This window comes from Apodemus sylvaticus, chromosome 6 (assembly GCF_947179515.1).
Source record: "Apodemus sylvaticus chromosome 6, mApoSyl1.1, whole genome shotgun sequence".
NCBI classification, from domain to species: domain Eukaryota; kingdom Metazoa; phylum Chordata; class Mammalia; order Rodentia; family Muridae; genus Apodemus; species Apodemus sylvaticus.
Genome location: NC_067477.1, coordinates 82,312,390 through 83,299,889, shown reverse-complemented (window position 1 = coordinate 83,299,889; position 987,500 = coordinate 82,312,390). Strand labels below are relative to the sequence as shown.

The 987,500-nt window shown below is 40.9% G+C and overlaps 5 protein-coding genes, 2 non-coding genes and 4 pseudogenes across 13 annotated transcripts in view; 6 read left to right on the top strand and 5 right to left on the bottom strand.

The window, feature by feature from the left end:
- Positions 1–33,583: 33,583 nt before the first annotated feature.
- Lsmem1 (leucine rich single-pass membrane protein 1) lies at positions 33,584–37,760 on the bottom strand. The gene is made up of 3 exons (XM_052184730.1): positions 37,460–37,760; positions 35,679–35,807; positions 33,584–34,571 (listed from the first exon to the last, which is right to left on the bottom strand). Exons 1-3 carry the CDS (start codon positions 37,584–37,586, stop codon positions 34,441–34,443), a joined length of 387 nt encoding a protein of 128 aa, XP_052040690.1. The 5' UTR covers positions 37,587–37,760; the 3' UTR covers positions 33,584–34,440.
- An 8,056-nt stretch (positions 37,761–45,816) lies between these two features.
- On the bottom strand, positions 45,817–89,501 carry Ifrd1 (interferon related developmental regulator 1). 4 transcript variants are annotated; one of them, XM_052185919.1, is made up of 14 exons: positions 89,396–89,501; positions 89,209–89,272; positions 82,112–82,215; positions 58,795–58,899; positions 58,588–58,672; positions 57,647–57,771; positions 56,946–57,103; positions 56,181–56,231; positions 55,915–56,093; positions 55,297–55,405; positions 50,286–50,420; positions 47,041–47,169; positions 46,597–46,692; positions 45,817–46,143 (listed from the first exon to the last, which is right to left on the bottom strand). In XM_052185919.1, exons 4-14 carry the CDS (start codon positions 58,841–58,843, stop codon positions 46,054–46,056), a joined length of 1,206 nt encoding a protein of 401 aa, XP_052041879.1. In that variant the 5' UTR covers positions 58,844–58,899; positions 82,112–82,215; positions 89,209–89,272; positions 89,396–89,501; the 3' UTR covers positions 45,817–46,053. The 4 variants fall into 4 exon arrangements, with proteins under 4 accessions (XP_052041879.1, XP_052041878.1, XP_052041877.1 ...); XM_052185918.1 differs by lacking the exon at positions 82,112–82,215; XM_052185917.1 differs by lacking the exons at positions 82,112–82,215; positions 89,209–89,272; positions 89,396–89,501 and adding an exon at positions 75,161–75,224.
- A 65,239-nt stretch (positions 89,502–154,740) lies between these two features.
- Znf277 (zinc finger protein 277) lies at positions 154,741–270,651 on the bottom strand. Its single transcript, XM_052185915.1, has 12 exons — positions 270,511–270,651; positions 210,565–210,766; positions 202,425–202,513; positions 201,831–201,913; positions 176,361–176,452; positions 170,804–170,914; positions 169,984–170,116; positions 163,328–163,395; positions 161,462–161,558; positions 159,475–159,517; positions 156,273–156,447; positions 154,741–155,099 (listed from the first exon to the last, which is right to left on the bottom strand). Exons 1-12 carry the CDS (start codon positions 270,602–270,604, stop codon positions 154,913–154,915), a joined length of 1,374 nt encoding a protein of 457 aa, XP_052041875.1. The 5' UTR covers positions 270,605–270,651; the 3' UTR covers positions 154,741–154,912.
- Positions 270,652–270,873: 222 nt separating this feature from the next.
- Dock4 (dedicator of cytokinesis 4) lies at positions 270,874–668,325 on the top strand. 2 transcript variants are annotated; one of them, XM_052185914.1, is made up of 52 exons: positions 270,874–271,228; positions 452,074–452,157; positions 454,994–455,034; positions 457,551–457,606; positions 462,640–462,736; positions 467,313–467,461; positions 472,415–472,499; positions 481,460–481,611; positions 498,898–498,979; positions 499,513–499,573; positions 503,461–503,593; positions 507,256–507,344; positions 526,883–527,008; positions 539,091–539,215; positions 540,533–540,695; positions 547,598–547,704; positions 551,457–551,613; positions 555,849–555,946; positions 556,044–556,127; positions 556,288–556,388; positions 557,832–557,913; positions 559,516–559,686; positions 563,242–563,434; positions 571,992–572,119; positions 574,261–574,395; positions 579,672–579,770; positions 589,761–589,855; positions 598,567–598,642; positions 600,659–600,759; positions 601,129–601,187; positions 610,080–610,228; positions 611,925–612,010; positions 616,550–616,645; positions 617,432–617,492; positions 621,329–621,422; positions 628,603–628,751; positions 631,838–631,924; positions 633,621–633,725; positions 637,491–637,632; positions 638,907–639,073; positions 641,668–641,754; positions 650,043–650,219; positions 650,861–650,944; positions 653,590–653,709; positions 654,033–654,154; positions 654,490–654,556; positions 655,718–655,799; positions 655,924–656,033; positions 657,932–658,004; positions 659,708–659,821; positions 662,528–662,589; positions 665,878–668,325. In XM_052185914.1, the coding sequence occupies exons 1-52, from the start codon at positions 271,192–271,194 to the stop codon at positions 666,331–666,333; spliced, it is 5,856 nt and encodes a 1,951-aa protein (XP_052041874.1). In that variant the 5' UTR covers positions 270,874–271,191; the 3' UTR covers positions 666,334–668,325. The 2 variants fall into 2 exon arrangements, with proteins under 2 accessions (XP_052041874.1, XP_052041873.1); XM_052185913.1 differs by having other exon boundaries at positions 270,875–271,228; positions 654,490–654,610.
- Positions 473,478–475,314, top strand: LOC127687737 (cytochrome c oxidase subunit 5A, mitochondrial-like; annotated as a pseudogene).
- A 41,339-nt stretch (positions 668,326–709,664) lies between the features above and the next one.
- Positions 709,665–710,004, top strand: LOC127686682 (elongin-C-like; annotated as a pseudogene).
- Positions 710,005–722,459: 12,455 nt separating this feature from the next.
- On the bottom strand, positions 722,460–722,601 carry LOC127688219 (small nucleolar RNA SNORA48). The gene has a single exon (XR_007978628.1). It is a non-coding gene; the product is annotated as a small nucleolar RNA SNORA48 (small nucleolar RNA).
- Positions 722,602–727,592: 4,991 nt separating this feature from the next.
- Positions 727,593–750,520, top strand: LOC127687949 (N-alpha-acetyltransferase 10-like; annotated as a pseudogene).
- Positions 750,521–750,658: 138 nt separating this feature from the next.
- Positions 750,659–751,675, top strand: LOC127687948 (zinc finger protein 511-like; annotated as a pseudogene).
- A 113,618-nt stretch (positions 751,676–865,293) lies between these two features.
- Immp2l (inner mitochondrial membrane peptidase subunit 2) overlaps positions 865,294–987,500 on the top strand; it is a 947,147-nt gene continuing 824,940 nt past the window's right edge. The window contains exons 1-4 of one of the 3 annotated variants that reach the window (XM_052185911.1): positions 865,294–865,355; positions 865,773–865,845; positions 906,728–906,898; positions 944,850–944,953. In XM_052185911.1, the coding sequence (XP_052041871.1) occupies positions 906,764–906,898; positions 944,850–944,953 (239 nt within the window). In that variant the 5' untranslated portion in view covers positions 865,294–865,355; positions 865,773–865,845; positions 906,728–906,763. Of the gene's footprint in view, positions 865,356–865,491; positions 865,517–865,772; positions 865,850–906,727; positions 906,899–944,849; positions 944,954–987,500 lie in introns of those variants that run through there. The other 2 variants (XM_052185912.1, XM_052185910.1) reach the window with 2 other exon arrangements.
- On the bottom strand, positions 934,311–934,417 carry LOC127688290 (U6 spliceosomal RNA). Its single transcript, XR_007978674.1, has one exon. It is a non-coding gene; the product is annotated as a U6 spliceosomal RNA (small nuclear RNA).

Sequence of the window (987,500 nt, the reverse complement as noted above, 5' to 3'; positions counted from 1 at the left end):
TTTTTCAAGACAGGGTTTCTCTGTATAGCCCTGGCTATCCTGGAACTCACTCTGTAGACCAGTCTGGCCTCGAACTCAGAAATCCCCCTGCCTCTGCCTCCCAGAGTGCTGGGATTTCAGGCGTGTGCCACCACCGCCCGGCTTTTCAGTAAAGGTTTTGAGCGCCACTACTTATCTACAGGAAGCTTATGGCTCCTGGCTCAGTACTAAGGTGAAAGTTTTATTGTGCGGAAGGTCCACAGTCCTTCAGTGACATTCCTCTTTGACTCATTAGCAGCACCACGCGTATTTATTTCTGTTCGGCTCAGCCGTTTTGCATCGGTGATGTTTTCAAAAGTAGCGCAGCGCAGCACAGAAGATTACAATTGTTTGGCAGTTGCATCTATATTTTGTCTAGTGTTTCATTACTACCATTCAGCCAACTCCTGGCCGCTGAGAGGTGACATCGTGGTGACTTTCGCGGTTTACATATCAGAATAAGCTGGTAGTGATAGTAAAGTTTGAGAACGAGTTTCATCTTCACGAAGATTTACGATTTAAAATATTCATCTTTCTTCTCTGGGTATAAGTTTTGTAACTGGAGATAAGATGATTGGAAAGTATCAGAAAGCTGGGCTGAAGCTGCCCGACACCGTGGCGGCGCCTGACAGACACTGTGGCAGCGCCTTTGTTCTCTCTGTGTGTTTTTCCAGCCGCATCCCCTTACCAATGATCACAGTTAACATGCAGCATCTGGTTGTAGTCCTGATTTAACCAGCTCATGAAAAACCGCTTCCACTTTTCAACGACTCTGTCGTCAACATTTAACTCCCAGGTGTGGTGACTGCAGAAAAGGATGGAGATCAAACACAACCAGACAATCGTTTTCTTATGAAAGCACTTACAAAAGACAAAATTTGATTCACCTAAATGAAAGCAAAGGTTGTTTTCCAAAGTTGTTTGAGGTTTACTTCTGCTAGCCAGAGGTCACTTCCTTTAGAAAGGTTCCTCTTTTCTGCTTTGTGGACTTCTGCATCCCTTCGGATGAGTCTACATTGAGCAATACAACTGGTAATCCAGTCACTCTTCCTCATATCTTGGTATTTTTGAGACTTCCTTGAAGTCACAGGCTTCTATGAATCAGTCGGGTTTGTAAAATATCAGTGAGGTTTGTAGTACATATTTCAAGACACACATTCAACAACCCTTCCTAGGCACTCTACACTCATGACAGAGGACAGTATACTTTGCCAAAGGAGCTCTGGGTCACTGGAATACTGAGACAGTTTTCTATAGATGAGTAAGAATTTTTTTCTTCGACTTCCTTGCAATTCTCCTTGTGCATTTTTAACTACTACAGTAGTTAAACATTGTGGCGGTTAATATTGTCAAATTGATAGGAGACAGAATAATGTTGGAGAGGAAATCCTGGACATGTCTATGAAGGTCTAGACTTCACTAATTAAGGTGGAAAGACTCTAAACAGGGGTGGCATGATTTCACGGACTGACATCCTAGACTTAATAAAACCGCAGAAAGCAGGCTGAGCGCCGGTCTTCATCCTTCTGTGCTTCCTGATTGCAAATGTAGTGTGAGCAGTTGCCTCAAGCCCCTGCCACCGTGCCTTCCGCCATGATTGGCCCCTGGAACTGAGACCAAAATAATGCTTTCATTTCTTCTTCTCTTTTTAAATGATTTATTTTCATTTTATATACATCGGTGTTTTGCCTGCATGTTTGTCTATGTGAAAGTGTCGGATCCCCTAGAACTGGAGTTGTAGACAGATGTGAGCTGCCACGCTGAGAGCCCCCGGAAGAGCGGCCAGTGCTCTTAACTGCTGAGCTGTCTCTCAACCCAACGTTTTCCTTTCCTAAGGGCCTCTGTCAGGTACTTTCTCACAAGAAAGTAACACACACATACGTGTTCACTGAAGTCAAATTCAAACTTACCAAGTACAGGTAAAATTAAGATAACACTTGGTCACAAAACCCAGGATAAACATTGATTACATTTTTTTTAATTGAGGCCTTGAGATGACTCTATATGTGTTGGTTGGCAATTACTTTTGTGGCTTGCAACACCTGGACCTTTTGGGGTATGAGATGGGGCTGAAAACAATGTAAGTTTTTAAAAAAAAAAAAAAACAAAAAAACAAAACAAAACAAAAAAAAACCTCATCTTTCCTTTTTGGGAAGCCCAACAGTGTGCAGAAGTGATTCTGTGTAGTTTCAGAGTCAAAGAGGACTGACTGTACTGTATTTTTTTTGTTTTGTTTTTTGTTTTGTTTTTTTGTTTGTTTGTTTGTTTAGTTGGTTGGTTTTTTGAGACAGGGTTTCTCTGTGTAGCTCCGGCTGCCTTGGAACTCACTCTGTAGACCAGGCTGACCTCGAACTCAGAAATCTGCCTGCCTCTGCCTCCCAAGGGCTGGGATTAAAGACATGCTCCACCACTGCCCGGCTGTACATGTATTTTCAACCAAAATTTATTTTGACAAAGCTTTATGAACTTATTTAGACAATGTTCACACTCACATCTTGCCTGCTCTCTTTTACTTCAGAAGATATGTAAGAAGGAAGTGCTCATCTTTGGACAACTGAATTCTATGTCTAAGAGACGACATCACTAAAAATTAGATGTATTTTTTTCAATAAATTGATACATGTTTTTGAAACCCTTTGAGATAATTCAGACTCGCCCATGTCCTGCTACCTGTCTGTCCACCTGTCTGTCTGCTCACACATCCATCTGTCACTGTTGTGGTTGGAACCCAGGCTCTGGTAGCAGCTCTCCCAGACCCCTGATTTGCCAACCCCAGGCATGTATCTGCCAGACAGTGGCTCTGAAACTCGATATTCTGAGATCTAAACTGTACCATGCAATGAGATTGTTACTGGAACTAATAAGAGTCCTTAAAATTGTTCTTGCCAACCAATATAGCTCTCAATATGTTTGTTTCATACGCATTAACGTGAATATCCACATCTACCCACAGGAGTTTGAATCAAAATAAAGTACATGTTTGTAATCAGTCCTGGAGAGGCTGAGGCAGGGGACTTCCATTATACACAAAAGACATGAATGTTACTTAATTATGAAGATTATTCAGGTATGCATGTAAACATCTACTTCACTGAAAATGACTTGTATTTCATAATGTTAGTATATGATTTCCTTACTTGTGTACTTCTAGTTGCTTTAAATGTATCTCCTTTAATAATATCTCAAGAAACGGATGTCCATACATGCTGATTTTGGCATTGAGCAACAGTGTTTCTATATAGACTCCTAAAAATAGAATTATTTGGCTAAATGACTTTAGTTGCTTGGTTTTCTTTTTAGAGTCAGGGTTCTGTTCTGTTGCTGACCCTAAACTCCTAATCCTCCTGCCTCAGCCTCATGTGTAGTAATTTAACACATGCTACTTTTATATTTAAAAAAAAAAGTTTGGGGACTCCTTCAGATTTTTTGAGACAAGATCTCTTGCAGTCTTCAGACTCACTATGTTGACTTCAAACTCACTATGAGACCAAACAGAGTCCTCCTGCCTCAATCTCCTGAGTGGTAGAATAAATACTAGGCATGGGCTTGGCTGAAGTTTTAAGATATTCTCTAATGACACTCATCACTATGACAATGCCCATTTGCCCATACTTGATAACTAAATTTTAAGAAACTTTCATTTGAAAAAAAAATCTTTTCTAGTCTGATGCATAAAACACATACCTCAACTTTTAGAAGTTACTAGTTCCAAATATCTGGTTACTAGTGAAATGGAGCATCATTCTATAGATTTGTTACATAAGTTTATTTGGCCTAAAAGCTTAATAGTGTGCTATTTACATGTGTGTCTTCTAAACTAAGTGTTCTCCTTGTAGTTATGTGTGATAAAAATTAAGTTTTCTATTTATGAGCCTTGTAGATAAGTCATTTATTTTCCTCTTATGCTTCCCCTAGAAAGCATTCCTGAGCACATATTTAATAGTGTTTCCACCTACTCTGTTATAAAAATGGTGTCTCTTTTTTTTCTTTGGACTTTTGCCCCATTTGGAATATATTTGTGTTATCATGTAATATAGCAATTTAATCTTTATCCAAAATGATAATCACATTCCTAGACGGTATGACTTGTTTAATTATCTACATATAGATATTAAGTTGAAGCACAGTATTTTCCATACATGAAATTCTTCCTTTGTATCTTTCTATATTAACTGTTGACCATGTTTCCCTTTTGTCTGATGCTTTATCACTGGTTTATTTGCTTGTTTGTTTTAGGTTTTTTTTTTCTTTATTTCACAAAACTTATCAATGCTCCCATATTTTCCCACAGAAAAATAAGAATGAATTGAACATCAAGTTTTATGGCTGCTATCTCCCTCTGAGATGTGGTATTATCTCAGTATTTGTTCACATATTAATATATAGCTGGAAATCATATTTCAGATATTTTTTAAAAACTCTTAAGCACTTTATAATAGAACATCATACACAAACAATTATACATGACTTTAATCTCAGCACTCAGGAGGTAGAAGCAGGTGGATCTTTGTGAGTTTGAGGTAAGCCTGGACTACCTAGAGTTCCAGGTTAGCCACAGTTACATAATGAGACCCTGTTTCAAAACAAAAACAAGTCGTCGTCGTTAGTGAAAGAAAAGGTGTGAGAAGCCGTATCCATGGGCATGATATTAACAGGATCATTCTAAATCCTTTCAAACACAGCTCTGATCCTTTCCACAGCTCTGACCTATTCGTTTGTCTACACTACTGACTACAAAACAGGAACTGAGTCCTACGAACACAAGATGTAGACTTAGAACCTGAATCTAAGCAGGTTTTTTAAGCCCAGACCCCAACAGTACAACTGCTGTGACTGCCTTGCATCTGTGACTGAGAGGCCAAATCTTTTAAATTCAGACTCCATTTTAGAGAACCCCACCTAAGTTTGAACTCAGGTAAATTAGTACCTAGCATTAGTTTCCAAGTTACACGCCCCTCCCCCCAACAAAACCCGAGCCTAGCTCCAATCTCTAGGCTAAGCCCCAACAGACCAGCGTCTCCAGGTTATTCCCCCAACAAACCTACACCCCCATGTTACAAGCCTGCCCCCTGTCCAAGGACCACCAATGCAGAGGGAAGCAGAAATTACGTTTATGATTGGATTCCCAACACCAGCCAATTATGTCAAAGGCCATAGTAACTTCCCAATTAGATGCTTGCATACTCACCACCACCCCACCACCACCCAGCTTGCGCTTTCTATAAAGCCTTGCCCTGATAGATGTTCAGGGCTACTCATCACCAAAACCATCCTGGGTGATGGCAGGGCACTGAGCCTCCCGATCTAGCTCCAATAAAAAGGCCTTACGGGTGATTGTATCAGATCCGCTTCTGTCTGTTTTCTTTTTTGGGGGGGCGGGGGGAGGTTCAACACTTCCCTGGCACTACATGACACTATTCTTTTTTATAGCTATCAGCTTGTTTACAATTAGAAAGATTCCAGTTCTAGAACATCAGAGTCCAATCAGAAGGTGGGAAAAGGAGGGACTTAGATCTGGCATGATGGAGCCATTTGGGAAGCAGTCTGGTGATACTTAGCAAAAATTGCAGGCATATTCTAATACTTTAATTAATACAGGCTCTCAGGTTCTGTTTGTGTAGGAGTGTTTCCCAGATGCTCCTTGTAGATATATCAGGAGACATGGACAATGACATTTGCTAAATATTATTTGTGGTAGAAAAAAATTAAACGCAGTGCCCGGGTGTAGCTCTGATGACAGAATGTTTGCCTAGCATGCATAAAACCCTGGGAATGAAAATAAAGGGACAAACCAAGGAGCCAGGCAATAAACCATGAGAGCAGGAAGAAGCCAGGTCAGTAGTAAACGTGACTCATGCTAAGCTGGAAGGCTGCTGACTCGGACCTGTGGACCCAGGGGCTTATGACACAGAGGAAGGAAGATCAAAGGTTCAAGGCCAGTCTAGGCTACAAAGTGAGTTCAAGGACGGCCTGAGGGAGCCTGCCTCAAAATAAAAAGGAAAAAGATGTCATGGGAGAGCACTGGACTAGCATGCATGAGGGCTCAGGTTAGACGTCAGGTTAGACATCATGGGAGAGCTCTGGACTAGCATACATGAGGGCTCAGGTTAGACGTCATGGGAGAGCTCTGGACTAGCATACATGAGGGCTCAGGTTAGACGTCAGGTTAGACATCATGGGAGAGCACTGGACTAGCATGCATGAAGGCTCAGGTTAAATCCTCAGGATGAAAAACAAAGAGTAATTTTTAAAAAAGCCACAAGCCAAAGAATCACACCAGTTCAGTTCTGCACACCTGATATCCAAAAACCAAAACACAACACAAAATAAAATAGGAGGAAAGGTTTTAAAACATGACAGGAGGGATGGCACACACCTATGATCCCTGCACTGACAAGGCCGTGGCAGAAGGATAGAAAGTTCCAGACTAACTGAGGTTACATAGTAAGACCCTATTTCAAAAACAAAAACAAAAACAAAAACAAACAGAAGCTTTTACATTTTATTTCTATATCTGAATGCCAGGCTTCAAAATGTTTGTATACCTGTGTGCAAATTTTAAAGTTTCCACAATAAAAAGAAAAAAAGAAAAAAGACAAAAAGAAAACTACTTCGGGATTTAGAGAAAGCTTGAGGACTTGTGAGCATTATTTATTGAAGTTAAAATAGTGGTTTGTTTCACCTCACACCAGTCAGAATGGCTAAGATTAAAAACTCAGGAGACAGCAGGTGTTGGCAAGGATGTGCAGAAAGAGGAACACTCCTCCACTGCTGGTGGGTTTGCAAACTGGTACAGCCACTCTGGAAATCAGTCTGACGGTTCTTCACAAAACTGGGCATGACACTTCCGGAGGACCCTGCTATACCACTCCTGGGCATATACCCAGAGGATTCCCTGGCATGCAATAAAGACACATGCTCCATTATGTTCATATCAGCCTTATTTATAATAGCCAGAAGCTGGAAAGAACCCAGATGCCCCTCAGTGGAGGAATGGATACAGAACATGTGGTATATTTACACAATGGAATACTACTCAGCAATTAAAAACAATGAATTCATGAAATTTTTAGGCAAATGGTTGCAACTGGAAAATATCATCCTAAGTGAGGTAACCTAATCACAAAAGAATACACATGGAATGCAATGACTGATAAGTGGATATTAATTAGCCCAGAAACTCTGAATACTCAAGACACAATTAGCATATCAAATGATTCCCATGACGAAGGAAGGAGAGAGCCCTGGGCCTGGAAAGGCTCGATCTAGCATTGTACGGGATTACCTGGACAGAGAAATGGGAGGGGGGTGATTGGGAAATGGGTGGAGAGAAGAGGGCTTATGGGACATATGGGGAGGGGGGAACCGGGAAAGGGGAAAGCATTTGGAATGTAAACAAAGAATATAGAAAATTTATAAAAAAGAAAAGAAAAAAGAAAAATAATAAATGAATCTTTGGGGTGGGGGAAGAGGAATAGTGGTTTGGGTCCTATTATTTCTTCTGTATACTTTTAGCTTCAGTGACGAAAGAAAAAAATGATCTTTAGCTCAGGAAATGTTTCACATGGACTGTGAAACCCAGGTTACTCATTGACTATTTTATTACCATCTGGCTTAAGAATGCGTAGAGAAATACTTGTATTTATGGCCTAGGTTTTTTACAGCCCAACAAACTATCATCATGAAAGCATCCAAATGGGTGTCAAGAATAGAGTGCTTCGTATAGCATGGATTTGGGAGCGTTCTATCTGTCCCTGGATACTCTAACAAGCCATGGAGTGTATTTACTTAGTGAGATAAGTGCACAAAACTAAGAATATGGCTTGCCGAGTGTTTCGAGTAAAAACAAGCAAACAGAGCAAACTTCCCTCTCAGATGCAGCCAGTGGTCTCAGCTGCTATCCTGTGCCACTGGTGTCTCTCTGGCTTTTTCTTTTCACATTTTTCTAACCTTTTGAGATTATAATTACATCACTTCCCTCTTCTTTTTCTTCTCTCCAACTCCTTCTGCATACATCCCTATCTCAAATTCATGGTCTCTTTTCTTTTCTTTGTTGTTCTCTATAGTGTAATATGAATATAACCTGTCTGTATAATGCTACTTGTATGTATGTTTTAAGACAACTGATAGGGCCGGGCAGTGGTGGTGCACGCCTGTAATCCCAGCACTCTGGGAGGCAGAGGCAGGCAGATTTCTGAGTTCGAGGCCAGCCTGGTCTACAGAGTGAGTTCCAGGACAGCCAAAGCTATACAGAGAAACCCTGTCTTGAAAAAACCAAATCCAAAAAACCAAAAAAGACTAATAGGTATTGAATGGCCAATTGATGTGCCCATCCCTGAGGAAGACTGTTTTTCCTTCTCTCAGTTCCTCAGTTTGCCTGTAGTTCTTTGTATAAGGTTGAGGCCTAATAAGCCCCCCACCCCTTGCCTACACTGACGTTTTTATTGTGACTTCAATACTGGATTAAATAATAGCAATGAAATAGTGGTATATGCATATTCATCAAAATTTAGAGATAGAGTGAAAATAGTTGTGAATAAAATGATTTATTTTCACATATTTCAAGAATAAATTTTGAAAGAGCAGGTGAAATAGGATTGTCCAAGTGATGACAATTATTATGCTGAGTGATTGGCAGATAGGGCTCTTGATCCTATGTGTTCTATAATGTTTGAAGATCTTAACTATATATTAAGTGGATAAACTTGAACATTATGTAGTTTCAGAAATCATTAAACTGTAATTTCCATGGGATGTGCTTGGGACCACGTAACTAGATGTATTGGTAGGAGTCTATGGTCCTGATTCTGAACCAACATTTTTGTGAGCAAGAATTCCCTGAAAGAAGCTATGTCTCCAAAGACTAAATTGAACTGCAGTGATGTGGAGAGGTTGGGATGTTGCAGGTCCACAGGCTAATTATCTTATCTTGGGCCAGCATTAGTGCTCCCTGTGGATCTATTCAGAAATCAGTTGGCTTTCTCTCAAAAAATTTATGCCTCTATTCTACCAACTGGCATATCTTGCCTCACACATTTTAATGTAACACGGAAGTTCCCCAGCTTAGGAAGACGGTTGCTGATTTTTCTCCTCCAGCTGCCTACACAGAAACTTCCAGCACTATGAAAGCTATCTAGCAGAGAGAAAGCTGGTAGTCCAGCTCTATTATGGTTTATTTGTGTTCTATAATCAAAATGTGTGTTTTCGTCACAATGGAGTCTTACCATCTAATTCTGAAGTCTGAATAATTTAATTCTGTGTGCAAATGCATTCAACCATGAAGTACAATACTCTGTAGACCTTAAGAAACAGCAATTAACTTTCAATTGTTTTCAAAGAAAAAGAATTCTTCAACTTACTAGCAATATACCTTCCTTTCTTTACATCACAACCTGTAGACAAATGGACATGTATTTCCAGTACCTACTTAGGGAGGTAGATGTCAGCAAAGTTCGTTTTCAGTGATAAAACTAGGGATGGAAAGACCCTCTGAAGCCTGTTTCTTACCTTTGCCTGCTCTGAATTCCCTGTGTAGAGCGAGTGGTTCAGAAACTGGACATTGCAATAAAAATGAGTTGTACCCAGATTTCATTTCCAACCAGTCTGCTTATACAGCTCTGGGGCCACTGAAAATTAATAACTTCCCTCATAAACCCTTCTATAAGATGATGGATATATGTATATATACATATGATGCTAATATATATATGTAAGCTCATCATATATATGTGTGTGTGTAAAATGTTTATATATGTATATCTTGTAAATTATATTATACATAATAAACAAATATTTACATTGTTTATAGAAGGCATTCACTAAGAATTACATATTCTTATTGTGGGATAATGTTCATATTTAATTGTAACAAATAGCAATTAATATGTATGCTTGGCACAATAATTATTTTGAATTTTCCATATTTTTTGTGCAGACAGAGTCAAAAATGCAGGCCACGGCTGTGCATTTGAAGGATGCTGAAAATTGTCCCAAAGTCACTAAGAGTTGTAATTGTCTGGTTGGCAACTATTTCTTTTGAGTTGTAACATGTATCTGACTGATACCAGCCTAGTAAATCCTAAGTTTCTTTTCTCTAAAAGAAATGCTTGTTAATTCCCACATAACCTTAACAATGACATGCGTCACTATTGAGGTAGTCCTGTCAAAAAAAAAAGTGCTCAAAGTTTTTAACTTTCTCTCAGAACTGTCACAAAGGGCACTATAAGCTGCAGATCAGAACGTTTGTGGAAAACTCAGTTCATCAGTGTATCCTTAGGACATGTGAACTTGGGTTATTTTCGTCATTGCTTCAATTTCTTCATTATGAATAGCTTTAGCAAGTCCAGGTTAGATCACTATCATTGTGTACCTTTTTTTAAAGGCACTTCTGACAATAGTTTCCCCAAAAGCTGCATTTCTTGTCTAGTAGGATCTTGATGTTCTCTCCTTTCCATCTTACCCTACATGGGCATTCATTTAGAGACCAAAGAAGTCGATTCAAGAGATATGCAATTCGACTGCCTGCTCTTGGGAAAAGAAAAAGAACTCAAGCTGTAAGCAAGTGGAGGAAGAAGGAGGAAGAGGAGGAGTAAGAGGAGGAGGAGGAGGAGCCTCACAATGCCAGGTGCTCACAAACTTGAGAAGCCAGCTAACGTCACTCATCACAGATAATTTTGCTCTCTATGTGGTGATCAGCTTTTCAAGTGGCATCAGCACATTTTTGACTCTCGTTTACTGTTTTATTTGGCACTGAGGACTCCATAGAGAACATATGAAAAAACTCCCTAAATCCTTTTCTGTTAGAAAGAAGACACGTTGGTCAAAGGAAGTAAACACAGCACAGAGAAAGACCCAGGCCCGAAGGATCAAGGGCTACTGAGAGACAGTTTATGCTGTAGATGCTGAAGGGTTTTAAGGAACAGAATATCATGATGTGAACCGCATTTCAAACAAATCAAATGGTCACTGTTGTTCTGAAACTAGACAGAGCTGGGCCTGGGACTCCAGGGGACCTCCAGATGGGAGGCCACTTCAAATATTCAGGCAAAAGACCCTGGGATTTAGACCAGTATGTTTTCTAGAGGCTTTGGAAAGTGCTTAAGCCTGTGAGGCAACAGCTTATAGGGTGGGAAATAAAAGAGCCAAGGTTGGCTCCACATTATTTGGGGGTTTGCCTGAGCTCATGGAGGAAGGCAATTACTATATGCTGAGATACAGAGCCCGTGAGAGGATGGAGAGGGAGATGGGAGATGAATTTTGACTTTAGGGAGCTAAGGGTTATTGGGTTTTGTAGAGAGGTGCCAAATAGGTAGCCATAGGCAGCCCGTAATCCAAGCGTCTGGGTTTAGAAGAAATACCGGGGTGAAGTATTTACATAGGGAATCATAAGAAGCTAGCCCTAACAGCAGTTAGGGTGGGTAGGGCTGCCTGGGCTGCATGGATGTAGAGGAGAAAGAATGAGGCTAATTAAGGGCATTCCAGCCTCTCCACTAACGGTTCCAGAGTAAGTTCACCATAGGAATGTACCGAAACCACTATTTGCTATATTTGTTTTTCTAAAGAACATAGTCCTGTCCACTGATCGTCTGTTAAAACTCCAAGGAACCTGAATGGTGCAGAGAATCCTTTGTTAAATGATAGAATTCGCTGCCTCACCTTTCCAGAGAATGCTGCTTATGTACACAGAGATACTGAGACCAGTTTGACCATATTTTGTCTAATTTTCATAGTGAATGAACCCAGAAGATAAGATGACCCAGATTGGCCCTTCCTTTTCTATTCCGTGAAATGATTATCAAACCTCAATCAGAAACAAACAGCACTGGCCAGTGATTGGCTTTCTTTTCCCTAGTGTTTCTAAACAGCCTTTTAGAAAATGGTTCCCATGTTAAAGAAGAACTTTCCAGGACCTTGAAACTGTGGGCAGTCCAAGCCTGATCATCTTTAAGGTAGACATTTAATGTCCTATTCTTGGATGTCTTCTACTTTTTAATGTATTTGACAGGTTCAGACTAATGTATTAGGAAAACATAAAAACAAAAGATTCCACTGTTGATTTCACCTACCGTAAATACAAGAAAAGTTTGTTCCAGCCCCTATACAACTTTGTGTGTCTCCCTTGGCTTTGTCTCCTTAGAAATAAACACTATTATAAACTACCTGTCATTACCTTCCAATTCTCAAACTAACGTGTTTCTAGGAACAATTATTTGCCCGTGCCATGAACAAACCTTCCTACCTCTTCTCATTGGATATTACCCACTAGGAAAATACTCATTTGATTCTGAGCAGCTTCAGCTCTGGTTGCCACACTGTCTTCTACTTTTTAAATAAAACCCTCTTTATGTATACTCAATAATTATGCCTCTATACACAGTAGTGTAGTCATCCTCTAAGAGACTATGTAATACACAGACCTCCTTTTCTCTGAAAGACTTGGACATTTAATTGCAGTATCTGCCATAGAGAGGCTCAGGGGTCAAAATTAATAAGCTTTTTATAAACTTGTCTGTCTCTTCTTGGGTAATCTCAGCCTGGAGCATCTCCAGAACTCTGAGGAGGAACAGAAAGTAAAACTTCTGCCACGTCTTGTTCATAATTGCAAGATCCAAACTTCAAAAATGAAATTAAAACCCTGAGACAGTAATCATATCCACATTGCAACAAAGGAGTTTCAAGTTTCACAACTCTGCCTGAAAACATGTGTTGTTTTAGGAGTTTCTTGTGTTTCTAGGAGAGGGCAGATTTCTCTGGCATCCAGTCTGGTGCCACAATTCGTCAGCATCCCCGTTAGAAGACACTCTGCTCGTCTGGGGGGATTTCAGGACATCTCATGTTGTTATTCTCCACAGCTTTCTGAAAAAGCAGCAAAGAAAGATGAGAACAGACTGCAGAGCCAGCTTCGGCAAAGGCTGAGGCTTTGCTCCCAGGTCTCTCGTGCTGGACTGCAAGTCTGGCCGCTAAATGTTAGCCACTCCATCCTGCCCCACCCCACCCCCCAGGCCACCACAGCTGTGATAAGGGGTGCTAACCTCACTGAGCTAGTCGAGTTTGAGGTTTATTGTTAATGTAAAAACACAGATCTCACCTTGTTCTATTTCAAATATGATCATGGCCTTAGAAATATGGATTCAGGTTGACACGAAAGTGGAAGCAGTTACATGAGCTTTTATAGTCACAGGACCAAAAAAAAAAAAAAAAAAAAAAAAAAAAACCCACTATATAGATCAAGGCCTTGCCCAAAGACACTTCAGGTGGTCATGTTACGTCAAAGCAGGAAAACCCTCAGCTGCAGGTTCCAGCTGTTTTCTGATGGCATCGTTAGCTTTGGGGCTGTGGAAGCCCAGTGGTCTACTAAGTTCATGAAGTTCAGAAGTTTTATTTGATAGTAAGAGAGTTGTCAAGTCAGACACAGAGATGGGCAATAAATAGCCATTAAGAGGTTAAAGATGGCCCAGCATAATTTTGGCTGTGATTCTTCAATACCCCACCTTACCACAATCACAAAGTTCTAATCAGTCTATCAGCCTTATAGAATATTTATCACAGATGTAACTTTTGGCTGGGTTCCTGGTACATGTAACTCAGTACTACGATACAGCACGAGTGTTCTGGGGTGTCGTGCTAAGTAAACATTTTTAACACTCAGTTCCTAATGGAGGCTTTGGTTTCCTAGTCTATAAATTATAATAAAAATGCTATAATATTTTTATTATAGCAGTTATAATGCCTAACTCATCATGTGGTTTAAGGAGATTAAGGGAAATCATATGAACATGACTGTGAGGTGGTCAATGTGCAAAATACTAGCATCAAAGAGTCCTGGTTTACACACTTAGACACTCCCTTCTCTATCCACACCAGGATGATACAGTGGTTGAATGGACACAGTGGTGTTACCAAGAGGTTTCTTAGAGGCAAGAAGTTTTTTTTATTTTTTTAAGCCCTCTTAGCTGAGATACATAAGTGTTAAGATGTAGACATGGGATATTTTCTGATTCTTCAAAAGAGTTTTTAACCCTGTGTTAGTCAGGGGTTCTATTGGTTGTGCTAATCATCATGACCAAACGTGTTTTTAGCTTACAGTTGTTGTCTGTCATGAAGGCAAATCAAGGCAGGAATTCGAATAGGTCTATGGAGACAGAAAAGAAGCAGAGGCTCTGGAAGAATGTTCCTTACTGGCTTGCTTCTCCTGGCTGGCTCATTTTGTTTTCTTATATTATATACCCCATGACTGCCTGCCATGGGTGGCACCACCCACCATAGACTGGGCCCTCCCACATGAATCATTAATCAAGAAAATGCCCCACAGGCTTGTTCACAGGCCAAGCTGAGGGAGACATTTCTTCAACTGTGGGTTGGTTGCCTTTTCTCAGATGAGTCTAGCCTGTGTTGATTTGACACAAAACCAACAAAGACAAGCCCCAAGGTAAAAAACTAAGAGATAAGCATTTATGATTCATAGAGAAGCTACCAGAAGGCACAAACCAATAGGGCTTTCTCATAGATGGATTTGGCCAGAGTGTCTATTCAAGTCTTCTGTTCCATCTAAACTAACTATTGAAATTCTGAAAATGTTTGGGTTTCTGTTTCCATAGGTACTATTAACCCTAGAGTAAAATAATTGTGAAGATTGTGGCAGTCTGTAGCTAGAGCAGGCAGCAGCCACATTCTGGTACACGCTGGTTGCACTACAGGAAATGCAGAGCCCGTTCTGTGCTCCCGCAGCGTGGTGTGGAACTTCCTGTGGAGAGGTGGTCTTGCCAGTGTTCTCAGGAGGTCTTTGGGGTCTCGTTTGCTCAACAGAGAGGATGCTGACTGCTTATTTAGAGAGATTAAAAGACAAGTGGTTCACTGTCAAAAAAGGAAAAGCAAGGGGTGGGATCATTTGTGCTTTTTCATCGGTGGCCTGGGTGGAGCATCCTATAGCTATAGGAAACTGGTGAGCAGCTGGGCTCCAGTAGTCCCATGTGATGTAAAGAAACGACAGAAAGAGAAGAGAAGGACAACTGCCCTGTGATCTGCCCCTGAGCTGCAGGACAGGCTCTTGCTTAGGAGAGTGTAGAATTTTGAACTGAACGTGAGCTCCAAAGAGCTTTAAAATGCATGAGACCCTATTGGTAAGGGTTTTTAAGGTAAATCGGATTCAAAGATTTATCGAGGTCTTACATATATACAGAATGGTATCCAGATAAATATTTGGTTCATTTGGTTTCGGTTTTGACTGGTCCCGTTATGCAAGCCCCGCTGGCCTCCAATACTTTGCAAGTTCAGACTGGCCTGAAATGTATGGTCCCACTGGCTCTGCTTCCCGAGTGCTGGGATTACACCTGTGTGCCACCACACCCAGCTTGAATTACAGTGCCACAAAGTAACTATATCCCCAGTGAGAAATAAGACATTTCCAAGACTCAGGGGGGTCTCATTGTGTTCATCCCTTCAAATGAAAGGAGACAGCCTCCTGATTTCCTACATATGGATAAATGATTCCCTGCATGCAAAATTTTATGTATATGAAATAATGGATCTGATTGTTTTGTTTTGTTTGAGATGCGATTTCATTATGTACCTGTGGCTGGCCTGGAGTTTACTATGTAGACCTGGCTGGCCTCAAACTCTCAGAGATCTGCCTGCTTCTGCCTCTGGAGTGCTGGAATTAAAGGCATGCCACTCACCCATTAGTAAAAAAAAAAAAAAAAAAAAAAAAAATCTCATCACTGTGAAACTCAAAAAAAAAGGGGAGGGGGCATGCCAGACTGATTTTTTTTTTCAGTTTCATTAGTGTGTTTGTGATCACCATCTATGTTGAACTTATAGCAACAATTGTTTATTTTCTACATTACATTATCATCCCTTGCATAACTAATACCACTTTATCCATTCTGTGACCTGTTTACCTGTCTCTGCCTTAAAGGTTAACAGAACAATTTTATTATGGATATTCCTACATATATATTTCAGTGTATATATGTATGTATATGTATATGTATATATATAATATCATCTTTGTATATGTCAGGTAAACATAACTCCAATGAAATACTGCATCATAAATTATGGATATACATTTAACATTAGAGAATTTTGTCAAACACTTTTCTAAATTGTATACTTCTGCCCTTCCAGTGGTGCGCAGGCTTCTAGTTCATGCCACACAGCACCTGGTCCACCACAGCACTTATCATTTCCATCTCAGCCTGGGGGACGGAGTGTATTGCAGCCACTGCGTTCCTGATTGAATTGTCCTGATAAAAGTGAGCATATTTTTGATATCTGTGTTGTTTCTTAAAACTCTCTGGACTCCTTTATTCTGTTAAATTGTGCACCTATTTCCTTTACTGCTCTCTCTCTCTATTCCTATCACTACCAAGTACAAGTGAATTCTGGCAGACAACCCCTCTCTCTAGGTTCATCTGACCCTCTAGGAACCAGCTGTCCATGATGCAATTCTATGCTCACCTCACACCATGGACTCCTAGATTAACATTTCTGAAAGAGTCTTAAATTAGCACAAACTATCACCCTCTCTTCACCCAGAAAGCTTTTAGTTTGAACAGTCCTAGACATAATATATATATATTTTTACTTTACAAATTTAAAACACTTCATTTTAAGAGTTCATTCATAAAATATGTGTAAAGCAATTACTAAGTGTCTCATGCCCTCCTCCAAATGTTTTATGAACAGACCTTTCAGGGAAATAAAATTGAATTATTTCATAATAATCCTACAAACATCCTACAGATGAGAAAACTATGCCAGGCAGTGAGAAAGTTGTCAATAGTCACACAAAACCTTATCACTGTACAGTTGTGTACCATATGACATCTTGTTATGATAGTGGTTCCAAGGTGCTAAGAACTCTTCTCTAGTGTTACCTTAGCCCTCAGTGTTCTTCTACATGTGTTATTCATGTGTGTAGAGTGACTCAGATGTGAACAAACCTATTGTGCTGTTGGTCCTATGAAGAGTAGCAAACATAATAGTATACACTTACCACTGATGATAACAATGATGATTGCATATTACTGATCTAGTATTTGTATGCTTTTTTAGAGGCAGTCTCACTGTGTAGGCCAGGCAAGCCTAACTCACTATCTTCAGCCTCCCAAGGTAATGGAATCGTGGGCATATGCCACCACGATCAGCTTTCTACTGTACTTTCTTTTGTTGTTTCAGATGCATTCCTTGCACTCAAGGCTTTTATTCATTTGTTTGTTTTGGTTTATATTGCTGTTGTTCTTCTGGGTCTACTATTAAACAGTTGAGGGAGGCTGTAGGCACGCTCTGGATACATGATTGCCGCAGTGCAGAAAATGGGAAGACCACTCTGATCAGGTATATGGGCTCAGTTAGACATGAATGACATGTTCCAATGCAGAAGCAGTTCCATGAACTTCTACAGTCACAGAACAAAAAAACAAACAAACAAACAAACATATACTGGGTCCTAGGAGGAGTTGTTGGTCTTTTTTTAAATTGCTTTCCTTTGTTTTGAGTCAAAGACCATGCCAAATCCCAAGTCCCAAGTCTCTCTCTCTCTCTCTCTCTCTCTCTCTGTCTCCCTCCCTCTTTCCTCCCTCCCTCCTCCCACCCTCTGCGGCAGATAGAGACGTCTCAGCTACTTACCAGACCATGTTTACCTGCATGCTCCCTGTCATGGTAACAATGGATTGAACCTCTGAAACATGAAATGTTTTCCTTTATAAGAGTTTTGGTACTATTTGGCATGGTCTATGGGCTGCAGCTCTAGTGAACAAGAATTCATGGAATGATTAACAAAACCAGACACATCATTTGAAAATAAAGTCCAGGTAGCCATCTGGAATAATGGGGTTGTCACAATTTGGGCTCTCTAGGAGGGAATTTGGGCAATAAATGTCTGTGAAGTTCTTGAAAGTAGTGTACTTGATTAGGTTATTATTTAGTAGAAGAATTTTACTTTTGAAGTCATTCAAATATACCATCGACACATAAAGAGAGGTGAGGGGTGTGAGTGTGTGAGCGTGGCAAAAAAATAAAAGTTTCCGTGCTCTCTTCACAGCAGTAGAATGCGGACAAAGACAAGCATCCTTCCTCAAGTTCCAGTTGCCTTTTATGAAAACAGACTGACTGGGCATTAAAGTCAGAAGATGGCGCATGATAATTACCACCGTCATATATTTATAATCACATCCACATATTTACATATACAGTCTTGGTCTTGGATTATTTTTGTGGCTAGTGCATTCTAAGGAAATGAAGTTTGATATTATATCATCTTTGTGAATATTGAGAAAGTGTTGGGGTTTTTTAATTGCTTTTCTTTGTTTTGCATCAACAGCACTGGTTACTTTAAGCAAATAAACAAATATAAACATTTTTTAATACTCATTTGTCAGGGGGAAAAAATCTCAAGCCCATAAACAGTTTGGCTCCAAATAATCATACTTAACTTGTTGTTTTGGATGCCCTTGCTTGAAATACCGCTAGGAAAAATAGCTCTGTCTGTCTAGGTCACTGCATCAACTGTGTGGCTGTTCCTGACTTTCTACCAGCATGAAATGTAATTGAATCCCTGTATGGAGGTCTCTCCCTTCCCTTGTCCTCACACTTTCCCAGGTCTTTTTATCCAGCCTTAGTCCTAGAAGCAATAAGCATGTATCATAGAGTCCAGGTATGTAGCAGGCATGGATACTACCCATGTAAAAACAACAAAAACAACAATCAAAATCATACAGTTCACTTCTCAGTAGATACCTAGAGTTAAGTAGCATGAATGATTTAACTATCATCGATAATCATAAACAATAATCGATTCAAAGTGATATCAGTGGCTGTGTCTATATATGTCATATTTTATAATGATCTAAAACCCAGTAAAATAGATCCAAATTTCTGAGTAAAAAAAAAAAAATCAATACCACACAGTTCCAGGTCAGCCCGTGCCCTGTATGAATTCTCCATAAGACCCTCGTCATAGGCTGTATCATGCACTGCAAGTAAAGAGTCACATGAGAACTGAGAAGGCACAAGGTGACTCAGGTTCCAGGCTGGAAGACACGACCACCATTTCATAGTAAAGGCCTGAGAGTCTGTGTGTGTAACATGCCTAGGAGGAACACATTCCAAGTGAGATTCCTGTCCAGGCTTCCTGCCTTCCACGTCACTGCTCTGCTTTCTGTCGTCTAATTTCCGTTTCCCGGAAGCAGACACTGAATCCAAGTCCTGCTCAAAGTAGAGGTGGCTCTCAAAACAAAGCTGAGAGTGTGGGCAAGTGAGTCAGGAAAGCCAGCGGAGTACAACTTGAACCTTGACCCCGTGGGGAAGTCTAGGGAGCAATAGCAAACAACAGTTTTGGCAAATGTTGGATGGACTTCACTGGGAACCTCTGGCTCTTCTGACCTGCTGTGGGCAGCCCCAGCTCCCAGACAAAGACTTGGGCAAGGATACACAAACACTTTCCTGTGGAAGCCTGACAAAAAAATGTTACCCAGTCATAAACATTGGGAGGAGAACCATGAGTGGCTCCTAATACGTCTGAGAAATCTACAATGGTGACAGTCTACTGGTAAGTTTCCAAAATTCATTAAAACCTGGGGAAACAATAATTATCGGATCTTTCAATCTCCACTTAAAATGCTGTGAGCACCAAGTAAACACTTCACCTGATATTCCTATGGCATTATAGTTTTTCTAGGCTAGAATGTATTTCAGTTGAGAGAGTAACTGAATAGTAATTCTAAAGAATTGATATAGGCACACATCCTGAATGCTTGGCTCACCTACTGAGGTGTGTCTTCATAAACTTTTTCTACTCAATCCATAAACTGTACACATTCCTTGCTGCCTGCTGTGTGCTTAATGGAAGTTGCTACAGACAAGCCAGCAAAAGCAAATATGCATTAGCTGTAATGGGTATTTCTTTTTCTTTTCTAAATTGTTGGCTACGAATCTGTGCTTTAGAGCAAGCACAGCCATACACGCCCTCTAATCCTATACTCGGGAAGCTGAGATGAGGGATGGCTATTCCAGGTTGTATAATCCTTCCCAGGCCAGCCTGGCTGCATAGGGAGATCCTAGCTCAAATGACGGCCAAGGTGTGCTTCGAATGCTCAGCTGTATACCAAGCGAACATTTTGTTCACCTAGATCTTGAAATTACACAACTGTCTTGTTTGATTAGGGTAGACTTTAAACCATCATAAAAGTATGTTTTCTCAAGTGGTGAGGGAGGAGAGACAAAGATAGAGGGAGGGAATGGAAGAGGGAGGAGGGGGATGAACAGGAGGAGGAAGAGGAGGAGGAAGACTTCTTGTTAGAACTTTCTCTTTGAATGTATTATTTAAATTCACTAAACTTAGTGTCCACGGGCTCCCAGTAGGAGAGAAGGAGATTTGGGAAATATTCCTCACAACATTCATCCTTCAACCTACTGTATCAATAATATTCAAAATAAAGGGGGAAAGAAAGAAAGAAAGAAGAAGAGGAGGAGGAGGAGAGAAGAGAAGACAAAAGAAAAGAAAAGAGAAGAGAAGAGAAAAGAAAGAAAATCTAGATAATGACTGTTCACATTTCAAGAAAAAGTAGGGGTCTCTATGTGATATCTTCATAAAGATAATTCTCACAATTAGTTAAAAACTCCTGTTACAATGTTCTGTGAGCAACAACACTGGATACATTCCCAAACCTGCACAGAAGAAGCCAAAATCACTATGCATTTATAAGCTGTGAAGCTGGAAAGATAGCTCAGTAGTTCAGAGTACATGCTGTTCTTGCAGATGATGTAGGCTCAACCCACACAGGCAGCTCACAACTGTAGATACCTCCAGTTCCAGTAAACACAGTTTTGTCTTCTGGCCTCTGGGATTCTATACATGCTCACACACATGCAAGCAAGCACTAATAAACATTTTTTTAAACCCAGATATGGTAGCACACACTTTTACTTCCAGTACTGAGAAGCAGAGGCAGTTTGATTTCTGTGAGTTCAAGGCCAGCCCCTGAACTCAAGTTCAGGACAGTCAGAGCTACAAAGAGAGTCTCTCTCCCTCTCCTTCCTCTCCCTCTCCCTCCCCCTCTCTCAAAACAGAACAAAAAAGCTTATAATTTGGTAAAACTAATTTAGAATCCTACATGTATTCACAAGCCTGAAGATGACAAGTCTTTGTACAACACATGTACTAGACATACAAAAATCAAACAAGATAATCACCACAACACCTGTCTTTGCTAATGATGCCTCTGGCTAGGCTTTGGTGATTAGGACCCAGGAAAGGCAAATCACCAGATTTACTTATCCCTTCTCCTAGGTCTGTGGAAATTAGTCTTGCCCTTCAAAGCCTGCTCCATGCCTACTTTTTATTGTCCTAGAAGTCTCTCTCTAAAGCATCTCCTTCCCCAGGGATCATGTAATGTGATTGGCACATTTTCCATCCTAGTTTTTATTTTACTTACAAGGTCTTTGAGGTCAGGGCTCCATTAAAAGCATCCTTGGCATTTCATAATGAGAGAGACAGCAAGCACATGCAAGGAAGTCAATCTGTTCTTCTCAGTTACACATCTACACAAAAGTAATCCATACTAAAATGTGTGTGCATCATGCTACCACAATTTTACAATTAATTTGCTTCTTTGTTTGAAAAGAAGATATAACTTCTATCCTACCATGCAAGGACAGCCACTATTGACATCTTTTGAGGTTTTAGCAAGTCCTCCTTGAATCCATGTCCTGAAAGCTTGGGACATGGTGTGATGCTAACATAGTAGATCCTAAGAGATGGAACCTGGTAAAGGGTAGGTAGGGCGATGAGATGCACACTCAGGAGAATTCACATAGTTTCCGTGGGATCTCAACCCACTTCACAGAGTGGATTGTGGTATAAGGGCAAGACTTCCCTAGAAACGCTGGCTTCCTGTCTTCTCATGTGATCTCTTCTGTGTGGATGCCCACCATGATGCCATCTACCATGTATCAATGGGGTCTCCACCTGATGTCACACTGATGAAGCCACATACTCTTGGGCTTCATCGTTCCAAAAGGTGGGCTACATAAACCTCTTTTCTTTCTAAATATCCACCCTTAAGTATTCTTTTATAGCAATGTAACTTCTTACTGTTTATTTTAGATTATACTCACAGTAACTAAATATAATGTGCATACAATATCCACCCTTATCTAAATAAGGAGTGTTGTACAATGCAAACTAACCCTAAATGGTACTGTATTAATAATGGCACTGGGCATGGAGACATATGATTATAATCTCAGTCGGGATGGGGGTGCTGATACAAGATTCTAAATTCAAGACAGCCGGAAGTACATAACGAGATCCTGTCTCAAATACAAATGAACAGTGCTAGAGAAATGAGTCAGCCTGTGAAACATTTGATAGGAAAGCACAAGCGCCTGAGTTTAATTCCTAGAGCATCACATGGAAACGCTGGATGTGGCATCACACACTTATATAATCCCAGCCCTGAGAAAGCAGAAACAGGTCGGTGCCTGAGTGTCACTGACCAACCAACCTAACCTACAGAGTGAGTGCCAAGGACAGTCAGAGAGCATATCTCAAAAGTAAAATGGTTTGTTCCCGAGGAAGGTCACCTGAAGCTAACCCCTGGCCTTCGCACATATACATACATGTATCTATCCATACATACATGATGAACATGCATATTATTCCATAGTCATGGATAATAAGTAAAATATATTTAAAGAACTTTAAAGTTATCCTTTGGTACATAGAGAATTTAGTAACTGTCTAGAACACTGGAAAGCCTGTCTTAAAGAGACAGCGCAGCAGAGACAGAGAGAGACACAGAGAGAGAAATCAGACTAGTAATACAGCTCAGAGTTTCCCAAGCAAACCTGGTGGCCTGAGTTCAAGCCCAGAATCCACTGTGGAAGGAGAGCACATCTCCCCTAAATTATCACCTGAGCTTCCTGATATGCATGTGCAAAAATACACTTTATATGCATACATATATCTTATGCATTCACACACACAAATGTAATTTTTTAAATCTAACATAAATGTTGTACTTACCATTTGGGCCAGGTGTCATTTGCTCAAGTCTTCAATCTAAACACTTGGGAACTAGAGGTAGGTGGATATATGCAAGTTTGAAGCCATCCTGGTCTATATAGCAACTTCTAGACAACAAGGACTACATTATGAGACATTAAACCAAATATGATGATGCATGCTTGTGATTCCAATATTTGCAATATTTTGGTAGGGAGAATCAAGAGTTCAAAACTAACCTCTGTTATATATCAAGTTTGAGACCAGAATGAGTCACATGAGACCCTGTCTCAAAGACAAATTGAAGATACTATCTTTTTAGCCATATGCCTTTATAAAAACTACTGTCAAAATGTGATGCAGATAGTTTTTTTTGTAATACTCATAACTTTATGACAACTCACCTGTACTCGGAAGTCATGACTTAAATTTAGTCCAAAAGATTACTTCTCAAAAATTGTCTTTTTGCCTATGAACTACAACAACAACCAGCATGGCATGATAACTCTATGGATGCAGTAGTGGCACGCATGCCTTGGTGGTAACCAACAGCTCTCAAATCGGATGTACAACCTACTCCACAAGAGGAAGTCATGCCTGGTACTAGGACTAGCCAACTAGTCAAGACTAGGGAAGTTTTGAATCTTGGATCAGAGTCTACAACCACCACTTTACTTAATCAGCATAATCCCTGACTACACTGTAAACATTCGTCCTTATACCTACAGATAAGAGTAGTCCTCATCCCTTGTCTAGGAAATTTCTCTTTGCAACAGATGGAGACCATTACAGAAAACCATAACCAATAAAAGTGCAGAGTTGAGGAGCCCAGTCCTAATGCAGAAGGTAGAAAGAATGTAAGAACCAGAGGATCCTACTACAGTACAGAAAGAACACCAACCACTGTAAAGGTAACTCTGTAGAGTCAGAATGTAAGGCCACATCGAAAATTAACCTGTAACAATACTGACATCTGGTGGTTACACAGTTGTAACACTGTTTCCAATGCACCCATTTACAGAAATTAATTCCATTAAATAAAAATATACTTCATTCCTTGAACTTTACTTCTTAAAATTTCAACTAGTATTGGTGAAATATTTAGGTAAGCCCCAGAAGCTATGCCAAATGGATAACCACTCACAAATGAAAAAGCATGTTTTGTTGACGTCCCATCTCTAACAGCAGCGTATTTCATTTATGGGTGGAGGCAATTTGATGCCCTGAACAAGACAGTTATAGCTTGTAGTTTCTAATCATTTACACTAACAGGTATAACAAGTATCATAAGGTTGACATTCACTGAATATTTACATAGGCCATGCCCAGTTTAAGTACTTCACCTCCATCAATATTTAGAATTCATACTGTTATCTTATTTATAAATAAGGAGAGGCTTGGTAGTTTATGCATAGCAATTAGAGAATGTGAAAACAGAAATAATCTGATTCTCAGAACCATGCTTTTACCAGTATACTACATATGTTATATATAAATTGTGTGTGTGTGTGTGTGTGTAGAAGAAATTCATTCTTTTTCCCTCATTTGTGCTTTATCTGCCCTTTTGTTATTCTCTTTGCATAGGAAGAGTTATATTCTGAAGTTATAAATACTCAGGTAGAATATATTCATATTGTGATAGAATTATATTTGATCTCATTTTTTGCTTCTGCATTTTCTGATAATCTTTTCAATTATAAACCCAACTCCTGCCTACACATTAAATTGTTAATCATCAGAAAGAAATATATTAAAATAAGGAGAGATTCTACTTAGACAATCTTTATTCATCCACCCCTTTTCCATGAATTTGCTTTACTACTATTATATTACACATTCGTAATAAATGATGTCTTATTCTCTGATCATGTCTAAAATATTTTGTTTCAGACTTAAGAAAGCTTCTCTCAGACCTAGCTCATTTACAACAGGGATAAACCCATCAGAAACAGCAGAGATTCTGCCCTTGCTTCTGTCATTTGCTGCTAAGTCTGAACTACATATGTCGTTCAGTGAAGTATTATATACATGGATGTGCAACATAGTAACCATCCTAACTAAGCAATAAGTGAAAGTGTGTACGTGCTCCCTTTGTCTGTTGAGAATCAAATACTCTTTCATAACTGCCCACATTGCGGTTCTAGGCCATAATACTCACTGCTCAGATATTTTTCCCAACATCCACAAACATTAGCATCACCGTGTGAATTCGGATGTGGAAATAGAGTTGCAGAATTAGGACACGGCTTTCTGGAATGGTTGCTGAGGCTGAGCAGGTCAAGCTTGATTTTTGGAAAGTCTCCATCCTCTACTGTACCACTCTTTGATGGTTTTCTAAACAGCTGAAGGGTCAGGGTTACTTCCCTTGGTGAGCTTTCATTTAGGTTGTCAGATTTCACTGTTGAGTTGAGAGCATGTGAGGACCACTGCAAAGAGTTACTCATCATGCAGTAAGTAGAGGGATCATCACATGGAAGAATCTGCCGCAGCCACAGAGACAGGTGAAGTCTGTCTCTATAGAAGTAGTGAACTCACCATCTGCTCTCCAGGTTAGAATAATCTCTGAGTGGTTTACCAAGTGGAGCAGAACTTCAGAAATGGCAGAGGACATGTGCTCAAAGGAAGAGAAGAATTATTGCTGCAAGTATTTACTGAGGTCCTTTGTCATAGCAAGTACTGTGTGCTAGGGAATGGGAATTCAGAGAGAACTGACTGAGCTTCCATGACCTTAAGGAACTCAAAGTTCACATGAGAATTAGACACAAAAACAAAAACCAACATCTCTATGATAGATGTTACAACAGTACTGGGGAAGAAAAGAGAAAAATTTCATTTGAAAAGACTGTGAAGGATAAATGTAAACATTCCAGGTGGTAAGGGAAGGACCTGACATTTTACACACACACACACACACACACACACACACACACACACACGGAGAGTTTGTCATAAGCATTCCACCATGTCTATGGCTGGCTGAACTATCACAACTACCACACGGCTCCTGTGACTAGATCCTGTGAATAAGAGGCTGGAAAGATGACTCAGCCGTTAAGAGTTAAGTCTTTTCGAAGACCCATGTCAGAAGGCTCACAACTGCCTGTGAATGCAACAGTGTGGGATCCAATGACCTCCTCTGGTCTCGAGAGGCATCGTCACTCACATTCACACACCACACACACACAAACACACACACACACACACACATACACACATACATACATATATATGCATAATTAAAAATAATTCTAAGATGCAGAATATTTGGGGGGTTTGGTAATTATGTGTATATATGTCTTCCAAAGAACTTAAATTTTCTGAAGAACGGGAATCACTCTTAACTGCTGAACCATCTCTCCAGACTCAAGATATGAGACATAAAAGATGATGATGATGATGTTAATGGTGATGATGATATAGTAGTAATAGTAGTAGTAGTTAGCAGCAGGTGTGCAGAGTAGTTAACTAGTGGCCAGAGAATGGCTAGGGTATTTCTAGGATTTAATAACTATCGATAGCTTACTGTAAAATGCCAATGAATTTGAAATCTTTTTGGAAAGAATGAAAATTACCAACTAGAACAGATATAGGAAGTAAACCATGACGGTTGGCAATAAGGATCTTAAGTAGGGTTAATTTCTTTGTCCTGTGCTGGAACTTTATGCTGTTTCATAATAACATCAAAATAGAGGATCCGAGAGGCAGAGGCAAGGAGAGTTCTGTGGGTTCCCGGACAGTTGGATTTACCAGGTGAGTTTACAATGTTCTTTCTGTATCATTCTGGATTGTATCAAAGATATCTTAAAGTTTTATACATATACAGAAGAGTACCCAGATATGTTGTTTGTTTGTTTGCTTGCTTGCTTTTGGTTTTTCCTTGTCTCATTATGTAGCCCAGGCTGACCTGTTATACCTTGCTTAGCTCAGGTTGGCCTTGAATCTGTGATCCTCCTATCTCTACCTCCCAAGTGCTGGGATTACATCTCTACACCACCACACTCAGCTTAAAATAAACATAATGCCACAAAGTAACTATATCCCTGGTCAGAAATACATAAATAATACATTTCCAAGACTCAGGAGGTCCTAACTGTGTTTATTTCCTTCAAATGAAAGGAGACCAACTTCCAGATTTCCTAATATGGACAAATGATTTCCTGCATATTAATAAAATAATCATTCTTAAGTACATGGGGGGGAAAATCCAACAAGCCTTCAAGTTAAGATTCCTGAATAGAGTAGAAATGAAAGAAATCCATCTCAACACAAGACTCTACGTGATAAACCTATAGTCAACAGACAAGCTCTTGAAATTGTGTTCATGAACAAGCCAGATGACTCAGTGGGCAAAGGCACTTGCTACACAGCCAGATGGTCTGACTTTGATCCCAGGAACCTACCGTGGAAGGAGAGAACTGACTATCAAAAGTTGTCCTCTGACCTCCACACACGTCACACATACTGGAACACCCATGTCCCTCCACACATCATACCTACGACCCATATACACTCACATGTACATACACCCACCACAGTTATAGTAAATAACATTATCTTTAATTTTAAAATGTATAAAAAAAGAAACAAAAACCTATATATGTTCTTTAAGTCCGTATCAGAAGTTATTATAGAAAAGAGACACTTCTATGCCTGGGCTCACTGTAATGTTATTTGCATTAGTTAAGTTATATGATCATACTAGGTGGCTATCAACAGATTAAAAGATATGAGGAATAAATATATATATATATATGTATGTATTATAATGTATACATATGTATGCACATATGTAATATACACATGTGTATATTTAATAAATATGAGTACAAACATACATATGTATATATAACTTAAAGTGTTCTTCATCAGTAAAGAAGAACGAAACTATTCCCAAATAGATGGGGCCTTCTTTCTGATTGACTTCTTCCTGAAATAATCAACTGCCACCAGGAGTCCCCCTCTACTCTCAGTGAGCACAATTTTGCAGAGGCAGTGGAGGCCGCCTAAAGGAAACACTTCCTAACTACATCTATTTAAGCAAATGCATAGTGTCAACCCATGTGCTGTACTGTGGAGATGCCCAGAAGAGAAAGTCTAACAAAGGAAAAACACAGTTTCCCAGTTTCAAAGCAAAATTGTGAGAATCAGATAAAGTTGTGGGCTCAAATTAATGAGGGAAACAATGATTAAAAAAAAAAAACAGTGATAAGTATGCTGGAGCGTAGCTCTCCATGATTGATGGCTTCTGTCAGGGATGTGGATGAGGAAGGACTCAGTGTTCTCTAGGAGGCTGGTCACCAGGAGTTTGGCCATGCTCCAGTGAGAATATGGGCAACACAAACTAGACTTGTTTTGTTTGTTTTCCTTCCTTCCTTCCTTCCTTCCCCCTTCTCTCTTCTTCCTTTTCCTCTTCCTCCTCCCCCTTTCTTTTTTGCAGAGGGTAGGTCACAAGGATGGGAAGACAGACTTGGGAGGATTAGAAAGTGAGTGTGCTCAGAGTTCATGATGTAAAATTCCCAAAAATCAATAAAAATATTATTTAAAAACAAAAACAAAAAAAAACCCTCTCTTTTGTGAGATTGGGGAAATAGCATTACAAGCTTGAAAACTTGTAAGGGTTTTTGATCCCCAGAATCCATGTAAAAAATGCAAGAGAATGACAGCATGTACTTGTAGTGTCAGGGCTAGGGGGACAAGATAGAAGGATCCCTAGGAGTCCCTGGCCGGTCTGACAAGTCTGCTTGACAGGCTCCAGACCAGTGAGAGGCCCTGTCTCAACGGAGTTGTCTGGTACTCCTCAGGATAGCACCTGACTTTATCCTTTGACTTCTACACACATGCGTGTGCATGTATACCTGCATACACATCCATATCTACCTGCACATATGTAAACATGCACATTCACAGAAAAATAAAACTCCTTTGTAACTTCTGCAATTACTATGACAATATCTGAGGTTATCTGGACTCCACAAATATTTACAGAGAGTCCTAGGGGCTAGAGAAATGGCTCAGTGGGCAAAGCACTTGCTGCAAAGGTGTGCAGACATGAGTTCATATAGACAGCACCCATGAAAAGAGTCAGGCATGATGGCATGCATCTATAGTTTCAGCACTGAGAGGTGGAGCGTGTGCATGTGCACACACATACACACACACACACCACACACACACACACACACACACACACACACACACACCACATACATACACACACACACACATGTCTGTTTAGGGGCTCAAAAATAGTTTTTCTATATAGTCAGAAAAAGGGTAATGAAAAGCACGTGAACAACCTCTGATGTACACTCAAGGACCTGCGTGTGCTTGTGTGTGTGTGTGTGTGTGTGTGTGGTGTGTGTGTGTGTGTGTGTGGTGTGTGTGTGTGTGTGTGTGGTGTGTGTGTGGTGTGTGTGGTGTGTGTGTGTGTGTGTGTGTGTGGCATGTGTGTGGCGTGTGTGTGTGTGTGTGTGTGTGTGTGTAGTGTGTGTGTGTGGTGTGTGTGGTGTGTGTGTGTGTTGGTGTGTGTGTGTGTGTGTGTGTGGTGTGTGTGTGTGTGTGTGTGTGTGTGTGTGTGTGTGTGTAAAATACTCAGCAACTGCTCCAGTACCGTGCAAGTCTGGTTAGCAACATGGTGACCATGGACTCTCTGAGACTATGAACAAGCCCTCAGTTAAATGCTTCCTTCTATATGTTGCTTTGGCCATGGTGTGTCCTCCTGGTACCAGAACAGTAACCAAGATACAGCGGCATGCATTCCTTACACCAGGAACTCTTTTATGTCTTCCTCCATCTAGGAAGATGACAAATACTTCCAGAGACTACTTCTAGGAAGCCTCTGTATCCTCTGATGCAGCTTTCTCTACCCTGATTTGCCTTCATCCTCCTATTCTTATGTCTTGGAAAAGGCAAATGTCTACAGGAAAAAAAAATCCCTAGGTACCTTTTTAAAGAATTGTTTTTAACAAGGAGCAGAAGTCCTGGTCTCAGTCAGAAAAGCACTTGTCAGCAAACATCAGGACCTGAGTTCAAAACCAAGAACCTATGCAAATACCCTGGACATGTAACATACCTATAATCCCAACATTGTGGAAGTGGAGTCAGGAAGATCCCTGGAATTCACTGGCCTGTCAGCCAAGCCTAGTGGGCAAGCTACAGACCTGTGAGAGACCCTGCCTCAAAGAACAAGGTGGGCAGGAAGGACACCCAAGGTTGACTTCTGGTCTACCCATACATACACACATGGATGAATGCAGTCATATGAATACTTACACATATGTATTAGAGAGCAAAGAGAAATCTGAGCTGAATGTAAGACAGTCTCTACTCTTAAAGTTGCTTCCCCTTTATAAAGGCCTAGTTCTTGCTGTCTTCGACACACTGATTTTCACTGTGAATGCTTCTTTGTCTCAGTTCATGAGGAAGGGCTATTACTGTTTCAGTTAACCAATTACTACTTTTATATTGTAATAAGACTTCTTTAAGAAAGATTCACTTGTAGGGAGGTATGTTTTTCCTTCATGTGCCTTTGCACCACATGTGTGAAGTGCCTGTAGAAGCCAGAAGGGCATCAGACCTCGTAGACTGGAGGTACAGATGGCCGTGAGCTTCTCTGTGGGTGCTGGGAATCAAGCCTGGGTCCTCTGGAAGAGCAGCCAGTGCTCATAACCGCTGAACAATCTCTCTAGCTCAAGATTTGTCTTCTCTTTAAACCTGCTTCTTTGCTTTGTTTACAAAAAATGCTTTTGGACGTTCATTGTCTACAACAGTTCTGGCTACACCACCCTCCTAGTTACCAATAGTCCACACCCCAGTGGCCTCCAGGTGTCACACAGAGTATGTTGAGCAGGGCTGGGCCAGGCTTATTGCAGAGTTGCCGTGACCCGGTTTGAAAGAGGGTCCCGCTGGGGTCTTCATAGCCAAAGAGAAAGCGCATTTCTGAGGAGCTGGTATCAGGACATCTGTGCTGTCCTCCTATCAGAGCTGAAAAAGGACATTACAAGGAGAACACAGAGAAAGTTCGTTACCAGAAAGAAATCTCAACATCTTATAGACACAAAATGCATTGAAAGCACATTAAAAATCTTTCTTTTCTCATCAAGACATGTATCACCAGTCCCTCCTATTTCTTTTCCGCAATTGTCTTTCAATATCCTGGCTCCCTCCTCCCACCACACCTGGCTTCCTTCTCCCATCACACCTGGCTCCATCCTCCCACCACACCTGGCTCCCTCCTCCCACCACACCTGGCTCCCTCCTCCCACCACACCTGACTTCCTTCTCCCATCATACCTGGCTTCCTCCTCCCACCACACCTGACTTCCTTCTCCCATCACACCTGGCTCCCTCCTCCCACCACACCTAGTTTCCTTCTCCCATCACACCTGGCTTCCTCCTCCCATCACACCTGTCTCCCTCCTCCCACCACACCTGGCTTCCTTCTCCCATCACACCTGGCTCCCTCCTCCCACCACACCTGGCCCCCTCCTCCCACCACACCTGGCTTCCTTCTCCCACCACACCTGGCTCCCTCCTCCCACCACACCTAGTTTCCTTCTCCCATCACACCTGGCTCCCTCCTCCCACCACACCTGACTTCCTTCTCCCATCATACCTGGCTTCCTCCTCCCACCACACCTGGCTTCCTCCTCCCATCACACCTGGCTCCCTCCTCCCACCACACCTGGCTTCCTTCTCCCATCATACCTGGCTTCCTTCTCCCATCACACCTGGCTTCCTCCTCCCACCACACCTGACTTCCTTCTCCCATCACACCTGGCTTCCTCTTCCCATCACACCTGGCTCCCTCCTCCCACCACACCTGGCTTCCTTCTCCCATCACACCTGGCTCCCTCCTCCCACCACACCTGGCCCCTCCTCCCACCACACCTAGTTTCCTTCTCCTATCACACCTGGCTCCCTCCTCCCACCACACCTAGCTTCCTTCTCCCATCACACCTGGCTCCCTCCTCCTACCAAACTTGTGGTCAAGTCATTTTTGAGTCCAGTGGAGACAGGTCTTAATTCCATCTCAGGACAACAACAATAGATTCTAATGTCCAGACAAAACAGGAAAACAACACTCTCTCCCTCTTATACCAATTACCTCTTGAAATGATTGCTTGCATCCTCTGTCTGATGATATAATGTTATGATCTCAAATAGCATTAAAAAATAATTGGATCTCTACCAATAGACTTATGTTTAAATATATTTTTATTCCCATAGTGCCATGTCTAACAATATTTGAACAATAATGCTTTAGCAATACTGACTAGTATTTTGAGTACATTCAGCAAATCGTTCTTGCTTCAAACACTCCTCATTCCTTCACATTTGTCACTTCTCTTAAGCCTCAGAATAATACTATAAAATAAATTTTATAAGCATCCCATTTTACTAATTATTTTCCCAAAGTCACAATCAGCAGTGACAACCAGAACTTGAATCAGGAAATTAGTTAGCCCATGTCTTGCCTACTGTGTCTTGCTGCTGCAATACATTTTTAGAAATTATACCATGCACATGTCTGTGTGTCTGTTTATGTATACACAGATAAGTCCATGACCAGTCTCTCTCTCTCTCTCTCTCTCTCTCTCTCTCTCTCTCTCTCTCTCTCTCCCTCCCTCCCTCTCTCTTTCTCTCTCTCTCCCTCCCTCCCTCCTTCATCCCTTCCTCCCTTCCTCCCACTCCCATCCCCCTTCCCAGCCATCTGGGTTTTGGGCTTGGATGTAGGTCATTAGGTCTGGCAAGTGTCTTTTCCTGCTGAGCCTCCTCTCTGCCTCCACCAAAACTTTTCCTATCTCAATAGATGTCTTTGGTTTGTGAACACAATACTACACGCTGTGGTATTTTTCAGACTGTAAATGTCAGAGTGATCACCATGCCTCCATCTGTATGCACAATACAAGCAGGATAAAAAAGAAGAATAAAATGATTTTCAGAGTCTGCAGAGAGGATTCAGTCAGCAAAACTCATCTTGCAAGCATGAAGACCTGAGTTTGATCCCTAGAACCCACTTTAAAAAAACATTATTTTCAAATGTTTCACATTATAAAATTCACAATGATTTTTTAATAAAGATTGTTTATTACCGAGCATAAAAAACGTGCACTATGTAAGTAGAAAGACAGAAACATAATAGAGCAAGCAGAAAGAAATGAGTGTTTTCTTGGTGCTTTGCAATCAGACCTCCTAGTTTTTTAAACAATTTACCAATAAATCCTTATGAAAGGGATTTGCCATAACAGATCAATATGATCCAGTGAACACAAATTTTATATTTGTAATGTTCTGCATACTAATCAATTTGAAGAAAAAGTATGCAGTATAAATAAATATCTTAGTGCAAAAAGTAATAATTAAGAATAGAAGTAAAATTTTTCGTGTTTATTTCATTATCTACTATTATTCAAAATGTGGTTTTGCATCTGCTTCATTTTCAAGTAAATTAAAATGTTTTGAGTAAGCCAAAATGACAAGAAATTTCAATAATTCTTCAACTGACTCAGAGCAGTGTATTTTAATTAAATAAAAACACATGCTTTTAAAGTCATTTATTTTGCCTCAGTCTTGTCATATACAACATCTTATTCTTACTAAAACAAATGAGCTTCTAAATACACAATTTTCTACTCTAATTTAGCAAAGACCACACAAACCTAACTAGTTTCTTCCAAAGCCATGAGCAGGATTCCAAGGAGTTGTTTTGTTTGTTTTGTTTTGCATGACGAAGCTAGAAGGGCTTATAGATTATATATAAATAGACATAACTCCCTCTTTCCACATGTGTATGGTGGGATCTCTAGAGTCAGATGATTTTCACAAGTCGGGAGCTCAGGAAACAGTAGTAGAATATAGCAGGCGTTCTCTCTTGTCCCCCAGCTTCACCACACGTACACTGCGCTGCCCATGTTTCTCCAGCGATCACTGAACAGCGCTCGGAAGCTGTTGTCAAAGTGTGTCACCCGGAAATGAAGAATGCACACTACTGAAAAGAGTGAACACCTGGTTCACCTCAACAAAGACAGTTCAGTGTTCAGTTTCTTTAGGCTTGTGCAGGAATCTGTACAGGTATGTGAGGTATCAGGGACCTCACTAGAACATTGGAAGTCTTCTAAACCAAGCTTATTTTCAAAAAGCGGTAGCATGGGAAGAGTTAAGTTCTCTTGCGGCTGACCCTCCACCCACCGCTCTAACCCCACCAAAGCAGAAGCAGGCAGCTAGCAGTCAGTAAAGCTGAATCAAGTTCACCCCTGTTCAGTTGCCAACTTTAAACCCCTTGCCTTGGCCTTATTTCTATCCTTGAACCAGGAGGAATGATGGATAGTATCCGCACTTTCTCAGTCCGTAGCCTAGTGTACCTCCACCAAGCAAGAAGCTCCGGTGTCCATAACCACGGTCAGGCGGAAACCCTTTCAGTTCTGTTCAGAGTCCAGTTGGTTGAGCCGCTTTACGATCATGTTGTTGATTTTCTTAAGATCATCTATGTCCTTTCTCTCAGCCGCCAGTCTTCTTGACACGTCCTCCATTTCGTTTCCTGTTTGAACTTAAAAGTGGAAAACAGACTGTTACGGTAGAGCCAGCAGAGGGCGCCCTGTGTGGATACTCAACTGAGTACCGAGAGAAGCAATCCCTGCTCCTATAGGAACTTAAATAAGAAACAGTGCAAAGAAACTATGTTACATTTCTTATTTAAAACTGCTGAAGACAAGACAGGCGTGGTGACACATGCGTATACTACTCAGGAGGCTAAGAGAATCTCAAAGTCAAGGCTAGCCTGGCCTATATTGTGAGATTTTGCCTCAAAAAGAGAAAACTTGTCGGGTGCCAAAGGCATGAAAGGGCAGAAGAAATGACAAGATGGAAGACCCAAGAGTCTAGCCAAAATGCTGTCAAAGATAACACCCTCCCTATCCCCAGCTCCGTGTAGCTCTCTGTAGTATGAACTACTAACTCCCAATAGTAGTAAAAAAAAAAAAAAAGGTCATCTGAGAGAGAACTGTGGTAGCTCCGATGGAAGAGACTGCACACACACCTCACTTCAGGTAACTAGCTCCGCTACTCCTATCTAGGCAGAATGGTGACATGGTGAGCTTAGGGGTCTCTAGTCTGAGGTGCAGGTATGAGAAAACCTCTGTGTCACCACTTAAGCGTGACATGTATTGCCCAGATCAAGAGCAGACAGGGCAGAAGCTAGCTAGCATCAAACAGGGCAGAGTAACCCATCCTCACAATCCCAGAGCTAGCTGTAGCCATTAGTACTCGGAACAGACTTCTGGGAGATGTGCAAATGAGGAAACCTGGGGTGGCATTAAAACCTCAGGAAAATGCATTTTATATCTAAATGTGATGAAGATATTTATGTGTTGAATAAAGAAAATTAAAATTAAGTAGGACACATGGCATATAATTTGGCAGCAGAGACTCCAGGTGACAAATTAAAAGCTTACATAAATATGTAACATAAATGTAACCTGGTGCTGCAGGAGCATGCCCAGGACTTGTACCCAAGGACCCTGTCCAGGAGCAACAAAGTGTCCTTAAGACACTGAGTCTCCCCCTGGCTTCTCCTGGAAATTCCAATGGCTAGGACATGATAACAGGTATTAAGGGCGTACACCCAAGTAGAGACAGACCTGCCTGAAGTACTTACTTATTAGGAAGATGGCGAAGAAGACCAGAGCCAGGCTGACCGTCAACACCAGGAGCAGCCCCACAAAAAACAGCCCCCGCCTTCCATTTCCTGGGGTTGTGCCAGCATTGGGGATTTTGTCCTCTAAAGCTGATAGGAAACAAAGTGACAGAATCTCGGCATCTCACAGAGACATGATGGACACACTCATTTTCCCTGGACAGCCCTGGAAAGTGGCTTCTACACTAGAGATGCCTTTGCACAAGCAATGTTGGAACTGTTTACCTTCTCTGTTGAAATTCAAGAGAGAGAGAGAGAGAGAGAGAGAGAGAGAATAGACTTGAGCTATGTCCTTGAACCTGATCGGAAGGTTTTCTGAAAACTGTTTACTGTGGAGTAGAGCACATGAATTATTCTTTGAAGAAGGCATAGAAAATTGACGAGGCTCTACTGGCCATCTCCTAGGTAACCTAAACAGAGCTAGGTATGTGATGCCTTCCCTGAGTGGAAGACCAAAAGCTGTGTGGTGTATCCCAGGAAACTGCTTTTATTATCAGAATAATCTCTCAGGTCTATATCCATTTAGACAAAAGAGCCCCTGGGGTATTTTGGTTTCTTAAAGCTATTTCCAAGATAGACCTGCTTGGAAGCCAGTTCTCAATGCTCTGTGCTGGGAATTGCCTCTCATTAGCTACTTTGTAACTCTTAGGTGCCTATAAGCATACAGAGAAACTCGAATAAGAGCGGTGAACCCCTGGGGTAGGGAGAGTGCTAGATTACATTTTAGATTCTCCTCCTCTCTGAATTGGCCCCACACAGTACACTGCTTGATTATCTAAGCGAGTACAGCCCATGTTCCGGTCTGCCAGCAGCTGCTGCTTCCTAAGCCACGCCACACCACAGCTGACACCAACACCTCCCTTCCCACTACACTAAAACCAGGCGAGGATCTGAACAAAAAGAGGAGCCCGGAAAAGACGGCAATGGAAATAGCAGTTATAGAACTGGGCAGTAAGCAGAGAGAATGCGTGAAGCAAATAGCAAATGGGCTGTTCATGCCCGTGTTAGAATAGTCACCAGTTAACCTAGAGAAGACGGGGGGCGGGGCCGGAAAGGCCTGGTTTCTGACACTCAGAGAGCAAGTACACTGGGTATTCAGGAGGGTTCTCTTTTTGTTTGCTCTCATGTCCCTTCCAACACTTTAACTGGACACATTGTAAGTTGTAAGTAGAGACGGAAGTGGACATTTTGCACAACAGAATTTTAAAGATTTTTAAGATAAATGGATGAATGTGTTGAGCATTTTTCTCTGTGATCTCTGATAAAAAACAAGAGCCCTGGGAAGGAGAGATTATAATGAACCTAACCACGCTCACCAAGAGGCACAAGAGTCAAGAGGGACTGAGCGGTCCCTGTACCCAGTAGATTCTTTCACGAGAGTTTTAAAGGGAAAAACAATGGGGCAAAGCAGGCAGGCTACCAGGAGCTGCCTTTAATAGTCCAGGCTGACCTGACATTTATGATCCTCCTGCCTCGCCCTTCCAAGTGCTGGAAATACAAGCACAGGCTACTATGCCTAGCTTCTCTTGGGAATTTTGATGAGTTCAGCCCTTGCCAAGAAAGTCAATAATGCCTTGATAGATTGGAGGCCCAAGACAAAAACTGCTAACTGATAAATAAGATTTCCGGTGCCCAGTGATGGCCGATGCGCACCCGGCCCCCACAGCACGAAGCACAGCCACCACACCCTTGATATTTTTAGGAAGTCCCAAGACCGTGTGTGCTCCCAGGATCATACATACAGAACAGACGTGACGATTCCGTCGGACAGAGATTGAGTTTGTTTAAGTCGTTTATGGAATCCACAACATAGAGTTTTCCTTCTTCGTGGATGCCGTGAGACCCAGCGTCCTGAGAGGAATGAGTCATTGCGCCTGAAAGAAAGCGCCGGCATTAGGAAGAGGGGCTGGGGAGCTAGGCGCGCGGCAGAGCGTTGGGAAGCTGGAGGGACACACGAGTTACCACCCCTGAATGCCGTGCTAGGGGCTGGAGAAGCTGGGTCGACAGGAAAGAGTTCCTTGGTTGGACAATGTAGTGGGTGTTCTTTTGCCTCTGCTTGCCAGTCAAGTGTGTGGTTAGCATACAGCCGTTCATACCCCGCTTATCTGTAAAGCCCTCTAACCTCTTTGGCTTACCCACTTCTATGTTGTTTCCTCTGGGTCTGTTTTTTGTTTCATAATTGCCTCTGAGAATGTTTTTTTTTTCCTACTACATGGCTCCTAGTTTAATATGCTTCAAGTCCTCTGTGCAAAAACACAACTTATAAAGACAAAACAAGCTAGTCAACAAAATGACCTTAAAACAGACAGGCCAATATTTATTTATTGGTTTTTTTCGAGACAGGGTTTCTCTGTGTAGTACTGGCTGTCCTGGAACTCACTTTGTAGACCAGGCTGGCCTCGAACTCAGAAATCTGCCTGCCTCTGCCTCCCAAGTGCTCAGATTAAAGGCGTGCGCTACCACCACCCGGTCAGGCCAATATTTAACTATGAGACCTTCTAATTTCCTAACTTAGCACACACACTCATACACAAAAACAATGTAACCTTGGGTCCTGGTAAGACAGCTCGCCTTCACTCAGTACTTGCCACCAAGCCTGACAACCTGAGTTTGCTCTCAGAAATCTATCTGGTGGAAGAAGAGAATCTCCCAAGCTGCCCTCCGACTGCCACGGGGCACTTAAGCTCGGCTCCCACATGCAGTGAGTGTTAGGATTCTGTCTAAGCTCCACCCCACAGCTATGCCCCGCCCCACCGTTACCTGGCAACAGCCAGGTAGGTCTGGCCCACTATAAAATGGGCTACTTGCCCCCTCTCCTTCTATTTTTCTCATTCTCTTAGCTTCTCTCTCTCTCTCTCTCTCTCTCTCTCTCTCTCTCTCTCTCTCTCTCTCTCTCTCTCCCTCTTGAGCTCTTTCCCCTCCCCCACCCCTTTCCTCCTCTCCCTCCTCTCCCCAAGTGGTTTAGGCCAGTGCTACTTCTCTACTCTCCCCTTCTCTCTGCCTTTCTCTGCCTCTACGGCCCCCTTAACTCCGCATGCCCTGAATAACTCTATTCTATACTATACCGTAGCGTGTCTGCTCCTTCAGGGGGAAGGGATGCCTTGGCATGGGCCTGCTGAGACACGCCCTTCCTTTTTATGCTCACAACACACAGCGTAAATAATGTAAAAAGTATTCATTGAAACTTTTGTTATTTTCTTCGGTTTGGCTTGAGTTTTTGTCCTCAAATATATCATTTAGCCATTTAGATACAGGCTGTGGCTTTCCAGGCTCAACCCTTAGCAGACACAGGTACTAATAACTTGCCATTGTTATTTCTATTTTCTGCGTGAGCGTTTGCTTACATGTATGCATGTGAGCCACATGCATGTCTTGTGTCCAAGGAAGCTAGAAAAGACAGTTGGGTTTCTTAGAACTAAAGTTAAGGTAGCTTACAAGCTACCATGTGAGTGACTGGGTCTGAACCCGGCAGCTCTGCAAGGAGAGCAAGTGCTCTTAACTGCTGAGCCGGAGTTCAGTTCTCAGCACCTGCGGCTACTGGCTTACAACTGTAACTCCAGCTCAGGGGATCCAACTCTCTCTTCGGGCCTTTTTAGACACCTGCACTCACATGCACATACTTAGACACATGTATTCATAATTAAAATAATTCCCAGGAAGAGTAGGAGGATGCAGTAAATATGCCTGCCTATAGGTGGCAACAGATGTCTTTCTGATACCATTCTCTTGCCGAGATTTAAGACCCAACCATAGAGTTAGAAGAAACTAAATGGGGTAGAGTACTAATATCCACAGAAAATCTGGAAAAAAGTATCACATACTTACTGAGTTCCTTAAACTACACTACTAAGAATCAAAAGCGTCAGGGCTGAAGACATGGCTCAGCCATTAGAAAAGCCTGCCGCTCTACTAGAGGACCTCGCACTCAGGTCAGGCAGCTCACAACCACCTTTAACGCCTGCTCCAGGGGATCCAACCTCCTCCTCTGGCCTCTGTGAGCACCTACACACAGGGAGCACATATGCGCATGCGCAAGAGAGAGAGAGAGAGAGAGAGAGAGAGAGAGAGAGGGAGAGAAGAGAGATGGAGGATTTCCAAACAGCAGCTACAAATTTAGTGGTACTTGTGTTAAACATATTCATAGATTCCCTAGCCAAGAAACGCTGCAAGATCAGAAAGTCATGTACTGATTTTTTTTTTCATAAACTCAAACTCTATGTTTTCACTATCCTGAAATTTTAATTGAAAAGAGTGCATGTATGGAGTCATTATTCTAAAGCACTTTAAATATTGAAATTACTGAACTTCAAATATACTGCATGGAGCAATCCTAAGAGAATGACTTGACATGGTACAGCTAAAAACAAAACCAGCAGCAGCTGTGAGGGAAAGTGCCTCAGAGAGCAAACCTCACCCCTCAGATAAGCCACGCCCTCAAAGTGCTGTTGGCCCTTTGGGCTTGAAACCACATTTCTAGAAGTGCTTTCTGTTTCATCACCTCCGTATACTTTATTACCCCAAACATTATTTTTGTTTGTTTGTTTTTATTTGTCTGGTTGGTTGGTTTTTGGTTTTTTGAGACAGGGTTTCTCTATATAGCCCTGGCTGTCCTGGAATCACTCTGTAGATCAGGCTGGCCTCGAACTCAGAAAATCCACATGCCTCTGCCTCCCAAGTGCTGGGATTAAAGGCATGCGCCACCACTGCCCAGCTCCAAACACTATTTATTGCTGGAGGTGGGGGGGGGGGCGGAAACCAGGAAAAAAAAATAGCTGCTTGTGTCACATGGTAGGATCACTGTTACAAACAGCTTCTATTCTGGGCATGGTGACTGAGACACAGTTCATTTCTGAATCTTACTTAATATCTGTTTCACACTCAGGAATGTCACTACTGTTGCAGAGAGAGGGGGGGAGGGAGGGAGGAAGGGAGAGAGAGAGAGAGAGAGAGAGAAACTATTTACAAAGTAGACTAGCTACAAAAGTCATTGCTAAAAAGTCCTACTTTCAAAGTATTAGTCCAGTTCATAAACTTCATTTGCCACAGACTAAGAAGGTGGTGCCAAGACAGCTAAGACACAGAGACATGGCACTAAGCCGGGCAGCCTGCACCCAATCTCCTTCACCTTTGTTCAATGAGAACCGACTCCTGCAACTCGTCCTCTGGGCTCCACGTAAGTGCTGTGGCATGAACGTGCCCCGCCCACACACATAATTTAGAATAAAATCTGTCATAAGATTTGTTCAAGATTTTTCCCTAAATCTAAGATAAACCAAGTAAATAACAGAATGTTCTGAAAGAAAACAGCTTGGCAGTGAGCTCACAATGTCGGTAGATAACTTTTAAGTAAACCTTTTCAGTATTGTGACATGTTAAAATCAAAGGCAAACTAGCAGAGAAAAAAAAAGACATCGTGATTCATGGCCTCCGAGAGCCTGCAGGTGGCTTGTGAGGGACTCTGCCAGTAAATGGATAGATACAAGGACACGTCGTGAAAACCAGAACCCACAGCTGTTGACACCAGCGGTTGCTATCTTTGGAAGCTGAAAGGAGGGCATTCAACCACCAAGGCTGACGCAGTGTCACTACCTATTTCATGTCGCACTAACTTGGCCTTCCTGCCCAACTACACTATGCAGATCTACCTATTCACAAATGGACAAGGCAGCATCCTTTTGACGGAACCCTTTCTAATCCTGGAACTGAGACACACGTAAGTAGTTTCATTTTCTGTGTTCTTGATCACTGCTAACAGGGAAGCCTTTCATCATTAAATAATTGCTTGATTTTCGACCAGTAGACACTTCACCAAATAAAAATTGTCTCTGAAAAAAACCCATTGTACGTTCCCTCTGCAGGTAGTGGTATCAAAGCAGAAAAATAACTCGCACCATATTGTATGCTACGAACTCAAAATTGTTTACAATTAAGGCTGAGCTCAAAGCTTAATGAGATGCTTCCTTCAGTGAGTCACAGCCATTTACGAACGGCATTCCTGAGTTCATGCTTCAGAGTCAGGAGGTAATTTTTAAAATCAAGTCTACATCTTTTCTATGAGCAGTCAAAAAGCATGTAACATGCAATGAAAACCCCAAAGACTCAAGAATCATTATTCAGTCTCAGTAAGGAATAGCATGCAAATTACTTACAAAAAACGTGAGCCTCGACTGCTCAGTTACCTGGAAAAGACAACTACTCAGGAACAACTACAGCAAACTTTCTATCAATTCTGTAGTTTGCTCTTGATCTTCCTGCTGCTCACAACTGCTCCCCTGAGGCCCATAAACCCAGCACATAATTAGTGGTCTATATTTAGTGTAAACGTAGCCAAGCGATGCAAGATTCCCTGCACGGGCTTCCCATGTCTAAGAGTTTAAGATATGCATTGCTGAAACTTTGCTTTAAAACAACAAACCAGCAAGCCTTGATTCAGTTGGTAACCGATGTGGTTCTTATTAAGCTGAAGTTGAAAGTCCTTATTCAGTGGAAGTGGCTGTATCAGCTGACAGCACATTCCTAGCACTTCTGCTGTGGCGTGCTCCTGTGTATAAATACCCTGCAGCAGGCAGGAGCCGCCTCTGTGACAGCTGTGTGTAGGGACTCCAGACCAAACGGAGACCTCCGTAAACAGGGAGAATAGCTGTGATCATACAACTAGCATAATGGCTGGTGTGTTCAATTTCCATTCCTGAATCAAAGTATCCAAAATAAGTCAGCTTTTATAGAGAGTAAAGGTTCAGACCTCTGATCTAGGCTTGCAGCAAAAGAAAACGTGGCAGCAGGTAGAGCTGAAAGAAGAGGCTTAGTTTCATGAAGCCAAAAAGCCAAGGAGAGGAAAGGGCTGATGACTTATCTTCATCCAAGCCTCACACTAAAGCCCACTGTCTTCCAGTGGTTCCAGGCTGGTGACCAAGCAAGCCTTCTACATTTTTTTAAGGAGACTCCAGATATCTAACTCTAGCAGCAGGTCCAGGGACTCCTGGGCTTTCAATTAGCTTTATGAAAAGTGTTTGTGGGTGCAAAGACTGCACACTTCAGCATTCCTTCCAAAATGATCCCTTCTAAGCTTCAGAAGCGCATCTGCCTCTTGGGTCCCTTCCACACGTGGCAAGCAGTTTCTGCCCTCTAGTGTACACAAAAGGTACTACAGTGAGAACTGGGGTCTGCAGGCTCTGGGTGCCAGTTGGGATGGAAACAGACTTGCAGTTGTTTGTCTTTTGTGCCTTCCCTCACCACAACTGCCTGCTCATCATACAGCTCTGTGTGTTCCAGTTTCCCTTACACGCTTCTTTAGGAACATTATTATACTTTTAGGGAACAGGAATCTCACTTTTTTTCTTTTTTGGTCTTCCCATAGCTTGAGAACCAAGAAGACCATGCACTTGGTAACTTTATCATTAAGTGCTGTCGTATGTCTTAAAACTAAGCTCAGAAAAGATGAAGATGCTCATCATCTTGTCATACAAGTCAAAAAACAAAACTCTTCAACCTACCCAATCTGTCCCAAATCCCCTATCATCTCAGAAGTACTTGCTTCAGTTTTGAGCACTGTTTTCCTCTTCTTCTAATTGTGTAACTTTCAAGTACTAGTCCTCCAGAGACGGGAAATGAGGCCCAACTCCATTGCCAGAGGGTAAAGTGGCAGAGATGAAACAACTCCACGAATCCATCCCATCACACTGTCTGAAGCCTGGCTTTAGACTCCTAGACAATGATTTGACCAGAATATGACAGCTCTCTTAATATTAAAACGCTGCTTTAAGCCATCGTAGAAAACATCGTCACATAAGTTGTCTATTTTTTTCTCTCTCTAATTTTGATTGCTTCAAAATTCTTCTGCCACAGCAATTTAGCTGAGTATCAGTGGTTGGCTGGCTGGCCAACCACAGAGCACTTCACAACTTTCTTTTTTCTTGAGGGGTGGGAGGGTTGGTGGGGGATTCAGGACAGGGTTTCTCTGTGCAGCGCTGGCTGTCTTAGAACTCACTCTGTGGACCAGGCTGGCCTCAAACTCAGAAATCCTCCTGCCTCTGCCTCCCAAGTGTTGGGATTAAAGGCGTGGGTCACCACTGCCCGGCCACTTCACTTTCAACTCAATTCTTAAACATCAGGTTCTCAGCTTGTTACCAGCAGAAGTTACTCAATGATTTCTTAAGGTTTCCATCTTTAAATCTTAAGTGTGGGATAAGCCACAAGATGTAAATAGGAATAAATAACCAGAGTTCAGAAAATGTGAATGTGGCTCTTGCCTCCCTTCCACTGTCCCTTGCCCCCTCTCTCCACGTGATCATGGCTGGCATCTGCTTCTCTACTCTCTCCCTCTACTACCCTCTTAGTTCTCCTCCCCATGCCCTGAATAAACTCTATTCTATCCTTTAAAAAAAAAAAAGTGAATGTGGTGGGAAAGTGAGGTGCCTGGATTTGCAGGTGTATGAACCAACTAATGCGGCAGAATTAAGGCTCAGGGCTGGGATGTAAGAGTTACACATTTACCAAGCCAAGGTAAGTCACTGTATGTGAGCCACACACAAGCAAACCTCCCAAAACTGAATTTGAATTGTCCAATGTTTAATTCTGAACTTGATGTTCTACACAGAAATTCACAAATCAAGCTTCCAGTTAAGACCTTAAAATTACTGACCCTTTTTGTATTCATTCCTAAGGAACTGCAGGCATGCCACCTAAGACAAGAGGTTAGGGTGAACTCTGATTTGAAAATCAATCCGAAGGATAGATAACATTGACATATCAAGAAAACAGCTATACAGTTGGGTGAGAGAAACTAATCTATATTGACTGATACACAAAGAACCAAGTTTTGTAAATTTCTTTAGTCAGGAAAGAATTGGTGGCAAGCATTTAGTGTAAAAGTCCAAGACAAGTAAATAACCACTCTAAGGCAAATGTTTAGTTACCCCAAGAAAACTGATGTTGAGAACCCTTCATGTATTAATGCTTAAAACCAGTAAACCAAGAAATTACTCAGTTTATAAACAAACATGAAAGGTAGGGGGGAAACACCTGAAAGAGAAGGGACTGATAGATAAGAGAGAAGAGGGCTTTAGAAACCTTGAAGTAAACTATGATAAAAAGTCATTAAAACACTACACAGGGCTGTGGGTAAAATGCTTGTCTGGAAAGTCCAAGTATTGATTTTGATACTCAGAAACTACATTTCAAACTGGCCACTCAGTACTGGAGAGGTAGAAACAGGATCTATTTTCAGAAAAAGATGGATGGATCCTGATGAGTGGACACATCAACAAATTCTCAAAACTGTAACTACAGGGGCAGTGTTTCTCATGTTAGGCTACATGAAACAAAGGTAACAAAGAAAGCCACTCTACATTCCAGGGTGTTCCCCAGTGTGCTGAGGGCTAGAACTGACAGTCACAAGCCAGACATCCTCCTAGCAGTATAGACCTTCCAGATTGTTGGGAACACAGAACAGTAACTTGAGGGAAAAAAATCCTCAAGTGTCATGCTTCTAGCCCCACCCTCTGCATCAAGGAGACTGAGTCCACAAACCCAGGACTGCACGCATTGAAGCTATGTGGAGATTAATGGTTATGTTTTATGCACTGCCAAAATGGATACAAGGGCAATAGAAAACACTTTTGAAGTTGGCTAACCTAAGTCCGTTATGTATAATGCTGTATTACTTAATTTTATTGTTTGATTACTCAAAGCGTTGCATTGTTTTGTTTTCAAACATTCAAAAATTTGTCTCCCTGCCTGCCTTGACTCATTCTGAACTCTATTTCAGTAATAAACAGCATTTCTTCTCTTAACAAAGAAGCACTTCCAGTGGGGAAAGACCTTTAATTCCAAAATGAAAAGCACAGGTTTCATAGAGTACGTCTTGTGCTTGGCTCTTAGGGCCTGGCAGCCCTTCTGGAACAGGCTAACATCAACTCCCAAGGTCTGGCCTCAGGGCTTGAGTGCAGCACGGAATAATGCCTTCTACATATCAAATTATCAACCTTCCACCCAAACCCATTCCCCAAAATCCAAGTGCCATGTGTGGATCCTAATCTGTCATAAATACTCCCGATGACAAGTTAACCTCCTTATTGTGAAAAACCATCTGCTCACTACACAGAATACGACCAAGCATCACAAACACTTTATTCGTGGTTACCAGTTATTTTTACAGAGAATAAAGAACTCATTAATCTGTAAAACTATACATTAAATTAAAATATAACCCACCCTACATCAAAAATTATCTAAGTTGACCAAGATAAAAAACCATCTCTAAAAGCTTATATACATTAGAAGTAGCAAAAATAATAATAAAGGAAGAAATTAGAAAACAGCCATTAAATTCAGACATCTAGAAGAATTCTCCGACGTCTGCTCTTTTATCTCGGCACTTGCTTCGAGCTTTTGTTCGTGCTTTAAAAGCTGCAGAGTTATATAAATGCTGAAATAGAAAAGAAAATATACATGGGTCAGTAAGACAAGATATTCTTATAAACAGAGAAACAAATAGGGGAAATTATAAAAATCACAAAGTAACTAGAGAGGTAACAGACACACATCATCCCATAATAAAGTACATGAAAATTCTGTTACACACATTTTACCTCAATAAAAACCAAAAACACTTATATTTTGTTGGTATCTTAAAAAAGAAATGGTGCCAATCACTATTTCCTGTTACAGACTCTGTTTGGAAAATGAGCCTGGCACACCACTAAGTTATTGCCCAGTACAACAGAAGCACACAATCATTCCCATCACCATGCAGAATCAGAGCTTTGGTTTCATTTTTCTTTAATGTATTTAGTCCTAGAAAGCAAAAGGACTCTAAGACCTGAAGAGAAACCAGAGAAGCTGTGCATTTTGTTTTTTAAAAAAAAAAAACAAAACCCACCCTTTCAAAACGAGAAATCTTCATGGTTTTAAGTGTTGCAGCATCAAGCATCACAGGGGGTCCAAGCTCAAATACATTGCGAAGGAATTCATTTGTCTGAAATGAAAAGGAAAAGCCCGCATCACAGATCTATTTCACTACAAACAGTGAGTGAGTCTGACTACAGAAGTGATATGGCTATCTGCAATAAGAAACTGGGCTTTCTGTTTTCTCAGTATGAAAAGGTATTCTCTAATGCCTTAAATTCTAGGGCTATGTAACGTAAAACATGTAAAACTATGTACTTTTTTTTTTAAAACTGTGCACTTTCACAGCACACCAGTAGTATTCCTGCAGACGTTTACTGCTTAATGCTTGGATGCATCCTGGATTTCGAGCCAACATCAAAAGCTAGTCTAGTCCTATAATTTCACCCCTCTCAATTAAAGCAAGGATGTCACTCACCTGCAAGTGGTACTGCATCCCTGATCCAAGCACCTCTTTAAACGTGTCATAGGTATGTTTTTTGACCCAGCTATCAATATACATGCGCTCAGGACCAAATTTAACAGTTTCTGTTGGAAAATCCCGTTCCTATACAACAGAGGAGCCAAAATTATCACACGCCCTAAAATGGCCCAAACACAATTCCTAGTCTAAAAAACTACTGATATAAAGGGAACAGTATTTGGAACTGATAATTTTTTTTCAAAGATGTGGTCAGGCTAGAAACTACTGTCTCAGAGTAAAAGGGAAGGCAGCCCATGGAACCGTATAAATTTGATGACACAACTAATAACTGGTAACAATGCCACAGTTTTAAGTATCCTAAAACTTCCGAAGGACTTAAGAAATGTGAAAAGGTCACGTATTTCTATTGACTAGGGAGGCTGCCAAACAGAAAGAAATGCACAAAGCAAGGAGCAAACGAGTGACCGGTTGCGACCCCTGGGGCCTCCAGGAGGAAGTAAAGATAAACAGGTTAACAAGTGCAAAAAGGGGAGAACAAGCAACCGGGAATTCCAAGAAACCTCAGCCAGGTTGGTTGAGCACACGAAGCCAGGTTCAGCAAGGCAGACCTATAATGCCAGGAAGGCTGAGGCAAGCAGACGGAAGTTCAACTGCAACCTGAGTAAGACGCAAGAATGTGGGACGAGAATAAGGCAGTGTACAGCCTGGCTGAGCAAGGCTTACTCTGGAGACCCAGTAGAACATTCTACAAGGGACGGAACCCCTGAGCCATGCTCCCAGACTGCTGACTCCTCAACTCCATAATCCTGTGGCCATCAGTCACATATGGCCACGCCCCAGGCATGTTCTGGCTGGACTCCACCCCTACAGTCACCTGGCTACAGCCAGGCTTTCCCCGCCGCCCCCCCCCCCCCCCCCGCCGCCGCCGCCCCCCACCCCTGTTCCCTGGCTATGCCAGGTTACCCAGCCCACTATAAAAGGCTTCTTGCCCCTCCTCACTCTTCATCCCCTTTTCTCTTCCTACTTTTCTATAATAAAGCATTGAAACTATGAACTGTCTCTCCTTATCAAAACCCACTGTGTAAGAACATGGAGCAGGCCTCAGCGTTTCCAGCACCAGGAAAGGACCCAGGCTCCTCTCAGCCAAGCTTCCTCAACAGGTACCTGGGAGGCCCATGGCAGAATGGCACCGCCTTCTGAGCAAGGATCTCCCTCCCCACTAGCCAGGCAGTCCCTACCCTAGCAGAGCCAGCCATCCTACCGCGGTGCAAGGCTTGGGCCTAGGCCCGCCACCGGCCGCGCCGGGCGCACCTGGCCCCCCCCCCTTCATTTTACACACACAAGAGAAGGGAGAAAAGGAGATGTGTTTCCGAGGCAGCATGGTTCTGCCACAGCACCATTATAGCATTTCTCAAGTAAGGCAAGGGAGCTGTAGCTCAAGAAAAATGGGCATCACCAGTGGACATACAGCTCACTGCAACTGGGAGCCAAGAAACCTGAGGGGACGTGTGCATTCCACAACTACCAAATTCCTTGTCTCTGAACACACTGAGTAGAATGAAGTGAAAAGAATATGAATTCTAGCTAGGCTTACATAGCCTATCACTTAGCAAGTAAGTAACCTCTTTGATTCTATTCTGTGGCCTACAAAATGAAGCCACCTATCAGTCAGTTATTACAGGTTTAAGAGAGAACATGTTTATGAAGTAACAACCTGGTAGTCAAAAAATGTATTCTATATTCTTCCAACCTTCGTAGTTTCAAGGAACACTTAGACCTCAGAGCTTACTTCCCTCCCAATCATGCTCTGAAAGCTTCTTCTTCTAAACCCTTATCCTTTCCTCCTTCCTAAGGATAACTACGGCCCTCTGCTTCCTAACTCAAGGATTCACATCTTTCAAGTTTTCTCTTCTCTCTCTTCCCCACTTCCTCTGTTTGTATGTGTACACACACATGCTGTGTGCACATGGAGGCCAGAGGGCAACCAATGTCAGTCCTCTCCCCATCTTCCACCTTGTTTGAGATAAGGATTTCTCATTTGTTATACGCCACAGTGTATAACAGGCCGGCTGATAGACCAGCACAAGAGCTTAGAAAAGTCTATTATCTCTGTGTCCCATCTCATTGTAGAAGCACTGAGACTATAGGTGTTTGCCAACCGTAGGTTTTGGTTATTCAAATGGAAGAAGACCCTCAAACTTGCATAGCAGATGCTATTAGTCACACTAATCCATCTTCCCAACCTCGTTTATATTTTCAAACTATCTTTTTTTATGATTCCCTTTCACTAGCAGCTAACACAAAACAGGACAAAACTACTATCTGTTTATACCACCCCCCAGCTGCCAATTCTGCCCGCTTTAGTGCTGTAGCCATGCCTGTTAACAGATATTGGGGACACATCGCTTACTTCAGCCCCCACCTTCCAACCACCGACCTGGCTTATCTCCCAACACTTCATGGTCTAGCTTAAATCCTCATATAAGCATCTGTTGACTGACTCTTGAATACCCATCTGTTCTATAAACAACAGCCCCACAGTTTTACCCCAATTTTTACCAACCAACCAAAAGCAGTTAGGTCTTGAACTTCCTCAAGAGACTGCCCTCATCCATCCTAAAGCTCATCTCAAGCAAGCAGACTAACCTGAGAGGCTCTGAAAGCAAAGACTGCCATGTGGCCTTTGTAAGATCCCAGGTTTGGTTAGTTTGAATTTTTAGCACTCTTTCTTTCCACAGATCACAGAAGCTCAAGGGTACACACAGAAGCTTAAGAAGCAACAGTATCTAATCTCATTCACAGATCTGATGTGAGACATAGGTAAAATGCCACCAACCACAGATCTCTCTATTTCTGGTCTCCAGTGTGCTATAAAATTCAGAGCTTCACATCTGTTAAGGACACACTCTGTGACCGAGCAGTGCCTTCAGTCCTGTTGCCCTACAGTAACTGCTTCTGCTTTCCAGGGATTCTCCCCCTATACTGTTGTGGGTGGTAAAGGCTTAACATCAAGGAAGTCTCCATGCAAGCTTTCACCAGGCTCAGCCTCACTTAGCTTCTCAGATGCAGCTCACAAAGGAGCCAGCTCTTCCCCAATACTGTTAAGGCCCTGCTCTGGGATTTAAACAAGGAAATAGCTTTGGGCTAGAGTGTAAATCAAGCAACACAATGACGCAGGTGTTTGCTGGAGACTGTCATTTCAGTGAGCTGCCGGCTGTGCTGGCACTGAAGAGGCCTACCTCCACAGCCCTCAGGACATCTCTGAAGACAGACCGCTGCTTTCTCTTGTCCACTTTGGCACGGTGTTTATTTCCATCTGTAGCCAGAGCCCGGAGCATCTGGGTCAAAGAATCCATATCTTCATAAAAAAAGTCCTGACCAAGGAAACAGATTTTTATTTCACTTATTTTTCATATTTTACATATTCTAGAATTGACAAAAAACAAACCAGTTGTATAAAGCAACACAATTTTGCTGCTTATGGAGATTTGTACACATATAAACAGGCAGATATTATGCAAAAATTCAACTACAAAAACGAACAGAACAGCACTCTCCTCCTGAGTATAACCAGCTGCCCCCGGAGAAGCACAGAACATGCTGCGCTGTGCACAGGACCCGGGCTTCTAAGTCCCCGAGGTGGCCGGGCCAGCAGCATCTATTCTGGACACCTGACCACTCGCACGCAGACAGAGTGGGCTCCCTAACGCACAACCGCTTTATTTCAGGTCAAGTTGATCAGCAGTGCTTTTTCAGAGGATGTGATTTTTATTTATGGCCACTGTCTCTAATAAGCAGTAAGATGCAACAAAAAACATGGGTCAGTAATTAAATTTAAGATACTCTTCTGGGGAGGGGGTGACACAAACTTGAAATCAATGTGATAGTCTTGCTTTTAATCTTTTAATGTATCAACTTGATTTGAATTCTGATATTTCTGATTATCTTTAAATCTTCTAATAAATATTTTCCAACATGCTCCAATTCAACTTAAGGTCTTATGCACACCCACCAGTAAGATATCTTATACATAATATATAATCAGTAACTCTAAGTTAGACCAAAAATTATAATATCTTTATATTTAAATACCAATAAATCTGATTGTATCCTAAGATGATACTTCTAAGAAGCAAATAGTTCAAGGGCTGCTAATTTTCCACCCAAATTTTACCAATTTGTTCTTACTTTTTTCTTCTCTTACTTTTAAAAGAATATATGAAGAAATTTTCAAATCTGTAAAGACAAGCCAAATTTGAGGGATCCAATATATTATCTTAATTGGATCCAAGTACTGCAAACCACTGCCAATCATTCTCAGACTGTGGAAGAGGGTCACGGGCTTTGTCTGGAGATATTTTTGGTTGTCACACTAGGAAAAGTGGTATTGTCATCTAGTGGGTAGATTCTAGCAAGAGATACAGCTAAATACTACAGCATACTAGAAGCCTTACCAGGCTCCTAACAGCGGCAGTGCCAAGGCAATGACAAAAACTCAAATCTACAGACAGTTGCTGAGTCACTAAGCTCAACACACTGTTAAACCTTGGAAATATAAATGCCTAGCACAAGTTTCCATAAAGTAAACAAGCATTAAAGAAAAAAAGAAAAAAACAATACACTCAACGAAAGCATCCAATAATATCAAAAGCCTACTTCTTATAGCTTAGGATATAATAAACTATATACTCATGGAAAAACAAAAAAATGGGTTCTGGAGATATAAACAAGTCAGTCATCAGTCTAACATAATTTAAAAAGGATAGAATTAGGGCAAAATGAAATTATAAGAAACTCCCGGGTGAGTACAGGCTTGCGCAAAAGGTTTAACATCCCCAAAGGTGCCTACTCAAAGCAGTACTTCTGTATGAAAACACCAGTGCTGTAAAAATGAAGCAAGCTGGGCTGGAGAGAGGGTTTAGGGGTTAAGAGCACTGACTGCTCTTCCAAAAGTCATGAGTTCAATTCCCAAGCAACCACATGGTGGCTCACAACCATCAGAACAAATGTCCTCTTCTGGTGTGTCTGAAGACAGCTACAGTACATTCATATAAATAAAATATTTAAGAAAAAAAAAGAAGCAGCAAGCTGGGTTCTAGCCAGCTGCCTAAACTTTAATAGATAAAAATTGTAGTATAATGTCAAACACCTGTCTAAAAAATAATCTAGAAAGCTTACATTGAAATAGAATGTGATCCCTCCCCAACTCACAAGAGCTAAACATGATCTCTAAAACGGTTTTATCCCGCTCTACTTCAGCACAAAGACTTTCCTACTTCACTTTTGTCAAAGAATGAACATTTCACACTGGGTCAGTTTCCTATCTACAAAGGCAAGAAAGAATGCCCACCTGCTCTTTTGAGCCTGTGTAAGTATCAGACTTAGCCCAAAGGAGCTTTAGTTGCCGGCTTAACCTGTCTCACTATATATTGTAACTCCTCCTCTGTGGAGACGAAAAGGGAGCACTGGTAAATACTACAAGCTGACCTGCTTCCCTGCTATTATGTTGTGAACCAGAATGTCACATGGTCTCTGCTATTTTATAGTGTTGCTGGAAAGAAGCCAATCTCAATCCAAACAACAGCTAATATAAATGCTACTCCCTACTTACCCGACATAGTCACCCTTATTTTTTCCACTTTAAAGATGAGGACACCGAGAAATAGAAGCTATCCAAGATCAACTAGCAAGGGTGGCTGGAAAGTGCCCAGGCAGCATGGCTCCAGAGTCCATTGCTTCCCATACAGATATACAGCAAGCACACAGTGAGCTAGTATAGCAACCAGGAGTAATAATGTCTACACTTTTAAATAATCACTAACATCTAACCAACTGATTCACCAGCTAACAGGTTTAATCTTGCATTCCTCTACTGGCTAAAAATGGCAGTTTCCTTTAACTCTTTTTGAAATGCATATTAAAAAATGAAGTAATAATGTGAATATAAATTACATTTTGTTTTATTCCTGTCTCCAAGGTTCAAGACAAATCTTCCACACTGTGAAATAACCAGGTTATAAGTACAGAACAATTATGTTAGCAAAAACTTCCGAGTAATTAAATCCTTAATTGCTATAAGAATTATTTTAAATCTGCCTATGTAATTAGTCAACCTGTTTTAACTAATTTTTTGCAGTACTAGGACTTTGGTCACACTTAGCAAGTGCTCTACCACAAAGTTGTACCAACCAACAACTTTGATTTAATTAGCCTTTAAACACTGTAACTACCCACATGTAAAAGCTTATTAAAATAAAATTCCAAAACAAAATGTTTATTTGTAACCCAATTTATTGCTGTCCATTGGCAACTACTTACATATCCAGATGTGTTACCCTATCTATCTAACCTACACATTTTATTAAGTCAGAGAACAAAAAGTATTTAGATAGTAAAACTTAAAATGTAATTTGAACTAAAACTACATTACTTCACTTTTAAGATATATTCCAAAGAGTTAAAGAAATTGCCATTTCTAGCCTGTAGAGAAATGCAAGATTAAACCTGGGACATCTAGTTTCTGTGTCTATTTAACAGTCATCAATTAAATCAGTAAAATGAATTGACTGTTAAACAGCTTCAGTTTACCTTGATTCTTAGCTGCTACCTTCCTAATGAGAGGGCTACTACCCCTTCACAGAGGTTAAGTATTAAAAGTCTATAAACATTGAGATTCAACCTAAATAAAAATGTAAAGGCCTAAAAATGGTACAGTCTACAACACCATAATGCATTAGACACTTGCTGCTCTAAACTTGTGACTAACTACAGTTTCATCCTGCAAATGCAGCCTTTCTCTTTAGGTTAACAGTCAAAGTGGATGAACGCCCAGGCGGCCTCACAAAGAACTAGAGGCAACTGAGGAAAGCCAAAGCAGGAGAAACGGCCCTCCCCAAGGAATAGCACATCAATTGTCCAACGCCCAACACTCTGTTCTGAAAACATATGTACCAGAAACATCTTATAGACTGGATTGAGTATACATGAAATATAAATATACATGTATGCAGTCAGTAACAGTTAGTGAAAAAAGGAGGCCATAATATATACTTTTTTTTTTTGAGACAGAGTTTAGCCCTGAATGTCCAGGAACTTATTCACTCATCTATAGATCTGCCTGCCTCTACCTCCCTAGTGCTGGGATTAAAGTTATATGCCATTAGGATTGGCTCGAGGACATGAATTTCAATAACAAGAAGGGGTGTAGTGTATTTGAAGACTGGGTGGAAAAACAGTTTTAATTATATTATGATCTCAAAAATAAACATTTTAAAAGCACCTATTAAGTAACCCAAGGTTGGAAATAACATCTCCTATTTAGTTAATAATTTCCCACATATTTGTGTTTCCTTATGATTTTTTCCCATTTGTTACTATGACAATAAGGAGTGACAGATACTAAAAGCTGTTCTTCAATTTTGTTTTATTTAAAACCTTTTTCCTTTACTTTTATTTTATGTGTTAGTGTTTGCCTCCATGTGTGTCTCTGTATCATATGTGTGCCTGGTGTCCACAGATGCCAAAAGACATGGATCCCCCAAGACTGGAGTAACAGATGGTAGTATATAGGTACTGGGAATGAAACTCAGACCCTCTGAAAGACCGAGTGCTCTTGACCTCAGCCATCCACCCCCTCAACCTGTTTCTCAATTTGAAATGCCAGCACATGACATGAATTAGTATCTAAGAACAAATTCACCTTTCTAGTGGCAATAAAAATTATGATCAAGGTAACCAAATATCCAGTCTACCAAGATAAAAGGGTTCCTAGAACATAAGACTTCCAGTTCAAACCTAACACAGTACCAGTATCAGGGCCATTTAGGACAGCTGGTCAGATACTTCTCATTTAAATACCCTAACAGGCCCAACCACAGTAATTAACACTTGCATATAGACAGTGGGTAAGCAAACAGAATCCAGAACACCATCAAAAACAATGCTAAATAACAATGACAAAACCTTATCTCAACCCAAATCTATGCTGACTGGTATTTCATCCATTTGTCTTTTATTATAAAACACCACATGCCTGAAGTCAAGTATTTGTGAATAGAGAGCAACATTCCCTTCAGTTCTACAGACAGCAAATGTTTCTACCAACTCTACATCAGACTATACTCTCAAAACCAATCACAAGTTCTCAGGTGACCAGCCTATAAATGTATTTATCTGATTCCTAATTTTGACAGTGACAATACAAAAGAAGAACAGTCCTCAAGTGTCTCCTCCTGCCAATTAGATACTCACACTCTCCATTCCTCTGGCCAATTCAAACAGAAGTGCCAAAGATTCGCCAGCAGCAATTCTCATGTTTACATCATCACAAGAAAGGAGGCTTGGAAGTTTATGGAAATGCCTAGAAAATAGTCATTACTTTATGAGTACAACCAGTTACGTTAACTAAATTTTTTTTAATTAAAAAAAAAAGTGAAACTAAAGGGTTGTTAGAAAATTGGCTCAGTGGCTTAATAGCACTTGCTTCTGTTCTTGCAGAAGATCAAATTTAAGTACCAACACATACATCAGGCAACTCACAACTGCTAGTTCCAAGGGATCTGATAGCCTCTGCTGGCCTCTGTGGGCACCAGCACTCAGGTGGTACACATACACACATGCAAGCACACACACATAAATAAAAAAGAAACCAGGGCTGAAGAAAGGTAACAGCACTGGCTGTTCTTCCAGAGGACCCAGGCACAATGCCATGCACCTTCATGGTGATATTCAACCATCTCCAGTACTAGGGAATCCAAAGCCCTCTTCTGGCCTCCAGGGAGAATGCACTCATATGGTGCACAGACCTACATGCAGACAACCATATACATAAAATAATTAAAGATATATATGGAAACTAAAGATACATACAGCTCCAGCTTTTTCTTTACTTCACTGATTGGGCATATGGTCAGCAACAATGTCCACGCGAGAAGCGAGCTGATGTGAAGCACTGTATTAGGAGTGCTACAAGTGACATTCGAGTCTGTCTCTTTAAGGTAGGACTTGATGAAGATAGTTTCCAAGCACTCCAGAGTTGAATACAGCTCCTAAAAGAGAAAAGAATGAGGTAAAACCAGGACTATCTTCAGTTAAAAATAAAAGCACTAATTGGAATTAAAAATTATTCTACTTACAGTGATGTCATCTGTGGCAATAAAACAGCAAACACCAAAGCAAGTTGCACACTACAAAAGGAAGACATTAATGACTGTTATTTTCTTCTTATACATTTGCTTTTAAAATTCAATGTGAAATCTTTCTCAACTACTTCCCTCCACTAATTCCCACACATAGTATAAGGAGATTGGGAAAGAAAGAATAAGTAATGTCCAGACAAGGAGTCTAAGCTCCGCTATCAGATATCAAGGCCACTTTAACACAGTGACTGAAGTGACTGCTCCTTTTGGGTCTTCCTCCTTTACTAACCCATGAATCTAGAAGGGATATTGCACACAGATCAGCTTCCATGAAGCACAAAGCAGAAATCTAGTAAAGTTCAAATGATTCTCAAACTCCCTTACGTACCACAATTAGAGATCTGAAAGCATGCTCAAACCCTAAGACAAATTAAGAACACTTCACAAGCTAGACTTCGAAAAGTCCTACATTTATCCCAATGTAACTAGCTTTGCATGAGGACTTAACCCAACAAACACCAGTGTCGTTTAAGCTCCAGTCATACATATTCCAAAAGTGTAATAGCCCATTAATATCTGTGTATGGTCTTTAATTCCAAAAGAAAACAAAGCATTCAAATGGAAGACTGTAGAGCATAAAAGAGAATTTGTCTTAAACTGTTTACTGTTTAAGACAGAAGAGTAAGGTGTAAATAAGACATTACTACTTATAGCTTGGGTGTTGTGTCTGGATAAATCTGTAAATTTTAATCTCATACTTACAGTCTGCCTAGCCTGGATACTAGCTGTTCCATCACAAATTATTTTCTTTAGGATTGGTCCAAGAGTCTTTAAAATCTCTTCACTTTCCAATCCAGGGCCCAACTGAATACAAAGAACAGACGCCAAGGCTGCAGCCGCACGCTGCTCCTCACTCTTTCCTGAAGAAGCAAAGAAGCAAGCATGGCAGATTTTATTTTCAGCAAAGGGAAATAGAGGGGGAGGGTGGGTGGGAGTGGGTCGGGAGGAGGGGCATATACTTGGAGGCAGGGGGTTTTCGGGGAAGGGGGAAAGGCTTTAGCATATGAAATGTAAATGAAGAATATATTCAATAAAAAAAAGAAAGAAATGTCATCTTTTACAACACGAATTGCAGAGTTTCTATTACACAGCTATAGAACTCAAATATGCCAGAGATATCCTAGACATGGTGTTATTTTAGTATATAACTTGTTTTACAAGCAAGGCAAAATGGGCTGGATTCTTACACTGCTCTCCCAGTTTAGGAAAACAGAGACACCTTTAAGTTACAGTGTGCTGCTTCCATCCCTTCCTTATGTCACCTGAGAACGGCATAACCTCTTCTGAGAGAACCAAGAATGGCAAGCCACCCTACTTAAGATGTTTATTAGCAAAAGGTACTGTGAGGAGAGAGCCAGTTCCCGTTGGCTCTGCACAGTCTGTCAAGAACTAATGGCATTTACCTTTCTTCAGACAGCGCTCAATGCTATCAGTTAAAGTCATTCTTCTCTCAAGAACAAACTCATACAGCACTTTTGAAGACAGTGCATTTTTAACACCTTCAAGAGCTGCCTGTCTTGTCTTCGCACTATTGAAAAATAAAAAATAAAAAGGAAGAACTAGTTAGGAGACTGCTATAAGCTAATGATTTCTAAAGACCATCTCCATGTCGAAGTATCTATCGTTCAATGATACACCTACAACAAATCATCTCAAAAGGGGAGGATTTTACAGTGCTTTCTATCAGAGCATTTCTCTTTATTGGTAGCTACAACTCTTAATGACTGTAGTATTTTGTACATTCAATGTATACAACATTATGTGTAAGACATGCTACACATAATCTTAAGTAAATTCAGTTTCAGTCCACCCTACCCCTTTAAACCATCACTTATTATTCCAAAGTCCAGCCAGTCTCCAATTCCTGAGCTCAAGTGATCCTCTCACCTGTGAGCCTCCTCTCAAGCATCTGGGACCACAACCATAAACACAAGCCTAATATTCATGCTACATCTTCTGGACATCTTACTTTCATCTGTTCAAGTCTAGAGATGCCATGAATAAAACTTACCTTTGACAGTTTTCATACCCATAACAAATTTAGTAGACAAACTTAAAGCAGTTTGTCCTTATAAGCTGAAGATCAACTTTTAATTCTATAAATCAATCTCAACTACAAAAGTTAATATATGCTACTATGCTGTAACAATGAGTAATACAAACCAATTTAAATCTTAATAACATGTTACTATGCACATTAATTGGCCAAAGCAACATTACACCATCCACAGTAAACAAATCAAGCTTCAGAAAAACACACTGCTTTATCAGAGAAATGCACAAACTACATAATAAAGTAACTGATTAGAATCACCCAGAATGGAAAGCTTTTAACACCTCTTACCTCTTATCAAGGGTTAGGTCAATTAATCCCTTCAACTTGTACTCTAAGTCTTCTTGAGTTCCTTCCTCATCAAGAACTTCTGGTCCTACAGAATAGAAACCAACACTGTAGCAGAGCAGGGAAAACATAGATTGGGAAGAGGAACACTATAGCTAACAAGAATTCCCACTTTATCTTTATGGCAAGCCGCAAGTATACATTTCCTACCGTCCTCTGCAAAACTCGAAGGATCGCTATAGCCACTGCAGTGGCTCATTGTTTCAATGGATGCGTCTTCATCACTGAAAGGTTGAACAGTCCGATGCGAGCCACCTATTAGGAAAAGGAAAGGGATGAATTCTCGCTCTCTCTTTGCTATATATATGTGTAAATTCTTAACTTGGAAATTATAATTCCTACTTAAAAGTGATCTTGTAATAAAGTCAATTTTTTTGTAAAGAGACAATTATACTGCAAAAGAATGTATGTAACATTCCTAAATTACGTTGACTCATCTAGTCTGTACTTCAGAAGGTCAGCTATTTACATTGTGAAGCAACTTCAGACATTACCAATCATCTAACAATGAGAAAAAGTAGCTTCAGTAAGCATTAACTGGTAAGTAGATGGCCTCTTGTTCAGGTGCCCTATTCTAAAGGCAAGTACTAAGTTCAAAAAGGGTAGTTTTTAGATGACAAAGGAAAAGCCTGTTCAAACTAAATTGCTTCCCCCACTCCTTTTAAGTCAGGGTCTAACTGCATCACCTGAGCTGGCAGGGAACTCATGAAGACAAGGTTAGCCTTAAATTCACTGCAATCCCCACATGTCAAGCTCCCAGGATGAGCAACAGACATGTTCTGTGTGAGAGTTGGGGGTCCATCCTTGACTTCCACCATGTCTGAGATAGTGTCTCGGTTTTGATATATAAAACTGCATGTATAGTTAAACTGCAAGTTTCTGAGAGTACCCCTATCTCCAACCCTATAGGAACATAAGGATTAGAGATGTATATACCATCCCGACTATACAACGGCTCCAGGAACTCAGATCTTCTATCTGCAAAAGCTGTTTACCCACTAAGCCATCTGCCAGTTAAAATAAAACTACCTTAAAAAAAAAAAAAGGAACTCAGGCTGTGGTTGCGTGTAAAACCTTTAATCCCAGTACTTGGAAGACAAGAAGAGGCAATGGTCTCTTGAGTATGAGGCTAGGTACAAAGGGGTGGTTCCAGGCCAGCCAGGTTTACACAGTGAGACCCTGTCTCAAAGATCAAATAAAATAAGATTCCAACCATATCCTAGAGTTTAAAAAAATACCAATGCTATTACTGAAAATAACTTTATTAGCATATTTTCAACTTCAATAAAGAATAAATTCATAATTGAGGGATCATACATTAACTTAAAAAATTATGAAGTAATGAATTACTTTGAGTCCTGAGCTAAAATTAACCTCAAATTCTGACCATAAAGTGACCTGAGTGGACTGATTTACCCGCACTCAATTTCCTTGTATTAGTAAAATCAAAGACTACATCCTTATAATAACTAGTACATTTTAATATTATAGAGTTCACTCTGCAGGAGAGATGTTAGGGTTACCACCTGATCAGAGTACAGAAAAATGAATATGAACTATACAACAGGTCAATTTCATTTGCTCACCAATGTACCTAACCTCTTCTTTTGGCACCTATTACGCAAAGGTTTCACCTACTAACTTTTATGCACAATCCATGTGCAATTATATAGAAATATATTTCAATAGTAAGCATATCAAAACACAATCATATCACACAGGAGTATGGAAAATAATGTGTCCTATGCTACAAATTTAGGAGTGTTCTCCCAGTACATAAAGATGTCATTGAGTAGCATGATTATACAATCATCTTATGTATAATATACTGATGTAACAGTGTACATGTACAATTGTTGCCAACCAATTCCCACTGAAGACTGGAAGAAAAGGGAAAGTGTCAAAAGCCCGTAAGTATATTAATTTCATGAAAAATTAGAAGCAAATATAGATTAAAGAGCATTACATTTGAACGCATTTTATTTTTTGGAACTTAAATTTCTTCAGAAATAGTTTAATGTATAATTATTAACACCTCTATGCACACATCATCATGATTAATACTTAACCTTAGGTATGAATAAAAATCAAGTTCCTCAAAAAAATTAAGTTCCTGTATTTCTCTTGGGTGACAGCCAGGTTCTGCAGGCCAGTCTCACTATATAACCCAGATTAACCTTCAGCTCCTGCCAATCTTCCTGCCACCCCGGCCTCTCAAATCCTAGGATTAATGGATGTTAATTTTATTTTTTTAAATCCTCTAAAATTAAGCCTGTTAGAGTTAGGCTAATTTTCTTTTAAATAAGTTGCTTTAAAAAACAAAACAAAACACAACAATGCAGAGAAGTTAGCAAATTTTTAATTTAACAAGTGACCTTGAAATCTGCTTGCCTGAAGTCAAAGTAACTGGGATCAAAGTAGAAAAGCAGAGGATAAGTAAGGCAGTAATGCCAACATTTCTTAATCACAGCGCTAGGAAAAATAAACACCAGCCTATTTCTGGTTCTTTCCTCATGACAAATTATGCTAACAGCTGAGTATATTCTGAAGAATCTTACCATATTTACATACAAGCCAATGTAATTTTAAAACTGTTCATATGTGGCCTGTTTTTAAGATTATTTGTATACAACTTTAAGCTTCTGTCTCTTAACTAACTGACTTGGTTTCTTCATGATTCCAGGAAGGGGTTTGAAAAGGAAAGGAGTGACTGGCAGGATGCCTCAGAGGAAGGGGCACCTGCTGCCAAGCCTGTGCGCCTGAGTTCATCAATCTCTGAGGCCCACACAGAGGATGTGTCCTGAGTTCACACTCACACACAAATAAGTAAATGCATTTTTAAAGCAAGGAAATTCATCCTGTAAGAATGTCTGACATCTAGGTCAAGCTTACCTTGTAATCCTGTTAATGAGCAGGCACTCTACATATGTGAAGTTCTTATTTCTCAGAGGCTTACTATACAAACTTTTTTTCTTAAAAACCTTGTCTTTCATGCTAAATCTGTGGCTTTAGGTCTGCTATTTCAGCAATCAGAAGACTAAGACCACACGATGCCTTTGTTTGAGACCAGCTGAGGCTACAGTGAATTCCAGAGCAGGCTACAGACTGTGGCTGCCATTAATAAACAAAATGAGAAAAACAAAAAGGAAAACACAATCCAAGACCCAAAGCAACAAACTGAAGGTTGTAGAGATTCACGTAAATCAAATTTATTCTCCCTGTCATCCAAACTTAAATAGAAAAAGTGGTTTCTAAGTAAAATTTTTGCTAATTTTTCTCTGACTCAACTATTTAGGAGGTAAAACATACATGTGACTAAAGTAAAAAATTACAGAAAAGCATTCTCATCCAGTTCCACTTGCAAGAGGTTAAGAGGGACAGCTTAAAGAGTAGTAGTAGTAGTCTTGATTCAACCACAACTGGTTACATGAACAGTATTTCATAACTTCACAATGAATTTCATCACCCTTTCAGGAGAAAGGAAAAACTAAAGAACAATTTGTATTTGTAATAGTCTATACCCAACCAGTTATCATCTAATGCATGATCAAGAGCTCTCCAGACCCTGAAGGAAAACTTGTGCACTGCCAGTCTCCAATATTTAACATGAAAACTGGTCATTTACTTTTCTAATATCATTCGAATGATCAAAGAGTAGCAGCTATGTCAACAAATACCTAATGGCTATTATGTTGGTGTGGAACGTCTGGGGGCATTCCAGTATTCAATTCCATAATTTTTACAAAACAACTACTTAATGAGATGACTACTACCCATTTTAATAATACTAGTCTATTCATGTGTCTTGTGTGCAGTCTTGTAGAAGAGACCTTCGGCTGCAATCATTTTTTCTTAACCGTATGTTAAGAAGAGAATCGTACATTCAGTTCAGCACTGTGCCATCCAGAAAAGCTTAGACTTAGCATAGAATTAAAAAAAAAACAAACTTATCCCTAACTTTTCAGCCAATTGCAACCTTGGCTTCTCACCACCTCTATCGCTGCATGGAACCTATAGAATGCAGCACAAAGGAGAACGCGGTCGCCTAGGCTGGCAGCACAAGGGCTGTGGGGGCTCCCGGTTTCCGGAGGTACCGGGTAAGTAGTGGGAGCCACTCTTAAGGGTGGGGCGGTGGCTTTGGCTTCCGACGCCGCCACCCAGTCTTAGAGGACCCGCGGGACGCGCGCAGGAAAGCAGCGGGATGGAAGCTACTAGCGCCTCTGCGTCACCCTGGCCCCATCACGCAAAGCTCAGGCCTCGTGACGCAAAAGCCGGTCCAAGCCCGCTGGACGTTTGACACTCCCGAGAACTCCATGTTGGAGCGAGAGCCGCAGGCAGCGCGCAATAGCGGCATGCCACCGGCGCTCCGCCCCATCTCTAGTTCGATAAAAACCGGACAGCAAGCAGCAGCGTCTAGGAAGAACGCCAAGTCCTGGTCACCCTTATTCTGACTCTCCGGCACAAGGTCCCACTTCTCCCCGCCCCCAGGGCCGGTGCTCCAGTACTGCTCCCGCGTGCCAGCCAAGAGGCGCGAGTCCCGGGGCATGATGGGAACTGCAGTTCAGCAGCACCACGTGCTATGCAGACTTGGGCGTCCGAAGCAAAGACGGAACTACAAGTCCCGCCGCGCCCCAGGCCGGAGTCTCCCGTTCCGCCGGCCAGCCGGCTCCCGGGCGTGGGGACACCCCTCACCTGCCGTGGCCGCCGACGTCGCTGCCCCGGAGCCGCCGCCACCCCCGCCACTGCGGTGGGGAGCGTTCCGCTTCTTGTTCTTCGGCATCGTGGGCCGCCCGGTGCCGCCTACACTTGGAGCTCAGCGAGGATCAGCCGATGGAGCTGCACTGTCTACTCGTGCGTCTGTGCGGCGGGCGGCTGAGAGGCGAGTCTCCGGCTAACAAAAGAGGCGAGGAGCGGCGCGGGTGAGAGGCGGCGGCAGCGGCAGCAGAAATCCCCGTGAAGAGCTGCGAGCGGAAACGATACATGTTTCTCTCTAGCGCGGGAGCGAAGGCGGGGTGGCCAGACCACGACGCCTTAAGTAGCCAGACGGAGGCTTGTCGTCACCATGCGTGGGCGGGCTTCCATCACTCGCTGGCCAATCGCTGCAGATCTCCCCACCAGCGTCCACTGGGGCGGTGCCTGCATTCGGACTCCCGTTCCCAGAGCCTCAGTCTGCGCTCGGTGCCCGGGCTGCTATGCTTTAGGGCCGCGTGGAGCTTTGGGAGATGTAGTTAGCGAGAGGGCGCGGCCTCCTCCAGGCTCCTCCCAGTCCGATTGCGTGGTGACCTCGTCCCTACGAGGCTTCCGCCCTGGAATTTACCCGGGTAGTCACCGCGATGAGCCATGCGGCAGTTATGCAGCGTGATGAACGTCAGCTTGTAAGATCACGTGTAATAACCTTTCCCCTGCTGGCTTAAGGCCTCCGTCCAAGCACAATCATACCCTCCTGTGGGTTCAGGGAAGTGGCTCCCCTACCCGCCAAAAAGAGGTGTGTTTTCAGCTACTTCAGTTGTATTGTTCGCGGATCGCATATTCTAGACTAAAATCTCAACGAGACTGGTGATTCAGTCTCAGATTTTCTTACAAAAATGTAGCCTTGATTCCACCTGCCAGTTAGGAGGTCAGTTTGGGATAAGAGTTTATGAGAAGTTAGCAGCTGGTCAAACATACATGAGTTATAAATATCAGTAATCACAACAAGGTTTATTTTCTTAAGGTGCTCCTGTTGATCTATTTTCGCTGTCGCAACACCTGCTGCTGGTAGGTTCCTATACTGTCCATGCAAAACAAACTCACTGACTCGTGCAAGTGACTCATTCTATACTCCACATCTCACCTCAGCTTGATTCTATTTCAAGTGACTATAGTACTTCTTTCTCCATCTTAATGTCCCTCTTGTACCTTAATCCAACTTAAATTTTATCTTCGTTTTTTACTGCCATACTGTGAATATTGTCTTATCTTCCCCCTTATTCCATAATTTATTTACTGTAATTTATTCAGTTTGTTTTAGTGCCTCCCCTCCCCCCCCAGCAATTGGTTTTAAAATGAAACTCAGAGCTGTATCTTGACCTCTAGCCACACACAGCCTCAGTTCATGCCAGGTCCCCCACGTCAATGTTTCATGCCCAGGAAGGCTGATTATTTACTCAAATGAATGCTCTAACCCCCAATCTTCATCTTGAGAATTATATCCAGCTATCAAGAGCAGCTCAAACGCTCTAACCTTCATGAAGCTTCCTCCTCACAAGTCTTTGTAATGCTCTACTGCCACTCACTGTCCCTACAGATGGATCACATTTGGATTATTCAAAGATTCCATTTGAAGAGCAACATTCAGGCTGGTGAGATGGCTCAGCAGATAAGGGCACTGACTGCTCTCCTGAAGGGCTTAAGTTCAAATCTCAGCAACCACATGATGGCTCACAACCATCCGTAATGAGGTCTGACACCCTCTTCAGGTGTGTCTAAAGACAGCTACAGTGTACTTACAATACAACAATAATAAATCTTTGGGCCGGAGCAAGCAGGGTTAACCAGAGCAAGCAGAGGTCCTAAGTTCAATCCCCAGCAACCACATGATGGCTCACAATCATCTGTACAGCTACAGCATACTCATATACATTAAATAAATAAATAAATCTTTAAAAAAAAAGAAGAAAGAAAGAAAGAGCAACATTCAAGGTTTGCTTTACTCTGTGTTCTCCTGAAGACAAATAAACTGCACAGAGCGTGGCTACCAAACATGGTACATGCACACATGCAGACATGGACACAGGCCCCTGTTGAGTCCCATGTGTCTGGACAGGCACACCTGAAATCCAAAGGCCCTGGCTCACATGAAGTGAGGGTTCTCAGGGTCAGTAAGGCAGAGCATACATTCTGATGCACCTTATAACCACAAGCTCTTGGTTATCAAGATAAGTTGATATAAAGAACAATAACTTGCTACTCTGTGAACACCATCGCCCAGGTGTAATAGCTTCTAGAGTTTGAAAATAGTGCCTTCCCAGAGTTTGAGATGGGTGTGTTATTTCTGTATGTTCATGCGTACATGATATGAACAGTTCACATGGGCAGGCCTGTTCAGAGCCTACCATGTCATACACTGCTTGCTTTACATTCATTTGGGACTACTATCCTGCCAGGAAATTGTTCACTTCTTCAAGTCAAAATCCCAGTTTCTATCATCTATTTCTTATGGCACACAAAGTACTGTACCTATTAACCATAAAACCAAATATTTACAAAATAACTTTGCTGAGTGAGGGAAGAAAGAAAAATTATATATCATGTCTTTACACACAAGGGATTTAAGTATCAGTATAAGTGAATTTTGAGATAAAGTTTGGACAAAAATCACCTCATTGTAACATTATTTTGTCTACAGGTTAGCTGTAGATCAATACCAAATGTCAGAAAGATAATCTATAACTCAGCATATTATTCGTATCATGTTTAAAGAAGTTCACCAGTCCACAAGTACTAATGCCCAGAAAAGAGGGGAGAAAAAAAAAAAAAGGAGCATGCCCTGAGTCAGGCTCTATGGGCTTGCTTCCCTCCTTATCCAGGTCTGGGGCTGTACCCAGAGGTTTTTTGTATGTTAATCAGATGCTGTGCCCATGAGCTGCCAATCTCTAATACATTTCCAACTTTTACTTTTGATTTTTCTTAAAAAAAAAAAAAAAAAAAAAAAAAAAAAAAAAAAAAAACCTGCTTACAATTTATGTTCACAACTTAAACTCTAGAAATTACAAATCAACTCCCTTGTGCATGAGCTTTTTAGAGATAGCAGAAGTGTCAACCTTGTGTGCCAAGTTGTCCAGTGAACTTTGACTTAATGAACCTTAATGAGCTGGCCGTCATCAGTTTCCCAGAATCCTCTGGTCCAGGTTTTCACTTAGGACCACCAACTGCTCAAGGACTGATACCCAGCCAGCAGGGGGCAGCTTCTGCTGATTTCCCCTGCTGCTTTTTTTGAGTTGTTTTGACAGAATTTCTCCTCTAAAATTGCATTCTTCCCACTGAACTCTTTCTACAATTCACACTGTAGATATATATAGATATATAGAGAGATATGAAATACTTCAGTAAAGGAGCTAGAACAAAAATGATTTTTCAGACCACTTCCAACTTTAATTGCCTTGGACATCACGATATGAAAACTTCACAGATAGGCCATGGGGGTCAGAGTTCATCTCTACCAGAGTAGTGCCTATGAGATGACCAACATAATACTTGTCCAACACTGACACCACAGTCTAGGCACCTCAAGCTGAACATAGATTTGTACTGATATACCATGAGGTTGAGGAAGAGGCCCAGTTCTCAGAGCTCCAGGCTTGCTTGGCCTTTTTATCTAGGAAAGAACATCCATCCCAGAGACTTATATATACATTTTATTGGCAAAATTGTGTCATTCTATCACTTTTAATTGTGGGAGTTTACAAGACAAATGCCTGTGCTATGTTCAGACAAATCTGAGGGTATAAATAAAAGATAGGAGGAAGGCAACCAAGGAACGTCCATCTATAAACCATAAGGCAAAGTTCTCCCCATTCTACTGTTTAAGGTCTTTTGCCATCTGGACATTATTCATTGCCTCTTATCTCTTAGTCATGGTGATATATGCTTTCAAAATCATATAACGTTTCATAAGACATCTGATAGACAATGCCATGGTGGTAAAACTACTCAAATGTTGCAAAAAATAAGGGTTATATTAGTCAAAATTGTGCATACTTGAAAAGAATTTTCACCTTTCATGGGGTCTCTGTTGGACACTTTACGAAATATAGCACATATATATTCCTGGAAGACATAAATTAGAGTTTCTCTATAAATGTCTTTAATTACAGCTCCTTGGGATTCTTTGCATACTATCAAGTAGAAGTGTTTCCTTGACCCTCCGTCATATAGTGTCTGGTGGGATCTAGCTCTTTAAAAAAGTTTTTATATTATTTATTTATGTGTATGTATGTGAGTGTATGTTACATGTATGTGGGTGCCTGAAGAGGCCAGAAGCGGTTGTCAGATTCACTGGAACTGAAGTTATGAGCTGCCAGACACAGGGGCTGGGGACTAAACTCTGGTCCTCTGCAAGAACAAGTAAGTGCTCTTGAACACAGAGCCATCTCTCCTGCCTCGGGATCCAGTTCTTGCTTATAACTCCCCCTTTCCTTCAGAGGTATGGAACCCCCCCCCCACCCCACCCTCCCCACCCCGTGAGAGGTCTCCAGGCTCACAGGGCATACGACTTGGGCCTCGCACAGGATTGGCATACAACTCCCCATCACTCCAGCACACTGTAATTCAGCCCTATTGGTCATCTTTTCCAGCTAAAGCCACAGACTTGATTCTTCTCCTAAGCTGTTTGCAACAGCTCCTGTCTGCCTGCTCTGATCATCCTGCGCTTCCCACAGTTGCCATTCAGATCTCAGCTGAAGTGACACCTCCCAGAAGAGAGCTTCCCACTCTCCCTCCTAAAGTAGCAGTCGTGCTCCCCACCCCCACCCCGCACCAAAGCACTTCTCAGTTTTCTCCCTCCACTTTCTAGAGTGTTGAAATTAGAGAAAAGATACAATCTTGTTTTTTAACACAGGGTCTTGCTTTGCAGTCCAGGAAGGCCTAGAATTTGCAAAGAAACCCAGACTTACTCTGCTTGTAACTCTGCTCCAGTTCCCCACCCCCACCCCGCCCCACCCGGCCCTGGGCATATGACCTTCAGCTTAAGAGAGCCCATTTTGTTCAGTACTGAGACAGTCTATAGAACATATTCAGTTAATCTGACTGCATAGATAGAAAAGTAATTGAACATCACTTCTTTGTCTAGAACATCACCCACAATCTTTCCTTCATCTGTTAAGCCATAGACTTTGCCCCATCCCAGCTTATCTGATTAAATATCTTCAGTTTTCTCATATGTGTGCTGTAGAATATTATTAATTATATACCTTGTAATTTTTATTGTTTATTTTCCCATCAAAGATAAAGCCCATATGTTTAAAACCAATTTAATAACTTCTGTAGCACACACCAGGTTTTTACAGATACATACAGCACCTTTGTGTGAGTTAGAAAAAAAAATGGCAGACTTGAATATTGGTAATTGGTAGGAATTTATCCCCTGCTGAACCCTTCATCAAGGAAAGGGGAGATGGTCATAGTGTGTGTGCATGCTTATTATGATGAATACCTAAGTGTATCTGAATGTTTTCTTCAACAGCAAAGGAACAGGTGGACGTGGAACTTAATATATGGCCAAGATCCACACTGTTGACCTGAAGAGATGGTTCAGACAGAAGAGTGTTTGCCATACTAATACATGGCCCTGAATTTCTTTCTCAAAACCCATGTTTTAAGGGGGAGGGGAGTCAAATGTGGTAGTGTTCTTATCATCTCAAGGCTAGAGATGCAGACAGAGGTGGATCCCTGGGTCTCAGTGGCCAACCAATGCTAACTTACGTCACATGTTTGAGTCTAGTAAAAGACTGTTTCAAAAATAAAACAGACTTGTGGCTCCTGAGGAGGGTGCCTCCCATAGTTGTCCTCTGGCTTTCAATGTGTGTGCACATATATGTACACACACAGAGAAGTTTTTCACACATCTTGTGTAATCTTTATAACAACCAAATTGAAGAATGTTTAGTTTTATCTATCTTATACGAGTAAAAGAAATGGACTCAAAGGGGTTTTCCAGCTTCACCAAGGTCATTTCATCAAGATAACACTGGGAAATAATGAGGCTACACCTAAGTCCCTGGCCCATCTACTTCCAAGGTTGAGCCCAGCCAAGCTTTGCCATATGGGAACCAGATTACCTGTCTCTCAGAGGCAGGCCTTATGTATGCAATCATCCTGCAAAGGTTCATTTAGGCAAAATCTCCCTTGTAGGACCTTTTGTTCAGTGGTCTTTGACTTCCAGTGCCATTCTACAGTTCCTGTTGGTGACTAATGATTTCATTGCAAATCTGCTAAGATTATAGTAGAACTTTATTATCAAAGAATATTATTCAAACAATTTTTAAGTGAATTACCACCTATAATGATCCAGGTTGTATGGTTTTCTTAATGTGTTTGCAATTTCTGTCTCATCGTCAAGAATGGTGATAATGTGGGTGCTGGAGAGATGGCTCAGTGGTTAAGAGCACTGACTGCTCTTCCGAAGGTCCTGAGTTCAAATCCCAGCAACCACATGGTGGCTCACAACCATCTGTAAAGGGATCTGATGCCCTCTTCTGGTGTGTCTAAGAACAGCTCCAGTGTACTTACATATAATAAATAAATAAATCTTTAAAAAAAAAAAAGAATGGTGATAATGCAGTGTGCTAATAAATACAAGATTCCTGTTTAGCTTAAGAATAGACATGATATCAAATTTAATTAAAACTCTCCTTCCTTAATATAGCATAGGAGACCTTGGGTATGGTTTTAGTTTTGAAGTTGCATACTTTAATAAAATTTCCAACAAAAGACTTAAATAAGAGTAATGTTCAAGTCTCCTCTAATACAAGAATGTTTCTCTCACACAGTTACAGTATTGTCAATAAACAGGGAGACTGTGTTTGAAGAGTACTGTGTCCCATTAGTACTATACAGCAAATCAATACCCATGACCTTGTATTGGAATAGCCTTTCCATGGTAACAGCACACACAGAAATTTTTCTTTAACAATTAAAGAATGCCACTGGGTTGTTTTACGTGACTAACTTTTGATGCTTCATACTAAACACAGTGGAAACCAGCTTCTTTATGGAGTTCCCCATCCTACTTCCTTCTGCCATCTCTCTTCCCCAGCATGCTCTGTGTGGTACCACTCATCACTGGCTAAGCCAGGAGAAAACTGAAGTTGAAAAAGACTTGAGAGTTGACCTACTTCAGACTCCTCATCCAGGAAATGCTCTCATAACACGGTTAAGATCTAGTACCATAGCTATAGCCAGGTAGTGGTGGCCCATGCCTTTAATCTCAGCACTCAGTGGGTAGAAGCAAGTAGAGTTTAGGGCCAAGCCTGGTCTACAGAGTGAGTTCCAGGAGGTCAGCCAGAGAAACTCTGTCTTGAAAACGAAACAAAACCAAAGATTTAGTACTGTGTTAGAACTTAAGAACTAAAGAGATGAAGGAATCTAAGTATTAGGCTCCATGTAGCCCCTAGCAAAAGCTATACAGCATGTGGCGCCCATGCTGGCCTTGCCTCTTAACCCACTTAGAAGTTATACTCTTGCTTCTCTCCTGACAAGCTTCTACCACCAATTCTCAGGACAAAATCAAAGAGGATCGACATCTACACCAGAGATCCAGTGTGTTCTGAGCAGGTCACCCTACCCCTGAGTGCCTCCACTTCCTTGTGTGAAAAAACAAGAGTCAATAATCCCTGTTCACTATATTGTCATAAAACAATGAGATCAGTAAAGTCTTTGTTACTTGCCAAGGACTCTATGCTGATGGGCTAATCTGTGTTTTAAACTAAAGAAAAAAGATACTCCTAACAGGAGAATTTTAGACTTTAGCAAACAAAGGAAGATCTTTTGGCTAGGTGGCGATAAGGGAGTTTACCAAGGCCCCAAGTTTACTTACTAGACTAAACTGAGTTAGTGAGGAGGCCACCCAGCATCATTCCTACAAACCTCATTGGTGGCTGCAGATTTGAAATCTAGGTGGCTCTAGACACAAACACTTTATCAGTTATCAGTTTGGCAACTCTTATGGTAAGTCTTTAATGGAAGCTGCTTTTCTCTTGTTTGTAAATGAGATTCAGAATTAGAAGCTCTCTCATTTGAGAAGAGGAGCTGCCTTCTGCCTACTACAAACATGGAAAAACACAAATGCAAAAATACAAGTTTGCAGGGGGAGAGGAATGAGACAAGGCTGTAGAAAGACAGACCTAAAGGAAAGCCCAAGCTACCTGTGTTTTCCTCTTCCAGGTAGCAAAGCTGTCAGAGTACACATAACTGCTGTAAGAGGCTAAGCTACCTTTGAGCTAATGCACTTTCTTCATCCTTAAGTCAGGTCATGTCAGTCTTTATTGTAAAGCCAGAATGGAAGCCAGTGTTTTTTTTAAGCATTCCTGTTTTTCTTGACCTTGTCTCCCAGGAAACTGCCTGGTGACCCTCAGGTACAACTTACAAAGCCTGTCTTTTACTCTTAGCTGAAAGGCAGTAGGAAGTAGGAACAGATTGGCAGCAACTAGGAGGCAGTTTGGCAATGAAAATGAGTGAGCTGCCAAACTTGAACTTTAACAATATTTATTGTGAAGGAATCCAGTTAAAAGAATTCTAAAGATACTGAAAACTTATATCAAACAGAACTATCAGATTTGTCACCCTGAAGCATTTAGTTTTAGTTGCTTTTTTGTTTTGTTTTGTTTTGTTTTATGTTGCTGTGATAAAGCATTGACCAGAAGCTACTTAGGGAAGGAAATTTTATTTCAGCTTACAGATTATAGCCCCTCTTTGGAATAAGTCAAACCAGGAACTCAAATAGGAACTTGAAACAGAAACCAATTCAGGGCCATGTATTAGTTTGGCAAACACTTTTCTGTCTGAACCGTCTTTTCAGGCCAACAGTGTGGATCTTTGGCATATATTAAGTTCCCCGTCCACCTGTTCCTTTGCTGTTGAAGAAACCATTCAGATACATAGTATATTCACTTAGGTATTCATCATAATAAGCATGCACACACACTATGACCATCCCCCTTTCCTTGTTTGTAAATCAGATTCAGATTTAGAAGCTCTCTCATTTGAGAAGAGGAGCTGCCTTCTGCCTACTACAAACATGGAAAAACACAAATGCAAGTTTGCAGGGGGAGAGGAATGAGACAAGACTGTAGAAAGACAGACCTAAAGGAAAGCCCAAGCTACCTGTGTTTTCCTCTTCCAGGTAGCAAAGCTTTCCTTGATGAAGAGTTCAGCAGGGGATAAATTCCTACCAATTACCAATACACTGATGATTGCCCACCCCAGATCCACATTATCTCCATGCTCATTTTCAGAATTCTAATGTTTAGATAACCAACTTCCCTTAGGAGTCAAGAGATTCCCAGGAGTTGAGGTATGTTGATCCCACGACTAATCCCTCATACTAATTCCTGGTTGGTTAATCTTGGATATACAACACAATTCTAGCCAATGGTTTATTAGAGTTAAGAGGCATAGGTAAAGTAATTGTCCTCAAGAAAAAGATAGTCTTGTCTTTCTCTGAGTATTATCACTTGCAACCATATGACAAGCACATCTAACACTTAATGTCAAAAGAGAACAGCAAAAGAACCTGGATGAGGTTCTATAGTCACTTAACTGGCACCACCCACCACCTCTAGACACATGAGTAGTAAATACTTCAAATATTTAACCAAATATTTTTCAGTGTTACTTAATGTCTATGTCTTGGGGCTGAAATCATCATCCTAACCAATTCTGTTATATCTAACCATCTCTTTTAAATGATGATAACATTTGGCAGTGTCTAGCATTCTCAGTGTCTACAGCAATGAGTGGTGTAAAAATAATCACCCAGCTCTTCCTTTACCTCCCTTAAAAGCCCCATATGTTTCAAGAAAGAAAATGTCTTTGAATCCCTCACTCCTGTCATCTGCTGTTTTGTACGTAGAATGTACCAACATAGGGCTACTGCCCACTTTCTGCCGCCTCCACAGACTTCTGTCCAAGGACACCCTGTTAAGACGCTCTCTTTAGAGCAGTTCCTTCCCTCCACACCCTCTGTTATCATGTATGACTGTTTTTAAGGGATTTTTTTCCTACCCTCTTCTTTTTTTCTCTATCCTTAACATTCTTCATTAACAGTTTTCCTTTCTTTTCCTGACCTTAAGAGGATTCCTCCTTTTTTGTTGTTGTTTTTGTTAATTGACAATATTTTTTTCCTTAACTGGAACATCTTCCAATAGGAGAAATCTAGTTTTCTGTCAGTGGTAGCCCAGATGGCTAACTTTGCTCATGATTCCTTCTAGATCAAACTGTCCTGGTAGGTAAGTAATGGAACCTTCTCAGTAGTCCAGACACTGAGAAAATGAAATGGATGCCATTCTCCTGACCAGTTATCTAATAAGGGTACTACTATTATCTCTTTTAAGGCTGTTTTGTTATTCTTTTTATTTTCACAGCTTATTCTGTGTTATGGGGATGCAGGAAGTATTTTCTAGCCACAGTTATTTCCACTCACGTATCTATCCAAACCAACTTTCCTTTGTCTCCTGGTTCTGCTTCTCACAATGTGGTTAAGAAGCCTTAGGCTGATCAAGTAACTAGTGAATCAGCAACTTCTATACTTCGATGGTTTACTTAAATGCTCACAGCAATATCTTCTTACCCTTGTTCTCCCATGTCCTACATCTTTGCCTTAATCCACTCTCTTCCACCTCCAAAAGTGTAAACAGTTCTACAATACTATTTCACAACATATAAATTAAAATACCTGCCTACATGTTTGCTTTTATAAATAAAGTAGTATTTATACTTCACCAGCTTCACTCTTTTCTTTCTTGTGATATTATTCACCTTTTTTTTTTTTTACATTTGGCCTCATTTAAGATAGAATCAATAATTGCATTTTGACACATTGTTGAAATACAAAAAACTAACAGTTTGAAATTCTTCAGATATGACATAATACAATTTTTAGTTTTGATACTAATCCCAAATTCCAAAACCCATATTCCAATATGTACTTATATCGTATCAATTCCATAAATCCAACCACTGGAAAATATTACTAATTTATTTTTGTTTACTTGGTTTTGGGTTCTTTGTACTGAACTTATTTTATAATATTTCAGCACTGGGCTAAAAAGTAATAGACACTCCATATACATTTTTTTATCGAATGTTTGGGTTAGTACTTGGTTGCTAATTCTCCACTGGCTTCTTACCCATGCTGTAGTGGTTTGAACAGGAATGGCCTCCTTTGGCTCATGTATTTGAATGTTTGGTCATCAGGGAGTCATACTATTAGGAGGTGAGGCCTTGTTGAAGTAGGCGTGGCCTTGTTGAAGGAAGTATGTCACTGGGGGTGGGCTTTGAGGGTTGAAATGTTTAAGTCAGGCACTAACTATCTCTCTGTCTGTGTCTGGCAGATCTCCAGCACCATGTCTGCCAGAGTGCTGTCATGCTTCCTTCCACGATGATACTGGACTAAACTTCTAAAACTGTAAGCAAGCCCCAATTAAATATTTTCTTTATAAGTCTTGACTGGTCATGGTCTCTCTTCACAGCAATAGAACACTGATTAAGGCATTTATAGAGTAATAAAACACCTATAGGGTAAATCACTCTTTAGCATGATTGACAAAGCCACTGAATTCTAGCTTTTATGCACCTACTCATCTCCCTGCTTTCCTACACTCTGGCTAAGCAAGATCACTTGAAGTTCCCAAGCAGACACTGCCTTGAGCAAGGAAGTCTTTCCGGGGCTCGTCTCCAAACCTAGTGAGCATGTGTTCTAGTTTGTTTCTCTGTTGCTGTGAGAAACACTGACCAAAAGTTATTGGAGGAAAAGACTTACTTGGCTTGCAGGTTGCAGTTGATTATCAGAGGAAATCAAGCCTGGAGCTCAAGTCCAACAGGAACCTGGAGTCAGGAACTAAAGCAGAGACCATAGAGGAACACTGGCCACATGATCTGCATTTTTGCTCAATTTGCTTTTATATACAGCCAAGATCACCTGTCTAGAGTCACCACTGCTTTCATTGGGCTGGATCCTTTAAACTCAACCATTAATCAAAACAAAACAAAGAAAAAAAAAACAGAGACAAAAAAAACAAAAAAACCCTTCACAGACATGCCCACAGGCAACTCTGAGCAGTTCCTCAATTAAAGTCCCCTCTTCCCAGTGACTCTAATTTGTGTCAAGTTGACAAAAACCAACCATCAAAGTTATCATTTTATAAAACAGATCCCAATCAAATTTCTTTTCCTTTAAAGTCTTTCTTGACCATTTTATCTGTAGCTATTGTGGTGGCTGAATAAGATGGCCTCCATAGACTGATATATTTGAATGCTTGGTCCTCTCATCATTGGGAGTTGCACTAATTGACAGGGACTAGGAGCTGTGGTCTTGTTGGGGTAGGTGTCGCCTTACTGGAGGAAGCGTGTCACTGGGGATGGCCTTTGAGGTTTGCAAGGGCCCAAGACAAGCCCAGCATCCCCCAGCTGCCTTTGGACCTGGATATAGAACTCCCAGCTACTTCTGCAGCACCACGCTTCCTGCCGTGATTAAGAAAGGACTAAATCTCTGAAACTAATTAAATGCCCCCCAATTAAATGCTTTCCTTTATAAGAGTTACCATGGCCCTGGTGTCTCTTCACAGCTATAAAACACCAACTAAGACAGTCATCAAGTCTAGAAATATATAATATAAAAGGAACACTGAAGTGGAAGTTTCTGGTTATGTCCTGTGATGCAGACTCAAGTGATACTTTACTTACACAAGAGGGCACATGATGTTTGGAGAAAGTATAAATAGGACTCAATGAACAGTGATAGGTTGCTTACATATCTAGCCTTGCAACACTTCGTTGGTCTTGAGTCTTTGCTGATCTTCACTTTGTTGAGAGAAGCATGGCAGAGAACTTCTCCTGGTGTCCCAGTTGCTTCCTCTGACTTGTGCAGATTCAGCGGAGGCCTGGCTGTTTCTGCTGGTTTGTGCCACTACTGCTGATTTGCATTTGGTATCCGGACACTACTGAACTAGACTGCTGTCTCCTGACAATGGAGATCGGAATCACCTCCCAAAGGACTACTTCTAAGGGCTGTAGAGATGGCTCAGTGGTTAAGAACACCAACTGCAAAACAACAACAACAACAACAACAACAAAAACAAAAACAACAACAAAAAAAAAAACAAAAAAGCCGGGTATGGTGGCGCACACCTGTAATCCCAGGACTCTGGGAGGCAGAGGCAGGCAGATTTCTGAGTTCGAGGCCAGCCTGGTCTACAGAGTGAGTTCCAGGACAGTCAGGGCTATACAGAGAAACCCTGTCTCAAAAACAAAACAAAACAAAACAAAACAAACAAACAAAAAACAAAAACAAAGAACACCAACTGCTCTTCCAGAGGTCCCGAGTTCAATTCCCAGCACCCACATCAGAACCATCTGTAATAGGATCTGATGCCCTCTTCTGGTGCGTCTGAAGACAGTGACAGTATATTCACATATATAAAATAAATAAATCATAAAAGAAAAAAAAGAATTTACTACTAAATAGGTTCACATCCTACTTACCATCTTTTCTTTCCTACCTTTGAACATTGGGCTAGAATGGGGATGGAAGGATTTGAATACCCTTATTAAACATACGTTTTGAAAAATCTAAGCCTACAAAATACTTTGCTGTTATTATACTACAATGTGGGAGACAATAGTATGTCCATGGCTACTTTGTATCTAGAACATACTGCTTCCTCCTCCCTACATTTTGCATTGTCTATGAAGCACTGGTTACTGATAACTAAACATAGCACACCAGTCTTCTGCTTTACACAGCTATATCTCAACCGCCCACTCCAGTGATGACCACACATAAGGCATTCAAAATCTATTTGGTCAATGAATAAACTGTTAATAACCATTTTTCAATTATCACTGCATAAAGTAAAAATTCTGCCATCCATTTAATATCCATAGTGAATATTCTCAACATACAAATCTTCCCTGTTGCTTTGAAATACTTGGTCATGTATGTGCCTTGGTGATCACATACTGTATGTGCTGCATTAAGCTTTTAGTCACCATTAAAACATCTTCTTTGATCAGACATTCCCTTTTTAAATACATACACACATACATACATACACACACACACACACACACACACACATACACACACACACACACACACACACACACACACACGTGCACACACGTGCACACACTTCTTCTGCCTCAGTTTTGGATTGGTAAATTCCAGCTCAGTTTGAGTGCAGTGAACTTTCCAATAAAGCATTGTTCCTTAAAGATGATATTCAGCCAGAAGGAAATAGGTGCTTAACATGACAGTCTCATGACATAACTGTGAAACTGCCGACAGCCTCTGGCTAACAATGATAACCACGTTGTCAGACCCATGTTGTACAGAGGAACACTGGCTGGTTTAATGAGGGAATCATATCCAGGTGCTCTCTGCTTGTAATAACTTACTGTTCTGGGAAACTTCACTTTCTGTAAGGATAAGTGCTGGAGTGTCTGATAATGATGGTCTCTATGAAAACTCGAAGCTTTTGGGGATGCTGTGGTCAGCTGGAGGTTACATGTGGAATCTGATTTTGAGTAAGCTTTGTGGAAGGTAAGCTCCTGCTACCACTCACTAAAATCCCAAGTGAATTATTGCCAATAAGGTATTTGTGTGTCCACCATTAACCCAGACTAGCAAGAGCATCTTGTGATGAACACAACAGCATCTCAAAGGAGCCGGTTCAAGGTGGTATGTTTAACTCCTCCGAAGTTGTTCAATAAATCATAACTGCCACAGAGTGTACTGCGGGCTCTCCATCCACCATCCAGAATGCTTGGGACAAAAATATTTCAGATATCAGGTTTTTCAGATTTGGAATTATTTGTGCAGATACTGCTTGGACAATCTGAGAGGTATAAATCCAAGGATTTGGGATTTGAGATTTGGGGCTTGGGGCTTGGTAATTCTCAACCCACATACATTATGCCAGTAATAAAGACTCATGTCTGGGTCAAATTATGAGTAACCGTTTCCATCTCTAGCTATAAGGACAGTGTTAGGTTTTGATTCTTCGTAAGTTATTTTGGTTATTTTTCAACTATTGTGTAACATAGTAGGTGCATGTAAGCTAGGTCCAAACTATCCCTGTGGTGGTTTGGATGAGAACGGCCCACATGGGCTTGTGAGTTTGAATGCTTGGTCATCAGGGAGTTGGCCCTACGTGAGAGACATTAGGAGGTATAGACTTTTGGAAGAAGTATGTCACTGAGGGGGTGTGGTTTTGAGGTTTCAAAACCACAAGTCCATCCCAGTGTCTCTCTCTTCCTCCCACCTGTGAGTCTGGATGTAGATCTCTTAGCTAATTCTAAGTCTATTCATGTCTGCCTGCCTGCCTACGCCCATTGTCCCACATGAAATTGTAAGCAATTTAAATACTTTTAAACCCAATTAAATACTTTCTTTTATAAGAGTTGCTGTGGTTATAGTATCTCTTCACAGCAGTAGAACACTGATCAAGACAACAAATGAAATTTAGATGGTATATGAAGCCACTGAATTTATAGATAAAAATATGGTGTAGTTAAGTATTTAAGTTATTTTATTCCAGACCATACTTTAAATAAGTTTTAACTTAAATAATTTACAATGGTTTTATATATATATATATATATTGGTTTTTCAAGACAGGGTTTCTCTGTGTAGCCCTGGATATCTGGAACTCACTCTGTAGACCAGGCTGGCCTCGAATCAGAAATCTACCTGCCTCTGCCTCCCAAGTGATGGGATTAAAGGTATGTGCCACCACTGCCCGGCTTAGTTTCTGTAACTATAGTCAATGAACATAAGACCATATATAACACTAATATTTTCATTAATTAAAATACTTTGAGCAGAGCATAACACTCTTGTACAGATCTGTATGCTTAAGCAATTTAACATCTTTGAAATTAAAATATATCACAGTGTGATTCCCATTCTCTTACTCAATAAATTTTATATAATGAAGGTATTTGTTGAACAAAACAATAGCAACAATAAGATTAAGAAGTAAGATAACCTTAATTTCCATCTATTGTGTTTTCACTGGAAAAACCAGTCATTTTCTACTTGCAAGCAATACTCTGTAGATCTGTTCAATAAAGCCCTTTCCCTTGGCTTCAGTTTTCAAGGACTTCTCAAGTTAAATCTCCTCTTGACCTCCAGGCAGATTGTTTATTCTCTCTGGGCAGCCTCGGACTATTCTATTCAGTACTTTATTAGGTTTTACTTGCTTGCTGGCTGTAAGTTCCTATGGCAAAAGGCCGGTGGATAGTTTGTCCTAGCTACCAATCCCAGGAAGCAGCAGTCAAGAGGGAGCACTGGAGCTGCAGCTAAGCTGACCTGCATACAGAGCTTAACTTTGCCAGCTACAAGTTCTGTGGTCTTGGCAGAGTTATTTAACCCCTCGTGGTCTGATTTATTCATAAACTGGTGATAATAGTGCTTAATGTATAGGACTTGTATAAGTGTTTAAAATGAGCCGTGACAGCCGGGCAGTGGTGGCGCATGCCTTTAATCCCAGCACTTGGGAAGCAGAGGCAGGTGGATTTCTGAGTTCCAGGCCAGCCTGATCAAGAGAGTGAGTTCCAGGACAGCCAGGACTACACAGAGAAATCCTGTCTTGAGAAAAAATAAATAAATGAGCCATGACAGAAGAGCTTGGCAAGATGCAGCTTCCTCAGAACAACTGTTACTGTTTTACAGAAGGAAGATACAGTTTGGAATCCTAACTTCAGATATTTTCTCTAAGGCTCAGCTTCTAAGAGCCATGAAGATGTCGTCTTGTCTGTCTGGTTCACTATTGTGATGTTAGCATCTAGCATAGCCTGCCACATAATTGTTGAATGAATCAAAACACAAACCCTTACAGCACTATTAAAAGAATTAAAAGAGAGAGAGAAAAAAAGACAAAGACCCACTTAGAGTTATAATGCTGAGTACACAACAAGTGTGTGTGTGTGTGTGTGTGTGTGTGAGTGTGTGTGTAGTTCAGAAGTCAGCCTCTGATATCATCAGGAACCATTCATCTTGCATTATTGAGACTGGGATTCTCACGGAAACCTAGAGGTTGACAATTAGTCTAGACTGGCTAGCTAGCAAGCCCCAGGGATCTGCCTGTCTCTGCCTCCCCCCATGCTGGGATTACAAGCACTCACCACCACAATATCCAATAAGCACTGAACTCAGGGCCTCACGTTTACATGGTAAACACAACTGACTATCTCCCTAGTCCCACAACACTGATTAAAAAACATTTTTTAAACTATAGTATGCATGTGTCTTTGTGTAGGTCTCTATGCACACATGTGTGAGTGCCCAGAAGACCACTGCCATAACATTCCATGGAGTTACACGCATTTGTTAGCTACCTGATGTGGGTGCTAGGATCCGAATGTGGTGCCTCTGCACTACCCTCTCCAACAATCCAATTTTGTAACAAATGGATGTAAAGAAGTAGAATGTTAAAAGCCTCATGGTATTTGCTCTTCTATAATTACAGAAGGTGACAGAGGACACGGCGAGTGGCTGTCCTGATGACTAACATCTTCTGGTATTAAACTATGCTTGTACTCCCAGCACTACTATTATAGGCAGCAAGAGTCACTTGTTGATTTAGTAAGTATGTATGGAGTACTTTGCATGGAGGAGGTTCCAGAATAGATACAGTACTTGTGAGCACAAGCATCTGTGCCACAGAGCACAGGGATGCAGTTTCACAAGGTTCACAGCCTCAGATGACTGGAGTTTTCCCATAAACAAGATTCCCCCCCCCCCAAAAAAAAATCACAATGAGGAGGCAGCATATACAGCGCCCCTTTCTGTTCTCTGTTGCAGAGTTTACTTTCAGAGCTGTGATTTTTCTGGTTCTCCTTCTGAGGCAGAGTGGACAATCCCCTTTGGTTATAAATGCAGATGGTACAGAAACACATTACATGAAGAAATTGGTCAGTGCCCTCTGATTCGAATATTTCACAAAATATGTAGATATGGAAAGATCACAGCACACCTCAAAGGTGTGTATGCTTTGGGTTTCTCTGTATCAGTTCTAAAATAAAATATAATAAATAAAAACAAACAGGTTATGGAGGTCAGGGCAAGGGAGTTGCCAAGTGCCCTGGAGACTTTCCTCCCATCGTTACAACACAAGGAAAGAGGGAGGACACAAAGCAACCAAGGTGGGGAGGCCAAACCACAGCCTAACAAGAAATGATCACACCTCTCCCCTAGCCTGGATCCTAGGTGATCTCATGTAGAACATGCTCAGTGGACATGTATCCTTCCTATTCTCCACCCCAGATGGGACAATAGCCCTGTAACCCCAGTCTGTCAAAGCCTTGGAGCTGCTTTGCCGAGTTAACAACTTGAATCTCATCACCATACACTCACATGCTGAGATCAAATTAAAAATAGATAATAGGACTGTAGCTTCCAGGACGCTGTGCATCTTCCTTTCATGACATCCAGTCAGCAACATCTACTCAGCCACCTCTTAGCCTAGCCTTGTGTTTGTTCGGCTCCCTTCACATCCTCCAAGCCACCAGTGATGGAAACAGCTCGCTGGCTACAACAGGGAACAGAGGGCACTGGCAGTTAAAATAGCAACACAGCTCCGAAGAATAATGAGCAGGAAATGTCTTAGGATCAAGGACGCCAGAAAGGAAGAAGCAGGTGGGCAGGAAAAGGAAGATGGGACAAGACGGTGGGAGAAAGGAAAGATGAAGTTAACGAAATTCCACCCACCTTAAAGATTTGTGACGTCAGACACTAAGCTGACTGGGTTCTGAGCAATGGTCCTTCCTCCCTCACTGGTCTCTGAGGAACAGCTGTATCAGTGAGCTGAAGAGCTGAGTGATGACGTATAAAAGCCAGATGCTGGAAAAATCTTTAATTTTGGAGAATCTCATACATGAGTATATTATATTTATGTCATTTTCACCCCTTCCAACTCCTCCCCATGTTCCCACCAGTGCCCTGAGTTAAATTTCTAACTTCTTCTATGATTATTATTGTTTTACACACACACACACACACACACACACACACACACACATGCATGCACGCACACACAGGTGCATGGTGGCAGGTCATCAGGAGAATGAGTAGCTGTTGGGAAGGAAGCGCTGTGAGCTAGAAGGGGCTTAGGGTGGGGGAGGAGGTGAGAAGGACAGGATGCTAGCGTGGACTTCTAAAGGTGCGTCAGGTTCTTATGATACCGAGGGAGCAGGGAGGCCATCGTGAGCTCTGGTATGCCAATAGGAACCACACGTAGCCATGTGTCCTTCTGCCAGAGATAGGGAAATGATTCCTTTGGGTAGATGAAAACCCAGTTTCACAAGTTCCAGTGGCTTTTCTCAGAACCAAGCAGAAATCCTCCTGTAGTCCAGGATGAGCTCATTGGGGTGCCCTTTGGAGTTTGAGGAACTGGAGTTTCCTTTGAACTTCCTATCATCCCCACGCACTCACGCACATGCCTGTGAAACCTCAGTGAAACCTACTGAGTCTGGTTACCGGTATGTACATGTGTTTACGGCTGACTGCTTAGGGTTGGGAAACCTATCAATGGGTAATCACCGGGGGAAATGGATTTCCCCTCAGTAGCCATTAACAGCCTGTAGCTCTTTGCCTGGATCAGAAACTGCGGAAACTTAATTCAGACACTGTGCTGTGGAAGCAGCTTGGGCTGCTGGGGGAGGGGAGGTAAGAGGTAAAATCCACAGCAAGAAGGTCTGTGGGTCTTTGAAATCTTTCTAGTTCCCTTTATGTAAAGTACCTTCTTTGTCCCCTTCTACCTAGCTAAGCACCGAGAGAACAGAGACCCTACACCTCAGAGACCCTACACCCCAGAGACCCTACACCCCAGAGACCCCTACACCCCAGAGACCCTACACCCCAGAGACCCTACACCCCAGAGACCCTACACCCCAGAGACCCTACACCCCAAATAAAAGCATGAAAGGAGCCAAGCAAAAATGGCCTTGTTTGTGCCCAGGGCTCATTAGTGCAGATTCTGAACTGACCAGAATATAATTTAGGTTTATAATTAATAATATTAACAGTATATCATTTTGCTATTCCCTGTAGTTCTCTTAGGGGAGCAAGGGTCAGACTGCATGCTATGTGTGACTGAAAGGAAGCTTGGTGTCCCATTAAGTTGTCCTTGCTGCATGCTTCTGGATAAGCAGTCCACACCTCACCCCTAGCACGGAGTCCACCACAGCTCAGGCCTTAGCAGGCACCCACACTGCCGCCTTGGAAGTGTGAAGAAGAGCCTTAAGGAAAGCCTGGTAGGAGCCTTCACCACAGCACTCAGGAGTGTCCTCTGAGGGAAACACATCCTAACTTTATTTTACTTCTCTAGAACTTTCTCTGTGATAGGACCCACTCAATATAAAACTAAAGGACTGTCAGCAAACAGCTACAGAGGACTCCAGCTTTTGTAACACAAGGCTGAACAGCACGTTCTTCCCCACAACGATGCCGGGCCTACTTCAGCCCTAAGTAAGAGGGCAGTGAGAGTGTCTTGTTTACTGAGATTACTGAGATAAAATGATATGATGAATCCCGTCTTAGTGGGTCTGAATGAGAATCTATCAAAGCAGATAGGGTCTTATGAGGAGAAAAAGCTTAGAAAGTGAAATTAGATTTTTCATACATGGCAGAGCAGCTGCTCAGATAAGAGAAGAGCCCTCAGAAGTAATTTATCAGGTAACAATGTTGCGAATGGGTCAGACCAGCCCTGTAACTGCAGGTGATAACAGGCTGTAGTCTAGATATTGGGACCACTGAGTAATGAATTTCCAAAGGCTTATATTCTAAAATGTAAGATGCCTCTAATTCAACATCAATAAACAGAATTGTGAAATATAGTCACATGCCACGGTGAAGGGAGATGTTTGTCAGTGTTAGATGGAGTCTGTCGGAAGGAGACTAGCAAGAGCTGATTGATGGCTGATTGATGGCTGTAGGCTCCATGGAAAACCACCAGCAAGCAAGAGAGTTCACAAAACAGTCGCGCAAAAGCGCTCTACTGTAGATAGGTCTCAAAGGGCTTTAACCAACAGGTCAAGGTTATTTTTCTGAAACAACAAGCACCTGCTGGGAAATTAATTTTAGATAAAGGAGGCAAAGGGAAGCTCCAAGGTCTGACTGTCAAGTTGATAAAAGCCACTGGCACAGTGACAAAGGTGTTGAGCTGACAGAACTGCAGCTATCTAGGGAAGATGACCAGGTGCTAATAATGGACGAGCTAGGGCGTGGATTTGCAGTCCTGGATTCAGGTTTTGTGTCCGCAGCTAATACCAGCTGAAACAGGGTTGGGACCTCTTTCAGAGAAAGAATAGAGATTTTTAGAAGACAAAGTTTTCAGGGCCACCTCTCCTCCAGAGCCTTAGAAAAGGTCCATGCAGGAGGCTCAGCATTAAGTCTCAACCTTCTCAGGGAACCATCTCATGGGTCAGTCACTATGACTTTCCTCATCACTGTTAACCACATGCTGGACAAAAGCCATCTAAGGAAAGGGGATTTCTCTCTGAGTTAAGAAGGAAGCCAGAATCGGGTGGAGGTGGGAAGGGATTAGTGAGAAAACAAGACATTATGTCAGGAGTCAGGACTTAAAGGGGCAGGCTGGGCGCTCAGTTCACTGTTCAGTGCATTGTTCTTGTTTATTAATTGTCAGGCGCGCACCGAGCTTACCAATATTCAGGATGAGCCTTCCCTCCCACAGCAGGTTAATCAGTTGATCTAGGTGAGAGTTGACTCACCTGGAGGTGTGTCCCGATTTCAAAGCCAGTGGATCAGACAGCAAAGATTAGACTCAGAGCAGTAACAACAAAACCTTGCAAGGCTCTTGCCCTCACAGGCTGGCCCCAGGCCACAGCCCCCCCCCCCCCCCCCGGAGTGATCCAGTTTTTGGAATACAAGGCTGAACAGCACATTCTTCCTTAGAAAGATGCTAGGTCTTGATCGGTCTCATTTTCTCTTTAGCCACCTGGTCTTTTGATTTCCTAAGCATCTCTCAGACTCATTTCCTTTCTTACCGTTGGGACCTGAGACCTGGTTATCGGTCCACTTCTAAAACCCTGCAAATTGGTGCCTTTCCGACTCTCACAGACTTATTTTAGAACTCTGTTCTTCATCCCAAGACTCAGAAGACTCCCTCTGAAAGTATGACTCTATGACAGACACTTCCTAGAGCCCTCTATGACCTCACCCCTTTGTACCTTAAACCTGTAGTTCTTAGGACCTGGCTTTAGCCTTTGCACACTGCCCAGACACCTTTGTTAATTCTTTGAAAGTTCTCACATCTAAGTTTCTGCTTCCTGACTTGGATCCTTTCACCAAAGCCTTCCTCTTCCACAGCTCCCTTCATAATACTATCGTTTCAGGTATGATGGATAATGTTATGCTGATGGGTAACTTTATGCTTAAAAGTTTAAAATCTCTATGCTTAAGAAAGCTATTAAGCAAAATTAGACTTCTAAATGTTAAGGTTTTTTTTTTTTTAACTGCTGTTTCTGTTTTACCATGTAACTGTATTCTCTGCCTTTATAAACCCCTGATTGAGGTGGATGGGCCCAGCATTGGGGAATCCCAAGTCCAGGTATAGACCTGACACCAATATCTGAACAAAAGTCTCTTTATTTACTAATGCTGGGGACTCTCTGAATGACCCCAGACCCATAACACGGAGGCCTTCTCTAACACCCACCTCTCTCCACTCAAGTCTATAACCACACACACAATACTCCATTGAGGCACTCGGTACACCACATGAAAAATCCCTGTCTAAGGCTGCCTTCCCCTCTCCCATTTCACCCATGCACCTGGGAGTCACATCTTGTTCATCTTTGTATCCCCAGAACTTAACAGAATGTAGGTCCTCACCAGATCATTTTGAAGAAATAAACAAATGAATGACTGAGCCAGTCACACATAAGCCATCCTCAGTGACAAAACACAAGAAGGACAAAGAGCAGGGAACTTAGGCCTGGGGTGTACCCAAGTATATAGGTAGATGGGGGAAAGAAGGTAAATAAATAAATAAACAAACAAATGCAAGCTGCTAAGAATGATTGCCAGATCCACAAGAACTGTGATGCTGTCTTTGTTTCTATTTGCAAGTTATGTTGCTGGAATGTATGCAGATTGCTTTCAGAAGGGAGGCCCTTAGGATGCTTGCTGAGCTGGTGTGAAGGAGGCGTCCCACCATTTTACGGGACAGGCATGAAGAGTGACCCTGGTACCCTCCACATGCCAGCTCTGCCGCCTTGCCAACTGTGCCCAGCACTGGTTTCAAACAGCAGTGAAAACAACAGGAAGAAGGGAGAAGCAGCTAGCCTTAAGGAAGCCAGAGCTGCCTCCACTCCCAGACACACTGGCCTCTAGAGTATGATGATGCCTCTACATGTGTCTACACAGCCAAGTGAAGCTTGGAAGTGTTTTAGCCATGAAAGGAAGAAAGTACACATGAAGGGACCCTGGCCAGCATGGCGAGCCTGGCTCTGGAGGGCCTTCCCTTCTCCCCCATTCCCTCTGCCTGGCTAAAAACCATTAGATCACATTCTTAGAGCTAGCCACCAAAGCCTTATTTGGCCACTTTCTTCCTCCTGAAGCTGACTACCAAGATCCAGCCATCAAAGTCAAAAGTCCCCTTGGCTCACCTAATTAACAGGCCCATTTACCTCATCCTAAACACAGGGTTTCCCCTTGTACTTTTATAAACCTCCATTTGCCTATGGGGCACACTTGTCCCCTTTTTATCCAGAGACAGTCCTTTGTCCCCAGGGGACAAATACCCCTCCTCCCTTTCCCTAGTTCCCTTTCTCCCTCCTCCTCTATCTCATCTCGTTGTCCCTCTGGGGCAAATGAATCTCCTTTGTGCTGAGAACTTGGGTCTTGGGGGTCCTGAGCCAATACTTTTCCTCTCAACAACCAGAAAGCTAATGAAAAAGGAGGAGGGACAGTAGTGAAGTAGAATTACAATCAGAAGACAGGGGCTGGAGAGATGGCTCAGAGGTTAAGAGCACTGACTGCTCTTCTGAAGATCCTGAGTTCAAATCCCAGCAACCACATGGTGGCTCATAACCCTCCGTAATGAGATCTGAGTCCCTCTTCTAGAGTGTCTGAAGACAGCTACAATGTACTCACATATAGTAAATAAATCTTTAAAAAAACAAATAAATAAAAGAATCAGAAAACAGGTTTTGGGCTGGAAAGATAGCTCAGTGGTTAAGAGCACTGACTGCTCTTCCAGAGGTCCTGAGTTCAATTCCCACCAACCACATGGCGGCTCACAACCATCTGTAACAGGATCCGATGTGTGTCTGAAGACAGCTACAGTGTTCTCACATACATACATAAATAAATAAATCTTAAAAAAAGAAAGAAAACAGGTTTCATGAAAGTTACTGGGGAACAAACCAATAAAGATTAAAGCAGAGTGTCCATCAAGTTTAACAGTAATTTAGGGCTCATGGTAAGGATCTCATTTAAAAAAATAAAAATAAGTAAATAAAAGCCATGAGATTAGAGTGGCAAGTATGAAGAAGTTTAGAACTGCAGAATGTTTTGCTTCACTTTGTTTTTCCCGAAGGAAGAACATCTAGTTTGTCTGACAACACCAGCAACAGGGAAAAAGATTCTTTTTACATTTCCAGCCTTAAACCTCCAAATGTTAGTCTTAAATCCAAGATACATCTGCTTACACAGCTGGAAGAAGGGGGGGGGAGGCAATTTAGAGACGTTGAAGAGAAAGAAAGCAGGTTGGGAAACATAAAGTACCCACGAGCTTGGCAAGCCCTGCCGGTGTCCACCTTGACCTGACCACACCCACAGCCCATGACCTGACCACACCCACAGCCCATGACCTGACCACACCCACAGCCCACGAGTCATCGTCTCTGAGCCATTCCCTCCTAGTCTCCAATGGGCAAAGTAAAAGACACAAACCGTATAAGAGAGCGAGCGTATCAGTCTTCAAGGGAGACTGCCTCAGCCACCCTGGCCTCTGTATTTCCACATTCTCCACGCAGTACTTAAAGGTCACTTTCTACCCACTACAGCTAAGGGTAAGGAGAGGAGCAACACCAACCCTTTGCCGTCAATGAGTTTGATTCTGACGACAATGCGCACAGCGGCTAACTTTTGGAAAGCAATCCCCTGCCTCTGCTGCTGTACCCGGTTACTGCAAAAGTCTAATTTCAGAGAGTGAGAGGCGGGGCACACGACGTGCTGTAAGCTTCTCCACTCACAGTGACTACCCTCCTGTCTTAAGCGACTGGAAGAATCTAGACCTGTAATAAATCTACAGAATCCATACTTGGAAAATGGAGGCAACAAAACATGTTCGTTGAGGAGCTATTATGGTGGTCAGTTCTCTTAGTCCTTGAGCAATGTATCTGTAGTGGGCGCTGAACTATCGATACGCCTTCTCATGGAAGTAGTCCTAAAGATGGCTTAAGTGCTAAAACCATCTTGAGTAAAACTGGTCTCTGGACCAGCCGCAAATTTCTACACAAGGTGCCCCTGAGCTAAAGGTTAACTGCCTGATCATACAACTGCTATTGCTGGCTTCTGTAAACAATGCTGGTTTATTGCAGGTGTATTGGGCACAATTGCACGGTTTTTGTTTGTTTGTTTGTTTGCCCTTAAAAATAACCAACTGGTGGAGGTCAGGGCTGCTTCCTGCAAATCCGCTTAGGACAGTCCCATCAGCAGTTACTAAAGATCCCACTTGACTTATTCCCACCCTTTGTGAGGGGTTTCTCTTCAAATATCACATAATATAACATTACTAAGCCTCCAGTTTCTCATTTGCAAATTGACATGGTAATTCTTACCTTACCGTCAGCTTCTGAGAGGTACACAAAATGTCCTTGTAAATCGTTCACGTTACCCTGGCACCTAGGGATCACCAATAAATGGTAGTTATTATGGGTCAATACTGACAAAAGAAGTTAGCATTAGCCCAAAGCCCAGCCAATCCCAGATGTTGGTTCAAGTTTTTAAAAAAAAGTCATAAAGTACCATCAACCGCTGGGATGAGCTGCACACACCCCTTCTGGAACAACCTTTTACGATACAGACAGAGAATGTACCAGAAGCCAGAAGAACAGTGTGGTTTTGCAGCTGTCAGCCTTGATAGGGCCTCCTGGGTTTGGCCTTTGTAATAATAGGAAGTGCTGAGTCACCCTGCCTCTGGAGAAGGTGGGGCAGTGGCAGGCCTCCCAGAGAGTTGCCCAGGCCCACTCCGTCCACTCTGCTCTCCTGACCCACTTAAGGCTGACCTTCTGTCTCTCACCCAACTGGTTTTATTTTCCTGCTCTGAACACGAACCTCCTAGCTCAGTTTCTGAGGCTCTACTCAACAGGTGGGTGCCCTCAGAGACACCTGGGAATTTCCATCTTCACAGGAGAGGAAACCCTCAGTGCCAACGCCTTTGCTAAGAGCCCTGCTTGTGTTCTCAGAAGTGTTAACTGAGAAGGAGGAACAGGAGGCAGTGGAAATGGATGAAAACCTGTCTAAGGGAGAACAAGAAACCTGCTCTAGAGGACGGAACACCACCTTTATTAATTCCACCACCCATCCGTGGCCTCTGGGCGGAGCCAGAGTTTAAAGATGCCGCCTCTCATCTGCTCTAGGTTATCTCTATAATAAGAACTAATTGTGCTTGTTAATTGGCCCTTGGTCCATACACTTGCAACCATGAAATGACTTGTTCTGGTTTGCAGGCTGCACAGCTCTCTAGCAGACTCAGATGTCATCAGAAGATCTGATCGATGCTCTCAGAAATGACAGTGAAATGACTTTTTAGCATCTACAGTAGCGGGAGAACATGCATTTGTAAAGAATCCTGTCTTCTCGGGTCTTAAATTAACCACTCCCAGCCCCCTGTTTCCTTTTCACTCCACTTCCTGTTTCCTCCTTTGTGAAACACGGGGTGGTTAGACGTCTCAGGTGTGAAGACCCAGCAGTCAGAAAGGCCTCCTCTGTCACCACTTTTCTTGCAACCTTGGCCGCAAGCCTGTGAAATGACAACACAGTAGGGTTTAGCGGTTGTGAAAAGAGCAACCACCACCTCAGCTGCTTCCTTTCCTCTTATGTACCAATCTCTGGGATTGTACGCTTGAACCAAAGGGAGCTTCCAGCCCTCCAGTGATGGACGCAGATGATAGGAAAGCTCCTCCCCACACCTCACCCTTTAGGCTTTCTCCAGCTGGTCTCCAGAGGGTGCTACCATGACTGCTGAGTGTTTCCCTACTGCAAGCCTCTCAGTCCAGCCCCTTCGAAGGGGGCTCTTCCCCAGCACAGAATGGGAAACTATGGTTCCCAGAGAACCCCATTCCCTGACAGTCAGAGTCCATTCATTGACCCTGACAGTCAGAGTCCGTTCATTGACCCATACTTTCAAAGGCTTGCCTACCAGGTCTTAAACGTTCTAACTTTGACCTTTGTGCTAAGATCCCCTTCTCAGTTAAAGCTCTTGTCTGTAGGCCACCACGCCTTAGACCTGCTCGTCATTGAAATGAGTAGATACTATTTCCTTGATCTGGTTTAATTTTTTATTGTTGAGAATTTTATTAATTGTTAAATTTTATTAATTGTTAAATTTTATTATTGAGAATCCAAATAGAATCGTGCAAGAAGACTGGGGGATTTTTAATTGTAAAAGTGTATAAACCATTTTTATTAGCAGTTCTGATTACAGAACTACTATAAAGTTATAAAGTCATCTTACTAGATATAAAAATCCAAAAAAGTTTAATCATCAACCATAAAAAGCACAGAGATTATCCACACGTTCCCACTGATCTTATTTCTTTTCCTAGAGAAATAGCCTTTTTTTAAAAAAAATTAAAAAGCTTCATTTAGTACTATGTGTTAGAGCGATAGAACACACATTTGCTAGTATTTCCAAAATAGAAAGATAGGTGTTCTGGACCAGTGAAATGGCTCAGGAGATGAAGTTGAATCTCACGCCTGATGACCTGAGTTTGGTCCCCAGGACCCACCCACATGGTGAAAGGAGAGAACAGACTCGTAAACATTGTTCATTGAACTCCATACATCTACACATGCACATACAACCACAAAAACAGCACACGCACGCGGGCGCACACGTGCACACACGAGTGTGTCCACAAAAAATAAATGTATTTATATATATATGTATATATATATATATACATATATATATATATATATATATATATAATGAATGCATGTTCCCAATATATAAACTGAGTCCCTGGAAGGTGAGTTCAGCACTCATCCAAGCGAGGCCCAAACCCCACCCTGCCTCATTCCCCAAGTACAGCATTCCTAGAAGCTTCATGCTGAGACATGAAAAGCAGAGAGAGTGGTGTGGAAGGCGGATGCTGGTTTTAGTGACTCAGAGCTCCCCAGGTTGCCTTTAAGGCTGCAGAAAGAAAGTTCCCTGTCTGTGTACAGATAGGTTTTTGAAAAGAGATGTACTTCTCCAGGCATTCAAAATACAGAATCTGACCAGAAAGCAAGGAGGGAAACTCCACAAAGCAGCCTGGTTGGACGTCTACCAAAGAGAGAGGAGAGTCAATCCTTGGCCCTTTCAGCCACTTTCAACACAGCATGAGGCTGGGTAATGTCTAGGCTATTGGGGACTGCCAGCTGCAGCAAAAGTCACAGCAACAGGGACCGGGCTGTTGTCCAGACATGAATAAATGTCAGCAAGGACAGGGATGCAGTTGTAGCTCTACTAAAAACATCTGGGCTCAGATAAGAATGTATCAGGCTATATCTGTATTCATCTGACGCCAGCTTAGTCACTGAGATAAACACATAAAAGGGTAGCTTATTGCTTGCTGGAGTTTGGTTCACTCAGCCCCTAGTTTTTGAGCATCTATGTTCCAGACATTGTATAGGTCGTATGGATCACTCCATGAACAAAACAAGAATCACCCTGTGTGGAGCTGACCAGTTAGTGAGAGAAGGTGCACCAGAGACAAGGAATGTGATTGAATATTCTTGCTTTATTTATATCCAGGTAGTGGTGGCCCACGCCTTTATGGGAGGCAGAGGCAGGCGGGACTTCTGAGTTCAAGGCCAGACTGGTCTGCAGAGAGAGTTCCAGGACAGCCAGGGCTATATAGAAAAACTCTGTCTTGAAAAGCAAACAAAAACAAAAACACAAAAACAACAACAAAAAAAAACCCAAAAAACAAAAAAAGAAAGAAAGAAAGAAAGAAAGAAAAAGAAAAAGAAAAGAAAGAAAAAAAGAGAAATGTAATTGAACCAAGTTATGCAGGTTCCATATCCTCCTGTGGCTGAGGTGTGAGGAGGGGCTCACAGTGGAAAGTCAGGGAAGAGGGTCAACAACAGGAGGATGACTAACGCTAATACAGCCCTTCAGTGTTATTTTTAAATTTGTATGTCTCCACGTCAGGGTTGGCCTTTGCCCTACTCTACTTTGCTTCATTATTTGTCTCCAAAATTATAGTAACATCGATCGATCGATCGATCGATCGATCGATATAGTTAAAGAAATGTCACTCGCAGGTCTGTCTCTTCATTTTATTTTTTTTCTGTCCCTTCTGGAAAAATCACTTTTAATAATTGTTTTTACACTATTTTAAAAATATTTTATTTTTTAATTTAAATTTAAAAAATTAAATTTAAAAGTAAATACTTCAAATGTATTCTTCCTGGGATTTTGATAACCATTCTTATTTCTTCTCCTTTTCTTACAGAAAAAAAAGTAGTCTTCTATACATACTTGTGTATCATACTTCTATACATTCCTCTCTATCTATACATACCTCTCTATCTATACATAACTATAACTATATATATAGATATAGATATATCTCCAAATATCCATCTAAACTCTTACTCTGAATCTTGGTGTTCTGAGAATATTTTTCTTCTCTTTCACAGCTGCTCCAGCCTCTCCTTTGTGAGTGCCACACAGCTTATGTCACACGCCCTCTTCAGACGGACAACTGACTAGCTTATACTCTTTGCTCTCCGCCAGGCATGGTGTTAGAGGTTTGAAAGAGAAACAGTCTCCAGCTCCTGAACATCTGGCCCCTGGCTGGCGGGGCCTTTGGAGAGGCTTTGGAGATTCGGCCTTTGGGAAGAATTATGTTGCTGGAGGTAGGCTTTGCTAGTTTAAAGGTTCACGTTGTTGTGATCTTTGCGCGGCTCTAGAAAGACCACACCAGGCCAAACAGTGGGAGTTCAGGACATGGCACTCTGGGACTAGTCATAGGTGTTGGTACTGGAGTTGCAGGGATAATGACTTCCATGATCCAATATAATACATTCACCTTCCAGTTTGAAAGCAGTCTTCAAGAAATGACTACAACCGTGCTTACGATCCAGAAAGAGTCTGATTCTTTGGCAGCAGTGGTGCTTCAGAACCGATGGGGCCTAGATGTCCTGACAGCTAAAGAAGGTGGTCTTTGCCTGTTCCTCTGAGAATGCTGTTTCTATATCAACCAATCTGGGATAGTGAGAAATAAAATCCAGGAGCTACAATCAGACATAAAGAATCTCAGTGATCCTGAGGCCTCCAGTTCTGGGATTTTTGAAAACCCTACATGGATGTGGATACTCCCTTTTGTAACGCCTTTTCTAGTCATCCTCCTGGTGTTATTGTTAGCTCCCTGCCTAATTAATCTTGTTTCTACAATCCTTCAACACAAATGCAAAAAAAAAAAAATTCTAAACAAACTATTGATCAGTTCCTGTTACAGGATTGCCAACTCCTGCTCACAGAAGAGCCGCTGCTGTCCACAAAGGAACCTGATGCAAACATTCACCATGTGGACCCGATGGTGAAAGTCAGTTACACCCCAAAATTGGCGACACCCCTAGACAGCAGGAAGCAGCTTAAGAGACACAACGCTCTCCTTCCCTGTCACCATCAGCTTCCCCCTCCCTCTTTTTCTTCTCTTTATAATAATAAGAAGGGAGAGATCAGAACCTCCGAAACCTGTGACATCACATTGGCAACAGCGCTACTTGCACACCCGTTGTCAAGGCAACAGCCACGATATTCCCAAAATCCACTTGGCTCACCTCCGACCTTTACCTGTGGCTACATCTCCATCCATATATAAAGGCCCCTCCGATGTCTCTCTCTCTCTCTCTCTCCCTCTCCCTCTCTCTCTCTCTCTCTCTCTCCCTCTCCCTCTCTCCCTCTCTCCCTCTCTCCCTCCCTCCCTCCCTCCCTCCCTCCCTCCCTCTCTTCCTCTCTCCCTCTCTCCCTCCCTCCCTCCTTCCTTCCCTCTCTCCCTCTCTCCCTCTCTCCCTCTCTCCCTCTCTCCCTCCCCCCTTCTCTTTCTGTCACCACCTTGCCCTGAACTGTCTGGCCTGGTGTGGGTCTTTCTGGAGCCACACAACGATCACACGTCACCTCCAGTTCCCTCTGTCTGCTTCGTGCTCACAGTTCAAGACATAAGCTCTCGGCTTTCCACCCCAGCCACCATGCCTGCTGCTTCCTTGCCATACTGGAACCTTTTCTTTCTGGATCCTCAAGTCAAAAGAAACGCTTTCTTTTATAAATCGCCTGGGACATGGTGTTTTCTCACTTCTTAGCCTTGAACTCATTCATATGCCTGTTCCTGCCTCCAGAGTGCTGGGATTAAAGACGAACAACAACGTGCCTGACTAGGACCACCTTTTAAATTATGATCTTCTTCTCTGAAAGACTAGTTCACATCTTTGGCCCACTTACCCTGCTTTTTTAGGGAAGTTCCTGAATTCTCTTATGTGATAAATAGATCTATATGTACAGCAGCCCCTTGTCGGATCACACAGGCTACTTTGTGTGTCCCCAGTGGAATCAGACGCCTCTCTGTATGGGTTTTGCATGCTTTTCTGTACTAACTTACAGAAGCACAGGGGAAGCAGCTGACGCCCCTGGAGGGAGGCTCACCATCACAGTGGCTCATCTTACTTTAATCTTAGACCAACAAACCTCAAGTATTACCTCAGTGCCACCGAACGGCAGGGACACTGCCTCATCCATTGTCTCGAGCTCCCCCAGTGTCCTCGATCTTTTCCTGTCCTCACCGACTGACAGAACAAAGAGACTGGAAAACCAACAGATCATCTGCTGAACATGCGATAGCAAGTACAGCCACCTAACCTGGACATGAAGGGCCGACTGTACAGAGTTCACTTGAGCTTTAAATGGAGAAATCAAAACCCAAGAGAAGCAGTTGCCGCAGAGCTTCCTCCAGACACTAGACTTCCGGTATCGCTCAAGCAGAGAGCGTGGCTGTGAGTGAAACTTCCAAACCACACAGATCATGGGTTCCACACCAGCAGCGTAGGGATGAGTCTGGGCCTGGTGTGAAGTTCAGTCCCGACTTGCCCCACGGGGAAGGGGTAGCCTTCCTGACCTTACCTAAGTGTGTGTGCTCTGCCTTGACCCCTGGGAATGGGCCCAAGTTCAGGGGATCTCCTCACACAAGGAAGACCAGGGAGTGTGAGGCCCTAGTTCCCCTGGCTGTGGTCTCGTTTGTATTCAGCGGATGAATATGAATAAGACTGAAGAGATGACAAGGCCAGTCAGTTACTAACCAGTGCACAACGACACTCCTGGTGCACTGGGCAACAACTTTCTTAATGAAACAGAGCTCCTGGCTTATTGATGTCTAGATAAGAAGCAGGGCTCTTCCGAGAGATTTCCATTCCTGATATACACATTGTCAAGGAGGCCTTTGCTAAACAGAACTCCAAACAAGGAGGATAAAGAGTATATATCTGAGATCCACATGGATGTCTAGTTGGCATGTTCTCAGAGAGGTTTCAAGTTTGCCAGCAGAGGGCAAGAGAATATTTACCTGTCCAAGAACTGTGGCCTTGACCATGTTTGCAACAGGGCTGTGTAGGTGTCATTGCAAAAACAAGTTATATAACCAATATGAACATGTGCCTCTGGGAAAAAAAAAACGTGTTTAGAAACTATATGTCAAAATCAGAAATGGATCCCCATTGGCATTACAACAGATAATTTTTACTTAAAAAAAGAACTTTTCTAAATGGCACACATATTTCATTATAGAAACAATGCCCCTAAAACCTTAATAAATGTCTAAATTAAGTTTTCTTAAAGCATGTGAAGCATGCACTAACATTCCCGGAGGAGACTAACATTGAAAATAAACTCACACCAAAGGTAGGCGGGAAGGAGAAAGGAAGGGTCCTCCGGTAGGCAGAGGGCAAGTGTAGGATTAGACCTTAGGGAGCCCCTGGTGGCAGTGCCCAGGTATCTGCTCGCTCTAGTGCTCATCAGCAGTACATTTGCTGCTTGATGGGACTACAAGCTCACAGACGGTAATTACGCACAGCTGGTGTGTGTGTGAGGGGACGTTGTGGCACAGGCCCTCCGTGTGTTAACAAAGAGCTGTTTGGGTGGTAGGGCCCTTGTGCAGTGTAGCGTGCATAGGGACCTGGGTGTGATACCTGGAACCACTGGAAAGAGGTTAATATGTAGCACACTTGAGGTAGCAGCAGAATAAGAGATCAGCTGAGCAAGAGGCCTGGGATTCCGGATGTACCACAGCAATGCTCTGGATGAAGTCTTCTTCCTCCCTTTGTTTTTATTTGGTTTTTGTTTTGTGTGTTATGCTAGGCATGTACCTAGATAGAGCCTGTGTATGCTGGGTGTGTACGGAGCTACACCTCCAGTCCACATTTTCAAGTGTTAATGACAGTTTGCCACTAGGGGATCCCCAAGGTTCCTTCCTACTCACAGAGGCAATAATTACATTTCTGTCGACCCCACCTTAACGGTCCCCAGCTCAGTTAACACATGAGCTCATAAAAATAAGAATAGGATGCTAGTTTTTCTCCAGAAGCAAGACAAAACAACAGCAAAGCAGGTAATTTAGGAAAGGACTCCTATATGACTCTAATAGGTCTTTCTCGTTATCCTTTCTGATTTGAAAACATGAGGAAAATGATTTTCTTTTATTCATTCCATGTGGATGGGTTTGTTCATGCTTCAAGCTGGAACACATATTGCTTGTGTGTAGCCTTATAACTTGGGGCTTCTTGAGAAAAGACAGGATGGCCAGATTTTAATACTTCTCCGGGTAATAGTGTGGAAAAGCCATTACCTGCTACCAAATGTTAGACTGCCTGCAACAGCCGAAATGAAATAAATGTTCAGCCACAGAGACTTCCACTTGAAGGAGCAAGATATTTAGAACTAGGCCTTTCTAGAACCGGCCTTCACACAGAAGCCACACCTGGCCAGATTAAGAACACTTAACTTTAAGTATCTGCTTCTGTCTCAATCGGCTGCTGGTACAGCCTCTCAGAGGACAGCCATGCCAGACTCTCGTCTGTGAGCACACCATAGCATAGTAGTGTCAGGCCTTGCCCCCCACCTCTGCCCCTTCATGAGATGGGTCCCAAGTTGGCCTGGTGAGTGGACCTCATTTCCTTCCCGGGACCTCTATGGTTGAATTAGGGGAAGGACTGAAGAAGCTGAGAGGGAGAGCGACCCCATAGGAAGACCAGCAGTTTCAAAGAACCTGCTGGAGCTCCCAGAGACTGAGCCACCAACCAGGAGCATACAGGGGCTCGTCCAAAGCCCCTGGCGCATAGAGAGCAGAGGTCTACCTGGTCTGGCCTCAGTGGGAGAAGATACACTTAATCCACGAGAGACTTGAAGCCCCAGGGAAGGCGGAGGCCTGGTGGGGTGGGGGAGCACCTTCTCAGAGGTAAGGGGGAGGAGGAATGGGATGGAGGGATGGGGGTGGGGTGGCCGACTGGAATGTAAATAAAGTCAGTTAAAAAAAAAAAGTACTTTACTGAGGAGTGACTGCCTCGAGAGAGCAGAAAGGGAAGAGCAGGCAGCCCCGCAAAAGCGGAATGAGTGGGTGGGTGGACGCACGGAACTTGCTTCTCCTGAAGCTCTTAGGCACAAGTGGGAGAAAAGTCTTGGTCCAACAAACTCGAACATACTTGCGCTTAAATCTTACAGACCTTCACCAAGACTCTCTTCTCACTTTGCTCAGTCGTGTTCCACACCAGGGGCCCGCACAGGTGTCCTCACACTGCGGTCAAGGAAATGAAGGCAAGGCTTTATTTTCAGCCCATCTTGTCTTCCAAACGAGCTCTCATAAAAAGAGCAAGTTTTGCGCAGACATAGTTACTTGGTCTACGGCATCCACCTAATGAGTCTTCCCAAATTTAATCTCTACATGTTCGCCTCATTGCTTAGCTTGCTGTGCATCGCTGGTTTTTTTGTGAAAAGAACTCTGTTTTTAACAGACTACCAGATTATTCCGAGCAATGTCACTGGAGCCGTCCCCAGGCCAGCTCTGCACGCATGCGTTTCTGTAGTCGCCCAACAGAGGGCAGCACAGCACTGCTCGCTCCTCCTGTGTGGGCTGCCGCGGTTGTCAAAGGAATTTAGTTTTGAAAAGCCTAACCCGGTTCTGCTCAAGAATTTAGGGTAGGACTTTAGACAAAGGATCTTTAATTGCATGCCGATAAAACGTCAACACTATTGTGCATGAAGTAACTGGTCTTTTAAAAAAATTACTTTTTAAACAATGCGTTCAGGATTAAGAGACAGGCTTGCCGCTGTGAGCGAAATTCATTTTGTAACTCATTAGAAAAGCTTCAGCCTGTAAGGATATTCTTAAAATCTCCTTTGTAAGTCACTAGGCTGTGCCTTCCTACCTTTGGATTACATAATAATACCATATGCCAAAAAGGATGGTCTGCAGATTTCGTTAACCCATTTTTAAACTATAAAGGGAGGGGTTTTGGTTTTTTTGTTGTTGTTTTTCACCTCCCTGTGAAAATCTTCATGATGAGTAAGGGCGGTTGTTTGGAAAAAATGCTTATTTCACGGAACACAGCTGTTATGCCTCATGTTAGGTGTGAAGAGAGGCATCTGAAGGTGACCGTTTCTCAGTCTTCTCAGTCGTAGAAATATACGCCCAGAAAACGCAATAGAGGATACTCCTTGACCAGAAAACACAATAGAGGATACTCCTTGATTTACATGGCTAGCAGTAAGACAAAAAAAAAAAAAAGTTTCCCCAGGTTAGGCAGAGTTTTTTCAACCAAGGCATAGGTAACTTATCAGTGCCTAGACTTATGCGGGCAGGAGCTTCAGGGTTTCTAAATCAGTTTCTAAGGTACCAGTAGGAAACTTAGAAATAATTTTATTTTAAGTGAGAAGCTTCTGTTTCTATTGAGCTTCTCACATTCCGAGAGGGAGCATTTGGTGAACAGAAAGACCCAAAAAGTCTAAGGCACGTTTTACCACCCTAAATAGTATTTAAGGATAGTATCTGGGAAACACGAGAGCTCTCCACTGGCCATCAGAGTGTGGTACTCCACCATCTAGTGTTCTCTTGATTTCCAATAGATTTCATATCTGCCTCTAAGTCTCAAAACATGTTAAACAAATCTAAATTTAAAAAACAGAAATAATGAGGCACACTGTCAAATCTCAGGGCGCATAGCCAACAAATGTCCTTTCCATGCAGCTGGGAGCCCTTGAGGAGGGTCTGTTCCAACTCTGCTCTCTAGCACATACAGAGCCAGGCACCTTCTGTTCTCCATGTTCCGTCCTGGGTGGATAAAGAAGCTCGAGTGAGTGTGTGTGTGTGTTCCTCACCCTAGGAGCCGTAGTAAAGCAACCTGTAGCTGGTACTTTTAAGTTTAACTTTAAGTGGTCTTGTCCATGCACGATCAATTTGAAGAGGTTCAAGTCAGCTTCTTTATTGGAGTTTAGCACACATACAGAGAGGTATAAGAATGTTAGAGGCCGAGGGTGTGGCTCAGTTGGGAAAGATCTCCCATTGGAGTCCCAAACACCCAGGTAAAAAGCTGGAGATGGCGCCTGTAATCCCAGTGCTGGGGAAAAGAGCCGGGAAGAACCCTGGATTTCCTGGCTAGCCAAGGCTAGCCAAAATAGTTAGTTCCAGATTGACCAAGAGACCCTGCATCAACCGGTATGCTATCGAGCAACCCAGGAAGACCCCTGAGGTTAACCTATGGTCTAGACGCACACAAGTGGACACATGTATGCACACACACTAAGACAGTACACTGTGACTAGACCTCAGTGAAGAAACACTATCAAACAGAATCATCAAGGAGGACTTTACCAAGAGACAACGCAATGCTCTCGGTGGCAAGATACCGCAAAGGCAATGCTAAGTGACCAAGGAAGACAGCCTGGCGCACGTCCCCAGAGTGCCTGTGACTAGGCTTGCCTGGTCTATAAATTATACCGTTCCAAAGAGCAGAACAGAGAAGGTTATGTGGGAAAGGGGATTGAAGAAAGAAAGAATAAAAAAGAGCACAAAACAGGTTGATTGTTTTTAAATTCCTCTTCTGGTAGAGATTGGAGCAGAGAGGGTCATTTTGCCAAGCTCCACTGGCTTTCTGAAGATTCATCTGCCCTTTACCCATTTCTGGCAAAGTGAGGTAAGAAACTGAGTCCTTGTCATGTCAGATCTCCAAAACCTGCATTTTGTTGTTGTTGTTGTTGTTTTTTTGAGACAGGGTTTCTCTGTGCAGCCCTGGCTATTCTGGAACTCACTCTGTAGACCAGGCTGGCCTCGAACCCAGAAATTTGCATGCCTCTGCCTCCCAAGTGCTGGGATTAAAGACACACACCACCACTACCCGGCCTTCACGCTCTGTATTTCTATTGGCTTTTTTTTTTTTAACCCTCCGGGTTCCCATGGGAATAGTCTATGCAAGGGTTATTCTAGCCCCAAATTCTAAGCTCTTCTGTAGTCCCTCCACAGGCAAGATCCAAAGCCCTGATAACCACATGGTCAGGTTGATCAGAGCAATGGTTCTACTTCTTGTTAACCGGTTTTTCTGGATGTTCCTTTCCCTTATGGCCGAGACAAAATATCTGACCAGAAACTTAACGGGGAAAGGACTTATTTTAGCTCACAGTTTATGATACATACAATCTTTCATTGCACAGATAACCTAGAGACAGAAGCTGGAAGCAGATAATTGAATTGCACCCAAAATTGGGAAGCAGAAAGAGGAGATCCCTGGAACTCAGCTAAGTTTCTCCCTTTCATACAGTCTGGGACCCCACATTATAGAATGGTGCCATCCACATTTAGAGCAGGTTTTTCTGCTTGAATTATCTAGGTCCAGATGTTTGTTTCCCAGGTGATTCTAGAACATAGCAAGCTGGCAAGCCATCTAAATCATCATGACTTCCCTTTCTACTGCTGGAAATAGGAGCTCAGGCTTGAGTTGGGTGCAAAGGCAGAAGCAGCATTAGCTGTAATAGCAGAAAGAGACTAGAAACAGATGTTATGTGCTGAGTATGGCCATGGGGCAAGCAAAGGAAACCCAATATGATGTGGTTGAAGCAGCTCATTTTGTAAGCAGCTGCATAACTTTGAATATACATAGCCTATGTAAATAAATCTATTGGCTATCACAAAGTTAATCTCTAGCCTGGGAACATTTTGATTCTTGAGTAGGAGTTTGGGTGAGACAGACAAGCTTTTAAATTAAAATCACAGGGTTATAGCAGGGTGCTATCAAGTTCTCCCTGAAACTTCAAAGCAAGAAAGATTAAAATGACACCTTGGACATCCTAATCATCCTAAGATGGTCCAGCATTGTGTATAATCTAGGTTCTCTCTAGAAGCGTCTTGGGTAGGATGGTCCGCCTCATTAATCATTGCTTCTTCCCCAGCTGTGTCATGTTGTATTCCAGTTTCATTCTAGGGGTAGCACCCTTAGAAGCACATGGCCCCAAAATAACACAACGTTTGAAAAAGGGAAAAGATTTGGAGTCCTGAGAAAGAAACACTGAGTCTGAAAGAGCCTTCCAGGTCATGGTTTTCTGTGGGGTTTTTGTTGTTGTTGTTGTTGTTATTGTTTGTTTGTTTGTTTTTAAATTGGATATTATCTTTATTTACATTTCAAATGTTCTTCCCTTTCCAGGTCTACCCTTCCTAAGTCCCCACCCTCTCCCCCTCCCCCAGGAGTGTGCTCCCCCACCCGCCCACTCCAGCCTTCCCTCCCTGATATTTTCCTACATTGGGGCATTGAACACCCTCTGGCCCAAGGGCTCTCCTCCCACTGATGCTCAACAAGGCCATCCTCTGCCAGAGTCAGGGGTCCCTCCATGTGTTCTCTTTGGCTGGTGGTCCAGTCCCTGGGAGCTCCAGGGGGGTCTGGCCTGTTGACACTGTTGCTCCCCATATGGTGCTGCAACCCCCCTCCGCTTCTCCACTCTTCCATCGGGGAACCCATGCTCAGTCCAATGGTTGGCTGCAAGCATCCACCTCTGTATTTGTTAGGCTTTGGCAGAGCCTCTCAGGAGACAGCTATATCAGGCTCCAGTCAGCAAACATTCAAAGCATCCACAATAGCGTGGTTTTTTGGTGGAGTTTGGTGACCGTATAAGAAATGGATCCCCAGGTGGGGCAGTCTCTGAATGGTCTTTTCTTCAATCTCTGCTCCACATTTTGTCTCCATATTTCCTCCTGTGAGTAATTTGTTCCCCCTTCTAAGAAGCACTGAAGCATCCATACTTTGATCTTCCTTCTTCTTGGGCTTTCATGTGATCTGTGAATTGTTTCTTGGGTATTCTGAACTTTTGGGCTAATATCCGCTTATCAGTGAGTACATACTATGTGTTCTTTTGTGACTGAGTTACCTCACTCAGGATGATATTTTCTAGTTCCACCCATTTGCCTGTGAATTTCATGAATTCATTGTTTTTAATAGCTGAGAAGTACTCCATTGTGTAAATGCACCACATTTTCTGTATCCATTCCGCTGTTGAGGGACATTTGGGTTCTTTCTAGCTTTTGGCTATTATAAATAAGGCAGCTATGAACTTAGTGGAGCATGTGTTCTTATTACATGGTGGAGCATCTTCTGGGTATATGCCCAGGAGTCGTATAACAGGGTCCTCAAGTAGTACTATGTCCAATTTTCTGAAGAACTGCCAGACTGGTTTCCAGAGTGGTTGTGACCTGTTGGTAGCAATCGAGTTGCACACAACCAGGGGCATACCTGCCACCCTATGAGCATTAGAGTGCTTGCATTGGGTTCCTTTGTTTCCAAAGGATTTCTAACTATCTTTTAAAGGGAATGATTACTAGATGACTTAGTGGGGAAAATCCCTTTCACCTAGAGGAGCAACCCCTCTCTAGAAATGTCCAGTGCCAGGAAATGAATGGTTTCTCATTTGAATGAAACTAGAACTCAAAGATGAAACACCCTTACCCTGATATACTGTCACATCATAGACTCAATATATCTAAAATCCAGAGCCAACCCCTCCTGGATCTTGGGGGTTGAACCCAGGGCTTCTAGCAAGTACTCTATCACTAACCATGCCCAGCCCAGGTTTTAATCCCTTTTTTTCCCAGATATTTGTTATAGTATTCAAAAGCTAACCCTGATTATAAAATCAGCTTGCAACTACAAAGGGATATGGAGGGTTCTGGTCTCATGTCTTCTTGACCTCTGTAGGCAAATAATATCAAGAATAACAAAGCAGGGGACTTGGATCACTGAACAAGAATCATTTTTCTTTTTTTATCAGTGGATGGAAATGATCGTTAAAACATTAGCACGAAGACCCATGGAAGGAGATTTTAAAATGTAGGAGCACAAGCACAAGACTTAGTGATGTCTCTGGGAAGTTGTATCATAAATCTCACATTCATCTAAGAACATTTCCTCCCACCTTTTTGTTCTTATTTTTTCTGAGCATCTGTAGCATATTTCAAGAGTAGGCATGAAGAATTGACTCCATTCATACCCTTTAGAAGAATCATTTCAAAACCCTGTCTGGGAGATGTATAACAGAAACATGTCATGCCCTACTCTAGTTATATACACACATAATTGCATCTTATTACCAGGAAAGTTTACTGAGATAAGAACTTGCATCTCTCCATCTCTTGCCAAAAATAGGGAACCCTTCACCTAGAGATATTAGGCATCTATTCCAAAGCAAGGCAGATCTTAAGTACTGGCATCTGAATACTGCAGAGAAAGACCAGGGGCCACAGAGAACCTGATGTTCTTCAGGTCAGAAGAAAACGAAAACTCTTCTTTATTTATTCTTCTTTCTTCTTTTCAGTGCTGGGGATTGTTTATAGATTATAATCTATTAAAATTAAAAGGAAAAAAGCTATGATTATAAAAATGTATTATGGTAAAAGCATAACATATGACTTACTATCTCAAACCTTTGGAAGAATATGGTGAAGTGGTGTTAACTGCATGTGCCTTGCTATGTAATAAGTTCCTGGGAACTTGTTCAGGTTACAAAGTTGGAACTCTGGGCTCATAGCCATCTTAGGATGGATCAGCAGATAAGGTCAAGGACCTAAGTTCACTCTCTGGAACCATGAAAGAAGTAAGGAGAATACCCACTGCCAAAAGTTGTCCTCTGACCTCCACACAGGTGTCATGGCAATGCGCATGCATGCATACACACTTAAAATTAATATAATAGTATAGTATTTGTTTGACTTTTTGTGACTGACTTATTTCACTTAGAATGATATTCTCAAAGGTCATCCATGTTATAGCATGATTATCAAAATTTTCAATATCATCAACATCCCACATTAGAAAGAAAGCTGATTTTTGCTTGCTATTTAAAACTTACTAACATTTAAATCTCACTAAATGTTTTTTATAAAACAGAAAGTCATGCTTATTACTAACCATCCCTCAGAATTCCTTCTAGTGGGAAAAAACACCCAAGAAGCGTGCTGTTTCCTGCAGCCTCCTACATTCAAAATGCATCAGACTGAGTTATTCAGCCATCATCACCAATGCGTGGTCCAATCCAGAGGACAGAGTCTACCAAGAACCGAATGAACCCTTCTATAATCCAACTCTTGTAACTATTTTATGGTCATAGAGAACTCTCGGTTATGTGAGTTTCCAGAGTGGTCTCTTTAATTCCCTGGGTTAGGTTCGAGTTAAGCAATTTTCTTCTACCCACACAAATGGGTAGACTCACACGGTGACTCACCCATTCTCCCACTCAGCAGAGCTGCGCACCACTCTTAGGCCATCTGGCTAAGCTAGCACCTCTGCAACTAATAACCTAGGGCTCTCTGGGACCTAATAATTATAGCAGCAGAATACATATAACTCCTGCTGGCTAAATAATTACATCTGTGCCAGGGCTATGAGACAGAGGAGATACTGATTTAAATAACATGTGTAGAACACTTTAAAACATAGTACATTGTCTGTCATTCATTAGTCACATTTGTTTCTTACCAAGCATTTTATGTTCTAGATGCTATTTTTATTATAACCCTTTCACCATGTTCCCTTCTTTTGCCATGTATCCAGAAAAGGATTTTGATGACTCCAGAATTTAAGAGCAATTGCCCAGAAATAGTAGCAGTTGACCCTCTAAATGGTGGCATTCTACATAAAAAGGAACTATCTCCAATGAGGAAAATCCTATTATTCTCCTTTCCCAACCTACCCTTGGCTGGACTTCAAAATTGTTTCTATTTCGTATTCCGGAGACTTTTTCTTTTGGTTGTTTGAGTCTTGCTTAATGAGCCAGATTCTCTGGGAGAAAGGTTACCTTTCCTACTGGCCAGGAAACAAAATTGGCGGTATTTGTTGTGATGACAAAGCAGTTTGACGATGTGGTATCGAGGGCCTGTTGTGGAAAGCTCATCTCCCACAGAAATGTATGGCCCCCTTCACCATAGCACAGACAAGCTCCCAGAGAGGGAAGCAGTCTGTAGCTTATTTCTATCTGGAAATTGATATGTAGCCAGTTGGCGTGCTTGTTCACATCTGCCTGAAGCAAGACATAAAGCGTGCTTATGAATCAAACATACTCTGGTAGTTTGAAATCACTAAAGTCAGGAGCAGCTGTAAGAGGCCTATTTCTGGCTTTGCTCAGCTATACAGCCCCACCTGTCATTGCTTCCTTTCCTAGGTCAGATGTTTTTCCAGGTGAGATTTGTGGTCTACCTGGGTTGGTTTGGGGGAATCTCTCAAACTGTGTTAATCTGAGGTTGGATTATTGGAACTGTTTAATATCTTTTACTGGTGCTTTGGACTAAAAGACCCAAAGATTATTATTAGAGGGAACCTATGACCTTCAAGGAGTCATCAAAACTCTTTTCCTTTAAAAAGGAAATACTTGACAGGGCTGGAGAGATGTCACAGCAGCCAAGAGCACTTGCTGTAAAATCGTGAGGATCAGAGTTCCCGTCTCAGCACCATTCCACAGACATCTGACAAACATGCCAGGAATCCCACCAATGCCTGTGACTCTGGCTCCAAGGGATCTAGCGGGTTCTTCTGCCCTCTACATATGTGTGCTTGTGTACACAGACACAGACACACAGACACACATACACACATACACACAGAGCACAGACACACAGAAACACACACACAAAGACACATACACACACAAGACACACAGACACACACACACACACACACACACGCACACGCACGCATGCACAGACACACACACATACACACATAGACATACACATATACACACAGACACACACAGACACACACAGACACACACAGACACACACACAGACACACTTATACACACAGACACACACACATATTCCTAAAGGCATGCTTTGGCAGAGGTGACAAGATTTCTATCATCCTTAATTTTCTTCATATTTCAACTTTTGATATTTAAAAATTATCAGACACAAAGGTATTTTTCTGGTCTAAGTTCTGGATAAAGAGATGTGTTATATTTAGTCTCTGGGAGGAGTCCTGTTGAACTGGATGCAGATAAGATGCAGCACAAGTAACCACCCCAAATCCAGCCTAAGTGTCCAGTCCGGCTACTTGTACTCTAACTACCTGCTTCCCAATCGTTTCCATAAGCCGCAGAATGGAGCTGAAATAGTCCCAAGCTTCATTCACATAACAAACAAGCAGACTGCTCTCCTATGTAGACATGATTTTGAAGTTTTAATACAAACAAAAAATCTGTTTATCCTATGTTAACAAAATTATACAGCTATGTATGCAATGAGACAGGGCACTGGCCTGTGCTCACTCACAGGTTTTCATGTAAGGAGTTGCCTCGCTCACTGAGGATCTAATGTCCTTGGATGGGCAGTTCAAGTACTACATTCTCTTTCTGGTGGAATAATAGAGCTTTCTGGAGATCTCTCTCTCTCTCTCTCTCTCTGAATTTTTTGAGACAGATTTTCTCTGTTGGTCCTGGCTGTGTTGGAACTCACTTTGTAGATCAGGTTGGTCTTGAACTGTCTGCCTCTGCCTCCCAAACCCTGTGATTAAAGGCATGTGCCACCAGCCTGGTTTCTTGGAGTTCTCTTTCACTGAATCCTTTTATGCCCATCTCTGTTCCAATGGAAAGCAAGTGAGTTTCCTAGCAGTTTCAATGCCCTCTTCTTGTGGGATTCTAATGAAGAAACTCTTTTTAGCATTTGTTACACCTGTAAGCACATAGCCCAGGGAGCACAGGTCCCGAGTTTTAGCGTCTGTACTCTGAATGCAGAATTTTTCAGGATTCTGGTAGAAATGAATGATATAGTCAGATTCTAATAGGAGAGGTGTTGGAGCATAGGGAAATTATTTGGGTTTGGGTAGAATTCTAGAACAAGCCTAGTCAGAACTTGAGAAGGGGGAGAGAGGGAAGGAAGGGAAACAGAGAGAAATCGAATGCACTGATCTGGCTGAGGGATTCGGCAGCCTTTAGAAGCCCGGTGGGGGTGGGGGAGGAAGGAGAGGTATGGACAGCCACCGTACTTCCTCCACTGGCTCACAAGGTCCAGGTCAGTGGGGACGGAGAGTCTGTAGGCTGGAGTAGAGAGTGTCCTTAGGACCTGGGTACCCAGAGGCCTAGCAAACACAATTTGAAGCATTGTGACATTTCAAACTCAGCCTACCTCATAGCAAAGCATTCCTATAACCACTCCTCAGACTTAGCCAGACTGGTCCTTTCTGCTGTTCTCAATCTTAGGAAGTGACCCTTTCACCAACTGGCTTATACTAAAAGGGAGAAGCACGGAGGGATTGCTGGACGGTCTGATTCACTCTGTCTGCATCAGCTGCAACACAGTCCGAGAACACTGTGCAGACAAGTTCAAGAACACGAAGAATATAACCACTGTCTCCCAGGGTTTGAATTCGTGAGCCGAGAGAGCCATCGAGGGCAGTAGTTCCGGGTGCCCTCCTCACGGTGCCCCCGGCTCTCCTATAGCCTCAGTCCATGAGCATTGCCTCCTAGCTCCTGGCTATAAAGCCCCCTTTTGCCTCCATTAGTGAAAGTTAGTTTTTTGCTGCTTGTCAGAGACCCTTAATGAGAAATATAAAATGTCAACTAGATACCTGGTTTAATAAGTACCTCTGCTCCTTAAACATGCCACCCCCCTTCATAACCTATGGAAACTTCCCTATCTTAAAGATATAGCTTCCAAAATGGATCAATGAGAGGCAATGTTATTAATTTAAACATGCAAGGCTGCAACATGTGATTGAATGGAACCCCACGCCAATGATGTCAGTAGGTCTCTGGGGGAAGGGTTAAAGGTCACTTTCTTCCATCTTTGAGTCTTTGGTCCCAAGTTTTCAAATTGTGTGAGTGAGTACACTTCACTCTTGTAACTAGATTTTGCAAAGTAAGTAGATACTATCTTAAAAATAAGTTTAATAGATCATGTATTAATGTGAAAATAACAGTAAGGAAGGTCTCTCATCATGTACCAAGACAGCAAATAAAGAGAAACTGTAGAACTGTGTCAAAGAACAGCACTAAGGTGCCTTTTCCAGGAATGCTTGCATTGCTTGTCATACCCCCTCACATTCACACACAAAGTCACATAGTAGCCAATGTCATTATTCAGTGAACATGTGTGAAGTATCCACTACGCATGTCTCAGGCATTCAAATGAGTGAAAGGTACTTTTCATCCTTGAATCATCTTACTGTGTGTGTGGGTACTCCAAGCAGTCTGTGGCCAGACTACATTCAAGTCACCTGAGGCATCTGTGAAAAGAAGATATCTGGATCAACCCCCATCCCCACCTCATCCCCGAACTCAGGAAGACAACTGAGGAAGATTAAAACTTGACCTTGAATAGTCTAATGCATTAACTGTGCAAAGTGACAGATATTCCAGCCTGTATAAAACTAAAGCACTCAAGGCATGATCCCGGGACTCTAGCCTTACCACTTTTAAACAATGTACCATAATATCAATATTATAGATTTACATGTTTGCCACTTAAGAGTAGATATAGAGGAGTTAAAAGCTGAATGTGGAGGAGTCAGTGGCCTGGAAATATAATTGGTAGATTATTACCCTCTTGTTCCTCCTTCAGACAGACTGTTTGGCTAACAAATTATGTCTCCATTATATGCCATCTATGACCAATAATAAACACAGCTGGATTTTCACAGCTGTTGTGAATTGAGAATGTCTTATGTGCACAACTGGAGTGCAGTTCAGCTGATTCTGGAGTACTATTACCTTTGAGACACGAAACAGGAAGGAAATTTACATTAAGTGTTTTTTTTTAATTGCGACATAAATATTAACAGGACCCTTTAAAAACCACAAATCCTTATGCTGCCTCAATCATAGACAACTCATTTGGTTGATTTGTTTACTCAGTCAGTCAGTTACAGAGGCATGTCATGTCACAGTTTGAAGGTAAGCTGTGTAGGGTCCCATTTACTGAAATACCTTCCCTTTAAAAAGAAGTTGGGGCTGGAGAGACTGCTCACTGGTTAAGAGAGCATGGGCTGCTCTTGCAGAGGATCAGGGTTTGGTTCCCAGCATGCACACAGCAGCTCACAACCATCTGAGACTGTAGTTCTAGGGAGTCACACACCCTCTTCCGGCTGGATATAGATAATGCTGTCCTTGGTTCATTTATACATATGTAGGCAAAATACATAAAATAAAAATAAATAAATCTTTAAAAAAAAAAGCAGAGGTTTACAAATCAGGTAGGAAAAAAGCAAACAGGAGAGACGGTAAGCAAGATTGCCCCAAACATGAACATTGAAGACACTAAGAGTGCTTCAAGGTGGTATAAGGACTGCCACTTGGTTTCAACAGAGCAACCTTGCCTCTGACAGCTCAGCTCATTAGGGAATGAAACAAACTCTGCAACAACTGGAGGTGGGAGTCCAAGGATTAGCAGTGCAGAGCCTGTGCAGCAGCAGGAAGAGGAAGCTAAGAGGAAGAACAGCTCTTGAGAGTTCCAGGGGACTGAGCCTGCTGTGTTGCCAGGAAATCTTCCAAGCAAGTGTGGAAAAGCTGGTCTCAGGCTCAGCAGAGAGCGCTGGGCCAAAGGTCCCTGTTGGCCTGCAAGCCAGTGTAGACGTGCCACTCTCAACTGGAAAGATGATCTTCAGTCTTTCCTGTTCTCAGCTTCCTAATCTGCAAAGTGAAGACACCAGGCCAAGTTCATGGGATCCAACTAGTCTATGATAGGATTTTCGGTGGAAAAAATTTAGATTTTTGCTGGATTCTGTTAATTTAAATATTGTTATGTGTGTTCATTAGTGTGCAGGTACACATTCACATGTGTGCAGGTACACACTAACGGGTATATATGTACATATGTACACATGTGTGAATGTGCTTGTAGAGCCTAGGGTTCAACATGGGGTTTCTTCTAATGCTATCTTGTTTTTTTGAGACAAGGTCTCTCATCGAGCAGAGCTTTTTGATTCAGGTACATTACATGGTTGGCAAATCCCAGGAACCCTCTTGTCTCTACTGGGCACTGGGATTACAAGTGTGTGCTGCCAGATTGGCTTTTTACATGAATACTGGAGATCCCAAGTCAGGTCCTTGAGCTTCATGGCAAGCACGATACAAAGGGCGCCATCTCTCCAGTCCCTGATTTTAATTTAATGTTTTTATTTGTTTATTTCTTTTTTAGGGGTGGTCCAGAGGACAACTTCTCAGGAGTCAGTTCTCCCCTTCCACTGTGGATTCAGGGGATCAAACTCAGGCTGTCCTGCTTGTGTGGCAAGCAAGTCTCCTTTCTGAACTATCTCACCATGTCACAAACCCCTAATTTTTAATGTATTTTAGATAAAAAATACTGCACAGCAACCTCTTGGTTACATGGATAGTATTTTTTTGTTAAGTTTTGTTAATAGGAAAAGCAAACTTATTTAAATTCTATACATGTTTGTGTGTGTGTGTGTGTGTTAAATAAGTAACACAGGCAGTGGTGTGGTGATATATGGGAAGAAAGTTTGTCAATGTTGATGCTAACAGTGCTTCAGTCACTAGGCAGTGGTGGCACAAACCTTTAATTCCAGCACTTGGGAGGCAAAGGCAGGCAGAACTCTGTGAGTTCAAAGCCAGTCTAGCCTACAGCTAGTTCTGGGAAAGCTAGTTCCAGGATAGCTAGGCCTACACAAAGAAATCCTGTCTTAATTTAAAAAAAAAAAAAAAAAGAAGAAGAAAAGAAAAAAAGAAAAAAGAAAAGAAAAGAAAAAAGAAGAAAAAACCCCCAAATGGTGTGTGTGCGTGTGTGTGTGTGTGTGTGTGTGTGTGTGTGTGTGTGTGTGTGGTGTGTGTGTGGTGTGTGGTTTGTGTGTGTGTGTGTGTGTGTGTGTGTGTAGTGTGCATGTGTGGTGTGTGTGTGTGTGGTATGTGTGTGTGGTGTGGTGCGTGGTGTGGTGTGTGTGTGTGTGTGTGTGTGGTGTGTTCATTCCCAATAGTCTATGATTTCTTTAAAACTATAACTTTGTTGAATTTTCAAAGTAGAATGGAGATAAAAAGTGAGACCTTCAGAGGAAGGGCATGGCAGAAGTGTAAGAGGCTTAGAAAAATGAAGAGTGGACCCTCCTTGGGCTGAGGGAGCTACAGAAGAGGAGGCCAAGAGGAAGGGCCAGGGAACTACTGAGGGCGGTTCCCTTGCTGGGGCGGCTGCTGGAATCTGAGCCTGGAGGGGGCAAGAGGTGGAGGAAGTGGGCGGCAGCTTGCTCCTCACCAGGACATCCCCCTCCTCCGGTTTGGGGAGCCGAGCAGCTGAGGATGTTAACCACACACAACAGAACGGATGAAATCAGTCACCCCAGCATCCCACCCTCTGCAGGTCGGTCTAATGGACATTTCAATGCTTTCTAAGAATGTCTAGATGCTGTTCATGAGTGAGGTTTAGAAAGAGATGAGATATAGTCTCTTCCCTAAGAAACCGGTCAGCCCCAAGAAGCCGGTTGCTCTTAGGGTTACTATTGCTGTGATGAAACATTATGACCAAAAGCAAGTTGAGAGTGAAAGGGTTTATTTAACTTACACTTCCACATTGCTGTTCCACACTGACCACTAGAAGAAGTCAGGATAGAAATGCAAACAGAGCAGGAACCTGGAGACAGAAGCTGATACAGCCGCCATGGAGGAGTGCTGCTTACTGCCTGCTTTCTTATATAATGTAGGACCACCAGCCCAAAGATGGCACCACCTAAAATGGGTTGTTCCCCTCCTCTGAGTCACTAATTAAGAAAGTGTCCAACAGTCCTGTCCACAGCCTGATCATCCGGAGGCATCATCTCAATTAGTCTCCCTGCACTCCAGTGAGTTGCTTGTGTCAAGTTGACGAAGTCTACAATGGAGGAAGGGAAGCGGATGTGTAGAGAATGCATTAGATTTCACTGTGGTGAAAGCAATGATAGTGACCAAAGAAGGAGAGGAGGGAGGGAGTGCTCGGGGAGTCTAATTGCACGAGTTGAAGGAAGAAAGACCAGCTAGATATTGACCAAGAATTACCCAGGAATCCTACTGATACTCTGTGATCTGTATGTTCAAACCATATTTACAGGCTATCTGGCATGTGTTAAGGAATACACAGTCAATAAAAGTTGGTTTTTTTTTTTTTAATCCTGCCTTTTCAAAGCTAGTGGGGAAGAGATGGACAAGCCTCACATAAAAGTATGGGAAGAGGTCAAACGTGCTGTGGAGGACAGTTTAGGACAGGGGGACTTGCCGCTTTTTTGAAAGGCCCTCAGGAGAAGCTGACTGAAAATGGATGATTTGAGCAAGCTTCTGAGGAAGATGAAGAAGCCCGCCTTGTGGAGACAGAATAGTGTTTCTGGAAAAGGAAAAGGAACTAGCGAAGGTTCTGAGGGAGCTAATGTGTTTAAGGAACAGCGCGGAACTGAGTGATGAAGAGAAAGAGACAACAGAAAATAAAAAGCCAAGTTCAGACACTGAATACATGAATTCAAATCTAGATCGAATAAGTCAGCTATGTTATAGACAGTTCAAGTGTGAGCTAAGGAACGACGCGCTGCCTTGAAAACATTACGGGAGTGGTTATGTTACGTGGGCAGTGAGCTCCTCCAGACCACACTTTCGGCGAGAGGTCGGAGCTGGGCGCCGTGTACGCGGGTGGCATCTACAGCTGCGAGAATGGATCAGACATCCAAGGGATGTGCTACTGAGAAAATAGGAGAGGAAGAGCGGCTGCCGCGAGCCTGGGGTCTCAGGGATGAGCGGAGAACAGCTCTGCGGTGTTTGGTGACTGTGGCAACGGGGAGGAATCAAGAAGCAGATGGCACTAGCCAGAATGGGACACAGGGACCTAGGTGAAGGACTTTGAGCACCATTGGAGGACTTAAAGCGGCAGGATGATGAAGGGGCTTAAGAAGGGGGAAGTATAGGGGGTTAGGTGAGTGTGGCTAGGCGGCGTGGGGGAAGGTGTCCAGGCGGGCCTTTGCCTGGCACCTCTGCCCCTGAGGGACCACACACACACAGACATGGTATAGAATAGAGTTTATTCAGAATAGGGGATGGGAGTTAGTGGTAGAGAGAGAGAGGTAGAGAGAGAGAGAGAGAGAGAGAGAGAGAGAGAGAGAGAGAGAGAGTGGAGGCCGGCCATGACCACGTGGGGGGGGGGGGAAGAGCCCCAGGGGCAGAGAGGTGAGAGAGTATGGGAGAGCGGAGAGCAAAGAGGGAGAGGAGGAGCAAGTAGCCCCTCTTATAGTGGGCCAGATCTCTGGGGCGGGGCATACCTGGCTATTGCCAGGTAGGTGTGGGGTGGAGCTTAGACAAAACCCCAACACTAGGAGCACGGGACATCCTCTGAGCCCAGTGAAACGCTGGGAAAGAATAGTTAACCCTTCAGTGAAGAGGAGGAATGCACTGTCTAATGCCGCTTCTCAGCCTAATAAATGAAAACCAAGAACCTGTCACTGGAGAAGGCTGCAGACAAACTGTGTACCCTCACAAGAGTCTTCACGCAGAGACAGACAGACAGACACACACACACACACACACACACAGAGAGAGAGAGAGAGAGAGAGAGAGAGAGAGAGAGAGAGAGAGAGAGGCAGAGAGCAAAGCCTTTCGAAAGCATTCAGGAATGGAGGAAACAAGGACTTTAGCTGGGGACATGGTCAGTAGTTATTTTGAGGGCTTCATGAAGGATGATGTTTTGAGGTATTATGAAGAAAGAAATGGGATAGTTGCCAGAAGAATCCTGCAGGGTTCTAAGAGTTCTTTTAAATATGCAGTTTATATTTTACTTAAAAAAAAAAGGATATTTCAGCTTACTTATATATCAGTAGTTACGATGCAAAGAAAATGAAATTTCAGGGCGGTAGGTACAAAGAGAGGAAACCCTCAAAGCAACATCTTTTCATAGAAAAAGCAGAATAAAAATGATACAACCGTTCGTGGAAATGTTTGTTCACTGAAAGACTGGAACTAACCCAAAATCCCCAACTAACCACTCAGGATTCCCACCGTGGCCACAAGTGTTTGTGTGCACGTTTATGTTGTAATAGAAAAGATTTGCTTATCTGTTTATCATATTCATGTGTACTTGTGTGTACCTGTGAGTTTACATGCACCATGCTCACAGCCGGTGCCCTTAGAGGTCAAAGGGCTTCGGATGACTTGAACTGGACTTCCAGGCCATTAATTGTAAGTCACCTATTATTCATGCTAGGAGCTGAACATGGGTCCTTCGAAAGAACAGTAAGCACTCTTAAACCAGCAAGTCACCTCTCCAGATTGTGACATTTTTGAGTGAAGGCAAAACATACGGTCTAATGGTGTGTTCCTTTGGGGTATCATGGCATTAAATGTAACTGAATTTGTGTTGTCCTAAATTATGTGACTTTTAGGGACTCAGTCAATTGTACATTTAACAGATATTATAGCACACACACTGTATACTGGGCCTTGAGGTGAGTGCTAAGGACACAAGGGTATGCAAGAGACACTAGCTTGTGTCTTCAAGAATCTCAAAAATCAAAGAAGCAGACAAGCATTGGCTAGACGTATGGGGCTGCAGTGGTAAAGCTAGTCAGCCTGTGGAGGAGGATGGACAGGCTGCCTGATGAAAATATTAAGACAGGTAGCCGGGCGGTGGTGGCGCACACCTGTAATCCCAGCACTTGGGAGGCAGAGGCAGGCGGATTTCTGAGTTCAAGGCCAGCCTGGTCTACAGAGTGAGTTCCAGGACAGCCAGGGCTATACAGAGAAACCCTGTCTCAAAAAAACCAAATCCAAAAAAACCCCAAAAACCAAAATATTAAGACAGGGAATCAAGGAGTTTTCCCAGGGAAGTGAATAGAAGGAGGAGGACAAAGCAGGAAATAGTCTCTTCTATGACAGGAAGTATCAGAGCCATCATGCCTCTAAACAACTCAAAAGAGCTTGAGATAAGAGGACAGAGACTCACGTAGGGGACTGCTGTCCTAGACTCACTTGTCACACCTTGTAAGACCCTGTTAAGCCCTGGAGTCCAGCAGTGCAGTTGCTATTGTCATCTTACAGATAATCGCATTGGGGGCAGAGAGATAAAGTGACTTCCAAGGGCACGAGAAGAATGCCCCCCCCTTACATTGGAGGGTAGGGGGTGGAGAAATTTGAGATGAGACAGGAAGAGACTCTACTAAGCATAGGTTCTTTAAAAATGCCGTCATAGTGTCGCTCTTAGTCACTGTTCTATTGCTGTGAAAAGAGATCATGATTAGACAATTTATATTAGAAAGCATTTAATTGGAGCCTTGTTTACAGTTTTGGAGGATTAAACCATTATCATTAAGGAAGAGAGCATGGCAGTAGGCAGGCATGGTGCTGAAAGCTATACATCCTGATCCACAGGGAGCAGACAGAGGGAAGGGAAGGAAGGAGAGAGAGAGAGAGAGAGAGAGAGAGAGAGAGAGAGAGAGAGAGAGACTGAGCCTGGTAAGGGCTTTTGAAACCTCAAAGCCTACACGAAGTGACACACTTCTGACAAGGTGACACCTTCTAATCTTTTCCAAACAGTTCAACTGGGGACCACTTAGCATGCAAATATATCAGCTTATAGGAGCCATTTACTTTCAAACTACCACAGTATCTCATGCCTTGTATGCTAATTAAAAATAATAAAAATAATAATAAAATAAAAAGGACCTGTTGGGATCACAATGTTTGTGGTAGATACATACAAAGGGCTTATTATGAGCCTGGTCATAGCTCTGACACACAGGCACATTTGTGCAGTTATCTCAGGTCACATCCTATATCATCCACATTTTACAGAAGAGGAAACTGATGTGCAGAGAGGGGTAACCTCTCTCAAGTTTGTACAGCAGGTAAGTCAAGTTACCAGCAGACCATTGTTCTCTTCATGTCCTATGACTGCTATGGTTATATGAACTTCAGAGATACAAAGAGGATGTGTGTGTGTGCGTGCGTGTGTGTGTGTGTGTGTGTGTGTGTGTGTGTGTGTGTGTGTGTGTGTGTAGTGGTCAGTAGGAACTGTTTTACCCTGGCACTGCAGAAGCATATTCTTTATATTAGGATACTCAGTTGAAGTCTGTTGTACAATCATGTCTAATTTGGAGAAACTTTCTTATGAAATGGAGGGCATAGTCATTTCTGTGACTCAGAAATTGTATCATTCCTTTGTTTGTGTTGCTCTTTGACACTCACAGGCTTTCAAGAGCTTCTGTGGTACATACATAAAAGAATCATATACCAGACATTAGGAAACAGGGATCTGACTGGATCATAAGCCTATCAGTACTGAGAAAGCCTAACAAGGCTGTTTTCTTCAAATCAGTTCATTCACAAGAACACTGAGGTTATGCACACCACTCAATTTTGTAACTCTTAGAGCTTTTGACATGTGGAAAATGCTCATCCTTTCAGAAAGGATTTCTGAGAATGTCTGTTTGTTTATTTTTTTGGAATTTTTTATTTTTATTTTTATTTTTTTTTGAGACAGGGTTTCTCTGTATAGCCCTGGCTGTCCTGGAGCTCACTTTGTAGACCAGGCTGGTCTTGAACTCAGAAATCCACCTGCCTCTGCCTCCCAGAGTGCTGGGATTACAGGCATGCGCCACCACCGCCCGGCTCGCTGAGAATGTCTAAGCACCCATGTATAGCCAGGAGTGCTGGTAAATGTTTTATCATTAAAAGTTTTGTAGAGGTCTGGTTTATGGACCATGAAGCTCACCCATTTAAATGTACACTCAATACTTTCTGATGAAGTTTTGGGTTGTACGCTGTGACGGCTATTCCTTGTTGTCAACTTGACTATAGCTGGAAGGAATTATAATCCAAAAATGGAGGGTACACTTGAGAGCCAGATCTTGAAGTTGGAAGACACAGGCTTTTGATCCAGATCTTGACATGGGATGACACACGATTTTGATCTGGATTTTGAGGCATAGTACCCAAGAAAAGCTTAGGCCCTGGCAAGATAGTACAGCCTTTAATCCCAGGAGATTAGAGGCAAGCCGATCTCTGAGTTCCAGGGCAGCCCAGGACAGAGCAAGTTTCAAGTAAAGAACAGTTTAGGTACAAACGTGAAGTGGAAACTTCTAGTTTCTTTGGAAAGTTAGTTATGCCAAATGATGTCTTGCTAAAACAGACACAGGCAAGAGGATGTTTTGATATAGCAAACAAGTGAAAATACCTGTGATGAAGGAGTATAAATATGAGTCCACAGATAGAGGGAGTCAAACACTGAGCATTGTTTTGGTTTGCTCTGCCTTGCCATTCTTCATTAATGACATATATACTGGTTTGCCTTACATAGTGTCATTGAGTTCAACTTGTGGTAGCACAGACATTGAGAGAAACTCACCCAAGAACTGCTTTGTGAGGTTCCTGAGTAGCTTGGTGCTTCCATGTCCTCACCTCAGGCCAATTGGCAAGCTTTAATGTTTCTTCAAAATTGAACTATGGCTGTTGGTTCATGCCTGGTGTCTGCCTGCCGATAGGACTGGACTGTAGCTGCTGAGTCACCTTTGGTGACTATGAGATTGAGCTACTGTCAAAGAAGATCAAGCTTGCCACCAAAGAGCTATTGTTGAACATGTCCACTTCCCCCATATCTTAATAACTTTCCTCTTCCACTACCTCTGGTATGTGGTGGGCTAGAGGAGAGGTGGAACCTTTATTAAAAGTAGGCTGCAAAAAATTTATACCTACATAGGCATGGTGGTACACAACTTTAATCTGGACCATACCTTCTGCTTGAAGCCTACATAAGGACAATGGAAGAAGGAAGGTTTCTTCTTCTTCACCTGTTTGCATTTCCTTGCCAGCACATCTGTTGAAACCTACTTCTTCAGTATTTCAGCTTATGCAGAAGAGCACCCAAAACACCCAGCCTCGTGGGACTGAGCAACTCCTAGATTCTTAGACTTCCCATTCACAGCTGCCTACCATTGGGTTAGTTGGACTTCAGCCTGTAAGTCATTCCAACAATTTCCTTTAACATATAGAGACAGTCCACAAGTTCTGTGACTCTAGAGAACTCTGACTAAGACATATGCCAAAACCCAGTTGGAGATGCTTTTCTCACGCACAATGCTCGCTGATGCCCATTTACAGTTTCCTGCCCCCATCCTCTGCTCTAGGAAACTTCTGATATATTTCCAGCCCTAAAAAGTTGTCATTTCTGGACATTTTGTGTGAATGGACTCATGCAGTATATGGCTTCTTTTCCTCGCTTTTGTACTTTTGAGTTCATTCATGTTGTAATATATATGTGTGTACTTCTTTTTATTGCTGAACAGAATTTCACAGTGTATACAAGCTGTTAATCCCCTCATTCCTAGATGGACATTTTGTAACTGCCTGGAGGCTACTATGAACAGTGCTGCTATAAACAGGCACATGCATGCCTGTGCATGGCCCTGTTTCATTTTTGTCAATAGAGATTTTTAAGTATATAATTACTTCAGTAGCTCTCAGTATGGTCATAAAATCCTGCAACGAACGCCACCATCTAAATCCAGAGCATTTCTGTCATTCCAAAGAGAAATCCCGTTCCTACTAGCAACCACTCCCTAGTTTCCCTTCCTCCCTCCCCTGGCAACCACTAAGCCAGTTTCTGTTTCTAATGAGCTGCCTATTTGGGACATTTCTGGTCCTAGTAATTTTCTTGTTGTCCTACTTGTCCTTGTCCTTAGTGGGAATGAAAGAAACCACCCACAAGTCACCTTTGTGACAGACTTTTTTCATCTATCTTTTTTTTTTTATTTCAAGATTCATTACATACTATATGATTCTACTCTTCCTAGTGTCAAAGGCATTCTGTTGGTTTCCATTTGGCCTTTGGGGTGGTTTTGTTTGTTTGCTTGGCAGTGTCTTAACATAACAAGGCTAGAATTGCTATGTAGATCAGGAAGGCCTCAAACTTACAGCAATCCTCCTGTCTCTGCCTCTTGAGTCCTAGAGTACAGGCATGTACCAATATATTTGTCAGTAGCTGTTATGAACAATTCTATTACCAGTGCAGCATAAAACTTTCCCTTGGACTTGTGCTTTAAATTCTTAGTTCCCTTGGGTGTAGTTCTAGGAACAGACTTGCTGAATCACGTGCAAACTATAAATTTAAGTTTGGAAGGTGCTAGTCAAATATTTCTCAGAATGGCAGCACCATCTTACATTCTCATTGTTAATTCTTGTCATTGGGCTTTCGGTTTTGTTTTTGTTTTTTAAGTTAGTTAGGGTTTTGTTGCTGTGACAAAATACCACGATCATGGCAACTCTTATAAAGGAAAATATCTTATTGGGACTAGCTTACAGTTTCAGAGATTTAGTCCATTATTGTCTTAGTCCATTATCATTATGGCCTGAATCATCGTGTGTAGGCCACCATGGTACTAGAGAAGAAGCTGTAAGTTCTACATCTGGATTGGCAGGCAGCAGGAAGTGACAGTGACACACCTACTCCAACAAGGTCATACCTCCGAATAGTGCCACTCTCTATGAGTCTATGGGACCACTTTCATTCAAGCTGCACATTTCACTCCTCAGTTCCATAGGCTTATAGTTATATTATAATGCAAAAAATGCATTTTGTCCAACTTCAAAAGTTCCCATAATCTATAATAGTCTCAAACTTGTTTAAAAGCCCAAAGTTCAAAGTCTGAGATTCATACAATCTGTATGAACTCTGAATTAACTGTACTAATCTGAATTAACTGTAATTCTGTGTAAATATCAAAATTGTAAAGCAAGTCACATATGTCTAACGTATAATGGCCCAGAATATACATTACAATTCCAAAAGAGAACACAGTGAAAGAAAAATACTGGACCAAAGCAAGACTAAAAACCTGCTGGGCAAACTCCCATCTCTGCACCTACATTCCTGATGTGAAAGCACTCTTTCAGCCTTGTCAATTGCAACACAGTTCTTTCTCTTGGGTTGATTCCACTCCTTGTTGGCAGCTCTTCTCGGCAGGTATCCCATGGTTTTGGCATCTCCAACACTTTGGGGTCTCCAAGGCAATCCAGGCTTCATCTTCATAGTTTCACACAATGGTTTCTCTAGGCCTCCATGAAGACATACCCCTGACACATGCCTGACCCCAGTGACATTTCTTAGTCATGAAGGGAGACTCCATGACTTGTATCCTTGACCCTAAAGCCAAAACCACATGGCTGAAGCTGCCAAGTTCTGCTGCTTGTTGGAGCTGGAACATGGACCCTTCGTTCAATTACATCTTCACCAGCTTTCTGTTTTGACAGTTTCACTGCCTAAGTTTGGCTTTCCTGAAACTTGCTCTGTAGACCAGGTTAGCCTTGAACTCAGTCTTTGACTCCCCAGTGCTGGAATTAAAGGGGTGCCCACTACACGTGGCTCTTAGGTTTTTGTTAATTCCTTTTCACAGCCTGGAATCTCAGCTGAGTAGGGTCTTGCCCTGAGGTCACCACTCCTTTACTAAAGCCAGCACCTTCTTTAATCCGTTTGTCTCCTTGAACAAAGAATTTACCTCTATTCCACTTCCTGATAGCCCTTTTCTCCTCAAATTGAGTATTTTGCATTTATTTCTTTCTTAGCATGCTTCTTTTAATTAGGAATCTCATAAGACTAGCCACTAACAACCATACAACAGAGTCAATACTAGACTGTTCTGAGATTTCCTCTTCCAATGCTACTGATCCATAACTCTTCAATTTAGGCTCAGGCAGATTTTTTTTTTTTTTTTTTTTGACAAGGACAGACATTGGCCACATTTCTTAGCCAAAGTATTACTAGAACAGTCTCTAGGCCACATATTAAAATTCTCCTCTGCAACCTCTTGAGCTGGGCTCCTTCAATTCAAACCACTAGCACTACTTCCATGTACCTATCAGGATGGCTCATTGAGCCCCACTTAAAGTATTCAGCTGCTTTTCTAATCCAAAGTCCCAAAGTCCACATTCCCCCCAAACAAAATCGTGGTCAGCATTCTCACAGCAATACTCTACTCTTGGTACCAAATTCTTAGTTGGGGGTTTTATTATGTGAAGAGACATAATGGTCACAGCATCTCTTATAAAGAAAAACATTTAATTGGGGCTAGCTTACAGTTTTAGAGGTTTAGTCCATTAGCATCATGACAGGAAGCATGGAATGTTCAGGCAGACATAGTACTGGAGAAGGTGTTGAAAGTTCTACATCTGAGTTGGTTGGCAGCAGGAAGTAACAACAATGCCACACCTCCTAATAGTGCCATTTTCTATTAGCCTGTGTGGCTATTTTCATTCAAACTATCACATCATCTGAGGACACACTAAAGAAAATTAAATAAAATGAAGCGCAAATAAAAACAACATAAAAGGAACCCTAAGGGTTGGTAGCAAAGAAGGAAATCCTGGTGTCATATGTTACTAAAGTACAAAATCTTCCTGAGATTCCCAAGAAATAGTGTCATTGTCACCTGAACATGCTTGTCAATGCAATGATGTGGAAGTGCACCACTAGTATCCCTGCATTTTTCTGGTGACATGGGAACTCTGGGTTTCATATAAGACACATATAATTCACAAGCACACTCATCACCGTATTATTTTTTAATAATTTATTTTTATTTTATGTACATTGTTGTTCTACCTGCATGCACATCTGTAAGAAGGTGTCAGATTCCCCTGGAACTGGAATAACAGAGAGTTGTGAGCTGTCGTGTGGGTGTTCAGAATCGAACCCAGGTCTTTGGAAGAGCAGCCAGTGCTTTTAACTGTTGATTTATCTCGCCAGTCCCCACAGTATTATTTTCAAGTGTATGCTTACATTATTATTACTTTTGAAAATAATTATTAATTTATTTTATGTGTATGAGAACATTGTAACTGTCTTCATACATACCAGAAGAGGGCATTGGATCCCATTACAGATGGCTGTAAGTCAACATGTGGTTGCTGGGAATTGAACTCAGGACCTTTGGAAGAGCAGTCAGTGCTCTTAACCTTTGAGCTGCTTCTCCAGCCCATACTTAATATTATTAATGACTAAATCCTTGAGCTCTTGGCTCCTTTTACACTTTCCAAATAGCCTCTGGTGGTTCATTTATGTACTAAAACAATTCAAAATAAATATTATTCCTTTTGTAAAAAGATTAATTTTAAATTCTGTGGATTTGTGCATGTGAGTACAGTTCCTATAGAGGACAGAAGAGGAAACCGTATCCCCTGAAGCTGAAGTTACAGTGGTTGTGATCCTCCTCATGTGGGTGCTGGGAACTAAACTTGAGTCCTCTACAAGAACACTATGAGCTCTTAATCACTGAATTATCTCTCCAAACCCACATTATTTATTCATTTTTTAAGGTTTTACACATTTTAGTCTAATTACATGGGTCAAACCATTTATCTCCTGTGTAACAGATAAAAGCAAATCAGAACTCCAATTTAAACAAGTTCAAATCTCCGGAAGTGAAAATCACTCAGCTCCATCTCTTAGGGCTGATGCATGACCATTGATGGAGTGCCTCGGTTGACCTTGCTCAACCATTACTGGTCAGCCACAATCCAGACAGGATGTTTACTGAGGTGGTCTTAGCAAGATAATCTGTGTTGGTTGAGTAAACCAGCTCAGGTCTCAAAGAGGAGACCTTTGCAATTTGCATATATTCTCCACTGTAGTTCCTACTTTCTCATTAGCAAACCTCCCACCCTGTTCTATAAAACATTACACCTAACCTTACCTATATCATTTCCACAGGAGAAATGCTGCCCCTTATTGTGTGTGTGCTAGTAAATGCAGTCATGTGTGCAGGTCAGACTGTTTTTTTACTTTCCAGACTTTCATCTTTTTACTACTCTGTGCTACAAAATCAAACAAACACGATTTAGCATAAAAGCTCGGTCACATCATTATGTCTAAATTCTTAAAGACCCATTCATTCTCCTCCAGCATCTTCTGTTGGAATTGCACCTGATTTTGTTACTAATTTTCACCTGAACCCACTGGAGAATAGGATAATTTTGTTTCTTTTTGTGACCAGGAATCACTTGATTCTGAAAGTTGTGAGAGAAGACAAGGCAAGAAGCTTAGTCAGGTGACTGTCACATGATGGCCGAAGACAGAAGACCTTGTTATTGTTAATGTATATGTAGTGTGTGTGTTCTGTATGCATATGTGTGCATATATGTGTGCAGCTACACATATTTTTGCTTGCTTGTTTGTTTGTTTTGGTTAGCAGGTAGCAAAGGTTGACACTGGATGCCTTCCTCCATTTTACTTTTGAGAAAGGATCCCACTGAACTTGGAGTTGACCAGTAAGCCTCCAGGATCCCTCTGATACCCTGACATACTTCCCACCCTCCCCTGCCCCCAGTGGTGGAGTACAGAAGCAATTTGCAGTGTTCTAATTTATATTAGCAATAAGTATCTGAACTCAGGTCTTCCTGTTTGCTGAGCAGCAGGTATTTTCTTAACCATTTCCCTGCCTGGACATATTAATTTTAAAAACAAAAACAAGAGCCAAAAAATGAACCTCTATGCAGTCTGGAGGGTGCAGCTTCATCTCTTTCATTGATGCCTGCTGTAATCATCCCACCCAGTCTGCTTTGCACTGCAGGTGCATCTGTGGCTGGGTCAGGGGCAAAAGAGAGCTTGAAAAGGATTACAGACTTGTAATGACAAAAGCAACTTTTAAACTCAGGTTCGAGGCATTCAAGAAATTCATTATACTTCTACACAGACAGGAGTTGTTTTTGAGTTAAGTAGGAAAAAAAAAAAAGAATACTTTCTTCTCCCCAGTTAGGTGGGAAATTCATCCTGGACTAATGGAAATAGTTGTGATTCACACCTGGGGTGTTTCCTGAGAGCCCATGAGGGCTCACTCCACAGTATCTGCTACTCTACTTCTTCCCGGAAGGCAGGGAAACAGTCACGCACAGACAGCCATCCATAGCAAAATCTTGGAAGATTTTTCTGTAGCGGACTAATCAAATAATCACAACCTTGTAGTAACAGTTGCACTACAACACTCCAGCAAGATCCCAGAACCTGCTTATTAAACCTCAGGGCATCCCATGTACTTCATGATTTCTCTACTCAAACGAGCAGTTTCACTTACAACTTTTAATTGATAAGGTAGAACATTCGCTTCACATAGGGAGGGAGTCAATCAATAGGACTTAAATATGTGTGCCTATATACATACACTTCCATTGTACTGCCCGGCTTGGCAGCATTTTATCATCCATTCCAAAATGCCTACACAAAAAACCAAAAGCCTCAGAATATGCTTTATTTTCAACTAAATCATAACAAACGATTTAAAGTGTTAATTTCTGTTTAATTATAGTTAATAATATCTATACATGAGATTTTATGCTATATATTATTTCAAGAAATAATCACTCCACTGCTCAGATGGGGTCTGCTGAAACTGGAGCTATAGACAACTAGGAGCAGCCATGTGGGTTCTGGGACTTGAACATGGGTCCCCTGAAAGAACAATTAGTTCTCTTAACAACTGAGCCATCTTTCTAGCCCCAATCTACTGCTCTAATTATAATCTGGGTTATATTTTCTACAACAATGTGTCACTGAATTGAGTCAATTGTGTGTGCAGTAATGTTAAGTAATGTTAAGTCATAGAGCTCTACTCAGAAAATAAATGTATATCACCGTGTAAGAATGCTCTAGAAAGTATTATGGTAATATGTGTTTGAATGAATTTATACTAGTAGATAATAGTCAAATACTAGAAAGTAAACCAGTTTCATTGATAAAGTTAGCAATGTACTGTTGATTGACAAAACTAACACTTATGTGCACACACACACATACACACACACACAAAATATTTATGAAAGAGAAATACTCAGAAAGTCAAGGAGCTAGAGAGTAATACCAAGGAGAGAAAACTGGAAAGACAAAACTCTAGGAGTCTATCTAGTTCAGGAACTCAAGTTCTCATTGTCTTTCTTCCCAGATACAGCCTACTGCTCACACTGACATTAACATCTAGTAACCACTGTTGTTACCTTTCTCTTCATGTTCTTTTGTAGACCCTTCCCTCTTCTTATATACATAAAATGATCAGGGTTGGCAAAATGTTAGCAAGCCTTCCCTTAGAATGTTATCTGAGGGCATTGTCTTTTTTGTTTGTTTGTTTGTTTTTTTGATTTTTGGTTTTTTTTGAGACAGGGTTTCTCTGTATAGCCCTGGCTGTCCTGGAATTCACTCTGTAGACCAGGCTGGCCTCGAACTCAGAAATCTGCCTGCCTCTGCCTCCCAGAGTGCTGGGATTACAGACATGCGCCACCACCGCCCGGCTGGGCATTGTCTTTTAAGTGACAAAGATATACCTATAAAGGCCTGAAAAATGTGTTCCCAAAATATTGTTCCCTCAGCGGTAGTACCAGGGCCCTTGGGTAAGGGTGGACCTTATGCTAAGTATCCCTATGAATGCTTGTACACACCATGAATGGCAGTTTTTGGAGGTCAAAAATTATGAAAAGAAAAAGTTGCAAACCTGGTTGAGTCCCTTACAGCTGTCTAGGCATAAGACATCATTGATGACAGAGAATGATCTTTTTCTGAAGTCAAGAAATGCCTCAAAATGGCAATAGCGGGCAACCCCTGTGGTATTAACACATTGTAATGGTTGGTTTTGACTATTGATATGACACAATGTAGACTCCTGAGAAGGGAGTCTCAATGAGAATTTTTCTAGATTAGGTTGCTCTGTTCTGTGGGACTGCCAGAGAGCAACTTTTCTTGCATTTGTTTGTTTGTTTAGTGTGCACGCACATGTGCGCGTGCACACCCCCCCCCCCCACACACACACACTTGCAAGAAGGATTTCTCTCTGTGTAGGTCCCACAGATTGAACTCAGGCCATGAGGCTTGGTAGCAAGCATGCTGATTGTGACTGGTAGCATTTCATGGTTGGTACCTGGACTGAATGGAAAGAAAATGCTTTGAGCAAGAGCAGTCTTATATCAATTTGTCTCTCTCTCTTAGAGGCAGGCTGCATTGGATTGTCTAAAGGTGGAGTCATAGACTGTTGTGAGACACCTGATATGGGTCCTGGGAACTTGGGATCTCTTCTTTCTTTGTTTCTTTCTTTGTTTCTTTCTTTGTTTCTTTCTTTGTTTTTTTCTTTGTTTCTTTCTTTGTTTCTTTCTTTGTTTCTTTGTTTCTTTGTTTCTTTCTTTCTTTCTTTCTTTCTTTCTTTCTTTCTTTCTTTCTTTCTTTCTTTCTTTCTTTCTTTCTTTCTTTCTTTCTTTCTTTCTTTCTTTCTTTGCTATTTCAAGACAGGGTTTCTCTGTCAGGACAGTTCTGGCTGTCCTGGCACTCACTCTGTAGACCAGGCTGGCCTTGAAATCAGAGACCCACCTATCTCTGCCTCTCTAGTGCTGGGTGGGATTGAAGGAGGCACCTCCATTGCCAGACTGATAAATTTTCTTAATAATGAAATAGAAAACTATAAACTGTGGTAATTGGCAGGCCATCACTCCTGATAGAACTGTGTGTGGGGTGGTTTGTTGTTGTACAATGAAGAGAATAGCACAAAGACTTGTCATTTATAAAGTTTTACATCTATCCCATACAGTTCCTTTTCTTACCTTCACATCACATCACTGTTTTATATTAAATTTTTCCACATAATTGAGTTCTACCAATAGTAATTATATATTAGATAACATTTCTTGAGTAATTAAAATTTTAGTATTCTTTTCTTAGTTTCAATCACAAGAAATTGCTCTGCTGAGATGAAAACAACTAGAACTGCCACTGATTTCTCAGAACAACAGTTAGATTGGAAACAAGCCTTAAAATTATACACCATGGTCACACACTATAATTTGGGGGTTGTGGAAAGAGTTACTGTAGTAATAGACTTGATCAGAGCAGCTCAAGGAAGAAAGGGTTAATTTTGGTTTGCAATATGAGTGGATGCAATCCCCTATGTTGGGGAAGTTATTCAGGAATAGAAGGGCTGCTGCTCAGGACAAAGTGGATTTTCCCACCTGAACTCAGCCAATCCAGAAAACACCTCTCAGACATTCCAAGGATGTGTCTCCTTGGTGACTATAAATCCTGCCAAACTTACAATCAGTATGATGTGTCACAAATCTACCCTCTGTCATCTTGACATGCAAACATATCACTTTAATGCTATAACATTTCATCATCCCCCAAAGCTCATGACTGTCTCATAACTCACAAAGCACTTAGTCATCTCGAAAATTCCCTTTAGACTTTAACATTCCCAATACTGTTTAAAAGTTCAAAGCTCAAAGCCCAATTGCTTACTTAACTGGTAGCTTTATTACAATCAAAGAACAAGTTATGTACCTGCAGCATAGGCATATAGGCTAAACATCCTTCTTCTTGAAGAGAAGGATGGAGTACCAGCAAGGAATGATCGGACCAAAGCAAAGCTGAAAGCACAGAAAACAGTAAATCCTACAGGCCCTTGTGGTATCTGGGGCTCACAATGCCATTGTCTGGACTCCAAAAGCCTTAGTGAGCACTGACTTTCCAGCTCTGCCACCTGCATCACTCATCACCCCCCGTTCAGGGTCTTCCTACTTCCTGTCTGCCTGCACCTTGTCTTGGTGGATAGCATCTCTGACATCTTGGGGTCACTGTTGCAACTTGGGCTTCACCCTCACAGCTTAATTATACAACCTCACAGGCCTTCCACGCAAAGACTCTGACCCTGCGGCACCTCAAGGTCTCTCTAGAAACCACAGAGCGAGAGACTCCATGGCCTTCTTAATCTTGCATCTTTCACACCTGCAAAACAAGATGGCAGGAGGATGATGCTGTTAAGTCCTGGTGTCTGCTCAAGATGGAGTCTGTCAGCCTTGGACCACCATTACTGCAGCCTCCTCTAGTACTGGCCTTAGGGAAACACATCCCTAGAGGAGAGAAGTTTAGATTCTCTCTTTCAAGATAATTTGCCTTTTCATGAGTTGGAGCTTGGCCGACTAGGTCTTATCCTGAGGTACCTGTTCCATGTCTTGTAGGTACAGTCTCTTTTCTAACATTTTGGTTGAAATGTAAAGATATTTGTTCTTGTTCCTTTCAATGCATCTACCACACCCTCTCTAGATAGAAATACGAGTGCTGCCTAGACAGTAGCCAGGCCATAACCTGACTGCTATGCTGTCTTGAAACTTTCTCTGACAAACGAATTAACCTAATACTTTCCAGTTGAGCCTCACAGGTCCCCAGGCCATGAATAGACTGCAGCCAGATCCTTTGCAATAATGTCCTTTAGCCCCATTTCTAAAAGAGTTCTTGTTCCCTGAAACTACACGAGATGGACCTGCACTGTCTCTCTAGCATTCTATTCCGGTCTTCCAAATGCCCACCAGAATGCCCCATTAAGACCTAGTTACACACACGTGGTACACACTCACTGGGAAGTAGATATTAGCCCAAAAGTTCAGAATACACAAGATACAATTCACAGACCATATGAAGCTCAAGAAGAAGGAAGACCAAAGTGTGGATGCTTCGGTGCTACTTAGAAGGGGGAACAAATTACTCACAGGAGGAAATATAGAGACAAAGTATGGAGCAGAGACTGAAGGAAAGGCCATACAGGGACTGTCCCACCTGGGAACCCATCCCATATACAGTCACCAAACCCTGACACCATATCTATTGTGGATGCTGGGAAGTTCATGCTGACGGGAGCCTGATAGAGCTGTCTCCTGAGAGGCTCTTCCAGAGCCTGACAAATACAGAGGTGGATGCCCGCAGCCAACCATTAGACTGGAGTGGGGTGGGGTCCCTGATGGAGGAGCTGGAGAAGGGACTGAAGGAGCTGAGGGGGTTTGTAGCCCTGTAGGGGGAACAACAGTGTCAACCAGCCAGATCCCCCCCCCCCCCCGAGCTCTCAGGGACCAGACCACCAACCAGAGTACACATGGAGGGGCCCATGGCTCTGGCTGCATATGGAGCAGAGGGTGACCTTGTTGGCATCAGTGGGAGGAGAGGCCTTTGGGCTTGAGGGTGTTCGATGCCCCAGTGTTGGGGAATGCCAGGGAGGGAAGTCGGGAATGAGTGGGTAGGGGAGCACCCTCATAGAGGCAGGGGAAGGAGGATGAGATAGGGGGTTTCCGGAGGGGAGACCTGGAAAGCAGAAAACATTTGAAATGTAAGTAAAGAAAATATCCAATTTAAAAAGCAAACCTAGTTACAGCATTCTTGGGGGTTCTAGCCCAGAGTTCCAAACTCTTCTCTAGTGAGCCAGTTCCAAAGCCTTACGGCAGCCTTTACCTGCTTCCAGTTTCTGTACTTTTCTTGTTGCTGTGACAAAATGCAAAACCAGAACAGCTGGAGAAAGGAGGAGTTTACTTTGTCTCGCTATTTGAGAGGAATTCCATCATGGCGGGGGACATCACGGCATCAGAAACCTAAGTCTGCCGGTCAGGTCACCTTTCATCTGCAGTCAGGAAGCAGCACGCAACCAGTGCTCTTCCCGCCCAGCTCATTTCTGCTTTCCATGTAGTCTAGAAGTTGAGGTGGGTCTCCGTGTTTTGCTCTGCATTGCTTTCTGTTGTCATGATAAACAACTATGATCAAAAATAAATTGGGGGCGAAAAGGGATTATTTACCTTCCTATGGGCTCTAGGTTACAGCCCATCATAGAGAGGAGACAAGGCAGCAGCCCAAGACAGGAACTATAAACAGAAAGCAGCACAGGAAGTTTTCAGCCTGGCTTACTCAGCTACCTTTCTTAACAATCCAGATCCATCTGCCTAGGGATGGCACTGTTCATAGCAGGCTGAGCTCTCCCATATCAATTAGCAATTAAGAAAATTCCTCACAGACATGCCCATGGGCTTGTCTCCTTGGTTATTTTAGATATTGCAAGTTGACAGTATTAACTATCACAAATGGGAAAGGGCTTGCTTCTTAAGCTTGAGAACCTGAGTCACTGGGGCCCTAAAAGGGGGGAGGGGGTAGACATTGCTCATGTCTCCCCCTGGGAAGGGATTTTAGCCACACCTGCATTTTTCCACAATGAGAAAAACAACTAGCAAAGAGTATTCATGCATCATGCATAAGTGTGGCTGTGTTCCAAGAAAGCTTTGTTTAAGAAGCAGATAGGGAGGTGACAGAGTCCTCAGGCTTGAGGGTGCCAGTCCTTGTTAGAGTCTACCACATACTACCACACAGTTGACCCCGTTATACCGAGCAGGAATGGTCCATAGTCACATCACAAAACAACACTATTCATGACTGTTTTTGCCCTCAGAGCTGTGTGCCATTTTGCTTTCTGCCATGATGTACTGGAAAAAGATCTGGACCAGGCTGTATTCCATCGGACATACCTGCCTGGAAGAGGTACGGTGAGGATGGAACCAGGTGATAAAGAGGAACTGGCTCTATGCCGCCCGAGGGATGACCTTGCCATAAAGGGTAAGGACATCAGGCAAGAGCCAGAACTTCCTTCTTCCAAGTCCTTTATAAAGGCGGCCACCAGAAGGTGTGGCCCAGATTTAAGGTGAATTTTTCCTACCTCAAAGGATCTGGATTACAGATAGGCCTTCCCACTTTGAATGATTTAATTAAGAAAAATCCCTCACAATGTACCTAGCTACTTGAGGTTTAGTTGATTCCAGAAGTAGTCAAGTTGACAACTGGTAATAGCCATCATTGGCATACAAATTTATCTTTGAAAGATGGCAAAATTACATATATAACCAGTGTTTTAAAGCCACTTCTTTATGACTTACTAGTAGTTTGTTTCTTGTGATGGTTTGTATTTGCTTGGCCCAGGGAGTGGCACTTTTTGGAGGAATAGCCCTGTTGGAGTACGTGTGTCACTGTGGGCAATTAGCCTAAGACCCTCACCCTAGATGCCTGAAAGTCAGTCTTCTACTAGCAGCCTTCAGATGAAGATGTAGAGTTCTCAGCTCCTCCTGCACCATGCCTGCCTGGATGTTGCTATGCTTCTGCCTTGATGATAATGGACTCAACCTCTGAACTTCTAAGCCAGCCCCAATTAAATATTGTCCTTAGAAGAGATGCCTTGGTCATGGTGTCTGTTCACAGCAGTAAAACCCTAACTAAGACAGTTCATTTACCTATTTTATACACCTAGATACCATGGGCCAGAAAAAATTGCTCAAGTGAAAAAGCTTATAGAAGTATCTACATTTTAAAAAAGCAGCTAATCTAATAAATGTGTCTATTCATCTCTCCAAGGCCCAGTGAACACTGTAGAAGAGCGGAGTGTGGAGAGATGGAAAGATCTAGAGGACAGGGAGGAATTCAGTAAAACATTGTCTCCTGGGATGGCCATTCATGAGCACTTGGCAACTGTGGCTACCTGCAGCTAGTTACCTGCACACCATTTGCTTTAGGTACCACAGAAAGAAGTAGGGGAGGAAGGGGTGGAGTCATCAGGAATGGGAAGGGGAGGGGTCAGCAGGAGTGGGAAGGGGAGGAGTCAGCAGGAGTGGGAAGGGGTCAGCAGGAGTGGGAAGGGGAGGGGTCAGCAGGAGTGGGAAGGGGAGGGGTCAGCAGGAGTGGGAAGGGGAGGAGTCAGCAGGAGTGGGAAGGGGAGGAGTCAGCAGGAGTGGGAAGGGGAGGAGTCAGCAGGAGTGGGAAGGGGAGGAGTCAGCAGGAGTGGGAAGGGGAGGGGTCAGCAGGAGTGGGAAGGGGAGGGGGTAATGAGTGAGTAGGAGCATAAGACACTGTTCACAGATATGAAACTGTCAAATTTTCAAAAATTAAAAGAGGAATTTATCTTAAAATCATGCTGCTCTAACAGAACTTCACTTGGGCAGATAATAAAACTGACTGAACCTTCCGATTCCATTCCAAGCTTATACTAGCCCCTCACCTCACCACTTTACCCAGATGCTTCCCGCCCCCTTGAGTTACTCGTATACTCAAGTGCAAAAACCAACAAAAATAGCAAATGACAGAGTCTCAGCCAATGCCAATCATGGGGTGGGCCTTCTACATGGCCTGGAACCCCATGGCAACTTTGTTTTAGATAAATAGCTGAGGCTTGGAGCTGAAGTGGCTCTGTGCAGGGTGTGCACTTTGGAAATGACAGAGGGAGAAAAATCCACTCAGCTATTTTGATTCCAAGTGTCCAGCCCACAGGAAGAGAAGACAAGCTTCCAGCAGCTGGCACATAACTCCACTGCCACCAGCTCACCAGCATGCCACAGATATCAACGTGAGCTCAAAGGCCTCGTTCATTTGGGACCAGAAAGAATAAATACACCAATGTTGAGGGAACTGTTTGGGTGAGATGGTTTGGATCAAAAGGGAAAATTTTAAATTTTACATTCATTTTCTTACCCAAGTTTTAAAATAATAATGGAACCATCAATGTGTTGTGAGTGTTGTGAATTAGGAAAAAGGTACTCAACAGTGGACAGGCGCATGTGGTGGTAGAGAGTGGCTGTTAACTGGGTCTCAGTGACAGGCAGTTGTTTAAGATGTGTGCTTGGAATTGGTGGAAATAGCTCAGGTGGTAAAATGCCTACCAGGCAAGCTTGGGGACCTGAGTTTGATCTCCAGAAGGATGCCAGTTATGAGAGCCTGTGCTTGCGATCTCAGAGTTTGCTAGGCACAGATCAGAGACTCCTTGAGGCCTGCTGGCCAGCCAGCCTAGCCTACTTATAAAGTCATGCTCTAGGCCAGAGAGACACTGGATCAAAAAGCAAATTGGACATTTCCAGAGAAACATTCTTGAGGTAGTCTTCTGGCCTTCCATGCTGTCCTGACTGGTTTTGGGTGTCAACTTGACAAAAACTGGAGTTAGCACAGAGAAAGGAGCCTCCCTTTCAGAAATGCTTCCATGAGATCCAGCTGTAAGGCATTTTCTCAATTAGTGATCAAGCGGGATCCTTGTGGGTGGTGCCATCCCTGGACTGGGCTGATAGTCCTGGGTTTTATAAGAAAGCAAGCTGAGCAAGGCAGAGGGAGCAAGCCAGTAAGTAACATCCCTCCATGGCCTCTGCATCAGCTCCTGCTTCCTGACCTGACCTGCTTGAGTTCCAGTCCTGACTTCCTTTGGTGATGAACAGCAGTGTGAAAATGTAAGCTGAATAAATCCTTTTCTCCCCAACCTGCTTCTTGGTCATGATGTTTTTGTGCAGGGATAGAAACCCTGACTAAGACACATGCAAACACATGTGTAGCAGGATATGTACTCGGAGAGATTGTGCAGGGTGTGTGCACCCTCGCTGCTCTAAGTTCATCACAAGGCTGGACCCTATGAAGAGTCAGAGAATGATGGATCAGGTGCTTATAAGCTGCCTTCCCTCTTTGCAGCATGATGACACCCTCAGTTTGTAGAGAACCCTAAAAATAAACAATAGGAAAAGATTGGACTCATCTGCAGTAGTTTGAATATGCTTAGCTCAAGGAATGGCATTATTCTATCAGGCATGGCCTTTAGGAGTAGGTGTGGCCTTGTTGGAGGAAGTGTGTCACTGTGGGGGTAGGTTTTGAGACTCTCCTCCTAGCCACGTGGGAGCCAGTCTTTTCCTGTTTGCCTTCAGAACAAGATGCAGTGCTCTCAGCTCCTTCTCCTGCACCCTGTCTGCCTGGATGCTGCCATGTTCCTACCTTGAAAATAATGGACTGAACCTCTGATTCTGTAAGCCAGACCCAATGAAAAGTTTGCTCTTATAAGAGTTGCCTTGGTCATGGTGTCTCTTCACAGTAGTAAAACCCTAAGACAATCAGACCTTTGCAAAATAATATTTTAAAGGAAATACAAGTGTAGGCATAAAAGTTTACAAAACACTGCAAATGCAGTAATATACATGAATATCTGTAATGCATTCATCACAGTCCGGTGGTGTGCAGTGAATTTTGAAGAGGCAATGACTGCAATGACTGCAATGATATTTTGAGAGGCCTGAAACAGCTGACTGTGGTATGAATATATCTGCCATGGTCCTTGTCATCAAGGGCACTGCTAATTCTATCGTCAAATCACTATATTCATGGTGGATGAAGGAAATGCTAAATTTTAGTCTGCAAAAATAAAGATACAATCTTTCTCCCTGTTTGCACCCACAGACTCTTGGGCCCCGTGTTGTTAGGGTCCATTGTCAACTTGACAGTATCTGGAATGAACAAGGAGACAAGCAAGCCTCCAAGCATACCTGTGAAGGATTACCTAGATTAGTTTAGCCTCTGAGCATGCCTGAGAGAGATTGATTGACTTAGTTTTGATAGGAAGACCCACCCAGTGTGGTGGCCCCAGCACTCATCTCTCTCTGTTTCCTGATTGTGAATACAACATGATCTGTTGCCTCACCTCCCTGTAGCTATCATGAACTGAAATCCTTAAACAGCAAAACAAACAAACAAAAACCTCCTTTCTCCTTTATATTGTTTTTCTAGCATATTTATCACAGTCACTAATGTAGGACCCTTGAGATGGGAGACCAGAGAGCCAAATATAAAAACCCTACTTGATACTGGAGCATAGACCCTGGCCATGCTTGCTTGTCAAGCAGTTTCTAAGGCATTCAGGGCTGGTGTTCACTGAAGTTGAATTGTATCTAGCAAAAACTGATGCCTATTTATCGACAAAAAATTTACAACATCCCAGGACTCCCCTGGATGTAGTAAGGGGGCCCATATAAGTGTTTAGGTGACCACAGTGGCCTAAGTCATGACCAAATTCCTGGTCAGAACATTATCCTCAAAGTGACAGTTCTTTCTTACAATATGTAGCTCTGGAAGCAGTCACCAACCCCTCGGACATGGTAGAAGCAGACAAGAAGTGTGACTCTAAGAACATCTGTTGGCTCTGGCATCCCTACTGGACTGTTACTATACGATCACACATCATTGTAGGTTGATTGACTTATAATTATCTCTTGGTAGAAAGTAGGATTTCAGAGGCTTTAGAGATGGCTTAGCAGTTAAGAGCTTGCAGAAGAGCTGAGTTCAGTTTCTAGCATCCATGTGAGGCAGCCCACAGCCACTTGCAACTTCAGCTTCAAGGATGTAATGTTCTCTTTTGGCTTCTATAGACACCTACACTCAAGTGCACATACCTACACATATACATGTAATTAAAATAAATTCTAAAAACAGACAAATGGGACTAAAAACACTATTTTCCATATATAGGCCTTTAAACAAAACCATGCAACAGAGATATGGTGTCACAAGGGAAACAAACTGGGCCCAACACGTTCACAATATAAAATTAAACTCCATTCTGGCCATTACCACTTTCTGTATATAAATGGTAGCTATTATTTCACAGAAGAAAGAGGTAAACAGCTTCCACCTGGAACATCAAGTAAGGTTGTTTTCAGAGAATGTCTGCACAGCATTCTGGTAGAGTTTCCAGTAAACACCCAGACATTTTTCATGACTTTTGCTGAGCATCTCAGAAACTCTAGAAGCTGTTGTAGCTGAGGGGCAGAAAGAATGTGTGCTTTGATATCTTAGCTTGTGTCTTTAGCTCAGCATTCTGCCCCTAACCTCAGGCCTGCTCTGAAGGCCCCTGCACAATAAGACCACCCTGGCTAAGCATTCAGACATAGACAATGTGGTTAGCGTCCACAAGGACAAATCCCAACAGGGCCACCACCCCTGAAGCTGCTGCATGACGTTACTCCGAGTAGGCAGAGGCACACGCAGTTGGGCTCAGCAGGCTTTGTCCATGGACTTGCTGACCATTATTTTCTGTTGCAAACTCCCAAAGATGGGTTAATGTACATCTCTTCATTTCCTGTCTCCTGTTCTTCCCCCTCCCTCCTTCCCTCTCTCTTTTTGGCCTCTCTCTTTCCCTTCTTTCACTTCTCCCTTCCACTCCTCTCTCGCTTCCCTGCTTTCTTTCTTTGACAAAGTCTTGTTATGTGCCCTAGACTGCTCTCATTTCTATTTAAATCCCTGCAAGGTAGAACAGGTTCTAAGGTCCTTATGCCAAATCAATCTGGAGCCTGTTTTTTCTCACTTAAAACCTCCTTAAATTACATTTCTCTGAATGTAACCCAGTCAACACTCTTGGCAAACTCGAGCTTTACAAAGCAAAGAAATGATCCTGGACTAAATCTGGTCAATATACAATACAATGTATATAGAATTGGGTACAAAGACAACTTGGTTGATTATAATTAGAGCTAAAGATAAAAAAGACAGTGGTGGTAAGAACGGCACTCTGGAAGTGCTCTCTGCAGGCTGTGAGCTGTTATTTCTGGCTCTGTTCTGTTCCATCAGTGCCAGCATTACACGGCTCTGGTGGCTGTAGCTATGTGATGCGCTTTGAAATCAGTTAATTGTGAGTTGTCTACTAACGTTTTCTTTAAAAGGATTGTTCTTTTGCTCGTTGAGTAATTGGTCAGATGAACATGTCACGGGATGCCAAACAGAACCTTACACATGAAGGATGATACGGGGCAGATCCTGTGTGAACAGACTTTCTAGAATCTTTGCATTAAGGAAATCTTTAAACCTATCCATATTAGAGAGATTCATATGATGAGTACTCATTTGTAGGGTTAAAAAGTCCTGACTCGCTGGGCGGTGGTGGCGCAAGCCTGTAATCCCAGCACTCTGGGAGGCAGAGGCAGGTGAGTTTCTGAGTTCAAGGCCAGCCTGGTCTACAGAGTGAGTTCCAGGACAGCCAGGGCTATACAGAGAAACCCTGTCTCGAAAAACCCAAATCCAAAAAAACCAAATAAATAAATAAATAAATAAATAAATAAATAAATAAATAAATAAAATTTAAAAAAGTCCTGACTCTCTTCCAGGTTTTGAAAATTCACCAACCCCTGGTCTCAAAAACCCACCAATCCCTGAGTGTGCCCCAAGCTCAGAACTTGATATCCATGCATCCCTACTCTGGAACCTCCAACACTCATAAACTCTATATAAAGTCTGCCTCCTGCTCAGTTCTTTGTTTCTTCTTGTCCAGGCAGAGGCAGCCACCCTTCTGTGACTTTTCCAGTGGATCTCTTGTGTGAGGTTTGTTGTGTGGTGTGAGTCTGTGGTAGTCCTTGGCCCCCAGCTGCCAGTATACCTTTCCCTTCAGAGCTCTAACTGCTGCACTGGGGAAACCTTTCCCTGCTACATTTCCATGGGGGAAAACTTTCCCCTTAGAGCTGTAACACTTATATTCAGAAATACATTTAAATAAATGAAATCAAGTTGCAGAGAACCAGGAAAGCTTTGAAAAGGTAAATAATTCTAAAATAAATAAATAAATAAGGGTATGAAAAGGGAAGGAAGAACTCAGATAAAGGATTTTTTGGTGATGGGTAACAAGAATGACAGCTTACCTTTTTCTGGGAATACTGATATCGCCTGCAAGACTTAAGAATAAAATCATCACATTAAAATAGTTCCTATTTATTGGATGTAATGTTTTACAAACATACAAGGTAGCCATTATTGCCATTCCATTATGTAGATTAGAAAACTGAGGATTGTGCGGGGCAGTGATGGCTCACGCCTTTAATCCCAGCACTTGGGAGGCAAAGGCAGGCAGATTTCTGAGTTCGAGGTCAGCGTGGTCTACAGAGTGAGTTCCAGTACAGCCAGGGCTACACAGAGAAATCCTGTCTCAAACAAACAAACAAACAAACAAACAAACAAACAAACAAATAAATAAAATAAAAAATAAAAAAAGCCGAGGATTTTAAAAGTTTAATGTTTTCAGTTTCCTGGCTGCTGACAGGTACCTGTCAGAACTCAAGTGTTGAATCCAAGACCACTGGACTCTAAAGTTTGTTATCAACAGTGAGTCTGGAGTTGTCAACTCTAGTCCATGAGCTTCTTCTTTTTTTCTTTTTCTTTTCTCTCTTTTTTTTTTTTTTAAAGATACAGGCACTCCTTTTTAATTAGATTATATTAATTTTATATAATTTGTATTTTATGTTGACATTTTCACACACATATAATGCATTTCTAAATAAGGGATTTTCATATATATATTATATATAAATGTATTTTTTTCCTTCTGTTTTTTTTATTGTTATTTTTTTTATTCGATATAATTTATTTACATTTCAAATGATTTCCCCTTTTCTAGGCCCCCCCCACTCCCCGAAAGTCCCGTAAGCCCCCTTCTCTTCCCCTGTCCTCCCTCCCACCCCTTCCCAGTTCCCCGTTCTGGTTTTGCCAAATACTGTTTCACTGAGTCTTTCCAGAACCAGGGACCACTCCTGCTTTCTTCTTGTATCTCGTTTGATGTGTGGATTATGTTTTGGGTATTCCAGTTTTCTAGGTTAATAACCACTTATTAGTGAGTGCATACCATGATTCACCTTTTGAGTCTGGGTTACCTCACTTAGTATGATGTTCTCTAGCTCCATCCATTTGCCTAAGAATTTCATGAATTCATTGTTTCTAATGGCTGAATAGTACTCCATTGTGTAGATATACCACATTTTTTGCATCCACTCTTCTGTTGAGGGATACCTGGGTTCTTTCCAGCATCTGGCAATTATAAATAGGGCTGCTATGAACATAGTAGAGCATGTATCCTTATTACATGGTGGGGAATCCTCTGGGTATATGCCCAGGAGTGGTATAGCAGGATCTTCTGGAAGTGAGGTGCCCAGTTTTTGGAGGAACCGCCAGACTGCTTTCCAGAGTGGTTGTACCAATTTGCAACCCCACCAGCAGTGGAGGAGTGTTCCTCTTTCTCTGCACCCTCTCCAACACCTGCTGTCTCCTGAATTTTTAATCTTAGCCATTCTGACTGGTGTAAGATGAAATCTTAGGGTTGTTTTGATTTGCATTTCCCTAATGACTAATGAAGTTGAGCATTTTTTAAGATGCTTCTCCGCCATCCGAAGTTCTTCAGGTGAGAATTCTTTGTTTAACTCTGTACCCCATTTTTTAATAGGGTTGTTCGGTTTTCTGGAGTCTAACTTCTTGAGTTCTTTATATATATTGGATATTAGCCCTCTATCTGATGTAGGATTGGTGAAGATCTTTTCCCAATTTGTTGGTTGCCGCGTATGCTCTAAGAGCAAGAATTGACAAATGGGACCTCATAAGGTTACAGAGTTTCTGTAAGGCAAAGGACACCATCTTTTCTCTTTTTTTAGTTCAATGCTGTTAGCACGCTAGGCAAAAGGACAGATTCTTTTTTTGACCCTCATTCTGGATTGTGTATATCAGGACACCAAGATGTTAAACGTGAAGTCTAGGGATATTTGAAACAATATTTTAAAGTCCCTTCAAGTTTGAGAAGCCCTTCACTGTGCTATTTGCTGCAGATATGCAGTCTCTGCTGGACATTTTCTAAACTCATTTTTACCCTAATCCTAATCTTTTATTTGCGAAATATTTTTAAATGTGTTTTCTTATTTTATCTCCAATTTACAGTTAGACTTGAGACCTGTGTGGGATCTCCATGGATGGAAAATATTTGTTAAAGAAAAAAAAGCATCTCACTCTCCTTAGTCTTCAGACAGCACCATATTGACACCTGTTTACAGTGCATTAGGGACCACAAGCAGTGTAGAGGTGACACAATGTACAAAAGCATGTGCAGGCCATGACCACGTGCTGCTCCACTTTACAGAGGCACTGAGGATCTGTGGATTTGGACAAACTTGAGGTGTCTGCCCTAGTTTTATTTTGTTGCCATTGTAAACAATAGGACCAGAAACAACTTAGGAGAGGAAAGGGTTTTCTTGGCTTTACATCAAGGTTATATAGTCTTACCATCAAAGGAAGTCAGGGCAGAAATTCAAGCAGGAATATTAAACAGAAACCATGAGGACCTCTGCCTCCTGACTGGCTCAATCCCTGGCTTTTTTGTATGTTTGTTTTTGGCTTTCAGCTGAATTTCATATAAAGTCAGGACCACCTGTGTAGAGAATGTTGCCACCCACAGTGGGCATGGCACTCCTGCATCATTTAATAATCAAGACAATCCCCTATAGACATATTCACAGGACCATCTGATCTGGAAAACTCCTCAGTTTAGATTCTCTTCTCAGGTGATTTAGGATAGGTCAAGTGTGCTGACTAGTCTTGTGTCAACTTGACACACAAACTAGAGTTATTTGAAAGGAGGGAAAATGCCTCCCTATAGGACATTTTCTTACCTAGTTATTGATGGGGAAGGGCCAGAGCATTGTGGGTGGGGCTATTCCCGGGCTAATAACCCTTTCTATAAGAAAGCAGGCTGAGTAGGCACAGAAAGCAAGCCAGTAGGCATGCCTCTGCATCAGCTCCTGCCTCTAGGGTCTTGCCTTGTTTGAGTTCCTGAACTGATTTATTCAGTGATTAACAGTCGTGTAGAAATGTAAGCCAAATAAATTCTTTCCTCCCCAGTTTTCTTTAGTCATGGTGTTTCATTGAAGCAATGGAAACCTTATCTTAGACATCAAGTTTACAGTTAAAGAGGGTTTATAATTAAAGCTAACTAGAACAGGGTTGTGGAAAAATATCCCTTACAGATAGAGGTAAGTCTGTGCATATATTCTTTATAAGAATACTCTTGGCATCTGTTCTTAACTCTTTTTATTCTCTTTGTATTTTGATATATAAATGCCACTATTCTAACGTACTATGTATATTATAATACAAATAAACATTTTAAGATGCCTCTGGAGTGTAAGCTTCACTTTAATTTTTAGAATAGTGGTTTTCAGTATAACTTCTTGAACTTCATTCAAGTATTCAGTATTGCTGGGGCAGTCGAATCCAGGCCCTTGTGTGTATTAAGTAAGTACTCTCTCTTCCTCTGGGACACATCTCCTGAAAACTATTTGAATTTTTAAATTCTACTTTATAATGTCACAAATATCAGGAGTCAAACCTAAGTAAGTTCTCGGATAGGGATGAAAAGTCAGGAAATCTCACATAAAAATGCAGGTTTCTGGTTTCTCTTAAAAAACAAACAAATAAACAAACATCCAATTTATCTAGTATCCAACTTTCTGGTGTATTGGAATGGGTCTGTATTGTCTGGGGAAATGGTTAGGACTTAGCAGTGAGGCCCTGGTATAGGGTCCCAGGCTCACCTACCTCTCCCTGAATTTCTAGCTGATGTCACTTCAGGCTGTTACGTTGGAGCCACTACTTCAAGTTTAGGATTTCTAATTTTAAACTTGTACAGAGATCACCTTCATCATGGCTATTGTATATTACTACATAATTTTTATCCTCGTTTAAAGTTAATCATCTTAGTTTGACACATACAAATTTGCCACTTTTAAGGCTCCAAATGCTCTAAATAAAGAAATTTTACAGAAGTCATTGCCATTATAAGCCATGATTATTGCATTCATCAGCCTGAGAGCTCATTTTAATAAGTTAGCCCAGGTTATTTTAGTGCCTGACGATCAGAATATGCTTAGGAAAAAAGAAGGAATTTCCCTAACCAAGGCCTTTTTCAATCATGGCTGACATCGCCACTGGTTTCCAGGGAGATCAGAAAGAAGTATGTTGTCACTTTCTGAGGCGAAGAAGAACTTGTGGAGATGAAAGCTAAAGAATGAATTAGCAAGCTGGGTTCTCTCAGGAGCTCAAATAGCTCTGTGATTGTAGGGTAGTAGTGTAGAGAGACAGAAAGTGATTTCATTAGTGCCTCAGAACTTCACAAGGATAAGACTCACCTTGAAGTGTGTGTTTACCCATTTGTAAGTTGGCTGCCACAAAGTGTGCCACTTCATGGCATACCTAGAAATGAAAGACAAGAGAGACTCAATTGCAGAGCCTCCTGTTGATGGGTATTCTTGGAGGACTTTCTCCTAGTCACAATAAATCTTATTAGAAAGTGTAGAAGTGGGGAAAGAAGAATCTGAAATGGTATTACTGATGATTAAAAATCTCACCCTGAATGCTTTGTTAGTGATAAATCAAGATTAAATTGTCTTGATACAATTAAATTCTGCAAATATAGATTTAGGCTATAGGATTTTTATTTTTTGTTTTTGTTGTTGTTGTTTTGTTTTTTCAAAACAGGGTTTCTCTGTGTAGCCCTGGCTGTCCTGGAACTCACTCTGTAGACCAGGCTGGCCTTGAACTCAGAAATCTGCCTGCCTCTGCCTCCCAAGTGTTGGGATAAAAGGCGTGTGCCACCACCGCCCAGCTAGGCTATAGGATTTCATAGAAATGCTGAGCACAAAAGGAAATTCAGATGGCCAGAAGTCAACAGATAATTTAGCAGATGTATGTGATCCTTCCTGCATGATGCTTACAAACAGAATTAAAAACTGCAAAATAATTGTAGCAAAATCAAGGACAAAAGCAAGAACTAGCACAAGAACCATCTCTAGCTCCTTGCTAATATTCTTCTCTTTTGAAACCTCTTGAGCCAAGCTGTCCTAATCTACATTGCTCTACTAGAAGAAAAGAAACTCATCATGGTTTTAAAACTGTTTCATGGGGCTGGAGAGATGGCTCAGCGGTCAAGAGCACTGACTGCTCTTCTGAAGGTCCTGAGTTCAAGTCCCAGCAACCACATGGTGGCTCTCATCCACCCATAACAAGATCTGACACCCTCTTCTGGAGTGTCTGAAGACAGCTACAGTGTACTTACATATAATAAATAAATAAATCTTAAAAAAAAAACTGTTTCATGAACTCACTTCAGTAAATGGATTGTACTCATAAGCATGGAATCCAATGGGATGACTCTAATCCTGTGTGAATGGCACAGTCTATACTCTGGGGACAGAGAGCCCACTTCCCACTAGAGGATAATATTCTAATCTCACTGGCATATGAGGAAGCATATATATATATATATATATATATATATATATATATATATATATACACACACACACACACACACACACACACACATATATAGTCTGGTCCAGTGTACTCAAATGTACCATTTAAGATAGCCATGTGTGGACAACACCCACTTTTCTAGGAACCTTATGGCTTCATTCAAACTAGAGGGCTTTGCCATCCTGATCCTATCTTTAAGTTAGTTTCCCTGCCTAGCCAACGTTCCCGTGCCATAATTCCTAGTCTTACTTTAGGACTCAGTTCTTGCGCGTTCTCCCTGCCTCCTTTTTGTTTGTTTGTTCTCTAGAAACCTAGTCCTCAACCTTCCTCATACTCTCCTGCCAAAGTCACCAGTGATCTTTGTCTAAATTGTTAAATACAAACAAAACTCTGGTTGCCTCCTCTACCATCACTTCCAACCCATATGAATCATTTCTCCCATGGATCCATGATCCTTTGCAGCTTATTTCAGTGAAGGATAATTTCAAGAAAGAGAGTTATCTGTGGCCTGTTGACCGCCTGCACTCAGGCCAGCTAGGGGAACGAGGGTGTGGTAGTTTGAAAGAGAATGGTCTCCATAAGCAAGTCCCAATGAAATGCTTTCTTTTCTAAGAGTTGCCATGGTCCTGGTAGATGTCTCTTTACAGAAATAGAACACTGACTAAGACAGAAATTGATACCAGGGAGTGGGGTATTGCTGTGATAGGCCTGACCATGCTGCTTGTTGGTAGAACGGGGGTGGGGGATGGGGGGTGGGGGGGTAGGGTGGGGAGGTGGAACTTTGGGACTTTGGATTAGGAAAGCAGCTGAAAACTTAAAGCAGGGCTTAAAGGGCTATACTAACAGGAACATGGAAGACAGTGGTAGTGAAGGCAATGTAGATTATGACAGCCCAGCTTGAGAGGTTTCAGAGGATAGGAATGTTATCAAGGAGCCTAGAGACCATTGTGATGTTTAGACACAGAATGGGGCGGCTTTCTGCCCTTGTCTAAAAACATTTGCTTGAGGCTAACTTGAAGAGCTTACATTAATAATCCTGACAGAGATTTCAAGGCAGTCTAATATTCCCGTGCTTTTTAGTGGCCACTGTTATGCAGATCTATCATAAAAAAGACCAAGCTGAGCAAGGAAAATTTCAAAATGCACAGTTTGAGGAGAAAAGGAGCATCAGGAAGTGTAATGGACGTAAATCCAGTGCTCAAGGAGAAAAAAAGTTTAAAGAAAAGTCTGAAGTTAAGTAGAATAAAGAAAGTGGTGACCTCAGGGTAAGACTCCACCCAACTAAACTTCCAATTTAGGAGTAAAAGAAAGGCTTAAGGAGTGTAGGAAAGCAACAAAGAGAGAAAACTGATGCAGAAGTAATAGAACAAGGGGGCTGTGTTCCAGCCTATGAAAGCAGAGGAACCTGGTAGCTTTAGCCACCTGGTTCTGGCCTTAGTGTCAATGGTACAAAGAGTGGTTGTGGAATCTTCCTCTGCAGCTAAGGGAAGCAGCCGAGGCCAGGCGTGTGTCCTTAAATGGAGGCATAGAGAAGTCGCTGTGTGAAGCTGTGAAGGTGATGTCTGGATTTCATTGTAGACCCCAAGATGTTGTCGATGTTAGTACTAGGATATCTGTCAAGGAAAGTGAACAGGGCGAGGAACCAGCCCACGAGAGAGGAGTGCGTTGTGAAGCTGCATTGGAGATCTGAAGAGTGCTTTGACATCAGACATGGAGATGAAGAATGTGGGTTTTGCCCAGCAGGTTTTAGGTCTTGCTTTGGTCCAGTCTTTCCTCACTAGGCTCCCTTTCCTCCCCTTTGTAATGGTAATGTATATTCTGCGCCATGGTATGTTCAAAGTATGTGATCTGCTTTTAAATTTTGACTTTACAGGGGTTACAGTTAAAAGAGTGCCTTGAGTCTCAGAAGAAACTTTGAACTCCGGACTTTTAAACTGTGTTGAAACTATGATAGACTATGGGGACTTTTGAAATTAGACTGGATGCATTTTGCATTAAGATACAGCTACAAGCCTATGGGGGCCAGGAAGAGGCATGTAGTAGGTTCAATTAGAATGGTGTTCAGAGATTCATAGATTTGAATACTTGATTATCAGGGAGTGGCACTGTTAAGAGGTGTGGCCTCTCTGGAGGAAGAGTGTAACTGGTGATAGGCTTTGAAGTTTCCAAAAGTCCTTTCCAAATCCTGAGTCTCTTCCTGCTGTTTGCTGATCCTGATGGAATGTAGAGCTCTCAGCTACTCCTGGGAGTCTGTTTGTGTGCCGTCCAACGTCTGTAAATGTAAGCAAGACCCCAGTTAAATGTTTTCTCTTGTAAGAGTTGTCATGGTCATGTGTCTGTTCATAGCAATAGACCACTGACTGAGGCCGACGGTTTTAGTCTATGAAGAAGAAGCTGGACAGTAACTTCCACAGGACTCAAAGTGCCGCAGCTTTGAAAACTAATTCATTTGGTCCTAGTAACTGTGCATGCAGATGCATGCATGTGTGTGGAGGTCAGAGGTCATCCCTGCCACCACTTTCTGAGGAACTTTTATGGAGGAAATGTAATCATCACATAACTCTTAGTGCTGACCTGCCTACAGTTTCTCCAGCTCCTGAAATCTTTCTCCAGTATCTTTCCTGACTTTCTGGTTGCCTTCACATCCCTTCCACTATGCTCTTTTCTCTATGCCTGACAGAGAAGTGCAATCTGTCTTTTCATCATGGCTTTTGTCTCATGGGGATAGCCAACTGGGGTTCTTATAAATTAAAATTTTCATCTAACACATCCTCTCATTTACTATATTATTTTCTCTCAGAAGGGAGAATGGAGAAAGACCACATGCAATATCTGTCTGTGGTACCTAAGTATGCTCTAGCAGACATCCTGACCTTCCTCTTTTTAATTCTCATTAGTCTGTGAATTTAAAGCTGCCCCAGATGGAAACAAATTAGTATAGCGATACACAGTGCCCTGGGCTACTTGGTGCATGGAAGAGAAGCAGATGTTAATGTACAGAGATAGAAGCTATTCAAGTAGGGGAAGTGAGGTTTTATATTTAATAAACGGAAAGGGCTTGGTTGCTCAGTAAGAGTGGGCACTCAGAAAAGTGGGACAAGATTGGAGACACTGAAGAGCATCAGAGGTTTGCACTTCCTCCCGTGTACACTGCGAGACATTTACTTCAGCCAAGACTCATCTGCTGCATGGCATAGAGACCTACTTAAAGACTCTAAACAATAAAGTGGCTTTATTGGCCCAAGCAACCAAAAGTCCATAGTAGATCTGTCTTTAGATAATGGTTCTTCTGCATCATAAATCCTCTCTGGGTGTTCCTTGAGACAGTTTTCTCTATGTTGGAAGATGGTCTTTCTAGCAATCAGGTTATATATTTTTTTCTTCTTTTTAAAATGTTTTTTATTGTTTTGAAATTAATATAACTGCATCATTTTCTCCCTTCTCTTTCCTTCCTCCTATCTTTCCCATGGACTTGTTATTTATGGCCTCTTTTCTCTTTAACTAGTATTCATCATAAATCCTCTCTGGATGTTCCTCAAGACAACTTTTCTCTATGTTTCATGAGTCCCATTTATTAATTATTGATCTCAGTACTTGAGCTGCTGGTATTCTGTTCAGGAAGTTGTCTCCTGTACCAGTATGTTCAAGGCTTTCCCCCACTTTCTCTTCTATCAGGTTTAGTGTATCTGATTTTATGTTGATGTTTTTGATCCACTTCTACTCGAGTTTTGAGTAGAGTGATATGGATCTATTTTCATTCTTGTACATGCAGCCATTCAGTTAGACCAGCACCATTTGCTGAAGATACTTTCTTTTTTTCCATTGTGTAATTTTGGTTTCTTTGTCAAAAATCTAGTGTTCATAGGTGTATAGATTTACTTCTGGGTCTTTGATTCAATCCACTGATCAACTTGTCTGCTTTTAATGCCAGTACCATACAGTTTTTATTACTACTGCTCTGTAGAACTTGAAATCAGGAATGGCGAGACCTTCAGATGTTCTTTTATTGTTCAGGATTGTTTTTAGCTCTCCTGTTTTTTATTTGCTTGTTTGTTTTTCAATATGAAGTTGAATATTGTTCATTCAAGGTCTATAAAGAATTGTATTGATATGTTGATAGGATTTGTGTTGAGTTTATAGATTGCTTTTGGTAGGATGGTCATTTTTACTATGTTAATCCTACCAGTCCATCATATCTTCTGATATCTTAAATCTTTTGATATCTTATTCAATTTCTTTCTTCAAAGATTTGAAGTTCTTGTCATATAGGCCTTTCACTTGCTTGGTAGGAGTCACACCAAGTTATTTTATGTTACTTGTTGCTATTTTGAAGGGTGTTGTTTCCCTAATTTCTTTTTCTGCCCATTTATAGTTTGTGTATAGATGAGCTACTGAATGCTTTTAGATAATTTCAAATCCAGCCACTTTGCTGAAGGTGTTGATCAGCTGAAGAAACTCCCAGGTAGAATTTTTGTGGTCACTTAGGTATACTATCATACCATCTGCAAATAGCAATACTTTAACTTCTTTCTTTCCAATTTGTATCTTCTTAAACTCCTTCAGCTGTCTAATTGCTCTAGCTAAAACATCAAGTACTATAAAATACTGAGAGAGTGAACAGCTTTGCTTTGTCTCTGATTTAAGTGGAATTGCTTTAAGATTTTCTCTATTTAATTTGATGTTGACTATTGGCTTGGGGTATATTATCTTTATTATGTTTAATATGTTCCTTGTATACCTGATAGATCTAAGACTTTTATCATGAAGAGGTATAGGATTTTGTCAAAGGCTTCTTGAGCACCTAATGAGCTGATCATGTGGTTTTTTTCATCTCACTTTGTTTATATGGTTGGTTACATGGATTTTTGTATGTTGAACTAGCCAGGCATCCTACTTAGTTGTGGTGGATGCTGTTTTGATGTGTTCTTGGATTCAGTTTTTGAGTATTTTATCATTTTTGCATTTATTGAGTATTTTGTATAATAGCCATAAGGGAAATGGTTTGAAATTTTTTATTTGTTGAGTCTTTATATGATTTAGGTATCAGGATGACTATGGCCTCAAAATGAATTTGACAGGGTTCCTACTGCTTCTATTTTGTGGAGTAATTTGAGGAGTATTGGTATTACTACTTCTTTGAAGGTCTGGTAGAATTCTGCATTAAAACTCTCTCTCTCTCTCTCTCTCTCTCTCTCTCTCTCTCTCTCTCTGACTTTTTCAATGACTGCTACTCTTTCCTTAGAGATTATATATTTATGTTATTTACCTGATCTTGAATTAGGTCTGGTAAATGGTATCTATAAAGAAAATCTACTTTATATTGTGGAGTACAGGTTTTTGAAGTAAGATTTAATGATTCTTTGGATTTTTCTTGGTGTCTGTTGTTAGGTCTCCCTTTTCATTTCTGACTTTGTTAATTTGTATATTCTCTCTCTGCCTTTTAGTTTGCTTGGGTAAGAGTACTGGGAGAGATAGCTGGATTGGTAGGACTTGTGGAGCAGCATTTGGAGATGAGCTAGAAATCTAGGACAATGGAAACTCCTAGAAATCTATGAGGGTGACCTTAGCTAAGAGTCCTAGCAATGGGGGATATGGAGCCTGAATGGCCATCTCCAGTAACCAGGCAAGATCTCCAATTGAGGGACTGGGACACCAGCTCAACCACAAAACCTTAGACTCACAATTTGTCCTGCTTACAAGACGTACAAGATGGAGCAAAATTTGAGGGACGGTCCAGTCAGTTACTGGCCAAGCTTGAGACCCTTGTCATGAGAGTGAGCCCACTCCTGACACTATTAATGGTATTCTACTGTAGTCCCAGATAGGAGCCTACCGTGACTGTCATCAGAGGGATTTCATTCAGCAACTGATGGAAACAGATGCAGATACCCACAGCCAAACATTAAATGGAGCTTGGAGAATTCTTTGGAAGAGGGAAAGGAAAGATTGAAGGAGCAAGAGGGGTCAAAGATACCACAAGAAAAGCCACAGAATCAACTAACCTGGGCCCATGGTGGCTCATAGATACTGTACTGCTGACCAGAGAGCATGCATGGAATGGATCCAGGCCCTTTTCACATGTTTAACAGCAGAGTTTTCATGTGGGACTCCTAAAGAGGCTATTTCTTACTACATTGCTTGTCTTTGGATCCCTTTTCCCTAACTGGGCTGCTTTGTCTAGCCTCAATAGAAGATGACCCTACTCTTCCTGCAACTTGATATGCCAAGGCTGGATAATATCCATACAAGGCTTCCCTCTTCTTTTGTGAGAAGGGCAGGATGGGTGAATAAGGGAAGAGAAGAGAAGTGAGAGGGAGAAACTGGGAGGAGAAGATTGAGGATGTTAAGTAAACAAATAAGCTAATCAGTAAAAAAAAAAAAAAGACAATATTTATAATACTCTGCCAAGAAAAAAGAAAGAAAAAAGAAAAGAAAAGAAAATGAATCCATCTCCCTTGTAGGAGAAAATGCTAGATAAAGCAACTATGTTAAGTAATGGATTTCTCTTTTTCATGCAAAGGTGTCTCTTGTGTTCTTTCCTACACTCTTCATCTTTGAAATCTGTACCTTAGGCTTAACTATTAATTTCAATTACTGAACATGGGTGAGACCATCTTTCCAAGCAAGAGTCAACAACCTACTAGGAAAGTGCATTTTCATTAATAGTGCATCCTTTCCACATTTCTACATAAATGGGATCTCTTCTCTGTATCTTTCAATCCAGGAACATATCTCATTTATCACTATCTTGCCTTGAGGTAGAAATTTCTGCTTTCACTGGAGACTCAATTGTGTCATGATATTTTTCTGGAAACTGTCTTATGAAAAGATGTTTTGCTGAAGCAGATATGTGAGAGGATGTTTTGCTGAGAACATACATGTGGTGTTTTTCTGGAAGCTGCCTAGTGAAAGTATATGTGATATTTTGCTGGAGTGGACACTTGAGGAGACACATGAAAGAGTATAAATATAACCCAACAAACAGTGGATGATGCTCTTGCTTTGGTTCACCTTGCAACCCTTTGCTGGCCATTGGTGGACTTCACTGGTACTGGTCTTTGCTGATGATGCTTTTGTATTGGTTCATTTTGCTTTCTTTGCTGATCATCACTTGTGGTGATTTCATAGAGAGAAACACATCAAAGCACTTTGGTGGGACTCCTGTTGATTGGCAGAGCCTTGTAATTTGTTTCTGGATGGAGATGCCACTGCTGATTCATGTTTGGTGTTTGCCCAGTGGACTGGATTGCTGACAACAAAGATTGAAATCTCCCCATAGAACTATTTCTAAACAGGTCCACAAACCCTGTCTCCTATTAATCTTTCTTTTCCTCTACTTCTGGTGGGTGGTAGGCTAGAAGGGAGGTTGACGCATTAAAAAGCCATAATTAAAGTAGGCATTAAAAAAAAAAATCTAAGCCTACACTGACTGGATCCTTTCGTTATTTCCCTTTCTTGTCTTCATTTTGAGTCTTAATTCCAAAGCTTTCTCAGTTATGTTTCCCCTGTGCACAGTAGCACTCATGTCTTTATCTTTAATTGGACCGACACCTACAAACTCATTAAAGCCTCAAGAAGCTTCTTTTCATTTATTGTTCCCACTCTCTGCTTATTGCTGCTCCTGCCCCCTGCCCCACCTCGCCCTGCCCTGCCCCACCCCGCTCCCTCAGTGGTCTGTGTTCTTTTAATCTGCTGGATGTAGGTATGGAACCATCTTTCCTGTTTCTGGTTTCTGACAGTCTTATTCTATATCCAGGCAGTTCTTGAATTTGTGATCCTCCTACACCAGCCTCCAAGTGTTGGGATTATAAGCGTACTTCCACATTCAGATGTTTGTCCATTTTTACAATGAGCTCTCTAATGCTACTTGGCAAGGAGTCTTTGCAGTTTGGAGAGGTCTTGGCCAGTAGTTGCTTGCATTTTTGGCCCCTCAGAGAGTCACTGTGATTTTCTGGAATTTTGCTTCTATTATTAGATTTGATTGGGTTTAAGTTACTCCTTTGATCATTAAAATAGACCCATCTACCCCCAGAATAGCATCTTATGAGTTAAACCCCAGGTGCTTTTCTCGTTCAGTGGCTGCCTTTCCTTAGGTCTGACTTTTCCTGCTATATCTGAGTTGTTTTCCAAGACATTTTTCTCCGCCCCAAAGCTTTCTCTTTTGGAAACTTGCTATTCTTGATTTTAACTTACATCCTTTTGCTCCTGTTCTAAGCTGAAGAACAATCTAGAGAAAACTACAGACAGTGATTTCCCCCAACAGATCTGTTTCCTAGAGACAGTGTTCTAGAAACAGGAGAACACTTGTCTTTTTAACCTTTGTTTTTAGGACTATTTAACTTAAGTTGTCTTTTATTCAGGCGGTTCACAATAAGGAAATCTACTTCTGTGTTTGCTAGGTTCTAATGAAAGCATACATAGGTATCTATCTTCAGAGCTTGACGTGTGGGCATGTAAAGAGATGGTCAGAGCAGATGTGATTTACAAATCTAGGCAACATATTATTACACAGGCTTCCATTAGCTATGGAAGCCTAGAATATCAGAAGTCAGTGTTGTGTAGCATACATGGTATGTATGGGTCTCAATTGTAAAGAAAGAGCAGAAATAGAAAACTACCTCTCTATATTACCTGAAAAAAACATAGTTAACCCCAAGTTACTTAGGACATGACAAGGGGTAGATGAAAAATAGAAGGGGAGGTGTGCAATGTATCCGGCTAGTGAGAGCTGATGGCATAGACTACTTTTCTGTGGAACAAGCAGCAGGAGGAAGACCCGCCTGCACTAGGCCTACCTTGAGCATATGAGACCTCAAAGTCAGCCTCCACAGTGACGCACTTCCCACTTCCTCCAACAAGGCCACACCTCCTAGCAGGCCAAGCATTTAAATAAATGAATTTATGGGGGCCATTGCTAGCCGAAGTACCACAGCAGGACAAATGAGTAAGGGAACATGCTAAATCACATGGCTTAAAGAATCTCAATTCAGAAAGTGAGACAAAGGATCCAGTTTAATAAATGGTGTCATTTAAAAAGAGTTAGTGTGGGCCTGGGGAGATGGCTCAGTTGGTGAAGTACTTGCCACACACACACCAGGGTCTGAGTTTTACCCCTGTGACCCACATAAAGAACCAGGCAGGGTGGCCTGTTTGTAATTCCATCCATGCAGAGGTTGATGTAGGAGATCCCTGAAGCTTAGTAGCCTTCAGCTTAGACAAACTGGTGAGGCCCTGGTCCCACCGAGCTCTCCTTCCTCAAAAAATCAGGTAGATGGCTCCTGAGCAATGTCCTCTTCAAGCTTTAGCTGTGCAGTCTACACGTGTACTCACATGCACACATTCCTGCTGCCCACCTTCCCAAAAAGAGGAAGAGTGAATTGCTGTAAATATCCTTTAGGGGACCAGAAAAATCACACCAACCAAATGTAATTTATTGGCTTCACTTGGGTCCTGATAAAGTAAACCTAATGTAAAATGATATTTTAAAAACCTTTTAATTTCAGACTTAGAGAAGTTGATATGGTACCAAGAATTTCCATATGTTCTTCACACTCTAATATCTTACACACATGTATTTTATCACTCTTTTTCTATATTCATGTCAATTTTCTGAGGGTAAGATGCAAGAAAATTGATTCTTCATCCTTAAGTACTTTGGGGGACGATTTCCTAAACACAAGAACAGTCTGACATTACAGTACCGTCATCAAAATCCGTAAATGAATGGCAGTGTTTTGATGGTCAATACTGTCAACTTGATAGGATCAAGATTCCCCTAGGAGACAAACTTCTGAGATAGATGTGAGGGAGTTTCTATATTTTATTGAAGTTAGAAGAACCCACGCTAAATGTGTGTGACACCACTGCATGGGCTAGAGTCCCAGATTAAAGGGAAAATTGTTCCTCACCAGCTTCAGGACCAACCGCCTTGCGCCATAGCTGCTGTGATGTCTTTGCCTCATGGGCTGCTCCCCAAACTGGTGAGCCAAAATAAGCCCCCCTTTTCCTTATGTTGCTTTCTGTCAGGCTTTTGGTCATAGCAAGAGTATCTAATGCAAACACCATGCTGTTTACAGACCCTGTCAAACATTTGCAACAATTCCACTGCCTTTCATGCAAAGTCAGATGCTTATTTCCTGTTCCCTCATCCAACCTATCCATCACACTATCTTTAGCCCTCCTTAACGTGGAATACACTTTTAGCTGGGTTTTTTTTTTTTTTTTTTATATAAAGATGACCTTGACATTTTTATAAGCGTAAAAGCCAATTATTTTGCAGACTGCCACTTAACTTAGGATTGCATGATGTTTATTTTATCCAAGCTATTAATTTCTGGTAGAAATCCACAAAAAATGATTTTTGTTTTCCTGAGTGCATCTTATAAGAGGTCATATATTATGTGTATCACAGCTGGTACTTGCTATAAGAAGACATTTTTGAGACTACCTGGGAAAAGTAAAAATGATACTGAAAAGTTCCTTCTAATTTTATTAGGTGTTATAATACCACCTCAGTTATGTTTATAGACAGTGGTACTTATCATTGTTACTACTGCTATTATAATATATAGTAGGAAAACATATACATAGGTACACATATACTTTGGGGAAGAATGAGGTTAATTACATTATGCCTGTTTCTATGGGGTTTGTAGCAGGAAAGCAATTAACATTGTAATACAATCAGGTTTGGATTATTTTTAAATAGTCTAGTTTGTACATTCTCTAGACCTTCGTCCATCTTTCTTTGCTTTGGTGGGTCTTGCTTTAATCATTCATAAGTTCCCAACTGAGTACAGAAATCACACTGAACTCTGTGACTTGATAAACGACAGGCCCATGGGAAGGAGAGTAAACAATAGGTTAAAATCATTTGGATGTTTGTGACTTTTACATTCTCCATGTTATAGATAATCACAAGTTTATGAAATAAAATCATTTAGGATTATCATATAATAAAATTTCCCAGTCCAAATATATAAACAGCACGTTTTATTTTTCTTCTTTATTTCTTGAAAAAAAATTTTCATTAACAACAACCATGATTTCAGCAATGAATAATGTTGTGTCGATGATTAAATCGGAACTCTTCCTTTGTCTGTGTCTTACAGGAGAGAACCATGTGACACTGCGTCGGCAGCAGCCTCTCCTAGTTTTCCAGGCATCCCTGGAGTAGCAGTTGGTTGAGAACACTGCTCTGTTTTAAAGCACACAGTCTGGACGTATCTTCGCTGATGATGGGAACGTTTTCAGTTTGCTCCTGAGCTGTTAGGTCACTTTCACTGTCAGACAGTGTACACAGGAGAGTGTCATTCTCATAGGTGGGGAAATAATACCTGAAAGCAACCACAGACACACCGAATAACCAAATGAGTAAACTTCATGAGGACCGTCTGAGTGGCAGCTGCATACAGCACTGGTTTGCCATGACCCCTGATGACACTTCAATAAGCTGCAAGGGCTGTGCTGGGAGACACCTCTGTTCATTTCCCATGGACCCTGCCTGTCTGATGTGAGCCTGACTCACTCACCTCAGTTTCTGTCATGACAGGCATTAGCTGGACAGGAGGCCTGCTCCAGTGCTGGGCAGTTCTGTCATCAGCTGACAATCAGCAATCCCTTGATTTACTCAAAAAGTAGGGTCCTTCCAAAATGTTAACTCAGCCAAAAGTAGGTATTTTTTTTTTCAAAGTAAAGATTTCAAATACCCAACAAAACCACAACCATGTTCCTTCATCTCTGGTTTCTATGAGGACTAAGACCAGAATACCAGTTCAACAGAGGGCTGACTTTGTGCCTTGTAAGTGGGAAGTCTTCCAAACAAGGGAAACCAGAGTTTTTTTGGTTAGAGTTGTGTGGAGGCCTAATTTAATATTCTGAAATTTCAGGTAGCTAGCATCCCACTCCCTCCACGGAAGTCAACAAAAATGATGTGAGACCCATCATCGACGGACTAGACTGGTAAAATGACACTTGGGAAATCTGATACCACTTATTTCAAAAAGTTCATGTCAGAGAATGAATACTTCATGTTTTTAAAGTGCCAATATGGAAAATGTACACCAGAAGCTCTGTGATGTGCATATCATCGACATACTAATTTTTATCTGGATGATATAATTAGGACACATATGCAGGAATATAGCTATCATTTTATTATTACTTGAAATAGTAAAAAGTAAGAAATAACCTAACAAGTTAGGGTATAGTAAGTAGTCAATGGCACATCTGGCCACCATTAAAAAAGATGGAACGGATGAGCATCAGATGTGAAAAGGCACTTGAAATATTTTGCTAATAAAATATAATTTAAAAGTTTGTATCTACTTCTGTACCGAACTGTACATGACTAGCCAACTCAAATTCCAAAATAATGGTTTCATGTGTTACAAGTTATACAAATATCATACATTTATAAGTATATCTTATACTTGATTTCATATGTGTGTACACGTATAAAGAAGTTAAATAGAGAGACACACTATGGAGGACAGAGCAGTAAGACTTACTCCAGTTGATCCCATATTTTTCTGTCAGGAAGTAGTGAGGTGTGCTTAGCTTCTTCCATGTGAGCCCGTAACTCCGTTTTGGATTTGAACTTTACATAGCAACTGTAGCACCTGCACTGGTGAACTTGCCTTCGGATGAAATTGACCAGCTTCACTTGCTGGTAGAAGTTTAACCCTGCAAATCATTAGAAAACCTTTAGCATTATTTCAGCATTGCCCTTAATTAATTAATTAATTAATTAATTAATTAATTATTTTTGGGTTTTTTGTTTTGTTTTGTTTTTTGAGACAGGGTTTCTCTGTGTAGCCCTGGCTGTCCTGGAACTCACTCTGTAGAACAGGCTGGCCTTGAACTCTGAAATTTGCCTGCCTCTGCCTCCCAAGGGCTGGGATTAAAGGTGTACACTACCACTGCCCAGTTAATTTATTTTCTTTTAAAAATTTAAATTTAAAAAAAGTTAAATTCATTTTAAATTGATATATAAAAACTTAAATACTATATGGAGGAACGTCTTCTGGGTATATGCCCAGGAGTGGTATAGCTGGGTCCTCAGGTAGTACTATGTCTAATTTTCTGAGGAATCGCCAAACTGATTTCCAGAGTTGTTTTACCAGCCTGCAATCCCACCAGCAAAGGAGAAGTGCTCCTTTTCCCCCACATCCTCTCCAGCATCTGCTGTCCCCCTGAGTTTTTCATCTTAGCCATTCTGATTGGTGTAAGGTGGGATCTCAGTGTTGTTTTTGATTTGCATTTCCCTGATAATTAAGGATGCTGAACATTTCTTTAGGTGCTTTAGAGCCATTCGAGTTTCCTCAGTTGAGAATTTCCTGTTTAGCTCTGTACCCCATTTTAAAAATAGGGTCATTTGACTCTCTGGAGACTAACTTCTTGAGTTCTTTGTATACACTGGATATTAGCCCTCTATCAGATGAAGGGTTAGTAAAGATCTTTTCCCAATTTGTTGGTTGCTGTTTTGTCCTATTGACCATGTCCTTTGCCTTACAGAAGCTTTGTAGTTTTAACTATGTTCATTATTGCCTTATTTATAATAGCCAGAAGCTGGAAAGTACCCAGATGTCCCTCAGCAGAGGAATGGATACAGAAACTGTGCTATATATACACAATGAGTACTATTCAGCTATTAAAAACAATGAATTCATGAAATTCTTAGGCAAATGGATGGAACTAGAAAGTGTCATCCTGAGTGAGGCAACCCAATCACAAAAGAACACACATGGTATACACTCACTAATAAGCAGATGTTAGCCTAAAAGCTCAAAATAAACAAGTTACAATTCACCCAGTACAGGAAGCTCAAGAAGAAGGAGGACTTAAGTATGGGTGCTTTGGTTCCTCTAAGAAAGGGAACAAAATACTCACAGGAGCAATGAGGGAGACAATGTGTGGAGCAGAGACGGAAGTAAAGTCCACCCAGAGACTGCCCTACCTGGGGATTCATTCTATAAACAGTCAACAATCCCCGACACTACTATGGACAACAAGAAGTGTATACCTAAAGGAGCATGACATGGTTGTCTCCGGAGGGGCCCTGCCAGAGCCTTACAAATACAGAGGTAGATGCTAGCAGCCAACCATTGGTCTAGGTGTGGGGTCCCCAATGGAGGAGCTGGAGGGTGGTCCGGAGGAGCTGAAGGGATTTACAGCCCCATGGGAAGAACAATGATTTCGGCCACCCAGACACCCCAAGACTCCCAGGGACTGAACCATCAACCAAGGGGTACACATGGTTCCAGCCAAAAATGTGGTAGAGGAAGGCCTTGCTGGGCATCAGTGGGAGGAGTGGTCCTTGGTCAGGCAAAGGCTCAACGGAGGCCCCAACAAAGGGAAACCAAGGGGGGCGGAGACGGGAGTGTGTCGGGTGGAGGGGCATATACGTGGAGGCAGGGAGAGGGATGAGGGGTTTGGGGGTCTTTGGGGAGGGGGAAAATTGGGAAAGATTTTACCATTGGCAATGTAAATGAAGATGATATTCAGTAAAAAAAAGAAGAAAAAAAAAATAACAAAAAAACCCCCAACCTTAAATATCTGTATGATATCATGTGATGTCTTAAGATCTATAATTCTAAAATATTTAATAATTTTATGTTAAAACCATGAAAACATGTTATAATTTCTTACAGGAAGCACATATTCTAATTAAGCAACTTGAAAACATGGAACAATTAAAATACATTAATGGACACTAATATAGGGCTATGGTCTAAGTTTACCATTTTTTATGTCTTAATACATTTCATTTTCCAAACCAATATCACCTAGGTGGAATCATTACATCAACATTACTTATTAGGAAACTGTTCAAGATCTCACAGCTGGGATATGGTGGAGCCACAGTTTTAGACCAGGCTGGTGGTTCCGCAGCCTATGGTCTTGACTAGTAAACAAAGTGAGTGTGTAATACGTATGCATGTCTGTAATAGCAACAAAGCAAAGTCACATATCCAGGAACCCCGTATATTAGACCCACGAGGAAATTAGTAATTTATGTTTCAACATTGCTAATCCTTCCATGGCAGCCACCCTGAGAGCTATGTATACAATTGGCCAAATCTGTAATAAGGCATAGTAGCTATTCTGCAATGCACTGCAGTATGTATTATTGAATACACAGTTCACAGTGTTCTGCTGAGGCCTAATGTTATATACACAGTATGTGCTGGAGTCAGACACTACTGTCTGAGTGTAATCCGACTTAGGGAACCTGAGCTCTTATCCGGTGTGGTAGTACACGCCTTTGATCTCGGTACTCAGAAGGCCAAGGCAGGCAGACCTCTCTGTGTTTGAAGCCTTCCTGATCGACATGGCAAATTCTAGGTCGACCAGAGCTGCATGGTAAATGAAGCTCTGTCTCAAAAACAAAACAAATTAATTATAATAAAAAATCCCATGCCTCAAGCTACCTGTGCTCTTTCTGCTAGTTTCTTTTATTCATTTTATTAAAGTGCTTACATACGTAGAAGAGCAGAAGAAAAGCATGTGAAATTAAAAATAAAAAAAGAAGTAAACCTTTGAAGATCAGAATTCACAATGGCCAAGAATCATCACTTTAGTGAATTTAGGAACACAGAGATGGATTGTGTGATTGCAGCCCTCAGTCATGGGTAAAGGATCCAGGCGTCACTTACAGGACGGCTCATAAAAGTGCAGTGTCATAGAAAACAACTTCCCAATCAAACTTACCGAGCTCTGACTTTATTCTGAGGAGATCAAACTCATGCATGTCCTAAAAAAAGGGAAGGAGTGTATTTGTAAGCATATGAATTATTTAATCTTTCAGGCTAAAGCTATAAACAGACATCTGACTCACAGGGGCTCGAGTATATTAGAAGCAGTCTGAGTTCATCATCTTCTGCTTTGAAATCTTCAAATTCTATCTACCTTTCTCCCTGGTCAGCAGTTCTTTAAAGCACAACCCAAAGCATCGATCATTTGAAATGTTTTAATTGGTCACAGCTTACTGCAGTTTTGACAATTTACATGTCTGAGATATCTAGCCTGATGAAAGTGTATGGTAAGTTGTGATTCTTGCAGGCAGGGCATCTGGACCACAATTACAGAGCTAGGTTTTAAAGAGTCAGAAGCAAGTGATGCTTCACATAGTCAGGTTTGTGTGTGTGCGTTTGTTTGGTTCCACTTTCTCATCAAGAATGCTTTCTTTGGACTGCCATGGTACAGAAGACTTATGGTCTGCTGCCTGTCCCCTTTCTCCAGCTGTCTGTGTAAATGCTGAAACCTCACAGGAAAAACATCTGGTTCACTGTGGCAGCATTCTGTGCAATCCCACCAGATGCAGCACGCTCAGGGAGTTCATGACAGTGCTACCAACGAGAGTGCCTGAGCGGGACCCATGAGCCTTGTGGGGATACCCAAACTGTTTCCCATACATGGTGATATATCTATAAATGGCCATATATGCATTCTACTGGTAACCCATTGTAGACAAACGGAGTCGTGAGAATATATGCCCATAGTCTTTCTAGCTCTGCCCAGGTCCTTATTTTGCTGAACTAAGAACAGCATTTCTGAATGAGGAGGACTGAAGGTAAGTGAAAAACACATGCCAACTCTAGGCATAGCTCAGAAGGCAGGCAGAGAATGTCAGAACTCCTCAGAAAGAGCCTATCATTATTATTATTCCCATGTTGTTGTGATACTGTCATAAAATAGCCTATCATAATAGTAATTATTATATTAATGTTATGTATAATATATTAATAACATTAATTATTATTATTATTATTATTAGTATTATTATTATTCTCAAGTTGTTGTGATACTGTCATATAGCATTAGATATTCTTTTCTTTATCCCAGCATCCAGCCTAGGTGAGAGCGATACACAGGGAGTTAGTTCCCTTTGGGTACACTGAAGTGAATACAGGATCAGAATTACCAGCTTCATTTTTAATATAAATATGATACCCAGAGGGCAAAGCAGACCTGGAACGCTCCCTCGTGTCTTTTCTTCTTTCTCCGCCTTGAGGTGGCTCACTATGTCCAGTTGTGTTCTTGACCTTTGTGACTAGCAAGCCCTCTGTCCTTTCTATCCTAGTCAACAATACAGGAATGTCCAGAAAGAAGGCCCCAGAACCCACTGTGCCTGCGGATCTCTCAGGGAGGCACCTCGAAGGCGGGACCTATGGCATCTAAGCTGCAGTCCGCTCAGGTCAGTCAATCATCCTGTACACCGCACCACTCTCTTCTCCTGGGTGGACCTGGCCTGTCTCCTCTGTTTCTCCAATGCACTTCCAGGAATGGAATAATGATTGGAGGATGTGTGCTTCCTGCCTGTTTCCACACTGAGATTAGTGTACCTTGACAAACAACAAAACAATGACAACTACAACACAATGATACAACAACAAACCTTCATGGAGAAAGAACAAAGCAGGGAGCAGCAGACAGTTTCTGCTGCTTGGTTTCCTTCTCCTCACTCAGCTCCAGGCCTGGTCCATGGAGCGGTGCAGTCCACTTTTAGTGTCATCACCTCCCTAAATGAACCCAGTCAAGAAAAGCCCTCAAGCATGCCCAGAGGCTCCTTTCCGAGGAGATCCTAGGTCCTGTCAGCTTAACATAAACCATCCCAGTGAGGAAATGAGGATCCAATGATACCCAGCCCCACACTGTCAGAATAAAACAAGATTAAAGGAAGATGAAAGCATCCCACCTTCATGTGCACACACAATTTGTCTATTGTCTCCTCTTGCTTTTCACAGAACAGGCAGACAGCAGAGACAGGGTACTCCTGCCAATCAGACCAGTCACTAGGGTACAAAGAAGACAGAAAGCACGGTTATCTCTTCGCTGGAGGTGCACTTCATGGTGAGTTGTATTAGTGTCTGTTTCTTAACAATGCCACCAATCCTTGAGTTTTTGGGACATTTTGGGAAAGGCTGCCACATCCCATTATGACTTCGAGATACAGTGTCTGGAATTCCAAGCATGAGATGACTAGAAGCAGGTAGTAGGGCTGCCCCAGTTTCCCCGTTTTTCACTCTTTTGAACAATGACTTGAGGATCTAGAGACAGAGAAATTTAATTCCAAAAGGACACCTACCAAGAGCTAGGACGTTCTCCTATTAGCCACAGACACTAAATACACCGGACGTGAGCTGAGGTGCTTCACTCTGCTTCAGCGTGGTGGACTGTGTTTTTTTGTTTTTGTTGTTTTAAACAAATCCTACACATATATTTCAAGAGGGAAACACTGATTATATTAAATGGGGCAAATGTTACATCTCGTGGTAGAATGATAACTGAAAAAGCGTGCAGGGCTGGAGAGGAGGTGGCTCAGAGGTTAAGAGCATGTACTATTTTTACAGAAGACTTGACTTTGTTTCCCTGCACCCAAGTCGGGCAGCTCACAACCCCAGCCCTGGAGCTGTTTTGGGAACTGTGGGATCTAGCTGGCCAACTGAGGGCCAGGGAGCCAGGTAGAGGTTGTAACTGCTCAGGTTCTGACCCAAGGCCTCTGCTTTCTCATCTGAAATGGGAAAGTTACATTGTAAGCTCCATCAGCAGTGATGGAATCTGGCGTCCACAGCTGCCCTGTCATGAAACCATTAGCCCCGAGGAAACCCTTCTCTTCTTCTGCTGCCTCGTCAGGTACTTAGATTGCAGTGACATGAAAGCCTGTAAGGAACAGAGCTGCGCATGCCATAGCGCTGAAACATTGCCTCTATAACTTGTAACGCACTTTCATTTGCTGAAATCTCTGCGGTCAAAGTGCAGTTATATGGCCACTTGAAGCTGCAAGGAAGGCTGCAGAAGTCTCTTACCTACATGCCAGAAAGCATCCTGATAGTTACCAGGGTTTTAATACTAAGGAAGAAGCGGAGAATGGGCACAGAGAGAGGCAACTGGAACTGCCCATTACAGGATGTGTGGCGAGCGAGGTCTCTTTCAGTGCTATTCCTTGTAACTGCAATCTGAGACAAGTTGTCTAATCGATCTGCACCACAGCGTCACTACCAGACTCAAACAGTAACCGCTTCAAAGGGATGGATGTAAGAATCACATAACAAACTAACATGTATTAGCATTATGATCTCTCAGAGTATGAGTTTATTTTCTTTATCTAAATTCCCTTTGATACTTTTATGTATGGTAGAAAAGAATATGAAGCAATCAGAAAGCTTTAATTGGATTTCTGTCTTCACTGTTGTATCTTCAGCAGGATTTTGTCTAAGACACTGACAATACATATCTGTGTTCTTAACATAATTTCTGTATTTGAATGTCCTGCTGTCTGTATGAAAAAGTAGAAAGTAAAATAAAGCAAAAGAAAAAAGCAAGAGATATCAAAACAAAAAATAATCCAAAACCCCAACTAATTTCACCCAAAAGTATCTTTAGTGATTTTTATGTAAAATTTATTTTAATTTAAAAACCTTGCTGTTTTCATGAAAGGGTGCATGGCTTAGAGACTTTCTTTTTATTCTCCCTCTTTGAAATTGTAGTTACAGCCCAAATTAAAGAATCATCTGCCTATTCTTCGACGCTGTAATTAGCCAGCAGCAGTGCTGGGCCTTACTCTTCCTGTAGGTCCAGCAGTTCTCGATCGTCTTCCGACTGCACCTCTTCCCATGACTTCCCGAGTTCCTTTGTAGGAAGAACGCAGAGTTCAGACAGAGTAAGAAGAGGTGCAAAGAGTGAGAAAACAGACACCGAACTCAAATACCACCACCACTAAAACAAACCCACTCACAGGGCTGCGAAGCAGTACGAGCAAGATATATTTAAAAATTCATTGCCGTGATTGAGGTGATAAATCCTAAAATGTTAAAAACTAAAATAGTAAAAGCAGTAGCCTTTTAATCACATTTTTCTTCCCATGCCCCACCCCTACTTTCTTAATTTTAAGTCACTGTTTTTCCACCCTGGATATATATTAGCATCACTTAAGGATCTGTACCATTTTTTCCTCTTAAAGAAAACTACCAAGAGCTCCTGGAAAAGACTCTGAAATATTGCCCAGCAGTATGTACAACCTTTTGGCATTGCAAAATGATGCTATCATCTGATGAGTTCACACTTGAGAACCTGGCAATCAAGTTACAATCCTCCTCCCTCCAAACATTAACACCCACCACCGCTGCCACCACTTGATGTAGAGGAAATGCCTCAGTGGATAAAGCACTTACTGCATAAGTGTGAAAACCAGACTTTGAATCCCCAGAACCTGTATAAATGCCAGGGGGCATGGTAGTCACCTGTAATCCCAGCACTTGGGAAGCCCACATAGGGGATTCCTGGGGCCAGCTGGCCAGCTAGACTGGCTGTGATTGGTGAATCCTGGGTTCAGGGAGAAACAGTTTCAATAAAGCGGAAAGTGATGGAGAAGGGGGTTCAACATTCAGGTGTTTGCATGTTTGTGAGTACATACACCAAAACTACACACACACACACACACACATCCCTCATAACGTTTTAAGGAAGATTACATTTTAAGCAAGTTTGTGGTTTTGTATTGGGCTGTATTCTTAGCTGCCCTTGGCGGCATGTTTCGATATGTAGCCTGCAGGCTGGACACACTCTCGCGTGGACTGCTTCCACTCTTGTTCTCTGCTGGTCTATTCCCCAGACAGCAGCCACAGTGATCCTTCTGAAGGGCACTTCTTCACAGCTGGAACACAGTACGGATTTCCGACCATGGTTTACCTATCTCATGCCTCCCTGGGCTTCTTCTGTATCCTTCTGTCCTGCTGCCTGCCCCTTTCTTCCTCAGGATGTCCCAGCCAGCTGGTCTTCCTGCTGCCTCTCTGCATGGTCACTCTGGTCTCTGCTTGAACATACAACCCACTCCTCCTGTAACTGGTCTGTTTAAAGAAAACTCTTCCAATAAAGATGTCCCTGGGCATGGCATAGCCACTGTATCTGTGGCCTTACTGTGCTGTGATTTTTCTGCTAGGTTTGCCACAATATGAGGCCCCAGCCTTACTGAGGCAATTAAGTGTTGTTGGAGGAGAGGCTGTGATTGTAGCCGCTAATAAGTTGTTCTTGCTCTAATAAATGATCTCCTAACTATTCTCACTCAAGAAACTCTGAAGTCATTGACTATACACAAAAAGAAGACATAAAAATATGGCATAGAGAGACTCGACAAGAAGAAAAGTTCCAGGAAGAGCAGGACAGGAATGGAGTATGTGTGAAAACGACTAACGTTCAGTATCTGAATGGACAGAGCTTAAACAATGAGAAATGAAAGACAACAACACTCCCACTCCAAGCCACTTCGTGCTCCTGCAGGAGGTGCAGGCACGTGTGTGCTTGTGTCTGCGCCTGTCCCTTCTTTGCTGTTCATCTCCTCTCCTTGAATGTCCAGGGAGATTGGCCTTTGTTCCTGGTTACATTTGCTGATTCTGTCCATAGCAGATACTATGAAGGTTTTCTTTTAAAATGTAACTTTAGAAATACAAAAATTGAGGTTAATTTAGATCTTACTTCAGAAAGATTTCTGCGAGGTGATTAAACAATGTCTATAAAGCACATGCTGGATATGAATAGGTATTCATTATCTATTCAAACCTTTTATCAGTTAGTGACTAAGTTCCACTTTTAGGGACTTTGGTTTGGTCAGTCACAGTGTCAGTAAGATACCACCCAAAGTATGATTAGGGTGGTTTATTCTGGTCCAGCCATTTTTATTTTCTCCTTTGAACTTTTTTTCTCCTTATGACCTGTTTTCTCACTCAAATCTGCCACGGCAGACAGTATACCAGAGCCAATGGAGGCCTATCACTCAACATCTTTTCAAGGAGCTGACGCAGTTGGGTCAAGCCCAGCCTGGCCGGCTCTCAGCACAGCTATCCTTCTCACTCAATGTCTTTCTTCTGGAAGCCTTCGACCAAGATTTTCTCAGTTATGGACGTGCCTCTCCCTAAAATAAAGGCATTCATTTGGGTAACACAAAGAACTGTGTGCACCATTGTGCTTTAGAGGGAGCAATAATATCTATAGTTCATCAGCTTAATGAGAGGCTTTGAAACTGTCATTATTTATCAATCAAACGAAGCATAAGCTCACACATGCTGAGCCCCACCATCCTGCCGTTAGAGAGAGTTAATCTGAACTCTATAATGTACTTTCTACAGTCATCATTAAAGTGTTGAACCTCATTACAGGACTTCAAGAACGGCTCTGCTCCGTAAACAAGATCGCTACAATAATTTTTGGAAGTACCTTAAAATTTTCATGCCATGCTTGGTCTCACTGGACTAAGATTTATAGTCACATTTTTACTACTACAAGACATTTAAAGCGAGGCCATCTGTGATGTTACCATTCTAAGTGAAATGAATAAATGGTGCTATCAACAAATGTTCTGAGTCAAAGGAAAAACTGATTTTTGTCCATTGTCAATTTTTTAACTCAAGAATAATTTTGCAACTTTCTGAGTGTTCACTATAACCTGTGTCGATTTGTTTTCATAATACAACCTTTAAAATTTACCGACTAAGAGAAAAGGAAAAATCTATTTTCATTAGTATATTAGGAAATTAGTAATTTGCACTTGACAGTGACCTAGACTTTCCTAAAGTATTCGGCTTGGTGACAAGAGTTAAGGGGGGAAACATGGGAAAAAAAACGAGGCACATGACTCCCAATTGAGACACTGTGCTAATGAATCACATCAGGAAGGCTAAGAACACAAGAAAAACAAAGTTTGGACGGCATATTTGTAAAGATGCTCAAAACATCCCCTCAAGCGTCTGTGTCAGACGGCCTGTGAACAGTGAGAGCATGGAGAAAAAAAGGGGAAAATATCTGAAGGCAGGACCCCCTCAACACACACACACACACACACACACACACACACACACACACACACACACACACACACATTGCACTCACACACGCATGCACGCGCACACATACGACAGACAGAGGAAGAGCCACTTCTTTAAAGGTGGAGGATTTACAGGCACACGAGTGCCTTAGGAACATGTGGCTGAAGCCCAGTGAGGTTAAGCAGTTTGTTATACCTGAGGCTAGAGTATCCGACTGTGAACCTAAGAGAGACCTTGTCTCTTAACAATTACGACTAGACACTGAGCTCTTGTTTTTTGTTAGTGAGAAAATAAAGCAAGATTTTGGGTAGATGATCCAGACTGTGCAAAGGGATTCAATGTGTTTGTAAGTCTGTTACATTCCAATGTGTTTGCAAGTGTGTTACATTCAAAAAACTAATATAAGTTATTAGACATGGACATTATCTCCCCGAAGAAGAAGCAAAGCACTTGCCGACTTGCTTAGTTCAGAGGGCAGCTGATAGCAGCCTCTTGCCCCTGTCCTTCCACCTTGGGTGACTGCTGGAGTGATCCTGCCAGAGTGCCTAGGAGGCTCTGGAGATGCTGGAGGGTTTGAAATGCAGCAGGAAGCTCCACGGTGCATGGTGGAGTTACTGCTCGCAGAGCCCACAGAGGAGGTGGAATGCTGATTTTGGACAGGATTCTCATTGGATGTGCTCACAGCAGCCTCCTCCTCCAGCCTCTAAACTCTGAGTAGAGATCTGACAGCCGCCCTGCTTGCCTTCTGTTTAGTCTTCTGTCTGGAAGGCGTGGCAACGCACGTGGACGGCATGAAAGGGACAGAAGGGACACACAGCACAGACAACTACCACGACTTTGTCATTTGCCTGTGTCCCTGTGAGGAGTGAGCCATGGATGTCTCTCACTCTCTCGCCTTTATTTTTAAAATTAAGTCTTTATTATTAGTTATCACTTAGGCAAAACTTTAGAAAATTTATTCTTCACTTTAATGACTTGTTCTTCATATTAAATTCTGTTCATTAACATGTCTAAAATAAGATTATAATGATGCTGAGACGCTGCTGACTCTAATTTTTTCTTCAATGATGTATTAATACTTTTGGAACAGTCTCTTATATGCATAGCCTAAGCATTATGCTTTCTAGTTATTACCAGACTTTAAGCACCCTGTTGTTAATGTCGGGGTGTCTTCACAGTTCTTTAGTTCAGGGTCATCATGTATCTCAGGGACTTTATTGCTTTCTTCTGTCCCTTTCAAAGCTCTTTGCATCATTTTTAAAAATGCGAATACATCAGAATACATTTTATTTTTTCTAATAATTTTCGTATTTATTAACTGTTTATTTTACAGTTTATACAGTTATTACTGTTTATAATACTTGGGCTAAAAGCGCTGTGATTGTAGGTGAGAATCATGACATTCTCTCAGATTAAGCCAGTTGTCCTTTCTGCCTTGTTACAAGAGAACAGGTCATCATAAAACCAACTGTTGTTAAAAACCTCAGCTAAAGAATACAATGGAGGTACCACCATTATCTCAACCATTCGAATGGAGAAAACAGATGCTATAGATAACTAGTTTACCTTGGCTATGGGGACTTCTGGAAATCACTAAGCCCCACTGTGCCCCAGTTTCCTTATCTATAAAGAACACTGTCATATTAATGCCTGTGTCCTGGGGATGTGGTTAAGTGATTCAGTATATAAATACCCGTGACAGTGTTTGGTCTGCAGAAATATCTGTTAGTTGCTGTTATTTTAAAAATGGGCTTTATGTCAATAGTATCCTCAAGTTGTGATTTTATTTTCATTTCATATTTACTAAGACCATCATATTCTCTTGAGCCATTAAGTGCTACAGCAAATCTGTGGTTAGTACAACCTATCATGTTCCCCCTAGGGACAGGTGGCACTCATAAATAATTTCAGCTTGACAGCTAGGCACACTACTTGATGCTTAGGGATTGAAGTATCACACTTTCCTAACATGCTAGCAGACATGACTGTGTGGATCCTTTGAAGTCTCCCTCCAAGGTAGGGACTCCAGCTATACAGTGTCCTGCTAATCTGCAGCTCTTGCATAGTAGTTTAGAGGGCCCTGGAAGGAGAACTAGTGAACTGCTGCCATGGCTTGGTACAGCAGCTGCATACCAGTTCTGACGTCCACTCCCTGTGGGAAAGGGCTGGGCCCTGAAGCAGCATTGGCTCTAGGAAGTCATGACTGAACGATCTGAAGAGAAGATGGAAGGACTCAAGGCGCCTTTGCTTTTAGCTGGTTGTAAAACATTTGTAGTAAACCTTGGCAAGTTCCCAGAGTCAATCTTTAAGCCAATGCTAAACTTAACTTCTTGAAGAGAATTTCAGTTTACCACTATATGACTAAGTTAAAACACATAGAAAGTGCACATGAGAGCAGAGGCTTCCAGCACAGATCCTGTGTACTGCTTTCTACCCGACACGGAATTGGCTGATAATATTCCCTCAGGCTTTCCAAATCAACAGGCTTAGATTTTAATGTACTTATACTGAGAGGGAAAACCAACTCTTGCTTCAGGAAATTTTAGCATTGGAACTTTCATCCTTCACTGTTCTGTCGGATTTGTAATCCTTTTCAAAGGGCAGGACACCTCATCACATACAATGAAAATGCTGGAGCACTGAACGCAGGCCTGGGGGCATTCTCCAGTCATTACATCAGTCGAAAGCCCCCCCCCCCCCAGAATCTTAAATAACTCTAGTAACGTTGTCTCTAACAGAATACCACTGCTTGTCCCAAAAGGATGAATTTACAGTGGGCAGCAGACAGGACAGAGACTTTATACCTTAAGACTTTTAAAATCTGTGGTATGAGTCACCAAATAAAAATACTTGCTTAATAATAAAATGGAACAGTTTGTCTGAAACTTTTCTTAAAAAGAAGCTCGCAGACAATGAGACAGATGTACATTTTATTATGAGGATAAGGGGAGGATCATTTAGTGGGGAGATGGGAAAAGAGTAAAGAAAATGCTTTTAAAAAATCATCTTGTGTGGCATCTCACACACCCAATGCTCAAAAAAAGGCTTTTAAAAGCAGAATACATAAACCCCTGGCTTCCATCTGCCAGATAACACCAAATGGGGAATGGTTTGTAGATAATGAAATACTGTTTGCTTTGTCTAGTTGCTATCACACTGAATTCTAGAGATGCATCTGTCATCTTTACTGCAGAAACATCTGTCAAACTAAAATACAACGAATCAAATTTGCTTGGTAAACCACTGCTAACTACTTGATAAGGCCTCTCATTGACTTTTAACCTTTGTGCCAATTCATTCATTCATTCATTCATTCATTCTTCAGGCATTAGTTGGCTTGTAGGTAGATTTCGATTATGGTATTGTAGCCAAATTTTAAACTACAAGCGGCAAGACTTACCAAGTAATTGATGACATAGAATCGGTCATATTCTCTGTTTTTTGGATTGATCCTACGATGCTGCTTTTTTCTCATGTGATCTTTAAGTGTGTTTTTATCTCTGAAGGTCTTCTCACAGTACAAACACTGTAAACTAAAGAACACACACACACATTGCTAAATATATCCCCTGGACAATTATTGCAGAACCCTATTTTAATTTTACATTTATTTATTTATTTGGGCTAAACAAAATAAATGAGGGTAATGTGGTCTCTCTGTGAATCTCCTGGTCCCTTTACTCACTTGACTTTGTAGAAAGCGGGGTATGGTACGGTTTGCTTTGTAGAAGTCTAAATTGGCCAACTTGATGTTTAGTTCAAACTGTGGCAAAGATTGTTCTGTTTCTAGACTATGCCAGCAATGTGAACAGTCTCCTGCTCTTAAAGCCCTCCCTTCCCTGCCGCAATGGTTGACATCCCTTGGGACGATATGCCAAAATAAACCCTGCCTTCCTGAAGTTGTGACCTACCAGGTATTGGGTCACAGCAATGAGAAAAGCATGAAATGTTGACAATGAGTATATTTTTTAATGATATAACACAGTCAATGTTGGTCATAAAGCATGCATTTTAATGCAGTAATTTCAAAACTCACTAGAAGGCAATATAATCTAGATAAAATCTACATAATACCAAAAAATGTAAAATCCCATAGCATATGAAATGAGTAACTTTCATTTAATTCTAAATTAAGTTAATTTGCTAGAATAATTTTTAAATATTCAGAAGTGTCTAATATTAAATTAGGTTTAGACTGTGTTTTGCCAGAGAATACCTACTTGTCCAGTTTCTTCTGTAATGTGCATAGGAATTCAGTGCAGTTTACAATGTTGTCTGGCAAACCAATGTTGAAAGCATGCTCTCTGGCCATGTGGTTCAACAGAACCGATCTGTGAAGAAATATGAACAATTTCTATTATTTATAAATAATATAGGAGCAAATCAGACTAGGAATAGCATTTATATAAAAACAACCAATCAGAGGATAAACAAGTACTAGATGCAGACATAAAACACTTGAGTCTCGCTGAAATGGATATGCTTAACAACATGCAAACCCGAATGCCTGTTCTCTAACATTGGAAGGGTCAGACTCTGTAAAAGCATCAGGTCCTAGTCTTCTCTTTCGTTTTTTGTTTTTTGAGACAGGGTTTCTTTGTGTAGCTCTGGCTGTCCTGGAACTTATTCTGCAGACCAGGCTGACCTTCAACCGCACCACCACTGCCTGGCGGGGTCCTACTCTTTCATCTAGTAAATAAATGATGTTGCCTCTGCTTTTCCAACTCACTATGACAATGATGCTTAACTTTAGGCATTAACTTTACTGGGATAAGGAATAGTAGAGAACAAGGAAAACATTTGGCATGTGTAGTGGTGAGGGTGTTTTCACAGAAGAGTGGTGGGCATCTGAAAGTAGAAGCAGGAAGCCTGCCCTCAGCGGGCAGATGCTGCTTCCTTGGCGCCTCTGTCTTCTGGGGTAAAATACCCCTATCCCTCAGATACTGGAACTCCAGGCCCTCTGGCCTTGGCACTCCGGCTTACACAAGTGGTCCGAGGACTCTCAGGCCATAGGACTGGAGGACTGGAAATGAACTCTCTTGATTCTGAGCCCTGGGACTCTCCATGGAGTATGCCTGTCTCTAATGTTTACAGTTCACTGTGGAAGGGCTCGGCCTCCATACTAGATAGCTCTCCTACTAAACCTCCTTATGTATTCCCTTTATCACACTTGGTGGTTCTGCTCTCTGGAAAGTCTTGACTAGGGCATTGGTGGGCCATGCCTTTAATCCCAGCACTTGGGAGGCAGAGGCAGGTAGATTTCTGAGTTCCAGGATAGCTAGGGCTACACAGAAAAACCCTGTCTTGAAAAACCAAAAACCAAAAACCAAAAACCAAAAAAAAAAAAAAAAAAAAAAAAAATTCTTGACTGACACAATGGAGAAGAGGTGAATGGTTAACATCATGATGGACTTTCCTGTGACATGAGATTATGGACATTCACCTAGGACAGCATCAGAAGGAGATTATGGACCTACTGTTAATAGATGTTACATACAAGGTCTTTACAGCCTGGAAGCCCAATTGTCAGCTTGTAGATTAGCTTATGCTCAAAATGAAACTTTATTTCTACATTTTAATTTACTTTTAATTTATGGGTAAAATATAATGATAATTTATTTTAATATATAGATATCATAGAGTGCTTACATTATATCTGCTCTAACATGGATCACTCAAACTTCTTTCTCTAGCTTGTTATGGTATACAGTCCATTAGAATTAGCTAATGTCACCCTATTGGGCAACACCAGCATACCAAACCTCTTATTGCTGTTTAACTATGATGCTCCCACACCAATTGACTCTGCCTTTTCCACTTACCTTTCTAGACACTAGAAGTCAACACTCTTATTCTCAACTCCTATGATCTGAATTTTTTTCAAATTCCACATATGAGTGAGATCATGAAATACCTGTGTTCCTGTGCAAGGCACATTTCACTTGGTATCATGCCTCCCAGGTTTGATTGATCCTGTTGATGTGATTCAACTATTTTATAGAGTTGAGTAGCATTTTACGGAATATATTACATGAAAATCTTAATTTCTACAACTTAAATAGCAAAGAAGCACATATATGTAATGTCTCCTAATAAGACTTTCTCATAAGTAATGGTGAGAGTTTTAGGGGATGCAGGAGTATGTGTATTACCGTTAGACTGTGCATAATTGCTGGATAAGAGGTTTATTTTAGATACCTTCGAAGTGTTTTTGAATTTGTTTTTCATAAAAATAAAGGAATCTTCTCTCCGTGAATGTATGCCACCTTTTTAGGTTCATGATATAGTGGGCACCTGTATTAATCTGTGGTTAATAAGCCATCTTCTCTAACTGCTTAATGATAACTTATAACTTCAACTATAATACTTGTTGGGGACTTTACATTGCTGGCCAGACCTTTTGAGTTTTCCCAGGACATCCTACACATAGGTTGCCGGGCAGAATCTATGCTGTGGAGGATTCCAGGTAGAAAGAGACTTGGAACTTTTTACAGCAACCAAGGTGGGTGGGTGGGTGGATGGATGGATGGATGGATGGAGGGAAGGTACTGGTATGATGCAGTAGGCCAGGAAACATCCTATACCCCAAGTCCACTCTGGAGCAGGACAGAGACCTCAGGATCCAAGGAAAATGCCAAAGCACAGCTGACTAGCCCTGGGCTTTAGGAGGAGATGCAGTTACCAACTCTTCCTAGCTTGAGTCAGAAGTAGCAGCCGGCTCAAGCATAGATGAGTTGACAGCTTTTCTGCTACCCCAAGCTATGGATCCAAGATATCTGTTGTTATGAATTATAGTGAATATACTCATGGGAGCTGCCTCCTTCAACTTCTGCAGATCAAAGGCCTGTAGACTAAGGTTTGAAAACCAGGAGATGGGATCTAAACCAGTGGCTGGTTCCAGGAATGTGTGAGATAAGAGATATGCCAATCTTTGAACAGTGGCTTCTGGAGTCTAAGAGACTCAGGGGGAGTTGGGATAGCACTGCTCTTAGGACCTGTGTATAGATAGCTTCCACTGGGCCAAGGCCCCTGATATCTTGACTCTTAAGTTTTTTTTTCTAAGAGTAGCAGTCCTGAGTCAAATCTACCCAGGGTGTTTACATGTTTACATGAGCTTAGAAATAGACACAGATCCAACAGTTGGCGGACGAGCTGCAAGGGTACCAGGATACGCCCCCCATGGGTCTAGCCTTTGCTAGACTCTGAATGTGTTCTTGAAGCTTAGTCTTCCTCTAACTTTCTGGGGGCCTGCAAGACAGGTATCTAGGTTTTGAAAGTGAGGGCCTGAAGGCTACCACTCAGTATGAGCTCTACTTTGTGGACTCAGAAAGCTCAAAGATTTTCCTGCCTTGCAACAGCCTGAAGTGAGCCTATTATGGCCCCAGTCTCTATATGATCCCAGGGTCTGCTCTGGTGAGCAGATTAATGCCCTTCTAGTTTTGATTAGTTTGCCTAGAAGTGGCCCAACCTGACCAGTACTTCCTGGGGCTTTCATACTTGACATCCAGGCACCGAATGTAAAACTACAGATAGGCAGAGCTATCAAGAAGGGGCTTCGCTTTCCATTACTGTGATGGTTAATTTATGAGTCACTTTGCTTGGTTAAGGAAAGAGTATGTAACTAGTAAGGCATTATATGTGAGTATATTTGTGAGGATGCTTCTGGAAGAGACTGGTCCATAAGTAAGAACGATTTGTAAAGACAAGTATCCTCATCAAAATAAGCAGGGATAGCCTACTCCATTAAGGATTTGGAGAGTGAGATATGCTGTTTTGAAATAAAGACTTGGAAGCCAGATGGCACCGTGAAAGGTTAGAGAGGCAGAGAAAGCACCCAGCTGACCTTTCTCCTTAGTTGAGTTCCCTAAAGGAAAAGCAAGCTCTCCTCTCCATGCTGTCTCAATACCCACTCAAACTGTGTGGCCCTCCCTGTACTTCCTGGGCATCTCTCTATCTGTCCTCCTGACTTCCTTTCTATGGTTTTTGTCCTCTGTTCATTCCCTCCCAACTGGTTGCTTGCTCCAACCTATGGCTGACTTTATTTAATCCTTGGATTAAAGGTGTGTGTCAGGGCCAAACCACACCACAACTAGAAATGGGTTTTTCCAGTAAATAGCACAATCTTAAGGTTAGTGTGATCAAATATCCTGCAAAAGAGATGAACATCTATCTATCCTCTCCTGTCCTGAGGACCCTGAGACATCACCACCACTGATCCTTGGGGTTTCCATATCTTCAGATTGGGACTAAATTTGCCATCAGTTTTCTTGGATCCTCAGATTGCAAAAAGGTATATTTGTGAACTTTCATCCTCCTAATTATATGAACCACACCTCCTATTTACATTCTTTTATAAATTCTATTGGTACCTAAATGGTTTACTAGCTAATTCAAAATTGTGTGATTCAACCTATGACTCTGAGAAGGCCAGCGTGGGCAGGGACCGTCTGCACTTATGCTTCTAGTCACAGCTAGCTAGCAAGGGCAGGGAAGTCTCTGTAGTCTGGCAGAAGATGATACCGTCTGCTTTATCTCCCGGATTCTCAAGTTTTTAAAGACCAACCAAGAAGATTCACCAAAATTGTTAATTTAAATTAGTCTCACATCAATTTAGCCTTAATTTCCAGGAAATTAAATGCACAGCAATTTTAACTAGTATTTCAACTTCTTACCTTCTTTATAATGTTAATTTTATCATTAATCATAGAGTTTTGCTTCAAATTAGAAGCTATGGAGAAACTTCTGGTTTTCATAATTATTATATTTTTCCATATTCACAATGGTCCTTAAAGGCATGTAATAATTATGAATATATAATTAAAACATTCTAGTTAGGAATGAAGTTTTACTTAAAATATTATTTCAAACATTTTTTCTTCTAGGTTTTTTGCTTGGTATAATTTAGAAACAAGTTTTTTAATGCCTCCTTCTCGTGGGTCTCACCATCTCTCCTGGTTTCACATTGGACATTGTCAGAATTTTCTTTGCAGCTCTGTAGTTTGGACAAATAACATTAAGTTAAAAGTATGGCTATGTGAGAGGCCCCACAGAATCACGATGCGGTGAGCTCTGTGCTACTGCTCCTCCCTGACACTGGCTCAGACAAAATAATTTAGTTCTATCGGCCTAGAAATTCACAGTAATTCCAAATTCTTGTTTGAGAAAAAGGACTCAGCGTCGGCAGGAGTTGTGGGCTTCATGGCGTCTTAATCGGCCTTCTCCATTTCTCTCACTGCTGATCCTCTCTGGTTTTCACACCAGCAGCCTCACTGCCACTAAAGGGGGTGGCATGGGAATGGGCACCCCTAGAGTCTGTCACTATTGACCCTGCCTAGCAGGTGCTGCCTAAGCTCTCCTCACAAAGTTGGCTTTTATTTGATCTGACTCAGCTGACCTACAGAACCTCACTCCCTGAGCTTTTGTCCCAAATAATCAAAGCCTTTTTTTTTTTTAATTTAAAGATACTGCAGATGCTTGAGGAAAGCATCATTTGTGGCAAATAATATATACCAGATAGTCATCTAAGATAATCTTGCAGTAATTATCTTATGAAGCCTTTGAGAAGTTACAACATACAGGGGTGTAGAAGACCATACTCAAGAGTAAGGCTATGTGAATACCCATAAAAGACCCTAGAAGACCACAAAATGGAGGCTAAGGTGAGTTATGATTCAATATAACATTGAGGTTTGCGGCATCCCAAATAGAAAACCCTTTAGTACAGACTTGATAAACTGGCCCATAGCGCTGAGGATATAATGTTATAGAATGGCAAACCTGTTTCCATGAAATTCCTCACTGCAAAACATGCACACACCATGAAAGCTTGTATCGTTTCGCTCTTGCTGTTGCTGATCCAGAATTTCTTTCTGTAAATTATAAAAGGACCCATGAGTGTATCTTTAATATCTATAGTTAGTCACTGAGCAAGTCTAGATGAGAGTATAAGAGTACAAAATGTATGAACGTTGTTCATACTTCTGATTTCTTTGTTCTCGTCTTGGCATTGAGAGCCTTACTGGTCTATGAACCTCGTTAAGGGCAGGTCCACACCCAGCAGTATGTGGCCAACAGAAAACAAATTCAATGGTATTTTTGGAAGGTTTTCTTTCTCTCTTTTCTTTTCTTTCTTTTTTTTTTTTGTCTCACATTGCTTTATCTAGACTTTTTTTTTGACTGTACAGATCTTTTGCTTGTACATTATGGTTTCTGATTTTGTTTTTCTAGGTTTTCTCTGTGTGTGACTCTGTGTGTCCAAGCATCTGCATGTGTTTTACGTGCTTTTTTTTGACTCCTTTTCACCTTGTTTATTTTGTTTTATTCTGATTTGTTTTTATTTTATCATATTATATTGTTTATATTCTAATGAAAGAGAAAGGGTGTGAAATTGGGTGAATGGGGAACTGGGGAGGATCTTGGAGTTGGGGAGGGGAACCGTAATCAGAATAAATTGTATGAAAAGCATCTATTGTCAGTAAAAAAAAAAAAAAGGAACACTAAGTCTGCACATAACAGTAGATCATGGACGTCACATGGCAATGGATGCAACTCCGAGCCAATGAGGGAAGATCTTCCTGAACCTTCTGTTGGCTGTGCCAGTCATTTCCTGTCCTCACTTTCCCATCAGATCAGAATCTGCTAGGCTCTTTGATTGCTCTTATCCTTAAGTCTGTATTCAGTTTGTAAACAAGTTCTGATAATTTTGCCATTATTTCCAATAACAATAGCCTGAGTCCAGATTTTGTTGAATTATTATGGAATTACTATAAATAAATATCAGTTACCATGATTGCAATTCTCAAATAGAATATACTTCCATCAAAGGGAGAAAACCATTTACTAAGCGTGCTTTTATGTGCAGTTATCATGTCAGGCTGCAACCGAAATGGTTTTATAATGTTCTGCTAGGTTCTGCTCTAATCAGGGGGCTCTACGCATTCTTTCCTGGAGGTCAGTGTGCTCCTTGGCTTCTCACTTTTACAAATCATTACATGTTCATCAAGATCCAGTGCAATTCCTGCAGACTCTCACGAAAAATCAATATTTTAATGTACATTTCTCAAGCCTATGATGATATTAATCCTGATTGTTTTAAGAGAAAAATCTTACATAGCATAACATTTTGATTCGAATGTGAGGGATTTTATGAGTCAGTACCCTAGTGATACTAGGCCATAACAGGTTTTCACTGTCCAGAATTAAGTTGTTAGTGGAATCTTTTTTTTTCTTTTTTTTCTTCGATATATTTTTTATTTACATTTCAAATGATTTCCCCTTTTCTAACCCCCCACTCCCCGAAAGTCCCGCAAGCCCCCTTCTCTCCCCCTGTCCTCCCACCCACCCCTTCCCACTTCCCCGTTTTGGTTTTGCCGAATACTGCTTCACTGAGTCTTTCCAGAACAGGGGGCCTGTTAGTGGAATCTTAATTGCACAACCAAAAAGTAACTAAAGTAATATGCAAACTGGTTAACCTGATTTACAGGATAGTAAATTAGAGGCAGCACTGGGTAGACAGGGTGATAGAGGAAGAATATGCCTGGTTAGTAAAATGTCCAAACCAGGCTGTTCTCTAATACTTTGGTTCTAGAACAATCTCATGCAGTCTATATAACAGTCTATGTAACTCCCAATTCTTTTCAAGTTTAGTGCTCTCCTTTTGTCCCAAATCTCCTGTTCCTCTTTATATTTCTGATCCCTTTTCAAAGTTTTACAATGTATATTCATTGTACAAAATAATGAGCATCAACATGATATTTGCATACATGTATATAACATTCTTTGATCATATTTATCCTTCTAGGTATACTCTTGCCTCTTCCCTAACAAACTTGCTTTTTCCTTCACCCTCTCCATTTCCCGGACAGGGCCTACCCATTTGTGTCTTAAGTTTTTACAGTTGGCCTTCAACTGTTCAGCTCAACTGATCCTTCTACATTAGAACACTGAGATCTATAGATGTCTACTGCCATGCTTGGCTCTGCCCAGATTGTTTATGACATCCTTCTTAAAGAGGTGGAGAGACAGGTCAGGGATTAAGAGCGTAAATTGCTCTGATCTGAGATTTATTTCATGAACTCACACAGGGAGACTCAAAAGCTTCTGAAACTCTAGTTCTACAGGCTCCAATGCCCTGTACTTATTTGCATGTAGGTATGTGCATGCACATGTATACAACCAAACCAAAACCAAAACAATCTTCCAAAAGACTTCCCATGTTCATGGATTGGCAGAATTATTATCAGTGTGGAAATGGCTAGAATATCAAAAGCATTCTAAAAGTTCAATATAACCCCTATCAAAATTCCAATGATAATGTTCATTGATCTAGAAAAAACAATCCTGCAATTCATATGGAAGCAACAAAATAATTAAATAGTTAAAGTAATCTTTAGCAGAAAGAGAAAGAACTATCTCGATATCTGATCTCAAATGACAATGTAGGGCTATGGTAACAAAATCTCTGTCATACTGGCACAGAAGCAGGCATGTAGTCCATAGAATAGAACAGAGGACCCAGAAATAAAACTTATACTTACATCTAATTTTGACCAAGCTATCAAAAAACAGATATTGGAAAACACATTTAAAAAATGGTGCTGGGAAAACCAAATTTCATGCAGAAAAATGAACTAGATTTATACAAATCAGAATCGGCTCAACGTGGATCAAATTCTTAATGTAACATCCAAAACTGTGGAGTTGCTGGAGGAAAACAGAACAGACGAGCACTTCTGAAAAGACACCAACCACACACAGAATAATGGCAAGAATTAGCAGTCAGGATTGCTGGAAATATAAAAAAGCTTCTGGTCAGCAAGAGAAAGGATCACCAAAGAGAAAAAACTTTACCAATTATACAACAGGCAGGGGGTTAATATCACCAACTTGTATAGGGGAGCACAAATTACACAAAACCTCCAAATCATCCAACTAATAATGAACTGAACAGATCAAGCAAGTAAAATAAGATAATCAGTTAACAATTTCTGAAATTTGTCTACTATATTTAGTCATTGGGGAAATGCAGATTCTGACATTCTATCTCCTCCTGGTCAGAAAAGGTATCCACAGAGAACAAATGTCAACAAATAATGGTGAGCAGGCACTGCTGGTGGAATGTAACCTTGTGTAGTCTACATGGAAGCAATTATGGAAGATTAAAAAAAACTTAAAAATGGAATTACCATGTGACTCAGTTGTGTCATGCCAGGTTATATAGCCAAAGTCAACAGACCCTGAGATCCCTGGACATCTATGCTCATTGATACCTGCTTACAATAGCCAGGAAATGAAGCCAGTCTGGTTGTCTAACAGAAAAGGAAGGGAATATAGAAAAAAAGGTAGACACACAAGAAATCTTACTCTGCTATAAACAAAAAGGAAATCATGACATTTTCTAGAAAATGGCTGAAACAGAAAGATCAATGTTAAGTAAATAAACAGGATTTTGAAAAAAAAGTACTGAATTTTTTCTCATATGTAGAAACCCCAATTTAAACTTGTGTGTGTGAATGTGTGTTATGAAATCACAAAAGGCATCATAAGAGGGTAGGAAGTTTTGTTGTTGTTGTTGTTGCTGTTGTTGTTGTTGTTGTTTTTGAGACAAGGTTTCTCTGTGTAGCCACTGATGTCCTAGAATTTGCTAGAGATCCACCTGCCTCTGCTTCCTGAGTACTGGGATTAAAGTCAAGGGAGAAATTCTTAAAAGAAAGAGGGCAGAGAAAGAGAGATAGAAGGTAATAGAATCCTGTGACATGAAAGCAGAATCGGGCACCTTTTAAGAAGAAAGGTAGGGACGGGCAGATGGGGAGATGGGGTTGGGAGTAAGGGAGAAAGGAACAGGGATTTGGAACAAAGTTTAACAGTACAACAATGATTATGTATGAAAGTTTCACAATGAAGTATTTGTTTACATACTAACTTAAATATTTAAAAAAAGGTCCTTCCCAGACATTAAGACATTTTCTATTCTACCCTTGAAATTCATTAGTTTCTCACTTTGATATCAATGCAAGGAAGGCCCCAGAATTGGGAGCAACAGACAAGGGGCATGCAGTTCTTCATAAACGGATTCTCTGTCCTGCTTAATACCTCAAGCTTGTATTCTTCTCATACCATGCTCTTGTGATTCCAATAGTGTCAACACCCTTGACTACACTTTTGTGACTATTTTCTCAATGTTTCTCTATTAATACAATTAGTCATCATAGTTGTCTTCTCCTTCCTTCCTTCCTTCCTTCCTTCCTTCCTTCCTTCCTTCCTTCCTTCCTTCCTTCCTTCCTTCCTTCCTTCCTTCTCTATTGTATGGGTTTAATTCATTCTTTGATAGTTTTATGTATGAGTGATGCTCTCTTGACCTTCATCCTCACCCTCTCTCATTCCTTCCCATTTTTTTGTCAAATTCCCTAGGGTCCCTTTCCCATATTTTATGTCATTTTCTTTTGTGATTCACTGATTTTAATCAGGATGATCTGGGTTATCTCTGGTTAGGAACTATTCATTGGAGCCCGGTGACCTCACTGTTGGGTATACAACTGCGAACAATGACTGTGCCTCGCCTAGCATCCATCATTAGCTGGTAATTCAAGGGGGAGGGGCAGGGTCCCATTAGCCTCTCTTTTGCTGGGCCAGTGTAAGGAACCAGCTGTGAGATCATGTTTGCAATGGCAGTATTATGCCCTTAAGGTAGCATTTCGTGATTCACCTCTCTGTTTTCTAGCTCCTATTTTTTTTTCCTGCTCCTTCTGTAACTTTTCCCTGAGCTGGAGGCAGGGTATGGTGTGGTAACTGATGTGTTTAGGACTGACCACTCAACTGTGAGTAGCTGAGAGTCTTGCATTCACTACCCTCCTTTGAAAGGAGAGATTTCTCTGATTAAGGACAAGAGAACAGCACTTGTCTACTGCTACTGTAGATAAACAACAGCAAGCAAGTTCTCCTTTGGAGCCTAAGACTTCTCCAACCATAGATTTTTTTTGGCCAGGTTTATAGTACCAGGCATTTATTGCCTCCTTGAAGTGGGCCTCATATCCAATCTGAGAGATGGTGGTTATCTTCAAAATAGTCGTGCCATTACTATATCAGCAGGCATATTTTACTTCACAGGTGGGCACTGTTTATAGTTTGTATGGTTCAGAATCTGGTAAGACAGCTGATGTGTCTTTTTTCTCTAAGCAGCTGACTCTACACCCCTGGCATTAGGAAAGCAGCCAGCAGGGAGGAAGCTTCCACTCAGTTCTAGATTGATTTTAATATATTTTACAAGCAAGGCATGTGGGATCTTCATCAAGTTATCTTGCTAGAGAGTTATCTTATCTAGTTCTGTCAGGCCACCAAGAACAGAGAGCCTGTATTGTTTTGCAGGTCTTGGGGCCTCTCTCACTAACATTTTACAAGGGTGTATTTCATATCGGTCACTGGGATTTTTTGTTTGGTAACATCCAGCTATACATTTTAATTTTTTATTGATTTTTTTTTTTGTGAGTGTCCTATCATGCACCCAATTTCACTCCTCTCCCTGACCCTTTATCTACTGCCCTCTACCCTTGAAACTTCCCCAGCCCCCCAGACCAAACCAAACCAAAGCATCCATAAAAGCTTCTATGAAATGAGTCAGATGGAAGACTTTCTCAACAGTTGGAGCTAGGCCATGCTAATACAATAGGAATACTAAAAGATAAAACGATTATGCCTCCTCTTGATGTAACTAGAAAAGGACTAGTAACTATTCTATATAAGTTCATTTCCTAGACATTGGAATTTAAGTCTGGTATGTAAGGGTTTAATTATGCAAAGGACGGTTTTATAGATGACCTTCCATTTTTTCCTTTGCATTCTGAATTCAAGATGTGATGTGACTTGCTTACAATGAGGGGTCCTGGCTAGAAACAATTACCTTTGTACTGTATTGTAAAGCAAATTTATTTGACTTTCAGGACCTCTTTCCTCTACAAAAGAGGAACTGTTGTGCTCACCTTATCTGCATTTACTCTCTTCTACAACCTTCTGTGCTCACTTCCTAGGCACAGAGCTCTTCATTGTACCCAATATCCAGTTATAACCGATTTTAACTTACTCTACTCTGTTAGACCCTCAGCTTGTCTTCTGAGCCCGCAACTTAACTACTGGCCTTTCCAAGCTGAGCTGAACAAACAGAGACCATCACATTCTAAGAATGTAACTAAGTCAAATATATTCGGCATCCAAGAATGGGTAGCACCTGATTGGTGTCTGCCTTTGCTGGGTGGGTGTGTTAGTTACAGCCCCTTGGTGAGAATACCTCTTCTTTTACTAGTGGGGTGGTTCATTTCCATCTACTGAGATTATCTGATATCAGATGGATGTTTTATAGAGTTTCTCTGTTACTTAAAATATGATTATGGTAGAGTAGGAGGGAGGGAGTTAAAGAGAGATGGAAGGAGGGAAGGAGAAGCTAAAAATTTACTAGAAATGGTATTTAAAAGTAGGTTGTAAATATAGAATATGAGAACTTGAATGTAATAAACCCTAATTGGCTCCTAGTTTTATACTAAACAAAATTCCTAATTTTTAATATTGCTACATAACTCATGATCCTAATTTAAGATCTTCAAAGCTTTCTAGCACATTGTTTCTTCATGTAACTCTATTACAGATAAACCTGATGGGCTCTAGCAAGGCGCACATGTGGCAGGGACAGGATTTGCCTTTTACCTTTTTCCTCCATTTCCTGCTACCTTGTTAAACTCTTAGATTTCATTCCTAAAGCTAGATACCAAGGTTCATTTCCTCTTCCTGAGGCTAACCACCAAGGCCCAGAAACCAAAGTACTAAAGTCTAACAATCAAAAGCCCTCTTTTGGCTACTCTAATTAAAATGCCCAATCAAAATTAACCAACTCATCCTAATGTGGGGTTTCCCCTTTCCCTTTATAAACTGCCATTTGCCTATGGGCCACATCTGTCTCATCTCTACGCAGAGGAAGTCCTTTGTCCCTTCAGGGCAAATTCCCCTGCCCCCTCTCCCTCGTTCCCTTCCTCTTCTCCCTTGTCCTCTATCTTCTGTCTTTGACCCTGGTTCCTTTTTGCTGAGAAGTTGGTTTTGGTGTGTTCTCGGCTGTCCTTCCTTTCAAAAGCAAAAACAAACAAGCAAACAACCAAACAACAATCTGTCTAGCAAAGCAACTAGCACGTCTCAAGGTCTCATTTTGACTTCCTTAACCAGCAAAGGGCCTGGAGAAACAGCTTCATCTGTGTCTAGAGGGAGTTCTCTGCCCCTTGCCTCAACATGGTTCCTCTATGGTGAGTGGAATGGAAAGCCAAAGGCCACTTAATTCTGTATTCTTTCACTTCTCTGATTAACTAATGTACAATGCTGATTGGATACAACTCTTTTTTATGGATCAGTTTCTGCTGACCTGGTAAAATTCCCATGAAAACACTCTATTATTAATTAAAGGGACTATCCTAAACTTTTGCATGATACTTCCTTTTTTGCAAGTTAAATTGAACAGGCTTCTCCAGGAACTGCTTCTCCAGGAAACTCCAGGAAACTGTACTGACAGTTATTACGGATGGAAAATGAGCTTTTATGCACTGCGTACACAATTTCTTATAGTAAATTTCCAAAAAATACGTGAAAAATGAAATTGCACCTTGGTTGCAACTATATATACACTACAAGTTTGCATGCTCTCCTGAAAATCAAAATGGGATTCTCAAAGAATTTATGATCTTGAGTTTCTGTTACTGAAATAGGGATCCTACATACTGTGTATAATTTATGATGTCAAGTTGTCAGAACAATTCCATGTCTGTGTTATAGAGCCTACAATGCTACTTAATCAGAGCTTTGTGATTGTGGAGAGCTAAAATGCATCAGTGGTAATGTATTTGCCTAACACACACAAAGTCCCATTTCTCTCTCCTTGATGTGCAAGTCACAGGAAAACCCAGCATCTATGTTTAAAGATCCCAAAAAGCTGATTGATTAGAACTCCTGTGATTATTGTTGGCTGGGCATTGCAGGCCTTGAGCCAAATGATCTTGTGTTATTTTTAGGCCCCATAAGAACCACTAATTGCCTACTTCTGTGTCTGATCTAACACCATTTTAACTACCAGGTAAAACCTTTTGCGATATATTAACAGACTCCTGGCTCCCATCAACCCACTAAGAATGCTGCCAGACAGCACCTGTAACCTATGATAGAGACTTCTTGGCTTGGCTGTAACCCATCTACCAGTTTCCACTAATGTATTTTAAAAAATGCCTTGATTTATGACTTCCTTTTGTTCCATAACTATAAAACATTCCACGAATTTATTTGCATGTGGAATGTGTTTTTTTGGGGCAACCTGAATCTGGGTTCCTGAGCCATAGTCCCTCAGATCTGGCTCTCAATAAACGATTCTTATTTCCTTTGAGGTCAGAGTTGTGTTTGGTGCAGAGAATGTAAATTAGAGAGCTCACAGCAAGTTGGTAATTGTTTCAAGATAAGAATTTACATGTAGGAAACTATTCTAAGAAAAGGAATTGATTGTTGTTCATGATTTTTTTAAAGCCCTAAACTTTCTTTTTTGTTCCCTTCAAACATCTACATAACATTACTCGTTTTTAATTTTTACTTTAACATACATTTTAATATATGAATTTTAAATGCATAAAAATACATCCCTGAGACAGCTTTTTGAGCAAACAGGAGGTATAAGTCAAGATGAGGAAATGAAATGGAGTGGTAACTACCAATTCTATTCCTTAAGGAAGTTGAATTAATTGATACAAAAACAATTGTTTATAATTGATCTTTATTAGTTGAATTCGTTTTATCTTTTTAAACTGTTAAAATTGAGTTGGGGCTGTAGCTTACTGGTAGAATGCTTTCCTAATATCTAGAGGCACTGGATTTGATCACAGTGCATGGGAAAAAAAAACAAAACAAAACAAAACCTCAATAATGGTATCAAGGTTTGTCTGCATCTGTTCTACAAGGCTTTACTCTTGGGAGTGCTAAAGTGAAAAAGAAATTCTCCATATTTCTTAAGATAGAAACACCAAATAAGATACATTCTTTGGGTCAGATAGTACTTACATGTAAAATAAAACATGTAACTATTTAAATCACAATGCTATTTTGTCTATAATAGTTTAGACGGTCTACTGCCATCAAGTTAGGAAGAAAGTTGTTCTTAAATTGGTTTTGCTCACATGGATGGCCATGCTGCATGAATGACTAAGTGAGGATCTATTTAATATAAGCAGCTTTCCCTTAACTTTGTGACTACTTCGTCTTTGTTACTATCTTGTCCCTAACTGTTTATCATGCAATAATTCTTTTCAATAGAGAAGTTGAAACAATAGCACAATGAAATTCCTGTACTGAAAGTCTGTTAGATAAGGACATTTCCCATCCGTCCTTCCACTACTCTGCACAACTAGCATTCTTTGTATTTTTTTATTAAAGTAATAAAATTGATTTTAAAATATACAACTTGGTATTGGCATTTTTTAAGACATCAAAATAATTTATAATAGTTAAATGCCTCTTAAATATATATATCTTATAAAGCTAAGAGCACTCAACCAGTTTTTAAAATCTATTTGGAATATTAAGCATGAGAGACAGAAAAAATCTCTTATGAAGTCCTCTATAAAAGGAAGTTGTGACAAGTTCCTGACTAGACAGAAACCGTTCCATCTCCAAGGGAGAATACTCAGCGCAACTGTGGCTTCATAGAACGAGTTGGGTAGTGTTCTTTCTGTTTCTATTTTGTGGAATAGTTTGCAGAGTATTGGTTTTAGGTCTTCTTTGAAGGTATGATAGAATTCTGCACTTTCTGGGCTTTTTTTGGTTGGGAGACCTTTAATAACTGCTTCTATTTCTTTAGGGGTTATGGGACTGTTTAGATGAATATTTTTCAGTTTAGATGAATTCAACAGTTTTGTTGAACATAGGCTTTTGTAGTAGGATGATTGTTTTGAATTTCCTCAGTTTCTGTTGTCACATCTCCCTTTTCATTTCTGATTTTGTTAATTTGGATACTGTTTCTGTGCCCTCTGGTTAGTCTGGCCAAGGGATTATCTATCTTTTTGATTTTCTCAAAGAACCAGCTCCTGGTTTTGTTGATTCTTTGTATAGTTCTTTGTTTCTACTTGATTGATCTCAGTCCTGAATTTGATGATTTCCAGCCGTCTACTCCTCTTGGGTGTACTTGCTTCTTTTTGTTCTAGAGCTTTTAGGTGTGTTGTTAAGCTGCTAGTGTATGCTCTCTCGAGTTTCTTTTTGGAGGCACTCAGAGCTATTGAGTTTTCCTCTTAGCACTGCTTTCATTGTGTCCCATAAATTTGGGTATGTTGTGCCTTCATTTTCATTAAATTCAAAAGAGTCTTTGATTTGTTTCCTTATTTCTTCATTGACCAAGGTATCAATGAGTAGAGCATTGTTCAGCTTCTATGTGTATATGGGCTTTCTGTTGTTTTTGTAGCTATCGAAGACCAGCCTTAATCAGTAGTGATCTGACAGGAGGCATGGGATTATTTCAATCTTCTTATATCTGTTGAGGTCTGTTTTGTGACCAATTATATGGTCAGTATTGGAGAAGGTACCATGAGGTGCTAAGAAGGTATATTCTTTTGATTTAGGATGAAATGTTAAGGTATATTCTTTTGATTTAGGATGATATCTGTTAAATCCATCTGGCCCATAACTTCTGTTAGTTTCATAGTGTCTTTGTTTAGTTTGTATTTCCATGATCTGCCCATTGCAGAGAGTAGGGTATTGAAGTCTCCCACTATTACTGTGTGAGATGCAATGTGTACTTTAAACTTTAGTAAAGTTTCTTTTATGAATGTTGGTGCCCTTGCATTTAGAGTATAGATGTTCATAATTGAGAATTCTTCTTTGTAGATTTTTCCTTTGATTAGTATGAAGTGTCTTTCTTTATCCTTTTTGTTAATGTTTGGTTGAAAGTTGATTATATTCGATATTAGAATGGTTATTCCAGCTTATATCTTGGGACCAGTTGATTGGAAAATTGTTTTTCAGATCTTTCTTCTGAGGTAGTGTCTGTCTTTGACACGGAAGTGCATTTCCTGTATGCAGCAAAATGCTGGGTCCTGTTTACATATCCAGTCTGTTATTCTATGTCTTTCTATTGGGGAATTGAGACCATTGATGTTAAGAGATATTAAGGAATAGTGATTGTTGCTTCCTGCTATTTTTGATGTTATTGTTATGACTGTGTGGCTATCTTCTTTTGGGTTTGTTGAAAGAAGACTACTTTCTTGTTTTTTATAGGGTGTAGTTTCCCTCCTTGTGTTGGAATTTTCCATCTATTATCCTTTGTAGGGCTGGATTTGTAGAAAGGTATTGTGTAAATTTGTTTTTGTCATGGAATATCTTGGTTTCTCCATCTATGGTAATTGAGAATTTTGCTGGGTATAGCAGTCTGGGCTGTCATTTGTGTTCTCTTAGGGTCTGTATGGGATCTGCACAGGATCTTCTGGCTTTCATAATCTCTGGTGAGAAGTCTGGTGTAATTTTGATAGGCCTGGCTTTATAAGTTACTTGACCTTTTTCCCTTACTGCTTTTAATATTCTTTCTTTGTTTTGTGCTTTTATGTTTTGACTATTATGTGACATGAGGAATTTCTTTTCTGGTCCAATCTATTTGGAGTTCTGCAGGCTTCGTGTATGTTCATGGGTGTCTCTTTCTTTAGGTTAGGGAAGTTTTCTTCTATAATTTTGTTGAAGATATTTACTGGCCCTTTACATTGGGAACCTTCTATACCTATTATCCTTAGGTTTGGTCTTCTCATTGTGTCCTGCATTTTTGGATGTTTTGGGTTAGGAGCTTTTTGCATTTTCTTTGACTGTTGTGCCAATGTTTTCTATAGTATCTTCTGCACCTGAGATTCTCTCTTCTACCTCTTGTATTCTGTTGGCGAAGTTTGTGTCTATGACTCCTCATCCCTTTCTTATGTTTCCTATCTCCAGGGTTGTCTCCCTTTTTGATTTCTTTATTGTTTCTATTTCCATTTTTAGATCCTGGATGGTTTTGTTCACTTTCTTCACCTGTTTGGTTGTGTTTTCTTATAATTTTTTAAGGAATTTTTGTGTTATCTATTTAAGTGCTTCTATCTGTTTACCTGTGTTTTACTGTAAGGGAGTTATTTATGTCCTTCTTAAAGTCCTCTATCATCATCATAAGATGTGATTGTAAATCAGAGTCTTACTTTTCTGGTGTGCTGGGGTATCCAGGGCTCACTGTGGTGGGAGTACTGGGTTCTGATGATGCCAAGTAGCCTTAATTTCTGTTGCTTATATTCTTCCCCTTGCCTCTTCCACCTGGTTATCTTTGGTGTTAGCTGGTCTTGCTGTCTTTGACTTTGGCTTGTCTCTCCTGTAAGGCTGTGTGTCAGTACCAGGAAACTATTTCTCTCCTGGAAGAATTTGGGTCTGGAGAGCTATGGCACAGGGTCAGCTCCTGGGTCCAGATGGAAACTGGAAGGATCCTGTCCCTGGCTGTTCCTTGGTTCCTCTGTCCTGATAGCTCAGGGCAGGTCCTTCTTGGGCCAGTCATTTGTACAGAAGTGGTGGTCTTACCTGTGCTCCACAACTAGCATTCTCATGAATTATACTTTCTGGCTGAATTATTTAAAAACAACTTTCAAGCATCATGGTACTTCTTTTGTATATGATTAAAAGTGTCTTATGTTAAAAGTAAGGACAATCTCCTAAACAGAATCACAAAACTATCATTTTTACTCCTCAGAAAATAAAGAAACCTAAAGTAGCACTTATGTAATAGGTAGATTCTTCAATCATCCTATCATATTCATTTGAATATTCCTCACTAAGTCTAAACCATCCTAGGTCCATGCATTTCATTTGGTTGTTAGATTCATTGACTCTAATTTTAAAACCACAAAGCAATTCAATCACCAGGATGCTGTTCTGCTACCCAGAGAAGGGATAATTTTCTGAGGCCAATGATACTATTCCCAAGGAAATGGATGACTGCTAAGAAAGCCTCGTTATTTTAAACATCTCAAAATGTTCTTGACCAGACAAGCTCATGCAGGGGTGAACTGTTTTTATTCATCCATGAAGACCCAGTGTGCATCTAGATTAGAGGGACACAATATCTGCTGAGTGCAGATAGCCTCCGCTTTCCCACATCCTCTAGTGAGAAAGAGCCAAGGTGGACACCCTGTCCACTCTCATGGCTGTTTACTATGAATGCAAAACATCAGTATGAACAACAAATCACACCAAACCCCACTAGGACCAAAAAAAAAAAAAAAAAAAAAAACCCACAAAACAACCAAGACCCAAACTAAGCTTCAGTTTCTTCATGTCCGTCTTCCATAACAAATATGCCACCACCTGCTGACCAGGTACCATGGTGGACAAAGAGCCTGGGCTATTTGGGCTATCAGGAAATGTATATTTTCTTCCCCCTTCTCTTTCTTCGTCCTTCTCTTTATACATCTTAGCAGCTGATATAATTAGTTGTAGCATATGTTTAGAGTCATTTATGAACAAAGAGATAACATCAGGAGTCAATCCACATTGAGTATCAAACAGAAGAGCAAATCAAAGCTCATTAGCTTTGCGGTTTTATTTTTCTAAGACATTTCATGCTGGGCTATATATTAGGCTTTATTTGTGGGCTGGCAGAGTGGAGAGATAAAGTGAATGTCACAGATGTTATATATTTGAATTTCTCAAAGCAGTTGGTATAATGAGATGAAATTTTCATTATAAAATTGGCTTGGATAAGAACCACAGTGGTTAGAATACAAGATCAGCTCATACACTGGGCCATGAGTCATAGCAACAAGCTGCATGTTTGCCTCAGAAGTGCAGAGTGGCAGAGGGGCCGGTGCATGGCCCTTCATCTTTATTCATAAGCTGGAAACATAGGGAACTTTAATAAAGCTGCAGGTGCAGAGTCATAGGAGATTGACACAGAGGTAGAAAAGGAAAATGGGAATTGGGGTAGAAATTGTAAGAAGAAAAATCAGTCAATGTAGGGAAGAAGCATTTAGAAACCATTTTAGCAGGCGGAAACAAAACAGAACCCTGATGTTTTATATAAAGAATCCACAGAAAATGGCTGTATCAGTGAAACAAAATCAAAACAAGGCCGACAGCACAGAAGAATGTGCTAGCGTGTCTTGGTCAGGGAACTCTAGGCTGACTCTCTAGCACAGACCACCTTCTTAGCACAGTTATGGCAATGGCCCAAGGGGCACACAGTGAGGCAACAGGACCTTCTATTCCTTTTGCTTTCCATTCTGAGAACCAGGGATCACATATAAGGTGTTTGGTTCTTTAATGCCTTCACCTATTTTAATAGTGTTTTGGGCTGGCATAAGACACGAAAGAATAGGGTTGAGATAAGAGAACATAAAAAGTAGGTGAGTGGGCACATACATCGAAAATAAAAGTAAAAATAACATACACCCTCTCTAATAGGTGACCCCATATTTGGTTCTCAGCTTGAATTAGAAAAGAGAAACAGAATTAGATTGGTTGTTGCCCTCTGTCCTTGGAGGTAATTTATAAATATGTTGAATGGCCCCTGGCTGAGTTACTCTTTTGCTCAGTGGACCCTCTGATTACAGTTGATTACTTATGCTAAACAGATGACTCAGGATGATGGTTGGCTGGCTAAGCCAGAAAAACCAAAGGTGTGATTATTGGGTTGGGCATCTGAGCCACATGACTCTTGGGTGTTGCCAGTGATTTAATCACTCATTGCACTCAGACCAATCGTCTGGTCAGACATACACATTATTCACACACACACTGATAGATATACTGGGAGGATAACACCTCTTAAGGAACAGAGAGAGCTTTGAAGTAGAGTAGGCAGTGCTTCATCATTTGTCTGATTTCTGCTAGGATGAGGGAAGCCGGGAGAGAATCTCTTCAAATCAGGAAAAAAAAAAAAAAAAACAAAAACATAAGACAAAACAAAACAACCCATCACAAACACTACCCAACCCAACCCAGTGAAACCAAAAAGATCTAACTTGTTTTGATTTCAAGAAGCAGACTCCCCAACCGAGCAGACACACTGAGCCACCCAGGTGATAGATGAACCTGTCCCTAGGAGACAAGAACCAAGGACCACTTCTTTGGCCACACATGGGAGTAAAAGGATATGGCTGAATCAGTAATGAATCCTTATTTTTTTTCTTTTTAAATGGTGTAATTGCTATTTATTTTCATAAATGTAAGGTATTTCAAAGTGCTGTAAGGTGCCACACTAAATATATACATCTTGATGAAATTCGGAACTTTGTCATTTTACTCAGGTCTTTACACCAAACATGAACAAATACAGTTACAAGGGAGAAACAGGTTAGGAAAAGAGGAATATATATTTCTTTATAAAAGTTTCTTAGTTCAAAAAGTGCTCCAAAAAAGGGGAAATCATTTGAAATGTAAATAAATATATCAATAAATTAAAAAAAAAGTTCAAAAAGTGCTTAAAGTAATGTTTACAATTTTCATATGAAAATATAAGTATCAAATTTAGTTATAGTATATGGGCCGTGTAGGAATTAAGACAGTCCATAACAGATTAACAATATATTTGTATACAATATATGCTCCTCAAACACTGAGATATTCTTACAGTACTTAGGTGTTAATGTCTAGTCTAATACTGACTGCAAGAGCCACCCAAGACTTACACAGAAGGTGGTGTTTACACAAGTGCTCCCAGGGCATCAGATGACAAAACCCTCTTCTGTGGCATTTGTTAGAACTTACGCACCATTGTAAAAAGAAGGAATGGCTCTTCGTGGAAACTTGGACCAGAACCGGGTGAGTTCCCAGTCTCCTGAGGCTCCTGACTGTCCTGAATGTCTATGGCCGTTACCAGGTGGGACTCCTGGATCGAGTAATGGCACTCTTCCACACGTTTGCCTAAGTTTTCAACATTTCTCTCTAAGTGCTGGGGGTGTGGAAAGGAGATGTGAAGAAAAGCCTTCTGTAAGTGAAAAGGCCCCGATCTAGCTGACTTCCCGACACCATCCTCTGGCATCTAAAGCAGAAACTAAGCTACTGGGAGAAAGACAAAACCAATACAGAACAACAGGAACAAAATAATAACAAGAACAAAAAAAGGAATGCTAAGCTTTCAGCCATTAATAAAAGTTCAGAACAGAGGACTGGTGAGATGGCTCAGCAAGTCAAGGTGCTTGCCACCAAGCCCGAAGACCCTAGTTCAATCCCTGGGACCCACATGGTATAAGGAGGAGCCATCTTCCAAAAATTACCCTCTTCCTTCCACATGTGAGCACAATTCATGTCTCATCCCAGTAAAGACCTGAATGTAAAACACAAGTCCAGGACAGAAAACTCTGTAGTTTGGATGTGAAGGGCCCTGAAAAGCCCATACAGAAGGCTGACTCCCCAAATGGTGATGCTATTCTGGCAAGTGCTAGAAACTTCAGGTGTTGGGGCTTTCTGGAGAAGTAGGCTCCCAGGGGATAGGCCCTTGATGGTATGTTGAACCTGGTCCCTTCCTGTATCTTGAGGCGAACAGCTTCCTCCTCTGTTCTAATCCACTGCCACGATGGTCAATCTTGTCTCCGGTCCAGGTGTAGCCAAAAGGCCATGAACTGAGTGACACCTCTGACTCTGTGAGGCAGAATTAAATTTTCCCAGTTTGAATTTTTCTCACAGGTATTGGGTCATAGAAACGAACATGTTAAATAAGAAGCCAAACAATTCATCTATTAGACATCTGACTAACTGAAAACCTGTCTCAAGGAATGGAGAGAGCTAACCCTGCTGATACTGCTGAGAGGTAGAGACGCTTGCTCGAACCCATTCCACATTCCCTGTCTCTCACTGCACAATGAATAAATGGACTTGAAACAACACACAGAGCAGAAGGTGAGCTGCTAGAATTTTGATGAAAACAGTTGATTTGTATGGTTGAATACAATAAGATGGATGTCACTTATTGAGGAAAGCAATTCCTGAGGTTAACCAGAAGTTTCTTGTCAGAGCACTGCAGCCTATGACTTCTATTTGGTCATAATGTTGACTCCACAATAACTTTCCTTACCCAGCAAGAACTTCTAATAAATTAATCAATCAGTATGATTATAAGTGTCCACTTTCCACAACATTATGCTCATACTAAAAGTTAATTCTTTGTTGAAGGCCTCTTCTTCCTGATCATTTCAAGTGAACTGCCTGAACTGTCTACACCTTTGCCTTCTGAAGCCTGTGTGCATGTCTGCCTGCAGTGCTGTTTTAGACTCTTGCCTCAGATACCATTTTCCCCCAAACCTCCCTCTTCAGAGAAGCTATGCGATTCTGGACAGCGGTGCAGCAAGTGGGACAAACAGTAGGCGCAGAGTTCGGAAGAGCCTGGAGAGTGTGGGCAGCAGAGCCACCCAGGATGGCTGGAGGGCACCAGGCGAACAGACTGGGTGCAACATAGTGAGAGAGCTTGAGGCAAGTACCAGATGCACAGGGAGTCGATCTGAGTAGGTGCACATTATACAGACCATTGAAACTGGCTTCCAACCGACTCAGGCCACAGTAGGCTAATAACATCAGCTCCTCCTGTTCTTTCTGCCATTTCTGAGCATCTCATTAGCCAAAAGTTATCTTTTCTCATCACAGTCCTTATGTGCAACATCAGTGTGCAGGGATCAGAAATGCACAGTAAGTTTTACTAATTTAGGTTTAAAGGTGGACGGACCATGGATCAGTTGTGTGCTGGCACAAGGCGGCAGCTGCTCTTGGAGGGCTCTTACCTGTAATTTACATTAGCATTCTGGAAGCCTTCTGAAAAGACTGGAAAACTACAACCCATTCTCACAAAAGAATTCCTTTCAAGCGTCAGAAGTGCTAAATGGTACTAGGAAAGGATGATCTACAAGAATTAGATGATTTGAACAATACTTCTCATGAAGGTATTTAATATACCTAAAGCACAGCAGAGATGGAAATGACTATCAAACAAAGATTACCAATGGTGTCATATGCTTTCCTAAAAAAATAATAAAACTTGTCTTTCTCAGCATTTTATGACAGAAGTGGAAAATCACCTTTGTTACAAAATCAAAGCATCTTGATAAACAAGACCATTCATGTCAGCGAGGAAGGAAAGGTAAACAAAGAATGTAGAGAAATTACCTCCTTCCTTCCCCTTGTCCCCAAGTCAGGGCTGGGGAATAAGTCTTTATACTTTCACACATGCAAGGCAAGCACCGAACCACTGAGATATGCCCACACTCTTTGAAGGAAAACTTAACTAGACGACGTTTTACTCCCCCAAATCCACGGGATTCGATCTGACTAATATTTCACTTTCTTAAACGGCACCAGTCCCTCCCACCCTTTCCGAAGATGCAGCGATGGAGTCATGACCATCTGCTTACTACAAAGGATGGCGAGGCTCAGCAGGCTGCGTTTGAAGAGTGAGGAAGGGACGACGGGCAGAATATCTTAAAAAACAGACTAGATCCAGGTGCGATGCACGCCTATAATCCCAGTACAAGACAGGTGAGTGAAGGGACTTGTGAGCTCACTGTAGTCTATAGCAAGGTGTCTTATCCCTGCTGGCCAAGCAAAGAAGTTAAATAGAAAAAAAATTAGCTACTCACAAGAAACAGGTTATCATCCTAAAAAGGCAGATGTATATAGGATAATATAAAAATAGAAGAGTTAAAGATATGAGAAAGTTAAAAAGCCACTATTCTGTCTTTAATAAACATAAAAAGTCTAGCATAGGTCCGAAGGGAGGGAATTTAAAAACTGAATAGGTAGCTTTAACAGACTGTAAAATACCTATTTTTTGGCCACAGATGCAAGGGAGCTAGCTATCAGCAGGACCTGTCTCATGATCGTGTTATCTGCTTGAGATGGGAATCTCAGGGCAACTGCTGGCTCAGCCACAGCCTCACATTTCTCTATTGGATAGAGAGGTTCTGAAAACAGTCAAATGTTAAAAGAAAATATAAGACGCTTACGTCCAAGGGAATAAAATACCTACTATTGCTGACCCAAGAAAATAATAAATCAGATTTTCTTTTAAAAATTTCCGAAAACACATTTTATTTCTTTATACATGTATTTATGTTATTTTCTAACAAATGGCAATTTAAGAATGAGAGCAAATTTTAGGAGTGGAGACCAGACATGACAGACAGAGGGTCCTGGAGCAGTTGCAAAGTGTTGGGTTTAGAAACTGTCCCAAGTTGTTTCCCTTCCTATCAGTTCACTAAGAGCCATGACTGCACACATCCCCTAACACCTCTGACCTTGTCTGTCCATCAAATTAGCAACAATAATATTGCCTTTCTGAGTCCATCCATATAAAAATGACTTTTAAATTTTAGGCATTAGAAGAACAAGTTCAAAATGGTGAACTTTAGGGTGCAGATGAGTAGTTTTCAGGCTGTGGTTACGTTCACCAATGCACTCATAAATAAATCAAAGGTTAAAATCATCCAATGGCTATTCGCAATAGTTAACTCAGTCTCTGTTGAACTATTAAACACCATTTCTATTCACCAAACAATGCTACTTTATGCTTTTTTTAGGGAGCTTTTATTCCAAATGCAGTATTGAAACTTACAATGTACTACAAAGTCAGGCATCATGTAAGAAAGCTACAGAAATGTGTCTATATTTTAGTTTAAGGTGACTGATATACAATAATGTTATCTTCTAGTAAACATATCCAAAATCCATAAAGGTGGCATGGGAAGAAAAAAATCTTGGTGGGAGACATGTAATTTCATTTTGCTGCTTTATTCTGGAGTGAAGTGAGATATGTGAAATAAAATTAAAATCAAAACACATTTTCTCTCTAGAGGACCAAATTGCTATGCAGGTTAAAAATTTCATAAATTATTTATAGTTGTCATAAACATTGCCACAAGCTGTCATTTATAACAGCGATTAGAAAAACCCTTCCCTGAGCTGGAGAGATGGCTCAGCTGTTAGAGTCAAGGTTCACAACCAAAGGTCTAAGGAAACTTCTTCTCTGCAGTTAGGGGACACTCCCCTCTTCCTGAGGTAGGGAAGCTATGTCCTTGCACTGGGAGCTTATGAATGGATGCCCCATATTTTCTCCTGTAGGCTAATAGATAGGAGGTGTGTTATTTACCTTTAAGTGAAAAAATATGATCCAATGATCAGGCAAGTCTGCTTTGGCCCTGTTCTATGCCTTTTTCAAATTCAGGCATATTTGATTGTATGGCTTTATAGAACTAGTAAGTCAACACCTTCAGGCTTACAGAAGTGACTGACAGTCCTAAGCCCTCAGAAGCCCCTGAGCCAACAAGGAAGGCAGACGTTTGTTTCTGTTTTGTTTTCGTTTTTTAAGGCAGGCTTTCTCTATGTAGTCCTGGCCATCCTCAAAATCACTCTGTAGGCCAGGCGGGCCTAGAACTCGGAGACCTATCTGCTTCTGCCTCCCAAATGCTGAGACTAAAGGCATGTGCCACCATGTCTGGCCACAAGAAAGCAGACTTTCAAGAAACTAACTGTAACTGGAAAGGTAAATAAAATAGTATACTATTGAAACTTAGAAGAGGTTGTCAATTCCGACAGATGGCATCAGGTAAAATTTTCAGAAAGTATCTATCTGTCTTAGTTAGGGTTTCCACTGTTGTGAAGAGATGCCAGGACCAAGGCAACTCTCATAAAGGTTAACATTTAACTGGGCCTGGCTTACGGCTTCAGAGGTGTAGTCTGTTATCATCATGGCTGGATCCAGGCAGACATAGCACTGGAGGAGCTGAGAGTTCTACATCTTGTTCCAAGGTCAAACAGAAGACTGGCTTGCAGGCAGCTAGGAGGAGGGCTGAAAAGCCCACCCCTACAGTGAGTGGCATACTTCTTCCAACAAGGCCATACCTCCTAATAGTGACACTTCCTGGGCCATGCACATTCAAACCACAGTATGCATTCAAATAATGTCATCCGGGATACATATTTAAGGAAGCAAGGCGGGGCTGGTGTTACTGGCCAATGAACTAGAGTTCTGAGAGGACCTAACAGAGCAAAGTAAAAGTGAGATCACCTCAGCAACAGGGGCAGGACTGCTGCTGTTGGCATCCTCTGTGATGCCTGGCACAGAATAAGCAGCAGATAAAACTTCTAGAGACAGCAATTGGAAGGAAGAGTTGAAAACGGGCACTGGAAATCAGCCTGAGCCCCAAAGCTCCAGAATAAGTATTTGCTACTAGAGATCAAAGAAGAAAGTAAAGTGTTAATTCGTGTTAACACTGGAAGTAATGTTAACTGGTGTAGGATTGGGGACAGACAAAGCAAGGAAGGACAAGGGCCAGAAGGAAGGATATGGGATTTACCTGAAACTCACAGGAACTGACAGATAAGTATGGAAGCAAAGAAAACAGATGAGTTAAAATGAGCCTAGAAATTTCAAAACTGAGGACCAGAAGAATGTTGGTTTTACTGTGTCAGAAAAGAAGAGCAGGTGAATGAATAGTACACTCTGGTTCAGGGAAAGGAAACTCCATTCTTAGGCTATCAAACAAGACTCTGATTGTAAATCAACACAGCAACATTGGGTACAGAGAAATGCAGGCCCAGGCGCGGAAGGGAGCCAGGATGTGGTGATGGGTATTGGCCCTGCCTGCTCTCCATCAGCACCACCAGAGGTGGGACCCCAGCACGGTGTTGGCCATCATGAAGGTGCACACACTGAATGGGGTGACCTTGGGAAATTGTTAACTATTTGAAACAAAAGAGGTGAAATAACTGCTGTAGGACACCAACCCAGAGAGAGGAGAGAGAGAGAGAAAGAGAGAGAGAGAGAGAGAGAGAGAGAGAGGGGGAGGAACAAAGACGGGGGTGGGGGAAGCCTTTCATAGGAAGCTAAGGGATGTGCACAAGCTATCCAGATCCTCCAGATCCTTTCCAACTCCGCCGTTCCTTCAGAATACAGAAAAAAATAATATCAAAGACCATCGAATGGGACTCAGACTCTTGTGCAAAGTCAACTGGGAACTTGCACAACCCTACAAATGATAAGAAACCAAGGTGGGAAGAGGTTCACAGAAAGTTCAGAAAGATACATTGTTCTAATCTTATTCTACTGCTCTGACTGTAACTCTATAGTCTGTGAGCCCACAGCTACTCATATTTTCATACTCAAACAGGGAAAAACACCAAGAAGAGTTCAGCAGCCCAGCAAGGGCCATGGAAGGGCATTTAAAGACAGGATCAGTTCTTTTCTTGAAAGAAACAAGTAAGTGACACTGAACAGTGGCAAATGTAAGAGGGTTCAAGTTTGCCACTAGGCTGTGTACACAGCAAGACCCCATCTTTAAAAACAAAAGTAGCAACACATTAAAAAACCAAATATATAATAAACACACACAAGCAGAGTCATTTTGAACTGGGAACAAACTGGAACAGGGCATGTGAACTCAACGCCTTCCTTGGGGTTTCCAGCTAAGAGCATAGAGCATGCAAGCAGTCAGCAGCACAAACTCCACATGGTGAATGACTCTGGATCTTCTCAAAGAGCTGAGCTGACTCTAAGCCAAATTCATTTGCATACATCAGCCTCCATGTCCCATATTGCAACACCAATTGACTGGCTTATACTACATTTTCCAGAAACTACATTGAAACTTTGATTAATAAAGGGGAATTATTTGATAAAATTGAATGATTGCAATATAAGGGAAACCACAAGCAAACTGTGGTAGAGTAGAGGACTCTGAGGGTCAGCATCTCAGAGCTGGCCCATGGAGTTCTTGGTTCTTATTTACCAAGGGCATAAATACTACTGAGAGTTCCAGTATCTGATGAAAACATGCCTTTATTTTATTGTTTTGGCAATTATTTAGTATTTTCTAAATCTATTAAATTTCTCGAGAAAAATAGTATATTATTATTTTGCTGAATGCTGTCTCATTTGACTATTTTAGACATTTTTCTGGAAATACATGCTATTTATCGAAATAGCTCTTTATATATAAGAGCTATCTTGTAATTGTGGCCAACTCGTCAAGGAGGACCAGTCACACTAACCTGGAGCTTCTATACGATAGAGCAGGAAATGGGGTGATTGCAAATTCAACCTATCTTCCTGCTGCTTGGCCCATCTCTCTTTGCATTAATGCTCTGGACATGAATCCCTTTGGCTGGATATTTTGTGACCTTCTGAATTTCCAATCTCCAATCCCAGACTGACTCTGTCCCTTATGCAGCACTATCAAACACCATGAACATTCAGGACAATGGTTCCCCAAGCCCGGATAACAGCACAAAGTGTGTGAGATGCTGAACAAATGACTGTGTTGGGAAGGCATGGCTGAAAGCAACAGCTCCAGTTTTCACCTATTTTGTGAAGCTGAGTGACTTCATCATTCCTCATGACCAGAATGACCTCACAGTGCTGTTAGACTTATTGAAAGGCTTGGCATATGGCTGGCGCTCAGGAACTCTAAGTGTCTTTCTGTAGCTCCAAGTACGTTTGCTCTTTTCCAGAATCTGACAGTGCTAAAATGTTAAAAGGCCTTTTACACAGCCACTTTACTATTTACTTTTTATGACACCCTGATAGGTAAGGACACATAAACGGGTCTTTATCATCATGTAGCCAGTGTTCCCTAGCTCCATCTACATTTATCAGTTTGCCTCGTGATGCTCCCAGTTGAGACAAATTCAGTCATTCTGCTTCCCAGACACCCCTTTAACCTTAGATCCAAATATATCTTGATGTTTTTACAGCTTGCCATCTTTCTACAGCCTACTGATCAATTGTTATTGTTGCTGGTGAATACTTCCCAAGTGCTTCCACAAGCCAAGTATTATTGCATTCGTTGCTTCACTTAATCTTCAGCGCCCTGAAAGCCATTCTACACTGCTCTAAGAATACGTGTGTGGATTCTTTTCTGTACACTCTGATGATGTGAGTGCTACCCTGTGGTTCTTTGCATAATTATTGTTTAAAGCATGGATTCTACACATGACAGTTTACATTTTCATTTGTATTTCGTCTTTATAAGCTGCCATAATGCTTACTTTCATCAAACCTATCACTCTTGCAGACTGTACAGTTATGTCAAAAGTCTATAGCTGTAGCTATTTCCCAGGGCTTGAGTCGAAGGTCTACATTGAGTAGATAGTAAAGACTCTGCACTCTGAAGGAGAGCTATGGCTTACGTGGCAGGGTTGGATGGCTGGACTTTGGTATAAAAATGTGATAGCTTAGTCATTCTTGACTGATCAAGGCCATAGGAAGCAAAAAGAAGGAAAAGGAATTTTATTTATTATAAACAATGATGAAATTCATACAAGACAGTAAGTTAGCCTTGTGTGGCAAAGTGCACAACCCTGTTATAGGAGGTAAAGGAAACTTGGGAAGGCCTGTTTCTTTACTAGGCTTGTACAGAAAGAGTCTTTTTCTTACGTGACACTCAAATCCAACAATGCCATCTCTCTTTTACTACAAAAATAATTACTAGGAATGTTTAAAAAACAAAATATGCTTCAAGGGATTTTTCTCAAATGCTGTAACTAGATATGATAGGATTTATTTTCATTTTAGGTTTCTTGAGAATGTAGCAGAGATAATTAAATTCACAATCTCCTCGTGATGTATTTAATCAGATCTAAAGATAAAAGGAAGACTTCTAAAGGAAAAGCAACTCAATTGCACACAATAGTCAAGATAAATAGGAAACAATATTTTTTATGTTAACTAACATGTTAAATGCATGACTAACAAAGATGAAAGTTTTTTGCTTTCTATGTGCTGTTATCATTTTAAAGAATAAAGATGCTAAAGTTTTCATGTTTGCTTGCTTATGGATAAAACAAAATAAGAAAGGCTACTGTGCTGATTGAGCCATGCACTTAATTCATAGTGGATAAAGGAGAGGCAAGCACACAGCACATGCCAGTGATAAGAAGGAAAAAAGAGTTGATCAATTTAATTTGGATTAGCTAAGGGCACTTCTTTCTGCAGTGTGTGTCAAGTGTCCAGAATCCAGGATTATAGGGAAGCATACAGACTCTGCTTTTATGTTGGGAATAACTCAGGAAACAGTCAAGAGTCCTCTCTGAATTTCCACTACTTTGGCCTTTAATTACGTGAATACTATTTTCTGTTTTAAGACATATATGTGTAGTCTTTAATTTTGTATATGTTTGAAAATTCCCTTAAATAGAAGTGAAAAAAAAATAACAAGAATGATTTTTGTGTGTGCTTCTAATGCACTGTTCATACTTTAAAATTCTTACCAGTTTCTGTTTTTGAAGCTCTTCTCTGAGGATTCTATCTTCTGGTAACACATCACACAACAAATAATAGTTGTCTTGTTCTTCTGTTGAGAGAGCAGAAGAATACATGAGAAAAGAGATTTTTTTTTCAGGAGTATTTACTTCTTTTAAAATGCAGAGATCTGAAACAGTGGCTATGACTCAGTAAAGTGTTTGTTGTGGAGGCAAGGGCATGGGAGTCGGGGTGTCTGAATTTGGATCCTCAAGACTCATTTAAAAGCCCAGAGATGGTGGATCCCTGGAGTTTGATGGCCAGCGAATTGTGCCAATTGGTGGTTACAGGCTCAGTGAAAGAGTCTGTCTCAAAAAGTAAGGTAAAGAGTAATAGCGACCAATGCTGGCTTGCAGCTTACACTTACACACACACACACACACACACACACACACACACAGTGTGCATGTCCATTAGTATCTGGTATAGTTCTGATAAAGCAATATGAAAACATCAGTTTAATTCCAGCAATCAAGTGAGAGCAAGTGCAAAGTGCAATTTAAGAGAGTGAGATTATTTTCCTGAATTTTTGATTTATGTGGACAGTCAAGACATGCACTTACCAAATGGAGCTGTGGAATTGATTCTTATCACGCTGCAAAAATCTGTGATGGGCTGTTCAGTGAACCTCTTCCTCCAATATAAAATGTACCTAAGAAATTACATTCAAAAGGATGAGGAGAATCAATATACACCTATTAAAATGATAGGATCATACAAGAATGTCTAATTACCTCCACTCCAAAAAGCAGATGTTAAATGATACTGCTAAAGAATCTGTGAAGAAAAAGGCAGCAAGGGAGTGCAGACATATGAGATAAATATTTAATAAAATCAAACTATCCTATAAAGGCTTGAAAATGATTAAATCTCACTATTTTGAAATTCAATAAATAGATACGTAAGAAAGCAAAAATGAAGCTGGGCAGTGGTGGGGCACGCCTTTAATCCCAGCACTTAGGAGGCAGAGGCAGGCAGATTTCTGAGTTTGAGGCCAGCCTGGTCTACAGAGTGAGTTCCAGGACAGCCAGGGCTATACAGAGAAACCCTGTCTCCGGGGGGGGGGAAGAAAGAAAGACAGACAGACAGACAGAAAGAAAGAAAGAAAGAAAGAAAGAAAGAAAGAAAGGAAAGCAAAAACGAGTTTTTGTTGGTTGGTTTGTTTGAGGCAGGCTCTTCTATAGCCTTGAGCATGCTTTTTTGTTAATGCTAGCCTTCAACTACTGATTTTTTGCCCTCTACCTTCTGAGTTCTGGAATTGTAGGTAAGGGCTATTACACGTGGTTAAAGTGAATTATTTTAATGTGATAGTAAAGTTTTCTAGAATGGCATTATAGTTTACATGCATTTAAAATGTAAGAATCAGGGGCTTAGAGCAGTCAGAGAAGGGCATGTTCTGTCAGAGGAGTCTGGCTTGTGGCGTCCCAGGACCCACAGGGTGACTCAGGCATCTACAACTCGTGTTATGGGACCTGATGCTCTCTTCTGTCCTTGTAGGTACGCAGGCACACATGAAGGTAAAACAACCATACATACAAAATAAAATTAATTTTAAAACAATTTCAGGAATCGAATAGGCTTATGATATCCAATGAAGGGCAGACTGAGCAGTCATCTTTTGCAAAGGTCAGTGTAGTAAGATAATAGGATACATCCAACATCTGCATAATTAGACAGAACGTCTGAATGCCCACACCGTGTCTAAAATAAATCAGATGTAGCCTTTGGAAAACAGCTGAGCTACACACTTTATATTTAATGAGCAGAGTTAGAAGTAGCATATGGGCTCAACTTAAAAGCAAATCATAACCCAGCCCTGTGCATGTGCTGGAAGACAAAGAAAAATGCAACCAAGCAGCTTCTCCTTCAGTTTATTTATAATAACAATATTATGAATTATCATGCTACCTCACAGACCAGAGGGCATCAACAGGGGAATGTGTGTGGCCTTCTTCATGAGGAGAGAGGACACGGGACGACTGACCTGACAAGTGATTGTCTATTGGACTACACGAATTAGATAAGAAAAGCAAGTTACACCAAAGAGCCAAAGCTTCATGAAGAGACGAGATTTCCTGAGACACTGGAGGAACATAGAAAGCGTAGGGACTGGACATTTCAATTGGTTTGATACAGCACCTCGCAGTGGGTTGCCAGAACAGGCTCAGAGCCAATGCTGCAGGGCTGTGGGAGAGTGCTTGGAGGGTTGAGGGGTCGGTCTCCAGGCAGGCCGCACCTCCCCACATCTGTTTTCCTTTCATTCTTCCATTAGGGTATTCGTCACCATCAGGGTGCTCTGAGACAGGGTGTTAATGGGTTAGGAGAGAGTCTGTGTTGAGAGATCTGAGTAAACCAGAGGACCAAGAGATGAACTAGGAAGTAAATAAAAACAGACAACAACAAGCAGAATAGGAGGATAAGGAAGAGAAGAGATGGCTGCGAAGAGGATAGGACCACACAATTCAGTCCTGCCCCTCTACCTACCCTGACAATCTGAACGTGGAGGAGGAGGAATGCTCCTCACACAGCAATTCATCCACAGATCAGTGACAGTGTTAACTCTGGCTCAGCTTTAATTACAAAACCAGCACAGATCCATCATTATTCCATGGCTAACTCACTGGCTTTCATCTGCCTTAGAAGCAAGAAGGGACAGCATATCCATCACTGTAGAAATGTATCTACAAAGAGATAAAGCGCCATTTCCTGGGTCAACTTCAGCACTTTCCACTCTGTTACACTGCGTAGCTATTTCTGTTCTCTATTAGTTGACTATCCTGTCCTGGAAAAGGGGATGGGACAGAGGGAAAAAGAAAGGCAGGAAACTCAGAGCTGGGCAGCCGGGCTCAATCAGTAAAATATTTGCCACCCAGACCTGAGTTCAAATACCTATCATCCATATATAAGCTGTGCATCCACATCTGTACACCCCAGTGCTGGGGCTGGTGGGAGGTGCACGGATATAAGCCAATCTCTTGAGTTTACTGAGCAGCCAGCCTAGCCGAAACAAGGAACTCCACGTTCACTGAGCAACTCCACGTCCACTGAGGTGGAGAGCAGTGGTGAAAGACACCTTGTGTTGACCTGTGACCTCCATATGTGTATGCATACAAGCAAGTACACAGCATACAGACACACACTCATACACACACACTGGGAAGAGGTTTGGGAATGGTCTGCTCAGCACATTGTTTACTGCAATGTGGTGACATGGATAAAATATATACATATACATACACACACACACACACACACACACACACACACACACACATATATGATAGAACCTGTGTTAGAGATGTCAAGAAAGAATAGGACCTGACTTGTTTCTTCAAACTGAAATATACAGATACTTGTGTTCATGCAATCAAATCTATATATGGCAGGGCCAGGTGCCTGAGATAACTGACTTATCAAGATAGAAGAGCGTCAAGTTTTCATGGCTACCAATACAAAAGACCAAGAAGAGTTCCCTTAGCTCCCCACACATACAATCTAAGTAAAGCTGACGACAGTACCCAGTCTCATACAATACTAATTCAATTTTTGACCCTCAGCCTGTTAAAGCAGTGAGAACTCTGCCTACACGGGCTGCTCGGTTTTGGAAGATGTTCACAGACCTGTGAAATCATCTATGGGAAACAGTCTAAGCAGATGTTTGGAGAGTGTGGACCCTAGTGACTGAACCACGCAGTGAACTATTGTGACTCATTTTCTAATGAAAAGTCAAAACATTTTTCTCCTTATGCTAGAGTGTAAGTACTGTCTTAAACTGATCTTAAACTGGAAGCCATTGTGCTTTATAAGGAGGAGTGTTTGGCACTCAGGGGCATGACTCTGAACTAGTTTACTCATTTGCATATGAATTGTTATTGATGATTAAGTATGTTGGTGCAGGTAGAGTTCCACATCCCAAGTCCTGGTTGTTCATAAACAGTAGTGTGAAGAAAGGAACTCATTTACACATGGTTACAGGAACAAAGATATTTTGTCAGAATAACTGTCTACAACAACCAAAATGGCAGTGACATTTTGTAAAAGAAATAATAAAGTAAAAAGAAAGAAAAGAGGAAATGATACTGCAGTCCTAGCTCTCTGGGAATGAAGTGGGGGAATGATTTTTGATATGAGCAGATATAGAACTATATATAAGTCTGAATGAGAGGTAGCATCCTATTTCTAATGAGCACATTATATAACTGTAGTCAGCAGTGGGAATGGCTCCTAATTGCCTACATACAGATTGAAAGTTGTTACCAGCTGCTGTGGCTACCGATTTGGAACACCATGATGGGGCAAAAGGTGCAAAGTATCCCCCTATCCTGCTGAGGAAACAATGACCCGATTCCAATGGTCTGTAGTCCAGTCTTGAAGGTCTTCAAGGTTTGAGTACTACACCTTTCATGAGACGGATAATATCAAATGCTTCTGCTGTGTGAGCGATTGCTTCAAGGCTATAAGCACAGGGAAACAGATCCTAGCTTGAAATGAATGAAGATCTCAGGGAGATCCTGCCAGGCAGAAGCTCAGATTCTTAAGGCCTGCCTCAGACCTGATGGGGCCGGAGATGCCATAGAGCTCACAGCTAGGTTGAACGTCACTTTACTAGTCTGCAGACAAGTCCTCCGGAATCTTAGAGATGATGCTTTTCAGATCCATCTCTAGCACTATCTGAGATGTTGGTAAGCACCTCTGGGAGTGTGCTGGGGAGATAAGTAAGGACCAACATTGTTATCTGGGTCTTCTTTTCCTCATTAAAGAAAGGGTGACAACATCAAATAAAAGCAAAACAGAATCACAAATCATCACACAACTTAAAGGCACAAACACGCTCCATACACTATGTTAAAAACAACTTCAATTGCTACATATATTTGAACCTAAGCTTACATTTGAGTTTGGAAATAGCCAAAACACATAGTAGTATCTTTGCAGTTTTTAACCCAAACTAAGGGGTATTCCTTTTTATATTCTGTTGTGGTTATTACAGATACTCAGAGAAATTCTATTCAAATGAGAAACAGCTTAATGACAGGTCCTCAACAAACCTCTTGTCCCAGCCCAAAATTAGAATGTATTTTTTAGAGTTATGATTATGTAGTACTGGTTAACTTCATTTCCTACTTCTCTAGTTAATTCAGAGTTACAGTCATCGCTACTTAATACATAAAGGCTGCTATGAAATACATGGTATGAATTCTTTATTGAGACGGCAGTCAAAATAGCATTTCACACTTTATTAACAAGTCATTAAAGTAATTGGTAAGTCATGAGCAAATGCTTTTGTTGAAAAGAACTTCAAATCGTAGCTCCTGGAGCTCTTTTCACATACAAGAAAACCTTTGTAGTAGCATCTTGCATATTAGACCGCCACTACAGTTTGCATGTATACTGATAAAGGTATGAACGTTTAAGATATGGGTGCTAGCCAAGTAGCACTGAATAAATGGAACCTAAAAAATTGCGGAGTTAACATTTATCTTCTGGCACAATTCTATCTACTAAAGAAGGCTGGAAGAAAATAGCTCATTCTAAATAACTGTAAAGTGGCCTCAAAGGGGAGATTTTCAGGTTTGTGTTGTTTTTATTTTCTCTACCCTAGGAAGTTTTGTACTTACGTTTGTTTCAATAAAAAAATGTCAAATATGTTTCATATGAAAATTTATAGCTTATTTCTTATAAAACACAGAGCAATGGTGAAGTGGTGGTTTATCTCTGTAACTCTAGCATTTAAAAGTCTGAAGCAATTGGAATAAGAGCTTGAGGCCATCCTGGGCTACACAGTGAGACCTTGTTGAAATAAAATAAAATAAAGTATGAACTAATCCCATTTCATTTCTATTATCTAAAAGCCTTTATAGTTTGTACTTAGAAGGATCAGATTTTCTGTGAGAAGAATTCATGCATGTCAGCTGAAGCTCTTCTCTGTTGTGACCTTCCAATCCCTTCATAGCTTCTTCTCTGAAAGCTGGAGTAAGTCACATAGTTTTGAGCCAATTGTACTTGGAACTTAACTGATCAAATCATCAATGTCTGTTCTAGAGAAGGACTTTTAGTTACATTAAATTATAGGAGGTTATTCAAAGAAGACTGGATATATTAAAAATGTTCTTGCTGGGAGGTTTTAATTCCAGCCCTCAGGAGGCAGAGGCAGGTGGATCTCTGAATTCAAGGGAAGCTTAGTCTACTGAATGAGTTCCAGGACAGCCAGGACTACACAGAGAAACGGTGTCTCAGAAAAACAAAACAACAACAAAACAACAAAATGTTCTTTTAAGAAATGAAGAGTTTACTTAGACACACTGTTGGTCCATTCAAAATAATCTTATTTATTACTTCCTGAGAATGAAATTTTCATTTAATTACATTTAAAATACATGTTACCTACACATTCTTCTAGAAAGCACCTACACTTGACATATATTTTTCTTTCATTGGAAAGAACCCAGATGTCCCTCAACAGAGAAATGGATACAGAAAATGTGGTATATTTACACTATGGAATATGACTCAGCTATTAAAAACAGTGACTTCATAAAATTCTTAGGCAAGTGGGTGGAACTGGAGAATGTCATCCTGAGTGAGGTGATCCAATCACAAAAGAACACACATGGTATGTACTCACTGATAAGCGGATATTAGTCCAGAAGCTTGGAATACCCAAGAAACAATTCACATATCAAATGATGCCCAAGAAGAAGGAAGGAGTGGCCCCTGGTCCTAGAAAGGCTCAGTGCAACAGTGTAGGGGAATACCAGGATAGGGAAGTGGGAAGGGGTGGATTGGGGAACAGAGGGAGGGAAGAGGGCTTATGGGACTTTCGGAGAGGGGGATCCAGGAAAGGGGAAATCATTTGAAATGTAAATAAAGAATATATCGAATAAAAAAAATAAAAAAAACCCCAACTAACCCCCCCCAAAAAACCAAAAACAAAAAAAAATCCCTAAAGCATCCATTTTACTATTGAACTGCACATAGTGACTGTTCTCTTTTTTCTTTTTTTTTGAGGGTTTTTGTTGTTGCTGTTGTTGTTGTTGTTGTTTTTTCGAGACTGGGTTTCTCTGTATAGCCTTGGCTGTCCTGGAACTCACTCTGTAGACCAGGCTGGCCTCGAACTCAGAAATCCGCCAACCTCTGCCTCCCAAGTGCTGGGATTAAAGGTGTGCGCCACCACCGCCTGGCGACTGTTCTCAACATGTACAGATTGATTCCTAAGCCCTGAGACCTAGCTAAGTAACTTGATTGTTCTGCCCATATATGAACAATAAGATTAATGTCAATAGGAGATTAATAATTACAAATACAGTCACTTTATCCTACATAAACACAAAAGAGAAAAAACAAATTTTGATCTAAACATTCCTCAGATTTTAAGGGCAGAAGAGAAAGTTTTAACACTTCTCAGTTACCACTGATAGCTGTACTTTCCTGCAGTTCACAAGGAGTAATGTTTGTTTATATGGCGCAAGAGTAAACAAATCATTTTATAGCAAAGAGAAGCTGTGTAAAAATAAGACATGCCCATTTAATATTCCTGTCATCATTACTTGGGAAGAAAAGAACTGGAAAATGTCTAGCTTAAGAAGCATCTTAAATGAACAGATTTAAATAAATACATCTTGAAAAAAGTCTATGTTGCAAAGCTCTCATAATACGCCGCCAGCCATCCTGACCATTTCTCTCTAATTTAAAAATAGAGAATAACAAATGAGGAGAAACACAATGAAAACATGCAAGAAATTAGTTTAGCAGTTGGTGACATACATTATTCAGATTTCCTTGCTCTGTCCTATGAGCAGGCAACATCAAAGTCTGGTAAAAAAAAATAACCACACTTAGTGGCTATAGGTCCCATATATACACAGAAGGCATGTTACATACATTCTGTGTTAGTGTCAGGCAGCTGGGAAGGACATCAGAAACTGAGAACAGCTGGATTACCCCCCACTACCCACCACTACCACCACCACCACCAGGAAAGCTGGTGATTCCAGCCTCAAACAAACTGTCTTTCTAAAGACCTAGATAATATGGAACCTTGGATGAAATTTTCTTAAAAGTTAAATCTTATAAATAAGTGATAACTAGGTTCTTAAACTAGTATAAAGCTGCACTGATAACTAAAGCTATGGCTGCAACTGCAATTTCATCAGTAATCGAAATACAGATACATTTTGGCTCTCCTATATCAGACAGGAAGCACATCACAGGCGGTGCTACTTGCATCTGACAGGCCACGGACCAGTGCTTACATTAACCTGCTTATTATTAACCCGTCACAAGGCTAAGAGGTTCCCTGGCTGGCGTTCCAGTCCCGCCTTGTTCCCATGGCCTCTCTACTGCTAATAGTAAGCCTGCTGCTTTGGAAGACCAGTGGCAAGAACAGGGCTGCTCGCTGGCAATGACGTGGGTGGACTGAGAGTTAGCATTGACGGTATAGTGCTGAGGTGACGCTCTACAGTAACTACCCAAGTCAGCAACTCTCTGAGGGCTCCTTAGTAGCAAAGGTACTTCATGTTTTAGTTGATCATAATTTACAAGCTCATTGACAAAAGATTATAATTAAAAAAAAAAAAACCTAAGAAAAAAAATCCCCAACATGACAACATGACCTTCCATAGCTGTATAGAGATTACCGTCTACCTAGGCTATACCATCCTCCAGTCAAGAAGGACTTATTTCATAGGCAAAACCAAAACTTACCTTTGGAAATCTGCAACGAGCTTCACGTCAGCTATGACAGTCTTATGCTCGATAATCATGTGCTTCAAAAGTTTGTCTTGTTGAGCCATGGGAAAATGTTCTTCACAGAAAATACAAGGCACAGATGGAGGCCCTTCTAAAGCGGCGGAGCCACCTGGACTCTCTGGCAGGGAAAGCGGCTCCAGGATACAGTCTTTACTGTCTGTGAGAGGCACAAAGGAGGAAGAAAGAAAAGCTGAAACCAACTCTTAATCTTTACACGGATGATTTCTTACCTTTTGCAATGAAAGGAGCCTGGAGACATTTTATATACTTTTTTTTTTTTTTTTGGCTTTTTGGATTTGGTTTTTTTCGAGACAGGGTTTCTCTGTGTAGCCCTGGCTGTCCTGGAACTCACTCTGCAGACCAGGCTGGCCTTGAACTCAGAAATCCGTCTGCCTCTGCCTCCCAGAGTGCTGGGATTACAGGTGTGCACCACCACTGCCCGGCTGGCATTTTATATACTTCAAAAAAAAAAAAAAAAACCAAAGTACATAGTACACAGTACATAGTACCAGAGAGAACCTTGCTGTTATTCATATCACAGCCACAGCCACACTGCAACAGAACTTGGAGCCCTGCCCTTTGCTCGAATGGGGGAAAGCCACGTGTGGAAGTAGCTGTTGAAGTGTCCGTCTTGGGTCCTGGCCAGTGGCTGCAGTTCTGAGTACTAGCAAGCGGAATCAGCAGCAGCTGGGTTAGGGTCCTGAGTGAGCACGTGACTTAGTAAGCCTCCACACAGCTCGTGCCAGCCTCGTGCTAACACATCTGAAAACCCCCTCATTTCTAATCCCAAGCCATGTAAAGAACACACTTCCTATACTGGCTTGAAACAGCGTGTGCTAGTGACCGAGGTAGCAATCTCCGTGTTCTGTCATTTGCTCATTACACAATTGTGTGTTACGTGAATCACCTTTTGTGAGCCGGGTGATGGAGAGTATACACACAGTAACACTTTCCTCAGCTGTTCTAGTCCTGTTCCTTATACCGCTACAGTATCTGCAAGTGCTTTAGGGTCTCCACGTATGATTTCAGGGCTTCAGACCAAGGCAGTTGTGTCAGGCCAAGGCTGAGCCCTAGACCTGCCGTCTTATTCCAGTTCTTGAGTGGTAGTAACCGCTGATGGAAACTAGGGTCGGCTTTTGTGTTTGCAGAAGGAAAGGGACCTTTCCTCAGAAAGAGGAAACTGCCGGCTTGACGGTGCAGGCCTGTCAGAGCTAGCTGAGAGGCTGAGGCAGGACGAGCTCAAGTTCAAATGTGGCTGGGGCTACAGAGCAAGCTCAAGGTTAGCCTGGGCAACTTACTGAGATCCCGCCTCAGAATCAAAAGTAAACAGAGGGCTGGAGATACAGGTTAGTGATGGGGAGCTTGCTTAGCGTATATGAGGCATCGCTGCCAATCCCCAGAATTAGAAAAAGTTATTCTACAGTTGAATTTTGGAACTAGGTTAATGCCAATATTTTATTAGACTTTGTAATTTTTACTCTTACCTATCACTCAAGCCACTCTTAATTGAGTAATATTAAAGCACTTACTGGCACACTGCTGAACATGGGCCAAGAATCACACAAGTCCCGTAGACTTAACAAACATCAATCAGAGTATATATATTTACAAGTGCAGGCCTTCTGTTCAGGACTGCACAGTATGAGCCTTCTCAGCAAGGTTCAAGTGCTCACAGTTTGTTAAAAGGTACCAATAAGTTAACAGGATAAAGAGATAAAGGATCAAGAGAATGTGACAACAGACATTCAGGAAAAGCTAGAAGCAGGATGGCTCACAGAATGGCTGGAGACGGAAGTGTCCCACAGGAGAAGATTTTTAGCATCCCACCCTCACACACTCTAGTCATATTAAAGTCTGTTAAATCAGACTGATCATATATGTTCATAGATTCTGTATTAGTGCAGAATTCTGTATTAGGAAGGTATTGAGCAAACCGGCACTAGTAGAGTACTTAAAACATATAAGTGCTTTGAAAGTACTATTAATGTAATTGCTGTTAGCAGTCCTCTGCCTGCAAAGGACCATGGTGGCATATCCAGTGGGTAGTGGTTAATCCAGATACTAGCCATGTCAACTCCATCTCAAGGCTCAGGGAACATCATGGGAGAGGGTCCAAAAAGGACTTCCAAGCTGGAGGATGAGGCAGAGTGCTGAGACACACTGCCTTCTGGGTATGACATGGCCGGGACCAGGGCAGCTGTGCTTATCCACCAAAGATCAAGCCAGTTATCGCCCTAGCATGAAGGAGAGAGAGGCTCAAGAGGCCCCTCTCCTAGCTAAGGAGCTGTTGGTAGCTGTTGAGGGGAAGATAAGTCAGTTTTCCTTTGGAGTGTGGCCCCTGCTAGGTTGCCCTTGCTCTGGCGGATGGTCTCACACTTACTAGGGCAACACCAATGGGACTTAGAGAGTTATTAAAAAAGAGGAGCAGGAGGAGGAGAAGGAGGAGGAGGATATGAAGCTGAGAGCCGTGCTGGGAGTGGTTCTGAAGGGAGAGGAAGAAAGGAGTTAGGGGTGAATAGGATCGAAATCTATTGTATACATGTATGGAATTGTCAACTGGTGAAAGAGTCTTAATTAAGAAAACAGCTGTTGGGAGGGGGGATGGGATAGGGAGTTTCCAGAGGGGAGACCTGGAAGGGGAGAACAGTTGAAATGTATATAAAGAAAATATTCAAGAAAAAAAAGAAAGAAAACAGCTGTCTTAAAGACAATGCTAGCAAACATAACCTGACAGAGACATAACCAGCCCCATTTACGTTCCCCCACAATGTGACTGGGGTATTAGTAAGTTCCTTTTGTCTGAAAACAAGCATATGGTAATAGCAACCATCACCACCATCAGGAAGGAACTTTGGCATTTACCCCTGGTAAATACCCAGTGGTGCTCTGGGGCATTTCCTCAATCCTAGCATGCCAGCCATTCTGTAAAGTTATTCTAATCTCATCTTCCAGATGACAGAATTGAGAAAGGAAAAGTGAAAAGTAATAGTTTATGAATACGGTTCAATCTGAACTCAAATATGTTATTCTGTTCCTGGTACCCAGAGACATTTTCCGACTTGAATTCTCCTTCAACACCTACTTGCACTGCTGTTTTGAAAGCGTGTGTATTTATAAGCCACTTTGAATTTACGTGCGTTCCCCAGTGTCCTGATACCACCTCTACTGGCAGCTTTTGTTCCATGTTCAGTATCCTACATTTTCTTCCATGATTGTTTTTATTTTTATTTTTTTTCCCAAAGGATTTCCTGTAAACTCTGGTCTTCTGTGTTTTGCTTTCTTCCCTTTCTATGGTTAATGCCCAGCTTTTTTCCCTCAAGTTACTCCTGAGTGGACAGACAGAAAAGTCACATGTACCAAAACAGAATTACCAGCCATGGCAAAGGAATGGGAGTGAAATCATGAATGTGGAGGAACCTGACATTTGTAAATTACTGGAAAGGGGGACTGGAGTTACTCTATATAAGGAAGCAGCAGGCTGAGCAAGCCAATGTGGAGGAAGCGAGTGAACTGCCCTCCTCCATGACCTCTGCATCAGCTCTGGCCTCCAGGTACTCCAGCTTGAGTTCTTGTCCTGGATTCCTTCACAATGATGGACTAGATGTGGACGTATAAGCCAAATAACCCTTCCCTCCCCAGCTTGCCTCTGGTCATAGTGCTTTGCTGCAGCAGTAGAAACTCTAACTAAGACAGGGGCTCTCTATGAATGGGAGTGTCAGGAAGAGAGCAAACGCTTAGGTTGTAAGAGAAGGATGGGCAATCAGTACCATCTCAGAAGTTACATGTTCCTCTCTGAGTTGGTAGGCACAAAGAAGAACTGGGCACTCCATGTGATGAGCTTGGACTGCCGTGTTTGCCAGCTTCTGTTCTCCAAGGTTCCCCACCACCGGGACTGACCTGCTCCATCTCTCCATGCATCACTGTTACCATTTACACATGTATCTCAACTACTATGTTTGTCCGTGAACTCCAGGTCAAGGGCTTATTTTTATATGTCTTGTGTAGACTACTGAGGCTGGAACAAAGTTGGTATTTGACAAATGTTTGTTAAATGAAGACATGAAAGAAGGAATACCAGCCAGAGGTCCTTTGAACTAGAGTTCTAATGTTAAGTTTCTAGGAAAGTCCCATTTTAGGAAACACCTGTGCCTGTCTTTAGTGGAACTTTTTCTGCTTGGAATTAAGGATAGTCCAGCTGTATTTACAGCTTGATCTTGGGCCTTGGCATAACAGGCACAATGATGATTAGTAATGATTAAAAATGGAAATGAATTCTAAGCTGGAAATGAGCATTAGTCAGTGTACCAGTTACAATTGATCCGTCTTTGTTTTTCTGTTGATCTGTCTTATTCTTTCTGTTGAGATGAGGTCTCCCTCTGTAGCTCAGACTGACCTCAAGCCCTTGCTTAGCCTTGGTATGTTACATTTTATTGGAATTTAACTTTTAAAAACATTTTTCATGAAAGAAAGGATGCCTTACAGCAAAGAACAAGCAGCATTTGGAATGCATAGTAGATTACAATATTCCACAAGGAAGTTTATATGGAAGAGACCTTGGCCCTGACTACAGGCTTCAGAGCAGAGCAAATGATTCTAAGTGAGTTCCATTTCCTGTAGCTATCTCTTTCTTCCTGGTGTTGTGAGTCAAACCCAGGGCCTTGCATGTTGGAGAATTTTTTTAAAAACACTGATTTCAAGTCCTCAAGGTTACACGGAAAAAGTACAGTTATACCAAGTAGAAATCCCTACACTGCTCCATGGAAACCAATGACTCCCAACATTAGCAATGTGAATATCTTGAACTCAGTAGCAAGTGTGGGAATCTTAACTACCAGAACAGGCTATACATTAGGTAGCAAGGCAAAAGATAGTCTATTTTTTCCCCAAAGAGTGCCGTCAAATACTAAGTGCTGGGTCAGTAAATTTAACTCCCTTATCATGTCTAACAGTTGTAATGAATATCAGATCTACATTTTAATGCATGGCAAAAAAAGCAAATAGATATAGTAATATACAACCCATTGCTACCATGGCTTCAAATCCTCAAAACCAGAAGGAAGATCTGCACATCCAGCTCCTTTGAGCAAAGAGGCAAAAGCACCTTAGAAATTCTGCTTTGGCTCCAAACTCACTTCACATGTATATTACAAACTACAGCAAGCTATCTGGTCTAGTTCTTGCTTCCAATATTAACCATCCAGATGAACTATTTAAAAAACAAACAAACAAACAAATAACCTCCATCTCCAGGAAGATTTGAAGAGATCCTATGCTGAGTATTGATGGATTTATTGACTCAAGGATAAGAGCTCAAAATGTCAAATGATTACTCTCCTGATAGTGTTTCTTCAAGCTGAACGCCCATGTGAGTCATCCTGTGATTTTGTTAGAGTATGATTCAGTAGCTATGGCAGCCATGGAAATATGCCATTCAAATCTGCTGCTGCCACAAGAGAAATTCAAGTGTACTCTGCAATGCCACTTGTAAGGGCAACAGTTTACAACAAGCGGTTGATACCTGACACATGTAAGAAGTCCCTTAACCCAGTAACAGAACAGAACAAACCCAGATTAAAAAGCTGGTCAAGGGACTTCAACAGACACTTCTCCAAGGAAGATAAATAAATAGTCAGCAGGTATAAGAAAAGGGACTCAACATTGTTATTAGGGAAATTCAAAACACAATGAGATTAGATTTTAAACTTGTTATATGATGGCCACTAGAAAAACAAAAAGTAAAACAAGAAAACAGTTTAAAGCTTCCAGAAAACATCAGAAACTGATTGGTCACAGATCCCTGTCTTCCTGCTTCTGCTTATTTATCCCAAAGAAGGAAAGACAAGATTTGGAAGATGTGTCTGGGCTGTTCCCATGCTCACTGAAGTATAAGATAGAATAATGAGGAGATAACTGAGGGATAGATAATCTCAGAGAACACTATTCAGTCTTTAAAAAGTGAATTTGAGGCCTATAGGGGGCTAACCCAGGTAAGGGCACTTGTGCCCAAGCCTGATAACCTAAGTTTATCCCCTGAGGCCCACATTGTGGAAGGAGAAAACCAACTCCCATAAATTGTATTCTGAACTCCATATGTAGGCTGTGGCACACACCACACAGGGCCACACATGGATGAACACACACACACACACACACACACACACACACACACACACGTAATGACAAGGGGGAGAATCCATGATATGCTACAACATGGAGGAAAAAACCTTTTGGGCATCATTAACCAGGAACAGGTAAGCACTGTGTGATTCTACGTACCTATGGTGTCTAATGGTAGACAAACTCACAGGAATACATGCAATGGTGGTGATAAGGGGGCGAGGAGTGGGAACTCGGGTGCCTAGGTTCTATGCATCTAGGATGAAGATGCAAATGCTGAGGATATGTGCTGCACAGCAACATGAAGATAGTGGTAATAGGAGGTTACGTTTTGTTATGTGGGGAGATTTCATGCAATAGATTTTAAAATCAAGTTGAAAAAAGAGAGAAGTCACTGAAGTAAACGCTGGAAGACATAAACTATTAACTCTATTTACAGTGACATGGTTATATCATCTCAGCCTTTTTCTATTACTTATAATCCCTCTGGAAAAAGAGTCCTAAGAGTTAAATGAGGGACTTAATGGACAGCCACAGACATGGATGCCATACATATAAACTCAAAAAAAGCCCAACCTTCTGTTTGAAAGGCAAGCGAGCAGCGTGTTATTAGGAGTCAGAGTGTTCTATTGCTTTCTGTTGCTGTGATAAAGAGCTCGACCCAAATCAACCCGTGGAGGGAAGGATTTATCTGGCTTCCATGTCCTGATCATGACCCATCATGAAGTGAACTGAAGGCAGGAATGAGATGACAGGAACAGAGTAGGGGCCAGTGAGGAGTGCCGCTTACCAGCTTGCTCTTCACGCTTGGTCTGCCTCCTTCTTGTACAACCGAGGGCCATCTGCCCAGGGCTGGCATCACCCACACTGGGCTGAAGCCTCCTCCCACATCAATCACTAATACCCCATGGACCTGCCAATAGGTCAGTTTAATAAGCATTTTCTTAGTTGAGGTTCTGTCTTCTCAGATGACTCTGCTGAGTCATGTTGACAAAAAAGTGAACTAGTGCATAGAATTATTGCTCTTTACAATGGGGAGGTATCTCAAGATGAAGTGCTCAAAAGCTAAACTGTTCTTATTTCTACTGACAGTGGCTGTATATCTGAGATGGAGTGAGATGGGTAACATTTGCACCGATACACACACACACAGACACACACAGACACACACACACACATACATACATAAATACATACTATATATGTATATGTACATATATATATGTACACACATACATAAATACATACATATATATGTACATATATGTATGTACACACACACACAGACACAGACACACATACACACACACACACATATATATACTAGCTCAACAATTGTCAAACAGTCCTGAGGGCCTAACTGGAATGTCTGCCTCAGTTATAGCCACAGTTTCAAAGGGCTCTTGATCTGCTCATCTATAACTGGAGGCTATCATCCTTGTGGGCACTAAGCTATTAGCATGCAGACAGAGGGCTATGCATTAAGATTCTAGTGTGTTTCACTAACTTAAACCACCAAGCATAGCTGCTGAGTCATATTAGATTTCACATACTAATTCAGAAGTTGGGATTAATAGGCACACAAATGATTTAGACTGTCTAGTTTTCTGAGTTCAATATAAAACTGTATTTAAGGTTATATACATGTGTAATTTTCTTGAAAGAAGGCCTTTTGATTCTTTTTTTTTTTTATAGTAAATACAGTTTTATTTGCTAATCAGTTATAGCATGTTTTAGAACTATACAAAACAGCCTGGTACAGTGGTCCATGTCTTAATCACAAACACTTCTAGTACTCTGGAGGCAGAGGCAAAATGATTTCTCTCAGTTCTAGCACTACCAGGGGTACACAGAATTCATCTAAAAACAAATAAAAAGAACCAAAATAATAAAATAGAAACAAATAAAACAAAAGTGGATAAAATGACGTATATTATTATTGTAGGTGATTTTGACATATTTTTCCTACTTATTGAAGATCAAGTAACAAAAAAATAGAGACTACAAATTACTTTAGAGCTGGGCATGATAGTGTTCATCCTTAAAAACCAAAAAGTAACAAAACTCTTAAAAAAAACCCATTTATTTGATGCAATGTACATACATGAGTTGAGTGTTCTACTTAATGTTGGAAAAACAAATCCAAAGAAAATAGATTTACTAAGGCTGTAAGAGTCAAATTAATGAACTAGGAATGATTGCATCGGAGAGAATTAATTAATTCTGTATCCATTCCTCAATGGAGGATATATGGATACAGAAAATGTGGTATATATACACAATGGAGTACTATTCAGCAATTAAAAACAATGAATTCATGAATTTTTTTTAGGTAAATGGATGGAACTGGAAAATATCCTAAGCGAGGTAACACAACCACAAAAGAATACACATGGAATGCAATCATTGATAAGTGGATACTAATTAGCCCTGAAGCTCTGAATACTGAAGATACAATTAGCATATCAAATGATTCCCATGAAGAAGGAAGAAGAGGACCCTAATCCTGGAAAGGCTTGATCCAGCATAGTAGGGGAGTACCAGGACAGAGAAAAGGGAGGGGGAAAGATAGGAGAATGGATGGAGAGAAGAGGACTTATGGGACATATGGGGGGGGGGGGGGACTGGGAAAGGGGAAGGCTTTTAGAATGTAAACAAAGAATACAGAAAATAAATAAAAAAATAAAAAACAAAACAAAACAAAAAAAGAACAAAAAAAAAGTAAAAATGATTTGTTTAAAATAAATGAACCTGCCCCCTCCCTGCAAAGAAGAAGCTTAGGTATAAATAATCACAATTTAAATGAAACCTTTTTGCAAATATGAAAAGGTAGGAGTATTGCTAACTCTTTTGTTTTTTATAAGTGTATTTTTTTATTCGATATATTTTTATTTACATTTCAAATGATTTCCCCTTTTCTAGCCCCCCACTCCCCGGCCTTTTGATTCTTAAATGGTTTAGGGGAACTACAAAATGTTCAATAATCAGGAATCCTGTTTTTAATGATATTTTCTTTTAGGTGGTCTTCTAAACAGTTTATTTACAATGTAATATGAACCGTGTCTGCTAGCTTTTTGTTGTTATAATACATGAGAGAAACATAATGAACATATTTATTGTAGAGGTTAATGGACACTTGGTCCTTTGATTCTGTTTCTTAGGGTTGTGATGAAAATGCCCAGATGAAAGCAACGTAAAGGAAAAGGGTTGCTTTGCCTTGTAATTCCAGGTTACAGCCCACCACTGCAGGCGAGCCCAGGTGTCGAGAACTTATGGCAGCCGGTTTCACCCAGCTGATGTGCATGTATCATAGAGAGCTAAGGGGAGCCACGGAGAAGCTGTGTGGCCGATAGCACACAGTGACAGTCTTGCCTTAGCATCAGAGCTATCACCATGGCCAATCCCTCCAGAAATGCCCCATATTTCATTCTTATATGATCCTAAAGCCCTGTCTATCTACAGCATCCTGCTAGGATGGACTGGGAAGTCGGCTTTTTTTTTTTTTTTTTGAAGATCTCTTCTTTTTTGTTTGAAAAACTATCATCATGTTCAGGTGCTACTAAAATGTTCTTGGGTGTAAACTAGTAGAGTGGGGAGCCCCTCTTTTCCTTTCAGATTATGATTAGACTGGAGGGTTCCTTAGATGACACTGATCAAGGTCCTCTCCATCATTATACTAACAAAGTAACACAGAATCCCAGCCCCAAAATCTGGCTTCACTTTCCATTTTGTGGCACATGGTCTTTTGTTTTTATTTTTGTAAGTTTCAAAACTACCTAAGGGTGAAAATTTAGTGATTGAGATTTTGTCCCTCAGGCAACGTGGGTTAGAACTAAGTAGGAAACTAAATTGGATGCTAGTTTCATTTCTTGGTTATTGTAATGGCTAATTGTGCTTGTCAACTTTATTGGATAAAGAAATGCCCGAGGGCTGCAGAGACACAGAACAGCAAGTGCTCAGCAGCTAAGCGTGCTCTCAGAGTCCCAGAGTTGGTTCTCATCATCCATGCCAGGCATCGCACGGCTGCCAGGAACTTCAGTCTGCGGTTTCTGAGACTTTCTTTTGGCTTTTGTAGGCGCGTGGATGTATGTGTGCACAATGCATAAGCACACAGACACATAGACATATACAGACATAAAAAAATAAAGTAGGATGTAAAAAAAAAAACAACAACAACATGTCTGTGAGGTGTTTCCAGAGAGAATTAACTGCAGGGGGAGGCTCAGACTGAGTGTGGGTGGCCCCATTCCATGGGCTGAAGTCCAGAACTAACAAAAACAGGAATTGGCGAAAGCAAGCTGAGCACTGTTCGTCCCCCTTCCCTGTGCTTCCTGATCTATATAGATGGGAGGGAGGGGCTTCATGTCCCTGCTGCCGCAGACCCAGCCAGTCCTGCCACCATGGATTCCTTTCTATGACAGACTCTATCCTCAGACGGTGAGACTAGATAAACTCCCTCCCTTAAGTTTCTTCTTGTCAGCTATTTATTCACAGAAACAAGTAATGAACCTAGCTATAGAGTAACTATATTTCTGGGTAATACATGATACCTTCTTTTTTTAATTCACTAAAGAGGGAACTAGTCCTACCTCCCTGATCAGTGCACGAACAACATGAAAGCAGCAGCTGTTGGAAACCATACAAACCCATGACATTTTAAAGGAAATAAACTGCAGGAAGAGAAATGGCCCCAAACAAACCCTCCCTTATAATATGGTAAGCATCTCAGTCGTATACCATTTCCACTATGAAAACAGGCTTCAAAACATACCAGTGAATAAGTCTATCCATTTCCCTAGAAGCCACTTCTTCCTATTGGAATACTCACTGTCAACAGGAGATTTCAATTCTAAAAGTAGATGAAGGATCATACTATACATTATATAATTGCATTAAATATTCCTTCACATCTCAGATATTTCCTCTGCTGCTCCTACTCTACACTTTTAAAAATACCTCCAAGCACTTAAATTAAGGTTATCATTCTTCCTTTAATAGGGCCACCACCAGGGATGGTGAGGCACTAGGCGGAAGTCAAGGTGGGATGTGTGTGTGGTGCATTTTAGCATAACGGGTGCGAGATTCTTAGCGAGTACCTTACTTCACCTCTGCTTAGGTCTTATTTAGTCCAGGCCAGCTTTGAACTCCTAATCCTCTTGTCTTTACTTCCAAAGCACAGGCCTCAGCCACACCACCTGTTTTTGTTTTGCTGCGCTGTATTCGTTGTAAGTTCCCCTTTATTAGTAGAAGGCAGAATGACTTTTTGGTGGTAAAATTGTATAAACAACAATGCCAGACATTAAAATATTTTTTTTTGGTTGTTGTTTTTTTTTTTTTTTCCGAGACAGGGTTTCTCTGTGTAGCCCTGGCTATCCTGGAACTCACTCTGTAGACCAGGCTGGCCTTGAACTCAGAAATCCACCTGCCTCTGCCTCCCAGAGTGCTGGGATTATAGGCGTGTGCCACCACCGCCGGCCAGACATTAAAATCTTAACCTTAGCTAGTGGTAAATGTCATTAGTCATGAAAACTTAGAGCCAACAATGCCAGAGATCAGTGAAACAGAAGACACTGAAAAGCAAAGCCTTTGAAGGAAGAATGGGGAAAAAAGGTGATGACTGCTCTTATTCATTTAACTCTAATAAGAAAAACAATGGAAAGGCAAAAAGGCCAACTCTGACTCAGAAAAATCTGGTTGGTTAAATGGCCTTCCTTATTTATATATAGTATGTACACAAATGTCGTCCTACCAGAAACTTCATACACATTCACAGAAGGTATGTTTAGCATAATTTAATTTATTTAATTTGACAGGAAATTAGTTTAGAATCAGTAGTCTAGTCAATATTTTAATGGAATGGGCTGGCAGCTAGAAAATTATAAATTACCTATCTGATGTTCTCTTTTAAGTATAATTAGTGGTTTTGATAGAGTCATAAATTTTTTGTGGGACTAATATATCTCTATTTGCAAAATTAGATGACTAAGTCATATTTTTATTTCAGTGCTAGTGTCTTGATTAATACGAATAACTCTTTGTATGATCAGTTGTTTTTATAAGAACAAAAAAGGAACAATTTCCAGGCTCTAAAAGAATCCTGACATTAATAATGAATAGGCCTTCACACCAAAAGTCCTGCATATTACTTATTTACATTGTTTGAAAGGATGCGGAAAGGCCAAGCTCTGTTAAACATCTCTCTATAAAAACACCACATTAACTCCTAGAAAGAGTTAGTTTTTGTCTTTCTACTAAAGAGAAGATTCTTTGTTTTGTTGCTGACTTGTACATTTCTAATTTAGAATTAAGTCAAGTCCCGCTTTCAAATCAATATCTAATGTTGAGTATATTTTTCATTTGGATAAAAATCGTAGGTTATATTCTCTACTCTTTAGGCAAGCAATTTTTTACCATCTTATTCAGCAAATACCATGCCAATTCTAAGCTTAAGAAAATCTGCCCCAATTCCTTTTGACCTGTTATTGAGACGTTACAGTTAGCACGGGCTAATTCAGCCTCATTTCTTTAGAGGACAGCCTGTGACTACCATAGCAGAGATAGACAATCAGCATATTTGATGGACTATTCAGCACTGGCTACATCTACTGATGGTTAGCCCTAAGGGTTTTTTAATTGTTGAAATAGAAACAGGTCACATAGTAATAGCCTTCTTCACAATAAAGCATTGTTTAGGGCGGAAGGCTCTAAAAGCATCCATGTTGAAAAGTAATAAATTATCTCTTAGTCTTGGTATTTTAAAATAAAAACTTAAAGTTATAATTAATATTCAGTGTATCACCATAATATAGTACATTTTTCTCTAAAAACCAACACTTTTAGGCAAAGGCTATACAAGACTCAAGAAGCAAAGGAAAAAAAATCTGAGCTGCATTGCTCTCCAGGAACCCATGTTTCCCAGCAGGCTAGCTGCTCATGGCCACATCAACACAACTGAAACTGTCAAAAGCACTAAAGGAAGAACAAGGTAGGCAGAGCCCAGCCAACACAATGCTGATTGGCAAGTGGTTTGGTCTTACTTTATAACATTTTAAACAAATCCCGTTTCTTCAAGTTACCTGTTAGGATTTGGACTGCTTTAACACAGATATAGTTCTGAACAGCCTTTTAAGGCTTTTGTAAATCATGTAGCGTCAGTCAGTCAGAACTCTAAAGCATATTTTTCAATTCATTCATCTATTGAGTTATCACGTCTCCAGTGAAGTTCAGAATCACAAATCTTATCTCTTTGACATGTGATCTTCTTCTATTCCCCCATAACAGTATAATTACATATCTCACTATACCAGAAGGCCATCCTGAGGGGGTAGGGATGTGGCTTCCTTGGTAAAGTTCTTGTATAGGATGCACCAGGCCCTGTGTTTGAGCTTCAGCACTCCATAAGCTAGGCATTGAGGATGTATGCCAATGATCTAAGCACTGTGGCGATGGAGGTAGAAAGATATGACATTCAAGGTGATCACAGGTCACATAGGGATTCGGGATCACCTAGGATACATGAGACCCTGACTAAAAATATGAAAGATAACAAATGCTGAGGGAGTAAAATAATGTTGGATAATAGAAACAGTAAGAAGCAGGTTTTAGACTTGCCATTTCAGTGGGCTACCTTTCCTATATTTTATAGACAACATTACAAAAATGAATCCCCTAAAATGAAGCAAGTCTTATTTTTCTGAAAGAATGGGTATTTCAGTCAGCCCACACAGAACATTCTGTAATGACTAATATGACAATAACACTGAATTTCGCCAGCAGTTAATCCAACTAACACGGACTTAGGTAACGATGGCTAAATACAATCTTACTAAAAATGACACTAATGAATACCTTCAGTCATTTTGATTTTCAGTCAGTGACTATCAACCATGATGGTCCTTAGGAATCAACTCAGGAGCTTTCAAATCATGCTGATTTTTTTCATACAGAGATGCTAATGCAATTTCTTTAGGGTAGCGGAGACATGAAACAAACCACTGTTGTACCAAAAACCCATTATGATCAATTATGAGACTTTGTAAGTTAGCATAAGAAGATAAAAGTAGTTTTCTTTTGGGAGAAAAAGCATTTTATTTCAGAAGTGATATTTTGTAATAAATAAAACTGTATCTTACAGATAGTAAACTGACTAAAGAACATTTTATAAAATGTAAATAAACCATCACTTACTGACTTTTCTTCTTTAATGTCAGTTAGCTTTGTAGATGCTGGATACATAAAAGATCTTTGAGAACATCTGGTAAATTCTTGGGAGTCCCTCCTTGAGGCAAGGTGGAGCCTCAGGAACTGCTATCTTTTCTACCATCAAGCTTCCTACGGAAGCTGAACTTGTAGCTGTACACGGGAAGGGCATTGCTTTCCTGTGTAAAAAGCGTTCCTGACTGAGAGAGAGCTATTTTCTTTGGGCCAGATACTTAAAGTTAATAATAAAACTGATCTTCATTAAAAGTAATGCTCCCAAAGACCTATGTTTTGAGGATGAGAATATGCACCTAAATATTCAAGGATGTAAAAGTTCACCTGGCTGTATATGCAACAAGGTTTAACTGTCTACTGTTTATTAGGACTACTCTGCCATGAAGCTCCTCTGATTTTTGGTGATCTGTCATTTATTCTGTTCCCTTTGTAAGATCTGTTATTTTAATGTGTGGTTTTTCACAATGCAAAGTTTTTCAAGAATGCATATTCATTCGTATTAGAGTATGAACACATGGCAGAACACTTTTAGGGCAGGGTGCAATGGCACAGTCAAGGTATCTACTGGCCACTTCTGACAGCACAATTCAGCTTCTAGTCCACAGCGATTCAGAGAGGGTGGGTTAAAGAACTGGGGTATCCAATATATTAGACATGTGATTCAGAAACACTGCAGCACAACTGTTAGTGAGCAAGAAGGAAAAAATAATCAAGTCCCACCTGATGGATAAGAAAATTATTTTCCGGAAGCTTTGTTCCTTCTTAGAGAAGTGTCAGGACTGTTCCTGCTGCATGCACAAATGTTCATTATACCAAAGGACTGGACAGTTCACGGTTGCTACAGCAGCTGCAACTCAAGCCATTAAGGTTCTATCCCTCCCCATGCAACTTCGCTTCTTTTTAGCAATATCATGACAAATAGTATTTGGCTACCAAAGCACACTGTCCAACTAATTTTACTACTCCCCAAATCCAACTCAATAACTGCCATGCAGAGAGAATAAAAATGCTAACTACAGGAAGATAATGTGGCTTCCCTCAAGACCAATATGTCCAAGTCTTCAAGGTGCTGCCTCACAGAGTACAGATACCAAAGAGAATCAACCCTAAAAGTGAGGCAGTCCCCTGAAAACCCAGATTAGACAGGATCGTGCCATCCCAGCAGGCAAACATAGGCTCATTTTCTCTGCCAATTAAAGAATTAAAGGGCAGGAAAAAGGTGTCAGGAGAAATCTTGGACCATCCCAGTAGAGCCATCATATGATTCCTAGGAAATTGGCGTTCCCTCTCCGGGTTCTTTGTCTCACTGATAAAAGTATTTAAGACTGATCTCAAATGAAAGTTTGATGGCTATGGACTGAAAGGGAAGCCTGGGGACAGTTTATTAGAGTTTAAATGAAAAACCCCAAGGTAGGCAAAATTGTAATTATCCCAGTTGCCTGGAGGAGGAGCAGGAAGGTGACCCTGAGGTCACAACATGTCAGCAGCAGCTACGTGGAGGGATGTGGGAATGGGCCTTAGAAAATAGACATGTGACATGTATACCTTCCTCCTAAATCCTTGAAAGTAAGCTTTCTTCTTTGAAATTTAGCTTTCTTTCCTTTCTCTTTCTGTTTTCACACACAGTCTGTTTATCCGGCCAGCAGGGGAAGGGCTGTGATAATATATCTTCAATGAGAGGTATATTCCTTGGTGTATATCATTTATAGGAAAATTAAATGTAACAACATAGCAAATTATCACCAAATAGATTTGAATCTCTAGAAAGAGCATTTGGAATTCTCTGTGCTCATTTACATGGGTCTTAGGCTAGACCAGTTTAGTGCTTAGCTGGCCTTAGAAGAGGAAGAGCTGAGCTCCTGCTGCTGAGAACTTTAGTCACCCGAGGAAGTCTTAGGGAAGGTCTTCCTGGGTGAGCTACTCTGAGGGAATGGTGGTCTCAGAGCCACTTTCGGGATGGAGAAGTGTCACTAATAAAGAAAATGTTGTTTCTTTAAAATTTCAGATGTGTGCAACAATAACTGTAAGAATATAAAGAATTGTAATTGTATGTAGCCCTGGTTGTCCTGGAACTCTCTCAATAGAACAGGCCTCTGCTCACAGAGCTCTGCCTGCCTCTGCCTCTGCCCCCCCCCCCCGCCCCCCAGGGGCAGTGCTATGAGCTAGCATTAAAGGTGTGAGCTAGCATGTCCAGAAAAAAAACCCACAGTGCTGTCAATACTGCTAGCTTTTGGTGAAATGGTTGTTTTAACCATACAATAAAACTTAGAGCTTTCAACAATGGTGTCAATGGTCTTCATAGCTACATTTTATAATTACTTTCAAAAGTGAGTTCATGGAGTCTGCATGGGTCTTAGCTAGGTCCTCTGCATGTATGCTATGGTTATGTACTTGTGTCTTTGTGGGACTCCTAAGAGTGGGAATGGGAGCTGCTTCTGATTCTTTTGCCTGTTTGGGGGCCTTTCCTCTCACCTTGGGTTGCCTCATCCTGCCTTGATATGAGGGTTTGTGCCTGGTCTTCGTATATATTGTTATGTCACATTTCTTCTTTTCTGAAGGAAAAGAGAGGAGGAGTGGATCTGGGGGAGAAGAAGGAAGAGTTTTGGGGAGGGGAGGGGGTGGGAAACTGTACTCAGGATGAATACATGTGAGAGGAGGAAAAAACAACTTCACTATACTGGTAAAGTCTTTAATACTTGGAAGCTGTCACAGCTCTTACAAAAAACCAGCAAACAAGTGGATAATCAGCTCCCAAGCCCTTCATTTAAAACATTTATTATATTTTTAAATTATGTACGCAAATGTCTTTCCATGTAGGTATAGGCATGTACAGGGAGTCCTGGTGCTAGAACTTCAAACTGAATGTGGGTCCTCTGCAGGAGCAGCAACCTCTCTTATCCACTGAGCTCTCTCATCTCCCCCCTGAGTGTGTCTGGTTTAAGATTTTACACCTTGTGATAGCCTTGCAGTACTCCCAGTCATCCAGTTTCGCTAGACAGAAACTATATGCAGATGCTAACCACAAGAGCAGAGTTGCTTTTCTACACCAAGGTGCTAAGCATGTTCATGACTCTTACTACCTAAAAGGGTAAAACTGGAAAATCTTTGACATATGTGAGGGAGAGTACAGCTTCCATGATTCGACGAGCCACCCCCCTCTCTACAAATGCCCTTTGTGCTCATGTATGCAGAACCCCCCTTAAGCCTGGCCTGGGTTGTTAATGGAGAGTTTCTTACTCAGGCACAACGGAAGTGTGGATAACTCTCACAATGTGACCAGATAAAAAGGGGTGATGTAACAATGTGGGATCCAGCAAGGGCTGTGCTCTGGTTGGTCCTGAAGTACTCCTCCCTCCAGGTTATGGGATAAGACTCCTGTGGTACGCAGAGCCTTTTATGGGCTACTATCAGATGAGGGTAGGACACAGAGTTTAATGGGCAATCCAAGAGAAAGCAGTGCTAGAAAATTAGAGTTTCAATGATGTACTTTAGGGAAGAGAAATTCTAGTTTCTGTGGTCTGCCTGGGGGAGAGAATTCTGAGCCAGGAACCACGTCACTACACCACAAAATATATACCATATACTCTATTCTCTCAATGCTGATTTTACTTTTTTCCTACAGAGGTACAAGACAGTATGTTTCTCTTCTTCAGAACTTCTTGGTTGATCAATTTAACCTCATAGCTCTCTGTCCTGTTCCATTCAAGATAGGGCCTTACAAATACTAGGCAAGCGCTTTACCCATGAGCTACATTTTCAGGCTTGCCTTACTTTTTACAAAATTATCTGAATAGAGGCAAAAATTCTGAGCAAAACAAAAGGAAAACACATGTATAGCCCTGTCATTCAGAGACAGCCAGTACCAGTATCGTTATTTTTCTTCATACACACATTTCAACATTTATTTATTCATAGTAAGAAGGGCTTTTTATTGTTTTCTCCACTTAGTATGACACAAAAATTCTCACATCATTACCTTTCCATGAAATTACTTGTAGCATCTATATTACCTTAATGATGAAACACAACATGATTTATTTAACACCTCTCCATGTCAGTTATTTAGGTTTATATAGTCTGGTTATTATAAGCAGTGAATCTTTTTCCTTTTTAAAGCTTACTTCCTTTGGAATTAATCATTGAGGTAGAATTTCTAAGTCCAAGGATATGGGCATTTTAATGTGGATTTCCTTTATCTTTAATTATGGAGTGCATTTTTGAAAGTTTTGGTATTAGCAGTTAGGAGATAAGGTTACAATAGAAAGCCAGGTATGGTAACAGTGAATGTGATTCATATTTCCTTTCCTTTTTCCTTTTTCCTGGTTATGTCCATCCTGAACTCAATTTGATTTGTAGATCATGCTGGCCTCGAACTCACAGAGATCCACTTGCCTCTGCCTCTTGACTGCTGGGATCAAAAGTGTGTGCCACCATGCCCAGCCCGATTGTCTTATTTCATTCCTACTTGAAGGGGGCCAGAAAACAAAAAACAAAAAAAAACAAAAAAAACAAGGGTCAACAATCTCTGTGCTTCAATGGCTTCTAGGGATGAGCACGGAGGTGGGGCCTTACTCCAGGGAAGGGAAGCAGCCTCTGCTCAAAGGGTTTCTGGGAGAGCACAGGCTGGCCAGAAAACAATGTGGTATTTCACTCAGGGAAGCCATGTTTCCAACATTTATTGAGTAAATTGTGTAAAACATACGCAAAAACTGTGTGGTGTCACGTACTTGTTACTCCAGCACTGGAGGCAGAGTGGAGGAGAGACAGCAGGGTTGCTGGTGCTCAGTGGCTACTAACACACCACAAACGCCTGTGAGCTACAGCTCACAGCTTCAGCGAGGCACCCTGACTTAAGGGCATACAATAGAAAGTGACAGGTACTAGCCATCACTCTCCACTGGCCTGTGTATGTGCTTGTGTGGGCATGCGCACATACATGTCCGTACAGAAGAACAAGTATCTATAGTCTGTTAAATTACCTTGAGTGATATGATGAACTCACTAGCTTTTAAATATACAGACACAGAAAATAAATCATGTGTAACTGTGTGTGTGTGTGTGTGTGTGTAGGTTGGAGTCAATACTAAGTAACTTCGCAGTCACTCTCTAATCCAGAGCGCATAGATTAGGAAGACCAGCAATCCCTGGGTATCCTTCCATTTCCCCCTTTGCAACACCTGGATAACAGCTGCATGTCTCATTCAGCCTTTATGTGGGGGCTTAGGATCTGAACTCAGAACCTTGTTCTTGTGGAGATTTTTTTCCCTTACCAGTCCATCTCCCCAGAACTACGGTACTTCTTCTCTTGAAAAGGAAAAGGGGGGGGGGGCAGGGAGGAAGCAAAAGAAAAAGAGACAAATTAAGGCATTAGACAATTATTCAACTGAACCTAAAGAAAACACATATTTTCCATGAGAACTGGAGGTCTGACATCCTCTTTAAAATGATGAAAAATCCCTACAATGCCCCCTCTTTGGCTTTTGTTCTGAGTTTTAATATAAAGCTGAATGTTTCTGGTCAGTAGTCTAGTAATTTTGTGTCATAAATCTGGGCAAGCAAGCTAAAACACATGGCTCAACAATCCTTTCTTAAATTACACATGAAAGGGTCTCAGCAATTTGGTGGACAGAACATGAAGAAATGAACTCAACTGAAGCTGCAAGAAAAGAAAGAGGGCAGATTGCGGGAGGGAGGGAGCAGCGCCCTTCAAGGCAGCAGGCTGAGCACAGTGTAGACCTGCTGGAGAGATGTACAGTAATGAGTTACAGAGCACCAGTTTCTAAAGCGAATTCTAAAAGCAAATAAGCCAGCCCATCCTTGGTAGTCCTCCGCCAGACACGCTGAATACCAGAGGAAAGTTCAGGAAAGGAGGATACTCTAAGTGTTTTAAAAGTTTACAGAGCCACCAGCTGTTGCTGCTTTCCTATCCGCCAAAGGATGCCACTGATAAAGTAAATAACGACTTTATTTGGAATAAACGGTCATTCAGGCCACCTTGCTTTCAAAAGTTTTCTATTATTAAAGACCAACATGGAAGCAAACAGCTTGAAGAGCAGGTGTTGGTGTTGGTGTTCAAGAGGATGAAACAAATGAGCTTGCATGTCTTACAATGGAGGCAAAATCATGTATAAACCCACAAAACACCCACAGTTTTGAAGGGTCCCACGGAGGTTAAAGAATTATAGGATTTGGGGTGAAATGTTCCACATGGCATTTGTCATACAAGGCGAATGACAATCATCAGATTAAAGATTAACACTCAAAAACGATCTTCCCATCATCAACGACATCAACGTCATCAACAGCAGCCGTCACTATGGAGAACAAAGCAGATGTTGCTGTAATGGCTGTACAGAAAAGCTGCACGGGGTGTATGAGGCCCGAGTGCCAACGTCCCGAGCACATGAAAAGCCTGAGGTGGCTCTTAACCACTCTCTGCTCCAAAACAGAGCGACATCGTTGGGTATATGAAATGCCATTTGTAAGCTTTTTACGGACTGCAGCAAAATTATTTTTTATTTTCGTGGGTTTTTTTTTTTTTTTTTTTTTTTTTTTTGCATCCAAAACCCCCAAACTTCTTGTTAGGTCAAACAAGTTTGCAAAAAGTGAAAGGAAGCATAGTTGGTCCCTGAATATGTTATTACTAATTTCCAAAAAAGGCACCAACATCGAAACTTCATGGAAGTTTCACCCAAGCACCTTGTGGTGAAACAAAAGCTGTGCATTAGCCAAACCTCACAAAGGAGACCAAGGAGGAGTTCAGAGACCAGTGAAGCATCTGAGTGATGCCTAGCATCCCTAAGGAGTTAGTGATGGCTGCACTTCCATGGTTATGCAGATCTGCCCATGCAGGAGGCACTGGGTGACATCTAAACACTAATTAAGGTCAAGGTGACCTGTTTCCACAAATTCCAACCTCTCTTCCACATGCACACCTCTGTAACTGGTTTTGAATTATATTAACAATTCTATAAATCCAGAAATAAATGTTAAGATAAAAAAAAAAACCCAAAAAACAAACATTTCAAACTTGTTAAACCTGAACCCAGGTTGAGAAATGCCATCAAAGTCTCTGCATTCCTTCACTTCAGGCCAGGGGAGGTGCCTGCTGCCTGTCCCCAGTGATGTGGACCCACCTTCCCCCACGCTCTGACTGCGTCCTCCTCCCCTTAGGAAACAGCAAGGTCCTTATACTTGGAAGTGTAATTTGACAGGTAAAGTTCAACTAAGATTGACACTTGACCAGAAGTTACTTTTTTAAGACAGCAAGAGTGAGGGAATAGCCATTGATGGTAGGAAAAAAAAAATCAGAAATAATCCAATATTAGAATAGCAGACAGAATGAATGAAATACAGAAAGCAACTATATCAGATCAGACTAGAAAATGAAACAATTATTTGTTAGAGATTTTTTCAGCGAATGAACTCTATTGTTACATAAATAGTTTCAGAACCCATTCAGAAAAAGGATGCAGCTCCTTTTTCAGGGACTTGACTTTCAGATACTGCTTTACTTGTGTTTCTGTGTTTCTGACATTGGTGCTTTCGATACTGCAGAGCCCTTCGATTTCTTCTCAGGAGTGGGCACACTGGAGGCTGCTTGTTCAGAAGGAAGAAGGCTCAGTTTGTATGCAGATACTGTTGTGTGTGCATCAGCATGCTTTCTTTCTCTCCCAGTGTCTCTAACAAAGCCTGGGACATTAAAATTCTCTTCTAAAAGTTTGCCTTTCCCGTTTCTCTTTCTCTCTCTCAGTAAATAAAAGACCCTTTGGTTACTGTGAGCAAAACCATGAAAGCAAGCAATTATAAAAGCAAAGTCATTAGGTAGTTTCTTTGGAATTAACAGTTCTTGGAGTAACTTTGTTAGTGGTTAATAAGTTTAGAAAGTGGACTCCTTACAAAAGCATTGGAAAAACCATTAGGATGTATTTGTGGTTTTCTGTGATCTGCGGGTCAGGCTATTCTCTGCTTAGATCCTCTATTCTAAGATTTTACTCTCACATCAATTAGTCAGGGAGTATTTCAAAGAAGAAACTTTTTTTTTAAAAGATTTACTTATTTCATGTATATGAGCACACCATTGCTCTTTTCAGACACACAAGTGGCTTACACGGTTGTGAGCCACCATGTGGCTGCCGGGAATTGAACTCACGACCTCTAGAAGAGCACTCAGTGCTCTTAACCGCTGAGCCATCTCTCCAGCCCAAGAAGAAACGTCTTATATAGGGAATATAATAAAAGCAAGGGCTATAATATATAATGGATTAAAAATCTTAGATTTATTTTTTGCTAAAATATAAAAATTGATTGTATTTTATTATATCTGGGAACAGATATAAAACAAAACCAGAACATCTGCTTATCTTTCTAATTAAAACTATCAATCAAATGATCAATCAATCAATCAGTCAAGTCATTAGCAAAAATTCTGTTTTGTTATCTCATTAATAGAATAGTTACTATTCGGAAGGGAAGAATAAGAGAAACACAAACAATACAAAGCAACAACAGCAAACAAACAAATGTCAAAATGACCTGGGGCTGGGAAGAGCCACATTCAAGACAAACCATTTAGTTTTAGCTTTTCGAAGAAGAAAAGGACCTTTCCCTGAGGGGTTACTGACTTTTGCTGCTGGGTGGGGTGTGACTGTTTTTTCAAAGGTGAGGTCACTCGGGGACTAGCAGGGAAAAAGCTGTCCAGAGGGAGGGGAGGTAACCGAGGCAGTGAACATACTTGTATTTTGTATGTATGTAGGAAACACTCAAAAGTTAGGTGCCTCTCATATAAGGCACATTTTCAGTGCTTCAGGACGAATAAGCTCTAGAGATCATGGATGTTGACATTCTAAGTATCAAAGTTTTCAGAGTTAATTAACTATTTAGAGAAAGTAAATCAGTGATTTTAGACATTCTGTCAATACCATCTGTGCAAATTATCCTATGCCCATACTATGTGCATTTCTTACTTTGGCTTTAGTTATACTCTGTAAAGCCTGCTTAAAACAACAGAACCAAAGAAGTCATATCAAGTGTGTTTTCAAGACTGGGACAATAAAGGCACTTACGTGGAGCCCGAGGCCTCGAATTTCTTGACTTCTGCATGTCGTGTCCTCTGACCTCCATATTCATGTGACCCACCCCCCACCCCCCATAGTAAATAAGTAAATAAATGTAAAGCTGGATTTTTAACAGCCACACAGGCAAGTTGGTGATACAGGGATAAAACATAAATTAAAATGTCTACCTGGGGCCACTGAGGTGGCTCAATGGATGAAGACATTTACCATCAAGCCTGATAACCCAGGCTGGACCCCTAGGGTCTAAGAGATAACCAGCTCCACAAGTTGTCTTCTGACCTAACATACCACACCACACACACACACACACACACACACACACACACACACACACACACGAGAGAGAGAGAGAGAGAGAGAGAGAGAGAGAGAGAGAGAGAGAGAGAGAGAGAGAGAGTTTATAAATATTCATTGAATCACAGGGGCAGAAAAACTTCTGTGCCAAAATTATAAAATATAAAAACATAGTAGATTACATGTAAAGGCAAAACAAGGAAGATTTCCCTATGGAGAGTCAGATTTATTTTCTTTGTTTATGTTTGTGTGCATATGTGTATTAGAATATCCTTGTGTCTGCACGTGTCTTCCTCAACCCCTCTCCACTTTATTAAAGCAGGGTCTGTTGTCACTTTTGGCTGGTCTGCCTAGCTAGCATGCCCTGGAGATCCCCTATCTCTGCTTCCTTAGTACTGAGATAACAGGCTTTTGTGTGGGTTCTGAAGATCTACTCTTTGTAGCATTGTGTGCTTTATTCATAGAGACATCATCATAGCCCTAGATTTTATTTTTTTTTTAAAAGCTTCCTATTTGAGCTGGGCTTTTGTATTGCTGTCATAAGACACCATGACCAGAGAACTTACTGAAGTCCTAAGTAATTGGGATCACAGTTTCAGAAGTTAGAGTCCAAGAACTTCATGGTGGGAAGCGTGGCAGTGGCTGGCCTACCCCTGAGCAGTAGTTGAATTGAGACTTTACATCTTGATCCATAAGCAGGAGGCAGATGCACTGGCGATGGCTTGAGTTTTTAAAATCCCAACCTTTAAAGCCCACTCTCAGTGACACCCCTCCTCCAGCAAGGCCACACCTCTGAATCCTTCCTAAATAGTTCCATCAACTGGGGACCATGTATGAAAACACATGCTCCTATAGGAGTGATTCTCATTCAAACTACCACAATGGAGCATGCCCAGAATCCCAGGGCTTAATGTCCTGAGAGATTAAGGCAGAAGAATTGCCACAAATTTGAGGCCAGCCTGGGTTACACAGTATATTCTAGGACAACCAAGGATATAACACAGTTGAGCCCCTGTCTTACTGAAAATAAAGCAAATAAACAAAACCACTTCTTATTTGAAGTTTTTCACACCTGGAATATAGCAATCACTCAACCAAATGTAATGAATAACAAGTAATTGCACAGGACTGGGGTTAACTATGGGGATCATATTAAGTATAATGTGCCCAATTAAATTTGAGTTTTAAATAAATAAAGCATACTTTAAAAAGTAAAACTATATTTCAAATACTGCCTGGTGCTGCATAGTATAAATACCCTGTGCATGGAAAAAAAGTACTCGCTATTCATCTGAAATTCAAATAAAAGTGGGACTCACTTTTAATTTTCATTACACGAGGCTGGTCATCTAATCTGGAAGTAAATGCACAGAGTCTTTTAGGTATTGGAATCAGTTGCTGTAGGCTCACATACTTTATACATTAAGGGGCCAGGTTCTTCCATGGCCTACGAAATGACAACAATTAGCCAGATCTACCTGGCTAAGTTCAGTACTTATGGTGTACAGCCTTTGAGTCTTCAGTAAGGTTCCGTCCCAGGGTCTTGTTCACATGAGGCGAGCACTCCAATACTGAAGGACCTAGTACCTACCTCCTTTCAAAAGGATTATACATGTGAGTGATGGTGGTAGTCACTTAGCGCTTGCTGAGGCTCCAGTCCAGATTTAGATGGCTGCTTCTGTTTAGCACTGCCCTCAGCACTCTCTGTTATCCGAACCTCAAGCTGAAAATAGCATTCATTCAAAGAGTCCATTGTCATATGACCTCTCATTTTACATCCATCGCTTTTGCCTGGGGAATCCTTACTGGCCCTGGATTGCCCTGGTTCTATCACACTGACTTCTTGTCTTTTTCTCTGCCACCAATGAGAAAAGAGAGAGACACTGAATGCTGAAGTCCATTTCTCCCTGTATCTTTATGTTCCATGTGGACAGTAGATCTGGCTCTTTTGGTTTGATTCTTCTGGTTCTAGCACCGGCACACAGGAAAGGCATGGGAAATATTTACTTGATTAATGAATGGGCCACGAGGCAAGAAGTGAAAATAACCATGACTACAAAAACAAAAAAGAGGAACAATTTAGAAATATCTGGTATGGAGTCAGTAAATGAAAATGAGTTATCACCACAGCCATCAAAGCATCTTGTTTCCAGTGGGCAAAGCATGTAATCTCTTGAAAAGTAAGTATTCAACATCAAAATCTTCAGAGAGCTGGTAAGTCCCTGGCACAGGACATGGTATTGTTTTCTGATATACTTCGAGACAAATTAAAGAACACTATAATCCATTAGTTCTCTGAACAAACTCAAAATTGTTTTGTATCCTCAATTCTTACTCTACTCCCAACCCTCCAATTTTAAGTTTTAGATAGGTGTAGAAATGTAAAAAGGAAGGAAAGAGAAAACTAACATTTTTTATCTGGGTGAATAATTCAGTCCAATAATTATAGAACAAAATCATTCAAACAAGCACAGAAACACTCTAATCTGTTCCCCTGCTCTAATCCTCACAAACTTCCTTTGAAATGTTCTCACATGGCCAGCATGGTCTTCCTGAGAAGGGGAGGCTTCTTTCCATGTCTAGTAGCAAGAATGCTTGTTATTTTTGTACATAAGACATTTAACAGAAAACTGTGAGTCCAACAGCAGCTGCTCCTGTCTCCCTGGACTATTTGACCTCATGCTGTCTGAGCTCATTATGTAGTTCAAACTGGCCTTGACATCATGATGACCCTTCCACTTTAGCTCAAGTTGCTGGGATTACAGGTGTTGCGTCCCTGTAACCTGCTGAAGTTTATCAAGGCTTTGTCAAACTGACAGCCTTGTGTTCAGATCAAGACAGGCCACCAACCACACAAATTCCTTAGGCTCTGTACTAATAATGTTTTGGCATACAGATGGTTTGCTAGTGGGGAGAACCAGTCCTCTTAAATACTTTACATGCTATGATGCACTGAAAGGCATCTAGGAGACTTTGAAGCACACTTTCAGATGTGTCTGTGCGGAGGATCCCACAGGCTATTGCACTATAGAGGCCTGTTTAATCCAGTGGCAGATTCAAAATTGATGTTTGGAAAGCCGTGGAACTAGAGAAGTTGGGGTGGTGGAAGGGGACAGCCTTTGAGGGGCTTGGCTTGCCTTGGCTCTGGTGCCTCTGACCCTGCTTGAGGTTTGGATAGCATGCTCTTTCTCCATTGTGCTTCTGCCTTGCCTTGCCTTGAGCACAGAAACCAGAAAGCCATGAAAGGAAGGCCCTGAATCCTGAGCCAAAACAAATCTTTCCGTAAACTGTCTGTCTCAGATACCATACCTGAGACAGTAAGGAGAGCCCGATTAACATGCAGACTGCCTCCAGTTAAAATTTCTGCCTGCATCTGTTCTGACGTCTATCTGCCTGTTCAAATGCTAGAGACAAAGTTAGCTTATCCTGTTTATAATTTTCTATTATATCTGCTTCTTATTTTTGTTCTATTAAGTCATAGGTGCCAAAACAAACAAACAAACAAACAAACAAGCAAACAACCCACCCTGTGTTCACTGTATGCTTCTGATGTGTTCAAGGATAAAAAAGCTGAGCTATTAATCACAATCAGACAAAACACTATTTGGAAGACTAGCTTTGCCCCTTAAAAAATGCTGGGGGAAAAAAGTCCAAATATCTGTAGACTTTTATACTCCTGAGTCATTACTATTAACAAAGACTAAATGTAGTGGCAATAATTTGGCTTTTTTTTATGTTTGCTAATGACAATCAGGGCTGGGAAACACTTCAGGAGCTAAAATCAATTATGCACTTTACAACACTACATTTTAACTTACACAGAATGGTATCCAGCCGGTCTTCATAATTTAAAAACATTTAAATAATGTATTTATTTTAGTAAAATAATTCCTAATCATGTTAGCATGAGCTAGGAGGACACACTAACAGCCTCCAATAGCACACCTTTCCTGGATAGCAGCTCCTCAACTGCTGCTTCTGCTAATTCTGGGTGTGGCGTGTGAGCTCACACTTCTAACCAGCCTCCAGGTAATGCTGAGCTGCTGGGGAGCTGTATTTTGAGCCCTACTGCTGTACACCAACCTGGAGTGTGAATGTGGAGGAAGAGAGAGTCCTAGCTGTGGAGCACCATCTTCTCAAAAGCAGCTCTAAATTAGAGATTCCAATTCTAATCAGGTAATTTAGGGAGTTAAGTCTTGATCACAGCAAAGATTCCAAATGCCAACCTCTTTTAAAGAAAGGAAAGAAAAGAAGTGCAACTGTGTTTCATGGCAATTTTCACAGAGATTCTCCGTGGGTGAGCTTAAGATGCTGCAGTTTCATTAGCATTATTCAGTGTTGCTATGGGGACCAACTGGAAAGAACCTTCAGTGCGCAGCAAAAGAAGGAAGGCAACAACACCAATAGGAGAACTTTGATGGTATAAGAAACTAAAGCAAAGCCATACTACACATTTTCTTGATGTTCATTTAAATCTTCTTTTAATAATAAGGTATAGTGACAAAGAGATTTCCTCTTTAAAATTAATGGTGGAAAACAGAATCAAAATCTTTTGAAAAGGATCAGAAAATAAAGGCTGTAAGCACGTTGATTTGTGTAGTTAGGTATGATGACCCTTCAAGGCCGAGTCCACTAGAAGCTATCCGGCAGCTAGACTCAGCTTGGATTGTGTTGGAGATAAAGGATTCAGGTAAGTCTGAAGAACAGCTCTGAGTATTGGCAGGGACAGTAATAGGGCTGCTCTTGGTTTGTTAAGAACAAAGATGAACTAAAGTCATAGATAAAGAAAACATTACCAATAGAAAAGAAGGGATAAATCAGTAGCAGAGATTCATCTGAAATACAGTTTACATTCTTCTCAAAACAGACAGTGAGTTTTTTAGCTTCTCATCAGGGTCAGAGGAAGAGATAGATTGAGAGGTAAATTGTAAAGCAGTGGAGTCAGTACTATTAGCAACTTCCTTTAGGCAGCAAATGACTGTATGTGTCATAGTTTGTTCAAGGTTTATTTTTATCTTTTAAGATAGTCTTGCTCTGTAGTCCTGGCTATCCCAGACTATGTAGACCAGGTTATCCTTGAAGTGGATAATTCCTTGCCTTAGCTACCCAAATACTCAGCGAACAAGTGTTACCCATCATTCCCAGTGCTTCCTAATGGTTTAAAAGTAGGTTTATAATGCAGTTTTAGAAAATAAAAACACTATAACCTCAAAGGAAATTTCTTTTTACAGAAAATAAAATTCTGCTTTTTATAGTCTCACAACTATAACAGCAAAATTCTTAAATTATATTTATCAACACAACAAAGAACCAAAACTTTTTATAACTGGAATTTGAGGTCAAGAGTCTTGAAACAGCCATAACAATCACTCTTTGAAGTTTCCTTTGGTACAGTCCATCTTCACCCTCTCCATGAGCCCTCCTTGTCAGACTTGCTTATCTGCTTTACTTGCAGGACATTTATTAAACCGCACTGTGACTTTTGGTTTATGTATTTATTTATAACTTCTGCAAGGATTAAAACTACATTTTATTCATAGCTCTCCTTCTAGTGGGTAGCCTGTCCTGAGATACCTGCTCCAATAGTGTCTTTTACTGAGTCTCATGGTCAGTATTTTGGTCGTATTTTGTCAATGTTCTTCAACACTGAGGTCTAGCAACTCTTATTTGTGGGGTGTGCTTCAGAATTCTTATTCAGTCGAGGAAAGAGAAGCAGGTGCTACCAGATGCTTTAGTTGGGGTCAACACTGCGGGTCTTTAGATTCCGTTTGCTGACTCATCCTGATGGATTTCAGAAACTGGATAAAATGTATAACATACCTTTCTTCCAGGAAATAAAATATATTTATTTCTTTTTCAGTGGCTCAAGAAAATCACAGCCTCTATCCTTGCACAGGACACAGGAACATCACTGTGCTATCTTAATGTGTCTACCTACTCCTCTAAGGAGATGCCTAAAGACATGGGGGCTTTATGGGAACAAAGGCACTTTGTTCTTTGTTCAGTTTTCTAGACTTTGGCCATCTATTAGCATTTCCTAATTGCATCTCACATGTGCTGTAAGAATCAGGCACGACAATGAGACTATAGCTACATACTTAAGAATACGACAAGGCAAACACTTGAGTTTTTGCTTTGCATGTAGTTCATGTGTCACTGTACAAAATGTACAAATTCATGTACTACTGTAGTAAAACTACATAAATCCAACAAGCATGGAGGTCTTGAGAAGTTATTTCCATGTCTCAAACTCGAACCAATTTCACACACTATTAACAGAGCCTTTTTAAACACAGTAGAGTCACTTCTGTTAGGGGAGTATAAGAGGAATCAATTTTGAGTATTAAAACCAATAATTTATTGAATAGTTCGTGTATTTATTGGAGAAAACCCAAAATGAGAGGTATCAGAAATTAGAAATTTTCCCTACTTCATCTCATCCTCTCAATGTAGAGTAAGCTATGGACACGCCAAGGCTCCAGATGGAAGGACCCAACAGCTCTGATCAGTTGGACTTTGTTCTATAAATGTTGCTAGGACAATGTTCCTTTTCTGTTTTTGCACCACAGATAACATTATCTATGAGTGAGAAAAACATTGTGAAGCCAAGTCTAGACGTGTGACATTCAGTAGACAGTCTAGGTCAGAGGACGGATAAGAAAACCAACGGAATGGGAGTAAGTAGTACGTCTAGGAGCATCAAACAACACTGTAAGGAAGGACGATTTGATATTGGAAAGCAAAAATAATACAGTGCTCCACAGGAGAGACAGATAAGAAGAGGTAAAAATCCAGGGACTACCAGTCACCAAAATGACTATAGGTCTTGAATGTATATAAATATAAATGTGTAAGACAAGTTTATGGCAACAAAACAGAACTTATGAGCCCATATTATATATATATATATATATATATATATATATATATATATATATATATATATATATATATATATATACACACACACACACACACGTATATATATGTGTATGTATATATATATACATACATAAATATACATAGTGGTATAAACATACATATATGTATATAAATACACATATAAATTTATATACATGCACAGAAAAGTCTGGAAGAACAGATATGAAATCATTATAGATAAGCCTGCATGAACTCCTTGAGGCGATATGGACATTGAGAGCTTCCAGGGAAAAGAGAGTAGTTTTCTTTAGGAGTGTGGCTCCTGATGGGAGGCCCCACAGCCAGAAGTGCATGGGCAGCACAAATTGGACTCAATGGGTTATTGGGACTACAAAAAGAGAACACAGAGTTAGGGGAAATAAGGCAGATCTGGGAGGAGATTGGAGAAGTAGAAGTAATATGATCAAAATACATTCTATGAAATGCTCAAAGAATTAAAAACATTGTATTTTTAAAAGGACATTGTTAATGGTTATCTCCAAATTCAGACTTAGAATAATCTTCTTCCCCTTTTCCTTATGCTTTTTGATATTATATACTTTTATTCATTGTGCTATTCATAGAAATTCATTAATGTAACTAGAAAAACATAAGGATATTTTATCAGTATCCTCATTCTGCTCCCATCATTAACATGTTTCTTCTTATGACTTTCAACTATATAAGATCCCCAGCCTCTGGTACTTCAGTATTGATCAAAATGAAAAAAAAAAAAAGTAGAACCAATCTTTCATAAAATTCCACCTTCTTCTTCAGAGCCACATACATTCTTTTGGCTTTAAGCGGAGCTGATAGGCCAATCTCAGGGCACAGTCATGACTGAGAGGCGAAGACTGAGACGCCTGCGTGTACTGCAGTCATCTTGAACACAGCCACTGCTTCGTTCCCCTCCTAAGCCGGACCATGGCCACTCAGGCTCATACTCACAGAGAGTAAACCACCACCATCTATTAGCAGGCAATACGTTTTATATAGCCTTCACCTTCATCATTTGTCCACAAACACCAAATGAGTATTCAGAACATAAAAATACAATCTGATGCTCTTATCCTAGGTCTTCAAGTCTTAATATATTATAATCTCAAAGAATCATAACTCTTTTTTAAAAAGCATTTTACTTAATATCCATACCAAGGAGAGTGCTAGTCAGTTCATATGGAATTCACATACCTTTAATTCCAGCATTTGGAACAGAGGTAGGTGGATCTCGGTGAGTCCGAGGCCATTCTAGTCTTTAGAGGAGGTTCTAGGATAACTAAAGCTACACAGAGAAACACTGCCTTTAAAAACCAAAACGACTGACTGACTGACTGACTGACTGACTGGCTGACTGAATGGATAAACACATATCCGTCCATATATATGTGCGTGTGTGTGCGTGTGTGTGTGTGTGTGTGTGTGTGTGTGTGTGTGTGTTTATCAAGTTCATCCTTCATTTAACTCCCATCCCCATGTGTATTTGCTCACGCTTTCTCTTTCTCAATCTCTCCCTCTTCCGCCCTCTCACCTTACAATATCCACAGCTTGTGGATTTTGATAGAGCCACTTGCTGTTTATGCATGGGTGTTGGACCATCAGCTGGAGAACACAGCCTCTCTGAGCTGACATTCCTGAAGAAGACCGACTCTCCCTCCTATGGCAGCCATCAGTGGCTCACATTTCCTTAGATAAGGGTTGAACTTGTGCCTTTCCCCTATCTATGCTGGGATTCTGGCTGCCTTGATCATGTTTAAGTTCTGTGTATGAACAAATCATTCTAATTTAAATCATAATAACTTTAAAAATCCTTGGTAAAGCCACATAGCATGGCAAATGATTGGGATCAGTGGGTGTCTTCAAGGTCTGTTTATTGTCCACTTCCAATTTCGGGCCTGCATTGTCTCACGCCAACATAATTTCTAAGATGGCCTAGTGTATTGCCTAGATTTCTGGCTGTCAGCTTAAATTTACTCTGTGTTCTGCCTTAAGACTAATTAATATTGGGAGTGTAATTTGTTCATGTCCATCTCCTGAATATTCCATCAAGTCGAAACGTTCCTTACCTGTTTAAACTCATTCCACCACAGTTAACCAACATACATTGTTATGATTTTCAAAGCCACTCATTAAACCAACAGTACTTGTTCTGTGATTACTGTATGTCAAGTCTGTGATGACAAGAAGGTACCATTGGAAGAGAGACAGCTAGTCCCTGCATCCATATAAAACTGCTCAGTATCCTTCCTCACTGTCTGTGTCCTCCACGCGGGCTGATGCTCTGCAGACACCAGACTGCTCCCCTCTCCTCCATATGAACTGACTAGCACTCTCCTTTACACTGCAACGCTCTCCTCCAGAGGAAACTAATGCTTCCTACTACTTTACTGCTGCATTAATGCTCCCTACAGATGCTGTACTCTGCCCCTGTCTGTTCTAGACAGTTGCCAAGCTGCTTTTACCATACACCTTCCTCAATTTTAAAGTGTTTTCATCTCTATGCATCAGCTAATTCCATTGAGGCCACACCCTTGCCTCCTTCAGAGCTAGCTGATCCTCAGAGGTTTTTCTTCTCACCCTCTTTGACTTGCTCCCTTTTATATTCAATTTTAGTATCAAATCCCCTAGTTAAGCCCTTCAGGGCAGGCATTGTTATCTATCTTAAGATATCAATAAAGTCCATGGATTAGTGCATATTTAAAAGCCATCTTGGAGTTATTTTGTGGGAACATGCTTGTCAAAGACAGTGAGTATCTTAGTTTTATATGCTCTAACACTAATAAAATGTTTAATGCTATGGGCTAAAGTCTGTTCCTTTAGAAAGGTAGTGAAACCATCACACCTCAAAATGTGATCTCATCAGGAAAAATGGTCTTCACAGATGTAATTAAGTTCAAATGGCCATCAGAGGTTATAATCCAGTATGACCAATATCCATACAAAAAGGAACTCTCTCTCTCTCTCTCTCTCTCTCTCTCTCTCTCTCTCTCTCTCTCACACACACACACACACACACACACACACACACAAACACACCCCCTACATCTTGGTGATGTCAGCTGCAATAGAGATGCACCCAGAAGCCAAGGAATTAGGTAATGGGGCCAGAAGACCACAGAACCCAGAAACAGATAGATTCCTCTTTTATAGCCCTGAAAGAACGAACCTTGCTAAAACCTTGACCATAGATTCTTGGCCTTCAGAGCTGTGAGACAATGAATCTGATGCTTAGGGTGCCAGCTCTGGTCCTATGCTGCAGCAGGCCTTAGGGTGCCAGCTCTGGCCCTATGCTGCAGCAGGCCCAGCAAGCTAAACACTTTCAACAGCTGTGGCTCGGGGCTCAGAAAGACATCAGAAGAGACTCTGAGAGACCATCACAGAGCTGTGGCTAGTTCTTCCTCCGCCCTTTCCCCAGCTTGCTTTTCCTTCTCTCCTCTCCCTTCCCCCAGCCCTGCTGCCCTCTGACCCTGTACCAGAGCACCAGCGAGAGATAGGGAAATATAGTTACAACTAGTTGTCAGGGCATCAGAGCCTACGGGCAGTGAAGCAGCCAGTTAGTTGACTGCTGTCGCTGTCTTGAGGGAGGGGCAGGGAATACCTGAGGGGAGGAAACGAGGGCTTGAAGGAGCGTGAACCAGAAAGAAGAGTAGATGGGCAGTACTGGGAAATCAGAAGCTGGGAAGAAGGAAGAAGATATGAGTAGCAGAGAAGGTCTTGGATTATATAAACAAACTTCTTTTTTTCAAAAGATGCATAATTTGAGTTCCATGACCACAACTAGGTATCTAAAGTGATCATGAACTAACAAAATTTATGCTACTATTTACACAAAGTAAAATACTTATATTTTGTTTTTGAAAATTGTACACAATTGTCTAATCATATAATAATCACATATTAGAAAAACAGCTAGCAAATTATAAAATAAAAATTTAAGGTTAAATACATCTATTTGCATAATAAGCGGAAACTATAGGTTTAGTGGTTAAGAAACATTTCTGGAATAGCGTAGCTCAGTGGTGGATATATGCTTACATACATGTGGCTTCAGGTTGATCATCAGAACAAAACTAAAGATAAAAAGAAAAAAGATGAGAAGGATACAGACAACCATGTGATCATCTGGGTATTTTAATAACAGTACATAACTAAGTCACTTCATAGAGAACTATGGCAGCTAATTGGGGAAAAAATAAAAAGAAAGGAAACTAACTGCTAATCATGTTTGAAAGAAAACCTGGTTAGGAAAAATATATTGCCTATTTTCATATTCTGTGTATTTAAATTCTGCTTTAATTGTAGAGAAGTAAAGATGACTGGTAATATAGACTGTTGATGGGTCCATATTGTTGCACAGGAGTCTACTATGAGTTAAAATGGCAGCAGGGGAAAGAACTTGTGTCAGTGTAATTTAGAAGCTGAGCTTCCAGATGAGGAAACTGCTTCTAGCAAGGAATGGGGGTAGAGAGTTCAGAAATATAAGAAATCAGGTGTTGTAGGAGATACATCCTATTTGCACAGAGACCTCTTTGCATTATAAATGTTTCTAACACTGTTCTCACGTCCTTACCTCCTAACATAGGCCATGGAAGCTGCCAGTAGGCAGGACTTACAGGGGCCATAGCACTCACAGCTGTGCTTTCCCTGCTAAAGCTTACTCCAAGTGCTTCACCAATTCTTAACTTACCAAGAAATCTGTTTCTTCCTTATATTTTACTTACATATTCAGCCACAATGGGAAGAAATAAAAGATTATTGAGGTCAATTTTTAGAAGCCATGTTAAAGTTATCAAAGAGCCAGTTTCTAGAGACACCGACCCAATAGAAGCCTGGGAAGACTCAGACAGCAGCTGTTCCAGCTGTTAACTTAGTGTGGTGAGTCAAGGCAGAGTACCCAAAAACAGGCAATAAAGTATTCAGGAAAAATATGGCAGAAAAGAGTGGCCTGCACAGAACAGAGAAGTGGAAATAGAGACACCAGGGCCAGCACAGCCAGTCCTCTGGCCACCGCCAGGCCCACCTCGCTCCATTGCTGTCTGCTAGGCAGAATGCATTGTATGAAATTCTCAAATAATTATAAAAACTGTTATGTTGAGGGAGGGGAAGAGAAGACACTGTTAGACAAAAATAGGCCACGAGGATGGATGGTAGTGGAACATGCCTTTAAACCTAGCACTCCCAGTATTTGGGAAGCAGGCAGGTGGAGTTCTGTGAGTTTGAGGCCAGCCTAGTCTACAAAGCCAGTTCCAAGACAGTCAGAGCTGTTACACAGAGAAACCCTGTCTTTCAAAACAAAAAGAAAGAAAGAAAGAAAGGAAGGAAGAAAGAAAGAAAGAAAGAAAGAAAGAAAGAAAGAAAGAAAGAAAGAAAGGAAGAAAGAAAGAAAGAAAGAAAGAAAGAAAGAAAGAAAGAAAGAAAGAAAGAAAGGGCCATGAAAAAGGCCACAAATGATATGATTCTATTCATGCCAGGTGTTCAGAACTGAAACATCTATAGTGATAGAAATATTAGTGGTTTCTCAAGACTGGCAGTTTTGGTGGCGTAGAGAAAGCTACGGTTGAATATTAACTGTTCTTCAGCCTCATGTGTGGAATGCCTGGTCCCTCTCACTCTGCTGGGGAAGTGCCGCATGATGGACCTGGCTCCTTCCTTCTCTGCTTCATCTCAGTCATGGGGCAATCAAGATCCTTTATCACACACTTTTATTGCTGGCTATTCTGCCCCTAGGCTTGGGAGCAAACAACCACAAAGCAAGGCATTGGGATGCAGAACTTCAAACAAACCTTTCTTCTTTCTCTCAGCCATTCTGTCACAGCAGCAGCAAAGCTGACCACACAGGGAATAACTAAAGGGTAAGAGGTTACTGTGTGAGGGGTGAAAATGTTTACTGATTACCGTGATGGCTGTACAACTTCGTGAGCATGTTCATATCCATCCCACATGCATTATCTCAACAAATTTCCCTCTCTGACATTCTAAGTAAAAAAAAAAGAGCGATACAATGTTATCACTCATATTTAAACCAAACATTCTCTACCCTAGCAACACTTTATAATGAACTCTAACATTCTCTACAGCCTCAAAACTGCCAGTCTTGAGAATTTCTGTCCCTATATAAGTTTCAATTCTGAACATCTGGTACGAACAGAATCATGTAATTTGTGGCTTTTTTTTTTTTTTTTTGCATGCTTTATTCTGTGTTTGGTGGTGTGAACTCAGAAAAGCAGGCCTAAAAATGAAATGGGCTTAAGTTTCATCAATAGGAAACTTTATTCAGAGCATCAGACAATTTCTGTTCTGAGGGTATTCTGAGGGTTAGGCAAGATTGTATGAGTTCAGGCTATATTCAGTCACAAGGGCAACCTAGGCTTGGAAACATGTTTTGAATAACAGAAGTAAGCAGCAATGGACAGTCTGAAGCAAACCCATTCTGAAATGGGACATGAAAGCACATTTCTAGAACAAATCCATGCTATGGAGAAGTAGAAGTTTACTTAGAGTTTCTCATAAGTTCTCAGAAATCTCTGCACACAGTTTCCTATATTTGTGGAAGACATTTCAACAATACAGGAGAGAAAACTTATGGTATACTGAAAGTTTTTATGTGATGAAAAGATAAAAGTAGTCTCTTGTTAGCAAGAAAAGGAATATTAATTAGTAGTTAATGACAAGAAAAATGTGTGAGATGTGTAAAAATTGAAACAGACTCTTACTGATATTAGCATAAACCCCAAAATAAACTTCAGGCACAATAAAGAAAGATCCAAGTAAATATCAATAAAACAGTACTGCAGGAAAACACACTGGAATAAAGGAATATTGCCCTACAATTATTTTTCTTACTGTGTCATAAAATATAACAGCAAAAATACAATCGATGAAGCACACACACACACACACACACACACACACAAGGAGAAAAAAACAGTGCAAAAGAAAAGGCGTAGGAGGACTAGGGATAGAGTTTTCTGTCTTGGTTTCAATTCTGAGTATAATACAGAAAAAATCTCACATAGTAAAAAAAATCACATAGCCATTAATAACAAAAGTGCTTGAAACTGTGATAGGTGTGTCTTATAATACTTGAGATGTCCTTAAGAAATTTTTTATATATGATATGAAGTACTTTGTTTCCTTCTAATGGCAGTGTCTTCAGAAAACATGCCAGCCTTAAGTTTAAATTTATAAAGTTTCTGACCAAACTATATATTTTTCATTTTGTTCCGCTTTTGCTCACAATTTTCACTGGATACATGAATAAAAGAAGCTAGCAAAAACCATGCTACAGCCAGGATGCTAGCTGCCTTCGATTTCTGTCCACCTGTTACCTCTAACTTTATCCTCCCAAAAAGTGTCATAATAGGGACAAAATGCAGGCAAGTGCTGTGCTGCTAATGTTTTAAGTTTAAATTACTGTGTTTAAGAGATTTATAAACAAGAGTGCATCTAATCTATAAGCTCTACTTGCTCAAGGACAGATAATTTCCTGGATTGCTGGGTGCTGTTGCTCATGTAAGATAACAAGCCACACATTTTAGCTGTAAAGAAGCTTGGTTGCCTCAAGTGCACAGGATGTGCTTGATTACAAGAGGCAGGAGGTATGTAGGCAGAAAGTATGGCAGGATGTGCGCTTTCCCCAGATTGGATGAGGGTGGGAAGTATATAGCGTTCCTTATAGGTTTTGCCTTTCTGAGCTCCTGAGTAATGTAATTAGGCACCACACTCTGGGAATCTCAGGTATGCATCTGGCCAGTATCCATGATCCTGGCCAGTATTTAACAAAGCACGTTTCAAATTTGGCTCAAAAAATTGTGGTAGTGGGTCTCGTTCCTGCCTGGTGGGATTAACAGTGCTTTGCCAGAATATAACCCTCGTGGCTTCTGCTCCCGATAAAGCCCTCCTGAACATCTGAAATCACAAGAGAACATTTCTATTGGTACTCTAGCCTTGTTGGTTCCTAATGGTATCATCTAATAATATCTGTTTATAGCATCCAGGGTGTCTTAGGCTGCTTCTGAATCACATGGTGAAGTCTCACAGCAAGGAGCCAACTTCTCTGATGCCAGGTTTCTGTTTTAGTTTTTCACTGCTGTACCTGATGAGAACATCAATCAACAAAAGCACAAATGATCGTCAAAGGCACTTCTCAGAAGCAGTACAAATGTCCAATAAACACAGAAAAAGATGAGTGTTATCCTTAACTACCAGGGAACTCCAAATGAGATTACTGAAATTCTGCTTTATTCCAGTCATAATGGCAATTAGAAAACATTATACCCCCTTCCCAATCTGAACAAATATTAGCAAAGATGTGAGGAGAGAGAAAACCCCACACACTGTCGGTGGGGATGCCCAAGGTGTGTACTACTCCTTGGCAGATACCAGGAAGAAAGGGTATTAGTATACCAGAGAAGACTTCATCCGCACACAGAGAGGCATAGCATGTGCAAGCATCAGGACGTGGAGTCAGCCCAGGCGCATACCAAGAGGGACTAGGTAAAGAAAATGTAGAATCTTGTCATTTTCAGAAAAACATGTAGACATAGATTATCACATTATGCAAAACAAGCTACATACAGAGAGATGGAGCATCATATACTTTCTTATATCCATGGAAACAACAAACAAATGCTTCACAAATATCAGAGTGACTACTGGGAAGATAAAGGGAACCAAGTACTGAGGGAAAGGAGAAGGACAAGAGACAGAAGTGTAGAAACTATCAAAATATAACACAGACGTGTTGTTAGCGTGTGTTAGCAAGCTGTATTGTGAAGACTCTTGAGTGTGCTTCTCTCTAGAAGCCTGAAACCCAGCTTGGTAGGCACAGAGCACTTTTCTATTAACTCCCATACTTAAATCTAACTCGTCCTCACCACAGTGGAGGGGACAGAACAGATCACGGGGCGCTGTGCGCAGTGACACTGAACTGTCTCTAGCTCACAGCCTATGGTCACTGAAGAGGCCAATCTGTGCTTTAGAAGACAACTCTGCTCCAAACCAAACTAAACCAAACCGAGTTTGACAACGTACTGTATTTTCAGAGAAGACTATTGTCAGTATAGCTAGCTCATTTATGAACACAGCGATCTGGCCACGACTGTAGTCTGAATTCTCCTGTTGTTCTGGAATGCTCACTTTGAAGCTTCATCACAGCATGACACGTTCAGAAGGTTGAGTGCCTTTGGGATGCATTTAGGTTATGAGAAACCTGTGTGAGAGGGGTGGCGACTTAGCTGCCTCATTCCTTGTACTGAATGAGGAACAGCAGGGGCCACCCACCTGTGAACCTGAGAGATTTAAGTAGTTTAAACCAGCAGCGGGTGATTCTGAACAACAAAAAACCCTTGTGCTCCGGAAGTTAAAATGACCTAAATAATAAAGAGCAATTAGTCTAATCGGAAAGACAGAAAGACACAGTCACATAAGCAGTAGGAATTATAGTCATCATTTTATATGAGAACTCTGACAGATTTACAAAGGGAATACAACTGTAAAAAGGTAACATTGGGCTTTCAAATATGACAAGTGGAAACTGTGGTTTCATATTTAGAGATAACGCCTCAGAATACTACATGCATGACAATGTCACAATATAGTCATCAGCTGTCAACTTCAGAAGCAACAGCGTCTGCTGCTACCCTGATGCCCTTGCTGACTCAGCTCTGCCACCGAGGAAGGAGATGCTAAGAGGCTGGTACTTGCCCTGACGACACCACCGAACAAACTCCTGTGACTTCCACAGCTGCTGCTAAACGGCTCATGTCCTAATGGCATTCAAGCCCACAGAGCTCAGGCTAGTGCTTCTTAACCTCTCCCTTTGCAAGGGCGTGACACAGAGAGCTGGAGGAAGGACTTTAAGGATAGTATCTTTGGGACTTGGGAGATGCCCAGTCAGCAAACTGCCCGCCACACAAGCACCCGAGTTACATTCCCGGGCACACACATACAACGGGGCATGGTGGTACGATGCCAGCCAGCACTGCCAGCCTATAGAGGATTTGGCTGGAGACGGAGCACCCTGAATCTCATTGGCTGGCCAACCTACACAAATGGATGAACTTCAGGCATCACCTACAGGGCATCTGAGCACAACATAAAAGAGCGAAGAATATTACAGTCAGAACTCTAACAGGGAAGTGAACTCAAAAACTGATGGAGAAAGGAAGAGAAGGGATCGATGGTTACTTTGAGGATGAGACAAGAAGTGAGGCAGAACACTTTCTAGAAGAGGTGAAGGTGAAATCTAAACCAAGCTATACAGAATGTCGGAGTTTAAGAGAGAATCAGGTGAGCGAAAGATACAAGGAAGAGACAATATGGATGATGGCAGGTGGACTGGCGATAGGTCACATTTTATGAAAATGTGCTGGCATACTAGGAATGGACACTCAGGTGACCTTGGGCTCAGAATCAGCAGGCGTCACTGAAGAAGAGGAGGCAGGACACTAACAGACATCAGGGTAGGTGCCTGCCAAAGCCGTGCAGGAGAGCTGTAGGAGTACATTCTTGACTGGGACATTGTGGCCAACATTTGTCACCCCACTGCTCTAACAACAAATCTTCCATTAAAGACAATCCGGATTTAAGGCTCCGAGTGATCCTGGGAGCAGTTTCAGCCCTTGCCCACCATGTCAGTGCCTGCGTTCTTGCTAGCTACCCAGCAGCGTGTCCTCGGTCCTCAGGACTGACTGAGGGGGAGATGCTGGAGAAGTCGGTCTTCCTGCCTGAAGAATTACCCTTAGCATGATTTCGGGCATGATTACCTCTCCAGATACATCATATTTCATTTAGCTACCTTTTGTTTCTGATGGATACATCAATTCCTTTGTTTCCCCCTGAAACTTTGTTCCATATGATACTTACTACTAGCTATTTAATTCCCTAGGTCTCATGTAGGTCTCAAGTCATCTGCTTAGTCTTTTAAAATATCACACAAAGGCTTTAGAATAACTCCCAGCAAAAGGGGTGGTAGTGGTTATTAATAAAGTAGTTAATTAATATTTGGTGACAGATCGCAAATACTCCTGATATTTTCACTAAGGGAACTAACTAGAGAAAGCAGTCAACTTTAAATGTACAACAATTCCTTCCTTCCTTCCTTCCTTCCTTCCTTCCTTCCTTCCTTCCTTCCTTCCTTCCTTCCTTCCTTCCTTCCTTCCTCCCTCCCTCCCTTCCCTCCCTCCCTCCCTCCCTTCCCTCCCTTCCTCCCTCCCTCCCTCCTTCCTATCTTTCTGCCGCCCTGCCTCCTTCTCCTCCTCTTCCTTCTCATCTTTCTCCTCCTTCTCTGGGTTAACACAGGGTTTTTCTATGTAGTCCTGGATGTCCAGAACTCCCACTGTAGATCAGGGTGGCCTTAAACTTAGAGATGTGCTTGCTTTCTGAGTTCTAGGATTAAAGGTGTGCTGCCACCTTTGCCTGGCACCAATTTTTTGCAAAATAAACAGGAAGCTATACAGTTTTTGTTTTTGTTTTCTTTTTTTTAACCCCTCAAAATGAGCCATTTGAAGTAAATACACTAGGAAGTATAGTGAAATTGCACAAAAGTTGATTGAAAAGTTCTTTGAATTAGGAATGTCTCATGTCTTGATTGAAGCATTTAATGTGCGATGGCAGTGGGGGATTAGGGGATAGACTTGCTTCGGAAACTAAAGAAGACACCATGCTGAGGAAAATATCTGTAGGCCATGAGGTGACCTGTTCAAATGTATTACCAAAATGGGGGGAGGAAAGTCTGAACAGGAATACAGAAAAAAAAAAAATAGGAAAAAAAAATTTGTAAAGTTGCAATCTAGCATCAGGACCATATGGTATATATCTGAGCTGTCAGAGATAACTCACACAGCACAGGCAGCCTGGCCCTAAGGAGAAACACTCAGTAGGAGACTGAGTAGCTCTGGAATTTGGGTGAGGGTGGCTTGGTCTTGCCAATCCTGGCAAGAAAGGAGGGCTGCAGCTTTGTATGGACATTTTAATAATGGAGAGAGTAATGACAAACACTGCCCCTCACATATCATCCTGAACTTTACTACCGCTATCGGCGTTTCCAAAGGTTTTTAAATAATTTATATATATATGCATGTATCAAGACACATGTTTCCTAATTGCAAACTCCAAAGGGTGTGAGGTCTTGTGTGAAAATTCTTATAGCTGGGACACTTTGAAAAAACGTAATGTGGGTCAAAACAAAGCAGAGAACAGTGGGAGACCTGCGGGGATTTTGATCACAGGGACAATGTCAGCTATAAGCTCCCCACAAATAAGAAAAGCATGGCTCTAAAGGTGACTTTATCTGGGAAATAAAGAAAATTCGAAGTACAGATTTCAACATTCGTAAGTATGAACATTTACACTGAGACTTAACTGTGATCTTATTAGCCCTCAAATGTGGAACTCACATCTGCATAAAGGTCACGGGTAAGGAAGAAACAGAAAAGACTCAGCTATATCTCTGTGGCAGGGAAGTAGCCAGAGGTTCTACCAGCAGGGGTGGGTCACAGGGCACGGGGCAAGGGGCACGGGCTGGTTCAGGGTTAGAAAGCTCACACATTTTAGGAGAACTCTTTACCTGGACATCAGATTAAACTTCAGAAACAACAGATTTGATAAACAGAGTCCCCATGCCCTGTGTTGCCACTGCACCTCCTCAGCACACAGGGGAAACCCACTTTGCTCTGTGTGGCCCTCATGGCTCTTTAATGAAGTCGTTATTGCCTTCTTAGCTCTGTTATTTATTCAGCCTTTGAGAAAATGCTGGCAGAGGGGTCCCTAAGCCCTGACAGAGACTCCTCTATAGGAAAGGCCTATTTGCTCTTGGTCATCTGTCAGAGTCTGATCCAAAGACCACCGTTTCTGAACCTCACATGGAAGCTGGAGATCTCTTACTTCCTGTGTCCTTCTGCTTGGTTCTCACTTCCTTTGACTCTGTGACCTTCCGCATGGCTCCCCTATTCTAGAAACTAAATGGTTTCTTCGAGACAGAGTTCCTTCAAGAGATGTGCTTGGTCCTTGTTCTTTCTGGCGCATGCAAAATTAGTGCTTAGTAAACACTTGCTAAGATATTCAAAACCCAGAATATCAAGAATGTGAGTCTTGCAGCATTTTCAACAAATGGTGCTGGGTCAACTGGCAGTCAACATGTAGAAGAATGCAAATTGATCCATTCCTCTCTCCCTGTACAAAGCTCAAGTCTAAGTGGATCAAGAACCTCCACATAAAACCAGATACACTGAATCTATTAGAAGAGAAAGTGGGGAAGAGCCTGGAGCACTTCGGCACAGAGGAAAATTTCCTGAACAGAATAATAGCTTATGCTGTAAGACCAAGAATTGACAAATGGGACCTCATAAAATTGCAAAGCTTCTGTAAGGCAAAGGACACTGTCAATAGGACCAAACATCAACCAACAGATTGGGAAAAGATCTTTACCAATGCTACATCCCATAGAGGGTTAATATCCAATATATACAAAGAACTCAAGAAGTTAGACTCCAGAGAACCAAATAACCATATTAAAAATGGGGTACAGAGCCAAACAAAGAATTCTCGACTGAGGAATACCGGATGGCTAAGAAACACCTAAAGAAATGTTCAACATCCTTAATCATCGGGTAATGCAAATCTGAGAGTTGTATCTTGGGTATTCCAAGCTCTTGGGCTAATATCTACAGGTAAAATAATCCTGAGATTCCACCTCACAGCAGTCAGAATGGCCAAGATCAAAAACTCAGGGGACAGCAGATGCTGGAGAGGTTGTGGAGAAAGAGGAACACTCCTCCACTGTTGTTGGGATTGCAAGCTGGTAAAACTACTCTGGAAATCAGTTTGGTGGATGGTTCCTCAGAAAATTGGACATAGCACCTACCTGAGGTCCTATATCACTCCTGAGCTATACCACTCCTGAGCATATACCCAGAAGATGCTCCAACATATAATAAGGATACATGCTATGTTCCAATAGCTTATGCTCTAAGATCAAGCTATTAATCTTATGTTCATTACAGCCTTATTTATAATAGCCAGAAGCTGGAAAGAACCCAGATGTCCCTCAACAGAGGAATGGATACAGAAAATGTGGTACATTTACACAATGGAGTACTACTCAGCTATTAAAAACAATGGATTCGCCACGGTTAGTGGTGGCACATGCCTTTAATCCCAGCACTTGGGAGGCAGAGGCAGGCGGATTTCTGAGTTTGAGGCCAGCTTGGTCTACAGAGTGAGTTCCAGGACAGCCAGGACTATACAGAGAAACCCTGACTGGAAAAACCAAAATAAACAAAAACAAACCAAAACAACAACCACAACAACAACAACAACAACAACAAAATCAGCAATGGAGTCATGAAATTCTTAGGCAAATGGATGGAGCTAGAAAATATCATCCTGAGTGAGGTAACCCAATCACAAAAGAACACATATGATATGCACTCACTGATAAGTGGGTATTAGTCCAAGTTACAACTCTCAGAGCTCATGAAGCTCAAGAAGAAGGAAGACCAAAGTGTGGATACTTTGATCCTTATTGGAAGGTGGATCAAAATACCCATGGCTTACAGCCAACCAATAGACTGAGCATAGGGTCCCCAGTGGAACAGCTAGAGAAAGGACCCAAGGATCTGAGCAGGTTTGCAGCCTTGCAGGAGGAACAATAATATGTACCAGCCAGTACCCCAGAGTTCCCAGGGAGTAAACCACCAACCAAAGAGTACACATGGAGGGACCCATGGTTCCAGCTACATATGTAGCAGAAGATGGCCTAAATGAGAGGAACGGCTATTGGTCCTGGGAAGTCTGGATGCCCCAGGGTAGCAGAATATGTCAGGAAAGAGGGGGGGGGGGTTGGTGAACACGGGGAGGGGGTGATGGGATAGGGGGCTTCGGAGGGGTAACAGGAAAGGAGGTACCATTTGACATGTAAATAAGGCAAATATCTAATAATAATAAAAATAATAAAATGGCTTGAAAAGGGTAACAAAACAAAATAAAAACAAACAAACAAAAAACAAAAAACAACAAAAAAAGAAGAGCGTAAGTCTCCTATTTCTAGGGAGAATTGCCAGAGTTCTTTTAACTGGGACGAGTACTATCCAGCTTGGTGACTGCTCAGCCAGTGGAGAACAATGACCAACATTGTCTGTGAAACATCTAGTCAGAACTTAGAAGTTAGTTATCAGACATCGTGATCTGATGCTTCTCTCCAGGGTCTGCAACTTTTAGGAAGACACTGACTTGTTTTAGAAAACAAAATCCCAACCAACGAAGACTCAGGAGCCAGATGCTGGGGTGAAAACCTGCTAGCTCCAAGAGGCAGAAAAAAGTATCCAGCTGCCCTTCCTACTCCACTGATAGAGCCCCAGAAGGAATAAGTTCCTTCCCCTCCAGACTGTCCTAAATACCCTTCAAACCCAATGTCACTCCTTTCTGTTTATGCTCATTTCCCATCAGCTGGTTCCTTGGTCTGCCTTGTGACTGAGGGTGGACTTTATTTAGCTCTTGGATTAAAGGTGTGTGTAGGGGTGGGGAGGGGCTGATCCCCACAAGGCTGTTCTCAGTAAATAAATCAATCTCAGGGTTCACAGTATGACCAAATATCCTGTAACATGTGACATGTCCCTGCACAGCATCTTGCTCTTCTGTTTTGCTTTAGGGAAGGTGTCACTCTAGCTCAGCGCTGTGCTCACTTAGGGTGCGGGATCTTTCCTATCTGTCTCTCGTCTCCCAGGAAGCCACCCTGATCAGCCTTTCCAAGCAAAGGCCCTTTACTCAGCACTCAGCCTATTTCCTGGTCAGCATATCTCTTTCCCTGTTAAATTATAAGCTCAAAGAAGACACAGACTATATGTCTTGTCCTGAGCACATTTCTCAAGGTGATTTCTTTCTGTGTCAACAACGAAGCGAACTTATTCTATAAACATGCACGGTAAATGGCAAGTCGCGGTTTGAAGGAGGAAGAGGCTGCTTACACTGTCCAAGTGAGACAAACCCATGGGCAGGTCTACAGGGCATCCTTTCAGTTTGCACACTAGTGCTACATACAACTTGGTGTTTACACATGTTCCGTGACTCATGGAACTTTCATTCATATAACTTTACATCTTTAAAAATTATCAGCCAAGTATTCCCACTCACTTCAGCACTTTGCAGTAATATTGTTACTTTTGCTTATTAAAAAGCAGATGCGTAGAAACTGATGTTTATTCAAGATCTCCTTGTTTCCCGATTCTTCTGCCAAAAACTCAGGGTTCTTTGCACATTCTGCTTACAATCTCGCCCTGAGACTAGACTTCAGGGGCTGTACACATGAAGGACAAATTGATAACTATTTCTCCATAAGCAAAGGACTTGGGGTATGCTGTAGATACTTAAATACCTTGGGAAAACAAACAAGAAGAGTAAAAATGGCAATGATGGCAAATTTACATGTAACAACAATTGTATATATTTGGTAATAAGGGCTTGATATTAATGGATGCAGTGGATTTGAAATTAAGTCATAAGCCAAACACTAGGCACCAACTTCTATGGAGTTAAAAAAAAGGGTGCTACCTGTGTGCATATATTCAGTAAATGCTGCAGCCTGAAAGATGACCTACAAAGCACATACCATCTAGCACCCGAGGATGTGATCTGATCTTACTTTAAAATAGTGTCTTTGTATTTATAATTGTGGTAAAAAGTCTTGAGATTCAATCATAGTGGATTCTGACAAACTCTCAATGTAATGACAGATGTCCTCATTAGAGTCAGGAAGGGAGAAGTGCTAACAGCAGAAGGGAGCACAGAGACTAAGACAGGTGACTCGAGTTGTGTTGCCACACCAATAACACGCAGAGCCACCCACAGCTTCCACAGGCAGGGACAGCTTTCCTTTGGAGTCTTTGGAAACAGAGTAGCCATTCTGGGGAGATCATTCTGGACTTCTGACCTTCAGAACTGTGAGTGAGCACATTTCAATATCATAAGACACAGAGTTTGTGGGAATTTAAAGAAACTAGGAAATACAGTAACAAGCTGAGTGAAGAACATTAAAATCCATTTCTCTATAAGTAGTTATAGATTCTTCTAGAAAACTATTCGTTTATGAGGAATCCTACAAAAAAGTACGTGGTGACTTCAGCTGTGACTTCTGGAAACACTTCACATTAAAAGTGACACTTGGGCGAGGCCTTGGTGGCACAGGCCTTGGTGGCACACCCCTTCAATCCCAGCTCTCCTAAGGCAGATGCAGGCAGATCTCTTGAGTTTAGATCAGCAGGGTCTACTGAGAGAGTTCAAGGACAGCCATGGCTACACAGAGAATACCAGTCTTAAAAAAACAAAACAAACACCACCACCACCAATAACAAAAAAGTAACACTTGGGGCTGGCTGGATGGCTTCTCTTCCTGAGAGCCCTGAATTGACTGCTGGTACCCATGTGGAGACTCATAAATGTCTGTGACTAATCCCAGGGCACCAGGCATGAATGTGGTCTACACACACAAGCAGATGAAACATCTACACACTTAAAGTAAAGAAATAAACGAGGAAACAGTGAGTGAAGTATGTGACTGTGGAATACAACTTAGGCTGGCACAAAGCTACAAATCAGCTCACCAACAAATGGGGATGCATTTGAACTCCTGCAGATAACTAACACTGATAAAGTTATAACCGTTCTCGATAACCATAAGAATGGTCTGTCTATAGTCTGATCCTCTAATACCTTACTACAAACTCTACAGCAAACTTAAATTCGGGAAGAGCAACAAGACCAAAGGGAACCCTGCAGCTCTGCCTTGGAAACTGCCTAAGTCAGTCAGCTAGGAGACCACATTTAATGAAAGTGAGAGTGCGTCCCGAAGAAATGGAGAGTTGCCAGTTGGATCTCATGGCTGCCAACGAGAAGGGAATAACAACGGGTACTATGAATCACATTAAAGCTGTTTTAAACAACCTCTCACTAAACAATTCCTCCCCAAGCATCAAAGAGAGCCTGAGTTTATCATCTGATTCATAAATGGCAATGTTCTGCAGACACATCTGACACCGATGCCACACACAAATAGGTTAAAAATGCACTCACATTCTTGAAGTCACTGAAAGCCGATAGAAGAATGTGGGTTAAATTTTTTATTAACTTAAATAATGCATTAAATAACCTTGGTAACCTGACAATATAATAAAGCACAGGGTTGAGTACTCCAAGCTGTGGGTCAGAAAGTCGGTGACATGGGTTACTGAAAAAACTTTTCTGTTCTATATGCAATAGTTAAGTCTTAATGCAAAGGTAGTAAGAGGTGATATTAAAATTAAGTACATTGTAATGCATTTATAGGTTAGGGTAGGGCACACTCTAAGCGGTGTGGATGTTAAAGGAAAGGAGAAAGGAAAGAGAAAGAAAAGGCACCAGCTTGAAGAGTAAGTATTCTCATGGAGCTAAAATGGTAGGTTTTATTTCTATAATTTTTAATTATTATATCTTAGAGATTTTACACACACACACACACACACACACACACACACACACACCTTCCTGGATATAATGGGAGACATACTCCTAAAAGAAGCTATATCATTCATAGTCACAGGGGATACCTCTTCTAGAACTTTTAGGAATGTCTAAATTCTTAATAAATAATGGGGAGATGACCCTGACTAGTTTCCTATATTGAATTCCATGGAAGACTAGCATACGTAAAATTTGAGTAGGCATAATTCATAAATGGAAAGTGATAGTTAAATGTTTGGGAAACTAAATAGAATATCTACCTCCTGAACAGTCATAAAATTAGAATAAATTCTGGAGAAAAGCTACATAACTTATATTTGTAAATTGTTCACTCATGAAATTCTGTATATATAAAAAGACAATACTTTTTTGTCTTATAATTCTATGGAATCAGAGTAGTGTCCCTATAAGCATAAGCAACATATTAATTTAATATGTTGGTTCTAGCTAATTCACTTACACAATGAATAAAAAATAAATTTCTATAAAAACATCTTAAGAGCATGACAGCATAGAAATGAATTTCTTTGCAGTCTACTATTTAAGAGGTTCAGTTCATCTCTAGTTCATCTAGGTTCTCAGAAAATGTGAGTTTTGCTGGGCATGGTGGAAGATCTATTTGAGCTTAATACCATCTAGGTCTATGTTGTGAGTTCCAGGCCAGGTAGAGCTACATAGAGAAACTCTGTTCCCAAAACAAAGAAAGAAACAATGAGGTGAACTGGCCTGGCTGGCATACTCTGCCTTTTGAGTACTGAAAGGAAAATAGGTCTGGATATTTGCTTAGAGACAAGAGTGCCTGCCTAGTATGCAGAGACATTGGGTTTGGAAAACCAAAATTCAACAGAAAATAAGACTGTTCTCTCTTTAAGGGAAAAATGATAATTGCTGGTACCAAAAAATAGCTCATGAACCTGGTAGTTATGAACATAATCCAATCTATTCTGCCAATAAACAAACATTTCACAAGGGAAATAACAGCAATAGGAATGTTTGGCCACAGCATCCAATTCTTTACATTGTAGGGATCATAGAAAAGAAGGGTGCTATCGCTTTGCGCTGTAGAGTTATCTTGCACTTTGCTGACACTCAGAATTAAAGAGCTCTCAGCGTTAGGGGTTCAGTGGCTGGCCACATGACCATTTGTGGTGTCCTGTCTGGTGTTAAGTCTTCTGCAAGTATCACTAATGAGCACATCCCACCATCACTGTGGCTATCTTCTCTAACACAGTGGCTCTGTGTTAGTCTACTTGGCCAACTCAGTCTACTTGGCCTCCTATTTATGGAGATCTGGAATGCTAGCTACTGGCATATAGCCAGTTTCTTGATATCAAATCTCAATTTGTATTCTTTTTCTAGTAACTGGATCCTTCATCTATTGACCTGATCTATAGAACTTAATTGACTTGATACTTCACCCAGAATCCAAGGTCCCTTAAATTTGTTTCCTATCCCTAAATCCCTAACCTTAACCCTGCTGATATGCCCTTGCTACCAACAAAGACCCCTCACTCCCACTGCAACTGTTCCTTAAGCCTGGTCCTTCCCAGCCTGCATCTTTCAGTTTAGGCTGGAATCCAGTTAGGTCAATTTGCATAAATTCTCAGTATCTTATCATCCTGATATCTGATCAAGGTCTCCATTCTTCCACCAGCCCTAAGATATACCTGATCACCCTGGTCAGCTTTACAAAAGAATTTCCCTTTACTTCTGCTGCATTCTCTCAGAAATTTCTACCTCCCAACCTTGAACACCCTCAATCTTCTCAGCTATAAATCACCATTTCCCCTTGTATCTGGAGTTGACTACAGCTCTAAACAGAGAACCGTCCTATTCTAACAGGCAAGCATTCCTGAATGTGGAATTGATGATTTGTTCATATCCATGACGGGCTCTGCCTAAATCTGATCAGAAGCTGTCTAATGAACTATTTACATTGTCTTGGAGTGAGGGACTCAGAAGTCAACTTCATGGCAATGGTTCTCAGCTAATTTTCTAACTTGACACAACTGATTAATGAACGCCAACTGTGGAATTTATTCTTGAGGAAATACTCTGATGTGTGCTTTTTACACAACCCAGGAAATGTAAACTCAATGCCTTTTTTAAAAAGTGGTGTCTGGCAGATTTACTCTACACAAGCTTAGCTCTCGCTTACAACCAGGAAATCTTAACCAGGGGTACAAATGATTATGAAATCATGCGGAAGCAGGCATGGAATCAAGACTCCCAGCCCTTGTCTTCACTAATCCCTATTTTGTATGTATTTTTCTATTGCTGCTGGAAAAATAACTCAGTGAGTGTCACAGTCAGTTATTAGCAATACTTCCTCTCATCAGTGGCTGCATACTTGAAAAGCTCTCAGAAGCCATTCATAAATTGGTCTGTGAGAAATTCCAAGGAGCTCCAGGCTCTCACCTTCCTTTCGTTCTCATTCTTTCCTCTTTGAGGAAATTAGTTACATGCGATTTAGAAAAGATAGCCAATTGATGCTACAGCCCAACAACAGCTCCTGCTATTAATTGCTTTCTAATGGTAATTACGATCAGATATTTTCTTTTCTAATTGGCTATTACTGGTGAAGAGCAGTCTGTTATACAACAGAATACTGTGCTAAATAAACGACCACAATTACAACTCTGAGGTCCTTACTGGGGGAAGAAAATCAAGTATCTCGATGTATCCAGATAAAAGCATTAATTAGAGGTGAGCTGGGAAAGGCCATCTTTCCATTAAGAATTAAGAAAGCATTACAAACTTCAGTAAGTTCCTAAGACAATACACATCATAGATTTAAATGTGCCCACATTTTTCAGGAGCAACAAGAAACAGAAAGGACCATTTGCTCTGCTAAGACAGGGATGCTTAGCAGAACACAGAGACTCCATGGACAAAGTCTAAGATCCTCTTTAAATTTTGTCCATACAGAAGGAAGCCATATAGCTGGTCCTCAGGGACCACTCAGACAAACCCAAGTGCCATCACAACATGTTAGTGTCTCTGAGACTACGGGCAAAAGGAATATGTGACAGTTCCTAGATTTATGGGCTTTTCTATACACCCAGGGAAGGGCTTGTTCTTGCAGACCTGTGCTGAACTCCCCTGTTTTCTAGATATAGTTTGGATGCTAAATCTATGAGCAGGCTGTGTAAGTGATAGAGCGTTTGCCTAGCATGCAGGATTCTCTGGGTTCAGTTATCAGTAATACAAAACAAACAGACTGGTACCTCCCGTGCTGGGGAGGCAGAGTGTCCAAATCCAGGCTGGCAAGCCTGTACACTGAGTTCCATAGGGAACTGTCTTGAAACAAAAAACACCTAATTAATAAGTAAAGGTATAGTCTGCATTCTGTAGTAGCAGCAGTGTGAGACCAGATATGAGGTCCTTTGATCTCAGTGTCTACAGAAATAAAACAAGGAGAGCAAACTTTGCAGACAAAAGCTTTTATAGAGGGAAAGGGGAAGACCCACATTAGAGTAAGGGACGTGAGTCCTTTTCTGCTGTTTCTGGAGTGACCCAGTCTAGTCATTTCCTACCAGTCAAGAGGACAGCATTTTCAAAGAAATCTTGTCTTTTGTTTTAAGACACCCCTCCTTCCCTCCCCCTGCCATCCTCCAAGAAACAGCTCAATGGCTCCTTTGACTTTGGGACTTGCACCTGGTGGGCTTTTTGTCTAGTGTAAGAACAGAACAGGATGGGAACTTTTTGTTGTACAGTGTCTGAATTACAAATGTGACACCCTATTCCTCTCCTGTCCCCACTTCACTTGTAATAATGGAAACGAAGTCCTTGGATTGGCTCAGAGTCCCACGGTTTTAACAATCCAGATTGTTCAATTCCAAGGCGCGTGCCCACTATGCCTCTTTGGATAACACCTCCTAGCCCGTATTTCTGTTTTTGAAAGGGTCTCTGAGGGCTTTCACGCATACTACTTCATTAAGGGCTCAACAAGATTAGCAGCACCATGTTTTTTTTTGTTTTGTTTTTTTTTTGTTTGTTTGTTTTTTTCTGATGAAATTCAGGCTCAGAGAGGTTAAAAAGTTTTTCTTATTTTATTCTTTTACAAAGTAGAATGTTCAACATTCAAACCCAGACTTGACTATTATTCTATTTCCTTCCATATGTTTATTAAAGATATGCTAAATATGGAGAAAGCCTAACTATGTGACAAATGGTATTAAAGTGTTCTAGTATGTGACAGTTGCTGAGTCTCACAATAAAGAAAGAAAAGATTAAGTCCCGTTTAGCTTCAAAACCATTTTTTGGGTTCCTATGGTTAAAGACAATACCTAGCCTCAGTTGGACACTTTGCAAACAAATAGCACTAGTCACACAGTGATGGGATCGGGTGTAAAGAAGAGCGAAAGATGGATCAATGAGATCACTACGGCTTCTGAAAAAAATGCTATCCTGCTCACATTTGAGTCAAGGTCAGTAGAACCTACTCGCTTCAGTACGAGGTGATGAGCCTATTGGGTCCTGTGAGTTACATACTGATTCTGTAGATGTATTTATTAGATAAACCATAGCAGTACCAGCTAGTTTTATGTCCACGTGATAGAAGCTAGAGACACTTGGAAAGAGGGAACCTCAACTGAGAAGATGCCACCATAAAATGAGCCTGTAGGCCAATCTGCAGTGCACTTTCTTACTTAGTGATTGATGCAGTAGGACCCCGCCCTGCCCCGCCCTGTGTGGTGGTCTAGGGTACCATAAGGAGACAAGCTGAGCAAGCTGCACTCCTCCACGGCCTCTGCATCAGTTCTTGCCGTCCCTGGATGATGGACTACAGATGAAATAAACCTCCTCCTCCCCAAATTGATTTTGGTCCTGGTGTTTACTATCGCAGCAGCGGATATGCTGTGACAACATCAAACTCTAACTCTGGGTCAACATTGGCCAGGAACAGCTAGTAAAAGCCCATACGTACCCTGCTGTCCTAGGTACCCTGATCTGCATTTAGAGGCATGATTTCCATTATGTGACTCTGATAGACATTTTTTTCAGTTTTCTAGATGGAATCTGAGTGTGTGTTGGGAAGGACGTTACTGTTTTATATGAATGCAGAACTATGTTAACATGAAGAGAGTTGCATACAAATTCACTATGATACAAATAAGAACTTGGCCTGGAGATAGGGAAGACAATCAGACCATGACAACAGACACCATTTCCTGAAGACCAGGCTACTACTATATGTGTCATTCTACAAGGTCATGTTTGCATTGCAGCAGGACAGTTATATTGCTATTGCTACAGAAGGAGAATCATAGCTATGTTGGTCAGAACCTGGTAAATAACTAGGATTCCATCTTAGGTTGGTCTGACCTCAATCTTTTCACTGTCCCACACCACCCTGCTATAGCAACACTCACTTTAGAACATATTAGTATTTAGGAAAGTTGGCTTCAGACTTCATCTAATAGAATTCAGTTACCATGCCAAACTATTAGACTTGTGCACTGGATAAAAGCCCTCTTTCAGGTACTGTGTGACCTTGCACGCACCATGTTCTGTATCATTTTCCTCACTTATAAATAAAAAGGATTAGACAAGACAAATACTGTAAGTGGTCTGAAACAGTAAGTACAGGACGGAGTTAGCACTTCATGAATGTTAGCTACCATTACCACTTCCATTAATTATAACAGCCCTTTTTATAACGGCTCCTCTAAGAAGTGACATGTTGGGCTTCATGTATTACAGAAAAACAAAAAAGATGCTTAGAGAAGGTCCTGGTAGCAAGCAAGATATACAACAACCGTGTTTCTGTCATTCTTCTTTCCCATGACACCCTCAGGCCTCTATCTCATAAGGCCATCCCAGCAGACAGGAGAGTCCTGGAGGATGTGTGGCGTGGGCATCTGGATGCAAAGAGACAGAGTTGTGTAGGGTGGAAACGGTATAGAAGGTTATGTCAAGGGCTTTCAGAGCACATGAGTTACAATGTGAGCATAGAGCTCTGACAGATTCTGCAACAGCCCCCACATTCCAGGAGGGCACTGCAGGCATAAGCAGTTAGGAGAGCATTCCTAAGCTCCCCCAGGGCTTACTACAACTTATTGCCTCTTACTTATATCCAGAATCAGAGGCCAGATAGCTTTATTGTTCAGTTAGGTATATCTTCATAATGAGAACAACTGATATTATCCAAGATCTATCTTTATAGAATATATATTGGTCTTTCATGGACATGTAACTCAATGAAATAAGCAGGAATTCTGCAAGGCTGGTGTTTGTGCATCTTTTCACTGATGTGCAGCATACCGCTCTGTTAAATAGCTATTCAAGCCAGAATTAAAACTGAAATACAGCTTTTCTCAAATAGAGTCTACTCCCCTTTCCATAGCCATGCCAAACAAGAGAGACCAGAAACCAGCCTGTAGGAAACTGGCTACCAGCCATACAGATGATGGAAGGTGGAGTTCAAGGGTCACGTGGCAGGTCTGAAAACTTAATCCTTATCTAAACAATATTAGAAGATCATTTTTAAAAAGGGTAGAAAAACGACTTGAAATGCAAACATCGTGATTAGTTCTGACAAAATGCCTTCTGATGATACTTGCATTTCTAGTTGGTATGCATACCTTTCACCAACAAATCATTTCCTCATTTTTTTTTATTCCATTTCAGTTCTTCTGCTTAAAGTGTCAGCCATGCTAAACACTTGGAGTAAGCTTTAAAAATATTCTCAGCGTTTAAAATGTTACTCCTTATTGCGTGGTGCTCTGACGGTTGACAGATACAAAGAAAATAAGGCTTAGCTTTAGTGAGTGGAGATGGTAACAAGCAACTAGAGTGTGACAAGAGAAGCAGACAATGAAGATATGAACATGGAAGAGGGCTGAAGAAAGATGTGGCTGAAACGCAGAATAAATATTACCTAGCGACGTTGGATCTCCTTAGGCATGCAGTATGTTACAGTGAAGGTTTCTAGGGCAGACCCCCAAAATAGATTTGTTTTCAAAAGATTAAAAGGGGTGAAGTTAAGTGTCGGGGAGGTCAAGAGGAAGGTTTTTCCAATTGGGAAGGCTAGAATACTGTTTAGGTCAAACATTTATTAAATATTAATGCTGTGCCAGGATCTGGCAGACAAAACAAGTCCAACAAGGTCTTGGTTTTCTTTCTGGATCACAGAGTAGGAGGTGCAAGACAGAGAGAGGTAATCAGGAGTGATGCCCAGGGTTGGAAACGGAATGAGGATAGTGCACAGAGGGGAACAGAGGGAGGATTCCATTGTTAGGGAACAGAGGAGGAGGATTTGGTAACCGATCAAATTCAGGGCCTGCAGGCAAGAAGAGACGCAGCACACTCCCTAGGTTTCTAGCTTAGACTTGATGCTATTTATCGGGATATGGAATACAAGTGCAAGGAGTTTTCACTTGCTACTCTCCACAACTCCTTCCACAGACATAACAATGAAATTAATAAGATCTCTGCGGGACAAGCACCATAAGTTTAAACACAACCATCATCATATACTATGTATTCCTTTGGAGAAGACAACCAAGTTGACTGCCAGAATCTTACAATACAGGTAAACATCATCATAAGAAATCTCCCTAGTCACAAAATTCTCCTATAAGTGTCAATTACTGAACTATAGATTATGATCTAATTAATTTCTTACTAAAACCCACATTAGAATAAATAGCAACATATAGTGGTCTGGTGTGTGTGTGTGTGTGTGTGTTGCACACCTGTATACCTGAATGGAAAGGCCATAGGAGGGCATCAGGTTTTTCCTCTTTCATGTTCCATCTTATTCGCCGCAGACTCTCACTGAACCTGTAACTCACTGTTCACTATATAGGCTGGGCAAAGGGCAGCTGGGATCCATCTGTTTCCAGCTCCCAAAACTTGGCTTTTATGTGGGTACTGGGGATTTGAACCCAGGCACTCAAGCTCGCATAGCAAGTGCTTTTAGTCACTAAGTCATCTACCTGAACCCTATTTTCTGTTAGGAAATAGTAGAAAACACTAGTGTCTGTTCCAATGAACAACAAACAGGGTAAGTCTAGGCCTGACTCGTTTAATTTCCTCTCCACGTGAGCCTCAGCAGACATCATTAGCTCAGTCTCAGACCGTTCTCAGAGCACGTGAGAGTTCTGGTACCTGGAGAACGTGCAAGGAAGACAGCCGCGTGCTTGGTGCCATCTTTCTTTATCTGTACTGCCAACAAAACAGACTTTTTGATTTTTCTCAAAAGACAGTTTTGCTGTGAACCAACCAATGTAGGGACTTTTGGAGGAACAGACTAAAGAAACCTCAGGGAGCACCGCGGTCTCAAAGAGGGAGCTGTATATGCCTGTCCTCCACCTAGTGACTCCTTCTAGCAGAGATTTTATAGAACTGCTAGGATTTCTATTAAATGGCTCCTCAGGCCCCTTTGTCTCAGGATATTAAACACACAGACTGACATTTTAATTAGAAATAGAGGAACCTCTGAAAAGCAGCGGTTTCCTAGAAATTAAAGAGGTATGTGATTTTATAGAGAAAGACATTCTGAATAACTTAAGTGCCTGCCTAAGAAGAAATATACTAATGCAATTATTCCCATCTAAAATGTGTACCCAGTTTTGCAGGATTTGAAAAGAATTCTGATAAAGTCATAGAATGATCCATTATTAAAGGAGACTTTTAAATGATAATTTACTTGCTTACTTACTTACTAAAAATGACATAAGAATCAATCATGAAGCTCTCCCAGTGACTGGCCTAAATCAATGGCAATACCGGGTAGTTTTGAAGTAAGGAAAGGGAAGTTTTTGTGGCAACCACTGAAAATTCACTTCTGCTCAATGGTTTTGTTGAAGATAATTTGGAGTCTAAAATTAAGTTTTCACTAGTTATTCAATTCAGTCTTACAATATTTCAACCCTGATCCTGGATTAAAAATTTCCTCATACTTTTTGAAAATATTGGATAAAGGACATTTGGTTATTATTGGGGAATATTCATGATGAGTTCTTTTAAGAGGGAAAACTGGCATATACATAAAATTTACACAAATTTAATACTGTACTGGGCAAAGATCTATCTATCCATCTATATCATAAATATAATATATAACATATATTATATACATATAATATATATATTATACACATACACAAACCCACTCTCTGTATCACTATTGAAAATCAGAACGACTTTATACATTAATTAACAGGGCAAGAGTATGGAATCTCTATGGAACATGAGTGTAGTCACTAAATAACATAACAAAAATATCAATATAGAAGTATCTTTGATAAGCAATAGGAAGAAGAAAATTGTAGAACTTTGAGTTTACTAGAATTATCCCTTTTACTTAAAAAATGAGGTATACAATGTATATTATAAAGGAATATGTCATAAAAAATGCATCACTTTTGTCTTTTTAAGTAGAACTGTGTACTGGAGAGACTTTACTATTATTATTATTATTTTTAATATAAATACCAGCCGGGCATGGTGGTGCACGCCTGTTATCCCAGCACTTGGGAGGCAGAGGCAGGTGGATTTCTGAGTTCGAGGCCAGCCTGGTCTACACAGTGAGTTCCAGGACAGCCAGGGCTACACAGAGAAACCCTGTCTCTAACCCCTTCCCCCCCAAAAAAGTCTAAATACCTCTGAATGGACTGCTTGAAATATTTATAATGAATTGTCATTGTATTTAGTTATGCTTTGGAGGTATTTGCAAGTTTTCAAATAAATTAATCCCTGAGAAAAAATTACCAAAGCTTCTGACTTTATATCTTAAAATGGTAACTGTGGAACTTTGGTAATCTAGAAAAAACATAAGTATGTTTTTGGCATCTATGGATATATGGCAAACCCATGGATAGGTTGCTTAGATGACAGGAATTTCATTCGTGGGAAGTGGAAAGAAATTGCACTTCTATTTTTCTGTTACTGAGATAAAAACTTCATACTAAAAGCTGTGAAGGTTAAAGGAAAAACATCAACAAGGACTGAGAAGCTGAATTACCCCTCAAATCATACCCACTTACATAAGAGAACTTGGGGTGCTAAATTATACACTTAAACAAATGGGTGGGGAATGGAGCACGACCGAAAGAAAAGGTAGTCTATGAAAGATTGATTTTTTTTGATCTCTACAGTGGAATTAAAGAAAACACCACAGTCAGGTAGGTACAAAGTAGCTGTGATGAATTTCAAAACTCTCTTTTAAATATTCTGTGAAGGCTGGAGTGCATTTAATTCCCTTTTCTCTTAGAAAGTAAGATATCCTAGGCTACAGTGTCAAATGATACCCGAGATACACACATCCTTTCCCTTTGGAGAGGACTCCAATGAGCAACCCACAAGTAAGTATTGGAGAGCTGTGACGTGACTAGTCTCCAACTTGGAAACCAGTCCCAAACTACATAAAACACCTTCCCAAAGCCAAATTCAGCAAACCGATGAAAGCGAAGGATACTAATAAGGAAACAGAGACTCTTCACAGTATTACAGTCACACGCGTGCGAACCAGACCTGACCCACACCCACTTGGCGGCAAGTGCAAAGCACAGAATTCCAAACCGGAAGATAGCAAAGGAGCTTTCTTAGAGGCGGGGAGGCAGTTCTTCACATTTTCTCCACCCACCCAAAACTGCCTAAGCCGGGCAACCTCCGTCTGCCCAACCCTATCTCTTTGGGTCCCGACCACGGCTTTTTGCCGGGCATCAAGGTGGTCTCCTTGCTGACTGACCAGCTTCTAAGGTCTGAGTGGCTGTCAGTTGCACCCCAGACACAGAAAAAGGAAGACAGATCACCCGCGGTCAAAGGACAGCGCACTCACCTTCATGATCCGTGTGCCCGATTCCGCCACAGACCCCGCGGACCCTATCCTCTCGGGGGTCCACACCAAGCCCCTGGGCCTCTGTAGCAGCCATTACCTGGCCCAGTAGAAAGAGGCGAGCCGTAGAAGGGGCGGAGTAGAGATACACCAATAAAAACGCTCCTGGGGTCGCAAGCCGACCCACTGAGGGAGTTCCTACACGCCTATAAGTTTTGGACCAATCGAATGTGGCGAGTCTAACTAGTTGCCCCACCCCTAACTGCTGTAGCCGCGCCTTCTTCCGGAGCCGGGAGAGTAAGAACTACAACTCCCAGCATGCCGTGAGGCAGCGGGGAGGCAGTGCTGGATGGGCGCTGACGGGCGGGGGTGCGCCCGCGAGTGCCCCGGCGTGTTCGCTTAGTTCAGTGAATCAGAACAATGACTGCGCCGCCGGGTTCCCGGGAGCGCGTCGCAGGGCTGTGAGCAGCCGCGGCCGGCAGAGCGGCGGGCGGCTCCGCCTCGGCCGTGTAGTGTCAGTGCCCGCTCAAGAGCCCTGGGAGCAGCCCCTGCCCAGCGCCGCATCCCGCGCGATCCGCTGTGCTCCAGCGCCGCAGCTGCTCTTCGGGAGCCGTGCATTGTTGTGAGCCACTGGAGGGGCGCGGGGATTGCACTGCCCGGAGCCCCTCAGCGTCTTTTATAGCCATGTGGATACCTACGGAGCACGAGAAATACGGCGTGGGTGAGTGCTCGCGGGCGAACTTTTACCACGCTCTGGTCCTTTCCCTCTCGCAGCTCGCTCTGCGCCAGGCTGCAAATGCCAGGTCTTGGCATCGCACAGCGGGTCCCGGGCTTGGCCGCACCGGCCTCCGACTGAGGGGCGAGTGCTGGGGTTTCGCTCCTCACCGCCCGCTCGGCGCTCCTCAAACCCGATCACGGAACGTTCGGACAGCCGCTCCGGGTTCTGCTGGCAGAGTTTGGAGCGGCCGCGGGGCGTGTTGCGTGTCAAGTTGGAAGGGGAAGCCAACAGGGTTTCTCTCCCTTCTACCCCTGCTGGCCCACAGTGGCAGAGAGCTGGCAGTGGGCTGCTAAGATTTCCCGGGGTGATGAGGGAGACCAGGAACCGGCTGCTAGAATACTCCTAAACAGTAGGGAGGCGCGAAGTCCCTGTGGCTGGGGTCGGCATTCCCAGAGCGCAGAATGTAGCACCCGTAGTCCCTTTGACAGACGGAGTCGGGACCTAGTCTCCTTCCTCCTTCGCCTCCCGGGTGTTTGGGGTGTGTGTTGCGAGCAGGGGGGAGGTCAATTTCAACATCTGTGCTGCTGCGCTCTTTGGTCCTTGGAGGGGAACCGAGATTTTGGCAGCGTTTTTACTTCTGGCCACCTTTTCTACCAGGGGATGAGCGCAGTGGGGGTCATAGAGGCCGGCTGGAAAGTGACGGAGGGTCAGAAAGCCTGGCTCTTAGAGGCTGGGAGGCAGCTTTAGGAGAGGACTACCCTGGCACTGATTTGAGAGAAAAAAGGAACAGGATAGCATTCACTGTTCTGTGCAAAGGTGAACAACAAAGGACATTAATGTTGACTGATGAATACAGGAGGCTCCCTTCCCGTCCCTCCTCCCTTTTCGGTAGGATTACAGTTCCCGTTTTTTTGTTGTTTGATTTCAGCTGGTTCCCCCCTCCCCCTTTGATAGTCACTCCTTTTAGGGTTGAGACTATTAAGAAGCCAGGCTCACTGACAAGCCCGAATTGGCCAAATGCAATTATAACCTCCCAGAAGGTCTAACAGAAAGAAAGCATTATAGATTTTACTGACAGTCTTCATTTCCTATAATGCCTCGTCCTGCCGATTGGCGTTCTTGTTTTTATTGTGGACGGACCTAGTAATTTATATGATACAGAGACATATTTATGTTCTGACTTCCTTCTCCTGTAATTTAAAAAATCTGGAAAACCTTTCAAGGGAATCTGAATCACAGGAGATTTTTACCTCCCCTACTTTACCTAGGGATCGGACTTTATCTACTGAAGGAACTCTCTGATTAAACAGAGTCATCTTTTACATGGTCTTCCTTTCTGGGCTGTGACTGGTTAGCAAGACAATAGTTTGTCCTGTGCCCACCTCTGAGAAAGGTTTCCAGCTTCTAAGGCTAAGGCAAGGGCTCTCCCAGAGTGATGTAGGTAGACGTTGCTTTCCTCTCCGTTCCCTCCTCCTTTCGGGGTATCAGATAACCCTTGCAAGCAAAAAGGCATTTCCTTGTCTGAGGGATGAGGAACCAGGGGGCATAGTCTCCTAGCCAGTCTTGACACCTGGTGCTGGAATCTCAGATGCACCCAGGCAACACTGTCCGGCTTAGAGTCGATCCCAGAGGTTGTTTTCTTGCAAGTGTTAAATGATACAGATTATGGATGACATTTATTTTCTAGATTTCCTTATGTGCCGGGTCACAGCTGGGTGCTGATATCGATTAGTTTTTCTCTCGCCTTTCTTTACAAGCTGTGGGCAGAGGCTTAAAAACCACTCTGGGATTTCCTGGAATGGCAACCGGATATGATCAGTCAAGTGTTTTGAGCTTACTGCAGACACCAAGGCTTGGGATGCAGAGTCCGTAGGGGTAGGGAGGTGAGAGGGTGTGCCTGTTTGGGAAAGGGAGGTGGGAGGGGAGATGAGAGGTGAGATCACAAAGAGAGCTTCAACCCCACATTGTTGCTGGGGTTCTCATTTATGCAGTATCACATACTCAAGAATGTTAATCATTGTTTATTACTAAGTTTTGAGCATTTGGCTTGGGGAATGCTTGGTTGTTTTTGAGAACCCATCTGTTAGGCGGGTGTGTGATGAAAATTTTGCTAGGATACTTATGCGTGGACTTTCATTTCTCACCATGGAGAGCAGTATTCAGAGCTGCTTAGATTGCAAACTCTTTAAAAACATTTTCAGATCTGAGCTATGGTTTTCTATTATTACAGAGAGTATATGTTATGTTTGGCTCATAGCAGGTATAGAAGTCAATTTCCTTGTTCTTTGCAGTAAGTATGTAACTTACAATATCCAAAGTTTCAGTATATATTTTTGTGTATGTGTATTTTTGTAATGATGCCTCTTAAGGATGGCCTTTCATACAAATGGCTGTATAACTTATGATTATATATAAAGTAATATGGTGGATAAAATTACTTAAATTTTATACTTGTAAGATATATTCAAGTCTGGCACATAGGAATTATTTTTACTAATGAATTGATGAGTGAGAATAAAAGAATCTACACTTTGTCTCTGATTCTCAGGAAGTATACTAGTAAAGTTTTAATGCTGAGGGATGAAAAAAACCTTTCCTTTAAAAATATATATATATATATTAGTAGCTGAACTTGGTGGCATAGACCTGCTTATAACCTCAGCTAACTTAGGAGACTCCGGAAGCAAAGGTACAAGTTTAAGGCTTGCTTGGGCTGCAGCATCAGCTATAGGCTAGCGTGATCAAGTTAGCAAGACCTAGTATAAATACATACATGCTTGCATGCGTACATACATAAATGATTGGAAATAAGCCTAGTGGAAGCACTTCCTTATCAAGTAAGAGGCCACAGACTCAATACCTAGTATTGCCAAGGAGGATGGGGGGTTGGGACGGTCAAGGATGAGGATGTGGTTCAGTGGTCCAGCATGAGGCTAAGGCATGATGATAGGTACATTTGTCTTAGGTAAAACGAATTAGTTCCTGTTCTCATCTACACGCTGCTGTCCGCTGTGTTACTTGCTGGAAGTAAGTCATCTAACTCTTCTGAGCCCCAATCTCTGGGGTAAGTGCTACCCAAGGTCTTTACCAGTACTAATTCTGCAGAGTTCCTGCAACCAAATGTGTCCTTTGTTACAAAACTTCATCAAGAAGTATCAAGTGCTTATGGGAGGTGGATGCTTTTGTTGTGAAGTGCCCCACATGGTTTTAAAGTAAAATCAGAAGTTAGCGAATGCTCCGTGGAAGGCTGCCAGAATCCAGGTGTTTGCTGCTCTTTCTCAGTCTGTTTGCTTCTGTTTCTCTGGGATGAGCGCCATTCACAGTAACTCTCACTTATTAATTGATCACCCACTTATTAATGCCCTTCATACCTCTCGGTGCCTTTTGCATAGTCTCCTGTGCTCTTGTGCTTCAGATAGTGGTAGGCATTAGTAAGTAAGAAAGAACATTAAAGCCACTGCGTGAGCTTTTTGTCTTCACCATTGATGCATAGCAACCTCAGGAGAGGCAGCGGATCTGCTGAGCCTCAGGCTCTTCCTTCTTAAACTGAGGTAGATGTTTTATCTGTGTGAGCCTGCTTAAGCTTAGCCAGAGAATATGGGCTACAAAACAAAACAAAATAACAACAAAAAGAAAGAAAGAAAAGAAAGAAAGAAGGAAAAAGAAAAAGGAAATAAAAGCCCCAGTGAGCCTTACAAAAATACAAACCCCCTTGCAAGCTGCTCCGAAGGTCATGAATACCTAAAAATAAGATATTACATTCCTGATGTTACTGATCCTTACAAATATTCTTTCCTGTATCTCTCTGGAAGTGCTTCTAGAACAGATTGGGACAGGAATCAAATGCCTGTTGAAGTGTCTTCAAATTCAAAGGGGTACCTTCTCTTTCTTGTTTAGGATCTCTAGACCCCCCCCCCCTTCCCTTTGGAAGGGCTCTTTGATGGGCTTCTGTGGGAGAATTAGGTGTCTGCCTCTACTCTTGGCTTTGTCAGTTTCATTGCTGTTTCTTAAAATGTTTCCTGTTTGTGCTACTGTGTTGTAGATAGACAGTATATAGAGCTAAAGAGTTTGGGATTGCTGGTAAGGCTTTGAGCCTGGTGCAGCTGGGAAGGAAAGTGTAAAAAGCAGGGCCAGGCTGATCATAGAGCTGATGTTCTTGATCCCGCCTCCTGAGGACACAGCCAGTATAAACTAGTGTCTTTCTTTTGGCCATTGTCCTAAACGATGATTCTTTCTGGAAGTCCCATAGTAACAGGGATGCTCTCCTTCCTTTCTAGTCCCTATTCACTTAAGAGGCTGTTAGAGTAACACCATAAAGATTACAAAGTTTCAAGAAACTCAGGCTTTCCCTGTTTCGAGCTGTGTTCATTACTGTAACACTTGTGAGAATTGTCTTTGGTGATGTATGTCTAAGTTTTTCTCATGCTGACTTTCTACTGTTGAGAACATGTATCAGAAAAACATCTAAGGTAATAAGAAAAATGTTAGTTTAATAGCTTATAAATGACAATATTTCATATTGAAAAAACGTGAAATTAGTTTATGTGAGCCTGCTCTTTGAAGCAGAGCAATAATTTACACTCAAGAGATGAGGAAATAGTAGCACTTATCCCAGCTTAAATGCTTTTCATCTATCTTTTCACTATCATCCTAAGAGAAATGATAAATTTCCCGCTCTAGTGTATATTAAGTACCCTCTAGAACCACTTCACACACATAAGGGTAACCACATTTGCCCATATTTCACGTTAGCTAGTCTGTTTCATTAAAGCTCATCATTAAATTGACTCAATGACTTATTAATGGCTCCCAACCCATAGTTTGAAAAATACTACCGCAATGCCACATGTACGAGACAGATTGTATTAGAACCCAGACTTTGTTAGGTTTCTGTCAAGTTCTTTACATAGTGTTGGCATGGAGGTTTTCTTTTTCTGCTTTTTTTTTTCTTGTGTGTGTGTGTGGGGGGGGTACATGTATGTGTTTGCACACTTAACATGCTCAAACAGAAGCCTAGGACTGATGTCAGGATTATTTCCCTTCTCCCATTTCCAATTCCTTTCAAGTCCTCCTAACCAATTCCTCTTGAATTAATGACCTGTTCTTCTCCTCTCTCTCTCTCTCTCTCTCTCTCTCTCTCTCTCTCTCTCTCTGTGTGTGTGTGTGTGTGTGTGTGTGTGTTAGTGTTGCTTTTATTGCATGTGTATAGGATTAACCCCTTAGGAATGGGTTTTCATCCCCAAAACAAACAATTCTGCAACTGGTTCTTATTCTCTCAGCAGGCATTGACTGCCTGTAGCTCTTCATCTGCAGCTGTGGCCTTGTGAGATTTCTCCCACATACTGACACATAGACTGGTAAGGTGTTTGTAGATTTTGTGCAGGTAGCCTTATTGTTAAGAGCTCATGGGAGTATCTCATGAGAGTCCAGAAGACATTATCATTTGGCGGTTGTCCCAATCCTCTGGCTCCTGCAAACTTTTTGATCCCTTTCCTTGCGAGTCCTTAAGCTTTAGGTATAGGGGTGGTTATAGATATTTCATTCATTCTCTGCATTTGGACAGGTCGTAAATCTCCATAATAGATTCCATTGGCTTTGAGACATGTGTCTGGTGGGTTGTGAGAGCTGTGCTTATCTTTGGATATAAGGATGCATGTTGCCAGGTGGGAACTCTATTACTTTAGTAAAGTGGTAGTGATATATTTTCCTATACCAATGATCAAACTAGCCACAGGTTTATAGTATCAGGCTAAGACCCCTCCAATCGATCAGCATTAGGTCCAATTAGATAACTCGTGGTTGCTCTGGAGATACAGATGCTGCCATTGTACTACTGAAACCTGTCTTTTTGTTGTTGTTGTTGTTGCCAATGACAGGTAGAATTCTTTCATTTGAAATAAATAAAAACATGGAACCAAATCATTACATCTCTACCAGATTTTTGGCAGATATTTTTAGGTCAATGTCCAATTGACAATCAAATAAAAATGACCGATAAATAAATCTGCTTGATTTACAAAAATGTTACACAGGGGAATATGACAATGAGTTCACACAGGTAAGTGTTCAAATGTCAAATGCTGAAGTGGTTTGTGCCAACCGCCCTCCCTGACACCTTTTCTCTCTGCATATTCAGAGGAGGCTGGACTACTCCTCAGGAATGAAAAGAATACACATGCATTGGTTGTCTTCAGAAGCCCGTGTCAGTGTCATGCTCCCCTTTCTTCGTCGCCAACTAGGAAAAGGCCATGTTCTAATTCACCCCTTTGTATCAGATGCCTGTCTTCAGATTTAGTGGCTTTCCCTCTTCAAGCTTAAGGATGCTAATGTGATCACTAGCTAATGTAACCCGAGTCTTCAACCTCTTCACAAGCCCTAACTAAGGGCCCTGCTAAAATTAACAGCGTGGAGGGCAGGCATATCCTGTTTTCAGGTGTGTGTTCAAAGGCTGGATGATACACAGGAGCTCCAATCCAAAGTTCCCACTTATAAGTCATCATATAGCGGTGCCTCTGTTGGGGCAGGTCATCTCCTACCCCACTGCTTCCTTCTCCATCACCAACAGACACACACACACACACACACACACACACACACACACACACACACACACACAAAGGGCATAAGCTCGGTTACTATAGCATTTTAAGGCCACCCATATGATCAGTCACTTTTCTCATGAAGACCAGAGTTCACGTCTCAAAGACAAAGTAGCATCCTCCCCCTTCAGACTGCTTTCCTCTTCCCACCCACCCACCTTCCTATCCCAGTTCTTTCTGGAAGGGGTCATATCTCAGAAATTAAAAATTGGGGTAGAAAGAGAATTACCATGGATACCACAGAGAGAAAAGGATACCCTTCCTGTTGAATATGTCTATTCTACCTCAAAGCTGCTGGGTGAGGAGCCCTGACTGGTCCTCCTGTAAAGCTCGCAGTCACTTGAGTCCTTGCAAGCAGCCTGCTTAGTAAGAGAAAGCAAACACAGCACCACCGCTTGCTTTTCATCCCGGGTTTGTCCCAGTTTTACTCTGGTATGGTTTGTAAAAGCAAATTTTACATATTTTTTAAAATTATTTTTCTTTATTTTTGCTTGCATGTCTGTCTGTCTGTGTACCATGTGTTTGTCTGGTGCCCCGTGAGGCCAGAAGACAGGTGTGGAGGGTTGGAGCGGGGTTGTGTGGGACTTTACAGATATCTCAACCTCACTGTGGCCAAACAAAACCCCTTCAGAGACACTATAAGCTTGCTTCACCTAGGCAAAAACAAAGTCTCATTTACTAAACAGGAGACACTTATTCACCAGGATACCTAAGCAGACACCAGGACATCTGATGTGCGCTGTGTGCTTGCAATACTCAAGACCGCATACAGAGATGCTAATCCTGAAGGCCCTGGTATTTGAATATGAAGCCTTTCAGTGATGATTTACCATTGGGTTGACCCTTCACAGTTGCATTGGTTAACTTAAAAAAAAAAAAAAAAAAAAAAAAGGAGAAACCTTGCTTGGGCCAACTCTATGAGGACACAGCACAAGTGACTACTTGCAAACAAAAAGTGAGTTAGCTAGCATCTTGATCTTGGACTTCCAGTCTCCAGCACAATGGGAAATGCATTTCTATTGTTAACTTTCCTGTCTGTGGTGTTTTTGCCATATTGCCCCGCAGTTCCTTAGGACCACATCCTAAGCTTTTCTCCAGTGCCTAATGTTCAGTTATGAAGCCCTGCTGCTTTTATTCCTAACTCCCTCTCAGTCCCATCCACATTTTTGTTCGTTTGCTGGTCAACTGCTTTCTTTTTTTTTTTTTTTAATTTATTGATATATTTATTTACATTTCAAATGATTTCCCCTTTCTGGACCCCCACTCCCCGAAAGTCCCATCAGTCCCCTTCCCTCCCACTGTTTTCCCACCTAACCCTTCCTACTTCCCTGTTCTGATTTTGTTCAATACTGCTTCACTGAGTCTTTCCAGAACAAGGGGCCACTCCTCCGTTCTTCTTGTACCTCATTTGATGTGTGGATTATGTTTTGGGTATTCCAGTTTTCTAGGTTAATATCCACTTATTAGTGAGTGCATACCATGATTCATCTTTTGAGTCTGGGTTACCTCACTTAGTATGATGTTCTCCAGCTCCATCCATTTGCCTAAGAATTTCATGAATTAATTGTTTCTAATGGCTGAAGTCAACTGCTTTCTTGATCTAGTTGGTTTTAGTTTTTTATGTGTCTCTGGCCTCAACCTTTTGATCTTCCTGCCTCAGCCTCCTGAATGCATGTCCTGGGCTTATAGAATTATGCTACCACATGGCTCCATCTACACCTTCCCAACATGAAAGTTGCTAACTGGTCCAGGTAATTATAACTCACCAGTTATGTGGTAACTATTTAGTTATATGTATGCCATTCTTCATAAACAGCATGCGTGTCTGTATATGTCCATATATATATCTATATAGATATATAGATACATATACATATATATACTCATATATTCATATTTAATATTGAAACAGGAATGAGAATTTACCACTGAGTCTTGTTTGTGCATTAAATGGATCTTCTTTATACATCTTATATAGTTTCAACCTTACTCTTTGCTTTCTCTAACTCATAATACTTTGAATATCTACTTTTAAAATATATTTTTTTAAAATATCCCATTGTACATTCCAATGTGCTCATAGCCCAAACTGACTCAATTATTCTGTGGTCATTTATGTTGTTTCAAAGGCAATATGGTTAAGGGCCGCTGTACATAAAGTATTTTGTGTCTACCTGGCTTTTGGTTTCTTGTTTCCCCCCATGTAAACTTTGGGGAGTGGCGTTGCCAGAAGTCCTCTTAGTACATACCACCCCAGATAATTTAGCATAATGCCTGAGAGATTTGTTTATGTAAGCCTTCTTCCAATCCGTTCTGTGTGACCTCTGACAAGCCACTTAACCCTTCCATCATTCAGTTTTCTGTTAAATATGAATGGTGACTCAAGCTTCCTTCATACAATGCCATGAAGACTGAACAGCAATACAAGACAAGCTCTTAGAACTGTACTGGGAATCAGCAAATGCTCCCTAAATTTATTTTTATATAATACAATGCTTTGAGAGAGCCTTGGGGCTGGAAAGATGGGTCAATAGGTGGTTAAGCACACTGACTTGCTCTTTCAGAGGTCCTGAGTTCAAATCCCAGCAACCACATGGTAGCTTACAACCATCTGTAATGAGATCTGATGCCCTCTTCTGGTATGCCTGAAGACATCTACAGTGTACTTATAAATAAATAAATAAATAAATAAATAAATAAATAAATAAATAAATCTTTGAAAGAAAGAAAGAAAGAGAAAGAAAGAAAGAGGAAGAAAGAAAGAAAGAAAGAAAGAAAGAAAGAAAGAAAGAAAGAAAGAAAGAAAGAAAGGCCTCTATAGGTTCAGTCCCCAGTTGGTGGAACTGTTTGGTAAGGACTGGAAGGTGTGTCTTCATTGAAGGAAGTACATCAATGGGGCCTAGATTTGAGGTTTTAAATTCCCTTATCTCCCTGCCTCTTACTTAGGACCAAGAAGTAAGCACTCAGTTGTTTCTGCTGCCATGCCTCTCTTTACTCTACCATCATAAACTCTAAACCTCTAAAACCATAAGCCAATTAAATACTCTTTTTTAGAAAGTCCTTTAGTCATGGTGTTTTTTATCACAGCAATAGAAAAGTAACTAAGACACATATTATACATGCATACATATAAGGTTACAAAACAATAGTGACAAACTATAATCAGCAGGGTACAGCCTAGCAGTTTTACCACAAGTAAAATTTTCAAAATACATTAACACTTTTTAGTGATTTGGGTTTTGTTAGTGTCCACATCTCACCACACATCTCTTGCTAATTCCCAGGAGTGCAACAGTTGTTCCTTAAGTAAAGTTAAATTATTTAAATGGAAATAAGCTTGGGAAACTGGAGTTCTTTATTCCTTTTATAATACACAAATAAGTAAACCTAAGTAGTTTAGTTTTTCAGGAAACTAAGTATCTCTTATATGGCCACTGGTTGCTCTAAAAATGATCAAGAGCATAAAAAAGAATAAGAAATGACTTATTCAGCTGGGCGCTGGTGGCGCACGCCTTTAATCCCAGCTCTTGGGAGGCAGAGGCAGGGTTATTTCTGAGTTCGAGGCCAGCCTGGTCTACAGAGTGAGTTCCAGGACAGCCAGGGCTATATAGATAAACCCCGTCTCCAAAAAACAAAAAACCAAACCAAACCAAAAAACAAAACAACAACAACAACAAAAAGAAATGACTTATTCTACTGTCCTGTTTTGTTTAACTTTGCCGGGATAAATAGCATGACACAAAGCAAATCGGAAGAAGGGAGGACTTCCATATCACAGTCCATCATTGAGGGAAGTTGGGACAGGGACTGAAGCAGAAACCTGGAGGGCGGAACTGAAGCAGAGGCCATTAAGGATGATGCCAACTGGCCTGCTCTCAGCTACTTCCTGTACAGTGCTGCCTACCCGCCTAGGAACGTAGTGCCCGCCCACAGTGGGCTGGACCTGCTGCGTCAATCAGCGGTGCGGAAATGTTCCACATAGGCGCTCACTGGTCAAGGGAATAGAGGCATTTTCTCTATTGAGATTCCCTCTTCCTAGGTGACCCTAGTTTGTGTCAACTTGGCAAACTAAGCAGCACACCTCTCACCTGCAGTCTACCTCAGGAGTATCTCTATGCAGGGAGTGGAGGACAAAGGCGAAGGAATGCTGTGAAGGGTCCCACACTCATCTCATTGAGGGACACAAAGGACCCTCAAAATAATACAGGCGATTGTCATGGATCTGGGCTGCCTATCACAGCATGAAAGCAAGAACCTATTGCTAAAGACACCACATACTTGGGAAAAGAAATCAAGCTGGTCTGACCTAGAAGCCTCCTCCCTGAAAGCCAGTTCTCATGGTGTTAGAAGGTGCGAGGCAAGCTGCAAAGAAAGCTGTGAAGCCTGGGAAACACCAGGACAGTCGGTCATATCCCCCTAATTGTGCAGTGTTTTTGTAAATCAAGCAGTTTATTGTTCATTTTTATTTGATTATCAATTGGACATTGACCTAAAATATCTGCCAGAAATCTGGCAGGGATGTAGTGATTTGGATGCATGTTTTTATTTATTTCAAATGAAAGAATTCTACCTGTCATTGGGGAAAAAAAACCAGACAGGTTTGGGAGCATGGACACGCATGTCCGGCCTGGCAACTAAAAATAGCCTGGCCAGAACAGTATCCTCCACCTGGGGAGGAGGTGTCTGTTTCCCATTTTCCTGAGACAGCTAGAATTAGTGGAGAGGTCTGTGAGCCTCCTTGCCTCAGAGTTCAGACAGGCTCTTGAAGAAATAGAGACTTAAAACCTGAAAAAACAGTTTGGTCAAGATAGAGAAGAGATTGCAGAAGTTTTCAGTAGAGCTCTGTATGAAAAACATTAGGAATAATGTGGGAAAACTTCTGCAAAATTGTACATTTAGTACTTCTAATAGTGGTGTACAGAATGTAGTTCCCAATACTAAATATGGATGTTTTTGCCCTGAAGTCAACAGGAAAATGTGGTGTGTGTGTATGTGTGTGTATGTGTATTTTCTTATATATATATTGCTTATTGTAAGTTTAAAAAGAGGAAAATACTTAGAAAACAATTGGAATGCTAGTATTATTATAACAGATAGCTATAAATGACAGAGCTATAAAGGAACTAGTTAAGACTGTAGGAGGCCGAGTCAGGACGCTTGTTCTTCATGTCCAGGAAGTACCCTGTTCTAAACTTTGACAGTGGCTTTCCTTGCTGTATCCAGTTACTGCTTGTCATGTTGCTGCTCTGTTCATGTCCCAGTAGCTACTGTGACACTTTGCTGCCAGAGGTCCTTGGGGCATAAATCTCTGGGAAATAAAAAGCCAGAGTCTGTTTTTGCAAAATGGCTTCAAATGAATTCTCCTGCGATAAAAATGCTCCCCTCTGCATGAAGTGTTTGCTCGGAAGTCTGATGGTGGTGGCCCTACTCCAGTTTGCATTGCTCTGTGACTGTCCTGTGAGACTGTGGGCCCAGGGTTAATTTATGCAAGTGAAACCTTTCAGCATAGAGTCAACAACTTAAAGGTTTCACTTAGCATTTCTAGAGCATAATTCCTTATGCATGAGTATTATGGACCCACTGTGTTCCCTCTAGATTCAATGTGTTGAAGTCCTGACTCCTAGTATGGCTGTATTTGGAGAATGGGAGTGATCAGGATGAAGTGAAGTCATAGGGTGAGGCTCTAAGGCCATGGAGTTAATATCTTAATGAGGAGCTGAAACTACTCTGGGTCTCTGCATGCTCAGGAAAACCGTTAGAGCACACGAACCAGCCAGGAAGAGTGGTCTCACCAGTAGCCAGGTTTGCAGGGTCTTTACTGAGACCTCACCCTCTAGAACTGAGGGCATACCTACCACCAAGCCTGTGTTTTTCTGTTATGGTGGTTCAGGCTAAGGCAGAAAGTTAGATAATCCTAGGAGAGAGACAAAGAAAAGAGAAGCAGTATTCTGGACCTCAGTTCAACCCATGTAGACCTTTTCAGGGCCTGAAACCTGACTCCCCTGACTCTACCCCAGGAGTCATGGACTTAACTGGAGTCAGACTCTTTGAAGATGTTCATCTCTTAGTAACCCTGGTCTTATATTATTGGAATAATGCTTAGTTTATATTTATTTGTGCTTTTGCCCAGTTACAGTCTTGAGTTCTGTCACTTCGAGTCCCCCTCAAAGCTACCAATAGAAGACAGTCTTCAAATGTTTCATTTTTCATGCTACAATTATTAATAAAAAAATGGGGACAGCAAGTTTTTAACCATCTAGGCTGCCCTTTAAGACAGATAAATGAAGTTTCGTGCTAAAGAATTTGGATTGGAAACATCATTTCATGTGCACACTGGGTTGGAAAATCTGGCTGTACACTGCATCACCCTGAAGAGAGAAGCAATATTTGGAAGTTTTTTTTTTCCCCCCCTCGTCTCAATTTTGCCATCCTTAAGAGTGTGGAATGGAGTTAGCATGGCCTTATAGAGGTTGGCCTATTGCAGTTTTGCAGTTTTTACCCTTAGTGACAAGTATGAAGGTGAGTTTTGATGACTCATTTGTAAAGAAAAAAATGGGTGCTTATTGATAGATGTCATATACCTACTGCTAATAAAGCAGGCATTACTCTATGGGTATCCTCAGAGGTGTAGCACTGGATCCCTGGGCATGCAATGGACCTAGCTGTATTTCATTTATGTAACATCTCTTCAAAGTGGATATTGTCTGCATTTATATTCCGATATTCACTTACTGTGGCAGTGTTACAGGAACACAGAGAAGACAGCACAAAGATTAAGGCAGATCTATCAAACTTTAAAGTGAAAATCAGGACTTGGGATGATGATGCTATTCATGTTTGTTCCTGAGGAAACAGCCCTGTGGAGGGAGTGTCTCATATCCTGAAGGACTCGGAACTTGTGCAAGAGAATGGAAGTTCTCCTTTGAAGATACTGCTGTAGGCATGAGTCACCAGCTGCTCTGATTGTCCAGTGTAAACACCTGAGTGGGACCTGTACTTTAAATAGCTGGACATCTTTTTCCTCTTCCTTCTGGGTGACTTCCGCCCCTTCCCCCAGTCCTGTCACCTGACCTATCTTGGACAATGGTTTGTCTTTTTTGCCATTTCTTTCTAACTCAGGCAGAGGAAGAAAACAGGATTTAGTATTGGTTCTCCTTCAAGAGATTTTCGAGCTGCAAATAAAACCTCTAGTTTATGTTTAAATTACAGAAAGCTAGGTTTGGACTGACCAAGGAAAAGAAAACAAAAACACCAAAATGAATTAAAGGTGAAACTTGAACGCAGCTAGGTCTGTTGGTTGGTTCCCTGTGTGCTTTCCAGCCCTGCAGCAAGCCTTTTGCTCAAGGGGATGCATCTGGGAAAGACTGATATTTAGAAAAGCAGATGAGTCAAAACTCAGAGGCCTCCCATGCTCGCAAGACCTGGGGCTAGAATCTGGAGGCACAGCCCTAAGGCCTTGGTGTTCTGTGCAGTGTGAAGAAGTTGTTAACCATACTTCACTTTTTTACACAAGACACTGGCAGTGGTAACAGCATTATGTGAAATCAGTCTCCACCTTGTCCTTTTGCCATCTGATTAGATGTCCCTAGTCAGGTCATCCTGTTCGGTGTGGTGCTGAGGAACAGTGCTGGAGGGGCCTCTGTCGGATCGCTGGATGGAGCTAACTTGAAGAAATCAAAGCATGTTCACACAGGTGTGGATGGACCCTGTAGTAAGAACCGAGTTTTCAGTGACTCAGGGTACCGCTAAGGGGCCGAGGGAGAAGGAAAGGAAAACTCGCATGACTGGACGAGGCTGAGCATCACTGAGCTCTGAAGATCCTGCAACCCTTGCTCTTTTCAGACTTGGGACTTCTCACTCCGCCCATGCCCACCCAAGGAGCAGCCTCATCCTGTGTGGCCAAGGAGCTGGTATGCTGGAGAGGCATCTCTTTTAGCTAAATTACTGCTGTAGCCTCCTAGTTTGTCTCCTTCCTACATTTATATCTGTCTAGTATGTGCTTTGCACGTGAGCCACCTGACCTTTTTAAAAAGCAGATATTGTAAAGTGGGTCATTGTGGTGGGGACTTTAGCATTTCTTTCCTGGTCAGGTTCTAGAGTCCAAAGTCCTTTCATGTGTATGGGGTTCTTCCTAAATTGGAACGTGACTGAAGTTCTGTCCTGTCTGCTATTGAGCACTTTTTCCTTTTGTCCCCTTATCTCCTTCTTTTCTTTTCTTTTCTTTTCTTTTCTTTTCTTTTCTTTTCTTTTCTTTTCTTTTCTTTTCTTTTCTTTTCTTTTCTTTTCTTTTCTTTTCTTTTCTTTCTTTCTTTCTTTCTTTCTTTCTTTCTTTCTTTCTTTCTTTCTTTCTTTCTTTTTTTTTTTGAGACAGGGTTTCTCTGTATAGCCCTGGCTATCCTCCAGTTTCTTCACCTCAAAGGTGCAGTTCTGCACCAGGACTCAACACCTCTGGATTTGCTAGAATCCTTCCTGAGCCAATCATCTCTCTCCCAAGTCTTTACCTGGCAAATAGAACTGCACAATCTGTTTAAGGCATTTCCTGTACTTCTGCCCTCTGCCCCACATCTGTGTGCTGCAACTGCTTCGGCCAGGGCCTTGAACCATGTTTCTCCTGATGAACTGACCTAAGGAGGTGGCAGAGAAATCTTTTGGTTTGGGGGCGGGGGCGTGCATTTTTATGGAATATTTGTATTTTTCAGAATGCATAGTATGTGCCAAAATTGGCACCATGATGTACTAAAACCGTTTGTGTCTAGAAAACATACATTGATCTTTTTGTTCTGAGTATGACCCACTTGCAGAAGTTAATGGGAGTTTGTCCTGTGAAAGGAAAAGCCTGGGGTTCTAATTTTGGTTCTCTCATAATAATGGTGGAACTCAGGCAAAGCATTTATCTTCGTAGGCCTCAGCTAGAAAATGAGAGAGTTGCATGAGGTGATTTCTATGTGTTCTCCTCAGATTCTAGAGGCAGGCCAACAACATGCCGGTGGAATGTCTGGAATAGGCTATATACAGAGTGCTTTTGTTTTCAGGGAGAGAGGTATGCCGGATGAACCATTTACTGCTTGGGCCAGTTTCTTCTACCTGACAGTTGCTACAACTGCGCAGACCATGCTGGCTTGACTTCTGGGGCAATCCTGAAGAGTTTGGGTCAGTGAATTTTAGGAATTGATAACATACTATATAGACTCCATTTCTCCCTACCAAGTCATCTAGTCCCCTTATAAGGCATCGCCAGTATAGTCAATTTACTCAAGTGATAAGCTTTAGATTCTGTTTTTGAGACACGTTTGAAGAAAATATTGGTTAATGGGGTCAGTTTGGAAATAATTTAGTTTCTCTTCCTGAAAGATTTTCTTATTATTGGAGAAGAGCCCAGGAATGAAATATATTAGTTAACTGTCAAGAAACAAAGAATCTCTGTAGATCTCATTCCACATCCAAATTATAGCACTCAACCAGCCCCACTGTGCAAGGTCGGTCAGATTTCACTGACTGGCTGCATTCACTCCTTTAATTGGAAAACATTAGGACTATTAATCATGGTGACACAAAGCGAAATGTCATCATGGTATGACATTCTTACTTTCCACCTGAGAAATGGTAGCTTCCGAGAGGAAAATAAGTCTCTGCTGTCTCCTCTCCCTTGCCGTTTCCTTCCTGGCTCTGGTTCTCCGGAGTAGATCAGACAAAGGCTTGCAAAGCTTGGGAGTTGGGAGGAGACAGGCGCACAGGAGGAGAACATTCCTTCATTTTTATTCCACAGCCATAGCTGTGAAAATGAAAACGTGGGGCGGGAGGCTGAGTAGCTAAGGAAATGTGGCTACTGCACAGACTTTGGAATGATTTGTATGTGGGTAATTGATGGAGATAAAGTCTTTTGGGGGTATGCGGACCTCTGAATAAGCGAACCCTGAAGTTTTAACCCTCCACAGATTAAGTCAGAAGAAAAAAATGTTTAAAGCAATTTGCTAGGATTTTCTTATGAGGATTATAATTTTTTTGTCTTTTTGTTTGTTTGTTTGTTTTTTCGAGACAGGGTTTCTCTGTATAACTCTGGCTGTCCTGGAACTCACTCTGTAGACCAGGCTAGCCTCGAACTCAGAAATCAGCTTGCCTCTGCCTCCCAAGTGCTGGGATTAAAGGTGTGTGCCACCACCGCCTGGCTAGGATTATAATTTTTTCCGGTTTTGTTTTTTTGTTTTTTTGTTTTTGTTTTTCTCCAAGACAGGGTTTCTCTGTGTAGCCCTGGCTGTCCTGGAGCTCACTCTGTAGACCAGGCTGGCCTTGAACTCAGAAATCCGCCCGGCCTCTGCCTCCCAGAGTGCTAGGATTACAGGCATGTGCCACCACCGCCCGGCTATAATTTTTTAATGATAGAAATAATCATGGTGGTAACAGAAATTATTTTGGTATTGAGGTTTTTTTGCTTTGTAGTATTTTGGCATATTTAGAATTGATCTGAACAATTTCACATTTTAAGCAGAATTAAAAGAAAAATATAATTGACAAATGAGAGTCTACAATCATGCTTGACTTTTGAAAATAGTTTTCCCCCCTGGTGCCATTATTAAGCACCTTTCTAAAATCAAGAAGCAAAATTAGGTATGTGTACAGCATTATTTAGGGGTCCCCTCTTCTTTTTCTTAATATCTATTTCTGAATGTCATGGATTATTTGATACATAGTTTTAGTTTAGTAAATAAGCAACCTCTTCTAATAAGTCACTGAAATGTTGCCACCCCTCCCCTCAACATAGAGTTCTTTTAGTATTCTAAACAGAAACTGGTGTGTGTGTGTGTGTGTGTGTGTGTGTGTGTGTGTGTACCATTTCTAAGAAGGAAATCTACTGTGGCACGTCTAGTGAATGTTGGTTAGAACACTACACTTTTTCAGTAGGTGTCTCATTAAGCACAATGGGAAGACTTCAGACTGTTCAGATCACTATAGTTTGTAATGATATAGACTACAATAGGCAATGTCTTGCTTTATAATAGTAGTAAGCACTTCCTGAACTTGTACTGTGTGTCTACCAAGCCTATGAGTGAGCACCTTTTCATCAACACCCGTGCAAACTGCATGGAGTGTGTGCAGTTCCTGTTCTCGTGTACCAAGGAGAAACGGAGGCACACAAGTGCTGCCTACTCTCTCCAGGATCACCAGTTGAATGGGTTGTGACATTGTGATTGTGGTTGCATCATAAGCCCAGGGCCGCCAGTACTGTTATGGTGTCTTCTGGTCACATTTTTGTTGCTCCTTTGTTTTGTTTTATTGTGCTGGCAGTTGTGCAGGAGTTGCGAGTGTCCACTTAGGTAAAACAGAATGCTTGCCAGAATGCATATTGCAGTGCCTCTTCTGACACGTCCAAGTGCATTGGCTGCAGCAGTGTCAGGTTGCACTCAGGCTGGCTGGGAAGCCTTGTGGTTTTCAGATCCTTGGGCGGAGTTAAACCCTGATCCCTGGCTCGCTATCGAGAGCCTAATGGTGTCCCAGCCTGGCACCACAGCAGGGCTCATTAGAAGGGAGTATGGGCTGAGACTCAGAGCAGAATGTGCTACTGGGAGACTGGGCCATGGGCCACCTGCCCTCAATGTGTAGCTGAGAAGACTCTGTGCTACAGCCAGGGATGGCAGGTGCCTTTCCATCTTAAAATAGTCCATTATTTGTCAGGTGATCTGTAAAAGACTGGATTCCTATTAGGAAAGGTCGTTTCGGACTGCATTTTAATGTGGGTTGGAGCTGACTGAAAACAGAGCTCCAGGAAGTGGAAAAAAAACAAACAAACCTGCCTTATTATTTGGGGACGGACCTGCCACAACATAAAAGGACCACTAGCAGCTGTAGCGCATGGTCAGACAAAGTCTTTTGTTTCAAGTGACCTTTGTCCTAGATGGCTTACTATTGGGGACACGGGTTCTCTGACTTCCCTTGTGAAGTTGTCAGGCCTGCTAGACAAAATATGACAAAATACGACTTGGATGCTTACATCATCACTTTCCCGTGTGTGCTGGGAGATGGAACTGCTCCCTATGTGGGGTGTTTGACAGTTTGGAAGGCCTCCCCACTTGTCCTGTGTGGTCCGTTTAGCCTCCATGAGGACAACGGAATAATATTCCTTGTTCAGTGATGACAGCTTAGGTATAGAAAATGAATGATTGCCTGAGTGCCGATAAAAAAGGGGCAGCAGAGGCAGCCCAGCCCTGTCGGAAGGACTGCCTCACTTCCTAGAGGACTTGACTCTTCTTTTTTACCTCCTGTGCCTTCCTCTCTCCCTTGTCTTTCTTTCTCTCTCTCTCTTTCTTTCTCTCTCTTTCTTTGTCTTTGCTTTTTTTTTTATTGAAAGACATTTTTTTCATACAATGTTTTGATTATACTTTTTGCCTCTCTTAACTCCCTTACCTCCTTACCCACCAAACTTCATGCCCCTTCTTTCTCTTTTAAAAAAAAAAATAAGCAAAAACTCCAAGAAACATCCCTCACCACCACAATCCCCCAAACCATACAATAAATAGGAAACCATAATAACCAGGCAAAAACCTGCAAGACAAAAAAATAAGCCAAACAAAGCAGTATGAGACAAAAGGTCTACACAAGTACCCTTGAGCTTATTTTGTGTTGGCCGGCTGCTGCTGGTCATAGGGCCTGCCCTGAAGTGTGGTTAATATTCCCAGTGAGACCCCGTTAGAGAAGACTCATTTTTCCTTTGTAAGTAGGTACCAATTATAGATAGCATCCTACTTGGGGATGGGAGTTCAAGTCTACTTCCCCCTCTTAGTGCCTCTGTGTGCTTGAGTCCCGGCAGGACTTGCCTGTGTTCCTAGAGTCTCCTTGGTTCATATGTGTGTCACTCTTGTATCTGGACTACTCGGGTTCCATGGTTCATCTATGACTTCTGGTTCTTACAGTCTTTATGCCTCCTCTTCTGTGACGGTCCCTGAGCTTGGAGGGGAGGGAGGGACGGCTTGATAATGACATCTCATTTAGGACTGTCTACTCACATTCCATACTGGAAGCTATCGGCTAGGCAACACAGCAGTGTACCCGTGCCTAGCCACATCAAGTGGTAGCCATTCTGCTTGGCAGTTTCTACCTTCTGGTGAGAACAGTTGTGAATAATAGCCCAAACCTCAAATGTTGCAGTCTGCCGGCCTCCACATTGCCAGGACAATGTGTACTGGGCTCTTTCTGAGTATTTCTGGCTTCCAGTGGCCTCTACCTCCATTCTTCTTTTTACTTTCTTTCTTCTTTTGCTAAATAGAGAGAAGAGTGCTAAGCTTTCCTTTTCTGTTCAATAAAGAGGAATAATAGTTTCTTGCTGATTATATCAACAACATACTTGTCATGATCAAGTGAGATCATCCTTATAAAGCCATGAAAACGATGAAGTGTTTTTACGAGCCCAAGGAATTATTACAGAGGTTCTCGAGTTCAAGATGGAAGTCGACAGCAGTTAGAGGGATTGGTTACAAGATCATCTGTGAGCTTTTCTAGAATCCCTCTGCAAGCGTGGGGGGTGGGGGTGGGGGGTGGAGGGGGTGTCAACTGGGCACAAGGCATGCCCTTGCTGGAGATTAAAAGGGCTGGAAGCTTCATTAGGCCCCTGGAAGACCTGCTTATGTTTCTGGGAGTCTGTGTTCAGGGCATGTGGCCATAGAAACAGAAACTCAGGCAGGCAGGAGTTGTCCAGAGGTTTGCAGTGACAGTCAATGCATGTTGCTTGAAACTAGCCAGAAGAATAATAAATAGTAGCTTAGGGTTTCTGTTTTAAAAGGCAGAATAAAGAGTGCAAGTTGTGCTCCACCAAACCTCATTAGTTTGAATTGGTCTGAGGATGAGGTGGGGACGCTCACTATCCTAGGAATCAGTTACTTAAAGCTGTACCTATAGGCCGTACCCAATGAGCATGCAGAGAGGTGTTTAGGAAGCCTGGCACCCCGGCAGTGTACAATGTGAGGGTGCCAGACTCTATCCTAGCTATTAGGTCTCCACTAGTAAGGTCTGTCCAGTTATCAGACCTTCTAAAGCACAATAACTCATTCATCTAAGTATGTGTTGCTCTGTGCATATAATATTCACATATGCTGTGGACCCAGAGATGAATAGTAGACTCCAGTCAGAGCTAACCTGCCTATGAAAGATTGCTAGGAAGTTGTTGGTTATGGCCCAGGAAGTCAAGGCTGGTTGTGGTAAAAGTGTGCACAGAGGAAAGGGCCCTCGGATCGGGGCAGGCTCACATGTCCTGGAAAAAAGTCAGTCAAGTTAAGAAGTTGACTGACCCACTGACTGGGAGTCCGTAAGGTGAAGGAGATGAGAGAGATGATTTCTGGATAAAGGGGCAGCCTAAATCTACACTCATATGGCTGGGGAAGTCTGTGTGACTTACTGCCATACGCCCTGTGTGGCTGCTGTAGTATCTTCCTTCAGTTTAAAATAGTGATTTGCAATGTGGTTGAACACTTCCCCTGACCAACACACAAGGTGTTTGGAAAAGTATTGTCTGACAATCACTCAGAAAAACTTCTGACACTTATTGCACCTGACTAGGGATGCTGTTTGGCCTTCACTGGTCAGAACTGCCTCCCTCACCCGCCACCAGTCCTATAAGTCTATGACAGTTTCCATCATTGTGACTAGGTAGCAAGTGTAGCCAACAAGGTTTGAAATCCAAGGTTGTATGATTCTTAGGATGTCAGGAGATGCTCAAGTGCTTTCCCATGTACATCTGAATTTCTTTTGCACTTTCTGGTTTCCATGTTTTATTGATATCCTGCTTTATACAGTTCTAGGTAATAATTTATGTTGCTAGCATCTTTCTTAAGAGCTAGTACTTCTTCACAAGTAGAAGATACTCCATTAAAGGAACACTCAGGTACTGTGTCCTGCCCTTATTCCCCTCTCTTTCTCCCGTTATTGGCAATCAGCTGGTGGGTTTGAAAGATTGGCCTGGCCTGGCCTGGCTCCTTCCTTTCTTAGGAGATCTTCCCTCTGCAGAGAGGCTGCATTCTGATTGGTAAGATTGTGGTAGTGTGAGAAGCCTGTGTATTTGTGACTGAGATATAGTGTAGGGGTTTGTTAGCTGGGCCTTGTGGACAGTGATGTGGTTTGTGTACTGCATGAACGAAGCAAGTGGCAGCTGGAAGCCAGCCAGAGCGCCACTGGGCCCAGCCAGCTGTGCTAGAGCCCACACAGCTCCTTTTGCTCATTTGAACAGGGACATTATATAGTCCTGTGACCACACTGTTACACAACTCCAGAGTGCACCATTGTGCTCCCAATGTATTGCTTAAAGTATTGCTTAAAGGTTCAAGGTCTTTCGTGCTGAGTCTTGATACTGAACAAGTAGTCACACACCTATCATTTTCTGTAAATGTAGAGTTTTTTTTCCTGTAGATTTATTTTACTGGTATGTGTGTGTGTGTGTGTGTGTGTGTGTGTGTGTGGCCAGCGGCATTTGATCCCTTCTAAATGGAGTTACAGGTGGCTGGATGGTAGAGATAAAACCTGGACTCTTTGCAAAGATAGTATGTACTCTTAACTTCCGAGCTATCTCTTCACTTTTCTCCTCTTTTGAAACAAGGTTATGTGGCCCAGGATGGCCTTTAACTCGCTATGTATCCAGGGTTTACCTTATACTTGTGATCTTCCTGGCTCTGCCTCTCAAGTGCTGGGATTATAGGTGAATGCCACCCTCCTGGCTTATGCAGTGCTGAGGACAGAGCCCATGTATTAGGCAAGTGCTCTACCAACTGAGCTATGTCCCCTGGTCGGAGCTGATGGTGTGTAAAGCCAACGTTTTAGTTAATGTTTCCAGTGTGGGAAAGGGGATTTCTTTAGTACTTTACTAGTTTCCATAGTGAAATGATTCACAGGTGCTCTGAATTTCGTCTGTCTTATGCAGAGTTCGTTCATGTTTGATGTTAACTTAGATGGTATAGGAGAAGGTAGCTGGAGTCTTCCCACACCTCCGCTATTCTCAGTGAATGGTCATTGCTGAGACTTTTGGGTAGAGCCTGTATCCGTCTCTAGTCCACCATTCAGTCTTACTGTGTGGCCACCTTTTCACATTCCGTGACTTGTTTATTTAAAACATCGTTTCAGGGGGGAAATTGTTCTGTATAGGTCCAGTATAAATACATTTTTTTCTTAAAAAGTAAAAATTGATTTACTTGAAAAACTATCTAAAAGGGTAATAAGTAAAGTGCTTAAACTTGAGGATTACTGTGTGCTGGGCACTGTTCCAAATCTTTCACATGTATCGTAACAGCACTCTATAATAGCAGTATTGATAGCATTTTTCAGCTCAAGAAGCTGAGATGTTGGAACATCTCTGGCAAGTGCAGAAGATGGGTGTTTGAAGACAGTTGGCGTGGCTCCAGAGTGAACACCACTGAGTGCTGTATTTGACAGCACACGGCTCAAAAGCAGTCAGTGGGTCCTTGGTCAGTGTCTCACATTCTTGTTCACGTGCTTCTGAAGACAGCACACTCAGGAAACTGCACATATACAAGGAAAGGTATTTTTTTGTATTCTGTATTCTGATCTTTCTGTATCCTGTGTTGTTACTAGGACATCTACTTTTCTATGTCAACTCCATGATTATGTTTCCTGTTATTCTATCTTTTTAACAGTTACATACTACTCCACAGTAGGTATATGTCATCATTTAAACCCTTCCTCACCCGATTACCAGTATCATGTTGTTCTAAGCAATGCCTCTTCAAAGACATTTGCATTAATATCATAATTACACCGCAGTGAATATCTGTGAAGACAATAGTCTTTAATGAGGGAATTTGGGGTCAAATGAAATGCTTAACAATTTTGTAGATGATTGCACATCTATCAAAAATTATAACATTTTATACTCCCACCAATGTACTTTGTTCCTAACTCATGTCAATTTTTTTCCAATATTTTATTAGTTTGTAAAGTGATGTCCGTTTGTTAAATGGGTAAAATCAGTGTTTGAAATTAGTAATCTTTTAGTTTATCAAATCTCTGTATTTACTCCAAAGCAAAAGTCAGGTGGAGACCATTTGCCAATTTTTTTTAAAGTAAGAAAACATGATTTTCTCTTGGAAATGTGGGCTATTTTGAGCCATTTTCGTTAACTTAAGGAAGAAGATGACTACTGTGTTATCAACTTGAGGCTATGTCCTAGGAAGCAAAGGATTGTGAATCAAGCTGGCAATTCGGGTACTTTAACACGGGAACCAGTCCACTTAACCACCCTTCTCTGCTAATTTGAGAGAGCAGTGCTTGGGCCCAAAGTGCTGGGTGGATCCGTGAGCACCCCAGCCACTTAAAAGAAAGAAGCTGGCATTGGGACTGGAGTTTGCAGTGTTCCGTGCATGTAGACATGAACCTCGTGCTGTCATCATGGGATTGACACCCATGGCAGTCAGATTAGTTTTCTGTTTCACTCTGAGTTGAGTTCCTTGGAAAGACCATGGATTCCCTCATGGGTTGACTCTATGAGATCAGCTCACATATACCTTCCGGCTGACAAGAGCTGCATTTTGGTGGTGTAAACCTTTCGACTTGCCAGTGAAAGTAAGGTGTTTTGTGTCTACTGGTTGTTTACCCTCTGCTTGCCTGGGTTCTGTTGTCTCTGGGTTGTTGCATGCTTTGAGAATGCAGAGCTCTGAAGGGTTCTGAAGCCTGCAGCAGACCCAGCTTGGGATGGACTTCCTTCAGCCTTGACTGGGCTCTGCAGCTATGTAACCTTGTGCAGGGCAGGTGCTATTTTTCCTTTTGGGTGAGCTTTCTGAGGAAGAAGCTATTATCAGTCCATACTCTGACACCTGCTCAGTGGCTGACTTTGGAGCTCCCATTCTTTAGTTTCTCCTTTGGGATTTTATTTTCCAGGCATGTTCTCATTCAGACTTTTGGAATTACTGTAAGTCAGGAAACCCAATGGATGTTGCTAGCACTACCTTCCAGGGCCACCTCCTTCAGAAACTGGATTGGCAGCCTGTCAGTTTACTAACAACGTGTCAGCAGTCACATAATATATCAAGGCTCTACTTGGAAAAGTGTTCACAGTAAAATTATAGGAGCGCGTGTTTAACATTCATCCCATCTTTTGAGATGCTTGTTTCATGGGTAAATTCCTGATTTCGAGGGGTTTTAAATAAAGCTCTCATTTCTTAAATCTTGACAGAACTCCCTGCCTTTATTTCCATATTTCCAATTAGACTGGGTTTCTGCCAGGGTGGGAGAAAATATTTTTGTGATGACCTTGTGTGTCAAAAATGGTGTACTGATTCTAGAACAACTTCCCTTTGAAGCAGCCTTGTCCTCCTTGAAGGGATTCTTTGAATGCCAGGCATTTTTTAAATTTGCTTCTGGTGTGTTTGCTTTCATACGTCTAGGTCTTTTAAAAAAACCTGTTTGTGCTGGATGCCTCACTGACACTCCCTAACAAATAATATATCTCCACTCTAACCTGGTGGCAATACTTATGGGGTTTTAGTAAACACATAGCACTTTAAATAGGCATCATCATCGTAAAAAGCTGTTTAGAATAACCTTTGAGGAGTTTGCTAAAGACAGACAGACATGTTTGAAAAGTTGCATTACATTTTGTCAGTGCTGCATGTCTTGTCCCTGCATGCGGCCTCTCTGGGATCACCTTTGTAGTTGATGTGTTCCGATCTCTTGTGGCTTGGCTAGCCCTTCAGGATCTGTGCAAGTATGTGATATGGCAAACTCCATCAAGTATCTGTGTTTTTCTGTGTGGGATTTTCTATGCTTAAGCTCTTCTGTGATTCTGAGTAGAGTGGAAAAAGAGTGGGATGAAGGCAATTGGGATGACCGAGAGAGACAAAGGGAAAATGTTTCTATTTTTTATTTTCTTGGTGGCATGCAGACTAACAGGATGGTGGAGAATGAGCTGAGAGTTCTGCCTTTGGATCGGCAGGTAGCAGAGAGTGAGTGAAGCCCATTTCCTCCAACAAGTCCACACTTCCTAATAATGCACTCCCAATGAGCTTCTAAGGGCAATTTTCCTTCAGACCATTTCAGTAGCCATAAAGGTCCTAGGGTATGGACATAGACAGACAGACAGACAAACACACAGGCACACACAGACACAGATATTCACAGATACACACACACACACACACACACACACACACACACACACACAGCAGATGTGGATTGCTCCTGTGCTACCAATATACCATGAAAAAAGAACAGCATTTCTTCTGAGCAGATGCCCTTTCTTTCCAGTGGACAATACCACTGAGCCAATAAAGACCTGGAGAGCCTCTAAATGAGTCTTTGAAAAATCCTTTTATGTAAAAGGGTGTATTTAAATTAAATCCATCTTTCTTATTGAGTTTGGCATTTATGAATTGATTTAACAAAGACATCGGTGGTCAAATATGTAAAGATATTGTGAGAACAACTCCTGTGGAGGAGTGGATTTCTTGGCCAGGCCAGGCTAACTGCTTCAAATGCATTATCAACTAACCTCATGTGGAAAGTTCTATTCTTCCCATCCCTGGATTACAGAAGAACTCCTGTGCTACAGGAAGGCTCTTTGGTCTGTGGCCATACCCCCCAGACCATGCCTGATCTCTTCAGCGAGCTCGTGGGGTTAGTGTGGGGTGAAATGACTGAGTTCAGGGTGCCTGACTGCTGAGTGCACACTCTTCCTCCTCGTTTCTGACAGCTGGACAGATTGAACGTGTCCCGCCTGCTTTCCCTCGCTACTTATTGTGGCTCGGATTGATTGCCCCAAGAGCTTGGATGTGGAACAGTAATGACCAGAACTAGAACTTGGTTAGCAGGAGAATTGTGTCCCTCCTGTCACCTTACCCCCACTGCCCCTATAACCTAAAGCAATTTAGGTCAGAAGAAGACCACAGCCAAGCTCTTGAGGCTGCTCACAATTTGATGACCAACATCTGTGCTGCAATTTCATTCCAAAACAAACACAACCACCAGCAACAAACTTGTTTTTGTCTGTGTGCAACTTTATCACCAACTACAAGAGCAGACACACTTGGTAGAGAGAGGAGCTAAGTCCTCAGGAGACAGCTTACTGTAATGAGTCAGTTCCCATATTGTTACTGAGCAGGATTTGGTGGTTAGTAGACTCTAGGGGGTAAAAATCACTGTAATTAAAATGAAGTAATTGGCAGGTTTGTGCAAAATACAGGACTTTCTGTTTTGATTCCAAAGAAGCCAAGTAAAGGCATTGTATGTATAAGATTTTTTTTTCCAATATGCGTTTCTATGCCAAAAAATCGAACTATTAAAAATGTTTGTATTGTTCTCAATACTGGGGTAGCTGTAATGAGAGAGAAGGCTGGCAGAGGGCATTTCTGCAAGAGAGAGGACAGCAGCTCCCAGGCCTTTCTTTGCGCCAGAGTTTGACCACAGGGAACATTACAGGATCAAGTTAAAATCTTCGGATTTCCTGGACTCAGACAGGGCCTGATGGGATTGTGCTGGGGGCAGTGGGGAGGCCTACGAGTGGGTTTTGGCCTTCTGTTTCAGATCAATGGCCAAATTTTCCCAGGAGGCCTTTTCTTCTCCATGAGAGAAAGGTCAGGCTCCCCTCATCTCTAATCTTGCTGAGATGCTTTTTAGACTCGGGGTAGAAAAACACCTGGGCTCCAAACAGAAGAAAGATTGAGATCATGGTGCTTTTGTTGATGAAAATTAATGACTGTCATGACAGCATAACAAATACTTTTACAATTCAGGTGACATCCAATCCTTTATTTTCCAAAGTTGAAAGAGGACTAATTGAGTTGTCAGTTGATCATTAAAAATAATTTTGGTGATAGATCACTCTGAGATTTTTTTGGCGTATGCCCCAGAAGTAATTCAAATTATTGAAGAAAATTATTATAGCCCACTTCAATTTCCATGTAGTTGTGTGAACACATTTTCTCAGCCTTTAGATTACAGAAGCGGAGGGGTCAAATAGGAATCAATGAAAGCTCAGATTGGAGATATTTCTCTACTAGTGTGCATTTTAATTGGAGAAAGCACTTCATTTGTCTCATTAAGAGATGCATTTTTAGTCCTTAAAAATTATTTTACGTATTTATTTTTTGAAACAGACTCTTGCTATGCAGTTCAGGCTTTCCTAATGCCATGACCCTCCTGCTCCAGTTTCTTAAGTATTAGGGTGATGGGCGTGTACTACCACAGCTGGCATTGTTTTGGTTCATAATCATTGGTAAGATACGTTATATGATTGTTCATTATCTGTAATGAAGAAGAGATTTAAGCCAGTCCAAAGGAAAGAACTAATTAAGAAGCCTTCTCGTTATGAGAAGATGTTAAAGTCACATTTGGGTATATATATATATATATATATATATATATATATATATATATATATATATATATGAGTAAGTGTATGCATATGTGTATATTCAGATGCACTTGTACACAGGTGTGCCTGCCAGAAGAAAATCTAGGGGTTCTTCTTCAGAGAACTCTCTTTTTAAAAGATGTATTTATTTTATTTATGTGTATGGCTATTTTGCTCACTTGTCTGCCTGTGTACTGTGTGTGGTGTCTAGTGCCAGAGGAAGTCAGAAGAGGGCATTTGGTCCTTGGACCTGGAGAACTAGAGTTATGAGGTGGTCTGGAGGGATCGTGTGGCCATGCGGGTGCTAGGAACCAAACCTGGCATCTCTGCTAGAACAACAAGTGCTCTTAAACCCTGAGCTTCTTCCGTCTTTCCTTCCTTCCTTCCTTCCTTCCTTCCTTCCTTCCTTCCTTCCTTCCTTCCTTCCTTCCTTCCTTCCTTCCTTCCTCCCTCCCTCCCTCCCTTCCTCCCTCCCTCCCTCCCTTCTCTTTCTTTTCTTTTCCTTTCTTTTCCTTTCTTTTCCTTTCTTTTCTTTTCTTTTCTTTTCTTTTCTTTTCTTTTCTTTTCTTTTCTTTTCTTTTCTTTCTTCTTTCTTATACTTGCATACTTTCTTGACCTAGAAGTCACCAAGCAGGCAAGGCCAGAGTGGGCTAGCCAATGAGCCCCTCCCCAGTTCTGGGATTACTATTATATGGGTTTTTTTTTTCTTTCTTTCTTTGTTTTTTGTTGCTTTTCATGTGGGTTCTGAGGATTGAAGTCGTTCCTCAGAAAGTCCTCATGTTTGTAAGGCGAGCACTTTACTGAGCTATTTCCTCAACTCCCAAATACATAAGGTATGTACATATTTTTGTTTTATGTGATCATATGCTATTTAAATACAGGTAACAGTTTTCAATAAGTTATACATGTGTTGGGTATATTTTACACAGTTCTGTGATACTAGAATAATGCTAGAACCTTCAACCAATATTTCTATGAAGGCAAAATTCTGTGGAAATAGGGGAATGGAAAGAATACGAGGATTAGAAGCCAATCAGAAGCTATTTGTGTTATATGTAACCTTTTCAGAACTTGATTTACTTTTTTCATGTATGATGGTAAATAGCACTATCATGGTGTACTGCTTTAATCCAGTAATCTTAGTATGTTGCTGTTTGATTTTTCAAAAGTTATTATTTGATATTCTGAAAATGATGTTTTTCACTATTTAACTCTGAGATGTGAAATAACATTAAGATATTAATTTAAAAGTACCAGGGAAACATCGTTGCCATGTTTCTTTTGGTAAGCATATAAGTAGAGACATTTTAAAAGGCATTGGCTAAAGTATCTATCATCTCATGACGAGGAGGGGCTACAATGTGTAAAAGAGGAGTCCTAAAATTGGGTGCCATTATAATTCTCGGGCTCTGTTTGTGGTGCCAGTAAATGGGGGCTGTTGAAGAAAGTACCATGCTTTCATGGTCAAAATTTTTAATTAAAATAATTATTATTGATGATAGGCAGATAGCTCAGGTGCTAAAGTGTTTGCTATGTAAACAATAGGACCTGAGTTCCCATTATCTACATTGTTCAGTGGGATAGGCTTGTAATTCCAACACTGAGGAGACAGAGACACGTATGCCGGATCATTGACCAGCCTGTCTAGCTAAAGTGGTAAGCATCAGGTTCAGTGGGAGGAGATCCTATTTGTGGAGAGTAATCGAAGAAGACACCTAGCATTGGCTTCTACATGTATGTGCATTCCTTATATATGCATGCATGTACACACATGCTCATACCCAGAATGCACTCTCTCTCTGTCTCTGTCTCTGTCTCTGTCTCTGTCTCTCTCTCTCTCTCTCTCTCTCTCTCACACACACACACAAACTAAAAATAGTTATTTAAAATCTCATTTTTATCCCCTAGATTTGGCAGGTATATGTATGTTTCTACATACATGTTTGTACATATATATATGTGTGTGAACGTGTGTTTTATGATTGCTCTAGTGTGATGATAAAGGGTCTTAGTCCTTTTGCTAGATAAAGGTAAAATTAAATGAGCTTGCGATTTCTTTTCAAGATGGTACCCACACAGCTTCCTGTAATAGAATGACCTGACCCTTCAATTGAATGTTGAATTAGATGAAAATCTGAACCACAGAAGTTCCTGGGAACACAGAGTATACACCAGAAAAAGCAAGAGTGTTTTGAAGCAGGGTAGTCCTTCCCACATCGGTTGGTTGGATAGTTTTATTTTTTATCAGTTACTATCATCTCAGGTTGGGTACTATTGTCTGATGGGCTAGTCAACAGAAAAGTGGAAGGCTTTCAGCCAGTCAAAGGTAAGACTCCTAGATAGTCTTGGCCAGAGTTCATACCCTCGCTGGAAGGGCGGGGGATGTTCTCATGAGTATCTGAAGGTACTGATGCAGAGGAAGGATGTGAGAGGAATAAGAAGGAAGGGGTGCTTGCAGCGAAGGCTTCTTGCGGGGCCCACCTGCCAGGTGATGGTTTTCCTCGCTCCCCACACCCAACCCTATCAATACCTCTCTGTTTTCAGGCTGTACAAGATATCTTGTTTATCCCCTTTACTTAATTTGGCGTGGTCACTGCATTTCTGGACCAAACAATGCGTAGGTAGCCTTTTGCAGAGCCTATTTCCCACTTGGAGTGACGAATGAAGTCGTCTGGCTGTGAGGTTTGTTGGATCAGCCCCTGCCCTTGGGCACTTGCCAACTTTTCCTCAGCTGGCACAGAGATGACCAGAGTCTCTGGCAGTCCTGGATGGTGTGTTTAGAATATGTGTTAGTCTTTGGAGGCAGCTGATTTCCTAAATATTGTCCAACTAGCAAGTGTTTGTGAAACCAGACCAGCTCCCGTTGGGACCCTTTAGAATTTGCTACTGACTGCCTTTAAAAGAGCTGCACAGACTTCAGAGCCACTTCTGGGTGGCTCTGTTATTAATCTCTTTAGGAAATGGTTCCTTAGGGACACAGGCTTTGAGAGCCTGCTGCCTCCAAAACAGCTGCCTGTCCACTAAGTCTTCAGGCAGAGACAATGGAGAATGATCTAGTACAACAGAGCTTATTTGTCCAGAAGTGACATTTCTCTTTGTCCCTTGAGTTTAGACAGTTGTGTGGAAACACGGAAAGGTAATTATAAATTGGGGAAGGAAGGGGGGTTTATCTAATTTGTTATTTCTTTGTCACACCATGTATGAGCGAGATCATGTTTTTTGGTACTTGACTTCCTGGATTTCCAAGAGAATGTCTGTAAAATCTGATACAAATCAGGCAAATGTATAGAATGTCAGAGGGATTACCCTGGCTTGTGTGTGACCATTGGTTGTCTTTTGATCTGTTAACCTGCTGGATTTCTGTTGTGTCAGTGACATTATAAATGTACTTGGGATTGTCTTCAAGTTTCACACAATGAATTTGCTCCGATCTGAGGCTGTGTCATCCTGGCTCTGGTCACCCTCTAAGGTTTTACTTTACAACTGACTTTCATATTTATCTGGGAATCTATGTAGCAGAAAATGAGATTTTTATAATTTATGCTTGAAAAATTGGGAATATAAAAAATAAGAGAGAGTAACACAATCTATCAGTAACTCTATGAACATAGATAACTATGTTCTCTAAGGTCCTTACTGTATTTAGATTTTATTGATGTGTTTAATACAGTCTTTGATTTACATATTACCTACTATTTAGCATTATAGTTTTTTTAGTTTTGTTTTGTTTTTTGGATTTGGTTTTTTTGAGACAGGGTTTCTCTGTATAGCCCTGGCTGTCCTGGAACTCACTTTGTAGACTAGGCGGGCCTCGAACTCAGAAATCCGCCTGCCTCTGCCTCCCAGAGTGCTGGGATTACAGGCATGCACCACCACCACCCAGCTAGTTTTTACATTTAAATGATAAACTGTGAATAATTTTTTTTTGACTTGAGGAAGGTAATTACTATTGTAACTGACTCCATTTGAAGTAGCAGTGCCGTCTTGGGAATTGCCCTGCTTTTCTCTCCTTCCAACACCAGCAATGAGTAACTGATGTTCACTGGTTTTCTTTGGACAAAGGAAGCTAGGGTTACCTGACCCTTCAGTACTTCAGGTGCTTCATTTTCCAGCACTGGAAGAGGATAAATCGGGTTGACCTCCCTCTTACAGGGAGATCTTAAGAAACCCAAACAAGAGGCTGATGCATTGTTGCTTCTGGCCTTTTCTCTTCTGGAAGCATTTTCTGTTCTTGCAGATATTTCTTTTGTTTGGTCACATGAGGTATTATATTAGCCTTCAAGATGGGGCTATTCTCTTAGAATTCCAAAAGTACGTACAGGGAACTCACTATTTGGTTTAAATTTCTTTTGAACAGTGTTATTGTCTAAACTGCGCCCCACCCCTCCCCACCTCAGTTGACTGTCCAAATGTTGAAGATTTAACCCAGAATGTGGCTGTATTTGGAGATAGGACCCCTAAACAAGTGAGGAGGTACAATAGATGTTTAAGGTTGGTGCCCTCCAATAGTTGTGTTCTTAAATGAAGAGGAAAGCAGACACAGAGATAGAGAACCTTGGATAGAAACTCCTTGTGTACAGGGAGATATGGAGTGTGTGTACAGAAATGAAGTGTATATACTGGGATGTAGCTTGTGTACAGTGTTGGAGGTGTGTAAAGGAGAGCCAGGATGGCTAAGAGGGTGCTGTCATCTGTATGTAAATCAAGGGAGAGGACCCAGAGGAAACCACTCTTGCCAAATACCTTGACCTTGGACTTGTATGTTTAGATACTTGGACTGAATATAGTACATTTAGGTACTTTGCCTGAATATAAAGAGCCTCTATTACCACAACTCTGCAATGTATATGCGAATAAAACACTGCAGAGGGTCAAAGGATAGGAGGAGTGAAGAAGAGACTGGATGGACTAGGTTTTGGCCAAGTACCCACTCCAGGTTGCTTCAGTGGGCTCTGTAATGCTGTGTTTTATAACTTAAACTGTATCTGTGTGGCATTATGCAGTTTTTCTGTGGGTGAAATGTTATGTTAATGATAAAGAAAGAAAACAGATTTCATGAAACAAAACAAAATACCAAAATTATTATTTCAATTCACATCCATGTTTTATTTTCAGTTGCCAGTCTATTCTGTGAGTCAGATTGTAATTGTATTCATTAGTTATTTCTTTATGGAGAAACAGGCTAATCATTTTTCAATTTAAGGGGAAAATTAATATCACAAGTGAGCCACTCTGCCTTCCTAATGTGGTGTGAAAATACACTTTAAGCCCTTGAAGTGTGATTCTGTAATATCTGTGCTTTTAAGCAGGAGTAGGGGGTGGCTCAGACCCTCTGTAAAGTTTTTCTTTTTCTTTTCTTTTCTTTTCTTTTCTTTTCTTTTCTTTTCTTTTTGTTTTTGTTTTTTTGTTGTTATTGTTATTGTTGTTTTTTGTTTTTTTGGAGATAGGGTTTCTCTGTATAGCCCTGGCTGTCCTGGAACTTACTCTGTAGACCAGGCTGGCCTTGAAGTCAGAAATCCACCTGCCTCTGCCTCCCAGAGTGCTGGGATTACAGGCGTGCGCTACCACCACCCGGCTGTAAAGTTTTTCTAACCCTTAGAATTGTCAATAATTACTACACCTTTGAAAGTTCATTGTAATGTTTGGTAGAAGCGGGTCTGACCGCTATACATGCAAGTTTACCTTTCATTTGGGGAAGGAGATAACCACTAGCCCACCAACACACTTTGTTTCTCTTCTGCTAATCTCATGATTTTTTTTTCATACTTCTTATTTATATTCCGAATGTACAACAATGGTTTTAAGGAGGATCGTCCAATTGTATCGTCATGCCCAGACAGCACATCATTTTTGAAGCACATAGGGTACTATTTCTGAGTACTTACACAGGGGTCACCTAAGACCATTGGAAAGCTCAGGTACTTATATTACAATTTATAACAGTGGCAGAATTACAGTTGTGAAGTAGCAATAAAATAATTTTGTAGCTAGGGGGTTACCACAACATGAGGAACTGTATTAAAGGTTCAAAGTGTTGGGGAACCATGGACATAGCTTAGAATGACAACATTTTGCTAAATGTCTGTGAGGAACATTTTGACTTTGTAATTTCTTAGATCACTTGTGTACTCTCTCAGGTTGTCTGGGGATTTCAGTTTCATTTTAGAATCCTAATTAAAATTCTTCTCAGAATGTTTTTGTAAAGTGTGTTAGCTATCTTTGGATATTTATTTATGTTGGTGTATGTGGGGGGAATATGCGTGTGGGCACAAGTGTCATCTTGTCATGGAGGTCAGAGAGTACCTTCGCAGACGTGATTCTCTCCCTCCACCACCTGGATTCCAGGACTGAATTCAGGTCAGGAGGTTCTGTGGCAAGTGTCTTTATCCTCTGTGCCATGTCACTAGCCTGAGTGAGTTTTTTTCTTAGTATGTTGTGATTATGGCTTGATCTTTTATGTGACTAAACTAAACAGGATCTCCATTTTCAAGGTACTGCTAGTTTTCAGTGCAATAATGTCTGTGGAGGTTTTTTTAACATTTCTTTTCTTTGTCTTCCTGTTTTAATTTTCAAATCATCAGTCCCCCCCACCCCGCATCGACTACTTTTTGTTCTTTTCCCCCTGAGTTTTGCTTCTGAGAATAGAGGATAGTGTAGTGATTGGCAAATAGAGTCACAGGTAGAATTCAGCCTTTGCCATCTATGCTCACGGATCTCCTTGGCTCGTCTGCGGACTCTGCAACCCTATTCTATGGGAACTTTACGCATGAGAGCAGGTCACTCAAATAGTAAGTGACTTGGAGACTTACAATTCCATAGCACCACATACTATGTCCATTGAAAGCATAAATAGCAGAGTGGACAATTGAGGGCTTAAGATTTCAAACATTTAGTTCACGTTCAGTATAATTCAAATGAAAGCCTCTTTGACTGATTGAACATAAAAAGTATTTCAGACCTCACTTTTAGATTGTTTGCAACAAGTTGTATGATTTAAAGGCAGTTTAAACTTTAGTTCATATTTAATTTTTAATAGTTAAATTGCAAACAAGTTTTTGTCAATATAGAATATGTTTGTGTGTTCTGTGTATACATATATTGTGTGTGTATATATATATATATATATATATATATATATATATATATATATATATATTTCTTTTTTTTTTTTTTTTTTTTTTTTTTTTGGTTTTTCGAGACAGGGTTTCTCTGTGTAGCCCTGGCTGTCCTGGAACTCATTCTGTACACTCTGTAGACCAGGCTGGCCTCGAACTCAGAAATCTGCCTGCCTCTGCCTCCCAAGTGCTGAGATTCCCGGTGTGCGCCACCACGCCCGGCTCTGTTGTTTGTTTTTCAAGAAAGGTTTTCTGTGTAGCTCTGGCTGTCTTAGAGCTTGTTCTGTAGACCAGGCTGGCCTCAGACTCACAGAGATCTACCTGCCTCTGCCTTCCAAGTGCTAGGAATAAAGGTATGTACTATCACTAACTGGCCAGAGAGGATATTTTAAATACTCTCAGTTATAGTGTTCTGTGATGTAAAATGTACTGATTCAGTGACTCCAAAAGAGTATTTTTTTTTTCAAATTTGGATGTAGATATTGTGATCATTACTGTATCCAATATATCTAAGTCAATATGTTTTTGCTTTGTAGAGCAATTGTTATGTAGAGCATGAAGAACGAGAAGGGGCTGGCGGGATGTCTGCTGGCATAGGAAAAATTCCAGGAGCAAGTTTATAACTATAGTGAGCCACCCTTTGTTCTTCTCTGTTACAAGATGGCGCTGGCCACATGCTGCTCCCCGGTAGTAAATCACTGGAACACATGCGCCGAGTGCTGCATTCCTTATCTCACTTACATGCTAATGAAGAACTCACTGAGTTCACCTATGAGAATACGGCTGGTTATCTCCCTGGGCAAATGAGGCTAGCTAGGGTACTTAAGGTGAGGCTGGGAGAGAGCCCGGGGGCCGCCAATAGAAAGTATTAAGTTCAAGTCAAGGTTTCCCCGAATAAAACCATTATAAGGAAGAAACTCCTTGTGTCGCGTAATCTTTGCTGGCGAAGGTGGACGAGACATATAACAATAAAATAAAAATGATTACAAGAATCTTAAGAGAATCTTTAGTATGGTACTTCTTTTCCCTCTTCCATACAATTGAAAGCAAAGAGTGATGGATTAAATACCCAATTTTACTCAAGTTGGACTCAAACTAGCAAATTAAAGAAATGGTACAGAACATTGAAGGCAAACCAGAAGAGATGTAGCATGCAGAGACTGCCCGCCTGAATCTCTGAGTACCAGGCATACCCCTTCTTGCCTTGGGACTGTCTTCTCTACATCTGTGCATTGGAAGTCACTGGTGACTTCAGCCAAGACTGAATTCAGCCAGTCCTGCTACTGGCCAGAAGCTTTGCCAGCTGAGCCATTGGGCCACCTGCTTCTGATTTTCTGTCCCATTTTAAATAAATGGAGGATGTTAATTCTTCTCTTGGTGTCAACATCAGTTGAAAAATTCATTTTGAGAACTTGGAAAGGGGAGATACGATTTGGCTAATTGGTGTGTTATATTTTGTTCCCTAACGAACAGCATCTTTTAATTATTATCCTAACACCTTGGTCCAGCTACAAGGTGTAGAATTTTGTGATGAATGTTTTAGTAGTGGAGGACTATTGCATTTTTTTGATAGGATACTTGAAGGTCCCCTGAGACTGTCCTGCCTGGGGATTCATCCTATAAACAGTCACCAAACCCCAAATCTAGTGCATACCGAAAGGAGCCTGTTATGGGTGTCTCTTTTAGTGGCCCTGCCAGAGCCTTACAGATACAGAGGTGAATACTAGCAGCCAGCCATTGGACTGAGCACAAGGTTCAAAATGGAGGAGTTGGAAGGCAGACTGGAGGAGCTTGGGGGGTTTGCAGCCCCATGGGTAAAATGATGGTGTTGTCCAACCAGACAACCGAAGGCTCCCAGGGACTAAGCCATCAACCAAGGGGTTCCAGCCAAAAGAGTGGCAGAGGAATGCCTTGTTGGGCATCAGTGGTAGGAGAGGTCCTTAGTCCTGTGAAGGCTCAATAGAGGCCCCAGTGTGGGGAAGTCGAGTGGGGGTTGTGGGAGTGGGTTGGGTGGAGGAGCATATTCTTGGACATAGGGGGTGGGAGGACAGGTTGGGGGTTTTCGGGGAAGGGGGAAACCAGGAAGGGGTATAACATTTGAAATGTAAATGAAGAATATATTCAATAAAAAAAGGATACTTGAGGATATAAACCATTTCACCTAGTTTCCTTTGTCCTCCTCCAGTGTCTACCGATGTTACTACTTTGAAGGATAGATAACTTTAACAAATTGTTTTCTGTATCCCAAGAGGCTAAAAGATACACATCTTTCATTTAATGATATTTTCATAGTGGAACTTGGACAGACCACAGTTTACATTCTAAGCGTTACTAAGAGCCTTTGGTTCTTTTCAGTCCCCATATCAGGATGGCCTTGAAGCAAACATGCATTGCACTGAACGCCATGTCCAGGATATTTAATGTATCAAAAGTTTTTTTTTTTTTAAAACATAACTATTGAGCACTAGATATGCTTTTTTGCAAGTTCAAAGATTGATAGGAGAGATGAATAATTGTTAATTTGTGTGTGTGTGTTTAAGTGGGTAAATGATACAGTGCTCATTTAACATAGCTCCTACAGTAGAATAAATGACAGAATTGCAAATAACAACTATGATAAGCTTTATTCAGCTTTCAGAACTCTACAAATACGACCATATTAATATGACATGCATAGACTTTAGAACAGTGGCATTATTTATTCTAAGGGTGTGAAGTGTATATGTAGGTAATATGATTTGAATGGAGTAATTAATTTAGTCTATTGATTTGTCATACCTATTACATTAATGAGCATTTGTAAAGCACTCAGGAAAACACCTGCCTTTCTTATGCTGAATTCTGTAAATGTTTAAGTTTCATGTGTTTGCTAAGTAAATAATAAATACATAAATAAGGCCCTTTTCAGGATCTCACTTACTGTGCTAGGAGTGGGCCCACAACGCAGAGGTATCCATCCATCTGCTGATAGTGGTGGGATTTTTATTTAGGTCAGAAAGTAGAGCCAAGTTATATTCTTCAGGAATGTCTAGCTGGGAAGTGAGAAGCTAAGTCAGGTAGCCCCAGAGCAGGAGTCACAGCCCCTGAAGAAGATGGCACTTGATGGAAGGCAAGGGACCCACTCACTGCCCAGGGTGGTGGTGAGAACTGAGCCTGTGAAGGAGACAGAGAGTGAGAGAGGCAAGCCTGTGTGTGCCCAGTGAAACTCTGTTCCCTGTGAGACAGAGAACAAGCTGTGATTAGTCATTCACAACAACTAGTTTGGCATGTCTTAATTTGTACCTCCTTGATAAATGTTTATTTTTGTTTAGGAACAAACCCCCCTGTTGCAGAATATGGCCATAGAGGAGGCAGCCGTTACAAAGGAGGGCAAATTGAAGTCTGGCTGGCTGTGCCCAGGCCGCCTTGGTCTGTGGCTGACAATAGAGCAAACACTTGTTACAAAGTCTTGGCCAATCCAGTCCTGCTGGAGGCAGACCTGTGCTGTACTCTATAGGAAAAGGTTGAAGCCTTTGTACTGTGTGGCTTTCTCTTTTCATAAATTAAGGTATATGCAGGCAGTTTATTTTGGGAGGTTTTCTTTAACATTGGCCAAATGAAGCAAGTGTACTTGGGACAATGTATCAATCAGTATCGGTTTTTAGTTGCTAGTGTTAGAAATTTACCTTGAAAATAATGGGCTTGTGAAACCAGATGTTCAAGGGCAGCCTGCTCAGAACCCAGGAGGTTAAATGGATTTGTGTTAAGCCTACGTGTTTGAGGCTTCTGGATTAAAATTTATAAAATAAGTAAAGAAACTGTCCACTTCCTAAAGCTTATATCCTGAAGAAGTGAAAGAAATCATCCTGGGGTTGGTTCCCATGACTACCTCTATAAGCTGAGAGTTGTTGCTGCGATTGGTCCAGTCTGCTAGGATATTTTCTCTTAAGTTAGAGTTGGGGTGCCTGACCTCTCTGGCTTCCTGAACCCTGTAGAATCCAGAAAGCCTTGGTGGGGGAGGGGTGCTGGCAGGCAGAGCCCACACTTAGACTCCAGGCAAAAGAAAGGCTGAGTGCTTGCTATTCAGGAAACCACTCCTCCAGAGCTCTACTCTGTCTGTGCCAGAGAAATGAGCTTTCACACTCCCTGGAATAATTTACGCTTCCTGAAAGCATGCAAAATAAAATTGTTACATGTTTCAAAAATTAGAAAAACATCCTACACTAGTTTTTAATGACAACTTTTGTCTGTAACCTGTAAAGGAAAAAAAAAGCTCACCTACCTTCAATCCCTCCCTCCACCCTTTCCCTCTCCCTCCCTCCTCTCTTCCCCTCCCTCCCCTCCTCCATTAGTCCCTAGTCTTTCCCTCCCTTCTTTCTTTTCCTTTAGCATTTCAGTAACCAGGAGAGTAATAGCATACCACCTTTTACCCTCAGATTTTAAGATCTTGGAGAGTTGAAGGCAGGCTGGATAGGGAACTCAGCTGTGGTTCAGAATAGTTTTTCTTAAAGCCTTGGTGACTGTTTTTAAGCAGAAAGATCCTCTTCTGATTCTTGCCACATATAAATGTTGTAAGTGGACTATTGATACTGTGGAAGTGGTCCAGAGAGACTGTTATTCAGAGAAGGGCCTAACCTGCTTTCCTCTTCTAAATAAAGTGTTTTGTGAATGAGCCTGCCTAGCTTTAGATATTAGTATAAAGTGCATTAAAATTATTTCTTAACCCTAAAATAATTTTCTGCCTGAGGGTTAGGGTTAGGGTTAAATTAAGATAGAAAAAAAAAAGAGAGAAAAAGGAATTAAGTAAGAAAAGATAAGGCTGAATATCTACCTAAAAAATTAATGTAAAAGACTTGCTTGAAACTTCAATGCCAAGCAGTAAGTGGTTTTTGTGTTTCCCAGGATGATGCTATATAGACAGGTCTCAGGATCAAAGAAATGTCCTCAGACTGTCCTTTCAAGCCTAACTAGAACTTATAGGAAACACAAACTTCTATTAGGTTTTCCATGCTAGACATAAAAGATACATTTAGTCTTCCTTCCTTCCTGTTTCCCAGCCTAGCTGTCTAGTTTCTTACAGTTCCATGACAGAGCACATGAAATTTCTGGCCTTGGGTTAGTTAGGCAGTAGGAATCTGCCCCATTTACAACAAGCCTAGCAAGTTTGTAAACAGTCCCTAGGACTATTTTTTTTCCCCTCAAGTTCTTCACCTATGTGGCTCTCTGTAGTAACACCATGGTTTTAGGCCTTTTAGAAATATTTGTACAATGGCATATCTGAAGGCTACCCATCAGGCGTGGAGAAGAGACCACTGGATGTTTGCTGCTAGGATCCTTGTCCATGCCTGTCTGGTTTCTGGCTAGTTCAGTGTTTAAAAATTGAGACTCATTAGAGTTATTAATTCTTTCAACGCCAGAACACAAGTTAAATGTCTCCCAGAGTCCAGGAGCCGCCCAGTATCCATCAAGGGCGGCTCCTGATCCTGTTTAGCAAAAAATATTTGCTAAGCGTGTGACTTGGGGGTGAGGGAGGGAGGATTGGTGAGATCTACAGTGAGGAAAGGAGCATAGAATCTCTGGCAGGGGCTGCAACTAAATGCATATAAATCATACAGAAGATGAGGGGAGGAAGGCTAAAAGTTGAGCAAATTAACTGTTGTCCTCTGCTGATGGAATGGTCTGTTTTCTTTCTTGCTGCGGTCATTGTCGTGTGGCTGAGGAAATGGTGGTGTCTGATGAAGACCACCCAGTCTTAGTCTCGGGATGGGATTTCTGTGTGACCTCTGACCTCCAGGAGAAGACTTCTTTACTTCCTAAAGAGATTAAGGTGCTCCTGGGAGAGACCAGACAGGCATAGAGGGTTTTCTAGGTGGCAGATGCTCTCTGCTCCCATGTTTGCCTGAATTCCGCCTTTCCAGGGCTAATTTAAATCATAATCCCATGGGATCTGCTGTGGCCTCCCTTGCCTTTCCACGCCCCCTAGAGCTTGCTCTGAGACCCTCCTGTTTGTTGCTCCAAAAGTCTGTCAGTGTATTTTCTCTTTCCCAATCATATTATCCTACCAATTGAATTGTGGAGTGTTTTGCAGAGAAAAATTGCATTATCTCCCTCGATATTCACAAAAGCCCTTTGGGAGAGGCCTAATGGGAGCTTCCGTTTGCAGATGAGCTGAGTCACTATGTGGAATATTTATTTATGGAACATGTGTTCTGACTGCAGCATACTGAGGTGGGCACATGGGTGCTAATAAGTTCAGTACACAGCCCTTGTCACACAATCAGGCCAAAGATGGAAGTGGTGCACCGGCGCTACAAGTTGGGGAAGTTTTATTTTGTATAGAGTGGGAAAGGGGGCTTGCTATTGGGGTAGTGGAGCCTCGGGGGTTGGAGGGCCAAGATATAGATAACCATCTTTTGTTTTCTAAAGAGGGTAGCAGCTAGCACAATTGAAAATGTAGGCAGAGGGCAGTAGGCAACTTTCTTTGCCTTTAGTAAAAGAATCCATGATAAATTAAAATAATGGCATCTACTGTGTGTATCAGAACCATTAGAGATAGTAAAGAACTTAGACATTTGGGAGAGTTTTGGGTTTCCATGTTTAGGGTCTATGTCAGTACTCTGGTATCTGAAAAACTGAAATCTCTAACATTTTGTCTTCAATGTGTTTCTAAAGGCATACTCAGCTTACATATGGATGTGTAAGTGTTTATTAAACTTCCAGTGCTGTGCAGATGTCCTGGTGTCATGTCATTGACCCTCCTTTTTCTGTAAGTTTTAAATGTGAAGAACAACACAGCATTGTGTTAAAGCCAATTGCCCCAAGTGTGCTCCCTGCGACTCCACGACTCTGTCCTTGCATGTCGCAGTGAAGGGAGACATTAGCATTATGGAATGTACTTTGAGTAGAAGGAGCGCAGTGTCTATGTGGCTTTCTGGCTGTGTGAGCTAGCTGCCCTTTCTAATCTTGCTCACCCTGAGCCAGTGTTTCTGGCATATTCTTTGTCTTTCGGAGGCATACATCTCAATGTTTAATATGTTAGGTGGAAGAATACGTTGTCTGGATATGGTATGGATGGTACTTCGTGCATCGACCACCATCTGTGTTTCAAGCTAAGGGAACTATCTGATACTTTTGAATGAAGCCTCGCTAGAGTGTTTGGCCAGATACAGACCATTGTAGAATTCCGTACTAATGAGTATTTCAGAAACCTATTCTTTCAAACAGCACCTAAGAAGTGTTAGGTGTGCTACTCCTAACTGAAGGCTGTGATCTCCTGACTGCTGTTATTGCTGTCTTCAAATCTGCACTTCTGTTAGGTATGTCCACTTAACAGGTCTTCTTCTCACCTAAAATGCTGACCATTTCCTAGAGTGCTAAGTAACTCCTCGGGAAGTGAGCAGTCTCTGCCCAGTGCTGTACGTTAGTAATTTTAGCTTGAAGTTGAGAGAGGCAGAGTTTCTGCAGCATGGCTGCTTCTCCTACAATACCTGGTAGGATGCCTGTGGCACTGTTTGTTTCTGTAAAAGAGAGAGAAGGTTTGATAGGAATTGGAGGGGGACCCTTTTGTTTGGCTAGGACAGCGTGTCCTTCACACACACCCCATGATCTGTGATGGGACCAGCAATTGCTTTCCTATTTAGAGTAATATTATAGATAATAACTTGGTTCCCAGCAAGGTCTACAGATTAACCCCTAATATGGCTTAGTAGATGGAGAAGCCTACATGCTAGAATCTGAAGATGTTCTCACAGATGGACTTAGTGACATTTTTTTTACAGACAAATACATGAGTTGATAAGTCAGTAGAGAGTGGTTGATTTTTTGTTATAGTGTAAACCCCAGATAACTATCAAATTTGTTAAATTTTAAGACATTTTGATTTCTCAGATTTCCCCTTTGTAGCAACTTTGACATTAAGCCGATGGACATTGGGCAACTGATAGAAGCTGAGCTAAATTTAGTTTTGTCCTTGTTTGCAAGAGTAGTGCTGACTTTTAAAAATCCGCACTGTACCTTCTTAGGTTTTTATTTTTCTTTCAATTAAGTATGATTTTTTTAAATGGTCTTCTATGATTAATTTATTCTATTTTACTTTGTTGTGAAGAGAATTAATTAAAGTTAGTTCACGGGAGTAACAAAAGCATAAGCCTAAACATTTATTGTGATACAGCCTAGAAAGGCAAATATAGTTCATTTTCCAGTAATATTGAAATATAAAGGTTGTAATTTACTATTTCCCATCTGCCACTCAAAGCTTTGTAGTCTTTAAATTATCGTGGAAAATGACATTGGACGCTATGCGATCGCTTATTCCATTTGTTACATGTTTCTGAAATGAATGAATATAAAAACACATTACCATTCTTAGCATATAGTAGGCTATGCTTAGCCTTACAGCACTGTAAAGAAAGGTTGACACTTCTTTATTTTTACTATTCAAGATGACAATGTGTCTGTGCTTTAGCTTGGTGTCTATAAATGATAAATATACTCTTAATCACCAGACTGGTTATGTTTTGAATGGTAAATGGATTTAATTTTGTGACTGGAAATATGAATCAGGGACATTTGGCTTGCACGTGCCCTCTTCATTTTCAGTTGATTTGGAGAAATCGAACATCAGTACTGCCAGGTAATAATTCTGAGAATATTGTCAGGCTGCTGGACTCTGAGGTGTCCCCATCAGAAGAGGAGAGGTGTGACAGCCACGTGGACCCGGTTAGTATCTCCATGGCCATGCCATTGGATTGGAACTCTATAGTAAGTTAAGAAAAACTAAGTTCATGAGTTAATATGAGGTCCTTGGTAGGCTGTTGTGAAGAAACATTTGTAAAAGAGTTGAATGTTGACACTCCGTCACAGAATGGTCTTATTGTCTGCTTTCTGAGCTTGTTACATAGAAGATGCAAGAGCCATTTTTCTCCGTTTTTCTAAAATTAAAATTGAGTGTGGCTTTATGTAAAAGTTCTTTTATAAACAGAAAACTTGAGGACCCAGCATTCGTCAGTCATTTGTATCTATGATGGATTTTATTCCTTAGCTTTTCTGTGACTTAAAAACTGCCAAATATCATTATTGCAGTTCTGTTTTGCTTTTGAAATCACTCACAATTTGGTGCCCTACTTAAAGTCGCAGGGGCCTGCGGCCTGGTCTGCATTTGTGAGTGACTGATATTCCTCTCCATCATACTGAGCCTATGTCAAACATAGGCTTCTTAAAAAATAATGTTAGTTCTGATAAACATGTTCCTGTAAGGGATAGACTCCTCATGTTAAAACATTTCCCTGTACATATCTATTTCTTGTTAGACTTTACATGCTGCTGCAAGACTTGTTTTAATAAAGGAAAAAAGAGAGCTGTGTGTCAGAAAAACATTTAGAGACACAGGAATGTGAAAGCCAGATTTGATCTCTGTATCAGCATGGGTATGTACAGGATGCTTTGCTATAAAGTAGGCCTTAGATGCATGCTAGAGATTAGCTCTGGATCCAGTGGTATCTTTGCAACGTACCAGTTTTCACATTGGCTTGAACATTCAATGGTCCTCCTGTTGCTCTCTGTCTTACCCTACATGTGGTAGTAGTGGTACAGAGTGCATGTATATCTTCAAGTCACTTTCCCTTTTGCTATTATATAATTGCTACCATTCATGCGCTCTTCCTTTTCAGAGTCATGGGAAGTATTTAATGTATTGTTTTCTTCATTTCTAAAAGTCCTGTGATTTGGTGATAATGCTACCATGTTACTTTTCATGTAAACAGTTGGGCCACAAACTTAGACTCTGAGCCCCTGTCTTTTAACAACTGAAGTACCTAACTGTAGATACACATCTTCCCTGTTGTAAATTCCTACAGACTGTGTATTTCATCACACTGCCTTGGAACTGGCTCCAGGGTATAATAAAAGCCTGTAGCAAGTATATTCCTCTACTGTCCTTTGAGTCCCTTGTTAGTGTTGGTGTGTCTCTTGAAGACAAGGACGTGCTTCTCCCATGCCCTATGCATGACTGGTAGGATCCAATCTGCAAACCTTTCTGAGAATTTCAGATCTCTAGTCTTGCTTGAGCCCACTTAGTGCCTTGTAATTAAATCGTGGGGACCTGGGCTCACTAATATTTCTAAGGGAGTGGGCAAGAAATGCCTGGAAGTCCTAAAAACAGTGGTCACACATTGGGACCCACAAGTCCTGGGAAGATTAAGGATGGTGCTTGTTAAGTCACTGGATGTTTGGTGCAGGTCAGGGTTCCTGAGCAGAGGCTGTGGGATTATTTTATCAATGAGGAGGAGGAGGTAGACAGGAGGGGAGACAAATGGATGGTGGAAAGTTACGTGATAGAGATCTCTGGGTGAGAACTAGAATACTGATGAACTTCAGCACGTGGATGGGATTTTGTGGATGTGCTGCTAGGCTCTGCTTAATAACTTGTGCAGGACTATGTGGTGGTCGTATGGCAAGATGAGACAAGGCCATCGCTCACGAGGAAGAGCAGAGGTTAAGAGCAACTTCATGCTTGAGATGGGAAACACAGTGAAGGTCTGAGCACTCAGATCACCCTAAGTATCGGCACTTTTTGACACTGCTTTTTCTGCCATGGTTAGTAAAACGGTGTTTGTCTACTACTACATTTACGTTGGCATTTTGAGGAGGAGATTTGGTTACAGGATAGTTAGAGTCTCAAGAGGCGACATTCCTCAGGCATAAAAACATTTTAAAGCATGAGCTATGGAATCAGGTCTAGTTTCAAATTCTGGCACAGCTTATGTGTAATTTTGTTATTTTAAGTAGGGCCTTTAAGTTTGCATTTCCAGTTGTATGGAGTCTAGGAAGTAGCCATGAAAGAAATAACATCTGAGTTTTCTTCTCATAACTCTTGTGAACTTTTGTTCCCAATGATAGAATGTTGACTTCTCTTTGGCTATTATTCTTTTATTTTCTACAAAGGAGGGAATATTGAGTGCTTTAATAATGTCTGCTCTTCATTTTCCTCTAAATCTTTTTCTAAGTTGTCTCCTTCTTTCCTGTAGAGACTTTAAGAAGGTCCTATATTCTTATACACAGAGGAGTTATCAGACCCATGCTGATCATGGTCTGATAACTCCTCTGTGTATCAGAAAACTTGCCACGTGCATTCTGAAAGGCTCAGTTGCTGAAGTCCTGATTGTTTCAAATCCCACCCCCGAGTGCTGACTTATTTCAACGGACACACTCTTTGCTTGAGCAAAGACATAATGCTATAGTCAAGTGAGGAGCCGAGAAACATTTACCACAAAGAGCAGCAGTGACACCCTCTTCCAGAGCCTGGCATGTTCCCGCAGCTGCACCATCTTTTAATCTAGACACTAATGAATCATAAGGCCCTATTTATTGACATTGAAAAATTTCCATGGAGAGTTTCTATAAATCCACATGCCAAAAAGAGATGTGTAACAGAGAAAGACAAAGCAAAAGAGCAGAGTTGAAAATCTGGATCCTCTCAGTCAACTTGTCTGGATTTGATCCAAACTCTGCAAATTAGATACTCTGTGACCTTGACTAAGTTAGTCAACTTCCGTATGCCTCAGTTTCCTTATATCTGCAAAATGCAGACATTGGCTACTACTTCATAGGCTGGACTTGAAGAACTGGCTTAATATTTGCAATGTTTTTAGATGTTCAACATTGCATAAGCATTTATTAAACATATACTGAATATGGATAATGGGCAGTTTGCTGAGCTAACTGGTTGTTGTGCTTCTGTGTAAAGTTAAAGTGGTTAAAGTACATTGGCAAAAGAAACAACCTGAAGGATTCTATGTATGCATAAAATATATAGTTATTTTGTACCTTTGGATGACATTTGACATTTTCATCAGACATTTTTGCCTTTCACACAATACTTATGTATAGATAATAATGTGAAACTACTTATTATTATTTTTTAAATCAGTTCCAAAGAATCAGATTTTGGGGCTGCAATGGAGGAAATGGGTGATTGTCACTAAATTGAATCCAATTCTAGCTTTGTAATGATGGTGAATGTAGAAATGATGCTTTAGGGAAGCCAAATCATTTTAGACTCTGGGAAGAAGTTTGTGGTTGGGCGATTACCACTCAGCTGAGGAGCCCACAGAGAGTGTGCCAGGCTCTCCAAAATCTTCTTTCTTTCTTTCTTTCTTTCTTTCTTTCTTTCTTTCTTTCTTTCTTTCTTTCTTTCTTTCTTTCTTTCTTTCTTTCTTTCTTTCTTTCTTTCTTTCTTTCTTTCGTTTTTTTGTTTTTTGGATTTGGTTTTTTTGAGACAGGGTTTCTCTATAGCCCTGGCTGTTCTGGAACTCACACTGTAGACCAGGCTGGCCTCGAACTCAGAAATCTGCCTGCCTCTGCCTCCCAAAGTGCTGGGATTATAGGCGTGCGCCACCACCGCCCAGCTTCCAAATTCTGATAGTGGAAAAAACAGAAAACTTTTCACTGTCGTTAACCTCTCACTGAAATGTAACTTTCATTAGTTAATGCATGATAACAGCAAATCATGCTAGTATTTAGTGTGTGAAATCATAGTACTTTTGAAATATGCTACTAGTCCCAGTAAGTTCTGCAAGTCAGCAGAGAAGCTCAAATATAACTGTTTCGTATTTTTCTTAATATTTTGATAGCTGTGTTTTATTTTGATCCTTTTCTTTCATGATTCTAGAGAGCTGTTATGCTTTAAAAACCACGAAGACCTTAGCAGATTGCTGAAGGGGTCATGAGGGCAAAATAAACTATTAAGGACCCTATCTGTTAATCTGCTCAATATCGGTCCTACTCTTAGCTGTTTATCTGGTGCCCTCTCTATCTGCCCTCCCTGGCGAGCCGAGGTATGTTTCTGTGTGGCCGTGAGTCAGTTTGAGATGGAATCTGGTCTAGACTGCAGAAATGAAGCTGCTTTGGTTATTTTTGTCTGTCGTTTTCACATCTCTAAGCTCTTTAGCTTTTCTATGGCTCTAGCACAACACTGTCTCAGACAGACTTCCAGTGAAAAATGTTGATTCAGCCACAGTTTACTCGAAAGCTCGATGTTGTGAAAGTAAGGTGCAGGAAGTAGCGAACCCTGTATCTGGAAGGGTGTTAGAGAGGGTGAGCTGAGCATGCGCGCAGGGATAATGAGAGGTTCTAGGGGGGAGGAGCCAGGGCTGCTAAATGAAGGGAAGGAGTGAGTTGGGTTGGATAAGCAGGAGATGGAGAAGTAATTACACTGAGGCTTCTAAGCCTTTCTAGATGGAGGCTTCTGTTTATCAAAAGGTGCTTTTGCTCCTGGGAACTATCCCTGTATAAGGGAAGGTGCCCTCACCCTTGTCTTCAACCTCTTCAATTCAGCACAGAGTTTTTGGCAATCTGGGCTTGTCTCCTGGATCGCATCTTTGTCTTGGTTAGAGTTGTAGAGTTGGCAGAATTTTCAATGTGGGATGACTAGACTTTATAGTATTATGGTCGCTCACAGACATGCCTGTGAGGGTATATTTGAGGATATTTTGAGGTATCGAGCAAAAGGGAAAAATATTTGATGAGAAAGTATGCTTAGGTGAATGTCTCCTTACAACAGAGTGTTGATTACTAAACTAAGGGGAAACGTAGAAAACGTATCTGGGCAAAATGGAAGTGGGCAGCTCAGGCTACCGTGGCTGAGGAATGTGTCCTTCCCATGCAGTTCTAAAGGGCCGTTTGTGAAAGGGCGCTTTAGTGAAAAATAGAATAATGAGTAAAAGAGCACGTGAACTGCAGTCTTCTTTCTTCTTGAAATTACGTTTGCTTACCTGGTGGAGTTGGTTCTCTTTTCTCACTGTGTGTGTTCTGGGGATGGAACACAGGTCCTCTGGCTTGGCAGTAAGCACCTGAATTAGAGCCTTGGTGTCCAGTAATGTGGTGCATGTTTGTAATACCAATACTTAGGAGGTCGTGGCACCTTAGAGGCTAGCTTGGGATACAGATACATGATGCTATGTCCTCCCGAACCAAAACTCAGACCTGACTAAAAGGTCTGCTTATCCATGTGTGTTTCTAAACATTACCTTCAACTTGAATCCCATGTTATCTAAATTAGGGATACAACCATATATATAAACATTATTAAACAAGAAGGAACTGTCTTTATACTTTAATAACTGAGTGTGTTGTTTACTATATGTTATTAAGAGTTCTGCTTTGTTAAATACACGTTTGCATTATTTATCATTTGTGAGTTGGTGTATTTGGAACTTTAAAGAGATAATTCTTCTCCTGTTATTGATTTAATAACTCAGGCCTATGTAAGAGCATTTAAGCATGCAGTCTTCTTTCCAGTCCTGAGTCAGTTTATTTATTTTGTCTTCTAAGTAGCTAAGTTCTGTGACTTGAGTGCTATAGCCTGGCCTTGAGAAGTTGGACCAAAATATCATTTCCATGCAAAAATCCTCCTCTTGAGTATATATCTGTCTAGGGGTACACAGAACAGGGCTTACTATGGTGATGACAAAATTAGGTGAGCCTGAAGGAAATATCAACCCCCTGCTTAATGATCCAGCTAGGTTTTTATACAGATTAACCATCATTAAGAGAGGAATGGTCTGCCCGTCTGGCTTTCTCATTCTCTGAATAGATAGCTCTGGCACTATAAACCGGGAACATCTCTGAATGTACAACACTGTCGTGTCGCAAGCCCGGAGGCCCCATCTCAGAATGACAGATGCTTGCATGACATTCAGTTTTATGTGTGCTGAACCAATCTAAGTGCAGTACGGGAGTGTGCTAGTGTGTGTATGTTCACATGTTAAGAGGTTTTAGCATCCTGAGTAATGAGACATGGACAGTTAAAACCCCAGGCACTGCTCAGGGATGTGTTGAGTGGTAACAGCCTCTGTCTGAACTCTCCTGATTGCAGTCCCTGCTGCAGCTGTATTCACCTTTTCTTTCTGCAAAGCTTGCCTCTGATCTCTTCTCTGTGGTACCCGGATCCTTGACAGGTCCCCAAGTCTCTGCCTTGGAGCAACCTTGGCCTAAGTCCTTTTCACAGTGGAGAGTTTGCTTCCTTACCCAGGGAACTGCTCCCAGAGAAAGAAGCCAAGTTTTAACCACTAAGATGTATTTTATAACCTAGTAAGAAAAAAAAAAAAGACTAATGAAGAAATCCATGTGACTTCTTAGGATGAGACCCTATCCATCCCTTTCTGCAGGCTTTGAACTAGCAGTCTTGGTAGATTTCCTTGGGAATTCCACAAGTCTTATGCAGCGAGGAGAGGCTACGTGGGCTTTAGGGGCTTGGCATTTTGGTGTCAAGATGCCTCCAATGGAAAGACAGTTGTTTGTAAATCCACTGTGTATTTTCTCAGCTGTGCTAGAAATCCTCAGGAGCCAGTACCAGATTATTAGCTTTGGCATCAAAGTTTCAAACCACACAGCCTTGATGCCACAGCCCTGACTCCTTGCTGACCTAGCATCCTGGAGAAACGCCGGTCCTCTTGGACCTATCCCAGGCTGCAGCTGGGAACTGGGTGCCTAGTGCCATCTGCCTGGGCAAGTACGGGAAATGCCAAATGGCCTGGCAGTTTTCAGTGTGGCCTTTGGATCCTCGCTGAGCCATATGGTGCTAAAATGTCAAACTGTTCCTGAGCGCGGGCCACCGTTGAAGAGGCTGGATAGAGAAGGCACACTCCATTTACAAGGTCTGCTGAAACCGTTCGTTGTCTGGCTGCCGGCTTTTCACTGTTACTTTAACCATCCTTTGTTGAGTAGGGTTTAGCCGATAGTAGTCTACCTACCTCTATTGTGAGAACCACAAGCATGCTTGCGCATACACAGTATGTATCAGTAACAGGGCCTCTCCAAAACCTCTGAAAGGGGTGTGTAACACCCTTAGTCTGTGGTCATGGAAAGGACTAGGAGCCAAACTCATGTTCCTTTCTCTTTCAGCTCCTTTGAGTTACATTCTGGGCAGTTGTTCTTGCTGATGGATTGACATAGCACACTGATAAGTTTACAGTCTCTGTGTGAAGAGAAAACATAACAGGGACTTCCAGATGATCCCAATCAAAACATCCACAAGTGCTAAGTGATTGAGTCCGGCGGGAATGCTTAAGTCTGAAGAGGGAGGAGGTGGTGAGTGACGTGGTTCAGATGAGGTTAGGCTTGGCAGGCTTCCTAGAGGACAAGGCTGGGTGTGGGTTTGGCCCATGTCACTCTTCTTAAGTCTTTTGGAGACTTCATATAAACACACATTTCTCTTGGCCTGGGCCTCTAGCTGGTTAAAAGGATGAGAAGGGCAAAGGGAAAAATGTGTGAGTTCAAAGAGGTTTCTTTATAGTGGGAGGTGGGGAGGGGGTAGCAGGAGAGTACCTCAGACTTTAGTGAGATGCCCTTCAAAATGCTTCTGTTTGACTCTTTCAAGAATCACTCATATGAATGGCAAAGTGCTATAACTTGAGAGACTAGGACTCTAATGAATCATTGATTTTTTTTCCTCTAGTTTAAATAACTTCATCCCATTGTGGTTGATAACCATTCAAAGAATTGCTTCGGTTTTACTGACCCCATATTTGAGCAATATATGCAGGCTTGGCTAGAGGTATTCTAACCAGCATCGTCTCATGTCAGTGTGGTGACATTTGGGGCCTGGTGACCCTAGAGCCAAGCCAGGCTTTTGCTATTTGCAGTATTGCGGAAGTTGCATTTGGGTGTTAACCCAAAGCTTTGCAGTTCTGTGGAGAATTATGTTGAGTATTCCAAAGGGAGATTTTTATCCACTTCTGTCCCCCTTTTAAACCTTATTTTAACCAATTTTGAAGTTGCTAACAAGTTGAAAAAAATCAGTCTTTTCATCGTAAATTTAGGTCATTTCTCCCAATGTTAGCACATTGTTTCTTCACAGCAGCTTCGTTCTAGTCATTCCCTTTTTCTATACACATATTAAAAAGCATTACATATATCCACAGGAAGATACATGTATGTATGCTCTTTGCTGACCTCTGGGTAATGCAGCCTACAGTAGTAGTACAGCATACTGTTCTGATCTAGTGAAGTACTATGCAATAGTGAAAATAGATATCACATGCATTAATGTTGAGGGATCAAAGTGTGCTGCAGAAATGCATGCAGAGCAACGTTAGGTGCTGAATGTTCATGTGATATAGAGGTGTGAACTTGTCTATATGAATGTTAAAGTTCACACTTAATTCAGGATTCTGGTTCCTCTCGTGGTCATAAAGGATGTTGGTGAGTTTTCTATAATACAACATTCCAGCTTTAAAACACAATGACAAGCTCGATGGGGTATGGGTTATTATTTTAAATACATTTTCAATGAATAAAATGTTTAATTTTAAAATAGTAAATACTATGAATGGATAGTTTCTGTAAAGCCATTCATTAGAAATGCATTAGTGATTAGCTTTTCCCAGAAAGGTGCACACTTTCTTTGATTGAAAGGCAGAAGGGAAAGGTTTTTATAAACGGCTTTTACTAAAAGCATTGGCTCTGAACTTGGGTCGACAATGTGACTAAAAGGCAGGTGACATCCTATCGCCACTGCTTGACCTTTGTCTCCTTTTCTTTGGCTCACACGTTTATCTTCGACATAGACATACTAATCAAGTAAGAGGTACCTGTTTAGAATCTTGGTGTTTTGATTTAAATGAGAATCATGCCCCCTAGACTTGTGTACTTCTACCCTTGGTTCCCAGCCCTTGGCACTGTTCAGGGTGGTTAAGAGACCTTCAGGAGGTAAAGCTTTCGTGGAGGAAGTAGGTCACTGTGGGCAGGCATCAGAGTTTGTAGCCTTACCCGTTCCTGTTCTCTCTCTGCTTCCTGTTGATACGTGCCCTTTCAGAGTTCTGCTTCTGTCCTCATCTCTCCTCCAACCACTATGGACTCTCCCTCTAGACCCATAAGCCAAAATAAACTTTTTCTTCCTTAGATTACTTTGACCATAGCAGCAAAAATTGTTAATGAACACACGTGGGATACTTAATCCATTTCATTCCCCTTCAAAACTGAAGACCCAAAGATGTAAGTAGTGTGTCTCACTGTCAGTTTTCTACAGTGTTTTATTATAGACCTTCTGAAAACACCCAATGTTCTCTAGTCATTGTCCTAAACATCTCGTTTAGTAATTCTCAACCTATGGGTCTCAATCCTTTTGGGGGCTGCATATCAGATATCCTACATATCAGCTATTTACATTGCAATTCTCAAGAGTAGCAAAATTACAGTAGCAACGAAAATAATCTTATGGTTGAGTCACCATAAAATGAGGAAGTGTGTTAAAGGGTCACACTTTGAGAACCACTGCTCTTGTGGGTCACTTTGGAGCCAAAAATCAAAGCATCAAAGGATAGAGCCCAGCATCAAGGAAAGTCAGTATCTGTGATGGCGAGGCAGAATGTGGAGCAGGCGTCAGTGCCTGGGAATTACCAGGCTGTCCTTTCAGATAGCAAGGGCTTCTATAGACCATCTTGTAGACTGAAAAAGGAGATCACCAGACCCACACCTCAGCACCTTAGTTACGAGTGCCTCTTGCTCTCCTGTCTTAGTTCTTTTTTCTGTTTAATTCTAAAGCTTATGTCAGTACCTTAAAGATGGACTTGGATCACTGGGTCACTGTGTCTACTCATTCCTATCCATGCGTTTACTAAGTCAAAATTTGTACTTCAAGCCAGTTGCAACCAGGAATTTTGCCCTATAGTTGGAGTTAGTTTCAATTACTGTATCTGTTACATGGCTACTGCTTTCACCATGCCATTAATTTTCTGTGTAATATCCTTTTGTTCCCTATAAGTTTCCCATGACCACTTTTAAGTTAAAGTTTATTTAAATATATCAAATGAATATCAACATTAAGATGTTCAATTTCGTCAATAAAAGGACATTAGACAAAGGTGTGAATCTTCCTCTACTCAACAAAGTTTGGTGTCTGGGTATCCCTACTTTCTAGATTTGTGACCTTGCCAGAGTTGTTCATTATTTCCTTGTCACATCCTTCACCAGCCTACGGTACAGAGTAACAGTGCCCCTGTGAGTTAGAGCCTGCATGAGCCACAGGCCTAACTTCTTCCATCCTCTCCTATCTGGCTACCACACTGGTTTCTTTGGCTCTCTACAGCATTGCTTCAGTAGATGCCTTAGTTCTCCATAATGGAAATGGGAGTTTGGGTGGTTTGGAAGAGAAATGTCTTTTGTAGGTGCATGTATTTGAATACTTGGTCCCTGGCTGGTGGTCCTATTTGTGTAAGTTAGGAAACAATTAATGAGTGGGATCTTACCTTAGTGACCCTTGTCATTGAGGGTGAGCTTTGGTACAGTTTGAGTGCTTTTGTCTAAAGTCACGAATTGTCTGTGCCAACTCCTTTTAGAAAATGCTTTCGGATCAGCACGGGATTTGAGTGGTTTGATGCCATATCCTAGCTGGGTTGACAAATGAAGCTAGCCATCACAAATGGCAACCTTTTCAACAGTCTTTTAATGTCTAGTGTCACCTGTGAGCGCCCACATTTTGGTTACTTATGGTAGAGTATTGTAGTAAGACTGAAGATGTTTTTCAATGGAGTTTGATTTACAAAGATCTGAGAATTGAGCCTTGTGCATCCAGCTGCTGGGACTGGGTCTGCTTAAGCTCTAGGTCAGGGTGCTGGTGGTTGATGGTACAAGATGCTTCTGCTGAGGGGAGGGTAGAAAAGATACTGGCCGTGTGGTTATCTGTGCTATTCAGAGTTGAAGTAGTTACATATAGACTTAGAAAGACAGAACATTTAGGAAGAAATTAAATTTCTTCACTTTGTTGTCCAGCCTGTGGTAATCGGGTATACAGGTGTATGCTATGCTTGTTCAAAGTCAGGCTTTAATGCTGCTTGTGTAAACACATCTCCACCGTTAGCCTCCTGTGGCTCTGAGCTTTGGAAGGTTGCCAACAAGGCTTAAAAGGAATTCTTCCAAAGCTGCCTTTGTTTCTCGGAGATTTGTGAGGTGCTGCCATAGACTCAAACAAGCAAAGCAAAAGAAAAAAATAGGAAAAGAAATTCTCAGGAGTGTTTGTCTCTCTACTTTTTAAACGCATCAGGTAATATAACTTTTTTTTCTTAGTGTTTATTTCTTCGTAGGAAATTGGGTGGGATAGAGGTCTGAATAAAACGTCACGACTTCATTTCCACGTGTCTTTTGAGAATTCTATGCAATCTGAAGTACCAAATATGTTTTATCTCTATGAAACAATGGAGTGGCCAGAAAAATCCAAGAATATTAATCTTCAGAATGACATCAGCAACGCAACAGCTTTGCTTTGAATCTCCAAAAGTCACTCCATGTGGGGAAGCAGGTCTGCAGGACCCAGGGGCAGCACAGAGGAGTTTTCTGTTCTAAGATCCTCAAAGCACAGAACTCAAAAGTAAAAAGAAGCAAATGGGATTTTATCAAATCGCAAAGCTTTTTGCATAGCAAAGGAAGCGACGGAGCAGTATGACATCCTGCAGAGAAAAGATTTGCAAACCCTATGCCTGATACTTAAGTGGCCAAGGATGACAACTTAGAAGGAACTGAAGGATTTCAGTAGCAAAGCAAGTTCAAGGAGAATAGGCAATAGGTTCAGATAGGTTTTCCCCAAAAAGACAATACATGAGCATGAGATGGCTCAGCGGTTAAGAGCAGTGACTGCTCTTCCAGAGGTCCTGAGTTCAATGCCCAGCAACCCCATGGTGGCTCACAACCACCTGTAATGGGATCTGATGCCCTCTTCGGGTATGTGTCTGAAGATAGTGACAATGTACTTACCTAAAACAAACAAACAAACAAACAAACAAATCTTTTTTAAAAAAGTTTCTGAATGTCAGTAATTATCAAGAAAATGCAGTATGAACCACATTGCGTGATACCGCCTCATAAAGAGCAGTGTTAGGACAAACAGACTAAGAAGCACCAGTGAGGCTGTGGAGAAAAGAGGATTCTTGCTTATTGTTGGTAGGAGCATGGGTTAGAACAGCCATTGTGGAAGCAGTATAGAACTACCTCAGCACATTAAAATAGACGTATTACAGGTCTCAGTAGTCCTATGTTGGATCCTGGTATGGTATGGTCCTTGTAGCAATGGGGTGAAGGTTATGTGCTGCAGATAGGGTGTGGTCTCTCAGCATTGCTAGTCTTCAATTTCCTGTTCTAGGGGAAAGCATAAAGCGTGAGTATTTTACTTCTGTCTTTTGCTAGGACCATGCAGATCAAGGCTTAGTTTTTCTAGGAAGAATTCCAGCTGTGATAGTGTTGATTCTTGGCATAGGTCACAGACTTCGGAGGGAGGAGCAGAGGTTATGGGTTTGGAAGGATTTCCCATTTTGACTTGGCTGGTGCTCTGGCTTTGCAACCTCAGGAAGCCTCTGTTTTCCTTATCCCACAGCAATAGAATTGAGCTGGTTTGGCAACTAGTTTTCAACAGATACTGCACTTTATCTCCTTTGTAAACCGAAGCCTAGCCAGGACGTGTAGGTTCTCACAGTCCCTTGGGTCCTCCTGTTCTCTTATCAGCAACAGCATCAGCATCGGCATCACTTGCTTCAGAGGAGGCATGCACATCTGGGTCATTTCCTCAGGACTCTCATGATTTTGGTCTTTTCATTCATATTTATATTTATATAAATATATAGACAGACATGTAAAGATATAATACATACATATGTATACATATGTATATGTACACACATACATATTATATAGATGTATACACACATCAATATACACATAAACCCATACATAAGTGTTTCCAGAAAATATCTCATTATCTCTGATAATCTGTCCAGTATTTTGTGACAGCTGGCTACAAAAGTATCAGGCTGCCACTAAATTTGTCCATTTGCTGTACTTCCAATTCTCTTTCTCATTTTAGTTTAGATAAAATGCCATTCTTTTCTCACCTTTTCCTTTAGTACTTTGGGCTGAAATCAGGGGCTTTATATATGCTGGGCAACAGTTGTATCATTAGGCTACATCCCTGCTTCTATCAACACAGTTTCAAAGGATGAACTTAGATATTATACTTTTAGCAAAATGCTCTATGATATATCATTGGTCTTGCTGTTGTGATTGGTAGTTACTGCTCTAGAACCTTGTTTTTCTTGTGGCTGCCTTGCTTTAGGGATTGGTGTTTATAATCAAATAAATTGACTACAAGGGAGGAGTATTTTTATATTTTCTACTTAATAGGCATAGGGTAGTTTTTTGCCAGGTTTTGGTGGCCAGTGACTATACCACAGTGTTTTCTTGGTGTCCATAGACTGTTTCTCAGTGTGCATAAGTTGGTTGTAGGAGCTTCCTGCTTTTTGACTTTTGATACTCATAACTATCTCAGTTGCTTAAAGTTGTGATAACAAGACTGGTGTTTAAATAACAAACATTTGTTTTCCACTAAGAAGCTATAAATTAAAGTTTAAGAAACCTGCAGATTTGGTTTCTGGGTGGGCTTGCTGACAGCCTTGTAGATAGCTACTTATTCATTGATGGTTCTTAAGGGTTTTATTAGAGTTTGTATGTGGGGAGAGATCACTCTAAGGTACTAATCCGATCATCATCTCTCCTGTCCCAATCCAGCCTACTTATCTACCATCATGGCTTCATCTCAAATACCATTGCTCTTGGGGAAAGGACTTTAACATGTAAGTTTTGAGAGTTCCAAACACTTAGTGTATAGCACAGAATTTGGCATCTATAGAGTTGAGCTTGCATACAGCATGTGTGAGTGCTTTCTTCTAGAACCTGGCCATGTGAGAGACTTTTCTCATCTATTTGGCATCACAGAACACTCTTATCTTCTTCATGGGTAATATTTTACAATCCTAGGATTCATACTTTGTTTCTGCATATGATATATGAGTATATAATTTGCCTTTTAAAAAAATACTGTCTTTCCAGCATCTGGCAATTATAAATAGGGCTGCTATGAACATAGTAGAACATGTATCCTTATTACATGGTGGGGAGTCTTCTGGGTATATGCCCAGGAGTGGTATAGCAGGATCTTCTGGAAGTGAGGTGCCCAGTTTTCGGAGGAACCGCCAGACTGCTTTCCAGAGTGGTTGTACCAATTTGCAACCCCACCAGCAGTGTATCCCTCAACAGAAGAGTGGATGCAAAAAATGTGGTATATCTACACAATGGAGTACTATTCAGCCATTAGAAACAATGAATTCATGAAATTCTTAGGCAAATGGATGGAGCTAGAGAATATCATACTAAGTGAGGTAACCCAGACTCAAAAGGTGAATCATGGTATGCACTCACTAATAAGTGGATATTAACCTAGAAAACTGGAATACCCAAAACATAATCCACACATCAAATGAGGTACAAGAAGAAAGGAGGAGTGGCCCCTGGTTCTGGAAAGACTCAGTGAAACAGTATTCGGCAAAACTAGAACGGGGAAGTGGGAAGGGGTGGGTGGGAGGACAGGGGAAGAGAAGGGGGCTTACGGGACTTTCGGGGAGTGGGGGGGCTAGAAAAGGGAAATCATTTGAAATGTAAATAAATTATATCGAATAAAAAAAAGAAAGAAGCAAGAGCAGTGAAAAAAAATACTGTCTTAAAATTTGTGTGTGTGTATGTATGTATATATGTATGTATGTGTGTATGTATGTGTGTGTGTGTATGTATGTGTGTGTGTATGTATGTATGTATGTATGTATGTACCATGCTTGTGAGTGTAGAAGCCAGAAGAAGGCACTGTATTGTATCCTTTGGAGTTGAAGTTATAGCTATTTGTGGTCTGCCTGGCTTGTTATATGGGTGCTATGATCCAAACTCTAGTCTTTATGATTATACAGTAATTCTCCTAACCATTGATCCATCTCCTTATCCTCTTGAATACTGGTTTTTGTTAGTTTATTTTTGGTTTTGTTATCCTACTTTATTTCTACCTATGAGACTATGATTCATGTTCAACAATCACTATTCAAAAGTAAGGGAAATAACTTCACTTCTATACTAGATATTTTCATCTGAAAACATGTAGTTAACAGTGTATTATTTCTGGACATAGTGTCTTTTAGGGATATGTTGACAAATCAAAGTGATCCAGAAGTGGCCAAAGGTTCAGATATGATAAAAGATGTAAAAGATGATTGTGAAGAGTGAATTATTTAATCTGTGGGTTGCCACTGCTACCAATATCCCAGGGATATTGATTGCATGTCAAATATTGTACAAAGAACTGCGTGCATATGTCTCATATGATAGACAGGGGACAGGGACTGTTAGCCTCATTTTCAGATGATGGATCTGAAATGCAAAGAAATTTTAACTGGTTCAGAATACACAACAATTAGGGAAAGGGAGATTGCTGCTGGGCTGGTGGGGTCTGCCTCCAGGATCTGTTCTCAGTACCCCTCCCTTTGAAAACATTTGTCAAACTAACCAACAGATTAGTATTGCAGAGGGATTTGGCCAAGCTTGTGTGAAGTATTGTATTTCTCTGTTTTATTGCATCAAAGACACCACTGAGTAGTTGTAAAATGTATCCTTATTGTATTTGCCTCTATGAAAAATGGTAGCCAATATATCATATAATCAATTATGAGCCCCCCCCCCATTTTATAGAAGGTAAAACCCAAAGGAAATGTATTAGAATAGGTCCAAAATGTTTGGTGTTCATCCAGATTTGGAAACCAAAGTCCAAGCTGTAAGAGCGATTTAACTCAGAGGTGCTTCTCAGCTTTTCAAGCTGCTGAGAAAGGTTCACTGCCCTGCACAGCGCTTGACACAGAACTGCCTGCTTTATGCCTCCTGTTGTGGATGTGGTTTGACAGAAGGATTCATAGAACTGAGTACAAGGTGAAATAAATAATATTTAGGATTCTTGCAGATCTTTATATTTGTTATTGAATATAGCACCCCATACCACTTTAATTGATGACAAAGTTTTAAAATTCTTGGCGGTTATGTATATTAATTTTTCTTAGCAGCATGTCTGATGACCAGTGATTCTGGCTGTCTTCTCTCTCCCCTTCCTTCCCACTTTTCCACTGCTGTCTTTTTTTTTTTTTTTCCTTTTCAAAAATATGATTGGTAATATTTCCTTTTGTCTCAGGTGAAATCCAGTTTAGTAGGCTTGGCCCTAGGGACACCCTACTTTTTCACCCAGCCTGCCTTTTTGATGCTTTTCTTTCCTCCCCCATACTGTGATTGCGTCCTGTAATGGCAGCATAAATACAAGTCCCTAGCGGTGCTGACATGCACACTCACCTTCTGAGCAGTGTCAGCTCCTGTGCTCATGTCCTTATTCAAGTTGTTTGTCCTCCTCTACTTTTTAAAATGCTGCTCAACCTGATCAGCCTAATTCAAATATGACCACCTTTAAAACAAACAAACAAACAAACAAACAAACAAACAAACCTAAACCTTGCCTGGTCATGTAAAGTAGGCATAATTTCAGACTGCTGTTTTACTTAGACCATTTTGGTACTTACAACACTTGACCTTGAACTCTGGTCAGGTCTTTCATACACTCTAGGACTCTTCCTACTTCCTACTTAGCTATAGGGATGTTGCTACCAAAGGCTTACTGCAGGGGAGTTGCAGAGTCAGTGAGTGGATTGTGGCAGTTTGTAACCTGTCTGTCCTTTTTCTGAGTGTGTGGATTGAGCCAATTACAATTGCTTTGTGCTCCCTAACTGCCTTGCTCTGGTCTGTGTTATTGGGAATTGCAGCATGGTTTTAGATGAACTGGTTGACAAGCCAGCTTCAGATCACAGCTGTAGTCTCTGGGACCCAGAGGGAAAACAGGACCAGCTGGTAATAGAGTTTTTTGCCTCACTAGCCCTTCAGATTTTCTGTTTCTTTTTGTATATATATATTAGGAATAAAGTAAAACAAGTTTCATTCTATTTTGTCTGAATTCCTTCAGAGCTCTGAAGTTTTGCAAGCTATTGACTGGAGCTCCCAAACACAGGGAGGGTAAAACAGCTCTGTAGATGTTGGATTTATACCAGCATCTTTGGAAATCAGCCCATAGATGTCGCGTTCGGTTGTGTGCTGTGATCTGTGCCCCAAGAGAAAACTCTGATCATTTGTAGTGTGGCTGAACATTCAGCCTTCTTTAGGCGAGGAACTTTGAGTCTTAAGTTGAGGTGGGCGACCCGGAACAAGGAAGAATGTGGGAGGGAATTAGCAAGGATGCCTGATCATTGTTATTTTCTACACTGTTGGCTTTTAGATATGACTGAGAAAGAAAGAGAAAAGAACCCCATATTTTCTTCATTACATTTTGCTTAATTTGGAGAAGTTTAACTTTTTTTTTCATAAGATAATTGTTAGAATACTATTATGACCTTTGAACACTGATAATAATAGTTATCAGACATGGCTCCCAATCCCCCTTCCACTCCTCCCCCACCCCGGTAAATTTAGATTATTGAGTCTCCTCTGCTCCTGGTACTCTTTTGTTGCTTCCAAAATTTGCAGGCTTCTGAAGTACTGCAGCATGGTGACAGTTGAGTAGCTGGGATACTGAAATATTGAACTGATGGCTTTCTGTTGATTAAAGGAGAACGGTTACATAGCAGTAAGAATTTTCTTTAGGGAATGATATTTAATAGATTAGACTATAATTGGACATTTGAATAGATTGAGTGTGCACCTACCATATGCATGACACTATGCTCATATCTTTATAGAAGGGCAGATATACTAGTGCTGATAACAGGTTAAGAAAGAGGCAAGCTTAAATTTCTTATAAAAAGCTTTTTCCTCCCATTTTTTTTTTTTTACTACTTTTAACTAAGTTAAAATTCAGTCACATTTTTGTCAATAAACTTCAAATCATATAATTTTGAAAAGTTCAGCCCACTTTTAATTTAGTGCTGTAACACAATTAATTTAAAGAGCCCCAATTGGAATAGTTGTATCTTAATTAGAACAAATTATTTCTTAATTAAGGCAAAATTGAACTGATCAGAGATTTAAAAAGAATAAATTACACACAGAAGACTTCATCGATTAATCAAAGAATGTTTTTATTTATTTGTTTTGTACATGTGTTTTAAGATTGAGGTTATTTTTGTAGCAATCAGGCATGAATACCAATTTAATCACGATGTTACTTCTGCTCTGGGAAATGAAGTGAGCTTTATTAAGGCTGAGCATTTTCTTGTTGAGTAGGATAACACACATGAGGATATTGAAACTTTTTGATTATTTAGTGTCATTTAGAAATTACTTCTTTCTGATTTTTTTTTTTTTTAGATATTTTATCTCTCACAGTTACTAAAATTCTTAAAAATGTTAGTAAAATGCAGCTTATATACCTTGTTCACAGGGCTAAATTATCTTGTGGTATTCTAATGTTTATGGAGCAGATTATTTTAAAAGATGTAGGGATGCCAGGCATGGTGGCTCATTATTGTAATCTCAACACATGGGAGGAAGAAGCAGGGAACATGTCACAGGTTTGAGGATAGTCTGTTGAGTTCCAGAGCCAGCAGGACTACAGAGAGACCCTGTTCCCCAGCACAAACAGACATAAAACTCCAAACCAGCAAGCACATACCCAAACCACCGAAATCCACCAAGATGTGTATATCCATATTCTATGCATTTCGTCCTTCCCGGTGTCCTTCACTTAACTGTCAACTCAAAGTCCCCGTAACTTCGTCTGCTTACAACTGAAATAATTCTGAAGCAGCAGCATGTGTTGAAGAATTCGCCATAATAAAGGCACATTAGTCTCTTAAAAATGTCATTTGGATACCATTCTGGCCACTCACCATGCCAAAAATGACAACATGAAGTCCTGACAACATGAAGTCACTGTGGTATTCCCTTTCTGTTTCTCTCCGGTCCACTCTACTCCATTCAATTCCGCTCCCATTCCATTCTATCGTAAGTCATTACTTTTTTTTTTTTTTCACAAGCCATTTTAAGAAGCGTTAATAATAGGTGGCTCACAGGTTGAAAAACACTGTTTAACTTAACAGCTTTCTAGAATACATACTGTCCTTTTCCACATAAGCCATCCTATCTTTTGTAGCTGTATGACCAGGCAGCCCTTTTATTTCTTTTTCTTTTTTTATGTATGCGTGCATGTGCACTGGGTGAGTGTTTACATGTGTGAGTGCATGTGTGTAAGTGTACGTGTGAGCATGTATGTGGAGGTTAGTGTTGCCAGTTTCTCTTGATCACTTTCTGCTTTACTCATTGAGGTGGGGGTCTCTCAATTGAGCCTAGTATTCACCAAGAAGTTTCATCTTGTCAGCTTGCTTGTTTTGAGGACCACCTGTTGCTAGAATTACCAACCAGCCACCAAGGCCAGTCTGCATCTGTGTGGGTTTTGGGGATCTGATCTGTGGTTCTCATGTTTGGGTGGCAACTGTTTTGATTGCCCGTGTGTGTGTGTGTGTGTGTGTGTGTGTGTGTGTGTGTGTGTATATATATATATATATATATGTGTGTGTGTGTGTCTTGTTTATTTATTTATTTATTTATTTATTTATTTACAACAAGCCCTCTCTCCCTGGCCCCAAGCAACCCTCTTATCCTCTGTTCAAACAAGGAGCTCTAACTTATGAGAGTGTCTGTTAGGTTGAGCAGGACGGTGTGACTATTTGTTTGTGGAACTGTTTTGGAGGCTCATTATGAATGCATTTATGGAATTAAAAACAGAGAGAGACAGCTTCCTCAGTCCAGTACTCTACTTTGGTTCTCATTTTCCTGAAAAGAACAATTCCAGAAAAGGTCTCAGCTTATGAGAGGCCATGTGCCTCCCAGACACATACAGCACCACCACCAAGGTAGTCTGTCAGTTCCCTGGAACTTATCCCAAAATTCTTGGATTCAGGCTGCCTGAAGGCTGAATATCTCTGGAGGACTGAAATAAAGAATTCAGTGGTCTTCATGATCCTGGAATTTGCATTCTAAGTTATCTGAGTACTGAATTGCTAATTTCTTGCTTCCATTTATGGTCAAGTACAATTCAGAAGTCAAGTTAGTAACTCCCTACAGAGGAAAGGGCAGGTATTTGGACCTCACTTAGAGTATCCTGCAGGGAGGATTAGCCTGTCCTCCTGTGGGCCAGGTATTCAAGGGGAATACTAGTGGCCCTAAGGCTAGTGAAGTTTCTGTTGGTTCTTTAGTGATCTTTCTGCCTGGGTTCTGTTCTAGTTTATCAGCATGGTTATCGAATGGAGGGAAACTTGCTAGAATGAAGGCCTTTTCTCACTAGTTCGTGCATAGTGTACCTGCCTTGCTATTTGCAGTCTACTTGTCTGCTCTTGTCAGTTTCTTCCTCTCAGGTGTTTTCAGGGTAGGGATGTCATCAGGCTTTGTGCTGTGTCCAGATGCCATCTCTGCACGAATGTTTGCTGGTTCTATTTTTAACATCACATCCTTTGCGAGAGCTGCTACAAGGCCCGGATGGCCAAATGTCCTGTTTATCTCCCAGGCTTTTCCCAGTTAAGTTCCATTCTTTTGTTCATGATACCTAGAAAGCCTTTGGGGATGGCAGTCTGGGCTTCTGTAATTGTATTGGGCCTGAGTTCAAGCTGATCTGTGCCTTTGAGACTCTGCAGCAGAAGCCTCTTCGGGATTCTCTGTAGTTACTAAGCGACCGTAGAGAAAATGACCCACAGCTCCCAAATAGGGAGGCAGTTTACATGGATTTAAGAGATCCCATCAAAGTCACATGCTGCTGTGGCTGGCTGCCTACCACTTTGCTGATGGTCTGAGAGCTGCCACCCTCCCCACCTCCCACCCCCTTTTATCTTAGCCCTCAACAGAGATATTAATAAATCTTTTCAAAGTGAGATGCTGAGAGTGTCTCAGGCCTGTGCTGATAATGATCATATGAAGGGTCTTTTGTCTGCCTTGGCCTTTTACCTCCAGATCCTGGATGCTCTCCCCATAGGGACACTGGTCTCTTTCCAGGGATGGGATTTATATCCGTTCACCCCTATGCCACTAGATTAGCTGAAACCCTGAAGGTTGTTACAGCGTTTCTTTGTTCTTTTCCCCTCCTCTTTCTCTTGTGTCTTGTAGATTTACAGCTACCCCGTTACATGTTTAAGAGCAGGGATTATGGCATGTTGCCTTTCTTTATTTTTATTTTTTTTTTAATTTTTGGCTTTCCGTCAGTTGGCACCATACTTGGCTCATTTCAGGCACCTAATGAATGTTGCAATAAATGTAAGTGCATGAATGTCACTAATAGTCTATTAGCAGTTTCTTGTGTTGTGTCTTGCTGTATACATTCATTCTGCCAATTAGTCATCTTGTCAAAAAAAAAAAAAACCCATTCATTAAGAATTACTGTAGTAGGGGTTGAAGATGCTAAGGAGGAATAAAACATAGTTGCTATGTTCAGAATGCACACAACTTACAATAGATTATTTCTCCTTTGTCTGAGAAAGCCATGGGTAACTAAGCCACTCATCTGGACAATGACCTGCAGCTGTCAAATTGACACTCCCGACTCCTCTCATGTACTGGTTTCTTTTGCTCTTCCATGGTATTTAGGGGGTCACTCGGTTGCATATACTTGGGTGTTCTGTTTGTGCAATCAAGCTGATCAGTCATGGGCTTGAGCACCTTTTAAAATAACCTTGAACGCTGAGAGGGAATTGATCTTGTCCAGCATTCATCTCACGCTGAGAGCTTTAGATTATCTCAAAGAACACAAGGCATCTCAATCGCGAGAAGGGACAGGATCGCATTTGTTAGTTTTAAGACATATTTATGGCAGATGGCTTGCCATTTCCCTGATACTGTGTGGGTTTTCACTATTATAAGCCCATGTATTTCAAAGTTAACTTGACACTGGGAGAAATGGCTCAATTTATTGTATAAAATACTGGAAGTCAAATAGATTTATTTTTTGGTAACTTTTACTGATGTAATGACTCAACATAAAATAAAGACTGTATTTCAGATACTGTGAATTACTGCCTGAGTAAATTCAGCTTTGCAGTGCCATTAATATTTTATTGCCACTGTGAATAGGCTGTTAAATTTAAATCAAGAATTATTGGTTCCTTTTGGTAGGACACGTATTTTTATACACACCCTGAACATTTAACTGTTTTCCATACTCGCCCAGTTAAAAACATGGTTGAAATTTATTTCATGATTACAGATTAGTTTTGAGAAAGGGAAATTGAATCAGAACCAGATATGCTTGGGAAATATGTTTCATGAGATTGTTCTAGCATTTCTGTATTACTTAGGGTAGTGATGTAATTCATCACTTCATTAGTTCTACTTTTCCAAAGAATCTATCAGCTTTGCTTAGGCAGAAAAATAAAATATTCCACTATGTTATTCTTGCATGTTAGAACCATTATGTTTCTGTTAACAACCAAAATACTTTGCTGTGAGGAAGAGAAATAATGAAGGTATGTTAAAACACAGAGATGCTAAGACTTTCTGTCATTCGTGGAGGGAGCATGGGCGTGCTTGGCTTCAGCTTTAAGCCTTGTCTCCTACAGTGAGCTCTAGAGACCTTCAAGACTGTTCTTCCTTCCCACCCTTAGATATGTTGTATTGTCTTTACATTCCCCGTTCAGCCTGTAGAGCAGTCTGAGCCAGGGTGCTATCCATTCCTCTGGTTTCCTGGCTGGCTCACACTTCCTAGTCATGCCAGGTGACCTCTTACTCAGCCTTCAAACTCCACTCAAATTTCCCTTGGTGGATAAAGCCTCTCCTGACCTTTCCGGGAGAATTAAGAGCTTTGAAGTGTGGATATGTTCATCGTCCGGTTACGCTGGAGAAAGAGTCCAAGGACTTGACTCTGGAGAACGGCTTTCCTGAGAGCCTGAGCCTATGGGTACGTGAAGGCCTTTGGTTTTGTTCATTTTTGAGGTCTGTAACGTGGGTTATCCCCTGGTTGTAGCATGAATAAACTAGTGGAAATCCCAGTCTCATTAAAGACTGAACCTGATCTTGTAGTCTGTAGTTTTCTACTTATAGAGCTAAAACGTGGCATTGGAACTCCCTCCCCCTTTACCCTCTGTCTTCCCCTCCCACTCTTCCTTTCTTTTGGCATAATTATACACAAATAGGAGATTCCTTAGCCATCAAGAGGCTCATGTGTCCTTTGGCTAGCTCTCATGGTGGGGATATCTTGTAATCGTAGTAGAATATCAAACCAGGACATCAGCATTGGTACACTACTGTTAAAGCAGACTGCTTGTTCAGTTTTTGTCTGTTTCTATGAATACTGTACCCCGTGCATAGATTCTTATAAACATCACAGTAATGAGAGTATAGAATTGTTACAAATACCACACAAGACCTCCCCTGTACTACCACTTTGAGGCTACCCTACCTCTCTGTTGGTTCATGATTCCTAATGAATATTGGCCCATTCTCCATTCCTGTAATTTTGTCATCTTATGACTATTATGAAAATGGGCTATACTACATATAACCTTTGGAGATAAGCCCCAACCCCTAGTATGTATAATGCCTTGAATTCAAGGCATTGATGATAATTCAGTCCTTTGTATGCTGGGTCTCTATACTGTAAGTATAGCAAAGTTTGGTTAACCTTTTCCTTACTGAAGAACGTTTGGGTTGTTTGTACTTTGGAGTTGTTACAAGTGAAAGTGTTACAAACTTTTGTATGCAGATTTTTGTTGCATATACTTTTTAATTCGCTGACAGAAATGGCTACAACTATATTTCTAGGTCAGAAGTGCACATTCAGTGTTATAGGAAGCTGCCAAACTATTTTCTACAATGGTTTTGCATTTCACTCTTTTATTAGTAATGTATGAGAGAGATAAGTGGTTAAGGTACTAGTATTTGGTACTACTGAGAGGCTCCATCTGGGTGCGGTGTTCAGACTCTTCTAGGATTAAGGAAGGGCAGTGCTGGACTACTCCATTGCCAAGACGTAGCAAGGGAGTTGTTTTAAATTATATGTATGCTGTGGTGTTTGTCTAACAATGATGCTTTAAATAGATGAGCTATAAGTCAGGGCTTTCAATACAAACACAAACTTGCATACATACTCATTGGTGAGGTACAGCTGAGCTTATTTTGTTGTTATTGTACAGAATTTCTTAGAGATTTAATTTTAATTGTGTGTGTGTGTGTGTGTGTGTGTGGTCACATGAGTGTGAGTGACCATTGAGGTTAGAGGCGTTGGATCCCCCTGGAGCTGGAGTTACAGGCAGCAAGAGTGAGTGAACTGCTAGGACTAAATGTGCGTCCTCTTTGGAAGCACAAGGAACCCTTAAGTACCAAGGCTTCTCGTGTAGTGTCTCTATTATCAGGTATTTAGTGAGAGAATGCTAAGATCAGAGACTAAGAAGGCATCATGAGGGAAGGTAGGAAATTGGAGGTAAGTAGAAGCTAGCCATCTTAGCTGCGGGTATTTCTTTGGGCTTTGTTTAGTCTCTAATGTAGAGAAGATAATGCTTAATGCTCTGGGCTTCTGTGAGACTAAGTAATATAAATAATATATCCTGGGTTATGGATAGAACTTAGGAATCGCCGGTCTTGAAAATTGCAATTATAATTTTAAATAAGTTTTGTTGTCGATTGGACATAGCTCATACATCCATTCGTTTTTCAGAGGAGAGAAAATGGATAATTGTATAAGAGCCTTGATGAGGCTGACACCAATTGAAAACATCCTGAGTCAGAGTCATGCTCAATAGCTGTGAACTTTCAACTTTGTCCACCACAGGAGCTTCACAGGGATCTGCTTAACTTCTCTTATAGCGCCCCTTGCTTTAGAGACTGGAAACCTGGAAACGGAAGCTCAGAGAGGTGATTAACTTCCTGGAGGCCACACATATCCTGAGGAGGAACTAGAATTTTAACCTAGACAGTCCTTCTGTTCAGTCATACCTTAGTCTATAGATTGTCTTGGAATGCAGTTGCCCGCTGTGGAACAGATTTGATGCCAATGGCTCTACAGTAGGTACCTCAGATATCTCTGCTGCATGCCTGGGGGCCACCCTGCAAGGAAGCACAACAAAGCTCTACTAGAAGCCATTGGAAATAACCACTCAAACAAAACGACCTTGTGTTTCAGAAAGCAGGACTGACTACACTGGTATTTTTTAAATAGCTGGTTGGATTTTTGAGAGGCAGGATAATTACCGTAAATGACAGGATGGAGATGGTTTTGGATCATCCTGGTGGGGAGAGAACTGTCTCTAAAACATATGATTTTCTCTATCGACTATAATTTAAAACTTATGAAGATATCATAGGAAGTAGTCGATATCTCAGTTACCTGAAGTGAACTAACATGTCCCTTCCCTGGAGACACTACTGTTAAATGATTTAATTCTGTATTGTTTGTAATTTCAAATTTGGTGAAGCTGTGGACTTTCATGCTGGTTGTTTTCATAGTGTTAACTCAGTGATTTGGAGCCATTTTCAAGACCACTCCCATACAGATCTTCCTTCTGAAAAGAAAAGGTCTTCGCTGTTTAGAAATGCATACTCATTTTTGATATGAATGTTTCATTTGAGGCTATTATATGTTTTGTCTCACATCTGAGCACACTAATTTATGGACAGCCTATGTATAAAACATGAAGGAAATTACAGTTAAGAAGGTTGTTAAGAAAACAGAGACCAAATTATATATAAAATGTATTGGTAAATATGTTCCTTTATTGGGTGTACTTTTTTCAATTAAAAAAGACATTTTACCAATTTTTCCCTTTTAAAATCATTTGTGTGGTGAGGGAGTAATAAAAGATCACATAGTGATCTTCTCAAAATTAAGATTAAAAATAAGATTTATGTTAAATCCATGTTCAATATTTTTTATATATTTATTACTAGATATAATAATACATTATAGGGATTGGGAAGTAGCTCAGTTTGTAAGCCTGAGGACCTGACTAAAATCTTCAGCCCCCCAGGGAAAGTCGGCCATGGGGGTGTTTACTGGTAACCCCCTGCTCCACAGTTAGCAACAGAAGGCTCCCTGTGAAGCCATCCCAGTCTACTTGGGGAAGTTCAGGTCCCAGTGTGAGACTTTGTCCCAAGAAGCACAGTGGACAGTTTCTGAGGAATAACCTCTGAGCTCCTATCCTCCCCCAAAGTGTTACAAAGTGTTGGTTTATGATGTCACTTAACATAATCTTGCCATAATTAGGAAAACAGTACTTTGCTGTCACAATAACCTTCAGATTATAGTTAGTAGCAGGGCAGAGTAGAAGAGGAGCCATGTAAGATAGATAGCTCTTATCTTACCTCTAGACTTTTTAATCTAGCATCCCTCTGTCAAGATTTAGTTCATACTTAGGTTTAAAAGCTTTTTTTATTTATTTTTTTATTTTGTTTTATTTTATTTTATTTTATTTTATTTTATTTTATTTTATTTTATTTTATTTTATTTTATTTTTAGCTTTCCCTACTGTAGTAGGGTTCTCTAGAGTTGCAGAATTTATGGATGGTCTCTATATAGTAAGGGAGTTTGTTATGATGACTTAGTCTATAGTCCAACTCCCCAACAATGGTCAGCTGTGAATGGGAAGTCCAAGAATCTAGTAGTTTCTCAGTCCCACAAGACTAGCTGTTTAAGCTGATCTTCTGTAGAAGTAGATTCCAACATATGTGCTGGCAAGTAAACACAACAAGGTGAAGAAGAACAAATCTTTGTTCTTCTGATGTCCTTAGGTAGCTCTCCAGAAGAAGGTGTGGCCCAGGTTAAAGGTGTGTCAGAGGCTGACCTTGTACTCAGAGATCTCCTTGCCCTAGTCTTCTGGGATTAAAGGCATGCACTACCTTGCCTGGGCCAAAACTTTTCATGGCCACTATGCCTCAAGATGTCCATGCCAAGATTCAGGTCAGAAACTTGTGTCTCTGGATCACAGTTGAGCCCTCCAATTCTGGATTGTAGTTTATTACAGATAGACAACCATGTATAGCCTTATATTATTATATATTATAATATATTATTATATTTTACTTACTTATATTTATTTTCTTTCTTGATTTCTAACTGAATGATGTAGTAGAGAAGATGGAAAACATATAGGGACCAGAATATAATATTCACCAAATAAGAGTCATTATAGGTATTCCATAGATGGGTAGTGAAAAACTTATTGAACAACTAGTTGACACAATAAATAGAATCATTTAGAAAATTATTTTCTTTTCATGTGGTAGGATGAGGTCTCCTGAATGGACCCCCAAACCCTAGACACTGTGCTTTGAATTACAGAGATGGCTGATGGGAATGGGGATTAGCTAAAGTTACTCTTGTTTTGATTTTGAGCCCAAATACTGACAGTCCTTCTTCCCATTTACTCTTTGTGACAGGTGCTGTAAACCTTATCTCTACATATGGGAGCATTAAGTTACCTTGTTCTTTACTTCATAATCAGAGAAATAGAGCTTTATAATTCAAAAGTGGCCACCAATAAAAGCATTTCAAATTTTATAACACTAAAATAGATAAAAATAAACAGAAGTTTAGTCTTTAATGAAGTAGATCTCTTTCTCTTTCTCTCTCAGACACACACACACACACACACACACACCTTGTAAAGAAGAGAAAAGGACAAGAATAAAATAGAATATGGTGGCATACTCCTATAATCCCAGGATTTGGAAGTAGAGGCAAAGGGATTGGGAGTTCAAGGTTACTCTTTGCTACACAGGGAGCTTCAGGCCAGCCTAGGTTATATGAGACCTTATTTAATAAAGCAAATCCAAGTAAATTTTGGTCTTAAGAGGCAGTCTTGAAATCACCACATCTGAGTAGCTGGACTGACAGGAACAGGGAGGGATTTGGTTTAGCAGAGGCTCAGAAGGGGCAAGGACTCCTCTGAGGGTCTGACTTCTGAACTTGTGAGCTGACAACATTCTGGAGGTCTCTTTCATATCGTCAATGGGTCCCATGCTGCTAAGCTATTCATTTGTAAAAGGCCAAGATTATACTTTTTTTTAAACTACAATTAAACAACATAGTGGTCCTTTAAAAATTAAGATTAGAAATACAAATTGGCAGGTTAGAATTTAATATGATATTAATTTCAGATACAGAAAAAATCAAAGGAAAAATTAAATATGGGAAATATAAGTTCATATTATTTCCACCATTTTTTTATTCACAGAAGTAAATGTAGGTCAAATATAACCAGGAGCAGATACAGAAGTTGATCCCAAGTAGAGTTGTGGTGAACTTTCTAGAACCTTTTTTTATATTCAAAAAGAAGGGACTATCATTGTATGGTAAATGAGATCAACTAGAATCTTGCAGAACAAAGGTCAACAGAGTCTCTTGGTATAAGCAGCTTTATTACACGAGTGGGCTCCTGTCTTAGTTAAGGTTTCTCTTGCTGTGACAAGACATTATGACTCTGGCAACCCTTATAAGGAAACATTTAATTAGGATTGGTTTACAGTTCAGAAGTTTAGTTCATTATTGTCATGGTGGGAATCATGGGTGCATGAAGGCCAACATGCTGCCAAAGAGGTAACTGAGAGTTCTACGTCTAAGATTGGTAGGAAACAGGAAGAGAGTTAGACACTGGGCCTGGCTTGGACATCTGAAACCTCAAAGCCCACTCCCAGGGACACTTTTCCTCCAACAAGGCCACACCTACTCTTACAAGGCCACACGTCCTAATAGTGACACTCTCTGTGAACCTAGGGGCTATTTTCATTCAGACCACAGCAACTCCAAAGATGACTGACCTCAAGAAATGAAAGGAAACCAAAGAGAAGAGGGTCTCAAAGCCCTTGGAGCACCCGTGTTTGCCTGTGTATCTGGGTGAACCTCTCAGAGTCGTTGTCTCTGCTGGGTGTGCACCTGAACTCTTAATTTTAAACGGCAAAGGTCTTAGAGTGGATGGGAAGTCTCTGGATGAGGGGGTGAATAGTAGAGGTGGGAAGTCAGGAAGGAAGAGTTCTACAAGTTCAAGGATACTAAGAGGTCACTAACTTCACTGGCCTAAGAAGATGGAAAACAGAAGTCACTTTGCTCTTGTGGGTTTGTTGGAAGCTGTGCTGGGTGTTTGTTCAGAGAGAACAAATGAAGATCTCCTTGAGAAGCAAGGGGGACGTGAAGTCAACCAAACATCTCAGTGAAATTATGATATCTGCTGACAGGGAGGAATTCTCTGCTGTTCTTAGGAGGAGAAAGAGAACTTGGACCTGAGAACCTATGCATGTAGAAATTAACACATACAATGAGTAAATGCTTTTTAAAATGAAAGGGACATGAGATGGCCTCAGACTGATTATGTTCACATCTGTTTTCTTCAATTGTGCTGAAGGGTGTTTGTTTAATTTCACAGTTTTGTTGTGAGAATTATATAAAAATACATTGTAATATGTTTGACATATAATACATGCCCAATATGTAAGAGCTATTGGCTAATACTGCTAGTTATTGAATAACTTCATGCCTAATTGAATTTCCTTGATACCTGTTATTAGCTGAATTCTATGTTATTGTATAATAAATCAGAATAGAATAGAATAAAACAAAATCGTACTTGTTAACCTGTGAGAAGCCAAATGGCTGGTGAAATCTAATTTTGTTAACTGTATATTTCAGATTTTTAATTTCTAAAAATATCTCCAAATATTGAACTGTTCTAAAATTAGCAAAGAAATTTTAAGGAAATCTTTAAGGTCATGAAATCTGGCTTTCAAGAATTCATTCAGTAGATTGCCTGTATTAGATCATCTATAGCAATTATCTAACCTAATTATTATACTTTATACTGTTTCTAATAACTGCCACACATAGGAGCATATTCATATATTTATTCATGTCCTTTTGAACTGTCTGTGTTAGGAGTCTTAATATTTAGTTATTTAATTTATATGGACCACAGAATATGTTCTTTCTAGATGTGAACCTTGTTCTAATGTGACTAGTAAATGTCAGGACACTGGTGTATTCTCTTGAGCATATAAACAGTAAAAACGCCCCTTTTCTTTTATCTATATTACTAATACAGGCAGAGTTTAAGCTTCACTACTATTTTATGAAATTTGGGGTTTAGATCCTCTATTGTGATATTACAACCTAAATTTAAAATATACTACTTATTAGTTTTTCCTTATACTCCAACAGATGACATGTGATCTCTTATACAAGCTATATAGTCAAATTTTATTTATTATAACTTCTGCTCTCACGGTGTAGTTTTTGTGATATTTGTACATAAGGCTTTACAGCAATGTCTAGATAGGCTACTAAAAGTGCTTAACCTAATAATTTTTTTATGCCAGCACTAAGCTGACCTTCGATATCCCTGTAGGAGCTCAATGAAATCGTGGTGGTCCTTTTATACATAAGGAAATGAGGGCTCAGGAATGTCAGGGACTTTCTCAAGGTCACAGAGGGATCTGTTTGGATTGAGAATTCATGATAGCCGATTGAGACTTGCTTATGACCCTTTTCTACTTCACTATGAAGAGATATTTCCAAAGTGTATCCAGGATACAGTGGCTTGGATTACATGCCTGGGTTGCTGTACCACATGGTCTGATACATGCCCGGTTCTTGGACAGTCTTTACTGTGTCTGAGGACTTTGGGTACTGCTAGTGCTATAGAGCCTAAGAGCATCCTCGGATCTTGAGACAGTGACAGTAGGGTCTTGGGTCAGGTGAACGCAAGTGTCTAGCCAGTCTCAAAAATCTATAGTTAATCTAATTTCCCTTTTCTCTTCTATCACTTCCTTCTATCCATGTATTTCTTCTCTACTTTTGGCAGCTTGAAGACCTTTGTCTTCCACACCCCAACCCCCTACTGTCATATCTCTTCTGCTTCATTTAGTTCCTTTGTTGATTTACATAATTGCTTGAGTATTGTCGAAGGGGGATTTCACCACCAATCATAGTTGGAAATGAAACCAAAGTGAGTAACTCTGGTCCCCTCTCAGCCTTTTCACATTGCTACAGCTTCATTAGGGAAACAGGAAGATGCTAACACCTATTTGTAGGCAACCAAGCGTTCAGATTTGTAGGGAGAGTGGTGAAAATTGTTGAAGTGTTCTGTGTATTTGTAGAACCTGGGCTGGTGCTCTGTGTAGAAGAGATGGAGAGTCTGGGACATGGTCGCAGAGTGGCTGGAGGGCTGAGATAACAGTTGCTTCTCTTCTTGTCATGGTTAATATGGCTGCTTTATTCAAGGGTGGCTGTCATGCCCTGGGTGGATCTCAAAGTGAGTTGAGAAGGTCTTAGAATAATGCATGACATTGGGGGAACAATATGAAGAGGGGGTCTGCAGTAAATAGAGTTAGGGGTAATTTTACCTTTGGATATTTGTCAGTGGGTTGCTTAGGAAGTATAAGTTTTATTCTGGTGGTATGTTGAACACAGTGTGTATCATCTTCCTAAATGAATCTGAAACCTTTTCTCCTTACATTAATCATCTTACCCTCTTGGGCTATCATTTGAAGTGGTCCAATTAAACGTGACAAAAAAATTACTTAGTGCTTCCTATAAATTCTCTAAAATGTAAGGAAGACGAAACTGAATATGACCTAAGTAAGTAAGCACTAGGGGTTTTTAGTGATTCCTTCTGTCTGGTTTCAGTGGTTCTGTTGTGATATAAATTGGCAGATCTTTGAGCAGAGATTTGGTGGACAGTGGGAAGGCCTTGGTAAGCATTTTGAGTTTTCTCATGCAATAGCAACCAAGATAAGTTTTAACGAAATTGATGGGTAAGAGACTTAAAAAGGACAGTGTTGTCTTCGGATGCCTAAGACTGACCCGACATAAAGCAGATCTGTAGCTTAAAGTGTGCACTTCAGCTTAAGCTTCTATTTTAAAACAAGTGCCAAGTTACTTTTGCTGAACATGGCTTCTGTATTTCTTAAACTCACCATGCTGTACAAGAATGCAGTGCCTCGGAAGAAAGTGGAGTTAGAGACTTGCATTGAAGAACTTAGCAATACATTACAAACAAAAACATAGGAACCTAGTAAAAATAATGAAACAATTTTACACACATTAAGTGGCCAAGAAGTACATATAGATACTACAGTAAATATGCAGTTACTCTGAGGAGAGCTTTTAAAGCCATGTATTAGTGTGGCTTGCAGTACGGGCAGTGACCAGAGATGTCAGGCAGTGCTTTAAAGTGTGTGCAGGTGTGTTTTGTGCATTTCTTCAAGGCTTGATTTAACTGAGTATGCATTTTTAGTGTTCACCCACCCTGAGGAAGCTGGGCTAATTAAACATGAAATTTGTATTATGCACAAATCATTTCCTTTTGTGTCAATTCCATTGGAACAAATGTGAGTTTTTAAAGCCAGCATTATAGAAAACTGACTGTACAATAAACTGTTTTGATTTTGCTTGTCCTCTTTGGTGTCTTAAAAATATAAATGGAAATCATTTAATTGGTCTAAGGAGTAAGCTTATCATTGCCTTAGCAGTTATAGACTGAATTGAAGTCTGGGTTCATTTGCAATGGCGGGTACAGTGTGATGTTTGATCATTTGTACGGCTAAGCCTTCTTATCTCGTTTGTGTCATGTGGCACGTTTTCTTTGTGAAGTGGGTGGGGCAAATAGGTGCTTCTCTTTACAGACTGGTTATAGTTATAAGATGGACATTTTGAACAAACAAAATTATATAGTTTATTTTAAAAATGATGAACAGATGAGTTAAATGTTTCTACTCAGTAGAGTATTGAGGCTTTGATTGTAGGTGGCAATAGAATTAAACTTTCCGTTTGTGTATATGTAACTTAAGCTTTTGGCTAGCAGATGCACGGGGCTACACAGGGCTTGGCTCCACTCCTAGATCCATATATGTATGCAAAATTGGAATGATGTAATGATATATATTCCAACTTGGATGAGCCCTGAAAACAGTGACCACAATCCAGGCATAGAAGGTCATGTTATATCATCCTACATATGTGAAGTACTCAGGACAGTTAAATGCACAAACCTAGACATGGGGTTGGTTGTCTAACTGGTATGTGAGTTCCATTAGGGTTAAAAAACCCCTTTCACTAGATAGTATTGATGCTTCTACCACAGCACAGACGTGAGATCACTGAGTTGTATATTTTAAAATGTTAACATTTGTGCCAGAGAGATAGATGGCTCAGTAGTTTAGAGTACTTGTTGGTCCTGAAGAGAACAGTCTATAACTACCTGTAAGTTCAGTTTCAGGGCATCTGATACCTTCTTTTGGCCTCTGAGTACTAGGCACCTAGGTGGTATGAATACATACATGTAGGCACTCACATACATATCAAATTGCTACTAAATCTTAAAATGTTAACCTTAATGAGATATTCTGCCACAACTGAAAAATGAAAGGCTTGTGTTGAATCTGTATCTTAGGTACTTAGTCCTAAGTACCACTGTAAATATTAAATGTAGGGTGGAGGGCAAGTCAAGGTGATGTTCAAGGTCTTTGCAGCTACTTGGGGGCAAAGAGCAACAGCATACAGCAGAAATAAGGCAAGGTACAGAAGAAGTGGGAGCCGTGGAGAGCAGGTTTCAAACTATGGAGCATTCCCGTGCTTCTGGAGTCTTCCAGAAGGCTTTTCTGAAGGCAGATGCCCATTAGGTAAACTCTTGTCTAAACTCTTGTCTTGGCTGAGTGTCACCTGGGGAGTTCTGGAAGAGTCTGTTGGTGGATATCCATTCATATGTAATAAACTGTCAGGGAGGAAGAGCTTGGAAATAGGTTGTTCTTATGGGAGCCTCTGCTTCTCTGCTGTAAGCAGAGTCAGTATGTTTATGTGCATCCTGGCAGAGGGACTTGCAGTCACAATGGCACATTGGAAGAACCAAGTTCTCTGCAGTAGACAGTGGGGTCTGAGTGACAGGGAAGCCAAGCATGAAAGGCAGGCAGACAGTGTTGGGGCAATGCTTACAGAAGATGTAGCTGATCTTTGCTGTCAAGGAGGAAGACTAAAAAGATCTTTTCTGGGGGTGTGAGGGTTAAAGGTCTGACCCTTAGCTTTTGTAGGTGAATCTGGTAGCATTTTCTCATAGAAACTGTAGAGTAAATGGATTGGAGACAAGAGAAGGCCTAGAAGTAAATTTTAGTGGCCATGACTATATTGAGATTCTCAAAATCGAGTCCAGTAGTCACTGAGAACCCTTTGTGGTAGTCTGTGGGCAAGTCTACAGAAAAAAACATCTTCGTGATAGTCTTAGGTATCATGTACATTGTAAAAACCTGATCTGTATTGGTAGTATTGGTATAACTTCTGGTGTTTTTAATCCTTTGGAACTATGATACCAAACATAGTCATTATTTTTGTCTGCTTGCTTGTGCCTTTTTTTGCTTGATTTGTTGTTCATTAATTAATCTATTCACTTTACGTCCCCATCACAGACCCTCTCTCACCTTCCTTTTCCCATTTCCTTCTTCCCTTTTTCTTAGAGAAGGGGAGTCCTTGCCCAGTACCAATCCTCTCTGGCATACCAAGTCTCATCAGGACTAAGTGCATCCTGTCCCACTGGGGCCAGACAAGATAGCCCAGATAGGAAAAAAGGATCAAAAGGCTGGCAATGTAGTCCGAGTCAGAGATAGCATCCACTCTAATTGTCGGAGGACCAACATGAAAACCAAGCAGCACATCTGCTTCATATGCCCATGCATGGTCTTTGGTTGGTAGCTCAATCTCTGTGAACCCCTGTGGCTTAGGTTATTTGGCTCTATAAGTCTTCTCGTGGTGTCCTTGTCCCCTCTAGCTCCCTCAATCCTTCTCTCAGTTCTCCCACAAGACTCCCTGAGCTCCACCTGATGCCTCTCAGATGACAGTTGTGCTAGGCTCTGCAAGCATAGTAAAGTATCATTAATATTGTTGGGTTAGATCTCTCCCGTGGGATTGGTTCCGAATTTGCCAGTCATTGGTTGGCCAATCCCTTGATTTCTGCTCCATCCTTATGCCTGCACATCTTGTAGGCAGGACACATTTTGGGTCAGAGGTTTTGTGGGTGGGTTGGTGTCTCCCTCCCTGCCTGGCTAAAGAAGGTGGGTATCTCAGGCTCCACATCCCCTGCTGTTAGGAGTCTCAGCTAGGGTTACTCTACATCTTCCCACGCTCTGGGCTGTCCCAGAGATGGATGCCTACCAATTTTCCTTATCTCCCCCAGCCCTCTATTCCTCCCCCACCCCTGTTCTCCCTGTACCTGATCCCCACTTCATTCCCTTCTCCACCTCCTCTCCCACACGGTTCCCTCTCTCTATCTACTTCTAATTTCTATTTTATTTCTTCTTCTGAGTGAGATTCAAGAATCTTCCTTTTGGCCTTCCTTGTTGCTTAGCTTCTTTGGGTCTGTGGATTGTAGCATAGTTTTTTTTTTTTTTTTGGTAAGTTATGTATGGCTAATATGTACTGGTATGTGAGTACATACCATATGTGTCTTTCTGGGTATGGGTTACCTAAATCAGTATGATATTTTCTAGTTCCATGCATTTGCCTGCAAATTTCATGATGTCCTTGTTTTTAATAGCTGAGTAGTATTCCATTGTGTAAATGAATCACATTTTCTTTTTCCATTCTTCAGTTGAGAAATATCTGGATTGTTTCTAGTTACTGGCTGTTACAAATAAAGCTGTTATGGCTACAGTAGAGCAAGTGTCCTTGTGGTACAGTAGAGCATCTTTTTTGGGTATATGCCCAGGAGTGGTATGACTGGGTCTTGGGGTAGAATTATTTCCAGTTTTCTGAGAAACTACCAGTTTGATCTCCAAAGTGATTGTACAAGTTTGCTTTCCCACCAGTAATGGAGATGTATTTGCCTCACTTCCTGACCTTGCGAGCATGTGCTGTCACTTGCGTTTTTGGCTTTAGCTATTCTGGTGGGTATAAGATGGAATCTTGGGTCATTTTAATTCAAATTTTCCTGATGACTAACAACATTGAAGATTTCTTTACGTGATTCTTGGCCATTAGGGGTTCCTCTGCTGAGACTTCTCTGTTTAGCTCTGTACCCAATTTTTTAATTATGCTATTTAGGTGGTTTGTATTTAATTTCTTGAGTTCTTTGTCTATTTTGGATATTAGCCCCCTGTGGGATGCAGGGTTAGTGAAGATCTTTTCCCATTTCCTGGGCTCCATTTTGTCTTATCTACAGTGTTCTTTGCCTTACAGAGCTTTTCAGTTTCATGGAGTCCCTTTTATTAATGTTGTTTTTAGTTCCTGAGCTGCTACAGCTGATAAATACCTTCAGCAATGTAGCTAGATACAAAAATCAACTCAAAAAAATCAGCAGCCCTCTTTTATACAAACAATAAATGGGCTGAGAAAGAAATTAGGGCAACAACATGCTTCACAATAGCCAGAAGTAATATAAAATATCTCTGTGTGACTCTAACCAAGCAAGTGAAAGGGAGACAGTAATTTCCAGTTTCTGAAGAATGAAACCGAAGGAAATATAAGATCTCCCATGCTCATGGATAAGTAGGATTAACATAGTGAAAATTACCAAATGCAACTTACAGAGTCAATGCAATTCCTATCAAAATCCCAACACTATTCTTTATAGACAAGGAAAGAACAATTTTCAATTTCATGTGAAAAATGAAAAAAAAAAACCCAGGATAACTATAATAATCCTGTATAATAAAAGAAACTCTTGAGGTATCACCAACCCTGATTTCAAGCTTTACTACAGAGCAGTAATGATATGGTATTGACATAAAAACAGACAGGCTGATCAATGGAATCGAATTGAAAACCCAGAAATAAATCCATACACCTACTGATACTTGATTTTTGGCAAAGAAGGCAAAGAATTGGCTAAAACAGAATCCTTAGGACAGTGTTGGTGGGCATGAAGAGCCTTTGATCTGAAAGGACTGCAGATAGCAAGTCACCCTAAGCAAAGGTATCTTCTCTGAAAACATGGCCTCCATTGCCTTGACACAGAATTTGCCTAATGTGTCCCATCCTAGCCTCATTGGAGGTACTTGCCACCTTTAAATTAAGCAGCTAATGAGGCTGGCCTATAGCATGTGGCATCTCCCTGGGCTGTGTACTGGTACATCTGCAAGGATAATAACTTATATGGGATCTTTCTTATTTAGCTTTATTTCTTAGAATATCTAGGCATGTCTTTGAGGACAAAGGCTCCAAAATGGATGAGCACGTAGTACATCTATAAATATGTCATGTAAAACTCAGTCTACTGCGTAGTGAAGGTCATTGGATATACACAAGCTTGTGTGCATGTCTATATGAAATATTTATTTCCTTGAATTTTTACTTTAATCATAATTGAATTCTGCAAGTGTTAAGGTTTGAAGAGAAGATTGTCCAGAGTGTGAAAAATGTCACCTTTATTGGAAAGTTATCTGTCACAGTATTAACTTTTAGTGAGTGAAAATAGGCTCCTATTCATGCTGAGCATCCCGTGGCTTCCCAGGGGCGGTCCCCACTGATGCCCCTGCTTCTGAACATAGTGCTTTTGTTTCTGGATCATTTTCCTGTAGCTTAATAGCAAAAATAAGCACTGTGCTTAGAAATGCAGCCATGTCACAAATATGTGACTTTGGTCGAGTGATTCCTCTTTCTGCAACCTGTTCTAAAAGCTAATGGCCCTTGCTCTTCAATATTCTTAGATAATCAGTACATTCTTTTTTTTTTAATTCATTATTTTTTTTATTCGTTTTGGGTATTCCAGTTTTCTAGGTTAATATCCTAATTAGTGAGTGCATACCATGGTTGATCTTTTGAGACTGGGTTACCTTACTTAGTATGATGTTCTCCAGCTCCATCCATTTGCCTAAGAATTTCATGAATTCATTGTTTCTAATGGCTGAATAGTACTCCATTGTGTATATATACCACATTTTTTTTTTGCATCCATTCTTCTGTTGAGGGATACCTGGGTTCTTTCCAGCTTCTGGCTATTATAACTAGGGCTGCTATGAACATAGTGGAGCAGGTATATTCTCAACAACAAAAGAAATTCTGGGGGAATCAGTATCTCTGACCTCAAGCAATACTACAGAGCAATAGTGTTAAAAACTGCATGGTATTGGTATAGTGACAGGCAGGCAGATCAATCTGGAACAGGACTGAAGATCCAGAAATGAACCCACACACCTATGGCCACTTGATCTTCGACAAAGGGGCTGAAAAGATCCAATGGAAAAAAGATAACCTTTTCAACAAATGGTGCTGGTTCAATTGGAGGTCAGCATGCAGAAGAATGCGAATTGATCCATCCTTGTCTCCTTGTACTAAGCTCAAATCCAAATGGATCAAGGACCTACACATATAGCCAGACACTCTGAAGCTAATAGAAAAGAAACTGGGGGAGACCCTTGAGGACATCGGTATAGGGGGAAAGTTTCTGAACAGATCACCAATAGCGTACGCTCTAAGATCAAGAATTGACAAACGGGACCTCATAAAATTACAAAGTTTCTGTAAGGCAAAGGACACCATCAAAAGGACAAATCGGCAACCAACAAATTGGGAAAAGATCTTCACCAACCCTACATCAGATAGAGGGCTAATATCCAATATATACAAAGAACTCAAGAAGTTAGACCCCAGAGAACCAAATAACCCTATTAAAAATGGGGTACAGAGTTAATCAAAGGATTTTCACCTGAAGAACTTCGGATGGCGGAGAAGCATCTTAAAAAATGCTCAACTTCATTAGTCATTAGGGAAATGCAAATCAAAACAACCCTGAGATTTCACCTTACACCAGTCAGAATGGCTAAGATTAAAAATTCAGGAGACAGCAGGTGTTGGCGAGGATGTGGAGAAAGAGGAACACTCCTCCACTGCTGGTGGGGTTGCAAATTGGTACAACCACTCTGGAAATCAGTCTGGTGGTTCCTCAGAAAACTGGGCACGTCACTTACGAAAGATCCTGCTATACCACTCTCCTGGGCATATACCCAGAGGATTCCCCAGCATGTAATCAGTACATTCTTATTTTTAGTTCAATGGTTTATTTTGAGAGAGCGGGTAGCCCAAGACTCACTATCATGAAAACTAGTTGCATTCATGTGAGAGGTGTATTCCCTGATTTTACACAGAACCGCCTTCAAAGGAACAGTTTTGCTTCTTAGGTATTCTCTTCCTCTCTGTGTCTCATTTGGAGGCTACAGAGGAATTGAGTTGGCCTGTGTTCATCCTGCCTCTTTAATCTTTACTGATGGGAAGAAGCACAGTCAGCAAAACTTTCATCCTGCTGGAGATAGTTCTTGTTACAGAGGCTGTTTACATTGGGAAGAGGCTGGGGGTGGGCATAGCCGTAGCACCCATGTTTAGCCTGCATAAAACTTCTACTTTGAGAAAACGTGGCCTCCAGGCCTGCCCCTGAGATATCACTGTGTGCACAGGAAGTCAGTATCCCACTCCTGCAGGAAGGAAATTTCTGCCACAGAGTCCTGTAGAAGAGGTAAGGCCATCTCCTCTTCCATCCATCCTTTGAAAATGGTTTGGGCAAAGGACAGTTGTCTCCCTTTTCTTTTCTGTATAGATGTTGCTCTCCTATCTCAACAAATAGGAATGAGCTAAATACCGCAAGAATTTGGGCATTTTATATTCCTGCTTTCTAGCAATACTCAGAAAAAACAGGATCTGGATGAATTTACTGCAAATTAAAATTCTCTACATTATATCAGATTATATCCCTGAGGTGGCAGATTACAGCTTCCATTTTCATGGTAGTTAGCAGTTGTTCCCCTTCCTGTGAACCAGAGATACAATCATCTGGGGGTCCTGACATTTGTCTTTGATAAATAGAAAGGATGTAATTAAAGGTCAAATCCTGGATAAAAAAAAAAGTTCTTTTGTTTATTTTGACATCTGTGGAAACTTATTGTGTTAGGATAATGTTCTTTTAATAAACCAAGTTTTAAATACCCTTTTAATTATCTAAGTTTCTCTGAAGTCTTCAAGTTAAAGTAGTATAAATGAATGTCTAGTTGCCAGGAGGGTTTTCTACCAGTATTCTCAATGATCTAATATTAAATGATATAATTAATAGTATGAAATGTTATATTATCTTGTTTGTTAATTGAGGTGGAGATTTCAATTCTGAGGCAGAGCAAATGTTTCCTTGGCTTGTAGTGTGGAGTGTAACAGGCTAAAAATGAGTATTTTTAGAGCAGTCCAATTTCAGATTTATTTTATTTTATTTTATTTTATTTTATTTAGATTTATTTAGAACAGTCAAGTTTCCTTTGGTGCCTAGAAGGCTCATGCCATTGGTATTGCTAATGATAACTAATGTTATGTACTGAATGTGAATTTAGAGTTAGAGTTGGTATCAATTTTGAAATTGTTGTTTGGTTTTTTTCTAAGTTCTTTAGAGTTGAGACTAGGGAGCAGTGGAATATCTTTCAATGTATATTGAGTATGTACCCTCAGAAAGGTGTACATTATATTATAATATTAATAGATTATAAATCCACTGTGTATTTTAAGAAAATCAGAGTTTAGTGATTTCATTTCCCCTATACAGACTGCTGATATATTTTCAGGATTAGTCATTCTTATGTCTAAAATGTAGACAGATGATATTCTCTTTTCTATACATCCACTGAATTCTGCACTAATTTTTCACATTGACATTTGAAGCTCTTGACAAGCTGGCTTTAACAGGTCCTATCTTCTTGCTCTAGTAGCTCTCTAAATGCCTTAGCCATCATTACACAAAATCTTGGTTCATGCTTGAATGCTTTTACACCCCTCTGGTGTTCCTTCCTCATCTTTATTGGTAAGAATTTTACTCATTCTCTAGGGCCTAGTGTGTCATCTCTCGATTATTATAGTTAAATAAACCACTATTTTTCTGTTTTCAGTGTGCATTGTCATTTGGATTGAAGTTTGCTGAGAAACCACAACAAAGTTGACACTTCTGAGTTCAGAAAGTTTCAGAGCTTTATGGTTATAGAGAATTTGAACATTGCAGATTAAGAGTCAGATTATCTTGGGCCATCTTGTTGTCATTCTTATCCTCCTCCTCCTTTCCTTCCTCCTCCTTCTCCTCCTCCTTGTCCTCCTCCTCCTCTTCCTCCTCCTCCATCTCTTCCTCCTCCATTTGTGTGCGAGTCTAGACACATGTGTGTGGTTTCAATGACAACTTTCTGGAGTTGATCTCTCTCTCTCTCTCTCTCTCTCTCTCTCTCTCTCTCATATTGAGGCACGACTGGTCTTGTTCTTTCTGCCATCTCTGTTGTCTCTGCCCTGTTATCTCTGAGTACTCTGGGTTAGCTCTCCCCTGAGCTTTTGAACAACTGTCCATTCTTTCCTCTTCTCATGATAGCAGGGCTGGGTTTAGAGATGCACCCTCTCCGGCTTTATAATGTGTGTTCCAGAATTTAAACTCAGGTATTTAGGCTTGAGCAGTAAGTTCTTTCACCTGCTGAGCTATCTCACTGGCTCATCTTACTATCCTTAGTCTCCATCGTAACCATGTAGTGGGGCTAGAGAGATAGATGGGAGGACTGGGAAGTTTAGATCCCTAGCACCCACATGTGACCATGTGCCTATAATGCCAGCTCCTTGGAGGCAGAGATAGGATCCCTGGGACAAGTTGGCTAGTTAAACAAGCCAAAATGCTTAGCTTCAGTTCCAGTGAGAGATCCCACCTTGGTAAAAGTAGGGGAGCATTATTGAGGGAGACACCGGACATTTATATCTGGCTTCCCCAAACATACATACACACACACACACACACACACACACACACAGACACACACACACAGCCATTTATTGCTCACTGAAAGCCTCTGAAACCTATAGCAGAATTGTCTCCTCTTTGCTGTTAAGTCACCTACCTGCCACCCTGCCCACAGTTTATTTGGTAAATATATCGATTTATCGTTGCCTTTTCTGTGACTATAGAAGTTCACATAATTACTTCCACCCTGGAACATATCCCTTGGTGCTCTTTACAGAGTGGTAGTGGCAGTATAGTAATGTGCCTGTGACAAATTAGCATGGCTTGGGAGACTTCAACAACAGAAAGGTATTTTCTGGCTGTTTTGGAGACTGGGAGTTCAATATAATCAGGCTTGCTCTTTCCTGGCTTTGGTTTGAAGACAGCAGCTCCCCACCTTGTTTTCTTATAGGGCTTTCCCTGTGCACATGCATCTTGGTGTCTGTTCCTTAGAAGGAAAATTGGCTGGACCAGTACCAATCCATGTAGCCTCATTTAACCCTAGTATCATTTGAGAGGCTATGACTCAAGATATTGGCTCACACTAGGACGATTGGCACAGCCAGGTCCCAAACGGTGGCCATTTTATACTTCTCAAGGCCCCCTCTTTGCCCCTGCTTTATTAGACTAGGTATTTGAAGGCAGTGTGAGGCTCACATGGGCCTCTTAGGTACCAGCGTAGTGCTCCATAGTAAATAATAGCTAAATATCTGTTGAATCTAGTTTTAATTAAATCAGTTCCTTAAAAATTTAGTGTAGTTATTAGACTTTTATTGGGATGATCTATGGGCAAAATGATACTTAAAATTACTTTATGGATTAGACCAAACTCTGCCAAGTAATTTATTAAAGAAAGTCTTGCCAGAATAGTAAGTTACTCTCTTTTCCTTCAGGCTTAAGTGATGCTCATCTTACCCATGTGTGTGCATACGTGTGCATACGTGTGTATGTATGAATGTGTATGTGTGTGTGTATGTGTGTATATCTACATCTTCTCTCATAGTTAGCATTCAACATAAAAGAAAATCAGAGCAGAACTTAATGTGCCTGCCTTCTAAATTTACAGTTTTTATTTTATTTTATTTTATTTTATTTTATTTTTATTTTTTTGCATTCAGTTGGCAAATGCTAAACAAAGCCTGGTGTCACTACCCAATTCCTTTTGCTCTCTGGTGAGGTGACATCAGAGACCTCATTATGAAGATACACTGCTCGGAATTGAATGTTCCTTGGAGATACGAAACTGACATTGACTAGGTTACGAAGTTTTGTGACTCCCATTCTGAATCCTATGACCCAACTATTGCGTAGATTGCCAGTTGCTCTGTCACTCACAGTCCCCTGGGAGTCATGAATCTCTGCTGTGTGTTATAACAAATCCTTGGTATTACCTCTCTCTCTCTCTCTCTCTCTCTCTCTCTCTCTCTCTCTCTCTCTCTCTCTCTCTGGCACATGTTTCATCCCCAAAAGTCTGGCAAAAGGTCTCACTCAGTCTTGGTGAGGTTTCTAAGTGGAGGTTATATTGAAAGTTTTCCTTATAGCAGTCCAGAGCTCCAGTTGTTGAAAGCAGATTCCAGGGTCTTAAGTTTTTGACAAACAGCTTTTTATTAGAAACCTTCCAAAAAGAAAGAGGCATTTAATGCAGTTGCCAGGAGGACCTGTGTTAATTTAAACCTGGATATATGTTATTTTGACTGCACTGTACCTCTGATTGCCCGGGTTGAACATTACACTCCTTCAGCTGCAATCTACACAAGAACCTGCTAGAACCTCATGCCTGTTTTCAGGTGAACAGAGATCTTCTTGTAAGAGGTTTCCTTCAGAGTTTGGTGGCTCCTGGCCTCACCTTCAAGGAAGCATAGAGTCCAATTTGTAACCCAGTTAATAGCTATAGTGCTTGCAGTTTGATTTTGGCTCTCGTGATTATTAAATTTGCCTTAACTTAGAAATGATTGCAGATGATTGAAATATTGTGACAATCACAAATAGAGGTACCATTCCTCAGCTTTTGGTCATGGGGTCTATTTTTTGTTTTGAAAGAATGTTGAGCTTTCATTGCCTTTTTATATTTATTTTCTGTATGTATTCCTCTGGGATCCTTATTGTTACTTTTCTTAATTGTATTTAGGGTAAGACTGAAATGAAACAGAAGCTAATTACCGAGGACATGTACTTAGTATTTTGTAACAAATTAATTAATTTGAACACATCTCAAATCACCTCCCAAGGGGATAGTGACTTAGGACTTGTGCTAGCTGATATAATCTCTCACTATAGTCTCTGGCATGTTTCTGATAATAGATAATATTTCCTCATATTTTTTAATGAATTACAACATCATCTTTTGGGGGTAAAGTGATGCATTTAGATTTCTTTCTTGTCAGAGTAGTTATCACTGCACACAGCATCACCCAGTGTTACTGATCTCATTGGGTTGAGTCCATTTACTGCTTACAAGGATGTTACCACTGAGCACTGGGCGAATTCTACACTATTCTGTATAATCTTGTTTTCCTCCCATTTCAAAAACTCTGCCTCATTTATTTTTCATATTCTTTCTGTATTGCTCACCACAAATGTAAAACACAGTAGGTCATCTGAGTTTTTTCCCTTCTCATAAGAAATGCTGTATACTTGTGTAAGTCACGTCATGCCACAGAGGGAATGGTGAGTGGGGAGCAGAGATTCCCTGTTCCGATTCTCAGAACCTGGGGGCAGCCAATTAAGTTTCAATTTCATAGCGCTAGCACGAGCCAAGGCTTATAGTTACAGTCAGAGAAGCTGTAAAAGTTTGAAGTTGGTTGCTTGGTTGGTTTTTGGTTTTGTTTTTTTCTTCATTTTATTTATTTATTTATTTATTTATTTATTTATTTATTTATTTATTTATTTATTTAATTTTTTGCCATCTCACTGTAGAGGTGCCTACTCTTTGTTAATGTAGAGATCACGGACCCTTAAAGAGGCATTCTCTTTCAACAGTGCACTTAAAAGTAATGCAGTGGCAGTGCCATCATGGGCCACCATTCAAAGTCCAGAGCACACAGTAGCAGTAGAGCCTCTGCTGCTCTGCTGTGCAAGTCCTGCGGTGAGACTGAGGAAGCGTTCACTTACCTAACCCTGTTCACCGATTCCCACTATTGCAAGCAAAATGAGAATGAATGTCTTTGCCGAGCCTGTGGCCCACTGTTGTGAGTAGGGAGACGATCGGGGAGTGAGGAGTCCCGGGTGGGGGGGGGTGTCATTTCTAGATGAATTTCTGCTGAGGGTGAGGTAGGTGGTCTTCTTTCTACAGATCAATCCTCTGTTTTATGCTGATGGACAGGTAAGGCCTCAGGCCTCGTGAAAAGAAAGAAAAAGGTTCAAGAATGTTCTTCCCGATACTTGCATTTTTGTGATTATAGGGACCGAAGGAAGCTCTGAGTGGGTGACATCCTGAATAAGTGTGTGCTGTTGCCTTGGGGACAGCCATGTTAAGAAACCCAAAGTCTCAGATGCATTTAGGCATGGCAAAGCCCCTGTCTCCCACCCCTCCCCTACCCCAACCCTGTGAGGCTCCGAGGGAGAGTGACCTTGCCCAGGGGACTGAGCGTGAGTGTTGACAGCTTTTGCAGAAAATGTCTATCTTAGCTCCCCACTATTTACAAAGACTGATCCCCTAAAGAGACTGCTCCTATGGAGATACACTAAACCTGTCTCCTTGCTCTACCATAAACTGCCTTCTCCTTTCTCTGACTGCAACAACCCTTCCCCCCTGTTCAGCTGTATACAATAACCCCGCCTTCCTGTTCAGCTCTCTATAAAACTACACTGAGCTTACAGGGTGCTACAGTTTCTCTGGATAGGAGCGCAGACCCCCCCCCCCCATTCCCAGTTTTCTGTCCATGTGTATCCATGTGACTGTCTTTTCTGCCTTCCTTTGATACTCCAAGTGTGATATGTAAATTCTGACACTTTCTATGCGTATCATCTCTCCTCAGCCCACACTACCTCAAGTCTGAACCTTTTTATGGACAGATAAAATACACTGTAGTTCTGCTTCCTCTGAGTGAATAGGGCTTCTGCCCAGCCCAGGAAACCAGACTGTGGTTTTCCGCTGGCTTTTAGGAGACTGGGGCCCAGCCAGAAGAGGGGAGGAGACTCTGCATGTGTGGTTAGGTTGTCTCCTCTGAGTTAAAGTTCCTCTTCACTTTCTACTCCTTCTGAACCTTGATTTTCTCCCCCCATTCTTGTTCTGAATTTCCATTTTATCTCAAAGTTTAAGGATTATGACTTTGGAATTCAGAATAAAACTAAACACAGCATGTTCTTCTTCTATTACTTATAGTAGAAAATAGAGTTCTTAAAACGAAAAATGAGACTTTCATGTATTTTGAGTTAACTTGTAGATTTAAAAACATTTAATGTAACTTATTTATTTTGTGTGTGTGTGTGTGTGTGTGTGTGTGTGTGTACATCAGATGATAGCTCGTAAGAGTCAGTCCTGGGGACTGAACTCAGGTCGTCAGGCTTCGTAGTGACTGTCCTTCCCATGGAGCCACATAGCTAGTATGAATTTGTAGGTCTTCTAAGTGGATTATATGCAATACTACATAAACTCAAACATGTACTTAAATCTATGTAACTGGACATAGGCAGGGGTGTCTGTGTGGGTTTATGAGAAATCCTAAAATATTTTTAAGCTTCATATTTTATTAATAACATAATTTTCATTAGTGTGAGTTGAGAGTTTTAAAGGGCTAATCTGTTCATAAATAGTAATCTCTGACACTGAGAATGTTTGGCATGTTTAGAGGCAATCTTTCTAAGTGTTTGGGCATGTGTTAGCTCTGTTATTCCTTATGACATGTTATAGTTCATTCGTATCGCTCTAACAAACATGCTATATAGTCTTGGAAGCTTAAGCAGCAAGTATTTCTGGAACCCAGACAAGGTACTGCAAATGTAGAGTCTGCTGAGGACCAGCATCTTGGTTTGTAGGCAGTTCCTTCTCTAGGCCTTCTATGGTATGGGTTCCTATTTATGAAGACCCTATTCTCCTACAAATGTACTACATATCTATCTTAGTCGATTTTCTATTGCGATAAAGACCATGAGCAAAAGCAACTTTGAGAGGAAACACTATATGTTAGTTCATATGTAGACTGTCTCGAACTTTGAAGTAGGAACTGAAGGAGAGGCCTTGGAGGAATGCTGCTTACTGGCTTGCTCCTTGTGGTTTGCTCTGCCTTCTTTCTTATAACCCAGGACTACTGGCCAGTAAGTGGCACAACCCCAGTAGCCTGGATTTTCCCTCCTTAACTATTAATCAAGAAAATGCCTGTCAGATTTGCCTTAAGGCATTAGGATGGAGGCATTTTCTCAATGGAGTTTCTCTTTGCAGGTAACTGCAATTTGTGTCTAGTTGACAAAATATCTCACCAGGAACCACAATGCCATTACTGAGGCATGCAACTAACCATGTGCATTTCAAGGAGACACAAGCCTTCATTCTGTCAGAGCACCTTCCCCATGGCCACTGGGCTAGACAGTGTGTGTGTGGGGGGCGGGACTAGCACTTGAATGCCTGCCTTTTTCTCTGGACTCTTACTTGTTAATGATTTTGTGCTGTCTGTCTTAAGACTTTTAGCATTACAGTGTCTTCTTGTCCCATGGTCAACTGCTTGTCGGTTTCTCAGTCACCTGCTCACCAGATACACACGCAGTTTACAGACTGACTAGAAAGCTGCAGAGAAACCAGTAGCAGAACAGAGATCTGTAGTAAGAAAGTACTGAATCTCGGGGAAGCCTCAGGGTGCTGTCCTTGAGGTATGGCTGGAAGAGGACCAAGGCCAAGAACAGTTGGTCATCAAGTATAGAAAGCCAGAGTTCCGGAGTAAGGGGCAGCTTGTATTGGAGGACAAGAGAAAGATGAATGCTCTTGCTGGCTTCAAAAAGGTAAAGCAGTTATGGATGGAAAAGGGAATGTTCTGGAGTTGAAAAATACCAAAAGGTTTCATTTAGAGGGAATGCATCCTGTGAAAAGCCATAAAACAATAAATATAAAATTAAGCGGAGAGAATTGGTTTGGGAAGTTGGCACTGGGTCATGCATTTTTTTTAGGTCCGTCGGCCCTTTTATTGGTCCCATTTATCTTTTGACATAAGAAGTGCTTGATGCTAAGCCATGACGTGTAAAATCAAGCTTTGCTTTTATGGCGTATGTCTCGCTCTCTGGGACTGGAGCTGTGCTGTAGTCTGGGTCACTGTTGCCTTGATTCAAAAGACATTTTGACTGATATATATTATGGATGAATTTCGGTAACTAGCCTATGAAATATATAGTAAATCACCATGACTTTACCCTGGTATAATGCAGCAGAATTTATGTTGGTGGTGTGTCTGGCTATGATAAAAATTGCTTGTTAATTCTGAATAGATGACTGGTGTCTGTGCGTGTGTGTGTGTGTGTGTGTGTGTGTGTGTGTGTGTATTGTTCACCATAATAATTCCCATCTTTGGAAGTGGTGCTCATATATCCTAGCCCTGAAGAAGAGGGGGAGGAAGAGTAGGAGTTCATGGTCATTCTGCTCTACATGGGGTTCTGTTTCAACTAAAAAAATTAGAAAAAAAACCCAACATGATGCTCAAAGTGGACTTCTTTCCATTCTGTGTCTTCTTCCATCCTTCTGTATATCACTCTGAAATTCAGTTCCTAGAAACTTCTAAAAATAGATGGCTGCCCCATCTTTTGAAATTTCTCGAAGTTGTCTGTGCACTTAGTAATTGAAATCTGAATTCAAAGGTCAGTGTGTAACATATGATCCATTCCTTATGGAGGAATTCGTTCTGAGTGCTTCTTTTAGTTCACATGTTTGTATGTGTGTATGTGTGTGTGTTCTATATATCTGCTAGTATGTGTGCATATGCGAATGTGTCTGTTGTATGTGTGGAGACTGGAGGTAGATGTTGGTAGGCTTTCTTTTTTGGCTTTTTGGATTTTGGTTTTTTTTCAAGACAGGGTTTCTCTGTATAGCCCTGGCTGTCCTGGAACTCACCCTGTAGACCAGGCTGGCCTCGAATTCAGAAATCCGCCTGCTTCTCCTCCCAGAGTGCTGGGATTACAGATGTGTGCTACCACTGCCCAGCTTGGTGGGCCTTCTTGATTGCTCTTCAACTTATTTTGTGAGACAATCTCTCACAGAACCTGGACCTCACTGATTCGGCTAGACTGGCTGGTCAGTGATCTCTAGGGATTCACCTGTCCCCTCTCTCCAGCCTTGGATTACATTCACAGGCTACCATATGTGGGTTTTTGAGTTCTGGGGAATTCATGTCCTTACGCTTTCACAGTGAATGCTCTACCTGCTGACCCATCTTTTCTGCCTCATCCATTTGTTTATAAAGATGCGTTGCAACAGAGAGAAATGCAGCTTTTATTTGTGAGTTGCATTCGCTAGGGTTTTACTGCTGAGAACAGACACCATGTCCAAGCCAGCTCTTAATTAGACAAGATTTAATTGGGGCTGGCTTATGCGTTCAGAGGTTCAGTCCATTATCATCAAGGAGAGAACTTCCAGGCAGCCACAGTCCTGGAGGAGTTGAAAGTTCTACATCTTCATCTGAAGGCTGTTAGCAGAAAACTGGCTTCCAGGCCACTAGGATAAGGGTCTTAAAGCTCACACCCACAGACACACCTACTCCAACAGGGCCACACCTACCCCACCAAGGACTTACCTCCAAATAGTGCTACTCCCTGGGTCAAGCATATTCAAACCACCACATACGTTTTATTTATTTAGGAGCTAGAGACATGGCTCAGTTGTTAAGAGCCCTAGCTTTTCTTTTAGAAGACCTGGGTCTGATTCCCAGAGTCTACATGGCAACTTACAACTATGTAACTCCAGGATCCACCACCCTCTGTGGCTTCTGTGGGCACCAAGCATGCATGTGGTTCATAGACATAATACAGGAAAAATACCCATACAATTAAAAACAAAAATTAAAAAAAAAAATCGGGTGGTGGTAGCACATGCCTGTAATCCCAGCACTTGGGAGGGAGAGGCAGACGGATTTCTGAGTTCTAGGGCAGCCTGGTCTACAGAGTGAGTTCCAGGACAGCCAGAGCTACACAGAGAAACCCTGTCTTGAAAAACAAAAAAACAAAAAACAAACAAAAAAACAAACAAAATACAAAAAAATTTTTAAAAAACCTTAAAACTCACTTATTTATATTTTAAAATGTTATGTTTTCATGTGGGGGTGTACTCATACCATAGTACATATGAGGAGGTCAGTGAACACCTTGTGGGAGTCAGTTCATGTCTTCTACTGTGTGGAGTCTAGGAATAAACTCAGGTTGTCAGGCTTGGTGGTAAGCTCTCTACTGTCTGGCTGCCTCCATGGTTTTATTGTTCATACTGTTTTCTGACTTAGTCTTTGCCTTTGGTGGCCACTGGAATGTGTAGCATGTGTTTGACCTGAAATGTGGAAGTGATATCTAAGGTTCTTCAAGTCTCTGAGCTTTGATTCTAGTGGAGGAGGTAGAGGTAGACAGACATTTTGATTTCACAATGCTGGGTGTTGGGTGGCAGCCAAGTTAAGTGCATAATGACGAGTGGTTTGTGGGAAATTGGAAAAAGCTTTCCCCTGGGTGTGGGGATGGGCCACAGGGCCCTTCACTGAATGTTGTTCGTCTCCAGGCTGGCTTGGTAAGGAGGAAGAAACTGGAAGGAAGAAACTTGATGCTTCCATAGTAACTTTCCTCTGCTGGCAAATGAATGGCTTTTCCAGAGCTGCCCCATCTTCTTCCAGAAGGGAATGTACATGCTGCTGACTGGATTAGTTCCCTGTCAAACGCTTATCTGTTCTCCATTGAATCTCAAGGGAGAGCTAGGTATCATGAAAGAGCAGTCTTCAGGTTAACTTGCCTTAAGACTATCTAATTTCTACTGTTGTTTCTCATAGTTTCTCGTAGCTATAGCAAGGATACAAAATGTTCAGGCTAAATGTGCCTTGTATGTAATTTGGAAGAGTTCTGAGAGTTGGCATATGCAAGTTTGAAATATAGCTCATTCTTGCTGCAAGCATTTATTTTTATTTTATTTTAGTCTAAAAATAAAGATCTGATTATGAAATTATAATAACTTTGAGAATTAAGTTGAATAAAATACTATTTATAAATCCTTGTTTTGAAAATGTATATCAGTATTTAACTTAAACAATCATCCCAGAGGAAAAAAGCCTCATCATTTTCCCATACATTTAAATTCATAAATTTAAAACTATTAAGAAATCATAGTTTACCTACAGTTATGAGATTAGTAGTATGCTTATGGGTTCAGATTTCAAGAAATGCATTTATAAATGTGAGAGTGGTAGTTGTTTCTCCTGTCATGTCCATTTAGCTAGTTATCTTATTGTATCTGATTTTCCTTATATATGCACAGTACAGAGAGTTTCTGGATTAACTTTATGTTTTTTATATTGCTTATTTTGTTTTGATAGGGAGTGTTGTGATTTTTCCTCCTTTTTAGTTTTTTTCTCTGTATATTTGGTTAGCTGAAAGGAAATTTCCTTTTGAATGATGTATGTATGCAATAATCTGGGAACCTAAAAGAAAACTCAATTTATTCATTATCTCAGTCAGTCGATTTACCAACTTAGTGAATGCCTACTGTATGCAACGAGAGCTTCTAAGTGGGAGACACAACATTACCTTCCCTGACCTTGTGGGATTTTACAATGAAGTGTTAGGGACAGACATCCATTGATTAAACAAATAAATGCATAATTATCAACTGTGTTAAGGCTCACAATACACCATTTTCTCCTTGTAGAGAGAACAAGGGGTCATTATTGAAGAAGAGCCAGTAAGTGGCCGTCCTACTTAGACGTGGGTGCCCTGAGCTTATCAGGGCTTGCCTCTGCTGGTGTTTCTGTGCACTCATTGATTTGCTTTTCTAGGCTGTACACAAAGGTACTATGCTTGAATGTGAATTTCTCTTATATTTTCTCCTTTTTAGTGTTATGAAAGTGCTTCTTAGATTATTTAGAATTCAGTATATGATAACTTTTCTCAACTTGTTTCTCTCTCTCTCATTACATATAACATGTATGCATATGCATATATGTAATATATGAAACAAAAACACACTAGAGGATATTTCATGCAATAATATATATATATATATATATATATATATAATTGCAAAAGTACTTAACTTCTTATAGCAGCAAATAGTTTCGTTTTGTTGGCTTGGTGCAGAGAGTCGAGACCATCTTTGCTCTCCTTGTTATGATTCTCCCTTTGGTGCTTGCTTCTCAAGCTCTGCAGTAATTGTGAAGTATGGAACCTGAGATGTCAGGCATAAGATAAGCAGCATGTTTCCTGCATGGCTACCTTCTATGTTATATATCAGAGTCCTGGTTGTACAACAGCATTTCAAACCTCTGCCCTTCTACTCTACGGCACCCACTCCTACATCTCTATCTGGTGGTGCGAGAGGTTGTAACGAGCTGTTCTCATAGGCCTAGAAATGATTTTGGGGGTCTCTCTCTTTCTCTGTTTCGCTATTGCTATCTCTGTTTCTATATACATACACACTTATGTGGTCATTGTCACCATTGCTAATCAGAACAACAAAAGGACTCACTAGTAAGTATGTTGCTAGGATATATCACTGAAAACCTGTTGGCAATACACAGGGAGTATCAGCAGCCTGTGGAACAGCATAGAGTCTTCTCATCCTTTTACAGGGAAGCCTTTAAAGGGTTGTTTTTTAACCTGTGGGCTTTGAGTCCCTTGAGAGTCCCCTATCAGATATTCCCATTATGATTCATAACAGTAGCAAAATTTCAATTATGAAGGAGCAACAAAATAATTTTATGGTTGGGGTTCACCCCAACACAAGGAACTGTGTTGACGGGTAACAGTTAGGAAGGTTGAGAACCATTGCTTTAAAGGGTTTCTGTGTTCAGACGTTCTCTGAGGATACAATCCTTTTCCTAGCCAAGGAAGTTCAAGACTCCTTATTTGATGTCAATGGGCTGTTTAGGTTCTGCTTTCTCAGCTTCTCTTTCCTCTGGGACGACCTGGTGCTTTGGTGGTAGCCAGCGCTTGTGTCCCATCCCTGTGTGCTCTGAACATTGTGTCTGTTCTGCACTGGAGCCCCGCTTCCTGTAGAAGGTCCTGTTCATCCTCCCAGCTGCTCCTTCCACGCTTTGCAGACTGAAGCCTTGGAGTCCTGCCTCTCAGACTCTGATGCAGCCTTTATGCTTCTCCCTGAGCACGTGACGCAGTGAGGGACCTGTGTCTCCTACGGCACATTGCCACAGTGCTCAGTCACCTCTCCGTGCTCTCTTGGACTGTAACTTATCTTATAGCCTCACTTGAATCTTTTTGCTAATCTGTAATATTTTTGGCTTTGGGTCTGGCTGACACCAAATGTCATTTATTTTGCAGTATCTCATTGACATTTAATACTGTCTTGGCTAGTAGGTAGAATGTAAATGTGTTAGGTAGTTATCCAGGACCAGCAGTGCATAAAGTAATACTTTGTATCCTGATACAAAGGTAACTCGATTTGATTTCAGGGCCACACAACACAGTAAAATTACTACAGGATGCAAGATGGGATAGTGTCTTAGTTAGGTTTCCATTTCTGTGAAAAGACACCATGACCAAGGCACCTTGTATAAGGGACAACATTTAATTCGGGATGGCTTACAGGTTCAGAGGTTCAGTCCTTCCTCTTCACAGCACAGCAGCAGCCAGGTAGGTATGGCTCTGGAGCAGGAGCTGAGATCTTCATCCATGGGAAGCCAGGAGCAGACTGGCTAGGAGGAGGGTCTCAAAAGGACATCCCTCCCCAGAGCAATATACTTTCTCCAACGAGGCCACGCCTACTCCAACAAGGTCACACCTCCTAATAATGCCACTCCCTGGGCCAAGCATATTCAAACCATCAGATAGCAATGACATAAAATATTCTATACACAGTTTTATATATTTGAGAAATTTACTTCAGAGAGATCTTAAGACCTCCTTAATTATCAGGCACACCTAAATTCAGTTTTCTTAAGGGGATTTGGGGAAATGTTATTTTTCGTGGTTTGCTTTTCCAATAGTTCTTGCTGTTATTTTGCCTCCTCCCCTCACCTTGTAGAACTCTGTGGCAGTATTTGAAGTTCGTAGCATGGGCCAGAGAAAAACAATCAATTTGCTTGTCATCATTCTTACCAAGGACAAGGAAGACTTCTGCCACTGTTTGCTGTATCCTCTGTCCCCAGCACTTAGAGTCAGAGGGTGTCAGGAAATATTAAGGGCCAGGTAGCTGCATAGTCTGCCTTTTGATTGAAAGTATCAGGTTCAAAGAGCTACTGCATCCTGTTTAGTATTTCTTCCTTTATTTCAATGTAAATCTAAATATTTCTTGTTAGAAGCCAGAACCTTCCCCTGTCTCCTATTTCTCTTTTAGGTAACAGTGGCTGTTTATCCTCAGTGATTTCAAGGTCTTAGCTCAGTTAGATTGCCTGCTGTGAACTTTACTATGTTCCTACACCATATAAAATAAAGAAGCTCACTTATTGAAGAGAATGTCTAATCACACACAACAGCTTTTCTTTCTTCCTTTCTTTCTTTTTTTCTTTCTTTCTTTCTTTCTTTCTTTCTTTCTTTCTTTCTTTCTTTCTTTCTTTCTTTCTTTCTTTCTTTCTTTCTTTCTTTCTTTCTTTCTTTCTTTCTTTCTTTCTTTCTATCCGATATATTCTTTATTTACATTCCAAGTGATTTTCCCTTTCCTGGATCCCCCCCCCCCCCCCATCCCTGAAAGTCCCATAAGCCCTCTTCCCTCCCCCTGCTTCCCAATCCACCCCTTCCCACTTCCCTGTCCTGGTATTCCCCTACACTGCTGCACTGAGCCTTTCCAGGACCAGGGGTCATTCCTTCCTTTTTCTTGGGCATCATTTGATATGTGCATTGTGTCTTGGGTATTCCAAGCTTCTAGGCTAATATCTGTGTAGGGCTAGAGAGGTGGCTCAGCAGGTAAGAGCACTGACTACTCTTCCAGAGGTCCAGAGTTCAAATCCCAGCAACCACATGGTGGCTTACAACCATCCGTAAGAGACACACAACTCTTCCTGTGTGTCTGAAAACAGCTACAGTGTACTAACATATATAAGCAGAACACGTTTCAAGGCTGCTCACAGCTCTGTTGGCTCAGCAAAGGTTCCTGGCGTGTGCTGAAAGGAACCCTTACACCTTGATAGTTTTCAGTTCTCAACATGTTTCGGTGCCGAGCTCATCATTTTTTATCGCAGAGGATGAAGTTTTCCCTTGGGTATATATCCTATTCTATTAGACAGTTATTATAATTCTGCCTTTTCAGTTAGCAATAGCTAAGCTAGTATAATTTGAAAAACATCCTTTCCCTGACTTTTAGTATTGATACCTCCTAGAGATTCCCGAGATATTAGTTGTTGTTGGAAAATGTTTTAGACTAAGAAGATCTCCATTTGGTAAAAGTATTGATTGAGAAGGAGGAGGCTTGGCAAAATTCAATTCTGTTTCTCATATTCTGGAACTTTTGGTCTATCCTGGAAGGCTTGCCACTGTATCAGAAATGAAACTCCTTGGAGCTGGCCGGTGATATGATTATCACTACGACATTTTCCTTTAGATGACTGATGCTTCAGTATTGAGGTAGGGCTTGTTTTCCTTAGGGGGAGATTAACTGAGTGATCCATCATTTCTGAGGTAAAGACCTTAGGTGGAGGGATGAAAGAAGCTCTTGGCGCATATGTCAACACTACCGTGTGTCAGTGTATCTCAACTGCTTTGCCGTGTTTACTTACTTCAGCACTGCTTACTGTGGTGAGACAATGTTAGCGTTAGACCAGCTTTGCATGCTGTCCCAAGTTCCGAACTGCACTTACTTTTTTTTTTAATTTAATACATAATCAATCATTTTACTATCTTTTCTCTTATATGTCATAAAGTCACATTTAAGAGAAAGGATCTGATGACCTGATGGATCAATTTATTATGTTTTAATAGAAGTTTTAAAGTAATATTTTACATAGAGTTCTGTTTATTTTAGATCAGTATAACACATTTTCTTCCTTAAGGACTGAGATGGAAATAGCTTGATTTTTTTTGGGGGGGGCGGGGATTGGGGTTGGGGTGACATATTATTCTAGCAATATCCTCACTGAAGGGTAGTTTTGCTGTAGCCCTTTTCTCTTTTAAAAGACACAGTATCTTTTTTTTTTCTATATTCTTTGTTTACATTCTGAATGCTTTCACCTTTCCGGGTTCCCTCCTCCCCATCGGTCTAAGACACAGTATCTTTGCTGGCTACCAGCCCTACTTGCTGGAGTGTTTGAAAACATTCCGGTTGAAATTTTCTTTCTCTCTGATTTGTGTGTGAAGCAATCATTGTATACCAGTGTGCTGACAGCAAGAGAAGACTCTCTCCACTTTAAACATTGGATGATGGTCAATTTAATCGATGTCATTAGAGACTAGATCATTTTCATGAGGAGTTTATTAATGATGATTTGTAGGCCAGCTTAAATGACACTTAAAAGAAGTTAATTGTCCAGAGAGAATTAATTGCAGTATTAACAGGGCTAGTGATTTGTGGGGAATGAGAGGTAGAGGGGGAGTGGGAGAAGGCACACTTAATAGATGCCACTTAATGTTTATTTGTGACCAGGAGACCAGGACACACTTTCTGAGTATCCCTGTGCCTACTTCAGTCCTTGCAGACAGCAGTGCGACTGTCTGCCTTTTTAAGAATGCAGAGACGCATCTCTGCCTTGCTCGCCTTCCTTTCTGCTCTATCTCCTGATGTAATTATCTCCACAAGCTCTCAAATCTTCCACCACGATGCCCGGATGTGAGACAAAAGAAGGCAAATCCTGTGTTGATAAAGGGCACTTGGAGTTCCCCAAACACCCAGTTTCCAGGCGTGTGGGGGTTTCAGTATTCTGCTGCTGCTCTTCCTAGATGCCCGCTGAGAGCCAGAGGAAGCCTCGCTGACACCCCGAGGTGTGTGGAGGTGTAATTTACTGGTGCCCAGGGCCTGCTGCCTGCGCTTTTCATTCCACCTTCCTGGGGAAGGAGGGCAGTGTAATTTCAAAACTGGAATTGTGATTATGGCTTTCTGAGCTACTGCTGCTTGTTGGGCATGTTAAAGAGAAAAGGAAGAGGTGTTTAATGCAAATCACTGCCCCTTTGAGGCAGGGTCAACTTTAGCTGGTTCACACCGTAATAGCCTTTGGTGAAACTGGTTTTCACTTGAGTTCTTTTAGACTCCCTGCTCCTGAAGAGACCTGATGTTTCAGGCCCCAAGTCCAAGGACAGGAAGGTCCAAGGACAGTCCCAGAAACCTGTTCTCCCCAGTTAGGCAAAGCCTATCCCTTTGTTGTCTAGAGTTCTTCAGTGTTTGACATCAAATGTGATACCCATGCTCACTCCGCAGGAAGCTGTTTTATGGGCATAGAATTAACATTAACACTTTTATATGCTATAAAATATTGGTTAAAAGTATCCTACGGGGTTGTTGAGGGCATTAAAAAATTTAATGTAAACACCTTTAAATTAGGGGTTACTCTCTGGTAGGAACTGATTTATTTTCTGGCAGATGACAAGCCAGTGCAACTGTACTTTATGGGAGATGAATAGTTGGTAGGACATGAATATTTGTGGTGTGGGAACAGGCCAAAAATGGTTCCTGATAGTCCTTGCATCTTCATTTATTAAACGAAGTTAGGACAATCACCTTTGGCATAAGGGTAAAGGATTTTGGGCATAGGCCGAATGTGGTCCTGTACCCACGACCACTGCTACTTAAAGCTCTTTTTAGTATTTTAAAGAGATCACTGCTTTGTATATTTGGGTATTTTGTGAGACAGTGAGAGTATCCCATGCAGAAAGGAGAGTGATATGCTACCATGGCCAGGCAAAGAGGAATGTGAGGTTGAGTGCATTGGCTTCAGCTGTTCAGGCACAGATAGGAAGACTATGGAATATGCTTCACGTGTTGGTTGTTGTCAGTTCTCGATGCTTTCTCACTATATAGAGTACTATGGGCCAGCTTTCATTTCAAATCTCAGGAGCATAGTATTCTTAGCTTGTCGCTCTGATGGATTAGGAGGCCTAGGCAGTGTAATGAGACTAGCCTTTGCTCTCTCGGGGGTAGAGTTGCTGGGTGTCTTGAGGTTTTATTCTGATCGATTCTTGCATGCTGCTTCAGTGTGGAGATGCCATTCTGAATGTGTGGGAAGCTGAAACCAGCCATTCATCAGTGATTCAGTCTCTTTTGGCAATGCCCATGTAGCAAGAACCTTTCTTCTAGGAGGGAGCCTTTCAATTCAGGAATATAGGTGCACTGTAACTGTTTCTGGAATTCAGGGGTCCCAGAGTACAGAAGACCTTCATGACCTACTTCCCCAATCTACGAAAATCTTCAGTGCCTGATAATAAAATCGTATGTGTGTGTGTGTGTGTATGAACACTGGTTTTAAGGCCTAATGGTCCAGAGCTACCTTATCTAGTAGAAGTAAAAAGAAAAATAAAAGTTATATTCGGATCTTTATAATTGTTTATCCTAATTTTGTCCACAAATTAGTTGGCTGGAATTTAGGGCTCAATATTAAATCTGTAAAGCCATATGAAAAACTAATTGGGGTGCCAGTGAAAATTCCCTGGTGGGTTTTGTCTTTGTCTTTCTTATTTTTTCCTATCCCCTACATATATGTATATGTCGTATGAAGATTTATTGTGTACCTCAGACCGACACTTTGAGCCTTCTGCCTCAGCCACTTGAGAGCTGGCTGGTAGCTGTGTGCCCCCATACCTAGCCCTCTTTTTTTTCTTTTTTAAATCTCAAACCAACATCCCTTCCTTTATCATTGAGAGCTTTACCTAAGTAAGGTTTCCTGGGCCTGCAGATTGCAGAACATTGGGTTCTTGGATGAGGGTATTTGCAGACCATGTGTGCCTGGTGGTCTGGGGAGTCCTAGGTGGGAGTCGAGACAATTCTGACTCCCTGTCATTCCAAGTTCTTTAAGCCTTGGAAGCTGTTGCTTTATCTATATAACAAGGACCTGAATGACCAGGTAATAGAGTGCTGAAATCCCTCCCGGTGGTCACAATGCAGCTGTCACTCAGAACATGTCGATGAATGCTCTGTTCTAGTCATGGTGTTGATGGCTGATTCAGAATATAGTTTCTGAAATAGAAATATGTTTTTCACCTTTTCCCCCTGGAAAATAATCTGTTTAATCTTTCCAAATGAGTGTGTATATTTAACTTTCATTTCAAAGCCTAATCAATTTGCCTTTGATGGAGTTTACAGAACTCTTTTCAACTTGAAAAAGACCAGAAAGGCTCTTCTCTGCTATATTTTCAAAGATGACTAATCCATCAGATGGATTATTTAGGGACTAGATGAGAGGAAATATTTTGGGGGTGTTAGAGTTGAAAATTTTATTTAAGTTCTCCCTTATAAAAACATGTTTATATAAGAGAAATAGCATAATATATAAATAACCTTTATTTTCTTATCTGCAGGATGTCTAAGCTATGCATCACAGTTTGTATTTCCCTGTCTACATTGCTTAAGTCACAACCTGTGACATTACACATGCTAGGCAAAGTCTCTACTATCAAGTTATATGCCTATACTTAAATTTTATGGTTTTCCCTCTCAACATCTTAAAATATAATTAAGATCAACTAAATTGGCAGAGTTCAAATTTTTATATCATAATTTATATTTTATTTTTATCTTGTAGAACCTATAATACCATCCTGTCATTTCTTTTCCAACATTTATCATGATAATTATGCATTTACTTACATGATAGATTCATTGTCTCCACTTTGACACTGAAATTAAGACATTCTAGAAAGACTAAGTCAGAATATCTAGTTGGCTCTTAATATCTTCCGCCTTTGGGATAAGTTCATGTGCCTTGCTCTGGGATCTCTGACACTACTTTTCAAAGATTAGGATTAGGGCAAGGCATTCAACAACAACCCATGTTTTAGTACATGGATAAATACCCTGGAATAGATCTATGAATATAACAACATCATCGATATTAAACTTAATATTCTTGAAAATATTGTAACTTAAATGTTTGTAAAAAATTGAAAAGCTGAGTGTGTGTTGGTGTATGTATGTGTGTGTATGTGTGTGTGTGTGTGTGTGTGTGAGAGAGAGAGAGAGAGAGAGAGTGAGTATTGGCCAGTGGGAACTTACTGTCTGCAGATCAAGGCAGAATACATGATCCAGAAAAGCAAAGTTGTTCTTACTTCACAAACACCAGTTTACAGCTTTGAGAGGAGGCAAGCAGGAGGTGCCCTGGCTGCCAGGACTAACCTTCTAGAGTCACCTAAGAACTAGAACCAAATTTTCACATAATCCTTTTTATTTTTTTAAGCTAAGTAAACATGAACAGATAAAACTAATTCTGATCTTTAATTTGTCATTCCAACATATAACATTGTTAGGTATAATTTGTATATTTTTCTCTTTTCTTGGAATCAAGCCTTTGGAATCTAGAATGTCTTCCATACTACCATCATGGAACACTTAGTACATGCTAGCTGTGTGCACTTTGAAGAAGCACCCCTGACTTTCTCCTTTCAGTGCTCTGTGTGGTGGGGTGTTAATGATATTCTCATTTTAGACTCAAGGAAACTGGCCCACACAGAGGTTGAAGTATCTTCCTGATGGACAGATGACTTAGTGGATGAACATGCTTGTGACACAACTTGATGATACAGTTCAGATCCCATCCATGCACTAGCTCACACGCATCTGTAATTTCGTGACATCCAGAAGCTTTTGACCCACTTGGTCTGACTTACCCAGTGACAAAACTCTGGACCCTGACTTAAAACAAGATGGCAAGGTGAGGACCAGCATATGAAGACTGCTCTCTGACCTTTATGTACTTGCCTTGGTATGTGCATGACTGCCCCACATCATGCTTAGGGTCCCAGGGCAACACTGGTAGAGTGAAGAAGTAGTGCCAGTCTGTCCCATCCCTGAATATTTGGTGTTAACCAGCAGGCTCTCCCAGTGCAGTCAGACAGTTCTGTGGATAGGAGAAAATTGACAGAGAACTCAAAAATCTATGTAAATTCATATCTAAATTTTATTCTCTTTTATATTTAATATGCATAGAAAAATGAGAGACGCTAGTAACTCCTTCAATCCTGACACTGTAGTTCTTTCTTGGGACATATATCCTATGGTTCAGCTTGTTCACTTATTCTGTCTTGCTTTGTAGCCCAGGCCAGCCTAGGACTGTTTTAGTCCAGACTGGCTTTGATCTTACTGCAATCCTCCTACCTCTCTCTCCAGAGTATTGAAATTACAGATAAGTGCCATCACACCTAGGTTTAAATGTAATGAGCACTTACCCCAAAAGTAAATATGTTGGAAGACTGGTCCTTAGTATGGTGAGGTTAGGTGATAGTGGGATGTGTAAGATACTGTTAGTTCTGGAGACATGGGCCTCTGCATAAGATTGAGTGAGTTGTGGTGGGATTTCAGTCCCTAGCCCTGTGATCTTTTCTTCTTATTCCCTTTCATTGGTGTGCTGTCATCTGGCATAAATTTGCTACCAGATGCCAGTGCTTAGCCCTTAAACCTGCAGAAGTATGAGGTAAACGAAATAACTTTATTTAGCATCTAGCCTAGAATATTCCATTATAGTAGCCAGAAACCAGACTCATATGGCATATGTTTGCTGAGTTTTCACTAAGAACATGGTAATTATCATTTGTGTATGTATTGTGTATGCAAATAACCATCCTGTGTGTTTTTCAGAAGAAAGACCTTGAGAGACTGCATTAAATATTCAATAGATACATATTTTAGTCTATAAGCGTCTAACCTTTTAAAAGATCATAAGTGGCTATTTCAGAACCAAAAATTACATTTTAAAATGTTTAGTCATTTTGTATCTATCATACAGTAATTTGTATTACCTAGACTTTTCTGCTTCTACTAATCTTTCCTAAATGTCTGTAGTTAAAGAATACTATGTATTAGAAGCTTTATTCCAATATTAACTTCTTGCCCATCACTTTATAGATTGTTGTGAGCCACCATGTGGTAGCTGAGAATTGAACTCAGGACCTCTGGAAGAGCAGATCAACCTCTGAGTTATCTCTCCAGCCCCATTGCCCATCACTTTAAGCACCATCTAAACTGACATCTTAAAGCATCTTAAAGCTCACCAGTTCCAGTGTAGTGAGCCTCATGTCTGCACAGAGAAGACAGAGCCAGAATCGGGAGGGCTTTCTTTGTGTTTCTCACATAACCCTCTTTACCTGGAGTTCAGAATACAGTGCTGTTAACTAATGTCTTCATCCACATTCTGTCCTATCCCTACCTGCCTCCTCTTTCTTCTTTCCTCCCTTGGTGGTGTTTGTCACAGTTGGATATTTCAGTCCTTCCAGTGTTCTTTGGCTTCCCACTCCCTGCTACTAATGATGAACTATACTGTGGCAAAGCCCAGTCTCTTACTGGTGTAATCTTGCTGCATGTGTTTCAAGTTCATGTTTGGTGTTCTTGGGCAAGATGACCTTGGCTCAGCCCAGACCCTGTCAGGATCAATTAAGTGTGACTTTGAAACTTGATTTTATTTACATTTTGTGTGCCAGAGATTTGGAGAGCAGTCTGTTACTACATCCTTTTCTCTGCCATGAGAAGCTAGCATTTGTCAGGTTTTTAGCATGTTACAGTCAAAAGGACTTGTGTCATATGTGCAGCCTTAGGTTTTCTGAGTAAGCAAAAGGTAGGGATTCTAAGTATTCATTAAATACATTAATTTTGGCGCTGTCAGTTCTAATAGCTTCAAACTGTGGATCTTATTGATTCTTGTGATAGATAACAATCTCTCCCAAGTCTGTACACAACACTAATTTAACAAGAATGGGATCAAGGAGAGAAAGGCAGGCATGGAAGCAATGCTAGACGACCTTAGATATATATGCTGGTTAGTTTTTGTCAAGTTGATGGAAACTATTGTCACCTGGGAAGAGGGAGCCTAAACTGAGGAATTACTTCCATTACACTGGCCTGTGTGACAATCTGTAGGGCATCTTCTTGATTACTGACTGAAGTGGGAGAGCCCAGCTTCCTATTTCCCCTGCCACTTCAGGGTAGATGGTTCAGAGAAAACCGGCTGAGCAGCCATGGAGGGCAAGCTGGTAAGCAGTCTTCTTCCATAGGCTCTGCCTCAGTTCCTGCCTCCAGGTTTCCACCTTTAGTTCCTGCTCCTGCTCCAGCTTCCCTTAGTGAGTGCTTTTTACCTTTGAGTTGTAAGATAAAATCAAGCTTCTCCTTCCTAAGTTGTTTTCGGTCATGCTTTTTTTTTTTTTTTTAAGATTTATTTATTTATTATATGTAAGTACAGTGTGGCTGTCTTCAGACCCCCCAGAAGAGGGTATCCGATCTCATTACAGATGTTATTAGCCACCTTATGGTTGCTGGGATTTGAACTCAGGACCTCCGGAAGAGCAGTAAGTGCTCTTAACCACTGAGCCATCCCTCCAGCCCACTGCTCATGCTTTTTTATCCCTCTAATGTGAAAAGCAAAACTCTAGTAGACGTGCAGGAACTCTGACTGCTGCAGGGTACATTTTTCTGGATTTCTGTTCTCACTTTGATGTGAAATTTGTTCATAAATGTACACAGATATAGTGTAAAGTTTATGGTATTCAGGAACTAATCCCCATTGTTTGCAGTTTTTGTTACTCAACTCCGTGCATGGCTATTTTTCTTCTAGTGGAGCCCTTGTTAGGCAAATTCTAGATGTCGTGTCATTAGCTCACAAGCAGATCGAGAGTTATCTTTTAAATGTAATTCCCACACTGTCATGACCCCAAGGACTGTGAATGGTTTCTAGAATTAATATCACTAGCTATCAGTCCATTTAAATGTTCTTGGTTTTTTTTCTGGGATGTGTTTTAGCAACTGTTCCCTCCCTATTAAAGATCCAGCCTAAGTGTACACTTTCTACTGGTAATTCGGATCTCTTAACTCTTTCCTGATGTTATGGCCAATCTTTGCAGTGTTCCGGGCTCCCTCCCCCATACCCTTGACTTGCTGTTTAAATGGACTCTGGTGTAGGAATGACAAGGCAGATCGCCTTCTTGGTATTTATTATTACACTTTCATTTATTTTTTTCTATATCTTGTGTTTCTTACGAGTTGGGTATTAGATCTAATGACTGTGGCCTTTTCCTCTTTTGAAGTATTTGTTCCTGTGTCCTTTGGCCTCCCTTTGTTGATGACCGATTTCTTGTTTTTCCTCATTCAATGACTGACAGAAGGAATAACACCAAGTGTTCTCAGATTGATCTGTTAGAAAAGTCTCCATATGTTTTTCCCTACTTGATTTTACATCCATTGATGGTCCTAGAATGGTGTGCTATTTCTCTCAGGAATTAGAAAGCTATGTTGTTGTTTTTTTTTTTCTACAGTTATTTGTAAGAATTCTATAACAAAGAAGCTCTGTCTGTCTGCTGCCTGACTATAGTAAAGTATCCTTTGTGCAGGCAGGACAAGAAGCTGCTTGCTTCTTTCTTCAGATTTATAACTTTGAGAGTAATATCAGTGTCCTAGCACTGTCCAGGAAGGGGTCATTGAAGGTCCCCCACAAGGATCATCAGAAACCCACACATTTTTGTATACTGGTTATATCATATACTGGATGTATTCAATCCATTGCTATTATTCGTGTTTTGCTCCAATTACTATATGCCTGGCCACTTTGACCTCTAGTCAGTCTTTTTAATGCAGTTCTAGCAAGATTTGATCAGCTAAGTACATTGCATTTCCTGATTTCCTGATGCTATTTGATATTTTTTCTGTAACCCCTGAAGATCTACTTCAAGGAAGTGTTTCGAGGGAGGAAGAACCTGTGCTTTTCTCTAAATATCAGCATGTTAAATTTCCCCCTCATTTTGAGGAGGAAAGATGGGAATGTGATTTCATGGTGGAGACCTCCATTAGTGTTCATGATGTTTGGTTGGCACTGTGTAGTATGGTCCGTAGCTTCCAAGATGTGCATCCGGCTCCCTCCCTCATATTCTTCACAGGATACTGTCTTCGTTCTCTGAAGTGCACATGGTGGAAACTCCTGTCAGGGTGGCTGACTGCATGACTGTGCACAGCACCCAGTGCTAGGTGCACTACCTAGGACAGCGAGTACAGTCCTGTGGTGTGGCGCTGACTTTTAATGCCTGTGACTCCACTCTGTGAAGTCCCATGGAAACAAGATTTTTTTCTTTCATTTTCTTTATGCAGTATTTGGCATTTCCTGAAAGAACTCTCTTCTTTGTGGGAAGGGAAGTAAACATTTTCTCAGCCCACAGCCGCACGTGACAGTTTCTTCTTGTCAGTCAGCAGTGTGAAACCTGCTTGTTAATTCCCAGTCTGGTGCAATTGTCTTGCAGGGCTAAGCCAGCTTTAGCTAAGGAGAGTGCTTGCCTCTTTGTCTTGGGACAGAGCTCCTCAGAGCCCTGCACCACACTCCTTAAGCAGTGGCTTGGGAATGCTTTTCTTATAAATGAATCTTCTGTTCATCTGAAACTTGTGTCCTTCAAATGTTATACTTTAATAAAATTTACAGTTTTAATAGCATCTGATAGCAATTTTGCTAAAATTGTAACTCTTTTGTAGAGGTAATATTAATACCTCTTGTCTTCTTTGTATATATTTGTTAGCTCTTGCTGTGTAACAAACAAACCCATAATTAAGTAGCTTAAAGTATTTTGGCTTCACCATCACTCTGCCACTGGAGATTCCCTGGGGTTTGCTAAGTTGGATTTGTTTGTGTGACAGTTACACATTAATCTGGTTTTCTGTCTTCATACTGGATTGGGTTTTAGTTCCTTTGTCAGATAATTACTCTGCAACCCAATAGGAAAGGACAGCCAAATGGTCCTGGTATTGACAGAGGTACAAGCACATTCTAATTCTCAGTTTGAGTCCTGTCTAATTCTATTCCATTGGTCTAAGTAAGTCAGTACTAAGCCTTATGTCAGTGGAGCAGGGAAGTATGCTTCCAATAAGGTGGGTCAGAAAAAAAAAGGTGAATATTTACCAAACCGTACTATAATTTGCAGGATCAATGGAGTGATCACCTAGCAAGGTTTTTGTGTTATTCTAATTTCTCCACAATCAATCTTTCTTTCTTTTTGATTGCTTCTTGCCCTAAGTGGGTAGGGTGAAGATTCTTATCCAGACGAGGATACATATATGCGACTTAGGATTTTTACCTGTAGAGTTAAGTTTTTCTCTTCCTATCTATTTTAGATTCTTGTTAGCCCTTTTTCTGTACTTTCTCTGTTTTTTTTCCCCCCAGAAAGTGAGTTATGTTGCCAGGGATTTGACTGAGCGAAGTAAGGAGTTAATGTGTAAAGGTAAACTCTGGAGGTTTATTCATTTCGTTATAATAACCAACTTACGTAATTTACTATAAATTCTAGATTTCAGATTCTTAACTTCCATTCACACACAACTTGGAGAATCGTCAGCAGAAAATTGTTCCATCTCCAGGTGCTTGAAAATAAAATAAATGGGATGGTAGATGTGAGAGCCCAGGGGACAGCTGGCTTCACATATAAAAGGAAATGGCTTTCATATGGACTGCCATATGAATATAAATGCTGTAATTCCTAATATGGAATCCCTCCACTTAAGTGGCACTGAAATTTACTTTACCTCAGTGCAGTTGATGGAGGAAGGGCCTGTTAATAAGATTGGTGTTACGAACCCACTGAAAAAAAAGTACATTATAAAATGAGAACATTTATTTTGGAGATGACTAGTGGGAAGTATAATTAGTGCTAATTTCATGTATGCTTAATCTGTCTTAACACAGGCCCAGTGTTCTTTAACTTGACCATCTCTATAATAAATCAAAAATAATAAAGTGTTTTTAAATATACTTCACAATCAGTAATATTAATTCAACATGTGTTTCTAACAAAGTTACTTATATCAGGTTTTAGAAAAACGACATATTTTTTGGTTGCACTAAAACACTACTGTATTCATGTAGTTGCTTTGGCTGTGAAGTGTCTTGTCAAGTGCTGTGGTAGTTAGTATTTTTCTCTCTCTTCTCCTTTTCAGTTAGTAATCTATAAGCCAAGATGCATTAAATGTAATGTAATGTGAGAGGAGAAAGTGAGGTCATCGCTGCCCATAAGTGCCTCCTCATCTCCATTAGTCAAGGGTTTAATTTAATAATGCCTTCCCTGAGTTACATACAGGAAGGAAAAATAATTTTGAGATAGGCAACAATTATGTTGTTTGATTTGATGGGAAATCCCGTCCTGTCTAGGGTTTTACAATCTTATTTTCTCCCTCAAGCCTTAGGGGATGAAAAGTCTTAATTGAACCACAGAAACCCCACCTCTCCTTCTTTCTTTCTAAATTCTTTGGTCACCTACCCCATCCCCTACCCACTCCAGTCAGGTGCTCGGACCCACCAATGGACCAGAGCAGTGGCTGGTATGTTACCCACTGGCATTACTATTCTTTGTGTGTATTCCCAGGTCTTCTGTTAGGTGTTGAGACCTCTGTTAGGTGTTGAGATCTTATTGAGCATGGTCTCATAAGCAGAGATGTAGTTCATCACAGACATGGTGCATGTGAGTGATGGTTGTTAGAGTGCATTGTCCAATTGCTCTGTCATCCCCAACTTTTAGTCTTGACATTGTGGACTATGATCTTTGAATAGATATTTTTTTCATTATTGTGCCCTATATTTAATTGTAAATTTTCTTTTCAGTTCCCTAAAAAAGTCAGCTCCTCAATATTTATTAAATATCAGCTTCGTGTGGAATATTGTGTTGGGGGACTTGAACTGTTAATAATAGTTTATTCTTGCTGCTATCCATATAACATTTGAAGTGCATCAGGCAGTGAGGCTTGCAACTTTAATCCCAGCACTTGGGAGGCAGAGGCAGGTAGGCCTCTCAACTCGAAGCCTAGAATATAGAGCGTTCCAGGCCTGGAGTATATAGTAGCAAGACCTGGAATCAGGAAAAAAGAAAAAAGAAGGAGAGGGAGGGAGAGGGGGGGGAGGGGGAAGAGAAGAGGAAGGAGAAGGAGAGAGAGACAGAGAAAAAAGACAGGACAAATGAAACAAAAATCAGACGTTTCAGAGGATTCTGTACTGTTCAGAATATATACATGAGTTGCTGGTTTTCAGGTTGTGCACTATAACTCTGAGCAGTAGTTGTCTCTGGAGACTGAGTTTCTGTAATGCAGCTTGACTCCATCCTGTCTGGTTCTTCAGCCTCCCTACTTCCTTCAGTTGTCCACATGACTTGTCTTCCCCTGGTGTCCTGTTTCTCCTTCCTGTTTCAGCTCTTCCCAGTTGCTTCTGTCCCAGGGTCTTTGTTGCCTCTTTCTTCCTCAATCTTCGATGGCCCGTTGCCTGTGGGCTTCTTGACGGCCATAGTAAGAATGCACACCTGCAGTCATCCATGTCTGAAGGCTTTCTTAAAGATGTTGAGCAGCTGGAGCTGTTACTTACATTGACTCTTACTCTTGCACGCTACAGATTTTCAGTAGCATGAATATATCTTTGTAACAGTGAAGTACCTTACGGTCGCCATTCAAGTGCCAGCTCACTGTATTCTGGTGATGGTGGCGACTGTGATGGTAGAGGCTGAGAAAAAATGACGACTTGATTCCTTTCCAGATTGGTATATAGCCGTTGTGCAATTGTTCCCCGAAACAGAGGAACTGTCATCCGTTCCTACCAGACGTGAAGACAAAGGACTGCCACAAGGTCCGTGTCTGTGGCCAAGTGGGAAGTGCCGTTCTTGCGTGTCACCACAAGTACATAACTGCATGTGATCTCCTCTTGAGCAACTTAATCAGGCACAGGAAATTGAGACACGACTAAATTATGTGTCAGGGAAGAAGAATTTCTGAAATGTTGTCTAAAGGAAAATTGGCATAGATAAGACATTTCCCTGTCAACACAAGAAAACAATCTAAATGAAATCCGAGCTCAAAAGTTTATTTATAGAATGTCCGGTTTTCCCTGTTAGGTAGAATTGCTAGATTTAGCAAAGAAAAGTGTGTGATACCAGTTACAAGTTAATTTCAGGCAGGGAACAGCTTCTTAGTATAAGTATGTCCCATGTAACATTGGAAACATTCTTATATTAAAAAACTTACTGGTGGTTTCATTTGACCTCTGCATTTAGTTGGATATCACGTGGTTTTGTTTTTGTTTGTTTGGTTTTCTTTTTTCTGGTAATTTTACTTACTTTTCAGGAAGTGTTTTAATTCAAGTTTCCCTAATGGCAAATTAGAGTATGGATATTTTTTAAACAAATAATGTTTTAAAAATTTGTCCAAACATCTGTCCCCCTGATAGACACTTATTTAAATAAGGAATGATATGAATTTAACAGTTAGTTTAACAGGAGTCTCTACAGGTATGTTAAATTAAAAGTGAAGACAAGGCATCCTGGAAATGAGAAAGAGGATTTGCAGTTTCTGTTGATCAGAAAGCTCTTTCTCTCTCTGCTACTCTTGGGTCCTAAGTGTGCCCTCTGGAGACCGAGAAGTAAGAGTTAGTGCTTGTTGGGGTCAGTTATACGAGTGGGTCCCCTGTTTCTTCTTAGTTCTTCTTTCTCACAGTTGCCATAAGAGATATGATAGGTGTGTATATGATTTGCATTTATCAGATCTGTCTGGCTTTAGACTCCGAGTGTCCTTCTTTAGCCTCCTGACTGGCTGGCTTATACAGGAGCATTCTACCTTGTTAAGTTTACTGCAGGATTTTTAATGACCATTTTATTGGATGTTAGTTCATGTGGGTTTTGTTTTGTTTTCTATGTGAATAACATACTTTACACACCTAATTTATAATGAGTTTTTATTTTATTATATTTTGAGACAATATCCGTAGCCTAGGCTGGCCTCAAATGCCTGGCAATAATTCTGCTTCTGACTCCTCAGTGTTCTGTATGTAGGCATGAGCCACCATGCGTATACCTGGTATTTCATTTGTGTAATGTTATATCCATCTTGCTGCCAATGATAAAACTTCATTTTTTTAATTTACTTTTTACTTATTCACGTTATGTCCCACTCACCGCCCCTTCCTACTCACCTTCCTCCCACAATCCTTCCCCCTTCCTCCTCCCCTTCTTCTCTGAGTGTGTGGGGAGCCCCTCTGGTTATTCCTCCCCACTCAAGTCTTTGTAAGGCTAGCTGCTTCCTTTCCCACTGAGGCCAGACAAGGCAGCCCAGCTAGTAGAATATATCCCATGTACAAGCAACAGCTTTTGGGATAGCCCCCATTCCAGTTGTTCAGGACCCACATGAAGGTCAAGCCGCACATCTGCTACATATGAGTGGGGAAGCCTAGGTCCAGCCCGTGTATGTTCCTTGCTTGGTGGTTCAGACTCTGTGAGCCCCAAGGGTCCAGGTTGGTTGACTCTATTGGTCTTCCTGTAGAGTTCTTATCCCCTTCAGGGCCTGTAATCCTTCCTCCTATTCTTGCATAAGTGTCCCCAAGCTCTATCCACTGTTTGGCTGTGGGTGTCTGCATCAGTCTGAGTCAGCTGCTGGGTAGAACCTCTCAGAGGATAACAAGCTCCTGTCTGCAAGCAGAACACAGTATCATGAATAGTGTTAGGGATTGGTGCTTGCCATGGGATGGGCTCATGTTGGATAGGTTATTGGTTGCCCATTCCCTCCCTCTCTACTCCCTCCCCCAATGCCTGCCTTGTTTGTAGATAGGACAAACCTTGGGCTGAAAGCTTTGTGGGTGGATAAGACTTTATTTTTATGTACTAGTCTAGTGCATATGCGCGCGCGTGTGTGTGTGTGTGTGTGTGTGTGTGTGTGTGTGTGTGAGAGAGAGAGAGAGAGAGAGAGAAATGGCGCACTTTTTAAAAAATCATTCATTCATTGGTATACATCTAGGTGCCTAGCTTAGTTACTGTGAGTAGTGTAGTAAGTAGTAAACATGTAGATGAGATATCTCCTTGACAGACTGATTCTCCTTCTTTGCATAGATACCCAGAGGTTATACTAAATAGTGTAAGAGAGTTCCCTTTACTTAGCATCCTTCACAACATTAACTGGTTTCATTATATTTGTTAAAGTTCGTTTTAAGAGGTATAAACCTGCAGTGCTCTCCTCCCTCAGGCTCCCCAGACCACCAGCATGCACCACCATGCATAGTGATTTTTGTCTCATATATCAGAGCCATTCTACCTGTGGTGAGATAGCATCTCAGGGTGGGGTAGATGCTCATTTCCTGGATGATCAGTGATTGGTTGAATGCTTTTTGCATAGACTTTGGCCATTTGTGTATCCTCTGTTGAGAAATGTCTGTTCTGGTTATTTGCCCCTTTTTAATTAGATTAGGTTTTTAATTGTTATTTTGTTCAGTGATTGGTTTTTATTTGTTTGTTTTTAATTGTACTTTTAGTCAGGTTAAAACTTACTGTTGTCTACATAATATTGTTAAGAGTCTTTAAAGTTTATTCATATTCAACAACTAAAAATGATACCTGGGAATTCTTCAAGTATTAGAGCTTATTTTGTTTTGCCTCACTGTGCCTACCTACCATATTTTAGAAGTTTTTGCAATTTGTTGGTGGTGATAATCTATGTTGGTAGTGCCCCCCCCCCCCCCAGGCTCCATGGGCAGGAGCTTGGTTTGAGTGAGTAAACAAACTCTGCAGGGATACTTGACATTCCCCTGACTCTGCTTCCCTCTATCTAGCTGATGGTGGGCATCCCGTAGGGAGTTAACACACTGCTTCCCTATCCAGTCTTTGGGAAAGAAGCTTGCAGCTTTGTTAGAGCATTTTCATCCCAATCACCTGTTCCGTCCCTTTCTTTTGCTAATTCCCAACAATTCTACTGAGTCTCATTTGCTTCTCATTCATTTGTGTGTGTGTGTGTGTGTGTGTGTGTCAGGGGCAGTGGGGGGGACTTCTTATAGCTGGTTCTTCTGCTGTGCTTCATTCAAATAAACTTGATCATACTTTAAATTTGCTCATTAACTCTCTTTTACCCCAAAGGTATTCAAATGAATAGCTTTTTATGAAATAATTGAGAGTATTAAGCAAAAATTGTAAGTATCATTCAAAGCTTTTTGGGGCCAACATTCAGCATAGACTGTTGCTCAGACACTCCAGATCAATCGCTGGCTTGTTAACACACACGTATGTGCGTAAACGTTAAGTCTCTGAAGGTACACTAAAGTGCCAGCATTTAAAACTCCAGTCATTTAGGACTCTAAAGTGCGTGGCGCTGTGACTCATTATGGAGTGCTTGTGAATGAATGCCTTATGACTGAGAGACTCATTCTGAATACCTGTTCCCTCATGCTTCAGAACACTGGAGAAGCAATTCATAATTCTGTCTTATAAGCAGTATATATTTTAAGCATATTCTAGTTTCCATAAATATTTTAAAATGTTATAATATAAAAGGTATAAAAGAAAAGAATATCTTGCACTTTCCTTCCTTTCTTTCCTTCCTACCAAAAACATGTTATTTCTATTAGGTTTTTTTTCTTCCTAATGAGAATGAATGCAAGTAGGTTATTCCTTTTAGTATGATATTGGCTAACTTTTGTAGCATGTTATTTTTTTTTTTTTTCTGTTTTGGTAGTTTACTGTGGGCTCGTTCAGATAAGGGAGGGGAAGGTTTTATCCTAAAATTTATTTTCCTCAGAAAAGTTTACTGCTTCCGGGATTTGAACTCATGGATCCTGTCAAACTTCAACTTTATTTATAAGCATTTAGCCCCAGTTTCTCTGTTTCTTTTGATTCTTACCTCCCTATTTTTTTTTTCAATTTTAGCTTCTTAGTGAATAAATTCACACAGCCTAACCCTATTTACCTTATAAATTGCCATTCGTTCTTAGCACCTCTCTTGATGTGAAGAATCTCCAGGGCGTTCCATGCCTGTTTCCTACTGTGAGAAATACCAACAGTCAGCATCCTCGTAGTGCTAGATATCTCTTAATTGAATGTAATTCTACTTCCTGAACAGTCTTACCTATACAATGTGTAGTTCTCAGCTGCATTATTTATGTAGCAGAACCTGAGACAGCACAAGTAGAGATGTTCTAAGATCAATTTTGAGTTACCATAAAAATTTTTTCCTTAATTTCATTTTGTTGGGTAAAAAACCCTGAGCATACTTTACAGAGAATTTAGTATTCATGTGAAAATCACAAAAGAGAAATAACCAGACTTGCAAAGCAGATGAGTGTTTGGGGAAATGTGAATTAAGTAAGCCACTGGAGGACAACATCCAAATATTGCAAAACATGTTTTGAAAATACCAAGTGGAATTCCATAAACAATCGAAAAAGAAAAAGAAAAAGAAAAGAAGAAGAAAGAAAAGCCAGATGTCTTTGATCACCAACTAATCTGTGGAAGTGTGCCACGGTGCCCTGAACTCTTCTCAGCTGTTCAAAAATTGACCATTTAATATGAAAATAGAATAAAAAACATTTAACCCTTTTGCCAAATCAAATTTGTTTTAAACAACTCTGAGTTTCCAGATCCAGAGATACTAAATATTATTCTAAAATGTTTTGAAGACCCTCAATTTTCTAAAATAAGCAAATATTTATTACGATATCAACTGTAAACAAAACACTGTACCTGTTTCCATTGATTTAAGAATAAAACTTTACAGTTCACCAATAAATTACCAAGAACTGTTCTTACTAAGTGCTGTCTGACTAAGTGTGTGGAATCAATTACAGTGTTTCTTTTTTTTTTTTTAATTTTTTTTATTCGATATAATTTATTTACATTTCAAATGATTTCCCCTTTTCTAGCCCCCCCACTCCCCGAAAGTCCCGTAAGCCCCCTTCTCTTCCCCTGTCCTCCCACCCACCCCTTCCCACTTCCCCGTTCTGGTTTTGCCGAATACTGTTTCACTGAGTCTTTCCAGAACCAGGGGCCACTCCTCCTTTCTTCTTGTACCTCATTTGATGTGTGGATTATGTTTTGGGTATTCCAGTTTTCTAGGTTAATATCCACTTATTAGTGAGTGCATACCATGATTCACCTTTTGAGTCTGGGTTACCTCACTGAGTATGATATTCTCTAGCTCCATCCATTTGCCTAAGAATTTCATGAATTCGTTGTTTCTAATGGCTGAATAGTACTCCATTGTGTAGATATACCACATTTTTTGCATCCACTCTTCTGTTGAGGGATACCTGGGTTCTTTCCAGCATCTGGCAATTATAAATAGGGCTGCTATGAACATAGTAGAACATGTATCCTTATTACATGGTGGGGAGTCTTCTGGGTATATGCCCAGGAGTGGTATAGCAGGATCTTCTGGAAGTGAGGTGCCCAGTTTTCGGAGGAACCGCCAGACTGATTTCCAGAGTGGTTGTACCAATTTGCAACCCCACCAGCAGTGGAGGAGTGTTCCTCTTTCTCCACACCCTCTCCAACACCTGCTGTCTCCTGAATTTTTAATCTTAGCCATTCTGACTGGTGTAAGATGAAATCTTAGGGTTGTTTTGATTTGCATTTCCCTAATGACTAATGAAGTTGAGCATTTTTTAAGATGCTTCTCCGCCATCCGAAGTTCTTCAGGTGAGAATTCTTTGTTTAACTCTGTACCCCATTTTTTAATAGGGTTGTTTGGTTTTCTGGAGTCTAACTTCTTGAGTTCTTTATATATATTGGATATTAGCCCTCTATCTGATGTAGGATTGGTGAAGATCTTTTCCCAATTTGTTGGTTGCCGATTTGTCCTCTTGATGGTGTCCTTTGCCTTACAGAAACTTTGTAATTTTATGAGGTCCCATTTGTCAATTCTTGCTCTTAGAGCATACGCTATTGGTGTTCTGTTCAGAAACTTTCTCCCTGTACCGATGTCCTCAAGGGTCTTCCCCAGTTTCTTTTCTATTAGCTTCAGAGTGTCTGGCTTTATGTGGAGGTCCTTGATCCATTTGGATTTGAGCTTAGTACAAGGAGACAAGGATGGATCAATTCTCATTCTTCTGCATGCTGACCTCCAGTTGAACCAGCACCATTTGTTGAAAAGGCTATCTTTTTTCCATTGGATGTTTTCAGCCTCTTTGTCGAGGATCAAGTGGCCATAGGTGTGTGGGTTCATTTCTGGATCTTCAATCCTGTTCCATTGATCCTCCTGTCTGTCACTGTACCAATACCATGCAGTTTTTAACACTATTGCTCTGTAGTATTGCTTGAGGTCAGGGATACTGATTCCCCCAGATTTTCTTTTGTTGCTGAGAATAGTTTTAGCTATCCTGGGTTTTTTGTTGTTCCAGATGAATTTGATAATTGCTCTTTCTAACTCTGTGAAGAATTGAGTTGGGATTTTGATGGGTATTGCATTGAATCTGTATAGTGCTTTAGGCAAAATGGCCATTTTAACTATATTGATTCTACCGATCCATGAGCATGGGAGGTTTTCCCATTTTTTGAGGTCTTCTTCCATTTCCTTCTTCAGAGTCTTGAAGTTCATGTCATACAGATCTTTCACATGTTTGGTAAGAGTCACCCCAAGATACTTTATACTGTTTGAGGCTATTGTGAAGGGGGTCATTTCCCTAATTTCTTTCTCAGCCTGCTTATCCTTTGAGTATAGGAAGGCCACTGATTTGCTTGAGTTGATTTTATAACCTGCCACTTTGCTGAAGTTGTTTATCAGCTGTAGGAGCTCTCTAGTGGAGTTCTTTGGGTCACTTAGGTAGACGATAATGTCGTCTGCAAATAATGATAGTTTGACTTCTTCCTTTCCAATTTGTATCCCTTTGACCTCCTTATGTTGTCGAATTGCCCAAGCTAGTACCTCAAGTACAATATTGAAAAGATAAGGAGAAAGGGGGCAGCCTTGTCTGGTCCCTGATTTCAGTGGGATTGCTTCAAGTTTCTCTCCATTTAGTTTGATGCTGGCTACCGGTTTGCTGTATATTGCTTTTACTATGTTTAGGTATGGGCCTTGAATTCCTGTTCTCTCCAAGACTTTAAGCATGAAGGGATGCTGAATTTTGTCAAATGCTTTTTCAGCATCCAATGAAATGACCATGTGGTTTTGTTCTTTGAGTTTGTTTATGTAGTGGATTGTATTGATGGATTTCCGTATATTGAACCAACCCTGCATTCCCGGGATAAAGCCTACTTGATCATGGTGGATGATCGTTTTGATGTGTTCTTGGATTCGGTTGGCAAGAATTTTATTGAGTATTTTTGCATCGATGTTCATAAGGGAAATTGGTCTGAAGTTCTCTTTCTTTGTTGGATCTTTGTGTGGCTTTGGTATCAGCGTAATTGTGGCTTCATAGAAGGAATTGGGTAGTGTTCCTTCTGTTTCTATTTTGTGGAATAGTTTGAAGAGTATTGGTGTTAACTCTTCTTTGAAGGTCTGGTAGAATTCTGCACTGAAGCCATCTGGTCCTGTGCTTTTTTTGGTTGGAAGACTTTCTATGACTCCTTCTATTTCTTTAGGCATTATGGGACTGTTTAGATGGTCTAGTTGGTCCTGATTTAATTTTGGTATCTGGTATCTGTCAAGGAAATTGTCCATTTCCTCCAGATTCTCCAGTTGTGTTGAGTACAGGCTCTTGTAGTAGGATCTGATGATTTTTTGGATTTCCTCAGTTTCCGTTGTTATATCTCCCTTTTCATTTCTAAGTTTGTTAATTTGGATACTTTCTCTGTGCCCTTTGGTCATTCTGGCTAAGGGTTTATCTATCTTGTTGATTTTCTCAAAGAACCAGCTCCTGGTTTTGTTGATTTTTTGTATGGTTCTCTTTGTTTCTACTTGATTGATTTCGGCCCTGAGTTTGATGATTTCCTGCCTTCTACTCCTCCTGGGCGAAGTAGCTTCTTTTTGTTCTAGGGCTTTCAGGTGTGTCATTAAGCTGGTAATGTATGCTCTCTCCATTTTCTTTTTGGAGGCACTCAGGGCTATGAGTTTTCCTCTTAGCACTGCTTTCATTGTGTCCCATAGATTTGGGTATGTTGTGTTTTCATTTTCATTGTGTTCTAAAAAGTCTTTAATTTCTTTCTTTATTTCTTCCTTGACCAAGGTATCATTGAGTAGAGTATTGTTAAGTCTCCACGTGTATGTGGGTTTTCTGTTCTTTCTGTTGCTATTGAAGACCACTTTTACTCCATAGTGATCAGATAGGAGGCATGGGATTAGTTCTATCTTCTTATATTTGTTGAGGTCTGTCTTGTGACCAATTATATGGTCGATTTTGGAGAAGGTACCATGAGGTGCTGAGAAAAAGGTATATTCTTTTGTTTTAGGATAGAATGTTCTATATATATCTGTTAAATCTAATTGGTCCAAAGCTTCAATTAGTTTCATTGTGTCCCTGTTTAGTTTCTGATTTCCTGATCGGTCCATTGAGGAAAGTGCAGTGTTGAAGTCACCTACAATTATTGTGTTAGGTGCAATGTGTGCTTTTAGTTTTAATAAAGTTTCTTTTACGAAAGAGGGTGCCCTTGCATTTGGGGCATAGATGTTTAGGATTGACAGTTCTTCTTTTTGTATTTTTCCTTTGACCAGCAAGAAGTGTCCCTCAGGGTCTCTTTTGATGACTTTGGGTTGAAAGTCAATTTTATCTGATATTAAAATGGCTACTCCAGCTTGTTTCCTGAGACCATTTGCTTGTAAAATTGTCTTCCAGCCTTTTCCTCTAAGGTAGTGTTTGTCTTTGACCCTGAGGTGTGTTTCCTGTAAGCAGCAAAATGTAGGGTCCTGTTTACGTATCCATTCAGTTAGTCTGTGTCTTTTTATTGGGGCATTAAGTCCATTGATGTTAAGAGATATTAAGGAATAGTGATTGTTACTTCCTATCATTTTTGACGTTAATTACAGTGTTTCTTATGTGGATAACTAAAACTCTTTAAAAGGACTTTTTACTCATTGCAAGAGATCCTGGGAGGACATAGATACAGCAGACTTTCCCCTCTGTCAGAGTCCTATTTTATGGTCTAGTTTGGGAGAGTAGAGGAAATCACAGTGCAAGGGCACAGTGTCACCGAGAAGCCCCCGGTGACCGCAGGCTTCTGGCAGGGCTTTTTGAATGGAAGTTCTACTCATTTTCCCGGGGAACTGTGCTGTGTGCTTAAATAAAGACAGACTTTAGTCTCTGGGCTGTTTGCACCTTGGTTAGTTTTGTGAGTGTCTGGTGTGTTTGGCGTAGGCGACTATATCTGGGTAGAAGTCTTTTATTAGGATAAACCTTGATTCAGATGTTGACGGTGTCATGTCACTTTGTGACATGAACTATAAAGTACCATCGATTTGTCCACAAGTGTGACCCAAAGACTGGGAACTAATTTGTACTTAATTATGTGATATTTAGTAAATTGTATCTTACCTGCACTCCAGATTGTCCCGTTTATCAGAGAGAAAACGTATTTGTCTTAAGCTTCAGACCTGACACCCACTCTGGGTCCTCTCTGTTTTTCACCTACAGTCTTCTATACGCCTCCCAGTACTCCGCCACCACAAGCCTCAGCAGCTTGCTAGAATCTTCTAGCACTGGTGATTGTCCCTGTTCTAGTCCTGCTTCCTCTGCCCAGCAAAAATCCCTTTTCTGGCCAGGCCAGGCTCTCTTGATTAGTCCTGATTAATCAATCAACAATGTTTCTGTTTTGTAACAGCCTGTACTTCTCTTATTTTCTTCCAGGTCAGTCCCTTCTTACCACTTCAGCAGATGCTTCAGCCTCTGGCTCCTCCATACTTTTTCTGGTTCTGTCAGTATGATCTTACTTCTCAGTCTGTGTGCTCTTATTTAGCATGCCATATTGCATTTAGTGTTAGGTGGAGCCAAGGCTTTCCCACTTGCTTGCGCAGTGTGCCTTAAGATAGATAGTGGTTACCTGGATAGAGAAGTGAGACTTAAGAGCACGCAAGGATAGATGAATTCTCTAAAGCAGAGAGGCTTTCGAAATGGGAAATAGGGTGTGCTATGAGAACATAAACAGATTTGGAACTGGAGAAACCGGAGCAGGCTTCTGGACACCAGGAGCTACTTCTGTGATGCTGCTGTGTAGCTGAATGCAGAAGGTCACTGGGCAGGCGGCCAGTTGACAAGGGACGGGCTTGTACCCTAGTGGCAAGATTTTAGAATGGCAGCCCAGGCTACACATAGGTGGTGTTATGAGACTGGGAACCTAGCCAGTTAGACTCCAGTACAGTTTGCGGGAGTGCTGCTTGCTGCTCAGTGACAAGCATTACCTGAGTGGTTGGGGATAATGAAGTCACAGAGGACAGGGCACTAGATAGGCTTCCCTCTCCCCCACTGTCTCACACTCCCTAAGGCCATATTGAGAACAGCACTTGGCCAAGCTGAAGTAGGGTTTGTAGGTTGTTAGACGTGCATCACAGGAGATGGTGGATTTGAAGCTGATAGAAAACAGGTTAGAGATGAATGCAGAGGATATACAAGAATCTGGTTAGCTGCTTTGTGTAAGAATTGTACCTGATTTGTTATCATCAAATCTGTATATAACATATATATGGGTATATGTATGTATGCACACACACACACACACACACATTGCTTCAAACGCAAAAATCATGGCTAGATACTGACTCAGGTAGACCTGAGAAGGTTAGAAGCATATGACATTTAACTTAAACTACCTTTCAAAGTCTAGAAAGTTTCTAATTTAAACAACACATATGACCCTTTATTCAGTGAGAAGGGATCATGGATTCCAAAGGCCTGGCATAATGTCCCATATGTAGTAAAGGGTCCATGAGATAAAATAGATATTGACTCACTTGCCACGTTGCTATATGTTTTTATTAGGTAGGTTTCCCCCCAACCCCAAAAGAGTATTTCAAAAGATGTCAGCTCTTTGTAGTCCCATGAAACTACTTAAAAAAACCAAAACTCTAGAAAAGAAAGTTGAAGCTATTTTACTGGAATTCTGGGAAAGGAACCAGAAGGAGTCTTTATGGTTTTGGAGCCAGTAATGATTCAAGCATTAATTTTCATTTTGGTTTATAGTAAAGCTAGCTCACCATATTGAGTGTGTGTGTGTATATATGAATATATATATGTATGTATGAATATATATATATATATATTCAACCTATGACAGTCAAGAAATTCCTGTAACATCTGATCAGAGGATCAGATGTTTAAGATCATTCTCAGCTATATAGTGTGTTTAGAGCCAGCCCTAAGTCACAAAAGACCTTATCTCAGAGAGAGCGAGAGAAAGAGACAGAGAGACAGAGACAGGCAGAGAAACAGAGACAGAGGAGACACAAGAGACAGAGACAGACAGAGAGGCATAAGAGACATAAGAGACATGTAGAAAAAGGTGCTATCTGAGATTTAATTGCTCTAACCCTTTTACCTAATCTTAGAGATGAGATTCTATGCATTTTTGACAGGAAACAAATGTAGCTAGCTGCCCATCTACCACACCATTCCAAAGCTGCCGTCCTTCTAGCTTTTTCTCCTAAGGCCAACGACATGCAAGCAAGAATCTAGAATTTGTAGGAAAAAATAAATTGACTAGTTAGAAGACATCTAAGAGGACTGTTCAGCAAGACTGAGGACCATGTGAGGTGTCATACTTAGGTAATGTATGTGCCATTCCTATTGAAGTAGCATCATTCCAGCTAGAGAGAATGAGAGTCATAAGGCAGGGGTAAAGATCTGCAGTTTAAATCAGTAGTTAAATGTCAGATTTTCATATTGTTGACCTTATCAGTACTAGATAAATCCTCTTTTCTCTTCTTTTTCATCCTTTTTTACTTGTATCTCTCCCCTTCTTTTCTTCCCCCCCTCTCTCTCACCCATTTTTGCTTCTCTTCAGTCAACATTTACCAGGTTTTTGAATATTTAGTGTAAGCACACAAGGAAGAAATTCCTGACATAGAATTTCTAATGACTGCTAGCCAGGAGAAAGACAGAGGGAGAACAAAGTAATTGCTGGGAAAAGTAGAAAAACGCTAATAGCTGTCCCAATCCTTATCAGGACTCAGGATGGACAGAGGTGCCAGACGCATTTGGAGTAAAGTTCTGCCATGGACTATGGTTAAGTCAAAAGTGCTCTTATTCTCAAAATGATAAAAGAACACATTGCTTTTCCCTCCTGCAACATGGTTATGAGGAATGCTGTACAGTGAACCATTGGCTGCCAGCAGCCATAAGCCTGTGCCTGCAGATTTTTCTGGCTTTCAGAGAAGATGATGTAGTTGGAAGGATGCAGGGCTTTGGACACTTGAATGGTTACTGCTTACCTCATGCACCTTTAGCCCAGTCTTTTATGAGACACTGGTTATTTGTTAAATTGTCAATGAATGAACTCATAAATCGCCAGGGTCTTGTAGCTAGAAGGGTTGCCGGGTGGACTAACAGAGCCCAAATCATTGACTTTTTGTTCTGACACTGTTCCGGGGTTTTTTCTTTTTGCTCACTTCCTGGTGTGAACTAGGGCTTAAGATCCTTGATGTGTTTGTATTTTCAGTTGTTTATTTTAGTAAATCTCTGTTCCGACACCCCGTGGCTTCAGATAGTCTTCCAATCTTTGTCTGAGGAATTCAGCTCCTTGGGTTCTGCCAACTTCACTCAATTCTAAAAGTCAGTGTGACTGAAACTCACCCTTAGTCTTTTCTCTCAGAAGGGCATCACTTCCAGAAATGACTGTCAGTCACTGATGTCATCACTTCTGAGATACTGATGTCATCGCCCCTCTTCGTTTTTTCCCATGTACTAGGATCAAATGGCACACACCTTTGATCCCAGCACTTAGGAGGCCTGGCAGGCAGGTCTCTGCTCCTTTTCTATATAGCAAGTTCCTGGATACTTGTCTACATAGTGAGACTTTGTTTCAAACAGAAAACGAAGAAAATAACCAACTTACTAACCAGTCAGATAGAAACTCTTTCCAGAGAAAGCCACCTTTGTTCCCTCCCTTATTTACGGTCCTTTGTTTCCACTCTTTGATGTTTCTTTCTATTCCATTAAACATTTCTAGTTGGGTATCCTTCTCTGCTACACACCACTGAACTGGCTTCTCTTACTCTATGCACATCTGCTTCTGTTTGCATGGCCACAGTTGACAACAGCAGCAGCAAGGGGTGCCACCTACAAAAAAGTCTATACTGCGAGCGCATCGCTCCATTCAGTTCTCACAGCAACCCTGTGAGATAGCTAGCTGGCATTTTCGCCATTTCGCACGCAAGGAAAGATGAAAACCAGTTTTTCCTAAATCTTCCAACGAGAGTTAGAATTGACAATCAGTGAGACCATTCTTACTGTAAGGTCCTGCCTTTGAATTACAGCACTGTATGACTCCTCTTGTTAGGCTGAGTATCCCTTGAAGCAAAACTCGCATGTTTAATTATAGTTGCCTGAGCTTAAAGGAGAAATGGACCACAGGTGGAGATTTTATAATGTATTCAGCTAACTCTTTCTCAGAATAAACATATTGAGAATGGTAAAACTTTTCATCATTCATTGTCGGGTAGTGCTAATGTCAAATGACTCTGTGCTCAGCACAGCTAGTCACTGTTCCTGAAGGTACTGCAGTCTGTCTTAAATGTCAGGCAGTTCGCTGCTCTGTAGGAGGCACATTTGCGGAGAAGTTAGAGAATAGAAGTTGCTTAATCATCCTAGTGATATTAGTCATTAATAGTTCTCTTTCCGGTTGTGTTACATTGTTTCAGCTGCTTACTTTTGTGCTAACTCATCAAAGCAACAATTCCCTAGTGAATCACTTGTTGGTAAAGGAAGCAAGCGTAGCTGTTTCTTACCGGGTGACACAGGAAAGATTTTGGGACTGTGATGCTGACAGGATCCAGAGCACTGCCAAAGTCCCAGGGATGCAGAGGTCAATAGACCCCACCTTGGTGTACTTGCACTCTCCTTTAAGTTGTTGAGTAGCGCACACCATGAATTGCTAATGATAAGATTGCTAACGATAACAAACAGACCTGCTTCATACTCACAGATGTTTGCTGTCCTTTTCCATATCCTTTTCCATAGCAGTGATGTGGTAAGTGGTACAGAGTTCCCTGGGGATTTAAGTGGTAGCCTTTCATGATGTGACATGCTTTGTACATCTGCCCTACCCTGAGGAGTAAGTGGATGCAAGTCAAAGCTATCAGTTCTGGAAGAGCTGGCAGCAGGCTCCTTTGTGCCCGTTTCCTACAAGTCATGCTGTTTGGAAATAGGCGGTAGCCCTCATCTTCAGCCCTTTCATTTACACAGTGCATGTTCCCCTTCCTTTCAGTATCCAGTGAGAATATAGACTTTCCTTTCTCTCTCAGCATATTTTGCAATCTATCAAGACTTAGCCTGTGTTGCGCCTCTGGAATACCTCTATGGCAGACTCATTCCCACAGTCCTGTCACCCTCCCCGGGTGCCTTCTCTTGCTCTATCAACAGCATAGAAAAAATTGACTTGAGGGCTCCTGACTACTCCTTCCACATTAGGATGTGAGGGGTGGGTATCATAATAGTTTCTAGCTTGAATATTGGATTTTTTTCACCAAGGAAATGTGACTGATCTTTAATTATCACTGTAATAATGTTCATTGGGTGATATTATTGTAATAGAGGTACAAGAAGGGTTATGGTGTCAGGTATGAATCCACTGCATGGAGATAGCTAGCTGTTAAGTAGGAAGAGATGAGTCAGGGTATTCTCCGCAGGGACAGAACCATAAGCATACATGTGTGTTTCTGCTGTTGTACTTACACACGTGTTTCTGTGAGTGTGGAGGCCAGAGAGATTGATGCCAAGTGTCTTTCTTCACCTTCCTTTTGAGATAGGGTCTAACATTGAACCTGGAGCTCACTAATTGGGACAGATGAACTAGTGTTGAACTTTGCAAGTCATCTAGTAATCTCTACTGAGATTAATCCAGCTATGTGCTTAAGTGCTATCATACCAGGCCAATTAAATTACTGAAGCCTTTGGCTGAAGCTCCATAGGGCATCTCTCTGATTAGTGGAGAACCATTTAGTAGCATAGTCTTTCAGGGCCAGCTTTCTTAATGAGTTATTTCTTAGGTGCTCAGTAATCCCTATACTTTGACAATACAGTGAGGACCCGTTGTCCTGACTCATAAAGTTCATGTTTTAACTAGACAAGAAGTATCAAGAGTGACTATGGATACTGGGGTATAACAGTCAATAGTAGTTTACTTTCTTGACATGCCCAGAGCTCTGGGTTTGAGTCTTAGCCCTTCAAACAAACAAACAAACAAACAAACAAACCTAACCAACCAACCAACCAAGCTTATCACCATCAACAACAAAAGAACAGACTGACAAAACCCAACAGCAAAGAACCAGCCTTTGTGTATTAAGAAATAATAATGAAAAATTTTCATCGTCAGTTTGAATAGCACTTAGGGAAAATAAGTCTAGTCTCTTGTAGAGAGATAGTTTCACAGTTTCTAGGGTGAGAAAGCCAAGCGCATGAAGTATGTACCGGTCAGTTTATTTCATATTGGTTTGATAAAATGCCTTACTAAAACAACTCCTGGAAGAAGGCATTTGCTTTGTCTTCTGGAAGACATGGCAGTGTGAGCCTGAGGCAGCTGTTCATATCACATTGATAGCCAGGAAGCAGAGAGAGATAAGCAATCCTCAGCTCATTTTTACTTTTTTATGTAGGTGAAGTCCCCAGCACTTTGAATGGTGTGTCAATATGGTGGGATCTCTTACTCAAATAAACCTTTCTATAAACAACCTCTCACACACACCAAGGGGTGTTTTTTCTTGTTGATTCTAAATTCTGCCAATTTGACAATCAAGATCAACTATCACAGCACAGGAAAGAGATCTCATGGCATGAATCATGATGTGAAGTGTCAGTCTCTGCAGTATGGCCGAGAAAGTAAGATGAGGAAGACCAGGAAGGGCATACAGATGAATTCAAAGTTCACTTACCAGTTATCCAAGTACTCCTGCTGGTGATGGCAGAATGATATCTGGGAGATTCAAAGAATGCCCTCTATGCTGCTATGCCAGGATGCACAGAGGAGAAGATAAGAGAAATGCACTATGTAACTCTGGCTGACCTCAAACTCACAGTGATCTGCCTGCCTCTGCCTCCTTAGTGCTGAACTAAGGGGTTGAAGGTATGCTACCACCTTTCCAATACATTTACAAATGACAGTATTTTCTCTGTGTTCCCTGTCAGTCTGCCATATTTGTATATAAACCACGTGTGTCCCTTTGTGTCTCCAAATTTACTCACTGTGTAAGGACACCAGTGGAATTTAATATGGGCCCACCAGTGGAATTTAATGTGGATCTACATTAATGGCCTGATTTTGTGGCTCTTTTGTGTCTCCAAATTTATCCTTTGTATAAAGGTATCAGATGGATTTAATGTGGGTCCTCCTAAGGTAATTATGTGTGTATAGGCTCTACAATCAAATGTCATACTCTGAGTCTCTGCTTTAGACTTCATTATATGTATTTTACTGGTATAAGTATTTTATATTATACACTTTAGATCTGGTGATGTTCTTCTTCTAGTTTCTAGTCTAACCACACAAAGCCTGTTATTTCTACTTGTTACTGTGGCCAAGTCAAAAACCTGTGGTACATTTTTTTCCCTTTTCTGTTATTTGAGCAGCCCTAACCAGAGAGTGGTGTGCTCTTGTCTTATTCCGGTGTTGATAGAAGGGAGGAGCTAGGATAGAGAATGTTTGCTTCACTGGATCCTTAGCAGCCTTTTCTAGAGTCCTACGTCTGCCAGGGCTCTCTGGTGCTGAGGATAGATTCCACCCTGGCTGGCTTAAGTAGGATTTATTGAGAGATGTTAGCTGGTTTATAGACGCTTTGATAGGTTGCAGAAATATGCTGCAGGCTAGATTTCCATGAACATTTTCCTAGAACCACCCCCACAGGAATAGTCTGAGAAGAGAGCTGCCGCTGCTGCCAGCCTTAGAACCACACAGCCTCTCCTGCCAGCTGTGCAGTTCCCACCATGCCTGTCTCCCAAATCCACATCCCCGCCATCACCTCTGTTGGCCAAATAGATGTCCAGGTTCCACAAGGTCAAATGAGAATGTGCCAGGCTGCGCAACAGCTGCAGGGGAAGCCTGGGAAGATCAACAGGATAAGGAGAAGCCACAGCCTGGTTCTGCTTCTGATTAAAAGAAAAACAAAGATTTGCAGTACACACCCATGTCATATGCCTGATGCCTAGGATACTCTTGGTCTTTCTATCTTCCAAGGCCTGCCTTGGCAAATAATAAACAAACAAACAAACAAGCAAACAAACCAGTATCTCTTTTTATTGCCTTATTTAAGAAGGCATGGCAAAGAACAAGATACAAAGAATAAGATTAGGAACAGAGAAATCTCTGTATCCCATCAGTAAAGGCCCTCATTTTATTGTGATACTCTATGTGACAAAAGGCTGCAAGACTATAAAGGAGGTTGCATATTGAAGTACAGCTGTGACTTCTAGATTCCTGCAGCTCTTGTCTTGAGGGTCTCCTTGAACCAGTCTTTTCCTGTTTGGTTGTTCAGACTGGAAGACTCTATAGCTGTCTACTGGGTTGGAACATTCTATATGCTTTACCTCTGTCTAAGGTTGACTCCTCAATCTTCTGGGAGTGGGGCACTATGTGTAGGCAAGTTTTGTGTAGGTAGGTGTGTACTCATTGCTGAAGTACAGGAAATGAAAAACTTTTGTTCCATCAAGAGAGACAGAGGAAGCAGACTATACTTCTGTTATGCATACATTTACAGATAGATTTGTTTAGTAATCTCTCATCTAAGCTCTCTGTCATACTACCATTTTGATGCTGGAGATGTATCAGGACCAGTATGAGCATGTCTAATTGGCCACTGATTGTTGTATATTCCCTAAGAGATACTGGGTAAAACACCAGCTGAATGTGTTAACATTGACAAGCGTCTTCTTTCGGAGTTCTAAAAATTTTAAAAATCAGCATAATTTTATAACTTAAGATGAAACTGTCCCTTTCAAATGGATGAAAATTTAGAGTGCTTTTTCCTCCATGATTTGGATTTTAGCCCTTTCCTTTAAAATATACTTTGGTTTATACAACGTGAAGTTAAGAGGGAAGGAGAGAGATTTGTTATGCTCTTTTTTCTACTCATGTAAAACTGATACTTTATTTTCCCACGCCTGGTAAAAGAAAACATGGATTGTTTGTAAGTGTTATTACAAGGACATAGTAGTGATAATTAATAATGTACTGGAGAAGTGTCCACTAATTCACTGTATTGCTGGGAGGACGGATGGGTGGGTGGGTCGATGGATGGACGGATAGATGGATAGATGGGTGAGTAGGCGAATAGTGGGTACCTAAATAGGACAGTGGGTGGGAAGGATGGGTGAAAATATACTTGGTGTTTCTGCTCCATCACATAATCTTCCTCATGTATGGTGTATCATTGTCCCTTCCCCTTGGGTCTGTCAATTATCGAATAAGGTAACATCTGTTTTAAAGAATGTCATAATGCTGACCTGGCTGGAGTGTATTACTCATAAGCCTCTCCAGGAGCACAGCCATTATCACTGCTCCCCTCTGGGAGAGTCCCAGTGTGGATTAACATAACAAACACTCTGGGAACTTCTCCAGAGAAGAAACCTGTTGACATTTAAAATAATCATGTACACCTTTTTGCTTGTGTGGAACATTAACAAGTTCCCAGAATGTGATTCCATGAAATAGAGTTCGGGAAAGGCTGGTATGAATCAGTTACAGTTATAATTCTTTTCAAAGAAAACAATTGATTTTTTTTTTTTAAAGACAGCAGAGAGAGCCTGTAAAGCAATTGCTGTGTGTGCTAACCTTTATTCTGTATTAGATGAAAGGCTTATATAGTAGACGGCAGGAAGGCTTTTCTGAGGAATTATTCCTGGGCCTGTCTTTGGCGACTTGTGAATGGAAGTTGGTATCCTGTATACATTTCCAGTGTGTCTCTTCTCATGCCAGCTGTGTATGTCAGTGCATTGAATGCATGAGGACTGGCTGTTGATGTGCCCACCTGTGACTTCCTTCAGACCCAGGGAAGCCTCTGGGGCAGGAGATAGCAGTTTTCCAGAACATTTCCATTCTAGTCTTCCATTGAGCCTTGGGCCCAACAAAGTGTCCATTGCTGCAAGTGCAGATTTACGTGTTTGGTCATTGTCTTTTTGTAGAAAATGCACTTTTAGGTGGGAGAATGGTGTTTTAACTCCACAATTTCCACTTCATATTAAGAAATACACATTATGTGAAATAATATAAAAAGATGAAAAGCAGACTTGTCACACACACACACACACACACACACACACACACACACACACACACCCTGCAAATCCACAAGTATGAAAAGGGATAAATTAGGGTACTACAGATTAGCAGTATCCCTCCCCCATACATTTTCTTTGTGTTTGTTTGGTGTTTTTCATGGTAACATGCAATGTGACATCAACCATTTTGAAGTGTACAACTCAGTGGTGTTAAATTCAGATATTCCCACCATCCAGAGTTTCTTTTCTTGCAAAACTGACAATCTCTCCCAGTTAAATAACTTCTTACTTCTCTGACGTCAGCCCAGACAGACACCCTTTGACCTTCTGCCTTTAAAGTTTTGACTACTCCATCCCCTTGTGTAAGTTATACAGTGTTTGTTGTATAGAGATTGTTTCTGTAAACTTCAAGGTTCATACATAGTGTGCATGTCAGAACTTTTTTTTTTTAAAGATTTATTTATTTATTATATGTAAGTACACTGTGGCTGCCTTCAGACACTTCAGAAGAGGGAGTCAGATATTACGGATGGTTTGTGAGCCACCATGTGGTTGCTGGGATTTGAACTCAGGACCTTCGGAAGAGCAGTCAGTGCTCTTAACTGCTGAGCCATCTCTCCAGCCCAGAACTTTTCCTTCCATGGTGTGTATGGATGACATTTTGCTTTTCCATTCATCCGCCGATAGACAACCCCCATTGCTTCCACAGAGCAGTCCTTTTGCATTATGCTGTGTACATGAGTGTACATTGGTACCTTTGAGACCCTGCTTTCAGTTCCTAGGTGGTACTGCTGGACTACATGGTGGTGTTGGTTTTCAAAATGTCAAGGTGCTACCATGCTGTTTTCTATGGTGCGTTGTAGGATCCCAGCAGTAGCCCACTTCCCCCAACCTAACTTGAATTTTTTGCCCTTGGGTAACAACCATCCTAATAGTGGTGAGGTGGTGTCTCCTTGTCACACTGATGTCTAAAATTCTGACATCAGAATTTTTGTCTAAAATTCTGAGCTCTCTGCCATCCTTTCCTTGGGAGATTTTTCTGCCTTTGCCTTTAAAAAGGCTTACAAATCTGGACTGATTGTTCCTCTATTCTTTTCTCATTATGATGGGCCATTGTATAACTTACACACGCTTGGTGGGGATAGTTGCTCTCTGAAGGAGCCAGCAGCCCTTTGTGGACTGGCCTTTCCCTTGCTGTAAGGTCCCTCGTGTTACCTGCTAAGCTTGTGGTATTCCTGCACTGAACATGATCGCTCTTGTAGGTACCATCTTGGGTATGATTTTAATTCTTCCCAAGATACTAAAGTGTTCTCAGTTTTTCTCTTGAATTAACTTTAAAATGTTTTTTTACTGTCCTTTTACATATAGCATCTTCAGAATCGCTATCACTATTTGAATCTGAAATGTCCTTTGCAGGTTCATAATTTTGAATACTTGTTTCCTGGAGGGTGGTGCTGTTTGGGGAGGTTGTAGAGCCTTTGGGAGGTGGTGCCTAGTTGGCAGAGGTAGGAAGAGTGGGTTGAAATTGTAGCCCTAGGCTCACTGATGCTGGGTGGGTCTGCTGTCCCTCTTCCCTAGTCCATTTTGTTATGAATACCTTCCTTCTATGACCCTTCCACTTAGGATGGAGCCCCTCTGTCATGCCTCTGTGCTGTGATGAGCTTACTGCCTCTAAAACAGGCAAGCAGAAGATGCCTTTCTTTTCTTAAGGCATTTGTCCTGGTAGTCACAGTGAAGCAAAAATTAATTGACACAGCTGGTATGCATTTTGAGAAAAGTAGTTATGTTTATATGTGTATAATGAGAACGGTTCATGCATGCTGCTTGGAAAGGAAGATTTCTCAAAATAATACACAAAACTATGGGAAAGCCTTTCCGTAAATATTTATCAATACTCCATGGTGTTCATTCTATTTTTTCTTTTGATATGTTTATCTAAAGTCATAAATCAATTCTTATTTTACTGACAAGATTATTGAATTAGAGTTCAAGTATACAACTATTGTTTAAGTATACAAGTTTGGATAATAAGAGCTCTTTGTCTGAGATCTTCATTAATTATTATACTATAAATTGCTGAGATAGTTGTATGTAACTTGCTATTTAAGTGAAAAATGAAGAATTATAAAGAAATCATCATACCTTCAATAGATGCAAAAGATAGACTTCTAAATTCTGTGATAGCATTTTGTAAATATGTACATATTACATGTGCTCTGAAAGGGTTGTGCTGTGGTTTCATTGGCCTTTAGATATCTTGGGTGGTTAAACCCGATGGTCCTCTTGAAGAATTCTGAATTTAGTGCAGGTCAGAGTAGAAGGCCTCATTTGCCCTTTGAGTGGAACTGAATAGATCTCTTACCAGTTCCTTCTCTACTATTGACCTAAGACCTGGCAAGAGTGCCTTCTTCCCTCCAAGTTCTGTGAACCGTGTCTTTCTGCCCTCAGTTTTCAGTTTGCTAAAGACCAGATGTCAGGGCAGTGTCATGGTGAAGATAGGGGAAGCAGAAGTAGGCTTTCGTTTGCTGTATTTTATTTTCAGTAAACATTAAACCCACCACCAGATTTCTTTCCTTTTTTTCTTTCTGTCTCTTCCATCTGCCTCTGGCTTACTCCATTGTCTTCTGGCCCTGACCTGTGCAACACAATGGACAAACCCACATTTAAGTCCTTGGTTTCAATGAGGCAATGAGAATTGGTTACATGTGACCTTTGCTTCAGGGACTCAATAGTTAATGTATTCATGGCAGAGTTAATAAAATGGGGAGCAGGTGACAAATTTAGTCTTCGGAGGCTGCGTACAGGAGAGTGAGCATTACGAAGAACAGAAAAGACAGCAGGGATTTTCATCAAACAAGGTGATTTAGATGAAAGGTCAGAAATTAGATTGAATGTGAATTATGCAGAAGTCATTCGCACTAAAAGATAATTTAGGTATATTGCCTTCTGCCATTGCTTTGTAGTGCTTTTAAGTCCTTCTTGGAGTAAAGAGAGCAATAGTTGTTGTTCCTTAATTTCAGTTGTTACAATGGCTTATGAGACTGTACTTACTTCGACCTCTGCATCATCAACCATGTTTACCAAGACAGAGGAAAGGTATAGGAGTCGTCTGTATGAGAATGTGCTCTGTGGGAGTCTGTATTTTCTGAACACCTCCTTTATACAATCCCTAAAACCTCCAACAGCAGTGAAATTCTATCAGCAGAAAATGGGAGTATGCTTTCCCACTGTGTGCAGTTTTTTTTTTTTTAAAGATTTATTTATTTATTTATTTCCTTATTCATTTATTTATTTAATGTAGATGAGTACACAGTAGCTGTACAGATGGTTGTGAGCCATCATGTGGTTTCTGGGAATTTGAAACCAGGACCTCTGCTCTGCTCTCTCCCCCTTAAAGATTTATGTATTGTTATATCTAAGTACACTGTAGCTGTCTTCAGACACACACCAGAAGAAGGTGTCAGATTTCATTACAGATGGTTGTGAGTCACCATGTGATTGCTGGGATTTGAACTCAGGACCTTCGAAGAACAGTCAGTGCTCTTAACTGATGAGCCATCTCTCCAGCCCTACTGTGCGCATTTTATTCACTATCTGTATCATCGAATGAGGTGGACTGTAATAAAGTTACCCGGAGGCAGAGGCAGGCGAATCCCTTTGAGTTTAAGGTCAGCCTGGTCTTCATAGTGAGTTCCAGGACTGCCAGGGCTACAGAGAGAAACCCTGTTTCGAAAAACCAAAAGAAAAACAAAGCAACAAAAAAATCTCAAATCAAAGCCCTGCAACAACAGCAGCAGCAGCAGCAGCAACAACAACAACAAGGCTCATTTTATTAGTGACATAAACTTTTTTTTTTTAATAGATTCACAGTGCTATGGTCATTTATTGTGCTTGTCAGGAGTCCACAGTCTGCTTCTTGCTAGGATTTCTGTGCATTTTCTTTTCTTTTCTTTTTTCTTTTTTTTTTTAACATTTTTATTTTCTATGTTCTTTGTTTACATTCCAAATGATTTCCCCTTTCCCAGATCCCCCCTCCCCATATGTCCCATAAACCTTCTTCTCTCCATCCATTCTCCAATCACCTCCCTCCTTTTTCTCTGTCCTTATATTCCCCTCCAATGCTAGATCGATCCTTTTTAGGATCAGGACCCTCTCCATACTTCTTCATGGGAGTCATTTGTTATTCGATTTGTGCCTTGGGTATTCAGGGCTTCTGGGCTAATTAATATCCACTTATCAGAGATTGCATTCCAGTGACATAAACTTTTTACTAGTGATATAAAACTCCTTTTTGTACTATAACAAGCAATACTGACTAAATATGTTTATAACTTTAAACTTAACCTAAGTGTTTGAGAAAGATTTAAAGGTACTTCTCCAAAGACCTTATCTTAGGTTCATCTTTATTATTGTTTATATACAACACATTAGAAACATTTAAAAGTATAAAGTTCAATGAGTTTTAACGTAAATAATTTTGATTTTTTAAACAGCTGATATCTCTTACACATTATATGGTTAGGATTAGATTATGCATCAGTGATGTTTATTTGAAACAGCCTTCTTGATCATTTTGAACTTTTCTCTATTATTTATTATGTTGTCTCTCTTTATATCTGATTAAGTGTTCCACTTTTACCAATAACCTATGGGTGATTACAGTACAAAGGTCCGAGCGTCAGATTTATGGATCTTTGTTTGCATATGCTTACATTTCTGGTGTTAGCTTTAATTCACCTTTCCTGCTGGGGATCTTTTAAACCCTTTCTGTGTTTTATAAATGAGTTATTTAACTGTGGTAACCTTAGTTGGAAATCCACTCAGCCAAGCCCAGGTGCGCTATGGGTTTTCACAATATATTAAAAGTAAGAGTGACTGTTCTGGGGTTGATTCTGCCTTTCCCTACGTTCTTCACATTGGTAGAAACTGTTTTGTACATTGTTTATGTGTTTGTGTATATCATGAATTTGCCTTGGGCGTGCAGAGGTCAGAGCACGATCTACAAAAGTTGGTTCTCCGCTTTCTCAGTGTGGATCTTGGGGGTGGAACTTGGTTCGTTAGACTTGGTGACAAATGACTTTAACTCTGAGCCATCTTTCCAGCCTGGTGAAGAGATTTCGTATACCTGAATTATATTTGTTTATATACTTTAGATATTTAAAATACTTAAGCCTATTGTTCTTTATATACAGAAATCCTAGTATGTTTTCATAGACTTCAATGAGTCATTCTATGGATATAGATCTATCATCAATTGTCAAATTGTTCCTTAATATATACACCTGTAGAGGACTGAAGGTATATCTCAGTGGTTACAATGAGCTGTGAGTTGGATCACTTCAAAAACTGATAAATAGATAGGATCCCCACCCTTCCCTGCCTGCCCAGTAACATTTTGGGGCGTGGTTGGTTGTGTAAACCCTGGAGTGGCTGCTTCTCTGGAAGGGAAGAGAGGAGCAGCCCTCACTTGCTCTCGCCTGCCCCGCCCCTTTCCACCTGTACATTCTGTTTCCCAAGCATGGCTTGGGGGCAGTTTGATTCTAGGGAGGAGGCAAAGCTATGCTCTGACCTGGGCACTAAGAGTCACTCTTCGTGTCCCCTCTCTGCCCTTGGCTTCTGTCTGTGGGCCGCACAATGCTTGTCAGTTCTTGCTTTTCTCTTAGTTCCTTGCTTTAGCAAACACTTAGCTCTGCCCCACCGTTTGCACTGTGTAGGAGTGTGTGGATGTGTTTGGTGCACCGCGCCCACTTGGATGTCGCCCGTGTTTGTGCTTGTGTTCTTTTCTTCATGTTCCTTTGTTATTTGTTTTTAAAAATTAAAAGTGTTAAAATTTAGTTTTCTATATTAAATGTATCTTAAGTGAATTATTTCTGGAACGAGGACAAGGTCTTTAAAAATAAAACCTGATATATGTTATTGTCGTTCACGAATTAATGTGGGTTCCTGGAAGAAAGCTTTTCAATGAAGGAAAAATAAGTTAATGAAAGTTAGCGAATGGTTTTTCAATAATTAAAAGGGTTTGAGACCAGGGGTTAATAAATTTAGTGTTAATGAAAAACTGATATTTTTCCCTATCAAACTGAAAAAAAAAAAACCCATGATTATATTGCATTATGTTGTAGGACTATGGGGGTTAGCAGTTTCCACTCTAGACCTCTGGTTAGAAAATCTGGTTAACACAATCACAAATTTAGATTGATTTTGGCTTAGTAGTCAGGATTTTAATATTGGGATATTGGGGGAAGGAGATTATTTTCTCTAGAAAGTGGAATCAGTCGTGGTAATGATCCGTGAAAACTCACAAAAGTATAGGATGATAGATGTCTTCATTTTGACACTGGAAAACAGTATTACAGAACTTGTATCCGAGAAAGCATGGCTCCGCAGTTCCAAGCCCAGTGCTGAACAGATTGTTGATTGTTGAGCCAGTTCTGCAGCGGAATGCCTGTTTTCCCTGCCTCACTGTTTCAGATAAACATAAAACATAGATGTGGTTTAGTCTCTGCTTTCCTCTGACAGTGCTGGCTAGGTCGGCATACTCTGCGCCATCACACAGGGGCACTGACGAAGCTGGGACCGCCTGTCCATTTCTGAGTCTCTGCCTAGTAACTGTTTTCACGGAGGCGATTTTCCTCCTCCTCTGACAACCCATGCTCCTCTGCTGTTTCCTGTGGACTTGAGGTAGGCCTCCACCCAATCGCCTGGCTCACTGCCTGAGGACTGCGACATTGATGAGGACTCTTGTGCAGGAGCTGAAGTTGGGTTGGCTTTGTGATCTACCATCCGTTGGAAAAACAAGCCCTTCTGCAAGTAACTTTAAAAAGAAAATCTCATTTTTATTTACTGTTGAACATCGACAGATATTTGGAAAGAATCCTTTATTGTTTAATTAATTACTACATCATCACTGGACTTTGTAACCTTTTATGCTTAAACTGGATGATGCCTTCATGGGGTTATGAAAAGTTGCTGTCAAGAGGCAGAGTCATGTCTAATCCTCTGTAGAAACAAGGGGGTGAGTGCCATGATTTTTTTAATAAAAGTCTTGGTAAAGCTGTGCGGACCCAGTGAACCATGAAATGTGGTGGTCAAGGACGTCCTTTGCTTGCCCGTGTCTTAGGGTTGTGGCGTGGTCTGCTGCACCGAAGGCTGTGGAACATTTCTTGTCCTCCTCTTGAACTTCAAACCTTTGAACCTGATCTGAAGAGTTGGATGTAAACAGCACCCTGGGGTCTTACATGTGGCCAAATATTGTACTATAATTAGTAAGCTTTATGGCCTGCCATAACCTTTCGGAGTGATGCCTAGGCAGAAAGAGTAAGTGCTTTTATTAGCTTCAGGCCTTAAGAGAATTGAGCCACAGTATATGTGAGCACCTTGAAGTAATAATAATTAAAATGAATAAATACTGAGTAGAGTAAAGTACAGCATTTAGCTGGCTTCTTAAAAAAAATTGTGGGTTTGATAAATTAGCAGCAGAACTAAAAATTGAAATCATATGAGTGTTCTGTCAGTTAATTTCAAAACAAATTAACTCCATTTGATGTGAATTATACAAATTTTCTTGAGCCTCAGTTTATAGAAGGAATATGAGGATGATGAGAGGAAGAACTGAGAGTGTGACATTCTATTAGGAGGGGATGGGGATAAATGCAGGGACACATGGAGGAGGGGGGTGGGCAGGGCCAGGCGGCACAGGCTCCTCTGCAGCTAGCTTTAGTGCAGGCTAGGAGCAAGCAGCAGGGAGCTCAGTATCAGCCTTCAGGGCCTTGTCTAAGGCATCACAGAAGAATGTAGAGATCCAGGTGGTGGCAAATGGGTGTTCAGGAACCAGTCTGACTCAGCAGAGGTCTCCCCACTTCTTCCTGAGTCTGTGAGTCGCCATGAAACCCAGCACCAGACATCTGTAATGTATTATTTGCCCAAAAGAAGAGAAAATAGAAAGGAATGTTGAATGAAAGCCCGGAATTTTACCAAATATAATGCTACTTGTGTTTATATGGCTTGAATAAAGGCATTTAGGATTTGACTAGGTAGCATATGTGTGCCTGTGTGTGTGTGTGGTTGTGTCTGTGTGTGTGGTTGTATGTATATATTTGTATATGCTTGTGTGGAAGCATATGTTTACATGTATACATGTGTATATCTAGCTATGTATATCTCAATACATAAATACCTAGAAACACAGATCTATAAAAACAGGTACTTGTCAAGATGTTTAATTTCAGTCTTAATAATTATCAAAGTTTTAATTAAATTAGGAAATAAGTTAGAATAGTCTTGGGAGGATTTAAAATTATTTTCTCTAGTGTTTTTAGAAAATGCTAGAATATTTTCTCATGGTCATATAAAATCATCATATATTATAAAATTGTTTCATATCTGTAGCTACAAAGATTCTTTTTTCATGTTCCTGGGATTTTATTGAAAAAAATATTTGCAGCCAAGAGCAAATTAAATTTTTTATTATTAGGAAATGTCATTCTTTTCTCTGATCTCTTTTTGACCTATTAATGGCTTCTCTGAAATGATAGCAATCATTTTTAGAGATCTCATTGCAGAAATTAGCACCAAAGGTGTCACCTAAATCTTTCACTTGGTTTTCTTCTTATCAGTGAAAGAAGTCACTTGAAAAGAATCTGTAATTTAGTGTCATCGGTCATTCTTTGTCTATAAAGAACGGCTGATGTGTGTGTAGAACTGTGAAGGCCTTTTACACCATCTTGCCACTAGCCCACCGTCCATGGTTGTAGTAGATGCTGACACAGGACTGAGTTTCTTCAGTGTCCTACCTACTCTGTGTGAGTGAATCCCTGTATTGTACAACAGTAGGTTATGGGCTGATGTGATAGGCAGGAGAGCCTTACCTGTTTTTTTTTGTTGTTGTTGTTTTTGTTTTTGTTTTTTAATTTATTTTATGGTTGTACTCACTTTTAGGACTGTGTGCCTGATAGGCTATATTGTTAGATCACACAACATTTTTATAATTCATTGATTTGTCCTTATAATGTGATAATTAAAAGATTCTCACCTTAAAATCTGCAACTAAACAAGACACTATATAGATGGGCAGTTTGGCAGCATTGCCAGACATTTTCACAGTATAAAACATAATGTACACTTTTAGGTAAATAAAAATAACAAAACCCAAATCAGCAATTTTCTTAATGCGGAAGGGTGAGGATATTGTTCCGAGCTCTTCCTTTCCACTGACTTGCCCCTGAGTTCTAATATATATGTGACTGGAGGGAGGTAGCTCAGTGGTTAAGAAACCGGACTGCTCTTCCGAAGGACCCAGGTTGAATTCCCAGCATCCACATGGTTGCTCACAAATTCCTTTAGCTCCCATTCCTGGGTAATCTCATGCTCTTATGTGGCCTTCACAGGGCCCATGCATGCACTTAATACACAGACATAGATGCAGGCAAACAACCTTTACACAAATAACAAATTAATGATGTGTTATTAGGACTACAGTTGAGATTTGTATCAATGACTACCTTTACTCTTTCTACTTAAATCATTGAATGACACGAGATAGAACTAATTGAAATCAAATCATTAAAATACTTTGTGATTAGTCTAATGTTCATTTCATGTAAGTGAATTAGACAGGGAACTACAAAGATTGGTAGGCAAACAAATATCATACTTTGGATTGTTTAGTTTGTATACAGTTCATTTAAAATCGAGAGAGTGGGTGCAGTGACCTTAGATTGAGTAAAATTGTAACTTTCATACAACCAACAGGAAGACACAAGCCAAAATTGAAGGTAAACTAAGAGTGATCCAAAGGAACCAATGTTTTCAAGTCCTGGGGAAATTGGCCCATGCTATTTGTAATGCTGAATTCCTTGTTTCAGAGAGCCCCTGTCAACAGACATAAGGAAGAAGAGAGAAATGAGAGGTCTAGTGTCTGCTTTGTACCAATCCACAGGCTAGGTGTTGAAGAAGATAGCTTCTCTTCCATCCTTACGCTTGGTACCTAGTTTGGTTGTACCTATAGTGTGAGCTACAGAAATGAAGCCTTGGGGGATTTTATCATGTAACCTGGTTGTAAAATTAGTAATGAGCTTGTGGTCATTTGAATGAGAAATATCACCTGCAGCCTCAGGCTTTGGAACACTTGTTTCCCAGTTAGTGATGCTGTTCTGGGGTGTTCTGGTCTGTCCAGCCTGTCTGGGAGAAGTAGCCTCAGAGAACTGGCTTTAACAGGAAAAGCCTTGCACTGCCTTGAGGTAGCCTTCTCTTGCCTTGTGCTTCCTTTTGAGATAGGAACTCTCCGCTTCCTGCTCTTGCCAACATGCCAGCTGATCTCTGCCATGCCCTGCACCGTGATAGACTGTTATTTCCTTGAATAAATAAACTCCCTCTTCCCTTCGTTTTCTTTGCTCATGTGGTTTTATCACAGCAAGAGAAAAGTAACTAAGGCAGAGTCTTTTCTTCGGTGTGCATGCTTGGACTTGAATGTTGCCTTACTCCTGATAAAAAGCACGTCCTACCACTGATCGACTCTCAAGGCCCATTACAGTTTAGATTTAAGTCTCTGGACTTTTAGCATCACTCTTCAGCAGCACACAGATTCAATATAGCTATAATTGGATATTTTTCAGTGCAGTTATTTGATAAAAAATGCTTAAGATCTTCTTGATTAATTGACTGTTTATCACTGGGTAATGATCGTTGCCTATATTGATGGTTAGTTGTCTAAAAATTAATAAAGCAATTCCAGCTTTCTTTTGGTTGGTGTTACCATGTTAAATTCACTTGTTATTTTATTTGTCATATGCATTTCTTATTGAAAACATATATTTCAGCTCTTCATTTTTCTTTTTTTTTTTTTTTTAGTGTGCCAATTCCTAGCTTTTAGTTGTGGTGTATGATCTCATCTGCATATAATGTGATCATCAATATGATTATGTTTAATTTTTTAACATTTGTTTGTGTGTGTGTGTGTGTTCATATGTTTGCAGATGTGTGTTGAGGTTGTACATGAACCATGTGTGCAGAAGTCAATGCACACGTACATGCAGAGGCTAGAGAAGAACTTCAGCTGTTGATTCCTGGCCAAGTTTCCCTATGAATCAGCATGTCTACCAGGTTCCCAAGGGCTGCAGTTATGTTAGTCTGTATTAGTTCTGAATCACTTTACATTAGTTGATTTCCCCCACATTGTTCTCTGTGCATTTGCATTTCTGAACTTTGTATTGCATGCCAGAGGATGTCTTAACAGATGAATATTTGAATTCCTTTAAATGTCTATAACTTCCTACTAAGAGGAAGTTAAGCAATTTAATCCTTTTGGGTTTTCTATTAAGATTTATTCCTCAAGACAGAGTAACATTTGCCTCAAAAAAAATCTCATCTCTCTAGTGCCCCATGGATGTGGAGGTCCCCTTTTGGCCAGTGGGGACCCTGAGATTTACTTAAGAGAATAAGCCATCATATGTCTGTAGATGTACTGTTTTCCATAGAGGCAAGTCTGAAAGGAAAAAAGTGAATGCAGTAAGTCAGGGGGTGTGGATGGGTGCGTTTCCCCCTCTCTGCCTAATAGGCTCTGCACACCTTGAGATGAGTCAAGAGAGCTAGACAGTCTCATCCAGTGCTGATAGTTCATGCAGAGCCTGGTCCTTTAGACAACAGGAGTTCTGTCCATACTGTGTGCCCCATCGATTCTATTCCCCTGAAGGCATTTAATAGCTCTTCATCACGTGGATTTACAGAATTTCTCTTCAACACATGCTAGTTTCTAGTTTTTCCCCATAGTAAAGGGTTTTGTTGTTGTTTTTATTGTTTGTTTGTTTGCTTGCTTGCTTGTTTTGCTTGTATTGTGTTTGCCATGACTTTCAGTCATTATTTAATGGCTTCTTGACTCTTTCTCTGACTACGATGAAATAGTCTTGTTCATACTTTGGATATGATCTTCCCATCCAAAGCAGCAAGGCATGTGCTGGTAGCATATGACCTCCATTTCTGAGTTATGGGTCCTGTGGAGCACATACACCACCGCCTGATCCCGGAAGTGGGACAAAGGTCACTGAAGTGATGTCTAAATGTGCCCAGAAACTATCACATCTTGGCTCTGTACCTGTTGTTAGTTTCACTCTGTCACAGAATTGGAGCCCTTACCTCGCCTTGGAGAACCCGTGGACTGCTATTCTCAGACCAATGAGTAAAGAAAGCCTGGGTCAGCTAAAGGCAGGCTGTGTGCAGCCAAAGAGAGCAGGTAGTCTGGAGTCTCAGTCAGGATCCTGTCTTTGTTTTTAAGTCATCATTTGCAGCTGGGAAGATGGTGGGACTTTGTAGACCTGGTCATTTCATAGATGAGGAAAGGAAACTCAGAAATGGGAAGTGTCTGATAAACTGGAAGTTAAAAGTCTAACAGAAACTAAAAGGTCTAACTAAAATGTCTTTTTGTTCCTGCTTCAACCCATGGTTAAGTAGCAAAAAAAGGGGGGGGGGTCAAGAGGTGAGAAATAGAATTAGTTTTGCCATCAGAAGATTTAAGTGTTATATTTTGGCTTCATGGTTTCATGTATCATGATAGCTATGTGATTTGGGATAATTACCTATTATCATTTTTGGAATTGTTCTTTACCTATGGAATGGACAACTTATCAAAGAATCTGCCTTTGTCTTAAATTGACCAATTGAATTACAACCTGTTTTGATACCTAAAATGTGCTTAACATTAATGAATGTGCCAGTTTACATATGAATCTACGATGTCCTCCTCTTTTTTTTCATAGTATCCTTGAGGTCAGAAGAAAACTAGGTTTTAACTTTTGTAATTCTTTATTCTTATCTACTTTGACTGCTACTCCTCAGGGTCTCACCTCTCCTGAAAAGTATCATAGTTGGGCATTCTGTGGCTTCCCTGTCACAGTAGATGGGCATGTGAAATTCTGGACAGAATGCTTTCAGCGGAACCCATCAATGTTTCTCTGTGTAACCCAGGCACAACAGTTTGTAGGATGTTTCACTGGGTGGTTTCAAGTAGAGTCTGCATCACAGTCCAAGCAGATTACTTATTATTAAAATTCTACTTACTCTCGTTGAGAATGTGAGAAGTTAAGCCATGACACATCATTATGGGACAAGGAACCTCCAAAGATACCTTTGAGCTTGTTTTCTGTTGGCATCTACTACTGGGCACACAGCCTGCCCGTGAAAGTAGTTTGTTTCCCCAGAGAGACTCCATTAGAGAAAACTATTTTTATTTGTCAATGGTTATTAATTGAAGATTGCTTCTGAATTAGTGATGGGGCATGATTTTTATTTCCTGTCTTTTCTCCAACACACCCTGACTTCGTACACAGATCCCTATATGTTTCCTTTGTTTTTGTTTCTGTCATATTCTGATATGTTAGTTTTTATTTTGTTTCATTATATTATATTTTATTATTATACCTTAGAAGACTATTTGTTTTCAAATGAGAGACAGAAAGGAGTGGATCTAGAAGATTCAGAGAAATTGGTGTGTGGGGGGTGCGGGGATAGAGAGGGGGGAAATGCTAATCAGGGTATATTATGTGAGAAAAATCTATTTTCAATAAAAAGGAAAAAAATGTGAAAAGAAGAGAAAAATACTAGCTGTTTCTGAGTCCATGGTCTAGAGAAAACAAGGATAGACTCTACATGTATTTAGTCTCTTTACAGGCATATGTATGTATTCTAGTGTGCTTGTGTATGTATAGCAGTAAATTAACATTTTAAATAATTAATATTTAAAAGTAGATATATCAAGTATTTTAGAGTATTATTTATACTCTTTTAGGATCTCCTTTTACTTAATGATACATCTTGACCATAGAGTAAAATATTCTATAACCTTTTAAAAAATTCCCTCCATATGGAATATAGTGATCTTTTTTGAATTAATTCTTTTCTGTTTGTTTGTTTTGCTTTGCTTTGCTTTTTGTTTGGTTGTTGTTGTTGTTTTGAGACAGGGCTTCTTTGTATAGACCTGGCTCTTATGGAACTTGCTTTGTAGACCAGGCTGGCCTAGAACTCACAGAGATTCTCTGCCTTTGCCACCCTAGTGCTGGGATTAAAGGTGTGTGCTGCCACATTTGGAGAGGTAATTATTATTATTGGACCTTCTCAAACAGACATGCAGATACTGTGTTGTATGTAATTTACTGTATTTTGATCACTCAATTTTGAAGGTCTTTCCAAGTAGAATCATAGTACAAAAAACTTGGTGCATATGAAACTGAAAATTTAATGTTTGAAAATTTTACTTGAAACTCAATTTGGAGAATTTTGCTAATCATCTTTTTGTTACTATTGTTGCCATTATAGTATTTTGTTCAAATTATTTGACCTTACATAAAACTGGGGCACCCTGTATTGAAACTACATCTTTATTTTTCTAAATAATGGACTATATGCAAGGTTAAATCATTAGTCTATATCTCAAATTCCTCATGTTTTATTAATGACAATTGCAGTATACCTTAATTGGAAAGGAATTTACATTACACTTGTTAGGGACCACCCATGAAGGACTCATTTAAGTATTTGGGATACCTAAAAACTTGTGTGTGTTTGTGTGTGTGTATGTGTGTGTGTGTGTGTGTGTGTGTGTGAGTGTGTGTGTGTGTGTGTGTGTGTGTGTGTGTGTGTGTGAGTGTGTGTGTGTGTGTGTGTGTGTGTGTGTGTGTGTGTGTGTGTGTGTTTGGTGCTCATGAATCTCATTTAGGTTTCACACATACCTGGCAAGTAGTCTACCTCTGAGCTCTGTCTGCAGAGCTGGAGACTATTCTATATCAAATGCATTGGTTACTAATTTAACTTGACTAAGTTTTTAGCGTGTGAAATAATTCCTATAATAACTTTTTTAATGTAAAAGGTGAAATTAAGTTTATTTATGGAAAACGTATTAATATTAGCAATAACTATAACTTTTAAAAGGAATACTGTGCTGCCAAACAAATGTATATGGATCTAGGATAAGCTTAGGTAAAGAAGTTCCAGGACAAAGGGGATACTGGTTTCAGAGCTATGAAATCCTGTAGAAAAGGAAGGCTTTCCTGGCATTCATTTCTATAGTGTCATTTTAAAAAATAGTTATAATGTAAAAAACCCAGAAGTGCTAAAGTAAGCAATTGTTTAATGAGAAGAAAAGGAGGAATCACCATCTATCACTACATTTGTGACTTTCTAAGATGCCTAAGTTAAATTCTCTTTTAAAAATTTCAGTATTCTACAGAGCACCGAAAGTAAGTAATTCAACCTTATCTATAGGATTTATGGCTGAATTTCCTTCACTGTCAGCAATCAGCATCATCCCACTAAGATAATGGGAGTTGGATATGGTTTCTGGACATCGCCTATACTCAGACTTGGGATGCATTTGGGGTACATATTCTATATATGTGATAACTAGGGGAGTTTTGCCTTGTTGTGTTGCTTTCTAGTGTGTAAGCCTAGAGCAGTGGCTCTCAACCTTCCCAATGCTGTGACTCTTTAATACAGTTCCTCAAGTTATAGTGACCCCAACCATAAAATTATTTTTGTTGCTACTTTATAACTGCAATTTTGCTTCAGTTATGAATTTAACATCCATATTTGTGTTTCCCAGTGGTCTTAGGTGACCCCTGTGAAAGGGTCATTTAACTTCTCTCAAAAGGGTCGCACCCCACAGATTGAGAACCACTGGCCTACAGGATAGCCTGTCTTGATGACAGTTGTAACTCCACAGATACAGGTGGCGTTGGAATGATATCGTGACAACCTCAAGCTTGCCCCCCTCTTAAATCTACTTGATAAATCACTTTTTGGTTCTGATACAATTATGTTACAAGAGAACAATAGTATTTGTCATCACCCAACCTTTTCCACTGATCCTTCCTACAGAATATTTGAGAAGTGAAATGTTCCCTAAATATAAATGGCTTATCAATATGCCTGCTAATTAATTTTGCAAATGCCCTTTAAATTACCATCAACATTTTTTATGAATTCATAAGTTATCATTTCTCATGCCCACCAAACAATGTATGAATTCATAAATTTTCTAAAATGTAAATTATGTTTATTTTATAAAGTTACAGGAAGACTGGAAGATACAAAGAAGATACAAATCATCTCCAAATCTTACCTAGCTTAAATAAAATGCTATTATTTGGAGAATGTCCGACCCTTCCTATTCAGAGATAGGAGGAATGTATGTGAATAGGTAAATGGGCACAAATAGTGGTGAAGCCCTGAGAACAGCTTGGACTTAATAAATGGGAAGTGGAGAGACTTTGGAACAAGGTTCATTTTTTAAAGCATTTCTCCATGCTTCTTTCTCTTTCCTTATTTTCCTTTTTCTTTCTGAAGATTGAACCAAGAGCCTAATGCATACAAAGCAAGCAAATAACTAGGATGCATTATCCCTGGTCCATGAGGTCATTAGTTTCCAAAGTGGTGTCTTGAAGAAGAAGAGAACTAGTTAAAGGAATTCTGAGAAGGTTGAAGCCACTGTGATATTACCATGATGCGCATTTTAATGTCTGAAATGAAACAAAACTTACTAAAAATCTATGCCTCCCGTGAGAATGTGGGACATCCGGTACTTTGTGTGCTCATTTCTTGTCTGATGAGCCAGTGGTTTGTTCACTTTTACTGAAAATAGAGGTCATCTGTACCCACGAGACCTGTGCAAGATGTTTAAATGCAGAGCAGGTAGGGTGTCGTAGCCTGTCAGATACTGAGACAGAAGGATTGTGTGTTTAAGGCCAGCCTGGTCTACATAGCAAGACCTGTCTCCAAAAGCCAAATTACTGTAGAAAAATGTTTAGTTAAGACTTAACGTAAATCTCAGAGCTGGAGAGCTGTCCCTGGTGGCACCACCACAGGGGAGTTGGCAGGCTGACCACCAACTTCCACCCAGGCCCAGATCCATTGCCCTGAGTTGGCCCACCCCCACATCTACTCCATCTCAGAACTGCTAGATTGTGTAAAGGGGCTACTGGTCCTGCAGACTTAAAGCTGGAAGGTCTCTGTGACTCAGGGCAACAAGAGAATATCCGAGAGGAGTCCCAGTGAGGATCTGGTATTGATGATGGAGAAGCCAGAGGCCTCAAGCAAATCAATGTTTGATCACAATGAACATTTGCAAGTCAAGGTGTGTGGACATAGGGTGTAGTGTACTGTGTGATACACTGTGACAACCTACGAATTCCATGAGAGCATGTTTTTTGCTCATTTGTTCTGTTCCTTTTGTTGTTTTTATTTGTTTTCTTTTGTGGAGAGAGGTTGCCAAGGTGGAGAGCAGATCTGAAGTGACAGGGAGATGAGTGGGATTGGGGAGCATGATGGGAAATTCACAATCAATAAAAAGTTTTTTTTTAATCTTTACTTCAGACTTACACCCAACCATAAATACTTAGGAGAAATTTATATAAATATACAAACTAGAATTATATCTAACAATAGAAAAGAGACTATATGACTACACTGACAGATTTCATGTCATTCTAGTGACTAAAAGGGGACAAATAGACTTTTGTATCTTTATCTTCCATACCTGTGAATTCAAGGAAACACAGAAACTACCAGCAGAGATTTCATATAGAGAGAATATGTAGAGGCTTTGCTTTCTTGCCATTATAGTATAGGCAACATATCATCACTGACACTTATATGGTACTAGGCCTTATAAACAGTTCAGCGATACTTAAAAGTGTATGAGATTGTGCAAAGGTTAAGTATAAATATTGTGCCCCTTTTATGGGAAACCTGAGCATCCTCTGATTTGACATCTTATTTTCCCAGGACGATTTTATTACAGATAGTAAAAGATGGCTCTGCATACTGTAGAGTCCACTCACATGGTGCTCAAGAACAGGCAAGTTTATCTGTGGTGATAGCCATGTACCTGCCTCAGGTGGATGGGCGGAATATTGATCAAAAAGGGCAACAGGCATCCTTCTGAAATTATGGCAGCTACATTTTAGCTCCTGATTGGGCAAGAATTATGTGATAATGCATAAAATTTTCAACAATATTCTATTGTACCTTTATGGTTATGTACACACACACACACACACACACACACACACACACACATGTATATATACGTTCTGGTAATGAAACAAAAAGGCTCAATCCTTGTGCTCTCTCCATGGAGCATGTATCATCTTTTCCCCCCCAGATTCCACACATTCATTCTTTGCATGCCGCTGTAGCCATCTGGTTGTTCAGTCTTGGTTTTATATTTAATTACTTCCTGTGCTCACCGTGGATTTTTTCTGCCTTGGTCTTTCAATGATGGGGTTATTTATTCTGACTTGTCTCCTGTTTATCCAGGTTTTATGCCAAGTGGCTTTTTTAGGTTTGTCGCTCCCCCCCACCCCCACCCCAGGAAGGACTCATAAATTTTCCCTTTCCTGCATTGTTAAATGTTTACAAATGCTTGCCTATTGCTTTAGTACTCAAAGAGTTATGCAGCTAGATTTAGTATTCTTAGGTCATTTGCTTATTTACAGAGATGGATGACCCCACTGTTTTGTGATATTGAATATCATTGTCTAGATTTCTCTAGTCAGCCTAAATTCACTTTTAAATCATTCTCCATCTAGCAGATGCCTTTGCCTTTTATGGGGGAAACCTGAAGACATTTCCATTCTTCATGACTTAATCAAACCACAGCTTTATTTCTTTTTAATTGTATCTGTTTTCTCTACTGCCTCCAATACGTTGTTTTGGTCTTTAACCTCAATTCTTCCTTCATTTATAAAATGAGCATTAGAAATGTGACCTGTTTTCTTCATCCCCTGCCTGGTGCCTGTGTACACGCACTCTTACCCACGTGCATGCACATAAGTGTGTTAGTTCAAGAATATCCAGTGTCTTGGCATTTGGTAATGTCTGGGATGTGCCCCCTTTGAAGCACTCAGTAAAGCTGTTTGTCATCTTGGCTAAGTTTTTGTGTCCTCTCACGAGCTCTTTCCAGCCAGTGACCCACCTGCAGCATGGATGTCCCTTTTGGTGCTTTCTGATTTTGACAGTGTCCTCTCTCTTCAGTTGTTTCCCTCATTTCAGCATTTGCTCGTAAACTACAGATGTTGTGTGCGGCTTAAGGGAGTCTGCTGGGGTCTGGAAGCCATCTTCTGTTTCTGGGATGATATTTCTTTCACTCATGGCTCCACACTTGTCTTTCTAATGTGGTCCCGCCCACTCCAGTAATATTTGAGTGTATTTTCACAGTTATCCTTTGTTCATCATTTCTGTGCGATGTGGACCAGTTTCTGTAGTTGCTTCTTTGATCTGATCAAGTTGACTTAACTTCTCCTATTTCTAATTTCTTTGGGGATAGTTTGTGTCCAAATCCCCACCCTCAGTTTACAGGCTACCTGTCAACTTCAGCATACATCTCTTGGTCTAAGAAAACAGAGACAGACAGACAGACAGAACTCAGCTGATTCTGAGTGCACTTATTAATGGGAGTCCTGGACATTTAAGCAGACTGGTATGTCTGAGATTTTGCAAATTTCTGCGTCATAGAAATCCTCCCTCTCCTCTTTAGTCTATGGCACACATAAGTTACAGTTATCCTGCCTTGATCTGCCTTTTCTTCTCAAAAATGTAAACCCTTCTCTGTCCAATGCTTGGTGCCACAAATGACTTGACAGCCCAGCTCAGTTTGCTGTCCTGTATGTCATGAAAAGCACCGTGGTAAGTTCTGCCATCGAGTCTCAGAAGTTCTCCCTGTCCTCTGGAAGTTCCCGGTTGGCTTCTCTATATTCCCCAGGTTACAGGAGACCATTTCAGGTTTAATCATTCGCCACTCTGTGCTGTACAGGGTCACCATGTGCTGGATCCTGAGCCATGTTGGGGACTTTAATCCTTTCCTCAACCTGTTCATTTTTAAGACAATATACAGGTTTTTTTCCCTAATCAGATTATTTAAAATATCAAATTATTTAAAATATAGTGTAGGTGTGTGTGTGTGTGTGTGTGGTGGTGGTGGTGGTGGTGGTAATGTGTCTTGTGTCTGTGGGTTCTTATGTGCACATGACTGTGAAGGCCAGAGGACAATCTCGAATGTCTGTCATCATGTGTTATCTAGTCTTCTCTTTGGGATGAGCCTCCTGGACCTGGAACTCACCAGCAGGCTAGGGTGTCTAGCTCGCTAGCTCCATGGATCCTCCTGTCTGTCTCTGCAGCACTGGTCACATAAGAGTGATGCTCTCTCTGCTTTCATTACATGGGTTTGATGGCTCAGAGTTGGGTCTTTGGGCCTTTTTACCAAGTGAGCAATTTCCTCACCAGATTTCAGCTCCCAGTTGAGATTATTTTTATTAGTCATTTTAGAAAATAGATATTTAGTAAATGTTTGATTCCACTGTTATGATGCTGATACTTACAAAACTTTATTTCAGTTGGTCAAATGATTTTTTATATTCTCTCTTTATTCACCCACTGTTCTTCCCAAGATCATAAATATGTGCATCCAAGTAAAAATATTAAACCCTTTAAATTTAGATGGAGACTTTAGAAGAAGCCTAGAAATGCAACAGCAGAGTGTGGGAGCAGACAGCTCCTGCCTTGTAGCATTTATGAGTAAATGCCTTTTTCTTTAAGACTTTGTCATCTAGATTTTTCTCCAAGACTGTTCATGGTGTTTCACACTAAAGCCTTCAGTGTCGAAGGCCTGAAGGGGTTACTTCCATCAGCTTTCTAGAGCTGTTAGGTTGGTCTGTCTGTCTGTCTTTCAGGATGAAGAATAGTATTATTCCTCAGCAGGGAAGTGATGGCTCAGACTTTCAAGAATTGTATTGCTTAGGCCTTTTCTTGGAAATGGTTGGAAACCTAATAGGCTCTCCTCAACCTTTTATTTAGTGGAGCCGTTTTCATAACTTCATGCCAAAAGCAAAACAAGAGGCCATACACAGACTGTCAGAAAAGATCAGCCCTGCCTCACAGATAGGGTGGGAGAGCAGTGAGACGGGTAAGCTTTGAGGTTTAAGCAGAGGCGGCAACCATCCTACAGGAACTTCAGAGTGAGCCAGGGATGGGGTAAGAATAAGGTGTCAGTTGAAGGGCATTGCTGAATTCATTAACAAAATGCAGTGTGCATCACCAGATTTATGGGCATTTACTGCTACCCTCTCAAAAATAATATTTTGTTTTCTTTTTCTTTCCCTTTCTTTGTTTTCTTTCTTTCTTTCTTTCTTTCTTTCTTTCTTTCTTTCTTTCTTTCTTTCTTTCTTTCTTTCTTTCTTTCTTTCTTTCTTTCTTTCTTTCTTCCTTCCTTCCTTCCTTCCTTCCTTTCTTTCTTTTCCTTCCTTCCTTCCTTCCTTCCTTCCTTCCTTCCTTCCTTCCTTCCTTCCTTCCTTCCTTTTTCCTTCCTTCCTTCCTTCCTTCCTTCCTTCCTTCCTTCCTTCCTTCCTTCCTTCCTTTCTTTCCTGCCTTCTTTTCGTTTCAGTGATGGGGTTAAAATACTCAAAAAGTCTTTGTATCAGTTTGAAATTTTATGATTTACCTCCAGTTTTCTCTTCCTTCAGTCTCAAGCAGCAGCTAATATCAGAAAGGATCATTTTAATATTTGTTTAGAATAAAGAAGTTTGGCTTAACTTCGAATTACGTTGTATCTGTCTGCCAATATGTTGTTATTGTTTCCTTTGTGGTTATTTGCTTCATGATGATTTTTCTGCTGATACATATAATATATACATACATTATAAAACAGAAGAAACTAAAAAAATGTGTCTCATGGAATTGTTTTCTCAGAGCTACTTCTAAAATAGACAAATTTAGTGATTGATGCCAGAGTGATTTCAGTGATATCCATAAGCCATGTAAAGGAGAACCTCTGCCCTTACTTCTAGAGCACCAGGGCTTTTGGCTGTTGTCCCCACAACTGCCCCTTCCCTCTCTTCACTATTAGAACATTGCTCTTCATTGAAAGTAAATGCATTTGGAAAAAAAAAAAACATTCAATTGGCATTCTAAAGGCTTATTTGAAACTGGGCATAAAAAGTAGCATATTTGCCTTCACCTCCCCCCCTTTTTTTACCTGGGGAGGCATTGGGGAAAATAGAACAGCAGCACAGGAGTGGGGTCGTCTCAGTAGTTTAGCTGCGAATAAATAACACTTAGCCCCCCTCTCTCAGCAGTTATTTATTCGGTGTTCACATAACACAAGAGTCTGACTGCAGCCCAGAGTAGTGAGGAGAGGAATTCTGAGACATAGTGATCTTCCAGGGAACAGCAAAGCAGCAAAAGCACCCCTCCTGCCCTTGCAAACTGAGCAGGCAGCCCCAGAGGGGGAAGCCAAGGGTGAGATTAGGAGAGACTGGCTGTTTTCAATTTAATCAGCATATTTACATAAATAATTCCTTATTCTATTTGGGGCGTCTAGCCATTCTCTCCCTTTCCAACTTCATGGCGGTCTCCCCTCCACACAGAGGAAGGCATTCCACTTCTTTTAGGCTCTATGTCTGAAGGGATATTTTTGTACACCTTCTTCGTAAGCATTTCATAATTACAGTGCAGCAAGTATTTGGTCACAATAAGAAACAACTGACTTTGTCCTCCAGAGCTCACGTGCACACTGTCACACATCACACTCTCTTGCTGTCAGATCTTTCTGAGCTTTGCTGTGACCTACTTAGGAATCTCCTGTGAAGGTTAAAAATTCTGGGGAATTTTGTGTCGCAGATTTCAGTGGCTCGAGCATTTGTGCTTCTGTTTTCCAGGCTTGTTCCTATGGAGATAATGGCCAGTCTCCTCGGGTAAAACCTACTGGCTTCTTTTTTTGGTAGACATGCTTTTTAATTTAACTCTCAGGAAGCAATATCTTTGATTTGGGTAATTTGACTTTGTAATGCACCATGCATCTCTTTGAGTATTTTTTGAGGAGGTATTTTTAATGGCACGTTCACCTGACTTTAATTCTGGTTTGTCAGCATTTCTCATAAATCTATATTTCTTGGGTGTTAATCTAACAGTTTTAAGAACGTTCTTGAGTAGAGCCAGAAATCATCCAATAGCAATGAGATTAATTTGAAGAGGCTGGAATGATGAAATACAGACAGTGAATTCTCTCTGAGAGGACGTTAGTTCATAAATGGCATGCAATGTGTATGAGCTGGAGAGAAGAGGCTTTTGCTACGTGAAGGCCAGGGAGCCTGTCACAGCCTGTGAGGTTAGGCAGGCTGGGGTTGGTATCATTTGTTGCACAGTTATAGGATGACATGACTTGTCTGTGTCGATGTCAAGAAAGTTTTCATTAGGCAGAGCAGGAAGATAAGTAAAGGGATTGAGAAGAAGGGGGAAAGGGATGAAGGAAAAGAAGGTAAAGAAAGCATTGTAAGCAGTAAGACAGACAGCAGAACTAAATTTTCTCAGTCTTCATGTTAGATAAGGGAACAAGTGTTGCCCTGCCCCAAGGCTTAGCATGGTAGACCAGAAATCTGATGACCAAGCAAAGAGCGGCTCAGCTGAATCAGTATCGGACTGGGATGAGGGCCACTGTCACTGCTGAGGTCTGGATCATAACCCACATCAGATCCCTCAGATCTAGTGCCCTTCCTGTTTGCTTTTCTGTGGTTGCTGATGTCTCAAGCCTTTGGCCTCGTTACTGATTGATGAGGGCCACGGTTTCATACTGCTCCTACTGATAGCAAAATGTTCCTGCTATTTCTCTTTTTCTTAGAAATGGTAAGAGAAAATGCAGAAGGTAGGTGGGCATGCACTCACCAAATAAAATACAAACTGCGGGAGAATATAGATGGGAGACTTCTGACTTCGAAGGCATTAGAAGGGCTGGGACTGAAACTCAGTAGTATAGCCCTGGACTAGCTTGCATTGGCCCCGAATTTCAAAGCCAGCACCAAAAAAGGAAAAGGGGTTAGGGTTCATCCTCTACTTACATTGCATCTCTGAGTAGTTGCCATGAAGTATGTTCAATACTTCTCAAAGGGCAAACAGCAAAATTCGAACTTGTTTTTAAAAAGCTGATTAGGTAGAAATTTACAAAGCCGAGTCTTTGCTGCTGCAGTTGTTGAATCTGGGGTCCCCTGTCCCTCAGAGCTTTTCTCATCCCCAGCCAGTGCTGTCTGTCTAGGTTTTCCTGTATCTGAGAGCTCAAAGCTTTAGAGAGTGGAATATCTTTTCTCCTCAGTCTGGCCAAAGTTTCAAGGCACAATCTATTTAGACTTTGCTTATTTGCCCAGCTAGAAAGGGTATAAAATGCAGAGGGTGCTTCTCCCAAACTCCAGCCCTTGAATAACAAGTTGTATCCACAACATGTGCTTAGTACAGCCAATGCCAGCGTTTGCATCAGAGATAGGCATGACCAGAGGCACAGCTTTCTTTATTATGCTCTTTGTTATGCTGTTGGTTTAGGTGCAGGGGAAGGAACTCAAGGCATGCTATGCAACCTCTAGGTCACTCACTTTCATCCTTAGCCCTAAAAAATCATTAGTTGTTCCCTACATTATGCCCTGGGTTGGCCTGGAGCTCACTCTTAGCCCAGAGAGGCTTTGAATTTGCAATCCTCCTGCCTTCTTGTAGCTAGGATTGTAGGTATGTGCCCTGAGGCTTAGAGCCAGTCCTGAACACAGGTAAGGAGTTTTTTGCAGATGAAATGCTTCTCAGCTACTTTGTATATGAGAACTCAAGTTCTTTTGAACCAGAAAGTTACATTTGCAGTGACTTAGATATCCTGATCTTTTCTGAAATATTATAGCTGTTTAATTGTCCCAAACATTTTGAAAACAATACATCATGATACCATTTCATCTCAACTATGTTTTCACAAGTAATTTCTCTCTGAGAGGCATCAGTAGTTTACTCTTATGTTTCTAAGGATTAAGTGAGATCAGTCTGGTTCACATTAAAATCGCCTCTGTCAACACTAGCAAACCACCCAGTGAGTGCAATCATCGTCTCCATTAACACAGCTGTCTGTTGGAACTAATGCATTTTCACATCAGTGCAAGAGGACTGTTGGCTGACATTTCGGATTATCTAACCAAAGTGACAAGGTCTGTCATTCAAATTAGCACAGAAATTCAATGGTTAACAACAGTTCTTATCCAGTGTCAGTGCAACTTAGCAAAAGATGTTGCAGACACCAGTTGTTTGTGGGTCCCCCAGGCTCAAAATGGATAGTGACATGTTATGAGTTGCTTTTCTCCACTTACTTTTATCTCTCAAAACTGTTCACAGTTTTCATGTTTACAAAGCTGCTCCTATCCAGGACCTGTATGTAAAAAAAAGTGGTTCTATGTTATGTAGTTTGAAAAGTTAAAAATGTTTTCTAGCTCTAGTAGCTTCTGTCTGTACCCAGCTCTTGGGGGGCCAATGCTCCTTCCTCTTGTGGTCAAGCGGATCAGATGGATTAAAGTGGCGTTGAAGCTGTGGGGATGCACATTGAAGATGTTTGAACTCATCAGGCATGTTGGGTACATTAGTGACTTTTCTCATCGCTGTGATAAAATTCCTGACGATTACCTTAAGTACCATTTATTTTTGGCTCACTGTTTAAAGAGATGCTGTCCATATCTTTAACACACTGGTTAAACCTTGAGGTAGCTGAGAGATGAATGCTTGTACTCAGTTTCCTTTCTATTTCTCCCCCTCGGATTCAGTGCAGGACCCTAACCAATGGGATCATGTTTTCTTCCCATAGTAAGGGTGAGTCTTTCTGCCCCAGTTAAACCACTCTGGAAGCACCCTCACAGACACACCTAGAGATGTGTTCCTATGGGACACATTCCAAATCCAGGTAATTTGAGAGTAAAAATCAACCATTATACTTTGGATTCAGGAGACATCAGTGACAAGACACAAAACCAAGGAAAGACAGAGCAGTCACTTTTCAGAATGTGTGATGCTAATTCAGTGAATGATTCCCAAGGTCAGTTGGAAGGAGCCTAGTGCTAAGAGATAAGAAACTTGCTTCCAACCAAGTATTAGAGGACCAGGCCTGCTTAAGGTCTGAAGTACATTGCAGGGAGTCTGTAGGCGAATACTACCCTCCAGCAATGTTAGGTCAAAATGAATACGGACAAATATATCTTAAAATAAATTATAGCCATGTGAACATAATTGAGCTGTCATAGGATCCATTGTCAACGGTGCATCTTTCAGTGTTGAGAGAGAAATAGATTGCCCAATGAGGCAATTAGACTTTGTGCCAGCCATCACTTCTGATATTCTGCTGTGAGAGTTTATTTTTTGACTGTCCTGACACACACAAAAGAGTGGTGGTCTCTCCTCTCCTCTCCCCTCCTCTCCCCTCCCCTCCTCTCCTCTCCTCTCCTCTCCTCTCCTCTCCTCTCCTCTCCTCTCCTCTCCTCTCCTCTCCTCTCCTCTCCTCTCCTCTCCCCTCCCCTCCCCTCCCCTCCCCTCCCCCCCTCCCCTCCCCTCCCCTCCCCTCTCTCATCTCCTTTGCTTTTCTCTTCTCTCTTTTTTCTGTGGCTCATGTTTTAAGAGGCTTTCAGTTTATCATAGTGACAGAGACAGACCAGATCAGCCCACGTTGGCAGAATCATGTGGCAGAACATCTTTAGACTGTTTACAGTATATTTGATGAGGAAGTAAAGAATTCTACAGGAGCCGGGGGCCCAGGTATAACCTTCCAAGGTCCAACCCCTGTGCTGAGCTTTCCACCACTTAGCCTCATCTGGTAAAAGTTCATGGGCTCCCACAATAGTTACACCATCAGGGAACATGCACCCACAAGAGCCCCTGCAGGACACTGCAGATTTAAACATTAACAACAAAGTGGTCATTGTTCTTCAGGGTTCTAGGGACCAACCAACAATCCGTAAAAAAAAACAGTGCTCCATTTTCCCCAGACAGAGCCACATAATCTGAGCATGAGCTCAGCGCTGAAGGTTATCGCCACAGTAATTGGCTGGATTGTAATTGCCTGATAACACCTTAGGAAATGTCTATTTTGATGCCAACTCTGGCCTCTACCCTGTGAGTGAAGTATTTTATCTCTTGAAATTGGAATGTTCTCATAAAGGTTTAGGAAGGTATTGGGACTCTCTACTGTTTGCAGTTACCTGTTTGGCCCCCAGTCCTCAAAAGACTTGAACTTTGACCTCATTCCTTTATGGAAGCTTTCTTCAAGTTAATGGTTTTAAAAGTCAATTCACTAGCTACATTGCCTTCTCTTCCCACTGGGGTTTTTGCACTTCCTAGCCTAGTGTACTTAGCTCCTTGTATCTTTCTAAATGGCTCACTGTTTATTTCCTTTCTCTCCTGTAGCCCTGTTGTCTCAGATTCAAGGCCAATGTTGTCTTAATCAGCGCTGCTCTCTCACCCCCTCCCTCTGTGCCTTTACCCCTCTCCCAGGCTGCTCTGCAGTCACCTCCAGCCCTGCCTTTCAGTCTGCACTGTAACTGTTGGGTCTCCTCTTTCTCTTTTTTGTTCTGCTGAAACAGAACAAAATTCTGTGAATTCTGAGAAAGGACCAATGTAGTCTGCTCCTGGCATCTGTGCTAGGGACTCAGGCGCTTAAGAAATGGGTGCTTGAAGGGAATTGAGAGGAAAATTTTCTCTTCCTCCTCCTCTTCCTCTTCCTCCTCTTCTTCCTCCCCTTCCTCCTTCTCTTCCTCTTCTTCCTCCTCTTCTTCCCCCTCTTCCCCCTTCCTCCTCCTCCTCTTCATCCTCTTCCATCTCCTCTTCCTCCTCCTTTCCCTTTTTCTCTTGAAATTGGAATTTTGCCATTCAAGAGCCTGATGTGTTTATAGTACTCTAGATTTGAAACTCTTTGGTTCAGCTGAAGTTCTTAATTTTGTTATCCTCTTTGACCATACAACCACTCAAGTGAGCCAACATCATTTTCATTACCTGCCTATCAGTTCAGTATACATTATATATTGATTTCTTTAATTGGAATTATGATATATAAAAGCAAGGGCTAATAAGCCTTTACATAAATTCCCTGTTTCTGTGTAGATCTGTGAGTTGTTAAAATCCTTTAGCAGTGACATGACATGTTTCCATTTTTGATGTTGAATTATAGTGTTATTTTTACTTTTTATACTTGCCCCCAAATTATAAAGTGCCAGGAAATAGCAACTGAGTTCATCCAAGCTGATTGTGTCTGCAGCTGGCCTAGCGGCAGGTTTATCATAGCAGCATTCACATTTCCAGCAAAGACTCAGCACTGCTGACTTTCCTTAATGTGACTTCCTGTGGCATCTCATATATGAGTTCTAAATGAGTCGTATTGTAATAGTCAGGTGAACTAAGTTGCAGAGCAGGCTAGGAAACTCTTTCTATAAATGGATCCATAGCAAATGTTTGGGAAACCCACAGAGTAGCTGCTTAGCTAGTCTAGTACCCTGGGAGGCACTGCTAGCATATAAATGAATAAAAATTCCCCTCAGGGCTCAGAGAACCCAAGGAAGAGGAGTCATATAGGTGTAAGAGTCAGAGGAATGCAGGACACAAACACACAAAAGCATATGGACGTCTGAATCAGCAAGATTGATGCACATATGAACTCATAGAGACTGGGGCAGCATGCAGAGGGCCTTCACGGGTCTGCACTAGATGGGTTCCTAGAGCTGAAAGGAGACATGGATGCATGTGTCTGGTCCTAACCCAGAAGCAAGCTCCAATTGGTAACAATTTGCAAAAAGAAAATTTAGTTTTCTACAAGGGGGAGTCTCAAGTGTTACAGGCAGACTGCATGTTCTTTGTCAGATCCAAAGGAAACTCCAATTCTCCAAACTCCAAAAGACATTCCAAATATCTAGATATATGGGTTCAACTTGGACTATAGGAAGATTTCTGGCGATTAGAATAAAGCCAGCATTTCTTAGGAAATTTGTGAAGCCACTTCCTCTTTACCCAAAGGAAGCATTAAATCCCTTATCACTGGCAGAAGGGACAAATTGCTATCTGTGGTGGCTGTTAGCATGTCAGAGTCTATGCTGCCCTTCTCACCTGCTCCCCTACCCTAAACATTTTCAGCTCATGCTGCTCACTCTCCTCATAACCCTGCTGTGCCCCTCTTTCCAGGCTCACAGTGACTCCATATGTACAGGCGTTAAAAGTAAGTTCCATGAAAGTGTGGTGAAACTTGATGATGCTGAGGTTGAAATGGCAGCTTGTCAAAACATCCATCACTAGACCCCAGCACCCAGCATAGTGCCAGCATATGGTAGGTGCTGAGTGTGTAGAGGATTTGGCTCTGTCAGCATTTGGAAGACATCTGTACCATCATGATCATCATCATCACTAAAGACTTTAGGTTTCTCTTCAACATCTCTGTTGATTAGTGCTTTCGAAGTGACCAGCTGTGTTCCGAGAGCCAAGTTTCTCCACTTGGAAATTTGGCTATTTATACGTGAACTCAGTTGCATAGCAATGAGAACAGATTGGTCCTTTCCTGAGAAGTTTTGTAGCTTCTAACAAAAAGGTAAGGCAATCTATCCAGAGAGGTTTGTATCACATTATATATTATATATTGTGTCAATTATATATTATATATTAATTCAAACTAAGTCAATTATATATTAGGTCAAACTAAGACCTACATCAGTATTTATTCATGAGAACTCCAAAGATGAACATACCAAGTGTTTCTCAGTATGTAGTGGGGGGTTGGAGGGGAGAATTATATGATTTGGACCAGATATATAATTTATCTACCTTGAGTTTAACACAATCATTCTGGATGCTATTTGGGAAATCAGAAGTATGGTTTCCAGGGTAGGAAAAGCATAGTTCAAATAATCTTAGCTTATAGGGCTGGTAGATTGACTGGTGGGTGTCTGTGGTGAGTGTCTGTGTAGGGAAAAGTATCCAAAATCTAGATATCACTGACAGGCAGAGAATAGGAATCGGCAGGTTGGTTGGATGATAGGGGAGATAGAAGGCAAGAATAACTGCTTGTGGCTAAGTAGGCAGAAGGATGCATCACCCATTTGCTGAGATGGAAGGCTGACAGTGACTTCAGATTGGTTAAGAGAGAAGAGAGACTTCGGGCATTCAGTTTAATAATGGTATAAAATGAAAAGCTAAGTGTACTAAATACACTAACCTGGAGAACGGGAAAATCTTATCCAGAAGTATCAATTTGGGACATCCCTATTCAGATGATATTTAAAGCCAGGACTGAAAAACAAAGTCCCCTCCTAGATCATATAAATTATTGAATTATTAACTTTTAAAAGCACATAGATTCTTTTATGAAGTCATATTATTGGAAAGTTGGAAGCATTGCATTGGAGATCATGTTTACTGCAGAGCAAACCTAAGGAGCCTCAAAGAACAGAACTCACAGGCATGTTAAACCATGTCCTCCTCCGAAAGCCGGAGCAAAGCAGCTCCTTCACTCCTGCGTGTGACTCATCAGGGGAAGGAGACACTTTTCTATACTATCACTTAGTCTCTGGGTAGTGCCTTACAGGGTGAAATAGTAAAGATCTTATGGGCATGAAAGGGACGGTGCAGGTTAAAGAGTAAAGCTGATTTTGAGCTTTTAACTCTGAGATGTACCATGATGCAGTCAGTTGTTGTACCATGACTTGGTCAGCTGAGGATTATTTTCTTTTGCATTTTCAAGTTGTAGAAATGCAACATATGTTACATAATGCCAACACTGAAGCCTTCTGTCATTAGCATTGCCGTGATTGGTCCCAAGGACAAAGTGCAAGTAAACAGTCGTTCATTATTGAAGCATAGGGGACAGGATAATAACCTTAGACCTTTGGTCTCTACCCAGATGCATGACGTCATCTAAGCTGGAGTTGGCTTCCAGAGTTAGGTGGTGTGCTTTTGTAAGGCAGAGTGCAGCCTGGCCCTGCCACCAGCCTGGTGTCCTTGGCCACACTTTGCAACTGGAGAGGATGTAAACACTGAACCTTCAAGGGGAAGACAAGCCTGCACTGAAACTCCCCATTTACTGATCACTTGGTATAGTCTCCCTTTGTCTTTGGTGCTGCAGCTCGCACAGGCCTCCTTCAGCTTGCCTGAGCAACTGTCCCAAGTCTTGCCATGAAGCTAGCCTGGGAAAGAAGTTGTACTCAAATTTCTTGCAGACCTGGGGTGCAAGTGCTGACCAGCAAATTGCACCAATAAATGACAGGATGGAAATGGATAGAATAAATATATCATCAGGGAAATACTTCTTGTTTTTCTTTTTTATTGATGCATAATAGCTACATACTTATGGGGTTCTGTGTGGTGATTTAATACATGTATGCAATGTATGATTGTCTATCAGAGTAATTAATATTTGGGTTGGGTGTTGGAGACCTCTCTTCTGGTGACTAGGATGATGACAGATCATGTGTGTTACCTTCGGTGTAATAGTCACTTTACTGAACCTTTTCTATAACCTCCATGGTACTCCATCTGTCTCCACATTCGTCACTAAGATACTTGACTACTCTGGCATCAGTCTCAGAGTTGAGTAAACCATGGCACAGCGAGGTAAATAGCTGATTGGAATCACATGGTTTATAACATACAGGGGTGGGATTTGAACCCACTTATATAGAAGTCTGTTCTGTGTTCTTCCTCTCCTCCCTGGTGCTTATTCACCTGTCAAGAATTAGTTATCAAAGCTGGGAGATCTACTAGCTAAGCCCAGTTTGAACGTTCCAGTAGGCTACTTTCTAGTTTGTTACCTAGGTAAAATACTTTGTCTAGGTCCAGACTTCCTCATCTGTCAAATATAATTTGCAGTGCAGCACCACTGTGAACTCTATTGCAGTACACGTGTGGATGCTTCTGGCTGAGTATATACGTATACAACAGTGTTTAGTACTATATCAGTAGCACTGAGTATAATAGTTACTAGGTCTGTGGCAGATGTTTAATACATATGTATTCAGCAAGTAATTTTAATGTGCTAAGTATATTCTTCCATCATCTCTCCTGGGAGATCAGAAAAGAGAGGAGATGCATGGAGAAAGGGGAAGTTAAACTCATTTGTGAGCGCTTGCAACACCATTGTGACTCAAATAGTACCAAGTAAAGTGTATCCCAGGTGAAGCCTTGTGGTATTCTTTGGATTATCATTGAACATTCGGTAGGAGCAAATATGGGATTTCTTTTAAAAATAGCATTTAGTACGCCTGAAGTATGGCCTCGCCTTTCACGGGCTGGCACCAGGTGCCGGTGGTGGGGACCGGGAATATACTCGAGTGGGGGAAGTGAGCAGAAAGGCCCTGAAGAGACCTCTCTATAGTCCTGTTTGACAGATGGGAATGGCTGGGAATTTTCTGAGGAAACAAACCAGGAAGTTCATGAAAAAGTTGGAAATACTAGGTGCTTCCCTGTGGATGACATCTAATACCTAGGTTTGTACTTAAAATAATAGGATAGGTAAACCCACAATGTCCAAGGAATGTTTATTTTGCTCAGTGAGAGGTCCGTGGAAGACATGTACTCACTACATTCTTTTTCAGATTAGTCAAACAATAAACAAGTATTGATTTACTTATTTTTATTTTATACCTATCCTGTTTCTTCACATAGGAATGGGCCATTTGAGAAGAGGTACCTAGTCTACACACACACACACACACACACACACACACACACACACACACGCCCATGAATACATGCACTATTTTACGTCTCTGCTTCTCCTTTCGAGTGTGTTAAATAGAACTGACTAACAAGCAGAAGCCCGGAGTTCAGCTGAAGTTTGTAAATTAGAACTCATGATATACACTGGTAGCAGTTTACTCCTTTTTTAATGTTTAAATCTGGAGGGTTGATTTATGGACCAAAAGAATTTGTAAGAGAAAAACGCATTGGCTTTGAGCATCAGCCTTTGCCACTGTTCATTCTCTGATATGGATATGGTTAAGGCTAAGGCCATCTCTCTTTCTCATTTGTCCTTCCACTGAGCTATAGTCGGGGTTCTCAACACTGTAGAATCCAGCTGCATTCTCCGTCCTGCCCAGGGCTGGTGTGGAACGTGGTTGTGTGTTTAGAGCTCCCCGCGATCCGTTCTGGAGAAGAGAATGTCTGTGGGGCAGAGACTCAGCATACAGTGTATGTCAGCCTGCTCTTTCCACTCCGCCTTGAGACAGAGATCACTTCAGCACCTCGGAGTACAGAACACACACTTCATTGGTTTTTAATTTCTAGACCTGAGACCTTCGCCTCTGCTCCTCTACTGCTCAGACCTGACCAGCGGGATATGAAGCAGGCATTTTCATGCAACTCTATGGCATGCCTCTTTCTTTGTCACCTGCCTCCTTACCTCATTACCTTCTTTTCTTTCTCTCCCCCACCCTTTCTCTTCTTTCTTCCTCTCTATACTGCAGGATCTTGTCACCTACTCAAGCATGGGGAAAGCGTTCTGTGTCATTCAGTCTTCATTGCCTATAGTAAAACTCTTCAGCTCCTAATTCTTATATTAGTAGACAGTCTAAGGATTTTACAGAATAAGGTCTTCATAATGAAAGTCTTCACTTTTCTGGCTATCTGCTGGGCAGTGAGCACGCCTGTTTGGGAAGTAGAGACAAGGGTTGTCTCCCTGGCTTTGCAGTCTTCTAAAACAATGCTGATATGTAAGTGGAGGCCTAGGAAGTCACTGGGAGTGAAAATAGAAATGATAGCATGTGAGTACGCTGGCCAGCTGCAGAAGCGGATGTGATTAGCAACCTACCTTCTTATTTCGATGTTGAACTTTATTCTGGGCATGTGGAATGGGAGGGTAGTGAGACAGTCATCCTTTTCGATTAGATAAGAGTTCTGACTTTTTTAAAGTATGCTTTGCAGAGATCCTAAAGCCTCAGGAAGCTAATCTCTGGAGATAACATTTTTACACCTTTCCCACTTGAGTAAAGCGCAAATGCTTGGGGAAGGAGAGAGAAAGTCTAAGGTGTTATCTTGAGAAATTACAAATGATACTTAGGATCAGATCATGTCTTATGCCAGGGTTCCAGACGGAAAGCCATACCTTTGTGTTTTGGAGCAACTACATTTTTAAATGCCTTTTGCCTGTGGGGTATCAATTATCCTTCAACACAGAGAGCAAAATCAACTCTGGCCTGGTGACCTTCTTACACTTTTTTGGATTGAAGGATACAAGGGATGCTCATTTAAGCTGGATTCATCTTCAAGAAATGGATACTTTGCCCATCATCTTTCATAGACAAATGCAAGCTTGAGAATTTGTTTTAGAGCGTCTTCTGTGAAGCTGCAGAGTAGATGGAAGCACCGGGGGCTCCTGCTGAGACTGTCCCGTTGCCTTAGTATGAGGGACAAACGACCTGCAGCAGCTGCGGGCTAGAACGGAGCTGATCTTGTTCATCTTGGGAATTCCATGCTGAGATACTCTGAGGAGCCGAACATGTTACAGGACAGACAGTCTTTGGAAACTGACAACAATCTATTCCTGGCCTGGCTTCAGGAAACAGAGAAAGTTCAGTCTCATGGCAGAGACAGAAACATATTAGCATTTAATGCTTGTTTTGTGATGAGCTCTTAGTCTGTCCTATTTGCATTCTGTATTTGTCAGAACTGGAGTTGGCCTGTGCAGGAGACCACCGAGAAAGCTTACTACTTCTAGAAACAGGTTTAAGAGCTTCAGATACTGAATTACTGAATGAAAAAAGAAAAAGAAAAAGAAATCACAAAGGAGGGCATGCGTGCTCCTGGGTGTGGCGGAGGAGAAGGTTTATTGTAGATATGAGACAGAGCATAGCCAGAAGCAGAGACCTCGGGAGAGCCCAGAGTGGGCAGGAACCTGAACCAGGCCTTGTAAGGTGACAAGGGAGGGAAGGCCAGAAACCCAGAAGACCAGGAGACAAAAAGGCCTGGAGGATAAAAGGTTAAAAGGATAAAGAAGGGACCAGCATAGCCCAAATGGCTGGATTATATTGGGAAGGGCAGCTGGGGGAAGGGCAGCCTTGCCCTCGCTGGAGAAGCTTGGGTCAGAGGGCGGGGTATAGCAGCCATACCTTCTAACTGGTAGGGACTGAGGAATGCTGGGAGAACCTAGAAGCCAGGACTGCTGTGCTGTGTTAGATAGGCATCTCAGTCATTCCTCCCAGATTTGTGACTTAATAGATACAGCCTAGGAAAGTCTTTCCCTCCACCTCTTGGTCTTTTTATCTCTGCATCTCACATTTGCAATAGGATTTCCCTGCATCAGGTGACATAATTCTGGTTTATCACTTAGGTGAATAAGCTGAATGGTCTTTCTGCTGTCCACGGTTTAAGGAGAATGCAGAACACATACTATATTTTTAAATGATTTATTTCTTTTCATTCTATTTGAGTTTGTGTTTTTCCTACATGCGTGTCTGTGTGAGAGTGTTGGGTCTTCTGGAGCTGCCGTGTGGGTCTAGGAAATTGAACCAGGATCCTCCAGAAAAACAGCCAGTGCTCGTGACTGCTGAGCCATCTCTCTAGTCCAACACATACTAAGCTACATTCTTCAGTACGCAGACTTGCTGTTCTAGATTCATGAAAAAGATTTTTAAATGAATAGTTATTCACTGTGTTAGAAAGAAATTGAAACTTGGTTAATTTTAAAATGTGGAAGAAGGATCTCTGGGCCTCGGAGATAGCTCAGGAGGTCAAAGTTCTTATTTCAAAATCTTGATGTGAATTCAGTTCCTAGATCTGGTGTAGAAGGGAAGGAACTACTTCTAAAAGTTGCCTCTGCACCTCACTTCCAGAAGATCCTGCTATACCACTCCTGGGCATATACCCAGAGGATTCCCCACCATGTAATAAGGATACATGCTCTACTATGTTCATAGCAGCCCTATTTATAATTGCCAGATGCTGGAAAGAGCCCAGGTATCCCTCAACAGAAGAGTGGATGCAAAAAATGTGGTATATCTACACAATGGAGTACTATTCAGCCATTAGAAACAATGAATTCATGAAATTCTTAGGCAAATGGATGGAGCTAGAGAACATCATACTAAGTGAGTGAATCATGGCATGCACTCACTAATAAGTGGATATTAACCTAGAAAACTGGAATACCCAAAACATAATCCACACATCAAATGAGGTACAAGAAGAAAGGAGGAGTGGCCCCTTGTTCTGGAAAGACTCAGTGAAGCAGTATTCGGCAAAACCAGAACAGGGAAGTGGGAAGGGGTGTGTGGGAGGACAGGGGGAGAGAAGGGGGCTTACGGGACTTTTGGGGAGTGGGGGGCTAGAAAAGGGGAAATCATTTGAAATGTAAATAAAAAATTATATCGAATAATAAAAAAAAATAAAAAAAGTTGCCTCTGACTTCCATATGCATGCCATTTTTATGTGCACACATATACATGAATAACAATAAATGAGTTATATTTAAAAATGCACCTTTAGTGTTTATTAATATTTCATTTTATTGTAGATTAAGGGCAAGGATATTTATTTGTATTTTACAAGGAAATGCTAATCTTAGAATTTTAAAGTACTTTCTTTTGAAAGTTCCTACCCAGTGCTTAAATTCTTTCATTTATATTTAAAAATACCTTATATATTCATTATATATAGAAAGAAATTAAGTTTTATTTTTTAAGATTTGCTATATTAACCTGTATTATCAATAGTGAAACTATGACTTTTGCTATCAAGCTGTTGGTGCTACCTAAGGCTTAACTAACGTTGGCTGATGCTGGAGACCCTCACATACCCTTAGCTGTAGTCATTAACTGAAGAAGTACCTTCCAGACAAGCCATATTTTATGTTCATCCTATGTTACGTCCCTGCACCTCCAGCCATGGTTAGAAGGTTAAGCTTGCTATTCTAATACGGGAAATGCCTGTAAATTCCCACACACTGGAGAAGTATACATCCCACCTTCATTTTAAATTTTGTACATTGGATTTATTTTTGGAAATTTACATTCTAAAAGTTGAAATGCGATTAATATTTGGGTGCTTATCCTCACTAATTAGAATACAGAAAGTTCTCATTTTGTGCATAAAACCCCAAGGGTTTTCACACTGTCAAATGCAGTTCAGAGACAGAGGAAGTTACCTCAATTGATAGTCAGAAAAATAACAACAAATGCAAATTCTCTTCCAAACCAAAGGACCACAGTAGATGGATTGTTCCTAATTAACATATTGTGAAATAAGCCACTGTTTTTAGCCCTAACACCAGCCCTATTGTCTGTTTTTAAAATATTTTCAAACTTATCTAATTTGCTTCATAAAAGAGGACAAAGGATAAATATTTATAGGTGTTAATTTTGATGCCATGGGAGGGGGCTTATTTGGGCATAGGGGTAGTTTTAACAAGTCTCTCTGAAGCGGTCCAGCTCTGTAGAAAACTGACACTCCAGATTGTGATAGTTAGCTGAGATGCACAATTGAGAAAAGGGAGTGAAACCATTGCTTCACTCTTTAATACTGTTAGGGAGGAAGGGGTGCGGGGAGGGGGGAGCAGAGAGCAGGGCTCCAGGGAAACTTGGTGTCCTCTAAAGACTCTGAAGAGGAATCTAAACGCTGGTTTATAATTGATAAATGCTGAGTTGGTAATATTCATGTTTATTCTGGCTCTCTGATTTAGCTCTTAGATTTTTGTGAGTTTTGCCTCAACTAGTCATTATGGTTTTCACGACAAACTAGCAGCATTTCCCTATTTAATTACATTTTGGTTTAAAAAAAGAATAATCGAGAGGAGGATAATAGGCTTCATAGAGAACTTATTACACAGAAATAGCAGGACTCCATTAATCTCCTGGGTGACGTAGGTCAGGTAAATCCCAGGTTTCAGGTATCACATGTGCAGTGTGGCCTTTCTAGTCTTGAAACTGTGCAAATTTATAGCGGGGCTCCGGCTTGCCCTAGCCACCTTTGTCAGGTGGCTGCTATGTAGATCCAGTCCATTGGGGTTGGTGTCCAGTGGGAAGACATCAGTGTTCCCAGGACAACAGTGTTCCTCTGGGAGAAATGGAAATGAAAGAAAAGCGTAAGGCACATTTATAAACTATCTGCCTTGGGTGTCTCTGAGCAGTAAAGATGGCAAAACTGAAGTGTGTCAGCCCTTGCCTGACATGGATGAGAAACAAAGTACTGAGAGTTAGCACAAGCCTGTTCCGTTCCCTCTCCTCGTGCAGGACACGTGTAACTCTCCTGCTGCAGACACCCCCACTCTTCTCCTTTTCGATACACTTCAACTACTTATAGTTTGTATGTTCTAATGAGCTGGCTAAAAGCCACTGATTTAAATAAGAAACTACATACATTCTCTAATGCATCCATCATTTCTAAGGTGGGATACACTGTAGCTCTAGCCAATATCTTAAAGGTTTTTAAGAGTTCTATTATTGTATGCAGCAGTTTAAAGCTTTTGCTGTAAACATCATGAAGGCTTAAGGTCTTTGTTGAAGGCAAGCATTATTACAACAAAGTGATTAGGACTATTAGGTCCTAATTATTGCCAGGAAATTTATCCTTAATAAGATTACATCATAAATCACCAATTGTAGCAAAGATAGGAAGCTTTGGCTTGAGCTGAGGATGGTTGTGGTTGACAACAAGACCCATTTCTTTTTTGTTTTTTAAATATTGACTGTCTTTTGCTAAACACACATTCGCAGATTATGTGTTTAAGAAAGTAGTGTCTAATAAATTCACATTGCATCATGATAGCCAGACTCAAACTCTTGTTTGTGTTTTGTGAATCACAGTTGCATGTTTGTGTATGTATGTTTGTGGGCCTATGTTTGGGCATATGGAGTCCGGAGGTCGACCTCTGCCATTGTTCCTTAGGAACACTCCATGTTGTTTTGGGGAGATAGTGTTTCTTCTTGTCCTGAAGCTCACCAATTAGGCTAGGAAGTCCCAAGGGTCTGCTCATCTTTGCATCCTTAGCACTGGGATCGTAGGTGCACACCACGGTACCTAGTTATGTTATGTGACTCTTAAGGATTGCACACAGTTCCTTAGACTTTTGGACAAGTAGTTTACCAAATGCCCCATCTCCTCAGCCTTGGGAAGAATGTTTTAAGTTATCATTTCTTTAATTTTCTGAAACAAACTTGATATTTTTTATTTTTTAATACAAATGAAATTGTATACATATCGAATAGGCCTTCTGAAGAATACCTATGGTAGTATTGTTAATTTATGCTTTTCATTTAAAACAGAAAACTTAAGACCAAACTCACTATATTCTTTTTACTTTAAAAAGGATCCATTGCAGTTTTTGCTTCCAAGTAAAACAGTCCAGCTATGTCTGAATAACCCTGTTCAGGGAAAAATCAGAATTAAAAGTGGCTATGGTTGTAAGTAAGAGCTATCACTACAGCCTATGAAATTTGATGAGAAGGGGTATATTTGCATATTCTCTTAGTACTTCTCCATAGGATTCCTGGTCTTTGCAAGGGGAAACTATACAGTAGTAATTAGTTTGTTAATACCAGTGATCACATCTAACAGATCTCAGCACTGGTGGAAACCACGGCTTAGGAAGGCCTTTTTAATAGGAAGAGAGAAACCGCACGTGAAGATGCTATTTGATGGGTTGGATCCTGCTTTCTATTTACCTGGAAGGGTTTACTGAACAATTATTGGTCCTCTTTTCTATGTGCAGTCCTTGATAGAATATTAGTTTCAGTCCTGAAAATACATTGAGTTTGGAGGTTACAAGACTCATACAGATGTGAGAAATGACAAATCCCAATTCTTTTTTATTATTTTTATTGGATATTTTCTTTATTTACATTTCAAATGTTATTCCCTTTCCAAGTTTCAGCCCCCTGGAAATCCCCTATCCCATCCCCCATCCTCCTGCTTCTGTGAGGGTACTCCCCTACCCACCCACCCACTCACTTACTCCTGCCTCCCTGCCCTGGCATTCCCCTACACTGGGGCATCCAACCTTCACAGGACCTTCACAGGACCAAGGGCCTCTCCTTCCATTGATTCCAGACAAGACCATCTTCTGCTACATATGTGGCTGGAGCCATGGGTCCCTCCATGTGTACTTTTTGGTTGGTGGTTTAGTCCCTGGAAGCTCAGGAGGTGGGACGGGGGTTTGGTTGATATTGTTCTTCTTCTTATGGGGTTACAAACCCACTCAGCTCCTTCAGTCCTTTCTCTTCAGTCTTAGTCCAATGTTTGGCTGCGAGCATCTGCCTCTGTATTTATAAGGCTCTGGCAGAGCCTCTCAGGAGACAGCTATACCAGGCTCCTTTCAGCAAGCCTTTCTTGGCATCCACAATAGTGTCTGAGTTTGGTGACTGTATATGGGATGAGTCTCTCTCCCCCCTCCCCAGGGGGGCAGTCTCTTGATGGCCTTTTCTTCAGTCTCTACTCCATACTTTGTCTCTGTATTTCTTCCTGTGAGTATTTTGTTTCCCCTTATAAGAAGGACTGAAGCATCCACACTTTGGTCTTCCTTCTTGAGTTTCATGTGTGGTCTGTGAATTGTATCTTGGGTATTCTGAGCTTTTGGACTTATCAGTGAGTATATACCATATGTGTTCTTTTGTGACTGTAACCCTGATTTCTTAACATTAGTGTAAATAGACAAAGGAAGGGCTAAATTAAATGCTTAAATGGCAAAAATTCAAGCAGCAAGAGTGGCGTGCTCCTGAACTATCGTTTGTAGAGTGCAAGTGATGTAGGAAACTTCTTTCTCATGACTACAGACTTGACATTCAGGTGCAGAGTGTTATCGTCCCATTGTTTCTAAAGCCTAACACCACTCACAGGGACTTGGGAACATGAGCAAACTATAAGACTTGGCAATTTTGTTCTTTATTCAGCTGACATTTATTGAAGACCTACTGGGTGTCGCGCATTGTGTTAGGTGTTAGGAGCATGAAAGAACTGAAAACTTAGATTATAGTATGTGGTAAGTGCTGGAGGCATCCAAGGGACAGTGGTATGATGCGTGTGGGAGGGTCAGGAGGATACCTAGTTGATTTGGAAGCCTGAATCTCAAGTGAAGAAAGCAAGAACACTTGTGTAGAGCTAGGAGGTAGCTCTATGTGACTGCTGAGAGGGCTTGTGCAGAGGAATGGGTTGAGAGGGTGTCGGACACTGCTCTTTCTTTAGTATGCTGTCTGGCTGCTCCTCAGCACAGGACGTGGAGTAACACTGGGAACTCAGGGTTCTGTGTCTCCAGATGGAATGTTAATGTGGCTTATGTGCTATGTAATGTCGTATGCATGCCGTCCTCTGGCGAAGTAAGCACTGGGGATGGGAGTCACAATTCCAACCGTGGGCAGAAAACTGCCTACGGGGCAAAGCAGAGCAGTGCGTGACTAGTTGCGTGAGGATGATGGATGCTCTAGATGAGATAGGTCTGTGTATTAGGCTAGGGGACAGGAGGGCCAAGGACAGTGCACTGTGCTTCTGCTGCGCCAAGTCCGCATGCAGGAAAGGGATGGCGTTGCATGGTTTGTTCAGGTAGACCCTTCAGTGCTCCCAATGCAGGGTCAAAAGATGGGGAATGTGTATGAACTTGAGAGGAAAAGAATCCCAAATATAATTAAAGACTCTCACCATGCTTGAAGCAAGAATTCTATCACAATGGATGTATTTGCTATAACACTGCTAATGTAGAATTAATATTCCTCTCATACACAAACACTTTAAAATAGCAATGTATTCCTTTTCCAAAGACATTTCCTGAAAATCTTAAGTAAAGCTTTGTATGATAAAGAAAGCTACCCCCCTATGTCCCTGTGGACCACACTGTTACTTTATCAGTTGTAACCCTGTCTAATTTCCCCCTGGAGCCACCAAGTGCTAAGGTAGCTACTACAAATGTCCTCAAAATTCTGTATATGTTTATTGTAAATAAAAAATAAAAATAAACAATGAGCTGCACCCTTCCCTTAAGGATACGTACTTGTGTGTGCGTACTTTCCTCTGGGCCTTTCTTTTTCTCCTAGAGCTCATGTTTAATCCTCTATTAAAATATCTTAAATAAATCACCGACTCTGCTTTATAAAATGTCCAGTCCTGGCATTCGTTTCAACATCAAAGCTGAGAATCTGCTTTGACCTGAAGTGAGGCCCCTAAAAATTCCACGAGAGCTTCTTGGGGTTGCTGAGGACAGTGGAAGCTGTGCCTCCTTCACCTGGGCCCTATAGGTATTGTCACTAAGCATGTAAGACGTGAGGACCGAAACTAGATAAAGAGTGCAGAGAACAGGTCCTGTTATTCTTCTTGATTGCAACAAAAACAAATGAAAACTTTACAATGAAGTCAAGGAATCTGATCAACTGTATTTCAAAGGCTTCTTCTACATAATATTATTTAAATGTTCACCATCTAACCTCTGGAAAAGACAGCTGTTTTCTGTTTGTTTGTTTGTTTGTTTGTTTGTTTCATGTATATTTGCCAAGCACTTGGGAATTGGCTTTAATAAACACAATGGGGAAATAGTATCTTATTTGCTTAATAAAAATTCACATAAACAGTATGAAAAGCAATTATTGTTTTCTGTAATGTCCATCTGCTTTTTGTCCTGAAGGCTTTATTGTCCTCCGGATAAATAATACACTATTGCCATAAAATGAGTATGGAGAGCCCAGCACTTGGACACCTGTCTCCGCCTTTGAGTCAGGAAAATATCTTTTAATTGATTATTTTCTAAAGCAGATTCATTAATCAGAAAAATTATTCATAACTCTGTTTCACCTTTCAAGTTGCTTAAATCAGCCTCTGAATATAACTTGCTAAGAATGATTTCTAAGAAGCAAAAATAATAAAAGAGAGTTTTTTTTCACTTGCCTCTGTTAAGTAGAAGCCTTATTTTGGTTTTTGGATTCAGATCTAGCTTCCAGATTTTTAGTTAACAATTCTAGTGGGAAAAAAAAATCACAACATTTGCTTCCAGGCTCCCAAGTTGAGTTCTCACACCCTGGTTTGACTCCCAGAACATCTTTCTGTGGGGCAGTGGTGCGCTAAGATCCCCAGGCTCAGTGGAGTTAAGTCTCAGTTCCCCTCCTCTCTGTTTAAAATCTTGCTCCTTTCCAGTGTGCTAGAATGCTTTTGAGATAATTGTTTAAAGCAGCGGTCCTTCTCTCTCTCTCTCTCTCTCTCTCTCTCTCTCTCTGTCATTTTGAGTTGTTTCTGAAAGTACCAACTGGTAGCTTTAATTAAAGTTTCTGTTGTGACCTTCAGTGATTCCTGAGCCACTTAGGAACGTGCCCTTGCATTTGTAGCATGAACACCATGGTACATTTGCTGCAGCCCCGTGGGGAATACAGCTTGAGTTCATTTCCTACCACGGTGCCAGTGTCATTGAATATGTTTTTCGCTGTTCCTTCAGGGTAATATTTCTTCAGTACTTTCCTTACCTGCTTCTGGTTCTTTTTCCAAGAGCAGGATGAAACCTTACGATGAAGGTTCTGGGTAGCTATCAGGAGGGATTCTTGGGGGCACCCTGTGAAAGAGGAAAGGATGCTAGCAGCCTCTGTGGAGAGGGATGAACCTTGTTGCAAACCCAGTGACAGTCTACCACCAGAGCTGGAATGGCCCGGCAGAATTTTAACAAGTTGTAGGATGTCACTGGATGGCACTGGAAGGCAGCTGCTGTGACCAGGGGGCCTAAGCTGACAGAAGCAGCTGCCTTCACCTGAGGCTGTCCTTGCAGGGGCTGGCAGCCAGTTAAGTTGTGCCTCTGTACCCACAGACAAGAGAATGGCATGCATGGCTAGAAGGGCCTTTCTCCTGCTCACCACACTGCCCACAGCCATTCCATTGCCTTGTGTTTTGAGGCCAGTGACACAAACAGGAAGCACTGAAATCCTAGGTAGAACTAGCTTTGAACTACAAGGATAGTTTTAGGATTTGATACGAAGACCAAGATATGATACTTATGAAATGTCAGAAATGAGTGTCATTTGGTCCATTTCTATGGTTTCAGTGTCACTGCACTTAGGATAAAGTGGTCTAAAACATCCCAGATGATGATCTTGAATACCTGGGCATAAGAAGGGGATCCTGTTTGGTTGTATACGTGTGTCTTTATCTCTCAGGCCTTGCTACAAGGTGTGTAGGTCCCTGTGAATTCCACTGGCAGAAAGAGGGCAGCTGCAAACTTGGGGCGTGCCTGAGGGTGGAAGTTAGAACGCAGTGTTTATCCATTGTTCTTGTATATTAACATTAAGCATCAAAAGTGTCCAAAACCTAACATTCCATCTCTATCTGCATTTCCTGTGATTCCCCCCCCCCCCCACACACACACACCGCCAACACCTTTGTGACCCTTCTCCTCCTGTGGTCATGCTGTCACACTGATAGCCAGCTACAAGTTCCTTCAAGTCAATAATGACATCTGTCTAGTTTCATTCTGTTGTTATGATGAAACACTAAGCAAAAACAACCAAGGGGAGACATGGTTTTAGTTTATCTTATACTCCCAGGACACAATCCATCCCTGAGGGAAGTCTGGGCACTAACTTAAAACAGGATCTTGGAAGCAAGAAATGATGTTTCCTGACTTGTTCCTGGCTAATTAATAGTTGGCTGGTGTTCCCACATAGCCCAGAACCACTTGTCTAGGATTGTGCCAACCACCATGGGTACAATCAATTAATAATCAAGATAACTCCTCACAGATATACCAACAGGCCAGTCTGCTGTGGGCAATTCCTCTCAGATGACTCTGGACTATGTCAAGTTGACAGTTCAGGCTAACCAGGACACCTGTGCTTCTAATTTCATCCTTAGTAGAACATAGGGGAATAGAATAAAGGAGGAGGACAGTTCTACCCTGCCACAGGAGAGGTCCCAAGAGCAAATACACAACTCCATTCTACACACTCCCATTCTGCCCTCTAGCAAGTCCTGCCCCAGAAACTTAGGGAAACAGGAACACGTCTGATGAGAGTGCTATCACAGGTCTACAACAGGTTTTCTCTAGGGAATTCACAAATGTGTGGAAGAGGTGACACCTCTCTCTTCACAGTTCACCATTACATAAAGTGCCCATGAAGAATTCAAGTCCTCTTCAACCTCCTCGCGCTTCATTCTGCCCACTCCCCCAGGTCATTTCTAAGTTCCTCAGGAATTCTACCTCCTCCTCCCCTTTCTGCTGTCACCTCATGATCCCCATGTAAGATAAGAAACTCACATATAGATATATTCAAGACAAAGTAAGACAGACAGGCTTTCCGTGAGAGAAAAGGTCAGTGTGAAGTGTGGTGTAAGGAGCACAAGAGTGTCTACAGATGGTCCACAGCCAGCACCCGCCTCACCCCGTCTCTGACTAGCACTGAAGATTTTACAGATATCTCACTTAAAGGCGGGTATTTAATTTTGAGGGCAGTTGTCTGTTTTGTTGAGAGACAAAAACCAAAAGGATCTAGAGTTACATTTTGGTAGTAAATTGAATTTGGTGAATTCTGCGAAGTGTCAGAACCTAAGACTAGTATCATCATAGTCTGTGTTCAGACCATAACTTGGTGATGAATTGCAGATCTTCATCAGGAAGATGAAGGCAAAATTCTCTCTTAGAGTCATGAAACCCCTTCTTTGTGTCACCAGGAACAAAACAATTCCTTTCTTTTTAGTCCTGCTCCATATTCTTGTCTTCTCAGATTGTCAGCTTGCAACAGGCAAAGACCAGCCAGTGTTTGTGTGGCTCAAGTGGAGTCGTTGTAAACACCACTTTGTGCTGGTGATATCATCTGCAGTTTGCGGCCACATGCCTCACTTACAAAACTTTTGAGTAATCTGGTTTGAGTTTCAGTTTTTAAAAGTCCTAGAATGCTAGGATTGAATTTCTGTACACCCATCTTAAAAGCCTGAAATATTTTTTTTTGTTCTTTACATAAAGAAGTGGTATTCTTGAGCCTAAGAAATGAATCCCTATCACATAGCACAATTTAACTTCTGTTTGCCTCTGACTTAGAAAATATTTAGTAGTTGTATCTGAGAATATTTATTGCAGATATTTAGATCTTAGAAAATGCCAGTGTATACTGAACTAATATCACTGTGTAAAGGAAAGACGGTGTTTGTGACAATATGGTCGTGGTTGGGACATTTGTATCACCACAGCAATGTTATAATATTTAGTGTTTTGGCACTTTCATATATATATTTTAAGGACATGAATATAAATGAAATTTATGCATATTTCTTATTCCAAATAATCACTTTATTTGTTATCTTAGTGTAAAGGAAAGCTTAGGGTTTTTACTGTTTGGACATTATAAATGGAGATATGAGCACGTTCCATACATTGACTTTCAGCTGTATTCTCAGTGCTCAGTAGAACTGAGCCTATGAACCTGCAGCTCTGCAAGGTCTTTGTGAAATGTTTTGTAGCTGTTTAAGTTCATAGGAAGATAAACAAAGGAAGTCAAGGGGCATCACACGTGTCACCATATTTACTAGACTGGGGGAAAAGCTGCCCCTAAGAAGTATATGAGCATAGTTTTGTATAAAGACATTGCTACTATATATAATAATATATAATATATATAATATAATAACTGGTGACCAAGTTAATTTTCAACTATGAATTTGTTTCTTGGAAGAACAATGGTAGAATGTTCACACAGAGTAGTTAAAAGTTTGTTTCCAAAACAAAAATTTTACATGTCTGCTTTAAGAGTATCTCATGGAAATGCAAACAGAATCTTATTAATGGATGCCAATGTTTCCTTTGAAACTTTGCTTCAGTGAGCTAATTGTCTTTAGTTTGTAATGGAGTCCATTCCGCTGATAACCAAGGTGAACCAGTCATGTTTTTAAATCACCTCTTGCTTTGCCTGTATTCGTTCTTCTGCATTCTCTTTCATAGTTGGGAGCCCAGTTGAAAACACCGAGATCGGGGCTAAGCAATGCTTATTCAGAAACAGAAAGTGGCTTGCCATTTCAGAGTGCAGAGGTGAACGCCATGTCCTGAGCTACCTTCTGAGGGTGTTTTTCTTTATAAGGTCCATTCTTGATTACTTCTTGGTTAGCTGCTGTGGCAAGTGTCCCTCAAGTTGTGTGAGTCCAGTAGAAATTTCTCCCGGTGGTTTCATTCATCCTCCCGTCCACGGGGTTCACGTGTTTGTTCCTATCCCATTCATGCCCATTCATGACACTCATGTCATGGAGTCAGTAGGAGCTTGGGTGAAGGAATTGGCTCCATGTGGTTCCAACAAAGAGGAAACCAACCAAGCTCAGATTTAAATTCATACTACCAGGTAGTTTCTAAGGAACTGTGATGGGGTGGGGGGAGAGTTATTCCTGCAGATTAGATAAAAAGTAGTTATAAACCCAGAAAACCAGTTTAAATAGCTTCCTTGAGAGAATGCACGTTCACGGGTAACAGAGAGAGGCTTGTTCTAGAAAATCGAGCACTGCTAAAACAGTTTTCTAAGCAATGACACAAACATGACTGTTTCCGCTCCAAAACATTTTACAGTATGGTCATGATTTCATTCATCTCCTCAGTGGTCACATGGTAAAGCTCAACCTGTTTGTACCAAGAGCACAGTCTCCATATTCATGGCACTTTTCAGATGTGTGTTGCCCAAAGCCTTGGGAAGGTAAACAATGAGCCTGGTAGACTGGTTCCTTCATGCATGCAGGGTGGGAGGAGAGGCTACACATGAGTCAGGGAGAGCTGTCATGAGGAATATGGTAGCCAGCAAGGAGAGGAAGTCTGATCCGAGGACAGGTTTGTCTGGAGTGTTCTAAATAAGAATGAATGAATCTACAGACTGTTCAGTGGTCATTCTCTTAAAAGTATCTGAAAGTTATATCATCTTTCAAGGTACATCAGTTTGGGATTTTCAAGCAAATATTTTCTTGAATGTTACTTTGTGGCCTTATGGTATTTACTGTTAGGGTTAGAAAAATGACATAATAAGCTAGTGTTTGTCTGTAGTCATAAAGTATTCTAAATTTGTCCCATGTTGTTATTTTCATCTATCTTGTGGTACTTTAGGTTGTGTGTTTCTGTCCTGCATTTTGATTGCTACTGTTAATTTTGTTTTGAGATCATAAAAGGGCTTGGGACATCTCTAAAAGCCCATTAACTTATTGGTACATTTTTTTTTTTGACAGAGTCATGTGTTTGCTCAAGTTTTTCAAATATACTTCCCAAATAGCAGAAACTTGCTTGGTGATTAGGGCTATATCTGGACATTATTTCCTGAAACAAAATTATAAATAAAATTCAAATTTTTACCTTTTAAAAAAATCCCTTCAACCTGACATAAATTACAAATTGGCTTTAGTTTACATGGTCTTTTTTTTTTTTTTTTTGGTAGGTTATAACCTTTTCTATGGGTGTTTTGATTCATTTTCTTTATTTCTACATCTCTGAGCTTCATTCTCTCTCATTCCTGGGGTAGCCTGGGATGACTAATCTGGGTGCATGTCTTCCCCTAGGTGGTACAATCTAGTCTGCCTTACTCTGCACAATGTTTCTGAAAGCAGTTTATCTACAGCATTAATCTATAATTACTGGTGCTCTCGATTGCTAGTATTGGAGTGCTAAGGAATGTGGGAATTATGGCTGGGTGTTTACATCTAAGGATGGCTCAGTCATTGGGAAGTAACATGTGACCACTGATTTTACTGCAAGGACTGCTGGTATGCCATGACATTGGCGTGGCTCTCAGGATGCGAGTGAGCTAATCGACAGAATCGCTTTTCTTTTGAAGTTCACAGTCTCAGGGAAAGAACCCAACAGTATGGACTCTGGGCAGCCCCGGCTGAGTACTGAGTCTGAGCTGTCCTCTTCACTCACGAGGAGCATCTGTTCATTAATTACCACAGCCAGGCACCTGCAGGGAGGAAGCTACTGCAGTAGGCTTAAAGCACACAGTCCCTCGAGGACCTCTATAAGCAATGTCTCTACCTTTATATGTTGCTGGCAATAGACTTGGTGTTTTATATACCACCTGAGGTCTACGCCATATATTTTCTATGTATCGTCATGGTGTTTATTTGACCAAGAGGTTGGTAAAGTAAATGAGCTTAATGTTTTTCACTTTTAAAACATATAAAAGTAAAATGACACCAGGCTCACATTCATTTCCCTATGCAATAATGTTTAATTGTAAGCAGTATAGCTGCTCTAACTGGCACGATTGCCTTCTTACATTCTCTGTCGTTTCTTACAGTTATTGCCAGTTTTCGAGGCACCGTCCCACATGGCCTGTCATTGGAAATCGGAGATGCCGTTCAGATCCTGGAGAAGTGCGATGGTCAGTGACCTCCCAGTGATGTCTTGAAGGAAGAGATTCTTATCCCGCGGACTCTTCATGACCCTTCAAAATTCTATCTGTTCATTTCAGAAACTTTTCCAGTACTCACAGCAAACTGTTTTTGACAGAATTTGTTCCTTACATATTTGATGTGTGATTATGGGGAAACTAGTATTATTTTTAAGTTGATTATATTTTTTTCTTAATATATCATCTTTTAGTCCTTACATGGAGATGCAGAAGGCACTGCTTGTAGGAAGGAATTTATTACTAACTCCAGCTTTGAAGGTTTTCCTGCAACCCTGGAATGCAAGCTTATAACTACTGTACTTGAGGTTGAAGCTTTTAAGATGGTGCACCTGAGGGTGTGCAGCAAGAAACCGAGGTGGGCTGGCCAGCTCCACTCTCGCCTTGATGTACTCTGTCTTCTCCAAATGTGGAGTAAAATTATCCAATGAATTAGAAATGTTAGCAGATTTCATTGTACGATCCTGTGTGATTATTATTAATTTATTTAACAAGTAAATCATTAAAAATACCTCATCTATTCTTAGATGCTTCCATTCTTGTCCTAGGGTCTCCCTCGAGATTTTAGTGCTCAAAAGGGTCTCAGATGAACTGTCTGCATTTCTTTTTAACAAAATGACTAGAATGTCATGAGTATGTTAAAAACCTACCCATTTCCTTTTAGAAGGCTTCTTTACTCTGGGGATTTATTATATGATAATGTTCTATCTTACAAAGTTTCATCAGGCATTAAATTGTGTCTGAACAAATGGAACTACTACATTTAGCTGAAATCTGGTTTTAAATGCTGATGGTATGTGGATATTTATTCTGTCTACTGCAATTGAAAAAATCCCAAAATATAATAAGGATTCTCGTGTCATTACTGAATGCAATCAATCTGTTTCTCCTTGGTATAGAAATATAAAATTGTCCTTAAATTGGTGCATAGAAATAGGGTGTATATTTAAAGGAATATAGTACACTAAACTTTCTTCTGCATAATATAATTATCCAGAAATCTGTCTGGCATTTCTGAAATTATCAGGACATATTCGAATTCAATTAGAATAATTATTACAAATCAGTATGTGTCTTAGATATGTTTTTAAGAAAACCTAGTAAACCCTGAAGTATAGAGATTCTCACTTCCAGCCCATTCTTCCTTACTGGAGCTGCTGTTTCATTCATACACACACACACACACACACACACACACAAACATTCTGAGTAACTAAAACAGATGTAATATGCAACTCAAACATTTGCTTTAAAAAATTCAATTAATCAAAAGGAATTCAATTAGATAGAATATTTCTATACACCAAAATAATTTCGTATCAATAAGACAAATGGTCTCTGTACTTACAAAAAAGTACATACATTTGTTTAAATTTGGAAAAAAGAAGTCTTCCCTCAAGAATGGTGCTATAATACTACTTCTGGGTCATTCAGAGTTGAAGCACCATAGACACTGGCAAACTATGTTGATCAAATAGTATACTGATGAAGAGTATACAAGGCCATTTGAGTAGCAGCTCTTAGGACATGACACTGATCTAGTGACGGGTGGAGGGCTTGTATATATACACATCTGCCTCACCACTGCTGGCCAGGCACTGATGCAGGTGGTCGGCTTGTGTATACATACATCTGTATACATCACTGCTGGCCAAGCACTGATACAGATGGTGGGCCTCTGTAAAACATCTGTTACACCACTGCTGGCCAGGCACTGATGCAGGTGGTGGGCTTGTGTATACACACATCTGTATACATCACTGCTGGCCAGGCACTGATACAGATGGTGGGCCTCTGTATGTACACATCTGTATACATCACTGCTAGCCAGGCACTGATACAGATGGTGGACCTCTGTATACACACATCTATATACATTACTGCTGGCCAGGCAATGATACAGATGGTGGGCCTCTGTAAACAAATATCTGTTACACCACTGCTGGCCATGCACTGATACAGGTGGTGGGCTTATATATATACACATCTGTATACATCACTGCTGGCCAGGCAGTGATACAGATGGTGGACCTCTGTATACACACATCTGTTACACCACTGCTGGCCATGCACTGATACAGGTGGTGGGCTTGTATATACACACATCTGTATACATCACTGCTGGCCAGGCACTGATACAGATGGTGGACCTCTGTATACACACATGTGCTACACCACTGCTTGCCAGGCACTGATGCAGGTGGTGGGCCTCTGCAAACCCACATCTGTCACATCTCTGCTGGCCAGCACTGTTGCTTGGCAGTCAAACCTGTGCTTTTCATGAGGCAGAATTTCGAATGGCATTAAATCTGCATAGACTTCCCATAGACATAGTGTAGGCTTAAATAAAATGTGGAGAAGTGGAGCACAGGGAGGTAAAATAGTGTCCCCAGATTACAGAACAAGCTGGGCTTGGTGGCACATAACTTGGGAGGCCAAGGAAGGAAAACTCTGAGTTTAAGCCCATCTTAGGCTGCACAGACCCTCTTGTAAAATAAAACAAAATGAAAAATAGCTACTAAATTCCAATGGGGTTCTTTATTTAAGCCAAGTACTTTTGATCCAAGCCCTTATTTCTATTTATACAAATTTCTGGCTCAATTCTAATAACACAGAATATAAATAAAATGCTTAAACTTGGGTCAATAGATCCATTACCTAGCCTAATTCTAGAATCACTGTATTTATGCATAGAATAGTCACATGAAGATTAAAATTCCAACATCAAAGAACATAGCATTTGTTATTTGCTATTTTTAATATCATCATGATTTATTATTAAAATGTAATCATGATTATTTCTCCACAGGCTGGTACAGAGGATTTGCCTTAAAAAACCCCAATATCAAGGTAAAAACTATTATTTCTAACTGTAATTAGAGGATTCTTTAAAAATTTTTGTTGTACAATTGAAATTATATTTAAGCTCTTAATTAGGCTCCAAAAATGGTAATACATATTTTCATAATTTGGGGAATCCTTTGAACTGGGATTAAAGTTAAGATAAGATACTAAAATCATAATTCCTTATTGCCCCTGAAAATTTAACTGGGAAGTCCTTAAGCTTATTAGGTATAAACAAAATCTTTTTGGAGTGTTAGTTTCCCAGAGAGGTAAATTAAAATTCAGGCAGGAGAAATATATTCCAAAAGGAATATGGAATAGTGATATTTAATCTTTCAATTTCCTGTATTATTGTTTGTAAGATGCTGGCGTGGAGGAACAAGTTTGTTTTAGTGGCGTGTTAAGGGTTCCCTGGGTGATGGGGGCTGAACCAGGAACACCGTACTTGTAAGTGTTCATATTTCTTGCCATTCTAGGGAGGTCCTAAGAGTCATTCCTATACTTAGAGAAACCCTTAGGAAGCAATGTGACTTTCATTTTATCTTTCCTCTGGATAGCTCAGGACTTTTTATCGTAATTTTTACTGTGTGCTTTATTCTAATCAACTGTAGCTTTTGAATATGTTTCCATATTCTAGTGTGTCATTCTTTTTAAAAAATCTTATTGAGGTGTGTGTATACATGTGTGTGCGCACATGCGTGCGAGCAAGAGACCCACGTAGCACGGTACATAGGTGGTTCTCTCTGACTAACACACTTTCTCAAGGATCACACACAGGTTACCAGGCTTGAGGACAAACGCCCATCTTGCGGGCTCCTCTAATACATTCTAGTATGTCATTCTTTTTTTTTTTCCATTTCTCATTTGCAAAATACAATCCAAATTCCTTTGCCTGTCTCATTGCTTAAATGTGGCTTCTGCTAGAATAACCAACTGTGTTTAATTACTTCGTTTTATTATTTTAGCTCTGTCTCAAGAAAAGCCTAAGGGACAAATGAGCATATAAATTTAATTTCTTAATACTTTAGTCTTCATTTAAAGGTTTTTTTTGGGGGGGGGGGACATCTGCTGGGCACATGCAAATATAGCGTTGATATTTAATTATTCATCTAGCACACATTTCTGAAAAATTTATTATGATTTCTCTTTCAATTTCATCTCATATCATAAGTTTTGATTTTAACTTTTCTACACTAATGTTGCTTTATTCGTTAATTTTGTTATATTGAAATAAATATAAATTTTATGAAAAAGGTTAAAAAGCATTCTCTTCCTATTTATTATTGTAGAATATATAGAACAGAGTCAAGTCTTGGCTGTAAGCACCTTTAAACACCAAGCCATCGTTCCAACCCCCCCCTTTTTTTTTTTACCAGGAATTGAACTCACATGTTTTTTCACAGAGCTCTATTATAAGATAAAATTATTCATTGAAACATAATGTTCAGGCTGGTCTGATGTTACATGTTTGTAATCCCTGTACTTGGGAGGCTGAGGGAAAAGGATTGCAGAGTTCAAAGCCAACCTGGGCAGCATAGTGAGTTCCTTGCTGGTTGGCTTGTGGTGTAAGACCGTGTCTTCAAGACAATACCCAAATAACAACATCACAGGTGCTTATCTTAGTCAGGGTTTGTATTCTTGCACAAATCATCGTGACCAAGAAGCAAGTTTTCTCAAGGTCAGCCTGAGAAAAAGGTTTATTCAGCTTACACTTCCGAGTTGCTGTTCATCACCAGAGGAAGTTAGGACTGGAACTCAAGCAAGTCAGGATGCAGGAGCTGATGCAGAGGCCATGGAGGGATGTTTTTTACTGGATTGCTTCCCCTGGCTTGCTCAGCTTGCTTTCTTATAAAACCCAGGACTACCAGCCCAGGGATGACACCACTCACAATGGACCCTCTCCACCTTGATCACTAATTGAGAAAATGCCTTACAGATGGATCTCATGGAGGCATTTCCTCAAGGGGGGCTCTCCTTTCTCTGTGATAACTCCAGCTTCTGTCAAGTTGACACACAAAACAAGCCAGTACAGTGCTGTTTTTCCCTCCTTTTTAAAGCACCGTTTTTATGTAGCATTATTGAATTTTTTCATTTTCTGATTTATTAAAAACATAGTATTTAAATGGCCAAAGTAGTGGCCCATAGCCATAAGTCAGCTTTGAGAAAGCATAGCTGTAAGACAGCCACACATTTAAGGTCAGCCTGCTCTAGCTAATAAATTTCAGGTTAGACAAGGTTATACTGCAAGATTCTGTTGCAGAGATAAACAAAAGGAACGTATTTACTGAGTGAGATTTGATTTCTTTTCAATTATATTTAGAAAATCTCTAAAAGTGTAGCAGTTGTAACTAGTATTAGAAAATAATGATTTATGCCACATTGCATTTTATTTTGCCCATAGATTGTGCTGGTGGTTTGCTATTCCTGATAGTGTCATGGTTGTAACTGTTTGATGCATCCTGCTTACAAGCAACTGGCCTTAAGAGATAACTAGACCATAACCTTCCTGTTTTATCTTCCAGGGTATATTTCCTTCCAGCTATGTTCACTTGAAAAATGCCTGTGTAAAGAACAAAGGGTAAGAATCAGTTGTATTCATGTCGGAACATTTTGCCACAGCTGCTATCTTGGAATTGAAAGGCTTAATAATTGTATTGCAGAATCAACTACAGAAGAGCAAACCTTGGTCCTCATTGTTTGCTAAGGAGCTACTAAGGCAGCCAATAGAGATAATTAAGGAACTCATTTCTGAGTGCTGAGCCACAGGAGTATGCCAGAGTACTATGGTGCCTTATTGTCCACCAGTTGTGAAACTTGTTTAATCTTAAGCAAAGAAATTGGTTGTTGGTTTCCTACTGTTTAGAGAATCATGCCAGGCAGAGCCTCTAACATGGTGAGTTGTGTAGTCTCGATGTCCAAAACTTCCTTAATTTACTACTGTGTGTAGAGAAGGGAAACCTGTGGCCAGCAGGGTGCTGGGTAGGTAGAGTCCTTCCTGGGCAAGCCCAACAACTTGAGCTTGAGCTTAGGAAGCCACACGAAGGTAGAATACAACTGGCTGCCCAGAGGTGTCCTCTGAGCCCTGTATGTGTACCACAGCACATGTCTGACCTACACACATCATGTACACACAGTAATAACATGAAAAGGTGGTCATGGTCATTCATATTTAACCCTAGCACTTAGGAGACATAGTCAGGCAGGTCTCTGTGAGTTCAAGGCTCACCAGGTCTACACAGTGAGTTCCAAGGCAGCCAGGGCCATAAGACTCTGTCTTAAAAGCATAAAGACAGGAAAAGCCCACCTATTTCCTGAAGTGAGTGTAACAACTTCATACATTATATTACTATTTGACCTATAGATCACATCCTGTCACAGATTGCCACAAGCCTGGTCTAACACAAAAGTCATAAACTTAATTAAAATCTGTACATTAAAAACAATTGTGTGCTCTTTTCATCATATTTAGATAACTAGTTTCATAAAACAAAACATCTGACGTGCCTGACTGATATGTTTTATTGGAGGGATCTCATTAATTACTGAGGACTTCTTACATATTTTAAAATATGTTACAGTCTGCTTCTAAACTGACTGGAATTAGGTGTTAGAATTATGTCAATCAAATGAGTTCCTAGGAAATATCACAATAGAACATGTCTGGTGTTATATACTTAGCATAAGTAAATGATTTGTTATAAGGTAGATTTTGACACATATATTTGGTGGCAACGTCACAAGGAGTCATTTGTGAATTATTGTGTAATTTTGTTTTATGGCCAAAATATACAGGCTTTGTGATAGAAATTACATATTTATGCAAATAGCAGTAAATAGCAACTTTTTATTTGAACGTCAAAAGCGTAGTAAATGATATATTTAAATTTTAATTTCACCAAAAAGTTTGCAGAGATGTTAGGCAAATGGATGATTTTACATTCATCTTCTCTAAAACATTCAGTGAATGAACGTCAGCAAGTCATTGAGAATCTATGTTACAAATACCTTGGGTTTCCCTATTTGGACAAATGTTAGTGTACTATACTAGTGTGCTGTATGTCACATATGCCAATTCTCTGAAAAACTTCAGCAGTTCTCCATGATAGTGGACTCAAGGTACAGCTTTAACAAAGTGGTGAGACGTTTCTGTGAGGGTTTTGCTTAACATCCTGAGTTGTTCATTTCCAGTTTTATTTCAGCTTTGGTTGTCTTTAATGATTGTGGGTTTTTGTTTGTTTTTGTTTTTGTTTTGTTAAATTCTACTTTCATGTCTTGAATTGTTTTCTGTCAATGGTTTATGTAGTCACAGTTTGCATTAAGGTAAGTTTAATCTTATCCTGATTAAGGTCCTTGAACATAGTCGTAATAGTTATTTGCAGTCCTTGTCTCATGTTTTGGTATATTGCTTTCCTCAGGACCTCGTATAGTAGGCTGCTGTCCTCCAGAGGAGGCGCATTGTCTTGGTGTAAGCCACCCTTCAGGTGTCATCTGAACAAGTGCCTGCTGCCTTTCCCTGAAGCCAGTCTGGCTCTCCTGTCTCTTGCAATGGCCACCCATCCTCCATCCTCCATTATGATCAATAAAGAAAGAGCTCAAAGACGCCAGTCATTTCTTAGTTTCATTTCTTTTTGCCGTGATAAAATTCCTTGACAAAAGCAGTGTAAGGGGAAAGAGTTTCTTTTAGTTCAGAATTCCAAGTGAATTCCATCCACATGGATAAGTTGGATCCTTGTATCAGGAGCTTTAAGGCAGCTCGTCACATTATACGTGCAGAGGAAAGCAGGGAACAGCTTAGTCAAACATGCTGTAAGCTTAGCTTTCTCATTGTTTAATGCTGTCTAGGACCCAAACTGAGGGAAAGGTGCTCCACTCTTAACTTGCATTTTCACACATCAATTAACATAGTAAAGACTATGTTCCCCCCTTCTTCCCAACACCCAGACATATTTACTGGCTGACCTGACCTTGACAGTCCTTCCTTGAGACTTATCTCAGATGATTCTGGGTTGGGTCCTGCTGACCTTGAACTGTGGCAATGCCAGAGGGCATAGGACATAGTTTTAAAATAAGTAGTTTTTTTCTTTTCCTTTTTTAGTTTTTAATGTTTATCTTATGTGTTTGAGTGTTTGTCTGTATGTATGTCTGTGCACCATATGTCTTCTGGGTGTCTCAGGTACCTGAATTGGGCGTCTGATGCTCTGAACTTGAAACTATGGAATGGCTGCAAGCTACCATGTGGTTGCTGGTTATAGAACCTGTGTCCTATGTAATTGCAACCAGAGCTATTACCTGTTGAGCCAAATCTTTATCCTTATGTATGTTTTTTCTGTTGTTTTTCCCGGTGTACTGGTTTTATATCTGCCCTAGTTCATGAGCCCCAAGAAACTGTAAATAAAGGTATACTTGAATTTGGTTAAGTATTAGACTTACAGGTTCTCCGGCATCACCATGAATCGTTTTGCAGTGGTGGGACGTTAGTGCGGATGCATTCTTTTCTAAAAAGGAATTTCTGCAATTGTCTATGAACTATATAGTAGGTTGACAGTTCCAGGACTATAAGACTAAATATGTTTAAGGACACAGAATGCCCTCTGATTGTTCTTCCTGAAAGAAAGCCCTTCAGGATGTTAATATCACCTAACTTATTTTACCATGATGGATCGGTTGCTAGGATGAAACTGATGTAAAGTTCATCCTAGAATAACTGAACAAAATATAATTTCAGGCTACTTACCTAAGATAGATTATTTCTACACTAATTTAGGTGTTTATGTAATTAATACAAAAGAGCTGCCCTGTCTAAATGGTGTTTTCTGTTTAAAATTTAATATTTTGTTTGGACAACACCAAGTGAACTTTCAACATATTGAATGAAATTCAATGAACCCTATTGTCTGTGGTTCTTTCCTGGGTCTTGGGAACAAAGTAGAGTCTATGACGAGGGTATTTAAATTAAATGGGAGTTTGTGAATTAGGGAAGCTGCTTCTGTATTGTGTAAGTCCTGCTGATGCCCCACACACTTTATTTTCTTTACTTTTGTTTTTTTTGAGACAGTGTTTCTCTGTGTAACCCTGGCTATTCTGGAGCCAGCTCTGTAGAGCAGGCTGACCTCGAACTCAGAGATTCCCCGTCTCTACCCTCCTAGTGCTGGGATTAAAGGTGTGTGTTACCACCACCCAACCAATTCCTCACCTTTGAAATGTTGAGAGAAGTAGCTAGGATTTCCCCAGATTTCTTTTTCCCCTCTTTGGCCTTCTATAATATTATTTTATAATCTCCAAGTCCAAATATTCATCATTTAAATTGCAACAGCTGCTTCAAAAGCAGTGTAAATATTCTGCCTTTGGGGAGTGTCATGTGCAGGTTCTCTGAACAGTACTGTATCCTCTGCAGGCTTATAGTACTGTTTATTTTCTTTCTAGTTATAAATCCTGGTTTTACATTTTCAGCTTCACTATGCCTTAGAAGGAAAGGAAATAGTCACAGGACACGTTTTTAGCAACCTGAAAAGTAAGGAGATGGAGCTCACTTAGGGGAGGAATGGAGGTTTTAATTTCTGCATTTATATTACGAGGAGTTTCCCTAAAACAGCAGTATGCATTTGGACATGGCATCCTAAATGACCTGCAGAGCAGTTAGCCTCATGCTAAGAAATCTCTCCCTTGGAGTTTAATAAACTGTTTCCTTTTACATATGAGATGCTGGCCTTCGGAAACATAAACTCAAAATAAAGGAAATAGTCTCCTTTGATATTACTGATTGCATTCTTCTGAGAGGCAGTAATGATAATGGCCTTGTAACCTCTTGAACCTGCACAATTCAAACAAAGCCAACTAAAGATGAAAAAAGGAGATCTTTCTATGCTAACAGCATGACTAGAGGGCAAACTCAAGCCCCTCCCATTTTTCTTCTGATGGTTCTTCTTTTCCGGACAGCCATATATATAATCCTTGTTTATGAACCTACAAGAAGACATGTGAAGAGTCTATTAGCTTAAGTACAGAGAGGAACATTCTGGAATGTTTATTCTAATATCTATGACATCTTAAACCTTAGCTGTGCTGCATGATAACAGTATTTAAAATTCACATTATTTTTCATTGACCTGTTATGAATAAGATAATTGTGAGGTTAATGAGCTCAAATGGATGCTTCAAGAATGTTCTAGTTATTAGTTCCAAATTCACATTCCCTGCATCCAGTTGGTTGAATGACATCTTTTACACCTACTGAGTCCTCTGGTCATAACACTCGGATGGTACAATTCACCTCATACTTGATGTAATCTAGTGATCATATGTGACAGATGAAAGCTGTTGAGTTTGGAGAAATTAAGAGATATCCAACTGGTCACGTTGTCACAGGAGTAGAATGTTGATGCTTTTTCTTCTCCCTGCCGCATTCAGTCTTGACCTAGATGAAGACTGGTCCCTTGGGCACTGTACTCCCCTCACCTATAGGATTCCTCCCACAAGCTCCGTATCCCAGGGTGACACACTGAATCACATACCGCTAGTGGCTTTCTTTCCTAGTTTATCCTCTTGAGTATGTAAAAGATAGTGTTGTCTCTGATATTTACATAGATGTTTTTGTCTTCTTAACTTTCACAGACAATTTGAAATGGTTATTCCCACTGAAGATTCTGTTATCACAGAGATGACATCAACTTTAAGAGACTGGGGAACCATGTGGAAACAGCTCTATGTCGTACGTAACTTTTCAAGAACATGATTTTTATTTAGATAATTATCTTTAAGAAATATGTGACCATGTGTAACCATCAACTAATGTATGAGAGCTTGCCTTAACTCACTGGGCTTCTTGGAAAGTCAGGAATGTAGATCTAACATAGTCATGACTGTTTTACATTATAATCTCTTTGTTCCCACAGAGTTTTATGCTTTGCATTTCAATACCACAAGCCTATAACACAAGTTTTCTGACATATAACAAAAATATGACTGTGTATGTGGAGCTAGTTTTAGATTTCCTAAATATTTTTAATTTCAAAGATGAAACTACTGGGTGGTGGTGGTGATGCATACCTTTAATTCCATCACTCCAGAGGCAGAGGCAGGTGGATCTCTGTGAGTTTGAGGCCAATGTGGTCTATAGAGTTACTTCCAGAACAGCCAGGGAAACACAAAGAAAACTTGTCTTGAAAAGACAAAAAAAAAAAAAAAAAAAAAAAAAAAAAAATGAAACCAAAACAAAAAAATCCTTCTCAGTATAGTTTTAGTAGTGGTGTATTTCAGCTCATCTTAGTTCTTTAAGTAAATTGATAGCTAGTGTCAGAGAACAGATTATAAATATACCAGCAAAAGAAAGGCAATTTTTTGAAAAAAATTGGGTTAGAGATATGTTATTAATTTACTTATTATAGCTAACTACATTGTTAGTTCTGGAGTTGTCTGACCCCATCCTGTTGGAGCTGACTGCTTTTGAGATTGCTGGAAAAATCTACAGGATGCTTTTTGGTCTTAGATGTGTGGTTGAGGTGTGGTCTTGGTTAACAGTCAGATTGTGCACCTCCAGAGGTCTGTGATGAGATACACATTGAAAAGCAGATGTAGCCGTTAGATTTGTGTGCATGTGCATGTGTGTTTGTCTTTTTGTTTTAACTAGAGTGATCATAAAATCCAAGTTATTGCATCAAATGTAATGTTGTAAAATATGCAAACTATTGCATCTTTAAAATACTAGTATTTCTCTCTCTCTCTCTTTTTCTGTGTGTGTATATGTATGTGTGCACACATACACATCCATGTCCTTTTGAAACTGAGCAAGGGCATCCGCATTTTCTTCTTTGATATAACTGGTAGTGTACTCCAAAGTTGAGGTTATCTTGTTTAGTTATTTCTACTTGCTATTGAGGTTATGAGTATTCATTCTGGGGACATCCTTGGTTGGTTTGAAGATCTGTGCATAGAAAAATCTAAAAATATCTTTCACTCCTGTCCTGAGTGATGGGGAAGGGTTTGATTAGCTAACGTTGCCTCTTATACTGGAATAATTGTCCGTTATTTGAAGAGCAAATACGAAACTCAGGCCAGAGATAGACTGACTTTTGGCACAAAGGTGACCGATCATGTAGGGCTTTCTGGTTTCTCTTTTCCTGGTTACAAAATGCTTTGCTTCATCATATATTTGTCTATCTAGGGCACTATCCAGACTCTAAGAATTTCAAAGCAAAACACCAATCTTTTCACTGAAAGCTGTTTGATGAGAACAGTAAGCCCTATAGATTGCAAATTGTATATGAGGTAATGTATGTAGATATTTAGCGTGTAAGAGGATGCTTGAGAAATACTAGTTTTCTCTTTTAAATAGTGTTGATAAGGACTTAAATATCAACCTTTAAAATCCCCCTTAATAAGTTCAGCAATGTAAACAGGAAAAAAGTTGAGACATGCAAGAGTCTTGATGTTGACCATGAGCTGTGATCATCATCTCTTCCCTGGGGGCTCTCCCAGGTGCTTCTATTCTTGAATCTTACCAAAGATTGTTTATGACACATCCCATATGACGTCGTAAAGCCAGACTCCAAATCTAGATCTGCTGCCACCAAAACCTGCTTGATCTGTTTTGGTTTAAACCAAATCAAATCTCCACCACATTCACTTTGTCCGCATGTATAATATACTGTGGGAATTTCTAGGTAGTGTTTTAATCCACTTGTTTAGTATTGTTTTATTTAGTGCTAAACTGAGTAGAGTTTTAAAAATATTTTTAGTATGCTTCATAGCTACTCAATCTTTTTCAAATTCAGGTTTTTTTAATAAAATATGCTTATATGTCCAGATCATATATTTGTGTTCTCCATTGTTTTTGCTTTGTTTGTTTGCTTCCCTGTGTGTTTGGTAAGTGTTCACTGTGAAGTGCAGGCTGGCATGGACTCGCACCACTCCTCCTGCTTCGCCCTCCTGGGGCTCTTATTAAAGTCAGGGCCACAATGCCCAGCTCCTTCTCTTAAAGTAGAAGAGCACACTTGCCTATTGTGTGCTGGAGTATCCCTTCCAGAAACTTTTAGAGTTTCTTCCTCGAGGAGGGACTGACTAGATAGTTTTCATTCTTATAAAGGATTTTGCTTCCTTCTTGTGTCAGCATGCCCTTGTCAGTAGAGGTGATATATAAAATCAGTCCACCCTACTAAACAGCCTGAGCAGGCACATGCCTTCATCCCCGTGATGGCGAGGGTACTGTCTCTCTTCTTTTTGGCATGAGATCTGACTTTTTATAACCCTCTTATAGAATTTACTTTCACTCCATGAAATTTCCCTTTGTACCACAGACATCTTCAGATGTTTCTTGGTCCTCTGTGTATTCATTTGTATGAACTAAACAGAACTCACTTCTGGAAGTGTGTAAGAAATAACACCTATAAATCGACATGTTCATTCTTTTCCACCTCTGGGAGCTCAGGCACAGCTGCTGTGGATGGGGACAGACACTGAGCAGTTAATTGCAAGAATATTGTGTTGCAGAGCCCTTGTAATGGCTTGTAAGAGAGTGTATAACACGAGAAAAGAGCAGGCAGCAATAGAAGACAGTAATAGAAAGCGGCCTCAATAGAGTGGATAAGGAGTTGAGAGGAGAAGGAGATTATTTATGCCTCAGAGGATCCAGAAGTGGCTTCCTGGAGAAAGCTTCCGAAGATTCTACTGTATTTATCAGGCCTGTGCAGTACCCAGTAGTACCTTAAAACATCTAGTATCAACAGTCACTACATTTTAAATTATATATATATATATATATATATATATATATATATATATATATATACATATATATACATACACATATATACATATATGTGTATGTAAATGTGTGCATATACATATATATTTGCCTATCATACAGAACTTGATAACTTTTTCTATCATTTATCTCTAGAGAACTTTTGGTGGATAATAATATCAGTAAACTGATATCATTATTTATGTAGAACACTGGTTGTCACCCTGTGGGTCTCAATCCTTTGGGGGCCATACATCAGTTATCCTGGATATCAAATATTTAGATTATGATTCATAACAGTAACAGTTATGAAATGGCAACGAAATAATTTTTTGGGGGGTCACCACAACATAAGGAATATATATTAAATGGCCACTCCATTTGAAAGTTTAAGAACCACTGATATAGACTATTAATAATTTCTGTAAAAAAATAGAAGTATATTTTGTGACTAAGAAAGATTTGGGATAGATAACCCAGTATCTCTGTGGGAAGATGTATATTTTTCAGTGTTGGTAAAGAAACGATATATTTTCAGAGCTTATTGTGAACTGTGCAGAATCATAACAGTACTAGGAACATGACCATTTTTCTTCACTGTCTGCATACTAATTCCTGTGTCTTCATATCAACTCTCCGTGGTGGGTACTATGGTGCGCTTTACAGATAAGGAAACACAGAGAAGTGAATGAATTGCTAGAGTGTTTTACACTAGAAATGACATAGGTGGAAGTCAGGTGACAGTCATCTGTGCCGTTGTTATACCTGTGGTCACAAACCCATAAAATATCTTTGCAGAAAAACAGTACTGCCCTGTTTCCCTGATGACTGAACTCATCCTCAGGAGCAAGATCCAGATTTGAGCCCAGGGTTTTACCTCTCTTCCTTTTCTGAAACCATGGGGATTGATTAATAGCTTTAAAAGACTTATTGAAGATATATGATCTCTTTGATTAAATTAAAAAGCACCTGTTTTTTTTTTTTTAATGAGTCTGAGTACTAATCAGATAATTGCAGTAAACAGTGATCAGTGTTTGAGTCTGGAAGCTCCCCTTGTGTTCAAATTCAACTTGATGAAGAATTAGGACTAACCTTTGAGAAATAAGTGGGTGTGGATGTTTCTATGGCATTCATTTTATTTGCATGCTGCCATGGCTCAGACGAAAAACCTGAGCACTAATAGTCAGGGAAATCTGCTTGACAAGTAGGCCATACCTTAAAGTATAGTAAAGCTAAAGAAAAGGCTCTGGGAGAGGAAAGCCTCGCTGTGTACCGAGCCTAGGTGTAGCACAGTAAGGAACACAAGCATCTGTCTGTGTTGGGCGGCTGAGACATCATACTGTTTGGAAAGGAGAGCAGTATTGTGGGACTTGGGTGAAAAAAACATTCACGTGCAAGTCCCTCTGAGGACAAGGAAACAGGAAAGCTTTATTGAGGAGAAGCCCTCTCCTCTGTGGCAAGCACTTGGTTTCCCACTGTCTTTTAGTTACCTTGCATTCAAGCCAGAGGACTGACTGCCAAATCTCTGTGTTTCTGTATGCTTTAGAGAAATGAAGGGGATCTCTTCCATCGCCTGTGGCACATCATGAACGAAATCCTTGACCTGCGGCGGCAGGTGCTGGTCGGCCATCTCACCCATGACAGGATGAAGGATGTGAAGCGCCACATTACTGCCCGACTGGACTGGGGGAATGAGTGAGTACTGACAGGGACAGGGTGCTGGGAAGACACCAGTTAAGCCAGGATGTGCTGAGTGCACTGGGAAGACTCCAACGACAATGGAGCCAAAAAGTCACATCCGTGGCTGTGGTGCGAGCACCGCTCTCTTTCTTTTTCTTTTTTCTTTTTTCTTTTTTTTTCCTTTCTAATACCCTGTAGTATAGCAGTGTATAGGTAGTCACAATAAATATAATAAGCATAGAGATTATTGATTAGATATGTTTTTCGACTAAAATGTTTTTTTCTTCTTCTGTAGTCAAAGGTTTGATACATGTATAACTGCTCTATACCATGGTGTAGCTCCGCACTGTGATCCAGAGGGAAACACTGATCTTACCAGTCTCTTACAAGTGCGTGGCTGGAGACATCCTGTGCAGGCATAATGGCCAGTTGGAAAAGCTGCTGAGGAGGGCTCAAGTGAAGGCTGCCAGTGACCGAGATCTACTCTTTAAATAAAAATGTGGGGCACTTATTTAAAATATCAGCCAAGCCCTTAAGTAGTAAGTCTAGTTGCTGGAAACTCCAATCCATACTCTACTAAGTATGAATAGTAATACAGGAGTGGCAAACTAGAATAGGCCGGCTTAGGCCATGCTCGCCACACCCTTCCCTTTCATTTTGCAAGCTCCCGTTTGCTAGTTGGCCTTTAGTAGATCTCAGTAGGGGATGTCAGGAGGGTGTGGGGAATGAGACAGGATATGGGACATAAAAAGAGAAAATGCCAGGAAGGAAACCATGAGTAACCTACCTCTTTCTGGATCTGGAAAAACCAATCTGGAAGTAGGAAGTTACTTCCCCATGAATATAGGAAGTGGCTTTCTCAGAAGCCACACTTAATTTTTGCCAAATATGTTAAGTGCCTACATAGACCCATTCCCAGATTTTAACCCTCTCTCACTCACAGTATTTGTGATATCATATTAAATATGGTATGCCACTCAGCTTTTTACAGACAATAAAATGCTCAACTTAAAATATTCCTAGAAGAGTCATTCCTGTGAGATATAAAAGCAAGAAAACAGGCAGGTAATGACAGGAGGAACATTGAACTAGGGATTCTTTAAGTTTTTTCTTTTCTTTGTGTGTGTATGTGTTTGTGTGTGTGTTTGTATATGTGTATCTGTGTGTGTGTCTGTGTGTGCCTGTATGTATGTGTGTGTATATATGTGTGTTTATTTGTATATGTGTTTGTATGTATCTGTGTGTGTATGTGTGTGTGTATATCTGTGTGTGTATGTCTGTGTGTGTCTGTGTGTGAGTGTGTGTGTATGTATCTGTGTGTGTGTTTGTGTGTGTCTGTGCATGTGTGTGTGAGTGTGTGTGTGTATGTGTGTGTATCTGTGTGTGTGTGTGTCTGTGTGCTGTGTGTGTGTGTGTGTGTGTGTGTGTGCATGCTGATTAGAGGCCGACTTGCCGGAGTTGGTTCTCTCCTTCTGCCATGTATGTCCTGGGGATTGCATTCAAAGCTTCAGGATTGGAACAAGCATCAACTCCCTGGGCTATCACACCCATGCAGATTCTCTGTCGTGAGTGAGCTGACCTAGAAGGACAAGGACTGTTAGATGGAGAACACGCTGGGCCTACTGGTGGGTTGAATTTGCAGCATTTGGTTGGGTTTCTCCTTTGTGCACACAGTAGTCCTGAAAGACACAGCTCTCCAGGCTGTCAGAGCCTGACTGCATGTGCTCCTGATTCTTTTGTGTGGTTAGTTAATATTTAGTTAGTTAGTTAGTTTTTGTTTTTCTCCTTGAGAGTTCCTCTGTGTAGCCTGGTTTATCCTTGACACACTCTGTAGATCAGGCTAGCCTTAAACTCAGAGATTCTCTTGCCTCTGCCTCCCAAGTGCCGGGATTAAAGGTGTGTGAGACCATGCCCAGGTCAGTTGCTATTTACTCTTATTTTTAAAAGCCTTTGACTTTTTAACTAATTATGGTTGGTCAGTATGCCAGTCCTCACTTAAATGAGGACTAGTTTGATAATAGGGATGTTGGATCCAATTAGAATATCAAAAATCACAAGGGAACATGGAATAGACTAAAACACAAAGAAACACAACAACAAAACAACTCTTTTCAGTTTGAAAAAGGAAAACAGAAGAATGGGGAAGTGGAAGAAAATTGTGCATCAGGGCTGAATTGAGGCTGTTTTTGACTTACACAAGTTCTAGCTTATGTTCTGTGCAATTCTATGGGTACATTAAGGTAAGGTGGGAAAAAAAATCAATGTATGAAAATGAACAGCGCAATTGAAACCATCCTTGAGCTCATGAATTTTCCTAAACTCTTATTCCATTTTCTTTAAATGTTATTGACAATTTACTTAAGAATATTTTACAGCATAGAAATTATAGATTTACCATATTTCTTTAAGGATAAATTCATTCCCTCATTAAAGATTTCAAAGTGGAAAGCAAATCAAGATAATTCCTTTGCCTATTAAAAAAGGTCAAATTGTCCTGGAAAATGACCTGTCAGCACATAAATCTCTTAGAGAACATAAATTGAGAATGTGTTCAGTGTCAACTTGCATATCAGGCTACTGAAGAGCAGTGGAGAGGGTCCTCTGGATTCAGGAGCTTAGATGAAGTAGGAAGTGATCCATCTTATTCTCTAACAGAATCAGTAAAAAATATTTCTCAATTAAACCCCAGGCAGAATTAACGTGACAATACAGACTTCTATCACCCATTGAGTCCATGATGGCCTCTGAATTCCTGTTGAGAGTCCATGGACCGGCTAAGAGCTTCATCCTTTTTCTGGTGTCACAGAGTATTTTAGTGGCTGGGCTAATATAAAATTTGTTCCTTTCTGCCTGGCTCCTTTCTTCCCATGTATTCTTGCTCCATCTGTTTTCTCTAAGCCTTGCCTATTTTTTTTTTATATATTCTTATTATATTTTTTTCTGAATCTAGTCAAAAAGTGGCTTGTTCATTCCTAGACTGTACCTATTAACCAACAGCAATAAATAGCAACAAGATGCTTTTTACACACTTAAGACTTGAAGAAGCTAGCAGCAACTGGTAACTCAGGCCATTCCGAGAACAGAAGCTTTGAATACTATTTCTTTCAGTAGAAGTTCAGGAAGGGCCTGAAGCTCACAGCTGGTGTGAAGCTCACAGCTGATGTGAAGCTTACAGCTGGTGTGAAGCTCACAGCTGGTGTGAATCTCACAGCTGGTGTTCATCTTGACTCACATTTGTAGTGCTAGAGGTAATTGGCCCTTCACAGCTCTTTTCTTTCTAATGTTATCAGAGTGGATCTAAATTCTCAGGTTTAGCATCACAAAGAAGGAATATCAATGACAACTAGTAGGTAAGCAGGTAAATTCTGTTTGAGTTGAACATTTTCTACTAGCCTTTTCCAACTGCTGGCCAGCTGGGGATTGCTTCCACAGATCTCAGGTGCCCACATGAGACCTAGCCAGATATCCATCATCAAGAGAAGATGGTCACATGAGTAGCCCTTACCCTTACCTCTCCCAGCAGAGAATGAGGCTTAGGCACCTTCTTTTAGAAGCAACATCGGTCAGGTTGGGTGCTAAGATTTGTATGTGATTGTATGTTCCATATCCTGTGGTAGATAATATTTGATTAGCAAGGTAAACCTGGTGTCAAATGATATCTCACTACCTAGTTCAGTATCTGCAGGGAGGGAATGGAGACTAGGAACTGACCCTGGAGGTTTTGATCATAGACAGTTGTACTTATTGTTATCTGAATATCCAACTAAAAGATTAGATTGCAATTTCTTTGAATATCTGAACACTGTTTAAGAAAGTAAGGAAGGAATTTGGTGTTTAGTGACAGTCTTCCATTCTTTAAGAGGTAGTATTTTTCAAGGGCAACTGGGTAGTGCTTGGCTTAAAGTAGGTGCTGAATTAGCAATTTTAATGATGAAGCCTTAATGAGATTTTTGAGGCAAGCATAGAATTTCAGGATTCTCTGTTATTTTAAATACAAAAGTTAAGAAAGCTGGAAATGCAATGCTGGAAGACTTCCTAGAAAGTGATGCTATAAGGGAAGTGATTCTATAAAGAAAGTGATGCTACAGGAGGGTCTCAGAGTAACCTGTCCTCTGTGAGCTAAGCATGAAAACTGGGGATATTACAAAGGCAGTGGGAACCCTTTTCGGGTGACCACCAATGCTTAAAGGAAGGTAAAGGGACTCATGTGGCATTGGTATCAGTGTTACGCAGTGGTTGTGCCAGAGAGATGCTACTGGGGGGAAACTGTTGGGTAAAAGGGGGTTACGCTCACATTTCGCTGTCCATGGTAAGACATCCTAAATTGAGCACCATATCAGTAACCTATGCAGTTGATAGAACTTCAACCTCAAAACAGTAAAATCACATATTTGCCACAGCAGCACTTGACACAAAACCATGCTACCCCTATGGACAAGCCTAAGTTGTCCTGCCTGAACTCTGTTTTTTCTGTTTCTAATAATGTCTTACCCCAGACACTGCCATGAACAGAAACATGCATTAGTTCTCAGGGCTTTACATAGGACATTTTAGCTAAGGTTAGCCTAGATCAAACCTTAAAGCCAGACTTCACTCTTGTTGTTTCCTTTTTCTAGAACCAGATGATGACTAGTTTTGGGGGGCACTCCCACTTAGAACAGCTCCTCTGTCGCTGTTTTTTGGGTTGTTGAAGACTCTCCTCTGTGTAGTAACAAATGGGAGGTTTGTTCCATTGATAGCAAAATGCCCTGTCATGATTTTCCTCGGTCATCTTCTGGTTCCTAGTTTTGCCCAACCTTGTTCTATGTCTTCTCCAACTATAGAAACAAGTTGTGGTAAATACAAATGAGGAAAAAAATAAAGTATGACTGGTCAGATTTGATCACAGTTTCAGACACTAGTGGAGACATTTGTAGAACTGTCCATAAATGTGACTTTTCTCCCAAATGTTTGACATTTGTTTTCTAGACAACTGGGACTAGACCTGGTGCCTAGGAAGGAGTACGCAATGGTGGACCCAGAGGACATCAGCGTCACTGAGCTGTACCGACTGGTAGGTGCACAGAACATTTGCTCACTGCTAATTTTGTGGTTTCCATGGCATTCCGCATGAGATGTTTTAAGAACTGGATGTTCCTGGTTTAATTTGAAGAGAGTAAAGAGACTTGCAAGCTGAGGTGACCATGCCCCAAAAGTACCAAGGCTCCTTTTCTGTCTCAGAACACTGTAGTTCTCCTCCTAGCCCTCAACTTAATAGGCTCTAGGAAGTACAATCAAGCTTGTAAGTTCTTTCACAAATCCTTGTTCTTTTGGCTTTATCCCCTGAAAGGCTTACAAGTCTTCCTTCTTCTTGAGCTTCATGTGGTCTGTGAATTGTATCTTGGGTATTCTGAGCTTATTAAAAGTAGTCAGAAGGGTATAACTCAGTGGGTAGAGCCCTTGCCTAACATGCACAAAAAACCTGGGTTCTATCCCCTGCACTGTATAAATCAGGTGTGGTGGCGCACAACTCTATAATCCTAGCATTAACCAAGTACACTCTATGCACTTTATTTGTTAGCCTTGTCTTCTTACCTTTGAATCAGTCACATCCTCTAATGCCGCATCTTTACTGATAACTTTACGGATTGTTGACTTTATTCTCTCTTTTTAACAGAGAGTTACAACTTGTGTTACAAGTGTTACAACTTGACATTGCACTGCCTTCTCTTCGCTCTGTTATGCTCAGCAGGAGCTAGTGCAGTACTTTGTAAAATCACCAAGTCAGTGATTTTGAGGTCATTTTATGTTATGAATACACCCTAGAGTGTAACTCCAAACAGCTGCACATCTTGCCTTTATCAGCTCAGGACTTGGGGACTTAGGATTTAATCTCCTTGAGATCCAGTTTCTCCTTCCACTGAGGGGCAAAGCACTTCTTTCCATGTTGATGATGATTACCTTTCCTTGAAAGATACTTGAAAAACACCTAAGCATGCAGTCAGAGTTCCATCCCTTTTCACCTTTAGTTCATCTTCATTAGAGAGCCAACATGGCAAAAATAATTGATATCATGCGTGCTAAATCTGGGCGTTAGGTTTAGGTGCTTTTAGTGAAATGAATAATAGCAGCCTAGACATGATACAAAAACACAACTTAATTTTCTGATGATCTAGGAGCAGGAAGTTCTAAATTGATTTGTGGCTAAATTATATGCACAAAATACAGAGCCTTGTATTTTTTCTACATAGTACTTTACACTGAACAGCAAGGACACCTCAAAGTACAATATAGCTGCAGAAGTTGTAGCCTTGACGTCTGTCCTCTATGGAGCTGCAAGGACATAGGTTCATTGCAGTTGACCGAGCTACTTTAACAAGCCTCCTTGGAAGTTCCACACAGCCCTTATCTTGATATCTTGATTTGTCTTTGGCAGAGTAGATGCACCAGCAGATTTAGCTAAAGATATGAAATATTTGACGACCAACTAATAATGTCCTTCATCAATACAGTTTCTTTTCCCTAGTTTGGTTTTCTATATGTAACTCTGCTTCTGTCTTTCCATTTAACATTGTATATAGGGTGTCAAATTAATTGAACCTCTTTTAACTTACACTTTATTGATGGTGGTGGCCTGAACTCAATGGCTTTGAGAGGCTGGCGTCCCATGTAGGCTCTGACTGACTGGCAACATCTGCCATTTCTGGGAAAGACGGGAAGAGTGTGGCTTGGCATCTTACACTTCAGATTTTGGTCCAAAGTCATCCTTTTTTATAGATGAGGGACATAAAACATTGTAATTTTGTCTACAAAAAATGTAATACCTCCTCAGTAACAATCACATGCTCCTGTTTTTAGGCAAAGAGAAAGAAGCAATGTTTATGAATGTCAGAAGGACACATTTCTTTTGGGAGGCAGCTATTTCCCTTCTTACATTTCTTAGTGTGCCCTGTCTTCACCAGGCAGCCTGCCATGCTGCTTATTTCCCTCTAAGCAACTTGTCAGCATCTGCCTGCCCTGATTTCACCATGGGGAGAAGTTGGAATCCTCCTTCACCAATTCCATGCCTTTGTTTGACAGTATATTATCATTTTAGATCAAGGACCATGGAGGTTGACAGCATATTATCATTTTAGATCAAGGACTGTAGGGTGAAGATAAATATTCCCAGAAAGGATGATTTATGTCTTTAGAAGTTCCCAAATTGATGTTGTACCCCGAGGAAGAAAGGCCTGGTTTTGTGTTTTGGCCAGCCCTGTTCACAGATCATTCTCAATCAGTTATGCCAATCTGAGCTAGAGCATGCTAAACCTTAACCTTGCTAACTCATGTTTACCTAAAAGACTAGACTGCCAAAGGCAATCTTAGTTCTGCTATAAAGGAAAGCTAACAGGACTGGCTTCTCTTCAGCCTCAGCCAGTGCGCTGTGGTCACTATCATGCTCACAGCTGCCCTTCCCCCCCCCCCATCACTGTACTGCAGCCGCGGCTGCCCAAGGCCTCCTGCATCCAGTCTTGTCTCCTAGCCCCACTGCTGCTATCTGTCCCATTAGCCGCTATCCTCATGGATCACACGAGACAAATGAGGAGTTTGATACTTGCCGGGTGATGTACTTCAACAAGCCAGACATTGATGCCTGGGAATTGCGTAAAGGGTTAAATACACTTGTTGGCTATGATCTGGTTCCTGAGCCCAAAATCATTGATGCTGCTTTGTGGGCATGTAGACGGTGAAATGATTTTGCTAGTGCTGTTCGAGTCTTGGAGGTTGTTACGGACAAAGCAGGACCTCATAAGGAAGTCTATCCCTCTGTCATCCAGGAACTTAGACCAACTTTAAATGAATTGGGAATCTCCACTCCAGGGAAACAGCGCGTTTACAAAGTGTGAACTCCCTTGGATGGACTTCCTAAGGACTTAACTGCTATTGCTACTTGATTGAAGCAGTTGCCTAGAAATGTTTTATTTGAACAAATTTTCCTTTTAGTATCAAACCATGTATGTAATAGTAACTTGGACTTTAATAAAGGGAAATGAGTTTGAATGAAAAAAGAAAGAAAGAAAGAAACAAAGAAAGAAACAAAGAAAGAAAGAAAGAAAAGCTAATTGGCCAGAATCTCTGCTGGCAGATTATCTTTTTAGGGACATTTTATGTGTGTAGGATCCTACTTTCTTGTTTGCACTTCTTAGTGATCTATAGCAGTGGTTGCCAAAATAGGAAACAGTGGTGGTTCTTTCTTCTTCCTCCTTTTCCTCCTCCTCCTTCCTTTTACTCATTCACTTTACTCACTGCCCCTCCTAGTCACTGACTCCCACAATCCTTCCCCCAACCTTTCCTCCCCTTCTCTTCTGAATGGATGGAGGCTCCCTTGAGTATCTCCTCACCCTGGCACTTCAAGTCTCTGCAAGGCTAGATGCTTCCTCTCCCACTGAGGCCAAACAAGGCAGCCCAGCTGGAAGAACATATCCCATGGACAGGCAACAGCCTTTGGGATAGCCTCTGCTCCAGTTGTTTAGGACCCACATGAAGAACAAGCAGCATACCTGCTACTTAGGTGTGGGGAGGCCTAGGTCCAGCCTGTGTGTATGGTCTTTGGTTGGTGCTTCAGTCGCTGAGAGCCCCAAGGATCCAGGTTAGTTGATGCATGTTTGTCTTCCTGTGACATTCCTGTCCTCTTAGGAGCTGCAATCCTTCTTTCTATTCTTTCATTAAAGTCCCCAAGCTCCATCCACTGTTTGGCTGTGGGTGTTTGCATCTGAGTCAGCTGCTGAGTGGAGCCTCTCAGAGGACAACTGTGCTAGACTCCTTTCTGCAAGCATAACAGAATATCATTAATAGTATCAGGATTGAGATCCATGGAATGGACCTCAAGTTGGGCTGGTTATTGCTTGGCCACTCCCTCAGTCTTTGTTCCTTCTCCTGTGCCTTCATTTCTTGTAGGCAAGATAACTTTTTTTTTTTTCGATATAATTTATTTACATTTCAAATGATTTCCCCTTTTCTAGCCCCCCCTCCCCAAAAGTCCCATAAGCCCCCTTCTCTTCCCCTGTCCTCCCTCCCACCCCTTCCTAGTTCCCTGTTCTGGTTTTGCCGGATACTGTTTCACTGAGACTTTCTAGAACCAGGGACCACTTCTCCTTTCTTCTTGTATCTCATTTGATGTGTGGATTATGTTTTGGGTATTCCAGTTTTCTGGGTTAATAACCACTTATTAGTGAGTGCATACCATGATTCACCTTCTGAGTCTGGGTTACCTCACTTAGTATGATGTTCTCTAGCTCCATCCATTTGCCTAAGAATTTCATGAATTCATTGTTTCTAATGGCTGAATAGTACTCCATTGTGTAGATATACCACATTTTTTGCATCCACTCTTCTGTTGAGGGATACCTGGGTTCTTTCCAGCATCTGGCAATTATAAATAGGGCTGCTATGAACATAGTAGAGTATGTATCCTTATTACATGGTGGGGAATCCTCTGGGTATATGCCCAGCAGTGGTATAGCAGGATCTTCTGGAAGTGAGGTGCCCAGTTTTCGGAGGAACCGCCAGACTGATTTCCAGAGTGGTTGTACCAATTTGCAACCCCACCAGCAGTGGAGGAGTGTTCCTCTTTCTCCACACCCTCTCCAGCACCTGCTGTCTCCTGAATTTTTATTCTTAGCCATTCTGACTGGTGTAAGATGAAATCTTAGGGTTGTTTTGATTTGCATTTCCCTAATGACTAATGAAGTTGAGCATTTTTTAAGATGCTTCTCCACCTTCCGAAGTTCTTCAGGTGAGAATTCTTTGTTTAACTCTGTACCCCATTTTTTAATAGGGTTGTTCGGTTTTCTGGAGTCTAACTTCTTGAGTTCTTTATATATATTGGATATTAGCCCTCTATCTGATGTAGGATTGGTGAAGATCTTTTCCCAATTTGTTGGTTGCCGATCTGTCCTCTTGATGGTGTCCTTTGCCTTACAGAAACTCTGTAACCTTATGAGGTCCCATTTGTCAATTCTTGCTCTTAGAGCATACGCTATTGGTGTTCTGTTCAGAAACTTTCTCCCTGTACCGATGTCCTCAAGGGTCTTCCCCACTTTCTTTTCTATTAGCTTCAGAGTGTCTGGCTTTATGTGGAGGTCCTTGATCCATTTGGATTTGAGCTTAGTACAAGGAGACAAGGATGAATCAATTCACATTCTTCTGCATGCTGACCTCCAGTTGAACCAGCACCATTTGTTGAAAAGGCTATCTTTTTTCCATTGGATGTTTTTAGCCTCTTTGTCGAAGATCAAGTGGCCATAGGTGTGTGGGGCAAGATAACTTTTGAGTCAAAATTTTTGTTAGTGTCCCTATTGCTCCCCTGGGATTCCTGCCTGGCCCTAGGGGGCAGCCTCTCCAAGCTCCATATCCCCACTGCTGTGAGTCACAGCTAAGGACACCCACCATTGATTCTTAAACATCTCCCCATCCAAGGTCTCTGTCTCTTCCTGGAGATGCCTCCCCCACCCCCATTAATTACAGATCTCCATTTATTCTCATGGCCATTTCTGGACAGCAATGAGAGAATAGTGGTTCTTAAAGAACCTTCATCCCAAGGGTATATTTGGCATTGGCTAAAGACAGAATGTGGTTGCCACAACAAGGGGTGGCAGTAGAGAAAATTCACTTAGGGAGTATTATACACCCTCAAAGCCCTCCACAGCTCTCTTCACCAAGATTGAGAAGCCTGGGTGTAGTCCAGTCATCTAGTAGTTAATGTAGCACATGAGGAAAACCAGTTTGAGTTGAAGAACTCTTTGAAGTGAATCTGTTTTTTTCTCCTAATAAATGGTATAGTTAAATCATAAGCTGTAAGGACATGGAGCACAGCTGTCAGGTGCATCTGTAGCCAACATTATGTCAAGAAGGATTGTTGTCTGTGTTGTGACTCTAAGTTATAACTCTTGGGGTATTAGCCTGATATTACTGATATGCTCTTTTCATAGAGATATGTTTAGCAGTCCTCAAAAGTTGTGAACTATCAAGACATAAGAACATAATCATAACCTATTTAAATCCAAATCTGTTCCATATCTGGAAGAATAGTGGGTGAGTGGTAGACTTAAGTGCTAGAGAGTGTTATGCTGAAGGGTCTGTGTCATAGGCACAGAGCCCCAGAACCAGGCACGCAAGGTAGATTCCAGGAAATAATTAGTGACTTGTCAGATGCAACAATACATTTTTTTTCAGTCTGCCGTGATTTGTATCTCTCTGCATATGATCTCCATCAGTGACTCTCAACCCTCATTGCCCATTAGAGCCACCCAGGGAGCCTTTAAAACTACAGCTCATAAGACCCCTTCCTACCCCCCTAGAAATTCCCATTTAATTGTTCTGGGACAGACCTGGTGTAAGTATTTTTTAAAAGCTCTCTTGGTGACTCTAAAGTGCAGTCAAGGTTGAGAGCCGCCGCTCTAGATATATTACATTATTTGCATGAATAAGGAAGCTGAATTTTTCTCCCCATGTCAGTTCCTATTGCATGCCACCATTGGTGCTGGAAACTTTGTACTCTGCAAGGTCAAGAGCAGACACCTCCTTGAGGTCAGTTCTTTACAGGAGGCCTTTGAGTCTGTGGCCCCTGCTCTGGCCTTTGGTACCAATCATTTCTTTGGAGTAACTTGTGCTGTGCTACGCTTTTGACTATACCTTTGTAGAGACTTTTAAGTAACTCAGCAAGTAAGTTAGCAATTCTAAGGGGGGAAATTCTTCCTTTTGAATTAAAGAGATTAGTTTTATGAGCATATGAAAGATTTTGAAAGCACAAAATAGAGCAAGCCTCACAGAAGCTTTTCTTTAAAAAAAAACTATCTATCTATCTATATATATATATATATATATATATATACATACATATAGTTCACTTTCACAGAGAGGCGTCCCATGTGCTTGACGAGTAGGGGCCATGGGTTACTTGTTTGTAATCTTCTTGCTTTAGATAGTGCAGAATAAAAGTTACATGCATATAAACTTTCTGATGATGTCATGTAATTGCATCTACAACTGTAAATTGTAAAAATCCCATTTGCCTTGAAAGTTGGCTAATCATCGGCAATTGTTGAATTCTATTTACAAGCCTTAAAAGGTAGCTTAATATAGAGATGTGGTTATGTGCCTTCACCCTAACAACCATTCACAGCCGTAGACTGAACCCTGGAGTTCAAATCCCTCATGCTAAAAGTATTCTGTGTTCCGTTATCCATCAGGAAGCTCATACAGGGTAACAGTAGGCAGTCTGGGGTAGGAATGTGACTATGCCATCCCTTCCCGCACCATCTCTCCTCTATACTGCCCAGGCTCTCTAGTCCATTCCCTGCCCCATTATTCTCCCGAGAGAGATCCAAGAGCTGAGTAGACTGGCAGCAGCTGGCAGCTGGGCCAATATGTGCAGGCCGAATAGAGATTTAGAAGCCTGTATACATTCGATTTTACATTGCCATGGTAGTCTCGCTGTCTTTTTGTTTTTCTGAAAGTATTTACCTACCAACCTCCAAAGGATAAGAAGGGGAAACAACCTGCATCCTCACTACAATCAGGTCCAGAAGTTCTGTCCTAAAGAGGCCACAATTCTTGCTCTTTCTATAGTGCTTTACTACAGGGACAGTTATCCAGGTATTCTGACTTCCCAGGTTCAAATCAAAACATCCTTTTGGGCGCTTTTACAATATAGATTTCTCCCTTTCATCTTGTGTGTGTGTGTGTGTGTGTGTGTGTGTGTGTCTATGTGTGTGTCTGTATGTGTGTGTGTCTGTGTATGTGTGTGTGTGTGTGTGTGTAGGTCTGTCTGTGAGCATCTGTGTGTATGAATGGATGGGTGTGTCTTTGTGTATGCACACACTATTTTTCCTGGCATTTTATCCCACTAGTTGGTACTGTTTGCATGAAGTGTGGCATGCTTCTGTGTTTGTTCACTGTTGCGTTCCCCGTGCTCAGCATGTAGTAGACACCTGACGGGGATTTATTAACTGGGCACTTGTTCTCATGGTCTCCTGCCTGTAGTGCCATAGGTGATTTCTTTCCTTCCTGGAATGTCTGCTTTTCAATTCTAGTTCTCCATCCCAAATCTGACAGTAGCTGAGTGCAGTGAGGACAAGACGAGAAGGGATACACTGGAGTTTCTTCCTAACTTACCTTCCTCATGGGCTCCTTGACCATTTCTCCATAGTGAGTTAGGAACATGTCCTTGCTTTAGTGGTCCAATAAGGCTTGTCATTGCCTCATTCCGAAAGTACCGAAGCTTTGGAGGTTAGTATAATTTTCAAAGTAAATTTTAAAAGTATGATCGATGAGAAGTTAGAGAAATGATCTTCAGCTTTCATTTATCAATGATCTGAAACTGTAATCTGAAGGGTTTTTTTTTGTTTTTGGGGGGTTATTTTATTGTTTTTTTATTGCTCTGAGTATTAAATATAAAGTCTTGTATACACTATGTTAAGCAAGTACTCTACCACTGGGCAACATTTCTAACATACATATATACATCTCTAACATACATATGTCTCTAACATACACATACACATACACATACACACACACATACACACAAGGGTAGGAGAGGGAAGAAGGAATGAGAAGGTCTTATCAAGTTTAGCGGGCTGGCCTTGAACTCTATAGGCAGATTGGTCTTAAACTTGAAATCTTCTTGCCTTCCCCTCCCAAGCCTCTGGAATTATAAGCAGCCCTACCAGGCCAGCTCTCTTGTCTGTTCTCTAGGGTGACTGGTTTGGTCTCATCCTGCAAGTTGATTAAGATCACAGAAATCCTTTGAACTTCCTCCTTCCTGAATCTATGCCCTGAGATTATATCTCCTTAGCATTAAAAATTTAAAGGAACTCTTATAGCAATAGCCTTGATGAAACTAGAAGAAAATTTGAAATTTAGATTAGATACTGAATCTAGCATTAAAAAAAATGTACTATAGGCAGTCCCCTGCACTCAAGGCATCATGCCATTGTCTTCTTCAGTCCATGCTGATGTGTTTTTCCTGGTGGGGTGGGTGTCACTCAGATGGAACATCGACATCGGAAGAAGGACACGCCCGTGCAGGCCAGCAGTCACCACCTCTTTGTCCAGATGAAGAGCCTCATGTGTTCCAACCTGGGAGAGGAGCTGGAGGTCATCTTCTCGCTCTTTGACAGTAAAGAGAATCGCCCAATCAGGTAATGGCATGTGGACACAGGACTTGAGTTTCTTGTTGTAACTATGGTTGGTTTGCATATTAAATGCTTTCATATACATTTTTTAACATACTAGCCTCAGTTCATAATATAAAACTCTGAGTTCCTCATTTACCTACCCTCCAGATGTTTTCATTAAGGTTGGATAGATTTGAGGATTCCTGAGAAATCAAAAGATCTATAGAATCCTATGTGGCCTTGGTAACAAGCTTGTTTTTGTTTGTTGCTTTGTGGTGTTAGTGCCAAGAAGATAACATTTCTTTAGAGTATAATCTTTACTTATGGAAATCAGCATGTTTTGTCTTTCAGTTTTCAGTAAATAGTAGCATTGGTTTTCCTGTGTCTGGATCCGTGGTACTAAGAAAGAACTTTGCAGACCCTCCTGTTGAAGCGGCAGAGCTGTGAAATAGCACAAGCTTTGTGCTTCTGTCAGGCGCTCTGACTCTTACCCATCATGGTTTTCTGTGGCAAGCTTTTCAGGATAAGTTTTTGAGTTTTCTGGGATCTTAGGAATCAAGTCCCAGGCCTTGTGCCTTCTAAGTGACTCCCTATCGCTGAATGTTATCCCTAGACCAGACTTGTAATGGTTACAAAAAGACTTAGAGTGGATGCTTTGTGTACCCAGCCAAGTGTTTGAACTCTTCCTGAGACTTTAAGAGAACTATATTTACTTTGAATGGAAGCATAAAGTACTTTATGTTTTAAATGAACGTTTCACATTTAAATTATGAATTAGGATAGGATTACTTGCGTCACACATAATGATCCATTTGTACAGTGCTTTTAAAGTACTTAATAAAATAAATAGCAAGACTCTTAAGCAACTCTCAGCCGCGCACACACACTGATTCATAAACGTAACAATCTACGAGTATTTCCCTCTTTTTCTGGGAAATATGTGTGAAGTTTTTATTTTAATGCACTTGTAACAATAACACATGATGGATAACTTTAATGAAATAGGTTTTTTTGTTTGTTTGTTTGTTTGTTTTGGTTTTGGTTTTGGTTTTGGTTTTTTTTTTTTGTTTTGTTTTGTTTGGCTTTTTGGATTTGGTTTTTTCAAGACAGGGTTTCTCTGTATAGCCTTGGCTGTCCTGGAACTCACACTGTAGACCAGACTAGCCTCGAACTCAGAAATCTGCCTGCCTCTGCCTCCCAGAGTACTGTGATTACAGGCATGCGCCACCACCGCCTGGCTATGAATTCATTTTTATGTACTAAGAAGTGTAACTTTTATTTCTTGGTAGTGGACCATGCCTATGAAATGCAGAAGGTGGTGTTTTAGTGAAGTAAGGCTATATGAAGTGTGGGAGTAACAATGATAATATGCTTCCAGAATCAACTAGAAACACGATTGGCGGAAATGAATTAGTGTCCTTAAAGGACATTTCTAATTCACAAATCAGTTCCCAAAGAGAAGAAAAAGGCTTAAAATACTGGCCTGGTACAGCTCTACACTTAATGCCTCTGAATGATTCTAAGCGATAACGCCTGATTTTCTTTGTTCTTTATTTTTTTCTTTTAGAGACAAGGTCTCACTGTGTCGCCTCAGCTATCCCAGAACTCTTAATGTAGACCAGGCTGCCACTGAGCTCTCAGAGATCTGCCTGCTTCTTCCTCCTCCTCAGTGCTATGAATAAAGATCTGTGCCACCACACCTGGTTTGGCATTGTCATTTTCTATTGAAATGTTTTTGATTCACCCGTAGTTTTATGTAATCTTGAAAGCTTTGGATGAATGATGTATTCTCATATATGTTTTTAATAAGCAGTACCAGATGTGAAAGAGCTCTTCTGCTTGTTTCTATTAATCTGAAATTCTGAAAAATAAATTCTCATATTTTTCAAAAATGCTGCAACTGAGTTCACAGAACAGTTCAGTGATTTTTATATTAGGATTAATAGAATGGTAACTGATGCAAAATTATCAATATGATTAACAGTTAACATAGTCAATATAACACCATTATATTTTTTATCATAGTTACCATGCTATAAAGATGTACTTAGAAAGATGATGTTAATTTATAACATTAACATCATTAAATTAACACTGATTTAATATTAGCTTCTTTTGAAGTTTCTCTTGCTGAAAACAGTTTCAAATTTTCTAAAACATTCCATTTAGGAGTCCATATTTAACATTCCTTGTGATTGGTTCCTATTCTCTTTGTGAAAATAGGAAAATAGCCTGTGCTTAAGATTCCCAGTAACGGTGCATTGCTGGTATCCAGTGTAGGCCCTAAAGCGCCTTCTCCAGGCCTGCAGTGTCTCTGGGGTAAGGGTTCGTTTGCACCCTTGCAGCCCTCATCCTCAGCCCCCTCATTTTCTGTAATGACAGGAGGAGTCGAGCAGGAATCCCTCCCTACTCTGCTTCCTGATTGGGCCACATGTCTCCCATCTCTCAAACTCAAATACTAGGTATTTGAACAGAGTTGGGTTTGATTGTTTTACTTTCCTGAGGCTGACAACACAGACAGCCTAGTGATCAAACTGCCAGTAATGCAGAGCTGTTTGTCCCCTCCTGAAGAGGCACAAGATGCAGACATCTTAATGCTGGCCTAATGGTGACACGGCAACTGTGACCTCTTGCCTTGTTTTTTTTTTTTCCCCTTTGGTCTTGGAACTCAGACCAGTTCTTGCTTCCTTTGTTTCGCGGTTGTGTCTTCTCAGAACTGCAGATGTACGTTTAGGGCCTTGTGAGAATCCTGGGTTTGTTTCTGTTGCTGTGATAAACAGCATGACCAAAAGCAGCGTAGGCTAGAAAGGACTTCTCTAGCTTTCGGGTGACAGTCCATCCCCAAAGGAAGCCAAAGCAAGGGTGGAAAAGGAAGCTGGAAATGGAGCAGAGAGCAGTAGCCACTGGCCCGCTCTTCTCTGGTTTGTTCAGTTCCTTTTCCAAAGCACCCAGGCCCTCCTGTCTTGAGATGGAGCAGTCCATAGCAAGCTGGGCTCTTCTATATCATTAGCATTTAAGAAAATGCCCTCTAGACTTGCCCACAGGCCAGTCTGACAGAGACAGTTCCTCAATGGAGCTTTCCTCTTCCCAGGTGACTCTAGTTTTGTCAACTTGACAAAAACAATCAGCACAATGAGTTTCTATCACCGGGCATTTTAATGTCCTCATTTATTATCATCGATAATACTAATACTGAAACCAGCATGAGACTCCAGAAGTAATGCAGTCTACAGAAATTGGTTTCTAAAATGGAATCCTTTGAGAGGATTCTTTTAAAACATTTTTCGTTTGTTTATTCATGGGGCATGCCATGGCCCATGTGGAGGTCAGAAAACAGCTGTGGAGTTTATGCACTCCTTTATCTTGTACCATGTGGGACCCTGGAAGATAGTCAGGATTTTGAGCTTAGCAGTGAGTTTCCTATTGAGCCCTAAGTCACCCCAAAGAATGTGATATGATTGTATATGTTTCTGCATGATATATGGGGTTGTTCACATGTCATGGCACATGTGCAAAGTCGGAGGACAGCTTTTTGAAATTAGCTGTCTCCTTCCTTGTTAACATATCTTCCAGGGGGTCACACTTGGGTCATTAGGTTTGTACAGCAAGTGTCCTTACTGCTGACCAATCTCAGCAACTCCTCTCAGAGGTCCTGAAGGTATGTGAGGCAGTGTCAGCTGCTCATCTCTTCCGAAGATGAAAAGCTTAGATTCTGACCTCACAGGTATCCAGTGTGAAGGGAGCCAGCATGTCGTATTAGCCTCCTAGTTCATCTACCAAAAATGTGAAGTGCAGAACATCCCCTAAGTAACAACCAAGGCAGATGGTTTTGAGTTTTTAAGTCCCTAAATCACTATTTGACTGAAGCTTTGTTTAAAAAACTTGGATTTGGGTTTTTAAGCAATTATTGAATCTGCCTGAAGATGGCCTAGGAGATTGGGACTCTGATCATGATATGGACCCTCCTTCATGTAAAGCTCTGAAAGGAGGGAGGCGTGTTCTGATCGCATCTGGTTAGCATATGCCTACCTTATGTCATCTTTCAAGTTGTCTGTCCTCGGCCACTTGGACAGTGCACCAGCCCATAGAGCCTAGAGATCATTGAAAATTACAGACCATTCATTGAAGTCCGATACAATTTTCACATAACTTCCTTCTATGAAATATTATTTGTTCAAAAAAGGGAGTTTGCCGCATTGTTTCACATAAGCAAAACATTTTTAGAGAGCATTTATCTGGCTGGAAGTTTGATTTCCTCATTCCACAAGGAATAGCTGGGTAAGGCAGGGAAGGAGAGTGCCCTCTGCATCTTTTATAATATTCGTGGGAGCAAACACCTATACAATGCTTTTTATATATCAAACACTATTCTAAGTTCTTTTAAAAATATTTCCTGACTTCTCTTTTGCAGCTACCCTATGAGTTACATATTGCTGACATTCCTTTGTTTGTAGATGATGCAACCTAGAGACCTTGCCCAAAGTCAAGTGAAGCTGGTACTTTAACAGGGTAGGCTATATAGGAATCAATATTTCCTCTCCCTACTCCATATTCCTTATCTGTAATGTTCATAATGTGCTATATTCTTCCCCAGTCATTTTATGCTTACCATTAAATATTAAAGGGGTCTACATAAGGCTCATCCTCTTAAGATCTAGAATCGTAGAAACTTGAGCTTTGAAGATTGGACCGTAAGGATAGAGTAATGAGGAAGAGGGCACACTGAAGGAGGGGGGAAATCATTGATGGCCCCAGGCCCCTTAGGAGAGGAGCATCAGGAAATAGCTTTCCAGTGTGCAAAGGGGAGATTAGCCATGAGAAAGGAAGAGGCGAGGGTGTGGTTGTGAGCTGTGTGAGCCTTAGGATGGGCCTATGAATTGTAATTTTCCAGAGAAAGGGAACTGGCAGTCTATCCTACTGGGTCCCCTGTAGCTGGCACTTAAGAAATGACTCTTGCACCGTGTGGGATCCCAAGAGTCATAGTGTGGTGTCTACATCAATGTTCATCTTCCCATCATACACCGTGCTTCAACTGCACCAGAGTGTACATAGTTCTGTTCAGTGAACTTCACTCCCTGGCCAGCCAATCTACCTGAAATAGTCAACTTCAGTGAGAGACTCTGTTATATGTTTGATCGTGAGCCTTGACTTAGTGGTTGTTGTGTAACTTTCGTTCTTTTGTTTACTGGCATACTCTAAGTCCTTATTAATTAACATTGTAATTTTGTCTTGGGACTAATTCATTCCTTTACTTTTGACTCAGCTGAGAATTTGGCCTGAGTACCACCCGTTGGTCCCTGGCTGTGGCAAGGCTGCTCATAGCCACCAGCTGCTGGCATGGGCTTTGAAGTGAGAAATTAGCAGCAGCGTGTGCTTAATCCGAGTAATTGCATAGATGAAGTTTGCTTTCTGATGATTCCTTTTTCACGTACTTTTCTGAAGTTAGATTTTTTTTTCTACTATCATGTAGTTAAACTCATTTTTTTTGAAAGGTTTCATTTCCACAGAAACTTTCTTTTGCCTGCAATTACGCTTTATTCAGCCCCATTCTGTCATTTAAGGGAGAGAGAATACTGAACACAGTAGGTAGAATGCAGGCGGTTTAAAAATCCAGGTCCTTACTTAACTGTTAAATGGCTATGACTTTCTGTCTGTCGGGGAGAGACACACATCACCTGTGTCTTGTGCACCTTTTCAGTGTGGCTAACTGGCCACACTATGTAGTCAGAAAATCTGGGTAGAAATCCTGACTTTGCTGCATCAGCCTGGGCGTGTAACTGCACATCTCTCACAGCTGTTAACTGGTGGGACTTAATGAAGATAACAGTGCCTTCCTGGAGGGAAACACTGTTAACATTCCTTGAATGCCGCACAACTGCTTCCCACCTCCTTGAATGTTAAATGAATAGGATGTTGCTCAGTACCCGGGAGTTTATCAGTGGGACCTGGCTATGAGGAGGAGGATTTTTGAACCTAAAGAGGAAGTGTACATTACCCTAGCCAGATGTACGTGGTGGTTACCCTTGCATTCTTACAGAAATCACACATTCCAAGAAATCAGTGATGTTTTAGTTTTAATGTTGCAGTTACTTAAAGTTTAGCAAAAGGATAATAGGAAGGGCACATTACATTAACTAGGAGTACTCAAGAAACAGGATCAGAAGCCTGAAGGGGGGTTACATCCTGAATCACCACAGTGGGAACAGGAATAAGGAAGTTGGGAATCCTGTGTCCAGATGAGGAGAGTCTCACAAAATTGTTTTCATAGCTTCTGTTCAGAGGCAGACATAATAAGAGAGTTATTTGGCTCATCTTAGGAAAAAGTGATACTTCTTTTGTCTGTACACAGTGCTATGTCATAAGGTAAATAGAGCCTTTAAAGGTTTTAATTCCCAGTGTTTGTGCTAGTAGATGTCTTGTTTGATACATTACTTGAAGTTTACCGTGGCCTGATCATACAAGTTCACCATCTTCATTTTTACATAATTTAGGAATACTTAGCGTTTTGACTGTGACAGATTGTAGGCCTAGGTCTGTTTCTGTAATTTCATATTACAACACTCACTAAAATGTGTAAGCTTTCCAAACCAAAGAAAAGCAGTGTAAGGAAAACGGCCTAGCCAGACTAGCAAGGGGGCACAGAGCACAGAGTTAAAATAGGTAGAGGAGGCATTCAGAGCCCCTCCTTGAATTGTGGCAGTGACAGACAGCCGCTCTATCAGGCCCGGAGCATTTCCTGCTGTGTCTAGACATGTTGGCACAGATTCACTGTGGGTGTCTGTCCAGCAGTGACCTGCAGAGACCTTCCCTGGGGCCTCTTGTGGACAAGCCCAACTGCTTCCCACCTCCTTTTTCTCTGTCGTTTGATTGTTCCAGCAGGTGCGTGGGGATTGGTTGTTGGTTGTGTTCTCACCTCTGAATTAATCACACCTGTGGTTTGTCCCTCATTTGTTCACTCTTGTGTTACACGTGAAGAAAAATGGCCCACAAATACCGGTTGCCTTTAATAGTAGCGATTTTAAGGAAGCTGCTGCAGCAGAGGTGGGGCAGGAGGAGGTACAAATAGGAAGGACTGAGCCAGGAAAGGCTTTATTCAAATGTAGAACACACTGTGTATCAAAGAACTGTTCCTCTTTTTTATAGCATTTTATGATGAGAATGTAATGCCAATTATTTAACTTTAGTAAATGACTGGGAAAACTAGAGCTTTCGAAAACCGGAAGCTCACACAGAGCCTGAACTTGAATAGGATTCTCTTTTGCTTTGCCCTTATGCAGACAGCTTGTCTCTCTTAATTAGTGGAGTGTTTATTTTACAAGGTGAGTAGAAAGCCCTCTTCTCCTTGATCCTGCCCTCTAAGTCAGGAGCTGGTTGGTTAGTGAGCCTCCCCTTGCTAGTATCATGGTCTTCTCTATCTTTCTTCGTGAACACCCAGGTTGCTTCCTATAGGGCGTTCAGAATAATTTAGTTTTCCTGGAGCCTGTATGTGATAAGCCTCTATCACACATAGCAAGCACTTCACAAGGACTTCTTTGGTGTTCAGTGCCATTTATGTCGCATAAGGATTTAGCATTGACAAAGGAATTGTCAACGGAGTGCCTCTACTCTCTCTTCGCCTTCAGGTTCTCAGTACCTTGCAGAGTACTTGATACTCTGTGTGTGTGTGTGTGTGTGTGTGTGTGTGTAGTGATGCAGTAAGGGAAGCTTTTAAGTTTTGCTTTCCCGTTGAGGCAAAGCATTAAAAGATCATGCCATCAGTCCCTTAATCTTTGCTCTCATCCTTCCCCTCCAGGAGTGTGCTGGGATATGCTGCTTGCTAAGAGGGAGCCAGGGTGTGGCGTGCATCTGTAAGAGGTGCTTCATGTTACCTTGCAAACACGGTCATGCTGAAAATAAAAGTACATAAAAATCATCAGATAAAGGCCTGGCGTTGCCCCTGAGCAGTTGGAAGTCCTGGATTATAAACCGAGCAGGGAGGGCCTACGACATGGCAGTCAGGCATGCTCACTTCACACCATTGCTGTGCAGTTATTGACGCCTGAGCATCAGTGCATGTAGCCAGCAAATATGCTCCACCTAAGGCCAACCGCTCATCTAGAGAAGGCGTTCAAGAAACCACGTCCTCCCAGACCTCACATTCTACTTCCATTCAAAATGTTGAGAAATAAAAGGGTAGTTTCTACTGTTACGCCTTTATATAGTATGGTAGTCAAAAGGGTATTTATATAGAAGGGTATGGTAGTCAGTATGCATTTTGTTGGTGTGTTTGTTTTTTTGAGTTGTCTCACTATGGAGTCCTAGGTAGACTGGAGCTTGCTATATAGACTAGGCTGGCCTTGAACTCCTAATGATCTTCCTGCCTCTGTCTCTGCCTCCAGAGTACTGGGATTACAGCCAAGTGCCACCACAAAAAAATAAAAAGCTAACCCACAAAGAAAAAAATCCTCAGAACATCCTTTTGAGATTAAAAAAAGAAGTGAAAGATGTATTTATTGATACTGAGGGCTTGAATTACATAGGTTTTTTAATTTAATCATTCTGTTTTCATCTACACCTGCTTAACCTTAATTTTTCGTTTGTTTTTAAATGCTTACTTCACCCCAAAGTATATAGAGAGCTTTGGTTTACTTGTGTTTAACATTCCTTATTAAAAATGGTCTCCTAACAAAGAAATAGTATTTCACAAAGTCAAGATAACTCCCATGTATAGATCAGACTGATTTCGCCCTCGCAGAATGTCTAGGATACAGTGTTTGCAGTGATCAGATTCTGTGAACTCCCAGAATTAGCTTAAGACACTTCCCTCATGCAGCTGACGTGCTCCTCCCCATGTCTACTTCTGTGTCTTCTACTAAGAAGACACTCATTTTCCTATTCATCTTCTAACACATTCTCTGGAGAAAGACGCAAGCATGTGCTCTCCTCCCTAGCCCCATTAATTCTTAGTCAGAATTCAAAATACGTTTGGTGACACCATTTCTATACAGGTGTGATTATATATTTTAAAATTCATCTTACCCCACAATACCTTCATTATCTCCCCATCTCCTGTTTCTTTCTTGCTGGCTCCATGTTTCTCCTCAAGTAGTACCCTCAGTTGCTTTCGTTTCACACAGATTCCATATTCTCCTTCCCTCTTCTCTTAGTTTCTAGATTTTTGTTTCCTGACTAACACAGAGAGAGACATGCACACACTTGGACACATTTCTGTCCCCACTTACATTTCAGTTCTGCAAATGAGATAAACACTTGGTATTAATGTCTGAATCTGTCACTTTATTAACATAGCAATCTACCAATTCATCGAGACTGGTTCTGTGTCTTTACTGTTGTGAGTAGTGCAGAAATGAACATGGATGTGCAATTTTCTCTAAGTTAAAGTCTGGTAGCAGTATGTCTATATCATGGTAGTTAACACTTTTAATGTTTTGAAGACCTTTATGCTGATTCCCATGGTGGCTTTACCAATTTACATTGCCCCCACCAGTGTATCTGGTGTCCTTCTTTCCGTGCATTCTTGCTAACATTGCTTGTCATTTCTTTCTTGGTGAGCTTTTCTGACTGATATGAGATAGCAACATAAAGCAATTTTAGTATATATTTTGCCAATGGCTAAAGGTGTTGAAGGAAATGTCATTTGAAAAGCTCTCTGTTCAGTTTGCCAGCCTACCTATTATTGTGTAATTTGGGGGTTTGTGATATATAGCTCTTTATGTACTCTAGATATCAGTCCCCTGATAAATGTATAGTTGACAAAGACTTTTTTCTCTTATTCTATAGGTCATATCTTTAGTCTGGTAATTGCTTCTTTGGCACTACTTAAATCTCACAAAATACCACTTGACAATTATGGTGTTGTTATGATGTTGAAATCCTTTTCAGAATATCTTTGATACATATTTCCTAGGTCATTTAATTATATAGCATTTATCCTTCTAAGAATTTTTAAGGATTTTGAAATTAGAGTCATTGTGATATGTCAGGCAGCCAGAACCACCACCACCACCACCACTACCACCACCACCATCATCATCATTTGTAACTGTTTCTTTAGTGTGGTGATTCTGCAGGTGGTATGAAACAGTAGACATGTGATTATCCCTTTAAGATAGTTGTATCCCTCTTATCATTAAAATTTGTTGTCTTAGAGAGTTTTGTTTCATTTTTATTATACAAAGAAAATAGCATAAGGTAGTTTTAGATTGTGCAAAGATGTAAAATTTTGACTGATTTTGATAGTCAAAATTTGTAATGATCTTAGCTATACTTTAAAATATGTATCTTCTCATGGGATATTCAGTTGAATCCTTTACCTGACAAAGCTGTCAGATGGTTTGGTCAGTCTCTGCATAGCAGGTATTTATACAGAATCTGGCCTTGGATATTAACAAAAAGAGTTGCTTTCTTAGGTAAGTGAATTGCTTTGCACAGTCTTTCTCCACGGGCTTCCTGTTTCCATTTCTTTTTCCTCAAAGGATCACATGATTGTAATGCTACTTCAGTTTTAAAATTAGTACACTAATGATCTTATCTAATAAGACTTTCAAAGAAATGGCATGTCATTAGTGTTGGCCTTGTGTTTAAGGAAGAAAAGGAGAACATCTTTGTCCATGAGATAGCTTTGAAGCCAGTTTGAGGATACTTAAGACAGCTATACAAAATACAAATTAGAATTAAGACATTGGCTTAGGGCTCCTTAATACACCTAGATCTTAATCACGGAGAAATGTTTTTAGCCACCTACCCTAATAAGTCAGGATCTCCTTGTTAGGAATTGGACATTGCACGAGAAAGTGGTAACCAGGAAGATGAGGGACTTCCAGATATTGTTAATGGGGTCTCTTCTCTTTCCAATGGACAGTCATTCTCTTGGGATACAATGTCTCCCCAGCCTTCATCTACTTATGAAAACCAGATCCCAGTGTCCAGAAGGCAACTCGGGGCTGCTTCCACACCTCCTGCCCACTTTTCTCAGTGACCTGAGGTGGCACTAGAATTACCTCAGCCTGTTATGAGGCTGTTTAAGCTTTTCCGTTTCAACTGTTTCCCAATGAAGAAAGGGATAGAGTTAAAGCACACTGCATGGTATTGGGCTGGAGAGAGGGACTTTTTTCTCAGCCATTTGTTACATACCCCTGTAACAGAAGACAAACTGAGGGGAGATGAAGATGATGGATGGATTGGCATACACCTTTAATTCACTTGGAGGCAGAAAGACATCAGGAACGTGAGGCCAATTGTGTTGTGCAGTTCTAGGACAGCAGGGCAATACAGTGTCTCAAAAATAATGTTGATGGAGGAGGAGAGGGAAAGGAAGGAGTTGGAAGAAGAGAAAGGGGAGAAAATTTAATCTATACATGGGAGATAGCCAGGGAATGAATAATTTTCTGAGGTGGTTTTGAATTTCAGTTTATACAACATCTTCACCAACAGTACATTTTAATAGAAGAGACTCAACAAAGGAAGGTATTGAGTTTCTAAGGGTCAACAATTTGTGGGAAGGCAAATAAATGGCCAAAGGCTAGTCGTTGATGTGGTACAACTGCCACTGACTCTAGGCCCATAAAGGCCTACTGTGGTCTTCACTGGTGAATACTGTCCTCTCAGGTAGAAGAGCAGGTGGGCTTCCTTTTGTCAGGGTCCTTTTAGGCAGCATGAGGAAGGACAGAACTTTCTATATTTCCTCCTTCATAACTCTTTATTGCAGCAAACTTTATGCCAGGTTGGAGTATTTTAGTATAGCATAGTCTCTTAGAAAACATTCTTAGAAGCATTTTGTACTGTTAGTGAAAAGCATTTGAGATACAGAGGAGAACCCGTTGAGACTTCCTAACCCTGGCATTTCATTGCATTCTAGATAGAGACTCTAATGCCCATTCTGCTGAGCACTGCTGTTGATGCCCGCATTGTTGACCATTGGCAGTAATGCCTGCACTGGTGGGCTCTGCCGTTGCCCATCTCAGAGCACCTACCACTTCATCCTCAGCTTCTGGGGCCTCACACCTCTGTCCTAGAGGATAAGTATTAACTATTATCCGAAACAGCATAGCTAGACTTAAGACATTAGGAATTTTCAAAGATGCTATGTTGAAGTTTGGTTTTGCTAGGGTTGGTTTGAATGACTATAAAAGATGAGTCCTTTGTTTTCCCTTATTTTCCCAATTAGCTCACGAAAATATGGCCCTTTAAATGTTTACTCCACTTTATTATTGCTAACTTTCAGGCTGTAAATAAGTTCCCAGTGGCAGAATTTTTAAAAAGTGTTCCTTGTAATTTTTTATAGATTAATTAACTCATGATCTTTTTCACCATTTGGTTCAGACCAGGATATTTATCACTCCCTGTATTTTGGATAAAATTCAAGTTGTGTGACTTTGACATGCATTAAATCCTCCGATCAATTTGCTTATTATGTGAGAGGTGACTTAGATTGATAATATGAATTCATGTTAGGAAATAGTAAATTGCCTTATAAAGTATAAATCTCTTTGAAATATAAGAATATATGTCATATAAAAATATCAAAATCCCTGGCATTCATCATTAGAATGTTTAATTTTCTTGTCTTTTGAATGGAACATTTTATGTAGGAATAGTATCCTGGGAGGGCCACTTAATACTATTTCTCAAGGGCCTTCTCAGAGCTGGGGTGGTGGCCTGTTGTACCTACAGCCTTTGTAACCAAAAGGATCATGATTCCGAGTAGTTGAAGAAAGTGGTGGAAGACAGGAACACAACTTTATTTATTTTCAAGTATTTTTAAGTTTTATTGATAGTCTTGAAGAGATTTATTCCTTGTAACACAGTCTTGCTCTTCTCTGTGGATTCTGGAATTAACCTGTTTTTAAAGACAGGGCACCACTGTGGATATGAGCCAAGACTCTTCAGTCAGATGCTGGATGTTAAGATTGCTTCATCCTTAACTGTCCATGAACCATTAGACAGCTTGTCCCATATCTCAGGCCCCAGCTCTCTCGTGCATCAGCCAGGGATGGTACTGCTTCCTACCCTGTAGAGCAGTTGTGGGAATTAAATGAGATCTTTGTAAGCTTAAATTATAGACTCTGGCACAAAGTACATAGTTTCCTTCATTACTTTTCTTCTGGCACCCTGCCATGGATGCTTATCTATATTCCTCTTTCATTCTCTCTTTTTTCCATATCATTTTTGAAGGTAGGTTATAAATAATAAATAAACATGATTTGTTCTTTATTTCCAAGGAAAGAATTAGTCAGTAGAATTTATAGTCATAATTTATAATGGCTCACATATAGAATTCAGGTGATTCTAAATTTCCCCAGTAGTGACGTTCTTCCTCGAGGAGAACACAGCGGCACATAATAAAGTCAAATAATGATTTTTTTTCTAAATTTATATCAATCCTTATTTCCCAGTGTTCCTGACATATTCTTTTGTTCACTCGTTTAAGATGAAAGCATTAGGAAACATCATATCACTGTAGGTGTTCTTATTATTGTCTCTATTTGAACTATGTTTACCTTTTAAATATGGTTGTCACACTACATTTTATTTGTCCCATTTGGTATAATAAAGATGTAAAATGTACATGGGGACAGGAGTAAGTGAAGTGATGTAGAATATCTAGAATTCAGAGCTACCATGCACTAATGAGGTGACTCTTGACAACTGGTCCTGAAGTACCATCAATTGAACTGTTGCTAGGAAATTCTGTATGCATTCCTTCTGTAAATGTACTTTTCAAGACATTTAGGAAAAGAGGAAATGTTGGAAAGGGATTAAAACTTCCAGCTATGTGAAAATTTTAGTTTGTTTTGTCTTAAGAAGGCTGCTTAGCTTGCCAGGCCTTGTGGTGGATGCTATTAATCCCAGCACTGGGAGGCAGAGGCAGGCACTGGAAGGCAGAGGCAGGTAGATCTCTGTGAATTTGTGGCCAGTCTGATTTACAAAGCAAGTTTTAGAACAGCCAGGGCAGTTACACAGAGAAACCATGTCTTGAAAAAACAATAAAAGCAAATAATCCAAGGGTTGTTTAGTCTAATCAAGGACTGCCACATCATTGGCAGAAGTGGAAGGCATACATGTTGCTAATTATTCTAGTTGCTCGTTTTTGTAACAAGTCAGACACACAAACTTTCTGAAGCAGAAAGGAATGGGAATTCCTTAACGAGGCATGCTCATTCCTAATAAGACGCTTACAAGTTTTCAAACTACTATCATTCTCCCACACATCCTAGAGAATTGTATTAGAAGCTTGCCTGAGATAGCATGGCAGAAATCCATTTGTGTGTGGCCAATAACCTTTATATGAGACTGTCTCGAGACTGTCAGATATGCTAGAGGGAACTGGCTTTGGCTTGTTTGGTTTCTATCCTGGCTCAGAAAACATATGTTATGATAATCTCTAAATGTGAGAGTAGGGAATTATAGTTCAAAGACTCTGAATTGCATTACTGAAGGCCATTTTTTTTTCTAAAACTATTTGCCAAGTAAGTAGTTGCTGTATCACTAAAGCTGAAAGGAAGCTCATTTTGTAAAACAGCACCATGTCATAAATGAATAGACTGTCTTTTATTGGACATGGAGATTTTCTGTCTGGTTTTTAATAAATTGCAAATGACTTATTGCTTCATAGTATCCATTTTGAACCTATTTTTATCTTCCCTCTAAGGCATGCTTAAGCTGAAGGATATGTTGCTGGCTTAGTATGTATTGATGTTCTTTCTGGAACAGGATATGATATAGTATAATACTTGCATAATCAGGATTCTGTCTAGACCGGTGTAATTAAATAGTGACAGAGCAAAAAGGATCTCTTTCTGAAACAGAATTCTTTAGAAGATCTTTATTTTATCCAAATACAGATATTGAGTGTTTTTTTAATAACAGTATTAAAGTTGAGGTTTTAATATATAAAAATGTCTGATTTTTGTGTATTAGTTTTATTGATTTTACAATAGATAAATCGTAAGGTAGTGTGGTATTTTCTCATGTGTTTCAGTGAAGACAAAGAGGAGATTCACAGAGAAGGCCATTTACCTTATGACATGAGACAGACTATCTGTGACACAGACCTGGGGAGGGCACTTGTACGGCTTGTGCTGTGTGCTCAGGTATTATAGTTAGTAACTGCACAGTAGTGATGGATCAGTGAGAAACTAAGCAACATCATCATTTAAACCTTAAGACTGCTTACGCCTTAGCAGTTTTGACTAAATAAAATCACATTCTTAAATCTTTGGTGAATTTTGTCTCTGTTTGATAGTTTTTCTATTTTAGTAGAATCCGTGTTCCTAGTCATATTTTCATTGAGAAAAAACAAACTAACTTGTCAGGGAACAAATTTCAACTAAGAACTCCTTTGCAGCCTGCTTAACCAAGATTAGTGCTTCCTTTGTTCTTGGTGGCGTGATAAAAGTTAGTTTGAAGCCTCCAGGTCCTGTCTGACATTAGTGCAGCGAGAATATAGTGGATACACAGACGGCTGTGCTTTGTTCTTTGTGGAGTTTTCAAGACAGGACTCATTATGTAGCCCAGGCTGTCCTCAAACTCATGGCAACCCTGTGACCTCAGCCTCACGAGTGCTCAACACCAAGGCTATCTCTTTCTCCTCATACTAAGGAACTCTTTGCACAATGTTTGTGTAGAACAGAACAATAATTTTACCGTAGTATTCAAATGCGGAGTGAAGATTTTCAACAAACAGTTCTTAGTTACTTGATTTTTAATCTTGGATAAACTTTTACTTTAGTTTGCCCATCAGCTACATAGGTAGCATAATAGTTATACTTCCTGAGGGCACGATGAGTGTCAAGTAATGCAGGCCAAATGACGATCAGTGCCTGTCCCATGATGATTTCTCAAGAGGACTGGCCAGTAATGTGACTATGTGAGCTGTCATTCCCTTGTGAGATAAACCTGCATATACTTCCTTTGATCATATCTTAAGTTAAAGATAATAGTGAATCTTCTTTCATCGTGGAGAGAGCTTATAGTCTTTTTGAAAGGAAACTATCCCAACTGAGGGTTGGAGAAGACTGAGTTCACATTGCTGTCTTCTTTCTTCCCAGCCTGAATTTGAGACTCCCATGGGGATTGTGGCTTCGGTTGAGACCTTGCAGCAATTCCTCTTCTTCCCATTCACGCTGTATCAGCCCCCTGCTCTGTCAAAGAAGCAGGGCTAAGAGGGATGGAAATGGCCTGGTAGAAATGTGTGTTGGTTGCCCTCTCATATGAGAGGTCAAGAATAGCCGTAGTCTGAGGGAATGATGAGGTTAGCCAGGCAGCTGAGTCTGTTAAGTGCCTCCATCTAGATTTATATCACACACGAGAACAGACGTGATGTAAGACCTTTATAACTTGAAACCCAGATCCTCCCATAGCGATCTGTACATGGTTCTCATTCTTTGCCTGGTAGTATTTGAATATTAGAACCGTTATTTAAGGCAAGGATATGGTGATGAATGTAATGTGCAGATGTAGTAGGTTCTGAGCCTTGTGCTAATGCCAAGCGCCACATTTCCCTGCTTCCCTCCTAGGCTAACCTTAACCTGTAGTAGCCAAGACCATATCATGTGATCATTTCATATTCAGTGGATATTGGTTTTGTGTTCTCTGCCTGGGGCAGCCAGTTATTTGATTCTTCCACCAGATATTGAAATTCAGTGGGGGGATTTAAGCCTGGAGATAGTGGATACCTTTATGTTTCTTGGGTAGACAATCATTGTGATGTTTGAATGTAAATAAGTGTTTCATGAATTACCTTGACTCTAGATGGCATCCACAAACATTTATGCCCTTAAATTACTGGCTGATTGACAGTGTGAGTCATTTGTATTTGCTGTAAATGTGAGTGACACTGTATTATCAAATACAGGCTCAGTGAAGAGTTTGAGGTCTTCATTTTATCTGTAGACCCATGTAAATTCAAGTTTCATCAATTGAAAACTTTAGCTGTATTTTGAAGAATAAACACAGAAGACCAAGAACTATAGAGCCATTTTATCGTCGCGTTAAACAATGTGGTATAAATCATTAAACTATCTTAGATCTAAACACAGGAGGGACTGGGCTCTGCTGTCTCATGTCATGTGTTGGTTTCTACTTTATGGAACAATAGCAGTGACACGGCTGACATGGAACCAGCCTATTGCTGAAGGTTGGTTTCTTGCATATGCATTTATGCAGCTACTTCTTTGCCAGGTCTATCAGAAATGAAGCACATGCTTGTTGTATTCAGTGCTCTCCAATGCGAGCTTTCACACGCTGAACAATTAGTGAAGACTGTCTATGAAATTATTTTCTGAGTGTACAATTGTCTTTCTCTTATAGTGAGAGATTTTTCTTGAGACTGAATAGAAATGGGCTTCCCAAAGCCCCGGATAAGCCAGAAAGACACTGTTCTCTCTTTGTGGTAAGTGGGGTCCTGTGTTTATTCCTTAGGAGAATTAAGTTATTGACGGAGACACTCATGCCTCTTCATTAATGACTCAAATAACTCAACATTGCAGTAGTGGTTGGGATTCTGATTAACAGCAAACACAAATGTAAAATGATGTGCCTTGCTTCCTTTACTGTGGTTTTTATTCTGGTTAACACACCTGTAAGAGTACTGGTGACTCTGGTTGACTCTTTCACAAGTACAGTGGTACCTGGGCCTAGCGAGCCACTGGCTATCTAACTTATGTTTCTTAAGTGTTTAAAAATGGATGAGTAAGAGATTTGATCAAAAATGGTTTTTATTCTTAAGTGTTTCTTTTATACCGACTAATCAGCAGCAGTGACTTATTTAGACCTGGGTTTGAACACAGTCCTTCTGACCCATTGCTATGTGGATTCCATATCTATGTGTATCTTTGTTCTTATTTGTGAGAGAATGGAGAGAGCTCTGGAGCTTTGCTGTACAGCATAGGAACTCTAAAATAACCAGGTTTTGTTTCTCCGTAGGACTTGGGCAGCAGTGAACTCAGGAAGGACATCTACATTACTGTGCACATTATCCGAATTGGTAAGTTCAGACTTGTGACTTTTGAGAATGATAGATACCCAAGGGGTCTCTATGTAGTTCAGTATAGTTTTCTGTCTGGAATCAAATTTGAATCCAAGAATCTAAGAGGTTTAGAATTATTCTCTGCCCACCTTGATCTCACCCTCAAATAGAATTTTATCATTTCCAATACAAATTGTGAAATACTGTGTTGTGCTTTATTGATTCAAACATGTTGTATTCTTCAAATCCCAGTCTCTTATTCCATAAAATGAACTTTTAGGAGCTAAGCTCACCCCACCCCCAAGCTTATAAAATATGTGTAGCAACTAGCATTGCCTTTAACCCGAAGTGCTACAGAGCATTGTTATATTGGAATATTGCATGAGGAAGGGGTTTTGAGACAGTAGATACTGTATGTTTTCTAGTTCGTGTAATACCAATATCTTATTGAAGGATCTGAGAAACCCTACCGCAAAAAATGAATATACCCTCTTTAACTGTCAACTCCCACTCTCTCCAATTTGATTTGATTTTTAAGACATTTAGATAATGCAGCATTTACTTATTCACATCTTGCTAGCCTCATTTTGATAGAGAAGGAATACTCTCCTTCATTTTTATACATGGAATTCTTTTAAAAGTGGGCCTTCTCCAGCACAGTGGCTTCTGAAAGTGAGTGGTGTAGATATCACAGCTTTTCTATCTGTACCATAGGGCTGATACTAAGACAATGTCCCCAAGTCACTAAAGTTGCTACGTCACTTGCATGACAGTGCATTTGCAACAGAGCAGCAGCTTGCCATATAGGCCTGCAAGGTCATCATTGTCTTTGTAGGCTTGTATGTAATATAACCAAATGTTACAATACAATGGTATTTGGAGGCAAACTATAAGTAAGGCATGTTATTGTACATATATTTCCTGTGTTTTTTTTCTCACTAAAAATGTGTTCTGAAACTATTTTATGCTGTTTTTTATATTCAAAGGACAGGGGAGTTGATTTGCTTGAAGTAAACTTTTTTTTTATTTACTTTGTTTCCTTTGGGGATGTTTTGTTTTGAAACAAGATCTCATTTTTACATCACATACATCTAAAACTCACTATGTAGCCCAAACTGGCATCCAACTCCTCATCTTCCTGCTTCAACTCTTAGGCATTGTGATTGCTGATGTGCACCAGCCTTTCTGTTTGTATGGGTCTTTAGCTTTTCATTAAATAGATGAGTATGTGAGAAAGAATTGGAAAGGTGATATGCAGCTATCTACTTTTGAGACTTGTTTCTAATATGATAAAAAGAAAGTTTGTTTTATATTTTCTATGTTTTTTTTAGTTTCTTGAATTTTAATTTACAGCCAGTTGTTAATATAAAATATATTTTAGATAATGTATTTGTGTGAATATTGGTCAAGTTCATGTATAATCTTTTGACTCATTGAAGGAAGAAGCAATTGGTATTGAGAACATTCTAGACTGTACCTGTCAGTTTAGAATGGTAAGATAGCAATCATCAAAGCATGTGCCCTTAAGGTAAATGGTCTTCACCACAAAATCATTGCCAGTGATGCCACCCACAATGGTACTGTACCTGGGGCATCCTTTCACATGCAGAGTATTTTGTTATTAATTGTCCATTTCTTTTTAATCTCCTGAAATTTTCATGACTATAACTCATTAAAATAAATGGTGAAGTAGTAATTACCTACCCATCCCTATTCCCTATTGGTCAAAGAAATCCTTGCCAAACAATAGTTAATGGTTCCATAGTTAGAAATTGATCAGAATTGAATCTAAAGTAAAAACACTTGAGAAAGGTTAAGACTTGTCTGGCAGTGTTCTTGATGCAGGGAAATTAAAGAGATTATTATCTGTCAAGGACAGATGCTTCTTGCTTTTTATAGAATGTCCCTTGTACCTGCTTTACTGGGAAAAGGGCATAGTGACCCTCACCGGCTGCCAAAAGCAAAAGCAGTGCCTTGGTTCTGGGAATTTATAGGCAGGTCTTTTGATTTGGAAAGAAGAAGAAAGAAGCAAAGGGAGAAGTTCCTTTCTGAACTTCTTCCCACTACTAGGTTCCACCGCAGTCCATTCTTCCTTTTTGGGCTTTAGCTGGTTGGTCTGTATTTTATCTTCTTTCCTATATAGAGGATTTTCCTGGAAACCAACCAGAACTGAATTCTTATCATCAGCCTTACAGCTGGGAACAGCAAGACTAGCATCCAGTCTTTCTGGTATTGTGATTGTATCAAAGCCTTCATTTCCAAAGCTGTGTTTGCCCACAGAGCCCGGAAAGAGAATCTCAAACTGTGGGTTCAAGGACTAGAGAAGGGAGGACACCTGGAGCAAATCTGAGAATCACAGAGCTCAGTGCGGGGTTTCTCTAGTGAGAGCAGGGCTTCTCAGTCCGCTCCACCATGGACAGCGTTCAGTCCGCTCCACCATGGACAGCCTTTAGGTTCATTTTATATCGTGCATATACTAGAGGAAGATGGCTAGTAAGGAAAGACCTGATAAACACCAAACTGGGTTTTTGCCATCTTTTTTTGTTTCCTATTTAACATTAGACTAGGGGAGCATCAGGTGTATGTTCATATACTGTTGATTGCTGATTACATGGAAAATAAAATATGGATCTCTTGGGAATCTACTGACAAATTTACCAATTTCCTTCTATCTTCCTTCATAGTATTTCAGCTCCAGCATGCTCTCTGCTTGTCTACAAAAATAATAGATAGTTAAATACTGAGAAGTTAAATACCAATGTGCCAGCCAGCCACTGGTGGCACATAACTTTATTCCTACCACTCCATAGGCAGAGATAAATGAATTCCTAAGTTCGAGACCAGCCTGCTATACACTGTGAGTTCCACAGAAAACCAGGTTTACATGAACACAGATACCCTGCCTCAAAAAGGGGAGAGGGGTAGGGAGATGGAGAGGAAGAGGGGGGAGGGAAGAGCGAAAAAGAAAGAAAAGAAAAACACAAAGCATTGTTCCAATAGTATGTATTAAAATACTCAAGTCCAGCATACTGGAGAGAGTCAGTGGTTAAGAGCGCTTCACTTCCAGAGGACCTGGGTAGTTGACAACTGTTTATAACTCCAGTTCCAAGACATACAGTGCCCTAGTCTGGTTTCTTGGAGTACTGCAGCCATGTAGTACACAAGTAGACATGCCAGCAAAACACCCATGTCCATAAATAACATCTTTTATGGGGGAAAAAGAGAAGAAAAGAAAAACTCATCCTTGAAATTTTTAAATGAACTAAAAACTTTGTAGCTGTCAGAACTACCCCAGAGCTATCAGAGGAGGACAGAGTTGTGAGCCCCTGGGTCCCAAGGCAGGAGTGTATGCCTCTGATCACTTGTACTTCTTATATTTAAAATCCCCCAACTGATTCCTTCCAGATATGAACCTTGTGTTTAGATTTTGAGATAGGATCTTGCTAAGTAGCCCAAGATGGTATAACCTTGGAAGCTTGTCTAAGCACGTCAAGAACTGAGGTTATAGTCATGTCCCAAGACATCTAACCAAAGTTGAATTTCTTTTTGAATAGGCAATTATCATGGTAGAAAATGAAATGGGTACTGTGACTGTTCTTAATGATTTGTACCTTCTGCGATGCTGTCATGAGGCACCAGAATAAGAAGATGCTTCCCATAAACGAGAGCTGCTCCAGTCTTCATGTCTGTACATTCTTCTTCTTAAGTTCTGTTCATACTCAGAATTTAAGCCACTCGCTCAGGGTTGGTCACTTAGGTGATTAAACAAGAAGTGTTTTGTTGTCCTAGCGGCCTTTCCTTCCTAGCCCTTGTTTTATTGCCTGTGGTCTGTCTGGTACCTGTGTCTGTATCTGAGATGCATCTGCTCACATCTGCATGGTCCATGTTTGTTTATTCCTGGACAGGTCGAATGGGAGCCGGAGAGAAAAAGAATGCCTGCAGTGTCCAATACCGGCGGCCGTTTGGCTGTGCAGTTCTGAGCATCGCAGACCTTCTCACAGGAGAGACGAAGGATGACCTTGTCCTGAAAGTGTACATGTAAGAAACATGCCTGAGGTGGGGTTGGCATGGATGGAGGAGGGTGCCTGAGAGTCCTCCCTGGGTGGATGGACTTTAGAGGGATAACTGAGCAACAGGAGAAAAGGCGGGCTCCAGTCATTTCATCAAAACCCTTACAAGCTCTCAGTCGGAGAACTTGGAATCAGGATTCTGGTGAATGCAGTTTATTGATTTAGGAAGATCATCTGCATAAATAGACATCTCCTCCACTTCATAAACAACATGAAGTTCATAAGCATGTCCTTCCTTTTACACAGTTAATTGTACATAAACAATTAGTTTGTTCTTAGAAGGCAAAACTCTTATTATTTTTAAAACTAAGAGAGGGAAGCATAATAATTAGTGAGTTAATTGACCAGACCTGCTTTAATGACATTTAGAAATAACTTGGCTTATACAGCAGAGTTTATTATATTCCAGTTAGTTCTGGAGGACTGAAGTCTGAGGTCACAGTATGGTGAGTTTACCTCACTCAGGGGCAAAGACTGGAGAGATCCATTCTATGCCGGTCTCCTGGCATCCATACCCATTGATAAATTCGTTACTTTGACCTTTGTCCTCATCTTCACGTGACCCTGTCCCTGGGTACACATTGGTCTTTGGGTCTATTTTCTCTCTTATTAGGACACATTAATATGGGATTGAAACTTACCCCAGTGACCTCGTTAACTTGATTACTTCTATGAAGACCCTCTTTTGAAATAAGGTCACATTCCAAGATCCCAGGGGCTAAGATTTTAATGTTGTATTGGGGTTGGGCACAGTTAAGCTGAGAATACTCTTAAGAAGATCATATAGTCTAGTTCAAGTTTTAAGTTAAATGGTTTCTAAGCCAATGATGCTAACACGTGTCTACATCAACCACCCTGATACCTCCCACAGGCTTGGTAGAGAAGATCTGCTAGACGGTGCCATTATTCACTAGAGCATCCACTTTTAGGTTCATATACTACATTGTGGGCCAGTGCCATGAGCAAAACTGAGTTGCTACTTAAGCATAGAGTGTCTCTTGTTTTTGTGGGATTTTTTTTAAGGTGGGGATAGTACAACTGGCCCTTTGCCAAAGTTTAGTCATAACATTGCTTTGTGACCATAGCTGCAGGGGTTCATGGATTGTTCTACTTTCTACCCAAACAAATTAGGTTGTCTGTAGCCTCTGGTTGAGGACCAGAGATGTTTTTATCCTTTCTAAGAAGGTTAAACATATGACCTTCTTTTTAAGCTTGAAAACATCTTAAAACTAGTGGGTAATAGAACTTGATAGTCTTTTTTTCCTCAGGGCAGCTCTCATTATTAATGGTTTTGATGAAATCCACCGTGATATTTTTTCTAAATACTATAAAATATGACTTAGTTAAGATCACGGTGACTATTAGCCCTCTTTCCTTGGATTGTATACTGTGTGCAAAGGATTCAGAACGTCACATGTTTTGTGTTACGTCATCCTTACAGCAGACCCATGAAGCAGATGTTTTTGCGGACAGTTCACACAGGAGACTGTGAGTTAAGTAACTTACCTGTGTCACCCAGGTTCTAAGGAAGGAGATCAAAATATGTCTGAGTCTGAAACCTAAGCTCTCAGCTCATCTTCTTCTATTTTATGTCTGGTAATGTGAGCATGATAGAACATGGTATTACTAAAGAAAGCCAAAATTCTTCACAAGCATAGTCTTATAATTTCTTAGCATAGTCTCTCCAGGTATGGTGACTGAAGGGCTGACAGTGACAGGAGCCACCCCTGGTTATGCAACTAGCTTTTAAAAAACAAAACATTTTAAACAAAAATGGTAGGTTTTTTATTGTCTGCTGTATCTTAAAAAAGGAAATTATGTTATTGGTTATTCTTTTTACTGTTGACTCAGCAAATTGTGAAACAGTTCCAAGAGAAAATACTAATCAGTGAAAGGTATCTCTGACAGTAGTAGGTACATAGGAAGGCTTTTTAACTGATAGTTGGAATTCATTTGGAAGAAATTCTACTTCTTCTAGTGACCAAATCCTTACCTCCATTTAGGACTCAAATAGACAGAGAGAGAGAGAGAGAGAGAGAGAGAGAGAGAGAGAGAGAGAGAGAGAGAGAGAAGAAAGAAGAAAGAAGAGAGAAGAGAGAAGAGAGAAGAGAGAAGAGAAAAGAGAAAAGAAAAGAAGTAACAAATACCTTGTCTAATGCTGGATATTTCAGTTACCTGCTTCAGGAGCATTGATTTTACTTGGAGATTGTTTAAGGTCAAAACACGAATTCTAGAGTCTATCAGCAAGCAAATCAGTTATCTTCCTTTCTTTCCCACTGGGCAGAAAGAAGGAAATTGGAATGTACTAAATGGAATTTGACCTCTTGTAGCTAGATGGGAGGAATGGTTTTCCATGTAGATTTTACAGCTTTCTGAGAGCCAAGGCTCAGTTTGGTATCCCACTGTTAGCTGTCCTGACAACAACCCCCTACCCCATCATATTTATCCTGGAAGACCCATGGTGATAGGTAAATGTGTAAGCTAATAATGGTGAGTTATATGCCTCAGTCTTGCTCCTAAGAGGAGGACTGGTGCTGTGGGACATTTGGCTTGGGTAGATAATACATGGAGTGTCCTTATCCAAGACCCTCAAGAAGGAACATTTGTACCACAAAAAAGACAACAGCAGATTTACAAATGCATCTAGTTAGGGAAGTTCTCTGCTGTCTCATTAGAGCAGTTGTAGCAGTAAAACAGACATAAATCTCTGTGAGTCATTAGGAGTTGCTCCTGATGTTACTAGTTACTAGTAATCTTAATAGTTTCTAGTCAATGAGACACCCATCCATCCATCCACCCATTCTTCCATCCATCTATGCACCTGATAGTTTTTAAGCTTTACTATGTTCAAAGTATTCAGTGGTACTCAGATAACAAACATCCTATATTCAGTCCTTAAGAACCCTGATAGTCCAACTGGAGACCACACTATGCAAAGATACCATGAGCTAGTAAGTAACAAGAACTAAAAGCAAAGGCTGGAGTTATATAGCATGGTGATAAAACACTTGTCTAGGATGTATAAGGCCCTAGGTTCAATACCTAGCACTACCAAAAAAAAAAAAAAAAACAATCAAACAAAAAGCAAAGAGGTAGAGGCAGGTCAGAGGAGAAGACAGATGAAATAATACCATTTCTCTGAGACTTGGAAAATTGCCTCCTGATAAATCTTGGCAGGCTTTCACATTGAAGCTGTGTTAGTATCAATTTAAGTTTGTTTATTTGGTTACATTTTTACTTTAGCCAGAGCTAGTCATGGTACAGGGGGCAACAATTTTCTATTAAGAACCTTTATTTATTGAGCATTTATGCCAGATGTTACATAAGCCCATGTTGATTCGATATTTAATATGTTAATTATGCAAGGGTAACAGATGAGGAAAGCAAGGTGCAGAGAAAAATGACCATCTTGCCCCTCCCCACCCCAAACGTAACTCATTTAACAGTTTGAATCTTAGGTATCTCGTTCTTAGTCTTCAACACCTTCCACTTGCCAAGTCGAGCGCTCCTGCCCACCCTAAATAAGGCTCCTGGCCAGGCACCGGGAGCTCCATCCGAGAGAGGTGTGCTATCCCCCGTGGGGCTTGACCTTGTGTGTGAGAGCCTCACCGAATGGTTGTGTCTTCTTAGGTGTAATACAGAGAGCGAGTGGTACCAGATCCACGAGAACATCATCAAAAAGCTGAATGCGCGCTACAACTTGACCGGCTCCAACGCAGGTGGGTGTGCGGGCGAGCAGGCCAGAGGCCGGGCGGGAAGCTCGCTCTACGCTTCTCACTCACCCTCCCACCTCCCACATCCCAGCCTCCACTCACCGTGCTAGATAGAGCTGGTCACCCCACTGGGTTTTTTGTTGTTGTTGTTCTTGTTCTTGTTTGCCATGTAAAAAACAGCAAGTATTTTTCAGCACTTCCCTATATGGTGATAGGCTTGCAAATATAATTCTCTCTCTCTAAAAAAAAAAAAATTCTTTCCACTCTCATTTGAAACAGCAGAGGACCTGGGTTTGTTCTGTGCTTCCATATCTGGAGGCCTTCAGGTTTTTTACTGTAAGTCAAAAACTAAATTATAAACACTGTCGGGTTTTCCAATGGTAAGCGGAAACCCGACATTGAAGTGCAGCAGAAAACATGCATCGTTGTATGGCTGTGGACAATACTGTAATTATACACTGGGTGACAAACATACAGTTCACATAAGGCAGCGGACTGCAGAGGAGAGTGATGCCAACCGTAGTGGTGTATTCATAGAGAAGATGGATGTGCGACTTTTTCGGAGACTGTAATAATCATATGGCACCATAAATTACGTGAGTAGCAATGTGCCATAGAATATATCATAGCTTATAGTGCCTTTGAAGGCACTGTCCACTGTACCTCACATTTTCCTCACAAGTTGCCTGGGTCCATTTTTTTTTTTCATAAATCATAGCTCCTTATTTAATTCCTTGAAAAGGTTAGGGTTTTTGTTTATTTATTCTTTATAATAATACTATTGTCTTACTGATACTTTGGGTCTTTGAGAAACAACCTAACCTCTTCTACGCTTTGTTTCTTCCAACTTTTCTCTGCAGATTTGTTAGCTAGCATCTCTTTCTGATTACTCTTAATATTGTTGTTGTCCTTGTGACTACATCTGTTAATTCCATAAGGGCAGTGCTCTGCATATTTTATGTCCTTTATTAGCATCACTGACTAACACGATCACTTCCTGGATCCTTAAGTGGAACTCTACCAGAAAATGAGACATAAACCACCTTCCCTTTTCTATTGATAACCATTGTACTGTAAACAGACAGACACATAAACAAAACGACAGTAAGAACAATCCCCAAACCGTAGTTGCTGCTGCCTGTGTGAAGAAGGAAAGGCTCCACTGTAACATGGTAACTCATGTAGAGGCCTTATCCCAGTGGCGAGGGGCAGCTCAGTGAACTGACAGGATGTTCTAAGTGAAGAAGAACAAGAGAACAAGGAGGAGGAGGAAGAAAAGGAGGTAATGTCAGAATGATTTCTTGCAGTAATTAATGTCTCTTGCTGTTGTTTTGTTGTCTACTGGGATATTTGCGTTCCTTGGCTGCTCGACACATGCTGGTTACACCTGGGTTCTGCTACAGTGCTCTGCTGGCTCTCCTGTCCTTAGGACACCCACCCTTCCATGCAGCTCCTGCACGTCTGAGTCCCGTTCAGCTCTCACCCAGCTAACCTCTGTTGGACGAGGACTCCTCTGATCACAACCTGATCCCCTCTAGCTCTTTCAGAAGGAGACATGCCCGCTCCAGTCGCAGCACTGCACACTGCTTTCCCGGGGTAAAAGCTCAGAATATTCCTTTTAAAACAACCTTCACACTTTCCAGCAAAGTACTTTCCTTCCATCTTGGTGAGTCTTGTTACCGTGATCTATGTTGCCTCCTTGAGAAGAAGTTACAAACCCAGCTAGGCATTTTCGGTCCATTCAACTTCATTACTGAATAGGAGGCACTCTAGTGACTTACATGAGGCCACAACAGAATAACCAGGAGGAGTCCTGATAAGAAACCGATATTGATGATGTCACAGGAGCCAGAGATCTCAAGCCAGATCAATGACTCATTGCATTGACATTGGCAAGTAAAGATGTATGGACAGAAGGGTATACAGTATGACATGCTGCGACACACTATAGCTTCCACAAGGAGATATTTTCTGTGCTTTTTTATTCTTGTTGTTGTTGTTGGTGGTGGTGGTGGTGGTGGTGGTGCTGTGTGTGTGTATGTCTGTGTGTGTTTTATTTTGTGGGGCATGTTGCAAGGGTGAAGAACAGATATGAGGGGCTAGAGAGATAAGCTGGACTGGTATATATGATTTTAAAAAAGGAAAGTGTTGAGTCAGGAAGAGAAACAGAGCCTGTTCTATAAGAGGGCTGCTTTCCCGTTATCATGCTGTTTTATTCCTTGGCCATTGGTACTGGGGGGAAAGGAGGGGAAGGAAAAAGAAACTTTAAACTTGCTCTTGAGACAATTCTACCAGCCAGTTGAAGGCTTTGCTGCTCCACTGATGTGCTTCTCAGTCTTGATGTTGTCCTCTTGTCTGTGTGATAGGTAAACGGGTTCATCTAGGTAAATGGCGTTCCCTCTAACCTAAGACTTTGTTGAAAGGAAGATTAGCCACCTTATCCGTTGCATTTAGAAACTGGGAGAAAATATGAGCGATCCATTTAAATGTTAAATGGTTAAAAAAGGAATTAATATAAACTATAATTAGAGTAAGTAATTTGAAATTTTAATATTTGTATTAGGTGAGAATTTTTATGTGTATTAATATAAGGACCAAATATTTAAAAAATATTTGAAATTATAAAAATATTCATTAAAAATAATCTAGATTTGAGTTTGCTGAACAAAAATGATTATTATAAATGTCATTTCTGGTACATGGCAGTTGAAGTCGAGGAATATGGAATTAGGCTACGCCCATGTTCTGTACTTAGGCAAATTTGTAGGTAAGACTGAAGTCTATAAAAGTCACAGGCGGGGCTGGTGAGATGGCTCAGTGAGTAAAGGACTTGCTGCCAAGCCTGATGATCTGAGTTCGAGTCTCCAAGCTCACATGGTAGTGGAAAAGAAGCAACTCTTTCAAGTTGTCCTGTGACCTCTACATTCGTACACATTTCTGTGTGTGTGCAAATGTGTATATGCCCACTCTCTCTCTCTCTCTCTCTCTCTCTCTCTCTCTCACACACACACACACACACACACACACACACATACACACACACACACACACAAATGTAAAAATTCACTGAGTATATTTCAGCATATAGTAACAGAAAATTTAGTATTTTCCTATCATTTGTGTATTTATGTGTAGTTTGCACACATGGCTTATAAAAAAGAAATCATATTTGTTAATCAGATAAATGTCTTGAATCTGTTTTTTGCTTTTGTGAGATGAACTTGCACAATTCTGCCTCCAACTACATTGTTTCCCGGAGAGATTTCACAGGAGTTGTAACACACGGAGCCTACCCTTTCAGGGATGGCTCTATGCCAGTTGTAATAGTATTCCTTAGGTGCTGTTGCAGAGACTTCTGTAGTGTTAGACTGCATTTTTCTGTGACAGTCCTATCTCTGCCTACCAGTGTAGTCATTTGATTCACCATCCTGCAAGTGATTTAGTACCCAAGGACTTTTATTGGTGCCCCCTGGCTGTTGAGCGCTGAGTTTATAAATTGCTTCCTCAGAACACTGAGATTAAAGTAGTACTTCACGGCACCACCTATTGGCTAAAAAGATAGTGTGTTACTTTTTTGTTTATTTGTGGAACTTCCCAATTATTAAACCATCCTGTCTATTTAATCCTTTTGAACTTTATCCCATACTCAGTTAATTCTGTTCAATTACAAAATAGTGAGTCATGCAAAGGCTTACTCATTTTCCATAGGATGATATTTCATTATATTCACTTCATCTATATTCCCCAAACGCAAGTATATGGGCATGTGCACACAATCACATGATTCGACAGTACTGGGTGGCTGAAATTCTTAATATTGGCCTTTTTGCTCCTGATTTGTGTGAATATTTGTACATATGTATGTCTATGCACACACATATAGATATATACAGTATATCATGCATGCATACTGTATTACTTTTTTGTTAACTATTTGAGAACAAACTGCCTACTCTATTTTAACACCCCTAACTACCATATCCAGTGTATAATATCAAAATCAGGAGCTCAATGTTAGTGTAATAATATTTCTGATATATAGAACCTATTAAATGCTGGACAGCGTTCTCAGTGTCCTCTATAATACAAGAAAACCCAGGCTTTGTCACATGTGGTGGCCATATCCCTTCAGGTTCCCTTTCTTTTCAGTTTTCCTTTATATAGTTCAAAATATAAGACTAAAGAGGCTGGGGCGATGGTTCACTGGTTAAGAGCACTCACTGCTGTCCTGGGTTTACTTCCTGGTACACTCAGGGTAGCTTACCACCCCTGTGCATCCAATTCCAAAGGATCTAGTGCCCTCTTCTGGCCTCAATGGGCACCAGGTATACATGTGGTACATATACAGGCAAAAGATCACTCATACACATGAACATTTTTTAAATATAACATTAAATTGTTCTCTAAGATATTTTAAAGAGTATGTGTAGTATCAATAAAAAATCTCTGAGCTCAAATTTTAATCTAATGGAAGTAGTGACTAGAGTTTAGAATTATTATGTACAGTAGTCATATTTCTCTAACTTTCCTATGGTCACTAGGATCTGCTATTTGTGAGGCACACAAAATGTTGAAGAGCTAAACAGTCATGTGTGGTACTGTAGTATAGGAAATTTAGCTGTTCTTCACCCATCCTAACTTTTTGACTGAAGAAAGATTAGGAAAAGAAAGTCTTTCCAACTTGTTTCATGTGCTCGAATGGGGAAACTTGCATGGGAAGTGCTGAGTAAGTAGGCAAATACAGTGTTTTTACAGTAGGTTGATAAAGAATGAACAGTCATAGAAAAACAGGGCAGAGTTCCCAATCTCATGGCAACAAACCATTTCATACAAGGAAGCTGGGAAGGTTAGAATGGTCTTCTTGTACCTTATGTCTTTCAAAAGAGTCCGCTAAAATTCTTTCTTTTGGGGTAGCATATTCTGAGACTATTACTATGCAATATATATGTATATACATAGACACACATGAAATAGCTCTGAGCTGGTAGATTCTTATGTGCTTGACATTATGAAAAAAGATAAAAATAGGTGATGATATTTATAAGAATAAATAAATACATAAAAACCACTAAACTAAAAGACATAAACTAAAACTTTGACATAAACCTGTGTATGTGTGTGTGTGTGTGTGTGTGTGTGTGTGTGTGTGATGAAAATGTTGCTATCCTGAATAAGAATCAGGAATGGAATTTTAAAATAGAAAACAGTCAAAAGAAAGCATTATTCTGATGGCGTCATCCTCTGGTTAGCATGGATTTATCTCCAGCTCTCGTCTTTAGCCAGTAAATTTACTTTGGGTAAGACTGTGAAAGTAAATAATTTTGGATGCCTCTATTGTTTCTTCATTTGACATGCCTTGATTTATGTGTTGGTCGTGTCCTGTTTTTTCTATAATTTTTAACCATTGGCTAACCACTTACTTGGAATAAAAACATGAAAGCATTTCCCCAACTGGAAACTAGATTTTTGAGCTAGCAGTTTCATTCAGCAGACCCAGCTTGTGCTTCTCAGTCCTTCTGCATGGTAGGAGAGCATAGCAGGTAGGGCTAGCCCCTTTCCAGATCCCAGCAAACATGATGATGATTAACTCAAATAGTCAACTTTACTGGATTTAGAACCAACCAAAAGGCAAGCTGCTTGGGCACTCCTGTGAGGAATTTTCTTAATCTGATTATTTGACTCAGCAAGACCTGCCCTAAATGTGGATGGTGCCTCCCCTTTAGCAGCACAGATAAAAGAAGGTAGAAGGGAACGTTGTTTTTGCCTACTTGTGTTCACTCTTACTGGGACATTCATCTACCATGTTGTTCCTTTGACATATCAGAACTGCTATGTCTCAGTTTTACCCATATTTGAGTAGTGTCAATATTAATGACATACATTATTGGCTGTCCAAAATGACAATGTTAAAGGACACCCAACATCTTATAACCTGGGTTGTTGGTAATATTTCAGTGGATTGGTCTCCTGTGACTTCCCAGAGCAAACATGTCACAGGATCTAATGTAGATTTTATGACTTGTTAGCTATCTATACTCCTGAAAATTCTCTCTTTCTCTGAGCAAGTTCCAAGAGATTCATCCTCTTTTTCAGGCCTCTGAGAGTACTGTATCCAGGATAATGACAATGGGATGTGGAGCCCAGGGGATATTGACAGGAAAGTACTCTCATTGACTGGCATTAGTATTTCTATGAAAGAGGCCTCCAAAGAGCTCTCTTACTCCCTACCATGTGCCAATAGAGTTGGCCTGGAATTAAGATCTTCATTTGAACTCAATCACAATAGTATAAAACTTACACACACTTCAAAATATTCCTAGCAGAACAAGGGTCTCATAGAGACAGAGATCACGAGCCAGCAGGATCCTTTCCTTTGCAGGCTTTGCACACTGTAGTAGTCTCGACTTTGCAGAAAATTGCTTCTCCATTTTCACATTTCTACCTTCTCTTTTAAAGGTCGGATGCTACCTTTGTATAACTAGCTTCTATAGCCATATTCTTTTTAATCACCGTCTTTGTGATTTATCTGGCTTATTTTCTAACAGTTACAATTAAAAGGAAGGAAAATCCAGTGAAACACACAAGAAAGGCTATGCAGGAAATTGGGTAGATGAGCCTGTTTTCCTAGAGTGGGAATCTTCAGTAGGTTTGAACAACCTAATACATTTATATTCTACTAAAGCTTTAATGTGACATTTTAAGATGTTCTATGCTTAATGGCTAGTGACCATTTGATAAGCATTCATTTTATGAATGTTAAAATAAAAATCAGAAGACCTATATTGTCAGTTATAAGATACACAGCTAAAGTTTGTTTCATGGTCTCCTAATGCCAGATCAAACAGCAGGAGGTTGGAAGTGTCTGTCAAACCCTAAGGGAGTTTTATAGTTTACCCTGGCTTTGAGGGCAAGACTCTTAAGGTGCTTTCCAAATCCTTACTAAACAGGACTCTTAAGTGCCTTCTTCTTTTTCTCTAACAATGTGAGAACCTTCTCTGTGCTTTAGAATAAGATGATGCCTTAGAAATCCAATAGATCAGGGAGTTCTTTGAATTTTTTTTTGCACAAGTTACCAAAATTCAAAAGGGGTTGGGTATTCAATTTGAAAGAAAAGTAAATATAACCTAGAGAAAATCAGAAGTGCTTAAGAGATTTGGGCATTGTTATGCTAATTTTTTCCTCCAAAGGGAACTTATAATCAAATTCTTTTTTTTATTCGATGTATTCTTTATTTACATTTCAAATGATTTCCCTTTTTCTGGGTCCCCACTCCCCATAAGTCCTATAAGCCCTCTTCCCTCCCCCATTCCTCCATCTACTCCTTCCCACTTCCCTGTTCTGGTATTCCCCTATACTGTTGCACAGAGTCTTTCCAGAACCAGGGGCCACTCCTCTGTTCTTTTTGGACATCATTTAATATGTGGATTATTTCGTGGGTATTCCAAGTTTCTAGGTTAATATCCACTTATCAGTGAGTGCATACCATGATTGATCTTTTGAGACTGGGTTTCCTCACTTAGTAGAATGTGATCCAGCTCCATCTATTTGTCTAAGAATTTCATGAATTCATTGTTTCTAATGGCTGAATAGTACTCCATTGTGTAAATATACCACATTTTTTGTATCCATTCCTCTGTTGAGGGACACCTGGGTTCTTTCCAGCTTCTGGCTACTACAAATAGGGTTGCTATGAACACAGTGGAGCATGTGTCCTTATTGCATGCTGGGGAATCCTCTGGGTATATGCCCAGGAGTGGTATAGCAGGGTCCTCCGGAAGTGTCATGCCCAGTTTTCTGAGGAACTCCAGACTGATTTCCAAAGTGGTTGCGCCATCTTACAATCCCACCAGCAGTGGAGGAGTGTTCCTCTTTCTCCACATCCTCACCAGCATCTGCTGTCTCCTGAGTTTTTGACCTTAGCCATTCTGACTGGTGTGAGGTGAAATCTTAGGGTTGTTTTGATTTGCATTTCCCTAATGATTAATGATGTTGAAGATTTCTTAAGGTATTTCTCAGCCCTCTGAAGTTCTTCATGTGAAAATTCTTTGTTTAGCTCGGTACCCCACTTTTTAATGGGGTTATTTGGTTCTCTGGGTTCTACCTTCTTGAGTTCTTTGTATATATTAGATATTAGCCATCTGTCAGATTTAGGGTTGGTGAATATCCTTTCCCAATCCGTTGGTTGACGTTTTGTGCTTTTGACAGTGTCCTTTGCCTTACAGAAACTTTGTAGTTTTATGAGGTCCCATTTGTCAATTCTTGATCTTAGAGCATAAGCTATTGGTGTTCTATTCAGGAACTTTTCCCCTATGCCCATGTCCTCAAGGGTCTTCCCCAGTTTCTTTTCTATTAGTTTCAGTGTATCAGGTTTTACGTGGAGGTCCTTGATCCATTTGGAGTTGAGCTTAGTACAAGGAGATAAGAATGGATCGATTTGCATTCTTCTGCATTCTGACCTCCATTTGAAGCAGCACCATTTGTTGAAAAGGCTATCTTTTTTCCACTGGATGCTTTCAGCTCCTTTGTCGAAGATCAAGTGACCATAGGTGTGTTGGTTCATTTCTGGGTCTTTAATCCTATTCCATTGATCTGCTTGCCTGACATTGTACCAATACCATGCAGTTTTTAATCACTATTGCTCTGTAGTAAAGTCTGAGGTCTGGGATACTGAATCCCCTTGAAGTTCTTTTACTGTTGAGAATAGTTTTAGCTAACCTGGGTTTTTTGTTATTCCAGATGAATTTAAGCCAACTCCTTTTACGAAGCCACAATTACGCTGATACCAAAATCACACAAAGATCCAACTAAGAAAGAGAATTTCAGGCCAATTTCCCTTATGAATATTGATGCAAAATTACTCAATAAAATTCTTGCCCACCGAATCCAAGAACACATCAAAACGATCATCCACCAGGATCCAGTGGGCTTCATCCCAGGGATGCAGGGATTGTTCAATATAAGGAAATCCATCAATGCAATCCACTACATAAACAAACTCAAAGAAAAAAACCACATGATCATTTCATTAGATGCTGAAAAAGCATTTGACAAAATTCAGCATCCTTTCATGCTAAAAGTCTTGGAAAGGACAGGAATTCAAGGCCCATATCTAAACATAGTAAAAGCAATATATAGCAAACCAGTAGCCAGCATCAAACTAAATGGAGAGAAACTTGAAGCAATCCGACTAAAATCAGGGACCAGACAAGGCTGCCCCCTCTATCCATATCTTTTCAATATAGTTCTTGAAGTCCTAGCTAGAGCAATTAGACAACATAAGGGGGTCAAAGGGATACAAATTGGAAAGGAAGAAGTCAAACTATCACTATTTGCAGATGATATGATATTATACTTAAGTGACCCAAAAACCTCTACTAGAGAACTCCTACAGCTGATAAACAACTTCAGTAAAGTGGCTGGCTACAAAATCAACTCAAGCAAATCAGTAGCCTTTATATACCCAAAGGATAAGCAGACTGAGAAGGAAATTAGGGAAATGACACCCTTCACAATAGCCACAAACAGTATAAAGTATCTTGGGATGACTCTAACCAAACAAGTGAAAGACCTATATGACAAGAACTTCAGATCTCTGAAGAAGGAAATCGAAGAAGATCTCAGAAAATGGAAAATATTCCATGCTCATGCATTGGCAGGATTAATATAGTTAAAATGGCCATCTTGCCAAAGGCAATCTACAGATTCAGTATTATGCTAATTAATAAAAAGAGAAGGGCAAGTTGCCTGGGACTGCTTTCTGTGTTTGCTTCCGGCTCTGTGCTCAGGGCAACCTGCTAAGATTGGGTCTCGTCTTCTAAAACAATCTGTGATATGAAATTTAATCCCTCATTAATTTTTACCTACATTATTAAAATTACACCTGATGATTATGCTGCTTGTCCTTTTCTGTGCTACTACCAGACTTTTGTTTACCAGGAATATTTTAAAATAGGTAGGAATATTTTAATATCGAAGCTGAGTTCAGAGAGAAAGCCTAATTCAAGCCTACTCCTGGACTTATTTATTTTGAAACAAAAAGCCAAATGAAACAGTTTGGAGCTTTTTCTTAGCATATTCATATCTTTAAATGCTGACTTTTATGAAAAAGAAGAGCCATTAGAGTTTAGTGATCCAAATTTATGAAACTTCTCTTTCAGAATATAAAGTAAATGAGGATTTCTGTAGATAGGTCAACTCTATTCTTCCTCCCCTATCCCAGTAGTTCAGTTTGTGGATTCATTTGTAACTATTTCTGGGTTGTAATATGCCCTTTAACTTGTGTGTGAGAATCTTGTTGCATGATTAGCACATCTATTTTTAGTTCAGGTATTTGTGGCATCTTTATTTATAGAATGTACATTTTAACGTCTTGTAATCTTTCTTCCAAACTTTTGTAGAAACTCAGAATAGAAAATAAAAACCAATAGTACAACTGGATGTGCTGGCACCCTCCTTCAATTCCAGCAGTCAGGAGGCAGAGGCAGATGGATCTGTGTGAATCTGAGGCCAGCCTGGTCTTCATAGAAAATTCCAGGCTAGCCAGAACTACACGATGAGACTTTGTTTGAAAAGAAAACAGGGGGTTGGGGCAGGGGAGGACAATATTATGCTTTAAGTGGCTTGTATATTTTAGGTCAACATTTTCATCAATATCATGACTTTGTTTACATTTTAATTGGGATTATTAATGAAATTTTGGATGAAGAGGTAGGTTTTTATTGAACAAAGCATGGTTAAGGTTAATGTTCTTTGAGAACTACATCATTAGAATATTTTTGGATTGGTTAATTGCTTTGTTGATTTACAATTCCAATTCAGTAGCCCATTGAAGATATTCTGTTACATTTTCTTTCTTTTTTTTTTTTCAATTTTTATTTTTTTTGTTCATAGCTGCCTTATTTATTTTTTTTTATATATTTTTTATTTACATTTCAAATGATTTCCCCTTTTCTAGCCCCCCACTCCCCGAAAGTCCCATAAGCCCCCTTCTCTCCCCCTGTCCTCCCACCCACCCCTTCCCACTTCCCCGTTCTGGTTTTGCCGAATACTGCTTCACTGAGTCTTTCCAGAACAAGGGGCCACTCCTCCTTTCTTGTACCTCATTTGATGTGTGGATTATGTTTTGGGTATTCCAGTTTTCTAGGTTAATATCCACTTATTAGTGAGTGCATACCATGATTCACCTTTTGAGTCTGGGTTACCTCACTTAGTATGATGTTCTCTAGCTCCATCCATTTGCCTAAGAATTTCATGAATTCATTGTTTCTAATGGCTGAATAGTACTCCATTGTGTAAATATACCACATTTTTTGCATCCACTCTTCTGTTGAGGGATACCTGGGTTCTTTCCAGCATCTGGCAATTATAAATAGGGCTGCTATGAACATAGTGGAGCATGTGTGCTTATTACATGCTGGGGAATCCTCTGGGTATATGCCCAGGAGTGGTATAGCAGGATCTTCTGGAAGTGAGGTGCCCAGTTTTCTGAGGAACCGCCAGACTGATTTCCAGAGTGGTTGTACCAATTTGCAACCCCACCAGCAGTGAAGGAGTGTTCCTCTTTCTCCAAACCCTCTCCAACACCTGCTGTCTCCTGAATTTTTAATCTTAGCCATTCTGACTGGTGTAAGGTGAAATCTCAGGGTTGTTTTGATTTGCATTTCCCTAATGACTAATGAAGTTGAGCATTTTTTAAGATGCTTCTCCGCCATCCGAAGTTCTTCAGGTGAGAATTCTTTGTTTAACTCTGTACCCCATTTTTTAATAGGGTTGTTTGGTTTTCTGGAGTCTAACTTCTTGAGTTCTTTATATATATTGGATATTAGCCCTCTATCTGATGTAGGATTGGTGAAGATCTTTTCCCAATTTGTTGGTTGCTGATTTGTCCTTTTGACGGTGTCCTTTTGGATTACTGTGTTACTAGGAAAAAAAGTAGATTTCAAGAATCTTTAAATAAATTGACGTTTTTCCACATCTTGGTATAGTCAACTGTATAACCCATTCTTCTGCTACAAACATGAACAAGGACTGCAGTGGTGGTCAGTGGCCACATTAGCATGGTGTATTCAAGGTCCTGGTTTTAATCCAGTATGGTTTTAGGGCAGAAGGTGAAACTGTGGTAAGAAATGGAGAAACAAAGTTTGAAGAAATATCTTGTTACTGTGTGTAAATATGAGGCTCAAATCTAAAAAAATAAAATAAAATTGAAATAATTGATCTGAGAAGATGGGGTCCCTCACAGGAGGCAGAGGGTACTTAAGTTGAACTGACACAAAGAAATGTGTGATCAGGCTTAGGACCAAATAAATAGTACCTAGGCCTTAGAAAGTTGTTCTCTGGCTTTAAGAGGTAATGGTAGAATGGTTCCTCTTTAGTACATTGACCTTTATGTCCTTAGTCTGGCTTTACACTAATGTAATAGTTGAGAAAAATCCATACTTACAAAATTTAAATTTTGTCTGTAAAGATAAAACTAATACTATGTGAGTTGTCTAAAAACATAAATATGCAGCCAGTGTGCATTTAAATGAGTGGATTCCTGTGCAGCAAACAACACTGACCCGAGATGAGTTATGATAGTAGTGGAAATACTGAGTTGCCAATCAGAGGAAGCAGATAGAACCCATGAAGGTCACATCCTAGGAGTCTAGACAAGAAATAGACTAGAAAAGGCCAAGCTAGAATTCAGGATAGTCATAATATAAAATAACAAGATTTTAACACTAATGCATAAAAAATACTGATTGAGTTTATATTCTACGGACGTTACACACTGGCATAACACATTAAAAAAAACAAATAAAAATGTATCATCTTGATGCTTAGATTCTGTGATGATCCTGGATAGAATAAAAATTCTTCTTTAATGCTTAGCAAGGGAAGGAGGACAGTTGAAAAAAAAAAAGAGTCAATTCACTGAAAATAAAATTTAATTCCATCAGAAATCTTCACAAAGGGAAAATGAAATGGAAAGATCTGGATAAACACTTAAAAGATGAAGAGAAATGAATGGAAAGGCCAGTGTGGGTCTAATAGAGGTTATAGAGGTGCTACCAGTTAAAAAAAAAAAAAAAGAACTGTCAAGATTTGAATGTTAGGGACTGAGAAAATGGACGTGCTCAGATGAAAGAAGAGAAATCATAGAGAAGATGCAGTTCAAGTTGTATCTCGATAAGTTACAAAACCACAGACCACTAAAGCCCAGTAGGAAAATGCTGCTTTCCTCTCTGCCCTCCAGTCTAGCTTCAGCAATTGTAAAGGTCTGAACATCATAAGATGCCGCAGAATTGCCTTAGGCAAAAGACCAACTTTGTAGTCTACCCTTGCCACATTATACCTTCCAAGTGAGAATGATTCCAGATTCAAGTAAATAATTCTAATGTCAAACAGAGTCATAGAAAACCTAACATCCACACTCACGAAAAGAAATAGGAGTGACCATAAGGAACGAAGAATGAATCTAGGAGCAAAGACACTTGAGTGTGTAGGGAGGATGGAAACATGGCCACACACACCTAAGCATCAACAAACAGCACGAGTCAAAAGATGTCCTCTTTAGAGAAAGGACATCTCGTTCCCCTCCCCCACTGCAGGAAGAGACATGCACAGTTCATTAAATACAGACTTTAAGTCGATCATTTTTGTGAATTTTGTTTAAAAGTAGAAATAGAATATATCATTTCCAAAATAGTGGGACAATAGGTAAAATAAGAAAACCCAACTCAGAGTCCTTAAAGTCATGGTTTTGCAGTTTTACATTGTTACATTCACAGCTGTGTGCTATTTGGTTCATTAGAAATGAAGAAGGAAAAAAAAAAAAAGAAACAAAACAAACAAAAAAAGATCCATGCCATTGCAAACCACAGTAAGGCAGGAGGATGCCCTGATCGGCCTGCAGGCTGAGCATCTCGGGATCTGAAGTTTGTCCCTGGTTCCCTGCTTTGGTTTATATCTGGATGATTGCATCCAAAGCTCTGTGTGAGGAGGGACTTTCTCCCTTCATATCTCTCAGTTTGTCCCACTTACATCTTTTTCTCACCTTCCAGGTTAAAGCTGTGATGTTGATAGACAGCTTTGCCTTTGAACCCTCCTCACAGGACTGACCAGATACCCAGAAAACCCTGAGTCCTGCACACTGATAAAAAGCCAGGCCTAGTAAATGTTTCCCTACTTCCTAAAGTTTTATTTTACTTTATTTGATTTCTGTTTGTTACATTCTTCCTCCTGAGACAGACTAGCTTTGAACTTGCTTCTGTAGCTGAGAATAACCTTGAGGTCCTCATCCTCCTGCCTCCACCTCCTTCGTGCTAGGATTGTGGGAACAAGGAGTGTTTTCTCAATGTATGGCAGTTGGGAAATGTTTGCCACTTACAGTGGAACCTAGTTTGCTAGGTTTTGTGGCTGGGGGGTGGGGGGAATGAGGGAGAAATGAGCTATAGCTCAGTATCCAATAACAGTTCCATGACAGTTGCAGCTGCCCCTGCTAGCGGTTTTTGAGCAATTCCTGTCAGGCTTTAGCTAAAGAATTTTGTGAAATTGATGTCACTATGTTTATATTTTGGAGATAAGAACTCCGGAAGCACGGTGAACTCCACACAGAGACTACATCCTGCAGCCTTCTCATGCACTTTTTTAAATGGCACACTTAATAATGTATCTTTAGCAAATGTTTGTCCTGATTTTCCATTTTGCATTGCTGTGTATTCGAAGCTATATGTTATTTGGTTCATTAGTGGCAAAATGGCTGATGTAACCTAAAATCAAATCTGGCTGCTACTTACAAATCATGCTGTGCTTGCCACTTTTAATGTAAAAATGCAGAATTTCATAAACATAAAAAGAGCCGTCTTCTAAAATGAGTTATCTCTAGTCCCCATAAAATGAGAGTCACCAACTAGTCAACAGATCCTCCCCCTTTCTTTCTGCTGCTGCTGTGCTCTGAGTATGATAATGAATAATACAGTTTCAGGGTTGATTGGGGTTTGCTTTGTTTGTCTGCTTGTTTGGTTTGTTGTTGTTGTTGTTGTTGTTGTTGCTGTGGGTTGTTTGGCAGACTCAAGATGAATTAATGACTGTGCTTTTGCTTAAAATTACACAGCAGGTCTTTCTAATTGGAGCTCCAATGTTGAGGCTGCTGTGTAAGGTCAGCTGGATGATGATGATCCTTCTAGTAAGGGGAGCGTTCCTCCCAGAGCCAGCTCTCTTTGAACATAGTTTTAGGTACTGTTCCTGAGGCTACTACAAAATGCCCGACAGAATCAACTAAAAAGAAGGGTCTATCTTGGCTTGTAATCTCAGAGGGGACATGATCCATCATGGCATGGTACCAGGGACAAGAAGCCACTGAATACATTTGGTCCTGAGTCAGGGAGGAGAGAGGAATTCAGTTGCGAAACCTGATGTCTCGGTTTGCTCTTTTTATTCAGTCCAAGCTATCAGCTCACTTGTGTGTCGGAAATACAATCCACATTCAGGGTCCATCTTCTCTTCTTTAGGTAAACCTCTCTGGAACCTCTCTCAAAGCCAATGTGTATCTCCCAAGCAATTCTGAATCTAGTCAGGTTGACAGTGAAGAGTAGCTTACATCAAGGGCCAGAAAGGAAAAAGAGAGAGAGAGAGAGAGAGAGAGAGAGAGAGAGAGAGATAGAGAGAGAGAGATAGAGAGAGATTGTAAAACATTATATATTTTCTAAAATTAACACAGTTACTTAGTTATTTGGCTAATTTTATATCTTATCTTAAATCTCTGTAAAAGTTTTCTCTCAACTTAAAATCATATACTTTGCCCCAACTATCTTATTGTCTGTTCACTTATATGTATCTTGACTTAGCAATTCCTTAGGACCAGAAATCCTGTGGTATATATCCTTGTATTCCCTCTTCTGCCATCTCAGACCATAAGGTACCTGTCCTCATACTGATCATATTAAATAATGTTAGGAATCCAGAAAAGTATCCAAACCAAACTTTGGAAGTGGTCACCCTTGAGAATCAGTGGATGCTTAGATGGTAAAGTAGGGTAGCAAGGATGGGAATAGAGAGACAATCCCTGCTCTATGAGCTTTCCCACTGGCATGAAGGAGTAGCCCCGAAAGGATAACTAAGCTCCGAACAACTAGAGTACTTAAGAAATTCCCCTTTTGACCCCCTTGGGTTCATTAAATATATTTGACAAATAAAAAATTTATGGGATTACATTGTACAATGTGAGCTTGTGATTTATGTTTACATTATGAAGTGAATAAATGAAGGTACTTTGTCATCTCACATGCTTGTAGTGTGTGTGTGTGTGTGTGTGTGTGTGTGTGTGAGTGTGTGTTGAGAACCTTTAAGAAGATCTAAGTGAAACTTTCTATCCTTTAAAGAAGTCTTCACAAGTCTCCCATTCCCCTCCCATCTGCACTCACCCTCAGCCAATCATCATTCTCTTGCGGTTAACTTTTTTTTTTTTTGACATCAGTATGTGAATATTTGTCAAAACTCTCCTTTGTAGTGATGAATAATTATTTTACCCATTCTGTTGATAGTGTTCTGATGACTAATTTATTCAGCCTGCGGTTGTAAAGTCACAATAACTAAGGACCACTATAAAAATAAGATCAACAATTTCTATGATGGCAAAATAAATAGAAATGTCATGGTGTTTCTGTGGAGCTGCTCCTGTGGGCCAGCTGCTTTGTTTGCTTTGTTTGTATTTTGGCTTGTTTGCTGAAAGTATACACTCGCTTCTTAGCTGAGAACAACCTTGAGTTTCTTCCTCGTCCTCTTACCTCTTCTTCCTCAGTGCTAGGATTGAGGGTGTGGCTCACCAATCCTGGGAAAAAAGGAGTGCTGTTTCAATATGTGGCTGCTGGGAAACGTATGTAGCTGGGAATAGAACCCAGTCTGTTTTCATAGCTTAGTGGTTCTGTTGCTAAGAGTTGTAGTCTGTGGGGAAGCCTCGCTGTGTGGGGCAGAGTGTGTGTCTTGTAGCCAGCCAGTCCTTCCACTCAGTTGACTTTTCCACGTCTTGCTTGTGAATTCTTCATTCTGGAGAGCATGGGTCAACTGCAGATGGCAATTACTGTCCCCACTATCACCAATTTTTGTCACTAAGATAGTGAAATTAACTACAGTTGGGACTTTTTTTCTCTATTTTTCTAAGTTCAAGAATGCATCCAGCACTTAGGTAATTTTTCTTCCCTCCCCTTCCCCCTACCCTGTGTTCTCCTTGTTCCCCCATCACTTTGGAGTTCTCTTCTGACATCCATTCGCTGATTGCCCCCTGCCCCGCCTTCCTGATGCCCTTCGGTCCCTTGCCCTCCCCTCTCCATGGCACTTGCTCTCTGGACATTATTGCTTTCCTGACAGGGTATTTTCTCTTTTTAATATCTTCTTTCATTTTTCCAGGATGTCATTATCTTTAAGCACTTTTTTGTTGTTGTTATCTCATTTTCTAGAAAGAATCCACTTTTCGTTTTTGTTCTTTTTTTTTAAGGGAAGGATTAAGGGAGGAAGGAAGTGTGGAAGGGGAAGAGACTGAAGGCTAAATAAATGAAGCACCCATCGGGCAAATAGGAATCCTAGTCAGTTTTGCCCATTTCTTCTCCTATCCTGAAAAATACTGTCTGTGTTTTTTCATTCTTAGTGAGATTTTCCCTTTCTTTCTTTGTATTTGTCATATGATGCTGCAAGTGCCCCAGACCAGGCCCTTGTACAGGCATCCTGGTAAACTGATTGTCATTTGAAAAATAAAAACAGAATCTCAAGAACTGTGTCAAATCCATCTTACTCTCTAAGAATTCTGGGACTTTTGAACAGTGCCCTCCCCAACAGGAAGCATTGTTTTATGAAACAGTGTGTGGCACACAAAGGGGCTTCTAGGAACCCTGGCTTCTGGTCGTGCTAATGGTGATGGTGTGGGAGTCAATGACTAAAGGATGATTGTGGGAAACGAACAGCCTGTGATGATGCGATGGGGCAGTGGGAGCCCGGAGTCAGGAAGAAGCTGCCAGGTCAGACGGATCAGAACCCATGCCGCTTGGTCTGTATTCCCTGGCCGCAGGGTTTGAAAGGAACCTGATTGTTCCATGATGTTTTCTAAAGCTGCTCTGAGGGCTGCCATCCATCCACTGGTCCAAACAGCTGGCCCCTTCCCAACCTCAGTCCTTGTGACTGTGGAAGGGCTGACCCTCCTCCTCTTCTGCCCAAGTGGGCTGGGTCGGGTGTGGTAAAGAAGGGAGAGTTCCAGAGAAACGGAGAACAGGTGCAAAGTCTTGAAACCTGCTAGACTTCACCCTCACAGCCCTTCTCTGAGGCGCACATCCTGTTAGACAAGTTGGGGGGGGGCTTCCTTTCTAGCCCTCTTCTTCATTACCTCCCCTGTTTTAAAACGAACAAGCCAACAAAGACACCTCTCTGTCTCTTCTCATACTATTTGAGGAGAATAAAAGGAAAACCTTATGTGCCTGTGTTGTACATAAGGTTTTTTTTCCAGTGTGATTGAGGTCATTTGTATATCGTTTTTTTAGAGAGCATTGTAGTACTATAAATTAATGACTGAGTTATTCAAGAAAACAGGGAACGGTAGTAACAAATATTGTTACAGATTAAAGGCCATCTGTGGATGACTTTCACCACACTATCTTTCACCCCACTCACTTTCAATTGAGTGCAGGGTTTTTAAAAAAAATGAGTCACTTTTTTAAAAGAAAAAACCATAAGTCACTCTGAGAGGTTTCATTTTCTCCTGCTGATACAGGGGAGAGGCCTTTTGTCTTTCTTGTTTTAAAAATGTTGAAAGGGGGAGGGAATTGAACGAGATGCTGTGTCTTTGAAGTGATAGACTAGCATTTCCCCATTAGTTTCCTTTTTGTAGCTCCTGCCTTAGAATTGAGAAAATTACATATGAAATAAACTTTGTCTTCTGCATGTCCTGCTGTGATAATGTCGCTGTAATTGGGATAAAGAAGAAAAACAGATAATTTTAAACTGACTGGATTCCTTCTTGTTTGCTAGTGTCCTAATAAATTCTCAGAAAATCATTGCCACTTTGAGTCTCTGGAATATGTCAAATTAAGAATGTAGCCTTGATTTTATTCCAATCACTTCTGTTGCCTTAATTTTAGGAAAAATCATTATTTTTTTTTAAAAAAAAACTGAATGCCTATATCTTAAGATTTGTTTTTGGGCTTGTACTATTTGGTAGATACTATTTGGCTTGTAGGATTGAGAAAAGAAAAGGCTCTAATTTGATTTCATTGCCCATTGTCTTTCTGGAGAGTAAGTGTTGGTGGGGAGGTACATTCTGACAGCCAGGGCTGGAGGACAGTCCGCCATGGCTAGAAGCCTCCTGTTCTTAACTTCCTGCCAGTAGTTCTCCAGTTCCTAGAAATCGGAAAACTCCAGTCCTAATGTTGGAAGAACTCACAGATCCTTTCTAGTCTCTATCAAGTCTGTGTGGCTAGTAAAACCTCATACAGTAAGCCTGAGCTTGCGGGGGCACCGTCGATTCTTATGTCACGCGGGCCGTTTGTGGTAACTTGCGTGTCTCTCCTCTGTTGCAGGATTAGCAGTTTCCCTCCAGCTGTTACACGGAGACATTGAACAGATCCGAAGAGAATACTCCTCGGTGTTCTCTCATGGCGTATCCATAACTCGGAAGCTGGGTTTTTCTGACATTATCATGCCTGGTAGGTGACGGTGTGCCCCACAGTGGTGAAGGATGCACCTAGTCTCTGCTTTGTCGCTTGAGGAAATTATCAGATTGTCAGCTTTGAAATGTTCCTAGGGCCCGAGGGAAAACTAAGTGAGGTAAGTGGTAAGGAGCAAATGAAAAACCGTTATCTGAAGTAAAGTAACTCTGGTGACCATGGTGGCATTTCTCTTATGACTGTAATAACAGTGAAAGCTGAGATCACATCCAACAGTCTCTTTGTGGAGAAGTTTAGGTCATGTTTGGTGATATCCTCTTAGGCCTATTGTTCATTTGGGTTTTTTGTTTGTTTGTTTGTTTCTAAACATGGAGAACAATATAAACAGAAAACAAGATGAGTTATATAGAGAGCATCAAAATATGATAAAGATTTACATTTAAAAAATCATGCTCAATGAAGACCAACTTGCCTCTGAGTCTTAAAATGTGTTGAAGAGGATGCACACATTTGAATAGTAAAGGAGGTGATGATGAAGGTGTAGCAGATGAGGTAGTGAGCAGATGTAACAATGAAACTGTAATATTTGATTTCTTTACCAAACAGACATTTTTAGTACCTCTTTAAAGATAAAAATCTTTTCTTTTAATATGGCTTAAGAATATAGTATATATTGAGTGAGGTTTTTTTTTTCTTTTTTCTTTTTTTATGGTTCATACAGTAGGGTTTTCAGAGTTGATGATCCCAGCCCTTCTCCAAGTTCTTAATGCTAATAATAAGTACCTCCTGCAACTGCAAGGGACAGGTCCAAGGCCAGCTCTGAGACCTAGCAGGAAACTGCTTAGAAAAGACCCCAAAATTCTGTATCGCCCACTGTCCCATTTACTGATCTCTGATTGAAATTCATTCCTGCAGGGAGGGCTGGGACTGTAGCTTGGAAGGTTTTGTGGAATGACCTGGCCCAGTCATCTTTCACATCTTGCAGGACTGTTGTGGAAAATGACTGTTTATAGATCTGTTTACGTGGTGACATGCTGTCCAGGGGCTCCTGCAACCGTTCATTATTTCCCCTCGTTGCTATAAATAACTGGTATTTCTTCCTTAACAAAAAAGAAAAGCATTCATCCCACTGGGAAGCAAATTGATGGGCAAATCTAATATAAAAAACATATTTAGAGCGGAATGTAGCCAGCTGCTGGGAGAATTCTTCATCTTGGTCCCTGGGCTGTATCATTGAGGAATGGAAAAATATGAAACGGGACTTCTCTGGCTGAAGAATCTCTTCTGGGTGGCTCTGTGCTCTAGCTTTTGTCTGCCTTTAATTGTGGGAGGGACTGGGGAATGAGGCTTGCTTCTGTCTCTTGTGGGCAGGACTCTGTAATGTGTGGTTCGTACTCTACAAGGAAGCATTCCTTCCAGACAGACACGTATCCGCTTGCCACGACACTGCAAGAAAACTTTTAAAAATCCATTTCATTATTTCATCTTTTTTTTTCTTGTCTTCCTTGACTTCTTACCATTCCAACCAAGGTGGAGATAGGAGCAATGCATGTAGGTTCTTAACTGCCAGAGAACAGCTGTCAGACTCACTGGAATTTTTACAGTGACAAAACAGTCACTGTTGTACTGTCCTGTGTTGCTTCCAAACTAACGGGTGGCTTAGTGAAAACTTGGGTTGAATGCTCCAGTGAGGAAATATTTATGAATAACATTTCTGGTCACAGTGCCTGTGATAAGTCTGCAGGCATGACCCCCTCCTATCTCATTTTCTAGACTGTCCTTCAGAGCTTATTTGCATTTAGTACTCAGATGGAGTGAGAACAGGTGTAAGGTGAGGCACACCTTACACCAAGAAGATCTGGTTCATTAATGGAGACACAGTCTGTCTGCAAAATGGGACAGAAATGGATGCAGAACTCTTTTTCAGGTCCATAGGATATTACCAGTGCTTCCTTTTGAAAATGGAAGGCCTGGAAGCCGAAGTCCTTCCCTGGTCCTTGCTGGTATACAGGGAATCACTTTCATCACCTGGTATTAAGGTGGAAGAGAAGGACTCTGCCTTTGTGCTTCAAGCCTGTGGATCAGACGTTGAATGCCTATTGTTTTAACTATTCATTTATTGTTATTGTTGTTGTTGTTGATTATTTTAATATACTGATTTCTAGCTTCAAAGAGTCCTATTCTAAGATGCCTTATCATTGTGAGATACAAACCAAATATTACCTCTAAGGGGAATTTCATGCTACAGTCTCTGATGGAGGACAGCTAAATATTTTTTTTGAATTTTATTTATTTATTCTTATTCACTTCACATCCTGCTCACCGTCCCCCTTCCTGATCACCCACTCTCCCCTCCCTTCTCCTCTGAGTGAAAGGGAGCCCCACCCCTCCCTGTATCTTCCCACTCTGGCAACCCAAATCTCTGTGATGCTAGCCTCATCCTCTCCTGCTGGGGTCAGACATAGCTAGAAGAACATATCCCACATATAGGTAACATATGGGATAGTTCCTGCTCCAGTTGTCCAGGAACCACGTGAAGACCAAGCTGACAACTGCTATGTGTGTGCAGGGAGGCCTAGGTCCACCAATCCAACACCTTTCATGTTAATAGAACTAGAGAAATCAGGGATGTAGGGCACATACCTAAATAAAGTCAAAGCAACACACAGCAAGCCAATAGCCAACATCAAGCTAAATGGAGCAATTCCACTCAAATCACGGACAAGACTGTCTACTCTTTGCCTGTCTATTCAATATAGTATTTGAAGTGCTAGCCAGAGCAATCAGACAGCTAAAGGAGATGAAGGGGATGCAAGATGGAAAGGAAGAAGTCAAAGTATCGTGGATGACACGGTAGTATACATAAGAATTCTACCAGAGAACTCCTACAGCTGATAAATGCCTTCAGCAGAGTGACTGGATACAAAATTAAGCCAAGGAAATTAGTAGTCCTCCTTTAAATAAACGATAAACGGGCCAAGAAAGAAATTAAGGAAACAACACCCTTTACCATAGCCACAAATAATGTAAAATATCTTAGTGTAACTCTAACCAAACAAGTGAAAGATCTCTATAACAGCAAAATATTTAGATCAACTGCTCTCCACAAAAATGTAGGGTGAGCCCAAATGTGACTAAAAATAATGAGTAGCCACTGCTTAAAAAGAAATAAGTGGTAAAATTAATTTTAGCAGCATATGTTATTTAACTCAGTGCATCCCAAAATATTATCTTGGTAGGTAATCCATATGAAAAGTGTGTAATGAGTTATTCACAGTTTTCCAGTGTCAGTCTTTGCCAGCTGCTGAGCATTGGACAGTCACGCATCCCTCTCTCTATAGCCAAGTCACAGTTCAATTGCTCAGTTGCCACATGGAAGCAGTTACTGTATTGGACAGTCTGGCCCTAAATGTCTTAACAGACCCCATGCAAACCAGGTCCAGGCCATCTGGAGTCTGAGGAAGGTCTGGGTTCCACCAGACGTCTTGGAACAGCTCTCTGATGTGTCTGGTAGGTCTACGAGGCTGGCTGTTCCCCTCTGCACCCCTTAAGCACTCCTTCTTACTCTAGGTTTATATTCTAGGTGAATCTGTCATTGTCTACAATGCTCCCTCGACTTCATCTTCTTGGCTTATGCCCTGTTCCCTGGAGACGAGCTCCCACAGAGTGATTGGTTAAACTGTCACCTTTTGTTGGAGAACCCATTATTAATACTTTCTGGGGCTTTCTGTAAATCTTTCAGGCTTCTAACCCTAAAGAGAATTATGTGTAACTGCCAGGGTGTTAGGAGGACACAGGCACTGAGACCTAGAGACTAATTTTGATATTGAACTCAAGATTTATTTACATTTACTTGGCAAATAATTTGGTGATTTATAGGTCTAGGATAATAATATAATAAATGTTTCCATAGTATTTTTTAAAGAAATTTCCTTCTTTTAAATATGGGCATTATGCTTTGCTACTTACTGGTAAGGAAGCACATGCAGCAGATAGAATTAATCCTACAGTAATCCGCATTTTGGAGAAAATAGATTAGATGAATAGAAATTAGTATGATATGATTTAATATTACTTAAAAATATATCATACTTGGTCAACATCCCTCATGCCTCTAATCCCAGCTACTTGAGGTCTGAGGAAGGAAGATCACAAATCCAGGGCCGGCCTAATCTTGTAAAGATATTTTCTAACTTTAACTAAAGTACACTTTGCTTTGGTTGGAGTCCCAAAGATTCTGGGTTACATTATGGTGGATATGAACCCCTAGTCACAAGGAGAGATGGTATACTTTCAGTCAGAAGATGTCAGTGACTAGAGAGAGATGGGGCATTTCCTTCCAGCCACAGGTTAGACCAGATCCCGGGATGGTTCCATGAATTTACTGGGAGCCATCATTTCAAGATTGGTCTGACCAGTTCCTTACTCAAGTTTCCTGTCGTGACAGCAGCTGAATTCTTTTATTGTTTGTTTGTGGGTCTTTTTTTTTTTTGCTGTTTTTTTTTATTAGATGTTTTCTTTATTTACATTTCAAATGCTATCCCCTTTCCTCATTTCCCCTCCGGAAACTCCCTATCCCTTCCCCCCTTCCCCTGCTCACTAACCTATCCACTCCTGTTCCCTCCCCCTATTCCCGTCCCCTGGAGCAATGAACTTTCATAGGTCCAAGGGCCTCTCCTCTCATTGATGACCAACCAGGGCCCCCTCTGCTACCCATGTGGCTGAAGCCATGGGTCTCTCCATGTGTACTCTTTGGTTGGTGGTTAAGTCCCTGAGAGCCTTGTGGGTACTGGTTGGTTCATTTTGTTGTTCCTCCTATGGGGCTGTAAACCCCTTCAGCTCCTTGGGTCCTTTATCTAACTCCTCCTTTGGGGACCCAGTGCTCAGTTCAATGGCTGGCTGAGAGTATCCTCCTCTGTATTTGTCAGGCAATGGCAGGGCCTCTCTGGAAACAGCTATATCAGGCTCCTGTCAGCAAACTCTTGTTGGTATCCACACTGAAACTAATAAAAAAGAAAGTGGGGAAGACCCTTGAGCACATGGGCACAGGGTAAAAGTTCCTGAACAGAACACCAATAGCTTATGCTCTAAGATCAAGAATTGACAAATGGGACCTCATAAAATTATAAAGCTTCTGTAAGGCAAAGGACACTGTCAATGGGATAAAACCTACAGATTGGGAAAATATCTTTACCAATCCTACAACCGATAGAGGACTAATATCCAATGTATACAAAGAATTGCATTCTTTATTGAGAGAGTTACCCATATTGCTTTACAACATATTAATATCTACACTTCAGTTTCGTCTGTCAAATGAAATGGATAGTGCCAACCTATAAATGTAAGACAAGATCTATCTAGATATTCAAGTGCTTCCTGAAGAATACAACTCATAGTAGGCCTTCAGTAAAATAACTTGCTATTGTTTATGTTGCTGGAACTACTACTGTAGTGGAACAGCCCTGTCTAAAACTGTCAACACCAGAAGTGTTTGAGACTCTAGAGGTGTTAGAATTTTGAAACTTTTTCATAGGGCCGGGAGTGGTGGCACATACCTTTAATTCTGGTTCTTGGAGGAGACAGAGGCAGATGAATCTCTGTGAGTCTGAAGTCAGTCTGGTCTACATTGTTATAGACCAGCCAGAGCTATATAGTAAGAGCCTGTCTTAAAAAAAAAAAAATGAGTGCATGAAATTTATAGGTTGAGCATCCCTACAATAAAACTCTGGAATGCTGATATCTTTGACTCTGAATGTCATGTTGATGCCTGTACTGGCTAGTTTTGTGTGTCAGCTTGACACAGGCTGGAGTTATCACAGAGAAAGGAGCTTCGGTTGGGGAAATGCCTCCATGAGATCCAGCTGTGGGGCATTTTCTCAATTAGTGATCAAGTGGGGAGGGCCCCTTATGGGTGTTACCACCTTTGGGCTGGTATTCTTGGGTTCTATAAGAGAGTAAGGTGAGCAAGCCAGGGGAAGCAAGCCAGTAAGAATCATCCCTCTGAGCTCCTGCTTCCTGACCTGCTTGAGTTCCAGTCCTGACTTCCTTTAGTGATGAACTGTAATGTAGAAGTATACGCACAATAAACCCTTTCCTCCCCAACTTGCTTCTTGGTCATGATGTTTGTGCAGAAATAGAAACCCTGACTAAGACAATGCCAGTTTGGGCTTTCCAGGGAAGGCTGTTCAGTGTACTGACATGCCACCATAGCCAGCTATCTACGCATGTGTAGAAAATCCTAGGTCATTTGCTTGTTTTTTTCTTCTTAACAGAGGAACAGTTTTTTTCAACTTTCATAAATGTTAAATGTTCAGATAAAGAGCTGGACCGGCCCTGCCAAGACTCTGTACAGTGGTTACATGATAAGGCTCTCGTGCATTTTATGTCTGTGTCCAGAGCAATCACAGGACAGCATGGAGGACTCAGGAGTGACTCCTATGACAGAGACCTGGCTCGTTTTCTTCAGATGATCAATCATCCTATTTATTTCATCCACTGAAATGCTTTGTTCCCACTAATGTGTCCTTTTTCTTGACTACAATATTGTGAGAAATCTTCAGGTGTGCACAGGCTTCCTAGCCAGTGGGCCTGCTAAAGAAGAGACAGAGCAATGGATCGGAAGAGATGTGAGGCCTTTATAAACATTGTCACAAAAATAGCTGCTCACACTGGCACTGGGAGTCCGTCTCATACTTTACAGTTTGTCTCTTAATTACCCAAGATGCTTTTCTAACACCAGTTGGGCTCATTAGTTTTCTCCAGAGTCTTCAAGTACATTGATTTTAATTAGCACTTGTTTCAACTTTCTCCTGCATATTTTGGCAAAATGTGGCACCTTGTGGTATTGGAACATAGCAAGCTGCAAAATTCCTGGAGAGAGGCATATGCAGAATGCCACCAGAAGAAACTGTCTTCTCATCATGTGCTAACTTTGCAGAGAAATCTTATTTAATCTAAAGGACTTGCAAAAGATGGAAGGAGGGTGTCACAGGAATGGAAACCATTTAGGAGAAGAATATTAAGGAGCATGCATATAAAGTTTCCCTTTTTTAAAACAGTGGTATTTGTTCCTTCAAAGTGTTAACATTTATATAATGTATATTGATCAGATCTCTATCCACTACTTTCCTCTTATTTCCTGTAGTGTTCCTACCCTGTTCACCTTCCATCTTCATGTTCTACTTTTATTTTTGAATGATAAATCAGCCCATGCTCCCCATATGCACATGGGAGTGGCATCATCCACCGGGGCGTGAGTGGCCTATCAGGATCCACAGCCACAAAGGAAAGTGACCCTTCATCTCCCAGCAGCCATTGACTGCTAATAGCTCCTCCAATATGGCATCCCATCCATGCAGGACTTTTGACCTTCTTGATCTGCTAAAGTATGAATGTACTCTATTCCAGATGATCTTTTATAAGTCGTAGGAACACCATTATAACAGAGGCATCATAGGGGCCAGCAAGATGGCCCAGGAGGGAAAAGTGCTTACATAAAGACTAATAACCTGAATTTCATCCTTAGGATCCATGTAAAGGTAGAAAGACAAAGAATTCAGAAGATTGTCCTCTGAACTTCACATGTGCAGCATGGCATGGCCCTGATAAATAATAATAATAATAATAATAATAATAGTAATAATAATGTGAAATTGAAGATTTTTTCCCCTGTCTTATGGCTCTTTTTATTATGTCATTTTATACTTGCCAAACCAAGAAGTGTTTTTATTTTGTGATATAGTAATTTTTTTATTTGATATATTCTTTATTTACATTTCAAATGATTTCCCCTTTCCTGGATTCCCCCTCCCTGAAAGTCCCATAAGCCCTCTTCCCTCCCCCTGTCCCCCAATCCACCACTTCCCACTTCCCTGTCCTGGTATTCCCCTACACTGCTGCACTGAGCCTTTCCAGGACTAGGAGCCACTCCTTCCTCCTTCTTGGGCATCATTTGATATGTGAATTGTGTCTTGGGTATTCCAAGCTTCTGGGTTAATATCTGCTTATCAGTGAGTGCATACCATGTGTGTTCTTTTGAGACTGGGTCACCTCACTTAGGATGATATTTTCAAGTTCCATTCATTTGTCTAGGAATTTCATGAATTCATTGTTTCTAATGGCTGAATAGTACTCCATTGTGTATATATACCACATTTTCTGTATCCATTCCTCTGTTGAGGGACATCTGGGTTCTTTCCAGCTTCTGGCTATTATAAATAGGGCTGCTATGAACATAGTGGAACATGTGTCCTTATTACATGCTGGGGAATCCTCTGGGTCTATGCCCAGGAGTGGTATAGCAGGGTCCTCTGAAAGTATCATTCCCAGTTTTCTGAGGAATCGCCAGACTGGTTTCCAGAGTGGTAGTACCCGCTTGCAACCCCACCAGCAGTGGAGGAGTGTTCCTCTTTCTCCGTATCCTCGCCAGCACCTGTTTTTTCCTGACTTTTTGATCTTAGCCATTCTGACTGGTGTGAGGTGAAATCTCAGGGTTGTTTTGATTTGCATTTCCCTGATGACTGAGGATGTTGAACATTTCTTTAGGTGCTTCTCTACCATTCGATATTCCTCAGGTGAAAATTCTTTGTTTAGCTCTGTACCCCATTTTTAAGGGGGTTATTTGGCTCTCTGGAGTCTACCTTCTTGAGTTCTTTGTCTATCTTGGATATAAGCCCTCTGTCGGATGTAGTGTTGGTAAATGAAGTTTTAAAGTATTTTATCTAATGCCTTTCTTATCTTCACCTCTGCCTTTACTTCCATACTATTTTTATAACACAGAAATTAGAGAGTCCCAGGAGTTTGTATTGTTCTCTCTAGACTTAGTTCACAGATTAATGGAGGCAGAAGATAGACAAAAGTCTTGAAGTCCTTATTGTCTGTGACCCTAAAGGCCTTAGGTATATTTGAATCCAAGCATTTCTTTTATAGTAGAGAAATAGAAGAACCCAGATATCATGAATTCACTTGCCTTTGAGTATTGACTTGAGGATCTAATGTCTTTTATTACCTTGCTCCTTTGTTGAAATACACCCCTCTACTCTGTTCTTCTCATCAGGGCCTCTTACTGGCATGTTAAAAAATTATCATTCCTCCTCTGTCCCCAGTGAGTACTTCTATCTCGCATTTTCATCTCTCTGGTACCTACAACACTAATCTTTGGTAAATATGCTTCTTATTTTACTAATATTAAAGATCTGACTCATGAGGACTAGGGAGATGACTGTGGGTCAAATGCTTGCTTGCCTCAGAAGCATAAAGAACTAAATTCAGATCCCTAGCACTCATATGAAAGCCAGGCTTGGTAGCATGCATCTGTAACTCCAGCATGAGGATATTGAGAAAGGAGGGCTTGCTGTGTGGTCATGCTAGCTAAAATACAAGCTCTGGACTCAGTGGGACACCCAATCACAAAATGATGTAGAGAGTAGTAGCTGTGACTGGCTTCCATGCATGCACACACAGGTGCACACATGAAGTCACCACATACAACATGTACACAAAGACCTAACTCACTCAGTGTGGAACTTCTGCTCTGTTCACTGTGGCATATACTGGGTCTAGGATAGTGTATCTATGCATAGGAATTGCCCACAACGCTTTGTGAATAGTGGAAAGAGAATTTCACATTGCTGGCAGTGGGTCCCCTGGCCTTCCATCATTTGAGTTTACCCTACAGACATGAAACACACCTTTCAAACCTTCCTTTTTGCTCTTGTCTTGCTGGAGATGGAGTGTCTGGATTTCCACTAGAGGAGACAAAATATAATAAGTCTGGATATTTTTTCAGGATAGTGAACCCTTTTGTGTATGGGAAAGATTGATCACTCCCTTTGAGAAATTCCCAAGGTGGCTAGATCTCCTGCCAATCAGCATGTGGTTTATAGTCTCTGAGGTGTGTTACTTATACCATGAAGCAAGAAAATTGTTAGCTAGAATCTTCAAAGTATCTTGGTTTAAATATTGTTATCTTATTTGCCAAATCTGTTAGTGGGAAAATTGTTGCCAAAAATAGCCTTCTACACAGCTCACTGTGCAGTCCACACTAGACTTTGTGTGGAGTTTTTTATTCAGACAAAAAAATTGGCTTATTTGTTGTTGACTTTGTGATGGAATTTCTAAATTAAATATCACTAAAGGAGAGATTGTGTGTAAAGAATGTGTGTGTGTGTGTATGTGTATACACACACACACACACACACATATGTGACCCTTTATATCCATAATTAACAATTCATCAAATTCAGTGATCTTAGAATTGACAACATTCAATATGAACAAACTTTTTTCTTTCTATTTATTGTTCTCTAAACAATGCAACACTGAAACTATTAACATGACATTGGATAGGAGTAACATGATTTCAGACATGCTAGAAGATGTATGTCAGGTCTACACAAATAATTATACGGGTTTGTGTAAGGAAGTCGAACATTTGTGGATTGTGGTGTCTGGGAGGGCCCCTGGAACCGTCTTCACTGTAATGAGATCAGTTATGAAAGAGCTAGCAAATGTGAAATTTTTGATTCCCTGTCTAAAAATTGAAAATATGGAATCAGTTAAACCAAAAACTTTGTAAAAAACAAAAAACAAAAACAAGAACAAAAGCATAATTTTGTGGGGAGGGGTAACAACATAATCCTATCAGGTAGCCTTGACTAGCATAGAACTTGCTATGTGGAACCAGGCTGGTCTTAAATTCCTATCGATCCCCCTGCTTCTATATTCCAAGTGCTCTGGTTAATGACAGGTGCTACCACACCTGGCGATATATAAGCTTAGCTCTGTTGAAATACGTTGCTTTTCTCCAGTATTTGTAAGCTCATTGTTTTCTGAAGGTGGCTTTTATGAACTGTGTGAGAATTCCAAAATTCATGAGACGTCTCTATGAACACTTCCACTCGTGTGTGTTTTCTGTATTCTTTTAAAGGGAAGTTAAGATTTAATGCTTCTTACCTTACACAGTTTATCTGTTTTATGCCTGTCTGTGTCCTGTCAGCAAGGGGACCATGGTAAGCAATTGTCTTTGTGGAGGGTAGTGACTGGACATACTGCTTTCCCCCTGGTATTGGAGAGCTGGGCAGCTTCTTTTAACAGCTTTAACCAGGAAATTTTACAAAACTCCTAGCTGCGGATATGTGTGTGTGTGTGTGTGTGTGTGTGTGTGATTATTTTCCCTTCTGGTGATTTGCTTCCTTGTAGGAAATTTGTTTGTTTTAATTAAAAATAATATTACTTTGATCCATCATAAGTTTGAAAGTTCCGTTAAAGAAGCTGAGATGGGGGCCCTGCCCATCACTCACCAGGCCTGGCGATCTGCCTACTGACAGACTCCCAGTCCTTCACTGGTTGGCTTCAGTTTTTCTTTCCTGGAGTAATAAGAATAGGGCAGTATTATAAAAACAAAAACCAAAACCAAACAAACAAAAAAAAAACGAAGTTGTACAAATCACTAAGGTAAAAATACAGACGATTTTTATTTGTCTTGAGAAGTTTGAATTTAATGCCTTTCTTCTTTGTTTTTACGGTATGGTATAATATACATGGTATAATATATGAAATAATTTATTGAGTTTGTATGCCAGAGTTATTCCACATCTGTTCACAAAGCAATAATGTGGATTCTTCCAGCAGTGAGGTCATTTTGTCCACACGTCTCAGGAAAAGATTTCTGCAGTAATGTTCTCTTTGCAGGTCCTGCCATTGCATTCTGTTTAGGTCGTTCTTCCCTCTAAGGAGCCTCATGACTATAAAATAATAATACAGGCTTCTGAGAGCTGTCACCGCTAGGCTATCATTTTTAGTCACACCTCATAAATGAGATGAAGGAAATATTGGGGAGAGGTGAGGCAGCTCCCTCTTCCTCAGCCACCCCATTTGTCTCCTGAATGCCCGTTTGCTGCACTGAATCACCAGAGTCCCACAGCCCGGGCTGTGCCCTCCTCCAGTGATCATGGGCAGCAAGGGTAGAGACCTTTTTATAAAAGCGTGAATGCCTCGAGACTTTTATACAGGCAATGGAACAATAACCACATGCTTTTATGAAGTAAAGTTTCTCTCGGTTGAGTATTACATGCCCTCATATGTGTAACATGTTCTTGCTTTCATTTCTTCTTAACAGGTGAAATGAGGAATGATTTATATATCACCGTAGAAAGGGGGGAGTTTGAGAAAGGAGGCAAGAGTGTGGCCAGAAATGTGGAAGTGACGATGTTCATTGTAGACAGTCATGGTCAGCCCTTAAAGGTAAGTTCATTCTGGGTGGCCGTTGATCCGCCAGCACCTGCCCTGGCTTCATCTCTACCTGGAACCATTTAATTTCTCAGTTGCAGTGTTTTCTTTTCTAACTCTATGTAGGCTTTTTATTTTCTTTATAAAAGTTCATTAAAGGGCCAGAGAGATGGTTCCTTGGTGATTAAAAGCACTCAGAGGTCCTGAGTTCAATTCTCAGCACCACGTGGTGGCTCACAACCATCTGATGCTCTCCTATCATGCAGGCATACATGTAAACAGAGCACTCACATATATTATTAAAAAAAAAAACTTGAAAGTTCATTAAAATCCTTCACAGAAAAGAAATTAGAAAACCAAATGGTGTTTATGTTTTGCTGACTATGCATACCAATAGTTTTCGGTTATTCCTTAAATGCAGTATTTTAATATCATTTAATTTTCTCTTATTTTTTTGTTCTGGTAATTGGGGAAAAATAAAACAACAAAAACAAAGGCAAACAGAATAAAAAAACAAATAAACAGAAAGTATTGGGCTTGCTGGCTCAGACCTTTAATCCCAACACTTGGGAAGCAGAGACAGGCAGAGCTGAGTATGGAGGCCAGCCTGGTCTACAGAGTGAATTCCAGCCAAGGCTATACACAGAAACCTTGTCTCAAAAAACAAGCAAACAAACAGTCAACAACAACAAAAAAGTCTACCATGTTTAGTTTCATAATTTTTTTTTAGCCAAAATAGAGTTTAGTACTACTTGTCACTTGGGGAAGCAACAACAGACCCTCTCTGGAAGAAGTGTTTTCCATGAACACGGCTTGTTTCACACACAGTATGTTTGCCTGTTCTAAAGCAGTGGCTCTCAACCTTCCTAACGCTGGGATCCTTTAATACAATTCCTCATAATGTGGTAACTCCCAACCATAAAATCATTTTCATTGCTGCATCATAATGTAAATATCTGTGTTTTACGATGGTCTTAAGCAACCCCTGTGAAGGGCTCCTGACACCGACATGTTGAGAACCACTGTCCTAAAGGTTGCACTGGGTCTTCACAGTCACCCCTGGGTCATTGACGAGCCTCCTGGGTGAGCTGGGAAGGTGGGTTCCAGGAGTTGAATTCTTACATCACATCCCATACTGGGAATAATAGGCCATGGAGACCAGGTTCAGGATCGAACTGGTCTCCTCACTAGATGTAACAAATACAGAAAAGATGTGTAATGTGTAATGTCTCTCGGAATGATGCTTGTGAGCAGGCAGTTGGCAGGGAATGCTCTGCCTGTTGTGGAAGACTCTAAATGAAGCTGACTTTATCTTACCTGTTTCTTCATTAGGACTTTATCTCCTTTGGCTCTGGGGAGCCACTGGCTAATGAGTACCACTCGTTTGTGCTTTATCATAACAACAGTCCCAGGTGGTCGGAGCTGCTGAAACTTCCTATTCCTGTGGATAAATTCAGGGGCTCCCACATCCGCTTTGAGTTCCGGCATTGTTCCAGTAAGTGTGGGGGTGGACCCAGCAGCCTTGTGGGCTCGGGGTGGGTCCCGTACCAACTGTGGGCAGATCTATAGAAAAGGTGACAAAGGAGGAAAGAAGGCCAGCAGTGGGAGCCCTGAAGTGAGGGGACTGACGCCTGGAGAAGCTATGAAAGCCAAGGAAAGACATGAAAGAAAAAACCGGAAGCCCGGGGATTCCCTGTAATTCCGTGGCTCATCACTTACAGCCTCGAGTATTTGAACAGAAGGGGGAGACACAGCTTTAGAAAAGCTACACTTGTCTGGTGGGCTTCAGCAATCCCTGCCTGGTATTAGCAGGAAGCTGATTCAGCTCTGGGAAGCCCCCTTGAAATTTTCTGGGTATGTGAAGCTACGAGGAAAGCATTGGTGAAGGTCAGTTTGTGCTGGTCTGTGTATGCCTGCGTCATTGTGCAGTTCTAGATGAGGCTGAAGTGAGATGAAGTAATTGTCTCATTTCGCAGGTTTAAGCAGCTCAAGACAAAAAATAAGCTTGTCCTTGCGGACATTATCAGTCCTATCTTCAGTTTTCTCTCAGTTTGCTCTCTTTACTACCTTTTCAAACTGGTCTTCTGTTTCCTCCAGCTCTAGACTAGGGACCTTCTGGCACTTCTATGCCTCTGACATGGAGGCACTTACCAGAGGAGTGATTGGCAGGGTTGGAGAGAATCTTGCTTCTGGGAGAAGAATAGCAAGCAAGCCACACAAAAGAATCACATTATTAGAGGTGCAGGTGGAGGGACTGTGCCTGGCATCAGAGATATGGCATATTTTTTCAGAATTGGCCAAGTAGTCTCTATAAATTGGATTGATGAGGGTATTTAAAAATGCAGGAGAGCCACGTGGTGGTGGTAGTGATGCTGCATGCCTTTAATACCAGCACTCAGGAGGCAGAGGCAGAGGCAGAGGCAGAGGCAGAGGCAGAGGCAGGGGCAGGCAGATCTCTATGAGTGGGCCAGCCTTATTCCAGGAGAGCCAGAGAACCATAGAGAAACCCTGCCTCGAAAAAACAAAACAAAACAAACCCTGCATGGGGATGAGGTACCGTTCTTACTGTTCTAAATTCCTGGGGGAGTCCCAGGGAAAGGACATGAGGGTCCTTGGGCTGGTGCTGCTGTGCTGTCTGTCTGCCAGGCTTTCTTCTTACTTGGAGCTGTCATTGGCTTTAGTTCCAAAATAAGAGAAAGGGCAGAGGGAAAGAAAGGAGAAAGTAAACGGGAGCACTCAGAAAACACTGCCGTGCTCAACGCGAGGGCAGAACAAAGGGCGTGTTTCAGATCTGTTTGATTTCCACACTCCCAGCCTCGTACTTAAAATATTGCACATGCTTTTGTTCTTTTGCTGTTATTATTTTAATTCAGAAGAACTAGCCACAGGAAAAAGAAAAAAAAATCCCCATACTCTCACCAAATGTAAACGCCCAGTGTAATCATTGTTATCACAAGGAGCTTCAAATATTCCTGTGTAAGTAATATAACTTGTTCATAAAACATGACTTATCTTATAATATTGAACATCTACTATCTGCCAACCACTTTACCAGGTGCTAGAACCACATCCCAGGGCACAGCAAGGTTCCTCCTCTTACAGAGTATTTACTGGGAGAGGGAGGGCAGACAGATGAACAATAAATGCATAAGACTATAGTCGCCCCTTATCTGCAGGCTTGTATCCCATGCTGCCAGTTACTCTGATCAAATACTAAGTAGAAAATTTCAGAATAAACCATTCCAATGTTTTAAGTTACACCCCCTTTCAGTAGCTTGGAGAAATCTTGCTTAGCCCCATGCTGTCCAACTTGAGTTATGAATTGGTTTTTGCCCGTATATCTGTGCTGTGTACAGTGCCTTCCTGTTAGTCACTAAGCTGTCTGCAGGATCCCTGCAGCTTCTGAGACATCACAGTGCTTGTGTTCAGTTGAGCGTTATCGTACTTACTTAAGATTAATGATACTAGTGTCTCATATATGTCAAAAAGAAGCAATAAGTTACTTCTATGTGAGAAGAAAGGTGGAAATTCTAAACTTAGTAAGGAAAAGAAAACCACATGGGGAAGTTGATAATATCTGTGTCTGTGTTCTTAGTCTCTTACTGTGCTTATTCATGAAGATTACCATGGGTCCATAGTATAGGGAAACCTGATCGATTTATAGGGTTTAGTACTGTCTGCTTCAGGCAGCCCCTAGGAGTGGCTTGGAACGTGCACCCTGCATATTAGGGTGGGCTGCTGTGTACCAAACAGTGGATGGCAAGCGCAGCCGAGAATATGGGGAGGCCTGGAAAGTGATGCTCCTCCGCCGCTGCTTTGCAGGGAACAGTCAGGAACAAGAGCTCTGAGATGTGACAAGAAGAAAGGAAAAGAATCACTAATAAGTGGATATTAGCTTAGAAAATTTGAATACCCAAAACATAATCCATACATCAAATGATGACCAAGAACAGAGGACTGGCCCCTGGTTCTGGAAAGACTCAGTGTAGCAGTATAGGGCAATACCAGAACAGGGAAGTGGGAAGGGGTGGGTGGGGGAACAGGGGGAGGGAAGAGGGCTTATGGGACTTTCGGGAGTGGGAAGCCAGAAAAGGGGAAATCATTTGAAATGTAAATAAAAAATATATCGAATAAAAAAAAAGAAAGAAAGAAAGGAAAAGAATTGAATATCAGGCCAAGCCATGATGTATCCCAGGGAAGAAAATCCCAGACAAGATCAGTAGATAATGAGGGCATGAGGTTGAGATGCACTTGGTATTTTCAAAGAATACTTAGAGACTGGAGCTGTAACAAGGGAATGAGGCCTTATATTGGCTTTTGTGTTCTAGTGAAGACCGTGGATTTTGTTTGAGGAGGAGAGCCAATTTTCATGGAGGTCCTGGCTGCTGTGTAGATAACAGACCACAGATGGGACAGTTGGGAATAGGAAGACTGCTTGGCCCTGGATGGGGTGGGGTGGAAGGGGTCTTTGCAGTTATTGAAATAAATAAGGGATGAAGGTGATGGCAATTTGATTTGTGTCTATAGATCACTCATGGATTAGATGTAGAAGAAGGGGAAAACATCAAGGATGACCCCAGTATTTGATCCTGAGAATGAAATGTTTATTTAACCAAGTGGGAAGACAACAGAGACCATCTGTTGTGGGGTGGGTGGCAGCAACCAAACTTTCCATGTTAGAGATTTGACATCCACCACATCCTGAAGTCTAAGTTGAAAACTTGCATGTGGGTTAGTGGTCTGCTGTAAATATTAAATGAGCAGTACTAGGAGCAGGGCTAGCTCTGATCTATAACATTTGATGAATCTCATGCCATTATTGTTCCAACTGTTAAGCACTAACATGACTTTATGGAATGTTGACTTAGGCAAAGATGCCTGTTTCCAGCTGGTGTGATCCAGAGTATTCTATCTCCAGCACAACATCCATTTTGATAAATTTAAAGTCAAGAGACTGGGTGAAATGCCTAAGTAGTAAGTTTGATAGCAGAGGGAAGTCCAAGAATGGAGCTCTGGGGCCCATTTACAGCTGGGAAAGGAGGAGCTGCCCCAGGACATTAAGAAAGATGTGCCAGAAGGTTGGAGGGCAATCAGGGAATCCAAGAGGCTAAAGAAAATCAGTGTTCCCATGAGAGACTTGGTCATATTATATGTCCGCTGCTAGTGATATGTAAGATGAAGACAGAGAAGTTAATATTTGACTTAGGATCCTAGAAATCATTGGACCTGATAAGCAACGAGGGTGAATTTGTAGTGATGAAAGTGTAAGAGTGAGAAGGAAGGAAGGAGAGGAAAACAACAAATAGAGACAAACCATTTAAGAACTTCTGCAATGGAATCAAGTCTGTGGATGGAACAACTTAGTATTGTCAAGATGTCCTAATTGGATCTGTAGGTCCAGTGTGATCCTAGTTTAAACAAAAACAAAAACTCAGCACATTTCTTAATGAATAATACAAAACAGATTCTGAAGTCGATCTGAAAAGGCAAAAGATCCAGCATAGCCAATATAAAATGGATGATAAACAAAGCTGGAGGAATGACATTGCATGACTTTGAGAATTACCATAAAGTACATTGGGTTTGGGGTGGATCTCAGTTGGTAGAGTGTTTGCCTAGCAAGCACAAAGCCTCAAGTTCAATGCCAGCACGATATATAGCACAGACCTCTAATTCCAGCACTCAGCAAGTAGAGATGATAGGATAAGGAGTTCAGGGTCCTACTAGAGTATTCATTAAGTTCCAGAAAAATTGCAGTAATCAACATAATATGCTAGTATGAAGGACTAGACAAAGTATCATTAGGATGGATTAGAAAATCCAGATATAGATGTCTATAGATATAGATAGCCAAAAGATCTTTGACAAAGAAGCAAAGTCAAGTCCATAGAGGTACATGGCACTGATATATCTGCTCAACCTCAGCTAAAATTGAAGTCTAGCTACAAACCTTATATTCTTAAAACAAATTAACACAACTTGAATTATAGGTGTAAATGTAAAATATCAAACTGCAAAATCCTGGAAGGTAACATAGACGAAAATTGAGTTGTCAGTGGGGTTGGCAATGACTTTTTATACACAGGAACAGATCCATGAAAGGAAAAACTGATAATCTGAAGGTCATTTTACTTTTAAAATATTTTTCTGATTATTAAACTATTTAAAATAGTTCCCTTGGGGACTGGACCTCTTGGTACAGGAACAGGATTCCCTAGTTTTTCCTGGTATCCCCTTTCACCCATTGCTTCTAGCCCATCTCCAGTCCTTTGTGGCTTTACCCACCCACAGAACCTTTCTACCAGTGATCCAAAGCAGCCACACTAGGCTGGGATTTAGTTGAGCATTATCCAACAGGTTTCCAAAGCTTCTCCTCACAGTGGATTGTGGGTAACAAAGAAATCCCCAACTGGACAGTGTGCAGAGACTGAGACTTTGGAGCTCTCAGTGCTAAATTCAATGTCTGTATCATGCCAATAAATATGCCTAACATGAGAGAAGTAAATCTCATGGGGCCCTAGATAAAGAATTATATACAACTAAGGAATGCTAAGAGCAGGAGAAAGTCTTCCCAAGGGAAGAGCCCCCAGGTGGTTATCCTATACCAAGTATGTGGGAGGGGCAGTGGGTGAGGAGGGAAAGGAGGAAAATTCTTTTGGTTTCAAAAATAAAAATAAATGGGCCATCAATCTGTGCGATTACATGAAAAAGCCTTAAGGGAACACTACAGTGAACAAAGCCAATCTGAAGAGGTGTGTGACTTCAGCTTTTGTTCAGCAGTTTAGAATAGGTAAAACTAGGGAGCTAATAAAATGCTCTGTGGTTTCTATAGGGTAGGACTAGAAAAATGAGAAACATGGTTAGGAGAATGGAGAAGAACCTGGAAACTTAGGAGGAACAGTCCTCAAACTTAAAGTATTTTGTTAACAAAAGGATATCATAGTAGGCAGATGTCTTCAACAATCCATTCAGTTCACGGACAGCCTAAGACAGTGGCCATGGTCTTAAACATGCCTTATTTTATGGCCCAAGGTTAAATTGAAAAGCCTATCAGCTTTGTTTCTTGTCTTTTATTAATTGTACTTGCTATAGAATCTTGATTCTCTTTGTTTTTAATTGAATATTACAAAGTACAGCTTTGTGAATCACGAGTTGCTGCACTGTTGTGGGGAAACCTCATTTTGGATGCTTCTGTTGTAACTTTGCTAGCTTTTAGAAATGTCAGTCTTTTCCCACCATCTCTCTAGACTGGGTATTAATCATTTGGAAAGGAAGTCATCGTCTTTTGAAGCACACATTTAGTGAGCTCACACATCCTGGGATGTCGTCTTGGTCCTGGGATGTCAAGTGGTGGGGGGCAGTTGTTAGGGAAGAGTAAATAGCTAAAGCCCTTGAGTAATGGTCAAGGTTCCCTGGACATCAAACTTCTCGGCTCAAGTCTCACTGGGTCCCAAAGCTGAGCTGTTCTCATCAAGGGTGATGATCCGCTGCCATGCTTATGATGGGAAGAACCACACTACAGCTATCACAGGCTCCGGCCTGGACCCTCAGTGCCTACTCAGATATGCACGCACCGGGGGAGATGCACTTGAACTGAAAGCCTTAACACTTTCTCTGCTTGGATAGAAAAGCAACCTGCTAGAAGGACGGAGATGGCTTGAAAGTTCTAGAGCAAGCTGCTTAGAGTCCTTGGTCTCCATTTCCTTTCCTATAAATGACACCCAGAATTCTCTGCACCAAGGTTGTCCTTAATTAGGTATCTAGTGTCTGAAAAGTCCCCACCTCACTTGCTACTTGCAGGGCACTATAGTCAGCCTACAGTAAATGGCAGCTTACAATTTGTAGGGGTTTTTTTGACACCCCCCCCCGCCCCAGGAGCCTTTGCTAAAGCTAGGGAAACAGCTCTACAGAGGCTCTGTCCTCGTGCTTGGACCAAGACAAAGCTGGAAAGTTCTCCTTCAGAGGCCCATTGACAAAACTTTGCTCCTCACTTCTATCTATTCTTTCCTGCATAAACATTATTTGTTGAGATGCTACCATATCCCAGATACCTTTTGAAAAATAAACAAACAGGGGAGAATCCTGCCCCTCCTGAAGCCCACTAGTGAGGGGCTGGGGAAGAGATGAGGGCAAAATGCAGTCCAGACATTGCCCAGAACATAATTGGAAGTATTGAGTCCTGTGAAAACAACTGGGCAGAGAATGCAACCTAAACTTTTGGAAACATGAATACAGCAACCAGAAAGGCGTCTACCACAAAAGCTGCTCCCCAGTGTGTGGAGGGCCAGGCATGTGCAGGACACCGGGCTACGGTTGTTGATACTCATGCTTCTTGTGGACGATGTCAGTTGTATAAACATGGACTTTCAATAAGCAGGTCGTTGTTCTTCTTTACAGCAAAGGAGAAAGGAGAGAAGAAGTTGTTCGGCTTCTCGTTCGTACCCCTGATGCAAGAAGACGGGAGGACTCTCCCCGATGGCACCCATGAGCTCATCGTGCATAAGGTACCAGTGTTTTGATTATTATGTAATGGAAGGAGTTTCTTTTCTGAACAAATAAACTCCAGTTTATTTGGAGTTATGTAGGCTTCTTTTATGGGCATCTCTTTATTTAGGTTATGGAAGTTTACTTCTATTATTTTTTGGCTCTTTATTATTTATTGGCTCTTTAAGTTGGGAATCATCACTCTCTTCTGTACCTATTATCCTTAGGTTTCATCTTCTCATTGTGTCCTGGATTTCCTGGATGTTTTGGGTTAGGAACTTTTTGCTTTTTGCGGTTTTTTTGTTTTTGTTTTTGCTTTTGTTTTTGTTTTTGTTTTTGTTTTTTTTTTGACTGTTGTGTCAATGTTTAATATGGTCTCTTCTGCACCTGAGATTCTCTGTTCTATTTCTTGTATTCTGTTGCTGACGCAATATGACTCCGGATCATGACTCCTGATCTCTTTCCTAGGTTTTCTAACTCCAGGGTTGTCTCCCTTTGATCCTCTCTATTTAGTTTTAACTGGACAACTTTTCTATTATGAGTGTGGGGCATTGAAGTCTCTCACTTTCAGTGTGTAAGGGTCAATATGTGAGTTAAGTTGTTCTTGAGTTTCCTTTACATGGTTGAGTACCCTTGTATTTGGAACATAGATGTTAAGAACTAACATGCCATTTCAATAGCTTTTTCCTTTCATTGATGTGCAATGTCCCTCCCCATCTTTACTGATTAGTTTTGGTTTGAAAATATTATTTTGTCAGATAGTAAAATGACTACAGCAGTTTGTATCTTAGTTTAATTTGCTTGGAACAACCCTAATGGAATGTCTATTTTTGTTGTTGAGATGTGTTTCTTGAATGCAAGAAAAAATGGGTCCTGTTTCTGCATTCATTGTTAGTCTGGTTTTTTTATTATTATTATTGAGGAATTCAGACCATTAATATTCAGAGATATCAATGACCAGTGATTGTTTGATTCCTGTTATTTTGTTGGTGGGTAATGGTGGTGATGGTGCATGTATGTATGTGTGGTGTGTATCTACTTCCTCTTTTATTTTTATTTTACTGATCTGGTATTATTTATTCCTTATGTTTTATAGTTATAATTAACCTCCATACCTTGGAGTTTTCCCTCTAGCATCCTTTATATGGCTAGATTTGTAGATAAATATTGCTTTAATTTGGTTTTAGTGTATTATCTTATTTTCTCCATCTATGTACTTGAAAATTTTGCTGGGAATAGTAGTCTGGGCGGGTTATCTGTGGTCTCTTAGAGTTTGCAGGACATCTGTTCAGGCCTTTCTGGCTCCTAAAGTCTCCATTGAGAAGTCAGGTGAATTCTAGTAGTTATTCTTTTTATGTAATTTTGTCTTTTTTGTTGCAGCTTTAAATAGCCTTTCTTTGTTCTGTACACTTAGTGTTTTGATTATTATGTGCCAAGAAGACTTTCTTTTCTGGTCCAATCTATTTGGTATTCTCTGTGATTCTTGTACCTTTATAGGTATCTTTTTCTTTTTAGGTTAAGAAAATATTCTTTGATTTTGCTGAAAATATTTTCTTGGCCTTTGAGCTGGGTTTCTTCTCCCTCTTCTATTCTTATTATTCTTAGATTTAGTCTTTTCATAGTGTCCCAGATTTCCTGCATGTTTTGTGTGAAGAAATTGTTAGAGTTAACATTTTCCTTTACCAATGTATCTGTGTCTTCTATCATATCTTCAGCACCTGAGATTCTATCTTTCATCTCTATTCTATGGAAGCTATTCTCTGTAGTTTCTGTTCTAATTCCCAAAATTTTCATTTCTAGCATTGGCCTCTAGGTTTTTTCATAGATTCTACTTCTCTCTTCAGATCTTAGACAGCTTTATTCATTTCCTTGTACTGTTTCTTTGTGTTTTCTGGATTTCTTTAAGGAGTTTATTAATTTCTTCTTTAAGTATCTCTTTAAGTATCATACAGACTGTTCTGTAGAGATACTAAGTATCTCTTTAAGTATCATACAGTCTTTTTCTTAGGCTTTGGGTATCTTGCAGTAGTCATTGCTTGCTGTGCTAGGGTTTCTGGGCCTCAGGAGAGATATACTGTCCTAGCTGGTATTGATTGTGTTTTTATGCTGACATCAAGGCATCTGGTATTGGGGTGATTATAGGTCTGAATGATGCTATCCAGTCTTGTCTCTATTGGGTAGGTGCTTTGTTCCTTGGTTTCTGTTTCCTCCCTGGATTTAGAAGCGTATGGTGGCTGTATGCTGCCTGGTAGGATACTTTTTGAGGACCCATTTTCCTGCTGGTGTCAGCTGGTGTACTGGCTGGTTTTGTGTGTCAACTTGACATAAGCTGGAGTTATTACAGAGAAAGGATCTTCAGTTGGGGAAATGCCTCCACGAGATCCAGCTGTGGGGCATTTTCTCAATTAGTGATCAAGGGGGAAGTGCCCCTTGTGGGTGGTACCATCCCTGGGCTGGTATTCTTGGCTATAAGAGAGCAGGCTGAGCAAGCCAGGGGAAGCAAGCCAGTAAGAAACATCCCTCCATGGCCTCTGCATCAGCTCCTGCTTCCTGACCTGCTTGAGTTCCAGTCCTGACTTCCCTTAGTAATAAACAGCAGCATGGAAGTGTAAGCTCAATAAACCTTTCCTCCCCAACGTGCTTCTTGGTCATGATGTTTGTGCAGGAATAGAAACCCTGACTAAGACAGTTGGTATGGTGTCAGGTGTACCTGCTGGTGCTGAAGGCTGGGATAATGGGTGAGTTGGGAGAAGGAAGGTTTAGGGAGAAGATCTTTTGTCATCTTTTGAGGATGGAGTCACAGAGAAAAAGGATACCACTGGGGTGGATTTTTTTACTATAGAGCTAAGGATGAAACTTGGATTGGATCTGGAGGAACGGAAGTGAAGGTTTGGATCCATAGTCACCCTACTTGTTGTGACCCTTGTGTTAACCAAGGTGCCTGCCTGGGTTGGGGGGCTGCAACAAAGCAACCAGGTAGAAGAAGGAGGTTAAAGGGGAAAATCTGTGGGATTAAGAACAGGCATCAGGGAAGGCTGCCACAGCTGTTGCAGAGCTATGGCTAGCTTACTTGGACTTAAGGAAAGCATCACCTGTGGGTTAGCATGGGTGCCTGCTGGAGTTGTGATCTAGAACAAAGCAACAAGTGGGAGGAGGGAGGATAAAAGAGGAAGATATGTGGAATCCACAGGAGATAGCAGCAGGGAGACACAGGTGTTCTGGGGATAAGACTAGAGGATTGGATCTTGGGGAACAGAGGTAACATTTTCTTTGAAATGGAGTTTTGCATCACACGTTAGGACAATTAAATAATCTAAAATACTATTTCCTTAGCTGGTGATTTTCAAAGTGATAATAGTTCAACAGCTTTCGGATGTGATGTTTGAGAACTGTAAGCGTCTTTTGAAAAAAGTCTTCTGATCAACATCAAATGAGATTCTTTTGGCATTTGCAGTGTTTCCCAGACCATGGTAAAGCCTATAGTCTAAGTCTCCTAAGAAGACAATGACAGGAAGGACAACAGAAATCCTGGGTATTTCAATATCTTGACAGGATCATTCACACTGGGAGTAACAGAGCTTAACTCAGATTGATCAGAGTCTAAATTTCATATTTAATTCTTTTATGTATTTTTTGGGCAGATTTTCCTTAAAAGCCAAATTCTGTTTATAATGCTGTTTGGGAAGGATTCCAGTTCATAAATGTAGAAGAGAAAATTATGCTTAATAATTCTTCTGAGGTCTCGCCTCCTGTTCTTAATATGTTTTCACAGTGTGAAGAAAACACAAACCTTCAGGATACTACCCGCTACCTCAAGCTCCCGTTTTCCAAGGTCATCTTCCTTGGGAACAATAATCAAACCATGAAGGCCACAAAGGAATCCTTTTGGATAACATCATTTCTCTGTTCCACAAAACTCACTCAAAATGGTAATGTACAATACAAGCCCTCCCAACCTAAGGGCACATGGGAAACTATATGTATTTTGGTAAGCATATTCAGCAAGGATTAAAGTATTTAAGAATCTCACACTAGAAAAGATCTGTATCCTTTTGTTTAGGATTTCTTACCAAAAGAACACAGTAGTGACACCATTCTAGCAATTTAATGACTTAAGAATTAACCCAGTGTTGAAACCCAAATGTCAACTAACTCTTCAGATAAACCATTAAAAACCAGCTGCACTTAAACTCAAGAAAAGATGAAATGTGCCACCACCTGAAATCTCATATTTTATAGCACCATAAACGGTGCTAATTGCAGGCTTTAGGATAAAGCTTGCCTTCTGGTTTGTTTGTTTGTTTAATTAGATGGATATTGCTTTGCTGCCCTAGCATTCCTTCTTATGTCACTAATTGTTTAGCGAGTTATGATTAATAAAGCAAGTGCATCTCCTTGGCAAATTGTGATGAAAACTGCATCTGTAATGAAAGAAGTAAATTAAACATTTGTGAATTTTTCATGGTTGCCACATACAGCTTCAGGCTAGCACCCTAAGAACTGCGTCTCAATAAATTCTATGCAATATGTTGAGAGGGATCACTTTATCACAAGGCATTGTAGTTCATGAAGCTCCTATAACTAAGCTTTTTTATTTTTTATTTTTTGGTATTATGGAACAATTTTGTAAAGAAGTAATTGTCTCAGGGTATAATGTCAAAAAGGCAGCAAAACATAGCACTATAGTATTGACCCTCTTTTAATTCCCTCTCAGTAGCAAGTCTACTGTATTTACATAAAACACAGAGTTGTGTTAAGCTTTTCTAGACTTTATTAGTATCCAGTATTTAGTGGTTTGACTTAAATTTGAACTCCACCGACATAACTCAGTAATTATAAATGAAGCATTTACCAAACCTCCGGTGCTTGCTGTGGAAGTTATGAAAATAATAAAGTCAGTTGGCTCCTTGGACAGATTTATATTTATTGTACATAAGGTATTTGTGTGTCTTTGTAGCTCTTACTGTTAATTAAATGACCTAACCGGAATGGTTCAGCATTGGATTTATTGGATATTGTTGCTATAACAATCACTGCAAACATTCTGGCTTAAAGTGACAGAAATGTACTACTCTGTGGATCTGCAGGCAGAGATGTGAAGTCCATTTCATGTTAGTGATATTAACAGTCTTCTGGAGGTTGTAGAGGAAAGTCTTCCTTGTCTTTCCTAGTTTCCAGATGCCATCTGCATTTCTAGGATCATGGGCTCTACCGTCTTCAGAGACTAGCAGTGCAATATCTTCAAATTTCTCTTAACTCTGACCCTCTACAGTTTCTCAAGGTTCCCTTCTGATTACATTTTCTTGGAAAACCCAATTTTATCCCCTTATTACCAGGAATTTAAGCATATTATAAATTTTCTTTGTCAATTTAAGGTAAACATACCATTTCTAGGAATTAGGTGTTCCTGAGGGTTGTTAGCCTGCCTACCACCACGCAGGTGATCTTAATGACAAAATTGCCTGTATTTTTTACAGTTCTAAGGCTTGTATTGTTATAATTGTAAACACTAGATAGGAGAATCCAAGTCCTAAAGACTCAAAGAGACTTCCTTATAAAACCAAGATAAAAATTTCATGTAAATAGCAAATATTAATTGCTCATGGACTCCTTATATTAAATGCCTGTTTATCTGAAAGTAGAATCAGTATTTTGTGGGGCTCTTGACTCTCTGAGGATACGGATACGTGCTTCATAACTATGTTGACTTTGATTAATGTTGTCAATGTAAATCAACTCAGAATGAGCCAAGGGGGGAAAAACAGTGTTTCAAGAGATAGGGAAATTCAAGTGGGAAGTCAGTCTGTCTTTCTGAAATTTGCATACTAGATGTGCATCTCCATCTAAAAGCAAAACAGTTCCAAATCAGAATTGGATTGTTATGCATTCGTTTTACTTGAATTGGAAACTACCCAGATTCCATTTGCACTCCCATTGGACAGTTAGCAAATGATCTGGTTTCAAGGGGTAGTCTCTTAGAGCAGATCTGCACTCAGGAGACCTGCTATGTGTACCTCTTCTTGCTGTATGGAATCCAACAGTGTTCATGGCTAGTTTTCCAAATCTAGCCAGATCGCTCTGCAGGTATTTCTGATGATCAGATCAAGTAGATTCTTTAAATTTCTTTACAAGAATGGGAGGCTAGGTATCACGCCTACAATTCTTGCACTTGGGAGGCTAAAGCAGGAGTATCAAGATTTCAAGGTTATCCTTCCTACATAATAAGCAGTCAGCCTAGGCTACATGAGACCCTGTCTCAAATACACACACACACACACACACACACACACACACACACACACACATTGGTAAGGAATAAATTAATCCTTATTTATACTTTATACATTGGTAGGTCAGATGCAAAGAGTATACTTAATAAATGCTACTTGATAGGGTGTAGAAAATTAATAATTTCAGTGGTAGAACATGATTCCTGATTGCCATCCAACATATCTTCAGATGGCTGGAGCAGACTGTGAGGAGATGACAATTTTGCCTTAACTCTTAATGTTTTATGTACACAGCTGATTACAGCTGCTGAAGGTAGAACCTGGGCTCTGATAGCCCTAACAAATTAGGCTTGACCACCTGTTCTTCATAGTCCAGACAAATTAATAGTGTAGAGGAGACTTACTTAATGCAGCAGCATTGGGAATAGGATTTAATAAAAGTTCTAGTGAGCTCCCAAGTCTGTCTCTAGGGTCCTGTCTTGAGGTTTGGGTTTAGGTAGAGAGCATAGGGCATATACTTAATGAATAATGCCAGGCAAGGCGTGGTCCTTTCCATCATCATTGCCTTGGCTTTCGTCTCTCTTTTAAGGAGGTGTGGCACGTTGTCAGAACCATGTGAAATCTCTTCCTGAGAGACAAGATTCTCCTCTGGGTGGCACCAGGCTGCAAGACTTTTCTTTCTCCCAGGATAAGACATCAAGGGAAATTTCTATTTCTTTGGGGCCATTTTTTTGGTAGTCTGATACCTAGAGAGAAAATGCAACTGCCTCTTTAGAATATATTGATTTCTACAAAGATGATCACATAGACAGACATAGCTAGTCTGCTCTTTAAAATCACTGAAGTATGGACAAGCCCGACTGAGATTGATCAGCCTGCTTCCAGGAAATGTTGGAATGGCTGTATGTGCTTCCTCACTGTGACCTCAGGGATGCTCTTTCCTCTCCACACTCGTCCCATTGCTCAGTGCTCTGATGTCTGTTGTTTCCCTCTACTTTAAAGCTGCCAGGTTCCATTGCCCCATGCCTTCCCTATCTTGGCAGTTCTTACTGTCCTTGTTGACCTCCAGATGCTATCATCCCCGATCCTTTGGAGACTAAGGAAGCTTTGGCCATGATATCCTCTCCCTGAGGCTATTTAAATTCTGCCCAAGAAAGATGGAGGCCAAATTTGTTTCTTCTAGGTCTTGAAAGGCCTGTTGAACTCTGAATCCACCTGTCAGTTTCAGAAAGGAACTGGAAGAGGCAGGGCTGTGTGCTTGATCATAAGCTGTGGTAGAAAATGGGCTGGGGGGTCATTCTTAAATCCAAAGACTCACTAGATGGTCTGTTGGTACATTGGGCTTGTTGTCACAGTACACTGACAATGTGTGTTCCTAAGATTTGAGTTACCTTAACAATCAAGAAGGCCTTTCTTGCTGGGTAGAGTCTGTTGCTAGACTGTTTGTGGTCAGGTATCTAAGCATGAACCAAGCAGGTTCCTATCTCTCTGGAAACTCTAATCTTACTAGAAGGTAGAAGAAAAGATTGCAGCAGATAACTGTTGGCTGCTTACACTATTCTTGGTGCTGGGGATACAACTGAGTCATGCTCATCTCTACTCTCTTTGGACTTTACAGTGAACATTGGGCATAGAAAACTTGAGGCAAAAGACAGGTGCTTTTGTGAGTTAGGAGCATGTGGAAGGGATGGGGAGCCCTCCTGGACAACACCACCTAGTTGGAGAACTAAACATTGAGCAGGAGCTCTGGGGAGTAGAGGAGATAATTAAAATACTTTGAAGCAAATGCCATCCTAGAGCAGAGAGGCTTAGTCCTGGTGAGGAGATGGGGTAGGCGGTGCATGGAGGAAGTCAGCTTTTACCCGTAGAGCACCGTTCGTGAGAGGGGCTGTTCTCTATAAAAAGCAATTAATCTTCCTTTTCTGTTTGAAAAGGTGATATGCTTGATCTTTTGAAATGGAGAACCCACCCAGACAAGATCACAGGCTGTCTCTCTAAGTTAAAAGAAATCGATGGCTCAGAGATAGTAAAGGTATATACACTGTTTCATTACCACTTGGGAACTCAAGAACTCGGGGAGAAGGGCAGACTGGGTCATACTCATTTGCCTTTACCTTTTGAATCCATAGTTTCTCCAAGACACACTGGATACCTTGTTTGGAATATTAGATGAAAATTCCCAAAAATATGGGTCTAAAGTTTTTGATTCTTTGGTAAGTTTACAATTTCTTAATAACATGACAGATAAGTGTGCCTCTCTATCCTGTCTGTTTCAGAAATGGCCACTTGATGATGAAAAAGTTTATTTACTTATTTTGAGCAGGCAAAGAAAAGCTTGGCACTGGGTTCTATAACACTCAATTTTCTTCTTAGGTCCACATAATAAATTTGCTACAAGATAGCAAGTTCCATCATTTTAAGCCTGTCATGGACACGTACATTGAGAGTCACTTTGCTGGGGCACTTGCATACAGGTAAGGCCTTTATCTTGTAATTGCCTTAGGACTTACACTTGTCTAAAGCTTAAGCAGCTACACAGGAAGATGGTGTTATAAGGGAATACAGGCAATGGGAAGCTCAGCCAACAAACCCTGTCTCTCCTCCTCACATACCCCTGTTCAGTGGTAATAACTTATTTTGATTAAAAAGGAAAGGGAGGGGGGAAGAGCTTCCTGAAGTCTCATCCTGGAACCTGGCGTCTTTCTCCTCATCTCCCTCTCACCTGGTGTGCTCTGGTCTAAGATGTCAGCTCCTTGTCATTTTTGCTGCCCGGAGTCCTGTCTTTACTGTACTCCTTATCTATGACTTAAAGGAATAACTGTGAATGGAAAGCAGCCCTGGCCTTCATCCCTGTCCCAAGTCACTTGTTCACCCATTAATGTTTACAGAGGCCCTACTTATTACCAGGTGCCTTGTTCTGTGCTCTACTGTACATACTTAGTCCCTGGTCTCAAGCCATGTAGCCATTGAAGTCTACTGTCAGATAGTAGCTGCCTCTTTTATAATAGTGCAGGTTATAGAAGTAGCAAAGGGCAGTGAGTAATGTCCTACTTCAGCTCTGCTAGCCTCCAGAAAGCCACACTAATAATCACCCAAGGCAGCTGCACACCAGGCTCTATACATTGTGTTCTTATATGAGGACTTCTTCCCTGACCAGTAGAATTGGGATTATCTAAATGGAGACCAGCAAGCTAACTCTCAACTCTAAACACGAGGTTTTGTTTGTTTGTTTCTTTTTGTCCGTGTTTTTCTTCCCACCTTTAAGAAAAGAAGAGGAAAGGCTACCACTTGAACTAGAAATTAAAACTTAGCCAGCATTTATGTCAGTGAGATTGTAATACTAAAATTTGTGGTTTGTTGTTTAGTTTTTGCTTTGTTTCATAAAATATAATAAAAATTAAAAAAAAAAAAAAAAAACAACCAGCAACAAGAAACAACTTTCTCCTCTGGAAATGCTTCTTCAAGAGTATGCTTTGATGGTAAGTCTTGATCTCATGGTGAGAACGTTGCCCTGATATATGCAGGAGTGTGGCTTGGAGTGGAACAGTTTGCCTTCACGTCTCCCCCGCCTTTTACCTGCAGCTGAATACCTTTCAGTATTCACAAGATAGGGAAGAAAAGAGTGCTGATGAGCAGTTGTCCAAGACTGCTCATGACAGTCCTAATTCTAGGGTCAACAGGATCCCTACAGACTGAGGGCAATCTCAGGGGGCGGCAGTATGTTTCCATCTTAAGTTTCAAGGCAAGTAGTGATGCTGACCCGCAGTTTCGATAAAGTTGAGCAACCTGGCAGGAGAATGTGGGACCTTACAGAGAAAGGCGGGTCTTCCGGATATGATGTGTTTATGTTGAGTTTATTGCCATTTAACTGAGAATTTGCCATTCTGCAATCTGCGCACTGATTCCCTGTGTTTTAGAGATCTCATCAAAGTGCTCAAGTGGTACGTGGACAGGATAACGGAAGCAGAGCGCCAGGAGCATATCCAGGAAGTGTTGAAGGTAATAACACGCTGTTGAAAACAGATGACAGAGTCTCACAAAGCTGTTATGTGACGATTGGAGACTAATTGGTTCTTCTGCACAGACAGTAATTGGTGATGATACATTACTGACATTCCAATTCAAGGATCTTAATCAGCTTATGACTGCTCCAGAGCTGATGAAACTTGAAAGGGACTTTGCCAGGCCTGCCCAGAGGCACCTCCTGGGGATTGAATCCTGCAAAGATGATGTCCAGGATGGGCAGGAGAAGTGGGAACATGGGAAGAGACTGTAATGAGCAGTTAATTAAACTTGGAAATTTCCGCTTATTTCACACCCTGATAGAGAACCTATAAGATGAATTCATGAAATTCTTAGGCAAATGGATGGAGCTAGAAAACATCATACTAAGTGAGGTAACCCAGACTCAAAAGGTGACTCATGGTATGCACTCACTAATAAGTGGATATTAACCTAGAAAACTGGAATACCCCAAACATAATCCATACATCAAATGAGGTACAAGAAGAAAGGAGGAGTGGCCCCTTGTTCTGGAAAGACTCAGTGAAGAAGTATAGGGCAAAACCAGAACGGGGAAGTGGGAAGGGGTGGGTGGGATGACAGGGGGAGAGAAGGGGGCTTATGGGACTTTCGGGGAGTGGGGGGCTAGAAAAGGGGAAATCATTTGAAACGTAAATAAAAAATATATCGAATAAAAAAAAAAAGAAGAACCCTTTAGCTTAAGCTATAAGCGACAATAGGGTCACCTAACAGGGATCACAATGAAGGAACCTCAGGTTTTACTGGGTCTCTTGGTTTAGTAACTCCCACATCTCTAGACCCAATACATTGAGCCACAGTGATATTAACATGGTCTTCAGACTTGTTGAAGAATAAAATTTTCCCAGCTTCCATATCCTTTCTCAGCCTTCCTACGCCTTCCATATCCCTATCTCTGTATGAGCTAGGGTCTCATTATATAACCCACGATGGACTCCAACTCTCAATGTTCTTGTGTTATCCTCTAAAGAATAAAGATTTGGGGCAAGGGATATAGTTCAGTAGCCTGTGTTTGCCTAGCAAGCATGAGGCCCTGGACTCATCTGCAGTACTGCCACGAGGGATGGGGGGGGGGGGAGATATATGTGTGTGTGTGTGTGTGTGTGTCTGTGTGTATGTCTGTGTGTGTGTGTGTGTCTGTGTGTGTGTGTGTATTATAGATAATGCATACATAAAGGTTATAAAACAGGTGCTTTCATTATCAATTTATTCTCTTGGTCTGCTATGAAGTAAAATGCTAAGTGGCAAACCACTTTTGAAAAAAATTCATCTCCTTCATCAGCTAAATTAGACCAAAAACTATTTGAAGATCAAAAATATTCAGTGTTTCTAACTTCAGAATTATAAAGAATTTTTAACATGTTTTGCTTCTTTGGCATCAAAGAAGAATGGCTTTTCCACTTTAAGTATATATCACTCAAACATCTCAGGGTGCCTCAGTTTGGGGATGAATTATTTAAAAGTCTAACACTGTTATGTAATATTTTTTATGCTATGTCATTGTTACATAAATACTCTCAGAGTCCTTTGAAGCTAACTTTCTAACACTCTTGTTTCAAGGCACAAGAATACATTTTTAAGTATATAGTTCAATCCCGAAGACTGTTTTCCCTTGCCACCGGAGGGCAGAATGAAGAGGAATTCCGCTGCTGCATCCAGGAGCTCCTTATGTCAGTCCGCTTCTTCCTCTCTCAAGAGAGCAAAGGGACGGGGGCATTATCTCAGTCACAGGTATTTGTTTTCCATCTCTGCTGAAGAGAAGAAAGCTGGGACTGTAGTTTGTTTTCTTTTACATGCCAGCTTGGTTGAGTAGCCTCCCTCCCTGTGTCCTGTAGCTTGGCCATCATCAGGATCAGACCTTGAAGATCCCTGGGCTCTACATACTGACTTAACATAAGCAACTCCATTCTCCAAATCCCATTCTAGAGTAGAGGCAGTTTGCGTCCGCCATGTTTTCATTTACTAGAACACATTTAGGTCGCTAGACACTGTCACCCTCAACTGGGAGACAATGTCACTAGAGCCTGGTTCTTTCCCCCAGCCTCATTGCTTTTTAATCTATCAACTTGAGAATCATTCTCTTGGACATTGCTAAATTTACATTGTTGTCTTTTATTTTACTTACTATCATCATCCTGGGACTGATCTAAGATAATGCCAAGTCAATGCTGCAGACTCTAGTACTAGGAGTTGCCTCACGTTTATCTATGCATATATGATTGGCATGTGTCATTGGCCATTTTATCTTGAGATAGGGTATCATTTAACCAAGTCTGGCTTCTGTATCTCAAGGAGTGGGATGGCAGATATGTACTAGCCTGTCTGGCTCTGATTTTCTTTTTTTTTTTTATTTGTTTTTTACTTTTTTTTTGTAAGTTATATATCCATCTCCATTCAAAATAGCATTGCCTTTTATATATTCCCAGAGACAATTCTTAGTGTTTCTCTATCTTTTCTTAATCTTTCTTGTATATTTTTAATTCTGATGGCTTGGTTAAAAGCTGTCAGATAGAGAAGCAGCCTCCCACCATCCTCTGGAAAGTTAAACTCTTTGAGAACTAGAGCTTTAATATGAAGATGAAAGCAAACTGGGTCTGAAGAATACTGATGTCATTTGGAGCCATGTGGCACATGGCGGGCCTACCGTATAGAGTTCCAGCACCAGAACTCACAGGCTTCTGGTTACAGCACTGTGCTTTTCCTGACTGCTTACATAGCTAGTCTTGCTATTCTCTTCCTAACAGACATGGACTTATCTTTCACCCTGGCCAGCATATAACAGGCTTTTTAAAATACCATTTTATACTCTGTAGTCAACAATCCAATCCTAGAACAGGGAACTTGCCAGAGACCTCAAAGGCAAATTTTCACCTTGCCAGAGCTGATTTGTAGCAGATGATAATTTGAGAAGGATAATCCAGTAGGCTCACTACAGAGGTCTCAGAATTTACTACTTTGTGATTAAGGTTTCACCCTGAAACATCTCTATTATCTGTTATTAATCACAGAAACCACATCTGCCTGCTTTGCACCTAAAAAAATAGCTTTCTATTCTTAAGAGTAATTTTAAATTATTGTTTATCACTTCTTAGAGACCCAAGACATTTTTCTTCCTCTTCTAAAACTACAGAACTATTTCTGTCTCTTCACCATATCTCCTGTACGTCCTAGCATTCCCTAAGGTACTTTCAATTGCTATGATTCTGCAGGGTATAGCAGCCCTGATGCCTCTATATCATTATGACTTTCATTTTTCTTGCTTTTCAGAGCACTATTCTACAGTCAAGCTTTAGAGACAACTTTGTTACTTTTTTTATCCTATTTTTTTATTCGATATAATTTATTTACATTTCAAATGATTTCCCCTTTTCTAGCCCCCCACTCCCTGAAAGTCCCGTACTTTGTTACTTTTTAAAGCATATAAAGTTCTTGAAAATGCTAATAACCCTGCTGAAGTAATTCTGTACTCTGTATGCTATTTATTTATATATGTGTATATGTTTGTTTTAGTTTTATTCAAAGTCAGTTAATGTAAAAGTATGAAATATTGGTTTTCTTTAATTAAAAATAAAAAGAGCATTGCTTTCCACTATTTTGGTTATAAGGTCAGTGACACATTTCTTCCTACTCAAGGTTCACTGATGATCCTACACCCCTCTTAAAGAAAGTAGGAGGGCCAAAATTTGGTTAATTCGAGATGTTAGTTTTCTACTGATGCTGACATACCTTAGCTTGATGGCCTTAAACAGCTTTTTAGTTGCAGTTTTCTAGGTCAGGAGTCTATTCAGGCTTAGTTGAATTCTTTCCTAAGAGTTTCCCAGAGTCGAAATCAGAACTTGAAGCTTTTGAATAAGGACAGGACCTTTCAGGATATTAGTAGAAGTTGTGGGGTCAATGGCCTCTCCCTTCAGGCTGCCAGTAGAGACTGGGGCCATGGGAGGGGGTCTCTATTCTGGAAGCCACTCTGAATGTTTTTTTACGTATGGTTGCTTCAAATCCAGCAGCCATATGCTGTGTTCTGTCTATGCTCTCAATCTCTCTAGGACTCCTGCAATGAAATGAAACAAAACAAAACCAAACAAAAGAAACCTAAAGGCTTATGGTTAGGTTAGGCCTACCTATATAGCCTCCATATTTCCTTTTCTTTCTGTAAATTTTCCTTTGGCAGTGCAACATAATGTAATAGCAAAGCTACCAGGGACAAAGGTCATAGTCAGTCCTCTTAGAATTGCACCTACCTTATCCAGAGCCAACAGTCATACTGGCCTAAGTTTTTAAACCGTGTTAAAAGCAGAAACTTAGTTTGCTGGCTTGACATTGTGGGAGTCTTGCCCACGTGAGTTACAACCTAGCACAGATGCTGATAGGTGGAGTACCTACGCAGTACTCTATCAAGTGGGCTAAGGGATTGCTACCCAATGGGTCTGTTGTTCATCGGTGGGGCAAGGAATTCATTTATTCCTCTTAGCCAAAGCCCAACTTGGCAATAATGCTTTCCTGGAGAGCCCTACCATGGCAGGCAGGATCCAGAACCAGCATGGCTATGTTAAAATTTCCTATTTCATGTACTGACTCCTGCCCCAGAATTTCCTGGAAAAGAAGACAAAGGGCAAAAAGGGGAAAGGCCCCAGACCTTGCTGCCAGTTCCTTGTAATTATTTTTCTCTATTTGTCTCAGGGCATAGGAAGGTCAAAACCAAATTGTACTTTTATTTTTATTTTCAGTAATAACCCTTAGCTTGTCCCAGCGCCGCTGGCTTCCTGCCCTCATCATAAAGTATTTCTTGCTTTATGCTTTTTAGGGGTCATATTATAAAGGTACCTTACATTTCAGGGACACCAAGATACTTCTTTCCAAGTAAAGAAGTATAGTAAAGAACTCAGGAATAGATTAAGGGATACATGAAGAAGATAATTTGACTTTTTGTAAGCAGAGAGGCTCATTGATTTTTTTTATTTATTTATTTTATTCCATTTAGGTGTCTCAGTTATTTGCCAAGTACACCAAAGTTTACGTAGATACAGTCTTTAGCAGGGAATACCAACTACTCATTTTAAGAATAGTCAAGCAAATGCATAGTTTTTTTGAAAAATAATCATGAGGCTTTCATTTAGAAAGAGAAAGAATCACAATAAAATATATTTGAAAATATTAGGGACTGCAGCTGTCCTGTAGAAAGGCCATCTATCCTGCACAAAGGTTCCTCCCCAGTAAAAATTTGGTGACATTTTGCATCTTATTTCCCGTGGGATCAGTAATTCATTTGTATCGCTTCTTTGTTTTAAGGCTGTGTTCCTGAGCTCCTTCCCAGCTGTGTACTCAGAACTATTGAAGCTCTTTGATGTCCGGGAAGTGGCCAACTTGGTACAGGATACCCTGGGCAGCCTACCTACCATCATGCATGTGGACGATTCTCTGCAGGCAATTAAGCTTCAGTGCATTGGCAAAACTGTAGAGAGCCAGCTCTATACCAACCCAGGTACAATGGTACTGTTCTATGGTAAAATGCTGTGTCTAGAAAGCCCTTCTTCATGTGTTGTGGCCAATATTCAAAGAAGCAAATAAAAATCAAACATATTTTCCCAAAAGTATTATAACTTCGATGGGAAATGTATTTATCAGTCAGATATAAAAGTGTGGCTACCAAAATACCATTTCTAGACTGAATAGGCCAACCATAAGTGGCTCACACCTCTCGTCCTAGCTAGTTAGGAGGCTGACACTGGTGGACCCATTAAATCCAGAAGTTTAGGACCAGCCTGAGCAGAGTGCACATACTGAGACCCAATGGCAAAAGAAAGAAGGGAACTTGGGAGGGCACTGAAGAAATTACTGATTGAATCACAACTAGTAGTGGTATGGGCATGAGTCTCATGCCCACATTGTTGTAGATTTCTCATTATAGTATTGAGAAAAAACAACCTTTTCCTTCTGAGACAAACAAATAGATAGATAGATAGATAGATAGATAGATAGATAGATAGATAGATAGATAGAGATATGATCCTTGTTTGTCTGGTTTTTTCAATGGTTCCCATCAGTTTGTAACTTAGTCACTGGTCTATAGCAGTAAAGAGATACCACCATGAGGACAACTTAATTTTTTTTTTTGAAGTGCCTGTAATTGGGGCTTGCTCACAGTTTCCAAGGGTTTCAGAGTCCATCAGTGGTCATGACAGCAGGAAGCATGGTAGGAGGCAAGTGTGTATAACTGTGGTTGAAAGCATATATTTTAGGGTCAATGAATAAGTAAGACAGGGCCTGGTGTGACCATTTGAAACCTCAAAAGTCACCCCCAATGCCACACCTCCTTCAACAAGGCCACATATCCTCAACCGTCCGAAACAGTCCACCAACCGGGAATTAAACATTCAAATATATGAGCCTGTGGTGGCCATTCTCATCCAAACAACCATAGTTTGTCTTCTGAAACCATACAGAAGTTCTTTGTACTCCTTTTTTATGTTATGCCATTATCAAGCAATCAGCTACCAAATGGATTTTGCTCTTCTAGCTATCATTAAATCCTGTTCTCTCAAATTTTTTAAATTTATTTTCCTGAACAAAATAATGAGGTTTCAACCTTATTTTAAAATTAACTTGAAGAATCTTCCATCTGATTCACCAACTAAAAAGTTTTAAGATAGATTCTATCTGAAGTCATTTTTCCATTTGAATGCATGTATATGTGAATATATAGTACTAAACAGACTGGGAAAAAAAACACATGATTTTATCATAAAACATCTTAAGCATACAAATAAAAATAGAGCATAGTGCTGGGTGGTGGTGGCACACGCCTTTAATCCCAGCACTTGGGAGGCAGAGGCAGGCAGATTTCTGAGTTTGAGGCCAGCCTGGTCTACAGAGTGAGTTCCAGGACAGCCAGGGCTACACAGAGAAACCCTGTCTCGGGGGAGGTGGGGGGGAAGGGGGGAGAACAAAAACAAAAAACAAAACAAAAAAAATAGAGCATAGAAGTAAATCATGAACAAATGTTAACATCAAAGTATTTTAAGTCTCTTATTAAGGAATTCATCACTTTCTTATTTTCCTGGCTGGCTGATAATACAGGCCTTTAATCCCAGCACTTGAGTGGCAGAAGCAGGCAGGTCTCTGAGTTCAAAGTCAACCTGGTCTACAGAGTGAGTTTCAGGACAGCAAGGTCATTTTATCCTTTTGCTGAAATCAATTATGCTTCAATTGATGTAAAAGAAAGTTCTTTCTTTTGATTTCTTCTGATAAAGTGAAAAAAATCAGATCACTCTAGAGCAGTGGTGGGGGGGTCATCTCTGACTATCAGAAAACACAGATGTTTATATTACAATTCATAAACAGCAAAATTACAATTAGAAAGTAGCAATGAAAATAATTTCATGATTGGGGGTAATCACAACATGAGGAAGTGTCTGAAGGGGTCTCATGGTGTTTGAAAGGTTGAGAACCACTGACCTAATAGAAATATATTTTTTGTACATAGCTTTTAAACTGTTCGTTGGAACCAAAGTGTTATGTTCCAGCAGTCAGGAATTTATCTAGGATTAAGGGCAGAGATGTAGAAAGGACAAGGGTGGGCCAAGTCCCTACCTTAACTCAGGCACCAAATCTGCTTTCCCCAAGCTCAGGAAGGTTGGCTTCTGTCTCACAGGAATTGTGATTTCTGCTGTATTTCCCCCACACTAAGTAGATGATTCTTCATTAGTTGAAGTCCTACACTAAAAGGTCAGCTAAGATCACCAAAATAAGTTTTTAATAGTAATGAAATTATTTGAGAGGATTTTATTCATGCCACAGACCCTTTAGATTCCTGACCTTCAGGGAACAAAATAGGAAAACCAAGATAAGACAGCTTTTCAGGAAGTCGATACAATGTAGAAGTCCATCAGGTCTCTGTGTGAGTTGGTGAGAATATCTTCAAAGCTAACTCTGGAGATATTCTGCAGGGTCTGTGCCAGGGCCCAGGAGGAGAGGCTCAGAGTCAGGATTAGGAAGTTGGTAGTTGTCATATGGCATGGTAGGTGGAAATGGTAGGAACCCTGTGCTCTTTGGTTGGGGGCCACTCCCCTTGGAGGATGATCATGGAGAAACAGAAGCCACTCACAGTCAACATACCTAAAACTGCTTCTCTCACGTCACAAGTGATACTTAGCTTCATATTCACTGAGTCATCACTGAAGAAAACAAAGACTGTCATCATAAGTAAGTGGTAGGGTACAACATATCCAGAATAAGCCTGTATCATAGAGGAAAAACAGGAAGTATCCCTGGGAGTCTTCCAAGACAGAAGAAGCCTTCTTAAATCACATGGTAATCCCCAGGAGTGTTAGGAAAACCTAGAGAGGGTTGCAAGTGATCACAGCATTCAGACCCACTCACCATGAACTCAAGCACGTAGGTCTGCAGGATCTTCATGAATGACAAGATATCGGAAGGAAAACCAAATGTGTAATGTGAATGCCTGAGCTCACAAGTAGAGTAAAATAATTAGACTGTGATTAGAAGAGGGACAGTATAAAATTGCAAATATGGGCATGGTAGGATAAGCAAAGAACCACACTGCCAATGATCCCAGTGCTGGCCTAGGCAACACAGCAGGTAAAGGACATTTACCTTTTCAAACAAAACAAAATGTAAATCTTAAACAGAGCAAAGAAATTAAGTGAATCTGTTCCAACTTCTCAAAGAAAACTATATCCAAACGACAAGAGATATGATAACATTTTAAATTTATGATAAACACAAACTGAGGCTAAGATAATCAAAATAAGAAGTGAGGTTGGTGTTTTGAAGATAGAGGTAGTATAGTAGTTTATCTTTGCTCCTGTAATGGGAACCACACCGTAGTGGCTTTAAATAAATGATGCAAACTCCTTGCTGTAGAGCAGAACTTCAGGGTGATTTCACTGCACAGAATTCAGGGTGCTTCCAGACCTGTTCTCCTGTCTTGAAGGCCTAGGGAACTGGTCATCGTAATATTTTATAGCTTTAGAGGCCATCTGCACACTTAAGCTCATCTTCCCTCCCTTCCTTTTCAAAGTTAGGAGTACAACGTCTTTAATCTCCTCTTTGTTTCTCTGTCTCTCTGTCTCTGTCTCTCTGTCTCTGTCTCTCTCTCATGTACACACACACACACACACACACACACACACAATTTGGATTCTTCTATCTCTTTCATTCATAAGGACCCCTATGTTTACAACCAGCCCAGATAACTCTCCCTCCTTGCATCTGCAGAGGCTGCTTTGCTTTAACATAATTCCAAGGATCCAGGAAGTTGGGATCTGGGAAACAACTTAGAAAACAATCAATTCTCCTTCCCACACATGGGCAGAAGAAACAGATTCAAAAGCATTTTGCAGGCTTCACTCCATGTATGAAGGTGAAAAAAAAAAAAAAAACAGATATCCTGGAATTCTGTTTCAAACAAATGAAGCCCTGAGTCCACACATCCTGACCAGGAAGAGCTCACAGATGGTTCTTCTTTGACAGTTATGACCCGGAGATGGCGGTGGGATGAGGGGCGTAGGGGGCATGTTCAAAGCTATGATGGTCAGCTAAATCCAAAGGACTAATTCTTGACTTTCTCTTAATGACAGCCCCACATCTCCCAACACAGAGTAGGCAGTTGCTCTTTGTTATTTATTATGGATATTAAATTTTATGAGCAGAAACTTGGTCCATGATACAGAAGTAGGAAGAAAATGACTAAGTTTTCTAGGGGGCTAGTATTTTTAGACAGAAGGAAGTCCACAACCGACTCACATGTTAACAAAATAAAATTTTAATTTTGGAGAATGGGAAAGTGATATTCACTTATATCATTCTATAAGTGAATGTTGTACTAAAATCTTACTGGAAGTATTATCCATAGAAACAGAGTAGAGGAGGCTTACATTTTAGAGCAAGCAGTTGCAGCAATGTCTAGAGAAGCCTGGGTCGAGGTGTGGAGGCTGGGAGTAAGGAGTGGTGATTTAAAGACTGGAAGGAGATTATAAATCAGCTTCTGCAGGGGCCGTGAGCATTGGCCCTGGCTTTGTCCCTGGTGCTAAATATTTGTTGATTTGTTTAGCAGGAATCTGTAAACACCTCTTACCTATTTTCTTGCTGAGAACTGGTTATGTTTGTATTTGCTTGTGATTGAACCACGTGTAAGATGAAACCCATGCAGATGAGTGAGGCTAGGTATAAAGACCTGAACACCTGTTCTGAGATGAGACACCACCTATCCTATGCCTTCTGAGTCCAGCAGTCTAGGGCAGGAAGGGAAAAATGAGGTGCCACTGTTCAATGTCCTAAATACGTTTGTTTGGACTCCAGAAAGATTAGACACTGAGAACCAACTGTCACGGTCCCCTGTGTTAGCAATATCTTCTACTCTAAGGGAGATGCTGTTAGGTCTCAACTCAGGCCTGACAAGCCTGCAGGGCTACGTACTGTCACCTACAAACAGAGGATCAAATAGCTGATGGTGGGAATTCTGTACAAAAGTGATCAGAAAGAATTTCTTTTTAGTGGCTCTTGAGTCCCTACCTGTAATTTTGTAGAATGATACATAACTGTAATAGAAAATGAGAAAAGGGCTGGGACAGTCACTCAGCAGTTAGAGTGCTTAGTGCTTTTCTAGCGAAGTCCTGGCTCCCAGAGTTCAGCTCCCAGCACTGAAGTCAGGAGGCTTTACCTGCCAGTAACAGCAGTTCCAGGGGACCTGACGTCCTGTGCTGGCCTCTACGGATACCAGCGCACTCATGACAGACTCTCACACAAGCACACAGGCATATATAAGTAAAAAGTCAATCTTTTTAAAAAAGAAAACTTTAAAAAAATGAGAGGAAAAGAGAATATAACACTATTTTAGAAGCATGTCCAAGGAATTAATAGCATAAAATTAGGGAGGATATTTGATTAGATTTCTATGTTGATTTGGCAATTTCAAGAACAAAAATCTTACTGTACTTGATGGATGCCCAATAACACTTGCTGGTTAGACCTGCTCTTCAAATGTTGAAAATGTGTAGGTCATAAGGGTTGTTTTTTAATTTATTTTTTTAATTGGGATTTCTTTTTGGTTGTCTAGTACAAAAAATATAATATAAAAACAGTTATCCAGTAGTGGAATGAAATGTTAGGAGTGGGTAAAGCAACAACTAAAAAAAAGAAAGAAGGAAAGGAAGGAGGGAGGGAGGGAAGGAACATACGGAAAACATCCTCATGACCCCAGGGGCACTAGCATTCAGTCCCCTTTGCTCTGGCTACATTACCCCAACCCATCCCTTCCCTACCTTGTCTGCTTCCTTTCTCAGGCTTGTCCTGAGGCAAGACTCAGGTTAAAGGCTCTTCCACGCACCCTCCACGTCACAGAATCTGACTCAACTGTCCCTTCCCACAGTTGTTTATACTCTTTTCTGAACTTTATCAAAAATTTACCCCCATGACAATTTGGGGTTTGGCTGAGGCATCTGTTGGCTGTAATATGTTGGGCTTTTCAGATTCAGTCTCCACTTTGCTCTCTGGCCAAGGTTCTGGAGTTTTGAATGACTTGTGGTAGCAAGTGCGTCACCTGTTTCTGTTTTTATACCACACAGGTGAACTATTTGTCTCCCTTGCTTTACCCCTAGCTCGTAGATATTTTAACCACTGGCTGCAAATTGAGTGTTTAGAAACCAAAGCCTGCCAGCCACTGGAACCTATCAGATGAGCTTTGCCTGCCCTTCCAATTAATCATTACTACATAGTGCTCTCTGCTTCTTCAGTTTCCAGGTTCGTTTCCCTGGTTCTGTCTATCAAGTAATTGCTTTGTAAATAAGTAAAGTTTCTGTAGTGGTATACAACATACAGAAGGCCTGCAGTGAGTTAGCTTACAGATTTAAATTTTAGTATTTCTTCCTTCATTCCCCTGCCCCTCCCCTCTCTAACATAAGGCTGGACATCCTTGTACTGGTGCTCCAGAGGCCAAGAGAAATACGAGTTTCTAAGCCCAACTCCTGGGTTTCATTAGTTGGTTTATTTGTTTTCTCTTTTTGATCATTGCTTATAAAGATGGATGGTGAAAAACCACCAGGTAGCAGTGAAATTTTCTAATATGAAGGGCACAGAGCCATCATGGAAACACAGAAATAAATGGTTTAAAATAAAAAGATAATGCAAAGAGTATCTCCCAAAACCCCAATTAAGTGTGCTGTCTCAGTGAGGTGCAAGGCATGGAAGATGTGATACTGCAGAAATTCCAAGGCTCATGACACTGGAACTGAGCAAAGAAATGAAGTGTTAGAAAGAATAGGAAATTAAATAGGAAGTGTAGACGTTAAAGTAAATGGAAGTCACCAGGAAAATGGGACACAAACATGGAAAAATAATTATGGCAAGATCAAGAGAGTCATACTGACTTAATTAAGGTTTTATTGCTGTGAGGAGACATCACAACCAAGGCAACTCTTACACAGGAAAACATTTCATTGGGGCTGGCATACAGCATCAGAGGTTTCATCCGTTATCATCATGGTGAGAAGCATGGCAGTATCCAGGCAGACGTGGTGCTGGAGGAACTGAGAGTTTTATATCTTGATCTTCAGGCAGCAGAAGGGTGCTGTGTGCCACACTCGGTGGAACTTGAGCTTATATGACCTCAAAGCTAGCCTCCACCTTGAGACATTTCCTAAAACAAGGCCACCTCCTAATAGTGTCGCTTCCTATGACCAAGAATTCAAACACATGGTCTATGGAGGCCATTCCTTTTTTGTTAAAGATTTATTTATTTATTATATATAAGTACACTCTAGGTGTCTTCAGACATACTAGAAGAGGACATTAGATTCCATTACAGATGGTTGTGAGCTACCATGTGGTTGCTGGGATTTGAACTCAGGATCTCCAGAAAAGCAGTCAGTGCTCTTAACCGCTGAGCCATCTCTCCAGCCCAATGGGGGCCGTTCCTATTCAAACCACCATACATACTGTGAAAGCATTTGAAGTCTCAGGTGGAAGCAAATCACGATAGCTTCCTCCAAGTAAAGGACGCTTTACAACAGCGGTTCTCAGGCTTCCTATGCTGCTACCCTCTAATACAGTTGCCCATGTTGTGCTGAACCCCCCCAAACATAAAATTATTTTCATAACTACTTCATAACTGTAATTTTGCAGCCGGGCGGTGGTGGCTCACGCCTGTAATCCCAGCACTCTGGGAGGCAGAGGCAGGCGGATCTCTGAGTTCGAGGCCAGCCTGGTCTACAAGAGTGAGTTCCAGGACAGCTAGGGCTACACAGAGAAACCCTGTCTCGAAAAAAAAAAAAAACAAAATCCCCCCCCCAAAAAAACTGTAATTTTGCTACTGTTATGAATCATAACATAAATATTTGTGTTTTCTGATGGTCTTAGACAACCCCTGTGAAAGAAAGGGTCATTTGACCCCCAAAGGAGTTGCAATCTACAGATTGAGAGTCACTGCTGTACAGGTTGAAAAGGCCAAAGCAAGGCATGAAATACACAAATACCGTGGATATAATAATTCCTCAATAACTCTGAGAACTAAAAGAGAAAAACAAAGCAATGTAATAATAAATTAATTAATTAATAAATCCGGTCTTGTAGCAAGGCCTGGAAATCACAGGGTAGAGTGAGAGCATAATTATAATATTAATCAGAAACTGGGCTGGAAATCTCTGGAAACCAAGGAGCAAGGCAGGAGGTAAGAAGGCAAAGCGCCCATTTACCATAGTAGACATCATAGATGGTCTGCCTCAGACAACGCAGGAAACAGCAAGAGAAGCATTTGATTTACAAATGTGGAGGCTAAACGCCCTCAGCATAGGGGGAAAGATAGGAAAGAAACTAACTGTTACTAAGTGAGGCCTCTTGACTGTGGGAATGATGCACTGGGGGAAATTACATCATCATTAATACAAAACTCATAGAGCTAGGACCCCTGTAACCATGTGCTGTTAGTTTAACAATCGATATGGAATTAAAAGGTCACTGAGGACTCACTGAGGCTTGTGTGGGCCTCTGCAGCTGTGACACTAATGGCTCTCGCTCTCTCACAGACTCGAGGTACATTCTCCTGCCTGTCGTACTCCATCACCTCCACATCCACTTGCAAGAACAGAAGGACTTGATCATGTGTGCACGTATCCTTAGCAACGTCTTCTGTCTCATCAAGAAAAATAGCTCAGTAAGTACATGTAGGTCATAGTGTGTGGTTCTCATCAAATGACTTCTGCAAGTGAAATCTTAAATGTCTTCCAAGGAGTCACAAGAAGGAGGAACAAAGACTCACCTTTCATTTTCAGCCAGGCTGGACTTCTTGGGTTTCCACAGAAGGAATTAAGAACAAATTTAAAAATAAATAAATTAATTAAATTAAAAAAAGCCCCGCGGGATTAGTGTAACCTTGTATAACCTGGCTTCCTAAAGTTGTATTTCAAGGAAGAACTGAATACCAACTAAGAAAAATTAGAAATCTCAAAGCCTCCCACATGTGTCTTTAATCTTGATGGGATGAAACACCGTGGCAAAAATAAATTACTGCTTGCAGGGTATGGCGGGTTGGGCCTGCTCTGGGAAAGGCAACATCACATGATGGTGCTTAGAACTTGGCCGTGGCCCTTGGGTCTAGTCCTGTGGAAATTACAGAAGCAAAGGGCATCCCCCAAGAGACTAGAAGTACCTTGCACTACAGCTATTGCACAACCTCAACAGTAGTCTTTTTGCTAAGGCTTTGAGGATTTCCTGTTTTGCTTGACTCTTGACACAGTATAATTACTGTGTGTTAAGAGTACAGCACAAAGTGAGAAAAATGGCATGTTTCCATATCCATGGAACAATGTCTGGGTTTGGTGTTCTCAGCTCAGGAGTCTGAAATGAAACTTGAATAGGAAGGAAGTCCTGTTCCCTTTCTGTCAATCCGCAGCTGTTAGTGAAACTGGGGTCTTCCACCGCAGGATGCAGAGAAGTTTGAAAATGAGTGCTGAGCCTCCGGTTTCCCCAGTTCCACATTACTCTTGGTGCTGCCATCCCCATTCTTTCTGTATTTATGATCTGCTTCTGAAGAGCAGGGGTAGGAACGGTGCCAGGGGAGGTCATGGAGAGAGTGCCCTGCTGGTATGGAAACAGGTGGTGTTTTAGAGAACCTATGAGCTCCGCATCTGAAAGTGTGATGAGCTAGGCATCCACAGCTGGGGCACAGGTCACTGTTCTGCCTGCCACCCCATAATCCCAAGGCCACCAGGGACATGGAATGAGATGGCACAAGGACAAGAGGGAGAAGGCTTTTGCCTGGCTTTGAAACACCCTCTGATCGTTTGACCACAAAGAACCAAGCCATGCCTGATTAGAAGGGTTTTCCAGGTTACAGTTACCGTGAGTAACAAGCTAGCCAGGTCACCAGACAGACAAAAAACAAAGAGCTATAGTACAGATGATGATTTCTTTGTTCTCCTCTAGTTAAATTTCAGATTTGCAGTTACGGCTTAGCTCATACGGAATTTAGAGCTGAAAGCAGTTCACTGGGGAAACTTGGGAGTTTTCTCACAAGTGTTATAAAATTTATCATTAAATATATATGTGTGTATGTAATATATATGTATATGTACATATATGGGTAATATATAAACTTCTGTGAAATATATAAAATTGCACCTGCAGTTATGTTAAGAATCCATTCTTCTATGCGGCAGACTGTGCAGAGATAGTCTCTCTGGAGTCCTGAGGCGGGAATGGTATTAAGCACTTCAGGAGAGCCAACCCCTGGCTACTAACCAGGGCTCTCTGTGACCAAGGATACTCATCTAGACTGCTCTCCAGTTTCTTATGTTTACATGTAGGCTTTTGTAAAAACCCACTTCTATGGGAATAGTCATTTGCATATAAACCAGTCTTGGAAAATGATCTGTGTGACTGCCATGCTGAGAAGGCTCAATGTAAGCACATTTAGGACCTAAGGAAATCATACTGTAAGCAGAGACCACAGCCCAGAGAGGCTCCCTGCTTTGCCCAAGGCCACGAATTTCTTAGGAGTAGGGTTGGACTCAGAATTGGTGTTTTTTTATACTGTACCTTTTTTGTTTATATCTCAGCTTTATATTGCATAGACAGATGGTATGCTTTGGGGCAAGCCGTTGACTCTCTGAAGTTCTGTTTCTCTCCAAGGCCTTTCTTTTTTTTCCATTGAGGTTTACATCTCTTATTATCAAGTTCCACGAGTCTTTGATTCTAGATTTGGGAATAGACTCCCGTTGTCCTTAAAAGAAGATTTGGTGCACGCAGAGGCAGTCTCCTAAGCACACTGTTTGTTTTTGATTCTTCTCTCCTAAGGAAAAGTCTGTGCTGGAGGAAATCGACGTGATCGTGGCCAGCTTGCTGGATATCCTGCTCAGGACCATATTGGAGATCACCAGTCGGCCTCAAGCGTCCAGCTCTGCCATGAGGCTGCAGTTCCAGGACGTCACTGTAAGATCATAAGCATGTGGCATGTGGCACATGCGCAGGGCCTGGTTGTGCTTCTTAAAGCTCCATTCCCTTTGGCAATGGGTAATATGACTATGGGAAATTTGGTCCCCAGGGTAAACTGTGAGCATTGCTTAAATACAGATGGTTGTGTTGACTATACAAAAAATAAGATGGGAAGCCTGTAGGTAGAGAGAAGCTATCATAGGCAAGTCTTAATTTCAGAAAGACAACTTTCATATTCTTACTTTTCTAAATTTAAATTATTTAAATTAAATTTAAATTAATAATTATGATTTTATATCTCAGGTCAACTGGATAGCTTTTTTTTTCTTTTTTTTTATTCAATATATTTTTTATTTACATTTCAAATGATTTCCCCTTTTCTAGACCCCCACTCCCCAAAAGTCCCATCAGCCCCCTTCCCTCCCCCTGTTTCCCCACCCAACTCTTCCCACTTCCCTGTTCTGGTTTTGCCCTATACTGCTTCACTGAGTCTTTCCAGAACAAGGGGCCACTCCTCCTTGTACCTCATTTGATGTGTGGATTATGTTTTGGGTATTCCAGTTTTCTACGTTAATATCCACTTATTAGTGAGTGCATACCATGATTCATCTTTTGAGTCTGGGTTACCTCACTTAGTATGATGTTCTCCAGCTCCATCCATTTGCCTAAGAATTTCATGAATTCATTGTTTCTAATGGCTGAATAGTACTCCATTGTGTAGATATACCACATTTTTTGCATCTACTCTTCTGTTGAGGGATACCTGGGTTCTTTCCAGCTTCTGGCAATTATAAATAGGGCTGCTATGAACATAGTGGAACATGTGTGCTTATTACATGCTGGGGAATCTTCTGGATATATGCCCAGGAGTGGTATAGCAGGATCTTCTGGAAGCAAGGTGCCCAGTTTTCGGAGGAACCGCCAGACTGATTTCCAGAGTGGTTGTACCAATTTGCAACCCCACCAGCAGTGAAGGAGTGTTCCTCTTTCTCCACATCCTCGCCAACAACTGGATAGCTTTTAATCCCCCAAATTCTGTAAAGAACAAAGACTATGGGAACAGAAGCTGGAATCAGAAGACCCTGGAGTTTTCCCCTGGAATCATTAGGACCTTAACTTTTTTAGTCTTCAGCTTGGTTGTATTAAATGAGAAGGTTTACCTTGGTACATTCTAAGGGACTTTCAATTTCAACTGTCTCAGAATGCTAGCACAGCATGATTCAGGCAAAGTATTAAGAAATAATGTCAGAGGTTCCTCAGAAAACTGAATGTGACACTACCGGAGGACCCTGCTATACCACTCCTGGGCATATAACCAGAAGATTCCCTGGCATGTAATAAGGACACATGCTCCACTATGTTCATACCAGCCTTATTTATAATAGCCAGAAGCTGGAAAGAACCCAGATGTCCCTTAATGGAGGAATGGATACAGAAAATGTGGTATACACAATGGAATACTACTCAGCAATTAAAAACAATGAATTCATGAAATTTATAGGCAAATGGTTGGAACCGGAAAATATCCTAAGTGAGGTAACCCAATCACAAAAGAATATACATGGAATGCAATCACTGATAAGTGGATATTAACTAGCCCAGAAGCTCTGAATACCCAAACCACAAGTAGCATATCAAATGACTCCCATGAAGAAATAAGGAGAGGGCCCTGATCCTGGAAAGGCCTGATCCAGCACTGTAGGGGAGTACCAGGACAGAGAAAAAGGAGGGAGGTGATTGGAGTATGGGTGTGGAGAAGGCTGATGGGACATATGGGGAGGGGGGCACTGGGAAAGGGGAAAGCATTTTGGAATGTAAACAAAGAATTTAGAAAAGAAAAAAAGCTCAGTGAGAGGAGGCTGTTCAGCTCACAGAATACTCCCAACCCTGACACACACAGACACACTGGAAAAGGTGGCAACATTGCATGCTGATGAAGATGTTGAGAAATGAGATCACCCACACTGTGCACATATGGAATGTTAAATGACGTTGCCACTAGGGAAGGAAGTTTGGCAGTTTCTTAGGAAACTGACCATGTAGCTACCTTATGAGTCAGCAGCCAACTCCCTGGAATTTCTAGCCAAAAATAAAAAAATAAAAAATAAAGGAGAAATGTGTCCACATAAAACCTAAATGTAAATGATGTTTATATTAACTGTCCTAATACTACACAAACCCTGGAAATAACCCCACAGACCTTCATAGGTGAATTGTTAAACATATTGTGGTTTATCTGCACCATGGAATGATACTCAGTCATGCAAAGGAAAACAGAATGTATATAGCAACCTGCAGGAGTCATTACAAAACTCTGCTCATTTTTTTTTAAAGTTAGTCCTAAGAAGTCACATGTTCTAGAGTCTATATACATAACATCCACAAATGTCAGAGCTACATAAGAGGAGAGAGAGCAGAGTGGTGGTTGCCTGGAATTAAGGAGGTGGGAGAGATGAAGGGAGTGGATTTAGCTCCAGAGAACACCATGAAATGACTGGGGTTATGGAAACACTGCACACCTTGACCATATCAACATGCAGCGGCTGCTGCACAAAAGCTTCCTGGCTTGAGGCTCTCCATCCGCTTCTGCATTCAGTCATTGTAGCAGGCCATTCTGTAGCTTTTACAGCTCTATGTTGCCAGCTGCCCCTCCCCTCTGCCTCCTCTTTGGCTCTCAGGCAGCCAGTTGTTTTGCTGTTTCTATAGCTCAGAGTGCTGGCTAGTGCTCTGTGTCTGCTACTGTAGCTCTACTACCTGCTGTTTCTTTCTTCGTGTTCATAGTTACCCATGCTCAACTAAAAGGAGACAAGAGTAGACAAGATACGCCTTTTATTTGATGTAATATTTAACACCAGAGGAGAAAGAATGGGAAGTTGTTTTCTGGCTGACTTGTAAGATGAACTAAATAGTCTACTTATCTAGGCAGAGATGAGGTATTTGCGCCAATCGCAGCAAATATCTCAGGAAAATGAAGGCTGTGTTTGTACCTGTCATGACATTGTTTTTTGGTTGTTTTGTTTTGTTTTGTTTTGTTTTTAATTTTTTTATTCGATATAATTTATTTACATTTCAAATGATTTCCCCTTTTCTAGCCCCCCACTCCCCGAAAGTCCCGTAAGCCCCCTTCTCTTCCCCTGTCCTCCCACCCACCCCTTCCCACTTCCCCATTCTGGTTTTGCCGAATACTGCTTTACTGAGTCTTTCCAGAACCAGGGGCCACTCCTCCTTTCTTCTTGCACCTCATTTGATGTGTGGATTATGTTTTGGGTATTCCAGTTTTCTAGGTTAATATCCACTTATTAGTGAGTGCATACCATGATTCACCTTTTGAGTCTGGGTTACCTCACTTAGTATGATGTTCTCTAGCTCCATTCATTTGCCTAAGAATTTCATGAATTCATTGTTTCTAATGGCTGAATAGTACTCCATTGTGTAGATATACCACATTTTTTGCATCCACTCTTCTGTTGAGGGATACCTGGGTTCTTTCCAGCATCTGGCAATTATAAATAGGGCTGCTATGAACATAGTAGAGCATGTATCCTTATTACATGGTGGGGAATCCTCTGGGTATATGCCCAGGAGTGGTATAGCAGGATCTTCTGGAAGTGAGGTGCCCAGTTTTCGGAGGAACCGCCAGACTGATTTCCAGAGTGGTTGTACCAATTTGCAACCCCACCAGCAGTGGAGGAATGTTCCTCTTTCTCCACACCCTCTCCAACACCTGCTGTCTCCTGAATTTTTAATCTTAGCCATTCTGACTGGTGTAAGATGAAATTGATCCCTGAGGTCACTGTGCTAGGCTACAAGGAAAAGTGCTTCCCCACAACTCCTCCCCATTTTAGGTGAAAATGGCTATAATATCACCTAAAGTTCTCTGAAGCTTGTGATATCAAAATCACATTTGCACTAAAACAACAATAACCTTTTCTTTATATTTTCTATCTCATGTGTGAAGTTTATGGAATTCTTTTGTTCCTTGGCAGGATAGTGTGTTGGACCTGGAAGATAATTCTACTAGTCTGCATTAGGGTATCACTGTCACAGAATACCTAACAAACAGTTTATAGGAGGAAAGACGAGGTTGAGTTCAGGATTTCAGAGTTCTACAGGCTGTCATAATGGGAAAGGTGGCACAAGGGCGCTCGGTCCATAGCAGTGGGAGCTTGCATAGATGGCTGTCCACACTATGCTGAAATAGGAAAGAGAGAGCAGAACTGGAACCCGGGAACAGGTCAGAGGCTACAAAGACTTGCCTTTAGTAACCTGTTCTTACCAGCCAGACTCTGTTCCTAAAAGTTCCAGAGCCTCCCCAGAAGGCCAGCCATGGAACAGGTGCAGAAGCCTGGGGGTGTTCAAATCCAAGCCATGTCATAACCCATGTGAATCATTTAATTAAATGATTATTAAATATAAACACATATGAAATATCGATTATATAATTATTGAATATTTACCTTAATGTACAGGGTCAACTGTTTGACATGTCTTTGTGTCACAAGTGACTGCATGCGAAGAACCAACATGACTCTCCCGATTTCTCTGACATAACCATTAAGTTGTATTCTTGGGATTCTTGTGGAATCTGGCAGAAAGACATTTGACTGAGCCAAGCCAACTGCCTGATCTGCAAAATCTCCTTCTTGGTCATTTAGTCTCCAATTTTAATGTGATACTATAGTCTTTTCCACATACATTCAACCCAATCTCCCAAAGTGGGGCTTTTGTGTGCATTCAGTTAGCCAGTAGTTGCTTCTCCTGTTGTGCTTCCATTGCTTCATATCATTTCTCCTTTAAAAGAAGGTAAGTTCTTTGTTGAACAAATATGGTTGCATTAAAATGATAGTTTTAAGTTAAAGTGTATTAGAAAATGCAAATTATAGCAATCTTATCTCTCGTCAAGTCTAAGGATGATGTGTGCACTTTCCCTTTTTGTGTTTAAGCATTGTACTTCATAGGAGTCAGGTACATAGAGCTCAAAGACAAAGAGTAGCTATCGACTTAAAACCATTTTCTAAAGGGAGACTGAAGCCAACATTATGCATTGTATGGCTTCTTTTATCCACTGAGTGCAAAGGCTAGAGTGCTGATAAGTTGAAGGGGATACTGTAAATTCAAAGAAGGAATGTGAAATTAGAAGCGATTAAGACAGCCTAGGGTAAATTTGGGATCATAGCAACTTCATAAAGTGTTCTGTTTAAGGGCAGTGTGTATTAAGTTGTTGATGTTTTCTTATGTCTTTCCTTTAATATATGGGCTTTTTTTTTCCTTAGGGGGAATTTGTTGCCTGTCTCCTTTCCCTGTTACGACAAATGACAGATAGACACTATCAGCAGCTTCTGAATAGTTTCAATACTAAAGAGGAGCTAAGGGTAAGTGATGCTTACATGTTTTCTTCTCCGTTTACTTTCTCCTGTCCTGCATCACTGTTCTGAATGGTTCTTGGCAAGTGCTTTACCTCTTCCCATTAAGTTCTGGTTTTTCTCAGTTGTCTTAACCAATCTTCTTTTCTCTATTGGCTCTATTAATTCTTTTACTTAAACAAAGCAATTAGCTGTTATTTTGAAGAAAGGCATCTGATTTTAATCGCATCTCCTCAGAGTATGTAAACTAGAAACAAAGGTTTCCAAGGGAGGTCTTGACGGAGAGTAAGAGGTAGAACTGTGCTCATAATTAGCCTGCTGCTTGGGCTGCAGATAGAGCAAGTGGAAGAACTCTTGTCCAGCATTCAGATGGAACTGAGTTCATTCTCCCAGCACTGTAAAATGAATGATGCATGAATCAATTAACTAATTAATAAAATGTCATTTTAATGCCCTGACATAGCACATACTTCATTAGTGTCTATTTTTAACATGTATTACTATCTGGATTTTTTTAAACGTGTTTGTGTGACTTCTCAGCCTCCAGCCACTTAGGTTATAATTCCTTGATGAAAAGATGGGTCAGTGGTTCCATGGGTCCTGAGTTCAATTCCCAGCAACCACATGGCAGTTCACAACCATCTGCAATGGGATCTGATACCCTCTTCTGGTGTGTCTAAAGACAGCTACAGTGTATTCACTCACATACATAAAATAAATAAGTAAATCTTTTTAAAAATTAGTTTTTTTTAATTCGATATAATTTTTTATTTACATTTCAAATGATTTCCCCTTTTCTAGCCCCCCACTCCCCAAAAGTCCCATAAGCCCCTTTCTCTTCCCTTGTCCTCCCACCCACCCCTTCCCACTTCCCCATTCTGGTTTTGCCGAATACTGCTTCACTGAGTCTTTCCAGAACAAGTTTTTAAATGCCTTGATGTTTAAAGCTCTGGTTGGTTCATTGCTCTGAGGTCATATCCTGAGGTCTTTAAGCAATGTATGTTCACTGTGTGACAGAACATAAAGCCATGAGAAATAGCATCATAAACCATAAAGATCTGGGAGTCAATGTGAGCATTATTTTAAAAGCATGAATAGTTTTATGAAGGGAGAGATCCTACTAGGTTGCCTCATCTTGATATGAGGGTTTGTGCCTAGTCTTAGTGTATCTTGTTATGCCATGATTGGTTGATATCCCTGGGAGGCCTGCCCTTTTCTGAAGGGACACAGAAGAGGAGTGGTTCTCGTGTGGAGAGGAGATAGTGGGGGGACTTAGGGGAAGCAGGGAAACTGCAGAAGGGATCTATTGTATGAGAGTGTTTAATATGAGCACTTTTAAAAATAAAATATGAGAGTGTTAAATATGAACACTTTTAAAAAATTCAAATACAAATGACATATAAATGAGCAATTCTTCATTATGAGCCCAGTAGCTTTTGTAAAGGTTACAATGTAAAACAGCAAAGTTGAAATGCAATAAAAGAAAGAAAAGAAGGGAGAGATATGATCACATTTGTCTGATTGCACAATTGAAAACGTATTAACCAAGGTCCCAATAGTAGACAGAACCATGGAAAGACTTTGATGTTGTAATCTAAGCTACATATGTCAGCTCAATACATCCAAGAGTCATCTAGGAAGAGGGAGCCTTAGTTGAGGAAGTGGCTAGATCAGATTGACCTGTGGTCGATGGCTATGAAGCATTACTAAGTTGTTAGTTACTATAGGAGGGCCCAGCCCACAGTGAGTTGAGCTATCCCTAAGCAGATAGACCTGAGCTGTATGAAAAAGATAACTCAACTAGCCATAGGGAGGAACCCAGGAAAAAAATTTCCATTGTTGGCTTCTGCTTCCATTTCCTACCTTGAGTTCTTGCCTTTGTTAGCTTAATGATAGACTATAACATGTAAACTAAAATAAGCCCCTATAGAAAGCATACTGGGGCAGCCTGAAGTAAAGACAATTGTAGAAGCATAGTCATAATAAATTTGTAAATTTGAATTGATAGGACTTGATGGCTCATCAAAAAAAAAATGTTATCTTCAGCCCCTAAATTTTTTTAAAGGTAAAGGTGGGGACTAGGGAAATAGCTGAGTTGTTAAAGTCACCTGCAGTTCTTCCAAAGGACATGAATTCAGTTCCCAGCAGCTACATCAGACAGCTCACAACTGTCTGTAACTCCAGCTCAACGGGCTCTGATTAATTTTTTTTTTTAGTTAAAAATATGTGTGGGGTTACTCTTTCCAGGCTTTCTAACCACTAGGTGGTTGTTGGTACCATTTCACTGAACAGAGATATAGAGGGAGTAAATGTGCAGGTTTGGGAGCAAAATAAATCAGATTTTTAGCCTGAAGTTAGTCACTTAAGGGATATTGAAAAGGGATGTTTAGTAGATAGTGTCTAAAGTTCAAGAAAGAGGGAGGAACTGCAGGTATAGACTTGTGAGCCCTATAAATAATTGATAGTCCAGAAGTAACTGTGAACACTAAGGAGCACATAGAGTTAAACTGGTCTGCCTAGACTCAGAAGTATTAGCGACCAAAAACTACTGAATCATGAAAAGGGCCTCTAATGCTGGAACCAGATGCATTTCCACCGTAGCAATACAATGGGAGCCACAGTGTCAGAGATTGAAGAATGAACAAAGAAAGTAATGGGAGAGATCTTTGCAATGTTCAAAAATAAGGCAAGGGGCAACAGAAAGAAAGAGTGATATCAGAGGAGTATTTATAGATAAGGTAGACAGATGTTTAATAATTAGAACTGGTAGAAATAGACGCTAAAGACAAAATAGTGAGGTAATAGCCCACAAGATGTCCTGAGAAGTTAGCAAATGGGGAAAGAATGAGTGAAACTCACCTTTCCTATCATAAGACTGAAAAGGAGGCAACTGGAGAAAATGCAAATTAGAGGCCATTGATTTGATCCATCAAAAGCTAATTACCTGATTTTAATCTGTATATTGAACATCCAGATATCACCATTTAGTAGATCAGCTTCTCAGTGCTGTTTTATGCCAAGCTGAGGTACCCTTATAGTTTTGTCCCTCCAAACTATCTTCCAATATTTCCCAAAGGTTATAACATTGATCCGAGATCCCTTACAGAAAGCTCTCAGTATCAGATGTCAGTATAAAAATCAGAATTTTATAACTTCAGAAAGCTTATGAGGTACATAACACTATATGTTATCCTGTGGCCCTCCAGGAAGATCTGCAGCAGAATGCAACGTTTCCTCTAGAGAAATAAATAATTCAGGTGAGATTTTTTTGGTGCCAAATGGCTTATATGAATAAAACATTTTAGAACCTTTTTAGATTTTGATATCACAATAAAGACCTGAAGACCTCTAACAATAAACACTATATGTAGACTTAAATATGAAACAAGCACAATTTGTGTACGTGATTAATATTAACTCATTTACAGAAGGCAGCTTCCTGACGTACTCCATCTTCTGTGGCTGTAACAGAATATCTGAGGCTGGATAGTGGAGAAAGATGCTCCTCTCGGCTCACAGATCTAGAAGCCATACTGCTGAGTCGTAGGATATATAAATTTGAAGTTGAGAATGACAGATTATGTGCTTAGATTTCAAATGGGTCGTTTTGCGATTTTCTATGCCTGGTGTTCCTTCTATTCCATTTCTTCTTGCCAGTTCAGAGCAAGGTTTCTCTCAGCTTTTCTCAAATAGTTCTCCAAATCAAACTGAATTTCAGAAGTATGCAGTTCTCGAGTAACAACTGAGATTAATAGTGTTTTAGCTCCATTTGTGCCTGAAGAAGCTGGATGCCTGTAGGGTTATTGTTGAAGTGGCTCCCGGCTTTCTGATCAACTGCCATTTCTTCCTGGTCCGCAGGTACTTGTGTGTGAGCGGTGTGAGTCACAGTATCAGAGCCCAAGTGTGTGGGAGGGAGCAAAAACCTAAAGGCTTGTAGCCTTCATTGTTTAATTTTTTTTCTTGAGTACAATATTACAGTTTTTAAAAAATGAACAAAAGTAGTTACTAGGTAGTGATTAAGTATTTTTTCATCCTGCAGTTGGTGGTGTTTTATTATACACCCACGTTGTACTGGGGATCAAGTTTTGTCCATATCCTTGGCATTTCATATATAGCACTGAAATTCTTCTTTGTTGATTATGTCCTTTCATATAGAGCCACAGGGATGTTGATGTAGGCATGGGATTATCCATATTCTGGAACTTTCCATTGCCTATATGCTAGCTTTCAAAATATATATAACCTCTATGCAATCTCTTTTGTTTCTTGTGGCAGAATCTTGTCATATATCCAAGGCTGGCCTAGAACTTGTTACTTACCTTAGCTTGGCTTAGAACTTGATATGTATCCCTGGCTGGTATTGATCTCATTGTCCTCTTTCCAAAGCCTCCTAAGCATTGAGATTATAGGTGACCCTACCACCACAACCTCTCTTAATCCATGTTTAACCCCCTAACAAGTCTAATATCTTTATCGCAGTGTCTTCCTTTCAACCTTACCCCAGCCCAGTTCAAATCACATTCCATAATTTAAATTGCTCATTCCTAGCAAGCCATGCATATCATTTGTAATTCCTCGGCATGGTTTGTAGGTTTGTTGCTGTTGTTCCCACTCTATCTGAAATGTCTACTCTATGGTGAAGTCTTCACAAGAGATAGTCCATCCTGTTGTAAATATTTAATCTCGCTCAGTGATTTCTACCCCACTTTAGCTCATTCCATTCCCAAATAACAGACCCAAAGTTTTTATCTTTATAATAAGCCTTAATCAGCACTAGAAATGGGTAGATATATACCCTCTGAGCTATTCTTCCTTTCTACTCCCTATCAATAACCCTGAGTTATAACTTGCCCTGTTCTATCTGGGCAGCTCTGAACTTCAGTTGGCCAGCCCTAGGCCATGTTTCCATGACTCACCTACCCTATGGTGTCTTCTCCTCTCTCCACCTTCTTCCCTTCATGGTCCTTCCTCAGATCCCAAGCCCAGGAACCAAAGCCCCACCTACCTCTCTTCTACCCAGCTATAGGCTGTTGGCATCTTTATTTAACCAATAGTATTAAATTAAGGAACAAGGTCACATAGCATCACTTGATATACAGGAGGATTCTCTCATCCCTGAAGCAACTAGAGCCAGTATTTAGCACTGCAATTCATAGCAACAGACATCAACACCATCCTATCTAATGTGCTGTTCACTAGATTTTGTATTCTCAGGATCTGTTGGCTGCTTGGATTGAAACCATGTCATTGTGTCCTAAGTACAGAGACTGGAAAGTAAATCTATGCTTAGTAAATGAGTCTTCTTACCCAATTTCTGCCTGCATTAGGAAGCCATCATCTCCCACACAATAATTTTGACTTCTTAATTTACATATATTGATTACAGAACAATAGTTTTACCACTCTCAAAGATTGAAGAGTCCATGGTAGGTATTTTGTATGGCATACTTCAAGATTACATTTTGAGAGTGCAAATTTTAATGTTATAAATGTTACTAATACCCTTAATTGAATTCAAATTCTGTACAAGGATGTTACACCTTTAAAAGTTGTAGCAAATTTGTAAAGTACCATCTGACTCCAGATGTTCTAAGTGGTAGAAATGTGTTCTTAGCTACCTCTACCCTGTCCCTTGTTCTCAGTCATCTACCTGCCCTGTGATGCTTGGAAGGGTATCTCTGTGTTCATGATCTCAGGATTCCTTTTCCAGTTTGGCTTTATAAGCCAGTTTCTATTTTGTGCCATCTTAATACACTATCATCTTTAAATACAAAGTACTCTGTATATAGAAAAAATTCAACACAAATTTAATTTTCTTCATTGTGCATAGAGGCACTCAAGGCTTCCGGGTTGCCCTTAAATTCCAAACTCCTTACCATGGAAAAGGAAGGAGATTATTGTCTCTATTAACAAAACAAAACCCCCCTTATCACTTAGCTTTTATTTATGTATTCTTTATCCTAATTTATATATCTTTAATTTATTCCTATTTCCATTTTATACCCATATTTTGCCTCTAGCCCTTATAGTCCTGATCCCTGTTGTAGCCTCTGGCATGTGTTCCCTCCATGTGACAAACCTGACCCTTCCTGTTCTCTTAGATTAGAGAGCATGCATGCATCCACATGGGTGTTAGTTAACATCCATCTATCTATACCACTGAACCATGAGTTCATGAGCACTGAGAAAGTATATTAGTTTGAACACAGTAATAATAAACTCAGAGTCACCAGTTAGGAATCAGTGTCACATTAAGACAGAAATCTGCAGAGCAGGTCATTTTTTTGTCATTTGGCCAAGATCAAGCCCAGATTTAAACTCTCTCCTTTGCTGTCCTGTGTTTTCTTGTAGTCCTAGTTTGTCCATGATATGAGTCTGGATCTGTGCCTGCCTGAAGCAGGTATCTTGTAAGTCTGTCCCTGTGTCTGTATCTCTGTTGGAGTGTCTGTCCCTAGCAAAGGCTTTAGTCTCTCTCTTTTATTAGACAGCATTACTTGGGAGAAAGGAATGAGGGACACTTGCCAGAAATCTTTAACAGAGTTTTACAAGAGATTACATCACCAACTTCAACTGGCTCCAACTGACCATATTACAAACAAAACACTATCAAGAAATATTCATATGTTATATTCAACATTTATGGTGGATATTCATTTTATAAGGTCTCTGTCACCCTATTTTCTGTCATCATTAAGTAATAATAACATACATACACACGTGCATTGCTTATGTGTCAGGAACATGAGAGAGCATATAATTTGAAATTATAGCTATGTATTAACTTTGGTTGTAAAAGATTCCATGGTAAATCCAAGGCAACTAAGGTTATTGTTATAACTTTCTCTTAAAAGCACATTAACAAATGCTCTGAGTTCACAATAGGATAGCAGTCTTGAGGCTTAAGTGATCCTAGGGTATATTATTAATTTTGCTTGTAAGGTCCAGCAAAAGTTCCAGTTTCTTAAAATGTAAGCACTGCCACAACAAAGTGTGGCACTTAGACGTCTTGGTGTGGCAAGTCACAAGTACTTCTTAAATCCTTCCATGTCATTAACTACTAGCCATGGACACTGGAATCTAACACAGTCCTGGGCACACAGTAAAGGGCTCAATATTCATAAGTCAGCGAATGGAGAGAATTTTTCAAAACATAGCAACCTTCTCTGCCTTCCTTTTTGTTTGAACACCAGCCTTTTCTTGTTTAAAGACTTTCTTATGTGACCCTCTTGTGCTATAGGGGGAAATAATTCCCCAAACAGAACTTCCCAATTCCTTTTCTTTTTAAACAATCTGAAGAGTGGCAGTGGTCCAGTTACCATGTTGTATGTATTACATAGCCACACAGATACACAGAAACACTCTGCCAGGGTGCCAGTTTTCACACCGTGCCATGTGAAACTCTTGTTCTTGGTTCTATCCTAATAAGGATTATTAGACACTGAAGTGTTCTTTTTAGTAGTATAGAAAGAATAGAAAGATGTGTAGGTTACATGTGAAGAATGCTGGTGTCTACCTCTACAAAAGCTTAACTGTAGGGAAAGGGACAGAACTGAGAAATATAAAATAGACCAGGAAGCAACAGTGTACTGGGGCAGGAAGGAGGAAGGCGCAGGAAAGCCAACACGTGGGTTCTCTGCTCTTTACAGTACTTGAGATATCATGAAGTGCAGTCTCTCAAAAGGCAGGAGGCAAACACTCGCTGAACCACATTCTGTCTCACTGCCACAGTGGAATGTGCTCTGGTTATCACCCTGTAGCCAAAGGAAGCAGTCACTGCAGTTTACAAAAAAAAAGAAAAATAGCAGGGCACTATGTGAATAATAAGTAGATATATTAATGGTTTTTCAAAACATCATGAGAGTTCAGCTCCTCAGAGATTGAATAACGTTCCAAGGTCATTAGGCTATTCATTTAATTGCTGAGCCAGAATTAAAATCTAGATTTTTCTGAGTCTTTTTAATTTTTTTCCTAAATAAATGCATCTTGTCCCACAAAGGTAAATGACAATTAGCTAGGTACCTTACGAAGCTACTTGAACACCACACTACTATGCTAATGGCATAGTAATGCTATGTAAAAACAGGGCTAGAATGAAGTGCCCAGTATCGACTCTGAGCCTCTTGTTCAGTTCTCACTCTGCCACTAAGGTACATTCCCAGTTCTCCAAATGAGCTGTCCTGTGTCTCTATGACTCCACAGACATGCACAGGATCTGCTTACCCATTCAAGGACAGATGACCTAGTGGGACTGTTTGTACATGCTACATAGTATGTATCAGCATATGTGTGTTGATGTCAAAGAAGCTGAAATAATTTCTTGTCAAAATATTTGTGAACTTGATTGAAGCTGTTAGAATATATAAAAAGGAACACATACATACACACACACACACACACACACACACACACACCACATGGTTCTCAGTTCCTAACAGTCTTCTGTTGGTGAGAGTGACAGTCATCATCTTTTATTCAGGCAGTTTGCAGGTTTAACATGATGTGTTGTTAGATTTGTAAATATGAAATGTATTTTGTGTTTTGAGTTGCTCTTTATTTCTGAATAGCACACTTTTAACTTCTATCAGATTGTTAGAGAAATTTATTTTTCTAGCATTGCTTAAAGTTACACAAAATAAAGCTTTCCTGTTTGCTAGTTGATAAATTTAAGCAAGGCTTGGTAGAGCTAGCCTCCCCCCTTTTAGGAGAAAGCTCCAGTTCTTTTATGAAAAGTGGTCTATTGCCTCCTTTTCTTTCTTTAAGTACCATGTGCTGTATAGTATTTTGGGTCCTGTCTCTTATGATACTTAAAGAAGTGCTAATTCCATATCTAGAAATTGGTATTTCAATGTCTGACAACAACTTCTTGTCAAAAGTGTAAGTGTTCTCACCAAAAAGATGGTAACTATATATGGCAAGGCATTTGCTAATTAACTGGACTTAGCTATTTCAAAATGTATATATATTGCAAACAGCATGGACATGATAAAAAACATGTAATTCTGTCCATTTCAAGTGAAAACCTTTATTTTTTTAAGATTTTATTTTTAATTGTGAGTGTCTGTGTGTGTGTGCATACACACACACACACACAGAGACATGAGTGCACTTACCCATAGAGGCCAGAAGAGGAGACGAGATCCCCTGGAGTTGGGTGTTACAGGCATTTGTGAGTCACACAATGTGGGTGCTGGGAACTGAGCTCAAGCCCACTTCAAGGGCAATGATTAATTACCAAGCCACTTCTCCTGTCCTAAGCAAGTCATCCTTTTAAAAGAGAGCAAAAAGAAAACTGTAGAAGTAGGGCCTTTCTCAGCTGTCAGATACTAAATGCTGCCGCCATGTAGTAGCATTTAGTATGCCATGTAGCCATGCTGCTGCCATCTTGTGCTTCAGGAAGGGGTCAGACTGCACTGGTAGACGGTAAGCACGTGAGGCTGGCCCATCTATCTCAGCACACAGTATCCTTGGAATTCTGGGAGATTCATGAAAGAAGGCTTACTCAGATTTCCTAAACCAATACCCATCCTCTTATTTCAGCACTTCAACCATAACCTCTAAAAAACACTGCTTTTTGCGTAAGATCCTTCAGTGAAAATAACCTTCCAAATTTCAACAACCATTTAGCAGGCCTGAAACAATTTATTATGCTCCTGGGTTGAAAAGTTCTAATATTTAGCACACTGTAAAGAAGAAAGGGAAGCCGTTGTCTGCTTATCTTCTGGAACAAGACAATTTCCATATTATCTCCAGGACATACATCTGTAGAGCTGTGAAGATGCGTGAAAAAATGATTTCCCCTTTTCCTAAGAGTGGGAAGGATGGGAGCAGTTGGGCTGGGGAGTGATGTGGGGATGCAGGGACACATGCTCCATTCTGCTAAGTGTCTGCAGTCAGATTCCCTTCTCTGCAGGTGCTTTCAGAATGGCAGCAACAGTTCTCTGTCTATATGTTGACAATTATGATAAACCTAAAAAAGAAAAATCTCTTTTTTTATCCAAGGATTTCTTGCTGCAGATTTTTACTGTGTTCCGAATATTGATTCGCCCAGAGATGTTTCCCAAGGACTGGACTGTCATGCGCCTGGTTGCCAACAAGTAAGGCTTTTCAGTTGACAATGGCATCTCAACCTTTGAAGGAAAAGAATGATCTAGAATGCTCTTTGTAGTTTCATCACAAACTGAAACCTATAGGTTCTTAGGTTCTTTTTCTTTACCAAATTACCCATTTCAGTCTTTAAAAAAAAAAAACAATATTACTATCTTCAATTGTTATTTAATATGACCCTATTAATGTCTTTTAAGAATCTAACAATATAGCTGGGCATGTTGGTACACACCTTTAATCCCAGCACTGTGGGATGCTGAGAGAGTGGGAACTCTTGATTTCAAGGCCACCTTGATCCATACAGCAAGTTCCAGGACAGTCAGGGCTACACAGCGGAACCCTATCTCATACAAACAAAACCAAAGCAATATAACAGAGTGGTTGCTTGTACCTGTAACCCTAAGCACTTGAGAGGGACAAGAGCCAAGACAGGAGATTGGGGCACAGTCAGAATGGCAGGCCTCATTTTGTTCCTATAGCTTCTTGCCTCCAAAGGCTCAAGGGAATGAAGGTGAACTTTAAAGCAGGGTCTTGATCACCAGTTTAAAAATCATTATTTAACTCATTTGATTAACATTCTTTTGCCATCTGCCATTCTCCAAATACTAACACCCACGTGCTTAGGGTGAACATAAGATTTTTCCGTACAGCCACCCTAGGCCAGGGTCACCATCTGTCCCCCCAGACATGCAGGTGTAGTGATGGTGAGTACACCAGAAACACAGGATTCAGTTTTGACGAGATATGCTTAATGTGGCTTCTGCTGCACGGTGCATTTTTAGACTTAGAGGTGTTAAAATGATGTGTTAAAAACTTGTGAAGTAACAAATAGTGTCTATTATATTTTACATAAGCACTGAGCAGCTTCTCCGCTTGGAAGACTAATTGAGAGACTAGTGAAATCACTCTCTGTAGAATCCAGCATATGTATTTTGATGTCTGTGAAAGAATCGAGTGTCTGCTTCTCTGACTGTCTGCACGCTTCAGGTTTAAGTTGGAGCTGTTGCTGGTATGTTTGTCCTAAATTATCAAAGATTCAAGCTAACCAGGAAAGGTGGATGAAGTGACCAGGGGAGCCAAACAAGAAGGTCAGGCCACAGCAGCCCCAGCTGCAGAATCACAGAGTACTCACTGTGGTCATTCTGCTTGCACCATGAGAGGGGAAACTTGGCTTCAATTAAAAGTTTTGTTGGCAGATCATCAAAGTGGAAATTTAACATTTTCTTTCTTAGGTACCATGCTCGAGCTTGAAGGAAACCATGACAACAGTATAGCTTTTGATGTCAAATACTGTCTCTGTCCACATCAAGACCCCTAGGTTCACAGGCTTTCATGGCCACAGTACTGGCTGGCAGACTAAGAAGTACATAGTCTACTTTTCTGCAAACATGGTGTTTGAGATTCTCATTGTCAGTGTTAACCATGTAGGAACAATTCAGGTTAGACATGAGATATGTGTAATATTTGATAAAAATTTAATGTTCAAAATGAAGATTTCTCCCATGGTAAACCCAAGCCCCTGCGAACCACAATAATGTCATATTGGCAACCAGGCTAGTACTGGTAGCAGCGTGGACCTACTTCTCCATGGCAATGACGATAGCTGTATACCCAGCCTCATTAATAGCCAAGATTCTAAGTTGGAACAGACTGCTTGCGTGCTCCCTTCTGTCTCATCCTCTCCTCTGTGTTCCTCTTGATCACAATAGTCACTTCCTATTCAAATTAGGAAACCATATGTGATGTCTTGGTTCATAAATAGAAATCAGTCCATAAAGATACCCTAGATTATTTTTTACTTAATCTTCACCTAAATAATATTGATAGAAAAGTATATTTCTGAGCTGGGCATGGTGGTACAAACCCATCATCCTAGCACTAAGGAAGCTAAAGGCACAAAGATTATGAGTTTGTGGTCAACCTGGGCTATACAGCAAAACTCTGTGTGTATGTGGGGGGGGAGGTGAAAGAAAGGAAGGAAGGAAGGAAAGATGGTCTCTGAAAGATGTTCAAGTTATTTAAAATATTTGAAAGTGTGCATACTGAAAGAAAGTGTTGCACTTGGCTAGATTGTTAAATTAGGTTATAAGAGTGCCTGTGTGTCTTCAAAGCTCACCACCTTCTTTCTCTACTGTGGTTTTACCTTTCTTAAACAGACACCTGATCAAGGCCTCTTAGAAAGTCTTTTTAAGCTATGCTCCTGCCTTCAGTAGCCCTAGATGAGAAGTCCCTAATGCCTGCTCTTGAACACAACCAAATAGCCTATCCCTCAAGACTTATCCCAAAAGACTTAGTAGTCTTTTACATATCCATATTTTATTGCTGTCTTTATCACATGACTCCAACACCTGCAACTGCCCCTCCGCCCCCTGCTGCATTGTCTCTATCTCATCCCTCGACTGCTCTACACAGCATTCTCCAAAAGTTGGCTCTGGATGCTAGGTGCCTTGGATGGATTTTTTTGGTTTGGTTTGGTTTGGTTTGGTTTTATCTGCACCTATATCTATAGTTTGCAATACAGCAGATAAACCAGGCCTCAGTTCTGCTAGGACAGGAAATTTCCCCTCCATTTTGCACAGCTACCCTGTGCTCATTGTGGATCCCTGGTAGATGTTTCTGGAGAGGATAACCACTCCTCCATCCAAGAAAGAAGGAACAGAAGGATGCCAAAAACTAAGTACCAAAAATACAGGACACATTGAGAGAAGTTTCTCTCCACCTCCTTCCCATACACATTGTGAAATAAAGTATAAAAATAAAGTCATAGCTTTATGCATTGTTTCTGGAAGATAAATCTTACATCACACTTACATCTGTTGAGGAAAGCTGGGATCTTCACTTGAAATCTCAGGTCCTTGTTTTGTTTGTCCTGTATGTATTTTAGTTTCAGACACAACATAAAATAACCAATTTAAATTTTAGATGAAAGATACAAATATTGTCTCTGACTCTGTGTCTCTCACTCTGTGTGTTTGTGTGTGTGTGTGTGTGTGTGTGTGTGTGTGTCTGGCTAGCTACCTCATTCGGTGAGGGAGCACAAATAACTAATTTATTTAAACAAACATCCTTAGAACCCTCCATTTGCTAACCTGTTTATATTGTAATAGCTTTTTTCCAATGATAAAAATATAAAGAACTCAGGTGTGTAGGAATAATTTTGAAGGGACTTACTTTTGCTGAAGACTGAACTAAAAAGGGACTTTCATGAAAGTGTGAAACTTAGCTAAAGTTAAGGTAGATAATGGACAAACAACAAAGAAAAATTATTACTGTCAGTTGAGATAACTTACACAGAAGTCTCTGTGATCAGAGGGAACGTGGCCCTGTCAAGGAGAACCAAGGACCTTGTTAGTTAGAAGAGGAACACAGGGCCCAACTTTTGGTGAACAGAGAGACAAAAGAGAAATGGGGAAGAGTCAGTCAGAAGTTTGCCGCAGCCATGCAAATGAGAGGCCGTGGCTTGGACAGGGGATAGCAATGCAGGAAGTCTGGAGATTGATTTTGAAGATGAGGATGATGAGGCCTGCAGACGAATGGATGGGAGTGGAAGAGCAGAGAGATGATAGTTCCTTAGGTTAGGGGGCTGAGCAAAAGGACCTGTTGTGGTACCAGTCAGTTAAGCGGAGAAGACAGAGAGAGGAGATACTCATGGAGTAAGAGGAGAGAGGAAGTCTGTGACAAAGGTAAGTTTAAGGTGATGTTAGTGTCCAGATATGATGCTTGTTGTTCTAGTCCTCAGGATGCTGAAATAGGAAAATAGCCTCACGTGCAAGATGAGGCTAAACTACACAGTGAATTTCAGGGCACCCTGAGAGAGACAGCAAAACACTGTAGGATACAAACAAGCAAGTGCTATTAGACATCCCAGTGGAGATGCAAAAGAAGAAGCAGGTGGACAAATGGCGGGGAAGCCATGGCAGGGATCTGAGGCTGGGGAATGGAATGAGAGCTCTTTGGAAGAAAACATATGCACTGAAAACACAAAATGCCTTAGGACTGAGTCTGGGGCATGCCAGAGTTCAGAGGTCAGGCAGTGAACCAATGCAGAGAAGCCACTGAAGCAAATGACAGCCTGGGGTCTGACACACTGGGAAGAAAATGCTTCAAGGAAGAGAATCCAGAACTGCAATTAACTGTGGGAACTTACACTGCTGTCAGTACCAGTGACCTTGACAAGTGTTGTTTCCCTACAGTGGGGGAGATAGAAGTCCAAGCCCAATGAGGGTGAATTCACAAGCAGATCCTGGTGAAGGAATGAAAACAGTAATCACAGGCAGATCTTTTGAATGGTTTTGCTATAAACAGGAACCAAATATATATATATATTGCTATCTCTGGAAAGAGTTAGGAGGATGAGAACTTGTTTTAAAATGAGTAGACTAGTGGGTATACAGACTTTCTAGGAATGTCCTCAGGACATACATAAGTATTGATGTGTTAAGGAAAATGCCTAATTAAAAGAGCAGTGTACATGGATTAGAAAGTGGATGTGGATCCATTATTGCTGAATGTAACAGTCCCAGCCCCTTAATATATACAACCTTACACCCAAAAGTCAATCCACCATGAAAGTGTACTATTGAATTCAATGCACACTGTTTTGTATGAAGACTTTCCTAAGATAGAGGAAGCTAACCACCCTTAGAATAGTGCCAACTGAATCCAAGTAGAGCACTGGCAGCTTGTCAGTCAGAAGGATGACAGAGTTAAGCAATGTCTGAAAAGTTTAGAGTCTGCCGAGTGTCCACTGGTACAACTATCACTGCTGTTTTTATTTAGTGAGGGTATCCTTAAAGTATAGTTGGTGAGAGAGAAGACTAAAACACCAATTTTTTATGTTAGTAGGTGTGCCAGACTTAAATGGTCACTGCAGATATTTATGTAGATCTACTTGCACACTGCACATTTTGGTGAGATGAGAGCTATTGGTAGGGAACCTAGGTACTTGACAGAAATAGTTGCTTAAGGTTTGGGCCAAGAAGGTTAAAATAGAGGCATAACCTCAAGACTGATGCTCTCGCTCCTGGAAGGGTGAGATCAAGAGAGCGTCTTGCTTCTTTTGCCTCTTCTACTCTGCTGCATCGGTGAAGGCAAGGCCACTCCTTTTCTTGGTTTCCTGATATGCTGGGACTCCTCCCCTTGTGCCAGCTCTGCTGGCCTAACTTCAGTCTGATCTACAATTTTTACACAGCGTGAGTTCAAGGACAGTTACAAGGCAGGTCCAGTGCACATAGGACCAAATTTCCTACACATCACTGAACAAACTTCTCACCCTCTCTGTCTTCTGTGTGTAACACCAATCCTTGAGGCAAGAGAGAACAGTTATATGAGCCAAAATCACCTATATCGGTCACAGTACATAACCCCCAGGTCATAGGTGGTGATGTGGGCCAGTGTCTGCCTATCCTTTAGATGAGTCCTATGTACTCTAGACTTTCAGAACTCCTAGCTTAGATCAACTAATTTTAATTCCCCAATGACTGTTCATGATTTTCATCTGCTATAAGCATCTTATTGTTGATTTATGCTGTCCCCAAGTAACGCTCTAGGTTAGAAGGATGATATATTCCAGATTTGTTTGTTAGTTTTTAATATATAAGCATCAACATTAGCTGGGCATGGTGGTGCATACCTTTGATTCCAGCACTTGAGAGGCAGAAGTATTCAGATCTCTATGATTTCAAGGCTAGTCTACATAGTGAGTTCTAGGCCAGCCAGGAGAACATAGTGGTTGGTACACTGCCTTTAAGAAGAAAAAATAAAAGAAGGAAGGGGGGAGGGAGGGAGAGAGGGAGGAGAGAGAGAGAGAGAGAGAGAGAGAGAGAGAGAGAGAGAGAGAGAGAGAGAGAGAGAGAGAGAGAAGAAATCACCGTTGTTGATAGTTAAGTTTTTATACGCCATAGTATCTGCACAAGTTCTCAAGACTGCATGTGGTTGCTGGATATGAGCTTTTGCTTGAGCAGATCCCAGTCGCAGGCACTTTTGAAAGAACACATTTGAGGAGATAAGCTTGCTCTGGAGTGAGGAAGCAAGAAACTAGGAAAATATTGTTGAATATTGTTGACTGACGATAATTCTTGATGGCAGAATGAGAGGACAGCTGGAACACCAAAGCAGGACATTGTATTCCCTGTGCCGAGTACTCTTCCTCTATCTGTGTCCATGGAGATTGTCATGGTCAAGGCAATCTTTGTGCCCACATTGTCTGTGGCAGAGTCAATAATCCCACCATTTTGGTAGCAACTTGCAAACTTTTCTCAGCTATTGAGGTTGGAGAATTTGAGATCAGAACTATTTCCACGTTCAGAACTAAAGGAAACAATGATGCCACAGCAGCCGTGTGACTTTAAATAACAGTGAGCGAATGGAGACATTCCTTCGACTCCACAGCATTCTGCACAATGGATCAATGAAATATGGATTCCTTTGGCTGGCTCAAGGACCTTTGTGCTGGGGCACAGTGCTGAGTCCAAGCCCCTGTGACGAACTGTAACTGGGAAGCGTGTGAAGTTGAGTCTTTTTATGACCTTTCTAGCCTTGAGAAGTCTTCTTTGGGGTCCTCCCTCTATCCTGTTAAACACACTGAAAAGATCCATATGCCATATTAGATACCTTCGCTGAGGCCAAAAGAAATTTTACTTAACAGCATTTTAACTTATTTGCAAATTCTTACAAAGGTATAAGAGCTAACCTATCATTTTTGACAGTGAAAATTACATAAATATAAAATTGGGAAATTAATGAAGTTGCATCCTGTGAAAGTATAGTTGGTTATACCTTGGTTTGTATTTCATATTTTTAATTTTGGTCATTCCCTTAGCCTTTTGTATTTTTTCCACCTGAGAAGCCTGAACCGTGTGCCTCTGTACCAGGAGAATGGGCAGTGCTGATAAGTGTCTGATCAGTCTATCGATAGGACTGTACGCTGCACTGCAGACTCTAAGACTACTGAAACCCCACAGACAGGAGCATGCAGAAGCAGAATTTGTTGGGATGCTTTTCTCAACCTGAGTATCATGATCCATTTGGGGGGGGGTCACATATCAGATAGTTACACTATGATTCATAACAGTAGCAAAAGTAGAATTATAAAGTAGTAGCAAAATAACTTTATGGTTGTGGGTCACCACAACATGAAGAAGTATATTAAAGGTTTGAAACATTAGAAAGGTTGAGTCAGGTGTTTTATTTTACTCTTCCCTTTATCTTTTTAATTCTGACTTCCATGATGAGAGGGGAGGCCTCATGAAACCTAGTGCAGCATGACATATTCACCTAAGAAAAGACCAAAACAGTAATAGAAGTTAACCATTTGTGCACTGATGCTTACTTTATAATAGTTAAAGTGCTGATTTGTCTCACCATTAAGTTAGCCAGTTACAGGCACCTTCAAATTTGAATGTATACTTTTCCACCTATCAATATAAATAGATTTTTGAACAAATTACAGAACTCTGTTCAGACCTAGGCAAGAATATTCACCAAATCCTTCTTTCTTGAATTCCTAAGCAAGAATCTGTGTTTAGGAGTGTCATGCTTAGCTAAGAACATAGGGCTGTCTCTGTGTTCTTCTGCCCTAGGGAGATGCCTCTTTCTTGAGTGGCTGTGACTCTGTTTTATGGTGTTATGGACATTTAAAAAAAATTGTCTCTTTATGTTAGTATGGCTTCCTATATAGAGGAATTTTAGTCTAGCAATATGGCTGCTCTGGCAACGGATCGCATCCCTTTGGATGCTTTCTAGGTCTGTGTGCGCTGACTGGAAAGCAGAGGGGCTTCACACCTTTAATCCCTCTGACTAGAATCCTTTAGTCCCTAACATTGAAGGTAAACTTAGTTTTTTGAAGGAAGCAGCCATGTTTGAAAGTGATGTTTAATTGAATGGCAAGTGACAAATCAGAAAACGGTTTGACAGATGGCATTTCTTCCTGGTCCACAGGTACTTGTATGTGAGTGGTGTGAGGATATGCCCAGCTCTCACGAGAACAGACAAGCTGCTTCAGAGCAGCAGAGAGAGGGTGGGCTGGGGGTGCAGTTTTACCAAGACAGTTTTAGCAACAGGTTGCAGAGAGACACAGGTGAAGACAGAAGCCAGAGAATGAGAAGGAGTCAGATTAGAACAGATTACCAAAGTTAGTATGAGGCCAGGCAAAGCAAGCATTTCAGTCTGAAGCTGAGAGAAGCCAGAGGAGTTTGGGTCAGAACGGCTGAGTTGAACTAACCAGCCAGAGTTCAGAAAGAACTGGAAAGGCTGCACTTATTCAGCAGTAAGTTTCTGAGATGACAATTATTCTCTGGCAGATAAAAGTTACTTTTACTCTGCTGGAACTCCGCCTTCCATGGTCTTTCTGTGCCATCTGACACCTTACATGGAGAACAGAGAGATGGTGGTAATCAAATACAGCTATGGTTACATTAAGTAATTTTGCCTTGTTTGGAAATTAATTTTAAATGCTTCTAAAACATTAATATATGAGTATCTGTGTATGAACTATTGAAATTTATATATCTTCATATATATCATTTTCTGAAGAAACTGGTTCTTGAATATGTTTTTTTCCTCTTTTAGTTTTCTTTTTTAATCAACAGGCTTCCTGGAGGGGATTTTCTTTTATCTTACATATGTTTTATTCTTATCTACTAATTTATTTTCACTAATGTGCAATTTCAGCTCTAATTGTGTTTTTTTTTCCAATCACTAGTGTTATCATTACAACAGTTCTGTACCTCTCTGATGCACTCCGTAAGAACTTCTTAAATGAAAACTTTGATTATAAGGTCAGTATCTGATCCATAACTGTCTGGCTTGGGCTGAAAGATCTATGCTGTATTTTGGAGAAGCCCCTTGCTTGTGTTCCTGAGAATATTAGTTTTAACTGTGCATAATGTTAGCACAGTTTTCATTATATTTGTGAACAAGTTAGAACTGTTATAAGGGTTATCAGCCTGATGGAAATCATTGTGCTTAAAAGAAGATTGGCCATACCTCTTACCATAAATTTTAATTATTGTACTTTTTTTGTGCTACTCCAGTGCAGAATAAAAAGGATTTCATACATGTTTTAAAGTCATTTAAAAATGTTATTTTAGAGTTTTAGATTTTTGCTTTTTGAAGTTTATAAAGGCAGAAATGAATGCTTCCCTAACTTTGAATTTTTGCAGTGAAATGGAGAAAACTATAAAACCTTAGTACAATTCTGTCAAGCAGGTTTCTCAATCCACAAGTAATATGACTGGTGATCTTCCTGCATGTCTGCCTATCCTAGATGGTTTTATCTTTTCTAAAAATCAAATAGCAAGTGGCAGTATATAGACAAAGTGCCTGCTGCGACTCCCTTTCTCAATAATGGTTCTAACTTGATATCTTTGTTTCCTATTTTTTTTTAAAGTAACATGTTTAACATTAAACATTTAGTGCGAAAGAATGGAGGAGTTCTGGAAAGACTCAGTGCAAGAGTATAGGGGAATTCCAGAACAGGGAAATGGGAAGGGGTGGATGGGAGAACAGGGGGACAGAAGACGGCTTATGGGACTTGCGGGGAGTGGGGACCCAGAAAAGGGGAAATCATTTGAAATGTAAATAAAAATATATCAATAAAAAAAACCATTTAGTACGATTTGACAACTAGAAAATATAGAAAACATAAATGCAATAAAAATTCTAAGTATTCTTGACTGCCATGCACGAACTAACCCTGGGTTCAGTTAAACAAACAAAACTCCCAAACATATAAGGAACAATAGGAACTTGACTGAAAATTCAATATATTATACCCGTGACACAGGGTAACATGTCATCGTAGCTTAGCAAGTGCTGTCATCTGCCTCCTATGTCCCCCGCCCTTGATTTTTGACATTTATTCTCTTCTACTACTTTCTCCTTATAAATTTTCCTTTAAATGTACATCCTTGCAAAATTAAAATTGCCCTGTGTCTAGATTTCCTTGAATAAATATTATTAGTGGAGTGGTGGGAGAGAGTACAGCAGTGAAGAGTGCTTGCTGCTCTTAATCACGTTTGATTCCTAGCACCCAGGTTAGGTGGACTTTAACTCAGCCAGGGAATCCAACACCCCTTTAATACATACTTTTAGAAGAATTGTTTTAGTTTGGGGTTTCTATCACATGCCTGTTTTATTTGTGAGAGCTCTATACACATGACAGATAGCTCTTGTTCTGTTTTTTGTAGTTATTTAGGTGCCCTTTGATGTGACATCACTGGAGGCATAGTTTTAGTCCATATGTCCTACATGGTTTCTGCTGTTTATTTCTGGAAATTTTATTCTGATGTCTTTCTTTTTCTCTCTTTGGCATAAGAAAACTTATGACTCAAAAAAAATTGTCTGGATAGGGAATTTTAAGATACAATGTGAATTTAAAGCAATTAGCACTTCCAGAGATGCAGATGCATTTTTTTGTAAGTTGTCCATCAAAAGAACCTCCAAAAATTAATCCACACAGGCATGAAGTACCTAAGGCTGCCTGGAGATGCTCAGAGTAAGGTCACCAAAAGAAAGCATCTGTCCTTTAGCAACGCCAGAGAGCTCCTGCCTCTAGGCTTCAGATGCTAAGCAATAGAGAGAGAGAGAATATTTCTTTAATTTTATTGCAGAAAAGTTCAAGTGTGTGTCACCCCATGCATTTATGGCTAGCTGTGGCTGCTACCAATCTACTCACAACTCCACTCTCACCCCCTCATTGCTTCTGAAGCCAAGGTCAGCTATTGCATCGACTTGTGTGATGTTTCTGTAGACCAATAGTATCTCGTTCTTAAAATATCTCGTTCTTGTTTTAGATCTGGGATTCCTACTTTTACCTCGCTGTCATTTTTATAAACCAGTTGTGTCTGCAGCTGGAGATGTTCACACCTTCCAAAAAGAAAAAGGTGCTGGAAAAGTAAGTACCCGAGGACGGGCGTGTGCTCTTTTAAGGATGTTTAGTTCCAGTCATTCACAAATCAGAATGTTCACACCTGGAAATGACAAGTAGGTGAAGCAATTGTTAGAGCAGGGTTTTCAGGGAAATTTCAATATCTTTGAACTTATTAATACCTCTTCTTGCTGTGCTTGCAGGATTCGACATTATTATAAAACACAAGAGTTATGAGTTTATGTGGGTATTTTATTTAAGGTCACCGAGGTGTGTTCACTAGCTATCTATACTTCAAATCTCTTGCCTTTAATTCAAAATGACACACTATCCTACAGAACAGAACTACTTTGTTCTTGAAATTACATCAGTTTTGATTTTTTTTTTCTATTTCAGGTATGGTGATATGCGTGTCACCATGGGTTGTGAAATTTTTAGCATGTGGCAAAACCTAGGTAAGTGATGAGAAATGAAGCCCCCTCCATGGTCCAGCTCATCTCCTGATCTTTCCATACACATAAGAGTTGTGCACCAGTGGCAGCACTTGTCTCTGTCGCACACAATGATATCATTGTGGCACTGAATGAGGTTAATTCTTCACATTGGTGTCTAATACCTCACATTACCTCCACTTCTTTCCTTATTAATGATACAGTTTAAGATCTAGTATCCCTTGAACAGTGTCTAGCAGTGTTCCATCCCTTCAACATTTTCTAGCAATGAACTATCTTTCTGGAATGTGAAACTATAACACCACAAAACTTTTACACCTCTGAAAGGAAGCTATAAATCATCATAAATTTGGATTAAATTTTGGTGAAAGATTGCCTTAAGCATCATCACTCTAAAACACCTTTCAAGCCATTGATCTGTATCATAAAGAATATCACCAAAGGGCTTTAAAAGCATTTGCAGTTGCTAAGAGACTGTTAGATCCAATCGTGTTGATCTGCCACAGCATAGAAAGCATATTGTCCCAGCAAATTGATGGCACCGGTCTGCCTGCACAGAAAGAATAATATTTGGCAAATAATCTGTTTTAAATTTCATTGGCATACAATCTCCTTCTAGAGATTCATAACATTTGATTTGGCATATTAATTTTTGCACTTTTTATATCATTAACTATTATTACATTTGAATCCCTTGCAACTTATTCAAGGGATTGACATTTGACTATGAAATGATCTAAGCATTCCTTCTTTTGGGGGGCTCATTGAAGTACAACTTAGAAATAGGAGAATTTGTTTTCTTGTTAGAGAATGACTTTTGTCCAAAATTTATATGTCCCTCAAATATGCACAGCAATTTGCGAAGCTTTGTTATTCATAAATACTTAATGGTCATCCAAGAAAAATAAAATGAGTTCTCATCTGAAAAATGAAATCCCATAACTGTCTCCAGATTTTGCTAAAACACAGAATGAAATGTCTACACTGGACAGTCTCATAATTTGTTCAATCTTAACTATTTCTCAGTATTTGAATAATACTATGTTCATATTGCCATTCGACCTAACCACCCTCATCTGCAGAACTCCTGTGTTGGAAAACTGAGTTACTGTAGGAATGAAGGTCCTGGGGAGGGGAGGGGCGGGGAGGGGAGGGGAGGGGAGGGCACAAGGGAAGGAAGAGTGGTGAAGGAAGTGTGGGGGCCAGCAACAAGAACAAGTTTTGTCTGAAAAATCCAATAAGAAAATCTCTTTCTAGGCTAATAAAGAACATAACCATTAAATGAAAACTTCCATCACCCCTCCACCTCAGTGTCAACTTTCTGAGTTTTCTGCACCTCCTACTTACACGTGAGATAGCCCAGCCTTTGTCTTTCTGCCATGGACTTCTTTTAGGAGAAGGACCTTGAGTTTCATGCTCGGTACATGTAGGAGTCAGAGCTTCCCTCCCCTTGAAGGGTCTGTGATGTTCCACTGTCCTGGCTGTGCTTCTCCCTGTTTCTGTCCACCTTGGGCATTACAAGTTACGCTGTTAGCATTATGGCGTCCAGAGGACTCTCAAGGTCCTGCTTCCTTTCTCATGGACAGAAGCTCAGAAGCAAAGTTGATGGATCTTGTCCTAAGTATATTGTAACTTTTTGAGGCACTGGGACACTTGCATAGCTTCTGTCCTGTTTCACATCCCCATCACCAGATCACCAAGGTTCCAATTTCTACATAACTAGTGGATGCACAGTGGTATCCCATTGTGGTTTTGATAACTTATTTTGAATAAGGACCAACTTGTAATAAATGAATGCCTTTTCTTAACACATGTTATCCCTCAATATTTTTATTTCCTAAATTAAAGAAATAAAAATTATTCTGTCAGTAGAAGGAGAGAGTTATATAATACTGCCCAAATCATGTCCACTTACATGTTCCCTTGGAAGAGTAGGGTGGTTTGAGGAGGTTAGTTCTTGGCAGCATCTGCACATGTGGCCCTCATATTGCTGCAAAGATAACTTTTCACTTTCTGTTTTTACATGAATTCGCATTCCTTCTCAACATAAAGTGTGCTCTTTGATCCACATTTGCAAGCACAGTACCTTGTAACCACTGTATAAAAATCAAGAAATCATTTGGAATGTAAACAAAGAATATAGAAAATAAAATATAAAAAAAATCAATATTTTCTCCATCAGGCTGCTCACTGTACATAAACATACCTCAGAGTAGCAGGTACCCTAAGTACTTCCAAAGACGACACGCGGCTGAAGCTAGATGTGGTGCTGTATGCATCCCCTGGGGTTTGCAGGAGTCATGTCAGTAAAGCACACTTACCACTGTTACAAATGATGCCGGCTCAGTGGCGATTGGAATTTCAGTGTTTGAAGCCCATCTGGAATTGCATATGTTCTGCACTCCTAAAAGTGTGTTTTCAGCAATAAGGGTACTTTGAAGCCTTCTTACATGATAAAGACCCAAGTGTAGCTACTCTGACTTCTCTACTGTGTGAGCAAAGGTTCAGTGATAGAGTATAGTCTGTGGGCCTTGTTTGAATTGTATCCAAAACAAGCTATATGTTGCATGCTTCAGGACCATCGGGAAGTTTAGATATTGGTTGTGTTTTTAATTAATTAAAAAAAATTAATGTGTGGATGTGCTACCATGATAGAAGCATTGTAACTGTGTATCTATTACAGATGCAACTGGATTGGTGTGGTAGTACAATATGTCTCAGGCGTGCTTTAGGAGTCTTTAGAGAAAAAAGTTTGGCAGCGTGTTAGTAAAACAAATTAGTGAAAATTCTAACTGTGATGGCAGCTAAACAGTGGTCATGTGAGATTTGTTTTACTTTTCTCTGCATTGTGAGTACATTGGAATTTTTTAAAAGGACAAAAGTAGGTTATGAAATATCTATAAACGGTAAAGATATTTCTGCAAGAGCCTAAAAAAATCCCCAAGCAAATAGTGATTGATAAATAAGAAAGGACTAGGAGTGATCTCTACCATAGAGGTCAGTGAATGCCAGGCTCAGGGAAGGTTAAAAACAAAGTCGGAAGAAAACAGTCAATACCTATTTAATATCTGAACTGAATAAATGAGAGACATAAAAACATTATTTTAGGCCAAGATTTATAGATCAGTTGACACAATGCTTGCTTAGCATGTGTAGGGGCCTGGATTTAAAATAACAAATAGATAGATTGTTTTAAAACACGAAGGAAAAAAACACAACCGAATAAACCAAAGTTGACACCATAGTATCTTGGACTTTTTCTACTAACTCACCATGAGAAAGCCATAAGAGCAGACTGATTTGAGCTTATCTTGTATTCCCTCTCTAGATTACTCCCCTCTGCCCACATACTCAGAAGCTGTGCAGAGATTTGGTGTCAGGACAGTGAGGAGGTAGCCCAGAGCTTATCAGAATTACTCAGACTTTAAGGTGGCTTTTGTGTGATGGCTTTGAGTAGCTGGCCCTGTAGCCAGGTCCTGGGGTAAGCTCTTGGTCGGGTATCACACCTGAAACCTCAGGGCTCCCCAGCCTCCCTACATGCACACATTGTAGACACCTCCATTTCTTCCATTTTCTCCCCTGCCAGGACAGCTCGAATAAACAGTGAATATAGACTTTTACAAATGACAGGGAGAGTGCTCGCATCCAGGTTCTGTTTTCTGCCTTGACAAAAATAACCAAGAAAAGGAATAGCAAACTAGCTGCCAGCTACCTGCCTGAAACGTGGGTGTCAGAAGGGGAGAGGAGGAAAGGGATAATAGTGCCTGCATTTCCATTATAGAAGATTCATTTTTGGAGGAAAATATACAAATTTACATTAATGAGGAAGTCTCTCCTGCGATAATCTTGCCGTGCTAAGGACAACAAAACAGTCTTTTGGGAAAGGCAAAGGTTCTGATTATCTAGGTCAGAAATACAGGTAGGAATACATGAGAAGAAGTTACAAGTTCCTTCCATATGCATCATGGGTGTGGGTAAGATACCTAGAGAGATGGCTCAGTGGGTAGAGTCACCTGCCACCAAGTCTGAGAGCCTGAGTACGATGACCTGGAATTAAATGGTGAAAGGTGAGAACAGACACTTGAGAACTGACCTTTGGCCTCCACATGTTGCATGTGAACATACATGCTAATTAGTTGATGCATGACACATATTGTGACTTCACTAATATTAAAAAAGGACTTTCTATATGGACAGAGCTGAAGAATTATATCCAGGACTGGGTTTCTATTCTCAAAGCCCTTTTTAAAGCATTTATCATTCTTTTGTTTTATATTTATTTGTTTCATTTTGTGTATGAATATTTTGCCTGCACACCGTACCATGTATGTGCCTGGTGCCTGAGTTTAGAAGAGGGCATCAGATACCCAGGAACTGGAGTTATGGATGCTCGTGAGCCACCATGTCTGCTGGGAACTGAGCATACATCGTCTATAAGATCTAGTCTCTTAACTACTGCATCATCTCTCCAGCCCCTGGCTAAGCACTTTAATTCACATTGAAACTAATGACAAGCAAAGTCAAGACAACTCCCAATTATGATGAACTGGTAACTCCCTGATCATGTGAGCTCCGTGTGGGATTCCTGTTCCCAAAGAAAGGACCTGACAAATGCCCCAGGATTCTATGTGTTTATAATAGAGATCATGAGGATCTCTGACCTATCAGACATTCCAGACACATGAAAGGGTAAGGGCATCTAGCCATAATTGAGGCTATTGGAGAAGTTTCATACACATTATTACTGTGGTTAGAAAAGCTCTTGATATAGAGCCCTCTAGGTATCGCCAAGAAAGGAAGTAGTTCAAATTAGTGTCCTCTGTCTAGAGACCCATTCAGGTATGTGGAAATCCTGACAGAATTCAAGATGTTACTGCCTTCTTGCCTCATCCTGTTGTGATTCTGGTCTCTAGTGGGCAGGCAAGATACTGTTCATGAGGTCTTTGAGGAAACAAACATCTATACTCTAGCTGGTACATCAGATATGTACAGGTTACATTTGACAAAGTAAAGCCCAGAACTCCCAAATTAATCCTGAATACATGGTCAAGCTAGATGGTGGTGGTGCATGCCTTTTATACCCCGAACTTGGAAGGCAGAGGTTGGCAGATCTCTATGAATTTGAGGCCAATCTGGTCTACAGAACAAGTTCTAGAAGAACCAGTGCTACACAGAGAAACCCTGTCTTGAAAAGAAAAAAGAGAGAGAGAGAGAGATGGGGGAGAAAGAGAGAAAAACATGGTCTCTTGTATAGCTAGGAGGCCTGCTGATTGACCTAGCTTTGGGCATGAGTTTTTAGAGAGAACACCCAAGCTCACTATTTCTTAACTGTATTTTGCTCTGATTGATAACCTTAGTCTCAGAGGGACTGTCTCCATTCAATAGGGAAATGGTCTCTGAAAACTTGAAACATGTATGTTCCTTAAAGACCCTTCTAGAAAAGTCTTATAACTTATGTTGGTCCAGAGATGAAGCTGATATTTGGACAAGAGTAATATTATTCTTGCTGGTTCCTGAGGCCAGAATGGGAGGTTGTGGGATGACAGACAAAGAGCTTATTCCAAAAGATAGGATGCTTTAAAGTGGTTAGTGAGTCTTATCTGCTTTTGCCTCACCCTCCAGCAACTTTGTCTTTGAGAGAATACATTGGCAATGCTGGCTTCCTCAGCTTTTTCTTTCTACCCTTTGATTCATGACTGGGCTCACCTTATTATTCCTCTGCCAAACCCAAAGGCCTGTGTTGGTCCCATTCTTAGGACTGCTATTTCAAACCAGAGACAGCCTTATTGGGGGGGGGGGGGCGTTGTCCTGATGCTAGTCATCCCAATTAGCTGTTTTGGGAAATATTTGACCCACCATCTCTCTGAGTAGCCGGACTACACTCCTGTGCTCCTGTTGACCCACCAACTCTCCTGCCACACTGGACCACAGGGCCCCCACTGGGTCATCTCTCTGGCAGGCTCTCCCCCAAGTTCCTCTCACAACCATGCAACGCCCCATGCACCCCACAGTCAGCCATCTCAATACCTAATTACCCGGTTGAATCAAGACTCTTAAAGCTTAATAAACGAATCAGATTTATGTAGCAATAATATCACAACTTACAAGATGCCAATAAAATAATTTCAGAGCCAATTGATAATAATAAAAGCTTTGTCCCAATATTTCTAACCTTGTGAAATCATAGCTGCTTGTGTCTGGGAAACGCAACTCGAATGTACATCAGCAGTCATCTTCCTTCCTTCCCACCCAGACTCTTAGCTGCTGCTCTGTCTCCCTTTTCCCTGTCCAATCACAGGCTCTCCACTGCCCTAATGTAATTGGACAGGGAAAATCCTTCAACAACTAGCTATGTGATTACTTACTTACTAGTTAACTGGTTAGTTAAACAATTTGTTTAAGGCCCCATGACTTTTCTTTCCTCTTTGCATATGGAAATGGCAGTTCCCACTGCCTAGAGTTGTCATGGCAAATTAATGGAATTTATGCATAGAAAGCAATCAGAGCCCACCTGCCTCAGAGCAAGTACTTGCAAGTGATGGCTGACATTACTAGTGAGTCACCAAATTTGGTATGTTTTTGTCCCTTTCTAATTGCAAAAGCCTTCTCTTCTCTATTACTCCCTATATCCACCATCTCTTTAGCCTTCTCTTGTCTTATACTTTTGCATTCAAGATCTCTCTCTCTCTCTCTCTCTCTCTGTGTGTGTGTGTGTGTGTGTGTTTGTTTGTTTGTTTCCCCAAAGCTATTTCATTCACTTGATGACACCAAGCCCTATTTATCATTGACAATTCTGCAAAGTCTGCAAGGCCTGTACCCTAACCTGACTTTGGGGAGTAGGTAGGGTATTAAGCACATGAGAATGTCTCTCAAAAGAGCTTCAAGCAGAAGTCATTATCCTCTATCTAAACTAGATCCTGCTCCTCCTTTATCTCATTTAGTAGCAGAATTTACTTTCACTAATGCTTTACATCTAGAATGTCCCTCAAATCTAGCATCCAGTGCCTATTACCATGGCTGATGCTTTGGGGCCAAAGTCTATTATAAATTACCTATCATCAGTTTTCCCAATATAGCACATCTTTCCCTTGTTCCCCAAAGTTATGTTTCTGCAAAATAAAATGTTTAGAAGGACTCCCACACACAGCTGGAGAGGCCCACTGCCTTTCCACCCAGCATGGTACATAACCTAGGCTACCACTGCCAACTCCCCCATGACCTCTACTACACCTTCAGATGTGACATCCTGCCCATGCTGTTTCCAGGGTACCTTCTGTTCATATAGTGGGGCAGCTGCTGCTTATGCTCCAGTCAAGTGAAAGAACCTGTCCAAACTGCTTTCCTCAGTTTCCCTGACAAATGAACTATACCATCCTCAATGGTCCTTGATTGTTGGTGTGCATCTCTGCAATAGTTTCAGTGCTTGTTATGTTTTATGTTTACAAGTTATAGATTGTTCAAATTATATAAGGCATGCCTATGTATTTGAGCCCTTGAATAAAATAGATTAATACTGAATTAGTAAAACAAATATAAAAGCTATACTAAAAGACTATCCAAATTTCTAGACTCTGAACAAAAATTCATAATTTGTCACCTGCCAAAACATGTTCTAGAAAGAGAAATTTCAACTCTCTCTCCTTTTTTTGTTTATAATCATGTAAAGAGCTGAAAACTCATAGCTCTGTTTTTTACTGGGATAATGCCTTACCCAGGAAAGGAGAGACCTAAGGGGTTTCATGGACTCTGTGGATCACAGGGTACAAAGGGAAGATAATGAACACCACTGTTCTCTCGTAGGAATATCATGGGAAACAGTAAAGCTTGCATTAACATACACTAACATGTTCAGCTACAAGAGGTGGTATTCCTTCCATGCTACTGAAGCAGGGAGTTTTCTCATGACGTAAGTGCTCATGGTCTGAGCATATGAAAGAATAAGAACCCTGCAATAGAATAAATCAATAAAACGTTCGCATGATTGTACCTAAAGAAGAAATTGCTGTCTTCCATGAAGCCAGCTACCCTCAGATCAATCTCTGAGCTTGTCCTAGGGCTTCCAGATTGGTCCTTTGGCATCATAGGCTTTTAGCCATGATATTGAGAAAGAATGTATCACTCAGGGCATGTAGTTTTCCTACTATCAACTTCTCTGTGAGATTTGACAGACACTAATGGACTCAGGTATGTTCCATATTTAAAGTCACCCGTGTCCCTGCTGGTGCCTGCCCTCTGCTCTGAATCATGGCTACCTTACCTTCTTAGCATTTGCTTACACACCAGTTGGGTTCAATACTGTTACATTTTAATCCTTTCAGAAAATCAGTTGAAGGCTTTGAGGGGGTTGCATTCAGACTTTTGTTTAGGCTGTGTATTATATATTTTTACTTTAAAATACAAACAGAAGCCAATTTTTCTTAAATAAAAATAATTTGCAGTTTTACCACCCAGAGATAACAGCTGTGGTTACCTTAGGGATATCTTCAGGGTTAGTATTTTTTCCATATATTTTTTGAGTAGAAATACTGCATACTTGTATTTCTATGTACCTCGTGTGCATTTCACAAAGGCCAGAAGAAGGCATCAGATCCTTTGGGACTGCTGCTACCAGACGTTATGGGCCACCATGTGGCTCCTGGGTGATATGAACTACTGAACCATCTCTTCTGCCTCTTTTATATTAACTGCATCCAATTTTTTACAAGAATATACAGTAATAAAATATTTCTATTTCTGCCATTTTAATTGTATGCTATGGGTTCTTTTCTTATCTGGGGAGATACGTGCAGTTGAATATTTTATGATACTAGTTTTAACTAAATTTTATAATAATAATCTTTTTGCAATCTTATTAAGACTTAATATGCTGAAACTCGAATATTTTGCTTAATTTAGGAGAACACAAACTTCATTTCATCCCTGCCCTGATTGGACCCTTTCTGGAAGTGACCTTGATACCCCAACCAGATCTCCGGAATGTCATGATTCCTATTTTTCATGATATGATGGACTGGGAGCAAAGGAGGAGTGGCAACTTTAAACAGGTAGGCAGTACATCTCATCAGGACTGACAGGGAGACACCCTGTCTGGTGTCTTCACAACTTCCCCATTCATCTTTAGGTGGAGAAATGAACACTGGTTCAATGGACCCAGAACCAGGCGAGCCTGTGCTCCCTATACCACAGAGCCTTGGATACATCACTCTGGCTTCTTGCTGCCCTGAGCCTCCAGGGAAACCCTGGAAGCCCATTTTATTCCTTTCACAAAAAAATAAAAAAAAATTTAAAAAAAAATCTTTGACATTCCAGATCTGTATTTAAGAATTTACAGAGGATTGTTTGCTCCCAGCTGGACTAGACTCAGATGGATTAGAAGGTTAATGACTCTTTAAGCCATTGAGTTCTCAGTGGTCTGCACATTGTGTTTGGTGAATGACTTAGCTCTGAGCATTTGACTCACAGTATGTTTTATTGCTCTTAGCTTGGAATGAAAATTAATTTGAAGGAGAAAGCAGTGGAAAATCTCACAAAGGAAATTCCAAGGGGATGAATCTATCTTTTCTCGCTGACTTAGGTTCTAATAGTGGTGCTCCAGTTTGAAGAAGACAGACATCCTTATTGCAAAATCAGATCTGTAAAGAGTCAGTCACTTTTGCCTGTCCAAGTCTGTTGGGGGCAAGTAGGAAAAACATGTGTTCTTCTAGCGACTTCACAAACCTGCCTGCCCACAGGATGTGGCCCTCCTTCACACTTCTCCACATGAGGCCTTCTTCAGACCTCAGAAAAGTGCTCGTCATCTGTTTAAGCAATTTGATTGCATTCATAGACCTTTCCTATTGCCAAGAGTGTGGGCATTTCACTTGTATCCGTATATACATTTATTTTTAAGAAAGCTAATGGCTGAGCGAAAAGCCATGAACAAACTGTGCTTGGTAGGGGAGCCCACTTTCCTTCCCTCTTATCTTTATCTCTTGATTGACATTTGCTTTAAAGAAATAACTGGGCTTAGTCCTTTGACAAAGTTGAATATTCATCTCAAGTCCAGATTGCTTTAACGCTGGCTAAAGGTTGTCATTTTTCTCTTGCCTCCTTTAGATAAAGGGTACTTTTTCCCTTCCTGATATTACAAAGAATTTACATCCTTGAACATATAAATGTTTTGACTACAGTTTTCAGGAAATGTGTCCTTTCGCTCTCCTGCTGCTTACTGCTGACTTAGAATATTTCTGTGGGTCTACCATCTGTACATGGCTGCTAGGATGAATTTCTCAACTTCAGCAAAGATTTGGTGAAACCTCGAACTGTTTCAGGAACGAAAACAGATATAAAGCACATTTAAGATTTAAATTAATGTATTTGGGCATGCTAGTTTGCTGATGTTCTCAGATATAGTGATGTAAAGAAAAAAGAAATGGGACTTGCCAGTTTTTATAGCCCCTAAAAAAAGAACTGAAACGTTTAAATCAGTCTGCTAGCATTTATGTTGGGATCCCAGATAGATAGATGCTGTCCTTGGCAGCAGAAAAAGCTAGCCAGCCAGGAGTATGAAGTCATGTTGACTGAATCTAAATTAGTCCCCTAGAATTCCAAAGGGAGGCTTGCTATTAGCCATGGCTGACAATGTCACTTTGACAAAGGATACCACAGCTTTCCCCTGGCATAAAGAAATACACACTAATTTGCCTAAAACTCTTACATGCAAAGTGGGAGGAAGGAGAGTAATATTTGGGTGTGTTTCAGGTGGAGGCCAAGCTAATTGACAAATTGGATAGCCTGATGTCAGAGGGTAAAGGTGATGAGACGTACCGGGAGCTCTTCAACAGTATGTGAGTAACGCGTTTCTCTCCAGTTGGTTCTAGTCAGGACATCTGGTGTCAGTCCTGAGCTGTTCGGCACCGCGGTAGATGATCGTTATAGAGACAGCTTGGGTCTCACTGGAGAGCTTTGTCTTTGTGGAGTGTGAAATAAAAGATAATTGCCTGACTCTAGCAAATAGATCTTATTATGTTGTTGATTAGATATGTCTCCTTATTTTAATCTCCGATTAGGACAGGTTGCCTGTGTTATATAACAAAGCTCACTCTTTTCATGCTTGGTAATTTCAAGGGAAAATAAGGCCATTGTTATAAGATAATGATTTTCAAGAGAGAGTTATGAGTGGGAGAGGAAGAAAAGTGTGTGATTATAACATTTGTATACCGTGTTTTCCAAAGCGTGACTCTGGCTGATTTGCTGTTAGACGATTAACTTAGTTTGTGCTTAACACTCAGAACTTGCTTCAACACTGTGCCCTTTTTTTTTTTTTTTTTTTTTTTTTTTTTTTTTTTTTTGCTTGGGACTGTTAAATGCATCCCAAGTGCTTCTTATTAGACTGACACCAAAGCAAGTCATTTCTAGTAAATTTGGTGTTTGGGATTTGCAAGTAGAATAGAGAAAAAAAGAATGGAGTTCTAAGAAGGGACTTTTAGATTGTCCCAACTAGTCCAATCTGATCACAGTCCCAGGATGGACTGCTTGTACCAAGGATCAGCTAACTGTAGGGACAGCCAGAGATGAAGCATGATCATGTCTCACCATTCTGGGGCCTCCCACCTGTCAAGTCTTTTTTTTTAACGATCTTATAGATCTTAGTCATTTTCAAACCTAGTATTTTTATAACATATTTTTCTTTTAACCGAGAAGATTTGCACACTAAGCTTGGGAAAATGTTCTAATTTCTTTCAAGAGTGCAAAACTAATACATTTCTCTCCTAGAAAATACACCTGCGTTTGTATTAATGCCTAACCGTCACCTAAGTGGTACTAAAAACCAAGTGCAAGATCCAAGTTCATTTCACGTTCATTAATTAGCAACTGTGGGAAAAATGGATGTATAGGTTTTAAGAATGTTATTTTAAAACTGAAAGGTTTGACTGATAGGTTAGGTTGTCTTCAGCTTGCCTGATTCATAATCATTTTTGAAGCTTTCAGAAAAACTATATTGAAAGAAAAAGCTTTCAGGAAAACTATATAGAAAGGAAAAAGAAAACTTACAGAGATTTCATTTGGTAGCAGTGATAAATTACATTGTGAACCCTGAGTACCATTTTCTTTTGATACTGTAATTCAGCCAAAACTTTTGCTAATTATTCACAAGCCCTTGTTCATTCTTGTGTACAAAGTGTCTGTCTTTCACAGCAGCTGGAGTTTAGCAAGAATTCAGATTAAAACCTCATCCAACATAATAAATTGCCTTTGAAAAATGCTTTCATTTCAGTTCCTAGTCCTTGGTTAGAACAAAGAGCTAAAATACAAAAGCATCCGGTGGAATGAACCCCTTGAGATTTGTGATTAATTATTTATAATGAATTTGTAAGATTAATAAATGCATGTTCTGTTTCTTTAATGCCTCTTATCTACTTTAGTAAGGGCTGATAATTTGCAATTTGGATTGCTTTTATATAAATATCACTGTGAAATATAAGATGTACCTTGACACTAGAATCAAAGCAATAATTAAGCCTCTATAATTATTTTATATTTTAAGGTACCTGATTCATTCAATGGAAATTTTTATTCTTTTGTTGATTTTTAACATATTACTAGAACATATAAATAAATCATAATAATAAAAATAAAAATTTAAAGGGATATAAATATTTTTCTTTAATGCTTTTATAGTCAGCATATCAGTAATTAAGCAAATTTAAAGAAACAAGTAGCATTACTACCTGGTCTCAGAAAAGAAAGTGAAAATTTAAGTGGATTTCAAGGAAACAATAAAGTCCTTTTATTTGGGGGACTAACAATCACAGCGAATTAGTGTAATTATGGTAAGTTGCTACACATATTAGGAAGGCATTCTGTTATGGTATAGATTCTCATTTTCTCTGAAATACATGCCTAAAACTTCATAAAATTAGTTGAGAAGGTGGAAGCGTGGAAGACACTTATTGTTTCTGAGTGTTGTGCTTGGCAAATCAGCCCTTCGACTGAGACTTTTAGTTCCTGTGTAGCGTGCTTGCCAAGAATCCCTCTCACTTTCACTAACTCCCAGCAGTGTCTTCATTTGTGCTCATTATCTCTGCTTTTTAAATCTGTGGGTTCTCTAATTTTGAAAACACAAAACTAGCCGATAGGCTACACAGTGAGATACCCAAAATCGGGCATCGGAGCTATCTGCTGCATTACTGGCTCCTCCTGACGTATGATCTGGCCTTTGTGCCAACTTCGCAGGCAGGCTTGTGTTGAGCTAGGATGCCACAGAGGTTCTAACACTGCAGAGATGGAGCGGACCTTGCCCACTGCCCTGAGGAGCCCAATTAGCTTTGCAAAGGAAAGTGACATCCATCTCAGTTCTCCCTACACTGTGTCCAGTCATCCACAACTCCAAATTATTCCAAAGTCCTTAACCAAGAGTCACATATTTCTTTACTAAACCACCACAGTCCAGCCCCATTTCCTTTATGGTAAGGGAGACTGTAGAGTGTCCTGCTATCCATTTGGTGGATGAATACCATTGGAAAATCCAGGGGAAAAAGCTTGTGAGAAACTGTCTTACTTTATGGAATGAAGTCTCTGAATATTCCTAACCAGCACTAGAGTGTGGGGACAGATGAGGAGAAAACATCCAGTCTCACCCAAGATATCTAGAAAGACTGTTTCCCTATCCTCCTCAAGTTGGATCAAGTGTAGTGCAAAATGGGAGAATCCCAAAACAAAAAAAATAAACCTAACCAAGGATGCAGATGCACAAGGTTCTAGCCTTGGGCCTAACATTTGGTCTTGAGTCACTGAAGAGAGCACACCTCTGCCTCTTGAGAGGATGATGTAGCTCTGATTTCTGACTGCAGAGGAAGCTGTGAATTAATGAAAGTTATAAATGAAGCCTCTGTCTATTTTTAAAATTATTATTTAACTTGAGTTACTTGGTTTTAGCCTCTGCATATATGGGGTGTGGGCTGTCACTTGGAGAAATTTCTGTAGCATCCTGTATGATTGATAGGATGTGAGAACTTAATTCAGTACCAGTTTGTGACATATACTCTAAACTGGTGCTGTTCAGGGGTTTCTAAGTGAAAACACATTTAAACAAAGGCTGTCCCTAGAGGATCAGTCAGGGCAAGCCCCACACCTCCCATAAGTCATCTTTCTCTGACAAACCCACTTTCAGTCTAGATAAATGCTTAAAACCAGTCAGGCAAACAAGTGATGTGACAGACAACAGACGTGGAGAACAGACAGAATACTGGGTACCGAGATGGCAAGGCAAGAAAAAGAGGTGGAAATAGAAAGAAAATTGGAAAAAAAATATAGCCACAGATAAAACAAACCTTTACCGAGGCAGTTTTCCTTTTATTGCTTTTTTTTCCCCAAGTAAGTACAGATTTGACATGTTTACATTGTATTAATGAGATACACACATACGCTATTTCCTCCCCCCACCCCTTTTTTTAAATCAAGTGCAAAAGAAAAAAGATTTTGAACAGAAATGATAATCACTGAAATAAGAGGGCTAAGGAAGGAAGCTGATCCCACCACACCTATGTTCCTCTATCTTTGGGGGAAGTTCAATCGGGAAACCTTTCCCAAGTGCAGTGTTAATCTGCAGAGGGGATGAAAGCAAATCAGTTCTCATCGTGATGACTGTGAATGTTTTCTGTTGACATAGTGCCTCTGCTCCAAGGTGTTTAGGATTAGGAGAAATGTAGGAGGAGGGATGTGGCCCGGGTGCGCTCGTCATCAGATCTGCTGTAACAACCACTTAGAAAATCGTCTGTGGTTAAAGGCAGAGTGAATGAGAGCATTGGGCGAGCGCACAGATAGTACAATATGTATTGAGTGGGCAAATGTTAAGTGAAGGGGAGAGCGGAAACGTCATCCCGTCTGCACAAGGATTCTCCTGTAGCAGTGGCATTGCAGCAGAATTGCTTGGGTGAAGATGCATTCCACTGAGAGGTAGGAAAACACATTTATGGGACGAAAGCAAGCTCTTTGCTTGGAAGTAAACTTGGAGGGACTCCTGTGTTTCGCTTCCGCGCTGTTCTTTAATGTGGCAAGCCCCCAGTCAGCCTGGCAGGAGAGCTGGGGGAAATGTCTTTGAGCTGTGAGGTGCTTGTGTGTATGTGAAAGCATGATTATGTGCATGAGTTCATATTTTCTGACTTGGATAATCTGAAAATCGATTTGCTTTGTCAATGCTTCCTGGATTAGAATTCCACTATTTGGTCCCTACCCTAGGTAAGACATTGTTTGCAAATTGTCCTACTTGTGAGATGTTGCAGTGGTTGCTAAGGCATTTAAGGTACTGATGAAAGTAAAATGGTTGTCATGGTGACTGATAAAAATAAATGTTGAAAATGCCCTGGGTTCTTTTTCTTTTCCAGTCTACTAAAGAAAATTGAGCGGGAAACATGGAGAGAGAGTGGCGTTTCACTAATTGCCACTGTCACTCGGCTGATGGAGAGGTTGTTAGACTACAGGTAAGCTGCATCCCAAGATTCCAGACAGGCTTCATTCCAGTTAAAAGCCCAAATAGCTGAACTGTAATTAGCATTCCACTTTGAGTTAATCATTCAAAGAATTGCTAATCAGCACTTCAAACCGGCTTGTTCAGAGTTTTGCATCTAGCGTTGGTGTTTGTTTCCTTGTTTGTTTAGTTCTGTTTTTGATAATTCTTTCAAAGTCTTGAATTGAAAGAGTTCTCAGAGTCCTTGACAGTCCTCAAAAATAGAAAGAAGGAAAAGAAAAGAAAAATCTTTGGGTATTTAGACTCACCCACTCAAAAAGTACCGGTGGTCCAAACATTTTAGAATGAAGATCTGGGGGGTGGGGGGGGGTTGTACCAGTGTGCTGTACCTTTAAAGGAATACAATTTATTTCTATTTTCATTTACTTTACCTTTAGAGCAGGCTATCCCAATTCTATGCATGGTGGCTTTCTTTTATTTTAAGAACAAGACTCTTCTCCCTGGCAATTTTACACCTCTCCCCTGCTCCCTGAGAGCATCCATTGAGATGGTCCTGAGAGGTCCATTGAGAGGCATACTGATTGCCATGGGAGCTTCTACTGCACCTGGGAGTCAGGCTCTGCTTACAGTCCTATCAGAGATCTCCAGCCCAGCCCCCTTTCCCTGAACCCACACAATCCAATCATCTCTGATCTCTGCGGACACCTCACTCACCCCCATACCTAACACCAAACAACAACTATGTTTTTTTCCCCCATGAGAGGAAGTTCGTGGTGTGACTCTTGCTTTATGTTCATAGGGACTGCATGAAAATAGGAGAAGTGGATGGCAAGAAGATTGGCTGCACAGTTAGCCTTCTGGTCAGTACCTGACTCCTCCGTGTCCGCCTTCCTTCTAACCTCTGCAGCTCCTCACGGAAGTGCTAAGTTTTGTTTGTTTTGAATCTTCCCTGTGCCCTTTTCCAGGATGTTTCATACATGTTTCTTACAAAATGTCAAAGTGTTTTTAAAAGAAAGATAGTGACCCTTAGATTGAATGAAGCCCAGAAAATCTTCAGTTCAGAACATTGCAGAATGGTCCTGTTCTGCTGGGCTGGTAGCAGTGAGCAGACCTCAGTAACATCTCATAGGAACTGAGCACTGCTGTTTTCCCCTGTTGAATTTCTTGCTCAGTCTAGATGCTTTTCTAGGAAAAACACAGGATCAGCCTTGAGGTCCCTTCATTTCTCTGTCGACTATCCTGTCTGCCCATCTTCTTCATCTTCCTCACATTTTTAATATTTTCATAGCAATTACTGAACTCTTATTTTCTAACTTGTGAAAGTTTTTGACTTAATATGCTTAAGTTTCACTCACTGACCTCTGCACATTGGATTCATAAGAGCACTATTGCAAAGAGTTGCATTGCAATGCATAGATGACTTAGATTTATGGACAACAGTCTAAACCATAATTACTCTGGACCGACCAAAATTTATTTAAAAAAAAATATCACCCCCTTTTTATTAAATAGAATGGAATTGTATCACAAAAGAATAGTCTGACATTAGACATTAATATTTTGTATTTTGCTATTTGGTGTATTAATGCTTTTACTAACTTTCCTTCATCTCATTTGAAATTGAAGAATGAACCTGTGAATGTCTGGGTTTCTTTTTCTTGTATTTCTGAGAGCACATGAAGCTACCTTGTCTGTTGTAAATACATCTACTGTCTTTGGTATTCTTGCCCTACGCCCTGAAACCTTTGCACCTTGAACTTTTGTCCTGCCCTGCATTCAACCCATGGGGTTCACTGTTGTTGTTGTTGTTGTTGTTGTTGTTGTTGCTACTGCTGTTGTTGTTTTTCTTTGGCTCACTCCCCTCAGTCCCTTTGCAAATCTCTGAACTTTCATTCGACTATGTTTCTGTTGCCCTAATTTTTTGCTGTACCGCTTTTCACTTCAGAGCTCATGACCACACCCACTTCTTCCTTCTCATTTTTTAATGAGTTGTTACATCTCTACCTCGATTACCAACTCCTAAAACTAGCGAGCTCTAAGCATGCTCTGTGAGGGTGCATCTTATTCACACCGATGTACTTATATAATTCTCTTCCTTAGAAGCAACAGGGAGCTGGCTATCAGCCCACCCACTGCGCTAGCCATTACCCCTCCTCGAACAGTCCGTTCTCGGCTGGCACAGTCCTTCCCTCTGTCCACCCTTCCATCTTCTCAGTGTTTTTTTGTTTATCATCCATCACAATCAGCCTTTCCATGTCCTCACTTATATGCGTGTGCTCTGTGGGCTCCAGTTCATCCCAGGCACAAAGGCTCATTAACAACCTCAAAGCAGAATGTCTACCTGTTTCCTAAGGAACCCTGCCATTCTCACCCTCTTTCCCAAGCACCTTCTCTTGGAGATGAACACGTTAATGCAGCCCCACACCCCACACCCCACCCCGGCTCATCTCCTCAACTGGTCCAACAGAAGAGGCCCTTCCCTTTGGTAAAAGAATGACTGCTTTGCCCTGTGTTCCTTCTTGTCTTCTACGAGGACTAAGAGAGAAACCTCAAAAATCGGTGTCCCTGTTGTAATTACTTGAACCTGACACAACAGCTTTGGACTGTGACAAAGAGCAGAGGAAGCGAGCATTTTGAAATCTGTTCCAACTGCAAACCAGCATAAGGATCCTTATTAAAACCCAACTTCCTCGCTTTGAAGCTAATCTCTTTAGCTCCTACTCCAAATGGAAAGGTTTGGACGCTTGCTAGTGACAATATGGCTCCCGTCACTACCTCCCCTTGAGGGTCAGCAGCAAATCCTGTTCAGGAGTCCTCTGACTGCTGGTGTGCAGTTTGAGCTTAACCCCCAGTTGGTGACAGTGCACACTATTTGACATGACTAACAGGAGGAATTATAATTATTATTTTGTTCTCTGTGTTACACTTTTTAGCAGACATATGTGAGAGATTGTCATCTGCCAGCTGGGGAGATGTCGGGTTTTTTTTTTTTTTTTTTTTTTTTGTCTTAAGGAGGAATATTCATTTACAGAGTGATCGCTTATTTTTGTTCTGCAAGAACACAGCTTCTTAACAGAAAGCTATTAGAACAAATCATCCTTTAATAATGTAAAACCTGCTGTGGGGCTGTTAGATTGTGTTTATGGTACAATTCTTGCTAATTAAAATGATTTTGATGATAATGAGGGAGGTTTGAACAGCATTGTTTACTTGGCTTTTTAAAGACTGCCAGGATCTACAGGAAATGAAAGGCAAGGAGAGAGCCAGTGTTATGGATTGGAAATAATAATGCATTCAAGTTAGCGTGAGCGCCCACCCAGTATAAAGAGTCCTTGGGTTCAAGAATGCACAGTCAGATAATGGGCAGACACACCTTTAAGAGTAGATCAGTAGGTTGCTGACTGGCTCATCAGCTATAGAAACCTATAGGATTCCTGGCATTTTCTATTTCAGAAACCTGTCACTCTTTTAAATCTATAGCTTTCCCCCAATCACCCAGCACTAGCCAGTGTCCTTTGTATCCTAAATAGCATCAGATCCAACAACAATAAGTCATGAAGCAGGGATTTCATAATGTACCTGCAGCTTATATCTAGGTAGTAAATATTGGGTTTTTGTAAAACTTGGTAAAATATTTTAGAAATTTTAGTAAAATTCAGATTTGTTTTTTTAAAAAAGTGGTTTAATTTAATATTTTTGGTAAAAACATTCCATAATAATTAGCAGACGTTAAATTCTCTGTTTTATGTTTAAACATAAACAAGAAACATTAAAACTGTCAGGCTTGTTTTATTCCCAGCATGGGGGAGCAGAGGCAGGGGGATCTCTGGGAGTTTGAGTAATGAATTCCAGGCCAGCCAGGACTACATACTAAGACCATGTCTCAAAAAACAAAAACAAAACAAAACAAAACACACAGGAGAGAAAATTTTGTTTGTTTGTTTTTGAAACAAGGTCTCTCTTTATAGCCCTGACTGATCAGGAGCTCATTTTACAGACCGGGCAGGCTTCAGACTCAGATTTGCCTGCCCCTGCCTTCTGCTGTGACTAAAGGCGTGTGCAACCACATCTATCAAGAAAAACTCCATAATTCTTCCTTAATGTCCTAGAGAGTTCTTTCCTTAGAAAAAGATATACGTGAAATTAAAGAAAATCTCCTTGCTGCCAATCAGCATATTGAATATGCAGATAATTTGTTACATTTTCTTGATATTTTAGTTAAATAGATTACCCACTTGACAACTAAACCAAGAATAATGGAAACTAACAAGAGAACAACTGGGCACAGCGGTAATTCTAGTTCATGGAATCTGAGGTAGAAGGATCAGGCTGTGAGTTCAAGGCCAGCATGGGCTACATATAAAACCTTGTCTTAGAAGAAAAAGAAAACAAATAAGAGAATGAAGAAATTTAAATCGTTGATTATAACCCAAGAGTTTCCAGCTTGTGCGCTAGTTGCCAGATGTTTAACACAGCGTCAGGTTGAAAAATCTGTGGCTGTCATTTAATGTCCTCATTGTATTATTAAGACGATGCTCAGGAGGAAAAATGCATGTCTTCTCTTGACTTGAAGGCATGGAAGTGAAACAAAATAAAAGGACTTGTGTGTGTGTGTGTGTGTGTGTGTGTGTGTGTGTGTGTGTGTGTGTGTGCCTGGATGCTGAGGAAACACCAGGTCTGTGCTCTTTTCTCACAGAACTTCTATAAGACTGAGCTGAACAAGGAGGAGATGTACATCCGCTACATCCACAAACTCTACGACCTACACCTGAAGGCTCAGAACTTCACAGGTAATAATGCTTGGGACTCCGGCGGGGAGAGTGAGCTAGATACTGACACGTTTGCTATGGTAACGCCTCCTCCTTGCAGTTAGGGATGAAGACACTTCTCTTCTAAACTCAACTGCATTTTAATTATGTGCATGCTTCTTAGTGCTGTATTTTCTATTCTACCCCTGCATGGTTTTTATGAAAGTGCCCTTGGCATTATGGAGTACATAGATAACTTGTTATAGTACACTTGCGCTTACAATTTGCTGTCTTAATTTAAACATGGGATCTTCAGAGCCACCCTACTCTGTGCTGTACTTGTGGGATATGTGTTGAATCTGTCCTCACTGGAAATTCCTTCAGGTAGTACCAGTCACCTTTGCTTTTCATGATCATACTGATTTTAAAGAATTTGTATAAAGAGTACTGTGTTTACTAAGATACTGGCCACTTTGATGACTCCCCATTCATGAAGTTCTTGGTTTCCCTGCATTTTTATTTGTCCTGAAGAATTTTACTCTTAAGAGATTGGATAGTGACGTTTTCTTACTTTTTCTCCATGTAAAGCTATCTTTAGTGCCTTTTGTACTCGTCAGCTTTCTGTTATTGAAACATAGTATCTATTATAATCAGCTTATGAAGAAGAGAGGTTTGTTTTGGTTCATGGAGCTGAAAGTTTTGGTCCATTGTCAGTTGGCTCTGTTGCTTCTAGACTTGTAGCAAAGAGACTTATAATGGTGGGGAAAGTGCCTGGCAAAGCACATCTGCTCATGGTATGGCTATAACTCCAGAGGAAGAAGACAGGAGCCTCAGTCACGTCATACATGATAGTGATAACCTAAACCTTCCCACCAAGCCCCACCTCTTGCAGTTTCCAGCCATCTCTCCATAACACTGATGTAAGCACCAAGCTGCTTCTTCTAACATTTTCTTATGATTATGTATATGTGTGAGTGAGTCCCATACATGTGCAGGAAGCCTCCAAAGAAAGAGGAGTGTGTTAGATCCCTTGAAGCTGGAATTACAAGCAGTTGTGATCCACCAGACTTGAGTGCTGGGGATGGGAGTCAGGTCTACTGGAAGAACAAGTACTCTTAACTTCTGAGCTGTCTCTTGAGCCCAGGACCAAGCTTTAAAGCACGGGGCTTTGATGGACATTCCTGAACCCAACCCTACCACACCCTTATCCCCCAAGGACAGGTGTGCTGTAGCTGGAATTCTAAGCAAACGGTTCTTTCATTCCTATACTTCAAAAGTGTTGTCATTGCCTCCTGGACTCCCTGTTTGTGGTGGGAAGTATATAGTCTTAATGACTGGTTGTGCAGTGTTTTCTAGTTGCCTTTGAGAATTTGTATCAGGTCTTCGGGTGGTTTGATGATGACATACATAGACATGGTTTTCTTAAAGCTTAATGTGTTTGGTTTGGCCAAGCTCTTTGGATCTAGAAACTTATTTCCTTCATCAAATCTGAAAAGGTTTTAGGCATTATCTTCTCAAAATACATTTTACATACCAATCCTTTCTTTTAGGACTGCCATGGACTAAGTATTTGACCTCTGGTCATTGTCCCCTCAGTCCTGTGATTCTGTCATCCCCACCCCACCCCACAACTTCACTTCTGTCCATGGTTTAGGACAGTTAGTTAACTTTGCTTTATGTCGAGCCCACAGATGATTTCTGTCATCTTCACTCAGCTGACTTGAATTGGGTCTTTCCAATGAAATGTTTATTTAACAAAATAATAGTAACAACTATTCCCTTCTAAAATTTCATGTTGTTTTCTTCTCATAGCTTCAGTTTCTATACAAAGAACTCATCTTTTCAGTTGCCCAAGAGTGTCCACATTCAGTCCATGGAGCATGGTTTCAATAGCTGCTTCCTAGTCTAAGATTCCAAAATCTGAGTCATCTTGGGGTTGGCATCTGTTAATTGCTTTTTCCCTTGGATAGTTATTTAGTTCTGTGGTTTCTTGAATGCCAAGTAATTTTAGATTACATCCTGGACCTTTTGAACATTATGTTACGAGAATCAGCATTCTGTCAAAATTGTTATTTTTAATTTTGGCAATCAGTCCTGTTACATTTAAACCTCAGGTCCTGCGCCACCATCTAGAGGTTGTGATTCTAATGTCTGATTTTTGAGGCCTCGGCACTGCATATCATCCAGTTCTCTGCATGGGTACCATACAAGGCGGGTCTCCAGTCTTTCGTTATGGTCTGCACTATGGTGTTACTTATGCCAGTGATGGTCTGGTTTGCTCTACAAACATGCACCTCAGAGATCAGCCCAAGACCCCACGTACAAAATAAACAGGTCTTTCTTGAGCTCCTTTTTCTCTTTGATTCCCCATTCTTCCCATGGCCCAGTTCTTAGTGTTCTGGCTGTGAAGCTGAGGTTGGAAGATGAGGAGGTTACCAGAGAGTTTAAGAGCTCTGTGTCACTGGAAGCACTTTCCCAGCTCTGTAAGAGAAAAGGTCTTCCAGGAGCTGTGATTGATCCGATTTGCAGAAAGTCTGAGACAGGAGACATAAAAAGAACAAAATAAAATTAGGCAACCGAACACATTGTGATCATCCTTAGCGGTGGCTTTTCCTAGTTGCTTTGTTTATTGTTCCTAATTACTTTTCAAGATCCTCTAAGCACCTCACATATTCTGTCCAAGTGGTTACTGGCTAGCTGGCTGGCTGACTGACTGACTGACTGACTGACTGACTGACTGACCGACCCACCAACTGCCTGGCTGACTGCCTGACTGCTTGACTGACTGACTGACTGACTGACTGACTGACTGGCTTGCTTGCTTGCTGGAAAAAGTCGAGTGGAAGGTGCTTGCTCCATCTTAAGCAGAATCCTTTCTGTAAGTTTGAGAATGACAAATTGAGGTCTTTGCCCCACTGTTCTTCCAGGGAACTTTAAGTGAGTAAAGAAGTCCTTTCAGTAACATTTCAAGAATTTTAACATGCTTCTAAGGCCTCTAGCTAGTCCCACTATCTCGGTAGCATTTGTTTATAGTCTTGAGACCTGCATGCTATCCAAGGACTCTTTAACTTCCCTCAGCTTAAATGTTGAGGACTATGGATTCTTTTTCCTCAGAGTAGATCCTGTGCTGGGATTCTTTTCCTTCCAGCCTCCTGACCAACTCCACACCTACCATCATGTATCCGTGCTAAACTGATCTTTCCATCTCTTTCTCCATTCTCTCTTCTTTAAAAAAAAGAAGTGTATGTGTGTGTGTGTGTGTCTCAGAGAGAGAGACAGAGAGAGAGAGAGACAGAGAGAAATAGACAGACAGAGAGAGAAAGAGAGAGAGACAGAGAGGTGGAGATGGAGATGCTTAAGGTGCTTAAGGAGGCCCGAAGAGGGTATATTGGATTCTTTGAAACAGGAGTCACAAATAATTGTGAACTGCCTTATGTCTATGCTAGAACCTAAAGTAGGTTGCTTTGGAAGAACAGCAAGCAGTCTTAACCACCAAGCCAGCCATCTTTCCAACCCCATATTCTCTATTTTAAAGCACTTATCATGTTGTTTTTTATTAGTTTTATTTTATATAATATGTATTATATAACAAACAAACATACATAAATACATACATACACATATGGTTGCATGCATGCAGACATACACATGCATATGGTTGTGTGCATGTGTCTAGACAGACAGCTAATCCCCAGTTAGGGATGAGTTCTTTGTTTCTCATTCTTAGTCTTCTCAGCTCCTAGAAGAGAAATATGAGACCTAAATAAATGCATCCCTAATGAATGTACTCATCAATCAACTTATAACACCTGGTATGATGTTTTTCCTTCAGTGCTGATAATGCCTGAATCATGAGAGAACAATGCAGTAAACTGTTTTACTTTAAAAATTGATAAAAATAAGAATTGAGAAAATAAGCTGACGATAGCTATTCCATATCTGCAGGTGTCTTTTGGTTTTTCAAAAAAGTTCAGATTTGTCTGAGATATCAGAGATAGGTGTTTTTTCTTTCTTTACTCAAAGTTCCACGTTCCCCAAATCATAATTAATATGTGCTTCTCCCATATAACATCTTATTTATTTATTGTACCTGCATGCCATGCAGGAGTGGAGGTCACAGGGAAGTTCTAGGAGTCGGCTCTCTCTTCCACCATTCTGTGGTTGCAGGAATCAAACCCCGGTCACCAGGTCTGCACATTAAGCAGTTTTACCTCTGAGTCATCTCACTGGCCCTCACAGTTTTTTTCTCTCTGTGTCCTCATTTCTGTATGTGTCCTTGAAGACAGTGAGATTGCTAGGAGAACCTTCCTTTCTGTTGAAATGATGTAACCTCCCCGCAGCCTTCTGTGTGGATGTCTTGCGTTCCCAATTCATCTCCATCCTTCTGTGCGGTCTCTGTGTACATTGCTTTCCTCTCTCCGTGCTTGCTGAAATCATGGAACGGCCTGTAGTCAGCTGTGCAGTGGGACATTGTTTAGAATTTTAAACTCTTTGTCCCTTGGAATCTGTCCCTCTTCTGTACATATCAGCTCCCACGGTAACACTTATAACTTTTGAGTTATTAAAAACCAGCTGCGGAGGGTGTGGTGTGGGTGTAACACCTGCAAGGTGTGCAAGCCTTCCTCCATCAGCACAGTCCACAATCCCCTCAGCATGCACGCATCCCTGAGCTGTGTATTGTCACCTTCCCAGTCAGATCCTAAAGCAGCTGTGATTTGTCCTGCCACCTCCTCGCTGTGACACCAGTGGTCATTTCTCAGCTTATTCTGGGCACCTGTCAGCATCTCTGCTTTCTCAGACTTTCCCAGGTACCACTCACCTATCCTGCCCTAAGGTGTGGGAAAGAAGTAGAGAGGTTAGAAACTTTTTTTTTAATTTGGGGAATATATGTCACATGTCCTTTTCTACCATAACCATTGTTAAGCGTGCAGTTTTTGACCATTGACCCTAGAACTTCTCTCAGCTTCCCCAACTGAAACACTTTCCCATTAAACACTTAATTTTCCTTTCCTTCTTTCTTTCTATGAATCTGACCATCAGGGCCCTTTGTGGCCTTCCATGCGCATATGTGAGCACGCAGACCTCTGTTCTCTTAATCCTGAAATTAACTCAATTGTTCTCTGAGGAACTTTCAAGCCCTGCAGTGCCTGGAGAGGAACAAGGGATAGGAGAATAAGGGAAGTGACTCCGGGAGTAGGTCATTAGTAGACCATAGGGGTGATTCAGGCTTGAAGGAACAGACCTTAGGAGCAGTTGGTATAGACCCGCATGGTCTAAGACACTTCTTCCGAGCACAACACAGCCCCTAAAATGTGTTCACTGTGATTCTTGCACATTTACCTCAGTCTCCCATGGCAGCCTCTATGATTTCAACTGTTTCCATTTCCACCATTTTCACTCTTAGTGAAAACTCTCTGTCCATCTCACATTTAATCCTCACAAGAAAGCGGCCAGCAGGTAGCCAGGCAAGCGCACTGAGGACAGCGCCAACCGTCCATGCCTGGCTCTCTCTGGACCACAGTACATCGCACTGTGTTCCTCAGAAGCGGAGCTTGGAGCTGTGCAGCTATCAAGCCTCTTCAAGGCGCCAATGGCTGGGACCTTTTTCGCCCCTTTCTAAATTCTGGCTACATTTTGAATCAGTGCTGCAGATTCAAATTCACAGCCCTTTATCATTCAAAGGAAAACAGAAAAACCTGTGCTCCTTAATTAGCAAATTCCTTAGATTCTTAGGGTTTTTCTTACTGTGATAATGGCCAAAAGGAAGTTGATGAAGAAAGAATTTATATCTCACATTACAGCCCATTATCAACAGAAAGAAGCTGGGGCAGAAACTGAAGCAGACTAAAACTGAAGCAGATGCTATGGAGGGGTGGGGCTTACAGGCTCCTTCCTGAGGCTTGCTCTGGCTGCCTACTTATACCATCAGGACCACCACCCAGGGAATTATTGCCCATAGGGAGTTGGACCCTCCGGTATTAAGCTATCAGTCAAGAAAATGGTGGGAGCATTTTCTGAGTTGGGATTTACTCTTCCAAATAAGTGGAGCTAGAGTCAAGCTGACATAAAACTGGCCAGCACAGTTAGTTAGTTAGTTAGTTAGTTAGCTAGCTAGCTAGCTTGCTTGCTTTTCAAAGACTCCTATTTTCCAAGAGACATACTTATGGATTGTCCCTATAAACAATGGCATGTCTGCCCTCCATCTTTGAACTGGCTATGACATGAGCTTTCTTGAACAGGTTAATTATGCCCTGAGCATGCGAATATTGACGCAAGAACTAAAAACAGAAGGGAGATATAGAAAATAATAGAAACACAAAAGATTCAACCCAGACCTCTAATGTTTCTGTCACTGAGAAGCCACCATTAATTAACTTGTTCCTTGTATTCCTGATATTATTAAGTTCAGAAATAAGTATTGAGTTTGAGAATAATAAAATAATATTCTATTATTATTAGTTTTCATCATTTCATTCCTTTACATCTCAAATGATATCCCACTTCCAGGTTACCTCTCCGCTAAACCCCCATCCCACATCTGCCCACCCCCCACCCTTTTGTCTAAATGAGGGTGGTCCCACACCTACCCACACTCTCCCACCCCACTGCTCTAGCATTCTCCCTACTCTGGGGCATCAAACTCTCTGGGACCAAGGGCCTCCCCTCTCTCCCATTACAGTAGGGTAAGACCGTCCTCTGCTACATATATATCTGGAGCCATGGATCCCTCTAGGTACACTCCTCGGTTGGTGGTCTAGTCTCTGGGAGAACTGGGTGGTTATGTTAGCCTATGTTGTTCTTCCAATGGGGCTGCAATCCCCCTCCGCTCCTCCAGTCCTCCTGCCAGCTCCCACACCAGGTTCCCTGAGTCACTCTGATGGTTGGTTCCAAGCATCCACTCCTGCATTGGTCAGTTGATGGCCGGACCTCTCCAGGAACTGCCATACTTGGTTCCTGTCTGAAAGTGCCTTTTGACTGTGGCAACAGTGTTGGGTTTGGTGTCTGCAGACATGATGGATCCCCAGGTGGGGCTGTTCCCCAGTTGGCCCTTCCTTCACTCTTTGTTCCATTTTTTGTCCCTGTTCTTCCTTTGGACAGGAACATTTCTGGGATAAAAAATTTTGAGATGGGTGGGTGACCCCATCCCTCGGCCAGGGGCCGTGCCTATCAGGAAATGGTTTGGGGTCCTGGCTGACTTCTTGTGCTCCTCCCTGACTTGCAGAAGCTGCCTACACCCTCTTGTTGTATGATGAGCTGCTGGAGTGGTCCGATCGGCCCCTCAGGGAGTTCCTGACCTACCCCATGCAGACCGAGTGGCAGCGCAAGGAGCACCTGCACCTCACCATCATCCAGAACTTCGACCGAGGCAAAGTAAGTCTCAGTGGATACCCGTGTACCTCACTTTTCTTTCTTCTCCAGCAGGGTGTCCACACTGTAGAGAATATTAGAAGCTCCCAGAACTTGTTCAGGTGTCTAAATGCAGCCCCTGGATACTTTGTTATGGGTCTGGGGAATCTATTGTTTTGAGGAGGCCCAAGTTCTTGACTACTCTTGGGGTACTGACATTGTCTTAGTCCAGATAGCTACTATACCACATTATATAGACTGGGAACTCGCTTGGTAAGCACCTACTGATAAGCCTAATGACCTGAGGCTAATACTCCTGACTCTCATGGTAGAAAACAGACTCCTACAGGGGGTCTTCTGACATCCACACATGCTGTAATACATATGTGTGTGCTCATGTGTATACACAAACACACACACACACACACACACATACACACACACACACTGGATGAATTATAAACAAGTGAAATGGATTTACTTATTTGTCACTGTTTTGGAGGCCGAGAAGGCTAAGTCAAGACCTCAAAGGATTCAGTGTGGTAAAGGTCTACTTCCTCATGGGAGGTGTCTTCTCCTTGTGTTCCCAAGATGGAAGAGTAGCTGACTCTGGAAAACCTATTTTTAAAGGACACTGAGTCTTTTATGACCTAACCATCTACCAGGGGCCCTGTGTCCAAACACCTGAGGACTTTGGATTTGGATATACGAATTTTGGGGAAACACATAGTACTCTGTGATTGTTCTCTGAAAAACTATCTGCCTTCACCTGCTCCCCAAATTGGAATGCATTCTTTCTAGTTCTGCCTTTATTTTTAAGGTAAAATTAAGGGACTGGATGTGTTTAAAGAAGTTGTAGCTCTTAGTGTAGCCAAAATGCTCAGGATCCTGACATAACCTCACCCACTTAATGCAACTGAGTGTGTCACCGCATTTCCCTTCCTGTCCCTCCTCAAGGGGTATGACTCCTCAAGGGGTGTGACTCCTCTTTTTAAATGACTAGGAACCTGAGCAGCAGTGTTTATTTGATTTGAACCTTTGGGTGCTTTATATATCTTGTCTCAATCATGAAGGTGAAGCACAGTTAAATACAGCAAGTCACTGTCATTTTTCTATAGAACACAGTTAGGTAGGTGTACCTAACATTTGGTGCAAGTGCATTGCTTATCTCACGTCCTGCTTTATCATTCATTTGACTACAGTGATAGGACTTTACACTAATCCCAGCATGATGCCTGTGTTCCCACCCATACTGCTGTTTCTTTTTCCTTTATTGAAAATTGTGTGTGTGTGTGTGTGTGTGTGTGTGTGTGTGTACATACACAACCTGATTATGGTTTCCCTTCCCTCTCCTCCTCCTCTTTGTTCCTCCCCAACCACCCAAATCCACCCCCTTTCTGTCTCTCATTAGAAAACAAACAGACTTCTAAGGAATTATAATATTATTCACATGCTAAAACAAAAACAAACCCATGAAAATAGGGTAAAACAGATAAACAGAGGAAACAGCCCAAGAAAAGGCACAGGGCACATATATAGACACAGAGACCCATTTGTTTACACACTCAGAAGTCCCATAAGTATACAAAACTGGATGTCATACACAAAGAACTTGTAGCCTAAAAGGTGGGGATGGGGAGGAGAAGAAAAGGAGGAAGGAAGGGGAAAGAGAAGGAAGAGGAGAAAAGGGAGAGGAGGAGGAAGAGAAAATAAAAAAAACAAAACAAAAACCCTGACAACAGGAAGAGAAAGGAACCTGCAAAGACGTCACTGAGTATGTTTTCTGTTGGCCATCTATCTACTGCTGAGCGTGTGACCTGCCCTTAGGACTATTTTGTTTCCCCAGTGAGATTCCCTTGGAGAAAGCTAAATTTTCATTTGTAAGTGGTTCTCCACTGGAGATCACTTCTGAATTAGGCTTGGGGACATGTCATCACTTCTTCGGCTCTAGGCCCCTACCTGGTGTAGACCTGTGCAGGCCCTGTGTGTGCTGCCACATTCTCTGTGAGCTCATATGTATGTCTCTCCTGTTATGTTTAGAGGGCTTGTTTCCTTGGTGACCTCCGTCTGCTCGGACCTCACACTTTTTCTGCCTCCTCTTCTGCAGGTTTCCTTAGCCTTTAGATGAAGTATGTGATGGAGACATCTATTTAGGACTGAGTATTGCAAGGTCTTACTCTGTATATTTTCTAGCTGTGGTTCTGTATGGGTAATCTGGCTGTGACATCTGTCACCATATTGATCTCCAGGGTTGATTCAGCAATAAGTTATTTCAAAGTTTCATATACTGGCCATCCCCAGAAATTTGTGCTATTAGTCAAGGTTATAAACAACTACCCACTGTCCTATAGCCTATAGATATAAAGAGCTCTTACATGTTAAGTTTTTGAAAGAGATTAAAAGATTATTAATATTATGAGGCATGTGAAAACTATATGAAATTTGCCTTTGTGCCCATAGATTCTTATTATGACAGCCATTCTCAGTTATGACTATATGCCTTCATGCAATAACAGATGAACTTAATAACTGGCAAAGGTTGTGTGGCCCTAAAGCTGAAAATACAGACTGTCTGGGACTTTGAAGAAAAAATCTTTGTTGATAGTGTGCTAAATGACAAAATTTAAACATTTCTGTATAAGTAACATACTGATCTAACCAGCATCTAATGGCCCTCACTGTCAGGTAAGCAGGTTAGCCAAATGCGGAGCCCAGGCTTCTAGGCTTGACTAACTAGGCCTTAGAGGTGAATGATAATTCCCTCCTGAGCACTAAGAGTCTGTCTACACCCATGTACGTGGTCATCACAAAACTACAGTTGTTTCCACAGTGTGACAACACAAGAAAATATCGGTTTTGCAGCATGTGTTCGTGAATGTTATGAGGAGCTGACATCCACCTTTCTGAACATTTTTAATGAGTTACGAGTTAAATGAGTTTAATGAGTTACGGTTTTTTCATGCTTCAGATGGCATTGTTATTACTTTAGATTGTTGTAAAGACTTACACAGTAAGGCTTTATGATCCAAAAGCATCCATATCCTGACCTTTGGATAGAGATGTGCAGATACAGTGAATGTTTACTTTCATGCCTCTCTCTTTGTCCGCAGTGTTGGGAGAATGGTATTATCTTGTGCCGGAAGATTGCAGAGCAGTATGAGAGTTACTATGACTACAGGAACCTGAGCAAGATGAGGGTAAAGTACTTGGGTGTCTGTGAATCAGCTGTGGTACCCATGTGATTAACTTCCCAGCAGAGCTATAGGAAATCAGCCTTGGGACTCTCTTGATACAGCTTACAGAAACTTTCTCCAAGATAAATATTTTCCCTGAAGCCTGCTCAGCCATGTACGCAGAAACACAACAAATTGATCTGTGTGTTCTTCTGATTAATCTATAAAGGGGGAACCCTTGACCCATTTCTAAAGTCCCGCGTCTGAAATGCACAATCTAATCCAGGATATTAAGTTTATTGTGCAAAATCTCTGCACTGAAGAGCTTCCCAATTATGCAAAAACTTCCTGACAATATACAGTTCTTAGTATCTGTGGTCTACAAAACAAACGGGTAGAAATGGTTAGCTGGCTTGTGTTAAAATAAATCTTAGACAAATCCTACATAAACTCTCTCTGGACCCTTGGAAATTGTTCTCACTAAACCAAATACCAGGTGATCAAGGATCTTAATATTCCCTATTCCTGATTCATTTGTTTGCATCTCCTTGCTTTTAGATTCAGACAAATCCTTATGCTTGGGAGTTACAAGCATTTATCATGATGAATGCAGAGATAACACTATGTTTCTCTGCTCTTACATATTTAAATGATAATGATATTCCCTTCCACTTTTGAGGCTGGTATTAAATACATAACATAACCTTCAACAGCTTGCAAAGTCTCCTTGCAACACCATAAGCACCTTATTTACCTGCTGGGAAGTGACCCTATACTTTTGACCAAGTATTTCATGTCAGCAGGCCAATGATACTTCTCCTAGCTTGAAAACTAAAGGAGAAAAAAACTTACCTTCTGTTTATCATGCTGATGCTTTATATAAAAACATTGCTATTTAACTTCTCTTGGCATCCTGTCCCTGCAGCAGAGGCGAGGTTACAGTGTTTACCAGTGAGAGCCCTTGGGTGCCATCGTCACTAAGATTTTTATAAACCCAACGCATTACACTTCATATCAACTGCTCTTTGGGGTGCTGTTACTGGGGGAGGAGGAAGCCTTCAAATACAATATTAGTCTTTCCCTGGAAACCCCAGGGATAACAATACCACAAAAGGGAAGCCATAAGCTTTGTTTGCTACCTAGTTTGAACATTGTCAAAGACATACTTAAGAGCTTTTAGCCCAGACAGCACTTTGTGCTGCACGTCTCCCTTAGGTCGGGTTGGTGATTTATTCCCATCCCACCTATACAAGGTTGTATGTTCTACATATCCTCAATTACTGTGTGCAAGGGGAAAGCAAGTGCACCTTGCATAAGAATTCTCCAGAAAGGCTTGTCTTCTAACTATTTGTGTTAACTTGGACTTGTCTATATCTTTGATGAACATTTTCTTAATAGACTTGTAGGCATTGTCTTCTCTGGTAGAAGCATGTAGTAAAACTCTTGATCTTTTCAGGGGTCAGTAAATTCTAGCCTGTGTCCTGGCAAATTGAGAAGTTCCAGGGAAACCAGGTAGCCTACAAAGACTGAAATATTCAATATGTATTTGCAAAGTTGACTTGCTGATCCTCTCCTGAAAGCATTAAAAAAAAAAAAAAAAGAGCAAAAGTCCTGTTACGAAGAAATTAAAATGTTTTACCTGAGTAGAGAAGTATATTCTTGTGTCGCTATGGCTGACATATGGGATGGAATTCATAGACCTTCCCCTATACTTTCCCAGATGATGGAAGCCTCTTTGTATGACAAAATCATGGACCAGCAGCGTCTGGAACCTGAATTCTTCAGAGTTGGATTTTATGGGAAAAAGTTTCCATTTTTCTTAAGAGTAAGTTATCCCCTACTTAATTTGCTTTAATCCTTCCAGCTCAGATCCTGCAAGTCAAGGAAACTAAGATGTTAGTGATACTGTATGACAAGTAATGAGAAGGAGATGACATGCTTTGTCTTGAACAGTTTCTTAAAACCAAACAGTCTACCCCTCCTGCATTGACGTTTTGAACAGTCTCCAGTGGTTATATCTTTCAGTGGTATTCACTGTTGTATTCAGTGTGTAATTTCCACAGTTAGCATTAGAGAATATGGGTCAGGGTAATAGAGAGCTTACAGTTGCAGACTAGAAATTAACAGAGTCACATCAAGTCAAAATCCTACTCCAGAGCCATGAAAAAAGTGTTGTTTGTCCTTTTTGATGACTTTATAAAAAGATAAATATCACCCAGCAGAGGCATCTGATTTATTGCTACTATAAACTGTTTCTGCAAAGGGTAATTTCAAGACATTGTGAGGCAGTATAAAATACTTAGTATCATCTCTCTTGCTTACACTGTGCTACATAGTATTTTATATGTGTGAGTGTTATTGGACACATCCATCTAAAACATCCTCCATATTTAAAACACTGGTTAAAAGAGTTCCTTTACTCACTTAGAAATCTGTGTAGAAGTGCTCTGGGTTTCTGATAAAATCCATTTATTCCATTTATGAACCAAGTGTAGCACCTCAATCATGTGATACCAGCTTTTAGGAGGCTGAGGCAGGAGGATTGCCACAACTTTACTTTGGCCAGTGGTGAATTCCAGGCCAGTCTAGCCTTCAGAGTAAGTCCTGTCCAAAAAAAAAAAAAAAAAAAAGTCCATTCATAGTACCTATAATCTCAGCACCAAAAAGGTAGAGGCAAGAGGATCAAGAATTCAAGGCCAACTAGGGCTACTTGAGACCCTGTTTCAAACATACATACATACACACACACACACACACACACACACACACACACATACCAAACTGAGTGCATTACAACTTTAAATCTCAACATAAAAATATTTGTGTTGCGCTAAATCTTGCCTTAATTATAAGCACATATGAGAAAAGGCAAGGTGAGTCTACTCAGAGAAGGAAGAAGAGAAAGCTGTTTATTGCTTCATCTTTAGCTTATCTGCCTTTTACATAAGTAGATAGACTGGCAGAATGGACCTTTAAAATTTCCAAAGCACATAAGTAAATGTTTAGATTACGGGGAACACTAATGGCAGCTGTAGTGTGGCTGTTAGCATTGATGTTAGCATTGATGTTAACTTGACAGGCTCTGGATCCACCTGGCAGGTAAGCCTCCAGTCGTTCCTGTGAAAGAGCATGCCGACTGGATTACCCTGGGAAATGCCCTGCATAAAAATGAAGAAACTACCTTAGCTGGAACATTCACCTCTCTCTCATTCCTGAATGCAGGTAGACTGACGTGTCACCAGCCGCTGATACCCTCACTTCCCACCATGAGAGACTATGCCCTAGAACTATGAGCCCAAGTGAACCCTCCTGCACTGAGGGTGTGTCAAGCAGCCTTTGTCAGGGTACTTTAACACACCAACAGGAAAAGGAACTCAACAAGTTGACATTGTCTTTTATTGATTGAAATGACCATGTACTCAAGTACTACTACATGGACTTTGTATAAAATCTTTGTATAAAATCTTGCACTTAAAAAAATGCACACAGCTTTGGCAGGTAGGCCTATCTGAAGATGAAAAAAAAATCATGTCCAGATAAAAAATAATAGCAAATGCAGAGGATTTGCTAAATTTAAAAGACTGCATCCAGTCCTGATCAGTTGTCGGCACCTGTTAAAGAGCACAGGGGCCTGGCTCTTAGTGGAGTGCTGCAGCGAGCAACATAGGAGACCAGAAACTCCCTCAACAGGGCAATGTGTGACTCTGATGTAAGTGAGTCTCTTCTTCTCTTAATACAAAGTTTTGCAGTATGAAAAACATTTCCTTCCATAGCATTGTCAAGAATTGGCTACTCCATTGTGAATTGAAGGTATGGTGTTTGGAGAACATAAAAGTTTTAGGGACCTCAAAAGCTTCTGGTTTCTTTAAACTGTAAGAAAAAAATATAACCTTTATGTTGAAGGAAATGTAATAATATTTTATAAATTATATGTCATATATTGGTAAACATCAGTACTGATAATGTTTGCCTCTGTTCTAAACTGGTCATCTGATACTTCTTTTTATATTTTTATGGAGGAAGAGGCCCTTAACGATAAATGTGCTGAAGGCACACTAAGCAGACATATAATACTAACTAAAATCTGATTTAGGTACAAGCATACAGATCCCTAGCTACTCCATGTAATTACTGTAAATGGAAGGGTATATAGGGCTAGAAAGATGGCTCCAGTTAACAGCACTTGCTGTTCTTCCAGAAGACCCACCCTAGTTGGGTTGCCAGCAGCCATGTGAAGCAGGTCACAACTGCCCTTAACACTGGCCCCAGTACCTTCTCCTGGCCTCTGTGGGCACCAATATAACATGTGGCATGCATTTACAGATACACATGCATACATGTAACATTTCTTAAACATCAGTCTTTACAGATAATGTATTTTTTAAAAATCAGGAGTAGCTTGGAAGCACAAATTATAAAGGAAGCTTAGCAAACATCAAAACTACATTGACCAAATTGACCAAAGTTTATTTAATGAACAATTATAATAAATTGATGTGTCTATCATTGGTCTTTTGGAAAATAGCCTTTTTCTATGTTATCATCATTTACTTCAAGATGAAAGAGAAGGGTTGCCCTCTCTTGGTTTCTAAGGAACACTGCAGGCTCCAGAATCCTAAGCAGTGCCCCTCCTTGTCTTTTTTTGTTTTTTTAATTCCAAATTAAAAATAAATATCAAGATTTAAAGTGTCCCTATGTCCATTTTTTGTTTGATTAATGCAGGATGCATTTAAAAATTCTAGTACATTGAAGCAATTGTATATTCTAAGTAGTTATTTTCCCCATAAATGGTAAGTATTAATCCTCATAACTGGGCAGGTCTACATCTGGGTCATTAAAAAGAACTCTGAAAGCACTTATATGAAGGTCTGTATCTAAATGTTCATGGCAGCACTGTTTATATCATCCCAAAAGTAGAAAAAACCCTCAAGGATCATCAGGTGATAGATGAACAGGCAAAATGTAATTTATCTACACAGTGGATTACTACACAGCAACTAAAACAAAAGAAGTATACATCCTTGCCACAAGCTAAAGAACTCATTGAAGCCAGGTGCCCCAGATGTAGCCTTTGGCCCTTCCATCTTTCTGGAGGCTAGAATGGAGGTGGGCCAGCTGCCGGCCCTCTCCATGGACGTATCAAGCTGATCTCAGAGCCTCTTAGAATAAAATGCACTAAAGTAGATTTTTCCGTTATTGCAAATCTTTGTTCTCTTAGAAATTGGAAATTTATGTGTATGAGTATGAGTGACATACATCTTCTAAAAGTCCTCTCAGCATGTGTCAATCACCATTTTAATACATTGCTTGGATATTGTCCCTAATGCTCACCATCAGTCCCCATGCAACTGAACCTGAGATTCAGAGCATGCTATTGGATCTGGTGAAAATCAGTAACAAGTGAGCCCTTTGCCCTTTGCCCTTGCCCAGCATGTTTATTCACAGGCATATTTTCAGACAGTTCTGGTTTCTTTTATCATTGTTGCAGTGTCATGACATGGAGCAGGTGGTCAGCTATTACGACAGTCGTGGGTTTATTTTTCTTCTCTTTGTTATATAATCCTAATTTCGTTTTTGATTGCACCCTCAGAATAAGGAGTTTGTGTGTCGAGGGCATGACTACGAAAGGCTGGAGGCCTTCCAACAGCGGATGCTGAATGAGTTCCCCCATGCCATTGCCATGCAGCATGCCAACCAGCCTGACGAGACCATCTTCCAGGCCGAGGCGCAGTGTATCCATTCCTGAAGGGCCCCGGTTGGGTGGTACCTGCGGTTAGCTGCAGGGCATTGTCCTGCGAAGTGTTGCAGCCACTAGGACGTCTAGACGTCCTAGTCCTCTCCATCCTGGTTTTAGCTTGGTGCCTTCTGAACAGAGTGTAATTGTTCTAATTGTTATCACAGAGTCAGCTGGAAAGAAATACCACAAACATCTGGGAAGGAATTTTCTCCCTTTTGATTGACACACCTGAAGATTGACTCTTCTGAAGCTCTTTCTTACTAGATTTCCCATAGAACAGTTTTCCTCTGACTTCCTATGGACGCTGCTTCAGTTCAAGGAAATGGTAGTTGTGTTCATGACGGCACATTCTCTACACCCTCTTCCCCTTCTCCTTTCATTGTGGAGTGAGGGAAGTAAAAAAAAAAAAAAGAGTTAATCTCCAGTATCCTGGGGGGATCTCAGCTATGATATTCTGGACTCTGACTTAATAATGGCATATAATTCACAGCCCCCCATGAAAACACATCTAAACATAAAATAAACAATTAAAATGGAAGTATGTAAGTTTTAGACACAAAGGCAATTAATTCACTGTCAGTTCTTCCTAAATCCATCTGAAACCAGTGGTTTTAAAGAAAAAGAAGTAAATTCCCAGTATTTATTAATGGATATACTTTCAAAGCAGAACCTAAATGCAAGAGAAGCAAATTAAGAAACATTTGTTCTGTTTCTCTGAAGAGGAAGTAACTATATAAACAAAATAGTATTTAAAGTGGGAAGTACAACTAACCACTCTACTTATACACCTGGCTCTCTCTATATATATACCTGGCTTTGGAGAATGGGTGCCACACTTCAGAAGACTGGGGTCACAGCAACACTCGGCAGGTGCAAATCCTTGTCAGTTCTGATTACTACCTTTGGTCACAGTTTTATGAAGGTTTCCATATCATTATAAATGAGTTTTAGGAGCCATGAATGAACTGAAGATGAAAGTGTCCCATGTACAAGAGGTAGGTTATTCTGATTCTCAAAACCCAAGCCCAGCTGCCCCTCCACAACCCCATTAATGTAAGCGGTAAAGTCACAGGTTACAGAAATGCCAAGCATATGTCTTGTCAGAATCAAACTCTTAGAACGAGATCATGGCCTGTAGTTGGAAGCATGCTTAGATATGTGTTATTCATAGCTTCTGGGCAATCTTTAAATGACTTCAGCTGGAATGGAAACTCCAGACTGCCTTGCCATTGGACAAGCCAGGTTCCCTCCTTGACTCTTTAATCTTAGATTTACAGATATATGCTGTGACTCCCATTCCAGAGAGCCAGGAGGTCCTGCAGAGAGAGGGGGTGCCGGACAACATCAAAAGCTTCTATAAAGTGAATCACATCTGGAAGTTCCGCTATGACAGACCATTCCACAAAGGCACAAAAGACAAGGAGAATGAATTCAAGGTACCCTACAGCTTCTGTAACAATGCTGCCTCCTCAAATGCTTTCCTAGACTGAGCTCTCTGACTCTTAGTAAATAGGAACCGAGAATAAAGTCATGTGACTGGAGCAAAGGGTCTAGAATGCTTTCATCCTAGGAACTCCCCAGCTCCGCAGTGTACCCGCAGTGTACCCGCAGTGTACCCGCAGTGATGGGAAATATTTTCTAAGCAGGAAGGTATTTGGTCCCAAGCTCAGAAATTCTGAGTAGATATGGGAGGAGGTCCTGAAATCAACTTCCTTATGGCACTTCCAATACCAGTGGTGCTTAGACCAACTTTCAAACTCACGTTTGAACTCGGGTGTTCTAACATCAAGTACAGAGTAAAGGAAAACCAAGGAACAGGCGAGGGAGAACTGAGAAGAGGCCACGTGGACACACTGTTGGTAGCATGGAGATGCTCTCTTCTGTCCTTTGCTCCAGTCCTCATGACAACGGTGTGATTGGGATTCTGAGATGGAGGCCAAAGTGTGTGCTAATCCTGGCATCTGCATGTGCCAGGCTGTCTGCCCTCACTCCCCACTGGGGAAAGGGTACCAGAAAGCACTTCTAACCATCCCTTTCCTTGAAAACCGTGATATGGGAAGACTAGATCCCAGTCACCTGGCATTCAAACCTGAACAAAATTGCAAAATGAGCTTATTCCCGTGGGTCTGTTGCTTAGCATCTCTTACAACAATACTCAAGCCATGATGTGTCTCCTAACGCTATCCATCTTACATAATGTTGGCCCACACCCATCCTTGCCCAGTGGTTTCCCAGTGCTGCCAGGGGTTACTGCCAGGCAAGGGGCAGAGTTGGAAGCTTTGCAGTTCCAAGAGGACTGAACTTTTAAAATTGGTCTTTGTGGTAGATTTGATGTGCATTTACTGTGGATCTCTTCAGAAATATGATCACAAACTGCTATAATCACACACACACACACACACACACACACACACACACACATATATATATACTAGAATCAGCCAACTGTACCAGCAGCCTGCCCACTGGCCTCTTCCTTCTCCCTGTGGATTGAGCACTAAAGAGACCACTGGAAAACAACACTGAGATATTACTAAAAAGACCCACAGTCATTTTCTAGTGTCTTCTCCATATCTCTAACTCTCTTTTCCTCCTCCAAGGCCAACTAAAGATCTTCTTAGTAATGCTATAGTCCTTTCTACTTGCAGTGCTTTTTGGTCTTCAGTCCTGGATACACTAGTCATACAGTTGGCTTGCTCAGTGTCACATGTCCATAGCCTTTAACCTTAGTACTGGAACCCATGTCTTCCAACTCCCTTTCTTTTGCTTTTTCTACTGTACCATCGTAGTGATGGTACCAGTGATACAGCTACCTTACCAGGGTGGGTAAAGTTAAATTAGGCTCCCTTTCCCTAGAATCTGGCTCCAAACCGTGCCCCAATGTCCCCTCCCCACCTCTTGGTCTGCCTACCCACCCTCTCGTCTATTGGTTGCCATACCCCTTCACAAGCAGCTCCGAGTCTGTGTGGGCAGCCTCCTGCCTGCACAGCTGCCCCCACTCTCCTCCCGGTGAACTCCTCACTCTGTAAAATCCATCTCAATTGTCTACAGCTCAGCTGCCATCCTGGTCCCCCACAGTGGCATGAGTACCCGCATCCTGTTCACACCATAAGCATCTCTTTCATCCCTCTGAGCTCTTGTCTGCTTGCCTCCCTGTCAGCATCGGAATCCCTCAAGCTCATGTCACGTGACTCCTCTGTAGTCATCTCAGGAGCTTGTCCCTGGTGGAAAGACATTCTCCTTTTAACCCCTCTGTAGCCTGAATACATGGTGTAGTTCCAGGAATTTTGTCATGTTCCTATTACTGTTGTTAACACACTAAATAACAATGATAAAATACAGATTACAAAACTGGTTAATAAAGGAAAAGTCTTGTCACGAACACTGGCTCATGCCAAAAGCAGCTGTCCTTGAAGGAGCTGGTTCTTAGTCAGAAGGGGTCCGACTCAGCACATAGGTGCCTCTGAGTTACAGTTCAGCTCAGCACCAGAAGTGTGGCTCTGTATGTATGACAATGGAGACGAAATGAGGCTCTGGGGGTGGGTGCCAGTGCCTGCCCTTCTGGTAATTAGAATGTGGCTTTGGGGGGGCCAAGAGTCCTTCTAAAACTTAAAGTCTTCATCTTAAAACAGAAGGTTCCAGCCATGTATTTCTAAAGTCCTCTCTCCCTTTAGGTTGCTGTTACCCTGATCTTGTCTTGATTACCGTTGCCCCTTCTAAATGAAAATGGCTAAACATTACATAACCTCTTCAGTGAATGAAGAGGTTAAAGTCATATTTTGGAGAAGCAGTGGAGAAGCCTGCATACAGTTTGCTGTTCCATTCCGGCTTGCTGAAGCCAGAGCTCATTTGCTCCGTATAGAAAACAGGGTTAGGCAGTGTGCAAAATTATGAACTGGATTGTTCCTCAAGTGCTCCGGAGAAGACTGAAGAAAGGCTGCAGGAAATCCACACCACCTGATCAGATTTGTCACCACTCCGGGCCTAGAGAGGAGGACAATGTAGAAACTGACTCTGTGTTGTTTTGCAGAGTCTCTGGGTGGAAAGAACATCGCTCTACTTGGTCCAGAGCTTACCTGGCATCTCCCGCTGGTTTGAAGTGGAAAAGCGTGAAGTGGTAAGGAGCGTAGCGCCCCCAACAGTCATCCCACTGCTCCTTGCTTGTGCCCTTTCACTTCCTGGGCTCCCTCACAGGACTGCCTGCATTCCCTAAGGTACTGATTGAAGGTAAGTGTTGATGTCCTGCTTCAACCAACCAGAAAACCTCTTAAAAGCAAGTACGGTTCCAGCATGTAAAAACAACGTGTTGGGAGTTCTGGAGTGACAGCCAGCATGCCAGGTCTCCTAACTGTGCTGGATCTGCGATCTTCACTGCTTACCAAGTGGCAGTCCGAGGCCAAGAGGGCAGCCTGTTTTCTTCTGCAGTCATCATGTCAGTTGTGACATGGGTATTCCAAAACCAGCCTTTCTTCAGTCTTCCTGGGAGCACTTGAGGAACAATCCAGTTCGTAATTCTGCACACTGCCTAACCCTCTTTTCTATGCAGAGCAAATGAGCTCTGGCTTCAGCAAGCCGGAATGTGAACAGCAAAGAGAACAATAAAGCTCTCTTTGAGCCTTAGTTTTCTTGTTGGCAAAATGAAGCTAATATGAAGCCCTTTCAGATAAAGCTTATGTAAAATCTGTCCCTGTGGAGCCAGTGCTGTTTTGATCTGCAGTGAGAGGGACAGTGAGATACACTGAGCAGTCCTGGATAAAGCTTCAGGTAAAGAGACCATTTAGGATCTGATAACCTCAGCTCTCAAGAATTCTCTGGTTGTCAGGCACCTCCACAGCTTCCATTCCAAATGAAGAGAAGTGGGAGAGAGACAGAGTAGCTGACTGTAGCAAGGCTGGTACTATACCCTGGTGTCTGTCTTTACTGCAGTTCAGTGTGACAGCCAGAGTATCCCAGCCTCCCAGGATCTTTCCCTTCTCCTTTTGCACATCCATTATGACTCTGAGCCCGGCCCTTGGATTGACCTAATAGTCTGTTTGATATAAAATACATCAATTGTAGATCTATCATTTAAACCATACCTTAGTTAAGTAGCAGCTTACTTTGTTGATAAACAAAAGTAACTTTCCTCAAAATTTTGTTTTCCAGAATGGCTTCTCTTACAAAAATTCTCTCAGCATTTAAGACCAGCTTATCATGTTCAAAGCTAAGGGTTGAATGAGTTTTTCATTTTACAATGCCAAAATATTAATGTGGCTCCCTAAGGAAGCAAGACCCGATTCATGAAATTATGTTAGTCCAGTTATATCTGTGTGCAGTCTGCGTCAGGGGTCCGCCATTGCTGGTTGCTGGTATAATGTACCTTAGTGCCTTTCACAGGAGAGGGGAGGCTGCCACACACTGTGCTCAGAAAATCTTATTATTATGCTTCCTACAGAACAGCAATGTGTTCTACCCACAGTAGTGTTCCCAGTCACCCACACGGCATTAATGATTCAGAGAGTCTTTTCAGATCCATACAGTCCAGAATGATAAATCCTATGAAGACTCACCAATGGTCCTCACCCAGCAAACAACACACACACACACACACACACACACACACACACACCACTCATGAAAAACACCATGCTAATAATGATAAAGGGACTAAACACAGCCTTTCAAACCTCAGCTGCCTACTTTCTTAGAATATGTAATCTTATTTCTCACATAACAAGTCAAACTGGGCTACTGCGTTCCCTGAGTGCAGCCCACTCTCAGCAGCCCTGTGTGGTTCCCTTGTTCCTGCTACCTAGAATGATCCATGATTTATTAGAGTTGTTGGCTCACTGGCTTGGTTCTTGCTGTATAGGAACGTTAAGAACACAGTAGGTACTCAATAGATGCAGAAAAATGAATTGAAATTTCTTATCTGCAATGCTAGGTAGGAGCTGCAGGTGAATGGATGGCTTCAAAATTCATTTGATTATAGAGCTCATGGTTAAGGAAGCCTGTTAATACATTTTCCCCAGCAGCTTGTAGAACACCTTCCAGCACGAGGAACACCAGGCAACAGGGAGGAAGCAGGCAGCTTAGTGCTAACTTGATTTCTCTACTCCTTACATGGTGTGAGGTTTCGTTAGCAGTAGGATCTTATCAGCTAGTTCTGGTGGGCAGCCAAGAAGAATGGCAAAACCTGGATTGTTTCACAGGCCTGCAGAGCTTCTTTGACCAACAAATCAACAGGCGATATTTCATACCTGACACTAGGGGTTAGTTTAGTGACTCTCAGCATGGTGGCAGCAGTACTAGCCAAATACTGGGATAGAGCTCTTTGAACTTAACTTCTGTTTTTCATTGGCTTAAAAAGTAGTGTGTGTCTATGATTGGCAGGATAGCCAATCATTCCATACGTCTTAGTGTTGGTTAACCTTCCTCTTTCCACTCTCGTCTGTCCACCCACACTCATCCCTGCTTAAACTTTGTACCCTCACAATCCCCCCTCTGCATAGCCATATCTCTGTGCTGCTTTCCCCACTCCCTTAAGGCATCTCCCCAGCTCAATCGCCTGTATCTTACTTCGCTGCTTCTGCACGTACTCCAGATTAATCACAGGGATCTGAAGGTTTGAAGCTAGACTCCACATGTGAGAGAGAACATGCAGTGTTTATCTTTCTGAGCCTCGGTATACTTTTTCCCTAGTTCCATCCATTCGCCCGCAGACTTCCTAACTGCACATTTCTCCACAGGTGAAGGAAATACACTGTGTATATGGAGACATTTTCACATGCACTCATCAGTGGACGGCCATCAAGGCTGATCCCACTTAGCTGCTGTGAACATGCAAGTGTGAGCGTGGTTGAGCAAGTTTTTTTTTTTTTTCTGAAGTAAGATGTAGCATCCCTTGGGTATTGAGTCTGTAGTGGGTCATGCAGTAGTTCTGTCTCTAGGGTTTTTTGAGGAACCTCTACTCTGACATCCATGGTGGTTTTGCCAGTGTAAGCTCACCAACAGTAAGGGTTTCTCTGTCGCCACATCCTAACCAGTGTTTGTTCTTTATGATGGCCATTCTGATTCTGGTGAGATGGACTCTCAATGTGGATCTGATGCCCCTCCACAAGGGGGAAGTCATATCTAGTGCAGTATACCTGCCCCGCCCCACAATACATGCCTGAGGAGGTTTTAGGCCCTAGAGCTGAACTGTTTCCTGTTTAGCTAAACTGTTATGTTGCCAAGCTGCCTTCTAAATATTTATGGTTATGTCCATGTATAAGTGCTACTTCCAGCCATAACCAGAGAAGCTTGACCATAATAAACTGGTGAATGCAGAGGCCCAGGGCTGTGCAAGGTGCAGGCTGTAGATAACAGCTAAACTCTCAGCCCTAAACAGGACATTTACACTACCCCGCTACAGCTCAAGGAGCATTGCAGAGGAATGTAAGATAGGGAGAAGGCTGAGGAATGCTGTCTGCTGGACCTGGCACAGCAGTGTGCTTGTGAACTATGGCTTCCTGTAATGAGCCTACTCAAGACTGGGTCTATCAACATTCAGCCATAGATCAGGAATGGGTTCATGGAGCCCTTCCCTCCCTGCTGAACTAGTAATGGATTCCAGGGAAGGGATAGACATTCTTCATTTGAGTGTCCACTGAGGAGCCCGCTAGGCCCAGTGGATGAGTCCAAAGCCATGGTCACACAGATGATCCTGGTTAGAATCAGAGGGTGTTGTTGATGATGATGATGATAGTAATAATAATAACACCAACAAAAAGAAAAAATGTGGGCTATGTATTCAAAGGCAGGATGGAATGATAGGAGCGTGAGGGATATTAGAAAGGGTTCTGTTTGTAGTCATCAAGATACACATTATATATGCATAAATTGTCAAAGAACAAATGCAACAAAAAATATACATACGTATCTCCCTACCCAGAATCCCAGGAGTCTCTTCCAGCCCTGCCAACAGCGCCATCTAGTGCTTCACTGCTGCCTAGATAAGAAGCCTCCTGCTTCGACCCTACCTCACACTCCGAGGACATGGGAGGCAGTTACCCTCTGAAACTTAGTCCTATCACTCAAAAAACAATAGAGGGAATGTATAGCGATGCTACCTTGTCATGTTCAGCCGCTAGAAAAGGAACTCGTTTTGTTTTATCTGTACTTCTAACCGCTTATCACACCAGATAATGTGATAACAAATGGGACGTCATACAGTGTCATCCATAACTGTCTGATTGTGTGTATTTATAAACAACCTATCATTATTACCTATAAAAGAATCACAAGAATGTGATGAATATAAAATTTCTAGTGCTCCCTTACACCTCACCAAGAGTCTTGATTCCCTTTTCACTCTTCCTTTGACGATTGACACTCATTTTAGTTCTTTGCAGTGTTGCCTAAAGGCTTTTAATCTGGATTTTCCCCCTTGCGTGTTTTTTTTTTTTTTTAATATTTTTTGTTGAAGAATCACAGTGGTTAGCCTTGAAATGTTTTCTTAAGTCTTGATCCAAGTGGGGTCATATAATTTATTTCTCTGTGGCCTATATTTCTTGGAAGTTGATAGTTAAGCCTAAAGGTATAGTAAGGTTTGTTTCTAAAAGACTACTTCATAGCTTTTTTTATGCCTCTCTCTTACTTTCTTCTGTTCTCCCCTCCTCTTCTCTTGTGATGTCAGCAAGAATAATTGACAATCGGTTATTGGTTGTCATGGCCCAGACCTATTGATCTTTTAGGGATTGAGATACTGATATTTGGGGCCCAGTAAGAGAGTTCAGTAGGTAAAGGTACCACTCAGCCTGAAAGCCTGCGTCCAATCCCCAGCGCCCACGTGTTAGAAGGAGAGAACCAACGCTCTCAAGTTGTTCTATGACCTCCATGTGTACAACATCACATGCGTGCATGCATGCATACACACACACACACACACACACACACAAAATGAATAAATGTATTTTAATATTTTATCATTTGTCTTTTCTTATTCATTGCAATACCTTTATAAAATAATACTCATTATCAAATATTTTATTACTATAATATATAGGGAAGGAAATAAAATGTTCTTTTTAAAATGAGTTAGTCCTAGCATCCTAAGCAGCAACAGGAAGGCTGCTTAAAATTTGTTTGATTTCAGTTTTACTGTTATTACCAGATCATAGATTTAAGTGTGTTTGTTTTGTGTTTCTCCATGGCAGCTATTGTTACTAAATTATTCCTCTTAATTTTATTATTTATTTTCAGTTGCTTTATGATTGCACTTGAGCTCCTGATCAGTTGCCTCTTGCATTCTCCTTATTTATCCTTAGAGATGGTACTTTTGAGCCAATCAGACATGACTCCACATTTCTTCCTAGCATCAAGCCTTATTAGTAATTTAATGTGGCCCAGATGCTCCGGCAAAGAGGAATTTCCAAGACTGAAGCAGCATCTGCCATCTTTCTATCTCACAGCAATGGTAACAATTTAGAATCACACACAAAAGCTATAAATGGGGTTCACAGGACTCCCCGGTTTTAGTTGTATGGTAGTAGGAGACGCTGCATGTAATTCTCTGGAGGGCTAGCTGGTAACCTCTCAGGGACACTGTCTTAGAGCCTGGGCTTCGGACTTATGAAGTCCTGCTACTGACCTCCTACTACAGGACTCCAGAGATCGTGTCGGCCTCCTGGCAGTTACTCTCAGTGCACATGGAAGTCATAGCTTTTTTTACATGAAGGTTTGGTCAGGGGAGAAGTGGCCTGACCACCTGTGTCTTTTCGCTTCCCCAAAGGCTCTTCCTCGGGAGGAGTGGGCGGCCACAGGCCAGCTGCTCGGTGTCTTCCCCGCAGGCACCTTCTTTGCTCTCTGACCTGACGAGGAGACTGGGCAGCCTGTGTGTCACTCCTTGTATTTCCTGAGTGCTGGTGAAGATTTGCAGCACTATTTTTATTGACAGAGTTCTGGCTCTTTTGCAGACAGTCCATGCCTTCCCGGTCTTCAGTTTTCTCCATCATTGTGAACTATTTATACTTTGTCTCAAGCATGCACTGGAAATATTCTCTGAAGTTCATGTATTCTACACAAGGTTTTTTTTTTTATCTCTTATGTGATATTCACAAAAATTATTGAATACTAGTATTAGAGTTTGTAAAACCAAACTTTTTTTTAAAATTTTATTATAGTACAAACAACTCATAAACATTTTTGTAATCCCTTTTGAGTGCATAGTGACAGGGCTGATTGTTTGCAGCTGTTGAGTCACTGATCTCTCCAAGTCCTTCCTTCTGTGATCCGAGAGTCTGTGTCCTTTCAAAAGCAGCTCTTCCCCACAGCCCCTAAGCAGCAACGTTTGGGTCATGACCCCTTTGGAAATTGACTAAGACCATCAGAAAACACACACACACCACACACACACACACACACACACACACACACCATGGTTCATAACAGTAGCAAAATCACAGTTATGAAGTAGCAATGAAGGTCCTGGCTGGAGGTCACCACATCATGAGGAACTGCATTGAAGGGTCACAGCATTAGGAAGGTTGCAAGCCACTGCTCCGGAACCAGCATTCTGTCCTGTGTTCTGAAGACACTTATTAATCAGCTTAGAGTGGTTTAGACTCTGACTTTCCTTTATGCTTTGGCTTTCGCACATAGGAAACAAAGGTTCAATATCACAAATTGTTTAAAAGATTTATCACTGCTGGAGCACCGTAGGGGCGTCTTGTGTACCCTCCAAATGGCACCGAGTCCCCTGCCCTTCCCCAAGGTATCCTGAAGTTCACGGTATGCATTTCCTGCTTAGCCCTCACCTGCCTGTGCTCTTCTAAACCAGTTCTCTTCATTTGGCTTAAGCGCGTGCACCCTGTTTAGAGTTGCTTCATTCTCTCAGTGTTATTTGTGGTATTTTTTTTTCCCAATTTAATCAGTATGGCAAGAAAGCTTCCCATTACGATGTATTATTCCTGACTAGGGGAACAGTTATAAATATTTTTGTTCGTGGTTCCAGCTGCACATGTACAGATATGTCCAGCTTCATGTTTTTTTCAGATGTACACCTACCTACAAAAAGGATTTTTGGACCATGAGATAGATAAAGCTTTAGATAATATTATATGTAATTTACATAGGTAGATAGGCGATCGATCTATGTTCACTATGGAAAACTGCAACTGTTTTCCAAAGTGAATGAGACAGTTTGCACTTCCAACAGCAGAAAGGGGGCATTGGTGCTCACAGTTACACTCTCATTTGCTATCACCATATTTATATGTTCTACTGTAGGAGGCATTTTATAGTGTTTATAGTATGGTATTGTTTGTGTTCCCTCACATAGAAGGCTCAGTCCCTTTGCAGGTATTTACTGGTTGGTTAAATTTACTTCTCTCTGAAATTGCTGTTCCTGTCTTTTGCCCAGCTTTTTTCTTGTGTTGTTTGCCTTCTTTTTTTCTAGTTTCAAAACTGTGAACGGTTCTTTGCTGAGTATGCATATTGAAATTATTTTTCATGTGTTCTGGCTTCCCTTCCCTTTATATTATCCTTGATTAGTATTTATTCTACATTTTCATACACTTGAGTCACTCTGTGATTTCTCACTGTTACTTTAAGATGGCCTGGGTGGCCTTTTATTCTAATTTGTTTCTCTAACTGAAAGAACGTGTGCCTAAGTGTGCTTCCGGGAAGCCCAATTGCTTCATCACTAAGAGTTTGGAAGACCTTCTCTTCAGAGTAATGTCAGTGGCGTTAACAGCACAATGCCATATATTGGAGAAAACACTTTGATCACAGACACAATTAGATCCCCTGTGCCAACCCAGTAAGTCATTATGATTCTATTTGGCTCTGCACCAAGAAATAGATCCTGGAATGTATGTGATTATCTTGTTTTCTGTAACTCCCAACTGTGTGCCATCCTGCGCCACCATATGGTGCTGATATAAATGCGTAGGGGGTCTGCATGGGCATATGTCCTCTCTCTCCAATTAGACTGAAAGCTCTTTGACACCAGAAGATCCGCTAATATATCTCTGTATTTCTCATGCTGATTTGAATCAAATAAGTGGCTAGAGGAATGGCAGAGTCATTATTCGGGGTCTACCCAAGAGAGCATAAACAGGGGATGCTTATTGCTGTGCTATTATAGAATGGACAGTTCCTTGTTACCCAAAACACACTCCCACCAATGGATATAGTTATCTGATGTTTTCACGCCTTACTGATGAATGGGTAACTTAGCCTTCACACCTTTCCCTCTGCTATGGGATACTCCCAGAAGAGATCTTGATGGGCCGGGGGGGGGGGGGGGGCCGCGCACTAAGATGATTCATAAGGTGGATTATCTACTTTTGTCTGTCTTGATCCCCACCCCGACCTCCTGTCTCTATATCTTTGGTTTTGAATGTCATGGAAGTCAATAGATATTTATACTCATTTGCTTTTCAGGTAGAAATGAGTCCTCTGGAAAACGCCATCGAGGTGTTAGAAAATAAGAACCAGCAGCTGAAGACCCTGATCAGCCAGTGTCAGACGAGGCAGATGCAGAATATCAACCCCTTGACCATGTGCCTCAATGGAGTCATAGATGCCGCAGTGAATGGTGGGGTTTCCAGGTATCAAGAGGTGAGGACTGAGGATTGCTGGACAAGAACGTGTCAGTGGAGATGCCTTCGGGTTTTATAGATCTTTTTGTGCAAACATGGGCCCATTATCAGTCACAGATGACTGCAGTCCACCTAAATGCAATCTTCTATAACACAGGACTGTTATGTAGCCAACCGTTTTGCAGCCCATGTATTCATCTCCATGATGAGATACTTTAAGTGTATTTGTGTTGGGTTCAGAATATCAGAACTGTTTAACAAATGTCTACCTAAAGTCACTTGCCTGATCAAAGAGGTTTGAGGAGTAGTCTTGTGTTTTTGTTGGTTGGTGATCCTTTAAGCGGACCTTTTCATCTGCTTTTTATAATAAGCCCGAAGACCATCTTAGCCACATGGAATCTTAAGACAATTTATTTTAGAATATAATGCCTATAGTTTATTGACTTGAATATGTTCTTTATCTTATGAGAGATGCTCTGGCTTTCTGAATGTTGCCTGTGACCAGCTACCCACAGCTAGGAATCACTCCATCTGTCCCCAAACATGTTTCATAATCATGCCATTACTCGACATGTGCCAAGCCTTAGCAAAATAATAAGTGTGCCTTCCACTTCCATGGTGACTCTCCCAGGGTGGTCTGACTGTCCCTTCTCTTCCTAGGCATTCTTTGTCAAAGACTATATTTTAAGTCATCCTGAAGATGGGGAGAAGATTGCACGGTTAAGAGAGCTGATGCTTGAGCAGGTAGGACCGCAGAAACAACCTTTCTATCTTGCCTAACTCTATGCATCCTTGCCAGATACCCACCAACGGGCATTTGCATGAACAGCCTAACTGAAGTGGCAGTCAAATTGACAGATTCACCTGTGATGTATCCCAACTGGCTAATTTCTTCCCACTTGGAACCAAGAGCAAACTTAAAAAGTCATTCTTATTAGTAACATTTCATGAAGTTTCTTTGAATGTCTCTCCCTAAGACTTACTTGCTCTGTAGACCTGTTGATAACCTGTCACTCAAAATTTTATGCTCAAATAAATTCAGGCCACCTCAAGACCCTGAATAAGAACATGAATGAATATGACAGTTACATAAGTGTAATAGTAAAGAGTATACAATAAATAGAATTTGCTCTGCGGCAGTATTGTGTTTTGCAGTGGAGAGGATGTATTATGTGGACAAACAAGGCACACTCCTCATTTTCTACTTCAGAGAAGCAGTTTGTTTTTATTTGGTACCATCAAGAACTGAGAGCAAGAATAAGTGTTCTGTTGCTGGCTATGCCCCTGTTGAGAGTTTCCTGAAAAGGATTTGCAAACCTCATATACAGACAAAACAGTTGGCTATCTGGGTTAAACAGGAAATAGTTTTGTTCCCCTTAAAAACAGAGTATGTATGACAGACTGAGGCAGAAGCATCTCTTCCTGCTTGATAATATGAAATTAGTCAAAAAGCATGGTTTTTAAATGGGAAGGTGATCAGGTTATGATGGGTTTTAGTCCATTTATGCTCTGCAGATATTATCCACAAAATAATGACACGGGGTGAGAGACAGGGCTATATAATAAGGGCAAGTGGACTAGTGGGGGGAGAGAACTTTGACCTACAAGAAAAGATACGTTCTAGTGTGATTATGCAGGACTGCATAAAGACCTTAACCTTGATTGATTTTATAACAATGCTTTGAACATCAACTGGAGCATCAAGCAGTCTTTTTTGTGGGTGGGGGTTGGCCTGAATAAGTTCTTTCCCCAGAATTAAAACTGTAGTTTAGAGTTAAGATTCTTTTCAAGAAAATAAAATAAGAGAGACTTTGCTTTGTCATGCCTGGTTGCATGTTCATGGGACCCCATGGAAAGAGCTGTCTGTGGCTAGGAATTGTGAGGTCTCTGGTATAGAACAGCTGAAGCAAACACCTGTCCTGTAACCTTGGGCATGACGCACCATTTCTGTGGAACCAGTAGGAGCTAGACTGAAAAGGCCACCATCCTTCCTGGTCCTGTCTGGTTGACATAGAGATATCTTCAATAGATATATCCAGCTGCCTGATCCTACGGGAGTTGCCTCAATTATAGAGAGCCACTTGGCCCGTGGTCACGGTCTTCTCAACGACACACTTCTAAGACTGGGGGAAAGTATAAAGCCTGGCCATTTGAGTCCAACACAGGACAGCCTTGAAAGCCTAACAAAGTTCCAAAGAGGTGCTGTGCTTGGTAGTGTTGGCCAGCTTGCTATGTGTCTCGACTTTATCTGTAGAGCCCTGCTTCTGCTTGACCCATAGGCCAAGCTCCCTGCGATGAGCTTCCTAATCTCCATGCTGGAGTCTATTCCCTGATGACCCAAGTAAAATTATCCTGAACAAATGAAAGGTGACCCAACAGCTATTTAAAATGAAGAAGGCCAGCAGTTGCTGTAGTTACTCACAACTTCGGGGTCCCTCACATCTCACAGGGGGTCTCTCCCCCTTTTTTTAAAAAAATTTATTTATTTATATGTAAGTACACTTTAGGTGTCTTCAGACATTCCAGAAGAGGGTGTCAGATCTTCTTACAGATGGTTGTGAGTCACCATATGGTTGCTGGGATTTGAACTCAGGACCTTTGGAAGAGCAGTCAGTGCTCTTAACCGCTGAGATATCTCTCCAGCCCCCATCTCCCCTTTGTATGTTAGATATACGTCACTGTTTCCTCCCTGTTTGTTTAGGGGGCTTTTCTCTTTGGAAAGGTGTTGGCAGGGGTAGGCATCCAGGGGAGAACATGCTGCAGCCCCATCTCAGTTTACTGAGATGCAGAAGATTGCTGTCATACGAACCCAAGAAATCACACACTATCGATAGTTGAACAAAGGAGAGTTTAATGTTTATCCTTTTCTTTGAAACAGGACCCGTTGTGTATTATAGTAACTACAGGAGACTAATTGTTTTACAGAAAAACGAAAAGCATAGCAACTGCTACAGAGTTCCTGCTCTATTTGTTTGTTTCCTCTCTCCTTTCTTCCCTAGAAAATGTTTCAAAGCTCAGGATTGGGAGGCTGTTGCAGGAGAGAGGGTGTCATCCTGAGAAAAATTTGTTTGACCATCCAAACAGGAAACAGCTCTGGCCTCATTCCCTGCCTCACCCTAGGAAGGGGATGAGGGGTGTGGGGACCCATAACCACCAAAGAGGGTTATCATCAAAGATAGGAGATACTTAGGGAAGGTAAAGTAGGAAAGTCAAGTTTGTGGTGACCAGACAGACCCAAATTTAATCCCCACGTAGGAATTGTTTGATCCTGTGACTTCCCGTAAAGCGACCTTTGCTCCCATTCATCATCGGGGTAGCAGGTAGGATGTATGGACCACACCCATGAGAAGTAGTCACTAATGCGGGCTTTTCCTTCTGTCCTTATCAAGGCCCAGATTCTGGAATTTGGACTAGCCGTGCATGAGAAGTTTGTACCTCAAGATATGAGACCCCTTCACAAAAAACTGGTGGACCAGTTCTTTGTGATGAAATCGAGCTTCGGGATACAGGTGTGTGTTAAGGGCCATGGTGGGGCCATCTAACAGTGGCCATTGCTGTTTGGGAGTCTCTGGATGAAGTATCCAATAGTGACATCTTTTGGTTCTTCTGTCACACTGCAGCATTTGCCAGGGAGCTTCTACTATTACAGTTGCGGTCCTGCTGTTTCCCACCTTTTGTGAAAACAAATGTCTGTGTCAGAAGGCTCAATAACACTGGCATTTGCAATTGGTCCCTAGGTGGATTCCATGATGTTGAGGGTGTATGTTTAGTAGGCTGAAGCACCTCATAGATCAGTTGCTCTAATCAAACATGTCCTTTATCTCCTCTTCAGGAGTTCCCTGCTTGTATCCAGGCCAGCCCTGTCCATTTTCCCAATGGAAGCCCTCGTGTGTGTAGAAACTCAGCCCCTGCTTCCATGAGTCCAGATGGTACCAGGGTAATCCCTAGACGCAGGTAAGTCATATTCTGAATTACCTTACAATTTTCCAGCCCCACAAGATGATCTGGAATGGTTCTCTCATCCTTTATGGTACAATTTGTCAAATTCTCTATTTCTTAATGAAATAATTAAGCCGTGAGGCAGCTGCAGACATCTGCCCCTGGTAAAACAGCGACAGCATGAGAAATAAACAAACTCAAACATTCGATTATATTGAGGCAAACAGGAGAAAACAAAATGGGATGTGTCTTTTTTCCCTTCGGTTTTATGCCGTGCCAGCGTGTGATAAAATGCAGTTCCAAGACTGAGTTAACAACTGTTTTTTTTTTTTTTTCCTCCCCTGAAACAGCCCATTAAGTTACCCAGCTGTCAACCGGTATTCCTCGTCCTCGCTGTCCTCACAGGCCTCTGCTGAAGTAAGCAATATTACAGGGCAATCAGAAAGCTCTGATGAAGTCTTTAACATGCAGGTACTTCATTAGCTTTTTGTCTGCTTATGTTTATTTCCGTTTCTGTCTGCATCATGAGAGTGTCTGTCCATTCTGCTGGGCTCATGAACAGACCTTCAAGCAAGAACTTGACCTAAGGACTGACCTTTTAAAAGCTCTCAGTATTGTGTTGTTGGCCTTTGGAATCCACAAAGATGGTTCTTTCCAAAGTGCCCATCACTTCAAGAAAATATAAGCAACCAACAAAAAACCCAGGCAAGCTGCCCCAGCTTAGTTCCAGATCGACCTTGGTAGTTCTTTGCTTTCCGGGTCCTGGCATATACCAGCTGCTTCCTACTGTTCTCTAGTTAACTCTTTATGAGTTCCCCTGGGGCTTGAGGCCCCAGTATAAAATTTGCATAGTCATATAAGAAAATTTTCTGTAATAAAAAAGACATGGAAGAAAATGCATAATTTTGAAGGTGTTTTAGAATTCACGGGAGTCTTGAAGCATTTTATTTTATGGTAGTAAAATAAACCTAGCACTGTCTTTGGAAACAGCCACAATGTGACTCCCAGTGTATGCTCTGAACAGAGGTTTGAAGCTAAGGAGAAGGCAGATTGTGTGCCTTTTAGAAACACCAGGGCCAGCTGGATAGCTTAGTGGGAAAGGCACTTGCCTCCAGGCATGATGACATACATAGCTGAAGGAGAGAGCTAACTCAAGTTGTCCTCTGAGCGCCACGTGCATGCCACACACTCACACACATGTTGCGGTACATACGTGTTTACAAGCAACCGATAAATGAAAAATCAGAAACACTTCCCTATTTATGTCCGCAAGGCTAGAAGTATTTCTCTTTATAGTACAGGGAGGGAGGTCTACTGACGGGGTCAGGGTCTAGAGCTGAAACTGATCATGTATGGTCCTTCCTTCAGCAGTAGTAGAAATCTCAGGCCTGATTAATCCAGGCCATCTTCATTGTTGGTCTGAATCCATAAGACTCCGCTCTGTTTCTCAATGGCCTTTGGGGAGTTTTTCTTTTTCTTTTTGCTAATTTGAAAACGAAATGAATGTTGGTGTCTTGCTTCAAATATCATGAACTGAAACTTCTAACCACGTATGACAGTAGTTCCCTGTGTTTTCAGCCCAGCCCGTCTACCTCAAGCCTGAGTTCCACTCACTCTGCTTCACCTAATGTGACCAGTTCTGCTCCGTCGAGTGCCAGAGGTTAGTGCCGCATCGGGGATGCCCTTTCCGGTGCCCTGAGAACTGTGGCTTCAGTGGCCCATGCTGTAGGCACCTGCCACGGCACTCTGGTTAGCTCATTGATAATTTCTGTTTCTCTTCCCAGCTTCACCTTTGTTGTCTGACAAACACAAACATTCCAGAGAAAACTCTTGCCTGTCCCCAAGAGACAGACCGTGCAGTGCCATTTACCCAACACCTGTGGAGCCTTCGCAGGTACTCCTGAGGGCGAATCAGAAGCTAAAGAATGGGAGGGTGTGGGATTGTGTGTGAATCTCTTAAGAGTGACACAGTACCTGCCAAAAGCAACCAGTGACAAGGCTACTTGGAAGAAGACTCAGTCAGTCCACCTCCAGTCTCTGCCCATTGTCTGGAGTGCCATCTGACTCAGCCTTCTCGAGTGGTGGTTCTCAGCCTTCCTAAAGCTGTGACCCTTGAATACAGTTCATCATGCTGTGGTGACCCCCGACCATAAAATGATTGAGTTGCTATTTCCTAACTGTAATTTTGCTACTGTTATGAATCATTCATAACTATAATTTTGCTAATTTTATGAGTCATAATATAAATATTTGATATGCATGATATCTGATGGTACCCATAGGTTGAGCAGGATATCTGAAGGGACCCTCAATAAGACCAGGACCCACAGGTTAAGAACCACTGTTCTAGAGGGATATCTGGGTCACAGCCCTGACAGTGAAACTGAGAGGGAATGTCTGTCCTTGATCTCAACCTGTTTCATTGCTGCTTACAACATTCCAAGGGAAAGCCAGCGAATGAACCATCTGTGTGTGTGTCTGCATGTGTATGGTGCAGAAGTCTTGGGAGGGAGGAACAACTTAATGTAGCAGAAGACTCCTGCTTCTGCCCAGAACTTCCTGTTCGCCCATAGCTATTGAGGAGAGCTACAGCTGATTCCTTTCCCCAGGAATGTAGGTGCAGTCTGTTTTCCTTTGCCCATTGATCTTCCATGAACTACCAGGAAAGGGGCTGTGTCCTATAGATGTCATAGGAACTAGGGAATGTGGTTCTGCCTGTCACTCAAACCTCACTTTAAAAAGCCTGAGCGAGCACTGGACCACAGGCTCAGTCCATGGGTAATGTGTGTGCATTGGAGGGTGGGTACGAAGTTGAAGATTCGTGTTGTATCCCTGAGTTTTTCACAGTTTATTTGAGACTAATTTTAAGAGCAGAGAAAACTACGTGTTTCTGCTCCAGCTAATTTCTCTGTTTTTCTACACCATCCTGGCAGAAGTCTGTAGCTGCGTCTGGAATTGGATGAGAGCGAGTGGGATTTGGCTTGATTGGTTTATCTTTGCTGATTGTGTGATCTTCCCGAAAGGCCCACGATACCTCCTCTGCGCAGCACTGATGTCTTGCAGAAATGATTTCTGAGTGCGTTTGGCTGAACCAGCTAACCAATTTTATTTCCCGTTGTCACTGGCATTGCAAGGGGATTTCAGTTTGTTTCATCTGCTCTAAGAGATCATATGCCAGCATGGGAAACTCTGAAAGCCTTCCTTGTTTAGTCCCAAGTTATCTGCCTTGGGTAAAATCTGAAGCAGTATATTTGTTACCAAAATTACAATAATGTATAATGCTGTAGATTTCCACTTTTTCTTTTTATGAGTTAGGTAGAGCCATGTAAAATTGGTATTTTTGTAGGCTAAAATTATAGATTATTCATAAGCTCATTTTTGCCTATTATAGGATTTAAACCATGATAGTTTGTCTATGTAGTAGGTTTTTAAATTAATATTTCTCCTTCCATTCTTATTCATGTCATACTGCCAGTCTAGCAGTAAACACTTGTAAAGAACACCATACCCAGCTAATACTTACTACTAATTTTCCCTACGTTTATTATGGGTAATTATTTACCATTTACATTTAATGTAAAACACCATTTCTTATTATGTTTTTTTCAGAAAACATGACTCTGTTCCCCTTTTCCCTTTAAATATAGTTTAATTATTTGTTCCTTGGCTCATTATACCATATAGAAAATGTTTTGATCACAGAGTTTCATAAGGAGATAACCATCTCATTTTCTAAAAGGTGTCATATCTCAGCGTATTATATCATAAAAATGGACTCTTCTCCCTTTCCAGAGGATGCTATTTAATCATATTGGAGATGGAGCCTTGCCTCGCAGTGACCCCAACCTTTCTGCACCTGAGAAAGGTGGGTACCAATCATCCAACCCTTGCAGGTCCTAGAATGTGCCAGGGTTTGTCCTGTCCTCATTTCCCGCAGTCTTCTGTGTGCCATGTGGCAGGTAGGGCTCTAGACTGTTAGTGATCAATCAGTGTGAGTGTGATCTTTAGGCAATTAGTGAAAGATAGTTTATCATGATCCATTCTCCATAAACTATTAAGATCTGAGCAAATCAGGAGCTCCTTTGCCTTCTGATGTTCCGGGAGCCCAGGCAAAGTTGCCAATTAAGGCACTAGTTCACACAATGAAAGCAGCTACTCCTCAGATTGATTCCACAGACCCCATCCATTGTCTCCTTCACAAAGCTCAGATTCAGCCAGCTCGACTCAGATAGGTTCTTGTACAATTAAACACCATGAAAGCGTCGTAATCCACCACATAATGGAGTGGGGCCGGCCTCAAGGTCATGCACGCACACAAATAAGATGCACACACCAAATGCATGCATAGTGGTAAGAAGCCAATTAGCAACGCACAGACCAGGAAGAGCAGATTAAATGTCACTTCCTCCTCTGCGGGTGCAGGGACTTGCAAAGTCACCCGTTTGCCTCTCAGGGTCAGGCCTCAAAAATAGCAGTCTCACAGGCTAATGAATCAAGACTCACTAATGAAATGTCCCAGTAAAGCGCACTTTAATTGCCCCCATTAAGAACTAGGCTGTATTACCATTTTGGTACACTGATACATTAACATTAACACTTCCCAAAGGGAGAAGAAAATTAGCGAGGATCTAGCCAAAATTATTTTAAAGCGTGGAATTAGCTTTAATGTTGTAAGTCAAGCATTGATCTTTATCAGGAGAAACTAGGGATGTGCTATTATTTTTACCAACTTTACTAAAGAAAACCGCCCAGAAAATATAAAAGTAATGGAGAAAAAAAAATTTTTTTAAATAATTCCACCCCATTAAATCAAAGCAGTAATTTGGAGGAATAAAATGTGGCAATTCTCACTGTGTCCATTAGATGGCAGTATCTGCACGGGAAGTAAGTGGGAATGCTGGTTTACTATTAGAAACTTCAATGTGGAGTGTTTCGTAACCTTGTGCGTCCTGCCCTGCTTCCTAGCAGAGTTGTCCGTATTCCTACATCTTGATGCCTGGAGCAGATGGATTGCAAAGTAACAATGATGTTATCATCAGTCCATGTTGTTTTCTCAGGACTTGTTTAGTGTAATCCCTCCATTTGGGACACGTCCTTTCCTGACAGCACTGGTCAGGGAGATCATGTGGCACCCTCAGCCCTGTCCTTGATACTTCTGCCACGTGGTTGAAATCGGAGAGTGCCCTTTGCCTCCCCACCTCCTTAGATGGCCATTCGTTCAGACATTTCTACAAATAGGCCGATGACTATATTTCCCATCTATTTTTCAGCATCTAAACACATTTGGAATTCTCAGCAGGTTGCTACTCCCTGGCATAGAGATTTGTAGTCCTATTTGACAGCTTGAGGGAAATAGAGAGACCCGCTGTTACTCAATTAAATGTCAGCTCCGTTAGGTAACCAATTAGAGAGAGGTTTCAGTATTAGGGAAGCTTCTGCTTGTTTCCTGCTTGAGGTTTTGTGGCCTTTTTGACCACGTTCTGGATAATTCTGATGTTCTCCTGAGATCTCAAACGTTTGCAAGGCAAAGCTGGCTCTTGTGTTTTTAGCTGTGTTATTCCCTTCCAGCTGTGAATCCCACCCCTAGCAGCTGGAGCCTGGACAGTGGGAAAGAAGCCAAGAACATGTCGGACAGTGGGAAGCTTATCTCTCCCCCTGTCCCTCCAAGGCCCACACAGACTGGTGGGTATTTGAAGCATTTGAATAATCACTTTCATATAATAAGCATATTGAATATTTTCAGTTGGCCTTGAATTTCTCAGAGAAAGGGAGGCATCTGGTTTCCAAGGTAAAATTCACCTCTAGTTCGCTCCCTCCTTTCCCTGCACGTCAGCCATACACTCAGACAACAGTCCATTCTAAGAAGTCCCTTGCAAGACTGAGCATGCCCTCTTCTTCCCGGCTCCGCCCCTCTTGCTTGGTGGGCCGCGCGCCCTGGCCTCAGCCCTTCTCTTGCACTAATCTCTGCTAACTCAGCTGCTTTCTATAATCTTCTACAACGACATCAATGTTTCAGGTGGCTCAAGAGCTAGCTCTCAGCGGCTCTGAGGTGACTCTGACACCCTGCGTTATCTGCTGCTCCGACAGCTCTGTTCCGGCAGTGGTATGGCTCAAAGGGCGGAAGCGTGGACCTGCATCACTTGTAACTGTGGCCCATGAAGCCCGTCCTAGCGTGCATACGTATAGCCTCGGGTTTTCTGAGCCGGTAGATTATGCCCCCGAAATGAGGCGTGTTACCGGGCCATTTGTGGGAATCTTCTGCTCAGTAACATCTGAAAATGGTTGGGAACCTTCCAGCCTGGCCCTGGGGCCGAAGGAAGCACAGACAGACAGAAGCAGAGCTGGCTCTTTCGTGATTTTCTGTTGGGAAAGAGGCCAGCTTTCCCTCTGAACGTGCCACTTGCTTGGTGACTTGTGTGTGGGGCAATTTTAAGAGAAGCTTTAAACTTCTTTAACTGACTGCCTTTTCCAGTAACCAAATCATGTTAGCACATTCCTATGTCTGCTGGAGCTTTCCCGGTGTAGCTGGCCTAAGAACCAAAGAAAATGTGGTGCTGTGTCTTTGGCAGATTTCCCTAGATAAGCATTCCTGTCTCACGTGCTACATTGTAGCTTCTCATCCTTTGAATAGTTTCTTCAGGGTACAAGAGATGTTTAAACAGAATGAGGGATAAATTTAATTCTATTGATCATCTGCATTAGTGTATTGGTCTGATTGTGGAAATGAGGCCTCATCAGCCAAATCACGTGTATTTCATGGGTGATACATGTACATTCAGACAGTCGAGTTTAATGGCGTGGTTGTACCCCCCAATATGGGAACTTGAAAGGCATTTTTAAGGGAAAGTAAGATTCGTAGTTTTTACAAGGAATAAATGTTATCAATGCTAGCTGAGCGTCCGAGACAAAAAGGAACCTGATGGGTCTATTTTAGGCTTGGAGAAAGTGCATTTCTGGAAAAATAGCTCGGAGGATGAGCACTCCGTGCCAGGCCTGCACCATGTCTAAGACCAAGTCAAGGACACCAGGAGGCCTTGACCTCTGTGACAGTAGTAGCAGATACAACACCGCACTGGGGACTCATTTCTCTATACATACGTGATTTTCTTCCTAGTCAGACTCCCAACATGTGGAAAGAGAAGCAGGAGCTGGCTTGTGTAGATGAGACCGTCCAGTCCTGCAGTGTGGTCATGGACCACCCTCTGTGGTCTCTTAGGGCTCAGCGCAGCTGGACAACCCTTCTCCTCCCGAGCAGATTGGTAGGGCTGCTGTCCCTTCTGTACTGATTGCTTTTATGGTCTGTCCCGATGTCATCATCTGTGGTCAGTGTCGTGGGGCTGTGCAACTGTCTGTCTGTCTTCCTTTCAGCCTTTCTGTAGGTTTTTATGAGTTCTAAACCTCCTCAGTGTGATGGCTGGCAGAGTGGCAGGTAATCACAGAAGAGCACAGCTCACCTTGGCCAGAATCACTCTGTGTGGAAGTGGGAAGCACGGCTTGCCCTCACCCTGTCAGCTGCCTCACAGGCTGGCTTTGTGCTATGCAGTTACACTCTAGAAACAAGATCTGATCCTTAAGGACAGAGAACACATGCCGGGTCCCTAGTATCAGACCTGAAAACCCCAGAGAAGCAGAAGTCACTCTTGCCACGATGGTGATATCTCAAAGTCCCCACTCAGGGGACTGAGGGAAGGCCTACAGACAGGCAGAGAAACCATGGGGAGCTGATTCCCCTTTGTACTGATGTGGACAAACTTTCTGTCTACACTGGGAATGCTGGGAGGTGGGGTGAAAGGGAAGGTTTACTGATCATCTCCATGGGCCTGTTCTAGGCTGCCTGGGTGGCCTCGGTCTTCCCATCCCTGTTCAGGCCAAAGACAGAGGCACCTCCCAAGGGCTCCTGGCTCTTCACAGCAGGAGCATTTTATGAGATAAAGCAGTTGAGTGATGAAAGGCATCTGGACTTGGGTGTGTGGAAAGGCTGTGAGCGCCAGGCCTGGCAGCACAGACACACAACCTAAGCACGTAGACGGTGTCAGCAGAGTAGGGAGTTCATTGTCATCCGCAGATCCGCGTGGAGCTCAAGACTAGAGCTGATTGTATGACACCTTGTCAGCAGAAAAAGAAAGTAAGACCATTGGAGCAGTTTGGGGCCACACCCTTCTAGTCAAAGCATCTTGTGTGCACCAGTAACTTGGGCCCATGTCGCGGTGGCACTGTCTTCTATGAGGAATCTATTCTAGATAGGTGTTGTGTGCTTTCTCCTCTCCATTTTCCTCTTCCCAGAATGCAGAGTTCCTTAAACACTAACATCTGCCTGGGTTTGTGCACATAGAGGGCTGGTGCAGCTCTCTGGGTTTTCCTAATAAAATGTTCTTTCTTCACGCACAGCTTCGCCGGCAAGACACACGACATCAGTGTCCCCCTCGCCTGCTGGACGGTCACCGTTGAAGGTACAGGCCTGTCCTTACACGGGGTCCAAAGACTGGCCCTGGTTCCTTTGTCCTGAAACCTTGTCCTAATGAAAGATGCTTTCATTCCCACAGACAAGATGAAGAACACATTAAGAAGGGGGGATGGGCAAGAAAATAGCCCCACTTTTCCCCTTGAAAACATCCCCTGAATGAGGATAGGGGCTAAATATTATTCTTGATCTTCATGAAGGATTTGTATGTTTAGAGATGTTAAATAGCCTGTATTTACATGCCAAGAACACAGACCACATTGTGGGTTATTTTTTGTTTTCAATTATTCGCCATAGTAGTAAGAACACTTTAGTTCTCCAAATCGTGGCAACGAGAACATAACAAACTATAGTCAACACATTTAAAGCACATTAAGCGCATGTGTATACTTAGATTGGAAAACACTTCTGGACGTTTTTGAACTTTATCAACTTTCTCTCTCAATACTTTGTATTAAAGATATTCCACATTACAAACACATAGTGAATTACTGAGGACATCTTGGCAAAAATGGGGAAAAAAAAACATGGCAAACAAGCTAACCACCTTAAAGGTCAAATGGTTGACATGTAAATTCAGGTTATTTAGCATCTCTAATCATACAGATAAAGAATAATGCTCTATCCACATAAAGGAATGGCCCAAGGCCTTTCAGCACCTTGGAGAAGGGTGGTGCTGAGAAGCAGGGCCCCAGGAGCAAACCTGTGGCTGGAGTGTCTGTTGAAAGGATAGGTTTCCACACCCTGTGTCCTTCTTGTAGATAAGATAAGCTAGCTGAGATTAAAAGACAAATTAGTCTCCACAAGCACTTCAGGACAGGATATGACTCACTATATCTGTGATGCTCACGATTGTCACCTAAGGAAACAGAAACAGCACCAAAAGGACGTGGGGGAGGAGGGGGGAACCCTCAAAAAAAAAGTGTGGCTTGGTTTTCATTGCCAGAATTCCCCATGTAAAATTTTGCTGGAAGTGTAAATGATTTTCTAGTTTTGCTGTCACTCTGCATTGTGGCTGTTATCACGACGTCCACATGACAGTGTTTGCTCTGGAAGCCTCCCCTTGTCTTCGTCCTGATGTGAGGGAGGCAGACAGCATGGTACTTTCCACATCTTTGTGTCTATAAACTCTCAAAAGCACTCGCTCCCACACACTGTGATGGAATTATCGCCTGTGTTTTTCAATTCCATTATGTGGAGTAGAAATAAGGCAGTAAGTGTTGGAGAGATTAAACTCTAAAAGAATAAAGACAGACTTACTGGAAAATGCTCAAGTACCTATTAAATAGCTCTAGGTAGCAAGCTGGCCTGCGCTCTCCTAAAAGACATCTGCATGCATTCATACTGGCCCAGAGGCAGTCTTGTGATGTAACATATCTTTATAGCTAAGGCTTGAAGAAGAGAGAGAGAGAGAGAGAGAAAGAGAGAAAGAGAATGAATCATGAGATCACATCTTGTGCTGTAACACCCAGGTTACTTTAGAGGGCACACTACTCCCAAGTTTCAAGCTTCTCTATAGTTGGAATGCACTTCAGTGCATTCTGATAGAATTTGGGGTGTGCCTAAACCCCCAGTGCATCAGAACTGACTCTTTACAGAAGACTGAACTTATGTGTCTTACATTGAATTTGAGATCTCCTTTCTAAAAAAGATGTCAGAGAATCTGGATCTCATAATTCATAATGCTTAATTGTGTGCTCCTATTAAATGAAAGGAGTCGTGCCTACCAGTGTTATATGTTTTTAAATGAGAGGTTAGGAGAAGTAACTCAGTCAGTAAAGTGCTTGCCTTGAAAGCACAGGACCTAAGTCCAGCCTCCCTGCACCCATGTGGAAAAGCAGATGCATTACATCCAGATGTGGTGGTGTGTAATACTCAGCCCAGGACTGGGAAAAGAGAGAGAAAGGAGGTTCCTCAATGCTCACTGGCCAGCCAGCTCCAAGCCAGGGAGAAACCTGGTCTTAGAAAACCAAGGTGGGGAGCTCCTGAGGAACGACACCCAAGATTGACTTCAGACTTCCACATGTACCTGCACACACACACACACACACACACACACACACACACCACAGCTGGGCAGGCATCAAGGTAAAGTTAGCCTAGAATACCAAAGTGCACACTGTAGAACATGAAAGACAAACGGTCTGTGATCACATAAGTTTGGAAAGCACTGGCTAAACAAATTTGAGGTTCTTATTTTTCTATTTTTTTTATTATTTTAATAATCCAATAAAGCTTGAATGTACCTAAAGAGTATGTTCACAGGCAGCATTTCCCAGTAGAGCCTACTCATGGCTTCTCCTTGAGACATGGAAGGATCTAGGAAGCAGTAAGGATCGGATTCTGGCAGGGCCAGATGGCTGTCCCTAGGTGAAGAAGGCTGGCTGAAGGGCCACATGGAAGGAGGGAGCCTGTAGTGTGCTCAGGTCTGCACACCCGATCTGATGGAGACAGCCCCTGCCTGTCCCAGGCCATCTCCATAAGAAGATGTGGGCTCTTGCTGCAGTGTCTAGGTCCTTATGAAATGCCATAAATCTGGGCTTTATGTGGAAATTTCCCTGTTTACCAAAATTAGCAACTACATTGGGCTTTTTAGAAACAGCTCACATCTTTAAAAAAAAAAAAAAAAAAAATCCAAATGCTGTCATTTTGCAGGTTTTGCTCCAGTGTCTAGGGGCTCCCTGACACGGGTGCGAGGATTCTCCTGCAGTGGGAAATGTGTCCCACTGGCTTCCTCTGCCTCTCTGCATCCTAGCTGGCAGTCATGACCCATGGCCAAGCCACACCCCCAAAGCTCTGTATCCTAGTTCAGACCAGACTGGTGGTAGCCTCCAGATCCTCTTGCCAGTTTTACTCTCAGCACCTTTATATCCCACAGGTGGTGAGGTGAACTGGGTAAACGGGGGTGTGGCCTGGCAGATTAGCATCTGGGGGTATATTTTCAGGACTGCAGAAGGCAATGCTTAAATTTAAATCTGATGTTTGTCTTAGCTTGGACTACCATAAGCTATCACAGGCTGGGTGGTGTAGATGATATATTTTCCCTCCTTCCTGGGAGCTAGAGGTATTGACAGATTTGGATTGTCTCTATCTCCTCCCTGGGGCTGACTGATGGCTACCTGGTCTCAGTGGGCTCACAGGGTCTTTGTTGGATTACAGATTTCCCTATAAATCCACGTTTGTCGTCATAAAGAACCAGCCAGTCAAGTACTGGCTTGGTGAAACATTTCTAATGTCTGTCTCTTTTCCCTCCTGACCCCACCTCTGATGGGAGCAGAGCTCCGTACAGTCCTTCACGCCATCTCCAGTGGAGTACAACTCCCCAGGACTGAGCTCAAACTCTCCAGTCTTGTCCGGCAGCTACAGCAGTGGGATCTCCTCGCTTAGCCGGTGTAGCACGTCGGAAACCTCGGGCTTTGAAAACCAAGCCAACGAACAGTCTGTGCCCGTGCCGGTGCCCGTCCCAGTCCCAGTCCCGGTGCCCGGCTTCAGCGGGTCGGAGGAACCTGTACGCAAAGAGAGCAAAACCCCACCCCCCTACAGTGTCTACGAGCGGACTCTGCGGCGCCCCGTCCCGCTACCTCACAGCCTCTCCATCCCTGTCACCTCTGAGCCACCTGCTCTGCCCCCCAAGCCCTTGGCTGCGCGGTCCAGCCACCTGGAGAATGGGACCCGTAGGACTGAGCCTGGCCCTAGGCCCAGGCCCCTGCCCCGTAAGGTGTCTCAGCTATAAGTCACTTTTCTATGTACCTGCGATGAATTCTTTGCCGTTTACAAGATAAGTCTGATGAGAAGACATTTAGTGTAGGCACTTTAAATATCTTACTCAGACCTTTCTTTAAATGAATGGAGTTAAATTTGCTTATTAATATAATGTTGCACAATATTAAAAGTTACTGATCTAAAACGCCAGCTGTTACATGAAGTATGGCGGAGTCTCATTAAAACGTTTCTCATTTGAAAGTGGTAAATTGTGAAAAAGACTCCTTTTGTACCTTTTTATGTTCACTTTTTTTATGTAGTTTAAATCTTAAAACCCATACAATATTGTCAAGCAATAGAATGTGTGATAATGTTGTATACCTTTTCTTTTTCTGAATACTTGATACTCTGAGAAACTGATCGTGTCTGTGCACGGACTAACACAACGGCCCTTTCTTGAGACTTCGGTAAAGAAGGGGAAGACTTCAGCTCTTCCCTGAGCAGGCTGGTTGGTTGGTGCGTCTACATAAGGGGTGCAAGGATTGGGACCGGAAGTTGTTTTGGTCTTTAAACAAAATACTTCTTTGTCGTCTAACAGCTGTCTGCTTCCGTAGCCTGCTTTGTGAATCGGTTGCTACATCTCTAAGTGCCCTGACACCATGCTATCTACTGTATTACTTTTCAAGGTGCAATTTGCTTTCGGAGTTCCAATCAGCTAGATTAAGCAAAAGACCCCAGGAGAAGTGTTTACTTGAATTTTGTGCTTCCTTACTTGATGATTTCCTACACACAACGTGTCACTGATAAAGAGCAGGTGTTCAAGGTTTAAATAGGCACAAATTACTGTGTCCCATTAACAAGGATTCAGAAATCAATACAGGACAGTATTAAATCAATAGTGTGAAGGAAGACAAAACCTTAGTGAAAATATATTAACATGATTGAATGGGAAAAGGACTTTGAAAAGGTGAGGACATTAACTTTGAATCCTGCATAAAATAAAGAATTCCTCAAACTCTCCCTTCTTCTCAGGAGAGCTGAGAGTCTCTGCTCGCTCGCTTGTCCTGTGGCCCTTTTCCTGGGGTTGGCAGATTGTGGCCCAGTCTAGCATGGGTACAGCAGCATAGGTGGAGATAGACTAGGCACGAGATGCGGCAGTTGTAGAGGGTGAACAAGCACCTTGGATGTAGTGATGTATTTTTTAATCTTTGCCTTTTCCTTTTACTGACTGTTTATAACACTCAATTGACAATAGATATGAACTGTATTTTAAACCATGCTGTTAAATATTTTCCCTCTTTTGTTGGGAAGCTCATCTTAGTTGTGTTTGTTTTTGTTGCTAGCTTACCTGGAAGGCAGTGACCACTTTTTTATATTCTCTTAATGAAACCATTCAGCAGGTATATGCTGTTGAGGCTGGTTATAGAGGTTTTCTATAATAAATGTTCAAGTATTTTTGTACATAACTGGTTAATTTTAATAAGAGATACCATTATGTGTAAAAAAAAAGTAAAAGGCAAACAGTTGTGGATGCAGTATGATTGTTATAATTATGCCAAATACTTTATGTATGGAAAATATTTGTACATATGTGCTTTTAACAATAATTCTGCCATATTGACTTTACAATTTTGAATGTCAGAAAATTAATATATGTAAAAATATTTATGTTTAGTGAAAGTATTCATAATTGAGGAAAGGAACCTATGAATTTTAGCTTTGTATCTTGCAGGTTTTGCAGTTAGAAATTTCTTGAACTAGCGTTTGCATTTGATAATAACACTTTGTGTTTGTAATCACATCCTAAAAAAAAATATATATATATATACATACATATATACACTTATACATGTATGTAGGAAGCTCCATGTTTCTTTTGCTTTAAAGAAGTAAAATCTTTCCCTTAAGTAAGATGACATGCATAAGATAACAAAGCCTCTTTGATTTCCTTTTCCTGTGTAATTTAGCAGCTTTCTTGACTAGTGCTTGAGCACACAATAAATCAGTGTTATTTGCTCTTGAAGCCTTTCCTTTTTTTTTTTTTTTTTTTTTTGGCAGTGAATAGTTGACTCTATGAGTGTATTTCTAAAGCAGCTATATAGCAGAACATTTTAAGAGATTCAGATGTTCATGTTGATTGCTGCTGAATGGTAAATATTAAATAAAGTTATCAGATTAATCTTAATGTTTCTGCCTTTATTCTAATCATCAGTGTGGCTGATCATCTAAGATAGTGGCTGCCACAAATCTCTTGGTCCTATAATCATGAGATCTGTAAACTCCTCTGCTGATCATTCCTATTTCTGTTGCTGTTGGACTCTGAACACAGACCATTTCTACCATAGAGAACAAAGGTTGGAAAGTTAATGGTATAAGTTACCATCCTGTGGAGACGATGACATTTACCTGGGCAGCTGAATGCTAAGTAGTTAAACCAGAGCCGATTTAGCAAATCAAGCCATCAAAGTTTGTCTGCATTGCAAAGCTCAACACAAAGCAGAGAGCTGCCAGGTGGACAGTGAAGGTTGACCGCTGCCCTCCCAGCAGTGAGAGCATCTATCTGCATGCCAGTTCTTTGTCCCGCCATTTTACAAAATGATAAGACATTTCATAATCACTGAAAAAAATCCATTGACTGAAAAAAATGTCTCTTAACGAAGTCTCTCTTTTATTTTCATGAGACGGGTTTACAGCTGTGTAAGTCAGTAACAATCTGCTGCCCTGTTAAACCCCCAAACCCATTAACTACAGGGCTTTGGGTCCTTTGTGAACCTTTTTCTTATAACTAAGCCTGCAAGTATTTCTACTCTCTGCATAACTACAATCTGAATAGCTCAGATTCCTACCTAAATTGGTTTCTGTCTGGTTTGTGGTTGATTGTTACACAGCAGACAACAATGAGAGTAACAGGTTTCATTGTCTTATTTGATTTTTACACATTGCAGGGTGGTTTATATCAAAATGTATGAATACTGAAATATGGTCCTAGTTCTATAAAAACAAGAAAAAACAGAAAGGGTTTTTGTTTTGGGTTTTTTTTTTTTTTTTTTTTACCAATGATTGGGGTCTAGGCTGGACGTTCTCATATTCTTGGCTTCTTACTCAAAGAGTTAAAAGAAGCACACAAATTTGCAAAGGTAGCAAGGACTTTAACTTTGTTTAAACTTTATTTAAAGCAAAGCCATGATAACAATGCATGAATATAAGTGAGGGTACTCAAGGGTCCTGGTTACTATTTGGGGCTACCTTTTATGAACTTACAGAATAAGGGTGTGGTGAGTTCTGCTTTGATTGACGTATTAAGTTATATAGCCATTCCCTTCACTTAATGCATCTAATTGTAATCACACACACCCAATTATACCGAGGCATGCGATGGTAAGCAGGGTGCACAGAGGGCAGCTCGCTCATCAAGCATGTGCTCAAAGCCCGTGGTGCACTGGCGAGTGCTCGTTTCCCAGACTGAAGCAGGACCACGTTTCCTGCTTCCTGACACAAAGAAGGGAGCTTCATCCTGTCAGTTCTCAGAGGAGCAAGAACACAATTTCATTTACATTTTGAAGTTTTGTTTAAGACCTTGATAATGATTAAATAAAGATCACACTTAACCTTTTTCAGGGTTGGTTTACATCAAAGACAGGAGTTTGTTACTAGAATAAGGTAGGCATGAGTCCCAGCCTGAGGGCCAGTGCAGTAGGAACAATTGGTAAGGAAGAACTGGAAATACTCAAAGGCCAGCATCTGAAGAGAATATCAGTTGTTAACCCCAGAGCTACATCTTGAGAAGGGCAGAACCACAGAGAGCTCTGGCGGTAAGGGAAGATGGGGCATGGGAGGACTATGTCCTAAGGGTGTCCTTCCTCCATCAGGATTAAACTTAGTCCTGGTGTCCACTCATGGTCAACTGTTGTGAGTATAGCCTGTGTATTCTAACATCAAGGAAGTACAGAGTAAAGGAAAACCAAGGAACAGGCAAGGGAGAACTGAGAAGAGGCCACGTGGACACACTGTTGGTAGCCCGGAGATGCTCTCTTCTGTCCTTTGTACTCATGACAACAGTGTGATTGGGATTCAGAGATGGAGACCAGAGTGTGTGCTAATCCTGGCATCTGCATGTGCCAGGCTGCCTGCCCTCCCCAGCCTCACTGTGCCTTGCTAGTTTAGCATGCTCCCAGTCAGAACGTTCTCACAGCCCCACTAGGGAAAGGATACTGACTATCTATTAGAAACTACTTCTGTCCATCTCTTTCCTTTAAAACCATGATATGGGAAGACTAGACCCAAGTCAGTTGCTTGGCATTCAAACCTGAACACAATTGCAAAATGAGCTTACTCATGTGTGGCGTGACCCTCTCTCTACCTTCTCTGGAAGATTTCAGTGAACCTCATCCTGGGATTGGCTCCCACAGTTCTTTTTAGACAGAAATGTTACTTTTCTGCTGGTTAACCCCAACAAGAATTTGTGTTTTGTTAGTTGGTGAACTGAACTAAAAGACTATTACAGAGGTGAGCAGGTGTTCTGAGTTCTGTAAATCTGAAGAGAATTTAGCAGTTGACATCTTAAACTGTTTGATTGCTGAGAGTTTGATGCCAGCCTGAGCTACATAATAAGTTCCAGGCCAGCCTGGGGTTACACAAGATCCTATCCCCAAAACTCTTAACAACAAAACATTAGGAGCAAGCGTTGCAGAGAGGCAACAGGTGTGGGAAACAAAGTTGATGTGGAATGTGCCTTGTAGAACTTTCCAGTGAAGCTGCCAGGCTCCATCCTGAGCAGAGAGTTTCAGAGACTCTTAACCTTTTAACTTTTTTGGGGGGAGGGGGGAAGGGTTTATAGGTCATTGTCAATGTCCCTTTTATTAATAATAATTATATTGCTGGGCAAGAAATACCTGGGAGAGTGGACTAATGCCAGTGAGCAAAAGAATATGAAATCATGTTCTTAAGACATATGCTATAAGATTGATGTTTTCAACATAGTTATAATCACAGACCTTGAAATATACCCTTATATATAATACACATATACATATATGTATATGTGTGTATAAAACATCACTATTATACAGAGCATGTCCCATATTTAGCATTATTTCCTTGTGTAAATCATACACACATACACACACACACACACACACACACAAAATGCCTTTCTGACTAGAACTGCAAAGGCGAAGGAATCCTGGATTTCACATGTAATTTTCTGTGTAAGAGGCAAGAACGTGATGTTTGACCTTCTGTGCAGGGACTGTTCTATGACACTATTCATTGGAGACATGAACAAACTTCTACTCCAGATTGGGAACCAATGAGAGACCACCAAAGTCCAACTTGGTGAACCAATGAGGTTGTTGGGCTTACTTACAAGCGTGTCAGTAAGGGGTTAGAAGAGCAGAAATAACTCAAAGTCCGCAGCATCAACAAAGTCTACCCAGCGTGAGTCACACATACCTCATGAAAGTTGTAAGCCTAGACTTCACTGCATGACTTACAGACAGCCTGACAACTTGGCTGTTGTGTGCTTCCTCAGAACACCTTACTGTTTATATAATCTTAGTGAAGGAGGAACCTTGTGCATCTGGAAAGTTTCAGAAACTTCCTGAGTTTGGAGTTTTTACTTTTGGAACTTAAGGAGGCTACCTTTAGAGTTTCCTATATTAAGGAACAAGTCCTTTTTTGTTAAAAGATTATTTAGTCGTAACAAGCTTGGAGGGAAACATGCTCATACAACAGGGACTTCCACAAGAAAAGATAGCTCAACAAGCAACAAACTGAAAGCTACTAACATAAATGAGCATCTCAGAGAAAATGGTTTAGACTTAAGTATCTTCAACTAAAGATAGCAAAAATAAGTAGATAGGAAAGCCAGAGATGGCCAATGACCAAGAAACCACACTAAGCAAGAACAAGGGGCTAGGGAAGCAACACAACTCAGTGTGCAGGGCTCGTCTAGAATGCCTGAGGCTGTGGGCTCTATCCCAGTGCTGCCAAAAATAAAAAGCGACTCAGGTTTGTATGCAAAACATAATCCTTTGCCTTCCAGTGGTAAGAGTTGTTTCCTGGAACAGACAGGGAGACATGCTTACAACTGGGAATTTTCTTCAGAGCACTAGTTCTCAACCTTTCTAATGCTGTGACCTTTAATAGTTCCTCATGGGGTGGTGACCCCAACCATGAAAGTATTGTCATTGCTACTTCATAACTGTAATTCTGCTACTGTTATGAATCCTAGAATAAATATCTGTGTTTTCTGATGGTCTTAGGTGACCCCTGGGAAAGCATTGTTCAACCCCAAAAGAAATCATAACCCACAGGTTGAGAACCGCTGCTTTAGAGATTATAAATTTCTCTTACAAAACTGTAGTATCACTGTTTCCAGATCTTTTTCAATATTTGCTGTTTTTCAAAATAACTCAAAATAAGTCAGATGCCAACCAAGCATATTGTGGTCTCCAAGAGTTGTATTTTAGGGAGACCTATTCTGGTGTACTATATTTGAATGTTGATAAATTAATCCCCCAAAGTGACATATCCCTTTTTGTAACTCTGTCCTACTGTGGTAATTCAGCTCTTCAAAATCATTGGTGGGAACAGGAGACAGAAACTGGTCAGGTAGGACAGAGACCCCCAGAATGTGCTGGCTGGAGGTCAGGGATGCCAAAAGGGACTTCTGGTCCCTGTTCTTTGTTCTCTCCTAAGGAGCACCTCAGCCTGTGTATGCTATTGACTGAAGCTGAGAGGAGGCACCTAGACACTTGGGTGGTCAACTGGGCCTGTTCATCCCCCTTCTACATCTTTCCCCAGTGATGTCATAAGACATTTTAAAAGACAAGTAGCTCAATAGCACCCTATTTCCTGGGACAGCCCACCCATGCAGGATCTCTGTGCTCACTTTCTCTGCCTTTCTCCTCCCCTCTTTCTCACTGTCTTAAGTTTCCACCTATGTGTCAATACTAAACTTTGTTCTCAAACTCACTCTCTATGGTCTGTGAATCTCATTCTTTGAATTTTTGAGATAAGAACTTGAAAGCCACCGCCTCTTGATGGCTTTGAGGGCCATCACGTTTTTTTCCAGAGCTACGCTGGCTAGTTTTATATCAACTTGGCACAAGCTAGAGATATCTGAAAGGAAGAAACCTCAGTGGAGGAAATGCCTCCATACATTCTGGTTGTAGGGCATTTCTTATTTAATGATCAATGGGGGAGGGCCCAACCCATTGTGGTGGTGCTACCCCTTGGCTGATGGTCCTGGGTTCTATAAGAAAGCAGGCTGAGCAAGCCAATAAGCAGCACTCTTCCATGGCCTCTACATCAGCTTCTGCCTCTAGGTTCCTGTCCTCACTGCTTTGATGATGAACTGTTAAATGAAACTGTTAGTCAGTTACTGTTAGTACTATTACAGCAATAGTACCCTAAGGCAAAAACCCTGGTACCCCAAGACTAGAAAGGTTTCATTGTTCTAAGAGTCACTTGAGAACAGAAGCCACTGGCTACCAATAGTTTGCCTTTTTTCTTCAGCCAGTAAGCCTATCCTAACATCATCAATATATCTTGTATCTTTTTTTAAGATTAAATATTAATATGATATACTGCTTCTAGGGATTCCTTTTTTCTGCTAATTTAATATGTGGGAAGAAAATATTGCTGCTATTTCTTAAACTTTGAAAAATGTTAATAAATCAATTAAGTCTTTTGCAGAATCTGTGCTGAGGAAATTGATGGCTTGATAAAAGGAAGTGACAGGGAACATGAAATAGCCTTAAAACTTAGGGTGACATTTAGAGATGGTATTTTATTCTACAGGAGAGATTTCTGGGAAGACCCAGGGATCCCTCTGTTCATAATGAGTCCAGTAGATGATCCTCAGATGCTGCACCTCAGCCCACCAGACTTTAAAACAATGAAGCTTTGGGGATGTGGTGTTCATGTCTTTGACAGAGTCAGTCTTTCCTGATCCTTTAACCCTGCCTTTCTTGCGTCCAGAATTCCAGGTTCTAAAGAGAAGCCCTGCTTAGTCAACATGTCCACTCTAGATCTTTGGATCCAGAAAACCAGAATGTCTGCTGGCCTTTGCCCTTGCTCTTTAATTAAAATGCTGCTGGAGTTAGAGATCGGTAGCTGTGATCTAGACCCTAGAAAAAGAGGAGACACTAGCCCTGCATGGATCCTCCTGTCTCTGTTTCCTCTCCATAGAAGCCCTTTGCCCTGAGCTTGCCTCCAAACCAGGGACTCTGTGATAGAAGAGCTTTCTCATCCTTTCCCTCCTTAGGATTTTCTCTCTTGGTTCCATTGGACTATCCTGAGAGTGAGCACCTAAAGTGGTGCGTAGCTCTTGGTGCAGCATTTCCCTGTGGTTCTCAAGCAGAGGGGTAGCCATGTTCTTCAAGCAAAGGAAGGGGGGAAGGAGAAAGGGAGGGAAGGAGGGAGGGAGGCAAGGAAAGAGGGAGGAAGGAAGGAGAGAGGAAGGAAGGAGCTCAGTGGAAAATAATTCTTGCTGTAGAGATGACTTCACAGTAAGAATGTATACTGCATCTGCAGAAGTTCCTAATACAACAGGTGGTTTACAACCACCTGAAACTCCAGCTTCAGAGACATTGTCACATCTGCCTCTGCAGACACCTATACTCATGAGCACATAAACATATAGACACACACACACATACATTATTTAAAAAAAAATGGGCAAAGAGAAAAAGAAAAGAATTGTCCCTGGGGAATTTAAGTTTGCTGGGGTGGGGATGTGAAGGACTCCTGCTTTTCTTACTGGTTTTATAGAATTATATGTATGCACGATTGATATATTTTAGGAAACTGCAAAAATTTTAATGGTATAACTGTCATATCCCACATTGCTGGTTTACCACTTTTTCTTCCACTATATAACAAATACGGATCTCAGCCTTTCTGGGAAGCACAGGCAGAATTTACAACCAAGTGTTTCTGGAGAGAGTGTGTGTGGCAGGAAAGAGGAACAGTGAGTCAGGGGGGCGGTTCTCCATCTAAATGAAACCTGTGCTGGAACCAGTGATACGAAGTATATGCAGCCAATTTTAATCTCAGGAAGTGCTTTGTGATGATTTAGCAAACAGGCCATCCTGTTCTCTATAGGCAGTACCTAGCATCCAATAAAAAGCCTGTTTTAGAAAGTTCTACAATGCTTCTGCAGATGTTTTAAGTTTGCTAGTTCTGTTTATGTCAACAGTGTGGATTTCCTCACTCTGATGAAAACACCCACAGGTCTTAGTTTGTTTCAGACTGTGACAGTGCCAGGCCATTTGCTTCCAAGAGAGGAAAAAAAAAATATACTAAGTGCGTGGTACCTGACAAGATGCAGGCCTGGAAGAGAGAACCGCGAAGGAGCCTGGAGAAACATTTCTTCGTTTCATCGTTAAGAGCTCTTTTTATTCTATCGGCAGTCTGCCATTGAGATCATAGCACATCATCAGATGGTTCACAAATACTTATAACCCCAGCTCCAAAAGATCCAGTACCCTTTCTGGCCTCCATGGGTACCCGCACATACATGCACATAGACATATAGACACATATTCACATAAATAAAAAATATTTTTATTTCAGAAAGAATTTTCCCTTTCTCCTTGTTATAGAGAAAGAAAGTTAGAAGGACAGGGGTCACATAGTTCAGTGTGCTCACCCCACATGAGGTTCAACACCCAGTTCTACTAGGACCCTACCAGTTAAGGACCTCAGCTAAAGTCACTGGGATAGGTGGCTTCTAAGCAGAAGAGAATTTTACAGTGACCCACTACCAAGCATTGTACGGGTTTTTTAATTGGAGACATTTGTGAGTTGAACAACTCAGCAGTTAAGAGCACTTCCTATTCTTGCAGTGACTAGGATTCAGTTTCCAGCATCCTTGTGGTGGTTTACCACCCTCTCCAATTACAGCACAGAGGATCCAGTGCCCTCTTCAGCCTTCTTTGGCACTGGACATGCATGCGGTATTCCTACACACATGCAGGCAAGACAAATCATACACATTTTACAGTAAGTAATTTGTTTTCATTTAAAGATATTTTGAAGCTAGGAAGATAGCTTAGAAGGTAATGTGCTTGCTGCAAAGCACACATACCTGAGTGTTGAGATCCCTAGCACACAGTTTAAAAAGCCAGCTGTGACAGCACAAGCCTCTACCCTAAGCTCTGGGGCAGGGTACTGTGGGATAGGTGCAAACACAGGTGGACCCCCAGGGCTTGCTAGCCTGTCAATCTTGTAAAAATGGCAAGCTTCCATTTCAGTGAGAGACCCCCTGTCTCAAAAACATAAAGTCGAGCATGGTAAAGGAAGTTATTGACACTCTGTCTCTGGACTCCTTGTGGGTGTGCAGGGAAGCATGTGCAGAAGAAAGGGAGGAAGGAGCAGGGATTGAGGGGTAATGAGAGCGGTGCTGAGAAAGAGGGCTTCACCAACAACACATCTGATTATCTCTACAACCGTCATATATAAGATTTTGGCTAAGTTTGAAGCTATTATTATCAAATGGTTGCCAAGAAACGTAAATGAAGAGACAGATTGGCTCTGAGGGCACCTGGCAGGATCACAGTGAGAAGGTTAAAGTGTAGATCACAGAGCGAAAGGAAACTTGGCTATCCCAACTGTAAATAAAGATAACAGTCCTGTTTGAAATTCTCAAGGATAAGTCTCTCCCCAAGGTTGTATATATGTGTTCAGACCTGAGACCTGGGCCTTTGCTATTGTGTCATAGACTATCTATACACGAAAGCAGATGGATGATGGCGGCAACCTCTATAGCAAATGGCAATTGTGCTTGAATTCTTCTGTATCTGGTCCAGAGTGCATACTCCTCTTCCTTCCTGCATCCCCATAAGTTTCTATGTCCTTCGATCCTCCCTCAGAAGGATGATGTCAATATCTTAATTTATAAAGAGTGCACCCAAGTTGACCTAAAAATAACTAGGATACTAGGTTTTTTTATATAATAAAATATATAATAAAATAACTAGAATAACAGTGTTTCTATGAAACACTGGAAAGAGAGAGAAATGTCAGAAGGTAAATAAGTAGTTTTAAAATGATGGCTCATGAACAGATGTGGAGAAATAATTACTATACTCAGAGAAAAATAAAACACCAATGAAGCAGCAGTCTGTATTAGACTTCTCCAGAGAAACAGAGTCTATATATATATATATATATATATATATATATATATATATATACATATACATAGATCGTATATATATATATGTATATCTATATATATAGATACATATATATAAATATATATATATATATATATTTAATAGATCGGCATGCAGGATACAGCCTACAGCCTATCCTGTACCTAGCAGTGTACCCTAGCAGTGGTTGCCTTCACACTGGAAAAGCTGAAAACCTGGTGCCTGGGCTGAAGACATAGAAGATTCCTGGAGAACCATCCTTCCTCAATTCATGTCTAATGGCCATGACATTAGACATGAATTGAAGAAGCTGGATTCTAGAATCAGTGGAGGATGATGGCTGCAGCAGCAACAGCAGCAAGATGCCCCCAAGGCAGATAAATGAGCCAGCACAGTGTGAAATCCAACAGGCAAAAGGCTTACTGTCTTGATCAGAGCGGCCACAAGAAGGTGTGGCCCACACTTGAGGGTTGAGGACATCTTCCCTACTTCAATTCAACTGATCAAGAAAACCTCTGGCAGATATGCTCAACTGTCAGTTGATTCCAAATCCAAGCAGGTTGTCAACTAAAATTCTCACATTTGTTGTTTATTATAGTAGCTAAATGTGTAAGATGACAGCAGAGAATTGTAGATAGAACACAGCGGAAGCCACAGTCTTTGATAGCGCTCTTGGCACTAAAACAGGATAATCATTTTGAAACAGTTTGCCAACATGGATCAAGCATCGGGTTCTTTGAGCATATAATCTCATTTTGACATTTCTTTCATTACATCTCTTAAAGTTGTAACAGAAATGCAAAGACAAAAAGGCCAAGGGACAGACAAGTCAAGGTGTCTTCTGAAGGCAGGAAATCTCTTTTGAGGATTAGGAGGGGTGGATTCGGCAGATGCTGGCAACAGCCACTCCTGAGGACAGTTTGATAATCCACTGGGGTGTTTGCATAAGTGATGAGGTGGCCAGATCTTCAGGCTTCCTTCCCTCCCCCTGTGCCACTGAGAATCTCTGTAATCAGGACATCTGGACTGATGTTTACAAGAGAAGACTGTGGAGTAGAGATAAGTGGTCAGGAAAAGAGCTTTTAGGCCAAACTGTCTCTCAGGGTCCAGTGTAAAGGATGGGGGTGGGGGGCCGGAGAGGCTAAGCACTGAGGAGGGAAGTAGGAGAGGTTTGTGACAGGACAAGAGACCAGAACCAGAAAGAGAGAAAGAGTGCATCCAGCTATGAGGGAGGGTGGCACATGACTGGGCACATCAGTATTTCCTGTCGGGAGCTGTTAACACGTTTTTCCTGAAATGAGAAAAATAAAGGCTATAATTTGGACAAATCTGTTGTCTTCAATTCATGATGGTCCTTAACTGGGAGAAAATTCTCTTTGTTCTCTCTCTCTCTCTCTCTCTCTCTCTCTCTCTCTCTCTTCTCTCTCTCTCTCTCTCTCTCTCTCTCTCTCTCTCTCTCTCTCTCTCAGATGCTATGATGCATTTCAGCTCTTGGCAAGATGCATCTTAGCATCTCTACTGGTGCAAATGAAACTTACTTTCAACGTCCTCTAGGCCTTTGCTTTATAGGCTTCCTCAGGAAATCTCAAAGGCTGGGAGCGGAGCAGGTAGAAACCCAACTCTGGAAGAAGCCTAGTGTAGTGAGAGCCACTGTCCCTTGGTTTGGGCTACTGTTGGTGGCCTAAGGTAGATGCTGGAAGTACAGCTTTCAATATTTTCTCTAAAGAGGAAAACATTTCATAGCTGTGGTTTTCTGTAATGGTCTCTGTTGCAGGGAGGAGTTTCTCTGATGAGGAGTGAGAACTACATTTATCTGTGAGTAAAAGAATGATTATTTAGATGTAATTAAAAATTACACTTGTCTAGTGAAGTGGGACTTATAGATTCTCCTCCCAGATCTATGACTTCACTGGCCCTGGGTAGCTGGTAGGCCCACGGTACTAGGCAGGAGCTGTGACTCCTCCCACACCTGAAGCTCAGGGATCTTTATAAAAGAGGGAGAGCAGAAACATTGTAAGAACCAGAGGACCAGGGAATTTACTGAGAAATTGTGTTTTCTAGGAGTGTCAGAAGCTACATCCACACCCACCACTGCCTAATCTGATCAACATGACTGCCAATCATGACCTGAACAGAATGACAAGGGACATCGTAGAGAGGCCAGGCCTCTACCCTGCACAAAGAACAACAGGCAACTAAGGAATGAAAGGGACACCAGCTGATTATCCAATACCAAACAGCCAGTCCTGAAAGCACACATACATATAACCTTATACAGACTGAGCAGGTTGTACTTATATATGTTGTTATTAATATATAGTATTTAATTAATGAAAACGGGGCCATGAATTTTGAAGAGGGCAAGGCTGGGTATTTGGGAGGGTTTGGAGAGAGGAAAGGCAAGTGGAATGATGTGATTAGACCATCATCTCAAAAGCTGAAAGAAATCATTTTTAAAAAAGAAAAATACTTTTACAAAAATGATTCATTAGTACTGTGGCCTACCCTTTACAGTGGGATACAGTAACTTTCCATCATTTCATAACCTTTAATCCATTTTTATTCCTCTCCACCCTGATTTGTTCAACTGTGATTTTAGACTTTTTAGGCTAAAAGCCTGGAGTTCATCTTGAACTTTGAGCCTTGAGTGCTTGATTGCTGTAGAATTCAAGTCAAAAACACTCAAGCAACCCTGGTGAGTTGATAGCGTCTGCTGGGCGCCAAGTTTCTTTTCTCCAATATTCCTATCATTGGCTTTTTACAAAAATCCCAACATTCTTTGAAGTTACTACTTTAAAGGTATTACGTGCCATTCAAAAAATGTTGTTCAAGCCAGGTGCTTCAAATATTGGGAGCATAGTGCTAAAGGGAATTGATAGCTCTAGAAGGGAATTGATAGCTCTAGAAGGGGGCAGGGGCGTTGGGTACAAACAGCAGGTGTTTACAGGAAAGGTTGAAGTGAACTTTGGCTTTCTAAGTGAGAGACCTCTAAAAAGACTGGCTGCCTAGCAAAATGGGCACCCAATAAGCAATGCTGAACAGAAAAACACAGTCCACTAAAGCTTGCCACAGCAAGGGCTCATGTGAAAGCAGCTAATTCTCCAATCTGTTCGTTCAAAGGCTGAAAGCATCAATGGAGTGTAGCCTTGGGCAAAATAACTAACAAGCACTATCTAGCATTCTCCTCAACCCAGCAATTGCATGGCTTAGAATTTATTCTAAGAAAGTATCTTTATAAAAAAAATGAGCACAGATATTTATGCATAATCATTGCAACATTGATTGTATTAAGCGTTGAAACACCCTAACTGATTTAGCAGTTGGGAATAGTTTTAATAAGATGTTCATACAATGTGATAATCAATAGTTTTTAAAATTATTATTGTAGGTACCCGAGGCCTGCAAAGCTTGTGACGCCATACAAGCAACAATCAAGACAATGTATAGGTCTGTTGTCAAGGCAACAGCTGCCATTTACCCAGAATTCCATAGCCTACCTTTACCTGTAATTACATCACCACCGGTATATATATAACCGGGCAGCGCTTCTTCCCCGTCCTCTTTTTTCTTTTCTCTTTTCTCTTTTCTCTTCCCTCTTTCTCTCCTTCCCGCCCGCCCGCTACCCCTTCCCTATCTTAAATAAAGCCCCACGTGGAACTGTTTGGCCTGGCGTACCTCATTGCGGCTCACGGCTCCACCACATCCCCACGCGGTGCGGCGCACAGTGGCGAGCAGACAGGACTTTTGCGCAGAAACCAACAATTATGTATCTATATATTTGTAAATATGGAACACTTTGAAATATTTTATTTATTTTTTGTAATTTATATGTATAGTAATTAAATTTAATAAACTTAATTTAAAATTTAAATTAATTAAAATAAATTAAAATTTTAAATTAATTAAAATATTTATAACTATTTGTAAAATAGCACATATAAACACATCATCAAATTATATACAGTCTCAGAAATTATTTTTTTTAATTTTTTTTATTCGATATATTTTTTATTTACATTTCGAATGATTTCCCCTTTTCTAGCTCCCCACTCCCCAAAAGTCCCATAAGTCCCCTTCTCTCCCCCTGTCCTCCCACCCACCCCTTCCCACTTCCCTGTTCTGGTTTTGCCGAATACTGCTTCACTGAGTCTTTCCAGAAGGGGCCACTCCTCCTTTCTTGTATCTCAATTGATGTGTGGATTATGTTTTGGGTATTCCAGTTTTCTAGGTTAATATCCACTTATTAGTGAGTGCATACCATGATTCACCTTTTGAGTCTGGGTTACCTCACTTAGTATGATGTTCTCTAGCTCCATCCATTTGCCTAAGAATTTCATGAATTCATTGTTTCTAATGGCTGAATAGTACTCCATTGTGTAGATATACCACATTTTTTGCATCCACTCTTCTGTTGAGGGATACCTGAAATTATATACTATAATGCGTCAAAAGATAGTATTGATTAAATCAGAGTATATGAATTATAGGGTGGCATTCTCTCTGGAGTTTCAGTTTTCCTATATTAATTTGTATAAAGGCATAAAGAATGAATAGGTGGATAAATGATGAGAATTGAAAAGTCTTACAGAGGATGCCATGGTAAAACTGAGACAGACTCTGACCCTAAAGTGAGGTGAAATGGGGTGATGTGGGCCAGAAATGGCATCACGGGGTGGCAACTTTTTATCAAAGACTTGAGGGACACTCAGAAATGATACAGCGGACAAGAGACACCACATTCCATTGCCTGTGTAAGCAGAGACCTGGGAACTAGTACTCAGAGGGTGGCCAGCAGATTCTAGAGTAATAAGATGTGTCTTGGAGACATGAGTTGGCTTGTGTAGAAAGTGAGAAGGCTCCTGGAGATGAGCCCAGGTTCGGGGGACAGAATTAGGACTGTTCTTGAGAAGGAAGACGGAAGCTTCTTCCTTTGGAAGACCCAGTTCGGAGTAGAGACAAGCATCTCTTAGGGACATGGAGAGAGCTTAAAGAAGCCACTCCTGTTGGCAGGAGGATTGTTTGCTGAGAGAGATGACAGTGAGCTAGGAAAGGTCTTGGGAGAGCTGTGAGGCCTGTGTCAAATGTATCAGAGCTCAGAATTCCTAAGCTCACACAAGACTTCCTAAACATCGCAGAGAGATTGAAGATTATGAATTTGTAATGGCTCCAATTAGTACAGTTGTGTGACTTTCTCCAGCATCATCCGGTGGCCATGGGAGGCAGATGAAGTTGGTCACCATTTTGATTAAAGACTATGACACTCCGAGAGATGGAAGAACAGGTAGAGGTTGAAGGCTTAGGTAAGACTGGAGGGATGAAGGAGGAGTCAGAGTTAGAAGGAGGAACTGGGGGCGAGGGTGGCTTGTGTATACTGTCACGTTAGAACAAGGGTGGCTTTTGTATACTGTCACGTTAGAACAGCGTCAGATGAGCACCACAGCTGAGCTTGAAGGATGTGAAAGTCAGAGATCAAAGCGCAGCCCTGTGAGCAGCTACAATATTTGCTCTACTGTCAGTTTCCAGAGTGGCCTCTCATGCCTTCAACTTGGCAATAACATTTAGCTCTATCATTATTATTTGAAAAAAAAATCACTTTTCACCAATAAAATACACTATCATCATATTTATCCTGCTCTGTAAAGTTAGAATCTAGAGAAAATTGAAAAAAGAAAACGGCTTGGTATAGTCCTCTGGCTTGCCCTCTGCCCCACTCCCAGGAGCACTCTGCAACCCCAAGCTTACTATAGCAGCCTCTCTTGATTCCTAAGTAGACTTCACCCTAGCAATCTTGGTTTGCCAAACATTTGGATGGAGCTCAAAACCTCTCGTCCCATAGAAAATAGCGAAATATTCTAGTATTTCTATCACCAGACAGTCACTGGGATAATCAGTCACTGATCCAAGCCACAGAGAGACAACCTCAGATGCCTTTCCTCCTCTGTTGCCCCTCTGTTATTTATCTAGATGTTTATTCCTTGGCTCTAGACAGCAGTCCACACTTTCTTCACACCATCTTTTTTGTTGTTGTTGTTGTTCTTTCTACATACTCCAGCACCTTTCTACAGACTAACCGGCATTCCATTTACAACAAGGAAAAAACTATTGATGTCCCATTTAAAACTGCAATGAAGATGAAAATGTATCTTTCCTAGATTTAGGAAGGAAAGAAGGAAGGAAGGAAGGAAGCAAGCAAGCAAGCAAAAAAGCAGGCAGGCTAGGGAAGCTTATTTACTCTTAAAACCTTGAGGACACCATCCAATATAATGATCCAAGAAATGGCTGGTGCGCCAGACCTGTGGGCTAAATGCAGGGCACAGGGCACATCAGACACGGAGAGTGCTGAGCTGCAGACCTGGCCACAGACGCCTCAAAGCTGTGTTTTTATATTAAATCCCATTTATATTTCAACCACGAGTGGTGCCCAGGTAATTGATGTCTCATTTGGAGCTAGTGTCAGGTGCTAAAACATTTTCCCCCATGTAACGTATGACTATCTGTTGGGAAACCCTGCTACTTAAGGTCGAAGTTTACCACGCCCAGGTAACTCCCCTGAGCTCTGCACAAAATGGAGGACTCCATCCCCGACCCTCACACGCACAAGGCTTCCTCTTCTCTGCCCTATGTGGGGAGCCCAGCCCCCACACTCTACCTGAGCAATGTCATATAATCCTTGCCAAAATTACAGGCTCAACTTCCTGGAAAGTCTCTCCAGGCAAATAAAGTATCCCTATAACCTTAAACCTCAGCCAGTGAAATTTCACCCTAAGAAGAACCCCTTCCCACTTCCAAAGGTTTATATAGTCCTTCTTCACCCAGAATAAAGAGCACATTGAATTTCATTGAGTATTGTCTAAGAGAACTGTCTAAAAGAGCTGCAACACTGAAGTCTTCCAAGAAGACTTCCTCCTCAGGCATTCACCACTGGATCAGGATCCTGATAACCCACCTGTTCCAGACATCAATTCATCCTCTCCTGCTCTGTGTGCATCTGGGTCCAGACACCCCAAGGAATGACTCAGAACTCTACTCTGTTCCATCTTTCCTTGCCTGGTGTGTGGCAGGTCCTGGACACCCCAAGGGAAGCAGCAGAAAAAAATGGAAAGACAGCTATCAGTCCTGGTGCTAATCAACAAGACTACAGAGGGAGAAAATAGCCTCCCATTTTCCTTGTCAATTACAGCAATACCACATTCCTCCAAGCTGCTCAGAAGACAATGCTATGAAAAGAAACCGTTGTTGTTACTCTGACCTAAGGGTTTCCCAGTTTCCTTGACTCTTTACCCTTTCCTTCAAAAATGACCACAAGCCTACTTACTATATGTTCATAAATACCCTTGCAGAGTTCAATTTTTAAAATGTAAGAAAAAGAACCAACTAGCCCTCAAGGATTTGGTGGTACTGTTAAAAGGATGTATCTCGAAACCCAAGTAGCTAGCTTTATCATTAAGGCATCAAAGGATTTGTGGCTAACAAGTGACAGTTTTCTAGTAATGAGAACAGATGAGTAGAACTGGAGCCTCCTATCAAGTTAACCCAACCCTGCCTTGGAGCAATTGGTTAGCTGTAAGAGGAGGCACAGAAATTCAAATCTCACAGGCATCTCTATGCTAATGTGTGGTCTATCCATGTTTGAACTCTGAATGAGAAGGGTGTAAAGGACAGCCTGTTACCTTCAACTACAGCATCTAGTTTCTGATGAACTCATCAAGCCTGTAGCAGATCAAAGTTCCCATACTAGTTCCCAGGATGTTCTGCCCCACACCTCACTTCCCACTACTCTATCTTTTAGATTATTCTGGCTTGTACATACACCCACAACCCCACTACTACCTGTGCTCTTAAAACTGACAGGGTTTTTCCTGATTTTTTTCCTTCTCTTTGCTTTCCTCCTCCCCCAACAGTCCCAGGAGATTGCTTCCTCAATAAATCTTTCTTCCTACCCACAGGTGTTCTACTTCAGTAGTTCACTGTACCTTCTCTTCCAGGATCCATGAGTAGGGACAGGAAGGGGCGGGGGCAGTGGACCAATGGAGACTCATGTGGCTGCCAGGCTCCTGGTCCAGCTGAATCTGTAAACTCTTTTCAAGGAAAGCAGAGTACCAGCATTCCAGCTTGGATCAGAAGTAAGCTCCCTGGCAGGATTTCTCAGAGAGTCTGGACAGAAACAATGAAGACTAGTCTGAACACCTACCACTTCCATGGAAGACTTGGTCTGAGACAAAGATGCAGAAGCTGGTGCATGTAAAAGAATCATGAGGAGGAGGAGCAGGAAGAGGAGGAGCAGGAGGAGCAGGAGGAGCAGGAGAGGGAAGAGGATAAGGAAGAGAAGGAGGATAAGGAGGAGAAAGGTATGGCTCTCATCTCATCCCTCCATCAGAGGAAATACAGTGACATTTACTCTTAGCTCTCAAGTGCTGGGATTGTAAATGTTCTCATCCACAACCTGAAGGATATTTTAATAATTAAAATTATCTAAAAGGCAACAAATTTACCCTCAGTGGTTCTACACACACATACACACCCATGCACACACAAAGTAATCATTTTAAATTCTACAGCATTCCAGCCATATTCATCCCAGTCAACTTCATGAGCAAAGTTAAGTCATCTACTTTGGCAGACTCAGTAAATACAAAAATTGAGGGGATAAACCCAGGTAATTCTTATACTCTTGAGTGTTTGATGCTTGCCTTATATGTAAGGGGTGGACATAAAGCGATGAACATCATTTGTATATCTTTGAAATGATGGCTTAAGAATGGTGGGAAAAGCTTGTGATGTTTTTCATACCAGCTGACCCTGCCTTAGAAAGAGATGGCTAAACTACTGGCCTCCATGTCTATCAGGTTTTGTTGGATTTTATTGCAAAGACTAGCCTCCCATTTTAGCTAGAAACAGCCATGTGACTAGACACAGGACAATGGCATGTGATCATCCATAATGTCTGACAATTCTGGGCCCTGAATTATAGCCTTCCCCCTCCCCCATGTGCTACACAAGTGACCTTAGGACCAGAGAATGGAAGTTACATGTGTCACAGAGCAGGGCCAACTACCCACCATGGTATCTTTGTGCTATCCTGTGTGTACAAAGCAGGCTGCTGTCAGATTCAGTCCACAGTATCTACATGGTTCAGAATGATCCCTAGTCTAAGCAACATGTGCACTTTCAATTAGAGAACCAGAGCTAGTTTTGTCAGTACAATTAAATCCTGCTTGCAAAGACTTCCTGATAGTTTTTTGTGCTGAAAAATAACCCCATAAGCAATTGTAGGTAAGATGGAATAAATCAAAGCAGACACTTGTCATATTCTTACATTGACATGACAGACTATTTTCAAGTGTGTGTGTATTTATGTACATTTATGGATAAAAAAGAATATATGAAACCCAAAATACTTCAAGATTAGTCTTCCCATCAAAACTCAGATTATTTTAATTCATATCTCCCACCATACAGACCAAGCATACATGTTTAAGAGTGGCAGCAAATCAGATATGCAGATGTGACTTGACATTGGATCTTTGTCACCTAATCCAAAAGATTTTACCTGAAATACTAGTAAATTTTATGTCTACCTTATGTGCAGCAGATATTTTCAAGTTTATATTATTCAGAATCTAGTTTTTATTGTTGTAGGAGGTATAAAGGACCTTGTGCTCCCAGATAAACATGAGGAGAAGGAACATTAAACACACAGGGTTATCCTGTGGAAGACCAAACTGTGGAAAACCAGACTTTCAACAGCTCTCACCTTGAGATTCCACTGACCTTGTGGTTTATAGCTGAACCACCCCCTTCTTCACACAAGGCTGATCAACTGGTTCTTATCTTGGCCAAACACCAGGGGTTGTCTAGGCAGAATCAGCATTCCAGAAAAGCTGCTGGATGCCATAGTCAGCATCCACCCCAGATGACCTTTCCTCTTTCTGTGCCTTTAGCATTCCCACTCAGCCCCTCCCTACTTCCTCTTATGGTGTATTCAAAACCACATGTTCAGCTTTTCATTAAAGAGGCCTTGACAAGACACCCCTTTTTGCTTGGCCTTGCTTTTCTTTCCTGACCGTTTCTCTTTCAGGCCTGTCCTCTTCGACTCCCTGAATAACTAGGTCCCGCGGGATGAGGTGAGTGGTGCCCCAATGTGGTGCTCAAGGTACGGACCTTTGCCGGATGGAAACCACCCCAGGAGAAGGCCACCACGGCAAAAAAGCCATTTGGAGGAAGCACTCTCACCACTCATGAGAGAAAAGCATTTCTCAGTAAGTTGACATTTTTGTCCCAGAAGAAATGGGCCATTAATTGTCTAAAGAAGCGGTCTTCATTAGAGACCTGAAAGCTTCTCTCAGAGAAAGGGAAGTTAGAGTTAAAAAGAAAGATATGTCAAAAAGTAGGTCGAGAACTAAATGAAATATTGACCAGGCAGGGCCCCGATGCTGTCCCACCTCTCTCCACGTGGTCATGGCCAATCTCTACTTATCTACACTCTCTCTCTGCCTTTCTCTGTCTCCACTACCCCATTAACTTTCATCCTCTATTCTGAATAAACTTTATTCTATAACATGTCTGTGTGTGTGTTCGTCTAGGTACCCCCTTCCCCCTTGTTAAATCTTAAACAAGAGAAAAAGCAAGTTTCAGAAAAGCAGTTTTTCCATGTGTAGGACATGGTATCAAAAAAAGAAAAAAAAATGTTAAAAGCTATTTCAAAACTCTCCTGGAGAGGAGAGGAAACTAGGAGACGTCCTGTTTCCTCTCTGAAACTTACTGGAGATCTCCTTAGTCCTGGTTAAGATATTTTGATCTCTTTGGGACATCATGTTCCCTGTCTGTTGTCTGTCTTTGGTGCACCAAAACCTGTCCATATGTGTGTCAACTTACATTGTCTGTTGTTTCGATTGGCTGAATGGTTATTCTTTTTATGTTTTATGTTGAAAAGAAAGGTAAAATGGTAAAAAAAAAATGTTATCTGCTGGCAGTCCTGCCAGTCACAGTTTATACAGAGGGGTCTAATTTAAGGTGTCTCACATTCTTAAGTAGGAGTCAAACACAGCTGGAGAAAAAGCCACTTTTAAAAGGCCACCAGCCTCAAGATTTGGGAAAACTTTGGTTTAATTCATGTAATCGCTTTATTCTTGTTTTTAATTGGTCTTAATAGTATAAGGTTTTACATATCTTGACTATAGAGTTATAAATTAATTGGTTATGATTTATAAGGTATAGTGTTATTAAGAAAAGGTTAGTTTAAAACTGGTGATTCAGTGTCGGAGCCATCTTAACTAGCTACAGATGGCCTAACGCAACTCATGCTTTGTTCTTGTTTATAATTGGTCTTAAAGGTATATTTTGCATGTCTTGACTATATAGAGTATTGGCTTATAAGTCATTGGACATGATTTAAAAGGTATGTTATTAACAAAAAGTTAGGTTAAAACTGGTAGTTTAGGGTAGTAGCCATTTCAAACAACGCATGGCATAATACAACCCAGGAAATACAGGCCTCTAAGATGCTTCTAAATTGGCATGGTGTTTTGTGTGAATCTTGGCCTGGAGATTGGACTTATAAGAAATACTATTTAAAATAATGTCTCTTTAATAAGTTACACTGTCATACACTTGAACATAAGAACTGGCAGACAAACCTTGTGCTATAAAAATAAGGCATTTGCCATTGATTTTTAAAGAAAATAGATTGTTTAAAATTGAGATTTGCTTCCAAAGTTGTAGTTATGCTCTAATATTGTAAAAAAAAAAAAAATGAGTTACAATAAAAATTGCCAGTGTGTCATTGGCTGCAGTTTTCAGTTTGCAATCTGGTTAAAGGCTCACGATTCTTAACATATTTTGTAATTAAGATAATTTTAAGAGTGCATTTTAAAAATGCATTTACTATGGGAGTAAAGCTGTATCACTCTTAAAATTATCTTAAAGGCCTATTGCCACTTTTCCACAAGTTTATTGGCTACAATGGTAGAAACAAAATTTAACTCTCCAAGATTAAAAAGGAGATCTCAGTGGAAATTTATTTGATATCAAACAGGCTCCTTTGACTACCATGAAACTACAAGTAGAATTTTTCCGGGAATCCTGAAATTACAGGTTCCTTTTGTTATTCAATCCTCAAATGTCCTTGCAGGACAGGCGGGTATGGGTCTGGTCTTAGATAAAAGGCTCAGATTAGAAGATATCACATTTGAGGAACCTCATATAATGTCCTTGCCAAGGACTCAAGGTAGGTCCTAGGGCAGATTAAAACAAAAAGAAAAAAAATTACATTTGAGTTAATGCAAAGCTTAGAGCTGCCTCAGGGGAAGCTAGTGAGGAAGCTTGTGAGAAACTGTTTCTGCCTTACAGGCCCCACCTAGGGAGTGTTTGTCTAAAAGAAAATTCTTGACAGACTTATCCGGGTGTGGTTTAAAACGAAGTTCAAATCTATGAAAGGTCAATAAGGCTATGTAGAACTTATAAAGGCATTGAAATTTGACCTGTCTACTCCATACAAAATTATTATAGATTTAAAGGGTTGTTTTTTGCTTTACATTCTGATAATTACAAAAGCATTTGCTTCTAACTTTAAAGAAACAATAAAGCAATTTCATTAGAAGGTTTTTTCCTCAAGGAATGACTTACCTTATGTGAGAAAAAAAGGTTTTGTCTCTGTTTCAATACAAGAAGCTAGGGTCTTAAATTTTTCAGTGTATAATGTTCATGGAATGTTCATTACAGGTCTTTGCTCCTAACTATGGACTTTTAGAATTTTTACGTAAATGATTTTTAAAGGTTGTTAGGATATATTAATTGGCTTTATCTTATATTAACCTCATCTTAAGCTTGCCTGGGAGGACCTAAACCTCTGTTTTCAAGGTAGAAAATGTTTGGTCCTTGTTTCAAACAGCAATCAAATAGATTACAAAACATTGATGGTTGATTTATTACATGGCAAGCCCTTTTAGGCAAAATTAATAATTGTTATCTAAAAGATAAATTGTTAAAAATTTGCCTCTATACATGTTTTTATATTGTTATAGATTTATACATGCATCCTATAAAAATGCATTTACTATGGAAGTAAAGCTCATATAATTAGATCACATGTTTATTCTTTTGAGTGTCCCCTTGCTTCAGCACAGATAACTGAATTGGGTGCTGTAGCTGTTCTTTTTAAAATGTTAAAAATCAAACTTTTGATTTACATAATTATATATAATATATAATATATATATTCTTTTTTAAAATATTTTTATTTTCTATATTCTTTGTTTACATTCGAAATGATTTCCCCTTTCCCGGACCCCCCCTCCCCATATGTCCCATAAACCTTCTTCTCTCCATCCCTTCTCCAATCACCTCCCTCCTTTTTTCTCTGTCTTTATATTCCCTTCCCATGCTAGATCAATACTTTCCAGGATCAGGACCCTCTCCATACTTCTTCATGGGAGTCATTTGTTATGCAATTTGTGCCTTGGGTATTTAGAGCTTCTGGGCTAATTAATATCCACTTATCAGAGATTGCATTCCATGTGTATTCTTTTGTGATTGGGTTACCTCACTTAGGATGATATTTTCCAGATCAAACCATTTGCCTAAAAATTTTGTGAATTCATTGTTTCTATTTGCTGAGTAGTATTCCATTGTGTAAATATACCACATTTTCTGTATCCATTCCTCCTTTGAGGGGCATCTGGGTTCTTTCCAGCTTCTGGCTATTATAAATAAGGCTGCTATGAACATAATGGAGCATGTGTCCTTATTGCATTCCAGGGAATCTTTGGGTATATGCCCAGGAGAGGTATAGCAGGGTCCTCTGGAAGTCCCATGTCCAGTTTTCTGAGGAACCTCCAGACTGATTTCCACAGTGGTTGTACCATCTTACAGCCCCACCAGCAGTGGAGGAGTGTTCCTCTTTCTCCACATCCTCGCCAACACCTGCTATCTCCTGAGTTTTTGACTTAGCCATTCTGACTGGTATAAGGTGAAATCTCAGGGTTGTTTTGATCTGCATTTCCCTAATGACTAATGATGTTGAGCACTTCTTAAGGTGCCTCTCGGCCATCCGAATTTCTTCATGTGAAAATTCTTTGTTAAGATCTGTACCCCATTTTTAATAGGGTTATTTGGTTCCCTGGGGTCTAACTTCTTGAGTTCTTTGTATATATTGGATATTAGCCCTCTATCAGATGTGGGGTTGGTGAATATCCTTTCCCAATTTGATGGTTGCCGTTTTGTCCTTTTAACAGTGTCCTTTGCCTTACAGAAACTTTGTAATTTTATGAGGTCCCATTTGTCAATTCTTGATCTTAAAGCATAAGCTATTGGTGATCTGTTCAGGAACTTTTCCCCTGTGCCCATGTCCTCAAGGGTCTTCCCCAGTTTCTTTTCTATTAGTTTCAGTGTGTCTGGTTTTACATGGAGGTCCTTGATCCACTTGGAGTGAAGTTTAGTACATGGAGATAAGAATGGATCAATGCGCATTCTTCTGCATGCTGACCTTCAATTGATCCAGCACCTTTTGTTGAAAAGGCTATCTTTTTTTCCACTGGATGCTTTTGGCTCCTTTGTCAAAGATCAAGTGACCATAGGTGTGTGGATTCACTTCTGGAACTTCAATTCTATTCCATTGGTCCACTTGTCTGTAACTGTGCCAATACCATGCAGTTTTTAACACTATTGGTCTGTAGTATTGCTTGAAGTCAGGGATACTGATTCCCCCAGAATTTCTTTTGTTGTTGAGAATAGTTTTAGCTATCCTGGGTTTCTTGTTATTCCAGATGAATTTGAGAATTGCTTTTTCTAACTCTGTGAAGAACTGAGTTGGGATTTTGATGGGGATTGCATTGAATCTGTAGATCACTTTTGGCAAGATGGCCATTTTAACTATATTAATCCTGCCAATCCAGGAGCATGGCAGATTTTTCCATTTTTCTGAGGTCTTCTTCGATTTCCTTCTTCAGAGATCTGAAGTTCTTGTCATATAGATCTTTCACTTGTTTGGTTAGAGTCACACCAAGATACTTTATATTGTTTGTGGCTATTTTGAAGGGTGTCGTTTCCCTAACTTCTTTCTCAGGCTGCTTATCCTTTGAGTATAGGAAGGCAACTGATTTGCTTGACTTGATTTTATAACCAGCCACTTTGCTGAAGTTGTTTATCAGCTGTAGGAGTTCTCTGGTGGAGGTTTTCGGGTCACTTAAGTAGACTATCATGTCATCTGCAAATAGTGATAATTTGACTTCTTCCTTTTCAATTTGTATCCCCTTGACCTCCTTATGTTGTCTAATTGCTCTAGCTAGAATTTCAAGTACTATATTGAAAAGATATGGAGAGAGGGGACAGCCTTGTCTGGTTCCTGATTTCAGTGGGATTGCTTCAAGCTTCTCTCCATTTAGTTTGATGTTGGCTACCGGTTTGCTGTATGTTGCTTTTACTATGTTTAGATATGGGCCTTGAATTCCTGTTCTTTCCAATACTTTTAGCATGAAAGGATGCTGGATTTTGTCAAATGCTTTTTCTGCATCTAATGAAATGATCATATGGTTTTTTTCTTTGACTTTGTTTATGTAGTGGATAGCATTGATGGATTTCCTTATATTGAACCATACCTGCATCCCTGGGATGAAGCCTACTTGATCATGGTGGATGATCATTTTGATGTGTTCTTGGATTTGGTTGGCAAGAATTTTTTTAAGTATTTTTGCATCAATATTCATAAGAGAAATTGGCCTGAAGTTCTCTTTGTTGGATCTTTGTGTGGTTTTGGTATCAGCGTAATTGTGGCTTCATAGAATGAGTTGGGTAGAGTTCCTTCTGTTTCTATTTTGTGGAATAGTTTGAAGAATATTGGTGTTAGGTCTTCTATGAAGGTCTGATAGAACTCTGCACTGAAGCCATCTGGTCCCATGCTTTTTTTGGTTGGGAGACTTTCTATGACCCTTTTTATTTCTTCAGGTGTTATGGGACTGTTTAGTTGATCTATTTGATCCTGATTTAGTTGTGGTGTAGGATATCTGTCTAGGAAACTGTCCATTTCCTCCAGATTCTCCAGTTGTGTTGAGTATAGGTTTTTGTAGTAGGATCTGATGATTTTTTTTAATTTCCTCAGTTTTTGTTGTTATATCTCCCTTTTCATTTCTAAGTTTGTTAATCTGGATACTGTCTCTGTGCCCTTTGGTTAGTCTGGCTAAGGGTTTATCTATCTTGTTGATTTTCTCAAAGAACCAGCTCCTTGTTTTCTTGATTCTTTGTATGGTTCTCTTTGTTTCTACTTGATTGATTTCGGCCCTGAGTTTGATGATTTCCTGCCTTCTACTCCTCCTGGGTGAAATAGCTTCTTTTAGTTCCAGGGCTTTCAGGTGCATTAAGCTGGTAGTGTATGCTCTCTCCATTTTCTTTTTGGAGGCACTCAGGGCTATGAGTTTTCCTCTTAGCACTGCTTTCATTGTGTCCCATAGATTTGGGTTTGCTGTGTCTTCATTTTCATTATGTTCTAAAAAGTCTTTAATTTCTTTCTTTATTTCTTCCTTTACCAAGGTATCATTGAGTAGAATATTGTTCAGTTTCCACGTGTATGTGGGTTTTCTGTTGTTTTTGTTGCTATTGAAGACCACTTTTCCTCCATAATGATCTGATAGGAGGCATGGGATTAGTTCGATCTTCTTATATTTGTTGAGGTCTGTCCTGTGACCAATTATATGGTCGATTTTGGAGACGGTACCAAGAGGTGCTGAGAAAAAGGTATATTCTTTTGCTTTAGGATAGAATGTTCTATATATATATATCTGTTAAAACTAATTGGTCCAAAGCTTCAATTAGTTTCATTGTGTCCCTGTTTAGTTTCTGTTTTCCTGATTGGTCCATTGAGGAAAGTGCAGTGTTGAAGTCACCCACAATTATTGTGTTAGGTGCAATGTGTGCTTTGAGCTTTAATAAAGTTTCTTTTACGAAAGAGGGTGGCCTTGCATTTGGAGCATAGATGTTCAGGATTGAGAATTCTTCTTGTTGTATTTTTCCTTTGACCAGCAGGAAGTGTCCCTCAGAGTCTCTTTTGATGATTTTGGGTTGAAAGTCATTTTATCTGATATTAAAATGGCTACTCCAGCTTGTTTCCTTAGACCATTTGCTTGTAAAATTGTCTTCTAGCCTTTTACTCTAAGGTAGTGTTTGTCTTTGACCCTGAGGTGTGTTTCCTGTAAGCAGCAAAATGTAGGGTCCTGTTTACTTATCCAGTCGTTTAGTCAATTTGGGCCATTGATGTTAAGAGAATAGTGATTGTTACTTCCTGTCATTTTTGACGTTATTTTTTAAATTTGATTGGTTAACTTCTTTTGGGTTTGATGAAAGGTTACTATCTTGCTTTTTCCAGGGTGAAGTTTCCCTCCTTGTATTGGTGTTTTCCTCCTATTATCCTTTGTAGGGCTGGGTTTGTGGATAGATATTGGGTAAACTTGGTTTTGTCATGGAATATCTTAGTTTCTCCACCTATGGTGATTGAGAGTTTTGCTGGATATAGTAGTTTTGGCTGGCATTTGTGTTCTCTTAGAGTCCGCATGAGACCTTCTGCCCAGGACCTTCTAGCCTTCATAGTCCCAGGTGAAAAGTCTGCTGTGATTCTGATAGGTCTTCCTTTATATGTTACTTGGCCTTTTTCCTTTACTGCCTTTAGTATTCTTTCTTTGTTTAGTACATTTGGTGTTTTGATTATTATGTGACGGGAAGTATTTCTGTTCTGGTCCAGTCTGTTTGGAGTTCTGTAGGCTTCTTGTATATTCATGGGCATCTCTCTTTAGGTTAGGGAAGTTTTCTTCCATAATTTTATTGAAGATATTTTCTGGCCCTTTCATTTGTAAATCTTCACTCTCATCTATGCCTATAATCCTTAGGTTTGGTCTTCTCATTGTGTCCTGGATTTCCTGGATATTTTGGGTTACAAGCTTTTTGCATTTTGCATTTTCTTTAACTGTTGAGTCCATGGTTTCTATGGTATCTTCAGCATCTGAGATTCTTTCTTCTATCTCTTGTATTCTGTTGTTGATATTTGCATCTCTGTCCCCTGATTTCTTCCCAAGGCTTTCTATCTCCAAAGTTGTCTCCCTTTGAGTTTTCTTAGTTGTTTCTACTTCTGATTTTAGATCCTGGATGGTTTTGCTTAGCTCCTTCACTTGCTTGTTTGTGCTTTCCTGTAATTCTTTAAGAGATTTTTTGTGTTTCCTCTTTCATGACCTCAGCCTGTTGACCAAAGTTCTCCTGTATTTCTTTAAGTGTTTTTTGCATTTCCTCATTATTGGCCTTTGTATTCTCCTGGATTTCTTTCAATGATTTTTGTGTTTCCCTTGCAAGGGCTTCTAACTTTTGATCCATTTTCTCCTGAATTTCTTTAAGTATGTCCTTTATGTGTTCCTGTACCAGCATCATGACCAGTGATTTTAAATCTAAATCTTGTTTTACTGGTGTGATGGGGTATCTAGGACATGCTGGTAAAGGAGAATTAGGTTCAGATGTTGCCATATTGCCTTGATTTCTGTTAGTGATGTTCCTGCGTTTGCCTTTTGCCATCTAGATCTCACTGGTGTTAGTTGGTCTTGTCAATGCTGGACTCACCAGTGCAAGCTGCCCCTTCCCAGGTGGCTTCTGGTGTACAGCTTACCTTCTGCACTGCCTGGAGACAGGGTGCTGTTGCCCAGGCTGTTCAAATCCCAAAGCAGACACCTGGAGGCTCCCGCTGGGGCCTGCTGGATTCACCAGAGCACACTGACTTCTCCCCGCTGGCTGCCCGCAAGCCCCTCTTGCCTCTTGCAGGACCTGGAAATGTGGTGTTGCCGCCCAGGCTGATCTGGATCCAGAAGCGGAGAGATCTGAGGGCTCCTGCCAGAGGCCTCAGGACTGGAACCTAAGCTCCGTGCCACTGGAGCAAGATGTGCTGTTCACTCCCAGACTGTCTTTGGGTCAATGCTACTAATTCTTAACTTTTACAATTATTTATACAAATACAATTCAAGAAAATTAATCACAAAATATACATATGACCATTGACAACTTCTCTAGCTTTCTAGTTATAACTGTTTTTACATTTGTTATTTTTTATACTTAATGTTCCAAATCAGATTAAGACAAATATTATAACTGATTATTATAGTCAGTCATTTGAGATATTTTATTAAAAATTTGATATTAGTCATATTACTGAGATTCCTCATAATTTGCAAAGACAAGATATTATGGAACAGGCCCATAGAACTTTACAACAATATTTTTATAATAAAAGAGGGGAGAATCACATCTCTATATACCACAAAAATTTTAAAATTTTAATGCCAGGGATCTCTATGAGTGTAGAGAAGAGGGCATGCTTGTGGTTTTTCTGCAGGATGCCGAAGGGACATGCTAGCTGCCAGAGTATGCTAATGCTGAGACTTCTCTTTCGCTCTCCACCTTGCTCCCCAGCATTTTGGGGCCCCACGTGGGTGTTTTGTTGCCTTTGTCATTTGGCCCCTGGGCTTTTAACAGATTGACCAGTTTCATTAAAGCACAGATTGTTTCTGCCTTAAACAAACCAGTTGCAGTCCACTACCATCGGCTAGATATCCGAGGCTCAGCTGAAGACCTCTCTTCTGCTGATGCAGAGAGAGTAGCTGTTGGCCTTCAGTTCTCCACCCTTGCTGCAGGCACAGAGCCTTTCTGGTTCCCTAGGCTGTGGAGATGTCAATGACAGGGAGGGTGACCTCTGGCTCCTAATAGTGGCTGAGGGCCATAAGCTGTGTAGTCACCAATGACGGGAATATTGTGGTGCCACGAGCCAGATGCACACCACCTATTGGCTGCAGAGTGACTCCATGAGGGATTATTGTGAGTCCACTACCTAGGCGCTCATCACAACCACCAAGGGCCTGATTAAGTCATTAGAGTGAGACGTAATGCCAGGAGTGGGTGCCACTCACATAGCCTAAGACAGAGGCCCTGCCCTACTAGGATCTAAAAAGGCCTAGTTACTGCTGGACATGAGTGCAAGCCACATAGCCTAAAACAGGCTCTCCACCGACCCTCTTTCCATAGCCACCTCCCTACTTTATTAAAGAGGGGGACATGTGGGAGACCAAACTGTGGAAAACCAGACTTTCAACAGCTCTCACCTTGAGATTTCACTGACCTTGTGGTTTATAGCTGAACCACCCCCTTCTTCACACAAGGCTGATCAACTGGTTCTTATCTTGGCCAAACACCTGGGGTTGTCTAGGCAGAACCAGCTTTCCAGAAAAGCTGCTGGATGCCACAGTCAGCATCCACCCCATTTGACCTTTCCTCTTTCTGTGCCTTTCGCATTCCCCCTCAGCCCCTCCCTACTTCCTCTTATGGTGTATTCAAAACCACATGTTCAGCTTTTCATTAAAGAGGCCTTGACAAGACACCCTTTTTGCTTGGCCTCGCTTTTCTTTCCTGCCCGTTTCTCTTTCAGGCCTGTCCTCTTCGACTCCCTGAATAACTAGGTCCCACGGGGACTGGATATTATCCCTTCAAAGGGAAAGATGCTTAACCTGTTTCTACCCAGGAGCCTGGGAGAGGACATGGTTAACAGCATGGTGACCTTTGTGCTGTGTGTTCCAGCTCACACTTGATATTCCCTGAGAGTCTTATTGGTCAATCTATAGAACCTACTTCTATAAAAATGTGTAATATGTACTTTGCAAAAAGTTTCAATTTAGTCACATCTTAAGCTTTTTAGTGCACATGGGATTGAGTTAATTATGAAGAAAACTTTCACCAAATTGTGTTGTCCTTAAATATACCTAAAATAAAGAGCTCAAGGTCAGACTCCTAAAGTTTGAACCAATACCAGCTACTGGGTTGTGCTGAACCAAACTATCTTCTTGCCAACCACAAATGCTAGCCATGGTGGTCACAGAGACTCCTCTCACATTGTCATCTGGGACAGCCTCCATTGTGAATAATATGGTTGAGGGCTGCCTTAGTTAGGGTTTCTGTTGCTGCAACGAACCAACATGACCAAAAAGCAAGTTGGGGAGGAAAGGGTTTATTTGGTTTATACTTCCACATCACTGTTCTTCATCAAAGAAAGTCAGGAAAGGAACTCACACAGGGCAGAAAGCTGGAGGCAGGAGCTGATGCAGAGACTATGGAAGGGCACTGCTCACTGGCTAGATCCCCATGGCTTGCTCCACCTGCTTTCTTACAGAACACAGGACCATCAGGCTATGGGTGGCATCACCAACAATGGGCTGGGACTTTCCCATCAATCACTAATTAAGAAAGTGCCGTGCAGCTGGATCTTATGGAGGCATGTTCTCAATTGGGGTTCCCTCTGTTCAGATAACTCTAGCTTGTGTCAAGTTGACATTAGACTAGCCAGCACAGGAACATCACTCATCTCCCCTCTTCATATATCACATGTGCTAGATTCTGCTGCTCTCTGCTTCTGGGTGGCCAGAAGCCTCCAGAAAGATGTGGATAGACAGCATCCCATGGCCAATTAATACATGTAATCCTTGACTGACTACGTAAGTGTTTTATGTATTATCTGATAGGATAAATACAGCTACTTAGAGAATGACAACTACAGGCAAGATGTAACCCATACTATACTATCATGAAGTGCATAATAAAACCATTGGCATCTCTTACCCATAGAAATGTAATGTCAATATTAAGATGCAAAAATCAGTCAAGGCTAGGTCCCCACAGTTGTTTGTAGATAAGCACTTGTAGGTTGTCAGTGACATGACTAACTATCACAGCTCTCAGATCCAGAAAATCATTTTGAGAAAGAGGTTTCTGTGCAGTTTATTTACTGAGGGCATCTGGAACAGCAGGCTGTGAGTGCTGAAGGAGACGCTGGACTGAGAAACCCCAGTTAATCACATATAAAGCCTAGAGTGGATGTTTTCCTCCCCATGGTTTTACTCTGGATGAGGGGGTAGGTCTTTTTACCCTATAAAGAACAGTGGTGGTTGGCAGCTGCTGGTAGAAAAAGAGGCAGGGATCCTGGAACCCACACTGTGGTGGCTTCATTTGTTAGACACAATTCCTGAGAATCTGAAATGCCTACACTCCTTACAGCTTATTCCATAATCCTGGAGGAGGCCTGCGTCAGGAGCAGCAGCTCTGCTACTCTGTCTTTATCACTTGTATCACTGCCATTTTGAAGCCATGGGACTATAGCTGTCACCAACCATCACAGCTAAGCATTTCTGACCTCAGAATTCCTTGGTAGGGCAAATTTACTGATCAAGAAAGATAAAAAGCTTCCTTTACTCCCTTTCAAGGAAAAACAGAATCGTTAGGTCCTTATAAATTGGTTTTGAAAAATGTTTTGGGGTCATGGAGCTATAGCAAGCTATCAATGAGCCCCCATCATTGGCTGTCCTGACAGTTGATAGATATTCTCTGCAGGACCAACTGCGGGAGACCTGACTTGTCAAGGGCTGGAATCTCATATGCAGTGTAAGAATTGTTCACCCCAGAAAGAAAAATGACAACAGATGTGAGCTCAACCTGTTGGCTCTATTTTTCTAAACAAAACCTTTACATATATTGTCCAGTAAAGATCAGCTGTCAGGAAGTCCACCTGGTCCTAATTGATCATCATTAATAAGTTTATTTCAGTTACTGCTTCCAAAATCCTGGTTCTGATCCCCTAATCTCAATGAATTTTGAAACTACAACTCAAATAACTGAACCTAGCATTACTTTTCCTAGAATGAACTGGTGACTGAGAGCTAAGAAAATCATGGAATATATCTGTATGGGATATATAACTGTAGAGGCAGACATGACCTCTAATGGGGCACAGTTCCCCATTTTGTTTTTTGGGTGTTTGGTGTTTGGTGTCTTAGGATTTCTCTCTCTCTCTCTCTCTCTCTCTCTCTCTCTCTCTCTCTCTCTGAAAAGACAACATGAGCATGGCAACTCTTAAAAACTTTGAGGCTGACTTACAGTACAGAGGTTTTGTACATAATCATCACAATGAGAAGCATGATGGCAGACAGGCAGATACAGTGTTAGAGAGGATGCTGAGAGTTCTACATCTGGATCCACAGGCAGGAACAAAATTCAACATGCTAGGCAAGACTTCAGCTTCTGAGTCCTCCAAGTCCACCCCAGTGACACACATCCTCCAACAAGTACACACCTCCCTATAGCGCCAGTCCCTATGTTAATTTCATACATCAGACAGGAAGGAGCCTCAATTGAGATAATTCCTCCATAAGATCCAGCTGCAAGACATTCTTTTAATGAGTGATCCATAAAGGAGGGTCAAGTCCATTATGGATGGTGCCATCCCTGATTACCTTATGAAAGCAGGGTGAACAAGCCATTGGGGAACAAGACAGTAAGCTAAGCAGCACTCCTCCATAAACTCTGCATCAGCTCCTGCCTCCAGGTTCCTGGCCTGCTTGAGTTCCTGTCCTGACTTCCTTTGGTTATGCACAGCAATGTGGAAATATAAGCTGAATAAACCTTTTCCTCCCCAACTTGCGTTTTGGTCATAAAGTTTTGTTGCAGCAATAGAAACCATAACTAAGGCAAGTTGATATAAGGAGTACAGTATTTATGTGACAGATCTGACCAAGAATTGTCAAAGAACTTTGGGCTAGAAAAGTCATTGCACGTTGAGACCTCAGTGGGATATTCTTTAGGAGGTTGGAAAATAAGAGTGTTGAGAAATGTGCAGAAGATGGAGGCCTGACCTGTGAAATTTCAGCGGGAAATTTAAAGACTCGGGCAATTTGATGTTTTCAATTAAAAGTCTCTGATTCTGGTCAGCTGGGTCTGAAAGAGTCAACTGCGAATAACAAGAGACCATCTAGCACCACTGAAGTGAAATTTTTGCATCACTGAAAGAACTAACTGATGTGGGTTAGCTAGAGCTAAGAAAGTATGAGTGATTAAGAGACTAGCTTCACTGAGGTGAAATCTTCATGCTAAAAGTCTTGGAAAGGACAAAACGTCAACCAACAGATTGGGAAAGGATCTTCACCAACCCTAAATCCGACAGAGGGCTAATATCTAATATATACAAAGAACTCAAAAAGGTAGAACCAAGAGAACCAAATAACCCCGTTAAAAAGTGGGGTACAGAGCTAAACTAAGAATTTTCACATGAAGAACTTTGGAGGGCTGAGAAGCACCTTAAGAAATGTTCAACATCATTAATCATTAGGGAAATGCAAATCAAAACATCCCTGAGATTTCACCTCACACCAGTCAAAATGGCTAAGGTCAAAAACTCAGGAGACAGCAGGTGTTGGCGGGGATGTGGAGAAAGAGGAACACTCCTCCACTGCTGGTGGGATTGCAAGATGGTACAACCACTTTGGAAATCAGTCTGTCGGTTCCTCAGAAATCTGTAAAGTGTTTCCTGAGAGAGGCAGCCATGGTTGTATCTTGTGCTGACTTCTAGACTTGGTAATGTATAAGGGTCACCCAGGTGGTACTGGTTTTGAAGGCATGAAGGAGTCATGAAGAGAATCTGAGGGCTGGAACTTTAAGAGGCCATCGGTGAAGGTACAGCCTCAGTGGCAGGTGAAGGCCCAGGATTGAAGGGATCATGCAGAGGAATGTTGAGGCTTGGTACCATGAAGAGTACCAAGAGAGACTATGAGAGGCTATTGGTAAAAATACATTCCAGTTATAGGAGAAGAGTCCAGTGGTTTTTGGAGATGCCAGTACCATGGGATGAGTGCCAAGAACAGCAGTAGCAATGGAGTGGAGCCAGTCAGTCAGAGCCTAGAAGACAAGCTGTGTGCTACAGAGGGCAGGCCTGGAAAAGTGACCCAAGCCCTTTGGAAGAGTCTGGAAGATCATAAGTAGTTGAACCAGACACTGAATGGTGAGAATTTGGTTTTGATCTGATTTGATTGTGACCATGCCCTGGTTTTTCCCTCTTGAAGTATGAAAGTATTTTACTGAAGCTCACAACTGAGAGAGACACTTTGATTTCAAAAAAAATCTTTGGATTTTAAAAGTAATTTGATACTTTCAAGGTACTTAAATTTGAATGTGTTTGAATTTGTAAAGACCATGGGACTTTTAATTTTATTCATGTTTTTTTTATATTTTTATTTTCTATATTCTTTGTTTACATTCCAAATGATTTGCCCTTTCCCGGATCCCCCCTCCCCATATGTCCCATAAATCTTCTTCTCTCCATCCATTCTCCAATCACCTCCCTCCTTTTTCTCTGTCCTTATATTCCCCTCCAATGCTAGATCAATCCTTTCCAGGATCAGGACCCTCTCCATACTTCTTCATGGGAGTCATTTGTTATGCGATTTGTGCCTTGGGTATTCAGGGCTTCTGGGATAATTAATATCCACTTATCAGAGATTGCATTCCATGTGTATTCTTTTGTGATTTGGTTACCTCACTTAGGATGATATTTTCCAGATCAAACCATTTGCCTAAAAATTTTGTGAATTCATTGTTTCTAATTGCTGAGAAGTATTCCATTGTGTAAATATACCAAATGTGAGATCTTGGATAGGAATAAGAAAGGAAGGGTTGTCGCTTAACAGTGATGTGTTTGTGTTCAAGCTGACAAGGGGTCAATTGTACTGCCTGGTTTATGTCAACTTGACACCAACTAGAGTCCTCAGACAGTTCCTGTCCTGCCTTCCAGACTCTATAAAATGGGTATATGGGGCTTTTGTTTGTTTATTTGGTTGGTTGGTTGGTTTCTGGGTTTTTTAATTGTTGCTGTTTTGTTCTAACACATTCTAGCACTGAAGTTATACTTCTGCATTAATTTTTTACACCTATCCAGACTTTTTAGATATGAAGGAATTAAGAAGAATATAGAAAGGGAGATGTTGCAAGGGGGAAACGGTTAGAAACCTGCACCCGTTTCTAAGGTAGTCAGAATTCCCTTTGAAGTCAAGAAAGTCTTTTACTTACGTAAGAAGTAAAGGGTTTAGTTCCCAAGAAAGATGATATGAAATTATGTTAGTTTAAACCAGCTCTCAGAAGCAGAGAGCAGCTAGGCCTGTAATTGGCTTTGTCATATAAAATCAACTTAGACCTTGGAGCTCTTAAGATTATATTTTCTCATGAAGCCAATTTTTCAGCCGCAGGACCACTTTGAACCAATTGGGATAGTCTAGATATTCCCAGTGAAGGCTTGCCTGTGAAGAGGCAGCTGTTTAAGTAAAACATCAAAGTTTACCTAAGAAAGGACTTCAAAGATGTAACATGCTAAACCATTCTTGTTGGTTTAAAACTTTCTTATGTAGGAGCAAATTTGAAATGTTTCAGTAAGTTCTTGGCTAAGTAATCACACATTAATATTATAACCCAAGAACTAAATATTGAATCTTTAGGCTCTTTTCATTTCTCTTCCTTTCTTCTTTATTTCTTCAATGAGAATGATTAGGAAAAAAGTGTGATTCTCAAGGATCTAATATTACTCAGTTTTAAAATTCATAATGTCAACTTACTAACAGTGACCTTAGAAATCTGAGATATAAACTAGATCATCATCAAGCTGCAAACTTAAATTACACAAACTTCAGGTTGCCTCACTAAGAGCCTACAATGAGAAATGCATCGAGCAGTTCGATCTCTTTGTTCTTTATCATTGTAATTGATTTAAATCTAACCCCTGGTTGACAGTTACTCTGTGACAAGTACCAGGATAAAACTTTTGGCTGCCTAGACTTCTCAGCCTTCCCAGTGTGGTCTTCAGGTAAGATTTGCTATGATCTCTGATTTAGCTTTTTATCACAAAACACCAAGGCAATTAACTTACCAGCAAAAAAGGGTTATTTTGGCACACAGTGATAGAGCTTTCGGGCTGATATCAGGTCACCTCATGGCTTCAGTTCTCTATCACAGCATCAACTCAGACAACAGGAAGCACTTTGATCACTATCCAAGAAGCAAAGAGAGATCGACTCAGGGAGTTAAGTATGGGACCAGAGTCCCCTTAATGGTGCATCATCCCCAGTGACCATAGGGGATTTTTGCTACATTTGCTACAGTCTTCACCCATATTTTTCTCCAGTCTCTACCCACTAGCAGCAAGGCTATAGTGCATAGACTTTTGAGGGAGCTTATATTCAAGCCATATCCATCTGTCCTGTTTTTACAAAGGAAGTAGGGTGTGAACAAGTCGAGTACCTCAGTCATCCCTCAGGATTTGGTTTTGGAAGCCCAGCTCCAAGGGCCTCCTCCCTGCAACCCAGAGCTCACAACACACTCAAAACTCCCAGCGCTACAAGCACGTCTCTGCATTAACCACAACAGTAAAAGCAAAACTTTAATGACAGTTAAACTGCACAGGAAATGTGACCCCTGAGGAAGGCAAGCATCTGTGCAGACGTTCCCATGGCTTCGATTTTGTGAGCAGAGCCCTCAGGAAGAGTCTTTACAAATGCTGAGGGGGTACTGTGTTTGGTTTAGTTGAGCTTTAAAAGTTTTACTGCCTGAGTTTTGTGTGATATTCTTGGAGATACTGCCATTCTGAAAGTGTCTCCACCCCACCCCCTTTTCTCTTCATGGCACGGAAAGTAGTAGTAGAAATTATCAGGGAAGCTCCTAAGGAATATACCTCATTTCAAACAATCGTGATACAAAAACAGTTGTAAATGTGTGCTCATAGTTGGAGAACAGCATTTGAAATGATAAAGCCCTGGAGATGATAAAGCACTGGAGACAGACAGGAGTGCTGGCTGCATAGCAATGTGAATGTGCCACTTAACTTGGTTAACACGAATATAGAATATACTGATACAATTACTGCATATATAATAGTATATGCTTAAACTACCCAGGAAAATGTCACTTATTTTATCACATTAAAAATCATACGTAAGAGCAAAGAGTTACAAAAATCTCCTGTGCCATGCAAATATGTCTGTAATCTATACTTTATTCAAGTTTTAATTTATATATATATAAATTAAATATATATATATATATATATATATATATATATATATATATATATATATATATAGAGAGAGAGAGAGAGAGAGAGAGAGAGAGAGAGAGAGAGAAATTGACCTTATAACAACTATGGCTGGCCTGGAACTCACTGTGTAGACCACAGTGGCCTTGAACTCAGAGAGAAAGCCTGTCTGTGCCTTTCAAGGGATGGGATTTAAGATGTGGGCCACCTGCCTGCCTTTTTTTTTTGCTTCAGTATTTCCAATAGGTTGAAGGCCTACCAGCGAACACATGGGCTTCCATTTTTAATTATGAGTTAATCTGCTTTGTGTAAGCAGAGCTATACCTCCTAAGGAGCTGAGCAAGGACTGTGTCTAACTCAGCTGAATTAACATTTTCTAGGTCATCACTGTTTATCTATAGAATAAAAAGTAAATAAGATGTGACTTATAAGTACACTGTTGGCCAATCTTGTCATTACAACAGCTGAAAAAGCAAAACAATTGCACAGATGCAATCGATGGCTTGTCAGCCGGTGGCTGATGTGAATGAGAGTCTGGAAGGACAGCCTACGTGGATTTGGCCATTCTTAAGACACAGCTGAATTTTCGTTGTGTCCATTGATTTTTACTCTTTACAAAAAGGCAACAAGCCAATTTTTTTTTTAAATAAGTGATTTCGTCGTATTAAAGGCTCGGTTAGTGACCAAGGCAGGCTGCATGTCTATATTACCCAGTGTCCTGGCTAGTCAGTTGAGAAATGGAAACCTCAGCTGAGTAAATGCCTTCATAAGATAAGGTTTTAGGCTAGCCTGAAAGCCATTTGAATTAGTGATTGATGTGGGAGGGTTCCGCCCTTGTGGGTGGTGCCATCACTGGGCTAGTGTTCCTGGGTTCTATAAGACAGTAGGCTGAGCAAGCCAGTAGGCAGCGTCCCTTCGTGACCTCTGCATCTTCTCCTGGTTCTAGGTCTCTGCTCTAAGTTCTTGTCCTGACTTTTTCAGTGATGAACAGTGATGTAGAAGTATAAGCCAAATAAACTCTTTCCTCCCCAACTTGCTTTTGGTCTTGGTGCTTTCTTACAGCAATAGAAACCCTCACTAAGACTCCCAGAAACTAGACTAACCTACAAAGGTAAGGCAGGTAAATAGAGAAGAACAAAGCAATTGTTATGGAAGCCAGGTGTCCCAAGGGACTCTAGCAGCAGGTGCCTGCGGCCGCTGGCTCACTCAACTATAGCTACAGTTTATATTTTTTCAAGGTCTTCAGAGTTCTTTAAAATATCTTTTACCATAACAAAGGAGTAAAGATATACTTCTCAGTTCACATAAAACAAACAAACAAAACTTCTGGGATTTAGAAAGGAGACAAAACTTCAGCTAACATTAATGCCATGTCTTTGAGCTGTGTGCTCCATGAACCACTATACTTAGCCCTCTAAAAATGCTTTGAATTAAGTATTTGTTTGAAAACATTAAGGGCCTTTGCCAAGTCCACTTGCTGCTCCAGTCCTCCAAGGAGGTCAATATACCGTATTGCATCCCTACCAATGGCATGGACCTGTGATCCAATCTCAGCCAATCAAGACTCTCTACCCATGAGACAAGCACTACAGGTGAAAAGGCTTTTTTTTTTTTTTTTTTTTTTTTTTTTTTTTTTTTTTAAGGCAGCTTAGCTGCTAAGAATGAGACCACAGGCTCCTTAAGAACATAAAAAGAGCTGGTTGTACTTTTGCCGAACAGTGTGATGTGCTGAAGAAGCAAAGACGAAAAAGTTGGTCGTTGGAGGCCAGCCTGAGCTACACATTTTTTTTACTTTTTATTATTATTTAATCTTTTTTTCACAGTCCAGTCATTATCCCCTCCCAGTCTGTCCTCTGACTGATCCTCACCCCATACCTCCTCCGCCATCTCCCTCCCCACTCCCTACCCCCATCCTACCAGACCTCCCTACTCCCTGGGGCCTCAAGCCATTTCAGGGTTAGAGAAGATTCTCATCTTCTCTGAGACCAGAGCCAGCAGTCCTCTGCTGTATATGTGTCTGCGTCTTATATCAGCTGGTATATGCTGATTGGTTGGTAACTCAGTGTCTGAGAGATCTCAGGGGTCCAGGATAGTTGAGACTGCTGGTCTCCCTAGGTGGTTGCCCTCCTCCTTGGCTTTTTGCAGCTTTCCCCTAATTCGACCACAGGGGTCCCCAGCTTCTGTCCACTGGTTGAGTATGTCTGCATCTGACTCTTTTACCTACTTGTTGGGCCTCTCAGAGGGCAGCCATGCTAGGCTCCTGTCTATAAGCACCATAGCATCTGTAATAGTGTCAGGTCTTGGAGGCTCCCCTTGAGCTGGATCCCAGTTTGGGCCTGTCACTGGACCTCCTTTCCCCAGCTTGAGCTACACATTTTAATGGAGCTGGAGAGATGGCTCAGTATTTAAGGGCACCTGTTGCTCTTGCAGAGGACCCCTGGTTGATTTGAAAACAATCTGTCCAGTTCCAGGGGATGCAATATGGTATATTGACCTCCATGGGCACCAGGTAGGCAAGTATGTGGTGCACCCACATATACATGGACAAAACACTCATGCATAAAATAAATCTAAAAGTAAAATTTAAAGGCTGTGGAGACAGTTTGATTCATAAAGTGTTTATTGTACAAGCATAAGCACCTAAGTCTAGAACCTCAGCACAAAGATAAAAGACTGGGCCCCATGACACACCTATGATCCCAGTGGAGACAGAAGGATTTTCTGGGGTTTGCTGACCCACTAGTCTAGCCAATCAGCAAGCGCCAAGTTTATCAAGAGACCCTAGCTCAAGTAATGTGGAGCCAAGCAATGATGGCGCATACTTTTAATCCTAGCCCTCAGCTGGACAGAGGCAGGTAGATTATCTGTGAGTTTGAGGCCAGAGAGAAACCCTGTCTCACCTAATAAATAATAATAATATAATAACAATATTAGTAATAATAAGTATAAAGTGGAGATGCCATCCAGACATCCAGAAAGGTGCTTATGGCAAGGCTGCCAACCGAAATTCAATGCCTGGTATCTGCATGATAGAAGGAGAGAACTGACTCTTAAAAGACTTCAACATGCTCACTGCAACAAGTGTGCATGATGCCCCAACCCTAATTGATGAATAAATTATTTTTTAAAAAGATGAAGAGTCATTAAGGAAGATACGTAAAGTTCTTCAGCATCCTCATGTTCACATATGTATACACATGAAGAACATCAAAAGATCATGGGGCTAAGGAAGACACCTAAAGCTCTTCAGCATCCTCATGTTCACATATGCATACACATGAAGAACTTAAAATGATCATGGGGCTACAGACACAAAAAGGTTCAGAAACGAAGAGGTGAAAAGCAGTTGCAAATAGCTGATCACTTTCCCAGTATTGACTCTGCTTACAGCCCTTAATTTTGGGAAATAGCTGGGTGAAAGGATAAGATAAATTCCTTTGTTTTGTTTCTGATAGAGGTTATGTGATTGTTTGAATGTAATTGGTTCCCATCAGCACTATTAGGAGGTGTGGCCTTGTTGGAGGAGGTATGGCCTTATTGGAGGAGGTGTGGCCTTGTTGGAGTAGGTGTGGCCTTCTTGCTACCTTAGCCCTCCCATTCTAGAGACAGGTTTTCACTGGTTTGAAAAGAGCCTCACCCGATGTACCTCAGACTAAATACTTGATTTAGGGGTGGATGGAAGAACAGGGGGACGGAAGAGGGCTTATGGGACTTGCTGCCGTTCTCTGCCACAGTGCTCACCCGCAGGTCTAACAGAGCATACTAGAGAAAGAGTATCATCAGCAGTGATCTGAAGTCTAGACATACTTAGCATATCCTAACCATTTTTTTGTTTAAAGCTATAGTTCAAATTGCATCTATTTAGCATGTGTATACACAAGTGGGCACTCGTGCAGTAACACACACGGAGAGGTCAAAGGATAAGTTTCAGGAATGTGTCTTCTTCCACAACATGGGACCCAGAGATTGGTCTAACCTGGGCAGCAAGTGCCTTTACCTATGGAGCCATCTCATTGGCCTCTCTTTTCCTTTCTTCAAAAAACTGATTTTATTGACTCTTTGTTTTTACTATGCTAAAAACACAAAATCTGCCCTGTCAAAAAACTTCAATATGGACAGAATAGCATTAACACTAAGCATAATGCTCAGAAAGCAGCTATGACTCGCCAGAAGTAATTCCTTCCTGTGCTCCGGAATCCATGGGGGAAACTACTAAAGTTCCTCTGAATTATAGAATTATAATTCATTATATAATTATATAATTATAAAATTATAGAATTTTATAAGCACATGATGGACGGAGTGGAGAAAACCTACGGTGGCTGTGAAGGCCCTGATGCCATGTATACTAAATTAATATCTTCTGACTGTCGTGAATTTATTGTACAGAGAACACGAGACAGCATCAGGAACAATAGAGGCCAGGCAGAGTGGCCCAGGTTAGTAGTTTGCGGAGAATGGGACCAATGAAGTCAAGTTTAGAGTGATCCCTCCACATGGGCGATTGAAGGTGTGCATGTATTTTACCTACAAGGTCGGCTACACTCACAGCTCCACTGAAATTCCTGAATTCCAAATTGCACCTGAAATTGCACTGGAACTGCCAATGGCCACAAACTTCATAAATTGTTAAATAACATAAATTACAATAAACTTAATTTTTTTTAGTATTAAAAAAAAGCCTTCGACAACATAAGGAGGTCAAAGGGATACAAATTGGAAAGGAAGAAGTCAAACTATCATTATTTGCAGAAGACATGATCGTCTACCTAAGTGACCCAAAGAACTCCACTAGAGAGCTCCTACAGCTGATAAACAACTTCAGCAAAGTGGCAGGTTATAAAATCAACTCAAGCAAATCAGTGGCCTTCCTATACTCAAAGGATAAGCAGGCTGAGAAAGAAATTAGGGAAATGACCCCCTTCACAATAGCCTCAAACAGTATAAAGTATCTTGGGGTGACTCTTACCAAACATGTGAAAGATCTGTATGACAAGAACTTCAAGACTCTGAAGAAGGAAATGGAAGAAGACCTCAAAAAATGGGAAAACCTCCCATGCTCATGGATCGGTACAATCAATATAGTTAAAATGGCCATTCTGCCTAAAGCACTATATAGATTCAATGCAATACCCATCAAAATCCCAACTCAATTCTTCACAGAGTTAGAAAGAGCAATTATCAAATTCATCTGCAACAACAAAAAACCCAGAATAGCTAAAACTATTCTCAGCAACAAAAGAAAATCTGGGGGAATCAGTATCCCTGACCTCAAGCAATACTACAGAGCAATAGTGTTAAAAACTGCATGGTATTGGTACAGTGACAGACAGGAGGATCAATGGAACAGGATTGAAGATCCAGAAATGAACCCACACACCTATGGCCACTTGATCCTCGACAAAGAGGCTGAAAACATCCAATGGAAAAAAGATAGCCTTTTCAACAAATGGTGCTGGTTCAACTGGAGGTCAGCATGCAGAAGAATGCGAATTGATCCATCCTTGTCTCCTTGTACTAAGCTCAAATCCAAATGGATCAAGGACCTCCACATAAAGCCAGACACTCTGAAGCTAATAGAAAAGAAACTGGGGAAGACCCTTGAGGACATCGGTACAGGGAGAAAGTTTCTGAACAGAACACCAATAGCGTATGCTCTAAGAGCAAGAATTGACAAATGGGACCTCATAAAATTACAAAGTTTCTGTAAGGCAAAGGACACCATTAAGAGGACAAATCGGCAACCAACAAATTGGGAAAAGATCTTCACCAATCCTACATCAGATAGAGGGCTAATATCCAATATATATAAAGAACTCAAAAAGTTAGACTCCAGAAAACCAAACAACCCTATTAAAAAATGGGGTACAGAGTTAAACAAGGAATTCTCACCTGAAGAACTTCAGATGGCAGAGAAGCATCTTAAAAAATGCTCAACTTCATTAGTCATTAGGGAAATGCAAATCAAAACAACCCAAAGATTTCATCTTACACCAGTCAGAATGGCTAAGATTAAAAATTCAGGAGACAGCAGGTGTTGGAGAGGGTGTGGAGAAAGAGGAACACTCCTCCACTGCTGGTGGGGTTGCAAATTGGTACAACCACTCTGGAAATCAGTCTGGCGGTTCCTCCGAAAACTGGGCACCTCACTTCCAGAAGATCCTGCTATACCACTCCTGGGCATATACCCAGAAGACTCCCCACCATGTAATAAGGATACATGTTCTACTATGTTCATAGCAGCCCTATTTATAATTGCCAGATGCTGGAAAGAACCCAGGTATCCCTCAACAGAAGAGTGGATGCAAAAAATGTGGTATATCTACACAATGGAGTACTATTCAGCCATTAGAAACAATGAATTCATGAAATTCTTAGGCAAATGGATGGAGCTAGAGAATATCATACTCAGTGAGGTAACCCAGACTCAAAAGGTGAATCATGGTATGCACTCACTAATAAGTGGATATTAACCTAGAAAACTGGAATACCCAAAACATAATCCACACATCAAATGAGGTACAAGAAGAAAGGAGGAGTGGCCCCTGGTTCTGGAAAGACTCAGTGAAACAGTATTCAGCAAAACCAGAACGGGGAAGTGGGAAGGGGTGGGTGGGAGGACAGGGGAAGAGAAGGGGGCTTACAGGACTTTCGGGGAGTGGGGGGGCTAGAAAAGGGGAAATCATTTGAAATGTAAATAAATTATATCGAATAAAAAAAAAGCCAATAAGTACAATGCTGTTCCACACATACCTAGAAATTCATCTCTCATGGCTGAAATTCTTTGAATCTCCCCTTTCCTATTGCTCTATATTCTATTTAGTTAAATTTACTTCAGTTACCTCATATAAATAGGATCATGTGCCACCATATTTATGTATGGTGAAATATTGCTCAGCTATAAGGAAGGAACTTCTGTCATACATTACAAAATAAATGAAACTTGAAGAGATTATGGCTAACAAATAATCCAGCCACTGAAAAGACAAATAGCACGTATTCTGACTTTTTAAAATTATGGGCTATAACCTACATGTACAAGTGTCTTTGTCAGGATTTCTATTCCTGCATAAGCATCATGACTAAGAAGCAAGTTGGGGAGAAAAGGGCTTATTCAGCTCGCACATTCACATTGCTGTTCAGGAAGTCAGGACTGGAAATCACACAGGGTAGGAACCTGGAGGCAGGAGCTGAGGTGGAGCCCATGGAGGGGTGCTGCTTACTGGCTTGTTCCCCCTGGCTTGCTCAGCCTGCTTTCTTTTTTTTTTTTTTTTTAATTTTTTTTTTGTATTATTCGATATAATTTATTTACATTTCAAATGATTACCCTTTTTCTAGCCCCCCACTCCCTGAAAGTCCCGTAAGCCCCCTTCTCTTCCCCTGTCCTCCCACCCACCCCTTCCCACTTCCCCGTTCTGGTTTTGTCAAATACTGCTTCACTGAGTCTTTCCAGAACCAGGGGCCACTCCTCCTTTCTTCTTGTACCTCATTTGATGTGTGGATTATGTTTTGGGTATTCCAGTTTTCTAGGTTAATATCCACTTATTAGTGAGTGCATACCATGATTCACCTTTTGAGTCTGGGTTACCTCACTTAGTATGATGTTCTCTAGCTCCATCCATTTGCCTAAGAATTTCATGAATTCATTGTTTCTAATGGCTGAATAGTACTCCATTGTGTAGATATACCACATTTTTTGCATCCACTCTTCTGTTGAGGGATACCTGGGTTCTTTCCAGCATCTGGCAATTATAAATAGGGCTGCTATGAACATAGTAGAGCATGTATCCTTATTACATGGTGGGGAATCCTCTGGGTATATGCCCAGGAGTGGTATAGCAGGATCTTCTGGAAGTGAGGTGCCCAGTTTTCGGAGGAACCGCCAGACTGATTTCCAGAGTGGTTGTACCAATTTGCAACCCCACCAGCAGTGGAGGAGTGTTCCTCTTTCTCCACACCCTCTCCAACACCTGCTGTCTCCTGAATTTGTAATCTTAGCCATTCTGACTGGTGTAAGATGAAATCTCAGGGTTGTTTTGATTTGCATTTCCCTAATGCCTAATGAAGTTGAGCATTTTTTAAGATGCTTCTCCGCCATCCGAAGTTCTTCAGGTGAGAATTCCTTGTTTAACTCTGTACCCCATTTTTAATAGGGTTGTTTGGTTTTCTGGAGTCTAACTTTTTGAGTTCTTTATATATATTGGATATTAGCCCTCTATCTGATGTAGGATTGGTGAAGATCTTTTCCCAATTTGTTGGTTGCCGATTTGTCCTCTTGATGGTGTCCTTTGCCTTACAGAAACTTTGTAATTTTATGAGGTCCCATTTGTCAATTCTTGCTCTTAGAGCATACGCTATTGGTGTTCTGTTCAGAAACTTTCTCCCTGTACCGATGTCCTCAAGGGTCTTCCCCAGTTTTTTTTCTATTAGCTTCAGAGTGTCTGGCTTTATGTGGAAGTCCTTGATCCATTTGGATTTGAGCTTAGTACAAGGAGACAAGGATGGATCAATTCGCATTCTTCTGCATGCTGCCCTCCAGTTGAACCAGCACCATTTGTTGAAAAGGCTGTCTTTTTTCCATTGGATGTTTTCAGCCTCTTTGTCGAGGATCAAGTGGCCATAGGTGTGTGGGTTCATTTCTGGATCTTCAATCCTGTTCCATTGATCCTCCTGCCTGTCACTGTACCAATACCATGCAGTTTTTAACACTATTGCTCTGTAGTATTGCTTGAGGTCAGGGATACTGATTCCCCCAGATTTTCTTTTGTTGCTGAGAATAGTTTTAGCTATCCTGGGTTTTTTGTTGTTCCAGATGAATAAGCAATATACAGCAAACCGATAGCCAGCATCAAACTAAATGGAGAGAAACTTGAAGCAATCCCACTGAAACCAGGGACCAGACAAGGCTGCCCCCTTTCTCCTTATCTTTTCAATATTGTACTTGAGGTACTAGCTCGGGCAATTCGACAACATAAGGAGGTCAAAGGGATACAAATTGCAAAGGAAGAAGTCAAACTATCATTATTTGCAGACGACATGATAGTCTACCTAAGTGACCCAAAAAACTCCACTAGAGAGCTCCTACAGCTGATAAACAACTTCAGCAAAGTGGCAGGTTATAAAATCAACACAAGCAAATCAGTGGCCTTCCTATACTCAAAGGATAAGCAGGCTGAGAAAGAAATTAGGGAAATGACCCCCTTCACAATAGCCACAAACAGTATAAAGTATCTTGGGGTGACTCTTACCAAACATGTGAAAGATCTGTATGACAAGAACTTCAAGACCCTGAAGAAGGAAACGGAAGAAGACCTCAAAAAATGGGAAAACCTCCCATGCTCATGGATCGGTAGAATCAATATAGTTAAAATGGCCATTTTGCCAAAAGCAATGTACAGATTCAATGCAATACCCATCAAAATCCCAACTCAGTTCTTCACAGAGTTAGAAAGAGCAATTATCAAATTCAGCCTGCTTTCTAATAGAACTAGCCCAGGGATGGCCCCACCCACAAGGCCTTCCCACCCTTGATGACCAATTGAGAAAAAGCCTTATAGTTGGATCTCACGGAGGCCTTTCCTCAGGGGAGGCCCCTTCCTCTGTGATTAAGTCCAACTTGTTTTAAGTTGACACATAAAATCTTCCAGAATAACTGACCCCTTGTCAACTTGACACACAAACACATTGCTATTAAGCCTCAACCCTTATTTTCTTATTCATCCCTAAGATCTAAAAAACTTTAAAAGTCCCCCAGTCTACAATTTCTTACATATTAAAATTTTAGTCCCTTTAAAATATACAATCTCCTTTGAATTTCAAAGTCTTTTTTACAATTCAAAGTCTCTTAACTGTGGGCTCCACTAAAATACTCTTTTCCTTCAAGAGGGCATAGTTACGATAAAAAGCAAAATCAAACTCTAACTGTCTAGTGTCCGGGATCCACTCACGATCTTCTGGGCTCCTCCAAGGGCTTGGGTCTCTTCACCACTTTGCCCTTTGTAGCACACACCTTGTCTCCTAGGCTCCAGCTGCCTGTGCTCCACTGTTGCTGCTGTTCTTGGAGGGAATCTCGTGGTACTGGCATCTCCAAAACACTGCTGTCTTCTGCTGCAACTGGGCTGCCCTTTCACAAATAGCCCCTCATAGGCTCTTTTCTTGGTGCTAAGCCTCAGCTTCTCTGCATGACCCCTTCAGTCCTGGGCCTTCGACTGCCGGTGAGGCTGCACCTCCACCAGTGGCCTCTCCTGGCCTCTCACAGTGCCAAGCATCAGCTGCTACCACTTCATGTTTGGAAACCAGTACCACCTGTGTGACTCTTACACATTACCAAGTCTGGCTGCCAACACGAGGTACAGCCATGGCTGCCTCTGGCACACAGCTTCTCTGTGCTCTCGGGAGACACTTTCCAGAAGATTTCACCTTAGTGATGCTAGTCTCTTCTTAATCACTGCTAATTTCTTAGCTCCAGCTAACCAGCATCAATCGTCCCAGTAATGCAAAAGTTTCACTTTAGTAGTTCTGGTAATCTACAGATGATTAATCACAGATGATTCTTCAGCCCCAGCTAACCAAAACCACAGAATATTCACAAACAAAATAGCCACAGCTCTGTTAAGACTCTTCAATCTCCCCTCTGAAATTTCATAAGCCAGGCCTCCATTGTTTGCACAGTTCTCAAGATTATCTTCCAAGCTCCTACAGAACAGCCCACAGAGCTCTTAACACTGAATGGCTCTTCTATCCAAAGTTCCAAAGTCCTTCCACAGTCCTCCTCAAAACATGGTCAGGTTGTCACAGGAATGACCCACTATGCTGGTACCAATTTGTCTTAGTCCGGGTTTATTTTCCTGCACAAAGCATTATGACCAAGAAGCAAGCTGGGGAGGACAGGGTTTATTGAGCTCACACTTCCAGGTTGCTGTTCATCGCCAAAGGAAGTCAGGATAGGAACTCACACAGGGCAGGAACTTGGAGGCAGGAGCTGATGCAGAGGCTGTAGAGGATGCTGCTTATGGGATTGCTTCCCCTGGCTTTCTTTCTTATGGAACCCAGGACTACCAGCCCAGAGGTGGCAACACCCACAATGGGCCCTCCCACCCTTGATCACTAATTGAGAAAATGCCTTACAGCTGGATCTCATATAGGCCTTTCCTCAAGGGAGGCCACTTTCTCTGTGATTAACTCCAGCTTGGTTTTTTTGTTTTTGTTTTTGTTTTGTTGTTGTTGTTGTTGTTTGACATTTGCAGAGTGTAATACTGGAGTGAGAGAACCGAGGTTGATGGCTTCAATCACATTCCTGTGTATTAACTGTTACATCTTAATTATTCATACAGCTCATTGGTCCAACAGCATAAAAATAGAGAAGAGCATCTTGAAATTTATCTCATTCCATGTTCAGAGACTAATGGCTTAGTCTTCTTCCCATTGTTTTCTGGAGGCAAGTCCTTGTTTACAGTCTGACGGCAATCACATGCTGGTGGTTGACACACAAAACCAGCCAGTACAATAAGCATACTTTTTATTTAGTTGTATTTAAGCTCTGAAACACATATACTGAAATGTCTATGGCATGTACTTGTTAAGTTATGTAATAATCAAAATAAACAATTGCAGCTGGACCGGTCTTCTTCACCTCTTCTTCTTCCTCCTCCTCCTCTTCCTCCTCCTCCACCTCTTCATTTTCTGTTATGCTTTTTTTCTATCTTTATTTTCCATTTATTTATTTATTTATTTATTTATTCAATCATTTTATTCTGATCGAAACCCCTGCCTTCTCCCTCCCAGTAGACCTCTCACATGGCCCCTCTCCATATTCCCCTCCCCTTCTCCTGTGAGAGGGTGGAGGCCCCCACTGGGTATAACCCACCCTGGCACATCAAGTCATTGTTAAGCTAGCTACATTTTCTTCCTCTGAGGCCAGACAAGACAGCCCAGTTAGGGAAATGTAAACCACAGGCAGGCAACAGGTTCAGGGGCAGCCCCCACTCTAGTTGTTGGGGAACTTGCATTAAGAGCTAGCTGCTCATCTGCTACATATGTGGGGGCCTAAGTCCAGCCTACGTATGCTCTTTGATTGGTGGTTCGGTGTCTGGGAGCTCCCAAGGGTCCAGGCGATTTGACTCTGTTGGTCTTCCCTGTCCTCTTTAGGGAAACAGAACATTTCTAATACCCTTGTTGTCAATTGTGTGTCACTTGCTGACAGCACCAACTCTCTCTGCTAGTAACAATTTTGTTTTCATCACAGCCTAATGTATATGTGACCTATATGTGACATATATTATTGTATTCTAAATCCATATAAACAGAATCATGCTTCTTATCATTTTCTCAAGGTTATCTTTTCCATGACACATTGTTTTAAATATTGACCCACAATCCCGAATATTGCGATAGTTTGTCCCTTGTCAGGGCATCATTTATTCATGTCCCTGACAGCATGTATCTTGGGTTGTCTCTAGTGGTGCACCCTTAAAATTTGTCATGAAGATTCTTGCACCTGCTCCTTGTATACAAGTCTAAAAATTTCTGAGATATCTAAAGAGTCACGCGGCCCGCAGGTGTTCATCTTTACTGAAAAATATCCGTTTGTTTTCCACTGTCATTTTGCTGCTATGTGTTCTCAGTAGCAATGGCTAAGAAGCCTGTAGTTCCACATTCTCACTGTGCTTAATATTGTAAAACTAATTGGTTTTTTCAATCTAATGGGAATAAAATGGTACCTTACTGTGATATTAATTTGTTTTTGTTTCATTACTAATGAGGCTAAGCATCGTTTTGTTTGGTTATTGGTTGTTCTTATATCTTCCCTGTGAGATGCCTCTAAGCCTTTTCCTATTGAGTTGGAAATTCTTTCTCTTATTGATTATGAGATTAATTTACATATTTTACATATTAACTTGTCATGTTAATGTATTGCATATTTCTCATAGTTTATAACTTGTATTTTCCAGTCTCTTTAGGATGTTTTTTGATAATTATGGCTTTCATTTTAGTGTGGTCAAATCTATAAAGCTTTTTCATAGTAGTTCACAGGGGAATTTGTTTCATTTTGTTTGTTTTAGGAAATCTTCCCCTATCTTGAGGGAGTTCCCCTTCCCTCTATATTCAAAACAATTTCTTTCCCCTTCATGGTATAATATTTGATTCACCTGGATTTTTCTGTATGGTGGAGGTAAGATATCATTCCATGTTTTATTCGATAACCATCTGTTTCATTCACTGAATACTCCTTCTTTTTTACTTTTACTTTGTTTTGTGCATATGTGTGATATGTATGCATACATGTGTGTGTGTGTGTTTGTGCACATGTGTGCACATGCCTGGGGAAACCAGAAGTTCCCATTGGCTATCTTCTCTTATTCCTCTCAACCCGGTTTGTTGAGACGGGGTCTCTCGTGAACCTGAGACCTTTGGCTCAGCTAGTCCAGCAGCCGGTTTGTCACTGTCCTCTGTCCCCACTTCTGTGTGTTAGGACTGCGAGTAGTTGTCATGGCCTCCTGCCACTTATATGGCTCTTGGGAATCTGAACTTGAGTCTTCACACTTTCCCAACTGAGCAGTTTCTCCAACCCCAGCACCCCTGAAGACTCCTTTTGTCGCACTATCCATTGTTCCCGTATAGTGCTGGGTCAGTTAGAGGCAATAGTGCTCCTTATCCACCGTGTTGCTTTATGGGGTTTCATTTACCCAGTCAACCGTTATGAAAAGTATTACCTGAAAAGCGTCCTGAAGAAACAATTTTACATTATGTAAGTGTGCTGCCCTAATCCACCTGCTCAGAAAGGGAGGCTTCCCTTGGTCTAGGATACCTGCCCTAGATAACTGGCCTGATGCTCACTTAGGAGCCATATCACGGTGTTGTGGTGCTGGTCTTCAAGTAGCCCATACATAGTAGTCAAATGCTGTCAGTGCCCACCCCAGTCACCCCACTGTCTTTCGACACAAGGATATTATATCATCAAGAAGAGAGGTGAGTGCTACTCAATACTGTTCTGCTGCCAGAGACCATAGTCATACATCTTCTGTTACAGCAAATTATAATCACTCTCCTTTGTTAATGGTTTGAGTTTTCTTTTGTTTGCAATAGGATTGCATGTAGCCCTGAATATGTCCAGCACTTGCTACGCCGCAGCCCAAACTGCTCTTGAACTCCTGGCCATGCTCCACATCTGCCTCCTGAGTGCTGAGCTACAGGCTTGTGCTACCACATCTGGACATATTATTAGATATCATGGTTAATATATTATTGGAGCTAGTTTACAAACTCAGCATCATCATACGCACAGGGTTATTATAATCTTGCATTTTGGTGGTGAAAGGGGTGTGGTGACCCTCTGAGGGTCTTAGGACACATTCCCCAGGGGGTCAAGGAGACTATGGCGTCATAATCCCATATTTGAATGGATTCACTTCCATGGTCAGTTCTATTCCATTGGACTAGCTGCTTGCACCAACACCTTGCCTTTACACCTTGCCTTTTGTATTGAATAGTTTTACAATAAATGTTTGTATCCAGTACCACCAATAAGCTCTTTCTGTCTCTTCCTAAACCACAGGAGCACACACGTCTCTGGCAATGGATTCGGGACTGCAGATTCATTTCCCCTTTGTTTACTTGGACTACTTTTTTTTTTAACCAGAGTAAATTTTTATGTCATAATTGTATCATCTTTTATATTTCCAAACTTGTAACTTTTAATGTCTCCATTTCACTTGGTGATAAAGATTTGAAGCAAGACAGAGCCCATTTTTCTAAAAGTCTCTAGTGGGGACAGATCATTAAGTTATCTGATGTGAAATCATTTCTGAGAAACAGTGATGAGATGACAAGACTGCAAGCCAAAGTCCAGGCCTTTTAGGAACCTGTAAGTGACCATTGCTAGCTGGATATCCCTCAAGCAAGCTTCCCGAATACAATAATAATAATAATAATTCAAAAAATTTAAAATCAAAATCTCTTAGAGAAAAGCAAATTGGATAATGAATTTCAGGATCATGTCAAAATGATTTATACAGTCTTTTGTGCTTTCATGGTTGATAATAAAAAAATGTTAATCTCAAAGAATATACTATCAAAGAATCTACCACTCACATAAAAAAGGGTATTTCTTGGAACTCTTTAAATCCATTGTTATTGATGACCTTCCATTATATATGACAAGAAACTAAAAACCAGCAAATAAGAATGTCATTAAATGTCTGCTCCATTTTCCTAGATTTCCCACTGTTCCCTCTCTCACTCACGGCCCAGGGGGCGGGGGGCGCGGAAGGTGTCCCTCCTCCCATCGAAATCGGTACTCTGAGTCCCTCATGCCTTTTCAGTTTGCTGTATCATCAATCCTTATTTGTTCCACAATCATCCCACGCTGCTCTACTGACTATCCCCTCAGCATCTAAATAAGCTCAGATACCCCATCTTAAGCGACATCCAACAGAGAGCTGCTCTTATATCAGCCCTTCCGGCCTGCTTCCTTCACAGACAAATTTCATGGCGGAACTCAGTCGCATTCATTTTACACACCGAGTCCCCATGAATTATCCCCTGCGTGTACCCCAGTCCACACTGACCTTAAGATCTTTCCAGCTTTGTTTGAATTTCCACATTGTTAACATTTTTATTCCATCTGGGTTTTTTTTTTTCTTTAAAAAACAAAACTTTTTATCGCTTCTTTGTGAGTCTCACATCATGTACCCCACGCCCTCATATCTGCCCTTCACCCTTGTAATGTACCCCCGCCCAAAATAAAACACAAACACGGGCTACTGCAGTTTGGAGGTAGGAGAGAGGAGGGGATCATCCCCACACCCATGCCACCTCACTGCAGACATGAGGGCCCGTTCACCTGCGCCTCCTCTGCCAGGGGCAGTTCTACTGTGCTGCCTCGGTGTGGTGCAGGCCTGTTCTCCTGCTCTTATGACCCCGGGATCACCTCTCCTGACTGCCTCAGGTGACAAGGGGCAAGGGAGAGTGTAGGGTATCTCCCTTCACCTCCTTGGCCATCTCTCTGCAGAGAGGCAGAAAGACCGGCTTTCACTCACTCCCGCCTTTAGGGCTGGCTCACCAGTGCCCCCACTACGAGGGCTAGCTCTAGAGCGCTGCCCATGCAAGGTTCAGGGCTCACTCTCCCAAGGGCTATAGCTGGCCAGGGGCAGAGCCAGCTCTCCGAGCCCTTCATGACCCTGGAGGTCAGCTTTCCCGACTAACACAGTTGATGAGAGGCCAAAGGGGCAAAGCATTCGCCAACTGACCCACACCACCTGTGCGATGTCAACCTTCCAGCTGCCTTACCTTTGCTGTGCTGTCCAGGCAAGGGGCAGGGCCCACTCTCCTTAGCTCATGACCCTGTGTGTAGCTTTCCCAACTGCTGAAGTTGACGAGATGGGGCGTAGGGAGGGTATTACTATAGATGAGTGGTAGGGTTAGCTCTCCCACATTCACATCCTTCGGGCAGGCTTACCCACACCCCTGCCACCCACCAGCCCCAGCTCCACTGTGCTGCCTGGGTGGGTCATAGGGTCCACTCTCCCAAGTGTTGCTGCTGGTGAGAGATAGCGTTAGTTCTCCGGAGTGCAATATCCAGTGACGGTGGGGGGGTCTATTATGCACAGCCCCTGAACATCCACGTGGTCCCCACTGGCTGCCCCAAACAGGGTCATCCCTATCCTTTCCAGTAGTAACGTGAGCCTTGGACATCAATTCCAACCCCTGCCACTGTGTGTAGTCAGGGACCTAGACATGTGCCTCAGTGGCAGCTCAAAATAGGACTACACCAGGGCCCCAGTGGCAGGGCTGGCCACTCCCAACAGGCTGCTTCTCTCCACCCTCAGTCTCCAGTTCCATCTCTCTTCATAATGTTCAAACTGCCCCACTAATTTTTCTCTCCCATCTGTCTGTCCACCACATACTCACACTGCAGGCTGGCCACCCAGCTGGTGATATCTTCCTTCCATCCATGGAATGGTAGCAAGCCTGCTTGCCTGGGCTGTGCACTGCAGGGCAGGTCTGGGGTGGCACGCAGTCCACAGGTCTCTGTCAGTCTTCCTCCTCCCATGTTGCCCTGCCTGGAATTGATTTAGCTTTATTTGATTTTCATGAGTCCTAGGCATAAGACAACTTTGGCCACCAAGTTAGGCATCAAGCTAGGATGGACAGAGGACTGCCACCTGCTCTGCCCCTGACTGATTAACAATACCACCATCAGCAAGGCATCTCTTTGCCCACTGCAGGGAGGTTTAGTCCATCTATTAACTGGAGTAATCTAAGTGTAAAACACTGTTTGGGACTCCTTTAACTCCAAAATACTTTTATCCAGGAACTTCTCTACCCAAAGTCTAGCCTATAGGCATTCTTACTCCCTTAGGTTCACAGACTTAGTTCCTTTCATGGACAGCTCTTTTTCTACCAGCCAGCTGTGGCTCTAAGTGTCAGGGTTTACATCTCTGTTGGTCTGTCTCATCCCCACATCTGAATCCCAATCACTATAGGCTTTCTAATGCAAAACCCAGTTTAGGCAGTCTGTAAGCACATAAACCACTGTTTCTCTCCCCCTGGGACTTCTTTTGTTTTTTGTTTTTGTTTTTTGTTTGTTTTATGGTTTTTCTCCTCTTGGCCATGATAGCCACAAATGTGCAAGTTATCTCAGGCTTCACGATCTTCATGGATATTAACAAAGAACAATCACATTTGCTCTTGAAATTTTCTTCCCCGGTCCCTTTAGCATCTTCCGTCTTTATTAGTTTTTACATCCATGCGTGGGTTGAGTTGAGTCCTGTACTACGGTATGTTGAGGTCCTAACCCTAGGTACTTGTGTGACCCTACTTAGAAGTAGGCTCTTTGCAGGTGTAAGTTGGGTCAAATGGGCTGCATTGTATTAGGTCGACCATAGTTAGTGGGAGGTATCTTTCGAAGAAGAGAAGAATTTGATAGAGACACACAGAGAAGAATGGATGATGCGAAGGCCTTGCTGCAAGCCAACGGGCTCTAGCAACTGCACACAGCTAGAAGGAGCAAGAGCAGAATCTTCCCAGAGTCTTTACCAGAGGAACAACTCTGCAGGAATTGTGAGAGAATAAACCCTGTCATCTTAAGCTACACAGCTTGGGGTCCTATGCTGTGCCTGCCATAGGAAATGACTCTATCACCCAGATTATTGCATTAATATGCCAGCCCATATTGTCCCTTCAGTCTCATGTCCTACCATAAAGCTAGCTTCTTAAATGGAAGTGTTATCTCGAGATAGTTTGCATTTTAAACTTTCTGAAGCCTCCATTTCATTATCTATAGATACATGGCTATTTCAAAAGGTCTTTAAGAGGATTAAGTGAGAATTACATGCAATAGTGAATGTGTTAAACTAGTAGGGTATCTTCAGACTTAGCTCAGGTTAAGGTCAAAAAGGCCTACAAGAATACCAGAGCACCACATGCTGCTAAGTACTGGAGCAGTGCTGTGCCTCAGCTCTACACAGCAGTCTTCTGCAGTGGTGAAAACACACCTGCTTCTCAGGGCAGCAACTCTGGGCAAACATGATTTTGAGCACTTATGATGTTAATGGAACTCGGGAACAACATTTGTATTTTATTGGGGTTTGAGAGCGTTATCTTGCTATGCAGCTCACGCCTGCCTCATGCTTGAAAGAAAGGCCTATTTTCAACTATGTATTGTGTGGATCTGTGTTTGGGTGTGTGCAGGAGTTTGCAGAGCCCAGGAGAGGCCCTCAGTTCCTCTGGAGCTAGAGTTACTGAGTCCTCTGACAGGGGTGCTGAGAACTGCCCTCTGAGTCTCTGCAAGAGCAGTAAGTGCTCCATCTCTCTAGTCTGGTGAACTCATATATTCCATTGTCCTGCCTTTGCCTCCACCTCTGAATCTCCTGGTGTGACCTCTGTTAATTCACAAACTCCTACAAAGTGGCTGCCAGGTTCTCCCAGTGTCTTAGGGTTTTACTGCTGTGAACAGACACCATGACCAAGACAAGTCTTATAAATGACAACATTTAATTGGGGCTGTCTTACAGGTTCAGAGGTTCAGTCCATTGTCATCAAAGCAGAAGCCTGGCAGCATGCAGGCAGGCAAGGTGCAGGAGGAGCTGAGGGTTCTACATCTTTATCCAAAGGAAGCCAGGAACAGACTGGGCATGCTCAGGCATCTAGGAGGAAGATCTCCAAGCCCATCCCCACAATGACACACTTCCTCCAACAAGGCCACACCTTCTAATAGTACCACTCCCTGGGACGAGCATACACAAACCATCACACCCAGCATCCTTCAATCAGTCCCTTCTGGTGCATACTCCCACCCCCTACCCTGAATTCTCCAGCTAGGGGCTGGGCTGCCTCTTCCCTGCAGCTCTTCCATATATAATCCTGCCATTTTGGCTATTACCTATGGTAATTTTTATTTTTACCCTTTACTCTCCTGGCCTCTTCCTTCTCACATGGCCCAGCTCAGGCTTGCTCTGGGCTCGTCCTGATATCTCCACCCCTGGGTATGCACTTCCTCGTAGCTACAAGAAACCTTCCCCTCCATCATATCTAGGAGTAGTCATGTTCTCCTTCCTTCTTTCTTTCTTTTTTTTCATTCAACCACCATACTGGGCAAAAACTACATCTTTAATTTAATATACCTGTAAGTACACATGTACATTGTTTGTTGCTACCATACTGAACATTTCTGAATGGGAGTCAGGCAACTTTTTCTATAAAAAGCCAGATGATAAGTATTTGAGGCATGCAGGCCATACTGTCTCTGTTTCAACTAGCCACTGTAGCATCAAAGGAGACACAGTATTTCCTTGTATATTCAATACAATTTTATTTACCCAAATAGGTGGCAGGCAAGATTTGGCCTGAGGGCGGTAGTTTGACAAGTTGCTTCCTTTCAGACTACTCATGTAAGTCATACTGAGAAAAATGTGAAACTAATTTTGTCAGCATTAACCTACCATCTCCCTAGAGGATAAAGAAGAGATGAATAAAGTAGATAGGGCAGAGCGAGGGCTCCGTGTGCTGTACTAAGCTGCTCTGTGCTAGGTTGGGCTGGGCTGGGCTGGGTCATGCTGATATTTTGTAAGTGAGTTTACCACCAACAGACTGGTGTACAGCAGACTTCTCACTATAGGAAGAATAAGAGGAACTCAAGGGATGTCAAAGGGCTTGGCAAATGTTCTCTGGAATTCAGAGAATGTGCATGAAGAGCAGCAGAGGGATTCCACACTGTGCTTCCAATGCTAGTGGCTAAAGGTATTTGTTTCCAGTGGATTCAAATTAGTACTGGAGACAGATCACTTGGGCTCATCCTAAAAGAGACCTCCAAGAGAACCATGAGCTATGTAATAGAGCACAGTAGAACACTCAGGCTGTAACTTCCTCTAATGGCAGATGTGAACAAGCAACTCACTATGTATGGTGAGAGAAAAGTGGACTTTTGGCCTTAGTGTGGGTTCTTAGAAGAATGTGCATTGGCATCTGTCCAGCTTTGGACACTTGCTGTGATGGAGGGACCCTAGCTTCGTACCACACCTGCATCATTCAAGCAGGACTTCATCTACCTCCTCCATAACCTTGCAAGGGTCCAACATGGTTGCTGGTGACTGAGAGAGAAGTGACTGGAGAAAAATCTCACCTCCTTCCCCCATAAGATGCTTCAATTGGGAAGGGTTGAAGGGTTTTTAGATCTGGAGTTATAGGATTTAATGACAAACCAAAGTGTGACCAAGGAAACAGTAAACCCATTGAAACACTCACTCAGGGCAGAAGCAGGTTCTCACCAGATCAGGGTGACTGAGGAGAGCTGGAAGCCCACATAGATCTCTTCTGATGCACCTAGAGACCATATACACATGTAGGGATCTTGGAAAATGCTCAGAAATTGATAATCTGTCCTTTCCAATGGAAGTGTGTCACTAACACTTCCAAAGCTCTCTGCATGGTATCCATTCCTGGGGATGGTATACATTTGAGACCTGAGGACCTGAGCCTGAATTTTTCTTCATTTCTAATGGTCTAGAGTCCTGGGATTCACACGCGCGTGCACACACACACACACACACACACACACACACAGGCCTCCAAGAAGTCTTAAATGCTGTTCTTTCTTTCAGGACCATGACTCTGTGGGTGAGGCTGCGTACTCCTTCCTCTCTTCTGCTTCTCTCTTGCTTATTGCAAAGACCTCTCCTCCAGTCTTCCAGATGCTCTTTCCTCTCTTTGTAGCTGGTTCACTTGATTCTCTGTTCCCCAGGAGCCTTGTATAAGCCTCCAAGAGCATTTGTCACAGGTGTGCAATCATTGTCTATAAAAGCATGATGCCAGTCAGTCTGGTGCCTAAAGTCACAATCATGTCTTATTTTTCATGGTTGCTGTCTTAGTAGACACTCTCCAAGTGTTTGATGAATAAATGAAAACCATTTGTCCTTTGCTTTCACAAGTGGAAATGGAACATATGTGCAGGAGTCCTGGCACTTCCCTTAGCTTCGTTTCAGAACCATGATGTATCTATTGATGTTTCCGCTGCTGTGACATCCTGGAGGAAAAGGTTCTAAGTATGCAATTGATAGAGGTTAGTTTTTTTTTTTAATAACCAAGGCAGAATGTTGCCTCAAATAATTTTTCTATTTTGTTTTGAAATAATTTCAATCTGCAGAAAATGTATGGGATAAAACAATAAATCATACAGACTGACTCTCAGTTTTCTGACCCTAGTTCTCCTCCCTGGCACATAACCCTCTGAATGTCACTACCATACTGAAGTTTGTACTTGTCATATCCTTGATTTTTCTACTGGTTACAACATATGAGTATGTCTGAAAATAAGATATAGCATTATTTTTGGCTTGAAAAGTTTAAAGAAATGATAATTCCTTGTAGCTACAACCTGTTTGTTCATGTGCTCAGTTCATTTGTTCAGCTCATTTGTCTTTGATATTGAGTTGATATAGGACATTATAATATATGTAGCTTGTCCACTTAAATCCCATTGAAGAAAATATCATTTACCTACTTTCTTCCAGACCAACCTTGGATTTATTTTTATTTACAATGGTGCAGTAGCACTCTTTTTCCAATCTGTACACAGGTGGCATCAGTGAAGGATTTTATCAGCTATGTTTATTTCTTACGTAGATAAACCATATCTACATATATATATATATATCCCTGTCATTCCTGCCCTGCTTCCCAGTGGCAGCTGAGAGCAGGCACCCACATTCATGCCCTTCTGAGATCATGTACAATTATAGGCTAGAAGACCTGATGAACATGTAGCACCACAACCTCCTCTGCCTACCCTAGAACTACTAGGTGAAGCACTCTTTCCATCATGGTCTCTCCTGGGCCCAGCACTCTTACACTGCTCAGGGAAAGAACAGAAATATTTGACTAAAATGGAAAGAGATCCAGATGACAAATCCACAGATCCACAGACAAATCACCTCACTGGCTGTGAAGCCTCCATCCCCCCAAGCCCACACCCCCACCCACCCCTACTTTGTCCTGGTTCAGAAGCTGATGGATCGGGCTTCTCCAGCCATAATAGAGAACTTCAATGCCAAATAAGTCTCTCCGTATGTCAGGAAGAGTACCAAGGCTTCCCTGCATCTCTTTCTTTCAGATCAATGAAGCAGAGCCCAGATACTATGCACTTGGGCAAGATGTATATGCAATGTGGCAAGACCTCGTGCAGATTTCTAGCTCATGAGCCGGCCCCAGGATCTGTCTCCCTTGCCTCATGTCTGGAGAACCCTGTTTATTTCCAGACACTTCCCCCATCCTACCTCCCCAACTCGGTCTCCATGCAGAAGCTGAGGTGAAACCTGAACTGAAGGAAAAGGGCAGGCACATGGTACTGACAGCCATGGAGAACAAAGCAGGGAGCAAAGGCAACATACCTTCCAGCTCAGAAGTGGCCTGTTGTGAGGAGAAGGGTCTGGCCGCTGAGGATGGTGGTAGGAGGACTTCAGCCAGATCAGTAAGACAATGGCGAGCACAGATGTCAAAGAGGAGCCTCTGACTCTGCCTGTACAGAGCCTTCCCCACCTGGTCCCAGCCTGCCTCACCCAATGTGCTTGTATAATAAATGTCACTGTGTAGCCTTGAGGAATATGTGTGTGTGTGTGTGTGTGTGTGTGTGTGTGTATGTATCTGTCTGTGTTTATATGTGTATATATATGTATGTATGTGTATATGTATGCATATGTATGAAGGGGGCTTAGTATGAAGCTTGAGTAAGTGGAAACGGTTACTACATGACTTCATCAGGTTGTCTATCAAAACCACAGAGTGAGTGGCTATGTCAGCACAGTCTTTGTTTTTCACAGCTCTAAAGGTGAGAAACCCAAGATATCCACGTTCCAGGGAGTAAGTGTCATCTCAGGCTTCTTCTCTTGCCTTGTAGGCTCCCGCTCTTCACCTTGGTGTGGCCATATAACCTGTGTGTTCAGGGAGTTGTGTTCTCTGCTATTTTTCATACAAGGGCAGCAATCACCTTCAAAGGGCATCACTCCAAATGCCATCGCACTGGAGATTAGGTTTGGACATCTGAAGTGTCTGGGGTGGGAAACCACAAACATTTCATCCACATTCCACTTCTGAATGAAAAAACAGCCAACATCTCTGTGGCCAAATTTCAAACTTCCCTTTGCCTGGCATTGCAATAGGCATGTGAGGCCTCCCCTGTGGGGAATAGCAGGGCGAGGACCATAAAGAACCTACAAAAGCCCTGTCCGTTTACAATATCAAGCTCAGGCTTGAGGTCTAGGATCTTAGGGCATGGCTCTATCACATTTTATTAGAGGCCAATAGACCAAGCCCAGAGAGATCTTCACTGTAATACCTGGAGAGCCTCTCCAGCCTCCAACCCCAGAAAAGACTCTGGGGAAATGTCTCCCATGATAGAATAGAAAAGGAAGGAATCTCTCTGGATTAGTGGCTCACGAGGGCCCATCTCTTTTCTGCACTCTCACAGGTGATGGTGTTACCTCTCTATGGAGGCCAGCAAGGTGCCTCCCTCCTCCAACTTCTTCTAATGTTTCTTTTAATTTCCTTTAACACTTTACTTCAAAATCTATGAGGCTTCTTCAAGTGCCTGGCCCTAAAAGCAATGAAGCATATTTATCTTGCATCTAATAAATATTATGAAAATTACTCTCTTTTCAGTCATTAATTAATGTACCAGTTAGTAGGGAGTAGCAGGGAGCATCTTTAATCCCAGGACTCAGGAGAAAGAGGCAGGCAGATCTCTGGGAGTTCAAGGCAAGCTTGATACACAAAAGTGAGTTTCAGGTCAGTCAAGACTAAAAAAATCAGATTCTTTCTACACACACACACACACACACACACCACTTAGAAGATAAACCAACCATGATTAATTGTGTTCATGGATTCTCTGGGTGAGAAATTCAAATAGGGCACCCAGGATAACATATCTGACCTCCTTCACACTGGGACTTCAACTAAGAAACTTTGAACAAGGACCAAAGAGATGGCTCATCAGTTAAGATCACTAAATGCCCCTCCAGAGAATCTGGGTTTAATTCCCAGAACCCATATGGCAACTTACAAACATCTGTGACTCCAGTTCCAAGGTATCTGATGTCTTCTTCTGGCCTCTCTGGGCACCATGCACACAAGTGCAACACAGGTTACATGCAGGTGAAACACCCCACACATAAAATAGAACTTAAAAAGGAAAGGAAGCTTTAAACAGTGGAGCTGAGGATATAACTCAAAGACTACGTCACCTGATGCTTCTTCATCAATCATTCCTGGTGCATTTAATAGGTGTTTGGGAGCAGGTCCTGACTGGGAGTGTCTGCAGGCAAACTTGTGTGAGTCTTTCCAGCATGGAGACCTCTTGAAGGCTGAGTTTCTACATGGAAACTCCAGCTGCCAAGAACAAGTATCCCAGCAAGCAAGTTGCATGGTCTTTCGTGTCCTAGCATTATAGGCTGTTTTTTTTATTAAATTATTTATTTATTCACTTAACTTTCCAATATCAGTCCCCCTCCCAGTTCTCTCACACAGACCCTCTCCTCATTTCTTCCTTCCCTTCTCATCTGATAAGGAGGAGCCTCCTCACCCCTCAGCCCCCCCCTCTCTCTCTCACACACACACACACACACACACACACACACACACTTACTCACACACCTGCTCATCAAGTCACTGCAGGACTAGGAGCATCCTCTCTCGCTGAAGCCAGACAAGGTGGCCCATTTAGGGGAATGGGACCCATAGGCAGATAACAGATTCAGGGTCATCCCCTGTTCCAGTTGTTGGGGGACTTGCATGAAGACCAAGCTGCACTTCTGCTATGTTTGAGAAGGGGGCCTGGGTCCAACCTATGGTCTCTTTGGTTGGTGGTTCCGTCTCTGGGAGCCATCAAGGGTTCAAGTTAGTTGACGGTGTTGACCTTCCTGTGGAGTCCCTATCCTTCAAGTCCTTCCCCCAACTCTTCCGCAAGACTCCCAGAGCTCCATCTAATATTTGACCGTGAGTCTCTGCGTCTTTTTCCGTGGGCTGTTGGGAGGAGCCTTGTCTGCAAGCATAACAGTATCATCAAGAGTGTTAGGGATTGGTTCTTGACCATGGGCTAGGTCTCAGTTTAGAGCAGACACTGGTTGGCCATTACCTTCATCTCTGCTCTATCTTTGTCCCTGTACATCCCATAGACAGGCAGGACACATCTCAGGTCAAAGGCATAGGCCATTTTATGTCACTTCTGCTGAGCTCTAGTGTCAAAACTTTAACAAACTGTCAAAAACTCTCAATGAGAACAGTATCAGAGACTGTGAGGTCAACAACCACTTGTCATCAAGTTTGCCATGTTGAGAGGTGGAAGCTTTCTGAAGTTTCTGTACTTAAATAGCATATGCATCTATCTTGAATCACAGAATTTATTTAAAGTATATTCAACTCTAATGAGTAGAGTAAGACACTGGTTTGGAATTCCAAGTGAACAATAAGTATCAGCCTGTGGCTGGGGAAACAGATCAAACACCTTTAAGAAGCTGCTGAAATTACATCTTGACTCAACATTAACCTCAATAAAAATGATATATTACTTGGGGAACAATTGTATTTAACCTCATGAAGTAAGATCAATGCAATTAAAATGACGATTCTCTTGAGGTTGCCATATGACTTGTGCTCTCTCTTTTCATGTGCTTGTAGTTGGGATACTTGAGCAGAGCAAAACTCCCAAAGCTTCTTTTCCAAACCAAGAATCAGTATGCAAATGCTAAGCATAGAATATTCTAGGTCTGTGTTCCTCCTGTGGATGCAAAAGGTCACAGAACTTTCTTCTCTTAAATTATGTTTAAGAGTTTGGGGCTGGGAAACAAAATAGCTGTGGGGAATTTTAATTATAATTTTAGTATGTACATATTTTTCCTTTTTGAAGAAAATATATCTAGCACTTATCTGTTTAAGATTTTCTTTCAGGGAGAATTTTCAATGTTTTTTTCCTTTGTAGAACATTAGAAAGCACAGCCTTCTCATTGCAGTTTATGTCTTCTGTAAACTTGTATCTGGAGCCTGCTTTATTCTCTATAGAGGAAGATGTTCAGTGAGAAAATTTAAGAGTCACAGGTACATTTAAAAATCACTCTTACTGAATTCTAGCGGATGAGCTGAACAATGGGCATCTTACGACCAACAGCCTAAGCTGGTTTTGTTGTTGCTTTTATTTTTGTTTGTTTGTTTTTTTTTTTTAAGTCTTAGTGAGTCTTCAAACTTGGGAGTTTTCTCAGTGAATCTGAGAATGGATTGTGTGGCCAATAGGAGCTGTTTGGTAAGAGGCAAACAATTTTAAAAGTATCAAACACAAGCACAAAAGTTTGTGAAATGCTATATGTTCTATGAAACTTGTTTTTTAATAGATTATAAAATCTAATAATTTAACTCATATAACCCATCCTTGCATAAGTTTATCTGATTTCACCTCAGATATATAGGGATTCTGGATTTCATAAACAAAGGAAATTATGTTTTTCAGCATCTTCACACAAGGATTCAAAATTTAAACCGTGGATAACGGAAAACAACTGATGACATCTCCCTCCCCCCTCCCAAAAGGCCCAACCAAACCCAAAGCCACGCGTAAAAGGAGGAAATCCAGGGCATGCCTATGTTAGCAGGAAAATGACAGAACACATGAGTGGTTCCAGAACGCTAGCTTCAGGCGAGGGAAAGATTTCCTGCTCCAGGGCCCAGGGGAGTCATTTCTAATTAATCACCTTCTCCTGCCAAGTCCCCAAGCATCCTCCGATGCTGAGCACCATGCGGCTTTTGCTTACTGTTTGGCACTGGCATGCAGATGAAAGCTATCTGCCATTTCCAGTGAAATGGCCCCAGTGAGCCAACACTGAAGATGAAGCCTTGGCATAGCCAATGTGATTTAAAAAAAAAAACCAAGGTGTGCAGCAAATAAGATTTTCTGAGCCAAGCCGCCCTGATATGGAGCCATGATGAGAAGATTCCAGCAGGCTTCCAGAGGCTCCAGAGGCAGCACTGAGCAGGGTGAGCAGCCAGGCCAATGAGTCTCTACTCAATATCTTTATACCTATCAAATAGGGAGTGTGGTAACTGTTTCTCAAGGTTGTTGTGAAGAGTAAAGGAGATAAAGCATTAAAAAAAAAAAAATGGTGTCTCTCACTGTCTGGTCCGGATACCAGTCATGTGACTTTTAGAGTCCACTTGAGAGAAGATCCTTGAGCAGAGCTTGTGGGTGACTAGAAGGGCTGGAAAGTTTTTGCTTTTGTTTTTGTTTTTTAATGTTAGTCAAAATCATTTGCTACAGGTAAGTGAAAATTTGGGTCCTCTTGTTTGACAGTGACCAGTAAGTAGCAAACCAGTCACCTAAGGGGAAGGTAAGCCAAAATAACACTGAAGTCAAACACAAAATAACACTGGTATGGTGACGCATATGCCTGTAATCCGAGCACTAAAGGCGCAGAGGCAGGAGAGTTGCTGAAAGATCAAGGCCAGCATGATCTATACAATGAGCACCAGGTGAGCCTGGGCCACAATAAAGAAGTCTATCTCAAAAAAAAAAGAAAAAAAATTAAAAGGAGAACACAAAATACAGTTCCAGACAGTGACCATTCCTAGTATTCACCCTGGTACTTATTAGCGTCATCCTTCAATTAAGGCGAGCCTTTAAACTCACCCAAAGGGGCTCATCAAGATGTTAGATGGACAATGCGTCAGATTAGCTCAGGAAAGGAGCAGAGAACTAAACAGCCTTCAGAAATTAGCTCTACTAGGAAAATGTGCCTTAGGGCGGGAGGGCATTAGAAGGGAAACTACACCGGGAAAAAAAAAAAGTGAGAGCTTAAAAGAAAACAAATGCTTCCTTTGGGTGGTGGTTTGGCCATAAGAATGGCCCTTATGGGGTCATATATGATTAAATGTTTACAGGGAGTGGAACTGTTTGATAGGAGATGTGACTTTGTTGCAGGAACTGTCACTGGGGGTAAGCTTTGAGGTTTCAGGCCCATGCCATGCTCTCTCTCCTTCTCCCTCCTTTCTCCCCTCCCCCCACACACTATCTGCCTACAGATTAGGATATAGCTCTCAGCTACTGCTGTAGCACCATACCTGCCTGCTTGCTGTCATGCTCCCCACCATAACAGTCATGGAGTCACCCTTTGAAACTGTAAGCAAGCTTTCTTACATAAGTTATCTTGGTTGTGGTGCCTCTTCATAGCAGTAGATCAGTAAATAATACACCATGTGATTTAGTCTGAGATAGTCTACAGGTAAGGAGAATGGAGGAGTCAGGTACTAGGTAGCATCATAAATTAGGATCCATAAAAAAAAATAGCACAGAAGAGCCTTTTAAGTCTCTATCCCAAGGAGAGGGCTATAAGGAATGGGAATGGGGTAGGAGTAGGTATATGGCTTAATTTCTTTAGGCTATAAGATTTGGACGTTTAGAGTGCCGGTGCCTTAAAGGGTCAGATTTCTGATCTAACAGAGAGGAAGGATTGTTTGAGATAGCCAGGGACCAAGCTCTCTGCACAGGAAAAGTTGCTTTCCTAGCAGAATAGAGAGGTCAGTAATGTCTCCTTATTTTTAAGATGAACTTTGGATCAAGGCAGATATTGAATATTGTTTTAGGTAGTTAAAAATGTTAATGACCTAAGAGCCTCAGATGAAGTGAGAAACCTCAGAAAGGACGTTGACTTGATGGTAAGGCCTGTGGTGTGTACTCGTAGGATCCAGGAAGCTTCTGATAGCAGCAGACCAACAGAGGTTGATATCCCCTACTTTGAGACTGAAGGAGAACAGACCTGCAGATGGGATCTTCCATCCCAGCCTTCTTCTGCCCTCTCAAGTTCCCTGTGCTATGTCCTTCATTGTTCTGAGTAAAGGCCTATTTATTTCTGAAGAGGCTGATTTATTTTTTTTCTTTTATTTCCACATGGGCTGAATCAATCCCAACCTAAGCATAGTAATATAAAATTTGTGATTTGTATATATTAATGAAATAAAATACAGTGCATATGGGACATTAATGCCACATACATAATAGCAGAAAGTATGAAAAAAATATCATGAGAGGTGAAGAGTGGAATCTGGAAAAGAACTAAAGTGTAGAGTAAAAGAATGGTAAATAACAAAGATAAGAATAAAGCTAGGTGTCTTCTCATTCCATAGTCCTGTCAGGAACAAGAAAAGTAAACAGGGCTATAAGGATTCAAAGGGCTCATCTCGGTCATTCTCAACAATTACCAGACCACTTAATTCAATTGCTCGATCCCGATCCCTTTAATTAAGAAACAATTCACTCTTCACAATTTAGTCCCTTTGACATTCAACTAGTGCTTCCAACCTGTAAAGGGTGAGTGCTATCAATCAAATTGGAATAGCATTGATGCTCATTTCCATGGAAATGGCACAGAGGTAGGTTCTCCTGTAAATGTCTACTCTAATACCATAGCCATTAATCAAGCCAGATTTTCTTTTCAGCTAATATTTGCTAACTGCTTGCCTACCAGGCATCATGTTGCTCAGAGTCCAGCATAGCCTCCCTGTTTTAAGGTAAGTATGGGGGGGGGGGTTCTAAAACAGAGTGAACAGAGTGAGGGAAAGTGCCTTATATTCTCCTTCACCCATTTCAGTGGTCCTCCTGGAATACTCCTAGAGCATAAGACTGATGAGTATAGAAAAGAATGGCACATTTTCTAATTTAAAGTTTTATGTGAAATGGAAACCTTTAGATGTGACATGAAGACTCAGGAAAAACTTCATAGTCTTGACCCACTAACATCATTGGCCAATGATGTGCCAACAGATGAAACTTAACAGAATGGAAGGATTCCTGCCACCTGGTGATGTAGCTGCTACTATCTATGGTAATGTGAGTCATTCATTGTCTTAGCTAAGGTTTCTATTGCTGTAAAGAGACACTATACATAGCTATGAGTGTCTTCATAAATTGGAGAGATCCTATGCCAGCAGCTTAACAACACATCAGAAAACTGTAGAACAAAATGAATCAAATACATCCAAGAGGTATATAAGGCCAAAATAATCAAACTCAGTGGGGGATATCAACCAACTAGAAAGAAAGAGAACTGTACAAAAAATCAACAAAACTAGGAGCTGGTTCTTTGATAAAATCAACAAGATAATAAACCCTTAGCCAAGCTAACTAAAGGGCACAGAGACAGTATCCACATCAACAAAATCAAAAATAAAAAGGTAGACATAACTAAAGAAACTGAGGAAACTTAAAAAAAAATCACCTGATCCTACTACAAAAGCATATACTCAACAAAACTGGAAAATATAGATGAAATGGATGATTTTTTTCTAGACAGATACCAAGTGCCAAATTTAAATCGGGATCAGATAAGCCATCTAAACAATCGTACAACCCCTAAGGAAATAAAAGCAGTCAATAAAAGTCTCCAAACCAAAAAAAAAAAAAAAAAAAAAAAAAAAAAAAAAAAAAAGGAGAGAGAGAGAGAGAGAGAGAGAGAGAGAGAGAGAGAGAGAGAGACTATAACCGCAGCAATTCTTATAAAGGAAAACATGGCTTACAGACTTCGAAGTTTAGTGGTTTAGTCTATTATCATCATGGTGGGAAACACTGAAGTGTGTAAGCAAACATGGTGTTGGGCTCTGAGAGGTCTACATCTGTATTAGCAGGCAGCATAAAGGCACTGACTGGGCTGGGCTTGAGCATTTGAAAGCTCACCCTCAGTGGCACACTTCCTTTAAGAAGACCACAACTACTCTAATAAGGCCACAAGTCCTAATCCTTTCAAATAATACCACTCCCTATGAGCCTATGGGAGCTATTTTTACTCAAACCACTACAGGAATTATCCATTGTGTCTGTGCGATGTTGGCAGTTATATACAAGTGTAGAGCATGCATATAACATAGCACATGACCCTTCATAATAAAGGACTGTGCTCATGATTTGTGTATGTAACACATAGTACTCGCTTAAAGCGTGTCATAGAAAGTAGAAATTAGCTTCTTCTGAATAGGTGATAGAAGCTAGAACTCCTTTCTGCAAAACAAGTCATAAAACTGAGAGAGGTCTGTCTTTCCCTTCTCTCTAGAAAACCCTCATCTGACCCACAGCTCCCCAGAGAGGCCAAAAGTACAGACATGTGTACATAAGCATGCATGTGTGTATGTGTGTGTGTGTGTATGTGTGTGTGTGTGTGGTTTTTACATGTTTGTATATGATTATATGTGTTTGTAAGTCATGTCCAGTATCTTCTTCAATAATGTTCCATGTAGTTTTCCATATTTTTTTTTATTTGTTTTTTGGTTTGTTTGAGGTTGAAAGGCTATGCTGTGGCTCTCATGTAGAGGTCAGAGGACAACTTTTGGAAGTTAGTTCTCTTCTACTTTGTGGGCTTTGGGGATCAAACTCAAGTTGTTAGGCTTACAGCAAGTGCCTTGACCTATTGAACCATCTCACCTCCCCCTCTATACTAATTTTTTGAGACAGGGTCTCCTACTGAACCTAGAGCTCACTAACTGGCTAGGCTGGCTAGCCACTGAGCTCTAGGGATCTGTTTCCTCATTCCCCAGTACTAGGATTAGAGCCACATACCCCCATGCCCATCGTTCACATGGGGGATAAGAATTTGGACCCAGGTACTCAGACACCTTATGGAGTGACTCACTTCCCAGCACTAGATCATATACTTTTGTTGGACCACATTTCTACACAGTATGAAATTAGTTTTCTCTGGACCTCTGGGACTTCATTCCTGAAGGCTCTCATCAGTCAAAACTATCACTAAATAAATTTTGTATGCTTTCTCTTGTTAACCCTCTGTTATAGCAATGTTGGCTATATATGTTGATGTTTTGGTGTGTGAAGAAAGATATCACCTCTTTCTGCCCCTTGGTATCTGTGGTAAATTGTAGGCAGACCCTGAGATTGGAATGCAGCCTTTGCTGGAGTGGGAATCAAAGTGACACCCTGGGAGTTGGAATATGAAGAGAGAGCCTCTCTGAAATGTTGAAGAGTTTGGAATTGTGAAAGAAAGAATGCATGAAGGAAGTTTAAGAGATGGTTTTTATTGTGGCTATTGCAATAGAGAGAGCATTTCCCAAAGGAGAGTGTTTCAAAGAGAGTCAAAATGTTTCATTAAACAAATGAATGACTAAGAAATAGTCAAGGTGGTTCTGCCTGGAAACCTGCTGAAGGATGACATCAGTCCTCTACCATGCTGTCTGCCATAGTGCTTCAAGTTCAGAATTTTGAGACTTAATACCAGAGAGGATATGTAAGCTGCTCAAATGTTATGAACAGGGATGAAACCAAAAGTCAGATCAACACTGAGGATCTGTGATACCAACGAACCAACTGCTACCATTTGCTCTCATTCTAAGGTTTTGACTTGGTTTCTCACATGTTCTTCCTCTTGCTTTTTGTCTTTCCTTTTACTGGATTCTCTGGATCCCAGTCTAATCATCCTGACCTAATTGGATGACTTGGGCTCTCTAGATCTTACCTTTTACTTCAACTATACTAGCTCCAAAAGGGTCAGCACAAGGATTTTACCCATGTTATTGAAAAACATTATGTCCTCTCCAGCTCGAACCTTAGATCTTGCACCTGGTCACAACCCTATACACTATAGGAGTTGTCCGGAATGGACAACCTTTCCTGGCTAAGGAATGTCAGTAACCCCTGTAACCAACTTAGCTTAGCTATCTCCCCACAGACAGGTTGCTCTATTACATGGGCAAGGGTTTGTGACTTTGATCAAGACTCAGACCCCTGCAGGTTAGGCCTGTAAGAGAACTGAGATGTAACCTCTGGATTTCCACCCGTACCCCAATTCCTAAATAACAACTTAGAGTATTATTTATTCATGAATAAATGCATAGGCCATAAACTTTGGCTTGTTCCCTGACTAGCTCATAACTCATATAGCCCATTTAAACTATTCTAAATCTGCCAGAAGGGTAGTTACCTCTCCTTAGTTTCATGCATCTGATTTCCTCAGAGTCCAGGATGAGTCTCCCCAACACCTGACTAACTCCCAGAGTTCCTATCTCTCTTCCAGATGTCCTGCCTTCTAATCCTGCCCCAGCTCATTGGCCATGAACTCCTTATTGGCAGGTAATGCTTCCACACAGTACAGAAGAGATTTTCACCACAGTGACAAGGTCAGTTCAGAGTTGAACTCTTCAACTCCTGGGCATTGAAGCCTTGAACCCCATAATAAATGCTAAGGTAAACTGTAGTCAGAATTCACAAGCAATGGCTTCAATGAATTACTTAGAATAATAACTTGAATCCATTAGCCCTGAAATGAGATGAATAAATTTAACATCGTCCCAGAAGATGCACTAGGGAGAAATATGACGACAAATTACATGGTTATGAAATTATGCTTTCAGATGAATAAGCTCAGTTCAGGGTTCTGCTTCAGAAAAACATAAAAACTAATAAAATGCAAAACATAACCTATATTGCTGAAGTTTCCCGAGCAGCCATCTAACAAAGGAAATATGTGTCTCTACCAAGGCACTGAAGAGCTCTGTGGAGAGAGAAAGACTTCAAATAAATTCAATTATGATCCGTGGCTTGGATATGTTCTGGCCGAAGCCCATAGAAAAGCAAGGCATCTTATACACTAAGGCTTTCTGTTGGAGACAGATATCAAAAAATAGATTTTAATTTCTGTGACAAATGACTTTAGTGCACTTGGCCACATCAGTACCATTAGTATGAATTTAAAGAAAATTAAGCTGAACCAAGAAACTTAATAATGCCTTGAACTTATACATCATTCTGCTTAAGGTAGCTCCTTTTTTCTCTCAACACTGTGAAAGCCTGATATTTAAAGTAAATCATAAGGTTTTCCAACTGCATTCCACCTTTCCTCCCAGTTTCATTCACAGTAATCTTTGGTAATTACATACTGATTTCCATATAAGGTCCTTCAAGAGTTTTTGCAAACATGAATTAAGCTTTTCAATACCCCAGCAAGGGAAAAGGACAGCTTGAGAGCTCAGAGTCATCTGCATGGTGTGATGGTGGTTGCAATGACATTTGTTCCTGTCACTCAGAGTCAGCACACAGAGCTTTAACCTGTGGGAAGAGAGGAGATGTGCTGATTCTGCCAGAATTACAAATGACAGCACAATGCCTCTGCTTGCTTTAAGGAAGATGGGATGACTTTTCCTGTGAATTAATTGCTCTCTTACAGAGGATGCAAAGATATTTTTAAGTTTAACTCTGAATAACTGATGCAAGTTTTACATTATAATGACATTTTAAAATCCATTTGAATCCAATGCTCTGTCTAGCCTGTACATAAATATTTTTTTAGTAACACCTTTAGGTTCTGTGTAGCTAAGACAGTTGAAAATGAGAAATGATCATACAGGGCAAAATTAGAGAGCAGCTCACTTCTGCTCCGTACACACGACCATATCCTTCCTTTTAAATGTAGAAACAACAATGCCACCTTTAGACTACAGGTAAACAGAGGAATGGATAAGACAGGGAACCAGATACTCCTTCCCAGTCCTGTAGATATGAGCCAGAAAGATCAAGATGATTAACAAACACTTGTTCTGTTAAGCCTACTAAAAATTTGTAAGGAAAATTTTAAGTGATCTTCTTTCAAGCCTTAGCTTATAAATGATTACAAAATAGTCCAGCAGCATGGGCTGCCGCTATCCAGCACTCTGACAGGAAGGCTGGTGTTCCCAAGCCACTGAACAGTTTTGGCAGTTGATGCTGGCAATTAGTTTTATATCCAGATCTCTAGCCCTGCCCATAAAACTGGAGTGGGACACTATCTACTATTTCTTGGTTCTTGACTCTGACTATACCCCATAACGATGTGAAGAATGTGGATGCAGTTGAGCATAGAACTTTGGTGGAAATTCTTCAAAAGGCTCACAGGAAGGATCACTTGAACTCAAGAGTTCAAAGCTATCTTAGGAAACAGAGAAACACTGACACCTGGAAACAAGTAAGCAAACAAACATCTTTGAGGCTGAGGTGCTTGTGGGAATTTTCAGAGTGATTTTTTTTTCTTCCATAGCCTTAGGGGGGCAACTAGGGCCAAACAATGTCTGTGAGGGCACCAATTTAAAGACAAGGCCTCAGCCCAAACCCAGAAGGTGCTTGCACAGTCCCCATTCCTGTCTGTGACTCTCATCTTTATCATGGTAAGTAGCTGCTTGCTGGCTTGAAACATGAGCCAGAGATGGGGAGGGACCAGCTAAGTGTGTCCTCATACTAAAAACCAATGGGTTTTCTGCAGAAATATTGTCCATGACACTAGTACCCAGCTCACTCTAGATGCCATCCACATTCTATGATGACACTGAAGACTAGGCCCCTGAGAGGCCAGGTTGAGTTAAAGAAATATTCCAAAAGGGGAATCAATGCATCTGGCTTTAAGGAGCAGAAGCCCAATACTGTACAGATATATAGGCCAGTGGATCAAGAAATCCACCCTGTAAAAATAGCTTGCAGAAAAATTGTAAAACAGGCCAGCTGGGAGTTCCTCAAAGATGAAACCTAGGTTAGCATTTAGCAGAGGAAGATATTTTATTTTTCATCTCTATCCCCTAGCCAATCCGTACGAAGAGACAAATGTTCAACATAGATTTATGATAGGAACACATTAATTGTGTGGGAAAGGATAAGGTTGTGATTCAGCCAGGATTGATATCCTGATATCTTTAGGTAATGCCACAGAAACTACATTAAGGACATATTGAATCACAATGAAAAAAAGTTTCTTTTCCTGTTCCTTTTGAGTCCTTCTGATTATACCAAGATAGATATCTTAGTTAGCTGTAGGTCTTGGGCATCTTTCCGGAATTGGACAATATCTCTTTTTAATAAAGAATGAGGAGTACAACGGTAAGCAGCTGGCGAGAAGGCTTAGTTTTCATCTGTATCTATTTATGCACAATCTCTTATTCATGGCTAATGTTCTTCAATTTGTATTAGTGATTTAAGGCTTCCTTACAAACTGCATTTGCTTATGAAAATATGACGTGGTATAAGAAGATAATACACCAGGAAGTACACACATATAACAAATATTTTAAGAAGGAGGTACTCCTTTATCTCAAAATGTATCCATCTTTTTAAAAAGTTAGCATGTTTTTATTTTTAAGAAAGACATCATTGCCAGCTTACTACACTTAGGGAATATATCAGAGAAACTATGCCTAATTTTTTAGAATTGTTGAGCAGTGAATGTGTTTTAAGAGACAAAATCTGACCTCCAACCCCTAGACTCCAAGCAATCTTCCTACCTCAGCCTCATAGGTAACAAGCAGGAGAGGCGTGTTTTAACACTGTGGTGCCTGTAAGTAATTTCAGTGCTGGGGCCAAACCCAGAAGCTCAGGTTGGTAGCTAAGCTCTATCTGCCAAAAAGCCACACCCTAACCTCGAATAACATGTATTTCAAATATAAATCATCTTTGATTTATTATCCACATGTATCTCTAACTCTGTTTTCAGATGGAAACCCTTAAGAAATGTCCAGTTTAACCATATGGGTTATGTAGAAAAACTCCCCCTTGCTTTTATCATTCACACCAGAACAAGGAGTTTTTAAAAGCCAGCTTAAAAATAGGCATTCGAAAGATAAATAGCCAGGACAGAGAAAAGGGAGGGGGAAAGATAGGCGAATGGATGGAGAGAAGAGAACTTATGGGACATATGGGGAGGGGACTGGGAAAGTGGAAAGCTTTTGGAATGTAAACAATATAGAAAATAAAAACATATAAAAAAAATTAAACATTATTCCAATCTTAAAAAAAAAAGAAAAAAGAAAAATAAATAGGCAGTGGGGCTAGCTAAGCTGGGTGACCTTTATCTGCTTAGTTCCTGTGTGGCCAATTTATAGATTGAGTCACTTTGTGAGGGAGGGGAAGGAGAAGGAAACAGGGTAGTTAAGGAGATCAGAGGAGGAATATGCTTGTCTTAGTGAGGTTTCTACTGTTGTGATAAACACCCTGGCCAGAAGAAACTTGTGAGGAAAGCGTTTATTTCAGTTTCTTTCTTCTTGTTCATCTTCCAGAGAAGTTGGGAAAGGAGCTCGCTGAAGGAATGTAGAGGCAGGAGCTGATGCAGAGGCCATGCAGGAGGGCTGTTCACTGGCTTGCTCTGCATGGCATGTTTAGCCTACTTTATCTTATAGCACCTAAGATCACAATCCTAGGGGCAGCCTCGCTTGCTATAGCCTGGGACCTCCCACATCAACCACTACTTAAGAGGATTCATTGTAGACTTGCTTGCAGGCCAATTTATGGAAGCATTGTCTCAATCGAAGATCTCTCTTCCCAAATGAAAATGGCTTTAGCTTGGGTCAAGATAACAAATAAATAAATAAATTAATGAAAAAAAAAACTCTAGCCAGTACAATGTTCACCATGCAATACATACATGAAAACTTTAAAAATTAAAAAGAAATACTTTAGACAATAGTACCTTGCATAGGTAATAAATCCATTCCCAGAAGCCCTAAGGTTATTAAATGAAAATAGCAGTGCCTGAGATCAGCTATGTTCCTGTGAATTGGTGTTCAATGAGGCTCCTAAGGCCCCTGAGACAATCGAAAATTGTCTCTACTGGTTGCCCACCAGAATTGCATGGGTAAGACCCTATTGCTGAAGACAATAATGGTAATACAGTTTGGTTGCAAGAAGTATAGAGAAATCAAACTTGGACTGGGCTGGAAGCTTCCTTTCTAAGTTTTTATAGTGCCAGGACATGCCATGCAAGTTGACAAAGGACAATTGTCATCTGCAGTCTCATTTAGGATGGTCCATTCCTAATCTGCCAGGCGAGCTGTGCCTACTAGTGCAGTAGTGGCAGCACTGTTTGGGGGTAACAGGCTGCTCTATGATTGCGTTTGAGGCCTGCCACACAGCAGGGATTTTATATCTAGCACCGGAAACCTGGTCAAAAGTCCATGATGAGGTCACGGAAACTACTGCTGCTGTTCCACAGAGTGCCCTTGATATTCTTGGTGCCTCTGCTCTGTCAGAGGAGCTTCTCTTAATCGCAGGTATCAGCTAGTACAGACCTGTAACTGGTCAGAGTGCTGAAAAAAAGTGACCATTGAATATTTAGGCCTAAACCAGGCATCTGTGTCACCCCCTCCAGTGCTCAAAGAACATCATGGAAGATGGATCAGAGATAATGTAAGAGCCCGGTGAGAGCGACTTGTAGAACTGCTGACTTCTGGATGTGACATGGCCATCATACTCTTAAACGCTCAGCAGCTGTGATTAACTGAACAAAACTTGCCCAAGAAAGACAAAACCATCTCAAAATAGGTTTTCCAAGGTTGGTGAGATGGTTCAGTGAGTTCAGGCCTTGCAGGTGGGCCTGATGATCAGAGTTCAATCCCCAGATCCTGAGATAGAAGGAAAAATACTAATTTCTGAAAGGTTTCCTGGGATCTTCACACATACATTGCAGTATACAAAGGCCTGCACCCACACATGCATCATACCCACATGCACCCAATAATAATAAATACATCTGAAAATAGGTTTCTAAAGGTAAGCAGTTATGCAGTGAGATAAGCCAGATGAATGCAATCTGCTTTGTTCCTATGTTGTCAATTTATAGTTTGAGTCATTCTGTCAGGACATTGCGGAGGACATTGATCAGGACATTCTTGCCTATGTTCTTGTGGCTTCTGTAAGTTTTCGCCTGGTTGATTTGCAGTGAAGAGTGAGGTTGAGATCTCATGGTCATTTGTGTACATTGGTACCATCTACTCTCCTGTGTCACCGAAATAGAGCCCAAGCAAACATTAATGGGCAGCTCGTTTTGATTATGCTTCTATACAAAGCGATGTCTAACAACAATAATTTAAAACATAAATAATAAACATAACTACTGTCAGAAAATTGGGCAAAGGGGGGAGAAAAAATTTCTGTGAATTCCATACTACAACACCCACATTGCCTAGGTGCAGTCCTACTTAATTCCATCACTGTGAGTGTGCATGTGTGGATGTGAGTGTGCATATGTGCATTGTGAGTGTGCACGTGTGCATTGTGAGTGTGCATGTGTGTGTATGAAGTTGCAAGATGAGCGAATACACTTTATCGGCTCCATTCTTTCCTCGTCTTGCTGAACAACTTTTTTTTCTGAGAGTGTTTCGTGGTGTTTCCTTATCACTAAAGGCTTCAGTGTATTTCCTATGAACAAGGACATTCTCTCCTACAAACACAGCAAGAAGTTCATCATTGATACAAATCTGGTATCTAATCTATAGTCTATACCAGTTTCCTTAATTAGCTCAACAATGTACTTTATAGCGTTTCTTTTCCAATTGGGAATTTAATCAATGATCACACACCAAAACTAATGGTGATGTCACTTCAATGTGACCAAATCCTTTGGGTTTCTTAACCTTGATACTTTGAAGATTTTATCCAGTTGTGTTAAAAATATCCAGCAACTTGAATATGCCTGATTTTCCCCATGATTAGTAGGTTTTTACACAGTTGCAAATACTATAAGCATCATAAATATTTCCTTATGATATTTAGGGGTCTTAGCTCTCTGTTTACTTCATAATATAACATAAATATATTAATATTGCAGTGAATACTTTAGACATATATTGTCTTTCAAGTTTTTTTATTATTTCCTTAAAATGTGAATACCGGAAATAAATCAGTACATGGGAGTATCTTTGAAACTGTGTGATGTAAATTTCCTAGCTGCTTTCTCCAAAGGGCCTGTGCAGTTGACCAGTGACAGCTGATACCCCAGTTAATCAGGCTCCACAGGTATCGAGACTGAAGGTTACATTTATCTCCATTCATTTAATGAGCACTTAAAAAATTCCACTTGGAGAGAATTTTAATTTGTCTGTATAGTATTTAAAGTTAAGAGAGAAATTTTCCTCTATGGGATTTTCCAGCAGTGGCTGCTGTTTTGACTTCACACTGTTTTGGTTTCTGTCTGTTGATAAGGACTACGTTCTGACGTGCTGTTCTCAGATGTGTCTGCCTGGCTAAGACACCTGGGTCTGTTATCTGATGGGCACTTACTCTGCGGGTTCATCCCCAACCCAGTTTTTCCTTGTGCCTTATTCTCCACCTACACTATTTGCAGTCCACTGACAACGTGTTCTTTCTTGCCTATGGGATGCTGGCACTTCAAGGGAGGAAAATTAATTTTCTCTTTATTCTTCATGTGTATGTCTAGGAAACCTCCCTGCAACTAAGACAGACTGATACAAGAGAAATGGGCACAGGTGTGTGGACATGTGCTGTTTCCCGTATACAGAAGGAAATGCTCAGGCTGTGTAATTCTGAAAGAAGTCCCTTTATTTTTTTTTTTCGATGTATTCTTTATTTACATTTCAAATGATTTCCCATTTTTTTTCTTCCCCACTCCCCACAAGTCCCATAAGCCCTCTTCCCTCTCCCTGTTCCTCCATCAACTCCTTCCCACTTCCCTGTTCTGGTATTCCCCTATACTGTTGCATTGAGTCTTTCCAGAACTAGGGGCCACTCCTCTGTTCTTTTTGGACATCATTTAATATGTGGATTATTTCTTGGGTATTCCAAGTTTCTAGGTTAATATCCACTTATCAGTGAGTGCATACCATGATTGATCTTTTGAGACTGGGTTACCTCACTTAGTATGATGTTCTCCAGCTCCATCCATTTGTCTATGAATTTCATGAATTCATTGTTTCTAATGGCTGAATAGTACTCCATTGTGTAAATATACCACATTTTTTGTATCCATTCCTCTGTTGAGGGACACCTGGGTTGTTTCCAGCTTCTGGCTACTACAAATAGGGCTGCTATGAACATAGTGGAGCATGTGTCCTTATTACATGCTTGGGAATCCTCTGGGTATATGCCCAGGAGTGGTATAGCAGGGTCCTCCGGAAGTGCCATGCCCAGTTTTCTGAGGAACCGCCAGACTGATTTCCAAAGTGGTTGCACCATCTTAAAGTCCCTTTAGATCCAGGCTTATACTGAATATCAATAAAAGACAGCATAGTTTTAGAGAAATGATGAGAGAAAGAAAATTTCACAAGTTTGGCAACTTGTGGAAAGGCAGCTGAGCTGGACTTTGCTATAGATGTTCCTTGGGGGCTCTTTCTGTGTGAATCAGGGCTTGAAGCTGTCTTTGGTGACAAACTTTCACATATCCTCCCCAAAAAGAGAGGGAAGACAGCTCTGCTTTTGCAGAGGGATATCCTACTGTTAGGAAAATGAGGAGCGAGCAGGAAACCTTTCTGGTATTTGCTTCTCAGTTGCCTAATTTAGCTCAAAATAACCTGCTGAAATGAGACGCTTTCAAGTGCCAATCTCAAGTCCTCTTAGCACAAGGTTGTTCTCTATCCCCTGTTCTCTTCCTCAACATCTCTCGCACCCAGACTTCGAGGCACCCGTTTGGATGTCATTTATTCTATCCGGAGATACTCCTCCTGTTCAAAAGATTAAGTCTCATCTTTCCTACCCACCCACCTCCCCACTGCCATATTATAAGGATCAGCTTTGCCTCTCTGTGACCCTCGTCACTTGGCACAAGGCTCAATAGATTTGCTGCCTTCATAAGCACAGAACCTGTGGGGAATGAATCAAGGAGGCCTCTGGCTTTTCAGTGCCCCCCCCCCCTTTATTTTCTCTTGTAGACAAAACTCATATGGAGACTACAGACTCTGCCTCTCTGTCACTCTGTTTCTGTCTCTGTCTCTCCATCACTCTGTTCCTGTCTATGTCTCTCTTTGTGTCATTCTGTCTCTCTGTGTGTCTTTCGGTCTCTCTCAGTCTCTTTCTGTGTCTCTGTCTGTCTGTCTGTCTCTCCCCCCTTCCCTCTCCTCCTCCTGCTCCCCCTCTCTCCCTTCTTCCCTCTGTTTGTAATGCTGTCACTGTTCATACAAGGCTACTTTTTCAACACTGGAGCCGTAAAGGTTTGAAGCCACTGACTATGGAATAATAGTGAAAGGAAGAAGTTGGAGTCAAAAGAATAAGAGATGGTAGGAGAATTCATTTTTTAAGATGTAAAGTTCTTGAAATCCTCTTCTATATACTTTGTCCACCTGCTAAAAACAACTCTGTAAATAAGGGTACACTATCCAACATGCTAGACTTTAAGCACATATGTCTCCTTAGACTAAATTAAGTTAAAACTTAGTTTTTGAGCCACCCTAGCCACATTTTGAGTGCCCATTTGCCCTATGTATTAGTGACTAATAATAGTAAACAGCAAACATACAGTCCATCATTGTGGAAGGGTAGCACTAGCTCAGAGTTCAAAGTTTCAACATGCTAAGTTCCTTCCAGAAGAAATCCACACGGAAACATCTGAAGGCCACTTCTACTAATACTTCTAATAAGTCTTTTTGTTTGTTTGGTTGGTTGGTTTTTGGTTTTTTCAAGACAGGGTTTCTCTGTATAGCCCTGGCTATCCTAGAACTCACTCTGTAGACCAGGCTGGCCTTGAACTCAGAAATCTGCCTGCCTCTGCCTCCCAAGTGCTGGGATTAAAGGTGTGTGTCACCACCGCCCGGCTCTACTAATAATTCTGTTGGTGCAGTTTCCAGTAGTTCTGGCTAACCTTAACAACCGCATTTTGTTTTCCAAGTCATTCTTTAAATTAGCAAGTTATCAATGGGAAAGATCATCCTGTTATACAGTGACTTTTAGTTTTTCCTGATCACATTGACTCTGATTTTGATACATCAAACTATTTGATAAAGGCAATCATATTTTGACTTATTTCATTATAATTAATTTAGCTGTATATAGAAATTAAAATAATATCTACAAAGGCAAATGTCTTGCTTAGAAACCTTAAAAACATATGCCCTACATGTAAGTAAAGGGCTAAGGTTGTAACTCGGTGGGAAAGTGTTTGCCTAGCATTTATGAAGCCTGGATTCAGTTAGCAACAAAGCACAGCAGCAGCAGCAGCAGCAGCAACAACAACAACAACAACTAAACACACACACACACACACACACACACACACACACTATCCTGGTTATTTCTTTTTCAACTAGATTTAGTCTAGAATCTCCTAAGGAAAGGGACCCTCGGCTAAGGAACTGCCTCCATCAGAGGGCCCAGTGGTGGCATTTTCTTGGTTGCTGATTGATGTGGAAGGGCCTGGCCCACTGTGGGTGGTGCCATCCATGGGCACTTGGGTTTGGGCTATATAAGAAAGCATTCCACCACAGTCTTTGCCTCTGTTCCTGCATTCAGGTCCTACCCTGACTTCCCTCAAGCAAGGATTATGTCCTGGGAGTTAAAAGATTAAAAACCCTTTCCTCCTCTAAGTTTTTGGTCAGAGAAGCAAACTAGGATGCAAACGGGATCCATCTTCACCTTAGAATACTGGTTTGGAATGTAGCTTAGTAGTGCATTAGGTTCTTAGCATAGCCAAACACCCAGATCTAACCCTCAGCAACACACACACACACACACATGCACACACACACTTCATCTCCCCACCCTAGAAAACTAGTAATTTAAATAAAGAAGTGTTCCCCAAAGTGGACACCAGGCTATAGCATCTTGAGTCACAGAGCTCTTGTTCTTTGAGGAAGACTGAGAAGAAAGAAGAGGACACATCATTTCACATACTTTCTCTCTTGGTATCAAAACAGAGATATACATATGAAACTGGAAACAGTCATTCAAAGACCTGGGGTTGAAGGGATAAAAGGATCATCTGTCTTTATTTGTCCATGTCCTGGTTATTACAGGCTAGGAGGTCAATCTAGGGTCATTACTTCTTCTATGCCTCGTTTCATTCCTCTTTGCCTACCTTTGATGCAAGCATTATTCTGATTGTTTTATTTCCTATATTGTACCTAATGAGACTGACTCATTTAAGTAGTCCAGACTTACATGTCTACTAAATGAGGGACACTGGATCCCAACTTAGAAAGTCTAAAGCCAGGGCACCAGAACACTAGACAAATTCCTGCCTGGCCTTTGTAAAGAATTATAAGTACATTTGAACATGACTCTGGTGACCCTATTTAGGCGGTCTTTCTCGGGTTTGCTTAAGAATATTCATTTACTGCTCTTCATGTGCAGAGCGGCCCCAGCATGCTGGCTTTAATAAAAAATTTCTCCTGCGTTTTGCATCGATTTCTGTCTCTGCGTGGTCCACTCAGGGTAAGTTACAACCGGTCGAGTCTTACATTTGATGAGTTGGCCAGGAATCTACCTCCTGCGGCAACGTGAGTCCCAGAGACAGAGACGCTCTGGACTCTGTGGGAAGTCGGTTCTTTTGGGCTCAGTGGCGGGAGGCCGCGGCCCAGCCATTCGGTTCTTCTCTTGTGGCGCTTGTGGCAGGGACGCGTTGGTATTTTAGTTTCTGTTTTCCAAGTTTTGCTAAAATCTGAATTATCTGGTTCCTGCGGCATGTGCAAGAGCACCTGATATCTGTTTTCTCTCTGTGTGTTAATTAATGTCTTGTTCTGTGTCTCTGGACCTAGACGCCAGCCTGTGGTAGGGTCGAGCTGTCTGTGTGCTGATTGTTTTTCTCTGTGTTTGCTGGTATCTTGTTCTGTGTTTTTGGACTTAGACCTACGACATTGTTTGGACATTAGACGGACTGAAAAGCAACTCTCTGCTTCTCCGTAGGGATCTTAAACTTACCGAGCGCCAAAATCGGGTCATGTGACTCAAGCGCGCCAAGTTGAAACAAAGGAGAGATAGAATATGAGGACCCCTGGTGGGGAAAAAAACGGAGAATCTGTTTTTTCTTTTTCTTTCTTTTTTTCCTGAGCATTCTTATTCAGGAATTCCCTGTGGGTGGAGAATGGAATTCGGTATCTTTGACTCCAGGCAAGGGAAAGAAGATGGAAAGAAGGTGTGGAGCTGAAACGGTCTCTGAACAAAGAAGGGGTCTCCCTCAAACAGTAGATTGTTTTGATTTTCACAATAGATGTGATGTTGAGCTTTGTGGTTATATTATTCCTTTGAGAGAGAGAGGTCAAAGTAAGGTTTTTTTCTGGCTCAAGGATGTGCTGATTAAAAAAAAAAAAAGGAATATTTATTTACGCAGGTGGTGCCCCAAAGGCTGCAGTGGCCACAGTGCTTCTTCCCTGCATTATATTCCCACCTGGCCAGGGAGCCTGGAGCAGCCTAATTGCTGCCTGTGGAGCAGAACCCTGTGCCTGGGGAGACACCCTTCCGGTTTGCTCTACACCCCGTGCGCTTCCCTTAGGATCGTGAAATCTTCGAGGGCGGGGATGTGCAGCGGCACCTGTACTTGTAGGCCATGTTCTTCACTCAAGTCCGAGCCGCTGGAAAAGTCCATGGTGCCTGACAGGACCTGGCTGGTCAGGTGCTGGCTGTTGCCAAGCTTCCGCTGCCATAGAGGACTACGAGCACCACTACCATGCAGAGTGCACGGAAACACCTGCTCCTTCTGCAGCCGTGCCTTCCCCTCAGGGCATTCCATCCTGGAATGGCATGACTCTCTGGTTCAGATCCTGGCCCAGAGGTAAGATGTTCACCAGCGCTTGCTTGAAAGCAGCACACAGAAGTTCAAGACCAGCCAAGACCAGAACACGCGGTGAGGCTACACCTGTACCCTGCAACACCTGTACCCTGTGGATTTCCGATTGATAAGCCCAAGACAGTGGCCCAGCCATGCCAGCTGCAGCAGATGCAGAGCCTTGAAAGATGACAGTGGTGCCATGAAGCTCTGTTCTGAACCTTGCTGCCCCTGCAGGAGGACCTGCACCACAGAATACCTACTATTATCTGTTTTTGCCAGGGTGCAGTCAGAGAATGTAAAAGCACCAAGAAGCAAACAGACAAACACCACTGATGGATCCCAGCTAGGAAAGCCAGACAGACTTTTAGGGAGTGGTGTGCCAGGGCCTTTCTCTTGCTTCTGGATCGATGCCCTAGCTGGATCCTCGCCAGCTCCTTATTTCCATCTCTGGTCACTTGAAGCAACCAGTGTGTAGAAACCCAGAATCTGCAGATTCCAGAGACAACCAGGACACACCGAGGGAGAGAGATGGAGAGACTACCTTCCCTGCTCTGCAGTGGTTGCTCTAAGACTGTCACTATTGAGCATATGTATTAAATTCATTTTCACTGAACAAAAAGAATATGTATTTACTAACCATAGGATGTGTGCGGTTCTGGCTAGTTTTGTGTGTCAACTTGACACAGGCTGGAGTTATCACAGAGAAAGGAGTTTCAGTTGGGGAAGTGCCTCCATGAGATCCAGCTGTGGGGCATTTTCTCAATTAGTGATCAAGTGTTGAGGGCCCCTTGTGGGTGGTACCACCTTTGGGCTGGTGCTCTTGGGTTCTTTAAGAGAGCAGGCTGAGCAAGCCAGGGGAAGCAAGCCAGTAAGAAACATCCCTCCATGGCCTCTGCATCAGCTCCTGCTTCCTGACCTGCTTGAGTTCCATTCCTGACTTCCTTTAGTGATCAACAGCAATGTGGAAGTGTAAGCTGAATAAGCCCTTTCCTCCCCAGCTTGCTTCTTGGTCATGATGTTTGTGCAGGAATAGAAACCCTGACTAAGACATGTACATGTTCATCAGCAGTAGTATCCACTTGGTTATAGTGGTATTTGGGCTGGAGAAGTGGCTCAGTGGTCAAGAGCTCTGGCTGCTTTTCCAAAGGATCCAAGTTCAATTCCTAGCACCCACGTGGCAGTTCATAACTCCAGTTCCAGGCAAGCTTCTGCCCTCTTCTGCCCTCAGTGGTCACCAGTCACCTATGTGCTGCACATATAAACATGCAGGCAAAGCATCTGTACACCTAAAGTAATAAAATAATTTTTTAAAAAGTGTGTGTGTCTGTGTGTGTATGTCTCTGTGTGTGTGTGTGTGTGTGTGTGTCTTCGGGATTTCAAAGGAGATCTTGCCAACGCTCAGCCAGTACTACACTATTAAGCTATAAACTGATGATTATTAATAGTCTTCCAGAAGAATTTGGAAGTTATTTTTCTCAGAGATGCTTATCGCCATTTCCCTCTTGCAGTGTCTCAATCTGAGGTTGGTAAAGCAATCAGATCTTATTTATTCTGGGTACTGTTAAAGCATACACTTCTGGGCTCAGTAGAGGAGCTCTCAAACGGGGCCCTGGCACTGAAAATAGAAAGAGAGATGGTGGGAAAGGAAGGGAGCTGAATGGGGAAGAAGATGGAGGAAGATCATAGGCCACTGAGCCCCATGTAGAATCAGGATCATTGACCTCTGCAATCCACTCCTGGCACCACCACCCTATGTTTGTCTAATGCATAAGAAATATCTAACCCTGTGGGACAGATTATTGCTGGTTTCCACAATAGTCTTTCTCTGTGTGGTCCTGAGTGGCTCCCTGATTCTGTGGCTTTGGGGGTAACAATGAGATGGTCTAGACAACCGGAACCAAACTTAGAGCAGTCAACCAAGCAAGGTCATCCCAGCGTCTTTCCCTGGGGTTGTCTTAGGAATGTTTCTTGGCAAAAGATTTAGAAATCGGCATCTCTGCTGGGACCATCTGGGAGGTAGTTTCCTTTGCTCTAAGAAGGGGAAGTCATACCGAGGGGACTTGGTTGTGTGAGGAAGTGACAACAGAACTGTTGGAAAGCTTGTAAAGGAGGTGGAGCGGAAGGCAGAGAGGAGCCCAGAGGTCCAAACAACCCTGTCAACTAGGAGTCACCTCCCTCCAGCTCTCCCGGAAGAGCAGAGCACAGAGGTGCCTTCTCTACCCACCTGGAACACCCTGAGGCTTGTGGCCTAATTGCCTTAACTGGGTTTAAATGAAATGCAGCTCTGATCATAACTAGAGTCTTAAAATGTCAAGGTTTTGTGGCATTCGACCTTGAATTAAAGTAAAAGGTCTCTATGACAAGAGTGTGAGAAAATTAACAGGGTCTGAGCTACCTGTCTGTCTGGGTGGATAATAACAGATGCTGTTCTTAGGAGGTATATCTAAAACACTTCCCTTAAGCTTTAGCTTCGAGTCATCCGTTTCCTTGCTAGGGGTACACAGTTTTCAAAAAAAGAAAAATGACATGTAAATCTTACAACCTTTAGAGAAAATTAGCAGTCGCCTACAGACTTTCTTGCTCTGTTCCTCTAGAAGGGTGACACACTTCCCTTCCTTTCCTGGGGAAAGCGGCTACAAATAAGAAATAAATAGATGTCAACCATGGCAAAACCCCAATCCCCGCCCGCCCAAGGCAGGTGGTTCTCTGGTCCTCTTCCTGTGGCCTTTGTTTAAACAGCCACTCAGCATGTGAGTGCTCTGTAAGATCGGAAAAAGGCATTCCCACATGGCCACCCCTTAACTAACGTGAAAATTCATTTCATCTAAAATCATGAAACTTCAAACTCACAAATCATTTCTGAGGCAAAATAACAAAGGCAGCTTAATTCCAAGCCAGATTCGTATCCTCCTTCAGTGGCACTACTTGCAAAACAGGGGGCGATCTGGAAATGAGCTTTCTTCAGTGGAGTAAAGTGTGCTTTGAAGATTCTGCAGTTGTCACAGCACCAACAATGCCCTTCTGTGGCTATTACTCCTCAACGGCCCCAAGGGTCTGAGAATGGCTTTGTATATGTACAATAAAAGGGAGAATTTACTCAAATACCTGGATGCCTATGTCTTCCTACATTCCCTTCATGATAATTATTCCCATTCTTCAGGCACAGATGGCTTGAGTTTGAGTAATCAACTCAAGTTATATAATATCTGTTGTTATAAGAAGCTGTATTTGGTGTTTAAGCAACATTTTATAACCTATTGGTGAATCCTAATTAATCTAAAATTCCATATACCTTAAAGTTTGCAATGAGAACAATCATTTGGGTGTAGAAATTTACACTGAAGCTGGAAATGATGGCTCATGCTTAGAATCTCAGCACTTAGGACACTGAGACAGGAGGGTCATAGTGAGATCAAAATCATCCTGGGGTATAGAACAAAACCCCATCTCAAAAAAGGGGGAAAGTGGCTTGGGAGGTAACTAAATTGCTAGTGTGCTTCCTTAGCATGCAAGAAGTCCTAAGTTCAATCTCTAGTACTGCACATACTGGGAAGGGTGGTGCTGCCTCTAATTCCAGCACCCAGGAACTGGAGGCAGAAGAAACACAAATTCAAGGTCATCCTTGGATACAAAACTCATCCTTGGATACAAAGCAAGTTCAATAACAATATGGACTTGGCTCTGCCATATCTAATGGGAATGGCAAAAGTCATAAAACCGCCATTGCTGCTTGACAGAGATCTGGCAAAGCTGAGCCGAGATCTGATGCAATCACTGCTGTGCTGCTGTCTTCCTCCTTTGGTCTTGATCTCCACTACTGCATGCTGGGGGCTTTTAATATTTGTACAACTTGGGATATTGGATTGATAGAAATTTCTTATGAATCATTTATGACTTCTCCCAAGAGTACTGCTTCTAAGCTTCCCCAGAAAAGTCCTGAGCATACCCCTCCCCCTTTTAGAGAGAGATCCTTATCTGACCCTGCTTCCTTATGCCCTGGAGGCTGTGACTCAAATAAAGACACCAGAGACGTCCTTATAAGGCTCTGCTCCAAGATACTCTTATGTACATATATATGGCCCCTGTACTCAGGAACAAAATAATTAGAACAAAGTAAACTTACAAAGGTAAACAAGATTCAGCAAGCTAGAGGAGTTGGTAGCAGACCAGATTAAAAGTCTCTTCTTACTATATACTCAAGCAATTGTGTTCCATTACAGATTGGGGGCCATATATGGTATGCCCCTTGAAGTAAAGATACAACAAAGTTAGGCTGGCTAGAGTCATCTCTACCCTACATGTGGGCTTGTATTGATGGAGAAAGAATGTACAAATAAATGATGAAAGAATGACCTCCTCTTCTTAGAAAAGTTAGCTCGTGAGGGCCACTGTGGTTTTATATGAACAAGGAACAGAAGAATATCAAGATTAAACATATAAATAAATTCCACACAGATACAAATATTTATTAGGGCAGAGAAATTAAATAATAACTTCAGCAGCTTTAGCCTGAAGATTTTTCTCAGGCTTAATGACAATTAACACTCTGACCATTAATAATAAGACTTATACTACACTAAGTCTTACTAATACACTGCTGGGAACAAGACAATCTGCCCAGGCTGGCTTAGAGATTTTCTTTCTGTCTAATGTCTTGAAAGCACTAGAGCTATATCAGCCTGAGAAAGGGCTGTCATGCTTTGGCAAAATATGCCTCTAGGTTCTTAAAAGTTGGGTTGTAGGGTTGAGGAGGGAAAGCGATTGTAAAAGATAACTCTGTTCTGTCACTGTTTATCAATGATAATTAAACTTGTTACCAAAAGGAAGCTAAAACACATGTCCAGAGACAAACATGATATGATCTATGTTTTTGAACAACATGAATCTACCTTTGCCTACTAAGTGCTGTATAAACAAAGAATCACTCTGACTGCCAGTCAGTCAGGCTGCAAGATCATCCATCAACACCACTATGCCTGAGTCACTCCTCCCTTGCAGACTCCTTATCTCTTCTTCAGGACCTGGTCAGTCCTGGAGCTAGTCCTCTAGCATGGACTTGAGACTTTGTCCTTAAAAAGGAGAGCCAGGGTTTTGGAGTTGGCTAAGCAGTGGCATTTCTAAGATTGACTTAAATATTATTTGGGGGTGGGAATAATGTATTTTGTTTGGTTCGAGTTTTTTGTTTTGTTTTGTAAGTTTTGATTTTTCTACTTGGCTGGAAGTTAGTCTACTTGTTCTGGGACAAGGTATCAAGGGTCACTGTTTAATCATTGTTACAGGGAGCCCACCGGAGATGACCACTGAGACACAGTTAATAGTCAATTGGAAATCTATTCCAGTCAGCTAGAACTATATACTCAGATATTTGGGACCTATGAGTAACACCAAGTGTCTAGAGCACAGGTTTTTGGTTTTTAAAGGAAGAAACCACATCCTAGTATCCCTCTTAGCAGCTGCATGGAGACCTTTAAGTAGCAAGCAATTTGACAGAAGCTAAGATAAGCAGTTAGCTGGAGGTGGAAGTTTGCACAAGCAGGCAGTTTAACAGAAGTTAAGATAAGCTAGCTGGGGCATCTTGACCTCAGGTTCCTAGAAATATCGGATCCATTTCCATAGAATTCTCCATAAAGGGGATCGAAGTCTAATGAAACCTGAAATGCCTTTAGTGAGTATACAAGCTGGGGGCTGGAGAGATGGCTCAGTGGTTAAGAGCACTGGCTGATCTTCCAGAGGTTCTGAGTTCAATTCCCAGCAACTACATGGTGGCTCACAACCATCTGTAATGAGATCTGATGCCCTCTTCTGGTATGTCTGAAGAAAGCATACAGAATGTATACACATACATAAAATAAGTAAATGAACTGTTTTTTTTTTTTAAAGAATACATGCAGAAGAATCCCTGTGTTGTCCTGCCCTGTCACATTACTGCAAAAAGCAGAACAAAATAGCAGTGTAAGGTATCAACGTACTCTCAAGTAGCCATAAGCAGTTTTAAAAAAGCTTCTCCCTATAACCTCAAGAGATCTAAGACTTAGTGACAGATATTTGTAGCCTGTTAGGCACTTTAATGTCAGCCATCTAGATCCAGAAATTAATAGATGGAAAAATCATTACTTTGAAGCAAAGTGATGACAAACCTTGTACTAGTTTTCTGGTGATACCACAACAAATTACCACAACTTGAACTATTTATAGAACCAAGATCTATTCTATAGATTTGTAGATTACAAACCTGACATGCTTGTCACTGGATTAAAACTGGGAGAATATGCCCCTCCCCCTACCCAGAAGGAATCTTTTGTGAAATCTCCTCACCTTCTAGATACTAGCTGAAAATCCTTTCTCCTTTTCCAAAACAATTTCCTCCAACAATGCCACATCTATTCCAACAAGGCCAAACCTCGTAGAAGTGTCACTCGCTGGGCCAAGTATATTCAAACCACCACAATGTCTTTGTTTTAAAAGGTTGTTATGATCAACTTATTATGCTGTAACTCCCCCATTTGCCTGTCAATTCCCCATTAAAAAAAACCAAAAAAATAAAACAAACAAACAAACAAAAACCCATAAAACAAAATACAAACTTATCCCTGAAGCTGAAAAACCGTATCCTCCTCACCTCCTATGCTGACCTCTTGAACCCTGCCATAGGAGGCAATCCATGCACAAGAATAGAAAAACTTGCTTCAACTAACTGCTTGCTTTAATTAATTTGGTCATGATGATTTGGGTTGATGGTCTTTCTCCTCAAATTTGTAGCACTGACATATCCTAAGGGCTCACAGACCAGCCAGTCTACCCTACTTGTAAGTTCTAGGTCAATGGTAGATCTTATCTCAAAACAAACAAACAAACAAACAAATTAGTATGTAAATGAAATCTCAATTGTATCAGCAGTCTTTGCAGCCATTCAAGGGAGCATCTCCGTGGAGCCCATTAGGTAAGATGTAAGTGTTTTCAGGGGTTATTAATAGCCTCTCATAAGCTAGAACATTAAAAAACCATTCATGATGCCAGACTCCACAAATATCATACTGTGAATTCCTAGTGTTTTTGTTTTATCAAAGACAAATAATGGGTTGCTGACAGTTGTCTTATCAGCTGTCACTACTCAGATACTACCATTCTAAATAACACAGAATCGAAGGAAAGCCCCTTTGCTTCAGAGCTGTATGCTTTGATACCGCATTACAACACAGGAGTCTATGTCAGTTGTTGGGAAGCTTGTGATACGCAATCCAAAGGGCAGGGGGCTTATATTCTGTGTCAACCACTTTACATAATTCCCAATGTGTGACTTTGTTAACTACTGCTCTCCTACTTCTTCTAGTCTTTCATATCTATACAGAGGAACCCGTCTTCTGGGAAGCATCAATTTACTTGCAAGTGGTCAAGGACTCAGGTTCTGCAGAGAAACCTTGAATCCTGAACAGTCCTGAAATCTTCTCTAGACCCTCTTTCCACTTTGCCCAAGGAGATTCATATTTATGAACTGTCAGCTAGGATTTTTTTTTTCTGCTCATTGCCTTCAGGTTGTGTCAATGGGAGGTATTTGTAAGAAATCAAATAACAATGACAAATTGCTCAAACAACTTAGTCTGTCATTCTCTGGTCCATTGGGCAATAGTTTGGCAGTGTCTTCTCTCCTTTACCTAAAACTCCAGCTCTGTAGCATATGGTTCCTCCCTGATCTACTGAGTCTCCTTCCCTTTGTCCCTGAGGTCTCTGGGGGATACGGTTCCACTGTTCCTAGTCCTGTGTGCTTCCCTGCCCCTTGCTGATGTTAATTACTCTTGCCCACATCTTAACAAAGAAACACCTCATTCATGAAACTCTCACAGCTGCTGTGTTTTAATGTGCCAAACAGTCCTTGCCAGGGTCTTATCTGACAAACTTGAATGTGCCAACAGCTTTTGATCATGAGTGAGCGAATCAACTCCTTTAAGCTGCAGTAGTCTCATAAGTGAAATAAAGACAAGGATGGCTACCTCAGAGAGTGATGAGGAAGAGTAATGAATTAAACCAATGCACACTTTAACAGTGGCATGCAATAAACTTAAAGGGAATGTCTCCCTGCTTAAAATAAAGGAAACAAATGTCTGAAAACCAATAGTTCCATCTGGGTAAAATATTCTACCAAGTCCTTTCCTAAAATGTACTTTTTGCTCCAAAGAAAAAGAGTTATTATGAGATACTTATTAAACTAAGGTTTTTGTGTGCACCCACAACTAATTGTTAGTGGTTGCAGATGAGGGTATCCCAATAGTCCTCACCTGCTGAGAGGTGTTCACATTCAAGCATCTTCCATCCATACTTTAATGTCTCTGCCATTTTCTAGTGTGACATAGACTTGGCTTTCTAGTTTCTTAGATATAGAATTTTACATAACACAAGCAGAGAACTTTTCACCATAGAAGCAGTAATATTTTTGGAAATAAAAGTCTATCTATAAATCTACATAGACATTTTAATTGCTTCTTATTATACAAAGTTTACACGGTGATCTCCTTGAAGGGATAAGAATTTCATGGCGAGATATTAAAGAAGACATTTACTCTTTAGAAGGGCATGCTTAGAGAGTCCAGAAAAGGATGAAAATATAAAGCACTATGGGAAATCCTTCCGTAGTTTGGTCCATGGAGATCTGCTTTAAGAAGAGGGAGACAGAAGCACAGAGCGAGTAGGAAACAGAACTTCCAATGTCACCTTTTCAGATACCAGATGAAGAATCTATTTTAACAGCTGGCAGTATTGCTACTGACTTAGACAAGCTGTGAAGGATCCCTTTCAGAGTGAGGATGAGGCCCTGAGGGTGTTATCTGCAATAAGACTGAACTGCTCCCAAAGAGAAATAACAGAAATGTGGCAATGAGGTGGAGAAGGTTGGGAGAGGAAAGGTACAGAGGGAGTATACAAAAAGAAAGGAAAGGAAGCCATGACAAGTGACTAGAGCCAGATACAGGCAGACAGACACACAGACACCCAGAGACAGAGACAGACAGACACACACACACAGAGAGACAGACAGACAGACACACAGAGAGACAGACAGACACACAGACACAGAGACAGACAGACACACACAGAGAGACAGACAGACACACACACACACACAGAGACAGACAGACAGACAGACAGACAGACAGAGGGGCTCATATGCTTGATTATCAGTTGTCCATTTGCTATGATTTAGATTTGTGCTTTTCTTGGTCTTCAGTTAAAAAAAACCTCATACATGTCCTAATTCCTTATCTGTCTTATTTTCTCAAGAAGAAGAAGAAACAGTAGTCAACATCTGGGTCAGTGCACAGCAAAGTACAGGAAGGATGATCTGAGATCTGATGGTTCATTTTAGATGTCACTTTGGCTGATCTGAAGGCCAGAAACACCCAGATTAGCAGGGAAAACAGGCAAAGCAGGCATTCTGAGTATATTTCTGAGAGTGTTTCTGGAAGAGGTTAACATTTCAATGAGTGAATGGGGTCAGCAGTGGGCCCATGGAGACCAGAACAGTTCAATGGCTGAGAGATGACAGAAATGCAGCGATCTGGGCTCTCCGACCTTTGTCCTCAGATGGTGCTGCATCAGGACCTGTGTTTCTAAGCCCATCAACCTGACCTAAGCAACTATTAACAATGTTCCTAATACTGCAGGTGTACGTGGCATAGCGTGGAGCTTTTCAGCCTCTACAACTGTGATCCGATCATCCAACCATTTGGTTTTGCTGCTCGAAGAAACCCTGCCGATTACAGAGGATCATTGGATATGAATCAGGAGGACAGTAGAAGGAGGAACTTTGAGCACATATGTCTACAGGAACATGAGCTCTCAAAACTCTGTGAAAATATCAGGGAAAGCATTATGCTTCCCACAGGACAGATGACAGGGATGGATTCCAACTTTATTTTAATCTGAAAGGGCAGGATAACCTCAGTTTATATGTGAATTACAATACCTCAGGGATATGAGAAAAAAATAGAGATGTAAAATTAGAGCTGCTAGTGTCAATCTGATGGGCTAGTTGCTGTCCTTGCTGACATTTTCCTGATCTCCTAGTTTGATAATTCTTTCTGAAGCTATGCTAGAAAGAGAATGTTCAGTATCAAATCTATTAAAAGGTTATTCATTTTTTTTCCTTGATAAGAAAAGAGTCTTTGTTGAATATGGACCCAAGCGCTGGGGGGAAAAAACAGGCCATGGCACTAGGTGTACTCAAATGGCTACTGTTTATTGTTGTCACTATTGTCAGGCCTTCATGGACTTCCAAATCTATGTCAACACATTGAATGGCAATACACCTTATCCCACAATACTGCATCTTTTAGGTATGAGCTACAGAATACTATGTGGTGTTAGAGCTTATTACTCAAGAGCAATGCCTTTGTTAAGCTAGAAAGGTAAATGTTCACCAGGTACACATACCACATACATCAGTGTCTGCCCATCAGACACATACATACAAGCACACATTCCATGGTTATTGCGTTTCTTCTTGTGGGAATAAATATAGAATATAAAAATGGCTGCAGTGATAGACCAGTCTAGAGGAACATAGCCAGTAGCGAGTGTATACATGGAGATTCACTTTAGGAAATGGATTGTCATGACTGGAGGGGCAGGGTTGGGCAAATGTTGCAGTATAGTTCGACAGATCAGGAGCTCAGAGAAGAGATAGAGTTTATCTTCCTAGCATCTTCAACTGATTAAATGAGGCACTCCCACATCATGTATAGAAGACAAGCTACTCAGAGTTCACTAATTTAAATCTCCCACAGAACTTACCTTCACAGAAATGTCAAGAATACTGTATGACCAAATATGTGCCTTTAAGGTTCAGAGAAGTTGACAGATAAAATTAGCTGTAACATGACATTAACTGAGATACCCAACAAAGAGTAGAGAAAACCTGTAGAGACCACACTGAGAGTTAGGCACCCCCTCCACACACACCCCACAGTTGAGGGATGGGGTCACCCACCCTTCTCAAAAAATTTAACCCAAATTTGTTCTTGTCTAAAGGAAATACAGGGACAAAGAGTGGATCAGAGACTGAAGGAAAGGGCATCCAGAGACTGCCCCACCTGGGGATCCATCCCATATATATAGACACCAAACCCAGTCACTATTGCTGATGCTAAAAAGTTCTTCCTGACAGGAGCCTGATATAGCTGTCTCCTGAGAGGCTTTGTCAGAGCCTTCTGATACAGATGCAGATGCTTACAGTCAACCATTAGACTGAGCATGAGGATCTCAATGAAGAAGTTAGGGAAAGGATTAAAGGGGTTAAAGGAATTTGCAATCCCATAGGAATAACAACAATATCAATCACCCAGACTCCCGCAGAGTTCCCAGGGACTAAACCACCAATCAAATAGTGCATATGGAGTGAGTGACCCATGACTCCAGCTGCATATATAGCAGAGGATGACCTTATCTGACATCAATCGGAGGAGAGACCCTTGGTCCTGTGAAGGCTTGATGCTCCAGTGTAGAGTGATGCTAGGGAGTGAGGCAGGAGTGGGTGGGTCGGTGGGTAGGTGGGGAGCACCCTCATAGAAACAGGGGTAGGGGGACTGGATAGGGAGTTTGCAGAAGGGAAACTGGGAAGGGGGATAACATTTGAAATGTAAATAAATAAAATAACCAATAAAAAATTTAAAAAAGAATTTAGCAAATTAATAAAATTAGCTGTCACACAAAGGTTCCTCCAAATAATTATTGTTTAATTTCCATGTTTTATCTCTTCATTTATTTTAGGAACCCTGAGATGAGAGGTTGCAGGAAAAGTGGTGACTGACAAATGGGTGACTTGTTTTCTACATAACAAGGCCAAAGGGAAATGATGAATAACAGTCAAAATTACTTTCACCATTAAAGGCTTTTGTTATATAGGAGAAACATTGCTAAATTCGTCAGTCAGCCAAATAAAATAATTTGTATTTAATTATTCTCATGCTTTCTAAAAAAAAAAAAAAGCCTGATTATAGGTCTTGTAATAAAACGTTTCTTTCTTTCTTTAATACTTATTTATTTTGTTTCATGTGTCTGTGTTTTCCCTCAATGTATATGTAGGTACCACTCGTGTGCCTAGTGCTGTTGGAGGACAAGAGAGGGTATTGGATTCCCTGGAACTGGGGTTACAGATACAGGATTGTGGGGCAACCATGTGGGTGCTCTGGACCAAACCTAGGATCTTGGCAAGTGCTCTCAGCCTGAGCCATGTCTCTCACTATCAACAGTTCTGATAGAGTTGGTCTAACAGAATATGGGCTTTGGCTGGGAAGTACAGAGAACATGGATGATGTACATGGCTTTTCTGAACTTAGAAGAATATTTAAAACTACAAGTAGTGGGTTCCATAGCAAAGTCCACAAAGAGGTTAGTAATCTCTCTCTCTCTCTCTCTTTTTTTTTTTTTTTTTTTTTTTTTTTTTTTTTGGTCTTTTGGATTTTGGTTTTTTTCTGAGACAGGATTTCTCTGTATAGCTCTGGCTGTCCTGGAACTCACTCTGTAGACCAGGCTGGCCTCGAACTCAGAAATCTGCCTGCCTCTGCCTCCCAGAGTGCTGGGATTACAGGCGTGCACCACCACTGCCCAACTAGTAATCTCAGAATTGGTCAATACAAGCTACATAGAAAATGTAATGAGGTAAATACCTATATATTTGTAAATATGCATTTGTAAATATATATCCAAATTTGTAATTATATAAATATTCATATCTATAGTGTAACCAACTACTCATAAATAGTAGACATTACAGGTAAATTATCTATACATATGTACATATACATATACACATATATTTATACATACATGTACACATACACATACATACATATATATGTATGTATTTGGAGGAAGCTTCAAGTAACAGCTAATTTTATCTGTCAACTTCTTCTCAGAGCCTTAGTGACCAGACATTTGGTTAAACAGTATTCTTGGTATTTCTGTGAAGATGCATTTTGTGGGAGATTTAAATTAGTGAACTTTGAGTTAACTTGTCTACTACACAGAATGTGAAAAAGCCTCTTTTAATCAGTTGGAGATGCTAGGAACATAGACTACCTCTTCTCTGAGCCCCTTGTCTGTCAAAGTATGCTGCAATGTTTGTTCTGCCATGCCTCTACAGTCATGACAACTCATGAAGTAAACTCCACGTGTAGGCTCTTGGTTATGTTCCTCTAGACGAATAAATCACCGCAGCCATTTTTAAATTCTAGAAATAACAGCCTACACAAAAACTCATGAAGAAGAAGATGGCCATGTGGTTCAGTGGTAGGTCATGTGTTTAAAAGGCATCAGATGCCCAGGTCCAGAGGGAAGGGCAAGACATTACACCAATAATTCCATTTACTGTCACTTTATTCCTGGAGTATTCTCATGTGCGTCTTTTGTATCATCTACATGCCTAGTGGTGTGAAAGCCAAAGGAAGTCATCAGATTCCCCCAAATTAGAACTGCAGACAGTTGTGGGCCTCCATGTGGGTTCTCTGGAAGAACAGCCAGGGTTCTTAACCACTGAACAATCTCTCAAGCCCTCTGTAGGTTGATATTTAAAAAAAAAATACTTCAAGTAATTGGATTTTCAGCTCAATCTACTGAAGGAAGGTTGCAGCTTCCAGAACATGCAACGGAGAACACTCACACACAAACACTTTTTTGAAGCATGAGGAGGTGACTCAGCTGATAGAGTGCTTGTTTAACATGCAGGGGGGCCTGTGTTGGAAATGCAGTACTGGATAAGTTAGGCACGGCTGTGCAGACCTGGCCTGTATTCCTAGCACTTGGTTGGGCACTTGGGGATAAGGAAATATGAAGTTCAAGTTGATCCTTGGCTCTAGCTACATAAGGAATTTAAGACCAGCTTGGGATATACTTCAGACCTTATCTCAAAAACTAAAATAAATAAAGCTACTCTGCTTCTGGCAAATTCCCAAATCTACCTTTCTGCTGAACTCCCATTATCTTTAAAAAAAAAATTATTTTAAATTCTTTTGTGCAAGTCACTGCACAAATAAAATAAAGCAGCAAATAAAAGAGCTAATGCCACCAAAATGGTCTTTAGTTTTCATTGAGTGTGTATGCTAGTGGAAAGAAATAGACAACAAATGAATAAAACTATCCTAGTCAGAAGGTGGCTTGTGTTAAGGGTCAGCTCAAAGCAGTTGCCTTCCTTTGGATGCAGAGTGATGCGATCAGGCAGGTTTGTGCAGTTTCACACAGAGTGCTCAGAGTGACACTAGTGGAGAGACTTACTATGACCTGCCGGTCAGGCGGGGGAAGGGCTCTGAGGGGTAGGTGTTGGAGGTCAGAGGTAGGAGAGCACAGATGGGTGGAGTCATAGAAGCTCCCAGGACTAGACCACACAAGGCTTTGAGAATCAGGGCAAAGGTAGGGTTTTGATTTAGGCAAGATGGGGGGAAAATAGCATTTTGAGTGAAAAAAAATTACATAATTTTTCTTCTGAAGATTGTGTTTCTCTATCTGTCTCTGTCTCTGTGTGTGGTGTGGTGTGTGTGTATGTATGTGTGTGGTGTGGTGTGGTGTGTGTGTGTGTGTGTGTGTGTGTGTGTGTGTGTGGTGTGTGGTGTGTGTGTGTGTGTGTGTGTGTGTGTGTGTGGTGTGTGTGTGTGTCTGGTATGTGGTGTGTGTGTGGTGTGTATTTGTGTGTGGTGTGTGTGGTGTGTGTGTGTTTAGTCTGTTTCTTTCCTGTCTTGTTTTATTCTGTTTGGGTAATGCTGGTGATAAAATTCAAGGCCTCATACATGCTAGGTAAGCCCCCTATCCAAGTCATTTAGTTGGATGAAGTAAAAGCAATGAACTATGGCCAGACAAAATAGAGTAAGCGTTGGGCAGAGGCAGAGGCGGGCAGATCTCTGTGAGTTCAAGACCAGCCTGGCCTAAACAGTGCGTTCCAGGCCAGTGATAACTGTCTCACAATGACTAAAGCAAAGCAGTGGGCTGAGTGGGAATGCGGGAAGAGGTGTTCACAGCTGTGGGTCCTTGTTTACTGCGGTTGTATTTAAGAAATTTGGAGAAGAGACGATTCCACCTCATCTTCATTCACCAGAGCATCTGCCTTTAATGACATATTGTCATTTGCTTTTGAAAGAGATTAAGTGAAGATAACACCTGGATTTCTCATCACACAGCCCAACAGGCCTCTGCTTCAAGTATCAGCATCTGTTGGCTTCTATTACAAAGAGGATCCAACTTAGGACCAACTGCCCCACCTTGCCCTGTCTAGACTCAGAGGGGGACTTCAGGGCCAGTCTGTGTTCCAGGTATTGAGCCTGCCTGGTTACCCCCATCTAGTACCTAGAGGAATGGCTAACCCTCAAGGGGTCCAGAACACTTGCTCCTGCTTTATTATTCTGTACTGAACTCACATTCATTCCTTCTGAAACCTCACAAGGCAAATAAAATAGGCAGCTGCTGAGTTTCCACCACGGGAGGCTCATCCTCTGCAGAATCAACAAATGACGGCAGAAGTGATTCTTCTCCTTCTATAACTGCTAAGGTGGATTTCTTTAACATTCTTATGGCTACTAGTATAATTGATGGCTATCATATTAAGAACTAATATGTGATACATCAGAGGACCAATATGTTTGCCTTTTAGGGGATTTTTGTTTGTTTGTTTTTCTTCCCTTTTGCATTTCTGCGTGGTTATCAGGACTTTTCTTTCTCGGTTGCTGGTCCCACAAGGGCAGGCAAACAGCAAGGGTAGTGAGTGTAGTAACACTCAACATACCTATTAAATACTTTCCAAGGTTATTTGAACTTTAAAATGTTGTGAGACAGGTCTTTGAGTCTCCATTTCTCAAATTTAGAAACTAGTATAATAAAGTAGCTTCAAACCACTTGGCATCATGGAAGACTGCTAATTAATTACAGTGCTTCAGAAAACGTCAAAAATAACACACCACCAAATTTGACTGCAATATACCATAAGCCTCCCTTCAAAGAAAATCTGCCCACTGTGTCTTGGCCTGGCATCCTGGCTCTGAGAGTATCTCACGCTACCAGCCCAACTCAATCAAGGTCACTGAAAGCTATTCCTGTCCTGCCAGGTGTACGCAGCTGCTCCGATGGGTGTTATCAGCAAATTCATTCAACTTACTCTCACTTCCATCACCCTATGGATAACTCCAGTCTATAACCAGTCCTTCTGGATGGAGACCACTTGATAAATGTCCAAAGGGTGACAAGAAGTCACTGATAGCTGCTCTTGGTGGCAGCCCTTCAGCCGCTTGACAGCACTATGATCTAAGCTGTGTATCTAGGCTGTTGGAAAAAATGTCACTAGAAATGCTATCAGAAGTGTCCTGAAGTCTGGATGCATTGCGTTCATTGCTTCTTCATCAGTGTGCCAACAGAAGAAACCAAACTCACCTGACTGGCTTCTTCTCGAGGCATCCTGGGGACCAGTCTAATCCTGGCAGATCTTATTTTGTTCATTTGCTCACCAGGGACCATTTGTATCTTCTCATAATTTCAGATTTGTACATTTTAACCAACGGGATCTCTAATGCCATATTCTCAAAATCTAAAAACCTTCGAGGCTGCCCTTTTTTTAAGGAACTAGTCTGAGTCGGTAAGGTATAGAAATACGCTCTTAGCAGCCAGGGAAGAGTGAAAATATTCTCTTCATCTACTTTCAAGTGCAGCATTTAATCTCACTTGGAAGACATTACTGCTGACTACTGGATAAAAATGGTCTGACTCTAGCATTTGCATCTAGAAGAGTGCCATTGTTCTCAGAAGGATGGGAGCCTTTCATGGTGGGAGGAGTGTAGATGATTGAGCGGAAGATGCAGGCAAGAAGCTCTTCCTCTAGGGAGGTGACTTCGTTCCAACAATGCCTTGCTTCCTAAACGTCAATAAATTCATAAAGAAGCATCCTTTGGTACTTTCTATATTCCCAATGTATAGAAATCAATTGACACAATAGGAAAAGAAATTTATTGAATTTGTCTTTGATTCCAAAGGCTTTTTAAATTGTCCCTCATTATAGTTCATTCCTTTAAAAATTATAAATGTACTTATTACTTTAAAAGGTTTATGCTATTATTTTTTAAATGTGTGTGTATGTGTGTGTGTGTGTGTGTGTAGGGTAGGGTAGGTGTGGTGGTTTGAAATAGAATGGCCCCCTAATCTTATATATTTCAATGTCCAGTCCACATTTGGTGAACTTACTGAATTTGTCTTTGATTCAAAGGGCTTCTTAAATCATCCCTCATTATAGTTCATTCCTTTAAAAATTATAAATTTATTACTTTAAAAGGTTTATGCTATTATTTTTAAATGTGTGTGTTTGTGTGGGGGGGTAGGGTAGGGTAGGTGTGTGTGTGTGAGTTTGTATGTGTATAGGGTAGGGTAGGTGTGTATGTGTGTGTCTGTGTGTGTGTCTGTGTGTGTGTCTGTGTTTGTGTGTATATAGGGTAGGGTAGGTGTGTGTGTGTGTGTCTGTGTCTGTGTAGTGTAGGTGTGGCCCCATAATCTTATATATTTGAATGTCTAGTCCACATTTGGCGAACTTTTTGGAACAGTGGTTCTCTACATTTTCACAAGGGTCTCCTAAGACCCCTGGAAAACACAGACATTTACATCACGATTCACAACAGTAACAGAATTACATGAAGTAGCAATGAAAATAATTTTATGGCTGGAGTTCACCACAACCTGAGGAACTATTTTAAAGGGTTGAAGCATTAGGAAGATTGAGAAACTGCTGGTTTGGAAGGATTAGCAGGTGTGGCCTAGTTGGAGTGAGTGTGACCTTATTGGAGGAGCTGTGTCACTGAGAGAGAGCTTCGAGGTTTCGGACCCTATGCCAGGCCCAAAGTCTTTCTCATCTGCTGCCACAGGATCAAAATATAAAGCTCTCAGCTACTGCTCTAGTGCTATGCCTGTCTCTTACCATGATAATGGACTGACTCTCTGAAACTGTAAGCTAGCCCCTGGTCCCCCAACAAAATGCTTTCTAGGAGTTGCTTTGGTTGTCTCTTCACAGTCATAGAACAATAACTAAAGCAATAGGAATGTGTTTGAGTTGAGGTGGGGGTACCCATAAAGACCAGAGGCATCAGATTCTCCTGTAGCTGGAGCTATAGGAAGATGTAAGTAGCCAGTCATAGGTACTATAAACCAAACTCCTTGGGTCCTCGGCAAGAATAATACCGAGCCATCTCTCCTGCCTCATTAATTTATTTCTCTTAGTGTGTGTGTGTGCGTGTATGTGTGTGTGTGTGTGTGTGTGTTATGTATGTGAGTACCCATATGTTCAGGCCACAATACACATTTGTTCAAAGTCAGAGGGAAGCCTATGGGAGTCGGTTCTTTCCTTATACTTTGGGTTCAAGAGACTAAGCTCATCAGGTTTGTGCAGGAAGCAATTTTACCCACTGAGCTGTCTGGCCAGTCCTAATTCATCTGTTTTCTCTGACATCATTTCCTTCATCCTTGGTGCCAGCTCTCCAGAGCTGTTACCCTCCCCAGGCTTGTGAGGAGGGCTTAGGTGACTGTTTTCACGCTGAACCTTCAGGCTTGCATCTTTCCCATCATGCTGCTCTTAATTCCGAGGAGAAAAAGCAGGTCTGACAAATGCATAACATTCTTCTCCATGTGGAGGATACACATAAATTCAGAGGGAATATTCTTTCCTTCTGAGACTACCTGGGGCTTCCCAACATCAAGGCTGGGCAAATACTTACTATTAAAGACCAGGGAGAATTCTGGCTTTGTTCCCAATCTGTTTCAACTTTTCTTCTCAGTATAGGGTGAAAACATTTTAAATATATAGATAAAGCATGATGAACCCAACTCTGTTCCAGGTAAACTTATTTACAGAACAGGACTGATTGGACATGGCTTGTAGTCTATTGTTGTCCTAAAATGTGTAGGTTTCAGATCCATGCTCTAGATACCCACACACAGTTGCTAGTATAGCAAAATGGAGCTTTTGGGATCCTCTTAGGCTGAAGAGCACAGTACTACAACGTTTCTGTGTTGAGTCTTATTTTACCTGCAGTCGAGTTGCTTTACTGCGGTGCCCTCTCCTCTCTTGAGTGTCTTGAAGTTGAGTCACATTGGGACCAAAGTCAGCAGTTTTCAGACCCTATTCATTTTCATCCTTTTTAACTTTGTCAGTGGTATGGCTGGCCGGGGAATCCTATTCTGCTTTTGTTTGACGATATGAAAAGGACTGGCGTGAAATACCATGAAGTCATTGCCTTAGAACAGGTACTGTTAAATACCACAGTTCAATTATCAAAAGTGTTTCCCCTGGGATTACAAAGAAAGAAGAAGAAAAAAAGCCAACCACCAAACATGCCTAAACTATAATATAAAGGGATAGGATGAAAGGGAATTCAGCTGCAGCCTAGCAACCATCTGCATCTCAGATATTTATGTGATTCTAAATGTGTGGAAGAGGCGTGTGCTCTCCTGGGAGCTGGGTCTTTAGCCAAATGGACAATTGAAGAGTTGGTAGATATGGCTTTGAAAACCTAATGGGACACTTTGGACTAAAATAAAATAGAGAGTGAGAGACTGTAGGAGAGGGATTTTTTTTATCTGAAAAATATTACATAAATGCATCATTTCAGCAGTGATAATTAGCAAACCTCTGACTGCAAAATATTATTAGATAATACATTTTTGCAATTTAAAAAGAAAACATCTGTGATTTAAATGATGTATTTGATTCTTTTAATTCCAGCATTCCATGAAAGGAAGCATATTTTTATAAAAGGCTATATTTATATCTAGTTATTACCTTAAAATTCTCTCCAATACAACTCTATAAAACCTCATTAAATTTTTGACATTGCTTTGAAGTTTGAGATAATTTGGACAGGGGCAGTCTAAAGGTGATCTATTCAGTGTTTATGGGAAAGCAATTTTGTTCATAATGATGAATGTGAATAAAGTCCAAAGGAAGCTAGGTGTTTCTCTGGGATGATTAATATCCATAATCTTTGATAAAGTTTCAGAATGGTCTGCAGAACAGGCAAAGCACACCACTCCAGCCTCCCACGCCAGCTCCAGAGTGGGCCACAGCCAAAACCCAAGGTCCCTCTGGCTGTCTCTCCCTTTTCTGTGTCCTGTTTCTCCGTCCCTTTGTTTTGTGAGTATCTTATCTAGTCTATCTTCCAAAACTCTGATGCTTCACTGAAAATTCAAGCTAAGTAAGAGAAAGATGGCAGGGCAGAGAAAGGTGCCAGCCACCAAGCCTGATGGCCTGTGTGATCGTCGAGATCCAGGGGAGAAAGAAGTTCTACCAAACCCTGAAAAGTCACTCTGACCTCCACACAAGCACTGGGATATACATGTGCATGTGCACACATATACACAGAACTAAATAAACATGAACATTTTTTTCTCTTCCAAAATGTGGCATTACCTTCTGGCAGTGTGCTGACTGCATTTGTCATCGAGACACTAGAAGAGTCTTCCATTTAAGCAGAAACATCTGACTGCTTCATTATGCAGTCATACCGGAACACTCGTGTTGGATATAGATATTTTCTCCTTATTTTTCCTATTTATCTATCGGTTTGTTTGTTTATTTGTTTGTTTATTGACTAACCTTGAATTTAAGGTTGAACTTAAATTTCTGACCCTCCCAACTCCACTATCAGAGTTCTGGGCATGCACCTCCATACTCAAGTTAAATTCTCTTCTTTTATTTATATTATGTTTTATTACTGAGCCTTTGCATTTTAGTTTTAAATTGCACATGGAAAAATGATCATTACACTTATATTTTTTCAAAATAGTCAAGAGAATACTATAATTTATATTCTTTCTCCCCTTCCCTCTTCAATCTGTCTTTCTCTCTGTCTTTCACTCCTCTCTCTCTCTCTCTCTCTGTGTGTGTGTGTGTGTGTGTGTGTGTTGGGAGACAACCGAGTATGCAGCTTAGTGGTAGACTGTGTGCTTTGTTTACGCAGCGTCCTAGATTCTTCAGTACTGCACCACCCCAAATCATTTATTGAGGTGGTAGTGGAGAATATTTGAAACAAAGTTTGGAAATATCCATTCCCTAATTGCCCCAGGCAGTCATCCTGATAACAGCATCAGCTCCTCCCTCTGCCTTTCTTCTCTGAATCAATGGCTAGAACCTGTCGCCTGTAGCTCTGGAGAGTCCTTTATCTCCGGTCTACAGCCATAGTCGATGTGGCCCACCAGGATCTTGCCATCTCTAATAACTCCACTCGACTTCACAAGTGTGGGGGAAGTGGGGATGCACTGGGGATTGTCCCCAGGGCCCTGCATATGCAAAGCAGGCATTCTATCCACTGAGTTATACCCCCAGGCCTCCAGAAGATATTTTTTATAACTAAATTGACATAAAATAATACTTATTTATGGGGCACAATTTGATATTGCAATACATGTATACATTGTATAACAACCAAATGAAGGTAATAAAAATACCTTTCATGTTAAATATTATTCTAGCTATCTGAATCACACGGTGTACATGGATATCTGTGGTTACCTTACTGTACAGCAAGGTCATATGACTCAGAGGATATCTTTCAACTTTAAATGTGAAATTCTTATATTCATATGACTCAGAGAATATCTTTTAACTTGAAGTGTGAAATTCTTATATTCCCATTCAAAACCGTGGGCTTCTCCGGATGGCTCACAGGACAGCATCCTAGGTTGTGGTCCTGCGTCCCTTCATCCCAGCGTGCAGCACCGTCTCCTGTGAATTCCCATCCCCTCTGTTCCCATGATTCCCACTTTGCACTTTTTTATAGAGGTAATTTGGCCAAGCTCTTTTAAAATGAGCAAGAAAGTCTTTGTCAGTTAGGCCTCACTAGTTATATCCAAATTCTATGCTCCCTAAACTGTTGCAGAGATTACAATTAAATCAAGTATCCTCACAGTGACTTCTCCTCCTCCTCCTCCTCCTCTTCCTCCTCCTCCTCCTCTTCCTCCTTCTTCTTCTCACTGACTTCTAACACCAGTGTTTCTCTATCCCTTAGTGATTTAGTATCTGCCCTTCTGTCTTAGGTATGTGTTCTTCAAAACACCCTAGAGCTTTCAGGAATACAATTTTCCTATTTCCTACTTTTTAAAAAGAAATTTATTATTTTATTCCCATAGGTGCATGGACAGTAAGCTCAATGAGGGTAGAGCTATGTCTTCTTTCGATCCTCACGTCTGACCCAGTACCTACCAGCAGTTAGTAGATGAGTACATGAACTAACTCTATACCAGGAACCTGTGATATGTGTGGACTACTCACACCATTCCCATCTTCTCCATTCCCGTCTTCTGTTGTTCTGTTGAGAAGGTACCCAGTGACATTTCAGGTTTGGGGATCTTTTCTAATTCTGCTTTCCTAGAATTTTACTAAATTTGTTCTACTTTGGTTTTGTTTACTTGTTTTGTTTTGTTTTGTTTTTTGAGACAGCATTTCTCTGTGAGTAGCCCTGGCTGTCCTGGAACTCAATTTGTAAACCAGCCTGGCCTCGAGCTCACACAGATCTGCATGCCTCTGCCCCCCAAGTGCTGGAATTAAAGATGTTGTCACCACAGCTTCACTATCTGCTTAGTTCACCTTATTCTATCTTATTTCTCTCTTCATCGGAAGTTCATCTAGGTTCATAATGCTTTTTTTTTCCGACAGTTAATTCAAATTTAGTAAAGCACCTCTCCGATAGGAACCATTCTTGATGCAAATTTCTCCTTCCATTGTTGTAAAACTAAGTTTAAAGAGAGAACTCAGACAGAAAATCTCTACCCAAACAATTTTAATACAGAGCTTGGACTTTGAAAGGAAGCACAGCCACGGCGGACACGCAAGAATATTCACGGCAATACTGTTTTATAAACAATTGAAGGTAGTAAGTAAACTATGGTGTTTACCTTAAATGAATTATTGCATGATAGCATAAAAGTATGAACCTTACATTTTCCAAGTAGAGAGAACTGGAGTTATATTTTTATTTAAAAAGAAGAGCATAGAAGTAAACACTATTATTTGCTTTCTGGAAGGGACGAGTATGGGCATAAATGATGGCAGTCTCTGAGAGACAACAAGGAACTTAATAGCAGCCATTCAGGGTCTAGGGAGGTTTTATGCGCATGTGTGCACAGGTGTGTGCTGGTAATGGCGTGTGTAGCTTTTACTTCTTTCTGCTTTGCTTGAATCGTCTATTGCACATTTCCATTTTTATGCCAGGAGTGGATTCATGGGCCATTTTATTTCTACTTAAAACCGTGGATAAAATTTATGTTAAAAATGAACACTTACCAATGATTCTCGGGCTTTCTTGTATACCAGGATCACCAAAGCACTTTGCATACACAGGAGAGGGTCATGTCTTTTCATGAATTGTTTTCAGTTAGTGTGCAAAATAATGAGGTTTTTCTTGACATTTGATACACATAGTGAGGGGCACGAGAAGCCATGTGATGGGAGGAGCCTGTGCAGAACAAGAGTGAGGTTGAGATGTGTCCAAACCCCAAGCATCATGTCCTGATAGCAGAAGAAGCAGGACTGCTTCCTCCCTGCACCGGACCTGCGCATTCCGGTGCACACAGCCCTGCAACCACTCTTGCCACCCTTCAGGTAGTCACATAGGCTGGTGGCCAGATTACTGGTTAAACTTCCTCTCTCTTTATAAGGGCATGTCCAGCAAGCACCTGGAATTTCTCTTCATGCAAATGAAGCATTCCCAGCACCCCAGCCTCAACCAATGACGAACGATTACCTTAAAAAACGCTCCCCAATGTTTATACAGCCCTTGCTTCCCCCAATAAGGAGAGCTGTTTCACCGTGAACGGTCTCCAGAAAAGGCTGTTTGTCCTGCCTTCCACCATCGGAAATTGTATTAATCCGTCACCCCAGCTAAGCTTCACTCGCTCCAGTCCAGCCCAGTGCACAACGAGCTTGGACACCCCAAGGGGAGAAGCAGGCCAGGAGCGGTGCAAATATAATCATATTTGGTTTATATTCATAGTTTTTTGGAAGTAAATCCCAGAACCTCTGCATTAGCTTCTGCCTTAGGATATCTAACTGTGGAGGGACTAAAACATGAATTTTTCAACTAGGATCTCGGACTGTCTGACTCTTGTTATAGGTGATCTGAACAGAAATTTGAGAAGAAGTTCTGATGTCTACATGTCTGGTGCTCTTCACCAGCTAGGAAAATGGGTTGAGATGACAGCACCTCAGCATAGAATTAAATTAGATAAGCTGATTGGATGTCAGCGGGGGGGGGGGGGGGGGGGGGCGGAACAGTCAGCGGAGAGGGGAGGCTGTGTTGACTCTTCATCGAAATGCCTGGGAGTATTTTAAGGAAAAGAAGGATCCAGAGTTTCAGTGACTACGGGCTATAATTGACTGGTTCCTCTGTTTCTGGACTTGTGAAAGGAAGGAAGCACATTCTGGTAGAGCAAGAAGTGCGCCCTGTGGAAGCCTGGAAATAGTCCACCTGTGCCAGTGGGCTGTGCTTTGTTGGGTCCTCCTGGACGCACAGCCCATGGGATGTCGTCACATTCTGATCAGCAATTCCTCTTTGTTAATCATCTCTAGAAAAGACTTCACAGACCAGTTTAGAAGTAAGCTTTGATATTCAGAGCTCTCTCAATTAGGACCAACTATCATGATATTTGTTTTGTTTTTAACCATGATATTGTTATTAATTTTGAGACTTTCATATACATATACAATGTATTTTAATTATATCCCTTCCCCTATGTTCCCAGCCCCATGCCCGCTCCACACAGCTCACAGTTTCAATTTTTTGTTGGGATGGTTAGTCATTCTGAGTTTTAGCTTAAAGATTCCTTGAGAGAAACCAATCACAAAAAAATGAAGAAAGAAAGAAAGAAAGAAAGAAAGAAAGAAAGAAAGAAAGAAAGAAAGAAAGAAAAGAAAGAAAAGAAAAGAAAGAAAAGAAAAGAAAACAGAAAAGAGAAAAAGAAAAATTCGACAATAGAACATATACTACCAAAATTATTTACTTAGGTCTCCTGAACAACTCTATACCCTTTCTAACTTTTCCCAATAGTCCTTCTTTTTCATTCAGTGCAACAATTACATTTCAAAACATTTAATTTGTTTGATGCTGGTATTTTACCATGAAGTTTTATTTTACTGATGATTATATGGATTTTCAATATTTTGAAGTCAGGATATCCTGGGATATAGTGTTGCATGGGCACAGATTACCTTAAAAACTAAATCAATGACAGAACATTACTTGACTTAAAAACTTAAAATAATGTGCTTTTCTTTTTCTTTTTCTTTCTTTCTTTTTTCTTTTTTTTTTTTTTTTTTTTTTTTTTGGTTTTTTGGATTTGGTTTTTCTCGAGACAGAGTTTCTCTGTGTAGCCCTGGCTGCCCTGGAACTCACTCTGTAGACCGGGCTGGCCTCGAACTCAGAAATCTGTCTGCCTCTGCCTCCCAGAGAGCTGGGATTACAGGAGTGCACCACCACCGCCAGGCTAATAGTGTGTTTTTCTTTAAACTGTTCAAAATGCTCCCTTACTTTGCATGTGTTTAAAGTTTAAAAATATTTTTACATTTTAATTTTTATATGTTTTAATATTTTATTTATTAATATTTGTATGAGGCTGGGTTGTATGCACGGAGGTCATAGATCCAGGCATTCTGGAGATAGACCTGGGTCCTTAGTCTTACCAGCAAGTACCTTTACCTGATGAACCATCTCACAGTAAGATTTTTTGTTACTTCATAAGTCCCTTGGTCCAAAGCAAAACAAAAACACAGTAGCAGAGATGGTGGTCCTCTCAGGCTGCACATCTGCTGGAGAGCTGACAGTGAAATCCATGCAGGTGCACAAACTCGTTATTGTGACTTTGTAGCCCAAATCAGCCAGCTCACTGACAACACTGTGGAGCCTCCAGGGACAAATGCAAAAGTTTGTCACATTTAACCTCATTAGTTCTTCATGGAATTCCATAGCCAGCACAGAGGAAAGGGCAATGAACCTTTTTTTGGGTGTGTGTGTGTGAGAGGGTCTTTCCAGCTTCCTTCCACAGATATCTGTCATCCACTGCAATTTAACCTTCCCTAAACCCACCCTTTCCAGGCAGCTACTGGGGCTGGGGAGCCTTGCTTCCTCAGGAAGCATTAACCCTTCCAAGGATTTGGACCAATCTGATAAACTATCTCTGAAAGCTCTGGCAGTTGAAATATATTGGTATAGGACCCTTTTTGCCTTAATCTAAAATTTAGCTACTATAGAAATGTCAGGCTTGAAAGATAGAAAAATGCTTATCTTCGGTCTTGTTTATTGTGGCAGCAAAGAAGGGATTTTGGAAAGAAAAGCAAATTGTACATTCAATAGTATTACTTTATATTTAAAGCACAATCTCCTTCTAAAGAGAAAAGGGATTTTTAAAGTTTAAAGTAGAGAAATAAAAGCACAATAAAATTTTTATGACTGGGAAGGATTTAAAAAAAAAAAAAAAAAAAACCCTTTTCTTCTTTGTGGAGAGATTCTTGCTGAAAGCAGTAAACACTTCTCCCAAGTGACAGAACATTTCTGGAGGTGGAAGGGATGAGGGTCAGCTTCATGTTTCTCAGAGGAAGTCCTTGACAGGTTAGCTGTTCCTTGCTTCCTTTGCCTCTCTTGTTGAGCTGGATGGCTAGTCCTGAAACAGCTATGTCATTCTAAACACATGCATTATCACTGTCTTAGTCAGGGTTTCTATTCCTGTACAAACATCATGACCAAGAAGCAAGTTGGGGAGGAAAGGGTTTATTGATCTTACACTTCTGCGTTGCTGTTCATCACAAAAGGAAGTCAGGACTGGAACTCAAGCAGGTCAGGAAGCAGGAGCTGATGCAGAGGCCATGGAGGGATGTTTCTTACTGGCTTACTTCCCCTGGCTTGTTCAGCCTGCTCCCTTATAGAACCCAAGAACATCAGCCCAGGGATGGTACCACCCACAAGGGTCCCTCCCTACTTGATCACTAATTGAGAAAATGCCCCACAGCTGGATCTCATGGAGGCACTTCCCCAACTGAAGTTCCTTTCTCTGTGATAAGTCCAGCCTGTGTCAAGTTGACACACAAAACTAGCCAGTACAATTGACCCCTTGTCAACTTGACACACAAACACATCACTATTAAGCCTCAACCCTTGCTTTCTTATTCATCTCCAAGATCTAAATTACTTTAAAAGTCCCACAGTCTTTACATATTAAAAGTTCAATCGCCTTAAAATGCCCAATATCTTTAAAATTCAAAGTCTTTTAAAAATTCAAGGTCTCTCAACTGTGGGCTCCACTAAAATATTTTCTTCCTTCAAGAGGGAAACATATCAGGGCACAGTCACAACCAAAAGCAAACTCCAATGGTTCAATATCTGGGATCCAACTCACAATCTTCTGGGCTCCTCCAAGGGCTTGGGTCACTTCTTCAGCTCTGCCCTTTGTAGCACACAGCTTGGAGGCACTTCCCCAACTGAAGTTCCTTTCTCTGTGATAAGTCCAGCCTGTGTCAAGTTGACACACAAAACTAGCCAGTACAATTGACCCCTTGTCAACTTGACACACAAACACATCACTATTAAGCCTCAACCCTTGCTTTCTTATTCATCTCCAAGATCTAAATTACTTTAAAAGTCCCACAGTCTTTACATATTAAAAGTTCAATCGCCTTAAAATGCCCAATATCTTTAAAATTCAAAGTCTTTTAAAAATTCAAGGTCTCTCAACTGTGGGCTCCACTAAAATATTTTCTTCCTTCAAGAGGGAAACATATCAGGGCACAGTCACAACCAAAAGCAAACTCCAATGGTTCAATATCTGGGATCCAACTCACAATCTTCTGGGCTCCTCCAAGGGCTTGGGTCACTTCTTCAGCTCTGCCCTTTGTAGCACACAGCTTGGAGGCACTTCCCCAACTGAAGTTCCTTTCTCTGTGATAAGTCCAGCCTGTGTCAAGTTGACACACAAAACTAGCCAGTACAATTGACCCCTTGTCAACTTGACACACAAACACATCACTATTAAGCCTCAACCCTTGCTTTCTTATTCATCTCCAAGATCTAAATTACTTTAAAAGTCCCACAGTCTTTACATATTAAAAGTTCAATCGCCTTAAAATGCCCAATATCTTTAAAATTCAAAGTCTTTTAAAAATTCAAGGTCTCTCAACTGTGGGCTCCACTAAAATATTTTCTTCCTTCAAGAGGGAAACATATCAGGGCACAGTCACAACCAAAAGCAAACTCCAATGGTTCAATGTCTGGGATCCAACTCACAATCTTCTGGGCTCCTCCAAGGGCTTGGGTCACTTCTTCAGCTCTGCCCTTTGTAGCACACAGCTTGTCTTCTAGGCTCCAGCTGCCTGTACTCAACTGCTGCTGCTATTCTTGGTGGTCATCACATGGTACTGGCATCTCCAAAATGCTGATATCTTCCACTGTAATTAGGCTTCACCAATAGCCTCTCATAGGCTCTCTTCAGGGTGACAAGCCTCTGCTCCTATGCATGACCCCTTCAAGTCCTGGGCCATCAATCGCAACTGAGGCTGCACCTTCACCAATGGCCTTCCATGGCCTCTCACTGTGCCAAGAACCTCAGCTGCTCTTCATGACCCCTTCATGCCTTTAAAACCAGTACAACCTGGGTGACTCTTACACAGTATCAAGTCCAGCCACAGCACAAAATACAACTGTGACTATCTCTGGAACACAGCCTCTGTGCTCTTAGAAAACACTTCCCAGAAGATTTCACCTCAGTGATGCTGGTTTCTTCTTAATCACCACTAATTTCTTAGCTCCAGCTAACCAGCATCAATAGTCCTAGTAACACAAAGGTTTGCTTCAGTGGTTCTGGTATCTTGTTACTCACAGCTGATTCTTCAGCCCCAGCTAACCAAAACCACAGAATCTTCACAATCAAAACATGGCCACTGTAAGAGTCTTTAATCTTCCCTTTGAAATTTCACAAGCCAGGCCTCCATCTTTTGCACTGTTCTTAACATTGTATTCCAAGCTCCTATAGAACTTTCCACTGAGCTCTTAATATTCTAATGGCTTTTCTAGCTCAAAGTTCCAAAGTCCTTCCACAGTCCTCCCCAAAACATGGTCAGGTTGTCACAGGAATACCCCACTATGCTGGTACCAATTTGTCTTATTCAGGGTTTCTATTCCTGTACAAACATCATGACCAAGAAGCAAGTTGGGGAGGAAAGGGTTTATTGATCTTACACTTCCACGTTGCAGTTCATCACTAAAGGAAGTCAGGACTGGAACTCAAGCAGGTCAGGAAGCAGGAGCTGATACAGAAGCCATGGAGGGATGTTTCTTACTGGCTTGCTCCCCTGGCTTGCTCAGCCAGCTCTCTTATAGAACCCAAGAACACCAGCCCAGGGATGGTACCACCCACAAGGGTCCCTCCCTACTTGATCACTAATTGAGAAAATGCCCCATAGCTGGATCTCATGGAGGCACTTCCCAACTGAAGCTCCTTTCTCTGTGATAACTCCAGCCAGTGTCAAGTTGACACACAAAACTAGCCAGTACCATTACGGACCTCCTCAACTCCCAACCTAAACTTTAAATGTTGGCTGTGAGTGTGTACCTCACAGTCGCTCAACTCTGTCATAACACCCAGCCTACTTAATTAATTAGAAGTGACAACTGTTCTTCTGACCTGGGGCCCGTGAATGGAACCTCCTTGTCCCACTAAATCTAAAACTGCAATATTTCAGTCACTCTTTTTCATGTCTGCAGCCTGACAACAAAACTTTCCTTTGCTGCTGGAGCACTGTTCAGGGGAACATTAGCTGAGACCTTTCTTTTTTATCAGAGTAATTCAAAGGAGCATATCAGATTGTCCTAGGAGAGAGTCACAACCTTCTCAAATGGTGCTTCTTACAGGCAGGCTTTGACTGAACTCAGATAGGATGGTCTGGTCACTGGTGAGGGATTTCTTGAATGAGTTCTACATTTCTAGCTTTAAATGTTAGTGTTTCTGTGTCTTATCAGAAAGTTCACTAACCTGTGAACTAGGGTCCTGGGAAAGCCTATTTAAAAAGATGATGTAGACCACAGCTGCCAGCCCTTTCTGCTGTGGCAGAACCTTGCCAGGTCTGCTGCAGCGAAGATTCCATCTCCTGATACTCAGGCCAGTTGAACCAGTCACTCAGGGCAGGTGAGAACCAGCCACCCAGGGCATTTGAGAACTAGCCACTCAGGGCATTTGCCCTTTCTGCTGTGGCAGAATCTTGCCAGGTTTGCCAATGAAGACACCGTCTCCTGATACTTCCTAGAGAACAAGCCTCACACAGGTCATTTGGAGTGTGGAGAGGCCTGGGAGCACAGGAGAGCAGGTCTCCCAGGAGAGCCTACATACCTGTATGCATGGAGAGAATGGGAATCCCAAGAGTACAGATACAACAGGCTTGCAGGACAGATAAGCCAAAATCAGAGACGGCAAAACCAGCTAATACCAGAGAAAACTAGATGGCAAAAGACAAACGAAAGATCATTACCAACAGAAATCAACATGGCAACATGGCACCTTCAGAAGCCAGTTCTACCACAACAGCAAATTCTGATACTCTAAGACATCAGAAAAGCAAGAGCTAGATTTAAAATCACATCTCATGATGCTGATAGAGGACTTCAAGAAGGACATAAATAGCTCCCTTAAAGAAACACAAGAGAACATGGGTTAACAGGTAGAAGCCCTTAAAGAGGAAACACAAAAATCCCTTAAAGAATTTCAGGAAAACACAAACAAGTGAAGGAACTGAACAAAACTATCCAGGATCTAAAAATAGATCTAAAAATAAAGAAATCACAAAGTGAGTCATCTCTGGAGATAAAAAACCTTGGAAAGAATTCAGGAGTCACAGATGCAAGCATCAACAACAGAATACAAGAGCTAGACAAATCTCAGGAGCTGAAGATACCATAGAAAACATTGACTCAACAGTCAAAGAAAATGCAAAATGCAAAAAGCTTGTAACCCAAAACAACCAGGAAATCCAGGACATAATGAGAAGACCAAACCTAAGGATTATAGGTATAGAAGAGAGCAAGGATCTACAACTTAAAGGGCCAGCAAATATCTTCAACAAAATTATAGAAGAAAGTTTCCATAATCTAAAGAAAGAGATGCCCATGAACATACAAGAAGCCTACAGAACTCCAAACAGACTGGACCAGAACAAAAACTCCTCCCAACACATAATAATCAAAACACCAAATGCACTAAACAAAGAAAGAATATTAAAAGAAGTAAAAGGAAAAGGTCAAGTAACATATAAAGGCAGACCTATCAGAATACACAAGACTTCTCACCGGAAACTATGAAGGCTGGGATATCCTAGGCAGATGTCATACAGACCCTAAGAGAACATGAATGTCAGCCCAGACTACTATACACAGCAAACTCTCAATTACCATAGATGGAGAAAACAAGGTATCCCATGACAAAACCAAATTTACACAATATCTTTCCATAAACCCAGTGTTTCAAAGGATAATGGGTGGAAAATACCAACACAAAGCAGGAAGCTACACCCTAGAAAAAGAAATAAAGTAATCTTCTTTCAACAAACCCAAAAGAAGATATCCACACAAACAGAATTCTACCTTTAACAATAAAAATAACAGGAAGCAACAATCACATTTCCTTAATATCTCTTAACATCAATGGTCTCAATTCCCCAATAAAAAGACATAGACTAACAGACTGGATATGTAAACAGAACCCAACATTTTGCTGCATACAAGAGACCCACCTCAGTGACAAAGACACTCATCTCAGAGACAAAGGTTGGAAAACAATTTTCCAAGCAAATGGTTCCAAGAAACAAGCTGGAGTGGCCATATATATATATATATATCAGATAAAATCGACATTCAACCAAAAGTTGTCAAAAAAGATAAGGCGGGACGCTTCATACTTAGCAAAGGAAAAATCTACCAAGATGAACACTCAATTCTGAACATCTATGCTTCAAATGCAAGGGCACCCACATTCATAAAAGAAACTTTACTAAAGCTCAAAGCACACATTGCACCCCACACAATTATAGTGGGAAACTTCAACACCCCACTCTCAACAATGGACAAATCATGGAAACAGAAACTAAACAGAGACACAGTGAAACTAACTAAAGTCATGGACCAAATGGATCTAACAGATATTTATAGACCATTCCATCCTCAAGCAAAAGAATATACTTTCTTCTCAGCACCTCATGGTACCTTCTCCAAAACTGAGCACATAATTGGTCAAAAAACAGGCCTCAACAGATACAGGAATGCACCCTATCAGATCACCATGGCCTATGGCTGGTCTTGAGTTCAAACAAAAACAACAGAAAATACACATACACATGGACAATGAACAATGATCTACTCAATGATAGCTTGAATAGAGGAATATTCAATATTCAATGATAGGAAGAAATAACGAAAGAAATTAAAGACTTTTTAGAATTTAATGGAAATGAGGATACATCATACCAAAACTTATGGGACACAATGAAAGCAGTGCTAAGAGGAAAACTCACAGCTCTAAGTGCCTCCAAAAACAAATTGGAGAGAGCTTACACTAGCACCTTGACAATACATGACAACACACCTGAAAACTCTAGAACAAAAAGAAGCAAATACACCCAAGAGGAGTAGATGGGAGGAAATAATCAAACTCAGGGCCAAAATCAACTAAATAGAAACAAAAAGAACCATACAAAGAATCAACAAAGCCAGGAGTTGGTTCTTTGAGAAAGTCAACTAGATAGATAAACCCTTAGCCAGACTAACCAGAGGGCTCAGAGGCACTACCCAAATTAATAAAATCAAAAATGAAAAGGGAGACATAACAACAGAAACTGTGTAAATTCAAAAAATCATCAGATCCTAGTACAAGAGCTTATACTCAACAAAATTAGAAAATCTGGATGAAATGGACAATTTTCTAGATACATAACAGGTGCCAACTTTAAAACAGGATAAGATAAACCATCTAAATAGTCCCATAAGTCCTGAGGAAATAGACGAAGTTGTTAGTAGTCTCCCAACAAAATAAAGCCCAGGGCCAGGTGGGTTTAGTGGTGAATTCTATCAGATCTTCAAAGAAGAGCTAATACAGATACTCTTCAAACTATTTCACAAAATAGAAACTCAAGGAACACTACCCAATTCATTCTATGAAGGCACAATAACGCTTATGCCTAAACCAAATAAAGACCAAAAAAGGAAAGAGAACTTCAGACCAATTTCTCTTATGAACATTGATGCAAAAATCCTCAAAAAAATTCTGGCCAACCGAATCCAAGAATGCATCAAAACTATAATTTACCATGATCAAGTAGCCTTCATCCCAGGGATGCAGGGATGATGGTTCAGGATACAGAAATCCATCAATGTAATACACTACATAAACAAACTCAAAGAAAAAAACCACATGGCCATTTCATTAGATACTGAAAAAGCTTTTGACAAAATTCAGCATCCCTTCATGACAAAAGTCTTGGAGTGATCAGGAATTCGAAACCCATACCTAAACATAGTGAAAGCAATATACTGTAAACCTGTGGCTAACATCAAACTAAATGGAAAGAAACTTGAAGCAATTCCACTAGAATCGGGGACCAGACAAGGCTGCCCACTCTCTCCCTATCTATTCATTATAGTACTCGAAGTTCTAGCCAGAGCAATTAGACAACAAAAGGGCGACAAAGGTATACAGATTGGAAGGGAAGAAGTCAAAGAATCACTATTTGCAGATGATATGATTGTATACTTAAGTGACCCCAAAAATTCCACCAGAGAATTCCTAAAGCTGATAAAAAAAAAAAAACTTCAGCAAAGTGGCTGGATATAAAATTAACTCAAGTGAATCAGTAGCCTTCCTCTACTCAAAGGATAAACAAACTGAGAAAGAAATCAGGGAAATGATACCCTTCACAATAGTCGTAAATAATATTACATCCTTGGTGTGACTTTCACCAAGCAAGTGAAAGATCTGTATGACAAGAACTTCAAGCCTTTGAAGACAGAAATTATAGAAGAGCTCAGAAAATGGAAGGATCTCCCATGCTCATGGATTGAAATGATTAAGATAGTAAAAATTGCCATCTTGCCAAAAGCAATGTACAGATTCAGTGCAATCCCCCTCAAAATTCCAAATCAATTCTTCATAGACCTAGAAAGAGCAATCTGCAAATCATTTGGAATAACAAAAAACCCAGGATATCGAAAAGTATTCTCCAAAACAAAAGATCTACTGGGGGAATCACCATCCCCAACCTCAAGCTCTACTACAGAGCAATAATGATAACAAACTGTGGTATTGGTACGAAAACAGGCAGGAAGATGAATGGAATAAAATTGAAGATGCAGATATGAACTCACATACCTATTACTTAATATTTGACAAAGGAGCTAAAAACATCCAGTGGAAAAAAGAAAGCATTTTTAACAAGTGATGCTGGATCAACTGGAGGTCAGCATGCAGAAAAATGCAAATTTACCCATTCTTACTTATCTCCTTGTACAAAGCTCAAGTCCAAGTGGATCAAGGACCTCCACATAAAACCAGATACACTGAAGCTTATAGAGGAGAAAGTGGGGAAGAACCTTGAACACATGGGCACAGGGGAAATTTTCCTGAACAGAACACCAATGGCTTATGCTCTAAGAACAAGAATCTGTCCCGGCCCGCGGGACCTAGTTATTCGGGGAGCCAAGGAGAACCCAAGCCTGAAAGAGAGAAACAGGCGGGAAAAGGGAGTGAGGCCAAGCAAAATGGGGGTCTTGTTAAAGTCTCTTTAATGAAAAGCAAAACACCTGGTTTTGAACACTCCTAAGAGGAAGTAAGAGGGGCTGAGGGGAATGCTAAAACCACAGAAGGAGGAAAGGTCACCCGGACGGATGCTGGCTGTGGCATCCAGCAGCTTTTCTGGAATGGTTGTTCTGCCTAGACAACCCCAGGTGTTCAGCCAGGATGAGAATCAGTTGATCAGCTTTGTGTGAAGAAGGGGGTGGTTCAGCTGTAAACCTAAAGGTCAGTGGAATCTCAAGGTAAGAGCTGTTGAGGGTCTGATTTTCCAGTTTGGTCTCCAACAAGAATCGACAAATGGGACCTCACAAAACAGCAAAGCTTCTCTGTAAGGCAAAGGACACAGCCAATAGGCCAAAACAGCAACCAAAAGACTGGGAAAAGATCTTTACCAATCCTACATCTCATAAAGGGCTAATATCCAACTCAAGAAGTTAGACTTCACAGTATCAGATAACCCTACTGAAAAATGGGGTACAAAGCTAAACAGGGAATTTTCAACTAAGGAAACTCGAATGGCTCTGAGGCACCTAAAGAAATATTCAACATCCTTAGTTATCAGGGAAATGCAAATCAAAACAACACTGAGATTCCACTTCACACCAGTCAGAATGGCTAAGATGAAAAACTCAGGGGACAGCAGATTCTAGGGAGGGTGTGGAGAAAGAGGAACACTTCTCCATTGCTGGTCAGATTGCAAGCTGGTAAAACCACTTTGGAAATCAGTTTGAAGGTTCCTCAGAAAATTGGACATCGTACTACCTAAGGACCCAGCTATAGCACTCCTGGGCATATACCCAGAAAATACTCCAACATGTAATAAGGACACATACACCACTATGTTCATAGCAGCCTTATTTATAATAGCTAGAAGCTGGAAAGAACCCAGATGTCCTTCAACAGAGGAATGGATACAGCAATTGTGGTATATATACACAATGGAGTACTATTGTACTCATCTATTAAAAACAATGAATTCATGAAAATCTTAGGCAAAAGGATGGAATTAGAAAATATCATCCTAACCGGGCGGTGGTAGCGCACGCCTGTAATCCCAGCACTCTGGGAGGCAGAGGCAGGCGGATTTCTGAGTTCAAGGCCAGCCTGGACTACAGAGTGAGTTCTAGGACAGCCAAGGCTATACAGAGAAACCCTGTCTCAAAAAAATCAAATCCAAAAAACAAACAAAAAAAAAAAAAAGAAGAAGAAAATATCATCCTCAGTGAGGTAACCCAATCGCAAAAGAATACAAATGGTATGCACTCACTGATAAGTAGATATTAGCCCAAAAGCTCAAAATAAACACGTTACAATTCACAGACCTCAGGAAGCTCAAGAAGAAGGAAGACCAAAGGTGTGTGTGGGTGGGGGGGAGCAGGGTGCTTTGGTTCCTCAGAGAAAGGGAACAAAATATTCACAGGAACAACTATGGAGACAGAGTGTTGAACAGAGACTGAAGGAAAGACCACCCAGAGACCGTCCTACCTGGGGATTCATCCTATAAACAGTCACCAAACCCCAAATCTACTATGGGTGACAAGAAGTGCGTACCAAAAGGAGCTTGTTATGGGTGTTTTTTGGAGTGGTCCCACCAGAGCCTTACAGATACAGAGGTGAATACGAGCAACCAACCATTGGACTGAGTGCGAGGTTCACAATGGAGGAGTTGGAGGGTGGACTAGAAGAGCTGGCAGGGGTGTTGCAGCCCCATGGGAAGAAGGCCCCAGGGCTCCCAGAGACTAAGCCATCAACCAAAGGAGTAGACATGGTTTCAGCCAAAAGAGTGGCAGAGGAATGCCTTGTTGGGCATCAGTGGGAGGAGAGGTCCTTGGTCCTGTGAAGGCCTGACAGATGCCCCAGTGTGGGTAAATCGAGTGGAGGTTGTGAGAGTGGGTTGGGTGGAGGAACATATTCTTGGATGCAGAGGGTGGGAGGAGGGGTTGGGTGTTTTTGGGGAGGGGGGAAACCGGGAAGGGGTATAACATTTGAAATGTAAATGAAGAATATATTCAATTTAAAAAAAAGATGATGTAACTGTCCGTGTGTAGTGGTACATGATTTTGAACTCAACTCTCAGGAGACAAGAGCAGGATGATCTCTGAGTTTGAGGCCAGCCTGGTCTATACAATAAGATGCAAAACATAAAAACAAAAAGCAAAAAGCAAAAACAATGACTCTCTCTCTCTCTTTTTCTTTCTCTCTCTCTCTCTCTCTCTCTCTCTCTCTCTCTCTCACTCACTCATACCACACACACACATACACACACATACACACACACTCATACCACACACACTCATACCACACACACTCATACCACATACACACACACACACTCATACCACACACACACACACATACACACACACACACTCATACACATACTCACACACCACACACATACACACATACACACTCACACCATACACACAAATCACACACTCACATATACACCACACACACGTACATACAGGCATAGAACTCACTCATATATATGAATATATATATTATATTCAATATATATGAGAGCTCCTCCCCAGCTCCTCCAGTTTGCCGTCCAACTCCTCCATTGAATATAATATATATGAATATTATATATATATGTAAAAGCCTAAAAAATAAAAATTAAAAGGGGGAGAGATGACTCTGTGATTCAGAGCACTTCCCCTCTTGCAGAGGACCCAAGTTCAGTTCTTAGCATACATGTGGGACAGTTTACAACCATCTATAACTCCAGTTCCAGGATAACTGACATTCTCTCTTGGCTACCTCAGACAGTAGGTCTGCATGTGGCACACAGATGTGCATTCAGGAAAATATCCATATATGCAAATAAGAATAAACAAATCTAAAAAGAATAAAATAAAATAAAAGCTAAAAAAAAGAGAGAGAGAGAATAAGCAATTCTGGCTACATGGTGGTGGTCCACACCTTTAATCCCAGCACTCAGGAGGCAGAGATAGGCAGATCTCTATGAGTTCAAAGCCAGCCTGGTCTACAGAAGGAGTTCCAGGACAGCCAAGGCTATAGGGAAAAACCTTGTCTCAAAAAAACAAAAAACAGTAAATCAATCAATCAATCAACCAATCAATCAATCAAATAATAAGCCTAATAATAAAAATAAACGAATCTTTGAAAATCTTAAACTTTCTTCAGAATTTCCTTATCTGTCAACAAATGAAATAAAAATAACAATTGACTAAAGAGCTTGAACAGTGAATATGTATTCTCTAGATTTTAGGCCTTAGAATACATCATTAATTAATTATTATATGGAAATATAATGATGACAGAATTAAAAACATTTTACATTGATTTTTGGCCTGGTTTATACATTTTTCATATTGGACAGCAAAATAAGTGAACACTCATCTGCTTGTTTAAAACTTAATAAACTGTGTTTATTAAGTTTATTAAGAAGGAAAACTGTGTTCTTCCTTCTCAAACAGTTGTGGCAGGGTGTGGGGGGTCTTGTAGAGAATTAGTATTTGTTCCTTGCTTTCCCAAACTATATAAGGGAATAGAAATGAAATTTAGTCTGAAATCATTAAAATATTTTGACTATGCTTTCTTTAAAATCTGAACGTGTACATATAACTGGGATGGTAGAAAATTTTAATTAAATTTTTTCACACAATATATTTTGAAACTTCTGTGTGATCCTCTGAATCCTCCCAGACCCTCCCCACCTCCCTACCCAGCCAAGTTTCTGTACTTTCTCTCCCAAAACAAAAGAAGAAACAACAGTGAAAACAAAACAAAACAAAACAAGAAAACCCCAAGAAATATAACGAACCCACAAAACCAAAAATCAACATGGAACAGAAGCTGACCAAACACCAGGAGGAGCTCTTGGTGACAAAGGCACACCCCTTACTCCTAATTAATCACTCCCCTTTACAAAATCCTTCATTGGACAGAGATGTGGTCACGTCCTGCTGGCAGCCCAGGTTTCTAGTCATTCTCCCTTTGGCTGACATAGTAAATGATAGGAAAGCAACATGACATTACAAATGAGAGTGTGCTAGCTGCTGCCGGCAGTCCGGGGAAACCAGCTTCCTGATAGTCCAGAATCATCTTGATGCAATTTACAAACACTCCTTCCTGGGAGAAGATGAATTGAAGTTGGTATTCAGCTGCCTGAGATAAATGACAAGAGCCAAGCACGCTGTCATATTTCTAATGCCTTCATCTTTCCTTTTCCTTTCTTCTCTGGCATTTGGGCAAAAGCAGGTGGCCGGTGTGATAAAATATTTTGCAGACTTTAAATGCACCATAAATGCTCTGAGCCTATCTACCACAGCACTCCGTGTGCTGAGCTGAGCTGAGTTCTTGTCCTTAACTGTGGCTTAGTCCATGTATTTGTTACCCTGATGGTCCAGTCTTTGAAAATCCACACAGACCAGGACAGACTTTTTAAGAATACGTGTAAGGACAATATCAGAGAGCCACAAGGATATAAAAGTTTTGCTGAAAGAGTGAAATCAGAAAAGAAAACTTTGTTGAAATAAATAAATAAATAAAATAGGATTAAAAGTACAATTTAAAAATCACTAAGAATAACAGATTCGTGTGTGTGTGTGTGTGTGTGTGTGTGTGTGTGTGTACACGCGAGCATGCATGAACACCAAAGGTCAGTTTTGAATAATTTTTAGTTTTGAAACAAAATCTCCCAGTGAAGCTGAAGCTTGCTGTTTAGAGTAGACAGGCCAGGCCGTCAGCCCTCAGGATGCTCCTGCCTTCCTTCTCTCCCTTCCCAAAACTGAGGTTAAAGGCACTCACTTGTCCAGCCAACATCAGTACTGAAAATCCAAACTCAGGTCCTCAGGTTTGCACAGCCAGTACTTAACCCCCCTCAGCTCTCTCTCCAACTCTTTAGTTTTGAGCATTTTGGTAAAGACTGTGGCCCATCCTTTCAAACACAGTATGAAAAAGCTTTTTTGTGTCTGTTTTCTTCTTCTTCTTCTTCTTCTTCTTCTTCTTCTTCTTCTTCTTCTTCTTCTTCTTCTTCTTCTTCTTCTTCTTCTTCTTCTTCTCAGAATGTATTTGGCTTTGGTGAAAAGAGAAGAATGAACTAAGCTTATCTTAAGTGCTCTGGGATTCTTTTCTCCAATTGCCTCTTTTCTCCAGATTCCAGTGCCCACCAAAGCCTTTGGTGAACCATCCAGGTTAACAGCTCTGAACAATGCACATCTCAGCCCTGTGCGTCTCTCCTTGCCGAACCCCTATCCCCAGCTCTGAGGTTTTATTTTCATAGATTAGAAGTCTGGTGTGTGTGTGTGTGTGTGTGTGTGTTGAGAGAGAGAGTGAATCTCTCTGTGTGTCACTGTGTGTGTCTGTATGCACACATATATGTTTATGTGGTTTTTAACTATACATGTGTGGCTATATGTGTGCCTGTGTGGTTGTGAAATGCATGTATATGTCCATACATGTTGAGAACAAAGGACAACTTCCTTGGTGTTTCTCAAGAGCCGTCTCCTTGTTTGTGACACGGGATTTCTACTGATCTGTAGCTTGGGCTGCCTGGCCTTCAAGCCCAACAATCTTCCTGTCTTTGTCTCCACAGCACTGAGATCACAAGCAGGCATTACCACACCCAGTTTGTCATGTGAGTTGCCAGCCTCATGCTTGTGTGCCAACCATTATACTAACAGATACCTTTGCAACACTAGGTAAGACTCTTAACAGTGGGATTCCTTTCCCAGTAAAGTGTATTATATTGAAGAGATATGAGTTTTAATAATCACTACCATCACACACATACACACACACACTCTCACACACACACATACACACTCATGCACAACATAAGGTATTTCTCTCTGGGAATGGGCAGAGGGGCAGTACACAGTGATTCTATCCCTTGCTCCTCTTGAAAATTAATGAGCAAATAATAGTTGTAACAGTTCTATGTACCTAAAGTCTAATATGGCAGTGGAAACTAAGCCTTGGACCTTCATGAAATCGATGAGGGCAATTTTGTTAATGAATGAATTTTCTTGCATCCGAAGTGATTCCAGATTGTTTAAAACAAGACCATCTTTTGAAAATAAGATTGACTTCAAAGCTAGGAATGAGGCTACCTCTCTCGAAACCTTCTGAAACACTTTCCATTTAGTAAGAGGTAAGCTGGAGCTGCAGTGGTGGAGTGCATGTTTAGCAATCTGCAGCATAGAGGTGGGGCTGGAGAGGAAGGGAGGAAGAAAAATACCTCAAATGCCTACTTTTTCATGTAAACCCAGATAAATGAATTCCCCCATTGGCTATAGACTTAAACGATTGTCTAGACTTCCTTGGAGAAAAAAATAATAAGATGCCACAGAAATGGTGCTGACATAATGGTAGAGATGTGTTCCTAATTCTACTGCAGAGGTATGCTTTAGGAAGTTCTAGCCAGCACATTTTCCTCCAGTCTCTTACATGCTGAAACTGAGCAAGAACTTTACTCAAAGACCCAACACACATCATTACTGACTGGTTCAACAGCACTTGCTGCGTTTTTACAGAAGAGCATGCTTCTTGTTGTAGACCAGCCATCAGGATGACAGGATGAAATAAAAGTTCAGGACAGTCTCTGGCATCAGGGGAATTTATAGTAAGGGAGAATGGAAGATCTGCCTATGCATGGATAAAGGGAAGTTTTAGGGTTATTTGCAGACATAGAACAAATTGTATCATGCCTTTTCATGAGTGGTGTTTCATTCTTTATGGTGCAGGATGGAACATTTACATGTCAGGAAGGCGTGTGAGCTTGCTAAATAAGAAGGTTTAGGACAAACTGTCTGCTTTCGCACATATTCATTCTTGAAGATCCAGGTTCAAACCATTATCAGTGGATCCTGAAGGCTATATCTGAAGAACGTCTTAAGCACTTTGTTGCTTAAGAAATTTACATCTGGGTGTGTCCGGGGCTCTATCAGAGACAAAAGTTCTTTGTGTAGCCCAAGCAGCCCTGGAATTAACTGTTGACCAGGATGGCCTCAAACTCAGGTTCTGCCTTCCTCTGCCTCCAAAATTCTGGGATTAAAAGTGCATGTAACCCCATGTGTGTGATCCTACTGTGGCCACGTCTGCGTTGATGTCCATGGCTTGTTTCCACTGAAGGCCCATGGAAGTCCATGGTCTTCACTGCTGCCTGAAGCCATGTTGATGTCAGTGGGCCTTACTGCCACTTGAGGCCACAGCGACATCTGTGTCCACCATGTCACCAATGGCCATGTTTCGGTCTGTGGTCCTGCTGCTGCCAAGGTCAGTGTGGATGTCTGCACTGGCTGGTTTTGTGTGTCAACTTGATACATGCTGGAGTTATCACAGAGAAAGGAGCCTCCCTTGAGGAAATGAGATCCAGACGTAAGGCATTTTCTCAATTAGTGATCAAGGGTAGAAGGGCCCATTGTGGGTGGTGCCATTCCTGGACTGGTAGTCCTGGGTTCTATAAGAAAGCAAGCTGAGCAAGCTAATAAGCAACATCCCTCCATGGCCTCTGCATTAGTTCCTGCCTCCAGGTTCCTACCCTGTGTGATTTCCAGTCCTGACTTCTTTTGGTAATGAACAGCGATGTGCAAATAGAAACTGAATAAACCCTTTCTTTCCCAACATGCTTCTCAGTCATGATGTTTTGTGCAGGAATAGTAACTGTAACTAAGACAATGTCTGTGGCCCTGTTGCCACTCTGAGGGCTCTGTGAATGTCTGTGGTCTGTGCTGCAGCCTGAGCCCATGTTGCTGTCCAGGGTGCCTCCAAGGCCTTTGAATTTGTGGTTCTACTGCAGCTGGGGAGGGGGAGGGGCATGATCTGTGCTGTTGCCAGAAACAGGGTAGATGTCTATGATCCCTATGCCTACTGACTGTGAGCAAAGAGGTTACCATCTGTTGTTGTTGTTGCTGTAATATCAATGACTCCAGATACAGAGTTGAGAGTGAGGGATATGGAAGGCTTCTATGACCCATCCCCCAAAAAGGTAGCCTAAACAGGAAGCCACCGAAGAGAACCCTGAAAAAGTATGGTCAGGATGCTGAGGTGCAATTCTCCACAATTCATGGCTTCTGGCAGGGGCACTGGAGGGGAAAGAATCAGTTCTGTTCAAGGGTCAGGCTGCTGAGAGTTTCACCATGCTCCAATGAATATATAGATAATACGAATTGGATGTTTATTTTTAATTCTTATTTTTGTGTTTATTTTTTGGGAGGGTCACAAGGGTAGGATGGACATGGAAGGCCTGGGAAGTGAGTTGATCAGGATGAATTCTGTGAAATTCCCAGAGAATCAATAAAAATGTTACATTAAAAGAAAAAAAAGTATGTGCCGTCACACCCAGCTGTGCTTAGCCAATTTTAGTGCTATCCTAAGAGGAGATAGGGAGTAGGCCAGTGGGGCGATGCCATTTCTATTGCTTGGTCTGTTGCCTCCTCCTGGTGTGTCATCTCAAATAATGAGCCAGGCCAATGGGTTAAAAATGAAAGTCTAAAGGCATGCTAATTCAATTAAAAATGTCTTCATATATAGAGCATGACAAGAAATGGCATGAAGGAGTTTAAACTGAGTGGTTATATTAAATTTAGTATTGGAGGGGAGGGAAATTTTTTTTTGAGGGGCTAGAGATCAAACCCAGTATTTTACATAACTTAGGCAAGCACTCCACCAGTGACCTACATCCCCAACCTATGAAGCCAGATCAGCTTAATTAATAAAGTATTTAACATTCCAATCTCTACTATCAAAGTTAAAACTTTGCTGCTAAAGTTGAGCACTGCTAATTAATTATATTTATTCATTGTTTTTGTTAGTCCTACAGTGTTTATTCATCAAAGGCAGACAGTGGCTGTGAACTTAAAGTTTGTCCCCTCCTCCTCACCACCATTGCCTGCAAGGTGATGGAATCCAGAGACAGGGACTTTGAAAGATGAGTTCCTGAGGACAAACCCTGAAGGATAAGGTTTACTACCTTTATAAAAGATGCCCAAGAGGATCCTTTATCCCTTCTACCATATAAGGCCTCAGTGGAAAGACAAGGCTTTCTGTGAGCTGTAAGAAATAACTTTTTCTTGTTTATGATAAGGTCAGTATTTATATAAAAGTGACTCAAAGGAATCCTAAGGGAAGTATATTGAGGAATTCAGGCCCTTCGATCCATGCTCTTGGCCAATAAAAGAATTTATAGATGGATATACAAGCAAATTTTATTTGGAAGAGAAAGAGTTTTGAGAAAACAATAGCATTCACGCTGTGGAGTAGGACAGAGGACCTAGAGAGGGTGGGCTGTATTAGGGATAGTTGGTTCACTGCTTCTGTGAACTCAGAGTTGTTGAGAAAGAAGAAGACAGATCATTTGATTAGCCATGTATTTGTGATAATTACAGTAATTATGACAAGTTACATAGCCACAGCTTGGGAACATTGGTATTACTGACTCCAAGCTATGGGCCATATGCAATGGAACAGATTTTCCCTTAAATTTACCTTTACCTGTTGAAGACCACTAGTGGAAGGTCATATGCCAGCCACTTGGTGGGAAGATTAGGAAGTGGGATGTGCTTGGGGGGGGGGGTGCAACTGGTAATGAGTTTAAAGATATAGGTGGAAGACCAATTTTCTTTTCTGATAGGACAAGAAGGATGGTCAATTTGCATCATTTAAAAAAATAAGAAAGAGACATAGGATCATAGAATCTCCATTGTCCCTGGTCACTGACTCCTTCCTTTTCATCCCTCCAGAAACTAAAATAATTACATATTTTATCTTACTTTGTCCCTTCTATTTCTGAACTTCATTGTGACTCAAGTGAAGTGTTACAATATTTTATAACAGCCAGACACCAAAATGTTTTCTAGAAAAGAACACAATTTACCAGGCTACATTAACCGGCAAATGGAGACTTCTCTGCTTTCAAATATCAGTGGATTAGAAGTAGTGGGGTAGGGCTGGGCTATCTGTTTTTTTTTTTCCAGTTGTGTCTTGAAATGCAGTGTGACCCACAAATTGCAGTTAGAACTTAGAATAGCAGAATGAGGTAGGTGAAGAGAAGGTCACACAATCAGGGGGTGTCATAGTTAGGGTTTTACTGCTGTGAACAGACACCATGACCAAGGCAACTCTTATAAAGGACAATATTTAATTGGGGCTGGCTTACAGGTTCTGAGGTTCAGTCCATTATCAACAAGGCTGGAGAATGGCAGTTGTCTAGGCAGGAATGATGCAGGAAGAACTGAGAGTTCTATATCTTCATCTGAAGCCTGCTAGCAGAATATTGGCTCCAGGCAGCTAGGATGAGAGTATTAAAGCCCACACCCACAGTGACACACCTATTCCAACAAGGCTATATATCCTAATAGTGCCACTCCCTGGGACAAACATTCACCAACCATCACAGTGGGGGAGCACCCCAGTTCTTACCCCAGAGTAAGAGGAAGAAGTAGGGGCTGTGACTGAGACAAAGTAATATTTTCTCAAAGCTGCCTAAAATTTGAATAGGATTTATATAAATCTAAAACCCTTTCTCTGTGCTTACTTTAGGAGTTTTTAAGTACAGCTTATTACTTCATTTTTATTTCTTTCCTTTGAACTTAGTTAAATTTGAAAATTTTCTAAGATTAAAATAAGTTTAAGAAGCTGGCCGGTGGTGGCACACTCCTGTAATCCCAGCACTCTGGTAGTCAGAGGCAGGCGGATTTCTGAGTTCGAAGACAGCCTGGTCTACAGAGTGAGTTCCAGGACAGTCAGGGCTATACAGAGAAACCCTGTCTCAAAAAAAACAAATCCAAAAAACCAAATAATAATAATAATAATAATATGATGATGATGATAAGTTTAAGAAAAATTCATTGAGTCAGATGTGACAACTATTTACAGGAGGATAATGGAAACATGCTCACAGGTATGCTTCGTATTATTGTCAGAGCAAGACAGTCCTTACCTGAATAGTTGATGTCATAGTTTATAGCACACTCCCTAAACTAGGGTTTCCTAAAACATCATGTGACTTAACACAAGGACTTCACTTCTTGACGAGTGCTAAACCAGGGAATGAGTGGGGAGAAGTTTATTATTTTGAACAAGTAAACACATAGTTCTCAAAGTAGAGTTTCAAGCACAAAAGGAAGAAGTTTTTAGTGGGGACTTTATAAATATCTATTTTCAGGAAAGACTGGTAACTCACACGTAGCAACAGAGTCATTCTTGAGCCTGCTCAGTTTGAGTTCATGGTCACATGACAAAGAAAATAGTGGAGGAAGATGCCGCTAACAGAGCCTTCAGCATCCTAGCAAGCAAAGTGTAGTCATGAAGGCTAAGAAGAATGTCAGGGTGGCTTACTTGGTGGAGTTAGCTTGTTTCTCACAAGACTCCCTCAAGCTAAAACAAACATAACCAATAACAACGCAATTAGATCACATATTAATTGCCTCTCAAAGGGGATGGCTTTTTTCTTAAGTGTAGGAGTCTTCCCTGCAGGTGCTTTGTAGGGATAATCTCTTGTGCAGTGTGTAAAGCCATTCACCTGTAAATAAAATGCTGAATGGCCAATTAGCTGGGACATCAAGCAGAGAGATTGGAATTCTGGGAGTAAGAGAGGGGCAGGAAGTTTGGTCACCCTGACTCTGAGGTGATGGACATAAGAAACTGAGAAGAGGTAGCTAGCCATGTTGCACACATCCAATAAAATAAATGGGTTATATAAGTTACGAGCTAGTCAGGAAACAAGCCCACGTGTATGGCCTAGGCATTTTCAAATAAGTAACTATGTCTCAGTCGATATTTGGAAACTGAGGTGCTGATAAAAAGTCCACAGTTAGAGTGTCTAGATAGTGACTGAAAGGTCTATTTGTGATGTTTGGCAAATATAAAATGAAATGTGAAAATTGCTCTCTCTAATTCATTCATTAATTATGAAGAGACACATAAAACATTAATACAAGTTGAAAGAAAAGTACAAAGCATAAAAGTTACTAGAAATGGTGGAAAAAACTTAATAGATGTACATTAGTTAATCTATAAGCCGATACTATCTAATATGTTAGACTCATCTTTCTAAAAGGTAGAATTCAATTTTTATTCTATCAGATAACATTTATTTACATTTTTATTGAAAAGAATCAACTGTTAAAGAACCACACATGTTTGCACTGTTTTCAATTCTCTTTAGATTCTAAACCCCTAGTTCAGGAACCATTAAATATATTAAAATTGTACATGTGCCAGTCTAAAGCTATCACTTCAACCATCAGATTCAGCATTCAAAAAACATGGCATACCTACTTTTTATGTCATTGTTCCCATAACTTTTTAAATGGTGTGTGTGTGTGTGTGTGTGTGTGTGTGTGTGTGTGTGTGTGCCTGTGTAGGCACTGCATCCCTTGGAACTGGAGTTACAGGTAACTATGAGCCACCTGATGTGAACTCAACTTCCCTGGAAGAGCAACAAATGCTCTTAACCTCTGAGTCTCCTCTCTAGTCCTAATCTTCAGTGAGCTTTAGTATCAGTCTGTATATCACACTTAACATCCTAATGACTTTTAGATACAATTCTATAATGGCAGTTTCAGTTTTCATCAACTCCAAAGCTAACAGTGCTTTTAAAATAGCGTCTGAAACCTATGGAAGAGATTTCCCTGCTCCACCCTTTGACTCATGGCTTTCTTGTGACTATTCTGTAACATGTTCTGTATCATACACACACACACAAAGTTACATGAAAATAACATGTTCTGCAACTATGAAAGTCCACATCGTGCATAGTGAGATCTCAGAGATGATTCAGAGTACCTTGAATTGGTGTCCCCCAGGTTGAAATCTCTTAGACCACCCACATTTGACTGAAAATAAACTGTTTCCTTATTTTCTCAAAGTATAGTTGGTATTTTTTACCTTAACAAAATTAGCAAAACCAAGGAAGGAGCTTGGGTGTCTAGTGGTAAAGCACCTGGTTAGCATTTGACTCCACTGTTCAACCCAGAACACCAATTTTTAAAAAAAGAGATAAATTAGAATAAAAAAATACTAATCTTCTCTGTTAAGAGATTTCCCTCCAGGGTTTTTCCTTAGAAAGCTCTTTAGATAAGTAGTTTCTCCTTTCTTTGGAGTGTATATAAACCCTGTAGGAAACTAGATAAACTTTTGTTAGTTTCAAGGCACACAAATGCTGGTTTCTAGGTTCCTGAGAGCCATCTCCCTGAAACAGGAAGTCTATCTGGAAGCTTCTGTGGAAAGGTCTGGACACAGCTTTGGTCAGCATCTTTCACCAATATCCACCAAGATAGCTTTATAAAAGGCAGTCCTTTTATAAAGATGAGAAGCTTTGCATCCTTGAAAAGGGCCAGTAAACTAACACTATATTACCACATAAATTTAGGATGAACCCTACATGTGGCATGTATTACTATTAACTACTTTAGTTTGAAGACTAAAATTGTTCATCTTGAAAACATGCATGTAATATGCTTTATTTGCTTAGTTTTATAAAAAGATAAGATTTTCTTATGTCTGCAAATGCTGGATAGCTTGCTTACAATGAGTCACATTCTGGTTTAACAGTTATTCAATAGTAAATCTATTTTCTTTTCTTCCTAGCTGGTCGAGGGGTTTTATAGCTAGCAGGCAATTTTGCTTTTAGATTCCCCAGCAGAGGGTAACTTTGAGCAAGTTAGTTTTAACAGTAAAACTAAGCATTGCTGGCTTTGTCTATAAAATAGGAAACCTAATAATGCTATTCATAAAGTCACTGGGAAAATTCCCAAGTTAACAAAATAAAGCACCTAGAACAACTCATGACTAATGTAAAGAATTCAATAAGCACTAGTATTATTATCAAACAAAAATGACCACAATTTCTAGCTCTGATGCTCTGCTGGGTAGCAATTTCCTTTGAGATAAAATGTTCCGTCTCTGAGGAAATCTCATTAAGACTCAAGATGTTCTAAATGTAGAGGAAGCATTCAGTACTTCAAGGAAGCTCATTAACATTCAGGATGTACTAAAGAGAGGTTATTAAGACTCAGGAAGTAAGCAACTCAAAAGTTTCAGGAACTCCCTAAAACTGACCAAATGTACTAGGCCCCTCTATCCCAAAACTTATATAAGCAATAAAGACTGCTAAGAGATATTCTCACACAAGCTGAGCTGCCTAGAAAAAGCCCAGACCAAGGGAATTGCCTAGAAAAGGCTCAGACCTATAGAGCAGCCTGTAAGTCATGCAGTGAGGTCCAGGATACCAGATTTTATAAGCTATCACCCATGTTGACACAAATTTTTAGTGATTCAGCTGCCTGAGATATATCTGCTCCTGTGAGTAACACCTTACCCATATTCCCATACATAATCTTGATAAATATATTGGTTCACCAAGATAGACTTTGATAGTATCATTACTTTGGGGTGTCATTGGTTCCCTGTCTGGGGTGAGTAGATGTTTGTTTATGTTCTCAAAAATAGTGTCACACAAAATGCTGATAGAGAAAAATGTATCTACATCCAAAAATGATGTCCTCTGGAGATAGCTCTGTAGTTACAGGGACCCAGTGCTCTTACAGAGGACCCAGGTTCAATTTACAGTTCTATGGAAGCTCACAACCACCTGTAACTTTAGTTCCAGGGCATCTAATGCACTCTTTTGATTCCTAAGAGTAACAGACACATAGCTGGTACGTATGCATATATACTCAGGCAAAGCTCCGAGACACATAAAATTAAAAAGAAAACTATTCCAGTCCCTACATTGTTGTAGGTAGATGTACTGATGTGGGCTTTGATAAGTTAGAAATCAGCCGGGTGGTGGTGGCACACACCTGTAATCCCAGCACTCTGGGAGGCAGAGGCAGGTAGATTTCTGAGTTCGAGGCCAGCCTGGTCTACAGAGTGAGTTCTAGGACAGCCAGAGCTATACAGAGAAACCCTGACTGGGAAAAAAAGAAAGAAAGAAAGAAAGAAATCAAATGGAACTAATATTGAGCTTTGTTGCATAGTAGCTGTCTACAGTAGGATTGTGGGATGTTCTATACACAGCATTTTTACATATTCTGTAGCTTAACTTGCAATTATTGGTTTTTAAAATGAGCAGATAGTTTCTATTTTCTTTTGTCATTTCAAATTCATGCAATAACTCAATATGCTCCCTGGTTCTCAAATTCCCCTCCTGGTTGTTTATGGAATCTACATTTAGCTTTGGCTACATCTACAGAAGTCTAGCCTTGATGGTTTAGGGACTTTGGGGTGGAGGTGGGGGGCAAGGGAGGCAGTGTTAGCAATTCTCATTCAATTATGACTATTTTAATTTTTTCTCAAAATGACTTTTTAAAATGTATTAAAAAGAAGGCAAGGCATGCAATTTTACTGACAATACAATCGTAATAATTTTATGATAAATTATGCCTTTGGGTTATATGATAAATTCTAAAGCAATGAAGTATATTAGCTGCAAACATTTGTAACAAAGCTGGTACCAACAAGGAGGTTATTTCAGAAATTGTAGGTCACTGTTGGGGCTGAGTTCAATTAACTGTAGGCAAACCCTGAACAAACAGCTGAAATGGGCCACGGTAGGAGTGCTAGTGTGGGATCACACTTTAGAGCCTATTATGTCTTGATTAAGACTCCCCTGGATATTCCCTTTTAATGGAATTTGAGGGATTAAAAATGGCTTCACAAATCACTTTTTTAATCTGGTGTAGGAAGCAGGGAAGGAAAAACACCTCACTGTCATCTTCTAGTGCAAGGCAAGTTGTAAATAAAGAAAACGAATTAGAGGCTGGTTCACACCTCATCAGCTACCTAACAACCTGATACCAGTTAATTACACACCTTTAAAATGCATGTACAAGAGAAATTATTCAGAAATCAGTTTCTCTAAAAGGGAGGGGAGCAGACAAGTAGGATGTCAGCAGAGGTAGCATTTAACTATTTAGATGTTGTGATCAACCAAGTAAACCGGAAAATATTTTCTCAGAAATTATTCTATGAAAGGGTTACCTAGCATTATAGCCTCAAAGGTACCTGAACCAGTGATTCTTTCCAGGCAGACAAATGTTTGTTAGACATTCTGGGAGATAGAATCTCCAGTATCCTTTAGGGACTTGTTACAAAGTTCTGTCTCTGGCTTACAGCTGCACACTGAAGTCACGTGCAGGGCCTAAGCCTAAGCAATTAAACCACACAGGACAAAGCCTAGCACCCATGCTGTGGAAGGTTTGAACAGCCTCCACGTTTTGTTTGGTTTTGCTCTTTTTTTGTTTTGTTTTGTTTTGATCCATAGTATGCCACTTCCACATGCTTTAGCTTTTGAGTAAATGGAAAACTGTTGAAAAAAATATGTGTATATGCAGTTCTGCAACTTTATTGGACATTCATTAGTTCTCATCTACATTGTCCACTGTAGATTTTTGAATGAGATAACAGGCACATGAGTTACCCATTGTCTAGAACTTGTTTGGTGAATCCTCAGCCTCCTTATGTTCTTCTGGACAAATGTAGTCAGATGCAAAATGGAACACTCCTTGTTCCCTTGGCCCACAAGGTTTTATTGAGTCCATTGTCAATGCACACATCTGGTGTCCCCATTTCCTTCATGGCAAACTTCTGAATTTCTTTGCGTGCCTGAGGAGCACGCTTCTTGAAGCCGATGCGCCTGGTGTATTCTATGGCTACCACCTTGTTGACGGCAGAACGGCCCTTCTTCTCACCACCCTTCTTTGCGGGAGCCATTCTGCCCGGCCCAAATTGGAAAGTGGAAATTACATATCTTGTTTTTTTGTTTTTGTTCTTTTTGTTGTTGTTGTTGTCGTTGTTTTTTCTTTTTTTCTTTTCTTTTTTTGTTTTTTTGGATTTGTTTTTTTCGACACAGGGTTTCTCTGTATAGCCCTGGCTGTCCTGGAACTCACTCTGTAGACCAGGCTGGCCTCGAACTCAGAAATCCACCTGCCTCTGCCTCCCAGAGTGCTGGAATTACAGGCGTGTGCCACCCCGCCGGGCGGAAATTACATATCTTAAGCAGCAAATAAATTTGAAACTGTCAACAACCATTATGTTACCTATGCTATGGAAACAATTTCAATGAGACATTTTGTTAGGCTTTGGGTCTGCCTCAAAATTTATATGTTGGAATCCTGACTCCAAATGTGAGGGTGTTAGCAGTGGGACTTTGTGTAGGTCGTGAGGGTGGAACTCATGGGAACAAGACTGGCATCCTCATAAAACAGATGGAGAGATGGCTCAGCTTGCCAAGGACCCAAGTTCTCTTCCTTGAGCCAACACTGGTGGCCTCACAATGGCCTGAAACTCCAGCTCCAGGGGATCTGTGGCCTCTGTGCGCCACATTTACCCAACACATGCACATACCTTCCACACTCCCATACACATAATTTGAAAAATCTTAAAGGACTTTGAAAAGAATCCCCTTTCTGTTATGGCTAAAATAGTTGAGACCACAGAAGTCATCATCTGACAACCTGGCATCAGGAAAATAGGTAGGCATGTGCACCTTTTTCCATTGCAGCTTATGACCTTTCAGCAATAGAAGCCAGGACAGGCTAAGGTGGGTGTGTATATTTATTTACGCATGTTGTTTCTGTAGGATTACTTTCAAAAGAATAGAAACTACAGCCTAACTCCAGCCTTTTAAGGAGCCCCAAACACTTCATATTCCAGAGCTCTTTGTGCTCTTTGTTAGAAATTAGGTAAAAGGTCACATTCCAGAGCCCACTCTTTGTTTAGAGCTAGCAAAAAGGCCTTGAATAGGTGATCCTGGCCCTATAAGGTAACTGGAAATGTGCTAAGCTTATCTTGCTTCTGTAAACTGCTTACACCATTACTCCTATCCAGGAGTTCACACAGCTATAGACATCCAAGAAAATAAGAAACTAATTGGTCCACTGAGCGCTAAACTGATTGGCCTAAAAACTATGGAGTGGTACAAATTGATTGGCTTGCATTTCGAGGGCTCTCAATGCTAAGGAATAATTGGTTGGTGATTCGCAGGCTTCGTTGTGAACTTATAAAAGGTGTCCCAATTCTGCACTCGGGGTCCACAGTCCTCTAACCCTGCGCGGTGTACAGCTGTGGAACCCAGAATTCTGGAATAAAGAAATCCTCATGCTATTGTATCAAGACCATTTCTTGTGAGTGATTTGGGTGTCGCCTTCCGACACCCTCGGTTTTGGGGGGTCTTACACTTTGAATACATAAAAGTCTCTAAAGAATAGATTTTTAAGTGCTGAAAGTTTTGTGGAAATATCCTCTAAGACATGAGTCTGCATGCAGGCTTGGACTCCCTAGGTAAGCTGCAGTCAGTCATTTTCTCCGTGCTATAGATTAACCCTCATTAGACCAGGGTAGTCATTACCTATTTCACTTGGCAGCTAGAAGCATGACTGACAGAAATAATTTTAGTGTGCTAAGCCAGGAGTAGTGTAGATTGAGATCTAAATTCTAAAATAAAATTTACCTTGTACATCTACCAAAAGGTCTGCTTCAAATTATTCTGGTTTAAAAATGGAGATGTAAGTCATTTGAAATGAGTAAACTCCACAACAATATATTAACAGATAAACTACACAAATTTCATTAGAATTACTAATTCTTTTTGTGTTATAGTCACTTAAAATTTGTGGTGGCTTGAATAAGAATCGTCCCCACAGCCTCATATATTTGAATGTTTAGTCATCAGGGAATGGAGCTGTGTGGCGGGATTAGAAGGATTAGGAGGTGTGGCTTTGTTGAAGAAAGTCTATCCCTGGGGAACACTTTGAGGTTTCAAAAGTCCAGGCCAGGCTCAGTCTCTCTCTGCCTGTGCATCAGGATGTAGCTCTCAACTAGTTTTCCAGTGTCCTTTCTGCCATTCCTGTGACCATGATCACAGACTAAATAATAATGACCTAAACCTCTGAAACTGTAAGCAGCCCCCAATTAAATGCTTTAAAGAATCTAAAATTCTTTAAGATTCTTGTCTTGGGCATAGTATCTCTTCACAGTAATAGTACTGTGACTATAAATAGTATTATTTATATACTACGCACTAATATTAGCATTAATTCACTATCCAGTAGCTGTTCAATAGATATTTAATAAAAAGCTATCTAGTCACTTCTAAAGAAAGATGGATTAGTAGTGACATATACCTCTAATCTCAGCTACTTGGAAGGCTAAGACAGGAGTATGACTTGAGCCCAGAAGCCTGAGGCCAACTGGATGAAACAGACCCAAGGTTCTCTTCCCCTTCTCCTTTCTCCTTTCCCCTTCTTCTTCTTCTTCTTCTTCTTCTTCTTCTTCTTCTTCTTCTTCTTCTTCTTCTTCTTCTTCTTCTCCTTCTCCTTCTCCTTCTCCTTCTCCTTCTCCTTCTCCTTCTCCTTCTCCTTCTCCTTCTCCTTCTCCTTCTCCTTCTCCTTCTCCTTCTCCTTCTCCTTCTCCTTCTCCTTCCTCCTCCTCCTCCTCCTCCTCCTCCTCCTCCTCCTCCTCCTCCTCCTCCTTCTCCTTCTCCTTCTCCTCCTCCTCCTTCTTCTCCTTCTCCTCCTCTCCTTCTCCTCCTCCTCCCCCTCCTCCTCCTTCTCCTCCTCCCTCTCTCCCTCTCTGCCTCTCTCTCTCCCTCCCTCCCCCCTCTCTCCCTTCCTCTGCCTCTTTTACCCTCTTAATTCCCCTCCCCACACCCTGAATAAACTCTATTCTATACTATTCCATTGTGTGGCTGGTCTCTGGAGGTGTGTATGGGGGCGGGGCGGGGGGAGAGATGTCTCTGCATGGGACTGGCAGGGCAACCCCTTCCCCCATACCTCACAACACCTCCACAGAACACACATCCCTTCTCTTTATCTTTTTATAAACACATCACTTATCTGATTTGGTATTCACTGTCAAAAGATAATGCTTAGGGGAGGGAGAAAATTATGGCTTTTCTTTTGACAGGAAAAAAGAAAAACAATTTCAGTTTTCAGCATCCTTTATATTTAGAAGAAAAATTCAAAGTGTAAAATTTGTATAAAGGAATCAACTTCTTTTTAAAAAATTTGTTTTTACTTTTACTGTGTGTTGGTGTGTGTATGTGTATGTGTGTATTCCACTTATATGTGTGTAAATAACATCAGATGCTTGGAGCTGGAGTTACAGGCAGTTAAAAACTGCCCCACATAAGTGCTAGAAACTGAACTCCCTGCAAGAATGGCAAGCACTATTAACTTCTGAGCCATCCTCTCCCCCCAGGGATGGAATTTTTAATAGGATGCAAAAATGTTTCTTTTGCTTAGGTGAGAAGGAAACTAAATTGAAATTCATCAGATGAAACAGGATGTGCATGTCTAACTATTCTTTTAGTTGTGAAATGTTAAAGCACTGGAATCTTGTAACATAGAGATTCTGTACCCAGTGTGTAACTGTGCAACGAAACACATTTTCTCTGTAATTCTTAGGTTCTTCCCTTTTTTATAATCAAGATTATTCATCTTTTTATAATGAAGATTATTCATGATCATCAAATAGAATTAGTATATTTAGCATAATTATTTACAAAGGTACAGCAAGAATATTTATTTTCCATATAATGTGTCTGAAATCTGAATCACTGGAAGGCTTTAGGAAGTATCCTAAAATGAGTTTTTGAAGTCAGTAATTTGGTAGGCAAGCAAAAAAAGAAGTTTATTACCATATTCACCTCCAAGTTCCTACAAATATGGGTAATATTTTTCTTTTTTAGGTCCCCTAAATAGTCAAAAACTCTTGAGCTGCCAGGTCATAACCTAAACTGATTTGGAAGTACTGAAATCCTATAAGCCAGATATCAGGCCAGTTTACCAACATGATTTTGTAAGCATTAGTTGCATGAAATTTAAAACTTTACAAAAATATGGTCATATTTGATAAAAAGCATTATTATTACCAGGAAGTGGTGGCACATGCCTTTAATCCCAGATTTCTGCATTTGAGGTCAGCCTGGTCTATAGAGAGAGTTCCAGGACAGCCAGGGCTATACAGAGAAACTCAGTCTTAAAAAACACAAAACAAAATAAAACAAAAAAAGCATTATTATCAAATATAGCAACTGTAGAACCACATGGAAAAGAATAAAGTTGGATCCCTTCCTCGGACCATATTTTTTAAAACCTAGTAAAAAAAAAAAAAAAAAAAAAAAAAAAAAAAGAATAGGTGAAAGAAGTCCTAAATACAAAAATCAATAGTTAACAAATTTCAAAACAAAGTGTAAGAAGTCTTTGTGAGCTTGAGGTAGTCCTTGGATGTGATGCTCAAAACACAGGTAACACAACGTTAAGATAATCTACTCTTTATCACAACATGCTTCCTAAGACACTACCAAGAAAATGAAAACAAGGAGCTGGCCAGATGACTCAGTAGTTAAGGAGGAGCACATAATGTCCTTGCAAAAACTGAATGGAGTTTGCTTCCCAGGACCTCCCACATCAGGGAGCTCACAACTGCCTGTAAGTTGTGATCCAGGTGATCTAATACCCTTTTGACCACCTCCTCCTAAGAGGAGACACAGACACAGACAGACAGACAGACACACACACACACACACACACACACACGATGATAATAATAGTGGTTTGAATATGCTTGGCCCATAGTGAGTGGTACTGTTAGGAGGTGTGGCCTTGTTGGAGGAAGTGTGTCACTGTGAGAGTAAGCTTTGAAACTCCACCCAGTACAGAAGAATCAGTCTTTTCCTGGCTGCCTTCAGATCAAGATGTAGAACTCTCAGCTCCTCCTGCACCATGCCTGCCTGGATATTGCCATGCTCCCACCTATATGATAATAGACTGAACCTCTGAACTTGTAAGCCAGCCCCAATTAAATGTTGTCCTTTATAAAAGCTGCCTTGGTCATGGTGTCTATTCACAGTAACAAAATGTGGATTTTGGGACTTTGGAAAGCAGTGGAATGCTTTAAGTGGCACATAATGGACCATCCTAGTAGGGCACTGCTGCTATTGGTGATTTGAATTGTGTACTCCTGGCCAAAGAGGGTTTAGTGGAGAAGAATTTCAGTATGTGACCCTAGAGACAGCTTTTGTGATATTTTGGTGAAGAACATGGCTGCTTTTTGCCATTGTCCAAAGAGTCTGCCTGAGTCTAAGGTGAAGAGATTTAGATTAATTGCTTTGACAAAAGAAGTCTAAAAACAGCCTGGGATACAGTTTTTTGTGTGGTTACTAAAGTTCACTCTTATGAAGAGGGTTTTAATGAAAAGCAGCAAGTAGAGAAATAAAAAAATGCAAACCTGGATTTATAATCTGGAATAAAGTACAATCTAGAAATGGAAGACATAGGTTTTTGATCCAGATATTTAGGCATAGTGGCCATGAAAAGCTTTGGGCCAGGCATGGTTGTACACATCTTTAATCCCAGAAGACAAAGGCAAGCAGTTTTCTGAGTTCAAGGCCGGCCTGGGACAGAGCAAGTTCTAGGTGAAGAAAAGCTTAAGTCCAGGTGTGGTGGTATATTCCTTTGATCTCAACATTCAGGAGACATAGCCATGGAGACCTCTGAGTTCAAGGTCAATCTACAAAGCAAGTTCCAGGACAGCCAACCTTTGTCAGTTAAGGAGATGGAAAACAGAAAGTTGGTAATAATGTAATAGAACAAGGAGGTCATGTTCCATCCTCAGGAAGCAGCATCTTTGGCCTTGTGGTTCTGGCTTTAGAATCCAGAATAGAAGGGATTATTAGACAAACCCTAAGACAAATAATTAAAAGGTTTTTGTTTTGTTTTGTTTTGTTTTAAAAAAATGAGGGTGGACATCGGTACAGGGAGAAAGTTTCTGAACAGAACACCAATAGCGTATGCTCTAAGAGCAAGAATTGACAAATGGGACCTCATAAAATTACAAAGTTTGTGTAAGGCAAAGGACACCATCAAGAGGACAAATCGGCAACCAACAAATTGGGAAAAGATCTTCACCAATCCTACATCAGATAGAAGGCTAATATCCAATATATATAAAGAACTCAAGAAGTTAGACTCCAGAAAACCAAACAACACTATTAAAAAATGGGGTACAGAGTTAAACAAAGAATTCTCACCTGAAGAACTTCGGATGGTGGAGAAGCATCTTAAAAAATGCTCAACTTCATTAGTCATTAGGGAAATGCAAATCAAAACAACCCTAAGATTTCATCTTACACCAGTCAGAATGGCTAAGATTAAAAATTCAGGAGACAGCAGGTGTTGGAGAGGGTGTGGACAAAGAGGAACACTCCTCCACTGCTGGTGGGGTTGCAAATTGGTACAACCACTCTGGAAATCAGTCTGGCGGTTCCTCCGAAAACTGGGCACCTCACTTCCAGAAGATCCTGCTATACCACTCCTGGGCATATACCCAGAAGACTCCCCACCATGTAATAAGGATACATGTTCTACTATGTTCATAGCAGCCCTATTTATAATTGCCAGATGCTGGAAAGAACCCAGGTATCCCTCAACAGAAGAGTGGATGCAAAAAATGTGGTATATCTACACAATGGAGTACTATTCAGCCATTAGAAACAATAAATTCATGAAATTCTTAGGCAAATGGATGGAGCTAGAGAATATCATACTAAGTGAGGTAACCCAGACTCAAAAGGTGAATCATGGTATGCACTCACTAATAAGTGGTTATTAACCTAGAAAACTGGAATACCCAAAACATAATCCACACATCAAATGAGATACAAGAAGAAAGCAGGAGTGGTCCCTGGTTCTGGAAAGACTCAGTGAAACAGTATTTGGCAAAACCAGAACAGGGAACTGGGAAGGGGTGGGAGGGAGGACAGGGGAAGAGAAGGGGGCTTACGGGACTTTCGGGGAGTGGGGGGGGGGCTAGAAAAGGGGAAATCATTTGAAATGTAAATAAATTATATCGAATAAAAAAATAAAAAATAAAAAATAAAAAAATGAGGGTGAACATGGTGGTTCACACCTTTAATTTCAGTACTCGGGAGGCAGAGGCAGGCAGATCTCTGTGAGTTTGAGGCCAACTTGGTTTACAGAGTGAATTCTAGGACAACCAAGGTTATTACACAGAGAAACCCTGCTCAAGAGAGAGAGAGAGAGAGAGAGAGAGAGAGAGAGAGAGAGAGAGAGAGAGAGAGAAGGGGAATGGAGAAGGAGGGAAGGAAAGAAGGAAGGAAAATGAAAAATGTTTTGTTTTTTAAAAAAATCAAACAAAACAAAACAAAAAAATAAGCATGGTGCTGTTTGTCTGTAGTGTCAGCACTGGAAAAGTAGAGGGAGGAGGATCTGAGATTCAAAAGGAGCTTTGGATCCTTATCCACTCTGAGGATAGCCTGAGACAGGAGATCCTGTCTTTAAATAAAGAAAAAGGAAGGATGAATAGGTAGGTAGGTAGGTAGATAGATGGATGGATGGATAGATAGATAGATAGACAGACAGACAGACAGACAGACAGATAGATAGAGATAGATAGATAGATAGATAGATAGATAGATAGATAGATAGACAAGTAGGTGATAGAAATCAGGCTCTACCCTTTCTGTAAGTACTCCATACTGTATAAAACAGTTGTCTTCTGTCTATTATTTTCCCTGAGAGACTCCATTTTGAGAATGGAGGATGACTCTGCATTTGGGTAGACACATGAAGGTCATCCTCATAAATAAAGGGCAGACTGATAAATGACTTAGCTCTAAAAGTAGAAAGTAGGCCACTCTATAAACTTATCAAAGTAAATTGAATATATTAAAACCAAATTAGGAAAATATGGCTCCAGAACTTACCAGACTCATCAGACTAAGGAAAGAGTATATCTCTCTCATCTAGACCACATAAGGAGGAGGACACTTACCACTATGATAGTGACAGCCCCTCAAAATTGTCCTCAGATCACTTGGTTTGTATATCAAGGGATTGGCAAGCTAAGATTTTCTCACTAGCTCCTGGTCTTCAGCTCAGTGTGGTGCCTGCTGTCGACACAGCCTATTTCATTTGCCAACCACGTCTCTGCCTGTTCTTCCATCTGGACCTACCATGAGTCCACCGGCTGTTCATTCGCTGCTCTATCCTCCACCACACCTTGCTTCTTCAGTTCAGCTCTGGCCCAGCAGCCTAACTCTTCAGCAGTAACAGCAAACCTCCAGCAAACCTCCAGCTTGTGCTCATTATCTTCCTTCCTCAGAGACAGTTTTAATCTCTGACATTTCTGTCTTTCAGGTCTCTGAAACATCTTGATCACTGCTGGACCTCCTAAACCCTTTGCAGCCATTCCATGACCTACTTATATACATGTTTAGACAGATGTACGTTTGATGTGTAATGCATGATTTGAATATTAGCATTAGTAACTATGGCTGGAAAAAAGAACCCATGTTTACATTGGCTGAGATGATCAAGGGAAATAGAATTACTTGGTAAAGAAATTCTAACAACTGAACCACCATTCCTTGTGAGTTTATTTTCAATAAGTTCTAACATTGTAGAAAGACATGAAGTGTTCATCTGTATTTCTGACATAATATGCTGATGAGACAAAAAATACACATAATAAAATACAGAATAGGAAAAATATTTGTAATTCCTATTTTTGACTAGAAACTTGCATCTAGAATATAAAAATCTTACAATTCAATGATAAATATGACAAATAACTCAGTTATACAGTTGTCATCAAATTTGAATAGAAAGTTATCTAAAAAATATGCACAGTCAATAGACTCACTGAAAAATATTTGGCATCATTAATTAGGATGGCTTATGATAAAAGCATAGAGCAATTGAAAACATCACACTCTAGTGATAAGAATACGAAACAGTACAGCCACTTTGGTAAGTAGTCTGTAATTAAATGTACAGTTGCCATGAAAGTACGAAACAGAAATTTACCATATAACATAGAAATTTTATTTCTGTGGATATACCTAAGAGAAATAAAAATCCTCACAGAGGCTTGCAAATAAATTTGTATCACACAGTATCCCTAATAGCTAAAAAATGAAAACAAAATAAATGTTTATAGCTGTTAAATAAAGAAATAAATGCATACAAGTGAGTAATTGTTGATGATAAGAAATAATGAAGTACTGAGACATCATACAACAAGGAATCATAAAATGTTATATGCTTAGGAAGAGAAGCCAAAAACTAAAGATAACAGATGACAACATTCCATTTACAGAAAATGTTCAAAGCTGGCAAATCTAACTTGAATGATTGCTAATGGACTCAGTATTTCATTTTCAGATGATATGTTCCCAAATCAACAGAAGTGATAGCTGACTAACAGTGTGGATTTTCTATTATATGTACTTGGAGGCCAGCAAGACAGCTCAATGGTAAGAATACTTGTTCTGGCAGAGGTTTTGTTCTCAGCACCCATTACACTCCCAGGAGATCCGACACTTTCTTCTGATCACCATATACACTTTGCATGCAATTGTTACACATACATATATGCAGGCAAAACAGCCATACGAATAAAATAAATTTTTAATTAATAAAAAAGACCCATGAATTGTATGCCTCAAATGGCTAAGTTTTCACAGAATGGCATGTGGGAAGCCGTCCTGAGCTATTCGGACTTATGCTTACTCATGGCCCTAAGGTGGTGGCTGCTAAAATATGAAAACAATTAGCAAGAGCCTTCCCCATGAGCTATAGATGCGAGAAGATTCCCGAGAATACCACAAGATGTTCCTGCCCTAACCTCGGAATGTACCTGCCGGCGTTAACTCCGGGTGTCCCCTCCAGATGACCAGATGACCTCCTTGCTTCCTGCTTCGACCCCTAGGGGTGTCTCTGCCCTTTCCTCCTTTGTCTGGTGTGAAGATTAATTCCTTCTCTGTAAGGCTTAAAACCCACTTACCTCCCCGACATTAAATGAAGCCTTGACACAACCCAGACTGACTCTGATTTTGTAAGCGTGCTTGGCTTCCCTTTTCTCTCCCCCGCCATTTTTGACCCTCAGGTAGTGCCTCTTCGAGACCCTGGAATAACTGGACCTGCTGGACGGGTCAATGGCATATGAATTATATCTCAATAAATGATACAAAATGACTGAACTCACGACTGAGGACAAGATGCTATTGTCTGGTATTAGCCAGAGCAGAGCTATACTAGCTTACTAGGAACAAGTCACGGGCAAGGGAACTTTGTGCAGAGATTCCAGTTTCTCAAACACATTCCGCTTAGAGAAGATGAAGAAGCATCTTTTCTGATTTGACAGCTCTTTCTCTCCATCTCACCAAGAATAACATATCCAACAGACTCATTTCTAGCACCTTTCTTTTCACAAAAGGAAAGCCCAACTCTCTGTAACTCCACAGAAGCCCTCTGGGAAATCTCAGGGGCTGTTTTAGTGCTTTAGGTCTTGGTAACCTTGAAGAGCACAAAGGGATTTGGAGACCAAAATTATTTCCAATTTTCCTCAAAAAAATAGAAATGCACAGCTGTATTTATCTGAAACTATGGCTCCTAAATATAGTATAAACACCATATTCATTATAACTTTTAGCCAAGCTAACTTGCATTTCCCAGAGAAAACTGCAGTGTGAATAATTGTGCCCTGTCACTCATCGGCATTTCGCAGTGTACCAGGAGAACTGGTAAATACACACAATATAGCTTTCCTCAGCTGCCACGTCATTCATATTTCCCAAAGAGGCAGAAATAAGCATATTCATTACAGACCCAAAGAGCCTCAGAAATATGAGAGCTTGAGAATCTGATGGAGGATGGAGATTAGTAATCAGAGAGGCTGGAGCAATGCCTCAGTCGCTAAGGGTACTTACAGAGGACCTGGGTTTAGTTCCAAGCACTCATGTGGCAACTCACAACCATGTGAAACTCTGGCTCCAGCAATTTCAATGCACATGGTACACATACATTCATGTGAGCAAAACACTTACATACATAAAATGTCTTAATTAAAAAAAAACGTTTGAAATCAGCATTTCTGTATCTTGGGTTACTACTATTGTGCTGTCTAGATAACAAATACCCATCAATTAATCAATTTTATTCCAGCTCAAAGTTTAATTTTTAAAATATTGGTGCTAGAGAGATTGCTTAGCAGTTACGAGTACTTGCTGCTTTTCCAGAAGACCCACACTCAATTCCCAACACCTACATATAGCTCACAATTGTCTGAAATCCAGATCCAGGAGTTCTGACACCTTCACACACACACACACACACACACACACACACACACACACATGCACAAACACAATGACAGAACACCAATGAACATAAAATAAAAATAAATAATTTGAAATAAAATAAAATAATTGCTTCATTCTGAACCTTATATCTAAATTGTTCTTTATTATGCAATGTATCCCTTTAGTTCTCTAAATCCTGCACATAATGTCAATAGGCTTCTTCATAACTTTAAATTTAAAAACTGACAGCCAAAAATTCTAAATTCCAATACTATTAAATGTTTCTTATTTGCTAAAATTTTAACTAAATTATATGATCTTGATAATTAATATTATTTTTAGATAAGTCTTACTAAATAGCCTAGGCTAATCTTGAAATGAAAATCTACTTTATTTCCTGAATTCTGGAATTAAGGATATGAACCACCATGACCACCAGCTTGAACATGGTGGTAAGTTTTTTTTATTTCATTTTCTTTCTGTGTGTGGTGAGTATATGTATGTTCACATGTATATGGGTGTATGTAAGCTATGTAGAGAGACACTGTTACAAACAGAAAAATCCTAAAACTTCAGTGCTGCTGTAGTACTCTACAAAAGAGCTGCCCAAAACTGGCCCTGTCAACTTTGTACCACAGATTCAGGGAAGCCCATGAGACCCACCCCTCTTTCCTGGGGAGCTTTTGGCACTTAATAATCATTAAGTGGAAAGTTATTATTTTCTTCAGTGGAATAGCCACTGATAAGTTGCCTTTGCTTCAGTAAATTACCTCTTACCCCTGCTCACACAAAAAACTCTAATTAACCTCAGTTGACCACACCCAAAAAGAAGACAAGGAAGTAGAGGGAATACTTGTTGAAAAGAGGAGTTCCTTCTGAAAAGAAAAGTAATAAAGAGTCTCTAGTTAAGGGGCAACTAATGTTACAGGATATAGTGGAAGGAACCAAAGGCCATTTTAATTCATTAATTAATTATCTGATTCACTTAATAACCACACATGGATTTGTTTAGCTTGGCTTGTTTCTGTGTACTGTAATGCTAAATTCTGTATTCCAAGTTATAGTTGCCACAATACAAGAGAATTCTAACGTATACCAACTTTGTTGTGTAAACCTTGCTCCTTAACTGAAAAATATTGATTGAATAAAGATGCCTACAGCTTGTAGCTGGGCAGGAGAGAGGTAGGTGGGACTTTGGTTCCCAGGCTGGAGTCTAAGGCAGAGACCAAGATAAGACAAAGAAAGAAGAAAGATAAAGGCACTGGGGAGGGGGGGTCATGAGCACATGGCCTTGAGTGCTGGCATGTTGGAGTGGCCCAGGTGGAACATGGAAAGTGGGATTTCAAGATTATTGACAAGGAAGCAGACAAAATAGCATAGAGGGTTGGTATCTGCCCAGCTCTAGTACTTCTCATGTGTATAATAAATATAAAGGCTGCATCATTTATTTGGGAACTAAGTGGTCAAAGGTGGGGGTAGAAACCCCCAAATAATATTTATTGCAATATGACTTATTTTCAGCATGCCAGGAAATATACTTTAAGAAAACACAGTTTCAACTTTTAAGAATTTTTCTATTTATCTTAAGCAATGATACCAGGGAGAAAGCAGGTATGCAGGAAATACCTTAAAGTCTTGCTGTGGGAAATGAAGTCTCATAAAATACCCAACTTTAGTCTTTGATTGCTAGCAAGGACATGGATGCTAAGGGGTATTTCAGGCACTGAGCAGCAAGCAGATGGATTGCAAGGTGAGGGATGAGCATTTGGAAATTTCAATCCTCTCTGTAGTTGGGTCATGAGAAGTGATGGCAAGAGATGAGGAGGGCTACAGCACTGGTGGAGGGTTAATTAATCTACCACTGTGGAAATCAGTATGGAAGTTTCCTGGGTAGTGCAAAATACTATTCCGTCATGATGACGAATGAAATCAGGTCATTGCAGGGGGAAAAATAATCATATACTTTCTCTCGTATCTAAAAAATCTTTAAAAAGGGAGGTGGTGTGTGGGATCACAGGGAAGATGGGGATCAGGGGTAGTGGGGTGCTGACTAGACAAATATGATCAAAGTATGTCAAATGTGTATTTGAATTGTCACAGGAATCTCATTATTTAATATGAACTTAAAAATAAAATCGACAGCCGGGCAGTGGTGGTGCACGCCTGTAATCTCAGCACTCTGGGAGGCAGAGGCAGGCAGATTTCTGAGTTCGAGGCCAGCCTGGTCTACAGAGTGAGTTCCAGGACAGCCAGGGCTATACAGAGAAACCCTGTCTCAAAAAAAAACAAATCCAAAAAATCAATCAATCAATCAATCAACAAAATAAAATCAACAAGGAAAGCTGGGTCAACCATAGATGTTGTTACAAACTGTAGAGGCTGGGCTGTTAGTGGAACATTTTAAGCTGGGGAATTTCATGATCAAATCTTTAACTGAGAAAGTGTACTCAAGCCACTGAGTGGGGATCAGATTGTTGGAGGCAAGGCTACCCACTGTGACACTTCCTCTTCCGCCTGATTCTCCTGCGTTCCCCTGCAGTCTTCATAGCTGGGCAGCAGCACAGCTTTGCAGCACTAGAGTAGTGCTGAGGCTCTGGAAAGGGATGGCTAAAACAAAAAGAAACGGGGAAGACGCCATGAATCAGGGCCAGCAAAGTGTGACCTGAAGGCTGAAGGTTGGCATCTCTTATAAAGAAAATGTTAATGACCTACCCACCCCCAAGCCCTTTGGTCCACACACACCCTACAACTGCTTTTGTGTTTAGCTAAGCACTTGCGAGAGTTAGTAGAATGTACAGCTCAATTTGGATATTAGCCTATTTTGTTTCATTTTCCTCTTATTATTTATTCCAGATACTGTATTCAAAAGAATTTACACAAATGTTTCTGGCCAGCCTAATGCAAATTTTCCAAGCTTGATTGATTCTTGTGAAATGACTCAAGAATGCCATCCACATAGATGATAACAAAGCAATTCTTAGCATCTCCCAAGAGGCAGAAAGATCTCACCTGTGAATGGAACTGTTGAATTTACTTGGTGAAAGGTGCTGTTAATCCCACCAATCAAGAATAAAATTACTATGTAATTTTTTGAGCCAAACTTGAAGCAAGTCCAAGATCGTGACCTGGATACCACAAAGGTCTGAATAGTCTGCATAACTTTTCAGGACCTTGAAATTGAAAAGCTCAGCATAAGCAGAAGTTTGGGTGTTGGATTATGATGAGGCTTTTGTTGGATTCCTGATTTCCTGTTTTTGAACTTAGCACAGTGCAGTCCTTGTGGGGAAATGCTGTGGGTATTTTTTTTAAAATACTAATCTTAGCACGGTTTTGTATTATTGTTGTTGTTGTTGGTGGTGGTGGTGGCCTATTACACAGAAACCTGCCTTTTAGCAGATTCTGCCTACTCTTAAATGAGCTGATTTTGACTTGTAGACTGCAGGACTGAATCAAGTCAAATGCCAACACTGGGCTTGGTATTCCTGGACTCTTTCACAAGCTGCCAATCAGTCACACTTGCGGATACTTGAAGAATTTTCACAAAGAAGCAGAACATGTTTCATGCAGTATTTTGGGTTAACTTCTCCAGATTTCTTCAGCAGAGGATGTTGGAGAACATCGTGTGAGAAACATTAAAGTTTATTTCAGCTCCTGATCGAAACCATCCAGCATTCTGGGAAAAGTCAATTTGCATAGCAGTCGGTGTCTCGCCTCCTAGTGTTAAACCTGTCTTCCCTACACTGTTTTTGGATATATTAATCAGGTTTCCAATCTTTCCTAGATTGCAGCCTAATTGCTTATGTCCTACAGAAACCCTCTCACCAAGAGAGAAATTTAATTTGTTTTGTAATCGTGTTCTTATGCAGTCTGGTCAAACACTTGTCATAGCATTTCGAGAGTTTCTTCCTTAGTCCTTTTAAAAATTACTCCTTTGATTTTATCTGACTTCTGCTTTTCTTTCTTTTTTTCTTTGTTTCTTTCTTTGTTTCTTTCTTTTTTTGTACATGAGTACACCATTGCTCACTTCAGACACACCAGAAGAGGGCATCAGATCCCATTACAAATGGTTGTGAGCCACCATGTGGTTGCTGGGCATTGAACTCAGGACCTCTAGGAAGAGCAGTTGGTGTTCTTAACCACTGAGCCATCTCTCCAGCCCAACTTCTGTTTTCCTAATGCTTCTTTTATAACTTTGGTTTTCTTTGTTTACTTTTTTTGATCCAGAATGCCCTTTTCTGCCAGAGAAAAATCTCATCATTGCTATAAGATGTATTGATTGCTGGCCCGCAGGGTACATGTCATTGTTCCTGGTGCTTTGGGGTTTGGCCAGGTTCCATTAACTTTCCTCCCTGATACAGTAAAAGTGCAGCCAAATGACAACAAAAAGCCCACTCTGTCATTCCTTGCATCTGAAGACCACGGAAATGTGTATTCCAAAGGACAGACCACTGAAAGGATTCTCAAAACCTAGGCGATTTAATCATGGATGTATTCAAGTTTCTGTATATTATTCTGACCTTACACCTTGTTTCCTGCCAGAATAACAATCTCTTCCATCTTCCTTTTCCCCTGTTTTGCCCCCATCAGCCCTTTTAACAGTAGCAAAATGAGTGTAAGCAATGGACTATTATTTGACATCCTTCTTTTTATGAAATTGAATTTCTTTTGATAAATGTCAGAAGGGGACATACATTCTTCAGTAAAATGAGCTGAGCCTAGGGCAGATTTGTCATTGCCACCTCACCATTCCTGACAAATACAGTATGTCCGGAGCTTGTCTGTCCTTGGTGACCTTAAGGAAATAGAAAAGTGATCCTATCCTTTCTGACTGCAGCACCATGAACTGCAGAAGATGGCGAGTTAGAAATGATTGAAATGTTTACATACATCTCCTGGGCTTCTCTCCTTTCTGGGAAAATACATGGAAGGATAGTGGAACAAAAGCGTGTTACATGTTATGTTTATGTTAAACACAGAGTTTTTGAAATGCTTTTTGCAAAAGATTTTCATTATGTGTATATGTGTAGATGCATGTGGCCAAGCAGACAGCAGCCACAAATGAACTGGCTTACCTGAAATAGAGGCTGGAAATGATAAAGGATGGGGGTGGGGAAGTGGGAGGGGCAAGAAAAGGATGAAGCCAAGACAAAAGTTTCTGATCAAGACTCAGAGTTTAAAGTTTAGCACTGTATTTATATAGAGAGAGCCCACAGACCCATCCTTTGTTTCAGCTGGATTGTGTTGCAAAGCAAGCTCAGCAGGCAGTCTGCTCCTGGAGGAAATTGCAGGTGCCCGAAGGGTGGGAAGACTCCACCTAGGTGGTTAAGGCCCAAGTGTGTCAAACACTTAAAGTCTGCTCGGAGTCTGGGGGATGGGTACACCCAAGGAATCCAGAAGCTAATGCTCTCATTGGAAGTAGAGTTGCAGGCAGTGTTGAGCTGCCTGAAGGAGGCTGCCAGGAACCAAACTCAGATCCTCTGTAAGAGCAGTGCTCACTTTTAAGCACTGGGCCATCTTTCCAGTCCCATTTTGAAACTTAATGCTATGAAGCTCCATAAATCCTTGGATCCCAATAAGGAGATGGATTTCAAAATAGTCAAGTCTTTAACACTGACTCTTTAGCTCCACAAGCTGCACAGAAGAGAAATTCATCTGAAATAACCTTTAGCCTCACTTCAGTGAATGGATCCATCTTTCCCTAAGGAGATACTGTTACTAGTTATTCCCATAGTGTAATTGCCTTGGAGAACAAACAGGTAGTATAGGAAATCAAAGTCAGAGCAGAAGGTGTACAATTGGAATTGCTTCCTTGGACATTGTAGAAACAGCAGGTCACAGGAGCAGAGGCATTAGTTTATGTTAGGTATTTAGCCCCAGGAATGCCAGGGAGTCAGGCATTCTTTCCAAGGTTAACTACACTTTAGCTTCCTTTAATTCTGAACCAGAAATTTCAATGCTAGGTGCATGAGAAAGACTTCAACTGGATTTTACACAGGCAAAATAGATGACTCATCAATCTATCCCTTTAATAAAGGGTGACTAGTCTCTATTGTGTATAGGTCTGTGTAAAGCATGAGACAGAGGAGAAATCAATGGACAAGGCTCTTGCTCTTATGGGATTTCTTCGCCTATAAACAGGTAATTGAGACATGGTTTCTTTTTAGTTCTGACTGTCCTGGAACTCACTATGTAGTCCAAGCAGACCTCGAACTTGGGGAGATCCACCTGCTTCTGCCTCCAGAGTACTGGAATTAAAGGAATGTGTAATGAGGGTGGAGCCCACATGAGTGAGATTAGTGCCTTTGTAACTGAAGGCACCAGAAAGACAAAATCCTTGCAGGTAACAATATAGCAAGAAGGAGGCTAATTAACATAAGCTGAATAACATGGACTCCGCTGCCATTTTGACCTTGGGCTGAACAGTCTTCAGAGCTATGTGAAATATGTTTGTTGTCTTAGCCAGCCATATAATATTATTCTGACTTGACTAAGACAAAAGGATTATTATTCTACATTATAATAATGGGACAGAGACACAGTCACAGACGAATTCACCAATTTGATTATGGTCACAAAGTTTATAAGAAGTAGAATTGGGATTTCTCCAGGGCAGCTAGCCCTAGAGTCTGTGCTCTTAACCACTGCTATTACTGCAATTCATCAGATAGCTATTATGTAAATTAATTAACTGCTGCGGGTCACGCTAGGAGGTTATATGAAAATTCCACTAAGAAGCTCACAGTTTGGAGCAGGAGACCAAATGCTAAGGACAACATAGTGGGACAAATGGGAGACCAATGTGAACAAATTATATTAGAAACACCCAGAAAACAGCTACTCTGTGCTTAATGCTTATTGTTTTCTTATTAAAAAAACAAAGCACTAATAGACAGTAATCCACAGTGCAGTTTAGAAAGTGTTACTAAATTTGCTACTGAGGCAAATGGGAAATCAAAGCGCTGCTAATGACTCTTTCCAAACTTGGTCTCTGAATATTCATTGGCCCTTATAGACTAAAATCGCCAGCCCTCAATGATGTTAACTTTTCTTCTTTTGTTTCCACCTGGGCATAGAACTCGGGTTTGTAAAGGAAACAAATGTGTTAACTAAACCTATGTTGTACCTGTTACTAGTTATTGATGAACTCTGCTTCCCCGCCCTTCAATGTCTTTATTCCTCCTTCCATTTCTCAGTTCTAAATTCTTTATCCTCATTTTTTGCTTAGCATCTCCAATCGCATGTCTCATAGGCAACACATCAAACCCACAGGGTCAATACCATGGGAAGGTGGGATAGTTTTGCTCACCCTTTAAGTGGACTGCAGCTGACATCCCCATAGGGAGTGACAGGTTAGCAAGAAAAAAGCATAACAGATGTACAGAACTGTCTTAAGACATGAAGACATAAAGGCCCAGGGAAAACTGGTTTAATGTTGGGCTTGTTGGAAAATATGTAGAAATGTGACCAGACAAATGTATAATCAAATGGAAAGAGACACTGGAGGAAAACCTAGAAGGCCTATTTATCTCTTCAGACCGTATTTTGCCTCTTTGTGTAGCTTGGTAGCTTCCTCTTGGATATAAAAAGAACCACAGGGCTGGAGAGATGGCTCAGTGGTTAAGAGCACTGACTGCTCTTCCAGAGGTCCTGAGTTCAAGTCCCAGCAACCACATGGTGGCTCACAACCATCTGTAACGAGAGACAGCTATAGTGTACTTATATAATAATAAATACATCTTAAAAAAAAAAACAAAGAAAACAAAACAAAAACCAACAAGAATTGGAGCAAGGACACAGGGATTGTGATAGAAATAGAGGTAGTTGATTAAATAAAAGACATTCTCAAGAATGATAATGGGTTAGAGAGCTGGGGAAGGGCTGACTCAAAGTCCTTGTGTGGGGGAGGGGAGGGGGGCTGGGGGCATGTACCTCTCTCTGGTGGTAGGGGTTTCCAGGTTTCCTCTGCCAGCTGCTTTTCTTCATATGTAAATTGCTTTCTCCTGTCACACCAATGGAAAAGAGTGAAAGCAGAAGGAATAGTGAGCCAATGAGAAGGCAGAGAGTGTAAATCAAGTCCCACTGCCAAGCCTGGTGAGCCAAGTTCAGTCAGGCTTCAATCTGGTGTTCTACAGAGACACCAGACGACAAATGTCCCTCTGCCCTCGCCCTCGCCCTCTTTAAAGTCTGAACAAATACCGTCTAAGTCTCCGGAACTCCAGGTCTCATCCCAGTGAAGACTTCAGTCAGTCTCCTTAACTGTCTTGAGAGTGAACGACTCTTAAAAGAATATCCTGTTTGTTTCTGCTGACACCTGGGAATAGAGCCCCAATAGCCTAGTCTCTGTGAGGGAGTAGTAGGGTCCTGACCAGGGCCAGGTAGCAAGCTCAGATGGGTTTCACATGAACTCTGAATCAGTGCCACCCACTCATTCTCTGCTTCTACCTTTTATTTCTCCTTCCTTCCTCTGTGTGGCCCCACTCCTGTCTTGCTCCCCATCTTCTGTGTGTTGGCAAGCACTCTACCACTGATCTAATGACCCAATCCCATTTCTATTTGGTTCCCAAGCTTTCTGGTTTCTCTATGAAAGGATAGAAAATAATACAGCCTAACTCTAATGACCCCAATAAATCAGGAGTTTAAAATGCTATCTCGCTTTCTTAGAAACTAGGTAAAAGGTCACATTCCAGAGCCCACCCTTTGTTTAGACCTAGCAGAAAGGCCTTGAATAGGTGATCCTGGCCCCATAGGGTAACAGGAAATTGGCTAAGCTTATCTTGCGTCAGTAAACTTACACCACTACCCCTAATCAGGAGTTCACGCAGCTGTAGACATTATAGGAAACTAATTGGTCCACTGAGCGCGGGCTCTGATAATTTAAACTGATTGGCCTAAAAACTATGGAGTGGTACAAATCAATTGGCTCACATTTCGCGGGCTCGCCATGCTAAGAAATGATTGGTTTGTGATTCGCAGGCTCTGTCATAAACTTATAAAAGCTGTCTCAATTCGGCACTCTGGGTCCATAGTCCTCTAACCCTGCGTGGTGCACGGCTATGGAACCCAGAATTCTGGAAATAAAGAAATCCTCATGCTATTGCATCGAGACCGTTTCTCGCGAGTGATTTGGATGTCGCCTTCCCGGGTGTGGGGTGCTAGGGCACCCTCGGTTTTGGGGGTCTTACACTCTACTTTCTCTTTAAAATGAAATGGAGTTTGAGCTTATGCTGGTTCATTTTTCTAATTGCAAAGTTTTTAACCTAAATATGACCTTATCGCTTTAACTAGCTCTGGGTTTGTTCATGTTTGACACTTGTAAGATGACCTCTTGGGTTAGGATTCATCCTACTGCAGATAACCTCATCATGTATGTCTGGAAGGAATGAGGAATGACAAAAAGAGACACTTGGGTCTCTCACTCTGACTACCAGGATTGCCAAAACAAGACACCTCAAGAATCTGGGATAAGAAAAAAGCTGAAGCTTGGTACTAGCTAGGGAGACCTTGCCCCTCAGTAAGGAAGAGCTTTCACACAGCCGTCCAGCATGCAGGAGAAACTGGAGGTAGGCAGTGTGGGAGGAAAGCATTCAGCTCTGAATAGTTCAGTCATTTAACTACTCCTATCCCTTAGCTTCTCTTTCACATTACTCAGGTTAGGATACTGTCCATGGGGTTGGAGGGATTGCTAGATCTCTCTGTTCCTTCTTCTAATGACCCCAAGAAGTCAGAAGTTTAAAATGCTATCTCGCTTTGTTAAAAACTAGGTAAAAGGTCACATTCCAGAGCCCACCCTTTGTTTAGAGCTAGCAGAAAGGCCTTGAATAGGTGATCCTGACCCCACAAGGTAACTGGAAATGGGCTAAGCTTATCTTGCTTCTGTAAACTGCTTATGCCATTACCCCTATATGCAGGAGTTCACGCAGCTATAGACATTCAAGAAAATAGGAAACTAATTGGTCCACTGAGTGAGGCTCCGATAATTTAAGCTGATTGGCCTAAAAGCTATGGAGTGGTACAAATCAATTGGCTCACATTTCTCGGGCTCTCCATGCTAAGAAATGATTGGTTTGTGATTCGAGGACTTTGTCGTAAACTTATAAAAGCTGTCGCAATTCAGTACTCAGGGGTCCTCGGTCCTCTACCCCTGCATGGTATACCGCTGTGGAACCCAGAATTCTGGAATAAAGAAACACTCATGCTATTGCATCGAGACCGTTTCTCGAGAGTGATTTGAGTGTCGCCTTCCAAGGTGTGGGGTGCTGGGGCACCCTCGGTTTTGGGGGTGTCTTACACTAACATCTATTAAAGTAAGAAACTTCTTTGGTTTTTTGTGTGCTGTTGGATCTCAGATTCCAGCTTCCCTAGCTGAGTGGCCAACATTAATAAATAAGTTGATTATATGAAATATATATGAGTCCCTCTCAACAGTAAACAATTTGTTTACTTTCCTTCCTTATTTAGAAGACCGGAGATCTGCAAGAATGCCATTCAATCAATTGCAATCATTATCCAATTATTGTGGCAAGCTCTTATTAATTATCCACCGAGTAACCAGTATATTTCTTGGTAATAACTGTTTTCCAGAAGGACAATTTGAATAGCTTCCCTAGTTGTGGACTATTGTGAGTCTAAGATAATGAAAGTATTACTAGTTATCTGAATCTGAGTTGGGTGCCTCTAGGTTCTTATTCTCTAAATCCAAAGAACTGAATATAAGGGTTCATACATATTTGCAAAGGCACCAAGATAACTTTATTTGGAGAAAGTGGTAGTACAAATCAGAGAGGGCCACACTGTTAAAGTTGTCAATGAGACACATGAGTGGGAATACTCAAGGGTTTCAAAATTGTTTTGGGCTTCCTTTGGGGAGGATTCAAGAGAAAAGGGAGTTGGAAATATAGCATGGGAAGTTCTCTATTTTAATAGGTAGATTATACTGTATATAATCATTTTCTACTGTGTATAACCTTTCCCATAATGCATTTAATTTTAATCATATCATACCCAATTCTACATCATAATATGGATAAAAGTTTACTTAAGGTTACAGTTTTGCCCTACTGTACCTAAAACCAGTCTAGGCCTGATCAACCTTTGTATTCTTCATATCCAGATACATTGGGGATACACTTGAATAGAAACTGTCTACATTTCCTTTCTAGGAATGGAAAACTGACACTATTTCTAAGAGCTGGGAGTACAGTGTATGTAGCAGGTAGAAGTTTTAGGGGGTTCTGCGGATGCTAAGTGTGTTATTTGATAAGGTGTGCATAGTACCTGCAGGAAGAGGTGTTCCACTGCCAGGTGCATTATTAGAAAAGGGAGGTGTGTATAGCCCAATCCAAACAGATTCTCAGGGTTCTAAATGTTCCCCTGTGAGTGAGTGTCTCAGAGATATGTGTCTTGCCTTCTTTATCAGCCTCTACTGCAACAAAAGACTGTCATGTGACCCAGTTCTGGACATTTGTACCTACATTAGGTTCTGAGTAACCAGTAAGAAGAAAAGCCAAGAGAACTTACAAAAGCTGCCACTGATAATGTTAAGCTTTTCAACAGACATGAGCCCCGCGCATCCATACGTTAAGGCCCATCAGCAGATATTCTCCTTTAGTCATTCAAATGCTTCTCTGATTGATCTCCTCACCAAGTTCAGTTACCTTTTCCCTTTTTGAAATGCGTTTCCTATTTGTGGTGTCTTTTTTGTTCGATCAAGTATCCGTCATTTCTCACTAGACAATTAAGACATTCTAATTAGCCTCCCTGCTTCTTTCTAGCCCATCTATTCCCGGTAGACCCACCAGAGTAATTGTTCTGAAACACAGTTCATGCCCTCTGCTCAACAACTTTCCTTGGCTCCCAATTACTTAGAGAATAAAGTCTAAACTTGTTAGTACTAATGAGCTGACCTCAATCTATTTTTTTCTAGTCTCATTTACTTTTACGTCCCTCATGTATTCTATACCTTGTACTACAGAATTATGAAATGGGAGAAAAGCGAGTCCTTGGGCATAGTGGAGCTTCCTAGACTTGGGTGAGTATGTTTTGCACAGCTAAGGTAATGGGAAAATCAAGGGCCACAGTACCCAAAGCTAGGACATTCTGCGTCCTTTGGCTCACAAACATGAATTTAATAGACAGCGGAAGGGTGAATTTAGACTAGACTGGGCAAGTATAGGCACTGATGGGAAGCTATGATTACAAAGCATTTTAATTGTAGGGTTACAGATGAGAGCACAAAAGAAAAACAGAAGGAAAGACAGGTTCCAGAAAATGGGTGCTCAGTTTTCTAGCTTAGGGCCATGTTTATTGGACTTAAGGAAAGACTACAGTGCGATATGGGGAGATGAGCTGACTGGCCCACTAAACCCATCCATGAAGTGCCCAGGGGCTTCTCTGCTTTGGTAACTTCTAGGCAGTGAACTTCATTTGGGTTGAGTAAAAGGAGAGGGCAGATAACAAGAAATCAGAGCAGGATTAAAACTAACTTCTGGCGTTTTGGGCTTCCAGTCAGGGCAGAAGCAAGGCTACATCTTATTTTTGGACAAGAACCGAGACGCCCATCACTAATTAACCTGGTGGAGCAGGTCTGATCCCCTGTTCTCATCACTTACATCTGTGTCCTCTTCCTCCATGCTTTCCCATCTCAGTCTCTCTGCTCAGTCTGAAAAATGTGTGGAAATCCAGTTTAACTCCAAGACACTTAACCCTATGGTACCCCTTCCAGTAAGTCCAGGAGACACTAACTTTTAATTTTCAAATAAAGAAAAAGAAAACGAGAAACAGCAGGTTAAAATATATCTGTATCTATATCTATATCATCTATATCTATCTATATATGATATTGAAATGTTCTAATTCATTTTTTCTTGACAATTTACACTTATGAGTATTGTATCTTATTGCTAATGAAAACAATACAAATATCAATATTGAAATTATGAGCTGGGCTCTAAGCTGGCATGTCTTCAGCTTTAACCTGACATCTTCTACTTAATTCTGAAGAAGGGGTACAAAAAGAGAATATGTGAAAAAAAAATACAGAAATATATTATTGAAGGTCCAATACTGAGGGAAATGAGATGTAATTAAAATTACACCATAGGGTTGGGAAGATGGTTTAGTGGTTAAGAGCACTGGCATCTAGTCCAAAAGACCCAAGTTCGAATCTCAGTGCTCACATGCTAGTTCAAAAACATCTGTGTCTTCAGTTCCAGAGGATATGACACCTTCTGGCTTCTACAGTCACCAGGCACACATGTGATACACAGGTATACGTGCAGGCAAATACTCATACACATTAAACACACACACACACACACACACACACACACACACACAATCAGCATCAAATATGGGAGTATTAAAATGCCCCTGTGGTCTCAGCCTTAAGGTAGGCTAAGGGAGGAGGGTAACTTGAGGTCTGGAGCTACCCACAATAAGACTCTCTTTCTGAACAGTGGGCTCGAAGTGGGGGTGGGGGGAAGGATAGGGTGTGATGCCTATTCTCTGTTGTCAAATTGACTGTATCTGGAATGAACTATGATTCAGAAATGAAGAGCACACCTCTGAGGCAGCAGGACAACACCACCTTTCATCAGAATCTTGAGGCACACCTTTAATCTGGGCCATACCTTCTGCTGAAGGACTAGAGAAAGACAATGGAAGAAGGAAGGGTTCATGTGGGAAGCTGTCCTGAGCTATTCAGATTTAATGCTTACCATGGCCCTAAGGTGGTGGCTGCTAAAATATGAGAACAATTAATAGAGCCTTCCCCATGAGCAGTCAGTGCGAGAAGATTCCGAGAATACCACAAGATGTTCCTGCCCTAACTTTGGAATGTTCCTGCCGGCGTGAACTCCAGGTGTCCCCACAGGATGACCTCTTCGCTTCCTGCTTCTATCGCCAGGGGTGTCTCTGCCCTTCACTCCTTTGTTCTTGTGTGAAGGTTATTCCTTCTCTGTAAGCCTTAAAACCCATTGGCCTCCCCCACATTAAATGAGACCTTGACATAAAGACACCCTGATCGCTTAGTCTCCCTTTCTTTCTTGCCCCTTTTGACCCTCAGGTAGCACCTCTTCGGAACCCTGGAATAACTGGACCTGCTGGACAGGTCAGGTTCATTTGTGTTTTGCCTGCTTTGGGTCACTTTGCCAGCACATCCATTGGAGCCTACTTTTTTGGGATTCCATCTCATACAGAAGATACACCCAGCATCGTGGGACTGAGCTCTTGGATTTTGCATTCACAGCTGGCCATTGTTGGACTAGACTCTTGGATTTTGCATTCACAGCTGGCCATTGTTGGATTAGTTGGACTACAGCCTGTAAATCATTTCAATAAATTTAAATTACACACACACACACAGTCATTCCATAAGTTTTGTGAGTCTAAAGAACCCTGACTAATAGAGGTGAAAAAAGATTCATTCAAAAAAAAAGTATTGATTGAATTCAATTTAGGAAACAATCTTTTATCAAGAAAAAAAAGTGAGCTAGTCTTGGGTGGCACAGGTCTTTAATCCCTGGGCTCTCAGAGGGCAGAGGCAGGTGGATCCCTCAGTCTGAGGCCAACATGGTCTACAAAGGGATGTTTCAACATTATATATCACAAGGTCAACATCGCAGTTTGCTGCATGATCCCCACTGATAAGTGTTTGTTTCAGAATATTAAAGTTATCTAAGAAGGTAAAGAACTGTAAAATTAAGAGTAAAAAAACTACTTTCAAAATTACTTCTTTTGTCCTTACTTGCTTAATCTACATTATTTTAAATTTTAAAAATGTTTAAAAAGTCATATAGATAGTTTAGAACAGTTTGTGATAAAATAAACATAATTACTGCTTGCATAGTATGCTTAGCCCATAGAAAGAGAATCCCCTGCATAGCGTGTAGGTCTGTAGCACAACTTCTATGGACACAGTACAAAGGCAGATGTTAATTAATTGGGCTCCAAGAGAACAAAGAATTCCTGATCAAATAAGTTTAGGAATGTCACTTACTATATCCTGTTGTGGAGATTCAAAATACACATTAGCATATAAAAGACTATAAAAAGTCCCATAGGTTTTTTTTAAGTCCATTTAACTTTGTTCAAAGATAAGACATGAATTTATTTGTAATGAGGAAGAATTAACTCCTCCCCACCCCCACTCGCACCCCCACCCTCCCATAACCATTAACAACTTCTTCCCAACAAAAGATAAAACCATAGAAAAATTAAACCATTTTCTTTTCATTTCACTTTAGGAAGGACTAGATGAAGGGTTTGGGGAAAGTTGCCACATTGTTTTGAATTTTCTGCTATGCATGCATTTGAGTTCAGTAGGGACCCTTTCAAATGTTCAATTAATTAATTGATCTAATGAGATAATTTTGTCATTTATTTAAGGACAAAATTTTGGTTTTTCCAGACAGGGTTTCTCTCTGTAGTTCTGGCTGTCCTGGAACTAGATCTGTAGACCAGGCTGGCTTTGAACACAGAGATCCACTTGTCTCTACCTCCAAGTGCTGCCAGGTTAGAGAATTTTATAATGAGAGCCAATTTGAAGTATCTATATCTGGGGGGAAAATTCACATCCTATTTGACTCTCAACTAATGAGATTTTTAGAATTGTAGTAAAATATACATGGCATCAAAATTTGCCATTTTAAGTTGTGTAAGTGTGAAACTTAGAGACAGCCAACATAATCATATAGCTGTACAATATTCTTTTGTCCACTTTTAGAACTTTTTATTACCAAAACAAAAACACTGGTTCCAGAACTCTACTGAAGCCTTTTTATTTTTGCTCTCCGAGAACTTAGTGCTTTGGGTATCACATGTAAGTGGAAACTACCTTATTCTATTTAGCATGCTGTCTTTAAAGGTTCTTTCATTTGTCAGAATTGTCAGACTTGTATGACTTTTTTTCTAATTTATTGTTAGATTTATTTATTTTAATTTTACATAAATAAATGCCTTATCTGTCTGCATGTATGTCCACTGTGTGCATGCCTGTTGGGTCCCCTGGAACTAGTGAAAGGATAGAAAATAATACAGCCTAACTCTAATGACCCCAAGAAGTCAGAAGTTTAAAATGCTATCTCGCTTTGTTAGAAACTAGGTAAAAGGTCACATTCCAGAGCCTGCCCTTTGTTTAGAGCTAGCAGAAAGGCTTTGAATAGGTGACCCTGGCCCTATAAGGTAACAGGAAATGGGCTAAGCTTATCTTGCTTCTGTAAACTGCTTACGCCATTACCCCTATGCAGGAGTTCACACAGCTATAGACATCCAAGAAAATAAGAAGCTAATTGGTCCACTGAGCACGGGCTCCGATAATTTAAACTGATTGGCCTAAAAGCTATGGAGTGGTACAAATCGATTGGCTCGCATTTCGTGGGCTAAGGAATAATTGGTTGGTGATTTCGCGGGCTTCATTGTGGACTTATCAAAGCTGTCCCAATTTTACACTACACTTGGGGTCCACAGTCCTCTAGCCCTGTGCAATGTACGGCTGTGGAACCCAGAATTCTGGAATAAAGAAATCCTCATGTTATTGCATCAAGACCGTTTCTCGAGAGTGATTTGGGTGTCACCTTCTGAGGCTCGGGGTGCTGGGGCACCCTCGGTTTTTGGGGGTCTTACACTTCCACTGAGGATACACATGAGGGGGTTGATGAGGTGCTTTGAGTTGAAGTATGAATGGGTGGGCCAGTCTGTCTAGTTAGCCCACTCTCTGTTTACATCACAATCTTCCTGTAGGCAGAAGTCCTCATTTGAGCTGTGTGGAAAGGAGAGGATAGCAGTGAGAGCCTGCTTAATTCAGGAATTTGTAGACCAGGAAGAACAATGATCTCAACCTTCACTGAGCTCCTCCACCCTAGGATAAAAAATCTTACTGTAACCTACTTCCCTATTATGTCCTCAGGTCAGATTCCTGCCCAAAGCTAGGGATTGTCCTTGACCAAAGTCAAGTTCCTACCAACAGGTGTGACTCCCTAATATGGCTTAGGAATATGGCAATACAACTTAAGAATTAACATTGTAAGAATTGACTTATGTCCTAGCTTTAAATTTTATGTCACCTGAAAATCATTTAAATTTATATCAGCTTTCTCAGGATTAAACAGCTTGGGCTGTCTGTGAGACTAACAGTCTTCAACCCCATCAGAAATCTAAGAGTGACCAATATTAACTGAAAACATATAGAAAGCTTTAGATAGCTTTTAAGACATAAACATCATATACAATGGATTTTTGACATTTTTGAAAACCAACTATCTATGTAAAGCAATGTGGACTGTTGTCTATTAAACTATCTTCAGCTATTTCTGATTAAAACCTAGAAAACACCCTACCTATAAACTCAGCCTTATATTTCTATTTAGCCCTAAACTCATAGACTTAAACACATCTCAGATCAGTAATAATAACAAAGAACTGGGTGTAAATACTGTACTTTCAAAATTAGTATTTATACCAATGAAAGCCTTGATTTTGTATCAAAATAAAACCTGTATCAAATAAGAACTTATGCCTTGAACTTAATAACAATTATAAAGATTTTAGTATCACAAAGACAGATTTTTTTTCACTTAATATTTTAGAATCTTGTCTTCTGGAGGTCTCCCTTATTTTGACCTCTCTCCCAGAGGAACAATATAACCACAAAGTTTAACATCACATCCATCATAATAATTTAAACAAGTTAAAATGAAAGAAATAAACCATTTGTACCAACTTAAACCCAAAATTCTCACCGCTGCCACATTGTGCGTCTTGTTAAGACTTCTTTTCCTTTTCAGGGGCGTCAGAGCCCAAATATATTGTCTCTCCTTTTGTTCTAAGTTGGTGCACTTGAGGCGTGCTTGAGTCATGTGACCTGATTTTGGCACCAGAGTTGCTTTTCAGTCAAAGTCAAAATATCGTCCGTCTAAGTCCAAGAACATAAAACACAATACAAAACAACACCACATAGACAGCCTGACCCTGCCACCGTCAGGCCTCTACATTCAAGAACACAGAGCAAGGAAAATCATACAATTTGCCCCTAGAGGACACCAGATACCAGATTCCAGCAGAACATGGCTTCCGCCATTACCAACTTGCCGTTTACAGATGGAGAGCCTTATTCAGCTCTCTCCCGGGTCTAAAGCTTCCTCTAGACCCCCACGCTCTCAACTCAAGCCACAGCCAGTAGAACACACTGCACCAGACAGACTCTCCGAGCCCCCAGAAGCTTGTAAGCAAAAACAACAAGCTTTCAGACACAGTGAGACAAACAGAAAACAAACCCGCGGTACCCTGTAATGGTCAAACTGTAGACAAAGACACACAAAACTAACAAGTGTTCCAAACACACTCATCCACGTCTGGACTTAAACAAATAGCTGCCAAAGGCTACCTCATGGGATTCCACATCCACGTTTTTTCCAGTAGGAGCACTCCGTCCCCTTCATCCCAAAACACCACAATCAGCCCCCCCCCATTGTCTCTCACCCTCAAAGGGTCCTCCGGGGTTACAGCCTGAGGTCCTAGGGCGTCCCCTTCCGCAGCCACTGGGTCCTCACGGGCCGCAGAGGCAGCTGCAAGATCAGGGTTCCACGTCTGCTTTATTACATGCAAATTGAAACCAAAAAACACAGACACAGCGGCGCCGCACTCAAAACACTCAGGACATTTAGAATGAAAACATTGCCGGCACACACACATTCCAGAGGAGATCCCCTTTACCTCTGAGTTGGTGAAGGGAACTCTCGTGTGTGAAGGGAAATTGCACTTCCCGGCCAATGCATCAAGAAATGTAAGACCCCAAAAACCGAGGGTGCCCCAGCACCCCACACCCGGGAAGGTGACACCCAAATCACTCGCGAGAAACGGTCCTGATGCAATAGCATGAGGATTTCTTTATTCCAGAATTCTGGGTTCCATGGCTGTGCACCACGCAGGGTCAGAGGACTATGGACCCGAGTGCCGAATTGTGACAGCTTTTATAAGTTTATGACAGAGCCCTCGAATCACAAACCAATCATTTCTTAGCATGGAGAGCCCGCGAAATGGGAGCCAATCGATTTGTACCACTCCATAGTTTTTAGGCCAATCAGTTTAAATTATCGGAGCCTGCGCTCAGGGGACCAATTAGTTTCCTATAATGTCTACAGCTGCGTGAACTCCTGCTTAGGGGTAATGGTGTAAGTTTACAGAAGCAAGGTAAGCTTAGCCCATTTCCAGTTACCCTATGGGGCCAGGATCACCTATTCAAGGCCTTTCTGCTAGGTCAAAAAAAAAAAGGGCAGGCTCTGGAATGTGACCTTTTACCTAGTTTCTAACAAAGCAAGATAGCATTTTAAACTCCTGATTTCCTGGGGCACCAGAGTCAGGCCGTATTTTCCATCCCTTCAGAAACCTTGTCCTATGAGGGCACCAGGCTTCACCCTCACATCCTGTTGCATCAGGGTTAGCTTTACCGGTGAGGTCAAGCTCGAACTTAAATAAAAAGACCCTAATGTTCCTGCATCATAATCAGCTCCTTGGTCGTCTTTGGGGTTCACAAACCCTTTGAACTGGGACAACAGTAGGAAACCAGGGCAGGCAGGAGTCAGACCCCCTTTTCAGGCCTTCAGCCAGGATGGGCTAAGGACATTTCTTACTCCTGATCACAGAAAAGAATCAAAGTACCTATTTCTAAGCTGCCTGACTACTTTCTGAGCGACCATATTTTTTAGGTTTAGACACCATCTTAGAGAGCCTGACCTAAGTTTGAACTCAAGTAAACTAAAAGGAAGGTACCTAGATCCAGTTTCCAGGTCCTCCCCGCCCCCCCCGCCACCCCCGCCCTCAACAAAACCTGAGTCTAGCTCCAGTTTCCGGGCTACCCTCCACCAACAAGACCTGTGTCTCCAGGTTACCCCCCTAACAAGTCTAGCGTCTAGCACCTGTCTCCAGGTTATTCCCCCAACAGATCTGCACCCTCAGGTTACAAGCCTGCCCCACCCCTTGCTTGCCATTTTCTATAAAACTTTGTCCCGATGAGTGTTGGGGGGAGGGATTCTCTGCCAGAACCATCCTGTGGGGTTGGCAGTGAAATAGGCCCCAAGCTGCAGCTTATGGATAAAGACCAGAGTATGAGTGCATCAGATCGGCTGCTGATTAGTCTTTCAGGGTTCAGGACTGCTTCTTGGTACTACATTTCCACTCTCATAAATAATATTCTCACTACACACAAACACACACCACATTTTGTTTATTCATTTTGTTGATATACATATGAGTTATTTCTACCTTTTGGCTATTATGAATAAAAAGCATTTTCCCCCTTATATATACTAGTGATAAACCAGCCTACCTTTATCTTGGGCTTGAAACTTATAGTAAAGACAAACTAGATTAATTCCTATTTATTATTAAATTTGTTTCTCAAGGATTAATCTATGCCCTACTTATAACCTTAATTACAAATGGTTCTCTACTCGCTGTTTTAGGAAGCAGAGACCATGACTTTTTTTTCAAAGGTTATTAATAGCAGGTGTTCTTATGACCTCCTTATTACACAACCTTGTTATGCCTACCTTGCAACCATGCCTTATGACTAACCTCTGTAACCCTATCTATTTGTCTACCAAATCCCCCATTTTGAAACTCCCTATTCCTGAGAAATGAAAACTGTTATCTTACCCATGTCCAATGTTGATCTCTTAAACCCTGCCTTTAGGGAGAGACAGACCATGAACCAAGAAAAAAAAATCTTGCTCTAACTAATTGCTTGCCTTAATTAATTTGGCCATGATGATTTAGGTCAGTAATTTTCCTCCTCAAATCTGTGGGATGAACATTAGGTTCACAGCTGAAGATCTCATAACAAAAGATGGATTAACAAAATTAATAAAGTCAGTAGTATGTGCCTGTAGCTCCTGATACCAAAGCAATAATCTCCGGAATTGAGGGCAGTTGACCTGCATAGTGAGGACCACTCCAACCAGGGCTGCATAATGAAGGAAAACAGGTTAAAGAGTAATGAGCACAAAGCACACATAATATTAAGGGTCAGATGACTCTATTTTTTTCTTCCTATTCCTAATTAAGCATATTGTTCCTATGGTCTTTTTCTCTATTCATGTCCCAAGCTAAAGGTCAACTTCTCTCTCTCTCTCTCTTTCTCTCTCTCTCTCTCTCTCTCTCTCTCTCTCTCTCTCTCTCTCTCTTGTTTGTGTTTGTTTTATTTTGTTTTTTAGTGGTCTTTTTTTCCTCTATAGCTTTGGGATTTACGGATTTACATGTCTTAAACATGTAAATCATGTTTAATTATTTCAATTTTCATAGTATGTTATTAGAGCTGGTTGATAGCTAACTAAGTCACTAACTGTAAAAAAAAAAAAAAAAAAAAAATCCCACTTTTGAAATCATTGCTATGTGCCTCAAGCTTGAGTCTTCCGGATAAAATGTCCCCACTATGAGTCAGAGGCACTTTATTCTGCTACTCTTGAGGAAACTGTAAGTTTGACCCAGTGGTAAAGATACATTCTTTTACCTTGGCACATTTTTGTGTTAGCTCCTGGTTTTCGACTCCACATCAATAATACTGACAGAGCAGCTAGCTCTCTGTAAGCAATAAGGACTGGACACATTGTGGATCATGTGTTACGGGATGCCTTCGTGCACTGTATTCAAATGCTGATTTCTGTACCCTGAGATCTGGTTGCAGTGCAGACTTCGGTATCATCAGAATTATAAAGCATCTCCTGAGCCGGGTAGTGGTGGCGCACGCCTGTAATCCCAGCACTCTGGGAGGCAGAGGCAGGCCGATTTCTGAGTTTGAGGCCAGCCTGGTCTACAGAGTGAGTTCCAGGACAGCCAGGACTACACAGAGAAACCCTGTCTCAGAAAAAAAACCAAATCCAAAAAAAAAAAAAAAAAAAGAATCTCCTGACTGCATATTTTGTAAAACATTGTATTCCATGTGGTTCCATGAGTTCTGCTTTCTCCTCCAGTGTGTCCAGGTACTGCTGCGCATTGGAACCCAGACCAGGTGGGGCGACAGGATCTTAGTCCGGCTGCGGGGAGAAGGCCTTCTCTGAGGATTTCGGTGTTAAAACTCTCTAAGACGATATTCAGTGAAACAGCTTGTGTGCATACACGTTATTCAGGTGAACAAGGACTATATATGAACCTTGAAAAGTGGAAAGGAGTTTTCAGGTTGAATATAAGTCATCCGCTGGAGCTTAAAGCACTTAGAAATGCCTCATTTGCATGGGAATGGCATTCCAGGAATCCCAGATGCTTGCTGAGTATATTCTTATCTGGAAAAAGGAAGTTGAACCTCTAATTTTGCCAAGGACTAGTGACTTTCCTCTGGTAGAAGATGTGGAGGTCAGTCTCCCCAGATCAGGCAGAGAAGAGGAGGCCATGCTAAGAAGTGTCCTCCCTTTGGTGCCAAACTCAGGAATGCTGTCTGAACATGATAAAATACAGCCTTAGTAGCAAGGCCCAACCACTCCATCACCTTCTGACTGGTTAAAATAAAGGGCTGAACAGCCTATAGCTTGGCAGAAGAGGAAAAGGCATGACTTCTGAGACCAGAGAGAGGGAGAGGGTCTCAGGTGGGAGACCAGGGGAGTTGCCATCAGGATATAAATGAAGAAGGTGCCAAGTGAGAGTAAGATGGCAGGTAGGCCAGGCTAGCATCACAGGTTAGAATAGCTCAAAGTCTGCCCAGCTATCGTGCCTGGAGCTTTATATAAAGGTCTCTGTGTCATTACTCAGAACAATAAGGACCATAGAAATACCCCTACTTTTATAACCATGAGCTAGCCAAATAGTCTATGTGACCCTCATCGCTTGACTGGAATGAAAAAAGGACAGAGACAGACAATACAGTGAGGCAGAGTCCAGGTAGCACCCTACTAGCACTACAACCTGGTCCCTCAGTGTGTTTATTAAAAGCAGCATGGGAGAGCTTAGCTAGCTTTGGTAGGCAGTCTCTACAGGCAACAGTCTCGGGCTATAACCACACACTGATCAGTTGATCATAAACACTCATAAATGGGGGAGAGTTTTCAGATTCCTCTCAAGTATGGCCAAACTGGGTAATGACTTAGTCCTGAAAGAATAGAAAATATAGCCTAACTCCAGCCTTCTAAGGAGCCCCAAACACTTCATATTTCAGAGCCCGCTCTTTGTGCTCTTTGTTAGAAACTAGGTAAAAGGTCACATTCCAGAGTCCACCCTTTAAGACCTAGGCAAAAAGGCCTTGAATAGGTGATCCTGGCCCCACAAGGTTACTGGAAATGAGCTAAGCTTATCTTGCTTCTGTAAACTGCTTACGCCATTACCTATCCAGGAGTTCACACAGGTATAGACTCCAAAAAATAGGAAACTAATTGGTCCACTGAGAGCAGCTCCGATAATTTAAACTGATTGGCCTAAAAACTATGGAGTGCTACAAATTGATTGGTTGGTGATTTGTGGGCTCTCTATGCTAAGGAATGATTGGTTGGTGATTCGAGGGCTTTGTTGTGAACTTATAAAAGCTGTCGCAATTCAGCACTCAGGGTCCTCAGTCCTCTACTCTTGCACAGTATACGGCTGTGGACCCCAGAGCTCTGGAATAAAAGAAATCCTCATGTTATTGCATCAAGACCGTTTCTCGCAAGTGATTTGGGTGTCGCCTTCTGAGGCGTGGGTTGCAGGGGCGCCCTCGGTTTTTGGGGGTCTTACAGTCCATTTCCTGTGGAGCGTCAAGATGGATCATTTCCATGTCAAAATACACATTCACTAAAGACTTCACTCACTCAGAGCTGCTCCTACTTTTTATATTGTTTATAAATGGGTAGCTCTCTGATAGGGACAAGGGAACATGGATGTTTTGAATGTTCAAAGATAATTGGGGAAAAAAATAAGCTAAGACTATAAAATGGGAGCAGGTAGAAAAATTGAACTTTAACAGTTTCTATTCTAATGTGAATGAGTGTAATTGTTATGTCTCTAGTTCCTCATATGGGTGAAACTGACACAATAGAGTAGAAGAGGTAACAAAAAAATATCAGTTAACTCCAATAAAGACCACCTCAGCCTCTATTCAGTTCCCTCCATGAGACCCACAAAAGCCAAACTGGTTAGGACATCATGGTGGTCTTCCTCCCCTGGAGTCTCTTTTATTCTAGGAACTTCTTTGTTTTACTTTTCCTCAACATATCTGTGTTCACTCTGCTTATTTCTTTTCCACATTGTCCATTTCTTCTTGGTCATGGGACAAAAAACTTTGAAACCATTGTCCTAGGGTTGTGTTGCTGGCTGTTGATTGTCCAGGAGGACCTTTGCACCCTGAGTTAAGCTCACTGGGAATACAGACTCAACTGCTCTAAAAAAAAAAAACAAAAAAACAAAAAAAACAAAAACAAAAACAAAAACAAAAACAAAAACAAAAACCCATATCAATACCTGTTTTAAGTGACATGAGAACCTTCATAAGGAAATTAAGCCTCCAAAGATGGAGGTTAAATGTGTGGGGTTTTATGCTAGATTTGATTAAGAAGTAGTCACGGAGCTATGAAAGTAGATAAATGGGTCTAATGACAGTAAAGAAGGGAAAAACGTACTAAGACTTGGCATTGTTCAGACTTTTCTTAGTAATATACCTTTGGCTTCTTTCCTTTGGGTATAGGGAGAACACTTTCACATGAGTGTCTTACGATCTGTGTCAATAGATCTGAAAACCTTTAATAAGTTTGGTGGCTTGAGCAGATAGGGATACATTTTTCTTTGTGACCCATCCAGCAGGTCCAGTTATTCAGGGTTCCGAAGAGGTGCTACCTGAGGGTCAAAAGGGGGGGAGAGAGAAAGGAGACCAGGCAAGGAGGGGTTCAATTGACAAGGTCTCGTTTAATTTTCCGGGGTACACAGGTTTTAAACTCTCAGAGGAAGAGCTCGCCTTGAGGCAAGAACAAAGGAGGGAGGGGCATTCTTGGCAGTTTCTGCAGGAAGAGATAAGGGTCCTCTGGTGGAGACATCTGATGTTTGCATAGTCTGGAGCATCCCACAGTTATCTCAGGACTTCCCTTCGACTGGCAGTTCATGGGGAGAGGTTCTTCTTTGTTTTACTCAGGACCTTTGCCCTGCCAGCCCTCCGGGCTGTTATTGAGGGTCCATTATGGCTTCCCACATCTTTGTTTTCTTTCTTTTTTTCCTCAAATTCCTTCAGCTCAAAATACTTTGGGGGTAATGGGTTCTATGTTCATCCCCCACCCCCAAATTACAATGAAGTATTTGATACAAACAAGGAGAAAGGATTTACGTCATGATTTCAGGTATTTCCATTCATGCTCCTTGATTCCATTGATTCAGAGCCTGTGGTGAGGCAAAACATCACGACTCAAAGTGATGGCAGAGGTTAACCATCACATGATGGTTACATGGACTGGAATCAGGAGGGAGGAAGAAGAGGAGGAGGAGGAACAATAAGAAAGGGATAACTATAACTGTATAGGTATAACCTTAACAGGCATAACTCTAGTGGTCCATTTCTTCCAGCTAGACCCCCTACCTCCACCATTACCAAAATAGCACTACTCTGTGGAGAATCAGAGTTAATGCATGCATTTGTGAGAGGCACTTCAGATGAAAACCATACAATGTCCTGAATTTGGCTTCCAGTAGCTGTGGTTATATGCACAAAACCTGCCCAAGATCAATCCAGTCAAAATTCCAGAGGAAACAAAGGACAAGCTGTCCATATTCCACCCCTATCAGAAGAGACTACTGGTAGCTGATGTCTGCAGAAGGATGAAGAGGCATTCTCCTTTAGGGACATTGGTGCTGATAGGGTATTCCTGCCCCTGCGGTTGGTCACGGATATATGTAGCACTAATTAGACTTAGAGTTTATTAATAACAAGTTTTTTAAAGGACATAAAGTTGGGTGGAAACACTAAAGGGACTAGGAGTCAGGGAGGTAGTGGTAGACGGATATGTTAAATACATATTATATAAATGTATGAAACTTTCAAAGAATAAAAAATACAAAAAAAAAGTTAAAAAAAGAATTCATGGTATTTTTGGTCTCATTTCTGTCTTGTTTTCATATTTTGTTTTCTCATTGAGGCACACAGGACATTGATGAAAAAGAATAAGAAAATTCCAAGTACATGAAAGGATTTTTTTTTTTTTTGATCAAGTACAAAGTAATCTGGACTAACCTAAGTAAAACCAAAGTACTGTGTAAAGATAGATTGGTGATCTTTGCAGACAGCAGCCTTATCCTAACTGGGCCTTTCTACAGTCAGAATTTGCCTGTCCTATATTATGATTTCTCTTTATAGCTAATGTTTTTGTCCAAATTAATGCTTTAAGACTTCTCTGTAGGGGGCCTGGAGAGATGGCTCAGCAGTTAAGAGCACTGACGATTCTTCCAGAGGTCCTGAGTTCAATTCTCAGCATCCATATGGTGGTTCACAATCATCTGTAATGGGATCTGATGCCCTCTTCTGGTGTGTCTGAAGACAGCTGCAGTGTACTCACATACATAAAATAAATAAATCTTAAAAGAAAAAAAATAATTAAAACAGACTTCTCGTTAATTATATAAGCATTATTTTTTAAAAAGATTTTATTTATATGAGGACACTTCAGCTCTCTTCAGACATACCAGAAGAGGGTATCAGATCCCATTATAGCTGGTTGTGAGCCACCAGGTGGTTGCTGGGAATTGAACTCACGACCTCTTGAAGAGCAGTCAGTGCTTGTAACCACTGAGTCATCTCTCCAGCCCTATATAAGCATTCCTAACTTTTTCAAATATTTGGTTTTTTTCCTTAAACATACTAGAGTCCTTTTATTTTCCTGTTAGGATCCCCATCAACTACAGTTGGTCAGACACATATAGAGCTCTGGTTTCCACCAGTCTACACCAGCAAATAAAAAGAATATGGTATCACATATCTCAAGGACTGTGTTTGTTCTGATGGGTAACATGTCCCTAATGTTGGGGTTTTGTCTAAGCTCCACCCCACACATACCTGGCAATGGCCAGGTATGCCCCGCCCCAGAGATCTGGCCCACTATAAGAGGGGCTACTTGCCCCTCCTCTCTCTCTTTGCTCACCGCTCTCCCACATACTCTCACCTCTCTGCCCCTGGGGCTCTTCCCCCCCCCCCCCACGTGGTCATGGCCGGCCTCCACTCTCTCTCCCTCCACTCTCTCTTTCCTCTCTCTCTCTCTCCCTCTCCCTCTCTCTCTCTACCACTAACTCCTATCCCCTATTCTGAATAAATTCTATTCTATACCATGTCTGTGTGTGTGTGGTCTCTCAGGGGCAGAGGTGCCCAGGCAAGGGCCCGCCTGGACACCTTCCCCCATGCCACCTAGCCACACTCACCTAACTCACCTATACTCTCACCTAACCCCTCATCATCCTTCATTCATCCTTCATTGGTGCGGTTGGCCCGGGACGAGAAACACCATGGGATATTAAGCCTCTTCCACCAACGGGTAAGTCTTATACTAGTCAGAGCAATAGTCTCTGCACTTCCTGAGTTGGACCTTGCTGTTCTGTCGCTCCTTCCCGGTGGAACTCAGCGGCGCCCGCGCAGTGAGTACCACCTTGCTCGGCTAATTAATTCACTCCTACATCTTATTACTGGTTTCCTTGTTTTCCCGCGCTGGCTTGGCGGTCCGTGGGGCTCATGGTGCTGGCTGCCAGAGCCGCAGCCGCCACCACCAACCCCGCCACGAGCCCCGCAGCCCACAGCCCATGCCAGACCCCCTCCCTTGCCAGAACTGCTGCCGAAGCTGCCGCGGCAGGGTTAGGGTTAGGGCCTTTACCTGCAAAAGCCTAGCCACAGCCCACGCCCCCATCAATTCTACTACCCGATTCTCTCACAACTCTACGGCTTCTCTCTACCACCCTGTCTTCCCTCTTTTACACTGCGTGGTCTCCCAATGTCCTCTACTGTTAACAAAGCAGTCTATGACTGCTCTTGCAGCCACGCACAGGCAGGTAAAGCAAGGTTGGGGGACCGGGTCCCACAGCCAAGCAGTCCACACTGACTTCCACGTTCCCTGATATCGGATTGCACTTCCTTAGCAAACACCATCGGCCTAAAAAGGTAAGGTCTTTCGGTTGGCTGGATGGTTTCTTAAGTTCAGAAGGGATGTGGCCAGTCCTTTCTGGACCTAGGTGCCGCTTGGCTAACACTTGTTTTACGACGCTCATAACCCCAGGTGTCCCCCACTCCAGAAGTAATCCTGAGTCTCCCCCCATTGGCTTCCAGCCGTTCACTCAAACCCTGGCCAGGCGGGATACTTCTTCCGGCTTTTGCCTCAGCTCCCAGGAGTCCTCACGACGGTCTGGACCCTCTGGCTTAGCTGCCGTTATTTGTTATACACTCTTCGGGACGCCGATTGTGTAATAACAATGCCCCCACCCACCTGATGGGTAATAGCGTCTTCGCAGGCACCCTACTGGGATGCCTCCTGGAAAATCTCAAGTCTCTGAACTAATAAACCTCTGCAATAAGGTCTAGACTCAATAATTCAAAATGGCCACCTAATGACACCCTAGATCCAATTGTTTTAAGGGATCTTAATACATACTATAAGCAATCTGGTAAATGGGACTGAATCCTATACGTTTAAGCTTTTATCTATCTCCGGTCTAAGCCTTCTCTTTGCCCTGCCTGCTCCCCATCTGTGTTCCCACACCCTTAGCTCATTTGCTCCTATAGACTGCGTGCTCAAGTGTATGTTAACAAGCCTAAATCTACCTAGACAAACTCATTTTCTGTCACCACAATTTTATCCATTGCTGCCAGCTTTCTTTCTGTGATCCTAGCATCTTTACTAACCAAGGCAATATACTTTCCTCTACCTATACAACCTGTCAAAGCTACTTAAGATTTCCATTCCTAGTCTCTCTTTAACTATTGCTCTCCTATCTTGCGCTCAATCTTGTCAGAAGTTTGTTATTAGATTTAAGACAGACAGAATTCCCAAAGGCCTGACAGCTTCTCCCAGGAGGTCTCAGAAGAAAGATGGACACCACCACAGGATGCTGCCTGAAAGTGCAGTGGACAAAACCGGATACCTTGAGTCAAATGACTTAGCTAAACAAAGGTAAGCCATTTCTCATGTCATGGGTATCCATTCCACAGAGAAAAGCCGTGCATCTTCTGTGCTTAAAAGCCAGACTGACAGCCAAAGCCGCCATGGAGACCAGAGACCACAAAGAACTGTTGGCCACTAGAATCTGTCATTCTTTAATAATATAACTGCTAAGTTATTGTTTATTCCTCAGACTTCTGACTACATTGACAGCTAGACAGTTATCTCCTTACCTAAACTCTGTTTCCATTAAATGCTTCATATTTCCTCTTCTTGCTCTGTCACTTTCCCAACCTTCAATTCTATTCCTTCTGATCCACAAAGGCTCATCTTAAAGACTGTTCATGTGGTTAACTCATGTTGTTATCTCTTTAATAAACTTGTTAGCTACAGGAAACCTACCCAAATCTACTGCTCATAGACCAAGTAGGCTCCATCCAGATAAGTACATCTGCCCAAGTTCCTACTTTACTACCTTTCCAAAGGGTGGGATTCCTCTGGGTTTCAATTGTACATCTTAAAAAATTTTCCTTTCTCCCAAATGTACTTAGTCTTATTCCTTAACTATACTAATGTGTTCCAACATCTTGTTAAGTCCAGGCCTTTGCCATATCCAGGACAGCTCCAGAGAAGCAAACTTCAGATGCTCCAATCTCCTCTCAGCTTCTCCAGACGCAGACAGCTTCTACTGGACCTGTTCTCCTGACCTATCTTCAAATGACTCTACAAATCCTGGACAGCAAAGAAGCAGCCAGTCCTCCTGAGATTGGACAATCACCCCCCATACCCCTTTCTCTAGGTTCCCCAGAGACACGCCGCCCCAATGTCAGCATGAAGCAGTCAGATCACAACAACGACCCTATTCCTGCTTCACCGTATTCGCCGTCATTTTTCTTTTTTCTTTTTCTTTTATTAATTAACCAAACATTGAGGACTGTTGGGGTTTTGTCTAAGCTCCACCCCACACCTACCTGGCAATGGCCAGGTATGCCCCGCCCCAGAGATCTGGCCCACTATAAGAGGGGCTACTTGCCCCTCCTCTCTCTCTTTGCTCACCGCTCTCCCACATACTCTCAACTCTCTGCCCCTGGGGCTCTTCCCCCCCTCCACGTGGTCATGGCCCGCCTCCACTCTCTCTCCCTCCACTCTCTCTCTCTCCTCTCTCTCTCTCTCTCTCTCTCTCTCTCTCTCTCTCTCCCTCTCTCTCTCTACCACTAACTCCCATCCCCTATTCTGAATAAACTCTATTCTATACCATGTCTGTGTGTGTGTGGTCTCTCAGGGGCAGAGGTGCTCAGGCAAGGGCCCGCCTGGACACCTTCCCCCACGCCGCCTAGCCACACTCACCTAACTCAGCTATACTCTCACCTAACCCCTCATCATCCTTCATTCATCCTTCACCTAAGGCAATATAGGTGATTTGTATCACACCTACTTGTATCTTGTGCTAATTAGCATAATTAGCGCATTGGTATATTATATAATAAGCATCAGGCTGTGTATTTTACCATTGTTGGTTTATTATATTGTCTCTAGGATTAAGTTTAACTTGTAGATTAATAAGTAATTTATTCTCTCCTTCCTGGGAACTCTGCCTGCAGCCCGACCTCTCCCAGTTTAGCTCCAAAATCCGCTGCCACAGGCCTTACTTCCAATTTGCTCATTCCTTCTGGCTAGCTTTGTCAAGACGCCAGCAACAGCCCCAGCTGCTCTTTCTCCTCCTGCCCACCTTAGCTCTGTAGATGGAAAACACTAAGCAGGTTTAATATTTTAAACCCAGCCAGACAGCACAATTGCTGGACTCTTATCAGCTAACCTATTTCAGCTGACCGCCAGCGGCAGAGGCCGCCATTTTCAGCTGCCCAAGATTTCACATGATGGTACGTGCCTCCTGTTCCAAAACCTGGCCAAAACAACCTCCTCCTCGGATGAGGAAATCCCACCTTTTTACCTTGGTCCAGCAATTGACTCTTGCCGTTTTTATTGACACAATCAAAAACCAATTAGGGAATCCGATTGTAATATCAGCTCTTCCTCTTACAATATGTTGATTAAGAATTTTCATAAAATTCAGTGATTTGAGGTTTGGAATTTTTTCATTATTTTGTTCTAGTTCTATAGAGGAGATAATTTTTTAGGTAGGAGAACATAAACTCAAGCTAAATATTAATGTATCATTAGTCCTAGATAAACAGGAGTTATTTAAATTTTAGTTGTACATAACTTAGATTAAAAAATTCTAAGTAAGGGGTGGAGAGATGGCTCAGCCTAGAACACCTGCTGGTCTTGTAGGGGACGTAAGTTTGGTTTCCAGGACCCACATGAGGCAGTTTACAATTACCTCTAGTTCCAGCTCCAGAGGATACAACACCTTTTTTCCTCTATAGGCACCCACATACATGTGGTGTCACATACAGAGACACACATACACATGCACAAACCCAAAAGGAAAAAGAAAGAAAAAAGTCAGAGTTGACTGGGAATATATTGCATTGTAAAGCGCTAGCTTAGCACATGATTGGCTCTGTGTTCCCACCCTAGTACCCCTTTTCCCAACAAAGAAACCACAAAATAAATAGAATATTATACATGATACACCAAGATAATGCTACAGTATGAGCAACCAAAATTAAATAAGATTTTTAACAGACCAAAGACTCTTAAATGCTTGAAGATATAAATGAGACAACTATAATTCCATGAAGGTTTTTCTTTACCTAGTTTCCATTATCATTGCCTGGAACATAGAATTAGGGATTACTATTCAAATTCTTAAGAATATATGTCTCAGTGATTTAGGAAACATAAAGCAGTTCTTTTTAAGTTAATTGAAAACACATTGTGCACTTGCAATGTAGTCTATACTGTTTTCCTTTTTTCTGGTAATAGGCAAGACAATATCCATCCTTCTGAAACAGCCCATGAACTGTAAAAGAACTATTAAAGTAATGAGAATGATGATCAATAACAATGTGTGGTTTCTTAAGGCAGCATCTGTATGGCGAACGAACACTCAGACAAACAGCAGTGATGAGGATGGATATGTTTTACTCTGTTTCATGGTCAAGAAGAGCAGGTAATCTCTTGCTTCCAAACAAAACGAGTAATAGGTTCAGAATACACTGTGGAATTAAAGAATGTTAGAACTGGGAGGAGCCTTGATCTCTTGGTCAGCTACTGCTATGTAATAAACCACTCCAAAATTCACTGATTCAAGACAAATATTTATTTTCCCTCAAGTCTGTATATTAGCTGGGGATTGGCAGAAATAAACTGAAGTGTGCTGGAATGATTTTGCTATATGTGTTCTTCATTTCTTTGAACAACAAGTAACATAATACTGGTATCTTTAAGTTGCTAAAGATTTACTATATGCCAAGCTATGCTAAAAATATTTACAAACATTTCATTGATTGTAATGAATGACAAAGACTATAAGGCAGATACTGTCACTAGGCTTCAAAGCAGATACTATCACTCTCTTAGATCTACAGAGGAAGAAACTAAGCTTTTCCTAAGTTCAGCAACTCTGTGTATTATGAGCCTGTACACACCCACACAGAGCTGCACAGCAGTTTGTGAAAATCTATGAATTTAAAGCAGGCCTAGTCTACAGAGGGACTTCCTGGACAGCCAGGGCTATGCAAGGAACTCTTTCCTGAGGTGGACGATGGGGGAGGGACCCAACCTCCCCCTCTCAAAGGAAACAAAAATTAAACAAGGGACTCAGAAGGAAGTTCCAAGGAAAGGTCATTAGCACTTGAGAGGAGCCATGAGGAGTTCTTTTGTGCTTGAAACTGAAAGCTCAAAACCCCAGCAGCTTCTGGGAGGAGGGAACTGAGGAAGAGAAGGACTTATCTTTTAGAGTTAGTCAGCAGGCAGCTATAGAAAATGGGGCAGCCTCACAGGAGCCAGGAGGAACTCCAGAGTGCCAGGAAGAGCGTGCTCAGGCTTTTGGTCAGTGTCTGGAAAAAAAATGGAAAAAGAAATCTGAATCATTTTTTTTTTTTTAAACTCAGGAAAGTGGGCAAAGATCTGTAAAAGATTTCATGGAGAGAGGGACTTATCATATGTCATGTCATTTAATATCATTAAGGGAATAATTGTTCCTTTTACTTGCCTTCAGGTGAGCCGGCGTTCCCAAGGGGTATTTTGTTAGACAGAATTATAAAGCGCAGCTGCAGTAACACTTAAGAAAAGAGATAATAGTAGTAATGTTCTAATGTTTGGGACATATCAGAGTGTCTTGTGTCCACTCATGACCTCAAATAGAACTTCCATTAGGGTCCACAATTTGCTGAAGAAGGATACCCTGGACTCAAATAGTATGTAAAAGCAAAGAGTGTTTTTATTCTGCAGAAGTCCAGCATGCTGGGGTCTCCTATTCCAAGATGGTCTTTGTTGCTTGTCCCCACAAACTGACCATCTTTTGCAGGAATGAATGGCCTATAAAGCAGGATGACCTGAGGAATGGACTTTCCATCTCCCCATCAATTAAGGGTGGTGGTTTAGTTTATGAGGCCTGGGTCCTCCTGGACCCAGTGCCAGGTATCACCATGTGGCAATACCTGATAAAGAAGCCCCCTGTTTGGATGAGACCTTTTCTGTGATGGGCTTCCCTGCTCCCCGCCCTTCTTCCTCTAAAGGAAGGCCAGCCTCATCCTTGCTCCCCCTTTCTGCTCCCTAGGAGGATCTCTATCCCCCTCCTTATGTTCCTGCTCCTGCAGCCACTGTCACACCAGAAGAGGGCATCGGACCCCATTACAGATGGTTGTGAGCCACCATGTGGCTGCTAGGAATTGAACTCAGGATCTCTGGAAGAGCAGTTTTCTTAACTGCTGAGTCATCTCTCCAGCCTCTAGCTCTTTGCTACTTTATTATATACTGCTATGAAACAATAGAGAATTCCTGTCTCAGTATAGCAACTGTGAAAGGCAAAGTCGTACAATAGCAGTATTGTTAGTCGTGCCAGGCATCAAAGGTAGAGGAGGAAGAGCTCACTCCCCTGTGTGATAGTATAGCCATAACGTTTGCTCTTTGATGAGTCTTGTTCTAGCAGTTTCCAAATGTTTGGTAATCAGTGTAGATAATGTCTAATCGTGTGTACAAATAAAGTGCCTTGCTAAAATCCCTTGTGCTGGGGCTATGGTAGCCTGGTGTAGAGCGTATTTGTATGTGTGCAGATTTGAGACTTTTCTCCCTCCAACCTCCTACCCCTCTCCCCACCCCCAAGAACCTTTGGTTGGTCTTTCTCTTTTAGGAGTTCTGACTGTTTTTATATCTTATTATTAATTTTCGCTTTGTGTATTCTTTGTACATAGCAATGTGTTACACAAGAAAATTTTCATACAAGTATATTTTGTACCCTGAGCACATCCCCACAAACCCATAATATCTTGCCCTCTCCTTTCTCACCCAGGATTGAACCTTGAATCTTGACCTGATTTATTTGGGGAGGGGGGGATGGGTAGAGTCTTGCCATGTAGCCCAAGCTGACTGAGAACCTGTGGTCTTCCTGACCTAGCCCTCTGACCTCCAAGCCCTGAGTTCATAGGCCTGTAACGCCATGTCTAGCTTCAACCTAGTTTAAGAATCTATCATCATTTTGAAGGGAAGACAGTGGAAAGAGGGCTTTCTGGATTGTCAACCAAAATTATACTACTACAGCATTTGTGTTTCTGAACTGTGAATGTAAATCTTTTATATCTTTTGAGGAGTTTGTATACTGGATACTGACTATCCATACCGCAGGCTGTGCACAGAGCAACAAGAAAATGAAGGAAACCATAGGATGAAACAAAGCCAAGACTTCCTGAGTAGAATTTTGTAAGGTAAGACAAGGCTGATGGATGAGCCCATAAAGGATAATGAGCTACCAGTTCTGAGATCCATACATACATTATTTTGCCCTATAGCCAAAGCTATAGCAGCCAAAGGTCCAGTTCTAGTATCCCTCGCACAAAGTGATGCTGAAACCAAAGGGCCAGATGACTGCTACCAGGACAACAGGAAACTGTTGCTAAGGAGTCAATGGCATGCTACAATCTGCTTACCTGCAACTGTTCCTTAAAAAGTCTGAAGTGAAATACAGGAGGTGATGGGGATCTTTCTGACCACTGCCTTAGCATATAGGAAGGTGAATAAGAAATGGCCTTGAGAAGAACAACAATATCAACCAACCACCACCACCCCCAAACTCCCAGGGACTAAGCCACCAACCAAAGAGTACACATGGCTCCAGCTGCATATGTAGCAGAGGATTGCCTCATCAGGCATCAATGGGAGGAGAGGTCCTTGGTCCTATGAAGGCTCGATAGATGACCCAGTGTAGGGGAATTGAGGGTGGGGAGGTGGGAGTGGGGTGGGTGGAGGAACGCCCTCATAGAAGCAGGGAAGGGAGGATGGGCTAGGGGGTTTCTGAGAGGGGGAGAAACCAGGAAAGGGGACTAACATTTGAAATGTAAATAAAGAAAATATCCATTTAAAAAAAAAAAAAGAACGAAATGGCCTTGAAGTAGTTCGTTATAACCCTCTCATAATCTCATGATCTAGGAAGATCAAAGGCCTTCCTACAAATGCTTGTTAACAGAAGAAGCCATGCGTTTCACACAGAGCCTGTGTGGAGACTTGCAAAGTACTACAGGCAAATTGTTCTTTTGCAATTAGTTTCTGTAGTCATTTGTGTGGCTGTTTATTAATTATAAATTATTGTGGTCTGAATGAACATACTTTTCTTTCTTTCTCTTTTTTTCTTTATTTTTAAATTTTTCAAAATTAAGCTCACCTTGAACTCACCTTGAAACTCTTGATCCTCCTATCTCCAGCTCTACGTGCTGATTTACAGATAAGAGACACTATGGCACATGCAGGCTGGGCCTCAAAACTAGAAGCTTTCTACAAGATAGGCACACAGCATAGCTGAGCTTTATCCCATGTCTATGGTTTATAATTTTTAATCTACATGCTGATTATGCACATTTATTGTATGTGATGCTATATGTTGATACAAATACAGATATAGTGTAATGACTGTAAATGAATTATTCTAGAGAGCGCATAATCACGCAGAGTAATTATTCCAGTCAAAGGAGATTAAAAGAATAAATGAATAAAGACTTACAGACTTCACTAAGTCTGTAAGTCACTGACTGAGTAAAATATTATACACACCAAAGAACTGAGAGTGAGAGAAATAGTCTTTAGTGAAGAGCTTACTGACTGATTATTCAATACCAAATGGTACATGTAAGTACAAGTAGACATGATCTGAGTAGGTTGCACACCACCACCACCACTACCACCACCACCACCAACAACAACAACAAAAACAACAATTAAAGAAAAAGAGACCACAAATTTGAAAGGGAGCAAGTGGGGATACATCGGAGGGCTTGGAGGGTGGAAAGGGAAGGGGGACATAGTGTAATTATATATAATATCAAAAACTAAGAAAGTACACTAAAACATGATGTGGTAAGAATTACTAAATCTTACTCCTTCTGTGCGAATCTCTCTTCCTACTGTGCGGCTCCGCTATTTCTCTTCACACGGTTACTTTTCTTTATGGAACAAATACTGACAAGTGAGACCCCAGAAGAAGGCAGAATACGCGGTGTCTCGCTTCTTGATTATTTCTTCTCTCTGTCTCCCCAACAGTGTTGTTTCCTAAGGGACCACTCTCCCTGCAATAAACTCTCAGCTGTCTGTCACTCCTGTCTTGGGTACTGTTTTCTAGGAAATGTGGGCTAATCCAGACATTTGTTTCAAACATACAAATACAAGGAGGAGGACAAAGGACTTCTTGTCATAATGTATTATCACATTCATGCCATATCATATACTCATTCCCTTTTCTTCTCTTTCCTTTTTATTTCCCCACTTGAAGCATTTAAATAAATACTAGCAAAAAGGTCCTTTAATTTTAACATATTTCAGAATTTTTCTTCATAAATGATGGACTTAAAATGTACATGATAAGCCATTTTTACACCTAATGAAATTTCAGTGATTCTTGGGAACTCTCTAATACTGTCCATAGTCAAATATCCATGAGTGTGCTACCCAAGTCTTTTTAAGTTGTGATGTTTGAGTCAGGTTTGAGCCTGAAATTTCTACTGCCTCTAAGGAGCTCAGTCCTCGGGTAGAGGCAGTGATGTAGCTGGATTCATTTTCTTTGTGAACTGCTATTCCACTTGGTTCTCTACCCTCATTGTCTCCTTGAAACCCAGGGGTGGGCAGTCAGCTATAAGTCTTAATTAGATTCTGCTTTCTTTTTCCCTTTTGTTTTGGCAAGAATACTTTACAGCTGTTTGGGATACTTCCTGTGGCTTTAGATCAGGAAAGACACTGCCTGGAATCCCACAGTTCTTAGACTGTGACAGTTGGATTGCAATTATAAAGTCCCCCATCAACCATTCACCTAATAATTTTACATTTGCATGATGGTTTCCTAAATTGTCTTTATTTTACATATAGGATTGCTGAATAGCGGCTTCCCAATTGTATTATTTCTTTCATATTCATTATAAGAACAGCTTTCCCTGAACAACTATTTGGTTTCCAGAAATTAAAGTCAATGAAGAAAGGTGAGCTAATATAAGTCACCGCTCTTTTGCTGAAACCAAAGCTTATACATGTGGGGGTTCGGTGCTGGATTCACTCTTCTCGCCATCTTTCTCCCCTCTATCTATTTCTGCCTTTTTTCTTCAGAGCATCTTTAAGAAATGAATATTAGCGCCAAGAGGTGGTGGTGCATGCCTTTAATCCCAGTGCTTGGGAGGCAGAGGCAGGCAGATCTCTGTGAGTTAGTTCAAGGCCAGCCTGCTCTGCAGAGTGAGTTCCAGGACAGCTAGGCCTATAAAAAAAATGCTGTCTCACAACCAACCAACCAACCAACAATACCAAAAAGAAAGAAAAGAATTAATTTTACTATATCTGGCTTCAAATAACCAAATTCTTTATTTGTTTTTTGTTTTTGTTTTTGTTTTTTTGAGATATGGTCTTTCCTCTGCAATAGCCCTGGCTCTGTAGATCTGGCTGGGCTCAAAGTCACAGAGATCCACCAACCTCTGCATTCAAAGCGCTGGGACTAGAGGTATGTACCACCACTACTTTCTTTTAATTGACATTAAAAATTTTATACCTTTGGCCAAAGGATGTAAGTTTCTGTATTCTTTACAATTACTTGTTCTTGTGAATAGATTCCTTGTTTGTGACACATGATATCCCTTGCTTGTACCCTGTGTCAGACTTGAAATGAGACATTCTTTTTCCCAGCCCTGGCTTCTATCATTTGAAACTAGCATCAAAAAAAAAAAAAAAAAATCTAAACGGGTGACTTTTAAGATGCTATTTATAGTAATGATAAATCTTATCGATCTATTTTTCCCAGAGTAACATTAGAAACATAAATTTGGGTAACAAATCAAACTTTAATTTCTGATTTTATTTTTGAACTCATTTTTATATTACTTATGGAAATACACACCACTGGTCATATCTAAAATTAGGTTACTATCTACATACCAATCCTTTTTGTCAGATGCCATAATTCATATTGGAAATTTCCAAATTTTGAAATGAAGAATTTTAATAAACTCTTGAGTGTTTTCATAGTAGTTCACATAAGCATATCAATTTCCTCAGAACTCTTACAGTCAAAACTGAGAAACTTTTGGAACTGTGATTTGACAGGAGCCTGGAACTTTGTGTTGTATCTTGCACTCGGTGAAGGACTATAACCTCAGATGTTAGCGAACTCTTCTGTGCGAATGCAAGACATTTAAAAAATGAAATGCTAAGTGGTATTTGGAAAAATTCTTGATAGAGATCTGAGGAGCTAGGAGTAAGAAATAAGACAACTGATTCCTATACCCTCCCTCCCAACATATATTTTATATGTAATGTGTGTGGGTGTGTGTATGTGTGTGTGTGAGAGAGACAGACAGACAGAGACAGAGAGGGAAGGAAGGAGGGAGGGAAGAAGGGAAGGAGGGAGGGAGGGAGGGAGAGAGAGAGAGAAAGAGAGACAGAGAGACAGAGATTCCCAAGATATTAGAGAATCAGTCTGGAAACTGAGCAGGAAACTCCTCCCTTCTGGTTAGCTCTCAGTGTCAGAATCTGCTGTGCACGCTGCTGGGAGTTGGAAGGGAGGAGGAAGGCTGCAGTAGTCTTACCCAGTTATGGAGCTGGAGAGATGACTCAGTAGTTAAGAACTGTTCTTGGAGAGGACCGGGTTCCTAGCATATGTCCGGCAGTTTATAACCATTTGTAACTCTAGTTCTGGGGCCTCTGATTCTCTCTCTTGGCCTCCGTGGGCACTGTTCTCATGAACACTGAAACATCATTAAACAAACAATGCAATCTGACAGGCAAATGTGCCCATTAGTACAATAAAGGCATGGCTATTATGGGGTAACCCATTGCTCCTTGTTGGATTTAGGCATGTTCTACAAGAACAATATGATGATGATGATGATGATGATGATGATGATGGACCATGAAAGGCAGTCTGTGTTCTGGTTGAGCTAGGCATAACTTCCGGAGACCCAGTAGATTAATCTACAAGGGATGACCCGGTTAGCTACACTCCCAGACACTAGGCTCCTGCTACCATGAGACCTTCCACTCCATAATTCTGTGGCCATCAGTCACATAGGGCCACGCTCCAATCCCCTGGTATTATGGCTGCACTCCACCCCCACAGTTACCTGGCTATAGCCAGGTTTTCCCTGCCCCACAGTTACCTGGCAACAGCCAGATAGCCCAGCCCACTATAAGAGGGGCTGTTTGCCCCCTCCCCCCTCACTCTCTCTTACTCTCTTGCTCTCTTGTTCTGTCTCTTGTCCACTTACCTCCCTCTGTCCCCATTCCCTTCCCCCTCTCTCCATGGCCGGCTTCTACTTCTCTACCTTCTCTCTCACCCTACTCTTCTACAATAAAGCGATAAAACAAATAGATTGCCTCCCATTGTTTCTAGCCGAAAGACTGGACCAAGGACTCACCCACTCCGGAACCACCCCGGCACACCTTCCTGCCACTCCCTTTCCCCTTCTGCCCTGGGGCTGACCAAGCTGCCCCCAGGGCTCCACTATTCTCAGCTCTTCCAAGGTATCCAGTCTGCTCTGCGGAGGCCTGTGGGGTCACGTGGCAGTCTCCCAGTCTGCCCTGCCAGCAAGTTCTGGTGTGTTTTTTTTTTTCCTCACTCCCCTTTCCCCACACAAGCTGTGGTGGTACCCTACATGATGATGATGATGATGATGATGATGATGATGATATCATCATCTAATGCTGTAAATCCTGCACAAAATAATTACTGATTTTGGGCCCTATACTGTTGTTACCTTAGAGCTGCTTAGTTAAACTGATATACCATCAAACCAACTTCTGAATATCTATGTTTATACTCAAAGATGAAGGCCCTTCAACCAGGAAGCCTCTCCTTGCAGTGGATTAAGGTGAATATAGAGACTCATGGCTGTACAAGAAGCAAAAAATAAATGGCAGTTGAGGACTAAGCAAACATACACCACATACCTAAGGTTTAGAGAACATCTCTGAGAAGGAGGCAGAAAGATTGTAAAAGCCAGAAGATAGGAGAAAGATTGCAAAATGCCATCGTCAAAGCATGGCATGGACTCATCATATCGTATCATATCATATCATGCATATCATATCATAGCATATCATATCATACCATGAACTCCTAGCACATGTGCCTCCTGGCTATGGGACGGTATAACTTGGGCATTCCGGCCAGACAGCTATGAAAAGGGAAGGGGCTCAGTGGACCCTACCACTTACCACTGATCTATTGGCAACAAACAGATTCTAAAAGTGAGAGATGTACAGTATTCAATTGTATAGGTGCTGTTGGGTCTACCAGTCTCGGATTGTCAGATGAAAACTTAGGGTTACATAAGTGGCCCCAGTTAAACTTTGTGAGACATTAAATAAAACAAATGCTAGCAAATTATAAGAAGTGGTAAATTAAAGGGGTGGGTAACTAAAATATATATATATATATATATATATATATATGTAATTTATTAATTAAAATAATTTTTGAGACTAAAATGTTTGAAAACAGCTATTGTGTATTTTACACTATTTGTTTAGTTATGGCCAACGTGTATAGATAGAATTGTGTTTGTGTGTTTACATATATGTATACACAAACACACCCAAGTTTACTGTGTTTCAGGAGTTTATTTTTTCACTTTTTATAGAAATCAAAAGGTTTAATACCAAGAATAGTCAGTTAAATAGTACAAGTTTACATACATGGTATAGATTAACATTTTTTCAACTACAAAATTGACTTGTCTTCCTAATAGCAATTCCAATGTTTTATAATGTAGGGTGAAGGAGGCTGGGGTGGTAAAAATACACAAGTCTCTCAGAAAAGAAATAACTTACAAAGTTCACACTTGCTTTGCACATAGGAATCGAGCTAAGAGCGTAATTCATAAGTTGTTGTTTCCCACTGTGGTTCTCTTTGTTGTTCTTGTGTGTGTGTGTGTGTGTGTACATGTGTGTACACACTCATCATCTCTTTATGGTGATTCATATCTTTTGCTGTGTCTTCAGTGTCTCCTGATTCTTATTTCAGTTGTGCTTCAGGATCAGTGTTTAAATTGAGGTGAATCATTCATTCCTCTGTTCTGTCCCCCTGTCCTGCTTTGGTGTGTGGTAGAAGATATTGCAGCTGAATCATTGATATTTTGAACAAAACTCCCGTAAAATCCAAGGCTGTTATCTCATTTTCATTTTCCTTCACATGTAGAAGCATGTCTCTAATCAGTGAGTGTGTATCAAATTAATTTCAAATGCTTTATTTTGCTATAAGAATGATGTTTGTCATATTTTGTGTTGTGTTCTGCCCATGTTGCTAGACCATTCATGTTGGCTGGCCACAATAGCACAGGGACACCTCACAGTCTTTTCATTTCTGTTCTTAATTGAAGAGCCTTATCTTTCATCAAGTTGAGCAGAGGCTCAGCCATTGCTTCATGACCTCCCTTGGCTTTCTCAGTTTGATCACACTTTACTCCTTCTTTGGCAATAGTGTAGAATGTTTCATACCAAAGTCCAAAAAAGCCTGAATGCACTATGAATTGTGGATTTTGTGAGACAAATGACTACAAAGCCCTTTATAGAAGTCCCTCAACAAGATAGAGTTGGCCTCTTCTCTGCTGGACTGGACCACAAAGGAGATGTTGTCATTTTTCTATCATTCTTTCACCATTTTAGTCTAGATTACTAATGCTAGCTTGAGTGATTAGGGTATTGAGGCTTTAGAAGTTTAGCAAGATATGTGATCGTTATTCACACCAGACTGGATGTTGGTGGCAAATTTGTCCAGAAATTAACATAGGAAGCCTCATTAGCAATCTCACTGATCACTCCCAGAGTCTCCTGGACAAGCTTCTTCCTAGCAATCCTAAGCAGCTTGAGTTGCTGAAGAATCTTATGGACAACAGACAGGGGGAGGTAATCCAAGTCCTCAGACATATGGAAGTGGTCTATGATGAATACTCAGTGATTATATCGTTCAGTGTGATTGCTCTTGATTCCATATTCCTCAAATAGTTCATATGGAACAGATATGGGTACTGATTTAAAGGTAACTACCCTTTAGCAGTAAAGTAGATGTGTGTGTGTGGGGGGGGAGGGGTCATCACTTGACTTTGATAATGATTTGCAGTATGCTTTATGTTTATTTTCTTCTATTTCCTTTGATAGTCTCTGCCATATGGCTTGATGTCATTCACAATGAGGCCTGGGTAACTGCTGCCTGTGTAGCCAGATATTGTATGTTGTTTCTAAAGTTGCAAGAAAATGTTCTCATGTGCTCTAACAAGGAAATTTTCTCATGTCCCAGTTGATTGCATATTCTGCTATGTTCTGTGATTTGGTGATCGTTTTCTTTTTTTAAGATTTATTCATTATTATATGTAAGTACACTATAGCTGTCTTTAGACACACCAGAAGAGGGAGTCAGATCTCATTACGGATGCTTGTGAGGTCACTGGGACTGAACTCAGGACCTTTGGAAGAGCAGTCAGTGCTCTTAACTGCCGAGCCATCTCTCCAGCCCCAATATGGTATTCTTGGAAATCAACCACAATAGAGGTCTTTTAGAATTGTTTTGTAGAGGGCTAGAGAGACAGCTCGGTGCTTAAGAGTACTGGGTTCTTCCAGAGTACCTGAGTTCAATTCCCAACAACCACATGGTGGCTCATAATCATCTATAGTGGGGTCTGATGCCCTCATCTAATGTGTCTAAAGATAGCTATAGAGTGCTCATATCCATGAAATACGTAAATCTTAAAAAAAAAAGAACTGCTTTGTTAGACATGATAAGTTTGAATCCAAACCAACTGCCCAGCAGCCCTTCCTGCACCTGTGTTTGAGCTTTCATAGGTTTTTGTCTTTATAAGCTGCCCCTGGGATCCCAACATGAGAGACACCTGTACCAGTATAAGAAGCCATTTGTAATAAGATTTCCATTTTGAGTAGGGGTTGGGTAAAGTTTTAAGTTTCCAAGACCTCCCTGGGAATTGGCATCCTACCTGGCAGAAAGTCTTGTATGTGAGTAACGGACATCCTGCTTGGTAAGTCAAGACATGAATGTTAGACAAGTCCCCAGCCACAGCTGACTATCCCAAACAAAGGGAACAGGATAAATGCATATCAAAGACACGTCCCTGAGATGCACTCTATCCCTAAATCCTGATTGGTAGAATATCTTGGCATAGATGTTTGTGGATCTCAGGCTTAAAAGGATTCTGGCTCATTGTTGCAGTCAGCTTCTGAGTCTGTTCTGCAGCCCTGATAAATCAGTCCTGAAGTGAGTGTTCAATAATCTATTCCTGTCTGACTGAGAGTGATGTTTGCGTGGTTTGTGGGGCAACTCCTGGACCCAACAATTCATAAATCCCAAATCTTTAACTCACAGTCAGTTTAATAGGATTTTAGAATCACTAGGAAAGCATACCTTGGGGTGTGTTTATATTGTTGTTTCCAGAATGGCTTAACTGGAAAGAACCACCTTGAACGTGGCTGGCACCATTCTGTAGGCTAGGGACACAATGTGACCATCTGCTTCATGCCCCTGCTTCTGTATCCCACAATCCATGGAGAACTATTCCCTATCATTGTGAAAAGAAACCCTCCCATCTTACACAGCTTTTGCCAGGTGTTTGATCAAAGAAATAAGAAGAGTAATTAATACACGATTGTAAGTAATCCTACCTAGTTGTTTTCAACTTTTTTAGTTGTTTTCTGTGTGCGCTGGTGCAGCAGTTCACAGGCTGTGGGTAACAGTTCCTTTGTGGGGATGTTAAATGGCTCTTTCACAGAGCTTGCCTGAGACCATTGGCTAACACAGATATTTACATTACAATTCATTACAGTGGCAACAGAAATATTTTTCTGGTTGGAGGTTACATGAGGGGCTGTTATTAAAGGGTCACAGTATTAGAAAGGCTGAGAACCACTGCTCTAGTGCGACTTCATTTTTATTAGTGACCTTTTCCACAGGCTATTTAATAGTTTGACTATTGATGCTGTATACATAAACAAGAAAGCTGATGAATGGGAAATATTGTCTAATGTGATTTTTAAGTGTATCCGTTTCAAGGAAATATGTGCTTCTCTTGAACAATTGCTCCTTATTCATCTTGGATCGGCCATTTCAGAAAACTCACTAAGTCCAGTTCTGGGAATGTGCTGCCTACTGTCCTACTTTGGTTTAGAATCTTGTGTCCATACTATTTGCCTTCTTGGGGTAGACAGACACAAATCCAGCCGTTCATTTTAGAACCTGTCATTTCTAGGCTCCATCATTTTGTTTAAAAATGTATGGGTCTCAGGTTTGCTTATAAATTATTTTTTTTAAAATTCTTCTCTGGTCGTTCCTACTGCAGTGTCTGTGACATGTAGAAGGTTTTTCTTCTTGTTTCACTTAGTTTTGACTTTTAGCTCTTCATTTGCAGAAAGTGAATTTTCATCAGTTAATGATGTTTGTCTTGTCTTCAATAAAGCATCTTACCCAAAGCATTTGAAGACAGTTCTCTCTGGGAAAAAAAACAATGATTTCAGTGATTTGATCTTAACTTTCTAAACTTGAGTTTAGCTTGGAAGGAGCTTTTCAGCTCCCCGACTCACCCTGAGACAGGGTTTTTCTCTGTAGTCCTGACTGTCACAGAACTTTGTCTGTAGACCAGGTAACTTGAACTCACAAAAATCTGCCGCCTCCTCGAGTGCTGGGATAAGTGAGTGAAAAGTTGCTTCACTCAACTTTTCAGATTTTAACATTCTCTCTTTGTGATGCACTTATTCCTACAGATTTATATCTTCTCTCTCTAGTAGATTTAAAAAATTGGTCTTTGAGCCCTTTTGGATTTACTCAGGTCCTTCTCTGCTGTGCCATGTAGGCATTAACTTTCTGTTCTGACCTACTAAGATCAGTGGGATACAGCACAAGGTAAACACTAACCCTAACCCCTCATAACACATGGTCAATTGTAGAGAAATTTTAATCCAGCATTATGGCTGTATCTGGCTGGAATACAGACATGTCACATACCTGTGACATGGAATGAAATGTGTCTGGCTGGAATACAGACACATCTTTAGTACACACCATTAACCCCAAACAATGGCTGGGCGGTGGTGGCACATGCCTTTAATCCCAGCACTTGGGAGGCAGAGGCAGGCAAATTTCTGAGTTCGAGGCCAGTCTACAAAGTGAGTTACAGGTCAGGGCTACACAGAGAAACCCTGTCTCAGAAAAAAACCACAACAAACAAACAAACAAACAAACAAAAACAAACAAACAAAAACCCCCAAACAATGACCTCTAATTGAGACAAAATAACAAATCAAAGATTTGACAGAATGAGTCAGAGGTAGGATATGCCCAACTCTCACGAGAACAGACAGGAAACAGACTTTTACTTAAGAGCTGCATAGGGGGAGAGTTAAATTCAGTTTGGTTCAGTTCAGTTCAGTACAGTGGAATTCATTTGAATGCAGTTGAGATCAGTTTAGAGAAGAGCAGTTGAGTTCATAGTATTTCAGTTTGCGGAGTTCACAGGCAGTCTTTCGGAGCAGCACAATTCAGTCAGAAGCCAAGAGAAGCCAATTTGAATCAGTCAGACTGGAGAGGAGTTTGAGCCAGAATGGCTGAGTTGAACCAGCCAGCAAGAGCTCAGAAAGAGGTAGAAAGAGTGAGTTTATTCAGCAGTAAGTCATGGAGGCTGAGCTACTTTAGCCTAGGTTAGCAGATGGAGGCTGGAAGTTGAGGCCTTCAAGGTCAAGACTTGCGGAAGGTTAGATTGTATGGAGGCCAGAGCTCCCAGGTCTAGGCCTAGGGAGAGTTAGATAGAACCACTCTGGCCTTAGCCCAAGCCATAAAGCTTGGGCATGGCTCTCATTTCACCCTTTCATCTGAGGAAATAAAATCGACATTTACATTCACAAACCACGAGTCTCAGGAGCCATCTCTGATTCGACATTTCCTGAGTTTAGATCTTCATTTGTCTAGTTACCCACTATCCACTAAGCAGGAGAAACTACTTTTACCCTATTTTTGTGAGCTAGGAAATGATCCATAGAATTTTTAAGCCTAATTACGTCAAGTTAACCTTGGTTCAATATCCCACTGAATATTAATATGATTTGTAACCATAATTCAAATGTGTACCTATCTTAAGAATATATGATATGTGCCCTCTGATGGCAGTGATGCCAATATTTGAGCTTCAAATTTAATGACCTTGAAGAATAAACAGAATTCAGACCTTTTATCTTAGCTTCTTTTTAGTAATATAATTTTATTTTTAAAGAACAGTTTTAGGTGGAGAGCAAAATTGAACAGAATGGACAGAATTTCCACATATCTCAGGATGTCCACATATTCCAAGATGCTCACATATTCCCCCCCTCCCCGTGCATATATAACCTTCCTATTAACATCCTGAGACAGAGTACTACAGTAGGATACTTTATTATACTGTGGATCCCAAGGTTGTGTTATTTACTGAAAAATCCCATTTCTAGTTTTTCTCAGCCCTTAGCACATACCTTTTATCCCTCTGGCTGGAATAGAAATATGCTCTTAGTACATAACTTTAATCCCAAACAGTGAAGGTAAAGTTAGCTTGTAGAAAGAAGCACCCATAATATAGTTAAAATTGCCATCTTCCCAAAAGCAATCTACAGATTCAATGCAAGCCCCATCAAAATCCCAACTCAGTTCTTCACAGAGTTAGAAAAAGCAATTCTCAAATTCATCTGGAATAACAAAAAACCCAGGATAGCTAAAACTATTCTCAACAACAAAAGAAATTCTGGGGGAATCAGTATCCCTGACCTCAAGCAATACTACAGAGCAATAGTGTTAAAAAACTGCATGGTATTGGCACAGTGACAGACAAGTGGACCAATGGAATAGAATTGAAGATCCAGAAATGAATCCACCCACCTATGGTCACTTGATCTTCGACAAAGGAGCCAAAAACATCCAGTGGAAAAAAGATAGCCTTTTCAACGAATAGTGCTGGATCAATTGGAGGTCAGCATGCAGAAGAATGCGAATTGATCCATTCTTATCTCCATGTACTAAACTTCACTCCAAGTGGATCAAGGACCTCCATGTAAAACCAGATACACTGAAACTAATAGAAAAGAAACTGGGGAAGACCCTTGAGGACATAGGCACAGGGGAAAAGTTCCTGAACAGATCACCAATAGCTTATGCTTTAAAATCAAGAATTGACAAATGGGACCTCATAAAATTACAAAGTTTCTGTAAGGCAAAGGACACTGCTAAAAGGACAAAACGGCAACCATCAACTTGGGAAAGGATATTCACTAACCCAACATCTGATAGAGGGCTAATATCCAATATATACAAAGAACTCAAGAAGTTAGACCCCAGGGAACCAAATAACCCTATTAAAAAATGGGGTACAGATCTTAACAAAGAATTTTCACCTGAAGAAATTCGGATGGCAGAGAGGCACCTTAAGAAGTGCTCAACATCATTAGTCATTAGGGAAATGTAGATCAAAACAACCCTGAGATTTCACCTTACACCAGTCAGAATGGCTAAGGTCAAAAACTCAGGAGACAGCAGGTGTTGGTGAGGATGTGGAGAAAGAGGAACACTCCTCCACTGCTGGTGGGGCTGTAAGATGGTACAACCACTTTGGAAATCAGTCTGGAGGTTCCTCAGAAAACTGGACATGAGACTTCCGGAGGACCCTGCTATACCTCTCCTGGGCATATACCCAAAGGATTCCCCGGCATGCAATAAAGACACATGCTCCATTATGTTCATAGCAGCCTTATTTATAATAGCCAGAAGCTGGAAAGAACCCAGATGCCCCTCAAACGAGGAATGGATACGAAAATGTGATATATTTACACAATGGAATACTACTCAGCAATTAGAAACAATGAATTCACAAAATTTTTAGGCAAATGGTTTGATCTGGAAAATATCATCCTAAGTGAGGTAACCCAATCACAAAAGAATACACATGGAATGCAATCTCTGATAAGTGGCTATTAATTAGCCCAGAAGCCCTGAATACCCAAGGCACAAATTGCATAACAAATGACTCCCATGAAGAAGTATGGAGAGGGTCCTGATCCTGGAAAGGATTGATCTAGCATTGGAAGAGAATATAAGGACAGAGAAAAAGGAGGGTGGTGATTGGAGAATGGATGGAGAGAAGAAGGTTTATGGGACATATGGGGAGGGGGGATCCGGGAAAGGGGAAATCATTTGGAATGTAAACAAAGAATATAGAAAATAAAAATATTAAAACAAAAAAAAAAAAAGAAAGAAGCACCCATGTTTAAAAGTGATGTCTAGTTGAGTGACAGACAAAGTGACAAATCAGAGAAAGATTTGACATAATGGGATATGCCAAATCCCCCTGAGAAAAGAGAGGAAAGGGAAGCTACTTAAGAGAGCAGGGCAAAGAGGAAGAAGGCAGTTTAAGTTGGACAGTTGTACAGAGACAGGTCCAGAGAGAGAATAGGTTAGACACAAGTGAAGATAGAAGGAGCCTGAGAATGAGAAGGAACCAGAAGATTACAACACACTGCCAAGTTGTTGTACAACACAAGGCCAAGTAGAGTAATTCATTCAGGAGAAACGAAGATAAACCAGATTGAATCAGTTGGCACTGAGAAGAATATGAGGCAGAACAGCTGAGTTGAATTAGCCAGCCAGAGCTCAGAAAGAAGTAGAAATGGTGAGCTTATTCTGCAGTTTATCTCAGAATTTGAAAATATTCTGGGCCTAGATTAGGTTGTATGGAGGCCAGAAACTTCAATGTCTAGGCCTAGGTTAGTAAACAGAGGCAGTAAGCCTCCAAAGCCACATTTATGTCAGAGGAATACTTTTAATAGAGTACAGATTAAAATCTATGAACCTACGTTGTCACATTGTTTTCACCCAAATTCAGAGAGTAGGGCTCCCTGGTTTCTGTTATGCATCTGTGGTTTTAACAGTGCATATACTGTGTTACATGTATAGTTTCATTTAGATTAGTATCACTGTTCTTAAGTCCCTTTTGCTCTGACTTCAGAATTTTGCCATTTCTAGAATGCCTAACAGTTGTGGGGAAGAGGGGTGTGTGTGTGTGAAAGCCTTTTGGGTACTTTGGCTTCTTAAATATCATTGGTATATTTCAGTACAAAGTCAGGTCCCACTTAGCAACTCTTTTTGTAAGCTTATTTACGTTCCTGTACAACATTCCCCTCACCCCATCTTTAATGTTTATCTATGTTCATTCTGTCTCATACTGTCACTGTCTTCACTGGACCAAACATTTGTTTAATTTGGCGTCTCTGTACTATTAGGGCACAATCCAATTTGTAAATAGGCTCTGCCTTCAGAAATGGCCTCTAAGATAGCTCTTGGAACTAAGTCATGAAGCACTGGTGGGATCAAACTTACCTTGTAGGAAATATTTCAGCTACTGATAAGAATAACTGTACCTACATCCTGTGCAGGATAGCAATCTTGGTTTTTTTGTTTTTTGTTTTTTGTTTTTGGCGGACTTTTGTGCTTATCAGCTATCAGCCTATCAGACCATTCCCCCTGCCCTTTTCTGAGGCAGGGTTTCTCTGTGTAGCTCTGGCTGTCCTGGAACTAGCTCTGTAGATCAGGCTGGCAGGCTGGCTTCAAACTCAGAGATCCACCTGCCTCAGCAGTGCTGGGATGATTAAAGGCAGGGGCAACCGCTGCTCAGTTCCACTTAAGTCTCTTACATTCTCCCATTTTTAGAATTAATTTTGAATACTGAGTGTCAGAACTTTCTGCACTACTTAAACTTGAGAATGGTAATACAGCACTATCTAGAAGGATAAAGCAAGAAAAGATAAAGATACAATTGGGGAGGGGGAGAAAAAGTGAATTAATTTTTGTTTTTTGTTTAGGTTTCCGTTAGTTACACAGTTTTTCTAGTTGTAATAACACAGTTAAGATTTTGTACAATTAAAGAGCAGAAGCTTAAGCAAAAAAAAAAAAAAAATCCCGTAATTTCTCTGAAGCAAAAAACTATTCTGAATTGCTTCTTTTGGCTTAGACGAGGAAGCAAAACGGAAGTTTCCCGTGTGTAAAGAAAGCAAAAGAACAACAGAAGGAGAGGTCCAGTTTAGGTTTCTGACCTAAAACTAAGGGGACAAGCTGAAGATAGTTTCCCGCTGGCTTGCAGCTTTTCCTTGCCCTCTTAGCTATGCTGAGTACCTAGTACTCAGACCTAAAGCTTCTAATACTCTCAACAGCCAAGTGGTTCAGTCCCGCCCCTTGATCTGATGTAACCCTATTTCTAGCTGCTGATCGACCTTGAGTCGCGTTTCGGGGGCGGGACTTCCGTAAGAGGAGGAGTCTCCCGCTGCCGCCAAGTTGGGGGTTGGGTTTGGGCGAGCGGCGGTGGAGGGCGGGGCGAGCGGCGGTGGAGGCGGGGCGTGCCGCTGCGGAGGGCGGGGCATGCCGCGGGGACTTCCCCTAGGTTGAGCTTCGCAGCGGGTGCGCGGGGAGTGGGGCGGCGGGTTTTGGGTGGCTTGGCACACGGGTGGGCTTAGGCAGACCCTCTGTGTACCGGGCAGGGTCTCTACTCTCCGGCTTGTCCTCAGTCAAGTGGGCGTTGCTGGGAGGCGGGGAGCCGCTCGGCCGCTATCCGCGCGAAGGTAGCGAGCATGCGTGCGTGCGCGTGTTCCAGTGAGGCCGCGCGCTGTCCTCTCAGTTCGTCCTCCTGTCTCCCTCAGTTAGGGAACCCGAACCCCGATCCTGGAGGGTAGCCGACCTCTTCTCCCCGCCCTGGGGTACCCACAGAGCGGCCGGGAGAGAGCGCTGCTCCTGGTGTGGTGGGCAGCTGGTGGGAGCTGCTCAGGCTGGAGCCACGGGATTTTAAAGAACCTGTCTCTGTCATTTTTTTACTTTTAGGATTTTGGCCAAATTGGGCGAGGGTACAATATTACCACTTACCCCTTCTCACCGAGGAAGAGCGGGAGAAAGGGTAAGTAAGTATCGCTCAGGGGCGGAAGGAGCCAGGCCTCTTTTTTTTATTTTTATTTTTTCCGAGTGGGGAAACTGCTCTAGGCAACTTGGGTCCAAACTCCACTTTTTATCAGGAATTGGATACCCCCCTTCAAAGGTCATCTGTCCCAAGCTCAAGCCTTACTTCAGGTTTCAGAAGCCGAGTCGACTGAAAGTTTAGCAGCGTTTTAGTCACCTGACAGAAAACTCATTTCCTTTCAGACCCCCTTTAACCTGGCACATTGATGCTATAGTTCCTCTCTGGTCCCTTGTCTTCCTAGGTAGCATTCCGTAGTTTCTGAGACAGTAGGGCCCTAGGTAATCTTGGCTTTGCTTGGTAGTTATCCCTCCAGGGATCTTGACATTTTAAAATCTGCCAACAGTGGGGGGCAGGGGGAAGCACATGGGGCCATGTACATATACTTGTAGTTCTTTTTAGATCTTTTAGAATTGCAGAATCGGGTGAGGTCCCATCTCAGACACTGAGGTGCTTTTCTGCAAAGTTGAAGTCCTGGGAAGTTGACTGATGTCAAGTCTCCTCTCTTTTCATTGGTTCTTCCCTGAGACTTGCCTTTCTCCTAGTCTCTGTCTGATGATATGAAACACAGCTCCTTTCAGACTGGAAACCCTCCAGCATTACATTTATCTCCGCCAGCTTTTACTTAAAATGCAGGTTAGCTATAAGCAAGGACAGTCAACCACGTGCTTGTTTACTTGCACGAGGAAGCCACATGCCACATATGAACCCGACGTCCTTGTTAAGAGGCAGATGTTTGCATATTATGAAAAAAATAAGACATAGGTGTTTGTAATTGAGGGACTCTTATCTCTGATGACCTTTCATTTTCAGTCCCTACAGAGACAGGTGGATCTCTGTGACTTCGAGGTCAGCCTGGTCTATATAGGGAGTTCCAGGCCGGCCAGGGATACAAATGAGGGCCTGTCTCAAAAAACAAAGAACAAACAAACAAAAATTCATAAAACAAACAGGACAGTACGTGGAGAATGAGACTGTTGAAGATGTCCTGTTTTGGGAATGGGTCTTTCACAGGTTGTGTGGAAATTTTGAGCAATTAATTATATGAAGGTGTTAGAGAACTTCTGTCTGCTGCTGTCTTAGTGGCTTACAGATCAGGAGTGCTGGGGGGCGGGGGGGGGGCAGTGCTGCCATTCCACTTTTCGGGTAGAGTCGGAAATAAACTTGGGTGACTAGCTGTGGAGAGTTTTCTTCCATCATGCATAGCGTTGCAGTCATTTTTCCAGTGCAATAGATGCATAGTTTGGGCACAATAGCTAGATGAGAGAAAGTTTTTGAGTTGTTCTGTAAGAAGGCTTAATTTGAGAAAACAGGGAGGCAGCTAAGGATGATGAACTTAGGAGAGTAAATCCTGAAGCCGGCCCTCCTGTGCATTTCACCCCATGTCTTTACTGACAGGAGAAGAGGCTGAGGTCAAAACCAAGTTACTTAGGATTAACACTTACAGGAGTGTGAAAGTAAAAATGTACACCTTGCAACTTTGTAATATTTTGGTATTTACCTTTTAGACATGAAATCCATCGCCCCATGTTAATTAGGCCCAGAGCTGAGATATTTACTTATTTGTATGAGACATAGACAATGTAATAAGCACATGTTACCATTACTTGGTAAAATTTTCTGGCTCTCCCTAAAATCCTCATGTATCAGACCCTTTTATAGTCTGTTGTTTTTCTGAGGGGCTGAAGGTCAAACCCAGGCCCTCAGCAGCAACAATACTAGCCGACTATGTAACAGGAGGGTCTTGACTTGAAAATCTTCCTGCTTCAGCCTCCTGAGTGCTGGGATGGTAGGGGTGTGCTGCCGTGTTTGACATAGTTTCTGCACTCTTAGTTGCAGCCTTGGATCCTAGTTTTTATTTTATTAGCTCTGCCACTTGGGACCAAGTACAGCGTTCATGCTGCCTGATTCGATGTTATCTAAATAGAACAACAAGGACCTAAAAAAGAAGACTGGACAAAGCAGTGCCTGTGTGTACTCACTGTCCTATTTCTCTGTCTGATTGCCTACTATTTTCTTTATTTCCTTTTTAAATGTGTTTAATTTTGCATGCATTGGTGTTTCACCTGCATGTCTTTAGGTGGGTTTTGGATCCCCTGGAACTGGAGTTACAGACAGCTTGTTAGCTTGCATGTATTCACACTGCTATGCATTCCTTGGGAAGAGCCAGTGCTCTTAACTGCCGAGCCAACTCTTTCCGGCTTGGCCCATCGTTTGTGGATCATCCTTAGAATAGTGCTAGGCAGCCTAGAACTCATTTTCCCATAAGCACCAAGTCTCCCTGATTTATGGGTTTTCACAGCGAATAGCCTGCTACATCTGACCCCAGAATTTCTGAAGCAAGGATTCACACCTGGTGTGGCTTGATTTTTCCCATATCAAATCATTCCATACAGGCCTGCCTAAAGAGTGTCAGCTTGAAAGACAAGAGAAAGGGTCTCTGACACCATTCACAAAGTGAGACAGACAGGCTACCACATTTAGCTGAGTGCTCAAACTTAGGATTTCTTTTCCAGAAACATCTTTGGTTTATAAGCACTATAATAAAAATGCTGATGCTTCATGTCCAAACTGTCATGATTTTGCTAAGTTGTGAGTCTGATACATAGCTAAGCTGTGTATTTAGCGTATCTAATACTTCATTTGGAGCTGAGAAAGACAAGTCCACAGACTCTGGACTCCACAGCAGACATCTGGTTTTGAGTTGCTAAGGAGTGCACTTTGTCAGTAGATTATAGACATATCAGCTGTAATGCTGCAGCCTGTGGCATTTCTATTAAGAGCTCTGGTCTACTGGGCCCTGGGTGACATTTTATTCAAATGACAGCACCTGGTCATAGAAGTACTTTTCCCACAGTGTCTTCTAGAGTCATTGTTCTAACATGTTAACAAGGGGAAAAACCTCCTGTTCGGGGTGAGTTTTTATACTAAGTTTTTGCAGAAGAAAAATATTTTCTAAGAAAGCAAAACCTCACTTTAGAATTTATTGAGCTGAATGTCCTGGTTCATGCCTATTCAGGCACAAAGGAGGCAGAGGTAGAGGCAGGCTAATTTGGAGTTCTAGGCTAGCCTGGTCTAAATTAGACTTATTTTTTTTAATTTAAAAAAGGAACTTGCTCTATTTTAAAAGGTAAATTTTCTTCTTTGCCCACCCCTTCCTTCTTTCTTTCTTTGAGACAATTTTGTGTGTGTGTGTGTGTGTGTGTGTATCCCTGTCTTGGAACTTGTCCTGACAGTCCTAGAACTTGGTCTGTATAGTAGGCTGGCCTTGAACTCAGAATTTCTGCCTCCAAGTTAAAAAAAAATCGACTTTCAAGTCTACTTTCTTACACGTTAACAACTTAGTTTATAGAAAAAGAATAACAAGCAGCATTTGGTTTTCCAGATTAAAGTACCAAAGCCTTTCAAACCCATCATATGCTATTAGAGATGATGTGTATGCTTAGAGATTCTTAAATTTTTCCATTTATTCTCTGTCTAACAAATTTTTAAAAAACCCTTGGCATATAGGGTATGTAAAGTAGATATGTAAATCAAACATGTACTTATAATAAATCATAAAGCAATTCATTTAAGAATAGTTGTTTGATATATGAATGCCTTCATTTATTACAGAAGAGAATTTGCATGGTAATGAAATAGATGTTCTCATTTATTTGCATATAGAATTAAATCTTGCCTAGAGACAAGATGCTTCAGGACTTAGAACATCTTCAGCACTTCCCATAGTGGGTCCATCCATATTCTGATTTTATAATCATTAATTATAATGCTGATTCAAATAAATATATAGTAAAAAATTGACAAAAATATGCTTAGGACCATCTTAGAAATTGTTGGACATTCTATTCCAACCCCAAGCCAAAATTTTGTTTTATTGCGTTGGATGAAATTCAAGTCAGTTGAATTTTTAAAATCAATTATTTTAGACCTGGTCATGGTGGTGCTCATCTTTAATTCCAGCACTTAGGAGGCAGAGACAGGCAGATCTTGAGGCCAGACTGGTCCACATAGCAAGTTACAGGATAACCAGGGCTACACAGAGAAACCCTGTCTTGAAAAACCAAACAAAAAATGAGCTATTTAACATACTACAGTGATGGAGCCACTGATTTGGTACCTATGAAGAGCTGGTTGGAAAATATTAAAGTTTCTGTTTTTCTTAATTATGCTGTTATGGCCTAGCAGTGGTGGCATGCACCTTTCATCCTAGCGCTCAGGAGGCAGCGCCAGTGGATCTCTGCGAGTTTGCTTGTTGTAGAGCCAGTTCTAGGACAGCCAGGACTACATAGAGGAAACCCAAAATTTTTTAAAAAAAGCTATTGTGTTTCTATGAGAGCAGAAAACTTTGAATGCACAGGAAACACACTGCAGCTCGTAACTCCGAGTAGTCTCCAAGGTGAGCTGAGGTGTTTCAGGTGACACTGTCGCATGGTGTGACCCCACGTCCAGTGCAAAATGAAGTCTCATGATGCAGCATTAGTGAGCTCTGCAAGAAACGCCTTCAATTCATTTAGAATTAACTTTGGTCATTGGGCACTCAGAAACCTTTTTACTGCTGCTAAGGTTTATTTGTTTTTGGTGTTCTGTTTGTGTGAGCTGTCCTGTCCCTTGGTGTTATGCCCCACAGCACCCTTCCCTTTTTTTTTTTTTCCCTGTAACTCTGGGGTTTCGACTCACATTTTAAAAGCTGGTCTAACTGATATGCATAGTGGTATTTTGGAGACGATTTGTGTTCTGATAATCCATCATGACTAAAACACCTCTTCCATGTTGACACTGAGGGACATCTACAAATGTTGGAGGCCTGTCCTTTTGGCTTTGAGAGTGGGCTGTGTGAGCTGGGGCACAGTTCCTCATCTGTAAGGTGGGATAATTGCTCACAGTTGCTGTGAGATCTGGTGATTGTAAAGTAGCACAGTGACTGCCAGGAAATAGATGGTTGGCTATTAGTGGTTACACTTGTCTTCCAGGCCATGACCAAAAGAACAGAGATTCCTCTCCTTGCTTACATCCAGGCTAACCCCATAGCCAGGACTTGCAGCTCTGGTAGGAGCAGCTTCCCATGAGATTGGTAGTGGTGGGGTGGGGGTGGGGAGCTGAGAAAGGATATGGAGAATCAACAGAGGGGAGCAGTGGGGAGCTGATAGGGGAAGAAGACAGTCTTTTGCTCAGTCCAAGGACACACCTTAATGAAATTTTTTGGGGGGAAGGGGTAGTGGGAGTTACAGAAAGAGCCATGTTTTTGCTAGTCTCTTTTGTGAGTGGTTTATTGGGATCGCTTCCCCTTCCACTTTTTTTGTGGGGGGGGGGGCGGGAGAAGGAGTCTCATTATGTAGTTCTGGTTGTCCTGGAACTCATATATAAATCATATTGACCTCGAATTCACAGAGATCTGCCTCCAGTGAATGAAGAGACTGCTTTCAGAGTGTCTTGGGAGAGGGCATATGGGTGCATAGCTGCTGAGCTGAAGGTGCTTAGAAGGTAACTTATACATAGGATCCTGGAATATCACAGGAGACTGCGGCGGCCAGAGAGGGCCTTTTGAGTTCTTGCCATGCGGGAGATTAAAACTGAACACACAGGAAAGGAGAAAAGTGTTCAGAGGATGTGTGTGTGTGTGTGTGTGTGTGTGTGTGTATGAAAAAAATAGTTGAGTATAATAGGAATTAGGCAGAATTGAAACTAGTGGTTCACCAAATAAAAATGCAAGGATGCTAAAAAGGAGGGGTCAAGAGACCTGTTAAAACTTACAAAAATCCTTAGAACAATACTGCTCTAAACTTCAGTCCTTAGGGTGAACATTGGATGTCAGACTTGTTTATATTAGCTATCTGCTACTTTTTACTCTTTGGCTTACATCTCCCCATTTATATCCTGCTCCACTGTTAACATTTCAACATTGTTCTTTTTCTCTCTGTGTTTTTATACGATTTCTCATATAAATGAGATCATGCATTAAGGAGCATTTTTTAAAATCTATTTCTGACTTATTTCATTTAACCTAATGGCTAACCTAATGGCTTAACCCAGATACTCAACCATAATACGGCAAGTTTTGTTTTGGAGACAGGGTCCAGCCATGTAGCCTAACCTTAAACTCATGATCCCTTTGCCTCAGACTCATGATTGCTGGGGTTACACATGTATTCTGCTTTCTACCCCACTCTCTCCTTCTCTTCTAAAAGCACACTGAATAATATAATATTTCACGGTGTATTTATACCACTCTTTATACATTTCCGTGTTAGCAAATGCTTAGGTTTTTTCCATGTGTTCACATACATTAGGATGGCTGCTTAGCTAAGAGCATTGGCCAAGATGTGAGGAAGGGAACATGTATAGCGATTTTTGAAATAACACGATGTTCTAAATAAATTAAAAATAAAATTACCATTGAATCCAGCAGTTCCTCAGAGTATACAACCAAAGAAAGGAAACTTCCATCATGTATAGATGCTGGCTGCACTGAGAGTTCTGCATGGCTCCTCACGTGTTCTCAAGAATGGGCGCTAATGCTTTTGTTTTTGTTTTTAATTTTTAAGAGAAAGAGTCAGTGTTTATGCTGAAAGGAGCCCAGAGAAAGGATAGTATGAAAGTTTGTGTGCCTCCCAGACATCATGCTTTTTTCTGAATGGCAACCAACTTGAGTATGCCTGCCTACTCCTTCCCTGGTGTTTAGAGACCACCACCTGATTCTTCATTTCCTTCTTCCCTCCCCCCCTCCCTCCCTCCCTCCTTCCCTCCCTCCCTCCCTCCTTCCCTCCCTCCCTCCCTCCCTCCCTTCTTTCCTCCCTCCCTCCCTTCCTCCCTCCCTTCCTTCTTTCCTTCCTTCCTTCCTTCCTTCCTTCCTTCCTTCCTTCCCTCCCTCCCTCCCTCCCTCCCTCCCTCCCTCCCTCCCTCCCTCCTTCCTTCCTTCCTTCCTTCCTTCCTTCCTTCCTTCCTTCCTTCCTTTCTTCCTTCCTTCCTCCTCACTTCTTCCTTCTCCCTCTTATTCCCCCTCAGTTTCCTCCTCCACCTTCTCTCTTTCTACTCCTCCCCTTCTCATATCCTTCTCCCTTCTTCCTCTTCTCCTCCTCCACCTGCTTCTTCTCTGTTTGGCCTTCCATGATAGGAAGTTGGGTTTCCTTGTCATATGTGAACCATGTCATATGTAAAATTGCTTTAGTTTCTTTTTATTTTTTATTAGATGTAATATGTATTTGTTGAAATGAACTTTGTTAGCAGTTTTTAATATACACATTACAACAAGTGAAATGTGGTAATCAAAAATTTTCATCTTGTATTATTTGAACTCCATGATTTGCTCATCGAGACCATTTTCAAGAAGACTACCTTAATAAGTACTTAATAATAAGTCTTAGTAAGGGTTACTCTTGCTATGATGAAATACCACAATGAAAGAAACTTGGAGATGAAAAGGTTTATTTGGCTTACACTTCCACAGCACTGTTGATCATTGAAGGAAGTCAAGACAAAAAAAAAATAAACATGGCAGGAACCTGGAGCAGGAGCTGATGCAGAGGCTGTGGAGGGGTGCTGCTTACTGGCTTGCTCCACATGGCTTTCTCAGCCTGCTTTCCTATAGAACCCAGGACCACCAACCTAGGGATGTCACCACCCACAATGGGCTGGGTCTTCCCTCATCCATCAGTAAGGATATGCTGGCTTGCCGCTAGCCCACTGGTTGACCCACAGCCCTATCTTGTGGAGTCATGTCTAAAATGAGGCTTCCTCCTCTCAGATGACTGTAGTTTGTGTAGAGCTGATATACATCTAGCTAGCACAAATACCAGCATCGCTCATCTTTCATGTAGGCATTAATGGTGGATTTGTCCTTTTCATTCATGTCGGTTCCATACTGAGCATCCAACACACTAAACTATTATTTTTATTATATTTGGGTTATTATCAGTTTCATACATGTATATAGTATATTCTATTGCCCTCCCCCCATCCCTTGTCTGGCTCTCACTCCGATTATTCCCTTCTCTTCCCTGTAGATCCCTTATTCACATTTATATCTTGATTTACTAATTTTAACCACATGTTTACTGGTTAAGGAAGAGGGAGAAAAGCATCTGTATATGGTATTACTGTAAGTATTGAGAATCTAGTTTGGTGTCATGTCAGTTTAACTAAGCGACAATAGTGAGTTCTACTATGCCTGTGATCTCCCCAGCCTTGAATTTTTGGCCAGGTTTATAGTGTCAGGCATGTGGTCTCACCTGCGGATTGGGTTTCAAAGCTAGTCCAAGAATGGTTGGTTACTCCATTTGCAGTTGAGCCACGGTTACACCAGTGGGAGCATCTTGCTGGTAGGTTAGCGTTGTAGTTCATAAGTGCTCATTGCTGGAAAAGACCATTGGTAAATTTTCTCTACTAGCAGCCTGCGTAGCACCTTCTTGCCCTATAAAAGCTTGCTTATAGGGAGGACATTTTTAGCTCAGTTCTAGTTTGATTTCTCTTAGATGATGCATTTTGTTTTCTATTGCTTTATAACATATCAGAAATTTAGTGGCTTGAAACAGTTGCTCTAAGTCTCTCTCATTGTCCCATGGAATTGCTGTCAGATGCCAGCTGGAGCTAAAATTGTTGGAGCATGGCTGAACCTGAGTCATTTCCAAGGTGACCTGTACATATGGCTGGCAAGTTAGTGTTGGCAAGTTCCGTGGGCTGTCTTCATACCATGGGAGCCAGCTTCCTCCAGAGCCAGTGTACTACGATGGAAAGGGTAGTTGTTTTTATGACTGATTCATCGTTTTTAGATATTCAGTTGGCCTCATAGACCAAGCTGTGCTTCCACATAAAAGAGAAACTGCACATGGGAATGAGGCAAGGCTTGTTGGATATCATCTCGTGCGGTTTGGCTGTATGAGATTTTTAACAGCCCCAGCCTGGCATAGGATAGCATTGAGGGTTTGGGTGACAATGTATGTGAGAGTCCTTTGTAAATCACTGAAACAGCAAAAGTGTGGCATAAGTGATACTCTCCCCTTTGACCAACAAATTATGGGCTGCATGGAAGTGAAATTATTTTGCTTTGTGAATGTATGTTTTAAACTCCCTCGCTTAGTTAGACTTTTCCCCTTCCCTTCTTCTCCCTCCTCTTGTTCCTATTCTTCCCTCTGCTTCTCTTCTTCCAATTATTTTTTACTCTATCCTTATCTTCTATATAATTTTTATAAGAAACACTTCCCATCAATGGTAAGTTAGAAGAAAAAGTTTTAATCAAGGTTTTCTTGTCTCTTGGTCTAAAAGTTATATGTAGAATTGGAGAAAACCAGAACTAGCAACATTGGTGGCAGCAGGGACCTATTGGACACCAAAGTTTTTTCTTTTCTTTTATCTTATAGGAACTGTCTTTGAAAACTCTTGGTGTCTACTTTTTTTTTTTTTGTTTCTCTTTTGGTATTTTCTCTTTTTTTATATTTTATTTCTTTGTATACATCTCAGAAATGAATTGTAAAGACAAGGTTTCATGTAGCTCAGGTGGCCTTGAGACTGCTTTTAATCTCTTCCACCAATTCTCCATCGTGGGTTCATGTGGTACTGGGGGTTCAGGCCTTGAGCATGCTATGTAAACATCTGACCACCCCAGCCATATCTCCAGCCCCATAGACTCCTTAAGGAAGGGACAACAGCTTCTTCTCTCCTAGTGTGTTCCTCTGGCATGTTTAATCCAGTGCTTTGGACTTATTTATTCTTGAGCAAGACTCACCAAAACAATTGTAGACTGCTGCTCTCCATGAGCGACTCCACTGAGATTTTAGATGAAGTGGGGAGTATTTTGCTCCGACGGTGGTGGCTTCTGCCTGATTCATCATCATGCCTGTCTTTCCGAGGTCCCTGATTTGACAATGATTTTACCCCTCTCAAACAACTCAGAGCTTTAGACTGGTTAGCCTGGCCTCCTAAGCAAGCAAACAGGCAAATCTACATACCCCCTGTGCTTACACTGCCTTTTTCAACTGAAAATACTCAGGAGAGGAAAGTGTATAACTTTCTTCCATGTAATAAATCGTAAAAATGTAGTCTTTGTAATTTTCTCCCACATTTTTTTTTCCTGAAATAGGTCTTTGTGGTGACATTTTTGACACAAATATCTCTTTTTTTAATGTACCAGTTACAGTCACCTTTGATAAAATTGCTTTGTTTTGTAGCTTGAGGTCACATAGTAAAGACAGTCACCATTGAGTTGCAGTTTTGACACTATGTTCAGTAAACATGTGAATGTTCATCTAAAGATGAAAATTGTAATGTTTTCATATATATGTTCTCAATAATTTTGTGCTGTGTGATTTTCCTGTCTCATACATCAATAACAAACTTGGAACAATTTGGGATTCTTTCTTTGCTTCAGTCTGGCAGATTTTTCCTGCTTTCCTATTCTAGGAATCGTTTTCTTCCTTTGCCATGATTGACCTGTCTTCCGCATCTCAATATCCAGCTTCTTTCCTGTCTTTGGAGAATGGGCAGGCTAGAGGGGCCAAGTGGACATGACAAGGAGCTCTGTGTGTGTGCAAAGAAAGGAGTTCCTCTGAAGGATAGAGTGGATGTCTAAGGTTGTCCTTTACTAAATGGCAGTAGAGGGCCAGGGAAGGGAAAAAATTAAGAAAGAAAAGAAATGTTTGCCACTGTTGCACTTTCAAATAAATCATTATTTTCTGTGCATGAGTGTTTTGCCCACATATATGTTTTTATAACATGGTCATGCCTGATGTAGATCCCGTGCAACTGGAGTTATAGATGGTTGCGAGACACCATGTAGGTGCTAGAACCGAATCTTGGTCTTTTATGAAAGCAAGAACCATCTTTAACTGTTGAACCATCTAAAACTGTTTTAGTTTTTTAAAAACCAGTTTTTTTTTTCAGAGTTGTTTAAGGTTCACAGAAGAATTAACAGGAGGTGCCCAGTTTTCCTGTATTTTCCTTCCCTTCCATATGCCCAGCCTTCTGCATATCAGTGAACCCCACCAGAGCACTATGTGTGGGACCGTTACGAACCTAATTTGATACCTTAGTTTCATCCAGGCTACATTGCTTAAGGTTACTCACTTGGTGGGTACATTCTGTGGGCTTAGACAAATATACCATCCCTCTGTCATGATCCTACCATGTGCTCTAAAATCCCCGTGTTCTCTCTCTTCATTTCTTCTCCCCCACTCAGTCTGCGGAACTTGTGTTCCTCTGAGAGTCTTCATTTGCCAGAATATCCTGGGGCTGGAATCCTTCAGTGGTCAGCCCATTCTTGTTGCCTTTTACCTTGTTCTGTGCAATAGATTGTTTACAGAATAGCTTGGTGTTTTCCAAGGAACATATTTAGTTAGTGGTTGCTTTAATAAGGACCTTATTACTGTCAAATTTAAATAATGAATAATTTTTTAGTTTTGTTAAATAAGTTAGTATTGTTGTATAAGAGATATTTGAAGGGACTTAAAATTTAAATATTTTAAACATTCATTTTGTTTGTATACAAGTATGTGTGTGCACCCATGTATACATATGCACTACCGATCTTAACCACTTAACATTTTAACTGGCTGAAGTTTAAATAAAACCTTTTTGATTCTGTTGAAGGAGAGGACCTCCTTGTGCATTAACTGATTTTTGGGTCTCAGGTTTTGCATCCTTATTTTACCCAGTTTTGATACTGCTTCACACATTGTATGTATATACTACACGTGTCAAAGGACAATTTACAGGAATCACTTTTTCCCTTTTACTGTGTAGATCCTAGGGCTCAAACTGAGGTCATCGTGTTTCAGAAAGTGACTTTACTCACTAAACCATCCTGCTGACCCATATCGTTTGCTCTTAATACGTCTGTTGCTCTTGTGTAAAAGAAGTCCTGTGATCTCCATAATACAATAGATATTTGAGGTTTCAGTATATATATATGACTGCTTATGTTAATACTGTAAACATTCTTTAAATAAAAATTATAATAAAACTTAAAATGGGCATTAAATATATTTTGTTATTGTTTTTGTCATCATCATCATCACCAACATCCTCATCATCATCATTTCAAGATCCAGAATGTAGATTGGGTTATGAAACATGCTCACGCTCTCCGCCATCAGCAATGCACACATAATCAAGGAACTGCTTCCGTCTGAACTTCACTTTCCTTTCAGGAATATGGAGCCAACACACACATCAGAGATGATTTTAACAGACCACTGGAACTCTTTGTATGGTTTTTAATTTGTGATAAATATGAAGAATTAGGGCTGGAGAGGTTACTCAGATGTTAGGAGCATTTTCTGGTCTCCCAGAGGTCCTAGGTTCATCCCAGCATCCACATGGTAGCTCTCAATCACCTACAACTGTAGTCCCATGGGATTGGATCCCATTTCTGGTGTGCAGGCATGTATGTAGACAAAACAGTCATATACATAAAATTGGCACATCTTTTTTAAAAAGAAAAAATCTTTAGTTTTATAGATAACTGATTTTTAAAAAGCAGAAAAGTTGGTTCTTTAGCAATATGTGAGAAAAATAAGGATGTATTCCTTCCTGGGTATGTCTCACCGGTTGAGCCTGCTTGCGTCTTCCTGTGAGAGGCTTTGGGGTGTTTTGCCTGTGTGCTTTCCTCCTAATCTTATTTATTACCCACTTGTCAGCTTGAGATGTTCGCTTTCTTTTCAAGAACATGAATTATGTTGCTACATTCTCTATGGACTCAAAGACACATCATTTTATTTTCTGTTTCTGGAAGGAAAAGGCTGGGTTCTCAAGTCCTCATGACCAGCCTCTGTGTAGTTGAAATCTCTAGAGCAAAGTAGAGTCAGGTAGAGAGATTCTGGGGAAGGTAATAAAAATAACCTGTGTAGTTGAATTCCCTAGGCAAGAAAAACAGTAAACACGGTTCTAGTTTCAATCAAAAAGTTCCTTTGCTTTAAAATACGTAGACTGGTCAGTGACAAAATGTATTAAGTTAGAACAAACTTTTTTGCTTTACAATCTAAAAATGCACAGCCATTTCAGATAAGTGTGTAAATACCATCTCTTGTCAGCACCATCGGCATTTTCATTATATTGAATGTCAGCTTGTGTATGTCTAGTAATTTGAAGGGCTTTTCCCCCATTATTTTCAAAATATATCATAGGTTTAAGACAGAACAGTGGAACATCCTATGGCAAAAGATATCAGAATATTCAATCACTAACCTTTATCGTAGACATTGGCAATCCAAAAGAAGTGGAAAGAATGCAGACAATTCCTAAAGGTGTTAGCTAGCGTCATGCTGAGAATCTGGAGAAGAGGATTTGATGACTGTCTAGAGAAGCACATAGCCAAACAACTTTTCACATGTTGGACACATTTATTTGGTAAAAAGTTTCTTTGTATCAGCTGAAAAAAGTCACTATAGAGAAAGGAGCTAGGAGCTGAAAAAAAATTCCGTTCCTGCAGCTGGGTTCTCTGGCAAAATTTGAAGAAAATCAGTGATGCTAATATTTCATGAAAATTTCAAGGATGTTCAATACCAGGACTTACAGATAGTATAAAAAAAGGGATTTTATTCTTACATAAAATGGGGAAGTAAGAGTAAAATTGTTGAGTGGATGGTACCAGTTGAAGGCTTACAGATCATTTTGGATTTTTTTTTTTTTAAGACAGTCTCACTGGATAGCAGCTGGCCAAGTACTTCCTGTGCAAACCAGGCTGACCTTAGACTCATAGAGATCAACCTGCTTCTGCCTCTGGCTCCTCTTGCTTTTCCAAGAGTCAGCTATGATTTTTTTATGGTTAGTGGTCTTATCTTTAAGTTGGTAAGACTGCTGAAAGGTGAATGGAGGACTTAGGAAGGGATTTGGCAGTTAGGAGCACAAGCTGCTCTTCCAGAGGACCTGGGTTCAGATCTCTGTACCTGCATGTTGGCCATAACCATCTATAACTCTGGCCCCATGGTATCTAGTGCCATATTCTAGCCTCTGTGGGCACCAGGCATGCATGTGGTACCCAGACATACATGTAAACAAAACACTCCTACAAATAAAATGAATAAACGTAAAAAAAAAAAGTTGAATGGAAACAATTATTTCATGCCCTCAGACAAAGAGATAGGAAAAAACCCCACATCACTCTCATCTGCCTTTTATGCTGTAGTGGTTTACAATGATTCATTGGATAGGCAAGAGCAGATCTGATATCTGATTGAGTTAAAGATGGACATTTGTATGCTACTTTAGCTCTAGGTTGTGGTCAGTGGTTTTTGTGAGGTTCCTTCAGACCAGTTCACCCCGTTGCTTGGAATGGCTCTTTTGCTTCCAGTTGGCCTTCACTTACTATAAAATGTAGCCTGGCTATGTGACCTCTCACCTTTTCTCTTTTCACTTCAGCATCCACACTCTGTACTTCAGCTAGACTTAGAGGCAAAGAAAATCCTCTCATTTTGGTCTTTGTTTAATTTTCAAAATCTTGATCAAAAACTGATCAATATATTCTCAGTTCTCCTTGCTATATGCTCCTGTAGCATAAAATTCATTATATTTACTTAATTTTATAACTTTGTAAGATACTATGGCCTCACTAGGTAATGTTGAATAAAGGTGGATCTTGAGTGATGGGGAAGACAGCACAACTTGAGTTAACTTTTGGAAACATGAAGAAACATCCAAAATAACATTGTTGGAACAAAGGGGAGTGCCTTTCTTCTTCAGTGTTAAGAGATCTGTGAGTAAGATTTCAGTATGTGTTGTGTTGAAATGTTTTTGAGAAATAAAGATAATGTAACAGTTATTGATAAATAATGTAGCTTGAGGAGACTCTAAACACTAGGGAAAGTGTAATTGAAGGACTTAGGGAGAAGTTTTGACTAGAAACGCATGTGGCCAATGTTAGGAAGATTGATCTGAACAGTGCATAGCGTCCGGTGGAACAGAGGGCGATGAGAGGTGTCCTGCTCAGGAAACTCAGTTATGAGCAGAGTGATTATTTTCATTATGGTGATTGTGTTAGAAAGTGACAGGTGGTCAGAAACCCAAGAAGGAAATTAACACTTAACCGTGTAAAGATGCTGAATTGAAAAGTTGGGGGGAGGGGAGGAGGATTTCATAATTATATGAGAGTAACAAGTCATTAGGAGAAAAGCCCAATGATTATGTAGGAAATGGCACAAAGTGTGACAAATATGGACAGCTCATAATAGAATTTGAAAATACAATGTCAGTAAAACTACTTTTTGACAGCTAATTTATACGAAACAGATTTTGAGAGTACAGTGTTTTATCAAGGGTGTAGGGATGTAGACTCTGCCATCATTACTAATGGGACCTGGGGATCTGTGTTGAAAGAGTTAACAAAACGAAATACACATACTGCTTGGCTCTTGTTCTAGACCGTATCCTAAAAATCTACTTATGTTAAATAATATATACTTAAGGATGTTAGTTTTAAATTTTATTTTATATGTATCAGTGTTTTGCCTATATGTGTATCTACACACCACATGCATTTAGTGCTGGTGCGGGTCAGATGACGACATCAAATCCTTTCAGACTAGACTTGCAGATGGTTGTGAGCTACCATGTGGGGGCTGGGGGCCAAATCTGGGTCCTCTGCAAGAACAGCCAGCGTGCCTAAGCCATCTTCTCTGTCCTGTTAGGTTTTGTATCAATTGGAAACAGATCTCTATCTTAGGAAAGTTGGTCAATAAATTTTAGTAGGTATAGTGGCATATGTAGTAAATGAAGGCTTTTAATATACCAAAATGGAATAGTCTTCAAGATACATTATTAGGTAAAAAAGATAATGTACACAGTGGATACCAGGTTACTATTATATAAAAGAATATAAGCATTTTATTGTATATTCCTAAGATACTTCTTTCTTTTCCTTTTTTTCTTTTCTTCTCTTTTTGCTTTTGTTTTTCCACAGACTTTCTCTGTGTAGCACTTACTGTCCTGAAACGTGTTCTATAGATCAGATTGGCCTCAAACTCAGAGATCCATCTGCCTCTGCCTCCTGAGTGCTAGGATTAAAGGCATGTGCCATCATACCCAGGATTCTTAAGGGAATTTTAAGAACATGGAAAATACCTGTGGTACAAAGAGCTTGGTACCTGGAGCAGAAGGATGGGATGAAGTACCACTTTTCCACTGTGCATCTCATTTGGGATGCTCTCAAATTTATCTGTGTCTTAGTCTTTCTTCACCATAGAAGAATACCCGAGAAACATTTTAAAATGATGAAAGGTCTGGGCTCACAGTTTTAGAGTTTTTAGTTCTTACTGGATTGCTTTTTGGGCTGTGATGAGGCAGAATGTCATGTAAGGAGGTAAAAACACAGCCCACCGTAGTGGTACATGCTTTTTAAAAATTTATTTTTATTATTATTTTCTATATTCATTGTTTACATTCCAAATGATTTTTCCCTCCCGGTTCCCCCCTCCCCATAAGTCCCATACATAAGCCCTCTTCCCTCTGCCCATTCCCCAATCAACCCCCTCCCACTTCCCTATATTGCTGCATCAAGTCTATCCAGGATCAGGGCCCTCTCCTTCCTTCTTCTTGGGAATGATTTGATATGTGAGTTATGTCTTGGGTATTCAGAGCTTCTGGGCTAATATCCACTTATAAGTGACTACATTCCATGTGTGTTCTTTTGCGATTGGGTTACCTCACTTAGGATAATATTTTCCAGTACCAACCATTTGCCTAAGAATTTCATGAATTAATTGTTTTTAATTGCTGAGTAGTATTCCATTGCATAAATATACTGCATTTTCTGTATCCATTCCTCCATTGAGGGACATCTGGCTTCTTTCCAGCTTCTGGCTATTATAAATAAGGCTGCTATTAACATAGTGGAGCATGTGTCCTTATTGCATGCCGGGGAATTCTCTGGGTTTATGCCCAGGAGTGGTATAGCAGGGTCCTCCAGAAGTGTCATGCCCAGTTTTCTGAGGAACCGCCAGATAGATTTCCAGAGTGATTGTGTGGTACATGCTTTTAATGTTAGCACCTGGATGGGAGAGGCAGAGAGAGGCAGAGAGGCAGAGACAGAGAGATGCAGAGAGGCAGAGGCAGAGGCAGAGGCAGAGGCAGAGGCAGCTGGATCTATGTGTATAAGGCTAGTCTGGTCTACATAGCAAGTTCCAGGACCATCAGGGCTACATAATGAGACCTTTCTAACCAGTCAACAGACTGGCCAACCGACCTGCCGCCGGCAGAGCAAAATGGTTGTGAGACCCACATCCCTGTTAAAAAAGCACGCCTACAGTGACCTGCTTCCTTCAGCCAGGTCCTTCCTACCTTTTAAAGTTTGCAGTTTTCCTGAATAGCACCATAGCCTGTGACCATTTGTTTAAAATGTGTGGGTATGCTTTCTAATGTGCTTGTGGAGGACAGAGGTCAACTTCAGGTGTGATCCTCTGTTTCCACCTTAGTTTTTTTAAACAGATGTCTTCTGAGCTGGTGTTTTTGGTGTTTTTTGTTGTCATTTTTTTGTCTTTTGTTTGTTGTCTTTTTGTTTCTGTGTTTGGCAGGACTGACTCCAGGCTGTAACCTGTGGTGGTTACTAACTTGCATCAACTTCCTTCTTGGTGGATTCTGATCTCAGGCTCTCATGCTTGCACAGACACAGAGCTATGTCACCTGCCAGGCGGCCACGCTCAGCATCCTTGTCCTTGGGAGGCAAGTTCAGACTCACAGCACAATATTATTTTTCAAAAACTTTTAAAAAGGAGAAACATTCAACTCGAAATACATATCTGTACTACATGTAGCCACCTCTGAGGAAATTAGGATCTAGAAAAAAATTATGAAAGAACTCAGGCTTATATATCTGATAAGGTCAGTATCAGATATATATAAAAATCCAAAGTCAATCTGGTTTACACAGTGATTTCCAGGCCAACCAGGGTGACAGCGAGACCCTGTCCAAAACAAACCAAAATAATGCAAGAACATTTCTACAATTCAGCAACAACAAAGGCATCTAAAGATAGGCAGAGAACTTGCATATCCATAGCGATAGACTACTGGTCGGTAAGCTCATGGGACAGTCATAAACGTCACTGCCTTGGCTGGTTGTTTTTGTCAACTTGATACAAGCTAGAGTTAGCTAAGTTGGAAGAACCTCGGATGAGAAAGTGCCCTTATTTGATTGGCCAGTTGCTGGTGTTTTGTTTTTGTTTTGTTTTGTTTTTGGATTTGAGGATTGATGGGGAAGGCCCAGCCCATTGTGAGCAGTATCAGCCTTGAGTCCTGGCTGTTCCTCCAAGGCTTCTTCAGTTTCTGCCTTCAGGCTCTTGCTCTGTCCTCCCTCCCTCAATGGGCTGTGACTTGACAGGTGTAAGTAAAATTAACATTTTCCTTTCCAAGTTGCTTTTGGTTACAGTCTTAATCACATCAACATAGACCAAATGAGGGCAGTTACTAATAGTGACCTTTAGGATGGTCACCCTGAGTCCTTATTAATGTTCATGGACAGAGTTCCTAAGTAGTTACATGTGTTTGTTTAGTTTTCTCAGTGTTGCAAAATATGCTGTCCACTGAGGGAGAGAGGGAGGAAGGAAGAGGAGAAAGAGAGAAGGGAGGAGAGTGACAGTGAGAAAGCTAGGCAGAGAGAGAGAGAGAGAGAGAGAGAGAGAGAGGGGGGGGCACTCTGATTTCATTTGTGTTGCTAATTTTGTCTCCTGCTGGGAAAGGGATAGTCTGGCAAATCTTTTGTTAGGCAAAATCAGCGTCCCCTAGAAATACTTACTGCAGTCTAAGGGGACAGATATCTCCTCAGTTATTTGTAAGAGCTTAGGGAGCTTAAGGCACAGAAAGCTTAGTCTTGGCCAAAGTTTGGCATCTACTAACATTTCTTTGCAATCATGAAATCACACACACATATTCACACATACTTGTGTGCACGCTTTGTGTAAACTAGAGTCACCTGAGAAGAGGGAACCTCGACCAAGGAATTGGGTCTATGGGCGTGTCTATGGGAGATTTTTTTGATTAATGAGGGATGGGGTATGGGCCCAGCCCACTGTGTAGAGAACTTGGGCAGGGTGAACAAGCCTTTGAGAGCAAGCATGAAGCAGCAGGCCTTCTCTTGTCTCCACTGCCTCATGTGCACTCTGTTACCTCAGGGTTGTAGCGATCAGGACCTGGCAGTCCGAAGTTGGTCTTGGTCAGTTCCGCCACATCAGTAGAAAGCAAACTAGGACAAACTTTTATAAAAATTTAATGTAATGGCAGTACCATTGACAACTTAATATTTTATATAACTATTTATATTATTTAGAATACTTTTAAAAATTTATATTTATTTATTTCTGTGTGCATGTGTGTGCCTATCTGTCATGGCATACTTAGGGAGCTCAGAGGAAAACTTGAGGGTTTTTTTTTTCTCCCACCATGTGAGGTTTGGGGATCCAGCTTTGGTCATCAGGCTTGGTGACAAGTGCCTTTAACTGCTAATCATCTTTTTTTTTTTTATTTGGTTTTTTTGGATTTGGTTTTTTTTCTAGACAGGGTAGTCCTGGCTGTCCTGGGACTCACTCTGTAGACCAGGCTGGCCTTGAACTCAGAAATCCGCCTGCCCTTGCCTCTCAGAGTGCTGGGATTACAGGCGTGTGCCACCACCACTGGGTGCTAATCATCTTATTAGCACATGTTTAGAATGTTTTTGCCTAAAAGTCTGACTGGTTAGAAAAATGCCTTTGTTTAGGACTAGTGCCTTGAGATTAGGAGTGGTCTTAATTTACAGAGAGGGCAAAAACACATATCTCACTGATTAGTTAATAGTATTTATTTATTTACTTATTTATTTGGTGTGTGTATATGTGTGTGTGTGTTTGTGTTTGTGTATTTTGTAGTTATGTGCCCCTCCCCACCCCCTACACTATGCAAGCAAGTGCTCCATTACCAAGAGTCCCCTTAGCCTAACAATACAGACTTTTGTTCTCCAATTGATATGACCAAGTTGAACGTCATCAGTTTGTTATAAGTAGGACCTGCAGGTTGTAGTAGGTGACAAGGTGGTTTGGTGGTAGTTAGGGTAGCACTTTATTTGAAAAGTAGAGCATATTAATGTGGTTTTGAATGTTTAAATGTAATGTAAAGCACTGCAGAAACAGTAGTAGCTTAAACTTAATTGCAGTTTGCATTTCAAAGGAGGGTTGATTTTCAAGTACTTTGCACAGTATTTGCTTTTATATTTGCTGAAAATATTATACAGGAAGATTATGCTTTGAACACTGTAAAAATGTTTTCCCAGTATTAACGAAATGATTGCAGGAAGTGTTGTACTTGAAAGGTCATGTTGCTTTCTGGCACTTCTAATTTTATATTTTGTACATATTGTTGAATCTTTCAGGCTCCTACTTGAGTGCTTAAAGGTCCAGGTAATAAATGGAAAAGGGAAATTGCAAAGGGCACAGTGCTTTGGCATGCCTTTTGGCCTTCTTTTGTTTCAGAATAAACTTCCAAGTCTAGGAGGCCATTGAGAAGTCAGGAAGGGCAGCATGGTGAGGGCCTTCTGTCCTTCCCAAACCCACAGACAACCCACAGTACATTTCCTTACCACTCGGTGGTGCATGTGGATCTGCGGTGTTACTGCGCTCTCCTTGCTCGGACTCCCTTGAACACTTACCTTACAGAGCCGGAGAGGCTATCTGTGCTGTCTCAGTGTCATTGATGACACTGTTGCTTTCATTTTGCCCTAAGGCTAGTGGGGGTTAGTGGGGTGGTGACTGCCCGGGAGGTGCCTGGCACAGTGCTTAAACAGGCCACAGGCTGTGGATGGGCCATACCTTGGTTCCGTGTAGCATTTAAATGAGATACTTAGAATGACATCTATTTTGTTTTACTATCTTTAATACAGTGGTAGAATATTTTAGCTATTACTAAATATTCTTCACAAATCTGAAATGTTTGTTTCATTGGTTTCACAATTAAATAGTTTTTACAACTTTCTCTCTCTCTCTCTTTTTTTTTTTTTTTTTTTTTTTTTTTTAGTTAAGACTTTCTTTAGGGTTTATAGATTTAGCCATAACTTCTGGAGACTGATTTTGTTTACTACCTTTATGAAAACTGAAAACAATCCTCACTATCATTTGCCACAACTCATGTGACCATGAGCTGTTTGTGCTGATGAGAACAGACAAAATATAGCAAAGTATTAATATAATTTTTGACCAATTAAAAAAAATTAAATGTTAAGTATTTCCTGGAGGATTCTGTTAGATTGTCTACCTCTTTTGTTTGTTTTTGTTATTGTTTTACTGTGTAGCCCTGGTTGTCCTGGCCCTTGCCTTGTAGACCAGGTTGGCCTTGAACTCAGATTATCCAACCTTTGTCTCCAAGTGCCACCACTGCCACCAGCTAATTTTTTTTAAATTATTCCTTTTACATGTATGAATATTTTGTTTGTATATTATATATATGTACCATTTGCATGATTGGTGCATCCATCAGATCCCTTGGAACTGGAATTATAGATTGTTGTAAACCAACATGCAAGTTGGTTTGGAAGAATGACAAATGCTCTTGACCACTGAGCTGTCTTTCTAGCCTCTAGCTTCATCTATAGCTTTTATAACTGATTTTCATCTGTGATTTTGTTATGACTGCTTTTGCTTAGTATTGAGAAGTAAAATAACCATTTTAAAACTAATAAGTTACTCAGCTAGGAAAGGTCTTTGGATGAAATTTTTTTTTTCAGAACAAAGCTACATTAGGTTCTGAACAACTTCATTATTCAAAGGTGATAGGTATTCATTTAAATTGATTCAAATTTATAGATGACTCATATTTTTATCTACTTCATATATCAAAAAATTACTAGGTTTTCTTTCTAAGTCATTTATTGTAACTGCCTTTGTAATCCTAGTATCATTTGATGTTGATGAGACAATAAGAATAAGTTTCATACAAAGTGGGTGAAATGAGAGAATTATTCTTAGGGATGAAAATAATCTTTTGATGGCTACTACGAAAATAATTAATTTTGTTTAATATTGGTGCTTTTTTTGATAAATGAAATTGTACTTGTTATTGAAAACAGGAATGTAATAGAAGCTTCGCCAGAGGACTGAATTCAACTCGCACACTCACGTGTTGGTTTACAGCACTCTATAATTCCAGTTCCAAGGGATCTGTACCTTGCTCCCATGGGATCTAGTCAGACACTTTATGTGTCCTGTAAAGATCTGACCAAATAATGTAACAGTGTCATGTTGTGCTGTGGTGAGTGTAACTTTTGAGTGTGTTGAGCTTGCAGCAGTCATTAGACATTCTGCTTCCACAGGACACCATGGAAGACAGGCACTTGGTCCAGAGGGAGGGCTGTTCTTACCTGGAACATATGAGCAGGATGACATCATTCGCCTACTCCCTGGCATAGCTGCTACTTGAATCTAAGGCTTCTTACTTCTAATTTTGTGCTGACTGTGGGAGGAGGGAAAGGAGGAACCTGGGAGTAATGGAGCACCCCGTCTAGAAATGACTCATGCATGCATTACCGTTATCATTACTGTTATCAGGTAGGTTGTTGGCTTGCAGTGTAACCTAATCTGTTCCTTCACTTTCTTCCTTATTCTTCTGGCTGTCATTGAAAGGAATGTCTGCCATTTAATGCACAATCATACCAAGCTGGCTTTTTTATCGATACTGCAAATGGGTAATAATAAAAGCCTTACTACTATTAAATAAGCAGTTAGGATACATTTATAATTTTATTATAGAGCCTGGAAATGCTTAGGGAAATTCTAAGAATGTTAGAACGTAGACAGAAGAGTGAGTTAATGTGGGTATGAGGGAAGTATGTCACTGTAAGATGATAGTTAGCAATGCTGTGTGTCAGACACAGGTGTAGTTAGAGGGTGTCAGAGGAGCTAGAGAGGGAGAGGGTACTGCCAGGGAGAAGCCTCGCAAGATTTCCCAGAGAGGGAGGGGGGCACTGCCAGGGAGAAGCCTCACGAGATTTCCCAGAGACGAAGTCAATTAGGTTGGTGGCTTCTCAGCCCAGCAGATCTCCTAATGCTGTGAGCTCAGCTCTGAAGGGTTCGGTTCTACCTACCTGTTCCATGGCTGAGCTGGACCTGGGCCAGGTGTTTCTGTGACTTCCGTTCTTCAGCACTGTTGTTGTGTACAGGTCGGCACAGGGAATTCTGTGGGAACCCCATCTCTGCTCATTACCCTTCGGTGCGTCCCCCAGCACACTGATTCCCTGCATGGTCCTCCGAAGGTTGAAGGACGAGCCATTCCTAGTTTCCCTTGCGTGTTTGTTCCCTTGGTGTTTCTTGATTACCAAGTAGTTAAAACTTCCCGGTGAATGTGAGTTGGGTGGACCTTTTTCCATCTAAGGTGGCCTTTTTACTAAGGAATAGTTCAAGGGAGATGGGATATCTGTCTGCGAGATCCATCTGCAATATATAAAGCAGCTGCAGCTGGCATTGACAGGAGGTTGCTCAATTAGATTTTTTGGCATTCTATATTATGAATCATTAACTTGAAGATTGGCATATAAACAATAGCGTTAAGGATAGTAAGGTAAGTACTTTTAGAAGTAGCGGCATGAGAACATAAATATATTCCCTGGGACCTAGAATCTTTTCTGCCTGCTAGGATATTTCTGCATTCAAATGATATTTTTTATTTTATCACAAATACAGCCCCATAAACCTGACAGGGATGAATTTAGTGTAATCAAGAAATATGAAAGATATTAGGATATGAATTTCACACCACAAACCTCCATCCACTGCTGGATTTTTTTTTAAGCAGAGGATTTAACTTCTCTTTTTCCTTTTCCTATTCTTATTTAGTGAGTTTCCCACAGAGTCTTCCTTAGAATTACATCCTGTAAAAATAAGGAAACTGACAGATAAAGGCAGTGTAGCTGTTGAAACTGGCAATGGTTCAGGCTCCACCTATTTTATGCCTGTTTGCTTCAGCCTTGAGTATCAGGGACTCTTTGGATACCTACGGTTAAAAATCATTACCTTTTCTGCCCAGATATGGTGGTCCATTCCCTTTATTTCAGAATTTAAGAGGCCACAGCAGGAAGATCACTGAGTATTAGAGACCAGCTTGGGTTACACAGTGAGTTTAAGGCTAGCCTGGGCTACGTAGGGGAACCACTTCTAAAAACAACCCAACCAAGAGACCAAAACTTATACCAGGGCCAGAAGAGATGCCTTCGAGTTGAGAGAGCTTCCTGCTCTTGCTGCAGATCTGACATCTGTTCCCAGCACCCGTGTGGTTGGAGGAGGGAGAGGGACTCACCTGCCTGTGACTCCTTTCTGGCCTTTGTGGGTATCCTCACATGTTGCATATATTCACAAAGACAGACAGACAGAAACAAATGCACAGGCAAACATGAAAATAAAAATACCTTAGAGATCAAAACAAACCCAAAGAAAACAGTAACAAAAACTTTTAAGGAAACCAAACTAAGCTATATAACATGACCCTATCTTAAAAGGATACCCAAGCCAAAATACAAACAAAATGAAACCCCAAATACAAAACTAAACCTGCATTATTTAAAAAGTTAGACGTAGTACCTTGTTGGAGAACCCTGCTATTAAGGCCGTAGTTGCTCATTAGCCGGATGCTCATGGCTTTCTGAGCTCAGCACAAAATGGAGGACTCTCTTTCTTAGCAGGACCTCCCTGTCTCTGGCTGGCTTTGTTTGGCAAGTGTCTCTGCACACAGGTGGCTGGCCATGTCTGAAAAGTGACCTTATACAGAGCTCAGTATGCATGTCCTGCCCAGGCTTCCCACTCATGTGGCAATTGGGAGATGCATTATAACCAGTCATCGCTTCCTTCCCACTTGATGCTGTGACCCATTAGGTCTTTCCTCACGTACTCCTAGATCTCTCCCTTACAGACCATATCCCTGGAGCAACAAAGTAGACTTTCTCACCGCAGAGTTCTCTGCAGGTTTTCCATCATACTCATAGCGTCTGAACCCTGCCTGCCGTTTCTGCTCCCCCGTCCACATGGCCAACAGTTTCTCAGGAGCCTCGCAGAAGGAAGAGCCGCATACCTGCTTAGGCAACCCGTCCCCTCCACCCCCCCCACATTCCCATGATTTATTTATAACATCTAAATTCAAAATTTGATTTTAGATAGATTATATGGAAAAGAAAGTATGAGGTCAACTTATAAAGTAATTAAAGAAACTAGTAATAAATTACAGCAAGTATTTTATTTCCTTAATAAAAGCACAGTAAACATTGGACATTCAAGGACGAGATACTGCAGTATCACAGTCAATGAGTCTCCACTCTCAAGAGTGTGTAGATGACGGAAGACAAAGATGAGAAAAGAAGATGCGACATATACTATGCTGAAGAGGTATAGGATGTTGCAGGAGCCCAGAGGGGGACATTTGCCTCAGACTTAGAGTCACCCAGCATTGCTGGGTCCACTGTTGTCTATGCTAACTTGCAGGATACATAAGAGCCAAGATGGAGAGAAGTAGGAAAAGTGATTCAGCAAGCAGACAAGAGTGTTGGGTATGCGATGTGGCACTGAAAGGGCAGATGTGATGACCAGGACCTCGTCATCTGTGCATTAAACCTGAGTGGGTGGCCTCCTCCTATAGGAACAGGGAGGTGAAGGCTGGCACTGGAGGGAGCCCACATGATTTGTATCTCTTCAGCAGGCCACTGGGGCCAAGACCATGTTGAGCCATGCATACCTGTTTGAATGATACAGGACCATACATTGTTTGAATGTCTAAGGACCTTAGAAGAGAAGAATAGGTAGAGTTTATTTTCCTATGGCATCAGATTGCCAGTCTCCTTCATAATTTTGTTTCTTTTTACAAATTCTATGGCGTTCTCACCTATCTCAAGGCTAGAAAGTTTCAAAGGCACAATGTGTAACATTGAATATCTGTATAGATGCCCAGCTGTGTCCTCATTCTTCCAGCATAGAGGCTGTCTAGTATCTGTCAGGCAACCAATAGATGTTCATTGTTGTTAAAGGAGTGGATACTGAGGAACAAGAGGCAGGTTGAAGCATTTTATAATGGTCCCCTCTCTTGTCCAGTGTGACAATGTACATTTTCATACAGTCTTGAAATTTGTGTGCTTTCTGTTTTATTACTGGCCTTAAGTTCATTCAGGTGGGTATGGAGTAGTACAGAACAATTAAAAACTAAGTCAGCTTCACTGTTATTCCTTAATATTAGTATAGAATCACAGTTTATGAATTTAAAAGATTATTTGAGGCTACAAAGAGAACTTATATAAGCGTGAACATAAAGGTGATTTATTTTTAAATATCTTGAGTATCATTTTACTTATATTTTTATTTTTTTTATTTTAGCTTATAATTTTCAGTAATTTTTGTTAGTTTCATACATGCATGCGATGAATTTTGTGTATTTTCACCCCTCATAACTCTACCACCCCTTCCCGTTCCCACTGAAACTGTTCTTCACAGCATGGCTTATAATAGTTTTTAACCACGGATTACTTAAGGTAAATGAAATTAGTATTATCTAGTTTACCACTTGAGACTGCATCTCCCTGCCTTCCATACTGTCAAGACCAAAGAGCTAGCTTACTCTCAGCTGTGTGCCCTTACTCTCTGCTGTAGGTCACCAGTTTTCCTGTATGCGCTCAGGGGGATCAGCTTCAACAGGAAGGAGCCAGTGCTCCTGTAATGTGCTTCCATCTTTTCTCTGAACTCTCATTTTCTTGGCTGCAGAATATGGTATCCAAGGGTCCTGTTGTGCCTTCATGTTCCTGTGCTGCAGTCAATGGCTATGGAGGACAGACGTTCACACCTCAGGGCTGTGTCTGAGACACTCATTACTTCCCCACATCCTGCTTCTTTGACCTTCCAGTGTCCTTTTTGTTCACAGTGAACACTTAAGCTCCCACCTGATACCGTTACTCATTTCGTTCACACTGCAGTGTATCTAATGGAGTTTCCAAATGATTTTCTTCATTGTGTACATTTCTCTTCTCTGGAACCCTACCTGGGAGAAATACTATATTCAAAGCTCATTTGGATCAGTCCTTCACGCTCACAGTTGCTAAGTGATTAATTCTCTTGTTTAGATTTGAAGTGTGTAAGATGACACTTTTTACATATGAGTCGTGGATACTCAACTGTGTGGGGTGAGTTAATTAGTGAGAATGTTTTGCCTGCATTTGGTATTTTTCCCTACAATTTCTCAGTGAAGCTAAATGTAGTAAAAGACTCCTTTTCTTTCTGTTATCTCTTCCCTAGGAATTTTCCTTTTCAGGTCTTTTTTTTTTTTTTTTTAAATTCAGAAAAATAGAAGAATTTCTACCACTAATGCCTTATGTTCATTCCCAAAAATCCTTAATTTTTGAAAATCATGTTGTTCAAATTATAGGGCTCATAAGGAAAATAGAGCTTAAAACAGATAATTAGAAATTGGTGAAATTTTTATAAATAGACCTGATAAAACAGTATAGGCTCAAAAACCAAAACCAAACCAAACCAAACCAACAACAACAACAACAACCAACACAGAAACAAGCAAGGACTGTGTGTCCATAGACATTTGTACCCAACATAACCATAAGTTTTGGCCTTAAACCCTGGTTGTATTTAGTTGTCAGTTGTTAAATCATCCACTTTAACACAGACCAATTTTATCCAACTCAAAATCAGCTCCAGATTGAGACTGGAGAGGTGGCACACACACACACACACACACACACACACTCACACATACACGGAGAAAGAGAGGACACAGACACATAATTCAGAATAATAAAGAATAGATCTGGGAAAAATCTGCTCCAGATCATTGTATCGATTTTCCTTTATTTTGTGGACAGGGTTGAGACCACATTTCTTTATCAGCACCTTCAGTAGGTGAATAGTAGGAAATCCTGCCTCCACTAAGAGACTTCCCCTCTGATGTGAGAAAGTCTGTCCTGGAAGGTAATCAAACATTCCTGTGATGGGAAGGTTTTATTTAAACCAACTTGATTTTCATGTTGCACCAGCATTGCTTTCTGGAATATGAGTGAATTTGCAAGAAAGTAATATCTGTTGGAACAAAAACTGTAATATCAATTTTGCTTTAATATATAAATTTAGGTCCTCTGAAAAAAACAGCACTCTTAATGGCAGAGTCATATCTCTATCCCCTGTACTAAACGAGTCTTCCATCACACTGGTAAAATGCCTGAGGCTGCTATATTCTACTGTGTGGAAAGCCATTGTATCTTAGTGGTCAAATCTCTAAAAAATGTATGGAAATTAATATTAAAATTAATAATTATTAATAAGTTGGTAATATTTTCTGTTGTCTTCAACTTTTTATACATTTTGGTATTACATAGTTGGGATCATTGTGTTTTATTGTGAATGCCTTTTTTAAAGCATTCTTAAAAATTGTTTGGCACTGTTTTGTGCTTCCACAAGTCATTCTGTATACTTTGATGGACAGATACATAGACAAAGTAACTTAAGGACAATGCATATTTAAGTTTTCACAGGTTTCAAAAACAGTTTCTCAGTTCTCTTGAACCATATCTTCTACTGTATGCACAAGTATGCAACAGTCAGAGGAAGGCATTCACGTGGGACCAGTCCCACTAGTGTCCCAGCCCCATGCTCCGGGACTCATCAGAGGCTCATTATAATCCTTGGCCTTTCTGTGCACTTGAGTCTGATTAGTGCTGTGTTCCATCTGCCTGGGTCCTCAGGCCTCACAGCCTGAAGGAGCGTCTTTGTACTGTGGCCTCTTGGCTGTGTTTGTTTACTGATTTATTTATTTAACTTTTATTTCCACCTTGGACTTCGCTGTCATTTCAGTATGTCATGCCTAGGATGCAGGTGCCGTGCATTTGTATTTTGAAGTTAACAGCACCCCTGTCATCCCAGGCACACAACAAAGGAGGTTTTAAAATTTTAATTATTTGTTTCTTTTTCTTTTGTCTTAAATTGCATAAATGTTTTCCTTTGGCTTGCATCACTATCCAGCAGAGTCTGCCCACTGCTGGGTGAGCTCCCCGCAGACCTGCAGCTGCCGTGGATGGGCTGCGGGCACCTTTCCAAACCTTCCAACTACGCTTTGGACAGGTTTTCTTTTTGACAGACTAATCGGAACCCTAATGTCCTTCCCTGCTGCAGGAGTTTGTGTTTCTCATTTTATGAAAGTCCTAGCAGTCCCAGCCTGCTGAAACTTGCTAATTTCATGACATTTTTCAGTTGCTTCTTGTTTGGGAAACATGTCTCAGCTGTGTCTGTGGTCCGGGATTTGAGAAGCCTTCCTCCAAAACTCCACCCAAAACACTGATGAAACCCTCCACTTATTTCTCCTTAAAAACTTGAATTGATACTTCTCCTTAAAAACTTGAATTGATATATTATATACACTTTTAGACAATTTTAATCTAATAAAGCAAGTAACATTTTTTAAGCATCAAGAATATGAATCAGTATAGGATTATCATGAAAACCTGGAATGCACACACACACACACACACACACACACACACGCACACGCACACACACACCCCTCGCGTGCGCATGCACAAGTGTATAGTGTATGAGTGTTTACTTGTGTATGCATACATGTGGGTACCTGGGCACTGTCCATGGCTGACAATGGATATCTTAGTTTCACTTTATGTATTAAGCAGAATCTCTCGCTGAACTCAGAGCTCATTGTTCCTTCTCAGAGGAGACAGTTCACCCAAGAGCTGCCATCTCTCCTTCCGGCCCATGAAGGCTGCTCTGCCTGCTGGGCTTTTCCGGGGTTCTGAAGATCTGACCTCTTCTCTTCCTATCTGTGTGATGAGGCTTCCCTTGCTGTCTCACCAGCCCCAGAGACAAGATCTTCCAAAACAAAACAAACATAGACAAAGAGATCACTGTACCCACTGTTATCTCTAACGAACCCCTTGGACCCAAAATAGCCTCAGTTGCTTGCTGTGACAAATATCCAGGAGGCCCAGCCGATAAAGGTTGTGAGGTAGGTAAGGAGGAAAGGCTCTTTAAGAGCCCCTGGAACACAAACTGCGTGCCTGGCAGTGTCTCCCTTGCTCTCACACGGCCCGAGCTTGTTTATCCTGTGTCTGACCTTTTTAGGTTCTGACTATTGTCTTATCTTTTTTCCTTCTTGTAATATTTGTTTTATTTTAAAAATTATATCTATTTACTTGCTTATTTGTGTGTGGAGGGTCACACAGCATAGGAGTTGAGGTTAGGGTACAATCTGTAGGGATTGTGTCCTCTCCTTCCCTTTGTGGGCTCCTGGGGTTTGAACTCACGTCAGCTAGCTTTTTTGTCTCCTGAGCTGTTTGCTAGCCCTGTTTCTTGTTTTTTTTTTTTTTTTTTAATTGTTGAATTTTTTTCTTTTTAACTTGAGATGAGTGATTTTTTTTCATTCTAAGTTTTGTTTGTATAAAGCACATTTTAATATGACCCAAATAATAAATAATGCACCATTTTCTTATGTTATTTTATAAGTATTCCTAATAGTATGAAGTAATATTCTTTCCTAATTAAAAATATAGCTTTAGGAATAAATATGTTTATGAGGAAATTAGTCCAAACTCCACCCGTTGCTTCGCTTGGCTGTGGGGAAATCCCTGGCTAGTTTCCCTTCCTATATTTAAGTTGCCACCTTGTTGGGTTGAAGTCCACATTGCTTTTTGCTTCCGTGTTATTCTTTCTGCATTAAATTAGAAAAAGATAGCACAGCCTTAAAATTCAAACTTGTGGGTTATTGAAATTTAAAGTTTACCAAGCTTTTCTTTGCTAATGGTTATCATTTAATTGGATTTTTTTCATTCTCTAAAAAGCTACTGACACCCCTACTAATTTTTATGATAAATTGTTTTTCGGAATCTACAGCATTGTAGCTGCTGAAATTGGAAATGGTGCTTTTGTTGTAAATATGTCAAGGATGAGGCTGTCTTATGTTGAGGCTGGTTTGAGCCAGTTCTCAGAAGGCCCAGTGAAATGTTATGTATTTTGTTTTATGTGGTTTCTAAAAGGCTTGCCATCCGCTGTTTCATTACCCCAAATATATATATTTTTTTCTAATAAATATATTTTCTTCCTGTTCAAAATATTTACTAAATATAATTTACTCGTATTTTATTTCTACCATTTTGACGAAAGAGTTAAACATTGAAGAGTTATGAAAATTTTATAATAAACACTCTGACCCTGCATGTGTGTGCATGTGTTGAGGTGTGTGCATGTGTGTGCAGACTCAGAGCTGACTTTGGCTATCTCACTTGGTCATGCTCCCCTTGTTTTCTGAAACAAGGTTTTCACTGAACCTGCAAGTTTTGGTTTCAGCTAGGCCGGGTAGCCAGCGAGCTCCAGAGGTCTGCCTATCCCTGCTGACCTAGGTACTGGGGTTAGTGAGGCTTGCCCCGCTGTTTGGCTACAATGAATCTTTTTAAGCCTCTGATCTATAGCATAATTCACTTATTTTTGTCAGCTTGCCACACCATGTGTATTACTTGGCACAGTTCTAGTCTTTATTTTCCTTTTCTTGCCTCTCTCATATTTATTTGTTCATTGTTTGTTTGTTTGTTTGTTTATTTATTTATTTATTTATTTATGTTTTTGAGACAGGACTTTCTGTTTTAAGCTTATACTAGTCTTGAACTTACTATGTAGCTTAGTCAAGCCTTGAACTCATGGTAATTATTCTGCTTCCGCCTCTCAAGTGCTGGGTTTGGAAGTGTGTTTTTAAAAATATCTTCAAAACACAACAGTACTAAAGATATATCTTGCACTCCCTGATTCTTATTAGTTGAGCAATAATAATTGTTCTTGATTTGTCTACTTTTGGACTAAGGGAGGGGTCAAAAGAGAGCCTACTATCACTGTATTTGTCTGGGTGAACGGAGAGTCACCTGAGAAGTCATGGAATGAGAATTGTAAGCTGGAACAAACCCTTTCCTACCCTGAGTTGCTTTTGGTCAGAATGTTTTATCACAGTAACATAATGAAACTAGAACAGTGTTTATTAGGTGTTATACCAACTAGAAGGTGTGCATTGTGTGCATGTGCTTATGAGTGTGTGTGCGCGCGCGCGCGAATGCATGCATGAGTGTGTGCGCATGTTCGAGTGTGTGTGTGTGCATATGCGACTGTGTGTGTGTGTGTGTGTGTTTGTGTGTGTTCTTACTTGAAAATGCATATGAAGTGTGTAGTCCTGGTTGTCCCAGAATGTGCTAGCTGGACCACAGAGACCTTCATGCCTTTGTCTTTCTAGTGCTGGGGTTAAAGGTGTGCATCACCATGCTTGACGTGAATGCTTTTAATATCCTTGAATCCCATGGATTTCCATAATAAAAGGTATTGGGACTAGTGAGATAATTTGCCCTTTCTGTTTCCTGTTTTGTGAGGTAGAGCCGCTAAGGCCAAGACTCTGGGCCTCATGCTTGCTAGGCACAGCGTTCTCACATGAGATGTGTTCTCTGTTATAAATGACCCATGAGCTGAACACCATCGTCTTACTGCCCTGACCTCTGCGGATGCGTCTATTTAACATGTCTAGACCCACACGCGGGCAGGCAGGGCACGTTCTGCACGTTCACTGGTGCTGAGGGCAGAGCGGCAGAGCGGCAGAGCGGGCAGGTTGGAGGCTGCCCCACGCCTGAACTCAGGAGGCAGTTATGGGTCTCTACCTCCTAGTTGCTTTCTGGCAGTATTTTTATTTTTGCCAGTTAGTTTAAAACATAGTTTGCTTTTAAATATTTCTGACTCCAAATTGAGTATGCCAGTGTCTTTGTATCTAGATATATGTCAGTTTAACAGTAAAGACAGTTTTCAGTATTAAGCATGTGATGTTAAGTAAAGGTAAAGGACTATTTAATCAGCTTCCCAAGATTTGTCTTTTGCCAAGTGCAGCATTTGGTATAGCTAACTTTATTATATTTCTATTCTTTTTCATTTTTGAAAATTTTCCTTTGCACTTAGACATTTTGAGAATTTTCAAGAGAAAAATGCCGTGTCAGACAAAAGAGGTATCTGTTTTATTGATTTATGTATATTAATAAAAACATTTTGTGTGCTGTGTTAAATGTCTTAAAATGTATTAAAGCCAGGGCCTTGTGTGTGGTAACACATTGTCCCTAGGTAACTGCATTCTTATTGCATGTTATAGTTGGAATATGGCTTATGCACCCCCACTCATGTAGAAAGACAGTGTCTATTGTGAGGTAGTGAGTGGGTGCACTCTTAGTGTTTGGTAGTGAGAATAAGTTTCAATAATGTCATCTGTCACCCTGTACCCAGGATTGAATTCTGGTGGCTTTATGAGGAGAGGAAGAGAGCTTTTAGCTCCAGGGTGCTTCTCAGTTGATGAGGTCTGCCCTTGCTTTTGAGGGTAGAGCCTTTCCTTGTGTACTCCCTTGATTGATCTGAGCCTCCTGCAGCCTGCATCATTTGGTGTGTCAGGATGCAGACCTCTTGCTCTCCACAGTTGCCTTTCTGGACCTTCCCTCTGCTGTGGCCAGGTTAAATTGAGGCCCCTTGACCCAACAGCGGGATCTCTATTAGGACATTGTCGACTCATGGCTCCCAGTCATCTAGAGTGACAGAGTGGGCTCTCTCTACTGCTGTCCTGTCTGTTTTTCAAGAACCCTCAGCTGGAGCTGAGTTCTTGGGAGGCTGCAGTCTTGCTTGTGGAGGACTGTCTGACCAGCTTTCTGCTTCATTTCCTTGCTGTGGAACCAAGCAGCTGTAGCTGGGTTTAGCTTACTTTTTTGGGCTAGCCTGTCCTTTCCCTGTATCTTTTACTTCCTTTGTACATTCCTTAAGCTTTTTGGTATATAGTCTATTTTATTCTTACTCTATCTCTTTCATTGGATCACCCAAAGGCAGCCTTTAGTTACCTTTCTTATGCAAATATGGTGACTAGTATATATGTCCTTGTGTGTGTGCATGTGTGTATTTCGAATGATTTTGGAATTGGATGGCATTCATATATCCCTCTTAAAAATGTCTGATATTGATAGTTTGATATTTTTTCCCTCCTTTTAAAATGCTACTGTGACAGATAAAAGTTGTATCTAAGGTGCTACCATAACTGATCAGATTATAAGTTAAGTTGTATCTAAGGTGCTTATTGCTTTCCTCTTATCATCAGACTCTCTCTACAACTTTTACAGTGTTTATAATTGGGATGGCTTGGCACCTATATTTATTACTTGTGGTGCTGTGGTTACATGACTGGTCACTTCGTACAGGTTGAAATGTAAGTAGACTCAAGAAGTGTTTTAGATGAATTCATGCATTATGAAACCATAACAAGTTGTTACGGAGGAGGAGGAGGAGGAGGAGTTGATAGTGGGTGATATGGCTGAGGTTAGCATCACTGAGAAGCCTTCACTTACAGCTGCTGAATACCAGCTGGTAAATACAATTTCACCTGAATCTGAAAGCTTATTTAAAAATATTCTCATTTTAAGTACTTCAGCAATGAACCAGGTGTGCTCACTTCTTAAGCAATAATTTTCTCAGAAGCAAAGCTTTAACCTTCATTACGTTCATACATTACTACTCAAACGAGGTAGCTGGAAAACATTTTTCCTTTTTATGTGGGTTATTTTAGTGCTTCTTGTTATTGTTTAAAGTTTGTATTTGGAGAGGAAGGTACCCATTAATTTGGTAGTTGTCAGCATTTAAAATATGAACAAGAATCTAGAGATGTCATTGGGATGACTCTTTGGCAGTGCATGTAGATAAGGTAAAAAATGATAAATCTTAGCAAAATGTCAGTGCCATAGGACTTTAACATTTTGGTTTGGTTTGTATGGGAACGGATATGTCCTGGGTGCTGTTGACACGAGTATGGCCAGGCCCAGGACCCCAGTGCCGGAGTTCCCTGGCTGATGCCATCGGTGTGTCTCCGTCACAGTGCATGGCCCACTGGACCCCAGCTCTCTGAATGTGCCCCCAGTTACGGCAGTCCCTACGCAGTGCAGGTTACAGCAGGTGGCACCAGATAGGGAACTTGTCTATTCACAGCGGCCAGGCAAAGGGATGCTCCCACAAGAAGTGCTCAGAGAAAGTTGAGCCAAGCATATCCTATGCATCAGTATGAGCCACAGGACATTTGGAATACAGAGCTCGTAGTCATATGTCCACAACATATGACTACTTCACAACAGGTTTTTGAGGAGTCTTGGGGGTGGGGTGGGAGCATTGCACCATCATTGTTTTTCCTGTTTTGTAGGTATGTCCAGGAGTGAGCAGTGGGTTTGGGGAAGAAAAGGGAGGATTGCTGCTGTGCTCAGTGGCATGAAAGTCTCTCCCCCCACCTTTTCTTTTTGTTTGTGGAGTCTTACTTGTGACTCTATAGATCCAAGGCTGTTTTCTCACAAAAGGGCAGGCTCCATCAGATCAGATCGGGGTGGAGTCCAGCCCTGAAGACCTGTCCCTTGGGCTATAAAGGGACTGGCAATCAATTACACTATCTTTTGCAAACTTACCAACAACCTAATAACGCTTTCCTTAAGGGCATGGAGAGAATTGCCCTACAAAGGGATAGGGAACCATTGTTGCTAATATTTGCCTGGGGCCTGAGGAACTAACTGTACGGAGACTTCAGGGCTCATCTTTATATGCAGCCTGGAGAGAGAGAGGTCTGTGGCTGAGGGAAGGCCTGACTAATTTTCAGGGTTTTCATGTTTTTGAGTAGGATGGCCAGAGTAACCCTGACCAGAACCCCCAGTGTTTTGTTTCTATCTCTTTTCTGTTAAATTCCACAGACTATGCAGGGCTTTCACTGGACTAGAAGCTAAGCTGCACAGCAGCATTTAAGAAAAAGGGTGCATGGAGTGAGGGATATGGGGAGCAGATGTCATGAGCACTGCCCTGCAAGGGACCCCAGTGCCTTAGATTCTTGGTATGACAAAGCCCTACCTGGGCTAGTCTCAGGGAGATGGCAAGGCCTCCCCTGGTCCCTGAGCAGATGTTGACAAGATTGTCTAAATCTGCCTCCTCGTTTGGCTATAGACAATAAATCAGCCTCTTTCACACTCACTTGTATAAAATTATTGCTCTGAGTTCTGGGCTACTGCTGGTATGTCTCCATCAGGGTGCATAGCCCATCCAAACTCAGCTTTTCTGTTTATCTGAGTCTCTGTGTGTATTCTTCATTGGGGCACTGTCTGAATGCCACCAGGTGGGCATGCTTCCCTCGTGCTTCTGAGAGTCCCTTGACAGATGGATCCTTGCTCTGGCTTATTGTGTGGAAGACAGTGGCAGAACTGTGAAGAACCCCACGAAACTTCCTAAACTGTCAGCCACAGGCAGCCAACTCTTCCTCCTACGAAACTTCTTCAGAGTATTCTTTCACAGCAGCAAAAGAGCATCTAACATACACCACAAATCATGCAGTAAAAGAACCTTTAAAAATAGAAAAGAACAAAAGACCCCAAAGCAGCTCCAGCTAGTCGTAGTTTCAAAGAGACTGAGCTAGTGAAGACTGAAGTTGAGAAAAACTCATCTCTTCCATTTGAATGAAGCTAAGCTGTACCGCAATATGCGGGACTTGAAGCGGAGGCATGTGCTTGTAATCCCAATACTTTGGAGGCAGAGGCAGGTGGATCTCTGCGAGTTCAAGGACAGCCTAGTCTATAGAGTTCTAAAATAGCCAGAGCTACATAGTGAGACCTTATCTTAAAAAGAGAGAGCTGGGCAGTGGTGGTGCAGGCCTTTAATCCCAGCACTTGGGAGGCAGAGGCAGGTGGATTTCTGAATTTGAGGCCAGCCTGGTCTACACAGTGAGTTCTAGGACAGCCAGGGCTACACAGAGAAACCCTGTCTTGGGAAAAAAAAAGGGGGGGGAAAAAGGGGGAGAAAGAAAGAAAAGAAAAGAAAAGAAAAGAAAAGAAAAGAAAGAAAGAAAGAAAAATAAGCCAACAAACAAACCCAGCCACTCCTGCAGTTCTGGGGACCTCGTGGTTTCTTTTGACCTTAGGTACCAGGAATACAGTGTTGCATGTATATATGCAGGCAAAATGTCCATAACATAAAGTTGAATCTTAAAAATAAAATTTTAAAAAAATGTTAAAACTATTTTATTGTTTAATCATATGGATGACCATTCTGGGCCATTGATAAGTCTGGTAAAAAGATTAGTATGTGTACTCTGGATGTCTATAAAGGGAGTTAATACATGATTACAGATGAAATAATCACAGAAGAGAAATTAGTTGTCTTAAGGGTTCACATTAAAGTTGGGTCTGAGTGTCAAATGGAGTCCTCTTTCATTGATGTAGTTCTTGAAGATGCTCATAGGAGCAGCCTTCAGCACCCTAGGCCAGGCGCCTTCCTTCGGAACTAGATATAGGGGTTCATACATAAATTTAAGATTACAGCTGGCAGATGAGTGGGAATGAAAATGTTTTTAAATTGCTCATTTCTAAAGTTAGTCTGCATTACATTTATTTCAATTTGATATAAAGGATTACAGGTTAGGGCAGATGTCAGGATTATGCAATATATGCTGAAAGCTGCAAAAAAAAAAAAAAAAAAAAAAAAACCCTTTCTGCTCTTCATTTTTTACCATGCATGCACACATACACACCTCTGTCATAATGACAGCTACAGTTATTACACAGGAACCTGTCCATAGAAGATGGTTTCCCCCTTGTCATATAGTGAAGGTTTTAAAAGGGAGTTATTAGGATATTCATATTTCAGTTTAGATAGAGAGGAAAGAAAAGATCCTTGGGTAGATGACAGAAAACAATTTCTTGATTTGTACTTAACAGTTATTATTATTATTATTTTTTTTTTGGAACAGGATTTTATTATGTAACCCTGTCTAGACTGGCTCTCACTCTGTAGGCTACCACTGTGCCCAAGTAGTATAGGTACTATTTTGTGGTTTTTCAGTTGCTTCTTTCTTTAGTGTGGGAGTTTGTATAAATGTGCATATGTGTGAGGAGTACTGCGTTGGAAACAGTGTTCTTCATGTTGCATGTGGTCAGTGTTTGGAAGCTATTGCTGTAGGTGGATAACTCTGGAGAATGTTTTGTTCTGTTGCAGTCTGAAAAGCAATGGGCTCTCAATCCACTTGTTTCTAGCAATTTCACAAAGGAAAACTTCCCTCATGATAAAATGAAGTACTCCACTAGACTTAATAGGTAGATCTGCGAGTCCATCAGTTTTTGTTAAATATGCGGCAACATTCTTTCTTCAAAAGCCCCTTTTCTTGCCTCATATGTAATGGTTAAATTATATCGTTCAGACACTAGAGAGACGGCTCCGGGGTTAGGAGCATATTCTGCTCCTGCAGAGGACCTGGGCGTTGTCAGCACTCACCTCCAGTGGCTCCCACCCGCCCGCCCGTAGCTCCAGCTGCAGAGCTTTCGATTCCTCTGGTCTCACAGGCACTTCATGTGTGTACACATCCTCCAGTCTCACATATACAATTACGTACAAAATTAAACTAGATCTTAAAGTTTTCCTTTAAAATTACATAGTTCTCTAAAGAAAATCCAGCGATAAAAGTGTCTGGGAAGAATTTAGCTATCACATTTCTGGTTTTTAAATGTTCTTTTTTTAATATATACGAATTAATATGTAATATTGGGCTTCATTCTGACATTTTCATCCATGCATAAAATGCATCACTCATTACACTATCTTGTCCGTTACCTTTTCTTTTTAAAGCTTATTTCTCCTTTCCCCCTCCTCCCTTTATTGTCATTTTTCCTCTACAGTCTTCTCAAAACAGCCCTGTGGGCTAGGACCAACCATCTAAAACATGATGCTGTGGGGGTCCAAAATACACACACACACACACACACACACACACACACACACACGTGCATGCATATATATACACCCAAATACATGTTGTTTTCTCATATAGTTTTTGCTTGTTGTCATTTCTTTGATATGAATATCATTCCAGCATTACTGTGAAAGAAAGAAAGAAAAAAAAAGAAAAGAAAGGAATAGGAAATATTAAAAAAAAAAAAAGCCCAAATTAAATTTTAGCCCATGCCTTTCTAGCAGATACTTGGTCTACTGCGTTTCTCACACCTTCTGGATCTACTCTCAAGAGGACCTGAAACCTTACGTTTCTAGGGAAGCAAGCTGGTTTTTAAGCTTTCAGTTGAAGGAGTTTCATGATTATTTAAAAGAAAGAAAGAAAGAAAGAAAGAAAGAAAGAAAGAAACAAAGACAGACAGACAGAAAGAAAGGAAGAAAGAAAGAAAGAAAGAAAGAAAGAAAGAAAGAAAGAAAGAAAGAAAAAAGTTCTCTGTGACTCTTCCATCTTTTTCCTTTCCTGGTTCTGACTTGTACACGGATTGTGTGTAAATACAACAGTGAACAAATGTAATTTATCTTTTTTATCCGGGGGCATTCTTATTTACTCGACTGCATTTTGGTCTAACAGGATGGCATCTTCAATCCTTTATTATACTGTTTTTCATTGTATGAGGCACTAAGGGGGAATCGCGGGTTTCCTAGTAAATCTGACTGTTGATCACGTGGCTACAGGCCCAGGGAAGGATGCATGCATTTGAATGCTTTTGCAGTGACATCCATCCTGGCTATCACAGGCTTCCTGTAGTATTAGGACTTGATTTCCAGCAGCAGTGTTAACTGATAGGAAGTGGTGTATTCCTGGATGAAAGTGCTGCATGACAGATAAGCTGCCTTCACGATGACAGGGGCATAGGACCTTTTTATTTTGTTACTTGTCAATCTTCATACTTTTCATTTTGTAGCTTGAGATGGCTACTTTTGTTTCTAATATTAACCAAATTTTAAAGAGCCAAATATTGCTTCTTCATGTCTCCAGAGCCAAGCCAATAACTACACAGGTTAAATAGTTAGATTTCTTTTCTTCCCTTTTTTCCCTTTCCTCTCTTCTTCCCTTCTCTCTCCCCCTCCCTCCCTTCCCTTCATTCCCCTCTCCTCCCCTCCCCTCCCCTCCCTCTCCTCTCTTTTAATTTGGTAACCAGTGAAGGGCAGAATCTAGGGGTCAGGCTCTGAGATCAGCTCCAACCCATAAGTCCTAGCAGGTGAAAGAAGTGAGGTTTAGGTGTTTGGTAAGTTGGTAGAATATTTATGACGTCTCCAGGAGGCTGCCACTCTATGAATTCTGTTCCCCCTCTGCCTGACCTTGTTTGCCAATTCCTAGAGTGTCACAGAAATGGAAAATCATCACGTGCTCTGGAAATGCATTATAATCACAGCTGGGCAGTATGAAGGTGAAAGCCAGTGGGCAGCTGAGTCAGTCTGAACGGTCAGTCTTTGCTGGGTCTGACATCTTGTTTTTCACAATCACCACTGCCATGTGATGTGAGTCCGGCATGTGTAGTGTGTGCCTGATGGATGAGTGCACTAGGATAAAGTTGCAGGGAAGAAGGAGAGGATCATGGAGTGGAGAACAGAAGCCTTGCTTGGTAGGTAATTTGGGGAAGAAAGCCAGCAGGGCATGATGCTGCTGTTAAGGGGACACTCTGGGACTTTGAAATACCCTCTGAAGGCATTAAACACGGGTCTCATTAAACTTCTATTAGGAAAATAAGATTATGCTTCTGTACTGTTAGTGCAACAGAAAAGGATTTACTTTTGGAATAGTTTTTTCTAAGTTTTCCACTAACATTTCTTATGTAGACAAGCTGAAAAGACGTCATTGAATCCATGCGTTTCCCATTTAGGACTCAAAACAGACTTACCTAATAGCAATACCTAGGCATGGCCTAGAACCCATAAGAAACTGGGTTGCAATTCTTTAGCTAAATTTTCATTTCTTTTATGACGTTGAGCAAACCAGGGCTTTGTGGATGTTAAGCTCGGGCTCTGCCCCAGCAGGCAGTTCTTAGTTTTGCTGTGTTGTTTTGATGGCTTTGCTTATCTGTTTCCTCTAGGCTAATTGTCTGCCTGTTGTCTTTGCGCACCTCGGTATGGCACAGTCCCAAGGCTGGTTGAGAAGATGCTTGAAGGTCTTTTGCAAAGGCTTCTTCGTGGCGGTGCCTGTGGCAGTCACTTTCTTGGATCGGGTGGCATGCGTGGCCCGAGTGGAAGGAGCGTCTATGCAGGTGAGTTCAGCCCTCTCCTGGAAAGCAGTGCTGAGTTTTTTTCTCAAGCACCAGAGAGAGGAACTCCGCTTAGTGTTTCTGTGCTATGGCCTGAAAGATTTCAAAAACCACTGAAACTAACATTTTACCTTATCAAGTTTCTTTAAAAGGTCTTTGATACATGACTATTATAATCAGAGTAGAGGTGATAAGAATAAACTATGGAGTACATCTATGGGTCTGTGTACTTTGATTTTTCTGTGAATTATAAATGGAGACTTAAAGAAAATTTACAAAATGGCATCATTTTCTGTGACTATGACTACATTTAAACAGCTTTTTAAGACAAAATTAGTTGGGAGGTGGTGGTGCATACCTTTAATCCCAGCACTTGAGAGGCAGAGGCAGGTAGATCTTTGTGAGTTCAAGGTCAGCCAAGTTTACAGAGAGCCTGAGTATCAGCAAAGTATCAGGATAGCCCAGGCTACACAAAGAAACCCTATTCCAAAAAAAAACAAAAAACAAAAAACAAAAAACAAAAAACAAAAACAAAAAAACCCCAACAACAAACAAACAAACAAACAAAAAAACAAAACCAAAACAAAACCAAAACCAAAAAATAACAAAAAACCCACCACTAACAAAAAAGACAAAAATTATAGTACAGTTGCAAGATTTGTTTAGGTGAGATTCAGTTACTCATTAACACATAGTTTTAGTTTGTAGGAAAGTCTATGTAACTGGTTTCAGGCATTCTAGTATGCTCTGTAAGTGACTTGTTGATTTAAATACATTTAAAGTATTTTAATCATCGAGTGGGTGTTCAAGCATGTATGTGCTATAGTGCACATGGAAAGGTCAGAAGATAATTTTGGAGAGTATGGGTTTATTTGTGTTCCAGGTTGAATTCTTGAGCCAGGCTAGCTCAGCAAGCATTTTTTATCTACTTAGTTATCTTGTCAACCCACTCTGATTAAAAATATTAAATGCACTTTATAGAAGAAGAACTTTGAAGTGGAGATTTCTAAAAATTGTGTACAAATCCTTTTGTGGAATAACTTAGAGAAGATCTTATTAAGGAATAATATTTATAAGCTCATTATGTGAATAGGCTTATGCAGCTAAGCAGCACTTACACTTTAGAACAGGATTTTCTTGTTTGACATTAACATGTTTTAAGCTCATGCTTTGGGCTGAATAGCTCTGTAAAACAAATACATAAAGTGAATATATAGACTTTCTAGAGATTATGATTATGCAGAGTAATCCAGTCAGTTTTTTCCTTTTGTTTTTCTTAGAGCTAGTTAAAGAACCAGTTTTAGGGAATAAGGATGGATGTAACTTCATCATAATTATAGTGCTGAAAATCAGACTCTTTGCTCAGTGTGAGAGTCAGGGAGGCAAGGAGGGTCAGGAGACTTAAGTAGTGGTCTCTGAGGGAAGCCAATGGGGCAGCTAGGTTGACTTTTATCATTTGAGGGTCCCACTCCTCTTGGTCAGAGGATCTTGACCTCAGACCATGCTTACCAGGTAGGTTCCTTCCACAGCAGGTCACTAGCTCAAAGTAAACTGGGCTACTGATTTGAATACAAAGAATATTTTATTGCAGGGACACAGCAACATGTGAAGAATATTGTTTATAGGCATGTGCCTTTGTTTATAAATACAGCTTAATACATTTAAGAAGGCTTGGTCTTTGTTTTGCTTACTTCTTCAGTTTCCACTTCCTAGCAGCCTTGTTTTAGCATTAGTCCTCGGGATAACATTGTAGACTTGCTTTGTAGAGCTTTTGAGTCAGATTTATAATTTCAGATTAAAGCTGGTGTCTCCACAGCCTACCAAATCCCTTTTTGGAGCCCTAGGATCTCTTAGTAACAATCAGATTAATAATGATTTTCTTCAGTGTCCTTACTGCTCTTTTGCTACACAACTACTGTTATCAATAGAAGGATTTTTTTTTAATACAATACAAGAACACCTTACTTTGGATCTAATGATATTTTAGGAGATTGCTAGTGAGGAAGGCGAGGGAGAAAATGTTAAGTCATGTCATTCCCTACTGGTAGGTGTTCAAAGATGTACTTGAATCTGCAGATGCATTAATAATTCCTCTGTTATTCCGAGGTCTACTTCTAACAAGTCAAATATATTACCTTGGAATTTGTCCAGTATACAGTGCCAAATCCTACTGGTTATAGGTTATAGGAAAACAGCTTCAATTTACCTAGGTCTGTGTCTTAGTCAGGGTTTCTATTCCTGCACAAACATCATGACCAAGAAGCAAGTTGGGGAGGAAAGGGTTTATTGAGCTTACACTTCCACACTGCTGGTGATCACAAAAGGAAGTCAGGACTGGAACTCAAGCAGGTCAGGAAGCAGGAGCTGATGCAGAGGCCATGGAGAGATGTTCCTTACTGTCTTGCTTCCCCTGGCTTGCTCAGCCTGCTCTCTTATAGAACCCAAGAGCACCAGCCCAAAGGTGGTACCACCCACAAGGGGCCCTCCCCCCTTGATCACTAATTGAGAAAATGCCCCACAGCTGGATCTCATGGAGGCACTTCCCCAACTGAAACTCCTTTCTCTGTGATAACTCCAGCCTGTGTCAGGTTGACACACGAAACCAGCCAGTACAGTCTGCAGATTCATTGGAGGGCTTAGTATGCAGCCATGAGAGGAGCAGCAGCATGGCCGCTGGTAGAGAACTGGGGCCAGAGGCTAGGAGAGTCCTCTGCTCAGCCTTCTCTCTGATGCTGACTTCTGCTTCTCTTTACCTCTTTGCTCAGTTCTTTCACATTGGCTTTTTCTGCCATCCATAGGAGGACACAGGAGTGCTGGCCACTCTGTTGCTTTAAAATGCCCAGCTCTGTCGCCACCTGAGAAACACCACTGTCACTTATGATTTCAGCTAGAAACGGCTGAGGGCAGGGGAAGACTGTGATTGACTCAGGTTCTACCAATGCTCATATATATATATGTGTATAAATACATATATACATATATACATATACACATATATACATATATACATATATACATATATACAGCTTTGGCCATCAGGGTATTGATCTAGCTTTGGATAATTGCACAGTCTTTACCTGTTGCTTGATTGAGTGATCTGTAAGAGAATCAGCACTTTTTTTTTTTTGGACAGATTTTCTGTAGCCCTGGCTGTGAATGCTGGAGCCCACGATGTAGATTAGGCCTGCCTCTGTCTCCCAGGTGCTAGAATTAAAGATATGTGTGACCACAACTGGCCAGAGCATGCATTTAGGTCACATTATTCTGTGACGATTGAGAGAAAATGTACAGGTGACATTTTCTAGTGGAATGGACCTTTTCTTCAGGTCCATTCTGGAAAGTCAGGAGAATACATCTGGTTCCATTTCTTCTGAATTTCAGATTAACTGAAGTTAACAGATTATTTAATTTGCAGGTACATTGCATACCACTAAGTCATACCTAAAACTGAGCATAAACTTAAACTGAATAAATTTGATGACTAAATAGTAACTCTCTACCGTATTTGAAGACATTAGTTTTAGACACAGCTGTGATGAACTGAACAGGCCTACATCCTGGGTTTCAGCAGATTTTTCAAGATTAGAATAAAATCATGCCTTTACATTTCTCTAGTTGTGGGGAATCTCTCCATGTCTTTGTATATCTTATAGGAAACTATCTGTGATTTTTTTCCTTTGGTTGAGGCCTGAAACTCTTATCTGGTATAAGGCTTTGGATGGGTCCATGAGGAAGGGAACTCTGGATTGCCAAGGTGTCCTTGTATTAAAGTTTAAAAATATGAAAGGGGGACAGAGAAATTAAGACAAGAAAGAAAAACACAGCAAAGAGAGAAGAAAGCAAATGACACAGGCATAAACATCAGCTGACTGATAGGGAATGATGGAAGATATGCTGGTATCATGGGTCAGGGTACCGGATAAGCCAGAGACTCAGACAGAGCTGTGCTGCTCTTGACACTGATAGGAGTCTGTGTGTGACACTCCCCCCCGCCTCCCATTTATTCCCTTAAGGCTTGACACATGACACATCTCTGCCACATGTTTGCGTGCATCAGTTCTGAGGCAGCTCACCTAACCACTGATTCTGCATAGTAATGTTCATTGACAAATTGGTATTGTTTGGAATTAATATAGTGTAAATCACTGGTTTTAGAAATCTGGTATAAGGTACTGTGGTGGTTTGAATGAAAATAACCCTCACAGGCCTATAAGGAGGTGGCACTATTGGGAGATGTAGCCTTGTTGGAGGAAGTGTGTCACTGAGAGTGGGCCTTTAAGGTCTCAGGTGCCTAAGCCAGGTCCAGTGTCTCATTCTTTTCCTGATGCCTGGGATCCAAATGTAGAACTCTCAGCTCCTTCTCTAGCACAGTATCTGCCTGTGTGCTACCCTGCTTCCCACTATGTTAATAATGGACTAAATCTCTAAACTCCAATTAAACTGTTTTCTTTGTAAGAGTTGTTGACGTGTGTTGTTCGAGGTCCCCTGAGCCCCATTTACTAGTTCTGAGCTCACTCTTCAGTTTGGAGGCAAAAAGCATCCTGCTTCTCCATGGAATCTTTTGGGGACCCCAATATTAATAAACTTAGAACCCTGCCTGATCAATCCTGCCCAAGTTTTATCTGCCTGCTTTCTCAGTTGTTCCAACTAGGATACAGCCTGCAGAGTTGGATCCACCCAGGACACAGCCTACAGAGTGGAGTCTGTCTGAGGCATAGCCAGTAGAGTCCAGTACCCTGACCTCAGTTGTCTGGTCCATAGCTTCCCACACCTTCTGGAGGAGTCCTGTTGCCTTCAGGGTCATCTAGCCAACACCAGGGAAAACCAGACACCTAAAGGAGAGAGTAATAACACAGTCAAGAAGACTGAGGGCAATATGGCAAGAGCCCAGCTATCCTGCTACAACAGATCCTGGATATCCTAAGGAACCTGAAGCACAAGGAGAGGATCTTAAATCGAGTCTTAAAGAGATGGTAGAGTCCAGTAAAGAGGACATAAATAAGTTCCCTTGAACTACAGGAAAATACATTCAAATAGGTAGAGGCATTAAGAGAGGAAGCAAATAAATATAAATAAATGCAGGAAAATTCAAACAGGTGAAGGATATGAACAAAACTGTCCAAGACCTAAAAAGGGAATTAGAAGTAATAAAGAAAACAACTTCAGACAATCCCGGAGATGGAGAATCTAGGAAAGAGAATAGGAACTACAGACACAAGCATCAACGACAGAATATTGCAGACAGAAGAGAGTCAGGTGTAGAAGATATGATTGAAGAAGTCAGTATATCAGTCAAAAACTGCAAAATCTAAAACGCTCATGTTCCAGAACATCTAGGAAATTTAATGACACTATGAAAAGACCAACCCTAAGAATAATAGGAATAGAGGAAGGAGAATGCTCCTAGCTCAAAGGCCCAGAAAACATCTTCAACAAAATCATAGAAGAGAATTTTCCTAGCCTAAGTAAAGAGCTGCCTGTAAAGGTACAAGAAGCTTACACAACACCAAAGTGATTGCACCAAAAAAAGAAAATCCTCCCACCAAATAATAATCAAGACACTAAATATTCAGAACAAAGAAAGAATTTTAATAGCAGCAAGAGAACAAGGCTAAGTAACATATAAAGGCATACTGTCAGAATTATACCTGATTTCTCTTCTGAGACTCTAAAAACTAGAAGGGCCTGGGCAGAGATTGTGCAGACCCTGAGACTACAGATGTCAGCCCATGCTATCATACTGAGCGAACATTTCAATTAACATTGATAAAGAAACCAAGATATTCCACGACAAAACCAAATTTAAACAACATCTTTCCTCGAACTTAGCCCTACAGAGGATACTAGAAGGGAAACTCCAACCCAATGATGATGCTAACTATAGTCAAGAAAACAAAAACAAAACAAAACAAAACAAAAATTCATGCCATTAAAACCAATAGAACAGAAATACACATATGCACACAAATTCAACCACTACCAACTTCCAGTATAACAGGAAGTAACAATAATTGGTCATTAATACCTCTCAACATCTGTCTTAGTCAGGGTTTCTATTCCTGCACAAACATCATGACCAAGAAGCAAGTTGGGGAGGAAAGGGTTTATTCAGCTTACACTTCCAAATTGCTGTTCATCACCAAAGGAGGTCAGGACTGGAGCTCAAGCAGGTCAGGATACAGGAGCTGATGCAGAGTCCATGGAGGGATGTTTCTTACTAGTTTGCTTCTCCTGGCTTGCTCAGCTTGCCTTCTTACAGAACCCAAGACTACTAGCCCAGGGATGGCACCACCCACAATGACCCCTCCCCTCTTGATCCCCAATTGAGAAAATGCCTTACAGCTAGCTGGTTCTCATGGAGGCATTTCCTCAACTGAAGCTCTTTTCTCTGTGATAACTCAAGCCTGTGTCAAGTTGACACACAAAACCAGCCAGCACAACATCAATGGACTCAATTACCCAGTAAAAAGACACAGGCTAAGAGAATGGCTATGTTTTCTGAGGAACTGCCAACTGATTTCCAGAGTGGTTATACCAACTTGCATTCCCACCAGCAGTGGAGGAGTGCTTCTCTTTCTCTACATCCTTGCCAATACCTGCTGTCTCCTGAGTTTTTAATCTTAGCCATTCTGACTGGTGTGAAATCTCAGGGTTGTTTGATTTGCATTTCCCTAATGACTAATGATGCTGAACATTTCTTAAGGTTCAGCCATTTCTTCTCAGCCATTCGAAGTTCTTCAGGTGAAAATTCTTTGTTTAGCTCTGTGTCCCATTTTTAATAGGGTTATATGGTTTTCTGGAGTCTAACTTCTTGATTTCTTTGTATATATTGGATATTAGCCCTCTGTCAGATGTAGGGTTGGTGAAGATCTTTTCCTAATTTGTTGGTTGCCATTTTGTCCGATTGACAGTGTCCTTTGCCTTACAGAAACTTTGTAATTTTATGAGGTTCCCATTTGTCAATTGGAATGCAAACAAAGAATATAGAAAATAAAAAACAAAAAGAGAATGACTATGTGAACAGAATCATCATTCTGTTGTATACAAGAAACACAGCAACAAAGAGTTATTATCTCTGTATAAAGGACTGGAAAAAGATTTTCCAAGCAAACAGACCAAAGAAACAAGCTGGAGTAGCCATTCTAATATCTAATAAAATAGACTTTCAACCGAGAGCTATCAAAAGAGACAGGTAAGGACACTTTATACTCATCAAAGGAAAAATCCATCAAGAGGACATTCTGAATTCTGAACATCTATGCCTCAAATTCAAAGAGTATCCACATTTATAAAAGAATCATTACTAAAGCTTAAATCACTCACTGAACCCAACACATTAATAGTGGGAGACCTTAACACCCCACTCTCACCAATTGACAGCTCATCCAGACAGAAACTAAACAGAGAAATAATATAACAGAGGTTATGATTCAAATGGACCTAACAGATATCTATCTATAGAACATATCACCCAAACACAAAAGCATACACCTTCTTTACAACACCTCATGGAATCTTTTCCAAAATTAAACATTTAGTTGGTCACAAAACAATCCTCAGAAGATACAAGAAGATTGAAATAACCCTATGCATCTTACTAGATCACCATGGATTAAAGCTGGACTTGAACAACAACAGAAACAACAGAAAGCCTACATATTCATGGAAACTGAACAACTCTTTACTCAATGGCCACTGGGTCAGGGGAGAAATATAGAAAGAAATTAAAGACTTTCTAGAATTCAATGAAAATGAGGGCACAATATACCCAAACTTATGGACAACGTGATAGCAGTGCTATAGCACTAACTACCCTCATAAAGAAGTTGGAGAATTCCCATACTAATCAATTAAAAGTTATACCTGAAGGCTCTAGGAAAAATAACAACAACAAATGCAAGAAGCAAACAGGCCCAGGAAGAGTAGACAGCAGGAAATATTCAAACTCAAGGCTGACATCAATCAATTGGAAACAGAGAGAATAATACAAAGAATCAACAAAACCAAGAGCTGATTATTTGAGAAAATCAACAAGATAGACAAAACCCTTAGCCAAATTATGAAAATCCAGAGAAACAGTATCCAAATTTACAAAATCAGAAATGAAAAAGGAGATATAACAACAGACATGGAGGAAACTAAAAGAATCATTAGATCTTACTTTAAAAGCATGTATTCTACAAAATTGGAAAATCTAAACGAAATGATGTTTTTTGATATGTACCAATTACTAGAATTAAATCAAGATCAGGTAAACTATCTGAATAGTCCTATGATGCTTAAGGAAATAGAAGCAGTCATTAAAAGTCTCCTAACCAAAACCAGCCCTGAGCCAGATGGTTTTAGTTCATAATTCTATCAGACTTTCCAAGAAGAAATAATGCTAATACTCCTCAAACTATTCCACAAAATAGAAGCAGAAGGAACATTGCTAAACTCATTCTATGAGGGCACACCTGATACCTAAACCACATGAAGATTCAACAAAGAAAGAGAATTTCAGACCATATTTCTTTATGAACATAAGTGCAAGAAAAATCAATAAAATACTCACAAATAGAATCCAAGAACATATCAAAGATGTCATTCACCATGACAAAGTAGGCTTTATCCTAAGGATGCAGGGGTGGTTCAATATATGAAAATCCATGAACATAATTCACTATATAAACAAAATGAAGAAAAAAATATCCCATGATCATCTCGCTAAATGCTGAAAAGGCATTTGACAAAATCCAACACCCCTTCATGATAAAAATCTTTGGGAGAGCAGGAATGCAAGTTGCATACCTGAACAAAATACAGGCAATATATGGCAAGTTGATAGTCAATATCAAATTAAGTGAAGAGAAACTTAAATCATTTCCACTAAAATTGGGGGACAAGACAAGGCTGTTCAGGCTGTTCATTCTTTTCCTATCTCTTCATTATAGTACCTTAAGTTCTAGCTAGAGCAATAAGACAACCAAAGAAGATAAAGGGGGTACAAATTGGAAAGGAAGAATGCAAAGTATATTCACAGATGATATGATAATATATAAGGGACCCCAAAAATTCTACCAGAGAATTCCTACAGCTGATAAACACCTTCAGCAAAGTGGCTGCATACAGAATTAAATGTATCAGTAGCCCTCCTCTATACAAGTGATAAACAGGCTGAGAAAGAAGTTAGAGAGATAAAACCCTACTCAATAGACACAAATAATATAAAACTTAGTGTAACTCCAACCAAGCAAGTGAAAGAAAGACCTATATGACAAGTCTCTGAAGAAAGAAATTGAGGAAGACCTCAGAAGATGGAAAGATCTCCCATGCGCCTGGACAGGTAGGAGTTAAAATAGCCATCTTACCAAAAGCAATCTACAGATTTAGTGAAATCCCCATCAAATTCCAACACAATTCTTTACAGATCTTGGAAGAAAAAAAACCTTAACTTCATATGGAAAAACAAAAAAACCCTGGATACCTAAAATGATCCTGAGCAATAAAAGAACTCATGGAGGTGTCACTATCCTTTACTTCATGATGTACTATAGAGCAATAGTAATAAAAACTGCTAAAACTGCGTGGTATTGGTATAGAAACAGACAGGTAGATCAATGGGATCAAATCAAAGATCCTGTACACTTATGGACACTTATGGTTTTGTTTTGTTTTTTGAGACAGTTTCTCTGTGTAGACATGGCTGTCCTAGAACTCACTCTATAGTCCAGGCTGGCCTTGAACTCAGAAATCTACCTGCCTCTGCTTCCCAAGTGCTGGGATTAAAGACATGCACCACCACTGCCCAGCCAGACACTTAGTTCTTGACAATGAAGCCCAAACCATACAATGGAAAAGGGAGAGCATCTTCATTAAATGGTGCTATTCTAAGTTGTCTGAATATAGAAGAATGCAAATAAATCCATATTTATCACCCTGCACACAACTCAAGTCCAAGTGGATCAAAGACCTCAATATAAAACCAAATAGACTAAATCTAATAGAACATAAAGTGGGGAATAGCCTTGAACTCATTGGTACAGGAGACAATTTACTAACCAAAACACCAATGGCTTGGGTACTATGATCAAGAATTAATAAATGGCACCCAATGAACATGAAAAGCATCTGTAAGGCAAAGGACATCTTCATTTGAACAAAAAGAGAGTCTACAGACTGAGAAAAGATCCTCACTAACACTAATTTCACTAATACTAACAGAGGGCTAAAATTCAAACTATATAAAGAACTCAAGAAGTTAGATGTAAACAATCCAAATAATCCAATTAAAAAATGGGGTATAGAGCTAAACAGAGAATTATCAAGAGTGAAATCTCAAATGGCTGCAAAGCACCCAAAGAAATGTTCAATGTCCTTAGTCATCAGAGAAATTCAAATCCAAACAACTCTGAGATTCCACCTTACATCTATTAGAATGGCTAAGATGAAAAAAAAAAAAAAAAACCAAAAAAAAAAAAAAGTCTCAAAGGACAGCACATGGTGGTGAGGTTGTAGAGCAAGGGGAACACTCCTCCCCATTGCCGGTAGGGGTGAAAACTTGTACAACCACTCTGGAAATCAATTTGGTGGTTTCTCAGAAGATTTGGAATGCACCACCTCAAGACCTAGCTATTTCACTCTTGGGTGCATACCCAACCACTGGCTCACCATCCCACATGGACACTTGCTCAAATATATTCTCAGCAGTTTTATTTGTAAGAGCCAGAATCTGGAAATGCCCTAGACGTCCTTCAACTGAAGAATGGATAAAGAAAATGTGGTTCATTCACATATATTAAAAGGAAGGACATTGTGAATTTTGCAGACAAATAAATGGAACTAGAAAATATCCTGAGTGAGGTAACCTGACCTAAAATGACATGCCTGGTATATACTCATTTATAAGTGGATATTAGCCATGCAATACAGTATAATCATGCTATAATCAACAGACCCAAAGAAGCTAAATAACAAGGAGTGCCCAAGGGAGGATGATTAAATCTTTCCGAAGGGAAACAAAGTAGATATTTGAGGTCGATAGAGGGAGGTAACTGGGAGGAAGAGGGATGGGCAGGTGAGCAGTGCTGGGGAAAGGTGATATGTAGGGAGAGAAAGGGAGAGAGAAGGGAGATCAGTGGTGGTGGTGGTGGGGACAGTCTCTAGGATTCACTAGAAACCTGGGATGGTGGGAGTTCCCAGAGGGTCTATGTGGGCGACTCTAGCTGAGACTCCTAACAGTGGGTATATGGATCCTATGTTAGCCACTTCCTGTAGCCAGACAGGACTTCTAGTGGACGGATAAGGACAGCAACCACGTACAAAACCTTCGATCCAAAATGTTTCCTTCCTATGCAGGGACAAAGGCAGAGCAGAGACTTAGGGAGTGGGTGACCAATGAATGCCCCAAATTGAGACAAATGCCATGTAAGTAAGAACTAATCCCCTGCACTATTAATGATACTATGTTATGCTTGCAGACAGGAACCTAGCATAACTGTCCTCTGAGCAGCTCCACCCAGCAGCTAATGGAAGGAGATGCAGAGACTCGCACCCAACAATAGATGGAACATGGGGAGTCTTATGGAAAAGTTGGGAGAAGGGTTAAGGGATTCTACAGGAAGACCAACAGAGTCAACTAACCTGGACCATTGGGGGCTCCTAGAGTCTGAAGTACTAACCAAAGAGAAAGCATGGTCTAGACCTAGGCCCCCTGCACATATGTAACAGATGAGCAGTTGGTCTCATGTAGGTTCCCCAACAACTGGAGCAGGAGCTGTCCCTGAGCCTGTTGTCTGCCTTCTGGTGGATCTCATGTCCCCAAATGGAGTACCTGTCTGGCCTAATTGGGAGAGGATGTGTCTAGTCCCACAGGGACTTGATGAGCATGGGGTTGGGGTTGGAGGTAGGTGGGTGGGAGGAGTGGAGGAGTTGGGGGCTAGGAGGTAGGAGTCAAGGGGTTGGTGTTTTCAAAAGACAAGGGAAAGGTTTAATGGAGGGGATTTGCGTGAGGGAGTAATGGAAGGAGAGAAAGGGCTGATATTGGGTGATAAAGTGAATGAGTGAATGAATGAATGAATAAAGAAAGAAAGAAAGAAAGAAAGAAAGAAAGAAAGAGTTGCCATGGTCACGGTGTCTCTTCCAAGCAATAGAAACCCTAAGACAGGCACTTTGTTGTTTTGTTTTGAAAAGAGCTTGTTAATTAATCTCCAAGTCTCATTATTTTAATTTCTGCTCTGAAAAAGTTTAAATATGATTTAGTGATATCTAATGACATATATAAAGTAGGAGAATTATAATATTTAATCATTTTTGTATTTTCAGATATATGATTAATTTTGTCTCAGGAAATATTTTTTGGATATAGACAATATTGAAAGGCACTGGTAATGGTATTGGAATACAGTCATTTGTCAAATAGCTTTTAAGTATAGAACACTGTGATAGATATAATGTGTGATAATGAATCAGACACAGATTCTGCTTCTGTGATGCTTTTACTTTAATAGAGGAAGTTCAAGAATTACTAATATAGCATGATGGATAGACACATCCACAGTAGAAGGTGTTCATTTGTCAGACAGATATTTTGTCAGTATTTATATATCTGGAAATTGCAAGTTGTTGATTTTAGTACATCAATGTAGAAATTTTAATTTGGATCAGAGGGTTATCTGAAAATCATTCCTTATGCTTTTTGTTTACTTATTTTTATTTATCTAAAGTTACATTTGTTTATCTCTGTGTGCACATATATGTATGTGTGCATGTGTGTGTAGGGCATACATGTGCTACAGTGTACTTGTAGAGGTCCAAGGATAACATAGTAGAGTTTGTTGTCTCATTTCATCATGTGTGTCTTTGGACTCAAGCTCAGGATGTTAGACTTGGAAGCAAATATTTGACCTGCTGAGCTATCTCCCTGGTCATTTTGGTTTCTTTTTCATTATTTTGATTTATGTTATGGTCATCTGGGCAGAGGGAATTTCAAATAAGAAAATACTTCTATTGCATTGGCCTCTAGGCAAGTTTGTGGGGGCATTTCCTTGTAATGATTTATGCAGAAAGTCCCAGTCTATTGTGGGTGGCACCACCCCTGGTCATGGGGTTCTGAGTTCTATAAGAAAGCAGTTTGAACGAGCCAATAAACAGACATCCTCTTGGTCTCTGCTTTAGTTCCTGCCTCTGGTTGAGTTCCTGCCCGGACTTCCCTCAATGATATATTGCAATGAGAAAGTACAAGATAAAAGAAACACTTTAGCATCCAAGTTGAGTGCTAAAGAGAAATATAACGAGGACACTGGCCTACACCTTTTTATTTTTAGCTACTGTATTTTGATGTCAAGAAGTTTTTGACTTATTTAATGTTTATGACTCTCATGTGTCTCAGAATTGAATGTAATCATTATGGGATGTGGGTTGGTTTAGTTCAGTGTCCTTCAAAGTATGGTGGCTGTATAAGGGATCTGCTCTTCTCATGGATGATAGCAAGACACAAAAGGATGAAAAGAAATACTTAGAACCCTTAAAAATTACAGTTCAGAATTTTGGTTCTTTTATACATATTCTGTTTAATGCATGCATGGTGCTCTAAGATGCCAGAAATTGGGCAAGAGGTGTCCTGGAACTGGAGTCACACACAGTTGTGAACCACCATATATGTGTTTGGGCTCAAATCTCGAACCTTTGGAAGATCATCCAGCTCTTTTAACTGTTGAACCATTTTTTTTTTACCCAGCAGATTCTATTGTTTTAAGACAGGCACCTTGCCAAATTCAAAGTCAACCAGTGGAAGCAAAATTTTTACTTTCAGGAAGCTAAAGAAGATGGGAATATTGTCAGTAACAAAGTGTAGAGAAGTTTTAATTGAGCAACATAGCTGTTCTGGCAAGGGAGCATATCCAAAGACCTGGGTCTGTGTGACCCAGCTGGAATGAATGAATATGTGTCATGCACCTTTAAGCCCCCTGGCTGGAATATGGACACACTGACTAAAGAACTTTAATTCCAAATAAAGACACCTAATTGAAGGCTAGACAAAGTGATGAATCAGAAAAAGTTCTGGTAGAATGAGTCGGAGATAGGATATACCCAACTCTCAGGAGAAAAGCTATTTAAGAGCAGCACAGGGAGAGAGGGTTGATTTTGTCAGTGAGTTGGAGCAAAGTCAGCTGGAAATTTAGTGCAAAGGAGTTGAGCTCGTTTGTGGGTTCATATTTAATCGCAGCTCAGCAGAGGCAGCTGAGGCTAGAGAATAAGAAGGAGCCAGAAGATTAGAACAAATTTTCTGAGTTAGTTTGAGGCGAAGCAGAGCAATTCAGTGAGAAGATGAGAGAAGCCAGATTGAATCTGTCAGCTAGTGGAGGCATTTGACCTAGAACAGTTGAGTTGAACCAGCCAGTCAGGGTTCAGAATGAACTAGAAAGGGTCAGCTTATTCAGCAGTAAGCTTCCTAGAGGACAATTACATCTGGGAAATCGAAGATACTTTTATAACTAAATATCTCCTACAGCCACTAGGACTCCAAAGATACATGTTTAGTGTTAGAGGTCACTTAAAAAGTTATTTCCCTTTGAGTCTACCAAGAAATGATCCTTATTTTTTATAGACCAAGATCGACAAATTTGTGAGAGAATGGTAGCTGGGATATTTCCTTTGTTTTGGATATCTTCAGTTTTCAGATACTCACGACCAATTCTATTGTCACCTTAGTGTGACCTGTGGCCTGTCTTCAAGTCACTTTGTAACTTGTAGATTCATTATTTAAGAAAACCCTGAGGCAGAAACTAAATCTAATTAAAGAGATTTGTAATCCTGCTCTTTTGGCTTTTTGGGATAGTGCTATGACAATCCTGAATATTCACTTTGAGAAGTAAATTTTGTTATAGGAACTCTTTGGGTCTCTCACAAGCTCTTATTGGCTGCAGTGCCGTAGGACAACTTGTTTTTAGGATTTCATCTTTGAGAAATAATTATCTACATTTTAAAACTCTCCTTAGTAGTTCTTTTCTTAGCTTAGGTTTTCTAGTATTAATTTCTAACTCATAACTATCTGACTAGAAGGATAAGGATTATCAAACAGGAAGAGAGTCTGGTTAGGTGAAATTAAATCATATATGACACAATGGTTCAATTGAAAACAGTGTTCAGTTTATGATATACTGGACTCTTTTTTTTCAAATACAGCTCTGTAGATACAGTCATTTGGATAAGACATCTCCTTAGCAATGCTCAGCACATAATGATTGTGGGTACCAATTACTGGTTAATGATTATTCATGGTGACCTGTTATTCCCTGTAGTGTCCATGAATCACTCCTCCTGCTTGTTGAAAGGTTACCTATGAAAGCAGATGCACTTTTTTTTTTCATATAGAAGCACCATATTACACAACATTAATTTTATTCAGTAAATGAAGACTGATATTGAATATAGTTAAAACTACAGAGGGAATTTATGTAGGTGGAATGCAATTATTCAGATTAGAATTTCAGTGACTTACCAAGGCTTTTAGAGCAAAAGGGTGCCCTAGGAATAGTTTAATGACCTCACACCAAAGTTTTATATTTTATTTGAATGAGAATGCCTACAGCAGGGTCATTGACTCTGATAGCAGGTGTGTGCTTTCCACATTTAAAATTAAAATTTAAGGCTTTATAAAGTAAGGGAGTGAAGTCATTTTGAGTACCATCATCTTATTTTTAATATAATTGCCGTATAATTTTTAAATAGCACCCATTCCCTTTTTCCTGTTTTGCATTGCCAGAGGGACAACCCTAGAAATCACGATTGCATTCTGCTATCTTTCCAGCTCAGACTTCAGAGAGATATTTATGTAAAACAATTTAAAAATTTCAGAATATGAGGGAAAATAGAGTTAATTCAGCACCTAGGTCTTTATTCATTAATAATACATGTCATTGGTTTGAAATTATCTTGACTTTTAGCTACCTATGTATGAGCCTGAAAAAAACTGGCTTGTAATCAACCTCTTAGGCTCCTTCCTAGCTCTGTAGTCATTATCTTACTTCCTGCTGAGCTAAAAACTGAAAGTCCTGTCAAAAAAGTAAGCAAAGAGACCCCTTTTTTCTCTCAAATCTCTACTTAAAAAAATTTAAGCATATAGAGGGCTTTATAAGACTCAGTAGTCATAGTTTTATTCATAACTGTTTTTCTGATATTCAGAGAAGCTAGGTACAGACTCTGAAAGAAAGAGATGTATTCTGATTTATATATTTATATTAGGTGGTATTTGGAACTTCCTGCTGAATTTGTCCTTTTGAGATGTTGGTGAGCACCTGGCACAGCTCTTCTTCCATGCAGACCCCACTTCTCTGTGCTCCATGCCCCCCTCCCCAAGCACTGTCTGAGGCTGATGTCCAAAGAAGCCAGGGCTTAGTGCTGGAATATTTTATGGGGTTTTGCCCTGTGTATGTTCTTCCCCGATTCCTTTTGGCACAGAAATTTCTCCTGAAGTTAAGATGTTACAAGTTTTTATGTAGTTCTGCAATCTGTCATTAACAAAGAATTCAAATAGTTTGTATTTAGTGAGACCCCCCTTCCTATCTGGAAAAATTTATTGAAGTAATTGAAGATGCCCACACATTGTACTACAGATATGACCATGCGTTCTCCCAAGGCACACTAGTTTTTACTATCTCACTATTTCTGTGTATGTGTGTGTGTGTGTGTGTGTGTGTGTGCATACATATGCACAATCATTGCTATTGTTCGTGTTATTGAACACTGCATAGTAGTTGCATAAATAATGCCCAGTTCATATTTAGTCCTTCTATGTACTTTCCTGATGCATGTACCTTGTAGTAGAATGGTTCATTAATACTCAGTTTTTAACTACCAAGTACCTAGTCTGTGAGCCCTCTCCAAAAAAGATCTGCTGACTAGTTAGAGCTCCTCTCCTTATCCTGCTTCCCTGCTGGAGAGGGCTCCCTGAAGGGCCAGCTTGGCTTACCTCATTGCTGAGCTCTGGTGGCCCTGTAGAGTTGAAGTGGGGTTTAGTTTGATTAGATTAAGATGATAACTATCAGAACAAGGGTTCTGTTTGTTTTCTAACCCAATTCCCAGTCCTTTAGTAGACTTGTGTGTGTGTGTGTGTGTGTGTGTGTTTCTGGACACAGGATTCTTCATTACCTCATCTTGCATATGTGCAAACAACAACCTCCCCCCCCCCCAGGGATGTCTCTGTGGTTGTATTTCTCAGGCCAGGTCCCCTGGCTCCTAGCCTCTAAGTCTGTGTTCTTCCCCACCTACATTCTTTATTGTGCAATGTTTTTATTTTAGAGAGAAAGAAGAGCACTAGGGAGTGTAAATGCTCTGTTTCGGCCCAAGGCTATAAACTGCCTTCCCTAGCAGTTCTGTGTGTTTGTATTTCCTATCAGAGATAATAAAAATGGGTGTGCCTTCTTAGAGAACCCAATATCACATGACTGGACTCTGGCCAATAAAAAGTGGCTGGGAATCTGGCCCCATTCTGTGACCCAAAACACCCCCGTGACACTGAGCTCATGCTCTTTTAGCTGCTCTCTGAGGTTTCTGGCTGTCACAGATGTTTGTGTTCTGTTAGTGGCCAAAAAAGGTTGTGCTTACATGGCTGGAGGTGAGAGGTGAGTCCACACACTAGGCCTCAGCGGAAAGACATCAGAGTGGTCCAAAGGCAGAAGACAGGAGCCAGAGCAAAGTGTCTGGCTTTCCCTGGGGTCTTGTGGAAGGACAAAGAACAGGCCTAAGACTTGCTAACCTGAGGAGTGGTCTCTAGTTGCCTAGTCACCTTCGGAGTGATTACAACACATTAATTCTGTCTCTGAGGCTCTGGCTAAGCTTACATATCAAAGGTGTACTTTGGGCTTAGGTTTTCCTGTCTGTAGTCTGATGGTCCTGGAAAGGATGGTCTTTCCTGCATGGGAAAAAATTCAGGTATCTTCTTACCCTTCAGATCCATCCTGCTGACTGAAGCTGCACCACCCAGTTTATAGAAATTATCATACCATGGATCACTTGTTCAAGAAAAGATTAAAATTCAGAATTCAAAATAGAGTTTCTGTTGAAGGCTTATAGAATCCATACCGTCATAGACTAGAGAAATTCTGTGGTGTGATTTTAGTCTAGACCTCTGTTTGAATATTACAGTAGAGCAAACACATGGGGAGACCATGGGCTTCTAGGTACGTAATTTTCTGCATGATTATGGGATAAATTCATTGCTGTGTATGCCACTGAGATTTTGGGGTTCTCTTCAAAAAGCAGTTAGCCAAATTTGATATATAACAGAACTCAATACCTTCTTTGCTTTTTTTTTTCATGGTTCTTTTAAAACTAACCTCAGGTTACAATTATCTTTCACCCGTGATTAGAAATTCTTTTCTGTTATCTTCTAGTTATTTCATAGATTATTACTAACTGTACTTTATAAGTTTCTCAAAGAAAAGGCTATTTTCTTCTCATCTCTGCATTCACATACTGAATAAATGCATATTAAATTTGTTCTTTGAAGCATTAATGTGCTTGAATAATTAAACTACAGAAATATGCTAAATATTCATTAATCATTTTTTTCTTAGACTTTGAGGTTGTTTTTCACTATTCTGAAAACTTTTTTTGCTCCATGATGAACTTATCATGTTCTTTATGGCAGAGATGTTCAGCCCTTTTTACCCATGACTCATACTAAGTATTATCTTTTGTACTATACACACCTATGCACAACTGAAACAAAAGTGCCATGTAACAATACTTAAAAGATAATTACCTTCAATTATGTGCAATGCCCTCTGATATTTTCAGTTATGTTTGCAACCCATTAAGTTGATTCTATGACTCATTCATTGGGCATGACCTACAGTTTGAAAAATGCTGCCTTACGGCTGGAGAAAGGCCTGCCCCAATGAACCTGCTTAAATTGAGCTATATCATGTTTGCCTTTGATTATAAAATTTTAAGTATGGACCTGTCATAGGGACTTAGGCAGTAAAGGCAATGCTAAGGATCTGGAGGCATTGTCTGTTCTTAGTCTAAAAGTTTTCTTTTGAAGTCAATGTGATTCTTGGGCCTTTTTCTGTTAACATCACCTTATGTATTTATTAATTATGATTCATGAGTTTTACCTGAGCCCTATGAAATTAGAATCATTTTCTGAGTACTTTTGGATATTTATTGTGACAACTTTTATAAATACTAATGGTTAAGATTTTTTTTTTCTTTTCTGGACAGCTGCAAGTGTGAGTGCAAATTGTTAGAGTTTTTCTAGTTGCCTTTGTACAACAGGTTCTAATTGTTTTTGTTAATACTTCTTCCTTTTGTACCTTCTAGGATATATCCATTTGACCTTCTTCTTCCTTTTGTACCTTCTAGGATATGTCCATTTGACCTTCTTTTTAAAAGTATCTTTGGATTTCTTTATTTTATTTTCTGTGTATGCACTTGGGGGAGAAGAGGGCACTGGATCACCTAGAATGGGACTGATGGTCAAGAGCCAGTATGCGGATGCTGGGACTCAATCTTATGTCCTCAGCTAGTCGAACAACTGCTGTGAACCACTGAGCCATTTATCCAGCACCTCCCCCATTCTCTTACGCATTACATCCCTGTGTCAATTTTAGCATGCAGTACTCTCTCATATATTCTTATCAATTTATAAATCTGTCCTTTGAAAATTTTCTCAGTACTTTTAAGAACTTTATTTTTTCTTTTGTCTTGTTTTCCATTTTCTATTCACTTTATTTTAAAAGTGAACATTTTATTCATTGTATAATAATTTGTTTTTAATAGTTATTTTTTATTTTTGCTGGTAAATATTCTTGTCTTTGTTTTAAAAAACACTGTCGTCACTGTAACTTTCTTTCTTTCTTCTTTCTTTTTGTGTTGCTGGGAATGAGCCTAGGGCTCCACACATGCTAGACAAGTACTCTTACCACCGAGCGGTTTGTGTCATTGTCAAATGGTGAGCAAGAAGCTTGAGCACAAGTGTCGTTTGAGGGAATGGCCTATCGCTTAGGATGGGAGCCATGCTGAGTTTTACAGAAATGGCTTCTCAGCGACTCGGACTTCTCTCATTGATTTGTGTAGTGTTTCTTCCTCTAATACCTCACCATTTTTAATGCCTAGTGACCTGATTTGACCAATGAGACGTCAGCAGATATTACTCAGGTAGAAGCCTGGTGAACATTCTGAACTAAAAATGTGTAAGAACTCCAGCTGTTCCACTGGAGGGGACACTGGGACATTATTGAGATCCTGGCCAGCAAGCCTCACTTCGATAAGCCTGATATGTTCATGAGGTCAGTGTGGGCTGCTCAGTTGTCCTTGCCCTCCCTCAGTGGATCCTAGCCACATGAGTGACCTCCAGAGATGTCTGAATGGGATTTCCCTACCAATTGTGGCCCCAAATGCTGATTGCAGACAGTAACTTGGCTGTCCTTGTAGGACTCAAGTTTGGCAGTGATTTGTTACAAAGTAGTAGATAACCAAGCCAAACCTGCAACTTTTAGTGAGGCTCTGTCATTCCTCAAACAGGCAATGTTAGTTCTGAGGCTCTGTAACTCTGCTTTTCTGGGTTGGAAAAGTGGGGAGAGTTTTGGAAGAGTTTGTTAACTGACAAGCAACTTTAATGGAAACCAGGAATGCAGGTTGCCCTCGTCCATGTTACTGGAACCTCTTAAACTGTCATTTCAGGAACTTTGAGATGTGCATACCTAACAAACCTATAGATTGGGCTGAGAGGGCTTCTGGGAGGAGAGTTCAAACTGTCAGTTTCTTTTCTGCATTTTTGTCTAAGGTATGCAATCAGAGAAATGAATTGCAAATGAAAGAGAGTACAGAGAGTCCAAGACTTTATAGGTTAGAATATCAAACCCTGGTCCATTTCTAGTTTCTAAGTGGGCAAAAGCTTCCCAGAGTAAGACAAGATTTGGGGTAAATTTAACATCCAGACTGGAAAATGCTTTAAGATCTCAAAAGAGTGAGGCAGTGCTTCATAATTTTTTTTTAGTTAGATGCAAGAGAGTCTAACACTCTCAAGACATTGAGTCACCACAACCTGGCACTTCTAAAATACAGGTATATTTTGAAAAATTATTAATATAATTTTGTATTGACTGTCATGAACCCAAATTAATAAGAAATCTATGACTTTTAAGGGGGTTAAATTATCTGGTATTAAAAGGAACAGTCAGTTTAAAAGGGAGCCTATGGTCTCCAACATACTATGACAAAAACCATTTCTTTAAACAAAAAAAAGGATGTGGTCTCCTAGTGAGAAGCCCAGGGGCAGACCATGATGTTTATGTGGTAGAGTCATTCCAGGAAGAGGAGCATTCTTTGCATAAGAGGCCAACATATGTACAGTGCTGGATTTGGTGAACAAATGACTTCTCTTGTTTCTTCCATTGTTTTCGTTTCTCTCTCTCTTTTTTTAAAAGTCATTTGTGTTTTTATATCATGAGTGTCCGTAAACCCAAGCCATACCCTGGAATCGTTACCTTTACCCTGATGCCTATTGCAGAAAAAGAACTTTGTTCCTCTGTCACAGACTTGGGGGTTCTTTGAAACTGTTTCAGGTGGGAGGGCTATGATTCATCAGGTCCAGAGAGCACAGTGCTGGTAGATTGTTAGTTTGCCATCCTTCCCATTGCTTTGACCCCTCTGATTCATGGTCCTCGGTACACTGGCTCTGTACAGTCTCCCCCACACTTTTTCTTGGCTTGGCCAATTCATCCCCTTAAGCAGATAGAATAGCAAACTGGGGCTTGATGGAGGCCTACAGGAAAGGCTGGTTCTCCTGCAGCCATCTGAGTCGCTCAGCTAGGCCAGCGCACATGCGACTGCAGAATTGTGCGCCCATGGTTTTTCTTTAATGTTTTGGAGTGCTTTGTTTTGTAGCAGTAGGATGAGTAATATAAGACCTATAGTTCTTTTGTTCTTTCTCATCTGCTGCACAGCTTAACAATTCATTTTAATAAGTAGCTTGTTTCCAACACAGTTGAACCCCTTAATTCTGCTAGGTTGGCTCTATGCAATTTAAGGGAGCCACAAATCAAAATTTCTATTGATACCCCTGGAAGCTGGAGTTAAAAATTTTACTTTTATATAAAGCAGTATCAAATTCAATGAAAGGAAGCAAAGGCTCTAAAATCTGTTGTCTCTCTTTCTTCTTTTCTTTCTTTCACCTACACTTTAATTTTATTAACCTTTAATTGATACTATATGGACACAGTGTTTCTGGGAAGCTACAAATGGCTACAACTCTATAGTTAGCCTTATGAATAAATTGTTATACTGTTGTACACATTGGGAAGCTGGGCATTTTGGAGTGATTTATTTCTGACACAGTTACCTAAAGAACCTTTTCAGGGCCTGGAGAGAGGGCTTAGTGGTTAAGAGCTCTAGTTGCTCTTTCAGAGGACAGTGGGTTTGATTCCCAGTGCTCCCAGGGAACCTCTCGACCGTCTGTAACTCCAGTTCTAGGTAATTCTTCTGGCTTCTACAAGCACCAGGCATGCATACCGTGCACAGATAGACATGCAGGTAAAACACTTATGCACATTAAAAACAGAGCTTTTCAAATACCTTATTATTTGAAATCATTCTTTTTTGTTACTTTTTTTGTTAACCTTTTTGTGGACACTTATATGTCAAGGAGTATGCATGATAGAGAAAGTAGTTTCTTCTTTGTATGAAAGAAAAAGCCTTTCATTGAGTTGGGCTTTTATTACACACAAAATATTAAATAACTTATTAATGTATAAAATATATATTTATATAACTTTTACATGATCTATTACTTGTTATGAATAATTGGAACTATAAACCAGAATATTTACCCTGTACTGGTAGCTATGAAATAAGACACACATATTGAAAAAACAGATTGACTTTTATTATTTTTAAATTATGCACAGTCGTGTGTGCGTGTTGTGTGCAGGTGAATATAACTGCCCACAGAGGTCCCAGGCATTAGCTCCCCTTGTAGGCAGCTTTGAGCTGCCTGGCCTGGGTGCTGTGTAACTTTTTTCCTTAACAAGAACACTGACTTCTAACCTCTGAGCCAGTTTGCCAGCCCCATAGAGTTTTATAGTTATTAAATCATATACAAAGCCAGAGTTGACCTCTTTTTTAAAATTTAAATTATATTATTTATTTACATTTCAGTTGTTTCCTCTCTCAATCCCCACTCCTACAGTTCCTCATTCCATTCCTTCTCCCCTTGCCTCCGAGAGGATGCTGTCCCCCGATCAGGCCTCCCTCTTCCCTGGGACCTCAAGGCTCTCAAGGGTTAGGTGCATCTTCTCCCACAGAGGCCAAACCAGGTAGACCTCTGCTCCATATGTGCCAGGGACCTCGGATGGCTGTCCTCAGCTGACTGAGACAGGTGCAAATACTTACACCCAACCACTGGACTGAGGTTAGGGACTCCTATGGTTGAATTAGGGGAAGGATTGAAGAAGCTGAAAGGGAGAGCAACCCCATAGGAAGACCAGCAGTCTCAACTAACCCACACCCCAGAGTTGAATTGCAGTCAAGTTACAGGGAGGAGAATCGAGGGGCTGTCTAAACAATAAAAGACTGTTAAAAAGGAACATAAATTTTAGAAGTATGTAAGAAAAGGATATAAAATCCACTAGTTTACCCCTTAAGGACAACTCATTTCTTGTCCTTCATAAAATATTGCATATTGATTGGTAAAAACTTAGAAATGATAGAAAAATACACGCTCCAACAATCTATTCCACTTTCCACAGTTAGTTCTTTTGTTATTCTACCCAGGAATAGTTAAAAGCATTGATTGCTAACAGTATTCTAGTCATTGTAATATAGTAGCAATTTAATATCTCTCAGCTGTATAATGAAGGTATTGTTTTACAGTTGAAGACACAGGAACAGAGAGTAAATACTTCAGTGACAATTACACAGATTGAAACTAAAACTTCAGAACTCAAAACTTGCTTTTCTGAGCTGTTGTAAAGTTTCTACTTCTCTGTCTTCACAGTTCTCTATCTCTCCATCCCTTCCCTGTCTTCTGTTGTTGACTCTGCCTTTCCTGTCTCTTCTTCCATTCTCTGTTTGCCCTCCTCTTCTGTTTTCTAAGTCGCATCATACCAACTTGTTTATTTAATCACATTTTTACTTTTATCTGCTGAAAACTGTATATTTTTTTGCAATGGGATTGCTAGTTTTTGTATCCATAGACCACATAATTTAACAACTTTTAAATTATAGTTTAATCACCTGGTAGGCGGCAGCGTGTTTCTGTCAGTGCTCTGCCTTCTGATCTCTTGCTACAGTATTAACAGAGGCCCAGTGAGTCACTGTGGTGCTTGGTCTTGTTACCTCGCTTCTTGTCACATAGGCATTGTTCCATTTCATAGCAGCACTGCAGAAAGGGAGAGTGTAGTCACTGACATATTTGGAGATACTGCCTTTATGTAACTTTTATTATATTGTTCTGTTTCATTACTGTTATCCTTTCATTATTCCTGACTTATAAATCAGGCTGTCATAGGTATGTATGTGTAGGGAAAAAAAATCTTAGTTTGTGTATGTATAGAGAAAGATAGTTTGTTATTATCCAAGGTTACAGTGTCACTGAGGGCACTGGGATGTATTTCATGTAGATAATGTATACTACTATTATTGAAGTTGCTATAATTTTTACTGTAATTAATATATAATGAATACCTTTGTATGAATTTCTGAGTTTCTCACGGAAACTTGTTAAATATGACATTCCTAGGTCTAAGGATAAGATTGGGCTTTAAACACATTATCTTTGTGTAGATCAGCTTGCACAGAGTTTGTAAATATTTTTATTCTTATCTGTAATATATGAAAGCGCCTGTAAAACATTATGCTTCACTCTATAATAGAATATGCAATTAAGATTAGGAGAAGGAAAAATTATCAAGTCAGCGTTTCTCTAAATTAAGCTAATGTGACATATGTCTACCTTTCCTGTACATGTTTACTATATTCCAATACTTATTTTAAAAAATAAACATTTCTTACATTTATATATTGCTGTGTGTGCATGTGTGTGTGTGTATTTATGTGTGCGTGTGTTGTGTGCGTGTGCGTGCACGCGCATGTGCATGTGTGCATGTGTGCACCTTCTGTGGTAGGCATGTGGAGATCAGAGGACAGTGTGCCAGTGTGGTGGTCTCTTCCCACCATGTGGTCACTCAGCTCGCCGGACGTGGCAGCAAGTTCTCCTGTGCACTAAGCCATCTTGATGTCCGTCCAATCCTTTTAAAAAAGAAAATTAAGAAATAATGATTAAAAAATTATGGTTATTTTAATGGGAATGAAATTTCATGTACAGGAGGAAAATCATCTCTCTTAGTGAGTGGTCAGTACACTCTTTCTGTGAAAAAACACCGTGACCATAACTCTTTTTTTTTCTTGTTTCTTTTTTGTTTTGTAAAGACTGCCATTCATTTCCCTGTCCCTCCACATCTGCTCTCTGGCCTTGCAACCTCCCTCTCAAAAGAAAGCAAATAATGATACAGCAAACAAACAAACAAGCAAACAAACCCATCTGGGACCATGCCAACTCGTACAAAAGAAAGCATTTAATTGAAGGCTAGCTTACAGTTTCGGAGGTTTGGTCCATTGTCATCATGACAGGGAGCACGGGGGGCGCCCAGGCAGGCATGGTGCTGGAGAAGGAGCTGAGAGTTTCATATCTGTATCAGCAAGCAGCAGTAAGAAGGAGACTCTGGGCTAGGAATGGGCTTTTTGGAACCTCATAGCCCACTCCCAGTGACACACTGCCTCTTAATCCTTTCAAATAGTGCCACTCCCTGATGACCAAGTATTCAAATCTATGAGCCTGTGGGTGCCATTTTCATGGATACCACATCAGCACTGTGGTTTCAAATGGAGAGTGCTGAAGAAGCACAAACAAATAAGTAAACAAGGGAAAGTGATTCCACAAGGCTTCCCCTCCCCCGCCTGAGCTGGACTATCGCTATGTAGCTCTCGCAGGCCTGCAACCCACCTGCTTGCCTCCTTTTTCTGAGTATTGGGATAAGACAAGTATCATTAAGCCTTGAAGACAACAAATGTATTTTTATAAGAGGCTCCTAAACCTCTTTCTGATGAAAATATCAATAGATATTTGTTTGAATCAGTTACTAAGCACGAGGCCTGGGAATGCCTTGTTTGCTCAGGGTCCATGATGATATGAAAGAACCCCTGAATTGATTTGTCTCTTTCCCATACAGCAAAGGCAGCAGCTTCTCTATAGTCATGTGTAGAACATAGCTCTCTTCAGCTGGCATGGGACATGGCCATGTCTACGCACCCATGAGCAGGGACAGGTCAGTAGGTCTGTCTGCTTAGCAGGGAGTGACTGGTCAGGCAGGAGCTCTTGGGAGATGGCCTGGAGGACTTACGCTGGGAACTTCATCTTCCCACCGGATGCTCCATTGGTGATGGCTTCCAGACGCTGGAGGACATGTGCGGAGCTCATTATTGTGGATGGGATAAGGTCAGGTGTAGCCAGGACCTAATAAGTACACGTCTCCCCACCTCACCCCCTCTGTCTCTCTCTTGCTTCTTCTCCTCCTTCTCCTCCTCCCCTCTCCTTCTTTCATACTCTCCATCCTGACTGCAGTCTCCCCTCCTTCCATTCCTACCAGTTCCCCCAGCCCCGGCTTCTCCACATCAATGACTCTTCTGAAATATACATTTCTTACGATGTTTTGTTATTTGGATTTCTTTTTGTATTTCAATGGAATGTACAAGTGATGAGGTTTGTTTATTTATTTTATTTTTTTTGTTTGCTTTTTCCATTTTACTGGGCTTAGAGCCCTAAAGTAAAAAGAAACTCTATTTGAAAAGTATTATTTTTCCTTTAAGCATATGAATATTTATTTTCCTTGCTGTATGTGTATGTGTGTGTGTGCCATTTGTGTGCGTTACCCACAGAAGCTGGAAAAGGGCTCTAGATCCTCAGGAACTGGAGTTACAGGTGCTTGTGTGGTACCTCACATGGTTGCTGGGAACCAAATCCAGGTCCTTTGCCAGAGCAGAAAGTGCTCTTAACTGCTGAGTCATCTCTCTTTTGCCATCTGTTTTTGAATTATATGGCTAGTCACTGTCAATTTTAAGGGATATTAGTTATAGGTGTGTTTTATGTGAGAAGAATGCTTCATTTCTTTCTTAAAGTTTGTTAAGATATGGGTAAATTTGTAGTTTGTTTTATTATATATACCCATAAGATGGATCTGAAAACTCTAGAGACTTCTGGAAAGCAAGGGGAAAAATGATATTTTGTACATGTTTTTCCAAAGCCTGCATCAAAAACAAACAAACAAGCAAATAAACTAAACAAACAAAACCCTAATGCTATATACAGAATATATGTGTATTTTTTACCATCTATTAGATTTTTTTTTACCATCTATTAGATTTTTTTTTTTTTTTAAATATGGAACGCTTCACGAATTTGCATGTCATCCTTGCGCAGGGGCCATGCTAATCTTCTCTGTATCGTTCCAATTTTAGTATATGTGCTGCCGAAGCGAGCACACCATCTATTAGATTTAAAGACAGTAGATTTCTTTGTAATGTCATATGTAAAGCGCATGTATATCATGTGCTTTGATATTATTTTCTGTATTAGTTACTTTCTATTGCTTTGACAAACACCCTGACCAAGAAAACAATATAGAAGGCAGAGTTCATTTGTGCTTAGGCTTCCATAGGAATAATAATTCAGCATGGTGCAGACCTGGCAGCACACCACAGGCTTGATGGCAGGGACAGGGAGCTGAGCACTCCCATCTTCAAATGTCAGCCCAAAGAGGAAGTGAGCTGCGTGTGATGAGAGGCATTTAGTCTAAAGACCTCCCCCGCGTGCTCCTGCCAGCAGTCTGCACCTCCTCAGCCTCCCCAAACATCGCCTGCAGCTCGGACCAGTGTTCAAGTGTCGGAGCCCAGGGTGCATTCTCAGTCCAACAGCTACATGACCTTTCAGTCTCCTGCTCCCACCTGCTTCCTCTTTCCAAATACCAAACAGCATCTCTTCTAGAAGTTTCATGTCTCTTAAAAATTGTAGACTGCTTATGAGAGAAAGCATGTGATGGTTCCTAAATTCTTTCACCAACCAGGATACTCTACATTCCCATATATTTTCTTGCAAATGATTTCAGTCTTCCTTCTTGTTATGTAATACTCAACTCTGTGATCACCATATTTTCTTTACCTGTTCATCTATTAGCAGTCATTACACTGATTACATATTTGACTATCCTTGCTAGTGTGTGAGTAATGAAGAAGTGTAGACATCTCTGTGCAATTCCCTCAGGTATGTACCCAGGATTGGTATGGTTGGGTCATATAGTTTGTGTGTGTGTGTGTATGTTACTTCTCTACTGCTTTCTGCAGTAGCTGGATTACTTTACATTCAAACCAAGTATATAAGGTCTTCTTTTTCTCTTTATCCTCACCAAAGTTATTTGAAAATATCCATCTGACTGGGATAAGATAAAATCCCCTAAAGAGTTATGATATCAAAACTGTGCATATGCATTTCTGTGATCAAATAAGATGTCATTTACTTACTGATTTAGGTTTGTTTATTTGTTTATTGTCCATTTTTCAAATGAAGAATGTTCACTTCATTTATGCACTTATTGATTAGAGTGTTTATTAATTTTATAATAGAATCATTTCTGTATTCTGAATATTGATCCCCTGTAGTAAAATAGTTGGCTTTTTTTTTTCTGTGACTGATCTCTTTGTGCTGGTAATTAGTTCACTTGCTGTACAGAAGCCTTTTAGTTTTATATAGTCCCTTTTGTGAGAAAAATCATTGCCCATTACTGTATCATGAAGTGTATGTTTACCTGTAACAGCTTCAACATTTCAGGTTTTATATTAAGATATTGATCTTAATATAATTTTGAACTCATTTTGCTCAAGTGAGAGATATTGTTCTAGTTTCTGTCTTCTATATGTGGATATCATGTCTCTCCACATTAGTTCTTTAAAGATGCCTTTCTTTAGAAAAGAAAAAGAAAGTAGTTATTTTATTTACTCTAATATGTGTGTCTGTATGTAGGTGTATGTGGGTGCAGAGTAGGAGGCATCAGACGCCCTGGAGCTATAGCACTGCACACTTGAGGGCCTCCTAGTGTGAGTGGTGGGAACTGGTCTCTAGTTCTCTGCAAGGAAGGCTGATCTATCTGCTCAGTCCCTCAATGTCCCTTTCTTCAACATGTGTTCACGGAACCTTTTCCCAAAGTTAGGTGTTTGTAACTGGGTGAGTTTGTTTTGGTGTCCTCTGTTGTGACTTATTGATTTATGTGACCATGTTTGTGGTGGGGACTTTTTGTTACTATGGATATGTAGTACAAATTGAAATGCTATGTGATTCTTACTTTTTTGTCTCCCTATGATTTTATGATTCTCTTTTCTTCTGGGGAAGAATATCATTGAACTGGTAATGGAAATTATATTGCATGTGTGGATTGCTTTTGGTAATATGGATATTTTCTCAATGTTACTCCTGCCAATCCATGAGCATAGGAGATGTTCTATCTTCTAGCGCCATTTGAATGTTCTTGTGTTTTATAGTCTTCATTGTTGAAGTCTTTACCTTCTTGGTAATGTTATTCTTAGTTATTTATCATTATTGTGTATACATATGTTTATATGCATGTACATATTGGTGTGCACTTGCCATTGTGTACATATGGAGATCAGAGGACAACTTTTAGGAGTCAGTTTTCTTCTTCCTGAGTAGGTTCCTGGGTTGACCTAGGTCACAGGCCTGCAGAGCAAGTGGCTTCCTCTCCTGAGCTCTTTCACCAGCCATGTGTGTACACATGTGCTCTCTGTCTTACCCTGGACCTGCCTATCCTTTAACTTTAGTTGTACTCCTTACTTTCTGGTAAATACTGCAGCCCTAAAGGCTTTAAGCAAATAGTAGTGTGTCAGTTCCTTCATTGCTATTTTTTTTAACTGATAGTTTCCCCCAGTAATCTCCTGGAAATCACGATTCTCCACATTGTCTGAGGGCAGCTGCTGATTCCATACCTGCTCTTAGGAACTGTCTCACAAGTGGAAAGTCTTATATTTAAATTCTTGTCCATCGTAGGCAGCTAGTGTGGGTAGTGCTCTCTGTAGGCTAGAAAAATTAATAGCATCAGTGTCAAAGATGCTGCAGCCAGACTCTGTTGGTAGACAGTAGGCAGTGGATTGTAGCCTGGGATTTTTTTTTTAAATAAAAATTGTGTAAGATAGATTATAAAAACGAAGATGAGGGTCAGTTGCTAATTAAAAGCTTCAGTTAAAACCTTACAAGGAAGGAAATGCATTAAAACTTTCATTCCATAGAGACATTTTATTTTCATTAAAGAAAACATATTTCCTTAAAATGGTTATGATTTAGACTTGGACAGAAGTCAAGGTTAAGTACAGTTGCTCTGGAAATAATATTTATTTTCTTGAGGAGTAAATATCCTTCAACAAATTTTTTGATCAGAGATAAACATGAAATCCTAATATTGTGTTATATTTCCTTAAAAAATAGGTTCTATATCTGCTAGCCTTGATAGTTTATTACCATCTGTTGAGTTATACTGATTTTTGACTATTTATATAGTGCTTAGAGCAAAGCAAAGTATGCAATTAGTTTTTCTGAGTATTCATTGATAAATAGATATTAGCCAAAAAGTATAGAATACCTATGTGATTCAACCCATAGACCTTAAGAAGTTTAACAAGAAGGAAAGCCCAAGTGAGGATGCTTCAATCCCACTTAGAAGGGGAAACAAAATAATCAGGGGAGGCAGCGGGAGGGAGGGACATGGGTGAGAGGGGTGAGAGGGAGTGGTAAAGGAAGACAGGGTCAGGCATGTGGGGGAAGACAGGGGGGAAGCCAGAGGGCCAGGAGAATGAATGGAAAGATGCAGCTGCTGGGGATGGAGGTGGAGGCAGGAACCTCTAGAAAGTCCCAGAGACCTGGGATATGAGAGATTCCCAGGATTCAATGGGAGTGACCTTAGCTGAAATGCCAAACAGTGGGGAGATGGAACCTGAAGAGACCACCTCCAGTAGATGTACAGTGAATCCAGTGGAGAGATGGAGTAATCAACCCACCTTCAAAATTTTTGATCCAGAATTGTTCCTGTCTAAAGAGAATGTAGGCCCCCAAATGGAACAGAGACTGAGGGAAAGGCCATCTAGTGACCTGCCCAACTTGGGATCCATCCGATGGACCCACACCAAACCCTGACACTATTACTGATGCCATGTTGTGCTTGCAGACAGGATCCTAGCATGGTTGCCCTCTGAGAGCCTCTACCAGCAGCTGACTGAGACAGATACAGATGCTTGTAGCCAACTATTGGACTGAGGTCAGGGACCTCCCCTAGGGAAGAGTTAGGGGAAGGATTGAAGGAGCTGAAGGGGGTGCAGCCTCATAGGAAGAATAACTGTATCAACTAACCAGACCCCTGAGAGCTCCCAGAGACTAAGCCACTACCCAAAAAGCATACATGGGCTGGTCTGAGGTCCCAGGCACATATGTAGTAGAGGACTGCCTTATATATCCTCAATGGGAGAAGATGAACCTAATCTTGTAGAGATTTGATGCCCCAGGGAAGGGGGATTCTGGGGATGGGGACATCCTTTCAGAAGCAAAGGGGAGAATAGGATGAAGAACTTTGGGAAGGGGCAACAATTATGATGTAAATAATAAGATAATTAAAAATTAAAAATAATAAAACTTAAAACTTAGTGATGAGAGGAGGCATTGAGTAAGTACATCTGCACATGAAGGGGGATGGGACTGGGATGACCACACTTTTGTAAACTACAGCTGTGACTCTCTTTCACAGCCATCCTTTCTCAGCCTTCCCGATTACAAGCATGTCCCACCACACCCACTGCCAAATGACTTAGAGTTTTGGTATATGTACTTTTATGTATGGACAATTACAAAATGAAAGCGTGTGGCTGGGGAGATGGCTTAGTGGTTAAAAGCACTGGCTGCCCTTCCAGAGGAACTGGGTTCCATTCCTGGCACCCACATGGCTGTAACTCCAGAGGATCTGACACAGACATACATGTAGGAAAAAGACCAGTGCACATGAAATAAAAATAAGTCATTAAAACTTTACTTAAAAAAAATGGAAACACAAAATCTAATGGGTAGAACAATTTTGACTAATGAGTTATTAGCTTTTCATATTTCTTCTTTTTGTGTACATGTGTGTACGTGAGCATGTGTGTAGGTACACATATATGTGTTTGCATGTGTATGTGTGTGTACTCAGGTTTGATGTTGAGAATATTCCTAAGGTGCTCTTCTGCCTGATTTCTTGAGGCAAGGTCTCAAATCCATTCAAATCCAGAGTTCTGGGATAAGGGTGGTGATCCCTTGTCCCTACCTGTAGGGGCGGGAATCACAGGGGACCCAGTACAATTCCCCATTTATATAGGATCTGAGTATGATGCTGGTCATTTTGTTTTGTGCTGTAAACTCTTTAGCTGCTGGTCCATCTTCCTGATCCTAAGAACATTTGCATAGATATTTATCATATTTTACATCCTAAGCATGTTTGGATTAATTCCAAATTGAACAAATAAGGCCCTAAATAAAAGGATGCTAACATTTTTCTGCTTAAACAAAGTGAAGAGATATCCACCAATTTTTAGAAAAATTTTTAAAAATTTCTGTCATGAGACTTTGAATGTAGTCTTTAAAATAAAAAATGTGCCAAGCAATATTTAAGGCTTAGTTTGTGTCTTGACTCTTGCGGAGTATGGAACTTGGTTTGCTCTGCTTTAGTCTACTGTTAGCTCCATTAGCATCTCATTGGTTGGCTGCTACACTGTATCAGGAACTGTTGTGAGATTTTGTGGATTGCCTCTTTGTCATGCAACCCTATGCCAAGCATTCTGTATTTTATACATGATGAAATGAGGCTTAGAAAAGTCAAATAATTTTCTGGGTATGGCTAGTGTGGAAATGGAGCCAATAGCTAAAAAAAAAAAAAAAAAAAAAAAAAAAAAAAAAAAAAAAAAAAAAAAAAAAAAAAACAAAACAAAACAAAAAGAAAGAGACTTTCTATCTTTAGTGAAGACTTCTGGTTATTCATGACCTGATAATGTTAGATCCTGACCTCAGGGTCTTAGATGTGTCAGCTATGTGCTATGTGACTGAGCTGTATGCCCCTTGTCACACCAAGTATAGTATTTAACCTTAGTGGTTTGGGGTGGGACAGTCAGATAAACTGAATGTGAAAATGCAGATCTTTGAAGATAAAATAGAAAGAAGAGCAGACCCTGGGATTCTTCTGTAGGAATCCTAATGATTACTATTACCTTTGCCCTGATTCCCAGGACTATCCAGTGCTAGCAGGAAGGTCAGAACACACATATCTCACATATCTGAGATACAGGTAGACACACCTACAATCTTAAGGTTTTTTTTTTTTTTGACTTTAGTTTTTGAAATTGTTCATAATTTTGAGACAGTTTCTAGAAATGTAGGATTTAAAATGTTTACCACATGACAAGGAAATGTAGACTGTCTTGTCAAATCAAATTATGAAAGTTTATGGCTTAATTTAGACTTTCTTTTTATAACTTCTTTGATTAGGAATGATTGCTTGTTCTGTCTGAAGCACACAGTGCCATTCCCATAAGGAAAAGCTAAATGTAAAATTTCTAAGTAATAATGTGGTTTACTAATTTTTGTAAAATAGCATCAACCAATTTAGATGTTCTTAATTTTCTGTGTAAAAATCTTCATTTTGAAGTTACTGAATTATTATTTTTGTAAAGTAGTTTTAGAGAAGTCAGAAAGTCTTTCCTGTTTAACATCCTGTTTTCATTTGAGTATAAGGAACTATGTCATTTTTAACTTGAAAGGTACAGTTATTCAATTCAAAAAGGGTTTTCTTAACGGTGGCCAATCTGTGTTTATAAGTATTACTGTGGTTCCTAAATAAATATGATGGGTAATTTATTCTGCCATAGCTGCCAGTATTGCACTGTGGGTAATGCCAAGGCACACTGAACTTCATTACCAATGATGATACTGTCCAACTTGATAAGACATAAAAAATTTATTACTCAGGCATTAGGAATGTTTACATTTCCATGATCTGTCTACCACACTCTCATCAAAGGACAGATCATGGAAAAACACAAACTAAACAGAGACAGTGAAACTAACAGAAGTTATGGAAAGAGAGGGGGGAAGGAGGGAAGGAGGAAAGAAGGAAGGGAGAGAGGGAGGGAGAGAGAGCACCACTGAGCTTGGTTTGAGTTTCTGAAATCTCAAAGCCAACCCCTAGTAACACATGTCTTCCAACAATGCCACCCCCACTCCCAAAATGCCATACCTCCTAATACTTTCAAAAGATGCCATTCTCTGGTAACCAAGCATTCAAATCTATGAGCACATGGGGGCCATTCTTATTCAAGTCACCTCAGGTTTGGATCTCAAATAATTGTTGCTGGTCTTAGAGTATAAATTTACCAAGGGGGTCACAATAAAAGAAAATGTTGCTTATTTGTAAAGACCAACAAGATGAACAGAACGTCTGTTTTAGTATGCTGAGTGTTGCAGTGTGAACCATTTTAGATTTAGCATGGTGAAGAAAGTGACTTGAGAGTGCATTCACCTTGCACAACACATAGGTGGTATGGGATGCTGACCACCTCAGTAATGTGTGTGTATAGGCCAGGTCTCTCGCTGGACCCAGAGTCACTGATTCTGGCTAGTCTGGCTACTCTGTTTGGCTCAGAGTACCCTTTCTGTTTCTCAAATGGTGGGACTGCAGAGGGATGGCACACTCACCCTGCTTTGAAATGCATTGTGGGAAGCTGAACTCTAGTCTTCATGCTTTCAGGGCAAGCGCTTTATCCCCTAAACCTATCCCAGGTTCTGGATTTCAACCTGTTGTTGAGACAAGTGTTCTTTTCCATAACACTCGGCCAAGTCTGTCTCCTTAGAGTTTTCCCACTGTATGCACTCTGTTCTTGTTTAGGGGTAGAACAAAGAGGGAACTGGGAAAGCATATAAACAAATGTATAATTAAGATTGTCCTGTAGACTATATCAATTACAGAAATTATTGAGATGGTAACTATGGGCCAGGAGCTGATGCAGTCTCTTTGAAGAATTACCTCAGCAAGGTGATGAACACTTTTAATTCTAGCACACCTAGAGGCAGATGCAGGGAGACCTCTGAGTTCCTGACTAGCTGTTGCTACATAGCAAAAATAACAGAAGGGAGTGATCTCTCATAAGAGCTCTTCGTGTCTTGAACACTTCGTGTCTTAAACACTTAAAGCATCAGAATGAATAGCAATACATGGTAAATGCTTAGCAGACATTGATCACCTTTTCTTATTAATTAGATGCTAGTTTTTGATTAATAGTATCTATCAATCATTTTACTAGTATAGGAAGGCACAATGAAATTGAGTAACTTGCTCATGATCACATGTCTGGAAAGCAATAGAATATTTCGGAGTTGCAGGTGAGATATGTGTTAGTGTATATGTATTGTAAGTTACGTGGTGACTTTGCTTGAAATATGCTGATGTATCTTATCTGAGAACTACTATGAGGAGACAAAAAAGGAACACCATGTGGCTTGGTGACTGGAAATAAAGACATCACTAACATCTGTAGAGTTCATACAAACCTGGAGAGTCAAAAAATATGGTCATGTTACAATCACTACACCTTTGCCCACATAAACTTTAAAGGTAACCTAGTAGCAGTTCTAGGACCTATTCTATGTTTTCTTGTGTGTCTGTGTCATGTTTGTGTGTTTGTGTACTCATACGCATATGTTTGTGGTGTGCATAAGTGTGTGTGTGTAGACCAATGGGCACTGGGCATCTTCCTCAATTGCTCTCTACCACCTTTTTTTTTTTTTTTTTTTTTTTTTAATTTAAATCTGGGTCTCACTGTGTGGCCCTGGCTGGTCTGAACTCACTATGTAAATCAGCTTTAAATATAGAGATCCATCTGCTGTTGCTTCTCAAATGGTGGGATTAAAAGCATGTGCCACTGCACCTGGCCAATATATTTTTTTAAATTGCTGTTTAATTTTAATTTTAAATTTTTATTTAAAATAAAAACATATTTTAGAAAGGGAGAGACCTTTTAGAATTAGGTTTTTAAAAATTTTGTGTCAGGGGTGTGTGGAAACACCACCACTTCAACAGCCTCTGGGTCAAAAACTTCCTGAGTCCAACCTCTCAGTTCATTTTTCTTACACATTCAAGCACAGTAAGACTTTGGGCAAAAGTCTCTGCATGACAGTTATCCCAACAGAGCTTCAGGGATGGCTGCACTGGAACTCTCTTGCAAAGTACATTGCCATAGCAATCTCCTGCGACCTCTAAACAGTGCTCAGGGGAAGGGGCTAGGGAAGAAGCATTGGTAACAGCATAAACATAGATTCTATTGATGGAGGTTGCAAAGTGCGTGGGACCTCTTCCATAAGGACAGTTCTACTCACTGAGGGATTAAGGCCTAAATAACGCTCGGGTTTGGGGGGAATTCAGCTGAAGGTTGATTTTATCACAATCACCCTTTCAACAACTTCTTCAACATCTACCTCTTCCGTACTTATCCAACTTTGGGTCCTTTTTATTTTATTTTTTGTTGTTGATTTTATTTTTAATCCATCAAGTCCAGTTTGTATTGTTTACATACCTGCTCAAGCTAAAGCCAGACAGAATAACATTACGGAGGTGAGCATAAGTCCTGCCCCCAGCTGAGGAACTATCGCGCAACTGATAGCTGTTAGAGTTTTCTTTTCGAATGTGGCCAACCATACTCCCATGTCTGGATACATATCTACCTCATGTTTCCAAGGTGGAATCTGTCATTGAACCCGGAGCTCACTTCTTTGCCTGTGATGGCTGATCAATAAGTTGGAGGTGTCTGCCTCCTTTACCTCGCACCCAACAGGGGTTCCAGCAGCTGTAGCTGTGCACTTTATGTGGATGCCGGGCTCTGAATTCAGGTTACTCGGTGTATGCAGCAAACACTTACCCACAAGCCATCTCCACAACCCTTGGTTCTGAGGAACCGTAAACTGCTTGTCCCTGTTGTTGCAGCGCATGGCCGCCTGGCCCTTGCTCCTTTTCCTTGCCCATGGCTTGGTTCTGTCCCCTTTTGCTGTCTCCATCAGTTTGCAGTGAAACAAACACCCTCAGCTACTGGGAGCCCGTTCCGCCATCACAGAAATTGCTGCTTCTCACACTTCCATTTTTAGTAGTCATGAAAACGCTCTCCTAGTCTTTCTCATTCTTTGCCGCCCCTCTTCCCCTTCCATCATGGTCTTGTTATTCCTTGACTATTTGTTGCCCTATCCAAATAGCAGCGATGTTAGTTCCATGGGACACGGCTGAAATTTTTGTGGCTGGGTGAACGCAGTGCTTCCTAGTAATTCCCTCATTCATCCTCAGCACTACCAGCGTCCTCTGAATTCTAGGACAGACTGGGACCAGCACCTGTACATGCTCTTGGAAAGAGAGGGTTGGAAATCTCTATGCTTCATACAGATGTTTTGCTGGCTGACACCAGATTATTTCCTCTTTTTCCATATGGAATGATGATTGGGAGTAGGTCCCCCCAGAATGTTATCCCGGGACAATCAAGTCCCTCTTTGCATGAGGTTTTGTTCTTCATAAAGTTTCATGTACCTCTTTACTAGAATTTAGTAAATATTTAATTTCAAGCATACATATTTTCCTTGCAAATAAATATTGGTATCATCATCATCATCATCATCATCATCATTTTCCATTTTGTTTAGGAAGAATCCTAGTTAGCCTGTCTGAAACTTTATTTGTTCTTACTTTAGAATTGGACAATAGTAGGATTTTTTTATTGAATTATTCTCAAGCTATGAAGTACACTACATCATAAAGACTGAAAAATATTATAAGTGATGAATGTATCTCTTCTTATTTTGTAGCCTTCTTTGAATCCTGGGGGAAGCCAGTCCTCAGATGTGGTACTTTTGAACCACTGGAAAGTGAGAAATTTTGAAGTACAGCGTGGTGACATTGTGTCATTGGTGTAAGTAATTCAGAAACTTGCTGTATTTGTTTTTGTATTTTTCTGGACTTAGCTGATTATTTACTGCTGGTACTGTTTGTCCAGTTGTGATATTAATGAGTGAATCTTAAATATGATCAATATTGAGATATATCAATTTTTAGGGTTCATGTAGCACAAATGCCTGATCAGTGAGGGCCAAGGAAGGCTACTGAGATCACAGCACCCAACAGATGTCACGTAAGAGGCAGGGAGGAAAAGGATGTCTCAGAGTGGAGATGAGAGAAAGAGAGAGAGAGAGAGAGAGAGAGAGAGAGAGAGAGAGAGAGAGAAAGACAGTAACAGACAGACAGCAGGAGAGCAAGAGAGACAGAGACAGAGTGGGAGAGCAAGAGAGACAGACAGAGCAAGAGATAGAGATACAGCAATAGAGAGACAGAGAGGGAGAGGGAGAGAGGGAGGGGAAGGGAAAGGGGGAGAGGGGGGAGAGGTAGAGGGAGAGAGAGAGAGAGAGAGAGAGAGCCATCTGATGGCAGAGACCTTTGGAATGTGTATGCAGGTCACATTTGGTGCTGACTGGTAATAACGCGTCTACTGGGGCTGAGTCACTGTGTAGCTAGGGCAGCACCTGATTTCTAACAGCAATGACAGAAAAAATTATTTAATGAATATCAGTTGAATGACATAATTGGTAAATTTTGTTTAATAAAATAGTGATTAGAAATTATATTATTGATCCAAAGTAGATGCTTTTAATATAAGTTTGCAATATTTTACAAATTTTGCACATTGGAAAGCAATCTTCTGTGCTATTTATGAATTTTGGAATGAAAACATTCTTAGAAGATGATAAATATGATATAAAATCCAATGACAGTTGTATATGTTGTGAATTTACCTGAAAAAAAGGTTTGAAAAACTAGTATTCTGGGCTTTTGTTTGGCATCAAAAGATGGCGCTGTTTCTCTGTAAAATATGATACTGGGTGTGGATAGAAGTTGTACCCCAACTGTTGTTGTAGAAAATGAATGTCAAGGTGTGCATAGCTGGTACAGTGACATAGGGCACACTCCTGCACATGCTTGAGTGGTGGTGTAGCTTAGAGACTTTTGTTTGTTTTTAAAAATAAATCTCCATAGAGAAGACTGGCAGAGCTTGCCTAGTTTCTCTTGGCTGCAGTTGTTCTATCTGATCCCCTGTTACGGAAATCAGTGCATGGGGCAGCAACTGATACAGAAGAGTTATTGTGGCTTATTTTTGTGACAATAAAACCTACTATTGAGAATCTTTCAAATTCCCAGTTATTCTTTATTCATGAGTGGGAGTGCATTTTTTCTTGTTGGATGGTAATTTTAATTCATAGAAAAATCCAGGATCAACTTGCTCGTCCTACCTGCGGACAAGCTTGCCTCTGGACATAGATATTCTGTAAGTGTGTCTCCTTCGAGACTGCTCTTACCAAGGTTCATTTGAAAACCGTTACCTACATCTGGTTATAGCTAATGAAATAAATACATTTGAGTGGAGTTCTGATGGCAGACTGCCAGCAGTGGGGAATTAAATGCTTCTGTGGCGTTGAGAATTTTCTTTAGCGTCGATCTTCTCTTTGGATTGTCGTTCAGTTCAGTGCACTGTTTCTGCTACCTCCTGATAAGCCCCTCCATGTGGGATAAACTTATGTGCAGGCTGTTCTTATGCCTTCGGTTTGACAAGTTTACATCCTCACTTAGTTGATGAAGAGGATACCCACCCAAGTGAAAGATGTCACCTTACAAGTGGACAGCAACACAGTTTTCTCCCCCTAAGAAACCATGCTGACTAGAGAGCAGGCGAATTTGAATAGGGACTTCAAACAAACAAACAAACAAACAAACACTGAGATAGCTCCTTGAAATTCAGGGTTGCGAGTTCATAAACATAACCTGACATAAAATGATTTATTTCTAAAGGAAAACACAGCTCTTTTAGGTTAATGTTAAAGTGATTGATATTTATTATATAAGTTAATTTAAATGAGCATTTATATTCAGTTTGGGTTGTTAAATTATTGATACTGCAGGAGAAGTGAATTTTGAATGAGTACGTTATGTACTATGTCTTTGTCCTGTAGAGATGACAGACACTATTTAGTATGCCTTGTCACTAAGCAGGACTCGTTTATGTAGAAGAATGCTTAGTGTGGTATTGTGTTATTGAATAACAAATAATTATTATGTTATGCTGTTGGCTGTGTTTGGGAAAGAATTTGAGTTTTGCAGTCAATTCTTTAGCTTGAGGATGTACTATAAAAGCTATTGTATTTTCTGTCTACTTTTATGAGCAAAGTGTTTTCTAGACATTTGTCCTTATATTTTCATACGATTTATAGACTGCTTCCTTTAAAAAGACTGATGTTGGGGTGATAAACTTTCACCGATATAGTTAATCCATGCCATGCAACATTGCTTCCTTAGAAAAAAACACTAATATGCTATTTGTAACAAGGTGATTTTCCATTGCAACATCAGAGCATGCTTTCTTTTCAAAACACGGACAATGAATATGGAAATGAATATTTACTTGTTCATTCTAAAACGCATATAAAATATGCTTTGTCATTTTGTTTACAAATTATTGTTAACAAATCTCATCAATACACAAATAATCTCTGGAGGCAAGATAGTATGTTTTATTTTAAAAAAATTCTGACACAATCTTTCATATATTCAGAATGTGTGGAAGATGATAGCATTGTATCTGGAGATTTGTTTTGTTTGTATGGATATGTGTATACATGTTCATTTGTATGTGCATGTGATTATGTGTATGTGTATGCCCATGTATGTGAAGGCCAGAGGTCAATGATGGGTATCTATAATATATATATATATATATATATATAGTCTATCTATCTATCTATCTGTCTATCATATATATCTATAGTATATCTTAAAATATTCAAACTATCTAATAAATACAGTACTGTGAATGCTGGTTTATATTTAAAGCCAAAAAGATGAGAGTAGGCTGTAGGCTGTTGTTAGATGATAAATGAAAGGACTGAAGTCCTCGAGGACACAGTGCCAAAGCTGTTAACTATTAGAAGTTGGAAGTAGAAAAGGGTGTAAGTTCTGTGCAAAATGCACCAATAGTTATAGTGTGTGTATGTGTGTGTGTGTGTGTATGTGTGTGTATGTGTATGAAGAAAGAACAAGGTTAAGCCGGTGATACTGCTTCATTGAGAAGTGCTGACTGGATGGCTTTGACTCCTCCTGGGCTTGCTTGTACTTGGCCTTCTGCTGCTGTTAATAATGAGGGAAGTATTAATGACTGGGGACAAAAATTACATGTGAATAATGTATCTTTTGCATCAGAATGAAATACTTTCTCCGCTTACCATGTCTAAGAGCAAATTCACATCACATAGAAGGGCAGATAGACTCCTCTTCCTCCGTGAGGTATGGTTGAGTGTGTTGACCAACACTGTTCCTGGGAGGCAGGCGGAAGGAGGGAGCAGGTGTGCCCTGGACTCCTCCTCCTTACATTTTTGTTTTAAATCTTTTCCTGTCTTTTTCTTTTTGAAAAGTTATCCTAGTGGAGTTATTGTTTAAGCATATTATTCAGGTATGTTAATTCAAAAGGAATATTTACTGAGTCACATGAAAGGCTAGGCACAGTATCATTTGCCATCATTAAGTCCTCAGTATTACTGAATGTATGTAGGTGGCACTGTACTCTCTTAATGGATTTGCAGTCTAATAGTAGTGCTTAAGGTGGATTTTCTGCACCTTGGAATTGACTTTTTATTAACCTGTGTGGTGGCCTTACTGCAATAGGCTTAACATGAGAATCACAGTTTCTCAGGAAGAATATGTCACTTATCATGTCCAATGGGATAGAAATGCTTTATAATAAATCTTCAATAATCACAATTATTTTGAATCGTTTTATTCTGAAATAACACTAGACCTAAAGAAAGCTTGTAAGATAGTGTAAGGTGCCTTCTCCTTCCTCCACTGCATATAAAATCTTACACAAAATAATAGCACAGGTATTGAAACTAGGGGATCAACATTGATGTAATATTTTTAACTATCTACTGTAGTCATTTGCAAGCCTCTTAATGAATCATCTTTTGAGATTCCCTGGGCCAGTGCATCTTCATTTTATTTTTCATTTCTCTGTGGTCTTTCTTGCCTGTGAATATTTCTTAGTCACTTTTGTCTCTTATGAAATCAACACGTCGAAGGCTACAGAGTAGTTATTTTCAGAATGGGGCTCAACCATGACAATATTTAAGGCCATTCCGTGTTGACATGGGGATAGGAGTTGCTGAGGAAGTCACAGCAGTGGTGACAGCTAAACGAGATGGAGACTCGGACAGAGAAGGCAGCATGGCTGGAGGGAGGGGGTAAGTGGAGGGAAGCTGATTGGAGGCTCAGGGCATTTATTGATTTACTCATTCATTCATTCATTCATTCATTCATTCATTCATTCATTCTACAAGCTTGGATAGTGACTAAAAGAATCCATGGCTTCTAGAAGTAAACTAAATCCACAGCTGCTAGGAAACAAGGTGTGGAACAGTGCAATACATGGGAAAGACTGAAGAGTACAGCCGGAACAGACAGGAAGGAAGAAGGGCTGGACTTCAGATGCTGCTGTAAAGTCCTGGAGTAGAAGGCCAGTATGAGGGACTTCTCAACGTGCTAGCATTTGTCTCTTCATTACTCCACATAGCGTGCGACGTTTTCGGACTTTCCTTTCCTTCTCCTACCACTATCTAGAGGGATTTGTTTTTAGCATCATGGAATTCCAAGCAAGCATGTGTCAAAGGAGCTGTAGAGTGAGAATTCTGACTTTCGGTTCACATGATGCTGACCTGTACTGTCTGGTTTTTGAGTCCGTGTACCGTGCAGTACTGAGTAGGCCTACTGCCATTTGTGTAAATAATAATAGTTGGAAACTTCTAGCCTAATCAATACATTATTTCAGTTCATCCCACTTGTTCATTTTTTTCTTTTCTATGTAGAAAATTTAAAATTGCCCAAGATATTTATTCTATTTCTATTTGGACAAAGCTAGGTTTCAGCCTTTGCCACTACAGGCTACTGCTACCCTGGAGCATGTCTCAGGTGACTCCATTTGTCATCATACCAAGGAGGAAGCCCGGAGCAGCAATGCTGTGTAGCAAAGTCTGGTTCCACAATAGTTAATTCCAGACACTGGGGACAATAGGCCCCCAAATGAGCCGTCCTGTTAGAGCGTTGGCCTCTTACTACATTCAGTCACTGAAATAAGCATTCTGTATTCATTGGGCTAAATTATATTTGTTTTGTTTCTCATTGCTCTGATGAGGTGCCTGGAGAAGCAGCGTAAGGGAGGAAGGATGTAATCTGGCTCAAGATTTGCGAGGATCCATCATGGCAAGGAAAACGTGGCAGCCTGAACTTGGGGCTGAGGCAGTGTGAGCTCGTTCAGAGCTGATGTGGGTGGAGCAGGCAGCAGAAAGCAGACTAGAAGTAAGGCTCGTCTATACACCCCCAGAGCGTCCCTCAGTGACACGCTGCCCTCTCGGTGCCACTTCCTGCAGTTTCTCCAAACAGCTGCACCAGCCGAGGACTAGGTATTCCAAATTGAGGCCAAGAGGAGATATTTCTCTTTTAAATTATTACAATCCACATTTTAAAGATAATGTGAAAGGATAATAGTATTATATCCAATTTATAGATAAGGGCACTGAGGTCTACAGAGTGTAAATCATTTGCTTAAGGACAGAGTAAGTAAACAACAGGCCAACGTTATCATCCACTTAAGCATCATATTTAAGCATTGTGCTGCCTCCATGCATGTGCAGCCATGGCGTAGCCGATCAGCTTCACAATTCTTAACAAAGAAGCCACATAGACTCTGGGATGTGCACATCTCTCCTTATTCCCCTTTCTAAAGCAAAATTCCCATACAAAGAATCCTAAAATGTAGCCTTTTTATTAATAGCCCTGGGACATTTCTTATGAGCATAGAGTGTGGAAATAACTTCAGCAGCTGGCTTGTGACGTGTTAAACTCTGTCACTTTCTGACAGATGGCCAAGGTGGTGACAACATCTTCTGCAGTAAATATGAACAGATTTACAGAGATTTGCACTGGAGAAACAGATGAAATAGAAGAGAGTCTTTGAAGGGAGATAGAAGGTTTTCATGTTCTTGTGTTTTTTAGTTCTTGTAAATCTTTAATGGTCCTGTGACCTACCACAGGAAATTAATTGAAGTTTGCTAAAAAAGGAAAGTCATGCTTCTAAACAAAGCTATCAAAACTAAACAAGTGCTATCATTGCCCAGAGCAATGATAGTACTGAATAATGACCTATAATTGTAGTAAAAGCCAGTTGCCTGTTGAACTGCGAAAATATAATTTCATATATTTATCTGCCCTACCTATTGGTGATCATTCTGAATTTTTGCGTAAACCAAATATTTTTTTCTGATTTTGTAGGTAATTTTGTCCACACAGAAATACTACAGCTCACAGAGCAATACTATTAGTAAGGTAAAGGGCCCAAGTTTGTTTGTTCATCTTTTTTTGTTATGACAGTAAATTGCTATAATATTGAGTCCCCTCCATCTCACTTGACTTAAAAAAAAAATAGTTCTTGGTACTTTACATTACCCATATTAATTTATGTTCATTATTATCTATATTTGCAAATGATCTTTTTTAGAACAACACAGTGACTTATAGTATTGTTGCTGTTATTTGGTATAGATTTAACTGATTTTAAAAAAATGTTCATGTGCATACAAAATCACTGTCTGTAAAGCAAGCCTTAATAGCAATTTGTTTCCTTGAGTAGGATAAACTGCCTACGCAATGCTTATACATTTAATTAATTATGCAATAAAACATTTTCTTAGCTCAGAGACAAATTATAACTTCAAAATGTTTCAATGAACATATATTTCAATTTTGAATTATTGAGATTTTTATGGTAATGTAGCTATAGGAGCTATCTGTAGCCACTGTTCACCCCATTTCGTAAACACTGCATCTTATGAGAGATAAATAAAAGTTGTCACAAAAGGAGCTTGTATCAGCAGGCAGCCTTCTATGAGATACTGCGTACTTACATTATCACTGGTTTTGTTTGCATGGTGGAGCGGTGCAATTCGCAAGAACGCTGGTACTTGACTGAAAATGGAAAACACAGGCTACATCCAAGACAGCATTAAAGAGGGACTCCAAGTGCACACTGAATGTTACATGGAAGGGATATTGGCAAATAGCATATTGTAAAAGATGCGGGCACACACACATACACACACACACACACACACACACACACACACACACGTGTTTTGAGGCCAGAAGAGAGTGCTGGATATCTTTGGAACTGGAGTTACTGGAGGCTGTGATCTGTTGGATATTGGTTGTAGGAGCTGAATTCTTTACAAGAGCCGCAAATGCTTAGCCATCTTCCCTGCACCTGGGGAAAAGTAATTTGAATTAGTAATAATGGGAACAGAAATTATTATGGTTTTCAAGTAATAAGTAGCTTAAATAACATGTAGGAAACATCATTGAAGCCATAGGTATACAAATTTATCCTAAGTGCTTTTGAAGTCAATAGTTCGATATGAAGTTTATATAAAGGTAGGCTACTAAGATCAGTAAAGAAATGATTTCTACCTCTGGCTTTATTATGCTAGTATATTTCAAACTAAGTTCACTTTTAGAAAAATGAGATACTTCATTGTAGGGTTGTCTAAAGGTATTTAAATATACACAACTGATATAGATCATAGAGTGAACGAAACACATTGAGGTGTTTGCTATTGTTTCCCTTTGGTCTTATTAGTTGGTGAGTAACACAGGCTATCACATATGTAGAACAGGCTATCAAGCTAGGAAGCCATTTAGATTCTGGGAATACTTTCTGACAATTTTATTGGGCTAGAAAAATCACAAATTAAGAGTTCAGAAATGAAGTAGGGGATAGACAAAATAATTCAAGTTTTTAACTGGAACTCATGAATGACTGTCTTAGCAATTAGAAAAAACTAAACAGAGACTGCAAGTTATAAAAATTGAAATGCAATTTTTGATGAGTTCCATTCCAATTTTAAGGTGATATGCCTTCATTTTAATTATCATTGCTAGAAAAAGCAGATGTTATATACAGTTTTTGTATATTTTTAGCTCAATACCTGGCTTTTAATATGTTGTATATCAAAACAGGACCCGGGGGAAGAGAAACTAAACCAAACAGTAAATAATAGAGATGATTGTGTATGTAGTCTGTGTAGTGTAGTGGTTAGATATGCACTATCATGTAATTATACATTAACAATTACATTTAAAAATGATGAAAGAATGGATAATTTATCAGAAAATTATAATTCAAGGGTTCTAAAAATGAAGCCTTATAAGCCCTGTTAAAAGCCCTGTTAGAATAGTGGCGTGATAGGAATAATTGTGGGATGTGCAATAGAAAGTATATAGATCATATGTGGAGGGCAAAGGAAATGGATTCACAGTGGATGCTTTAGCTATGGTACTAGTCTGAAAGCTGCCTTCAATCCTGTTAGAGTCCTAGAGAAAGGGGAGGGGTGTAGAAAAAGTAATACAGTTTTAGAGAACTAATGAAAGACCCAACTCACAGATTAAATAAGTTTTTAATCAGGATACAAATGATTAACACCACATTTTCAGGGTATATGTTGGTATACACACATGTGGGCATACATACACACATGCACAGGCACACATGCATGGGCACACACAGGCATGTACACATGCATGTGGGCATATACACACCCACGCATGAATGGGCACACACACATACACACATGAGTGTGTGCATGGTTGTGTGTGTGTATGTGTGTGTGTGTGTGTGTGTATTAGGGCATATGTTTCAATGTTTCAGGATATATGTTAGGGTATATATTATACTCAATATCAAAAGAGTTCAAAAGATAACCATGCTACATATCACTGAAACAAACAAACAAAATAGCAGACTATTTACCTCACAGAAGGCAGGAAAGGACTTTATGGCTTCTTGAAAGTATTAAAATTTAAGAAAGTCTTTCAAACAGATTTTGATTATATTAGAAATAACCTTCCACGTAAGAGAGAGAGGCCCTAAGTGCAGGCCAAGTTGATCCGAAGGACTTTATTTACAGAACAAGTCAAAATGTGCTGACTTTGAAGATGTCAATCTCAGCATCACAATGTAAGGATGCAGGGTATGCAGACCTCAGAGCACCAAGACGTATGGATGCAGGGGAAGGAAGTTTTCCCAGTTCATGCTGCCTATACATTTGTGCATATGGGGTCATCTATGAGAGTGAGGTAGGCCTCTTAGGGGCCACACCATCAGAACATTTATAGATTTGTTCTGTCTTGTAGGTACTACTGTTTTTCTGGTCAACTTGAGATGCATTTCTTACCAGCAAACATACTATCCACTTGTTCTTTCAAGAGTGGTGCCTCAGCATATATTCTGTTTCATAGTTTATACCTTGAAAATGTGGAGGGAATCTTAACACTAAGCTTGCATGTGGATTTATGTAATCCAAGGTCATTAGGTCCCCTCCTATTTCTCTTCCTTTTAGGAAAAGGCCCTGTATGTTTCTGAGTACAAGTGATGGTTGCTAGAAAATGTGCTTATGGCTGATAAGAAAGAGGGAGGGTTTAGAGCAAGAGACACCAAAGTTTATTGGAGCTTTGGAGCTCAGGAGAAAGTATCTCTTTCCAAAAGAGAAGGAATATACCTTTAAGAAATGTTTATTTCCATTAACGAGAAGCTTCAGTGACCCGTATTATGGACTGTTCTCTTTTGCATAATATAGTGACAGATTTACTCAAATTTAGAGGCTGCATTAATATTTACAGATGGCACAGCTGTAGGTTGCACTTTATTAAAACACATATGGATGTTAAAATTGCTGATGGAGATGCTGGCTCAGTTTGGTTTGGCAATGGAATTGCTAATTATAATTCTGCTTTCTGTGCTTTTAACGGTCAGAAGTTACATGGCAAAGATCTGTGTACTTGGCATGCTGAAAAGTCACAGCCATCCAGTAGGAAACAATTCAGTGTGACTAGTCTGTCTCACATACATTTCCTCAGAGAGCTAAATAAGAATCACTAAAACATTCCGGGTTTATTATACATCCATCATTCTCTGAGAGGATCTTTAAAGAATAATCGGAACATGAAGAAGTAATGGGGAAGCTTTGGTCACAGTGACAGCGTGCTCACTGAGTTAAGGAAGGTAAGCATTGTTATTCACAGAATGGATCCAAATTTGGCAAAAAGATTTGTAATAAATCACGGAGAGAAATCATTTAATAAAGAAAGGCCTATTATCAGCAAAGGGGGAGGGTGTACTTAGTGCTTTCAAATGGAAGGTTAAACTGCTTGGCTGAATTTTAGTTTAATAAACAAGAAAAGAAAAAGAAAAACGAAAAGCAATATGGATAATTGGGAAATAATAAGATCATACTGAGAAAGAAATCAGAAAACTTGCCTTAGGTGGTAGCAGAATATTGTCTAATGAACTCATCGTCCCATAATTCTCTCTGAATGTGTTCACTTTTGCTCTAAAATGGAGAAGGTTATGTCTCTCACTTGTGAGGGGTCTCATTCTCTAACACAGTTTGTCATATTATAGTTTTAACTGGCAACAAATACTGAAATGGAGAAAAGGATTTCTTGTGCTTTAGATTTCCCTGAGTTACTGATCAGTTCTTAAATTTGAGTTCATTTTCCTCCCCTGGTTGGGTATAGGCTCACTGCTAAGGACTGTCGGCTTGATGGGTCCTTAGGAGAGATTCAGCACAGCAGACCAGAGTTCATCAAAGTATGTCTCAGATCAGGCTAATTAAAAACAGTTAGCTTAAAAAAAAAGTATGGTCAAAAGAAAGATTTATTTTGTCCTTATTTAAGTTATTTAAGTAGTTCACATTACATAGTTATTCTAATACTAAAATTATGCAAATAGATTTTTGGCCATTTTTTTGTAATTTGAACCTTATGTTCCTGTGAACTTTAAATTATGGGAAGGTTTTAGAAATTATTTCCAGAATCAATATCAAATATTATATATGACCACTGACCTATTGATGAGTTAGAAAGAAAAGGACTAGAATAATTAAATTCCAAGATGACTACAGAAGTAAAGATGGCATTAATTAGAATTCAGTCTTAGCTTATAATGCTATGTTAAGGAAAAGGTCATCTGATATATAAAGAAATATTTCCTCTAATTGTAACCTTTTTTTGTCACTGATATTCTTATAATTAGCTTTACTTGTCTTTTGTTAGACATTATATCAAATGTTGTACATTAACACTCTAAGGCAGTATGAAAGCTTTTTTTTTTTTTAATATTAGCAGCGTTGCTACAGACTGACTCAAATAGCTAATAACTCAAGGGGTCACTGTACAGTCAGAAAGACTGGACCATGTACCAAAGACCAGCTTCTAGGCTCACTGGTCACTAAGGCATTATGTGCTAATCAGTTTGTCAGTTAACATCTGCATATCAGTTTTCCTTTTAGGGTCCTGGGACTTGAACCCAGCGCCTCGCTCACACTGCATAAGCACTGTAGGGCAGTACTCCTACCCCAGCCACAATTTTATTGTCAGTGAAATAAAGGAATTGTAGCTGCTAACTTCCATAGTATCCTTTAACTTGAAAATCTCTTTTCTCTATATTGACTTTTTTCAGTTGACATAGATACAAGTTGAACTTATTTTATGCTCCATCTCAGCTTATATTATACAATACATAATATAATGTTTTATTATATTTAAAAATATTAACAGTTTTTCAAGCAAATATTTTTCACGTGCCTGTTTTGTGCAGTGTCAATACAACAGCAGAGAGCATGGACCAAGTCTGTCCCTTCATGGAACTTACTGTTCTGTTGGGTACAATGTGCTGAGTAAAATAAAGTTTAAAATGGATATTTTAAAAAACTTATCAGAAATGTGGCCGGTAGGTGTGTGAATAGGGAAAAGTTTGAAGTTCACTAGGTTGGCAATTGTGTCAAGCATGCTGCAGTATCTAGTACTGGCTCCCACGACTGTGCAGAACACTGTTTCCCAGTTCCACAGTTAATTGGGCCTCAGCTAACTTGAAATCAACCGTGAAGGTAATAGTTATATGATGCAGTTATTAATGTGCGATCACTACAAATGATCCCCTACCCAATGCTAGTCAAGCTGGCTACCTCAGAACTATGTTCCAGCTTCCGTAGGTTTAGCAGCATAATGTGTCCAATGTCAGGTGTCACAATAGAGTGCCTGCCAGGTATTGTCTCTGATGTTATGTGGTCAAAGCAGAGGAGAACCTGACACCTGAACTTGGGATGATCAGAAAAACTATTGCTGTAATACTGAAATAAGCGAGTTACTGGAACTAGGGAAGCTGAATGAAGAGCAGGTTGAATTGAAGTTGGATTTTAGAGACGGGCCCATACTTTACCAGAGAAAAAACAAAACAATAGAAAAGTTGGCATGTGTCATAATGTGTGTCAAGAGTGAATAGTCACAGGGACAAAGTGGTGTGTAGTTTTGTAGGTCTCAGACAGGCATCAAAGCTAAGTGTTCTGTAGGCATAACATTATCTAAACCTCACACTAGCTCGTGCCAGAGGAATGCAAAGAGTCAGGTAGTTAAACTGAAATACTGTGATTGGATTTAGTGCTTTATCTCTTGTGATGCTGAGTTAATCATAACCCTTTCTACCAAATTACAGGCTTTATGCCATGTTAAAGGCCTAGCAAATGCTATCTTGGTACATATTTTCTAGAACATTGGTATTGAATCTATGATAAGTGTGTGTGAATTGAATCACCATTAACTGTCAATGATTCTTTGCATGAAGCAGGCTGATGTGTATACCACAGTGACTCTCATTAGCTAGCATAGTGGGCACAGTGGTTGCCTTAGATCTTGCTGTTATTCGGCACTGAGAGGAAGGACAGTGCTGATCGTCTGCTCTCTCATAAGCTGTTAAGGACAAATTACAAGTATGCAAAATGGAAACCAACCTCCAAGCTCCAAGCCAACTCTTTTAGAGATACATTGAAGCTCAGCTTTAATACATACCTGGCTCTATATTGGGGAAGTAACAACAGGTAGGGGGGCAGGCTGTCATAATAGGAGTCTGGAATAGGTAAACACACTGCCTCATAGAAGTGAAGGACCACAGAGAGCAAGGCAGAGGAAAACATCCCGTGAAGTGCAGCCGCCCTGCACACATCTGATTCTGTTCACTAAGCTTGCCCAGCAGCCTTACCATGTGAAGGTGTAGGTGAGAGAGTTGAGAAGAGCAAAGTTGCATTACTGTTTTTGTTACCAATACTGCCATTGCGGAATACCAATAATAGTTTCATCCATTAGAGAAATGCTGACTATATGTGCACAGTGAAATGAACATATCTAATGAGAAAACCTTTATTCATTATTTTAGCACTGTATTTGAGAATAGTGGCTTAGAAAAGAAATAATTCTCATGATTTGCTTATTAATTCACCTAACAAACCAGTTTGAATAGCTGAAAGAATGGGTGTGGCTCAGTTTAATTTGTGGAGTTAGCAAAAAGAATTTCATTCCTTACTTATCGTTAACTTATTTTTTAGACAGCGTCTTTCCATTATAGTCGGGCATGGCCTGGATACTGTTGTCTCAGCCTCTGAGTTGGGACCATTCTTGACTTGTTTCTCTCTCTCTCTCTCTGTCCCTCTCTCTTCCCCTCCTTCCCACTCTCCCTTCCCTCTTCCTTTCCCTCTCCCCTCTTCCCTCTCCTTCTCCCTCCCTCTCTCCCTCCCTCTCCTCTCTCTCATCTATCTATCTATCTATCTATCTATCTATCTATCTATCTATCTATCTATCTATCTATCTATCTATCTGTGTTTGTTATAGTTGTTTTAAAAGGAAAGAATAATTAGATTTTTCAGTAAGTTACAGTATTGAAGACTTTGTAGGTAAATTCAAATTTCTGTTATAGTGGGTGATCCTGATTTTGTGGTTGATGTACATCATAAAGTTTCAGTGAGACTTTCAAAGCTTTGTTGAATTAGATAGGGCATGAAATCTTGCCAGAATTTGAAATGCAGTCTATTATATAGTAGTTTTACTTTCACCTTTGTAATTTTTATCATTTTATGAATATTATACTAATGAGCATCATTACATCTTAGTTGTCACAGCCAAATGGCAGATGGTAACAGAAGACAAGTGAATTATTTGAATTTTTCCAGATAAAGTATTCACATTTTTTATGTAATGGTTTAATGTACAGACTAATCTAAAAAGGGCATCATTTGAACTGGCACATGAAGGAGATGTCTGCAGGGTGTTTCACTGGATCATTCTCCTAGGTTTCTAAAATCATACTAAATAGTAGGTTTCCGTAGACCCTTGGGTACTTGTGTTATGTACTTTGCTAATAGTCCTCAGTACTACGCTCTTTGTATTGTTCTTTGTTATTTCATGCTGCTAATTCAAACTGCTGCTAATGGTCAAATTCATGTAACCTCCAGATGGGTATTATAATTTAATATTTTTATTTTTCTTGATAATTTCATACAATGTGTTTTCATCATATTCAGCACTACTCCTTTGCTGGCTTCTTTCTGATCTACCATTAACCTCTCTATCTCTTCCTAATTCCTGATTTTTTTAAATAAGTCACAAACTCCTATTAGTTATGACCACAAATATATATAGAGCAGTGGTTTTCAACCTTCATAATGCTGTAGCTCTTTCATACAGTTCCTTGTGCTGTGATGACTCCCCCCCCCAACACAAGGTTATTTTGGTAGCCACTTTATAACTGTAATTTTGCTACTGTTATGAATTATAATGTAAATATTTATGTTTTCCAATGATCTTAGGTAATCCTTGTGAAATAGACCTTTGACTTCAAAGGTTGACTTTGGCAACCCAAAGGTTGAGAACTGCTATTGTAGAGCCATCCACTGGTGTGTGTTTGACCTACTGGGGGCCTCAGCACTAAAGAAAATAGTCTATTTGGCTCCCAGAAGCCATAAACAGTCAATAGCCCCTTAGCCAGGAGTTGGGGTTCATGTGCCCCTCCCATCTCCATACTGAGTTGTTGTATGACTTGACCTTGTGAATTTTTTTTATGCAGACAAACACATTGCGGTCAGTTCACTAGGGCAGTGGTCCAGTTCATGAGTCATGCTCAGAAATTATTGCTTTGAGGAGTGGAAAGAGCTTGTAGCCCCGTAGGAGGAATATGAACCAACCAGTACCCCGAGAGCTCCCAGGGACTAAACTACCAACCAAAGAGTCACATGGAGGGACCCATGGCTCCAACTGCTTATGTAGCAGAGGATGGCCTTGTTGGACATCAAAGGGAGGAGAGGCCCTTGGTCTAGAGAAGTCTCTGTGCCCCAGTGTAGGGGAATGCCAGGACACGGAGTGGGAGTGGGTGGGTTGGTGAGCAGGGGGAGAGGGGATGGGAAAGGGTGTTTTTAGAGGGGAAACCAGGAAAGGGGATAATATTAGAAATGTAAATCAAGAAAATCTAATTTTAAAAAAAGGGAAAAAAAGAAATTTCTGCTTTGATCCATCTTTTCGAACCCCTGACTCCTACGGTCTTTCAGCTTTCTCTTCCCTGATGTTCCCTGAGCCTTGGGAAGGGGGTATGACACAGATATCTTATTTGTGGATGAACATGCAGCAGAATTACTCTGTGTACTTTGATCAGTTGTGAGCTTCTGTATTGTATCATGTGCTGTACAAAGACATTTTGTGAAGAGGTCTGAGGGCTGCAGTAATCTAGGCGCATAGAGACATGAGTTATGAGGGACGTTTGATACTGTGGGTAGTTAGCAGAATGAGAGTAGTTGGTTGACCCCCTAGGGCCTATGAGATTTTCACCATGGGTTCTGGGACATATTTACAGTATCAGTAATATGTTGTTTTTTAATTGGGGAGAAGACCTTAAATACAATGAGAAAGCAATTTGTAATCCACTATCACACTGGTGGGTACCCTCCCCCCACTTGTTATAGTTTGTTATGTTCCCCACTGGGTAAGACAATTGATGACATTTTTCTTCCAGTATTCTACATAGTACCTTACAGTACTGTGCAAGACAGCCAACATGTAGGAAGATGCCATGACTCCCTTTTTAAAAGGTAAATGCTTTTATGAATAATTATTATTACCTTTAAAATTAGTGTAGAGTTGGGTAGGGTTGTACACAACCCTAGTGAAAATAAAAACAAACTGTGAGCTCTTGTACACAAAAACCTTCAGCATTTAGTTACAGATTGGTAAACCAAAGAACTATCTATGTTAATTAAGGTAATTTTAAGGGGTTTAGGGTTATACTTTTTGCAAGTAATTTTATTAAACGCAGCATAGACCCAGCTGTATGTGAGTTGAATTAATACTCTATTTTAAAATTGAAACATATTTTTTTAAACTGATTTTCCTGGAGGTAAAATCATAGGTAGAAAACTCATAGTCTAGGTTCAAGTCTTCAGTTTGTTTCTAACTACCTAGGTGACCTGAGCGAGCTACCTGATCAAGTAGGACATTAGTTTATTAAATGGCAAAATTGTTAAATTGGCCTGGTGACCTTTCTATAATGTGATAGATTGGGCTCTGATAAATGCTTCAGAATACTGGTTTTTTTTTTTTTTTTTATTTACAGCCTAGTATTTATTTCCTGTAATGTAGTCAGTCATCTATATAGTTGTGAATTCTCTAGTTCTACTAGAGAATTTACATGAATCATGTAAAAACAAAACAAAACTTAACTTTAGGTAATTTATTTAACACAACACATTCAGTTGTTAGTTATATATATATAGTTTATTTTTAAAAACACCCACACTATTTCATTTTTTAAAATCTGAAATGCTAACTAAGTCCTGTATCTGCTGTGGTTCCATACAGCCCAGCAAGGACACTGAAGGGCTCTGTCCCTCAAAGGGGCTTTGGTTTTGTGGCAGAAGTTCTGGCACCATCATATCCAGGAGCTGAACACATTTAGAGATTTTAGAGAGAGACCTTTAGTTTCTCTGTTTCTCCTATCTAGGAATGTAGCAGTTTGAGTTCTGTATGATTTGCCATGATTTACAACTGAATTTTACTTGTAAACATCTGGCAGGAGTGGCTTGTGAATCTTCTCAGTGCCTGGCATTGTTTACTCCATCAGCTTGTTAAAATCTGAGTTGTTCTATCTTTAATAGTCTCTGCCACTTTTTGGCATAATTCCACAATTCCAAGAGCTCCTCATTGATAAGTCTATTGGCTGCAGTATGACACTGAAGTGCTCTTTTAGCAGAAATTGCTATTGGGAGCATTTTCTCTTTTCTATTTCGTTGTCCCTGCTATGCCTGGCCTTTCTTCCTCTGCTCTCCCCGCTCTGTCTGCTTTCTTCACTGCTTCTTGCTCTTCGCTTTTGCCTTTGCCCACAGCTCTTGACCTTCTTACCTTCTTGACGTTCCCCAAGGCTCCTGGGCTTGTATTTTCTGGCTGCGTGCTTGATAAACCTGCATGCTGAAACACTGTAGGTTTCTCCAACTCAGCCCAGCTGTCTCACTCATACTGGATTTGTGCCCTCTGGTCATTACAGTTCTTAACACAATATGCTCAATCAGAAATCTAAGTTAGAGGCTTTACCTTTAAATCCTTGAGTTTTGCATCCTAGTAGATAGTCTTTGGGTGTTCTCTACAATATGTCTATTGAATATTCTACTTCTCACTTTTGTGGTGCTATAGTTTAGGTATCACAATGATCTGTCTTTAATTCTTTTGTGTCACTCCTGATGTTCCCTCTTGGAACTTCTATTGTCTTCTGCCATCTTCTTGTACTGCATAGAAGTCCTAGTTCAGTGTCTTATTTTTAATGCTAAACACTCCTTTTAATATTTCACTCTTCTATAAAAACCTGTAAGACCTCAAAATATTTGCAGTGGTGTGATTTTAGGCTTTTTGTCGAACACTGAAGGGAATAAGATATCAGGTGTAGTTAGTATGACCTGCAGCGTTCCCTCTACACAGTAATAAATTGGAGTGTTTATATAACACCTGTAACTAGGTTAGCAAGCGTATATCTTGTTTTCTCTAAAACATTCCTTGTATGGATGCTTTAGTCCCTGGGAAGCAAGAGTTGATAACCTCCCACTAACAATGACTGGTGTACTCATTGTTTACAGATATGCTTTCTATGCTTGGAAGCTAACATAGAGAATTATTTTGGTTAGCCTCTACTCAACAGACTTTTACAGGAAAATAGTAGATCCTCTGATGGAACCAAATAGAGAGTAATCCTCATGGTAGCTCTAGTGGAGGTGTGAAAGCATTACTGTTTCCTGTTCCTTTATATTTTACTTCATCTCTCTTTGCTTCTCTGGACTCATATCTTATTTAAATCTTACTTTCTTAATTTTTTTAAATTTATGTACAAGGAAATAGAGTTTACTGTGGCATTTTCATCCATATATATAATTTACATTGTTTTAATTCTTTCCCAAACAAGCCCCCATTCTCTCCTCCCCAAGCTTGTTGCTCCCTCTTTCTTCTTTCATGACTGTGTGCAGCATTAGCCTTTCTTGTTTCCCTTTCTGTCCTTTAGGTTGCTCCGTCATGTTGGGGATTCGTTCTAATGCTTTGATTTAATCGGGGATCTGTGTGTTCAAATGCTGAAGGTCCTTGTCCCCAATTGGTTTTGATTGAGCAATAAAGATGCCAGAAGCCAATGATTGGGCAAAGGAAGATAAGGTGGTACCCTTAGATTTGCATGGGATAAAACATGAGAGAGAAGAGGAGAGACAGACCGGATCAGAGGATCAGATTTAGAGCTGCAGGAGAGAGAACCATGGAACCATGTCAGAATTCAGTTAAGTGACCACTAGCCACTCCCCCGATTGGGTCTGGGGTGGCAGGCAGAGGATTAGAACTGCCAAGGCATAGACTTGAGACGTGGATTGCATATTAAAATTAACGTGTGTGTGTGTGTGTGTGTGTGTGTGTGTGTGCGTGTGTGTGTATGTGTGTGTTGCATTCCTGGATCCAAAGAGCTGCTGGGTGTTTGGCTAGAAGAGTGTGACTGGCAGGGAGCCAAAGCAGAGTAGCAAACTCACCTCTACATCTTCTTTCTCATCATTTCCTCTTTTCATTTTACACACACACACACACATACACACACACACACACATTTTTGTTTATTATATATTATTGCACTTACATATTTAAATCTAAATTCAATGTATAAGATAAAATATGCAATGTTATCTTTCTGAATCTGGCTAGTTCTCTTTCTCTCTGTTTTTTTTATAGTCCCCACTGCCCTCAAGCCCAGTGTATAAGTAGGTGAGATGGGCATGTCCTTGGACTTCTGGGTTTCCTGCCTCTGCTTTGAGGGGCAGGATGTTAGGCATGTAGCACGACTCTGCCTGATGCAAATCTATATAGTACTTTACAGTGCACTGATGTTCTTTACAATGCACAAGCCATATCATATGCTTACCTGGAAACAGGCTCCCATTGCATACCATCATGGAGGAGGAGATTATTTGGAGTATGGTACTTCTTGGAAAGTAGTACTAACTTTGTCAAGGATATGATTTTTGCTTTTATTTCTTGAGTGTTTGTTTAAAATATAATTGCTTAATTTGAAAGAGAACTACTGGTAATAGCAGCAATGAGTAAATTGTCAACAGAAATATTTTTACTTAAGTGAAGAATGTTTGCCCTTATCTCAGAAAAACAAGGTAATGACTGATCATCATATTTAGTAGACTTACTTTTTCTGTGACTCTGATGTGAACTCTCATATTATTTTCTTTGTCTTCATCAGACATCATCAAACACTTATTGTGCTTAAATATGACCAATAGCTCAGTAAACTAGGAGAAAAAGTAAAAAAATAACTCAACCACAGAGAAGCATCTCTTTTAAAATGAATGTCAGCTGTATATATTTCTGAGACATGTGTACAATTGAAATTTCAGAATGGAAAGTTTTGAGGGCCTAGTGTGTCTCTAGGATTGTTGCAACCACTTTCCATATCTGATCTATGTTAATCTTACCACTAACCCTGTGAGGTAAGTGCTAGTGTACAGGGGGGAAATTAAAGTACCACAAGTAACTCTAAAGAGCAAGAGAGGGATTGAGACAAGGGCCTCCTCCTCTGGGCTCCCCTACTCACTATTGAATTTGCATGCCAGTCTGTCTGGTTTCATGCTGACACAGTCTGAAAGCTTCTACTGCTTTTGTTGTTGTTTTGTGACAGTATCTCACTATATAGTCCTGTCTGGGTTTGGACTTGCCATGCTCCCTACTCCACACAGCTAACTTGTTTAGCTAGAACCTTCTGCTGCAGTTCTCCTCCTCCTCCATTTTTAAGCATTCATGTGTTTGTTTGTTTTATGGACATGTGTGTGTGTGTGTGTGTGTGTGTGTGTGTGTGAGAGAGAGAGAGAGAGAGAGAGAGAGAGAGAGAGAGAGGGAGAGAGAGAGAGAGGGAGACAGAAATGGAGAAGATTTCTGTCATAGCATACATGTAGAGGTCTGAGGACAATGTATGAGAGTCAGATTGCCCTTTCTTCCTTCCTTCCTTCCTTCCTTCCTTCCTTCCTTCCTTCCTTCCTTCCTTCCTTCCTTCCTTCCTTCCTTATTGGATATTTTATTTATTTACATGTCAAATGTTATCTCCTTTCCTGACCCCCACCCCCACCCCAGATGTGGGTATTCTGGGACTTGAATTCATGTCATCAGGCTTGGTAGCAAGTGCCCTTTCTTGGTGAACCATTATGCTGGGCCTAAAACTTTCTATTCTTTACACAGAGATACTAGTCTCATCTCTAAGTTCTGCAATCTGTGGAATCCAGCATTTGCGATGTATCAGTTAATGGTTGGTTATAGAAGTATGTACACACAACTGTATCCAATTCTCCCTTCAGCTCTTTGTCTTTTACAGTAAACCTTCTAAAATGGAGGAGTGGGGAACTAAGCGTTTGGTTTATGCAGTCTAAGAAGTCAGCATCGGGAGTGTGGTCAGACTGCCCCACTCGACCTCCAGTCTTCCTTTTCTAAATGGGTGTGCAAAGGCACTGGAGCCTAGACATTCCTGTGATGGGAGGGCGCTGCCTTGACTAGCCTTCATTGCCAGCCCCAGTTTCAAGTATCAGGCCTAAGAATAAATGGCTTAAAGTCATGATCAGCAAATCAAATAACATGGATTTTATTCTGTCATTTATCTTTGTGTATAAAAAATTATGCATTTGAATTATTTTAAGAATTTATCATATAAAAGTACATGGATTTTAATGTCATACATAAATATAAGGATGCCTTTTAAGGTCTCTTTTACCAGTTTCAGATCCTGCTCTGTATGTTTCCAAGTCTCCAGTTGCCTTCCGGTTTTCTCTCCCTCTTTCTCTTTCCTCTCTCCCCTTTTCTATGTGTGTATGTGGCTGACATGGGCTGTGGTGTGCTTTTTTCCTCTTTATCTTCTGCTTTATGCATTCTATCTTCTCTAAAGTTAGTTAGCCATTAATTAGTTGTGAAAAAGACACAGAGATTGAATTTTGATAAAAGAAAAAATATAATATTTAGTATACAATCTTGCTTCCTGATTCTGACATTTATGATACTCATGGGGATTAAGGACAAGGACAAACAATATCAAAGAAAGAGTTTGAAAGGCTTTTTCTTACTGAAAACTTGCACATGATCAGATTTTTACTTTTTCTTTGTTAACTTTTCTTTTCTTGCCACTTAAAGAGAGGAAAATATTACTTTTTAAATCTCCCACAGTTACTTTTTTTAATAGAAATATAACAGTCATTTAAAAAAATACTGTTTTCCCCTAGTTTTAAAATTTTTACTTGATGAGCTTTAAACTTGTTTCATGTTTCTTTATTCAGTCTTAAAAATTGCATTTAAACACATTTTATACATTTTATGTGTAGTACATGGGTAGTCAGAAGGCAGTTTTGTAAAGTTAATTCTCGCCTTCTATAAAGGGTATGTCCTGGGTATTGAACTCAGATCTTCAGGCTTGGCAGCACCCGCCTTCCCTTACTGAGCTCTTGCTTCACACTTCTGTTGTAGCTTGGTCCGCTTCCTTCAGTTCTTGGACTTAGCATTAAATTTCTTTTTTCTGGGGGTAGGAGTTGAGGCTGGGTTTCTCACTGTATCCCTGGCTATCCTTGAACTCAGAGATCCGCCTGCCTCTGCCTCCTGAGTACTGGGCCTCACCACTGCCCAGCAGCATAAAATTCTTAAACACTGCTCATTTAGCTGTATTTAAGAAAATTATTTATAGGATTCAAGTATTCATAGTTAAATTTTCTTCATACACTTGGTTTGTATGCCTGGGCGTTTTTAAGTTACTGTGCTGGGTGTGTGTGGGTTTGATGGGAGTTCCATTTTCTACCTGAGGGTCTGCCTATGATCCTGTGCACACCCTGTCCTCATACTCTGTGGCATTTTACCACACCTACCTGAGTTCAGCAGTAAAGTACATTGGTGCTCTTCTAGTTGAACTTGGGGGTATGTAGTACTGAAATATAAATCTTAAAGCTGCTGGGCAGTGGTGGCGCACACCTTTAATCCCAGCACTTGGGAGGCAGAGGCAGGAGGATTTCTGAGTTCAAGGCCATCCTGGTCTACAGACTGAGTTCCAGGACAGCCAGGGATACACAGAGAAACCCTGTCTCGCAAAACCAAAAATCTTAAAGCTACCCCATGGATCATTTTCAGTTAACTGAAATCTCACAACTGCCATCTTAGAATTCTCTAAATTAAAGGTTTCTTTCATTTGTACTGAGCTTGATCCCAGAGCAGAGTACCCCCAGATAATTTCTGGACTCAGGCCTTGTTATGGATTATTAGGAGGGGCAATGCATTTTGCCTCTGTGATTCTTTTAAAAAAATCTTTTGTTCAAATAAATCTTTAATTTTTTTATTTTTTGGAATTAAATTATATAATTTACCCTTTTTTTTTTGCCTCCCTCCATCCCTACCATGCTCTCAAATTAATGGCCATATTTATATCCGTTATATATGCATACATATACATATATATCAACTATATATATAAAATTTTAATTTTCCTCTTCATAAACATATAAAGATAACCTGTTCATATAATGTTCCTTGTATACTTGAAGTCATATGACTTTAGGGCTGACCACTTGGCATTGGATACCCAGTTAAAAGAGTTCTTCTCTAGGGAAGTAGCTTTCTTGGTAGCCTGTAGTTCTTTATATTTATTAATTCTTATAACCACAGTAAGTGGTAGCTCTTACCACTCATCAAGGAGACTTGTCTGTTAGGGCCTCCACTGAGCCATCTCACTAGGCAGTCTCTCTGTTAGCCATCTCTCAGCAGGTGACCCCGAGTTCATCTTGATACCATGCAATGCCCCACACACCCATGATCTGCCAGCTCTGGATCAATTACCCAGTAGAAACATGACTCATGATGCTTAATTAGTTAGCCAATTAGATTTACGTATAAATAATATTACAATCTACAAGATGCCAATACAATAATTCAAGAGCCAATTAAAAGTGATAAAGCTTTATCCTAATATTTCTAACCTTATAACATGTTAGCTATTTTGGCTAGTAGATGTCACACAGTTTCATGTCCAAAGCCATCTCCATTCCCTCTTATTCCTCTCCTCCTGCAATCTCTGTCTGTCTCCCCACTCCTAGCTCCCCCTCCTCTTTCCTGTCCAATCACAGGTCTTCTGCTTCCCCAAGGTGATTGGACAGGAAATATCCTGCAACACTTGTCTTTGCAACAGATAGAGACAATTATACAGGCCCACAAGCAATCAAACTACAGAGAACAAGAGACTATGTGGTGCCCAATCCCAACAGACAGTATTTAAAACACAGTCCCTGACCCATTAAGGCGCAAGGATCATCGCTGAAGAGCAGGCAGAAGTAAGAGCCAGATGACCCGAAGCCTGTGTGGGATTGCGCTTCCTGGAACAGCAGGAAGCTGTGCCTATGAAATCTCAGCAAGCAGTTACCCAAACAAGAAGGGACCACATCTGTATTCCTTTTACCGATCCTGTGATTTTTCTAATTGATTAAAAAGGACACATTTTAAAGAAAAGTGACATTTTAGTACAGGAAATTGATGAAGACAAATAATGACATTAGAAATGTCTGTCACTCATTTTGGTTGCGGATACAGGGAAAGGGACATGGTATAAGAATTTAGATGTTTACTTAGCTGCTTGCTCTTGTGTCATTAAAGCAGCAACATGTTACTGTTAATGGAGACTTGTGTCAAGCTATAACAAGCTGGGTAAAGGAATACTTCATAGCTTCAATGGGTTGATTGAGTCATTTACTTGATGAAGTAAGCACTTAGTACTTTTATTGTTGGTTCAGCAGCATCTGGAATAGGCGTGAAACAAGACCTGTGACCATGGAGCCTGGGTTGTGACAGTCTGTTTTGGACATTACCTCGTCAGTTTCAATCAGGACCTTTAGTAGTGCATATCTTTGATCTATAATCCTACTTCTAGACTGATAGCCTAAGGACACATTATTAACTATGAAAAAATCAAAACGTGTAGTGAATGATATTTTCATATTGTAAAAATCAGAAACCACTGTCCAGTAGAGAAATAGTATTTAAAATATTTAATTGTAGAATAGCACAAACTCATCAGTTAGATGATGTAAAATAAGAAACATAATTCTGGCCTAAGTACTGGAAAATGATAAAGATTACAGATCAGTGAGAATTATGTGGGGGGAATCAGATGTTCTCAAAGTATACATGCATACACAGGCAGCTAGCAAGATTTGGAGAAATCGAAGATTTCAAGTTTTGAATGGCTGTCTTGAAAGTAGATGTCTTCTGCAGGCAACAGGAAATGTTGATGTGGACAGAGATGAAGGAGAGACTTAGAGTGTTACCGGGAGGTGGCCATGACAGGGAGGAGGAGTGGATCCTGAGGAGAATGTGGGGGCTAGAGGAAGGTGGGGGGGGGAGGCAGTGGAGGCAGGGAGGAGCCAGGAGTAGTTGCTGTTTGGGAATTGCTGAGCAAATTGTTTCTTTGAGGGGAAAGAGAGGCAAAGGATAAGAGTGAAGGGTACTTTTATTGCTACTTTAGAATTTGTCCCCTTAGGATTTAGGATATTATAGTATAAAGTTGAAAGAGAAAGCTTAGCATGGATATTACTGAAGGAATAATAATAATAATAATAATAATAAATAATCTTTAAAAATGCACTCATGAGAGGGCTCTGTAGTTACTTGCCATATCCTGAGTTGGATCCCTGGAACCCACGTGATGGAAGGAAAGAATGGACTCCTGCCAGCTGTTCTCTGGCACATGTGTGCCATGCCGTATGTATATGTTCATATATGTACCCATTATGTAAAGAAATCTCAAAAGGTGGTCAGATTTTTGATTATAGGAAACTACTTTTAGTTAAAGACAAAGATTAACTGGAAATAATTTGCATATTTGATATGAATATGTCCAAAACATTTGTTTTTATGAAGAAATAATGTATGCTAAGGGGCCAGAAGACCACTTTTATTTATATGCTTATTGACAAACCAACTTGTATCTTGGAGTTTGAAAAATGCTAAACAATCTAAAAGCTTTTCATGGGTAAAGTGGCAAATTCATGTTAAGTCTTTTCGACAAAAATATCGAGGTTGTACAGTTCCTTTTAGAAACTGTGTGATTTATATTCCATGTCCTAAAGCAAGTAAAGGACCTGGCGACCATTTCCCAGGTATCACAAAGTATTTTATATGTTTGCTTTAAGGGACAAATTAGTAACATTAGGAGATTTCATAGTAATTCTCTGGAGAGAACCAGGGCATTCATAATGAGAGCCATGTGGTTAGCTGTACATAAATGATGCATGTTACAGGCCAGCGAAACACTCCAGAGCCCTTCGTCCCGCCAGGGGCGGTGGGGGAAGCTTGTCTGCACAGATCCTGTGATCCTCAGAACTGTGTAGCTTGACAATTGCTAGAGATCATGTCCTTCGCGAGGCTGTTGCTGGGATATACTTATATTTCTCTAATGCACTGATGGTCTTGTCTACTACAAGTTGGGTTTATAGCTACAGTTTCCTCTTTTTATTTCAATACATTATGAAAATAATTAAAAATGAAAATTAAGTGGGTGATCTGACAGAAACTCTGTTAAGTTTTGAGAACATTAGTTTTTTTAACTAGGCAAAACAACACCACCACCTCAAAACTTCAGAGATCAGGTATATTATGCTGCTTTTACATGCGAAGGGTTTGAGAGGCAGGAAGATTAAATTTTCTACTCCCACTCAAAGCTGGCTGACTGTACTTTTCTGGTCATTTCTGATGTAGTGAACCTTACAGCATTATTTGCAAAATTGTGAATGTGACTTTCCTTTCAACAACTCATTCACTATTGATTGGTTTCAGAAACTCAGCAAGTACAGTGTCCAGGACAAATACCACTTTTGTGCAGGGAAGAGACTGGGAAGGAGGAACTTGGTCATGGGTGTCTATAAGGACTGTTCTGGACTTAGAGTCAGTTTTGACAATGTCACTTATTAACTATGCAACTTTTTGCAAAGATGTAATTTATACAGGGTCAGATACTTCATGTATATTATAAAAATAATTACTGTTAGTTTAATTACATCTCTTAGGCCACCTGTGCGAATCCAGGTGAGTATGAGAGTCAAGGTGAGGTGAGCTGCACTTGTTGACTGCCGCTGTGTGCTTGGTAGTATTGAAGAGACCAGTGATACACAATTAACACTGTGCAGCATGTTATCAAAGGCCCCAAATTATGAATTAATATTTAGCAATAAGTATGATTTCCATAATGATAAGGTAAGTTGTTTAATTTGGAAAGGAGAAACATTTGTTTCCTCTAATTCAAAAGGTAAAAGGCCCCTTGAGATTGCTGTTCAAGTGAATCTGGGGTTGAGAAGAGGAGAGGAATGCCAACACCACATGACCTATGACCCCACTGTGACCTGTGATACCATGTGAGGTGGTGGATTCCAGGGTTTGTTTACTTTTTTTCTTTCTTTTCTTTTCCTTTTTCTTGAATCATAGTTTCTCTATACATCTCTGGCTGTTGTGAACTCACTCTGTAGACCAGGCTGGCCTTGAACTAACAGAGGTTATCCTGCCTCTCTTCCCCACACTATTTTTCTTTAAACTATCCACATTATACCTTGCAGCCATTCTTGCCCTGGAGACCAAGTCATGATTACTACTCTTGTGGAGAGCAAGAGATTAGATAACCTTGGTTTGGTTGTTGTTTGGCATCTTAAAGGATTATTTATCTTCAGAGATTTTAGCTTCCAGTTTTAAGATTGATTACTTTCTATCAGTCTACATTGTTTATCTAAGCTCCAGTGTTAAACAAATGTTGTTCACCTAGTGTTCAGTTTCTGATTATAAGCATATCACAATTTTTATCACGGAATATATTTTTGGCATTTATACCAATGGTGACTCGTTTATCCTAAGATTACAGATATGTTCATTTTTAACCAATCTTAAATTAGAAATATAAAACATCTTTAATTTCTACACTTGATCTTAGCCAAAAGGCCGAGAAGCACACCATTAATTTCTAGAATATTTGTCCTTGAGGACTGTATCCTGGACTTTATGTGGGCCTAAATACTTGCTGAGCTACTAAAATAGGCATGCAGGTTCTCAGGTACTGGGCTTGCTCTAGTCTGTTGCAGTTTTGAATGCATATATATAATTGTAAGGTCAACGTTTTGAGTTATGCACATTTTAGACACAGCAGTCATTGCTAAATCCTGATGCTTGACCTTGTAAAGATAAGTTGTACATACCTAAAGATAGAGTTGAAGACCAGTGGGAGTGCGTGGTGGTGATGATGATTTTGATGATATACAAAAGGCTAAAGAAACATAGGTGATAAAGAAACATGGTGTCACCGTTTGATTGGTTGCATTTTTCTTTGCTTTCTGGTGAAATGTAAATATTGGATGTCCAGCACAGTGATAACCTTTTGACTCATTGAAGCTTGCAACCATATTTTAGTTTGAGTAATTTAAATGGGATGACTTACAACAACATAATGAGAGTTTTAAGAAAGTGTGTTTATGAAAGATGGGCATTATCTCAAAAGTCAATTTAAAATTCAGTTTCTGTGAAGGGAAAGTAACAGAGAAAGATTAATCTTGGCCTTTATTCAAATATAAAATGAAGTACTCCCAAAGACTGTAGTAAGTTCATTAGTTAGCAAGGAGTCACTAAGAGAGCATAAACTCCTCCGAGTGATAGTGTGTTCATGGAGATAAGTACAATCATGGATGTTACAATGCACTTGCAACAGATGCAGGCCTGATCAGTACCAGAACAACATGGGCACCATTCCAGTAGGTAGAATTTATTTGCGTTTCTGTAGGAATGGCTGGTTGGTGATTTCATATGTCTTAACAAATGAAGACTTGTAAAACAGCTGAGAAGTGGTGGAAGGTTCAGGCCCCAGTGGAGCCAGATAGGGATGCTGTATAGCACAAGATGTTCAACTCCTTCTAAAATAAATACATGGAAATACCGTTATATGTGGTATTTTTTCACATTTTTCACGACAAAGTGCAGAGTTTAGATTGTCAGGCTTTTATCAAATTTATTTACATTTAATTGGAAGGATTGCATTCAGTGAGCCCCTCTCACCTCCTTTCTCCCTTATCCTCCCAACTAGCTTGTGTGTGTGTGTGTGTGTGTGTGTGTGTGCATGTATGTGTATGTGCATGTGTCTGATTGTGTACCATGTACCCTTGTGGATGTCAGACGACAGATTTTTGGGGTTGTCTTGCTTTTCTCTCTTTATGTGGTTTTAGGGGTCCTGTTTTGGGTGCCAGGCATTCATAGCAAGCACCTTTTACCTATTAAGCCATCTCACCTGTCCCCACTAGCTATCCTAGAGTATTGCTTGTTATGAACCACACATGGCTAGTAAATGAAATTAAATCCATAGTATGTCTTTTCTGGGAAATAAATCAAGAGCTCACACTTACTGATCATGTAATTTAGAAAATTGGAGCTAACTAAAAGACGTATCAAAATACTCTATCCTAAAGCTATGTATGGTGGTGCACACCCTTAATCCCAGCACTGGGGAGGCAGAGACCCACAGATCTGTGAGTCGAGTCTGTCCTACAGAGCAAGTTCTAGGTCAGCCAGGGAAGAATGCATTCTCAGCCTAATAGTACGAATAGAAACAATTTCCTTAAAATATTTAAAACTCTTTCATTCTTCTGTCCCTCCCTCTCTTGCTCCCTCCTTCCTTTCTTCCCTTCCTTCATTTCTGCTTTTCTTTCTCATCTATATGTCTGTGTCTGTCTGTCTGTCTGTCTATCAGCTATCCATGTGTGCATGCCATGGCATGTGTGTGTAGATAAGAGAGAAATTTGTGAGTAGGTAAAGAAAGTATGGTCAATGTATATAATACTATTCAGTCTTTAAAAAAAAAGACCAAGTATCTATGTTATAGGTTCCAGGATTGAACTCAGGTCTTTAGGCTTGGAGTTAAGTGTTTTTCCCCTCTAGTCGTCTCAAACATTCTGTTGAAGTATAAAACAAAGTAAGTAACAGACCATAATGGTATTGGGTATATTTGAATTCAGGTCCTTCAATTCAGTACTTTTTATGCTTCCTTTAATTTGTTGTGAATTATATGCCCCTTCTTATGTGGTTATGGGAAAGTGGGAAATAAACTGAATTTGAAGCATGTTCCCCAGTTTTTAGCCAGGATTTTAGAGCCTTCCATTGAAGTCTTTAGTCTGTTTGGGTTGTTTTTGGACAGTGAGAGGGAGAGGATGTGTTTTGTTTGTTCTTCTGCGTGTGGACATCGAGTTTCCCAGGGATGTTTGTGCAAATCAATTGGATAAATTACTTCTCAGCTCCATTTTCTCTCATTAGCCAGCATGTCAGTCTGTTTTGAACCCGCACCAGGCAGTTTTGGTGAAGGTAGCTTTGTGAGTCACTTTATGTAGTTTGGTGTTTCCAGTTCCATTCATTTTCTTTAGATTGCTTTGAGGATGTGATAATGCTTATAATTCCATAAAATTTTGGTAAGTGGGAATGTGATTTTATAATGGCTATTATTGAAGGGAGTTTAGAGCCTATTTAAAATGCTATAAACAGAACTGCCATACAATCTACTAGTGTTGTTTGTTAACTCTATAAAAAAATATAAAATCAGTATTTTAAAGAGAAGACTGTGCCATTCCCAGTTGTCATGGTAGAATCGAGTAAAATGTCTGTCCATTGATGAATAGATAAAGAAAATATGGTCAATGTATATAATACTATTCAGTCTTAAAAAAAATGAAATCATCATCTCTTTCATATGTGAACTAAATACGTTCATCTTGAAGGTAGGAAGGTCAGATGCTGGTTACTAGAGGAAGATGGTGGTCAAGGATCCTGTTGTTACTTTTAGGGAACAAATATTAAAAAGGCATCCAGAGCAGATAATAGAGACAGAGTAGGGAAGTGGCTGTGAGGTAGTAAGCAAGGGGGCAGACTAGTAATGGCTGCGGAGCTTCTGATTCATGTTTGATATCTAAAATTGTCTGTGGTTACACAGGCTTAGATAGATACTATGAGAACTATTGGATTGTACATTTTCCATGTGTGCTTTGTATATGTGCAATATTCTCCCATAAAAGGGGTACATAAGAGTGAAAAAACATATATCATTTGTCTTAGTTAGGGTTACTATTGCTGTGATGAAACATGACCAAAAACAATTGGAGGAAAGGGTTTATCTGGCTTATACTTACCATATTACAGTCCATCACTGAAGGAAGTCAGGGCAGGCGCTCCAAGGCAGGAGCTGAAGCAGGGGCCAAGGAAGAACCCCTTGCTCAGCTCACTTTTGTTTAATTCCAGGACCAACTGCCCAGGGATGACAGTGCCCACAGTGGGCAGAGCCCAACCATGTCAATCACTAACCGAGAAAATGTCTCATAGATTTGCCTATAGGCAATTTAATGGAGGCATTTTCTAAATTGAGATTCTTCTTTTCAGATAACTTTAGCTTGTATCATAAAACTAGCCATCACAGCCCTGGAAAAGATTTTTTAATAAGGCATCTAGAAATTAAAATATATTCAATAATGAAGTGTAAAATTTAATGAGAAGCTGTACAGCTTCTGATCCAGATGACCTTTATAACTGTGTAGATGTGCCTTAGTTGTATATTTGGTGTATGGTGGTTTTATTTATTAGTAAGCTTTTTGTGATAAAGTTTATGACATTATTTAAAACAAAACATTGACACTGAGATTTAAATTAATATCAACTTTCTTATTTTTATGTTTTACCTATTTCTAAACAGAAACTTGCTTTTCCTCTATATAGCTGAAAATGAAATGTCACTTGAGAATTTTGTGATTCAAATCACCAGTGTTTATGTAGCTCCAATTCTCTGTTATGAAACTGTCTCACAAGGTTTGGTGATGTGTGAAATACACAAATGTATGAAGTTCGTGCTGTACACTTAACTACATGGGTACTGCACTTCAGCAGATTTATAAATGTTTGCGTGATCTGTCTCAAGCTTGCAGTTTTTAAGGTAATGGGGGGTGCGGTTCTGGTTGATTGAGGAAATCGGACACGTTAATTTGTAGAAAAGAAGAGACAGCATCAAATGAACTCATAGGGTTGGCATTCAGGGCAGGAGACTGTTCAGATATCATTCCCTGGAAGAAGAAACACACTCTACAAAGGGTTGTGTTGAGATTTCTTGTGGCCATAATGTAAAATCAGCTTATAGCTATGCATGTACATATGACCTGCAGGCCAAGTGAAAGTGTTTAAAGAAGAAAGTGGACTAATGGGAGGAGGAGGGGTGAGAATGAGATAGGGAAAATGGCAGACATAGTCAATGTACAATGTATATTTTTATGAAAACTCTTAAATTTTCAATTCAACTAAAATAATCAAGCTAGGAACAATACATTATCAATAATTTAGTAAATTCCTAATGGTGGGCGTGGTTGTCCTCACTATCCAAGGGCGATATGTTTGCTGATATCCAGTGGATAGTTGAATCCTCTGATAGTGTTGAACTCTGAGGCCAGGCTTTTCCTTTTTAGCTAAGCATTTACCCTTTGCCACACCTGTGACTTTGTACTCTCATGTCCATCAGCCCAACTAGTGTGAATCCCTTTCCTTCATTACTCGGGAAAGAGTCGCTTCATTCATAGATTTTAATGTCCTTGGTATTCAATTGCTGTCTTTCATTATTAGGTCATTAAAAAGTTTACTTTTTGGCTTCACTTTGGAGAATATTAAATGGAAGTCTTGTCACTCTTCTGCAGTTTGGACAAATTATTTATTAAAATAAGCGTGGCACTATGACATTTTACCTGATAGCCCAGGTGGCTTCCAGGTGTTTAAAAAGTATACAGCACAGGTGTTTTGGACAGGAAGGTGCCATATACAGTATGGCTGCCCTGAGCAAAGGAATTCACAAGAATGCAACACAATTTCAATTTTGTGAATTATTCATTTGTGGAATTTGAATAGTTTTCTGAGCACCTCAGCTGACTGGGTAGTTGAAACCTTGGAAATGAAATTCAGATGGGGAGGGGACCTGTTCTATGTCACCTCTGAAGGTTATGGCAATGGACTCTGTTCATATTAAGACACAAAGTGGAGCAAAGTCGTATGCAAACTAAACAAGAAGCGATTGAACAAGTTATCTGGGTGGCACTGATTGAGGAGACTGGTATAGGTAAAGTAGGAGCTGATCCTTCAGTAGGCTACTGAGCGTCTCCAGCATGTTCTCGTTCTTGTGATAGCTCATGAAGCTTATTGCGAGCAGGAAGACCCAGATACCAATTAGACATGCAAATTCTGTAATATGAAAGGAGATATGTGTGTGAGGGTGTTAGGATGTTGCTTGAGGGTCTAGGGAGAGACTGTTGTGTAAAATGGAGTAAAGATTGGTTGTCAGGTTGGAGCATCACAGCAACCTCTGGTTTAGGCGTCTTTCCTTTCTCTTAAAGTTCAGGAGAGCCTGAAGTTGTGTTTTCTGACAGAGATCCCTGGCAGAGAAGTAGGAAATAAACACACATACATTTTTCAATATTAAAAAAAAAGAGACTTTTTCGTGATTTTTTTTTGTCCTTTTCTACTTAGCAGTGGAAAATATTAAAGTGTGTTGTAAGATAGTAGGCAGCGAGTTGTCAGTGTTCCCAGGCAGAGATGATATATTGGAAATAAGTCTTCCTAACCAAGAATTTTGGCTGCATTTGAGTCACATCCTTCTTGGGAATTTTATGGCAATTTTGTATAACACTGTCTTCCTTTGAGAATTCTAAGTTTGATCTACTCTTCCAAAGACTGTACAGACAAACCTACTTCTACAAAAGTGTACACACCTTGATAGCTTGGTAAGATCATAGCTCCTGACTTTCCATTTCGAATGCACAGACTCTAATATAGATTATCTCACTAAAGTCTGTGCGACTGAATAGTTAGGATACATTTGCCAGGGCGTGTGCTGATAAGATCTTTAAAGAACTTTATCGTGATTTATATGTGAAGGCTGCCATCAACACGGAAGATGAAAGTGTTCCTGTATTGCTGAGTGATGACAGTGTCCTGTGAAGATAGTTCTCCCAGACCCGCTGCCCATTAGCAAGTAGAGCTGTTTAAATCTGTGTGAAGAGACATTAACTTACATTATCTCGACTTGTATGCATGGACAAACACTTGACCACATACATGTACCCACTTACAATGCATTAGCTGAGCTTCAACATAATATATTGTATATCAGCAGTATATTTTAAAACATAAGGAAACATGTTATATTTAGTAAATAAAAATAAATTTAAAATATTAATGAGCAAAACAGCAGAGCAATAATGTGTCTCTGCAGTGATGACAAGAATCTATTAAACATCCATTAAAATTTCTGTATCTTTCAAGAAATGATACTACCAAAGGTAAGCACATTACATTTTCTACAGTTCAGCTTTCCTGTTTACAATGCCTTTGGACTTTCTTTGCTTTATACTGTAGAGAAGCCAGATTTTAACCCATCACTTCTTTTCTTTGTGGCTGAATAGAAACAATTGAAAATATACTCTCATAATATTTACTCTGATACCCACATTTAAAAGTAAAAGGCAGAAAAGTGGAGTAACTATGCATATTTTAGATAAGCACATGATTTGGCAGTTTAGTAATTTCATCCTTTCCCATCCAGGGTAAGCCTGGATTCTCACGGGATATTTTGAGCAACATTCTGTCACATGCAGTTTGAACTGGGAGAGAATATTAAACAACACTCATGTGTTCTGTGTTAAGATCTGTTTGAGAAGACTCGGGACATGTTTGTGCTCTGTGTGCCTGACTGTATTAAAGCACTGCATGCTTCCCAGATGTCCTGGGCACTCAGTGCCTCTGGATCAGAGAAGCCCTGGTTTGCCCTTGCCTCCTGAGGATCTTCCCTTGCTTGGATTGTCCCAAAAGTGCACCGCCACAGTAGTCTGAAAGCAGTTTAACCTAGTTGGAAAGATGGAGAATGCAGTGCCAGACAGTTTTCAGACATTTCTGATTCTAATCCAAGAGAATCTCCTCTGTGGGCTCTGTTATTCTCTTTAAAACCAAGGGGGTGGGAACCCTTAAACCTCATCTTGAAAGAAAGAAAGCCAGACTGTGCTTTTGTACATATACACTTAACTGATTACGAATTGTGTGCTGGACATGAAAAGCGAAGTGAAAACTCTTCAGCATATTTAAAGCACACAGAAAACCCAGGGTTTCTGGAAGACTCTTGAGGCCTACAATCACCCTGGTGTCCCTGCCAATATAGGGGTTTTTGGTCTGTTCTGTTTATGTGCTGATTATGCTGATGTCCAAGCCTGTTTGGGTCAGTTTTCAGTTCACAGGATTTATCTTGTACGGCATCAGCTAAGTATATGGGAGATTTGATATTACAATTCCCTGTTTCTGTGATCTGAAGGATGTGCTAGTGTGGGACTTTTGAGGACTTGTATCAGTATTTTTGTTTGTTATTACAGAATGTACAGAAAGCACATGCTTTTTAAGCTGCCACCAGCCTGAGTTTCAACCAGACTGAGTTTGTGTTGGTAGCTGGTGAGCATTTAAGATAGCTCCACACAGACTTTGCAGGGAACATGTCCTCTCATTAGCAGGGGCTATTTTTGAAGTTAGAGATACACCTTGTAGCCACTCTTGATCTGATGCGTGGTTTCAGGGTTATTTTGTGCAATATCCCAGCACTGATGAAAGTTTATATTGGGAGCAGCGGGTCACAGAAGAGGTAAATCCAATAGTAGAGAGTGTAGAGAATCAGTCAACTGCAAATGATGAAGTGTCGGGGCGCCTATCTCTAAGGCTACCATCAATGATTGAAACCAGTTTTGAAAAGGCGAACAACTGATATAATTTTGGACTATGTTTGTCTGTAGAGAAATACACCAAGATTGTGGTTTCAGGTGCGCGGAACATGGTCAGGTGGCTGCTAGTTCCTTGCTGGGTATAGAATACTTACAAGCATTGATTCTGATGGTTCTGTGGTAAGTAGTTCAGAGCCCGTTACCCTCAGGGCACCCGGATCTCACAGTTTGCACCCTGAGTTTCTAATATTCCTGAGCTTTCTTCTTAGATGGTGCTGGGCTCTTCCTCTGAGTCATCAGATGTGGGTGTGCACATTTAGAGATCTGATAACCCGTGTGAAGGAGAGAGAGAGAGAGAGAGGAGAGGGAGAGGAGGAGGGAGAGGAGGAGGGAGAGGGAGAGGGAGAGGAGGAGGGAGAGGGAGAGGAGGAGGGAGAGGGAGAGGAGGAGGTAGAGGGAGAGGAGGAGGGAGAGGGAGAGGAGGAGGGAGAGGGAGAGGAGGAGGGAGAGGGAGAGGAGGAGGGAGAGGGAGAGGGAGAGGAGGAGGGAGAGGGAGAGGAGGAGGGAGAGGGAGAGGAGGAGGGAGAGGGAGAGGAGGAGGGAGAGGGAGAGGAGGAGGGAGAGGGAGAGGAGGAGGGAGAGGAGGAGGGAGAGGGAGAGGAGGAGGGAGAGGGAGAGGAGGAGGGAGAGGGAGAGGAGGAGGGAGAGGGAGAGGAGGAGGGAGAGGAGGAAGGAGAGGGAAAGGGAGAGGGAGAGGGAGAGGGAGCCTGAAACCACTCAGAGTTGGGAGTTGCAATAGAGAGACAGGGAAAGCAGAAGGGAGGGGATTAGTGGCACAGTGGAGGTGTAGGTGTTAGGACAAAGCATTAGGATCTTGCTTTGGGGATACATTGCCATCTCGTGTGGCCATATTGAGATATGGTATGGGATTTTTGTGGTTTGAAGTTAGTCAGCTCCTGGTCTAGGACCAGGAGGGCTGATTTCACTGTCTGCTGCCACTTTGATTTGATGTTGTATCCATTCTTTTCCTCTGCCAAGTGATACACTCCTAAGTCTGGAGTTCCTTTAGGAGCAGGGAGAACTTTTGATTTCTGTTTGTTCTCTTAGTGTCTGGCACCTAGTAGAGAAATTAGTGTTTGTTGAATTCATATTCATCTCTGAAAACTGGTATATTTAAATTTCAGGTGCCTGGGGAGATTGGTGGGGGGAGCTGTCATTTCTATTTTAAGGGTGTTGGGGGTAGAAGGGAAAGGGGGGGGATGTCGTTTAACAGCCAGCAGATTTTTTTGACCAGAGTTTCCTGGAAGGAGAATGACTTCTCTGAAGTTCCTTGGTTTGACCTCAGTGTCCCCTGATTTACATTGAAAACATTTCTGATAAAATAGAGCAAATATATAGAAAGACATATTACAATTGAAGATCCTGGATGGTTTTGTTCAGTTCTTTCACTTGTTGTGTTTTCCTGTATTTCTTTAAGGGATTTTTGTTTCCTCCTTAAGGGCTTTTACCTGTTGACCAATGTTGTCCTGTATTTCTTTCTTTCTTTCTTTTTTTTAAAATCATTTTCTATATTCTTTGTTTACATTCCAAAAGCTTTCCCCTTTCCCAGTCTACCCCTCCCCCGCCCTCCATATGTCCCATAAGTCCTCTTCTCTCTATCCATTCTCCTAGCTTTCCCCCTCCTTTTTCTCTGTCCTGGTATTCCCCTACAATGCTGGATCAAGCCTTTCCAGGATTAGGGCCCTCTTCTTCCTTCCTAATGGGAATCATTTGATATGTTAATTGTATCTTCAGTATTCAGAGCTTCAGGGCTAATTAATATCCACTTATCAATGATTGCATTCCATGTGTATTCTTTTGTGATGGGGACTGGAGAGATGGCTCAATATGTAAGAGCACCAACTGCTTTTCTGAAGGTCACAAGTTCAAATCCCAGCAACCACATGGTGGCTCACAGCCATCTGTAAAGAGATCTGATGCCTTCTTATCTCCTGTATTTCTTTCTTTTTTTTAATCTCCTGTATTTCTTTAAGGGAACTATTTAAGTCTTTCTTGAAGCCATCTATCAGCATCATGAGATACGATTTTAAATCCACCACTTGCTTTTCTGTAGTGTTGGGATATCCGGGACTTGCTGTGGTGGGAGAACTGGGTTCTGATGTTGCCATGTGGCCTTGCTTTCTGTTGGTAGGGTTCTTGTGCTTGCCTTTCACCATCTGGTTATCTCTGGTGCTAGTTGGTATTGTTGTCTCTGGCTGGAGCTTGTCCCTCCTGTGGGCCTGTAAGCCTGTGTCCTTACTCCTCTGAGCTCAGAAGTGAAAGCACTGCTGGGAGACCACTCTCTCCTGGTGGGCTATGCATAGAAGGCTGTGGAGTTTCCCTGTTCCCTGGTGCAAATGGAGGCGGGAAGACTTCTGTCCCAGCTGCTCCACTGATCTTATGACCTATGTGCTCCTAGCTGTTCCCCTCCAGAGAGAAGGGGAACACCTCTGTGCTCATAAGTGAAAGCCTGCTGGGAGATTACTCTCTCCTGGCGGGCTGTGCACAGAAAGCTGTGGAATCTCCAGGCTCCCTGGTGCAAATGGTGGCAGGAAGTCTTCCATCCCAGCTGCTCCACTGATCCTATCTGCTTCCAGCTTTATTAAGAGAAGAGAGAGTTTGCCTTTCATTAGCATGTCTGGTAACAACAGTACAAAGGAGATTGTTTGCCTTAAATTAGATTTCCAAGGGAATACTTGTAGCTTTAACTGCTATGAAAGCTGGAACTTTTGTTCTCTAGAGGACTGTCAGACTTGCTGTAGAAAGGGGCATGTTTGCAAACAGCAAGGAACAGACTCCTGACTGCTATACTTACTTCATCTCAAACCCCTTGTATGTACAAAAAGGAAATGGCAAATGATTTCAAAGTAACTAACATTTTAATCTGTAGGAAAACTTTTTCTATGGCTTAGGATATATATGTATATCATAGTGTGTGTTATATATATGTTAGATATGTATATATAGACTGTAAGAGTTGAACTACTGTCTTCAGAAACCAGTAAGTGATATGTACTTAATAATAGAATACTCAAATTTGTGGTTGAAAAGTACTTAAATTCTATTATAGTAATTTAATTATAGTCTGTTCAAGAATATTTTGCTTTGTTAAAGTTTAAGGAAAAATACATAAAAAAATTATACAAGCTAAAGTGAAGTAACACCAGTTGTCATATATGACAGCAGTAGTGCGGCACAGCTCCTGGGGATTTCAGATCTTTTATTACACGGACAATAATACATACATAGCCTAACTGTGTAGGCTGTGTAGGTTGTGTATATCTGTATGGCCTGGACTCTGCCTGTGGAGACATGGCAATGAACAAAAGAAAAAGAGCCCTGGTACTTTCAGGTTGGTCAGATAATCCACAGAAAAGATAGGACAAGAGTGGTCCATGGATGTGTGATAATTAGATGGCTCATGTAGGTTAGATGTTTGGGGAGAAATAATGAAATGGTAGTTGAAAGCAGTAAAATCCTTGATAAATAGTTGAAATTATTATATATATACCTTTTAAGAATTATTTTTATCAGCTGTAGGAATTCTCTAGTTGAGTTTTTTGGATCACTTAGGTAGACTATCATATCATCTGCAAATAATGATAGTTTGACCTCTTCCTTTCCAATTTGTATTCCTTTGACCTCCTTATGTTGTCTTATTGCCTGAGCTAGTACCTCAAGTACAATATTGAAAAGATAAGGAGAAAGGGGGCAGCCTTGTCTAGTCCCTGATTTTAGTGGGATTGCTTCAAGTTTCTCTCCATTTAGTTTGATGCTGTCTACCGGTTTGCTGTATATTGCTTTTACTATGTTTAGGTATGGGCCTTGAATTCCTGTTCTTTCCAAGACACTAAGCATGAAAGGATGCTGAATTTTGTCAAATGCTTTTTCAGCATCCAATGAAATGACCATGTGGTTTTGTTCTTTGAGTTTGTTTATGTAGTGGATTGCATTGATGGATTTCCGTATATTGAACCAACCCTGCATCCCTGGGATAAAGCCTACTTGATCATGGTGGATGATCATTTTGATGTGTTCTTGGATTCGGTTGGCAAGAATTTTATTGAGTATTTTTGCATCGATGTTCATAAGGGAAATTGGTCTGAAGTTCTCTTTCTTTGTTGGATCTTTGTGTGGTTTTGGTATCAGCGTAATTGTGGCTTTGTAGAAGGAATTGGGTAGTGCTCCTTCTGTTTCTAGTTTGTGGAATAGTTTGAAGAATATTGGTGTTAGGTCTTCTTTGAAGGTCTGATAGAATTCTGCACTGAAACCATCTGGTCCTGTGCTTTTTTTGGTTGGAAGACTTTCTATGACCCCTTCTATTTCTTTAGGGGTTTTGGGACTGTTTAGATGGTCTATTTGGTCCTGATTTAATTTTGGTATTTGGTATCTGTCAAGGAAATTGTCCATTTCCTCTAGATTCTCCAGTTGTGTGAGTACAGGCTTTTGTAGTAGGATCTGATGATTTTTTTGGATTTCCTCAGTTTCTGTTGTTATATCCCCTTTTTCATTTCTAATTTTGTTAATTTGGATACTTTCTCTGTCCCCTTTGGTTAGTCTGGCTAAGGGTTTATCTATCTTGTTGATTTTCTCAGAGAACCAGCTCCTGGATTCATTGATTCTTTGTATGGTTCTCTTTGTTTCCACTTGATTGATTTCAGCAGTGACAGGTTATAAAATCAACTCAAGCAAATCAGTAGCCTTCCTATACTCAAAGGATAAGCAGGCTGACAAAGAAATTAGGGAAATGACCCCCTTCACAATAGCCACAAACAGTATAAAGTACCTTGGGGTGACTCTTACCAAACATGTGAAAGATCTGTATGACAAGAACTTCAAGACTCTGAAGAAGGAAATGGAAGAAGACCTCAAAAAAATGGGAAAACCTCCCATGCTCATGGATCGGTAGAATCAATATAGTTAAAATGGCCATTTTGCCAAAAGCAATATACAGATTCAATGCAATACCCATCAAAATCCCCCAACTCAATTCTTCACAGAGTTAGAAAGAGCAATTAACAAATTCATCTGGAATAACAAAAAACCCAAGATAGCTAAAACTATTCTTAACAACAAAAGAAATTCTGGGGGAATCAGTATCCCTGACCTCAAGCAATACTACAGAGCAATAGTGTTAAAAACTGTATGGTATTGGTACAGTGACAGGCAGGCGGATCAATGGAACAGGATTGAAGATCCAGAAATGAACCCACACACCTATGGCCACTTGATCCTTGACAAAGTGGCTGAAAACATCCAATGGAAAAAAGATAGCCTTTTCAACAAATGGTGCTGGTTCAACTGGAGGTCAACATGTAGAAGAATGCTAATTGATCCATCCTTGTCTCCGTGTACTAAGCTCAAATCCAAATGGACCTCCACATAAAGCCAGACACTCTGAAGCTAATAGAAAAGAAACTGGGGAAGACCCTTGAGGACATTGGTACAGGGGGAAAGTTTCTGAACAGATCACCAATAGCGTTTGCTCAAAGATCAAGAATTGACAAATGGGACCTCATAAAATTACAAAGTTTCTGTAAGGCAAAGGACATCATCAAAACGACAAATCGGCAACCAACCAATTGGGAAAAGATCTTCACCAACCCTACATCAGATAGAGGGCTAATATCCAATACATATAAAGAACTCAAGAAGTTAGACTCCAGAAAACCAAATAACCCTATTAAAAATGGGGTACAGAGTTAAACAAAGAATTTTCACCTGAAGAACTTTGGATGGTGGAGAAGCATCTTAAAAAATGCTCAACTTCATTGGTCATTAGGGAAATGCAAATCAAAACAACCCTGAGATTTTACCTTACACCAGTCAGAATGGCTAAGATTAAAAACTCAGGAGACAGCAGGTGTTGACGAGGATGTGGAGAAAGAGGAACACTTCTCCACCACTGGTGGGGTTGCATATTGGTACAACCACTCTGGAAATCAGTCTGGCGGTTCCCCCGAAAACTGGGCACTTCACTTCCAGAAGATCCTGCTATACCACTCCTGGGCATATACCCAGAGGATTCCCCACCATGTAATAAGGATACATGCTCTACTATGTTCATAGCAGCCCTATTTATAATTGCCAGATGCTGGAAAGAACCCAGGTATCCCTCAACAGAAGAGTGGATGCAAAAAATGTGGTATATCTACACAATGGAGTACTATTCAGCCATTAGAAACAATGAATTCATGAAATTCTTAGGCAAATGGATGGAGCTGGAGGACATCATACTAAGTGAGGTAACCCAGTCTCAAAATATGAATCATGGTATGCACTCACTAATAAGTGGATATTAACCTAGAAAACTAGAATACCCAAAACATAATCCACATATCAAATGAGGTACAAGAAGAATGGAGGAGGGGCCTCTGGTTCTGGAAACACTCAGTGAAGCAGTATAGGGCAAAACTAAAACAGGGAAATGGGAAGTGGTGGGTGGGAGAGAACAGGGGGAGGGAAGGGGCTTATGGGACTTTTGGGGAGTGGGGGGCTAGAAAAGGGGAAATCATTTGAAATGTAAATAAAAATATATCAAATAAAAAAAAGAAGAAAAGAATTTTTTTATATGTATTTGCTAAAGATGCGTTCTGACAGTTTTTATTTTTTATTTAGTTTTTTCAAAGTGTTCCAGCAGTTGGAGGAGTTTTTTTTTTTTTAAATATCTATATTGAGTCATTTTCATGAAAAGAATTAAGTTTTGTTAAAGATGTAAATAGCATTTTGATAGCATTATTTCAAGTATAGTCAAGCATTTAAGGTTTAAAATGATCAGAGTTACTATATTTAGATCTCTCCATAATAAGAAACCCTTTTAATAATCATTGATATACATTCTATTGACATAAAAAAGCAGAAACCAACAGTCCAGAGATCACTTTGGGTAGTTTTGGTGTTACTGTTTTTATACCAGTATTACAGAAAGGGATTGTCTTTATCTTCATGTTACTCTTTGATTGTTTTATACATGTGCATGTTGATTGTCAGGGCTCATATTTTCAGTCTGCGTCTTCATTTACCAAGCTTCCAAGTCTTTGATAATCTGTAAGAAGAATTTTGTTTTTTTGTTCTAAATTGTTTTGTTAGAATGATTTCTTTTAGAGTGTTAGATTCCTTCAGCATGCTGTTCTT

What these genes read in the sequence shown, in the direction of transcription:
- Lsmem1 (XM_052184730.1), bottom strand. Translation starts at nt 37,586, where the DNA reads ATGACTCATTCCTCTCAGGACGCTGGGTCTCACGGCATCCACGAAGAA. An exon ending in GGAATCGTCACGTCTGTTCT is followed by an intron (nt 35,808 to 37,459) that starts GTATGTATGATC and finishes GTTTCCTATCAG; the next exon opens with CTTTAGAGGACAAAATCCCC. An exon ending in CTTCGCCATCTTCCTAATAA is followed by an intron (nt 34,572 to 35,678) that starts GTAAGTACTTCA and finishes TCCACTTTTAAG; the next exon opens with TTCAAACAGGAAACGAAATG.
- Ifrd1 (XM_052185916.1), bottom strand. Translation starts at nt 63,424, where the DNA reads ATGCCGAAGAACAAGAAGCGGAACGCTCCCCACCGCAGTGGCGGGGGT. An exon ending in GGATGCAGTACCACTTGCAG is followed by an intron (nt 46,693 to 47,040) that starts GTGAGTGACATC and finishes TTTTCATTTCAG; the next exon opens with ACAAATGAATTCCTTCGCAA. An exon ending in AGATTTCTCGTTTTGAAAGG is followed by an intron (nt 46,144 to 46,596) that starts GTGGGTTTTGTT and finishes TTTCTATTTCAG; the next exon opens with CATTTATATAACTCTGCAGC.
- Znf277 (XM_052185915.1), bottom strand. Translation starts at nt 270,604, where the DNA reads ATGGCTGCTACAGAGGCCCAGGGGCTTGGTGTGGACCCCCGAGAGGAT. An exon ending in CGGGCACACGGATCATGAAG is followed by an intron (nt 210,767 to 270,510) that starts GTGAGTGCGCTG and finishes TGCCTCTCACAG; the next exon opens with ACAGTAAAGACTGTATCCTG. An exon ending in CTCGTTGCAGATTTCCAAAG is followed by an intron (nt 202,514 to 210,564) that starts GTAAGTTTTGGT and finishes GTAATTTCTTAG; the next exon opens with GTACATTTTATATTGGAGGA.
- Dock4 (XM_052185913.1), top strand. Translation starts at nt 271,192, where the DNA reads ATGTGGATACCTACGGAGCACGAGAAATACGGCGTGG. An exon ending in TGTGCACATTATCCGAATTG is followed by an intron (nt 499,574 to 503,460) that starts GTAAGTTCAGAC and finishes ATTCCTGGACAG; the next exon opens with GTCGAATGGGAGCCGGAGAG. An exon ending in TGAGTTCCGGCATTGTTCCA is followed by an intron (nt 540,696 to 547,597) that starts GTAAGTGTGGGG and finishes TCTTCTTTACAG; the next exon opens with CAAAGGAGAAAGGAGAGAAG.